Source organism: Ambystoma mexicanum, chromosome 12 (genome assembly GCF_040938575.1).
Source record: "Ambystoma mexicanum isolate Mex_15411 chromosome 12, UKY_AmexF1_1, whole genome shotgun sequence".
Classification (NCBI taxonomy): Eukaryota; Metazoa; Chordata; class Amphibia; order Caudata; family Ambystomatidae; genus Ambystoma; species Ambystoma mexicanum.
In genome coordinates, this window is record NC_090936.1 from 149190240 (window position 1) to 150343672 (window position 1153433).

The 1153433-nt window shown below is 46.1% G+C and overlaps 1 protein-coding gene across 2 annotated transcripts; it reads right to left on the bottom strand.

Annotated features, from left to right (window-relative positions):
• Positions 1-135602: 135602 nt before the first annotated feature.
• On the bottom strand, positions 135603-923623 carry FBLN1 (fibulin 1). Of its 2 annotated transcripts, XM_069628189.1 has the most exons (17): positions 923124-923485; positions 805643-805751; positions 747513-747645; positions 721479-721650; positions 718404-718466; positions 695646-695747; positions 684259-684396; positions 674674-674811; positions 646425-646568; positions 646157-646285; positions 643203-643328; positions 642887-643006; positions 642227-642358; positions 640224-640347; positions 460877-461013; positions 361161-361295; positions 135603-137519 (listed from the first exon to the last, which is right to left on the bottom strand). In XM_069628189.1, the coding sequence occupies exons 1-17, from the start codon at positions 923182-923184 to the stop codon at positions 137380-137382; spliced, it is 2103 nt and encodes a 700-aa protein (XP_069484290.1). In that variant the 5' UTR covers positions 923185-923485; the 3' UTR covers positions 135603-137379. The 2 variants fall into 2 exon arrangements, with proteins under 2 accessions (XP_069484290.1, XP_069484291.1); XM_069628190.1 differs by lacking the exons at positions 135603-137519; positions 361161-361295; positions 460877-461013 and adding an exon at positions 595843-596607 and having other exon boundaries at positions 923124-923623.
• Between the last annotated feature and the right edge of the window lie 229810 nt (positions 923624-1153433).

Sequence of the window (1153433 nt, forward strand, 5' to 3'; positions counted from 1 at the left end):
GGTATCCTGAGCAGCACAGCGTGACAGGAGAAGAGAGGAAGAAGAGAAAGAAAGGGAAATGGAACTATGGAAGAAGAAAATACTATCCGAGAGCACCAGGAAATGCGAAGAAGGTATAGTAATAGAAAGCATATTAGAAAGGGAGAGAGAGAAATGGGAAAGGAGGAGAGAGGAAGAAAGGATATTAGAGAAGGTGAGTGATGAGGTGATGGAGGAATTGAAAAAGAAAAGAGAGGAAATAGGTGGTGAAATAGTGGAGAAGAGGGAAGAGGAAAGAAGAGAGAGGAAAGGGGGGAGTGGGGTAAGAACATATGTACGTCGGGATGCAGAAGTAGCCACGACATCAGCGCAAAGGGGAGCAATTGGTAAAAGTGAACAGGAAGGAACGGATTTAATAGACTTAAAAACGGTAACGATTAGGGGGAAAAGGACAGATTGGGGGTTGTCGCTCCTGTGTGAATTCTGCAGCGAAGAAGAAGAGGGAATGGAGGGAGAAGGAAGAGGCGGCGGTAGGGAAAGCTTAGACAAATTGTACATCACACGCACCAACCGGGAATCACCATGGGCATGCAGAAAGAAGGAAGAGGTGGAGGGAAGTGAGGAGAAAGAACGAGAAGTGGCAGGAGGGCAAACACGTGCAGTCACACCTGCATCATTCCGCCCAACATGCCCACCCACACCCGCTCCTGAACACACCCCATAAGCCGGCATGCTTAGAGATCTCCCGGGACGTAGGCAGGAAGAACGGACACACACACCTGCATTAAATAAAGAAAGTAATAAGAGAAGGGGGAGAAATGAAGAGGAAGCTACAACAAGCAGCGGTAATATGGACATGACAGATGATCTAGTTGACACAGAAGAAGAGGAGGGGTATACGGACTCCACACCGCGACAACTGGGGGGACAGATGGGGCACAATCTAATGCCGCTATTGGAGAGGGGGGGGTTCGTCCACAATACGTCCCTTGGAAGCATGCCGATAAGGAAAATATAAAGTGCAGGCTCCCATCACTAAGTGGAGGAGCGGGAAAATGGATATACGAGATGGAAAAGCACACTGCAGGACAGATACTAGCAGTAGGAGACGTGAAGGGCCTATTAATATCAATATTAGGGGATGTGGCAGATGACATCTGGAAGAGGGTGGGATTCCCCGGGGTTACAATAACGAACACATCACATGACGGGGCGCCATTTGCGAATTGCAGGCATGCATTATAGCAAGCTCTGAGGATACAATACCCAGACACCTCAGATACAGGAGCAATTACGTCACGCAAGATGCGTGAGAACGACGATCCTGTTGATTATATCCAGGAGATTCAGGAGAAGTGGCGCATGGAAACTAGAGAGCAATGGGACAAGACACCGGCAATCTTTTACCACATACTAATAAAAGGGCTTCCGGAGACAGTACAAAAACAATTGAAGAAGATAGTGGGGATGGAAGCCAAGGCCTGGCCGGAAATACAATTAACAATAGTACACCATTGTAGGCTGTGGAAAGAAAAGATGAAACAAAAGGAAGAAGATAGGAAAACGGAAGAGGCAAAATTAGTCAGAAAAAACTGACTAAGTACATCATGGAAGGAGCACTAATAACTACACCAACTACAATGACACCAAACCCCACGCAAGTGGTGGCTGCACAGGATCCCTCACAACTACAAATAGCACCACTACCACAACCACCACAACTTATCACACAACAGATGCCACCACCCCCACCATACACGGCTAACATAGGAGGAGGGTATATGGTACCAGGAAATGGATATTATAACAGCATCAGGGGAAGGGGAGGAATGATGAGGGGGAGGGGATATGGCCAACCTGCACAACAGCAAGGGGGAGGATTTCAGAGTTTCTACCCCAATGGGCAACCAGGGTACCAAGATAATGCAGGAAGATTCCCATGGCAGACCAGGGAACCACCTGTATGTTGGGTTTGTGGGATGTTAGGACACATGTTGCGTACGTGTAGAATGAGACCCTCCCCACCAGTATGGGGGGAACAAGGACAACAAGGGCCTTGCTGCCAAGGGAGCAGCAGGGTTACCAACAACCACAGGGAATACAACAGAGCAGCACACAGCAGCAATTAGCAACACAATAACAGTTGCAGACATACTCACTATTGCAACAACAGGTGGCAATAACACAACAACACCAAGTACAGCCAGTGCAACAGCTCACTCAAATACAGGACCATAAGTTAACCCCCACCGATACACAGCTACAACAAACACAGTTGGGAAGGGTGACTATCCTGGGACACAACCCTTACACAGGAAGCGGTCAGTCATTATACCCACAGTAGGACAGCCCACAGACGTCCTTGGTGTGTCCCATCCTGTCGATAACACCTAATAGTGTGGAGGAACCACGCATTGAGGTAACAATAGGTGACAAACAATTATCATTCCTTGTTGACACTGGGGCAACCAGGTCTTGCATAAGGGAGGGTAGATTCAAAATGTCAGGTGAGGCCATGAACACCCACGGGTTTTCTGGGGTTAGGGGGTTGGTTCCCTTTACTGATAACATCTCCTTATCTATAGGAGATTATGACATGTCTGTCCCACTCCTGTACTCAAGGGAGTCGTCAGTGAACATACTTGGGAGGGATATAATGAGCAGGTTAAAAATGACAATCTCCTTCACGGAGAATGGCATAATTTCTTCCACACCAGGAATAAACATGCTTACTGCACGACAAATACTGCAAGCGTACTGTGGCCAGACAGTAGCTCGAGCTGAGCCGGTGGATGGCAAACTGTTCCAGTACGGAACAGACATGGCATTTGCATGGATGCCAAGAATAGAAGGAAAGATCTGGAGGAGGCCAGCAGCATATTTGTTCATGCCTGAGACACCAGCCAGTGAACCAGAAGGGAAGGTGATTTCGGTGAGCATCGAGAGTATTATAGCAACTGCTGATTACATCGCAGTACACGCCCAAGACCGGGAAGGGAGAGCATGGAGGGCAGTGATAGCCCTGGCTGAGGGATGCAGGCTCACCCAGGTGTCCGATGAAGCGCTCTTTTCAGAAGACAGGGAAGAAGGAGAGATGGTATTTATGATAAGTGTAGATATCTGGCTAAGAGTGACGTATAAGCAAGTGGCACAGAAAATGGCCATGGCACTCGAGGCACCCGCATCTACCCCAGAACCATTCTACGAGGAAGGTATGGCTAAGGTTCCAGCATCACTGTGGACCACCAGTCCCTATGACGTGGGGTGCATAAAGAGTATCGGAGGAGTAAGAATAAAGCTGAAAAAGGGTGCAATACTACCTAGAGTGAAGCAATACCCACTATCAAAAGAAGATGAGGGCATATATGAAACCATAACGGCCCTGATAAATAATGGCATATTGGTATCTTCAGAATCACCATGTAACACAGCCGTGCACCCAGTGTGCAAAGCTAAAGAAGGGTCTTGGCGTTTTATCCAGGACCTCAGACCCTTGAATAACATTGTAGAGGCAGAATACCCCATTGCAGCAAACCCAGCCACAATATTATGTGGAATTCCAGCAGAGGCCTCACCGTTCACCGTGATTGACCTCAAAAATGCCTTTTTCTCAATACCTCTGCACCCAGATTCACAAGACTTGACAAGCTTCACATACAGGAACACAAAATGGAAACACACCAGGTTACCACAAGGGTACTGCAAGTCACCCTCAATTTTCAACAGAGTAATACAGATGGATTTGGAAGTACGGTGCTGCAATATGTTGACGATATAATAATTTGCAGCACAACCGAGAAAAGGTGCAGGGAGGACTCAATGAAAAGGCTGGCAGTGTTGGCTGAAAAGGGGTACAAGGTAGACAAGGAAAAGTTACAGTATTGTCAGGAACAGGTACTATACATTGGTCCACTAATATCCCAGCACAGAAGAAAGATTGCATCACAAAGAGCACAAGCTATATCCAACACGCCACAACCACAAACGGTGAGGGAACTGCAGCAGTTCCTGGGTTTATGCAACTACTGTAGAGCATGGGTTTTTGACTACAGCTCATACATAGAACCCGTACTTGAGGCATTGAGAGAAGCACACAAAGGGGACAAAACACTGGGATGGACAAGAGAAATGAAGGAGGCGTTTAATGAGTTGAAACATGCCATATCCACAGCTCCGGTACTAGCAACCCCAGATTATGAATGACATTTCTTCATCTTTTCATATTGCAACTCAGCAGTAATAAAAGCCGTATTGACTCAAAAAACCAGCATGGGACACAAGCCAATAGCGTTCTACAGCGGTCACTTGGACCCTGTCCTGCTAGGACATTTCCCTTGCGAACAGAGTCTCGCCGCAGCCGCATTTGCGGTGGAGAAATCATCATCGATTACAATGGGGTGCCCCACCACACTATTTGTGGAGCATGCACTATTTGCAATATTGAATAAGCCTAAGTCCACACTAACCACACAGAGGACGTCAGGGTATGAGATCATCTTGTCTAGACCCGAATTGTCAATTGTCAGATGCAGTACAGTTAACCCAGCCAGATTTATAGCGGAAGTTAATGCACTAGAACAGTTGAGGAGGATGCACTTAAAGGTGGAGAGATTTTGTACATTGATGGTTCATCAACAATAGACCAAAGTGACGGGATAAGGAGGACTGGGGCAGCAGTTGTAAAAATGACAGAAGATTTGATGTATGTCCCGGTGAAATGCGTGCAGTTACCACAGCATTATTCGGCTCAAGCAGCGGAATTGGTTGCACGGATCTTGGCGTTGAAGGAAAGCATTGACAAAAAATTTACCATATATTCTGATAGCGCATATGTCACGTCAACCGTCCACTCAGGGCTGATAAAATGGCAGAGAAGAGGGTTTAGGAGAGCTGATGGCACCCCAGTGCAACATGCTCTTTTATTAGCAGAATTAATTGAAGTAATTAATGATCCCCAAGAGATAGCTTTGGTTAAATGCCCGGCATACACTAATTGAGACGACCATATCTCGAAAGGGAATGAAACAGCAGATGCACATGCCAAGCATGTGGCATACTTTGGTGAAATATGGAACCCCCCAGAATCAGAGAGAGGGAGAGGGAGGTGAATGGCAAAACAGATGATGATGAAAGAAGGGTACACTCATCTCCCCTGCAACACAGATAATGGAATTACAGGCAGCCGCACCAATGACAGAAAAGGAAATATGGGTAAAAAGAGGATGTACGATGTCACCAACTGACGCACTGTGCCATCAAAAATAACACCGGAAAAGTGGTCATGCCATTGGCCCTGTTGAACACCGCCCTGGCCCAGCTCCACCATCCAGCACATACAGGAAAGGAAGTAATTACAGCACGAATTAGGGAAGAGGGAGAGAACAACAACAACAATAACGTCCTAACAAGAATAAAGAGACAAGGAGAACCCCTGACAGGAAACTACCTGTGGGGAAGGTCGGAAACAGCACTCACTTCCATTCCACCAGAACATAGATTATTCAGCAGGGCTGCAATGTTCTTCTCGTCAATAATACACCCAGGACTACAAGCATATGCGATTGCTAAATGGCTCCAGATCACCCGATGGGAACTAATGATGACGATTAATTCAACAGTAAACGGATTCAATGCCATAAAAGAGGTGCTGCGAGCGGTAAGAATGGTGGTACTGCAGAACAGATATGTACTGGATCTTCTCACAGCAATGGAAGGAGGAGTTTGTGCAAAAATAGGACAATCATGCTGCACATTTATTCCTGCTAATGATGCAGACAATGGAACACTTACTGAAGCAGTATCACAATTGGCCCAGATGCACTCCAAAATGATAGAAGAAAGTAAAGGAGAAAAGAAGGATAATAGGTGGTTTTCATTATTATGGTCATGGATGCCATCATGGCTGTCAGACGGGCTGGAGGTAATAGTTGGATGCATAATACTGGCTGCAGCAGTATTGATTGTAATAAGGTTCTGTAAGGCCAGGAAGGCACGCACTACAGACGAAATGATTGAAATAGTTGGCATGCACCCCTTGATGCCAACTGATGATGACCAGCACACTGACGTGATAATAAAGGAAAGAGAGAAACTGCGCAAACAGATCATCACCAATCACTTAGACCCACCATCTGTAAAGCTTGAGAACCCAAGAAACCCGAGGAGCTATGTTGGAAGATGGGTATACTGCAAACCGGGAGGGAGCTGTGTTTATATGTACTGGTCATTTGAAACCATGACAACCACTATGGACACCTGGGAGGAATAACTAAAATATGGAGAGTAAGAGGAGATAAAGAGAATGATATGTTTGTGGTCGACAAGTCGACCAGAGGGGGGACTGAAGTGGGAGAATGGGAGAAAAAGCTCCCCCCAATCTCCTCACGACCATGGCCTAGAGGATCGCGGCCCAGACATCCACCACGAGATGAGTTTGTCTATCTACCAGATGACAAAATACCCTGGTTCAAGAACATAAGGCTATGCCCACCAGCCTGTCCTACTCAAACCGACACCTGCGGCATGGATGAACTCGACTAAGACCTTAACAACGAGCACCCACATCGTTAGAGATGCCATAACGACCTAGCCAACATGCCAAGAACACATGTGCCACCATGCACACTGGTCACTCACGCACCAGCCTACACGAAGAATATATTCAGTGCTATGACGTAGGTGACGGATACACCCACTGACGCGCATCTTTATTATTTTTCACATAGGCCCCTTTTTAGTAATGCAGAAACGCAAGACGCATAAAGCACTCGCGTATACGCTTGCTGACGCTTCTCCCACCACTCGCATCGTGATGAGAATATAAAGAAGACGTAATATTGCTTATGAAGCCATGTCAAACCGCAACACAGGTGCCGTGCATTACACATCCCCACCCATGAACCAGGCCCAAGTAGGCCGCACGCAAGAACTGCCATGAACACTGTATGAACGAGAGTACAAGTGCTGATCACGCAGAACAAGCCCATCGAGAGCTCATAGCCAAGGGCGCGATGTTGCAACTCGTATACTACCAGCCGGCGCCAAGGTCACACCTGCAAGCAAAGCCAAGCACACAGAAGCAAAGTACAACTTTAAATGTGCAGAATTCCGTCCCAGCTACGGTCTCTCCACACGTGACCAAGCCGACCTGACAAGGTGCCAGACCCACGAGGAAGAAGTCTCCTGGGTCCCACGTTTGGGACACATGTTGCAACAGTGAAATGACAAGATGGACACCTACGGCGATGGGAATGGCCTGCTCTCAGGCCTATGAGCAAACCCGCACATTGTCTGCACAAACACATAGTTACACATTGTTGCTAGTGACAGGTACACCCCAAGCTGGGAACGACGATGGTCCCAGACTGGGGGCTCGCGGGAGGACCAATCAGAACATGAGGGCACTCATCACTGACGCCACTAACATTAGCCAATCATTAGGGGTCTTCGTGTAACAATTTTCAAGTATCTAATAGAAGGGACAACCCAAGTATACCACCTGACTTATCCTTAACCACTAATATTGCTCTCTATATGTATACTATACTAACCCTACCACTCGAGGAACCAATCCGGAGTGGCAATACGTTTTTTTTGCTAACTTCCCAAGTGACGCAAGTAGCGTGTCATACTGCGGTAAAAAGAGCCTGCGAGCCCCACGAATTTTGAGAGTCTGGATGAACGCGTACGATCCTAGACCCATCCCTGCCGTTGTTTTAATAAACAGCAGAACCGCCTTGCTCCTTGTGTGTGTCCCATACTCATTTTTGGGAAGCAGGTGAGGAGTTGGGGCCTCCCAACCCGGAGGTCCGCGGACGCCTCAGTCGACCCCGGGATAACCACCCCGACAACCCTATGGCACACAAACACATAAGGGAGAGCGCCCCATGATATATAACTTAGAAACATGCTGATAACATTGCAATTGATATCAGGTGTGTGCTGCAGGTGGTGTGGAAAGCAGCATACCAAACCCTTGTGATTTAGTGAAAAAACATTAGTTAAGACAGTAAAGCTGAATCCGTTCAACACACCAAAACTCTGGAAATTCAGTGAACAAAACGTTTGTTAAAGTGACGTTAAGGTGCCAGTTTAACACAACAAACCTCAGAAGTTCAGCAGCTGTGAAAGCTACACCACCAACCCCACCTTAACACTGAGCCGCCCTCTTCCGCAGGCCTCGAACACGCTAATGATTCACAGATGACATAACACATGACCTCACTCAAGTTTTAGTACACAATTGCATTGTTTTCCTCTTCGCCAAAAATCTACTTTTGAACCCAAAACATGTAACTATAATTCATCAAGATTGACCATTACCGATGCTCTTGCCAAAGCATTGCCCTTTGCATGGTACAGTCCTACCTTCTCCTTGGAGGAACAGGCAGTTAGTTGCATTAAAACACACATAGATTTTGTGAACCGTTCCCTCTGTTTTATGTTACTCTTCTCTGGACTGCTGCAAAAACAGAGTTACACCGCACACATCTTTTCATTTCATCACCATTCTTTAAAAGAGTGTCTTGCAGAATATTTAACGTGGGAAGGTTTCCTAACAGAGTACCTTTTGACATATTCTGAGAGCTGAAGTTACTAGTTTTCAAGTTCACAAATTAGTAGAAATGGTTTTTATGAGAAAAGTTTCAATTTAAGGACAGAGAGATTCAAATCAAATAATTACACTGGAATGCATCTGGTTAGGAGATACTCATCTATTACTATCTGACTCAGGACTGTTAGAATCTTATTAGTTTGAAATTTGAGGCTGTGGATGTGAATTTGAGACAAAAAACATTTTTGTCCCTCTACTTAGGTTAAGCATGTAGCGGGGCACATCAACAGTCTGCAGCAGGCAAGCTTTCCACTCAGCCCATGGGGCTGTAAGGGATGACTCCTGGCAGGAAGTGATGTCACGCAATATTGGCACGAAATGGTACGCATATTCAAAGTAGCGCTCAAGGTTACGCCGAACTGGAAAAGAAGTCAAAGTGATACTTGGTGAGGTGATGAGACTATTCATTGAAAAAGCATGTGAGAAGTGATTATGATGCTGGAAATGCATCGGAGGGACAGGCCCTCCGTATCCTTGTCCTTTACTGCTTTTTATTGTGTGTTCTGTTGTGTTTACTGCGCAGGAGTTTATGTGGGACTCCTGGCGGTTTAGCTCTCTCTTTTGGTTTGATGTACAGACCCATGCGATACCCTTATGGAACCCATGGGTGGGGGTACAACCCTGTGCCCCTAGTGTATGTTTTTGGGTACCTGTGTGTGGCCCACAGAGCAGGGTATGGGCTGGTGGCAGCTCCGTGCTGAATTGACTGGTGCCCTGAGTGTCCTCCATTTTGGGATGCCCATGCCCTGTCATTGGAATCGGTAGATTCCTGATGGAGACAAGATGGCCCCTGTGGCTTCCTGCCCCCCATCGCCTGTCACCTTGATCTTCCCGAAGTCCCGGGAAGTTCTGACTCTGTCCCTTCCCACTGACTGGCTGTTGGGTGGAAGTTCCATATATGGTAGTGTGGGGAAGTGCCGACCAGACTGGCTGGAGCCTTCCCAAGGACCGTATGTTGTGGGTACACCTGTGGGTGGGACCTGGGTGAATGGAGTGTGTGACGAATCTACACTTCTTGTTGTGGATGTCTGGTATCTAGTGTTTGACACAATGACTGAGACAGCCCTGCTCGAAACTGGAATGAATGCAGTGTGTAGTATTGAATGGCGTGGTACTTATCCAAATCCACATTCTGTGTTGTGAGTGTCTGGGTGGCCTGAATGGCCTGTGTGTCTGATTGGCTGCTTGGCTGCTGAATGCCCTTTGAAATAATTGCCTGCCTGAGTCTGACCCAGCAGAATGAATGGGAGATCAACACTATATCTGGGGACCTCTCACTGCTAGGAATCGTGTTCAGAAGCTGAAGTCCAAACTACGAAGAGTAACTGGAGTGAAACTGAAGCTTGACCTTGAAGCCCTGCTGGAAGAGAAGAATGGTTGTTGCTCTTCTTCATCAATCTGAAAGCTGCTGTGTCTCCAAGGACTAACCCAGAGAGGACCTGGTAAGGCGCCCTCTTCCCAAGCTACGAGGGACCATTGTGCACCAGCTGATCTTTGCCAAAGCTCCCTGGTAGACAGACTTACGAAAGGCTGCCGACAGGTGACCGGGACTGCCATGGAATCCCAAAGAGAAGTGCCTGGACTGTTGTCCGCCACCGTCGACGACCGCTGTCGCCGACTGAAGCCACCGTGCTCCCGTTGCCTAAGAACTCGTCTGCACCGCCGCCCGCCTTATCCCGTCGGAGAAGGCCAGGCCGTCGATGCGCAGAGGAGCATCCGCCAGTGGGTTTCACGCCACCCAAAGACCACAGAGAAGCTGACGACTTCACGCCCTTGCTGGGCCACAGTTCTTCCAACTCTTTACGGTCCAGAACTATCGACATCGAGGTGCCCCGCACGCCCCTTCATTGCAGGACGTTTATGCTTCCCCGACCAGCACCGCTAGGAAAGAAGCTGCTACTTCACCGCCGTAGTTCACCTTGTTCTTCGCCGGATGTTCAACGACCCGTGACTCTTGCCTTAAAGGGAGGGCACTCAAGAAGGGCCGTCGATTCCCCGATGAGGAACGCTACAATACCAGGTACTTTGGGGTTGCTGAACTATTGGAAAGACTCTTGTGAACAATATATGGACTGGGCTTGTGATATATCTTTACTTTACAGGTTGCCCAGGTGGGGGGATCTCCACACAGAAGTGTGTCCAGGTAACGGGGCCAGTATTCTGCCAATTGTTCTAACCAACTGATTTCCTCTTATATCTATTGTTGGTTTCCTTTACGAACTGATTTGTGTGACATTTAACCGTACAGTTGATGTACTTTAAAGAGATCGAATAGTAATTGTGGTACCACGTAGAACTGTATAGATTTGCCATTATAGAAATCGAGTACAAAGTGAGTTATCGTTATATTGTTCATAACCTTGAATATTAATTATATAAAGACTGTGTTTTAACCAATACAGTGTGCAGAAATTCCTTTGTGGGTGCTTCGGGACTACAGTGTACTTAAAAACCAGCCTGCATCACCTCCTGAAAAGTTAGGCCTTGATTGCTCGACCACGATACCAATAATAGAGAATCTTGTCTGGGGTCTTCTGTGCCTCTCCTCTGCCATATAGAGAGCAGAAGTACAGACCCCCCCCTCCAGTCTTTACAGTGATGCCACGACCTACTACTAGATACAAAGTGACACCTAGGAGTATATGTGCGTAGTCTGATCCACGCAGCTGTACATTGAGGATTAATGTTTAAACAACAACATGCCAGCATTTCCAGGCTAAAGAGACTGAAAGCTAAACAATAGGGCCACTGGCAATGGCTGCCAACTAGACAGTGGCCCAAAACGCCAGACGCCATTAGTATCTGTGGTTTTGGCCTGTGTCTCGCGCCTAGAAACACTTGTGTACAGATGGGTTATAAATGCCATATCATATCATGTAATATTTGTTATACCGGGACAGTGCTTTAAAATCTAAGATTCCCGTTAAGGGCAATTTTGAATGCAAGAAGGGAAACAGTGCATTGAAGGTGGTAAATGTATGGAAGAATAGAATTGGGAATGTTGACGTTTGAGACGGCTTCATGTCTCTAATATTCTACATGACAACTCGGCTGTTGTGGCTATGATGTCTGGGGGCTCGTTGGCCCCGCCCACTTTGTTGTCCACGCCGAGAAGGAAGGGGGAAGAGGCTAAAAGACTGCAGTGTGGCATACCCACGCCAAGTCATAGGACAGTCAGGCTGTTGCGCCTGGGGATGCGGGGCTGCAGGGCGAGACGACTCTTGCAGTGATAACAAAGTCTATCTTTTATGGTAAGAATATTGTTTATGTTTCCTTATTTGTGAGATTTGCTGGCAAAAATGGGGGAAAAGAAACTCCCTCATGCCTGATCAACCTGTGCATAATAACGCCTCTCAATTGCCTGCTGCACCTATTACAGAGGCAAACCATCTAATAATGGAGATGCAGTCTCTGCTCGACGATACATGCAATTAGCACACTGTCAAACAAAAGTGTTTCAATGAAGACTCTTATTCCCAATATCCATACAGAGCTGCATATTTCAGCAAAGCAGAGGCCGCAGACTGGTAATAGTGCTAAAGCGGATCAATAGATTTCCTTGACCGGTTTAAAGTCCCACGACCTACATATCTTGAAGGAGGGTGTGTCTATAAACTCCCTTTGGAGATTCATCATCATTGTAATTAAGCAATATGATCCGAGCGGCGGGGGCATTACAGAGTCAGGTAATGTCCCGGGGCCCATAGGTATAGGCCCCGAGCAAAGCGAGGGCCTTACTGAAGGCCCCGGGGCATTACTTGAGTCGGTAATGCCCCCGCCGCGAGGGTCATATTGCTATTAGTACCCCGGCCCGCATTATGTGCGTGACCGGGGCACTAAAAGCATTTTTTTTCTGTCCCGAAACGCTGTGGCATTTTGGGACAGAAAAAAAAAGAAACAACCAAGAAAATGGCCTCCATGGAAAGGGAAAACAGAGTCTGTTTTCCCTTTCCATGGCGGCCATCGGGAGCAGACGCGCTGGGAACACGTATTCCCAGCACGTCCGCTCCTGAAAAAGGATCAAAAAGAAGGTAAGTGGGGTTGGGAGGGCGGCAGTGGGATGGGGGAAGAGGGAACAAACAAAAAAAAAATGTACCTGCGTCCCCGGCGGGGGACGAGGGAAACCCCCAGCCGTGTGGAGGCGCAGAGTGGGGATGGCCCCGCTCCGAGTCTCCACGCGGCTGGAGGCTTCCCTCGCCCCCCGCCGGAGACGCAGGAACAAGAAGGTAAGTTGGGGGGGCCGGTGGGAGGCAGGGAAGGGAATAAAAAAAAAAAAGACTTACCCGAGTCCCTGGCGAAGGCAGCCTCTTAGCCACGGGGAGGCTCGGAGCGGGGATGGCCCCGCTTCGAGCCTCCTCATTGGCTGAGGGGCTGCCACGCCCCCCGCCGGGGACAAAGGCCGTGGAATCCCAACAGAGGGATTCCCGGCCTGGTAATGACTCGGCGAGGGCCAATCAGAATGGCTCATTCATTTTGATTGCACCCTCGCTGGGTACTAATGATCCTTATAGTCCACAATTAACTACTAAAGACATTAAACAACCAAATTGAAATAACTCAAGGATTGTGAATAGTATTACACTAAGGAGGTTCTTGGTCAAGTGGATGAACGTGAGGAAAATGACCCGCATACTAATGGCAAATAAAGAGGCAGCCTTGATACCATCTAAAGAACAACACAATGTTGTACCGAGCCCCAATATCTCGGAACATCTCGTCATTTCACAGAGAAAGAGAGGCGTGGGATCCGTTCTCCATCTACTGCGATTGAAATAATAAGCTCATTAACTCATATTTTGGAAATTCTTAGAATAATTAAACTTTACCTAATCAACCCAACACAACAGATCACATAATGGTCTCTAAACAGGCTGACCTCTCTTTGCCATTTGGTCCACAAACAAACCTCATACAAATCAAACTCCAGAACAGCTGATTTTAACTTAGCTAGATCCCATCCAGACTGCAACCCTGAACATTAAAGTATCCTCACTCCACTCACACACCATGAACTCACCCAATGGATCCATTAACCCACACTCAAGGCTGCCACACCCTTGACCTTACAATTTCAAGCAAAAGTTACATCCCTGTACACAACTGAACCTGGGTATAGTGTATGGACCACTTTGTGATCACCTTCATAATCACTCTGCCACACAATATTCTCCCACCTGCCACAAGACCCATCCATAGCATCATTCATATCACCCCCTTCATGACAAACACCCCTCCATACCCTTCAAAAATTACAACACCACCATCACCCAGGGACTCAACAAAATGGCCTCTCCTAAAAAAGACGACCACAAGCAATACACTTCATGGTTCAACAACTCTCTTCTCTCCAACAAACAGGAAGCTAAGCGCCTTGAAAGATCCTGGCAAAAGAACCAGTGCCCTCCCACTAGCACATCCCGCAAACACTTCTGCAACAAATACAGGAGGGCCAAAGCCAAAGCCATCCACTACCTCCAAGAACTCCAAACCGCCACCAATTGCACACCAAAACTTTTCAACATTATCAAGTCACGCTCCAAACAATTATCCACCCCTAGCATACCCATTTCCACCTGATTATGTAATTCTCACATGGACTACTTAAACTCTAAAGTACTCAACATCAGGAATGCTTCCTCTCTGCTGTCAGACTTTTACCTCTTACTCCCAAACCTTCCCACACATGCGACACAGTCCACCCCATCAACTGAGACACCCCCATCAACCTCACAGCCAAAACAAAATGAGCACACGTCCTGGATGATGCGAGCGCACATAAAACTGCACAAAATCGCACTCAAAACAGGACAAACCCCCTCAAGAAACCATCCTTAAACTCTCCACTCACTGAAATCTACCATCCATCACTATCCTGCCATACTTCACCAGAATGATGAAATTCTTTGTTACAAGCCAGCTATAACAGTACATCATCACAAATGACCTACCCAATTCTTTCCAATGAGGCTTTTGAGCTACAAACCCAAGGCTGCAACACTTCACCTCCACAAAATCACTAATAAAGTCCTCACAGCCCTCTTTGTACTACTGGACCTCTCCGCAGCCTTCAACATCATCAACCACAACATTCTCCTAAACATCCTCTTCCAAACAATGCATCTCTCAGGTACTGTTCTTTATTTTTTGTTGTTATTATTATTATTGTATTTATTGAGTGCGGACCTAGCTTCGCGAAGCAACGGAGCACTTTACAGAGGTAAGCAACACTACAGATACACAACGGAGTGCTTTACAGGGGTATACAACAGTACAGATGCATAACGGATAGCTTTCCAGAGGTATCAACAGAACAGATACACAGCATGGGGAGAGATACAAAGGGAAACATAGGAGGGGTAATGTTTACAGGGTGACGGGGAGGAGAGGATGGTGGAGAGGATGGTGGATTGCGTCTAGCGAGTCAGGTGGCACAGGGGGTGACGTGATGGACTAGATGTTGAGGAGGAGGGACTCCGTGAAGGGGTAGGTCTTGAGTTGAGTTGAATTGTAGGAGTGTGTGGGCGAGTCTGATGCTGGCAGGGAGTAGGTTCCACAGTCCTGGTGCGTAGATAGAGAAGGCTTGCTTTCTGCTCCTTTGCATTTTGCAGCAGTGGATTTCAAGTTTGCACATGTCCTGGCTTCTGGTGGTTCACTGAGTTTCTCTGCAAGGTAGCGGGGTGACTTGAGGGTGACTCCCTGATAAATGATGCAGCAAGACTTGAAGGTAATTTGTGTGTGCAATGGGAGCCAGTGAGGGTCAATGAGGGCCGGGGTGATGTGGTTGTATTTGCGTAGACCCTTGAGGAGGCATGCAGCCAAATGTTGCACACCTCTCAGGGGTACAAGGGCGGATGACGTGTGGCCTTTGAGGATGGCATTAGGATCGATTTTTGAACGGTGGATCTAAAGCTGTCCAGAGGGAGAAAGGGCTTGACTTTCCACAGAAGGGAGAGCTTATACCAGGCTGTCTGAGTTCTCTCAGCTATATGTGTCTTGAAGGAGAGGTGTTTGGCGATGTGGAACCCGAGGGACTTCCCAAAGGTGGTGATCTCGGGTATGAAGCCCTCAAGGTTCATGATTGATAGCCAGGTATGCATGTCTGGGTGTTTCATGTTGTTGGTGAGGAGTGGGAATTCGGTCTTGGAGGGGTTGAGCTTAAAGTATGCACTAAACATCTAAGAACGGATCAGCGAGAGGCAGGTTTTGAGTCTGTGGATGTGTTAATGGAATCGATCTTGAGGTATAGCTTTGTGTCGTCGTCGAATTGGTGAATGTGGCTAGGACAGCTCCATGTATATATTGAAGATCACTGTGGAGAAGATGGAACCCTGCGGGACTCCACAGGTGACGGGTAGCCTTGGTGATCTGGAGAAGTCCATCGAAGTGCTGGCGGTTGATGAGATACGACTTAAATCAGGGAAGGACAAGGTTGCTGAGCCTCATGCGCTGATGTAGGGTGTCCATGAGAGCCTGGTGGTCCACTGTGTCTAAAGCGGCTGGGTATTTATTTATTTATTTAATTGTTTTTTAAAGAACATGCTTAATACCTGAGTATGGTTTCTAAGCACGGATCCGGGATTCGAACCTCTGTTGCTCTGCATGGTCTTGCTTCCTAGACCAGCATGTTTCCCCTGTGCTATCCTCTGTTCACCCAGGAAGCAAGGATGGCCATCTTCATGGATGTTAAGGGCATTGTCGACCACCTGTATGGTTGCCATCTCTGTGCGGCATCTGGGTCTGAACCCTGATTGGTAGGTTTGGGGGTGATTGTTGATATCAATGTGTTGCTGCAGTGGCACAGTTACTGCTTTCTCAATGATCTTATTTAGGAAGGGAAGATGGGTGATAGGGCGATAGTTACCTGGGTTTTCGGGATCCAGAGTGGGTTTCTTTAGTAGACAGAGTATTTGTCATGTCTTTAGGGTCAATGGGAAGGTGCCCTGAGTTAGGGACCTGTTGATCTCCAGGTAGGGAAGGAGAGCTTCTGCGAGGAGGGTCTTGAGGATGGGTGCTGGGAGAATGTCGTCTCTATACAATGTGGCTTTGAGAGAGGCCAGGGTTTCTACCAGGCCCTCTGTAGAAAGTGTCTTGAATGCTGTCCAGGGTGTGGAGATTTCAAGAGGAGGGATTTGATGATGAAGGAGTTGATGGCAGCAGATTTTCCGATGGAGTGTGGTATGGCAGTGTCAGGTAGTGGGTGCAATCAGTACATGACAGCTTTGAGAGGGCTCTGCTTTTGTTGTTGGCTTCTGCTATGGTGTTATGATAGTAGGAGACCTTGGCTGTGTTGATTAGTTGTCAGCGGGTTGCTCAGAGTTCCTTGAGGAGCGCCAGGTTGGTTGCGGTCATGGAGCGGTGCCAGGTTTTCTCTTGTTTCCTGATGAATCATTTTTGTTGAGGTTGAGTTATTGCGGTGGAGGCTGGGACAGTGGCGTTGAGTGCTTCCAGCAGTTTGAGTTGGGGTGTTCGGTCAACGTGATGTGTTGGTTGGCATGGTCTTCTGTGATGGCTTCCACAGGAAGATCTTGAAGGTCCTAAAGGTTTGTATGAAGGGCTTTTGCTGGGAGTGCTTGACTGGTGTGATGTGCAGGATGTTGAAAGGCATGGCCAGGTGGTCAGATCAGTCAAGCAGTGATGATTAGGTCGAGGATGTCCCCTTTCTCATGCGTTGGGTGTTTCATGTACTGTGTGAGGCTGAGGTGTCGAGAAGGCATTTGAGAGCTTCCTTCATTGGATTGGTGGCCTTGTTACCTGGGAGGTTGAAGTCGCCTAGGAAGATGTTGTTAAAGTGCATGAATGACATGGTGGTGACCAAGGTGACTGTGTCCGTCGGGGAGAGCAGGAAGTGGCAGGATAGGACTTCGAATTTGAACTGGAACTGTTTTTGAAAGCCAAGAGATTTGAACTGATTGTAGGTTTTGAATCTAGTTGGGAAGCTGGAAGAGCTGACCTCTTGGGGAAGGGAACCCTGAGACTTTTTGAACTTTGTTAATCTCTTGGGTAAGGAATCCCTGTGACCTTTGGAACTATTTTGAACTTGGGGGAAGGGGAAGCTGGAAAGGAAGCCAGAAGCTGGAAGGAGCTCAGAACCTTATTTGGAACACTGTGGGCTTCATTACGAGTTTGGAGGCAGCCCTTTATAAGGGCATGGCTGCCTCCAAACTCGGGTCCGGGTCCGTGGTCCCTAAATGGGGAAATACTGGGGCATTCTGACTTTGGAGGGCCAGGTATTGCAACATTCAGGGATCCCGGACCATCCCCATTCCCATTTGAGCTCCCATAGGGCTCAATGGGAATGGGCAGCATGCTAACAACGGGCCCGTTAATGAAGGGCCCGTTGTTAGCATACAGGTCCCCTCGCGGGACCCGCAAAGGACGTCTGGTCTGACCAGAAGTCCAGAGCGGGTCCCGCAAGGGGACCTCGTAATGAGGCGGTACGGGGTTAACGGCGCCAGCACCTTTACTTGCGCCATTAACCCCTTACCGCCTCACTTGTAATGAGGCCCTGTTTCTTTTGGTTGCTGACATCCCTACACATTGTATATCTTTAGTTGTGAGAGCAATTGTATGTTTTGGACACAGGCGTTTAAGTTGAACTTACTGACACAGACTATCCTTAGTTTCTTTAGGTAAGGAAATTCCACCTTAGCATAGGGCAAGTTAGGACGTACTCCATCCTTACATTTAAGAAAAAAAATAATTTTCTTTAGAAATTTGAATCTGTTGTCTGTGTCTTACTTCATGATGCCTTCACACATGTTATTGTCCAAGAATATTCCAGAGCCACTGTTAACACCATTCCAGATCTTATATCCGAACAACTTAGCTGTGGTACGATGGAACATCGCAGGAGATGTAACTACACCCTTTTCTGTAGACAGAGGCGTCCGACAAGGATGCGTTTTTTGCCCCATTATTATTTAGCATTTATATTAACACCATAATTGAGGGGCTAAACCGGTCCAGCTTGGATCCTCCGTGCCTAGGGAATGACAAGATTCCAGATTTGTTCTTTGCGGATGACACTGTTCTTTTGTCTACTACTCCATCAGGCCTAAGAGCATTATTGTCATGCTTTACTAGGAAGTGTGATGACTTAGGGCTTGAACTAAACATTGATAAAACTAAAACCATGTTTTTTAGCCCCAGAAACTCCACAAATAAATCCCTGCATTTAGGTTTTAGACGTTCCCATTTAGAACAGGTGCAATGCTATGATTACCTTGGCATCCGATTTTCTAGCAATGCTGGGTGGGCCATCATTTACTCAAGTCCAATGCTGTCCTTGGAGTAAATAGCAGAACCTTGAAAAGATTATATCACAACCATGGGGGGGGACACATTTCGGCCAGCCCTAGAGGTTTACAAATGTCAAGCAAAGTCTTCAGATTTGTATGGTGCTGACATTTGGGGCCCTAATAAGACATAACCTTTGACTACAATTGAAAATACACTGTTCAAAGGCATCAAATTATTACCACCAAATGCCCTTACTTCAGCTGGTTGCACGGAAAGTGATATGTGACCAACCTTTGAGGCGGCTGAAATAATACCAGTATTTTATTGGATAAGAATTTGGGGGAACTCAAACCTTGCCAAATACTGTGAAGCCTTGATGTATGTAATGAGTTTAGAAGGGGGTGTAGCATTCCCTGGCTTTCTCAGGTGTAGAGCTGCTCAGCAGCACTGGACTTATCCTGTTATTGGGTGACACCAAGCGCCGTTTCCAAGGATACAACATCTAGGGCAGAAATGGTCTGGGCAGAACATAGAAATAGAAAGTTGGAATTATCTTGTACCTTGTTATCACATGGCATCAACTATTTCATCTGTAAGCAATGTTGTGGCTACCTTGATGTGACCAACCCTAACTATGCACATGTGCTTTACAATGAGTTTAGAATTGGCTGTTTGAAGGTACAAGCTTTTACAGGATAGTGGAAAAACTTGTCTGGTGCACATTGTCTAATTGTGCTCATTGTGCTAAGAGAGAGGACATTATGCATTTTATCTTTATTTGTGATGGGCTGACATGTTTACGAGTTACACAGCATTTTGGCTGCTGGCCATGCAATTTTGTAAGTGTGCTTTTAATACGGATGTGATTTATTTTGTTGAAAAATACATAAACCAGGTAAGACCAAAATGACATATTTCAGAAGTACCATCAATTCAAGTTTTGTCTTCTTGAATTTTATCATTTGTAGTTTTATCTGATCAACCATTGTATTATACATTGGCTTTAATATAGGTGCTTAGTGATTTTTTAAAAAAAATGCTTAAAAGGATTGTTTTAGGGTGTTCTCATGGAAGCCAGTCATTTTATACATTGTGATTAATTGTGATGATGTTTGCACCTGATGACTTTTACAGTCGAATAAAAGTTATGTGACTGACTAAAAATGTCTCATGGAAAGTCAATAAAGAATAATAATCACAAGAAAATCAAAATGCCAACAATGCAAGAATAACAGGTTACTCATAGTGTTTCAATGGTTCCCAATAGCAAACTGCATGTAAATTACCATAATGTATAAATAATACATACTATCAAAAAAGGACTTGCTTTCTTTATTCAGATAATATTTGATCTTACTGTTTTTCTTCCTTCCATGTTGAACATGAATAAAAAAATAAGGGTAGTTAATAAACACTAAAATACTGAGAGAATCCATCCAAATGCCAAAGATTCAACAATTCCATCATGTAGATTATGGAGTTTGCAAATCAATACCAACAAGATATCAACATATGAATTTATAATGAATATAGATTAAATGGTCTAAAGGAAGCAATGTCGATTCAGTTCTTCATTTATCCCTCCAGGGGAAACTGTGTTAAATATATCAGTCCCTTTGTTCATGTTCCCAAGTTCAAGAGTAGCCATCATGGTGGCCTGCCTTACTGTTATCAGCATCACTTTATATGAACAATGAATAATGAGTCTAATTCATGAACCCCCACACCCTCTTCGTGCCTCCTTACCTGTTAGGTTGATTTACCAGATTACACCATGCAGTATTTACTGTTAGCACATGTGATACTATAAGGGTCTGCACATGATTAGAGATTTACTGAGGCATGAGTGATAACTAATTCTGCATCTGCTATATTTTAAATAATCTGAATAAGGTTATGGAGGAAGACAGTTACTGCATGCAGAAATATAGTAACTGCATGCAAAAGTACTGTTATTGCATTTGTGCAAAAAATGTGAACATGTTCAGTGGCCATATTGGAAACACAGTCCACTTTAAATCACCTACGTCATGCTGCTATCCATCGAAAATGGCTGAACAGTAACTTCAGGGCAGAGGACACCTGGCAGGTGATCTGGTGCTTAGCAGCAGAAAGTAAATGCTCAGAAAGCTGATGAGATGGGGAAGGAGGCACCCTGGGTGTTTGGCTGTTTAGCCAACTCATGTGTTCAAGCACTGCCCTGGAAGATGGGACAGCTATAAGGCAGGTTTCAGGACAAGATTGCGTCTGTATCTGCCCAATTCTAGAGCACAGATGATATGCAAAAGAGGAGAAAGGCCTGCAAGTATGTACTCGGTGCAGTCATGAAGCCTAGTAGTGATTAATGAGACACATGTACTATCATTACAAGCCCAACTGAATTTATTTTGAATAAGGCACAAAAGGCGCCAACATAGAACACAAACCAAAAAGAATAGATTTCTCCTCGCAACATTAAACAGTCTAAAAAGTCTGTGAACCCTCCTAGCAATATTTGAAGGGTTTCAAGTGTCTCTGCACTTATTTCCAAGTGTCCAATGACCCTTTTCTTGTAGTATCCTTATCTAGGGGTTGCAGAAGGCCAACATCTAGATATGGGCAACCACTTGGAGGAGACAGTGGGTCACCAAGCATAGATCCCAAGACCTCATCCTGGGTTCTGGCATGTTGGCTGGGTTGGAAGCGGGTCCTTTAGATTTGGTCTACGAATGGGCATCTCCCTCTGGCAGCTCACCTTGCACCTCTGTTTCATTCCTGCCCTTCTTCCTTTACCCTACCTCTGTTCCGTCTATACTGCCCCCCAAGCTAAACTCCTGTTACTTCCTAGTTAATTCACCATGTGCGTGCACCACTACATCCACCAAACTGGTCCACATATGGGGTAGCTTCAATATCTGACTCAGTCTTCAGACGCTGTATCCCCTCTCTCTATACTCTACCAATATCAACCACCTACTGACCTGCACCTCATTTATCTCACCCAGTATGTTCTCCTCCTCCTGATAGCTCCTCCTGCTGTGAGGGGTCAGTGATGTGAGGCAGACAACTACTTGCTGATTTATCAAAGTATGCCATGCTCTAACATAGGATAACTGGCCCTCACACTAAGCAACAAATACACAAAGAAAATATATACGGCAATACAATATGACATCAACAATATTCACAATTCCTTATACAGTCCTGGGTAACTTCCCTTTCCATTTAAAGGCAACTATGAAAATGATAAAAGAAAGAAAGAAATGTCTTGAATACGTTTGTGATGTTTCAAAGTAAAAGTAAAAGTAAAAGTTAATTAACAAAAAGCCCCACTGACAACAAATCTCCTTTGCTGGGTTAATTATCCTCTTTCCACTTCCAGACAAAGAGCACCAATGGTAATCTTGCCCACAATGCTTTATCCCCTCTTTATGAAGACTTGCCACAGTACAAAAGAAAATGCAATATCCACACTGTCTGCAATAGACAGTTCTTGGTCAACAGTTAGGATTTCTTGAACTACAGTTTTAGCATTCACAATGGTATATTTGCCAGAATTACATCCTAGCATTGCTACTTCTACTTCCACAGTTATACTTCTACTTGCTTCCCCATGAGAACAGTCACCTTTGTCCCACAGTATTCCACCTTATTTGGACAACTATAATGTTGCATCTACTGACAAACAGATATACCATTAGAGCTTCAGTACTTTGGACTACTACCACAGCTTCAGTATTTAGACTTTTAGACAGGCTTCAACAAGATGTTCTCCAAAACACTTCAACCTCTTTGTGTAGGCAAGGAACTCTTGCCTTAATTAGCTTTCTTCAAAAGAGCCAGCCTCTTTGCCTCTCTCGTCTGTCTGTCATACAAACAACCTGCATTTGCCTTTAAGACTCCCTTCTCTCTGGCTTCCACAGTCTTTGGCACTACAGGTTGTGTCTACTTTGAAATAATCATTACAAGCAGCCCGTTTCCCTTCCCTAGCTTTACCTACACCATTCTGCCAGCTATTAGCCCACGTAATTACCCAGAAGCCTTGGTACCACTCTCTTAGCTTCAGGTAATGTTTGCACAGTTGTAACTTAGGCCAATTAACTGTTAGTAATTTCACAGTATGGCTGGATTGCTCTTTAACTCTGATAAATGTTGTTTTCACTATTGGAATGGGGCACCTCTTGGATTGGGCAATGCTTGTTCTCTTCTTCAACAGTTAACATACTTTAACCTCTGGTAAATGAAAGATATGTCACATTCAAGTATAGAATAGGATTCAGTGTTCCAGTAGGAACCCCAATTTAGCATACAATACCACTCTTTGAAGTACTTTTCAAGAAAGATTGAGATAGAATTGTATTCCTGTGAAACATCGAAGGATAGGGGTTAGTCCTTCTTTAGGAATCACAAGTGTTTCACACAAACACTCTTTGATGTGCGCGTCTTAAGTTCAAGGATTCCACATTGTTAAGTGCTTGGTAATGATCTTCGCAGTGTTTCCTCCCTTAATTGGAGACACACGACCACTCCTTTAGGTAGAAACAGTCTCTTAAAGATTGGACAATGGAATACAGAAGTATTAGCTTTCTACGCGAGTATCAGGAACATTTAGCTTACACTCGAGTGCTACATTTCCATTGTTCTGGTAATTTAGATTCAACTAACAAGTTTCACTCTCTTTTACCCATACGCGAGTTAACATGAAGCTGGATACTGTTGCCGGCGATGTTCGGGCAAGGTTTTAGAAAGCCCTACTTCACTCAGTGGCTTCTCTGACATTTGCTCTGTGGGTCGCACTGCTTTCCTGACTTCTGCCACAAGTTCTACTGCCTCTGGCTTTGTAAGAACCCTCACCTTTCCTATGCAAAGGTATCTCCGGTCCGGTCACACAATTCTAGGGCCCCTCTCGCAGCTGAGACCCCTGGCTTGCAAACTGCTCCTCGCCTCGGTCTACAGAACAGTCTTGGCATGGCAATCATGGCAATTGGGCTCATATGGGGAGTACGAGCTCTTTGGCACATCATCCGCTGCACAGCCTCTGCACTTCAGAGTTTGTGGGAACAGGACTCTCAGAACATGCAGGTGAAATCGGTTGTCTCCACATTCCGGCATCCCTCTTGGTCTCCCACTTCTGCTTGGTTTGCCAGTCTCAAGCTTTCCTTCTGTTCCCACTGCTATAGCTTGCACTCCAGCTGCTGTTCCAACTTCCTCCACTCATCCCCCCTGTCTGCACCTGAGGATGCCTTTTATGTCTCCCAGGTTCCTTCAGTTGCATGACTGCTGCAATGGCTGTAAGGCTTAATTGTCTGACTGCTGCAACTGCATGCTTCTTCAGCCCTCTTCCTCATACCAGTACTTCTAGGATTCTGGGACTTGTGGTCCTCGTCACTAAAGTTGTTTCTTCTAACATTTGAGTTCTTTTAAGGGTATACTTATTTTCTGTGAACTCATTAAGAGATGGACTGTTAGAATTAGTTGTTATAGAGGAGGGTCATTTATTAAAGACATTTCCAGATTCCTTTACATTATACCCTTGGGAGTATGGAGGGTGTTTAGTTTGAGATACCCAAAAAGATCTTTTGTTTAGTAGGGCTTGTTCACATTTTACAATACTTGTGTTCACACTTCTATCTTTAATATGAGCGGCATGTACACTAAAATGACAATAAGCCATGACCTCTTTTGGCATTTTAGGAGAAGGCTTCCTCTTCCAGAGGAAAAATACTGTGCCTCATCACACAGACTTTCCTCACCATACTGGGCCCTACCTCCTCGCAGGTGATCCTCCCGTAGTACACCGCCCCAGGGTTAGGATCAGGAAGCGTCTGCCTTTCTCTGGCCCCCTGGGAGGAGACTTTAGGCAGGCTTTTAGTGAGGGATCCATAGGATTTTTCAGACTGCCCTCTTCCCACCTCATCCCTATGTCTCACATCCTGGGATTCCTTCTCTCTCACTGTCTCACCACTTCCTCCTTGTGTCTCTTTTTCTCTTCCTGATGTCTTTCTTGCTATCTAACCAACTCATCTGATACACCTTTCCCCCTTCCTGATATATCTCTATCTTCTCCTGATATCTCCCTCCATCTCCCCCTTTGACCTATTCTCTCTCTCTCTCTCTCTCTCTCTCTCTCTCTCTCTGTCTCTCAGTCTCTCTCCCTCTCTTTCTGGAGAAGTTGAGAAGCCAAGAGATGAGTTTCTGAGCCTTTTTCAAGTGCAACCAAGTGTGAAGAGATAGGACTGGGATGAAGCGTGTCTGCAAGATGAGGTCCAAACAAAGATGAAGCAGTTGGTGCTGACCAATTGAGTTGGTGAGGTTTAGGTTAAGAATTTAGAGATTACAAGAGAGTCTAGGAAGAATTGTCACTAGAGGACATCTGTGCAGGGGACACAGTGTGGTTGTTCCAGAGGTTATGATGGCTAAGCTGATAGAATTGGACCACAAGGGTAATTTGGAAGTTGGTGAGACCAAGGTTTGAGAGTGTAATGACTGTGCGGGAGTGATAAAAGGCTTGAAACGTTCACACCACCAATGAGGGTCAGGAGGTCGCCAGGATACTCAGGGAGGAGCTCACCATAGATTTTTTGGGGCCTTTCAACAGTAGGGGGGGGGCAAAGAGTGCTTATTTGGTGGTGCTTCTGTGACAAACAATATCCACAAGAGTGAGATGATATCCAAAGTTGAGATACAATTTCAAGCCTGCGAACAAGGCACTCATGATGAAGGCTGGGGATTTAGTCAAGATAAGACTACCGGGGAGAGTATAGAAGTGGTGAAGGATTTGGGTTCCTCTATTGTTGTTAGAGGGGTGGTGTATGGAGCAGATAGGATGGCGATGGTGAAGAAAGTGTAAATGCGTGAGGAGTGCTACAGGGAAGGGGGGAAGCGTTAGGAATGTGAATATGTAACCATCTGAGACATCAGCGGAGGTGAGGAGGAGAATGCGGGAAGCAATGAAATAAACTATCAAGTTAACAAAGCCTTAATATCCATTGTGTTATTACTTATCATAACACACACCATATTTAAAACATTGATGTGATACGGTCTGTGACATCATTTGCTAAGTGCATGTCGTAGTGTATGAATCTGCCCTTGCTTGAGAACTGGGGTCGCTCTGTTGGTTGTGACCATTGTGTATGTTCCATGGTGCCCACATAGTCTACTGGTTGCTAAGCTGTGTCTGACTTCTCATTGTATATGGGTCATGCCATTGACACATGGTCATAACTTCACTCACTGGGGTCTGCTTGGGGTCGGATCCAACCAAAGGCACACAAACTCCCTCCAGGCCAGTCATATAGTGGATCAGGCTGACTGTCTCCTGCTATGGGGGGAATTGGAGGGCTTAGCTGTGCCTCTTCTTGTGGCTGCTTTTCCTTGTGGTGATGTGCCAGCAGTGAACAGACCTTGAATTTCTGGCCATTACAGTTTTTTTTTAATGTAATCGTTATCTCAGACCACTGTCCCTGTCCAACACTTAATTTCAGATGGATGCCTTTCTCTGGTGTGTTATCTTCCTGCTCTGGGCCCCAAAGCGCTCCTTGCAATGGTCCACAGCCTTCTCTGCCAACATAGTCTGCTCAGGGACTGTAAACTTTGGCTTGCTGATACGCATTTCAGGCACTGTACTTGTGCCTTTTTCCCCAGGCATGTTTGCACCCTCCTCCCCCTTCGAAGGCAGAAGGAAATGAGTGATTTTCTGTGAATTGACTTGTTAAAGATGGCTGCCGTGCAGCTTCCCATTATCGCCATTACGCTCTTTCTGTCTGGCATTAATTATTCAAATTATTGGAGGAATTACCATTCAGTAGTTCCTCTAATTAATGTTTCCGGTAACAGCAATTCCATAAAACATTGGCAGAATTAGGAGTTGGTCGTAGATGTTGGCAGTCATTTCTATAGGCGCAATTACCGTTATTGCCAGGTGGATTGTTGCACAGACATGAGTTCATAATATGGCGGTAATTCCACTAAACACGCTGGCAGTAATGATAATTCCATATGGAGGAATTACCGCCATATACACTGCCAAACTCTTTGTGAGGCACATTGTAGCTAAAATGTCTGCAAATGAAATGAGATCATTATAGTCTCCCTGTTTCTACTCATGCCTCTCTTGTGATGTTAAGTACTTCAATGTGATGTAAAAGTGCATAAGCATTTGATGCTGTTTTGACGTGTTCTAATGTGCTGAAGTGTGAATCTTTACAACACCCAATAAGAACAAACATGTATGCACCACGGATTCTGCTATCACAAGCTAGCCATGGCTGTTCCCATTCTGTTGCTACATCTTGCTTCCAGTATATCACATTAAGGGTACCATAAAGTGTAATGCCACCCAATGGCAGAACCCATTGAAGATTTGTCGGGGCTTTTAGCAGGGCTTTAAGTGGGCAGGGACTGGCCAGGGCCAAGCATCTGCAGTCTCAAGAAAGCACAAGAGAGCTGGGGCCCAGCCACACCGACTCCTCGGGCAGCCTGCGTAACGAAGCGCTGCATGGTTACACAGGCTGCCTGCAGGTGTCTGCACTTCAGATTAGAAAAAAGAAAAAGGCTTTTCTAACCCGAAATACTGACACCTCCAGACAGCCTTTGTAACTGTTGCTTTGGCTACACAGCGCCTGAAGACTCTTTACTCCGAAAAAGGAAGAGGGCTGGAGTGCCCAGCTCTGCTATTGTTTCAGAGTAAAGAGTCATCATGCAGCCTGAAAATCCATTAACAGCGTGGTTAATGGGCTTTCATGCTGCGTGATGACCCTTTATTCAGAAACAATAGATGGGCTGGGCCTTCCTCCTCTGTTTTTGAGTAAAGAGTCATCAGCAGCAGACGGACCTTTCACCCAAGGAGCTCATGGTTTTTAACCACACGGCTCCTTGAAAGAAAGGGCTGCCTGCTGCTTCTGAGAGCTGCGGTGCACTGGTGTCACACCTTTGGTGCATCCAGCCCCTCCTTTTCTGGGATGGGGGCACCATAGTCAATAATGCCAGTGCACCCGAGTTCCCCTCCGTACACAAGCCCCCTCCTCTTAGGTGAGGGGGGCTCTCGTCAATGGTGTGGTACACACCCCCTAATGGGAGCCCCTGCCCCCCTTCAATTTAGTATCCCATTTAAAGCACTGGCTTGTGCGGGCCCATTTCAGCATGATGTTTGGGGGTCCCCCTTACCTAGAGTTGTTCTGAGAAACGCCTGAGGCACCCATAGGGTGCTACATTATGATGGAGACAAAACAATGCAGTGGGATGTTAATAGCTGCAGATTATCACACAGCAGTCAGCCAGCAGGGAGCTGAAACATTAAATTTCCACTGAAAGCTAGTAATTGCTTTTTGTCAGCAGGGTGCCAATGTAGAGGAAACCAGCGTGCAGGGATGCAGGGAGCCAGCAAAGGCAGCCTGTAACGCGCATGAGGCAGAGCACCATTTTAATGACCTGCATTAAAGCAATAGGTTGCTCTGTTGTAAGACTGCCAACATGGTGGCAGCTGCTCGGAACCTGCTGGGGGCTCGGGCCCATTTCAACTGAAAAACCTCAAAGGCCCCGACGCCTTCACTGCCCAAGGGGTATATCCTGACACTGCATGGGTCTCCCAAAAGGAACTAGGAGGATATTTGGAAATTGTGCTGTTTACACGTCCAAATGAAGCAGAATTTAGTCCAGTTGAGGTGGGACATGGTCCCAACGAACTGCTGCGGATGTGAGAAGGTTCAGCCACACATAGCAATACGCCTGTATTGAAATGCCCAGCCGAAGCCTGACTTGCCCACAGTATTTCAGTTTCAGAGCAAGAACGATAGATAGGGTGTACTGTGAAGCGAGCCTCACATGCTAAGTGCAAGTAGGGGAACAAGGACCTGCATCAGCTGGCCCCTTCCTGGAGCCACGGGCATGTCCCCCTGCCCTCCCCACTCTCTGTCATGCACTTACACTATCTGACAAGTCGTTAGGCATAGTGTGGTAGCTTATTGATTGTATGCTCTTTTCCTCCTCCCCCTTTTATCTTTCCTTCCACTTGCACCAGTAGAAATGCCTCTGGCCTAGTAGGCTAGTTATTTTTGTTAGATCATTCAGCAACTTCAAGGCCTAAGACTGACAACTGTATTTCCCTGTTCCTCTAGGGGACATAGTATAATAACGTTGCATGCTCCCAGTGAACGTGTGCGCGCCATCAGCACTATGACAAAAATCTCCATGCTGCAAAAAAACATTCCTTCAGTGCATTTTACGCCTTGGCAATGTTTACACTAGTGCTAATAACTCTAGAGCAAGGGTTTGCAGGATATCACTCATTAATATTAATAAGTAAAAATGTGGACGCATTTAGAATCATTATATGCAAATGTATTTCATGAATATTAATGAGGGGTATCCTGAAAACCCAACACGGATCCGGCCTTGGAGTTGGACAACCCTGCTCTAGGACAAACATTGCCCTTGGTACAAAAATCCTTGAAATGGAGAGAATACTTTTTTAGCTGTAGGGCAATTTGTGCTGTTTATATCATAGCTATTTACATAATTTCACTTGCACCAATGCAGAGTTTCGGGAAAATGGGTCCAGTTATCGCCATTTTGTTGCAGTTCAACTGTGCTCAGTATGGCTGTTGTAGGTAAACAAAGAGACACGTCTTCCCAAAAAGAGCAGAGTTCATATCCTTCTGGTATTTAAGAAAGTGCAATCTGGTTGCAGGCCTCAACTCCAGGTCACCACAAGCTATCTTCCATTTTCCTGTCTGAATTACTGTTTACATGTTACATTTAATGACTGAGCCTAACATAACCAAACTATTGCTGCACATGCTCTCTGTAAGCACGATCCACGTCTCCTTCTATATTACACGGCACAAGGGCTTTGGCAAGAAGACAGTGCATTTTAAATGGTGTCTTGTTACAGCACCCAATATCAGTGTGTGTCACCGCCAACCTTGCAGCCTCGTTTCACTTAAGAACAATATTGTAGAGGCAATGAAAGTTATTTTAAGAGGGTTTTGGAGCCACAAAGGTCACACAAGGAAGTGAAAAGTATTATTCTCTGGGATTTTTGGTTTTGGGAATTGCCGAAATCATTGTTACAGAAGAGAGAGAGGGAAAGTGGCTTCTGAACTAAGAATATCTAGTTGGCATAGCAACCGGCAATGCCATGGCATGAAACAGCCAAATTACTCAAATCTCTTTTTCCAAACTCCTCTGCAGTTCTAGCCATTGAGGAGTTCCCTAATAGCTTTGTAAGAAGCAAGTCGGTGCTTTTCATTTCCCAGATGAGCAGTGATTTCAAATTGGAATATTTTTGGCTATTGCATGGCTATTTGTGCTACTTCTGATGGCAGATCTGTTTCTTTGTCCTCCTGAGGCTACATCTCTATCCCCACCGGCCCCACTTCCTCTCTCCCCAACTCCACCCCATCTCTCGCTACCCCTACCCCTACCCATCCCACTCCCACTCTCTCTAGCCCCACTCCCCGACCGCAGCTCCGTTACGTGTGCTGGATGGGTTTTGTTTGGGCTATTTCTGGCTACTTTTGACAAGACCTTTTGATGGTTAACCCCCACCCTCTCTACCCCCACCCACTGACAATACCCCACCCTCTCCATCCCTACCCACCCCACCTCCAACCACCCTACCCCTACCCCCTCCTCACCTAACCCCACCTCCCTGTCCACTCTCTCTACCATACCCCCATTCTCTCTAACTCCACCTGCCCACCAACACCCATTCTCTCTAGCCCACCCATCCACCCCACCCCCACTCTCTCTACCCCCACCCGCACTACCCCAACTCCCTCTAGGAGGATAGCTCAGGGGCAACGTGCTCATCTTGGAAGCAAGACGACACGGAGCGACACAGGTTCGATCCCCGGGCCCGTGATTAGAAACCTATGGGTATTAAGCGCATTATAAATAACCTATCATATCATATCTACCACCACCTAACATCCTACCACACTCATGCACCATATCACCACTCTCTCTACCCCCACTGTCCCACTCTCTCTACCCCACGCACCAACCCCTGCTCTCACTACCCCACCTCCCCTTCCTACCCCCACTTTCTTTGTGTACCCCTGTCATCCTCCCACCCTATCCCCACCCTCTCTACCCTAACCTATCCCACCCCCACTCTCTCTACCCCCACCCACCCTATCCCCACCTATCCCCACTCTCTCTTCAACTGCCCCGCTTTCTCTACCCAGACCCACTCTGCCCCTTCAATCACCCACCCTACCCCCACTCTCTCTACTACCACGCACCCTACCCACACTCTCTTTACCCCAATACCCCACTCTCTCTACCTACACCCACCCTACAGCCCACTCTCTCTACCATACCCTACTCTCTCTAACCCCCAACCTCCACTCTCTCTAACCCCCACCCACCCATTCTACCCCACTAGCTCCATCTACTACCTCACTAGCTCTATCTAACCCCATCCTACTGCTGATCACTATACCCCCAGCAACCCACCATATCCCCACTCTTGCTATCCCCACCTCCACTCTCTCAAAGCACAGCCACCCTACCCCCACTCTTCCTACCAACACCCATCCAACTTACCCCTACTCTCTCAACCCCCATTCACCACCCTACTCCCACTCTCTCTACCCCACACTACCCCACTCTCTCTAGCATCCCACCCACCCAACTCCCACTCTATCTCTACCGCATCTCCACTGTCTCTACCCCACCCACCCATCCCCCACACTCCCTACCCCCACTGTCTCTCAACCACAGCCCACCCGCCTTACCGCCACACTTTCTACCCCCACCCAACCACCCCTTTCTCTAACTCCCACCCACTCTAACCCCACTGTCTCTAATCGTACCCCCACCACACTCTAACACCCACCCTTCACTGAACTCTCTCTGCCCCCCCACCAATCCGCCACCCTGCTCCCGCTCTCTCTACCCACAGCCACCCTCCCTACAAAAGCTCTCTCTAGGCCTTAGCCGCCCACCCTACCCCTGCTCTCTCCAACCCCAGCCATCGACCCTATCCCTGCTTCCTCTACTCCCAACCAGCCACCCTATCCCGGCTCTCCCTTCCCCACCCACCCTATCCCCACTCTCTCTACCCCCACCTCTACCCCCACCCACCCTACCTCCCTCAAACCATGCCCACCCTGCCCCTTCTCAATCTTAACCCCACTCACCCACTGTGCCCCCACTCTGTCTACTGCCAACCTACCCAACCTACTCAAATCCACCATAACCCCGCTCTCTCTACCCACACCCACCCTAGTGCCCACACTCTCTACCACACCCCTTCTCTCTCTGATCTCCATCCACCCATACAACCTCACATGCTCCAACCCCACCCTACTCCTGCTCACTCTACCCTCAGCCACCCACCCTACCATCGCTCTTTCTAACCCCAGCCACCTGTTGGCTCCTGTTTCCCAGGGACGGCCCAGTACTCAACTCGACCCACACTGCGTTGGACATAGAAGACGTAGACTTAGTAGCCAAATGAACAGCCTTTATTCCTACACCTTCGCCTCTAACTGAACTTCCTTCCCTTCCCACGTCACTTCTCTTCCCTCCCCCCGCCTAGGGGTGGACTGACCTATTGGGAACTCTGGACATTTCCCAGTAGGCCTCTGCACCCTGGGCCTCCTTTGTGTGGTATTTCCACATTTTCTCATAGTAAAAGGGTTGGGCTTGCTGAAAATGTGTGATTTGGGGCTGCCGTCACTTTGAACATTATTTCCAGGGCCTCTTTTGGTTTCCAGTCCAACCCTGCGCCCCTGAACCCCTGCCCAAACACTAGACCTCCCAACTCCGCAATGCCACACCGCCTACCCTTCTGCCGCTCCCTCTATCACAGCCACCCACCCTACCGCCATGGTCCCTACCCCAAGCCGCCCAGTCTACCCCTAAACTCTCTACGGGGCCCCACACCTGCACCCCTTATCGCATCCTCATTTGAAACGTTGTACTATTCTCCTGGCACCCTGTTGCCTATGAAAACAAAATGCAAAGAACAGCAATAAACGCCAAAAATGTTGGCGTTTGCCAATGCTTGTTTTTTGTGGCTAGTGCGATGTTCCAAATTGTACGGAAACTGAGATTGAAAAAACATAGCTCAGGGTGGATTCGGGCCCTCTCATTAGTGAAACAGCATGTCACGTGTGCCAGCACGGAACGCCAGTTCAGATAAGATCACATCTTGGAAAACAAATTCACTGTATATTTCTGTACCTCGGGGAATGGCCCACAGTCAAGAACGGGCCGTGCAGCCGACACTGGGCAACAATCCGAGGTCGCTGTACGTCAGGAACTTCCGTGTCAGGGGGCCAGCGAAGCAAAGAACAACCGCCAAACCATTTTCTCGGACTGTTTTCTTACTTTTTATGTTCATAATAACATGGCCAATTTCGAGCTGGCCCAGGCAGTCACCAACGGCCTATGGTTTAAACAAAATCCAATTTAGCGTGGAAATGAGATAGCCTTTGTGGTGATGAGGAAACAAAGCCTGAACACAGGGTAGTTGCAACCAACCATTGACTTTAATTAGAACACCGACCACAGCAAGGAAAACGCAACCGACCGAAAGAGACTCGCTAGGTGTTTAAATAGAAGACTGAGCCCATCCCCCAGAAAGTCCCATTTCTACTCTAACAGAAGGGGGCACGTGTGCAGCGGCAAACGGATTGCAACAGGAGGGTCGTATGTCTGCCTTCTGTTGGCTATCCAACAGCAAAATGGAGGCCATTCTGCTCACTGGTAATGCTGGCATTGGACATTTCACTTTCCGCACCCGTACAATGGACTGTTTTTACTGCCAGACTCCACATCTGACCCGGGCTCTCACCCTTTGCTGAGTCATAGTGCGCCCAGCTGACACCCATTGGAGGAAGCCCCTGCGCTTACCTCTCTGCTGGTCACTTTGCTTATGGATCCCAATTACTTCCCCAAGCAGCCCCTCACTAATCCTACACCCACCTCTGACTACCTTACTCCTTGCCACCATCCCTCTCCTCCCACTGCTGTCCCGAGTTATCCTCCCAAACCCACCCAAAAACACGTTCTTTACCAATGTTCCTGTCAAAAAGATTTCCATTCTTTTTCCAACTTGCCCACGCACATGATATGATATGATAGGTTATTTATAATGCGCTTAATACCCAGAGGTTTCTAAGCGCAGACCCGGGGATCGAACCTGTGTTGTGTCGTCTTGCTTCCAAGGTGAGCACTACCGCTGAGCTATTCTCCCGAGACATGTACACCACATTTATGCAGCAAAGTCATTCAATTAACAATGTTGCCACCCAAAACTCTTAACATTTGAAATATGATTCAGGTATTATACCTTCAGGGTCAGGGCTGCCCGGTGGGGGCGGGGGCGTCTTAGCCACCCGCCACGCCAGCTCGGGAGAGTCTTTCAAGGGCTCCACCGAGCTGACGTGTTGGGAGAAGGCGTGGCTGGCACCCTATTTAAATTAAATGTGTCAAGCTCTTGTGCTGGCGCCAGGCTTTCCAGCGCGCAGCGGGGCGCATTTAATAACAACAGGGAGAGGGGAGTTTAAAAAAGGGCCTTTGCCCTGCCGGCATTGACCAGGGGTGCGAGGGAGGTCGCCAATTTTTTTTGTTCAGGGCCTGGGGCGCTGCCGCCACTAACGACAGCCCGGTTCAAGGTCCCTCGAATTACGGGCCACACTGCACTTCCATGAGGGAACACAGAGGGGTCTAGGCCGTCTGTGGCTTGGCCCAGTCATAGACTGCACCGTGGAATCCACCTTCTATTCTATTATGCACAAGCTGCCAGGCCAGCACAGACCTGATAGCCTCAATCAGGCAATTAGCTCACAACTGCTTACCGATTTACATTGCCCGAGTCAGGATTCCTCCAAAAGCCCTGTGTATATCTACCAGAATGCAGCAATACAGTCAATATGTTTGCCCTCTTTCCTTGATGCTTGGAAAGTGTCTCTACTGACTAAGACAAACACACAGCTATCGCAATCTAATATGGCGCTTAGAATTAACCTGTTTAAGTGGCATGAGGCCTTCCAGTGTTAAAAAACAAAATTGAGGTGTGCCGGTGTGGTGAAGCGCTGGGTTAGAACTAAATTTGAGAAGACAAACTAAAGTCAAGATACAAACACTTGAAATTGTCACCTCTAAATGATTGCGCAGCCCTGAGCAAATGGTAAATGTCCTATTCAAATTGAGTGTGTAACTGGACAACAGATACGGTGAAACAAAGAGTCCACGGACATTCCAAGATGGCAAACATTATTTCTGCTGATAGCATGGAATAATCACCCATCCATATTCAAGGGGTCGCCCAGAGGAAATCCTATGGAAGGAGCTGTGTGTTTGTCCTTCATTATCTCTGCAACACCTCATTTGTGTCGCTTAGGCTAGTGGGGTGACAAAAGAGACAGGGACTGCTCTGAGCGGTATCCAGTCATTTTATTGCAACCATCATAGAGTGGTACATAACAGAGCGGACAATAACATTGAAAAGATTAAATAGATATATAAAGGGAAGTGGGGTAAGGGGTTAAAATGGGTCGGGATGGGGTGGCGTTAAAAGGGTAGAAAAGCAGGAGGTGTGGGGAGAGACCCCCCCCAAATTAAAAAAAGAAAACAAATTCGTTGGGTTTCGGTGTTTTGCCCATTATGAAATGTACTGCTCTGTAATTGTGGTCGGTAAAATCACATATAACCCTCTGAGCTAGTGGATGAAGCCCTGGGGTATTAATGGGAAGATCCCCTGGTACACCTGAGTCACACAACTAGGCAGTAGACAGTCAAATGCTTGCCAACATTTTTTTTTTTTTTTTGCTTTATGGTTTATTAACCCCTTAAGTGCCAAGTACGAGTAGGCTCGTCCTTTTTGGAAAGACCTGCATAATAGCCTGGCACTGAGAAAACCTTTTACAAATTCTCGTCACTTCATATACAAGAACAACACAACCAAACATGCATACATGTAACTTCCTAAAATTAATTCTATCATCAAATGCTTTTGGCCCTTTAAAGGCGATCTCAACCCAGGCTTGTCAAGCTACAGACACTGGCATAACAAGGGCCCCCACAACCCCTTCAATGAGGGGGGGCCCCACCACCACATGTCCTAGGAGGGGGGCCCCGTTGGAATTAACAAAAAGGGATAATATATATATATATATATATATATATATATATATATATATATATATATATATATATATTTGTCACTCTACCTTCATAAAAAAAATTATTTCTGTTACATCGTAACAGAAATAATTTCTTTATGAAGGCAGAGTGACTACAAAAAGAAACTTTCTTTTTGAAGTCCGAGGATTCCCACACCCCATGACATGGAAGCCTCTAGGCTGGAGGCCTCCATGTCATGGGGTGGGGGAGCTTTATGACTTCAAAAAGAAAAGAAAGTTTATTTTTGTAGTCACTCTGCCTTCATAAAGACATTATTTCTGTTACTATTTCTTTTTGAAGTCTGAGGGCTCTCCCCTCCCCATGGCATGGAAGCCTCTAGGCTGGAGACCTCCATGGCATGGGGTCGGGGAGCTCTATGACTTCAAAAGAAATAATTTCTTTTTGAAGTCACTCTGCCTTCATAAAGAAATTATTTCCATTATGGTTCGGTCCTTAACGGAAATCGGTGTGACTTCAAAAATAAACCTGTCTTTTTGAAGTAATAGGGCTCTCCTCAACCCCATGACACGTGCGTGTGTGAGTGTATGGCGAAGGAGTGCACACTTAAATGTATGGGTGTCTGCCTGGCGTGCCTGTATGTTGAAAGGGTGCACACTTAAATGTATGGGTGGCTGCCTGGGTGTGCCTGTATGGTGAAAAGGTACACACTTAAATGTATGGGTGGCTGGCTGTGCATGTGTGTGTATGGTGAATGGTGTGTGTTCTTGTGTTCAGGGGCACAACAAAACCTAAATTCCGGGGCGGGGGTCTTAACCCTTCAAATGTTGGGAGACGTGCTAACTTCACAGGTGGTGGGGGAGGGGCAAGCTTATTTGTTTGGGGCATCTAACTTCTTTATGCATTCTAATTAGACTATTCCAGTGCTGCTTCAATGCTACACGTCATTACCTCTCTCCTTTAAGTCTGAAAGCACCCACTTATGGTAAGGCTGAAGCCCAGTCAGCTCAATGGTGTTGTGCCACTACTTGTGTTTAATCCTTTATTTATTGGTAATCTTCATTACTCATAGCCCTATTCTTCCTCGTCCCAGTACTTGAGCACTTTTACTCCTACACAACTACTGTTATGAGGTAGAGGGACATGGAGGTACTGCCTGGCTTAGTTACCTTTAATATGCATTACTCCTAGTCCCACGCTTCCTCCTCCCTGTACTTACCTATGAGGCAAGGAACCTCATACGTAAGCACTGGGACAAGGAAAGGGGATGTGGAGGTAATTCTGGGCTGAGAAGCTGATTTTGGGGGTTGGGTAGAGGGTGGGAGGGAGAAGGGATGCGTGGGGGGTGGGAAGAGACAGAGATTGTGTGATGCATCATAATGGTCATCAATGTCCAGGCTAAGCAGGCATGATATGTGGTATTAGTGGCTAGCGAGGCATTTAGGTGCAGCCAGTCTAGTAATTTCTTAGTTTGGCTTGACTTTTTCTTTTTACTGGTCATCTCTGATAAAGCAGTCCTGTTAAGTGTAATTACCTGGCTAGACTGGCATTTGGGGCTGCCAGTCTAGTTGTTTCTTACTGCAGCATTGTATATTTTTCTGGCCATCTGTGAGAAAATAACCATGATAAGTGTTATTGCTTCGACTGACATGTTGGTCCAAACAGTCTAGATATGTCTAAATGAGGCCTGGCAGGCTTTACTGTAATATGTTATTACTTGTTTAGACTGGTCTACATTGTGCAGCCAGTTGGACATGTTTTCATTGTGGCATGGCATTTTTAATAGCAAAGCATTATATTAATTAAAACATTAGTGCTCATGTGCACTGTTGGTGACTTGCATGTATTGGATTTTTGGATTGGTGTTACCAGACAAAACAATTGCAAACGCACTGGCCTTTAAGCCAAAGTTGGAGAAAACACTGGTGGCTAGAATGGTGATAGCTAGTGAAAGCAGGAAGACACAGGAGCTCACACTTAGCTCTAACCCGTATCGGAAGAGGTTAACCCCACAGTGGGAGGAGGAGTAGGAATATGGTGTGGCGATGAGGATACCAGGGATCAGAGCAGGAGTTGAGAGGCTGTGCAGAAGGAAGAAACCTGGACCCAAGGAAAGAGCTGTGAGAAGCCCCTCTAGTGCAGCAGGTAAACCCAGTTAACTCTCTCTGAAAGTTTTAAGGGACATTTCAGCTCTATCTGCAAATTATGGAGGAGACTCATGTGGCATCTGCAGGACCTGAGGGACGAATCAGAGATGGAGTATCCCAGCATCAACAGATGGCAAAACAGAGGACCTTTGGAGTTAAAACTCAAGAGACTGTGAGTGATGGACGGCGCCCCGAAATCCTTTGTACTGTATCCATTTTTGTTTAAGGTTGTGGTGGAACTCTCCAATTATCCCCACACAGCTACATGAGAGGCCTCAGGCCCTTAACTTCCTTTCCACATTTTTTCTGGCGTGGATTGGACAGAGTGTCTCGTGCGTGCGGCTCCTGCAATCCTTCCTAGGGAACTCTGTGAGGAATTATGTATATGATAGGCATCAAGGGATGACATTGTTTTGCGTAGTCGAACAATTGTGTTTGCTCCCTTTCCATACAGATCATTCTCGAGTTCCATTTTAGCATCCCCACATTGGCCTAGGAGCTTACATTGGAGGTTTTGTCCAAGTGTGTTCTGTAGGCATATAAGTGGGCTTTCCTGATGTTCCACGTCAATGTATAGTGTTCTCAAAATCTTTTATACACTTCTTGCCAGTTTTATTAGTTCTAAAATTGAAACATTGTTTTGTTTTACAAGTTTTACGGTGGAGATGCAGAGGACAATGTTGAGAGAAGTGAAGTCAAGTTTGAAAGATTTGAGGTTGGTTTGGGTTGATTTCATGGAATCAAATTGGTCTTTCTCTATGTCGAAATGGCTGCAAATATATGTGGGGAGACCCCCTCCAACTCCACCCCACTAGCCCCTTCATTTATATTTACGACCCCCCCCCCACATATATTTGCAGTGAATTTTGCAAAAAAATCTAAGACCAAATCGGATTCGGCAATTCGGTTATGCAGTACTCTGCCAACACCTTAAAGTTTTTAGTGTGGTTCTCATAGCAACCTACAAACAAATAAAGACTATTGTAGTGAGTGCTCATTAATCTTTTTTACCTCATCCAACAACTCTCTCCTCTCCTTCTCCTGAACACTCCTGCACCCTTGTTCTCAATTCTCTCCAGTGCACCTCCTTAAAACAGTCCCTGCTCCTTCCTTTTTGCCGCTCTTCCATGCGTTAACCTCTGCCTCCCGCTCCATACTCCTCACTTCTTGCCCCTTATTGCCCTTGTGTAGTACAATATGTGGATCACTTGTTTGAGGGGTTCTGAAGTGATTCAATTGTGATTGGCAGTTACACCAGGGAACAACACATATTTCATGAGTTAATGATTTGCGCGAGGGTTCCAGTGAGGGTCTGTTTGGCGTGGTTACTTGAAGGGAAGGTGCCATCTTCGATTTAAATGGTACACTGCAGCACTTTCTGTCTTGCAACATTGTCAGACCCTTTATTTTCTCTATGGTTGGTAGGCTTCATTTTCGTCGACTAGCACGCGGCTCCACAAGTTCTAGCATGCAGTGCTCGCGATTGGATATACAAGCTGCAGTTGCTGACTTGTGCCTCTTCTCCAACCAATCCTCTGCACTAACAGAACAAGTTTCATATACATAGTGGCCTGACCGGCTGAACACTTCTATTTGATGTTTGACTGGGCAATTCCTCAGTGCAGGCAAATGCTTATCTGGATCTGTTGGGTGACTGACCTTGGGAGGATAGCCCAGGGGCAACGTGTTCGCCTTGGAAGCAAGACAACACGGAGCAACACAGGTTCGATCCCTGGGTCCGTGCTTAGAAACCTCTGGGTATTAAGCAAATAACCAATTACAATTTACAAAAGAAGGCTTTGGGTCTGTTGGGGAGCCTTGAGGGCAACCTTACACTTCCTATGAGGCCTACCTCATTGAACAGGTGTTGATCCCCAGTCCCATCTTCTAGCCTTAGGCTTGGACTTCAGTAATGTTGGTAGAAATAAGTCAGCTGGGGAGATGGGCCAAAGGACGCAGCACCATCCTTTCTGAAGGGCAGATAAGCCAACACACGTAAGGTTATTGCCTTCATCATTATCTTCATGTTTTTTCAAAAATGATTTTTAGAACACGCTTAATCTAAGCGCGATCCGAGATTCGAACCCCTTTGCAGGGTCTTGCTTCCAAGACCAGCACGTGGCCCCTGTGCTATCCTCCGTTCACTGCTCACAGAGAATGGCATGCTTTTGCTTCACTTTGCTCCTCTTTTGAACAGCTGCAGCGACCTAACTGCACCGGGCCTTGACTGATACATGTACTCTTTCTGTCCAGCACCCCAGTTTCTCCTGGGCCTTCAGATATAGTAAATATGCCCCAGCCTGCTGCCACCATGTCCCGCCACAACCCCATCGCTGTGGCAAAGCAACAGTCCCAACGTGACTGCCATAATAGTCATTTAGGCAAAGATGCGGCCTTGCAAAGGGCTGGGAGATGCTTCATATTAGCACCCAGCCCGCGCGGCGCAACAGGAATACTGCGTGGCGATTGGCTCATTTGCGAGCCATACCACACGGTATTCCCTTTTACGCCGGGCGTGCCGGCTACTCTGTTCCCGGCGAGGGGCGTGCCAGCCCCTCAGCCAATGAGGTGGCTCGAAACGGGGCAATCCCTGCTCCGAGTCTCCCCATGGCTGGAGGCTTCCTTCGTCCCCCGCCGGGGACTCGGGTAAGAATTTTTTTCCCCTCCCTCCTCCCACCTCCCGCCCCACCGACTTATCTTCTATCCTGCAATCTCTGGCGGGGGATGATGGAAACCTCCAGCCGTGTGGAGACTCGGAGCGGGGCCATCCCCGCTCCAAGCCTCCACACGGCTGGAGGCTTCCATCGTCCCCCGCCGGAGACCGCGGTACTACGCTCGGGCCTGTAACTACGGCCCCGGGGGTATTACCTGCGGCGGTATTGGCCCGCCGCCTCGGGTCTTATTGCCACAGTAAGGTCCCGTTTTATTTTCGTTTTGGTACTGCTCCTGCGAAACTCTCCAGGGTAGCGGCTGCAACCCGGGTGACCCCCAAACGACTTCCAGGGACCCGACTTTATTTTTAAGCCAATAGCAAATGTTTCAGGTTCTGTCTCTTGGCTAGACTTTGACTGGGTGTGAAACATGGTTTCTTAGTATACAATGAATGAATTCTTTTTACAATGTCTTTCTTGGAATTCAGATGTGTATAAGACTTTATTTTCCTATATCCAGTAAATGTTTCAACTCCTCTTGCACTCGTTCATATAGTTGGAGTCTGTAAAAGGCTGCTTTCAAGCATACAACAAATGATTTGCCTTCTCTCTCTGCCTCGCATAGACTTGGGTTGGGTGTAAAACATTGCTTTCCAGCATGCAGCAAATTATTCAACTTCTCGCTGCCTTTCTTGGGAAGGGCAAAAGACTTTGTTCCAAGCATGCAACATGGAAACCACTGTATCTGTCTTTCTTAATCATGTGCTGGGTATGAAACTTCTTTCCCCAGAATGCAACATATGGTGTACCTTCTCCCCCAGTCGTTCGCAGGTTTGCCCTGAGATTCAGAATGATTCCCAGGATGCAACACGTATTTCAAATCCCCCCCCCCCTCAGGCTTGTTAATACTTGGGCTGCAGTCCCGCAAATCATGTATCCTCGCTTGCTTTTTCTCCAGGAGTTTAGCTGCCCAACTCTCTCCTGTTCTCCACCTCCCGCACCCCCCCCCCCCCACCTGCCTTCCCTTAGCCACACAACCTTTCTCCTGTGGTCCACGGATTTTGAGCCACTCTCCTCTCCATATCCCGAGACCCCCTCTCTTCACTCTTCGAGACACCCTGTGTCAGAATCTACTTTGAGAGTCTCCGTCTAGCATTTCCGCTCCCCTGGTCACAGGCCTGTGGTGATAACTCAGCTCACTGTTAAGGCGACTTCCTCCTCTTCATCGCCTCCTTCTCAGCACAATAGCTCTGCCAGTGGTCCCAATGGACTCTGCCGTCTCGCTGCCGACTGCCCTCAGGCCGGTGGCTCTACTCGCCCCTGTGTTGTGTTTTATATATGGTTGTAAAACACATTACGCGTGCAAGTATATATATTTACGTTTTATTGGAGGAGCCCCCAGGAGGCCAACTTCCTTTACAGCAACATCTTCGTGTATGACCTCATCAACATTCTGGAGCCATACACGAAGATGTTGTCATAGTTACATTTCACGTGCGTGTGACAACAGAACCATGTACATATGCGTATGACAATACACTCTGTACATTTAATTCTAACAATATCCTCACACCCTACCGACTATCTTCTGACGAACAACACAACCAGCACCTGCTACTCAAGTGCTCCCATTTTGCTGGCCTCTCCTGCCCCCTCCTGGCTAAAAAAGCAAGCATCGTCAATGAGTGTATATGGGCTATTTTGTTTTTTTTGTAAATAAGACCCCGTAGCCGTTGGACTCATGTACATGTCGGAGTGCCAAGAACAACGAAAGATACACAAAACAGTGAAAATGGTATTTGAGTCCCGTGCATGAAAATGCACGTGTTACATTAGAAACAAAAGTTCCTTTTGCATTTGAGAAACCACAGAACCGGGGCATTAATGTGCTACTCTTAGAGGCAAAGATTAGCAGTGGGGAAATGAAAAATGCATTTACTTCATGTATTCCTAAACCGTCCCATAACTCCTCGTACTGCTAACTAATGTAATCTCGACTCTAGCCAAGCGAGTGAAACTTTGACTGGAATCGCCATCATGGCGGCGCCCGTCACGATGGAAGCGACGTTATTTACACATTGCGACTCACAGTAGATTCGCTTCTCTGAGTTTGGCTTGATTTGGCATTTCACTACACAGTATGGTCTGAGAAACGGGACCACAGAGTACGGTGGCCTCCCAGGTAACCCTGTGAGCGTAGAGTACACGCATTAACTGTGCATTAGCCTCACCCCCCACCTCCCCCCTGTCCCCCACCTGCCCCTGGGCGCTCATAAATCAAACTGTACCGAAGACCAATACGCACCTGCGAATAACAAGGAGCGGGTCACCTGAGACTGCGCTGGGGGGGATGGATCACTGCTCTCGCTTCTCAATTTACTGGCAGTGAACAATGGGCGCAGATTCCATACCCACTGCACTGTATCGAAAGGAGATTTCTCAGAGAAGCGACCCAGGCGTATTATTATTGGAGTCAGTGGTTCACTGGACTGCCTGGAAAAGTGCAGCGCAGTGCGCTCAGCGACTACACTACCGAATAATGCATATTGCTGACATGGTGTGGAGTGACTGCAGACTCATAGCCTTGCATTATTTGTGTGAAATGGAGCAGTAGATGGCTGTCTTCGCAGAGTCGTTTGAGCAGCACCTGGAGTGTTCCAAGTGCCTAATGGGATTACCAAGTAAATGATTGTGGGCCCAAATAACCTGACAGACTCAAAGAATATAGCAAAATACTACTTTATTATCAGTTCAATAAAGTAGGGAAACCAGGCGAACAACAGATTGTGGCTCACACACTCTCAACACATTTCAATTACACAAAAGGCTTTGTACGTCAGCTATGATGCCATCCTACGTGGTCAATGATAAAAACCTATTGTGCAGAGGGATTTGTTAATGGAACATATATACCTATGGTCTGCATAGATGTTGATATCATCATTGGCTGCCGCTTATCTGGTAGGCACGCCTTGAACAACCTCCAACTATGTAAAATACTGATAATAGCATAACAACAGCAGAGGATATGCTTCAGCAACAATGTCTAGTCCTCCATCACATAGGCTCTCATGATTGGATGGCACTCTCTCACCAACCTTGGACTTTCGGCTTGTTAGCAGCACGTAAGCAACGAAACCCAGGTGTGAGGAAATAATGTGCTTTAGCACCTTGAAGCATTTGTTGTGCTAGATGGAATTACCATGAAAAATACTTCGGACCCAATAACCAGACAGACTAAAAGGAGATGGTAAAATATTGATGTATTCTCAAGTAGTAAAGCAGGGCGACAATACACATCAACTCGACTCATGAAGGATCACACTATTTTTTCAGCCATCCGTAGTTTATATAATGCTAGATGAGTCCTCTATGACATCATCCTATGTGGCAAACTTCAAAAACCTATCAAGGGGTGGGATTGGATTAGGGGATAATTTCTACACATAGAAAATATGTGTGTCAATCCCTCATTGGTGGTCTCTTTCTGTGAGAAACACCCTGAGTTACTTCTAGTCACATGGTATACAGCAATCATCACAACAGAAAATATGGCAGTGGGCTAATATTCTGCAACATTGTATGGAAAAGTGCTTGGCAGGCTATTCTAATTGGTTGACAATCCAAATCCATCCTTGGGCATTCGGCTTGTTAGCAGCACGTAAATAGAAACGAAACCCAGGTGGTTGGAGATACGTCCGCTCTTTCTTTGCTTTCCAATTAGGCCACTCTCTTTCATTGGTAGGCCTCATGCCAGTGTCTTCTGTTTGAAGGTTGACCATGACAGTCTGCACAGTCTCAGGACAGTCGAGCGAGAGTAGGTACACTGCTATCCTAGCTCTAGGCCTAATGAATAGCCCTTGTTTGCGAGCTCGTCATCACGTGTTCCAAGTCCATGGATTTGTCCATATTGACAGTGCTTTTAACCTTATTTGATTCAACTTTAGCTGGGTGCAGTTCTCCTTTTGCACTTTAAAGACTTTCTCACTCTAGCCCATGTTGACTTTATGCCTTTTAATCATCCAATATTTGGCATCATTAAATGTTCATGTTCCTCCTAATCTTTAAAAAATATGCCCTTGCGCATGGTCTGCTCGTAGACTCCCTTCATGCTTTTTCTTCCTCTCTCGAAACAGCATCCTTGGTTCAAAGCCAATGTACTCCCCTATTCTGCAAGGAAAACAGCTTCTGCATCATCTCTCCATGGTTAAAATCCTGGGCTCGTGTTTTTGAGGTAACTGGGTTGATTGACATGAGCCGTTGTCGATCTCTTGTACAAACTGGTCAAGAGGCACAGTGAGTAGAGCACTCGCTTTGACATCCATGAAGAGCTTGCTAAGGCAGGTTCGAATCTCGGCAGGGCCAAACTCAGCCTTTCATCCTTCCGAGATTGATAAATGAGCACCACACACCGTGGGTAATAATAAGCAGCGCTCAGATACCTGATGGTTCGTAGCGCTATATGAATGCTAAATTATTATTATTATTTATCTTGTAAAATACTGATAATAGCATTACAACAGCAGCGGACAGGCTTTTGCAACAACGTATAGTCCACCATCACATAGGCCCTCCTGATTGGTTGGCACTCTCTCACCAACCTTGGACATTCGCCTCATTAGCAGCACATAAGCAAGGAAACCCAGGTGCGAGGGAATAACATCAGAAAACTGCCTCACCTAGCTAATTCTCATCAGTTACGTCCTAGGCCAAGGCATCTTCTCTGTAGTTGACCTTGCTGACTGTTCCCTTCTTCAGAACTTTAAAGGAAGTGAAGGTACATTGCTATCTTCATCTGGAGTTTTATGAATAGGCCTTGTCTTCTGGTTTTACACCATGTGTGAGGAGACCATGATTTTGTCCATTCTTGTCCTTTTATTTAGTGCTATTTGATTCAATTATATTGGGTGCTATTACTCTCCTCAGCCTCTGGAGACTTGTTTGCTTCGTCTTGCATATGCTTTCTGCATCATTGATTCTACATTACTTGGCACTTACAATTATTCACTCCTTTGCTTAATCTAATCTAAGAAAAATGTCCTGCATATGCAGGTTATCCTCCTCGACTCTGTTCGTGCCTTGTAGTTGCTTCTTGCAACAGCATCCTAGATCCTGAGCCAAGCAAATATCCTTTGTTCTTGCACTGATCTGTATTCCAGTGCCTGTCAGATCTGCAGCCTTGGCCTTTCTCCTCAAAGCTTATTGCTTACTATTATACAATGCCAACATCAATTTTCTTTACTCGCGTTATATTTCCTACTTTTGCAAGCTTCTATATTGTCTTATCGACCTTGCATTTCTGTGTATACAGATCTACTGCATATCTTGTTACTTATCTTCTCAGTGTATATGGTTTTCTTCATATTTGCATGTGTTTACTTTGCTCCTTCAGTCACATCTTCATTATTTAAATGTTCATACATCAGATTCAGTGCATCTGCATGTCTTCTCTTCTCAGTGGTGTCACTTCACACCTGTCGACCTTCACTTATAGTTCGTCTATGTCCAGTGGAGTCTGCAGACTCATGTCTACCGCCTCAGTTTGAGGATAGGTTCGATACGGTTGTCTGAGTGCATAATGTCTCTCATACCTTTGATGTGGTATTGGGATGATACCAGATTTCATGCACACTGTTTTCTTGCTGTTCTTCCAATACAACAGAGGTGAGGGGGTGAGCTCTATAAATGACGTATACATCTGCTTCTCTACATTCCACACTCTGGTGGAGTCCTCAACCACCTCCTCAATTTTCTTCACCTTTTCTTCACAATGTAGTTTCTTCGGGATCCATATCTTTGTCACCCCCTCAGATCACCTGCATTCTTTATGTGTTCAGCCACACTCCCGGTCATATAGCAGACCTCCCCCGTCTGTGAACAAAACACCCATCATTCCACATAGTTTTTATGGTCCTTAGGATACTGAAACGTCCTTCCTGGGGGTGCCATGGTACTTCCTTTCAGGTGCTCACGTGTGGTGTTTTCGGTCTGTGTGTGCTGGTCAGCCACAGCATTCACATCAATCATTATCTTCATCCCAATAGCTTTCTTTTCTGTCTTCTTGCATTGTCCTATGATTATTCTTACAAAACAGAATCCCAGCAACACTAACACTAGTATTGCTCCCAACATTTTAAAGGTATTTGCCACCCAGGTTGGACTCCATGAGAATAAAAATGAAAACCAATCTTCATCTTCCATTTCATCTACTTCTTCACCATTTTCATATGGGGAGTTAACACCATAGTTATTTCTCCGGACAGGGTTTCATTTTCTCCATCATGGGCAGGTGTGTATGTACAAGAAGAAGGTCAAATCTTGGTGCACACGCTTCCTTCCATTGCTGTAATTAAGTCCAGGACATACCTGTTCTGTAGGGTCATGAGTCTGATGGCCCTCAATTCTTCTTTAGTTGCATTAAATCTTTTTATTGTCATTTTAATTGTTTGTAGCTGCTCCCATCTGGTGATTTGTAACCACTTAGCGTTCGCTGCAGCTTGAAGTCCTGGCAGGAATATGGCTGTAAATATCACTGCCGTTCTGCTGAACAATGTGTGCTCATCTGGAATGTTGTGATAAGCCTCTATTGATTTTGCCAAAATATTGTTCTCACTTTTCTGTCGGGTGAGGTTGAGCAACCTCTTCTTCCTTTGCATCCATTTTGGAAAGTCAGTGAGGGATCACCAATGCAGGAACATGTATTATTACTATAGAACATATTCCTCCCCAATTTTAAGGTAGCTTCATATAAGCTTAGGATCTACAGGCCCAATAATGGTCCATCAGCACAGTAGTTCCCCCTGTCATTCCTGGCACATCAATTATTTGCGTGCATCCTTTATTTTCTCCAACTTTGGTCACATCCCTGTTTCTGAAACATAATGTTGCGTTCCTCATGGGCAGTATGGATACAGGTCCTGCTTTATCTTCAACCTATGTTAGTAACTTTGCATACTTGTCCCAGTCCATGAGACCTTTGTCATTCAATATTTGTGCTACCTTCATTGGTGCTGTCATCAATAAGTCTGCACTGTATCCCAACATTCCTGCTTACCATCCTGTACTGGTGGATACTTGTCCATATATCAATAACTGAGCACCCCAGCAATTCTGGTGTTTCCCATGTATCTGCACAATAAAGTCTCTTTTGTCAACAATCCTCATCTCTCTTCCAGTCAGACCACTAAATGAGTACAGAAGCATTCTGCTCTTCTACTCCGGGTACCCTTATCATCATCTGTGTTTTTATGTAAGCATCTTCATATGAGAACATTCTCTTTGACATCCATCGTAGGGTTACTCATTTCTCTTCAAATTGTCCCCTTGTCATGCATGCTGCTAGATGGCCAAGTCCCTTCGCATCATCACTCTACTGACCTGAACTTCGGTTCCCAAGGGCGTTCAACCTACCAGCGCCTTCAGACCATACCAATGGTATAAAAGGCGCTATACAAATGCAAAATAACATAACATAACATGTATATGTATTTCTCTTGTTATAAATGTTCTGGCTGTGCTCATGTAATAAGGGATAGAGAACATACATAGCAGGTCTCATCCGACATTCTTCTCTCCACCTCACTCATGTGCTGGTACCACATGTTAGTTTTTTAATGGGCTGAATTATCAAGGTATGTATTTATAACCTGAAAATCTTCTCCAACACCCCTCTTTACAAAGTACATTTTTATCTGGAAATCTCAGGAAAAATATCACCCCTGCTTTTGTCAGGGATAGAAAGAGATGTCTCATTGTTGGATACTTCATTTAAATAATAAAACAATTTCACGAAATTCTGTAAGCATAAGGAAGTAAAGGAAACACATTGTACAAAATGCAGCTACAAGAAGTATTGCAAAATATTAATGTGTTAAATTGAATCCTATGCAGTAAGTGGCCATCTTGCTAGCAATGTGTATCTTACATAATGGAAGATTCCCATTCTCCTTTATCAACGTTTAGTTCCTATTACATTTTATAATAATCACACTTTTTTTCTAACAGAAATTGTAACAATATTGCAATGATGATCCTGCGAATGACAGGACTGTTTTTAGGATTTCTGAAAAAGGTGATGATATCAATGTTTCATCTCACTAGAGATGGATAGAATCGAAGGATGTAAGTGAAAACAGCATACAAGAATCTGTGCAATGTTATAGGTAACAAAGCGTTATGTGCATTCTTCATCTTTTGTCTTCAAAGCATTGTCTTTTTAACCCAACACAAATAGTTCTGTGAACACTGAAAAGTTAATTTGTTTCCCTTTAAACTTGGGAACAATCGAAAGTTTGAATTGTTTTTATTTCATCTGTTCTTGTTGCCTCTTGGTAGCTGGTCTGGTCTGCGTTTGCAGAACTTCTTCTCTTGCTTCACTGTCAATGGGTGCCAGAGGGGTAAGGGTCTCTCCTTTGTAAGGCTTTACATCACTCAGATGCAGCCAAGCTCCTCTTCTTTGAATCCGCACGGCAGTATGAGTGACTCCTCTACTAAGTATGGTCCTTCAAAACTAGGCTTATTCCAATTGCAGACAAAACTCCTAACAAGCACTTGGTCCCCAGGATATAAACTAGGTGGCTTCAACAGTTCAATTGGATTGATTGTTTGGCTGCTGTCTTCAATCTTCTTTGATCCTTCCCTCTGATTTTTGATCTGTTGGGAGATAAAGAAACACCAGCGGTCATATTTGTCAAATAACCATGCATCTCATCCCCTAATGTTTTTGCCACAGTCTGGACATCAGTTTCTATCCAAATGGGAGGAGTAAAGGGTACTCTCAGTCACTAACTCATGCAGAGTCAGATGGTGATCTGAGCCAGGCTGGTTTCTCAGTCCGAATAGGGCAAGGGGTAGGCAATATAGCGATCCCTTCTTCAAAGTCATCTTATTCTTAGCTATCATATATTTAAGGAGTCCATTTAAACACTCACAGGTACCATTCACTTATGGGTGACAAGCAGAGGAAAATGTGTGCTTTATCCCTGATAGAAGGGTTATCTGTTTGAACAATTCATTTACAAAATGTGACCCATAATCAGATCGCAGGACTTCACATACAACCCATCTAGGAAACACCTCATGTACGAGAAACCTGGCAGCACATGTGGCATCGGGGTGCATGCATGGACCTGCTTCAATCCATCAGGAAAGAAGACACACTAATAACATATATCTGTAGCCATTGCATGTTTGCAACATATCCACATAATCTATATGCAGATGCTGAAAAGGACCATTGTTGTAGGGTATTGCTCCTCTCACTGTATGCAAGGTATGCCCTGCTGAAAATTTCTGACAGACAATGCAATTCACAATAAACAATGCAATGTGTTCTAATAACTTTGTCGAGAACTAGTGTTCTGCAATCATGGCAGCAAGATTCTCTCTGGTTATATGCAGAGGATAGTGAAGCTGATCCAGCACAACCCTCAATAGTGCTAGAGGCATAACTGGCTTTCCAGTACTATCTTGTCTCCATATAGCCTCTGTGGGGGATAAAGAACGCCCCCGTCTTTTCTATAAATCCTATTCTTCTTGCAGAGCTTGACCTTGCAGCTCAATTAACTGCACAATGGATTACATATCAAAGCCTTCCTTCATCATCATGCAACATTCTGACATTTGCCTAACACTTTCTACATCAAAATTAGAAATATTTGGGAAATATGCTGCTCTTTTTGCTTCAAAGCCTTCGGCTTCATTACTGCGAGAAATCATGTCTGCCCTCTTAGTATGGGCTGCGCACTTCACCACATCGATAGCCAATAGGAGCTTCAGTACCTTAATGAGTTTGTCCAATAGCGGTGCATGTTGCACTGGTGTGACATCTGCGCAGAGGAACCCTTACTTTTCCAGTGTGACATTCCTGCGTGTGCGGTTGACATCACATAAGCGGAGCCAGAGTACACTGTTACTTCCTCATCCTCATATCTCACAAATGTGGCGATAAGCTCCACTAATTCTGTAGCCTGTGATGAGCAATGTGAAGGCAATCTTGCACTTGTCACTACTTCAAATCCACCATCCTTTTTTAACTTCACTACTGACGATCCTGTGTTATGCTCACCTGCTCTCTACGGAGGCGTTGGGCATGGTTGCAGCCCTCCCTGAACTTGAATCACCCCCTCAGGCCTCTCCCTCAGTAGAAAAGCTATGAGCGGTGGTACGTGGTGATACTGCTCCTGCGTGGAGAAAAGAGTGTGTGAGTGTGCCAATCTGTGATTGTTACCTCTCAAACCCTTCACCCCAAAGTACGGTTTCTGTGAGCATACGCCGGCCCATAAAGCTCACCTGTGAATTATGGAAGATAAGCTCTCCGTCCTGCTACTTCTGGCAGGGGCGCGTCAAATAGGATCTGGTTCCTTCACTGATCCCTGATAAGGATTAGTCCAGTCAAGCTGTGACTATGCTGCTCCTTATAATTTGTAAGTCTTTCTTGATGCTGTTTGTTCTGTTTAATGTCTTTATATGTTGCTCCTATTTATTCCCGCAATAATGTCTCTCTTCTGTTTTCTTCCCTTAGATGAAAATGCGGCCTCAATGCAGCTGTGAGACACGGCCGGATGGAAGATGGATGCTACCACAATGTTCGACAGCAGGTAAGTGATGGTTTAAGGAAAAGCGCAAAGTATGGTGAAGCGCAACCTTAAATGGACTGTTTTTTCAATGTCTAACCTTGTCTTCTGTTTTTCCTTGCAGGCGCTGTTGTTGACGATGGAGCGTGTCATGCTGTGGTGCCAAGATGAAGATTTTGGCGTTCCGGAAAGTGTAAAGATGAATACTTGGTTCGCCAAAGAGATGTACAGGTAAGAACGGCTTCCCCCAGTTGGTAAGTATGCTGGCAGGAAGCAGGATGTCCAGGAAGCAGGATCTTCAAAGGTAAGTCTGACCTCAGGCGACGGTGAGCGTTATGCCGCTTGCAAGTGCAGAATAACGCGAAGCGTCTGTCTTGAGGATCGGGGCAGCTTATATAGCTGAGAGCGTGGGCACGCCTATCAGGGCCGGCTTCCCAGCCACACCCTGCCACTCCTAGAGAGTGAACATGTGCAAAGGCAATCCATTAGCAGCCACACCCAAGAATACATTTGGGGCTGCTTAATGGATGGAATGTTCAAGGTGAATGCATCCTGCTTAAGGGATGGAATGTTCAAGGTTAATGCATCTGAAGTGCTATTTCCATAATAAAAGCTTTTTGGTGTTAAATGGATGTTCTTGTTTACTTTTGTTCACGAGCCTTGCGCCAAAGGCGCCAGGACAGTGTCCTTCCAGGTCTCCTCTGCATGCAACCCCTGCATGCCTGTACCCCTAACTTCATGGTCATGACAGCACTCCCCCTCAAGGCCCCTCTCAAGGGTGTTCTCCTCTCGGTCCTGGTTTGGTGGAATTATTGCGATGGAACTGTCTGATTAAACGCTGAGCATGGACGTGTTCACTGGGTTCCCAAGTTCAGTCTTAAGGTCCGTAACCTTTCCACTCAATTAGGTAATACAATTTTGATCGAACAACCTTGGAGTCCAGGATGGATTTGACTTCATATTCTGGTTCTCCATCTATTACTTTGGGCTCTGGCGGAGAACTAAGCCGTTGTTAGGAAAGACTTCTTAATTGTGGGTAATTTTCCTTCCATGTGGAAACCCCTAAACTTTTTGCTGTTGTTTTCACCATGATCTAGACTTTGCCAGAGAAGTGCAGCCTTCTGCTGCACTCCTCTGGGCTTTTGCAACATTCTTACGGGGAAACTGACATGCCCTTAAGACAGTCAGTACCGGGAAACGTTGTTTTCCGTAGTTCTTTTATCATGTTGCAGCTTTCGCGCAACATGGCACAAGAGGGCACTGTAAGCTAAATTACTGCTCTCTTGGGTCTCTAGTCTTCTACAGGCCCTAGACACTCTCTTTGGATTGTTAACGAACGGTGCAAGTGAATCACAGACGGGACTGTTGGCAGCGATCGTTTCTTTGTGTTTTGAGCTCCTTTTGGCTGTTTAAGCGTGTTTCTCGCGCTTAGCCCAAAATGGTGGCCTGGCTTCCAATATGGCCAGACCACGAGGCTCTTTGTCCTGTCCGCTGACCGTCTTGCCCCCTTCACCTTCCCCAGGTCAAGCCGATCCGGGGCCTTCCTCATATGGGGAGTTAACACCATAGTTATTTCTCCGGACAGGGTTTCATTTTCTCCATCATGGGCAGGTGTGTATGTACAAGAAGAAGGTCAAATCTTGGTGCACACGCTTCCTTCCATTGCTGTAATTAAGTCCAGGACATACCTGTTCTGTAGGGTCATGAGTCTGATGGCCCTCAATTCTTCTTTAGTTGCATTAAATCTTTTTATTGTCATTTTAATTGTTTGTAGCTGCACCCATCTGGTGATTTGTAACCACTTAGCGTTCGCTGCAGCTTGAAGTCCTGGCAGGAATATGGCTGTAAATATCACTGCCGTTCTGCTGAACAATGTGTGCTCATCTGGAATGTTGTGATAAGCCTCTATTGATTTTGCCAAAATATTGTTCTCACTTTTCTGTCGGGTGAGGTTGAGCAACCTCTTCTTCCTTTGCATCCATTTTGGAAAGTCAGTGAGGGATCACCAATGCAGGAACATGTATTATTACTATAGAACATATTCCTCCCCAATTTTAAGGTAGCTTCATATAAGCTTAGGATCTACAGGCCCAATAATGGTCCATCAGCACAGTAGTTCCCCCTGTCATTCCTGGCACATCAATTATTTGCGTGCATCCTTTATTTTCTCCAACTTTGGTCACATCCCTGTTTCTGAAACATAATGTTGCATTCCTCATGGGCAGTATGGATACAGGTCCTGCTTTATCTTCAACCTATGTTAGTAACTTTGCATACTTGTCCCAGTCCATGAGACCTTTGTCATTCAATATTTGTGCTACCTTCATTGGTGCTGTCATCAATAAGTCTGCACTGTATCCCAACATTCCTGCTTACCATCCTGTACTGGTGGATACTTGTCCATATATCAATAACTGAGCACCCCAGCAATTCTGGTGTTTCCCATGTATCTGCACAATAAAGTCTCTTTTGTCAACAATCCTCATCTCTCTTCCAGTCAGACCACTAAATGAGTACAGAAGCATTCTGCTCTTCTACTCCGGGTACCCTTATCATCATCTGTGTTTTTATGTAAGCATCTTCATATGAGAACATTCTCTTTGACATCCATCGTAGGGTTACTCATTTCTCTTCAAATTGTCCCCTTGTCATGCATGCTGCTAGATGGCCAAGTCCCTTCGCATCATCACTCTACTGACCTGAACTTCGGTTCCCAAGGGCGTTCAACCTACCAGCGCCTTCAGACCATACCAATGGTATAAAAGGCGCTATACAAATGCAAAATAACATAACATAACATGTATATGTATTTCTCTTGTTATAAATGTTCTGGCTGTGCTCATGTAATAAGGGATAGAGAACATACATAGCAGGTCTCATCCGACATTCTTCTCTCCACCTCACTCATGTGCTGGTACCACATGTTAGTTTTTTAATGGGCTGAATTATCAAGGTATGTATTTATAACCTGAAAATCTTCTCCAACACCCCTCTTTACAAAGTACATTTTTATCTGGAAATCTCAGGAAAAATATCACCCCTGCTTTTGTCAGGGATAGAAAGAGATGTCTCATTGTTGGATACTTCATTTAAATAATAAAACAATTTCACGAAATTCTGTAAGCATAAGGAAGTAAAGGAAACACATTGTACAAAATGCAGCTACAAGAAGTATTGCAAAATATTAATGTGTTAAATTGAATCCTATGCAGTAAGTGGCCATCTTGCTAGCAATGTGTATCTTACATAATGGAAGATTCCCATTCTCCTTTATCAACGTTTAGTTCCTATTACATTTTATAATAATCACACTTTTTTTCTAACAGAAATTGTAACAATATTGCAATGATGATCCTGCGAATGACAGGACTGTTTTTAGGATTTCTGAAAAAGGTGATGATATCAATGTTTCATCTCACTAGAGATGGATAGAATCGAAGGATGTAAGTGAAAACAGCATACAAGAATCTGTGCAATGCTATAGGTAACAAAGCGTTATGTGCATTCTTCATCTTTTGTCTTCAAAGCATTGTCTTTTTAACCCAACACAAATAGTTCTGTGAACACTGAAAAGTTAATTTGTTTCCCTTTAAACTTGGGAACAATCGAAAGTTTGAATTGTTTTTATTTCATCTGTTCTTGTTGCCTCTTGGTAGCTGGTCTGGTCTGCGTTTGCAGAACTTCTTCTCTTGCTTCACTGTCAATGGGTGCCAGAGGGGTAAGGGTCTCTCCTTTGTAAGGCTTTACATCACTCAGATGCAGCCAAGCTCCTCTTCTTTGAATCCGCACGGCAGTATGAGTGACTCCTCTACTAAGTATGGTCCTTCAAAACTAGGCTTATTCCAATTGCAGACAAAACTCCTAACAAGCACTTGGTCCCCAGGATATAAACTAGGTGGCTTCAACAGTTCAATTGGATTGATTGTTCGGCTGCTGTCTTCAATCTTCTTCGATCCTTCCCTCTGATTTTTGATCTGTTGGGAGATAAAGAAACACCAGCGGTCATATTTGTCAAATAATCATGCATCTCATCCCCTAATGTTTTTGCCACAGTCTGGACATCAGTTTCTATCCAAATGGGAGGAGTAAAGGGTACTCTCAGTCACTAACTCATGCAGAGTCAGATGGTGATCTGAGCCAGGCTGGTTTCTCAGTGCGAATAGGGCAAGGGGTAGGCAATATAGCGATCCCTTCTTCAAAGTCATCTTATTCTTAGCTATCATATATTTAAGGAGTCCATTTAAACACTCACAGGTACCATTCACTTATGGGTGACAAGCAGAGGAAAATGTGTGCTTTATCCCTGATAGAAGGGTTATCTGTTTGAACAATTCATTTACAAAATGTGACCCATAATCAGATCGCAGGACTTCACATACAACCCATCTAGGAAACACCTCATGTACGAGAAACCTGGCAGCACATGTGGCATCGGGGTGCATGCATGGACCTGCTTCAATCCATCAGGAAAGAAGACACACTAATAACATATATCTGTAGCCATTGCATGTTTGCAACATATCCACATAATCTATATGCAGATGCTGAAAAGGACCATTGTTGTAGGGTATTGCTCCTCTCACTGTATGCAAGGTATGCCCTGCTGAAAATTTCTGACGGACAATGCAATTCACAATAAACAATGCAATGTGTTCTAATAACTTTGTCGAGAACTAGTGTTCTGCAATCATGGCAGCAAGATTCTCTCTGGTTATATGCAGAGGATAGTGAAGCTGATCCAGCACAACCCTCAATAGTGCTAGAGGCATAACTGGCTTTCCAGTACTATCTTGTCTCCATATAGCCTCTGTGGGGGATAAAGAACGCCCCCGTCTTTTCTATAAATCCTATTCTTCTTGCAGAGCTTGACCTTGCAGCTCAATTAACTGCACAATGGATTACATATCAAAGCCTTCCTTCATCATCATGCAACATTCTGACATTTGCCTAACACTTTCTACATCAAAATTAGAAATATTTGGGAAATATGCTGCTCTTTTTGCTTCAAAGCCTTCGGCTTCATTACTGCGAGAAATCATGTCTGCCCTCTTAGTATGGGCTGCGCACTTCACCACATCGATAGCCAATAGGAGCTTCAGTACCTTAATGAGTTTGTCCAATAGCGGTGCATGTTGCACTGGTGTGACATCTGCGCAGAGGAACCCTTACTTTTCCAGTGTGACATTCCTGCGTGTGCGGTTGACATCACATAAGCGGAGCCAGAGTACACTGTTACTTCCTCATCCTCATATCTCACAAATGTGGCGATAAGCTCCACTAATTCTGTAGCCTGTGATGAGCAATGTGAAGGCAATCTTGCACTTGTCACTACTTCAAATCCACCATCCTTTTTTAACTTCACTACTGACGATCCTGTGTTATGCTCACCTGCTCTCTACGGAGGCGTTGGGCATGGTTGCAGCCCTCCCTGAACTTGAATCACCCCCTCAGGCCTCTCCCTCAGTAGAAAAGCTATGAGCGGTGGTACGTGGTGATACTGCTCCTGCGTGGAGAAAAGAGTGTGTGACTGTGCCAATCTGTGATTGTTACCTCTCAAACCCTTCACCCCAAAGTACGGTTTCTGTGAGCATACGCCGGCCCATAAAGCTCACCTGTGAATTATGGAAGATAAGCTCTCCGTCCTGCTACTTCTGGCAGGGGCGCGTCAAATAGGATCTGGTTCCTTCACTGATCCCTGATAAGGATTAGTCCAGTCAAGCTGTGACTATGCTGCTCCTTATAATTTGTAAGTCTTTCTTGATGCTGTTTGTTCTGTTTAATGTCTTTATATGTTGCTCCTATTTATTCCCGCAATAATGTCTCTCTTCTGTTTTCTTCCCTTAGATGAAAATGCGGCCTCAATGCAGCTGTGAGACGCGGCCGGATGGAAGATGGATGCTACCACAATGTTCGACAGCAGGTAAGTGATGGTTTAAGGAAAAGCGCAAAGTATGGTGAAGCGCAACCTTAAATGGACTGTTTTTTCAATGTCTAACCTTGTCTTCTGTTTTTCCTTGCAGGCGCTGTTGTTGACGATGGAGCGTGTCATGCTGTGGTGCCAAGATGAAGATTTTGGCGTTCCGGAAAGTGTAAAGATGAATACTTGGTTCGCCAAAGAGATGTACAGGTAAGAACGGCTACCCCCAGTTGGTAAGTATGCTGGCAGGAAGCAGGATGTCCAGGAAGCAGGATCTTCAAAGGTAAGTCTGACCTCAGGCGACGGTGAGCGTTATGCCGCTTGCAAGTGCAGAATAACGCGAAGCGTCTGTCTTGAGGATCGGGGCAGCTTATATAGCTGAGAGTGTGGGCACGCCTATCAGGGCCGGCTTCCCAGCCACACCCTGCCACTCCTAGAGAGTGAACATGTGCAAAGGCAATCCATTAGCAGCCACACCCAAGAATACATTTGGGGCTGCTTAATGGATGGAATGTTCAAGGTGAATGCATCCTGCTTAAGGGATGGAATGTTCAAGGTTAATGCATCTGAAGTGCTATTTCCATAATAAAAGCTTTTTGGTGTTAAATGGATGTTCTTGTTTACTTTTGTTCACGAGCCTTGCGCCAAAGGCGCCAGGACAGTGTCCTTCCAGGTCTCCTCTGCATGCAACCCCTGCATGCCTGTACCCCTAACTTCATGGTCATGACAGCACTCCCCCTCAAGGCCCCTCTCAAGGGTGTTCTCCTCTCGGTCCTGGTTTGGTGGAATTATTGCGATGGAACTGTCTGATTAAACGCTGAGCATGGACGTGTTCACTGGGTTCCCAAGTTCAGTCTTAAGGTCCGTAACCTTTCCACTCAATTAGGTAATACAATTTTGATCGAACAACCTTGGAGTCCAGGATGGATTTGACTTCATATTCTGGTTCTCCATCTATTACTTTGGGCTCTGGCGGAGAACTAAGCCGTTGTTAGGAAAGACTTCTTAATTGTGGGTAATTTTCCTTCCATGTGGAAACCCCTAAACTTTTTGCTGTTGTTTTCACCATGATCTAGACTTTGCCAGAGAAGTGCAGCCTTCTGCTGCACTCCTCTGGGCTTTTGCAACATTCTTACGGGGAAACTGACATGCCCTTAAGACAGTCAGTACCGGAAAACGTTGTTTTCCGTAGTTCTTTTATCATGTTGCAGCTTTCGCGCAACATGGCACAAGAGGGCACTGTAAGCTAAATTACTGCTCTCTTGGGTCTCTAGTCTTCTACAGGCCCTAGACACTCTCTTTGGATTGTTAACGAACGGTGCAAGTGAATCACAGACGGGACTGTTGGCAGCGATCGTTTCTTTGTGTTTTGAACTCCTTTTGGCTGTTTAAGCGTGTTTCTCGCGCTTAGCCCAAAATGGTGGCCTGGCTTCCAATATGGCCAGACCACGAGGCTCTTTGTCCTGTCCGCTGACCGTCTTGCCCCCTTCACCTTCCCCAGGTCAAGCCGATCCGGGGCCTTCCTTATTTGGGCATATATTTTCCCGCGAAACACAGATGCTTTCGCGGGCTTCTACAGGTCTTGTGTGTGCCTCCAGGATGTGGGCTGGGATGTCTGGTCCCAATACACATCCTGGGTGCCAGAGAGTGTAGTGTGTCGTGAATGCCTGGGACCACCGTGGTCCATGATAGGTCCACGTATGGTGTGAGTGTTTTGTGAGCAGATCTCCCATTGGGTCCCCTCCGTTTTGGCGCAAAGGGAACCGTGGATAAGAGGAGGCTGGAAACACCACTACCATGTCGATCTCCTGAGTTCTGCGAACAAAGGAATACAGGAGCCAAGTATCCTGCAACTATGAGGCTGAACCAAGGAATCGCTGGTGACCCACTGAAGGACTGCTCCTCTGCACCACTGTTGCTTTGTGAAACCCTTTCTACCTCTGATCGAACGAGAAGGCCTGTACTGGTACTTCGACCCTTTGGAATAGTGGGAACAACTATTCTCGGCATCTTCACCATCTCCTGCACGTAAGCCTTCAGAAGTGTCTCTGGGCCATCAAGTGGACTGACCAGCCTACCCAGGAGTCTTGCTCTGTAACCGCCGTCAGGTTGCTGCTGTATTTCAAATCCTTGCCACTCTCACACGATTCGTACACTTGGCGTTCCCAGGTCTGAAGTGAGAAGTGTACTTTGGGCTGAAATACACACAGCCGCTCGTTGCCCTGCTGTGGTAACAAACTGCGCGAGTTCACTGCGTTTGGGACATCCTCAACTCTAACTTCTGCTGCCGCGGAATCTACATGATGCCGAGACGTCTGTAACGCTCACCTGATTCCCGTAGAGGCGCGGGCGTATACCGTATCTTCAAAGGTGATGTGTAACACCCGGCTGGCTCTTTGGGCTGGACCTCTGTGCACTGTATGTCTGACTCGAAGGGTAAGATGTCTGCAGATAGAAAATATGGGATTAAGGAACTGGGTTATTGAATGTCTCTCTCTTCTTCCCTTTCTCTTCTCCTGTAGAACCCCAAAGGTTAACGCTCTCACCTTAGGTAAGTCAATGCTGTGCTCTCCATCTGCCTCGGGGCAGGGTGCTGTAACCAGTTTCTTCACTGGATAAGGGGAGCAGGCCTCTTGACTTCAGAGGACTGCTGTCCGTCGTTTACTGCACGAAGGGTAAGTTTCGAGTAATTCTAATGTCTTTAAAGTCTTTAGTAATGATGTTTCTTGTTTTGCAGGGTTCCGGCGATGGCGGATGACGGGCTGAAGTGAGTTGAAGATGGAGCCCGTGTGATGAATAGAAGTGCCTGGAAGCACGTAAGTAAGCGCTTGTTGCCTGCTTCACGATGCGCTCTAACTGTCTTTTTATTTTGCAGATACAAGTTCGGAGCGGCTGCAGGGTGCCGGAATACCCACTGGGTTAGATGTGGAAAGGAGTAATGGCACGTGAGTATTAAAGTTCCCCAATGTCTTTAAACGCACCTTGTTTTGTCTTTCAGATGCGGGATGCAGCGCCGAAGGCCTCCGGAGCGTGCGAAGAGTTGGTAAGCTTTTGTCTTTCAGATGCCGGAATGCAGTGTGAAGACCTCCGGAGCGCACGAAGAGTAGGTAAGCCTTTGTCTTTCAGATGCCGGAATGCAGCACGAGGCGTTGGTGACAGCCGATGGACCAGGTAAGTGAAGAGCTGTCACTGAAGACCGTAATGCTAACCTGTTCTTTCTTGTCTTTATAGGTGTTGCTGAAGACTGGATTCAGGATGGTAAGCCTTTTTCCTTAGGCCCAGGATCAGATGCAGAAGACACGATGAGCGTTCTGCTGCAGAGGATGCAGAATAACGCAAAGCAAGATTCATCCATCGGGTGTGGTTTAAATAGCCTCCTGTAGTGCTTAGGTGTCTCCTTCCACAGCCACGCCTAGGTAAGAAAAGAGTTCCTGCTTTCCAGAAGAGTTCCAGTGTTCTGAATCTAGGGAGTGGCTCCTGCCCCACCCAACAGGAAAAGTAGTTCCAAACAGAAGAGGATCAGAGGCTCAACTGGCAGGCAAGTAAGCAGCATGGTCTGCTGCAGGTAAGTCCACCCAAGCATTATGAGCCCGGCGCTTCCAGCGCTGGGACTGGGCATATTTATGAGCCTGGTGCCACTGGCGCCAGGACTGGGTCCAAAAGGTCCCAATTGGGACTGGTTGGCACTCGGAACCTGGGTTATGGATCTGCTTCCAAGGGAGTTGGGAAAACCCTGACCTTTTGGAAGCAGAGATCATGACAGTACCCCCCCTCAAGGCCCCTCCCAAACCAGGCTTCTCCGGGGGTTTTGGCTTGTCAGGAAATGTTCAGTGAAATCTTTTGATTAGGCGAGGAGCGTGGACATATTCAGCAGGTTCCCAGGATCTCTCTTGGGGGCCGTAGCCTTTCCAGTCAATTAGGTAAAATAGTTTAGATTTGGAGATCTTGGAGTCCAGAATGCTTTTGACTTCAAACTCGAGTTCTCCATCAACTAGGATAGGTTTTGGAGATTTAGTTAGTCGGGTTTGAGGTTGCATGGGTTTTAATAGAGAGACGTGGAAGACCGGATGTATCTTCATGTGCGGGGGCAAGTCCAACTTGACTGCTACTGGGTTTACTATGGTAGTGATGGAATAGGGACCAAGGTATCTTGGGTTGAATGTGCGTGGCCCTTTTAGAGGTAGATATTTGGTGGATAACCAGACTTGATCCCCTACTTGATATTGAGGGGCTTCTTTCCGATGTTGATCTGCTCCTTTCTTGTATTGTTCTTTAGCCCTTTAAAGGTGAGAAACAGCTTCCTTAAAGGCTTGGGTGATTGTAGAATGCAGGTAGTCTACTGCTGGTGTTTCAAGATCTTGGAGGGGATCCAACTCCGAGGTTTGAGGGTGACTGCCGTACAAAAGAAAAAACGGGGTTTTCCCAGTTCCCGAATGGACAGAGTTATTGTAGGCATATTCGGCTATCCAAAGGATGTCTTTCCAAGTTTTTTCAGTTTGTTGCAGCATGCAGCGTAAATACTGTTCCAGAGTTTGATTGGTCCTCTCGGTTTGTCCGTCGGTCTGAGGGTGGTGACTGGTCGATAGTCTCACATCAATTTGAGCCGGCCGACAGCAACTTCGCCAAAAATGAGAAATAAATTGACTACCTCGATCCGAAATTAGAACCGAAGGAAAACCGTGCAGTCGGACGATGTTTTCGAGAAATTCTCGGGCCAGAGTTGCTGCTGTTGGCAAGCCTTTGAGCGGAATGAAATGCGCCATCTTGGAGAATAAGTCCACGATTACAAGAATCGGATTGTATCCGGAGCATGGAGGTAGATCGGTGATGAAGTCCATAGAAAGCGTATGCCAAGGGCGAGGTGGGATGTCAATAGGGCGTAAGAGGCCTGCTGGTCTTTCCTTTTGACTCTTGTTTTGGGCGCATACTCCACAGGACATTATAAAGTCTCTGATATCTTTTTTCCAAGACGGCCACCAGAAGTAGCGCTTGATCTTTTCTGAGGTCTTGGCCATACCGGGATGTCCTTCCATTAAAGAATTGTGATAACAAGAGATAACTTTTTTCTGTAAATCTGTGCTGGGTAGGTATAATCGTTCTTGGAAATACAATAAGTTGTCCTTTACTGCAAAGTCCTTTCCCTGTAGATGCCAATTCTGTATTTCTGCTGGAGTTACAAGTTGCCTGGCTTTATCCTTAACTTCCTCTATGGATTCTGTGGCGATTACACCCAGAATTCTTTGTTCGGGAATGATTGGTACAGGTTTAGGGTTGATCAAGTGTTCCTCCACTCCCATCCGAGAAAGGGCATCAGCTTTACCGTTCTTTGTACCAGGTCGATAGGTAATTATGAAGTCAAACTCGGCAAAGAATAATGCCCAACGGAGTTGTCTAGAGGATTGGGCTTTTGCGGTTTTCAAATATTGCAGGTTTCGGTGATCCGTAACCACAGTAACGGTGTCTCGGGCCCCCAGCAGATAATGCCGCCAAGCCTTAAAGGCAGACTTGATAGCCAGAAGTTCCTTGTCAGTAATCGTGTAATTGATTTCAGGAGGCGAGAATTTGCGGGACCAAAATGCCACGGGATGCAACTGATTGGTTACCGGGTCCTTTTGTGATAGAACTGCCCCCATGGCAAGGCTTGAAGCATCAGTTTCCACGATGTAGGGGAGTTCGGGGCGAGGGTGTTTTAAGATTGGTGCAGAGATAAATTTAGTCTTCAAATCCTGGAAAGCTTGTTCCGCCTCGGTAGGCCATTCAAAACGTTTGTTTTTCTTTAACAAGGCAGTGATGGGCTGGACTATTCGAGAGAATTCGGGGATAAACCTGCGGTAAAAGTTAGCGAAGCCTAACATGCTTTGCACACCTTTTACGGAGGATGGTGATGGCCATTTGAGAACTGCATCGACCTTCTTTGAATCCATACGCACTCCGCCAGGTGATAATATGAATCCCAAGAATTCAACTTCAGTCACGTTGAAAACACATTTTTCCAACTTAGCGAAAAGTTTGTGTTGACGCAATCTTTCGAGGACCATTTTCACGTGTTTCCGATGTTCAGATTCCGATGAAGAATAAACGAGGATGTCGTCAATGTAAACAACAACACACACATCTATGAGCTCTCTGAGGACATCGTTCATAAAATATTGAAAGGCGGCCGGGGCATTGCAAAGTCCGAAGGGCATGACCTGATATTCAAATAGCCCATACTTGGTGCGGAAGGCCGTCTTCCATTCATCGCCCTCTTTTACTCGTACCAAGTGGTAAGCTCCTCTAAGATCCAGCTTTGTATATATGCATTCTTTTCTGACTTGGTCCAGGAGTTCAGGGATCAAAGGTAACGGATATCTATTCTTAACGGTGATCTGGTTCAGGGAGCGATAATCTATACAAGTTCTAAGGTCTCCTTCCTTTTTTGGAACGAAGAACAAAGCTGAAGAAGCAGGGGACTTGGAAGGACGAATAAACCCATTTGCCAGGTATTGATCCAGGTATTGTCGAAGGTGAAAGTTCTCAGGCTCGGTGAGGGCATAAATTCTACTACAAGGAGGAGTGGATCCAGGTATAAGGTCTATCTGGCAGTCATAAGACCTATGAGGAGGTAGAGAGTTAGCCTGATCCTTCCGGAAAACATCTTGGTATTCTAGGTATTCGGGAGGTAACTGGGGAGTCTCTGAAGAAATTGCTGCCAGTGCAACACCAGGTGGAGGGTGACAAGTAGAGACACATTCTGGAAACTGGACCGTTCTTGCTCGCCAATCGATCAGAGGATTGTGTTTCTCTAACCAAGGTATTCCTAGAATAATCTGAAACTGAGGGGTCTTGATCACATCGAACACGATCTTCTCATGGTGTCCATCTTGACTTACTAGCGTCACCTCTTGAGTGGTATGCGTTACTGGCCCGGAGGCTATCGCCGTACCATCCACCGTAGTAATGACGTCCTTTACAGCCTTGGGACAAAGAGTTAGATTCATCCTCAAAACCATTTCATGATCCACATAATTGCCGATGGCACCGCTGTCGACGTAAGCTTCAATTGCATGTAATCGATCCGGATTATCAGGGCTAATGAGGACCATAGGTATCACGAAATGCGAGGTCACGGTTTTCACGCTCGGCAAGAGGACCTCTATTCTTGTCGGGCGAGGTCGTTTCCCTGCTCAGAGTTTGTAACTTTGGTAACTGCAGCTCCTACTGCCTTCTTGGCAGGTTTCACCGGACAGTCTCGAAGAAAGTGCCCTGAGTTTCCGCAATAGAGGCATAATTGCAACTGTTTTCTCCTTTCCCGCTCCTTTTGTGTTAGAGGACCTTTCAGACCCCCTATTTGCATGGGTTCCCCGGAGTCTACTCCTTTGGAAGGAGTTGGCGGTTTGGAAAATACTCGAGCATCAAACTTGGAACGATCGGCCTTCCTATTCTGCAGTCTGTGATCTATTTGAACGACTAAGTCTATATAGTCCGAACAATCTTGTGGGGGATTCACTACTTGGGCTAACACATCTTTGAGCTCTCCACATAGACCTCTATAAAACAGCGTAATCCTTTCGTCCTCAGGCCATTGAGTTTCCACTATCAGTCTGTTGAAAGACGCAATATAAGCCAAAAGGTCTTGATTACCTTGTCGCAACGAAAGAAGCTCATTGTCCAAGGCCTGCCCCTGTGAATGTCTTGCGAACAGTTTTTCCATACTGAGCTGAAAAGCTTGAAAATCATGGAGGACCGGATCATCTTGATTTACTAGAGGGATCGACCAGTCTGCCGCATTGCCACTAAGGTACGAAAGCACGAAAGCTACTTTAGCTTGATCAGTTGGAAAGGCTGCTGGCCGGCATAAGAAATGCAACCGGCACTGATTGATAAATACTGCAAACCTCTTTGGGTCACCAGAAAATCGTTCGGGCGGAGCCAGAGGTACATTCCCAGGTAGGTTGATCTGCACTGGATTCATAGAGGATGTAGAAGGAAGATTTCCCCCAGATGCGGGTAACGGGGTCTGTCCGGCTTGTGACTGTAGCAATTGTCTAGCGAGATCATCTGTTCGCTCCTTGGAAATAATCAGTTCCCTTCTTAGAGCGTTCGTTTCCTGACGGGCTGCATGCACTTCTGCCCTTAGTTCCCCAAGTAACTGGGCTAGCTGGTCGGTATCCGAGGTTTCCATAGCGCCTGGACGGGAGTTTTGTGGTAGGCTTTGCGTTCTGTAACGCTCACCTGATTCCCGTAGAGGCGCCGGTCTTGACTGGGCGTATACCGTATCTTCAAAGGTGATGTGTAACACACGGCTGGCTCTTTGGGCTGGACCTCTGTGCACTGTATGTCTGACTCGAAGGGTAAGATGTCTGCAGATAGAAAATATGGGATTAAGGAACTGGGTTATTGAATGTCTCTCTTCTTCCCTTTCTCTTCTCCTGTAGAACCCCAAAGGTTAACGCTCTCACCTTAGGTAAGTGAACGCCGTGCTCTCCATCTGCCTCGGGGCAGGGTGCTGTAACCAGTTTCTTCACTGGATAAGGGGAGCAGGCCTCTTGACTTCAGAGGACTGCTGTCCGTCGTTTACTGCACGAACGGTAAGTTTCGAGTAATTCTAATGTCTTTAAAGTCTTTAGTAATGATGTTTCTTGTTTTGCAGGGTTCCGGCGATGGCGGATGACGGGCTGAAGTGAGTTGAAGATGGAGCCCGTGTGATGAATAGAAGCGCCTGGAAGCACGTAAGTAAGCGCTTGTTGCCTGCTTCACGATGCGCTCTAACTGTCTTTTTATTTTGCAGGTACAAGTTCGGAGCGGCTGCAGGGTGCCGGAACACCCACTGGGTTAGATGTGGAAAGGAGTAATGGCACGTGAGTATTAAAGTTCCCCAATGTCTTTAAACGCACCTTGTTTTGTCTTTCAGATGCGGGATGCAGCGCCGAAGGCCTCCGGAGCGTGCAAAGAGTTGGTAAGCTTTTGTCTTTCAGATGCCGGAATGCAGTGTGAAGACCTCCGGAGCGCACGAAGAGTAGGTAAGCCTTTGTCTTTCAGATGCCGGAATGCAGCGCGAGGCGTTGGTGACAGCCGATGGACCAGGTAAGTGAAGAGCTGTCACTGAAGACCGTAATGCTAACCTGTTCTTTCTTGTCTTTATAGGTGTTGCTGAAGACTGGATTCAGGATGGTAAGCCTTTTTCCTTAGGCCCAGGATCAGATGCAGAAGACACGATGAGCGTTCTGCTGCAGAGGATGCAGAATAACGCAAAGCAAGATTCATCCATCGGGTGTGGTTTAAATAGCCTCCTGTAGTGCTTAGGTGTCTCCTTCCACAGCCACGCCTAGGTAAGAAAAGAGTTCCTGCTTTCCAGAAGAGTTCCAGTGTTCTGAATCTAGGGAGTGGCTCCTGCCCCACCCAACAGGAAAAGTAGTTCCAAACAGAAGAGGATCAGAGGCTCAACTGGCAGGCAAGTAAGCAGCATGGTCTGCTGCAGGTAAGTCCACCCAAGCATTATGAGCCCGGCGCTTCCAGCGCTGGGACTGGGCATATTTATGAGCCTGGTGCCACTGGCGCCAGGACTGGGTCCAAAAGGTCCCAATTGGGACTGGTTGGCACTCGGAACCTGGGTTATGGATCTGCTTCCAAGGGAGTTGGGAAAACCCTGACCTTTTGGAAGCAGAGATCATGACAACGTCCCCTGCTTGTATCTGAACCTGCCAGCACTGAAACTGACGCGGAGAAGCCTGGGTCTGCCTGCATCGGGGACCGGTGAGTAGCATCACTAGGAACTGGTCGCCCTCCTGCAGTAGCCCATTGCTTTTCCCTGCTATGTCAAACAGCATGCCTTTCCGTACTCGCGCTCTGCTTCTGCCCACAGTGGAGGCTGCGCTTGAGTCGCGGAGCTCTGTTCATCTTCATTTGTTCACCGAACTGAACTGATTCCCTCAAGGAGACTCCCCTTTGCCCGTTGGCACCCGCGTGTGCAGGTACTTTTGAGCACAAGGCTCCACTCGTCGTAGGGCTCAGACTTCCTTCTAGTTAGTTGCCTCTGAAGGCGGACTGGGTCTAACTATTATTCGCACTGCCTGTTTTCCTCCCCATCTAGGTGGTCTGCACATTTCGTGCGTCTAACTCGTTAGAGTCGTTGGTAATTGTATGTATATTGTATTTGATTGTGATGTGTTGGTTTACTTGAGTTTTATTGTGATTTCTCGCTACGGTCAATGTTACAAAGGCCTTGTAATAAATGTGTCTATATTTTTAATATAACACCTGCTTGGAGTAATTTGTAAGTGTCCTTGCTTTGTGTGCTCATTGCAGGCTTTCAGTCACCCTCACCCCTTTTGAGACCTAGTCTTGACCGCCGCGATCGCTACCTTGATTGGTCTGGCTTGTCCAGAGGTTACCCTGTTCCAAGAAACTAGGCTGGCCTTCGGAACCTCTGCCCCTCCAGGACAGAGTTCAGAAATCCATCTTAACAGCCGTGTATTGGACTTCATTGTTTTGAGGAGAGAGACATGAAATACGGGGTGAATTTTCATGTGAGATGGTAACTCCCATTTCATGGCGACAGGATTGATTATGGACTTTATAGTATAGGGGCCCAGGTATCTTGGGAGGAAAGCTCTTGGCCCCTTCAGGGGAATATATTTGGATGCTAACGATACCTTTTCTCCAATCTGGTAGGCGGGAGCTTCCTTCCGATGTCAATCAGCAAACAGTTTTTGTCTTTCCTTAGCCTTGGTCAGATGCTCTGTCACCTCCTTAAGAACCTGAATGATGGTTTTATGCATGTTTGTTATGGCTGGCATTTCCAGTGTATCAGATGGATCAAATATTGATGTCCTCGGATGTCTTCCATGCACAGTGTAGAATGGAGTTTGCCCTGTGCTTGTGTGAACTGAGTTGTTGTATGCATATTCAGCTATCCAGAGTATATTTTTCCAAGAATCCTCAGACTGTTGCAACATACTCCTGAGATATTGCTCTAAAGTTTGGTTGGTTCGTTCAGTTTGCCCATCAGTTTGAGGGTGATGGCTTGTGGACAACCGGAGATCGATTTTGGCAATCTTACAACACTTTCTCCAAAAGGCAGAAACAAATTGCGTTCCGCGATTAGATACTAATATTGATGGAAACCCATGCAATCAAACAATGTGTTCTAGGAACACAGAAGCGAGAGTTGACGCAGTTGGGAGTCCCTTCAGAGGGATCAAACGGGCCATTTTGGTGAATAAATCCACAACGACTAATATGGTGTTGTATCCATTGCAAGGTGGAAGATCATGATGAAGTCCATCGACAGGGTATGCCAAGGTGCTGGCGGTACTGTTAGGGGATGTAGTAACCCAGCAGGGTTCTGTTTCTGAGGCTTGTGTTGTGCACAGACCTGCAGGTTTCAATAAAGTGGGTGATGTCTTTTCGCCAGGTTGGCCAACAGTAGTTTTGTTTTACCTTAGCCTGAGTTTTGGCTATTCCTGGGTGTCCTTCCACTAATGAATCATGGTAATTTGTGATGATTTGCTTTTGCAGTTCTTGGTCTTGGACATAGAAACATCCTTGGAAATACGGTAGATTGTCTTTGATGGTCTACTGGTCACCTTTTAACAGCCATTCCTGTTGTGTTGATTGATCCATCGGGGATTGCAAACTGGTTCTTTGGTCATCCACACACGTGGTGGCAGCTATTCTGGTTTGAATCCTTTCCTCAGGAATTATGGCCACGGTCCCGGATGCTGTAAAAGCCTTTATTTCTTCACTCATGCGTGATGGAGCATCTGCTTTCCCATTGCGTACTCCAGGTCTATAAGTGATAATAAAATCATATTCCGTGAAAAAGAGAGCCCAACGAAGTTGACGCGAGGATTGTGGTTTGGCGGTTTTCAAGTATTGCAAGTTACGGTAGTCCGTGATGACAGCGACCGTATGTTTCGCCCCAAAAAGGTAATGTCTCCAGGCCTTGAATGCTGCTTCAACCTCCAGTAATACCTTATCTGTGATTGCGTAGTTCAACTCGGGGGCTGAACATTTGCGGGACCAGAATGCGACAGGGTGTAGTTGTCCTGTTTCAGGGTCTCGTTGTGACAATACTGCTCCCATGGCTATTTTTGAAGCATCTGTCTCAACTATGTAAGGTAGGTCTGGTCGTGGGTGTTGAAGGGCTGGTGCTGTAGTGAATGCTAGTTTCAACTTCTGGAAGGCTTCTTCAGCTTCTGTCGACCAATGGAACTTTTGATTTTTCTTTAACAAGGAGGCAATTGGATGTACAATTTGTGAAAACTCCGGTATAAACCTACGGTAAAAGTTGGCAAATCCGAGCACGCTTTGCACTCCTTTTGTGGATGTTGGTGAGGGCCATTGGAGGATTGCATCCACCTTTCGTGTATCCTGTACATGCCTTGTGGTGTGAGCATGAAACCGAGAAACCTGACCACGGTTACATGGAAAAAACATTTTTCTAACTTGGCATACAATTGGTGTTGTCGAAGCTTCTCTAAGACTGCCCGGACATGGCGTACATGTTCTTCCATGGAATTTGAGTAGATAAAAATGTCGTCAATGTAAACAGGAGCGCAAACGTCCAGTAGTTCACGGAGTACATCATTCATAAAGAATTGGAACGTTGCAGGGCCATTGCATAGCCCGAAGGGCATGACCTGGTATTCAAAGTGGCCATACTTTGTGCGGAAGGCTGTTTTCCACTTGTCTCCCTCTTTTACTCTTACAAGATGGTATGCTCCTCCTAAATCCACTTTTGTGTAGATTTGAGCATGTTTCACTTGGTCCAGGAGCTCTGGTATAAGTGGTAAAGGATATCGATTTTTTACTGTGATCTGATTGATGGCTCTATAGTCGATGCAAGTTCTTAAGTCCCCCTCCTTTTTAGGCATGAAGTATAAGGGTGATGAGGCAGATGACTTGGACGGGCGAATGAAACCGTTCGCCAGGTACTGATCCAGGTAAGTTCTAAGATGCTGATTTTCCTGTTCTGTCAGAACATAAATTTGGCTGCAAGGGATCTGGACTCCGGGTACAAGATCTATTTGATAATCGTAGGGTCTGTGCGGGGCAGAACGTTGGCTTGCTCTTTTTTGAAGACATCCTGGTAATCTTGGTATTCAAGTGGTAAGGAGCTGATGAAACCCAACATTATTCCTTTCTTCGGTTTCAGATTGTTGTCATCATCTTTGTAACATGTTTCGGCACCATCATGAGGAAATGTCAGAACTCGTTTTTGCCAGTCGATCGTAGGATTGTTGGTCTCCAGCCAGGGCATTCCCAATATCATTTGGAACTGAGAAACACAGATGATATCGAAAGTAATGTCCTCTTGATGCCCATCCTGACACAGAAGCTTGACTTTCTCGTTGTATTGTGTCACGGGGCCAGATGATAGCTGAGAACCATCCACAGCAGTGATGTTTTCGGATTTCTGCTTCTGTCGGAGAGGAAGGCCTATTCGGAGAGCCAAATCTTGATCAATGTAGTTACCCACAGCTCCACAATCAATATATGCCTCAAAGGCATGTATTTCTGATGGTTGCATGTGATTCACCAAAAGCACTAGAAGGACTAGATGTGAGGTCCTTTTTCATGCTCGACAAGCAGGCCCCTACACTTGCCGGGCATTGGCGTTTCCCGAGTTCTGTTTTTCTTCTTCACCAGTTTTGTCTGTTGCCCCAACCATTTTCTTGGGTGGTTTTACCAGGCAGTCACGGAGGAAGTGACTTGCTTGTCCACAATATAAGCAAAGCTGTTGTCTTCTTTTTTCCCTTTCAGCTTTGGTAAGGGGACTTCGTAATCCACCAACTTGCATTGGCTTAGACCGTTCATGTGGTCTAGTCTGATTCTCACGAGGTCATACGTAAACTGACCGTCTCTCTGATCTAGCTCGATCCATTTTCCGATTCAGCGACATATGATCGAGTTGCACCGTCAAGCCTATGTAGACCGCACACCTCTCAGGGGGATTAACCACTTGCACCAACACATCCTTAAGTTCTCCACCTAACCCTCGGTAAAAGAGTGTAGTCCTCTTTTCTTCTGGCCAGTTGGTTTGGGCTATGAGACGATTGAAGGTTGCAATATAGGTTAATAGATCTTGACTCCCTTGTCTGAGTGACAACAACTTGTTGTCCAGAGCTTGTCCTCAAGTATGACGGGCAAACAATTTCTCCATCTCATGTTGGAAATTCCCAAAGTTCTGGAGTAAAGGGTCATCTTGATTTACCAAAGGTATAGACCAGTCCACTGCACTACCTCCTAAATACGAGAGTACAAACGCCACTTTGACTTGGTCATTAGGAAAGGCTCACAGTCTGCACAAGAAATGAAGGCGACATTGGTTCATAAATAGAGCAAACTTGTTTGGGTCGCCGATGAAGCGTTCGGGAGGGGGCTAGAGGGACTGCTCCTGGAAGAACCACCTGAACCAATGATGATTGTTGTGGTGTGGAAGAATGAGAAGAATGGGTCACGCCAGGCAGTGGAACCTGTGCTGCTGCTTGTGCTGGTAGCATTTGTCTTGCCAATTCCTCAGTTGTTTCTGGAGTTACAATAAGATCCCTCCGTAATGCATTGGTTCCCTGTCTTGAAGCATGTACTTCAGCCCATAATTCCCCTATTAAGAGGGCTAATTGATCTGTTTCTGAAGTTTCCAGAACACCCAGGCAGAGAATATTAGAGGCTTCGTATTCTGTTACGCTCACCTGGTCTCTGCAGAGGCATTGGGGCACGGTTGCAGCCCTCCCTGAACTTGAATCACCCCCTTCAGGCCTCTCCCTCAGTGGAAAAGCTGTGAGTGGTGATACGTGGTGATACTGCTCCTGCGTGGAGATAAGAGTGTGTGAGTGCGCCAATCTGTGATTGTTGTACCTCTCAAACCCTCCACCCCAAAGTACGGTTTCTGTGAGCAGACGTGGCCCATAAAGCTCACCTATGGAAGATAAGCACTCCGTCCTGCTACTTCTGGCAGGGGCACATCGAATGGGATCTAGTTCCTTCACTGATCCCTAATAAGCTGTGACTATGCTTCTCCTTATGATTGCTAAGTCTTTCTTGAGCTCTTGCGATGCTGTTCGTTCTGTTTAATGCCTTTATATGTTGCTCCTATTTATGCCCTTAATAATGTCTCTCTTCTGTTTTCTTCCCATAGATGGAAATGCGGCCTCAATGCAGCCGTGAGACGCGGCCGGATGGAAGATGGATGCTACCACAGTGTTCGACAGCAGGTAAGTGATGGTTTAAGGAAAAGTACGAAGTATGGTGAAGCGCAACCTTAAACGGACTGTTTTTTCGATGTCTAACCTTGTCTTCTGTTTTTCCTTGGAGGCGCTGCTGTTGACGATGGAGCGTGTCGTGCTGCGGTGCCAAGATGAAGAGTTCGGTGTTCCTTAAAGTGTAAAGATGAATACTTGGTTCACCAAAGAGATGCACAGGTAAGAACAGCTTCCCCCAGTTGATAAGTATGCTGGCAGGAAGCAGGATGTCCAGGAAGCAGGATCTTCAAAGGTAAGTCTGACATCAGGCGACAGTGAGCGTTACGCTGCTTGCAAGTGCAGAATAACACGAAGCGTCTGTCTTGAGGATCGGGGCAGCTTACATAGCTGAGATCGTGGGCATGCCCATTTGGGCCGGCTTACCAGCCACACCCTGCCACTCCTAGAGAGTGAGCACGTGCAAAGGCAATCCATTAGCAGCCACACCCAAGAATACACTAAGGGCTGCTTAATGGATGGAATGTTCAAGGTTAATGCATCCTGCTTAATGGATGGAATGTTCAAGGTTAATGCATCTGAAGTGCTATGTCCATAAAAAAAGCTTTTTGGTGTTCAATGGATGTTCTTGTTTACTGCATGCCTGTGCCCCTGACTTCATGACCATGACATCCTGTGTGCCTTTCTACTGTCATTTGATCAATTTTCGAAGAATCATCAACTAACTGAATTTTTCCCTCCCCTAAAGCATTCTCTCTAACTTGGGGGGATATCATCATAAAACTCAGCATACGTTGTGCAATCATGTACATAGTTCTTCTCTACTGGTTCTGCTATACATGTTGCTTGATTCACTACTCTACATCTAACTATTTTGATCGCTGGGTTCGAAAGGATCACCTCATAACCTGATGTTCTTTGTGTAGTCAACGTGCTTTTAGGTTTCTCCAAAATGGCAAACAGGGAATGTTTGACAAATCATTTCATTGAGCATCCCATTGTAATACTGGCAGCTTTTTCAATCAGCAGCAGTTAAGGCCTGTCCATGTTATATCACCTTTACATATCTGTGCTTCCTTAAGTCCTTTTGAATGTGGTCCGATATATGTACTGTAATTGAAAACCCAGGCCAAACAATAATTGCATTGGCCTATAAATTGCCGCATTTCCCTCACTGTCTTAGGTCTTAGAGTTTTCATGATTGCTTCTGCTCTCTCCGGTGTCACTTTTCTCCCCTCTGGAGAGATTAGCTGTCCTATGTACAGGACCCCTTCCTGCTAATACTGTAGTTTCTCTTTGTCTACTTTGTATCCTATTTCTGCTAATACTGGCGTTAGCTGGACTGAGTCTTCTCTGCATTTATCTTGTGTTTCTCTGCACCCTAATAGGTCATCTATGTGCTGAATTATTGTGCGCTCAAATTGTATGTTGCCTAGGTCCATCTGAAGGATCCTATTAAAGATCGATGGGCACTCACAGTACCCCTATGGTCACCTTGTATGTTTCCACCACTGGTTTCTACATGAAAATTAAGTCAAATCTTGGGAATACTCATGAAGGCGAATTGAAAAGAAAGTGCTTTTAAATCTATTGTAAAATATTAAGCTTTAGCTGAAATGTTACATAATACCGTAGCTGTGTTTGGAACCAGAGGAAACTCTGCTTCGACAATATTAATTAGGGGGCGTAGATCCTGAATAAATCTCAACGACCCCCTGTTAATTTCTCTACTGGGTACGCAGCCTTATTACACATGGAGTCTGATGGTACTGATATCCCTTGCTGTACTAGATCAGAAATTGTTTCAAATATACCTTTATCTGCTTCTTTAGACATGGTCTACTGTTTTGCTCGTGTTAAGATTGCTCCTGGCTTAAGCTTAATTTTAACTGCTCCTGCTCTGCTCAATAGACCACGTCATAAGGACTATTGGCCCATAGAATGCTTAGTACATTTTCTAAATCTTCCTGGAAAAATTGTGGTTTCTTTCTTACCACTGCCATTCTCTGTGGTATTTCCCCATTCTCAACTTGAATCCAATAAGTGAGACTTATGAAAAATACTAATTCATCGCCTGAATTTTCATCTCTGAACAACTCTTCGTCTGTCAAGTCTGTTACTCTCTATTCTTTGTCAAGAGCTATTACTGTTCTCCATGCTCTTCCTTCATCACCTGTCCCATCACCCTTTCCGATCTTACCACTGCTGCTTCTAGCTCTATGGGAATAACCTGTCCATCCTCGTCATCCATACGTATTTCTGGCCTAAACAAAAATTTGTCAGGTATCCTAACCAATTTACCTATCAATCCAGGAAGCCATGTCAACAAAATATTTACTCTATACAAAAATGCTTCTGGATCTAGGAACACCTCTCAATGCTTTTCGGCCTGCAAATGCTAGAATAAATTCTCTTAAATTCATGTAATGTATCCCTGGAATGGAACATACTTTCCCCTTGTCAGTAAATGATATCGTCATGTTACGTTTTGTCATCAAGTCATGGAATATCTAGAATATAATAGTGGCATAGATAACTCATGTTCTCCTATAGGTGATTCATCAGTAAAAAGGAACTAAACTCATAGCCCCAGAGAATCCCTGTGCATTTGTGGCAATGCCAGACATTGGATACTTTCCTTCTTGAACACAGGAACTAGTCCCTCCCGGGTCTACAAGAAACAAAAGTGTCTTGCCTCCCATCATTACCCTGACCCTCGGTTCCTCTTGGGGGGTCTGGTTTCACTGATAGTACTAAACACGTCTAGTCGCTATGTGGGCTTTCCTATTATGGATATAAATTCATTCCTGTACCCGTAAAAAGGATTTCCTCCCACCACTGTCACACACCCTATCCTGGGTGTAGGTGTTTGTGGTGTTCCTGTCTTCACATTGCTTTGTGGTACCATCTGTTGCGTTTGTACTTGCTGTGTTTGCATATGCGCTTGCTGTGGTTGCCCTTGTGGTGATTGTGATTGCAGCAGAATCTGCTGTGTCTACTGTATTTGCGGTGCATGTGTATGACACGGAGTGTGATTCTGGGCATAATACTCAGATGGTTCTGTACTATACTGTGAACAACAGCCTATCCCCCCCTCTTGGATGCTGCCAGCTCTGTTGCATGCCCCCTCTGCTTCTACATGTGCAGGCCATATGTCCCATTCTCCAACAATTCCAGCACTGCTGTGGCTGTCCTCCATTAAATCCTCCTTCCCCTTGAGAGTTTTGAAATCCAACTCCTCGCCCTCTAGGTTCATTCCCTCTACCACGTGGCCAAAAATGTTACCTACCCTGATCTACGGGGTACCCTACATTGATAGGCTGTAACTCTTGTGTAACCACTCATTCACCGCTCGTCAGTACTGCTCCTTCTATGGGAAATTTCGACAATGTTTTCTGAACTAACTTTGCTTCTTCCAGCCTCCTTTTCTCTGCTTTTTTCTTATTCTTCTCTTATAACAATCGACAATGATGTACAATAGTCAACTGTATTTCTGGCCATGGATTCGCTTCCATCCCTTCCTGTATTTTCATCTTCCCCTGCACTGGTTCAGGCAGTCCTTGACATAAAATATTATTTAAAAAATGCTGCTGTTTTGTCCCACGGTTTCCTCATCATGAGACGCCAATGTACTTGAATCTCCTGAATATAAGCAACAGGATCTTCGTTCTTTCCCATTTTCCTTGTCATGATCGCTCCCATGTCTGTTGTATCAGGGTATTGTATTCTGAGCACCCTCAATATGTCTGCTCTACAATTATTAAATGGCAAGCCATCATTTGTCATGTTTTGTGCTGCCACAGTCGCATATCCCGCTCATCTCCAAATGTCGTCACCTCTCTCTCTCCAAAGATAGCTGCTAGTAGGTCCTTTACATCACCCACTGCTAACATCATTGCAGCTGTTATTCTTTCTAACTTATAAATCCACTTACCTGCTCCTGCACTCAAACTAGGTAACTTGAATTTTAAATTGTGTTTTTCCATCTGCAGCCATGGTATATATTGTGGTCGTCCTCCCCCTTTATCCGATAACGGGAATTGTGTGGACCCTGTTCTTCAATCGTATCCACCTATGCCTCTTGTCTTCCAGGTAGGGCTAGTTTTGCCTGTTCATCCTCATCCTGGCAAAGACCTCAATCTACTCACATAAGATGGGGAGATTTCCCCTAAACTATTCAACTGTTCTTGTGGTCATTCTGGGAATGATTTAGGTTCTGGTGTTCTTACTTCTGGTTCTTCTAAATCTGACCATTTTACCCCTTTTTCTATATTTGGGTCTGTCAAAGAGCTGCATGCGCCCTTTCCTCACACTATTCTGTTTTCTTCCCTTTCTTCATCTGACATCATTATACCCCAACTGGTATGGCTGTTATCCATTTCCTCATCATCAAGATCTAGTCTGCTTATGGACAGCGTTTTGTGCTTGTCCATCATTACATCATTTTATCTACCTCTTCTTTCTCTCAGTGGAGATCCTTTGATATTCCCGCTGGTCTCATAGCCATATTTCTTCTCATCTGCCTACATAATCCCCAATCCTTTTCCCTATCCCTTCTGCCTCATGCTCATCAGCACATGTAGGCATCTCGTGCAGCTCCCTGTGGGGCTGTTGTTACCTTCCCTCTTCTTCCCATCGTTCTCGCTCTTCAACTAATATTATACATCTATTAACAAAGTGATCTATTTGGTCCTCCCTTTGCCCCCTACTTCTTCTCATTTCCTTCTCATCTCCCTATTCTCTTCTTCCCCTCGCCTTCTTTGCAACCTTCTTAAAATCTCTGTGTTTGTTTCCTCACACTTTCTTTTCCCATTCTTTCTCTCTCTCTCTTTTACCAGCTCTTCATACCTTCTTCATTCTTCCTTTCACTTTCTCTCTTTTTCCTTCTCTTCTTTGACTGCCCTTTGTCGTTCTTTTTCCTTTCTTTACTGGTCCTCCTTTTCTTCTCTCTCCTTACCATCATCAATACTCTTTCCGTCTAATTTGAGTAATGTCTACCCTCGCATCCACTCATTCTGTACACTTATCACTTCACTGGTTTTATCTTTATCTTTATCTTTTTGTCTCTTGGTCTCTTCTTCCATCTCTGTTAGTTTGTCCCTTCTCTCGCTACGCTCCTCATGCTTATACCATCTGGACCTATCTGTGTGCTCTTTAATCTTATTTTCTTCTGTATAATCTTCACTGCTATACGCGGGAGGTGCATATATCAGATTAATATACTCTGCTGCTGCTTTTAACTACTTTAACTACTTTGTGAACGGAGGATAGCACAGGGGCAAAGTGCTGGTCTTGGAAGCAAGATCACGCAGAGCAACAGATGTTCGAATCTCAGATTTGTGCTTAGAAACCTAACTCAGGTATTAAGGGCGTAATAAAAAAAAAAACAATAAATAAAAATAAAATAAATACAATTTAAAGGATATAATCCTTGTTTCTAAGTGGTCGTGCTATTGTCTTCAGAAAGAGAAATAGGAGAAGAGGGTGCTTCGCCCTCCCCTTCATGATGATTAAGCATCCACTCCTTTTCAGGAGGGTCTTCTCTAAAGCTCTGATACATTTTCCATAGCTCTAAAATAGCTACCCTTTTTTTGTATCTTCTTGCCTATGTACACAGCATGTAAGTATGTTGTCATGTGTTGCAATACTGTTTTGGATAGGGAATCCTCTTGAGGCCACGGCATGAACATTTTGTCAGAAGTGCCTCTTGCCCATTCAGCATGGTATTTCCTAATCATAGGTATGTACCCCGGTAGTGTTTTTCACAAGTGTAGAAGAGGAGTGTCCTCCATGATGACAAGCTGTTTTTAACTATTAATACTTATCGGACCTTTTGTTCTGCTATTACTTTAATTAAATTATATCACAACAATCAATTTGGACAAAAACCATCAATCGCCACCCATTTCCCAAAAACAATTCTTCAAACAATTTTGAAACCTACACAATAATATTCGTTTTGCTTCTTCATTACAGTTCTTATCAATCTTCACTGTCCTGCTGTTTTGTTATTGACAATCTAAGAATCTCATTTTGCTATATTTTCCCTCACTTTTACCCTCCTATGATTGGTGCCAATTGCTTGATTTTGGAATCTGATCAGTAGTCAAATTATTACTATTGTTCTATATTTCCAGTTTACAACCTATTTTGTCACAATTATTATAACATATTCATAACCCGAACCAAATGTGCACAACAATTTCTATGATGGTCTTTCTTTACTTTCTCTACTAAAAGTATTTCATCTCCATTTTGCCCCATTTTGGAGTGTGAAGCACATCCTTCATATCGGCCTTGCCTCAGAAATCCCCCAAAAATACCCCACTTGGAGGGTGATGCATTCCATTCTATCTCCTTGAGAATAGCTATCGAGGCAATCTCTCTTTAAATCAATCCTTTTATGTTTCCCCAATATATATATATTTACACATGCATTAAAATACTTCCCCCATTATTTGGCATTTTCGATGTTCTACTTACATCCGTCGCTTAGCTCGAGCCCTTCGGTATCGACTGTTCCCCAACCGAGCACTTTGTTGTCAGTATGCGGGGCGTCCGTGAGGACTAGATAGGAATTTCTTTAAAGAGGCACCAGCTGGCCATCTCGTCTTACATGTGTGTTTTCTTCGCTCTCCACTGGAAACTTTGCAATCTTCTGGCTAATATTACAAATGCTGCAGTTTGGGTTCGCCCCGTCTGGAAATAATAAAACACAACAGATATTTGAGACTCCAACACAGACATTTTCAAAGTTCAAAGGAGGACGACGGAGCGGGGAACCAACAATGTCTATCTCAGTAATCTCTATTTGCATCATTTCTTGTATGGCAACATCTTGCATTATGAGGGCATTGACTCTGGCACCAAGGTATGGTCATGGGGCACACATTTGGTATAGACACTGGCAGCATGCTGGTAAGCAATTAACAAAGAGGCAGCATCCTAGGATCATTAGGACTACCGTAAGCAGCAACATTCCTTTTTTCCAGCTTCACAGGCTAAAGAAACCCAAGATGGAATGCAAAATGTCCCATGAGCCGCAGTCTTCGTGTACCTGGGAACCAATCTCATGTAGCCTTTTGATAGATTCACGCACAGAGGTAGAAGCATCAAGTTTGTAAGAACAGCAGGAAGACCCTATAATTTTGCAGACCACTCCATGCTCAGCCAGGACCATGTCTAGTACCACCCTGTTCTGAGCGGTCACTAACCTAATGGCTTGCATTTCAATTGTTATGGTTTCTAAAGCATCTGCTGTTTCAGAGATTGTGCCTCCAAAAGCATAGCTAATCTCCTAACACTATGGGAGTTCATAGCGGGGCCATACCAGGGAATAAAAGCTTTCAGCAGATCACCTGCAATATCAGCAGCACAGTCTCCTTGGTTCACCATGTCCCTCCATGGTCGCCAAATTTGTAAACAATATTACAAATGCTGCAGTTTGGGTTCACCCCGCCTGGAAATAATAAAACACAAGAGATATTTGAGACTCCAACACAGAAATTTTCAAAGTTTGCCTTACAACAAAACCACATTTATTACACTTAAGTGGGAAAGAAAACACAATAGCAGAAAGCCATCGCAGTCTCTAAAACATGACAGGCCGTTTTCCAATAAAGCACGCACACACAGGGCAGTGCAGACAACATGTCTTTATTGGCACACAAGTGTCGCAGTAACTGAACCCCCTCAACCCGGAAGCCCCCTACCTAACCCAACGTCACTTCCTGTGTCTTGGCCCAAACATGGGTCTACTCATAATGATGAAGGAGGGCCACGTGCCCTACTTAACAACATGATATCTCCCCCTTTTTAACATGTCAGCTTATCTTACAGTTCACCCCATCTCTTTGATCAGTCTCTGAGGTTTTATGCGGCAACGTTGAGGTCACATCAGTGGACTAGGCACGCTCTTCCGGGGTGCACCCATTGATTCTCTGTCACTGGTCTCTTCTTCGGATTGCTCTCCCTCTCCCACATAAGAGTCATCTGAGAACGGATCACTTTGGTCACTTTGAGGATATTGTCACCTTGGGGATGCCATACCCTGAAGCTTCCTGAAGTGGGAGGAGTTTTGCATTATGGATTCATGCTGCTCCCCACTGGCAGTTATCATGGATCCTTTCTTGTTGGTTACAACCAGTCTTTCTGGAGCAAACGTGGGGTCTTCTTTCCTTGTTATTTGTTGACGCACCAGTACTTGGTCTCCTATTTCTATGTCAGCCTCCTTTGCCCCTCGTCGAGTGTCTGCTTGGTCCTTCATCTTCCTTTTCTCCTCCTCGTCTAGTGCCCTCGTTGGCTGTTGTAACGGGTTTGTGGGCCTCTGTGTGATGCCTCCTGGTAGTCAGGTTTGTACGGTTCTTTGGTACATTAGGTCATATGGGCAAACTCCTGTGGTGCTGTAGGGAGTGTGTGGGTACTCGCGCAGAAATTGATGTAGGACTTGTTCAAATGGCTTGTTGATGAGATTGGCCATGAACCTCTCGATGATGCTGTTGGCTTGAGGCCGTCTTGGTGTTATTCTCCTGTGTTGGAACCCCATGTACCATGGAAACTATGTGAAGTCCTGGCTGTTGAAAGGTGGGCCATTATCTGATTGAATGACCTTTGGGATCCGTATGATGAAAGTATGCAGTCGAGGGCTGGTATCATGCGTGTGGCTGATGTGGATTCTATTATTTGAGCATCAGGAAAACGTGAATGCTCATCGATCAGTACGTAAACTCCATTTCGTAATGGGCCAAAGAAGTCCACTGCTAACTCTTCCCATACAGCTTCTGGGAGTTGTGACATTTGCAGTGGGCTTGGGTGAGAGAGTTGGGCCACTTGACAGCAGATGTTGCATTGACTTATGATGTCTTCAACCATGGCATCCAGTTTGGGGAACCATACTTTCTACCTCAGGAGGCATTTCGCGGAGGTTGTCCCCGGTGACCCTCATGCACTACCATAACCACTCTCTCTCGAAGTATTCCCCGAAGGACCACTTTGCCTACTGTCATGTCTTCAACTACCGTCAGCTCATCCTTGACCAGTTCCATGCACCGTATATCATCTTTCATGTGCTCCAACTCTCCTTTTTTTTGTGTTTTTGTGTGTTTCATCTTCCCTTTATTGATGCATTGAGCCACGATGCAGCGGGCTGGGTCTTGTTCTGATTCTTTTAGAAGGGTGGTCCAATCTATGGGTAATGGTTGGAGATGATGTATCACATAATTGATGTATGCATCCGCGATGAAGTGGCCCGGTGGGGTGTCTTGACGGATGGATTATCCTCCTTGCCTGGTCGATGGATGATATCAAATGTATAGTCCTGCAGCCGTTGGCCCCATTGCGCTATCCTTGGTGGCATTCGTGCTTTGGGGTTCCAAAGATTGTCAAGACGGCTTGCTGGTATGTGACGATTGTGAAGTCCTTGCTGTATAGGAACAGGTGGAAGTATTCACATGCCCAGACGACTGCCAGGCTTTCTTTTTATGCCTGGGAGTATGCCTGTTCTGTGTGTGTGAGACTCCTGCGTGCACATGCTATGATTAACGTATTGTTAGAATGTGTAGCGTCCTGTTGCATCAGTATGGCCCCTAGGCCGACCAGACTTGAATCCACTATGACCTCCGTTTTTCTGTCTGCATTAAAGTATGCCATGTCTTCAGCACTAGAGATGTTATTGTGTTTGGTTTTGAAAGCACCCTGACAGTCCATAGACCACTCAAAAGGTCGATCTTTCCTCGCCAGTAGTCTGAGGTTGCGTAGCCCTGGATATACCTAGAGCAATAGCTCATGAGCCCCAGAAACAAGCGAAGTTCAGACATCATCTGTGGTGGTCGAGTAGTGTTCAGTGCTGCGATATTGTTGGGGTCGGGTCACATCCCTTTTTTCAGAGAATATGTGTCTGAAAAATTTTAGGCAACCTTTCTGGAATTTGCACTTGCTTTTGTTAAGTGTTAGTCCTGCAGCTTTGAGTGCGGCAAACACCCGGTGGGGTGCAGCATCATGTTCCTCTTTGTTCCTCTTTGGACTTGCTGAATACCAGGACGCCATCCGAATAGTTGAGACATTTTGGGATGTGCCTGATGACCTTATGGATCTTGTCTTGAAAAATGTCTGCGGCGGACAAGATGCCAAAACTGAGTCGCTTGTATTGGAAGAGACCATGTGGGTCAGGAAAGTTGTGATATATATGAACTTGGGAGCAATTTTAAGTTGGTCGTAACCTTTTGTGAGTGTGAGGTCCAGCTTTGAAAAGAACTTTGCGCCATGTAGTAGCTGGGTCATATCTGTTATCCTTGGCGCCTGGTGTCTTTCACGCTGTATTGCTTCATTTGCACTCCTCATGTCCACACATAGTCTGATGGATCCATCGGCTGACTTTTTGAGGACAGGGACTATTGGTGATACCCAGGGCGTGTGCCCTGTCACTGGTTCAATGACATGTTGCTTCAGCAAATTGTCGACCTCTTCTTCAACCTGTCTTTGTATATTGATTGATATGCCCCTGTAGTGTTGGGCCACAGGTTTGATGTCAGGGTTGATATGCAGTTGGATCTTGTGATTTTTGAGTTTCCACAGCCACTTCAATAATGTTGGACATGCTATTTCAATGTCTTCAGGCCTCGCAAAGTATTTGTGGGCCATGAGTTGGTACAGGATGTGTACCAGGCCCATCTCCATGGCAGTTTTATAGATGAAGATGCAGCTGCTGTTCATTTCAGTCTTGAGCACATGTAGATTTTTGCCGTGTGAGACTTGTGAGTGCATGTGGTGGTGATGACTCGGTAGTGGTGAGGTTGATCCTTAGGGAAACACGTTCGATAGTGGATCGCTTGAGTTTGGGAGGCTGTGGGAGTGCTTTGTAGGCTTCTTCGCTTATAATGTTAACTGTAGCTCCACTGTCTATTAGAAATTCTAGGGGGGTGTCAATGTACAGCAGGAGGGTAGAGCTGTGTTGGTTTGCTGTGGTGTTGTTAGGCGCCGAGACGTACCCTTTCTTTCATTGCTCTTCGCCTGATGATCCCAAGTCACTACTGGACGGAGACCTCATTTTAATGTATCGAACGTACTGCTTGCAGCGCAGTGTCTTGACCCATCTGATGGCCTGTGCTCTTCGTGTGCTCGGGTTCTGCTGTACTCTCGCTCATCGCGTCTGTGTCTTATAGGTTCACCCTCTGGCCCAGTGTCGTGTGAGCTTGCCTGGGTGACCTTCCATTGCTCCCTGTGTGATCTCTTAGTTGCGATTGGCAGGGGTGCGTTTTTGTAAATGGCGTGGAAATGGTCGCCTCTCCTGCAGGTGGCGCATTTCTACCCTAGTGCCGGGCATTCACCTGTGTGAGGATGTTTATTTCCACATCTGAAGCACATGGCGTTGGTGTGTCTGGCCGGAATATTCGTGGCGTGGTGTAGTTTGTTGACGGTCTCACTTTCATTGGCTTTGGATTGTATTGTCACCTTTCCCAGGTTGTCCAGTTGTGACTCTACTGCTGCTTTCATGCATGTGAGTGCCAGCATTTCCTCACAAGACCTCTGCTTGAGTAGCAGCTTTTTCCTGAATGCTTGGGAGTCACATCCAGCAATAACCTGAGACTGCATTGCCTCCTCATTGGAGTACTGATGGAATTCACAGTGTTTTAATAATTTAATTCGTAGACACATGACAAAGTTGTCTAGGGATTCTCCTTTGTCTTGGCATGTGGTATGAAAAATCAGTCTCTCATAATCGACGTTGGTGTGTGGCGCAAAATATTCAGACAGTTTCATGTGTAGGTCCTGGAAAGACGCTGTTGAGGTTGTGCAGCTCTCCCACAATGTCTTTGAGTGCGGGTCCAACCGCCATGGACAATGTGTTCTTTAGCCGTGTATCGTCAGTGAGCCCCACAGCTCCTATATAGAATTTGAAGTCCCTTGGCCATATTGCCCAGTGTGGCCCGAGGTTACTTGTGTCCTGCAGGTCGAATGCATGAGGTAGGTGCAGTACATGTGTCCCACCTCCCAAGAGTAGTTGCTCTCCTGATACAGTACCTCCTGATGTGGAGGTAACCTCGTCTCCTGACATGTTGCATGTGGATAACCCCTCTTTCTTTCTTGGGTCTCCTCTGTGTAGTTAACTCTCTTACGCCACTGGGCGAGGGAATTCACCTTTCCTTGGTGGTTTGTGCACTCTGTCGGGAGTCCAATAGTGGTTGCGCAGTGGCGGTGCAGTTTTCGGTTGGCTGCTGCCATGTGAGGGCTTCCCCTCCACCTCATGTGCAAGGCGGGAGGGATCGGGCCCTGTAGGTGGCACTGTGCAATGGCTGTGTACCCTGGCTTCCCTTGGGCCATGCTGACAATGCGAGCATGCTGCCTCTTCCTTTATCACCCGGTCCCTTGTGTGTGATGAAAAAGGGGGCGAGCTTGGGTCCATCTGGTGGCGCCCCTGTGAGGAGGTGCGCCAACACGCATTTGGCGTGCCTGATGGCACCCTCCTTGTCTGCGTTTCCGTGGCTTTCTGAACCGCATGATTGCGCAGCTGACATCGCAATGATCTGGTAATTCTCCCTGGGCCATGAGCTGTGGGAGCTGAGGTGTGGGTCCCGCTGGCACCTGCTCTTCGCCAATGTCGAGTTTAGCCTTGCCCAGGCCTGAGGACAACTCAGGACGGGGAGGCCGCTTTCCAATAAACCACATGCACACAGTCTAGTGCAGACCAACAGGTCTTTATTGGCACACCTCTGTCGCAGTAACTGAACCTCCTCAACCCGGAAGTCCCCTCCCTAACCCACTGCCGTTTACTATGTCCTGGCCCAAACATGGTCCTACCCCTCATAATGACGAGGGAGGGCTACATGCCCTACTTAACAACATGATAGGGACCAACCCAAGATAGTGAATGAGAGCCCCATGGGCAGCTCCCTTGTCTCTCACACTTACCCCCATTACTGGGTAAGGGACGGTGCCATGCGGGGTAAAAATGCTTCGCGCCCATCAAGGGCATTGAAATAAGACATGTGAAGTTTGGTAACCATCCCTAACTTTGTGATAACCCTGAGGCACTTACACTGCTGAATGTGCGCCTGTTGCTGACGCAGCTCTGTGGGAGCCAGTGCACATGCGTAAATGGACAAAAGAAAGGAGTACAAATGGCACACTGGCTTTTTCAAGCTGGAGCACAGTTTCTGCATGAATCTCATTCAGGAACATGGGGAGAGGGAAATGCAATTACAAACTATGCAAATGCTTGGCAACAACTATAGTGCATACATTACCACCGTGACCAGCCTCACGGCAGGAGTCAACAAGTATAAAAGGGACATTCCAAGAGGAGGATGTGTGGGCATTTGGAGAAGGTTGTAGGTAGAGTGGCAGTGGTTGTGGGTAGAATGGCGGTGAGAGGAGCCGTGAGAGAGACAGAGGAGCTGGGAAAGCTGGGAAAGGAGCAGAGGAGACAGTAGGAGCTGGGAAAGGAGCAGAGGAGGCAGTAGAAAGAAGAGGAGAAGGGACATGAGGAGGAGGAAGACATCAGGAAGTGGAAGACGGAGGAATTCTTCAGGAAGAGTTGGTGAGGTGGTAGCCGGAGCAGGAAGGACTCAGAGGGCATACTTATCCCAAGGATGAAGGTACAGGTGAGACCCCAATCAGAAGGGCTTAAACCCACAGTGGGCGATGGCGCTATGGTGTGGTACTGCATTCAGGAGGGTCAGGCCCATCACCAACTCTAATTTTATACTTAAGATTTTAGACAAAATAGCTACCCAGCAGTTGCAGGACCATGTAGAAACCCATGCTTCCCTACATCACCAACAGTCCGGTTTTAGATCGGCACACAGCACAGAGACGGCTATGCTGGATCTCCAGAATCATATGCTAGGACTCATGGACAAGGTAAAATTGGGATTCTGATACTTCTAGATCTTAGTGCGGCATTTGATCTGGTCGATTATGATTTACTGGTTAAAGCCCTGCGAGATATTGTGGGCTGCTCGGATATGGCACAGAAGTGGCTAGTCTCATTTCTTTCAAACCGCCAAGCTAGAGTTCACTGGGAAGACAATGTTTCTGACCCCAATCTGATACTCTTTGGAGTGCCCCACGGCGCAAGTCTTTCACCTATGCTCTTTAATCTGTGTATGCGTGCACTGTGTGATATCTTGATGGAATCCGGAGTTTTTTTCACCAACTACGCAGATGACAAGCAGTTAATAATAGAGCTAGAAGGATCCCACAGAGCAGACAGTGATAAAATAGGTATAATATACAGCAAAATCGATGACTGGATGCAAGCCAACTGGATGTGCCTCAACGATAGTAAGACGGAACTCATGCTGTTTGGAACCAACCGCCTCCTAGACAAACTGGGGCGGGAGTATAAATCATTTCAGATCAAGGAGGCCATCATAACAGTATATAGCCAGGTCAAAACCCTGGGTATGATGATGAACTCCGCTGTCAACTCGGAAGCCCAGGCCAATTTCTTGCGAAATAATACAGCCTACTATCTGAGGCTCATGAGGTCTATTAGACCCTTCTTGGGTGAAAACAACATGGCAACTATTGCCAGGGCGTTGGTGCTGTCCAGGCTTGATTATGGCAATGCCGTTCTCATAGGTGCTCTCGCTAAAGACTTGCACATCTGTCAAGTCATTCAAAATGACACTGTAAGACTATTAAAGCACCTTATGAGAAGAGACCACATTAATACGGCTAGAAAAGCGCTACACTGGCTCTATAGAAGTCTACATTACATTACATTACAGGCTGAAAGGAGGCACAGAGAGTTCGCGAAGAGGGAACAGACTAGGGAAAGGGAAGGGATAAGGCCCTCTTGGGATGATCGGTAGAAACTGGGGCAGACAAGTCCACCTGGCACTGCCTTAAAGCACAATAGTCACCCTTTTTTGGGAAACGTTAAATAACCTTAATTAGAGTTTAACAGAATCCTTTACATGTTGTGTGTTTCCAACTGGAAACGGTCTCCTTCGCCTGTCATAAAGCACAGTAGATGAAGAGCATTTCAACAATGAGCGCAGGACAGGAAAAAGTTTCCAAGAAGGAACAAAAAACATGCCCCAATGTCCTTCCACAGACTCCTGGGCACAGGTTTAGGATGGGTGCGAATAAAGTAAAACATATGCTATGCCCATATCCCTATGGGGCGTGCACAGGCCCCTGACGGCCAGCGAGGCAGGCATGTTTTTCCTTAAACCATCTCCTCTCGTCCCCTCTCTAATATATGGCATTTCTTTCCTTGCCTGCTGCGGAACGTGGAGGGGCTTTAATCATAAAGCGACATGCCCCTCAAGACCGGGCAGGGCAGTGGGATACACATTTCTTTAAAAAAAAACCTGAGCCATATTAGAAACAGTCAAACAGAAAATACCATTTCTAGGGCAGGTTTATCAGGGAACAGGCAAGCAACCTGGGATAATTCCAGAATCTCAGGACAAGTTTGTGCTGACGTTTGGGAGCATCCTCAGGTCACCCTAAAAGGATTTCCAATGGCAGGTGCGGGTAGGGAGAGCTTTCCTGAAAACATTCACAGGTCACTTTTCAGGAAATGTGCCTAGTTCTGACGAGCCCAATGCAAAGCAGCCAAGTCATATCGAAGCTAAGGCCCAGGCCTAAAGGTGATGAAGTGGGAGAATGGAAGAACAGGCTCCCGCCCTTCCCCTCTCGTGCTTGGCCTAGAGGATCACGGCCCAGACACCCGCCACGAGAGGAGTTTGCCCATCTACCAGAAGACCAAATACCCTGGTACAGGAACATACGGATGTGCCCACCAGCCTGCCCTGCACATGCCGACACCTGTGGCATGGATGGACTCGACTGAACCATCCAGCACTAAATCAACACGTCGTTAGAGATGCCATGACGACCTAGCCAACGGTCAGCACACCTGTGCAAACATGCACACCGGAAACTCCCACACCAATCCACACGAAGAATATACTCAGTGCTATGACGTAGGCGACAGACATACTCACGGACGTGCATCTTTATTATTTTCCACATAGGCTCTCAAAATGCAGAAACGCAAGACGCATCATGAACTTATCTAAAAAGGCTTGCTCACGCTTCTTCTAAGAACCATGTACCATAATGAAGAATATAACGAAGACACGATACTGATGATAGGGCAATATGATACCGTAACCTAAAGCGCTCTGGATCAAACGGTTCCACCTATGCACTAGGCCCAAGTAGGCCGCAAGCAAAAGCTTCCATGAACATTGAATGAGCAAGAGCTCGGTTGCTGACCCTGCAGAATGAGCCCGGCGAAAGCACACCGCCAAGGGTACGATGCAATCTCGCACGCCGCAAGCCAACGCCAAGGTCGCACCTGCAAGATAAACCAGGCACACAGTGGGAAAAACAATATTAATTGTGCTGAATTCTGCCTCAAACACGGTCCAACCTCACGTGACAAAGCCAAACCTGACAGAATGCCAAGCCCAGGAGGAAGGAGACGCCTGAATCCCACGTTTCAAGACACAGGCAGATACAATTAAAAGACTCATTGGACATCTGCAGCAGTGGGAGTAGTCGACCTCCCAACATATGAATAAATCCTCACATTGTTTACACCTACCCATAGTAAAACATTGTTGCAAATTACAGGTGCACCGCGAGCTGGGAACAGCGATAGTCCCAGATTGGGAGGCTCGCGAGCGGACCAATCATAACTAGGGGCTCTTATCACTGACGCCATTAACATTGACCAATCCTCAGAGGTCTTCATGTAACAATTTTCATGTATCAAATTGAAGGGACAGCCCAAGTATATCACCTGACTAACCCTCAACCACTAACACCGTTCTCTATATGTATGCTATACTAACCCTACCACTCGAGTAACCAATCCAGAGTGGAAGTAGGTTTTTTGTTAAACTTTGTAAGGTGACGCAAGTAGCGCGTCATACTAAGGTAAAAAGGGCCTGCGAGCCCCACGATTGTGTGTGTGTCAGGACGGACGCGTACGCTCCTTGACCCATCCCTGCCGTTTTGTCTAATAAACAGCAGAGTGACCTTGCTTCTTGCGTGTGTCTCATACTCTATCTCTTTTGGGATATACGGGAGGAGTTGGGGCCTCCCTGCCCGGAGGTCTGCGGACGGCCCCGCCGACCCCGGCAGAATTTCCCCCCGACAAGTTGGAGGCACTGCTGAGAGCTGTTTAAGATCGGCATTTTTATTTTTACTTTTTTCCAGGTAATCCCGTTGCGAGGAGGCCCGGCGGCGTGGCCCCCTCTGCCGTTGCTCCCTTCTGAGGACTACAGGACAATCACGGAACTGCGAGAAGACCGGACAGCGCAATCCGGATATTGGCTTTCGGGAGCCGGTTGAGAAGTATCCCGCCCGCGGTTGGCGAGTGTCCAGACGTGGTCCAGACGAGGGGAGGTGGCGAGCCGCTTGGAGGGGTGCACGCAGTCGAGCGGCCCCGCATCAAGAGAACTTGGTGAGCATGCCACGCACAACAAGCAATGTGAAATTGTGAGGGAGGGGGGAGGAATTAAATACGGGAGGTGGGAGGTGTTGCACAGGTGCGCGGCGAAGGTTCGACAATTTAGTGTTGGCAATGAAATGAATGGTAGCCGAACGAGTGCGAGAGCAGTCGGCTACGTTGCGCGAGAGAGGGGGGTGGAGCACGAAAACATCACATGCGGCCGCTCGTAGACACTGATTGGCCTAGGTCGCGACTACGTGTAAGGGTGTGCGTGTGTGTGGTTTCCTATAATTTGGCATTTATTGATCAATGAGTAGATGAGGATCCCTATTGTTCGAGCAAGAAACTCGATAGGTAGATGACGTTTCCCTGTAGGCGGTAGCTAGTTAGTTGCCCAATACGGAAGATAATTGGCTGGTTAAGCCCTCCTGTCGAGGGGCGTATCACACGCGAGGCAACGCAGCGTGCACAGTCCGATTATATTATTGATTACCTTGTTCCAGGAGTGACAGGAAGACAGCTGTGAGGTTAACGGGGGTAGATTGCAAGTGTATTTTGAACTTAAAGAATATATGAAGAACTTACCAGTAGCTCGAAGAGATCGGTGACGTCACCAGTAAGGCTTTCATAGGATATCCCGAGCACAAGGCATCTTTCTTTCTGAGAGTGGTGGGGAAGAGAACTGTGCTAAGGGAGTGGAAACGGAGATAAACGGTAATGAATTGATCGAGGAAAGGCGAAACGGGGGACGTGGCGGCGCATGGAGAACGCCGGCCACGGCAAGTGTAGAAGAAGGAGGAGGAGCAAGTGAAAAATAGGACGACTGTATAAGAACGTCACAAGGGGTATGCAGCCGCAGGGGGCTACGTTCGCCTCGGCCGCAGGGGGCCGTAAGGGTGTCGTGTAAAGGAAGAAAGACAGAAGAAAATATACAAATGTAAATACTATATTTTAATAATTTTCCTTAGCGGACTATCGCAAGTCCCCAAACTTACGGGGCCAGGTAACGATATAAGGCTGTATATTGTAAACTGCTAGTGAGATAACCGCTACCAAATAGGGGGAAGGGTAACAAGTGGAGCGCTACTATGTCACACGGGACAGGATCGGGAGGGTGGGGGAACACCCTCACTACCCCACTACAACACATCTGTACAACACTGTCACCCCATAGGGAGAAACTGATCAAGTATAGCATAGAATGGACACAGGGGACGGACAACAAAATGATAACACCATGGCCGCCTAATGGTAGCTTCGATCCATATACCCAACATTCACTATTAAACCATTTGCATAATACATACAAAGGGAAGAAGTTGACAAACCACGTGGAGGTGTTTAACTTATGGAGGATGTTCCAGGGGTCCCGACCAGGACCAAATGGAATGTTCACTGTGGGGGAAATACCGGAAGAAAAAGAGATTAAGGAGGAAAGAGAGAATGGGAAAAAGGGGAGTGAAGACCCAAAGAACACGGGGAATGGACAAGAGGGAGGAGAAAAGAATAATAACTCAAAAGTAAATGAAATAAAAAAGGAACAGAGCAACAATATACCCCTAGCAAAGGTAGTGAAAACAGAGGGAGGGGGGTTGTACCCTTTAAGAGAATTAGGAGAAATAGAAAGAGGACAGTTAAGGGCGGCTGAGGGGTACTCGAACCCGGCATACAGCCCGCCACCATATGTGGCTCATAGGAAGATGACCGCAGGGGAGGAGAGGACTGGAGAAGAACAAACTGTGGAAATAGGACATGAGGAGTGGGTAGCCGCGCAGATATTATTAAAATTACGAGGTTCATTAACAGGAGAAGAGAAGGAGGTAGTAAGGAAAATAGACGAGGATAATACTAGGGAGAGTGGAATGACAGGGGAAGAGCTGTTACGTCAAAAGGAAGAGATTTTGGAGGAACGACTAGCAGAGTTAAGGGATGAGCAGAATAAACTGATCAAACAGCTCGAGAGGGAGGAAAGAGAGAGAGCGAGGGAAAGGAAAGAAGGTAAGAACAAATTGGAAAAAATAAGGGAAGGAACTGAGGAGCAAAGGAAAGAAGCTGACAGGGTAAGAGCAGCAGCAGAAAGGGTATCAAGAGCAGTGCTACGAGAGAGGAAAAGGGAAGAAGAAGAGAAAGAAAAAGAAATGGCAATGTGGAAGAAGAGATTACTATCAGAAACAACTAGGAAATACGAAGAAGGGAGGGTGATAGAGAGTATATTAGAAAGGGAGAGGGTGAGAGGGGAAAGGAAGAAAGAGGATGAAAGGATATTGGAAAAGATGAGTAGTGAAGTAATGGAGGAATTAAAAAGGAAAAGGGAGGAAATTGGTAGAGAGATGGAGGAGAGAAATGAAGGGGAAAGAGAAGATAGGAGAAGGGAGAGTGAAGTAAGGGGGGATGTATATAGAGACACAGAAGTAGCAACAACATCAGCGCAAAGGGGAGCGGTTGATAAAGGAGAAAAGGGAGAACCGGACCTAATAGACTTAAAAACAGTAACAATCAAGGGGAAAAAGACAGAGTGGGGCTGCCGTTTGTGAATGACTTTTGTAGTGAGGAAGAAGAAGGAATGGAGAAGGAAGGAAGAAGCAGTGAAAGGGAAAGTCTAGATAAACTATACACCACCCCGACCAATACAGACTCACCATGGATCTGTAGGAGAAAGGATGAACTGGAGAGAAGTGAGGAGGAAGAGCAAGGAATAGCGGCAAGACAGACGCATGAAACACACCGTCACCATCACATCCTCTCCCATCCCACCCCACATGCTCAACCACCTCACGCTCATTACGTACAATAAAACTTGCGCCCTTCACAAACGAACTGACACCCTATGCATGTCGGCTTAGAGACCTCCCTAGACGCAGGCAGGAAGGACGAATACTCACGCCAACATTAAATACAGGAAATGATGGAAGAAGGGGAAAGGATGAAGAAGAAAGAGTTACGAGCAGGGGAAATACGGATGAAATTGATGATGTAGAAGAGAGGGAAGAAGAGGAGGGGTGTGAGGACTCGACTTTATGGAACCCAAGGGGTAAAATGAGACACAACTTAATGCCACTTCTGGAGAGGGGAGGAGTTAGACCACAGTACGTCCCTTGGAAGCATACAGACAAAGAGAATATAAAGTGCAGGCTCCCATCATTAAGTGGAGGTGCGGGTAAATGGATATATGAAATGGAAAAACAGGACAGAAACTGGCAGTGGGAGATGTAAAGGGCCTTCTAATATCGATATTAGGGGATGCAGCGGATGACATTTGGAAGAGAGCGGGATTCCCTGGGGTAACAATAGCAAACACATTGCATGATGGGGCACCATTCGCAAACTGCAGACATGCACTATGGCAGGCATTGAGGGTACAGTACCCAGACACATCAGACATAGGAGCAATTACCTCACGCAAGATGCGTGAGAACGAAGATCCTGTTGATTATATCCAGGAAATCCAAGAGAAGTGGCGCATGGAAACTAGAGAACAATGGGACAAAATACCAGCAATATTTTATCATATACTAGTACAAGGGCTCCCAGAAGGAGTTCAGAAACAACTGAAGAAAGTAGTGGGAATGGAGGCAAAAGCATGGCCAGAAATACAACTGACAATAGTGCATCATTGTAGGGCATGGCAAGGAAAAATGAAACAAAAGGAAGAAGACAGGAAAATGGAAGAGGCTAAGCTAGTACAGAAAAAACTTACTAAATACACAATGGAAGTGGCACTAATAACTGCACCTACAATGATGACCCAAAGCCCCACACAAGTATTGGCTGCCCAAGATCCCTCCCAAATACTACCCTCACAGACAATAACACAAACAGGTGCCGCCACTCCAACCATACACGACCAACATGGGAGGAGGATACTCAATGCCAGGAGCTGGGTATTATAATTACAACAGGGGAAGAGGAGGAATTATGAGGGGGAGAGGATACGGATATAACACACAACAGCAGGTGGGAGGACTTAGAAACTCCTACCCCACCGGGCAACCAATATACCAGGACAACACAGGAAGCTTTCCATGGCAGAGTAGGGAACCACCGGTGTGTTGGAGTTGTGGATTAGTAGGGCACATGTCACGCACGTGTAGAGTAAGACCAGGTACACCATCATGGAGCGAACAGGGACAACCAAGGCCCACACAGGAGCAGCAGGGCATACAGCAACAGCAGACGTTGCAACAGGGAAATGAACAGCAACAAATGATAACACAACAACAGCCACAGACATATTCACTGCCACAACAACAGGTAGCGATAACATAACACCCCCAAGCACAACAAACACAACTGGGTAGGGTGACGGTCCTGGGACACAACCCTTACACAGGAAATGGTCAATCGTTGTACCCTCAATAGGACAGCCCACAGACGCCTTGGTGTGTCCCATCCTGTCGGTAACACCCAATAGTGCGGAGGAACCACGCATAGAGGTAACGATAGGCGACAAAAAATTATAATTCCTTGTTGACACCGGGGCGACCCGGTCTTGCATAAGGGAAGGTAAATTTAAGATGTCGGGCGAAGCCATGAACACCCAAGGATTCTCTGGGGCTAGAGGGTTGGTTCCTTTTACTGATAACATTCCCTTATCTATAGGAGATTACGACATGTCAGTCCCACTTTTATATTATAGTGCCTCACCAGTAAATATACTGGGGAGAGACATAATGAACAGGTTGAATATGACGATCTCCTTTACGGAGGACGGCATAATTTGCTCCACTCCAGGAATTAACATGCTCACAGCACGACAGATTATGCAAGCATACTGCGGACAGACAGCGATTAGGGCCGAGCCAGTAGATGGCGAACTCTTCCAGTACGGGACAGACATGGCATTTGCATGGATGCCAGGGATAGAGGGAAAGATCTGGAGGAGGCCAGCAGCCTATTTGTTCAGACCAGAAACACCAGTCAACGAACTAGAAGGAAAGGTGGTTCCAGTGGACATTGAGAGCATTATATCAACAGCTGATTACATTGCTGTACATGCCCAAGACAGAGAAGGAAGAGCATGCAGGGCAGTGATAGCACTAGCAGAAGGATGTAGGCTCACCAAGGTGTCAGATGAGAGCTGTTCTCAGAAGAAAAGGAGGAAGGTGAAATGGTGTTTATGATGAGTGTGGAAATATGGCTAAGAGTGGCGTACAAACAAGTGGCACAGAAAATGGCAATGGCACTTGAGGCACCCACATCCACCCCAGTTCCCTTCTTTAAGGAGGATATGACAAAAGTACCCACATCATTATGGACTACTAGCCCCTATGACGTGGGGTGCATTAAAAGTATAGGGGGGGTAAGGATAAAATTGAAAAAAGGTGCAATACTCCCCAGAGTGAAACAGTACCCACTATCAAAAGAGGCAGATGAGGGCATATATGAAACCATAACGGCCCTTATAGATAATGGCATATTGGTCCCCTCAGAATCACCATGTAACACGGCTGTATACCCATTGCGCAAGGCTAGAGCGGGGTCTTGACGTTTCATACAGGATCTCAGGCCCTTGAACAACATAGTAGAAGCAGAATACCCCATAGCCGCAAACCCGGCCACGATATTGTGTGGCATTCCAGCGGAAGCATCACGATTTACAGTGATCGACCTTAAAAATGCTTTTTTCTCAATACCATTGCACCCAGACTCACAAGATCTGACAAGCTTCACTTACAGAAACACAAAGTGGAAACACACCAGATTACCACAAGGGTATTGCGAATCACCCTCAATATTCAACAGAGTAATACAGATGGATTTGGGTAACATTGAAGTGGAAAGCACAGTGTTGCAGTATGTCGACGACATAATAATTTGCAGTACAAACGAAAGAACATGCAGAGAGGACTCATTAAAGATGCTGACAATATTGGCTGAAAAAGGTTACAAGGTAGATATGGAAAAGTTACAGTACTGTCAAGAACAGGTACTTTACATTGGTCAGCTCATATCCCAACATGGAAGAAAGATTGCACCACAAAGGGCACAGGCCATTTCAAAAACGCCAATCCCACAAACAGTGAGGGAACTGCAGCAGTTCCTAGGTCTGTGCAACTACTGTAGAGCATGGGTATTTGATTACAGCTCATACATAGGACCCCTGCTTGAGGGGTTAAAGGAAGCTAATAAAGGGGAGAAAAAGTTGGGGTGGACAATGGAAATGAAAGAGGCTTTTGATGAACTGAAAGATGCGATATCAACTGCTCCGGTACTGGCAACCCCAGACTATGAGCGACAATTCTTTATATTTTCACATTGCGACTCAGCAGTAATGAAAGCAGTGTTGGCTCAAAAAACAAGCATGGGCTACAAACCAGTAGCATTTTACAGTGGCCACTTAGATCCTGTGATGTTAGGTCATTTCCCTTGCGAACAAGGTCTCGCCGCAGCTGCTTTTGCGGTAGAAAAAGCATCAGCAATAACCATGGGGTGCCCAACTACACTGTTTGTGGAACATGCACTATTTGCAATATTGAATAAACCTAAGTCCACCCTAACCACGCAAAGGGCATCAGGTTATGAGATCATCTTATCCAGAGCTGAACTATCAATTGTTAGACGTAGCACGGTCAACCCTGCAAGGTTCCTAGCAGACGTACTTGAGGAAGGAAATTATGCCCACGATTGTACGCAAATAACTGAAATGTACTCATGTACTAGAAAGATTGAAGAAAACGCACTAGAGGGAAGTGAGCTCCTGTTCATTGATGGGTCATCAACTATCGACCAAAGGGATGGTATAAGGAGGACTGGGGCAGCAGTGGTAAAAATGATGGAGGTACCGGTGTGTGTGGCAATGAAATGTGTACAATTACCACAGCATTACTCCGCTCAAGCAGCAGAATTAATTGCACTGATTTTGGCATTGAGGGAAAGCTTTGACAAACGAGTGACCATATATTCCGACAGCGCATATGTTACGTCCACTGTCCACTCAGGGCTGTCGAAATGGAGAAGAAGAGGGTTTAGGAGAGCTGATGGCACTCCAGTGCAACATGCCCTCCTATTGGCTGAACTAATTGATGCAATAAATGACCCCCAAGAATTAGCTTTGGTCAAATGCACCGCACACACCAATGGTGAAGACCACATTTCAAAAGGGAATGCAGCAGCAGACGCACATGCGAAGTATGCTGCATATTTTGGTGAGATATGGAACCCCCCAGAGTCAGAGAGAGGGAGAGGGAGGGGAATGGCTAAGGAGATGTTGATAAGAGAAGGGTACACCCATCTCCCAGCCACACAGATTATGGAGCTACAAGCGGCTGCACCAATGGCCGAAAAGGAAATATGGCTAAAAAGAGGATGCACAATGTCACCAACCGACGCACTATGGCGCCAGAGTGACACTGGCAAGATTGTAATACCACTGGCACTATTGAACACCGCCCTGAGCCAACTACACCACCCAGCCCACACAGGCAAGGACGTAATTGCAGCACGAATTAGGGAAGACTGGTTCTGCCTCGAGTTAAATTCTCATGTGTCAAATTTCATCAGCAATTGTCTCACATGTCAACAGTTTACAGCTGGTCACACTCTGAAGGTGATAAGAGGTACTATACCCCGGCCAGAGGGACCCTTCCGACATCTCCATATTGACTATGTTGATATGATAAACGTATGTCAAGGAAATAGGCATATGATTGTAGTAGTATGGATTGAAGCAGGGCCCTGTTCACACCCAGATGCATTTAGAGCAGCTAAATTCCTAGTGAGGGAGGTCTTCCCCAGGTGGGGAGTGTGCGAAGTACTGCAGTCAGACAATGGCCCACATTTCGCAAACGAAATGTTCCAGCACATCACATCCTTACTGAACATCAAGCATAAATTTGCATGTGCATACCACCCACAGGCCAACGGTATATGTGAACGCCTGAATGGCCTATTAAAGGAGGCAATTGCAAAAATACAGCAAACAACAAAGAAGAGTTGGTTGTATTGCCTTCCATTAGCCCTATTTGAGCTAAGGAATAGACCAGGTTCCGACCACCACCTCACCCCTCACGAGGTGGTTACCGGACGTCAAATGCGCCTTCCCCTAATGCCAACATCAAGAGCATTTACTGACCACGAGAGTACTGCAGATGTCCTTGGTGATGAAATGTACCAATATGTGTCTTCTCTGATTACTAGTGTAGTGTTTGTGTCTCAACAGCTCGAGCGCACGCGGGGCGGGTCTAACAGCGATCAACAAGAAGGCGCGGATAAAGAATTGGAAAAGGAAAGACTGTGCAAGGTTGCTAAAGTTGACAGCGTACTACTTCGCAATTTCAACAGGAAGTGGAACAGTCCACGCTTCACTGGCCCCCATCTGGTAGAGGAGGTATCAACGAGAGCAGTAAAGCTACAGGACAAACGTGCCTGGAACCACCTACATGACGTAAAGATCTACAAACTCCAGACCCGCCCCAGCGCCACCGACAGGGCCACTGAAAGAACAACAGCAGCGTCACCAACGGAGGAAGAGACTTCTACCGCAACTAACAGCCTAAGTGTCCCCATACCCTGCCACCCCCCAGAATCCCCAGAGACAACTACTAGAAAAGAAAGGGGTGATCCCCATACCGCCCACCCCATGGTTACACGATCAAAGGGTAAAGAGACTTCCGCCAGTTGAGCCCCAAACCCTCTGCCCATTGACCCCCTACCCACTGTAGTAATAACTGAACTGAAGGACATTGTTTTGGACATATACACATGTAAACACCTGAATGTTCTCTTTCTTTTCTCTCGCACATGCAGGTAAAGCGTATTATTGTACTGTTAAGAAAGTAGATAACTAACCAATTCACTGCCCAGGAGTAGATGGTACCCTCAGACGATAATTACCTGGAAGAATTGTCACACCAATTTGTATATGAAATAAAACAGCCAACGTACCTGAAAAGAAGGAGGGTACGTGTCTACTACACAGCATTCCTCTTGGCCATAGAACACTCAATGCCCCACCTCCAACCATACTTGCCTGCCCTAAGAGATAGATCGCTTAGATTGGCGTGGGAACAGCTCTTCGCCTGGGCACTGAATGACTACGTGATAGGGAGAGCTTAAAAAACGACAACTAACACCAATAACAAGCATATTAAGAATTTTCAGGCGGGCAACTGTAACGTCGCAAGAATAAGCTGCCGGACTGCAGCAAGGTAAGAGCAAAATGCCGGTGAAATTAGCATCTGTAATAAAATTGATAGGGATTTTAATGATCACCGGGTTCTTGGCTGCCTCTGTATGGCAGTACAGCTATGCTATTGATATTATTGCTGTACCCAAACCTAATGCACCTCCACCCCCAGCTGCAACAGGTGTTACGTCAGGTGGTACTAGTAAAATCCCACACAAGAAAAATAGAGTTAAACGCAGCACATACTCAGATAATAAAGGTATTGACAACTACATACAAGATTCAGCACACATCTCAAACAACATATGGTACCAACACATGACCCACATAGGTAAACAGACAACAGAAGACAGCTGCTACGTTTGCTCATTGATTCCATACGCCATGAGCGCTTCTCGAACATTTGTTGCCACGGAGATAGATGAAAAAATAGCACGATGTATAATATACCTGGCACTGTTCCAGACGAAAGGAAGATTTCAAGGGACAGTGGTGCATCTGGTGTGGAAAACACGATATACATATCCATATGAAAACAACTTCCTCAAGACTTATTTGAGTTACCACAAGAGCAGTTTACATGCTGAAGGATTCAAATACATAACAAGGGGTCCTGAAAAAGGAGAAACAAAGAAAGTAACACTGCAGTACCTACCATGTGATTGGTACGCCACTGAAGTCCCTGGTAAAAACGGATGTTGGGAAAGGCCACTGGTGATAATAACAGGGAAGGTGTACATGAACAACAAATGGGACATAGGAGTGGCTGGCAGCAACATGGTAACAAGAGAAAATATTTCAACTATTGATGGACACAACCATAGAGGTTGGATGACTTGGGTCAAGTACGTACCCATGCTCACGTGGATGGAAAAGGATGAAGACCCAATAACAATATTGCTGCTAACTGCGCCTAAGGTATGCTACCAACATAAAGGAGAAGTGGACGTAGGATACAACACCAACTGTGAAAGCGTGATGGAGTTACCTGAGGGGGGAGCAGGAACAGCAGTAGTAATGGACCATTACTGGGCCTGTGGAGACAAGGCATACCACACACTGCCTCCTCTGTGGAATGGTGTATGCACAATAGTACACGTTAATGTACCATCACTAGTGGTACCCCAGAAACATGTGAATATGGCGAATTTCCCCAAAATGGATGAAGGGAACAAAAGGAAGAAGAGATCTATACAACCTCAGAAGGGGCCAGAGAACAAAGCCAACGGCAATAATACTGTCCTGAATAGAAAGAAAAGACAAGGAGAACCTCTGACAGGAAATTACCTGTGGGGAGGGTCGGAAACAGCACTCACTTCAATTCCGACAGAACACAGACTATTCAGCAGAGCAGCAATGTTCTTCTCCTCAATAATACATCCGGGACTACAGGCTTACGCAAACGCAAAATGGCTCCAGATAACTAGGTGAGAACTAATGATGACAATTAACTCTACAGTGAATGGATTCAACGCAATAAAAGAGGAACTGCGAGCTGTGAGGATGGTAGCGCTTCAGAACAGATATGTACTGGACCTCCTCACAGCAATGGAAGGAGGAGTTTGCGCTAAGATAGGACAATCATGCTGCACATTCATCCCTGCCAACGATGCTGACAATGGTACACTGACAGAAGCAGTTTTACAATTGACCCAGATGCACTCAAAAATGATGGATGAAAGTAAAGGTGTGAAAAAGGATGAGAGCTGGTTTTCAATATTATGGTCATGGATGCCATCTTGGCTGTCAGATGGACTGAAGATTATAGTTGGATGTACTATTTTGGCTGGAGCTACACTGATCATAATAAGATTTTGGAAGGCCCGGAAGGCACGCACCACAGACGAGATGATCGAAATGGTTGGTATGCACCTCTTGATGCCAACAGATGACGGCAAACACACAGGCACGATAATAAAAGAGAGAGAGAAGTTGCGCAAACAAATCATCATCAACCACCTGGACCCACCATCTGTAAAGCTCGAAAACCCAAGAAACCCAAAGAGCTACATAGGGAAATGGGTATACTGCACTCCTGGAGAAACCTGTGAATATATGTATTGGTCATTTGAAGACCATGTTAACCACTATGGACATTTGGGAGGAATAACTAAAATATGGAGAGTAAGAGGAGATAAAGAAAAGGATATGTTTGTGGTCGACAAGTCGACCAGAGGGGGGACTGAAGTGGGTGAATGGAAGAACAGGCTCCCGCCCTTCCCCTCTCGTGCTTGGCCTAGAGGATCACGGCCCAGACACCCGCCACGAGAGGAGTTTGCCCATCTACCAGACGACCAAATACCCTGGTACAGGAACATACGGATGTGCCCACCAGCCTGCCCTGCACATGCCGACACCTGTGGCATGGATGGACTCGACTGAACCATCCAGCACTAAATCAACACGTCGTTAGAGATGCCATGACGACCTAGCCAACGGTCAGCACACCTGTGCAAACATGCACACCGGACACTCCCACACCAATCCACACGAAGAATATACTCAGTGCTATGACGTAGGCGACAGACATACTCACGGACGTGCATCTTTATTATTTTCCACATAGGCTCTCAAAATGCAGAAACGCAAGACGCATCATGAACTTATCTAAAAAGGCTTGCTCACGCTTCTTCTAAGAACCATGTACCATAATGAAGAATATAACGAAGACACGATACTGATGATAGGGCAATATGATACCGTAACCTAAAGCGCTCTGCATCAAACGGTTTCACCTCTGCACTAGGCCCAAGTAGGCCACAAGCAAAAGCTTCCATGAACATTGAATGAGCAAGAGCTCGGTTGCTGACCCTGCAGAATGAGCCCGGCGAAAGCACACTGCCAAGGGTACGATGTTGCAATCTCGCACGCCGCAAGCCAACGCCAAGGTCGCACCTGCAAGATAAACCAGGCACACAGTGGGAAAAACAATATTAATTGTGCTGAATTCTGCCTCAAACACGGTCCCACCTCACGTGACAAAGCCAAACCTGACAGAATGCCAAGCCCAGGAGGAAGGAGACGCCTGAATCCCACGTTTCAAGACACAGGCAGATACAATTAAAAGACTCATTGGACATCTGCAGCAGTGGGAGTAGTCGACCTCCCAACATATGAATAAATCCTCACATTGTTTACACCTACCCATAGTAAAACATTGTTGCAAATTACAGGTGCACCGCGAGCTGGGAACAGCGATAGTCCCAGATTGGGAGGCTCGCGAGCGGACCAATCATAACATGGGGCTCTTATCACTGACGCCATTAACATTGACCAATCCTCAGAGGTCTTCATGTAACAATTTTCATGTATCAAATTGAAGGGACAGCCCAAGTATATCACCTGACTAACCCTCAACCACTAACACCGTTCTCTATATGTATGCTATACTAACCCTACCACTCGAGTAACCAATCCAGAGTGGAAGTAGGTTTTTTGTTAAACTTTGTAAGGTGATGCAAGTAGCGCGTCATACTAAGGTAAAAAGGGCCTGCGAGCCCCACGATTGTGTGTGTGTCAGGACGGACGCGTACGCTCCTTGACCCATCCCTGCCGTTTTGTCTAATAAACAGCAGAGTCACCTTGCTTCTTGCGTGTGTCTCATACTCTATCTCTTTTGGGATATACGGGAGGAGTTGGGGCCTCCCTGCCCGGAGGTCTGCGGATGGCCCGGCCGACCCCGGCAGAATTTCCCCCCGACAGTGACATAACAAGACCCAAAGCCTAGTAGAAGGTTGGGTGTCAAAATCAGAAGGGGCATATTCAAAATAACTGCTTCATACAGCTAGGTAGTGGGGCCTAACAATAATTATTTATCAAGGCATTCCAGCACATTCATGGGAGGATTGACATGCTCAAAATGTAATTGTCTCTAGTGGTCTTTAGTATAGGAATTGGTCAAGGGATAGACCAGGTCACGTGAGGTCATGGAGTGAGTTTGTCCTGCTGTCAAAAGTTAAATTCAGACTTTAAGGAATGTTTCAAGGTCAGAACGTTGAAGGGGCAGGAAAAGGTAAACTCTGGAAGCAAGTTATGCAGCTTCAGGTCGGCTCGATGAAAGCCCTCAGCGATGCAATCCGTAGTTCGTGGAAAGGTTCAGGTGGCAAAAGCCACAGCCGGGGACCGATGGGAGATACACAACTGCATCCTAGTTGGAAGGAGTGTCCAAAGTGGGATCCACAACATTGTTTAAGCTTGATAATTGTTTCCGGTTAAGATCTTGGCCATCGCCTTTTCCCGATTTCTTTATTTGATTTTTATTTCATTATTTATTTATAAGGCGATTAATACCAGCGAGTGGTTGTTATGTTGACATCACCCCGCTTGGTGACATGGAATAAATACAGCAACGTTCTCCGAAAATGAAGGGCAGTTGCTGGAAAAGTTATGATCGAGTGAGACGTGTTCTTGATCGTGCTGCGATTAGTGCATGCAGCGGCCTGGCCCGGCTCCCGAGTCCTCTGTGAATGGGAGCACCGGCATCGTTGTAACACTGGCGACAAGGCAAAGCGATCCGTGCCCCCACACAACCTAAGGCATGGCACCCGTTAGGAGGAAGGCAGGCCTTCTCCCGCTCTTCCTCCCCCTCCACCTCGCGAGGCCTGAGCAGTACGATAGGAGGCCAACACAACACGGACATCTCCACTGAATCTGTAGCCCTGTCAACTCACCAGCGTATGGGGAAGGCAGCCCAGCACACACAAATGGCCCAGCACTGGAAGCATGCTGTCAGTAAAATGTCAGTGTCGATATTCTTGTACATGCCAAATACAGAGAGTAACACATGGTTTGATTGGTGGCCATTCTTGCCTGGCCCGACATCCCAAACTGTTTGAAGGGATTGGATGTCTCAAAGGCAGAGTGATAAAACTGCACATCGATCCAACCATACAACCACAGGCAGTCCAACATCGGCAGAGACCCCGTTTCACATGAGGGACCTGGTTGCCAAGGAACTACACGACCTGCAAAAAGCAGGGATCATCGAGGAAGTGACCGGTCCAACACTGTGTGTCTCCTCAATGGTTGTCATAAAGAAGTCAAAACAACCTGGGAAGATCAGAATCTCCATCGACATGCGCCTCGCCAATGCGGCCATAGTGCACATCACGCCGACCCTTGATGAGATCAACGTAGACTTTACAGGGTCCAAGAATTAAAGGAGAGAGTTCACTGCTTGTAACATTGGAGCCAGCTTGACTTAAAGGCAGGCTACCATCAGCTCAAGCTGCACAAAGACTCAATGTACCTCACCACATTTTCAACGCACCCTGGGCTGAGGCGATACAAGCACCTAAACTTCGGAATATCACCCGCAGCCGAGGTCTTTCAACAAACGATTTGCACAGTCCTGCAAAACCTTCCCGCAGTCCTGAATGTCAGTGTCGATATTCTTTTACATGTCAAATACAGAGAGTAACACATGGTTTGATTGGTGGCCGTTCTTGCCAGGCCGGAGAAAATGGGCCTAACCATACACAGGGGCAAATGCGAGTCCCTCAAGGAGGTGCTCATGTTTTTTGGATACATCTTCAATAGCCAGGGTGTATCGGTGGACCCATTGAAGGTGGCCGACATCAATGAATCGACGCCTCCCACGAAACCAATCCCGGAATCCACAGCTTCCTGGGAATGGCAACCTACTGCGGGAGGTTCACAAATAACCTGCCCACTTTATCTGAGTCATTAGGAGCCCTGACCAAAGCAGGTACAAAATGGGACTGGGATGCGAAAGCCAAGAACCTTTTAACATCATCAAGGATGCCTTGTCGACCAGCAGCACAATGGCCTACTATGATGTTAACCTACACACAGAATTACATGTCAACGCAAGCCTGGTAGGGTTGGGGGCAGTATTAGTGCAAACCTCCCCAGCGGGAGACTCGGAGCCCATGGCATACACATCCAGAGTTTCACATCCACAGAGCAACTCTACCCGCACATTGAAAAGGAGGCCATTGTAGTTCTGTGGGGGTGCAAACTTGTTCACCTCTACCTATACGTGCTGAAATTCAAACCATTTACATGCCACACGCCATTAATCCCCATCTTCATAGGCTTGGCACGACACCCTCCAGCATGAGTGGGCAAGTGGCTACTCCAACAATATGACTTCGATCTCATATACAAACCAGGAGCTGATAACACAGCAGATTTTTTTATCAAGACACCCACATGCTGCCACAGAGTCTGAAATAGCAGAGTCACACGAGACAGTAGAAAACATCTACTCCATTGTGGACACAGCAAAATCCAAGGCAGTAAGCATACCAGAGCTCATTCAAGGTACAAAAGACGACCCCATGCTGCACCCTGAAAAAGAACACCATGCTAGGAGGGGCATAGAGCCCGTTCCTCCAACACAACCACAACCGCACCGCAGAAGCGAGTGAGTTCCTAAGGGGCTTCTTTACCGCATTAACTATTCATCACAAAGGAAGGCCTCATCCTAAGGGGGGTCTGCATCGTGATCCCACCATCACTTCAAGGGATGATAATTGCACTGGCAAACGAGAGCCATCAAGGGACGGTGTGGACAAAAGCAAGAATACGAGACCGGTTATGGTTTCCCCACATCGACTGCCTCCCCTGCTTATCCACTGGAACCATGCCAAGGCACAAACCCATCCAGAACGCACTGAAAAGCACATTGCGCTGGGAGGCGGTGTGCGCTGACTTCTGCACAGTGCAAGAAGGGACCTACCTTCTAGTCATTATTGACGAATCCTCCTACTAGCCAGAAGTTGAGATTGTTTGCTCCACAGCAGCAGAAATCATATTACCGGCAATAGAGAACATGTTTGCGATCTGCCAACTGCCAAAGCAGTGGAAGAGTGTCAACAGACCATCTTTCCAAGGAGCTGTATTCACCAAATACATGAAGGACCTCCAGATCGTACACCACCTCATCATACCAAGATGGCCCCATGCAAACGGGGACGTTGAACGATTTATGAGAACTTTGAACAAAGTCCTGAGGATCGCAAAGTCCCAATCAGCACCATGCGAATTAGCCATTCTTATTTTTCCGCAATTATCGCCTGACACTCCATGCATCTACAAACCCATCCCCAGCTGATGCCATGTTTAGGGCCATGCTGCAATCCTCTTTACCACACCACAGCCGGAACAAAGGCAAGTCAATAGACAAGAGGAAAACATGTGAGAGGAGAATGAGGAGGAATGGACAGATGAGTCGCAAGCGACGAGCCAGGAAGTCACACACCAAAGCGGGAGACCAAGTGCTAGTTCTCTGCAAACCATGAAGGACAATGCTAGCAAGTACCTTTGAGACCGAACCCTGGACTGTGATACGACAAAAAGGAACCATGATCACAGCAAGTAAGAACAGGAAGCTACTCACTCGAAATGTCTCGTGGTTCAAACAAGTCCCCAAGACATTGTGGAAAGAAGGAAGGGACCTGAGAAAGGACAGAGACAGACCTGAAGAAGGACCAACAACAAACGAGCAAGAACAAGGGGAGAGCTGGCACCAGACTGGCGTTTTTTCAAAAATTGGGGACACCATGATGAGGATGAGGGGGAGCATGAAACCTTTGCATCTGAACCTGGTAGCAGCCCAGGAGAACGATCGGTCGAACTGAAGCCATCTACCGCTCCTCCAAGCCTGACCGACGGCAGCACAGCCGATACCACCTGAGAACGGCTGTGAGGCTGCCAGACAAGCTAAGTGACTATGTGCGCGAGTAAGGACTTGAAAGATGTGCCATGAGTAATTTATATGTTGTTTGTTTTATGGGGAAAAAGAGAACTATTATGTTGCCGTCACCATGCTTAGGTGGTGACGTGGAAGAAAGACTGCAACATCCTCTGAGAAGGAAAGGCAGTCGCAGGCAAAGTTATGATCAAGTGAGACGTGTTCTTGATTGTGCTGCGATTAGTGCATACTGTGGCCTGGCCAGGCTCCCGAGTGCTCTTTGAATGGGAGCACCCAATGTTGTAACAGTGGTTTCTAAGCGCAGGATCAGGATTCGAACCTGTGTTGTGCCACTTTGTCTTGTTTCTAAGACAAACACGTTGCCCCTAAGCTATCCTTCCTTTCCGAGCGTTATCAAGAAAGTCCACAGTCAAAGCAGCAGAGCTGGGTCAGTACTAGTCATTTCTATTGAGTTCATTGTGGTAAGTAGAACTTCTTAATGTGAGACGTCTGCAGGGGAGATCTGAATGAGATTTGCTATTCCGAAAGACTTCTTTTGAAATGTTTATTTTCTTTTCCCTTATACATCCCACTAAATGTTAAAGTCCTACTTGTCTTTAAGCACAGTTGGTGCAAATGTGCAGATTCCACTGTGGGCTCCCAGCACAACACCCAAAGTTAATGCCTCTGGGTTTTAAGTAGCTCCTCTGTTGACATACATAGAGGGTGTACTTCCTGGAATCAAGGTTTCACAAACGCGCAATCCAGGAAGTGGTAGTCGGCAGCACAAGGAAGTACGTTGTGAGCAATGGGGTTGGCGAGGAAATGGACTGGCGACTGGAGGGAAGTAGGGAAAGGGGGAAAAGTGAAGAGAGACAGGTGTTCCGGGGTGTCCCAGAGATATGACTGAGGGTTATGGGAGGAGGGGGGATTGAGATGGGAAGAGGGCGGGGGTGGAGATCTGGGATTGTCCTCTGATGAGCACTGAGTAAGAAAGGGGTTGGGGGGTTAGGGAGAGCAAGAGATCCATTTCAGAACTGCCATGGTGCAAAGACCAGAGACCAATGGGAGTTTCGAAAATAGCTGATTTCCCAACGGGAACATCTAAACCCCCTGAGATATCTAATGGTTGAACTGGCAAAAGATTTCTTCCTACACGACTAGAAAGATGGGGCACTAAAGTTCTTTACATGCTTCCAGACACTTGATCTCCCATAACAAGTTAGTCTCCAAGCGATGAAACAGGAGGTCAAACTGATAATGGAAAGGCCATATGCAGTGCCATGTGTATGTTCATAGTGACTGGATAGGGGAAGTCAAACATGCACATGTTACAGTTTAATATAAGAGATGCTTGGGCTTGAACTAACTATAACGTAACTTCAAGTTCACTTTATTGGTCAAAAAGCTACTTTCATAGATAATCTTCAGTTCTCTTTTTGCTCCAAAGAATCGAGTTCGACATGTGCTTGCAGAGAGAGACTGCTGGTAACTCCTTTACATTCTAATGAATGCACCTGCCATTGCACCATTTTTCATTCTGCATGCTATGTTATGTAATTGAGTTTCTATACTGTGTTAATCACGAATATAGTTGTCTTATGGCACTGGGCTGTGTCCAAAATGTTGGCCTATTTTACTCCACAGCAAGGGAAACCAGTCCATGAAGGCAAAGGGCAACAGTGAGGTCGAGTGAGATACAGGAATAGAGAAAGGGCACAGTGTGATGAATTTACTTCCGCCGTGCAGGAGTACAAGGATGGGTAGGGGCTAAAACGTCCACTCAGACCTCAAGAGCCAACATGATCATAAAGGTAAAACAGTCACAGTTAAAAGGTATACCTCATTCATGGTGGTAACATGGGCCGAGGGAAGGATATCCTCTCAAGAGGGGTGTGAATGTGGTTCAGTAGCAACTCAAACAGCATAGTATAACAGTCCAAAATAAAGGAATGTCCAATCAAAGATCAATAAAAATACATACTTTAATGAAACCCACTATGTTCATTAAATAACTAGAAAACACTGAACAAACCCACTCCTGTAGAAAGAATGTATAACGAAGTCAATAGTAGACCACAATGTTCAAAGGATAAGTTCTTGAGGTTGCAAAAGGGATTAAAATGGCCTAGCCATTCTCTAGGGCCCAAAGATGGACCAGGGGTGCAGCTATTAGTCAATAATACCTTTGCAAAGGTCTTGGTGGTCTGACAGTGCTGTATCAGGCTTCTCTACGTTGATTGCTGGCTCTCTTCAGTTGGAAGAGGCAGCGTCGAGGTAGTCCAGCGGCAAGCTGGCTTCGAGTTCGGGTCAAATGAAAGGTAGCTGTGTTCTCGAACCATCTGCTTGAGTCAAGCAGATTGGTCCGTTACCAGGTTAGGTGGTCGAGGATCGACGGCGGTCAAACGTGTACCGGGGTGTGCAGGCAAGTTGATTCTATGCTGGGTTTAGAGGTCTCAGTTCGGGAGACACCATTGTTGGGTCGATGATGTACAGGAGCGGCGATGAAAAGGCTTCTGGTTCATAGGGGTGACTCGAGCAATGCAAGGCAGCAGTGCATCATTGGTCTGAGCGAGGCAACGACACGCTTCAGTTTTAGCAGTGCTGCAGCAAATGGAGTTGAACAGGAAATGGTCTGACGGTTCTGCATCACGGTGAGGACCCAGGCAACAGGGTGGCTGGCAAAGATGTAGTCTTGGTCCAGCAGCAAAGTTCACGCTCAAAGGTCCCTTGGGATGCTTAGGGACAGAGCTTGCCTCTGCCTTGGAACACCTGCCTCCACCTCACAACTGGAGGAATCTGGAAAGGACTGCTCACCTACCAGGACCCAAAAAAATCTTCTTTCAGGATTGGAGTCCAAAGGATGATTTAAAAAAGTGTTGTGAGACCCTTATTTTAAGGGAAAAAGCTGACAGGTGATTGGATCAAAGCAAGTCCAATCCATGTTCTTGAAAGGAGTGGACTTTGTCCTTCTGACATCACACCAAAAATGCTTTTTGCCACAGGAAGTGGAGGGGAATGGAAAGAAAAAGATGTCAGAATCCTCCCAAAACTACTGTAAAGATCTCTCTCTGGCTACACTAACCTGCCCCTTCTCAATCGAATCAAAGGCCTTTATAAATACAGCACCCTAGTGTGAGGCCTAGCCCTTTTTGAATGGGTGTGACCTTTGATTCCTGTTCCCAGGTCAGGTTCCTGTGGAGTAGCTCTCTCTGTGGAAAGGGTGTTACTTGCCCTTACAAAGGAACAACAAGATGCAATCCCCCCACTGATCCCCCTTCCCTTGCCCACTGACAAATTTTGTCAGTGGGCAAGGAGAGGCTTGTCTGGAATGAAAACACATAACACTTCGACAGTTGAACTGTGCCCACACGACTGACATGTGTGATATCAATTTAATGTAGCAGGGACAACTATGAGGGATGCTGGCCACCCTACCCTAGCTCAGGTATAGCTTATATTTAGTTTACTGTGCTAGCAGTACAGGATCCTCAGAGTTATGCAGTTTCTTGGAACATGGCTGCATATCTTAAAAGCAGCCATTGCGCTGCAGAGACTGTGCTGTCACTACAGCTGCCAAGAGGGCACATGTGAGCTCTAAACCTGCACTGTGCCAATGGTGGAGCAGGCACTGAAAATCAGGATACTGATGTAGTAGGATACAAGAACACACCATGCTTTTGGCATGAGCTTATGAAAGGGGAGCCTGACCAGCAGAGTTACCTTTCAGAGATGGAATTACCTGCATCATTGTTTTAATTAAGAAAAAAGAAAAAAGCCAGGGCACCTACACCCTTGCCAGATGGCAATTCCTCACATGCGTCCTTCTACCTACTCTACTGCCTCTCTACCAACATAACCGGATTTAGATACTAACACATTGGGATGATAAGAAGTGGTTGAGATAGAGGGACTGCAATTGTATAAGTAGGGAGGCATGCGTAATATTTTACAGGCTCATGGATATGACCCTGTTAGGGGGTTAGGGACAGCAGGAGCCGAGCCTACCCCTGGGTGGCATGGTGGAAATGGGAGGGACCATTGGTACCACTGTCCCTGATGCAATACCTATCCGCCTCCATCCTGGCCAGGTCCCTTTTCCAGAACACATGAGGACATGTGAACATCTAACCCCTGCAATGCCTGACAGAAATGCCAGAGCCAATGAAAAAAGCTCAAGTGGTGGGATACTGGAACCACAGCTTCCAGATGTACCTGGGCACAACCTGGAACACCTTAACTAGAGCTAGAGGAATGCAGTCAAGACCAGAATTGGAATGGACTAGACTGTTCCCTTCCCAACAGGAATGAGTCACCTACCCATGAATCCCAGATGGACCCCAGGGGAATCAGAGTGAAAAGAGACCCAGGAATCCTCCCCAAACTTAGTTGGATGCAAAACATACCAAGGTTTGGAGAGAATCACAGGAAAATGGGCAGCCTGAGCACATGACTACTTACACAAGGATCAATAATGAAAAAGAGGCAGGCTAGACATCTTGTTAAAGACTTCCAAGGGATGTTCTGGACCCCTGGGAATAGCTCAGCTAGCGATTGGCCAAGGGGAACAGCTGACATACATGTCCAATGGGAGGGTAGGGGAGGGAAGTGAAAGATGGGAGTGTAGAGGCGGGTGTAGGAATGTTTGAGTAGTTTTAAGAGGTGTAGATCCAGTTGGAGTTGGAAGTAGGAGAGAGGAGAGCACAGAGAGAGGAAGAGCAGCAGGAGACGGTGTGTGTGGAGGGGAGATAGAGGAAGAGGCTTAAGACTGGGAAGCAGAGTGCAGGGAAAGGGGAGGGACCAGTTGATGTTAGAGTTAGACCAGTGGAAGGAGAGTGTGGAGAGAGGGGGGGGGCAGGAGAGTAAAGAGAATCTGTGAAATTACCATTGAAAGAAGAGAGAACAGAACAAACATGCAACCTGTTGGGTTCCTTGGGAAGACCATAGCATAGTGTAGTGTTCTAACAATCTGATGATTACTAAATATTAATATCACTAACAAGAACTTTTATAAAGCAGAAAAGCATGCAAAAACAATCTAGGTGGGATCATCTGTTCTGTCCCAATTACAAATATGAGAAAGTACTACTCGAAGGGCATGTGCAGGTGCAGAACCATGTATTTAAAGCAGTACTTTTACTTTCACAATCAATACCTAGTGTGGGAAAAGATAGTGTGCCTAATCTAGCTCTGCATTTTGTCTTTCCCCAACTCTGAGTTAATCGCGCATTTCATCACCTAAGATAACAGCAGAGCTGTGGGCGTATGTCAGTGTTCTAGTGGGAGGTGCATGCGTCGCCCTGTCACCATCTCCTGAGGGGTTAATTGGTGGTCGGATCCAGGTTGATTGCACAATGTGAACAAAGCTAGGGGCAGGCAATGAAGCAATCCCTTCTTCAATGTGATTTGTAATTTTGGGTATTTTCTCTTTCAGTAGGCCACTGAGGCGTTGGCATATTCCATTCGCCTATGGGTGATAACCACAGGAAAACATATGCTTAACCCCCAATAGAGCTGTAATGTGTTCAAAAGTCTCATTTACAAAATGAGGTCCATTGTCAGACCGCAGGACCTCACACACACTCCATCGTGGGAACACATCTCTAGCGAGGAATTTGGCTGCCCTGAGGGCATCGGGGTGTGAGCAGGGACCAGATTCGATCCAACCGGGAAAATTGACATACAACTACTATCATATGACAGTAGCCTTGGCAGACTTGGATCATGTCTACATAATCTACATGGAGATGTTGGAAAGGTCCAATTGGGCGGGGTATTGCTCCTCGTACTACTCACAATATAGGGCCTCAATGTATGGCCCGCGTTCCAACCTCTTACCCTGTCTCTTCAACCATAACTTGGCACCTATGGCCCACCTCATCTTTACTGTCTCTTCTAACCTTCAGTGTTATATGGATAACACTCAGCCCTCCTTTCAGCTCCCATCAGCCTCCTCTGCTCTCTCGCTCATTCCTGACTCTATCCAACAATCAGGAATGCTGTGCTTCCAACGATCTCTGCCTTAATGCCAGTAAGACTGAGATCCTTCTCATTGAGACCGCTGCTGCTGCTTTCCCTCTTTCACTCTAGCCGCCCACCCTGAGCCCTCTACCCGCACCTTCCTGCGAGGCAAAAAACGTTGGTGTCATCTTCGACTCCACCCTGTACTTCTCTCTCCATATCTCTGACATCTTTGAGAAGTATCACTATCAGCTGCACCTCCTCAGAGGTATTCTTCCTTTTTCACTTTCCCCCAGAAGCTCACTGTCTCTAGAACCCTGGTTCTCTCTGGGCTGGACTACTGCAACAGCCTCTCCCCAACTCTTCCTTCCTGCCTCTATTTTTCACCCTTTGCAACTAATCCAGAACAGGACAGCAAGACTTGTCCTTGGCCTTATGCCCAGAATTATATCTCTCCAGCCCTGAAATCTCTCCACTGGCTCCCGGTGTCTGCAAGGATCAAGTTCAAGGCCCTCTACATTGTCCACAAGGCTTTCTGGGGCTGGGGACTACACTACCTCCAACTCTCTCTTCCTAAGCATCTTCCTTCACCAGTCCCCCGCTCATCCACCTCCAACTCTCTGAGGGTCAGACGCTTCTCCAGGCAGAGAGTGGGGAGCAGATCTCTCTCTTCAACTGGGGCCTCCCTCTAGAGGGCCCTCCCTCTAGAACAGCCTCCCCGCCTCCCTCAAACATGAGCAGGACCACCTAAGGATCCGGAAAAACACAAGACCTTACTCTTTGCTTCTGCTTTCGCTCTCTCTCTCTCGTGCTGATGCTCCTGTCTGCTGTGCTAACTGGTTACCTGGTCACCCTAAGAACCTCACTGGCACCAGGCTCCTGCATGACCAGTAGCCCATTGAAGTGCCTCTGGGCCTCCCACACATGTTTACGGACTGTATCTGCAACCCTACAGTCCTCTGCCTCCCTGCACTTACTTGAGCCTCCACCCCAGCAGCACTTATCGCGCTTTTTGCGCAATGCACTATTTCCCCCATCCTCCCTGGTACTTCTCTTCCCTTCCCCTCACGCTTGCACGATCCAAATCACACAAAGCCAAGTAAGATAATTTCTTTGTCCTCCCTTTGTCTTCCCTTCCTTGTCTTGTCACGCCTAGAAACACTTGTGTACAGGCGTGTTATAAATGACTTATATCATAATCCTACTGACATTAGAAATTAGACTGGGATGAGAGTGGTTTGCTTAGGCCATTTCACAAAAATGTGAAAGCTGCACAGCAGTGTGCTTTGAAGATGTTAGATTCAGAGCACAATTTGGCAGCAGGATGCGTTTTTGCAAAAAATAGATTCTTTGTTCAAACAGGAAAGCCAGAAAGGATGTCAGGATGCTGAAAGGAAGGCATGGTATCAACAGTAAAACAGACACAAGTGGCCACGGTTCAAGGGTGTTTATTGAACTTCAAAAAGGATATGATAAACACCTATCTAATCCTAAATCTACATATGGGAGCAAACTGCAATCATCAAATTAGTCCTAGTGGTGTCTTGTCAAAATAAAGGGGCATATACTAAAAAACCTATTGCCAATCCTTACCTCCAAATACAAATAGTGTGGAGAATAATGTTCTGAAAAAGAAAGAAGTGTTCAAAATGATATGTCAGGATATTCAGGATGTTGGCCTCCCTTCCCCACGTTTTCAGCACGGCGCAAGGCGGTTCACTCAAGCGTAGCACAGTCTCTGGCTTCTTTAGCACAAGGATACAGTTCAATCATTAGCATCAGAGCATTCGGTGCACAAGTCTCCTTGCTTCTCAAAGTCTCTTCACTCAGAGGGCTGGGTGCAACCAAATAAAGAACAAGTTATTTTCTTCCTTAGATTTTCAAAGTATTCACTTTGGGTGATTCACTATTCACCCTGGATACCCCTGAGCCAGGCTCCCATCCCATCAGTACAATGTCAACTTGGCTCCCCCTCATTTGGGCTCAGATACCTTTAACACAATGTTCGTAGGATATTCTTTTTTGGGTGACTCACAGTTCACCCCGGATCCCCCTCAGCCGGGCTCAGACCCCTTTTTAACACAATTAGCCTCACTCGGCCGGCTCTGACCGATTTCAATTTACTTCAGTATCAAAGACTTTCAAAATGTGCACAGGGTTTGGCTTACCCACTTCAATTTCACAATTCCTTTTGTTTTAACATAAGTCACCTTTAGTTGGATACCTAACAGAGACTTTCGAATGAGCACCCAGGTGATGCCGGACCAGGAACTGGATTCAAAAGTGATGGCCGTGTCCTAGCCACCTGGATGACAGATCCCTGGGGACTAGCGGGTGAGACACCCTCAGGTTTCTCACAATGCCATGCTGCATTTTCCGTCTGGGTTGGTTAAAAGTGCTGTACAAAGGTCACATCACTCTGGAGAACCAGAAATTTCTGAAAATTACTGGCAGTGTTGGCTAAAAGGGGAGGTGATGGCTGATGACATCACAGTGGTTTTCTGAGAATAGGAGGGGAAAGAGGTTAAGAATCCATACGAAAATGTAGGCAGAGGCTTTTAAGCAAGAAGAGCTTAAAAGCTGGGGGAAGTGAAGAAAAAGGGCTTGGCCAGAAAAGGATCGAGTAGAGGAAGAAGGAGGAGAAAAGAAATTGGATTGGGGCGATGCTGTGCTGTGAGATGACAGGCTTGCTGACCCGGGCTGCAGAAAGGAGGGAGAGGCCTCGCTGTGCCCTGCAGTCAGCTGAGAGCGAGAGAAAGAGGGGGAGAGCGTGCCAGTGGGTTGAAGGGCATCCAGTCGTGCAGGCAAAATCAGCAGGCAGAAATTGGTGAGTATGGGTCTAAAAAGAGAAATGCCTTAAACATTGAATTAGTGAAGCTCTGGTTTAATCTATTTATGTCACGAAAGGGCAAGAACCATTTGTTTCTCTGTCATCCATGCGCAAATAATAACCTGTTGGTAAGGGGGAGTTTGTAGCACTGCTAAAGTTTATCATTCACACTTCCAAGGTTACGTATAAAAAGTATGCATATATTCTGCCACGTTCTCTAGAGAGTAGCTATTTTCACTGAAGGCGAAAGGGAAAATTATTATCGAGGTGCGGGATGCCAAGCGAGCTGATGCCAAATTAACTGAAAATATGAGCGCACTGACAGATTGCGTAGGCCGTAGTTTCTGCTAAACTGGGTTATGCTTTTCTTCCAGTGTGTTACATGTGGCCAATGAACATGCAATGCTGATATTGCTCCCTGCATGTTTTATGTCCTTGGGCCTCATCACGAGTTGGGCTGTAGCCCTTAAATGCGGTGGTAACGGTATTACAGCCGCATTTAAGGGCTGGCCCTATCACGAGTTGGGCGCTAAATGGGCTGTTTTACCTCCAGCCTTTCTCTGGAGGTGAAAATCCCCCGTTTTCGGCTGCATTACCGACGGCTGTATTAGCCCGCATAATTAGCGCTGAAAATACCCCATTGAATCCAATGGACTCAATTGGGAATGGGGATTTACCGTTAACACCCAACTCGTGATCCGGCGCTAATACAGTCGGACCGGTCGGTGCTAGGGCTATTACAGTCGGCGGTATTACAGCCGGGAATACAGCCCAACTCGTGATGAGGCTCCTAGTCTGCAAAAAAATTATAAAGTGCCTCAGCGCATAATCATAGCGTGTGTGGTTTATAATTGTGTGATCTGTTCATGTGGTGATCAGTATAACAGATGTGAAAAATGAGTGTGCCTGGCATTGCACCAAGGCTGGCATGTTACAAGCCTAGCGTCCCACATCAAAAGTATAATAGTAAACAACTGAACTAATTCCCTAGTAATAAGCTTATACAAGTGTTTGCAGGGAAATACAGATTCCTGCTCATGGGTAAAGTGGCCTAGATATATTTCCCTACAGAAATTAACTTCGCATAAAATGTAGGGGCCACCGTGCTGTGTGCCTTTCAGCATATGTATAAATAACAATTTCAGCTCTGTATCTATCTATGCAGAATAATCACAGACACAGATGTAAATGCAAACATTGTATTGTAAAGGGGAAATTTACAGTAAAAATATATTTCATTTAATGTGTTTTTATGGCACAGTGTGCAATGTTCCTGCTAATGTTCTAAGTGGAATACATTACCAGTGTTTCTTATATCTCAACATTGCCACCTGTAATAAAAAAAAAAACATGTGAACAAAGAATCCATTTTAAAACATGTTTGACTCGTTTGATTGGTCACTTCACCAAATGGCCAACTGGTGATGTGTCCCATCAGGAGGGCATTCTGTATTTACCCGAGGATATCCTGTGGATATCCAGTAGAAATACCGGTCACCCTTACTTTTTGAGGGATGGGGGTGTTGCCTGCCTATCCTCCCTACCACTGCAGAGGGGTCACACTCAGTGGTACAATCACAACTAGCGGTATCCTTCCAGAAGTCTCAGTGGACAGTAGATCTAAAGCCAATTAGAATGTGGTGATAGAGTCAGACCCTGGTCTAATGTAATCATTCATTCCAAAAAAATACATGATGCCCGTGAATCTCTTTCTTCAAAAGCATATTACCCTTGTGGCCAGGGACGAACATAGAGACTGTGGCATTCAAGTCAATTGCAACCAAATAAGCAGGACACCACTAGGCCTATCACATGAGCCTTTAATCCATGAAGCACAAAAGTTAGGATAGTCCGATTCATAAACAGAGTTGACTGCACAATTCGCTCATATGCAGATAATCTGATCAATGAGAATCAATCACTGTCATCCATCTTGTTCCCAAGTCCAGCTCTGCTCCAGGAGGTAATGTCCAATTTCAACAACGCTTCAGATTCTTCCTTCTCTCCCACCCCTACCAGATAAGTGGAGGAGTCAGCACGTCAGTCAAGTGACATTATATCATTCACAAACATTGATGGTTGAGTAGGGTCCCTTGCATCACCTGAGGCATGTTACCAACTCCTTCACAGCTTGGGACCACTTCCAGTAAACCGTTATTTGGGTGATCTGGGTAGAGGATCTCAGAGGAGGTGAGAGCACAGAATGTAATGGCCAGCACCCTTCACGCAATGATTTATGTGACAGTACCTATCGTATCAAAGTTTGAGCTAGAAGAATTAGGGAATAGAAATGCATTCACAATGTCACTAGATATAATATCAAGACACCCCTTGATTTGTGTAAGGCAATGTGTGCATTTTCTGATGAATGTCGCCCTTTTCCATTGTATTATTCCTTAACTTTGGTAATATTGTATTGTCTCTACCCATGTTAGTGTCCTGGTGAGTGACTTTGATGATTTTATGCATTTCCTTTGAAATATTCTCACAAGTACTGTTAGAGCGTAGTACAGAAGGAGCAGCCTCAATATTTGGAGCCTTGGTCTAATTTACTTATGTGGCGCTGTATGATTATTCACTGCATATTTTAGGATAACCAATAACAAATCATTGGGAACTTTGTTAGGCACAATGCCCTCAGTAGTTAAAGGGGAGACTAGCAAGCACAAATTAGTAATCGCTTTATCCTTGTGGTCAACAATATTATTTAGCTTTTTTAACTCTCAATTAAGGCCTAATATTCTGTCTTTCATCCCAAATTCCTGTAGTATGGGCACATTACAGACTCATGGCCCATCTATTTACCACATTCCTGACCCCCTGTAGAAATACAATGTGCACCTATTTCACCAAATGGGGCATCACATTTGACTGAATTACCCCCATCCTGCACAAACTATATTGGCTTCCACTCCAAGCCAGGATACTGTTCAAGACAGCATGTATCATCTACAAAGCAGTCATGAGTAGTACACCTGCGTATCTGGCAGATAAGCTCCACATAGCTGGTGGCAAATGCTCTTTGCGCAGGAAATTGACCAACCGGCTTGAATCACAACCCCTCCGCAAGGAGAGGACTCGTAAACAATCCCACCCTCTGGAACTTGATCTCGGTGTCGGCTCGTAATGCCTCCGCAATTCTCCAATTTTGCAGAGACCTAGAACCTCACAATGTAGCAAATTTGGTTGTTTGTACACATCCGACGGCACAAACTAACCTACAACAAGAGTCAAGGTCACAGAAAAGCAAGTGGCGAATGATGAGATGCTTTTAGATAACCTTAGCATCCCAAATTCTGATTCCACTCGAACAGGGCACAAGAAATAACAGTGATCATATGAAAATAATTCTCCAATCTTCAGGGACCTCCTGATTTGGCTAGTACTTCCTCATCAACCCTTGCCTTTACAACCTAGACTAGACTGCAGCACATGTCCGCACTGCACCCTGCTTCGCTTTGTCATGACTTTAGTGATCCAAGAGGCTTCAGTGTAGTGAGCAAGGTGATTGGGCCGATAGGAACATGTCCGGACTGTGGCACTTTTAATGGAACAGGCTTTTCAATCCTAGCAGCGTTGGTGCATGGCGGCAAATACGAGAGTGGGCTCAGGCCGGACCTCCAGCAGGGTGCAAGGTCCTAGTGTTGTAATGGACTGCTCGGAATGCAGCATTCGTCTGCACTTCCCTTTAAGCTGCCAATTCTATGCAGATGATTGTAGAATCTTTTGATCCTATCCTTTATTTTCTGATCATCTTCATGACACAACTTGTAGCAGTCTTTCTGCCACCAGAAATTGGATGGTTTCAGACTCGCTTCATCTCAACCAATCTAGAAGACACATCATGTTCTTTCCTGCTCCTTCTCCCTATGTTTGCCCACCACCATTGTACACCCTCTCTTCACCCATAGCTTCTTTTCTTGCATTGGTGCAGCTGCCTGTAACTCCATTATCTGGTTTGCGGGGAGATGGGCGTACCCATCCTTCATCAACATCTGTCTTGCCGTTGATCTCCCCCTCCCTCTCTCTGATTCTGGGGGGGTCCACATTTCACCAAAATATGCAGCATGCTTGGCATGTGCATCTTCTGTTTCATTACCTTTCGAGATAGGGTCATCTCCATTAGTGTGGGCCTGACACTTAACCAAGGCCACTTCTTGGGGATTGTTAATTAATTCAATCAATTCGGCTAGTAACAGGGCATGTTGCACTCGGGTGCCATCAGCTCTTCTGAATCCCCTTCTCTGCCATTTTATTAAATCTGAGTGTACTGTTGATGTTACATATGCACTGTCAGAGGATATAGTCACTCTTATCAAAACATTCCTTTAGGGCCAAAATCAGTGTGACCAATTCCGCCGCCTGAGCCGAATAGTGCTGTGGTAATTGTACACATTTTACTGGGACATACATCAAATCTTCCGTCATTTTAACGACTGCTGCCCTTGTTCTCCTTATCCCATCGCTCAGATCAATAGTTGATGACCCATCAATGTACATCATTTCACCCCCCTCAAGGGCATCCTCCTCTACCTTCCTTGTGCTAGAGTACATTTCAATAGTTTGTGTGCAATCGTGGGCATAATCACCTTCTTCAACAATTTCTGCTATGAATCTGGCTGGGTTTACATTACTGCATCTGACAATTGTCAATTCGGGTCTGGATAGAATTATTTCATAACCTGACACCCACTGTGTGGACAGTGTGGACTTAGGCTTGTTCAAAATTGCAAACAGTGCATGTTCCACAAATAATGTGGTGGGGCACCCCATTGTTATTGATGCAAATTTTTCCACCACAAATGCTGCTGCGGCGAGGCCCTGTTCGCAAGGGAAATGACCTAACATCACAGGATCCAAGTGACCACTATAAAACGCTATTGGCTTGTGCCCCATACTTGTTTTCTGAGTCAGTACTGCCTTCATTACTGCTGAGTCGCAATGTGAAAAAATGAAAAATTGATGTTCGTAATTTGGAGTGTCTAGTAGGGGAGCAGTGGATATGGTGTGTTTCAACTCATCAAACGCCTCTTTCATTTCTCTTGTCCACCCCAACCTCTTGTCCCCTTTTTGTGCCTCTCTTAGTGCGTCGAGCAGGGTTCCTATGTATGAGCTGTAGTCAAAAACCCATGCTCTGCAGTAGTTGCATAGGCCCAGGAACTGCTGCAGCTCCCGCATTGTTTGTGGTTGTGGTTGTGGTGTGTTGGTTATGGGTTGCGCTCTTTGTGGTGCAATGTTTCTCCCGTGCTGGGAGATTAGTTGGCCAATGTATAGTACCTGTTCCTGGCAGTACTGTAACTTTTCCTTGTCCACCTTATACCCCTTCTCAGCCAGCACCATCAGCATTTTTACTGCACCTCTCCTCAGTGGTGCTGCAAATTATTATGCCATCAACATATTGCAGCACCATGCTCTCCATTTCAATGTTTCCCAAATCCATCTGTATTACCCTGTTGAAAATTGAGGGTGACTCGCAGTACCCTTGTGGTAACCTGGTGTGTTTCCATTTCGTATTCCTGTATGTAAAGCTTGTCAAGTCTTGTGAATCTGGGTGCAGAGGTATTGAGAAAAATGCATTTTTGAGGTCAATCACGGTGAACTGTGATGCCTCTGCTGGTATTCCACATAGTATCATGGCTGGGTTTGCTGCTATGGGGTATTCTGCCTCTACAATGTAATTCAAGGGCCTGAGGTCCTGGATGAAATGCCAAGACCCTCCTATAGCTTTGCGCCCTGGGTACACGGCCATGTTACATGTTGATTCTGATGGTACCAATATGCCATTATTTATCAGGGCTGTTATGGTTTCATATATGCCCTCATCTGCCTCTTTTGATAGTGGGTACTGCTTCACTCTAGGTAATATTGCATCCCTTTTCAACTTTATTTGTACTCCTCCAATGCTCTTTATGCAGCCCACGTCATAGGGACTGGTGGTCCACAGTGATGCTGGAACTTTAGCCAAGTCTTCCTCATAGAATGGTACTGGGGTAGATGCAGGTGCCTCGAGTGCTATTGCCATTTTCAGTGCTACTTGCTTGTATGTCACTCTCAACCAGATGTCAACACTCATCATAAACACCATCTATCCTTTTCCTTTGTTTTCTGAGAAAAGCTCTTCGTCAGACACCTGCGTGAGCCTGCATCCCTCAGCCAGTGCTATTGCTGCTCTCCATGCTCTCCCTTCCATGTCTTGGGCTTGTACTGTGATGTAATCTGCAGTTGCCATGATGCTCTCGATGCTCACCGAAATCACCTTCCCCTCTGGTTCACTAGCTGATGTCTCAGGCCTGAACAAATATGCTGCTGGCCTCCTCCAAATCTTGCCTTCTATTCCTGGCATCTATGCAAATGCCATGTCAGTTCCATATTGGAACATTTCGCCATCCAAGGCTCAGCTCGAGCTACTGTTTGGCCACGGTAAGCTTGCAGTATTTGTCGTGCAGTAAGCATGTTTATTCCTGGTGTGGAGAAAATTATGCCGTTCTCCGTGAAGGAGATCGTCATGTTTAATCTGCTCATTATGTCCCTTCCAAGTATGTCACTGGCGACTCTTTTGAATACAGGAGTGGGACAGACATGTCATAATCTCCTATAGATAAGGAGATGTTATCAGTAAAGGGAACCAACCTTCTAGCCCCAGAGAATCCTTGAGAGTGCATGGCCTCGCCTGACATTTTAAATTTACCCTCCCTTATGCAAGACCTAGTTGCCCCGGTGTCAACAAGGAAGGAAAGTTTCTTGTCACCTATCGCTACCTGAATGTGTGGTTCCTCCGCACTATTAGTTGTTATAGACAGGATGGGACACATCAAAGACGTCTGTGGGCTGTCCTATTGTGGGTACAGTGACTGACCGCTTCCAGTGTAAGGGTTGTGTCCCAAGCCGGTCACCCTCCCTAACTGTGTCTGTTGCAGTGGTGTATCAATGGTTGTCAATTTATTGTCCTGCATTTGGGTGAGCTGCTGTACTGGTTGCACTTGGTGCTGTTGTGTAGCTACCACCTGTTGCTGGTGTGGTGTGTATGTCTGTACCTGTTGTTGTGGTGCAGCGTAGCGTTGTATCTGCTGCTGCGGTTGTTGTGGTGATGTTTGCTGTTGCGTGTTGCGCTGTTGTATTCCCTGCTGTTGCTGGCAAACCTGTTGCTCCCCCATAGGCCCTTGTGGCCCCTGTTCTCCCCAGGCAGGTGGGGTGGGCCTCATTCTTCATGTGCGCGACATGTGTCCTACCATCCCACAAACCCAGCATACAGGTGGTTCCCTGGCCTGCCATGGGAAATTTCACGTATTGTCTTGGTACCCTTGCTGCCCATTGGGGTAGTAACTTCCAAATCCTCCCCCTTGCTGTTGTGCATGTTGTCCATACCCTCTCCCTCTAATCATGCCACCCCTACCCCCGAAAGTTGTTATAGTATCCATTTCCCGGTGGCATGTATCCTCCCCCTGTGGGAGCCATGTATAATGGGGGTGGTGGCATTTGTTGTGTTATAAGTTGTGGTGCTTGCAGTAATGGTGCTATCTATTGTTGTGAGGAATCTTGTGCAGCCACTACTTGTGTGGGGGTTGGTGCCAGTACTACTGGTATAGTTATTAGTGCTCCTTCCATGGTATACTTGGTTAATTTTTTCTGTACTAATTTTGCCTCTTCTGCCTTCCTATCATCTTCCTTTTGTTTCATCTTTTCTTGCCACATTCTACAGAGGTGTACTATTGTTAGTTGTATTTCCGGCCAAGCCTTAGCTTCCATTCCCACTGTTTTCTTCAGCTGTCTCTGTACTGCCTCCGGGAGTCCTTGTACTAGTATATGGTAAAAAATGGCAGGTGTTTTGTCCCATTGCTCCCGAGTTTCCAAGCGCCACTTCTCCTTAATCTCCTATATGTAATCAATAGGATTTTCATTCTCACGCATCTTGCGTGACGTAATGGCTCCTATGTCTGATGTGTCAGGGTACTGGACCCTCAGGGCCTGCCATAATGCATGCCTGCAGTTGGCAAATGGCGCCCCGTCATGTGACGTGTTTGTTATTGTAACCCCGGGGAAGCCTGCCGCATCCCCCAATATTGATATTAATAGTCCCTTCACGTCTCCCACTGCTAGCCTCTGTCCCGCAGTGTGTTTTTCCATCTCATATATCCACTTTCCTGCTCCTCCGCTTAGGGATGGGAGCCTGCATTATATATTCTCCTTATCAGCATATGCTTCCAGGGTACATATTGCGGTCTGGCCCCTCCCCTCTCCAACAGTGACATTAAATTGTAACCCATTTGTTCCCCCCGTGGCCGTGGGGTACAATCAATGCACTCCTCCTCTTCCTCTGTGTCAAGTAAACCTGTTGCCATATCTATATTACCATTGCTTGTCGTGTCTTCTCCTTCGTTTCTCTTCCCTCCCCTATTACTCTCTTGTTTGACCGCAGGTGTGGGTGGCCGTTCTTCCTGCCTGTGTCCCGGGAGACCTCTGAGCCTGCCGATGTATGATGTTTGTTCAGGCGTGGGTGTGGGTGGGCGTGTTCGGCGTGATAATGTGGATGTTACTGCGTGTGTTGTTCCTCCTGCCACTTCTCTTACCTGTTCTTCACTTTTCTTCTCTTCTTCCCTCTTCCTGCATGCCCATGGTGATTCCCCGTTAGTGCGTGTGATGTACAATTTATCTAAGCTCTCCCTATTGCCACTTCTTCCTTCTTTCCCTATACCCTCTTCTTCCTCGCTGCAAAATTCATCCAGGAGCGACAACCCCCATTCTGTCCTTTTCCCACTTACTGTCACCGTTTTTAAGTCTATTAAATCCATTCCTTTCTGTTCGCCTCCACTATTTGTTGCCCCCTGAGTTGATGTTGTAGCCACTTCCGCATCCCGGCGCGCGTATGTTCTTACCCCATGCTCCACTCTCCTTCCCCTGCTCTCCTCTTCCTTCTTCTCCATTATTTCTCCACCTATTTCCTCTCTCTTCTTTTTCATTTCCTCCATCACCTCACTACTTACCCTTTCTAATATCCTTTCTTCCTCTCTCTTCCACTCCCATTTCTCTTTTTCCCTTCTTAATATATCTTCTATTACTTTACCTTCTTCATATTTCCTGGTGCTTTCAGACAGTATTTTCTTCTTCCATAGTTCCATTTCCTTTTCCTTCTCTTCCTCCCTTCTTTTCATGTCGCGCTGTTCTGCTCGGTACACCCGTTCTGCTATTGCCTTCATCTTCTCTGCTTCCCTCTTCCTCTCTTCCGTACGCTCCTTCATTCTTTCTTGCTCATCCCTACTCTCCTTCCTTTCCTTCCTCCTTCCTCGTGTCCCTTGCTCGAACTGCCTAATCAGTGCACTGCGCTCATCCCTCAATTCAGCCAATCTTTACTCCAACCTCTCCTCCTCTTCCTGTGACAGCTCTCCTTCTCTTGTGTTACTCACCTCACCCCCTGTCCGAGTACTATCTTGGTCGTCCTTATGCATTCTCCTCACTACATCATCTTCTTCTCCCGTTAATGTCTCTCACAGCTTTAAGAGCACCTGCGCTGCTATCCATTCGTCTTGTCCTACGTTCGAGATGTGCTCCTCACTACCTTTCCCTCCCTTTGTGCGTGCCTGCGTGCAACTCAAACCCACTGTGCTCGTTACCTTCTCCCCCCTCTGGTAGCTACCTGTAGCGGTATATGGTGGAGGGCTGTATGCAGGGTTTGAGTACCCCTCAGCTGCCGTCAATTGTTGCCTTGCTGCTTCTCGTAACTCCGTCAATGGATACAACCCACCTTCCTCCTTCTTCACTACCTTCGCTAGAGGCATGTCTTCTGTCCCTACTTTCTTTACTTCTACTTCGTGTGCGGTGCCAGGCCTTTCGTCCCCCTTTCTGTCCCTTTCCGCACACTGTGTGTCACTAGTCGCCGTCCCCTCGTTCCCCTCTTCCTCCTTAATCTCTTTGCCCTCCTTTTTTTCTTTGCTTCCCTTTTGCTCCGCCGTTCCTTCCACGGTGAACATTCTGCTTGGTCCTGGCCGGGATCCCTGGAACATTCTCCATAACTTAAATACCTCCACGTGATGTGCTAACTTCTTCCCTTTGTACGTGTTGTGTATATGTGTCAGCAGCGAGTGTTGGACGCATGGCTTAAAACTGCCGTTAGGCGGGCATGGTGTCGTCATTTTGTTGTCTGTTACATGTGTCCATTCTATGCAATATTTGATAAGTTTCTCCCTGTGAGGGGATAGCATCTTGCAAATATGTTGGCGGGGGTAGTCAAAGTGTTCCCCCACCCTCCAGATCCCGATCTGTATGACATGGTTATACTGTGGTTTTAACTCTCCTCAGCACAACCTTTGTTACCTGGCCCCGTAGATTGGGGACTTTCGACCGTCTGCTAAAAAGTAAAGCAGTTACAAATATCCAGTCCTTCTCTGTTTTCCTCTTTTGATACTGCTGGTATGGCCCCCTGCGGCCGTGGCACACAAAGCCCCCTGTGACTGCGTGCCCTGTGTGACGTGCTTGTACAGCCGCCCCACCTTTTCCACTCCCCTCTTCTCCGACCTTACTCAGCGTGACCGGCATTCTCCGTGCGCGGTCACTTCCCCCTTTTCACCCTTCCCGTAGTTGGGGGTGGCCGGCGTTCTCCGTGCGCGGCCTCCCCACCTTTGTTATGCCGCCCCTACCCTCTACTTACTCCCTCACCACCCCTCGAACAACGCGATGTGGTCGAAGTGTCCTATGAAGGCCCTACGGGTGACGTCACCAACCTCTTCAAACTATTACCGGTAAGATATTTAGAACATTAAGAGAGAGCGCGATATGTTTCAACTTCTTGCCCCCGTTAACCCACAGCTGTCCTCCTGTTATGCCGGAACAAGGTAACCATCAATGAACTCTTATAATCGGACTGCGCACACTGCGTCGCCTCACGTGTGACACACCCCTCGCCGGGGGGGCTTAACCAGCCAATTATCTTCCGCACTTGGCAACAATCTAGTTACCTCCTACAGGAAAACGTCATCTATCTGTCGAGCTTTAACACTCGATCAATAGGGATCCTCGTCTATTCATTGATCAAAAACGTCAATTCATAGGAAAGTTACACACCTCCTCTACAGGTGCCCACGATCTAGACCAATCAGTGCCTACGAGCAACCACGCGTGGTGCCTTCTGGCTCCACCCACCCTGCTTCCGTGACGTGGTCGAGGACGGCCCTCGTGCCTGCCCTGCTACCGCTCGCTCGTCTATGAACACTAATTAATCGAATCTTTGCAACACACTGTAATAACACCTCCCGCCTCCCTTATTACAATTCCTCCCCCCTCCCTCACAATATCACATTGCTTGTTGGGTGTGCCATACTCACCAAGTTCTCGTGATGCAGGGCCGCTCGACCGCGTGCACCCCTCCAAGCGGCTCGCCACCTCCCCTCGTCTGGACCACGTCTGGACACACGCCAACCGCGGCGGGATACTTCTCAATCGGCTCCCGAGGGCCACTATCCGGATTGCACTGTCCAGTCTTCTCGCAGTTCCGCAATGGTCCTGTAGTCCTCAAAAGGGGGCAGCGGCAGAGGGGGCCGCGCTGCCGGGCCTCCCCGCAATGAGAGGCCTTGGAATAAAACCTTCAGGGATAGACCTTAAAGATCTCAGCAGTGCCTCCAACAATTCGGGATGATTATCCTGGGGCCAGCAGAGCCGTCTGCGGACCTCCAGGCTGGGAAGCCCCAAATCCTCCCGTGTCCCCCAAAAGGAGTATGAGACACACACAAGGAGCAAGGTGGTTCTGCTGTTTATTATAACAACGCAGGGATGGGTCTCAGACCGTACGCGTCCGTCGAGACTCTCACTCTTAGTGGGGCTCGCAGGCCCTTTTTGCATCAGTATGACGCGCTATTCTGCGTCACCTGGGAAAGTTAGCAAAAACCTATCGCCACTCTGGATTGGTTCCCCGAGTGGAAGGATTGGTATAGGGTATGTATGGAGAACGATATTAGTGGTTAAGGATGAGTCAGGTGGTACACTTGGGCTGTCCCTAATATTTGTTACTTCAGAATTGCTACAGGGGACCCCTGGTGATTGGCTAATACTAATGGCGTCAGTGATGATCCCCCCGGTGTTCTGATTGGTTCTCCCGTGAGCCCCCAAGCCTGGGACCATCGTCGTTCCCAGCTCGCGGTGTACCTGTCATTAGCAACAATGTGCAACTATGTGTTTGTGCAGGCAACGGACAGGTCTGCTCATAGGCTTGGGAGCGGGTCGTTCCCATCGCCGTAGGTGTCCATCTTGCCGCTTTGTTGTTGCAACCTGTGTCCCAGACGTGGAACCCAGGCGACTTTCTGTGTCGTGGGCCTGGCACTTTGTCAGATCGGTTTGGTCACGTGTGGAGAGACCGTAGCTGGAGCAGAATTCTGAGCATTAGATTTGTATTTTGCTTCTGTGGGCTTGGCTTTTTTCAGGTATAACCTTGGCGCTGGGCTGGTAGCATGCGAATTGCAACATCGTGGCCTTGGCTCTGAGCTCTCGCTGGGGCTCGTTCTGCGTGATCAGCACTTGTACTCTTGCTCTGAGAGGATTTTCATGGCAAGGCTCTTGCTTGCGGCCTACTCAGGCCTAGTTCATGAGTGGCGGTACATAATCCATTCTATGGAGGTTGTGGGTTGACAGGGCACCACAAGCAGTGTTAGGTATACATGATGGCGTCGTCATAGGGCGAGTGGCGGGAGAAGCATCAGCAAGTGTATACACAAGCTCTTCAGGTGTCTTGCGTTTCTGCATTACTATTAAAAAGGCCTATGTGAAAAATAACAACGATGCACATCAGTGGGTGTGTCAGTCACAGCACTGTGTATGTTCTTCGTGTAGGTTGGTGTGTGAGTGACCAGTGTTCATGGTAGCACGTGTGTTCTTTGGCAGTTTGACAATGTCGATATGGCATCTCTAACGATGTGGATACTTGAGGCTGTCATTTTAGTCGAGCTCATCCATGCCGCAGGTGTCGGCTTGAGTCGGACAGGCTGGTGGGCATACCCTTATGTTCCTGAACCAGGGTATTTTGTCATCTGGTAGATAGACAAACTCGTCCCGTGGGGGTTGTCTGGGTCGTGATCCTCTAGGCCATGGTCTTGATGAGATTGGGGGGAGCTTGTTTTCCCATTCTCCCACTTCAGCATGTATTATAGGCATGCTTCCTCCTGCAAGCACTGGACTACTCCTCACAACGCTCATTGTGTCCTGAAGTCATGTGGTGATTTAGGCTGGATTAAGAATAGGGTTACATCAATGGTATCTCAAAAGGTTATGGTCACAGAAACTAAATGCTGTTTGTGTTGTTCACCAAACTGGTTACTGCCCTATTGACAGTTTTGGGGCACAAAGAAGTTCAGAGGTAAAATAATTTGCAAATTCAGAAGTAGTGAGGGATAAGATAGAGGGGGTGATGGAGAAAATGCAATTAGGGAATGAGACAACGCAGGGTGGAAGATAAAGAGAGATCAAAAAAGTAGTGTTTTTTGGCTGATAGATAAGAGTTGTAGGAAGAGTGACTAGAGTAGCGGTGAGCAAGATCTACAGTAAAATTCCTTTTTTACAGCAAAGAGAAGTCCTAAGAGCAAAAAGAGAACCAAATAGGCAGGGTTAGGGAGGGTTCTGAGAAGGGGAGAAAGGACATACTGCAAAGAGTGAATCAAGATTATAAGGTAGACAACAGTGTAGCGTGGACGGAGCTGGGTCGACAAATGGGAGACATTGTCAGGTGAGGGAAGACTGGGGTACTCTGAAGAGAAAAAAGGAAGAAGAGTCAAAGGAGTGTAGGTCACAACAAGAGAGGATGGAAGTAGAGGGAGTAGGGAAATGGAAGAAGGTAGCCAAGGAGATCAGGAAGTGGTCAGAGGAATAGACATGAAAAGTGGAAATAATTGCATTTGCGGAAAAAGTGGAAAAGAGAAGGTCAAGAGAGGAACAGAATACATGTGAAGGAGGAGATGGGATTTGCATTAGATGGTATGAGTCAAGAAGGGCGAGAAAAGAAAAGGTGGAATGAAGAGTGTTAAGTTGGAGATGGAGATTGAATCCAAGGTTCAGTTTTTGTTGTTGTCTGTTTCCTGTATTTGTCATCTCGTGGGAAGGCTTCTTCACCCTGCACCTGTTTGCTTCCGGGCCTCTTTTTGGATGTGCGTTGTAAATAAAATAAACTGAAGTCGCCAAGAGAAAGGAAAAGAACATTGAGTGGTAGAAGAAATTCGAAGAGATGGTCAAGGTCACCAGAGAGAGTGAGGAGAGGGGCAGGGGTTTGAAGATAAAAAAGCAAGAGGGAGATGTTTGTAGAGGGAGGAGAAGGATATTTAAAGGACAAATAATGCAGGAAATTAAAAGTAGAGGGGGATAGGAATTCGAGGGAGAGGTACAACAGATCGACAATCCAGCCTTTACCAACAAGATGGGGAGTATGTGAAAGGTTGGTATCATAAGAAGAGAGAATTTTAAGCTAAAGCAGTGTCGGAGGAAGTAGTCCAGGTCTCATTGAGACAAGAAATGTAGTTTGAGTCAGACGCAGGGAACCATAATGGAATGGGATTTGTTCCAAACAGAGCGTGCATCCCATAGTCCGATCAAGACGATGGATGACGATTAAAAGGAAATGGGAGGGTAAATAAGATTAGATAGTTTACAGGAACATACTGAACAAAGAACTTGAGTTAAGGACAGGTTTAGGAGGAGGCATGTTGGTAGAAGTTTCAAAAACAAAAGAGAAAATGACAATATCAAGGAAGGAGAAGAACATTAGCAAGATGTGTGCTATAACCATGGCGCAAGGAAAAGATAAAAAAAATGTATGTACAAGGCCAGTGATGAGGGTGGCAATCAGCGCCAGTAAAATGAGGGAGGAGGATAGGGAGAAAACATTACATGGTTTGCACATCAGTAGTTGTAGCGGCATGATATATCCAGGAGTAGCAGGTGGTCAGTTCCAACCAGTACAAACAGGGCAGATAAATTGTCCTCATTGAGGATGCCCCAAAGAGAGGAATAATGAAGATGACCCCTGCTAATTGCACAGGGAGAATTAATTCCATTAAAGACTAGGAGTCGAGCATTATGCTTCAACTTAAATTTATTACTCCTTAGCAGTTGCAACAAAACACAAGAAAACACTGAAACGTATCCTCATCCCACTTTTCTTGAATTACAAATCCCAAAGTCTTTGTAGTCCCATCTTGCCCTGTCCAGCTATGACACACTTCCTGTTCCTGGACTACTCCTCTCTTTTACGTGCTCTTAATTTTCACTCTCAAACCGTTTAACAATGTCTCACCAACAGGGAGAACAACTTTGAACTTGCCGTAGACTTAACGCAGCTGCTTCATGCTCGCACTATTCTGTTCCTCTTAGGTCTTGATGCCCGCTGATCCTCGACCTTCAATTATTCTTCTGGTCTTCCCCCTAAGGATCATACAATGAACAAGGTCAGGGTGGCATCCATGCCCTGTCATAACCATTATACATTACATGCATTTTCAGACAATACATAGCCAGGTGGGAATTTAATGCTAGCCTCCTGGTATTTAATAGAATTAATACTCTCACCGCAATTAGCAGGGGTAATCTTCATTCTATGTTCAGACTGGAGGTGAGCATTATACTTGTTCAAAGCTTCCCAACACCGTTGTGGCTAAACCTTCAATCGGCTTGAAATAGAACTCTTTAAATGTATTATCGCTACCCCAATTCGCTGCTTGCATAATCCCTTGCAGAGACACTCCTGCTGTGAATGCCCTGGATGCCATGGCTCCTCTCACTGAATGCGCCCCATACATTCCCAAATCAATGGCTGCTATCTGCATCACTTCTCTTACCCACCTTGTATGGTGGCTGTTGCTAGTGCTTGAAAAGGCTTCCTATGCACTATTAATAGCTGTGTAGTACTAGTCGCTCTGTACTCCACTGTCCTGCTCTCATATTCCTTAATGCACCTCGCTACACACCACTTGGGGTTACACGGGAAATACGGATAATGTGCCATAGTGGTCCCTGTCTATTTCGTGACTCTCACCTGGTGTAAAGCTCTGACCTCGGCTGGCTCCTCCTCCTCTGCGCCCTCTCGGAAATCTTCCTCTGGCCGGGAACAAGGAGTCCTGCTGCCTATTTTCCCATTATTGTGCCCTGGGATTCTGGGGTCTTCTTCGCTCCTATGTGCTGTGTGCTTGGTACCTGAAACAGGTTTCTTTTTCCGCCCACAGCTGCGTTGAATAAGATGCTTTTGATAGGAACGTCTTTATAGGATCTTAGACCCTTTAGTCTAGTTATTCAATTCAATATATATATATAGGATACATTACTCATCGTAATGGTATTTCTGATGCTTGTATCTGCTTAAATTCACATGCTGTGCATAGGCTGACATTTAGTGGAAGCTGCAGAGTATTACAGTTGTTGTTTTCGAAATTCGAAAAGGGACGTCGACAGGGCGTGCCAGTAATACTATCCCTAGTTGAAGTCTACTGTACCCATGGTCCTTCAAGCGTCGAGGTCCCTCAGATATATATTTTTTTTATGTATCAATCACCAGTGTCCTTATGTTCTTGATGGCCTTATGCCTTACTGTCAGGCTTGTCTCGGGCCAGATCATGGTGAGAGGGGTTCCTCTCTGTTTCACGGGATCTCTGTGCCGCGTTTCAGCTCCTCTGAGCTCTGAAATCTGCTGTTTTGTGCTGCTTGTCGTGCTCGTTGTGGCAGCGTTAGAAGGATCACTGATAACATAGCAATCGCTATGTTCTTAATTTCATTTCATTTTATTGATATATACTGATAGCACAAAGCTTTGTATATACAACATAAATACACATTTTTAAAATACATATCCATCATAGAAGTTACAAATATAAACAATTAATTAATACAAAACTAGCAGCATCATATTGGATAAAAACAGTGTACTTTACATCATTAAAATCAGCCAGCACAATTACACACAATTACTAAAAATTAAGCTAAAACATAAACAATCACCAGCCTATCCTACTCACTTAGGAAACACTTTTAAAAATCATCATAATTTTTAGGTAAAATCTTACCATGAAATAAATAAAAAATGCATTATCTCCGTTCATGAAATACAACTAGATCATTGACACATCTCTGGTGTCTACCTTATTGTCTAATAATTTGAGATAGCAAGCACAAATCATTGTAAGACTTTCGCAGTACACAAGGAGATGTTCAAGTGTCTCTTGTTCATCACATCCACATAGACCGCAAAGTCTTTCTGATCGTGGTCTGCCTATTTGTGACCCTACAACATCAAGCACTTCACAAAAATTACATTTCATCAACAGATAATTTCTAAATATATATGGTTCCCCGATATGCTGTGATATACAAGGGATAGTGCAAGGTGTTTGCCAATAGTTGCAATATTGCCCGCTGGTCCTTTTGGTGGCTAATACGACCAGGTGGCACTCTTGACTATAAAATTGCAATTTCTTTTTCAGCCAGTTTTTCCGCTGCAGTAAGGATACATGACTAGATGTTCCATCAAAATCAACAAACCATTTGTTGTACAACTTTACCATTCTACCTATCGTATCACATGTACAACATTGGTCAGTCTACATGTATGACAATATTATGGTGTCATTGTTTATTAACATTAAGTTTACATAGCACATAATCATTTTGCGCAAACACTCAATTGCTACACACTTCAAATCAAATTCTAAATAGATGTATTCAATTGATAAACTCTTGGGCATCCTAAAAAGTTTCCTTAGCAAGAGTGATTCAAATTTATTTAGTTCAAGTAGTCGATTATGGCCCCAAATCTCACAACCAGATAGTAACAATGGTAACATTTTTGCCGAATATAATAAGATTGAATGCGTAGAGAAACCTACGTTCCTCCCAATAAATGAGCTTATTGCATTTACGGAGTTTAGACCCTTTTCTTAGGTGGCATTCCAATGTGCGTCCCATTTTAATTTCTCATCTATTACGACTCCCAAATAGTTATTTGTTTTTACTTGTTCAAGTTTTATACCATCTATTTCCCAGGTTTAGCTTTTCTTTACTGTCTGCGCACTAAAGACCATAACTTTGCTTTTTTCTATATTTACTTTCAGTCCATTTAGTTTAGCATAATAAGATAGAGCATTTAAGAGGTTTTGTAAGCCACTTGGGGTATGGTCCAAAAGTAAAAGGTAATCCGCATATGCAAGCCAATTTAACAATACTGTACCAACCTTAACCGGGCATGACATCGCAAAACGCAAATACATGTCAGCTAGATATAGGTTAAACAGGGTCGTCGCAACTATGCATCCCTGTTTAACCCCTCGACAAGTATTTCTAGGAGCAGACAGTCTTCCCTTACCATCTAAGCGGACGCTTACCGAGGTATCACCATAAAAGAGCATTAACATTTTGAGGAGCTCAGGGGGTATCTTCCAAGCCCTAAGTTTTCTCCATAAGTTGTTCCTTAAAAGCGAATCAAAAGCAGCACTGAAATCTATGAAGGCACAGTAGACAGTGCATTGACACTGTTTCCAGGCATATTCATTAGCTTATGTCAGTATAAGAATATTATGTATGGTGTTTGCTTTCGACCGAAAGCCATTTTGGTTACTGGGCAGGATGTTATTAGACTTTATCCAAATGTTTAGCTCAGCCAGCAAAATTCTAGCAAATATTTTAGATGAGATGTCCTGCATTGCAAACATTTGGTAATTCGCAGGATTGTCCCATGCCCCTTTTTTATATACGGGCAGTATATTCTTAATGATTTATGTCCCGAAGATCAGCGCCGGGCCCGGCTCCAACTCTCTACAACTCGTTGCATGTATTGTGTAGCTGCGACGCAGAGCCCTGGCTCCGCCTCCCCAAAGGTGGGGGCTGGAGTGTGCTGCGTGTGCCAAGCTTCACCCCTCCGAAGGTGGGTGCTGCAGTAACTCGCGGCTGCGAGGCCGGGTAAGCCACCAACCTTGCCGATAGTGTGGCACAGGGCTGGCAGCCTCAGAAGCCGCAATATATCAATATTTCAATACTGTATGAAGAAACCAATATACACCGCACATATTCGATCTCGAATCATTGAAACGCTGCGCTGCAGTCGCGCTGACCCCCATTCTCGGTCGTTGCTAGCTGATGCTTTTCTAGTTCACCAGTAGCTCTTAAAGCTTAACTAAGCTACGTCAGATATATATACATACACAATTATAATAATCACATCACGTATTCATCTCAAATTTCCGCTTAACTATAACTCAATCATGTAAAACACACAGAGAAGTGTTAAAATGGTACTTAGGAGGAGTCCAGGAACAGGAAGTGTGTCATAGCTGGACAGGGCAAGTTGGGACTACAGAGACTTTGGGATTTGTAGTTCAAGAAAAGAAAAGTGTGATGAGGATACTTTTCAGTGCTTTCTTGTGTTTTGTTGAAACTGCTGAGTAATAAATTGAAGCTGAAGCATAATGCTTTCCTCCAGTCTTGACATAGAATTTAAGAAGGAAAGGACACGTGGCAGTCACTCGACTGCTTTGGGATGGTGTCACAGTGCTGCTGCACGGTAGGTCCCAGTGCGGTGGTATCAGCCAGGCCATGGTGGTGTCCAGGGGAACCTCCTCTCCAGCTGCTTCAGGAGGATGGCAAAGTGAGCAGCTGCTTGGGATGGAATGTCTGGAAAACAAGTGGGTAACTGGACTGCTTTGGAATGGCTTCACAGCACTGTGGCAGCTCTGAGACAGGATGGAGGGAACAGGGGAGGTCGCAATGCAGCGGCTTCAGACAGGCCATGTTGATGGCATGTAGCACCTCCACTATGGCTGCTTCAGAAGGATGGTAAAGTGAGCAACCGCTACCTTTGTGTGGAGGTGGTAATGGGGATAGGCTTTCTCATATCCCTATACATTCACCAGAACAAGTGGCGTTCTAAGTACTAATGCATAGCTTATGGGGAGAAGAGATTATCCTGCGTACCAAGTACACCCCTTTGATTCTACTTACAAATGTTGACCTATGTCAAATAGTTTGCCTACATCTGCTGAGTGCAATCTGCATTGTGTTGGGTTTCATGTGCAAGTGCACAAGCAGTGATTGTTGCAGGAATGATGCCTGTGATCTTCAAACAGTGACAATATGTGTGCAAAGATATCTTTGAATGTTTCGTGAAGGATTGCATGGACTCTGTTTCAGAAGACAATGTAGTCCCATGGCTTTTGGGAATTGCAATGGTTTTTATTGAACAGTGGCAAAGGTAGAACAAGCAAAGAGGCCACAAGCATGAAGACGAGCTCAAGATTAAAAAGCATCTCAATTTTTATTGTTTTTAGAAACAAATATCAGTTAACAGTGCTGTTAGCTTTGTCGTGACACGTTTAAGAAAATAACCTAAATCTATGCAACTTGCGCCTAAAGTATAAAATATAAACCATGCATGTTTTCGTGACAATTTGGAGTAAAAGAAAAAAGCAAAAGTGAAGTTAACAGCGACATTGCACGTGACAACTTTCCAGCGAGCATTTATCAAATATAATACTTTATTTGAACTTAAAAGGAGGTACATGGTGTACCATTTGTTTGGGTTCAAAGTTAACAGACAAAGGAAAGCACAATTAAGAGTATAGGAGACCTCTTTCAGGCAGTCACTATCATCCCCCGAACTCAAGACTGGCGGGTGTCAACACTGGTGGCATAGCCCATTGGTGGCCACATGTAGTCCTTCCAGAAGGAAGACCAAAGCGCCACTTTGCCATACGATGACCCGATTCCTCCTAACACACGAGACGCTAAAGAGTCGCTGACCACCACCGTCCAATGAGGCCTGCCAAAGCTTGTTCCACTTTCATTAATCAGAATGGCTGGATGGAATGCATTATTTTCGGCCCTGTTACAGACCGTGACTATGTTCAGATCAAAATGAAAATGCACAAACTCACTGCATAGTTTCTATAAGTTTGTGTATGCTCAGTGCACACCAGACACCATTTAGCATTTTAGCGCGGTACATGAATATCAGCTGATGGTATACACAAAATCTGTAATTTAGAGGGAGTGCTTATGGAAATAAAGGAAAGACTTATACTTGGACTTTATAATTCACCCATTACTGTTGACTCTTGGGCAAATGGGAAATGGGAAAGCTGTCATTCTCTAAAAAGGTAAATGAATAACCAGCTGGAAATATACCACAGAGCTGATTATTTTTGTAACATCTCTCATAAAAGCAAGCAAGTCCTAAACTCCTCAATTTGCTAATTCCCCAAAAAGTTGCCATATCATATGTGGATACTACTGTCCAAAGGGCATGCATGCTTTATCAGCTTTAACAAGCGCATATAAAGGTCTAGAAAGCACATCAGCCATTTTGTTCCTAGAATTCTAAACAAGCTTCTCCACTGTGGAGCATGAGACCTCTTCTCTGAAAAACACACCCTACTAACACGAGCTTGCAAGTAGGAGAGCTTAATTCTGCATTTAATTGAGAGAGGTCCCAACTGCTGAACTTGGTTACTTCTTTTTCAAGTTCTCAAGGGCCTCCTCCAGTGGATTTCCATCACAATGGCATGTTCATCGCTTCTGCCCTCTGGTCAGGCTGACTTTAAACAAAGCCCATATGGAGCAATTCTGTTATCATTGCTAAACAGTTTGACTTCCTGGGCTCTAATATAGTACCTAAAGTATGTTGACATATTGGCCTTACCAAAATATTTCACTTAAATATATGCTTTACCCAGTACTCATCCTTCTTGAAAATGACATACATCTGATAATGTAGACTGTGATCTCCTTTGCCTCTTATTAAGATGACACAGGTGTTCTTAAGAACGCTGATAACATTTCAATCACAAAATCATTCCCAGATCTGCCTGTGCATAGGCCTTGTCCCAAAAGTAAGTACGCTTTAACCGGGCAAGGAAGATGCGCTGCCTTTTTCCTACTTTTACGCAATAGAACAACAGAGTTCTAAGTTCTTCAACTAGGAGAAACTACTGGCTTTGACAGGTAGGTAAGCAACATCACAGAGTTCATGGTGCCAGTTGGTCATGTGTTTTAGGGTCCAGAAGGATCCTTAAAACCAGTATTCGGAGACGAAGATGTGAACGTTGACGACGTTGCGATGAGAAATAACTCCGCCCACCACGTAGTTCATCTCGAGCTTTAGAATAGCATGAAAGGGCCCGATGATGGGTCTGACCTGACGGACAACACCTGTAAAAAACACAAGGGAAAGATGATTGGCTAGATTAATCAAAGACAACTCCGCTATCAAGTCAGGCGTATACATTTATTTTTCTCAACTGATATGCAGTGTTCCTGCCCTGTCTGGAATTTTATTAAAGCACGTAATCTATACCTCAAAATCCATCATAGTAACTGGAATATATGTGGGGTGCATGTGCAGTTGTTGCAAAGGTAATTTAGCAAACTGACAATACATACATGTTTTTATACAGTCGGATATGAAAAACAATAATGCCTTCTTGCTATTCTAAAGGGACACATGACAGCATGACACTCGCAGTCATGTCAATCAGAACAGCCCACCCAGTTTGTTCATTGTACTATTTAGGTTTTTGCTAACACACACCTGGTCTTTAGAAAGTAGTACCTTGTGTACAAAGGGAATGAATTTGTCGATAACGCTCGGAATAGCAAGTTGTGCTGGATAATAAGACCCGCCTCCCATGTTAATATTGGCTTATTGATGGAGAGGCTTGAACGTGCAAGGGGAATGTTACTACCCAGTACGGCCCAATACTACAGTTATTATTCCTGAAAGCACCCCAGGCTAACATGCTGGTTGTTTTGCAGGCTGTGGGAGGATTCTGAATGAGGGGAAACAATGATGAAAACAATGTCTCAGCCACAAGGGAGAGAGAAACAAGCAACACTAGGATAGGTGATCCAATGAACCAACCACAGCAACTGTCAACCAGATATCAGAGCATCCGAACTCTCCCGAATCCCAAATATCCCCCTACTCTCTGCTCACACTGGATGGAGTTTGATACACTTATCAAAAGGCTCATATTCTACCCGTTTTATGTGGAAAAAACATGTCGTTTTAAAAGCTTTGGACAAATGTAGGCAGAGAGCCCCCAGATTAACGGTCTAATACACTAAAAAAAAAGGACTACAACAATAATGAGCAGGGAAGCAACAGTCCAACAACAGCCTTTTATCTCTGACATAGTTAGCACAGGCATAGACCTCCTCGAAACAACAGCCAGTAACCTGACGTAACTTTCCCACGGTCTTGAAGGTTCTTAGCAACCATATCCAGAGCATCTTTCAGCTCTCACAAACGAAATCTCTAAATCAGGCTCCAACTGTGGAGGAGAATTTACATCTCAAAAACCCCACAGGGAAAACTGCAGAGTGGCAGAATGCAGTTATTAGATGCAAACTATCATTGGTAACACATTGTCCACAGCTAGATTGGGGGTGGGGGCATTTACAAAACAGTGTAAATACTGTTACAGTGTTTGAAACGGTTTTGTACGATCGGACCAAAAAAACAAAAAAAAGGTCCGACCGTACAAAACGACCGAAAAATGCTACCACCAAAGGTTCGAACACCAAAAGTTCGAATCTTTGGTGGTAGCATTGCAGGTAAGTAAAAAAAAAATACTGTGTGGCATAGTGAGCGGGGGTTCCGGGGGAAACCACTGCAGCCACCGTAGTCTGTAAGTGTGTTCGCATTAGAAAGGTGCACACTTTTGGTAGTTCGTCCCTTTCTCATGTGAACATTTCGGCCGCGCCAAAATCAGCCGCGGCCGGATCACTTAGAATCTTTGAAACACCTTCTCATACTGGCCAGCAGGCTCACATTACCTTACAAACATATTTCCAGAACTAATTTTTGGGGGATAAACAGGGATGATGTAACATCTTCGATTCAATTAAAGAGCAGTCAGTGAGCTTTTCAATGTGTTAAATGTAGCAGTCTAAGGAAACAGCTGGACCTGGCCATAATCACTGTACAACCCTACCCCAAGGGTGACGTGGCATTTAGTAACAATAGTATGGAAAGACTTATTAGTCACCTAAAAAGGTCTCCATTTCCTGCCCAGCCACAGGGGAGAATACTTAGCCTGGGCATGTTCCAGAGCACTATGGCAGATACGAGGGTCTTCCCAATCAATAGTTAAATCAACTTCCATTTAGTCGAGACATCAGAATGGCCAGCGGGAGACGTATTATGTATGGCACGTTACCAGTATCTCTTCCTGAAGCTTCCAACTAGGATCGAAAAACGGATGTCCAAAAAGACAGGGCATCTTTCTTAGTCATGTTGGGCAGAGCAAAAAATGTTTATCAATATTTAAATCGTCATTACCCTGATCAAATGTAAGAACGTGGAAGCTGGGAGGCTAAAAACCTTCTCCAGGGCCAAAACTGCGAAAGGCAAAGCATCGCTGCGATTTTACTTAGGAATTCACCTCAACAAATCATCCACTTGGACATTTTTGGACCCAAAAATATATTTGATGATAAAATAATATTAGATGAAAATATATGAGCCGACTGCTATCATAAGATTAAGGCCATCACAAAGCTTGCAAGTTGCTCTCCTTGGTACCGAGTTAGCAATGCTTCTAGTCCGAGTAAGCATCCTTCACTGCCAATAAGTCTCTCAATGGAAGCATCCTTTCTCAGACTATGGGGCAGGTTGGAATCCAGATGCTCTGCCCAATCCCGTTCTTATAACAGAAGAAGCGCTGTGCCTACAGCCGCAGTTGAGGCGAGCACCTCCAAAATAAAAAAAGTTGCAAAGAGTAAGGTTGTCCCAGAACTGGCCCCGCCTCAAAGAAGCATTTCTCAATTCCAAAAGCCTTCATAGCCAAGGCATCCCAACAAAAACCTGGAAAACATGAGACATTTGGGAAGCGTAATAAAAGTCGTCCGCCTGTAAAAATGCGCGATCCCAAGAAAACATGGTTCTTCCTTGACAGGAAAGGGTGCTTTCATGCAGCAAGAGCAGCACACCTGCTCGAGATCCACAGCCACCCCAGCAGGTGCAAGAATAAATCCTACATTTTCCACTGAGAATGAATCACGTTTTTCAGGCGGGCAAATGAGTAGCTGTATCATAATCTACTCAGAACTTCACAATCAATGGGGTTATTCAGGAAGAATACATCACGATATCGTCTAGTAATTGAATACAAAGTGAATCAAAATATCAGAAGAGATTGGATCCGAAAACTTTGAGAGAGAAGCAATCTAGCAGAAGCGCATTGGAGGAGATCCACAATACCACAAGGCCTAAAGGAAATTCTAAATGGATTCTCTCCCCCACCACCATATCTGACCCACAAGAACTAGTAAACGCTGTATAAATCCAACAGAGTATAGCACAACTTTGTGAATGGAGGATAGCACAGGGGCAACGCAGCTGGTCTTGGAAATAAGACCATGCAGAGCAACAGAGGTTCGAATCCCAGATCCGCGCTTATAAAAAAAAAAAAAAATTGTTACTAATCTAAGGGATAGGATATCGAGTCCTTTATAGTGTTTGGTGAGTCAGAAGTGCTCACCATTGGAGAAGCCAAGGGGTGAAGAGTTACCCCCCCTGGGTGTGCCGTTGCCCGTCTGACATGCAGTAATTATTTGGCCTATAAAAGCCTGCATGCAGAGAAAAGACTACAGTTCTCAGTAAGCATTTAACTCGACTGAGCAGAATGAGGTGCGACCCGAATGGGAGTTTCCCCTAATGAACAGGGGACTGTCCTTTCCTGCTGGAGTGTGCAGATGGTGTCACAGCGGAATGGAAGACTCCGAGGCTCACTCTAAACTCCCCACCATGTTGGAGCACCACAGAACCACACATCAGGAAAGGAGGAAGTCTAAGATGGCGCTGAGCCAAAGGGCTACACTTAAAATTGCGGGACTGCACTTTGATGCTAGTTATGACAATGTCCCTCATTCCCAATACAAATGGAGAACTAATCAAGACTATAACCCCCACCACGGGCGTCGCTATGGTGGGGGCTGGGGAGCTATAGCCCCGGGGCTTTGGATTGTAGCCCCAGATAGAAGCTCAGGGGCTACAACCAAAAGGCTAGCTAGCCCTGAGTCCCGACAGTCCTGACATTAACATAGCGCTGGATTTTTTTACAGCTCCGGCAACACCCCTGACAAACACCTAAAAAACATGTAAAATGCAGCCAATCGAAGACTGGGAGAGCTTATACAGGGAGAGTCCAATCCCTGCAAAGGGCACAACGTTAATTAATTTTCAGGGTGTTTTTCGAGGATTTTTTTGCGGCCGATTTTTGACCAAAAAATAAAGAAATTGAAACAATTGGGGGCTGGGGGGGCAGGGTAAAGGGATATAAGGGGTAAGAGGTCTGGGGAATAGCCAGTTACAAAACTGGGAAGGGGACTTGGCGGGGTACACCCCCGATAAAAAAATGAAAGTAAAATAATTTGATTCATTTTTTTGGCCAAAAATCAGTAGCAAAAAACTCAGCGAAAAAAAACCTGGTGATAGAACAACATCGAAAAGTGGGTCGGACAAGTCAGCCAGTGTCTTAAAGCCGGCGGAAGCAAACATGCTGCTCGATGCTACGTGGGCACACATGGAGCCAGCTACCTGGGAGAAGGTGGCCCTGCGGCTGGATGCATTCAAGCATACCCTCTGCCTACTGTAAGGTGGTGCCCCTGCCACTACTTCTTGGTGCACAGGAGGAGGAACCCGCAGCAGAGAGGTGGACCGGATCCAACAAGTGGGAACCACTGACAGGAAGGTAATATTGTCTTCCTGAAAAGTACCTTGGGGCAATGAGAGACACACTTCCTTTGAAAGAAATCAAGAGACTGGAGATTCCACAAGGAAGAAGTCAAGAGAGCTGGGAGGGGAGATCCCTCAGAAGCCATGGCGCACCGGGCCGGCCCACGCTAGTGTAGCTGTAAATTGTGGGGACGTATTGTACATATTGACAGTGTGGCTGGGGGTAGCTGGGGTATGAGGAAGCGGGATCCTGGAGTGGCCCACGCTAGTGTAGCTGTAAATTGTGGGGAAGTATTGTACATATTGACAGTGTGGCTGGGGGTAGCTGGGGTATGAGGAAGCGGGATCCTGGAGCGGCCCACGCTAGTGTAGCTGTAAATTGTGGGGAAGTATTGTACATATTGACAGTGTGGCTGGGGGTAGCTGGGGTATGAGGAAGCGGGATCGTGCAGCGGCCCACGCTAGTGTAGCTGTAAGTTGTGGGGAAGTATTGTACATATTGACAGTGTGGCTGGGGGTAGCTGGGGTATGAGGAAGCGGGAGCCTGGAGCGGCCCACGCTAGTGTAGCTGTAAGTAGTGGGGAAGTATTGTACATATTGACAGTGTGGCTGGGGGTAGCTGGGGTATGAGGAAGCGGGATCCTGGAGCGGCCCACGCTAGTGTAGCTGTAAATTGTGGGGAAGTATTGTACATATTGACAGTGTGGCTGGGGGCAGCTGGGGTATGAGAAAGCGGGATCCTGCAGCGGCCCACGCTAGTGTAGCTGAAAGTTGTGGGGAAGTATTGTACATATTGACAGTGTGGCTGGGGGAAGCCGGGGTTTGAGGAAGCGGGACCCTGCAGGGGCCCACGCTAGTGTAACTGTAAGATGTGGGGAAGTATTGTACATATTGACAGTGTGGCTGGGGGAAGCCGGGATATGAGAAAGCGGGATCCTGGAGCGGCCCACGCTAGTGTAGCTGTAAATTGTGGGGAAGTATTGTACATATTGACAGTGTGGCTGGGGGTAGCCAGGGTATGAGAAAGCGGAATTCTGGAGCGGCCGACGCTAGTGTAGCTGTAAATTGTGGGGAAGTATTGTACATATTGACAGTGTGGCTGGGGGTAGCTGGGGTATGAGGAAGCGAGATCCTGGAGCGGCCCACGCTAGTGTAGCTGTAAATTATGGGGAAGTGTTGTACATATTGACAGTGTGGCTGGGGGTAGCTGGGATATGAGGAAGCGGGATCCTGGAGCGGCCCACGCTAGTGTAGCTGTAAGTTGTGGGGAAGTATTGTACATATTGACAGTGTGGCTGGGGGTAGCTGGGGTATGAGTAAGCGGGATCCTGGAGCGGCCCACGCTAGTGTAGCTGTAAATTATGGGGAAGTATTGTACATATTGCTGGGGTAGCTGGGGTATGAGGAAGCGGGATCCTGGAGCGGCCCACGCTAGTGTAGCTGTAAGTTGTGGGGAAGTATTGTACATATTGACAGTGTGGCTGGGCGTAGCTGGGGTATGAGGAAGCGGGATCCTGGAGCGGCCCACGCTAGTGTAGCTGTAAATTGTGGGGAAGTATTGTACATATTGACAGTGTGGCTGGGGGTAGCTGGGGTATGAGGAAGCGGGATCCTGGAGTGGCCCACGCTAGTGTAGCTGTAAATTGTGGGGAAGTATTGTACATATTGACAGTGTGGCTGGGGGTAGCTGGGGTATGAGGAAGCGGGATCCTGGAGCGGCCCACGCTAGTGTAGCTGTAAATTGTGGGGAAGTATTGTACATATTGACAGTGTGGCTGGGGGTAGCTGGGGTATGAGGAAGCGGGATCGTGCAGCGGCCCACGCTAGTGTAGCTGTAAGTTGTGGGGAAGTATTGTACATATTGACAGTGTGGCTGGGGGTAGCTGGGGTATGAGGAAGCGGGATCCTGGAGCGGCCCACGCTAGTGTAGCTGTAAGTAGTGGGGAAGTATTGTACATATTGACAGTGTGGCTGGGGGTAGCTGGGGTATGAGGAAGCGGGATCCTGGAGCGGCCCACGCTAGTGTAGCTGTAAATTGTTGGGAAGTATTGTACATATTGACAGTGTGGCTGGGGGCAGCTGGGGTATGAGAAAGCGGGATCCTGCAGCGGCCCACGCTAGTGTAGCTGAAAGTTGTGGGGAAGTATTGTACATATTGACAGTGTGGCTGGGGGTAGCTGGGGTATGAGGAAGCGAGATCCTGGAGCGGCCCACGCTAGTGTAGCTGTAAATTATGGGGAAGTGTTGTACATATTGACAGTGTGGCTGGGGGTAGCTGGGATATGAGGAAGCGGGATCCTGGAGCGGCCCACGCTAGTGTAGCTGTAAGTTGTGGGGAAGTATTGTACATATTGACAGTGTGGCTGGGGGTAGCTGGGGTATGAGTAAGCGGGATCCTGGAGCGGCCCACGCTAGTGTAGCTGTAAATTATGGGGAAGTATTGTACATATTGAAAGTGTAGCTGGGGTATGAGGAAGCGGGATCCTGGAGCGGCCCACGCTAGTGTAGCTGTAAGTTGTGGGGAAGTATTGTACATATTGACAGTGTGGCTGGGCGTAGCTGGGGTATGAGGAAGCGGGATCCTGGAGCGGCCCACGCTAGTGTAGCTGTAAATTGTGGGGAAGTATTGTACATATTGACAGTGTGGCTGGGGGTAGCTGGGGTATGAGGAAGCGGGATCCTGGAGCGGCCCACGCTAGTGTAGCTGTAAATTGTGGGGAAGTATTGTACATATTGACAGTGTGGCTGGGGGTAGCTGGGGTATGAGGAAGCGGGATCCTGGAGCGGCCCACGCTAGTGTAGCTGTAAATTGTGGGGAAGTATTGTACATATTGACAGTGTGGCTGGGCGTAGCTGGGGTATGAGGAAGCGGGATCCTGGAGCGGCCCACGCTAGTGTAGCTGTAAATTGTGGGGAAGTATTGTACATATTGACAGTGTGGCTGGGGGTAGCTGGGGTATGAGGAAGCGGGATCCTGGAGCGGCCCACGCTAGTGTAGCTGTAAGTTGTGGGGAAGTATTGTACATATTGACAGTGTGGCTGGGGGTTGCTGGGGTATGAGGAAGCGGGATCCTCCAGCGGCCCACGCTAGTGTAGCTGTAAATTGTGGGGAAGTATTGTACATATTGACAGTGTGCCTGGGGAAAGCCGGGGCATGAGGAAGTGGAATCCTGGAGCAGTTGTAACTGGGAGAGGACATACCGATGCAAGATTGTCAGGTGACACTTCCAATCTTGTGTTTTGTTTGTCGATGAGGACTGGACACTTGTAGAGAAGGTTTGAGGCCTTTTGTTGAAAGGGATTTGGAGACTTTTCGTTAGACTTGTAGTTAGCCAGAGGGCTAACAGGACTTTTTAAAGGCTAGGTTGGACTTTCGGTTCTTCGTTGAAATTTCTTTTGAAGAGGAGCCATCCCTGGATGATGAAGTATTTGTGAAGATGGGTTTTGAACTTTATGTTGAAAACAGAGATGAGACCAGGGCGTTTGGCACGCACAGGAACCCCACTTTACACTGGCCCATCCTGGATGCTGTTTTTCCTAGTTGTTTGCCTTTTTTTGGAGACTATTTCCCCAAGAAACTATAAGCATTTGCCCAACTCCGATCCTAAACCTGAAAAGGAGATGGTGACGGTGTAGCATTCCTCTGCCTTAACCATAAGCGGCAGTAATACAGTTAAGGTAGAAACATGCTTCTTGCTTCAGTCTCATTTAAATATTGGAGCAACGCGCTATACAGCAACACATTACCTATGATGGAATAGGAAAACACCCAAGGTGACTGCTAAGTGCAAGATGACAGCCCGGTAGAAAGTGTTGCTTTAGTATAAGGACTACTACTATGCTCATGTGCAACCGCAAAGACTCTGGAAATGATGACCCATTTGCAACGGGGAATGTGACTAAAAGAGGTTCTTATCCTCCGGATCAGGCTGCGGGTCACATGGTCGGAAGACACTGGACTGTACTGTCAGGTGTTCGGAAAGATTTCTCTTTAACAAACCAACGTTCCCTCCATATTCTATGCACCCACAAACGTTTTGCTTTTGTTTTTGAACCTGTCTTGACATTTTACAAGGAAGTGAAGCATTTAGCTTCACTCCCCTGGTATTTTGCTCAGTTTGTATTAGGGAAACTGACCAGTCCTTCAGACTATCAGTACTGTAAAACTATGTTTCCCTTTAGTCTTCTTATCTTTTTGCTAACTTTTTTAACAGTGCACACAACATTTTACCATGCAGTGCAGGGGGAAACCTTTGTATCACCCTAGTCTTTTACACTTGGGATTTTTGGTTACTTTTCTAGTGCCTAAAGACAAGCTGGTAGCAGCAGATACATTTTTACAATGTTTGCTTTATTTTTACTGTGCACATTCACATTTATCATGTATGGCTACTAAATGTGGCTAGTGCCCTATACTGGCGGTGCCACAAGATGTTTTGTTTGTCCTTTGGCCACATTGTTGCTTGTCTTTCTCCCAGCCTTCTCAGGTCAGGTAATGCCTTACATGGTCATGTTTTCACCCGTGAAAGCTGCTGCTTTCACAGGCTGCTGCTGCCCTGTTGTGTGTGGACACGGGATGTGGGTGGGATTGTCTGGTCCCAATCCACATTTGGGGCACCTGAAAGTCTAGCTGTGGGGCATGATTGAAATTCACAGTGGTCCCTGATTGGGCCACTGCTGGCTGTTTGAATGGTGCAGATCCTTACCAATATCTGGGCTTGGACTTGCTTCCAGCCCGGGTTTAGGACAAGAAGAGGACTCCTGCAGCCATTTCTTCAGATCAGCAATGGAGCCAGGTATCCTGTGTAGAAGAGCAGCTGACTGAAGGCCTGGCATCCCTTCCTGTGTATGGCCCCCATGAAGCCCCCCTGGACTACCTGATCTGCGAAGAGCCTGAGCAGTGTTTCAACCTTTGGACTGGTGGGACTAACAAGTCTTGACCACATTCCTGAAGATCCAGCCCTCCTGAGCGTTCGGAAATGTCCTTGAACCACCCACGGTGGACTGACAAACTCTGCAAAGGGCTACCTCAGTAGCATTGTCACCATTCTGCGTTCATCAAACGGAACTTCGATGGTCACCAGATCGTGCCATAAGTCACCTTTCTGCCATGTTTCAGCTTCCAGCTATCAAGGGATCCTTCTCTGGAAGGTCTTCTTCAACCACGACTGGAAAAACGCCTGCTGTCACCCGTGTGCAATAGCCGTTGCCGGAACTCACCTTCCCCCATCTGGTCAAGTGTCCTGAAGAGGTCTGCACCATTGCCTTCATCACTACTTCTTTGCAAAGGGTTGCACTTTGCTCCTGGAAACAACCAGACAAATCCTTGCACCCGCAGCTCGTAGGCATCTTCTACTGGATCCAAAAGTGTGAAAACTTACATCCAGCGATTCCCATTCCACCTGCCGAGTCATTAGGGAAAACCAGAGCTTGGGGAGTAAGTAATTGCAATGCATTCACTTTCCCGTGTTCGCCTTAGAATAGAGCTTAGAATACATTTTGGTTATTCTACTCCATCGCTTTTTGACTGTTGGATCTAAAAGCTGGTATATGAAATATAGAAACTATTTTTGAGATACCTGTAACTTGTTGAACATTTCACCATCACAAGAACTCTTCCTACATCTGTTCCCTCTCCTAAGAAGAATTGATATTGATATTGATATTTTATTTCTATCGCGCTTGTACACAAGTATTTCAGAGCGCAAAAAGGCAAGGGAGGGGAACAGGGGAGAACAAAACAGCGATCTTACTAGGCCCAGTGACATTGAGAACATGCAAGTGCATGGGAGAGGGGGAGGGGAAAAGTGCATGGAAGGGGGGAGAAGTGGAAAGTGCAAAGCAGAGGAGAAACAGATAAATAACAATAAATTAATAATAAAGGCAACAAACGGTGGTAGTGCAGCCAGCAATTTGCAAGTGCTAGGTTTAAGGCAGCAGAAAGGGTAGGTCTGATAAGTGCAGGAAGAAAAGGGGGGGGGGCTGTATGGGTACAGATACAGACCCCAGTGCAAGGGGTGGCCCAGAGGCAGTGCGGGAGGGTGAGCAGGTACCTGGGCCCGGAGGACAGAGGGTGGCCAGGTGCACGGTGCCAAGAGAGAACAGATCAGCAGGGGAGAGGGGGAGCGAAGGCAGAAGAAAAGAGGAAGGTCTTGAGGTGCTTCCAGAACCATAGTTGGTTCTCCTGAAGTTTTAGAGTGGCAGGAAGGCTGTTCCAGAGGGACGCCCCAGCCGATGAAAGATAGCTTGTTTCTTTGAAAAACGACTGACCCTGACGGAGTTGAAGGTAGAGGAGCGAAGAGCTCGAGAGGGGAGGTATTTGCGGAGGGATAGCTGACAGTATTTTGGACCCAGGCCCCAGAAAGCCTTGTGGACAATGCAGAGGGTTTTGAATTTAATCCTTGCATCCACTGGGAGCCAATGGAGAGATTTCAGAGCTGGAGAGATGCGATCGCAGGGCTTGAGGCCAAGGACCAGTTTGTGACAAGATTTGTGACTTTTGGGCCACGGTCCCATACATCATATGGATTGGACTTATAAAGTTGGGGTATCATTCTTGTGAACTGGCCTCATTCTACTGTATCACCACTTACCTTTATTCCTGTTTTTTAAGTTATTGTATGCATCCTAAAAACATAAGGTGACTATAGGTGTTTGATAATTAACTTGCGTGATATTACCACCTGCTTGTTTAATTTTTCAAGCGTCTGTTTTTGGCCCTATAATAAATAGATGAATGTAGTACTTAACTCTCTAAATTGACTTATTGTGTGCTTCCCTGTGTGGATTCATTGTGGACCCCTGACCTCTGAGACTAAGCCTTGACCACTCTCCACGCTTACCTTAATTGGGTTTGGCTAACCTCTCAGATGTCCCCTGTCTACCAAGTCAGATTCTAGAAATCCATCTTAACATCAGGCTGTGCTTCATCATACATACAAAAAACAGGATCTGATCAGTTGTGTTGTTGGAACAAATAAGCATTTGCGCGCAAGATAGGAAGATCAGGTCCTTACGGGGCCAGTAAAGGGATTCTTTAAGCGAAGTGACATTTTGCTCAAATGCAAGCATAGAGGTAATGGGAAAGAAGGTGGAGGAAGGAGAAATGAGGTTACATGGATGGATTGAAGACCTGAAGGAAAATTGTTGGTTGATAAATTGAGCTCCAAGAGATCAAAGGAGGAAAGAACAACCTCAATAGTTTTTCATCTCTTTCCCAGAACTTGTGACCTGGCCTATGGCCATGTAGTTAGAAACGCAGTTGCAAGGGGGCATGGCTAGCAGCCGCATGGATCGGATGCACCCTTGAGGAGCTCCCGAGTGGTGGCATAATCCGATAATAATCCTGAGTTGAGAGACCCCCAAAAATCCCAAGAAAGGTGGTGACTCTTTCCGCCAGCTGAGGCATCTGCAGCTTTTGCCTTTTATTGCACTCGGTGCAGTGGAGGATGTAGTAAAGTGTTGGAAAGGCTATGAAAGTCAGAGCCGCGAGGAGGGAAGATGGTGCCTGCGGCTGGAGCCTAGGAAGAAGGGAGAGATTGCAGCGGAAGTGGGTGTTGCGCTTACCTGGTTCCCACGGGGACGTCGATCTGGACCGGCCTGGTGCCACGTAGAGCCGAGATGATTGACTGGACACCCCCACTTACTTCGTTTGTCGGCTCGTATGAATATCTTTCTGCAAAGGAGAAAGGGAATTAAACTCCCGTAATTCGAGCGTTAACCCACCTTCCACTCCCGTTGTCTGCCCACTGACCACTCCCGATGTTCCTTCTTGTTCTCACCTGATGGTTTAGAAAGGTGGGCTCTCCATCCTGCATCGAGCGCAGGGGCGCATAGATGACCAGTTACTTCACTGGCATGGAGGAATTGGTGAGTTCCAATATTGACTCTAGGATCCAATAGTTTGTAAGAGTTCAAATGTCTGATGTTCACTCTTTCCGATTCCTTGTAGGTTGCCAACTTAACCACCACGAAGAGTCCAAAGGGCAGTTGGTGAGAGGCAGGTAAGTCTATAGTGGTTTTCCCCTTAGGGGCCGGGGTACGGCGATGATGCAGAGTTAACTGCGCCGACCTGATATGAGGTGAGTTCCCCCTGCGGTAAATCAGGTAAGTCTTTGGGGGGTAGCTTGTAATGTCCAGTGGTTTCCCCTTAGGGGCCGGGGTGCGGCGGTGATGCAGAGTTAACTGCGCCGACCCGAGATGAGGTGAGTACCCCCCGTGGTAATCCGGTAAGTCTTTGGGGGTAGCTTGTATTGCCCTTTTGCATTCCCGTGCTCACCTGGCTTTTCTTGTCCCCTTAGATATCGGAGAGCGGTTTGGAAATGCAGAGTCTGCGATGGAGTGAGGAAAAGCTGCACTGGATGGTGAGTACAGCGCGGCGCTGCGAGGTGCGTGACGATGCACGTGCGATGACTCCTTCAAGATCGACGGCGCGGTGGATCAAGAATTCAGGTAAGGTTTCAAGTTTGAACCACTTCTCCTTCTTTCATTTCGTTTCCAGGTGGTCCAGGACTGAAGCGGGTGTGGCTGAAGACTGGAAGATGCTGGAGGCACGGTGAGCGTTACGCTGCTGAATGCAGAATAACGCGAAGCACGTGTGGCTGTCCGGGCGTGGTTTAAATAGCCTAGGAAGAAGTCCCAGGTAAGTGTTCTTCCACAGCCCCCACCCGAGGAAAAAGTAGTCCCTTAGGTAAAATAGTCCCTCGTAAGCCCCATTTGGCATGTGGCTTCGTGCAGCATGGTCTGCACCAGGTGAGTATGCAGCCTGGTCTGTACTAGGTAAGTTTTCTGAAATGAGCCTGGCGCCCATGGCGCCAGGACTGACTTTATCCTTATGAGCCTGGCGCCATAGGCGCCAGGACTGCACCCAAACAGCCCCTAACTGGGGTTTTTGGGCATGCACCGAATGGCATGATGCCTGCTTCCGGGGTTGCTGGGCCTGGTCTGGTTTCCCGGGGGCAGGCATCATGACAGTGGGCACCAATTGTGGGGCCTGTAGCTGAGCACAGCAGAGGTGGGTGGCACTTGGAGGGCTCTGTCTATGGGGGGGCTTCTTCCACCTGGATCGATGTAGAGGAGCAAGGCGCACCTCAGAGAGGGGACTGAGTGGTGGTGAGGATCATAGAGGCCAGGCCTGGAGAACCCTGGACCCAGCACAGGGAAAGGTACAAAGATCCAGAGGAGCGGTTGACACAGCTGCACCACTTCCTATGGCCAGGAGTGAATGATATCACTGCAGGGGTGTAGAGTAGACGAGGTAAGCTCTTGACTCCAGATGGTGGTGGTGGCAAGGTGGGCCTATGCAAAATGAGACGCTGGGCCTCAGCAGGGTGGCCTTGAAGAAGCTAAACCAGGGGACCCACACTGGAACACCACTTGACTGAAAAGGCACAATACACCTCTCCAAGCACAGAAAGGGGGGCACGCAGAACCATGACTGAAGCCCTCACAAGAGGGCTTTGCAAGCGAACACCATGGACAACTATAACACCCACAAGGGAGTTGGGGGAAGGAGGGGGTGTCGGTGGGGTCTCAGGTTTGGGAAAGGCTGGAAAGTTATGAGCCAGGAGCCAGGGCACTCCAGCAGGGGCCAGGAGAGCCCACCTTAACATTAATGTTGAAGGAGATAAGGAACAGTAGGGCAAGCCCTTGATGCTAAACTTCGCGACCTGAAAGTGGTGTCCGACAGGACAAAGGTGGCAGAGAACTGGATTTCTATCCTGGAGGACGAAGTGGCAGTGTTGAAGAGACAGATGACTCAGTTGCAAGATACATCCAGCAAGATGGCGAGGTAGGCATAGGAGGCAGCAGAAAGATGCTCCAGAAGAACAATATACACATTGTGGGCCTTCTGGAGAGAACAGAGGGGGACTCGATGGAGTTATTCCTGGAAAAATTGATACTCAAGAGGCTTGGGAAGATAGGACTCGTGTATGGGGTTGCTGTGGCACTCTTGTTCAGAGGAGAATTGCCTGGCATTTCGGTGCTGGACTGCCCCTGGGCAGGACAAAGACTGATATGCGGGGACATTTCTTCTCTGTGAAAATAACAGTGAGCTAAAGACTTGGTTGAGACTCTCCCAGGGGCCCTCCACCCAGGAACAAGTCAATGGGCTGTGTTTGTGCTGGTAGAGAGTTTCCCACATCCCCCTCTGTTTTGCACACTTTTAATGAGGCCCATGGTTCGCTGCCAACTCTGTCACAAGCTTTGACACTGTCCTCCCTGATGGCTACAAGATCCTCTCCGCACCCAGATACTCCTGGTCCGGTGGAGGGGTAGTCCTGATCTTTTTCCGAGTGGATTCCTGCCTCTATCATTCCCACTCAGACCTACTCCTCTTTTGAATGCCTTGTCTGTAGGCTCTCTCTCTCTCTGCTACCCATTCTCTTACTGTGGTTACCATCTACCGGCGGCATGGTCAAATCACCTCATTTCTCACTGAGTGGGCGGACCTCTCCTCCTCTATCCTGGCATCTCTTCCTCCTCTGTGACCTCAATATCCATTTAGACTCTCCTTGTTCCTCCTTTTTCACTCTTCTGTGACCTCTGCGACTCACTCTTCCTGTCCATCCTCCCCTCTAGCCCAACTAACTCTGCAGGGCACACACTAAATGTCTTGATCTCCTCTGCTCTCCCCCTCTCCATCCCTCTGACCACTCCTCTCTCCTGGAATGATCATTCCCTCCTGTCTTCCCATCTATCTCTCTTTTTCCCTCAAGCCGAACCTAGCCCAACATTGCCACCTACCTTCTTGGTTATCCTGCCCATGAAGCGTGTCAGTTAAGGCTTTTGCCGCCACCTTCTCTCCCCCACCCCCCTCCACCTCTGGCTGACTCACGTCCTGACGCAGCACTGTCTCTGCTTCTATTTCTGATACTCTTGATGCTCTTACCCCTGCCACGAGGATCCATTTGAAGTCCAAAGCCAAGTGCAATTCCTGGTATGACTCCGACCTAGCAACATTTAAATGTAGGTGTAAGGCGGCTGAGAGGAAATGGAGGGCTTCTTGTTCATCCTCTGACAAACTGGCCTGTCGCCTGCTCCAAAGACAATACAGACTCTCTGGGGATCATTACGACCTGGGCGGTAAGGGATTACCGGTACCAGTAAGGGTACCGGTAATCCTTTACCGCCCAATTACGAGGTCCCTTTGCAGGTCCCTACCATAACGACTGGTTTTACCAGCCGTTAAGGAAAGGACCCGCAAAGGGACCTTGGAGGAAATTACTAACGCAATTTGCGGTGCCGTAATTACCGCCTTCCCCATTCCCATTGAGCCCTATGGGGGCAGGAATGGGAATGGGGAAGGGCCAATGGTGAATGGGGAATTACCGCCCCGCCAACCTTGTAATGGGGCGGTAATTCTGCCTTTCACCATGGCGGAATCCGGCGTCAACCATGGCGCTAATAGTGCCATGGGTAACGCCTGGGTCGTAATGAGGCCCTCTGTCCTCACCAAGAAGAGAGTCCACATTCAAGCGTGTGTCCCACCGGCATCTAACAACTCGGCTGAACTCTTTAAAATCTGCAAGGAGCTGGCCAACCCTACTGCAGTCTCTACCCCTCCTGTTGCCTACCAGGCTCTTTGCAATGCCCTTGCCTCTCACTTTATCTCAAAAACCCAGGACATCCTGCCCACCCTCTCCTCCCTTCCCCCTCCTCTCCTCTCTCCGTCTGTGCTTGCTGACCCTCCTTCAGCCACCCTCCACCCTCCTTCTTGTCCTTTCCTCTTTTCTCCCCTGATGAAGTTGCTAGACAAGTCTGATCTATGAAAGCCTGATCAAAACAAGTTCATCCCTGTTTCTCTAAAACAATCAAGGACCACATTGATACCCTCGCTCCGGCCCTTGACGATTTTTGCAACCTCTCCTTCACCTCAGGATCCTTCCCCTCGCCTCTGAAGCATTGCCTTGTGCATCCATCCTCTTCTCAAGAGACCCACAGCTGATCCTTCCTGTCCGGCTAACTATCGCCCAATTTACATTATTCCCTTTCTGGGCAAACTCCTGGAAAAGCTGGCCATCTCTCAGCTTAACCTTCATTGTGATTCTGTTGGCTGTCTCCATGACCACCAGTCTGGCTTCAGAGCTGCCAGAAGCACGGAAACTGCTCTCCTGAACATCTGTGAAGATCTGCTCTCCAACCTGGACTCTAATAGTCCCTCTGTCCTCATCCTACTCGATCTCTCTTCTGCCTTCGACACAGTCTACCATACCATCCTGCTCAACCGTCTCTGTGATAACCTGGGTATCACTGATCAGGCTCTTGCCTGGCTGACATCTTTCCTCTCTGATCGACCCTCCCAGGTCCAACTTGGGTCCTTCCTATCATCTATCTCCCTCTCTACCTGTGGTGTTCCCCACGGGTCTAACCTCTCGCCCTGGCTTTTCAACCAATAACTAGAAACTCTCGCCCACTCATTGCCATTTTCTGCTCAAATTTCCAGTGCTGTGCTGATGACATTCAACTCATTTTCAGGCTGCCCTCGGCCACCTTCTCTCCTTCTCTCATCTCCGATTGCCTGCCATTCATGAGTGGTATGCCGCCAACAATCTTTGTCTGAATGCCGGAAAGATGGAGATCCTCCTCATCGGCACACCTTCACCATCCTTTCCGCTCACTCTCTGGCTGGCCTCCCTTGGCCCTCCTCCTACCCCCACCTGCGAGGCTAAGAACCTCAGGGTCATCTTTGCCTCCACACTTTCCTTCTCGGCCCACATCCCTTATGTCTCTAAAAAGTCAAACTTCCTACTGCACCTCCTCAGTAGTACTCTGCCCTTCCTCTCCCTTCCTCTCCTTCCCACAGAAGCCCACTGTCTCTAAAGCTCTGGTTCCCTCTAGGTTGGACTATTCCAACTGCCTCTTTCTAAATCTACCTGCCTCTACTCTCCGCCATCTGCAACCAATCCGGAACATGGCTGCGAGACTTGTCCTTGGCCTCAAGCCCTGGGATCGCATCTCTCCAGCCCTGAAATCTCTACGTTGGCTCCCAGTGCATGGTCAGGGGTCCACAATGAATCCACACAGGGAAGCACACAATAATTCAATTTAGAGAGGTAAGTACTACATTCATCTTTTTATTATAGGCCCAAAAACAGACGCTTGAAAAATTAAACAAGCAGGTGGTAATATCACGCAAGTTAATTATCAAACATCTATAGTCACCTTATGTTTTTAGGATGCATACAATAACTTAAACAACAGGAATAAAGGTAAGTGGTGGTACAGTAGAATGAGACCAGTTCACAAGAATGATACCCCAACTTTATAAGTCCGATCCATATGATGTATGGGACCGTGGCCCAAAAGTCACAAATCTTGTCACAAACTGGTCCTTGGCCTCAAGCCCTGGGATCGCATCTCTCCAGCACTGAAATCTCTCCATTGGCTCCCAGTGGATGCAAGGATTAAATTCAAAACCCTCTGCATTGTCCACGATACTTTCTGGGGCCTGGTTCCAAAATACCTTCAGCTATCACTCCGCAAATACCTCCCCACTCGAGCTTTTCGCTTCTCTACATCTAACTCCCTCAGGGTCAGTAGTTTTTCAAAAAATCAAGCTGGGGGTAGATCTCTGTCTTCAGCTGGCGCCTCCCTCTTGAACAGCCTTCCTGCCATTCTGAAACTTGAGGAGATCCATCTCCGGTTCCGGAAGCACCTCAAGACCTTGCTCTTTGCTTCTGCCTTTGCCCCCCCCCCTCCCCTGCTGATCTGTTCTCACTCAGCACCGTGCACCTTGCCACCCTCTGTCCTCCGGGCCCAGGTACCTGCTCACCCTGCCACCCTCCCGCACTGCCTCCGGGCCACCCCTTGCATTGGGGTCTGTATCTGTACCCATACAGGCCCCCTCCTTTTTATTCCTGCACTGATCAGACCTACCTTGTCTGCTGCCTTAAACCCAGCACTTGCCACTTGCCAGCTGCACTACCATTGCTTTGCTGCCTTTTTTATTTAGGTTTCTCCTTTTCTCCGCACTTTCTACTTCTCCCCCTTCCATGCACTTTTCCCCTCTCCCATGCACTTGCACGTTCTCAATGTGACTGGACCTAGATAGATCGTTGTTTTGTTCTCCCCTGTTCCCACCCCTTTTGCCTGGTCGCGCTCTGAAACACTTGTGTACAAGCGCGATAGAAATAAAATATCAATTCAATTCCATACCTTTTCATTATTAAAAAAATCAAAAAAGCCCAGGCGAGCGCACTCTCCCCGTGCGGATGGTCGAATTCCTCACAGGGTGCCCGCAGAAACACAAGATCTGGATGTAATGGCTGAGAAGGGAGGAAGGGCCCTGAGGCCTGAATAGGTTTAACGTTCATGCGGATAGAACTTAAGGGGGGTAGGGGGTCGTGGCCAGAGGGAGGGAATTTGGGGGGCCAGGTAGAAAGGAAGTGGGGCAGGGGGGATTGGATGTTATGATGCAACATGTTCTTCACCTGATGGACGAGCAGTTTCACCTCTGATCTGTAGAGGAGAGGTCTGCACTATGTGTTGTTAATAAGGGATGTTTTGTGGGAGGGTGTTTGTTATGCCAAATAGTTGGTTGTTGCGGAAAATAGTCTAACATAACTGGCAAGTTTTTGTACATTATTCTTAATTTTTAAAACTTGCTATTAAAAAAAAACGTAATTACACAATTGGTTGTTAGAATTAGAAAACCAAACTTGGCGAAAGAGGAATCTGGCCTTCCTCCATCTTTTGTGAGGAGGAATGCCAGTAAAGGTGAGCAGTGACAGCACCAGTGGGCATAACGATTTATGAAGCTGTTACTTCAACAGGTGAAGCCGAAGGAAGAGTCCAGTAAGTGAACCCAAAACAGAGAAGCTTCAAATGGCTCTGTTGACATTTTTAAGAATTATTGCTAATATTTTCCAAACAAATATAGAGGGTAATTCATAGAAATTCACACAAAAGTGGCGCACGCGGCTGGCGCACAGTGTCCCCGTGCGATACACTGCGCCAGCCGCGTGCGAAAAAATCCTTTTCATCGCACAGCGTATTCATGGATTTTAGCCTCCGAAACCAGCCGTGGCGCAGAGTGGTGCAGCGACCCTGCAGCAGCGCCAGTTACGCCCCCAAGAACGCCCTCGCGCAAGGAAAAGCCTTCAAAATTCACAAATCATCGCAAAGGGCTGCGCTAACCCTGGACCAGTTCACAGGGCTGCCAAACAGCAAACGCCAAGCGTGGAACGTGTATTTCAGTGGTTCGCGGGAAGTTTCACACGCGATTGTCCTGGGTACGTGTACATCAGGGGTGCGTGGGAGTGCGGGAAGTATCAAACGCAAAAACAGCAGGGTACGTGCATTTCAGGGGTGCGCGGGAACTATCACACGCGATTCCATCAGGGTAAGTGGCAGCAGGGTACGTGTATTCCAGGGGTGCGCGGGAAGTATCACATGCAAAAGCAGCAGGGTACGTATATTTCAGGGGTGCGCAGGAAGTATCACACGCGATTCCATCAGGGCACGTGTATTCCAGGGGTGTGCGGGGAGCACCAAAAGTGAATTGCACGTGTGGGTCCTCCCAGGTGTTCCCTCTACACCCTCCACGGCCCCTGCAGGCAGCCCACACCACAGGGGCCTACCCTGCACATGTCCCGCAGGCAGCCCATCCACCATGCCCATGCCCCCCAGCCAACCCACATGTCACCTTGCACTACTGCCCACCAACGCATGTCCCTCTGCACCCCCAGCCCCCAGGGGCACCCTCCACCAGGCCCCCACTCATGTCTCCCACCACCCCCACCCCCCAGCATCCAGGGGCACCCTCCACCAGGCCCCCACTCATGTCTCCCATCACCCCCACCCCCCAGCAGTGCAGGGCACCCTCCACCAGGCCCCCACTCATGTCTCCCACCACCCCACCCCCCAGCAGTGCAGGGCAGCCTCCACCAGGCCCCCACTCATGTCCAACTCATGTCTCCCTGCACCCCCACTCCCCAGCATCCAGGGGCACCCTCCACCAGGCCCCCACTCATGTCTCCCACCACCCCCACCCCCCAGCAGTGCAGGGCACCCTCCACCAGGCCCCCACTCATGTCTCCCACCATCTCCACCCCCCAGCAGTGCAGGGCACCCTCCACCAGGCCCCCACTCATGTCCCCCAGCACCCCCACCCACCAGCATCCAGGGGCAGCTTCCACCAGGCCCCCACTCATGTCTCCCACCACCCCCACTCCCCAGCAGTGCAGGGCACCCTCCACCAAGCCCCCACACATGTCTCCCATCACCCTCACCCCCCAGCAGTGCAGGGGCACCCCCCACCAGGCCCCCACTCATGTTTCCCATCACCCCCCAGCAGTGCAGGGCACCCTCCACCAGGCCCCCACTCATGTCTCCCACCACCCCCACCCCCCAGCAGTGCAGGGGCAGCCTCCACCAGGCCCACACTCATGTCTCCCACCACCCCCACCCCCCAGCAGTGCAGGGCAACCTCCACCAGGCCCCCACTCATGTCCAACTCATGTCTCCCTGCACCCCCACCCCCCAGCATCCAGGGGCACCCTCCACCAGGCCCCCACTCATGTCTCCCACCACCCCCACCCCCCAGCAGTGCAGGGTACCCTCCACCAGGCCCCCACACATGTCTCCCATCACCCCCACCCCCCAGCAGTGCAGGGGCACCCTCCACCAGGGCCCCACTCATGTCTCTCATCACCCCCACCCCCCAGCAGTGCAGGGGCAGCCTCCACCAGGCCCCCACTCAAGTCTCCTACCACCCCCACCCCCCAGCATCCAGGGGCACCCTCCACCAGGCCCCCACTCATGTCTCCCACCCCCCAGCAGTGCAGGGCACCCTCCACCAGGCCCCCACTCATGTCCCCCAGCCAACATGTCATCACAATCTAGATCCCTGGCCCTTATGGTCAGCCTCCTAATGCCAAACACCCACCTGAGTATTGCATCCACCCACTTAGAAATGGCAAAAACATGATAGAACCCCAATTGCAAGTTTGGAAAAGAACACGTCCCTCACATACACCCAATGGGTGTCAGTATAGGTCAAAACCCATATCATGATATGCATGAAACCAATGAGATGATACTACACATTGAAGTTTGAAGACAAAATATGTATTAAAAGCAACATAAATTGAATCAAAAATAAGCAAACAATAATGGAAATTTAAAAAAAATAAACCAGCAGGTCCGTGAAATAATGCAAAACCACAAATCATAATCCAAAGGAAAGGTGTCCAAAGTCACAGTCCACAAAAGTAAATCCAATGGAAAATTAAAATCGAAAACCATTGCTCCATGGGTAAATCATAAAAAAAAATGAAAATCCAAAAGTCAACTATATACAGATAAACAATCCAGGGTCCATGATCCCAACCGAAGAAATGAAACCTATCTAATAACACTAACTAAAAAAAATATATATATATACTAAAATGTGGCCCATTGTCCAAAAGGTCCAAAAGAAATGCAAAACCAAAGGAAACCTAACACTAACTACAGAACTATTTACAAGGGCAGCGGGCCAGTCCGACGGCTCACTTCGGGATGTTCCGGGCCAGGGCATCATCGAACTCCTGCTCAATGTCCCGGAGGTGGTCCTCCTCCATGGCCCCGAGGGTCCAGAGGGCCGTCCACATGTTCACCCCAAACTCCCTGCGGATTGCCTCGAGGCACTCGGCCCGCCTCAGGGCCCTCCGCATGGAGTTCTCTGCCCTGACCATCGTGAGCCGTGCCTCTTCCGCCCGCTGCCGCTCCGCATCTATGGCGTGGCCCAACCACTGCCACACGGAAGACACTTCCCGTCCTGGGTCCTCCTGCCCTCCGGCCGATGCCTGCCCCTCCGATGTCGAAGGCCCCGAGCCATCATGGCTCCCACCACGTTGCTGCTGCTGCTGTGCCTCTGCCCGTGCACTGCCTCCTGCTGCCTGCACATCCTCCGCTGGCTGGGGTGCAGTCGTTGATGTGGCCACCCCTGCTGGACTTCCGACTCCCGACTGTGGCAGGGATGCCTCCTCCACCAGCCTGGCCGCACCATCAGAGGCAGCTCCACAGGGCACCCAGGTGACTAATGGGTTGGAAGATGGCATGGAGGATGACTGGCGCATAGGGGGTTCAGTTGAGGAGGGGGTCGTAGCAAGCCCCATCAAACGGAGGAATCCGGCCTGGGTGACCTGTCCCAGTAGGCCGACGCGGTCAACGAGCCATTCGAGATGACGTGCAGTCTCCTCATGAAAAGACTGCAGGTCACCTCGCATGGCCCATTGACGCAATGCCACACCAGTCAGGACAGGCTCAACCCGGACCCGGATAGCCTCGTCCGCAGGCAGAGGAATGCCAGTTGTCGTGAGCTCATCCCCTGCCTGAAAACGGGTCTGGACGTAAGGCATCCCTGCAGGTGCAAGATGATGAAGTGACAGGATCAGGGACAGGATTGCACACAGGCACCTCCGCGGCCACCTGTGCTGCCTCCTGTCCCTGGTCCTGCACTGCACCACTAGCACCAGTGGAATTCCCACCTCCAGACCCCGTCTCTGTTGCTTGCACGGCCTCCTCCTCCTCCACCAAACCCCCCACCAACATGGATGACTCCATGCCATCTTCCCCCGTTGGGCCCTGTGGGGTCCCAGCTGCCCCTTCTGCTGCCGAGGAGTCCAACTCCGACCTCCGCCTCTTGAACCTCCCCCCGGAAGCTGCAGCCTGGGACGCGGCACCGGACTCCTCACTCCCTGACGAGATCACAACCTGGGAGGGGAGCCGGGCCTTGCGTCTCCTGCTGGCGGTGCGATCCCCGCCGCTGTGCTCCACAGCACCTTCTCTGCCCTCTTCATCAGTTGACGCTGCAGACAGCGAGAAATAAAACACAGGCATCAGGGCACTGCACAATGGAAACATACACACATGACAGTTGCACCTGAGTGGCATTGGCAAACTTCAGACATGGCATCACAATTGGCAACACACATGTCATTTCAACTTGCACACATGAGCCATACCACAGCCACATCGCAACTGCCAGCACCATCCATACACATACAACAGCATGAGCCGGCAAGGGTGAGCCAGACATCACATGCAACACAGGGAGTGCACTACACATGCACGCACACCACCACACTTGCATGCATGTGTACACCTCAGCCAACTGTCGCAGTGTTCAGATGGGCATCCATGTCACATCTGCCAATCAGGCTTCCACATCCCGCTGTCACATGCATCCATGTTGCATCACTGTTGCACCCTTGTCAAATACACACACATGCACATGTACACAGTGCTGATACATGCAGCTGAAAACCACATACATGCGTGACATCACGAACATGCATACTTACATACACATTCATCCAAACATGTGTGCCCACACAACTGCATTTGGCATGCAAGCCTACACACACAAGCACCATCCATGTCTCACACATGACAGCCCTCGCATGTGTTAGCCTCACGGCCCTGTACACCCCCACCCATACTCGGCCCCATACAAACAGATGTGCAACCGGCACACTACTGGCACATCACCACACGCACAGCTTACAATCATGATGCATGTACACTTACCGCTCGACTCCAGACGGGTCTGCCTCTCAAGGACCTGGACATGGAGCGCTGGGGATATGCGTTCCAGGACCCTCATCTGATCTTCCGACAAGTGGCCCCGGCGCCCCTTAGCATCTGCTGCCTTCAAGAGGCGCCGGGCCTTGTTCAGGGTCCTGGACCTGAAGTCCTCCCAGCGCTTCTTGACATGTTGAAAGTCGCGGACTGCCAACCCCTCCGCGTTGATGGCAGTCACGATGTCCGTCCAGATCCGAGTCCGTCCTTCCTTGTCGGCGCGCACACTTCCGAAGAGGGCATCATACTGCCCCAGGACTTGCTCCACCAGGACACCAACTTCCCTGGCACTGAAGCTGGTGCCCCTCTGCCTCTCTGGCCGGGGGTTGTCAGTGGTGCCAGATGTTGCAGTGCCCGACATGACAACCCCAGAGGCAGGAGTGGGTGGGCAACTGGGTCCTGGGGCTGGGCTGTGGAGCGATGGAATTCCAGTCGGGAGTCTTCGGTTCCAGCAGGGGTGGTCACAGCAACAGCACCCCTGGCTGATGTGCAGGCAGCAAATGGCAGGGCACGTGGGCAGCAGGCAGTCAGGCAGCAGCAGATGGCAGTTGGGAGCGTGCTCGGGGCTCTGGGGGGCAGTAAATCGGCTTTCTGGGCAGGAGCGTGGTCTTCCGTGTGCTTACGTGTGGCCAGCTTGATACGGAGTGATTTGGCACGTGAAAATCCTGCACGTCTGCGTGTAATTCGAGGAAAGGCCCTTAGCGCGTAAGCGCGTCTGCACGCATACGCGATTTCATTGGCCCAAAGGCCCCCATGCGCAGCTATGATGTCACGCGCATGGACGTAGAGAATGGCGCGTGTAAAAAAAAAGATACACGTCCGAGTGTCAAAGCGTGTAATTGGTGGAAATGGCCTCATCGCGTATGTGCGTCTGTGACGTGTGTATAAAAGGTACGTGTAGAACGCCATTTCCTTGTACGTGCTTTTCGTGGAGAGCGAGTGGGTGAAATCTGTACTTCTTGTCGGTTCACATGCGATTTACTTCACGGCGTTTCAAATTCGTACTCGCCGTTACCTCTGACAGCTTTTTCTCTTTTCCTCTTTTTCCTGGGCCTGTTTCCTCAAACAGCGTTCCCTTCTACTGTTGTCCTGTCTCCTCAGAAAGCGTACAATTCTTCTTTTGGCGGGGGTGTTGCCAGCGTGCACACATGCATATTTTTCACGTTTTTGTTCCTGGCAGACGGTGAGTCGCGCACGTATTTAACATCTGTGCTTGCCCCGTGTGTCGCATACCCCTTCAGAGGTCATTCTAGGCTGCGTGTGACACGCAAACGTTCATTCTTGTGTTTCTGGGTGCCACAGCGTAGTGCAGGTTTATTTTTCCACACACGTGGTCTAGGAGGGGTTGCGTGCACCTTACTTCCCTTTTTTGGGGTGCCTGTGCATTGCGTGACCCGTCATCTTTCCCCAGGGGTGACATACAGCCTTGCTAGAGCACTAGGGTATGATTACCATCTGGTACCCAAACCCTTTGACCCCCAATTGTCCAGGACAATAGTTCACATCGACTCCCATATGCACAATAACATCAGTGCCATGGCTGGGAGGCGAACAAGCCGTAAGGGTGGCAAAGGTGGCCGAGCCCCAAGTGGTGGCCGTGGTGGATCCGGTAGGGGACGTGGCCGTGACTTGCAGGGTGCCCCTAGCCCCCCATGTGTGGAGGAGCAGTCAGGGACACCCATGCCCCCCCCTGGTTGAGGGTAACGTTGCTGACACCAGCCATGCTCAGCCCTTGTTGGACCAGCCCACTGTGGAACCAGACCGGGCACAGGGTGACTCCATGGCTGACTTCCAGGTCAGCAGGTCTAGGTCACGTGGATCAGGGGCAGCTAGGTCATCTGCTGCCCTGCGTAGGCAGGTTGGGGAGGCTGCAGGGGCAGCTGCGGCTCCATCCACCCCACCTCACACACACCCAGCCAGGACAGTGTCGGTCCAAGTCCATCATGCTGACATTCCCCCTGACACCATCACACTTGAGCTAATGCCTGCACCAACTCCCATGCTGAGTGTGCAATCCCACACTCCTAATACAGAGTCCACCGGGGCTCCTGCCCCTAGTGTCCATAGCGGCATAGGACACTCAGGATCCCCACCACCTTCCAAGTGGAAGAGGAAGAGTGCTTGTCCAGTAGAGGCTGATGCCCCAGACACGGCTACACAGTCCGGCCCGTCAAGGAAGCCCAGCTTCAATGAGGCCGAACTGAATGCACTTGTAGAGTATGTGTCCGCACATGACCGCGAAATGGTGATTGTTGCAGGATCCAAGACCACACCTGCACAACGTCAGGCACACTGGCAGACCATCGCGGACATCATAAGTGCCCTTGGAATCGTGAGGCGCACAGCTACTGAATGCTACAAGCGCTGGAATGACCTGAAGCGCAGGGCAAAGAATAAGCTGGCCTCAAGTCATGCCACAACTCTAGTGACTGGAGGTGGGTCTCCAGCAGAGGACATAGAACTCACTCCACATGAGCAGGTTGCTGGGACCTAGATCACGGAGGAACAGATCCAAGGCGTGGGAGAACTGGCAGATTACGAGGCATTGTCCGGTGAGTGCACATGCATGTATGTGTCATCCATGTGCATGGTGTGTGAGGGAGGGCTTCTGTTTGGGTGCCAGGTGAGGGTGTGTGTGCCTGAGTGGTTTGGGTCACCCATGTGCCTCATCCAATACATTCTGCGCACCAGCATTTGGGTATAGCAGTATCCCTTCTGCCAACATTAGACATCCAGCCCAACACCACGCCAGTTGCCCTTGAAGTGTCATCTTGCCACAACATTGTTGCTTATTTTCCTCTGTTTATTCAGGCAGATTGTTTGCATACCACGACTTTTACTCGGCATTTCTCAGTCCTATTGTCACATGTCTGACATGGCTATGGTACAGTGGACTGGCTTTGTTTCCTGGACATGATTTGTTTAGACATGTCCCTGTGCTATAGGACCATTTTGGACTGGCAGCTCCAGGTTAAACATTTGAACCATTTCAATGAAAAAATCAATTTCATGAGCAAACTGGACAGAATGAACAATTGGTGCCCTCCTCTCCCTCTTCACTTTAGGGCTAGGGTACATGCCATCTGTGTGATGGCATGTGTATTTGACCTGCCAATCATTGGCCAATGTGTGATGCCACTGCTAGGCAGCATGCAGCAAATGTGTTCATCTTCCATCTTGGTGTCATCAATGTGTGCCATCTGCCTACCCTTCACACGCAGTGACGGTGCATGCATGGGAGGGTTTTAGTCATGTGGGACATGTGTCAATCAAGTACTGTTTCTGTACCTTCTCAGCCCTAATTGTGTGCCATAGTGCTAATGCCTGTTTCCACATTGTTTTGTTGTTGTTTTCTTTTATGTCTTTGCAGGGGATGACGCACTTCATACTGCTGGGGTTGTGGAGATGGTGCAGACCCAGGAGGGGTCTCAGGGCCGACCGACCACCAGTGAGGGACGTGGTGTGGTGGTGGGTGAGAACCCACAACTGCTGCAGGTCGTGCTCTCAAGGGGTGTCTCTGGCTGCACCTTCCCCGAGCTGTATTCAGGTGTCGATTCGGATGATGAGACCTATGTGCCGTCGCAGGTGAGTGTTCCTGGGAGGGATTCTGTTCTGTCCGACCCACCTGCACCAGGGTTAGAACCCTCAATGGGGATGTCAGTGTTGGCAGGTACGCCTTTGGTGGTTACAGATGCAGGGTCACACTCTGCAACATCTGATCCTGTTCCTGGGCCAGAAGATTAGAGGGGGAATGCAGTCCTGCAGCCTCAGGCAGTGCCGGCACAGCAAGGCGCAGTTCGCCTTGCCCCAGACAGGTGTGGTGCCCGCCGACGTGGTGGCCGTACGCCACCTGGCAATACCGCATGGGAGCAATCCATATACGGTATGGCAACCCAACAGGCAGCATCATCAGAGATGATGGCTCAGGCCATGGATAGGGTGGCCACTTCCATTGTCCCCCCCGAAAGGCTGATGGAGCGACTACAGCAGGCAACAGACTCCATCTGCCAGTCACACAGGGAGGACATGTTGGCGTCCGACAGGGACAGGCGGGCGGCACTGGCGACTCTGCGGGAAGCCATTTCCATAGAGTCCCAGGGCCACAGGGAAGCCCTGAGGGTGGAACTCCTTCACCTCAGGACGACTCTTGTTGAGCTTGAGGCTTCAACAAACAGAAGGACAGAACATCAGCTGGAGCGTCTCACACGTACGCTCTCATCTGAGATGCGGGCAACTAGGGCAGAGGTCCGGGCATCCTGTGAGTTGTTGCATGGGGACCTATGCACAATTATCCTCCAGAACGAGACCTATCACACCCGCATGCTTGCTGCCATGGAGGAACAGACTAGGGCTTTGCGTGGGCTGCCTTCCATAGTGCCACCACCTCCTGATGCAGCTGCAGAGGGTGAGGAGAGCGACAGCATTAATTCTCTCACAATAGAGTAGCCGTGTAGGCCATGACCCCATGGAGGTGTTTTTTTTCGCAAGATCCACACAGGTGGGTTTTGGTGTGCACCCTGTCCTCGGAGCTCCTGGGTGGCCTCCCCCACCCCCCTGGGCGCATTAATGGCCATTTTTTTTTCTTTTCATTTTTTTTATTTTTGTTTTTTAGACAGTGTGTTGCCTTGTGTGGCTCCCGTGGGCATACGCTGTACTGTGGCTGGGCACATGCAGGCTTGTCATGAATTTGGTTTCAGATGCTTGGGTTTGTATGACACACACCCCTCCTGCTTCCCGTTTCCATGGGCTTGCAAAGGGTGTGCCTAAGTGACATTGACGTACATGGTGACGTTGGACTCCCATTCGATGTGTGGGCAGTCTGTAGTCAATACTGTGTATACATTCATAGTGCATATTGTTGTTGTATTGTACACTGCATGGTGTATTGATATGTGCCTCTGCATCCATCTCATCCTCCTAATTTGCAGGTCCATTTCTCATGTCTTCACAAGGCGGTCCACCTTGGAACTGGAGTCCATGTTGTAAGCAGTGCACCTACACTCTTGCGTGGCGCTAACACTGTATACTTGGAAGTGTTCGAAGTGCTGGCATCATCAGGTAGTGAGGCTACCAATTTTTTAAGTCTGTAATGTCATGTTTAAGGTAGGTTGGAGGTTGTGTAGGTGATTGGTATTCTTGGTAAGTATTTGGTAATGTGTGTTGTAGGTCCTGCATTACTGTGAGCATTTCATGTGTGGCCATGTTTCCATTAGGGACACTGTAGTTGGTGACACTTGGGGCATGTTGTGGGGATTAATTTGTTTGCTCTCACATTGCATGACATGCCATGGTGTGTTGTGTGGCCGTGCCGGGGAAGGGTTGGGTGACATGGCACTGTTCTCATGTAGTATTTTGCAAGTGGGTATTCATTTCTGCAGCATGGAAGTGTGTCTTTTGATGACACTGCATTGGTGGTGTTTGTGTAGGTAGGGATGCACACATTGTGACACTTCCACATGAACAATCTCAGGCTGCTATGGTTCTGACAGTTGACTGTCCCTTTGTTCTTCATAATTGTCAGGTCGAGTCATCATTGCTTATCAGATGGTATGTGCCAGGGCTGTGTGCACTCCACAGGGGTGTGATTTCTGTGTGAAGTAATTAGCCACCATCTGCGTACGGGCTGCCTCACACCGTGCCCTTTCCACTCCCATGCGCAGCGGGCGTGCATGTGGTTGGGGATGTGGGGGCACCACCATGTCCACAGCCAGGCCCCGGCGTGTTGCAACATTGTTCAGGGCACATGCTGCCACTATGATCCTGCACACTACTGGGGGCGTATATAACAGCTGCCCGCCAGAACGTTCAATGTGCGCTCCACTATGCCCCGGGCAATATGGGCTGTGTTGTATCTTACCTCGGGAGGCGTGATGGGGTTCCGAATTGGCGTCATCATGTGGGTGCTCAGAGGGTAGGCACTGTCCCCTGGTGAGGAGGTGATGGGTATCATTAGTGGGGTAGTGACATAACTCTGCATCTGACATGCATGCATGTGCAGTGGCATTCATACTCACCAAGCAGCCATGTATCGCCATGCCGCCCAGCTTCTAGGTCCCGGCTTAGGGTAGACATTCGGTAAATTAAGCTGTCGTGGGTGGACCCTGGATAGTTGGCATATACTGAGGTGATGATTCCCTTGGCATTACATACTACCTGCACGTTGATGGAATTCCAGTGCTTGCGGTTCCTATAGATGTGCTCAGATGCCCTGGGGGGACGTAGTGCCACATGTGTGCAGTCAATGGCACCTAGCACTTTGGGGAATTGTGCCACACCGTAGAAATCAAGGGCGACAGCCTGCCTTTCTGCAGGTGTCCTGGGCAGGTATATGTGCGTGCGGACTGATGGGCGTGCAGTGATGATGTTCAAGACCTGGTGTAGGCAGCGTGACTGCGTGGCCTGTGACACCCCACCCACTATGGCACTTGTCCGCTGAAATGATCCTGTGGCCAAGAAGTGCAGTACATTGAGGACCTACTCCAGGGGGCTGAGTGCTTGGGTGCACAGGGTGGGTGATGTGAGGTCATCCTCCCACTCACTGACCAGGTCCAGTATTACGTGTGATGGAAACCTGTACCTCCCATACACCTGGTCATCAGGCATCCCAAAAAGGCTGGTTCTCTGGGAGCGAAAATTCGGGCCCTCACTATCCTCCTCCTCCTCCTTTGGTAACACATGGCCACTGCTGCTAGGAACGGTATATTCATCCTGGCGTCTGAGCTTGTTTGTTGCTTGCATGCACTTTTATGCTGCGTGGGTCGACGTACGCCTGCTTCATGCTGGCGTACGTGTTTCAGGATTGGACCATTTATTTTTCGGCGCGTTGTAGGCGACCGTGTGAATCTTCCCGCCCACCCCAGGAATACACGTAACACGCTCTCCCAGGCCCAGTCGCGAGTAAATATTCCCGCCCACCCCTGGAATACACGTACCCCACTGTCACAGGCCCAGTCGCGTGTGAAACTTCACACGCACCCCGAAATACACGTACCCAGGGCAATCGCGTGTGGAACTTCCCGCGAACCCCGTAATACACATAGCCTGCTGGTATTGCGTGTGGAAGTTCACGCGGACCCATAATACACGTACCCTGATGGTATCGTATGGGAGACTACCCGCGCACCCCAGAAATACACATACCCAAGCAAATCGCACGGCTGGCGGGTGGGGGTGGTGGGAGACGTGTGTGGGAGCCTGGTGGAGGGTGCCCTGCACTGCTGGGGGATTGGGGGTGCAGGGGGACATGAGTGGGGGCCTGGTGGAGGGTGCCCCTGCACTGCTGGGGGTGATGGGAGACGTGTGTGGGGGCCTGGTGGAGGGTGCCCCTGGATGCTGGTGGGTGGGGGTGCTGGGGGACATGAGTTGGACATGAGTGGGGGCCTGGTGGAGGGTGCCCTGCACTGCTGGGGGGTGGGGGTGGTGGGAGACATGTGTGGGGGCCTGGTGGAGGGTGCCCTGCACTGCTGGGGGGTGGGGGTGGTGGGAGACATGCGTGGGGGCCTGGTGGAGGCTGCCCTGCACTCCTGGGGGATGGGGGTGGTGGGAGACATGAGTGGGGGCCTGATGGAGGGTGCCCCTGGATGCTGGGGGGTGGGGTGGTGGGAGACATGAGTGGGGGCCTGGTGGAGGGTGCCCCTGGATGCTGGTGGTGGGGGTGGTGGGAGACATGAATGGGGGCCTGGTGGAGGGTGCCCCTGGATGCTGGTGGGTGGGGGTGCTGGGGGACATGAGTTGGACATGAGTGGGGGCCTGGTGGAGGGTGCCCCTGGATGCTGGGGGGTGGGGGTGCAGGGGGACATGAGCGGGGGCCTAGTGGAGGGTGCCCTGCACTGCCGGGGGGTGGGGGTGGTGGGAGACATGAATGGGGGCCTGGTGGAGGGTGCCCCTGGATGGTGGTGGTGGTGGGAGACATGAGTGGGGGCCTGGTGGAGGGTGCCTCTGGATGCTGGTGGGTGGGGGTGCTGGGGGACATGAGTTGGACATGAGTGGGGGCCTGGTGGAGGGTGCCCCTGGATGCTGGGGGTGGGGGTGCAGGGGGACATGTGTGGGGGCCTGGTGGAGGGTGCCCTGCACTGCTGGGGGGTGGTGGGAGACATGTGTGGGGGCCTGGTGGAGGGTGCCCCGCACTGCTGGGGGGTGGGGGTGGTGGGAGACATGTGTGGGGGCCTGGTGGAGGGTGCCCTGCACTGCTGGGGGTGGGGGTGCAGGGGGACATGAGTGGGGGCCTGGTGGAGGGTGCCCCTGCACTGCTGGGGGGTGGGGGTGTTGGGAGACATGTGTGGGGGCCTGGTGGAGGGTGCCCTGCACTGCTGGGGGGGGGGTGGGGGTGATGGGAGACATGAGTGGGGGCCTGGTGGAGGGTGCCCCTGGATGCTAGGGGGTGGGGGTGGTGGGAGACATGAGTGGGGGCCTGGTGGAGGGTGCCCCTGGATGCTGGTGGGTGGGGGTGCTGGGGGACATGAGTTGGACATGAGTGGGGGCCTGGTGGAGGCTGACCCTGCACTGCTGGGGGGTGGGGGTGATGGGAGACATGAGTGGGGGACTGGTGGAGGGTGCCCCTGGATGCTGGGGTGGGGGTGCAGGGGGACATGAGTGGGGGCCTGGTGGAGGGTGCCCTGCACTGCTGGGGGGTGGGAGTGATGGGTGACAGGAGTGGGGGCCTGATGGAGGGTGCCCCTGGATGCTGGGGGGTGGGGGTGGTGGGAGGCATGAGTGGGGACCGTGTGGAGGGTGCCCCTGGATGCTGGGGGGTGGGGGTGGTGGGAGACATGAGTGGGGGCCTGGTGGAGGGTGCCCCTGGATGCTGGTCGGTGGGGGTGCTGGGGGGCATGAATTGGACATGTGTGGGGGCCTGGTGGAGGGTGCCCTGCACTTCTGGGGGATGGGGGTGGTGGGAGACATGAATGGGGGCCTGGTGGAGGGTGCCCCTGGATGGTGGTGGTGGTGGGAGACATGAGTGGGGGCCTGGTGGAGGGTGCCTCTGGATGCTGGTGGGTGGGGGTGCTGGGGGACATGAGTTGGACATGAGTGGGGGCCTGGTGGAGGGTGCCCTGCACTGCTGGGGGGTGGTGGGAGACATGTGTGGGGGCCTGGTGGAGGGTGCCCCGCACTGCTGGGGGGTGGGGGTGGTGGGAGACATGTGTGGGGGCCTGGTGGAGGGTGCCCTGCACTGCTGGGGGGTGGGGGTGCAGGGGGACATGAGTGGGGGCCTGGTGGAGGGTGCCCCTGCACTGCTGGGGGGTGGGGGTGTTGGGAGACATGTGTGGGGGCCTGGTGGAGGGTGCCCTGCACTGCTGGGGGGGTGGGGGTGATGGGAGACATGAGTGGGGGCCTGGTGGAGGGTGCCCCTGGATGCTAGGGGGTGGGGGTGGTGGGAGACATGAGTGGGGGCCTGGTGGAGGGTGCCCCTGGATGCTGGTGGGTGGGGGTGCTGGGGGACATGAGTTGGACATGAGTGGGGGCCTGGTGGAGGCTGACCCTGCACTGCTGGGGGGTGGGGGTGATGGGAGACATGAGTGGGGGACTGGTGGAGGGTGCCCCTGGATGCTGGGGTGGGGGTGCAGGGGGACATGAGTGGGGGCCTGGTGGAGGGTGCCCTGCACTGCTGGGGGGTGGGAGTGATGGGTGACAGGAGTGGGGGCCTGATGGAGGGTGCCCCTGGATGCTGGGGGGTGGGGGTGGTGGGAGGCATGAGTGGGGACCGTGTGGAGGGTGCCCCTGGATGCTGGGGGGTGGGGGTGGTGGGAGACATGAGTGGGGGCCTGGTGGAGGGTGCCCCTGGATGCTGGTCGGTGGGGGTGCTGGGGGACATGAATTGGACATGTGTGGGGGCCTGGTGGAGGGTGCCCTGCACTTCTGGGGGATGGGGGTGGTGGGAGACATGTGTGGGGGCCTGGTGGAGGGTGCCCTGCACTGCTGGGGGGTGGGGTGGTGGGAGACATGTGTGGGGGCCTGGTGGAGGGTGCCCTGCACTGCTGGGGGGTGGGGGTGCAGGGGGACATGAGTGGGGGCCTGGTGGAGGGTGCCCCTGCACTGCTGGGGGTGGGGGTGATGGGAGACATGTGTGGGGGCCTGGTGGAGGGTGCCCTGCACTGCTGGGGGGTGGGGGTGATGGGAGATATGAGTGGGGGCCTGGTGGAGGGTGCCCCTGGATGCTGGGGGTGGTGGGTGACATGAGTGGGGGCCTGGTGGAGGGTGCCCCTGGATGCTGGTGGGTGGGGGTGCTGGGGGACATGAGTTGGACACGAGTGGGGGCCTGGTGGAGGGTGCCCCTGGCTGCTGGGTGGTGGGGGTGCAGGGGGACGTGTGGGGGCCTGGTGGAGGGTGCCCTGCACTGCTGGGGGGTGGGGGTGGTGGGAGACATGTGTGGGGGCCTGGTGGAGGGTGCCCCTGCACAGCTGGGGGCTGGGGGTGATGGGAGACATGTGAGGGGGCCTGGTGGAGGCTGCCCCTGCACTGCTGGGGGGTGGGGGTGATGGGAGATATGAGTGGGGGCCTGGTGGAGGGTGCCCCTGGATGCTGGGGGTATGGGTGCAGGGGGACATGAGTGGGGGCCTGGTGGAGGGTGCCACTGGATGCTGGGGGTGCAGGGGGACATGAGTGGGGGCCTGGTGGAGGGTGCCCTGCACTGCTGGGGGGTGGGAGTGATGGGTGACATGAGTGGGGGCCTGGTGGAGGGTGCCCCTGGATGCTGGGGGGTGGGGGTGGTGGGAGACATGAGTGGGGGCCAGGTGGAGGGTGCCTTTGGATGCTGGTGGGTGGGGGTGCTGGGGGACATGAGTTGGACATGAGTGGGGGCCTGGTGGAGGGTGCCCCTGGATGCTGGGGGTGGGGGTGCAGGGGGACATGTGTGGGGGCCTGGTGGAGGGTGCCCTGCACTGCTGGGGGATGGGGGTGGTGGGAGACATGTGTGGGGGCCTGGTTGAGGGTGCCCTGCACTGCTGAGGGGTGGGGGTGGTGGGAGACATGTGTGGGGGCCTGGTGGAGGGTGCCCTGCACTGCTGGGTGGTGGGGGTGCAGGGGGACATGAATGGGGGCCTGGTGGAGGGTGCCCCTGCACTGCCGGGGAGTGGGGGTGATGGGAGATATGAGTGGGGGCCTGGTGGAGGGTGCCCCTGGATGCTGGGGGGTGGGGGTGGTGGGAGACATGTGTGGTGGCCTGGTGGAGGGTGCCCTGCATTGCTGGGGGGTGGGGGTGGTGGGAGACATGAGTGGGGGCCTGGTGGAGGGTGCCCCTGGATGCTGGGGGGTGGGGGTGGTGGGAGACATGAGTGGGGGCCTGGTGGAGGGGCCTCTGGATGCTGATGGGTGAGGGTGGTGGGGGACATGAGTTGGACATGAGTGGGGGCCTGGTGGAGGGTGCCCCTGGATGCTGGGGGGTGGAGGTGCAGGGGGACATGTGTGGGGGCCTGGTGGAGGGTGCCCTGCACTGCTGGGGGGTGGGGGTGGTGGGAGACATGTGTGGGGGTCTGGTGGAGGGTGCCCTGCACTGCTGGGGGTGGGGGTGCAGGGGGACATGAGTGAGGGCCTTGTGGAGGGTGCCCCTGCACTGCTGGGGGGTTGGGGTGCAGGGGGACATGAATGGGGGCCTGGTGGAGGGTGCCCCTGCACTGCCGGGGGTTGGGGGTTAAGGGAGACATGTGTGGGGGCCTGGTGGAGGGTGCCCTGCACTGCTGGGGAGTGGGGGTGATGGGAGATATCAGTGGGGGCCTGGTGGAGGGTGCCCCTGGATGCTGGGGGGTGGGGTGATGGGAGACATGTGTGGGGGCCTGATGGAGGGTGGCCTGCACTGCTGGGGGGTGGGGGTGGTGGGAGACATGTGTGGGGGCCTGGTGGAGGGTGCCCTGCACTGCTGGGGGGTGGGGGTGCAGGGGGACATGAGTGAGGGCCTTGTGGAGGGTGCCCCTGCACTGCTGGGGGGTGGGGGTGTTGGGAGACGTGTTGGGGCCTGGTGGAGGGTGCCCTGCACTGCTGGGGGTGGGCTGAGGGGGGACATGAGTGGGGGCCTGGTGTATGGTGCCCCTGGATGCTGGGGGGTGGGGTGATGGGAGATATGAGTGGGGGCCTGGTGGAGGGTGCCCCTGGATGCTGGGGGATGGGGGTGCAGGGGGACATGACTGGGGGCCTGGTGGAGGGTACCCCTGCACTGCTGGGGGGTGGGGTGATGGGAGACATGTGTGGGGGACTGGTGGAGGGTGCCCTGCACTGCTGGGGAGTGGGGGTGATGGGAGATATGAGTGGGGGCCTGGTGGAGGGTGCCCCTGGCTGCTGGGTGGTGGGGGTGCAAGGGGACATGTGTGGTGGCCTGGTGGAGGGTGCCCTGCACTGCTGGGGGGTGGGGGTGGTGGGAGACATGAGTGGGGGCCTGGTGGAGGGTGCCCCTGGATGCTGGGGGGTGGGGGTGGTGGGAGACATGAGTTGGGGCCTGGTGGAGGGGCCTCTGGATGCTGATGGGTGGGGGTGCTGGGGGACATGAGTTGGACATGAGTGGGGGCCTGGTGGAGGGTGCCCCTGGATGCTGGGGGGTGGGGGTGCAGGGGGACATGTGTGGGGGCCTGGTGGAGGGTGCCCTGCACTGCTGGGGGGTGGGGGTGGTGGGAGACATGTGTGGGGGCCTGGTTGAGGGTGCCCTGCACTGCTGAGGGGTGGGGGTGGTGGGAGACATGTGTGGGGGCCTGGTGGAGGGTGCCCTGCACTGCTGGGTGGTGGGGGTGCAGGGGGACATGAATGGGGGCCTGGTGGAGGGTGCCCCTGCACTGCCGGGGAGTGGGGGTGATGGGAGATATGAGTGGGGGCCTGGTGGAGGGTGCCCCTGGATGCTGGGGGGTGGGGGTGGTGGGAGACATGTGTGGTGGCCTGGTGGAGGGTGCCCTGCATTGCTGGGGGGTGGGGGTGGTGGGAGACATGAGTGGGGGCCTGGTGGAGGGTGCCCCTGGATGCTGGGGGGTGGGGGTGGTGGGAGACATGAGTGGGGGCCTGGTGGAGGGGCCTCTGGATGCTGATGGGTGAGGGTGCTGGGGGACATGAGTTGGACATGAGTGGGGGCCTGGTGGAGGGTGCCCCTGGATGCTGGGGGGTGGAGGTGCAGGGGGACATGTGTGGGGGCCTGGTGGAGGGTGCCCTGCACTGCTGGGGGGTGGGGGTGGTGGGAGACATGTGTGGGGGCCTGGTGGAGGGTGCCCTGCACTGCTGGGGGTGGGGGTGCAGGGGGACATGAGTGAGGGCCTTGTGGAGGGTGCCCCTGCACTGCTGGGGCGTGGGGGTGCAGGGGGACATGAATGGGGGCCTGGTGGAGGGTGCCCCTGCACTGCCGGGGGTTGGGGGTGATGGGAGACATGTGTGGGGGCCTGGTGGAGGGTGCCCTGCACTGCTGGGGAGTGGGGGTGATGGGAGATATCAGTGGGGGCCTGGTGGAGGGTGCCCCTGGATGCTGGGGGGTGGGGGTGATGGGAGACATGTGTGGGGGCCTGGTGGAGGGTGCCCTGCACTGCTGGGGGGTGGGGGTGGTGGGAGACATGTGTGGGGGCCTGGTGGAGGGTGCCCTGCACTGCTGGGGGGTGGGGGTGCAGGGGGACATGAGTGAGGGCCTTGTGGAGGGTGCCCCTGCACTGCTGGGGGGTGGGGGTGTTGGGAGACGTGTTGGGGCCTGGTGGAGGGTGCCCTGCACTGCTGGGGGTGGGCTGAGGGGGGACATGGGTGGGGGCCTGGTGTATGGTGCCCCTGGATGCTGGGGGGTGGGGTGATGGGAGATATGAGGGGGGGCCTGGTGGAGGGTGCCCCTGGATGCTGGGGGATGGGGGTGCAGGGGGACATGACTGGGGGCCTGGTGGAGGGTACCCCTGCACTGCTGGGGGGTGGGGTGATGGGAGACATGTGTGGGGGACTGGTGGAGGGTGCCCTGCACTGCTGGGGAGTGGGGGTGATGGGAGATATGAGTGGGGGCCTGGTGGAGGGTGCCCCTGGCTGCTGGGTTGTGGGGGTGCAGGGGGACATGTGTGGTGGCCTGGTGGAGGGTGCCCTGCACTGCTGGGGGGTGGGGGTGGTGGGAGACATGAGTGGGGGCCTGGTGGAGTGTGCCCCTGGATGCTGGGGGGTGGGGGTGGTGGGAGACATGAGTTGGGGCCTGGTGGAGGGGCCTCTGGATGCTGATGGGTGGGGGTGCTGGGGGACATGAGTTGGACATGAGTCGGGGCCTGGTGGAGGGTGCCCCTGGATGCTGGGGGGTGGGGGTGCAGGGGGACATGTGTGGGGGCCTGGTGGAGGGTGCCCTGCACTGCTGGGGGGTGGGGGTGGTGGGAGACATGTGTTGGGGCCTGGTGGAGGGTGCCCTGCACTGCTGGGGGGTGGGGGTGCAGGGGGACATGAGTGAGGGCCTTGTGGAGGGTGCCCCTGCACTGCTGGGGGGTGGGGGTGTTGGGAGACGTGTGGGGGCCTGGTGGAGGGTGCCCTGCACTGCTTGGGGGTGGGGTGATGTGAGACATGAGTGGGGGCCTGGTGTAGGGTGCCCCTGTATGCTGGGGGGTGGGGGTGCAGGGGGACATGAGTGGGGGCCTGGTGGAGGGTGCCCCTGGATGCTGGGGGTGGGGGTGCAGGGGACATGAGTGGGGGCCTGGTGGAAGGTGCCCTGCACTGCTGGGGGGTGGGAGTGATGGGTGACATGAGTGGGGGCCTGGTGGAGGGTGCCCCTGGATGCTGGGGGGTGGGGGTGGTGGGAGACATGAGTGGGGGCCTGGTGGAGGGTGCCCCTGGATGCTGGGGGGTGGGGGTGCAGGGGGACATTTGTGGGGGCCTGGTGGAGGGTGCCCTGCACTGCTGGGGAATGGGGGTGGTGGGAGACATGTGTGTGGGCCTGGTGGAGGGTGTCCTGCACTGCTGGGGGGTGGGGGTGGTGGGAGACATGTGTGGGGGCCTGGTGGAGGGTGCCCTGCACTGCTGGGGGTGGGGGTGCAGGGGGACATGAGTGGGGGCCTGGTGGAGGGTGCCCCTGCACTGCTGGGGGGTGGGGGTGATGGGAGGCATGAGTGGGGGCCTGGTGGAGGGTGCCCCTGCACTGCTGGTGGGTGGGGTTGCTGGGGGACATGAGTTGGACATGAGTGGGGGCCTGGTGGAGGGTGCCCCTGGCTGCTGGGTGGTGGGGGTGCAGGGGGACATGTGTGGTGGCCTGGTGGAGGGTGCCCTGCACTGCTGGGGAGTGGGGGTGGGGGTGGTGGGAGACGTGTGGGGGCCTGGTGGAGGGTGCCCCTGCACTGCTGGGGGTGGGGGTGATGGGAGGCATGAGTGGGGGCCTGGTGGAGGGTGCCCCTGGATGCTGGGGGGTGGGGATGATGGGAGACATGAGTGGGGGCCTGGTGGAGGGTGCCCCTGGATGCTGGGGGGTGGGGGTGGTGGGAGACATGAGTGGGGGCCTGGTGGAGGGTGCCCTGCACTGCTGGGGGGTGGGGGTGATGGGAGACATGAGTGGGGGCCTGGTGGAGAGTGCCCCTGGATGCTGGGGGGTGGGGTGCAGGGGGACATGAGTGGGGGCCTGGTGGAGGGTGCCCCTGGATGCTGGGGGGTGGGGGTGGTGGGAGACATGAGTGGGGGCCTGGTGGAGGGTGCCCTGCACTGCTGGGGGGTGATGGGTGACATGAGTGGGGGCCTGGTGGAGGGTGCCCCTGCATGCTGGTGGGTGGGGGTGCTGGGAGACGTGTTGGTGATCAGTAGTACAAGGTGAAATGTGGGTTGGCTGGGGGGCATGGCCATGGTGGATGGGTTGCCTGTGGGACATGAACAGGGGTGCAGGGTAGTCCCCTGTGGTTTGGGCTGCCTGCAGGGGCCGTGGAGGGTGTAGAGGGAACACCTAGGAGGACCCACACGGCCAAATCACGTGTAGCATTCCCCGGCACCACCGAAATACACGTACCCTGCTGAAATCGCGTGTGAATCTTCCCGCGCACCTCGGAATAAACGTACCCAGGCCAATCGCGTGTGGAATTTCCCGCGCACCCGAAGTACACATACCCAGGCCAATCGCGTGTGGAACTTCCTGCGCATCCCGAAGTACACGTACCCAGGCCAATCGCGTGTGGAACTTCCCGCGCACCCCGAAGTACACGTACCCAGGTTATCGCGTGTGGAACTTCCTACGCACCCAGAAACACACACACATGCTATTTTTTCACACAGCGGGTGTCCGTGTTTGTCGGTACCCCTTTGCACCTCATTTGTCCTAGAGGGCCTCTGTATGGACCATTCATCATGGCTGTATATGGGTGCTTTTTGTTAGCGCACATTTTGGCGCACCTTTATTTCAGGCGCAGGGACGCTACCGCCTGCTTTCTTGTGGCGTACTTGTTTGGCCTTGTGCGCGTCTTTCACCGTGCGCTGGTTTACCCTATTCGATTCCATGAATATGGGTTGTAGGCGAGCGTGTGGGCATTCCGCGCACTTGCCTCCTGTACTTCCCCCGTGACGCCCATGTTTTCACTCATTGTTCCCCATTCCGAGTGTTCCGCCCCGTGTTCCGCCTACTTTTGTGATGTGCGCCGCGCTATGTGCGATTTCGCAGTGGCCGTGGCGCACGCTGTTGGATGACCTGTGTGACCGGCGTGCACGGCGCACTTTTTCAGCGCAAATCCAATGTTTTTCTCGCGCACGGACTTCCATGAATCGATGTGCGCTGGTTTCCCTGCGATTTTCGCACTTGCACTGAGATTTTCGCACTTTTACTGCGAATCGCACGTTTTGGCACCTCTGCGCGGGAATTTTCGGCGCACATTAATTCCATGAATAGACCCCTAAGTTTATAGGAACAAGAACATTTAAAAGCTGATGTAGGCACATCTAACATTAAGCTGACTCTTCCCAAACCCTCGCAACTTTTTAGAGGCATAGGCCAGTCATAAAATCCTGCCCTATAATATTTTCCACCAGAATCGTATTCATTTTCTGAGATGAGATAAGAGGCTGAGCAGGGTAAGACTGACTTGCGAATAACTTTTCCCCGCTCCACAGTCTTTCACAGAAATTGATCTTTTATTAAATCTCCCCATGTTATCATTATTGTAACACTTGTTATTCTTAAGAATCGTACAGCACTATTATGGATAACATGCTCCTTTACAAAATACTGGAGTTCATTTTTCCCAAAGGAAATGCAAATCTGCAAGTAGCAGGCTTGAGGGTTGATGTGGGCCTGGAGGCTATGCATGAGTTAACTCTCCCTATACACTTGTTAGCTTGATAGTCTTCGAGGGGAAAGCACTGAAACAAAGCATTACGTATTGAGACGTGGTCCCAGAGCTTCTCTTGCACCTGCCAATCACAGCTCTGGCTGTTCATTCAACATTGGTTTGATCTGTCGAATAACACGCATGCTGGGAAAGGAAGCCTTGATGCCCAGGGCCAAATTAAAGGTTATTTTAGTAAAAACACTGCATAGTGGCAAATGGAGTCTTGAAGCCCAGAGCGAGCTTCGCTGTCATTTGTTGTAAACATATGCTAGAAAAGTAAGGCGTAGAACTGCCCGCTGTCTAAAATACTTAAGACGGCTCTTAAAGCCTAGAGCGAACTTCATTGAGAATGGTCGAAAGCGGCATATTGGGAACGTGAGTGAGTGCAGCACGAACTGAAACGTCACTCTTAAACAACACTGCCTGTTGGGAAAGTGGGTATTAAAGCGCTGACGAGAAAAGAGCAGTTTTACAACCCAGCCCACTGCAGACTGTACACAACCGACCGTGACAACCGAAAGCTAGTTATACAAAAATAATGGTTGCTTAAACGTTTAATGATGTGCGCCCTGCGATGACTTGGCCATAGTAGAAATGGCGATAGTGATGGACGAATAGACGCACTTGTGAAGGTCTCTGCTAGCTCAGCTGCCCCGAGGAGCTCCTCCTAGGCCATTGTGATGACCTAGTTCACATTATTCAAGGCTATCTATACAGTAGGATGAAGGCAGGCGGGCGTGCAAGTAACCTGTGACGCAGATAAACATCACCAGCCGTCCGGGGGACACGGCGTTCCAGGCCGCGGCCTAGCTATATTGGTTGTTTTTGTTTGCCTTGGGAGTTAAGGTCCCATTGAAAGAAGGGCCATCCCAGAAAGATCTTTGAATGTGAGACCTGCCTGAATGGGCGCTGGCGTGAGGCAGGATTAGGACACGCGGCTACGCGGCCCGTTTCAAAAGCACGCACCCATCACAACAGCAGCCCCTCTGGAATGCCAGGGGAATTCTTGCCGCCGTGATCTAAAAACACAGTGGCTTCGGATCCGATGGGGGAGATAAGCGTGTGCTTGTGTGGCCTGTCAGCACCCTTTATCCCGGGCAATGATGACATTACAGCTTTGCTCTGTGCAAACACCGACTAACGTCTCCAGCGTGCGGTAGAACAGCACGGCGTTCGGCAAGCTGGCTGGGCGCACAATTCTGAAAGCTCTCGCCGTTCTTCTACACCGCCACCCCCAAACCCCTCAACCCCCTCCTGTGTGTTTTGCTTACAGTAACTTTCTCCATTGGCTACGCGCTTTAGACACGACCACTACATATCACCCATGTCGATGAACCGCAAGCAGAAGGCCCCAGCATAGCACAGGTGACACTTTGCCAAATGACATCATTTGCTTGGTCCCCTCCTAATTCGATGCGCCAATTAGTGAATGCATACAAATGAATGAAAAAGGCACAGCACCGGCACGTTGCCCTGCCTAGAACCCTGCAAATTAACTATTATTTTTGAACGCTGCATTGAAAAAGCATTTTCCATCGTTGCAATGGCACCGTTTTGATGTGTTGGGTGAGGGGTAAAACCAGCACACAGGGCTGTCAGGTAGTCCACATCGTTGTGTGGGTGGGCCGACGTTGCAGCCACAGGGGAAGACGTCCAGGACGTGACGTCAAGGGAAGGGGAGGAACGGGGAAAGCGTTAGGGCAGTTGCCGCCTGTATTCTAATAAAGAAGGTTGTGTTATGACCCCGGTTCCCGCATATCATTACCCGAGCGGCCTACATGCCCGCGCGTTCTCCACGCGGGAACACAACAATGGCGACGAACGGTCAGCCGACCCACCAGTGCAGTGCCGAGGTCTGCAGCCGAGCAGTCTAGCACGGCGGCATGCCTCGGGCACAGTGCCAGCTGGTAAGCCGCGCACCACCTCAGGCATGAGGCACCACGGAGCAGGTCGTAACAGCGAGAAGCCGTTGGGAGGGGCCCAGAGAAGCACGCCCATTCCCCATGTACGGGACAAGCACACGCCGCACAGGCGCCGCGGAGCGGCACACAACAGTGAGCAGCTGTTGGGAGGGGCTCCAGAGGAGCGCCCGTTCCCCGTGCAGGAGACAAGCACGCACCGCTTGGCGTGATTCAGCCACACAGGGAGGCCTGACCAGCTGCACAAGCTGCACAAGCTACAGGCCACGTAGGCCTTTCACGGAACAAGCACCACCCACGCTCAACGCTTGGCAGCCTGCCACTCATAAGGCACGTGCAACCCAGAGCAGTCACGGGTGGCACTGAGGGACGAAGCCCCTGCCCAATTGAAGCAAAGAAGAATAAGTACAAGGACCACAAAAGACAGCAAACACACACAAACCTGACACAAGTCCCAGGACATCTAACAGAATGTCGGACTCAGCAAGCACAACGGCCTCATCTTCAGGAGGGGCGGCCACAGCCACAGCATCATCAGGAGGAGCCGACATCAACCAAGGCAACAACCAACCCTCACAAAATGAAGGGGGAGCATCGCAAGTCATGCACATGCCCAACCCCTGTGAGGTACGTGATACATCCAATTTAGGACCACGTTGGACCATATGGCTCCGGGTTTTCAAGTTCTACGCTGGTGCCATTGGTCTAACAGATGAGATGAGACTAAAGAATACGTTATTCATGGCAGTGGGACCGGCAGTGAGAGACATTGTGGGTGAGTTACTCAATGTAGACACCGTTACTTATGGAGAGCTACACGCCAAACTTTCAGACTACTTTGCACCACACACGTATGTTGACTATGAACGCCACATTTTTCACATGACCAGACAAGAAAAGGGAGATCCATAGACAACTTCGTGATGCGCCTTCGCATTTAAATTGAAACACTGTGAATTCCACAAATACTCCAACGAAGAAGCGCTCAGATCGCAAGTGATCGCAGGATGCTTGCCGCAACCATTCCGCAAACAACTCTTACAAAAACAGAGGTCCCTTGAAGAAATTCTCGCTCTGGCAGGCATGGAAGCCGCAGTTGACTCACAACTGGACAATCTAGGAAAGGTGTTTCTACAACAACACAGGGAAAACGCAGAAACAGTCAACAAACTGTTCTCAAATCCCGCTCAAGGAGGAAAACGCTCCGAGGCCACATGCTACAAATGCGGGTACGAATACCCACATGCCGGGAAATGCCCAGCCATAGGACAGCAATGCGCTGCATATGGAGGCATGGATAATTACAGGGCCATGTGCAAGAATGCGCCGATACATACTTCAAGCAAATCCCGAACACAAGACAGGCGCAGATGCATACGCCAGAGCTCACCCAGGCCCAGAGGGGAGAGCGACCGGAAACCCAGGAGAGAAGACAGCAAGCGGAAAAGCCGGTACACCCGTGAAGACAGACGGTCGTCCGAAGACACGAGACGCTCACACAGAAGGCGTTTTTTAAGGTACATCGAGGCACGGTCCCCCACAAGTAGCGACACCCCGTCGTCAGAGGAGGATCAGAGGAAGAAGGGCTACGTGTTTACCATAAATGACAATACTGCAGCCACCCAACACAGCCCCGTACTGACACTTCAAGTAAACAATACCCTGCTCAAATTCCTGATAGACACGGGAGCAACAGTCAATATTATCAGTGAACAAGCATATGAATCACTGACACCGTCTCCAAAGATCAAGAAAGCAGAGGTCGACATCTACCCCTACAGCTCCACGACACCTCTGCCATGCAAAGGCACGATAACGGCCTCGTGCACTCATAAGGAACACACAGCAAAGATCCCGCTGCACATTCTAAAAACTGAAGCTAACAGCGGGTGCATTTTAAGTTTCAGAACAGCGGTGGACATGGGTCTGGTACACATCCTATACCAGCTGATAGCTCATAAATATTTTGCCAAACCAGACGCGATTCAGCAATTGTTCCCAAAACTTTTTGCTGGACTGGGGAAACTAAAAAACAGGAAGGTACACCTTCACAAAGACCCACTCGTCAAGCCTGTGGCCCAACATTACCGGGGGATTCCATTCAACATCCAAAGGCAGGTAGAAGAACAACTCGATAAACTAATCAAAATGAACGTAATTGAACCCGTGTCGGGACCCACACCCTGGGTATCGCCCATCGTCCCTGTCCCCAAGAAGTCACTGGATGGGTCCATACGCCTGTGTGTTGACATGCACAGAGCCAACACTGCCATTGAGAGAGAGAGGCACCAAGCACCCATGATCACGGACATGATCCACCTCCTTCATGGAGCAAGAATCTTCTCGAAACTAGACTTGACAAAAGGGTACCACCAGATCGAAATCGCACCTGAATCCCGGTATATCACCACGTTTGTAACCCACCTTGGCCTTTTTCAATACAAACGACTTAGCTTCGGCATCTCCTCCGCCGCCAAAATCTTTCAAGAGGAGATTCACAAAGTGATTAGGCACGTCCCAAACTGTCTGAACTACTCAGATGATGTCCTGGTGTACGGCGAGATGCAAGAGAAGCACGACGTGGCACTACACAGTGTGTGTCAGGCACTGGAGGAAGCAGGACTAATGCTAAACAAAGCGAAATGTGAATTCTCGAAGGGCTCACTGAGATTCTTTGGTCACATCTTCTCGGACAAAGGAATGAGACCAGACCCGGAAAAAGTCAAGGCTCTCAATTCAGCTAACCCCCCCCCCCCCCCCCCCCCCCCCGAACACAACGGACCTGAGATCATTTCTGGGTTTGGCCAGCTACTGCTCCAGATACCTGAAAGACTACGCGACCATGAGCAACCCACTACGCCTGCTCATGCGCAAAGACACACCATTCATATGGTCAAAGGAGTGCCAAGAGGCGTTTGAAGCGGTCTGAGATGCCATATCATAAGCAGAAGACATGGCATACTTCGACGCCAACCGCAACACTGAAATAATTGTGGACGCCAGCCCAGTGGGACTCGGCACCATTCTCACCCAAAAGGACCCCAAAGAACCGTGCAACACCTACATAGTGGCATATGCCAGCAGAAGCCTGACGTCCACGGAAACAGGCATACTCACAAGCGGAAAAAGAAAGCCTGGCGGTGGTATGGGCTTGCGAGTACTTCCATCTATTTCTGTTTGGCAAGGAATTCACAATAGTTTTCGACCACCAGGCACTACTCACCATCTACCGCAATCCCAAAGCCAGGATGCCGCCGAGAATAGCCAGATGGGGTCTACGACTGCAGAACTACAAGTTCACAATAAAGCACCGGCCCGGGAAAGAAGAAAACCCAGCGGACTACCTTTCCCGTCATCCGACGGCCTCTACCGCGTCTCAAACATCAATTGCAGACGCATACATAAATTACATCATACATCACCTACAACCGCTACCAGTAGGATGGGAGGAGCTGTCAGTACACTCGGAGTCAGACCCAGCACTCCAAATTGCAAGACACTGCCTACAGGCAAACAGTCCCTCATGAGACAACAAGCAAGGGCAGAATCAGAAACGACACGGGAAGATGTCAAATGGCTCGATCAAGTCCGAGAGGAACTAACGGTCGTGGAAAACAACTTACTGCTAAAAGGATGCAAAGTCGTCGTCCCAAGAGCCCTCCAGGAAAGGATAATACACCTGGCCAACGAAGGACACCGGGGAGTGGTGGCCACGAAGTGCCTCCTCTGCCAAAAGGTGTGGTTCCCTCAGCTGGACCACCTCATAGAAACCATCGTGGGAGGCTGCCACATCTGTGCACAGGTAGCCCCACCACCACACCCAAATCCGCTACAAATGTCACCAATTCCAAACAAAGTGTAGGAGGAGCTCGCCGTAGACCTATTCGGACCCTTGAGTGATGGCACACACGTGGTCGTACTCATAGATGAACACTCGCGATACCGGGACGCACAGACCTTCGAAAGCAGCGCAACATCTAGCGTCATCCCAGCCCTCGACCGTATGCTATCAGCGTATAGTATTCCCAAGGTCATAAAGTCGGACAACTGCCCCACCTTCATAAACCATGACTTCCAAAGGTTTGCAAACTACGTGGGGTTCCAACATTGCCGGATAACCCCTCGCTGGCCACAGGCAAACGGGAAGGTCGAAAGATTCATGGCCAATGTCAAGAGGACCCTACAAATTGCATACATTCAAAACAAACCATTCAAACAGGCTCTCAACCAGCTGCTCAGGGAATACCGCCACACACCCCATAGCACAACGGGAGTCTGTCCTGTGGACCTGCTGTTCAGGAGGCCAGTCACCATGAGATTGCCAGAGGATCCGAGACCAAAAGAACCAACAATTCTGGAACAAGAGGCAAGAGTGAACGATGAAACGAGCAAGGCAAAAATGAAAGAAGCTAGAAACAGGAAGTGACGTGCTCGTGAGAATCTCCTGCAACCAGGTGACGAAGTCTGGCACAGACAACCAAAAGCCAGAAAGGAAGAAGCCACATTCGCACCCACTCCCCTTATCGTGACACATAAGAAACGGACCATGGTCACGGCACAGAGAAGTGACTGCTCGTCAGTAACCAGGAATAGCTCACAGTTCAAACACGTGATACCGCACCAAGGAGAACGGTGGGAAGTGGACAGAGACATTGAAGAAGACAGAACACATGACGAACCCTACCATGGAGATGGGGAAGAGTCGGAAAGTGAAGCGAACACCCTGATGCCTGTGATGGAGAGGATGACCCCGGGCAAGTCAAAGCGCCCCCAGAGGAGCCGCATGAAACCCCTTCGCCTCATAGAAGAAATGGGGTAAGAAGACAGACAGTGGCCTCTCATGTTAAAAAGGGGGGAGCTGTCAGGTAGTCCACATCGTTGTGTGGGCGGGCCGATGTTGCGGCCGCAGGGGAAGACGTCCAGGACGTGACATCAAGGGAAGGGGAGGAACGGGGAAAGCGTTAGGGCAGTTGCCGCCTGTATTCTAATAAAGAAGATCGTGTTATGACCCCGGCTCCCGCGTATCATTACCCGAGCGGCCTACATGCCCGCGCGTTCTCCACGCGGGAACACAACAAGGGCCGGTGCGATTTTTCATGCCCAATTGGGAGCCTAGACAAAAGGTCATTTTGCCATGAGACTGTATTGTATGGGGTGCAGTGTCAAAAGGATAGATCGATGAGGTGTTCTCTTCGTAAGGGGGGTATGTCTGAAAATTACTGTATGTTGAAGCCATGTCCAAGAAAATACGTGCGGCAAAGCCCTTACACTCACTCCCCTAGACCCCCAGCAATATTTGCGAAGGGGTTGTTAGCCAGATTCACCAAGTTTGCAAAAGCTCACTGAAAAGTGAGCCAAAAAAACCCTCACATTTTTGGGTTTTCTTCATTTATGTCATGGTTACCAACACCCTAGCGTTGTGGGCAAAATGCTTATGGCCATACTCTGAGCCTTCCACAGTGTCCTGGTGAGCTTAGGCATGTAGAAAACCATGCACAAGAAAATACAACATGCAAAGCCACTCTACTTAATCCCCTAGGCCCTGAACGGCCCGATTCTCTATACGGGAAAGCTGGAAGGTGCAAGGACGCTTTCTTTTGACTACCCTACTGACCCTCTGCCAGCATCACCAGATTTGGACGTGCAGCTACTGCTGGCTTTGTTTGCACTATTCTTGCCCCGCCTCAATTCTAGCAACTCGGTGAACGGCAGCGGGTGTTGGTGGTATTCCTCCTTGCACCCCGCTGCCAGGCATCAGAGGTGACACAGACTTTTTCTCTGCCCAGATGTGCATTCCTGGCCAAGCAGAAGGAACCCCTTTGAAATATCAGATGCCCGGGATCAGGATAGGAGGACTGGCCCCGCCAGCCCTGAGCAGGGGCGTGTACTACCAAAAGCGCCATGTAGAGGTGAAGGTAAGTTGTTCCACTCGGCTCTTTGCTGCCAATGGGCCGCTATTTCTAGAGATATGAAAATGGAGCGGCAGCTCTGCCGACGGAAGTGGCTACCATGAGGGGAAGCAGAGCCATGGGGGAGGCACTGCTTCTAGCAGGTTCCCTAAATAGGCGCTTTAATATACTGTGCATCCAGGAGTGTTAACCCCTTTTAAAGGCCCAATGTTCTTTCAAATGTGCCATTTACGGGAAAATGGGCCCACAAGTCTGCCTAAATTGAAAACATTTTAATTGCATTTTGTGAAAGTGCTTCATTATGTGATAGATTATATAAGGTTTTAAATCTCTGCATGTTATTCTTGATCCGTTAAAGGCAATCTTTGCCAAAAAACAAAAAAAAGAAAAAAAGAAAGTGCTTCATGCTAACCCTTCCCTTAACTCACTAAACAAGTACAGGGCTGGCAGAAATAATGAGCTCTTTTTTCACACACTCAAAACAATGCACATGCAGCATTAGTTCAAACTTCCCTGACATACAGTCAGAGGTAAAAAAAAAAAAAAAAATGGGGCAGGATCAGAGCAAGTGCCCCCGACACAAAGGACATGAAGCAGAACTGAAAGGTTCCTTTACACACACTGGACAGGTACATCATGGACAGCAGCATGGCACGCGGCTGTCACACACCACACAGACACAGCATGGCAACAGCGGTGCCTGCTTTCCTCATTGGAACCGATAACTGTTACCACAGGGGCAGTGTTGGGCACACGCGCCTAAAAGTACGAGCCTTCCTCACAAACACATCACATACAGTTGCTCCGAAAGCAGGAACAGCACAATCTTCGCTTACAAATAGAAAAGGCCCAGGAACAGCATAGGCAGGGTCAGTACAAGTTTGCTCAAGGCGCAGTCAGTGCTGGTGCAAACTTTGCACACACCGGTACATTATGGACAAGGTTAGTGCAAGCTTCCCTCAAAACCCACCAAGTACAGATGGGTAAGAGCCAGATAATGCTTTCCTCAAATGCAGGTTGGACATGTGCAGGGTCACTGGAAGCCTCCCTAACAACCAAGGACATGCACAGCATGGACACGGCACGTGCAAGCTTCCTCTCACATGCTCCACTGAGCTATCAGCGTCCCCTATATTCGTTGTCACCAATAGCGGCCAATTCATTTCTCCGACCCTACTTTCAAATTACCCCAATTGGGATTATCTGATGTTTTTTAATCATCAAATTACAGTCAGTCAGTAGTAACTTTACTTTGCCCCGCTGTCAAGATTAGTCAGGCAAGTACAAAGGCAGCGAATATGGCAAGGGAAATGTGCACCCAGGAACAACGACTCAGGTATGCTAGAACCCAGGAGTGCAAATAGAGTGTGACATCAAAACCAATATATGAAAAGGGATGTGGGGTAAGCACCTGACCGCGAGGAAAGTCGGCAAGCGCCTTACCCCCAATTGCTGTTACAGGTACTGACAGCGCTAAACCCACGTGGAGGGCAAGCAATGACAGGATCTGTGTACTAACACTCTTGATGGTATTACATAAGGGAACTTAAGAACTGTACTCACGAGGACGAGAAAAACCTCTTGAATGTCAGCTAGCCCACGAATCCTGTTGAATGAAACTGGGACCCCGAAAGGCTAGAACAGCAATGGAAGGAAAACTAAATACCTAAGTTGGAATAGTGTTTACAAAATAGTGAGGAAAACATAAGCATTCACACAGGAGCTAGCTACTACTGCACACCACACCTAATAATCAAAGGGAAAATAAATGCAGGAGTGCAGTGGAAAACATGGAATGGATCCTCTAGAAAGTAAGGATCAGGAGCAGGGAAAAACGAAATAACCTATGCAAGCTTCTCCCTACCCCTCCAAGGGAAAGACAGGAAACTAAACTAAGAGGAAGGCTAAGGCAAACGGGTAACAGCAGCAAAGGACAGAGTCAAAGAAATATAGAACACAGACAAACTGGGCTGCATCTAAAAGGGGAAAGCACTGAGAAATGCTGCCTGCAAACAGAGGAAGACAAAAAAGGAATCAAGGGAGCAGAAATCAATTAGCGCATGAATCCGAAATTCAGGGCGGAGGAAACAAGAAAACAGGAACAAGGAAGTAGGTACAAAGGCAAGGAACCAGGAACCAGGGACTAGTCAAAAACAGGAACACTGCAAACGATGACCAGCGCTGGACTGAAGTAAGACTGAGGCTTTTAAAGCTGCTTAACGAGCACACGCCTCGGGTGTGCTGATTGCTGCACCTGCCGCCACAGCTGTTACCTATCCTCCACCCAACCTTGTGTTGCAAGGGTGGAGGTGGAGCAGTGGGCCAGGCATTCTGGGAAGGATAGTCATTTGGTGAAAGAAGCATGCTGGCTGCCAAAAACCTGGAATGGATCCGGAAGGGAAGTAGCTTGGAAAATAGGGATTTAGTGCTCCCAAATCATCACAGCACTGTAGCATAAAGTTCGGAGGAAAAGTCCAGTAGGGAATAAACCCCAAATCATGCCCCCAAATGGTGGGAACGGGAGCGAAGGGAGCGAGTCGTGACACCCGCAGCCACAAAGGTACACACAAAAATGACACTTCAAATACAGTTACTATCAAGTAACATTTCAATGTTCATTAAAATTGATTATTTCTTATAAAACATCACAAAATTGAAAGTGAAAGAAGAACATACGCTCCTTTCTTACGTCTACCCTAAAAAACAAAAAAAGTACTTGTCCCCACATCCGATTCATCACTGCAGGTTCGAACATTACAGAATTGACTGTCCCCCGGCAGGTAGGTATGCTTACTGGATACATTGCATGTGCATGATATGGACTACCAACAACATTAAATATCCCTCATAAAATAGGTATGCTTGCTGAGTAAAGTGCATGTGCACAATAGTGTTTTCTACCAGCAATAGACATATCAGTACTCTGTAGATCGATATGGAAAATGAGGGGAATATCCATAACCAGGTCAGAGTATTATGAAGGGTCAGAAATGTGAGGCAGACAACTTTTGAATGATTTCTCAAAATGAGCTATTTTATTGAATCATAAATATTATCCAACTCCTCACTATCCCTACTCTGACGAGGATTTCCCTGCTTATTTTTTCGACAGACTCGATGAACTGGGTGTTGCATATACTAATTACGCAGATGACACCCAGGTGCTCATCACACTCTCTGGGAGCTATGAGAAAGATGCTGCAAATCTTAAGGAGATCTACCTTGAAATTCAAGCATGGATGGCCACCCATAGCCTCTGCTTGAATGACGACAAGACGGAACTGCTCATAGTAGGATCACAGTCCCGCCTTAACAAACTGAACCCTAGATACCAATCATTCACCATTGATGGTAATATCATTAAAGTATCTAAAGAAGTTAAAACGCTGGGCGTGTATCTCGACTCCAAACTATTGCTCAAAAAACAAATAAACGCTACCATCTCCTCCACGGCTTATACCAATAAACTCATTAATGCATCCAAGCCATTTCTTTCAACCACTAGCTGCCTTACACTATCTATAGCATTGATATTGTCCAGACTTGACTATTGCAATACTCTCTTCCTGGGCTCCTCTAATCACAACCTGAATAGACTCCAGGTCTTACAGAACAATGCCCTTAGATGTGCACTCAACCTTCCTCGTAAGGCCCACATTTCCGCCATCAGAAAGGAAGTCTACTGGCTCCCTATTAGGGATAGAATCAAACTAAGATCACTCGTCGTCACACATAAATGCCTCTCGCTGACAGCTCCATGCTACCTATCGGACAGATTCTCCAGACATAGCTCAACCAGACCCACAAGAACCCTGAACATGCACCAACTGAACATCCCTAAATTCAATCCAGAAACGGCAGGTGGATCTAGTTTCCCGGTACTAGCAGCAAAATGCTGGAACGTTCTCCCCACGATAATCAGAGCCGAAGAATCATTCTGGTCATTTAGAGCCAAGGTGAAAAGGTGGCTCACCAAGCAGTAACAATACTACTCCTACATGCATGTAATGTACTGTGCACTGATTGCTGTAACTATGTCACGGACCACATTGTAACCCGGTCCTCTAGCCACACTGTGTACTTTCCTGTCGTGTTATGCAACCTATCTGTAACGTGTGATGCTTCTCAAGTTTAACGCGCCCAGTTACCCCAGGGTTTGGCTGCGCTATATAAATAAACTAAACAAAACTATCTAAACTAAAGGAAAACACTAACACAGGATATCTAGCCCTCACACAAACACCAAATACATACAGAAATATATGGCATTTCTTAGTTGCATCAACAATGATATTTACAGTCTTTCTTGGTAACCTGGGTGAACTCCCCTTCCCCAGGTTTCAAGGTAAACTCAGCTCCAATGTTCAACAAAAAGAAAACAAGGAACTCCGTGATTCAAATACAGTCTCAATTCAGTTCTTGGCTCCTTCAATGTCAAGTCAGAGTTCTGTTCACCAAAGTTCAAACAGAAAAACCTCTCTTCTTAGTAAAATTAAAGACTTTCCACTTCATCGAAATAGCATCAATGTCATTCCCAGCCAAGATGCTTTGCCACAACTTCCAGATTTCCAAGAAGAAATCGACAGTTCTTGGTTAATACTTAATACGTCTTAATTTATAATATTAGGAGTCACGGTTTGTATCTTAGTCAGGATTACTTCACAGCACTTCTACTTTCATTTTAGCAACTTTCAACTTGGAATAACTTCTGATAGTGTTCACCATGAGGGACTATTCCTCTGCTCATAGTGTTCCACCTTCAATTGACCTACTGAAGTATTAGATCTACTAACAACCAAATACAACACCAAAGCTTCAGTACTCTGCGACTGTAAACAGTGTTCAGATATGACAAGATTCACTTTCTGGTTCTTCAACACCTTCAAGTAAGCAAGGAACTCTTCCTGTGGATACACCTTTTCCAGAGGGGCAGCCTCTTTGCCACTCTTGTCTGTCTGCAACAATAACAACGCAAAATTGCCTTTAGCATCCACTTCTCTTGCCTTCCTATTGGCTTTGACAATATAGGTTGTATCAACTTCAAAGAACAATTACAAGTAGCAGGTGTCCCTTCCCCAACCTTGCCTTTATCCCTTTGTATTCTGCTAGCCAGGATAATTACCAAACACCTTTGTTGCCAGTCTCTTGGCTTCAGGTAATGCTTGCACACTCTTAGCTCAGGCAATGCTGATGTTCTATTTGTCTCACAGTAATGGTTAAAACATTTTTCGACTCTGGAAAAGGCTGGTTTGCATCTTAAATGGGAAACACATGGATCACTCTTGGCTTGGGCAATGCTTGCTCTTGCCAACGTGTAATAACAATGTTCACACACTTAACCTCTATTGTTACAATTGTTCGACTGCTTCAGACTGCTTCAGTAAAGATTCAGAGGTCACTCTTCCTCACGGAATCTTCATTAGGCACACACAAGTTTTAAGTTCAACAATAGAGTTTCACTGCGTTTCTTCCTTACACGAGTGCAACAGAGAATGTCTGTTCATACACAAGTGCTACACAAGTGTTACAATTCAAGTGTTCCATTGTTAAATAATCAACGATTAGCTTAACATCACTACTGCTCATACGCAAGTGATAATATTTCTGGATACTGTTGCCAGCAGTGTTCGCGCAAGAAATCAGAATGCTTGATCAAACTCACCGGCTTCGTATTCCTTCCTTTGCGGGCTGCAGAACCTCCATGACTTCTGGATTCACTTTGGACCCACACCCTTGCTCGCTGAAGGCATCTCTGGTACAGCCATGCAGGTAAGGAGCGTTTCTCCCTCCTAAGACCCACGTCTCCAAAGCAACTTCGGGCCAGAGTCTGCGACACGCTTCCTGCTGCGCAATCGCTGCAATGAGGTTCACATGGGGAAAAGCAGTATTCCTTCACGCCTTCCACTGCGCAACCTCTGCCCACCAGAGTCTGGAGGAACAGGATCCTCACAGGACAAGCATTTGGAATCTGCTGTGTCAGAGTCCCGGCATCCCTTCGGTTCTCCCATTTCTGCCTGGCTTGCCAACACTGTGCTTTCTTCCTCCTGCTTCCACTACTGCTGCACAGTTCCAGCTCCTTCTAACGGCCTGCATCTGAGGGGGCCTTTTAAGCCTCTCAGCTTCTCTCAGGTGTGAGCTATCAGGCTTAGTTGCCTGACTATTGCTGCAACATTGCTCTTCAGCCCTCTGCCTCATCCCAGTACATATAGGATTGTGGGACTAGTAGTCCTCAACAACACAATCAGGTCTTTTTGTCAACTTCTTATTTTTAAGGGTACATTTACTTCCCTTAAAGGTATTTAGGGATGGATCATCAGAATTCATTGGTAAAGAGGAAGACAGTTTATTTAAGGCAGCATTTATAAATTCCCTTTCGTTGTGCAGAGGAATAAGGAGGATTTGTATCCTTGGAGATCTCAAACGGTCTGTTCTTTCTTGGGGTTTGTTCAGATTTTGGGTAACTGCACCTATAGAAACCGATTTTATATATGGTTCAGATTTATCATATTGGCAATAGGTCATTACATGCTTTGGCAATTTTAATAAGTTCTCCCTTTTAAAGGATAAATACTGCATCTCACCCCACAGGATCTCCTCACCACCTTGGGCCTTGTCTCCTCCCAGGTGATCATCCCACCGTACACCACCCCCAAGGCCAGGATCAGGATGTGTCTGCCTTTCCCTACCCACCTGGGAGGAGACTTTAGGCAGGGGTTTAGTGAGAGATCCGTAGGATTCCTCACAGTATGCAGATACACCCCACGACGTGTCATTGCTGCCATCCCATTGCAGGGTGTCAATGCTAGTTACACAGGAAGCCTACCTCCTGAAACATTTGTGAGAACGCTCAATCTTGCTGACAGGCATCACGCCTAAGATATTTGATCTAGTAGTCCACACCCTGTATAAGTAAACAAACAGTACAAACTGCCAGATCACAATCAGTGGATTTACAAAGGGCTAGGGCATCTTTAATATTTCGAATTGAACAGATCTGCAGCAGGGGTTTAAGATAGCATGCCCTCACACCTTTATACAAAGGGCAAATTAAAAGAAAGTGCACAATATTTTCTCTAGAAATAGAACAAGCAGGGTACACATCTGTGCTATTGAGACACCCGACTAACGGTTGATACAAAGGTGATGTTCCTAGTGGAAACTTTATATATAAGTATCAAGCAAAACTACGGGAAATTGTATCCAAATATTTTTCTCAGGCAATTTCCATTTTATTGATCCAGTACTGGGTTGCTTGTTTGGATGTATAATATGCAAAGGTTTCCCTGTTCTGGAGCACAATTTCATACCTATGAGCCATGTATAATTTTATATGAGGGGTAATTTGCTGAAGGTTGTGCCAAAATCACTAAGTTCCGATTGATTTAACATGGTTCAAATGTGTTTACACCATTTTAACTCCATCCCTCCACTTTGATATAGAAGGTCAATCATTGCCTCCCCATATTTGCATAAATATGGAGAAATCCATAGCCGAAGCCAGTAACGGACCAGAGTGATAGCTATTACCACAGAAATTGATTGCTGGTTAAGTTCTAGACGGAATGTGGTGTTCGGGGTGCAGGGAGGTACACAGAGTGCTTTTTTAAGGAGTTTATTTTTTATTACCACTATCCTGGTGGTACACAAATGGCCCGAAATCTTAGCCCCAAACATAGCGGAGGATCTAGCCTGAAGGTTATACAACTGAAATACAGGGGAGAAAGCCCAATTTCCATGTCTCAGTGTAAACTTCAGTGTTGCATTACTCTACCGTTCCAATGATAACAGTACCTTGTCCACCTCGCTGGTCCAGTTGCAGCTACTGGTACATTAAATGCCTAGCACTCCACCTGCTAAGTTACATATTGCTTAATCTTATCGCTAGAGTAGGTGTGCACCTAGAAGCTGGTATGTTGAATACCATAGATTTCGTCTTGTCATGAATGATAGACAACCCGCTGCCCATGCACCCCTCATGAAATGATGCCACTAGTTTACACATCCCTTTGGACGTTTTGGAAATTAGGAAAGCATCCTCCACAAACAAAAGAAGTGGAATGCTCTCCCCTCTCAATTTGCGTACATCTGTTTGTCGGCAAATTAGGGTTGAAATAATTTTGTTGATGAACACGCAAAACAAGGTTGGTGCAAGCACACAACCTCGTTTTACCCTGGCATCAATGCTAATCGAAGCCATAACATCACCAGCAAGATTCTGAAGGACCAGTATTCTATATTGACCTTCCAAAATGTGCAATTAGTTTGATGTCTTTCAATATAGGTTTTATATCACATCAGGCAAACCACATAAAACTTGGACAGGTTGATTGCTATGCATTGTGATGAATCCTATGATGTTGTTCCTTCTCCCCGAGGAGGAGACCCTTTCTATGAGGCCAGGGAGGTGAGGCCGCTACCTGATAGTCCCCCTGAGGGTGGTACTCAGCGGGGGGGATCTCATGTGGAGGGATTCCCCCTCTGAGATACAAGGAGGATATCATGGATAAATCAGCACAATCCACCCTCATCCACCTTTCTTCCATCACCTTCTCCTTCCTCTGATCATACAAGTTCCCCCATATATTTCTGCTATAGCAATAGTACCGCTAGTACTGGGATGAGGAAGATCAGGACTGACTCCATTGAAATATTCCTTCAATATACTGAGACGAGGAAGATCAGGACTGACTTTACTGAACTGTCACCTCAATATACTGGAGTGAGTAATTTGCTCTGTACCAGAAAGAACTCAAGATCATAGCATGGAGCAATCTTGATTTTATGTTCCATGTAAATTAAAAAGGAAAGAAGGAAAGAAGAACTAACAACAGTGTTGGAAGAGGCTGAGCCTTGTAGCACAGAAGAGCACAGAGGAAGACGGTCCAGCAGGTACGCTCAGCCAGGCTCCCAGGAAGTGATGGGGAGCCGCTTACTACAATGAGCGAATGGGAAACAACTCGGAAGAACCATTGGAAGACGCGAGGAGGCCTGAGACTGAGGTGGGGGACCGGGAGACCATACGGAAGGTACAGGGCCAGCCTGGGGACCTCAAGGGCACTCAAGAAACCAGTGTGAAGGGGTCTGAAATGAGCCAACCCAAGGAAAAAGGGAGCCAGCTTCTCAGCAAATGTAGAAATCCTATACAATGTTCCCAAGCACCCACCCACAAGGACCCGACAACATGAATCCAACTCAGAGACGGTCTTGAAAGCTACTATAGGACAACTTAAAGACCAACGCAGACTCCAACACAAACCTGGCACTGATACTACTCAAATTCTACGCAGCATTCGACACAGTCAACCATAACAGCCTCATCAAGAGACTGAAGAAATAGGGATTGCTGTCACAGCGCTGCTCTGGATAAAATCTTTCTTATCTGAAAAAACAGAAGCAGTATGGTTAAAACCATTCAAATCCTCACTGCAGGATGCCACCTGTGGAGTAGCACAAGGATCCTCGTGATCCCAGCTTCTCTTCAACATTTACATGACGCCACCAACCAACCTCATCAAAAGACATGTCTTCACTTGCTACAACTATGCAGATGATAGCCAAATCATCTACAAAATCGGTGATAAACAAGAGGAGAACAAAACACTAATAGACTGTCTCAAAGAACTCTCCCAATGGATGAACACTAACAACTTCAAAATCAACCCAGACAAGACGGGAATCATAATTACAAGCAACAACCAAGGAAGCAACCAGTACATCCCATGGCCCACAGAACTGGAATCACCACCCACAAGGGAAGGGATATGGGTGGCAATTAGTCAGAACAGCGGGGTGGGGAAGATACGGCCGCTAACTAACCCTACTAAAAACTCACCCTTCAGTATGCACCTCGCCAACTCTGAACTAAACGCAACCATACCTCTTACAGCACAACCCAACAAGACGCACGCACTTCACACCACAACACTGATACACACCACAAATAGTCTCGCCCAACACCACATGGCGGCTGCAAACCGAAAAACACACCTGCGCTCAGTAAATGTTGTCATCAAAATGAAGCTGCCAACAGCACATCACAGCTCTACCTGCCTCCATCCTTGCCTTACAGATCCGCCAGAGCACCAAGAAGCCACAGAGGTGGCAACAGTGCGCAGTATAAGAACCTGGAACATAACATAGCATAACGAGCCGCACTTATCCTGCTGATTACCTGAAACAAACTCATCAAAGTAAAGAGATGTCGGGCTATTCTTGAGCCAGACGATCATACTTCTCGAAAATTATCTTTTTTGACCAATGTTTTGCCCTGTGCTAGGAAACTGAAAATCGTACCTGTCACTTCCTGGGAGTGCTAATTTACTTTTCACATCTGTAAAAAGACGGTTCTTTTTTGGTTCTGCTGGAAAACTTGACGTAAAAAAACAGAACAGAGTAGACTCAAAGTAAACAAATGTGTTAAATTAACTTTAAGGCATAAATAAGCACACACGTCAATAGCTCATATTAACAATAGTTGCAACATTACCTCAGTTTCCTTGCCTGGCTCATGGCATCATACATGACTTCATGAGTGATTGTCACCAGTTATCACGCAGGAGACCCGTGCATGTATGCATTGTGGCAAAGTTCCATGCTGGCAGCTGCGTGTTGGTACTCGTGTATCCCTGGATGAAGACCCTAGGCCTTGAAAAGGATTCACAGAGGACCGCCCCGCCCCTCCCCCCCACCCCCAGGCTCCCCATCCCATCCACCACCCTTGTGTGTGCTCCCCATACACAGATCCCCAATCACCCAAGGGAGAATAGACGTGGTCAGAATCGGAATGTGACCAACCTTAAACAGAAACACTGGGCCCAACTCCCTAAGGGTGCACATGACATCCAGCCGTGAGGCCTTATTCAAAGGGAAGCAGGGCCTTGCAAGTGCAGCTGCCCCAGTAAGCCCAGGGCCATGCACACATTCACTTAAAAGAAAGGGTGCCTTCCAGCAGGAGTCCCGGCCATTATATTAGCCTCCCTATTCATCTAGATTATCTCTGGCCATCGGTGAGGAGAGGCTCTCTGCAGAACCCGAGTGGAACGGGCGGGATGACTTCAGCGGGCTCACATGGAAGATTTTCTTGCTGCAACACAAACATCAGTGAATTAATAACTGCACAGCCAGGCACGGGCCTTTCCTGAGTGCATTAGCAGGGGCCCATGGCAATGAGAAAAGTACCATCCTACTGGGTCCTAAAAAGAGAAAGAGAGAAAGTCTGGCACTGACAAGTGGCAGAAGCCGCTGCACTTCGCAATTTTAATCCAAAATGCCGGTAATAAGCTCCGTTTGCACAGCTGCAACACGCTCCACTAGTCAATTAAACTCGTATGGAAACATTTTAGTTTATTGACGCGAGCTCCCATCCCGATATACGGTCACCAAATTCACACACATGCAGACACGTGAACAATTAGGCGACCCACCCACAGCCCACTCTGCACAGGAATAAAGAGGGCAGGATTCACTGTGAGTTGTAGGAGTCAGGAGTACAGAGTGCGAGCCGGAGGATAGCGCATGGTGAGAAGGAGAGGCACAAAGAAGTGGAAGAGTAAGAGGGAGAAAGGAGGCTGCTGGAGGAGGAAGAGTGGGCTGACCGTGACGGAGGAGGAGGAGCGAGAAAGAAGTGTGCAGCGGTGGGTGGAGGAGGGAGAAAGAAGGCTGCTGGAGGAGGAAGAGTGGGCTGACCGTGACGGAGGAGGAGCGAGAAAGAAGTGTGCAGCGGTGGGTGGAGGAGGGAGAAAGAAGGCTGCTGGCGGAGGAAGAGTGGGCTGACCGTGATGGAGGAGGAGGAGCGAGAAAGAAGTGTGCCGCGGTGGGTGGAGGCGGGAGAAAGAAGGCTGCTCGAGGAGGAAGAGTGGGCTGACCGTGACGGAGGAGGAGGAGCGAGAAAGAAGTGTGCAGCGGTGGGTGGAGGAGGGAGAAAGGAGGCTGCTGGAGGAGGAAGAGTGGGCTGACCGTGACGGAGGAGGAGCGAGAAAGAAGTGTGCCGCGGTGGGTGGAGGAGGGAGAAAGGAGGCTGCTGGAGGAGGAAGAGTGGGCTGACCGTGACGGAGGAGGAGGAGCGAGAAAGAAGTGTGCAGCGGTGGGTGGAGGAGGGAGAAAGAAGGCTGCTCGAGGAGGAAGAGTGGGCTGACCGTGACGGAGGAGGAGCGAGAAAGAAGTGTGCAGCGGTGGGTGGAGGAGGGAGAAAGAAGGCTGCTCGAGGAGGAAGAGTGGGCTGACCGTGACGGAGGAGGAGCGAGAAAGAAGTGTGCAGCGGTGGGTGGAGGAGGGAGAAAGAAGGCTGCTTGAGGAGGAAGAGGGGGCTGACCGTGACGGAGGAGGAGCGAAAAAGAAGTGTGCAGCGGTGGGTGGAGGAGGGAGAAAGAAGGCTGCTGGAGGAGGAAGAGTGGGCTGACCGTGACGGAGGAGGAGCGAGAAAGAAGTGTGCAGCGGTGGGTGGAGGAGGGAGAAAGAAGGCTGCTGGAGGAGGAAGAGTGGGCTGACCGTGACGGAGGAGGAGCGAGAAAGAAGTGTGCAGCGGTGGGTGGAGGAGGGAGAAAGGAGTGGACTGGTGATATGAAGGAAGAAGTAGGAGCAGAGGTGAAGGAGGATAACTGGGATGTGAAGCAGGTGGAGGAATGGATTAAGACCTCAGGGGAGGAAGGAGGAAGGAATAAGGATCAGCCTAGAGCATAGCAGAACGTTGTGGATTAAAGAGAGCGAACTGTGGGCCGGGGAGGGAGCAGGTGAATATCAAATGGAATGAAGGGGGAAGTGGAAAGGAGCAGGGAAACAAGAGCACGAGCTGATTAAGACCTACGATCCTGGAGAAGCACCCAAGGTTGTGGAGAACCCGCGTCAGGCCCAGGAACCAAGAAGAGGTTAAGCCTGAGAGCCCAGTGGACAACATGATCTGAAGATTCTGATGCCTGGCCTACGTTCAGACGATCTATGGCACCAGGGGCCGCGGTTGCCAGTTATCATTCCAGAAACCAAGAAGGGCTACAACCTCCTGGGTAGTGAGACATCATTCAAGGCCAATAAAGAGGTGTGGAGCCCTTAAAAACCATAAGACGGAGTGACTTTTCCCCATATGGGAGGTGCAGTTTAGGAGAGATGGAAGGAATGATGACCAGGTCCTAGAGTAGCCGGAACACTTGGTGTTTAATCTGAGAATCCCCATCTAACCCTTCATTGTATATGGTATACAATATGTACATAGTTAACCATATGTTATGGCAAGATGTTTGCTGACCCCTCTGTTCGACAGCATGCATGCGTGTGGTTATATAGGTCAAACGTACCACTGCACCATCTGGTAATCCTGAGCTTTCCAGGAGTAAAGAAATAGAACTTCCTGTACATCTACAGGTTCTCAACAGAGCTGCTACCATGCACTAAGAATGATGAGTGACTTGGCAGCCTAAATGTCTCCGCAAAACTTTGCTGAGGGGAGACTGTTCATTTGCCACGTTTGGATATCGGTTACAGTAAACTGAGTGGCCATTTTTCCTTGCAATTATTATGAAGACAGTCCTGAAGAAGGTTTCTCTAACTGCCTAGACCACCGAAACCTGCTGACTTACAAGTGGAGATGTCACTGACATTTGCTGCTGCATACCAAACCTATCTGAAGGGTAGAGTAAGAAACTCTAGTACTTACTCGCCCATCATAGTCTTCAAAAAGTACTACATTTCAGTCTTGCAAACCAAGACAATACCATTTCAATCAGGGTCTACTTACCTCCAGTAACAGCCAATAAAGTAACTAGCTTGCCCTAATACTGGTTGGTATTTGAGAATTGTACCCTACATTTTTAAATTGCTCAGAAGCAACGGTGGTTGTTCGATCAATTTCTCCTGTTATGTTCACTTTGTGGACAGCTGTATACGCAACAAGGTCTGGGCCATCTATACATGAAAGTGTAAATTCTCATAAGAATTGGGCATAAAAAGTGTGTTTTTTTCGCTTTTTCTATCCACTCTGAGATAGGCGGCCCACCAGCGTGGTCTAGACACCTGAGAGCTAGGGACATTTAGAACCTTCTCTGACTCTCTTCCTGGTGGGCCCGGACATCTGGTTGTCGTTATCTGTAGACTACACTAGTAGCCCAGTACATCATTCTACAGTACAACAGGCGTATCACCTCCCACTGAGACATGTAGCTCCATCTATGAACATTATATACGCTCGTTGGCGCTTAGACGCTAGGGTTTGTCTGCCCACCCCTCTTTCATTGTGTTACCCGTTATACTGGGCAAATTTAGCTAGGAAGCAAGAATCTTAGCATCTTTTGTGTTTATGGGATTAAAAAAACGACACGAGGCATCTGAACTTCAAGTGACTTTATTTGTCATACGTTTCTATTCTTGATAGAAAGCTACCATCCCTGTTTTTATTCTCTGCCCTGCCTTTCATCTCCCCTCCTGCTAGCTGCGGAAGCCCAAAGGGTGGCCATAGTTCTGATGATACGGTGGCCTGTTTAGGACATAACAGAGCGCTGTACAGAAAAGGCAGAGTGGGGGAGATAAAGAGAGGGCAGGGAAAGTTGCTATCTGGGTTCAGGAAAAGTGCTTTAGCATTACTCTAACAACAAGGCTGTATTGAAATTAGAATGAAAGCACCAAACTGCACTGTATCATTTACAGTTTGCATTAGAAAAGCAAAAAGGAAGTAAAGAATCTTTAAAAGGATGATCATTTAATTGGGCAGACATGTTTTGGTTTGCAAGCTTTCTGGACAACATACAGCCCTTTTTCAGGAATTCAGGGGCTCATATTAGTCCTATTTCTGCTTTTCACTTGCCCTTCATGAGCCATTGTAGAAATGTACAGTTTCTCAGAGTCCTCATGAGACTAACTCAATAGATTGTGTGATTATTAGAGCACGAGTAGTAATAACATATGCATTAGTAAACATATGTATTAAGCGCAAGAATTGCCTACGAATGCCAGCTTTAATGGGGTTAACATGCATATACCATACAGGACTGTAGAAATAATATAATAAAACATACATACGATTTTTTCAACACAAAAAGCCACGGCTGTCATCATACTTTTCAATAATCCCTCAAAAATTAAGATCCTTGGTTTTGACTACAAAGTGGAAGCCTGGGGGCAGGGAACAATATGGTGTCATGGGTTTCAATCATGGCTGTATCGCGGACTCTACGAGTGACTGTGGGCGCTTTTCTCACTTAGCGCTGTCTCAGTTTACCGGCCTGTAATTGTGAAGTCACTTGAAAGAAGGTTTGATCCCTAAGGCAGGATCCATTTTTCACCCTGATGCGCCGCCGTGAACCACCTGGGTGCCTCTGTCACGCGCTGCATTATCCTTACTGCGCGCAGTGGATACCAAGCCAAGGTGAAATATCATTTTTGAGGCTTATGGCGAACATAACACCTTTAACAAAGAAGACAAGATAAGTAGATCCCCGAAGGTGTTAAACCCAATCTTGATAATCTTCCAAATCTTTTTCGTACATATTCCCACCCTGGTAATGAGATGCCACAACCAACCCGTGCAATAGTGATAGTTCGGCTTTTTGTTTTGGACATGCTAGATCCTTGAGGCACTGTGCTGTCAATGATATGCATACAATGCTATTGTGACTTTGTAAAGATCCCCCCTGCCGCCCCCTTTTGTCTTGAAGGTGGCGGGTATACCCTATGGCTAAACTGGTCCAATCTGCTCCCACCATCTGCATGAGTACAGTCATTCGATATTTCAGGGAAACAGAATCAAGGTACGAGTTACCAAAATGGCCGCAGACGGGACAACGCAGCACGTGCAAATGTGCTAGGTGTAGTGGCTCCAGTGGCATTAGCAGGATTCTCATGGATGCCAGGTGGCCAGTGCTGGGAATGCACAATGGCACCACTTGAGCACATATTCACTTAGAGAATGTTAGCTATAGGCCCGACCTAACAGTATAGCATGTTACAGGCAATGTGTAGGTTGGCAGAACCATTGGCAACAGGCCGGGCTGTAACGTGGAACAGTGTGGCTTGTGCGATCCAGTTGAGGCTCGATCACAAACATCCGGATGCAATTCGGAGATGGGGTGGGAGTGTTGTGAGGTTGAAACCTTGAAAGCTCTGGCTCAACATTTCAAAGAACTAGCAGGCCCCAGCGACTGAGCACCCCATATGGGACATTTGCACTCAAGCCTTTCTAAATATAATCCCACGGTGGTTTTATAGTAAATCCGAGCAGGCTGGACTGGCCTGGAGCACTGGCCTCTGTAATGTCAGGAGAAGGGGGTAACTGAACACTCGCCCCCATCATATAAAAGGAAAAAACTGTTCTATTCTTGGAGCAACATGTGAGAACGGTAGAAGTGACCACCAACAGGGTTAGAACATGGAAAGAATGGGCCTACCTATCAGGGTTGAGTATTTGCATACACAGAAGGAGGCTCTAAACAAAGTCAACTTCCAGGGATAGGACCGCAGGGAAGGGTCCCCTGTTTGAGGAGTGCATGTCGCTCCTGGAGATATACCCCACAATCACATATTTCCCCTACACAAACCCTAGGGTCAGTGCAGGGGGAAAAGCCTCTTACAGGGCCTGGGAGAAGAGCTAAGCAACAAAAGCAGGGAGGCTTCTCTGGGGAAGGGTTTCAGGATGGAAGCCTTAGCTTAAAGCTAATGGCGGGCCTATTTCAAGAGAACCTAGTGCCAGGAGGCCAGTGTCTGAGCCCAATGCTAAATCACAGGCCCCTGGGGCGCTTCCTTCAAATCTCGCAAAGTCCAAGGGTAGTTTAAAGATTGGAACGAGAACTATTGGAACACTTTTGACACACTGATATACCTCATATAGTGAGGTGAAAGAATACATTTATCTTTCACTCTTCTTGATTGAACTACTCTAACCCTTTCCAGATACAACAACCCTTCCAATTAACGCAGGAAACTCACAATTCTTTAAAATAAAATATATTTTAGTTTTTTTACTTTCTTCCACCTAAAATAAATCGTAGCCCAATGCAAGCCGATGAAAGAATTCAATTCTCCCACTTTATGTATCAAAATCTACCACACAGGTGCTCCAAAATGTTGGCATGCATGCCCTTTCTTTCTCCTAAAAAACGTTTTTATATTTATGTGGTCCTCTGTCACCACTTTCAGCACACATCTGAAAGAATCACTGTGAATGCCAAATGGTGCTATTGGTCACTCCCGCTTCGCTATGGAAAGGTGCTAAACTATCCTCCATGGGATCACCCTAGCTAAAAGGGAAATAAATAAATCTAACTACCATTCAAGCACAGAGTGATACATAAACGAATGTAAGGCTACAATGACTTGACTCAAAAAGTCAATATTCCTGTGAACTGTTAAAAAAAGAGAATGAGGGTGTTCTCATCCCCCCCTTTATTCTTCCCTCTAATCAAATCCTAATATGGACATTTAAACATCTTCCAGGGTATCAATAGCAAATGTCAGATATCCCTAGGTTATCTGGTCGACCGGTTTCGACAACACTAGTTACTTGGTGACATTCCACAGGACCTTCGCCAACCTGAGTTGCGCAGGAATCCATTTCAGGGTTCCGATTGTTCAACGTCTTTCCTCAAATTCTTCAACAAAGTGAGGTGCCCTTTTTCCTGACCACTATTATGATGAGCATCCATTTGTAGTACCTTTGTTTTGGAATTTCAAACGCTATGTCATGTATCGCTGACGGTGCCATTTTTGTTTCTTTTATGCATGTCACACGTTTTGGAATGATCATAGTACTTGACAGGCTCCTTTGGGTTTATGATATGCAATCATTACAGACAAGCATTTTTGGTTTTGCCCTGAGGAAAATACCATACTGATAAAGGGGTTGAAACATGTCGGTCTGGGTCACTAGCCTTTGGTAGTACTAGTTCCAATGATTGCTCTGGCTAGTAGGTCCGTTTCCCCATTTGAATGCCTTTTTAATAATGTGCTTAATTTCCACTCGTTGTGCTACTTCTATTTCTTTCGTTTTTTTCGATTTAAAAGAACTGGTTGAATGTTGTAGCAAGCATCTTTCTGAGTCTCACGCTGACCTCTCTTTTGCAGTCTATTCATGTTGGTATTTTACACTATAAAGAGTTCCATTTAAGATAACCCTTGCGACATGAAATGCAATACACCACACTATTAATATAAAATGAATGTAAGGAATTCCACTTTGCACAAAATGAACACACACATTGAATGGGACTCTTTCTGACCAGTTGGGTCAGAGATAACCCTGGTTGTAGGCCTCAAATGGGCGCACTGTTATGGTTGTGGCTTTGGTGGCTGAGAAACATTTTCATCAAAACATATGAGCCCCAGTAACCTCAGAGATGCGTGTGTCTTGTTTCCGGAACATTGTAGAAGCTTTCAGATTATTGGGTTGCCTTTCAGGCAAAAACATGTACATTTTGTAAAATGTAAAAAAAAAATGGAGTCTCTGGCTTCACTCAAACCTAATCAGTTGAAACCTTTCTTGGTATGGGCCCCCCATAGAAAGACGAATCCCAGTTTTACAGAGGCCCTGGTGGGAAAATAATTAAAAGGTTCAACAAGTTTGTCAATCTTAGTAATTGTTGTAATAACAAACATGTCAAGCAACATCAGAAAGAGGAAAGAGATGTGGGTGTTGACCTAAGGAGGTTGTTCGTGGACCTGCACCAATAATGACACCAATTGCCATTTTTCATTTACATAGCCCACACTTTTTCTGTTATCAGCCACACTGAATTTCATGTATACACCAACACTGGTTAAACAGATTATCTCAAACTGGTGTAGTCACCAACCTCAGAAAACATTGGTCATGTGTCGCTTTCACTGCCTCCATTACTGCTCCTCGCCATCCTCTTTGCTCAAGTTCCCCCATTCTGTCTCCAGCTCTACCCCCCAGGTTCTGCCCAGGGTACTGAATCCAGTTCTATCCCAGGTCACACTCATTGCCCTGGGTCTGCCTAAAACCCAGTCTCACTACCCCATTCCACCCACTGCCTCCAGGTTTGCTCCAGGTCACTTTTATTGCCCCGCGTGTACACTATTACTGCCTCGGGGTCTGCCTAATAGTACTCATTATGCCTCTGCTGCCTCATGCCACTCATTGTCCAATGTGGGCCCCTTTCAACCCTCACTGCTGCCCTGTGACATTCTCACTCCCTGTATTGTTGCCCTATATCACTTTCACTGCCCCAGTTCTGCCTCACGCCACTCTCATTGGCTCCAGTACTGCCCCCACGACACCCTCACTGCCCACGTTCTGCTCTCATTGTAACTCACCTTGGACCAGTTGTGCCCCATGTCACTCTCATTGCCCCTCAAACTTCTCCTTCACCTTCACTTTTTCTCAGTCCCACTGTCCCATTCTGATCTTTCTCTCACACACAAACACATGCACGCACAAATACCCAGAGCTAACACATTTTTTAATTGACCTCTTAGCACCCTCTGTGCTACAGGTAGGCCACTTGCACTAACATTCTCCTGGTGGTGCACATGGCACAAATCAGAGAGAGGCGTTTGATGAACCCTGTGGAGTCATCACTAAACCCCAAAACCCCCAGCCTAAAATCTCCACCCATGTGGCCAGGCGAAGGCAGCCGCTACCTGATCCTATCCCTGCGGGTGGTGTCAGGAGGGAGGATCACATGAGAGGAGACAGCTGTCAGCGGGAAGTGGTGATTTCTTTGGGAGAGACGTGGTATTCATTCTTTTCTGAGGATGAGGCTTTTGTAACTCCCAAATATTTAATAGCCTGCTGTCATCGTTCACTCCCCTCCCATGAAACTACCCAAAGATATGAGAAGCCATTTAACCAGAATAAAAGCGTGCACTGTGGGAGTTCCGGACTTAACTATAACATCCCCTTAATTGTCATGATACCGTTTTAGGTAAATGTCCTAACTCCACTGTTAAAATACAAAACTTGTTTCCAATATTTCCTAACTCTGATAACTCTCCATTGGCAAGACGGTCCAAATTAGCTGAATGTCAAAAGACCAAAACCAAGGTCCACTTCAAGGTCCACGATGCCTGTGTTACTGGGATAAGGAAGAGGGGCTCAGAGTTAGTGAGAATCCAAAGTATCATTTACCAAAAGGAGCGGTCTAGTTGAAAAGGAAAACCCGTGAGCGGGACATTTAAATAGAGAAATGAACTGCAGCTCCAGAGAAGTGTAAACGCCATAGTGGAAACAGACTGGAGAGCTGAAGTCGCTGAGAAAGCAGCGGGAGGAGCGCCCATGAGACAGTGCAGAGGTATGCAGCAGAAAGCAGCATCGGAGATGGTCGGCCAGCTGAAGGAGAGACATGCTTCTTTCAGGCGAGCAACTCTACGGTGTGCGAGGAGAAGTAGAAAATCACCAGAGCTGCCGGAGCTTCGTAGGATGAAGAAGCAGTTCATTAAAGTTGAGAGAACGCTGTCAGCAGGGTGGGCAAGACACAGGAGTACCTGCCACATCAATGACCTAGGAAGCAGAAACGCAAACTTGACCAGCCTAGAGCCAGAGGTGACCCCGGAGCGCTCCGAGAAGGCCTGCTAATAACAAATTACAATACAAATAAAGAAAGTGACACCAAGGCAACTAGTGTGTATTTCCCCCTACATGAGATGTCAATTTGCGGAAACCTATAAACCCCATTGCCAACAGCCAAGGGGCTGTAAAGAAACTGCAGAGAAGTGACAGAGACTTCATTCCTCTTTTCTGGGAAACCAACTAGGTGAAACCTACAACCAGCATTGCCAAAAGCCAAAAATGTGTAACGAAACCACAGAGAAGCAACAAGGGTGCAATTCCTCTTTTGTGGCACACCAATTGGGGGAAAACTTTGGCCCATAGTGCCAAGAGTCAAGAGACTATAAAAGGGGTGACCATTGTTCAAGCCTCTTCACACGAGATGCTGGTGGGGAGAACCTTGAGGCAAACATTTTCACAAGAGTAATTGTAGTTGTAAGATTTTTATTCTGGCACATGAGCAAAACAGGTCAGGGATCAATAGTAGTTAGTCCTGACAGGCGAGTGGACCAGGAAAGAAGAAGATGTTTTGAGACAATGTGTTTGTGGAAAAAGATGTTGTAGAAAGTGTTACCATTATTTTCAAGTTTGACACACTGTTGCTTTTCAAGAAGAAAACTGTCTGCTATCCTGAAAAAAGTATTCAGTTGGAAGAACATTTTGATAAGATAAGAATTGCTTTATATCTTGAAGAGGACACGAGGACAAACATATTGTGGAAGATATCAATTGCCTTAAAAGCTAAACAAGTATAATCTGGAACAGACATTTGCCTTACCAAGAAGGATATTGGGAAAGACAATGTGTTTATGATAAAGACGTTTACTTCACTCAAGGGAAGGTTTGCATTCAGAGGAAAATTACTTTTATGTTGGACTGAGTATAATATTGTTGAATCAGAACTTTTCCACGAGTGTTCCTGCATTAAGCCGGGGGAAGGGAACACAACTCTGGTATCAAGGAATACTCTTTAGAATTTACAGATTTAAACTTGTGCAGTGGGGTGTTGAATTAAGAATTGCCAAATGTTCCTTGTGTTATTTTATTGTATGTATTAGTGTAAGGGTCAGAGACTTTTTGGATGATCGGTCATTTTTCTTTAGTTTGCTAGGCAGGGACATTCTCACTAGGATAGGGAAAAATAGGAGTTTGTCTTACACCTTTTTATTTAATAAAATGGCACACTTTGAGAAAACTAAACATTTGTGACAGTCTCACATTTCTGACCCCTCACAGGTGTCGTTGAAACATCTCTGAATCCCACCTGTGCCTTAACACAAAAGGAGGCCAGTACTCAATGTCTGGCACCCCAGGGAGTCAGAGCACCCCATTGTTGCCTTATGCTTGTGGCTCGGCATAGCCCCTTGTCTGGCTGTGAGTGATTTAAATCCTACCATACATAGTTGTCTAAAAGACATGCACAGGTATCCAGGCACAGGGTTGTGCTGCCTACTGAGGTCTCTTGAGAACCAGCCTCAGAGCTAACTGGCTCTGAGGCTGGTTTACTTGAGTACTTTGAAGACTCAAACACTCCATAGTAGGTGGTGGGGCGCCACCCCACCACCCTTTAGGTATGGACAACAACTGAGCTGATTCATTGCCTGTAAACCTGCAATAAAAACTGGTGTGTTTCTACGCCGTTGAAAACAATAATATTTCATATGCACCAAAGGTGAAACGTAAAACCTGTGCAGGCAGACCTTAAGTTTGTGGTTATGCCCTACCACACACCACAATGACTTCATATGGGAAGAGGGAGAAGCAGTATATACAGACAAGGGGGGTCATTACGAGTTTGGAGGCAGCCAACCTGTGTCCGGTTCCAAGTAGTTGGAATGGGGACTTACCGGGTCATTCCAACCTTGGAGGACCCGGTAAGTCCCAATTCTGAAAACCATTCCCCATTCCCATTCGAGCCCCCATAGGGCTCAATGGGAATGGGGAAGGAGCTAATAACAGGCCCACAAATAGAGGGCCCGTTATTAGCTCCCTGGTCCCTTAACGGGTCTCGCTAAGGGCGGCTGGTAAAACCAGCCGGCCCTAGTGGAACCCGCCAAGGGACCTCGGAATGCGGCAGTAGAGGGTTAACGGCAGCGGCATCCTTACCGGTGCCGTTAACCCCCTACCGCCGTACTCGTAATGACCCCCAAGGTATTTGGTAGGCGCGTTTAACCACAATTAGACAGTTTGGCCCACATTTCAATCATACAGAAGAATAGGATCATTTTGTTTAGATTTGTGACGGAGCCAGTGGATTTCAAGCCCTCCACTGTCTGGAATCTGTTCAATGAAGGCAGTGCCCACAGAGTAATACCCTTTTAGGGCATTGAAATATCTCAGAAGCGTTGCTGAAGAAAGCAATACATTCCTCTGTCATATCTTTGATTTGATATCCCAAAAGAGAGTAGGTTTTCACCCTTTTGAACCTCTCTTTTGGCACCCTCTCAGAGGTCCTGTGTCTGGTGAAGGAAGAGTGGGCAGTAAGCTCCTGAAATCGAAACAATGGATTGCGGGCTACATACCAGGTCCCAAACACTAAATAGCTCAGTATATGAGGAATGTCTAATCAGTAAGAAATTGGTAAAGAACTGGTCTGAGCAGAAGTCTAATCTGGGCATAAACCAAGCCACAGAGTAGAAAGATAAGTGAACTAGACTTAACACATTATTGGAGGTGATTAGTGAGAATAACCCATTATCAATTACTTGAAGACCCAAAGGCAACCCAATTGAAGCCAGGTTAAAGTGGCTGTAATATGATGTTATTCCTATAGGCAGGTGTTGTGGGTGGGAGGCATGTTAGCCAGTTCACCACCTACCTCTTGGAAATGAATAACATGGTTCCGTGAAGGGAATTCACCTGTTTATTACCCATTCACAAGAGCAGTCGAGCTAGAGCCATCCACCCTTTCGGTCACATTTGGCCTTATTTTACAAAAGAAAATGTCTGAAGTGATAACCTGGTTTTGCTGAGTGAATAGGTATGCATCTCTTCCCTGTAGATAAACAGACAGTTGGCCATCTATGTTTCATTGCATAACGACACCTGGTATGACATAAATCACATATTGCTTGTGAATGCCTTACTAGTAAATTAAGACCTTGTCTGTATAGTATCTGCCACTAGTCTCTGCTGCGCTCCTAAAAAAGTTTTTGTTTCAGTTAATAGGATTTTTACTGTGAACCCCCACTATTTACATCAGGGTTGTCCAACTCCAGGGCCAGAAACATTAACGGTTTAATGAGAGGCAACGCTAAACAAGGGGGGTTCCTGACTTCCCCAATCAAGGTGCCACACACCAAACTGTCAGTTCTTTGTTCAGCCCTATTTCAGATTCATTTCATGCCCCTTGGATCCCTCACCCTGTGCCATCAACGAGCCAAGACCCAGGCTGGTGTACTGAAAATATGTTTTTATGTATTTGAATTAGATGTTATACAAAATGCACTAAAATGTCACACATCACTTTATCTGTGGCACAACACAATAAACTTCTCTCTACATAAATAAATCACACAAGTGGCCTGCGAAAACTCAAATAATATTTTACTTTACACACATTTCAATTCAAGGAATAAGTAACACTAGTCAATGAACACCATCAGTTTACCCATGCAGTGCTATGCAATTTGAATTTTCCTGCGAGCTTGAAAAGGGAATCTGTTTGGTTTACAGATTTGTACCAATGCATACGACAATTATTATTTCACCCACACATTTGCTTTGAAATAAGTTATTTTAGTAGTTTGTTTTCAGACCCCTCTCCTGATATAAAGGTCTGTATTGGGGAAGTTGGACAGAAAAATTGGGATTTTAGGAAATTCCAATTTCAGACCCCCTCCACTGAAAGGCCTGTGTTAGGGAGATGTTGGACAGATAAATAGGGATTTTTTCTTAGGAATTTCGATTTTCAGACCCCCCTTCCACTTACCTGTGTTGGGGAAGCTGAACAGTTTAGAGATTCTTCTAGTTCAGGGACAACAGGACAAACAGGATTACCCAATTACATTATAGGCAATAGTTTTTAGCGTACACTGGGAATAAGCTTTGTTAATTTTGAATGTTAACAAAATTCACCCCTTGGTGTTTTGCTAAAGGGGAATTAATTAAATAAATATTTAGTCAAATAGGCTAATGATCGACACACTTTTGCCCCCTCCCCCACACACTAGAAACACTTGTGTACAGGCGCATTAAAAATGTCATATCATATAAAGATAAAGGGTTTAAGGCAAGCAGATTCCCCCACCTTTTGCTTTGAAATGGCTCAATTCTACTTACACTGGAAACATCTGTTTAAAGTTCAGGAAAGCCAGCTGCATTTCGGACTCTCTTGGAGGACAGGGCAGGGGTCTGGTCACTCCACTCATACGGATGGTCCCCAGCTCTTCACCATAGGGCCCAGTCTGCTTTTAGGCCTTCGCAGCAATAGACCTTTCCACCCAGATGCAATTTCAGTAAATTTCAGCTCTTTCTGATGGTATTTTTGGAAACTCTCCCTTATGGTAATTTAAGCAGCTCTCACTGATTATCATTTTAGCAGCTATCCCCCTCTGTCATAGTGCATCCACTTGATATACCAGTGATAACACATCTAGTTTACACTCTTGGGCATTGGCCTGCAAGACTTCTCGCAACCAGGATTGGACAGTAACCCTTCTCTCGCCCCGCACTACCCCCCTGCCCCCCAAGTCCATCCTCACTCTAAGGATTGGTTTAGGAGTCTAGAACAGAAATAGGACAACTCCCATTTGAAATCCCCTTTTGTTCTCATGTCAACTTTTTGGCAAAAAGTAGTTATGTGGCAAAACCTCATAATTTACTAGTAACTGCCATAATATACCTATATTCTGCTTCAGCTAATCATGAGGAATTTAATAAAATGACAGTCGAGTCTGCACTATGTTGCACGGGCGTGTGGCAATTTTCCGCTATTTATACAAAAAACATAACAGTTATGAACATGTAATTTACTCTCCACATTCCTAATTTTACCCTCCACCAGTTACCGAACTCTTAAATTCAGGACATTTTCTGATCAGCCAGAAACTAATTTTAGCTGACCATTACAGTTCCCTAAGTCGCAGGTGGATGAATTTTATTTCAACAGAATCACCAGGAAATGATCTAAAAAAATTACACATGCATGAAGGCAGTACAAATTGTGGTTGCTGAGAAAAATGCATAAGTTATAATAGTCCTTTTACATTAATATGAAATCCTTAAGTTATGCAAATTGGAGCTCTCCTGTCTCCAAGCCATTTGCCACTCTTGTCCAGCATGTGACCAGAGTTTTTGGTATTTTTGTATTAGCCTCTTTGTTGTTTGAAGTTGGTAGGCTGCAGGTCGTAAATACTTGGGATGCACCGGCTACACAGAGATCCCCCACTGCAGACATGGGGCATCCAGTCCTGTTATCTGAAGGGGGCCACCATTCCGATCTGAAAAACCTTCTTTTTCTTGTATTTCTTTCAGAGTTCAGCCTTGATCGCAGCCCCTGTTTTCACAACTCCGCCCTACATTCCAGTCATGCACTGGCTATGCCATTTGCCCTGCACAGCAACAAGCCTCCAGAGACACCCAGTCTGGGGAAAGATTGTTTTCAACACCTTTAGCTGGCCCCACTTTACTGCAGTTGTAAATAGCTGGGATGTAAGAGCTGGCTTGCAGTGAAGAAATCCTTTGTGAAGTCTGGCCACCAACCAGCAAAAGTGACGGTTTTGGGTCTACATGAAATGTACATGTGACCCATGGAGACAAAGTGGCCTGTTTCAATTTTGGCGTATTTTACATGTGAAGCATAATATACATTACATCTTGTTAACACACACTTTGGGCCTCATACAAGTATGGCTGTCCGGAAACAAGGGTACTGGTAAGCTTACTGGCACCCTTGTTTCTGGACCCCATCCACTATGAGTCTGCCTGCCGGGGCTGCTGCACCAGACAGGTCTGACCCTGCCGGCGCAGCGGCCCTGGTAGGCAGTTACGTTAGCAATGGTGCCAACGCTTCCATCTCCCCCACTCACATAGAGTCCTATGGTACTCTATGGGAATGGGGAGTTACAGAATCCGGCACCTAACTTCCAGCGCCGCAGCACTGGGAAGTCAGGTGCCAGATTCAGTGTTACAGGGTTACCACCAACCTTGTAATGAGGCCCTATGTCTTTTCCCTGACATCCTTAGGTTAGCAGAGGATCATTTTTCTCATGTCTTGCTTTAAACTGTAAACACACATGCAAAGTCATTTTGGTGTTAGTGTTTGAAAATCCTACCTTTTGTGTGAAAGGGGGCTTGATTTTCTTCTGCCACTGAGAATTAAAAGGCTGCTTTTCCTTTTGTAATGCCAGGTAGGCCTTTTCACATAGCACATCCTTGTGTAACTTGCAGAAACCCCCACAGTCTGCCTTGATAGGCCCATTTTCCGTGTGAAGGGTTTATTTTATTTTATGAAGCCTGACAGGCCATGTTTCCAGTGGGCCCTTCAGATCTTTTGGTTTGGGGACTTTGATTAAACCCCACAACATGTGGGATTATCAGGATACCCCACATTAATATTCATGAGATACATTTGCATACAAATATTCTAAATGTATGCAAAGGTTCTAGGGATATTAATGAGCGATATCCTAAAAACCTGTGAGGATTCCAGCCCTCGAGACCTGGAGTTAAACAACCTTGATTTAAATGGTCTCCAGACACTCTGGAAGAGAGTGGGTGGGTTTGGTTACTTGGGAGGTAGGGAAAGGCATGGTTGCAGTGTTTTGTGTTGAGGTTGCAGATCAGAAGTACTCTGAGCTCTGCATGCGTGTAAGCTTTCTAGGTGTGAAGTGTAGGACGCATTGAAGGCTGTGCATCGAGAGGGGCGGTCTCATGACTACAGTGTGGGCCTGTGTTCTCTAGGGGCTGAGTATGTTAGTATCAGTTAGAGGCGAAAGTTTGTGATATTCAAAGTATGGGAAGTGTTTTTGTAAGCTGTGTGTGAGTGTCTTTCTTGCTTTTGCGTGTGGAGAGTAAGGTGGAGAGAAATTGAGAGTTAGTCAAACAGTAGCAGCTAAATCAGCATCACATTCTGACAACGCTGGAGTCTAATAAATAATTTAATTTAAGAATAAAGAAGTCTTCTGCTTGTTTAGTTTAGTTTAGTTTATTATTTATAGGGCGCGCCATACCCTGGGGCATCAGGGCGCACAGGACAAGAAAATGCTCGGCTTAGTTACAAGTACATAGTAAGTGGTAACAGCACAAGGTATCATACAATAGTACAGGGTATCATACAATATACAGTATATAGTAGGCATATATATACGCGGCCGGAGCTAGGTCCAGAGTCAGCGCAGTTTTACAGGTGTGGGTACACTATCAGGAGTATACAATAATATCTACAGTAGTAATATATATACAATATATAGTGTACAATAATATATACAGTAGTAATATACAGGTATCAGGAACATTCTAGTGTAAAAGGGAGTTGATTTAGATAGTCTGGTATAGGGGTGCCAGTGGAGCTTCAGTTAGTATATCAATGGAAACAGTCAGGACAGGGAGGTTAGTTAGTCGTCATTTACTCTCAGCCAATTGATCAAGTTCTGCCTAAATTTCGCAAAGGGCTGGGGTTCTCTGATGCCAAGGGGAAGTGAGTTCCACAGCTGCGCTGCCTTGACTGGGAAGCTCTGTCCTCCTATAGTCGCAAGTTTAAAACGCGGGACTTGTAGGCAGTTAGCATTTGCTGATCTTGTGGGTCTGGTCGAGGTTCTAGGGTGTAGCCTATCCTTGAGATATGGTGGTGCTTTGTTATTGAGGCACTTGTGGGTGAGGGAGGCAATTTTAAGTTGAATTTTGTCCTGTGTGGATAGCCATTTATGTTCTCTTCTTACCGAGGATATGTGCTCCTTTCTACTAATGTTGAGAGCTGCTCTCAGGGCATTTTTCTGGAGGACCTGGATTTTATGAATAATCTGTTTATTAGCCCCAATGTATAGTCCATTACAATAATCCAATTTGGAGAGTATGAGGGCTCTGGCAAGCGTGATGCAGCTGTCTGTAGAAAGGAATTGTTTGCTCGCTCTGATTAGTTTGCATGTGTATGCGGTAGCTGAGGCTAGGGAGTTAACTTGTTTAGCAAAGTTCAGGGTGACATCTAGGTAGAAGCCTAGGGTCTTCACTTCCTTCGCTACTTTTATGTTGTTCCCATCGATGATGAAATTGGCATAATCCGGGCTGAGTTTGGTTATGTATGTTTGGGTGCCTAGGATAATGAGTTCAGTTTTGTCATCGTTCAGGCATAAGCCGTGTGTGGCCATCCATGCCTGAATGATGCTGTAGATTTTATTCACTAAAGCCAGATCCCTGACGTAGTCACCTGAAAGCGGGAGGAGGATCTGGGTATCGTCTGCGTAATTGGTGTAGGCAATACCCAGATGATCCATTTCGTCAAAAAGTGGCTTTGTGAATACATTATAGAGGGTGGGAGACACACAGGATCCCTGAGGTACCCCACATGTTATGGGGATCGGGTCTGCTGAGGCTGAGGGAGAGAAGACTCTCATAGTTCTGTTACTCAAGAAAGACTTGATCCATATTATGGCCTCTTTGGAGAAGTGGGCTGCAGAATCTAGGTGACTGCATAATACTGTGTGGTCGACTAAATCAAAGGCCGCTGAGAGGTCTAGCAATAGGAGAAGGGCTGCTTGGCCATTGTCTCTACATTGATCTATTTGGGCCTTGAGATCGATTAGGGCTGTCTCAGTCCCATGCTGTGGGCGGAATCCGGATTGTCGTGTTCCAAGTAAAAGGTTGGATTCAAGGAAGTTTTGTATTTGCATGTATGCCACTTTGTCTAAGATTTTTAGAAGAAAGGGCACGGTCGTGATAGGCCTAAAGTTAGTAGGGATGGCCGGGTCAAGGGTTTGCTTCTTTAGGAGTGGCAGTACCCAGGACTCTTTTAGGTTATTCGGTACAGTGCCTGTGGTAAAGGATGAGTTGATGAGTTTGGTTATGAATGGCGATAATTCTCTCGCAGCATCCTTGATTAATTGGGCAGGGCATTGATCACCTTTACAGTTGGATGGTTTTAGTCCCAAGATAACTTTTTCTACCTCAATGGTCGATACCTTAGCGAAGCAGAAACGTAGTTCTTGTTTAGGTTTTGGATGTGGAACTGTAGTCTGTGGGATGTGAGGTGTAAGAGAAGCTTTTTTGAGGGCAATTTTAGTTTGTAGATTGGCTACTTTGTTGGTGAGGGCCGACTGTATGCTGGAGCACCAATTTTTATCCTTGGTACAGTTTTCTTGGGGGGCAATAGGAGTTTCCAGTTCTTTAAGGATGTTGAACAGTTCTCTGACACTAGATTTAGATTGTGATATTCTGGTATTGTACGTTTCCTTTTTGGCTAGTAAGATGTCTTTCTTATATTGGGAGGATGCCTTGGCTAGGTTGAGTTTGTTTTCAGCTGAGGGCGAGAGTCTCCAGGTAGTTTCAAGGTTTCTTTTGATTAGTCTGAGCTTTTTTAGGTGAGGAGTGAACCATGAGTTGAGATGTTTCTTAGGTTTACTATTACGTAGCTTGAGCGGAGCTATGTGGTCGAGGGCTGTGTTGATAGTTTCATTAAATTGTTCAACTAACACATTTGGATCCGTATTCGCTGGGAGCGAGTTCAGACGTGGTAGAATGATGGGCAGCAATTTTTCCGCCGTCATAAGTTTTTTGTTCCTCGTGGGCATGGGAGGGACAAGTGGCGACTGAGCCGTGGCCGCGTTCGTGGCTACTGTGAATAGTAATAGATGGTGGTCAGTCCAGATCTGGGGTATAGTTTCTGTGATGATTACTCCACAGTTATGTTCCGCTATCCAGTCTAGGATGCGGCCTTTGTCATGAGTAGGACGGTTAACTTTCTGGGAGAAACCCAGTTCTTCAAGGACCAGAGCTGTGGCTGTGGATTGGATATCCTTGGCGTCATTATAGCCTAGGTTGAAGTCCCCTAGCACTATTGTTTGGGAGGTACTTTTTAGATTATTGGATATGGTTGTAGATAGGTCCTCAGCGAAGGTTCCAGTAGGACCTGGAGGTCTATAGATAAGGATGAGGTTCAGTGTTTGGGAGTTAGCGGTGGCAATTTTGACCGCAAGGCATTCGCAAGATTTCGAAATGGGGGTTGTGTTAATTCTCATGTCAAGACTAAGCTTGGCTATGATAGCTAGGCCCCCACCTCGAGAGGTGTGTCGGTCTGCTCGTAAGATGGTATAATTGTCTGGAACTGCTAATGATAGGGCAGGTCCTGCTGCATCATGAAGCCAAGATTCTGAGATAGCCAGGAAGTCGAGGTTGTCTGCAAGAATGATGTCTGAAATCTCTGTTGCATGTGCTACTAGCGACCTAGCGTTAATGCGCGCACCTTTGAGATGATGTTTGTGACTTTCAGGTTTGGGGTTCGTGGTACTGAGACTAGCAGTGGAGATGAATTTGGAGCAGTTTTGTGAGGGTTTTTTGGGAATGCTATCTTTCTTGGTATAATCTATAATTGGTTTTGAGAGTAGGTGTTTTTTTTTTTGGAGATTGAGTTGTTCAATTTTCTTAGCTGGTAGTTCGTGCAGTTTAGGCAGGCGTGCGCGAAGTTTAAGGTTTCTGTCTGTGGTACTACAAGGCCTTTGTAAGATAGTAACTTCCTGATATTGGTTCACTATAGGTTCTATGATTAGTTGTGATATCGGCATGGTGTGGTATGGGTGGTGGGAATGGAGTGGCCTGGTGCTGTGGGACAGCATGCTAACTTTAGTAGCTAGGCTAAGTGATAGTGCTGCTAATATAATGGCGGAGGTGATGAGGCGAGGTAACTTAGCTATCCTAAGGTTGGCAGCAATAGTTTGTATCACTGGATTTAGGGAGTACATGCTAACTGGTTGAAGGCGAGCAGCCTGGATGCGACAGACAAGCCAGGTGCGGTTTGGAATTCAGGTGCTCGTAAGAATTCTCAGTGCCGTCAAGCTAGGAGCGTCTGACTAGCTAGGTACAAAATTGAGGTATTTCAATGTATTTTAAGAAGGTTAGGTATGGGCAGGCTCACTGAGGCTAACGGGCATTGACAAGTTTTAAGGTGGCAGGATGTAGATAGACTAGGTGGTATTACACAATATACAGCATATATATAATATCCTAGATTCAAATATGCAGAATACAGTGCAGCTAGATTTAAATATCAGGCACATCAGGGAATGCAGTGCAAAATACAATGCAGCTAGATTCAAATATCGGGCATATCAGGGAATGCAGTGCAAAATACAGCGCAGCTAGATTCAGATATCAGGCACATCAGGGAATGCACTGCAAAATACAGTGCAGCTAGATTTAAATATCAGGCACATCAGGGAATGCAGTGCAAAATGCAATACAGCTAGATTCAAATATCGGGCATATCAGGGAATGCAGTGCAAAATACAGCGCAGCTAGATTCAAATATCAGGCACATCAGGGAATACATTGCAAGATACAGTGCAGTTAGGTTCAAATAACAGGCACATCAGGTAATGCAGTGCAATATACAGTGCCGCTAGATTCAAGTATCAGGCACATTGGCTAAAGCAGAGAGCGGTATACACCCGGCTGAGGGGTATGCAAAGTTAGGTTGTTAAAGTAAATTGGGCAGGGCAGTGTAAAGTTCAGCCAAGGTGAGTGTACCCCAGTGAACAGCTAAGGCATGTCGTATTAAAACAAAACAGAACAACCTAGGATAGGCGCTATGATCTTGTCATAGTATGCTAAAGCAATCACTTACATGGGATATGTTCAAAGTACTTTCCAAAGAGTGTGCAGAGGCACTATCAGGTATGAATCCAATATTCACGTCTGGCACTAACTGTGCGGCAGTGTAAGAGATATGAACCTAGATCCAGGATGTGGTTCGCATAGAGAGGTAAGAAGCATTATCTGAGCAATGGCGAGCAGATAGTCACGAGGTAGGAATGGCGGTTATAGAGACTTCAAAGATGCCCATTAGTAAATTACCTTTGAAAAGCGTCCGGCAGCAAGGCGAACCGTGGCGAACAGGGGCAAACAGGGCCTTATCTCCCGTGGGCCTTTGCTCACGGGGCCGGCTTCCGCCTGCCGGCGGATCTTCCGCGCGCTTTACGCCGAGCGGGGAGCGTTGCTAGGCAGCGGTAAGCAGAGCGCTAGACCGCCATTTTATAGGGGCCGGCCGAGGCGGGCCAGGCAGCGAGTGTGCCGAGATGTCGTAGGACGTTGCTTGCAGGCGGCAGAACGGGGGTCTGTTGTGCCTGCGTGCCGCTGATGCAGGCAGATCAGGCCGTGATGTGGGCTTCCTGATGCAGCCAGGTCGCGGGTCGCGTGGCTGTCGTGGCTGTCTGGATGTAGCGTGGGAACGGTGGGAGAGGGGGCTCCTGCCCTCCTGGGCGCTCCGGCTGTTGTGGGGGATCCAGGGGCAAACAGGGCCTTATCTCCCGTGGGCCTTTGCTCACGGGGCCGGCTTCCGCCTGCCGGCGGATCTTCCGCGCGCTTTACGCCGAGCGGGGAGCGTTGCTAGGCAGCGGTAAGCAGAGCGCTAGACCGCCATTTTATAGGGGCCGGCCGAGGCGGGCCAGGCAGCGAGTGTGCCGAGATGTCGTAGGACGTTGCTTGCAGGCGGCAGAACGGGGGTCTGTTGTGCCTGCGTGCCGCTGATGCAGGCAGATCAGGCCGTGATGTGGGCTTCCTGATGCAGCCAGGTCGCGGGTCGCGTGGCTGTCGTGGCTGTCTGGATGTAGCGTGGGAACGGTGGGAGAGGGGGCTCCTGCCCTCCTGGGCGCTCCGGCTGTTGTTGTGAGCAGAAAGTGGAGCCCTGACGAGCGGATAAGGTAGAGCAACAGCGAAAGGGAGATGGCAGGCCGAGAACGTAAGGAGTAGGGGGAAGGGAATCAAGGTGCAGGATGGGGGTTAAACATGGCTGGGGTAAAGGGAGAGATACGGGTCAAGTGGTGGAGTAAAGATGCCCGGTGGGAGACCAGAGGCTGCAGTGGTGTCCATCCCCAGCATGACTTGAGGTAGTTGGATGGGTGAAGGGGAGTGGGGCACCTACAGATTTTGCAGGTATGTCCCGTACAGCCTGGAAAGGCAGGGAGCGGCCATAAGATAACTTGCGGAACTTCAGCAAGCCAATTATTTTTTTTAAAGTGGTTGCGTGCAAACCGTTGCACACACAATTTCCATGGAACCAAATGCACCAAACAGCATTAGTGTGTTGTTCACAACAATCTGTATTAATAACAGGAAATAGATTGACAGCTATAAAAGGAGAATATAATTGATACAGGTAACACATAAATCAAAGTATATATATATTAGAAAATAAAACTGGGCCATTAACAGTGGCAATACATGTAACACCTAGAAGTGGTCCTGAGACATCTTGCAGTAAAACATAGATCTAGGATGTTAAAATAAACATAAAAAGGGGTAGCACAAACAACGAAGCAACAGACAACTTTCTTTTTAATTACACCCTGCTCGTGTTTAACTAAGTTCTCTTTAGAAAAAAATAGAAAATATCAAGAAAACTGGCGACTAGATAGATCTCTTGCATTCTCGAACACCATCTCTATATGGAGTAGAATGAATGAAAAGCTTCTTGAAAGTAGTGTCAAATCCCTTGGCTCTAATAAATTGTATTATATGCTAGCAATGGTTACAAACGAACCTCTAGCCAAACAATCTCCATGAACGATTAAGGGATGAGAGAGACGTCTAAGCTGCAAGGCCTAAAAGGCTATTTGGGGATATTAAAAAATACCTGTAGTTGCACAGTCCTAAAACGCTACTAAGGATTAAAGCAGGCTTCTATAGTTGGCCGTCTGTAAAGAAACATTAGGCTTGTTTGCAAAATAATGTAGCTTGCTTAAACCGCTTCCTCCAATCAACAGCATATGTATCAATGTATGTTATAAATACATTATCAATAGTGAATATCAACCTTTTTTATAGATCCGTCCGTGGTAATGTCCGCATATTTCAAAATGTCAACCGCACAATCTAATTCTAAATAGAAGTCAGAGCACGCTAGGTTATTTAACAAACAGAAAATCTCTCACCAATTTACAAATCAGTGGATTGCTCTTTGCCCATCTAGATCCAACAGGTTAACCATAGCAATCTAAGTGCTAGTTTTTAAAAAACAATCAAATAAATGCATATGTTTATCTAAGAGCCCAAAGATCTCTCTAGGTAAACCTAAAAAAATCCAGATTACTGGCTATGACATTCAAAATGCAAGTTTTAAGAAAAAATGAATAGATCCATAGGTTTGTCAGAGAGCCCAAAGCATCCTCTAGCCAGCATCAAAGGCCATCTCAATTACACCAACGTGGTTTCCGACATTCCCAACATGTAGCTGCTCACTGCCTCAACGCCCCTAATCCCATGCAGCTTCTCTCCAAGTGTCCTGTGGTATGTGATATCCCTGAAGTGTCAAATTGTGTACCTTTCTTAGGGGCTGGCTTTAGTTGGAAGAGCTGTCCACAAATTGGCACATTCGGAGACGGAAACGTAGGGCTGCGGCCAACAGAATGCGAACAGTGAATTAAAACACCCCTCCCACTAAATTATGTTCAAACAGCTATGCTAACAAAGACATCGTGCAAGGCTCAACTGTTTACCTAAGTGTGAGGATATGTTTCCCGACCTCCCCTCCGGCTGTATACGGGGAGGTCAGGATGGCGGCAACATGCACACGCGCTCACTCGCACACAGAGCTCCAAGAAGACACAGCCAGACCGGGACTTCGTGCCACTGGGTTATCCCCTTCCGGGCATCCCCCTCTTTATTTCCTTTCAACTCCCTTGTCATGTGAGGTGGGCTCCCCTTGGCTCACGTGACTTAGGATGGCTGTCTACACCACATTCCTTCCAAACTTAGATCTTTTGAACACAACAGTCTTGTCATCGCCTGCCACTTCACCTGCTGGACGGGATCCCCAGTCTTCGGTGGTAGATTCCGTGTGAGACATATCCTCGCAATTGGGTTGATGGTTGAGGCTTTTCCCGAAGTCCGTAGTTCGTGTTCGTCCTTCCTTGAGGGTCTGCTTCACTTTGGCTTATACTCTGATCGTTGCCCGGAATAGGTGACGTTGGCATCTCCCCTTGCAGGGACGTGGTGTTGCTTGTCCTCATATAATGCCCTCGAGGCCACCACAGACTTCAGCTTCTCTTCTGGGCTCAAACCTCTTATGAGCCCACCCCAGGGTCAGTGTTTGTGTCGGCCTCTCACAGCTTATGTTAGCTGATGGGCCCACTGCAAGATTGTATAGGAGACAAGTACATTTTAATGTGGAATGTGCTTTACAGTTCCAAAAAAATATATGTCCGGGCTTTCAAATGGCCCCTCACTTTATGTATTTCCTTTGGCGATTTTGCTAGTCCCACCGCAAATAGGATTAGGGGTCATGGTTAGCCTAAATCTCTTGGGTTTCTAGACAGTTTGTCCAGCCAATGTCTGCGCTCAGGAAAACATGGATCTATTCCACTCTAGCTTAGCAGATTTCCTGAAAATCAGGTCCCACTGGTCCAGCCGTCAGCTTCTTAGCTCCATATTAAGTTCTTGGCCTGCTTTGGATGTTTGCCCTGCACCACTCTGTCTTCCACCTCCTTCCACTCTCTCTGGGTATCTATTTCCTCCTAGTTCTTCGTCTTTACCTTCTTTGACTTTGTTTCCCTGAGTCACCTTTCTTCCTCCTTCTCTATCCCTCCTTTAACTCCAATCTTTTTCCTGCTCCTAGCTCATTCCTTCATCTCTAGTGTGCTTTTCTCGCCCTGCTTCTCGTGCCTTCCTCCACATCGCTCGCTCACTGCCCGCACCTCCTCAACTTCGACCATCCCGGAGGCTGCCTCATGCCGTCATGATATCCCAGTGCTGGAGAAATTGCCTTACTATCAGGATGGTCTGTGGGTGCCCTTGGTCTTCTCGGTGCTTCTCGTTGGAGTCCCCTGGGAAGTGGGTGGTCACGAAAATGCCTGCAAATGGTGGTGTGATCACAGACCTGGATATTGACTGACGATTCCTAATCCGGCGGTCGCTTCACTGACCGCTGCCTGCGGGTTGGAAGATTGAATGTACACTATCTGACTCTAAGAAACCCCTGAACTCCGTCCCACATCTCTCTTTTGAGACTTTCTCCCAGTATACTTGGGAAGATGCCTTCCACATGGCTGGGGATTGCAGGACAGCACATAGCAGAGTGGAAGAGTCATCATTATTATTCGCCTATTGTCACAACATTGCATTGGAATTCCCTGCCATTGATGTTCACCCTATCCACTCCATGTGGGCTTTTGAAAAAGCCCTAAAACATATTTTTTTAAATTAGCATTGCCTACCTACTGTTGATTTACTGGTCTTAGAAGGTGTTGTGCCCATGCCCGGTGGGAACAGTGCATGCTCGAAAATGTCTTGCTGCTTCTACACAAAAGCACATCGTCTCTAGCCTTGCCCCTTGCACCCAACCCTTCCATAATTACTTGGAGGGCTTCTTCTAAGGCCATGCAGTATGCCTACTGCCCCTGCCCTCCAACAGTACCCGCAGGGCAACAGCCTGTAGTCATGCGCTCTGGGTACCATGGCTTGTGTCCCTGACTTGTTGGAGTAGCCGCTACCAACAGTACCCACAGAGCACAGTATTGGGTCATGCCTGTGAGTATTGGACCTCCCAAAAAAGTATCACTCTCTCCAGATGACTGCACAAGACCGTGCCTCACTGGCCATTACTTCGGCAAACCGGAATGTGTTAGAAATTGATGCACCCTGGATATGACAAACGCCTGCGATAAACACAATCTCCATCACTTGAGTAGCGGGTGATGGCCTCGGAAATGCTGCAGTGGTGCCACCACCAGTTCTGGTGCCACCTGAGGGGGCGTGTGAGGTCACGGGGAATGAATGACAGGGGAGGAATTTCTGGTTTCTTTGGCCACTCTGAGTGGTGAATTTCAGTGTTTTTTGCCCCATAACCAGAACAGCCTTTCTACTCCGGTTTTATCTCGGAATGTAGGTCTCTTAAGATAGGCTACTATTTATTTATTTATTTATGTATTTATTTTGGCATTTGTGAAACGCACTTAACCCTGAGGCATCCGAGCACTGAAATGCTTAGGAAGTACACACGTTATCGATAGCAGTTGCATTAGCCTGGGTGACCATCTAATGCTAGCAAAGAACCATGACTTTACTTAAGCCATGGTTTCACAGTACATCATTTGGGGTTTGTGTTGATGTTCTTCCAGTAAGTGCCTGCGGGCACTGTGCCCAAGGAATGGCCTTTGCCCCTTTACTTGGCACAGCAGCTATACTCTCATTCAAGACTTGGCTCGTGGTGATGCACAGGATTCGTGCTTCCACCTGCAGGGCTCCCAGGACATTCCTAGTGCACAGCACCCTTGTCTGTGGACAGTGGGCACCTTTCCATACCAGCCCATGCCCAGGAAGCGCTCCCCTGGCGCATGCCTGAAACCATCCCTCGGGCACTCCGCACTGTACTTCCTGCATTGGTAGGTTCCCTTTTTTTCTAATCCCATTGGGGTGGTGGTGATGAACCTCCAAAAGGTTACAGAATGCAAAGCAGCTTCCAGGCACAATGATTGCTTTCTTCAATAGTTTAAACGTTTTGGCGGTTCTTCCACTGGGCCTAAGCGAATGCAATCATGTGCATATGTACAGAGTCTTAACCCCATGTCCAGCCATAATGCCAAGGTTCGGCGCGCGCAGGCGCAGACCCACCACTCTCTGTGATGTCCTCACACAGGAACACTCCACACCAAGAATGAAAAAGGTCCTGCGTGAGTTGTCCAAGCCCTGCCTTATGTCTGCCCTGTTATAGTCAACGGGGCCCTCGCGCCATGGTGTTATCGCAAAGATAGTCCACATTCCCACTGAACACGTTCGATGAAAGATTTCCACGTGACGCAGGTAATGAGGTTAGCAAAAAAAAAAAAAAAAACTTGCAACTTACTGTCTTGGCTACTGGCTACAATAGGACAAAGGCTCAGGCTGACAAGGTTGTGCAGTTCCGTTTATGACTGGAGAAGAAAAAGTCCCGAAGCTCAAAGATTTGGTGTGAAAGTTCTAGAAACAGCCAGTGAATCACTGCTAGTAAGCAGCAACCTCGTGGCTGCCTCTCAAGTGAACCTATCCGCTTCACCCCTTCCTAATCCCTGACCGACCTTTCAAAAGAAAGTTGCATCCACAGGGTCAACACAGCACATTTTCTCCAACTCTAAAAATAGAATGATTTGTTTTCATGCCGATGAAAGGGCTACATGACAACTCCGACAGAAGTTTGACTCAGGCCGTTGACACTCCTTCATAACTTTCCGCCATACTGTTGTAATCATTGATAACATTTCAAAACATTTTCACTGGAGATTATTGCCACAATTGGTCAGCTAGCAACTTAAAACGAGCACACGACCTGCCTTCTCATGACAAGCCTCAGGTGCAGCAGTAAATGGGAGAGTCTAACGAACTCCAAATAAGGACACAGTGGGGGGTCATTACAAGGTTGCCGGCAAGCCGCCAGTAGCGCCGGTAAACGCCTTACCGTATTACTGGGATATCATGGCCAGCGGCGGAACGGTAAGTTCCCATTCCCATGGAGTGATGGGAACCACTGAAGCCCCGGCTTCGCTAACAACGGTGCCGTTGCTTCCGTGATTTATCGGCGGGTAGGGGCCTGAAGTACCAGCAGGTCAGGCCGGCCTGTTCACTGCCCATACCGGCAGACTCGGAGTAACCCGGTCCAGAAGAAAAGCCGGAGTTACCAGCATTTTTTCCAGACCGGTTTATTCGTAATGAGGCCCAGCGACCACTGATTCTCTGAATTGAAGTGTCCACCTAGGACAGGTTCTTTCATTCTCCATTTTAATTATTTGCTTAGGTATTTGCTTCTAGGAAGTCTTCAATAGTTCCTCCCTGTACACAGGTCGTCGATGCATTGGGCATGTGAATTAATGAAGTTGGATTTCTGTAAGGGAGGTATTTATTTCATCGTCAGACACCGCCCACGGTCGTGTATTGAAGACTGCTTTTTATTTGCGTAATTAGCTATGAAGTGCATTCTATGAATCACATTTTTTTTGGAACATAGAATGAAACATAGAATGAAACACTAACATTTATTTTTTGACAGATTCAACACAATTTCACCCCTCTATAAAGTACTGGTTTTAAGATTTGCTTCGAAGCGTACCTATGAAGCGGGACTGCAGATTTCCAGTCGCAAAAAGATTCACAAGCACGAAGAAATAACTAAAAACACCACCTGTCTGTCGCATTCAAAACTTGAAGAAAACGCTCACATTTTAAGATCCATAAGCACGTGGATGGGACACTCAGCCAATCAGGCTGCTCTGAACGAGGGCTCCATTCACCAGAACAAGCATGTATTTTGGACAGCCTGAGGGCCCTTTGCCCCCACACAAACTTGCACAGCACCCCACAACCACCAATAACCCCATGAGCATTCACGACCCAGTGACTGGGAGCAAAACTAAAACTTACCAATGTTATCTGCTTTGCTATTCCACACTCTGCTAAGTCTGTTTTCCATGTTTGTTACATTGCCATAATCTGCACTGAAAATAGACTCCAAGAGTGGAGGAGCATTGGAGACACCTAGGGTCAGATTTCGTTTTTTGTCAATGATAAAAACCTTGAGCAAGCCACTTCAAATATTGCGCACCAGGTATTATCCCTGGCGGTAACGGGACTGCATGGCCATCGTTACAGGCCCTCGCTGCACTCATGCCCTTAACCTAGACAGGCAGGCCGGGCGTTATTGCTCCAGTAATACCCGTAAGTGTCTTCCCTACATAGTGCATGGGTCCCTGTGTCAGAATGTGATGTGCGCAGCAGTACAAAGGCTTCAGGAAAGAGGCTGGTAATTCGTTTGCACTCAGATCATTGGTAAACTCAGAGCGTCAGTCTAATTCAAGGATGTCCAACTCCAGGCCTCAAGGGCCAGATCCATGTTGGGTTTTCAGGATACCCTTCATTAATATCCATTAGATAAATTTGCTTGCAATGATTCTAAATGTATATTTGACATTTTTCTCTTACCAATGTATCAGCTATTCAGAGCTGAAGAGAAAATGGAAAGGCCTACAGGGACACTCAGTGACTAAGAGCAGGGCCCTGCAAGCACGCATGAACAAGTCAATGGGGCCATTGCACTAACAGCCTTATTTAGCATTGAATTGAATTAACACAACCAACATTAGCATTTACATGCTGTGGGATCTCCTACATGCAATTTTAAACATTTACAAGACGGAGGGGAAGGGGTAAATGGAAGGAGTAAGGAGAGGTGAACTCACTTGGGCTCTTTCATTTTCCGGTACATGAAAAAGTAAACGCTCCCGGCAAATGACGCTTTGCATACAGCGTTTGCAAATGGATTCTTTGCTAAACCGAGGCGGATTCCACAGGCATTCCATTCGTTTCACGCGTGCATGAAAATGCCTTGCTGGGATAAGTTGAAATGCCCCAATGAGACAGAGGAGCAATGCACAGCAAAGATCGCCTCGCCACTGCTTGAAAAGGAGTATTACATGGCGTCGTAAAGGTAATACGCTGTGCTTTTACACCTCCATTTAATAAACCACCCATTACAAAAGGAGGGTGTAACTCTAGCAAGGACTTGAACAAATGTCTGAAATGCATGGATAGTTATGAAATGCATGGATAGTGAACGTTGACCAACAGTGTATCCACTCAGTGCACTCCCAACTGTGAATCCCTTTCAACTCAAACAATTCACAGCAGATCTAACATTCATTTGGTCCTAGTATAATTATCAGGGGTGTAAGAAATGCAGTATGTCTTTCAATCGCCCCAGCACAGTCTGCTGCCTCTGGCACGTCAGAGCTCTTTAGGCCGATTGGTTATCAACTAACTTAGAGGAATTACTACATTCTGGTTCATGTATTGTCCAATGATATTTATCCAACATCTGAAATACTTAGCACTATTTTTTTTGCAATTTAGCACTTTTGCTCTGCAGATAATCGATGCATTAGATGCGCCTAGGTTGCAAGTATATTGTAAGGAATCACATTTTTTCAGTATAAATTTGATGATGCTAAGCAGTATTTGGCTATATTCATAACTTTTGTTTCTTATTCCAGGCTAGTTCCAGTGTCAAAGACAAGCGTGCATTAATGAATTGGCCACCTAGAGCTAATACTAAGCAGCTGGCGAGAGCTGGGCAGCTAATCAGGTTGCAGTTACTACCTTTCGGTTCGTTCCCGTGTTTCGAGCAACTCATTTCTTCTCCAACTCTTACCTCAGATCTTCTGGCTCTTGCGTTCTCCTGCTCCCCTCTGACCTCCAGCAGGCCCCTTTCCGTCTCTCCATCTACCCCGGTCACCGCCGTCTCTTACTTGCCTCTGCCGCGAACCGTCCAACCCTTCTGGAACGTGCGTGGTCACCATGGAAATGGAGGAGGGACTGGCACTAGAGTGGCCCTCCGCTGTTACCATGGTGGCCATGTTAGTTGCACTTCTTTTTTTTTAATCATAAATCAAGGGTTGATTTATTCCTCAGCCTTTTTCTTTCACCCGGTGAAGCTACCCTTATCACCCTGAGTATTTTGCTGGGCCAGTGTACATTTGGTGGGTGCACCGTGAAGGCTCTGTCTGCACTCAGGGCTACTGGCTCGGGAGTCGTGGAGTTGCACCCCGCACCCGGTTTGACCCCCCAAGCGCATTATTACAGAAAAACCCAACAGCTCTTCATCTGCATTGCTAACGGTAAGTGTTCATGTGAGATGTTGCTGGACTTCAAACGTTATTTCCTTACCATTCATCCTATATCCGCTGTAACTCAAAACGTATGGGATTCCTACATGAATATCTGCACAGGTTTCCTTATCACGGTTATAGGTCAAAGGATCGAATCAAAAGGATCGAAATACAATAGGGTCGAATCAAAAGGACCGAAAACAAAAGGGTCGATTTTTTTAAATTATTTTTTTTATTTATTATTTTTTTGTGGGGTGTCCCCCCACAAACCCCTGTTTTTGTGGTAAAAAACACTTTTTTTTCCTATACGGAAACCCAATAAAATATCTATATTTTTTAAAAAAATGCGACCCTTTTGTTTTAGGTCCTATTGACTCGACCCTATGGCATTCGATCCTTTTGGGTTCGAACCTTTGACCGGTCACCCCTTATTACAACATACCTGTGACATCACTATTCAGCGTCAAGAAGAAAAGGACACCTCTAGGTTACTGTGCCTGTTGCCAAAACCAAGATAAGGCGCTAAAGGCATTTTCTTACGTGGCAACTGTCACTGAAGCAATTCCAAATATTGAAACCTGTTTAGTGCTATTGAGTGCTCTGCTCGGGTGCAAGACATTTTTCAAAAAAGGTAGCAGGCGCCCCTCTCCAGAAACAACATGGCATGATAACCTGTCCTGTGGTTTTTTTCCCACTTTGAGAGTTCACAGTCATTGCTTTTTTCTCACCGTACCTTTCACAGATGAAAAATATCCATTTGCATATCAGTCTTTGTCCCACCTACATGGGCAGTCCAGCACGGAAATGCTATGGCACTTCCCTTCTGAACAAGAGTACCAGCAGCAAACCCATACACGTGTTTCAGCCTTGTTGGGCCTCATCAGTGAGGTGGAGCTATGCCTCTCTGAGCACAGTGAGCAGGGAGTCCACGTCTGGGTTCCCCCAGGTAACTCAGGGTGACCAACCCCACGTTCCTTGCAAATATTTTTCAAAAAAGGAAGTCAAGCAAGATTCTATCTGCATGGTAAGACAAGCTTGCTTTGAAAGTGAAGTTTTGAAATCTGTTTGCCACAAATGGCATACCAAGTATTCATCTGTTTTACTTCTATAACATAGATTGCACATAGCTAAGCATCAATAAATGTCTCCAGTATGGCAATAACGGTATCAGAGAAGGACTGTAGTGGGGGAAGAAAATGTATTGCACTTAGATGAATTGTTGGGGGTAGGAAATGTATCGCACTAAGAATGATTGTTGGGTGTGGGAAATGTCTCGCACTTAGATGGATTGTTGGGGGTAGGAATTGTGTTTCTCCTAACTAACCATACAAAAAACTCACCACTCTCGATACTCGCCCTCAAACTCTAAACTGAAAACAACCATACCCTTTACGGCACCACAACCGCACGCACTTCACAACACCCATCATAAAACCAAACCATGCACAAATGTATCTCAACACCACATGACGGCCACCAACTGAAAAAACATCTATGCTCAGTGACCAGTTTCTCCGAACTGGAGTTGCCAACAGAACATCAAAGGTCTCTTGCTCTTCTCCCTCTCAATCCCACTAACAAACCCTCCAACCCTCCTTCCATTGCAGATACGCCAGAGCACCAAGAGACCACGCAAGTGGCAACAGTGCACAGTACAAGACCCATTAACATGAAAATGAACTGCATTGTCTAGCAATGGTCCACCATCAAGAGGTAAACATCTGAGTCAGCAAGAGCATTAGTGGTGGTGGTGGGCTGTTAAGAGACAGTAGAGCTCGCCCTCTCGGGCCATTATCACCATTAGAACCCATTGTGGTCAGTAAAGGTGGCTAAGAAAAGGGAAAAGAGCTAGGGTGCATACAGGGTGTGTGCGTTTTGAGCTGCAGGGATAACGGAAGTAATGCCTTCCGTCTCCAGCGCATGTTGGATCGAAGTGCTGCGTGTTGAGTGGAGGGATACAGCCAGTGCTTTAAGTGGCACTGTTACTTGAGCTTTGGCTCTTCAGGGGTGTGCCTTGCAAGGGGGCATGGCCTAACGAGTGACAGGAGATATTCGTTGCAGATATGATCACCCTCACCTCCGGGGTAGAAGGTGCTGATGCCTGCACCTCTTAGCAAAAGGGATACCTGGCGGGGGTCGGCACCACACCTTTTCTTCCTTAATAGTAGTGGCAACCCATGCCAGGCATCTCGTTAAGCAAGAGAGCCAGTGATTGGCCCCACCACCCAATCCCGTGGGTAATTGCTGCATCTCTTAGTAGAAGGGGTGCCTGGTGGAGGCCAGCACCACCATTATGAAAGAAAAGTCAGACCAATAGAGGCCGAGGCTTTTTTCACTGAAGCATTTCAAGCTTTCGCACACGAGACCTTTTTCGCTTTTGGGCATGTGAGTGAGGGAGATGAGTAGAGCAGCAAGAGATTGCCTCGGGAGTGCAGGGAGTGGTGGATGCGAGAAAAAGCAAAAGGCCTGCAGATGAGCAGACAATTGGTGGGCAGGGGGGTTGCAGAATGGCAACTAGCAAACTCCAAATGTGGGTGGGACACTGTGAAATAAGGCCCGCGCTAGGAACGAGTTGATTGTCTTGGCCACTCTCCCAGGGTAGTAATGTAATTTGGGTACATTGAGCTGTAAAATACCATGTTCGCTGACAACTCTCCAGCTATAATGGTATGTTATGTATGCCTCACTCCCTCCCCCTTCACATTATGTGAGCTGTTCATATAGAGAGGGAGTGTAGGGGGCAAGGAAGTCATCATGGATGAACCATGTACAACATGCTCAAAAATATACCTGCCTTCCTGCTGCTCACTTCAAACACCAGCTCTCATTGCAGTGGACTCAGCAACAATGCTCTGCTGCTCTTGTTTTCCGGCGCTTGGCAGCGGCTGTGATGCAGCTCGAGAGAATCTGCTGAGCACAGGTGAGATCCCTGGCTTCTCACTGTTTCTTTCAGACCCTGGCCTGAGTAGGACTGGCTTTCCATTAATGGTTTCAGCAGGGCACTCACCCTCCCTCCACTTCCTCTCAGGATTGGCAAGACGCTTGCTCGTGCTCCGTCATCTGCTATTACCCTTTGGGTTGTGGAGATCTGTGGGAAGAGAGGGCGGTTGTTGACCAGGAGGAGGGTCTACATGATTATTCGTGCAAGTGACCTCACCTGTCAGATCAGCTTCATCAAAAGTAGGTTAAAGGTTTTACAACGGGTGTTGCAAGTCACCACCGAGTTCAGTGACCTGGCTTGATTTCTGAATATAGTGTTGAATCTCAGTGAAGAGCAAAGTCCTCTTGATGCATGCTAGCACGCTTACATCCCACACATTAGCCTCGTTCTGGTATCAGCGCTTTCTTATTATACCCTATTCACAGGTCAGCTTGGTTAGATGTTTACATCTCAGGGAGGACAGTAACTCTTGTCATAACTTGTCATAAGAGCAATCCACAACTAAGGCGCAGAGTTCCTGAGAGACAAATTACGCCTACATCAACAAGCAAGAACGCTCAGGATCAAGCAACGACATCTGTCTGGAACCGAAACCCTACAACAAAAGAAAACTCAGAGGATCTTCTTTCTCTCACCAGGCAGCGAAAACTTGGAACGACTTACCAAAGAATATACGTAACACAAGAAACCACCGACTATTCAGGAAACTGCTTAAATGCTTGCTCTTCGCTGCGTAACTAGAAGACCGCCACATGGGCGCACACATAGCCAAAATAATGATGAATGAAGACACCAATCCCGGATCCCAGAGAGCAATCTACTACAAACAGAATCTAAGGAAGAGATTCTACGACATGCCAATAATGTCCCCATACATAATGTTCCCATACATAATGTCGCTGGAAAAAGCCATTGGCGACATTATATATGGTGACATTATGCATGGGGACGGGTTGCAGGGATGTCCCCTGCTGTGAAAATATAAAAAGAAACAGGGGTTGCAGGGGTGTCCCCACAAAAAACAGTGACTTTTTTGCCTGGGGACATTTTTGCACGTACATTATTACATGGAACCATACCAAACTACAAACTGATAGATAGCTATGATAGGATGATACTAAGACAGAAGGACAAGGACGATTCATCAATAGCATCCTGACCCCGAATTACACCAATCTCCAACTGACCTAAGTCACAATAGATAGCAAGCAAATAGGGGCGGCCAATCTACAGCACCGAAACCAGAGGGCGGGAATAGACATACCCAAACCCAGTATACTAAGTTCATTACAATACAGCTGGGACTGCAACGCACAATCACCCATAACAGTTAGATGGTCAAGAAAGGAAAGCAGCAACTAAGCCTACCCATAGGATTGCTAGTTAAACAGAAGAAGATCTGCTAGAACCAGGACATACAACCCACTAACCCAACTTTCAAATCTCTGCATACCTAACTCACCCGAAAATCCACACAACCATCTCTCGCCCAGCATACCGCACGCACTGCAACAACAAACAACAAATAACACAAACATCACCAACAGCACACAAGGTCTCGCCCGGTCCGATGCTCAGCGCACGGTTGAAACCGAACTGAAGCCGCCAACAGCACACCATTACTCTCTAACTTTCCTACTCCCTCTTCATCCGACTGACCTAACCCGTCGGCCATCTTGTTTTTCAGATCCACCTGGGGACCAACTCTGTTTGTGACGGTGCAGGATATAAATACCTTTAACATTTAAGATTTAACATAACTGAAAAGGCCCAATTATCTATCAGATATATAAAAATAAATAACAAATGTATATTTTTCTAAACATTGAAAATGTCAAAGAATGTCTCACATTCGCACCCGGGGAAGGTTGCTCAGCCAATCAGGTGGCTGCAAGAGCGGGCGAGAATACAGTGTGCATCGCCACTCTTTCCAGCCAGGTGAGGCCCTTCATTGGGTGGCGCCATCTCGATTGTGTGGGAGGTAACAGGTAGCCTCCCCATGTCCCCACCCTCCCCCTCCTCCCAATGACACTAGAATCCCGCCCCCCACTTACCTGCTGGGCCGGAGCTTTGTGCTCCGGTCCTGGCACTCCTTCCACCTGTGGCAACCATGGAAATGGAAAAAAGACTGCAATAGCGTGGCGCCCATCTACTGAGGACAAAAAAGAAACCATTTGCACCCTGGGCAAACCCCCGTGTGCAAATAGCTATCACGCCCAAGTACATAGCTGGTAAAAGCCCACAGCCCTCGCAGAGGTCCGGACTAGTGGGCTGTTACCGGCCATGTATGCCCCCGGCTGGGGCATGATTGCTACATTATCTGAGTCTTAGTGAAGTCGTCTGCTGCAGTGCATGCATCCACGACGTGTTCTATCTTCAGTGAATGCACAAAATAAACACATTGAGGTAAAACCAACTGGTGTGATCTTGTGTTCACCATTTCATCTCCTAGCAGAGAGCTGGGTGTAGGGAGGTCCTGCTTCAAATACCTTCTGCATGGGGGAGAGAGACACTATGCACCAATAGTCAAAACTTAATGAGACTAATCACGAGTTTGGTGGCTAATCCCCGGGGAATTACTGTCAGATTCATTTACTGTTAGTGTTACCATCACTTACAATCAGGCAGAATCTGCCTGATTACAAATGAATCGCAGGATGGCAGTGTTTATCCCCATTTTCGAAGTCCATCCCTAGTGTCTTTGGAAGAAATTCCATACTTGTTTATTGCACTGTGGCAATTCCTCCAGTCTTTGCAGGTAATGTGGAAGAAATACCACCGGCCACGTGCTGGAGGTACCGCCTCCATACTTACACCAAAAGCCTAGTATTGCAGTGTAGTAAAAGAGCCAGTAATTTGGTTAGTGCCTCTTTTTTACCGCACAACTATATTCTTAACGAGCCTCAACGAATCCAATAGGAAGACGAAGCAATGGTCTGAACTGCGGACATGTGTTCCTCTCATTGCCGCCAAACTCGTAGTATGACAGTGCGGTAAAAGGGGCAGTAAGTGTCACTGCCGCTTTGTTTAACCACACCACCCTGCTCGTGATGAGCCTCGATGAACCTAATAGGAAGACGAAGCAATGGCCTAAAACGGGGATATGTCTTGCTCTCTCAGGAGCGCCAAAGTTACACCCAGCCGCAAACTTCCAAGCCTCTACAGCATGAGGGCAGAGGGAGGTGAATAAACAATCGGAGGTGCCCCCCTCAGGGGCGTTGCTAGGGGGGGGGCTAAGGGGGCTATAGCCCCTGATCTTTTGGTTGTAGCCCCGGATAGAATCTCAGGAGCTACAGCCAAAAGACTAGCTAGCCCCCAGTCCCGACAGTTCCAACATCAGCGTAGCCCTGGGTCTTTTCCAGACCTAGCAACTCCCCGGTCTCCTGCTTCACCCCAGGGAAGAAGGTCCTCCGTGCCTTTCAGACTTCTCACAGTAATACTTTAACTGTCCCAGACACGTTACATCCACTGCAGGACCACCAGAGCAGTGAGCCTGGCCCAAGGCCAAATACTTCCCCTGAGCTGGGATAAACGCTTATAGGGGAGTCATGCATGTCATGAAACATGTGCATGGCTTGCCGTTTTAAGTCGAAGTGACCTTTTTGACATATTTTAGTACATTTTCATAAATGGAGGCTGATGTAGTACGAAAAGCCGAAATAAAAGCTCTGCACACAAAGTCATGAGGTCTCAGAAAAGATGAAAACGACTCCTTGAGGCCTAACTTTGGCTCATTGTATTGCCCGATGATTTAAGTAGTTGCTGCACCTCGGCAGGATCTTGTGCGCAAACACAAGTCAGCTACATGAGAGGAAAAACGACCTGTGGTGTAGATGACCTGACCACATAGGGAGGACTGTGGGGCTGGGATCTAGGTCATCCCCGCACGCGCGCATCAACAAAATGTCCACTTTGTTTTGTTTTACCCCATTTCACTGTATATGATATGATAGGTGCTTAATACCCAGAGGTTTCTAAGCACGACCCAGGGATCGAACCTGTGCTGCTTCGTGTGGTCTTGCTTCCAAGGCGAGCATGTTGCCGCTGAGCTATGTATATATATATATGCATGCACTATATATATGCGGGGGAGATCCCTGCAGCCTCCCCGTGCACCTCACATTTATTATCAACTTCACCCACACCTCCACATGTATATCCGGTGAAATGGGGCTGTGGAAATTCGGCATTTTGGGATGCACAGTGATGGGGTGAAACCGTGGTACTGAGCCAACAACAGGGAGTTTGCATTGTTCTATGTTCATTCTTTGCCAGTTTTATTTTCTCTGCACTTTTTTCACCAAAATTTTTGCAGAAAAAATGTATCGCATTAATTTTTTTATTGGGGGGGTCGCCCCCCATCACCCTCGCCCATTATTTATTACCTATACACCACCCCACCCTACCCCTTGTATGCCCCCATATGTTTCTATGTTTTCTTTCTGCAAAATGTTTTCGGCAAAAAGTTGTCACGTAAAATGAACGGGCGATGAACAAACGTCGTACCGTTCACATGACCCTTTGGATGTGTGAAACATTGTGTGTCTCCAGAGAGAAGTATACAAACGGCTTCTACTCTGCAGCTCCACACATCGTCCAGCCCCCTTAATCTGTGTGTAATCTCTTGAGGTAACCCAAGCGCAAATCGTTTGCGGTATCACACCACTGCCCCAGTCCACACTGCAACACCAACAATACAAGATTATGTGGCTAGTTCCGAGTATGGCAAAGTGGTAAAAAAAGTAGAGGTCATTCCGTTACCTTTGCTTTTTGGCGGCAATGGAGTTTCTGCCGTTTTTACCACTCCGTCCAATCCAGAGTTTGGTATTGAAGTGGAGGATTTACCTCCCGCATCCTCCACTTCAATGCCAGAAATCAGTGGAATTACTGCTCACTGTAATTCCATCTAAATCCCCATAGAGTTCGGTGGACTCCAAAAATGGGCCCTAACACCTCCTTTACCACCACTTGCAATTCTGTGGTAGACCCACGGGACCAAGTGGTAGTACTGCTAACTGATTTTGGCAGCTATTCAGTAGAATCACCACGGAATTACTGCCAAACTCGTAATGAGGCCTTCTGTGTGGTAGAAATAGGTTTATAGTGAATATGTCGAATGCAAAAATGTCGAAAATAAAACGGTCATTTTTTTTAATGGGGGGGTTCGCCCTTTTCCCCCATTTTTTTTTATTTCTACTAGCTAAATCCCCAAAAAACAAAAATATTTTAAAAAAATTCAACATTTATTTTTTGACATTTTTGCATTCGACCAAATGTTTTCGACTTTTTAACTGGTCACGTAGAAATACATGTCACAACTTGAAAAGCATCAAACGACTCAAATCAATGCATAAGCATCAGAGTGCTAAGGGGATTTCTTCATTCCAGCCTTCCACAATGTTCTCAAAAAATGCGTTAATCCTCAACATCAAATACGTGAGATAAAATTCTCTCCAAAATGTGTTTGCGCAGATACTGCAGTTTATTGATGAGAGCCAAGACTAAACAGACTACGCCAAACCCTATCATAAGGGACACCGTCGCTGAAAGCGGACTGTGTACTTAGTGTGGTCTTTCAGATTTGTGTATAAATATTAAGTTACTTCCTCTTGCGGTTTCCTTTCTGCAGAGCACTAACAGAATTCGCTTTTTTGCCTGGCCCTTACATGATCGCATCAGCCAGACCCCTATTGGATTAACGTCCTCTCACTCCATTCATAACACTATCTCTGGTCCCTCCTCCTCATCCCAGCCCCATATATGAAAAGAGGGCATATTTTACACTATGCATATGAAGACACCCACACGCAAGACAATGCACACAGACGCCGGTTCCTCCTGGTTCTGAACCTATCCTATTATCCTATCCCCATTAAAACACCCTGCCCTCTTTTCTTGCAGAGCCAAGCACCTGGAGACTGCCTCTAGGTGGTAGTGGTGTGCGGTATAAATCAACATAAGGAGGGTCGCCAGCGTGGACCATTTCCAGCTAATTTGTGTTACAAAAACCCTGTTTTGTTATGTTAATGTTTTTTATCCCAGGCCAAACCACCACTGCAACAGGTTCAGACAGGGGTGTTGCTAGGTCTGGAAAAGACCTGGGGCTACTCTGATGTCAGAACTGTTGAGACTGGGGGCTAGCTAGCCTTTTGGCTGTAGCTCCTGAGATTCTATCCAGGGCTACAACCAAAAGACCAGGGGCTATAGCCCCATTAGCCCCCCCCCTAGCAACGCCTCTGGGTTCAGAGCACCCCGCCGTGTCCATGGAGGGGTGTACTGCGCTCCTAATAACACCTGGCATACCTTAGAATTCTTGAAGGAAAGAAAATGAGCGAGTGGAGGAGAAGAGGTTGGGAAACAGACGGTACAAACAAAGGGAGGGTTGCAGTAGGGGAAGAAAGTTTTGTGATAGTATGGGCACTTTTACACAAAAGGGCGATCCCTACATCAGGAAGGGGACTCGGATCAAAACAAGAATACTCATTCTATATGGACCCCCACTGAGGGAGAAATAATAGCATTAAGGCTCTTCCACTTTACTTAATCATTTTATATAGCACAGTCACATTAGCTTCGAACAGTAGAGGAAACGAGTTCCATGGATTCGAACACAGGGAATCTTGCGCAAAAAAAAGACGCACATAGAATGTAGCTATTAACAGAAAGATTCATGGATTATATAATTCAAAAGAGACCATTATAATTGATAGTATATTACATGCATACATGTATTAACCACAAAGGTGTTTGTTGTGGAACACATTCAAACATACTTACAAAAAGGAACATGACAGTATTCACGTCAAAGTTAAGTACATATATACAATAAGTACAAGAAATACAAAAAACTAAAGCTCCACAATGTAGACAATTAATTCTATATGTGTCACGGCTCGCTCCCTTCGCTCCCGTTCCCGCCACTTGGGGGCATGTTTTGGGGTTTCTTCCCTACTGGACATTTCCTCCGAACCTTATGCTACAGTGTCCTGATGAATTGGGAGCGCTAAAACCTTATTTCCCGAATTACTTCCCTTCCGGATCCATTCCAGGTTTTTGGCAGCCAGCATGCTACTGCTACTTTAATCAAATGACTATGCTTCCCAGAATGCCTGGCTCACTGCCTCACCTCCTCCCTTGCGGGACAAGGCTGGGTGGAGGATAGGCAACACCTGTGGCTGCAGGTGCAGCAGGCGACACGCCTGAGGGGTGTGCTCGTTAAGCAGCTTTAAAAGCCTCAGTTTGCTTCAGTCCAGCGCTGGTCATTGTTTCAGCGTTCCTGTCGTGACTGGTCCCTTGTTCCTGGTTCCTAGTTTTTGTGCCCAGTTTCTAGTTAGTGTTTCTTGTTCCTTGTCCTGGAATTCGTATTTGTATGCCTAATTGATTTCTGCCTTTTGGAAATCCCTTTCTCCCTTTCTCTGTCTGCAGGCAGCCTTTCTCTGAGCTTTCCTTTTGCTGTAGCCCAATTGCCTGTGTTCACTGTTTCCTAGAAATTGTCCTTTGCTACTGAAAGACTTGTTGCATTAATCTTTCCTTTACAGGTTTAGTTTCCTGCCGTCTCACCTTGGATGGGTGGGAAAGTTTCCCTTTTGATATCGTTTTCACTGCTCCTGATCCTTGCCTTGTATTGGGATCCATGCCATGTTTTCCTTTACACTTTTACATTTATTTCCTATTTTATTATTAGGTGTGGGAAGCTGTTGTAACTAGCTCCTGTGTGATTATCTTTTGTTTTCCACACTGTACTATTCCTTTCTGCCTCTTGACTTGGGTTTAGGTATTTAGTCATCCTCACTCTTTGCCTTTACTGCCTTCTGGGTTCTTGTTTGATTTACAGGGTTGTGGGTTAGTACTGACTTTATAAGTGGTCTTTCCGGTCCTCGTGAATACGGACATCCAAGTGGTCTTTCCGGTCTTCGTGAGTACTGGCATTCATGTGGTCATTCCGGTCCTTGTGAGTACTGTTTCCAAATTCTTTATTCAGTACCGTCTAGAGTGTCAGCTTACAGATTCTGTCCCTGCTTGCCCTCTACGTGGGCTTAGCGCTGTCAGTATCTGTAATAGCATAGTGGGTAAGGAGTTGCCGACTTTCCTTTCAGTCATAAGGAGGTTCTAAGTGCTTACCCTACATTCCTTTTCATATAGTGGTATACACGAGTCTTGGGTATTGAATGCACGTTGTTATATTCAAGGTTGTTTACTGTGTATTTTGTGCACATTTCCCCTGCCATATCCATCGCCTTCTTCCTTTCCTAACAGAATGACCAGCCGTTGTTCCCGTTTGAACATGGCCAGATTACGAAGGAAAGGCAGCAAGGCCTCTAACAAGCTTATACAGAAAGCTTCCCTTACTATTACCCGTGAAAATCGAATCTCTACTCCTGACTTAAATGAACTCCTTGACACGAATGGGTATTTACGTGCAAAGTATTTTACCCACTGGGTGGCCCATCCTACATTGCCTGATCCTAGCTCTGTCTTTAATTTTGATCCAGAGTCTATGTCCGCACAAGCCTTAGCAGTGGAAAACAACACACTGCTAGAATTTATACACACAAGTACCTCTGTTATTGAACCCCATGACTCCGGTTGTGCTTTACCTCAGATTGAACAGTTTCATGATTCAAGCATGAAGGATGGAGGGGTTCCTTGCATATCTTCTGTTTTCTGCCCTCAGTCTACAGCTTACTCCTCTGCACAGGTTCTTACTGTGGTCTCTAATGCCAAGGGGTCTGATGCCAATAGTCTGCTTAAAAGAAACACAGACCACGTCGGTAAGAGAGAGTATAGATCACAAGACCTGCAAGCAATAGATGACAATATACAATCAGTGCACTTCCAGATGGCTAGGGCAGGATCCAGCCCTGATGCCACCATGCATTCCCCTGTGCCTACTGATAGGGATGTACAGTTAATGCGGGACAAGCTAAAAGCAGAATTTGAGGAGTTAAAACAAGAATACATTTCCTTAAGAGAGGAGAATAAGATGTTACAGTCTTTCCTGAATACACCCCCAACTTTATCCGTTGATGAAGTGAATACTGTTCAGTCCCTGAGTGCGGAGACTTTTGTAAATCATGATACTTGTCAATATGTAAGATCTATTGGTAGTGAAAGTCTTTTTTCAAGCACAGCGCTTATTCAGGGCACAGGTTCTGACAACTGTCCTACCGTTTGTCAGGAATTGCTGTTAGCTGAAGATTCACAAGCCACTCCTTTACCTGAGGCTTCCTGTGTAGCAGTTTGTCATAACTCTGAGCTTGAACACATACATGCTTCTGATTTCCAAACACAATCCACAATGGTGGCATACACAGAATCAGTCACAACTGTAGGCTTAGGTTCTGCCCTTGATCTAGCTGCTGAGACTGAAGTAGACATTCAAGCTGATGTGGAAAACGATGCTATCTCTGTGTTCGCTCTTCCTTCTGCCAATTTCGGTCACTACGAGCAGTCAAAGACAGTGCAGAATTCATGTTTTGATGGACTCATTCCACAGATTACTAAACCAAAAACCCGGCAGGTGATCCCTGAACTGTTGATTGTTAATCAGCCACTTTCAGAAGCTAAGACAGAGGAATGGTCAATTGACGAAATCCTGATTAACAGAGACTTTACTATGGTGATTCCTCTGGTTGATTTTGACTTCTACAAAGGAAGAGACTCTGTGTCATCCACCAAGGAGAGGGACGGCAGGGGTACAGCTCAGACTTTGGTTACTGGTGCCAAGGGGTCAACTGCCTTAAAGGGGCTTTCCATTCCTGAACCACAAGTGTGTCTGTCGACTTCTGGGACTTCAGACTGTCCTCCTACTACCATTGACTCTTCAATAATCCTGTCCACAGCTCTGCAGTCATCGTTGGCACACGTATCTTCGATCAATAAAAAAGTGCTATGTCTGCCAGTCACCCAAGAGCCTTCACCATGTACGCAGTCAGAGCCAAAGACCTTGACAATTTTGTCTTCAGCTAACAAGACGGCTCCAGCTTGCATGCCCTCAGCCTCAGAATTTCCTCTGGCATGTCTGTCTTCGGCTACAGTGACTCATCCAGCAGATTATCCTTCAGCAATGGAGCCTTCGGTAGTACATTCTAAGTGCATGTCTTCGGTCCCAGAGCCTACTGCTAGTTTGGCTTCAGTTCATGAGAGACCTGTATCCTGCTCAGCCTCGCTGCCAATATCGGAGGTGTATCTGTCTACACTGTCAGATCCTGCTGCATATTCTTCTGCTCCAGAGATTCCTCCTGAATCCCAACCATTTACTGATGAACGTCCATCTTGCCCTTCTTATGCTTCAAGGGGATCACCAGAATGTCTGCCTTGTACACAAAACAATTCTCCCAACTACTTGACTGTAGCATCAGCGCCTCCCGAATATGCAACATCTGAACCTGAGACTTCTGCCAGCTCTCTCTTCAAAAACATCAAGCCGGCTCACGACTCGGGAGGGCCTTACATGCGAGGCCGCTGGACTTGCCTGGAGTATTACGAGAGAGAAACGGATGCCATCCGCCACGGCCCAGTCACCGAACGAGTAGCCGACAAGGATAGCGGGCTGGACGGTCCGCGTTTGGACTCCGGTTTGGATCAACCGCTTGACAGCCCTTTTGTTGCCGGATCCCACATGAGCCTGAGGGAAGGGACGGGCACGGCCTTCCAGCTGCAGCGCCAGTTAGGTGCTAGTAGCCAAAGGAGGGGAATGTCTGCTGCAGTTCAAGATGTGCCTGTTTTTGCTCCCGCTGCTAGTATGCCTGATGTTCCAATTACTGTGTCTAACACTCCTATCAGTATGCCAAACGTTCCTGCGGTTGTATCCCACGTGCAACAAGGTGGCTACTTGACTGGCTACATGACTGTCAACGGGAGTGCCAGCCTCGTACAACCCATTGGATCTCCAGACCTCCAAGGCATGGAACTTATGCAGGCGAATCTTTGTCACTTTCAACCACAAACCTTTACCCAGATGGATGACAGAGTATCCGAACCTCTACCTCAGCCGCCACCTTCCTCTTCTGAACATAAACATTTCCTGAAACCTGCTGTTTCCTCACCTCCTGTGTGTCCACTCTCGGCAGTGAGGCTAACAGAACTTTTACCGTTGTCTAAGGCATGTAGCACCAGCCTGCCTCTCTCCTCAAAGATGTATGCATATCCTCTTCCAGTGACTAAGCTTCCTGGACCTTCCAACTCTGCTTCGGGTCCTGCAAGTCCTTCATGCCTTTCTTCGACCCATGAGTCTCTTCCTCACCGAAAACCCGCCTATGGCTCTTATAGACTGCGGCCTGATTCTATTCATTTCAGTCCTTCTGCTTCTGCCCGTGGGTCATCGTTTCCGTCAGTGCCACTTCTGAAGACAAAGCGCTCCTGTCATGGAAAGAAGATGTTTTGTGCGAGTAACGGCCGCCTGGAGTCGGCCGTGGGAGGGGGTATACTGTCACGGCTCGCTCCCTTCGCTCCCGTTCCCGCCACTTGGGGACATGTTTTGGGGTTTCTTCCCTACTGGACATTTCCTCCGAACCTTATGCTACAGTGTCCTGATGAATTGGGAGCGCTAAAACCTTATTTCCCGAATTACTTCCCTTCCGGATCCATTCCAGGTTTTTGGCAGCCAGCATGCTACTGCTACTTTAATCAAATGACTATGCTTCCCAGAATGCCTGGCTCACTGCCTCACCTCCTCCCTTGCAGGACAAGGCTGGGTGGAGGATAGGCAACACCTGTGGCTGCAGGTGCAGCAGGCGACACGCCTGAGGGGTGTGCTCGTTAAGCAGCTTTAAAAGCCTCAGTTTGCTTCAGTCCAGCGCTGGTCATTGTTGCAGCGTTCCTATCGTGACTGGTCCCTTGTTCCTGGTTCCTAGTTTTTGTGCCCAGTTTCTAGTTAGTGTTTCTTGTTCCTTGTCCTGGAATTCGTATTTGTATGCCTAATTGATTTCTGCCTTTTGGAAATCCCTTTCTCCCTTTCTCTGTCTGCAGGCAGCCTTTCTCTGAGCTTTCCTTTTGCTGTAGCCCAATTGCCTGTGTTCACTGTTTCCTAGAAATTGTCCTTTGCTACTGAAAGACTTGTTGCATTAATCTTTCCTTTACAGGTTTAGTTTCCTGCCTTCTCACCTTGGATGGGTGGGAAAGTTTCCCTTTTGATATCGTTTTCACTGCTCCTGATCCTTGCCTTCTATTGGGATCCATGCCATGTTTTCCTTTACACTTTTACATTTATTTCCTATTTTATTATTATGTGTGGGAAGCTGTTGTAACTAGCTCCTGTGTGATTATCTTTTGTTTTCCACACTGTACTATTCCTTTCTGCCTCTTGACTTGGGTTTAGGTATTTAGTCATCCTCACTCTTTGCCTTTACTGCCTTCTGGGTTCTTGTTTGATTTACAGGGTTGTGGGTTAGTACTGACTTTTTAAGTGGTCTTTCCGGTCCTCGTGAATACGGACATCCAAGTGGTCTTTCCGGTCTTCGTGAGTACTGGCATTCATGTGGTCATTCCGGTCCTTGTGAGTACTGTTTCCAAATTCTTTATTCAGTACCGTCTAGAGTGTCAGCTTACAGATTCTGTCCCTGCTTGCCCTCTACGTGGGCTTAGCGCTGTCAGTATCTGTAATAGCATAGTGCGTAAGGAGTTGCCGACTTTCCTTTCAGTCATAAGGAGGTTCTAAGTGCTTACCCTACATTCCTTTTCATATAGTGGTATACACGAGTCTTGGGTATTGAATGCACGTTGTTATATTCAAGGTTGTTTACTGTGTATTTTGTGCACATTTCCCCTGCCATATCCATCGCCTTCTTCCTTTCCTAACAATATGTAAGGACAATTAACCAATATATAGAAAACACTTGGTCTCGGCATATGAACAAAGTTGATCTGGGATCAAGTCCTAAAAAAAAGTGAAGGACTAGCATACCAATTGAGTGTGGCGTCACCAGAAATGAGTCGATCAAGGTCCCCTCTGAAAAGAGCGGATGGAGTCGGTCCACCCGCGTGGAGCCGCGACTTGAGCCCTGATGTTGATGCCTTCTGCAGGACCAATATGATTCATTTTCAACTCTCAAACTCAGATTCTATGGCTCTTTGCCAACCATCCTCTCCAGCAGTTGTCAAAGATATTCTTCACTTCAGAATTCTTCAAAACCCTACCCGAGTAGTCAACATTCGTAATCCCTCTTCTTAGAGCAGGGATATGTCACATTCATGAAAGTAAATAATTATAGACGCGCACACACAGGAAGCTTTCTATTATCCCACACGCGATATAATGCGTAAACGATGACTCATGATGGAGTTTGGAGGAAATATTGAGAACACATGTGATATATTCCTGCTATAAGAAAAATGATCCAGATTTTGACTCCTCAAGTGGGGTTTCACAAAGTCTGAGGATAAGATGTTGTAAACATGCAATCACTACTAGCCTTCAGTGCTTTCTATCCGAAAGTATTGCACTTGTGCAGAGTTCTCAAATTGTCCTAGATCAAATGGATTCAGTTCTGGTTTTTGCGTTGCATGCTGGGGCGTGTAGTGCTTCTTTCATAATTGCCCCAGGATGCAAACAGAGATGCAAGCATGGATGGTCTGACAGCAGCAGATGTGGGCACCTGCAGAGCTCTGTAGAGGTCATTCCCATTCAATTGCTTTGGAATAAAATGGTCCGACCCGTTTTCTAAAATACATATTCTACATATTTAGCTTGGGTTTACAGAAATGACGTACTTGCCGCCCAATTATTGAAATACCACTGGCCCAGGGGTAATGGGAGTGACATTTCTGGAAAACCGCCACCAGTGTTCCAGAAATACCACTTGCTGTGAATGTCACCCCCTTCCAATGCACAAAGCACCTTGGGTTTTGATAAGAGGCAGAGTAACTAAAGGGCTCTGGGTAAACTTTATATAATGTTTTATCATATGCCATTAGAAAGGTTGGCCACAATCACATACGCGCTGTAGTGACTTGTGTGTTAATGGTCTCTCTTTTTATTGTGCTATTGGATGCACTGAGACAACCTTACACAAAGACATATAAAATGTATAAAAGAGAGAAAAAGTAGATAAGAAAGAAAAGAAATAACAAAACAATATCATAATCAATCTTCAAATACAAAACCTCTATAAATACATAAACATCATATAAAAGTAATATTTGCATAACACACCAGTGGGATTAAAACATATTAATCAAATTAACTATTGAGAATTAACCAGCATTCCTTCAACTTGAGTACAAAGAAGGGCAATAAAGCGTCTGACTAAAACCTAAGAGAAAAATGCACAAGGCCTCCTGTTGCCTGGATTCACCTTGGAATTCTGCTTCCTGTTTGGATCCTTCCTCCACCATACCTCTGCCACTTGTTGGAGTTTTTCCCTCATTGGGGGACAACCCCCGAGGTTCACTTTGGGCTCTGCTTGTTTCTGTCATCAGAGAGCACAGTGGCACGGGGATCGTCTTTACCTGTCCACCGCTCATCACACTCAAAGAAGCAAGGCAAGGCCAACCACCGATACAGACAAGGGGGACAAACGGCAGATGGATTTTAGGACCCCCTTTGGCCATTTTGAATATCGTGTGATGCTTTTCCACTGGGCAAACACTCTTGCCGCCTTCGAAAGATTAATTGATCGGATATTCTCGGATATCCTTTTCCAGTTTGTCAGCGTTCACATTAATGACATCCTGGTTAACCCTTAGGAGCAAAGGGCACATATACAGGATTTTCTCTCCATTACGGCAACACTAGTTGTTAGTCAAGCCAGAAAAATACAAGTTCAACCAGCACACAAAACCTTATTTGGGATATGTACTTTCCGAGTAAGGAATCGCCTTGGATCCCCGTAAAGTTACTGCTTTCTTGAACTGGCCAGCTCCTACTTCAGTGAAACAAATTTCGAATGTTCTATAATTGCCCCATTTTTAGAGGAAATGTATCCCATCTTTCTCTCGACTGTCAACGGATCCTGCCCATCTCTCGCCTGCTGAAGAAAGGATGACCTTTCATTTGGTCTCAGGAAGTGTAGCATGCACGTGTGGCATTACAAGTTTTACGTTAATCATTTACTTTGGCTCCAGCGTTTTGCTAACCTGACAAAACCAAGCCGTTCATAGTGTTCATGGTAAAGACTGATGCCTCAAAAGCTGCATTATATGCAGTCCTGAAGCAAATCCAAGAGGACCATGTGAAGCATCTTATCGCCTAAATTTCCTATACTCTAAACAGTCAAAGATACTATTCCATGCTTGATAAGGAGATTTTCGCTATCAAGCAGACTTGCATGGAATGGCAGCATCTGTTACTTGAGTCCTAGACACCTGTGGAAATACTTATCACCTGAACTTCCAAACTCTGCAACAGATGGAAAGAACAGCAGCAGGGCCAATGGGCCTATTTATTTGCACAGTATCAGTTCTATCTGACCTCTATTCTTGGTAGTACAAATGTGGTGTGCCTCTCATGGGTAGCAGAAACTTTCTGTTTCCAACCTGGGACATTTGCAATTAAAAGAAGGATAACTATTCGGAGGCCATCGGCTGTAAATACCTGCTCCCGAGCTACAGAAGAATATTCTCCAACTTTGTCAAGACTCCCTCCCAGAAGGCAATAAGGTTCTGTGCCTACTGTACTGACTATTCAACATCATTTTTGGTGGCCTGATAAGGCAGCTACCACAAGAGAGTAATTGTAATACTGCTGTGTTCAAACTAAACAGAGACCTGCAGGATTGATAATGCAACCCACTCAACCTACCTCTGCCTGGCAAATAATCTCAATAGACTTCCTCCTGGACCCACCCCCTCCAGAGATTGTACTGCTCTAATGGTCCCTGTTGATCTGTTTGCTGGAATGGCCCATTTTCCCCCAACCCAGAAAACATCTGCCGCTGCTGAAATGGGCAAAGAGTTTTTATGGACATTTTCAGGTTACAAGACCGCATTGAAATGATTACGTTGGACTGTGGCTCTCAGTACTTATCAAAGTTTTGGATAGCCCTTATTCGAGCATTAGGGATCAAAAGAACCCTTTCATAAAGATATCACCCTATAGTAATGGGGTCACAGAGAGTAAACCGGACACTGGAGCAGTATCCCACTGTTTTTCATCTGCGTGCAAGATGACTGGGATTCCGGTTGTGGAGTTGTTCTATAATAATGCCACGCACACGTCCATCAAGTTCAGCCTATTCTATGGCACTTACGGGTTTCATCCAAATGTGTTCCAGAGGGTGCATACTGTAATTGTGCCCTGGACACGGATGGTCACTCTGGCGATTGTGAAAGCAACCGACTTTGGCAGGAGCTCTGGCATACAAGATGGTGGTCTGTTCGGCCAACGCTGTGACGTACCCTTCCCTAGATGGTGGCACACTCAATGAATGCTACACAGCTTCTGGGCCCCAGATCCTTACTGCCTGGCTACTTACAGGATGACCCGCCTTGCATCACAATGCTAATATAGCCTCCTTCTTTGTTGCCACATGGTTGTTCACACTACCCTTCTCTCTCTGTTCCTCTTTTCCCCTGTTCGTTCCTCTCCATTGTCCTTTTCGAGTCTCGTATTGCTCATTACTCCTGAACTACCCCATTCTTCAGCCTGCTACCTTCCTGTAGTTCCTAATTTAGCATGCCACCTCTGGACCCCTGCTGGGCTGCCTCTCTTCATCTAAATATTGAGTTTGCTTCAAGATTTGTGGCTGCACCAATAATGCAGGATGATCCAGACAATGCCAGAGTCACCAGGTGAACCAGGTTGCTGTAAACTGTACACCAATGACCTGCAGGCAGTCCTAGAAAAAGAAACACCAAATGTACCATACATAGGTTCTCTTTCCCACACAGACACAGTCTTAATGTGGTGAACTTCCAAAGCTCCTCAATTACTGGTTGACGAACACACATTGTTCATGAGAGCTAGGACCAGAATGACAATATCTTCAAGGGCTCTGGTCTAACAGTGGGTAGACTCCTGGCTCCCAGAGGAGTGCAAAAGAATCTCTCTCAAATGCATCACTGTTGGGCATAGTCACGGAATCTGATTGTTTGGGAGTCTGCTTCACTAATGACCTGCATTGTAAGCACATATGATGAAATCGGCATGCAGAATGGGGTAAGAAGTGTGAAGTCTGGAAAGATTTACAAAGCAATCAGGGATCTAGACAATGGATGCTGTGCTCTGAGCCTATGGGACCAAAGTACAATCCGTGGTCTTATATGCCCCATGAACATGCAGGTAGTATGGAAAGAAAGGAAAAACGCTCGTGGAAGTATGGTAGCTCTCCCAAAATAAGCACCCAGATGTGCAACGCATAGCTAATTGAGCGTGGAGCATGCAGACGACCTCACAGATGGGCGACTGACCCTACTTTGCCTTGCTACATGGGCAAAGGACATGCATTAAATAAGTCCATAATTAATGAAGTCCCAGCAAGCACGCTACATTAAGAGTTCTCCGACTGTCTAAGGTAAAGAGAGATGGATCAGTCATCAATACTCTCCTGACACACTTTCCAAAAATGCTAAAAATCCAAACAAAATCATTACTGATAAGGAAGGGTGAAAGTGCTAAAGAGTATGTTAAGCTGGCTAAGTGCAGCAATCTTGCACACGCCACCATCGGCAAACCGGCATACATGTTGAGCCATGGTTCATGATACTATGCCTGTAATAAGAATATTCACTGTTGATTTATGCTGTGTCTTTAATTTTTTTCTTAGTTTTTATTAATACACTGGTTTTATGGTTCATGATTGCTATCTAAAATAAACTTAGCAGTATTTAAAATGTGAATTTACTATATGTAACAAAAGGAAAACTCATTATTTCAAATGATGGCAAGGAAGCAAAAAACAACTCCTGTATACCCTGACATCCTTCCTATTAGAAATATATCCTAAAATAACCAACGGACTGCATAAAAGTGTGCAACTTACTCCCTCACACAACACATGGAAGTGCAAACAGGAATTGGACGTTGGTCCTGATGATCTGAGGTGCAAATGATGCACGTGGTTAAGGTAAAAGAAAATGTTATCCAACGCTAATGCACTTCGATTATTTTCACAGATCACTAATGACAGGCAAGTAGTACATTTGTGGCAAATTCGGATGGCCAGAAGTGTGAGGATTTGATCATTAACTTTGATTTTAAAAAAGAGTCTTGTCGGACTTATTAGATATGCAGATATTGCAAGCGGAGTGAGAATCAGGATTTTAATGTTTAGCGTGTAAATGTCTTAGAAAAACAAAGCATTTGCGGGTGCGTAATAAGATGCGATAAATATGACGTTACTATGTGGCACACTCATTCGGTTAACGCACCACAGTCAAATATACATTTTTTTTAAAATCAACAGTTCCACAGCTGGTCAGAATCCAACTGTGATCTACTCCCAAGTTTAAGACTAGAGGATGGGTCTGTGGAGAAGCTGGGGGTCAGAGATCATAAACTCCACCCCCCCCCCCTTCATATAGGCCACAGAGAAGGTAATATGGTGGTCCCCCAGGCTCCTCGGTCCATCCCTATTCTTCTGTGTTTATCCCCCCAACCTTTCCCCAATCACCCTTGGTAATAGAGATATGTCATCAGTGCTTGCAAGGTAACGACACAACTGCAGCCCCTGTTCATGGAGTCACTACCTTGGGCACCTACCGTGTAGCTAACAGTGAGGCCTAGGTTACAGTACAACAACAGCTTGTGAGTGTGGGTCACCGTACAGCATGGGTTCCTTTCGCATTCTCAAACACCCCAAAATCTGCCATGGTCCTGCGGTGGTGCCCCAGAAGGATGGTCAGGACACTGCGTGCATTAGACACCACATTTACAGTCACCATATTCTAAATTAAGCAAAGATGGCGCCCAGGTATTTTATCACGTTATGCAGCAGAGCAATGGTACCTATTTCTAACCGGGTGATAGCACATGCCTTTCCTGTAGTCCATACAAATGAAATCCAAACACCTTTGATGCCCACTTTCCAGTAGCGCAATTAATAACCCAAGGCTGTGCCCCGGACAGGGATCAAAGGGAGCAGGGTGGTCAACTATTGTGGGATTCAGGAGTCAGAGAGGAAAAGGGTTTTAGAGCAGGGTGGTGCAGAGGAGGAGGAAAAAGAGTAAGACCACAGCGGAAGAGGAGGGAAGGGGCAGAGTGTGAAAATAGAAGGGAAACTGGAGAGAGGTGGGGTTGGGAACTGCAGAGATGGAGAAACAGGCAGAAAAGGGGAGGGGAAAAGTTAAAGAGAGAGGAGAAGAGAACGGAGGAAGAGAAAAAGAGCTGGAAGAAGGTGGAGAGGAGATGAGGGAATAAAGGTACAGTGGAGAAATGAGCTGCACGGTGGAACTGTGAGGAATGCAGAAAGAGAAGTGGAGGCGAGAAGGAGTAGGGAGAAGAAACGGGAGGAAGAAAAGACAAAAGAGGGACAGGCCCGTTAAGAAGAATCACACAGTTGTGCAGTTGGTTCCACTGGCAAGATCTGAAGGCCTGGAAGAATACTCCGCTGAACCAGTCCTGCATTACAAATTAAGGAGCAGAAAAAGGTTAGAATTGCGGGGTCAACACCAGAAAAGTTTCTGATGCCTCACCCACATCAAAATGACCCAAGGCATCAGGGATGGTGGTGCCAGGTGTACTTGAAGCCCAGATGGATCCATGTGACATCCTGACAAGTTCAAGCCCAGACAATAAAGGACCTGGTAGGTGCCAAAAAATAACTGCATGGCACAAAGAAACACAGAGAATCCAATTGGCTGTTTGGCTGCAATGAAGGCTGCTCAGAGTGGAGAGAACGGAGAATCACAGTCCTGGGACAAGGACTTCTTTGGTTGTGCTGATTTGGCAGGATTGTTATGCGATGCTATGTTATGCTGGAATCGTTATGCTATGCTATGTTATGCAGGATTGTTACGCTATAATATGCTATGCTATACTATATTATGGTATACTATATTAGGCTCTCTCGCATACATGTAGGCCTCATATCTTCCCTGTGCCTCCCTCTGCACGTAGCACCCGGACATCCCAAACCCCTCCTGGGGCAGATGACACATCAGACCTTCTCTTCCGCTTATTCTCTACAAGTATAGCATTAGCACCATATATGGGAGATAACAGTAGGGTTTCTGCGAATGCCGCTTATTCACAATACAACACAATGGGCCTCATTACAAGTCAGCCGGTCCAGAAACAACGGTGTTGGTAAATCCGCTGCCACCACTGTTTCCAGACCAGCTGATTCCTAGTCCTGCAGGCGGGAGGTGTCACTCCCGCCAGGTCTGACCTGGCGGGAGTAACACCACCCGCCTGCAGGCAGACATGGAAACACCGGCTCTGTCATAGATTTACAGAATTCCGCCTCCAGAATTAGCGGGTCACCGGGGTTGTAATGCCCCGGTGATTCCGGCAATCACGGAGGCAGAATGGTATTAAGGGTCTGGCGACAGCTTGCCGGTTTTTCCGGCACGGATGCTGCCAGACTCTTAATGTGGCCCAATGTCCTTGCAAAGCTGCGTCACAAGGCCACAAGTGAGATGTTGATAGTTCTTGCCAAATGTCGGCAATATCATGGCAAGTAACACCCCCCATTGTGAACGTGCTATAATGTATTAGTGATTGCTTATAATATGCTATATAACCTGCACTTTGGGGTGGTCCTGAGAGAGCTCTATGTGCTGACTGCCTGGACACTTGCCCTGCTGTATTTTCCTGCTTCGCCGCTGATGATGTCTCTGTATGCTGTGTATTTGCGATCTAATACAAGAAGCTTGGTTTACCATCAATCTGTGTCTAATCTCCGTACTTGCTGCAAGCTGTGGCCGGCCCAGGGGGCAGGGTCTTGACACCAGGAACAAACCTTGAAGGCCTCAATTACCATGTTTCAAGGCCCTAGGATGTATAATTTCCAAGATATTTACACCGTAATGCAAGAAATTGACAAAACATCAATGTGGTCATACAAGGACCGGATAAAGCTCAGTTTGAAGCATCTTGACGTCAAGAACAAAAGTCAAAGGCCTCGCAAACCATGTTTCAATGCCCTAGGATGCACCATTTCACAAATGTCTGCACCGCAACACACTGCACCACGCCAGGACAAAAGGTGGGGATAGCGCACAGAAGGTTCTGTCATGCTGAAGCACACCAACTCTCACCTCTCATCAAGTGTTGAAAATCAATTATCCTGTAGGTCGCTGTTCCGAGTTGCTTATTGTTTGAAATGCTTTGCACTGTACACTGAGAATGGGCGCGTGTGGCTGGCTTACATACCCCGGAGCAGACGTGGAGGGTAGGTGAGAGTTGGCATGCTCCAGATATTTCAGAAACAGTGCATCTTAGGGCCTTGAAACGTGGTTATTACCTTAAAGTTCTGTTCCTTGCATCCAGACGCTTCAAATGAGCCCGCCTCTGGTTCTTCTACAACCACCTTAATGCTTCGCCACTTCCAGGCAACCATCTAATGTGTGCAGGGGCTGAAATCTAGAGAGTAGGGTTGGATGGCCACATTTAATGTAGCCATTGATGTCCTGAGGGCCCTCACAGGTAACTATGCAAAATTTAGTACATATTGGTGGAACAGTGTGAAATTGTATAAGGAACAAACAAAGAAACAAACAGATTTTCCGTTTTATATACATAGATAGATGTGTGTTAATAGTTATAATAATATTTAGTGTGGTGTCTCTTTCCAATTGAAGTAAGGTAAGAACTCAGGGCGTAGACCCTCTTCTGTTAACAGCTATTTTATTTTACAGGTGCAGCACTGCTCCCAAACCAGCTGACTTGGTGGTGGTGGGTTTGGTCCTTCCCATGGGTACTGTCCAAGGCCCACATTGGGGCCAGAAATCAAGGGCTTCTTACTCCCCACTCTTCTTTCCATCTTTTTCTTCTCTTTTTCCTCTCCCCCTTTTCCCCCTGTTTTCTTCTTCTTTTGTAATGTTTTTTGGCTTAACCTTCTAGAATGCTTCCCTGTCTAGCCCATTCTTGAGCTGGGAGGTCTGCCCTTTTTGTTGCTTTTTTTCACCACATGCCATGCAGCCCCATGGAGGCAGGACGGATTAGTCCATACCCATTAACACACACTACATAAAATACACTTTTCTCACAACCCTGGTGTGGTGTCCGTCTTTATTCCTAGGATTCTCTTAGGCGACAAGTATGTAGACATATTTATCCAGGTCCTTTTTGGGGCATGGGCTACAGAATAACCCATCTGAACCAATAATCTAGCTTCGATTTGTCCTTTGGCAATGACATATGGTTTAAGAAGTAAGATCCATAGGGATGGACCTAAGGGATTCAATATGCCTACCTTCATCAGCCCGGAAGGTGGTAAGAATCTCCAAAAATGCTCAACTCAAATGGAGACCCACATCAGGGACAGCCAGATATGACCTATGCAGGCACGGTGGTGCCCACTGGAAAAAGGACATTGGCATCCACTTGTTTGAAGATCCAACTCCGGTGGGAATTTATGGGCATACCACCCCCACATCAATCTTGCATAGCAGATATGGCATAAGAACTGGGTTATGGATGAGGATTTACAAGGGGGAATGATGGTCCTCAAACGCACCACCCAAGCCCTTTTCTAATCCGGAATGGTGATTCGGTTGTCCACTTAATTTGCAAGGTTAACCTCCTCCCAGAGGTTAATTAAAAGGACAGACTCAAACAAAAAGGGTCAAAAAGGGCTTCGTCTCCCATCCCTTCATTCCTTATCTCTGTCTGAGGAACTCTCCCTGTCCCCAGAATTTGCAGCGGCTCAACGCTGTCATGCATTTGAAAAGAATGCCTTCAAGCAGACGATCTCAGTGGAGTTAAGCAAGGACTCTTCTTTGTAGAAAGGTGGAGTGTCAGGGAAGAGAGCAATGTGAAGAGGGAAGGAGCCAATGGTTATCAATTGTTAGACCCCACACCTTTTTGGAAGTCTTTAGTGGAGTTGTCACACTCATACCTAATAGCAGGGCACCAGGATATTACTAAAACACAGAAATATGTACTTAGTCGATTCATAGGGCTGGGGATATTCTAGCACATTAAACATGTGTGTGACACATGTCAGATCTACCAAAATACTTCTAGGGTAGATGTGGGCCGATCCCCTCACATGCCCCTGCTGACTATTCGAGTTAGCTGCTCTAGGCAAGGCATGGATAGCATAGGCCCCTGAGACACATCCAAGCCATAAAATGAATACATACTGGTTCTAGTATGTCTAGTATGTCATGCCACCAGTTGCCCAGAAGCCCTCTTGTTAAATAACACCACCCAGAAAATCCTAAGCACCTGGTCTCTCTTATCCAAAGGAAATCCTAACTTACTAAGGATGTACCGCCATGTCCCATATTATGGAAGAGATAAAAAGTCTCCACAATATCCAAACCCTTCATGCAACAATTTACCACCCCTAATGGATGGTTTAGAAGAGCACTTCATCCAAACCTTGAAGAACCAACTGTGGAAGCTGGTCAATGAAGATGGAAAGAACTGGGATAACATGTTGCCTTGGGTGTTTTTGACCAGAAGACCTCCAGTTATCTATGGGGTTCTCTCACTTTGTACTTTTCTATGGAAATAGCCCTGAGATGTTCTACATATATGCTTTAAGAGCACCCTGAGAACCAAGAGGACATGACGAGACATTTTGTACAGTTCATGAAGATGAAGGAGAAAATGGACGATACTTGTACGTGACCTTGATAATCTATTTCGGTGATAGGTCCAACTATGGAAATTCAAGGGGGAAACCAGGTCCTGGGGGAAACCAGGTCCTGGGGTTGATACTAAGACTAGAAAACAAGCTGTTAGCACATTGGCAAGGGCCCTATCTGGTGATAGAATACATTCTAACTGCAGCCATTTCACCTTCCTGAAGCATGACGCCAAGTGTTTGGTCTTCAGGTCACCAAGGCTTCAGAATCATTAGACATCACCCATTGCGTTAATGGAAAAACCAGAGGGCAATTAGCATTTCAGCATCAACTTCTGGAAAGTGAGTGAGTTCTCCCACTTTCACACTTATGACATGCCACAAACTGATTCGATGATTTTTAAAAAATAGGCACTTCCACCCATAAATCATCAAAGAATTTCACAAAGGGGTGTGGGCAAATCCAACTTGACACCACAAACCTACTCCCTTCGTGTGAATCTCTCACAGCTAAATTTCCCACTGCCAACTCCCAAACCATCAACATCCACCTATTCTACAGACCTCCTGGTCCTTTAGGTTCCTTCGAGGAAGACCTCACCACCTTCCTCACCAACAACCTAAAAAATACTTCCCAGCGTCTCCTTCTAGGAGATTTCAACCTAGGCCTCAAAGATCCCAAAGACCTCCAGTCTACCCTCATTAACAATACCCTGTCAGAATTAGGCTTTACCCAAAGAGTATCCACCCCTACCCACAACAAAGGGAGAACCCTTGACTGGGTAGCAGACTACAACTGTGTGGCCTCCATCACTGCTAATACCCCTCAACCATGGTCTGACCACCACCTCGTCACTTTCAAGCTGAAAGCCTCAAACCCCATCACTAATAATTTACTTGCCACAGCTATCCCTACGAGAAGCAAGAAAAATATCACAGCTGAAAAACTCATCCCCCTCATTCTACCGACCTTGAACCAACTCTCAGCTACCTCCAACCCCCACCACCTTGTAGAAAGTTACAATAACTGCATGCACTCAGCCATAGACTCTATTGCACCCCTCAAACTGAGAAAATGTAAGCCAAAAAAACACCTGAACACTTGGTTCTCTACCCACCTAAAAGCTCTCAGACTAGAGAAACGCATAAAGGAACACGCTTGGAGAAAATCTCCTACAGATACTAACAAGCTGATCCTCAACAAAATAGTCTCCTCCTTCAAAAAAGAAATCATCCTCGCTAAACAAGAATCATATAACCAGAGAATCTCACAAGCCAAATCCAGCACGAAAGAACTGTTTTCTATTATCAAAGAGTTAGAAACTCCTGTCCTAGTCCCAGGCACATGTGTGAAAGATAAACAATGGTGCACTAGTGTCCAAAATGCCCTGTCCAATAAAGCCACAGGCCTTCAAATCAAAATCAACAACAAGAAAGAATCCCTAACCAACTCTACTAACTCCACCAACACTCACCCACGCCCCACACCTCAGAACCCCATACCCAACCCACCCACCCGCTTCAGCTTCTCCAAAGTCTCTACATTAGAAGTGGAAAAAATCATCCTCAGCCATAAACCGTCTAATTGCCAGGGCAACCCTTACCCCGCACAAATCATTAAAGACGCGGCAAGAGACCTCTCACCATTCATTACCAAACTCATTAACGCCTCCTTCTCTTCAGGCATCATCCCCAACAATCTTAAAGAATCATGGGTCCTCCCTCAACTCAAAAAACCCTCACTAGACCCTTCCATACTCACCAACTACAGACCCATCACCACCGTCCCCTTCCTGCTCAAAATATTAGATAAGACTGCCTATCAACAAATACAAAAATATCTTGAACAAAACCACCTCCTGGGAATCCGGCAATCAGGCTTTAGGCCCCAACATGGGACAGAAACTGCTCTCATTGATCTTAAGGCCCAAATCGACACCCAGAGATAATGGGAAAACTGTTCTACTACTCCTCCTAGACCTCTAAACAGCATTTGATCTAGTAGATCACAACGTTTTATGCAACCACTTGGACTCGGCCGCCCACTTCTCCCAAGAAGCCATCGGTTGGATTGAGTCATTCCTCAGCAACAGATCTATGCGTGTCTTCTCCACCTCAGCTTCCGCTGACCCCATCCCCATCACATTTGGGGTCGCTCAGGGTTCATGCGTCTGCCCCACACTGTATAACGTGTTCACGAAGCCCCTGTTTGATGATCTTGATGGTCTGGGTATCACCTACACTAATTACACCGATGATACCCAGATCCTCAACCCGTTGATGGGAGATTACAACAAAGATTTGGCCTTGGTGAACATGGTGTACCTCATCATCCAGGCATGGATGGACTCCAACAGTCTATGCCTGAATGATGACAAGACTGAACTCATCATCCTCGGATCCACCACTAATCTAAATAAACTGGACCATAACTACACCAGCTTTATTATAGACGGCAATCCCATCAAGGTATCTAAAGAAGTGAAAACCCTAGGAATCTACCTAGACTCTGCCCTCTCCTTCCATAAGCAGGTTAGTTCCATGGCCACCTCCACAGCCTACACATGTAAGCTCATAAGAGCAGCCAAACCTTTCCTATCCACTCAGAACTGCATTACCTTAGCCAGAGCCCTTGTATTATCAAAACTGGACTATTGTAACACCCTCTACGTAGAAGCCAACAAACAGGTAAACAATAAAATCCAGACCCTACAAAACAATGCTCTCAGAGCAGCACTCAGCATCCCCAAGAGAGAACACATCTCTATTATAAGGAGAACTCACAATTGGCTTACCACCACCGACAAAATCCTGCTCAAAGTAGCCTCCTTAACACACAAATGCCTCAATAATGCAGCCCCCCCACTACCTAGCCGACAGAATAAAAAGATACACCCCTAACAGGCCCACCAGATCCACCAATGCCAACTTGCTTACAGTTCCCATATTCAATCGAACCAAAATGGGCGGCAACAGCTTCCAGGTGAAAGCAGCCCAAGACTGGATCTTTACCACCCTCCCTTAGGACACCTCAAACCTATCTCCAATTTAGTCGTAGCTACATTAAGTGGTTAAAGAATAATGACCAATAACTGACCTCGCCTTTACTAATCATGTAACCATGTATACCTGTAAACTGTAAACTGCATATTACTGCATCCATCGCAACTGTATCAACCTATGTACACACTGTACATTACTGTACAGCACTGTAACCAAGCTGAGAATAACCTTGCTGCTCCTGCGCCCTCATACCTTCGGGTCTGGCGCGCAATATAAATGAATAAACATAAACAAAGAACTTGCCCCTGTGGACAAAGAAACGTCCACCGTCCCAACTGAAAAGACACTCTTCTGGTTTACAGTACTCCCCTTTGTGCTCCCTGGTGCAGCAGCCATTGTCCAATGGTTAATGGATCAAAGTTTGCGACCACACCAGACTATGCCAGATCCTAACTGGAGAACAGTGATTCACAGTAACACATGGAGTGAGGACGTGCAGCATCTGTACTTGCTGACCAAAAATACGCTAAAGGTGAGATTGAAAACGAATCCAGCAAAGTGACATATGGCGCTACCCACCATCAAATATTTGGGCTTCCAGCTTGGTAAAGACATTGTGCAAGCACAGAAAAGAATAATACAAGTGGTACTGCAGGTTCCTCGACTAGACACTGAAAAGGAACTGCAGGCCTTTCTTGGTTTGGTCAGATTACATCGAAGATGCATTCTTTGGTTTTAAAGTATTGCAGGACCTGTAACCAAGTAAGAGTTTCACACTCGGATCAGCTGTGGTACACCAGTGAGAATCAGGAAGCCTTTAGGAGTTGAAGCATTTGCTGTGCCATCCACACCCACTCTTCTTCATTCTCAAATGGTCTTAATAGTTCATCTTACAAGTGGATTTAGAGCTGCACCCCATCAAGAATTAAGATTTTGCATCCAATCAACTGTCTAAAAATTGTGCAAAGCAAACTGGCTTGAAGGATAATCATTTTGTAAATACAAAACAGGGAGCAATTATATGAAGTCATGACAATTCAACATTATTCAACATTACTAATATATTCAAATGATGCAGGTTAAGTCCTGTAACTATTTTATGATAGGTCTACTCATAGCAAAACAGTTTTAAAGTCACGTTTACTTCTGCAATGGGTCAATAAAATTGACTCATAATAGGCATGATACGTTGGAATAGAGAACAATGGGAAAATGTATATTAAAAACAATATGGTACAAAAATCCCAAAACACAAGCGTATATTCCTTCCTCTGCCTCTATTCAATATTTCTGGGCAAATTGTAGAAAAAGTGGGTAATCCATTTTGAAATCTCCTTTGAGAATTGTTTTCATTTATTTCAACTACGTGTGTGACTGGATATGAGCACAATGCTCAATATTTTAAATCTTGCTGATCTCTAATATGTCATAGTTCAAAAGGCTCAACTATGGCATCCCCCATGTTGTTGCTGTTGATCATATTAACCCTTTGGGTCCTCTTAGGACATCTATATGTACATATATTAAACACTTGGGTATGTTCTTGTACTGAGCTTATGCAGTATATCAGTGTTAGGTTGCCCTCTGCTGTCCAAGTGGCAAAGTGCACCTTTGTGTACTCTTCCACTTCAACAAAAGCTATCATTTTAACAAACAGTACGAGCATGACCTTCACCTTCCACTATCGCAAACATTCAGAATAATTTCAAGTTACTTCTTTCCACCCCCACTTCTCTCCACACAGGGCATGGCGGTTCCAGTGTCAATGAAGAGTTAAGTACCGGCTCAACGTTTCAGTCTGTAAAGAGTGAAACGCTGTAGGATGAATGCCTCCTCACGAGCTAAAACTGAAAGTAGGTGATGTAATTATGCTCCTATGTAATCTTATGCCATCACGGGGACTCTGCAATGGAACAAGGTGTACTATTGCACATCTAAAAAGACACATCATAGAGGCACGTGTAAATGATGGATTCAACTTGGATACTGTTCTTATACTGCCCATACCTCTCGTTCCATCTGATACAACTATGCCTTTCAAATTCAAAAGAAGACAGTTTCCTATACGTTTAGCCTTTTCAATGACCATTAATAAGTCACAGGGACCTACGCACCATTCCTGGAAGCGATCAGTGATAATTCTGATATTTAAGAAAGGGGACAGAAGTGACCCTATGAATTACTGACAGATATTGACCTTTAAATATATGCTAGAATGGCGTATCTTACGCCGGGAACAACCAGTATACATGTAAAGAATTTGAGATTCTTTTGCCCTTATGCAATAGATATACATGCGTATTTGGGTGTTGGAGACCGTTAGTGCTGGGTCTCCATCCCAAGTATTGTGGACCGATGGGTAAACCCTTACGTTTTGCTGAAGCACTCTATGAAACCTGTTTGGTTTACTTTAAAGAAAGAGGAGTTTATTAAAGGCAATGAAAAGGTGAATGTCTTGTGTCTTTTCTTCTTTTGAAAAAGTAGTCCTAAAAGGTTTTAAATCAATTTGTGAAAGAAGAAAACAAGAACCATCTAATATATCAACAGTTGCAAAACAGGCCATACAACATCTTAAACAGTATAGAGATATAATTATCAAAAGTGCGGACAAAATGTGGAGGTATTGTAGATATGGACTCTAAGCAATATTTACAGAAGTAATCTGGTTATTGAATAATAATACACATTACCGCCCATTACCAGACGATCCCACAAAATGCCTCGCCGGTGACATATTCAGAATAATCTCTGACAGCTTACAAGGCGGGATACTAAATAAACAAGAACTGGAGTACCTAAATCAGATAGATTCACGAGTTCCAGTTATATATATTTTACTGAAAATGCACAAAGATCCAATTAACACCCCCCCTCCCTCACCTCCGGCATACCGATTATATCAAGTATGTTGATTTATTCATCAAACCCCTTACTTTGACATCAACCTCTTATCTGGCAGACTCCAGAGATGTAATCAATCTAATTGAAGGGATGAACTTTGAACAAGATAGCAAACTCTTAGTGAGGCTTGACATAGAATCATTACATTTTAAAATTCCACAAGGACAAGCAATACTTGTGATGAAAGAAGCAATGGACCAGATACTTGAATTGGCAGAGTTGGCGCTCACTAAGAATTTTTTCAAAATCAAAGGCACAAAGGCAATTTACATATGCCAAACTTGAATCTAATCCATTTCTGAACCATCTAACACTGTACAAAAGGTACATTGTCAATAATTGAATAATATGGTGAGCAAGCCTACTTGCACTAGATGCTTTTAAAAAATGGATGAATGGTTTGTATCCTAATTTTAAAGTTTACTGTGACCTTTAGCCAAACCACAATGCCTTTTCTAGACTTAAAGATCAAAGTAGAAGAAGGTAAATTAGCGATGGCATTGTTCTCATTTATAATTGGTTATTTATAACGTGCTTAGTAGCCAGAGGTTTCTAAGTGCAGCCCCGGGGATGGAGTATGTGTTGCTCTGTGCCGTCTTGCATCTAAGGCGAGCGTGTTGCCCCTGAGCTATCCTCCCCAGAGCTATCCTCCTGAGATTGTTCCGCAAAACCACAGACAGGAATACTATATAGCACTATTTCAGTTTCCACCATGCGGCGCTTAAACAGAGTATATCATATGGACAGTTTCTTAGATTATGAAAGAATTGCACACTGGTTGCAGATTTCAAACAGCAAAGTCATTTAATGACCAATGGATTACAGGCAAGCAATTATCAGAAGAAATTGCTTAAGTAATCTTATAAAAAGAGTGAGAGTAAAAGACAGAGCAGCACTATTGGAGCAAACCAGACAAAGACAGTAAAGAGAATTGTTTGTGCCACTATATTTTGCGCTGACACTACTGCCATCAAACAACTGATCATAAAAAATAGGCATATTTTAAACTTAGAAGATCCTAACTGTGAGGAGCCAGAAATGAGATGCTGGCACAGAAGAGACATATATCTGGTTGTAAACGTGTATTAAAATAAGTGGGGTTGGAAAATGCCTCACTATACTATGAGGAATTTTCCCTACCTGAAACCAAAACTACGGAGTCTGTCCAGTGTCCAAATAAAAAATATGTCCCGAGTCTGTAATCCTATTCTGGCCCTCACATTCTAAATAAACTCTGAAGGTGTAAAGGAGTGTATTTCTTAACTTTTCCAAGTGCTCAGGTTTAACACAGATCAAAACCAACAAAAAGACTCTTCTCATGAACAATGCTCCTTGTCCCAAGGATAAGCTTCCTTCCCTAGGCTCCTTAACTTAACTTTCAGTTGTCCCATCGCCAAGCTTTCTTTTCCTTTAATACTTTACAGTTCTGTTAGGGGTATGACTTCTCTTAAGGACTTCCCTCTTCTCTTTATAGTTCCCCAATAGTTCATTGAACCAAGGACCTTTCCTTGAAAGTCTTTACAATATTCTTTATATGAATCTCGACCTAGGTATATTTCTGCCAGGTCATGTTACACACTTATTTCACATTCACATGGTGTACCTTCCTACCAAGACATTACTTAAACATTAACCTTCATCTGGTATACTCTCCTGTCAGAACCTACAAATACTTAACTTCACCTGGAATACTATCCTGCCAGGACTTTATGGTATAAACAGTTTGTTACACACATCCTTCACTTCACCAGACCCACTCTCTAGGCAGGACTTTGTTGCTTTACAGATATCCAACTTCACCTGGTATTCTCTTGGTTCAGGATTTTATTATAGGAACACTTTATTGCACAAATCTTTACCTTCACCTTGTATATGCTTGTGTCAGGTCTTTATTTCATAAACAGTTCATTACTCATATACTTAATTTCAACTGGTGTGTTTCGTTCCAGAATTTTTTCTTATAAAACACTTTTCTATCACAACCTTCAGTTAGTATAGATGCTTGCCAGGTCTTTGTCATATGGTTTATTCCTGCCTCCCCCATTTGGAGTTTAATAATCCATTAACAACTTGCATACTAAATCCTCTAGCTTCTTTAAAGATTTTGTTGCTTTCTGTTCGTAGCGTTCTTAAGAAACGTTTCCATTTATTTAACCACTCGGTAACCCATCCGTCTCATCTGTCCTCTTTGTCTCTGACAACACCTGATGATGTTTCCAGACAAGTCCGATCTATGAAAGTGTCGTTCAAACAGGTGCTCCCCTGCTCCTCCAGAACCATCAAGGACCACATTGACACCCTCGCTCCAGCCTTGGCCGATTTCTGCAATCACTATTTCGCACTGGATCTTTCCCCTCTCTCCCCAAGCACTCCCTTGTACACCCCCTCCTTAAAAAGCCTTCTGCTGATCCTACTCGTCTGGAAAATAATCGCCCGATCTCTACCACTCCTTTCCTGGGCAAACTCCTGGAGAAGCTGGACCTCGCCCAGCTTACTCTCCACACTTAATCTGTTGGTTGTCTCCATGACAATAGGTCTGGCTTCAGATCAGCCAGAGGCATGGAAACTGCTCTCCTGAACACCTGAGAAGATCTTCTCTCTAATCCTGGCTCCAGCCTTCCTTCTGTCCTCATCCTCCTTGACCTTTCCTCTGCTTTTTCCACAGTCAATCACGCCATCCTTATCAATCGACTCGGTGAGAAACTGGGCATCACGGGTCAGGCCCTGGAGTGGTTGACCTCCTTCCTCATGGACCGACCCTCCCAGGTCTAACTTGGGCCCTTTCTCGCCACCACCTCACTCTCCACATGTGGTGTTCCCCAGGGATCTAGCCTCTCGCCCTGGCTCTTCAATGTCTACATGGCCCCTTTGGCCCAACTGATCTCTACCGTCTGCTCTAACTTCCAGTGTTATGAGGATGACACTCAGCTCTCTTTCAGGCTCCCCTCAGCCTCCTCTCCTCTCTCACTCATTACTGACTGTCTATCCCCGATTCCGGATTGGTGAGCCACCAACGATCTCTGCCTTAATGCCAGTAAGACAGAGATCCTTCTCATTGGGACCCCTGCTTCCGCTTTCCCTCTCTCACTCTGGCCACCCTCCATGGGCCCTCTTCCTTCGCCTTCCTTAGAGACAAAAAACATGGGTGTCATCTTTGACTCCACTCTCTCCTCACATCACAAACCTTGCCACGAGGACCTCAGAAGTATTCTTCCTTTTCTCCCTTTCGCCCAGCCCAAAGCTGAGGAGAGAGTTGCAGGCAACTGCCTTGTCCTTGGTTTGGTTCAGAGACTCTCTGGTACTTCTCACCTAGGAATCTAGCCTGGAGGGCACAGCGAAAGCAATGAGTATGCCCAAGCCGTTCCCCTTTCAACCTCTTACCCGACTCATCAGCAATTATTTGATCAGCATCTAAACTCGTAAAAGAATCTTGCTTATTACAGTCAGTGCTAGACTAAGATAGCCCACTGGAGCAGACTGAAGACCCCCACCTTGATGCTGGAGGGATTCAGATCAATGATAGATGAATCCATCAAACCCTCATACCCCACAGCCACCCCATCCCCCCCCTCCCTGGAAGTTCAACGTATGCGCAAGGCTGGTTGAGCTGTGTGAAGGAAAATGGCAAAACAAGCGTGTCCTGACCTTCCCCAGGGTAGTTTGGAGGAGGGGTCTCCCCAAAATAACGTTTGTGGAAATGGGACCAAACCATTTATTTTAAACCACACAGTTCTCGTGTCATTTTCTAAAAGGTTATAGGTGTTTGATCAAAATCAAATAGCACAGGAATGTTTTTGTTATAGGTTCTCATGCCACAGCCGCTCCTGCACAATCTACACTTCCTGACCCTCCCTCAGTTCCTTTCTTTTGTAGGGTAATAATGGCACACAAAGGTTTTTGAATGGACATCCGCTCCGACCCGTTCCAGGTTGACTTTTGCTTTTTATGGTTCTTCATGCCGCGAGCGGTCCCGATCCATTTGCTGTGGGGCAGTCTGTAGTTGCTGCTCTTCTGCAAGCCCGCCTTTGCCTTCACGGCCCACCATATCAGCACAGTGGGCCCAGGTGATACCAGCCGAACAGGCTCTCTCTGGTGCGAACTGCATTATAGTCTTTCGGAATGAGGTTTACCGTCTATTAACTCTACTGTAGACCACTGTATAGGCATTTGCTTTGCTAAATTCGTATAGTCCACTCTGCTGGGCTATGAGGATACATTAGCACCGTAGAAGGGGGAGGCAATCAATCATCGATGTTGGAATATTGGCTTTTGTAGCTGGTACAAGCCTGTGTTCCGAGCTGGTTGACTAGTGCCTCCTTCCACCTTGTATCCCTGATGAACAGTGCCATTAAAAAAAAGAAGTTCTTGCCACCTGAGTTCCTGGTATCTCTCACTACCTGTCCTGTTCACAGCTGCTACTGTGTTCTCTTGTGCCACCACAGAAACAAAAAGGCTGTTTAGTCTCTTTAGAAAGAGGAACTTTTTGGTTTACATGTCAGCCATCTTGGTTTTATTTTTGGTTTGGTGTAAGCGTTATGGCGTATGTGGGTGTTCATGGCATTAATATTCTGTAGTGTGGGCTGCCACTGCTTGTAACAGTGCTGTGAGGGCCTTGACGTGCGTGTGCCCTGGAACTCTGACCGGTGGACCATTGCCGGTAGAGACAGCCCACCCTGCACAGGATTTATGCTGGAAATACATCAGCAAAGCAGCGAGAAAATGTCCCCATAGCCACGTAATTGATATCATAATAATATATTTACCCAAAACAACCTGAATTATTATTCAAAAGTCAAGGTGATATATTTTGGGCTCTGCACTTGTTTTATCCCAAACAGCAGCTTGCCATTTCCTATTCATACACTTGTTTTGTCCCCAAATGTAAGCTTTTTGTTTTTAGTACATTTTTAAACCCAAAAATGAGCCTGAATTTCTGAAAAGTGACCTTCTACCCACAAACACCAGCTTTGCATGCTCAAGCACTGAAATCGCATGCCGGGATCAGCTTGACACATATTACGAATAAATGGTGCATCAAAAAATAGCGCAGAGGATGCACTATTTTTGTAGGTCCCCTTTTTGGCAATGTGCTAGTCACCTTCTTCTCAAAGATGACCTGTGGAATGCCAGAGGCTATGCTGCAGAACAAATGATGGGCAGGCAAGCCTCCTGGCATACGTTGGTGCTCAGAGTGTGCTCCTGACAATGTATTATGGGTGCTGGGAGGGCATTTTACAATGCCGGTGTCGAAATGGATTCTCTGAACTCTGACCTGGTGGGCAGAGGCTCAGGAGGCCAGCCTAGTTTCTTGGAGCAGGGTAACCTTCTGGACAAGCCAGACCAATCAAGGTAGCTTGGCGGCGGTGAAGACTCGGTCTCAGGAGGGGTGAGGGTGACTCAAAGACCTCAATGAGCACACAGAGTAAAGGACACTTACAAATCACTCCTAGCCAGGTGTCGTTATGGATTCAAGGCCTTTGAACATTAACACATAATAATAAATCACAGTAATCCTAATAAACCAACACAATCCTATCAAAATACATATATACAAGACCAATGGGCCTAAAGGGTTAAATGCACGAAACGGGCCCACAACCTAAAAAGGGAAGGAAGCAGGTACTGCAAAGAGTCTTCGGGCAGTTCGACATCAATCACAGTCCTAACTGAAAGGCAGTCCAGTCCTTAATATGAGGGGAGCCTATTGCTCAAATGTACTTGCAATGCTGGCGCACGCAGTAGTGCAGTTAGGCAAAACCGGGTCTCTTCAGGGGTCTTTAGCAGCTCAGGAAGGTGGGTGAGGTGATGAAGAGTAAGTTTGCACTATTCGTGGAGGGTCTCCCCTTTAGGGCAGAACAGGTTCCAAGAGTTGGGAATAGCTTGCTAGTTCGCACTAGCAGGGGAAAGGAGAGGGGCCTTCAGGGGCCACTTGTGCGTAAAAATGGATGGATGCGCTAGTGGCCACCGGTAAGGGTCGTTAGTACTCAGCGCTCTTAGGCGCACTCCGGACCAAACTTCGACAGTCGAGTCCACTTCGGTTGCAGGTTCAAATGCAGCAATTTCTGCGACTCTGCGGCTTTCAGTGGCAAAGGTACAGCGTTGATTCCCAAACGGAACAGTGGCGATTTCTCTGCTCCTGGTGGATGGATCAAGCCAGTTTCACTGTAGCAGGCTTTAGGAGCAAGAGGGGCACAGCAGCAGCGCACCTGCAAAGATCGTCACCACTGCTTGGCGACATAGTAACCGCATGTACGCCAGTTCGGGCTCTCTCTCTTTACTCCAGAACCTGGGAACACCAAGTGTACAAAGTTTGGTGTGAGAGTGCCGTGAACACAGAGCTTACAGGATACCAGGTTTCGGGGGCCTCCTCGAAACGGTGGCGGAGACAACGCAAAGGTCCTGCGTAAGCTGGTAAGCCCACTGGTTGGCCCAGGGACACCTCCGAGAAGGCTTACTTGCAGGATTTGATGAAGGTGTCGAGAATAGTTGATCCCACTATTCCAATGGGTCGAAGCGCCTTCGCAAGACCTTCTAGTTCAATCAGAAGCAGAGGGGTCCAGCAGGGTGCCAAACCTTCCAGCGGGTCACCAGCGGTTCCTCAACTCGACTTCTTGGTTTCAGGATACTTGGATCCTATCCTTTGTTCAGTGAGAACTCTAGACATGGTATGGATGTTTGGAGCCTTCTCTTATCCAAAATCTCATTCACGCCAAAATGAAGAGGACTCAATGGGAGATCTGCTCCCATACAGGCACACCATACGTGGACCAATCATGGACCACGGTGGTCCCATGAATTCGCAGTACACCAGACTCTCTCGTGTGTATTGGAACTAGACAGTCTAGCCCACATCCTGGAAGCACACACACAAGGCATGCAGAAGCCCGCAAAAGCTTGGTGTTTCGCGGGCGAGTGCATTCCCAAATGAGGACTGACCTGGGTCGACTTGACCTGGGGAAGGTAAAGCGGCAAGATGGAGAAATGACAGGACAAAGAACCTCGTGGCATGGCCATTTTGGAGCCAAGTCACCATTATGTGTCAAACACAGTTAATGCAGTTTGCACGGCAAGAAAGGGTTAAAAATACATGAAAAGATAAGGTGCCACCAGCCCTGTCCTAGGCACATCCCCAGTTCTCCTAAAAAATCCTTCTAGAGTATCTAGGGCCTTTGGAAATGACTAAGAGACCCAAGGGCACTGTACTGTAAGGTACATTGTGCACTTGCAACATGTTGCAGAATAGTTGCAACACTGACGAGGACTAAGGGAAAAAAAGACTCTGAGTACTGACTGTCTTTAAGGGCATGCCAGGTTCCCCATAACAAAGTGAGCGAAAAGCCCAGTGGAGTGCAGCAGAAGGCTGGGCTCCACTGGTAAAGTCAGACTATGGTGTTTCAAACAAAGCAAAAAGTTGGAGGGTTCACAACTGCAGGGAAAATGACACATGAAATGGAAATCTTTCCTAACACGCGGACCTTTAAAAGTCCTATTATTGTGAAATGTCATCAATAAAAGCATTTCCATCCCTGTTCAAACCGCGCCTGTGGCACTAAAAAAAAATGCATGCCAGGGTCAGCAATGGCCCCTGTAATGTATTGCACATCTCCTTGTGCCTGTTCCAATAGGATGCATGAGAGCTTTTGACTTCTGTGCTTTCCGTTTCTGATATCAGGGGGGTATAACCAGAAATGCCACCCTCTGCTTTGCGCAATTACACAGGAGGGTGAAGAAGGGGTGAGGGCATCAACAGGTGTGGACATTTGTGACTAGAGATCACCTCCTTTGCTCCAGGAGTATCTGGCTCACATGTCAGTGTTAACCCTGTGATGCTCAGATGTACCCAGTTCTTTAAGTGGACCGGGCAGTTGCAAAAAAGTTGTGCTGAGCGGGGCCTTTCCACCCCCTCAGTCCCACCACATCTTGGCAGGACACATTATCTCGCCACGGCTGCAGTCGCGTCGGGAGATCCGACTGCCATTGAGTCATCAAGCTGAGAGAAATGCCAGCCAGCCGCAGTGTCACTGTGGCTGGCTGGCACTTCTGTCAGTCAGTATAACTCCCTCTGGTGACCCCTCTTACATACACTGATATATTTACGTGCCTTACTATGGTTTCTGTACTTTTCAGGCCACGTCCATCATGCAAGCCACGCCTTCAAATAATCCCCCCCCACCCCCCAATTTCTTACCCCACTGAAAGGGGCATCCAGGGCTTTATCTTGTGCCAGGAATACTTTCATAGTCCCATGGGCCGGATTACACGGCCACATCCGCTCACACAATCACCAATATGGTTATCACCACATAACCTTTCCACTCAAAACATCGACCAACCAAAAAACCCAATTTGGCCAGCCTGCTCTATAGTACCCTACCACACCCTCACCCAGTGGCAGATTTAAGGCAAAGGGCCCCGTGGGGAGCACCTGGTGTGGGCCCTAGGTGGGCGGGTCATGGAGGCGGAGCTTTGGGTGGGCGGAGTTAAGTGTGGTCACAAGAGCAGGACGATGAGAAAGAGGGGCGAGGGAGAAAGAGAGGGGCAAGGGAGAAGTGAGATGAAGGGATGAGAACGAAGGAGAAAGAAATATAAGTAAAGACAGGGAGGCTGGGAGAGGTAGTATGTATAAAGTAAGTAAAGAGAAAGAAAGATGGAACATAGGATGGAAGAGGAAGTCGTGGGGGAAGGGCGATGGAGTTAGAGAAGAACACAGGTGAGAGAATGCTAGAGAAACAGATGAAAAACGAGATAGGGCGATGGAGGGGAAGGGAGAATAAGGCGGGCAGGACAAGAAAGATAGAGAAACACACTCAGTTAGAGAGCCACAGAGGTAACGAGGTGGGCCCCTGAGGGCAGCCTGTGTGCTGCAGGGGAGCCGTGCAGCTGCTATACGCAGTGCTGCGGTCCTCTGAGCCGGGCCCTGAGTCTCTGATTTACCAGGCCAGGGATGGTCCCTCTCCTGGGGCTTCCTTTGGGGCAGCCCCCAACTTCAGGGCGCACATCAGTGCAGATGGCACTGTTCGGGGCCACAGCCTGTGTTCACTCCATCCAGCCAAAGGCAGGAATTTCCCTTCACTGGTGCAGGTCGTGATGGGGGAGTGGGAGGCTTTCTCATTCATGACTGTCCCCAGCTCAGGGTGCTTTTCACAAGAAAAGCCCACCAAGAATGTAGTCCCCTTCACGGCTTTAGACTGTAGTGTAGCGCCTAGGGAAGGAAACCGCGGCGCTAGCGAATAAGACAAGAAACTTGGCCCCTACTTGGTTCCCTGCCTCCAACACAGCCAACATGTGACTCATACCTGGTGGCCTGCCTCCCCATTCCCAAAATAACAAATGCACACCCTGAACAGTTCTGCTCTTCTTTCACAATTTTAGGCTAAACCTTTGACACTGTGAAAGAAGGGCAGAACAAACGCACACACGACACAACTCGAACTGGAGTGACATCACAACAGAAAGGGCCTTTTGCTGTGTGGAAGGGGTGGGGCCTGGGGCAGGGGCCCCGTCGCCATTTGTCTGCCTGGCGACCGTTAGATCCGCCTCTGCCCTCACCCCTCTTTGCAGCAGGAATCCCGCCAGTAGGCAACGGGGCACTAGCCAACACAACCCCCACGTGTCCCAACCCAACTCACCTAGAGGACAGGTTAGAAAAGCATGAGGCACCCAGATGCCACCTTTTTTTTCACGCGCAGTGACCGCACGCGCAGCTCGAAAACCTTGCTTTCCGAATTTAAAGATGTTTTCGCGACAAAAACACTACCTGGCGAATTGTATGCAGACAATTATTACAAATATGTGTAAGAGAACTGCCGTTTCCGGTGGAATTTTGTTGAAGAAACTAACGTCAACGAATTTACGCTGAAATAATGCGGATATGCTTTTAAATGGATATATGATTTTTTCAGTAACTACTAGGTGTGTTGATCTCTTTCTAAATCTCAGTGCTTGCAGAGGTCGATTTTTCTCTGAACAACTTTACTTTTTTCTTTAAATTAATGTTGTGTAATGAATGCATTTCTGTTACTCTTTGCTTTGAATATTCTGGAAACGGTTTCCCTCTTGTGGTCTTTCTTAGTATTGCACCATTTCACCTGTATTTTAAACTTCTAATTTTGTCATTACGTTAAAATTCTTCGTTTTTTTCATCCAAGTTTATTTTTTTTGTCTGGTGTGGCATGTTTTTCTTCTTTGAAGTTAAATAAGCATGTCCAGATCGCTTTCATATGACTAAGTTCAACTTTACGGGTCCACGTGCAGTCACTTGAATGCCAGGAACACCTTTATATGTAAAAGGGCCCCTTGCATATTAAGTCCACGCATTCCAAGAACACCCTCATAGGCATAGGTTCCGCCACCAAAGGTTGGAACTTTTTTATATACATAACATCTCATAAGTCAACAGATTATCACATGCCATCGTTTAAAATATGCTTTATTCTGGCCACGGTAGGTAATGGGTTAAAAGCTTATAGGTCCCATGTGGTTCTGTACAAAGAAATGGGGTGAGGGTGGCCTAACTGAACAACCTAAAAAAAAAGGTACAGGGAAAGGATGATGTGTATCCATGCTTTCCTGTCTGGCAGGGCTACTGGTCTCCTGATACTTCCCCAATATGTTTCCCACAATTAAAAGTGTTATAGCCCTGCACACTTCTTGATTTTAAAAAAACATGCTTTTTGTGAACTCTCAGGGACAACGCCACCTGGTAGCCATCGCTGGAAGTTCACCTCCAGTTCTGAGCCACAGCAGCAAGGCATTGTGGGTATGCAAATTAGCTCAAATGCAAACCTTTTTTCTCCAGGAAACAGACATTTGCAAGGCTGCCAGGACAAGTGCATACATGGTTTCACCCTTATTAGGAATCAGCAGTGCAGTATAGTCCTGACAGCCTTCTGGTTGGAGCATTTGGCCATGTTTTCACAACACCAAGAAAGTTATGGTGGGTTTAAAAAGGATTGAAAAAAACCTTTTCACCTGAAACGAGAAGGTAGGAAAGTCCATCTGAGCCAAGTACTAGGTGGCGTTGTGGAATGTGTGACTTGGCTCAAATGGACTTTCCTGCCTTTTTCATACCTTTTTAAACCCGCCATAACTTTCTTGGTGTTAATTTTATAAGTGCCAAGCCCACTCCCCAAGACACATTGCCCTACTCGCTCAAGTTGCTATCCTTGCATAACCCCACCGTCAGGCAACTATCACAGCCCAGTAAAGGAAATCCATGATTGCTGTTTACTGGGCATCTATCAGAGACCCAGTAAAAAATGACATCTCTGCCTGTGCACTGGGCCTCGCACGCACACAATCACATTTGTGTGCGTGCAAGGCGCTGGGTGGCCAGGGGGCATTCATGGTATACTTTATTGAGCATCCATCATAGCCCAGTAAAGAAATGCCATGACTGCCCACCCCCTGGGCCTGCCAAAATCCCCCAACAGCTGCATAAGGAATGTGATTGTGTGCGCGTGCAAACAGCTGGGTGGTACACAGGGGGGAGGGATAGTATTTATTTTACTGGGAATCTATGAACAAGCAAGCGTGATAAGTGTTATTAAGTGGCAGGATGGCATTTTGGTGCAGCCTCAATAGCCATTTCTTAATGTGTCATGACACATTTTACTGTGCATCTATGATAAAACAAGCATGATATGTGTTATTACGTGTCTAGTCTAGCCTACATTGGTGGAGCCAGCTTGGACATGTTTCCTATTGTGTCATGGTATTTTTAATGGCAAAGCCAAAAGGAGTATGTTCTCACGTGGGGGTACAGCCAAAGATCTGCAGCGCCTGCTTGGACATGTTTTCTTACAGTAGCATTACTGTAATTATTTGCAAAGCAAACATAAGTATGCTCTTAAATGGACCTGCTGGCATATATTGGTGCAGCCAGCATGGAAATCTATGGGAAAAGCGAGTGGGAACATGTTTTTTATACTGCCACATGAAAGTGCATTGGGAAATGCTCCTGAATACTGTTGGTGGCTTGCATCTTTCCGATTTTTTCACGAGTTATTCTTTAAAACCGATTGTAAACGGTCTACTCTTTTTACCCCAATTTTTCACTTAATGTGTGCTGTGAAATACACCATTTTAAACCATTATTCTAAATATTTTCTCAGGGAGAGAATGCCCCTGAATCCGCTCAGGCATTCTTGCATATTCATGGCAAACAATTACGCCTCTTCAATTAAAAAAATAATCAGCCACTACTGGTACATTTGGGTGCCAGGGGACAGGCACCGCCCCTTGTTTCTATGTTAGGTTAAAGATTTAAGCTTTGATTAAAAAACACACACACATCTTTCACCTAGTTCAGCGCGCAGCATGCCCCCGCAGCAGCATGATCATCATGGGCATAGCGCATGTGTGGTGTTCCAATGCCGGTCCGTAGTGTGGGGCGGCCCCTGCTTTGTTGAGGAACTTTTGGGGGGGCACAGCATGGCTCGCAGTGGAGCCCCAAAATTGTGTGCTACACCACTGCCTAAGGTTCCAGACTGAGTTGATGGTCTGGGGCACGCAGCCATGGATGGGGCGCCATATGGTTTCGGGCAGATTGATTACTGGATCATTCTGGTACATCCAATGATGAGTGGCTTGAAAGTACAGAGAAAATTGCAGGTCGTGATTCTGGGTGTTAGTAACACTTCATGTCATGCACAGAGCAGTAGAATGTGAACCCAAAGGATTTAATATGTATCACCATAAGAGGTTAGTCTTTGCTTTAAACTCTAGGCTACAGGGCAGAACCCTAGGGTACTCCGCATGCTAGTTCCAAGTTCCTTTGTTAACTACAAAAACACATGTCACAAACAGCCTCTTCTTGCACTGGTCAAAAGACTTCTGCTGGTGCAAATCTCAAATGCGCAAAGGGGTTTCTCGCTTCAACGGCATATCACCCATTGCATGGGATTTTACCTGGCTTTCCATTTGGCTTCCAAAGAGGAGGACCATCCAGATTGCTTAGAGCGCTCTGTACAATCCTGGCTGTAGAGGAGCAGGTGGATGCCTCTCCTCTGGTCCCCGCCCCCTCACCACCGTCCTATTGGAGTAGCCGGCAAAGAGCTACAGTTGGGAAACCATGCATGAATCCATGCAACATTCCTATGCTGCGTTTTGTGTATGAAAGACTACATGCATTCAGGCAGCCATTCAGATTATACCCTCGCGTAGAAGCAGACTACCAAGATGCCAGAATGTGGTTATGAGTAATATGGATGAACTCTAAGTAAAGTCTCAAGATGACAGAATGATGTCATAAAGGAGATGTATGAGCTTATGTCGAAACAATATAAAAATACTTACATCTGACAATGTAGCTGAAGCACTGAGAGAAACATGTACGTAAAGACAAAGTAATTACGTACTGAACAATAACTGTAAATACGCTGTAATGTAAGGTAGAAAAGGTACATAGAAGCTTGCTAAAAAGAGGTATATATACAACGTTTAGGCTGGCCATTGAAAGAAAATGGACGACGGCCTGTGTTAGAATCAACCCTGTTACCTCAAAAGACGAGACTAGCATTGCAAATTAAAGAACTGATGAAGAAGCTGTTTTTGTGTGCGGAATAAGGGAGTACCTTGGCCTGAGATCAAGAAGGCTATTTTAAGAGATTGGTGAAAGGCACAAAGGGTGTCAAAGGAACGGACCACGTGCATAAGACATAAATCTGCTAAGATTGAGACAAGGGCATTTGCAAGTGCCAAGTGTTGACAATCACGAGGGCAAACGCCTATCTGAGGTGGAGTGAGCAAATATCTATAGGCCATACAGGGTAAGGGAACCCTGTTTAATAAAAATCAAATAGTCCTAAATAAGAGGCTGATCTGGACAAAAACGCGGTCTCCTAACAAGTGACTCAGAAGTAGAAAATAAGGGCTGTTCATCAAAAACCCAGATGGAGATAGTGGTCTGCGCATACTCCCTCAATGTTCTAGAACAGTGAGCAAACTACAAGGTCATCTACAAACAGAAGGCCTTGGCTAAGGATCATGTTGATGACATCCAATGGACTAATTGGAAAAACAAGGAATGAATTGACGCACCTCGAGCACTTGGGTTTCATTTTCACTCACGTGCTGCTAAACAAGCTGAAAGTCCAAGGTTGGATGGGGTTGCCAACCAATCGTAAAGCCTGCCGTGCACTTTTACTTACAATGTTGCAGTTACCAACCCGCTGCCATATTCTCTTGTATAATCAGTATACTAGGCATGTAGATGTATCTCAGGGCATGTCATAGAGACAAGGGGCAGCCAATGAGATATTAATACTTATATAATTCTATAAGTAGACATGCTCCCCTAATCAAATCCCTCCCGGTAAAACGTTTTGCAAAATGCCACATAGTATGACATCATAAATGACGTATGAAAAAGTATGTAAACTCTGTACAAATAAGAGGAGGTACGATTATGCATACATCTATTTTGAGAACTGTACAACTCCCTGCTTTTTTTCATTGAGATTAAAGCAATATTTTACCATCCTTGTTGCGTCTGTCTGGTTATTTCGTCTAAGAGATTTACTGGTAATTTTATCTAGCACATAGAGGATGCGTCAAAGTGCTAGAGCATATGGCCTTCCGAACTGTGGCATCAATTAACATCCATTTGTTAGCGATAGATATTTTCTGAATGTCTCTGGTTCAGAATATCTGTTCAGATGAAGTATCCTACCATGGGAGGATCATCCATAGCAACTTAACAGGCACCCCTTCTTCTGCCATGTTTGAGAGCAATTTGATACAATGCCCTGATTGGGGCAAATTCCTAGATATTTTAGCATGATAGGCACGGACACTGATGGTGGGGATTAGTGTCAGGCATGCAATATGGACAAGTGTGTGCGTTTTTTGGCCTTTGTTGTTATCAGACGGATATGGCTGGAAAATAATCAATGGGCGCGAGCCCTAAAAAAACAGTGTGGGAGTCAAACGACTCAAACGCACCTATTGGGAAGTGACATCATAAGAAGTGACCCTTTTATCGGTGCGGCTTGGCACCGACCGGGATGGCGAGCTGATTCTCAGCTTTGCTCAACGCACTTACTTGGATAATATAACAAGTTTTTCATCCGGAAGGCCTCTGAAGAGAGGTGAGGTGAGCTATAGAATGTCAGAGGGTTGGCGTGGCTGTTAGAACGTAGTGAGGAGGCGTAGTATGAAGGCCGTGAAGCAGTACGCTGGTGCGGTGGTGTAACAGAGGGTCTTGTCAGCTGCTTTGGTTGGCGTGTAGCGGTGCACGTCGCCTGCTCGTGGAGGCTCATTTCTTTCACAACACAGACCATTCAAAGTCAATGGGAAGAAAATATTACTAAACCACCATATATTAGCGTTCCAGGTACTTCAAATAAATCTATATTAAATTGGATTGACCAAGTTAACTCAGTGAGGTCATTTTCTGCTCCCTGAAGTGCTGCAGGTGTTGCATGATAGTTCGTCAGTTGGATCTTCACAGACTTACCTAGCAATAATTCCTTATACTGCATGAAAAGTGTCTTTTTCCTCATTTGAATAATTTTGGATGCTTAACTCTGAAATTGTATTCCAAATATGAGGGTCTGCAACATTAAGAGTTGATATCTGGTACTAATATTATACCTCTCAAGCTCATCATTCTCGGGGCACCTCTACACTACAATTATGGGTGTGTCTAAGAAAAACCTTGTCAAAGAATCTGCCTCACCAACTGCTGCCACGTTAAAAAGGCAAAAAAGTGAATCGCCAACTTGTAATGAAGAGGGTATGGATCCTGCCATGCTTGCCATTTTTACTCAAATTAGAGCCGTAAAACCATTTATGGAAGCAACTAACAACAACCTGCAACTTCTGGATGATAAATGGTCAGCGTTCGAGTCTAGGATATCTGAAGTAGAGCGTAGAGTGAGTGATGCAGAGGATATCACTTACAGAGTTGTTAACTTGGAAAACTCGTTCAAAGCGCTTCAAAAACACTGAGAACACTGGGAAAATAGGAATAGAAGAAACAACCTTTGCATTGTTGGTATTCCTGAAGGAATTGAAGGGGATGATACTATTCTGTTCCTTGCTACCTAAGTTATTGGATCTGCCACCTTCCTTGCAACTCAACATCCAACGAGCTCATCGGATTGGTCCTATACGCCCTTTAGCTAATGCTACCAATTCTTCAAGAACTCTTATCTTTGCTCTTTTGGATTTCAAACATGTACAGCTCATTATTAAAAAGGTTAAACTGAATAAACACCTTACATGGAATGGAAATAATACGTTTTTCTCTCAAGATGTTACAAACTCTACTGCCGCTAGAAGAAAAGAACTCCTTGCGTTAAGGCCAGCTTTGAAACAACTTGATGCCAGATATGGAATGGTTCATCCTGCGTCCTTGAAAGTAACCTTTAAAGGACGCACCACTTCCTTTGATAATCCTGGGGATCTGAGACATTTTATTCAGTCTCAAAGATCGGAGGAAATGGATAGTGCTGGTCCTCCTGTAATGTATAATACGATCTTCTGTAAATTCTTCTCTGACTTTCAAATACAATCATGCAAGAGTGATGCCTTGGACAGCCTGATCTCGCAGGACACCCCACCCTCGTCGTCTTTCCATTCAACATGAAAAGTTTAGGCCGTTTCCTGTTAGCAATATTTTCTTGTAATATCAAGTGTTATTGTCGACTTTTACTCATATTCGTGTTGCTGTTTGCCACCCCTTTCTCTTGTGTATCTCTTTATCCTTTTGTTCCTTCCCCAAGGGTATTGTTTCATTCATTAGTACCCGGCGAGAGTCAAGCAGAATGCAACACGCATTCTGATTGGCTCTCGCCGGGTCCTAACCCGGCCAAGAATCCTTCGATTCTTGGCCGGGATTCCAGCTGCCTTGTCCTCGGCAGGGGGGGTTGGCAGCCCCTCAGCCAATGAGGAGGCTGGAAGCGGGGCCATCCCCGCTCCGAGCCTCCCCGCGGCTTAGAGGCTGCCTTTGCCTCCTGCCGGGGACTCGGGTAAGGCTTTTCTTTGTTTTTAAACTCCCTTTCCTCCCACCTCCCCCCTACTCCCACTTACTTGCTTGTTCCTGCTTCCCCGGCGAGGGACGAGGGAAGCCTCTAGCCGTGTGGAGACTCGGAGCAGGGCCATCCCCGCTCCGCGCCTCCGCACGGCTGGAGGCTTCCCTCGTTTTTGTGTTTTTTTTCCCAACCCCACTTACCTTCTGCTTCTTTTTTTTCTTTCTGGAGCGGATGCGCTGAGAACACTTGTGTTCCCAGCGCGTCCGCTCCCGATGGCCGCCATGGAAAGGAAGACACATTTTCTTGGTTGTTTTTTTTTTTTTTTCTGTCCCGAAACGCCACAGCGTTTCGGGACAGAAAAAAATGCTTTTAGTGCCCCGGTCATGCACATAATGCGGGCCGGGGTACTAATAGCAATATAACCCGAGCGGCGGGGGCATTACCGACTCAGGTAATGCCCCGGGGCCTTCGTTAAGGCACTCGCGAACTATGGGCCCCGGGGCATTACCTGAGTCGGTAATGCCCCCGCCACTCCTGTTATATTGCTTAATTATAACTGGTTGTCATACCAAAACTGTTTGGAAATACTCAGTTAACTATCTATTTTATGCTCATGTGTTTTACCTTTGAAGTCTTATGTCAATAAATGTATCATCCTGGAATGTTAAAGGCCTCCACAATCCCATCAAGAGACAAAAAGTACTTTCTTATGTCAATAGAACCATGCCTTCTATTACATGCATTCAAGAAACTCACCTTTCCATGTCAGAAGCTGCTAAGCTTAAAAAGCTCTGGGTGGGTAAAGTGTATGCGAGTGCCGCACAGGCTAAGAAAAACTGTGTTATTATCCTTAGAAATCAAACTTTTGATTGCAGGATAATTAGCTCAGAATCTGATGACTCAGATAGATGGGTTCTTTTGAATATTTTCTTCAACTTTACTTACTATTCAATTTTAAATGTATATGTCCTAATGCATCAGATCCTGTCTTCTGGAAACAAATTAAGGAATGTCTGCTCCGCTGAAATATACAAACCTTATTGTATGTAGGGATTGCAATGAAATAGTAGATCCATTTCTTGACGGAGAGTCAAATGTTCTTTTTAAAAACTCAAAATCCCATAATCATTTTCTAAAGTTTATCTCTGAATTGGGCATTGCTGATGCTTGGCGTCTACAGCACCCATCAGAAGTGTCAGAAGTGGAGTACACCTTTCACTCTATTCCCCACGATTTATTTTCCAGAATTGATTATATCTTCCTTGCTAACTCTTTGTCTGATAACCTACCAGATTCTACTGTAGACTGTAAAACCTTGCGTGATCATTCCCCTGTCCATATTAATCTTAGCGATACCAATCCTGTTTCCAAATCAAATAGATGTAGATTTAATTTGACTCTACTAAAAGATGAAAAATGTGATTCTTTTCTAACAAGTGTCTGTAACAATTATTTTGAAATTAACAAAGCGGGTGATACATCTGTCCCTAATAAGTGGGATTGTTATAAAGCATTAGTACCCGGCGTGGCGAATCCACGGTATACACTGCATGTGAATTTCCGAGCTTTAGCACAGTGTAATCCCGTAATCCTGTGGATGCATTTATGTGCATTCAGCGCAGCGTACACTTTTTTTTTCTTTTCAAGGTGATCTTGGAAAGTGAGAAGGGACCACCCGTAGCCCCTTCTCCCTTTTCCAAGATGGCCATTTTTTATTTTTATTTTTCTCCCATTCATTAGTACGGAGGAAGTTGGCCCAAAATCGCACCCTGTTGCTCTGTACTAATGAAGCAGTACGCGCGTTCTAGTGTTCCTAGAACTAACGTGTACTGCGTCGAAACCTTTTCAAATGGTAAAGGAAATGCTGCTTGGAAAGATTTTGTCAGCCATTAGTGTTCCGGAACTGCAAACTCAGGAAAACTAGTTCCTGGGGGCATTACCTTGGTGATATTGGCCCACCGTCTCAGGGCTTATTGCCACAGTACTTGGAGGAGAAATAATGTCATTTGTTGCAACAACAAAAAAGGATATGAACATTTATTGAAAAACAATACATCTCTAATCCTTGTCAGGAGATTCATTTTAATATTTACAAATAAGAATTAAATATAACAAACTTACCTCTGAATATTCTTGTGCTAAAATATAAATCCAAAATCTAACCATTTTCTAATAGAATTAGCAAATCCCCAGCTTCCTACCTCAAAATCAAAAATAAAAAACAGTAGCATTATGTAACAAAAGGACTCGAATGATACTAGAAAATTCATGAAGAGATTATTAATGTATTCAGTAAATTCTATCATCAATTATATTCTTTGGATTCTACTCCCAATAATACAAACATTGCAGTCTTCCTACAGAATATTACACGTTCAAATTATCCGGCTATTGATGTTGACTCACTCAACTCATCCATAACGCAAAAGGAAATTATCAGTGCTACACATGGGCTTAAAAAAGGCAAGGCGCCAGGACCGGATGGATTTTCCAATTACCTCCATGCCCATTTTAAATCATTACTTACCCATAAACTATATGAACTTTTTTCTCACTTTATCTCAAACTCAAAATCTGAAGGTACCTTTACTGAAGCTATGCTCCTGGCATTCCCTTAGAACTACCACAAAGTTACAGACCCATCTCTGATTAATGCAGAGTGCTAAATGGTCGCCAAAATCTTACCAAATAGACTCCTCACTTTTTTGTCTAAATTAATTAAACAAAACCAGGTGGGGTATGTTAAAGGAAGACACTTGGCATCCAATATCAGAATTTTTGGGGGATGCTTTGGATGTCACAGCCCTCTCAAATGATCCCTATGCAGATGTCGCCTTACATGCCGAAAAAGCGTTTGACAGAGTTGAATGGGATTACTTGTTTGATGCGTTGCGATGGCATGGTCTTCATGGAACTTTCACATCCATGATTAAAGTTCTTTATTCTAACCCCCAAGCCACTATATTTATGAATGGTCAGATGTCACCTTTTTTCCTCTAGTTAGAGGAACACAGCAAGGATGCCTGCCCTCTTTCTCCTCTGTTATTTATGTTAGCCCTTGAACCATTTCTTGAAACAACTATTAGATTACATCCTTGTATCCGAGGAATAACCTTCAGTAATGTGCATGTTAAATTAGCAGCTTAGCCAGATGATATTCTTCTATTCCTCAAGAATACTGAAATAAATTTAGACAATATGCTCGACACTGTTTTACTTTTATCATTAGCTTCAGGATATAAATTAAACATGGACAAATCAGAAATTCTTCCTCTGAATATTCATTGTACTAAAAATCTGTTCCAACCCTATGGCATGATGTGGTGCCCTACAAAGGTTAAATATCTAGGCCTGCAAGTGTTTTCTTCAACTAAAGATATTATTTAAGAAAATACTAATATCGTATTGAACAAAATCAAAGGTCTTTTAGATAGCTGGTCCCCGTATATGTATGCTGGTTGGGTCACCTCCAAACGATTAAAATGCTGATTTCCCCTATTATTTTGTATATTTTATTTATGCCTTCTTTGCCGATTCCCAGTAAAAAATGTTTAAAGATATTGATTAATGCCTCACCAACTTTTTGTTGGGCAGAAAAAAAACACAGGATCTCCCTTCATAGACTGAAAAGGAAAGTCATCTGTGGTGGGGTGCGATTCCCTGCCTTTATACTTAAGCAAGCACAGTTTTAGTTTCGTCAAGCTTAACACTTTTTTACCCCTAGATGGGTTTGTGTGTAAAGTTTTATGGTTTGTCCTTTTTCTCTGATTCTTATTTGGTTGCTACAAAAAATAGATGTATTAAATGTACTAATATTTGGTTTACAGCTAAACAGATTAGAATGTATTTCATCTCTACAAACCCCTCTAAGTTTATATCACATTTCATTTGGTTTAACAATCTTATTCGGATTAATGGTAGAGTCATTTTTTGGAAATGGTGGATACTAAAAGGAATTAAATATATACATCAACTTTTTATCAAGGTAAACTGCTAACTTTCGATGAATTTAGGGCAAAATTCACCACTCCTAAGTCTTTTTATTATCAATAATCACTACTAATCGATGCTATTATAGACAATTTGCAGCTTCTGATGGAATCCTCTGTGCATACCAGTGTTGTTGGACAAAATCATAGGCACAATCGCCAGATTTCAGCTTCCCTTTTCTATAAAGAGCTTACTATTGATTTGGTTGAGAATCCCCAATGGAAATCACAGCAAGAATGGCAACATGACTGTTCAGTTACTGTAGAAGATAATGGTTGGCGGCCTTTTTGGAAAAAAACCTCAACCATAACTGTTTCGGCTAATCTAACCCAAACACTTTTCTTTTTTCGTCATCGAATTTGTATCACCCCTGCTATGCATGTTAAGTTTAAGATAGCTTTAGATAATAAATGTTGGAATTGTCATGATGGTGAAGGATCATTCAAACATATGTTTTTAAAATGTAAATAGATCGAAAAAATTTGGAATAAAACATGACGCATTATAAAATGTAGCTTTAAGTTAGATGAACCCTTTCATTTTAAGATTTTATTTTTGGCTAGTGTTCTCTTTCAACATCATTTAGACTCCCACACATCTCATTTATTTGATCTTTTTATTCTAAATGTTGTCCAGGTGATCACAACTAATTGGAAGAAATTTGACCCGATTAATCACAAAATATGGTACAACTCCATATGTAATATACATAGATGGGAGGTTCTATTGCTTCAACCCCGATACTGTATCATTAGTATGAATTGAAATGGAGGATGTTTTTTGATTTCCTCACCTCAAAAGATTATTCTATTTAAAATGGTATCATTATTATTGTTTAATGATTTTTTTTTTTTTTAAACAATTTTTATTTTTTTTAAAATAACAACACACCAAACATTACAACTTTTTAAAACATTCAGTGTCAATTCAATGCAATATATATTTCCAGTTTCCCCCCCCCCTCCCCTCAAACTTGAGCCGTACTATCGGTACCATCCGCATGAGTTATTTCGGGAATCTCAGAGCTTATTGACTCATCTGAGTTCTCCGATTCGCGACTGACCTGATGAGGGGCAGTCAATGTGGTCACCAGTTGCCTCCAGGCCATCAGGGGTCCCACTTCCTCTCCTCCCCCCCTGGTGATAGCTTCAAACCAAACCACAGTTTCCGCTTCTGCCCATCTCATGAGGTCCGCCCACCACATCTCCACTCTAGGCCTATAGGCCGCCTTCCAACACATTGCAATTCTGCGCTTGGCCAGGACATATGCCAGATCCTTCATCTTATTAAGATGCTTAAAGTTACGTGGCCTGGGGAAATTCCCAAGCATGCATGCCCCCGCAGACCCCACATCCAGCTTTACACCTCCGCCATCCATTTTCATTTTTATTTCCTCCCAGAATTTATGCACCTCTGGGCAAGCCCAGAACATGTGTAGCAACCCTGCCTCCTCCTCTCCACACCTAGGGCATTTCTGTATAGTTGAGCCTCCGAACCTGGCAATTCTCCCAGGGGTCAGGTAAGCTCTGTGAGTGACATACAGCTGAATCTGCTGGAGTCTCGCATTCCTGGACACCTTCTTATGATACCTCTGAGCTCTGTCCCATTGCCCATCAGTCATGGGTTCTCCAATTTCTTCCTCCCAATCATGCCTTAACTGGGATAACTCCCTCTCTACCTTTGCCCTTAGGAGCTCATATATCCTGGATATTTCATGTCCACCCTCTGAGACATCGTACATCATTTCCAGGGAAGCATCAGGTTCTTCCGCTAGCACCGTCTCAGGCCACCTCCCCCTAACCCGTTTCAACAGCCTGATGTATGTTATATATTGGCCGCTGTGCACCCCTGTCTCCTCCTGTAGTCTCTGAAATTCCAGCACCTCCCCTTCCCGCAGTAAATCTCCAAGGGTGGCTAGACCCACTGATTCCCAGTATCTGCGAACTGCTTCCAGCAATTGGGGGTCATTCCCGCATAGGGCCACCAGTGGGACCTGCAATGAAAACGGGTCCGGGTCACTTACTGTTTTCCATGTTCTATGCCAAATTTCCCAGCCCAGCTCCAATAGTCTCCCCCTCCGTGCCATCCTAGTTTTATGTATCCACACTGTTTCTCTTAGAAAATATGGGGCTGAGTCACCCTGCAAGAGTCTGGCTTCCGCTGAGTCCTCTGCAGACAGCCACCTGGCCACATATAACAGCTGCCCCGCCAAGTAATACAGTTCAAAGTTTGGCAGGTTTATGCCCCCCTTATCGCAAGAGTTCTGTAACTTCCACAGGGCCACCCTGTTCCTGGAGTTGCCCCATATGAAGCCTCTACATATGCTATGGAGTCTCACAAAAAAACGTCTGGGAATCAGGTATGGGACGTTCAAAAAGAAGTGCAAGAGTCTGGGCAGAACGACCATTTTGAGCAGCGCTGCTCTTCCCATCATAGCTAGGGGCAACCTGGACCAGAACCTCATGCTGTTCCTAATACCCTCAACAGCCTTTTCGGTGTTGTGCTTATGTTCGAGCTCTATCTTATGATAAATGTTCACACCCAGGTACTTGAATGTCTCGGTCTGCCAGGGTATCCGCAGGACGGGCAGCCCCGTTAATGGGGTGCCCCTATACCCTCCCAAGGGGAACAAGCTAGATTTCTCTGGATTCACAAATATACCCGAGAGGGTGGCATAACGATCCAACACCTCCAATACATACTGCAGGTTTTCTTCCGGGTAGCGCAGGTAGAGAAGCATATCATCCGCATACAGTGAAATCAGATGTGTGCCCCCCGCTGTGCGGATCCCCACCTCCCCGTATTGTTGCCGCAAGCATATTGCTAGCGGCTCTAATGCCAGGATGTATAACATGGGTGACCAGGGGCACCCCTGTCTGGTCCCCCTGCTGAGTTGCCATTTTTCGGAGATTGTGGGTCCCGTTTTGACTCTTGCCATCGGGGAGCTATATAGCAGCTGGACCCATCTCATATATCCTGGGCCCATTCCGTATCCTTTCAGGGTCGCCTTTAGCCACGGCCACCGCACCGAATCAAAGGCCTTAACTGCGTCCAGCGACACAATGGCCATCTCGCACGGGTCTTTCTCAGTCTGATCAATGATGTGGTGCAGCCTCCTGTGGTTGTCTGTGATATTCCTGCCGGGGACATAACCCGTTTGGTCTGGGTGTATCAGCTTACCAATTACCCTCTTTAGTCTATTGGCTAGCACTGCCGTAAGTATTTTACTATCCTGATTGAGCATGGACAGGGGCCTATAGGATCCACATTCCGTGTCCGGCTTACCTGTTTTCAGGAGCGGGACGATAACCGCCTCGCGGAGGGACGCAGGCAGCTCCCCCCTCTCGTAGGCTTCATTGAACATGGCCAGCAGCGGCTGGAGTATCTCCAGCTTGTATGTTTTATAAAATTCACTGGGTAATCCATCCGAACCGGGCGATTTGCATGTGGGGAGGTGCTGGATCACCACCTCCAGTTCGTCTGCAGTGATGGGGGCGTCTAAGTCTGCTCGTTCTAGATCATCCAAGGTGGGCAGCCCCGCATCCTCTATTGTTTCCTGTATTTCTTGGCTCATATCCTCATCTGTATCCTCGTACAACCTCCTGTAGTACTTAAGGAACTCCCCGTTTACCCCCTCTTGGGTGTTATAAGTTCGCCCATCCGCATCCCTGACCTCTCTGATCGCTGAACGGGGAGTCTCATTTTTGTACAGCCAGGCCAGTAGTCTACCTGGCTTGTCCCCCCCTGCATGTACCCTTTCCGTGTATTTCTTGTAATTCAATTTGCATAATCTATCCCAGAGTTCACTACAGGCCAACTGTAGGTCCTTTATCCTAGCACTATTCTCCCGGGCAGTCCCCACTTCGCGGCTAAGGCCCTCTAACTCTCTTTCTGTTACCAGCAGTTCCCGTTCGATACCCTCTTGGAGCCCTTTAGATTTTGATATAGCTACCCCTCGCACCACCACCTTAAATGCCTCCCATACTGTTCCCACAGAGCGTACACTGCCCGTGTTAATCTCGAAGTATTCCTCGATAGCCACCCTCAGATCCTCGCGAAATTCCGCATCCCGTAGGGCCTCTGTCCTAAGCCTCCATGTCGGGATTCGCGCTCTAGGGGGTCGGTGTTGCCACTCTACCACCAGGGGCGAATGGTCGGATAATACCCTGGCCTTATATTCGGCCCCCACCATTTCCCTAGCTATATCCGCAGCAGCAAACACGTAATCCAACCTTGTGTGTAGATCGTGTGGCGCTGTGTAGTGTGAATACTGCCTGTCCATCGGGTGTAGCCTTCTCCACACGTCCTCTAGACCGAGGTCTGTCAATAGGGTCTTCAATGTTTTGGCCGCTGGCGCTGGCTTCCTTAATTTGTCATCTGATCTGTCGATCCTGGGGTTTAGGGTACAATTAAAGTCCCCTCCCCACAGCATCGCACCGCCCACCAGGGGGCTAATTTTATTGTATAGGGACCTGAAATATGCCGCTGTGTCATGGTTAGGGGCATACAGATTAACTATGTTCACCTCCCTATTTTCCAGGATCCCAGCCACCACCACCATTCTGCCCTCCGGGTCTATAGTCGAGCTGAGCAACTGGAATGGCACATGCGGTGCCACCCAGGTGATCACTCCTCTTGAAAATGCCGAATAAGTGGCACCTATGACACTCCCCTTCCATTTTCTTCTAACCACCTCCAATCTCTCCTTGGTGAGGTGGGTTTCTTGTAGCAAGGCTATATCTATATGCATTCTCTTTAAGTACATCATCACTTTGTTGCGTTTCAGGTAACTATTAAGGCCTCGCACATTCCAGGTCACCACTCTGAGATTACCCGACGCCATCTACTCGGAGTACCTCTTCTCCACCTTCCTCTCCACACCAATGTCTCCCCTGATGGCCCATTGTCCGGCTCTTAGCACTCCCACTCTCAACAGCTCTTTCCCTCCCCCTTCCCCAAACTCCACCCCACTGCACACAACCCTTTCCCTCCCACCACCCTACCCTACCCCTACAAAAGCCCAGCTCCATCCCTGGATCTCAGGCCCACCCGCGTCTGGTCCTGTCTCGGAACCGAGGACCAGGACCCCGCGGGGCGTCACCGGTCTAACAGTGACCTACCTAAATATACTACTACGGGGTTTAAGGAATGGTTCCAGGGAGCTCCCCCTTGTCTAAATTTAAAAGTTACTTCCAACGGATTCTACCAGCGCATATTTACTACAGCAAGTTCCCTCAAGCTTTATTTATCTCTATGTTTAAGTACCTTGTCACTATATGTAGCTGCAACATTATTTACGCGAGCTCTGTTTAATACTATATTCTAGTCCCAGTGTCATCTGACGAGTCCCCAGAGATGGCCCCGCCACTTGCTACTTATCTTCTCCTGTTGCCGACTGGACGTCCTGTTCCTGGGGGCGGCCCTGCATGTCCAGCCAGTCCATAGCATTCTCCGGGGTTTCAAAAAAAAGAGTTTTGTTCCTGTGGAACACTTTCAGTTTAGCAGGGTAGAGCAACATATATCGATGACCGGCCTCTCTTAGCCTTCTTTTTACCGCCCCGAAGTTCATTCTGCTACGCTGTACGTGCAAGGTGTAGTCCGGGTACGCCGTTATCTTCGCTGACCCCCTTTCAATCGTTCCCCCCTTTCGGAAGAATTCCAAAATCTTTTCCCGATCCCGATAGTTCAGGATCTTTGCAATCAGCGGTCGCGGGGGGGCACCCGGGGGCGGTCTCCTTGTCAAGGCCCTATGCGCTCTCTCAACTGCAAACCCCTGGGTCAGTGCTCCGCCCGTTATTTCCTGCAGGAGCATGGATTCTACGTACTCCGTTGGGTTAGGCCCTTCCATTCCTTCCGGCAGGCCAACAATACGGATATTATTGCGTCTGGCGCGTCCTTCCGCCTCTTCCGCTCTGTCCTCTAGGTTACCCACACGCTGCACTAGGGCATGCAGTTCCGATCCATGGGCGGCACATGCCGCCGTATTTGGGGCCATCTCTTTTTCCAGGTTCCCAGTTCGTTCCGCAAGCGTTCGCACGTCCTGTCTCAACAGATTGACTTCCTCCTGGACCGCACCAATTTTAAGGTCCAGACCCACTTGCAATTCGTTCATGGCCTGGCCAAGTTTGGTCTCCCAGGCGATTTTCAAGTCTGCAATCGCTGCCAGCACTTCTTGGATCGTGCCCGGTGTTTCTGCCACTGCAGCAGTAATGTCCTCATTCTTGCTACTTTCCGCTCCGGTGGTCGTCTTGGCATACGCCTCCAGGGTTGGTTGTTTGTTTTTGGGACGGACGGGTTTGTTAGACATCTTGAACTGCTATTCGAGCGTGGGCCAACGGCGCCACCTCACTTGCAGGAAAGGGAGAACAAACGAAAAGCAAGCAGAAATTGCGCCAATCCACTCTCGACGTGACCGGGGTCGTTCCAGCTATGTTCAGATGTGTCCCTGTCACTCACCCCACTTCTAGAATGGGCTGTGTCCTCCCACGTAGTCCGTTGCACTATAAGAATGGGCTGTGTACTCTCACGTATTTTGGGTCCGCTTGGATTAGTGACCTTTATGGACCAGCCATCCCTTCTCGGTGATGCGTGCACCCGGCTCACCTTACATCACCCTCGTTTCACAGCTGCAGACCTCCACCTTGTGTTGTGGCCTCTGTCGGCGTCGACCATTATTATTGTTTAATGATTATCCTTATCTTGTCCTTTCCCTCTTATCCTCCCCACATCCTCACCGTCTTGTCTGTAGCGTATGTCATACGTTTCCCCTACCCGTTATTTGGAAGTATTTCTCTTTTTGACTCATAAATAGACTATTTTCAAAGCGTCAAGTTTTGTTCAACAATTGAAGGTCTCGAAGATGGTCCATTATACAAGATGTTCTGTGTTGTTATTCTTTTCTGTATTATGATGTACACGTATTGTTTTGTGCCTTCAACAAAATATGTTAATAAAAAAAAGTGACCATTTCCATCTGGTAAATATGCACATTTTTTTCAACTTGCCTTTCACGGTTGAAGAAAGTGCACAGGACAAGTAAACATTTGCCAATAGAATATATTTTCCTATGATTCCATATATTTATAAAACGCACACACCTTTCAGATCTAAGAATCACTAACAAAACACGGCCTGTATAGCGAATGTAAATATGAGACCTGTTACTGATGGATGGGCAAGGCGTCATGTCACCCGTTCCATTCCAACAAATCATGTGGTCTTAAGTTATGCTTAAGTGTCTCGTCTTGCAGCCACACGACCAGGGTTTGAATCCCGGCCACCACTGCCCACTTCAAGTGGCCGCAGTTAAAAAATAAATTTTAAAAAAGACCTTAAATATACAGGGGGAGAGGGCAGGGCTTAATTTGAAGGAAAAAAAAGTGCCAGGGTCCAAATATTTTCTAGGGCTCCTGTGACACTGCAGGTGGGCAGTTCCACACCACTTCTGACACCAACCACAGCGGCTCCCACAGTGTCAACACATTTGAGGTTATACTACAGCCTGCACCAGGTCATTGTGGTTGATGGATGCACTGACTATCACCACTTCTCAATTAGAGCTAGTCTGAGACAATAAGTGTCGGGGCTCAAAAATGAGTTACAGTGCTTAGCCCTGAAAAACACCCTCACAAATCAAGCACTGGGAGAGTGGCGGCGTCCTCGACTTGTGCCCTGAAAATAATAAACTATTAGCATTGTAGAAAATAACCAAGTTCAAAAGTCCATTGGCAAGCAAAAGGAGGAACTATTGACATAGTGGCATAAGTAACTGCAGTCATTAGCAGAGCAGGGTCACTTCCAGCAATTTTGAGAACATGCCTAGCTGAAGGCAGGGGCAGGAAGGGCGCGGAAGCTACACGCTGGAAATTCCCGGCTTACCCTGCGGCTCGGAACATAGTAAAAAAAAACTGCTTTGCATTTCGGGTGAGCGTTTGAGAATTTAGTGAAGAATCGGCAAGGACAACATACTACGAGAGAAAAACACGTGTGGTTTTGTTGATGAAATTTGACATTATGAAACCATTCCTGAAGTAAAATAATAATAGCGCCAGTGTCTAGGTAATGGCTCCCAGGAAACCGTCTGCATTGTATTGAAGGAAAAACACTGCTTCTGTGGGTGCAGAAAATCAAACTGCGCAATGATCCGTCGAATGCTAACACAACTCTGCACAACCATCTTGACACTAGCCCATCTTCCAGTCTACAGGTAGCATGCTAAAGCTTAAAAAAACAACTTTGTGGTAAATTCTAATACCCGAGGCTATGAAGAACATTTTTGGGATGGTGAAAAGTGCATTCTTCATTTTTTTAATGACAGCTAACTGGCGAGGTATGCAGCGGGGAGTCGCAGGAGGAGTCCAAAAACAAGCTCGGGCTGCTCTTAAAGCGAGTGCACTACGAGGTCTCGCCTCGCAAGGCCTGTTCCACGCGCCACACTTCACGTGCTCGGAAAATACATTCAGGTTCTGGCCAAGGCCGAAGGAGAAATCAAACGGCACAAGCACAACGTGTTAGATCCCCACCGACGGCATCGATATTTAGCGTGACATGACATTTTAGAACCAGTGTTCAGTCACGATGATGACGCATTCTTGACAGTGCCTGTTTGAGTAAATACCTTTAACGACCATACACAAAAAGGGGAACAGGAAAGGCTGTTTAAAGAAAGGTTAAAAACGGAAAGACCAGGGAAAGTCTACAAAAAAAGGTAAGAAAGGGACAGAGGAGGCGAAACCGAGGACCAAAAAAAAAAAAAAAAAAAAAAAACCGCAAAAAAGAAAAGGTTAAAAAAATACCAATTTACAGCAATTCGTTTTAATGATAAGGTTGTTCTTTTGGCCCAGAACCGTAGGAGCGTTATTAGGTTTCCAGGGGTGTAAAGAGACCAAATTGGCCAGGGGTAAACATTCTCGTTGGCCTTCATCCGGCTTTCCTCAGCCACACAGATCCGCCAAGAGACCACCATGGCAACAGTGCGTGGTAAAGGTCCTTTAACATAACATACATGTCTGCCAGGGATCACCGGTTCAGCTTTCCCAGTTTCATACATGGTCGGTGTACCCTCGCAGGACCTCAGGACGGAACAGTTTAAGGAGAAACACCAAAATGCGCGGCCTCTGCGCCCCACAGTGCTCCGCTACCGCTGTCCCACACTGCACTCCCTCTCCAAAGCAGTTGAATCATTGCAATTTAAATGCTACTTTATTGACTTGTACTTAAAATTAATAAGAATACTATGTATACAGCAATATTTTGAAGGGGAAATCATTTTCAAACATGTTTATGTTTGTTGCCTAAATAAAGGGCGCACTCCTACATGAGGGCAGCCGCAAAAGGTTCTATTGCTGCTAAGTCATCTATTTTTCCAACAATTTTCCAATTTTCCAACAATTTTGCTCTCAATTGAAAGTGTAGCAAGACCGATGGCTCTCTTCAGTTGGTGAACACAGCGCTCAGAGGCCGTTTCAAGTGCTCCGGAAGAATGGAAGATGGCTGTGGAATACAGGGAAAGAGTTAGGCGGTGGTGAAAAAAAAGAAAAAATGAAAAAGAAAGCAGTTCCCAGCAAGGTTAGATCATAAAGAAGGCCTTGAAACGGCTTCAAAGCACTTTAGGGGAAGACCAGAGAAGTAGGTAGGCTATGAGGAGAATTGGTAACCGGAGGGACAGCCCTAGGACCGTCAGAGAGAAGGGCTGAGGAGACATGGTATCCAAAGGGGGTTACTCTGACGTCAGCGTCACTGTGGGCTACTTACTGATTCCAGTAGGCAATACATCAGAGTTAGAGCAATGTCGTGCTTCTAAATCAGTGAATAACCTCCACCGCTAGTGACAAGTGATCATACAAGTATTGTATGAAAGGCAACCACTCTGCATACAGTCAATTTCATCACAGTCGGTTGCATGTAGCCAGGCTTGAGGGTGACCTAACACGTGGTTGATGTCTAGATCTGAATCAAGAGGGTAAGCGGGACCAGTGGAATGGACCAAGCTGGTCCTTTGGACGCTTTGGCTAGGTGCCTTCATCTTGGGCCTGTAAAAGGTCTCCCTGGAGGGGATCACTGATTTAGAAGCACTACACGGCTCTAACTCTGTACTATTGCCTATTCAGTCTCATTGGGAACTTGTGAATGCGAAGCATTGCCCCCAATGGGCTGGTTCTCTTGTTTTAAAAAAACTATTGCTTCTAAAAAACTACTTAAAATCATAAATGTATGACGATGTATTGCATTTACATTAAACAGCACAATTATATATATGCTGCACTATCTATATCTATTTTTGTCTGCATTGCTATTTTCATGAGCAATAATTAACTCAATGGGTTCATGCCTATACGTGACATAATAGAAATAATTTAGGCCTACCGGAATCAATAAGTAGCCCACAGTAACGAGGACGTCAGAGTTGCCCCCTTTGTATACCAAGGCTATGAGGAGAAGCCAGCATGCTGCCATATTGTCTGCATACCTAGACAAAGGATACAAATACTTGCCAAATAGTGCAAGCGAATGGAGCATTTGGCAAAACCTGGCATATGGTGAGAATAACTGAGTATAGGAGGGCACTTATCCAGAAAATGACACGAGTACTTATACATTTGATGGCAACAGCTACCTAATGGGGTGAGTTCCTGGGCATATGTTTAGTTCTGGCAAATAGTTGCATGCCCGATAGATCGCGCATGTGCAACATCCTGGCCTTGGGAATGGGACAATGCTATACAACAAATTTTAACCTCTGCTGTGACCGACGAGGCCCATCTTCATTCTGATAGCGATAAATCGAGTACCAATCAGTGGGAAATAACAACGCATATTAATACAGACCTTAGAAGTGGTCCATCTACGTGAAGCTCTATCAGAATCACCAAATTATAACACATGATGCAAGGGCCATGCCAACATATTGCAATGCCTCGTGAATTGCACTAGTTGCTGTTGTCCGATGGCAAAAGTTGGCCATTGTGTCAATTCCTGGCAACAATGTGATTTCCTTACTCTAGGAGGACAATACATGCAATAGATTTTATATGAACATATCCTGGCAAAGCCTAGGAAATGATGGTAACTTGGACATGCAATTGTAACGCTAGGAAAATCATGACTCTACATGGGCATGTGATCTCAATAGCTACAGGAGCAAGAACAAACTAAAAATATGTTCAAACAAGAAGAGGAGTCTTGTAATCTATGTGCTGGAACTTTCTATTGACAAGTTGAATTTGCATCATGCTATAATGTAACTTTGTTTTGAAGTTGGATTTGCTTGTGTTCTTTTCTTCAACTGGACAGCAGAATCACATTTGAAATCTGGGGAAGGACGTTTGCCCAGGTTATGAAAAGAGTCTTTGGTTGTTCTATGAACTCAATGAATTGCCATGCATTTCCGTGTTTATTTATTGTATGCTTAAGGGTCAGGGACAGATATCCTTTGTTAGAGTGTTTCCTTTAATTTATTGTAGGCAGGGAAATCCTCATCTGGGTAGGGATGGTGAGGCGTTCATCAAACCTTATATTATAATAAAAATGGCATCTGTTGAGAAAACCTCACAACATAGTCCTCGTCTGCTATGGGCCTAAGGAAGTCGATCCTGAGACATTGACCCTTACCATTAATTGGGTAGACCCAATAACACATGGTCAGGGTTGAAGGCTAGTGCACCAGTCTCACCACCTGTGCTTAGTCCAAATCCTGCCTTGCCCAGCGATGCGCCCGGTCATCCTGCAGCAGCCAGTGTAGATGCCATCATGGCTGTGCCTATAAGCACCCCTAACTTACCAGGGCCGAGAGCGCATGGCAGTGCTACACCAGAAAATAGAGTTGCCAAACTTATTGCTTCCTCCATGGCAGATGCTTTCAAGGATGTGTTACATGAGGTCATTGTGACACCATCTAAGCATGACCTCTATGTCCACCGAAGACCCCTCTCTGGGGAGAAACCAACCGTGAGGCGTGAAGAGGAATACCAACTTTGGGCGGACCAGACCAACCAGATTATACATGAATGTAGAGCAACAGACCGGGAGAAGAGGCGTTGTGTCATTGAGCGTCTGCGAGGTCCTGCATTGAGAGTCACCCAGGCGCTCCATGCCACACATCCAGACCCCACAGCGAAGAACATAGAGTACACGCTTGATCGAGTTTTTGGAGCCACCAAGTCCGGAGCGAAGCTGGTGGTGAAGCACTATGCCACCCGCCTCCAACAGGGTAGGTCTCTCTCTGAATATCTGTCCAGGACCGAGCCGCTTCTTCAGCAGGCAGACAGGGATTGAGCCAAACTGCCAGAACCTGGTCAGGTTGCAACAGGTAATGCACGGAGCAAAATCATTGCCATTATTACTCTGCAGCTACGACTATGAGAACGGACCAAGAAACCACCACCCTTGCATGAACTGGTCCGAGAAGTGCGTACTCTGGAAGGTGAAATGGAGGACGCAATGTACAGTTTGCTGAGTCAACTGGTGTCTCTATACACTGCCCCGGAGTATGATCTGAGACATCAAGTGAAGGAATTGTGCCAAACCATCCAGGCGATGTAGCTGCAGAGAGTGCTGGCCATGCCACCACCTGTAATGGCAACCAAGCCACCAGAGCACGGAAGAGGCTCTACACGGCCATCCCGAGAGCGAGAACACCAGCCCAGGAGCACATGCTCAGGAGCCACGGCAGACCCAAGTGAACCAACGGCCTACCACACCGCTCCATCCTTGGCAGTTATGCCATAGGTATGGGCAGGAGGGCCACACCTTCCGTAAGTGCATGAATCCACTGGATTACATCCAAATCGCAGCAAGGTTCCAGGCCTTGAATAATCCAACACATGCAATGGTGGGAAACGACAGCGAGGACCAGGAAGCGGAGCACTTGAATCCTCAATACTACTACCCTCCGACTGAAGAGAGGTGACAACCAACAAGTCTGCATCACCAGACTGGGCCAAGGCTGCAGTGAAAACACCGGTGGGTAAGTCATCTGGGGACCAGAATCCACCCAGACTGGCTAGTCCACCCAAGAGGAAGATCACCTGTAGTCAAACTACAAGCAAGCACACCACCTGAACATCATTCACAATACCTGATGGGCTTGTAGGACCATGAGCCACCGTGACAATTGCCATCGCTGGTCGACAGTCACAAACGCTTCTGAATAGCAGCTCATAGGTGACCATTGACTATGAGACTTTCTAAAGAAAACACCTGGCACATATCCTATTGGAGCCCTTGGCAGGGCTGAACCTTCTCGGCATGGGAGCCAACCCTTGCAAATATCTGGGGTACATCCGGGTCAGACTGCAGTTTCCACGCAATGTAGCTGGAGTCAGTACTCCTATCAGCACCCTGGCTCTGGTCTGCAGCAGTCAGAGTGAAGATCCTGCAACAACGGTGGTGATTGGAACCAACTCTTCCTTTATGTTGGGAGATGGCTGGACCACGATATGCCAAAACATTGTCCATGCACCCCATGTGCCAACAGCCATACTTGCAGACAGAGATCCGGTCCAGAGTTCCACCTGATGGACCCATTGGAGATGTTTGCACAACCCGGTTTAGGCAGATCACAATCCCAGCACACACCACTGTGATGCTTCCTGTCAGAGTGCGACTCAGCGGGGAACAACAACCAAGACGTCTGGTGATGGAGGCACAAGAACATGGAGAACTCCCAGGGGATTTACTGATACAGTGTACCCTGGTGACAACGGATGGAACAGACCTGAAGACCATCAAAGTACTGGTCATTAATGTGACCAATAGGAACATCCGTGTACCAGGATGCACTATCATCGCACAGTTCAACCTTAGCGTATCTGTAGCCCCAGCGAGTATAGCCACCAGCTCATCTGAGACAGTGTTGGATCCCAAGGCCTTGGACTTTGGAGAATCCCCGATCTCAAAGAGGGACAAGGACCACCTGACGGAGCAGCTTGCACTGCATGTCGAGGCATTCTCCACACACCCCTGGGACTTCTGGCAAGGCCCATGGAGTTCAACATCAGATCTAGGTGTCTGATGACACTCCCTTCAGGGAGCGTTCGTAAACGCCTGGCCCCAGGAGACTTGGAGAATGTACGCCACCATCTGGATGATGTTCTGCAGGCAGGGATTATCCAGGAGTCCAGTAGCCCCTACACTTTCCCCACTGTCATCGCCCAGAAGAAAAATGGGGATGTCCGGATGTGCAGACTAGGGTCGACTCAACACCTGCACTATTCTGGACCAGTGCACCACACCCCAGGTCAATGAGGCATTGCACTGCCTCACTAATGGTTTTCGATCCGGCACTTGCAGAGTGGCTACTACCAGATCCTGATGCATCTGGCGAATCATGAGAAGACAGCTTTCATCTGTCCCATGGGATTTTACAAATTCGTCAGGATGCCTCAGGGCATCGAGTGACTTTCCAGCACCTTATGGAGAAGACTGTCAGCGACATGAACCTCCTGGAGGTACTGGTGTACTTAGATACAGCATTGTGTTCAGGAGGACCTTTGAGGAGCACAACAGGAGGCTCACAAAGGTGCTGGGCTGCCTGGGGGAGCAAGGGCTAAATGACAGAGTGGATAAGTGGCAGTTTTGTCAGACAAGTGTCAAGTGCATTGGACATATCGTCTCCTCGGATGGCATCGCTGTGGATCCGGCAAAGCTGGATGCCCTCCTCACCTGGCTAAGACCTCAAACCGTTAAGGAGTTAGAGTTTCCTGTGATTCTGTAAATACTACAGGAGGTTTGTTTTGAGACACGCTAACATCGCCTGACCACTTGTGGATCTTACAAAAGGGTACCCACCTACCTAGAGGAGCCAGAGGAATGCTGCCAATTCTGCAGATCTATATAATTATGATGCCAGAAGGCCTTCGAGGAGCTCAAGCGGACCCCAACCACAGCACCAGTCCTAGCCTACGTGGATCCACAGTTACCACAGTTACCTTACATCCTGCATATGGGAGTAAGTCTGGAGGGATTGGGAGCTGTTCTGTACCAGGAGACTAACAGTGAGATGAGACTGGTCGCTTTCATTAGCCCATGCCTGCATGTGGCAGAGAAGAATTACCCAGACAAGTTGGAATTTTTGGCATTGAAGTTGGCCATTAAAGAGAAGTTCCAGCATTGCCTCGACGGCACCACCTTCACAGTGAGGATGGACAACAACCCCCTTACGTATGTGTTGAAGTTGGCGAAGCTGGATGCTACCGGACACTGGTGGCTCGCTGCATTGTCCACATACAAATTTCGTCTACAATATTGACCTGGGTGCACTAACAACGATGCCGATGCCCTTTCTCGGAGGCCTCATGCTCAGCCAGATGATACAGCTGGATCCACCTTGTGCAAGTAGTTGTCTTCAGCATGCATCAGACAGAGCCAGGAGTGTGGATTGCTTGCTTGGGATCCTCAGCTGAGGCAGTACCTGGCATCTACTGCAGGTACTGCAGTAGATGGCAGGCAACATTACCAGTCTGGAGGTGTCCAAGCTACCGCGTCTGACTCGAGATGAGATCTGTATGTCACAGCTAGCGGATTCTAGCATCTCTTCGTTCCTGAAAGCCAAGACCACGGGAGCGAATGTGTTCAGAAATGTCTTTCATGACCCAGAGCAAGATGCAATGCTACAGCAGTTGAAGACGCTCATGCAGAAGGGTGGAATACTGTTCAAGGAAAGCAAAGTTACAGACAGGCTACTACATCACTTGGTTTAACTACAGAGATTCTGCCGAGCTGTATTGTATGCACTTCACGACCAGCACAGACATCTTGGCAGCAACAGGACCTTTCAGTTGGTCGCTGAAGGTTTTTCTGGCCCAGACTAGCAGCAGATGTCAAGTATTAATGCCAGCACTGCACCAGGTGTGTCACAAGGAAGACCGCGGCTCGTCCTGCAGCCCATCTTCATCATCTGCAGAGTTCTGGGCCTATAGACCTCATCTGCATTGACTTCCTCAAGCTGGAGTTGGACATGCGAGGAGTACAGAACATCCTGGCAGTGACAGACCACTTTACTCGGTACGCGCAGGCATTTCCCACCAAAGATCAGCATACCTCCACTATTGCCCGCATGTTGTGGGAAAAATACTTTGTGCACTACAGCTGGCCGGCCAGGATTCATTCTAACCAGGGACCACACTTTGAATTGACACTCATCAATCAGATGCTGGAGCTGGTTGGCATCAAGAAGACCCGTACAACTCCATATCACACTCAGGGGGATGTTCAAATGGAGATATTTAATTGTACTCTCTTGGACATGCTGGGCACCCTGTGGCCAGGGGAGAAGAACAGATGGAGTCAGCATGTTGCCACCCTGACCCATGTGTACAATTGTACAAAGAATGATGCCACTGGTTTTACAGCATATTTCTTGATGTTTGGAAGGGAAGCCTGGCTGCCTGTAGACTTGGGTTTTGGAGTGTCCGCAGAAAGAGAAAACTGCGAGAACTACACCAGCTATGTTAAACAGCTCAAGTGTCAACTAGAGCAATCATATCAGCTCACCCAGGCTGCCACAGAGAAGACGGTGGAAAGGAAAAAACGCCACTACGACACCAAGGTCAGGTTTCACACTCTTCAACCTGCCGATCGTGTGTTGATCTGCAGCCTGTGAAAGAGAGGATGCAGCAAGATAGGCGACAAGTCTGAGTCTCAGCCTTTCATCATAGAGCATCAGCTGGGAGAGCTCCCTGTCTACAGACTGCAAGAGGAAGGACGGCCAAGGAATATCAAGCCCTTGCACTGGAACCACCTGCACCTAGTTGGGTATGTGGTTGAGCTGACACTGCAGGTAGTCGATGAAGAACCGGCCAAGGGGCCGGTGCTGAGACAGCAGTGACTCTGCGCTGAAAGGCCCAAAGAAGATCCTTCGAAGGCTCAATCCCCAGAAGCATATCCAGCTACTGAGGCCGGGAGAACATCAGAAGGTCAGCCGGAAGCCAGTGAAGACGCCGACGCTGAGGGCAAACAGTTTGGCGTCTACCCAGACCAATGGTTAGATCAGCCACTTCTGTGGGTCTCTGCACTCACAGAGCCAGATCCCACTCCTAGTGAACCTGAACCCCATCCTGAGAGTGTTCCTTCAGTTGTTCCCAGTCCTGCTCCAATCGCCCCTACTACACTGGATGTGGTAGAGGAACCCTTACCCATTCCTCCACTGGAAGATAGGGTTCCCGACTTGGTGCAGAGTACTCCGCCAAGTCCGAGGGAAGACCTACATGCGGCCCCAGCTGCTCTCTGTCATACCACCAGGGAGAGCAGACCTGTTATGAAGTTAACATATGATATGCCAGGGGTCCAGTGTGAGGTTCCAGTCTGTTCCTCTCAGTCTTCGGTCCCTCTTTCTGTAGAGCAGGTTCCTGGGAGTTTAGGGGTACTCCGGGAGGTGCCTGAGATTCAGGATACTGATTAGCAAAAGCTGGCCTGTCCTAGATCATGGCTTGACAAATGTATAGACCAGGCCAAGGCTGTGCTCAGAGGCTAGGATAGTTCAAAGGAAGGGAGCATGTAACACCCGGTCGGGGGAATGAAAGCAAGGATTACCGGCGCGAGAGCCACGCTGGTGACCAGGAAAAAAATGGGTTAGAGTAAGGGACCTCGGCACCTGGGCACGCGTGGGTCCCATTACTCTAAAAAATAAAACTGTCACCGGCACGAGCGGAGTGCCGGTTGACAGTTGGAAACCCCCTTTAACAGGGTTGGAGACGCTTCACTCCACGCCCTTTTGCTGTTGCCACTGCCTGGGTCCTTTAATCTGGCACTCCCCTGACCAGCAGCGGAGTGCATAAAACATCAAGGCCACCACCCCAGGTGGCCTACAATCACTGCTGGGCAGGGGCACATTGAAGTAATGGCGCTCCCCACACTGTGGGATCACCCAACTGTTCCAAGCCCTTCTGAGCTTTATATATTTGGAGGGGGCATCCCCTTTTAGGTGGCCCACCAGAACTCCCTGGGTCACACCTGGCAAACGTGGCCCAGGTGGAGTGAGTTGTGTGGGGGTTGCCCATGTTGTCTCTGAGTGCTGGGTGGAATCTGACATATGGAGCCCAGCCCATGTAAAGACTTTTGGGGCCCCAATGCACTGTTGCTGTTGTTACTGCTGCTGCCTGCCTCATCATACGGCCAGCCCTTTAAAGACTTTAGGGGTACCCACACACCCCTTGCTACCGTTTCAGCTGCTGCTGCCACGAGCGCCATCAAAGAAGAGTGCAGGAAGAAAGAATATCAAGAGAGCAGCAGCCTGAAACCTTGAGACAGCCCTAGCCAGGTTGTCTTGCAAGTAAGGTCTTTTATAAATAGTTATTAATACAATCCACTGTATAGATGTTATATATATTTTTTAAAGACTCTTATATTTTTCATATTTAAAGAATTGTTTGATTTTTATTCTTTAGTTACACAATTGCTAGGTTTAATGTAATCGGTTTATAGTGTCTTGGGTTGACCCATTTATACAAAAACTCACAAAACCCAGCTGATGTACTGGAAAAGTATATAAGTGAGCTTCAAAAAACTGAAGAGTCGTACAAGAGCATTCGTTTGTCCCCCTTTCCTTTTGTGTTCCAGTTACTCTAACACAGTGTTTTCTCCTTAGGGGTATTTTGGGAACCTGCCTGCCCTAACCTCTTGACCTTCCCTACCCTTACCACTTTCATAGCGAGGTACACCGATGTGATCTTGAACCCAGGAGAGCGGGGTTTGGAGACAGGTAAGAGACGGGTCAAGTTATAAGTGAAGGTTTAAGCTGTATATTGTGTGCCTGCCTACACCTGTAATCTAATAAGGTGCATTAAACGATCACACTGCTACACATAGTCCTTTGTTTGTGTCCATTGTGTATTCTTCATGCCTCCTCAGGGCCACCTCTTCCCAATTCCTTCTGTACTTGCAAAGGAGTCGTTTGTATAACTCCATCAATAATCTTCTTCACAATACGCTTGGACGATGACTTGAGATCAGACTGTATATCTACTTTAGTCTTCCCTGTCTTGGTGGTATCAATTCTTAGCAAAAAAGGAAGGAGTATTGGAATAACAAACTAGTGCTTTCAGATTGTTTCTCAGCAGACTTTATGGGCAAGGACAAGAGGGTTAGTGAGCTCCATCTCAGAACGGGAGTATTTATCTCCATGAGGGGAGTATCTCCCTGTGAGGTGCTGCTTTACGCCACGCCTAGGGGGAATGTTGCATAGCGGGCTCACCTCCTTAGCTTCACAGAGATGCCCCCCCCTGAGGAGTAGTGGCATGATCCCATGAATCGTCACAGTACCCTGAGTGTGTGCAGGTCAGTTTCTAGGTGATCTCTTCACAGAGCATGGATAGATATTTTTCTCCAATTTGAGCCTTGTGTACCCACGGTGTCGGATGCATTGGTCTGGGATGTGATTTGGAAGTTGTTTGTAAAGGTGTAGTATTCTGATGTTTGATATCTGTTGTGGGAAGTGTTCCATTTCCATGTGTGAGTGGCTTAATTGATATGTGTATTGAGTGTTGGAACATAGACTTTGAACACATTAGTGTGGGGAGCAATCAGAGAACATAAAGAGGAGGTCGTTCAGAGGTGCAGACAATTCTGAAGCCACATTTAACAATTCACAACATGGAAGAAGAGCAAGGCATTTAAAAAGGCTTGAAACTTATAACAAAGCATTAGAAGTCATAGCAACATATGCAAAATGCCTAACAAACCAAACAACCTGGGGTCCTCCGCATGCCCTTACCATCGGAATCTGCAACATATGCAAAATGCCTAACAAACCAAACAACCTGGGGTCCTCCGCATGCCCTTACCATCGGAATCTGCAGACAGCTCCCACTTCCCTTTCTCACTTTGACAGTATCAAAAACTCTACCTCACGCTCTCCCTCATAGATGCATTGCACCCGGTGTGAAACAAAGATCTAAGAATAGGCAGATCAGGGGTGGGGCATTCTGGAGACTCCACTTATTACCATAAGCAAAGTGCTACGGGTTAGGGGGCACATTAACTTTTGATTCAGAAGCTGCACGTGATATGAAAACACCAGGTGCCCGTTTTAATTTCCTTAGTAAGTTTGTTGGCAGTCTGACAGCCGTCTCACACCTCACGCTAACTTGCTCAGGTGCTGTGCACAGTGGCCAGCTGGGACATTCCTCCATTGCGGCAACAAAAGACATTCCTACTGCGATCCTTGCAGGGGGCAGACTCCCTGGCATTTTTTCAGAGACATCTATACCCCAATGTCTGCCACAAGCCTCAAACTACACACCAAAATGCAAACACCCCACCTCCACTGTCCACCCCTCACCTGGTTTTGAGGCAGCTCGATGACTTTACTTTTAAAAGGATGCTGAAAGCCTACATTGGGTACTCCACAACGAGATGAGCAGTCAAGTAGAAAGTTGGAGTTTGGATTCCTATGAGTGCCCCCACAAAGTTGGGTGTACCTTCCCATGATCTAAAGTAGCTGCACAAAGGGGTTCATACTGACAGTGAAAGAAAGGGGGTTCAGGCGGAGGTGTTACTATGGAATATGGGGAATCCTAGAACAGGAAAATCTAGAATTTGCAGCCCCTTATTAGGCACTGATCTGTGCCAGGCTTTGGAAAGGGCAAACGCGAAATAATGCACTATGGGAAAAGCCGGTGTGCAGTATTTATACATTTTTTGGGTTGTCTGTCCAGAGATCGGCAGGGCCTGTTACAGCTCCAGAGATCGGGAGGGCCTGTTACAGCTCCAGAGATCGGGAGGGTCTGTCACAGCTCCAGAGATCGGGAGGGTCTGTCACAGCTCCAGAGATCGGGTGGGCCGGTCACAGCTCCAGAGATCAGGAGGGCCTGTCACAGCTCCAGAGATCGGGAGGGCCTGTCACAGCTCCAGAGATCGGGAGGGCCTGTCAGAGCTCCAGAGATCGGGAGGGCCTGTCACAGCTCCAGAGATCGGGAGGGCCTGTCACAGCTCCAGAGATCGGGAGGGCCTGTCACAGCTCCAGAGATCGGGAGGGCCTGTCACAGCTCCAGAGATCGGGAGGGCCTGTCACAGCTCCAGAGATCGGGAGGGCCTGTCACAGCTCCAGAGATCAGGAGGGCCTGTCATAGCTTTTGATATGCACAAGGTATGAACCATACCCACAGGGGGGTCTCTGGGAGCCAGGAAGCAACTGCCTCACACATCAACAGCTATTTGCACATCAAAAGGCAGAGGGGCAGGCTTTCTGCAGAAAGGTGGGTTTGACTGATTTGTACCCTACTATTTACACTTTTACAGAACTTGGTATGATTGCTAGGATGAGTTTCAATGATTGCGTTTGGGGAGTTTGGAAGCCAGTTCTAAAAGTTATGAACAGACATAGGCTTTGGCCAAGTGGGTTCCTTTTGATTGCCTGGTCATTTTCTTCCTTCTTGTGATCTTTGGGTCCCTGGCGGTGCCCAGCTTTGCACTTGCCTGATCACTGCTGGCACATCCCATCTGCATATTTTTCAAACCATGAGCTGGATCTCTTCATTGGAGTCCCTCAGACTTTCCAGTGGCCAGATTGCCTCTACGGCTACATCTGTGCGGGAAAATCCAGAACGCACCTAACTATTATGCATCACTGAAGCAGGCCCCTTGCGTTTGTCCCATTGTTCGTTATGTTGTGTTATGTTACGTTGCTGGGAATTGCGCCGCACGCTGCTGTCATTTGCATGGTCACCAGGTGCTCTCGTGGATCGGAAAGAGTGGGGTGTGGGTTACATTAGCGGGACCGGAGGCAAACATTAGTGCGAAGAGAGTTAACATGCCAGAAAGTGTTGCTGCTACATTGATGTTTGCAGTTCAGAAGCACCTGGGTGCTGTTTGTGGGTTTCTTTCTAGGTGCTCATGTTGCGGGCAGAGGCATGTGTGCCCAGATGCCTTGCGTGCTAGGGGGCATTGGCCAGGGATGTAGTAGGCAAGCTGGTTCAAGAGGTGTAGAGTTCTGTTTGTTTTCTGTAGGGAGGGGTTTTATGGGAGAACCTTTGCACAATGTGTACACTTGTGAAAATGCTACATGTACTTGGCTGGACTGCGACATGTTACCCTGCCCCCCCCCGCCCCCCACCTCCCTTCCTTTGGGCCCTCGATTGTCCTTGCCATTTGATTTAATTTAAAAAATGTACCTGTGATCTTAAATACATTTCTATATAATCAATGTTGGGTTATGTTGCTGGCATTTATGCCACTCGCCTGTGCCATTTTTGTGGCATCCAGGCACTCTGTTAAATCACTGTAGTTCACTCTGCATTGCCTTTCATCTAGTTACTGTGTTCTGAACACATGACATACTTGCACCCAAGTCCCTCCCTACAGACATCAAACAACAGAACTCTACAACCCACTTGCATACCACTGTTCCAGGCAATGCACCCCGCACCACATGCACATGAGGCATCGGGCACAAATGCCTCAATGCCCCTCAACCTTTTAGAAACAGATCCACAAACACTACATCGAGGGGTCTTTTTCGTCAAAGCACTGAGGTGAGACGGAGCCGGTAACAATGACTTGGGATAGCACTGGCCTTTCAGTCCTGGTAGGTGGACCACAGCTCTGCAAAAGAAAGGAGCGCTGAGATTAACGGGGTGCGTTTCCAGGGTATATTTGGAGTATAGCAAGTTAGTGCACAATGTGATGTTGGATACAGGAGGCAAAGAGCTTTGCCACTCCTGGAAGCCTGGTGGCTTATTTGCCTGGGTATCTCTACAAGCCGTACCCCAGGATGTTAACTCTGGGACTGCCAAGCACCCGAGCCAAGAGTGACCTAGTGAAGGATAGACTTTGTATACAAGGTGCATGTGCACAATCTATACAGCGCTTTGAGTTACCTCGGCGTCCTAGAGGCGCTACAATACAGCACATCACCCCTATAGAGAGACAATAAATAGATGACAGTTCATAGACTTCCCAAGATCTTGTCAACGCAATGGGCCCCCTCCCGGTGGTAAAGACCTCTCTGAAATGCCCAACACAAAACCTTCAAAAGAAAGTAATCCTGGGCTGAGTAATGACCGCTCTGGCTAACACTCAGGCCGCGACCTTCACAGTCCATGTGTTGCTTGCCAAACTTAAGCTATCTGCCGTCGCCCACCAAAGGAAGTGCGACCACATCACAGAATACATACGATTCACTGCTTCCAAGCAGGGAAAGGGGGCTCTAAGGAGCAGGCTGCTCTTAAAGGGACCCCTGGCCAGCAGGCTACCCACCCGGCCGATATCACCGGGATGTGTTTGCATTCTGGCACTTGCAGTTGTTCGCTTCCCGGTTTAATTATAGGATTACAAGTACCAGCCACGCCCACCTGGCCAAGGCCAGCGTGAGATCTCTGTGGCACGGCTCAGGCGCTAGGAGAGACTGTATAACGCCATTCACACGTCACGTGCTCTCGAATTAGCGCTAGGTCTTTCAGATGGGGAACTGTGCAACAAGAGAACACCCTCCGGCACACAGGGAGCGCTACGAAAAGTCCAGGGAGCAACTCCCACCTGTCCTCGGACTGCGTGAGATCTCTGCAAGAACGTCTCTTGGGCACAGTGCAGCTCTAGGCGCTATGAAAGACTCTATGAAGCCTCTCTCCCCTGATCTGGGGCATCGCGAGATCGCTGCAGGAAGCTCCCTTTGGGATAGTCTAGGCGCTGTGAAATACTTTGAAGCAACTCCCCTGTGGAGCAGACACTGTGGGTGGTGTCGATATCTGGCGGTGTGAATGGGCCGTTATTTGTGACCCAATGGTTTCCATTGGAATGTGTATCGATCTGCTCGGTTCCGGATAAGTCATGACATTTTTTGTTTGGCGCTGGGAACTGTGTAGTATAATTCCTTCAATGAAGACAGGAGCCTCTGATCTGGTGACGATGTATTTATTTACTTAACCAGCTTTGTGCAGCATGCAGACAACGTGTGTGCATTAATGATAAAGGCCAACGGGCCTAAAGTGGCAGAGAGAATGCTGCAGTGATGATCTGAGTCCAAGTCGTGTAAGGAGCGGGCCCCGTAGCAGGAGGGCTATGCAGGACGCACCTTATCGCGTCCTCCGCTCGTCCCGTAATGCGCGCCGTGCGCGCGGGGGCGGAGCTTGATCCAGCCACGAGATCTCGCGAGAGCGCAGGCTCTCGCGATGTCTCTACAAACTGTTTAATGCCTGGCACTAAGCTACGGGAAAACACAATTTACATGAGTTTTTATTCGCAGTAGCCTTGAAGAGCTTTTAAGCTACTTCCCCCCGTTTTACTTTCCTGGATCTTTGGTCATTTCTGTGCGGCCAGTTCGGCACGGGCTGCCGCGCCGAACCGGCCTGCCGGATCTTTGGTCATTTCCGTGAGGCCAGTTCGGCACGGGCTGCCGCGCCGAACCGGCTCTCACGCCGAACCGGCCGCGCCAAATCGTCCCATGCTGAACCGGCCGTGCCAAATCGTCCTGCTCCAAATCGTCCCGTGCGGAACCGGCCGCGCCAAATCGTCCTGCTCCAAATCGTCCCGTGCGGAACCGGCCGCGCCAAATCGTCCTGCTCCGCGGCATTCATTAGCTGTGTAATTTGAAACCGGTTGGAGTTAGGGTGACATCAGAAATAGTATTGGTGACTCCAACAGTCATTAAGGAAATCATTGACGGGAAGTAGTGTCTAAATGGAAGAAAACTAATTGAAGAAATGATCGAGGGTAGAGGTTTGGGCAGTAATGTTTTGGAACCAACCTTTCCTTCGTCAATTATTAAAAGGACTTTTCACAACATGGTTGTTTGATAAATACAATACATGCGTAGCGGCATCATTGTTTGCCTGTGAGAGTTTGCACATTTATAGTGTGTTTTGTTATAATTGCACTACATTTATTTTGAATTTGGATTGTTTGTATGTTTATGTATAAATATGTACGAGTGTGTCCGTGATTGACGTATTGCCGATTGTCATAAATAAGTTAATTAATGTATCAATAACATAGTTGAATAATATAGTTGTGATCTTTCCACATGTGAAACAACGTTCTGGATATGGTATTCTTCCCGGTGTGTACATTTCTGAAGGGATAGCTGCCTATTCCGAATATACAATTTAAGCACTGGTCCGGTCCGCCATTTTGGATTTCTTGTCTGTGTGAGTCTGCACATGCGCCATAGCTCTTAATGTTTTGTGGCCCCAGGGCGGGTGAAAACAGCAGATTTTATTTTTGGCAGGTGAAAGCCCATTGACTTCTATGGGCGGGTAGGGCGCTAGACGACAGAGGTGCTTGCAGGCGGGTGAGTTGAGAGGCATGCATGTGCACAGGGATCTATGGGCATCAGTGGAACTGTGTCTGCAGCGGGGCCTGTGGTAAGCGTGGTTATGATAGATTCTGGTGAGGTCGTGACCTGCATCTTGTTGAGCTTGGGTTTGAAGTGGGTGCATTGCCCTGCATGAGTTTACAGGTGTCCTGACAAAACCCATCAAGGTCAAGCAGCATTGTTGCCCGGCACGGGGCTGCCGCCTGCCCAGTGATGGGGCTAACAGAGGGTGACCAGGAGATCCTTCCCATACTGCCCCCCCCATGCCCCGAGCCATCATTCAGTCACTCTGATAGGTCCAAGGCACCATTGGTCACCCCACTAGAAGCATCCAGAAAAAGGACGAGGACTTTGCTTCAGGGGTACACTGGAATTGTGAGGACAAGAAAAGAGGAAACTTTCAGGGAAATTAAGATCCGAGCAATACTGGACTAAAGCACTGTGAGACTAGGGTGACCAGATGTCCCGGTTTTCCTGGGACAGTCCGGGGAAATCGCCATCCGTCCCATGGTCCTGGGAGAGTTTTAATTTAATGAACCCCGTCCCGGGAATGGGTGGGTGGGTGTCTACGGTCCCGGTTTTTGCCCAAAATCGGGCCTGACGCGACTCGTCCTGTGTGTGAATGCGAGCATTCCAGCCCCATTTACTCCCACTTCCCCTCCCTGGCCACTCTCCTCCAATGAGAGGAGTGTGCCTGTGAGCACATCCCTGCAACAGGCCAGCGAAATAAAAGTAGGACTACAGTTCATTGGAGTACTATTTGTGTTTACAGTAGTCCTACTTCTATGTCCATTGCCTGTCACGTTATTTTTTTTTTTAATCTTGTCACCCTATGTGAGACACACTACAGCGTTGTTGCCACTAACACCCGTGAACAGCGGATACTGAAGGGTTTTCATTTGAATCAATCATTTTATTATTGCTAGTGTAGCGGATCGATCCTGGGGGATTTGAGACTACGCTAATACTCTGTAATGTTTCTCCATCAAGCAAATAAACCATTTAAACAAAAGTTCTCTCATGCATGTAGTCTCATTCATTGGGGCAGTCATTACACAAATGCTAATTTCGCATTGCATTCACGCAGTGTGCAGTTTTCAGATTATTCGCACAACAGGAAGTTGCCGTGGTGGATGCCTTTGTAGTCCCTGTCCAATGCAGTCTGATGACATGCACTTGGCGTTAGCTGGCAAAATTTGCCAACATCGGCCAATGCTATGGGCGTCAAACTTTCCATACATGAATCCTGCTGCAGTTGTTCAGGGTGTCCATGTACCAGTGACTGTGCTCCATGCAACAGTACAGGGCATTTAAGATGGCGGAAATGATGCAAAGCTGGTGTGCCCAGAGGGTGGTTAGAATCCACCCGAATGATATGCCAATGCCTCTTCTAGGGTGACCAGACGTCCCGGTTTTGCCGGGACCATCCAGGAATTTGACTCACTGTCCCACGTCCAGAGAGTTTTTTTAATTGAAAACCCTGTCTCAGTTTTTTTTTAAATGGATGGTGAGCAGTGACACAATACCAGCTAACTGCAGGAAAGTATTAGCATTTCACAATCGGCAGTGAAATAAATATCACAACAGGATCAGAATTTTGCAGCGCAATTTGAGAGACCTCTATGGGTTTGTACCCACAACCTTGGAGATACCAGCTACGTGCATTAACCGATTGCACCACAGAGACCTCTGTGCAAATAAGCACATGGAAAGACCTCTAAATACCAATCAGAGCAAAGCCTCCTTTAGAATTAAAGAATTATATGTACGGGTTTATATTTATAGCAAAAATCGCACCATTTTTATATGATATGATATTTTATTTATATCGCGCTCATACACAAGTGTTTCAGAGCGCGACCAGGCAAAGGGAGGGGAATAGGGGAGAACAAAACAACGATCTTACTAGGCCCAGTGACATTAAGAGCGTGCAAGTGCATGGGAAAGGGAAAAAGGGGGAAAGGGCATGGAAGGGGGAGAAGTGCAAAGTGCGGAACAGAGGAGAGAACAGAATAAATAATAAGGAAAATAAATAAATAAATAAATAAAGGTGATAAACCGTGATAGTGCAGCCAGCAAGTGGCGAAGTGCTAGGTTAATCAGATCTATGAGAAGTGCTGAAAATACTGTGAGATCCCAATTTGGAGGGGTTGGGTGGGGGGCGGTTATTGGTGGGTGTTTTATCAAGTCCTACTGCTATGTCTGTGGATGGTGCCTTTTTTATTTCGGAAATCTGGTAACCCTACACTTTGCCGTAGAGCAGAGTAAGTACCCTACACTATTAAGGTCAGCCCCGTTTCTTGGCTCAGGCGGAGTGGGCGACGGCCCGGGACGCAGAGCTTAATAGCTCAGGAGGGGAGCACAGTAAGGGGCCCAACTCAGCCCACCCAGAAAGCCGACACTGATCTTGCCGGATAAAAGATTAAGCAGTCTGCTGCACCAGTGGGTGCTCCTCTGAGATGTTCGGCTGGCTGCTCTCTGCCGGCTTGTGAATGACTGCAATGCATTCGGAATATGCAAAGGAATGCACGTTCCAAACACAGCGTGTGAGATGCTCTGGAGTCACCCAGCCTGCGCCCCACATTCTATGTGTTGACAGCCTTTCAAGTGGGGCAATGTATAAATGATGGCTCATTTAGCAAGCCATTGTTTTTACACACTATGTGCTTAACATTTCAGTGTTAAGAACTGAACATGGGGCATTTTTATTCACCAGGCCAGCACAAGTATCACTTAGCTGACCAAACCTATGCATTCTTCAAAGAGAATTAAAATGCCACACAGAAAAAGTTGTAAACTATTTTCTTTATTTTCATGTCTCTTTATTTCACACACCAAAACGTTTTATTTTATTTTTTTACATTACTTTTTAGTTACATGTGGCTCATCCCTGGGAAGGTTAACTGTCATTTTCTTGCTTAAGTATTCTAGTGGCCGATTTCAGCATAAAAGGTCTTTTAATTGTCTAAACAAGCCTAGCGCACACACCAGATGGCAACTCAATGTCGCTTGGCAACATGATTAGGAAAGTGGAGTTAATTGTGTGTCACCATGCAGACAGTAGTCCATGGCAAATCAATGCAGTGATATGTGTGCAGCAATGCTTTGTGCACTGCGCAGGCCAGCACCCTGTTGGTTAATGGCGTCTATGTGGCACGCCCCTATGTAACAGCACAATCACATATGCCTGTTTTTGTCTTTTGTGTCCAATGGCCAAAGAATAACACACTGGAACTTTGTGTATGTGGCTCTGACGAGCATGCCATACCATGCCCACACTTAAACGTATAAAGCAATCAAAGAAGTTGCCTCCAATTGTACATCCACTAGGCCAAATGCCGTTTCTGTACTGCCACCCCATGATTTTCACTAGCTGCTGGCCAGCACTAATAAGAGTTGCTAATGCCAGCTCTATTAGATTAGATAAAGCATGGGCCTGCTCTTTTTTGCCGAAATAACCCCGGAGGCCTGCGCAATAGTGAGGAGGTAGTGGCTGAGGAACTGTGGACCCTTTACCATTCATTAGAAGCCGCCTTTGTTTAAAATGCTTCATCAGCTTATTACTGGTCAGGCTGAAGTTTGTAAGAAGTGCAATCTTTTCTGTGTAGCCTTCCTGTGCATTGTTTATTGGGTCTCTTCTAAGATATCCTGTCATGCGTATAGCTATAATTCACCAAAGATGCTTCTGTATTGGGGGTTGGGCATGCTCACACCGAGACCCGAGACACACCGAATTTCCTCATCTAAAATTCTTCAGAAACAAGAAGCAAAAGAGCCCTTGTACCCCATTTGAGTGGCAGATGTTGCAGCCATTTTACACTTGCATCCAAAAAAGCTCTCCAAATGAGTATGTATGGTTCATGGTTACAAACATTGTAAAGTTAGTGTGAATGTTGTTAACAGTGATGTGAGCCATTATGAATTTAGAGATTCACACATACAATCCTTTTATCACAGACTTGTTTATCCACTACAGAGATCTCCGATCACTGTTAGAGTCCTGAAATACTCTGTGATTTAATGCAAAGCATACACAGTGATATGTGTCCTCCTTTCACCTCTCATAGAGGGATTTTGAAAGAGTATAAAAAGAGTCTACCAGACTGTGCATCTGGGAATGATAACCTTCCATCAGAAAATAATTTAGATGGTCAGTCTAGCATTGCCCCTTGCGAAATGCAAGTGAGGTGGTACGAACAGAACATCTGCAACACAGGGCCAGTGGGCCCTCAGACCCCGGTAGTCTGGTCACACCACTGTGTGCCAGTACGGACAGTTTGAAACTGCATTCAGGCAAGGCCTTCCTTAAGAGCTGGTGACAGAGAAACCATTTACTTGGGCAGCAACAGCTGTGTAATGAAACCAGCTTCATTTACACAGCAATTATTTATTCATATTGACGAGGGGTTTTGTCGCACGACACATAGGTGTAGTTTGGGACTGACGTGTAGCAGTGGGGGGGGGAGGGGTGGTATTCTGGTGTTTCCTGGGCACCAAGTTAGCTCGAAACTGCCCTGATTAAGGTAAACACCACTGGAGAGGCCACTTCCCATGGAGAACCCCCAAGGACTGAGCCAATTATTTCTGGGAGATTGTACCATTAGATAATGTTGGCCACACAGAGACCAATAACCCTACTGTAGGTTTGTAAATGGAGTTTACGGCTCTAGCCATCACAACGGGGAGGGGATTCAAAGGGATAAAAGAGACCTGGTCTCGGACCAAACTTGTTCTGCATTCTGTTCTTGTGACAGCGTCCTCACTCCAGCGCGTAATTAACGTCTACACCCAATGCCCGCACATTAAGTACTTCCAAGATGTTGCCGTGTGTCTGAAGGGCAAACACAATGGGGGTTCAGGGGTCATAGTGCACAGCTGGTGCCACTGGGGACTCAACAAGGACCGCAAGAAGCAACATTTCCAGGCAAGCAGCAGCCAGACCGTGAAGCCTGCCTGTGGGAAACTGCTGCCCGTCACACGGCTGCCACACAATGATAAACTCTGCAAACCAGATTTCTACAAAAACGTGTAGGTTTCAACTCCCGCGGCCTGTGCGGTGTAAGCCTCCCCCCACCCTCCCCCCCGACCCCCCCCCCCGTGCCAGGCGTACATTGTTTATTGTACGTCCGCATAAAAAAAGCGAACTGCTATCTAACTATATTTAATTATTAACATCAGGAAAGTGTGCCTCATCACTGAGCTATTTGCCGCCATTTGTCACCGTCAGCTTTGCCTGGAGCGGCACCGGAGGATACTTTCGACTTGCTTTGCTTTGAACGTTTTCGTGCGTGTCCAGCGGGGCGCGGAAATGTCAACGGTCCCTTCAGTTAGACCAGAAAGCCAAACCCCTAATTGCTCGGTCCCACAAACTATTGTATCCCGTCCAAGGCATTTCAAAAGGGGTGTGAAAAGAAGCCCTCTCCAGCTCCCCACCACCGAACTCCTCGCTTAAAAATAACCGTCCAATCGGCCTTGGCACTAGTGTAGTTCTAGTCAGCTGAAAGTAATCCACAGGTGCAACAGCGCCCCCTACCGCATCTCATAATCGTAGCATGCACTCCCTGTGATCGCTTGCCTTAGTCGGTTGTCATTGTTAACTAGAGGGTGCTTAAGCGAGTAAAGAAGATTTGGGGAGAATTATAATATGATATGCAGGTTTGTTTAATGTGTAAACCCCCCTACACGATTTATTCAAAACTAGTTGTGGTCGCCCAATCAACACAGGATGCTAGGATGATTATATGGTGTTTATTATTAGCACCTTGCACCATGCAGAGCATTTGACATGCTCAGTTTGGTGAGTCAGTGCAGTTGGCTTCCATGCACTGACATAACAGTCTCTACCTAAGAGTCTTAACTTATTCGCAAGAGCTCCCACAAGGCCTCATCATATGGCCATGGAATTACGCTCATGTGATGTGTGCAGCACCAGGGTGTCAGGCTGCTCAGTGGAGGTGTAGGGCCTCACCTCAGGAGGAGCGGTGGGGCACGACAGTTGCCCTGGCAGTCCGCTCCGAGTCTCTCGCTGCTTCGCATGTAATCTCACGAGATCTCGGGGCCCTGAGATCTCACGGGCCGAGTCCCCACACACCACCTTTCCTTAGAACAACTTTGTCCTATTCCATTACGAAGTATGTGTATTTGGCTGATCTCCTCTTTTCTCGCTGGGGTGGATTCTGGCCGATCACTGCTTTGGGGGTCAGAGTGTTCATGCCTGATGTTTCTCTTGAGCCTTGGGCGGTTGGGGTTGCTTCTTAGTGTTGCTCTCTCGCTGAGGGTGTAGGGCTCATCATGACACACTCACTTTGGTTCTCTTCTTCGCTCTCTTCCGACCCTTGCTGTTGCAGACCGTCAGTTGATTCCCACGATTCGTTGGCATCTCCTACTCCCATGTAAGTGCGGCTTGCCGCAATTTGCTTCTTGTACATGGCCACCCTTTCTAGATTCCACCTTTTCCCCGTCGCTGGTATAAACGTGATCAGTGACTTTCCGGGTAACTTCAATATGCCTGGCTATACTTGGAGCCAGTTGTGGTGTCCTTGTGGGGCAGTCCTATTTTTACTAGATCCCCTTCATGGACTTCAGTGCGATGTACGGCTCTGCGCGGGTCCCTCTGTGCTTTCATGACGTCCCTGCTCTTCTGTATTCTCTACACGATTTCACTCATGTCAATGTCGTCATCCTGCCTAAATTTGGGTAGCCACGGGGGTAGCAACGTGGATACGGCACTTCTCCCTCATAACATTTGGAACGGCGAGACGCCTTCAATGCCATTGGGGGTCAGTCGGAGTGCCGCCACTGCCTCTTTGACTGTCCTATAGGGATTTATCCCTGCGGCACTCGTTAGTTGTATGGCTCCTTTGACGAACCGGTTTGCGCTTTCCACATCCCCGTTTTCTTGGGGGTGGTAAAGACTCGCTCTCAATTGCTGAATGTTGTGCTTCTTGAGAAAACTTTTCATGTTTCTCTAGACTAACTGGACACTGTTGTCCATCACAATTTCTTTGGGCAATCCCTCTCTTTGAAAGACTGCATTGTGTACGTCGAGGACTGTGGCTGTGTTGATGTCCGGTACTAATTCTACCTCCACCCACTTGGATAAATAGTCCACCATTACCACTCCATACTTGTTGTCATTCGACATGACCTCCAGCGTGCCTATGAAGTCCATCCTCATTTGTGCCACACCCCCAAGGGAATTTCTGTGGGGATTTTATGTGCTTGCCTCACTTTTAATCTTTTGTCACTGTTGGCACATTCGTGGCACCTCTCAATCGTTGTCCTTACTACTCGGTCCTTGCTGGGTCACCAATAGGCATCCCGTACTCTACGTCATGTCATGTTGCTGCTTAGTGACCGGCATGAGCTCTACATAATATGACATACCGCATACCCCTGGGGGGGAATTACCTGATCCCCTCATCACTAGGCTGTCCATGTCTACAATTTCTTTGTTGACCTCCCAATACGGGCGTAGGCCTTCCGGAACTGCCCTCTCGCTGGGCTTACCAGTGCAGGCCCATTCTGCTCCTCTTCTCAGGGAATCATCTTTCCTCATTTCTTCCTGCCAATGGGACTCATTTCCATGAACTCCCTGTTTTAGGTCCCTGATGGATGCCACGATGCATTCATCTTCAAGGAACGTTGTGCCTGGGATTTTGTTATCGAGTAGTCTGGACATGAAGTCTGCTTGGGTGTTCTTCCAGCCAGTGATGTGTGTGATTTCATAATTATATTCTTGTAGTTTTGCATGGATTCTTGCCAGTCGTGGTGTTGCAGTCTTCGTCCCTCTGGGACTCACCATGTGTGCACTAAGGGCTTGTGGTCGGTGACCAGCCAGAACTTGGTTCCCCACACATATGACCTGAAGTACTCCACGGCCCAGGCACACGCGAGCATCTCTTTCTCAACCGTGGAGTTATTTATTTTCTGAATCGGACAATGCTTTGGACGCAAAGGCAACTATGTTTTCTGTGTCTCCTCTTCTTTGGGTGAGGGTGGCACCCAGTCTGTAGGCACTTACATCCATCATCACATAGGTCTCCCATTCATGGTTAAAGGTTTCAAACATGGGGCATGCAGAATTTTCCTCTTGACCTCGTTGAATGCAGCCAATTGTTGCAAGTCCCACGTGTACTCCGCCTCCTTCCTTAGAAGCTCCCTCAGCAGGACGCCATCTCAGAGAATCTAGGTACAAATTTGGCATAGTAATACGCAAGTCCCAGGAACGACCGAAGCTCATCCTTCGAGGTCGGAGCCGGGGCGTCCATAATGGCTTGTAAGAGGTATTTTTTTAGGTCTCTCCCCTTCCTTCAAGATCCAGTAGCCCAGGTACTCCACTTCACTCGCTCCAAATACACATTTTTCGTAGCTCAGGTGAACTCCTGCGTCTTGGACCGTGTTGAGGACTTGTCGCAGCACCTCATTATGGGTCTTCACATCTTTGGCTCACACCAGGATATCGCCCTGGAAATAAGACACATTGTCAATGCTGTGGAGCAGGGAGTTTGTCATTCTCTGGAATTCTGACGACAATCCAAAATGCATGCAGGTATATTGGTATGTGGCAAACGGCGTGATGAAAGATGTGAGGAGACGTGAAGGTTTATGCAGGTCTATCTGATGGTAAGCATCGCGCATGTCAAGCTTTGAAAAGATTTTCACTTCTTTCCTTCATCAGAATTATTTCATTAATGCTTGGCAAGGGAAAACTGTCCGTGACTACTTCCAAATTGAGGCCGCGCAGGACTATGCACACTCTTAAGTCATTTGACAATCTCTTTTTGGTGAGGACAACAGGACTTAGCCTTTCTGAAGATTCAACTGTCTCAATCGTGCCCTCTTCAACCATTTTGCGGAGTTGAGACTCTAATGCTTACCTCGCTGTCGCTGAGACAGGTCTGACTTTGTGCTTCACTGGGACAGCATGCAGCTTCAGCCAAATCTTGTGAACATAGTTCTTTATATTCCCCGGCGCTTCAGAGAACAACATGGTAAAGTCATTTCGTAGGTCCGATGCTCCTCCTGAGGAGAAAAAACAGCACTTGGTCGTCAGTGCTGGGGTCCAACTGAATACTCAATTTATGCTAATTGTCCGATCCCAGCACTGTGGGACCTTCAGTTGAGAAATAAACTTTCGTCCTGGTGTGTCTGTCCTTGAATTCAAGTTTTGCTTTGATGTACCCCAACAGGTCCACTGTGGCCCGCCAAAGACTGAGCTTGTGCCTGGTGCTTCTGATCTCTACCAAGCCACATCCCACCATATTTTCGTTGGTCTGTAAGGGGAGAATGGTCAGATCTGACCACAAGTCGGCCATTTCTCAGGTTTCACTGCCATCTGTTTTCACGATGAAATGAGGTTTCTTCTGGCACGAGTGAAGTTTACCATGATCACTGTGGGTCGGTCTTCTGCATCCTCCTCGGCACTCGTACCTCTGTTGCCCTCGATGTACGCAATTTTCTTTTCTCTCCATGTGCAGGCAACGGCAACGTGACCGAATCGCTTACATTTGGAGCCCTTCCTGTTCTTTGCGGGCAGTCCTTATCATTGGCTTAGTGCTTGGATCTGGTGCACCGGTAGCATTTCTGGGGCTCTCTCCACTTCAGTCTTCTCTCTTTGGTGGAGTCTCGAGACTGTCTGTCCCTGCGTCCCTTCCATTGGACGGCTGCCATTTCTTGGGCTTGCGCGGATTCGCCCATTTCCTTGCATCTGCTCAATGTCTCTTCCTCTGCTTTTGCTATTTGAATTGCCTTGTCCAGGTCTAGCTCCTTCTCCTGGATAAATTTGTCCTGAACTTTGCGGGAATTGGTATGTACCACCAACATGTCACATATGACTTGCTCCACATTGTCCCCAAATCCACACAGGGCTGTCAACTCTTTCATGCGAGTAATATAGTCATCAACTGGCTCACTGCTTTCTTGCTTCCTTGTATAGAATTTGAGCCTGTGTAGGACCATTTCTTTGTTGGAAAATCACATTATGAGGCAACAAACTGCCTCTTTCTACACGTTGTCCTCTTCGCCCGCAGTAGGCTCCATCTTTAGGCACACAAAGATGTGTTACTTTTAATTTTATGTTATTTATAACATTTGTTAGACGCCCAAAGCCAGAGGTATCACAGAGTGGGTTACATCAGTGTGCTTGCCTGGTTACAGGGGTAATTGAGATACATGCATGGTTAGAAGCAGAACAATTAGTTACAATACAGACACTACCGTTAGGGTTACAATGGTTGTTACAATACAGGTATAGCATTTCAACCTACAGTAATCACAGAGTGCTCAAAGTGTCATGATGGAAACTCTGAGACTCTTAAAGCGCTGGTGGGAGGGCTCATTCCTAATGTGCATGGGAAGGAAATTCCAGATCTTTGATGCCGCTACTGGGAAACAGGCACCCCCGCCCTAGAACTTTTGAACCCTGGGACAAAGAGGTGGGTACTAGAGCCTGAACTAAGGGATCTGGTTGAACTTTTTCGAGTGACATAGTTATTGAGGTATGCAGGGGCCTCATTGGTAATGCATTTGTGTGTGATGGTCAGGGGGTCTTAAATAAGATTCTGGCTTGGATGGGTAGTCAGTGTGCTTCCCTCCTAATGTGAGAAATATGGTCATTTATTTTTATACCAAGAGCTGCCCGTACGGCTTTATTTTGTAACAGTTGCAATGTGTCTATATATGTACTAGTAGTTCCATCTGGGAGGATATTGCAATAATCCAGTTTTGATAGAATGAGGGCTCAAGCTAGTGTGAGGCAGTTTTGTGGGGTGAGAAATTGGCAGCTAAGTGCGAAGAGTTTAGCCGTGTAGGCTGTCGAGGAGGCAAGGGCACTAATGTGTTTGGTCATGGTAAGGTTAGAGTCTATATAGACGCCCAATGTTTTGACCTGTTTGAGTACTGGGATGAGTGTTCCGTCAATGGTAATGGCTGAGTAGTCAGTGTGGAGAGATATTAGTCGGGTGGGGGGGGTCCTACAATGAGGATCTCAGTTTTGTCATCAGTGAGACACAAACTGTTTGAGGCCATCCTGTTTTGAATGATAGCACAGATCTTGTTAACTGTGGCAGAATCTTGTTCATGGTTACCAGAGATGGGGGTAAGGATCTGAGTATTGTCTGCAAAAGTAGTGTAGATGACACCCATGGCATCAAGGGCTGCAAATAGAAGTTTTGTATATGCTTTATATAGGGTGGGAGATGGGCAAGAACCTTTAGACCGATAGGGGTAATGGAATGGGGTCAGCAGCCTTGTCTCCGATGAAACATCTTGAGGTACGTTCCGATAGGAATGACTTAACCCATCAGGCGGCTTCTGGGGAGAATGTGAAGTTTTCTGAGAGAGCATTACATAGTTTGTCACGGTCCACCAAGTCAAATGCGGCCGATAGATCGAGTAGGAGGAGGATGCACAGTTTCACAGAATCTCTTATGATGTCCATTTGGATCTTAAGGTCTAACAGGGCCGTTTCAGTACTGTGCTGGGGCTGGAAGCCCGATTGTCTCGCCCCTAGCAAATGGTTACTTTCTAGATGCTCCTGGACTTGGGTGTAGGCTATTTTGTCGACTATTTTTTAGCAAGAAGCGGACTGTAGTGATGGGTTGGTAGTTGGTAGGTATAGTCGGGTCCAAAGAGGGTTTCTTAAGAAGTCGGGTTACCCAGGCTTCTTTGATACTGGCAGGGACAACATTGGTGATGAAGGAGGCATTAACAAAGTTAATAATGATAGGTGCTAGAGTAGGGGCACAGAGTTTGACTAGGCACGCAGGGAAGCTATCGCCTTTACAATTGGGGGGTTTCAGAGTTGAAATGGTGTTCAGAACTTGGTCTTGGGATACCAAGGTGAATTTAAATTGGGTGGCTGATTTGTTGGGGCCAGCGTCCGGCACAAGGGCAGGCATGGTTTTTCCAGCCAATAGATTCCTTTTAATTAGGATTTTCTTTTGTAGTGTAAGGGTTTTTGTGGCTAGTGCATTCTGCATAGTAGTGCACCAGGCTTTGCTTGACTTGATGGGGGTGGCGGAAGGAATAGGTGCTTCTAGTTCTCGAAGTATAGAGAATAGTTCTTTGGTGTTGGATGAGGTGTTCTTCATACAGGTGTTCAAGGAGTTTGCTTTGTGCGCTATGACAGCAGATTTATAGGTTTTGATCAGTGTCAAGAGTGAATTTGCCGAGGCCAAAGTCGGGGCCTTTTTATGTGAGTGCACCAACGATCTTTTGTTGCGACGCAGAGCGATAAGCTCTTCGTTGAACCAAACATTCGTTTGTTTACTTGCACAGGGTATTTTGGTTGTGAGAAGGGCTACTGCATCAATGGTTGATTTCAGGCCGTTATAGTAGATTGATGAGATATTATAGGGGTTGGTATTGGTAGTAGGATAGGTCTTGAGGCTGTCCGTCAAAATGGGGGCGAGATTTTCAGCTGTGAGTTTGCAGGTGTTTCTCACTGTAATGGGGCAGTGTGCGGGTTGAGGTGTGTCATGGGTGTCTAGTATCCGCAAGTTGTAGCCTATTGGATGGTGATCCGACCATGTGATTTCGGAAATGGATTCTATCGATAGTACAGTATTTAATGTTAGAATCCAGTCCAGGATTCTTCCTTTGGAGTGGGTAGGGGCGTTAACAACTTGGGTGAAGTGCATTTCTTGGAGGGCCGTGTAAAATGCAGTGGCATTGTGATCAAGTTTATCATTAAATCCAAGGTTGTCAAATAGGATGATACATTTTGTGTTAGGTTTGAGGAGGGGGGTGATGAGTAAGGGGATGTCTGCTTCAGGGTGGTTGGCATTATTCGGAGATCTGTAGATAATGAAAAAGTTGGTTGAGTTTTGGGATCGGTAGTAAGTTTGAGTAAAAGGAGTTTGTATCCATCCACTGGGTCTAGTGGGCAGGATCTGAATTGTAGTGGGGATTTGGCTATGATAGTTCCTCCTCCTCTTATGGTGTCCTGGCAGTTAGCCCTAATGATGGTATATTAGGAGGTATATTACCTCCTTCACTTTCCTTCCCCCCCCTCTGTCAAATCCTTGTTCTACCCTGTTGTGATTAACTTTGCATTCATCTGGTGCAAGTGACTAGAATCTTGAGATGGAATGCAGGGCTTAGAATGTTTATCTATGAGTGAGTTCCAGGTTGGTGAGTTGCAAGGATGTAAGCCCTGAGAGAGGATGCCGGTGGGTGTCCTATGTCCCCTTTTACTTACCTGACTCTAAGAACTGTATTTGGTGTGCCTAAACTTAAGTAAATAAGTTAACAGTTCACTGGAGTGTCAGAGTCATTTGTGGCCAAACCCTGAACACAACACTGGCGACGAGGATGGGATCTGGCTGTGCTGGGGGGACAGCACCAAAGGGAGACACCCACCGCCCCCCCCCCCTCTGAGAAGTGATCCTCTCTCAGGTAAGAGCGCTGGATGGCTGTGAGGCACTGCAAGTGCAGTGAGGGCAATTGAGGTCCAGACAGAGGTGCTACAGAGGCAGAGGGGGCAAGAAAGGCCCAGACAGAGGCGCTACGAAGGCACTGGAATAACAGAGCAGCTATGGATGTAAAGGTGCTGCATGAGGCAGTGGAGAGGTTCTGCCAGGGCGGTGAGGCGCTACAATGGGCAATGAGATGTTGCAGAGGCAGTGAGGCGCTGCATGAAGAGGTTCTGCGAGGGCAGTTAGGCGCTGCAACAGGCAGTGAAGAGGCGCTGCAGGGACAGTGAAGCGCTGCTAGGGGCAGTGAGATGCTACAGAGGCAGTGAGGCGCTGCATGAAGAAGTGCTGCAAGGGCAGTGAGGTGCTGCGACAGGCAGTGAAGACGCGCTGCAGGGGCAGTGAGGTGCTGCGTTAGGCAGTGAAGAGGTGCTGCGTGAGGCAGTGAAGAGGTGCTGCATGAGGCAGTGAAGAGATTCTGCAAGGGCAGTGAGGCACTGCAAGATGCAGTTAAGAGGTGCTGCAAGAGGCAGTCAAGAGGCGCTGCAAGAGGCAGTGAGTGGTCGCTGCAGAGGCTGTGAAGTGCTGCATGGTGCAGTGAAGAGGTGAGGCGCTGCGAGGGCAGTGAAGTGCTGCACGGGGCAGTGAAGAGGCACTGCATAGGGAGTGAAGAGGCACTTCAGTGACAAGGGTGTGCTGCAAAGGGCAGTGGGGACAAGAAGTTCTAGTGTTGAAAGGTACAACGGTCTGCTGCAAAGTGCAGTGGGCTCTGTGAGACTTATGGTTATTAGAAGGAGCTGTGAAGTTCATTGGAGCAGCAAAGTTCATTCATTCATTGGCATGGTGAAGTTCAAGGTGGCAGTCTCTCATAAAGCATTTAAGAGAATTGAGACTGTACAGACATTCAGAAGAGTTGGAAGTTGTTAATGGATCTAGGAGGGGCCTGGGGCCCATGGACTGTGCAAACATCTGTTGCGCCAAGGCTACAAGCTATTGGTCATAGTGAAGGCAGCTGAGATCACTGACAAAGCTATCCGATGTCAGCGCTTACCTTTGACTGGAACCGAAGGTTGCTGCGGTTGGCTTGAGTGGAGTCCTGGAGTTCGGCATGAGTGCTGCAGCGGGAGGCCTGACTCAGTTATGAAGTTTGATGGGGATGGGAGCTCTGTGTTCCTCCGCTACTCTCTATGCAATGGTGAAGTAGGAGAGAATGCAGAGGTGCAGGCGATTAGAGTTGAGATACTAGAGCTGATATATATTAGTTTATTAGAGTGATGTTGTAGGTACATGTCTCTCTCTTTAATTGAGTTATGTAGTTTAACATATTTCTCTCCACAGGCGGACTACTGTCCATTACATGTGTTGCATGTGTAAAAAGGTGCAATGGTTGAGGTGAACCGTTGAGCGGACTACTGTCCATTACATGTGTTGCATGTGTAAAAAGGTGCAATGGTTGAGGTGAACCGTTGAGCAGACTACTGTCCATTACATGTGTTGCATGTGTAAAAAGGTGCAATGGTTGTGGTGAACCATTGAGCGGACTACTGTCCATTACATGTGTTGCATGTGTAAAAAGGTGCAATGGTTGAGGTGAACCGTTGAGCGGACTACTGTCCATTACATGTGTTGCATGTGTAAAAAGGTGCAATGGTTGAGGTGAACCGTTGAGCGGACTACTGTCCATTACATGTGTTGCATGTGTAAAAAGGTGCAATGGTTGAGGTGAACCGTTGAGCAGACTACTGTCCATTACATGTGTTGCATGTGTAAAAAGGTGCAATGGTTGTGGTGAACCATTGAGCGGACTACTGTCCATTACATGTGTTGCATGTGTAAAAAGGTGCAATGGTTGAGGTGAACCGTTGAGCGGACTACTGTCCATTACATGTGTTGCATGTGTAAAAAGGTGCAATGGTTGAGGTGAACCGTTGAGCGGACTACTGTCCATTACATGTGTTGCATGTGTGAAAAGGTGCAATGGTTGTGGTGAACCATTGAGCGGACTACTGTCCATTACATGCGTTGCATGTGTAAAAAGGTGCAATGGTTGTGGTGAACCATTGAGCGGACTACTGTCCATTACACTGTCTGTATAAAAAGGGAAATGTTGTTCCTAGACTTTGGTGCCATTGTTTTGGCATATGTTGGTAGACATGTATGCGGTGATGTGTGAGTGAAATAAGATATTAAGGTTTTGAGTGTTTATTAAATCTTCATTAGAGTTATTAAGTTGATAACAGTGTTCATCATTAGCTGTTCTATGTAGGCATATTAATATGTTCTCTCCACAGGTGGACTTTTAATTTTAATCCACAGATGGACATTGATGTTAATGTTAATAGATTTTGAAGTGGTGACAGGGTCTAAACCTTTTGGAGTTGGTTGTGGTTATATATGAAATGCTTTGAATAATCTTTTGTTTTTCAGGTGGGACTTTACTGGACAAATCTTTTGATGAAATATTGATCTTGCCACCGATACTTTACTGTTCTTGTTGTTGTCCCTATAGGGGAAAGATGTGTTGTGATTAACTTTGCATTCATCTGGTGCAAGTGACTAGAATCTTGACATGGAATGCAGGGCTTAGAATGTTTATCTATGAGTGAGTTCCAGGTTGGTGAGTTGCAAGGATGTAAGCCCTGAGAGAGGATGCCGGTGGGTGTCCTATGTCCCCTTTTACTTACCTGACTCTAAGAACTGTATTTGGTGTGCCTAAACTTAAGTAAATAAGTTAACAGTTCACTGGAGTGTCAGAGTCATTTGTGGCCAAACCCTGAACAAAACATACCCCTATTGCCTTCCGGCATTGTAATCCTTAGCCGGTTGTCTTGTCTTTCGTCCTGCCCATCCCCCCCTTTCTTCTTGAGGACTCTTAGAACTTACTCTTATCACTGGTCTTGACCTGCAATAACAGCTTGTCTGTCCCCCTTCTTCCCTTCTTGTTTGTTCTACTCCACTCCCACCCCAGCACTATCTTGAGTAGCCATTGACTCTTTGGATAGTCTCTTTGTTTTGTTCCTCACCTCCCCTTTCTCTCCCCCCCGCCCTGCCTCCCCTCCATCCCCTTCCTCTTGTCACTCTTGCACTGCAACAATTGTCGTCAGACATAGTAATGTTGCTGCTAGTTTTGTTCTCCTTCTTTCCTCCCTATCCTCTCCCTTTTTTTTGTTCCATTCACTTTACTATCTGTTTATGATTTGATAGTTATTTTTTCTCATTCTTTACTGTTTCAAGGACTTGTAAGAATGTAATTGTTATTCTCCCATGTTCCCTCCCTCCTTGAAGTGCTTTGAAACACTTTGTGTATAGGCGCTATACAAATAAACAATCAATCAATAGTCATGAGGGATGGTTAGGGCCAGTAGGTGGCCAGAGGTTTGGTGTAGCCATGTGTCCATGAAAGCTAGGAAATCTAGATGTTGGTCAAGGAGTAAGTCATGTATGTCAATGGCATGTGCTCCTAGAGAGAACTCATTTATCAGGGCGCCTTTAAGGCTGGACTTAGACACTGACATGGATGAGGGCAGTTCTGTAGGAGTGGAGGGGGTCATGAAGGGAGTAGGCATCTTGGGGTGTGAGGGGGCTTGATCACACTGTTGTGTGCTGGTGGCGTGGGTCTGCATCTCATGCTGTAAGGATTCCAGGTGCAGCTGCAGTGTGGGAGGGGTAGTGGGGGGTGGTAGCCTCACAATGTATCGGTGGGTGTGATGTAGGTATGTTCATGTGGCTAGTCTTCATAGTGTTGTGGTCCTTAGAATGGAGCGGGTGGAGGAGAGTAACGTAACTGGCGTTCTGGATCTGAGTCGCTTGCGCCGAATTATACCTGCACATGGGGTAGTAGACCATGGTAGGGTTGCGGGGCTGGTTGAAGTGGTGATCGCAGGGGTATTGGCTAGGTGTTTGGGAGCTATTACACTTCTGGGCTGGGCAGTGATTGTGGTGGAGTTGCATGGCCCCATTTCATGTGGTGGGAAGGGTGGTGCTTTCGGAAGGAAGGGTGTTGGGCAAAGGAGAGGGTAGTGCCAGGGGCACCAGAGTCGAGCTAGGCCATTCCCCCAACTGGATGAATGTGCCTGCTGTGCAGGGTAATAGGCAGGAAATAATGTGGGCAGTGTAGGGTCAGTTGGTTGTAGCCTACACTATAGTCCTGCTGCAGATAGTTGTGTGACTAGTTAGGGCTTGGCTTCTTAATTTAGATCAGAGATTAAGGCCTGGCGATGTGTTAGTAGCAGCATGCTAGATATATCGTGCTCTTAGTTGTTTGTGGCAGGCAGAGCGCAGCATAGACTAGAATAATCATGGCAAGTGCATATAACATTATTTTAATTGTCTGCTGGAGATAAGACACAGTGTAATCAGGAATGACACTAGCAGGCAGGGTGCAATGAAATGCGAATATTCGGTAGTAAGAAACAAACCACATGACCAAAAAGCAGTGATGTAACAGTTTGAATTGGCAGTCGCAAGCCGCTTAAGCTAAAATGACAGCAACGATCAATATAAAGCATGAACCAAGTTAACGGTAGTGAGTAACATGCAACAAGAGATAAGTTAGCAATGGCAAACAAAGTGAGGCATACGCTATTTAGCAATGGCGATCACAGAAACTCATGGTTAGAGTAATCTGCGGTATATGGTGGACATTATGAGCTGAGGTCAGGACATGTTACGAACATAGACGGGGCGGGAACGTAATCATCTGTGGAGAGGAGGACTAACACTTCCGCAATGCGGGCAGTGAGAGAGAGGCGACTACGTTAATAAGCTGAGCGGGGAAAAGGGAGGACAGGGGCATTCAAGTGATACAAATTGACGGAAAGATGAAATAACGATGGCCTTCAACACCCATTGTGTTAAGTAGCATGGCTTTCTTCCTGGCAGCTGAATAGCCAGTCAAAGCCTCCAAGTAAGTGGTAAATAACAGCTCTCAATATTACCAGGGAATGGTAGGTCTGTCCGGGGACTGGAGGAAAGCCGGAGGCTGTGTGGCGCCTTGCATGGTTGCTGCGTGAGTTCAACACTGGTCCTCGTCGCAAATTATGTAGTAGCCCAATCAACAAAGGACGCTAGAATGGTTATATGGTGTTTACTATCAGCACTTTGTAACATGCAGGGCATTTGACATACAGTTGAGTCCTTGGTGAGTCAGTGCAGTTGGCTTCAATGCACTGATGTAACAGTCTCTACCTAAGAGTCTTAACTTATTCACAAGAGCTCCCACAAGGCCTCATCCTATGGCCATGGAATTACGCTCATGTGATTCTGGGTGCAGTACCAGGGTGCCAGGCTGCTCAGCGGAGGTGTAGGGCCTCACCTCAGGAGGAGCGGTGGGCAAGACAGTTGCCCTGGCAATCCGCCCCAGGTCTCTCGCTGTCACCACTTCCCGCACGTAATATCGCAAGATCCCGGGGCCCCGAGATCTCATGGGACGAGTTCCCACACTAGTGAATTCGAAAGATCATAGAAGACTGTTAGGTCACCCCAATTTAATATTTGTTTTATGCTATGTTAATGTTAAAGGATATTTATACCGTAGACTATCACAACCGGGGTGGTCCCCTGGCGCTCTGGCGGCTCTGAAAGATAAGAGGGTGGGGTTGTTAGTGGGGCAAAGAGGGACAAAATTATAGTGAGGGAGAAAGCGATGTACTGTTGGCAGCTTCAGTTCGGTTGCTACCGCTCGCTGAGCATGGGTGAAGTTCATGGATTGGTAGACTCCCATTTGCTGTTGTGTGAGACTATGTGCGACTTGTTTAGTTGTTGGGGGGTGGTGAAGTGGGTGTGGAATGCTGCACGAGAAAGTTGTTTTATTGTTTGAGAGGTGTATGCAGAGCAGGGAGTTGAGGTTTGGCAGTTGGGTTATTGAGGCTTTTCCTTATCTTGTTTCTTTGGGCATTTGGTATTCACCTAGTCTTGGGAGGATAGCTCAGGGGCAGCATGCTCGCTGTGCAAGCAAGACGACACGGAGAACCACACGTTTGAACCCCGGGTTCGCGCTTAAAAACCCTTGGGCATTAAGCGCGTTATAAATAACCTATCATAATCATAGTCCCTTGCCGTATTCTGGGCCACTGGCCTCTACTTTATGAGCCGTTAGGTGGTGTGAGGGTAGGAAAGAGGTTGGGCCCCCTTCCCTCTAGGGTTGAGAGGTGTATGGTACTGGGGAATTCGTGGGTCGCCCGGGGATGCCTGTCGTCGCCTCCCCAGGGATCTAGGGCTGGCACCCTGCCTCCGATTATTGTGATTTAAACTGCGCACTGTTGCCATTTGTATGGTCTCCAGGCGCTTACAGCCTAAACGATAACCAGATTTCAGCTAAGCAGCAACAACCCACGCCATGCCCTTTGCCCTCTGACCATTTGAAAATGAACCCCCTAAGCAGCCTCATGTACCTCCCTCACCCTTGTTCCTGATTTGAATAAATAAATCACAAACACACAATTTACAGTGGGTAAAACGTGGGCCTCAACTGCTTTATTGGGCAGGAGTGATCTTACAGGTGATCGCTTACGCAGATGGCCACGCTTCAGGATTCTATGCTGAACTGCCGTCCTAACTGTACCTGAGGAAGGACTCGTTCAGTACTCCTCCCAAGGGCCTCCCCTTCTAATACTCCATGTGTGTCCCTCTGTACATGTTACTATTACATTAACCGTGGAAAGTATATCTATTTAGTGTTGCTTCACGGTTACTTCGCCCATGGTCACAGTTTGTCTAGTACGTTCTCACTTGATCTTCATTGAATTTACACAAGAGGCTCAGTGACACCCCGCTCCCGCAAGTTTAGAAGCTGGAAGGTGTCCCAGTCCCCTCCTACCACCTTCAATTTGCCATGGCCACTCACTTGCCTTGTACTCCTGTGCGCCATTGTCATTGTTCAGCACCTTTGTGGTTCCTGACAGCACTTTCTTATTGTATGCATCTCGTGACTTTTGCCATGACTCTCATGGGGGTTAACGCCTCACAAGAGTCACCCACCTATTGCTCAGACAGCTGCATCCCAAGGCCATTACAGAAGACATTGCAACCTCCCCACCCCACACACACACCCCAATCTTGCCCTCTCCCCCTCACCCTCCCAGCGGTGCAGACCCATCAAACGTCCATATACGGGCCGATCCCCCTTTACCATCCGCCTAAACCATGAACAATAAAACTCCCTGACCTGGGACCGTTTACTAACGCAATAACAACCACACCTTATAAACTAATCTTGGACCACCTCAAGAACATCCGTAAGACTTGAGCACATCACAAAAACTCACTCAACTCATGCCTAGGCCCCCGTCAGACAATTGTACCCCATCCTGTGGCAAGTGACGCAGCACTGTCAGTGAAAGTGGAGGATGCTGCACACAGCCCATGCCCATAGCTTTTAAAACTGTCCCCGTTTCTGCAGCGGGCCTCCTCCTGGACTCTTCGACAGCCTTGTGGGACCTGGTACCCGCCAACAGTTCCTCGCTATCACTTCTGGGCAAATTATCCCTGTGCGTCACGTAACAGGTACTCCAGGCCTATCAACGTACCCTGCATGACAAGGAGCAAAACCGTAGTGCCCAGTGCATCAAATCATTGCCTCACAAATCTATCAATAATATGGCTAGCCTGTTCTGCATGGTCAAGCAATCATCTATACAACCTGACAGATCAGCCGACAACATCCCACCCTTACCAAGCACAAGATCCTTTTATTGACAAAGCCAATGGTGCTTCCTCCTCCATCCTTGGCTCTTCTGGCAGCTTGTGCCATGAATACATCGCTGACGACTCAGTCTTATTTTGAGGGGGTAGAGGCTGCACGTGACAACATCAAATACTAAATAAATAACATGTGTGACAATAACCCATACCCGCCGCCATTGATGTTTCATCAGCCATACCACATGCATTAGACAACCCACTAGCCAGCATCCCATGGACAGCAGCAGGTTCACAAAAAAAAAATGTATCTCTCTTATCATTTTCTTCAACATCTTCCCCCTCGTGTCGCCTTCTCCTACTTATTGCCATCTAGTCCCTCCTTCTTTTGCCCCTTTCCAGGCCAGAAGATGAATGTCCCTGCTTTGATCACACTCTGCATGCCTCCCCCATCCTAGGGCAGACATATACCAGAAAACTGCTAGACTTCCATCGTCGACCGAAATGCATTATTTGCTCATCTGAAAAACCTTCATTGTACACAGCTGCTGCAGAGCCAATCTGGAATGAGTGTGGCGTATACTTCACTGAAGGAATATTGGCATTGGTTACAGCCATCGCCAGCAACCCCCTAATCTCAAATTGCACTGGCTGAGATTCATCCCTGCGTAATAGAAGGTAACCACCTGTGCTGGATCTGATCGCCAAATTATATTTGGTGGTCGCTGTGATGTTGGAAATGCATGGGAGGGACAGGTCCTCCATGTCCCTGTCCTGTACTCCATTATAATGTTTGTTCTATGTTGTTTTCAGCACAGGAGTCCAGTTGGGACTCCTGGCAGTGCAGCTCTTCTTCTTTTTGGTTGTGGTGAACAGAGACCATTGGGATACCCTTATGGCACCCATGGGTGGGGGTACAACCCTGTACACCTAGAGCAGGGTATGGGCTGGTGGCAGCTCCATGCTAAATTTGACATTTGCCCTGAGTATCCTCCATTTTTGGGTGTGCAGGACCTGCCATAGGAATAAGTGGATTCCTGATAGAAGGCAAGATGGCCCCTGTGGCCTCTTGGTTTCTATTGCCTGATACCTTGTTTTCCCAAAGTCCTGGGAAGCCCAGACTCTGTCCCTTCCTCCGACAGGCTGTTGGGTGAAAGAACCGTATATGGTATTGGGGGGGAAGTCCAGGCCAGATTGGCTGGAGCCTTCCCAGTGATTGTATGTTGTGGGTAAACCCTTGAGGTGGGACCTGTGAGAATAGAGTGTTTGACCAATATGCATTCTATGTTATGGGTGTCTGGTTTCTGTGTATGTGACACAATGAATGAGACATCCCTGCCTGAAACTGACATGAATGCCGTGTGGAGTGCTGAAAGGCTAGATGCTTGCCCCAATCCACATTCCTTGTTATGGGTGTCTGGGTGGAAGTGAATAGCCTGAATGCCTGTGAGCCTTATTGGCTGCCTGCATGAATGCCTTTCTGTGTGACTGGCTGACTGAGCCTGGCTCAGCCAAAGTGAATGAGGGACCAATGTATATAGATTTAATTGACCCAGCTTTCCTCATGGCGATGTATATTGCGTCACAAAGGGGAAATTGCCTCAAATTTTGCTCCAAAGGATCAATGTGTTTTTTCTGATGTAGCAAATGTCTACCCAATTGTTTATCATGGTCCATACACCCATCGGCCCACTTCCCTTGTTCCAAAGAGTCTCTCAACTGGATAATTGGAAATGCATCCACTGTGTTCAGAGCTACAATAATATTCATAGTGCATCAGATTTTACGGGCGTATGGAAAAAGCTATTTCATGATTTGGCAACCGAGCGCGGTGTAGTGCGCACCCCGCCAACTGGTCTGCTCTTCAACAATGGTGTACCGGAAGCAGCCTGATTCCCGCCTCGATGTCGACTACGGCCACCATGGCCCCTTTCCTGCCTAACACACCAAACTCACTGCCTCAACAAAGGACGCAAATTTGACTGAACAAATGTGCTACCCAACCAATCATTCACCGATACCCTCCAGGAATGAAAATTCATGTTTTACTCTGAATTTACAGGTCTCATTACTGGGGAGTGGGGAGAGAGACTATCAGATTGTCCAAGGGAGGGGGATTCAAGTCTGGACCAACCTCTCTACCAGGTGAGCACTCTTTCGCCACCATTGCCAAGAACAGCACCTATCAAAGAACCATCCAATGAGCGCTAGTTTCACCCATACATGTTTTACAAAGGGAAATGGCAGCGACTAAGCAGCAACCCCGAAAAAAAATGACCATAAAAAACGGTTCCACTGGTGTAGCATAGAATAATGCCGTGCAGAATTTTGCCATGGAATACTGCCCCAGACAGTGCAGTGCTCTGGTCTCAAACACTTTGGAATGCTGTGCTCCATGACATCACAGCAAAATACAGCATGCCACCATTGTACTGGGCCAGTGTTGCATGCAGACAGTAGGTATGTGCCCATTAGAGCTACCAACTAAGATGTTTGCCCTTCAGTGGAGCAGCTGATATGACTGTGCTCCTACCAGGCATGCTTCAGTCAGCACTGAGTAAAATGAACCACCATTTTCTACAAATGACCCAGCAACAACCGCCATTAAATAGAATTGCCTGTTAATAATGAAGGCCACTGGGTGATATCCAGCTAACCTCACGATGAACCTGTGATCTCAAATTCCGACTTTAAATGTAATTTGACCACAAAGGTTAGCCCGCCACAGAATACTTCGAAACAAGAGATATTCTGACAGATTTATGTCCCACATCCTTGGTGAAGAAAGTTGCAAAGAGCTCTTTTCACAGAACTATAACGCTGCCAGATGTCACCACAGGGGAAGGCGGGGAGGCAGAGGGAGAAGAGTAACAAAATAAGTAGTGGAAGCGGGAGCGAGAGAGGGTCTGTGCATGGAGGAACAGGTGTGTTCGGGGTTTGGGGGCCTCCATAGACAAAGAAAGAGGCCATTTACTTTGCTGTCAAGGCTCTAGCAGGGCTTTTAAGGAGAACCACAGATGAATAAGGGGATGAATAGGAGTTTGCACAGCATGTTTGCCACAATGGGCATCTGTAAGCAGAGCAAGCCCCTCCCCCCGACCCCCAATGCCCCCCATGGCCACACAGGGTACAGCAACCAGCACCTAACAGGTTCTTACATTGTTTTGCCACTTACCAACACAGCAGGCGTTCAAGTTACTCCAAGGAGTTTAACATGGAAAATTAAGAGGTATTGAAATAAAAAAATACTTATCAAAAATAAACATTACTTCCTGAACAGTGAAAAATGGTTGTAAATTTTAGTTGAACTAATAATAGTAAAATTGAAGTAGTGGACCTCAGTTCCCATACGTTTACACTCACTTTTTTGTCAAAAGAATTGTATTTGTGTTTTTTTTCTCATAAAATGAACATGTCACCATTCCAGCAACACTGGACACTGATTACAGCACCAGGCATTTAACTGCCCATGCACACTGTTCCGAATAATTAGGGAAGTCAGTAATGACCTGTCACCGATCTCCAGCCCAAACTGGTAAGGTCTTGCATGAACAGTACTTTAGTTTAGCCATCCATTCCCTGATAAGCATGACACTCCCGCGCCGTTTGGCACACCAAAGAGAGGGTTACAGAAGAGCTGGCCACTCAATACAAGGAGACCAAGAAAGATACCAACATTATACTCAAGAGATTACAGTCATCAGTGACTAACATTTGAACTTTTGCTCCAACTCTTCACAGCAAAACTAACTGGGTCATATTTTACAAACTAACTCACTGGACTACCTGGGGAAAGACAACCCCTTAAGGGGGAACACTTCTATATCTAAAGAGATGCAACCAAACTGAGTATCTTAATGAATCTAATTCAGTCTAACTCAAACACAAGATTTATGATTAATTCGTAATTAATACATTCTTCAACATTATACTTAATCATAGACGAAAAGTGTCTTTTCTTTCTATGTTTTCAAGCAGACTTAGCCACAAAACCCACATTGATATTTGAGAGGGAAGAGAGCCCACATACACTCTTTTGGTTGTAATTATTAGTTGAACTATTAATAGTCAAAATAAAGTAGTGGACCTCAGTTCCCATAAGTTTACACTCACTTTCGTTGTGAAAAGAATTGTATTGGTGTTTTTTCATAAAGTGAACATGTCACCATTGCATTCAATTCAGCTGTAAAGTAGACACACAAGTTAACATGGTGGTGTGATTCCAGCCCCCCAACCCCTCACCTGCAGCTGAAAAGCCAAAAACAAACATACTATTGTCCATGGTCTATGAACTGGGCGTGGTCAACTGTCGCAGGAGAGAAACACCACAAGCACTTAAGCACAAGATAACAAGAAGTTGGGATCATAAAATGCCAATTTAAATCTCCCAAATTCGCAAAAGGGGGAATCATTTAGTCTATCAAGGAGCTGACAGATTAAGAGCTCTTGTGTGCTCCAGGCATAGCCTTTCCCTGTGCTCCTTGGCCAAGTAGGTAAGCAAAGGCCACCATTCAGTGCCATAAGCAGCAGACGCTTCATGAATGGTTACCATCCGCTTCTCTATTGCCAACAGGAAGCAAAGCTTCTACCAGCATATTTATTTATTTAATTTATTTCACATTTATCTGGGCGCACAAAGCCCAGAGGCATCTAGGCGCTAGTCACAGAAAGTGCAGTGTACAAAGTACAATTCGTGAGGTGAAGACCATGCATATTGTTACAGAAGGAGTTGGTGTGTGTGTGTACAAGTTGGGAGAGCCACACCTCATGTGGCGGGGGGCGAGGGGGACTACTTCAGACATGCAGACAGACATAAGAGACAAAATAGGCGAGCGAATGCAGACTGGGAAAGCCTCACCCCATGTTATGGGGGGGGCTACTTCAGACACGCAGACATGCAAAATAGGGCACAGTCATAAGATAAATGTCAAGTTGGTCTAATAGCAAAGTAGACAAAGTAAGGTTGTAACTGGATGAGCTTTAGATGAAAGACGAAGGATCGCGTGGGGGGGGGAGTGCGGGGGTGGTTATTGTCGACATATTACAGAAATAGCAGTAGGCAGAAGGTCAAAATCGGCATAGGTCAAAGTATGTTATATCGGGTACGTTATAGCTTTCTATGACGGCGGCCATCTTTTCAGGGGGATTAGCCTCCCCAGTTAATGCAGGAAACGATATGGCCGCAGCTCTGAGATCGATGCAGGGGATCTTTGCAGCATGCAAGGGGGATACATATGTGTATATATGGGGGGTCGCCTCTTTCTGCCAGCACAAGATTTGCTGCCAGAAACCAGGGGCTAGAAATGTTTCCCACGAGTGTGTGCAAAATATATATCTCCTGTTAGCAGCAATGTGAGCACACGGGCAAAGTGAGATGCACTCCCGGTCAGCAGTGGCAAGGCGAAATCTCATACTCCTTCCATAAGGAAAACTACAGTCTCCATAGAGGCAAGTTAAAAAAACATGTATTCAAGAGTTCCAGTTCAAAATAACAATTAGCTCCCCAAGTTCACAGAGGCGGCGGCAAGGAGGACGCGTTTCGCAGCTTCTTGTTGCTGGGTCACATGATTTGTCCACACCATTGCACGCTTTAAATACTTTGCACGTGATACGGAGGAAATGAGGTCAAGTGAAGAAAACAAAAAAATGAGAACAAAGTGCTCCATGGGTGCGGTCCCTTGCCTGGTCCTATGTCCGTGTTTCAAAAACGTGCACAATGTAGGGGTTCCTCCTTGTAATGGAGGCGGTGCTTCCCAATGGAAATACCCATTGACTGACGGCCGTAAAGTGCCCTGTCATCACTTGCGTGGTGTGGTGCAAGCCAGATGGAAAGCAATATCCGCGGATATTTCCACGGCACCATGCTGTACGAGGACATGTGCCTCGTCTCAACTGTAGCATCCGTTCGGTGTTACGTCATTTAAGGGAACAGGCAATATCGTACCGGTAAGTATCGTATGTTGAATGACACATGCTATTCTCCAACAATACCACTAGCTGCAATCAAGTATCTGCGGACCCCATGTTCGTAGCCTAATACCATAATATATTCATCCCATGTGTGTAAATATTGCGAGATGGTCAAAGTTGCCTAGGCAGTCCCAAGTTTTGCCATTACACCTTAGTTGCTAGATTTCTAAATAACATGCAACCATGGACCTATCAAAGACAACCCTCTAAGGGGCAATTTCAGTGTAATTGAATTGATTTAGTAGGTATGTACCTTAAAGGAATAGTGCACTCAAAAATATTATTGTCCCGAGGGTTCGGGCATGTGTTTTTAAGCATATGTTGATCAATCATACAAACATTTCCTATGCACCTTACAGTAGTTTTCCTCCTTTTTACACATGCGAAATCAGGCAGCAGGGCGCGGCCTCTTGTCCTAATCTTATCTGTTGCCGCATGGCCCTAAGGTGAACTGTCCTGGCGGCATTAAATCATATCCCCTGCCCCTGAGGCTGAGATCACTAGACGCGTACCACCCATTTCACAATGCCAATGCACATCTCGTGTCAACATTCTCTGCGCTTCAGCTAATGATGTGTCTCCATGGAAATGGCAGGACGCCTCTTTCCTCAATAAGTATAAACAGACCGCTTCTCATCAGACAACATCAGATTTGCTTTTCCAATCATTTCACTGTCTTTTTTTTAGTATTCTGTGCCTCGTTTCTGTGCTGTGGTCAGCTACCTTCGTTGCTCGTATTCTGTGAGAACAGATACTAGTACCATTACTATCCATTTTGATTTTGTCCCATAATGGCAACAATACAGCCCTACCAGTATGAGCCGGAGTATTCAGAGGTGGAATTACTCAAAAGAGAAAGATGCGGAAACGATGGGGCTTCGGACGACAGTTGGGAGGACGAATCAACAGATTAGGAGCCTGAGCCTAGTCCCATGGATGACGTTTCCACCTAGTGTACCTGCAATCAGTGCACACTAATGCCAACCAAGGAGGAGAACTGCTGCTGCCGAGATAACTCTGGATGCTTGTCCTACATATCGGAAGGCGAGACATGGCCGCAATGCGTTACCTCAGGGCAGCCTGCCTCACATGGTCCGTGTTGAGAATTATGATAGTGCTTATGTACAAACTTCGCGCAACAGTTCGCCCTCGCAATCCAAGTAACGAGTAAGTGTACTCTAGTTGTGATGTCACTTAGGCCACTACCATTTCATGGTTGTCTCCTATATTGTTGTAACTTTGATCTATCACTTCCAAATGAATGTAGTCTTGCAATTCTATACATCACTCGCAATTTGGGGAAATCATAGTGGTCTTCTTGTGTTTATTTAATGTACAACCATTAAGCAATATTTCTTTGTGTCCCAAATGTAATGGAATGCATACTCATTCAATATTGGAATGTGTCTACACTTTAAAGCCCAAGTGGATTGATCCGTGAAGTAACATTGTACTGGCAACAATGCCATTGGATACAAGATTGCATTCTCAACTAAGGTTTAATACACTTATCTTGTTCATTCAAAAACAGTTTATATCTTTATCTTCCACAGGTTGTACAGGCTGGTGGCCTATCGTTCGTTTACATGGTGGCTTCATGGGAGGCTTGGACAACACGTTCGATGAGTAATACCCGCCTGTGTTGTTGGTGCCATTAGAGACACATTCCCCAGTGACAGCGGTCAGTACAGGGGATTTTCCCACCCTGCGCTGCAACCGGAAGTATACAATGTGTAGTACAATTGTGCCATCAACATCAGCAACAAAATAAAATACAACTTAACTTTTATGAATGGTTGTTTCAATTTTTCAGTGTATCAAGTGTGTCTCCATTCAGCAGTGTTCCGGCCCTTTCCTGCACGCCTCTTGGCCTTCCATCCTCCTCTACCCTATCAATGACTGTTAGCATCTGTGGCCGTGCCCTCCCAAGGTGGCTGGCAGGGTGGGAAGGGCCAAGGTGCCAAACACCATGTACACTTCAAAGGTATCTTACGCGCAGGGGCCATTGTACACATGCCCTCCTCAGACCCAGCGTCTCCAGGCAGGATCCCCTGAAGCAGGCCGCGCCCCTGCAATCCACATAAGTGCGTTTCCATTCAGCAGTGTTCTGGCCCTTTCCTGCATGCCTCTTGGACATCCGTCCTCCCCTACCCTATCAATGACTGTTAGCACCTGTGGCCGTGCCTTCCCAAGGTGGCTGGCCGGGTGGGAACAGCCAAGGTGCCACACACCATCTACACTTCAAAGGTATTTTACGCGCAGGGGCCATTGTACATTGCCTAGCCAGACCCTGTGTCTCCATGCAGGCACCCCTGAAGCAGTTCGCACCCCTGCTATCCACATAAGACCACGCCATATGCACGTCACTCATTCACATACACTCCCAAGTTTTCTAATTCTTTATAAACACCTTGATATTTATCATGAGAACATCTGTGAGCACTGCAAGTCAACTCGTGAACGTGCTACCTGAGAACTTCTGTGATTACTGAGAGTCAGCTCGTCATCGTGCTATATAAGAACATCTCCCTGTTCTCCTGCTACTAATTACCCTGCTTGCTGAATCTAACTGTTTGTTGGTCAAGGTAAGGGCAGGTCACCTAATCAAATCTCCTTGATCTTTAAATTTCTATCTATTTCGAACAAACGTACACAGTAGTGTAATGTTCATTCATCTCATTGCCATTACCATTGACTTGTTTAATTTGTTTTGTTCTCGATATATAGCAATTGTCATCAGTGTCAATTGGGATCGAATTGCATCCTTCGCGGACCGTGTCATAAGCATGTATTCTTTTGATGCATGATAGTACATTGAAGGGACGAGTAACATGTTACGATTTGCGTCACATCAATCGTGTATGAAATGTATCCTATAATACAGTCAGCTACGCTACACAGGTTTTGCTTCGGTGACCGAAACATAGATTGCATAGAAAAATGTATGATATAATTCCATCTTTCTCATGCTTTTATGCAAAATATGTTTTTAATGATGTGGACGCTTTTTTTTTTTAACAGAATTTCCAACAATGCCTGCATGTATGATTTACGGTTGCCGTTCTAAGACCCATAATAAACCTAAAGGCACAATAATGCATATATCGCAGAGGAATATAGATCTAAGAGAATGGGTCAGATATTGCGGATTTGCGCCGGACAAGCTTGAAAGTAGAGCCCAAGATGTCTTGCGGGACTTGAGGGGTGATCGATTCCACATTTGCACTTTACCACGAATATGTACGACTAATCGCAGTACACAAAGAAGCATCGACTCAGAACGTCTCGTAAATTGCTTCCAAATGAGATTCCAACTCTATTCATGCACATGCTGCCTCAGGTGGGTCACGGTTCATGATTTAGCTGTAGGCCTTGGGGTACTGAACAGGTAACTACATGGACGGATTGGTGTTTTAGGTGTAAATGTCCCTTATAATACTTTTCATATTTCCAAGATTGTATTACTGTATAACTAAACCCCACTTTGCTATACATCGGTCCTTGGTTTTATGAGCATCATAGAAAACTATGGGCATAGATAACTATGCTATAGTGCCCTTGGAAATAAGCATAATCTTTTCATAATCGGTTGCTTTACATGTCAATTCTTTTAGGTTAGCATTTCTAATTCAAATCTAATTTTCCCTTTACAACTCCATGACAATGCACTGAATGTGAAGGAGCAACATTCTGCATCCATGTCTTTCCCGGAGTCAACAACAACTTTGAGCGCGTACCAGGTTGTTTTATTTCGCTATTCAGTTCTGGAAATGTATTATGCATGGAATTAGAGATAATATGATAAAGTACACGTATCCTGTCATTTGTTTACATAATGTTTCATTTATAGGTTTTTATTGATAAGTACCATTGCCTGCATCCCATTGTGTGTGTTCAATTTCACTTTTTTCATCCATACTAAAACAAGTACTGTGTTACAGGGTGATGCTGGTACTTCGACTACAATTACATCATCCTTTCAAGCTGATCCAGAGCCTGAGGTATGCGTACTGACAATTCCCTTGAATGAGAGAAAGTATATCGTGCATCTGATACTATTAGACAGTGACATTGTTATAAACAAGCATCTTTTGCAAAACGCTTGATCAATCAGTGGGTTTCGCACAGTGATCTCTGATCGAGTACACTTGCCATCAATCAGGTGCAATTCAAAATGTATATTTTGACTAAATGACGGACGTACACAGTGTACGAGGGTATCTATGTAAGCCATGTGTGCAAGAAAATAATTTGATTTCAAATATGATTGACTTTTTTAAAAAACAATATTCTATTCTAGGCATGTATACAAGATCGGGAAATAGAAGAGGAGGCACGTGGATCCGAGGTGATGGACCAACTTACTGGTGCAGTCGTTACAGTGAAGAACACGGTTTCACAGAAAATCAAGAAAGCAAGGGTAACTAGCAAAAAAGTGCGATTACAAAAAGTGTTTTGGGCAGGTGTCTTCATAACATGCTTTATTGAAAATCTAAAGTGCTATATGCTGTATGTTGGTTTTTTACATTGAACATGTTTTCACAACCCATCTCCTAGAGGCCCAGAAGTAAACAAACTTTGATGACACAGACAGCTATTAAAGCCAGAGATGCTGCTTGCCAAACTGATTTCACCATGGAGCAACTATTATTTGAGGCAGCGTGATCAAATCAATAAGCAGACTCGAGATGCTTATACCCAATGGCAAGAAAATGAATTGAACGTGGCCGGTGTAGCCAGCAAAGTGCTGTTGGACCTTTGCTACAATCGAGAACTCCACAAGATGAAGACCAAACTGAATATAATGATGATGCTTTTGAATTACTCAAAGACAAATGGCCACCCAACAATCGACATTGATGTTTTCCGAGATTCGTGATCAAATAACACAAGCTGAATTAACAGAGACTGAAGCCTCAACACAATTGACCGAGAAACTTTCCAAAGATCTCGACTACAGTGCGTCCTGTTCGGCCGATATGTCGACAACAGTTGAGTCACAAACCACATTCATGCAGGACGATAGTCTAATACAGGAGCCCAAATACATTGTATTCGACAGCTGCCTGATGGAGATTATACTGATGCTCAAAAACTGTCCATCCAGTGGGGTCGGCAGGATGGGGGTAGTATGCGGGAAGCCATTGTTGAATGTGACCCGTGTATCACAAGGCACTAATTTGAAAATAGAAGCCACCTGTGATCTGCTCCATGCAAAATGTTCATGGTCCACTCAACCGATGCTGGGGAAAGTGGCAGCTGAAAATCTACTGTGGGCAGCAGCTTTACTTTTCAGTGGCTCTACTTTTAATAAGTTGTCCAGTTTCTGTCAATTTGTGGGACTCTAGTTCCTTTCTAAAACGCAGTACTACAAATATCAACGAGAATATTTATTCCCTGCTATTAGTGAAGCATGGAAAATTGAACAAATGTCAATTGAAAGGACATTATCTGACAAACGGTTCAGGCTAGCTGGCGATGGACAGTGTGACAGCCCCGGATTTTCAGCAAAGTACTGCACATACCACTTTCAGGACATGTGAACGAAAAAAATTGTGAGTTTGGTGGTCGTGCAGGTGTCTGAATGTAAATCCTCAGTGGGCATGGAGAAACATGGTTTCATCAAATCCCTGGAAGATCTCCAATCGAGGGGAATGCAAATTTACCTCATAGCCACAGACAGACATGTTGCAATAGCCAAGACCATGAGAGAGCAGTTTCCAAATATTCACCATTAATTAGATGTATGGCACGTTGCCAAATCAATCAATAAAAAAAATCTCAGCTGCTGGAGAAAAAAAGTTTCTGAAAATATTTTACAGTGGTCCCAGTCTTTCAGCAACCATCTTTGGCTGAGCTCCAAAACTTGTGGTGGGTCTGTTGAACTTCTACTAGAAAAATGGTGGTCACTAATGCACCACTGTTCCAACGTTCACTCTTGGACAGAAAACCAACATTTACACCAATGTGCACACGGACCTTTGTCGCCGGAGCAGGAATGCAAGAAGTGGTTGATTCCATCTTCACCTCCACACAATGCTCTTGAGAAGATTGTGTTTGATAAAACTCTATCAAGAGCTCTGAAGGGACTCTCAGAATTCTGTCACACAGGAAATTTGGAGGTGGTCCACAATATGTGCCCAAAGTACAGGCCCAAGAGATTGCATTTCGGCATAGACGGGATGCAATATAGGACATTACTGGTGGTATTAGGGCATAACGAGAATGTAGGACGTGAACTATCGAGGACTGCGGGAAACTTTGGGATGCCTCGTTACACAATGGCCTTTAAGAAAGAAGCAATAAATGCGTGGTCAAGCCACTATACCAGGAAATGGAATTCGATTTTGTGAAAGATCTTATTATGACTGTCTTGGACATATATACTCACGGAATTGCTCATGATTTTGTTCCGAGGACACATACATTGCCACAAAACATTGCAAACGTGCCCTGTCCACCGAAAGAGGAGCTCGTGAAACAAGTCACTTCCCGGTTCAAATGATTACCATCTATTTCTTTGTTGAACAATGTTTATATAAAGTGTCTAAATAAAGCGTCCAATTTGTCTTTTGAAATCTATCCTCTGTCCATTTTTCTTTCAACAAGTGCCTTTTTGAGAATGCCATACAATGTATTGCTGTGCTTTCACACTTCCCAGTTTCGTGGAGCTATTGTGGGTCCTTCACTGATCGTGGGAGGGTCAGATGGGTAACAGCATGAAAGCAACTTTGGGCCTCTACAGTTGCCTTACCAAACACTTGCCCAAATAGCTGAATAACTAGGTGTCCCACAAAAGGAATGCGACCTAGGCTAGATAAGATACTCGTCACGCAAGAACTACTGACTGTAAGCAAAACACCGCATCAAAGGGGGTTGTTGGTGAGAAATAGCTGCACTCTGACTTGTATTTTCATGGGGGAATGTGTTGGGGTTATTGCTAATGTAAGGAAGGAGTGGGTCGGTTGAGCCCCCACCCCGATACATCCTATGCAAAAGTGACACCTTGCTCTTGCAGTCGTGGGGGATTCCTCCTTTGCCCTTGTGCAGCCATGCGGAAGAAGGTGGGGGCTATTGCTAGACACACTTGGACTCCATTTTGTGTACCCTTGACTCCAACTTTGGACTAGGCCGCATTCTGGCATTGCAAAGTTCCCCTCCCCTCGGCAGCACCGCGCACAGCGAGCATCGAGAGCCCCCACCTTTTTCCTCCTGAGCCTGTGCCTCCCAAGTCCCTTTCTCACGGATGCACTGAGACAAGATGTTGAGAACAAAGAATGTATTCATTTCATTCTTCCTCTGTGATCACTGTCGTGTGTGAGACAGGGCCAAAATTGTAGTTCATCCATCTAAACAAATGTGCTCCTTCACCTCTCAACCCTGCTGCTGGAAAATTACTGCTTGTTCAACCTTGTGTCCCTCCAAAGCTATTCTTTTGATGTACCAGAAGTGTGACCCTTCCTTGCTGACTACCCCAGAGTGCCTCCTAATAAAACAAGAACCCAGTCACAGTATATTCCGTCCTAAACTAACATGTGTCACTCCACCCACTTTCTTGCTCTGATGTGCCAGACCTGTCAGCTATCAATCCCGACCCTGCATGTTACCTCAGGGGCAAGACACCCACACCCTTCACCTCGCTAATGACCCAAAGTGGGATAGTACAAACACGTGTGCAATTTATAGGCCTCTAATATATACTTAAAAGGTATAGTGATGATCATTATTTAATGCATGTCTAGGATAAGTGAGTAGATTAGTGAGGGAGTGAGCACCTTCACGATCGGATGTCTTATCACAGGGGCCGATCTTTGATTTGCGGCCCTCTGAGTCTTACGATTTCAAACGCAGTGGGGGTAGGTGTCAGCATTACCAGGATATATGAGCAATCCAGAATAGGTATATGGGGGGTGAGGTTGAGGTGGTGCAGGGTTAGGGTCTGGAAACCAGATGCGTTCAAGGAGAACTGGGGCCATGGTTTCAGGGGACCGCTGCCTGGCAGGAGGGGGTTGCAGCACGACTTGCTCAGACTTTCACGTACGAGCACATTTTGTCAGGGCTCGAGACTTGGTCCTGGTGAAAAATGTTCACGTGATTTGCCGTGTGAACAGGAGATGGGCTGAGCTGACAGGTGGTATGGCCTGGCTGTGGGAGTTGCTGGGAGAGTGCGAAGTTCTCCAGAGGAACATTATAAATAAGGCTTTTGGAAGTAAACTAACTGTTTTAATTTAAAAAGGAACAAGTTACTTACCTGTAACTGTTGTTCTCCAGCATGGGTCTGGCATGGATTCACATGCTCATGAATATTCCCCGTCGTCAGGCTGGGAATCCTCGGTAAAGAAAAAACCAGTATCAGTTTCGTTTCTGATCTGTCTTTCGTAGTAACAACCAATCACTGGTCTCTGCGTCATACTGACCACAGCCAATGACTGCCCTCTACCTAAGCACCGCCTCTGGCAGCCATCTTCAGATTTGGAAGCACGTGAAGTGGCAGTATGACCAAGTGAAGAGCCGCAGAGGGGTAGGCGGGAGGGTTCGCATGTGAATCCATGCCAGACCCATGCTGGAGAACAACAGTTACAGGTAAGTAACTTGTTCCTTCTCCAGCATGGGGTCTGGCATGGATTCACATGCTCATGAATAAAGAATACATAGCAGTACACACATGCACAACCACGGGAGGTGGCAAAGGCTCAACATTAAGCATCACATCAACTCAACATTAAGCATCTTACCTCCTCACCAGGCTCACCTCAGGCGAACAGGTTGCGCAGCACTGCTTGGCCGACCCTGGACTCCTCCCTGGAATCCCGGTCGACGCAGTAGAATTTCGTGAAGGTGTGCGTCGACCTCCACGTAGCAGCCCTGCATATGTCCAGCAGGGGCACACCAGATAGGAACGCCGTGGTAGCTGCGATCGCTCTGGTGGAATGGGCTCTCGGACGGCCAGGCAGCGGTCGGTTTGCCAACCGGTGACAGTACATGATACAGCCGGAGAGCCATCTGGAGATGGAAGCCTTCGAGAGAGCCTTCCCCTGATTGACAGGTCCAAAGTTCACAAAGAGTTGTGACGTCTTCCGAAAACCTTTCGTGCGGTCCACGTAGAACTTCAGCGCTCTAGCTACATCCAGCGAGTGCAAAGTCCTCTCAGCCGGCGACGAAGGCGACGGGAAGAACACAGGTAACACCAAGGGTTCGTTGAGATGAAAGTCCGACGGTACCTTGGGCATGAAGGAGGGGTGCGTCCTGAGCACTACCCTCGTGTCGTGGAAAGTCAAGTACGGGGCCTTGCAGGAAAGGGCCTGAATCTCTCCCACTCGTCGTGCGGAGGTGATGGCCACGAGAAAAGCTGTTTTCCACGATAGAAACTTCAACGGGGCCGAGTGCAGAGGCTCGAACGGAGGTCCCATGAGTTTGGTCAGCACCACGTTGAGCTCCCACGCCGGGGCCGGAGCCTTCACCGGCGGGAACGATCTGAACAGTCCCTTCATGAACTCTTTCACCAGACGATGAGACCACAAGGACGTCCGGCCCGTGGTTCTGGTGTATCGGGAGATCGCAGCAAGATGAATCTTGATGGACGCGTGTGCCAGACCAGCTTTGGCCAGCGTCAGCAGGTACGGCAGCACTTGGGGAGCCGTAATCCGTAGAGGGTTAATCTTCTGTGCGTGGCACCAGACAGAGAACCTCTTCCATTTGTGTCCGTAGCATTTAAGAGTCGAGGACGCCCTGGCCTTTGCAAGAACCTCTCTGCAATCGGCCGGTATGTCGTATCCTCCAAACTCTAGCGCTGCAGGAGCCAGGCCTGCAAGTTCAGCGACTTCGGGTCGTGGTGGAGGATGGCGCCTCCTTCCCTGGAGAGTAGATCCGCGTCCGCCGGCAGCTTGATTGGCGGGGACGCCGACAAGTCCAGAAGGTCCGGGAACCATATCTGCCTCGGCCACGCAGGTGCGACGAGGATCATCCTGCACCGTGACCTCTTGAGCTGGTTGACGAGCCGGATTAGCAGAGGCAAGGGAGGGAACGCGTAGAGGAACAGGCCCTCCCAGGGGAACGAGAAAGCATCGCCCATGCTCCTCGTCTGGGGAAACCTGCTGGCGAACCTCCGGCACTTGGTGTTCGTCGCCGTCGCGAACAGGTCGATCTGGGGTGTGCCCCACCGTCGGAAGAGGCGATCCACCAGATCCTGCCGTAGTTCCCACTCGTGGCACGAGCGCAGCTCCCTGCTGAGTGAGTCGGCGATGGTGTTTTTTATCCCTGCCAGATGAAACGGCACCAGAAGAATCCCTTGGGCGACGGCCCAATGCCACAGGTCCTGCGCCTCCTTGGACAGCGCTGGGGACCTGGTTCCGCCCTGTTTCCTGATGTAAAACATGGTGGTGGTGTTGTCGGTGAAGATCCTCACCACCTTGCCCTTGAGGGACGGAAGGAAGGACCTGAGGGCCCAAAACACTGCACGGAGCTCCAGGACGTTGATATGCAGGGACTTCTCCGTCGGGAGCCAGAGTCCCCTTGCGTGCAGATTTTCGGTGTGCGCTCCCCACCCTTCTAGGGAGGCATCCGTGGTCACAGTCACCTGGTGGGCTGGGGTCTGGAAGTCCATGCCCGCCGTCAGATGCGCGCGGGTGCCCCACCACCGTATCGCTCGTCGGAAACTCTCGTCGAGCTTGATCCTTTCCTCGAAGCTGCCCGTCGTCTGGATCCAGCGCGCATCCAGGAACTCTTGCAACGGGCGCATCCGGAGCCTGCACATGGGAATGAGGTAGATGCAGGAAGACATCATCCCGAGGAGGGACTTGATGGACCTCACCTTGGCCGCGTCGGCCACCAACATCCGTTGCACCTTGCCCAAGATGGTCCTGGTCCTCTCCTCCGACGGGGAGGCCAGAAGGGACACTGTGTCGAGCCTCGCTCCCAGAAACAGTGCGACTTGCGCGGGCACCAGGTGGGATTTGGCGTAGTTCACGGAGAATCCCAGGTCCGTGAGGAGTTGGACGGTCCTTGCCGTGTGGACCACGGCGAGCTCCCTCGTCTTGGCGCGGATGAGCCAGTCGTCCAGGTAGGGGTAGACGTGAATCCCCTCGCGGCGCAGCTGCGCCGCCACCGGTGCGAGGCACTTGGTGAAAACCCTGGGTGCCGACCGCAGTCCGAAGGGAAGGGCTTTGAACTGGTAAGTAGGCATCCTCCAAATCCAACGACGATAGGAAGTCTCCTTCCTCCAGCTGACCCAGGACGTGCTGGAGGGTGACCATCCGGAACTTCTGCGCCTTGATGAACTTGTTCAGGCGTCGCAGGTCCAGGATGGGGCGCCATCCTCCCGTCTTCTTCTTCACGAGGAAGTAACGCGAGTAGACTCCGGAGCCCCGAAGCCTCTTTGGGACGAGTTCGATGGCGCCCTTTCTGAGCATCGCCTTTACCTCCAGGAGAAGTTGAGGGACGTGAAGTTCTTTCCTGGCCACGGGGGGGACGCGCGGGCACCTTCTTTGAAACTCGAGCGCGTGGCCCCGGGCCAGGGCGTCCAGCACCCAACGGTCGGTGGAGATGGACTCCCACACGCTGACGAAGCCCGCCAGCCGGCCTCCCACCGGGGTGCTTCGGTGGGGGCCCGACCCCACGGCCGGTTCAATCCTGCTTGGACGCGGCCTTGCCGCCTTGGCCTCCTTGGCGACGACGGCGGGGTCCGCCAGACTTGCCTCGTCCTCTGTAGGCCTCTTGCGACGACGAGCGGGCCGCTTGACGGTAGGAAGCGAAACCGCCGCCGGAACCTTTGGAGGCGCCCTTGCCTCCGCCGCTCCGAAAGGGCGTCCGCCGTTGCTGCAGTACTCCAAGGGCCCGGGCCGTCTCAGTATCCGCCTTGATGGCCTGAAGGGAATCGTCCACTGTCTTCCCAAACAGGTTGTTCCCGTCGAAGGGCATGTCCAGGACCCTGGTCTGGACGTCCTGCCGAAAGTCCGTAGCCTTGAGCCATCCGCGACGTCGAAGGCAAACGCTGTTGCCCATCTGGCGGAACCCAGTGTCGGCGATGTCCGTCGCCACGGTGATGGCGTGGTCCGAGGCCACCTCACCTTCCTGCAGGATCTCAAGGGCCTCCGCCCTCTTGTCGTCCGGCAGAAAATCCAGCAGGGGAGCTATCTTGTACCAGAGTTCCCTGTCGTAGCGGGCCACGATAGCCAAGGCGTTGGCCGCTTTAATCGTCGTCGCCGCCGACGAGATGACTCTGCGTCCCATGGCATCCAATTTCTTTCCCTCGCCGTCCGGCGGGGAAGTCGACGTGGAGGCCGCACCCCCCCCCCGCTTTCTTCCTGGCTGCCGCGGAGACGACGGAGTCCGGGGTAGGCTGTGCCCGGAGGCATAGGGGGGCCGAGTCCGGGACCCGGTACTTTTTCTCGTACCGGTCTCTTTTCGCTGGCGTCGTGGAAGGGTTCTTGAGGAGGGAAAGGCCCTCATCCCAAATGTCGTCCAACAGAGGCACTGCGAGGACCGTCTTCCTCTTGGTCTCGCGCCGTTGGTAAAGGAAGCCTTCCTTTTTCTTCTCCTCAGGGCAGAGTTGGAAAAGCTCGGATGCCCTGGCGATCATTGAGTGGAACGATCCAATCTCGTCGGGCGGAGAAGCCCTGGTGGGAGGCGACGACGGAAAATCCTCGTCGTATGCCTCGTCGTCCGTACCCGTCGCTGCCGTGTCAGTCCCCGTATCATCCCCTCGGGTGGACGGGGAGGAGGGCTGGACGGGGCGCGACGGTTGAAAAGGAGGCGGTGGATGGATCCTTCTTTTCTTGGTAGGGGGAACACCAGAAGGTCCCGGTTCTGGATCCCCCGACGGGAGAGGTTCCTCCGTCGGTAACGGTAGTCTCGTCCTTATCTCGGAGCATAAGGACTGTATAGCCAACAAAATGGCCGCTGAGTTGTCTTGCGGCGCTGGCAGAGGGGAATCCGACGGGCGAGCAGGGGCCCCGTCGGTATCCTCGACGATGTCGTCGTCGTCACCTGCGTCGGGGCCCATTCCGACGGGCTGGTCTTGTTCCACGCCTAGGCCGTGGCTTAAGACCTCGATCAGTTCCTCTTCTGAGGTTGAGGCCGAATCTACGACGACGCCCTGCCCCCCCTTCTTCCCCACGGAGGGTTTCACGGGGGTCCTATCGATGGGCACGAAAGACTCCCTCCGAGGAGGCAGGGAGATTCTGGGCCCCGAGGCCGCCACCACTGGTGCAGCCTCCACAGGCTGGGCCAGGGCCGCCGCGACCGTTTCGATAGAGGGCTTGGTCGAATGGATCAAGGCCTTCACCACCTTAGGTGCGCTCACCGCCTTATCCTTGAGGGAGGGGGCACTGCCACGCTCCTCCTCTGCCTTAGAGCTCGACCGGGGTCTCTCCAGGAGCTTCGCCGGGTGCTCGGCCTTCCTCTTACCCGACCCAGAGCGTTGGCTCGTGGTTGATGGTGCCGGGGAGGGTGCGCCCTGCCTGGCGCCCGTAGAGCCCGACCGTTCGGCGCTCCCGGTGCCAGCGGACTCGCGGTGCTTGGCCTTATGTTGGGCCCCCGTCGCCGGGGCGCCCTCAAAGGTCTTAGAAGACCGCTCAGATTTCTTCTTCTTCTCGCCAGACGGGCTCTTACCCTCCAGCCAGCTGGCGAGACGTTGATGGCGGTCCTTCATGGTCCGTTCCGACATGTTGCCGCAAAACGCACAGTCCTTCTCCACGTGCGTCTTGTCCCCATGAAGGCAGTAAAGGCAGAAAGAGTGTTCGTCCTCCTTGAAGACGTTCTGCAGCTGGCATCCAGGGCAGGCCCTGAACAGCTTTCCGGGCGTCGAGCTTCCCTTCTCCTGGGCCATCTCCGAGACCGGGCCTGAGAAGCTTCTGGAGTCCTCCGAAGTGTAGCTCGACGAAATCTTCACCCTTGAGGGGCACAGATGAATCCGACACGGGTCCCCGTTGATCGGATGTAGGATCGGTGGAGCTTGAGGCTCTTTTGACCGAAAGAATCGAAGTTTTTGTGAAAAAGCGCGAAAAAATAGCACTAACGCTCGAGAGCAATAGCACGAGGATCCCAACACATGAACGTGCGGTAAAAATCTGAAGATGGCTGCCAGAGGCGGTGCTTAGGTAGAGGGCAGTCATTGGCTGTGGTCAGTATGACGCAGAGACCAGTGATTGGTTGTTACTACGAAAGACAGATCAGAAACGAAACTGATACTGGTTTTTTCTTTACCGAGGATTCCCAGCCTGACGACGGGGAATATTCATGAGCATGTGAATCCATGCCAGACCCCATGCTGGAGAAACTAAATTACTAGACATGTTGTGCCATATTGGTGGATGGCAGCAAACAATTCATTTGTTTGTCATAAATATTTCTATTGCCACTATGGTCTGAAGGGCTATTCGCTCGCATTCGGAGTGAAGGTCAGCGGCTTTGAATTTTGCTTGCGAGCTGAGCAAACCCACGCATCGTACACAGTATAAGGTTCAATTGTTTTTCCACCTTGGAAGAAAGGGAGGATTCCGAAAGGAATGAATAAAGGGAGGGGTGTAATACCGTCAAATATGATAAGGTTCACCATTCCAAAACTGGACAAAGGAACATGTAATTTAATTTTATGAAAATGTGTTGATCAGAACGGAGTCTCTGCGTTACGCAGAGAGAATGGAAATGAGAAATATTTTGTACGTTTTAATGTAGACAATTTTATAGATCAACGAGTCAACGTATCATTAGCCAAACGTTATTGCTGGCTTACATTGTACAGGGTTGTTCTTTGTGGCATATTGCAATGACACGCAAATACAACCTGTGTGTGTACTTGTCTTTGTCCCGGGCAGATGGGCAGACAGCATCGAAATGCATGTAGTCCTCATCTGGGTTCCCCCAGGTTCCACATACGCCAAATTCTATGCTAATATTTAGTTAAAATGTCATCTATGTGTTCTTCAAATTGTAGCGTCATCTTCCGCATCCCATTGCAAGCTGAACATACTCCATAGAACTAACCTCTCAAGCAAATTGTAGACTACTTTCCACATTGTTTTCTCTGTGTTCCCAACGTTTCACGTTTGTGTTCATCATTAGTTTTCACACGGTGCAGAATTAATGGGGAAAATGATCAATTATAATAAAGAACGGCTACTGAGACACATTTCTGTTGTGTTTTTGAAGCAGCTACATCCTGCCTTTCTGTGATTGTCATCGATTCCAGATACCAATTGACAGGTTTTTTCACAGGCAGCTGCAGATACACTTAAATGGCTGGATCACCATGACACTGTTTTGGGACGTTCACCATGGGCAGATATGCCCTTACGCGGTACCAGCGATAAGGAGCAACCTCACATCATTTACGGCCTAGCGCCAAGCTGATGCCGAAGCCTTGCGATTCACGGTGCCTCCAATGCGCTTCTTAAACCCAAAAGGAAAACCGCGTGACTCACGATAAACATTTGTGGATCGAGAACAAAGGAACAAAATTACCCATTTGCTTGAATATGGCAATCGCCAGATGTTCTTGGAGCATTAATTGTGAAATAAAAGTACTTTACAAATTGTAGAGTTTTGCTATTTCCTTTAAAAGTATAGTTTTATTTTCAAAATTGGGACGCGCTGTGTTGTGAGATGATGTGTGTTGATATTCCGGTTTCTGCGTCAACCTATGTTAACACGTAGGTGATGAGTGGGCGCGTTTGGCTACGCTGCCCAGTAATGTCATGGAGATGGGCAGAGAATATCACTAGGTTTGGTGATGTCAGCCTCAGGGGCGGGGGATATGATTTAGTGCCGCCAGGGCAGTTCACCTTAGGTCGATGCGATGAGATTAGCACAAGATGGCTGCGCCATGCTGCCTGATTTTGCATGTGTAAAAATGAGGAAAATTACAGTAAGGTGCATAGGAAATGTTTGTACCGATCAATGTATGCTTAAAAACACATGCCCGAACCCTAGGGATAATAATATTTTTGAGCGCACCATTCCTTCAACTTGAAACTTTCCCTCTGTGTCCTTGGCAGGCTGTGCATGACAGCTGCACCGTTAGCCTGGTCTGAGTTTCTCAGGGAAATCAATGTGATAGGCCTCTCCCTGTGTTCTTGAGCATCTCCAGTGTCTTCCATTCATTTCAATGCAGCTCTGGCTTCCATCTTTATTTACAAGGCTGTTCATGTTAGTTGCATTGAGTACCAGCAAGCAGTTACGTGTATTCTTGTGCAACCTGCGGTTACTGCATAGCAAGAGTGTGTCCATCATCTATCTAAGTGGGTCATAAGCATGTTCTTCATCTCTATAAGCAATATAATCTAAGTGTTTATGTAGCTTCATGCAGGGATGTATGTGTGCTTCATGTCCAACGCTGAACACGCGTATGTTCAGTCATGTCACCTCTTCATGATTACTTCAGTGATGCCATTTGGTTATGGTCGTTTGGGGGCTGCTTCAGTGCGTGGCGTCTGTCACCTTCGTGGTATACCGGCGGGGAGTCCCTCCACTACAGGCAAAAGGGCATGAAAGAGAGGTAAAAAGGCACTATAGTGATACCATGTTCAGTGAGTGAACCCTTACAATCCTGATTGAAAGTCACTTCCATCTTGCAAGATCATGGCAAATGGATTACAAAAGCAGGGACAGTCAGCCTTCTAGATCCTTGAAAATGGCAGTGGTGAGATTAATCATTACGAATTTAATATTGAGTTTGTCGCACTTGAAAGTTGTATTCGTCATTTCTAAGGTAAAGTAGTAGATAAATTACATTGTTCGAAGTCAAAGATTTTATAAGACTAATACTGTTTCACAAGATGTGCCATGGAAGCCAATACATCTGCTAATGCTGAACGTTGGTGTTCCATTCAACCAAACTGTATTCCCTGAATGTTCTGGCTTACCCTTATCCGTCACCCAACATTTTCTATAGACATGGTACCCCTTCCCAACCTCACCTGTTTAACAAGGGCACTTTTTACTCAGACCGTAGATGTTGGATTAGCACAGATCACAGAAATGATTAGCCAAAGCCCATATCTGTTAGGAATCTACCCGCCTGCTACCCAGTACCATTGTATGCACCTATTCATAGACTTTGTTCATAGCATAACCATCATGCTAAAATCCACAAACAGCCATGACATTCAAGGAGCATATACCAGGTAAACATTGATGCATTTATAATAAAGTCCTGATAGGAAGCTTCACCAGACGATGTGAAAGTTGGGCATTTGTGTGATAACACCTATTGGGAGTGTCTCCCAGGTGAAGACCAAATACCTATTGTAAAGAACCTCAAGGAAGGGGTATGACTTTGAATTAATGAACTGTTTCTGGAATTGTATAAGGAAAAAGAGAGCCTTCCCTTGGGATTTGAAACGTATACGGAAGAGAAAGCTTGGGGAAGGGGCCTGATACCCCAAGAGAAGCAAAATGTACCAAAGGGAGTGTGTAATCCTCTTGGAACTTAAGTATTATTTTTGAAGTGATGTAACTGAAGATAAAGAATTTGAGGAAGGAAGTCGATCCCTGGAACTATGAACATTCTTTGTGGGAAAACCTTTTTTTGGATTGGAACTTGAACATTTGAGGACTTGGAAACCGCAAGAGTCAATTCCCTTACACATTGAAGTTTAGTTAGAGTGTGAGGGCCAGATGCGGGTTATGGTCACAGGACACACATTTTTATTTGGACATATTGACACCTGACAGACACGTCACTTTTGTTGAGGGATAAGGGATAGTGAGGCACTTTCCAACCCCTCTTTATGTTAATAAATGTTTGTACACACAAACATGTCTCCTCTGTGTCCCAATCTCATTCCCCGCTCCTGGCATTGCCTTCCCAGCACAATCACCTTTCCTGGTCTGTGTGTATCAATCAGGGAGTATGACCTTGCAGCTTGTGAGCAGGCACCTTAGTAAACAAATCACTGTCCAAGTTCAAGACTGCTATAAGCCTTTGCGACACACAGTTCTCGGGCTCTTTCCGTTGTTTCAGGATGACACTGAGTGGCACCACTCATGGACTTTGAGATAGCACCAGAGTTCTGCAAATCAATAATTAGGTCTCTTAAGGGACTCAAATGCACACCTACACATTATTTATAGAACTGGCAGGTAAAACCAAGCTGAGGCCCTTTGCGGTTTTAAAGATTTGATAGTCCCCCCCATTTCTTAATTTTCAATAAGCATGGCTAAAGCATTACTATGCTTACCAGTGATCCGTGGGAGATTGGCCTCCTTAATACATCCCGTATGCCTCTCAGATAGTGAGTACAGGCAAAAGAATTGGTTGTAGAAGTCACAAAACAATTCCAATTTTGATGCCTCTATCAAATTTCTCTGTTCCATTTTGCTCTTTAATGGCAAGAATGTGTGTTTGTTTTCTCCTAATCTGAGCCAGTAATGTGTCTGTTCCTCTGCTTCAACTTTAGGGGGGATTGAAACCTGCGTTAGGTGTTGCCCCCTGACTATTTTGAGCCTACATCATACTTTCTGGGGTCTAGTTTCCTTATGCTTGTCCTCCAACTCTTTCAACTTCTTTTTAAGTTGCTCCACTTCCTATGATCTGATCCAGGCCATCTCTACATCGGCTGCCAGCTGTTCTCCATAACTATGGCTTTAAATGCCTCCAAGTTCATTTTCAGGCTTAATTAATTGAAAACATAATTGTAGTTGATCTGAGACTTCCCTAGAAATTACAGTCGCCCTTAAGACTCAACTTTATGTCAATTAAAGGTCTAGAACTATCACTGTGATATGAAAGTTGTATTGCAAAATGACTATATCAGATCGCATTCATCATGTGGACGAACAAAAGTATGCATAATCTGTTATTAGTGTCTAAACTAGAGAAATCTTTCAGTCATTCAGTCTTCTAGCAGGTTTGTGAGGGTGCTTGCATAGCAAGCATGGTGTCTCCTTATGGGCTCACCGTTTTCCAAAGACAACTTCCAGATTTTGGGCCTACCATCACTGTTTTCTCATTTCCTTGTGGGGAGAGATAGCCAAAAGCATGTAGCCCAGTTCTAAGGTTGTAACAAGATGTTGAACCACTAAGTTGAAAATGTAAGCCTGAGTAGGAATGTGGCTTGAAAATAATGTCCTTAGGGTTCCCACTGTCACTTGTGTTCAGCCTCACTCTATGAGCTCTATCTAGGCTCCATGTTGATTTTCAGTTATTCGGGTAACCGAGAGTGAAACAATGGGCAAAGTATGGTGCGTATATACCCTTCTGGCCCTTCCTTACAAATGGAAGTCTATTTTTCACTCTTCTAGACCAGTTTTATAAACCTTCCCACATCAATGTCATATCCTCAAGTGTACTGTTGGAGAGATTCTAAATGTTCATTCTCTTTGGGAACCATTTCTGTGATATATGTTATTTCTTGTTCGGTGGCTTGTCCCCGTCACCTAGATTGACAATGTCTCTTTCATCTCAGCTAAATCTTTGGCCATTTCTTATTCAAGGTTTGTCATTTCAGGTGTGAGCGAGTCCTGTAGTGTTTGCATGCATGCCGTGAAGTCCTCATTGGTGAACTCCACTGGAGTTACCACAGCTACCTTTCCTGTTCCCTTATCAGCCATGTCCTTCTGCTGCTGCAGTGGGTGACTTGTGGTCTGCAAGTAAATGTCCACCCCACCTTTGGTTGCTTTCTTTCCGGGACCTAAACATGTGTAGTAAATCAGGACTGTTAGGGGCCGAGCCTCCAGGTGCAGAGCAAAAGCAGAGGTACATGCACCTTGGAGTTAGAACTTTCACAGTGTCTTGTAGAAATATTTATGGATTTATTTATTTATATATTCAGCTAGGGCAGCACTAGTCTAATATTCCTGATGTACATTCCCAGCCTACAATTTTGGTGAGTAAAAACAGACAAAACTAAAAATGTATTTAAAAATTGAACACCATCTAAACCAAAGTGGTCAACAGCTTTAAACCAAGGAAATCACCACACTACTAGATTCAAACAATTAATCAGCAAAAAAAAGGTCCCTGCCTACATGAATCTTAGTACTGATTCACCCAATCATTCATTTCCATAATCAATTCTAGGTGTATATTATACTGTAAAAGATACTAGGGATTTTAAATATTCTCCTTCTATGATAACTTCTACCCAAGCAACACGGTTTCCTTCAATGATAATGGAATCGTAACAGTACTGCGACCGCATAAAGTTGCCTGGTACTAAAACAGCACCTTTGCGCATTAAAGAAATCCCGACCCTCATTACTGCGACTAAGGGAATCAGGGATTGCAGGGGTGTCACCCACTTCCATTAAATGGAGAGTGCGGTACACGAAAGTGTAAAAAAATTAAAATAAAAAGGCCGCTCTGGCGCCAACACCGACCCAAGTAAGTGGGTAAGTGGGGGGGGGACTGACACTGCAGGGATCGACTGAAGTCAGCAGCACACCTCTGTGTGTGTGCTGCTATTAAGGTAAGTAACCAGGGGGGATGGGGTGGGGAGATGTGGGCTACAGTGTTTGTGGTCGTCGATTATTTTCATCTGCGGAATTACGGGCGGTGCAGTGATCGCATAGATTCATGATAACATTGCTATTTATCAGCCAGTGTGTAAACATGTTTAACCATTTCAAAATTCTTCACAAACACTTGATTTTCTCCAGTGTCAAGACAATTATAGTAGTAGAGAAAAGGCACTTCAACAATTGATATTTGTAAACATATATTCATTCAACTTAGCTCTCCTGTATAAGTGTGGGTGGTGAACGTATTGGCTATGTGCAGGACATTTAAATGTAGGCAAGAACAAGTGGTATATGGCTCCTATAGGTTTGGATTAGAAAAAGTAAAACTCTCAGGGATTGTGCAGTCTGCTCTGAACATGTGTGTGCAATCTTCTCTGAATACGTGTGTAGCATTCTCTGAACATGCAGGTCTAACTTTCATTCTATATGTGTGTGCTACTTTCAATATACATGTGTGTAGTTTTCAATCTATTCCTATTTATTTGCCTTCAGCTCTACAGGTTTTGGTTGGAGATTTAATCTTTTCCAGTAAAATGTATAATGTTAAAGCACCCTTTCCCTGTCAAATATGTCTGCCTGTGCATTTCAAGATAAGAGACTACAGGGGTTTTAACACTTCGCACGATTTTCTATGAATATAATGAATTCTATGTGCTAATTTTGTTTGCACAAACGTCCAATTTATGACTATTCTCTTACCGGCTGCTACCTTGCATGTTGTAACATTAGACAATAGTATGACATGACTACACTACTGCCTGTGTGTCACTTTGTTGGCATGAGCCAAGGATTATATTTAATGGTGCTTAGTTTTACAAAAACAGCCTGCTTTCCAGTGCACAAAATGTTGTCAGTTTTAAACCTGCGCCTGTCAATATAAAAATGTCATTGGATTTTAAGGAAATTATATCTCACTTGGTGTGACAATGCAAATATGAGGAACAGGGTATTTTATCTAACACTAGACCTGGGTATTTGTCAGATTAACATTCCCCTTGATTCCCAGCCCCTTTGATTCCTGGGAGTTTACCATGGATACTAGTGGAACAATTGTGGAGTTATCTCAGGGTTCCACTTCCATTTGAAATGTGGCTTCTCATTTTGGGGACAAGGGTGGACCCTAAATCTAGAGCTGCGCCATCAGCAAGGTTGTTTCAGCTGTCTGTCTGACAATCATTCTCCCTCTGGAAGGGCTTCGGACTCCAGAGTGCCCCGGATGGTCATCCAATTGGTTTTAGTTCAGCTCCCCCAGCCATCTCCAGTCCCAAGAATTCAATATTAATTACTCAATTCTGTAAGCATGTTATTTTATATCTGACTGCTACCCTGTGCTTGTGACGGAGGTGTGGTTTTCACCAGTCCCACGACAGCAAAGGTGGGAGGGCATTTTCACTCTTCATGTTATGGAGAAGCATTAATTTATGTCAAATAACTATGGATGTGAACGTGCAAGTTTATTGAAATTATCTCACTATAATCTGTAGATCAGAATGCACAATTGAAGACATGGAACGTCGCTGGGCATTAACTATTTACAGAGATAATGTTCACAATTATCTCCATTATGCCCCATGCAAAATGTATATAGGTTGGAGGGATATCATTTTTAGCCATGATTTGCTATTAGCCTCATGTTTATAAAAGCTTCCCTCACAGGGATGATTTTTTAAATAATTGCATGTTTTATTTAAAATGCCATTCATTAGCTTTCTATTCAGTTTGCAACTAAAGAAATTGTGATTTAGGCCCACAGAGATCACTGTTGGTATGTCCCCTGCATATACTCTCCTTCCTGATATGAATACATGGCTGTACAAGGTTTAATTTGCGTAGTCACAATCAGATAAGGCATTGTATGGCTTAAGCAAATGGATTTCATGAGGGGTCTACCGTTTGATATATGCGACATGTCTCTTTGAAACTGTACTATTAGGCTGGCCATCTTGCAGTTTCCACAAGGTTAATTTGTAAACCAGTTTCAGCACGATAGATCAGAGCTTGTGTGGGCTCATGTTTTGACTGTGAATTCCTGAATTTTTCACAAGTTCAGTTCAACAAGCTACATCCAGATATGTTTGGGCATGTCTCATTTGAAGTAAAATACTATAGAGTTATCCAGACTGAAGCACAATTCTGGCAGAAAGACATGTGACTTTAAGTGATGTTTCATTTCTTTTTTTACATTACACCTTGCAATATTTTAGTCAAAGAAAATAGCTATCAAATGCAGACATTGAACACTAATCAGGTTCTTATAATACTCAAGTGCTTCCATCTAGGTTCAGGTGCAGAAGTGGGAGATGGCACAGAGGTTGCTGAGTGAAGTAGAGTTGATAGCCAAATTAGGAGAGTAGAGGATGATGCATCCAGCTGGGTAGTTTGGGGTAAACCATTGAAAGCTTAGAAACAAGAAGTAGAAATGTGTCGAGCAAGAGATTTGGCATTTTTTTTACATTGAGAGCCCACTACCATGGTCATGGTATGCCGAGGTGGTAGCCCAATGACATTAGAAATTGTAGTATGTATGGGAAAAGTGGCATTTATATTTTGTCATGCCAGAATGGGAAAACTGCCATTGTTATTTTATCATGCACTCCATCAAAATAACATCCAATGGCAAGTGGGTACTGCAGATATTTTGTTAATTCTTTAGAGCTAATTGACACTGGGTTTTGAGAAGTTTTGGATTTCGCTCTATATCAAGTGCCTAGTCTAGGAATGAAGAGCTGAGCAAAACATCCCTTTTTAGAGAGGAGGCAAAGTCTTTGTAATTTACAAACCTTCGGTACATATTAAAGGCATTTCAGGCAGTAATAGGCCACAGGGAGAGGCTGGCAAAGTCTTCTTGTCATCAGATGTACCTGGTGAGTGCTCTCAAAGGGCTGGAAGACGGTTCACATGCTTCAGGTAGGAACAGTTGGGCATGGTGGAAGAAGGAGGATTTGAGGTTGTGGTATACTTGCGGCAGGTACTCCTTCGTGATTGCAGAGTCTTCAGAGCAGTCGCTTATTCGCAGGATTCCTAGCACAGATGCAACTTCCTCAGATGGGACCCACAAGGCCCACTTGGTCAGAAGCTCGTGGGTCATTAACAACAGTCTTTGCTCACACAAGTACACACATAACTACTTCACATGGTCAACAGTTTATATAGAGCTGGCAGCACTGTGGGTTTCTCAAGGATATCATGATGTTAAGCCCAGCAAAGCATCAGGACAAGAGTACTGCTTTTAAATACCTTGGGGTACAAGACGATGGGCCTGAGCATCAGTACTCGCCCAGCCACTAAAAGTAAAGGTTCTCCCAGAACAACATACTCCCAACTCTGCAGTTATCCAAACAACAAAATGGCTGGTCAGCACTTCAAACTATTAGGCCCATGGATTCAAGGCACACAGACAAAGCACTTGATGATGACCCATGGCCTCTTCTGGTTTCATCACCCTCTCAGCTACAGAGGAGGGGGCACGCAGGTGCCAAGCACACGCTCCTCAGACTGGAAAGCACTTTTGTATTTTCGGACAGGTTCTCAACCCCAAAGGTGTAAAAGCTATGACTTAATCATGAACATTAGGAATTGCTCAAGGAAACCAAACATTCAATCATTTTAAGCCCGCCTTACTTTTGGATAAGGAGAGGAAATCATATACAGATCATATCAGGCCTGGTCGCAGCCCAGTCCATGTCACAGTAGTTTTGAACAAGAGCACAAGCAACCCGAGGCATTGGGTGCCATTGATGAGGTGAAACTCTGGTCTCTACGCACAGAAAGTTCAGACCTCATGTATGGGCATAACGGCAACATACTATGGCAATACAAAACTGAAGAGTAATGGATAGAAAAGCTTTGAATTAATCACAATCATTGGCAATAGCTTGGGGCAGCATTACATTACACTGTTTCCTAGCCTACCTAAGTCGACAGTTAAAAATCGCACGCTAGTGAATTATCGCAACTGGGGACACAGGATGGGAACGAAATTAACCCAAAAAAGGTTTTAAGTCGTTTTATTGAAGCTAATTACTCTGTGATAATTTACTTTGACAAAAATCATTTCAAATCATTATTTTTTTTTTTTAAGTTGAGGCCCACGCCCCCTCCACTAACGCAACTTCCGTTCACAGACTACCAAACCAAAGAAAATAAGACACTTGAGGATTTGTATTTTTTCCTTTTTGGAGCAATGAGACTTTAACAAATCAAAGAATAGCAAATTGCCAAAAAACTTCTTCAAATGTGATAGTCCGAAATGTGCAATACAACTGGAGATTAGCCAGTACGCATATGTGACAGTTCTAGATGTAAGGTAGTCGAAAGTATTTTGTGCATGGTACTAAGTGGGCCTCATTACAAGTATGGCGGTTAGGCAACAACGGCGCCGGTATCGCTACTGGCACCGTTGCTACCGTATCGCCACACTAGGAGTTCTGCTTGCGGGTGCCCTTGCAGCCACCAGGTGCGTACCGGAACCCGCAAGCAGAACATGATGGTACCACCCTCCCCATTCCGATTGAGCCCTATGGGGCTCAAATGGGAATGGGGATGCATCGGGCCCGGCACCCGTGAAAGGGCAATTACCGGGTCCGGCTGGGCCAGAATAGCCCAGTAATTGCCCATTCGCGGGTGTCGTACCCGGATGCAAGTTTGGAGGTAGCCATGCCGTTAAAAACAGCAAGGCTACCTCCAACCTCGTAATGAGGCCCAGTGTCTTCAAACAATGCAGACAATGTTTGGCTCTTCTCCAGGTAAAATCTAACCAGCATCTGGACAAGGAGACATGCATACATCCACAGGGAATAGGCTGTGGAGCATATCTGATGAAATGCTGCGCCACCACCTCTATCAAACAGACCACTCGGAACCAATGGCACGGTTTCTCCTCTGGCCCGCTCATGCCAAGCGCCTCCTCTCTGAAGGCTAGGTTGGTGCTATTTTATGTTAATTATTTTGGGGGGAAAATTAGTTTCCGCGGACGATGTCCCTACGTTTGATGAATGTTCACGACTATATTATACAGTGGGAAGTGTGGAAAGCGCTTAGTTTTAATTTGGGCAAGAGGGAGTGAAAGCTGACCGCTTGAAGACAAACACATGTAAATGCTGAGCTATCACCCCCTCACGTTATTCTTTTCATGAGCTGCCCATCACCCATGCAATATATGTGCAGATCCTGAGTGATCTTTAGCTAAGCGGTAATGCTTAAGTTGAGAAGACTTCTTCCTACTCCATTAATCTATGCACATCCTTCTGTCTGATCCCAAGCTCCACCCACATACTGTTAAACTCACTCTCTACACTAGCCACCCCCTACTCAGGCCTCGACCTCATCCAACTGTTTACAACATGTTTTGTAACCTCATTGTTAGCCTAAAAGAAAAAAAGGTAATCAACATACCGTCTTCTAAGAAACCTCCAATGGCTCCCCCTGTACGTTCAAGGATCACATTCAACATTCTTTTCTGTGAGATAACACCCCCAACAATCTACAGCAACACATTTAGCCTGGCAGTCCTTTAAGGAACTTGCTGTCAATCATCAGCGTTTCTACTTCCGGATTAGTGAGCTGTTCTCCATATAACCCGGAAGCTGTCGTACCAGCTTCCTATTGCCCCGACCTTTCCTTCTCCAATAACTTCCAGAAAGGTCCTCAACCCGCCTCTAACAGATCTTGGCCAGATTGGACCAGAAAGCCATATTCATGTTACTGTGGAAATGCCAAAGGAAATTGCAATTGTGAGGTGAATTTATGCAAATGAATTAAGAAACCTGTAATCATGTGTGGAATGCACAATCTAATAAAATATTTTAAATGTGGCCTCCTTTCGATTTGGCACAGGATTACAATGTCCTTTTTTTTAGTCCTACTTTCTGCACCCTTTTACGAAAGGCTCGGCACTAAATCTGATGAGCACGAGCATGCATAGATTGTCTTCATGCCTTGTAATCGCATGCGGACTACGGTTCCATTTCCCAGAGTTCACTAGAGCAGCTGATGAGGAGGAGGAGCAGCGTAAATCTCCACACGATAATGGACGCCTTCAGTCGAATTAGAAGTTCAGCACCATGGAAACGAGTCGCTACTTACCAACTGTCATGCCATCAATGTACCGCTTGATGATGTCAAAAGAGTCCCTCAGGTTTCCCTCCGTAATATCAAATATGATATCTGCATGATGGTTGGATGGGTATGCAGGTGTGATGGCCCGAAGAAAAATAATTTCTGTGGACAAATAGGAGATATAAGAGTTTAACAAGACGACAACAGAAGCATGATAAAGCAGTTGCCGATCTTATATACTTTCTGTTTTATGATACAACAAAAGATACGGTCACCAGGATAAGCAATAGCATTTCAATGAATCATTAATAAACTGGCAGAAGTGATAAGACAGGCAGCCTCTGGCTGATGGAGTCCAAGCAAGAACCACGCTGGAGCCTGCAACGCAGAACTGGTTACGTGTTTACTGCGTTGCAACACACAGGTAAGTGAAGACGCGGCAAACTCAGGGTGAGACAACTAGCGACCCACGTTCCCATCCGGTCGGTCCCTACCGATGAGGGTTACCGCAGGGAACTTGGTCAGTAGGGCGCATACAGAAAAAAAGATTTTCATCATTAGAGAGGAAAGGCAAACACATTTTCTCTTTTGGTTGAATCAATATCAAATTTAAAAAAAAAATGTTTTCCCCATGGCTCCTCAATATCTCTGGACCAATCAATCAGATAGAAAATAGTGATGTAATTGAGGTGAGTTGGGCTAGGTCATTAGGAATTTTCTGAAAATGTATTGTGTACAAAGATTGTACATTATGGCCATACTGTGAACATTCTTAATGTGATTGCATTATGCTGTCTATTTGTTATTCTTTGTGTAGATATGACGTGCGTTTTGCAATTTAAAAAAATCTCAACTACATCACTATTTTCCATCTGATTGTTTGGGCCAGAGGTCAAATTATTAGATATTGATTCTTCCAAAAGAAATAATGTGCTTGCTTTTTTATCTCTTGATGAAAATATTCTGTTGTGTATGCACCCTACTGACAAGTTCCTTGTTATATATGTAGACGGGTGTATGGCCCGCTATACACCTTGTCCGTATAATAGGATCTCCTATTAGTTGATATGGGACAGAAGCTTCACCAGCAGTCCCTCCACCTTGACACAGTTTCCTATACCCTGGGGCTGCCCAAGTATAGCCTCAAATGCCCAGGTACTCCTCCTGTATACTATATAAACCGCCGCGTGCCCACTCCAATCGTATGTAAGGCGCTGCCATCTTATTCAAAGTGCAGCCACAGAGCGGACATCTTAGTTGCGCCAAAGCCTCCTACACCAGGGAAAAGCTTGAGCTCTGCCTGTGGTTTGCGGAAGGACACCAAAAGCTTTAACTTTAGGCTACACTAAAGGATTAATTCAAATTAAAAAAAACATACCAAAAAGAACCTTTTCTCACAACCATCTTCAAACTCTACATACGCGGCTGCAATATTGGTTATATATGATTTAATCGCTGAACAAAACATTGAGGGGTACTCGATATTTTTTTTAACCCACTAAACACCCTTCCCGACATAATTTAGGACTGGTTCAATTATATAAACAAACTCCAGTCCTAGAATATTTGAGGAAAGTGTTGGACAGTGGATTCAAAGAAAAATATCGAGTGCCCCTCGATGTTTATTTCAGCAATGAAATCACTGGCTACCGCAATATTATCTAGATTATTGCTATACCTCCAGTCAAGCAAGATTAAACCAATTAATTTTAAGCACCACTAATACATCACGCTGTGGACGCCTAAAAAAACGGAGGGCATATGTCCTATTGATCAAAAAGGAATCTCGACGCAATGAACATAACGAGAACCTTGGAACCAAACTTTGGAACTCGCTACCTACCACCCGCAGGGCGGAAACCACCCTCCATGCCTTCCGGAAAAACCTCTCTCTTCAACTAACACTCACCCACAACACTCACCCACCACTCTCACCCCTTCCACTCTTCCTCTTACTGCCACTCATTATGAAAATTGTACTCTGTAATGTAAAAATGTAAAAACTGTAAATGTAAAAAAATGTATCTCCATGTAACTAAGTCTGCTCACTCTCTGTAACAAGCGCCACGATGCCTGCGGGCTGTTGTGCGCTATACAAATACAAATAAATAAATAAATAAATAAATGATTATGTCACCTATTAGTCTAAAAAAGCACTCAAGCATGAGGTGCATGTGGCTGCATCCAAAAAAGCTTGTTGATTTTGTACCTTTGTAATAATGTTTACTTTTGTCAAGTGGAATTTACATGAAAATTAGTGATAAACACATCTAATCCGGAACAAATCTGTCTTCACCAAATTAACAAAATGCTCATAAGTAACAATTGTCCATAGGTTGCTTAACCCTTCAATATTTCATATTACATTAAATGCAAAGTCTTAGCACAGCAAATGGGCCACGCCCTATTTTGGCAAGGGGGCTGTCTAGAACGCCTGTTGTTGGCTCTTCTAGCACCCGAACTGCACAAACATCCTATAGATAGAAGTCTGATTTCATGGGAGCAGCATGCCTGTACACAGTCTACTCCCTTGCTGCAGTTGACCTTGTGGACCATTTCTAAATTAATTTGCTGATGAATACAATACTCTGACCTTAGCACTTGCACCTTTTTAACCTAAGCAAACCTGGGCAAAACCTTAGAGCGTGTACGTCAGTTAACAAGGGAGTACCATACATGGTTTGTCTGGCTGATACCAACATGTTTGCAAATTGACAAAAGTAAACCATTCCAAAACTCGACTTTCAAATGTTGACCCCTTTAAATATGGTTTTTTTATGTACATTTTTTTAAATTAAGGATGTCGTTCCTTATACAGTGTTTTTAAACTTTATTAAATCCTCACTATAGCTTTTGCTCCTTTGTCCTAATAATTAACCAATTCCTTTTTGTTGGCTTTTGGACCTGAAAACATGTTTTGCAGGTCAATCTTTGGGCAGGTCCATTTTTAGGAGTCTCAGATGTGACAGGTCTTGGTGGTAGTTATGAGCTTCAGAGAAGGAGTGTGATTGGCTGTTTAGGTGGCTGCTTCATGTTGTGCATTACTGTATTGACTGTTTTATGTTCCTACACTGTGAAAGCGAGCATTGGTTCTTGCCAGAGAAATTTCTGAGTAAGTGCAGCTTGCAGTCCAGTTTCTGGGTTCTCTGTTAGCGTTCTAAATTGAGCCCTAATTTCAATGGTGTACATAACTATCTCAATGAGTTACTGGACCGTATTTTGAAGAACTGGCAGGCTGCAAGACCTCGCCCAGTTAAATGGAGGAGAGCAGTATCCACACATCTGGCTGCTGCTGGGGGGAGCTCTGTGTTTCTACTTCAGGTCTGTTAGTATCCTAAGATTTCAAGACACTATACTCTCTTTCATACTCTTGCCTTTTTGCTCGTCTCTTGAATTTCCTTTCGAAAAAAGACTGTCGTTATCAATGATGGATAAGCACTCCCAGACTAAAAAAAGAGTAGATCAAAGATTTTATCATTTTTTCCATCAGTGGTACTCGAACTTGTCAGTTATGTAATTATGTGCGTGTTCAGGATCGAGGTGTCCCAAGTGCTGTTTGTTAGGCAGAATCACCTGCAGTACCCTTTGGGAACACTACAGGCAATTAAGATTACAAGTGTAAGCACAATTTCACCTTTGGTAAAAGCCTGTACTACACAGTAAAGTGGTAGCGAGGGCTGAGCAGCCAGACTTATCTCAAGAGTTTAAGTGAGCAGTAGAACAAGTTAAACAAAGGACTAATACAGTGATTCAAGCAAACACTTACTCAAGGTTTCTTGGTAAAAGAATATACATTTATTTATTCAGTCAGTTAGAAAACATTACACTAGCATAAGCAGCTCAATATCACACACTAATACACCACAAAAATCCAACCGGTAAGTAAACGAACAAGTGTAGCTCCTGTGAAGTGGGAGCAAAATGGCTCTTCAGATACTTAAGGGGATAAAAAGACAAGGTTATAAGAATAGACAGCCCAAATACATTCATAGGCAGGGCAAAGGGTTTCAGTTACCTACAACCAGCAATTCTTCTCATAGGCCTGGGCCAAAGTCAATGGTTCAGAGTCTTTGTATAGGATAGCACAGTTCCGGTAGATAACAGCTAAGGCTTTGCCACAGAGTTTAGAAGAATTTGTCTAGGCAAAAAGTTTGACGAATGTTTAGGGAAGCACAAGCCTTCGAAGTTGAGGAAAGTTTCACGCACTTTCTCGATGGCCGAAAATAGTTCCGGCCCGTGTTTGCACAGTACCTTGTTAATGAAGGTAGCTGTAGCTGAGGCAGTTGTTCCTAGCAGTTCGAGCAGATCTCGCTGTTCCTGAGCTTCAGTCGTGGGGACAAGGAGGACATCAGGAGGTTCCAGCAAAGTCCAGGGATGAGGCCAAAAGCTGTAGCAAGATGTTGGTTTAAGGTGCGAGTGCTTTAAAGTCCTCAAGCTGGTTTCCTTCCCTCTGGCTATCCGGTTTTCAACAGCACTCTGATGAAAATTCGACCAGATGGGGATGGTGTCCAGGTGGCTTACAAGCTGGTTGTTCCCACCAAACTCAAGGGAAGAAGTTAACCTTGAAGGGATTCTCTGTCGATTGGAGTTTCGGGCAATTCGGACCTGCAGCAGTCTTCCAGGAGTAGCAGCAGCCCTCTTCCTTCAGCTCGTCTTCGGTTCTTTCGTTCCAGTGGTCGTCTCTGCTTTCCAAGTCCCAGAGACCTGCTTTTAAACAGATTTCCCCCATTCATTCCAGCCTGGCTGTCACTCACACAGCAGGGTTGCTGTCCGTGCCGGACAGCCAGCCGATCAATCATGCCAGAGTGCATTCAGGTCTCCTAGGAAACTAAGCACAGGGAGTCTCAGCACCTCCCTCACATCCTGTCCACCCCAGACACTCAGGCGCCAGAGGAGGGCTTCAGCACTGAAGCCCACCAAAGGCCAACAAACAAAGGGACCAAACCTGTTATGGCGTGCAGAGACAAACACAAGGACTTTTGCTAAAAGAAATGGCGCAAAAAGATGACGGGAGTCTGTTTTTACAGACAGGTCTAGGGCGCCATATTGAAAAACATGGCTGACCCGATTTTTAGCTACCGTCGTTAGCGGTCGGGAAAAATCACGATAGTTGATCTAAACCACTGCCACCAGCCATTTAAAGTAGGAAAGGTAACATTTTACTGTTACATGAATGGTTTGACTCAGGGGAAGCTAGGCAACCCCTTCAACACTCCATTGGAAGATATTGTGTGCTGGGTCAGTAAATCTAAAAAGACTAGTAAAGCCAATTTAACTTTACATGCTCTGGGAGACGGTAGCCAGTCCCAGAGAAGGTATTTACACCTTGGGGAGTCTGAAAGACACCACTGTGCCACTGCACTGAAGGTGCTGTGTGACACACAGAAAAAGATGATGCCACTGTAGTTGTTTTAAAACTCCATAACCAAAGAACACAAAAGTAAAACACACACAAAATATATGGAAGAGTGGGAAAAAAGGCTCACACTCTTCCCAGGTAAAAATAAATCAAATACTAGAAATCCAGCAAAGTTGCTGGGGGTCTCAAAAGATAAGGGAAATTAGCACATTTTGAAAATTCTCCCTAACACTGTACTTCACCTGGTCTTTAACAGTTGTGTGGTCAAGATATTATTTTGTATAGTTCCGACCCCAGTTTGTAGAAAGCAATGTTTTCTTTCATCTTCACAGCTGTCAGGAAGTGAGGTCTGGATACTGCTATGCACCCCAAATGACCATTTACTTTCTATGGCGGACATAAAAGGTGGCTATATCATTCGCCACAGAAATCAGGGTGGTACCTAAATGCCTTTGAGGGTACAATCCCCATGAGGCAAAGCATGGCACGATGAACGCACAAACACTCCTCAACCTCTGCATGGTGCCAAAGGGGGTTCCTCTACGCCGTCTTGAGTTTTAGTGTTCCTCGTGCCTGCTGAATTCAAATCCTGCCTGTCTGGACTGCACTGAATCCGATTTGGAATAATTGCTTGGTATTTGAGTATGGTCTGCACTCCGATTGCCTGCACTTTGCCAACCTTGTCTCCATGTTCAACTACACTTGCAAGCCACATTGTGTCTGGTTCTGCCTACACATTGTCAACCTTGACTAATACCAGACTGTGCATGCTTGCACCACTGTCCCTGGTTTTGCCAGGACATTGTCAACCTTGTTGTGTCTGGCTGTAGCCACCATTCCTGCTTTTTGCATTCTGCCACCTTCTTCCTGCCTATCTGTGTCTTATGTTTTATCCTTATGCCCAAGAGACCACCTTTCTGGATCATCGCTCTCTCTCGCTGATTCCCATGTCCGCCTCCTACCAATGTCCCCTGCAGTGGACCCAACACTGGCTCCACCTGCGCTCCACGCCTACCTCCTTTCATCTTGGAATCTAGTGTCTTCCGCCCCTTTCGTTTCATCCTTACGCCGAGATTACTGAGACCATCTTCCTGATTCATCACACACTCTGGTTCCCGAGTACTACTTCACCATTGACTCCTGCAGTGGACCTAGCACTGGCTCCACCTGCTCTTTACTCATAGCTCCTCTCATCTTGGAATCTAGTGTCTTCCACCCCTTCTGTTTCATCCGTATGCCCAGGTTACTGAGACCAACTACCTGATTCATCACACACTCTGGTTCCCGAGTACTACTTCACCATTGACTCCTGCAGTGGACCTAGCATTGGCTCCACCTGCTCTTTACTCATAGCTCCTCTCATCTTGGAATCTAGTGTCTTCCACCCCTTCTGTTTCATCCTTATGCCCAGGTTACTGAGACCAACTACCTGATTCATCACACACTCTGGTTCCCGAGTACTACTTCACCATTGACTCCTGCAGTGGACCTAGCACTGGCTCCACCTGCCCTTTACTCATAGCTCCTCTCATCTTGGAATCTAGTGTCTTCCACCCCTAATTCTTCATCCTTATGCCCAGGTTACTGAGACCAGCTTCCTGATTCATCACACACTCTGGTTCCCGAGGACTACTTCACCATTGACTCCTGCAGTGGACCTAGCACTTGCTCCACCTGCCCTTCGCTCATAGGTCCTCTCATCTTGGAACCTTGTGTCTTTTGCTCTCCTCAGATTCCTTATTAGACCTGTAACAGATTGACTTGGAATTCTCTACTATAGAGATACTCTGCCTGGCTTCTGATCCCTATGGCTATTAGCTGTTCTGTTCCTGTTATCGTCCTTTCCTTGGTCTCCACATGTAGTGTAGGCTTCCTTTACCCTTTTATCTCTTGGATTTGAACACAGGTTGTGTCTGATGATGTTCTTTATGTGACTGTAGTATCATTAACACTTTTCTTTTTTCTTGAAGCATGTGCTTGGATATCGCCTATTGTTTTTTTCACACCGCCTTTGACGGATTACCCTTTGGCTCGTATTTCTTCCAGCTCGGGGGAATGTGAAGGCTAACATTAAGGCAACAAACTCATTCCCAATACTTTCCCAGATTGCTTCAGAAGTTCTGGCTCCTAGTCCCAGCAAACTTTGCTGCAAAAATGGCAGTAATTCTGGCATACCGCCATTACTGTTTCTGGCAGGCCTATCGCTGGAATTACCGGCGCATTACAGGTTATCAGGCGTGCACAACCCCCTGACAAAAACTGTAATACTGGCATGCTGGAATTACCAGCATCGTCAGCAATGCGCCAGTATTACCAGCAGAAATTGTTAAGAAATAGTGACAGGCCACGCACTCTGTTGCCAGTCCAGTTTTCCTGCCTTGATTTCTCTTCCAAACGCACGTTTTCATGACTCCATCAATCTTCAGGGAGGCTGTGTTTCTTTTCCTTTTCAGGCATGTCTTCATTTCCTTTTCAGGTCTAGCAAGTTAATTGACTTTAGTGTGTCTAAGGATTCTGGTACTTGTATTTTTTGCATTTAATTTCTTTTGCAGGTTGCTGGAAACAAACTTTGCTGCAAAAATGGCAGTTATTCCGGCATACCGCCATTAGTGTTTTCGGCAGGCCCATCGCTGGAATTACCGGCGCTTTACAGGTTATCAGGCGTGCACACCCCCCGGACAAAAACTGTAATACTGGCATGCTGTAATTACCAGCATCGTAAGCAGTGCGCCAGTATTACCAGCAGAAATGTACTGGTAGTAGCGAGTAGTAGCGATACCAGCACCAAAACTGCCAGAATTACTGCCGCCGTAATAGGAAGCTTGCCGGCGGCCATTTGGAAAACTCAATCCACTTTGAATCCCCCACTTTCAACTGCCATACACCAGAAATGGAAATGCAATCATGTCTAGAAGTAAGAAACCCAGAAGGAAGCCAACGTTTGCGAAGGCAGCGCTGGCTGCACTTGCAGACACAACAGTGCAGCATGCAGAGGCCCTCTTTGGGGCTGGCCACATGAGGACCAGCCAGAGTAGAAAGGCGGCAATCTGGCAGGAGGTGGCAGACAGGGTCATGGCCGTGGGGACTTGCTCCTGAGGGTCTGCAACCCACTGGCCACACACAGGAGGGAATCTGCTGCCACAGGAGGAGGGACGGTGGCACCCCTGAACCTCATGCATTGGGAGGAGACGTGCAGCTCCATCATGCACATGGAGGGCATAGAGGGGGCCGGGACTGCAGAGGCAGGAGTTGGGACCCAAGGGGATGGTGGTAAGTACAACAAACCACATGTAAATACAAATGTTGAGTCTAAATAAATGCATCCCCAGGCAGAGAAACACCAAATGGGCAAGGGATCAGGTCCAACACTTGACAGCCACAGCGAATGGCCCGATCACACACACATGCCAGGGGATGTGGCCAGATGTAGCCATGCACAAGCACTGTTGCCAAAATGTACAGCCTGTGAGAAACCAAAGGGTGTCTCACCTGCTAGTCCTCGGGGACTTGTCATCCAGGTGGTTAGGACACGGTCATCGCATTTGGATCCAGTTCTTGGGGGTGGACCAGTGCGGGAGGATCACCTGGGTGAGGGGTCTTGAGGGAGTGGGGGTGAGGCAGCCGATAGTGAGACGCGGTATTCACCCGTTCCCCTTTCCCATGACCCATCCTATTTTATAGGATCCTGCAATGTCACAACTCCCCCCCCCCCTTCTACACAACCACTGGGGCGAAGGAAAAGGGCGACAGAGTAAACAGGCTAACCCTTCCATATCTCATTGGCCATGTTCCACTAATCGGGTCAGGCAAAGTTCGGCACTTCAATTTAAGTACATACATCTAATACCAGTTAGCTCTCCCCACACGGAAAACAGGCGGAACAGAGACACACTCTGAGCAAGCGGAACACGAGACAGAGCAGAACTTCTGGGCCGAAGACATACCTGCTGGAGCAGAGCAACGGACAGACGGACGAGAGCAAAGGTCATTGCCTCCAAAAGGCAGTGAAAGACACCGGAAGAAGGCCAAACCCCAGACAAGAAGGCTGCTTTGTGTTTCAAGGACGCCAGCAACCCTCCTGGGTGAACGACAGTGTTAACCCTGGAGCACATGCGGGACAGGGGTCTGACACATCGCCATCGAACGGAACAACAGAGAGCTCCCTGCATGGCAGCCCATGGCACCGCTCACATCAACTCCAGGCCCCACTGCAGTCTGTAAAGGGCACCATGGCAAAGAGGGGCCGGGAGTGATTGTACTATTACTGGGTGCTTCCCTGGGTGTGTTTGGGGTGGGGGTGTTTTGGATGTTTAGGGAGGGGGAGGTAGCGATTGGGCTGGGGGAGGGGGTGTTTGAGGAAGGGGTTTTGGGGAGGGGTTGTTTGGGTGAGGGGGTGTTGGGATTGTGTGCATTTATGTTGTTTGTTAGTTAATACATAGTTGATACCTGCATCAATGACTGGACATTCATATTTTCAAAACAAGTGTTTACTGCGAAGGTGCATGATGACTACAAACGTGCAAGGGGTGTACAGAGTGGAGGGGAAACACAAAAGAAATTCTCTATCAGTTCTTTGCAGGTCATGCACCCATCCCTGGCCTCTATGCGCATGTGCATGGGCCTTGCTGGCGCTGCATCTTCATCCCCTCTGGTGAAGGGCAGGGGTATATTGCGCCTGATGCAGATGTTGTGCAACACTCCACTGGCCAGGACTATCTGCCCCACCTTCTTTGGCCTGTACCTGAGCACACCCCCAGGCGGGGGTAAGCATCTGAAGCATGCCTTCCATAGCCCAAAGGCCTTCTCGATGGTCACTCTGGTCCTTTCATAGGCCCTGTTGTAGGCCACTTCTTGCAGCATCTGGGGATTCCTCAGAGCAGTCGCCAACCATGGAAGCAGCGGGTATCTGGAGTCACCAACAAAGGGGTAAGGACACAGGTGTGAGTAATGATGCTCGGCAGTGGTTGCCTGTGACAGCAGAACCTCAATGGTCAGCCTGTTCATGCATGTCTCATGTCTCATTGTGCCACACTGTTTCACGTTACAGTCCTTGCAGGTGTGTTGCACTACTCAGGGGGTGTCACATTCTGGTACCTGTAATGCATAGCGTGTCAATCTCCTGTTGGGTTTGAAATGGCCTGGTCAGTGACTGCTACATCTCCAGTCATGTGATACTCCTGTGTGTTGTGGCCTGTGAATTGAGGGTTGCACTGGTGGGTCATGCATGTGCAGGGGGCTCTCCAGACATGTATTTGTCACGCACCCACCCATTTGCCTGCCACGCATGCTGCTAGGTAGATGGTATTGTTCATGTACTCACCCAAAACCAAGGTCCTTTATCCTCTGTGACACTCCACGTAGGCTGGCAGTGTGCTGTTCCGAAGGACCATTGCATCGTTGGTTGATCCTGGGAATCAGGCACACCAGTGCGTGACGGTATGGTCGGCATCACAGGTGACCTGGACATTCAGGGGATGCAGCTGCTTCTGGTTCCTGTAGACCTCCTCAGAGGCATGGGGGCCACCAGCTTAACATGCATACAGTCCAATGCTGCTACAACATTGGGTATACCTGCATAGAAGCAGGCCTTGGTGGTGTTGAACTGTGCCTGGGTGGTGGGGAGGGTGATGTGCTGGCCCATATGGTGCAGGAGGGCCTCAAGCATCTGCACCAGCACTCTGGAGAAGGCAGGCTGTGAAATGCTGTGTAGCTGGCTCAGAGTGCTGAAACATGCCACTGGCCATGAAGTGCAGGACCGACACCGGCGTTAGCAGAAGTGGTATGGCTGACCTAATGCTGATCCTGCTCTCAATGCCCTCCTGGATGTGGGTCAGGAGGTCAAGTATGGTCTCCCTGTTTAGGCGGTACAGGGTTAGTATCGGCCTTCGGCGAGGGTCCCGGTGTGGCTCTTGTGCGAGGGATCACTGCATGCCTCTACCTCTCCACCTGCATCCCCATCACCTGCATCCTCCCCCTCCTCCTTTGCCTTCTTTCCTTGGCCTCCTGTTGCCTCTCCTGGTCCTTCAGCCACTGAAGCTGTTGATTGGCATGTAATACCTCCAGCTCCATGTTTGCAGTAATGAGTGGCATCATGGTTGTGTTGCGAAGTGTTTTGGGGTAGGTGTGGCCCCCTTTTGTACTCTTCCTGTGTACATAGGGTGCATCTGGATGGCTTGGTTGCCCCTGTGGCCTCATTTCATGGTCTTTTGAGCAGTTAATAGCCAAGTATGTACTTCCTAACACCACGTTTTTGAAATACCGGCAGGTGCAAGACCATCTCCTTACCCGTTTACTGAGGGAGAATGTTTTGATATAGTCTATGTGACATATGGCCAAAAGGTGAATGAGCAAGATTAATTGTCCTGTTATTATTGGAAGTTCAATGAGGGGCCATGGCGAAAACTGATCCTGCCCATATTAAATGGGGACACACCCTCTCTGGGCTTGATATGGAGGTGCAACTGATGAAGCATCCTAGTATATGTAGGGCTGCAATGGTAACTACTAAACATGTGTTGAACCATCATACATTGGTATTTTTACAATACTTTACACCAAAGAAATTAAGTTGCTGGTATCTAGGAAAGTTGCACAAATGGCCACAGTGTTGACTGTTGTCTACAGATCTTAGTCATATATTTTTTCTTGCTCATCAGTGAAAATATTTTGGTATTCTTATAGAGAAAATGAAAAATATTTTAGGTCAAACAGTGTTATTAGATATTCATTATTATACTTATGGTATTTATTGAGCATGGACCTTGGTCCGAGAAGCAACGGAGCGCTTTGCAGAGGTATACAACAGTACAGATGCATAACTAAGTGCTTTTTAGAGGTAACAACAGAACAGATATTCAGCGGGGGTAGGATACACAGGCCCACATAGAGGAAGGGTACAGCTGCACAGGGTGGCAGGGAGGAGAGGGGCAGACAGTATATAGCGAGTCTGGTGGCGCGGGGGGCAATGTGATAGCCTAGGATTTGAGGAGGAGAGACTCCTTGAACAGGTGGGTATGGAGTTCTCTTGTGTCATTGTAGGAGTGCTGGGGCGAGTCTGAGGTCGATGGGGAGGAGGTACCATAGTCTTGGGGCATAGGCAGAGAAGGCTTGCTTTCTGGTCCTTTCCTTTTTACAGCAGCATATTTCAAGTCTTCACATGTCCTGGCTTCTGGTGGTGCGCTGTCCACGGGGATGCCGAGTTTCTCTGTGAGGTAGCTGGGCGACTGCTTTATAGATGATGCAGCAAGAATTAAAGGTGATTCGTGCATGCAGTGGGAGCCAGTGAATGTCGATGAAGGTGATGTGGTTGTATCTGCATAGACCCTTGATGAGGCATGCGGCCGCATGTATGACACTTCTCAGGGGCTCATAGCAGGACGACAGGAAGCCTTCGAGGAGGGTACTGCCCCCCATCCAGATGGGATATTACCAGTGCTTCAACAGTGGATCTAAAGCTGTACGGACGGTGGTCAGCTTCTGGTATAGTGTTCTGATAATAGCAGGCCTTAGCTGTGTTGATTAGTTGTCGGCAGGTTGCTCGAAGTTTCTTGAGAAGCGCCAGGTCAGATGTGCTCCTGGAGCAGCGCAAGGTTTTCTCTTGTTTTTCCTAATTACTATTTTGCTGAGGTTGAGTTCTTGCGTGTACCAAGGTTCTGATGGTTTTGCTTTGCAAGTGTATTGTTTCAGGGGTGCGTGTTGGTCGATGGAGACTGAAAGGGTGGCATTGAGTGCTTCCAGTAGAGAGTCACAGTTCGGTTGGGGGTGTTCGGTCCATGTGAGGTGGACGTTGGCAAGGTCTACTGTGAGGGCTTCCACTGGCAAGTTCTTGAAGGTTTGTCTGATGGGTTTCTGCTAGGATTGTTTGACTGGGGTGGTGTGCAGGATGTTGAAAGGCACAGCCAGGTGGTCAGACCAGTCAAGGGGGAGAGGAGAGCTGTAGTGGAGGGAAGGCAGTGCAGTGATGATTAGGTTAAGGATGTTACCTTTCTTGTGCGTTGGGTCTTTCCTGTCCTGTGTGAGACTGAGAGCATTGAAAAGGCTGAGGGGAGCTTCCTTCATTGGTTTTGTGGCCTTGTTGCTCGGTAACTTGAAGTCATCTAAGAAGATGATGTTGGCATGCCTGAGGGACATTGTGGTGGATAGGTCGGTGAAGTCTCTGATGAAGGCTATGTTGGATTTGGTTGGTCTGTAGATGAGATGGGAGGTGACTGTGTCTGTCAGAGATAGCGCAAAGTGGCAGGGGAGAACCTCGAAGGAGCAAATGTTGTCGACGTCAAGTCTGGTGCAGGGCCACAAGGTCTTGTGGATGACTGCAAGGCCTTTGCCAGTCTAGTTCGGCCGGTCTCTGTGTTGGATGCTGTAGCTGTTGGGGACAAGGACGTCTAGGATGTGGGTGGAGGTGAGTGTCAGCCAGGCCTTGGCAATGAAGATGGCATCAAGGTTGTGTGTAGTGATAAGGTTGGCAAGGTCTGCTGTATGCGTGATAGCTAAGCAGACGTTGGCGATCATCAATTTCCATGTTGTGGATGGTGAACTGGTGCTGATGGGCTTGAAGCTGATGTGGGTGAGGTTGCTGCATTGCAGAGTCCATGCCTTAGAGGAGGGCTGATGGCATTGCCTGGTGTTGGTGGGCATGGCCTGTGGGGTCTGAGGAAAAAATACATGTCAGTGCACGCTTACCAGTTGTCTGTGCAGGGGTTTGGGCCCTGAGTCCTCCCAGCCTGAACAGGACCAAATAGGAATTTCTCTTTTCTTTGTCTGCGCTTCACTTCTGACGCCCGGGCGAGAGACCCCCTTGGTCTAAGATTTAAGAGCAGAAATGAAGAGGCAGGGCTTAGAATGTGGGTGGAACATATGCCATGTGACCTAGATCCATTTGCATGTCCCCACCAAATGCAAAGGAAATTACTAATTAAAGAAACATATAAAGATCTCCTGTAGGTGAACTTCTGCTGCTCAAATACAATCCTTCCCTAGATAAATATTGCAACACATACTTCAAGAGTTGTATATTTCACAGAAGGTCAACCTCAAAAGGGCAGCACTTACAAATATATAGAATGCAGGTGCCAACCTTGAAGTTAGATTTTTGCGAGGTTCCAATATATCTGAACTTCAAAACTGCAATGTTCAGCCAGTGGGACTGCATCACTGACTTCACCTGAGGCTCTTCCTGATATCATGATATTCATGATGTATTGTTGGGTGCTGGGTCTCCTCTTGTAAAAATTCTTTGTCTGCTACCTGCATTTTGAAAGCCGTGGTTATTGCCAGACTGTTTATTGCACGTCAGTGTATTTGTATTTATTTATTTGTATAGCGCATCCAAAACCCTGAGGCAACTGAGCGCTTAGCTTACAAAGTATCCAGTCTTACAATTAGCAATCAATTATGTACAAGTCAAAACACTACAAATGAATGAACATTACAGTGTAGGTATAATGATACACAAAAAGAAGTATATTAATCTGTCAAATATATATAAAATGGCATGGAATGTATAGTTTACAAAGGCGTTTATACAATAGTGGCAATAGAGTTGTAGGGCGACATCTATTATGGACTGGTTAAGTTATGGTCCTGATCGAGGAGCCAAGCTTTCACCTTGTTGCGGAAGATCCCAAAAGAGGGTTCTGCTCTTAAGGCGATGGGAAGCACATTCAATTTTTTAGAGGCAAGGACTGAGAAGCTAACTCCACCCGCCCGTTGTTGATTGAATCGAGGTATGACGACACAGTGTGTTTGTGCTGTTCCTCTGGGTCGTAGTGATGTGTGGCGTGAAAACGTGTCACAGAGGTATATAGGTGCCTGGTTATATAGGCATTTATGTGTTAGTAAGAGTGACATAAGATCTATTCTTTGCTTGATGCTCAGCCAGTTTAGATTCTGTCTAGCTGTAGTAATGTGGTGTTTCCTAGGGATGTTGCATGCTGATCTGACTGCATTGTTTTGCATGACTTGCATTTTGTTGATATTGTATTGGGAAGTTCCTAAGTAAAGTGCATTGCAATAGTCTAACTTAGATAATACTAAGGCTCCTACTACTGATATGCAATTAGTTGTGGTTAGGTATGGGCGGCAGGCTGTGATAAGCTTACATGTGTATAGTTTAGTTTAGTTTATTATTTATATGGCGCGCCATAACCTGGGGCATCAGGGCGCAAACAGACAAGGATATGCTCAACTTAGTTACAAGTACATGAAAAGTAGGAAAAAAAATACAGAGATCAACAATGTTACAATATAGGCAGGTAAGTACAAGGTAAGGTCAGGGTCAAGGAACAAAGGGTAACAGGGTACATATTTTCTGCATAGTCATAAGGTAGTGATATACAGTTATGTACAGTGTGACATATCAGGTCACCAATGTCAGAATGATGCGCTGCACACAGAGCTTCAATCGCATGGTAAGTAGGCTCCAGGAGCAGGGAGTGGGAATCAAGGGAGGAGCATTAAAAGGGTCATGCAGGTTAGAGTCGTTAGATGTCATTGGCTCTCAGCCATCTAGTTAGGTTCTGTCTGAAATTGGCAAAGGGCTGAGGTTCTCTGATGTCATGTGTGAAGGAGTTCCATAGCTGCGCAGCCTGTATGCTGTGGCTGACGCTAGAGCATTAGTTTGTCTGGTGAATGATAGTCCAGAGTCAATCTAGATATCTAATGTTTTCACATCGTTAGCTACTTTAATCATATTACCGTCAATATTGAAGGCTTTGAAAGATGTTCCTAGTTTCTCCAATTTAGTTGGGGAGCCAAGTAGGAGTAGTTTGGTTTTGTCGTCGTTTAGACATAAACCATGCTTGGCCATCCATGTTTGTATGATATCATAGATGTCATTCAGTGTTTTGCTGTCTGCAGCGTAATCACCAGTGATAGGGATAAGTATCTGGGTGACGTCTGCATAATTCGTATACGTGACACCCAGATAGTCAAGTATAGCAAATAAAGGCTTGGTGAAAACCTTGTAGAGCGTTGGGGACACGGAGGAGCCTTGTGGGACTCCACAGGAAACTGGCGTAGGGAAGGCTGATGCTGACGGTGCAAAGACCCACATAGATCTATTACTGAGGAAAGATTTAATCCAAGAGTTAGCTTGGTCGGAGAAGTGTGCGGCAGATGACAAATGTTTACATAGAATTTCATGGTTCACCAAGTCAAATGCTGCAGATAGGTCAAGTAGTAAGAGAAGGGCAGATTTTCCTTTGTCTTTTAGAGTCTGAATCTGAGTCTTTAGATCAATAAGTGCCATTTCAGTGCTATGTCTTGGTCTAAAGCCTGACTGTCTTAGACCCAGCAGATTGTTAGTTTCCAAATACTGCAGAATCTGGAGGTATTCGGCACAATCCAATATTGGTAAGGTAGTGATAGGTCTGTAGTTCAAGGGATTGTTAGGGTCCAAGGTAGGTTTTTTTAGTAATGGGAGTACCCATGCATCTTTCAAGTTGGCAGGTAAAATACTAGTGTCAAATGATGCATTCATGAAAATAGTGATGAAGGGAGCGAGTGCAGTTGCAGCTTCCTTAATGAACGTAGCCGGGCAGACATCGCCCTTACAGTTGGACGGTTTGAGTTTAAGTATGATCAACTCTACTTCTTTAGTTGATATTGGTTTAACATTGAATTGTGGCATATTATGAATAGGGGTAGATGGCAGGTCCTGTGGTGTAGCATTGTTGATGAGATTTTGTTTTTATGTTTATTTTAATAAGTAGCAAGATAATTTTGTCTTGTAGAGCGTTTTGTATATTGGTGCACCATAAGGTGTCCTTGGTACAAGAGTCAGGTATAGGGGCAGGAGATGCAAGTTCTTTTAGAATATCGAACAATTCCTTAGTGCTGGAGTTAGCTTTGGCTATGCAGTCATTAAAGTTATATTTTTTTGCCTGAACAATGGCTATTTTATAGTTAAGTGAGGCCGCATTAAAGATATCTTTATTTAGTACTGATGGTGAGTTTTTCCAGTTAGTCTCTGCTGTACGTTTCTCTTTCCTAAGAGTTTTTAGGCGTGGTGTGTACCATTTGTTAATCTGGGCGCGAGGTTTGGATTTCTGTAGTTTGAGAGGGGCTATCGTATTGATAGCTTTGCGGATAGTATCATTGTATAGATTCACTAGATCAGATGGATCCGAGTAGGTGGTAGTAGGATGCGTTATAGGGCGTAGTGGTAGCAAGTTTTCTAAGGTGAGGTTTCATTTACTTCTTGTCATTAAGGCAGGGGCTTTGGTGGGGATGGTGAGAGGTCCTGCCTTGTCAATGGTGAATGTGATTAGATGGTGGTCAGTCCATGCACATGGTGTGTTAGCCAATACCTTAATACTGCAGTTCAGGTCCACTAGCCAGTCAAGCGTGCAACCTTTATTATGCGTCAGGCTGGTTATGCGATGTGTAAATCCAAGCTCAGAAATGGTATCCTTAAGGGCGGCCACTTTAGAATCTTTCGGGTCATCAAGACCTAAGTAAAAATCTCCTAGGATTATAACTTGTGAGTTACATTTCATATTGTTGGACAACAGATGAGAGATGTCATCTTCGAATGTAGTAGTATTACCGGGAGGTCGGTAAATCAGGTGCATATTGATGGTAGCTGTGGCAGATGTAAATAGTTTGACAGAGTAGTTCAGCAGATGGTAGCTGGTGTTTGTTGATCATTCTTAGCATAACACAGTTTTATAGATGAACGCTATACCACCCCGTTTAACTGAGTTGGATTCTCTTTCTGAATGTAGGATGGAATAATTGTCTGGTAATACTAATGCTAGTGAAGGACCGGAGGTGAGATTCAGCCATGTTTCCGTGATGGCGATGATATCATGGTCATGGAGTGTCAAGATGTCCAGTATGACCAGGGCATGTGCTTGAATGGACCTAGCATTGATGAGCCCTACTTTAATATTATTAGTGGCTTTACTAGGTGAGGGAGATTGTGTTTGGCAATTGTTGACAGTTTTCATAAGTTTTACAGTGGTAAGTTTATTTATAGTATTGGTTGAATTGTTGGTGTAAGCTTTTAGTTTCTGAGGGCATGAAGATCTGGAGCCAAGTCTCAATTTTTTTCATAGTATAGGGCACGGTACTGTGGGGATATTTGTAGGAGTACAACTGGGTACTAGGTGCCGAGTAGTGGAGAGGTCTGGTGTGGAGCGTAGTTCGGACTTTGTAGTCTGAGGCCCAATTTTGGCATGTAAGGCTAGGTGATTCTGGTTAGGGAGTAGTGGAGGGAGCCTTGGTGGAGCAAATAAGACCCCGTTAATGCAAGGTTTTAGGAAATTTGATGGCTGGATGTCGTTCGAGGATGGCAAGTTAGTTGTCATCACAAGGTTTGTGGTAGGTAAGTTATGGCGTGGATAGGTTTCCATGTTGTTCAGGTGGAGAATAGTTATTCCAGAAGTTAGATTAAGTGAGGTCAAGTAATTGACGATACTAAGGTGGCCTAGGAGTAGCAAGTATTGTAAGGTCATCATGTCTACTAGCAAGGTGTGTAGATTAGCCTAATATTACAATTAAGTTGGCAAATAGTCGTAAGGTTAATTACTCAATACGTCTGTAATGGCTATGCTCTGCTATTGCATACAGGTGCTTAGTCTTGGTGCTAAGTTAGAGTATAACTAAGCGCACATAACTCTAGAGCATCGATTGGACGTGTGTGAAAGAGGAATACAATGAGGCGCATAGTTAGACAATGCAAATGGGTCCAATGAGTTAACTGAAGACTTACGTGAGCGTAGACACATTAGGCAGTAGGTACAGCTGATGAGGAAAGAGGCTATTTGGGGCAGATCAAGACATAGCAACACGCTAAGCTAGTCCAGAGTACCACACTTATGAGGAAAAGGCTAGTTGAGGCAGATCAGTGCATAGCAACACGGTAGGCTAGTCCAAAATACAACGCTAATGCGGAAAAGGCTAGTTAAGGCAGTTCAATACATGAATAGTCTGAATCGATAAGCAACAAAAGACAATAGTAGTAGGATGTTTCCGAATATACAGGCACAGTTAGGCAGTGTATTAGTTCATATCTTTACTTTCAGTAAATTATGTAGATTATGTGGGCAGAGGTCTGCGGACAGTGTAAGTTGACACGTTCAATAACTTTCGTATTATACGGTTTACAGGTTCTACTTACAGTACCGCTTTCATCCGCGGACAGTCGCAGACAGTCAATGGGCCTTACAAGCCAGGCCTTAATGTGTGGGCGTGCCGGCTCTCGTCTTCCGGTTCTTCCGGGGTGAGCAATAAGCTCGCAATGACCAATCAGAAGCAACGTATAGATGGAAGAGTGTTGCTAGGTGACAGTGTCCAAATATAGCGGTGGCCATTTTAGTGGGGCCTCGTGGGGCACCAGCGAATAATGATTCCGATAGTAGATGACGAGATTATACAGGCTTCCCAACGGACATTAGGTGTGCATGCTGCACAAATACAGGCTTCCTCAAGTGAATATACAAAGCATGGGAGTTGCTAGGTCTGGAAAAGACCCGGGGCTATGCTGATGTCCGAACTGTCGGGACTGGGGGCTAGCTAGCCTTTTGGCTGTAGCTCCCGAGATTCTATCCGGGGCTACAAATAAAAAAAGACAAGGGGCTATAGCCCCCTTAGCCACCCCCTAGCAACGCCTCTGATACAAAGCATTTTCCTCAATTAAGGGGATTTTTTAATGCAGTTTTTGAAATGTAACGAGTGGACTGCCGATGTGTAGATATAGTTATTTCCTTTTTTGTATTTATTTGTAGAATTATTGTTGATCATTGATGATTGTTTCCCTTTGATACATTTGTTATCTATCTTTGATATTTTTGTACTTCCAGTTTTTATTATTAAAATAAAAAAATAATATGATACACTTTATTTAGTTTACCTTTATGTTCTATCTAAAAATAGTAATTTGACATTCATTTGTTTTACTGTTGAGACTGCAACTAGTTAGATAATTAGCATTCACAGCAAAATGTATGTGTATTATTACATTGATAGAACAAAATCGTGCTTATTTAGTTTACCTTTATGTTCTATCTAAAAATAGTAATTTGACATTCATTTGTTTTACTGTTGAGACTGCAACTAGTTAGATAATTAGCATTCACAGCAAAATGTATGTGTATTATAACATTGATAGAACAAAATAGTGCTGAGTTGATGCTTCAATTGCTGATTACATAAAACACGTGCGATATTTGGGCCATCCTAAATAAAGGTAATACAAAAGCTGTACCGACAATCTCAAATCCAATTGACGGCACAAAATGGGTTGAGCATTTTGAGAAAGTGTATAAACAACCCCCGGAAGACATGCAAGTTCAAGAAAGTGTCTCAGCACTACCATGGGACATAATTCCACAAAGCGATGAAATAGAAATAGCAATACAGAAGCTAAAAAACTCAAGAGCAGCGGGCCCAGACCAAATTTCAAATATCATGTTGAAGAAAAACAAAGAACATTGGGCCAAGTTCATGGAATCTCTGTTCAGAATAGTGTCGGAAAATAAGAAAATTCCTGAGTCATGGTTAAAGGCGATCGTGGTACCGATCTATAAGAAGGGCGATAGGAACGATCCGACGAACTATCGTCCTATCGCCCTTCTCGACACAATCGGGAAAGTCTACGGTTCCTTCCATCGAAAGAAGCTTGCTCTATGGGCCTTCAAGGCAGGAATACACGATATTCGACAAACAGGTTTCACCGAGGGGGTTAGAGTCGATGTAAACCTACTCTTATTGAACATCTTAAAACTTGAGGCTCTTCGCGCAAAGAGAAAAATCTTCTTTGCATCCATAGACCTAAGGCAAGCGTTCGACACGATAAACCGCGAGAAACTATGGTCTAAGCTAAAAAAGTGGGGATGTCCATCAACAATCTTGGAACCACTGAAAGCTCTCCATTCCAACACCTCGATACAGATTAGGTTAAATCAACAGGGCGAGTTGAGCCTACCGGTAATAACCCATAAAGGTGTCAAGCAAGGTTGCCCGTTGGCAGCTGAACTATTTAAAATCTTCATAGTTGGCCTACCGACATGGTTAAACTCTGTATCATGCTTTTCGCCCAAGATCAAGGACACCCAAATCAAATGCATTATCTACGCAGATGATGGAGTACTAACTGATTACACACAGATCGGCCTACAGCGCCTTCTGACACGATTGAATGAGTACATGAAATCAAATGAGCTGCTGATAAATACAGACAAAACAAAAATCATGAGCATCAGTCACACTCACAAGGCGGCGGAAAAAAAATCATATGGCGAATCGCTAGTGACAAACTCAATAGTGTAACATCTATAAGATACCTCGGTGTGATGTTCAACAATTCTATCTGTGAAACAGCATGGATCAATGATCTGACCGGTAGAACAATCAAACTCGCCCTACAAGGAGCAAAAATGAACCATGACTACGGGAAATTTACTATAACGCCAATATTGACATTCAATTTACAGAAGGTCATTCCGACCATTGTGTATGGTGCGGAAGCGGGTTGGAACCTGGACTTTCGCTTATGGCAAAGATTGGAAGGCATCTTCTGGAAACGTGCATTGAGACTTCCCCACTATGTTCCGATATTGGCGTTGGGACACAAACTTGCACTCAATTCCCTGTACATAACAGTAATTTGTAAATCTTTCTCCACCATGAGGAAAATGTATTGTAGCCAAAAAATACCAGCATATGAAATCTTCAAGATCAGAAACGACGATACTCAATCCATATTAATCCAAATTTGGAAACAAAAACTTGAGGCCATTATGGAAGCTGCAAATATTAGCCGACTCGAGCTAATCAATCACCCGCAACACGCTAATTTATTTTTTAGAAGAATGGGATTGGATGCAAAACATTGAAAAACGTATGGAACTAAAAACAGGCCTTCCATCAGGAATAGGAGAAATCAAACTACATAAGCCACCAAAATACCTATTGGACTGCCCTTCGCGATATCACAGGAACATGTTTTTAAATTTCAGGCTAAACGCCCTAACTAATCGAGAAATGCTTTGGATAAGACGAAACAAAGACACCGCAGATAATAATTGTCGATTCTGTGAATCGGGTGGAATAGAGTCCATCAAACATTTGATACTTGAATGCACAGGCACAACTACCAAGCGGACCCTGCACTTGAATAGCTTTAAACCGCAGAACCATGACATGAATAAATGGTGGTCATATGTAAGTGCCGGCCATAACATCAAGCTATCATGTAGGCTAATTGACTACCTAGACATGATTCTCTGTGATACAGCTTGTGATAGGAAAAACCAACAGACTAATCAATAGTGATTTACACGTATCACCACCATAAAAGAAAAGAATAGACTGTGATCAAGGACTTGGGGACATCGATGTGATGTGAAAGAGGCTTAATTGTAACAAAAGTTTGATATTGATTTATTGAACTGTAGTTTTTTTACAATAAAAAAAAGAATTATTACATTTATACATTAAATTTTAGACATCAAAGCTGTTTTTCACTGAAAGTAACAATTAGAATGCTTCTGATGGATTGTGCCTCTCAAAACAAAGCTCTACTTACATTGAATATTTTTTCATTTTTTACATGAAACTTACTATTTTGTGTGTGTTAATGCATTTTCAATTGTAAGAAAGCATTTGTAAAAACTTTGTACATGCAATTTTTGTTTGTACAAAGTGCTACTGATTCACAAAAGCATCAGATTTGCTAGCACTGTATTTGCCCAAACTGTTTGCCTGTTTCCTGTGTACAGATTGTGCGCAGGTAAACAAGTGGCTGCATGGAGGGCAATGCAATCACTCCAAACTGCACATGGAACATTTGAGTAACTACTTGCAGGGTATATGTTTTTAACAAAAAGGTTTCAAAAATCTTTAAGTTTTAATGAAAACAAACATACACTTACTTTTCAATAACTAACTGTGAGAAACCTGAAGGTGTCTCACCCGCTAGTCCCCGTGGATCTGTCATGCAGGTGGCCAGGACACAGCCATCACTTTTCAAATCAGTTCCTGGGGGTGGACCAGTGCGGGAGGATCACCTGGGTGAGGGGCCTTCAGGGGTCGAGATTCGGTATCCCCTTCCCTGTAACACCTTTAACCCATCCTGCCAAGTAGGATACGTAGGAACTCAACTCCCCCTTCACAAAAAAAACACTTTCTCACGGACAGCTTGCTATGAGAGAAAATGGACTAACACCCGAGCAGTACACCTAACATGTCCCAAACAATCGTCAGGCAGGGCAGGGACGTCATTTCACCAAAATGCCAGAGGTAGCGGAAGTGACATCACATGACTCTTGACCCCTGATGACATCACAGGAAGTGATGTCATTTGACCCCACCCCAAAGTGATATCCCAGGAAGCGATGGAACACAACCTTTCACCTGTTGACAAAACAGGAAGTGGCATCACATAGCATTGTACACTGCGAAAAATATGGTTACGATATCACTATAATGTGATGTACATTTAATACAAGAATGGATCGCCATATGTATCGTTAAGATCAGTGTGTATAGGCCCATATTACCAAATTACTGTGAATGCAAGAAGACGTCCATGACCAAATGATAATGATGTGTTATTATATAGCACTTACGCTTAAGCGCTTTATATAGAAAAATATACACCCAATATCACCCAACCTGTGTTGGTACTCATTTATCTACCTCAGAAGGATGAAAGGCTGAGTTTAGGTGTTTAAGAACAGACTAAATCAGTGACTCACCCCCTGAAGTGTGCCTGAAATAAACCTTTTATGAGTGTAGTGTAGAGGAGGTCCCAGATATGGCCTGCACTCCAGCCACCCATTTTGAAATACCAGGAACATACTCGCCCAGATATGTGACGTATGATGAGCAAATAAACCAGCAGAGAGCCGCGCTAGGGCTCTGCCCAGTGCCCATCAGAAGAGAAATATCTGTTGAAGTGCCAATAACCAGACAACCATGTGCAGCACGGTACCCATTGAGAAAACCGTACCAACAGCTGACACGACATGAAGAATACTTTGAGACTGTCCCAGAAGAGACCCACAGGGCCTTAATCGAAGGTGAATGGTGACGTCAAAAGGGCCCGTACAGACGTACAGATGGAACCAACAACAACCAAAAGATGACACACTAAGACGAAACACCATAGATCAGGATATCACAGGCATAGAAGAAGAAATGATGTCGAAATATAAAGAAATGTAACCATAAAGCAGGATGGAAGTATGCAACCAGCTAATGCCTGTACATAGGCTTGTAACACAAGAAGTTAAGAAAACAGTGCAGCTTGCTATGCTTAGTAGAAGAATAGAGCGGCAAGCGCCAACTATATATATATCTACCTCAATGAAGCACATTATATAAGTGCAGTCCGCTCTACATGAAAGCAGAATTAAGCCCAGGATGGTAGGGGCTAAACAGGCCAAGATTCATATACCAGCACAAAGCCAGACGAAAGAGCAGAATCGAAACTTAGCAAGAAGCAGCTCATGCCTACGAATTCGAGGTCAACCCAAGGAAGGGAGGAGAGCGGCAACTCTGAAGAATCGAAATATAAAGAGCATAGCAGCCTGCCCGTGAAGGTCGAGATGAGGAGGCCCAGGCAGGTGGCGAGGCCGAAGAGAGAATCAAATACGCAAATAGAAGGAAAATGTAGCAGCTTCATGGTGTTCAGACACGTGACCAGCCAAGCGCGAAGAGGTACCATCGTCTGATGTCACCCAAAACCAGAGGATGCCATAGCTTTCCCTGATAAGAAGCTACAGTTTCGAGGCCATCCTCAGCCAACTAATTGACACATAGCCCTAAAGTACTGATTGATGGAAGGGAGGCAGGGTGAATCTTGAGGCATGCCACATCTGGGTGAACATTCTGCATGCTGCTAATTAAAGTGGAGATTTATGCTTGGGGGTGTAACTGACCCAATCACAATGGACCAAGTAATCTAGGGTCCTTTAGTTAGTAGAACCAATGAGACGTCATACTTGTAGTGACGTCCAGCACGAGTGATGTAGAAGGATGGGCGTAGACGCCCATCCGAGAAGAGTTATCCAATCCCCACACCCCATTTCTATATACAGATATAGTACCTATACTTAAGTTACCTTTTCCAACCAACAGACTTGCATGACAAACTTTCGAGTCTTACACGTCAATGATGACGACTTTTGCCTATAAGAATTGCTGTTTGTATGAAGATTGTTGAAGTTGAAGCGAGACGACGATCGCATCACTGATGATTTCCTAATGTTTCCCCGTTTTTTGTACTTGTCATTAAACGGACTTCCCTTTGCCAAACCATTTGAGTTGTCCTTATTGATTGGTGTTGGAGTAAGAGAATCCTGCATCCCATCCACCTCAAGGTGCAGCTATCTCGTCTTAAAGTACTCAAGGGTGAGCTCTGATCCCATGGGCCTGTCAGATGTCGCTCCGCCCTCTTGTACACTTGGTAGCAGAGGATGGTTTCCACCCTCTTGTACACTTGGTAGCAGAGGATATCTTTGACCATCAATTATTGATTATTGATTAAAATAAGACACCTATTGACCGTCGACACGAAGTAACTCTAGGTCTTCGGCAATATCACGAGTCCTTCGCCATTTGGCCGAATAGACTGTGAAGCTTCCCGTGGACAATGATAGTTTAAATCTGTCCAAAAAACTGCAGTGGGTCTAAAGGAACCCATTTTATAAACATAAATCCTTCCATTACTACGGGCAGCGCAACAGACAAAAGACTAAAGGAGGTGGTAACGGAGGCGGTGATCCCGAGGATCCAGAGATGAACCATGCGAGCGGTGAGTGAAACAAAAATTGAATGCTTTGGCAAATGTCTTAGGCATTAGAACAAGTAAGGGAAAAGGTAATGGAGGGAGGTGGAAAAAATAAAAAAAGATGTCAGAAGTAGATAAGACTGTATATATATAAGGGGATAATAACTCGAGAATAATTGCGATATTAAAGAATACCAGGGTAGACACTCGAGAAGAGAGGATTCCCGGGCGGACACCCGAGGAGAGAGAGGATTCACCTTGTTCCTGCGCTTTAATATAGCAGTCAGAGGAAAGGTGAACTCAGAGCCCACATGATAGGGGACGACTAGGCTACTACCATGTTTAAAGACGTCGTAAAAAGAGTTTGTTTAAACTCCATGTCAGGGTACAAATTAGAGGCAGAGACATTTGTGTCCAGCTGGTGTCTGTCTAGTCTGTTAAGTGCTGTCATACGTGTTATGTGGTATGTCACATGTAAGAAATGTTGTCTTGTGTTGTTGAAATCAAATAGGGTTTTACGCGATTCTATAGTTGAGAGGGAATCGCACATGGATTGATTTTTTTGAGTAAATTGGTGATAAAAAGTTTTGGCAGAAAAAAAAATTGGATTGGAGCTTGCAGTGTTTGGTGTTCGATCATATTGTTGATAGTGTTAAATTGCATGGAAGCATTGAAAAGTGGTGTTTGGATTCCAAGGTGGCCGCCGGCACTGAATAGACGTGTGCCGACGGCGCTCCGGAGCTCTTCTCCTGGTCTAGGCGGCTCCACCACCCCTTACAGGAAGACGAGTGCGTGGAAAAGAAAAGCTACTGCCCGTCCATTCGGTGGGTGATCGAGGCTGTTCCCCCGGGGCCCAGGGTAGTAGGATAAATGGATAAACTGAGACTTGAGACCCTGCAGCTGGTGGCCTTAGAGGGGGAGGGGGCGTGGGACGGGCTGATTATTGTCCGCCGCCTGCCCAGGCAAAAAAGGAGCGCAGAAGCGGAGCAGGTTTGCGGTGCGGTGCGGTGTGGTGCGCCGTGGTCCCCCCGGGGCAATGGAAAGGAGAAGGTCGGCCCTCTGGGAGTGGCGTTGGGGCCAGCGGGGCACCGGGCACCCCTCTCCGCACAGTGCCCAGCTCGGACCCGGCGGCGTATAGCGAGGCGGCGGCTGGGAGGAAAAGGAGACTTGGCGGGCAGCCTGGGCACCGGGTCTCCAGGTCCTCAGTGTCCGGTTCCCTGAGAAGAGGGGGCGGATTGGAGGAGCAGAGCCACCCCGACCAGAGGGGTAAAGACATCGGCCCGCGGAGGGCCCAAGGAGGTGAGGAGCAAAGCCCTATTAGCGGGAGCAGATGCGGGGTAGAGGCGAGGGGGGGTGGCGTCCTGGCGGCCTTGGACCCCGGCATATTTTGAACGGACCACCCTCCCGCCCTCCATATTTGACTGCTTGCCCGGTGCCCCTCTCACCCACTGTTGGACCGGGCAGGGGGTCAGGTTGAGCAGGAGCCCTTGCTGCCCTCCCGGATCTCACCCGGACCTCGGCTCCTCACGCGAACAGAATCAGGCCAAGAAACGGGCAATAAGGGGGGCCCGGGATTGCCCAAGGCGCTCCCTCTTTGGGTACTGGCTCTCCCACCCCCCTCGGCAGCAATTCCAGACAATCAGGGCAGCGCACCCAACGTCAAGACCTTACTGCTCAGGCAAGTCTGGAGGAAGAGCCTGGGGGGAAGCGCAGCAAAGTGCGGAGGAGCCTTCTGCCGGGCTGTCAGTTCAGGAAAACTGTTCACCCCTTGAGTGGAAGGAGATGTAGGATAATTGGTTGGCCGAGGACCAATCGCCTCATTTAAAGTGTTAAGAATACATCCTCATTAGTTATTACGTAGCTATTGGCCCAGCTAGAGTGCGGCCATTTTAAAATGACTAGAATCGCCATTTTGTTTTCTCTCTGTTCTCTTTAACGTTGCCTCTTTGCCTTATGTAAAACTGCTTTGCTGTAGATATTATTTCGCTTCAATGGTCCAAGGCTACGAAAACATGTTGAAACATTACACTGGAGAGCCAGACAGAAATGCCCGATTTCCTCCCTCATATATCCTTAAAGACAGGGAGCAAGGCATTTAATCAGTACATAAATGCCAGCGAGTCTCTTGAAGAATAGCAATGTACGAAACTAGCATTTAAAGAGTTGAATTATGTTCTTCTTTAAGGCCCCACTTTCTGAGCCCAGTGAGGCCCCGGGAGCGGGCTGACCTCCAGAGCGAGAATCGAAACTTAAAGATTTGGAGGCCTGCTATGCGCCAGTCTCCTACGCACAGCTTGCCTATGAGAAACAGAAACGCTGTGTTCTCGCAAACAAAGAATGATGTCTGTAAAACTGGAGATTGCAACCTGTTACTAAATATGGTGGTCTAAGGTGTCATATTTGTCACACTGGTCAATCATCGCCTCTAATTCAAAGGGAAATGAATTGGGGGCGGTATCAAATGTGTCATACTGTGTCATTGCTGATTGTAAGGTCCTCCTTTTGTATATATGTAACTGATGTACGTTTTTTGTTGGCTTTCGTCCCCCGAGGTCTGTTTAGACATACCTCGCGGGGCGTGAGACCACTTGGCCAAATGGGACTATTTGTATTGCAATAAACCCTAGCTTTTGGGAACGGAACCTTGTGTTTGGCGTATCTATTCGTGTGTGGTGACTTTGCCTTGTTTCCACATTCGAGGATCCTTCAGTGTCCCCTTCAGGGCGTGACAGAGCACAGAGATCCCCTCTACTGGTCAATACTTCAACAATATGGCAACCAAGACCAAAAGCAAAGCAAACAAAGGACACGTGCCACATGCAGACACACCGGGCCCCCTTGCATCTATGTGGGCGAATAAAGACACGATCGACGAGCGCAGGGCAACGCAGGGGGGACCCTCGGGACAAGAGGACCTCCTGGAGAGCGCAGATGGTGCCGCTCCAATAACAGGGCAAGATTTGCGAGGGGAAATGTTCTCCCTCCAGACTTCATTGGGACGATCATTTCAGGAACAATTTCAGCTAATGAGAACAGATAGCAATGGCAGAAATCAAGCAGGTAGTAAACCAGCTGGGCGCGAGAACTGATATAATTGAAAGAGGCCTACAAGAGGTGGGCAAAGAAGCGATGGAGAACAGTGAAGCTATTGAGAGGCTAGATATAGCGACGCAGAACCTTGAGATTAGAATGGAGGACATGGAAAACAGGTCTCCAAGGATCAATATTAGGTTGAAGCTTCAGCCAGAGACGGTCCAGGAGCGGGCCCTGAAAGAGACGGCTCAGCAAATCTTTGCGGAATTACTGGGGGAATCAACCCCCAACAAGATTGAGCTTGATAGGGTCCATAGAGTGGGTTACCTCAACAAGAACCCGAAGGCCAGACCGCGAGATGTGCTGGCTGCATTTACAAGATACGCCGAGAAAGAAGCAGTACTCAGGGCAGCCAGACAAAAAGAGCCGCTGGCATTTTCTGGTCAGCGAATTGAATTATATCAAGACCTGGCAGCCAGCACTCTACTGAAATGGCGACAATGGAGCCCGTTAACTTCAAAGCTCAAGGAAAAAGGTATTAAGTATAAGTGGACTTTCCCATTCGGGCTCTTATTTGAAAGGGCTGGCTCGCAAAAGCAGATAACCACGATGCAGGAAGGAGCAGACTTAATGCAAGTCGAGTTGGACCAGGGAGTTGGAGCGGGATTGGGGGGCGTCAGCATCAAGCAGATCTCCCGAGGGGGAGGGGGAACGAGGCCCAGACCATGGGAATGGTCGGTTGTGGGCGAGGGGAAAAGGAGGAAGTCCGCGGTGCGGAAGCCATCTGGGAGTGGAGGGGAGCCAGGCTTAACATCGGATGGGAGATCCAAGGTTGAGGAGACCTGACATGGGATACGGACTATTACAAGGGGTGGTGGACCAAAAAGCAGTTCATAATTTTTGAGGAGGAGAGGAGGTGTATCGGGAAAACATCATGGCATCGAGAAGGGCAAGGATGCCTGTGAGGGGAATGGGGGGGAACGGGAAGACCTGTTTTTAGGGCCTTCAGGGGAAGGGTGGGGGGTGTGGGGACAGGGGGCAGGGAGGGAGGGGGTTTCTTCAGGTGCTGCCAAATTAAGTGCATCAATTGTTCCCGGAAGTTCGGCCTGGCGAGAACGATTTGAGGCAAGTGCCCGGGCGGAAGTAAATAGCAGGAGTTCCAGAGAGATCACAATTCAAGTGGGTAACCCATAATGTCAGGGGCCTCAATTCCCCACTTAAAAGAAAAAAAATAAAACAGTTCATGAAACGAGGAAAACCGGACTTTCTGGGGTTGCAGGAAACACACCTGCTTCGTGGGGATCAGTGCCGACTTAAACTGAGGGGGTTCGACCAAATATTCCAGGCATCGGGCCTCACGAAGACGGGAGGGGTGGTGTTGGCCGTGAGGAGCTCGGTTAACTTTCGAGTGGAGAACACTCTTAGGGACAAAGAGGGCAGATTTATAATGGTGGTGGGCAAAATCGCGGAGGAGACATACACCATAGGGGTCATCTACGGACCTAATTCAGGGCAAGATTCTTTCCTCCGTGGCATCCTAGGGAAAATAGGAGAGTGGGCAAGGGGGCAGGTAATTATAATGGGCGGTCTAAACATAGCTTGGGATAAGGCCAAGGACAGAACAGGCGGGGGCAGGAGCTCGGGCGGAGGGGCGGTGGCCTCGCTGGGTTTGAGGGATAAAATGGTGGACATGCGCCTGAAAGACGTTTGGAGGGAATTGAGAGGAAATGCGGAGCGTTACACCTTTCTCTCCGAAGTTCATGGGTCACAGTCCAGAATAGATTATATTTGGGTCTCAGCCTCCCTAGTGGGAAAAGTCAAGGCGATAGAGGTGGGCCCAATGGGAATAGCAGACCATAAAATATTATCAATGCAGTTGGAATTAGGGGAGAAGAGTAAGGGGGTATGGGGTTGGAAGTACCCGGAATACTTGATGAGGGATCTCGTCATAAGGGAGGAAATAGAGGGTAAGATGGGGGAGTTATTTTCTAACAATAGAAGGGGGGATACAGGTAAAGCTACGAGGTGGGGTGCCTTTAAATCCACTGTGAGAGGGGAACTGATAGCAGTTAAAGCACAAAGGGACAAACACCTGCAGGCCTTGGAGAGCCGACTGAAAGCTGAGGTAGAGGAGGCAGGAAACAAGGTAGCGGAGTTCCCCAATAGACAAAACCAGAGGGAGTACAGGCGGGCGGTGGTCAACTTGATATCCTACACACGAAAAAAGCAGAGGGGGCTCTACTCAGGGTCAGGCAAAAATTCTATGTTAGAGGGAATAAAGCGGACGCCCTAATGGCGCGCCTGCTCCGGGGAGTGTCCTCCAGAAACATAATTATGGCTTTAATCTCAGACATGGGCGACAGGCTTACAAGAACAGAAGACATCCAAGAAACTATGACCCAATTCTATGAGAATCTTTACACATCACAAAACCCTGACCCCCAAGCCCAAGAGGATTTTTGGAAAAGATACTTCTGCAATCTATTGAGGAGAACGCCCAGATAGGCCTACAGCAGGAGATCACGGAGGAGGAAGTAAGGGGAGTGATTAGGAATCTGCCGGCGGGTAAAGCCCCAGGCCCAGATGGGTATTCGGCTTCTTTTTACAAGACCTTTGCCAAGGTGCTGGTGCCCTAGTTATCTTACGTCTTTAACTCCTTTAAAGGCAGTGGGAAAGTAACACCATCCATGAAAGAGGCTAAGATCTCACTCATCCTGAAACCGGGCAAGAATCCCCTAGAGAGATCATCTTACAGGCCTATAGCGCTCATCAACGTGGACGCTAAAATCTACACTAAGATACTGGCCAATAGGTTTGAGGGGCTTCTACCTGACTTGATTCACCAAGACCAGGCGGGATTTATAAAGGGAAGGCAGACAGCTGATAACATGAGGAGGGTGGCACATCTTGTGGAGAAGGCGGAAAAGACACGCACCCTGGCGGCATTGCTATCTCTAGATGCTGAAAAAGCATTTGACCGGGTGGAGTGGTCTTTTCTTTTTAAAACCATGGAAAGGATGGGTCTGGGGGGTACTTACCTACAGATGGTTAAGGCTAATTATGAGGGCCCTCGGTTAATGGCACTACTTCTAGGTCATTTCAGCTCCATACAGGTACAAAGCAGGGGTGTCCTTTATCGCCCCTGCTATATGCAATCTACCTAGAACCCCTGCTCCAAGCTATCAAGGACTCGGAAGGTATACAAGGTATTCTATTTGGGGGTAGACATCATAGGGTGGCAGCTTTCGCAGATGACATGCTGCTCGCTCTTGCCAACTTGTTGGAGTCGAGTAGAAAATGTAGGCTATTGTTGGAGGATTTTGGTAACGCGTCGGGGCTACGCATAAACATGAATAAGTCTGAACTGATGGACCTGTCTCTGGGGAAAGAAGAGAGGGAGGTACTAAAAAAGTCAACAACCTTCGCATGGCATCCGGGGGGGATTACTTACTTGGGGGTTAGAATCACCCAGAGCATCTCTGGGTGGTACACGGCTAACTACCCCCCACTCATGGAAAAAAATCAAAAAAGATCTCAACAAGTGAAGGAATCTACATGTATCTTGGCTCGGAGGATTGCGGCAATAAAAATGGTCATCTTGCCAAGGTTACTTTTCTTGTTCAAGGCCATCCCCCTGGCTGTTCCGGATAGCTTTATTAGGGCGCTCCAAGCTATTACAGGCACATTTTTATGGGAGGGGAAAAGAGCAAGGATAAGCAGGCAACAACTCATGGCCCCGAGGAATGAAGGGGAACTGGCCCTGCCCAATTTCCGACAATATTATGAGGCGGCACAGCTAAGGGTGATCAGAGAGTGGCTTCGGGAGGGTGAAGGAAAATATTGGGTTAAAATGGCTAGGGCGGTAGCAAAACATGACTTAGGGGAGGTCCTGTGGCTACCTAAACAACATCGGCGAGGGCACTTGTACAAGAGCGCCATCACTAAACTAGTGGTGGACAACTGGGACAGGTTAGTTAAGCATAAGGGAATCACAACCTATCCGTCCTCCTTCACACCATTATTTAATAATAGAGAATTCACCCCCGGGTTCGAGAGGGGAGCATTCAGGATCTGGCATGATAGGGGGTGCCAGAGAATGTGGGACATGTTTATAGGGGGTGAAATTAGCTCCTTCTTGGACTGTAAAAAAGGACTTTGCTATAGGGGAGGGGTAGAGATTGAGATATTCCCAGCTCCGCCACTGGCTCCTCCATCCTATGAACGGGGAGGCGGCCGTCAGATCGCCTACCACATTCGAGAAATTCCTTATGACTAATGATGGCTCGAAAGGCCTAATCTCCCAGCTCTACAGGTTACTGGACGGAGCAACTTCGAGGCCACAGGGGGCTTATATCGAAAGATGGGAACAGGTCCTGGGCAGGGAGATTGAAAGGAGGGGATGGGAGAGGCTTTGGAGGAAAATCCCTAAACTAGCGAGAGCCTCACAACTTAGAGAAATCTGGTACAAAATTATGTTTGGGTGGCACTACTCCCCAGCACGCCTTCATGAGATTTACCCAGATTCAACAGGTGGATGTTGGAGGGGCTGTGGGTAGGAGGGTACAGCGGAACACACTTGGTGGAGGTGTGCAAAAATAGTCCAGTTTTGGTCGGAAATCACCCGGGCTCTCGAACAAGCGTTTGGGGTGGGGGTAGCGTGCCCCCGGAGTGGACCCTGCTGGGCGTGCGATCAAAAGAAATGATAGGAGAACCTAAGGGTAGGGAAAGAGCGCGAGTGTTACTCACATTAGCTGGAATGTCACTCATTGCCCAAAGATGGAAAAGTCCAAACATACCGACGTACCAGGATTGGTTGCACAAAGTGTGGGAGCTGGTCGCAATGAAGTGGGCCACATACGCTATGAACAATGCTTTACAGAACTTTGCGGGTGAATGGGGCGAGGTCCTCTCCTTTCTAAAAGACGATTTTAGGATCGGTTGGCGCCCGCAACGCCTTAGGCTTCTCGAACTGAAATGACCCCAAAGAGACACTACGAGTTGGCAGGGAACAACGGAAGAATCAAGACAGCACCGAGGAAGGTGGGAGGCTGGGGGACTTTTGGGGAATTGTTATGTTGTTATGTTGGGTTGAAAAAATTCAATAAAAAGAGTTAAAAAAAAAAAGAAAAGTGGTGTTTGAGAGGAAAGTAGAACAGATTTAAGTTTGGAAGAAATTACACCATTGGCACACGTTTGTAAGCAACTGCCAAAACATGCACACAGGCTTAAGAAATATAGCAGCGAGTGGGTTAAGGGTACCGCCCACAAGATGTTTATGCCGTGGCCACAAAGTGGGTCCCTATCCAAAGCCGTCTTACAGCATATGACGACTTACTTGCATGCCACATATATAGGAAAAGAACTAGTGAAACGCCTTGCTGTTCTAGAACTTTGGAAAATGTTCGAACAGTCGAAGGAAGAAGAGCCACCTGCTGACTGGATATTAAACGTATGCACAGAGGGGGGTGAGACACCTACCGCGCACCTGCCCCGCCTGAAACAGAAACCGAGGGAAGTAAGCCTGAGGGACTTTACCCATTAAGAGAGCTTAAAGCAGCCACAGGGTACAGCAACCCTGCATATGAGTCACCTACTTACAGTAGTGACGAAAACCGAGGGAAGGATCAGGACAAGATTCTTACCTCCGCAGTCCCGAGGGACAAGGAGAGACGAGATGATGAGAGGAAGGATCAGGCACATATTAGTGCATCTCTCGATAAGGAGAGAGAGGGAAAGAAATGGAAAGAAGGTGAAAGCCGAACTGATGAGTTAGCATTCGCAAAGGACGAATGGATGGGAGAGAAGATATTGTTGAAACTTGATGGGAAAGGAAGTGATGATGTGAGACCTAAAGAGGGGTTAGACGAGGCGCAGAGAAAAGAGAAAGACAAAGAGTCAAGGGATGAAAGGATAAGACAAAAGGATAGACTGAGGCGTGAACAGCTATATCGCTAAGAGCAAGAGAAACAACTCAATCACAAACAGAGAGCAGTCTATGCCTTGGACTGACAGAAACAGCAAGGTTTAGAAGAAAAGCAAAGAGTACGTGACAAGATAAGGAGATGAAGGGATGAGGAAGTTCGAAGGGAAAATGAATATAGAAATGAAAGGAGAAGAGAAGAAGAGAAGGTCAGAGAATAGGCGAGGAAGCGCAAAAGAATGTGATGATGTCATAGAACGTAAGCGTAGACAAAGGGCACACAATCTCAAATATTTGGAGCGGGAAGTTAAAAAACCCAATCCTGTTGTAGAATGGGAAGACATTGAAGAATTCTTTCCTGCGCACAACTCAGTACCAGGCACGATTGGGGCAAATATTGAAGATGACTTCGACACCAGAAGCATCGGGGAAACGATCGATAAAGTATATGACGAAATGGGATTAGAACAAATATCCCAAAGGGAAAGGGAAGACGAGTGCTTGGAAAGCACTCAACTGTATGACACTGAGGATGTCACCCGAAGTAGTGGGAGCAGGAGACTGTCCCTGGACAGACTAGAAATCAATAAAAACAATGACGACACAAGGAGTTGGGTGAATTGGGAACAATCAATGGGCCTAATTCCGGCTTTGGAGCTAACCATGGAGTAATTAGCTCCATAGTTGCCTCCGAAACCGTCCCAAATCTGGCATGGTGAATGGAGCAATTACCGGTCCATTCCAGGGTTGGAGGGACCGGTAATTCCCCATTCACCTTTTGACCTTCCCCATTCCCATTTCTGCCCCATAGGGCTCAATGGGAATGGGGAAGGAGGTAATTACGGCACCGTAAATTACGGTACCGTAATTACCTCCGAGGTACCTTTGCGGGTCCCGTACTTAACTCCTGCTAAAAGCAGGAGGTAAGGAAGGACTCGCAAAGGGAACTCGGAATGCGGAGGTAAGGGATTACCGGCATCGGCACCCTTACCGGTGCCGGTAATTCCTTACCTCCATCCTCCCGACACCCAATGTCTGACTCCGGAGAGGAGACTGAGTGCGAGACAAATGAAGCAGGGTAACGGCACGAAAAGCGGCTTCCAAGGGACAAAGGGGTACGATGGTCGGGTGCTAGTGAGTCCGCACCGAGGACATCAGAGTCTGCCACACAATCGAACTGGCATGATGGAACACCCCATGGTCAGAGGGGGGTGTCGGCACCCGCCTATGTTGACAGGTTGCGGACATTGCCAGGCAGACAACGATGTGGGAATATAACACATGCAATAGACAGGAGAGCTATGAGAGAAGAGAAAGAAGGCTGCACATTCCAATTTCCGTTATTAGAAAAGGGGGGAGCAAGACCACAATATATTCCTTGGCCACACATGGATCGAGAAAACCTGAAAAACAAGCTTCCAATGTTGACATCGGGAGCCGGGAAGTGGATACATGAGTTAGAAAAAATGACAGGGGGCGTCACGTTAGCTATAGGGGACATTAAAGATCTCCTGATCGCATACTTGGTGAGAGAGCAGACAATGTGTGGACACGGGCAGGGTACCCTGGTGTAACCATAATTAACACTGCTCACGACGGAGCGCCATTTAATAATTGTAGAGCAGCATTATGGAAACTGCTATGAGTGCTTTACCCGGACACTTCCGATATGGGAGTTATAATGACTCGTAAAATGAAGAAGTCAGAAGATCCTTTGATTTATATCCAGAATTCCCAAGACGCGTGGGTGCTCGAAACACATGAATCCTGGACCAAATCTATACCGGTGTTTTACCACATATTGTGCCAAGGGTTGCCAGAACCGGTACAGAAACAGCTCAAGAAATTGGTAGGGGTTGAGGCTAAACCTTGGGCTGAAATACAGTTAACTATCGCACATTACTGTAGATTGTTGCAAGAAAAGAATCGGAAAAAGGAGGCAACACAAAAGGGTGAGGAAGCAAAGCTGGTGCAAAAGAAATTATCAAAGTATGCTCTCGAAAGAGCCATGCTAACTAGCCCAGCTGAACAGAACTTACAACAGGTGGCTAACCCACAGCAGAACAACCAGGGTAACGTAGGACTGTACCCGAGTTGAAGGGGATTTAGAGGAAGAGGATGGCAAAGTAATCAAGGAGGTTTCCAGAGTAATCAAGGAGGTTTTCAAAACGTGAAAATGGGCAACCCAGATATGTCAAACGGACAAATAATCCGACCGCCGCCAGTATGTTGGCTGTGTGGAATGATGGGGCATTTGGCGCGCATGTGCAGAAGTCAAGACGTGTGTCAGAATAGCCAAGGAATGGGAGCAGGCAAGGCGAATCCACCTGCGACCTCACAACAGGGCAATGCACAAAACCACACAGTGCAGCAGCAAGCACCAGGCATGCAGCAGGGTGCGGAGCAAGGGGTTCAACCCCTAAACATGGGGAATTTGCCACAAGGGCAATTTCAACAGGCATCACTGCAGTCGTCTCAGGGCACAAACTCCGGAAGGAGAGGCAGCCCAGAGAGTGGAGGGAATCCACAAGTGTACAGTGGGACGAACTTATATATGAAAAAGGACAGCTCATTGGGAACCCTGATGTGCTCTATCCTATCAGTGACACCAGACCCTAATAGGGAGCCTAGGGTGAATGTTGTCATAGGGGGTAAAGAATATTCCTTCTTAGTTGACACGGGTGCAACACGCTCGTGCATACGAGAAGGCACATTTTCCTTGTCCGGCGAGGCCATAGATACTCAGAGTTTTACAGGAGCTCACAGATCTGTTCCCTTTACAGACGCACTCCTAGACTCCGTACGAGAGTGCGAAATGAATGTACCTTTATTGTATTCGCATCAGACCCCAGTAAACATTTTGGGTTTTGACTTAATGACAAAGTTGAACATGACAATCCCGTTTACGGAGGAGGGCATAGTATGCTCCACTGCAGGAATGCATTATTCAAACATGTGCAAAATGATCAGGGCATACTCAGGGCACATAGCCATGAGAGCTATACCGTTAGAGACAGAAGTTTTCGCATATGGCATGCGTGTGCTCATGGCATGATTGCCAGGCCTTGCAGATAGAACCCCCGATGAATTTTTATTCAGACCAAGAATACCGATGCATGAAGAGGAGGGACAAGTATTTCCCTTGATGATACATACCACAGCTGTGCGAGGAAAGGTAGCATTGGTACGATGATGAAGGCAGACAATGGTGCGCAATTATCGCCATTGAAGAAGGGTGTCGAGTGACTGACATCACTGATGACGATCTGTTTGAAGAACAACCAGACTCAGAAGAGACAAGGGTGGAAGTGAGTCTCATATTTTGGGTAAAAATGATCAAAAGAGAAGTGCCTCAGAGAATGATGGCACTGACACGTCCGGAATACTTTGATGGCGACATGGCCCAGGTGCGGAATACTTTGATGGCGACATGGCCCAGGTGCCCGTCTCAGTATGGACGACAGGACCATATGACGTAGGCCTCCTGAAGGGGATGAGAGAAGTGAAAATTAAGCTGAAACCAGGAGCAATTTTACAGAGAGCGGGACAACACCCCATGTCCAGAGAGGCAGATGAAGGGATCGCAAAGACATTTTCGGCCATGATGGACCAGGGCATCTTGGTGACGTCAGAGTCACCATGTAATACGGTGATTTATCCTGTCAAGAAATCAAAGGGAGGGTCTTGGCGTTTAATTCAAGATTCAAGAGCATTAAACAATATTGTTGAAGCCGAGTTCCCTCTGGTCCCTAATCCATCTATAATCTTATGTAATATACCCACCGAGGCAAAATATTTTACAGTGATTGACTTGAAAAATGTCTTCTTCTCAATCTTGTTGCACTGTGACTCAAGATTTGACGTCATTCACATTCAGACAAATGCGTCTGAAAAGCACGAGGTTGCCACAGGGGTACTGTGAGTCCCCGTCCATCTTCAACAGAGTCCTACAGATGGACCTAAGAAATATTGCATTAGAAAGCGTTCTCTTTTCGGCCAATCACGAGCCGGCAGGCTCTAGCCAGCACACAGCCCAAGGCACACGCTCTAAGGCACCTTCCTTTCCGCAGCCTGTCAGGAGCCGTACGAGCCGTGTGCCAGAACCCCTGCCTCTCCTGCCTGATCCAGCCTGTATGCATTGTCCAAGACATTCGGTAAGCCTCCCCCCCCCGCTGCCCTATCTAACTTGTATCCGCTTCCTTACGCTGTCCGACATCCCAAGGCAAATTGTCACATCCTCAGCCAGCATGTCTAACGTCCTGATGCAACGTTGCACAACGCGTGCCACCCTAATTCCCCAAACCACCTCGCTGCCTATAATTTCCATGTAACACTGTCCAACATCACTCTGCGGTCTAAGAAAACTCTTATTCGCAATATGTGGACCCACCCATAGTCACGCACCTTGACTCCATCCTTACCACTGCCTCACATGCGCTATGTCAACTGACTTATTTTTATATGCATCGTACCAGACTAACTGTATGACATAGTATACCAATGTATAACATCGTAATGAATATATAAGCAAATGCCTTTAAAATGTGTCTAGACTAACCTAAACACAGCTACCCTCCATAATATTGCAACAAATTGACCCATTATTAGCTATCTGCTACTGATAGATTCAACCTATGTTTGTGAACTCTCTGCCTATCTGCCACAACTGTGCCATGCACCATAATATATCTCCAGGACTATGCTTAGTATAGCCCATTACATACAGCATAGGCCAGATATCGTTAATGTTCCAAGATAGTGGCTCCCTACCAGCACTCTGCCCACTCCTTGATTGCCACATTTAGCCTATTTTCTGCCTTATACTTGATTACTGCATTTAGCCTACCTCCTGCCTTATATTTGACTGTTGCATTCAGCCTACTTTTGCCTTAGATTTGATTGTTGCATTTAGCCTATTTTCTGCCTTATATTTGATTGTTGCATTTAGCCTATTTTTGCCTTATATTTGATTATTACATTTAGCCTAAGTATTTTGCCCAATACTTGATTGCTGCATCTAGCCTGTTTTTGACCAATCTTTGAGTGCCGCATTTAGCCCATTTTTTTCCACTCCCTGATTGGCGCACTTAGCCTACGCGGCCCAATATTCAGCCTACTCTGCCTAATAACTAGCCCTATGCTGTCTAACATTTAATCGATACTTGCAATAGCAGGCTCTAGGTCGACCAGCCATAACACTATGTACTCTTACTTGCCAACCAGAGTCTATCGAGCATCAATTACTAACCTGATAGCTCTAATTATCACTACTGTCTCTATCACCATGCCCTCCATACTGCCCCCAGAGGGCGTAGGAGCCTCACATATGCAACCTATCTCTAAATCCCCTTGTAGCATAGCACTGAGAAACCATAGACTCCGGGCACCACTACCTAAAATATTCAACCTGTCAACAAATATAACATTAACCTGGACCACTGGAAACCACTCCCGCCTCTGGAAACTTCCATTCTTGCTAACCGCAAACCCCTCCCTAAAAGAAACAAGACTACCACTAACTGACCTGCCACCTCTAACCGGAGTCCTACACTACAGCTAGAACCCGACCTGAAAGGTGCTTTAATCAATGCTAGATCTTTAGTCGCTCATGCCACAGACATAGCAGACAATATCCTGGTAAAATGACCTTGACTTCATCACCATTACTGAATCCTGGCTCCACGAGGCAGCTGGTCCAGCACTAACATTAGCAGTCCCAGACAACTACACTATCCTTAGAGCTGATAGAATAGATGCACGAGGTGGAGGAATAGCGATCATCGCCAAAACCAATCTCTCTATGAGAATCACCTCTACACCCAACCTTAAATCCTGCGAGTCTCTCTCCATTAAACTACCCAATGCTAACTCTCAGACATTAAATATCCATCTCCTCTATAGACCCTCAGGCCCTATCAGCACCTTCAATGAAGATATGGCCACTGTTATCTCTGTGAAGCTATAAAACTCCTCACAAACTTTAGTGCTAGGAGATTTCAACCTAGGGTACAATGATATCAATGATCACCAGGCCACCTCCGTAGCTAACATACTGACAGAACTAGTATTCACGCAGAAAGTGACCATGCCCACCCATACCAAAGGGAGAACTCTTGACTGGGTTGCCAGTCACAACTGCAACCTCTCCATTACTTCCATTGCCCCCCAAATATGGACTGACCACCATTTAATCTCCTTTACTATCAATACTAAAAGACTGACTGCTCTAACACCCCTGCTCGCCGCACCCACATTAACTAGAAACAAGAAAAATATCACAGCATACAATATCTTACCCCTTATCCTACCGACTCTTAATTCCTTACCGGACTATACTGACCCAGGCCTTCTAGTGGAGGAATTCAATAATGCTATGACCACGGCTCTTGACAGCATTGCTCCACTTAAACACAGGAACAGTAAACCAAAAAAGTATCTTAACTCTTGGTTTACACCCCACCTAAAAAACCTAAGACTACACAAAAGAAAATGCGAAACGGTATGGAACCTACATCCTACCGGAGAAAACAAAAATAATCTAATAAATATCTCAACGCAATACAAAAAGGCTACCATCCTGGCCAAATAAGAAACGTACAACAATAGGATTACCCAAGCCAACTCCAGTATGAAGGAACTCTTCTCTATTCTAAAAGAACTGGAAACCCCCATCGCAGTACAGGATGATTCCATTAAAGATAAAACTTGGTGCACTGACATTCAGCTGGCACTAACTAACAAAGTAGTCAACCTCCAAACAAAAATTGCTCTAAAGAAAGCATCATTATCATCCAAAACCCAAACTCCCCTGAATAAAACACCAATACCTAAAACCAAAGAACTCACCCAATTTAACTTCTCTAAGGTCTCAGTGATCGAGGTGGAGAAAACCATTCTTGGACTCAAACCATCCAATTGTAAAGGCGACCAATGCCCAGCACAACTGATCAAGGACGCTGCTAGAGATCTAGCTCCCTTCATCACCAAACCTATTAATGCCTCCTTTACTACTGGCACCATCCCGCACAACTTAAAGGAATCATGGGTACTCCCTCTCCTGAAAAAACAAACTTTGGACCCCAACATTCCCACAAACTACATGCCCATCACCACAGTGCCATTCTTACTAAAAATACTAGTTAAGGTAGCATACACCCAAATTCAGAACTTCCTCGAGGCGAACCATCTCCTTGGCACCCGCCAATCTGGCTTCTGCCCCCAACATGGCACAGAGACTGCCCTTATCGATTTAAAGGCCCAAATAGATTCACTCAGAGACGAGGGTAAATTAGCACTCCTCCTTCTACTAGACCTCTCAGCCGCCTTTGACCTGGTGGACCATAGAGTCCTGTGTAATCACCTGGACTCTGCGGCCCACTTTTCAGGGGAGGCTATAGTCTGGATACAGTCATTCCTCAGTGACAGGACCATGAGAGTGTTCTCCCCCTCAGCGGCAGCAGACCCAATACCTATTACTTGTGGATTGCCCCAGGGGTCTTGCGTCTCGCCAACACTCTACAATATCTTCACCAAGCCACTCTTTGACGATCTTGACAATCTGGGTATCACCTACACCTATTACGCAGATGATACTCAGATTCTCCTACCACTTACCGGGGATTATGGGGAAGGTCTGGCTTTGGTGAACAGAGTCTATAGCATCGTTCAGGCATGGATGGCCAACCATGGCCTATGCCTGAACGATGACAAAACGGAGCTCATCATCATGGGCACCGCTGCTCGCATTTTTAAACTGAACCCAATCTACTCAGCATTCATCATCGATGGGAACACTATCAAGGTCGCCAGAGAAGTAAAAACACTAGGTTTCTACCTCGACTCGACCCTATCCCTCACCAAACAGGTTAACTCATTGGCCTCATCTACGGCCTATACATGTAAATTAATATGAGCCGGGAAACAATTCCTACCAGATAACAGCTGCCTAATCCGATCCAGAGCCCTTATCCTATCAAAATTAGATTATTGTCATTCCCTCTACATGGGGGCAACTAAACAAACCATCAACAGAATACAAGTGCTCCAAAACAATGCACTTAGAGCAGCCCTAAGTATTCCTAAAAGAGTACACATTTCTGAAATAAGACGGAAACACAAATGGCTCTCCACCCAGGAAAAAATCAACCTCAAATCTGCCTCCCTCATCCACAAATGTCTAAATAACAAAGCCCCTCGTTACCGAACAGAACGTTTTACTAGAAAAAACTCCACTAGACCCACTAGAACAGCCAGTCCCAACTGCTTGCTAGTGCCTAGATTTAAACTGACCACTATTGGAGGGTCCAGCTTCCCAGTCAGGGCAGCTCAATTGTGGAACTCCCTACCTCACGCTCTTAGATCTGACCAAACGTTCAACAAATCCAGAAAGAACGCAATAAAATGGCTTACTGAGAATGCTATGTAACCTGCTTTCCATACTGCACCTGTTCATACACTTGCTATTATGTAAATATCAGCTATGATGACTTGCTGTCTGCATACTGTCTTGTATGTATACTTTACTGCCTTACCTGCACCTTGTGGAGCCAAGAAAATTATTTTTACATTGCTCTGGATACCTGTACTATACTGTATGTACTTTACTGCCTTACCTTTACCCTGTGGAGATAAGAAAATCATTTTTACCATGCTCTGTATATTTGTAACTTCTGTAACTAAGCTGTAAGCCTTCTTGTCACATGCGCCCTGCTACCTCAGGGTCCGGTGCGCACAATAAGTAAATAAACAAACAAACAAAGTGTCATCTTGCAATATGTGGACGACATCTTGATCTGCAGCTCCACGGAAGAACAATGCAGACGCGATTCTATTCAGCTATTGACTGTACTCGCTGAGAAAGGTTATAAGGTTGACAAGGAAAAGTTGCAATATTGTCAACAGGAGGTGCTATACATAGGCCAGCTAATCTCACATGAAGGTAAAAAGGTGACCCCAGAAAGGGCTGAAGCCATCATGAACACAGCTAAGCCACACACGATAAAGCAAATGCAGAGCTTTCTAGGCCTATGCAATTATGTTAGAGCATGGGTCTTCGATTACAGCTCATATACCAAGCCCTTGCTCCAGGCCCTGAAGAAGGCCCAGGCGACAAAGGAAAAGATTGAATGGACTGAAGCAATGGAAAAGGGGTTTGCAGCACTCAAGAGAGCAATTTGTACAGCTCCAGTTCTAGGGATTCCTAATTATTCAGAGGAATTCTACCTATTCTCGCACACGGATGGCAACGTTATGACGGCGGTGCTCGCTCAAAAAACTTTGTTGGGATACAAGACCTTGGCATATTACAGTGGGATCCTGGATCCAGTAATGAGAGGCCACTTCCCATGCGAACAAAGTTTAGCTGCCGCAGCGTTCACCATAGTAAAGGCAACCACTATTGTGATGGTATGTTCAATGACGTTATATGTCGAGCATTCACTATTCGCTATTTTATAGAAACCTAAAGGCAAATTGACGTCTCAGAGAGCTTCTGCATATGAAGTGATCATATCTAATCCATCGATCAAAGTAGTTCAATGTAAAACAGTGAACTCAGCTACATTCATAGCAGTGCCAGTCACTGAAGGAGAGCCGATACATGACTGTGGAAACTATGAAGAATTCTATGATGAAATCCCCAGGGTGAAAGAAAATGCCCTGGCAGGAGGAGGGATCATTTTATTGACGGATCTTCAAGAATCGACCAAGAAGACGGACAAAGATATACAGACGTTGCCGTAATGAAACACATAGCAAACTGAGAATTTCGAGTACTCGTCAGTGCACGAATACCATCTCATTATTCAGTGCAGGCTGCAGAACTATTGGCATTGGTACTCGCCATAGAGAATCACGCAGAACAGGAAGTAACGGTGTACAGTGACTACGCCTATGTGACGTCCACAGTGCACGCAGGACTAGCATGCTGGAAAAGGAGGGGCTACCTCCGAGCAGACGGCACGCCAGTGCAGCATGCAGCCTTATTGGTCAGGCCGATTACAGCACTACAGCTCCCAGTAGGCACAGCGATTGTGAAATGCGCCTCCCACACCAAAGGGACAGATTTTTTGTCATGCGGGAACCACGCAGCAGACATGGAAGCCAAGCGCATGGCCTCCAAAAGTGAGACGGTCATGGAAGTGGAAGTGGCGTGTACCCATGAGAGAATGATGGTGGCACGTACCACACCTGAAGCCTATAGTAATCTGGGCCAGACGCAAATAGTGGAGCTTCAAGGGGAGCACCACAGGATGAGAAGAACTTATGGAAACATCAATGGTGTTCTTTAAACCCCTCTGATGGATTGTGGTGGCAAGACAGCACTGGTAAACCAGTAATGCCTCTAGCCCTACTAAAAATAGCATTGGAGCAATTGCATTACCCACTACACATGTCAAAAGAGAATCTAGCAGCAATGCTCGCAGAAGACTGGTTTATACCGAATTTAGCTGGGCATGTTGCATTCTTCATAGTGAACTGCATAATCTGCCAGCAATTCACTGCTGGCCACACATTAAAATAAGTGAGAGGAGTCATCCCCCGGCCAAATGGGCCTTTTCAACATTTACATATCGACTATGTCGACATGATTCAATTGTGCAATGGATACACATACTTAATTGTAGTGGTGTGTCCATTCTCTAGATGGAAAGAAGCAGGTCCATGTACACACCCAGGCTCTACCTGTGCGGCCAAATTCCTAGTGAGGGAAGTGTTCCCTAGATGGGGGGTGTGTGAAGTGATGAGATCAGATAATGGGCTCATTTTGTAAATTCAGTCTTTGAACAGATTAGCTTGTTGTTTGGTATAAAGCACAAGTTCCCGTCGGCGTATCATCCGGAAGGTAATGGTATTTGTGAGAAACTCAATGGCTTGTTAAAGGAAAGGATAGCCAAGTTGAAGCTTACTCTAAAGAGGGGATGGTTGCACTGCCTTCCACTGGCATTGTATGCTCTTCACAACCAACCAGGCTCCGACCATCATTTTACGCCGCACGAGATAGTCAAGGAAGGAGAATGAATACTCCCCTAACCCCTCATGACGGAGCTAAATGTGATGCCCAGCCAACCCAAGAGCTCCTGGGATCCGAATTACAAAAATATCTGAACTGCATGACATCCAGTCTTACTGTAATTTCAGACCAACTGCAGCAACAAAAATGGTGCAGCACCGCACAAAACACAGCAGGAGACACTGAAACAGGCGCAGTTCAAGGTCTACGTGTTCCACTCTTCTTTCCTGGAGATGCAGTATTAGTAAAAAAACACACGAGGAAGAGGTGGGACGAGCCAAGATTCAATGGCCCTTTCATCATAGAGGACTGCACTCCTTCAGCTGTAAAACTGCAGGGCAGGAGAGCATGGATTTTCCTCAATGACATTAAGCCCTTTATCGGAGAAAGCCCTCTAGCTGCAACCCACCGCGAAGAACCCACCGACAACAGGGAAGAACCTCAGCACGTGCAGACGAGATCTATGACGAGGAAGGAGGACGCATGAGCAGCAAAGCAAAGATAAATAACCCCTTGTGCAAGTTGTGGCTTAAACTGGACATTTCCTCTAAGCAAAAGGGGATAAGGACATAAACAGACACTCTGTGCATCCTAGTTGCAGGGTGAAGAAGAAAATTGCACATTTAAGCCACAACACGTTTTTGGTGACACAAACTTGTGAATCAACCCACACTCCAGCATTATTGAGAAACAAGACTTTAACAGACAGTGATCAAGGACCTTTACCTTAAGAGCTAAACACAGTATTCTGAATCATCAAATATCAAGACCTTATTTGGCAGCATTTATGGTGTCCCCCAGCAGAAACCTCACAGAGGACGTACTCACTTACTTCCAGTTAGTGTTGGCATCATATCCATCACTGGTAGGGAGGGTTACCAGTGTCACAGACTTTATCCAGGATCTTGTCAACAAGAAAGTAATCTGGCAACTACTTACCGTCATCGCGGAATCCTTCATTGGACTGCCTGAATACAGTGATAAGGACACAAATGCTTCCACCACAGACAATTATAGATGAACTCGTCAATATGCTTTTCTTTCACATTATAGAGAGTACCCAGCTATTGGCGGGAGAACCACAGACACGCTCACGTTTATTCGAGATCCAGCAAACTCTGAACTTTTGAGCCAGCTCTGGACCAAGCTAAGTTATTTGGTCGCAATCCACGCGTCAGGAAAGTGCAAGCATTGTTCACGTAAAGGGAACAGCCTATAATCCTGAACCCAGCAAGGCAGGACAAATGTTCCTGTCACCTGAGGACAACCGACTGGCGCACAATGTCCTATTTCACCTAGTAACTGACTTTTCTGTAAATGGTCGGGAGACCTGTCAAGGTTGACGTCCTCACTTTCATCAGAGATCCAGCTAACGTCGCACAGATGGGAAAGCTCCTCCATGGCATCATGCTGCAAGTGGAGCTGTCCAACTTTCAGAGAGATTACATGAGGAGATTCCAATGAAACCTTCCGCCCAGGGACAGATCGAGGAAACGGAGGCAAGCACTTCATCTTTTCGCCGAGGGACAGATCAAGGGAACTGAGACAAGAACTTTACCTTCATTTGTTTTAATTGCCTTTTTCCCATTTCTTCACATTGAACAGTGTCCAACATGTCCTCAGGACTGAAGCAGATTTGGGGGGCAGGCTGGGCACTCACCTACTTTTAATATACACAGTAAAAGTGACTTATCGAAGTGTTAGTCTAATCTATTTTTCCATAGTCTAGCAAGGACACTGCATCCTGTATCAAGAGACAATCGTCACGCGCAAGAGGGGGGACACTTGTGAAGCACCAGACACTTTATGATACAAACTGTTTGAGAACAACAGTGAATTGGGGGAAAAGAATAAACATTGACATTTTGTTATGATCAAGATGGGGGCCCAGAACAGTAACCTGGTCCTCCCACAAGCAAAGGGGCACCCCCACTTCTCTGGAAGGAAACGCTTCTGTTTTTCCTACCGTACTAGCATGTATATATGCATTGTGTTTATCATTATTTTGCTGTCATTAACGGTCAGAACTGCATTTTTTCTTGGTGCACAAAGCGTTCCAATTTCAGTGCACCCACCTGATGATGTATACATGAGTCCCACAAAAGCACCCAGACCCTATATAGTTATTCCAGTCCAGAGAAAATCTGATGGTAAAGTGAATGAACTGAAAATGAATGTAATCAACAGTGACACATACACACTTGAGGTAACGAATGAAGAGAAGAGCTGGAGACAGGGTCAGCACGGAATGAATGAAAACATATAATTGACAAATACACGCACCCACACACTGAATGCATATGAACCAGGGTATGTGTCAATGGCCACAGGACCTCAACCGAAAGCAATCGAGAGCATGAGACTGCCTACCGAACAATCAGCCCCAGAAAATAATGAGAGAACCCGAAAAGAGTCAAGAGACAAGAGAAAAGCCAACGAAAGAAGACTTAACAAAAGCCCTTAAAAAGAAAGAAGCGGCTGCAGGAGAATTCACTGCCAAGACGCAAATGTTAATAGATCATTTATTCCTGTTTACAGCTAGAACGAAGAAACGGCATGAGGAACTGAAAAATAAAACCGCAGAGACTGTACTGCCAATCACACAAGTTCCAACACAAGGAACAAGTACCAAGCCCACAATGCAGCCATACACGAGGCCGGTGACAGGCTGGTGGCTAATAAAGGCACTTATAGAGGGCAGGAAACGAATGCAAGAAGAGAAGGAGAGAATTGCAAAACCTACACCTACCACATCGATGCAGATAAAGAAATTTGCTCCATCGACCAGAATGCCTGAGAGTCCTCCAGCAAGGAAAAGCCACACAGACGCGTTTAGAGATGTAGTTATAGCAAACTACAGGAAGACACTAAGGATCAAAAGGAGCCTGCATGAAGATAACAATGAACTGAACGACTACCTGGACAGCACAGCACATCTAGGAAACAACATTTGGTACCAGCACATGAAAGAAGTTGGAAGAAGCAAATCAGAAAGAGAATGCTTCATTTTTGCACTCCTACCGTACAGCATAGGGAAATCCAAGATCTTCGTGGCTGTAGAAATGAATGTCCCGACAGCACATTGTCTTTCACACGTAGCAATGTGCAACACTAGAGGGCAGTTTATGGGGAGGGAGGCCTCATTGATATGGGCAACCGAGACAAATTACCCCGATGAAGATGATTATATACAGGACATTAAGACGAGAAACCGAGCCCATTCAAGGAATCATGTGATCAGTTACGAGAAGCCTGGAATTAAAGGAGCAGCAATCAGATGGGAAGTGAACCCAAAGCTAAATGTTCAAGGAACAACTCCAGAAGAGGCAAAAAATTGGAAGAACAGAGAACAAATGCAGATTTGGGGAACAGTGCTTTCACCAGACGGAGGGGAAGAACGAGTGGTGATCTGCCGAGCATGGATGGTCTTTGGAGCTTATGAGGAGGCAATAGAGAACTCTCAGAGGTTGTGCAAACCTTTATGGCTGAAACTCACAAAATTGCTAACATGGGTCGAAGACAGAGCAGGACCCCTGCAGATAGTGCCACTGGAAAACCCGAAATTGTGCTTCAGGAACAATGGCACGAGGAAGATGGGAGAGAATCAGAACTGCAGACAAATCTTTGAAGCTCCAGGAATGACTCATGGAACCGCAGTAATTATGGATCATTACTGGGCGTGTGGATCCAAACCATACATAAGACTGCCGAAAAACTGGGGAGGCGTATGCGCAATAGTGAATGTCTACTTTCCTGCACTAGTGATCCCGAAAAGCGACTTGAATATTGGCAGTTTCCTAAAAGCAGATGCTCACCTGAGGAAAAGGAGATCTGTTGAGCTGGTATCCAAAAGGAAGAGAGAAAATTACTTTTCTGCCAAATCAGAAGCAGCATTCCATGCAATCCCGTATGAGCACAGGCTCTTCAGCCTCACCTCATCTGTGTTCACAACGATCATCCTGCCAATATTCCAGGTTGGAGCAAATACTAAGTGGTTGCAAGTCACCAGATGGGAATTACTGCAAACCATCAACTCGACATTAAAGGGATTCAACGCAATCAAGGAAGAGTTAAGAGCAATCCGACTGATGACTCTACAGAACACATTATGTGCTTGATATGATCACAGCAATGGATGGAGGAGTTGGTGCAAAAATCGGAGAGTCATGTTGCACATTTATACCTTCTCATGACGAAGAAAATGGAACTTTGACAGAAGCCATAAGTATGCTGACAAACATACAGAACCAGATAATTGATGAAACTGACGAAGTAGATGTTGACAGCTGGTTTGGAGCACTATTCTCATGGATCCCACAATGGATGGCAGTCATATTCAAGTTCCTGGGAGCCCTGTTACTGATGATACTATTAGGATTTTGTGTTATCAAGATAATTATCTCAAAATGCCAGAAAACCGCAAAGAAAGCCATAGGGATGAAGATCATGATCGATATCAAACCAGAGACCTGACTGATGAAGAAATAAGAGAATTTGTGAAGGCCAGCGAATATGCGCCAGAAGGAACAACTTTTGTGTATCCCAGGAAACAAAGAAAGTACGAAGGAAAATGGATTTATTGTAGCCCAAATGGACAATGCCAGCTAATGACCTGGAACAAAGACGAACATGTAAAAACAGCAGGAAGTTTGAAAGGAGTGATAAAAATGTGTACTCCAATGAGACACTCCTTCGCACCATCATGTACAAACCCAGAAGATGAAGAAGAAATGAATACAGAAGAACCAAGTAAAGTGAATCCAAAGGAGGAAGCAGAAGTGGTCGATGAACTGACCAGAGGGGGGAGTGTAGAGGAGGTCCCAGATATGGCCTGCACTCCAGCCACCCATTTTGAAATACCAGGAACATACTCGCCGAGATATGTGACGTATAATGAGCAAATAAACCAGCAGAGAGCCATGATAGGGCTCTGCCCAGTGCCCATCAGAAGAGAAATACCTGTTGAGGTGCCAATAACCAGACAACCATGGGCAGCACGGTACCCATTGAGACAACCGTACCAACAGCTGACATGACATGAAGACTACTTTCAGGCTGTCCCAGAAGAGACCCACAGGGCCTTAATCGAAGGTGAATGGTGACGTCACAAGGGCCCGGACAGACATACAGATGAACGAACAACAACCAAAAGATGACACACTAAGACGAAATACCATAGATAAGGATATCACAGGCTTGGAAGAAGAAATGATGTTGAAATATAAAGAAACGTAACCATAAAGCAGGATGGAAGTATGCAACCAGCTAACGCCTGTACATAGGCTTGTAACACAAGAAGCTAAGGAAACAGTGCAGCTTGCTATGCTTAGTAGAAGAATAGAGCGGCAAGCGCCAAATATATATCTACCTCAATGAAGCACATTATATAAGTGCAGTCCACTCTACATGAAAGCAGAATTAAGCCCAGGATGGTAGGGGCCAAACAGGCCAAGATTCATATACCAGCACAAAGCCAGACGAAAGAGCGTACGAATTCGAGGTCAACCCAAGGAAGGGAGGAGAGCGGCAACTCCGAAGAATCGAAACTTAAAGAGCATAGCAGCCTGCCCGGGAAGGTCGAGATAAGGAGGCCCAGGCAGGTGGCGAGGCCGAAGAGAGAATCAAATACGCAAATAGATGGAAAATGTAGCAGCTTCACGGTGTACAGACACGTGACCAGCCAAGCGCAAAGAGGTACCAATGTCTGATGTCAGCCAAAACCAAAGGATGCCATAACTTTCCCTGATAAGAAGCTACAGTTTCAAGGCTATCCTCAGCCAACTAATTGACACATAGCCCTAAAGTACTGATTGATGGAAGGGAGACAGGGTGAATCTTGGGGCATGCCACATCTGGGTGAACATTCTGCATGCTGCTAATTAAAGTGGAGATTTTTGCTTGGGTGTAACTGACCCAATCACAATGGTCAAAGTAATCTAGGGTCCTATAGTTAGTAGAACCAATGAGACGTCGTACTTGTAGTGACATCTAGCACGAGTGATGTAGAGGGATGGGCGTAGACGCCCATCCGAAAAGAGTTATCCAATCCCCCCACCCCGTTACCATATACAGATATAGTACCTATACTTAAGTTACCTTTTCCAACCAATAGACTTGCATGACAAACTTTTGAGTGTTACACGTCAATGATGACGACTTTTGTCTATAAGAATAGCTGTTTGTATGAAGATTGTGGAAGTTGAAGCGAGACGTGCGATCGCATCACTGATGATTTTCTAATGTTTCCCTGTTTTTTGTACTTGTCATTAATCTGACTTCCCTTTGCCAAACCATTTGAGTTGTCCTTATTGATTTGTGTTGGAGTAAGAGAATCCTGCATCCCATCCACCTCAAGGTGCAGCGTGTCTTAAAGTACTTGAGGGTGAGCTCTGATCCAATGGGCCCGTCAGAGGTGGCTCCGCCCTCTTGTACACTAGCAATTATTGTATAGAATTCCAGAAAGACACATTATTTGGTATTCCTATTCTTTCTTATTTAGGGTCAGTCTTGAAAGTGTTAGACTTGTGGCACTCCTGTTCTTATTTTTCTTCTTTTTTTAAGAGGCCTGAACAAGAAAGACAGCCACTCCAGAAGTAAAGAGCCACATGGTGCTGGCCACTGCCCAGGAGCTTGCATTACAAAAAAAACAAAACAGAAAAAGGGGGCTGTATGGGTTTAGAGGTCGCAAGGCAGATCACAGAGTTTGCAAGGGAGACCTCAGAAGTTGCACTTGTGACCTCTGACGACCCCTAAATGACAACCCTGAGGCAGGGTCAGGCAATTACTGACCATCACACACACCTGAAGCTTTTTAATAAGACCCAGGTGTATAAAGATAGGGGGCGGGGAAGGAGGAGAGAGAAGTCGCTGTACGAGCAAGGCAAAGCACATGTGGAAGCAACAGTTCCAAGATGGCAGTTTAGCACGAGGAGAAAGATGGCGAAATAGAAGGGGATTGCATGGAGGGAAGTGCCCTTGACATTTTTGGCAAGGAACCATTACTTTCACAAAAACTCGAGAATAGAAAGAATAAGACCAGGAAACAAGGCTGAAGACTCCTGCATTGTGTGTTGGAGGTACCCGTGGCCCTACAGCATTGATAATCAAGGCAGGAAGAATCGCCTACTGCTGTGGTGCTGTCCTTGGCTCCTACAACAAAGCAGCACCAGTGAAATCAACACACCGGTGAGTTGGGGAGACCAATACCAGACTGGTCTGTGTTCAAGCCAAGGTTGCAAGCGGCAACATTGTATAGTGAGCACTGAAGCGAACAGTGTATGAAACTCATGTGATAACCAACACAAGTAAAAATGGACAACAGATGAGTGATTGAACATTGAAACCAAAATACAATACCTAGAAACTTGATGACAAAGTAGATAAAGTTGGTCCGAGCCCGAACGAGGGAGATAAATTGAAAGCTTTTGGGTTAAAGCAAGTTTGTGTTAGAATGAATTAAATTGGTCCGAACCCGGCGGAGGGAGACTGACTGAACGTTGTGTTAAAACAGATCTGAGCCCGGCTGAGGGTGATCCGGGGTGAACCATGAATCACCTGGGAAATTGGATACATGGAAATCCTACGAGCATTGTGTTAAAGGGGATCTGAGCCCAGCTGAGGGGGATCCGAGGTGAATGGTCAATCACCTGAGAAACTGAGTACGTGTGAAATCCAGAGAGGAAAATAACAAATAACAAACTCTTTATATGAAGATCTTGGAAAAATGCTTAAGCAAGGTATGCCTAAATCTGTTTATGTTGTTGGTCAATGTTGCCAAAAAAATTTGATAGAGATAGCAATGGATACAGAAGATTTAATCAATCGGCCTCAAATTGTGAAGAGTAAATTATTTCAGCACGACTGGGCAATGACAGCCGATAAAATCGGCAAGTATCCAGCATACATGGAATATGCAAAATTTCGCCATAACCAGAAACCACTGATTCCTTATATTAGGCAGGTTCCTAGCCAAAAGATACGAATAACATATATGCGTTTCAGATTTAATCTGTTTCTAACAAAAGAACGAACAAAATCCTGGCAGAACACCGAATCATTACATGTAGATACCTGTAGATTTTGTAAGGGCAAATCGTTTGAAAATTTGAAGCATCTTGTGATTTATTGCACTTACTTTACAAAGGAACGCCTAAGATATTTAGGTAATTATGTGGATACATCATCAAAACAGAAATCCGAACTATTGTGGTTACAATGTATGTGGGGGCATAGGCAATCATTGATTATTGATTTATATTTTTTTCTATCTGTGATAGAGCAGAAGTTGGAAAGTATTAAAATTATGTCTGTATGAAGTGCTAAGTTCGAAGCTCTGATATGATGATATGAATTGCTAATTGTAAATATCATGCGGGAAGGTCCAGTGCTGATAGGATATATGTTACTAATATGAACTATGGCCAAACCGAAATTTTTTTAATCAAGTCCTTAGTATATTGCTATTTTTATCGTTTTGTATCTTGTATTATATTTTTTCTTTGTTTTTATACTTTTTTTGTTTGTTACGTATGAATTTGACTTGTATATAACAGAATATGATTTTAAACCAATGTTGTAAAGATTTTGACATCGAAAAACAAAAATAATAAAAAAAAAAAAAAATAAAAAAATAACATTGTTTATTTGTCGCATCAGTCACTCTGAAAGAAGAGACTTTGAAAGGCAAAGAGACTTGGGCATGGAAGGCCCTGATGCTAATGTTTGAACTCCACCCTCATGCTAGAGAAGTCAGAGACTGTGCTAAGTTCGAGTGTACCGCCTTGTCCCATGCTGAAAACATGGGGAAGGGAGGCCAACAGCCTGAATATCCTGACATATAATTTCTTGAACACTTCTTTCTTTTACATAACATTGTTTCCCACACCATTTGTATTTAGAGGTAAGGATTGGCAACAGGTTTTTTTTAAATATAGGCCCTTTCATTTTGACAAGACACCACCAGAACTGCATTATTATTATTTGATTGTCTGTCTTACTGTTGATACCATGCCTTCCTTACATAACCCCATACAAAAAGGGGAAGGCTAGGGTGTCACGTAGGATGAGGATAAAAAAGCAGTATCTTGTAACATTTTTTGACAACCATGTACAAATGCGTGCCAACTTAAACACAAAACTAGGATCTTCCCAAAAGAAAAAATAATCAGGATGGTCTTCTCGAAACTAAAACCTCTCTCCCACTAAATATGGGTATCTAGGCCTCTGCAGCATCTGGAGCAGGTTTTCCAAGCCATACATTTCAGAGAAGGGTACTCAACCCCATGTTTCTGGCATTGCAAGTTAAAAGATGAAGTAAACCCTCCTCTCAAGTCTGAGATAGTTTCAGCTTTCTGGGGTCAGGTTACCTCATGACTGATTCTAGTACAGTTCTGTGAGCAGACTGACAATGGCCATAGCCAGTGGGAGGGGGTGGGTAGAGAAGTCTCTGTGGTCTGTATGAGCATTACCTTGGTATCTCTACTCACCTTCTCTCTGATCTGACTGTGGGCTTATCTAGCCCATCAGAATCTTCCAGCTCTGGTGAACTACTTACAGGTCTTCCTCATGTGACCAGGCACAAGACATCGACAACTCTCTAAAGGGGGAAACCACTGTCAATCATGTTGGGGAATTATTGTACTTACCAAATTCTCCCCCTAACAGTACTAACATGAGAGGAGATCACCTAGGGAAAATTACACCCAATGATGCTGGGCGGAGTGAATTGGAAAACGTAGAACATCACAATGACATTCCCACAGTTTCTCTGTTCGCTAACAGTCAAGATTCACTTAAAATTATGTAATTAAGCATTACAAAAGCATGTCCCATTGGGGACAATACTGGAATGAGGAGGCTCCATGCGGAAGCAAGGAGTAGCCACAAAAAGCAGAGTGAACAGTCTAGGCACCCACCAACAATGGAAGTAGGGCAGTGTAAAAAAGAAGAACAGAGACACAGCCGAGGGAGCAGCAGTAGCAGAAATAGCAGTAGTTGGAGCAGCGAAAGGGGACGGAGTAATCAAAGAGAAACAAGAAGCTGGAAAAAACGATATCCAGCAGAACGAACCAGAAAAAAATTAACCGGTTCACGAGACTGACAGAAGAACATGGGAAGGAGAGACCTTCCAAGCAGAGCTTTGCCGACTGGTGTAGGCGTGGACAGGTGAAGGCGTAGCAGAATCATGCCCATCGTGTCCTCGCAAGCCCAGCTGACAGGCAGCCGAAAAAAATCAACGAGCCAGGACAAAAAGGTACTGGCTGTGTGGGGAGCAAACATTGGAGACTAGGACCAGCGCTACTCAGGGATGAGAAGGAGTAAAGACAAGCTCAGAAGAGACGCAGTGATAAGCTCCAACATGCCCTGGGATTACCCAATAATGCAAATGACACTTCACTCCTGGAAGGGGACTAAACCCAGCCTGACAGAGGAATAGAAAAAGGCACGAGAATAGCGTTGCTCTTCCTCGTCCCAGTGGATGGGAAAACAACAGGTAATGCTTGGCAGGAGAGTAAACCAAGTTTACCAGGAGTAGCACGTCAAGAGGGGGAAGGAAATAGCACCCTAACAAGAGACATTGTTGACTGGAGAGAAGAAGAGAAAAGTAATATATATCTTATTCTCCGGCTCTCTGGGTTTCACCACCTCCTCCTGCATGCCTCCACCTAGCCGATCCTCTCCACGTCTTGGTCATGATGTTTTAACCTCCTCCTGGGTCTGTCCTCCTTATGATACTGCCTCTTTCATTACCTTTTTAACTCTCATCACCTGCTTTTATTCATAATCCATCTCTGATCTTTCCATATCTTCCTTTTTGTACTCCTTAATCGCATGCCCCACCCCCATGTCTTCTTGCAGAATTTCACTCTCTGGTGTTACCACTCCTTTATTCAGCTCCTTACTTCCTACTTCTATCCATGCAATCTCTGTACTTTGCACATCCACCTTGATTCGCTTAGAGCTCCCCAGCTTATCTTTCTCTCTATTGCTGCCATTTCTCCAGCCTGCTCAGTCTCGCCAGCCTCTGCTCCTTCCACCGCTCTCCATTTTGAAGACTTGTCTAAATGTGAGTCTTCATCTCATGCCCCTCACCTGGTCGGACTGGGCTGTTTGGGTTATAGAGTCTCCCCCCGTCCAGGTGGGACTTTTGGGGAGTTTCTGCACCTGTGTTCTCTGACAAAAGGCTTTGACTAGTTATGGTCCTGCTGTGCCACTTCCCAAAGAAATTGCCCACTTCTGAATCATGCGTTTGACGAAAGTACCACCATTAAGGGCATGGAGGAGAAAGGAGTATTCCTCATTGAAAGACAACTATACATGGCGGTACTTCAACTATTTGTGCCAAACCATTTACAAACAGATCTGGTGCATAGACATATTATGGCACCATATTTGGGGATGCCGAAACCCCAAGGCCATCTCTTAAGCAGAATATATATGATATACTTATACATGCTGTGAGGTACCAGTAGTAAGGCTCGGACACAAGGGTGGCATGTTTTTTGGGTACAGACTTTTATTGATCAAGAAAAGGTTGGGTAAAAGGCCTATATCTAAGAGGGGTTTCCCCTACCTCAAATAAACTATCAAAAACAGTCAGGATGTCCAAGAGCAAAAAATGTCTGTCCCTCACAATGCAAACTAAAATGTTCTCAACCAGTCGTGCTGCCAAAGGATTCAAAACAATGTTCAAGAAAATATAATAACAAAATTGGGTTTGGGGGGGGGGGCGGCGGGTTAGCTCCTTCACCCTAGCCTTCGAAAGAACAATCATCTTTTAAGTTCCTTCAAATGTAAAACAAAATGGATTCTCCAAAAAGTGTAACACATTCACAGTCCTGGGGTTCTGAACCCCTTGGTTTCCAGTCTTAAGTTTGGGTGCGAGTCCCAGACTTGCAAAACTTGAGGGATCTTGGTGTACTCTCCTGCCAAGCCCCTGTTCTCTCATGTAGTGTCCTTCTTTCTCATACAGGGCTCCAACCTCTGTTATTTCTTAATATCTTTAGGGTCCCAGACCTTTTATCCATGGCCTCTTTAAGCTCTTGCCTTTCATATGGGTGTGTGTCTGTGGAGAATCCTACGGATCCCCCACCAAAACCCTGCCTAAAGTCTCCTCACAGGTGGCCAAGAGAGGGCAGACGCTTCCTGATCCCATCCTGGGGATGGTGAACTGCGGGAGGATCACCTGGGTGGAGACAAGGCCCAGGGCAGTGGGGAGATTCCACAGGGTGAGACAAAGTAATTCTCTTGGAGAGGGATATTCTTACCACTGGGTTAATGGAGGACTTAACTTATTGTCATTTTGAGATATCTCAACCTCCTATAAAGGAGGGACGGGTAAACTCCAAGGGTGTACCTCCAACAAAGTATTGAGTCCAAAGGACAAGTCTCTTGCACCCCTAAAATCAAATATCCTCTCCAACGTCAAAGGATGACCAAAAAGGATGATGGAAATGTAGCATTTTCTCTCCCATCTGTCTCTAAAAAAATTAAACCCTATAATCCCTCTTCTAAAAAACATCAGTGGAAGTAAAATCACTATTAAAAGTAGGACAGATGTGGAAAAACTTTATTTCCTTAAAATGGACTACATGTCCCATAATCCTTCAGGGACTGGAACGAAGAGGCATGCCGAGGTAAAGGACAGGCAAGCAGGGCCTGCATCTGAAACCAATTGCCCCACCTAAGAGGCATAAAAGGCTGCAGCAGGAAGGAGCAGCAGGAAGAAGCTGGAGCCGGAGCAGTAAGAGCAGCAGTATTAGCAGAAGAAGAAGCAGAGAACAAGGCTGGCAGTTCACTTGGAAGTGTAACCACAGAAGGGACACCAGGATGAGAGAAGAGCAGATTCCACCTGCAGGTTCTGAGTTGGTCCTCTGCTAACAAACCCTGTTTGGCTGTGACTGCATTGGAAGAGACTGGAAGAAGTTAACGTCTTTCCAGGTGCACCTGATTGCTGTGAATGCAGAGCTGAAGTCGTGAGACCCGTGTGCAGAAGCAAGCTGAGGGAGCCAGGCGAATATGAGGATCTCTGTGGTTGAGGCCGAATCTGAGACACCTGAACTTGCAGAGGGGTGTGGGTCCCAAGAGTGCCTGCAACAGTAAAAGCAGAAAGAAAGTCGGGAAGTGGAAGCAGCCCGCCACTGTTGTGACTTTGGAGTCAGTGAGTGGAGCTCTGTACCCCAAATCAAGAGAAACTCCTTAACGATAACTGTAGCCAGCTGAATTAACACTTGCGTTGAAGTGAGAATGAGTAAAGTTGTTTGTAATAGTGGGAAGTTTTCTCAACAAAGGGAAATTCCAACACGCGCTTATTCGGCACAAGTTAAAGTGCTCGTGTTGAAAGAAAACCTTTTATATTTCCATTGTTGGATTTAACTCATTACCGAAGCGGTTGCTCGACTCCTCTTAAGAGGGAGAACGTTGTCGGTAATCACTTTAGAATTAGCAGCTGACTTTCCTGAAGTTTTACACGACTACGAACATCAAAGAAAGGCCACGTGTTAGAAACTGTGCTTCCCGATCCCTGTTAAAGCAGAACGCTGTATGAATAAATGGGAACACAAGTACTTAAGCAGAGTAATCGTATGTACCTAAATTTGTTTCTAAAGTGAAACTTAACTCTTGTAACATTCAGAACAAATTTTCAAATCGTAGCAATGACTGAAGTCACTAGTAGAACAAGTATTACCCAAGCCAGTAGCCGGATCCTTTTTAAAGTGAAACCAGCCAAATTAAAATCTAAACACCCATATTTTGAAGTTGTTGAATCTTTTATAAGCCCAGAGCTGTTATAAGCCCAGAGTCCTCTGATACAAGGTTGACAAGGTTATCCAAGGCTGGAAGTGTGGCAATAGAGCTCTGGGTTAACTACTGGAAATAAGAAGGTGTACATAAAGCTGGGGAAGGGAGCTGGGTGCTTGTAAGAAGATTAAGTCAACAATCTGTAATGCTGAGATTGTTGAAGCTGAGAAAGAAGCAGTCTAGAAACCAAGACAGATTTCTGTGGTAGCTGTAAGACAGACAGAAGAGGCAAAGAGGCTACCCTTTCTTATGGCATAGAAAAGAAGAGTGCATTGCCTACCTGTAGAGGTCGAAGAGTCGTGTCTGAGTTGCCTGATAAATTCTTAAAGTATCAAGTCGCAGCAGAACCAGTAGACCTGTGGTTGTCTATAATTTGTCAGGACATTTTATATGGAATGTAGTTGAAGCAGCAGTAGACCGCGAAGAAAAGGAGCCCGCTTTCACAGTACCATTTGCAGAAGGGAGTTGTGAAGGAAAATATAACTCCCTTACAAGAAGCATCCTGACAAGTTACACAAAAGACGCTGCAGAGGTTACGAAAAGAAGAATAGTTGTTGACGCAGAAGTGGTACCTTTGTTTTGAACCTTGTCAATTCTATCCTGGATTGAGGCTATGCTGGATTACCATTGGTGATGTTTTCTTTGTGGAAATTGAAAAGGGAACTTTTCAACAGACGAAGAAGGAACTGTTAACAGTGGATTTTTGTTTGAGTCAACTTTTGTTTCTGTGGAACTTTTCATGAACTGATTTAAGACTTTAATTTCTTTGGTAGAAGTTGACCATTTCTGGGGAACAAGAACTACCCTGGATAAGTAGAAGTCATCCAAGGCACGGGTTATTTGGTCATCTTTCATTTATGTTATTCATGCTTTGTTTTTACTGTTTTGTTTTTTAGTGTGAGGGCCAGTTTTGTGTATGCTAGGAGATTTTCCCTTAGATTCTAGACTAGATAGGAAATCCCCTGGTAGAGTAGGCTTAGTTAGGTTTTCTTTGCCATTTTTGTTTAAAATATAATGTAAAATACTGAGAAAACTATAATCAGTTGTCCGCCTTGCATTACTGACCCCTCACAGGTTCCCAGACTTGCACTATAGAGCTTCATTTTCTTGGTTTACTATCCTGCCAAGCATACAACTCTTCCTGGTCTGCTTTATTCACAATTCGGGTCCAGACACCCTTCTACTCTTCTTCTCATATGGGTGTGGATTCCAGACTTGCAATAATGTCCCTTGATCGTTTGGTTAACTTCTTCACCAAACATACCAAATTAGCTTTTTACTTCTATAGTTCCCAGGGTCCCAGACTCTCTTATCTTGCACTTTTTGTTTTGGCTCTCTAGCTCATCCCAGACCTCCAGCACCCACTGATCCACACGTGTACCTGACCATCTGGTCCTTGTCTTCAACTGGCATTGCTCTGGGGCGAGGCTCCGGTGCGAGGCTCCGGTGTTACTCAGCATCTTCTCTCATTTGGCGACAGCCCCGCCAATCACTTCTTCTTGCTCTGGGTCTCGTCAGCAATGGAAGTGTTTCACTCAGTGTTTGCTCCACCAACAACATGTTGCCTCCTGTGCTGCGGTCTCCATGGTGTGCAGCCCCCAAGATCTTAGGATGCCCAGAGGGGTTTCCAGACAGAGTGACGGGTAGTCCCTTCTCCTTGGAATGCTGTTCTGCTCTGTGCACAGCACTCCGCAGTTTGCCAGCTTGGGATCTCTGTGGCTCCCTCCTTGGAGGACGAACCTTCCCCTCTGTCTCAGCTGATGAGGATTTAAATTCCCACACTGCCCGGTTGTGTCGCTCTGGGACAATCAGAGATTGTGGAAGAGGAGACCATCCACTACAGTTCTCAGGACTGCTCAGTATACTCCTTGTCTTCTTTTTCACAGCATTTGAAAAAACATAATGGGTATTCTTTGAGATTTTAGTATGGTCAAATATATTAGGTTTACTGACTTGCCAATAAAGTATATTGCTTTGCTCTAGAGTAGGGGAAGGAGGATTTGGTAAGTGAAAAGGGGCTTGATGTGCAGAGTCATACCGCGTTTTCTCATAACGGTCGTCCCCAATCCCATAGAGGGCTACCTTCCCCATGTGATCCTACCTCAGTGCAACACACCCAGGGGACTAATGCACTGTGGATGTACTGCCCTGGGCCCATGGGAAAGGTCTCCCCCAGGGGAGAAGAGACAACATCCTCACATTCGACACAATGCCTGGTACATAACAGCAGCATGAAGAGGTACCGTCAAACTGTGAGATATGTTAAAGGTGATTGACAGATGGTCAGACCTATCCAGCGGGTTTGGAGAGCTGTGATGGAGGATGGGCAGGGCAGTGATGATGAGGTTGAGGATATTACCTTTTTTGTGAGTTGGGTCTTTCATGTGCTGCGTAAGGTAGTGTTGAGTAGGCAATATATATCTTCTTTCATTACTTGGTTACTGGGTTGCAAGGTATGTTAAAGTTGCATAGGAAGATGATGTTGGCATGCTTGAGAGGCATGGTGGCTACCAAGTCTGTGAAGTCTTTGATGAAGGAGGCATAGGGCTTGGGTGGTCTGCAGATGAGGTGAAACGTGAATGTGTCCGTTGGGGAGAGCGGGAAGTGGCAGGAAATGTTTTTGAAAGAGCCAATGGTGGAGACATCCAGTTGGGTGCATGGCCATGATGCCTTGTGAAGGATAACGAGGCCTCTGCCAATCTTGTTTGGATGGTACAGTTGTAGAATTCAGTAGCCATTCGGCACAGGTACATCCAGGATGCAGGTGGAGATGGATGTCATCTAGGTCTTAGTAATGAAGATGGAATCCAATTCATGTGTGGTGATGGGTCGATGATGTCTGCGCCATGGCTGGGTGGTGAGCAGACATTGGCCAGCATCTGTTTTCTTGTAGTTGTGGATGGTGGGAGTGGTGATGCTGTCTATGGTGACGCAAATGAAATTGCTGCAATGGGGTGTCCATGATGTTACTGGTGACCAGCATGGTTGGCGATGAGTGGTGAAGGTAGGGATGGGCTGTTCGGAGAGAGGTGTGAAACATATATTTATGGAAGCTTACCTGATGCTAGAGGAGCAGGGGTTCTGTGTCCTTCTGGTCCAAAAAGGAATTTACCTTTTCTTCGTCCGCACTGCACTTTAGATGCCCTTGATCTAAGTTAAGGAAGGCAAGGAAGGGACAGGGCAAAGCAGGTAGGTAGAGCTTAGGTCATGTGACCAGCAGCCTCCTCAAAGCTGTCTTCCTGGAGCTGGCCCGGAGTCCTTAAGTAGCCGCATAGAAGGTGGCAGGTGGTGGGCCAGAGTAACTGAGTGGCAGGGCCTTGTCATGTGACCGGCAGCCTTATAAAGCTCAAGCCTCAAGCTCAGCTCAAGGATTCATTGTTCAGGATCAAAACTGAATTGAAACTGGACTGCAGGAGGGCCAGAGTAATGGGAGTTCTTGGGATAATCCTCAATCTCCTGTGTACTCCCTCCACCCTAAACCAGACTTTCCTGCTTCCTAGATGTAGAGTTGGTACTAGTGTCAGGTAACTTCTACTGACTAGTATCAGGGTGGGTTAACAGTGAAGGCTTAAATGCTGTAGCCTTCTCAAATGCATTACCTACGGGAATTACTAATGGCACACTACTCTCCTCTTCCCCAAAACCTATAAAAGCTGTTATGTGTCTTGTTGCAATCTCTCTCAGACTCCCTTTCTTTCCTCTCCCTAATCTTTTCTTCGTGCTCACGTACTCCTTTCCTGCTTACACTATCTCCCCCACCACTCCCTTCTCACCTCCACCTCACTACCTCTTCTCCCTCCCTCTCCCTTGTCCATCTCTCTCCCTCCACCTCCTGCATCCCCTTTTCGTCTTCCTTACTCTTTTCTCTACACACTCTTTCCCACTCTCTCTCTCCTGCATCCCCTTCTGGTCTTCCTCACCCTTCTCTCTCCTTGTCAGTGTCACACTTTACCTTACTGTTGAGAGATGTGTTATGTAGGGTGTTTGACCAGCCACCACTACCTACAAGGTGTCACAAGGTCTTGATGCCGTTCAGGTAGCCCAAGACCCAGAAGGCTGGGAAAAAAATATAGGATGGGAAGAAAAACCTGTGCAGATGTCCCAAGTCCAGGTGATAAGGAAATTACTACAAAAGTCCAGACGAATTTTGAAGGCTTCAGGATCCCAGAAGGCAAGAACCAGACAGGAGTTCCAGGGCAGAGAGGCATTAGAGGAAGAGGAGAGATTCAGATTAGGAGCTTGGCCAAAAGAGGTATGCAATGAACTGCAGAACTAGGAGGTAAGGTAAATCAGAGGGGGGAGAAAGGACAGCAAGGTAAGTGGGGCACAGAGTCGTGGCAAACTAAGTTTGTGACGCACCAACTTACCAGTTCTTCAGATCTTTAGATAGGTGTCCTGAGTGCTCCCGTGGTGGCTGCTTCCTGTAAGACATCATGGACGTAGCGCCTATGCCCGTGACGTCACTACATATTTCATTGGCCATCTTGAATTGGGCCTGCAGAGTCTCCATTGTCTCCATAGAGACCAGGCCACGGTAGTCACTCCTAACACTCCCGACTGTCCCCTCTGATGTTTCACATTCTCCTCTTTGCTTCCTCTTTCCCTCCTATTACTCCTCCCTCCTATTCTACTACCCCCACTTCTACACACATATCCTTTCCTAGTCTCCTCTCTCTCACCCACTACAATAGGCACTAACACCGATCTCTCTACTCTCTCACAAATGGTACCAACTCTCTTACACTCAATACCTCATGTGCACTCTCTTACACTGTCTCGAACACATGCTCGGCACTCTCTTCTATGTTCCATCCTTTGCCTGGTCTCTCAGTACACCAATTCGCCTCCTGACCTCATCTGAACACCCTTAATCCACTTCTGTCCATGTAGGTCTTTTATACCCGAGCCCTTTGCCTGTTTCCTTCCCCTTTCCACCGGTCCTTGCTGCCACCTGACCTCTAAGGCCAATCTGTCTCCATTTCCCTCGGGCGGGGTTACAGGGACGCACATCTTTGAAAAAATACCTTAAGCCCCACCCCCTTAGCCCACCACAGCACTTGAGTGGCTGAAGCTGTGTCCCAGCATTTTCTGGTTGTTTGCTTCACCATCCTGTTGCCCAGGAAGTCTGTGTTCTGGCTGGAACCCTGAATGCCATGATGGGGGGGAAGACTGGTGCAGCATCACTGTTCTGGTTCATGGAGCTCTACACTGACTATGAACTACCTTCCTGCGCTGGTAGTCCTGTAATACAGAAGAGAAACGTTTTGTGAGATATGACACTGCAAAGCATGGTGAAACATATAGCAGTACCAAGCCCAAAAGGTATATCTGGCACCAAGAGGAGGTCTAGGGACTGGGGCCCTCCCAACTCCTTCAGTTCGCCTCTCAGGTAGGATCATCTCTGGCATACGCCCTGATAGGTCACCTATCACAGGTCAGGAGTGGTCCCTGTCCCGCCCCATAGGATCAAGTCTCCGACCCTGTCACAAGAGGCAAAGTAGAAGCAAAGATCCTAAGGGAGATAGAGGAAAAGGAGGCCCCAATATGTAAGAATGGTGAAGAAGAGAAGTCAGAGGGCCAAGCAAAAGAACCAATGTTTGGACAGACTGAGGAGATGGATCTTGGCCTGAAGAAAAAACAATAAAAGGGAAGGAGATAGACGAAGGAAAAGTGGAGCAATTTGGCAAGACACGTGAAGCTGGGATAGGCAGAGACAAGAAGCTGGAAAGAGAGACAAGGAAAGTCTAAACAGTGCAGGGGAAGGAAGGCAAATGGAAGAAGGGAGCATGACAAAATGGCAAAACCATGAGGAGGTAGAGGCTTGAGTTTCAATAGGGAAAGTGAAAGAAAGTAGAAATAAAATTAAAAAAGCAGGCTGACCATTCAGTTAGGAGGCCCAGAACAGAGGGAAACAAGACAGGGGTAAGGTGAGGGGCCAAATGGAAGCAGTTAGGTAAAACAGGAAAACATGTGGTTGGAAAAGGAGAACCACGAAACTCAAAGGAGAGAGCTAGAAGTTAACCAGAGACAAGTGGAAACCCAGAAGAGATGGGTCTTATAAGAGCCAAATACAGATAAAGATACAAAAGGGAATTTCCACGAGGAGTACGGGGACAAATGGGAAAGAAGAAAGAATCTCTCCAGGAGGAAAGAAAGAGCATTGAAAGCAAAAGGGAGCGAGAGTTCCCCCCTCAGAGAAGAATAAAAAGAAGGAGACGGTAAAGTACCTGACAGCATTGAGGGAAAACGAAGGCTGTACCGTTTTTTTTTGGGGGGTTTTTTGGTGAGAAGAATAGAAACAAAGAAGATTTAATAAGGACTGAATCAACCAAGTATAAGGGGAAATTAAGAAAGCTGAGGGAACCCAAATGGAAAGGAAATACTGAGATTAAGGAGGGGTCCACTCTGGGAGGAAGATATCTAGTAAAGCCACAAACAGATGAGAAAGCCACAGAGGTGGCCTACGAAACACTAGCAGAAGAATAGGCAGAACAAATGTGGAAGGAGGTGAGTCGCACGTGTTATTCAAGGAAAAGGAATAGAAAGTTAAGACTGAGAACACAACAAAAGGATCTGGAGAGTGGAAGAAGGAACTGCCACTGTCCTGGGAAGGAAGATGTGTGGAAAAGTGCCTCAAGGCTCAAGCATAAGAAAAGACAAGAAGTCTACAGATTATGTTACAGCACAGAAGACACGGTACACATGTGAACGTATTTAATAACCACCCTGACTGCCCAGGAAACCTCTTTAAGTGAAGTCCTTGTATACATAATTCGTAACATGTTTTACTACACATGCATCAATATTCTTTCAAAGGTTTTAAAAAGGTTGGTGATAAGGATGAGCGAAACTGGGATGTGATGTTACCATGGGCCCTGTTTCCCTCCTGGTGGACTGCCCAAACCTCCTCCAGTTGCTGTTTGAACGAGTTTATAGGAGACAAACCCAGAATGTCTCGTGTCTTATCTGAGAAGAGTAGGAAGACCAAGAAAATACAAGCCCAAATCTGGCCAAATATGTAGAAAACACAGAGAATGAGACTCATCCGAGCCCTGGTAAAAAATATTGTGAAAAGGGCTCAAAAGAAGCAGAAATAGCTACAAACTACTGTGTACCCATTTTCAAGGTAGTCTACCAGACCTGGTTGCTTTGCCCACAAGTGGCAAGTTGCCAGCCAAATGGCACAGCCCACAACGAGTAGCAGAGATTGTGAGAAAGGAGTAATTTACTTACCTATAACTCCTGTTCTCCAGAAATGGTATCTTTCATGGATTCACATGCTTTGAATATTCACTGTCATTAGGCTGGGAATCCTCGGTTACACACTTATTACTTTATTATATAAAGATAAAACAGTTGTGCTTTGTAGTCTGTCCATGTGCTTTTGGGTGCATTTAGTCCCAATCAATGGGACATCGAGTATCTAGCTGAACCCCCGGGCCATCTTCAGATTCTAACCCTGGAGTAACACTATCTTGTAGTCTTTATATCTGGGTTGAAGGAGGGCGCATGTGAATCCATAAAAGATAGCAATGCTGGAGAACTAGAGTTACAGGTAAGCAACGTACTCCTTCTCCAGCGTTGGATCTTTCATGGAGTCACATGCTTTGAATAGAATATAGAGCAGTTCTCATTACCATATGGTTGCGCAAAGTATAAAGGCCTACCTTATTGGAACAGGTACTGGAGGACGGCTTTTCCGATTCTGGGCTCTGCTGCATCCTGTCCTTGTAGGGAATAATGTCTAGTGAATGTGTGCGCTGCTGCCCAGGTAGCAGCTCTGCATATGTCAGTTAGCAGGACACCGGCCCGCATGGCAGCAGATGCTCCTGTCACCCTTGTTCAATGGGCATGTGCAGGTGCTTTCAGAGGTTTCTTAGCCTCCTCCTGGCATATTCCTGTGGCTGGTGTGACACATCTGGGTATGCTTGGTTTGGAGATGGCTCTTCCTTGTTTTGATGGACCAAACGCTGCCAACAGCTATGGATGCCTGAATGGGTTTTTTCTATCGAGATATAACTTCATGACTCTCTTTGGTTCCAGAGTGCAGGGCCACCTCTGCTTGTGATGATACCTTCTGAAAAAAAGCAGGCAGCACAATGGTGGAATGGATACGAAAGTCTGGGTAAGTGTGGGTTTGTTTTCAGGATCACCTTGTCTTAAGTAAACCAAAAGTGGGGTTCCTTGATCAACAGCATTTGAAGATCTCAAATCCTCCTGAACTAAGTGATGGCCACCAGAAAAGCCACTTTCTATGAGTCATTACATATGTGCTATAGCCATGTACCAAAGGTGGCGGTTTGAGCCCTGCTATTACTGTACTGAGGATCCACTGCAGAGGGACTTTAACTGGTGGGTAGGTACGAAATAAGCCTTTCATGAAATGCTTATCGATTCTCCCTCAATAGTGGAGCCCAGTCTTTTCTGCTATTGTATCAAGAAATGGCTGCAAGATGTACATTGATAGACGCATGTGACAACCCCCCCCTTTGCTAGGATGAAGAGGTCTGATAGAAGGCAATGAGGTTGGATCCGAAATGGGTCCAACTATAAATCGTTGCACCATTTGTAGAAACATTTCCATTTGTGGTTGCAGGATCTATTGGTGGACACGCTCTGGCTGCTTGTAGGATCGCCATGCAGTCCTCTGGCATTTCTACCTACCTGAATTCTGCAAAGTCAGGAGCCAGGCCATGAGCTTCAGTGACCGTCGGTCGTGATGGAATACCTGACCCATGTTCTGTAACAGTAAGTCGTGAGCCGCACCTAGCGGTATTGGGCACAACTCTGACATGTGTAGGAGGTCCCAGTAGCATGGTTACTAGGACCGTGCCAGAGCAATGAGGATGATGCAGCAGGGATACATTGTCATCATCTGAACTACTCTGCGGATTACCAGGATCGATGGGAAGGCATATGCAAAGAGGTCCTTCCACGACAATGTGAATGCATCCCCCAGTGAATCCGACTGTGGGTGTTTGCTGGTGAAGGCTATGCATTTTTTGTTCTGCCGAGTTGCGAATAGGACTATGTTAGGTGTTCCTCATTGTTTGAACACCCTTGTTAACCATCTTTCACACAGGTCCCACTCGTGACATTGGTCACCTGTTCCGCTGAGGTTGTCTGCAATCGTGTTTTGCACTCCCGCTAGGTGAAATGGGTGTACTATGAGCCGGTTGGAGTTTGCATAGTGCCACAGTTTTTGTGCCTCCCATAACAGTTCTGAATCAGGTACCCCCTTGCTTTATTATATAGTACATAGTAGGTGCGTTGTCTGTCCATATTCAGACTCTGGACCCTTTTAGTACCGGTTGAAACAATTGGAGTGCTCAGGCCACTGTCTTCATCGTGAGAATATTGATGTGTACGCTCGATTCTTAGTTTGTCCATTGGCCTTTCACGCACAACTTGTCGACGGTTGCACCCCATCCTGTTAGGGACACATCCATTATTAAGGTTTGTTGATATGGTGTTTCTAACAGTGGCATTCCCCTGGATATGTTGTGAGGCTTTTTCTAAGTAGTTGTTGGTCCAATTGAGGCGCAACTTGGACATTGTCATTCCATGTTCCCTCCACCTGCAACAATATGTCTGCCATAAACTCTGCAGCAATCTTACGTGGAGCCTGCAATGTGGATTTAAGGGTATACATGATGACATCTTCCCCGGCAACTGCATACATCTCCTGATGGAGAGCCACTTATTTGGCCGGATTTTGGCTGTTATTCGCACAGTGGATTCTGCTCTCTTGTGATGGGCCGAACCAGCAATTCCCTGGTGGAGAATGCTGCTCCCAAGTAAACTATCTTGTTGAAAGCCTGCACGTAAGATTTTCCATAGTGGATTGTGATTCCATGGTGAATTGGCGTTTGCATCATATGGGTCATCACCACTGATGCAGCATGTATTGTAGTTCCCTTTTCTAGCCGGTCATCTAGGAAGAGGTATATGTGATGGCTGCCACTGGTGCAAGGCATTTTGTGAAGGACCTATTGTACCCCTTTGAAGGGGTAGCCAATATGTCCCACTCTGTTTAATCAGGCAATTGGTGTGTGATTGCCGCCACAGGAATCTTTGAATCTATAGGTGGGGTTCCTTATCTTTTTTCCTGGGCATTTAACCCTGCTCAGCCATCGAATGGCTGCCACTCATTAACTCCATCATTGTAGACCACATTGTCGACACGTTCGTCGACAAGGTCTTGGACCTGCTCCGATGGGAGCCTGTCAATGTCTTAGAACTGTGGCCAGCCAACAACCGTGTTTACGCTTCGGCGGTCGACGGCAGTATTTTCGATGAACTTCTTTGCGGTGTGTCGTTGATGATGTCTGGTCTCTGCTCATGGACGTAGCCGATGACGGGTGAACCGTCGAAGATATTTTGAGCACCTTCATCAATGAAATTGATCCACTTTCTTGAGTGCTCATTGACTGTTTCGTCGTTGAGTGGACGCTCTTCGACCGTAGGTCTTTAGGTCCATTAATGATGTTTGACGAACGTCCTGTCGTCGCCGTTGGTGAGGCTACAACCACGGCACCCACGGTTTTATGCAGTTTTTTAGAATCTGGCTTTTGTAGCCTCTCCTCTGACCTAGACCTCTTTTGATGATGGGAGGAAAATTCTATGGAGGGTAATCAAGTTGCCACACATTTGGAAGATTCTGCCTCAGATGAGTACTTGCCCTCATTGAGCCAGCATAATAGCCTCATAAGCCCGTCTCTTAGGGTTTTTGCACTAAAGCCATAGCATATCTGACAGTGATCTGTAGTGGGGTTAGGACATAGGCACAAAATATATTCTTTATGCCTTTCTCCTCTGACATTCTTCATCCAACAAGTCACAAAAGGTTTTAATATTGACTCCTTTGATCTGATTTCTATATTGAGCATAATTCTCTAAACATATGTTTCCTTTGAGGTTTTCTCTTTGGAGAAATGTGAGATGACTCTGGTATTCTGAAGGTGGCCTCGAGGGGTGGAGATGGATAATTCACATCCCGTTAGTTGGGTCTAAATGCACCCAGAAGGACATGGAGAGACTGCAAAACACAACCGTTTTTTCTTTACATAATAAAGTAATACGTGTGTAACCGAGGATTCCCAGCGTGATGATGGGGAATAGTCAAGGCATGGGAATTCATGAAAGATCCAATGCTGGAGAACTTGGTTTATCAAGTGCAAGATGTAGGCTTAGAATTTGTAGGGGACTTTAGCCACTAACATTTCTACCAACATACCAGTGTCTAGTAGATGAAGGAAAAAAAAGACATGAGAAATGCAAGAGTCCCACATCCCGCTGCTTTCAGGAACATCATCCACAACTGAAATGGGAGGAGGAGGGTCAACCCTTTGACGTCTTCTTATACTGCCAGAGTTTCATAGAATAACAGATAGCAATTAAACATGTTGGTTTGTAGGGAATACTGGAAGATATCCAAAACCAGAAGACATTAAGATGAATTAAACCTCATGGGAAATTGTAATTGAATCTAGATCATGTTCATTAGCACTAAAGGTTTAAAGAAGGATATTAGCTCTGTGGTTAGGCCAAAGGGGTCAGGTGAGCTTGGCAACTTCTAATAAGTGGTTTATCACATGCTCTGTGAAGAGAGCTTTATTTTATCTTCAAGTGAATGATTGATGGGGAGAGCATGATCCCTGCAGGAATGTTGTTCAGATTCTAGAATGTTGAGGTTTTTCTTTTGGTCTTTTAAATCATGCATTTCTTGTGTTAGAATTGGGGGATGTTGAGGCATTGTGTGCTTCATTGGTCTACTCAAAGATTATTTTTTCAGGGCAGATCAGTTGGTTAGCTGGTAGTTACTGCCTTCTTAGCAACAAAGCAGTTCTAGAAGATGATGTCGATGAAGGGCATGTTCATCGAGGCACGACTGATGTGGTCATACATCTTTAGTCCTTTGCTGCTTTGACCAGTAGCATATAAAATGACCTTTAGTGGGCATGGGGCGAAGCTGGGATATCAGGCCAATAGGGCATGGCCTAACATCAAGGTGAGTGGGGACAAGGACTTGTACGGTGGTCCTGAAATCCCACGGGCCTGCGGTCTGAGTTAAATTGCTGAGTGTCGCAAGGGTTTTAATGAGGGTGCCTGGGCTGATAACACCCGATCCTGCATGTCAGAGAAGGTATGATGCTATTAGCACTGCCGGGTTGCCAATCCGGTAAACTAGGGTGCTGAGGACATTGTATTTTGTTTGAATGAACGCCATGCTTACCAGTGTCCCGTTCATTCAATCAAAATACTTTAGCAAGATGGCCACCACGGAGCTGGAAGATGGGACATCATACAGAGCCCCTCTTCCATTTCCATGGTGACAGCATGGACAACGGGAGAAGGCAGTAGCTGGTGCCACAGAAATCAGGTAAGTGGGTGGATTAAAAAAAGAAGGGAAGGGAGGGTGAAGTGAAGATGATGGGGCGGGGGAAGCAGCCATCAAGTTACTTGGAACGCAGGCTTAGATTGTTAGGTTCAGCACATGTTCTGAGCAACCTGATTGGTTGCTGCCCCTGCCCCAGGTGCTAATAGGTAGTGACTGCACTCTGAACATTCTGATTGGCTGAGAGGAGGTCACTACCCATCTCCATGTGCTATTAAGGGATGATGTTGATGACTGAAGAAAAATGAAACAATCAGGGATGGATGTCCACATTGTCTGTCATGTTAAGTCATTTTTAATGTGCACCTCCAGGGTCCCTGCATTGCACCCTGCACTCCATATGTCCCCCAATCAAGAAACCTTGTCTAATTGTCTGTGAGGAGCCCACCTGCGTGGTGACAGTTTCTATAATTTCCATCATTTTCAGGAAGTGGAGCATTGAAGTAACTGGCTGTGTACCTTCAGAGTGCACTAGTGCCTGCCCTGGTTACCAGTCAAAGAAAATCATCTGGCTTGAAGTCTAAGAGTGGACCCCTTCAGAAGAACATGCAATGATCATTTAAGGCCAAGTCACGAGGAGATAAGGATCGAGAAGTAGGCCAAGACAAACCTCACTAGAAACTAGTTCTTTATTAGTGTATACGTAATATAAAGGGGCAACATTTCAAGTTGCAAGCCACAAGCCAGCCATAAAAAGTAATTCACCACCTCATTTCTATACATACCCAGCACACCATTTCTTATTCGCCAAGAATCAAATATCACTAGCTAGTGTTGGTTGTACCCTGTGTTATATAGGATGGGCACAAATAATAAAAAGGCAGGTAAGTAACTCAAATTCCTCTGAACTATCAATATCGAATTTACCCCTTCATGTGCTAGGACTATATGGCACAGTTCTTTATCTTATCCTCCCCTAAGGGCTCTCGAATCTCTACAAGTACTAGAAGGGTATCTTCTCAGTTCCAGAGTCCTTGGAGATGGGGCTCTCGACTCCTGCATATCACAAGTGTCCATTGCGCTTTTCAGAGGGTTTTCCGAACCCTTCTGTCTCCTGATTGTCACTTCCCTGGGTTTTGCAGAGTCTTCTCCCATTACAGGGAGAGCTTTGGAGGAGGATCTTCCTGTCCTCTGTGCTGAGTTCTCCGGAACTCCCCATCTCATCTGCCCAAGGATTATGTCCTCTGCCCCTGTCTGCACTCTGTAGAGGCTCCTTGCTTGTGCTCGTTCCTTCTCCTGCCTTTATCCCCTGCTTAGGGACAAGGTCTCCTGCAACCGTCCTGGGCTGTCAGCTTGTTGGATTCCTCTCTCCACCCATTTCCACCCACCTCCTGATCTTTTAATACTAGCGGCTTTCTTTTCCTCTAACCACCTTCTGTTCGTAATGCCCCCTATCTTTCACCATCCACCTCCTGCTGTTGTACCACCTCCTACTTTCTTTCGCCAACCTCCTCCTGATATTACCACCACCTTCTTTCTTCCACCACTGCCTGATGTTATCATCTCCCCAGTTCTCCAAGACAATTGGCCAGATGCTATTTCAGCGAGTGGGCTTCTTCACATTTCAGCACTTCTAACAATGACCTTCTGTTCATCTCCAAAGAGTGATTTACCAACAGGCAAACCCAATTGAAGAGTTGTTTTAATTTACCAAGAGGGTTGTCTAACCTAACTCAAAACACAGGGGCGCACTTGGAGCACCTATAGGCAATAGGAATACCTTCTCAAGAAATGGTTTTCTGCCACTTCTAACGGTGCAACAATTAATAAGCGGCAGATTTCAACTTGGTAAAGTGATGTTTGCTGTGCCTTTGCTTGATATATTTCCAGTGATGTTTTAAACATAGCAGTTTTGAAAGGGACTTCATAATTACCAATCACTTGTCCGCTCAGTGCTAATATTGTTGTGCTCTTTCGCACCTAGTCAAACCAAGTGACTTATTTCATTTTTTTCTTAAGGAATCGAAAGAAGGTATTACTTCACTGTTTTCCTCCGTTAATCATGTATTCATTTTCTAATTTGACCTTTTTCCCCCTTAAGAAAACCCTTAGTGTTGTTTTACAATAGCTAATTTCTAAGCCTTTTTCTATGCAAAATTCTTTAAACTTGAAGTAATGTTTCTTAGAGACAGTTGGGGTAATTGAGAACTATTATCTGTAAAGAGAAAGATGCCAATTTTTTCAACATTTTTAGGGACATCTGGAAGCAAGTTATTTTCCCAGAGATCCTGTCAATATAAATGAGAACAAAGGGGCCCAACACGCAGCACTGTCACTCCTTTTTCCACATCAAAGGCTTGGGTTCTTTCGCAACCAGGATCACATCCAACAACAGCTTAGTTATTACTATTCATCTTTAATATGCTGTGCAGTAGGGCATGTGGGATAGCCCATGCACTTAAACACTTCCAAAGGGCTCCTCCGAGCACTGCATCAAATGCAGTTCTCAAATACACGAACATTTGGAATAAACATTGGGGGTCATTACGAGTATGGCGGTAGGGGCTTAACAGCACCGTTAAGGATGGCAGTGCCGGTAAGCCCCTACCGCCATATTCCGAGGTCCCTTAGCAGGTCCCAGCAGGAACGTCTGGTCTGACCAGCTGTTCTTAGCGGGACCCGTTAAGGAACCTTGGAGAAATAACTCCTTCCCCATTCCCATTGAGCCCTATGGGGGCTCAAATGGTAATGGGGAATGGTTTATTGAATGGGGATTTACCGGGCCCTCCAAGGTTGGAATGACCCGGTAAGTCCCCATTCAGTGAGACCGGACCCGGACCCGGGTTTGGAGGCAGCCATGGCACTAATAGCTAATAGCGCCATGGCTACCTCCAAACTCGTAATGACCCCCACTGTTTCTTATGTAGGAGTTCAATCTAAAAACTTGATCTTTAATGCTTGCATACTTTTGACACTCTGCGTAGTAATGGCCTGTATTCTTACTCTCAGTGGCCCAGACATCTAAACCTTCCAGGAGAGTTGTGTCAAATATCTCCCCTGGAACATTAAACCGAGAAATGGTTCTAAAATTTCCCGGACTGCTCCTCTCTCTTTTTTTTTGATTACGGGAATCATTTCAGCCGTTTGCCAGGATGGCAGTACCTTCTTTAGTTTACAAACTGTATTTATAAGGAGAGTCATGAGAGGGGCCCATACAACTATTTCCTCTATTGATTTCCACTGGCAGTGTGTCTGGGCTTGGGGCTTATTTTAGCTTTTGATTGGCGAAAGGTAAGTTGTTCTGAGAACAAGTGAACCCTAGCCATTTAGAAGGCTTTTGATTTTGTATTATGCGTTTTATCTAATGCCCCTATAACTTACTCTGAATTGTACTCTTTCTACTTTATACAGTTTACTAAAATAAGAGCACAAATCATTATCCAGAATACACATTTCTATAGGCCTAAGATTCTGACAGACCTGATGACAATTCTTCAACAAAAACATTCCAGTTATTCAGTACAAGTGCCAGCTTTAAAGAATTCCACAGTTCTTCCGCAAATACTTGTTCTTTTACTTAACATTCTTTTATAGTCTGTTCAAACCCTACAGACTTCAGATTTGTCAACTAAATCCTTTCGATTCACCATGATTAATACTTACTAGCAGCACACTATGAATCATGCGAGTTTCTTCTGTTAATAGCATGTTTGGTTGCAATCTTACAAGGCTTAGTAAAAGTTAACTTTATGCAAGAAGCAATGCAGTCATAAAAACCCAAGATCATTTGAGTTTCCTTATTTAGGTTGCGGAATGCTTCCAAACAAGGCAATATTTCAATATATTTTACTTTTGTAATCTTTTATTTGGCTATTAAGCCATAAAAGAACATCATCACATTACATCAAAATAGTACATTCAATTTAAAAAAGAAGACAGTTAATATATTAAAACGGTCGTAATCTTCGTCAAGATTTTAAAACAAGTTACTTATTAAAATCTAATAAAATCATATCTTAGGGGGGAGAGATTCCATTTTCATATCATGTATTTGCGTCTCACACTCCCTCAATTAACAAATAAAATTCATCAATACACCTTGGGAAGTTCATTGAAAACAACATCTAAAAGTTTCGGCCTTAACAAGTAATGCTAATAAAACCTTGCAGCCCCCCCAAAAGAATAGATAAGTAAAATTTGTCACATCAATATACCTGGTGGGGAATCAGAGAATAACATCTCATATTTGTGGCCTCAGCGCAAAATATTGATATAGCCCTGTCATGATGGGGTAAAGAATCTGGTTTCATAATAGACATTCTCGGAATCTCGCAGCCCCCCAGAGGAAAACACAGAAGGAGCAGCTCACATTTTCAGCCTAAGGTTCCACACCCTATGCACAAAGTTCAATACTTTATAAACACTTCCTGGATCATCAGCTGTCCTACATAACTCCAATGCATCAATCACTGTGCTTATCTCAGCTTGTCTCATTAGGGATTTAAGGTATACATTTCTCAGTCCCTGTGTAGCGGAGCAGAAGAACATAAATGGTGTCAGTTTCCTCGCTTGCATTACACAGGGGGCACTCACTCGTATTCCCTGGCCTCCATGAGGTGGTACATTTTGCCACCCTGAATGAACCCAGTCTAAAGTTAATGAAGAGAGCGCGGGCAAACAGGGGGATAGGGAGGGTCATTCAGTCCAGATTTTTTGCGAACCCGAAGTCTGACTTAACCCGTATATAATCGGGTGCAGACTTTAAGTTCACACAGGCTGCTACCATGCCTCCTCTATATGATTCTTCATAAATCTTTGCCTTTATGAGTTTGGACTTTCGTTTATCGATTAGTTGAGTCTGAGTCCATGCATCATGCTCATTTAGATCATAGAGGCTTTTCCTGACATGCGCCAGTCAAGGCACTTTCCTTGCTCCCTCTAGGCTCATCAAGTGAATCATGTGTGTCCTACAAGAGTCAAGTACTGGTGTCCCCCATAGTCGAAGCCAATACAGGATTGGTTTTGCTGCAGCTATTACATCAATTGGACATAAATCCAATTCAAGGTGCAGCAACACATTAGACATGGACAAAGGGAGACCCAATAATATTTTAACGAAGTTATTCTCCACTGTTCTCAGGGGCTTCAAATTTGCAAACCCCCATAATTCTGTCCCGAAGAGGGCTACTGCCATGGCCTGATTTCTATATAAGTCCAGGGCAGGTGAAACAGTCCCTCTGCCATGCTTGTTAAAGAAAACACAGGTACCCCCACTGTATTTTTCTAATGTTAAGGAGGCTCTGGCTATTTTGCTTGACCAATTGCCAGTGTCGCTAAAGCGTGTGCCCAGATAGTCGTAGTACCTTACTTGTGCTAAAGGCAACCCCCCTGCACTGAAGTCAAGGTTTAATATTTTGCCAAAATTGGGCCTGAACACCATTGTTTTTTTGTTTTTTTCTTCTCTGTGTTCAGTACCAAATGTAACTCTTCACATTTTCCCAGGAAGGCTGATAATGACTGTTTCATTGCCTGGGACGTTGTCGCCAGAATTACGGCATCATCTGCAAAGAACAGACCAGGGTATCTTGAGTTGCCTAGTTTTGGCGCATCCTGCCTTCTGCCAGCAGTTGTTTCACCACTTCCTCTATATAAATACAGAAAAGAAGGGGGGCTAGTGGACAGCCCTGCCCTACTCCTTTATTGACATTGAATTTCTCAGTTACCTCACCCCCCCAGGCCCACTCTAACCACAGCTTTATTTTTGTTACAGAGGGATTTGATAGCCCCTAATAATCCTTCTGGCATGCCATCTTTCTGCAGGACCTCCCATAACAAATCCTGTGGGACAAAATCGAAAGCTGTCCCGAGGTCCACAAAAGTGGCATAAAGTCTCATCTTTCTGTGGACGGTATATTTCTGGATGATATTATTAAGACGGAAGCTCTAATCCACTGTGCCCCTCCCCTTCTGAAAACATGTCCAGAGCATGCCTATAATTTAGTTCTCCGCCACCCATTTCTCTACCTTTCCCAATACTACTTTTGCAAAGACCTTACCGGAACTATCTAGCAGGGATATTGAGCGATAGTTTGCAGGGATTCCTTCCCGCCTTTCTTATAAATCACCCTGATTTCTGCCATGAGTCGGGCACAGAATCAGTGGTAACGCTTATTTCAAACACCTTCCATAGGGCCCAGATGACTGGTTCTTCTTGGTATAGGTCTTTTGGAATTTTGTCAGGACGTGCTGCTTTCCCAGCCTTTTGCGACTTGATGGAATTTGCCACATCGTTAATGTTGAATGAGAGTCTCTCCGAACCCTCTTGGGTAGCCATCACCGGTCTGGTTACCTCGTCTTCCCTCCCATCTCTGTATAACCGAGAAAATTGCTCAAATCATGAGCATGCCGAGTACTGCATTGGATTTCTACATTTCCTCTCACCTCAGCACCCAACACCAGTTTCCAGAATGTGACATAATCCGTCGAATCGAGTGCCGAGGCCAGAGATTCTCACTTATTCCTATGATATTGGTCCTTTTTGACCTTAACCAGTGCTTTATACTCTGCCTTCTTTTTCCGGAGTGCATGTTATCCATTGCAGTACCCTTGACCAAGGCTCTGACCATCTCTTGCTTTACCAGATCGCAATCCTCATACCACTCCATTCTAGTCAGGGCTTTTTGTTTCATTTTTCCACTAGTACTGGTTACAAAAGTGAAAATTCCTCGGGTTCATTTTCTCAAAAGGTTCCCATCACCTCTGGGGACTCCACGTCAATTGAACAGATCTTCTCAATATACAAAGTTATACTATCAGAGGCATGGGCTGAGATCCCCCACATGTGTAAGATGCTTTTACTGACCATATTTGCAATTTCGTTTACTTGGTCCTTACTTACCCCTTTACCTCCCTCTGGTGTCGCTGTTTGAGAACCCATTTCCCGGGTCCCTAATAATGTACTCCCAATTGTTTTCACCAGAACCTCTACTCTCTCATGCGGGACCCTTGTTGACTTATTTCTTTGAACACGGGATGCTATCTTCCGTGGCACTGCTTTAGCATTTTCACCTTGTTGGGTTGGATGGGGCTCTTTGGTGGTCATCCCGCCTGGGGACCTTAGAGTGTCAAACCTATTAACCAACTCCATCATAACCAAGTCGGTTATAGGCTCTCTTATTTCTTCTCCCCTCCTCCAGCATCTCCCCCATGTTTTGGGTCTGTGGGTTATGGGTCTCAATTAAATTAGCCCCTGCAACAGGCTTAGTGACCTGTAAAACCCTCTGGTCTGGGGTTGGGGGGATTTGAAAAGAAACGAGGTGTCCTCCTTAGTTACATGTGTCTGTTTCACCACTGCCCGTGTTCCTTTATTTAGCAGGAGAGTTTTTGCATACAGAAATCACATACTCTTGTTCGCTATTAGAGCCAGGGCTCAGAGAGGTATTCGCACCACCTATCTCATTCATTCTTGTGATGCCTTCTATCAGATTAGTGACCTTTACTGGGCCATCTCTATCATACAGAAACCCTTTGATCTCTTATATCAATTGATTGACCTCATTAATTGGTTTGAACAATCTCAAGATCTTACTCTGCCCCCTGCGCCTCCCCCCACCCCAGGTATTGCACTCTTAGCCTTCCTTTTTCCAGTCAAAGTTTCAAAACAATAGTTTCGAATGCCAAAGGTTTCGACACAAAAGTGCCAGAAAGAAAAGTTTCGCATTTTTTATATTAAAGTTATTTTTTTAATTTTGTATTGTCAAAGAAGTGTTTTTTAATTAAAAAAACAGGGGTTTGGGGGAAACCCCTCAAAAAGGTTTGGGGGAACCCCCTCCAAAAAAAAATATCGAAACTTTTTTTTCCGGCACTTTTGTGTCGGAAATATTGCCATTCGAAACTATGACTGTCGAAACTATAACTATAAACCCTTTTTCCCATGCTCTCCCCTATTCTATAGAAATTGATTCTGCTAAAAACGAGGGTAGGTTATACTAAGAGACAAGGCTAAAAATCATTGACGTAAAACCAATTATAAAAAACATACACAATATAAAATGCAATGTGGCTAATGTAGATACAAATATTAATGGTAATAAAAGATATTGGTAAAAAGTCCTGAAACAGTGCATATATACACAGCTACATACTTTATAGTCAGACCGCCTCTTTCGAGTTCGTTGCACAATAATTTGCAGCACCTTTGGCAAAGCGAGGCACGCCCAACAGCTAAAGGGGCTGCCGTCGTTGGTCTCCCCTTCCTTGCTCCCACCAAAAGGGGAAGAAAGAGTAATCCTGGTGCTGGGGATGGGAGATTTGGGAGAAAAGAAACTTTTGATAGGGCAATATGCCCTTCCTCCCACAGCTACAGAGATGCAGAGTACAGATAATGCGGTTGCTATGGTGGCAAAAATCATCTGTACACTAATGCGCACTGTCTTTTTATTAGAAGAGTGTACCAGGGTTACTCGCATATACTGTGCAAAACACAGTGTTCCATATGCAGGTATACAATATGCAAAGAGCCAGTAAGGAGCCAGCCAGAGATACTCCAGGGGCAGGTCCGGCCGTCATTTAATTTTAATCTCCCCCCCTCCTCCACGCTGACATGGAGGGGACTGAATCAAAGCACAGCCAGACTGAGTCGGGGACGTTAATCTGTTGTTACCTCCGGTAATTGTAGCCACTGGTGGACAATCGCTAATTGAAGCAGGGCTCAGGCCAGGAAAGAGTAGGCTGAAGGGGGGAGGATCTTTTTTTTTTTTTTTTAAATTTTTTATTTTGAGAATAAACAATACAAACCAAACTTGCAGCATTAAGTACAATAGAACTGTAAACATCAATTAACACCCGTTACTGCACCCCAACCCCCTGCCCCGCTCAAGAGCTTATCAGCCTTTCGGTTCTGTATCCGCTACGTGTGGCTGGGTGTCGCTTCCTTCCGAAGCTGCAGGGTCCACTGCCGTGCCAAACAGTCCTGTAATTAACATCCTCCAAGCCGCCAGGTTACCTACATCTTCCTCCCCGCAATTGCTACATGCATCCTGCCATACCACCGTTTCAGCCTCCGCCCATTTTTGCAAGTCCCTCCACCATACCTCTATCTGTGGTTTGTGGCATTGCTTCCAGCTCATGGCTATCCTTCTTTTAGCAAGCACATACGCCAGGTCACTCAGTTTCCCAAGATGTTTAGTGTTCCGTGGTCTGGGAAACCCTCCCAGCAGGCAGGCCCAGGCCGTATCTATGTGTAGCGGGACCCCTTTGTCTGCTAGTTTCCGTGCCACTTCCCCCCAAAAAGCTTCAATCACTGGGCAGGACCAGAACATGTGTGTCATGTCTGCGTCTTCCTCATCGCATTTCGGACATGCTTATCTCCCTGCGTTCGCAAACTTGGATATTCTTTTCAGGGTCATATAGGCTCTATGCGTAATGTATAGCTGTATTTGTTGCAATCTAGCATTCCTGGACACTTTCTTATGGTATCCCAGGGCCCGTTCCACACATCCCATCGGTCAACTGCGCCCCCACTTCCGCTTCCCAGTCCAACCTCAAGTCCATCAAGTCCTTCCCCACCCGGGTCATCACCACCTCGTATAGTCTAGAGATCTCGTGCCCTCCCTCCGATATGTCATATATCGTTCCAATTAGAGCGTCTGGTTCTTCCGCCAGCACAGTCTCCGGCCAGGTTTTACGGATAGTCTGAACCAGCCTAAGATACGTAACATATTGGCCCCCATGCAACCCTGTCTCTTCTCCCAGGTCTTCGAATTCTTTAATAGCCCCTTCTTGCCATATATCTCCCAGTGTGGCCAGCCCAACCGATTCCCAATAGGTCCTGATTATCATCCTAAACTGGCTGTCCCCCTTAGTTAAGGCAACTAGCGGCACCTGTGGGGAACACGGGTACGGGCTCTCCATCAATTGGCATGCTCTGTGCCACATCTTCCACCCAAGCAACAACATACTCGGGCGTTCATTCAGTTCAGGTCTAGAAACCCAGATGATCTCTTTTAAGTAAAACGGGGCGCAGTCCTGCCCAACCAGCCTAGATTCGGGAGTTGCTTCATCAGCAAGCCATTTAGTTACATATTGCAATTGGCTGGCTACATAATAGGCCTCAAAGTTCGGCAGCTTGATGCCCCCTCTATCATGGAAGTTCTGTAGCTTCCATAGCGCCACTCTATTGCGGGTGCCGTGCCACAGGAAGTCCCTACACATGCTGTTAAGTTTGGCAAAGAACTTCTTGGGTATCAGGTGTGGTATATTACTGAAAAAGTGCAACAGCCTAGGCAGGACCACCATCTTGAGCATCGCCCCCGCCCCATCATCGCCAGCGGCAGCTTCTCCCAAAACTTCATGTTCGTGCGGATTTTTTTCACAGCCACCTCGGTATTGTGCAAGTGTTCCCCCTCCACAGTGTGATATACATCTATTCCGAGGTAGCGGAAAGAATCAGCTGCCCAAGGCACGGGCAACACTGGCAATCGTTCCAGTGGGACTCCTGTGTAGCTCCCTAATGGAAACATGCTCGATTTTCGGGGGTTTACCGCTATGCCTGACAGTTCCGCGTACTTTTCCATGACTTCTAGAATGTACTGGAGATTTTCCTCCGGATATTTTAAATACAGTAACAAATCGTCGGCATATAAGGATATTAGGTGTTTCTCTCCTCCCACTTCAATGCCAACCAGGTCATATTGTTGTCTGAGGTACACCGCCAAAGGCTCCAGGGCTAGAATGTATAACATCGGGGACCAGGGGCACCCGTGTCTGGTGCCTCTACTGAGTTGCCACCTCTTAGATATCACTGATCCCGTGCGCACTCTGGCCAGTGGTTCGCTGTACAACAATTCCGCCCCACCTAACATAACCCGGCCCCATCCTGTATTCTTCCAGGGCCGCCAGCAACCATGGCCACCTCACCGAATCAAAAGCCTTGACTGCGTCTAGGGACACCACCACCATCTCTTCATCGCTTCTGTTCCCCTCTTCAATCACTCGGTGGAGTCGCTTGTGGTTGTGAGTTCTATTTCTGTTGGGGACATAGCCTGTCTGATCCGGGTGTATCAATTTACTGATGACCCTTCGGAGCCTATTAGCTAGGACCGCCGTCAGGATCTTGCTGTCCTGGTTTAACATTGACAGCGGCCTATACGAGCCGCAACAATGCCCCGGTCTTTTGGGCTTGGGGAGCGGTACGATTAGTGCTTCTCTAAGCGTATCCGGTAGCCGACCCTTCTCAAAAGACTCATTAAACATCTCTAGCATAGGGGGAGTACCTCTGCCCTATATACTTTATAAAACTCGCCCGGGAATCCGTCCGTGCCCGGGGTCTTGCAGGTGGGCAGCTGTTTCACCACCTCCCCTAGTTCATCCAGGGTAATAGGTGCGTCTAGTTCCTCCCTTTCTTCGTCACTAATCCTAGGTAGCTCCATGTCTTTCAATGTTTCTCTGATCTCTTCCTGGTTTTCCCCTCCTCTGTCCTCATATAGTATTCTATAATAGTCAAAAAATGCCTCATTGACTCCTTCCTGGGTGTCAACCTCCTCTCCGTTCTCTCTAGTTATTATCCTAATCGGGGCCTGGGGGTTTCGCTCTTATATAACCACGCCAGCAAGCGGCCAGTTTTGTCCCCACCCGCATGTTGCCTCTCGACATATTTTCTATAGTTAAGGTTGCAGAGCCTTTCCCAAAGCTCCGCACACCTCTGCTGCAGCTCGAGTACTAGTTCCGCGTCCCCTCCTGCCCCGTCGCTTTCGCGCTCCAGTTGCTTCTCCATCTTCTCTAGTTCTATCAGGACCCCCCCTTGCAGGCCCTTTGACTTGGAAATGGCAGTACCCCGCAACACAACCTTGAAAGCCTCCCAGAGTGTGCTCGCTGAGTCCACACTGCCCGTGTTCACCTCAAAGTACTGCAAGATCGCATCCCTGATGTCCTCCCTGAAGACTGAGTCTCTAAGCGCCTCCGCACAGAGGCGCCATGTAGGTATCCGCGCCCTAGGGCGACAGTACTGCCAGGTCAGCACCAGGGGCGAGTGGTCCGACAGGACCCTTGCTCTATATTCTATTTGGGTGGTCTCTATCACCACATCTGGCGTGGCAAAAAAATAATCCAATCTCGTATGTAAGTGTTGCGGAGCAGAGTAGTGAGAGTACTGCTTGGCATTAGGGTGTTTCAGTCTCCAAACATCCGCCAACCCAAAGTCCTCCAGTAATGCCTGTAATGCCCTGGCCGCCGGGGTGGGCCGATCAATCTTCTCATCAGACCTGTCTGACCTTGGGTCGAGCACACAGTTAAAGTCCCCTCCCCAAATAATCGCTGCCCCCACACACGCGCCCAGGTGAGTACATAGGGTTCTGAAGTACGTGGCAGTGTTTTGGTGGGGGGCATACGTATTGATAATGCACACCTCTTTGTTCTCTACCAAGGCCCTCAGCATGACCAGCCTGCCCTCCGTGTCCACCACCTCCTGTATGAGTCTGAGCGGAACATGCGGTGCCACCCAGATCAGCGCTCCCCTAGCATAGGCAGAGTACGGAGAGCCCACTACCGTGCCTCTCCACTTTTTCCCCACCAGTTCCAACTTCTGTTGGGTCAGGTGTGTTTCCTGCAGCAGCGCAATGTCAATCCTCTGTCTTTTAAGGTACATCATGACCTTGTTCCTTTTTAAATAGCTGTTAAGTCCCCTGACATTCCAGGTGACGATCTTAAGGTCTCCCATGGCACATGCGTATCTTCCTGCTTCCCATGTAGCGACTCCCCTTTGCCCACGTGATACAGATAGCATTTCGTTCTAGTAGCTCCTCGTACCAGCTCAAACCCCCTTTAACTATGTACACAGCAAAACCCCAACTTCCCTCCCCCCCCCGTTCCTTCCCCAACATCACACACCCCAACTGCTGCCCAGCTCCAGCCTCGGAGCTCAGGCACCCCCACATCTAGCCCCGCAAGCACCGATCGATGCACAGAGCTCAGTAGGGTGAGGTCGCCCTAATGGCCACCCAACTAAAACTATCGTGGGGTAAAAAGAAACATTCCGTGAAGCTCCCGTTAAGTAAACATTAAGCACAGTACCCATGACAAACAGTGCAATCATCTGACCTTCTCTACCGAAGGCTTCGCAGACAACTATATTCAAGTCCCACGTGCCACGCCATCTTGCGACGCCATTTTCATGCCTCCCGTATCTCTTCCGAGCCCTTCCTCGTCCGAACTTCTGACTCCTGGGGGCATCCTTGTGCATCGAGCCATCCCATGGCATCTTCCGGGGTCTCAAAAACAGAGTTTTATGTGCATGAATGACCTTCAATTTTGCGGGATAAAGTAACATATATTTGTGGCCCCCCTCTCTCAATCTCCGCTTTACTGATCCGAAATTCATGCGGCTACGCTGTACAGCCAGGGTATAATCCGGGTAAGCCGTGATGTTTGCCGCTCCTCATATGATCGTTCCTCCTTTTCGAAAGTGTTCCAGTATCCTCTCCCGGTCACGGTAGTTGAGAATTTTAGCGATCATAGGCCTAGGCGGGTTCCCCGGCGGCGGCCTCCTCGTTAGGGCTCTATGTGCCCTTTCTACTGCAAATCCTTGGGATAGGGCTCCTCTGGTTATCTCTTGTAATAACATGGATTCAATGAATTCCGTAGGGTCACGGCCCTCCATCCCCTCCGGCAGGCACACGATGCGGATGTTATTGCGGCGGGCTCGTCCTTCCGCCTCCTCCACTCTGCTCTCCATGTTGCCCACTCTTTGTATCAGGGCATGCAAGTCTGCTTTATGGGAGGCGCAATCCGCAGTATTCGGGCCGACGTCCTTCTCAAGGGACTCTGTGCGCTCCGCCAAGGCCCTGACATCCTGTCGGAGCAGGTTAACGTCTTCTTGAACCTCTCCGACCTTGAGGTCCAGCGCTGTTTTTAGTTTGGTGACGGCCAGTTCAAGCTTAGATTCCCAGGCCGCCCTTAGGTTCGCAATCGCCGCCAGGATTTCTTGGTTGGCGCCCGAGGTCATCGCGTCACTCGCGGCCAGCGCAACCTTGCTCTTGGTGGTGTCCTGGCCCGGGGACGTCCTAGTGAAGTCATCCAGGGTGGGCTTTTTCGCCTTCGGCCGCACCGTCCTATTCGACATGACCCAGGGAATCTGTAGTGTGCTCAAGTGACAAATGTGCGCGCAGTGCGCCTCCTCCGCTGGGTCACCGTGCGGTTCACTTCTTCCTTTGTTCCTTTTGTGTCGTTCTGCGTCCCCGGTGTCCTTTTCTCATCCGCACCGATCTCCGTCGTCGTCACTCCTGCGCCATCCAGAAGTTCACCATGCGTAGCCCACACATTCACACACCGGCCTGTGTTTCGCCAGTGGTCAGCGGTCCATCCTAACGCACTTATTTGCCCGGATCATTGCAGGATCTCGGGAGCTCCTCCAGAACGCGTCCTCCTACACGGCTCTCGTAGCCACGCCCCCAAGGGGGGAGGAACTTGGTGCTAATCCATTGTGGAGCGTACTGAAGGCACATTTCAATATGGATGCGGAAGTACAATTAACGCTGTTCCAGAGTGAGGGCCCGACGGCTATGGGGGCTGCCAGAGTCGGTCTCCCCCACCTCACTCCTGACACATTTTCAGGCACCCAGTACAAAAGAAGACTTGTCCTCACCAATTGGTCGTCCAAAGTCGACGTGTAATTATCTTGGTTACGAAGTAAAAGTAGATCCACAGTTTCCTGCAGCCTGCAGAGACTGCCTTCTCCGCCCTTTGCTGCGGCTTTGCCGCCTGGTGAGTTTTTGTACGGGATGGAGGCAGGAAATGGGTGAAGCAGGTGAAAACGGATTAACCCCTCATCTTCCTTCGAGCTCCTGGTCAGAGACTGCCCTTGTCCGCCCTTTGCTGCGGCTTCGCTACCTGGTGAGTTTTTGTGCGGGATGGAGCCAGGAAACCGGTGAAGGAGGGGAAAACAGATTAACCCCCCCCCCGCTTCCTTCGTGCTCCTGGGCAGAGACTGCCCTTCTCTGCCCTTCGCTATACCATTTTGGAAACTCAGTCTTATTGTTCAAATTCAACCACTTCATATTTTTCCTGTAATTAACATCAGTACATTTAGTTGTCCTGTTGACTTCTGGGATACTTTCGCTAACATCAATATTAATGGGTTATGGCCACTTTACAATTACCTCCCACCCCCATTGTATATTTGGACGATTCTTTTGAATAAAACATCATGTACTCATATATTACTAGTCTGATTGTGATACTTCAAATGTTTCCATACAACCTAAGTGATGTTTGTCCACTAAAACGTGAATTGCACCTAGCATCTCACAGTATGCATGCAAGATCCCTGGGCCAATTGTTTCAAATTGTATTGAAAAAGAATTTTAGTTGGTATTGATTTGAGCCACACTGGCGTCTGACCTTATAATTAACCTCCTGTGTTGGCTGCAGGACATTAAAGCATTATATACATCAAAGGGGCTCCCAGGCCGCTATTGTTCAAAATATCACAATCAGAGTTTCCTACGCTCATCTTCTCCTATCTTCTCCTATCCACTACTCAGTTAATATTGGTGTAGTGAATTTTAGGTTATCATCACCCATGGTTATCTTTACACACTCTTAGGAAGATCTGCACTGCACTTATAGAAACGCTTTTCTTGACCCCTCAAAATTGGGGCGCCTTATTTGCGTTCAGGTCTATCACAGATTTATATCACAAAAAGTCTAGTGTCGTGAGAAGTATTTAAAAGCAGAGCTCGAATCTCAGGTGAATTAGTAAACAATGGTGCAATTTACAAATTCAATCTTATATTGATCCAAATTGTAAAACCACTTTTGTGGTGTTCCCCGATTCCCTTTTACAGCAGGAGCATGAAAATTCAGAAAACCCTCGAAACATTCTGGCTTGAACGCCCGTGTTTCCTGGAAGCTAAGTACTCAAAAAACGCCCAACACATTTTACCCTAATCATATCCTCAATTCGTTTTTTAAGCCAGCACAATACTCCAAATAATTAATATAATATTATCATAATTCGTTTCAAAGATATATGGGAATAACAGCCTCAGTCGGGGTGACATTCTGTCAATCTATCTCATCAAGCGCTGAAGCCTGCCAGTCCGAAGTAGATAGGTGGGTGCTGTCGCCCTCCTCTTCCTTTCTGCTTGCCCAGTATCTGGGTATCCCTGAGCGGGTAATTTACTACCAGCCAGGCACATGTTGCTAAGCGCATTCTGCAAGTGCGTGCTACTATTGGCAATAGAACTAGTAGTTGCAGCAGCTGCATTGTCTGGTGGGTGTGGTGTCATCCGAGAATATCAGGTGGCATAGTTCTATATTCAAAGCAGTCACCAACATATCATTTTGAAATGCAATTCTGTTGTGATCTTGAGTGCAATCCCTTGGATCTCTGAAGCGACTCCTTCGGTTATGTCAACCCTGACAGAGTAACAGTCTTTGGTCTCTCTTATCCAGAAGATGCACTTGTTCAACAAGTTATCTGTAATGTCGTCACGTGACTCCCTAGTCACGAGGCGAGATGCATGGGGCAGACGGAAGGGGCGGGACGGGATATGACGAGGAGGCTACTCACTCCTGGGTTATCGTGTGAAATAAAGGATGTGTTAATGGAAGGCTCCGTGTCCGCGTATCATTTCGGAGTGTGACGCCTCACATATCTCGACACTGGCGACGAGGAACTCACGCAGCACAAACACGGCAGAGTAAGGTGTACGGCGGGTGGGAGTGAACACACTCCCCGCCAGCTGAGACTCTCCCCAGGGGTCCGAGAGAGGTCTCGCAAACTCCTGTCATCGGTGACAGTTTTGGCCTGCAGGTGGAGCGCGGCGGCCCCCTGCAACGGTCACGTGAAGTACGCAAGTGGAGCGCATCGGCTCCTTGCGACCGTGACAGAGTTCATCCGTGAGTGAAGCGTGTCGGCTCCTCACACAGAAACGCGTGAGTGGAGTGAAGAAATTTTGCGGGTGGAGCGCATCGGCTCCTCGCAACGCCTCCCTTACGTGGAAGGGATTTGGCCCCTGAGTGGAGCGCATCGGCTCCTCGCGCTGAAGCATGTGAGTGGAGCAGGTCGGCTCCTCACAGCGTTTTCCCGCCAAAAGCAGTGACAGAGAGCATCGGCTCCTCGCGCTGAAGCGTGTGAGTGGAGCAGGTCGGCTCCTCACAGCGTTTTCCCGCCAAAAGCAGTGACATCAGTGGGTGGAGCGCGGCGGCTCCCCACGCTTACACAGGTACGAGTGAATCAAGCACACGCAAGTGTAGCACATCGGTTCTGTACAAACGCCTCACGTCACACAGAACATCCACCATCTTCAGATCAAGTGAAACGTAGTCTTTGTCGCCCACAATACTCAGCGAGTGCGCAGTTACACATTGCCTGTCATGCTTGATGACTCGTCTGAGGAATCACTAACGGTACAAGTAACTCCCGCCAAAACAACACGCACAAGCATGACGGACAGCCTAATAACACAGTTACCCCCCAATTTTGACCTGAGCGACACCAGCACACTGGGACCAAGGTGGAAGAAGTGGGTGAGGGATTTTGAAGTGTGTCTCAAGGCGGTAGGGCCTTTGGAGGATGAAAGGAAGCACAGCTTGCTCACCCATGCCATAGGCTCAAATGTGAGAGACATTCTAGATGAAATTCCTGAAGATGACATAGACACCTACACCAAATTAAAGACAACCCTAACCAATTACTTCACGCCACACACCAATGTGGACTACGAGCGTCATATCTTTCACACCACTAAACAACTAAAAGGTGAAACAATGGATGCATTTGTGATGAGATTAAGAATAAAGATGAAACATTGCGATTTTAACAACTACTCGAATGAAGAAGCCCTTCGCTCACAGATAATTGTAGGATGTGAAAGCAGTGATTTCAGGAAAAGGCTTCTACAAAAAGCTTGAAATCTGGAAGAGATTTTACGCCTAGCTCGTTCCGAGGCGGCACTAACAGCACAGGTGGAAAGTCTTGAAGGCATCACCATCATTCACGGGAAGCATGAAAGTCTACACAAACTTGAGAGCACCACCAAATGAAACACAGACCCATTTTGTTATCGCTGTGGACATGAATATCCTCATGAAGGCATCTGCCCTGCAATGGGTCAAATTTGTTCGGCCTGCGGAGGGGAAAATCATTACAAAGCTGTGTGTTTCATCTATCGCAGCAAAATGCGAGGAAGTGGAAGAATTAGACGCTCCTCACCAGAAAGCGAATTTAGGCGTATGAGTCCCAATCGTGAGTCACACTAACAGCATGACGCAACACGCCGCCGACAACGAGAAGAACCGTCAGATAGAAGACAATCAAAACCCACACATGAGTGGCGTGACAACAAACCTCCATCCTCCGGACGGAGAAGACGTCCCCGGCGATATGTCAGGTGTCTGGTGGAACAATCACATTCTGACAGCATCTCTAGCACCTCCTCAGAGGACAAACCCAAGAAGGAATCAAATCCACGCAAAGGAGAACCAAGGATAAAAGGCTACCTATATGCACTTGGAAACCCTACGGCAAAAGAGAATAGCCCTACTCTCATCATCAATGTCAACCAAGTGGCTGCCGAATTTCTGGTGGACACGGGAGCCACTGTAAATGTGGTGAGTGAGGAAGTGTACAACAACATGCCAAATGCACCACGCCTGCAACCAGCTAGAGCACTCATTTTTCCATATGGCTCCAAGACGCCGCTACCCTGTAAAGGCTTTTTCACGGCCTCATGTCGATACAAAGATCATGTGAAGGAAATACCCATGCATGTCCTCGAAGCAGCCACTGATAGTGGATGCATTCTTAGCTACAAATCTGCGGTCGACATGGGTTTAATTCATGTTCTATACAGACTCATGATGCACAAGCACCTGGATCCCACTGCCAACATTGACAAGATTTTCCCTGCATTGTTCAGAGGACTTGGAAAGTTGAAGGACAGACAAATTGAACTACATATAGACAGCAACATCCCTCCGGTAGCACAACACTACCGTGGTATTCCCATCAATATACAAAAACAAGTGGAAACCGAATTATTGAAACTATTGGAAGCGGATATAATTGAACCTGCTGAAGGCCCCACTCCTTGGGTATCCCCCATTGTACCAGTCCCGAAAAAAGACTCTGCTGACATTCGCATTTGTGTGGACATGCGAAGACCTAATGAAGCAATCTTGAGAGAACGTCATCAATCTCCCAGAATAACAGACATGGTGCATTTGCTCAATGGAGCCACCGTGTTTTCAAAACTGGACCTCAATAAGGGGTACCATCAATTAGAACTTCACAAGAGGTCCAGATACATAACCACTTTTGCTACTCATTTGGGCCTCTACAGATACAAGCGGCTCAGTTTTGGAGTTTCTTCAGCGGCCGAAATATTTCAATCGGAAATTCATAACATAATAAAGCACGTACCAAATTGTCTGAACTATAGTGATGACATCTTAGTATTTGGACAAACTCAAGAACAGCACGACGACACCCTCATGCGCGTGTGCATGGCACTGGAGGAAGCACACCTCACCCTGAATAAGGACAAATGTGAATTTAGAAAACCAACCCTGCGATTTTTCGGCCACATCTTCTCCAAAAATGGAATGACACCGGATCCCGAAAAAGTCAGCGCACTCACAAGCACGACATCACCAACCTCCGTCACCGATCTGCGGTCGTTCTTGGGTCTAGCAAGTTATTGCACGAGATACATTAAGGATTTTGCATCCGTCAGTGCACCCTTGAGAGCCCTCACTAAACTAAACGCTGATTTCCGATGGACGGATGAATGTCAACAAGCGTTCCAAATTATCAAAGATCGCATCGCAGATGCCAAAAATATGGCATATTTTGACCCACAGAAGCACACAGAACTAATAGTGGATGCTAGTCCAGTTGGCCTGGGAGCCATTCTGACTCAACTTGATCACAAAGATGGCCAGTCTATACACATAGTATCTTATGCCAGTCGCAGCCTCTCAAAAACTGAACAAGCATATTCACAAGCGGAGAGGGAAGGCCTAGCGGTCGTGTGGGCATGCGAGCATTTTCATCTTTTCCTGTATGGGAAACCTTTCACCATAGTCACAGACCACCAGGCACTATTATTCATCTATGGAAACGCTCAAGCCAAGATGCCTCCCAGAATAGCTCGATGGGCTCTAAGGCTACAAGACTATCAATTTAACATCATTCATCGACCAGGAAAAGAACAAAATCCAGCCGATTTCCTTTCGCGCCATCCCAGTCAAAAGTGCAACTCCGACCCATCCATTGCAGATCAATACATCATGTATGTGGTCCAAGAAAGTACACCACAAGGTTTGGACATGGAACAGATAGCTAGGGAGACCAACTCGGACCCTGCAATGCAAATCATTATGAAATGCCTTGAGAAAGGGCACTGGAAACATGCAAAGCAACTCAAAGAAGGAGCGGAAGAAGTAACCAAACAAGATATCACCTGCCTGCTTACAGTGAAGGAAGAGCTTGCAGAAACAGAGGGACTCTTAATAAAAGGGACAAAACTAGTGATTCCTCGGTCACTAAGGAAAAAGGTGCTTGACCTTGCACATGAAGGACACCGAGGAATAATGTCCACAAAAAGGATGTTGCGACAAAGGGTATGGTTCCCACAGATGGACACACAAGTGGAAGAACTGCTCAAAAACTGTCCCACATGTGTGGTTATCAACCCTCAAACTAGACCTGAACCGCTCACAATGACTGACTTGCCGAACGGAACTTGGGAAGAAATCGCCATCGATCACTATGGTCCTCTGGAAGGGGGCGATTATGTCTTTGTGGCCATCGATGAATATTCGAGATTCCCAGATGCACAAATTGTATCGTCAACAGCAGCATATCACACCATCCCTGCGTTGGACAGAATGTTTGCTATATACGGAATTCCAAAAGTAGTGAAATCAGATAATGGACCCCCATTCACCGGACAAGATTTTAAAACCTTCGCAGAATACATGGGTTTCCATCACAGAAAAGTCACACCGCTGTGGCCTCAAGCGAACGGCACAGTTGAACGATTCATGGGAAGTATCAAACGCACCACACAGATAGCTCGCCTGACTGGAGAACCACTGGAAAAGTTACTGTGCAAACTAATGAGACTACCGCAATACCCCACACAGTACCACTGGCAAATCACTGTCAGAAGTCATGTTTGGTAGAAATGTGCGAACTAGACTGCCCCACATAGAACTGGAGGAAGAGCGGTACAAAGGTGACACTGAAATGAGACGACAAGACACGTCCCAGAAAATGAATATGAAAACCGCAGCGGACAAGAAAAGGAGAGCCGAGGAGAATAGCTTGGAGCCGGGAGACATTGTCGTCGCGAGACAGCCACAACATCGCAAAAACATGGCATCGTTCAATGAAGAACCCCTCACCATCACACAGAGAAAAGGTTCTCTCATCACGGCTGATGGAACGACACATACAGTGACAAGAAACAGCTCCCACTTCAAGAAGATGCCAGGGATCATACCCCTAGTAGAACATCACATATCAAGGGACACTCTGGGGCAGGATGCGCCCTACGAAGGAGACCAAGAAGATTCCGACACTGATGAGCCCCGTTGGTTACCTCAGGAATCGAGCGAAAGAAGTAACGGGAGACCTCAGAGAACTCGAAGACGCCCACCGCGCCTGATTGAAGAGATGCCCTGATAACGAACTTAATGTTTAGTATCGGGGGGGTGTAATGTCGTCACGTGACTCCCTAGTCACGAGGCGAGATGCATGGGGCAGACGGAAGGGGCGGGACGGGATATGACGAGGAGGCTACTCACTCCTGGGTTATCGTGTGAAATAAAGGATGTGTTAATGGATGGCTCCGTGTCCGCGTATCATTTCGGAGTGTGACGCCTCACATATCTCGTCTTTGGTCTCTCTTATCCAGAAGATGCACTTGTTCAACAAGTTATCTCCTTTCTCAAGTGTGCCCCATCTAAGGGCAAGGACTTTATGCATAAACACCTGTGCACTATCTCTTTATGGAAAACTAGAGCCTAACTTGCCTGGGGTGTCTGCATGTTCATCTGCCGGCCTTCGCCCACTTCTAGACAATTGGTGTCTGTTGTAATGAGATTTAACTCCAACTGATTGATAAAAAGCAGATGCAGGTGTTGCTAGCTGGGTACACTGTAGCTGGATTGCAACCCTTTGACCCAATGCTACATGTAGCCATCTTCCCATTATCAATCCAATAATCTATTTAGAGATGCGTGAAGACAGGCGGGCATCCTTAGTCGAGCTCTGCTTTACTACAGTTTCTTTACGTATAAAATTCAACATTTCCAGAGTTATCTGGCGGATTTCTCTGACGTTACTTAAAACTGTTTCCAGTCAGTCAGTATTAACTTTATTTCGGTTGAAAACAGTATACAATAACTCAATTATAACAGTTACAAACATTACTCCTGAATATATGTAATACTCCAAATGATTGTCATGGAAACAGTTAACGAATACATTAATATAGTTATCCTAAAACAATTGCCCTTCAAGACAGTAAAAGCTCTTTAACCACACCTGCTGGGGATTTTCTCTCTCCCCCACCCTGCCTTAGCAAGATATCTCGAGGGAGACAGTGTAATGGCATTGGTGTTTGTCAGTTTGCATTGTTCTTTGGAATGAGGCTGAGAAGGTAAGTGTCTTTTTGCCAAACATGGCTTTGACGGATGTCGGCGTACATGGATCACTGGAAGAGAACATGCTGCACACCAGGACAAGAGCCACAAGGATCAGAAAAGCCTCTATGCCACCTCGTCTTGGCTGAGGCAATTGGCAGCATGCTTGTTTTCATCTCACTCCTCATCTCCTTTAACCATAATAGTAACTTTGCCACTTGCTTTACATCTTCTGCGGGTATTACAACAGAGACTGAGAAGTTGAAACTGTTACTTGTTTTATCGGTTTTGGGGCCTACGTACTTTGCTTGTCCTTCTATATTATCGTAAACTTCCGAACCTATTTTTCTCTGTCCTTTTCTCCCGGACTAGTTGTGATAGTTCGTAGATCTTGTGACACTACGCGGATATGAGTTAAAAGGGATTTGGACGCAGATGATACTTCTACATTATCAGTGATTTTAAGCATGTAAAGTAACAGGTGCTAAGTGATGGTCAATCGTGTAACAGGGCAAGCGCTGTTTTCCATCTAAGTTACCATGAGTCAGATCTACGTGGCTAACCTTCAGGGTGTGGTCAGAGCAACAGTGTTCATCTAAATTAATACAGCGAACGACTGCCATGGAGACCTTTTGTTTACCATGCAACGTAGCATGTGCAAATATGTAACGTGTCCATTTAAATTAATGCAGCAAACGATTGCCATGGAGAACTTTTGTTAACCATGTTATGTAGTAAGCGCTTGTTTTCATTTTTATAAATATAAGTCAGACCAACGTGGGTACTCAGCACAAGCATAGTGTCCATCTGGATTAATACACTGAGCAATCGCCATGGAGACCTTTTTTCCCGCCTTCCTGTTTCCATGGGAAGGTGGGACGTGAGGAGCAGCCTTGGATGCGAAGCTGTTCACAGCTGACAGGCGGCGTCTGGTTGGTCACCATGGCAACCTTTAAAGCCTCCGAGGGCCTCAGGTTCTCGCGGGTGTCCTCAGAGAGAGTTACAGTCAACGGATGCAGTTCAAGTAAGCAGCAGGTTGGGAAAGGGTTTGCACACGATCCTTTTCATGAATATTAGAGAATTTTGACAAAGGTGTTTATTTCAGGCAACCTCGCTCTGTATTGAAAGGGGCCCCTAGGGGTCCCTTATGTCTATGGAAACAAGGCAAGTCACCACACACGATATATACGCCAGACACAAGGTTGTATTCCCAAATCTAGGGTTTATTGCAAAGCAAATAGTCTCAGCTGGCCAACTCGCTCTCACGCCCCGCGACGTGTATCTCTAGACCTCAAGGGACGCAAGAGCGCGAATTACGTACATCAGTTACATATATACAAAATGCACATCATACAATCAGCTATGACATGTTTAACACCCCCCTTTATTGGGTTTCTTTGAACTCGGTGTGATGATGGACACTTTCGACAATTATGACACCTTCAAATATCTATTCTAGTAACAATATGCAATTTGCAAGTGCGGAGGCATCTTTTAGTTGTTGAACAGAACACAGTGCTTCTGTTCTTGGAAGCGAGCTACATACGGGGGAAGAGTCACATTCCAGACCTTGCTATCTATGAGGTGCTATTCGTGTCCTGGGAGCCGACACGCTCTACAGGGCTCAGTAAAAGGGGGGCCGTAAGAAGAGCATAATTCAAGCTTTTAGCTGTTTTATTCTAGCATATTCTACCATATAATGAGACTGGCTGACAGTTGTGAAATGATTAAATGCATGCAGCTCTGCTTCAAGGCTACAAGGCTACATTCGGGAGGGAGCCGGGCATTCCTTCCTGGTGCTGCCTACGTTGTGTTTCAACGAACTCTCGTTAGCCTCGCGGCCCTGCGGCCTTGTCCTTTCACGTTCAGACAACAATGTCTAACAGTCAAGCAGTGTAAGCAGAAAATGTGCTGCAAAGCTATAAGAACAGAAAGCAATGAGCAATTGTTAGAAAACAAAATGGCGATCCTTGTTACATCAAAATGGTCGTACATTGGTAAACTAGGAAACCTATATGGCTATCATATCGTCCATGAGACGGTTGGCCCATGGCCACCAAAATATGTTTGCAGTCAATCATGAGAGGTATCCATTTTTCTAGACTGACAGTATGAGATGTCATTTTTGGGAAGACCACACAAGTAGAACCTTTATTGTGAAACAGACACAAAGGTACAATGAAGGCAGCATTGCTTGCTATTCGTTTGAACACAGGATACGTTTGAAAACACCTTTGGTATGTACGCTTGTATATATTGTGAATATATTTCTGGATACACTTTTTGGCAAATAACCAATTGATTTAATGATTTGATTGCAAATATGTTAACCATATAGCCCTGACGAAGGTGTTGTACACCAAAATGTATTCGCTGAATCGTGTTTTATATAGAGCACATGGTCTTCTTGCCTCAAGAACTGTGTGAATTAAACACTGGTTGAGAATTTTATTTAAATAAAAGATTTCACTTTTGTTTTTGATGGATTGAAGAGATTGATATACCGGAAAAGAAATCAGTTTAAAAGAGGAAGAAATAATCGGTTTTTGACGTTTGAAAATCCTCCTTTTGAAATATGAAGGAATCAATAAGCTCATAGAGTGAGCAATTTGTGAGCATCAGACACAGTTAGGTGATTCCCACCTGATTTTTTCTGGTTCAATACCTTTGTTGTTACCTGGTGCCATCTCCATTGACCCACCAGCGCTCCCCACAGTGCCTCTGTGTGTTAAGTGCCGCACTCAACACATACCACAACCTTTAGATGTGCTCTTCAGGCGGAAGCCTCAGTCTATGGAAGGCTGGAACCTGTACCTGCAGTGGGGTCTGGTCTGGCCACCGGATGCCCATGGAGAGCAGGAAATCTGGCAGCTGGGCATGGAAAAGCTATAGAGCTGGTGAAAAGATAAGAGGAATACAGTACCTGGGTGTCACCATTTTTTATGCAGGGCAAAGGGGGCCCTCTTCTGGTTTACCCAAATGTGCAGTGTGACACACGTCTATTGCGATGGCAGCATAGGCACAGAAAGACAGCCTTCCCTGACTCCGGCTCTCTACTTGACCCAGGTTCACAACAGGTTGCTGCTTGTTAATGCTCCCAAATTGCTTTGGTTCCTCACAAGTTTAATCCCTGTGCTTCTGAAGCGTGTTCAACCATGGTTCCTGTCCTACATATTTCCATTACACCCTACACCCCCATCCCTTCAGGGTGCTTGTTCATGGGCAGTGCTTGATCCTTTGCTGCCTTCTTAGCAGACCCTTTTATCACTATTGCCTTCTGGCTCCTGGCCAGCTCCAGTTCCCTTGGTGCCCCCTTGTTATGGCCCTAATTGGCTATAAACTAATGTTTCCCCTACTTCCTGGACCATGTCCCCCAGCTAGCCATTGAGCTTTGTGACTGTTGCAACTGGCCAGCTGGAGCATATGTGCCTTCCCTCCAGCCTCACACTGTCTCTGCATCATGTTAATTGGGGGAAGCAGTGCCATGGGGCTGGTTGCCGGCTTTGGGTCACTCTTTATGTGGGCTAGTGCTGGAGTCGGATGGGGTTGGGCTAGAGCATTACACTTTCTTCTAGACGATCTGCCGAACAGCCTGCAACCCTATGAAAGAAAACCACTAAAAAATATAGGTAATCGGTACAAGGGTGACCTGAAAATTGACACTGTGCCTGCTCTTCAAATCTGGGAACCATGTGATCTGTACTGTACCTCCCGCTGCATAGCAATAAGCAGTCTCAAGATCTTGCTTTTGAGGAAGCCTACAGGACTCAGAGAATGGGTTCATGAAAGCCCAAACCTAAAGCATTTGCAAGGTGCTTGTTGTGCTTCGGTTGAACGCAGCTGGAGATACCCACCAGTCAGATATCGATCCATAGTTTGTATGCATATGGCCCAACAAAAGTCAAGATTCTTCAAACATGATGGACCTTGCACTGTGGTAGAGATGGAACAATTGCAGATTCATTGCCAAACTTTGGGACCAAGTTCTTCATGAGAAGAACTGGACAGCAAGAAACAAAGCAACTCAGAACCAATTCTGTAGCATAAAAGCACAACCATTTACCCTAACACGGATGCCCAGGGCAAGCTAGTTCAGAACCGGGAGCTTCTCCCAACTCAGCCCATAAGCTCATAGATGGCCTTGACCCGGAATCTGGAATAACAGTATATGGACTTTGGAGGCTTGAGCCTGGAATCACTTATGGGCATTGTGAGTGCTAGAGAGTCGTAGCCTTATGGTTGCTATGCATGTAACTCTAACCCCAGCAGTAAATGATTCTCCAATGTTTCCACCCAGTGACTTGGAGTTTTCACCGAAAAACATTACCTTTACCTGTAAATAAAATATAAACATGAATTTTGGACTTACAAAGAATTAAAAATATATCTCTGCCCAGGAACTCATTGTATTCAGAATAATAGGTTAACTCAAACCTTGAAAACCCAACCACATCCTTCAGAGCTTAGCCGAAGTCCTTTGAAAGGTAAGTTAAGGACAGCTTGCGGTGCCCAATGTACCTATTTTGATTAATGTGCAGTCTTTACCCCAGAGCTTGGAGAATATTCCTAGCAGCTTAATTGTGGAAACATCTACTAACTGACTCAACAGGATTTACGTAATATCCCATTTCATTGATGAAGTCAATATATAATCCCCTCTGCCTAACTATATAATGTAAGCAAACCTGAGATAGAAAATTAAATAGTTCTATTTAGCTTCATTTCAGTGTGCATGGTTACATAGATAGTAAGACAAATACATCAATACAAATGCCAAAAGGGGAAAATACCAATAAGTCATTGCTGCACAACTCTGAAAATCTCCTGCATTGCAATAGTCCTTGAATTATGGAACACACAAATCCATATTACCTTTGACAAGATTTCTGAGTTACGTACCTTCTGGCCGGGTAAACTCCCGGAAGGTTGGCAGCGAGATAACCGTGTTGGAAATTGTATGAACTGGATCCAGCACACAGTTGATATCATTTGGCCGACAAGATTTAACACAGCGAACGGTATCTGTTCTTTCATGCCTGATCCAACAGAAGAACAAAGGAGAGGGTGAATTTTTATCCTAGACCCATTAACTGGGTGGCTTTCCAGATAGACAGATTTTATTTCAAGGCATGCACAGTAAATCATGTTTTTTGATTTAACTAAGGAATAAACCTTCTTTCTAGCTGAACTGAATATCAATCCGAGATGAAGACAGCAAATAGCCCAAGTCGGTCTCCTCAAAGACCACAATCAGACAACCGACCCATGAATGGAATTGGCTGCTAATCTTTGAGGCTGGGGAATTAGACACTCTGGGAGAGGTAGAAAACCCGTAATATCTTGCACCTTGTGATATTTGGTATGTGCAACCAATGGAAAAAACCCAGTGTACCATGCTAGGTAACACAACAGCCCAATTGTATTACTATTAACACCTTGGAACACTGAGTGCACAGAATTGTTGCAAAGCAAAACCTAGAAAAAGGAAATTATTAGAATATACAAAAATAGTTTAAATTCACAAAAAATAGATTGAGTTGACCAAATAACACTTTAGCTCACATACGGTGGTCAGTCAAAATCTCGAAAAAATAATCTCGAATAACAATAAGGTAGAAAAAAAAGACCATTTTTTTTTTTAAATTATATATTTATTTTGGGGTCCGGGATTAAAAAAAAAAATGGTAAAAAAATAAATAAATAAATAAATAAAGGGGGGGTGGGGGGGAACCCCCCCATTTCGAATAAAAAATGTCATTAAAAAAATGCGACCTTTTTTTCGGCCTTTTTTTCGAGATTTATTTTTTCGAGATTTATTTATTCGAGATTTTGACCATAAACCCTCACATACATAGTTCTGCAATGGCAGAAAAAGAGATGTATTGGGGTTCTTCCTGTTACACGTGCAATGCTTTATTTTCTTCAAAACAGAGCATATATATTACATTATTTTCTGTGTGCTATTGCCTTAAAAGGCTCATCCAGAAACTACTTTTCAATGTACAAATAAAAAGAAGCTCACAAGAGGCAAGTACAGAAGATTCTAGTTACCCACTCCTTTCCACCACCGCTCCCTTCTCCCCCGAGGACATCGCCAAGCATGCGACAGAATGACAGTGTGCCTTGGCATTTGCAGCTCCCATGTATGGTCATTACTCCATCAAACTCCCTTATTCCCTAAGGTCACCATTTGGGGCCTGCTGGTGGCAACTGTCATTATTTAGAACTTAACACTTCTGGCTGATCCATAAGACACCAAAGTCAAGAGAGCTTTGAGATTGGAGCTTCTACCTCACGAGTGCTAACACAATTTTTCGGTACCCTTCTTAGATTTAATTTGCAAGGATCCATAGACAACAAATACACTTCTACTGGTTGGCAACTTCACCCTTCGACCCGACTGCCTTTTTCAGACAACAACCCAATGGGTCAAAGGCCCAAGTTACTTTAGGCCTGGGGTGGCCCTCTGCCTTGGTCATCGCCACCAGGGCAGGGAGGGCCACTAAATCCAACATCCTCCCACAGAGCAGCTGAAAGTAAAATTAATGTTAGGCAAACTGCACAGCAAAAGAATCAAATAAATCTAGCTGAAGATGGGATACTGTCCTGAGTTCTTTGGTATTACCATCTATTTGGCGTTTAAGTAAGAACACAACACTCTGAATGGACCATTTAAACCCCTCAAGGGGATCCCCGTTTTATGCTGAAGAGTAAACAAGCGGAGGAAGTTATTCTATCTGTGGGCTCTTATACCAACTTAACCTTGGTGTAATCCTTTCCCAGGAAGGACCCCCAGAGGTGGATATTCAGAGCAGCACCCCTTACACCAACAAGTCATTCTATGGCCACCCCCATGTCTGAGCTAAAAGGTAGCTCTGGAGGGACCCGAGCTATCTGTGCAGCTCATAGGCATCCCCCCTCACACACTTTCCGGCCGCCATTCCCCACAAGTTAACCGGCTGGTGGCACTCTACAGTATTGTTCCCCTTGTTCATGGAACTATAACTATAATATATATACACACACACAGACAACTATATATACAAGGCTACTGCAGACAGCCACTGCCTCCAACTTCTATATTTATTAATGGTTTCCTTATTATTGCAGCCACCAGGGGCAAAGTACCTCTATATGTGCTCCTGATTCCTAGGAGTCCTTCACACTCTGTGGGGCGTGCTCCCTCAGGCTGCGTACTGAAGAGAGGTATGAGGAGAGGAGACCCAACCTCATCAGAGACCAACATAGTTCACCACCGGTAACGCTGCACCCCAAGCCCAAGGGCGGCGCAGCTAACTATTTCCCTACTGGACACCACGGGGCTATCATTTTCCTTTCACCCGGGTTCCGCCCCTTTGTGCCCATGTATTCCTGTAGCACTTCTAGAGGGTAGGTTCGGGTGATGCTGTAATCCTTTTAAAGCCACCAGCATTTGAGGTGTGCCTCGAACCTGGCCATGGGAGGGTGGTTGCACTGCATACCACAATTCTCTGTATTCCTAGGACTTGTTCTTCACCCAGACCACACCACTGACACAGCCCAAGATTTGTTCTTCACCCAGGCAGTGTCAGCATTGCTGCCCAGGACTTGTTCTTCATCAGGGCTGCACCACTGGCACACCCAGGCTTTCAGGTAACTGCAGACCACCCAATCTGTCCCCAGGGCAGGCTGGCATCCACCAGTGGCCGCTCCCTTCTCCCTAAGCTGCACCACTAAGGAGGCTTGAGGCTGTGCGTTTACCCAGGGTGCACCGCTCACTGAGCACGGAGCTCATTTATGTATGTATGTGTGTGTTCCTTTCCAAATTCTTTCCTTTATGTGTCAATATATAAATGTAACCCACACCTCGCAAGGCCCTATTAGGGTCAAGGGTTACAATCAGTGCACAAATCTGGACAGTTTCCACCTACTCTTCAATACAGCCTACTGATTCACACTCTGGAATGCTTGAAAAGACCACAAAGCCACAATCAATACAAGTGCCCAATTCCTTCTTTTGGGCTATCCAAAAACGCACAGGGAGATTCATTTGGAATTATAAGAGGCCGAGGATAGTGAGAAAGGTAATGAGGATGCCAAACAACAGGTGCAGAATGGGGGAGCCGGACTTTAAAGTATACTTCCTAGCAGCTCAAACAAGAGTGATTCGAGATTGGCTGTGGGGAGATCGGGATAAGGTATGGAGGGCAATGGATGAAGCCGTAGCAGGGGAGAACCTACAAGAGGTACTATGGAACTCAAAGGAGGACAGACCACCGAACATGTACTGCAGTAATATATTAACCGTGTTAGGAGAGTCTTAGGATGAGCTGATCAAGCAGGCCCAAATTGCTTACTTCCCATCCCCATTCACGTCATTTTTCGGCAACCCACAGTTTTCGCCGGGGGCGAGAGGAAAGGGATTCAGCACATGGCAGGAAGGAGGGTGCCACAAGATTAGAGACATGTTCGAGGGAACTGAAATTAAATCTTTCAACCAGTGCAAGCAGGACTTTGGGCTGGGAGAAGGGGAGAGATTTAGAAACACCCAAACAAGACATTGGCTACTACAACCGCAGCTGAAGAAAGCAGCAATCCGAGCCCTAACGCCCTTCAAAAAATATCTATCATCAGAATCTGGGGACAACCACAGTGGGGGAAATATGTGCACACACTAAGCAAGGGGATGAGCCAGGGGAAAGGAGATATATGGCAAGTTGGGAAGGGGCAATTGGCCAAACAATAGAAGAAACAGACTGTAAGCAACTGTGGACCAATATCCCCAAACTGACAAGGTCTTTACAAATACAAGAACTATGGGTAAAACTCATGGTACAATGGCATCGAACCCCTGAAGAAATTCATGAAATATACCCGGCAGTGTCAAACTTATGTTGGAGGGAATGCAGTATGGTGGGAAACTGGGAACACATCTGGTGGGAATGTCTATGTATCCAAAAGTATTGGGGAGTGATTCAGGAGGCCATAGAGGAAACCCTAGGAATGTTTGGAGGGGACAACAGAGGTGCAACCTTAACGGGACTGGGTGGAATTTTGGAGGAGCTGCCTGCGAAAGCAGAACGCAAGGTATACGTGATCCTAATGATGGCAGGGGCACTGGGAATTGCACAACAGTGGAAATCAATAGCCCCTCCAATGGAGCACGAATGGGTGGGGAACATTTGGAACTTTGCAGCGCTGGAATGAGTTTCCTACTCCCTACAAGGATATAACCAAGGATACTTGGCAGACAGGGCTCTGGTGTTGAGATTCTTTCATAAAGGAGCCAGGATGAACTGGTCCCCAAGGAGAATAAGACTTCTGGTACTATTACGCAAGGCCATTCGCCCTAAAAGACACAATTCCAATGACACCCTCAAGGAGCAGGGGATTAGTCGGTACAAAAGGGTCTCGAGACATTAAAGAGAGATGGTTTGGTGGAATGTGGGAGCAAAGAGATCAGAAGAAAAGACCAAGATCAGACCAAAGGGGGTACGGGGGGCGGGGGGATGTAAATGTTGTTGAAAAAGATGAAAATGCTAATAGAATGTTACTTGGAAAAAGACACAAAGTACACACAATCACTCTCTGAACTCTGTGAGATGTCAGAAATGTGAGGCAGACATTTTTGTGAAGGTTTTTCAAAAGATGCCATTTTATTAACTCAAATGTTGGCTAAACACCTCACTATCCCTACACAGACGTGGATTTCCCTGCCTAAAATAAACAAAAGGAAACACTCTAACAAAAGGTTTCTGTCCCACACACTTATAAGCACACCAAGTCAATGAGGGAATATATGGCAATTCAACAACAACAAATATAGCAATATAATTCACTTCACAATAGCTGCTTCTTCTTGTTATAACCTGGGCGTACTCTCCTTCCCCAGATTTAAGCAGGCTTTTACTTAACTGTTCAAAAAGGATAAGGAAATCCTGTCTCATAATAAACAGTTCCACTTCAGTTCTCTTTTAATCCCACTTGACACCACATAGCTCCAATGTGGATTCCAAAGATGATAACAAAGCTTTCTACTTCCCATGTGGACTCGTCTTGCGGCAGCTTCCTGTCATCAACCATGTCTATTTCAAATAAAGATCTTGAAACAGTTTCTCGTCATCAACAAAGAATATTTCAGAGCTTCATTAATTTCAAAACAAGTGTCTTTGTCAGGATATGTTAGCACCACTTTTAGTTTCAGTACTACTTCACCAAAGCTCTTCAGTAATTCTTCGAGTGCTTCTTCGTAAGCTTTACCCCACCACAGTACGTTCAACAACATTCACCTGGTTTACTGTCATGCTAGGTTTACAACTACTACTCCCTTGCCAGAACAAAACCAATTTTTAAAATAGTTCTTAGACCTGGTATCCTCTCCTGTCAGCCAAGACAAAGTAATGCAGTTCTCTGTTCGGATATAATCTCTTGCCCAAACAGAATCAATTGGCACAAAGTTCCATGGTCTGGTAAACTCCCTTGCCAGACCAAACTACTGTTTCTAAATACTTCTCTGGGAAGGGTCAACTTCAATATTTTTAGCAATGTCTTCTGCTTAACACAATTCAGTTTAAAAATGTCTTTAAGGAAAACAAGAATTACACTGGTGTTGTTCACTACACCTGTGTGTTTGCCACATGGAAGACAGTCAATGCTCTCCCTCCTCCTGGACCTCATATCAGAAAGGCAGCCCTCCTGCCACTCTTGTTCTAGCTCTGTATTATTAACTTAATGCTGCTGATAGTTATTTTTTCTCCTTCACACTTCTTTGGCTTAGGCAATGTATGTTTAAACCATCTCTTAATTATTTGTTTTTACTTGAATTTTAATAAAAAAATAGATTTTCAATTTTTACAAGGATTTTTCCCAACTTAAGGAGTCCCAAAGTGTGGAGATGAACTCTTGACTCCTTTAATCCCGTCTGGTTATATTCCGTTTTTTTTTTTGTTTGTTTAGCTGCAGGAAGCGTCTCCCTCTTCGGTAATCGGGTTTAGATCAAGCTATTCCCTGGTTTTCGGATGCCGTCTCAATGGTGCCTGTCTGGTTTATCCTCTTAAAGGCTGTTTCTATTAGCTTCACCAATGACAGGGACCAACGTGTTGTCTCTCCTGAAATTAGTCTGTGCCACAGCACCTCTTCTTCTACCAGCGTTACACCTTGCAGACGAGGTTGGAGATATGTGACTCTGCCTTGTTTGGTATTCGGGCACTGCAGGGTCAAATGTTTCAAGGTTTCGACTTGGTCAATGTTCTTACATAGCCGACAGCTGTTGTCTGTTGCCTGATTACGTATGGCTAGAATTTCCTTTGTCCTCAGCAAGTTGAGTCTGGCCCTCAGGATCATGTTTCGCATCACTTTGTTCGGAAATTTCAGGAGGTAATTTTGCGGTTTTTTTCACTTCATTAAATGTTGGTGGGAGGTGGGCCAATAGTTTGTTGGCACTGGCTTTTTCGGTTGTTTCAATCCAGTCTCTCCACTCCATTTTTAGTTTAACCCGGTCTGGGTTAGATATCAGATCTTCCTCTGTGCAGGCTATTTCTATTAGAATGCTTTGGAGGCTTGCCGCCCACTTCTTGAAAGCCTTGCATGAGCCAGTCTTGAGTTCTTCTGCGATGATTTTGAAGATTGGTAGTGAGTCCGCCATTAAGATTTTTCTCCATAACCTCATTTTGCTTTGGTCTACCAGTGAAGCTTGGGAAACAAGGCCCAGTTCTCGCCTAATCGCAGGCATGGAGGTTGAGCATGGTAGACCCAAAACCGACTTCCAAACATGACTTTCCAACTTCTGCCACACAGTTCTTGGAATGTTTAATGACGCTTCCGTGCCATAAATGATCGCTGGGACCACCTTCCCTTTATAGAAGTTAATGGCCGGCAGCATGGAAAATTTGCCAAATTTCCTATCGACCGCTCTGGTCTGTGCTGTTAATGTTCTGACCTTCGTCCATAGATGCTCTTGCATTGCTTTATCTCTGGCCGATCGGTCGAAAATCACCCCCAGGTATTTGAACTTGTTCACAACCTCAATTTTTGTTTTGTTCAGAAAGCATTTTGGCGGTCTCATCGATTTCTTTGTAGTTTTTTCTAATACTAGCATTTTTGTTTTCGCTGTATTAATTTCTAGATGGTTCAATTCTATGTATTTCCCCAGGTTGGTTAGTCTGCGTTGGAGTCCGATTTGGGTCTGATCGATGATAATTACATCATCTGCATATAGTAATCGCGATATTTGAACATTTCCGATTTTAGGTGGAAAGGCTCTGATTTGTTCTTCGTCAGTTTGGTAGTCCCCTAGAAAAGCGATAAACAAGGCCATAGCTAAGGGGCATCCTTGTTTGACGCCTCGCTTTACCGGGATCTCCTTAGACAGGCCTCCTTGTTTGTTCAGTTTCACCCTGATTTTCGGGACCGCATGCAGGGCTTTTATCGGGTTCAGAATTGGCGGTGGACAGTCCCAGAGTTTTAGTTTAGCCCACAGTTTTGCCCTGTCGATTTTGTCGAAGGCTTTCGACAGGTCTACAAATGTAAGGTACACTTTTGGGGCTCCTTCTCTCACTTTGGCCTTTAGGATGTTGATCAGTAAGATGTTTATTGAAGTGCTTCCGTTTTTTTGAAAGCCTGTTTGGAAGGTGTCATAGCATCGAGCGGTTTTGGCCCAGTTTCGAAGATGGACTAGTAGCTGGGATGCGAATATCTTCCCCACAATGTTGAGCAAAGCTATCAGCCTGTAGCTTTCTGGGTCGTCTCTGCCCCCTTTCTTGTAGATGGGGACGATTATCGCCTTCTGCCAAGTTTTGGGAATCATCTTAGTGTTCTTACAATGGGTGAAAATTTTGCTGATCACGTCTGCCCATGCTTTTGGTGATTTTTTCAAGTCGACATTGGTCAGCCCATCCGGACCCGGGGCTCTTGAAGTTTTTAATGTAAGAATGGCGTTTTCGATTTCCTCTGCATTTGATACTTCAATCCATTCTGTCACGGCCTCTTTTCCCTCCTCCGGTACTTCCTCTTGCGGTAGGTCAAATTGGGCCGTTAGGTACGACATCCATTTTTCCTCTGACACTGAGTTTGCCATTTCTGTAGCCATGTTCGAGTTTGTTGTTTTAATCAGTGCCCAAAAATCGCTAGACTTTTTTGTGTTAAGAGCGCTCATCATTTGCTCGGCGTCTTGCTGATAGAGTTGGAATTTGTGATGTTTTAGCCAGTGTTTGTAGGATTTTAGTTCCTTTTGCCACTGCTCCCATGCTTCTTTGGCGTTACTTTTCTTTGCAAATCTCTTCACTTTCCGGACTGTTTTCCTCTTTTCGACTATCTGTTTGTCGTAGATATGTTTCGGACAAACTGCCTGTCTGTTTTCCAGCGACTGGTCTTCTGAAAGGGAGCAGCATTGGTAGATAATTTGGACATTCAGCCCCCCCCCCACTGGGTCGTCTTCTTCCGTGGTCTTGCCATAGTTCCTGGTTATCTTTATGATGTCTGCTTCCGTTAGACGTATACGCGTTTGCTGGTTATTTACCTCAACTTGAAACTTGTATGTTGAATTAACCGGGTGATTACCTTTCCATGCGCACCTCAGGAGGTTATGGTCTCTGTGCGAGGTTCTTCGGACTTTAAATTCCAGGATCCTTGTCAGGAGGCCTTGGGAAGCGTAGATGTAATCCAAGGTGGCTTTGGCGTTCTGATTTTCCCATGTAGGGATGTTTGCTTGGTTGGGGAATAGAGATTCGATGTTGTATAAATTTCTCGGCTTGGTCACCGACTTCCAGGCCTTGCCCCGTTTAGCTGCGTTTCCTTGTGGGGCCTTGTCTTTTCTGATCGAATGGGATTCACCACAATCCGCGTTCAAATCGCCACACAGGATGATGTCAGTTCTTTCAAACTCAGTGTAAATCCAGTCTATTGTTTCCCCCATTTTCTCACAGTATGTTTTTGTGTTGGTCCGTTGGGGGTTCCAATATGTATTTATTATTACTAGTTGGCTAATTTCTTCCTGTTCCCCCATTGTGGGTTGTTTGCTACAGGATGTAAGTATCACCAGCATCTCATAGGATTCCATTAGTTTCTTTGGCGAGGAGAAGCCGGAGCTCATTTTTATGGCTGTCAACAACCCCAAAGATGGGCCATCTCTTAATGTAACTTCCTCTACAGATGGGTAATATTCTTCACAAAACACTTAAATGCTCAATCATCTTCTGTTGGCTTGGGTAACACTGGTTATTTAGCAATTTGCCTTAGTAGAAGTATTTGTTGGTTTTGGCAATAGTGGGTTGCATTCTCTTTTTGATGTATTGCCCCTTTGTGTGCTTGACTTTTACTGTAACCTAATATATAACAGTCACAACCTTCAATTTCGATGTTTTAAGTTCTTATTATGCCAATTACTTCGATATAAACCAGCTTGGTATGCGCCACAATTGTTAACTTATTTTATGTCAGTTCAGTATTCAAAAAGAAGTCTGGACACGGCCAGCAAGCAGTCACAGAGAGTTTCGGGGTCACAGTATAATGTCCGATGGTCTCACTGCCTCCAGCTCTTCTTTGTGGTTTCTATGAAGCCTGGCAATCTCTCCTGTGTGGCTTCCCGCAGCTTACGTCTCTCACTTCCAGAGCTCTCAAGGCTCTCCCATCGATTCGGTGCTCGCCTGCCCCCTGTGAATGCTTCACAATGGGAAAAGTGAAAAAAGTTGTGCTTTCCGCTGTGCAACCTCTGCAGACAAAATGTCGAGCACCTGCAATCCTCTCAGGACCAGCATTAATTTCTCTTGCCGCTGTAGTCCCGGCGTCCTGGCTCTTCCACGATTTCTTCCTCTGCTGCTTTGTGGAGAGTTCAAAACTCCTCCACCCAGTACTACTATTACTGCCCACCTGCTGCTGCAGCTTCGGCTGCTTCTCCTTCCTCCTCTTGGTTTTAGGGCCTGCACCTGAGGGGCCTTTTATGCCTCTCGGCTGCCCTCAGGTGTGGATAGGCTGCACCTTGCAACCTTGTGCCTCTGCAGCCTTCTTCTTCGTCCCAGTACTTTTGGAATTCTGGAATACGAAGTCCACAACATTAAAATCACTTCTTTAAGCAACTTCTATTTTACAATAGGGAATTAGGAGTGATGGGTCTTGTGGAAAATTACCCATTCCTCCAGGCCTGCTTCCCCTCCCATGTGGCTCTCACTGCTAATACCGCCCCCAGGGTCAGGATCAGAAAGCGTCGGTCTTTCCCTGGCCACATGATAAGGGTTCCAGGTCAGGTTTCCTGGGTTCATCATCTCCGATTCATAACAACTCTCACCACTTTTCCGAACAATCCTTAGCAGCATTTCAACACTGACACTGAAAATCTTCCCAGAATACATAATATATCCCCTCAAGATAGGTTTTCTTCAAAGCACATAGTTGGTCAGTCTGATACTGAAAGTTCTGCTCAGGATGGAGGCCTCTGTATTTTTATTTTGTTTTCACTGGCTGGTTCAACTATCTTTTTGTTAATGAGTGCTTGACATCTCAGTTACCGTATTGCTGCTAGTAAGCGCTCAAGGGAAAAACAAGCGTTTAGACCGGAATCCTGTTAATATTGGGGCACATTGTGTGGTGACTTTTTGCTGTTGCGGTAAAGGCAGTGTTTTGGCTCCAAGGAGCGCCCGTAGTGTAACAGATGTGAGTATTTGGAGAAAGGATACTCTTGAAGGATCTAGTGACTGGAATTGAACGCTGGAGAGTACTATTTTACATTTGGATAAAAGAATATTGATAACAAGAGTACATTTTGAAACTGGGGTGCTGATTCTGATTCAAGTTTAATCTCAAAGAACAGGGGCATTATGGCTGCGGCAAGTATGGCAGCACCTCCACCTTTCCTTCCGGAAGCGGGCACGCCCAATATAAGATGGGACAGATGGAAAAGGCTGTTTGATACTTATCGCATCGCGATAGGCGGAGATAAATTTTCATCTGCAAGGAAGGAAGCCATCCTTCTACACAATTTGGGCGCGGAAGGGCGCAGTGTGTACGATGGGTTACCGGAACCACCTCAAGAAGATCAAGGGGAGACTGACCCTTACGGCACGGCTGTAAAGAAACTTTAAATTCATTTTGAACCCAGGAAAAATGTCACATTTGAGAGACATAAGTTCTTTAAAAGGGGACAGGAACCGCAAGAACCAGTTGAGAATTTCATAGCTGCATTGAGAACTCTCAGTCATTCATGTGATTTTGGTAATCTTGCTGACTCATTAATAAGGGATCAATTAGTACGTTGTACTAATAGTGAAATGATACAGGAGAGATGCTGTCCAGAGATCTTCCACTAGAGGCGGCGGTAGAATTGGCACGAAGTATGGAACAGACAACCAAATATATGTCAAATATGAAGGCGGACAAGTACGTGAGTGAAGTTGCTGCAATTAGAAGTCCTACTCCAAGGAAACCAACGTCTTTCAGAGAAATCAAATGTTTTAAATGTGGCAGTTATCGGCATATAGCCTCAAGTGTTTTCTGTCCGGCGAGGAACATTAACTGCTTAAAGTGTAAGAAGAGAGGTCATTTTGCGAGGGTCTGCAAGGAGTCAGGACAAGTTAACTGTGTGGACATAGGTAGTCCTGAACAAGAGGAAAGTCATGGTGCACCATTTCAGGGAAAGCACGTTTTGGAAATTGCTGAAATGTACCCTGAGGGGAAAGGTCCTACTGATGTTTTTTTGGTCCAGGGCAGGGTGGTAACAATGAAAGTTGACAGTTGTTCACCTTGGACTCTTATATCGAGGAAGACATATGAAGGATGTGCACAAGGGAAAGTGGAACAGCTTAGTAAACATGAGATTGAGCCATATGCTTATGGAAACATTAAGATCAAGGTTCTTGGAAAGTTTTGTGCGTCCATTAAATACAAGGGGCGCAGTTGCGATGCAGATGTGTATGTCACACATGAAGGTTCATCCTTGTTAGGGTGGGCAGAACAAAAGGAAGTTGGGTATAAGAATCCAAGCTAAAGCAGAGTGTCCTGTGACAGTGGCAGAAGTAAAAGATGTTTGGGAAAAGAAGTATCCTAGGGTGTTTACAGAGGATTTGGGGGTATTGAAGGACTTTGAGCATGGTATTGTACTAAAGAAAGGTGCCATACCCAAAGTGCACAAAGTTAGACCCATTCCACACAATTTGTATAAGGTAAAGCTAGAATTACAAAAACTGCTACAGGGTGGTATCATTGAAAGAGTGGAGAGCTCTGAATGGCTTTCACCGGTGGTTGTAGCAGCTAAGTCTAATGGTGACATCAGGCTTTGTGTGGATTTAAGGGACTTAAATAGAAATATATTGGTTGATAAACACCCTCTTCCCAATATTGGAGAAAAACTGTCCACACTTGAGGGTGCAACTGTGTTTTCTGTGGTAGATTTGTCTCAAGCGTATCATCAGGTACCTTTGCTGAAAGAAAGTCAAATTTTAACGGCATTTGTGACTCCCTTGGGAACATTTAAATATTGCAGAATGCCTTTTGGGCTGGCGTCTGCAGCCGCTGTTTTCCAGAGAGTAATGGAAACTGTGTTGGAAGGTGTACAAAATGTAGTGGTAATTCAGGACGACATTCTTGTCTATGCTGGCTCGGAGGATGAACATGATGTGATTTTTGCAAGGGTGTTGGAGAGACTGGATGAAGCTGGGTTGACAGTAAAGAGGAGTAAATGTAAGATAAAAGTGAAGAGTGTGGAGTTCTTGGGGCATGTGGTTGACAATAGCGGTGTGAGACCTAGACAAAGTCTAGTAGAATCAATCAAGAATGCGCCCAGACCAGAGAATAAGGAGTAAGTGAGATCGTTCCTTGGTCTTGCAGAATATTATCACAGATTTGTTGGGAACTTCGCGAGTTTATCTACACCATTGAGGTTACTCCTTGGTAAGGGGGCAACATTTTTGTGGTGCAAAGGATGTGAAAAGGCATTTAAGGAAATTAAAGGGGCAATAGTGAATGCACCGTCAATTGGAAAGTTTGTAGTGCGTGACAAGTGTGTGTTGGTTGTGGACGCTAGTGGTGTAGGATTGGGTGCAACACTTTTACAGTTTAACAAGGATAATGAGGAGAGAGTGCTTGCGTTTGCCTCACGGCCGCTGAAAGGGGCTGAAGCAAATTATTCGGTTATTGAAAGAGAAACGCTTGCTATGTTCTGGGCGATTCACCATTTTAAATTTTTCTTGTGGGGTAGAAAGTTTGTAGTGAGGTCTGACCACAAGCCCCTGGTCCAGCTTTTTGAGAGTGCAAGATGGGTGATGGGCTCGCCCAGAATTAACAGATGGGGATTGGGATTGCAATAGTTTAATTTTGAAGTGAGTTCCTTACCCGGAAAGAAGAACGTCGTAGCGGACTATCTGTCTAGATTACCAGGGAAAGAAGAAAGAGAGATTGAGAAGGGTATGAAAGAGCAGATGTTGGATGAAGCAGTTGTGGCTGAGGTTGAGCAGGCTGTTACGCGAGATGTATGGTTGCAAGAAGGGCAGAAAGATGAAAACCTGGAAATGGTGAAGACATGGACTATGGAAGGATGGCCAGAAAAAAAAGAGGTAGACAGGAACTTCCACATATGGTCGGAAATTAAAGATGAGTTGTATTGGATGAATGATAAATTGTGGAGGGGAAAACATTGTGTATCACCAGAAGGTATTAGAAAGACGTTGATAGACTTAGCTCACCAAGGTCATCCGGGAGAGGGAGCAATGAAGAGGAAGTTGAGGCAAAGCTATTGGTGGCCAGGTTTGGACAATATGGCAGAAATGAAGGTAAAACATTGTGTAATGTGTCAATCTTGTGATAAGAGTAAACTGGTTCGTGAAACTCCCATGATTCCAAATACTATTCCCAGTCAGCTTTGGGTGAAATTGGCTGTTGATATTATGGGCCCCATTGCAGGTTTGGGAGAGTGTGGTAAATACTTGCTAGTATTGGTAGATTTTCATTCTAAATGGATAGAGTGGGAGTCAGTGAGAGAAGTGACAGCAAATGAGTTAATTACATTTTTGGAAAATATCTTTATGAGAGAAGGTGTTCCGTCTGAACTAGTAACCGACAATGGTGTGCAATTTGTTTCAGTGAAAATGAAGAATTTTCTATCTAGTTATGGTATAACACACACAAGAACTGCTTTATATCATCCTAGAGCAAATGGACTGGTAGTGAGAGTGAATAGGTACCTCAAGGGTGGTATTCAATTGGCTTTGAACAAGGGGCAACCATGGAAAGAGGTGTTAAAACATGTGACGTGGAGCTATGTAACCACTCCACACTCTATTACCGGGGTTGCACCATTTGTTTCTCTCAAAGGGAGAGAACCAGGGACTAAGTTGTGTCCAGGTTGGCTTGGTTTGGCAAGGTCGGTTGTGATTGATAGAGAAGAGATTATGAAGTTAATAAAGGAAGGTCAAGTGAGGAACAAAGAACATTTTGATGACAGGAAGAAAGTAAAGGAGCGTGAATGGTATGTGGGTGAAGAGGTATACATTAAAAATCCCAGGGTTGTGGAAAAGTGCACTGAGAGCAAATTTATTGGACCTAAAATTATTTCTGCTGTAAGGAATGGTGTTGTTATTCTAGAAGGAGGTGAAGTTTGGTCAAAGGGAAGATTGGCAAAAGCTAATGAAGTATATCAACCTGAGGATCATGACGTAGCTTGCCAGAGTAAAATGAATGAACAACTCAGGGGTCAGAGTGGAATGTATGATCAGTCAAAGGATAGTATTGGCTATGATCTGAAGCCGATGTGTGAGGGAAGTGAGGGCGTTACTTCAAAAGGAAGAATGGTTAAGAAACCTGGTTGGATGAGAGAATATCTTAGTTGAACTATATCTTGTATTTGATATTCTTGAAATCTATTATAATCCATGTATTATTACAATGAAATTTTTAATATTGTTTAAATTTATTATAATTCAAGTTGTATTGCAACGAAATATTTTAAATTTTGGTTGTCTGATTTTTTTTTAAGAAAAATGAATTAGTGTTTTATTCACAAATGTTTTTATTATTATCTTACTTGTTTTTAAGGCGGGAGATATGTAGAGATGTTTGTTTATAATAGGGCTCGCGCCTGCCGTCGCTCTCTGATCTGTATCGTGCCTGTGTTTACTTTGTTCTATTGCGGGCGCAGGGCAGATCAGAGTGACGGTTGGCAGAGCCACGCATTCATGTGTGCTCCCTGCGGGCCTGCTGTCATAAGAAAGCTTACGCTTTGAACACTTACCCGCCTATACAACATATTTTCAGTGCTCCATTGAGGCCGCATCAAGAGCAAAAATAGAGGTACATACCCCATGAGGGACCTAATCTACTCCCTGAGCCTTATTTTCTCTGTGCATGGGCGTTTACCTCCTCCATTCACTGAAGTTGTTCCTTTCAAGATGAGGTTATGTTCCTCCCCATTCTCCATTGTGGGTCAGATCTCCATGTATTTCCTTTCCATGAACTAGTGTAGATATGTCCTTGCTGGGGAATGCAGAGAGTGTGGCCTCTTTATTGATAATTGTGGCTGTAAAATCTGCACCCGCATATCATCTAATTTTTTCTGTGTGGACAATAGCGAGCTGTCCCTGAGGCAGAGTTTCTTCAAGCAGGAAATGTTCTGCGTTTAAAAGGTCAAAATCTCTGAGAAATGAGGAAGCAGGATTTCTTCTCCCAGCCCACCAACCCTCCCCCCCATTCCTTTTTGGAAGTGAATCTTCTCTGAAATCTGGAAATCCCCCAATGTTTTATCTCTATGACTGGTTAACTAACGGTCTCTCAATGTAGCTGGCATTGCCGTGCTCCTGGTGGGCTGTGGGAGGGTGTGGGCCTGGTCCTGCTGTGATGCAGTGTGTCATGGTGGGACATCTGCCTTTGCATGGCCTGTCAAGCCCTTTGCGTGGTGGTGGTGGTGGTATTAGTGTTTTCTGAGTGCCAGGATGTCCCACTCACAGATGGGCCTGCCACCTCGTCTAATGGGCATGGTGGGTCAGGGGTGTTTGCATGTGGGTCCACAATAATGGGGACGGATGCAGATATGGGTGTGTGTCATATGGCCAGTTGGTCTTTGGCCTGTCTGTGGGTATGGCAAGGGCACCATGCTGGGTCAGCTGTTGTGTCGCATGCATGCTTCTGGTCCCAATTCACCCACGTCCCCTCCACGGGTGCGACTCAAATTTGGGGGGTTGCTTGCTACATGCCACTGGCAGGTCCCTATGGGGCAATGCTCTGTGCCATCGTGGGTGTGTAGTGCATGGCACTTGGATGGGTCCCTTGGCTCACCTACCACTTCCTACTGACAGGGGTGCCCTTGGTGCACTGGCACATGGCTGTTGTGGTAGGTGGCTGATGTGGCACCCACTCACCGCACCGTCACCAGGATGACGGTCTGTCGGACTAGATCTGTCCATTGGGACATCTTGTGCTAGGCTGACATTGATGCGTGCACATGTGCTTGGGGAGGGGGGAGGTTTACTCACCACTTCCCTTCTGGCTGCTTGCACCGCCTCTGCACCTCCGACTCCCTTCATGCCCTCCATATCCAGCACTGTGCTGTACTTCTCCCATAAGGTGAGGTCCAGTGGCTCCACAGTTCCTCCTCCGGTAGCCATGCTCTCCTGCCGGTGTTGGGAAAGCAGTCCACAAACCCTGATCCTCAGGTCGTTCCAGCGCTTACGGCAGTCCTCCCTGTCACGGAGAACTGGCCACTGCTGTCACCTTCTGGCTGATGGAAGCCAGATGGCTGTCCTGCGCTGGGCAGTTTTGCGTTGTCTGGGCCCATACAGTTCATCACCTCATCAGCAAGCACCACCAGCTTACCCTTGCTGAACTTTGGTTTTCTTAGGCGATCTTGGGCACCCTTGCCTCCAACCCTCTCCTGGCACATTCTGTCTTTGCAGGTTCGGACGGCTACAGGAAGTGGAGATATTTGATGGATTGGGATTTTCAAAATGGCTGCCACAGTGCTTCCCATTATGGCAGTAACGCTATTTGCGTGGGGGCTTTCAGCGGTAGCCCTTGTTTCAGCGCTTTTCCACCAGAGTCAGGTGCGCGTGCATGCAATGCTTTGATACAGTGCTATTTGCGGCGCGGGTCATGTCTGTAATGCTATATCGGCTACTTACCGGCCAACTCGTGATGAGGCCCTAAGACGTGAACATTCTTTTAAAAGTAGAAGTTGTTATATTAAGGAGTACACACATTACCCAAGCCAATAAGTGAAACCTTGCCATGGTAAAGAAAGCCCTGTTGAAAGCAAACCATCTGACGGGCAAAGTTGTTAAAGGTCCAGTGTTCTCTGATACAAGTGAGACAGTGTGATATGAAGTTGGAAGTGTGGAAATTCAGCTTCAAGGTAACTACTGGAACCAAGAAGGTGTGTACAAAGCTGGTCAAGGGAGCTGGGTGCTTGTAAGAAGACTGGAACCAGTAACCTGTAACGCTGAGACGGTTGAGGTGGGGAGGAAGTCAGTCTAGAAGCAGAGGCAGGTTATCCACGTGGTAGAAAGGTAGACTGGAGAGGCAAAGAGGCTGCCCTTTCTTGAAGCAGGGAACAGAAGAGTGCCTTACCTACCTGCAGAGGTTGAAGCGTTTTGTCTGTTGTCTAACTATTCTCACATTTGAAGTTGAAGTAGAGGTAACCAGAACTGTGGTTTTGTATAAGACGGTCAGCTGATGTCTCATTAAAAGTGGTTGGAGTAGTAGTATTCTATGGAACCAAGGAGTCCGTTTCTCCAGTGACAGTAGTAGAGGGGTGGTTGCTGAGAGGTAAACAAAAACCCAAGAAGAAACATCTGGACAACTATACCAGATGTACTGCAGAGGTTATAAACACTTGTAGAATTGTAGGAGAAATTACTAATCTGTTTTCTGAACTGTGGCAATCAATCTTGGAAGGAAGATATCCAAGATTACCATTTGTGCTATTACCTTGGCTAAAATTAGAAATGAATCTTTTCAATTGGAACCTGGAGAACTGTTACCAGTGGATATGTGTTTGGTGAACTTGTATTTCATTTGGAACTTACAAGAACTGGTTCAAGACTTTATTCTAATGTTTGAACATTTGGGGAAATTGGCGGTGAACAATCCTGGGGAAGGTCATCCAAATTATTGGTTGTTTATTAGTTGCTCATTTATTTTGTTGGTCATTTGCTTTATTTGTTTTGTTGTTTAGTGTGAGTGCTAGTTTAGGAGTGATTCCCTTAGTTCTTAGATGGTAGGGAACCCACTGATAAGAGTAGGTTTAGTGAGGATTTATTTGTATTATTTTCTCTTAATAAAATGTCCAACCCTGAGAAACATACAAGCAGTTATCCACCTCGCATTACTGACCCTTCATATTTAGGATCAAGTATGTATTTGATTATTTAGGTTTGTATCTTGGGATATGTAGTTGGGATCCCTTAAAAATACCTTAAAAATCCACATTGATGTCTGTGTTGCTCAGCATGGAATAAGGTAAGAACAAAGGGCGTGATTCCCTTAGTTCTTAGATGATAGGGAACTCACTGATAAATGTAGGTTTAGTTAGGATTTATTTGTATTATTTTCTGTTAATAAAATGTCCAACCCTGAGAAACATACAAGCAGTTGTCCACCTCGCATTACTGACCCTTCATATTTAGGATCAAGTATGTATTTGATTATTTAGGTTTGTATCTTGGGATATGTAGTTGGGATCCCTTAAAAATACCTTAAAAATCCACATTGATGTCTGTGTTGCTCAGCATGGAATACGGTAAGAACAAAGGGTGTATCCCATCTACTGCAAGACTAACATCTTTGATTGTAGGTTGCTTAGCACTCTGTAGGGAAATATAAAAATATGTGCACATCTCTTCAGTACTCTAAACTTGCACAAAAATACAGAAATGCAAAATCCCCTCTAAAACAGACACAGAAGAGAAAAATAAATAAACAAGCCCATTTAGTGATGGGCATTACACATAGGCCAACATGAAATAACAGCTACATATTAATTTAACTATAAAATATCTTTTATGGGCAAGCATACATTTGCTTTTAACCCCACATAACAGCAGTTTGCATCTGTTTAGGAATGATAGAAAAGGGTGTTTAGAGTTATGAAATAGAGGAGTGCCGCCAGTTTACATTAGCTAAACACATTACATGAGAGCTCCAGATGTAGTCAGCCGTTCTACAAGAGAAGACCTCCCCACTTCTGAGCATGAAATAGCAGGCAGGTTCCTATAGAAACACAGACACACACACATTATATACATTATATATTACACATCAAATTTAATCATGTGATTTCTAACTAGATTAGCATCATATCATTTTAGTTAGAAAAGTCTATAGGGAAAGCATTCATTATTTTACTTTAGCTAAATGCAACACACAAAGCCTAATGTTGTGCAGAAATTGGCCGCACAACAATGAAGAATTAACACAGTCTTTTCCCACAGAAGTTTAGCTCCCAGCAGTAAATGATAAATGCTACTTTTAAAAGAGTTACCCCAGAAAGGAAGACAGGACATGGTACACTGATTAGCTAAGATGACGCAAACTTACCAACTCACACAGCCATATCTTAAATGAACTATAACAATTTGTGTTCTCAGGCTAGAAGCATGAAGGTCGCGCTTTAGCAGAAAGTGAAAAGCCAGACATGTACATAAAGACAGAATGAGTACAGTACCACACTGCCACCTGTTGGCTAAATGAGCACAGAGTTCTCTTTTAAGAGCAAATTTGTATGCAGAAACAATTCATCGCAGCTCAGCCCATGCTAAGAAGAAATGAAAACGCAGATAATTCCACATGAATGCTGCATTAATAAAAGACAACTGAACACATTCACACATGCATGAATGAGCTACGTTTGCTAGGAGCTAAGCCCTGCATGGAAGGTTACAGACAGGGCAAGATGACTCATGGGAATGGGAACAAGTATACAAATGAAAGGTTTCCACCGAGCAGAGTTACAGTGTACTGATAAAATATATCTCAAAGAATAGTGTGCTGGTGCCACTCCACGAAGCAGTCCGGACTAAACTAAAAAGTTATATTTTATGTATCATACGGTTACCTCTCACACAGCTAATTGATTCTAACAATTGTACTCATTTCACCCCAACCAATAGTAATTGTAATTCAGCTAGCTACATGTGTCTAATGTTTTTCACCAACCGTAACCTGTGTGAAATAAAATTACTTCATTAGAGATGCGCTAACCCTATATCTGTCATTGTTACACATGTTTAGAATAGGCCAATGAAAATGCATGCTGAGTGGAATTATGTATATTGTTAGTTACACTAGTCAATCAAGAAGAAGTTGTTGCTTTTTTGCTTTCTGTAAATCTCAATATAAGCATGTACTTGCATCATTACAAACTGAATGTCTGGATATTTCCCTGAATAGGCAGTTTGCAATACATTTGTGTATCCTGTGCATTGTATTTTTTAGCTCCTAGAGTACATTTATTAGCAGAAGAAGGGACTTGCCATACATTTTGGGTGGCCAGTACGGGGATCCAGGTCCTCCCGAAAATCTGCTGGCTCCTCCGTCATACTTTGGGGACAAGCTAAACCAACCTGGAGAGGATAGAAGACTGCACAGCACTTGAGAGGGAGTTGCAGGTGCCTATTTTAGCAAAAGGCCTGCCTGGCCATCCCAGGCCCACGGCTTTCCCCTCCACCCCCAAAGAGTACAGGCCTTCTTGAGGGGACAGGCGGTCTGGGATGCTTCCGATAAGCCCAGCCAGCCAGTGAATCGGATACAAGAACTGTAGAGAGCGTGTGAGTATAAATGAGGAAGAAGAGAAGTTGCTGACGTGTGTGATGTGATTTGTTTTAGCCAAAGTTTTTTCTTTCTTTTTATTTTAAGTAGTAGAATATGAGTCAGGCTCCTATAGGGGGGAGCCGTGGTACCACAATAAATAATTGGTAAGTGAAGAGTATGCATACATTAGTAAAGGAGTGAGTGGTGCAAAGTTGCCTTAGACAATAGTGGGAAGGCCTGCACTTGAGGGTGGGGACCTAACCCAACAACTAGAGTTAAGAAGGTTTGAAGCAGACAATAGATGGAGGTCCTGCTGTAGCGAGCAATGATAATACCCTCCACCTGTGGCAAAAGGTGTGAGGCAGGTAGCAGTAGTACATTTGTAGAACTGATTTTGTATCGTTTCATTTGGTATTGTATATTCTGTATATAGTGTTGAATGCAGATGGACAAATTGGAGTTGAAAACTTTGAATGTGGGATAAGATTGGGGTAGAGCTGAATTTTGGAAGGTTGTGGGGGTGTGTCTTGATAATCTTGTGGTCTTTCATCGTGATTTTGAATTCTGATCATTGTTTCTGCAGTAGAGTTTGTATTTGTATATTCTTGCAACAGGTAAGAGTGCACCAAAAGGGGGCAGCACTTGTGATATTGCTATTGATCTATTGATTTTTTAAATTATAAAGACATGATTTGTTGATACAAAAGAAAAATGTTTAATAGGTTTATTTATTGCAGTAAGTGACAAAAAAATGGGTACTCCATTAGGAACCCTGAGTAGGCAACTGCCGTTTAAATCTGGCTATAGGATGCACAAACCCTAACTATACGCCCCCTGCATATTCAGGAACAAGCCCTATGAAAGGAACAAATACACCCAGTGAAAAATTAGCTTTAGTAATAGTGAAACTAGAAAACAAAGCGCATACATTTTGTTTAAAAGAAGTAGTACACAAAACAAAGGAAGAACTGTGCAGGGCAACTCAGATAAGACAGGGGCTCTGTCCAATGGAGAATGCTGGGACTTGGGCAGCAGGAGAAATACTATTGAAAATGCACAGGACAGTAATTAATGATGTGCAAGTAGAAACTGACAATCCAGAACTGCAGGGCATAGATTATGGGGCAGGTGGAACAGGAAGTGAGTCAGAGCCTGAGGGAGGTGAGAAAATTGGCAAACAGAAGAGGAATGGGAAGAAACACCTCAATGAGGGAGGCGACTGAAACCACGTCCTAGAACAATGACCGTGGTTAGAGGGGAGAAGAGGGAAGAGCACAGTTCCCATTGATACAGAAGGGAGTAGGCAGATCACAATATATACCATGGCCACATATGGAAAAGAACAATTTGATTATAATGTTACCACCTCTTACTGGAGGTGATGGTAATTGGATTAGTGCAGTAGAAAAGCATACAGCAGGGGCTACCTTAGCAGTTGGGGACATGAAAAGCTTACTAGCCAGCATTATAGGAGATTAGATGTTACGCTCACCTGGTCTCTGCAGAGGCGTTGGGGCATGGTCGCAGCATGGTCGGATGAAACTCTTCTGGTCTGTTCCTCCCTCTGCGCCTGTGTGGGGAACTGCGGTGATGAGCAGTGTGGTTCCTGCGTGAATATAAGGGGGGTCGTATGAGTATGCAGCTTGTGGTCCCTGACCCCTTCTCCACAACTCTTCTCCCTGGATGTGGCTTCACTGAGGTTGCACTAATCTTGAGGCTCACCTGCTGAAAGATGATGAGCTCTCCGTCCTGCTGCTTCTGGCAGGGGCGCTTGTTAAAGGGAACCAAGTTCCTTCACTGGTACCTTGTCGTGGAAGTTCAGGCCATCTGTGACTAGTTCACTTCTCTTGTGTGTACGTTTTTCCCTTGTTTCCACTTGCCCGCTTGTCTTCCGACTGTTGTAATTGTATTTGTAAAGTTCGTTTTCTGTCCTTTGTATGTAATGTCTCTTTTCTCTGCTCTCTCCCCTTGCAGGTGGTGTAGCGGTGCCAGTGGTAACTGCGATCGAAGAAGCGGAGCAGGTGGTACAGAGGAGTGGGGCTGAGATGGTCCGACAGCTGGTAAGTAGCCTTTAATGGTGCCTTAGGGTGCGCGTTGGGCTTTAAATGCGGCGCGACCCTTGGTTGGGTGTTTTTGGAAGTTCTAACCTTGTCTTGTCTTCTTTTCTCGTTTCAGGACTTTGGCTTTGTGGGCAGAGAGCACAGGTGCTGCAGCATCGATTCGGGATCTGCAAAGAAGATGGAGCATTGCCGTGAGATCCGTGCCAGGGTCCAGGTAAGGATGCTGTTGTTGCAGGATCACGAGGTAAGTAGCTGGTCCAGGCGGTGGTGAGCGTCACGTTGCACGGTGGTGCAAAGTAACGTGAAGTGTTTGCTTGGGGGATCGGTGGGTTTATATAGTCTTGTTCCCAACTACGTCCAGTAGCTCTGGCCTGCCTGCTGCCACGCCCTGCCACACCAGATGAGTCAGCACCTGAAGACCAGGCCTAGGGAGCCACGCCCGATGAGTCAGCACATGGGGATGTTCTCTGGAATAAAGCTTCCAACACCTGGAAAGTTCTTGTAAAATAAAAGCACTCCAGCACTGAAGTAAAATAAAAGCACTCCTGCACTGAAATAAAGTATTCCTGCTCACATCTCTATATGAGCCTGGCCCCAAAGGCGCCAGGACTGAGTCTAGCCAGGGCCCCTATGTTTATGAGTCCCGAAGGGATATAAGTGAGTCAAGTGACCCATTGCCCCAGTCACTAGATGGTGTTTCCTTTGTGTTCTGGGGCCCGTGGCCATGACAGCACTCCCGCTCAAGGCCCTTCTCAAGGGAGGTTCCCCCCTAGCCCTGGTTTAGTGGGGTTATTGCGTTAACTGCCCGATTAATCGTGGAGCATGGACATGTTCTCTAGGCTCCCAGGTCTGATCTTGGGGCCTGTGGCCATGACAGCACTCCCACTCAAGGCCCCTTTCAAGTGAGGTTCCCCCCCTCACCCTGGTTTAGTGGGATTATTGCGGTAACTGCCTGATTAATCGTGGAGCGTGGACATGTTCACTGGGCTCCCAGGTCCGATCTTGGGGTCCATAACATTTCCACTCTATAAGGTAGTATAGCTTGGACCAGGCCATCTTAGAGTCTAGGATCCTTTTAACTTCGTATTCTGGTTCTCCTTTAACTATTTCAGGATCCGGTTGAGTATTGATCCGTGTACCTGGTCTCAATGGTTTTAGGTGGGAGACATGAAACACTGGGTGGATCTGCATGTGGGCCGTTAATTCTTATTTCATGGCCACAAGGGTGATCATGGCTTTGATGGGATAGGGTCTAAGGTATCTGGGACCGAAGATTTGTGGCCCCTTCAGAGAAATGTTTTTGGAAGCTAACCAAACCTTGCCCCCGACCTGATAATTTGGAGCCTCCTTTTGGTGTCTGTCTGCAAACTGTTTCTGCTTTTCTTTGGCTCTGATCAATTGTTTTGCTGCCTGTTTAAGGGCTCAAGTGATGGTTCCATCTAAGGTTGTTAACGCTGGCATCTCCAGTGCTTCAAGTCAATCAAAGACAGATGTTCGTGGATGTCGACCATATACTGTGTAAAATGGTGTTTGTCCTGTACTGGTGTGGATGGAATTGTTGTATGAATATTCGGTCAACCAGCGGATGACCTTCCAGGTATCTTCGGTTTGTTGCAACATGCACCTTAAGTACTGCTCTAGAGTTTGATTGATCCGTTCGGTCTGGCCATCGGTTTGGGGATGATGACTTGTGGACAATCAAAGGTCGATTTTGGTGATTCTGCAACATCTTCTCCAGAGAGCTGAGACAAACTGAGTTCCGTAGTCTGATATCAATATTGATGGGAATCCGTGTAGTTGGACAATTTGTTCCAAAAAAGACGGTGGCCAGAGTAGAGGCTGTCAGGACCCCTCTAAGAGGAATGAAATGGGCCATTTTAGAGAACAGATCCACGCTGACCAGGATGGTGTTGTATCCGTTGCACAGGGGAAGATAAGTAATACAATCCATAAACAGCGTATGCCAAGGTGACGGGGGCACCATCAAAGGACGTAGAAGGCCTGCAGGACTTTGTTTTTGAGACTTATGCTGAGCACAAACACCACAGGTCGCGATGAACTGGGTAATACGTTTTCGCCAAGTGGGCCACCAGTAATTTCTTAGCTTGAGTTTTAGCCATTCCTGAATGCCCTTCTATTAAAGAGTCATGGTAGTTTGCTATAATTTGGTTTTGCAGATCCTTATCCGGAACATACAGTCTCCCTCAAAAATGTGGTAGATTGTGCACGATAGTGTATTGGTCTCCGCTTGACAGCCATTCCTGCTGTTCTGATTGGTTCATCAAGTGTTGAAGGTCAATTTTTAGGTCGTCCAAAGTGGCCGTTGCTGCAATCGTGTTCAGGATTCGTTCTTCAGGGATGATTGCCACGGGGACTGGTGTGGTGAACGCCTTTTCGTCTTTGCTCACTCGTGATAGGACGTCTGCTTTTCCATTACGTACTCCGGGTCTGTAGGTAATGACAAAGTCATATTCCACAAAAAAGAGAGCCCAGCAGAGTTGATGTGATGATTAGGCTTTCGTGGTTTTCAGATATTGTAGGTTATGATGGTCCGTAATAATGGTGACTGTGTGCCTGGCTCCAAGAAGGTAATGCCTCCTTGCCTTGAATGATGCTTTTATTGCCAACAGTGCTTTATCTGTGATCGCATAGTTCAATTCGGGAGCAGAGAACTTACAAGACCAGAAAGCCACGGGATGTAACTGTCCTGTTTCGGGATCTCGCTGAGACAAAACCGCTCCCATTACTACGTTGGAAGCATCGGTTTCGACGATGTATGGCAATTCGGGTCGGGGATGCCGTAAAATGGGTGCTGATGTGAATGCTCGTTTTAGGGTCTGGAAGGCTTCTTCTGCTTCTGTGGTCCACTGAAATAGTTTGTTCTTTCCCAGCAGGGATGTGATAGGGTGAACAATCTGAGAGAATCCTGGGATGAACCGACGATAAAAATTGGCAAACCCGAGCACACTTTGTACACCTTTCGTGGAAGTTGGTGAGGGCCATTGGAGGATGGTATCTACTTTGTGCGTGTCCATGTGTGCCCCTCACGGTGTGAGTATAAACCCGAGGAATTTAACCTCTGTCACGTGAAAGAAGCATATCTCCAACTTGGCGCACATCCGATGTTGTCGAAGTCTTTCTAAAACAGCCCATACATGTCTGACATGATCCTCCTTGGTGGTTGAGAAAATTAGGATGTCGTCGATATTGACGAGTGCGCACATGTCCAATAGGTCACGGAGCACGTTGTTCATAAAATATTGAAATGCTGCGGGGGCATTACATAGACCGAAGAGCATAACCTAATAATCGTAAAGGCCATATTTTGTGCAAATGGCTGTCTTCCACTCATCCCCCTTTTTGACTCTTACCAGATGGTATGCCCCTCGTAAATCCAACTTGGTATAAATGTGCACGTTTTTTAATTGATCCAGAAGTTCTGGAATGAGTGGCAACGGGTACTGTTTTTTTACCGTGATCTGATTGAGGGCTCTGTAGTCAATGCAAGTTCTCAGGTCTCCCTCCTTCTTAGGCACGAAAAATAAGGCAGAGGAAGCAGGGGATTTGACGTTGGCTAAATACTCATCCAAGTATGTTTTTAAATATTGGTTTTCTTGCTCCGTTAGGGCGTAAATCCGACTGCAAGGATTCTGGGCTCTGGGTACAAGATCAATTTGGCAGTCGTACGTTCTGTGTGGGGTAAGGTATTCACTTGCTCCTTTTGAAATACATCTTGGTAATCCAGATATTCAGAGGGTAAAGAACTGGTGAGATCTAATACGATTCCTTTCTTTGAACTTGGTTTACTGTGATCTTTCACTAAGCATTCTTGGTTGACAGGTGTTAGCACAGACTGGGGGAAAAGTCAGAACTCTTTTACGCCAGTCGATCTTGGGATTATGGGTTTCCAGCCAAGGCATTCCTAATATCAATTGGAACTGAGGAGTGCAAATGAGATCAAAGATGATGTCCGCTTGGTGACCTCCCTGACACAGAAGTGTAACTTTTTCGATATAATGCGTCACTGGGCCAGTTGATAACTGAGATCCATCAACCGCTGTAACATTTTCCGATCTCTGCTTCTGTCAGAGAGGAAGACCTATCAGGATAGGCAAATCTTGGTCAATGTAATTCCCCACAGCTCCAATGTCAATATATGCTTCTAAAGCATGCATTTTCGATGGGTGTTTGTGGTCTACCAAGAGCACCGGGATGACTAGGTGTGAGGTCTGCATTGGTTCCTTTTCACCGCTCGACAAGTGGACCCCTACGCTTGCCGGGCATTGGAGTTTCCCGAGTCCAGTTCTTCTTCACTCTTGTCAGTTGCTCTGACTGCTCTCCTGGGTGGTTTCACCGGACATTCTCGGAGAAAGTGTCCTGCTTTGCCACAATACAAGCCGCGCTGTTGCGGTCTTCTTTTTTCTCTTTCCGCATTGGTAGAGGGCTCCACAAGCCCTCGATCTGCACTGGTTCCGACTGTTCATGCGCCTTGGCCTGATTCTCATGGGGTCGCACATAGACCGACCGCCCTTCAGCTCTGGCTCTATCCATTTTCTGATTCTGCAATCTATGATCGAGTTGAACTATTAGGTCAATATGTTCAGCACACCCCTCCGGGGGATTTACTACTTGGGCTAGAATGTCGTTAAGCTCCCCTCGTAATCCACGGTGAAAGAGCGTAGTTCTTTTTTACTCTGGCCAATTTGTTTGGACTATAAAACGGTTGAAGGAAGCGATGTAGGTTAACAAATCTTGGTTACCCTGCCAGAGTGACAATTCGTTGTCCAGAGCCTGACCTTGGGCATGCCGTGCAAATAGTTTCTCCATTTCGCACTGAAAACCCCCAAAGTCCCGAAGCAAGGGGTCATCTTGAGTTACCAAGGGTATAGACCAATCTGCCGCACTTCGTCCAAAATATGAAAGTACAAATGCCACCCTAGATTGATCGTTGGGGAAGGCCCCTGGAAGAACCACCTGTACGGGTGTTGGCATTGACTGTGGTGGCGGAATAGAGTGGGCCAGCCCCGGTAATGGGGCTTAGCCAGCCTGTGCTTGTAGCATCTACCTTGCTAAATCGTCTGTGCGTTCTCGATTCACAATGCGGTCCCTCCTTAAGTCATTGGTTTCCTGTCTTGAGGCATGAACTTCAGCCCGTAACTCTCCCAGTAACTGTGCCAAAAGGTCAGTTTCTGAAGTTTGCATAATGCCCAGGTAGAGATTCGTAGGAAGCTTTGCATTCTGTTACGCTCACCTGGTCTCTGAGGAGGCATTGGGGCATGGTCGCATCCCTCCCAGGGATAAAACTCCTCTTGTCTGTTCCTCCCTCTGCGTCTGTGTGGGGAAATCCGGTGATGAGCAGTGTGGTACCTGCGTGAATATAAGGGGGGTCATATAAGTATGCAGTCTGTGGTCCCTGACCCCTTCTCCACACCTCTTCTCCCTGGATGTGGCTTGCCTGGGGTTGCACTACTCTTGAGGCTCACCTGCTGAAAGATGATGAGCTCTCCGTCCTGCTACTTCTGGCAGGGGCGCTTGTTGAAGGGAACCGAGTTCCTTCACTGGTCCCTTGTCGTGGAAGTCCAAGCCAGCTGCGACTAGTCCACCTCTCTTGTGGGTAAGTGTTTCCCTTGTTTCCACTTGCCCACTTGTCTTCCGACTGTTGTAATTGTATTTGTAAAGTTTATTCTCTGTCCTTTGTATGTAATGTCTCTTTTCTCTGCTCTCTCCCCTTGCAGGTGGTGTAGTGGTGCTGGCTGTAGCTGCGGTAGAAGAAGCAACGCCTTTAATGGTGCCTTTGGCTGCGCATTGGGTTTTAAATGCAGCGCAACCCTGGGTTGGGTGTTTTCGGGAGTTCTAACCTTGTCTTCTTTTCTCATTTCAGGACTTTGGCTTTGTGGGACAGAGCGCGCAGGTGCTGCAGCCTCGATTTCAGAATCTGCCAAGAAGATGCGAGCCAGGGTCCAGGTAAGGATGCTGTTGTTGCAGGAGGAAGAGGTAAGTAGCTGGTTCAGGCGGCGGTGAGTGTCACGTTGCACGGTGGTGCAAAGTAACGCGAAGCGTTTGCTTGAGGGATCGGTGGGTTTATAGTCTTGTTCCCGGCCACGCCCAATAGCTCTGGTCTGCCTGCTGCCACGCCTTGCCACATCTGATGAGTCAGTACCTGAAGACCAAGCCTAGGGAGCCACGCCCGATAAGTCAGCACATGGGGATGTTCTCTAGAATAAAGGCTTCCAGCACCTGGAGAGTTGTTGTAAAATAAAAGCACTCCAGCAATGAAGTAAAATAAAAGCCCTCCTGGCTGCACTGAGTCCAGCCAGGGCCCCTGTGTTTATGAGTCCCAAAGGGCCATAAGTGAGTCAAGTGACCCATTGCTCAGTCACTAGATGGTGTGTTTTTTGTGTTCTGGGGCCCGAGGCCACGACATTAGGCAAACACAATTTGGGAGCAAGCAGGTTACCCAGGTGTCCGGTTAGAGAATGGTGCACATGATGGTGCTCCTTTTAATAACTGCTGAGCCCATGTTTGTGATGCATTGAGAAGGGCATACCCAGATAGACCTAATGTAAGAGCGATAATGGCACAAACAATGAAACATGATGAAGACCCTGCAGTGTATATTCAGTCCATTCAGGAAGCATGGCGAGAGGAGACAGGGGAAACATGGGAACAAAACATACCATGTGTTGAGGTAGGGCATACCCACTGAAGTACAAAAATAATTGGACAGACTTGTAGGCACGGAAGCAAAGGCATGGGGAGAAATACAGGCACACAGTGAATTTTTGTAAGCAAGCTTAAGAGTGAAACAGCAGCAGAAGGGAAAGCTCAGCAAGCAGAAGCTAAACTGGTCCAAAATACACTAGCATTGGCTAGCATGGAGGGTGCAATAGGAACAAACCCCACAGATATACAACAGCAGGCTAATGTAATTTACAAGACAGTTAAAGTTATTTACAGTTGTGATACTGGGCTAGAGAAGTTACTTCTCGTTCTCTTTGAACCAGTTAATAAGATTCTGTCTGAATTTGGTGAATGTTTGGGCTGCTCTCAGTAGTGGTGGCAGGGAGTACCACATTTGTGCTGATTTGACCGGGAAGCTAGTGCCCCCAATAGTAGAAAGTTTGAATTGTGGGACAAGCAGACAGTTAGAGTTTACTGTTCTGGTGGGTCTGCTTGAGGATTTTCTTTTGATTCTTTCTGTCTAGTAGCATGGTGCCTTATTATTTAGGCATTTGTGGATGAGAGATGCTGTTTTCAGTCGGATTTTATCGTGGGTGGATAGCCAATTGTGTTGCCTCCTAGCCTCACAGATATGTTCTTTCCTCGTTATACTTAATGCAGCTCTCAGGGCATTGTTCTGGAGTATCTGTATTCTCTTAGTGATGTATTTGTTAGCTCCAATGTAGAGGGCGTTATAGTAGTCCAATTTGGACAGGATGAGGGCTCTGGCTAAGATCATACAGCTGTTCGGGGATAGGAATTGTTTGCCGGCTCTAATTAATTTGAAAGTATATGCAGTGGATGAAGCCAGAGTATTTAGCTGCTTGGTGAATGTTAGAGTGGAGTCCAAGTAAAAACCTAGAGTTTTTACTTCTTTGGCAACTTAAATGGAATTCCCATCGATGGTGGATGAATAATCAAGGCCTAATCTAATAAAGTGTGAAGTAGTGCCAAGGATAATGAGCTCTGTTTTGTCATCATTCAGACAGAGACCATGAGAGGCCATCCATGCCTGAATGTTGCTGTAGATTCTAGTCACCAAGGCCAAATTCTTATCATATTCCCCAGTAATTGGTAAGAGGATCTGAGTATCATCTGTATAGTTAGTGTGGGTGATACCCAGATAATCAAAAAGGGGCTTGGTAAATACATTCTACAGGGTCGGAGAGACACATGATCCCTGGGGCACCCCACAAGTAATGGGGATGGGGTCTGCTGCTACTGAGGGAGAGAAGACTCTCATAGTCCGTTGCTGAGGAAAGACTGTTTCCATACTATGGCCTCCTTGGAAAAATAGGCTGCTGAATCCAAGTGGCTACAAAAGACCTTGTGGTCAACCAGGTCAAATGCAGCCGAGCGGTCGAGAAGGAGGAGTAGTGCTTGTTTTCCATTGTCTCTAAGTTTGCCTATTTGGACCTTGAGATCAATTAATTCTGTTTCCGTGCCATGTTGTGGCCAGAAACCAGATTGGTGGAAGCCTAGGAGTTGGTTAAGTTCTGAATTTGGATGTATGCTACCTTATCTAAAATTATTAGAAGAAATGGCACTGTTGTGATGGGCCTGTAGTCAGTCGGTATGGTGGGGTCTAGGGTTTGTTTCTTGAGGAGAGGGAGTACCCAGGATTCTTTAAGGTTGCATGGGATGGTACCTGATGCGAAGGAGGCGTTAATAAGTTTTGAGATGAAAGGTGCTAGGTCACTGTCAGCATCCTTAATCAATTGTGCTGGACATTGGTCGCCCTGGCAGTATGAGGGTTTAAATGAGAGTATGACCTTCTCAACCTCAATAGTGGAGACTTTGGAAAAACTGAAGTGGGTTAGATGTTTGAGGGGTGCAAGGGTGTTTTGTTAGAGAAGGCTGAAGGTGTTAAGGAGGCTTTCTTTTGTGCTATCTTATTCTGCAGATTAGAAACTTTATTGACTAGAGCATGCTAAATGTCAGAGCACCATGTTTTGTCTTTGATGCAATTATCTTGTACTGGAATAGGAGTTTCTAGTTCTTTTAGTATTGTGAATAGTTCGTTCATACTGGAATTAGCTTGCAAGATTATTTTATTAAAAGTGTCCTGTTTCACCAAGAGGATGTCTTTCTTGTATTGGGCTGATATATTAATTAGGTTTGTTTTGTTTTCAACAGAGGAGAGAAGTCTCCACTCAGTTTTGCATTTTCTCTTATCTAATCTTAGGCATTTCAAGTGTGGCGTATTCCAGGTGCTAAGGTGGCTTTTAGGTTTGCTATTTCTCAGTTTTAATGGGGCAATATCATCAAAAGCGGTGGCCATGGCTTTGTTGTATTCGTCAACTAATAGTTTAGGGTCCATATTGTTGTGTAGTGAGTTGAGATTACGAACAATGCGGGGAAAGAGTTTATCTAGTGTAATGTTCTTTTTGTCTCTAGTTAGTATAGGCGGGCGTGTAGTGTTGACTTAGCGGTAGGCCTTTTAGTTGTCAGCGTAAATGCCAGAAGGTGGTGGTCAGTCCAGATTTGAGGGGAGATGGCAGTGATCGATCCGTTACAATTGTGATCTGCCACTCAATCAAGAATTCTCCCTTTGTCATGGGTTGGTGTGTTCACTTTCTGGATGAAACCGAGTTCTGCTAGTATGTTGGCCACAGTGATTGCATGTTGGTCTTTCGTGTCATTGAATCCCAGATTGAGATCTCCCAACAGTAAGGTTTGTGAGGTATTTTTTAAGTTATCCGACAGAATAGTGGAGATCTCTTCATTGAAGGTAGCAATGGGGCCAGGCTGTCTATATATAAGATGGATATTCAGAGTTTGGAAGTTGGCGATGGGTAACTTGACTGACAGGGATTCACATGATTTTATGTCAGGCGAAGGGGCTAATCTCATGAAGAGATTGGATTTGGCTATGATAGCTAAGCCTCCTCCTCGTGATTTGCGTCTATCGGCTCTCAAGATAGTGTAATCGTCAGGGACTGCTAGGGTAAGGGCAGGACCTGCTGCATCGTGTAGCCAAGTATCCGTGATGGCTGGGAAGTCGTAGATTTCTGCTAAGATGATGTCAGCTATTTCTGTCGCGTGTTCGACTAATGATTTTGCATTTATTAAGGCCCCTTTAAGGTCAGGTGCTGAGTTATCTAGAGGGGGTGGCGGGAGGATACTAGAGGTAGCTCCGGCTGCATGTACGCCAATAGGTGGCTTGGATGTTTGTGCTTTGGACTGGGCGTTAAGATTGAAAGTGGTCTTTTTTGTTTTTGTTGTTAGTTTATTGGATAAACTTGTTCTTTGGTAGTCTAGGCTGGCCACATATCTGGTCGGCGGTTCAAACAATTTTGGAAAATGTGCATAAAGTCTAGAGTTTCTGTGCAGAGTGTTGCAAGGGGTATATTGGTTGGGCGGTCCCGGGGGAGGGCTAGACTTATTTGAAGGTGGTTTGGGTGTCAGAGTGATAGGACTGGGTGCAGTTAGTGCTATGGTGGAGGATATAGGCATAGTGGTGGTAGTATGCTGAGTAGGTGATATATACGTGGGATGACTTGAGAAGCTAGATATTACTATTAGGCTGAGTAAGGTGCCTAAAGAAACTATGTTTAGCGGCGTGGTGTACATAATGTTTGAAGTCACAAGGGGCGCAATGTAGCAGTAAGGTGTGGTGGTAGTTACTATGGTTACACAGTGTGACTAAGTAGTGAAATCCGGCAACATGGAAGGTTAGGTATACATTAAAGGAATAGTTCGTTCAGAAATATTATTGGCCAAAAAGATGGCCAGTAAACAAATACCTAAAATATATATCCCTATGCAAATGAAGCTCAAACTTTAAAATTGCAAGCACTAGGGGGCATCCGTTTTGTGAAATGGATGCCGCCTGTGCTTGCGTTTACGGCACTAATGAAGCAATAGCCAAAAGCTATCACTAGTCTTTGAAATTGGCATACCTTGTCATTTGGTAATACAGCACAGGGAAGTCACACAAACAATAATGTCAGCAACCTCTCCATTAACATAAGCACATGAGGACTTAGCACAAGTGCCTAGTCAAATGTGGGCATGCACCACACATGGTGTAGGGTGACTGACAAGCATAGGGGTGGTAAAGATCAAACTCAAATCAGGTGCCAGACTCCCTATCGTAAAGCAATACCCATTGTCCAAAATAGCAGATGAGGGAATTAATGACCTGATCAAAGCATTGCTTGACCAAAGCATCATTGTGCCTTCAGGCACACCTTGCAACACAGCCATACACCCATTGAAGAAAGCAAAGGGAGGGGGATCATGGAGATTCATTCAGGTTCTCTGCCCTCGAAATGACATAGTGGAAGCAGAATATCCACTAGTGCCGAGCCCTGCATCAATACTATGCAACATACCTGCAAATGCAGTCTATTTCTCTGTGGTAGACCTCAAAAGTGCATTCTTCATCATACCATTAGACCCAGACTCACAATACTTGACTACTTGACAGTATTTTCATATTGTGGAAAGAGATTCCAACACACTAGGTTAACCCGGGGTACTGCCAGTCCCCCCCAGTGACTTCAACAGGGTCCTCCAGATGGACTTAAGGAATATCAACATGGACAGTACACTACTATAATATGCAGATGACTTACTAGTGTGCAGCACCACAGAAAAGCAGTGCAGAAAGTACACAATACAACTGCTGACAATATTAGCAGACAAAGGATACAAGGTGGACAGAAACAAATTGCAGTACTGCTAGAAAGAAGTGAGAAGTGGTATGCTTAGGGCAGATCATATACGCAGCAGAAAGAAAGATAAGCCCAGACAGTGCCACATCAGTAGGAAATACACCACAGCCAAACACAATCAGAGAGATGCAGCAGTTCTTTGGATTGTGCAACTATTGCCGCGCATGGGTGATGGATTATGCTACACGTTAGACCCCTATTGTAGGCACTCAAGGAAGCCCAGGAGATCAAGGGTACAATTGTATGGACAGATGAAATGGTAGACATCTTTGAGGATCTCAAAGTAGCAATCAGCAGTGCACCTTTTCAGGCAACACCAGATTACAAAAAGCAGTTTTTGCTATTTTCACATTCCAATGGCCAATTCATGACAGCAATACTGACTCAAAGATCATCACAGAAACACAAAACATTTGGCATTTTATACTGGCCTCCTAGGCCCAGTAATGCAAGGACATTTTCTATATGAACAAGCATTTGCAGCAGCCGCATTAGCAGTACAGAATTCTGCCACAATTGTCATGGAGTGTTATCACTTTGCACGTTGAGCATGCAGTCTATTCCATACTCGAGAGAAAGAAATCCACACTCACCATACAAAGAGCAAGAGGATATGAGGTAATTCTGACAAATCCAGTCATCACCATAGTGAGTTGTCATACAGTTAACCCAGCAACTTACATTGCCAAGCCAATAAGACCAGAAGACAAAGTTCATGATTGTGCAGTATATGAGGGAGAAACAGATTTATCTATTTAATTATTTGTTCATTTATAGCGCACCTAACCCGAAGCTATGTGAGTGCATGAGATGAGTTCAGCAGGATCAGTGAAGACCCCCTTGACACAGGAGAAGTACTTTATGTAGATGGGTCATCGAGCAAAGACCGGGAAAGTGGCTAAAAGCACACAGGCGCAGCAGTAGTGAAATATGTGAAGGACCAGGAAGAAGAACTTCAGGTAATCATGCAGCAGAGATTTCCCTCACTTTATTCAGCACAAGCAGCAGAACTCATTGTACTCATTGAAGCATTAGAAATATCAACATACGAGGATGTTACCATCTACACTGATTCTGCATACATGACATCTACAGTACACTGAGGTGTATCAAGATGGAAGAGAAGGGGATACAGAAGGAGCAGATGGGTCCCCAGTTCAGCATGCAGTTCTATCAGCAAGATTAATTGAAGCACTAAAAGGCCCTGTTCACATATTAGTTGTGAAGTGCAACGCGCATTCCAAAGGAACAAACTTACTACCACATGCAAATGCAGCTGCGGACATAGCTGAAAAACAGGCAGCTTATATGCCCTTTCTGGAAGAAAGCAAAATACCTGTTAGCGCAGCCCAACAGAGAGGGTTATCAGAAGCATACAGTGCATTATCAAAAGAGCATATAATTGAATTTCAGAAAAGAGCCCGGCAGAGGAAAAATCTTTATGGGAATAACAAGGATGCATCCTAACACCTACTGACATTGTGTGGAGACAAAGCAGAACAAGTAAAGTAGTCATGCCCTTAGAGTTGTTAAACATGCACTATAGCAGCTCCATTACCCCACACATGCATCTAAGCAGCACATCACTGCTGAAATATGTGAGGATTGGTTAGTGCCAAATCTGGCCAAACATGTCAACACATTTGTGGCTAACTTCAATACATCTCACACATTTCATCCAGGTTATACACTGAAGACATTGAAGGGAACACTGCCCCTTCTTACAGGGCCATGTGTCAATGTAGATGCTAAATCTGCTTCAAGGTTTTAGTTAGGGAAGTGTTCCCTAGACGGGGCATCTGTGAGACACTGAGGTCTGATAGTGGCTCTCATTTTGTAAATGAATTTTTGGCAGAGGTTTAGTTTAGTTTAGGTCACCCGATTATTAGGAATCATGTACAAGCTGTGTTCAGAGTAGCACCCACAAGTATTAGGGATGATAGAAATACTAAATTGTCTCCTGAAATCAAAAACTGGCAACATTATGTGAAATGCTCAAAAGAGGCTGGCTTCACTGCCTGCCTTTGGCCCTTTTTAGCTCAAGAAATCAGCCCAGCAAGGACCACCACCTCACATCTCATGAGGTGGTGACAGGCAGGAGAATGTTTGCTCAAGCAGTACCCTCACGAACAGTGTCAGACGCTCATCAAAGTGCAGAACTGTTGGAAAGTGAATTTGATGTGTATCATAAGAGCCTGTCAACCTGTGCAAAGCTAATCTCCTTACCGATAAACAGCGTCACATCAAGAAGGGCCCCAGCAGATCAACAAGGTGCTGAGAAAGAGGTACCTCTTCAAATACAATGAGGTGACAGGGTCTTCGCAAAGCAGCACATTCGCATGTAGTATGAAACAAAATGTTCAGGTCCAATCAAAGTGGAACAAGGGACCCCAACCACAGCAAAGCTCAAGAATGATTGTCCTTGGAGACATCTCACCAACTTGTGCAAAGATACAAGCACATAACCTCAACTCTGAGGAACAACAGCCTTCAAGACGCCACAGAAGTTGAGTTCACTAAATAAGTTTGAAAACCAACATAAGATGAAAATGAGTCCCTTTGGGCATAACAGAAGTGCTACAGTTTGTATGCGAGAGGCTAAAGAAAATAGTCTTAAAAATATGAAAGATATTTTGATAGGGATATGTTGTTTAATCTTCTCTGTTCTTTCTATCCTTTTAACAGAGCAATTTAGATTAGGGCATAGAGGTACTAAGAAAAATTATACACAAGTAGAAAATGGATTTGCACTTAGGAATTTAGACAGAAGACAAGTAAACAAAGACCCAAATGAAGCATTAGATGAGCATCACTCGGATGGAGTAAAGACAAGGTATAATTTGATGAAAGAGTTTAGCAGAACTCAAGCAAATGAGGCATGTTATATTTGTGGATGAATCCCACATATTCTTATCACAGGAAGTGTCAACTTTATAGGCGCAATGCTTAGCACATTTAGTAACCTGCAAAGTATTGGGCCAGTTTCAGGGACACACACAGTGTATATTAGATGAAAGAAAGATCAGAAGAATAATGTACAAAACTGTAAAAGCAAGAAGGTACGCAATGTCCAGGAAAACCATTAACAGTAATGGAAGGTCCAATATTCTTGAACAAGAAATGGATTAAGGGGCAAGCAGTATTCAACGCTGAGGGACTGATGGGATTTACAGAAGCAGAAATAAAACGAACAGATGAACTTTGTAGAAACATTTGGGCATCACATGTGAACAGATTGACAAGTTTACATCAACATGAACAACCTGTTAAAGTACAGAAACTCACTTGATCTTTTTTTGTTTCAGCTATAAAGGCGCTGTGCCAGTTGGCACCAACTCGAACTGTAACCGTACTTACCAGATGCCAGCACTGTATAAAGGCATTCTTGCACTTATGGACATTCTCTTGCAGTGCGGCAACCAAGCCTATCATTATTTGCCACCATCTTGGAGCAGCCTCTGTTCCCTTGTTACCCTCCAAGCACCAGCAATGATGATCCCTGCGAAGTACGTACAATTGTACAAGAAGGAATCCCAGACCCCTGAACAGCCCCCAATGAAGGTAGGACACTTGGACTCACCTATGGTGAATAAACAGAAAAGGATCGGCTATTTCTCATAGGAAGCCGATGAGGCACTGGAAAAGATGCTGCCTCAATTTCATCCTCTTACAAAACCTGAGGTCTTTTTCACCTCATTACTTGCACCATGTATACAAGTAGCCACCAATTCCAAGTGGCTACAACTGATGAGGTGGAACTTGATGGAGATAACCAAAGCAAATGAGCACGGATTGAATGCAATATGCAAGGAACACGGAGCACTCCAGCTCCTGACACTCCAAAATCACATGGTTCTGGACTTGATGACAGCAATGGAGGGAGGAGTCTACAGAAAAATCAGCAGCTCATGCTACACCTACCACCCTCCCAATGACGCAGAGAATGGAACATTTACTGTAGCCATCAAGTAAATGTAGCAATTGACAGCAGACATGGAAAGCAGAGGAGGAATATCCAAAGTAGACAACTGGATGGCAAAACTTACATCTTGGATGCCCAGATGGCTGAAAAATCATTGTCAAGTTTTGCTCCCTATTCTTATCCTCTTGATATTATTTTGGTGTACATATCAGTTATTATTGTCTGCTGTGTGTCCCATGGAAACAAACCAAATTTCTTTGCAGTAATGATAGGTAATGCAACTCCTCGGTGGGAAGATGAAAACTGCCAAACAGATGAACAACCACAGGTAGGAAAACACAGGAGCAGGCACCCCACAAACATACACAGTTACACTGACAATGCCCTTTGGTCCAACCCAATTACCTTACCGATTACCTTGAATGTTACATCGATTGCACTCTAGAATGGCCCCACTGCTGCTCCTTGCAATGTACCCCTTGGGAGTATATCAAGTATGGTGGGGATCTAAGATTTAGGGAAAATATGGATACCCGGAAGTGTTTATGAGTAGCCAGATGAAAAAGGTGAAGGCTATGAAGGAGAAATTCGTCAAGGGATGAATGAGGAGAATGTAGGGGAACATATGAATATGGGCACATCTGTTCAGCACTCTAAACTTGCATTAACATACAGACATGTGAAAACCCCTCTAAAATAGACACAGAAGAAAAGAGAAAAACAAATAAACAAGCCCATTGAGTGGCAGGCATTACACGTAGGAACAACAAATGACAGCTACATTTTCATTTAACTAGAACATATCTTTTATAAGCAAGCATAGATGTGCTTTTAACCCAGCATAACAGCAGTTTGCATCATCTTAAGAGATACAGAAAAGGGTGTTTAGAGTCATGAAATACAGGAGTGCCACCAGTTTACATTAGATGACCACATTATAACAGAGCTCCTGGTGTAATCAGCCTTTCCTAGAGAGAAGCCCTCCCTACTTCGGAGTATGAAATAGCAGGTAGGCTCGTATGGAAGTAAACACACACACACATATTACACACAAAATATAATCATGTGCTTTCTAGCTAGATTAGCATCATATCATTTTTGTTAGAAAAGTCTATAGGAAAATAGCTAAATGCAACACACAGGCCAGAATTGAGTCAGTTTCCCTCCAAGCACAATATTCCTTCTCCCAGAACAAGATATCAGACAGTTCATTCTAGAGTTTGCAACATTGCACTGACAAAACCTAATGTCGCTGAGAAATTGGCAGCGCAACAATGAAGAATTAGCACAGCCTTTTCCCCACAGAAATTTAGCTCCCAGCAGTAAACGATAAATGCATCTTTAAAAAGAGAGTTACCCCGGACATGGTACACTGATTAGCTAAAATGAAGCAAGCTTATCAAGTCACACAGCCATATTTCAGATGACTATAACAATTTGTGATCTCAGGCTAGAAGCATTAAGTTCCTGCTTTGGCAGAAAGTGAACAGCCAGACATGTACATAGAGACAGAATGAGTACAGTACCACACCGTCACCTGTGGACTAAATGAACATGTGCAGAGTTCCATTTTGTGGGCAAATTATGCAGAAATCATTAGTCACAGATCAGCTCATGTTAAGAAGAAATGAAAACACAGATAAGTCCACATGAATGCTGCACTAATAAAAGACAACTTGTGAAGCCCCACCTGTGAGAAACCTAAGGGTGTCTCACCCGCTAGCCCTCAAAGACTTGTCATCCAGGTGGCCAGGACATGGCCATCGCTTTTGGATCCAGTTTCTGGGGGTGGGCCAGTGCAGGAGGATCACCTGAGTGAGGAGTCTTCGGGGAGCAGGGGTGAGTTAGCCGATGGCGAGATGCGGTATTCCCCCTATTTTGTTTATCGAATCCATCCTATTTTTTAGAATTCTCTGAGGTCCCAATCCCCCATTTTTACACAAACACTGGGCACAGGAAGAGGGTGGCTGGGAGTAACAACAACTTTCACACATCGTACTGGACATGTCCCACTAATTGGGTGAGGCAAAGTCAGGCACTTGACTCTAAGTGCATACACCTGATACCAATTAGCTCTCCTCACACAAATAAAGGGCAGAACCTAAAGACACACTCTGAGCAAGGTGGAACAGGCGTACGAGCAGGGCTTCCGGGATGAAGGCAAACCTACTGGAGCACAGCAACGGACCAAGGGGCGAGAGCTGCGTCTCGAAAACCCCAAGAGTTGCCTACTGGTGGTTGTTGCCTCCGACAGGCTGTGAAAGACATGTGGAGATTTCCAGATCTCACAAGCAAATACTGTATTGTGTTTCAAGGATGCCAGCGACCCTCCCAGGTGAACGGAAGAGTTGGGGTGGCAAGGTCAAGCTTGTGGTACTAACCTTGACTTGTGAATTAAAAATCGCAAAACCAAGAAAGAGACGCACACAGCCGGTGAGTTGGCAAGCAACCGGAGAGACCGGTGTGTGTTAAAGTTTGAAATAGCAACATTATATCACAAGTGAAGGCTGCATGCATGAGGATGAGATGCGAAGAAAGGCAGACCTGTGAGTGAACTTTTATGTAAAGGACAGCTGTGAAATCAGCAATACCAAGTAACTGAGTGGTCCAGTGAAAGGAAGTAGCCCATTCAAAAGTGAAATAAAGAAGATTAGTTCCTAGAGAAGGGAAGAGTGAAAGTTAAACCGTGAACTTTGCGTCGAAGTGGTCCTGTGATGGTCTGTAAAAAAAAGCCACACACATTCCAAAGTCTTCAACATCCAAAAGTGGTCCAAGCCCAACTGAGGAGACCCAATAAGCTTGGGGAAGGGAGCTCCCTTGCAAGTTTGCATGGACCTTTATCGTCAGAGGTCTGAGCCCGACAGGTCTGGGAATACTGCACTTTCTAAAATCCTGTGGGCAATCTTACCTCCGATCTAAATCTGATAAGACTATCCACTGTTGTTCTGAATTAGGATTTTTACATCACCCCTATAATCTGGGCCAACTAACCCTGCTAGGACATCTAATACATACCTGGTATTATGGAACTGTTTGTTAATAGTCCTTCCCTTGGGCTCTTTCTCTTCGATTCCCCTTGGACTTATCCCTGCCACTGTAAATGGGGAATCTCCCTCTAGCCTTCACAGTTCCCTGGTTGGGGTTTTCAACCCTTTCCTGGTGACCAGCGGGCCGGTGCCAGGTACTGTGATGAGGAAGAGGATTCTTCCCTGTGTCCCCTCTGGGTCTCCAGTACTGTCTCTTACCTCTGAGAGCATCTCTGCATGCCCCTGGGTCTTCCTAAAACAGCTGATGCTTTGCAGAGCCTCTGCAGCATTTGGGACTCGTGGTGGCATTCCCTGCTGACCGGACCGCCTTCTTGTCTGTATCCTTCGTCCTTCTGCACCTCTACTCCAGTCAGCCTCTCGCACAGTGGACGTGTCCAGCTGCCAGCGTCTCTTCCTCAGCTCCCAGCAGGTGGAGTACCAAACTCCCGCACTTGATGCTGGCACACCTGCAGTCGCTGCTGACTCCACAGCACAGGATTTTCAGGCGCTGTGCAGAGAAAGCACGGAGGTCCGTGTACACAGGTATCCACCATACTTTATGACTCTAGACGGATTTCCCCCGAAAATCGGATTGATCATTCCACTTGCAAGTTGCAGCCGCGATCCTAGATACCAGTGACGCTACATAGCTGCGCAGGCTGTACAACGACAAGTCTGACCTAAATTAAGGGAACGGCCAGTTCAACAGATCCTGAACAAACAGAGGCCCTCACTCCTCTCCTCCGGCCAGACGTTGCACATAGGAAGATCAGCATTCCATACTACTTCTTCATGCTGCAAGTCTCAAAGAAGACACACCCATTGATTTTCCAGCCTCTCACATCATAGAGAGTTTAACAGAGCGTTACAGTTCAGGGAGACCCTCGTCTTGGCCCATGAAGAAGGCTAATTTACCAACAAGCCGAAACGTCAGTGGATGGCACACTTAGAGTGTCATGGCTTCCCACACACAATCATAACTGTTGTTGATTTACATATAGACGTAGACCAATGGCTATGCCACCGTTTTGTCCATCGTGGCTGGCCATGTAGAGGTTTTGAGATAAGAGTACAAGTACTCACAATAACAAAAGGTTTCAACTTTGTATGTTATCTATGAAATGTATATGTTTTCACCACAATACACAACTACACTTGAGAATTGTGTTAGGTATACATGTATGTGTAGGTATTCAAAACACAGAGTTGCTTTTGAGTGACACATTTTTGCACGTGTTTTTTTGTGTTTGTTTGTAAATTTATATAGTTGCATGACTTTTTGCACTGTCCATGAAGGAAAGATAGAAAGCTGAATAAGTAAAGGAAAACCACCGGTATGTAATTTTTTTGCAAAAAGTAAAAAGCAGAAAAAGATAAAAAGAATTATGAGACCCAACCGGTTAAATTAAAAAAAAAAACTGGTGGAACTCAAATTCAGTTCTGCTCACTCTTCCTCCAAGTATAACAGCAGATGCAGAGCTGTTCTTGCCAAGTTTAAAACATGTCTAATTGAGTAGTATTTACCTGAATGAGAGTAAATATATGAATGAAAGTGGCAGGACGCCCACCCATTTGTTTCAATTATAGCTAGCCTACAAGCCCTCCCACTTGCCAGGGCTGTCCCTCCAGTTACCTACACCTGCAGTCGCTAGCAAGCCCTGCACAGCTCTGGACGGCATCTCCCTTTTGCAGTCCCTCATTACGCTTTATATTGGTTGGCAAAAGTCCTGTTGTCCTTCTACTCTCTTGCCGACCTTTTGATTGTTATTCCTTCTAGTGGCCAACTCATCCCAGTTTAGGCATATGACTCATAAAGTCATATAGGTGGTCCCTACTCTTCTTCGCCTCAGTACTTTTTTGGGAGGACAAATCATCTACCCTACAATGGTACATGTAAGTGCGTGGGATTATGGGACCCTGTATAGGGTAGAAGGATGAGGGAGGTGGGGTATATTTTTTGAGCATACCGCGTTCTTCCCGGTCAATCGTCTCTAGTCCCATAGGGGGGGTCCCTCCCCATTAGATCCATCCGCTGAGCACCACCCCCAGGTGGACCATTGGGTAGGGGCCTCACCTCCCTGGCCCCATGGGAAAGGGCGCCCCCTAGGGGAGAAGGGACGACATCTAACAATATGCCACATTTTAATTTATGTTCATCCAGCGCTAGCACTACACCCAGAGGCTCTCAGAGAGCCATGGGAGTGGAAAGGTACAATATGTTCAGGACAGGTAGATCATGATAGAGAGAGAAAGGCAGGGGAAGTGGTCTGGCTGGATCAGGTGTGGTGAAAGAGGAATACAGTGCTCCAGAAAGGAATGTAGTATGAGAGTATTTTACCCTCTATTTTTAGAATTAGAGAGTAAATCCATTATCAAGAGAGTAAAAAATAGTTTCCCCCTTTACAAGCGAGTACATTTGTTTTACAGCAATCCCGTGTGTGGATGTAGTTAGAATTGTATATAAAATCGACATAAAAGAATTGCATAGCAAAGTTTATCTCCCTTCAAGTAGTTATGGAAAATGTTCTCAAACACAATAAGTTGTATGTGCGTGCTACATAGCTCATCCTCGTGATACTTGGGCACCGGAACTCTGTTAAGAACTACTACAAATGTGGACCAGTATATGGCTGAGATATGGAGATTTTCACAGTACAGGACTTGCTTTCATGGTTTGAAATACAATTGTAATCAAAGCAGAAGCACATAGCGGCCTGTCTGAATGCTTGGCCGGTCTTCCCCTTTCCCCTTCTCTGTTGGTCTGCCACGGCTTTTCTTTGCAGTTGTCTCTTGCTTCCGTGTTCTCTTCCTCTCTGTAACTACTGTCTCGCTTCCCCAGGTTGCTTTTAAGTCATCCTATCGTGGCTCTTTCCCTTTTGCCTCATGCTACCCTCCTGTAACAACTGCTTGCCTGTCCCCTGCCATTCCCTTCGTGTTGCTCTCACTCTAGTGTTGGTCTGCGTCTCCTGCTTCTCACTTCCTCTGTAGCTCCTTTAGCAGTCTCAGACTGGCTGCTCACTTCCCTACACAGCCTCCAAGTAAAGCTCTATATGTGTGGCATTGACCGTTCCGTTCTATTCATGAGAGAACAAAGACAGTTTGACAGCAGGTGGGATAGGGATAGGGATGGGGATGGGTCGTTCATGCTCCTCAATGTACAGAGCCCGATTACTGCACATCAGTGTAGGAGGCAGACTCAAGCTTGACATTTGCGTTTAGGGTTCATCTCAAGGCACTGGGATCTTTTTTCTTTCATTTGATGGAATGTGCACAAGCTGTATTTTTTATCATTACAATAAAGCAAAATTGTTTTACGAATACTGTACATTGTTCAGGAGATTTTTTTTTATTGTGTTCAGCAGTACACCCTAACGGGTTTCATACCTTATTTTCCCTGCAAGTCCTTGCAAATTACATCGCTACATAGCAATGTAATGTATGCTCAGTTTGTCCGTTTTCTGGACTGGCCACAAACTTACTGGACTTCTCAGAGATAAGAGACACTAGCAGGGGTATCACCCTTTTATGAACCCTGCATGGGCGTCTTGCCTTTGGGAATCATAGCTGTGCAGCTTTTGCCACAGCACGAAACACAGAGAGGAACAGAAAAGATCCATGGAAGGGAAGGCCCAAAGAAAAGCAATTTAAAAAAATGTTTGTCAAGAAATAATCCTGGCGTAAGGTGAGAAAATAAAATCTGATCAAACACATCTGACAAATGTGCTCTTCCCGGGTGACTAATGAGCACAGACGATGGGATTTGTTCTTTTTTCAAGGCGATCTAGGCAACGTATTTTGTGAAGTAGCTCCTGTGTGCAATACTTATGCCACCCCTTGCTGCTGCCACAAGAGCAAAACATGCTAAACATGCCAAAAAGCAAATTGGCCGGCCATGGGTCCAGGTTTAAGGCTGCAGCAGGAGCAACGGGAAAAGTCTGCATCCACGATGCAGAGCAAGAGGAACATTACCTGCCGAGGCCGGAGAAGAACCCACAGCCAATAGCCCCCATGAAGAGAGCAGAGAAGAAAGTTCTGCCTTTTATTCCCGAGCAATTCTATGCCCAAGTAGTTGCAGCTTGGCTTAACGGGAGCATGGACTACTGCATTGCTATCTATCTGGCACAACCATTATATCTTATTCAACGTCTTCAAGTGCTGCAAAATGCAGCAGTTGAATTAGTGAAGCAGTCAATCTCTGCACTGGCTGCCAGTTACAGCCCGAGTCAAGTTCAAGGCCTCCTGCAAGATCCACCGAGCTCTGAGTGGGAAAGGTTGTTGGGCGATTCAGAAGAAGCTACAGAGCTATACCCCGGGTGTTCCCTTACATCCACTGATGCAGTACTCCTGTGTGTTCCTAGATACCATAAGGAGCGAATCAGTGGTAGGGCCTTCTCCATCGCAGGTCCTAGGCTCTGGAATTCACTGCCACTTCTGCTGTGGTGCACAGTGGATTTCGCACTTTTCAAGCAAAATTTAAAAACCTTACTATTCAAGTGATTCTCCGCTCTAGTCTCTCTGGTATCTCTCAAATGCGCCATGATGCCTTTGGTGACAGTGCGGAAAAGAAGTACTTGATTGAGTGACAGGGTTGGGCTCCTTAGTATAGAAACTTAAATTGACGTCAAAACACAGTGATGCTTCAAATGTCCAGTTCAAAATGCTAATTTAATTATTGCATGCCATTGCATACACGTCACAAATACAGAACCTGATGCCATCTATTTGTTTTGGGTATTCATAAATTCACTCCCTCGCTCCAATAGCAGCATCTCTTTCTTGCACCTGATGTTACTGCCTGGCACTACCTCCGTGCATCTCAATTTCAGTTAATCCCACCCCATGTTTTATTATGATTTGATAGGTTATTTATAACGTGCTTAATACCCAAAGGTTTCTAAGTGCGGACCAGGGATCGAACCAGTGTTGCTCTGGGTCATCTTGCTTCCAAGGCGAGCATGTTGCCACTGAGCTATCCTCCCGAGACTTAAATCCTCTTCCTCACTTTCGTGTCAGTCCTCTAGCTCGCGCTCTCGGGTCTATTTTATTCCTTGTGGACTCTCTCTCCAGTTCATCTTCATCATTTGTTTCCTGTTATTGGCCTTTTGGTAGGCTTGTCTGGTGTTTCTTTGGGTGATGGGTTTCAGTTTGTTTTGCGAAGGTACGATGGGTTTATAGGTGAATGGCTTTGAATACATCCCCACTGATGTATGAGTGTGTGGGTAGGTTTAGGATGACTCCTGAGTCATGCATGGTTTGTAAGGGGGGGAATCCAGTGAGGATAGGATTTCCGTAGTCCAGCTTGGATAGAACTAGTGCTTGAACTGCATTGTGCAAGTGGTCAGGGAAAAGGATTTGTCTTATCTTTTGGAGAAGGTGTAGTTGTAGGTTGCATGTTTTGGTAATAGCAGTTATTTGGTGTGTGAAGGATAGATAGGTGGGAGTCGATGGTGATATCTAGGGATTTGACAGGTATGGAAAGGAATAATTGTGAGTTATCTCTACCAGGTTCTTTGATCCAAGGGCTAGGTTGGGTTTGTTCAGCGAGCAGATGAGGAGCTATTCTTTTTGGCGGGGTGGAGTTTGAAGAAGTGTGTGACCATCCAGGTGGTTGTGGTGGCGATTATTTTTACAGTGTATTGTTGTAAGCGAGAGGATATTTGGAAGTATATTTGTGTGTTGTCTGTGTATTGGTGAAAATGGACACTGATTGTCATGGGTCTGCCCGAGGGATTCAACATATAGGTTGAAGAAGAGGGGAGATTGGAAGAATCCTTGCAGAACACCATACTTCACTGGGTGGGGTTGGCTCACTAGTGGGGCATGAAGATAAGTGTGTCCTGTCAGTGAGGAAGGAAGTGAACCAATTGGGAAAAGTGCCTGAAAGTTTATCCTGTGAGATAGGGTCTTTAAGAGAATGGTGTGGTCGATATTTGGTGCTGTGGAAAGGTCCAGGAGTAAGAGGAAGACAGTATCCTTTGTCAGTGAAATTGTGGAGGTCATCCAGGATGTGAAGTGTGGTGGTCGTGATGCTGTGGCTGGGTTGAAAGCCTGATTGGAAGGGGTTGAGAAGGTCATTTGTGATGATGTGTTGTTGGAGCTGCCGTGTAGCACAGCGTTTTATGATTCTGGTGAGGTATGGAAGTTTGAGGAGACTAAATTTCAGGGTGTGTGCGGTCAAAGGATGGTTTCTTGCGGAGGGGGAGTGTTGTCCTTATGTGAGTGTGGAGGGGATTGTATCATGTGAGAGGTAGGAGTTAATCGTGACCCAGTGTAGAATGAGGGTGTTCATCTAGTTGGATGCTGCTTGAGGCTGGCATGAGCCATACAGGAAGTTTGCTGGTTTTGTTTTAGCTCTGTGGATCATGAGGTAGTATCAGTCGCTTTGGTGAAATGTGTCACATGTGTTGGAAGAAGAGGGTAGAAGAGGTGGGCAGAGGGAGTTGTGAGGGGTCAGAAATGCGAGACAGACAAGTAGAATTTACTCACAAGTAGCCAATTTATTAAATAATAAGGGTATGATAAACGCCTCACTTTCCCTAACCTAACAAGGATTTCCATACCTGTCAAACTAAGACTAAAGCAAAACACTAATATCAAAAGGTATCTGTCCCTCACACTTATACATACAACAACATTATACAGGTATCATATGGCCGTTCAAACTCAACAAAATAACAGTGATATGTAAGGAAACTTTGCAAACATATATCCTTGTAGCCAGGATCGGATCCCTTTCCCCAGGATTAAAGAAGGATTTTCTAAACCAAATGTTCCAATCAAGAAAGTTCTTTTCAATAGCCAAGTTCTGTTCCAAATGCAACACAAAGCTATTTTCACTCCATAACTCTTTCACTTGGCACTTGGATTGTCGTATTGTTAAAAAGATGTATCACTCTTCACAATGATTGTCCAAAGTTTCTACAAGCTCTTGCTTAATAAATCAAAAAGACACTTCTAGTCAGAATTCAAAACACTTTCACATTTCTTCTTCATAAACAATGTTTTGTCAGGATGGTTTTACCACACTTTATCGTAACACTTTAGTGGACTTGCCACTTTCTTTCCACAACAATCTTCCACCACAGTGCAGTACTTTAATTATCATCTTCCTGGTCAACTAACCTGCCAGGACTGACCACTAATAGTCCCTTTCCTGGTATACTCTCCTGCCAGGATAAAATGCCTACCACTACTACAAGTATTCTATGGTGATGCTTACTCTGGTTCAGACTTTCCACACTTAGATCTTCATTGTGGAAAGTTAATCAAAGAAAACTGCTTCTTTAAAAAAGTCTTTAACTTTCAGCAGCAATGTGGGGGTTAACAACTCCTTCCATTAGGATACAATACATGGGGTGGCAGGGTGGCAGTTGTTTTCAAAGGCAGTGCTGGTTCATCTTGATGCAGGGATCCTTGAAGTAGGGTCCTTCAGCCATTTGCAGGCCGGATTCCAATACAACATTAGCACAATTGACCAAGTTATGAGGCTACATTTGACGTTGGAAAAATGTGTTAGTCTGAGGCACATGAACGTTTTATGCAGTTTTTATTGATTTAAAGACTGCTTTTGACAGCGTGCCCAAGGCCAGATTGTGGCAAGTACTGCAGAATGTGGGTATTCCACCTGGTATCCTGAGGGCAATCCAATCTCTTTATTGCAAAAACGACGCAGTAATTAGATATGTACTGGGTGACCAAACCGCAGACAGAATTAAAATTGACGCAGGAGTTGGGCAAGGTTGCGTACTTGCACCTAGCTTGTTCTCCCTTTTTATCAATGGGATTATTGACCAGCTTCGGACAGAATCCACTGACGCACTGATGTTGGCAAATGAGCATGTCCCGATTAATTTATTTGCTGATGGTGGTGTCTGTTGTCTCTAACTCGCCATGGTCTCCGTAAGCAGTCGGTTATATCTGAGAATTTCTGCAAGTTTAACGGCCTAAAAATGTATGTGCAGAAAACTCATTCTATGGTATTCTCCAAAAGCAGGGCTAAGAGTAGGTCTCATCTTTGATTAGGACTTTAAGACGGCCCTATTGAGCAGATTAGCCAGTATGATAAACTTGGGGTTCGAACGATGGCCAATCATGGAAAGACAAGATGAACCAGGCAGCACTCGCGCTGGTCATGCCACTGTGGAGCAGTGTTGCCCTTTAACCATGATTATGGGGCTGGCCCAGTGAGTGTTACATAGAAAATGTATAAGAGCCAGGCTCGACAGCCAGCCTTGTACTGGGCAGAACTTTGGGGCTCGTGCAACACCAGCATACTTCAAACAGCGGAACATACATTCCTAAAGACCCTATTAGGTCTGCCCATAAATATATGGTAATGCTCCAGTTTACACAGAAGTGGACCTACAGAGCATTGGTTTTATTTCTAAGAAGCAGCCTGTGTTTCTATGGATTCGCCTGTGGACAAACGCTGTTTTGCATATGTATAAAAGTGCTGTAAATTATGTTTTATCTCAGGTAGGTGGCGTGAATCTACCTTGGTTTTTAGCTATAGAGAAGGAGCTTTTTGCACAGGGTTTGGGGGACTCTTGGCTCCGGCCTGAGTCAACCCCCAGCCAGGCTAAGCTATGTCTCAGAAAGACATGGGAGAGAAGCCGGGAAACTGAAATTCGTGTTAAAATGAATTCAGTCAGTCTAGCCTCCTATATATCGTGGAAAGCAAATTTAGGTTTGGAAAAGTATTTGGATAGAATGCGCCCGAGCCCAATGAGAATCCTTTACACAAAACTTTGTATCAGCATTTTCCTGCTCGCAGGTTTGCAGCATAAATAGAATTTGCATAAATCAGCATTGTGTCCCTTCTGTCCGACCCATGTTGAGAGCACTACGCAATTTATTCTTTTTTGTCCGGAATATTGTCACATCTGAAAGAAATACCCGTTCCCTCTTTTCAAACAATTCTGTGTAAGACGGTTGAATGAGGCTTTACAATTGTGTATGATGGGAGAATGTCAATTGACAACACGTATGGGGAATTTTCTTTACCAGTCTTGGAGGAAAAGAGCACCATTTTTTACGGGTTTGAGGAAGGATGTTTTGCTGGATTTATTACCCGTTTTATGATCATTTAAATGTATTCTAAAAGTTGTTTTCAAGGATCCGCTAATCTCTGTAATATGTCACTAACTGTTACTAATGTTTTGATGAATTTTGTATGTGACTTGTGATCTGTCGGAACGAAATAAAGTTTTATGATGATGACATTGAATCCCCTGTGTTCCACTAATGTATTTGCCACAGGCAATGCAGGCTATATTCCTCTTCCCTTTGATGAATTCTACAATGAGGCCTTCTCTCCTGCTACCTTTGGGTTTCTTCGACAACATCAGTTAGCTGCTGGCAATGTTGCTTGTTCAGGTTTCCCCCTTTAGGAAAGCTGTATCCCCTTGTATTTATAATTGCCTCTCTTTGGATTAAGCAATACTAGTTGTCTTCTTCCCTTTCAAGTAATCTCCCTTTTTGTAGGCTACTAGAGAAATGGTATCCTCTTTTTTTGCATTTCCTTTTCTTAGGCAATGCTGGTTGTTATTTTCATTTTTAAGTAATCTTGCTATTTGTAGGTTACATTCATCTTGCTCAAACATGGCCCCTTCTTTACTTTGGCAATGTTGGTTGCAATATTTCCCCACTCGGTCCCTCTCAATAGCAATGTTACACCAAAAATACTTTACTTCATTAGTTCAGTATTCAAAAGGGTTATTGGCAGCCAGCCGTCTATTGCGCAGCGCCCCAGAGTTATCTAATGAAGGCCAACTCACTGGTCTTTCCCCGTGCTTCAGTCTGACCCACTGCCGCTGGTGGTACTTTTTCTCGTTGGGTCCTGGACATCTGGCGGCTTCGGTCAGACTCCCACTGCTTGTGCCTTCTACACAGGGAGACTGCCTTGCTCCTCACATTCTCCGTAGTAGGACGCCAGACCAAGAGAGCTTCTCTCTACTAAGGGATAGCCAGCAACAGCATTGCTTCCTGCTGCACGTCCTCTGCAGTTCAGTCTCAACTTGTATGACTCTCTCGGCATTGCGTCCCGCTTCCAACAATCGCGGCTGTGACATCTTCTGCTGATCCCACTGCTGCAGCCTACATCTTCTAATGGCCTGCACCTGAAGGGGCTTTAAATATTTAAAAGTCCCACTCAGGTGTCACTAGACTGCACCCTACCGTTCTGCACCTCTCAGCTCCTCTTGCTCATCTCAGTCCCAAGATCATTATGGGACTTGAAGTCCCTAATGTTCTGAGTCATTTTAACCTCATCTAGTTAACTCTGTTTGAATGGTTTATAGACTTTACCTTTAAGGGAGGTTTCTAAAGGAATTCATGGTTGGTTCTTGGTTTTATAGATTAAACCTAAGGGGGAATAGTAGCTATTACAAGTACTGATATTGATTCTCTAATCCTTACATATATCATTCCCTTGTTGACCATAAGGGTTTTCACCACTGGCAATTTGGGTAATATTGGCAAGGGAAGACTTGCTCTGACAACAAGCCATTAGGTATACCATTATTATGGAAATAACGCCCTCAGAAGAAGATGAATACTGTGTCTCTCCTAATGGAGTCATCCTATTTCCTTGGTGGCCTTCTTCCAGGTGATCCACCTGGCTAATACCACCCCCAAGTTTAGGACCTGCCTTCTCCTGGCCACCTGGGGGGAGACTTTAGGCTGGGATTCTGTGAGGACTCTGTAAGATTCATCACATAGGGCTTGTCTAATGTTGTGCATTTTACAATTGAAGTAGTCCTTGGGGAAGTTGCATAAAGGGGTGGATGGAGGCATGGTAGGAGTTAATGGTTTGGATACCGATTTGACAGATCTCAGGGGGCGTATGAAAGGCTGGTGGCAGCTTGATTAGCGTTTCGGTTCATTGCTCTTTTCTCTCCTGCCGCTGCCTAATTAAATTGCATGAGGTGAGGGTCAGCCATAGACTGTCAAGGGTACCAAGGGTGTAATTGCCCACCAGGAGTGACTATTACATCATGCAAAGTGGCTACCAAGTGACTGCAGTCTTGCAGTCTGCAGTTCGGCAGTGAGTGGGAGTGTTTGTTCCGGTTATTTAATCCGTAACCGTGAAGTGTTGTGAAGTGTTCATCAACACATCAGCAAAATAGCAGCCTGGCAGTATTTCAGCAGTAACCAGTACCCTTCGGTCATATGGAGGCTGGCAGTGGAACATCGGAGATCTGGTCTGAAGCCCGGCGAGTTCTGGATTCAAAATCAGTAAACAGCATGTGCCTGGCTCCCCTGCCTTTGTAAAACCCGCTCATAGCGGAGGTTAGGGTTTGGACTGCATCGGCGTATGGTATTTCCCTCTACTTTGACCACGCCATGGCTTCTTTGCTGCCTTGATAAGTTACTCAATATACTGATTTTGTGGTAAATCAAATGATTACGCATCGACTCTCGGATCCCAGCAGGTGGATTGCTACTACGTGCTCTTTTTCTGCTTGGTGGTTTATATTTCTAATGTGTTTCCTTTTACTTGCTTTAAGTCCCGATGTTTTATTACGGGCCATACTTCTCGCCCGAGTGGCTATGTAAGGCGGCCAGAAAAGGTTTTGAAAACCAGCAATGACTTCAAACGCGTCAGAATTCCTTATAACTAAGTGAACACATTGTCTCCCCAGGATGTTGAAACGGAGATGGCTGACATGACCAAGTCCTCTGCACTTACCACCCCGTCTGTTTTATATACAAATAAGTCGGTGCGGTTTAAGGCCTCTACTCCAAAAATTCCTGACAGGAAAACTTCATTCAAACCTGTGTAATCTGCCAGAAAATTAAGTGTCGCATATCATCAACTTGTTCCACCAATAGACTAATATCCCAAGGGGCAAAGACCAACACAAACCCCTTCAGGGGGTCCAATCCACTAAATCAGTGAGATCTACAGGATTATTGTGAAGCGAGAAATTGCAATCGGAAAATATCGAATTGCAAAATCCCACTGCGCAGTGATCACATAGATCACGATCACTGACATCTGGCATACCCTACCCCCCTACTTACCTTTTTGGTGGGACACACGGAAATGTGCCGCCGACTCTCTATCTCTGCAGCGTGAGTTCCCTCACACTAACGCGGGTCGGAGCTGGCGCTGCAGGGTCCGCCTTTTCTGTTTTTTTTCTTCTTTACTGTGCCCTGCTCCCAATGGAATGGAAGCGGGGGACACCCCCACAACCCCCGAATCCCATAATGCCGAACATGGGGAGTGGGGGACAGCCCCACAACCCCCGCTGCCGAACAGAGTGGGGGACACCCCCAGAACCCCCCACACCACATGTTCGGCATTAGGGGATTTGATTTTATTGTGGAAGCTGAATGCGTCGTGTGAGAAACCTGAAGGTGTCTCCCTAGATAGTCCCCGGGGATCTGTTTTCCAGGTGGCCAGGACACCGCCAACGCTTTTGGATCCAGTTCCTGGGGGTGGACCAGTGATGGAGGATCACCTGGATGGGGGGTCCTCGGTGAGTGGGAGTGGGTCACCGACAGTGAGACGTGGTTTCCCCCCTTCTTTCAACACCTTTTCCCCAACCTACGACATAGGACATTCAAAACCACTGCCCCACTCCCCTTTTCTGACACAAACACTTTTGCACGACACACCAGAGTACGGACTAACACCATAGCTGTTTACCTGACATGTCCCAATACAAGGGTCAGGCAAAGTCAGGCAATTAATCAGCAATAAAAGGTAGAGCAAGAAAGCACAGTACGAGCAAAGCAGACCGCAAGACGAGACAACTATCCAGAACCGGCAGTTCAAGAGGAGGAGAAAGGCGGCAAATATCGAGAGGCTGACAAGGAGAGACATGACCTTGCCCTTTTTGGCAAAACCGTGCAAACCCTCCACTCAAAGAATCGTAAGGCCGAGGACAATAGCCCAAGTGTGCTGCAGCAGATGTCAATGGTACACGGAGCGTATTGACGCTGATCAGCCGGAGCGAGGGAGACTCTTGCTTCCGTGGTACCGGCCTTGACTCCGGTTAAAGAGGAATGCCAAGCTGTTCATCACAGATGGTAAGTCAAGGGGTGAGCCGATGAGAACCGGGCTACGGTGAATGAAAGTCGCAAAGTGCCATAGTAAGAAAAGCTTAAGGAACAGTAACATTGTAAAGGGGAAACCAGCTGCAAAAGAGAGCCGGCACTGAATGGGTGCTGCTCCGAGAAGCCCTGGTCAATCCCTGTATGAATAAAACTACAGATACCAGATGGCCTTAGGAGGGTTATAGGTCAAATGCTCGAATGCATTTGATCGAATGACAATATGCTCGAGTCAATTTAACTGAAAAAAAAGGTCGATTTTTTTTTTTTTTTGGGGGGGTGGCCCCCCCCAAAACCCCTGTTACTGGTGTTAAAACACCTTTTTTTTACCTATACTAGAGCAAAAAAAATATATACTTTTTTAAAAAAAATCCACCTTTTTGTTTTCGGTCAAATTGACTCGAGCATTTTGTCATTCGATCAAATGCATTCAAACATTTGACCGGACACCCTGTAGGAGAGCCGCCAAGATAGGTCAAAGTGGTCATACATGAGGTCCAGCAAAATCACTGTACATTCAAAAGCCTTTGACCTAAGAACTGTGAGAAAGCAAGGGAAGTGGATCCTGCAAACATTGAAAACGAATGTGAATGTGAACTTTGGCAAGAGTTAACCTGGAAGAGGAGTGTGGACAAGAAGGGGGCAAGTCTAAAGTCCCAAGAAACAGTGTGTTCACAAGAGTGAACCCGGTCGAGGGATGTCCACTGGAGCTGTTTAAAAAGACATTAAGATTTGTGAAAGAAGGAAAAGTCATAGTGAACCTGGCGGAAGGAGGCTGAAAGTAAAGAGGGGTCAGCGCCTGGAAAAGGGGGAGCCTGGGGTGAAAAAAACAGGAAAAGAACTTTCATTTTGTTGAAGGAACTTTTTGTTTTGTTATTTTAATACAACGGGGCCCTCGAAGCAAGAGACTTTCAAGAGACACGAGACTTGGCCATCGACGGCCATGATAGCTGCCAGTGGAACGGTTGTCTCGTGCTAGAGAAGCTCGAGAGCGTGCTGTGCTCCAAGTTCCCGCCTTACCACGTGCTCAAAACATGGGGAAGGGAGTCCCAGGCCACCGCATCCTGACACCTTATTTTGTGAACACTTCTTTCTTTTCTTGAGAACTACCCCACACCCTTTTTGTATTAGTTGTAAGGTTTGGCAAAAGGTTTCTTAGTATAGGCCCTTTTTATTTGACACGATGCCTCTAGGACTGCCTTATTTTCATTTGATGATCAACGCTTGCTCCCATCTTAGATTTAGGTTTAGATTAGGTGTTTTTCCAACCTGCATACAGTTTAATAAACACTCTTGAACTGTGATCACTTGTGTCTGTCTTCACTGTTGATCTGACAGTGGTGGTACTTCCCAACTTGCCAGCCAGTTAATCCTGGGAAGTAATTTACCACAATTTGACCAATGGGTCTCACAAATGACCCAAAGAAAATTATGATGGTATCCCTATTTCGCTATTGAAGACCAAACTAACCATCCCCCAGTCTTTATAGGCTACTGTAAACCAGCTCCCCTAATTTTCCCACATTTGACAGTACTGGGATGAGGGATAGGTGATGGAGTAATGCGCGCTAAAAACACATTTCAGCACTCTAGTACTGGGGCGAGGAAGATGCCTGCAGAGTACTGTGAGGGTCAGGCATGTCCCTTTAATTATAGTCGCACAAACCCAATTTAGAATCCACACCTGCAACCTGTCAAGTGGTTGCAGGTGTATAAAGGGAGACCAGTGAAACAGCAGAGAGAGCAACAGGTAGGCCTGTGTGGGAGAGACCAGCAGGGGACCCTTTTCGTGAGGAGACAGCCATGGTGGGACCTGAGAAGGAGCCAGGACACCGGCTGATAATTCTAGAGGACCTGTGGAGCGCAAGACGAGTTGGGGCATTAGGCTGCCAAAGGTGTGGGAGCCTCCTGGTTTGAGAACGAGAAGCTGGACCTGCAGAGTTGCTGGCGTGTTCAAGACAGCACACAGCGTGCAAGAGCAGCTCGCAGAGGCCGGCAAGCCAGCCTGAGAAGCAGAAAGGAAGCAGCAGGAGACACCAGAGAGGAATGATGAGGACCGGTGAGTGTCAGGGAAAGTCACTCAAAAGCCGGGGTGCTTCTAGCAGGCTGCCAAATTAATGGAAATTTGAAATCAAGCTGAATTACGCCTATTGAATACCGAAGTGAATGAAAACTTGAAACCAAGTTAAATTAAGCATATTGAATACTCAATGTAATAGAACTTTATGAGCAAAGCAAATAGCAGATGAAAGCAAAATAGAAAGTGCCCATGTGAAAGCAACCTACGGTAAAGAGCGCACGTGTGAAACAGTGCCACAGAAAGATGGGGCATGATCAAAACCACCACAAAGTGAACTTTATAATTTGGATGCAATGCGGCAAGGCCAAAGACTGGCAATAGGTGTGTGACACTTTATGGCAAAGCCAAGAGGCTAACCAGGAGAATCCAGAAGGGTGTAAAACTGAACATAAAGTCAAGAGACAACACAGAGAAAACTAAGTGAATGTGAATCTGTACACAAAGGCAAGTACAGAAGAACCTGTCTGGGCTGAAGAGCCGAGGGATCCTGTGGTGTCTCAGAACTGCGACTAGACCAGTGAGCCCTAAATTGTGAAAACCAAAGACACTGTGAAACAAACCAAGGATAAGCGCTCTAAGTGTACTGGTGCTGCAATCTAGAAGGAGGGTCAGGTTGACCTAGAGTTGTGTTGAACTTTGAAAGACTGAAACAAATACCAGTGTTATGTTGAAGTCTTGGGGGAAGGGAACCTTGAGACTTTATAAACTGCAAATGCTGTCATGAGGACAAAGCCACAAGACCCTTTCCTTTTTAAATGTGTTGCCTTCACCTTGGGAAAGGAAACCCCGAGGATTGTGTGGAACTGTATAGCCCTGAACGTGGAAAAGGTAATCTTGAGACGTTTGTGGAACTTTCTTGAACTTTGTTATGGAAGCTGAAAAGGAAGCGAAGAGCTGGAAGAAGCTCTGAACTTTGTGTTAATCACCATTTCTTTTATTATTGACATCCCTATACATTGCTTAGTTTTAACGGTGAGGGCAAGGATCGGTTTTGGATGCAGACAGATTTTTAAGTTGAACTCTTTGACTCGGACGTTCCTTAGTTTCATTCAGGTAGGGAAATCCCACCTTAGCATAGAAGTTAGGCCTTCTACCATCCTGACAATTGATTTAATAAATAATTCCATTATGAACTTTGAATCTGTTGTCCGTGTCCTGCTTCAAGATGCCGTCACGAAGGCTGCAGCAAGAACCCTGAGGGGTAATGTTCTTCATCTACAAGATGAGAGGGTAGCCTCCATTGAAGAGATTAACTTTCCTCACTCAAGGAGAAACTGACATGAAGGATGGACCAGTTGTAGAAATGGTCAGTGTTGAGGACCAAAGTTGGCAAGTTGAGGACACAATGCTTGTGGTATTTTGGATAAACACTTTTTAGTAATACGTGGGTTGGAAAATGCCTCTCTACCCCTAAAGTTTAGAGAGGTTTCCCTATTTCAAAGGAAACTAATGTGATTTTCAGGAAGTCTGAAGCTTAAAGGTATGTCACTGTCATGTCCCAAAAACCTACTTCTGTCCGTAACACTAAAAATTTAATATAAGAGTGCAAGGAAGGAAAAAGTGAGTTTCACTCCTTTCCCCTAGCTTCCTTCTTAGGTTAAGTCTCTGAATAACTGGTTAGGGACTGATCTGTTTTCACAGTTCCTATTTCTTACTAGCGTGGTATGCTCTGGTCCGAAGTGAAGGTTCCCAATGCTAGGGTTATACTTTGTTCCCCATGATGCCTTTTGATGATACAACTCAGGAGGAACTGTTTCTCAATTGCACAGTTCCCGTATCGTGTCAGCTTGCATGTTCTGCTACCAGGCTTAGGACTCCTTCACTTTCAGTCTTTCTTGATCTTATTTTCAATCTCTTATCTTGGTGTGGTCCTAGACTCACAATACTTTATGAAACCTGTTTGGTTTCCTTTTTGGGCACGTGATTATCTCTTGTGTTATCTCTCGGTGTCACAAACCCTCCTGACTTTAGATTTGCTTTCACATATGGATGCGGGTCCCAGACTTGCAATGTTGTATTGTCTCCGCTTGGTTCACTTCCCACTAAGTCTGTAACCCCTCCTCATTTGCTTCAGCGTTCCAGACCCTTCTGAACATGTAATTGTCTCCTGTTCACTCCAGGGTCCCTGGCCCTTCCAAATATGTAATTGCCTCTTGTTCACCTCAAGGTCCCAAACCCTTCCAAATATATAGTTGTCTCTTGTTTACTTCATGGTCGCAGACCCTCTTTCTCTTGGGTGCGGGTATCAGACTCACAACATTGTATTGCATCCACTTGGTTCACTCGCCTGCCAAATGTGCAACAATTTCTCATTGGTTTCAGGGTCCCAGACCCTCTTGGTTTTGGGTGCAGGGTCCCAGACTCTCAGTTTGGTTCACCCTACTACCAAATATACAACTGTTTTTTGTTCACTTCAGGGTCCCAGAGCCTCTCTGTTATTAGGGTGCCAGACCATTTCTCTAAGGTGCGGGGTCCCAGACTTGTGTTGTTCTGTTGTATCCGCGTGGTTCACTCTCCTGCCAAGCATACAACTATCTCTTGTTTGGTCTGGGGTCCCAACCCCTCTTTCTCCATCTCCTTAGATCAGCGCTATGCTTCCCTGGACCTCTTACAGCTCCCGGGCACCTTGCGTACCTGCTTGCCTCCTCCGTGGTGGTCCCCAGTCAGCGGTCTCCTTCCAGGAGGCTCCGGCAGAGTTCCGACCCCCAGCGGGGTCTGCTGCGTCCCTGCAGACTAAGGCCTCTCTCCCGTCACGCGTTCGGTTTCTTCCGCGCTTCGTCTTTCATCCAGTTTTGACTCCCGCTCTTTCTCTTCGGGGAATGGCTCTCCTTTTCACGACTCTTCGTTTGAGCCTCAGCTTGAACTCTTTTGGAACTCGCGCTTTGCACTAATATATTCCTTAGAGCCAATCGCTGGCCTTTGGAACTACACCACTCGTTTGGTTGCTCGCGAGTGATCTTTGTAGCCCTGGCCATCTTCTTTGTTACAGTACCATCTTTCAAACTACATGCACAATATTTTCTATTATCTGGTTTTCCAGTGTTGTTATGCAGGTCATTTTGACTATTTACATAATACTTTGTTTTATCTGTTTTTTTCCTGTTATTATATAGGTTATTTTGGCTACATGCATAATACTTTACGCTGTTTGTATAACAATATTGTCATGTAGGTTAGTTTTGCTAACTTGACAGTAATATAGATTAACTGTAGCAAGGGAGGAGAGAGCAGTCTTGGGTAGGTTGAGGTAAAGTGGGGCGATACCACGTTCCCTGGTGATGGTTGTCCCCAATCCCATAGGGGATTCACTCCCCATGTGATCCTCCCTTGGTTAACCACCCCCGGGGGGGGGGGGGGATTATTGCACTGTGGACGCACCGCCCTGACCCCATGGCAAATGTCTCCCCCCCCAGGGAAATCGGGACATCCTCAGATTTGTCACCGGATGCCATTATTGGTCCCATAAAACGCTGCTTGCATCCCACAACGGGGAACTTTGGGCACAGCACGCCAGTACATCATTTCAGTCAAACACCAGGATCTGACCCTTTAAGAATAACAATATCCTAATCAGCTGTGGGTGCACATATTCACCATCCAGGGCATTTCACATAGAGGATAACATCCAAGTGCACTCCTGGCCAACACTTGAGGCATAAGGTGTGCACACCATATTGGTGGGTGGGTTAAAATACTGCATAAGGGGCTTGCTTCACACCAAGGCCGACCTGGTCCAAATAGTGTTGAATATAGATGCACCTTTCATGATTAACCTCAATTTATTAGCGTGTTCAGAAAATACAGATCTTTTGTATCCCTCTTGCTTGAGTGTATTTTCGTTATATTACATCCAAGTCATTTTAGAGTTATTCCAATTGAACTAGGTGTTCCTTTTCCACTACAAGAGTTATGCTCAGCCCCAGTCCTAGTGGTCTGTTTTATTCACTTAGGACACATGAACCGGTGTGGAACATTATATTTATTTATTTTTTATAAAGTGTCATATTAAAGCCTGCCTCCAGGCCCCAATGCCACCACCAAGTCAGAATCTCCATTCAAGTTCTCTCGCTTACACTTCACACAACTGAACTAGACTTTATTGAAATTTACTATGCAGTGTTCACCCCCTCTAATGATCACTAAACTGGCATCCCCTTCACCCAATACCCACTTGCACACTCAACCATGAATCTCCCCAGTCATTCCACTAATGGGGCAACCATGCATCACTTCTTACACCGATATCACAAACATTGATTCTCCTAATCTAGTTAAAGCCTACAAAGACTCTACCCACCCTAATGGTAGGGCTTGGCAGAACCCAACCCTCCTACACTTATCTTCATTCCTCTCAGCTTTCACCCTGGCAAACTATCCATGACTGTCCAGGATATGTTTTGCTTCCCCAAGAACAATATTACACACTCCTCTGATAACTGTCCCTCCTACTGCCCCTCAAAAATCACCAGCATAAAGGACACCCTGTTCACCCTTCTTTCTCTCCATCTCCCCATTCTTCATCTCCGTCCCACTTCTCAAAAACTGGTCTAACAATTCTGCACTCTGATAACCCATCCTGTGCTCCAATTGACCCTTTTGCTATACAATGTATTAAGGAACTTCAACAGATCACCTCTAGTCATTGCTGCTCTATTCAACCATTCTCGCTCAACTGGCATCTTCCAAGTTTACTATAAAAGTAAAGAGTAATAACATTTCTAAATAACCAAGTTTTGACTCTAAGAACCCCTAATTTTAAAAGACCCGTCTCTCTCCTTTGCCACTATTCCAAAATCCTTAAGAAAGTTCCCTTTAACTGAATAGTAAATTATCTTTAGGTGTACTTTTTGCTAACCTCTTCAATCTTGATTTCGGTCCAAACACTCCAATGAGGCTGCTCTCACCCATATCTGAAACTGCTCAACACTATCCACCACTCCCACCTCCTTCCTATCCTCATCCTTCTAGACCTTGACACTGGATCATCATTCACTCTTTCAGACACTTACCCTAATGGTCCTCAAGACTTCAAGGACAGCATGCGATATCACTTCTGAACTCCCTAAGAGCTTCCAGCCAGAGGCGTCCCAGTAGTGGCCGGAACGCAGAAGGGTGAAATCCAGCTGTTGACTAGCCACTTTGCCTGTGAATACCCCAAGCTAGCCAATTAATATGCTGTCTCCCCTCTGTGGTACCCCAATTATGCATTCACTCCTGCTGCTCTTCCTACTCACCTCTCCCTACGATTTCTCTAATCATGCTACAACTTTCTCCTTTCCTATCCAAGCATAAAACTTGCATCTCAAAACTCCTACTACTCCATGCCTCTTGCACATCCTAATTTGAACAAAGAAAGCCGATGAGCTAACCATACCTCCTCTAACAGCTATCCACCTTGCCTCCCTTCTTCTGACCCTCAACTTCTCTACTCCCCCTTACCGCATCATCTGAACATTGCACTCTGGAATGCTCGGTCTGTATGCAACAAAACTTGCTATCACTGAAAACTGGAATTTCTCCAACTGGCACTCCCACTCTGGCAGGCCTACAGGACTCCAAACTATCCTTTGTTCCCTCTCCTCTACTGACTGGTTAAGTGAAGGTGGATACCTACTCTCTTTCTGCCTCACACATCTCCAATGCCACGTCCTCTCCTACCTCTTTTGAATTCACCATCTCTACTTTTGCTCTGCCTCAATCCGTTCACATCATCTCCATCTCCTCTGGTCCCACTGGACGATTCTTTGACGAACTTGGGTAACTCCTTGATTCTTTTTCCATTAAACATCACCGCATTCTCTTAGGTGACTTTAACCTTCCCTCTCCAACCACTTCTCATAAACCTTAACTTCAGATTTTTCTTAATGGGTAAGCTCTCCACTCTATACATAACCTACCTACCCACACTGCAGTTAACTCTTTGGATCTCGTATTTATCTCTACGTCTATCTGAGCCACTTTTTCTACTGTCACAACATCCCTATCTGATCACTGCATTGTTGCCACTATCTCCTTTCCACCCTGGGACCTCTCTTCACTACTTACCTCACCTTTTACTAAAAGTACATTTAAATCTTCTTCCATTCCTCCTTTTCTCTGGGACCTACTGTTCTCACTCTCCTCCTTCACTAATGATGCCTCTTCCAATAACATTGCCTTCTCCAGCTCCTGATCTCTTCTATATGACTCATTCATGACTCATTCTCCTCTCACCTCCCACTGCAAACTATGAGGAATCCTGTGGCATCATCACTAATACGCAGCCAAAGATCTCCTCCTATGTGGACAGGGAATGGCAGTCGCTATCCGATCCTGACCCTGGGGCTGGTATCATGAGGGAGAATCACATGAGAGGAGACAGCTATCAGGGAAAGGTGATGGTCCCAAAAGGAGGGACACAGTATTCTTCCCTTCCCAGAGAGGAAGACTGCATATTTCCTGAACTTTTAATGGTGTGTTGTAAATGTACAAAACCATCCTATTGCAGGACCTAAAAAACCCTTTCTGCAAAACACTCTGAACAGAACACCATTCATACCTCATATATGTGTGATACATATTTAATATCTACTGTCTCCGTTGGTTTTGTTCTAAACAATAATCTTAAACAATATTGTTTGGGAAGACCTAAAAATACTATGGACTCCAACTCGCATAATGCCTCAAGTGCTGAGGCGAGGAAGAGTAAGAAGGCGTTAGTATGGATTGAGAGAAACCCCAAGCTAAACACGCAGACTAGTTGCTAAAATAAAGCTCAGCTGCACGGGACTTTTAAAAATGGCTTACACCTTCAAAGGAGAGTTAGAGAAAAGAGCACAGCAGGCGCAGAGGGAGAGCCGCAGACATACCGGCAGCAGGAGCAAGGATGGGGGAGACGCGGTCATGCCAAACCGCTGCAGCTTCACCGGCAAGAGTACGCGGAGCCGGCGGGAAAGCTGAAAGAGGGTCTGCAAGACAGGAGATGCTATTCCCGAGTGGAGACTTCACTGCAGCAATGGGCTACGGATCGGAAACACCATGAAACACAGGTGATTCTGTCCAGTGTTGATGGGGAGCCTGCAGCGTACCAATGGGCCAATGAACAATTAAAAGCTCATTTTAAATACTGACCAAGTGAAATGTAAAGAGAGAATTTGTACAAATCCTCATACCCGAGATGTCAATATGGGGAAAGTTAGAGCAAATGTGATCACAAGCAGATCATTGTTAATGAAGAAGTTCAAAGATAAAATGTGCACAAGTCTTGTGAAGGCATCATGAAGCAAAACACAGACAACAGATTCAATGTTCAAACAAAAAGGACTTTATTAATTCAAACGTCAGGATTGGGTATGGCCTAACTTCCCCTATACTAAGGTGGGATTTCCCTACCTAAATAAACGAAAGCTAGTCTGAGTCAGTAACTTCAACTTAAAAGTCTACCTGTGTCTAAAACCTATACTTGCCCTCACAGCTAAAGCTAAACAATGGGTAGGGATGTCAGCAATCAAAGGAACCGTATTCAAACTTGTTCTGAGCTGCTTCCAGCTCTAGGCTTGCTCTTGGTTTCCTTCACCAAGTTCAAAACAGTTCCAACAAAAGGGACCCTGGGTTCTCTTTCCCCAAGTTCAACACAGTAACACACTTTTTAAGGATTCAAATTCACAGTGAAATCCACTTTTGTAATTTGCTTTTTCTTTCCATCACTTGAACAACTTTTAGGCCATCCAGCTTCAGCATCTTGTCCCCTCTTGGGTTACTCCAAAGAAGGGTTCCTCAGTCTAGGCGCAGTCGTCAGACTACACAGTCCACCCATCAAAGGTCATGCAACCGATAACCATTGATGCTTTATAACAGTTCATACTTTCTCATAGGACTTCCTTGACAACACGTTTCCTTTCTGCATATTTGTTATAAGTGCACTTATTCTTCTAATGCACCTTGGCCTCTTGCCTTCATCAACTTGTGACTCTCACACTTTCCTTCATGGTATTTCTTCTGATAACCACCTGGCTTTCACAATATCCAATATGGTTTTGCTTTCTGCACTTTTCACTTTGTTTGCCAGTGCTGTTTCTTTAACTTCATCTCGTTCTCAAAAGCACATCACATTCATACAATATTCTCTTATCTTATCAGCTTGTTCGATATTGAATAGTTCATCTTTGGTCTTCCGACCCATTCCTTATTATTCAAAACTTATTTTGTGCTTGGCAAATTGTTCGTTATTCAATCGTTTACTTTTTCCCAGTCTCCGGACCCCTTTATTTTGTATTCCTTCTTGTTCAGCATTAACCGTCACCCACACCATGCCCCTGGAGCGCCCCGGCCTGAGTGAACCTTCCCGGTCGCTCACCAGTGTGTGGCCGCTCCTTCGGGTGCAATGGTCTCCTTTGCGGGTTCTTGTTCGTTCCTCTCACACTCCCGAGGAGCTCCAGCAAGCAGCGCTTGCTCTCTGTGGTCTCTCCTGCAGCGGTCGGCAGCTGCTCTGTGTTCCCCACTCCTAACGTGAAAAAGGCAGCAATGGATTTCGCTCCGCTCCAGACCCTCTCGCGTCCCGCAATGGCCTCATCGTCTTCCTGGCTTCCCTTCTCTCAGCGTCCTTTTTTTTTTACCGGGCCAAATGTTGCCTGCTCCACCTCAGATGGCCCCGCTTTTCGGCCAAGCTGCTTCCCCTTTCTGCTGCTTCTCACTCTTTTTATACACCTGCAACCATTTAACAGGTTGCAGGTAGTAACACTCAGTTTTACTTGTCTGACTATAGTTAATGGAACATGCCTGACCCACACAGCACTCCTCAGGCCTCGTCCCAGTACCAGAGTGGTGAAATGAGTAGTTAGTGTTCACTACTCTTAGTCACCTCTTCCTCGTCTCAATACTATCACGGTTTAAAAGAGAGAAAATGAGAAAAGATGGGTTACAACAGCCTATAAAAGGCAGGCGGAGAGTAAAGTTGGTTCTCACTAGAAAAGGGGCAAATACCATGTCTCACCTGCGGTTATCCTCTCCCCAATCCCCAAGAACCCTCCACCCAGGTGATCCTCTCTTGCATCTCTACCCCCAGGGTCAGGATCCAAAAGCGATGGCCTTTCCCTGGCCACCTGAGCAGAGGATCCAAGGGGAGCAGGTGTGAGGATACCCTCAGGTTTCTCAGAGTTTCCATATATGGGAGGTCAATATAGAGCAAGTTGGAGCAAGCATTGCCACAAGCAAATGAATACTTGTGAAGAAGTTAAAATCCAGAACTTGAACAAGTCTCTATATATGAGATGTCCATATGGGGAAGCTTGGAACAAGTAGGATCTGATGCCAATGAAGTATAGACGGTGCAGGACTACAACTGTGCTATACTGAAAACAGAAAGAACATTGAAAGAAGCCCTGATAAACGTAATGTATCAGGTAGTGAGCCTTAGGGTGGGGGGAGGTCGGAGAAGATACCTGCGATGAAAGTACACCAGGGGAGCTAAAAGACCCAGAAGGAGACTCCTGGCAAAGGAGTATACCAAGTAATCCATATAAAGTATATAAAAGGAAAAGACATTGTGAAAAGATACCTGGCAGGAGAGTTTGCCAGGGGATCAAAAGAGTCGAATGAAGGATTCCTGGCAGAGCAATATACCAGGAAATTGTCCTTAAGCAGCTGTTGTGTAAAAGACACTTTTGCAAACCTTGAAAAGTTGCTGTTTTAAAGAGACTTTTGTTATTCTTAATTAGTTGCTGCTTGAAAAGACACTTTTTTCCATCCTTAAGTGTTGGGTAAAAGTGTCATTTCTACTAGTCCTGCTGAATTGTTGCTTGAAAACACACTTTTTGCCATCCATAAGAACGTATTGGATGAAACAGACATTTCTGCTATTCCTAAGGAAGCATTGCTTGAAAAGGACACTTTTGCTATCATACCTGAAATAGTCCAGGGTAAGGGAGCCACCCCCTGGATCCAAGGATTGTTTTTGTTGGATTTTACATACTTGGTTTTTGCACACACTTTTTGCTAAATCTAAAACAGAGACATTTTCCTAGAATATGTGGTTGTTTATTTTTAGTGCGAGGGTCAGATACGGTTTGGACACAAGGACTGGATGCATCATTTTGACGACTGATCTTTAGTTTCCTAGGTAGACAAACTCTTTAGGATAGGCCCAGAAAGGCTTTTATCCAACCTCTTTATTCATTTCTAACCCCCCAGATAACTTTCAGCCCAGTCTCAGCATCCTCATCTATCGGTCACCCCATGGATACACTGTCTGCACACAGACATGCGCCAGCTGCTGGGCAAATGAAGGCGTACCCACTCGCATGAGGACCTGCAACTCTACCTCATGGTGGCAACAGTAAAGACAGACAAGTGATCACAGAGATCCAGGGTGTTTATTAAACTGTATGCATGGGTGAGAAAAACACCTAAACTAAACCTAAAGCTAAGATGGGAGCTAGCTACGACCATCAAATATTAATGAGGCAGTCCTAGTAGCGTCTTCTCAAATAAAAAGGGCCTATACTAAAAAATAACTATTGCCAATCCTTACCACTAAATTACAAAAAGAGTGTGGAATAATGTTCACCAGAAAAGAAAGAAGTGTTCACAAAATGATAAGTCCGGATGGTATGGCGGGGTCTCTCTTCCCCAGGTTTTTAGTACGGGACAAGGCGGGTTTATTGAGCACAGCACCCTCCTGGGCATCTCCAGCACAAAGTTCACAAGTTTATTTCACGATACAAGAACCTTCAAGGGTCAAGTCTCTTTCCTCAAAGTCTCTTGCCTTAGAAGTCCTGCTGGATCAAAACAACAAACAAACAAAAGTTCCTTCGGTGGACTTGCACCTTTGGCCGATTGCTCTTCCTTCCTAGGATCTCCCTCTGCCGTGCTCGGATCCTCTTTGCAAAATGGGCCTCCCTCAGTCGGGTTCTCTACAGCCTCACAAATATTGCTCGTAACCTTCAGGAGCTTTAATGACTTTTTAAACAAACACTGTGGACAACCCTCAAGCGGATCTTTCGTTGACGCACTGTTCCCGGGTGTATTATTCTTCACCGCAACTCGTAGGCATCCCTCAGCCGGGTTCACGTTTGCCACATACAAATCTTTATGCAGGATTCACTCTCAGTAGCTTTCCCATTGGCATCCCTCCGTCGGGTTCACATAGCCATCTTTAACACAGTTCATGAATTCTAACACAATTCATGATTTGCTCATTTTCATCAGAAAGCGGGGTTCCTCTCTCCTAGCTTCCTCTCTGCAATTGGTCAGAGACTTTTGATTGTACAAGGGATTTGACGTGACCATTGTAGGACCACTCTGACATCTCATGCCCCCTCGCCTCGGGCCTTCTGGTAATTATAGTTTCAACACAAAACAAAAGGGGCCAGCGAGAGTCCTTCGAATGAGCACCACTGCGGCGCCTGACCACACTGCAGCTGGCCCTTGTCTGGGATTTTCCAAAGGTTCTCACATACACATTCTTTCTTCTCAAGTTCCTTGCGTTCATATAATGTTGCCACTCGCAACCTTGGGCTCAACACAGTTTGGTTTGCTATCAGCTTCCTCCGACTCACCGGCTGTGTTGAACCAGTTGGCTTGTCTTGCTTCTGAAGTTAAGGATGGTACAACGCTAGCCAGAGTGCCTCCCCGCCTGTGTTATCAATGCGGGAGGCCCCCCCGTGCACCGTTGATATCTGTTCCTCCATGCGCCAACTTTGACTCCCGGTCTTATGATTTCCCTTTCGGAGGCTTCGCGGGTCTCAGTTTAAAAGGGCAAGGGCAGTTCCCCCGTCATCGTCCCTCCAGGTCTCGCTGCCTTTCTCCTCCGTTTAAACTGCCGATTCAGTAAATCGGTGTTCTCGTGCGTTCGGCATTGCTCGTAGTGTGCTCTCGGGCTCTGCCTTCTATCCCTGTGGGGAAGGTAAATGGCAGTCAGGTGTGCATCGTTATTGTCAATTGCCTGACTCTGCCTGACCTGCGTGTTGGGCCATGTCAGGTAAACGGCTCTGATGTTAAACCGTTTTCTGTTTCGGTGCAAGAAAAGTGTTTGTGTCGGAAAAAGGGGGGTATAGCTTCTAAATATCCTACAAGGTAGGATTAGGAAAAGGTGTTACAAGGAGGTACTGCATCTCTCCCATCGGTGTCCCACTTGCATCCCCTCCCCCACTGGTCCAACCCCAGGAGCTCGATCCAAAAGTGATGGCTGTGTCCTGGCCACCTGGATGACAGATCGCTGGGGACTAGCGGGTGAGACACCTTCAGGCTTCTCACACTGCACTTAACTCCCTCAAGTCCTCTCTTGATAGAGCGAAAACTAAATGCTACCTCACCATAATTGACTTTCACTCCAACCATTCTCCCTGGCTAGCGAGCACCCTAAATTCATTCTGCACTCCTTCTAACCCTCTGAGAAGCAACTCCATTTCTTACACCTAATGGCCTAGCTGAATACTTTGCTGAAAACATTTCCAAAATTAGACTTTCTCCTGACTTCCCTTGCACTCCCTCCTCGTACATTCGACACTCCGCCTACTCTACCATCATTCTCTGCCTCCATCTCCCACTTTAGTCACACTAATACTGAAGAACAAATGACTTACCGCTGGTAACATTCTTTCTGATGGATGTTCCGACCACGGATTCCTTATCTTTGATAATCCTATCCCCAGCACAGCTGTTCTCTGAAACCTTTCCACCGCCAGGGTGAGCAGTGCCTCTACACGCCCACTTTCTGGATGTTGGGGCCACTAATCTATGATAGACTCTCAAAGCAGTCGGTAAATCAGGAGATGGGGGGGGGAAGCAGTGGCACCACCTTAAACTAGAAAACTCTGGAGGACTGCCTTGCCAAAACAGGCATCCTGGCCCACAGGGGAATCCAAGCAGTAATGCTTCAAAAACATGTGCAAAGATGCCCATGTTGCAGCCTATCCAGGACAAGGACTCCCTTCTGCAGGGCAGAGGTGGCAGCCACTGCTCTGGTGGAATGGGCTCTGAAACTCTCGGGCACATCCTTTTCAGCCAAATCACAGCATTCTGAAATGCAAAGAATGAGCCACCTTGACAGGGCCTGCTTGATGACAGCCCTGCCAGCACGAGCAGCAGCGTAACCAAGAAAAAGCTGGTCATCTTTCCCAAGTCTCTCTAGTCCAAGAGACATATAACGTAAGGGCTTACATGGATGAAGCCGTTGGAATTATTACTCTGCCTTGCAAGGGTGAGGCAGAAGAAAAACACAGGAAGAGGGATCTTCTGAGAGAGATAGAAATCCAGAACCACTTTCGGCAGAAAGAAGTGTCTCACTCTCAAAGTCACCTTTTCTTTGGAAAAAAAACAAATACAGCGGTAAAACAGACAACACCTTGAGCTCACTCACCAGTCTTGCGGACGTATTGGCAACCAGGAAAATCACCTTAAGTGAGCAATTGAATAGAACAGAAATGAAGGGCCTCAAACTGAGCGCCCGTAAGAAATGTCAAAACTAATTCAAATCCCACGCTGGAACAAACAACTGGTGGGGAGGAAATTGGTCACACAAGCCCCTCAAGAACTGCAAAACAGTGGGGATTGTGAAAAACGAGCTCCGTTCTGGGGACCTATTGAACACCAAAATAGAGGTGAGGTAACCTTTTACATACAATGCCAATCTGCAGGCCTGCCTAGGCCAACGATAGCAAAATATCCAACATAGAGGATAACGGACCCTGTGTCTGGGGTTGCTGTTAGTAAACTTGTTCAAAGGAGGTTTTTCTGGCATTTCGGTGCTGGACTGCCCTTGTGGGAGGGTTGGTGTCTAGTCAAATGGTCGACAGACAAATGGTCGACAGACAAATGATCGATTTTTTTTTTTAGTTATATATATATTTTTTAGGTTTTCGTTTAGGGAAAAAAAGGGGGTTTTTAGCAAAAAAAAGGGGGTTAGGGGGACGCCCCCCAAAAAAAAAAAAAAAAAAGTGAAAAAATTTAAATAAATCGATCATTTGACCTGTCGACCTTTTGGTGTCGACTATTTGTCCTATCGACCATTTAGATTCGACCATTTGACCTACAACCACAAAGACTGATATGCAAATGGATATTCCTCCTTTGTGAAAAGTACAGTGAGCAAAAAGCGATGGCTGAGGACTCTCACAGGTTATCATGCCATGTTCTTTCCAGAGAAGGGGTGCCTGCTACCTTTTTTATATTTTTGCAAGGCAAGGAACTTGGGGTTGGTCACGGTAAGTTACCTGGAGCAACCCAGACCTGGACCCCTTGCTCACTGTGCTCAGAGAGACACAGCTCCACCTCACTGATGAGGCCCAACAAGGCTGAAACACGTGTCGGGGGTAGCTGTTGGTACTCTTGTTCAGAGGAGGTTTGCCTGGCATTTCGGTGCTGGACTGTTCCTTCTAGAGAGGGCCTCCTGCTACCTTTTGTGTAGGCTAAAGTAACCAGATCACTCTCCTGGCACTCAACAGAAAACATACGCCATCTGCATAAATTGATTTTGTAGCAGGCCCCCTAGCAGAAAGGAGCACATTAATAGCATCGTCCGACAAGTCCCACTCTGTATCTCAACCTCTCAGCAACCAAGCATGAAGGTTCAGCCTGCAGAGGTTCAGGTGAAGGACCCGCCCCTCCGAATGGTAGAGCAAGTCAACTCTCCTCAGAAGGCACTAGGGAGGGCAGATGAACATGCACAACAACTCTGGAGACCACATTCTCTGGGCCCAGTCAGGAGCAATCAGGATCATCGTGGTCCCGAACAGCCGCAATCGCCTTAGAACCAGCAGAATGAAAGATCGGCGGGAACGCAAAAAGTAGGTTGAAAGTCTGATCGATGGCCACGCATTTCCCAGAGCTCCCTGACAACGAAATTCCCTGGTGCAGAACAAATTGCACTTCGTGTTGACACTGGAAGTGAGGAGGCCCACTTGGAAGTAACCCACAAGGAGAAAATCTGCTCCAGAACTTCCTGACACAGCTCCCATTTGTGGGAGGCCGTAGTATGTCTACTTAAGGTATCCGCTGTGACATTCTCTCTGCCAGCAAGATGGGAAGCCATCAGAAAGACACTGGTCGGGGTGCCGTTTCGTGCACGAACAAGATGCTCGCCTAGTTGCGAGGCTCTGCTGACCGTGACAGCATAACTGCAGGTTTATCTTTCTAGCATCGTGCTGTATGCTGTGAGCCGGCCAGCAGCTCAACCGGAGGTTCTTGCCACTGCATCAGCTGATTCCTGGACATGCCGGTGCACCCGATCCGTCGCCGGTTGGTGTCGGCCCTGTGCTGCTGTTGCGTTACCCGTGGAAGTAGTCTGGCGAACTTCCGGCTGCCCCATTGGCTGACCTGGACCTGCGGAGCGCCAGCATTGATGTAGGCTGTCCCCCTCCCCCTGTTGAGGCTGCTACATGCCACCTACACCTCATTCCCGCCCACCTCCCTGGGCACCCGCGGCCCTGGTGTCTCTGTGCCTGGAGCGGCTTGCCCTGACTGCAGGAGGCTTGTGGGCGGTCTCGGTTCTTGCTCTCCCTAACCCCATCTGGATACTTGCTGCTGGTATGTAGCCTGTGTGCTACCCTTCCTCATTCCTGGGCCTCCATTCTGCCTGTGTTGGGGAACCCGTGGCAGGACCTGCTTGGACTGAGATTTCCGTACAGCATTGGCTGGTGCGGTATGACGCACCTCCAGGTGTATGGTGTGGTCCGTTCCCAGGGCGACGGTGGCCCACTCTGCCTGCCAGCCCTGACTGCCTGCACCCTGAATTGAACCCCCGGGCTGCTTCAGTGCCCTCAACTCATTGCGTGCTGGGGGGCCCCTGCTAGCATGCCTAAGGATCCACTGCTTGAACTGGGCACACTGACCTCCTGAGGGACAAAAACCTATACTGGAGCTACGGAACTGTTCATCATGCATGACTCACAGGTGAGCCTTGTTGTGGTGGTAAGGCTGCCCATGTCTTTCCCTTGCCCCTCTGGTGGGACCTACTTAACTCTACTTGTGGACCTGATCTGACCCTGGATATTCCCCTGGTGAGGTGGGTTTCAGTCCCTGTGACCCGTCTGTCGTCGGCCAGGGTGCCTGCTCACTGGTCCCGCTTGCTGGCCCCGAGTCTGCTGTGCTCCTCCTGGCCTCACTGCGCACTTCACATACAACTAAGAGGATTAACCCCTATGGTGGTGCTGCTCTCCCCCTAATGGCACTGTGGCTCTGAATATACTGTCCGTTGCTGTCGGACCATGGGCGGGCCCTAGTCTGCAGGTGCTGCTGCTCCAGCCACGTGCAATTATCTGAGGCCATGTGTGGATTTGGCCCTGTGTGTTCTGCTCCTTGTTTCCTGGGATAGACTGTGCCTGACCCAACGCACCCAATTTACTACAGCTTTCCAAGCTCATTTGACACTCGTAGGCACTACACCCAAAAACTGTCTCTGCTGAGGAGTGCATTGCGGAGCTGCATGCCGGTATACCCTTGCCCCACGCTTCCCGCAGTGGCCAGTTGTGCGGCCTCCTGACCCCTCCCTTGTGCTGGGACCACTACCCTTTGAGGATCGCACTGCACAACCCTGTGCAATACAACTGCCTCTTCTGTCCCAATGGTGCGTAGTGCTGGTCTCTGATACAACAAGCACTCCTGTTTCACTGTCTGTTGCTATGAAGCAGAGGCTGTGGTTCTCCTGATTTGGGCAGGCTTTCCCTTCTGCTGTGGGCGGGCCGTCACTGGCTCCATGGATGCCGCTGCTGGTGCCTGCCTGCTTGTGGGTTCTAGTGCAAGACGATTCATTTAATATCCCGCCTCTCATGCCTACAGCCTACCTGGCCTCCTGTTGGTAACCACTATTCATACGACCTTTCCGTCCTCCCCTGGAGCCCGGGGTGCAGACATGACAAAAGGGAAAGAAGCAAAGTTCTCTAAATGTGTTTGCTAAACTGACCCTCAGGGAACCCGGGGGAGGCAGTACCCGGCCCCTCCCAGTCTCCACCTGAGGAACCCTCAGAACTACAACGGATGAAGGATTATGCAGGAGGGGTTCACTACCCTCAAAACTAAACTAGAAGACCGATACCCGCGTCACCGAGGTTGAGACCAGGTTTGGGCTGGCGGAAGATGACATCCACGCTCATAGATCCAACCTTACTGCTCCCACCAGACAGGTAAAGGTCGTTAGCAAGAACAACAAGGACTTGGAGTCCAGGTCACGGCTTAACAATATACATATCATAGGGGTCCCTGAGGACAACATTGCCGGTTCTATGGAAGATATTGTTGAGCGCACCCTCCTCTCATTGCTTGATGGCCTCAAGCTTTCGCCCAATTTGTTATAGAGCAGTCACATTGCTCACTTACTGTAAAACCTAAACCGGGCACCCAGCCCCGTCCGATCATCGCCAGAGTACTGAACCTCCGGGACAGGGACGCACTGCTGAGAGCGGTCAGGGCCAAGGGCGAGCTCCTGCTTGGATCCGATAGGATTCACCTTTATCCCGATTTCTCAATCGCCGTGCAGCAGGAGCGGAAGTCATTCATGGCAGAGAAGAGGAGACTTTGTGACCTCGGGGCCAAATATGCTATGTTATTCCCCACCAAGCTGAGGGTTCAACAATCAGACAAGGTCTACTTCTTTAAGATCCCTGAGGAAGCAATGAAATTCTTGGACCAGTAATTCTATGGCTGATTATGGTCTCCCGTCTATCTGTTAATGGCCGACTCTACATGCCGCAGTTGGGGTGCCAACGTACAATGTTACTATGTTTGGGCTGGTACTGGCCCCAGTGCCAGTCATCTGGATTTCTTCTGCAATAGCTTCAACTGTAAACTTCTATGCTTTTTATAGTTGCTACTCTCTGTCCTGCAGCGGTGTGGACCGTTCTGCATGAAGCAAACAGCCCCTTGTGCTGAGTTACGATTTCTGTTTAATTCTTTGTTACTGGGTATTCACCCCCATTTGGGAGGAGGGTGGGGCTGGCGGGTGGGGTTTGTTACATGTAAAATGCTCGACATGTGTGACAGCGCAATCAGATGCCTACAACTCCCTAAAGTGGTTCTGAAAATATGTTTCCCACGGGCCGGTTCTCGACCCAAGACTTGCCTCCTATGGTTAGAGGGCAGCTGACACACTCAGGTGCATAAGCTGGAATGTACAGGGTCTAAGTAATCACGCCAAGATGCGGAAGATGAAGTTTTACGCCGAACAAGATAAGGTCCAGATCCTTTTTTTACAAGAAACTCATGCTCTAGCGTCAGGTTGCTTAAGCTTTGCCAGAAACTGGGGCACACAGTGCTTTTATTCACAATACTCCACCCAGAGCCGTGGTGTTATGATTCTCATTCACAAGTCACTACAAAATGTTCCCTTGGCTAAGCGGGTGGACCCCTTGCAGCGCTGTGTGTTAACGCACAGGACACTGTCTGGCCTAGAAGTGGTATTGTTCAACATATACATTCCTAATATCGATGACCCCGACATTTATACATGTATAGCTGACTTACTAGCGGGGAATCCCCTTGTTCCTATTCTGTCGGGTGGGGAATTCAATACTATCCTGGTCCCCAATCTGGACAGGTCTGGTAATAGAGCCCGACAGATGACTCGGGCTGCCCCAACAATACTTGAAAGACAGGCCGGACTTAGGGTGGAGGACATCTGGAGACTCTTTTTACTCTTTCGTCCATGACTCACATTCCAGAATCGATCATTGGCTTGTTTCGTGGACACTGATAAATTGGACAGTTGATTCAGGCATACTCCCTAGGACATATTCAGACCATTCTCCAATTACCCTTACCCTGACCTAGGGGGACGAGCAAGCTCCCAGGTGCCTTTGGAGGCTCAAACCGCAGGCTTCATTGGATTCTGCATTTAAGACCAGGCTCAGGGAATGTGTGGATGACTATTTCACAACAAACACTGGCACTGTGGACTCTCAGGCTACGCTACGGGATGCTTTCACAGCTCACATTCGCGGAATGGCCCTCGCTAAGGAGCCTGGGATCTTTGGGGCGATTCGCCGAAATATCCAAAATAGCAAGGCCCATCTTAAGCAACTCGAAACAAGTTATGCTAGTCACCCTGATATCGCTATCCTGGGTGAAATCAAAAAGGCACTTGACAGTTTCAAGAGGTATGCGGGGAGGGAACGCAAGTTTCTCAATAACCCGGGGTCGCAAAAGACAATATGGGGAGGGCGAACACCCTGGTAAGCTCCTGGCTAGGGTGGTGCGTCAGGAGGCTGGCGGACGTCATATTCCACTGATTGAGGACTCCACTGGAATCCTAATTCACAATGACGTAGGGGTAAACAAAGTGTTCCGCTCTTTCTACGCGTCACTCTAGGCCTGCAGCAAGGATGCTGCCTACTCTGAAATTGAAGACACGAGGGATGCTCTAGATGCCCCGATCAGGGCTGAGGAAATGTTACGACACATTGAGGATCTTCTCTCTGGTAGGGCCCCTGGCCCGGATGGCCTTACCCTTGATTTTTATAAAAATGCTTTAAATCTGTCCTGGCGCCATGCTTATTCGCACTTTGGGGTGAGTCTTGTGCGGCCGGGATACTCCCCCCGCCCCACACACACTTAGGGAGGCAGTTATCACTGTGCTCCTCAAGCCTGGTAGACCTGCCACACAGTGAAGTTCATATTGTCCCTTTATCACTTATTAACAGCGGCGTTAAAATCTTTGCGAAGGTACTTGCCCGCCGACTCGCTCCATACATGACCAAGCTGGTGCACCCTGATCAGTCCGGCTTTGTCCCTGGTTGCTCCACTGCTCTTAATCTCAGGCGCTTATTCAATATACTGGCCCGGATAGACCCCGATACTGATGCGGTTGCTGCTGTGCTTGATGTGCAGAAGGCTTTTGATTCAGTGTCCTGGCGCTTCCTCTGGGCAGTGCTTAAAAAGTGCAACTTTGGGCCCTGCTTCATCTCATGGGTACATCTGCTTTATGCATTGCTGGTTGCCAGGGTCTGCACACCAATGGTCGGCTCTCCCCTCCACTCGATATCTGTAGGGGTACCAGACAGGGTTGCCCCTTTCCCCACTCATTTTTGCTATTGTTATTGAGCCCCTAGCTGATTTGAAGCAGTAAAAACATGCATGCAGGGGGGTGCGACTGTCTGGCCCCGTCCCAAATGATTTCTTTGTACGCAGATGATGCTCTGCTTTGCAGCGGAACCCCAGATAGGAACTTTCCCCCCATTATGCTAGACGTCCATCGCTTTGGACGCTTGTCTGGGCTCAGGGTCAACTGCGCCAAATCAGAGCTTTTCCCCTTGACCGAAGCCACCACGGCTCCCGTGGACCTCATGTGGTTCTCCTGGGCCCCTAATGAAATGATCTATCTCTGGGTGGTGGTCACGCGGAACCAGGTCTCGCTTTACGACCGGAACTTTGGATCTTACTTGCAACAACTCAAGCCAAAATTGCTCACCTGGGGCAAACTGCCCATTACTCTCGCCGGTAGGATTTCCCATTTCAAAATAATAGTTTTACCGAAACTTCTATACTGCTTCCTTAATGTTCTTAAATTCTTGTGGCATTCTGGAGCAGTGAGACTCAAGTGTCCCACGCTCACGAGACCTTACGATCAGGGTGGGCTGGCGGCCCCTGGATTTTGAGAAATATTGTCTGGCAGCACAAGCCCAATATGCAGCGTATTGGTTCGCTGACGGCCCCACCTTCCACATGTTAGAATTGAGCGACACGCGGTGGGACACAGGGATCTTCGCTCCTTGGTACTGCCCCCATTGTGGTGGGATCCTGGGGTGTCCAGCCCAACGGCTATGGCCGCACTAGCCTGGGACAAAATAAGGAAGCTGACCTACAACTACAACACCTATACATTCCATAGGGGCCTGCCGATGTGGAACTTCTACCCGGGCGTTCCCCAGAATAAGTAGATCTGCTGCTGGGAGGTGGGCTGCTACCTTAGGTGACATCTTTGAAATGGGCTCCCCTATTTCTTGGTCTGATCTTCTTAAACAGTTGGATAAGCAATCCTCACTGTGGCTACAATATAGTGGGTTTCGCCGAGCACTTAGGAAAATGTGGAGGGAGCTCCACGCAATACCCCCGGATGTAAAGCTTCTTTCATTCACTGCGGGTGCTGTGGTGCTGACCAGGGTGGTGTCTTCATCGTATAAGCAGTTACAGGCCCGGATCAATAAACCACTTGCCAAGCTCCGTGAGAGATGGGGTGGAGATCTAGAGACTGCCATCATTGACGATGGTTGGGTAGCAATGTGTAGGCGGACCTGTGAGCTCTCCCTCAATGCCAGGTCCCGCCTGATTCAAATCAAGGTGTTGCATAGATTTCACTACACCCCCACCAGGCTGCACATTATTTCACATAGTTACTCCCCCCCACTGCCCCAGGTGCCACACGGATGACTCAGGCTATCTTCACATGGTTTGGGCTTGTCCCAGAATTGTCGGCTATTGGGAAAGGGTCTGTGCCGCTGTACCCACGATACTTGACAGTAACATCAACCCGAACCCAATGAACTACTTGTTTCATGAATTCTTGTCACTCCGCTCAACCTATTGTAAACTAGCCAGTTTGTGCATGGTTCTAGCCGTGCGCTGCATTCTGCGACTATGGTTGAGGCCTACCAGCCCCACAGTATCCCAATGGCTCTGCGATGTCACCTGGGCATATGAAGTGGTGGAACGCTGGATCTCCCTGCAACTAGCTTCCTTTGCCCTGCCGGACATTTGGCCCCCTTTCAGGGCTTACCTCATTGGTATGACTGAGGAAGGTAATGGTGACACGTTCCCTTCCAAACCTCCTGTTCCCCAGTGAACCTGAACAATCGTATATGTCAGTGATGGATCCACAACTTGCCATCAACTATTCCAGCATTGTAATGTATTGTACTGGATTGTGATATGCTGCCTTCATCATGGTCATACTATCTCTGTTATACTATATATCTGGTTGTCTGTGTTACTTTGTCGAGCACTTAATGTAAAAATAAAAAAGAAAGACACTGATCTCCAGAGCCCAAAACCACAGTTGCATTGCTTCGCTGCACAGAGGCAAGGACCCCACACCAGCCTTCCTGTGGGGGGCAAGGGGCCTGATCACGGCCTGTAAGGGGCATAGGCTTGGAAGGGATAAAAACCTCTGGCAGGTTGTGCAGAGGGCGGATACACAGCTAGCTTCAAGGACTTAGCCATGGCCTTTCACAACTGCACCTTCTAGAGAGCATCATCTGCCCATGACCCAAACAGGTTCTGACCGTCGAAAGGCATCAGCAGCCTGGTATACACGTCGGCTGCAAACCATGACGTCGTCGACCAAGAGTGATGCCCGAGTACCGTGGCCATAGACCTGCCCACACAATCCACTGTGTCCATGCTCGACTGTAAGATCTGGCAGTAAGCCTCCCTGCCAGCAGCCACCAGGACCTGGAAACCATCTTGCATCTACTCCTCAGGGATGTGCTTAGCCGCCCGTGCCACAGCAGACCAATAGTCCAAAAGAGTACAAAAGTATATGGATCCCGAATGCAAGGACTACTCAAATAGCACAACCTCCAAAGTTACATTTTGCAATCAGTAATAAATGATATTGAAAATATAGGTACTCAAGCTATTAATGTTGTGAGTGTGTTACATGATCAATCTGATGATGTCATTACTCCTTTCCCAGGGGTAGCCTCTCCTCATGTGGCCAAGAGACAGCAGCAGCTAACTGGTCCTGACCTTGGGGGCGGCTATGCGAGGGAGGATCACACGAGGGGAGGCAACCCTCAGAGGAATGGACAGGCATCATAAAATGAGACCTGGTATCCTCACTTTCCTTCTATGGATACCCCCTCCATTCCCATGCCTTAATGGCATATTGTGATAAACCCTCTCATCATCCTCTAAAAGCTGCTGACAGAAGTCAGGAGCATTTTACACCTTGTGAAGTACTGAGGCGAGTAAGAGGACTGCAATGAACAAGACTCTGAACCTGAATAGTGTTGTGAGGAATGTGATTGGTCCAGGATGGCTTCCAGCCTGGAGGCAGTAGTTTAAATCAACTGCTGCGAGAACATGGAGATACCTTCCTTTTCCAAGCGTCGGATTGGAGACCAGCGAGAGACGCAGGGTGCAGTGCAGAGCGAGACCCAAAGGTAAGCGAGTGGAGGCGGCGAAGGAGGGAGCCAACTGAAGCACTACTGGCTGTTCGGCCCGACCGGGAAGTAGATGTGACTGAGGGATGTGACTGCAGAGCACTACCGGTGGTGAGGGAAGTGCAGAAGCAAGTTACGGACCAGCCTCGTAAGGAAGCGGTGCTGGTAGACTGGAAAAAATTCCAGAAAAAGAAGGAAGTCACAGTGGCAACTGGAAGCCAGGATGAGCTTCATTCTGATGCAAGGAGCGAGAGTGCTCTGTGCCGCTGACTGGGAAAAGCCACTCGAGGACAGCAGATACTGAGGTGGGTACCCAAATGTGTACGATTGGAGTGAGAGAACGCAGACATTGTCAGTGAACCCAGACAGGAGAAGGGAACACAAACTGAGGCAACGAGACCCTGAAAGAGTGAATTGGTTACCAAGAATGGGGAAGAGAATAATCCTCACAGGGATCAGTGTCATTTTCATCGTCACAGTACTTTAAGATAATGTAACTTGGGGAAGACCCATGCCGCCTTGTATTGATGAGAAAGAGATTGCAATATAAAGTCCTGGCAGGAGAGCATACCCGATTAAGACCGGATCTGGGATTCACACCCATAAGGAATTGTATAAGAGAATCTGGCAGGAAGTGTGCCAGGTGTTTTGCCAGTTTGGGACACACCCAAGTTATGCAATTTTGGAAGAAGAATCTTAAGAAAGACTCATGCCCTTAAGAATTGAATTGTATTGAATGAGGATAAGACCTGGGGAAGGGAGTACCTGTCCCTGGAGTGAGTTGCAATACAAGAGGAGGGAGTTATCCTCTTGAACTATAAAGAACTTGATTATTTAACTGTTGTTTTGGTGAAGAAAATCCTGGGGATGGGAGTCATTCCCTCGAACTGTGAACATTATCCAATTGGAACTCTTGTTAGAGTTAAACATTTTGTTGAACATTTGTGCACTTTCTAAACAAAAGACAATACCCTCAATACCTTAGAGTTAGTTGTAGAATGTGAGGGCTAGACTAGGATTTCGGATACAGGACATTTTTGCTTTGAACATCTTGACAGACCCTTCATTTTGGTTGAGGTAGAGAATGACCTACTAGATAGGAACAGCGAGGCATTTTCCAACCCATTTCAATAAAAGTCTATAACAATCACTATGATTCCTATGTGTCCGTGTCTCATTCCTGGCTCCTCACAATTAGTACGAGTGAATTAAGATAAGCACTGTGCCAAATGTATGACCAGCAGTTTCCCCCTGTGGGCTTTTTCAAGGCAAACGCATTGAATACATCAATCATTGCCATTAGTTTAATTTCAAATTTTTATGTAAATTCCACGTGAGGAAGTAGAATTAAGTAAGTCGAACTCCTATTCTATTGCTCCTGGGTCATATTGTCACAGTTCAGATCTCTAATATGTCCAAGGACATGCTTGTAACACATTATTTTGTAGTCCACAGTTTGCAGATAGTCAATACTCTACAAAAATCCAAGGTCTTTTACCCGTCCATATACAATAGCATGATTTCAGACATCAAGTACGCAGGTTCAATTCCCTGAATAACACGTCAGCATTCCATAGTACAAAAGAGAACTTGTCTAGAGTGCACAAAGCATTCAAGGCACCAAGGGCAAGGCTGCACAGATGCAAACATCTTTTGCATCAAGGGTCAAGTATCTTGCCCTCCCTGCCAGGAGGGAGGGAAAAGTGAAGGTTTTCAGGTTCGCTGTTGCCGCCTAAAATACAATGCTTTCAGGGGAAGCATGAGAGAATAAAAATGCTGGTTCAGACAGTGCCGGGAAGTGTTTCCTCACCATATCCCTGTCAATTTGTGCAGCAGAGGCAGTTTTTTCCTCCCCCCAACTTCAGATACAGGAGCCTCCACTGCCAAACTGAGCTGCATTGCCTTCTTAGGGGCCTTATTCAAGATATCAGAAAGCTTGTACTGGATCTTGGATCTGGATGGAGAAAAAGCACCAAAGGTCTCAGCTACCTTGGCCATCATCCACTGAAAAGCGCCCGAGGCTTGTCCGTAGTGGGAGATGGCAAGAGCTCCATCTTTGGGGACTTGTCCTGACCACTGATGACCCACAGGCCCTCTGCTAGCCCAAACACATGCGCACCTTTCCCGTAGAATTCTTTGGTGAAATCACTCTCCTCCCTGGAAAGCATGGGCTCCAACCCGAATGGCAACTGATCACCTTACTTGTTGTAGATGGAGTAGTACACCTTGGACATGGCACCCCTTGGGAGGGGAGTGTACTCCTGGGGTTCTTTGACAACACCAATGTCGATTGGCAGAGAGGACGTTGAGACCGAGCCCAGTGAAAGGACCACAGCACCCATAGGCAGGGTTGTCCAGTGCCTGGACCCTTCAGTCAGCAGACGCAGCCCTGAGCCCATTGACGTGCAGGAGTGGACTACAGAGCGTTATGTAAGGAACTCATGGTGGCAACAGTAAAGATAGACACAAGTGATCACAGTTCAAGGGTGTTTATTAAACTGTATGCATGGGTGAGAAAAACATCTAAACTAAACCTAAAGCTAAAATGGGAGCAAGCTACGAACATCAAATAATAATAAGGCAGTCCTAGTAGCGTCTTGTCAAATAAAAAGTGCCTATACTAAAAAAATAAAAACTATTGCCTATCCTTATCACCATGTTACAAAAAGAGTGTGGTTTACAAGTCTATTCCGCGATAACAGAACCTTCAAGGCCTTCAAGGATCAAGTCTCTTTCCTCAAAGTATATTGGCTTCGAAGGCCTGCTGGATCAAAACAACAAACAAAGTTCCTTCGGTGGACTTGCTCTTCGCCCCTAGGATCTCCCTCCGCCGGGCTCAGATCCTCTTTGCAAAATGGGCCTCCCTGTGTCGGATTCATTACGGCCTCTCAAATATCGCTCGTAACATTCAGGAGCTTCAATGTCTTTTTAAAAAAACAACACTGTGGACAACCCTCAACCGAGTTAACTCCCTTCGACATACTGTTCCCAGGTGTATTATTCTTCACCCCAACTCATAGGCATCCCTCATTCGGGTTCACATTTGCCACATATACAATTCACTCTACTTTATCTTGATGGGGGATTCACTCTCAATACCTTTCCCCTTGGCACCCCCTCTGTCGGGTTCACATAGCCATCTTTAACACAGCTCATGAATTTCTCCTAGCTTTCTTTCTGCATCCCTCTGTCGTTGTTCACACTTGCCTTATTCCACAGTTATTCTTTCAATACCACCAAGAACCTCTTAACCACTCTTGTCTTTTCTAAATTGGACTACTTTGCCAGCATCATCTTTGATCTTACAAACTATGCTTTCTGTCCTCTCAACAAGATCATCAATTTTGCTACGAGGACTCTTTGAACTCTCTGACTTCACACATACTTTCTCATACCATCACCACGCTGGAAATCTGACAATACAAAAGAGGGCCAGATTGAAATTTCCTTTCCTGATTCACAGATATATCCATGGTAAAGCACCACTATATCTATCCTCCTCTATCCAACTATACAAGCCATCTCGTAAGCTTCTCTCTGCCTCCTGGACTACCCTTTGAGAGAGGTCAGAAATTAAAGCCGGACACGAAGTTGTCATGTTTTTTGTTAAAGACTTATTAATATAAACAGGTTGGGAAAATGCCTCTCTGACTCTGCTCTTAGAGGAATGACCCCAACTATAACCATAAACTAAGGGTCGGTCTTTGTCGGGATGTCAGAAATCAAAAGCCGTCCTTGTGTCCAAATGTTTTAACCTGATCCTCACACAACAAATTAAACGATAAAGTGAGAAGGGAAATGTCTTTAACCTGGTATTTGCAAAAAGTGTTTATAAATGAAAATATACCAGCTCAAACATAAAAGTTCTCCAAGGTAACAGAACATTGGTTCCAGAGGGTGGTTCCATTTCCCTGGATTCTTCAATGGATTGCCAATGTCTCATGTTCCAACAGTTCTTTGTGTGTCACTTTGGTCCACAACAAACCTGTTGGGGACAAAGCTGTTCACCTTTGTGGTTTCCTTCTTTAAAACGTTTCTTCTTTGTTGAATCACACACTGTCCTTTCTTGGGACTTCTCTGTAAGTTTGCAATTGCTTGGTATACTCCCCTGCCAGGACTTCTCATGCGCTGTCAACTGCCTGGTATATTTCCTTGTCAGGACTACATATGCTTGCACTTTGCCTGGTTTGCTCGCCTGCTTGGACTTCTTAATTCTATTTGTGTGCAACAGTCTCCCTCTACATTCACAATTGCCTGTCTTATCCTTGATTCATTAGTTCTAATGCTTTCAATGTTCACTTTCAGTTTTCCCCATATCGGCATTCCATGCACTCATGTATTGTTAAGGGTTGCATTTGTATTCTGCCTTTTTTGACTTACAATCTTCTTATCATTTCTGTGGCATTACAAAGTTCAAATAGTGTTTGGCGCAGTCGCCAAAATGCCCCAGGGTCCCCACTGCGCTTGGGCTGACTCACCGGCTCTGCCTGTTGTCTTTAGTCCCGGTTGCGCTTACACAGCGCAGCTCTCCTGCTTGCCTTCTACTCTGGACTGCCTTGATGTTCGCTGCCTTCACCTGCGGCTCCGCTCCTGCTCATCTTCAGCTCTCAGTGAGGGCAACACTGCTTCCTCCAGCTGCCCAATGCCCAGGAATCGTCTCATGGTTCCTGGCCTTTCTGCAGAACTGATTGTTCTCACAATCATTCTTTACCTCTTTGCTGGCGAGCCTCTTGGCTCCACTACACCGACTCGTGCCTCCAGCTTTGACACGCCTCCAAGGGAGATGCAATGTCTTTTCCAGAGCCTCTTCTCATAGGTTGGTTTCCATTGTTCAATGTACTGCGCATATTTGCTTTCTCAAAACAACAAGCATGCTCATTGAGCTTGAGACTCCTACTGCTCTGCATCATTTCCTTCATCCTCCTCGTCTCAGTACTTCGATGGAGGTGGGAATCGGAGTCCACTGATATCAATGGATGCTCAGTACTTGGAGAACCTCTCTCAGTGAATGCATATGAAGAATCGGTTCTATATGAAGGGTAATTGGAACTGAAAAAGGTTTTCTTAGAGCTTTTACTGATCAGACCATGGATGGGAGTTTGGTCTAAAGGGTGTTGGGAAAAGGTTTCTCGATTTTCCCTTGGGGGGGGGGGGAACAGAGGCATGGCAATAGGCAATTAGGTTGTTAGGTATGAGGCGGTCTTTCTCATGGGCAAATTGGGACTAGCATGTCTCATCCAATAAAGTCATGACATCCCCCGGTAGTTGTCTCCTCCCATGTAATCCTCCCTCATATAGCCGCTCCCAGGGTCCGGATCGGGTAGCGACTGCTGCCCCCTGACCACATGTGAAGTGGTGAACGCTGGGGGATCCATGACGTTTCCTCTTGCTTCCACTCTTTCGCTCTCCATGCTCCACGTCCATTGAATTCTCTTCCTCCGGGCATCCCAGAAACAGTCCACACTGATTTGTTCAAAATCAGAGTAATTGCCTACCTCCTCGCCTGAGAGTTACCCTCTTACCCTACCTCTCTCATCTGCCTTCTATAACATGTTTTCCCTCACCTCTAACCTGCCTCTGTCCCTCACTTTCTCTGCCTCCACTATAGCACTTTATCCATCATGGGTACATCCCCAACACAGCTGCTGTACAGCCGACCTGCACTTAAACATGTCTAATGTTGTTTTTCCTTAATCTATGTATGTCCACTCATGTATTCTCCCCTGGAACTGTTCCATTTACTCCCCTTCACAACCTGGTCAGAACTGTGATAAAAGAGCATTGTTCATCCCTGTATATAAATAAATGTCCTGAGTGTATCCTTACACCTACTCTCTTTGAATCCTCTTCTTAGGTGGCCAGGGAAAGGCCATTGATTTTGGACCCGACCCTGGGGGTGGAGATGCGAGGGAGGATCACCTAGGGTAGAGGGTCCTTGGGGAGAGGATATCCGCAGGTGAGACATAGTATCCCCCCCTTTTCTGGTGTGAACCAACCTTAACCTCCCTCTGCCTTTATAGGCTGTTGCCAATCACTTCCCCTCATTTCCCCTCATTCATATCAACATAGTACTGGGGCGAGGGACGAAGAGGAGGCGACTAGGAGTAGTACACACTAACTTGTCATTTCACCACTCTGGTAATGAGATGAGGAAGAGGCCTGGGGACTGTTGAGAGCCAGGCATGTCCCAATAACTATGGTCAGGCAATTGGAACTAAGGACTCACATCTGCAACCTGTTAAATGGTTACAGGTGTATAAAAGGAGAAATCAATGGAAGGAGCAGAGGAGAGATCCAGCTGGGCAGGAGAAAGCAGCAGTTTGAGGTGGGGCAGGTAGCATATGGGCCGGTGAAAAGGACAGACTACTGAAGAAAAGTCAGAAAGACACTGAGGCCAGAGCGGGCCACGAGAGGATCAGGAGCTGTGCAGAGCCCTATGCAGTGTGTCCCCCGTGGGGAACACAGACTTCCCTGACGCCGCCGACCGCTGCAAGAAAGTCTGGAGGAAGTGAGCGTTGCTCACGAAGCTCCCCAGGAGTGAGAAAAGAGCAAGCAAGAACCCTAGAGTGAAACCAGAGCACCAGGAGGACCGGCTGCACACCGGTGAGTGGCAGTGAAGGATCACTCAGGCCGGGATAGTCCTGGGGCATGGTGTGTGTAACGCCGGATGCCGGTCAAGTAAAAGTATATGACAAATGGGTGAACTATTGAATACCGAACAAATTGTCAAGCATGTAATGAGTTTTGAATGCTGAACTGAGGAAAAGATATGGAAAAGATATGAGAATATCGCACAAATGAAAAAGAAGTGATGTCCATTGTGCGAACAAGATTAATTTAAATAGACAGTATTTGCGAACAAAGTGAAATCGGTGAAAAGCAAAACACTATTGGATAGTGTGAAAGCAAGGTGGTAACTAGGTGTAATGTCACAAAAGAAAGTGTAAGAGTTGCATGTTGGTAAAGGCAAGAAGCTGTTAAAAGGAACCAGAAACATAAGTGGACTGATGACACTGTTGCAGAAAGGAAACCTGTGTTGTCAAGGAAGTCCTATGAGAAATAATTAACTTTTGTACAGTGCCAAAGGTTATCGGTTGTGCGACCTGTGATGGGTGGACAACTGTGCCTAGACCATTGAACCCTTGCTTGGAGTAAGCCTAGGGAAGTCGAGAGGCTGTGGCTGGTCCGCCTAAGATTGTTCAAGCGACACAAAGAAAAGTCAAACCAAGCACCTTGATTTGACTGCGAATTTGAAGCCAGAAGAGCTGCTTACTTGGGGAAGGGAATCCCGAGACATTTTGTGTGGAACTGTGTTGGACTTGGGGAAGGTAACCCCCAAGGCCATTTTGGGGGAATTGTCTTGAACTTGGGCAAGGGAGCCAAGAGCAAGCCAGGAACTGGAAGAAGCCCTGAACTTTAGTTTGAACAATGTTGCTGACATCCGTGCACATTGTCTAGCTACAGTTGTGAGGGCAAGTATAGGTTTTGGACACAGACAGACTTAAGTTAATCTTACTGACTCGAGCTATCCTTAGTTTATTTAGGTAGGGCAATTCCCTTAGTGTAGGGCAAGTCAGGCCTTTGGCATTTGAGTTAATAAAGATCTTTTGTTTGAACTTTGAATCTGATGTCTGTGTCTTGCTTCCTGATGCCTTCACACTACTTTCAGACAGCCCTCCCTATGGGAGAGCCTCAAGGATCCGGGCAAACGTTATACCTCATCTCGCAGGAAACTCAACTCCTACTTTGGTTTTAACTATCACCTCTTTTCTGATTGATAGTCCGATCTTCTCCATTCCCTCCTTCACCCCTGCAATCTGTGAACCCATAATCAATTGCCTGATGGCCACCCGGATGTCTCTAGGATTCCTCATGCTAAACTCTTCAAAGATGGGAATCCTGTTTCTCCCCCCCCCCCCCAACTTCACTGTCTTCTCCCAGCATCCAACTCTGTCTCACAACCTTGTGGTTCTTTTTGACAGAGACTGGAAACTATCGGTTGATCACAGCCTCTGCCATCACAGGCAGACTTAACTTCCTAAACATTTGAATAGTCCACCCACACACTACTAGACCAACACCTTTATCTGTTACTCTAATAGTCTGCACAGTGGACTACTGTGTAAGCCTACTATTGGTCTTCTATGCTTCTCTTTTGAGACCCTCAAAGTTCTCAACATTGCAAAACTCACCCATCTCAACCTACCCAGATTCTCCCCCACCTTTCTATCCACACTGGTTGATTAATTGCTGCTCCTTGTTTTACTACAGAGGGATTGTTTTTTGCTGATATAATTGTACTCTTATTCGCAATGCACACTAAATAATAGCATATCAACACTTTCTTAGGCAAAGTCCCTTTTTAGATCCTTTTATTTTATCAGTTTCAAAAATAAAGTTTAATTTGTGTCACTATTTCACTTTGTACTGTGTTATACTCGTTAAGGCGTGCTTTTGAAGCCATCTTCCTGAGGTAATATATGCTTAATACTCAGTAGTGATGATTCCTCTTCTGAACCAATCACCCGCACTACACTCCCCCCAGTGGTGTGTGAGTAAAATGGAATACACACGCCACAGTGCCTAAAAAGGGTCACAGGTTTGAGGCATATGAATATGCTCTTCACTTCTTTAGCAGTCAGCTGAAATATTTTTTATGCTCAATAATTATATATGTCAATATCACTGTCGGGTTCAGAACTAAATCCTGTTCCTCATCTGAGCTGCTGGAGACTTCAACAGGCTGTTTCTTTCTTCCTTTGCTCTTGTAGTCGGGTTTCTTTTTGTGCAGATAAGTTCTGCCGCGGAATGACGCCCCACTGGTCTTCAGGAGAACCAGAAGACCAGTGGCCCCGGTGCCGCAGCAGCCAATGAGGGTAAAAAGTCAACTGCACAAAAAAAAACTGGGTGAGATGTATCTGCTCCAGAGTGAAGCGTAGGTATGATATTGTCCAAAGAGGGAGAGTCAGTTTTCAATGAGAAGCACAAAGGGACTCCAGTGGGTTCTGAGGAGGATAATGCCAGATGGATAGTACTGTATGGAACTCGAGCAGGTAAGCAGAGCCAAAATGCCAAGAGAGGCGATGGGTACTCTGAGAGTTATCCAAGGCCGAAGAAAGCTGTGCGAGAAGAACACAGGCAGCATCACGGAAGAGCACTGACAGAGGAACAGACAACGGAAGTAAGAGGGAAGCGAAAGAGGAGAGAGAGAGAGAGAGAGAAAGAGAGAGAAAAAGCAAAGCAGAAGGAATGGCACTGAAAAGACAGAGCAGAGGAAGCCAGCCCCTGGGGGCAGGAAGGAGAGGAACAGGTGTGCGAGAGCACCGACAGCAAAGGGAAGGGCACAGAGGGAATAACCGCCAAGAAGGCATAGAAACAAGGAGAGACAGTGAAATGCCAAATAGGAATACCGTACCGTGTAGCAACAAAAGGAGAAAATCACACACAGTTGCAAAGCGGCGGCCGCCGGGAGTGGGAGGGCTAAAAGACTACCGGTGGTGGCCATGTTTAAGGAAGACTAGACCGCTGCGGCGGAGAGTGAAAAGAACATGGTGGATAGCTCTAACAGCGGATCATCCTCTATCGGTCCCATACGCGCCTATGCAATGGGTGCATGATAATATATCACATTTATTGTATTTCTGATGCTTGTATCTGGTTAGAGTCACATGCTTTACATAGGCCGCCATCTAGTGATAGCTGCAGTGTATTGCACATGAAGTTTCCGAGGTTAGAAAAGGGACGTCAACTGGGCGTGTTTGTAATGTTATCCCCAGTGTGATGTCGACAGTACCAATGATCCCTCCCAAGTCAAGGTCACTCAGATTATTTTTTTCTGACAAGAGGGAGTGTTAAGTGTAAGCACGGAGAGGCATAAACTCCTGTTTCAACTCCAGAAAAGTCTAAAAACCCATTTGTTCAATTTAGACCCAGATCGGGTCCAAGTCAACCGTTTATACTAGTTTAGATCATGGTCTTGGCACTCTGTCCTGGCATCTGTTTTGTATGTCTCGTCTTGTTTCTTGTGCGCTTTGAGGCCCAAGGGTGAGTAGCGATATATAAGAACTCAAATAAAAAAAGGTAGTTATCCTGAGGTGTAAAATATGTTTTCCCCCCAAGAACCTTCAACTCCAAGAGGGGAGGAAGGGTGTGCGCATGTAAATTTAAGCAGATAAAAGCATCAGCAATACGATTACGGTAAGTAGTGTATGCCGTCTGAGGCTTGTGGCTCTGTTTAGAATCACATGTTTTACATTGATTAGTGAGCAGTGCTTGGAGAAGAAGGTGGGTTGTTAGAAGGTAGCGCTGCAAATAGATGTTTTAACACTACTTGTCCCACCTGTGTATCACCCTTAGAATGTGTGTCTAGGCAGTAATGTTGGTGAAAGTATGAATTGAACTCCAAGGGCAAGCTTTGAAAATTGCATCCAAGGGCACGTTTTCTATGAAAGCTAGAGTTGCTCCTGTGCCTTGAAATGAGTGTGTAATGTCTTGAATGGCAACGTTCTCTTAGCAAGAGAATAGCAAAGTTGGATGCAGTTGACAATCCATCTTGAAATTGCTGATTTAGAGATCGGGTCACCATCTCTTCCTGTGGCTATAGATACAAAAAAACATTGGTTTTCTGATAGCTTAAGTCCTTTGTAGGTAGTATATCACTGTCCTTTAATCTAAGATGTGAAGGCTCTTCTCTGCTGTGTTTGTGGGGTGTTGGGAAAGTGCAGCAAGCTCTATTGACTGATTCACATGGAATTTCAAAATCAGTTTTGGCGAGAACCATGGGTGTGTGCACAGCACTACTTTGTCTTTGTGTATAATAAAAAAGGAATCTTGTACTGACAGTGCTTACAGTTCACTGGCCCTTCTGATGGATGTAACAGCCACAAGAAAAGCTGCCTTGTATGCGAGATGTTTAAGACTGGCTTTGTGCATAGGCTCAAAGGGGGCACCCATGAGCCTCGTAAGTACAACATTTTGAACCCAGCTGGGAGTATGATTAGAAATTGGAGGGTATCATTTTGTAACGCTCACCTGGTTCCCTCGGAGGCGCGGGTCTTGACTGGGCGGTGAAACCGTCTTCAACGTCAGGCGTAGGATTCGTTTGGCTCCCGGATTTGGCCCCTTTCTCACCGAAAGTTTGACCTGAAGGGTGAGGTGTCTGCAAGTGGAAAATCAAGGTATTAGTGGCTGGAAGGTTGGGAGAAGTTCCAAGCCCCTCTCTCCCCGTGGTACTCGGTCGATTGTTGTGCTCACCTTAAATAGGTGAATGCTGGGCTCTCCATCCTGCGTCTCATGCAGGGGCGCTGGGTCCAGTTACTTCACTGGATATGAGTTCAGCCTCTTAATTGCAGAGGGTAAGTTGAGAGCGATGCCGCCGTGTGCTGCACGAGCGTGACTTGTAAGTATTAAAGTTCCCTTTAGATTGCTCTCTTCAAATGTCTTATCTCCTTAATGTCTATGTCTTTTCCCTTTCAGATGCTGTCGGTGCCGAAGAAGATGCTCCCCCCAGGTTCGTGGCAGAGAGCGTAACAAGAAGATGGTGAATACGAAGGCACGTAAGTAGAAAGGCTGTTCTAGGGCTGTAGAATGCACCTTAATGTATCTTTTGTCTTTACAGGTGCCGGAATGCAGCGCGAGCAGAGTTGGAGCGAGCGTAACACAGGTAAGCAGTTTTGTAACTAAGCGTTACTAACTAATGTTCTTTGTCTTTGCAGGCCCGATGCCGGACGAGATATGCAGAAAAAACGCCTTGAATGCTGCTGATGGATCGGGTAAGTTGAACCGCTAACTTTGCCTTTGCCTAACCTGTGCCTTTTGTTTTGCAGGAGCTGCTGAAGACTGAGGATTGGTTCCCAGCAGGTAATTTTCGTATTCACAGGATCCGGAACTGAAGATTCGCTGGAGCTGACACGGTGAGCGTCCTGCTGCAGATGCAGAATAACGCGAAGCACATTGCACCAATCGGGTGTGGTTTAAATAGTCCATAGGAGTGCTTAGGTGTCTTCTTCCACAGCCACGCCCAGGCAAAAGAGTTCCTGCCCCACCCAGAAGGAAAAGTAGTCCCTGCCAGAAGAGAGTGAAACATCATCTTGCTGGTAAGTAAGCAGCATGGTCTGCTGCAGGTAGGTCCACCCAAGCACTTTCACACTTGTTATGAGCCCAGCGCTTCCTGTGCCGGGACGGGTCCATGCTATGAGCCTGGCACCACCGGTGCCAGGACAAGGTCCAAAAGGTCCCTATTGGGACTTGCTGGTGCCGATAGTATATGTTATGAGCCTGCTTCCAAGGATGTTGGGTAGGTCCTGACTCCTTGGAAGCAGTGGTCATGACACATTTCTTGACACCTTCAATGAAAGCTTTAACTAAAGGCACCTTCCACCACAAAACTTTGCATTGTGAAATGGTGTATGCAGAGAGCATCTAGGTGTACCTTTAGTGAGTTAAAGACTAAGCTTGAGTCTAACACCTATAGCAGATAGTGTACTATATTTGATGGTGACCATTCAATTGGATTGAGTGTATGTGTCTTGCACCTCAACACAAAGTGCTTCCATTTGGTAAAATAGGAGTTTTGTGTGTTTGGTGTATGTGCTTCTTTACCAATTTCCTTACATTTTTGGTCTAGATTTAAGATTTAAGTGTCCAAATTTTATGAACAGGTTGCTAAATTCAATGTCTGAGGGCACGGGTAGAGTGTCGTCCCTTGATCCTGTGAAAGCATGGTGGCTTGACACAGTAGTAAGGGGAGGACACAGCGACATCATCTGCTGGTGTGAGAACCATGTTTGTCATGCCCACATAGGAGCTATCAGGATAAGTGTCGCTTCTTTCCGGAATAGCTTGTGGACTACTTTGTTCAGAACAGGTGTTGGAGGAAAGGCGTAATCAACTTTCCCTGGTCTCTTGGGGAAACCTGGACGCATAGTCTAGGCATTGTGCGTTCTCTTGAGTGGCGAAGAGGTCTATTTCAGGGAACCCCCAGTTTGAACAGATGTTGTGTTGCACACCTGTGTTTAGTTGCCACTTGTGTTTGGGTAGCACCACACATCTGATTAGTGCGTCTGCCAGAGAATTTAGTTCCCCTGAAACATTTTGTGCTAAGAGAAACATGTGTCTTAGAGCCCACAGCCAAATGTTATGGGCTAGTTTGGACAGCCCGAGAGAGTGTGTCCCTCCCGTTTGTTTATGTAAAACATGGCTGTGGGGCCGTCTATCAGGATGAGGACCGTCTTGTGTATTAGCTGTGCTTTGAATGCTTGAAGTGCTTTGAAGACTGGTAGCAGGTCTAGAAGACTGATATGCTTCAGGGTTCATGTCTATGTCCACACCCCGTGTGCAGCGTGATGGAGAAAATGAGCTCCTCACCCTATTAAGGATGCGTCTGTTGTAAGAGTGGCTTTGTTTGGTGGTGTGTTGAAAATGTTCCCTTTTACAGGACCACCACTGCAGCGATTGAACTAGAGGTTGCGGAACCACCACTCTATCGTCCCACTTACCGCTTGCTTGCGACCATTGTTTTGGTAACCACTCTTGCATTGGGCGCATGCTCAGTCGGGCGTGTGGCACTCGATAAATGCAGGAAGCCATCATTCCCAGAAAGCGCATTGCCTTTTGTACTGTTACTTGACGACCGGCTACATACTGAGGTGTTTGAAACAGAATGTTTTGGACCCTCTCGTTGGAGGGAAAGACTAGTCCACTGTTTGTTTTGATTGGTGCTCCACGAAATTGTTTTACTTGGATGGGCACTAGACTTGACATTTATGGAGAATCCTAATTCGAACAGTAGGTCCACTGTTAGCTGTGTGTTCTGTAGATGCCTTTGAGGTGCGTCTCCCGTTATTAGCCAGTTGTCTAAGTAAGGGCACACTGGAATGGACTGCCTTCGTAAGTGATTGACCACTACAGCTAGGACCTTTGTAAACACCCTGGGGGCTGAGGCTATGCTGAATGGTAGCACCTTGAATTGGTAGTGCTCGTCCCCCACTTTGAATCTTGGGTATTTTTTGTGCGCTGGCAACATTGAAATATGAAAGTATGCATTTTCATTCCAATGTTGCCATGCAATCCCGCCCGTTTTAGCAGGGGAATTACCTCCTGTTACATAGTCATCCTGAAATTTTGTGGTTTGACATATGACATACGTGTTTGCAGTGGGCGCACTGTTATATCTTTCTTTGGAACAAGGAAGTACACTGAATAAATACCTTGATCTTCCTCTAGAGGTGGTACAAGCTCTATTGCTCCTTTTCCCAGTAGTGTTAGAATCTCCTCTTGTAGGATGAGAAAATGTGCTGAAGACATACTTCTTGCAGGAGGAGTGTGGTGGCATGGTGTTTCGATGAACTCTATGGAGTACCCATTTGCCATTGTTGCAAGCACCCAGTGAATTGATGATATTCCCTCCCGTTGCTGGGTGAAAGTTTTTATGCGAGCCCCGACAGCAGTTATTTTATTTTGACGTTTATTCCAACGCACAAAACCCGGAGGCATCTAGGCGCTAGTTACAGAAAGTGCTTGCGTGGAAAAGAACAAGTTACTTTCTTACCTGGTAACGTTCTTTCGATGGGATGGTCCGACGACGTATTCCATATCTATGACAGGTAATGTCCACAGCTGTGCTGCTTCGGAAAATCTTTGGCGTCTGCGTCCTGCGTCGAAGACGTCGATGCGCCGTCCCCAAGGACCTCCTCCGACGGCCGACATCACCCGATGTGATAAGTAGGATGCACGACGCCCATAGCCTCAGTTATAGTTTTTTCCCCAGAACGTGTGCCACCAGTTTTCTGCCAGTCAGACACACAAGGTCTTGCGGAACGCAAGCTGCAATCGCAAAAGAAATTCTGCAGCGGGGAAGGCAGGGAGGGAGCGATATGGAATACATTGTCGGACCATACCATCGAAAGAACGTTACCAGGTAAGAAAGTAACTTGTTCTTCGAGGGGAGTGGGTCCTCCGACGTATTCCATATCTATGACAGACTCCCAAAGCAGTACCAAGCAAGGAGGTGGGAAATAATTTAGAATACAAATTTAGCATGCTCAATCAAATTGCGGAATAGAGAACTGCCTTGCCAAAGGCCAGATCTTGCCCTCTGATGGAATCGAGGGAATAGAGACGTACAAAAGAATGTACTGAAGCCCAGGTGGCTGCATCACAGATGTGAAGAATAGGAACTCCCCTCTGCAGGGCAGTCGACGCAGCCACTCCTCTGGTAGAATGGGCCCGCAAGCCAGCCGGAGGGTCCTTACCCGCCAAGCAGTAACACTCGGAGATAGCTAAAATAATCCAACGAGACAAAGTCTGTTTCGTCACAGCTTGTCCCAAACGCTTTCTAGCGTAACCAATGAAAAGTTGATCGTCCACTCTGACCCGGGACATGCGCGAGATATAAAAGCTCAACGCTCTCCTAGGATCAAGCCTATGGAGCCTCTCCTCTTCCTTACCAGGATGTGGAGGAGGATAGAACGCCGGAAGAACAACCTTCTGGCTCAAATGAAATTCCGGAACCACCTTCGGAAGAAAAGAAGGACGAACTCTAAGGGCAACCCTGTCCTTGTGAAACACAGTGAAGGGTGGCTTAACTGAAAGTGCCTGTAACGCACTCACTCTGCGAGCGGAAGTAACCGCAACTAAAAACACAGTTTTCAGAGTTAACAGCCTCAAAGGGCAAGAATGTAAAAGCTCAAACGGAGCACCCATAAGAAACTTAAGAACAAGGTTCAAATCCCAACCTGGCACCAAAAAAGGTGACGGAGGGAACACATTAGTGAGCCCTTTCAAAAACTGCGAATTTAAAGGAATCTTAAAATCGGAACACTCCTCAAACGAGCGCTTAAATATGGACAGCGCCGCCAGGTAACCTTTAATGGTCCCCTCTTGCAAGCCCCTGTGGGCCAAAGAAAGCAAAAAAGACAAAACCATGGGAATGTCGCATTCAAAAGGATCCACGTTCTGAACTCTGCACCAATCGCCGAACTTTCTCCAATGGCAACGGTACAGAAACTTTGTTGCCGGCCGCCTGGCCAAAAGCAACACCTCCATCACGTCTTCAGGGAGGTCCCAATCCTTATACCTCAATCTTTCAGAAGCCAAGCGTGAAGATTGAGGGATCTGACCGCTGGATGGAGAACCTGACCCCCCTCCCGTGAGAGCAGATCGTTTCGGTAGAGAAGACGACGTGGAGGGCAGATGGACAAGTCTAGAAGGTCCGGGTAACACGTCCTCCGGGCCCACACTGGAGCAATGAGGGTCATCCGGGAACCGAACCTCCGCAACACTTGCGGGATGACGGGGACTGGAGGAAACGCGTACAGCAGTGGGAATGACCACTCCACCACGAACGCGTCTCCTAAGGCTCCTTTTGGAGGAAATTCCCGCTAGCAAAACCTTTTGCACTTCCGGTTGACACTGGAGGCGAAGAGATCCACTTGAGGGGTCCCCCAAAGGGCGAAGATCTCCAGGAGAATCTCCTGAGCCAGCTCCCACTCGTGAGAGATCGTGCTCTGCCTACTCAGAGCGTCTGTTGTCTCCGGCCAGATGAACTGCCAAGATTGAAACTTCCTGCTGGATGGGCCAGAACTCGAGCTGCATCGCCTTCCTGCACAGCGGAAGTGACCCTGCCCCCCCCCCTTTTTGTTGAGGTAGTGCATGGCCACAGTGTTGTCCGTCAGAATCAGGACACTCTTCCCGCGCACAGTCGGCAGAAAAGCCTTCAGGGCTAGCCTGACGGCCCTCAGCTCCAACAGATTGATATGGAGTCTGGACTCCGACGGAGACCAACGACCGCTGACTGTCAGCTCGTTGGCATGAGCTCCCCATACCGTGAGGGATGCGTCCGTCACGATCGTCACCTCCGGCCAGGGCAGCCAAAATGGGGCACCCTTCATCAGATTGCCCTCAACGGCCCACCACAGAAGGCCCTGGGCTACCGAGGGCGGCACCTGAACAGGGTCCGACAGCCTGTCGGAGGACTGAGACCACTGGAGCTTGAGCGCCCACTGCAAAGATCTCATCCGCAGACGAGCCTCTGGCACCAGAAGAATGCAGGATGCCAGGAGGCCGAGCAGTCTCAAGAACTCGGACGCTGGGAGAGTCTGGGCAAACTGAAACTTGTGCACCATCTGCTGAATGTGAAGAGCCCTCACCTGAGGAGGAAAACACTGCCCCAGGGACGTGTCGAGCACTGCTCCGATGTACTGGAGCCACTGCGTTGGTGTCAAATGGGACTTCTTTAAATTGAGGGAGAAGCCCAGCCTGTGAAGGGAGTGGCAGGTGACGGACAGATGATCCAAGACTTGCTCGGGAGAGCTCCCCCTGATCAACCAATCGTCCAGGTAGGGGTAGACGTGAATCCCCCCTTTCCTGAGATGCGCTGCCACCACCACCATGAGCTTGGTGAAAACCCTCGGGGTTGAGGTCAATCCGAACGGCAGAACCCGAAACTGAAAGTGCGAGTCTCCAACCACGAACCTCAGGTACTTCTTGTGCTTGGGATGGATCGGCACATGGAAGTAAGCATCCTTGAGGTCGAGAGACACCAACCAGTCCTGGAGTTGAAGGGCCTGGAGGACTTGAGAAAGAGTCACCATCTTGAACTTGTCCTTCCTGAGGAGTTTGTTCAAACCGCGCAAGTCCATGATGGGTCTCAATCCCCCATCTTTCTTTGAAATCAAAAAATAAGGGGAATACCATCCCTTGTTCCTCTCCGCTACAGGCACCAGTTCTATGGCGCCTTTCTCCAGCAGGGCTTGAATTTCTTGCGCAAGGAGCAGATCCGGACTCTTCAAAGAGAGGTTCCCTGGTGGATTGTCGTGAGGCCTCTGCCGAAAAGGAAGACAGTAGCCATGGGTTATGATCTCCAGAACCCACACATCCGAAGTAATGGCTTGCCACTCTACAAGATGCTGCGCCAGCCTTCCCCCAACCGGCGAACCATGGGACCTGGCCTCATGACTGATTGGTAGCGGCTGCCGCGTTGCCTGAGGGCAAAGAGGCAACTGCCCGAGCGACCTTGGCACCTCGAGTACCTTTGTTTCCACCTCTGGCACTCTTACGATGGCCTCTTTGACTGCTAGCTCCTCTCGCTTTACTGAAGGACGAGTAATAGCGAAAGGAACCTCCCCTCCATTGCTGTCCCCTAGGACGAAAAGGCGGAGGTTAGCGAACTGCAGCGCCCAACGACTTTGCTGCAACCTCTCAAGGCTCTCGTCAGACTTGCTGCCAAAAAGGTGTTCACTGTCAAAGGGCATGTTGAGGAGCCAGGACTGCACATCCGGAGCGAACCCAGACTTCCTCAACCACGCAAACCTGCGCATTACCGTGCTCGCCGCCATGGACTGGCTGACACAATCCGCCAAGCCCAAACCCGACTGAACGGCCTCACACATGGCATCCTTGCCATCCTGAACCATAGCAAGGAAACCATCCCGTTCGTCCCCTTCGGGAATATGATCAGCCGCTAATGCAACACAGTTCCACAGAGTGTGTGTGAAACGAGACAAGGCACATATGGGGTTGGCCGCCTGAAGCGCCATACCCCCAGAAGAAAACACTTTCTTTGCCCAGCCGTCAAAACGTTTGTCGTCCCTATCCGGAGGGATGGTAGGATATGACGCCTGCTTTGCCGGGGCCGTAGCCGCCTGCACCACCAAACTCTCCGGGGTGGGGTGCCTAGACAAGTAGCAGGGGTCGCTACTGGCTGGACGGTATTTTCGCGACAAAGACTTGCCCACTGCTGGGAGACTCTCCGGAGCAGTCCAAGCCGCCACCACCCTTCTCTGCAAAGCCATATGAAAAGGCAAGACCGGGGCAGTGGGTGGACCGAGATCAAGGATGTCCGTGAGATCATCCTGAACGAACTCCCCTGGGGGAGCTGACCAACCCAAGTACTCGGTAACCCGAGACATAAGGCGCCGATATGACGAATCGGCATGAGTGCCAGGCTCCGGCCGACAAAACTCCACCTCCAGAGAGGTGTCCAGTCCACTGGCATCATGCAGTGACTGCCTCAGGTCATCAAACTGACTATGGCCCGAGATAAGCTCATCCGGAACCGTAACCGGAACCAGGCCGCCATCAGAGCCTTCATCACCCTCTGAAATGTACTCCAGGCGGGGAGAGGAAGACCTCTGCGGACCAAAGCAGTGCTGGACCTTAGCCATAGCCTTTCTAGGGGCAAACCCCGTGCCACGGGGCCCCTCCGACACCACCGCCTCAAAAGGCGTCGAGGGTGCCGAACGAGCCGGCGCCGACAGAAAAGGCTTTGAGGGCGCCGAAAGAGCCGGCGCCGACAGAAAAGGCGTCGACGTCGAGCAAATCGGCGTCGACGTCAGCTGCAACGCCTCCAGCATCTGCGGCGTCGACACAGTCCTCGAAGCCGGAGCACCGAGCAGAGCCTCGAGAGAAATCGTCGATGACCTCGGCGCCACAGGTGTCGACGTCTTCTTCGAAGACGGCACAGGATCACGCGGTCTCGAGCGCGTCGAGGACCGGGACCTGGAACGGGCATGGCGAGAACGGCTACCCTTGTCGGAGCGGGACCTCTCCCACGAGCCGTGCCGACCACCCGAGCCCGAAGGCGTACGGGCGGTGTCTCTCGACCGGTGCCGACCGACCCCACTCGGAGGCGCAGACGGACCGGTGCCCTGCGATTCCAGAATCGCTAGCATCTGCTTCCCGAAGGAAGCCCATTCCTCCGGTGTCGCTTGCATGGAGGGATAAGCGACCCGCCGATGGGCGGAGTCCTCGAAAGAGGACGGGGAAGGCAACCTATGCCGGCGCTTCCTGGAATGCCTAGAAGAGGCGGACGGAGTGGCGAGACCGACTCCTGGAAGGAGACCCACCGGACTTCCGACGACGACGCGGAGAGTCACCCCTCGAGTCATCGGTCGATAGCCCCGCAGACCTCGACTTCCGGGGCTTAGACACCCGACCTACCGACAGTTTCTTCTTGCGTTCCTGCAAGGCCTTCATAGTGAGCGACTGGCAGTCGACACAGTCGTCCGTATCGTGGGCCTCCCCGAGGCACCAGAGGCAGGCGTCGTGCGAATCTGTGACCGACATCTTGGACCCACAGTCCCCGCAGTTCTTGAAGCCCGGACGCGGGGTCGAAGATGAGAAAGACATCGCCACGGACAGGTCTTCACAACAAACCGAACAGGTTCAACGAACTGAGAATAGAAAACAGCATACTCCAACAAGTCGAGGCGTCCCGAGATTCACGAAGCGAACACGTTCGCGGAAAAAACGGAACTGAGGCTGTGGGCGTCGTGCGTCCTACTTATCACATCGGGTGATGTCGGCCGTCGGAGGAGGTCCTCGGGGATGGCGCATCGACATCATCGACGCAGGACACAGACTCCAAAGATTTTCCGAAGCAGCACAGCTGTGGACATTACCTGTCATAGATATGGAATACGTCAGAGGACCCAATCCCCTCGAAATACAAGTCTGGAAAAGCTTCTCATATTACAGGGAGCTACATCAGGCATGCATTCAAAGATAAGAATCAGTGGAAGATACTGGCTGGTAAAGCTTCTCCTCATCTTACGGGGAGCTATGACAGACATGCATTAAAAAGTCAAAATCATTGGAAGATACAGGCTGGCAAAGCTTTACAAGGAGCTACAATAGGCAAGCATTCAATAGCAGATATCGCATGCTTTGTGTAGGATGCGAGGACGGATTTTAGCAAAAGCAAAGGTTTATGGCCGCACCGTAGCCCTGTTGCTGGAAGAATCCCAGAAGTCGGAGGAAATGATTGCTAAGGTTGTAACGGGTGCTGTGTCGGCACGGCACGGTTAAGTGGGGCATGAGGGAGACATAAAAAATTGCAGGTGGAAATGCAGAAGAGACATAAGAGTGAGACAAGCATTGTATGCAGAAACCCAGTTGTAAAAGGGAGCGATTACTATGTCGGTGGTTCAGTATGCAATCACAATAAATGGAGAATAATGGAAATGAAGAGTGCAGAAATAGCACACATGTTGCAAAAAGTAGGGTTGCATGAGAGGGAACGTGAACAGGCCCGTCATTTGTTGGCAGGGGCTCCTCGGCATCTAGAGGCTGCAACCCTGCCTCGCCCTGTTAGTCAGCAAAACCCCCCTCTGCTGGTTGGATTGATAGGAGGTAGACAGACTTGGAACGCAAAATAAGAGCCAGACGCCTCAAATCCTGTTTGGTTTGATCTGTTGAAATCCTGGCTATGAAAAGTACGCTGTTTGTTAAAGACACCCCTCTGGACATAATGTTTATTGGTAATTTGTCCTACAGTCTTTATAGTCTCATGTTCTTTTTTGGTGGTTTCGAGTTGTTCATCAACGGCCGTCCCGAACATGACTGCATCTTCAATAGGCATGTTGATTAGTGCTGCTTGAGTCTCAGGTTTGAACCTGGAATCACGTAGCCATGTCTTTTTGGAAGGGTTCCTTCAGCAATGACTCTCCCTGAGGTGTCTGGTGAGTCCAGGATTTTCCTTAGAATATTTTGCACCACTTGCTTTCCATCTGTGGATATTTTAAGAAGATGTGACCTAGTAGGTTCAGGCACTGAGGGTGGGGGTTTGAGAACTTCATCCCATTGAGTGTTGCTGTAGCTTGCAAGCAGCATTGTATTGTTTGCAATCCTGGTTATATAAACCTAACTCGCAGCGAATTGGCTGCACCCTCGTCGTCCCTGCCTATTTCCAGGCACCTTCAGACGCCGGAAGCCAGTCGCCGGATCAACGCACTAAGGATCAGCACAAAGGATCCTGTCATCCCCTGTCTTGCCGCATCGCGGCCGCAATTCCATGCATGCCCGTCATATACGCACCTGGTAAGCCTCTTTAAGCCAAGCCTTTCACCTCTCTGATCTTAATCATTGCCGTATGCACATGGCCGCAATTGGCCTATGACTACCAATTGACCCAGTCCGGTATACTTGCACTACCCTTCTGTTACTATGTCCCGTTCCTCACACATAAATGAGCAACTTGATTGTGCATGCTCATACCGGACGCAATCGACCCCCAAGTTATCTGTGCTGCAGCACACTATGATCACAGCTCTGCAAGTTATCAATCTGCATAGCCTAGCTGCATAAACCTCACAATAATGATCCACTAATAGCTTACGTGACCTCACATCGCTGTGCCACCTTAGAGCACACTGGCTCTACATACTGGTCTAGCGCTTCCCACCATATCTTGAATTACCCTTCCCAAGTCTACTTTTGTGAATGGTTAAGCACACGTCTGATCAGCCTACGCGCCAACAATATCAACGGTAACCTGACAAACTTTCATACAATCCAGCCTATTTCATGCACTGCTTGCCTACTGCTGATTTTGTCTATTTGGTGAACTGTCCTTTACATTAGACTAGCCTATTCATGTATTATACAACTGGTACAACTCTTGCTCCAAACATGACCAAGCACCACCCTCACAAGCCCCCCTGCTCAGACTCTATTCCTCCTAACCCATTACTGCCGGCCCTCAGCATAAATGAGCATCATGACTCCTGCTACACAGACACACCACCCATATCTCTAAACATCGCCACACTCAAGCCCCCATCTATAGACCAAATCCCCTCGTGCACGCCACCCGTGCACTTAAGAAACCTAAGATTAGGAGCTCGCACATCCAAAGCGACCACCAAGAATCACAAACACACAATTATAACACACCTCACACCAGCACATACAAACACTCATACTACAAAGACCCAGAAACCTATCACCATACATCAAACCAACACTGCCGAACCTAAACCTAGCATAAATAAGACCACCCAAATCCAACTTGCACTCATCAATGCTAGATCAATGCAAGCCCATGCCACAGAAATCCACGACTTAATCTCCGACCTGGAGTTAGACGTACTAGCCATTACAAAAACATGGTTACATGAAGCATCTGGACCAGCCATATGCAAGTCCCTACCCGCCGGGTACATCATCCTCCACCAGGATAAACTTACACACAAAAGGTGGAGGGGTTGCCCTTATAGTCAAAGAAACACTTAAGGCTAGACAAATTAAATCCACCACATCAGAGAACTTTGACGCTCATCTGTAAAGATCTCCTTCTCGCCCAACGACACTATGACAATGCACCTCATTTACCGTCCTCCAGGCCCTCTTCTGGACTTCCAAGCCAACCTTCTACACCTCATAGGTAATGACCTTAAACCGAACACCAGAGCCATACCCTTAGGAGATTTTAATCTTGGATTCAAGGATACAAAAGACAAACACAGTAAAGCCTTCGCTAAAGCTCTCCAAGACCTAGAATTTCATCGACTCTGCCACTCACACCAAAGGACGCATACTAGATTGGTTACTCGACCACAAGTGCGGGGTAGACATCAGCTCTACCACCCCACACCCATGGACCGACCACCATCTCATCCATTTCTACATCCCAACTGCGGCATCCTTACAAAACCTTCCCACGTAGCTGCCCTAACCAGATTAAAAAAAAAGCTACTCACAAATGAAAGAATCCTCCCGCTCCTAGAAATCTCAGCACTAGCATCACCTCTCTCGAGCAACCTTACTGATTTGGTCGATCTTTACAATACTACTCTTAAAGAGGTGATCAACACAATTGCCCCACTAGAGCAAAAAAAAGCAAAAATACTATTTCATGTTAACTCATGGTACAACCAAAACCTACTTGACCTAAAAGTACACAAATAGCAATCCTACCTATCAACTCCCACTCGTGACTCTTACCTAGCTATCGCTAAGCAATATAAAAATGCCATAGGCACAGTTAAAGCCGCAGCCCACAACACCAGAATCGACAATGCTAAATCCCACTCGAAAGAACTATTCGCCATTTTCAATGAGCTGGTCGTACCTCCCATGTCCAAACATCAAATCGTTAAGGACGAGAAATGGTGTAATGACATCCAGAAGGCTATGCTGGACAAAATCGACCTACTTAAAAAAAAAAAAAAAAATCACAGCCAATTTTGACAACTTACCTAAGACCACACGCACAACACTGACTGCATCTAATCCTAAGCCCCCTACCCATCTTGACAGCAAACCACCCCTGACATTTACCTTTAGAAAGGTAACTATTCCTGAAGTCCTACTCATCATGAAGCAAATAAAACCCTCACTATGCAAAGGGGACATCTGTCCAGCAAACACAATCAAAGACTGCTCTGAGTCACTTGCACCTTTCTTTACAACTTTTATTAACGCTTCATTTGCCTCTGGCTCAGTACCCTCCTCTCTTAAGGAAGCATGGGTTCGGCCACTGTTAAAAAAGCCCACCCTAGTTGCGGATTCTCCAAACAACTATAGGTCAATTACAACTGCCATTCCTGTTGACAATTCTGGATAACGCTGCATATCTACAGATACAAGCCTACCTAGAATTACACAACATCCTAGGAAAGAGACAATCTGGTTTTTGCCCAAGGCATGGCAGTGAATCAGCTCTGCTCGACCTAAAAAAACAACTCCTAAGAAATATGGACAAGGGCAAATCTGCAATCCTCTTATTTCTGGATCTGTCGGCTTCATTCCACTTGGTGGACCACAAAGTCCTAAAGACACACCTCACCAACACGGCTCACTTCTCCACTGAGGCCACTACCTGGATTACATTCTTCCTGGAGGGCAGAGCTTTGAGGGTTTTCTCAGACCAAGCATCAGCCACTCCTTCCCCCATCAGTTGTGGAGTACCACAAGGTTCCTGCACCTCCCCTACGCTCTACAATCTATTTACCCTACCACTCTTTAACGACCTAGAAGAATTTGGCATAACTTTCACCAAATATGCTGATGTCACACAAATTCTTCTCCCACTATCTAGTGATTACGAGCAAGACCTAAAAACCTTACAAGACACATATGCTATCATCCAGGCCTGGATGGCAACCAATGGCCTATGTCTCAATGGGGACAAGACAGAGATCTTATGGTGGGCCCTAAAAAAATCTTCAGTAAACTAGACAAATACTGCAATTTCAAAATTGAAAGCACTGTAATTACAGTCCCCTCTTCTGTAAGAACTCTGGGAGTGTACCTAGACTCAACCTTGTCCGTGGACAGACATGTAAGCTATATCTCTTCAGCAGCAGCACTAACAATTAAAATAATCAATGCTGTAAAACCTCCCTTATCCACTGCCTCAACATTGCCAGGGCCACTGCAGGTGCAAAACTGGACTACTGCAACGTCCTCCTACCGGGCACTTCTGCCAAAAACATTAACGTATTACAAATTACACAGAACAACGCATTGAGAGCAGCCCTCAGTATCCCTAGGAGGGAGCACATCCCGCAAGCTGGACAAAAAGCCCACTGGCTCCCAGTCAAAGAGCGCATCTTGTTCAAGACTCTCACTATAACCCATAGATGCCTATCCCAATCTGCTCCCAGCTATATAACTGAACGAATACACCAAGTGCAGACACTTAGACCCAAAAGGGACATCTACACACACCAACTCTCAATCCCTACCTTCAACAGAACCAAAGCCAGCGGTTCGAGTTTCGAAGTTCTAGCACCAAAATCCTGGAACTCACTGTCACCCAAACTGAGATCGGAAACATCCCTCCTGGCCTTCAGAAATGCACTGAAAACCATTTTATTCAAGTAAATATGTACCTAACCCACTGTCTCCCAGGTACCTGGAACATGTGTAATGTCTAACAAATCTTTTGCTGTGCCCTCTATTGTACCTATGTCACTGGTCCCATGTAAACTTGGAACATGAGCAATGTCTGTAACCAATCTCCTACTGTCAAGTGAACTTTCTGTAACAGCGCCACGATGCCTGAGGGCAGTTGTGCGCTTTAAAAATGCAAATAAATAAAAATAAATATAAGCGCCTGAGGTGGTAATGCTTAGCTCAAGTATAAACGCATTTGCACTCTTTGTTAGAGGATGACTCTGAGGTAGAGAGTGCAACGCCAGCTCTCTTTCTGGTAGTGGTGACTACTAAATAGTCAGGTTTGAGATGGCCCCCGATGTATGTTCTCTACCCTTGGGTGCACTACCCTTGTGAGTAAAGGTGTAGAAAGAGATAGAGAGATTCTCTTTTAATTAACTGGAGCAAGGGAATGGCCTGGCTGGCGGGTTTCTTTTCATTAAAAATGTCCTCCACAAAATCAGCACCATCAGGGTGTGTTTCTTCAGTGTGGATGTGAAAATGTTGAGCAGCCCTCTTTAACAAGTCATTGTACAGCAACTGATCATCAATAGGTGATGTGTGACCACTATTAGGTGTTGTAATAGCTGGGGTGTCAATGATTGTGACATCTGGGTCATCCTGATCATCTAGGTATAAATCGTCAGGTTCCTGACGGGGGTCGTCCTGGTCTTCAGACCAGATGTCTTGATCGGCCTGATCTGGTTGATTATCCCCCTGTAGTGAGTCATGGGAGGCATCCATGGCTGTAAGAGTGGGAGTATGGGTGGGCAACGGAGGGCGTTGAGGTTGACCTGTCTCTAGGTGTTGAGACATCAGTAGGTCTAATGTTTTTGGTAAATGGGATATTTACTCATTAAGTCGATAAAAGAAGAAACTTTGTCCATAGTATCTTTGAAACTTTCCTTTATCCAGGTCTCTGTTTTAGAAGGGTTTGCTAAGGGGACACAATGGCATATGGGTCTTCCCTTGGTATTTTCTTCAGAAGAAATTGGGATAGAGGAGAATGAGCCTCTTCAAACTAGAGTGCCTCTTCAGGGGCTGCAGGAGTGTGTGTTTTTAGGCTATGGGACTTTATGTTGTGTTTTTCCAGATGTTTCAACGCCTCAGAATCATCCATCAAATGTGATCTACGCATGCCTATATTCGCCGCTTTATCTTGGTCTTGCAGTAAACGATGTTTCTGAACCACAGCAGGCTTTTTCGGTGTTTGGTCAGTAGTCCGCAAAGCACCTGCCACCGCAGTGCAGCCTTCTTTTGACAGCTCGGTCAAAGAGTGACCTAGGGGTATGTGTTTGGGTGTGCATGTGTCCTTATCGCGAGAGGCTTTCCCCATAGCAGCGTGCTGTGACTGCCTTTCAGGGCAGGGGAATGACGCACACGAGCCTGATTGTTCCGATGTGGTGTCTTCAGGCTCCGAGCTGGAGCCTTCGCTGCCCTGGCCTTGTGGATCAGATTCAAAGAGACTGGCGTCAGTTTTCGACTCTGCCATGATGACATGTGCCTCCCACCGTTTAGTTCAACGCTCCTTTAGGGTTCAGGCTTAAAATGTTTACAGGAGGCGCAACTAGTCTCTGGATGATCGCGAGGAAGATTGAACGTCTTTCCATGGATATATTCTGTTGCAATTTGGACAGAATTTAAATGGAGTTTGCTCCATGGTGTAATGTATGAAGGGCAGCAAGACATAAGCAGTAAAAGAAGGAAATGGAGGCATGCATTCTTTGAAAGAAAGGATCAATCCCCCCCACTCTCCCTACTGCAAGACCACAGCCAGGTGCATGCCAAAACCTGTTGCTGGAACGATCGTCTGTTTCGGTCGTCGACTAGATCTTCTGTCAAGATGTAACCTTGAGCAGTAACCATTGAAATATTAACAGAGTGATAATAACCCAAAAGTAGCATAGCTACAGAACTCTGCGAGAAACACATCTAACCACGATGGTGGAAAAAAATAATCAGAGAGACCTCGGCGCATGAGGGATCATGGGTACTGTCGATATGACACTATGGATAAGATTCCAATCACGCCCAGTCATCCCTTTTCAAACTTCGAAAACTTCAAGTGCAATACTCTGCAGCTACCGCTAAATGTATTTTTTGTGAAAGGTGCTTTTTTAATTTTTGCTTTAATCTGATGTATTACTTGTAGAGGTTTGCTCAGTTTGCCTATGTCTTCTCAATGTGTCTACACAAAAGCTGAATTGCTTCAATTTAACAATTTGGGATCTACCTCAACTAACAAATGGTTATAACTCTCAAAGCAGTACATCTGTGCCTGGACTCCTTTAGTATTAGGATATCTCTTGCTTTCTTCAAAGGTCATCTACCCTAAATCAGGCGTTTAGAAGCCTTTCGATCCGTGTTACTCGGTTGGCTACTTAATGCTAGATCTGGAGTATGTAATGCTTGCTATATCTCGTAGGCCACCCTCTTGATATTCTAAATGTGTGGGTGTCTTTAAATCGGAGACCTGCGTTATGGATGACTGTTCTGCTATCCTTACCACTTTCGACAAAACCTTTTGGCCAACAGCCCCCATAAAAACAGTCATGGTGTAGTAATTATTTCCCAGAAACTTCTTAAGGTCTCCATTTGAACTTCCTGTTCCGACTGTCACCTCCACCCAAATATTGAGAATTAATATAAACGTCAATGATAGCCTTTCCATGAAAATGTTATGTTACCACTTACTGAGCTGACTTTGTACCACGCTTTTCTGAATACTTGTCTCGAGCATTATGTGTGAATCAGCGAAAGGGATCATATTGCCCCCTGTTCTGCTACGAAGCCCAGACAATAAAACACTCCTTGGTTTAAGTATGACTTTTTGAAAGTTTATCAGAAACGTAGATGCACTGAGTCACACTGGAAGAAATCCTTCAATGAGGTCAATCATATTTTGACCAGGGAAGCTCTAGAAGCTTTGCTATGAAGCCATTTTTTTTAGCTAAAAAACTATTTGGATACCAAAGTCAGCTACACTAAATAAAATTCATTACTTCCTTGCCCCTTCCGTAAAAACTCAATTTGGGGGAACACTGACTAATTGAACTTCTTCATTGGTAAAATAAAAATACATTTTTTAACAGTATCCATCAGGACGCCAGACTCCTCCTAATCAACTCATTGCCTCCTCATTTAGGATCAGCTTTTGCCTTCCCTACCACATATTCTAGGTGCGTCAGCTCTTTACTGAGATCTGTGAGGCAAATAGAAAGTAATCCAGTATTAGTTATTGGCTTGTCATTATCTGCTTAGGAGGTCTCTTTAAAATGAAGACCATCCATGCTGCCCCCACCCCCTTGCTAAAATAAAACACCTTCTTTTGATTATAGCTTCTATGGGAACTGTTGTCCCATAGCCCGTCTCTTTCACAGATTTCCAAGACTCTGAAAAAGGTTGTTACTGCCCAGCTTCAGGACTTCCCTTGATTGCACAGTTAAACAACCTTTACCGATTAGGTTTTCAACAACATCATTTGACCAAAACCACTCTTGCTCAGACTGCGATGATATCCTCATTGATACAGATGAAGGCCTCCTCTCCATACTTACGTTACATTGGTTGGTGGTATTCTACACTGTGAAACTCCAACTTCTCTCAAAACTGCTGTCAAAGTTGCCCGCATCATCGGAGTGGCCCTCAATGAATTTGGTTCCTTCTTAAATTATCATTGACAACAGGTTCAACTCGGGACGTACCAATCCTCATCAACTAGTGTGGACTGTGAAGTTCCACAGGGATACCTACTGTCCCCATTTTTGTTCAATATCTCCTCTGTAAAACTCCTATTCTGTATTCCACCCTTACCTTCCATTTTGGGGTCTGCACCAAATTAGTGGAAAAGAAGGAAAATATATGTATCATCTGAGACACAGATCTCAGGTAAACACTTCCAATCCAATGTGTTGCTTAAAGGATCCTTCTTCAAGATATGCAATTTAGACAGATTTTACCTTTTATTTTGAATATCATTTTTAAGGTACTAATGGGCTGACCAGTTAATTCTAAACTAGATAATGTAAATTCCATCTAAGTGGCATCCCCGCCTACCAGTTTCAAAGCCTAGAGTGTACAAAATGCTGCTGTTCGCCTGACCATTATGTTTCCTAAGTTTGCTTCCATCACCCTTTACTGACTCGAACGTCATTGACCGCACATTGAAAATCGGGATTTAATTCAAGGGTTTCTTCTTTTAAATGACTTCTTCGAATAACCGCTTGGTAACTTGCAGTAAAAATGTCATCATATTTGCCACACAAGCAACAGGTTTGTTGGGGCTTTCCTGCTGAGAACATCATGCTGGAACATCAAAAGGGGATAGAAAGCTTTTTTTTCTCAGGCCCCCATGATTTGACATTTTCTTCCGGCCGAGATTTTCAGCATTTATAACTACCCTGAATTTAGTCAATCAGCTTTGATCTCGAGCCTCCCGATTTACTCAAGCTGCACCTAGGGGAAATTTAGTTTGCTCTGTTTAATCATTCTGTGCAGTTTGATGCCAATTCCATAATCAAATCAAAACCAAATTAAGCTAACCACCCTACCAACCATTCTTGCATTTGGCCCCTGAGAACTACCCTGTGCAATGTGGTAATATGTATGTTCTGGGATCTTGCTCTCAATGTTAACAATACAGATGGGAAAAGTATGTAGGGAGATGGAGGAGGAATGAGAATGGGGGTGAGATGTCCACAAAAGTAGGCCGCTCGAAGATTTCCTGATATTAAAAGTGTAATGTTAGCTGCACATTCCCGTCTTGTTATACAACATTATATTCATAGCAATCACTTGGTGAGCACTGTTTGAGTTCTAGGATTAAATGACAAGGACAGAGGAACTGAGCCCATTACTGTGTAGACAGACATGAGTGTTCCAGAGTTTTGGACTGAAAAGTCAGTCTTTCTTGCCAAATGTTTTCAATGTGCAAGTTAAATATAACAGAATGTTGGTAGAAATTGATTGCAGCTGTCTTCAAAGGAGAACATTTCATGAAGAGGTTTGACAAGTATTTAGATCCAGAGTTCCAGACTCCTTTTCTAGTGATACACAAGACCTTGAATTCAATTTTGTATTTGAAAGGGAGTCAATATAGGATCGGAATGAAATTTGGTGATATGGTCAAATGTGTTAGGCTGAATCCGTTTGCAGCCCTTTTGAGAATGGCCTACAGTTTACCCAGGTCTTTCGCCAGGAATCCCAGGAGCAGACTATTGCAATAGTCTGGCTTCGATAAGCAAGGAGGGAAATAAGGATTCGATTAGCAAAGAGCTACAGGCAGTTCCTGGGTATACTGCTCCCCCCTGTAAAATGGTGATACCTCTGTGGAACTAGAAGCTGTTGTGTACCGGGATGATAATTTATCTCCCGTATGAGATGACAAATATACCTTTTTGTCCAATACTTCCAATGATCATTCATACACATTCTCAAAAGTGCAAAGTTAATGTTGATTAGGTATGTTTGTAAGGCACAACTTGACCTGGGGAGTCAACAGGACTATTGGAGACAGAAAACCAGGAGCTAAATAGCCCCCAGCCAGTTCAAAACATGCAGTGCCTAGGTAATTTTGATTTTGTAGTTCAGATCAAAAGTGGAAGGGACTAGGGGGACTCCATTGCAGCAGAGTAAGCAGGTACATGTGCATTCCAGAAAAGAGGTGTTGAGAAAATGAGAGGTGTTGGTGAACAAGGACACAGGGGTTTCAGACTTTATAAGCAGAGTGGTTGAGCACATCTTATGGTCCCATTGCGCGGGTATGTTCTTGCAAAGGGTTGGGACACAGGAAGAATTTCCATCTTACCTAGGTTGTGGCAGAGGCGACTGTCAGGCATCAAGGACTGGATAGCAGATAGACAGGATTAGGTGTTTTAAATGCTCACCGGGAAGGTGATGTCTAAGTTGCTTCCAGGTTGAGTGCAGTCTTCATAGATTATTGAAGGTCATTTTGATATAGTCAACTAATGATTAAATAAGCAGGTCTAGGTGTTGCAGAGTTAGGGGCGAATTTATGAACCATGTGCGACTCGATGTTTTTACAATGGACTTGGATATCAAATAGCTTCATTTCACCTGGTTCAGCAGTCTTTAAGGAAGGAGGACATCAAATTACGGGCTGGGCTTTCAATGCCCACAAGATATTTTAGTCTGGTCGTACGTTGCCATGTGATCCAGCATCATGATAGATGAGGGTTGGTTCGAGTACAGGTTCTGGAAGACAAGCATGGATTGATTCTGTTCTCTACCTGTTCGGAAGCCCAATCGTTTATCTTGGAACAGTTAGTTGCTGTCACTGTATTTCTGTAGTCGTATGGAAACCATCCTTTCAACGTGTTTGGATTCAAACAGAATGGCAACAATTCGGCACTGGGCAGCCAAAAAGGTTTGGTCTCCATCTGCTTTCTTGTGGAGAAATGATACTTCAGTGGCTTTATAGGCAATTGGTGGGGTGCAAGTTGGAAGGAATGACCGGCAAAAGGCTGTGAGGGCGATACCTGAAGAGAATAAAAGTGATTTCGTCAACCGTGCAGAGCATTGTGTGGGTTGTGCCTGATGCCTTCAGATTCTTGATTTTCCAGGAAGAGGGGATTTTCAATTTTTCTTATAGTGCTCATATCGAAAGGCATCTGTAGGTGAAAGAGGGAGTGCTTACAGTGAGTTTGAGGTCCTCTACTTTAGCTATGAAGAAAGAGGTCATGCTATTCGCTCAATCTTGCAATGGGTCCAAGATGGTAGCAGTTTCAGTAGGGCTTGATACCCATTTACAATGGTAAAAACATGTGTTTTGTTTCTTGCAGCGACAATTAGTTGTTAGTAGAATGCAGCTTTTTTGTTTTGCATGTTGTGTCTAATTTGTTTTATTTTGGATGCATTACGTTTTGTACACCAGGATGTGTGTTTTAGTCCAGGTTTCTTCTAACTTATCACCTTTACGTTGCTTAAGTTCAGATTGGAAGCCAAACCTTTTATTTTTTGCTTTTGAGGTGGTTTTTACAATGTTGAATGATTCTGGAAGCAAAAGGTGAGGGTTACTGCAGAGTGGACATCTGGAAAAAAGGGACTCGTGTTCAATATTGCGGGTGTTGTCCTGGTAAAGTGTTCCGGTTGGAGAAGTCTTGGGGTGATTGTTTTTCTCTGGTATGAATGCGACAGAGACATGAGTTTGGATGGGTTGTTTCTTTCTCTTTGTGATGGTGAGGGAAGAGTTTAGTATTCCACTCATCGGGAAGTTGGCAGACTATACCATTGCAGTGAATTTGGGCATAAGATGATACAATTACATTAAATCACCACATCCAGGGTAGGTTCAAGTGTGTGGGTCGTGCACTTAGCATGTCGTGTAAAGCCTAGGCTTGCCATGGTATCCATCATCAGAATGTGATCTTCAGGCTTAGCAACAGCCATCAGATCCATCCATTCCTAGAGGAAGTTGTGGTCCAAGCCCAGGAGGGCAACAGGCAATGATGATTGAACACAGCTGTGTTAAAGCAGGCTTTAGCTGTCATGTGCTTACATGATTTGCAGAGACTACAGTCAACAGTGTAACATTTAGATTCCTTTGGATGAATCCAGAGAGGTCCCCTTTCCTACTTAGGTGCACAATCTTTCGCCATGATTTTGCAGTTGTCTGGGATGGGCATATCAAGTGGCTTAGTGTAATCATCTGTGAACTGCGTTTTGGTTAAAGCCCCAGATTGTCTAATTCCACGGTCCTTTCTATGTTCTGTACATGTTAGTTGGCAGCCAACTGTGCGCAGAAACAGCCGAAAGTAAGGTTGACTGTGAGACCACCCTTGTCCTGTGGTTCATCCATCATGGATAGGAGTGCTTTACTGGAGGATGGTTATGTTGGCAATAAGCTAGGCCTGGGTGTGGTCAGGAGCTGGGAAGAGTGCCATGCCACTCCAAATGTAGGTTGATCCATGGGCTTTGAGAGCAACCAGAGGCGGCGGGCGGGGTCAGCTTGGGAGCGGTTGGCTTCGCTAGATTGAGGCTAGGACCAGGATGGACAAAGGCCCCATACTTTGAGGAGAGTGCCAGATGAGGGATAAGGTCATTAAAATCGTTGGTAAGAACAGGAGGACTGAGATTTTCGCTTAAATTATTATCAAGCTGTTGACATAACAGCTGATGGCCAACATGTTGTCATGAATTCAACAACATATGTTGTCATGCTGCACAATCAGGAAAGGACTCAGAGGGTATGCGTGGCAGCGTGGCAGCCCACCAGCTCAGTGCGTTTCACATCGCGGTCCGCCGGGGCGCCTGCAGTTTATATATTATCCTGCGTCTGTGTGTGTTTGCCTTAAACATTTCACACGCAGTGTGTTTCGCTTTTCAGCCCCAATCGGCTGCCCTGTGAAGTTTAAGGCAATGTGGCTGTCACCTTCCCTAAACTGCCATTCCTCGCTGTACTAGGCACTTAATGCTGTGTTCTTCATGTGCTCCAGAGAAAGGCTGTGCCTGTGAGTCTGTGACTAGTATTTTAAAGAGGATGAACCCATTTGGTATTTCCAGCTTCATCGTATGCAAGGATGTAGGGGGAAGTGACAGGGACACAGATACCTGGTATTTCAAATTGCTTTTTTACTGGGAGCATTAAGGGGGCTGTTTTACTTGGTAACGTTACTCGTAAACACGCACTCATTGTCCCCCTCAGTTATATCCCCACTTGAAGTTTTCCACCACCAGTTACAAACTTTACCATCGGGCATAATATCTAGGGTAAAAAGCTGCACACATTCTAAGGACGAACCCAAATGCAGATTGGCGAAACTGAAAAACGTGTGCAGTATTAAGCAAGAGGGCAATGGCCAAGGAGCGGGGGATTGAGGGGGCATTCATAGTAGGAGGGAATATACGGCTGTTCTTTGCCCGCACTTTCTCTGTGCTCCAAGATTATTTGCAATCTTCTGAACAATTACGTCAGACAGCAATGATATAAAAGTGGCTGCGTGGGAAGGGCCGATTGGCGCCATCAGACATCCGTGCTCAGGGGGTGTGCATTCATTTACTCGGCTCACAGGTTCAGTGTTTGATACTTTAGGGTAAGAATGGGTTTCCAACTGAAATACTTCTAGAGGTTGCACAGGTATTCAGAGCAGTCCCACGACGGGGGGGGGGGGCGAGGTCAGATCATGCACGAATGCTGGGGTGACGGGCTGGCAAGAGGGGCGGGGTGATGGGCGAAGGCAGTAGAAGCAGGGTGGGTTGGCAGTGAACAGAAAGCTTGAGGAAGGAATAACATGGGAGGGTTCAAGTTGGGCAAGAGGGGAGAGAAAGTGTTCGCCAGGTGTGTCTGTGGGGCGGTTACTAGGCCACGGATGGATAGGTTTCAACACCAGGTAAAATGATTTGAAAAGGAGTCATTGTATGTGGTTGAGCCAGGTCCCTTTCTGGAGGATTAAAATGTGGAAACACTGGTGTACAGACAGGCGCATTATACATTACTTATATCAATTCAAATAGCTGCAATGTATTGCAAACTGTTTCGATATGGGCCTCGCTTTTGTGCATGTTTCTGGTGATTCATGAGTCCTGAGTTTAATAATTAATAGGGAAACAAATGGGTGTTTCCTTGCAGAGAAAAACAAGTCTCACGATGTGCATTGAGAGGGCAAGGGGAGTGCGTTTTGCATATTAATTGTAAGCACTTACAGGGTATGTAGGGCAACACTCATGTCAGTCATGATGATGGAAACAAGCATTGGCAGTGCCAATAGTTTTGGCTTTTGTGTAGGCATGGCAAAAGCCCTCGGTAGGTAGGCACTGCTGTCTGTAGTGGTATTAACAGTAGCATGTGCAAAATGGTGCAAGTACCTGGGCATCTAATACCACTGCCTGGCAAATGCCTGAAACATTTACAAAGCCAAAAAATGTTAACAGGTCTCCACTGAAGGACACGCACAGTGCTTATAAACTTGATTGGCTGAAGGCAGACCAGGTTAAGACATTTTTATTACACCAGTAGCATTTACAGCTCAAATTAAGTTTCTTAGTAGCCCCCCATGCTGCTTTTCCGTAATGTGTGTACTGAGACTTTTGCCTCTGGGGGTGCCGGTATCACTGCACCTACCATAACAATTGTTTTCCAACCTTAAAGCATTATTATTTTTTTTTTAATTAAATTTATTGATTTTACAAAATGGATTCTCTTCGCTGTGGTTGCTTTCCTATTTATGGTGTAGAATGATCTACCTTCAGGCAGTCTGCCAGGGCCGCCTCCAAGATCTTAGCCGCGGCAATAGTCCAGCTGGTTTTCCTTCCGCTTAACAAGCAGGACCACCATGAGTCTTCTTCTCTCATAGAGAAAGGTTCGAGGAGAGGTTTTAAATAGGCTTTCCTCGGAGAAGAGGTTTCTGGGCACGTCATCAGAAGGTGTCTTACAGATTCTATTTCGGAGGAGTTCTTGCATAGATGGCAGATGTTGGATGTGGATAAACCTCTAAGAGCTCTGATTTCGTTGGTATGCAGGAGATTTAGCTTGGCCCTTACGAAAGTTTGTCACCTGCATTTATCGGGGAAGCATCTGAACACTTGATCAATTTCATTGAGTTTTTTTAATTGGCTTGGAAGGTGGGCCAGGTGTTTGAGGCGGCCTTGTTTTGCGTTTCTATCCAGTCCAATTCAGCTAGCTTTTTCTTGACTCGCATCAGGTTTTGGAGGAGGTCCTCCTCGTGGCAACCAGAGTGCTCCAATTGGAGTTTCTTTTTGAGTGCCCAGTTTGAGAGCATGTTACAGTTTGCGGCAGCTATTTCTTGTTTTATCAGTTTGTACTGCGGGGCTGTGTCCGGCATGATCACTTTTCTGTAGAGTGCCATTTCGTTCCAGTCGACTGTTGTTTTTAACGAGAGCAGGCCCAGTTCTCTCCTTATTGGTGGAAATGATGTTGAATTGGGCAGGCGTAACACTCTCGCCAGAAGTGGGCTTCTAGTTTTGCCCACAGTGATGAAGGGATTGTCGGAATGGCTTCTCCTCCATAAGTCAGGGACGGAATTACTTTTCCTTTGTAGTATTTTATCACCGGCAAGAGTGAGAAGCGGCCAAATTTCCTATCCAATGCCTTCGCCTGGGAGGTGAGTTTCCGAGTTTTTTCCCCAGAGGTTAACCTGCATGCTGGTCTCGTTGCCAGAGCTGACGAACATGACCCCAAGGTACTTAAATTCTTTTACTTGTTCAATTTTAGTGGTCTCATTCGTCCATTGGTTGGGTTTTCATTTTGTTTTTGTAGGTTTTTCAATCACCAGGATTTGCGTTTTTTCTTTATTGATCCCCAGGTTGTTTAGCGTTATGTAGGTTGACAGGTTGTCGAGTTGGCGTTGGAGTCCGATCGGCGTCTGGTCAATCAAGATGATATTGTCGGCGTAGAGGAGCCTGGGGACTCTGGTCCCCCCTATTTTCAGTGGAAATGTTCTGAGGGCTTCACAGGTCTCCTTGTAGTCTCCCAAGAAAGCTGTGAAGAGTGAGGGAGCCAAAGGGCAGCCCTGCTTCACTCCTCTGTTGGTCAGAATCTCTTCAGAGAGGGTGCCTTTTTGATTGAGCTTTACTCTAATCAATGTTTTTGTATGTAGAGCAATGATGGGGTCTTGGATCTGATTAGGACAATTCCATGCGTCCAGTTTGGACCATAATAGGTCTCAGTCGATCTTGTCGAATGCGTGGGTTAAATCGACAAAAGCTATAAATACCTTTTTTTGTTGTGCTCTTGAGGTGCTTTTTATTATGCTCAATAGCATGAGGTTTACTGTGGTCCCTACGGTCTTGGTGAATCCCGCTTGAAAAGGATCGTCACATGGAGAATGTTTAGCCCAGCGTTGAAAACTTTCTAGAAGACATGAACCGTAGATTTTTCCTATCGTGTCTAGCAAGGCTATTGGGCGGTAGTTGGAAGGGTCAGATCTCTCGCTCTTTTTGAAAATGGCAACGACTTGCCGAGGTCCAAGAACTGGGAATTGTCTTTGAAAGGCTTATCTCTTTGAAAGCCTGCTGATGAAGGATGCCCAGGCGTCTTGATGGTTTTTCAGGTCAATGTTCGTTATCCCATCTGGGCCTGGAGCTCTTGATGGCTTTAGGTTCTTAATTGCTCTAACTATGCCCGCTTTGTCGGAAAAATCTTCCCAGGGTGTAGTGCCCGGTCGATGGTTAGGCTGAGGCTTGTGGGGTGGATTCTGGAACAGGCTGTTGAAGTGGTTAGTCCATCTTTCCTCACTCACAGCGTTAGTTGTTGAAGGACTTGTAGTTAGGTCTGTCCCTTTTACAAGGTCCCAGAATTCTCTGGAGTTTTTTCCATTGACCTTCCTTAGCATCACCTCCGAGTGGTGTTGGTATAGTGTTGCTCGGTAGAATTTAATCCATCCTGCATATCTCTTTGCCTCATCATGGTAGTGTTTCTTGGCGAGTTTGACTTATTCGCTTGACGTTTGAGTTTACGGAGAGCGCATTGTTTCTCTACCAAGAGTTTATCGTAGTGATGCGTGCCTTGTTGTGGTGTTCCATGCTTTTTTGAAGCGCCCGCTTGGTATGCGATCAATACTGGTTGGTAGTCGATTGTGGAGCTTTTATTGGGCGCCGAGGAGCTCCGTTTATCCTTCTAGTTTGCAGATAGTTCCAGAATTCTCTCTTTTGTTAATCGAAGACTGTTTCCTTGGTTGGTAACTTACACCATTTCCTTCATTGTCAGGCTTGGAGATCTTTGTGAGCACCACGAGATTTCCAGGATGTTATGGTCGCTTGCCTTGGCACATATTATGTTGAATGATATTAGGTTGGCCATTGCCTCCGAGGCGAATATATAGTCGATGGTGGCGTTTTGATTGTTTCTTTCCCATGTTGGAATTTGGGATGCTTTGGGGGAGATTTGGTCTAGGTTGAAGATAAGTCTGAAGTCCATCAGTTTCACCCATTTTTGCCCTCTGGAGTCGCCCCTGTTGTAAGAGGTTCTTTTGTGATCGGGCAGTTCGCGTTTAGGTCTCCGCATATGATCAGCATTATTTCCATATTGGCTTGAATGTCATCTATTTCGGATTGCAAAATCTGTAGGAATCTCTCATCAGTGATGGCTTTGGGGTTCCAATAGGTGGTTATTATGACCATTGAGTATTTCTGAGTCTTCTTGCTGGCTGGATCCATCCTGGTCCACTTCACCTGTACCGACAGGTGGCTTTGGGAGTAGGAGCGCTTTTTTCAATTTCCAGGCCGCAGCCTGTTCGAACTGCAATTAGGAGGCCGGCTGATGGGCGGCCTTTCAGGGCTCTTTTTGCTGGCGCTATTTCAATTTGCGTAGCCGTCTATTGCTGGAGCCGTTGCCAGCCAGGTCTCCTGAAGTGCCAAGATGTCATATGCAACCAAATTGGTATCTCCCGTTGTCAAAGTGTTTGAAACCCCTTGTGTTCCATGATCCCAGTTTTAGTGAGGCCGGTGTATGAATCTTTCCTTCTTCCAATCTTGGGTTTTCTTGTCTTTTTATGCCTCACTGCTGGGTGCCATTTACTGTACCCAGAATTTGGTGGTTTCGGTAACCACGTCCAAAGTTGTTTTATTGGAGCGAAGGAAAGTGTGGATCGTGTTGTTTTGTGTTAGGATTGGAATGGCTGGCTGTTTCAAGGTTCTTTGTTGGTGTGGGCGCCTTTTCTTGCGGGAGACCTTCACTATCCGGGGGGTTAAAGTTTCCTGTTTGTTCTGGTCTTTGTAAGTCCAAGGTCTTCGTTTGGCGTCGTCGGTTGGGTGAAGTTCCATGGTTTGATTCTGCCCGATGGTAGCATGCCGTTTTCATCCTGAAGTGCACCCTTTGGCTGCCTGGCGTTTTGTTTTCTGTATCTTTGTCAGGGAAGGGATTTTTGTCTTGATATTTAGTTAGGAGAAGCCCCTTTCTGAGTAGGGTTTTTAAATTTTCCCTAATGATGATTGCTCTTGAGGATTCTCTTATATGTATGTAGGCCTTAGCCTTTCTGGCTTTGTGATAGGGTTCGACAAGAGTGATGTCGTCAGGGTTTAATCGTTTAAGGTAGTTTGTACTCCTCAGAATCATAACTGTTCCTCTATTCAGAGTTATGGCTTCTGAGTTTTTTTCTGTTTGTTCCAATTTGAAAATAATGCTTCTCGGTAGAGTTTTGAATTGCCCTCTGGCAGGTCGAGGTTTGTTATGAGCATTTGCATCCTTGCGGGATGGTTTTCTGCTGTCTGGTATTTTGCGATCTGTACTTGCATGTTCCCTCTGTCTCTTCATTGCGGCAGGCCCTTCGTTTACTCTTCTTTGCCTGTCGGTATAGAATACAGATTGTTTTGGTTGGAATGATTCTTTTGAGAGTCGTGGTTCAAAGGGCAGGTTTGGGGTGTGAGTTGTTGAACTGTTTCGTATATGTTTTTTTGGCAGAGTTTTTTTTCCGAAGGTGCTCTCAGAGGCTGGTTCACGGTTTCGCAGATTTTTGTTAACCCCTGCCTCAGGGGAGAGAAGAACGGTTATGTCCATCGCACTTTTGTCGGCCATGAAGTCCTCGATTGTCCTCGGGGACTTTTGAGTTAAGTGACGGGGTGGACTTTGGACGAGCAGAGTTATGGTTTTCGGTTGATTGAATACGAGGTAGTTTTGCTTTTGGGAATTTTCGTTTTTGGGAGAGGGTTTGATATGATTTGGAGAATCAATGATGATGCAGGTCTCTTTACTCGGCCTTGCTTTGACAGTAGGTACTTTTTTACTTGTGCTCTCAGGTTTGTTATTTCCTGTTGTAGTATCTTGTTGGGCGCCTGAGAATACAAACGGTACTACGCCTGGAGGCGGGTCTGTTTGAGTTTGAGCACAGGGTCTTTGCGATTTTGGTCCTTCAGGTTTGTTTCTGGCCATGTCTTATAGATCTCTTTGGGAGTTTGGGCAGGCGTGACAGCCTTTCGGATTATTTTCCTTTGCGGTGATGAATCCCTCGATGTAAATCATTTTGGTATGGATCAGTGCGATGAGTGGCATGGTCTTTGAGGGTCTCATTTAGAGATTTGTATAGTTTGCCGAATGGTGCTAGGGCAATCGTGATTGCCGGTATTATCGTCATCATGTCTGGCTTTTTTGTTGGGGTTTCTTTGGGTAGAGTATAAGTGTGGGAATTGCTTCTGATCGGCGTCCCAAAGGGCAAGTCATGTGGGGTCCTTTCGTCCAGCAGGTTCTGTGTGAGCCGGGCATCTCGTGGCAGATGTGGTAGGGAAGATCGTCTCACAGGTCTTTGGGATCCTGTAATCTGCCAGTCTACGTCGGACACCGTTCTAGGGTGTGGATCTGTTAAGAAATTAACGTTGTGAGGTTCTTTGGTCTTGCCCGGTGTGGAAGAAAGGAGGTCTCTGGGAAGAGGGCCTTCCAGTACATCACAGTCCTTAGGTTTCCCTGCAAAAGGGGGCGAGTCCTGGTGAAAGAGGTCTGGCCTCTTGCCCGAGTGGACGGGGGATGTTGAATTAGAGGGGGGCAGTTGTGGGGATTTGCCCAGTGTGCCACCCTCGTCGAAGGCACTGGTCTTGTTCGAAATATGCTCCGAGGAAGGAGTTTGCAAGTGCTTTCTTCTGCGGCGCCGGGTCTGGTGCAGCTTTACCAATTAGAGGCGTTCTGCTGTGACTAGAGGTGTAGGCATTTTTGCGTGTTTTTAGGACCGGCTGCACATCCGCTAGGGCTTCTACGATTTCCTCATCCAAAAGTTTGGTAAGGACCTCATGCTTTCTTTTACCTTGTCTCACAAATAGTTCTTTTAATGAGTTGCAGAGGATGGTTTTTGAGCTTATTCCCCTGTTGGGCATTTGAGACCCCTTTTTAATTGGCGCCGGTCTTTGGCCTTTCTTGTTGGTGTTTTTTTTTTGTGTTAGTTTTTATGGTGTTCATTTCACCATTAGGGGCTGTTTGAGCCTCTCTCCGGGGATTAGATGTAGTTTCCCCCTTTTTTCTTTTTCTGGGGTTTGGGCTGGTGATTATATACATTTTCCCATTCGTCCCCTGTGATGTCAGGCCTAGCTGTGCCACTCAGTGCTTCTCCGATCTTGGTGGATGTCAACTGGGCTGTGGGTTTGGCCACAGGGGGAGCTAGAGAGACGGGTAAGCTGCTCGTGGCTGCAGCAGTGTCTGCGTTGCGCGGCTCCGGGACTTGCGGTCGGAGCTCCTGGAGTTCGCCAGAGTGGACCTGCGCCGTGATCGCGAGAGGCACTGCGAGCCCCGCCAAAGTCCGCGAGCCTCCAGGCCACAGAGAGGACTCGGGTGGGGAGGATTGACCTCTGGGCCTGTCGGCCGGGGACTCGGACACGTCCCAGGAGCCCCCCGGCTCGCGCAGGTCCTGCGGCTTGGTTTCTCCATCCAAGGTAGGTAGAGTTTCCGAGAAGGCTTGCAGGTTGATTTTGTTAGCTGTTGTAGTTAGCAGTACAGGGGCAGCCTCGCGCTCCAGGCCTCTCTCAAGTTGGGGCAAGTCCCTCGCAGACAGTAATCCGACTGGCTGCACTGGGTTGCCTCCAACAGAAAGATCGAGCCAAGCGTTCTCTGCTGCCCCAGTTGTGTTTTCCTTGCGTCCCGTGATGTTGTCTTTTTGTAATTCTCCGGGGCTCGGAGCAGGGTCCGAAGCGGCGTCATCCATTGCATTTAGAGTCTCACATTGGGTAAATAGATTTTCTGCCGGCGAATGCGCCCCTTTTTTAGATGTTTTCCGATAGATCTGAGCCAGTTTCATAGTGCGGAGTTGTGCACCTGCAATACTGCTAGGGCTGCTTCCCGGTAGGGTGGCGTTTATGGTTAATAGTCTTAGTGGATTGCTTTACGGGTTGCAGGGGGCATAATGGCAGTTGGGTTTGGCGTGAGCTTCGCAGGCGCCTTTTCTCGTCTTTTGCCCCCTCAATTGGTGTTACAGCAGGGTGATGTTGTTGGCCATCTTGATCCGAGGCCATGCCCTTACCAGGCCGGACAGTGACTGCAGAGACTGCACTCGACTCTTCCACGACTCCGCGGCCCCTCCGCGGTTTAGGTGGGTTGAAGTATCCTCCCACAAATAAACAGTGAAGGTAGACTCAGCAACTTGAGAGCGCTGAAAGGGGTCTGTACTGCAAAGACTGAACTAGACTCTGCCACGACTCCGCCTATAAAGCATTATACTTCCTCAACCCATGTGTGACCTTTCCCCATCCATCCGAATACTAGCCTGTGCCAGCAGTTGCTGCAGCACCAAATATGTGACATGGAGCAGCAGCAGTGCGATGGGCTGGTGGTGGGACGATCTAGGTCTAGCACTGAACTGGCCCGGCCCGCCCACACCGCTGGTATTATGGGGCCAAGATTTTTTTGGGCACTGGAACTTCTTTTTTTTACAAATTAAGCTGGCCTGAGTCGCATCTAGATAGAATTGTGAATGTTAGCATATGCCATACCTAGATGGAACTTGAATGTTAGCATGTGCCACACTTAGAATTGAGAACATTAGCCTGCGCCGTAGCTAGATAGGATTGTGAATGTTAGCATATGCCACACCTAGATGGAATTTGGATGTTAGCATGTGCCACACTTAGAATTAAGAACAGTAGCCTGTGCGGTACCTAGATAGGATTGTGAAGGTTAGCAAGTTCCACACTTAGACGGAATTATGTAAGTCAGCAAGAGCTACACTTAGACAGAACTGTGAATGCTTGCATGTTAAATGTCATATAACCCACTAACCAAAATAAACTCAAACTCCCTGCATACTCATCTAAAATAAAACTCACACAACCATCTCTCGCACAACAAGCTGCACGCACTTCACCACACTGCCACAACACATAAGCCTCACCAACAGCACAAGCGGACTGACACTGATACAATACTCGCACCAAAGCTCAGCACCCAGTGTCTATCGAATTGAAGCTGCAACAGTACACCACTCCTCTCACTATCCTACTCCCTCTTCACCTTACTAACCCATCCCATCATCTCATATACAGATCCGCCAGAGCACCTGGGAAACAATTCCGTTGGTGACGGTGCGCTATACAAGTACCTTTAACATAACATAGACCAATGACCCGGTTAATTTTGATAGACAATGGACCTTAAGCATTGTGCTGAAGAGTAGGAGCCATCTAGATTTGGTATGGGTGGAGAATAGAAGGTACGCTTTCTTTGTGGCTGTTTTTGAGCAGTGGTAACCATCTGCACACAGCCTTTTGGAGTTTTCCACAAGAGTTCGCGATTTAAATGTCTTTTTACTATTTCAACTGGCCAGTGTTAGGGCAAATTATATCTATGCAATCTGAGCTAACTGCTGTGACTTTTATTCCTTTTGTTGATTAATCAATGGGAGGTAGAGTGTTGCGTAACGGGGGGCTAGCTCCAGGATAGACAACACCCTATCTCCATGATTGACCATCTTGAGGGTGCAGAAGGACAGTGTCCTAGTATGTAGGCAAAGGGTGGCTAGAGGTGAAGGGGCAAAAACGGTGAGGGCTGAACAGGGCAGAAGCATAGGTAAATAGGTCCTTGGGGGAAGGAGCGCAGAAGGGGCTTTTGCACTTTCTGCCAATAGATTAGGCCTTTAAGAGAACCAATTGAAAAGACATGGCAGGCTTTTCCCAGGTTCCTCGAGTGTTGCGGGAGTGCAAGAGGGGAGCTACCTGGTGGGTTGAATGGACTCTGGTTTTGTTACAGGAAGGATACCTTGGACTGGTACTCATTTTGCCATCCAATGGGGGGGGGGAAGCTTTGCAGAGGTTTTCCAGGCGGCTGAGCAGGTGATTCAAAGCCCATTTGTGAGACCGTCCTGGGTTTTTCCACTTTTATTGGCCTCTCCTGTTTCCGATGGCCTCCTCTCCTTTCCCGATCCCTCGCTCTCCTCTCAGCTCCGTTTCCCTCCCTCCCGCCTCCCAGATCACCCACCTCCCCTGATTGGCCATCCTTCCCTGTTGTATCTGGCTGCATCGTCCAAATTACACACTGTGCTCGCCATTTCCAAGCGGCTGAGCAGGTGAGTCAAGGACCCATATGTGAGACCCTCCTGGGTTTTTCAACTTTTATTGGCCTCGCCTGCGCCCGATCGTCTCCTCTCTGTTCCCTCTCCCTCACTCCCCTCTCGCCTCTCCGGCTCTGTTCCCATCCCTCCCAGCTCCCCTAATTGGCCATTCAACCATTCATTACCGACCTTCTGAGGCCAGCCCTCTAGCCATGCAGCCCCTACGGCTAAGGGCCCCGAGGCAAAGGGCCGCTCCAACAGAGGTGGTTTCAGATCATGTCAGCAGGGGAAGCCAGTTGCCAGCTGTCAACCAGCAGCAACGAACAAGGTAGGAGAGGCCAGGATGGGGAGTAGAGCAATCACTCTACTATGGAAGCCCTGCCATACAACAAATCTACATACCTTGGAACAGTACTGTGTCTCTGAAATAGAACTGACTATTAGACTGCGCCACACCTCTATCAGTGCTTAGGCTTGCATTAAACTCGCATTGTTAAATGTAGGCCTTTCTCGCACTATACAGGACACTGAAATCTGGCTAGTCTCAGATTTGCACTCATTCTGAATTGGTAGGTGTCCACTCGAGCTGCGTTTAGTCTTGCACTCAAATTACATTGTTAGGCCTTTCTCTCACTATACAGGACACTCAGATCTAGCTGTGTTTGGTCTTGTACTCATCTTGCACTGTTAGAGTTAGGCCTCTCTCACACTATACAGGATTCTCTAATGTAGCTGTGTTTAGTCTTGCACGCAAACCAAGCTGTGCTTAGTCTTGCACACTAGCCAAGCTGTGCTTAGTCTTGCACACTAGCCAAGCTGTGCTTAGTCTTGCACGCAAACCAAGCTGTGCTTAGTCTTGCGCTCAAAGCTAGCTTTAGTCTTGCACTCAAATCTAGCTGCGTTTAGTATTGCACTCATCTTTAGGTTAGGTGTAGGCCTCTCTCCCACTATACAGGATTATCGAGTCTAGCTGTGCTTAGTCTTGTACTCAAACCCTGTTTAGACTACCTTGACACACATCTAGAGGGGAACAGACCATGATAGGATTGTACCAACCCCCACCAATACCTCAGAGAACACCACAGACAGCTACCTAATTGAGTCCTACACCACCTTAAAACAGTACGCCCAGTACCCCCAACCCTTTTGGGCAGCGCTCATTAGGATACATACCCAACCCACCTGAAGAACAGACAGCACCAATAAAGCACCCAAACAAACCAGCAATGGAGGAATCGCCAATTCTGCCCTAGCACAAGACACTACAGTCAACCTCTTGGCCCGTTATCTGTGCACCGAGCACCAAAATGCCCGGAACAGAAACAGGCGCCGAGAAAGAACACAAAATCATTCCACAATGGACATGGACACACAAACTCAACTTACCCCAGCAGTAACAGCCTCAAATGCAGGAAACACCCCGCCAAAAACCACTAGGATCAGAATAAACTTCGAAAGAGAAAAACCTTATATCTCACACCATACCTCGCAACAACCCCAGAACCTGGATACCCCAACGACACCGAGACATCGAACCATGCAAAGAATCATCTGGGACAGCCAGAAAAATAGACGGGCGCACCCAAGAAGTGTGTGAAAACACTGACCCCATCACCTCATACATCACAAGAACAGAAGGGCACCACCAACACCCACGGCACGCCAGACAAAATGACGAAGTACTAATAACCAACAACCCAACCATTAACCTAATGGACCTATTCAATGAAGAAGAAGCCTTCTTAGCCTTCGCCTATTCCAGGCAATCGGCAGGAATAGGGAAGCACAGCTATTGAACCACCAAGCTTTCAGTCTAGCAGACCGCTTCAATGAAGATGCAGCCCTCGCTGATCTTCATCCCCATCCAATCAACGCCAAAACAGATGCACCACAACCAAACAACTGCAAAACAAAGAACAACTAATAAGCAAAACCACACCAAGAAGATCCACTGCAATTTAATCAATGCAAGGTCAATGTGCAAACATGCCACCGAAATTTACAATCTCCTTTGCGACAGAGGGATTGACATCCTATTTGTAACAGAAACATGGCTAGATGACAACTACAAGATCACCCTCAACAACTGCCTGCCTGAAAACTTCAAATGCGTTCAAACAAACAGAAAAACCAAAAGAGGGGGGGGGGACTGGCAATCATCCACAAGGAACATCTGGCTATCAAATTGGAAGACATACTAAACATTGATAAATGCGAATCCATCATATTGCTATCAGTAAACCCCAAAACAAACCTGAAATTCATACTGATGTACAGACCACCAACCTATGATGCAATCTTCGTAAATGCCCTCACGGAAGCAATCACCATCCTACCCATCAAACACAACCAACTAATAGTCCTTAGAGATTTCAACATCTGGTTTGAAGAAGAAACCACAACCACACAAAAATCTCTAACCAGCCAACTAGCAGTAATGCATCTACAACAACTAGTCAAAGGAGCAACCCACTCGGCAGGTAATACAATTGACGCAATCTTTGTGAACAAACTCCTCCTTACTACGGTACCCCCAATTCAAATTCTCTGGAGCAACCACCTCATCATTCCCTTCGTAATCAAAAAGACCACTCTAGTAAATAGGCAACTAGACAAACCAACGACCACCATGAAAAGAAACTGGAGAACCATCAAAAACTGCAACCTAATTGAACTCCTGGAGCTCAGCAAACCGCAACCAACATTTTTAGAAGATGCAGACCTGGACATAAAAGTAGCCATGCTTCTCTCCTGGATTGTAACAACTATCGACAATATCGCCAAAGAAAAACCTTTCACTCCTCATAAAAGTGCAATGGCAAGATGTTTCACTCCACTAATCAGCACCATGAAAAGGAAAAAATGAAAACTAGAACTAGATTGGAGAATAAAAAAATGACACTGCAAAGAAGAAATTCCTGCAACATAACCGCACATACAAAAGGGAAATACAAAAAGCAAAGAGGAAACTTTGCAACAACCGAATTTTCGAAGTACCAAACACCCAAAAAGAACTCTTCAAAATCATAAATGAAATAAAAAAAACAGGCTGCAACAACCCACCAACTCCTTTGACGAAACTATGCAATGACCTAGCAGACCACTTCAAAAACAAAATCAGCAGCATCCAACGAACCATACAAAGCAGACCATCCGATCATACTATGATCCCCATCTACCCTCAGGAGGAATACCCAAACAAACTGCAAAGCTTTCCTGAAATATCAGTGGAGACTTTCGTCAAACTGGTAAATCAAAGCAACAACTCAGGCTCTCTTGAGGACGCCTTCCCCTCCCCCCCCCCCCCGACATATACAAATCAATACCACAGGCACGTCCTCAACCTTTCAATCACGACCGGGAAAGCACCACAAGCCTTCAAATCAGTGTACATCAGGCCACTACTCAAAGATACAGCGGGAACCACAGAGGATCTCTCCAACTACATACCCACCTCTAACATACTGTACACAGACAAGCTGCTCAAAACGTACATATACGAAATGACGCAAGAATTCCTAGAAGAGCACTGCCTACTAGACCAGGCACAAGTTGGTTTCAGACCAATGAGAGGAACAGAATCAGCTCTCCTCTCAATAGGGGATGGCCTAAAAATAAATGCAGACTCGGACAACAGTATTGCCTTAATAATTCTAGAGCTATCTGCCGCATTCGACACAGTTCGTCACGACATCCACATGACGAGATTAGAAGGAGTCGGAATAACAGCCACCGCCCTACTGTGGATCAAATCCTTCCTAACAAACAGGTCGGAAACCGTATGGATAAAACCTTTCATATCCAACCCGAGAGACTCCACATGTGGAGTACCACAAGGATCATCCCTCTCCCAGCTATTATTCAACATCTACCTATCTCTACTAATCAAAAGCAGTACACAAACAAGGCGCTGAGTTCCTGAGAGACAAATTGCTCCTACATCAACCAACAACAACGCTCAGATCAAGCCACGACATTCGCCTGGAAACGAAACTCTTCAATAAAAGAAATTCGGAGGATCTTCTTTCTCTCACCTGGCGCTGAAAACTTGGAATGACCTAGCAAAGAACATACGCAACACAAGAAACCACCTACTATTCAGGAAACTACTCAAAACCTGGCTCTTCATCTCATAAGAAGAAGACCGCCCACAAGGAGACACAAACAACATAATAAACGATGAATGAAGAGTCAGGCCCTGATTCACACTAAGCAATCGACTGGGAATAGATTCTAAGGAAGACACTATACGACATTCCGAACGACTAACCGAAAGATAGCCATGATAGGAAACTAAAGACCGAATACATAGCAAGACCAAGACGGAAGTACTAGGACGAATCATCAATAGCAACCCAAAGAATACGGAACACCCATCACTTAGCTCAGAAACCGGAGGGGAGGAATAGACACATTATACAATGCTCATTAGGATACAGCTGGGACCGCGCCACGCCACCACACACCCAACAACCGAATAATAGATTTTAATGAAGATACTCCATGACATACCGAACGACTAACTGAGAGATAGCCATGATAGGAGGACACACTAAAGACTGAACCCATAGGCTGACCAAGACGGGAGTACTAGGATGACTCATCAATAGCACCCTGGCCCTGAACCATACCTAGCACCAACAGACCAAGGTCACAATAGAGAACAATGGAATAGGGAAATCCCATCCTCTGCTCCCACAACAGAGGGATAGAAATTAGACATACCTAATCACATTATACAATGCTCATCAGAACACCGCCGGGACCGCGCTGCAGCATCACACACTACAGTCAGACAGCCAATAAGAAATCAGTAACAACCCCACCCACAGGAATACAACGCAAATTAGAACCAGGATACAGAACCCACTAACTCTACTTTCAACTCTCTGCATACTCAACCCACCCAAAACTCACACAACCATCTCTCACCCAGCAATCCGCATGCACTTTACAACACTGCACAAACAACATACAAACAACACATAAACAGCACCAACAGCATACAAGGTCTCTCCCGGTCCTATACTTGCACCAAAGCTCAGTGCACGGTGTATAACGAACTGAAGCCGCCAACCACTTCTCCCACTCTCCTACTTCCTCTCCACCCGAATAACGCACCCGCGCTCCTTGTTTACAGATCCGCCAGAGCGCCTGGGGAATTCTGTTGGTGACGGTGCGCACTATAAATACCTTTAACATAACATAACTGATCGGCAATGTGAGGACTGATCAGTCACACGGGCACAAGACAACTCAGAGCAAGGACAAGAAAAAGGAAACTGGCAAAGCAGAATTGCAGCGGGACCCAAAGGTGAGAGGTGGATTACGTACTTACGCGCTGCTGTGGATAATAATGCACTCTGGCTGTTGTCCACTGGGTGGTGAGACAACACAGCTATCCAAAAACAAGTGCTCTCCTTGACACTGCGCCCACTGATTATCTAAACCGCGACCAAAAGAAGCCACCTACTGAATAACAAATGGGGAGAGGGGCGATCAGGAATAGTGGCTACGGGAGCTGGTCACATTTATTGACTGGATAGTGGATGCAGAAGGCATGGAGAGCATGCACTTTATTACTGACATTTTTGGGTGCTTAGTGTTGAGAATATAGTGTTTATTAGACAATAGACCAGTGCAATTCTGGTCCAGAGCATACGAGGTGCTTTTTAGTTAAACATATGTTTCACAAATAGTGATCTTTCAACCAGATTTGCAAACGTTATGCCACAGGTCAATATGGGTCGCGTGCCCTTTTTGAAAGACGAGGTTGGCACAGTGCGCCAGTTGCTGTTGTGATAGTCATGGTGACAGGTGCTTTCTCCAGTACCAGGCACTCTTTAGTGCTGCAGATTTCCAGATCTCGAAGGAAACCAGACCAAAAGGTGGATTTGGACTCTTGTGCAGAAACAAAAAACATTCACAACCCTAAGAAGACCAACAGCGCACTAATACAAAAACTAGGCCTGTTTTCCATATCGTTTAAACACACAAATTCACCACCACAGTGAAGGGACCCAAGATGAGCCAACACTGAGGCAGCACTAGCACAAGCCAAAAAAAACAAAAAAACATTTGGGAGGTTTCCCCGTTCTGTTTTACTCTTAACGCAATACTCCCGTTATAGCGCCAGAATTGTTGAACAGCAACCTCTGGGAGAGACGGATACAGCCACAGCACAGACGAGAAGGGCGAGTCATGATCCCTTCAACCGGACGCCCAAAGACTCCACACCTACCCATCTCTAAATAAGGTGAAAGTCCAGCTCAAGTGGGGCAGCTTCATCAATGGCGCTTCAGGGCTCACAGGGTGAGCTAGGAAGGGATGCCCAACACCACAGAGGCGACAAATGGGGATGTAGCAGAGTGGGGATGTGATTGCACAATCTCCCCACTGCGTTTGGCCAAGATTCATACAATTTTCCAGTTTTACAGATTTGCAGTCACGTGCTCAGCCCAGCCACAGGAGCAGATTCACCAATGAGGCGCCAGAGTGCTTTGGGCAACATCATACAGGCAACAAAGATGGATGCTGTGAAATTGGCCGCTGCTGGCAAGGCACCTCCACTGCCCTTGGCCCACATGAGTTGTGCCGCAGTATTGGATATCTTGATTGGGAACCCCAGTATAAACAAGCAAACAGTCACCAACAACCTTCACACACTTATTTCCAAATGCAAGATGACCAAACCGCTTGGGGATTATCACCCCCAGAGAGGACAACTAGGATATGGTTGTGTTGAAGGAAAGGGACTCCTTTTCAGGGCACTAAGTACCCTCTACAATTGGAAAGGTTACTGTGGGTGCAATGCCATGTTGAGACTTTCACTCCCTCCTCTCCCTCTTTTTTAACAGAGCATTCAACCTTGGAAAATCATGTTCAGCTTGTACAAATAGAGTTTGCAAGACTGGTGATTCAACTTGGCTCTCTGATTGAACTTCAAAAAGGCCATGCATTTTTATAATGGTCTAAAGAAATGGGAAAGAGTCTTCATAACCACCCAAAGCCTTCTATTTTAAGGAATCACGGCCACACCAGTGACAGGCATGGTGCTGTAGGCCCCAAAGCCACATGTAGCAGTAATTAGCGGCCGACATACCCCATGTGTATTTTCTGCAGCTCATACAACCCAAAGGTTTGAGAGGGTTCATTCTGAAGGCATCCCCTACCTGGGAGGCTAGCGCAGGTTCAACGCGCTCAACTTAGAATCAGAATGCTGCCGTGTAACATGGGTTGAGGTGAAGGCTTAGACCTGGAAGTTGAGACCACTTTAGAAATCGTTCTGCTTCTATCCTAGAGTTGTGTTTTGGAATTCACCAGTCTAAGGTGTAAATCACCACACACAAGTGCGAATGTGCCCGGACATATTTCAACACGCCAGTGTGGTGTAGTCAGATGCAATAGATCCCATCAGCGGAATCAAGAGGTTGGTGAAAATCTGGTATTTTTCGAGAAAAGAGAGTTTGGTTACAATACAGCAATAATAGCAAGCCCTTTTCATATTTCCTTATTGGAATTCAAGGTGTGGACACGCCGATGTTATGGAACCATTAGCAATCCTTGCCCTGAAGATGGACTTTTGTACAGTCCAAAACGCATTGGCAGAATACTGAATAATTGGTGCTATTTGGGATAGGTGACATTCAACCAAAACGCATTGGCAGAATACTGAATAATTGGTGCTATTTGGGATAGGTGACATTCAACCAAAACGCATTGGCAGAATACTGAATAATTGGTGCTATTTGGGATAGGTGACATTCAACCAAAAAAAATAATTTAATTTATGACTCAAAGTGGACACTGTGAACTTAGGTCAAGGGGACCTTTATAATTGTGCCTACAACAAACTTTGGATCATAAGGTTTTTGAATAATAGTGTTTTACGTTGTGGTCACGCAAAGTGAAGGCGATTCTTATGTTATATACAGAGAAATAAAAAGTATGTTTTGTGTTGTCATTTTTGTATCAAGATTTGTGATATATTAAGAATTATGTGATGTTGTCCAAAAAAACAAATACCTGGTGTTCGAAATAAAAGCATTGGGTTTATTTGAAAAAAGTTTGTTACTAGAAACTGTCTTCTTGTTACACTGGGTAGAACTGTTTGAGTGAAAACCCTACAAGTATCCAATTGGAAGAGCAGTAAATGTGAATATTGAATATTACTCAGTTAAGTAATTACCTCGTCTGGTCAAGTTTGCCACACTACAGTTAGTTCATGGCAAGCTGGGCGCCGGTCTTACCATTACTCTACAATTTTTTCCGGTTAAAAGCAGCATGCAAGAAAAAGTGGCCCACATTTCCTGATGCCCCAGAACCTCACCAATTTATTACGGCTACCATGACACAAGACGGGTTTACAAGTACAATATCTAGCCTTTATAGGGCAGCACAGGCGCATACCCCTTCCAAAAACTGTATGAAACGAAAATGGGAGCGAGACCTGGGCATTGCCACAGATGATACTAAAATGGTCCAAATATTGTCTGCACACTAAATCCATTCCGCTTAATGCCAACTTCCGGTTAATACAATTTAAGATCCTGAATCACCTACATATTACACCACACAAATCTTCCAAATTTAACCCAGCACGGGAAATACACTGCCCCAAATCTAACTCCAACATGGCAAACTCTATTCAGATGTACTGGAACTGCCCCCCGATCAGAGCATTCTGGGAAGAAGTTGCCGAGACAGTTAGCGCCATTGTTGGGCTTTCTATACCAGCAACACAGCAGAAGTACCTGCTGGGAGACATTGGCAAGGCGTCAGTCAAGATCCGCCGCTTTGTAGCTGTTGCAAGTGCGATCGCCAAGAGGAACATTCTGCATGTATGGAAAGCTAAATCAGCCCCAAATCATAGATCCTGGCTGAAGGACTTATTGTACGTCCAAGAGAATGAAGAACAATATGTTCGTTCCGTGTCGGCGGTGTGCAGACCTAAGGACATTTGAGCCCCATTACATGCATACCTATCAAACACTCGAGACAGTGAGGATGAGACCAACTCCTGAATTCTCCAATAACCTGCCCGTTGCGCTGATTGAACATTTCTTAATGTAATTTAAAGACCATGTACTAGTACGCTGTCCAACTTGATGATGAAGATTCGGCTGCATGATTGTTATCCGTCAAAGTTATTGTGCGTGTTTTGTAAATCAGGTAGGGGGCAGGGGGGACAAGTTTTTTTTAGGGTACAGTAGTGAAATATAATGGTCCACAGTTGAACTTATCTATAGGGTGTCCGGATAGGCGGCTGGCAGGGTCTACGACAGGACGATATGCAACGTACTAAGTACATTTTTATGCCCTGCCCGCGAAATTACATTATGATGTCTATTTTGTAATTTTGTACACACCTGTGTTTCCTTTGTAATCTGCTGTTATTTTGGCCAAAAATGTCAATAAAAAGATGTTAACAAAAAATTACCTCATCTGGGAGTAGCCATTGACCTCTCTGACCTATTGTACCCGTCTTTTGAAAAGAGACCAATAATAAACACAAAAAAACAAAAAAAAACTGCAGGCATTAGAGTTCAATTTAGACTTTTGAATTTCTGAGCCTGTTAAACGGATAGAACTGGGACTTGGTTCCCTTAGGAGTGCATTGGTGGCTGGCGTGTAGCGATACACGTTTCCTGCTCTGCAGTGAAGGTTTAGAAGCCTGTAGGAGTATGGCATGAAGCACTCTACAAACCAACAATGATACTTTGTTACACACTGTAGATTAAAAAAAAACAAGAGAACAATGTTTGAACACTCCGTAGAGAAAGAAAGCCAAGAGAACAATGCTCGAACACTCCATAGAGGAAAAACCCAAGAGAACAATGCTCGAACACTCCATAGAGAAAAAAACCCAAGAGAAAAATGCTTGAACACTCCATAGAGAAAAAACCCAAGAGAAAAATGCTTGAACACTCCATAGAGAAAAAACCCAAGAGAACAATGCTCGAACACTCCGTAGAGAAAAAACCCCAAGAGAACAATGCTCGAACACTCCATAGAGAAAAAACCCAAGAGAAAAATGCTTGAACACTCCAGAGAGAAAAAACCCAAGAGAAAAATGCTCGAACACTCCGTAGAGAAAAAAACCAAGAGAACAATTCTCGAACACTCCATAGAGAAAAAATCCCAGAAAACAATGCTCGAACACTCCTTTGAGAAAAAACAACAACTGAACAATGCTTGAAAACTCTGTAGAGAAAACAACCCAAGAGAACAATGCTCGAACACTTGAAAACGCACAGAAACAGGGAAGGAAAAGCTGACATTATATCCTGAAGGGTATTGCCTACACGACCTTCATATCTGACACTCAGTCTAGTGTACTGACGTTTTGCAGATAAAGCGCTTGCTGGTGATGTTTGCATAGATTAAGAATATGCATAATCATAAGAGTCTTTTGGACTTTTAATTGTGAAGCACACCAGGACCAATTTTTCCGCATAGGCCATGTTGTAGCACACAGAGTAATATGGCACAAGTACAAATGTTAAAGCTTGTAGAGGCTAATGGCACAGCAGACATGAACTAACGATACAGTGCACAAGACTGAATGGTGCAGCAACAAATTACTTATTCCAGGAGAGTTTATTGTTAGCCATGCACTCATAATTTCATTTAAAAACGCCAATAAATCTTTATTCTGGGTACAGAATATTCATTTTTCTCATGCAGCTGCTTATTTTGTTTTCATTTGCTTGCCAATTACCATGCTGTCCATTTCATTAGAGCAATTTCAATTTTGGCTGGCAGAGATCCAATAGGTGCATTGCCCTCCTAAAAGTCTTACTCTAATTGGTCATGAGCATCTGCAAAATAATATGTAAATCTTAAAATAAAAATTGACAAAAATCAATTTGGCCAGCAGCAAATGTGGGCCGATGCTGCAATCTGCATTATGACATTTCATTTACATTTTTGTAATCATTGCAGTAAAGAAATTCATGACGCTTAAAGATGGTTCATTGTAGAATCTTTATAAAAAAAAAAAAGAGCACATACATGGCGGTTTTAAACAATCCTCCAAAGTTGTTTGCAAACGCTATCAAAATCAGGTTCATCGCTCCTCTGTGAATATCAGAACATATCTGCTCGACTATTTTGTTGTAAAAAATACATTTTCAAATCCCTTTGCTTGTAAAGCCTTATTTGATCCGACTAAATAACTTCTTTCAACTGTTAGGATTTACAGTGTCACAGAAAAGAGTGCCAAGGTGAGGATGCAGGTGGTCATAAAATGAGGGAAACGGGAATACTGCGGCCATTGTGCAAAACAAAATGGAAGTGCAGCATGCAGTCGGTGAAACACAACATCAAACCTTTATTAAAACTAAGTAACAAGCAGCAGTGAAAACAAAGCCGGGGGCACTCAAAGCTCTACAGCGACAAAGACGGAGAGTTTGACAATGAAAGTGCTGACTGTTCCGTGGCGGAAAAGTTGCATCTGAATGGTTAGTAGAATATCCATGGGCTCTGTGATTGGACGGTTAAGAGTCACAATACCGCTGTGGGTGTTCACTTTTTTTGTGGTGAAATAACCCTCCTCGTTCCCGCTGATGATGGACAGGAAGATGTCATCCCCGGGGACGGAATTGGAGGGACCCATACGGAAAATGTCGGTGGGCACTTGGATGTTGGTAGGAAAAGAGAGCTGGTGATATGTTATTCTCAAAGGCAGGCTCTGGCACTCATTTTCATTACAAGGCAAGCGCTCGCAGCGACTGCAAGAAAAGTGAGAACACAAGACAAAAAAGGTGTATTAGTGCACATGGAAGCAAGCCAGCCAGTGTAATGTCAGAGAATGTGGCCCGGTTAGATTTTGCTTTTTTTCTTTGCAAAATCGAATACATACAGGCTGAAAAGTTTTGTTCTTCCCAAAATATGTTTGAACTAGAAAATAAAAAACTATGAAAAAGTGTAGATTTTTGCAGAAAAGAAGTTCGATCAGGCCACTCAGATGTGTTTGCCATCTTCTCGGTCGGGAGCAAAGCACATTTGATAGGGTACACTTGGCCAACTAATGAATTTGTTAACTATATCAGGTCTGTATTAGTATAATATGAAAATCTACAGGCTGAAATAGTTGAACTGAAAAATAAACACCAATTTGTGCCACCCCAACACAGTTTCCTGCACATGAAAGCCGAATAACAAATTAGTACGTGAGACACTAAAAGAAGTGGGTTTACTGATATTATTTGGTTTTACTGTACTGTAGTGCAACTGTAATGCAATTTCCATTAAGAATGGACATATTTGTCTGAAGAACACTGCCTTATCAGGAGACAAATGGGAGTGTCTTGGTACAAATATCCGAAGCAAACCATTAAAATCTGCATTCTGAATTTCATTGGATTTCCTCGGGAGCATTGATGGAAAACTTTGAATAAGGCCAACAATTAGCATAGGGCAGCAGCCTGAAACCCTTGGCTCTCCAGATGTTTGAGAATACAACTACCATCAGCCCTAGCAAGCATAGTCAATCGTTAGGGAGTATAGGAGTTGTAGTCCAAAACATCTGGAGAGCCGCAGGTTGCAGGCCTCTGGCAATGGGCAAATAAAAGAAAACAGAAAACAGGAAACAGACCACAAGACAAAAAGACACTGGTTTGTTTGGTAACAGAAGAGAGATAATGCCTTGAAAGATGAAATCTGTTATTTATATTAACTTGAAGTGAAATACAAGTATTTAAAACATTAAAATAAAACAGAATGATGTTGCTTAATTTTTAGGTACAGAAACTCATGCCCCAGTAAAAATGGCAATGCCACACTTTCCTCTTTGATGTAGTGCCTCCACATTCTCACATCAGTTCAACAGATAGGAATGATGGGAAAATGAATAGAACGGGATTTCTGAAACACTACCGAGTACTGGTTAGAGTCCAGTTGCCCCCACATTCATACTACTAGTCCTGTGCAGAGTAGGATGGCGCCACCGTTCATTTAGGGAGCCATGCCAATTGAAAAAAGCAAGAACTTCACAAAATGTGTCGTTGAGATTTTCCAAAGCATAATACATGCCCTCAGGGGAAGGCATAGACATGTTTGTGGGGAAAGAGGAATTCATTTGGAGAAACAACACAGGTGCCTAATATTTTGCCCAGTGAGTATGCTCTGATGGCGACTTAGAAAATGCATTGTGAAATGTCCCCCCTATGGGATCCCAATATTAGTTAACCTGCATGTTTTTTTTACAAGAACTAGGATCTAGGAGGGTTATCAATAATGCCTAATGGCTCACTGAGAACAGAAATGCAGTTGCAACTACTTACTTTATGTTATGGCCCATTGAACTAAATTGTTTTGCAGAGTGCGACACCCCTTCAATAGGATAAGCCTACACTAGGCTAATGTTCAGAATCAAAATGTTACTTACCTGTAACACTATTTTTGCTGCTTGATTTAGGTTATAGATGCATATTCTTGGAATATTCCACCATCTAGTTGATGTGCATGAAATCTTCATCTTATTTTGGTGAAGGTTTTCTTTGAGGGCTATGATAGTAATATGCTGAGAGTGGGCCTGGGCTGGTCAAGGCTGGCAGGTCAGTCATACCAGCCCATAGGTCGTATATGGGGAGGGGGTGTCCCCAAGGTTCCCACCACCAAGCCCAGGAGCATGTGTAAAAGCAGCCCTAATAGGAAAATGTTGGTCACTCTAAAAACAAATGCACTACAGCAAACTGGCTATTTTGAGGGAAAGGCTAATCACAGGCATGCAGGAGCCACAGAGTTAGGTCAATGAAGCAGAGTGGTTACAGCACCCACGGTTCACAGACATTGCTAGTGAGAACAATGGTTGCCACTCCAATTTATGGGCTCCCATGTGTCTCAAGAGCGAGAACAAGAATGAAAACTTACATAGACTTGCATCGATAGAGGCAGCAATTCACACTGAGGGTTGCTGGTACGCCAGCAGCAAACAAAGCGATTCCAATCTGGTCGATACAGGCATTGTAACCGCAGGAGTGTCTACTGGCCAATCCAAGACAGGTTCAGAATCAGTAGTTCTTTAGACTAGACCCAATCGCTAAAGACAGTCACCGAAAACAATCACATTAGGCTCACTATCGATTATGATTATTCAATTATACTCTCTGGGCCTTGCTACACAATAAAAAGAGGCTGCAGCAACGAGAGTGGCAAAGTTATGAATGAATATGTAACGTTGAAAAGAAGTGTGTGGTAGTGTGGCACAGAGGCCAGAGATTAGAGGAGGAGGTGCAGTGCACATAAAAGAGTGGAGGAGAGTGGGCCTGAAGTCACGCCCCCTCCATAGGGGGAAGGGCGCTGGTGTGTGGCGCTCCTCTTGCTTCTCTCGGCAGCCATTTGGATTGTTGCCAGGAAACCCCAGGGAGCCACCGGGCAGAGTGGGCCTGAAGCAACGCCACCTCCATTAATTCTGCAGCATACTCCCACGCCGGGGAAATGCCGCAGGTGTTTGGCACCATCTGGGTGTTCAGCACCGAAAGAGTCATACTGACAAGGATTGTGGAACATCTATTCGATAAGATGGAGTACAGGTGAGGAACGGGAAATACCATTGGGCATTATTTTTTTTTTTAAACCTTGCTCTGGCCCTCAACTAACAATGATTGAAATGACTGAAATGGCTGACATCAATATGACAAGCGAAAGAACTCCCATCTCACACTACTCCCCAGGTATACCAGCCTAAACAACTGCGACCCTGAAAATGTGAACAGTGCAGCAAATGATCCAACCAGCCCCACCTCCAAATGATGTGCCTAACGAAGGTTTTAGTGGCCCCACTGGACCTGCGGGTGAGGCAGACGCCTTGATCGATTACGTCCACTTTTGCCTTGAGACTATTGTCACCATTCAAACAATTGGAAAATCTGGTCCACCTGTTCCAAGACTTCTGGACCCCTCGGCAAGCAAAGGCAAAAGGGAAGATTAAAAAGACCATAAAGACTATAAAGCAAATAACGGACACAAAAGCAGGACGCGTACCTGTATGCGCTGCGATGGAGTGGTGGACCCCATAGTTCATGTTACTGTTTGTCCTCCCATGCCACAAATGTTAGGGGGCGCACATGGGAGCCTCTACACGCCCCCAGCTGAGTTTTGTTCTCCTATGGCTGCGAGAGGCGACAATGTCAATGATCAATACTCCACCTCCTCCATATTTACCACCTTATCACCTAGCGCCCCATCTCCCAGCCAGTGCCAGCCAGAGACCTTCTACCTCCACGACATTGGTAACACTGTCGAAATTTGCACGGGGGAGATCTGGTTACTCCACTGATTGTCATCACGGACGAGTGTGCTTCTTCTGTCATCCAAATGAGCACATCAGAGGACAGGGAGCATATGCAGAGTGAAGTACACAAGGAGAACATACGGTGCAAAGTGATCATGCCGATCAGGCTGACACATGATGCGTCTAGGGGGTTTGGATGCACAAAATGGTGGTTTTTAACATCGCACTGATCCCCCTTGTCCACCTCCCCAGTTAGAGACCGTAGCAATGTCCATCACGGAGCAGGTCTGCAAAAGAGCCCCTGCAGCCAATGGGTGCAGTTGTAGCTCCGAGATTGCGGTTTTGGTTATCGGGCATCCCGCTTTTCCGGTTGCAATGCGAGGAACAGCTTGGCTGTGGATTCGGTTCTATCCATATATAACATGATCGCCCTCCAAACGCCATCTAGAGTATGTAAGGCTCTACCGGCTCTTGTTTGTGGGTTTGGAAAGAATGTTGGTAGTTTGATTGTGTGGTTGACCTAGAATTATTTTGGTGAGCATATGTAGTGTGCTCTAGGGTTTGTACTCCGACAAAGCATTTTGTTCCGTAACACTTCTGATGTTGATTAGGAAATCAACTTTAATTGTGAGATCCTTTAAGGAACTTGTGTATTGGGTTAAAAGGAGGGAGCATTGGTCAGTGTTGAGATCTAACCGTGGGTTTGTATTTGCCACTGGTGGGTGTACTCGTTTGATGCCTTAACCACAGGTATCTTTCACCGTGGGCATTTATTTTGGGATACTTTATAAATGTCCAGTGCTGTGAGAAGCATCTTCACCGAATTATAGACTGAACCAGTGTCTACTAGTTCTAGGAGGTATGTGCCAAAGCTCACCTCTGAAGAAGCTCACCATTTTATTAAATAGCATTCACATGGGTTTGATTTGCCAGTGTTAAGCAGAACGCCCAAGTTTTACTGAATGTAGCTGCCCTCTGTACTTTTCGCTGGCTTTTTTGGATTTGTGGCTTGTGGTTCTATGTTTTTGTACTCTCCCTTAAGACTCCTAGAGCATTTTTGGAAATGCTGTCTCCTCTGCCTGGTGCTACAGAGACAAACAGTTGGTCTGTTTTCCTAAGCGGTCTGGTCTTGTTCACATAGTAAAGGACCGCCGTCCTTACATCTAGCGTATATGGAGTTTGTTCTCAGCTGAGCTTGTTTGATTCTGGAAGAAGGCCGGTAGCTCCATGGATTGGTTCATGTGAAATTTGGAAATGTATTTAGGTGAAAACCTAGGGTGTGTACGTAAAACCAATTTGTCCTTGTGTATGACAAAGAATGGATCCTGCACTGACAATGCTTGCAGTTCACCAAGTCTTCTTATGAAGTAATGGCCACTAAGAAGGCAGTCTTATATGTCAGGTGTTTAAGACTTGACTTATGCATAGGCTCAAAAGGGAGGTCCCATGAGCTTTGCGAGTACTACATTGAGATCCCAGCCTGGCGGTGGGTTTGAAATTGGAGGGTGGAGTCTCTTTATTCCCTCCACGAGTGCCTTAATGACTGGAACTTTCCACCACTATACCTTACTCTGAGAGGTGGTGTAGGCTTACCAAGCTGCCAGGTGGAACTTTCTAGAGTTGAATACTAACCCTGAGTCTAACAAGTGGATGACATAGGTAAGAATGTGTGATGGAGTACATTCTATGGGGTCTATTTGTTTAGACTGGCACCAAATTACAAATCTCCTCCACTTGTCGAAATAACAATGTCTGGTGTTTGGTTTACATGCTTCCTTGAGGATATCCATACACTATTATGGAAGATTTAGATGTCAAACTCTTATCTCAGGGGCCATGCTGCCAAGTTCATTGAGTGAGGTAGAGGGTGTACTGTTATCCCCCCGTGTTGGGTCAGCAAGTTGGTCTGGCACCGGAGTTTGATGGGAACGCACATCGCCAGTTTGCACAGATGCGGATTCCATGGTTGTCTTGCCCACATGGGAGCAACTAGGATGAACATCATCTGCTCTCTGTGAATCTCGTTAACCACCCTGCTCATTAGAGGAGTTGGGGGAAAACGCAAGCAAATTTCTCTGACCAGCTCATCCATAGGGCTTTCCCCTTGGAGTCTGGTTGGGGACACCTGTACGCGAAGCCTGGGCATTGCTTGTTTTCTCTTGTAGCGAACAAGTCTAGCGTGGGGTAACCCCACTGTGAAAAGATGTGGTCTACATTTGAGCCCAGTTGCCACTTGTGTTCTTCTGGTAGGGGATCTCTGCTCAGAGAGTCTGCTAGAGTGTTGAGTTCCCCTGGAACGTGTTGGGAAGGTAGGAGCATCACCCATCGGAGTGCTCATTTCCATACTTTCTGTGCTAGCTTGGACAGATTTGGAGAATGTGTGCCACCCCCGCTTGTTGATGTAGAACATTGCAGTGGTGCGGTCAGTGAGGATTTGTACCAACTGATTTGTCAGCTGTGCTTCAAATGCTTGAAGCGCTTTGAATACCGCCAGAAGTTCCAGCAGGTTGATGTGGTTCTGTGCCGTGATGTGAGTCCACAGACCATGTGCTGTGTGGTGAAGGTGATGTGCCCCCACCCGGAGGGTGACACGTCTGTTGTAACTATCGCTTGCACCGCCGGATTGTGGAAGGGTTTCCCCTTCAACAGATTCTCCTTCGTCCATCAGCATAGATTTTCTACTAATGTTGGTGAAACGACCACTAGATTACCCACTGACTGCTTGCCCGAGACCATTGTTTACCCAACCACTACTGCATGAGGTGCATGCACAAATATGCGTGTGGGACCAGGTAATTGCAAGATGCCATCATGCCGAGCAAACGCATTGCTTTGAGTACGCTTATCTGGCGACCAGCTTGATATGGAGGTGTTTGCAGTTGCATGTTTTGAACTCTTTCCTTTGATGGAAAGATGAACCCTTCTTCTGTGTTCATGACAGCTACTATGAACTGTTTGGTTGTGCTTGGCACAAGGCTTGATTTGTTCTTGTTTATTGAGAAGCCCAATTGGAAGAGAAGGTTTATGGTTCGTTGAGTGTTTTGCCTGCAAAGTTGGGGCGATTCCCCTGTAATCAGCCAGTCGTCCGGTAGGGGAACAATGGGATTGCCTCCCTGTGCAGGTGCGCTGCCACCACCACCAGTACCTTGGTGAATACCCTTGGAGCAGACGCTATTCCGCAGGGCAGCACATTGAATTGGTAGTGCTGGTTCGCTATCTTGAAGTGCAAGAGTCTTCTGTGCGCTGGGAACACTGAAATATCAAAATAGGCATCCTTCATAGCCAATGTTGCCATGTACATCTCCCCCCCGCTTTAGCAGAGGGATTACTTCTTGTAGCGTTGTCATGTGGAATTTTTGAGGCTTTACATAAGTGTTTAGAGGGCGTAGGTCGAATATTGGGCGTATTGTTAGATCTTTTTTGGCACAAGGAAGTAAATTGAATAGATACCCTTGTTCACCTGGTTCACTGGGACGATTTCTATGCCGTCCTTGAGTAACAGCGCTGCGAACTGCTCGAGAAGGAGGCGTTGTTCTTCCTTCATGGTTGTTCTTTGTCGCAGGGGGATGGTTTGAGGGTCACTGAATTAGTTCCACACAATAACAGCTGGCTACACTCTAGAACAGTTTCATTTTAAAATAGTGTGTGATGAAGTTGAAACTCGCACTTTCAGTGCACTGCACTGAACTTTTCCCTAAACAGCAGGCGATGTGCACTGGTGTGCGGTGCACCGAAACATCCCGTCGCCGAATCGGCGGCGCCGAAACAGGGTGTACTGTTTTTTATCTGTCTAGCATTGGATCCTTTCTGTAGGCTGCCATCTAGTGGCTCATCTGGAATATTACAAGTTGACAAAAGGGCGTTGGCAGGAGCATTCCAAAAACACTATCCATATCCTACCTGTACAAGCAACCATGATGCTTCCTGTGTCAAAATTCTGAGATTGTTTTTTTTTCCTGACATGACATTAGCAGCATGAGTAAAGGAATTGGCGTGTGTACTTCAGTTGCTATTTTGGGCTCGCATTTCAGAGCTCGAGTCTCTAATAAGACACAGAAAGACTACTTCTGCATAAGTAACATCTACCTGCTGAGACTTATGGATCTGTTTAGACTCCTATGCTTTGCATAGACTAGCAAATTGAAGATGGTGGTGGGTGAGCTGAAGGAACAGTCAAAATAAATGCTTAAATACAGCCTGTCCTACCTGCGAGTCTAATCACGCACGTGTGTCTACGCAACTGTGCCATGTACTGACCACAGGTGGCTGCTTTGCAAAATGCATATAAAGGAAAGTTTGAAATGAAAGCTAAAGTTGTCCCCTCTTCCTCTTGTTTAATGTGAGCTTTATAAGTGAAAGGAAAGTGCTTGTGTGCTAGATTTGAATGTAGTGTACAATCTATCTTGCAATCACAGATCAGTGATTGGACACCCCACTAGTCCTGCTGCAAAAGAAACAAAGAACTGACTCTTCTTGCAAAGTGACCTTGTTTATCTAAAACATGACTGCCCTGTGCAAGTGCGTGCATGTATCATTTTCCCCTGTAGTGTATGAGGGTACCGGTAGAAGACAGGTAACTATGGACTTAGTGATGATTTTTACTATTATTTGGCAAGACATTCTTAGGAAAATGATGTAACATTTTTTTTATTTTGCAGTATAATGTTGGATTTTATCATGTGAATAACATGTGGAGGCGTTTATGTTGATTTTATATTTGTATTTTATTTGTGTTATAAGGTTGTATTTAACCAATAAAACACATTAAAAAAAAACGATGGACTGATTAACATGAAATTTCGAAATAAACATAGGAGAAAACCAGGGATGAGGTCTTAATGCAACCATCTTTTTGGGTATTGCAACAAAGGTTCATCTACTGAGAGTGCTTGGAGTTCGCCTACTCTTCTTATAGAGGTCATTGCTATGAGGAAAGTGACCTTTTAGGTGAGATCTGTTAAGGATGCTTTGTGCATTTGCTCAAAACCTAGATAGGAATATTCAAATCCCAGCCTGCTGGTGCATGCGCCATAGGTAGATGTGTAAATTTTACTTCTTCCATGAGGTAATTGACTGGTACTTTCCACAAGGACACTGTTGCGAGGTGGCGTATGCTGCCAGAGGGCTAAATGTACCTCGAGTGCCTTCTATACCAATCCAGAGTCCAAACGAGGAGGTTATTGATGTCTGCAGGTGAACAAGCAATTAATAGAATACATCTTTGCAATTTAATAAAATAGCAATGCCTTTTGTGCTTTGCAAATCATGTTTTCCAAATATATTGGCTAAAAAAGCAAATGTTTTACTATTGGTTCTAAGAAAATGGATATACCAATCTAAGACTCAAAGATCTGCCACGGAACCTAGCTAAAGTACTCCTTTACCAAACTAAACCACTACATGCTCAGTCTAAACAATTGGTTTAGTTGTGGTTATTCAGGCAAGTGGAATTTCTTTTTGAATTTACTTGGCCAAGGGACACATTATTTGAGAAATCTACTTGCCCCCAACAATACTCCACCCAGCTCTGTCACATTTGGGTAAACTAAAAAAGAAAAGCACATATGCCTTGACAAACTGATTTAGCGGTCTGCCGCCCCTACTTTTTTAGAAATATATATAATACATTACTCACCATAATCTTATTTCTGATGCTTGTATCTGCTTAGATTCACATGCTATGCATAGGCCGACATCTAGTGGTAGCTTCAGAGTATTACATTTTTTTGTTTTCAAAACTCAAAAAGGGATGTCAACATGGCCTGCCAGTAATACTATCCCTATTGTGACATATACTATACCCATGGCCCTTCACGCATCGAGGTCCCTCAGATTGCTTTGTTTCTGACATGAGGTAGCATGAAGTGTAGCGTGAGTGCAGATGTAATAAAGCAGATAAAGCCAGAGAAATATCTATGCACCGTCTACTCCACAAGGGATGAATGGTGGGTGCATGTGAATCTAAGCAGATGCAAGCATCAGAAATAGGATTACGGTGAGTAATGTATCCCTTCTGAGGCTCGTGGAATCTGCTTAGATCGCATGCTATGCATAGATTAGCGAGCAGTGTCTAGAGAAGGTGGCGTGATGTGAGAAGGTACAGCGGCAAATAGATGTTTTAGCACCGCTTGTCCACCTGTGAATCTGCTTTAGAATGTGTGTCAATGCAGTAATGCTGAGTAAAAGTATGAATAGAGCTCCATGTAGCTGCTTTGCAAATGGCGTCTAGTGGGACGTTTGCAATGCAAGCCAAAGTAGCTCCTGAACCCTTGGAAGAGTGAGCTCTTGGTGTCAAAGGCAGAGTTTTCTTTGAAAGAGTAGCAGAGCTGTATGCATTTCACTATTCATCTGGAGATGGTGTTCTTTGAAATGTGGTTGCCTTCCCTGCCAGGTGCTACGGAGACAGTTGGTGTGGTTTTCTAAGATGTTTTGTCTTGCTTCTGTAGTAAAGGACCGCCCACCTTACGTCTAATGTATGGAGTTTTATCTCAGCTGAGCTTGAAGAGTTTTGAAAGAAAGCTGGTAGTTTGATGGATTGGTTGACATGGAACTTTGATATGAACCTAGTTGAAAACCTAGGGTGTGTTCTTAGTACCAACTTGTCTTTGTGGATAACAAAGAAAGGGTTTTGCACTGACAGAGCTTGTAGTTCACCGACTCTTCTTATGGAGGTGATATCCACCAGAAAAGCCATTTTATATGCAAGGTGTTTAAGGCTGGACTTGTGCATAGGCTCACCCATGAGCTTTGGAAGTACCACATTTAGTTCACACGCTGAAGGTGGGTTTGAAATGGGAGGGTAAAGTCTCTTAACTCTCTCCACAAATGCCTTAATGACTGGGATCTTCCACCAAGACACCTTGCTTTGAGAAGTGGTTTATGCGGATAGAGCGGCCAGGTGAACCTTGATGGAGTTAAATACTAGCCCGGAGTCTAGTAAGTGGAGCATGTAATGGAGAACACGTGATGGAGTACATTCTATCAGGTTTATATTTTTTGACTGGCAGCATATTACAAATCTTTGACATTTGTTAAAATAACAGTGTCTGGTGTTTGGTTTCTGTGCCTCCTTGAGGATGTCCATACACTTTGAGGTACTTTTATATGGCCAAATTCTATGACTTCAGGAGCCAAGCTGCCAAGTTCATAGACTGAGGTTGTGGTTGGAACGTCCCCTTGTACTGTGTGAGCATGTTGTAGGGGCATGGGAGTTTGATTGGATCGCACATCGCCAGTTTGCGCAGATGGGGAAACCAGGGTTGTCTCGCCCACATAGGAGCAACTAGGATTAGTGTCACTTGTTCCTGGTGCATTCTGTTCACCAACCTGCTCAGTAGTGGAGTTGGGGGGGGGGCATAGGCCATTTTCCTGACCAGTTCGTCCACAGGGCGTTCCCCCTTGGACCGGTGTTGGAGAAACCTGGATGGGCATTGGGTGTTTTGGCTTGTGGCTAACAAGTCTAAAGGGGGTAACCCCATAGGGAGATGATATCATTTAGAATATTTCTGTCGAGCTGCCACTGGTGCTCTTCAGGTAGAGGATCTCTGCTTAATGGGTCTGCCAGAGAATTGAGTTCCCCTGGAACATGTTGCGATGTTACGAACATGCCCCTCTTGAGTGCCCACTTCCAAGTATCTTGTGCTAGCTTGGACAGACTTGGAGAGTGTGTGCCCCCCTGCTTGTTTATGTAAAAAATGGCAGTGGTGCTGTCCATGAGGACTTGTACTGTCTGACCTGACAGGTGCACTTGGAACGCTTGCAGGGCTTTCAGCACTGCTAGCAGTTGCAAAAGATTCATCTTATTTTAGGCTGTGATCTCCGTCCACGGGCCTTGTGCTGTGTGGTGAAGGTAATGAGCTCCCCACCCGGTGAATGATGCGTCTGTTGTGACAACTACTTGCACTGTAGGGTTGTGAAAAGGTTTTCCCATTAACCGGTTTTCCTTTGTCCAGCAGCATAGTGCTTGAACTACGGTTAACGAAACAAACACTAGATCATGCCTCTGACCGCTAGCCTGAGACCACTGTTTCGCTAACCACTCTTGCATTGGATGTATGTGCAGCCGTGCATGTGGTTAACGCCTGATGCCATCATCCCGAGCAAGCGCATTGCTTTGCATACGGTTATTTGGTGGTCAGCTAGATACTGAGGTATTTGCAGCAGTATGTTTTGCACTCTTTCATTTAACTGAAAGATTAGACCCTCTTCTGTCTTCATGACAGCTCCTAAGAACTGTTTGGTCTTGCTTGGAACAAGACTTGATTTTTTTATTGTTGATTGAGAATCCCAATTGGAACAGGAGATTGATTGTTCTTTGGGCATTTTGCTTGCAAATGTGAGGAATCCCCAGTTATTCCCCCGGGATTGACTCTCTGCATAGACGCACTACCACTAGTGCATTGGTGAATACCCTTGGAGCAGAGGCTATGCCGAAGGGTAGGACCTTGAATTGGTAGTGCTGGTTCGCCATTTTGAAATGCAAGAACCTTCTGTGCGCTGGGAACATTGAAATATTAATGTATGCTGCTTTCATATCCAAGGTTGCCATGTAGTCCCCTGGGTTTTAACAATGGGATTACCTCCTGTAACGTCATGCGGAATGTTTGTGGCTTGGCATAGGTGTTTGCAGGGCGCCGGTCTAGGACAGGGCGCATTGTTAAGTAAGGAAGTACATTGAATAAATACCTGGTTTACCCGGTTTGCTTGGACGTTTTCTATGGCGTCCTTTAGAAGCAGTGCCTTCACCTCTTCCAACAGGATATGTCATTCTTCCTGTGAAGTGTGTCTTTGTCTTGGCAGTGTTTGGCTGGCGTCTGGATCAGATCTATGCAATACCCTCCGCCACAGTGGAAGGAACCCGCTTGTCCGAACTTTACCCACGCATGAGAGGGGAGAAATGTGAAATACGACCTCCTACTGGAGTGGCATGGGAGGGAACCTGTAGCAGGTGGTCAGGGGGTGGAGCCCCTACTTTAGCCTCTTTGAAAACCCTGCTGGGAGGACTGCCCCTGTGACGAACCTCTGCTGTGAGGATTGCCCCTGTGACGAAGCTCAGGACAAACTGTGGCCACCTTGATTGTAATTAAAGGCCCTTTGGGAGTTTTGTCCTCTAAAACGGCGAGAGTTAGAGCACCCTCTTTGCCCAAGGGGTTTGGTGTTGAGTTGCTCTATGGATTTGAGGCATCATGTTCCTGTTTTGCGCTTTTGAGAGCATCTTCCACTGCTTTGCCAATCAAAGCATTGGGTTCAATGGGCATTTTTAGAAGGGGTGCTTGGGTTTCTAATTTGAAGCCTAATTGCTGTATCCATGCATGGTGTTTAGTGTGCCTTCTGCCACGATTCTTCCGGCATTGTCCAAGTTGTTTTTAAGGATGCATTTGGCTACCTGTTTCCCCTAAGTGATGGTGAGCGAGAGCTGTGTTTTTAGGGGCTATGGCACTGAGTCGATCTGTTGAGCAATTTCATCCCACTTGTGGCAATTATAACTGGCTAATAGCGTTGTGTTAGCTACGCTCGTTTGGTAGGCTGGACTAAGCTACCTTCCTGCCCAGGGTGTAGATTTTCTTACTCTCCTTGTCAAGAGGGGCTACAGCAGAGGCCAGAGGGGTTCCTGCCCTCTTTCTTGTAATAGTAACTACTAAAGAGTCAGGCTTTAGCTGCCCCCTAATGTATAAGGGATCTGAGGGGGCTGGTCTGAACATCTTCTCAATGCGCAGGTTGACTGCCCATGTCAAATTGGGTGGAAGCAGAGAGGGCTGGATGCTTCTCTGTACCGATTGTAATAGGGGGATGAATTGGGTTGCCGATTTTGTATCCCCAAGGATGTCCCCCACAAAGTCTTTGTCGACTTGGGCTTCGTGTGTCTATTCTAAAGTGCTCTGCAGCCTTTAGGAGCAGGTCATTATATTGCAACTGGTTGTCTACAGGGGAGTCAGCCACCGGTGGGTCGGTGTGATCTGGGCACTGGATGACGTATACATCCTCAGCATCAACATAATATTGGTCCAAGTCCACGGTGTCCCTTCACTCCCCGGGTCGGTGTATGTGACAGGGTCATGGGAGCCTTGCTTGGTATGGTAATAATGGTCTTCCCCAAGTCCTGATGCCACGAGTTGATAGCCTGCGTGGTGTCTAGGTGGGGTTTTTTGGCAGCAGGCTGTGTGTTAGCTGCCCTGCTCCGAGTGACTGCTGCCCCGCTCTGTGGGGTTCCCTGATGGTTTTGGAAGGACCTCAGGGTAGTCCTCAAAGAAATGTATAAAGCAGGACATTCTCCTCATAAATGTATCGAATTGTTCTGTGGTCCACTGTGAGGAGCCCACCAATATAGAGGGAGCAGGTGTAGGTGGGGGCGCTGGGATAGAGGTTTTCTTATGGTGCATTGTCCCAGAAAGGGTGCCCTCTGGGGTAGTGTAATCCCTGCTTTTGGTAACTTCAACCTGGGGCATCGAAGACTTATGGTTTTTCAATGTTCTGCCATTGAATAGGGTATCGGGAACATGTTTAATTAACCCGCTCATTTACGAGCTCTTAACGCTTTTTCTCGAGGCCATCAATGCGTCTTTCAACACCATGTCTTCTGTGCCTGAGGACTTTGCAGCTTTAGACGTGGTGTCGGAAACAGACTTTACTTTCTGTTTTGGGGGCCTGTTGTGTGTTGATCGCGACCGCGATGGCCCAGGACAGGGAAAGTTTGGACCTTCCCCTTGACGCTGCATGTGACGATGTGGTCGACTTTCAGCCATGGGGCATGTGCTTGGTGTGATGTAACTTGGTGGTGCTCGAGGCGCCGGGTGTCGTTACCTTAGCAGAACTGCCGGCCTGCCTGTTGGGGTCTCGCACGTGGGAATCAGAAGGATCCCGATTGCCCTCAGTGTCGCTCACGATGTTGATGCTGCCATCGCTGGAGGCTCCCTCGACGTCCATGGTGGCCTCGGCCTGCATGGTGTGGTGGGCCCAGCATTTGGTTGTGCGGTCCTTTAGGGTCTTTGTCCTGAACAGTTTGCAAGACTTGCATTGTTCCTCAGTGTGGTCTGTGGGGAAACAAAGGTTGTACACCCGATGCAAATCTTTCCAGGGAAACTTCCTATTACAGGAAGGGCAACATTTAAAAGGGCTGTTTTCCATGATGTATCGGGATGGCACTAAAGGGGATAGCATTACTGGCACGCCCCGTCAACGTCACATTTCGAGTTTCAAAAACAAACAAAAAATGTAATACTCAGCAGCTACCACTAGATGTCAGCCTACGCATAACATGTGATCTAAGCAGATTCCACAAGCCTCAGAAATTATCTACATACGCACACAACCTACTAAAATTGTCATTAGTACTCTTCATTTCTTTTTACATTTTACAACCCGACTATGGCTCTGCACTCCTGGTTGGTCTTTCAGCAGATGCACTTTCACTGCTTCACTCCATTTTGGATTGCTTTATTCATCCTTTTTTGTTTGCCTCCCACCGGATCCACACCTTGTATGTATGTATGTATGTATGTATTGTTTATTTGTATAGCGCCTATACACAGAGAAAGTGTTTCAAAGCGCTGGGGGTCGGGGGGTAGTGGGAAACAAATTACAGTCAGTCAGAGCCCTTGAATTTCTGAATGATACAAGTCTGCTCAGAGCAGGAAAAGTGCAGGAACAAGTGCATATAATACATAGAACAGTGAAAATAACTTTCAGGAATGACGACGATCCTTATTTTTTAAAGTGCCCGACGACGATCCTTCGTTTTTCAAAGGACCCAACACAGAATAGGGTAAAGGATGGGGGTGGGTGGGGGGAGAGGGTAGGATAGGCAGACTCTTATACAATACTAGGTTAGAGTGGATCATACAATTCTCATATAGCAGCACAACACAGAAACCGTAGGGTGGGGAGTGGTGGGTGGGGGAATAGGGAAGAGAGGGAAGAGGTATGGCAGGAAGATAGGGGGTGAGCAGGTAGACTACTGGGCATTACTACGCTCAAAGCTGCTCAGCAATTTTCATGTAGTAATCCGATAAGGGATAGGCAAGTAAGGGGGGATGGGAGTGGAGGAGTAGGGAAGATGAGGGGGTGAGGGGTGGCAATAGAAAGGGGGACAATACACCAACAACACATGAGGGATAGAAGAAGAGGAAAGTACGAGCAGAGAGGAGGGGGCAGGGAGGTGTGGGGAGGGGATGGAGGAGAAAGCATGGGAGGGTAGTAGGGACTGCAGGTAGTGCTCGCAGCTGGTACGATTGTCCGCAAACAAATGCAGGGGTGCACACTGCAGTCGATCTTAGATGGAAGGAGCAATGCAAGGGTGGCAGAGTAACAATTTGCTTATGGCTTACTTTCTGTTCATTTTTGTGGAAAGACACCTATTGTGACACAGAGTCCGGGGTGTTGAATAGGTAAGAAGGATGGTGAGAGTGGTAGCAAGGTTCAAGAGAGGTACATGAGGTAGATTTAGAGGGGGGTGTCTGATAGTCAGACCCAGGGCATGGTGCATGCTGAAAGCAGTGGATTGCACTCACGTGATGAACGCAGCGGAGCTCACAGTGCCTTGGTCGAAGATGATGGCTCAGGTTGGCAGCAGAACTGCGGGAGGCAGTGGCCCCTGACTCGGACATGCAGAGACAGGTTCAGAACAGGGGTCTTAGCTGGTGGGACTTCGGGGGGTTGGGCCGGCTTCCGCCTGCCGGATCAGCCATAGTTATTTAGATGGTGGGTAAGGGCCAATCACAACGCTGCAAGGGACAAAAATGAAAGACACTCCAGTGTCTCTAGTGAGCCCAAAAAAGGCAGCCATGATGGAAAAACGCAGTGCCCATTGTTGTTGCAAAGTCCAGCAGCCAGACGGCACAGATTGCTCAGAAAAGTCGATGGACACACTTGAATGTTCTTCATGGGTAGTTTGTCTATTCTTCTTGTTGCTGCATAGGAGATGGCTCTGGATGTGGTAGTCCATTTGCCTTCTATTCCATGCTCGATCTCATAACGCAATCCTATGTTTCCATTAAAAGTAGTCAAGCTGCCGGCTCGAGCAGGCGGTGTGGGAAGGAAAGTATGCTGTGCTCGAAACGCTGCAGGATGGCCGTAAAGACGACAGGCAGCAAGTGGCCAGTTGACGGAGAGTCACCAGGGTCACAGGGGAAGAGGCGAGGGAGAGAGCCGGGGTGTGGGTGGGTTACAGCACGACATGCCATCCACGCCGGACAGGCCAGACAGAGACAAAGGCCTTAGAGCTCTCTCGATTGGCCATAAGAGATGATAAGCAGCCAATCGGGCTGTAGGGAAGGCTCCAGGGCCAACAAATGAGGCACTCTGCCTCCGGCAAAGAATGGCGGCCATCTTCTAGTGCATATAGATGAGCCCACTGGCTGGGTTCCTCGTGCTCACCGTATCAGTCAGCTGGGTAGAGGGAGGCAGGGGGGGGGAGGAGATGCAATCCTGCTGACTGCTGCAGGTGGCGTCGCTGATTTCTATACTTTGGCTTCAGTTCATTATCATTATTTTCTATGTATTGCGTACAAACATGTTAATTGTCTGGCTCCTCTTTCTTATTTTGTCTCTCTATATCCTCCCCCACGCTCTCTTCAGTCTGCATTGGAATTCCTCACTGTTGATCCTAGTCCCCCAAGTGCCCAAACTTGCTTAGGGGTCTTTTGTTTTACTGCTACTTCTGTGACTACTTTTCATTCTTTACTGAAAGGACACAGGTCTACTGGATTAATTCAGCTTTATTGGTAAAATTGCCAATTTGTTATTATCTAACCGTACAAGCCCAACAAAGATCTGTTAAGCCCTTTGAGAAAGGGGTTATATAAATTCAATAAAATGAAAAATGAAATGAAGTTTACAACTATGTCATTGTTTCCACCTAAAAGGAAGATGACCAGGCCTTGCTAATTCTTAAAAATCCACTTGACCTGCAGGGCAAGTTCCTTAGTTTACAAACCTGACTCAAGTGAAATCCACTCGCCCCACTGGTAAAATAGATTTACCAGTGCTTTCTGGAAAATGGTACATGTCACTCTAAGCACACTTCATATGTGGTGCAATGCAGACACCCAAAGACCAGCCATGCATAGTGACACTTTAATTTGCCCTTTATTGCAGTTTGTTTGCAGTAAATGTCAAATTAAAGTTTCAAACATCCCCGTATCGGTCAGCAAGGTCGACTACGATAAAAATGGTACTTGCCCTTCATAAAATCTCATCATTGTGATTTGTCTAGTAGATTTTGTGTGCCCTGATGATCTATGATCTTATTCCAGATTGACATCACTTTAGGAGCACAATAGTGAAGTTCAGAATCATTTGATTAAAGCATTCAACCATTCATCACCAAGTATTAACCACATCAACCTCGTGATTTAAATATTTATGTTCAGTAGTTTTCTAAGGAAAAATAAGTTACTTAATTTAATGTTACACCATGCCTACATCTTGCCATGCATGTCCCCTCCTACAACGTTTCCAGGACATAACTTTGGGCACACCTTGCAAATGCATTGTCAGCTGATCTTTCATGGCACTTAAACATGTTTTGCAATAATACGTCTGCTTTTGACCTAGTACCTCACACCACAGACCGCATGCACTGTGTTTTATCATACACGATGCAGCTGAACATCAGCTGTGAAAACTGGAGGCAGTGTTTTTTCTGAAGATGAGCACTAGGTTTCAGAAAAGAGCTAAATCTCAACTCGCAAATGTCTCACCCCACACCGGGAGACTTACTTACAAGAGCCGAGTCTTCTCATGTCTGCCCATCTGCAACCTTGTATCAAAGTCTCTTTTTACCCATGGAGATATACAGATCCACTGGATGTGCCATCCAGCCTGCCCTCTGGCGGCATGTTGCCAACATAAGGGCTCATACCCATAGCCAACCTATCAGGGTCAAGGATAAAAGACCATGCATAGAAACTTGCATGCATCCTGTGACATTCCTGTGGTGCTAGAGTACATTTGATGGAAGGTGGAGCAGGGGTGCGCGGGGGGTGGAGCTCCTGCTTTGCCCTGATGTTTGTATGAGGGCACCCCTCACAAGAATGTTCAGCATGAAACAGTCCCATCTGGCGGATGGGGCCTAGCTGCAGCAATTGCTGGGAGCTATTCAGCTCCCGATTGCAACCTAGAAAATCCTGCCTGTATCGAAATGTGTGCATTAAAATATGGCCTGCTGCTTCCTTCCTAATGTGGGCTGCTGTTTATTCTGTAAAGCAACATTGCAAAGGATTGTGGGAGCCCCTCTACTGAGACCGAACATAGGTCCATTGGGCCGTGTTCGTTCTGGGTGGAGGGGCTCACAGGCCATTTTGTGCATTTTTAGGAACTTTGGGCTTCACAGTTTCCCTGGGTAATCCAGACGTGAACCCCTTGCTCGCTGTTCTTAGAGAGGCACAGCTTCACCTCACTGATGAGGCCAAACTAGGCTGAAACACGTGTATGGGGTTGCTGTGGTACTCTTGTTCAGAGGTGAATTGCCTAGAATTTCGGTGCTGGACTGCCCTTGTGGGTGGGACCAGACTGCTATGCAAATATAAATGTCTCCTCTGTGAAAGGTACAGTGAGCTAGAACGTGGTTGTAGACCCTTCAGAGTGGGCCCCTTCCCACACAATAGGTTATTTGGACCTGTTCATTCGCGGTAGAGGGGTTCCCAGACTTTGTGTATTCTGCAAGGCATTTTGGTATTTCGCGCACACTTGGTGGGACAAGAGGGCCTACTGCGAAAAACCAGCATGTCCATTCAACTAGTCTAAAAATGACTGAGCATTACAGAACATTTGTGGTGTACTGATCAACTTTTGAAGCTCTGTGCAGTTAACTGCTATGTACAAAGCAGCGCTGCGTCAACAAATAGGAGTAAATACTGCTAAGCTGGACAGCACATTCACTGATCAGACAGGTTCTTATTGTAAGGGATTGTCAATTAAGGTGTAATCCTGCCTGTGTTCACACAAGTGGACTCCTAAGGGAAGCCAATTGTGCACACCAGCTACGCACCCTGACGTGCACGCAATGTTTACATGGAACGCCCCTATAAGGGAAGTCCCCTCAAATCAATATGTGGTCAGTGATGACACTGCGAATGGTCCCATCTGTTTAAGGTGACCTCCGTATTATTCCGATCACCTCACTTTAGAGGTTGGTGAACAATGTACTGCAATGAAGGGACATAGTGGTGCAGTTCATGTTCTGCCCTACGGAGGGCCCATACTACAAGCTTCTCTGAAAAAGTGGACCAGACATTCTAGATTTTGCTGGGACAGTTGCAGATTTCTGGACGTCTGTCCCAGTGTCATTACAGAGACTGTAAATGGGATGCATATCCTGCCTTTGGAAGTGGACAGACACAGGGGTGGACTGGGAAATTAAAGAGGCCCTGGAAATAATTACTGGGGACCAAAAGAGACCCTGGAAATTATTTTAAAAGTGGCCCCATAGGACACATTTTCAGCAAGCCCAATGCTTCTCCTATGTGAGAATTTGGAAATAACACACAAAAGAGGCACAGGGTGCAGAGGCCCACCGGGAAAACTCCAGAGTTCCCCATAGGCCAGTCCACCCCTGGATAGACAGCTTCCAAAAGTCTGCCTTTGAGGTTCAGAACAGGTTGGGTCATGCTGGCACAGAGACAACCAGAGGAAGAGCAATGGCAGGCGAGGTTGGGTAAGGTGTAGGAGAGAGGCCAACCATACCTTACACTGACAAAGCACCCCAAGCACTTCACAGGGCTACATGCACTAATAATCGAATAAGGGAACCAAGGCACTATTGAAGCGTCCATTTAGTTAACAATTTGTGGCTGTTGTGGTGTCAAAAACTTTAATAACTTTGCAGAATTAGAGCTTCACCTGGTGATTTCAGTATTCCATTATCTGGCACTTCACTCACACAGCTTCTGTGTGGCCCCAGCACTTGTGTCGTGCTGGATAAAGGGGCATATGCTACCACAGCGGCTCATTATTTTGCCTAATGAGAGAGCATATTTGATAAACTGTCTGGGCAATGACGAATGTGCAGTTCATAATTCACCTACTACACTGTGTGCACCTCCCAAATTGCAGAATACCTTGATGTCTTTGGCCAGTCTTAATTTTTGGTTGGAAAATCTGGCCACCCTAGCAGAGTGGCCCATTTAACACGCCGGGCTTGAGTAAGGTATTCGACTGGCCCTATGTGGGATACGTACCACAGCACCGTCCTTGGCCCTGCAGTACCAGAAGAGTGGGTAAAAAGACTAGCTCATGAGAGCAGGCCATCTCCAGACAGGATCGCTGTGCTCCGGCATGAATGTTGCTGGAACCCACAAATACTGAAGGAGTTGTGTCTTCCTGTGTGAAGGAGGAGCGTCTGTCACAGGAGTGGCAGATAAGTTATCTACGACTGACCCTGGCTTTTATATCTCGCCACCACGCCACCCTGTTGGGACTGGGTCTTCAATGTCACTAAAATGAGATACTTTGTTAGACATTTACTGCTTGATATGTTCAGGCCGTCTACAACACTTTGCTCCCCACGAAGGCTAATGCACGTCAACTGTCACGGCTCCGGCTTCTGGCCTTCATCGCTGTCGTTATCTGTGGCACGGAAGACCTGCGCTTCCACTTCGACGTTCTTGGCGGTTGCCATGGCGCCTCTTGGAGCAGTGTGGTCTTAGACTTCCACGCCCCCCTGGCTCTCCGCTCTCCCTTTCTACTGCAATGTCAGCGGGTCGCACACTGACTTCATGTACACGCCAACGTATACGCCGCCCTCTGCGCCCATGCAATACGTCAACCTGCCTAGTGCGGAATTATAAGACTCACATTTCCATAAGCGAATGCTTCTGATTGAAGTTGTTTCGACCTCTTTGATCCCTCGCTCCCGTGCTCGGTTTCTTCCTGGTTACCGACTCCTGCATTCCACTGAATTTCTTCCTCCTGCTTCGACTTCGGCTCTGGTATTTGGATTTTGCATTTTGGATCACGAATTGGTACTTTTTAACTTACCTGGTTTTTGACATATTCACTCTAAACGAATTGCCACTGGATTTCCTGTCTTATGAACTGCTTATGCTAACTCAGAGTGCTTTGAACGCCTTGCTGTTTTCCCTATCACTTCTGTTCCCATTAGAGCGCCCTCGTTCCGTATGGGAAACAGGTCCCTTACTAACCATATTAACTACCCTTCCCTCTTACCCTACCTCATCCTAACCTCCTGTTTCAGGTGCTGCCACTATAATCCCAGAGTTCCATCAGAAAACATTTGAAATACCAGAATTAAGAGTTTTTGCCACCCTCTTCTAAACCTTCTATTCTAAGCCAATTCAGGTTAGTTCAATTTAACTTAAAATTATTACTTATACATTCCTCATTCTTCCGGTACTAAATTGTCCTTCCTTTTTTTTCCAGACTGGTGAATATCTGGCGGTATTTTGCTCTTCCAGCTGAACTTCTATCCCATCCGTATCTAGTACCCTTGGACGGGGTTCTCTTTCATAGGGAAGGTCACCCTCTTGGAGGAGACCCTTGCAGGGCTGATCAGTTGCGATTTAGCAACGCATCCTCTGTTCTTCCGAGGTTTACTAGGCGCCCACTACCCACGTATACAAACTACTTCTAAAATGGGCAGCAACAGGACTGGACTCCAAAATGATGATGGAAGGAAGAAAGGATCCAACATATACATTAATCTGTGGATAGGCTTGGATGTTTATTTTGGCATTTAAACTGCAGCATTGTTATTTCTATGCACTCTGCAACAGTAGTTGTGCCATACATGAGCTTTACCTTAAAGTTTGTAAAATATGTATCAATGTTTTTTTCTCAGATTGATATTTGCTCTCAATTAATGGTAACAGCATATACTATATAATTTTAGGTGAACATTAATAGTGCAATTTTCTTAGAGTTCACATTCTTACATGGGATAAACATCTAGTTGGGCCGAAGTTGGACCACTGCGAGTTAAATTGTAGGTGATCCTTCCTAATCAGTGCAGAAGTCTTTAACAAAGCTTCTTATGTCATGGAGGTGGATACATTGATTCACCTAGGAGGTTCCACACATCCAGGTCAAAGGTCACTCAACTTGTTACTTCAGGAGGATTTCTGGCCCTGTAATCAGTCCAGGCATGGTAGCTGGTAAGTACTGCTGCTGTTCAGTAACTTTCATCAGCCCAACAAGCTGTTTATCTGGAGGTCCGCCTTAAATGCAGAATGCTTGACAAAGGTCTAAGAACTTTACCAACACAGCTGTATGTCTTTAAAAAAGCCTTTGGTGTGGAGGCCACCAGGGGGCGCGCAGGCAATGGCTGCCTGAACGTACCGCTCTCACTGAAGCCCGACGTCGAGAAGGGATTGAGCCCCCCCCGAAACTCCCCAGGCAGGCCCAACGTGGTGAATCGGACGGGTGACCCCCACGGGCACCCTTCTCGTGAAAGAGCGGAGTCCGGCGACCCCAAGGTCACCGAGTTCGGGACTAGCGACTCTCGGGCGGGAAGAGAGGCGCGGCCTGGGCGGCCCCAGCGCCAAAAGGAGAGACGCGGCCTTCCCGCACTCGCACGGGCACACCGCCCGATCGGATACCCTCCCCCCGTGATTACCCCATAATCCGGCCTGGGGGAGCAGCTTGACCGCGGCCCGGAGGCACCGAGGACCCAGCAGCGGTTCGGGAGACAGGCTCCCTTCGCCCTTCCCCCCACCGCCCGGACCAGAGAGACGACGAGACAACGCTCCCTCCCCGGGGAACGGTCCCTGGGTGCCCGTCCGTGGTCGGAACTGTGAGTGGAGGCCCCCCCCCCCACCATCAGGACTCCTCGAGACGGGCTGCCGCGGCCCCCGGAAGTCCCGGAGGAAAGAGGAGAGAGCGGCAGAGACACAAGAAGCCCCGGTATACCTTGGGGGAGCGGGCGGAGGTGAGCGCTGAGCGGGCCCCCCCCACACCCGACTCGAGCGGAAGGGGCCCCCCCGGACAAAAATTACCATCACCGGATTCGGGGTGGCCCGGGTGTGAGGCCCCCACACGTTGTTGGTGGGGCGTGTGCCCGTCCCCACCCCACAACACGAGAGCCAACAGGTGGGGCGCTCCACCCCCTGCCCGACGAGAGGGGCCCTCCCGCTCTGGCCACACGGGCCCTGCTACAAACGACCTCCCCCCAAGGGGGGGCCAGGAGAGGTCCTTGATCATCGCGGCGGATTTCAATCGGGGTGTGAGGCCCCCGTCTAGGGACAGGCGGGGCGTGTGCCCGCCCCCACCCGGAAATTAACAACCCTCAAGAAGCGGCTAAAGACCACCCATCCCCAGAGGGGCGACCCCGCTTGGCTTCCCCCCCCCCCAACATACGCCCCCCCCGGGAAAACACTAGATGAACTGGCGGGAATCCTTACAGGGATACCGCTTCCAGGAGAATCCCAGAGGTGACAGGGGTACGAGCCACAAAAGAACCATGGCCCAACTCGAGGACGCGGCTCCCTCCTCAGCGGCAATGGAAAGAGGCTTCACCTCGATTTTGCAGGAAATCAGGGACATGCGCTCCGACATTGCCCTGAAATTTGAGAAAATGGACCAGAGGGTGGACAAGGTCGAAGACAGGCTGTTACAAGTTGAGTCCAACCAATCGTCAACGGCGGCCCAGGATATACAAATATGTATGAGGCTAGATGCCCTGGAGAAGAGGGACGAGGAAAGGGCCCGACAGATGGACGATTTCGAAAACAGGGAGAGGAGGAACAACCTCCGAATCTTCGGGGTGCCCGAAACGGAAGGGGAGACGGAGAGGGACGTCACCCGAGTGGTGAGGGACATCATCACCCTCCTGTTCGCAGAGGAGATGACAACTGAGCTCACATTCGACAGGGTGCACAGGGCAGGGGGCAGAGCGGGGGCCCCCCAGTCGATCCTGGTCCGGTTCCACTATTATTCGGAGAAGACAAAAGTGCTGGAGGAGGCCAGAAAGACCAGAGAAATCACCTACAATAATGCCCAGGTCTCTATTTATCAAGATCTCTCCGCCTACACTCTGGCAAAGCGCAGAATGTGCCGCCCCCTCACGCAGCTGCTCAAAGGGAAGGGTGTGCGCTATAGATAGGGCTACCCCTTCTCCCTGACTTTTGAATACATTGGCCAACGCTCAACTTTGATCAGGATATACGAGGAGCTATTCAAGAGTACACAATGGACTCGAACCCCCGGAGGGGCCCGGTGGGGCTGGAGAACTTCAGACCTAGTGGCCCCGGCCCGTCCGGAGAGAGGAGACGGCGAACCGGCGCAAGGAAATTTAGAAAAATGATCACACCATCCCCAGCGAAGGACGGAGAACGGAACGACTCCGTGGGCTGAGAACAGGGGCGACCCTCTGGGTCCAGGACAGATGTGCGCAGACTCAGATCTTACCACCAACACCGTCCCCACGAACAGCAAGTATACGGGGTAGACAGATGGGACGCAGCCGGGGGGGGGACATTGGGAGCTGAAGGTGTCAAGCTTCTTACGTGAATTGCCTGGCCGAGGTGGGCGGGCTGGTGGTTCGGCCAAAAGCCAGCGATGGCGGAGCTAATTGCCTGGACGCCGGGGACGGGGGTGGGGGTGTCTACGGGTGTTGGGGTTGTTCAGTTATGGTTGGGGAACGGGGGGCAGTTGGGGATTTGTTCTAAGCCCACCTGGGGAGGAGGAGAGGGGGGCAGAGGGGAGCACAAAGTAGAACCAAGGGAGCATGCAAGGAAGAGAATTACGAGGGTGTTGACAGAGGGAGGGAATTTTAGATTATGGCTGAGAGTCTGCCTGCCTTGGGAGTGGGTTCCCTCAATGTACGAGGCTTAAACACCCCCACAAAGAGATCCCTTGTTTGCAGGGAGTTTAGAAGGGCCACCCTGGACCTCCTCTTCTTGCAAGAAACTCACTGGCCACGGGGGAAGGAGCCCAAATTGCGGGCAGGAGGAATTGGGGAGGTCTTCAGTGCATCCCACAAGAGCAAAAAGAGAGGGGTGGCCATCTTGGTGGCGAGGAACGCAGGCTTCGAGAAAGAGGCCATGCTGAAAGACCCGGAGGGCCACTACCTGCTGGTGCGGGGATCCCTGCAGGGGGCCCCACTCACCCTAGCCATCATCTATGGTCCAAACGAAGGCCAAATTCAATTTTGGGAAGAGGTGAGAGATAAACTCAAATACTTTGTCCACGGGACGATGGTGGTGGGGGGGGACTTCAACATGGTCCTGGACCCAGCCCGGGACAGGAAACGAGCTGGACCTCAGCCTTCCAGGGCGGCAGATGAGACCATGTCTCGCAACTTCCAAAGGGTCAATTCTGAACTAGGCCTGGTAGACATGGTCCAGACCCCTAGAACGAACACCCCCTTCTTCACTTACTACTCATCCATGCACACGTCATTTCCCAGAATAGATTACGTCCTGGTGGACGAGACCCTGCACCCATTCATCACTGGCCATAGGGTTGACCCCGTCCCCTGGTCTGACCACGACCTGGTCCGAGTCACCATAGCAAGGGGAGGGCTAAACGACCACAGGGGGAGATGGAAGTGTAACGATTCCCTGCTGAAGGACGAGGTTCTAGCCCAGGAGGTACTCAATGCCATTGCAGCCTTCTTCGAACTTAATGACAATGGCGAGGTGGGTCCACACACCCTATGAGACACTTTCAAGGCCACCCTACGGGGAGTCCTGATTAAAATGGGATCCCAGAAGAGAAGGAAAAGGGAGGCCCAGGAGAGGTATCTGAGGGGAAAAATCGCTCAACTCCAACCAGGAGGCCCCCCAGCGGAGCCCCTAGACCGCGACCGGGTGGCCGCCCTGGATGACTATAGGCTCCAATTGAGAGACCTCCTCCTCCATAAAACAGAGAGAAGTCTCCACCTGGTTAAACAAAAGTATTACGAAAAAGGGGACAGGGCGGACAGCATTTTAGCTTGGAAACCGAGGGAGGTACAGAGAAGCAGAATGGTGAAAGTGGTGAAGAATGGGGGGGGGGGAGTTGGGGTATGATACTCCCCACATTGGAGAGGCCTTCCGCCGATATTATGAAAGATTATATTCATCCGAATACAATGGGGACGGGGGGGAGATTGAGGGATTCCTGAATTCTATACAGATCCCAACCCTGACCAGGGAGATGGTGGAGGGGTTGGAGGGTCCGGTGACCGAAGAGGAGGTGGAACACGTGATCAGTGGCATGAAGGTGGGCACCTCCCCGGGCGCGGATGACTATTCAGTCTTCTTTTACAAAAGGTTCCGGTCAGCCCTGCCCCCCACTTGGTTAGAGTGTTTAACGCGGTGCTGGAGGGGGGTCTCTCCCGGACTCCATGATGGAGGCAATCATAGTGGTGCTCCCCAAAGACGGCAGGGACCCCTCGGAGTGCTCCTCCTACCGTCCGATTTCTTTGTTGAATATTGACGTAAAGATCCTGGCCAAGATTATTGGGAAACGGATGGAGGGGATCCTGCCGAAACTGGTCCACGGAGACCAGGTGGGGTTCATTACGGGAAGACAGGGCTCAGATAACATTCGTAAAACCATAGACTTGTTCCACTATGCCCAGGTGTCGGACCTAGACGCGAGCGCCCTATCCCTGGATTCGGAAAAGGCGTTTGACAGGGTTGAATGGAGATTCATGGAACTTAACCTCCAGAAGATGGGCTTTGGGACACACATCAGGGATTGGGTGGCTGTGCTGTACAGGGCCCCTAAGGCCAGGGTTCAAGTGAATGGCAGACTATCAGACCCATTCCCCCTCTCACGTGGAACAAGGCAGGGATGCCCACTCTCCCCTCTAATTTATGTCCTGGCATTAGCAGTCAGAGCACACCCAGACATCAAGGGGATCAGGAGAGGTGATGTAGAATTTAAGCTTTCCCTGTTTGCGGACGATATCCTGGCCTACCTGGTGGACCCGAGATACTCACTCCCCCCCCCCTCCTGTCCTTGTTGACCACATTTGGCGCTTCTCAGGCCTAAAGATTAACGCATCTAAACCAGTCCTGCTCCCCATGAGAATTCGGGACTCGGGCCTGGACGCCCTTGACAGGCTGGAGGGGATAACGGTTGGGAAGGCCTCTATTCGATACCTGGGAGTCCTTATAACCAGGGACCTAACCAACCTCGCCCCCGCCAACTATGATCCCGTTATGGCACAGGTCACCGCCGATCTAAGGAGATGGGGCTCTATGATTCTGTCCTGGTACGGCCGCATGACGGCAGTGAAAATGAACGTACTCCCGTGCCTACTATACCTCTTCACCGCTCTCCCTACCAGCGTCCCCGACCAAACCTTTAGGGTCCTTCAGAACGGGGTGCGCGAGTTCATATGGTAGGGCAGGACCCCGAGGACCGCAAAGGCCGTCCTCACCTTCCTAGGGAGGAGGGGGGGTTTGGTCTGCCTGACTTCAAACTTTACTACCACGCCGCCCAATTACGAGTCCTCCTGGAACACATGAAAGAGGGGGCGGGTACATACTGGTCGTACCTGGAGGACATGGACGCTCACCCACTTAAGGTTCGGGACCTCCTATGGGCCCCACACAGATTCATTCTGAACAGACTTAAATCCCACCCAACATTGGGAGTTCTCTGGGCAATCTGGAGGGAAAGCCCCCAGGCGGCACACCTAACATCGTGGCCGTCTCCGATGTCATCCCTGTGGGGTCACCCCCTCAGACTGGGAAGCAGGGGGTTCCGTAATGCACAGTCCTGGTCTGACTCGGGGATGGAATGGGCTGGGCAACTGTTTAGGGAGGGGGAATTCCTGCCATACGAAGATTTGAGAGACGCCCTCGGGCGGGAGTCACTCTCCATATTCGAGTACCTCCGCCTGAAGGGAATCCTATGTGACCAATCATGGGGCCAAGGTTTAAAAAGACAGCTGACCCCCTTTGAGAAACTCTGACACTGCGACCTCCAGGAAGAGAGCGGTGTCTGGGATGTATAAAATTCTGAACACAAATGACCTGGGGAGAAGGAGGGGGTTCCGCACCTTTTGGAATGATCTGGCTGGGGAGGAGATTTCGGAGGACTCCTGGTCAAGGATATTTAAAATAGCTTTCCATGGGAACTTGTTCACGGCGGACATGGAACATAACTTTAAGATCCTACAGGGGTGGCATAGAGATCCCGCCAAGCTGTCAAAGATGTTCACAGGTATATCCCCCGCTTACCCAAGGGGATGTGACCAGGCTGGCACGAGGGGTCACATGTGGTGGCACTGCTCGAAAGTACAGGCATACTGGGAGCGGGTAAGGGGTTGGATCGCCGAAGTCACGGAGGAATTGCTTCCCCAGAATCCTCTGACAGTATTACTGGGCCTCCCCCCAGAGGACACAGACGTATACAGATACCCTAGAATGTGGGAAACCATGCTGCGGGCTAGGAGGGTGGCCTTGGCCCAGAAATGGAAAAGCCTGGAGACCCCCACAAAGGTGGACTGGCTACAAAAGGTTAAAAACATGTTCTTGATGGACAAATTAACAGCAATGATGAACAATGACTTGAGCTCATTCCAGGCTAATTGGTATGGGGTGCAGCAGATTTGGGGATGGGAAATCCACTGATCCTCCGGGAAGAACCATGGATGGAAAAGGGCGCCCGAGGGACGGCGGACGAAATACAGCCAAACATGCAGTTAATGTTCTCGCTCTTTCCCGAGCTCCGGTCACTCAAAGCTCACAACGTGTCTCCCCATAAAGGGGGTTCTACTGGGACTTAATTATTTGGGGGGTGGGGGTTTGTTTCGGAGGGGAGGGGTAAGGGGGGGGTTTGGGCCTCTGATTTGTACACTCTTTGTAAAAGCTTTCTGCCCCTTTGTTACATTATGAAAATGTCAATAAAACAAAGTTTAAAAAAATTAAAAAAAGCCTTTGGTTGACTGCAATGTAACTGCAGGCCAAGTTCAACTTTACAAAACACTTTCTCGTGTGCGGGAGCCTTTTGAATGGTAGAATCGAAGGATCTACGTGATTTTACCAAACTGAAAAGTTTGACTCCCAAAAGTGATGGCAGCCTCTCTGAGAGCGGGTGCCTATCAAAGTGTGCCACTACAAGTTAATCCTGGGGAACCCTAGACCATAGGGGGCCCAGAAAACTTACTTTTCAATGGCGGTGCATGAGTGGAAGAGGGATAAAAGTTCCCTAGATTCAGGACAAGTCACTTCATATGGAAAAGAGACTGAGCTACTTTAAGCAGACGAGCAGAAAGCATTTCTACAATCCAGACAATGGGGTTGCTACTTTATTTCCCCCTAGTAGCTCTGATAAGCAAAGTAATTTTGAAAGCTTGTGAGAGTACACTCGATCCATACATTTCTCTGACAAGGAGGAGAGAACCAGCCCAGACAGTTAAAATGTATCCAGCATTGTGCTACCTATTCCACAAGCCTTGGAGATGACATTTTGCACTTTCCCCATTCTAAACCTATGGAACAAACACTATCCCAGGAATTTAGAAGGGTTTACAGATACAAGCAAAAAATGCATGCTACATTACCAGTACACACAGAGTAAAACCGACAGCCTCGGGAGGAGGTGGTAGGAGCAACTGTGCACAGAGGCCAATTTGAAAGTCAAAATGGTGACTGGACCTTAGATGGTTTTGGCCAACCCATGAGACCACATGACCAGTAGCACATGGCCCAATGGGGGAAGAGCGCCAACCCCTTTACACAGGTGCAAGGCATTTCCCTGAAGCCCAACCCCAGGGAGAAGCAGTCACCAGACAAAAGGCAGCCAGCCCAAGCAGCCTTCGTGAGTCACAAGCAGAATTGAGAGTACATAGGTTGGAATACCAGAGAGTCCCCAGGCCGGGAAGCAGATCATAGGAGTCCCCAGGTGTAGTGACTTGGAATGGAACCAGCAGACCAGAGGAGAGCCTGCCAGCTGAGAACAGTAGTCTATGGAAATCCTGGACCAGAGAGGGTCCACTTTAAAGTGCAACAGCAAAGTACTGCAGGAGGAAGCCCTGTGAAGAGTTAAGATTGGAGAAGCATGGGAGAGCTGAGAATAATTGGGTTTGTTAGAGAGTGTTCAGGGGAGGTATGTTACCAGCTTCGTGAGGGAAACAAAGGGTACAATTAGGGGTGTAGAGGGGAATGTGGAACTATGAAGAGCTGTAGAAGAGCCGAAGAGTAGGAAGGATTGCCTGGGAGCTGGGCGAGAGGGGTAACAACTTGGAGGGGAGTTAAGGGGTACCATCTGGGATGTGAATGAGAGGGTGTAACAGAAGGGAGACAGAACACACACAGGGGAAACCATTTTCTTGGAAGCAGAGTGAGAAGGATACCAACGTAGAAGTAAACTTCAGGGTTGACATCTGGAAAGTTGAAAGGCAAGCGAAAGAGAAGAGAAGTCTGAGGTTTAAAGAAACAGCCATTTCAACCAAGTTGAATGCTATGGTCTAATCTTTTTTGAGGTGCACTGCAACAAAGATGTCAATGCAAGAGAGTGTCCTAGGAAATACTACCTACCGGCAAGTACTTTTCATACATTCAGCCTGCCAAGATGTCATACCAGCACAACCAGTATGCATGGTTTCAAAATGAGATCAGCAATCCGCACAAACATGAAATCCGGGACTTCATGGTTGGCCAATCTCTCCCATGTCCATTATTTCTGAGCAAACACCATTAGTACAGACCTTGAGCCAGAAAACTGCAGTGCGCGTCATGGATGTCCTTACCCCAATCCCCCAAAATACTCATTACATCTGCATACTGACCAGCCACAGCGATCGGGCACTAAACCTCAGCGTTCGCTATGAAAGAAACAAACTTCACTCGCTTCTCTATCAAGACAACCCGACTAACAAAAGAGCGTTTTCTTTTCTTAGCGGGAGTATTCACACTTGGCTCATTTGTACTCTGTGCCCAGAGCTGTGCATCAACGCCTCAGTGGAGCCGCAATGTTTCTGGAGCTGCTTGGTGGCGCATCCAGAGGGAGGGTCACGTGCCCTACCATTTTTATGCCAGAGTGACTCTTTTAAAAGGAGACAAGACTGGCTTATTATCTAGGCAGCCCAGATATAATGTTAAGTTAGGTTTAAGTTGGTCTGTTATAAACGCCATTTCATAACTAGAATACGAACAGCTCAAAATTCTGAGTCAAGCCAAATAAGCTGGTAGCCATACATGAAACATTCCTGTTGAATTGCGCAAGGACGCATTTCACAAATGTCCATCCAGAACTATGATTTTGCCAGCCATCTCACTGCAAGCTCAATTGGAAATGTACAGCGCATTACTGAACCTTTCAGAATGCATGACAGGGTTAATGTGCTCACTGGAAGCCACAAAAGCTTGATGCATTTAAAAAGGAATGAATGTATTTATAAGCGGAAAGCACTAGATAAGAGATGGCCTAAGCCACAAGCCTATTTTTTAACCTTGTCCCATTAGCAAATAATTTTTCCAAAACAAATGATCGCCTTGCTGTTCTTTAATGAGCCTGTGGTCACATTATCGCCATGGTTAGTAAGATATAACTGCATTGAGTGCAACAACTACAAAACAAGGACAGATATTTTGTTAAACAAGAGAATTATTTAGAAAATATGTAATTGCATACTACTAAACATAAGAAACATGGGCTGCAAACATATCTGATGTTTATGTAAACAAAAAAAAGTCCAGGTTAATATAGATAAAACACTAACCAAGGTTCAACACTTAATTAGGACACACCGACAGCAGAAAAAGTTATGGATAAAGCACTGCTGTCTTACCATTTGGCAAAGGCCCATCTTGTTTAAACATGCCAGGGCACAGGTAAGCAACCGATAACGACAAAATTAGCTAATTTCAAATGTTAACAAACAAGCAAGATGGTCAGTTCTACTCTTTACATGAATTAAGTCATTGATTGTTAGAATTGGATTGGCTAACAGGAAAACAGAGGCGGGACGTACCCTTTGATGACATTTCAGGAATTTGCTTGCAACCTTTTAAAAAGCTGGTTTGTAATGGCTATGACACTTTGGACCATGAAGGGGCAGGGCCTGGAGGACAGTGCTGACCCACAAGATCTTGACCTACCCGTGTAAGTAAGGTAGCAAAAACGTTCAGGCTGGGCCCAGACTAATTCTAGTCTTTAAGTCTACAAAATGGCACTTTGCCAATTTTTTTAAATTCTAATTTTCGATGCTTGCTTCAATAATTTGGAGGCAGAGCCAATTTACAAAGCTGAACTGCCTTGGAAATGAGCAGCAAACAACTTTCAGATGTCGTCACCATGAGACAGTAAAATGCTCATTCTTCTGGAGGCTGAAATAAGCCATTTCTACCCATTATTTTCAATATATATTTTTGAGCCATGGCTGTAGATTGCTTTATGGCTCTTTTTAGTTAACTGTGTTATCCACAGGTTGGTCTGTATAACCCCCCCCCTGTCCTACGGCTTGAGAAATCCACAGCAACACAATGAGTATGTGTGTAAGTGGTATTGGGGTACAAACACATCAATGATTGGTTGTTGGTGGTTTTAACAAAAGTGAATAGAAGAGTAGGATGTTGCGGATCTACACAATGGGCCTCATTACGGACACGGCTGTCGCCGGTACCATTTTTTTTCCGGCACCCGCGAATGGGCAATTACCGGGTCATTACGGCCATGCCGGACCCGGGAATTGCCCATTCGTGGGCGCTGGAAAAAAATGCTCCCCATTCCCATTGTGCCCCGTAGGGCTCAATGGGAATGGGGAGATCGGATGCACCGGTTCCATTCGGAATGGTGCCGGTGCACCAGACATGCTCTGCTCGCAGGTACCGGTACGCACGCCAGGCCAGTCCTGGCGGACGGGAAAGCACCCAATGCAGAACCTGTAGTTTACTGGTACCGTTGTTACCGGACCGGAAAACCTATAATGAGGCCGAATGACTTCATTGCAACTATTAAGAACTGCATATCAGTTGACTATTCCATTCAAATCCTCCTGTTATCTACAATAGAGAATAACTACACAAATGGTAAACAAAAGTGATAGTATTATTGATGCGTTTCTATTAAGGAGTATAATAGTCACTATTTTGCAAGTGCAAACACTTGTTGGTTTAGTGATAATGCTGTGTAGGGGAGATATTGATAGCATCTCATGTTTATTATATTTATTTAAATGTATATAGGGCAGAAACAGCCCTTGGGCATCGAGGCACTGTTCCATGTGAAGAGCTTAGCTGCACGAGGCATCAAGGTGTGGCCTTAGGAATGAATACATTAGATGCATACAATATACAATACAGTCAGGCAGTGGTAGGCGCATTGTGTACATGCAACACCTGCTTTAGAGTAGGGTTCTGACAGCTTTGCGGAAGGCCACATGCAAGTCTTCGGCTCTTATGGAAGGTGGTCGCGAGTTCCAATGCATGGCTGCTAAGGAAGGGAAGCTAGGTCCTCCTGCAGAGACTTTGATTTTGGGCACAGAGAGTAGGTTAGAGTAAGGAGTTCTGACCGCTCTAGTGGATGCAGGTGGGCGTATTCTACACACACACACAGGTAAATCGCAAAGATACAGAGAGACACCCAGGTGGTATAGACCAGCAACAATACCGCTGTCCAATAGTAGGCCCTTTCGATGCTGCGGGGTAGTAGCTTCCAGTGGTGGACTGGCCTATAGGGAACTCTGGAGATTTCCCGCTAGGCTTCTGCACCCTGGGCATCTTTTGTGTGGTTACCCATTTTATTTCCAAATGTTCTCATAGGAAAGGGGTGTGGCTTGCTGAAGATGTGCAATATAGGGCCACTTTCATCATTCTTTCCAGGGCCCCTTTTGGTTCTCAGTCCACCCCTGGTAGCTTCTCTTGCTCTAAAGCACAGAGATCCACTTCCTCTGGAGCCTTGCTTTGGGTACATCGCTATTATCTGCAGCAAAACCTGACGCAGCGCGGGTGGGCATTTAGACCACCTTTGGGGAGGCGGCTGGGCTCTGACATTTAGGGCAGGAGGTAAAGCATGATATTTTTGCTATCATGTCACATACTCCTGGAGACTATCAACATAAGGTCATGTTAGGGCTACAATCTTTAAAAAGAATATTCTCCTAAATTGCATGATTAGTCTAGCCCATACCGTCCAACATCTGAGAACGGTCAAGTAGGGCTCTTTGCACCAGGATGAGGAAGGCTTGCCCCCTCCACGCCCCCCCCTCCCCGCCCCCCATTGGAGCAGAAAGAAAAGCGTTTGTAAAATACAAAATGCGGGCTTAAAAAAAAAAAATTCAGACCACTCCATTGAAAATCGGGAGAGTTGGTGGATAAGGTATAGCCTGGGGGGGTGGGGGGATATATGTGCATGAAAACGTACACATATATTTACAAGACTTAAGATAAAAAATTAAGCTGAGGCAGAACACAAGCATGGGCAGTGACCAGACATCAAGAGAGGGCCCCAAAGAAAGAAACCAGCCCCAGTTTCAAGGCATGCGAGTGGGCGCCCACAGCTTGCCGTTGTCTGGAACACTGCACCAAATGTCGATAGGGACTGACTCGATCAGACCGCACACACTTCTATACATTGTTCACTTTCATTCATTGGTTGAGTATGGAATTCTAAAGCCAACGATGCAAAAAATACAATCCATGAAACATCCAATCTGCCTTTTCACGATGAATAAAAGCTGCAGGCGTCCCCTGGCTGGTCAGACAGAGCATATTTTATTTATTTTATAAACATAACGCGCTTAGTGCCAGCGAGTGGCTTCTAAGCGCGGGATCGGGATTCGAACCCGTGCTGCGCCGCGTTGCCGCCTGAGCTATCTTTCCTCCCTCTATAGCATGAATGAACCCCACCACTCGCTTTCACTCAGACTCGGGACCGCATTTTCACAAAATACTTCTAGAACGTGCAATATCGACGGCTGATCGGCGCATGAAAAACTGACCAGAACATCATTCTGCTTCAGAATAAAAGCATTTTCTATTTGGTCCTGATCTTTTACAGGAGGGTGTTCGTGCTTGTATAACCACTAGATGGCAGAGTGGGCAAAGGGATCAAGCAGAATTTCAAAACGGTCTCAAGTCGCATTTTCCAGCTGCATAGCAAGTATCCTATTGAAAACGAATCCTCGTTTCCCAGGTTTCTGAAAGCCAAGCCACTTGTCAAATATATGAATTGTTACGGTTATCAGTACTGGTCCTAAAATAAAATCGGGAACTCGCTAGCATACGTGAAGTCACCAGAAGATAACATTTCTCAAAGTGATAGGCCCAGGTTCATTCAATTGGCCTTTCATAATCGAAGCAAGTGCACATGACAATTGTACATTTGGCTTTCAGGAAATTAATTTACACTCTAGACTCACCAACTGAAAAAGTGCGCGTAGAGCGCAATACCAATGAGCCATTTCAAGCAACCTACAATGACTGCTCGGTCTAGTTAACGGGCAACTTTCTGGCCCTCATCAAAGATCCGTGTTTGAATCTAGCGCTGGTCATAGCAGCAGAACAAGCGCCCAAATCATCATTAATCAAGAGCACACTACCTTTTTTCTCCGTGCCGGCCTCAAAAACACTCAGTAGGTGCTAGTCTGCCTCCGTCCACCAGGCCGCCTGTGTCCTCGACGTGCAAGCTGACTGCTAGGGGGCAAGATCATCAGTGGTGCCTTTGTGGCAATAAACCCAAAGCCGGCGGGCCATTACCACCTAAGGTAATGCCCCCAGGTCCCATAGTTAAGGCCCCGAGGCATTACGATTGTTTATTTTTCAATCAGCATTTGTTTTGTCGTTTGAAAAGGCGGCCGCTGCAGTACGCGTTAGTTCTAGAAAGAGTAGATCTACAGGGCGCTATTTTGGGCCAAGTTCATTCGTGGCTTTGAGACCCAGCGATGCGTAAACGGGATTACACTGTGGTAAGACTCGCAATTGAGCCAATCCACGTTCAGTGTTTCCTGTAGCATCGGCACGCCAGGGTCTAATTTCCAATAACTGATTTTGGCAGATAGGGTGTAGCGAGATGAAATGATTTGCCCAGGAACACACTTGGTTGAAGTGGTAAAGCCAGGATTGGGGACCGGTCTGCAACTCAGGCACTTGTTTTCCCAGCTGTGATTGCTAGAAAGGTGGTTTGCTGCAAGTCGTTTTGCAACTTTGGTTTGAAAACACCATGTGACTTTGGAACGCAGAGAAAAACAAATTCTGATTGTGTTTTGCTAACTGAAGTTAAAAGTTCTTTGCAGCATCTTCATGGTTGCTTTTATTTTTTTGGTGAATATGTTTTGTTATATTTTATAAACTTGTCATTTGCTTTAAATTCAGAAGCTCGAGAAGACCCTCTAAAGAAACATATCTCCAATCAATGTGTTTTTTTTTTTTTTTTTAACACAGGGGGTGTGCTAAATACTTCCTTCGGCTGCAGCTTGCAAGAGCCTAATGGCGGACACTGAGCTTGAGGCAGAGAGAGCCAAGTGCTTCTACTGCAGGACTGACGGTCTTATCCTGTGATGGGAGGGGGAGAGACCATTTGTGAGGGAGGTCTTGCGGAATCGCAAGTAAGCAATCATTATTGGGGTATTTATTGAGTGCAGGCCGAGCTTTGGGGAGCAACAGAGCGCTTTACAATCATAGGGGGAAGAATAAGGCCAGGGAGCAGAGAAACAAGGGAGTGGGGAATCTAACAGGGGAGGGAGGACAATAGTCAGCAAAGGGTCTACAAGCCACCAGGGGAGGAAACAGTGGGGATTAGATCACTCGGTCGGTCTCGGGTGTGGTGGGGAGTGGAGGGTGTGTGGACCTAGGTGATAGGGAGGTGTAATTCCCTGAAGAAGCTCCTTCCTGAACTGTAGAAGCAATGGGGGCCAGTCGTGTTGATGGGCGGGAGCAATAGCACAGATCTTCACAGTGTGAATATCAGCACAGGGCCTCACCAGCCTCCAGTCCAGCAGCCTTCTGCCCTTCGTGCAACCCTGGACCTAGCAAATCACCGCGACCCTTGTCCTCTCCCCGATCATCCCTATGTTTAGCTTGCAACAATACTGTTTTATAGAGATAATTTGAAAAACATTAAATAAAAAAAATTAAAAAGAGTTGCAGTCCCACAGGAACTTGAGCAGACGTCCCTCTGACCACACACTAAGCAGCAACCCCTACAATCAGAAGGGGGAAAAGAAAATAAAGATTAGGGGTCCCATACACTAGGACTGCAGAACCCCAAAAGGTGCAATTCTGGCCCGACATCCACCTTTCTTAGTCATAGTACAGCACAGGCATTGGCGCATTGCAGAGTGCAGGGGGACGGCAGAGTGCAAGGGGACGGCAGAGTGCAGGGGGACGGCAGAGTGCAGGGGGACTGCAGAGTGCAGGGGGACTGCAAAGTGCATTACATTCAGGAATCAGAAAAGCCCCCATGTGTTCAAAGTAGATGACAAATCCCCCCAAAACACACACACACACACACACTCTCTAGCTGTTCTAGAGAATGGTAGTCTTAGAGACAACACAACTACTTTCAACATTAGGAACAAGTACGCATAAACAACGCGAGGGGTAACTCGGCTGCCTCCACACCCCCAATTATTTATAAATCTAAAAGTAAAAAAAAAAAGTCACTAACTTTAAAGTACCTATTTTTCAGCTTGTGAGGTAAGATTGTTCAAGAAAACTAACAGGGCAGGGTCCCTGTTCTCAGGGGAGACAACTTTTGAATTTCTGGGAGGGGGGTTGTTTGGAGGGGTGGGGGAGGGCAGTGGGCATATATTCAGGGCGTTCCATTTAAAGTATAGGGTGATGCAGTGCAGGTTGTCTGTTTGGGTCCAAACGGAGCGCATCTGACACTCTAGCCTGGGCTTCTGGAGTACTGAGCTCTAGATTGGAAGTGAACCTCCAGTGATAGCTACTGGGTGGCGATGTGTGAACCTAGCCTGGGATTCTGGAGTACTGAGCTCTAGACTGGAAGTGAACCTCCAGCGATAGCTACTGGGTGGCGATGTGTGACACACTAGCCTGTGCTTCTGGAGTACTGAGCTCTAGACTGGAAGTGAAGCTCCAGCGCTAGCTACTGGGTGGCGATGTGCGACACCCTAGCCTGGGCTTCTGGAGTACAGAGCTCTAGAGTGGAAGTGAACCTCCAGCGATAGCTACTGGGTGGCGATGTGCGACACACTAGCCTGTGCTTCTGGAGTACAGAGCTCTAGAGTGGAAGTGAACCTCCAGCGATAGCTACTGGGTGGCGATGTGCGACACACTAGCCTGTGCTTCTGGAGTACTGAGCTCTAGAGTGGAAGTGAAGCTCCAGCGATAGCTAGTGGGTGGCGATGTGCGACACACTAGCCTGTGCTTCTGGAGTACTGAGCTCTAGAGTGGAAGTGAACCTCCAGCGATAGCTACTGGGTGGTGATGTGCGACACCTTAGCCTGGCTTCTGGAGTACAGAGCTCTAGAGTGGAAGTGAACCTCCAGCGATAGCTAGTGGGTGGCGATGTGCAACACACTAGCCTGTGCCTCTGGAGTACTGAGCTCTAGAGTGGAAGTGAACCTCCAGCGATAGCTACTGGGTGGCGATGTGCGACACACTAGCCTGTGCTTCTGGAGTACTGAGCTCTAGACTGGAAGTGAAGCTCCAGCGCTAGCTACTGGGTGGTGATGTGCGACACCTTAGCCTGGCTTCTGGAGTACTGAGGTCTAGACTGGAACTGAACCTCCAGCGATAGCTACTGGGTGGTGATGTGCGACACACTAGCCTGTGCTTCTGGAGTACTGAGCTCTAGAGTGGAAGTGAACCTCCAGCGATAGCTACTGGGTGGTGATGTGCGACACACTAGCCTGTGCTTCTGGAGTACAGAGCTCTAGAGTGGAAGTGAACCTCCAGCGATAGCTAGTGGGTGGCGATGTGTGACACCCTAGGGGTGATGTGGCAAGTCTGACACAGCTTATTCTATACACTGTTCCAGTGTCTGCAACTAACCGCACGTGACTTATGCAGAACCTTTTAATAAAGAGCATGTATGTGTCAGTGTACATGTGTAGGGTCCTCTTCTGTGTACACAATTGGGACACACCAGATCTATCAGGCAACCTTCAGCCCTCCATTGAGTGAAGGGCGTGTGCTCGGCCCTGGCTAACCAAAGAGGGGGTTGCTCTCCCTTTCGTTGGGAGCCGTCTTGCCCTTAGGATAGATTGTTCCTAAGGGTTTTTCAAAAGCCTGAGAGCTGTTGAAAAAGGCCCCAGCAGAAGCCCTTTTTGGATGTAACTGGTGAACAAGTGCCCTCTAAATGCACTTTCCTGCCTCCCCCGTGTCTCCTCTACCAGGCACGTGTGCAGCCCCCGCCTCCCACCCCAAGGGAAAAAAAACAGACTGCCATTAAACGAGCGCTTATTGTCAACTGGCTGCATCGATAGCGGGTTAGTTCGGGTTAGTTACAGTTACAGTTTGGGGACTTTTTGTTGCTCTGGGGCCACATTACAGAAAAGTTGCACCAGTGCAAGAGCAAAGTTTGCACGGTATTGGCACTAGGGCATAGCTTGCCCCATTTTTCAAAACACTGGGACACATTAAAAAACCATTGTACCTCGGCAAGTGCAGTTTGGCATATTAAAAGCACTAGGGTAAAAATGGCCTAGTGCAAAAAAAATGCATTTTCACTACATTTTTGCACCAGGGCAAAGTTTGCCGTAATGCTAATACGGAATGGTAATAGCACTAGGGCAAACTTTGCCCTGATGCAAAAATGCCTCAAAAATGTATCTTTTTAGCCCTCTGGCAATTTTAGCCCTGGTGCTTTTAATAAGCCAAACTGCACTTGTCGAGATGCAATGTTTTTTTTTAAGGTGTCCCAGTGCTTTAAAAAATAGGGCACACTTTGCCCTAGTGCCAATACCGTGCAAACTTTGCACTTGCACTGGTGCAAAGTTTCTGTAATTTGGCACCTGAATTTCAAAATATGCGTTAAAAACAAAATGAGGCCTGCTCTGGCAGCCAAGTAAAAATGTCGGTGCCTCACGGTATTCAGCCTGTGAACATGGGCCATTGAAAGTAGAATGATCCAAGTTAAATACAAGACCCAAAACACCTTTAAAAAATATGTTCCACTTAATTTAAGCTGCGCTTTGTTGGCAGAGGTCGCGCTATGCAGATCCTAGTTGCCGTAGGTTGGTAAAAAAAAGTACATTGGTGTAAAACGAAAATTCCTTAGCCCCCTCCCCAAACTAAATGCAGAACGCCCAGAAAGAAATGGCACCGATACCGAAAAGTACGGATTACACCATGTTGTAGTGCTTTAGAGAACGTGTTTTATCCTCATTGTGAATATCAAAGCGGTTTGAAAATCCAATACAGTTAGTTCACCACAAAGTGATTTGAGCAGCACTCTCCAATCGCCGAAGATAAAAGGAAGAAGAGATCACGGTTTTGTGAATCAAATAATTCTTATTCTGAATCAATTCGTTTTTTGTCACAAAATGATTGGGTTTACAATAAACTATATTCCCTTTGGAAAAATAGCTTCCTTTTTAATTTTTTAACAAAAACAAGTTCTCCGTAGGCAAAATGTTTTGCTTTTGGATGTAAGATCGATATGTGTTTTGCCTTTTTCTACGAGTGACAATTTCAGGCGAATTGGGGCCAGTTCTCAATTGCCAGAAAAGCGAATTATCCAAACAATCCGTGTTGGGGATGACATTTTCCTCCCTAGCCTGGAGCTTCACATTACACAGAAACAGGTGTAACCTCAAGCAGACTAATGTATACACGGTCAATATCAAAGGCTAGATGGAAAAAATCTTAGCCATCTGGACAGATGCACAGCCAAACACACACGCACGCGCGCGACAGGAGTGCTATAAACACTGAGCCGGGAGACCGCCGCACCGTCTGGCACGTGCAGAGCGGACGACCAGGCAGCTGATAGGATGCACAAACAGCCAGACCAATGGCAAGAAAGACATTCAAAATCCGGCCTGTGAGAGGACGCCATAAAGTGACATCATACGATGTCACACCGTGCCCGCCTCAAATTTAGGAATATGAATTAACTAGCTAAAGAGACCTGAAAAACAGACTAAGAGGTGTGGCAACCACCTTAACCTCGCTAAAGCCTACACTTAAAACGTTCATTAGGTTTCAAATGCAATTAAGGTCATGCAGCCAAAGTCTCTTAAATGACTGCAATTACCCCAACCCTTAAATGGATGGCTATTACCCAACACCCTCAAAATGCACTTGCAATTACCATAGTTACGATCATCTCTGCATGGCCTGCACTAGCAGAAATGACCCCATAAACAATGTCTGCAGTCTGATGCTTACCAGTTTCTGGTAACGGATAAACATGTCCCCAATACTGCTCAAGTCACATGCTGGCCCCCACACGCGGTGCCGGGTAGCCCTGTTCCAAGATACTCTGTCCAATCAATAGATTCACCTGGCGTCTTTATAGTGCGGGTCGAGAGTGGAAGGGGGAGTTTGCAATTCCATGTAGACCGAGCCCCGTTCCCCCATCCCTGTGTGCTGAGGGGGAGGTTTGAGGGGACTGGGACTAAACGTGGTGCGTACAGGTGGAACCTCTGCCCATCTTTCCTCTCAGGCTGAGGCTTAAGGCTGGAGCTGGGAGAACCTATTGGGCACCTCCTAGGTGAGCTTGCCGCCAGTCACATGTTTGAGCGTAAACAGAGATGAGGGCCTGTTTGGTGCATTTTGTGGCTCAGGGAACACACATTTAAAGTTCCCATTTCTTAGTATGATGCAGAGAAGGCGTCCCGAAGTCAGAATGTGAAGCACTGAAGAGAGCTTTTTTTTATGATCCCTGTGGCCATCGCGCTGTCTCCACTGGAGAGCAGAAGATCGATGCCTTTCGCTTGGACTGAACAGGGCCATCAGAGCCAACCTTCGGTGTATTAAGGCTCAAAGACCAGATGTTCTTCGGCAATGTCACAGTAATCTTAAGGAGCAGGGGGGACATTGGAAGCACGACAGGTTTCGCGTCGCAGAGCTGTGAGAAAGTGCCCTTATTGCACGTTCTCCAAGTCCTGCGTGGGTCTGCTGCAGGTCCGATACAGGAAAGATCTCCTGCAATCCTGGAAGCCCGCGGGTCCTATGCACTGTCACGATTCCCGGCATTTCCCACCAGAGGCAGATAATACCACCAGGGTGCAAGACTTGCACCCGCCAGTAGCCAATGGCTACTGGACTCCTGACGAGTAAGAAATGGTGTTGTGGCTGCATGCATAGAATTGAAGTGGCAAGTGACTTTTTTTTAATGGCTGGCAACTTGAATCTTTGCACCCCCGATACACACATGTGAAGTGTTGGTATGTATAAACGATGAGGTGTCTGAGATGCTGGGGCTGTGGCACTGTAATATGAAACAAGGGCGGGGAACTTGCTTCCAGGCAGAAAGAAATTACAAAATGGCCACTGTGCAAGGGGTGAAACGGACGAGCATGGGGTGGTGGTGGTGGTGGTGTGCTGGTCGTGAGGGCTCAGGCATGCGAGGAGAGCATGAGCAATGGATGAGGATTCTACTGCGATTGTCGCAAGCATTCAGACGCATTTGGATTCATGTCATTTGGAAAGGGGACACTGATCATAGTATTCATGGCAATTGTTGGTTGTATGCCAGTGTGGAGACCCAAAGACAACAAAATTCCAAACATATGTAGGGGACACCAGGCAACGGATTGGGGGATGCAACATCTCGCTAACCTGAAAATCAGCTGCTGTGAAAATAATGGCTAGAAAGTAGTTCCTGAGAAAGTTACTGCATGAAGGAAGGCAACCACGGTGGCCCGGAACTTGGGAACGGAGTGGGTGGACTCGAATATGGCTTCTTCAATACAGGTACATGGGTCACTATGAGAGAACACCAGACTCACAAGCCTTACCCTTCATGAACACATGCATGTCAGCGTGCATAGGTGCACATTGTTTACAGGGGGGGGCTCTCTATCCATATCCCACTCTTGAGAGACCCTTTCCTACCACAGTGCGGTGCTAAAGTATCAAGTGACGGTCCGTTCCTTGAAGGGGGGCGCGATACCATGCGTCCTCATCACTTCATACAAGGTCTGATCCGATCATCTACAGCAACTCGCTCCCGCTCTGTCCATATCTACAGAAATATGAAATCGAACCCGCTACCATGCAACTGTCATTGCAAGCGGCAATGAGCAGTTTCATGCGAGTCGTGCTGTGCGGCCATGAGGCTAGTCATTTCAAGTACCCTTTTACTTACGAGTCTCCGGATCTGCGGTAATTATCTGGGCACTGGAAGGAGAGACAGCGGAAGCCCCCTTGCACATTAAAGCAGGTCTCCGTGCCTGAGCAGTTGTGTGTCCCGGTAAGACATTCATCGAGATCTGAAACACAAAACAGTCACTAAGTTGTAGGGAAGTAAGGAAAAAAGGAAATTGGGCAAACATTGTTCGATTGTCGCAGGCCACCCAGACGTGGGTCCCGTGCCCCAGAGACCCAAGCTCCTCCTCACTGATGATGCCAAAACATGTCTGGGGATGCTTGTGGTCTCGTGCAGAAGAGATGTGACCTAGCAGTTCCGGCTGGACTGCCCCTTTTGGGGTGGGACCAAGCCAGCTTTGCATATGGTTTTTTCGCCTTCTAGAATGGCTTGGCAGGTCAAAGAACGATGGTCTGGAGGGTTGCCCAGAGCAATGCCAGAGGTTAATATTAATTCTAAACCTTCCAGCCATCACCTCTTTTGGTTTATTTTATTCACCTCAGCTATGGCAGTGCAAGAGGTCTGGCCAAAACAGGGAAACGTGCATTGGTTACAGAAATAAATGTTACCATTTTACCAGACACATTGCTCATTTAGCTTAAAATCGACTGTCCCAGGGTTATTAAAAGCCACAAAGTGGGCAGGGTCCATCTTTAGATGTCACGAGGCCTGGCACCTTGACATCCTCTTTTCTACCACCTTCACCCTTCAACAAAATTTGGTAAAGGCACAGTTGCAGACAAAGGTGTTTAATTGTAGCACAATACAACGCCATGCAAACATGCAGAAATTCACTTTATAACCACATCATCAGGTCTCATTGTAGCAGGGAAGAGCCAAGCTAACTACCCTGAATCTTTATTGTACTGTATTTCTCCCTGCAACCAGTTAAGCCTTTCCATGTAACTTACGCCATGATACCTCAGGTTGTGGGCGTGTAACAAATGTAATAAATATGCTCCAATATGAAGTTACGCAGAACACTAGCACTTATCCTGTAGGAACCTGTGCAGAATGTCACACTGTCGACATAGTATATAAGCAGCGTTTGAAGGCCCATGATCACTTTGGGGTCATTGTTTCAGGGCCGGTGGAGGTGAAATACACAGTTCATTAGAGGGCTAGGGGCATGCTGGCCTCTAGTGAGAAACTAGACCACAAGTGGATAACCAAAAAATATTCAACAGCTAGGCAAGTACCAAGCTATAGTATAGTCATTTCAGGATCGTGACTTAACTGAGAGTATAGTGTTGTTGACCGTCCTCATTTGGCTAAGCCACCTCCACTAGGAGGGTCTGCACCACCACACAGGTAAATTGCCTTTGTACGTGAGCCCGTCCGAGTTAAATATAGGGGTGCGGAGGAATCTCTTGTAGAATGACTGGACACGAACAGCCATTGCTCCGAAGAAAATTACATCTCCGAAACAGTCCCTTAAATATGAATAAGCATGCACTAATTTTAAATGGGGCAGAGCGGGAAATTAAGTTGTAAATGCAGGGCGTAAAGCATGTACGCCTCCATTTGGCACGGCTGGCACATGGCGGCGGATGGGCACAGAGCGGAGATCGCTGCTCTGCTCTACATGGTCTCAGGTCAGCACTTCATTTTGCACCTCCACGCGATTTTCGTGCAGGCGTAAAAGGAATGTATTCCTATAGAATCTACCTCTATTGTGCACCTGGTTAAATCCCTGCGGATGCCACAGAAATCCATGAGTAAATGGCGCTTGCAAAGCCTATTTGCAGGCAGCGTTTACTTTCCCACAAAACCCTGGGGAAAATGGATAAGTGATACTGAGTTTTACTGCATCCTTGTCCACTCTGCCTCGTGGACCTTTAAAAAAGTGAGCCCCAACGGCAGGCGCTTGGCTAAGTTGGGTTGTTGTGTGCCGCGCGCATGCAGCCGCCGCCTCTTGTATAGGAAGTCTGACCTTCTCCAGCCGGAAAGGAAGTGACAATGGGCAATAGGGAGATTGAAATTGGCGTTGCGCAGGCTTTTACCTTGACAGTTCCTTCCGTTGGGAGCCAATGTGTAGCCTGTGGGAGGGCACGAACACCGAAAGCTTCCGGGAACGTTGTTGCAACGGAACGAGCAGATGTGTCCTCCAGTGGGTAAAGCACATTCATCGATGTCTTGGGGAGGGAAACAAAAAGCATTGGGTGATGTTGTGTCATATCTAGTACTGCAGTGGTTGTACATTTAAAAATACACATTTCAGAAGGAGTTACTTCACTAGATTACACAAACTTTGAAATGGACAATTCATAATTTGGTATTTTGTACCGAGATAGCATTTCCTTTCGGTACAATCTGACCTTTGCCCACACATGCAAATTCTCTCCTTTTTCTACCTGCGCGCTGTGTCTGAATTTCCCCTGCCACATGTCCAATCTCTTCCTTCTATAATAGTGTGGTGTCTTGAATTTGCAAAAGGCATGGAGAGACATGGAACACACACACTGGTGAGAACCAGCTCAGAGTCTTTCCCATTGGCCATCATGCAGTATCCGCAAGACTCAATTCCTTAACATAGTGTCTCTTAGCATCAAACACCATTCACGTCATTCATAGCTTATTTAATAGTGCAAAGTGAATTCTTTAGAGGGTGGTCTGGTAATGTCTACGAGTTGTGTAGGGGGGCTAGTAATCTGAAATCTCACCTTCGCATGTGATCCCATCCACATCGCTCAGTTGGTATCCTCGCCGGCAATAGCACTGGTAGGATCCATAAACGTTGGCACATTCCTGACTGCATGGAGTGTCTTTGCATTCATCCACATCTAAACATACAAATTAAATATCATTACAAATATTCCTACGTGAAGGTTTCATAATTCCATTCCAACTAGCCCCATGTATTTTGTCATTGCCATGTTACTATGCCTGCACCGTGCCCATTTAAAAAAAATGGTGTAACAATCTAAAGAAAGAGTTCCTCTTTCTGTGGGTCGGAGTTTGTTGGTTACTACAGCTTACCTTCACAGGACCGGCCATCAGCCGCAAGCTTGAAACCAATGGTGCAGCTGCAGTAGTAGGACCCTGGAGTGTTCTCACATTTGTGGGCACAGATGCGTCCTGGATAGCGTCTGCATTCATTGATATCTGAAGTATTACACAAACCATAACAAATTCAACACTGATTTTACATATGAAGTGATCAAAAAGTAAATTAACTGCTCGATGGCTTGAACCCTGCGTAGTTGGGCCAGCAGGCAACTGGATTCCTACTGACAATTACTTGGTGACGAGTGAGGAGTGATCTGCGGGTCTCGTTTCATTACACAATTAGACAAGTGGCCAAAACATTAAGAAAACTAGTCGCATTTGACCTTTGCCTGCATCAAAAAACAGGTTGTTTAGAAAAGGTGATGGATCAAGACCGAGCAAATGAACCTATAAGCCTCACAGTGACTAGGGCCCAGTAGCACGGGACGCAATAGCCAAACACGGCTCTATACATATATATATATATATATATATATATATATACACACACACACGAAGATTAAAGAAATGATTGATCAGCTCAGGGCTTTCATAAAGAAGGCACAACCGGCAACTAAGATTAACAAGTCACTTGGAGCAAGATACGGGAAGCGATCATGCTTACATTTGGGACCACATAAATTAAAGTTTAGACACATATGACCACCCAACACTTCTAGAAAGCAATTTTTCATGTTTATTGTCATTGCTAGAGCCTTGAGAAAAACTGTTCTGGTCGAAACACGTTGGCCCAGACCAAACTATGGTGGTTGATATAAAGAAATAAACAGGCTGATATCTTAAGAATATACAAACGTTAGCATTTTGATTCAACACGAGACTGCTCAGCAAGAAAATTAGAATGGAATTAATGCATGTTTAATTGCTTATTTATAATGTGCTTAATATCCAGGGGATTCCAAGCGGACCCGGGGATCGAACCTGTGTTGCTCCATGTCGTCTTGCTTCCAAGGCAAGCATGTTTCCCCTGAGCTATCCTCCCGAGAGTTTAATCAACCACTGTTCAAAGTGACTAGGATCAGTCGCACAAGATCATGCTTCAAACGTGCTTGAGTACTGAACAGATGTGTTATTCACCAAGTACTGTCCTGCGCATGCTCTATATAATGATCTATGGGTACTTCCCACTTTTCTAGTAACAGGAGACCCATCTCATGTGGGGAAGATAACACATACAAAATGCAAAAACTGGTAAACGGGTGACACCTCCTTTTATACGCCTTTGTTGATATCAGGTACAACCTCAAGCGCTAGAAAGTAATTCAATCCTCTGCACAGGTACCACAACTAACACACTTCTGGTGCCTGTGCTGTGTATGCTCTATGCATAGATCAGGTACCACATGTAACATTTCTGGTGCCTGTGCTGTGTATGCTCTATGCATAGATCAGGTACCACATGTAACACTTCTGGTGCCTGTGCGGTGTATGCTCTTTGCATAGATCAGGTACCACATGTAACACTTCTGGTGCCTGTGCTGTGTATGCTCTATGCATAGATCAGGTACCACATGTAACACTTCTGGTGCCTGTGCGGTGTATGCTCTTTGCATAGATCAGGTACCACATGTAACACTGCTGGTGCCTGTGCGGTGTATGCTCTATGCATAGATCAGGTACCACATGTAACACACTTCTGGTGCCTGTGCGGTGTATGCTCTATGCATAGATCAGGTACCACATGTAACACTTCTGGTGCCTGTGCGGTGTATGCTCTTTGCATAGATCAGGTACCACATGTAACACTTCTGGTGCCTGTGCTGTGTATGCTCTATGCATAGATCAGGTACCACATGTAACACTTCTGGTGCCCGTGTGAGGTGTATGCTCTTTGCATAGATCAGGTACCACATGTAACACTTCTGGTGCCTGTGCGGTGTATGCTCTTTGCATAGATCAGGTACCACATGTAACACACTTCTGGTGCCTGTGCGGTGTATGCTCTTTGCATAGATCAGGTACCACATGTAACACACTTCTGGTGCCTGTGCGGTGTATGCTCTTTGCATAGATCAGGTACCACATGTAACACTTCTGGTGCCTGTGCTGTGTATGCTCTATGCATAGATCAGGTACCACATGTAACACTTCTGGTGCCTGTGCGGTGTATGCTCTTTGCATAGATCAGGTACCACATGTAACACTTCTGGTGCCTGTGCGGTGTATGCTCTTTGCATAGATCAGGTACCACATGTAACACTTCTGGTGCCTGTGCTGTGTATGCTCTATGCATAGATCAGGTACCACATGTAACACTTCTGGTGCCTGTGCGGTGTATGCTCTATGCATAGATCAGGTACCACATGTAACACTTCTGGTGCCTGTGCGGTGTATGCTCTATGCATAGATCAGGTACCACATGTAACACTGCTGGTGCCTGTGCGGTGTATGCTCTATGCATAGATCAGGTACCACATGTAACACTTCTGGTGCCTGTGCGGTGTATGCTCTATGCATAGATCAGGTACCACATGTAACACACTTCTGGTGCCTGTGCAGTGTATGCTCTATGCATAGATGAAGTGCAATCTATTGCATTTGAAATGTATTTTTTGTAATTTTGGGAGAAGTCTAGATGTCCATAGACTTCGTGGTCACTGCTCATGTTAAAGGGTTCCATGTAATAATAATCCATGTCCCTGCAAAAATGTCTCCTGTCAAGAGAGTCGCTGTTTTTGTGGAGACATTATTACATTGAACATGCAGGGGACATCCCTGTAACCCCCAATTTCTTTCTTTTTTTTTTTGACAAGGGAGTGGGAACGGACATCCCCACAACCCGTCTCCATATATAATGTTGCCAATGGCTTTTCCCGGCGACATTACGTATGGGGGCGTTCTTACCCGATACCCGTTAAAGGCCTTCCATGTGTAGGTCGCATTTTCTGTAAAAGAGTTGGTACTTACAAAGTTCTACAACTCACCAGCACAAGTCCTACTGATGGTGTCGAAGTAAAAACCAGCTCGGCACTCGCAGCGGTAGCTGCCCGGGGAATTGTTGCAGACATGGCCTTCTCCACATGGTTGAGGAGAGGCGGCACACTCATTCACATCTAGCAAACACAATAAGGCAAGGGTGACAAAAGAGAAACTCAGTTCGCTGTAACCAGGCGACCATGGGAGCACGTGAGAACAGACGCAACACAGGTACGTAGTCACGTTCCCTCGTTATCGTCGGTGACTCTCGTTTACCTTCGCATCTGGTGCCATCTGCCGTGAGGTGAAAACCGCGTCCGCAGTTTACTACAGGTCTCTGGCAGGTGAACGAGCCTTCGTTGTTGATGCATGACTGACCAGCAGGGCAAGGGGGATTTGAGCGCAAGCACTCGTTGATATCTGCATGAGAAGAAGTCAGTTACTGCTGAAAGCATTTACCCGCTGTTTGCATGGATTAAAAGAGCAACTTGCATGCCACGTACAGGTTGATCACCAATACATTTCCATATGGACCTACACAATTTAAAAACACATCACCACACTCGCAGAATTATCCAGAGATGACAATCCATAAAAAAGGTTTAGTTTGAAAAGGAAAAAGGGCAATTCACCATTACCACTGGCACACTAAGTTTGTGACCGAGGATATGAAGGAGCTCTATGGCTCTTCATCAGCGGTAGCACACATCAGCTCCACCTACAGGCCTCTTCTCTACAAGCATATAAGGCACAGTCCTGGGCACAAAATATTGTGCTGCCTCAATTTGTTTACCTGTTGTAGTCTGGGAACTATGCCAGAATAGATGTACGGGCAACAGAGAAAATGTAAGGCCTCTCACAGAACTACACACAGGTCATCCCCGCTCGTTCCATCCTCGGGCTGCCTGTTCGGAATTATACAATTACAGCGCCCTGTTTTTGTTTGTTATATGTGGGGGGATGGGTATAGTAAATATTAGATGAAAGGGGGTCTGCAAGGGTCTCCCCCCCACATATATATTGGAACTTTTGTATTGTGTGCTTGTTTTTTCAGTGCATTCAGAGTAAGAAGGTTTACTGCCGTCCAAATACCTGCAACAAAACCTGTTTGATTTGGGTCCCGTCGTTTGAAGTCGTCCATCCATTGAGTAAAGTCATGCAACACCAAGCGTGCAAAGATTTTATCTGGCGTGTCGAGGTGAGCGATGGGGCGGTAATTAGAAGGGAATCCTCGGTCGCCCTTTTTGAAGATGTGAATTATCAAGAATGTTCGCCACGAGTCTGGGATCTTTTGGATTTGTAGAATATGTTGGAAAATAGTATTCAATATGATGGCCCATTGCTTAGGGTGTTTTTTTAACAAAGTTTGTGAGGCCATTAGGGCCTGCTGCCTGGGAACTTGAAGATTTGGTAATGAATTCTTCAATTAACTCTTCTGAGCAGAGTAACTTCCATGCTGAGTCTGGTTGTATAATATAGTTGTAAGTTTTTAATTTTTCATCCATGTATAATGTGGAAAAATGTGTTATGCAGTTAGTTTCGGAAACACCATTCATTTGCGAGTCTACTTGCTTTTGACCTGTTCTTTCATTCAAAAGCAACCAGATTGGTGAGCTATTCTTCCCCGCAATTGAGGACATGAATGTCTCACTGTCCTTTTGAAACAGGTTTGCCCTATACAAACGAATCCAGTTCTTATATTTACATTTGATGGATTCTCCAATTTCTTTCCTTTCCTCAAACGGCAATCTATTGACCGCTCTCAGTGCCCTCCTCTCGTTTGTTTTCATTTGTTGAAGTTGAGGATCATAGGTGTGGCAATTGGTCTTTGTTTGGGAATTTTGCAGATGAATCTGTTTCTTGGTTTTGAATGGATCTAGTGTGCCTACATAGGACTCGCAGCCTCTGTTAGCTGGTTGATTTTGTATGACCGCATTCAGCAATTGTAGTTTGTCAGGTGTCCACCTGAAACAAGTTTTTGCATTATTGATGACTATGTTCCCTGGCATCTGTTTGTGTCGATTGATAAGAGCATCCCCCCAAGGCCAGGTTAAAGTTAGCATATGGTGATCATTAATAACCTGTTTTAGAATTTCGAATTTTGTCGCTCGCATAAAGAGATTTTCCGAGAGGGATATGTAATTAATAATGCTTTTCGATTTTGCTTTGTCCCATGTTGGTTGGGGCGGAATATCTCCGGGCAGTGAACCATTAGTCATTCAGAAACATCTATCTTCCATAAAGTTTTTCAATCTTTCGATATCTTGAAAATCAGTCTTTTTAGTAGTATTCATGCTGTGAAGGTTGAAATCACCCACTATCATCGTTGACATGATGTTATCTGTTTTGTCTATTGTTTCCAATAAGGTGGACAGTTCTTTGTAGAAAACATTTTCGGCAACTGCTGCTGGGTTTTTATAAAGATTGATCAGTGCAAGATCTTGCTTTCCATTTGAGATTTTAACCAGCTGTAAGAACTTGTTCGGTGACATCCAAGGTTGTAACACAAAACCTGCACTTATTTTAACTGCTACTGGTAATCCCGCCATAGGTCTACCCTTCATTGCAGGTATTGCTGGCATCAAGGAGATTTCATGGTCATCCCATATTGGTGGATTTATCATCGATGTTTCCTGGAGTGCTACAATGTCAAATTCATTAAGATCTTTGTTAGAATTGATTGCAGATGACTATTCCCTCTAGTGTTCCAGCTTAGTAGAGTGGCAATGGATTTGTGTACGTCTAGTAAAGGTTATGATTGTTGGGAGTGATCACAGAAAGCACAATTGCAGTTTTGCTGAATCTTTTGTTTTGGTTGAATCTGATTTTCCTTAGATGTGTGATCATTGGACTGCTGGCCCAAGCGTTCCGGATCCTGGGCTAATAGGAAGCCCATTTCAAACAGGATCATTTTAGCCTTCCAAATTGTATTCACCACTAAACCCGATTTGATCCATAAACGTACACAGATAGATTGTTATCGCAGAGAAATTCGACCTGATCAATATCAGGAGATGAAATATCTTCTAATTGATGTACTTCATTGAAAATATTTAAAATACTGCTTCTGCACAGATCGTACTTTGCGTGCGAAAATTCTCGACATTTAAGTATCAGCGTGTGATGGTTTGCAATTCTCCTGTATTTTATTCCCCATCATATTCAATTTGTTAGGATCTCCAACTGTATTTGTGTAGTTGGTGGTCCTCTGCAAAATGGGTTGTTGTGGTAATTGCTGGTGACTTGAGCAATAGTTAATTTAGGTCTGTTCTTGTGTCGTTTGCGTCGGAAAATTTCTCTGATCCACTTCACTACTTGCTTTCAATTTTCCCACAGATGTGCATTGAGAGTTAATTGTTCGTGGAACCTCCATTAATCGTTGTCGCAAGTAGGCATCAACAGCTATTTTAATTTGTTGCGCTGGATCATCTACTGTTAGTTGTGCTTGTGAACCTGCCAGTGTATTAGTTGCAGGAGTTGTTACTCGCAGACTCAGTGCCTGAGGAGGTAGGACCTGTATGCTTGAAGTTTGAGATGATGCCAAAAAATTAGTGGTAGATATTACTCGTTGTGTGCTCTTTGTCTGGGGCGGTGGCACATTTGTTTTTGGATCATTCGGTAATTCGCTGGCTACATTGTCAACCATTTCTACTAGTTATTCCAATGGCGGATGTGCTGGGGGCAAAATGTTTACCGTTGATGGCTCTTTGGGCTCAGATGTGTTCTTGGAACTTAGCAAGATATTATTCTCTGGCGTGGTCAGTTTTCAAATTGTATCGGGTTGATTGAGTATTAGTGCCGTTTGTGTAGATTCTACTACCGATATTCTAGCTTTACCTTTCACATTTCTCTTTGCCTTTGGGATGTTCTGGTATGGCTTTGACATTTGTCTTGGACGACTCTTAGCAGGCGGATGTTGCTGAAACACGTCATAATTTCTTTATTCAATGGTGGTGATATGACAATTGGTTCTTATCTAGACTGATCCATGAAGAGTCTAGTACTGTGACTGCAGCCTCACCACCTTCTACCGGACGGATTATGTGCTTAAAGATTGGTAAAGCAGATTGGGTTGGCTCCTGTACTCTGTCTTGTGAAAACTGAACATTCATAGAAGATATGGCACTTGATTGAATAGCTGGGTTTGTAGAAGTAAGGGTTCCAGAGTTTTTGTCCATCCATTCTACTAATCTTTGAATTTGGATTGATTGTATTTGTATTTAATTTTATTTGTAAAGCGCTCCTAGCCCTGGGGCATCTGGGTGCATTTAACTTTGTCTCTAGCAATTCAAAGAGCTTGTATAAGCTTTTAATTGTTGTGTTAACATATTTAAGGTTACCTCCATTAATCCAGTAGTGGATTGTGTTGGTGTATTCTCTATGGGAGCTCGTCCTCGTCTTGGAGCAGGTTGTAAGTATGAGGCGGCAATGGAAATGCTACAGTCCATAGAACATCGCGCCTTGTAGTCCGGAGAGATGGTAATAGAGGAGGTCATAATGTTTCTTGCGCTAGCCTGAATTGATAGATTTGTAAATACTTTGTTGCTTTCTGTGATTTCTTCCAAACTCTATGGTTTTATTGATTGATTGTTTATTTATAAAGCACCTATACGCAATGTGTTTCAAACCACTTCAAGGAGGGAGGGAACATAGAAAAATACAGTTACATTCAATTAAAGTCCTTGAAACAATACAGAATGTGAAAAATAACTATCGTAATAGGCCTGTCGACATTTCGGATAGTGCAAGTGCATAGAACAAATAAGGCAAAGAGGGAAGGGAAAAGAAGGAGAACAAAAACAAGCAGTAATATTACTATGCCTGACGACAATTGATGTAGTGCAATAGGTATACAAGAGGAGGGGTGGGAGGAGGGGACGGGGGGAAAGAGTGGGGAGAAGCAGATGAGCAAGACACGCTACTATGCAAATTTGTCAGCGACAAATTAATAGAGCAGGGGTGGGGGGGAAGGGGAAACAGACAAGCTGCTATCAGAAGTCACAGGAACAAATGATAGGAGTAAGTGCTAAGTGGGGGAAGTATGAGAGGAGGGAGAAAGATAGTGGGGTGAGGAGTAGGAAGGTGGCAAAAGAAGCGGGATTAGTGGAGGGGGAGGGGGCAGAAAGGCAGTTTAAAGGGGGAAAGGGGGTTCACAGACCTAACGGGGTCAAGGATGCAGGGGGGGCAGACAGAGACTCACAGGGGGCATGGGGGAGCACAGACACTCACGGGGGGCATGGGGGAGCACAGACTCACAGGGGGCATGGGGGAGCACAGACACTCACGGGGGCGGCGATCAGGCGTACCGTGGTGGACAGGGGTAGACAGGGCCTTAGAAGTGGGCCTTCAATGGTGTGGCCGGCACACACCATCGCACCACAAGGTTGCACCTTCTGGGTCTTTATCAGCGATTTTGCAGCTTGTAATAAAGCGATATCCGACATGGCTTGGTTTGAATTTTGCGGAGTTGTTTCTGCCATTGATTGCGGCACCAGTTGTGGATCACCAACGCACTTTTCTATGTCTGCTGTGGTTCCCACAGGATTCAGCATTGGTTCTGTATTTTGGGAACTTGTTTTAACATGGTCATTGATTGAATCGGCAGCAGGTGCTACCGTGTTTAGAACTTCTTTATTTAGGGTCTCATTTTCATTCGGCTTTGCAAAAACGACCTGATGTCCTTGGTAGTGGTCGGCGGTCGAGGAATAGGTGTTAATGTTATTGATTTGCGTGAATCCGCCCGTTTCGTTTTTGTTAGTTGTTTAGACTGATTTGCTACCGGGGCAGTGCTAATGCTGTTTTCCCTAGCATATTTGTTTTAAGTGTGTATACTTGCATTTATGGTTTGGCTAAAAGCCACTCAGTATTTTTGTATTTTTTTTTATTTTTTATGTGATTTGTCATGCACCATGCGCGGGTCTGAGTCAAAGCAAGAATAGGTGTTTGCTAGGTAACTGAACTCCTACTTCGTCAGTTCGAGACCATAAACGTGACGAGGGTTACAAGAGAAGCTCACTAAACAAGCAAGCACTTCATGTGTGTAAATACAATAAGTGCAGTGTGAATTAATGTAATACTAACAACATTCATAAACTTTCATAAATATGTCAAGGAATTTTGTTTTACCACCAGAAAGATTCTTGGATTCTTATAACTGCTATAATAGTTGGGGATTCAAAAAGTACAACTCTTGTTAGCACAGTGGACCGTGGACCGCAGCGCCGCGGCTAAGCGGCCAAGCGGTACTTGAGGGTACTTGCTGCGGTGCGCGCGGCCTCCCCGATTTATACACGTCTTCTAGGGAGTGTGTCACAAAGCACATGCAAACAAAGAAAATGCAGTTGTAATACAATTTAAATTGATATAGTAGTCCTTATATCAGCACAGCAGTATGCATCGGCTGGTTGTAAAAGTCCACGCAGCACAAAGCAGTGAAATGCAAGTCCTGGTAAGCGCGGAAGAGAAAAAGCAGTCCTTTTGGGTCTTGCAACGTGAATCACACTATTCTTTCCTTGTTCATGTGGATTATTCCCATTATGGAACTTTTTGTGGGCTTTGTGGGAGGAAGATTTTTCAGTAGACCCACACTTTTTCTCTTTCTGCTTTTTTCTCCCCCCATGCTTACCAGAAGCATGTTTGTCCTTATGGGACACCCTACGGGAAACCCAAAGATCAAAGCAATGGCCAGCTTCTTAGGATCTAACTCATTTGAATCTGCCAAGTGCTGCTTTTGCTCAAGGGAGCAGGAAGAACAAATGTTCCAGCATGACAAAACAACTCATGCCATCAAAAGTGCTTACCTTATGGACCTCTACCCAGTCACTCAGGTTCTTCAGGGAATCAGTCAAAAATGGACCCACATATTACTTCCTTTCCTTTTGTATTCTCTAAATATCTTCAAGTATTGGGCACTAAGAGTAGAGCCTGTTCCAATTTGTCAAAATCTTTTCTGGCAGCGTATTCATTTCCATAAGGGCACTGCAGCCAGAATGGGGTAGTCTGCTGAGCAATCAAGCAATCTTATCAGACTCTCCTACTTCCTGTACATCATAAGCATATTCACAAGCAGTAAACCAATCAGTGATATACGGTTTCTCATACATAACAGATCCTTAGGAAATCCTGGATGAGAAGAGGACCCAGAACCATGACCAGAACACCTCTGGAGGAGACTTGAGACCCTTGTAGTCTGGTCAACTCTAGTTGAGGTTCTCTGTCCTGTTTCTCTATCCTGTCAAACTCTTACTTGGCCACTTTAAATTCTAACCCTCCCCCCCAAAATGAAAATAAACAAAAATCCAGGAAAGTGACACAAAGGACCTTGCCTTTGTGCTTTCAAACCCAGCTCCATGCATATGTTTGTACCAGAAGTACACAGTGGCACAATAATACATTTCTATTATTACTGCATGATCCCAAGCAGTACAAATGTATCTTTTAATGTGTGGGAATAACTTGGTGCAAAGAAATATTATTTACAAATATATTTCTGTTTGATAGTTAAAACATATTTTTACTCGCTTATGAAAAATACACCCATTGGGAATGGGACTTACTTTTTTTTCCTCCCATAAAAATCTTTTTACTCCCAACTTAAAAAAATAGGGCGTAAAAAAACAACTTTGAAATCATATCTGGCAAATTTAAATATCACATCACTAGTATTAACTCATTTTAAATTTGCTACAATTTGCAATGTAAAGATAAAGCAGTGTACTATGGTTTAGGTTAGGCCAATTCTGCTGCATACTCATGGATTCTTAAATCTGGAATCCCCATGCTATACAGGTTTTTATTTATGCTGCAAGTTTTTTGACAAGTATATTTTTATAAATGTATTCTAAGAAAGTGAATATAATTAAAAAAAACGTTGACACATGTGTATACATTGAGTTGCTTTGAGTTAATTTTTTCAAAAATGCACCTCATTCTTGCTCAACTACAGAAAGTCTCAGCAGCCATTGTGGTTGGGTCATTGTGGAGCTTGATAATTCTCCTGGAACACGTAGGTTTGTGTAGTGATTTTAGGGTATCTTGGTGTTAGGGAGAATTCTCAGTTCTGTGGGAATTCCCTTCAACCTTAGAGACCCCCAGCTCTTTTGCTGGACTTTAGGACTTTTTAATTTTAACCCTGGAGTGAGTGAGCCTTTTTCTCACTCCCTCATGTGTTTTGACCGGATTTGGATTATGTGTTTCCTTTATTTTTGGAGTCTGACAAACTCCACAGGCTTCTACTTTTTGTACAGTGACACACAACACCTTCAGTGCAGTGTCACAGAGAAAGCCTTTAGCTTAGAAATAGCTTTTCGTGTGAGACCTACTGTTCCCAAGAAAAGTAAAGTGAAATTGACTTCACTTCTCTTTGTAGGTCCAGCACACACCATCTCCTGTGGAGTGCTAGGGGGGTTACTTAGTAGGCCCTTTTCCTACTTACTCATGTAGAAAATGTTGTTACCCTCACTACTTTACATGGCTGGTGGCATTGGTTTAATTTCCTACCATTGTGCTTTTCTACCGCAGGCTGAATCCTCAGCTGCAGTATAGCACCCATGGGTGACCATTTAGTCAAAATGGCCCCGGTCTTCTTTTTTCACCCTTTTCGGTTTGTGAGGTCTTTCTTGGGTTTTACTCTGCACACCAAACCAGGTTTGAGCCCTTTGTTAATTTTGCCTTTGGCGGGCTTCAGTACTGAAACCCGCCTCTGGCTCTAGTGCATCTGCAAGGGCAGGAAGTGAGGGAGGTGCCTGAAACTCCCTTATCCTTAGTCTCCAGGGAAACCTGAATGCACCCAGTCCTGACTGGCTGGCTGTCCTTGTCACTCACACAGCCACCCTGCTGTGTGAGTGACAGCTAGGTGGTGCATGAATGGGAGAAATGTGCTTAAAAGGCAAGGCTTCTTGGACTGAAGACAGAGTCGACCACTGGGAAGAACAACCCGATGAAGAGACAGTGAACGAAGCATGCTGCATCCTCCTGGACCGTTGAGCTGCCCGGTGAAGCCCTGCTGCTGTGCTGAAACTCCTTTTTCTAATCGACAAGAGAAGTTCCAAGAAGGGACGACTTCTTCCCTTGGGTTAGTGGGACCAACTAACCCTGAGACGAACTTTGCTGGAAAACCTTCGCTGACTGGCTGTACTTCTTTGCTGCTGCAGGAACAGAGTGCCTGGGGTTGAGAAATCCGTAGTCGAGTGCAATGTTTTTAAGCCGGCCAAACACTCCAGACGACCCTCCAGAAGCAGTACGACCAGAGCTTGAGTCCACTCACCAGAGTGCAGAACTCAAGGAGTGAAGGAAGCCCAAACGGCGACCAAGATCTGCGGTGGTGCTATTTGCCGGGAGCTGAAACCACAAAGTGCTGCTGGTCCGAAAATAGCCCATAGCTGCTGCCGACCATCGAATTCATGCTGCAGGAGTCCCCAGACATTCTCCCTCTTGTCCCCACGACTGAGGCCCAGGAACACAGAATCTGCATCACTGCAACCAGACAGAAGCCAGCTGGACCCTCTTCTTACAACCAAAGGTACTGTTCTGACTTTGGCGTACGTACCTCATTGTCTGTAGCTTGCTCTTCTCAGTTGAGACTTGCAGTAGCTGCTTTTCTAGAGGTGATCTCAGCTCCAACTTTCACAAGTGTAACAGCGTGTGACCCTACAGTGATTTTCCTACAACAAATTCTCTAACTTTGTGCAAGACCTTTTCCATCCAAGAAGTGCCTCAGCTCCATAGACTTTGCTCCAATTGACTTTGGCTGTCCTGGCTCCCTGCAGACTTCTATTCCATTGACTTTTATTCATACTGTCCCTAATAGGTGATACACTGGTTTTAAACTAATATTGCCGGGAAAGGTTTTTATCTAGACTTCATTGGAAGATTTAAAGTGCTCACATGCCCCGAGAAACTCGGCAGGTTGATGGTTGGGACTGCTAGAGTCTTCAAATCGTATAACAGGGCTGAGCTCCAGGTACCTAGACAGGTTATGTTATTTGGCTTTTGTACTGCATCAGTCACCACTGTAGTGGTCTTAAAGAAGCGCAGAGTTTTTGTCCGTGGGTGAGTGAACTGTGATCCCTATTCCCAGGGTGTTGATAATCAGGCTGTAGTCTGCTGGTGGTGCGAAGAAGATAGGAGGAAAGGGTAATTGGGTGGAGCATAGGTGGACAGAGTGTAAACAAGGAGGTGCACCAAAACAATAGGGAAGGACAAACTGGGTGTAATGAGCTTGTGAGCAGGGATGTATGTTGGAGATATATGGCTGTTGGGAAAAGGAAGGGTCCATCGGGAGAGAAGAAACCTTAATGGCAGCCTCATTTCAGGAGGTTTGGTATAAATTAGGTGTGTTGGGAAATGTATTAAGACTATTTATGGATGCATGATGGCCTTGAGATGTGCTCAAGACTTCCAGATAGTTGTGGTGGCTAGAATAGTGACTTGTAATGTCGGCACTCTCTCCTGATAGTGTTTCTTTTGGATTAAGTAGGGCAAACCCAATGGACAACAATGTCTCAGAGCTGAGAGTTGGCATATGTTTAGAAAAGTATGACGGAAGGTTGCCCGCTGCAATTTATTCTTAACCCTAATTTGAGCCAGAATTATAGCCCGTCTTCATGCAACATTATTAATTCCCCTTCACCAAAGAGGATGTAAGGGTGCCGAAAAAAAAAAAATCTGGCAGAAAAAAAAAATCTGACACAGAGGAGCCATGGTGTTTGATAAAGACTTTTTTTCAAAGGTAAAAAGGAAAAGAAAACCCTCTCTTGTCCTAACTCTAAGAGGGATTTCCCTGCCTCAACTGAAATAACTAGTGTTAGAATGTCCAAAGCAAAAGTCCCAATGTGCGATGTCAGAATCCAAACTCTGTTCCCCACATGTACGTTTAAACTAAAGTAAAGGTTTAGTCTTTACAGCCCAAGGGCAGTTGTGCCCTTCCCCTGGGCAAAATAATGTTCTGGAATCTTCAGACCTTGAAGAATTGGGGACTATTTCCTTTCCCCAGCATTGTTCAGGCACCTTGTTAAGTTCAATAACTATTGGGGGTAATCCCGTCCCCCGATTGGTCTTTCTCAGAATTCTTTTCCGTCCCTGGGTATCTGTCATCCAGGTGGCCAGGAAACGGCCATCGCTACTCGATCTAGTTCCTAGAGGTGGACCAGTGTAGAGGATCACCTGAGTGAGGGGTATTCAGGAGTGGAAGTGGGACACTGAAGTGTGTGACGTGGAATCCCCTTCTATGCAACACCTCTTCCCCATCCTACCAGGTAGGATACCTAGAAGCTCAACCCCTTCTCCCCTTTGAACACCCCGACTTTCCCGACACAAACACTTTCTCACGGACAGTTCATCATGAGCGACAAAGGACTAACACCAGAGCCGTATACCTGACATGTCCCAACACAAGGGTCAGGCAGAGTCAGGCAATTAAGGACAATCACCCACACCTGGCTTCCATCACACTTCCCCACACAGATAAAAGGTGGAGCACGAAAGCACACTCTGAACAAGGCAAAACATACGAGGAAGCAGCAGTTCGGAGATGGCAGTATAACTCCAGGAGAAAGGGGGCAAGACCAGAAAGGGTTGCAAGACGGGAATTGCCATCGGCCTTTTCAGATCAAGAAAACAACGACTTTAACGAGCCTTGAGGATAAGAAACATTAAGACCGGGAATTGAAGCTGCAGAAAGGTGCATTGTATATCGCAGGTACCCAGGGCTTTCCCGCATCGATAGCTGAGGTGGGGAGGAGCGATTTGTCATGATGCCCGCTCCCGGGGAGCCGGTTCAAGCCCTGCGTCCCCGAAAGCGGACATCCAGTCACCAAGGAAGGACCCAGCAACCCCATATAGGGGCCCTTTGGACAGTGTCCTGGCGCCTATGGCACCAGGCTCATAAAAGACATCAGTCCTGGCGCCATAGGCGCCAGGCTCATTATGGAAGTGCTAGGGTGCACTTACCTGATGCAGACCTTGCTGCAGGATCCCGGCCTCCTTGAGGCCTGAAAGGAACTACTTTACCTGTGGGACTAATTTACCATCTGGGCGTGGTCGGGGAAGGATACATACCTGGAACTTCTTCCAAGGCTATTTAAACCCCACCCGAACAGCCACACGTACTTCGCGTTGTTCTGCATCTAGCAGCTGGACGCTCACCGTGTCTGCTCCTGCATCCTGACTTCTGCCACGCCCGCCAGCATCCTGGATCACCTGCAAAGGAAGAGAAGAAGAGAACAGAAGAAGGAAAAGTCCTTACCTGCTAAATCCGCATCCCGGAGACATCTCGCCGACAATCCTGAAAAGGAAGACTTATTTAAAAGCTCATCGCGTCGATCGCTGCAGCGCTGAATTCCACTCACCTTTACTGGGCGCCTCCATGTTCAGCAGCGATCATCCGGATTCGCAGTCACGCCCCAGCGAAGACCAGAACAAAAGGTGAGAGAGAGAAGGGAATAAGGAAAGCTAAATCTCCATGTTAAGGCTTACCTGTTGATTCATTCCCTCTTCATTTCAGGTCCGCGCCACATCCTGGCATTTCCGGACCCCGGCCCCTAAGGGGAAAAAGAGACATCAGCGTTAATGAATGAATGAAAAGACATTACCAAAAAACGCTCATTAAAGACTTACCTGATTTGTACAAGGATTTCACCTCTCATCTCGGGTCGGTGCCTGTTCCCCGGCATTCCGTACCCCGGCCCCTATGGGGAAAAAGACACTAGCATTAGTACATTAATGCATGGACACAAGAGGAACCTCTTATCAAAAAACTTACCTGGAAGCCAAGCAAGTTTGGTTCTCACCAATCCAAAAATCCAGTGAAGTAACTGGATACCAACGCGCCCCTGCATCAGAAGCAGGATGGAGAGCTTGTCCTTCCAGACCCTAAGGTGAGACGCTACGAGGAATCACAGAAGGGTTTCGAGGAGGGTGAGAGGGGAAAGTGGGAGGCTGATTGCATTACCCCGCAGACAGTTAATCCCCTATTTTCGCCTACAGAAGGATACTTCTGCGAGCCAGACAAGCCAGATTTGGGGGCCCGGTCCAGTCCGTCTTCCGAACCCTGCGCATCACCTTAGAAGAGGTCACAGCAGCGCGAACCAGGCCAGCGCCTCCGTGGGTGTCAGGTGAGCGTTACACGATTGCCGCCATGGTACTGTCCTTGGCTCCTACAAGAAAGCTGCTCCAGTAAAATAAGTACAGCCCGTGGGTCAAGGAGGCTGATAGCAGACCGATCTGTGTATGAACCAAGGTAACAAGCGGCAACTTTGCATGCAGAAATCTGCAAAGTACAGAGTGGAAGGCGTATGTGATTAGAGACGCGAATATAATTGAATATCCAAGGAGTGATTGAACTTCTGAAACCAAGGTAGATGCCATATACAGAGTTGTCCGGCGCAATGAGAGTGCTCATTCAAAGGACTCTGTTAGACATCCAACTGAGAGTGTAAAATTGTGTAGTGTGAATCGAAGTGGTCCTGCAACGGGTGAAGCCAAACCCTGTACACATTCAAAAGTGTGCATACCTTACGGCATGGTCTGCGCAGGTGTCGGCTCCTCTGGAGCGGCTTAGCTCGGTCACGGGTCTCAGATGGTATTCAGGAGACTCTCCCACTCTGCGACGGCTCTGCATTCTTTTGGCATTCCCGGATGCGTGGTTCCTTCCCTGCGCACTCCCCAGTCTCTGGGATGCCCACAGTTTCAGCCTGCATTCTGATCGCGTGGTCCTCAAGTCCTGGCCTGGCTTCGGGCTCTCTCAGTTCTCGCTTTTCTGGTCTGCTTCCACTTTCACTCATGGTCTGTGCTTGCTCTTGCGGTTCCTCCAAGGGTGGGGGGCTTGATACTTTGTCAAGTCCTTTTTTACTTTTAACGCAGCTTCTTCCGATCGGCTCTTGAGAACCACTGGGATACATGAAGGGGTTCTGTTAAGTATTCTGTATTGCTCCGTGCCTCCTCCTCGTCCCAGTACTGAGTGAGGCAAGAGGTTGTAACTCACTAGAGATCTTCCTCATCTCTTTACTCTCTACTTTTACTAACTGAGCTAAAAACGTACATGGCATATGAGGGTAGGTGTGAAGAAGGAGGAGGTGAAGGAGAGGTGGGGTTATGGTAGGGAAGGGCTCTTCTGGTGGGGACGCCCTAGGCTGTGGAGCTGCACCACCTGTTGTGACGATATCCTCGTCGTCGTCGTCCATTGTTGTTGTGGCCATATCCGTCCCTGTGTCTGGGGCCACTGGGGGAAGAGGGGGCCCGACGCAGATGTGGAGGCTGAAATAGGGTGTCAGATGATGCTTCCTCTTCTTCGCTGGCAGCTGATCGGTGGCCTGAGGGAACATTGGAACTGGGCCCTGTGGCATCATCTTCTGGATCTCTGACAACAAGGTGTGGAGGGTCGACAGGATGTCCAGAGACACATCCCTTGGCTGAGTTGGCATGATCGGAACACTAGGCCCGCTCTGTCATCGCTGTTTTTGTCCTCCTCTTCCACGTCCTCGTGGGCCGTGTGTACGGACTCCAGGTCCTTGCCATCCGCAGATGAAACTTCCATGGTTTGGGACACTGCCTGGGATGATCCAGGGCCTCCTTGGCCGCCCCCTTTCTTCCACCCTGAGGGGCTAGAACCCAGTTCTGATATGGTGTCCCCTTTTTCAGCGTGCCAGGAGACTTTGCCAGAGTCACTGCGGCGGTTTTGTGCCTCAGAGGCAGGTATACTTTCTGCCCTGCGGGGGCTACCTTCACAGGGTCAGCCCCCTTAGCCGTCGTGAGAGCAGCCGCCACCAACTCTATCGTCAACAAAGTCTTATCCTGTGCCGATTGAGCCTTCTTGGGCAGTTCAGCCTTCTCCGGTTTCTCCCGCAGTTTAGCCGGGTTGGACGATTTCCTTTTCGAGGAGGAGCTCGATTGCCGGCTGCCAATGGAGGTAGAGGGTAATGTCGATTGCGCCCTTCCCACCTTGGGACCCGCTTCCCAGCGGATCCGGTGGACCTGGACTTGCGGTTCTTGGCCTTGCCCTGGGCCCCCACGGATGAGCTGCCCTCAAAAGACTTAGAAGACCGCTCCTCGGACTGGCCGGTCCTGGGTGAGGCATGACCCTGCTCGGGGTACGGGGCACGGGGCAGAGGCCATGGCCTACAGCCACGCCGCCAGTCTACTCTGCCTATCCTTTGTCGTCTTCTTGGAGAAATCGAGGCATATCTCGCAATCTCCTTCCTTGTGGTCTGGATGCAGGCAGTAGAGGCATTGCAGGTGCTTGTCTTCAACAAACACTCCGTAGCCCGCAGGACTTGAAGAGGGATCTTCCCTCGTTCTCCTCTGTCATGGTCGCAGGGCACAAAGTAGGCCCGATGGCCTTCTGGAATCTTCAACTTTGCCCTTGAGATGTGCTGAAATTCACCAGCAATGGATCCCTGCTGAGGGCAGATGGGGGAAGAGAGCACACAGGCTCTTTCGGAACAAAAATAGAAACTTTTTCCATCGAAAACACGAAAAAACATAGAAGCAAACTAGAGTACTCCCAACACTGAAGCGTGTAGTAAAAATCTGAAGAAGGCTGCCAGAGGAGGGGCTTAGGGAGAGGGCTGTCATTGGATGGGGGCAGTATGACCCAGAGGACAGTGATTGGTTTAAAGGAGAAATACAGTTTGTAAATGAAAGAGAAACTGTTTTTTCTTTTACAAAGGATTCCCAGCCTGATGACAGGGAATATTCATGAGCATATGAACCCATGCCAGATCCAATGCTGGCGAAGACGAAGGACATCCACAGCCACTTCCAGGGACCTCAAGAGCCATCTGAGTAACCGCTGCAGGCCCAACCTCAAATTCGATGCGACAGCGAATCCCCAAAGTGGATGACTTCCTCCCTTGGGCTGGTGGGCCTAAACAGTACCAAGACAAACTGCATTTTGCGCCCTCCGGAAGAGCTGCAACCTCCACGGCCCACAATTCACAAATACCCAGGGTCCTGTGCTATTTTGCAGTTCAACTAAAGTGCAGTTTTGTCTGAAAATGTGCAGGAATCCTCCTGGACCTCCACAGGCTCGATCCCACTCCTGGAAGTTCCCTCAGTCGAGACCAGGACTGAGAACCGGAGCAAAGTCTACTGCACGACAACCGTCCTCCAACTGAGCCTTGAAAAATGTGCCAATGAGCCAGTGCTGTGAAGATCTTCTGCTGGGCAGCCAACTCCTCTAGAGCAACAACCAGGTCCATTGCAAGTTCTTTTCTTCAGTCACCAAGACCAAGAAACTCAAACCAGAGTCTCTCAACTCTCCTTGGGGACCTTCTTGCTGCTTTACAAGCGTCTTCACTGATGAGGTACTGTCAGCCCCATATACATACCTGGGGTCTGCTTTGTTGTTCCTGTTCTTTGGAGGGTTGCAGTTAAACTGTTACATGCATCACCCCCTTAGGCCTCCATTGAGCTACATTGGGCTGGACAACCCATTGTGTGCTTTACCCAAGAAATCATCTTCTACTTACCTGTATACCTGAAGAACTATTCATAGACTCTGCCTTGTTTGCTGCTTACCTGCTTTCCCTCTTTTGCCCTTGGTAATTGGACCCCCATTGCCCCTCTTGACTCTGTGAGACTCACTTAAAATAGGCCTCGACTTCCTAAGAATTGGTTAAGCAGGGTTAACTAAAGTATACAAGTTGGTCTACAGTTTACATACCCGTTTGAGAAGATTCTACTACTTTTGTTTTACTTTAAAAGTGCTCTAAAGTATATTTTATCCTTTTGATAGTGCATATATGTTCTATGTTTAATGCTACTGTGTGGTAGTACTTACTTTACTTAAAAGTTAGGGTATATAAAATAAATGATCGGATGGCTTGTGTGTAAGTATTTCCTTGAATTGATTGTATGCTCTTAAGTACTGTGTGTCTCACTACAGCCCTCCACCCTCCTAGAGTAAGCCTGTCTGCTCAGCCATTGCTACCAAACCGTTGGTTAGTTCATGCTAAATCTGAAAGGGTACACCCCTGTCACCTAAGGTGGGCTTTTCCAATTTCTGTCGCAGACAGCATCTTGTGTAAAATTCCATAACACTCTGCAGGAGTAAAGTGATTACATCTTTAACAAGGAATGAATGCAGCCTCCATTGTTATAATCTTGATATATAAAGCTGAATGTATGTATGTATGTATGTGTGTATGTTGTGTGGTACATTTACCAGCCCAACGGAAATTCCTGCATCACAAAACTGCGTTTTAGCAGTTATGTTATGTTATTGTTATGTTATTTTGCATTTATATAGCGCCTTATATACCATTGGTATGGTCTGAAGGCGCTGGTAGGTTGAACGCCCTTGGGAACCGAAGTTCAGGTCAGTAGAGAGAGTAGAGAGAGTCAAGGTGCATGTGAGCACCGGGTATGCGTGCAGCTGGTGCGGTATTCATGTAATAGCTGCTTATTAGCGGTAGGTGTGGTGGTTTAGAGATCAGTAGTATGTGATCGTTCTGGCAGGGTTTATCCAGACCGAATGTGGCTGCGTTAGGCCTGAGGAGAATGCCTGGCTGGGGGTGTGTAACCAGCAGCGTTTACTTAGAATGATGTGGAGTGAGCAGCGGATGTTGGTATGAGAACAGTTATACCAAATGGTGTCATAGTATCTATGTGTTCTAGTTGAGTGGTGATGTAAAGGAGAGAGTAAGCATGGTGGTGAGATATGATGGGTTATATGCTCTTTCAAAAGTTCCCTGCATTCCAAACCATACTATGTACGTCATGCACCATGCATTCATCTGTTTTCCTCACTCACCCGCTCTACGCACTCGTCCGTTTTATGTCCTCACACGCACTATGCATTCACCCCCTCTACGCACTCATCCCTTCCACGCACTCATCCCCTCCACACCGAGAGGCTATTGGGCATACTTCTAAATGCCCTTTTCACAGAGAGGCTATTGGGCACACTTCTAAATTCAACTTTTCACAGAGTGGCTATTGGGCATGCTTTTAAATTCAGCTTCAAAAGCACTTCAAATTTAACTTTCAGAGAGAGGCTATTGGGCACACTTCTGTATGCATTTTTCACAGAGAGGCTATTGGGCACACTTGTGTATGCATTTTTCACAGAGAGGCTATTGGGTACACTTCTGAATGCACTTTTCACAGAGAGATTATTGGGTACACTTCTAAATTCAACTTTTCACAGAGAGGCTATTGGGCACACTTTTAAATTCAGCTTCTAAATGCACTTCAAATTTAACTTTCACAGAGAGGCAATGGGCACACGTCTGAATGCATTTTTCACAGAGGGGCTATTGGGCACAGTTCTAAATGCACTTTCCACAGAGAGGCTATTGGGCACACTTCTAAATTCAACTTCTAAATGCACTTCAAAATTCAGCTTCCACCTAGAAGCTATTGGGCACTTCTAGATTCAACTTTTCACAGAGTCGGTAATGGGCACACTTCTAAATACAACTTTCCATGAGCGGCTACTGGGTACGCTTCTAAATACAATTTTCACAGGAGGCTATTCGAGATTCTATCTAATTGGGGCATATGCTAACAATCACATTCCTGCCTAGATTCGGCGCAGACTAAACTTGAGAAATTCCATCTAAGTGTGGCATATGGTACCAATCACATTTCTGAGATTCCTTCTAAGTGTGGCATATGTTAATGTTAAAGGACATTTGTACCGCGCACTATCACCACCACTGAAAAGGGGAGGAGAGGGGGTGGGTTAGTGGGAATAAGCTGGAAAAGTGCAAGAAAGCAGTGATATGCTGTTGGCCGCCTCAGCCCGGTGGGTCCGTTGGCTGGGCTTGGGGTGTTTTACGGTCCGTAGTCGTCGTGTGCTGTTGTGCAAGTCCATGTGTGGTTTTTTTTTGTTGCGTTGCGAAGTTTGTGCGGATTGCTGCGTTTTAGGCTTGTGGTTGTGTTCCGTTAGAGTTTGATGCAGAGGGATGGAATTGTTAGTTGGTTGGTTAGTTGGCATTGCTATCCATTGCAATTATGGGATTCCATATAGGTGTGGCACATGCCAACAATCACATTTCTATTCAGATGCGACGCAAGCTAGGGTTCAGAATTCTAAGTGTGGCACATGCTAACAGTCACATTTCCATCTAGGTGCGATGCAAGCTAGGGTTCAGAATTCTAAGTGTGGTGCATGTTAAGATTCACATTTCTATCTAGATGCAGCGCAAGCTAAAGTTAACAATCCTGAGTGTGGCACATGCTAACAATCACATTTCTATCTCGGTGCGACGCAAGCTAGGGTTCAGAATTCTGAGTGAGGTACATGTTAACAGTCACACTTCCATCTAGATGCAGCTAAAGTTAAGAATTCCATCTAAGTGTGGTACATGCTAATATTCATAATCCCATCTAGATGCGATGCAGGCGAAGGTTAAGAATTCCATCTAAGTGGCGCGAGCTAGCATTCACATTTCTATCTAGATGCGACGTAAGCTAAAGTTAAGAATTCCATCTAAGTGTGGCGCATGCTAACATTGTTAACCCTGTCTAAAGATGACGCAGGCTAATCTTAACATTTCTGTATAGGTGTGGCACTAGTTAACATTGGCTAGTGTGTTAGTGCGTAATGCAATGCAACATTTACAGTCAGGCCAAGAATGGAATTAGGCTTGTGGTCACAAATCTATGAATGCATGGCGTAATTCTATGGCAGTCTACGTTATGGAGAGGTGAGGTAGAGTGGCAAGGGCTTTCTGGAGTAGAGTAATTGCTCTACACCCCACCCATGCCACACTTACAATTTTGTTGCTGTCTGTTGGCTGCTGGCTTCCTTTGCTTCCCCTGCGGACACCTGTAGACACGCCTTGGAGCCGCTACTGTAGGAGCCGCCCTTTGCCTTGGGGCCCTTAGCCGAGGGGGCTGCCGGGCAGAGGCTGCCCTGGGAAGGTCAGTTACAGAAAACTCATGGCTGCGCTGTGTCTGCTGAGCACATATTCCCCTGCATCACAAAACTGCCTTTTAGCAGTTACAGAAGAATGACTGCATTTATTTTCTTTATGTGAATCCAAAAGAGATGAATTCAAAGACAGAATGGCTCAGCGCTGCTGTGTTTTGATTTGCAAAAACTTAAAACGGCAAAAGAAAATGTTCTGTGTTTAAAATGACAGTGCACTGGTGCTATTTCCATCTTTAAACATCCCTCATTTTGGTTCCAGTAAAACACAGCAATGTTCACCTATATTCAGGTTGAACACCATCAAATGAGGACCTTCCCTCCCTGAACGGCATTGTTGTGTCAAATAAAGTCTGAAAAGCAGGAATTTCATTTCAGGCCGCACGGCCAGCATTCACTTTAGAAACAAATTAACACACACCAAGCACTTCAAAAGAAGCTCTTTCTCTCCTTTGCCTGGCATAGGTTTCAAAGAACCCATGTCTTGGGCATATCCCCGTGTATAGAAATTGACTAAAGCTATGAAAGCCTTCAGAATAAAAATGCTAGGAAAAACGCATTTGTTAAATGAACATGAAAAGTCGAATGAACCTGTGTTACTTTGATTTGCAAAGCAGTGAAATGACAGTGGGAAAGCTGAATGGGATTAATACTGTAAATTGCACAGAAACATCACTGTAAAATTTTGGGAAGAAAAGCCGCAAATAAATAGGTATTTTACTATGTATATTTTATTTTTCCTCACAAAAAGAACTTAACCATCCTGGCTGAAGCTCAGGCATTCGTATTAGACCAGTTTGGCTTAAAGGCCAAATGTTGCACCTCCCCATGATTTGATGCTACCAATGCAGGGACCCGGTTCTTTGGGCTGACAAGTGTGAAAATTACAGGGTGCCTCAGACTGCCTGGCAGAGATGCTCCCAAGGACAAAGGGGATTCCAACCCATGTGTTTGCCTCAGAAGTGTGAAATCCCCTGCATTCAGACAGAAGGATTTCAAAGGAGGAGTCATGACAACCCCTGTGTTAGCTGACCAGTGAAAAACATTTGGCTGGGGGGGTTGGAAATACTGCCCATATTTGGGAACAAAACCAGCCCATTTGATTTAAAAGACTTTTCATATTAAGACATTTATTTCAGAAATCTGGATAAGCAGCAATGTGAAATTATGATGGCTTTTACTGTAATATGTGGTTCTTCCTAGCATGTGGGAGACGTGAATGGTATTAAAGGGGCATTTCTGGGGAAAGCGTACATGAGACAGATGTAAAGTTTAATGGAAATATGCCCGACATTGATAGGCTTCCGTGTATCCATTTGTAGAATGTTAGGTGACATTTTTCCATAGAAATTGCAAAAGAATGCCAGAAAGGCAAAGCAGCAACACACAGACTTGGGATTTGGAAGGGCATGTCCTCTGCCCACCTGCCCCGTGAATGGCTGATTCTCCGCTCCAGTGTGAACATAACACTGTGCTTCCACACTGCTCAGCCCTTGTGTTTCTGGTTTCAGGTGAGGACAGAAGCTGCACCTCGACCACAGCGCCCATCTTGCTAGCTGCTTGCCGGTGAAGTCAACGGCCTTAGCCCCTCTCCCGGCCCGGCTCCGTTTGCTTTCCCCACCCGCTCCCATTTCCTGATTCCCTTTCCCTCCCGTCTCCCACTCCGCCCACCTGCCCCGTGATTGGCTGATCCTACTGGTCTTAACCGACCTTCCCAGGGCAGCCCTCTACCCGTGCAGCCCCTCGGCTAAGGGCCCAAGGCAAAGGGCGGCTCCTACAGAGGCGGCTCCAAAGAGTATCTGCAGGTATCCACAGGAGAAGCCAGTTGCCTGCCGTCAACCAGCACCAACCAAAAGTAAGTGTTTCCAAAAAAAGACTGAGCCTGAAGTAATTACCTCGCCCCAGAAAGCCCCATCACCTCTACTAAAATAAAAATAACCAAATAGCGGCACTCCGCAAAAGCAGAATTCAGAAAGCGTGCAAACTAGCATACCTGTGCTTTAGTTGAATTTGAAAGCGTGCCTAATAGCATAACTGTGGTTTAGTTGAATTTAGAAAGCGTGCCTAATAGCATACCTGTGGTATAGTTGAATTTAGAAATCGTCCCTAATAGCATAACTGTGTTTAGTTGAATTTAGAAAGTATGCCTAATAGCATAACTGTTTTTAGTTGAATTTAGAAAGTATGCCTAATAGCATAACCGTGATATAGTTTAATTTAGAAAGTGTACTTAATAGCATAACTGTGGTTTAGGTGAATATAGAAAGTGTACCTAATAGCATAACCGAGGCTTAGTTGAATATAGAATAGCTTTGAACATGGAAAGTGTTGAATATAGAAAGTGTCCTGAATAGCATGGAACAGTCTCACCCTGTAATAAAGTGGAACTTAGAAAATGTAAATAATATCCTCCTGTGGTCCTGCTGAACTTTGAAAGTGTCCCCAACTATGGTATAACTGAACTTAGAAAGTGTGACAATATCATCCAACGGTATTGTTGAACTTAGAAAGTGTGAATAATCACCCGGTGGTATAGTTGAATTTAGAATGTGCCCTTAATTGTGGTATACCTGAATTTAGAAAGTGCAAGTAATATCCTCCTGTGGTTTAACTGAACTTAGAAATTTTGAAAATATCATCCTATAGTACTGTTGAACTTGGAAACTCTGAATAATCTTACCCTGTGGTATAGCTGATTTCAGAAGGTGTGAATAATCTCATCCTGTGGTATAGTGGAACTTAGAATGTACCATCATCTGTAGTATAGTTGAACTTAGAATGTGCCCTTAACTGTGGTATAACTGAACTTAGAAGGTGTGAATAAAATCATCCTGTGGTACAGCTGAACTTAGAAAGTGCGACTAACCATCCTGTGGTATAGTTGAAATTAGAATGTGTCCCTAACTGTGGTACAACTGAACTTAGAAGTGTGAATATCATCATCCTGTGGTATAGTAGAACTTGAAACTGTGAACAAAGCATCCTACGCCATCCATAGCATAGTGCAATCCTAGCCAGGCCATGAGTCCACCCGGCCAACCATGGTCTGCTGAGACACTCCTGGCTGCCTCCCTCCCCCCCCTCGCCTCACTTCTCTCCCCCCTCCCCAAACCATCCTGGCCTCCACCACACCCCCAGCCCACCCCCCAATCAAGCTCCCAGGACAGAAGAACCACCCCATCCCAACCCAGCCAACCGGCCACCACATTCTCAGCCCACCCGCTGTCCACCACATCCCCAACCCAACCCCTATCCAAACACCAAGCCAGAGGAGCCCGTTGGCGAACCAACCATCCTAAGAGCTCTCCTCCTGCCATCCCCTCCACCCACCTGTCCACTATCACCACCCCCGCACCCTCTGCCCCCCAACTAACATCCCGACCTGCCTCCAAGGCACGCTCAGCTTCGCCACCACCCCCCTCTATTTTCCGCTCATCAACTCCCCTAAACATCCTCCCCGACCACACTCCTTCCCCTCTCTATAAAACCGCACGCCTGCCCTGGCAAGAACAGCAGCCGCATCCCTTTTACCCTCTTACTCGCCTACCCTCTCTCACACTCCAACTGATCTCCCTCAATCTCTCATTACTCCTCACCACTCCTGTCTCGACCCACCACCTCAATCCCTCATTCTCGATCACCACCACCATCCCCCCTACCTCAAACCCCTCTCCCTTGAATTCTCACTAAACACAACTGAGACTCCCAACACCCCACTTTTGAATCCCTTGACCCAATTCCATCCAACCTCACTCACCCGTCCAACCCAACCCCCTGCACAACCCCCCGCACAACCACCACCCCGACCGCCTGCCTACTCTTCCCATCGACCACCGACCATCCCCCCCTCTCCCACCGCCCAGTCTCCACTACCTCCCCTCAACCCACAATTCTCAAGCAACCTCTGCGATTCGATAGCCACCATCCAATTAAACCATCCCACTCTCACTCTTCTAGGAGATTTCAATATCTGGCTCGACATCCTGACCAACCCAATGACCCACTCTCTGGTCGACTGCCTAGACGCGATCAACCTCCGTACCTACATAAACAGGCCAACTCATTGTAAAGGACACACACTTGATGCCATTTTCAGCTCCCACGACCAGATACATCTAAATCCCCCGACCCCTGTCATCTGGTCCGATCACTTCATTGTCCCCTTCAGCATTCGCTCACCCGCCCCCTTTGCCGTACCTGAACCAGATCTTCCAAATCTACGCAAATGCTGGAAGAAACTAAAAATCCTTCCCGACCTAGCTGACGCGCTCCTTCATTCTCCTCACCCTAACTGCCCACGCAATGAACACTTAACCTCCGACACCTTTGACTCATGGCTCAATACCTCATTAATCCCACTCACCCCCACTTGAAAACCATCCGCTCGCCTTGGCCCTTTTCCTAGATGGTTTACACCAGAACTGAAGACTGCAAAACACTATAGAAATTCCTCGAACGCAAATGGTGGAAAGACAAAACCACCCTTAGCAGATCCACCTTGGCCCGGAAAGCAAAAAAAGCCCATTACAACTCCAGAATCCTGAACTGCAAAAACCCCAGCAAAGAACTCCACAAAATCATCTCTGAATTCACCAAACCATCATGCACCACCACCAATCGTGCCCCTCTCAATCACTCTCTCGACTCACTCTCTCTCTCTCTCTCCACTTCCACACCACTGCTCTTGAAAGAACAAACTCTCTAATAAAAAAAACTTGCCCTCTTGCACCCACCACACAATCCACCCATCCCACCCGCCAACTCACCACCTGCAACTGCAACCCACCCGACATTTGATTCTTTCACAGCAATATCAAGCAACCAATTTCTCAAACTTCTCTCTGCCCGCAAACAATCTGGGTCCCCGCTAGACCCCTGCCCAGCCTCGACCCTCAAAGAAATATTTGCATCTACCTGCGCAGGAGAACATGCAAGAACCATCATAAACTACTCCGTCCTTGGGAATTATTCCTGACCTGTTCAAAACTGCTCATGTCAAGCCTCTTCTAAAAAAAACTTCCTTCGACCCTCACGACCCAAAAAACTACCACCCCATCTCAAAAACCAGGTTCCTTGCTAAACTCATTGACTGAAATGCTTACTCCCAACTAAATGCCTTTGTCGAAGCCAACAATCTCCTAGACCCCACTCAATCAGGTTTCAGACCACGACACGGAACCGAAACCACTCTTGCCTCCATCTGGATTGACCTCAAAAACACTGCAGACTCTGCGGGATGCGCTGCACTAATCCTTCTTGACCTATCTGTCGCCATCCGAGTCAGGACATTCAATAAATCTAGCATTCAAAATTAAGGAGATTCAAAATCCAGAGACCCAAACATTCAGCATCCACCCTGCAAAACTCCAGACTCCAGAGCCAGGCCAGAGGTAGCTGATCCTATCCAGGCAGAACCTCCTATCCAGGCAGAACCACTATCCAGAACTACACCCTACAAAAATCCCAACAATTCAGGGAAAAGAGGGAAAGGCTGCTGACCCTTTTGGGAGGATCCGGTGACCATATGTGTCTTTGCCCAGCTGATGCACCCCGCTGTCCTTTGTGACCAGACACGGTTGCCCCGCTGTTTCATTAAAGGAGAGCCCAGCCGCTGTGCAGTGACCCGATCCTTGTTTCACTGTCCTGAGAACTGGTTAGCTGTCCAAACTACCCGATTGAAGTGCATTTTGTAAGTATCACCCTCCCCAGTAACCAAAAAGCTGCATACACTGTTCTGTTACATTGCATTCTGTCCAACCCTATAATAGATCCTATAAGTCCCCTAGTAACTTCCTAAATTGTCAGAATCCTGTGTGTATCCTGTTCTTAGAAGAATCCGTGTTAGTCTCCATTTGTAGCGTAATTCTTTCGAAATCATTTTAGTCTGTTGTGCAATCCCTTAGCACTATCGCGGCGTGAATAGGTTAACCTTGGAAATTAACCTCCTCGCGTACCGTGTCTTTCTTTAACAATTTAGCCATTAAAATATAGTTGTTGTAGAATAAATCATTTTACTAACAAAACCGAGTTTGCCTGTGAAAGGGTTTCCCTTTTAAAATCCGATTTTCCTTTCCTATTAAGAATCCCATACTGTCATCCATCAAGAGTCGCCCTTTCACTTCTGTCTCATATCTATGATGTGCCTTTGTACCTTATCAGTAAAACCGATTTCCGATTTTTACCATTTAGCTTGTTTCCTAAGCGGTTTGCTTGTTTTAAACCCGTGAAAACGGAGAAATTGCAATTCTGCCACGTGTGATTTTGCTGCACCGTTTTTCTTCCAAAAATTGATTTTCTCACCTGTATGCTGTTGTTTAGTACCTTGCCAGGTAGCTTGTATGTTTTCTTGCTTCTTTAGGCCAGTCACTCAAACTCCTGTCTGATTCATTCTACTGCACATGTAAAATAACTATTCTGTGAATTCCGAGTGCCATTTTGCTCATTTTCAAGGGTTTTAAATCCTATTTTGGCCTCCCATTCAGGGGTGGTAGGTCGGATTTCCAATCTGATTTTTGACTATTATATCTGACTTCTTTCTACTCCTCTCGACTTACACAAAATTTGATTAACAGGGGTTTGGGGGAAGGGTGTTGCAGGGGGAATGAATAACAGTGGTGCCATCTAAAAGTATTACCCAAAAGTGATCTTGCTTCAATTCATAATTTCATTGATGTGTCCGATATCGAATATGTTAGATTTTCATTTGAATTTAAAAATAAATAAATATTTCATTATTACACACCGGCCTGGTTCATGGTCCATTGCAACTCAGGGTGTTTGTCACGGGGGTGCGAGACATGTTGGCTGCCTTCTCAAAGCTGAATGCAACAATCAATCATCCAACAGCTGGTCAAGTGGCACAGCGAGTAGAGGGCTCGCTTTGACATCAGTGCAGAGCCTGCCGACGCAGGTTCGAATCCCGGCAGGGCCAAACTCAGCCTTTCATCCTTCCGAGGTTGATAATTGCGCACCACACACCGTGGGTAACAATAAGCAGAGCTCAGATACCCGAGGGTTCATTGCGGTATATAAATGCGAAATTATTATTATTAATGTTTTTATTGTGCACCACATCCCTGGCCAGTGGAAAGAGGCCTGGTCTGTAGCATGCTGTGTCTTTAGATTCCTTTTTTGTCTGGGACAAGATCATAGTCTATGTTTGGATGCAAAAAATTCACTCCGTAGACATCCTTGTTTGCTGATGCTTACCCCGATTCACTACAGTAGGTACTAAAAGGAGGCAACATTTGGAAAAGTGTCTGAAGCAAGATGTTCGATGTGTTGGTTATTCCTTGTAATTTATTACTACTGTATACAGTTTGAAAGTGTTTATTAAAGCAATTTGAAAGGTAATTAAAAATATTGTAGATTATTATCACGCCACTCCAAATATGGGAAATGGTAAGGTTACAGTTTACTTAAATGCATTCATGAGACGAGAGCACAAGCAATCTTTCTTGGACATTTCCTCAAATTTGCTGAAGCCATTAAGTGACTGAAACATGCCGCAACAAAAACGATCATCACTTGGAAAAGCTCCATCTGATACAAAGCAAACATTTCTATCAAGTGTTTCTGAAACACAACAAATAGCAGTACGACTTGCCGACCAGAGGACAAGAGCCACATCCTCCAGTGCACTTGAGACACCAGAAAAAACTGAAGCAAGACTTGCTGACATGAGGACAAGGCCAACATCCTCCAGGGCACACGAGACACCACTCGATCAGGACACGGGCAACGCCGGGTACCCCAGCTAGTGCACAATAAACTACAAAGGTAAGCTAGAAGGCTAACCCACCACACATACCAATAGGGGTGCATCCTCCTGATAAACAGTACCCTGCTGGTGCTAACAGCAGGCTGCCGCCAGACTCAAACATTTACCAGAGCCTGACTTCCCGGTGCCACTGGGAGATTCCAAGTCCGGTGGCCAATGAAGTCAGGTGCCAGTAAAATGTAAGACTCCATGGGAGTGGGGACTCTGAAGCGCCGGCACCGTTGTTAATGGTGCCAGCGATTCTGTGAATGGTCTGCCTACCATGGCTGCTGCGTCCAGCAGGGTCAGACCTGCCAGGCACAGTGGCCACAGCCACACAGTTTGCCGGTCCGGAAACAAGAGTGCCGGTGAGCTTACCGGCACCCTTGTTTCCGGACCTGCAAACTTCTAATGAGGCCCAATGAATCTAGCTTGTTTAGTCTCGCAAGAATCATTGGGCTAAAGTCTATGACTAAAATGAAGGGGCCTTTCAAATCTGATCATACACTCTTTTACAATGTTAGACCTTGCTCAGTAGCAGTGAAATTGTTACATGATGTTAAATTCAAATTTTGAATAAAAACACACCATCTGCCTCATTCACACCAAAAGTGGCAAAGTCTAGTGAGATGTTCAAGAAGATGCCACTGAGGCACTGTATCTCATATACCCTTTCTGGTTGAGTTAGCTTTGACTAACTCACTAACATATTCGAAATTACCTATGTTCACACATCTTTAAACAAAATGTATATTTTCACAACAGCATTCCATTCATAAGCTAGTCCACAGATACACAAGGATTTAACAATTTCTCTCAGTACTTTGAAACATTACGATGGAGGAAATACTACTTAAAAACATATAAAATAAAAGAAATCAACAATCTCTTACCAATACATTGGCCCTGTGCATCCTGTATAAATCCAATGGCGCACTGTTGTTTAGGTGAACACCGGAAGGACCCTTGGCTATTCTGGCATAAAAAGTTGGCAGGGCAATTATGAGTGCCCGTAAAACATTCGTCTATGTCTGGTGGTTCCCCAAAACAGAAAAAAGAGTAATGTGTTAAAAAGAAGCAGTAGAATGCAGATAAGTGATCAGACAGACAACCCACTTTTTCTTCAGCAGAGAAATACATTTCATACAAGAAAGGTATGCAGAAATGTGATGTTGGTCATACTTCAAACGTCTGTAGTGAGCAGAATGTTTACAAACAGTAATACCAATAACAGTGATAACAAAAGGGTGGCTGAAAGGAACAATGGTGAATGCTGTGCACGTTTAGGACATTCTAACACTGGCCAGGAAATTATGAGGAAAGTCTTAAACTGTGACTCACAACAGGTCCATGACAATTTTTTCCCTGGTGGTTGACCAACCTATTTTCTCCAGCGATTTCCCACTCGGGTGCTTACTGGCAAGGTAGCTGTGCATGTGCCCCAGGAGTCCCCAGGACTCCCAGAGGAGGGTGCCCTGCTCTGTGCTCTGCGCGTGCTTGCAACTGTTTGCACCATTGTTAGAAATCGGTGGTCAACGGCAGGCATTCAATTTTTGTTACGGGGAAACCGATCTGTCCTTCGGACTACCAGTGCTGGGAAACTTTTTCTCTTTTGTCTTTTACTTTTTGTAAAGTTTTGACAGTGCACACAGCATCTTACAATGCAGTGCAATAGGGATCCTTAACATCCTAGTCTTTTACATTTGGGATTTTTGGTTAATTTTATATGTGCCTAAAGACAAACTGGTGGAAGTAGATACATTTTTACAGATTTTGTTTTATTTCCAGTGTGCACATTTGCACATACCGGGTATGGCTACTGTGGAATATTTTAACACAAACAAATGAACCCCACTGCCTCAATTTACAAACGGCGAAAGAAACAGCCAACAATGGATGCGCTAACCCCTGTGCATGCAAAAAACTGCAAAACTGCATATGGGTCACTCACCAAAGGCTGCACACCCCTGCCACACAGTCAAAGTGGGGGTGACAACAGAATTCTCACTGCAGGATAATGCCAACGAGTGTTGTACCATTCAACATGAAGCAAGCCCACATAATTGGGCTAAAAACCGGAAATGCCTTTTAAAATGCAGCTTCCCCAACCAATTGCAACCTTCAAAGTGCTCTTTTGGCACTAGATTCATTCATTTTCCAGTGAACCATTGAAATTAAAAGTGTACTGAAATCACAGATCCTCCAGCTGGCTCAGAGAAACCGGGCCTCACTGACTGACAGCAGCTAATAAATGTATTTTATGAAAAACCAGTCCAGCAACAGTTTGTTTTCAGTTACAAGGGAAAAATGTGGCTAAAAGTGGCAACATATAACAATTTCAGCTGTACAGAGAAAACTCCAAACAAAAATTGGATACATATATCCAGACTGCAAAACAAAGCCCAGCACTCAAAGACAGAAATAATGCTGAATTAAAAGTATGTGCTGCATAAGAAAAGTGGATTTAAAAGACTCAGTTTAAAAGTGCATTTTCAGGGAAGAAGTGCAAAAATTCACCTGTTTAAAAGCATGTTTTTGTGAAGGGCCTAATTCTTTAAATATAAAAATCTAACTATAAACTGTGTTCAAATTATATGTTGTAATGACAGCTATAGGTAATGCTTTAAAGTCAAAACCGAGTTTGGAATTAAATAATGAATTCTGACTTGACAATGCCCAGCCTGGGAAAGATGACACTTCATGTTAACACCTTGCTGCGACAAAAAGGCTTAATTGATGCTGGAGGTTCTCGCATATTGACAATGATGAACTGATTAGACATTTGTCTGGGGCCCAGTCAAGGACAATGGCAGGCTGGCTACTGATCCCTACAGGGGAGAGGCCGGGAGCTTCCCTCTCAATGAAGAGGACACCCCACCCTGATCAAAGGAAATGTGACAGCTGTTGCCTGTTGAAAGGAGAGAAAAAAACTGCTAAAAGATATCGGTTGTTAAATGTCTATTTGTGATTAACTTTTGGAACTCTTTAACTTTGCAACATGAAGGAGGACAAATCTAAAAGTTGGTAGTTGTAAATCTAATTGTATGCTCTTTCTTTGGAGACGTGAGTGAACCCTGTACTGCATAAGGAACCAAAGATACACCAAAACACTGATTGTACCAAAACTATTAACGCTGCAAGTGTAATATTGTATACCCAGGCTGTAGTGATGATTGCCCAGATGTGTACTGAATTAGGAATTGTTAGGCCAAACCGTTGATTAAAATTGACAAAATTCCACAGAAGGACTTAGACAGCTCTCACCGAGATGGGAATTGGATGTAAAGATAACCCATACAAAGTATAATGCATGTGTCTGATTGTAGTAGAGGGCATAATTATAAAAATGTGTATTTGTGGAAAAGTTACGTTTTGGTCAAAATCACTGTGGGAGTTCCTAAATCACCTCATAAAATATGACAGCTCTTTCTGGCTTCCAACCAGAACAAGGCAAGTGCATTTGACCCATCACAGTCGAGTGGGTGTGGACTGTAATTCTGCCCCTACCATAAACTTTGTGATGTCACTTGGCATGATAAATATAGGAACTTCAACACACACACACACACACCGATTCCTGATTAAATCCTGATTTCCGCGCCGCGCTTTGTTCCTGACTTCTTCATCCTGTTCCAGAACTTTTCATCTTGTCCTGATTCCAGAATACTTTGCAAAACCAAGGCCCAGCATTAGCTGAACTCTTCTTCAGCTAGGCCCAAAGATTGAACCATCCCAAACTTCAGAAAGAATAATTCTGATCCAGTCTGGCTTGCTACCATTCATGTTTGCCTACTGAACTCACCATCCTGCTAATCTACTGTGTACAGTGACCAGAAGGGCCAATCCAATCCAAATCCAGTCTGAGGTGCCAGTCCAATTGACCCGAACTGCCCAGCTGACCATCCTGCCAGAGGTGCCATGCTGCCAGTAGACCCGATCCAGATGAACAGAACCCTGATGGTCCAATCTTAATTTACAGTGGACTGTAAGTATCAACAGGAATGATAGTAACCCATAGTATATTGCCTTGTCACACCAGTCTGAAAACTTGCTTCTATTTCTTGTAATAGTAATAATTTCTTGAAAATCCTTTTGTCTTTTGAACATCCCAAACACTTAAAATCATCCCCTGGGTAATCCGACTGAGTTTTCCAAGGCGGACACAGAGATGCTGGGGTTGGTTTCCGGGGACCACTCTGGGGCTTACTGTGTTTCAAACTGGTAACCAGCCTGAATACCCTATTTTAGAGCATAATTGTCATTATAAGAACTGATTTCTGTTTTCATTTACGTGTCTTTATTTTCAAAAACGCCTCTTATTCAAACTTGCATAACTTCTTCAATTTTATAGATAGGTTTAAGTGAGAGTTGAAATTACGTTTCTAACACCTGTAGCTACATCCACAACCAAAAGCATTGTGAAACAGTGTATTTGACCCGTTTTCATTCAAAATCGCATAGCGGGAATTAGGCACGAATTCGCATTTTGCAAAAGTTTCCCATGTGTCTTTTCTCATTCAAAGTATTTCCACACTCCCATTCTGATTTAAAGTGTGTTCTGTTGCTCATCTTGTATCTTATGTTGGTTAAAACCTGTTTAGTGTTGCATCCATAGGAATTTCTATCAATTTCAGCCTTTTTGCACACTTTTCCTTGTTTCACAAAGCCATTTTCAACTGTCATTTTAAAAAGTGTAAATTTCCCAAAAACGGTTTTCTCTCTTGTTTGGCGAGGGAACATAGCATTCAAACTCTAGACATTTTTCTTTCATTCCTGAATACCTGCTGCTTACTGACATCTGTGTAGAACTGCTCAATTGTGAATTAAGAACTTTGCAGGGGGAAATCTTAACCTAAGCGCTATCTGTTCACCAACCAAAACTGTCTTTTCCCGGTGTTTTTATCTTCCGTGCTTCTCAAAAGTGAATTCATGTGCTTTACTTACTCTCTGAATTGTTTTGTCACCACGTTGGTGATTGCTGCCCTATATATATATATATATATTTTAAAACTTGCGTGATTTGAAATTTAAATAAATATTTACTTTTACCAACCAGCCTGATTCCGGGTCCACTGTGACCTGGGGTAGGGGGGTATTTTGAGACGGGTGTGATATAAGTGGTATATCACTCAGAATATTGAACTTACAGACATAAGTATTTCATGTGCGCATTACATGCTAGGTGAGAGCCGGGTGGTTGCCTGATTGAAATCCTTAACACTATTAAACGTGGCTAGAGCCCTAAAATGGCCATGCCACAAGATTTTTGCATGTTCTTTGGCCATGTTGTTTGGCCTTCTTGCCTCGTAACATACCAGGTCATGCACTTGCCCGGAAAGCTGCTGCCTTCATGGTGTTGGGTAAGAATTGATGCAGTCACACTGTGCGAGACTACACAACACTTACCTGCTTGGTATTAGGTAACCCACCTTTTGTTGTAGGTCTGTACTACACAAGTTGGTAGTGTGACTGAGCAGCCAACCCTAACTCAAGAGGGGTAAATGTGAGCTGTACAAATGAAATCCGTAAATACAAGTAACACTTACACTCAAGGTTTCACTTATAAATATTTATTTATTTAACATCAATTTTTAAATAAGCGTTCTTTGAAAAGGCAATTCATGTAACACTGTAAATTTAATTTAAAATCACTTTTCAGCATCAGAACAAGTTAGTGGATAATCTTTGGATATGATTCTTACACAATTCCTACACCCTGAGGTGACTTCAATCACAAGGACAGTAATGGCATTTATGTATCACACTAGTTATACTTGGCAGATTCTGAGGTTGCAGAAAGGAAAGGTTTAAGGAAGGAAAGGTTTAAGGAAGGAAAAGGTTAAACAGGTTCTCAGTCAATGTGAGGACAACTACATCTTCCAATGAAGTCTAGACACGCCTTTCCCAGCAGTAACAGTTCACAACAAGCTACCACCTATGAGGGACAAACAATATCAAAGTCAATGAACTAGGAGAGTCTTCATGGAGTCAGGACAGCCAAATTCAACTGGAACACAGCCTATGGAGCTGAGGCACTTCTTAGATCAGAAACAGTCTTGCACAAAGAAGAATTTGTGGAAAATCACTTGTAGGGTCACAAGCTGTCAAGCCAGTGAAAGGAGAGTTAGAATCAACTCTAAAGATAAGCCACTGCAATTCTCAACTGAGCAAAGCACAGCAAAAAGGCAATAACGTAAGTAGCCCAAGCATACACTGTAACTCTGGTTTGAAGAAGAATGGTCCAGCTGGATTCTGTCTTGCTACAGCATTGCAGTCCCCGTGTTCCTGAGCATCAGTCGTGGGGACAAGAGGATGGACATCTGGAGGGCTGCTGCTTTGATACTTGGGAGGTCATCGGCAGCTAAAGGCTCTTTTCGATTCAGCGGCACTTCGCAGTTTCAACGCTTAGCAAACAGCACCGCTGCAGATTTTGGATACCAGTTCGGCTTCCTTCACTCCTTGGGTCCTGCACTCTGGGGAGGGGATGCTAGCTCTGGTCGTCCTGCTTCTGGCGGGTCATTAGAGACCCGTGGAGCTTCTGGACGGATTTCAGAAGTTTCACTCGACTACGGATTACTCGACCCCTGGCACTTGGTTCTTGCAGCAATGAAGAAGTATAGCCAGTCGGGGAAGATGGCCCAGTGGAGTTTGTCTCGGGGTTAGTTGGTACCACTAACCCAAGGGGAGAAGTCGTCCCTTCCGGAGCTTCTCTTTCCAGTTGCAACACAGTAGCAGGGATTCACTGGCCAATTCAAAGGTCCAGGAGGATGCAGCAATCTTTGTTTGTGGGGTCGGGTGTTTCTCCGAGTGGTCGACTCTGCCTCTAATACCAAAACCTAGCATTTTAAACAGGTTTCTTACATTCATGCACAGCATAGGCTGTCAATCACACAGCAGGGCCAGCCGGCCAGCCAATCAGGACTGGTTGCATTCCTGCATTACTAGAGACAAAGGACAGGGGAGTTTCGGGGACCTCCCTCACATCCTGCCTTTCCAGACACACTGGAGACAGAGGCGGGCTTCAGGGCTGAAGGCCACCAAAGGAAAAACAAAGGGCTTAAATCTGTTTCGACGCACAGAGTAAAATCCAAGAAACACCTCACAACCATAAAATGGCAAAAAAAGAAGACGGGGGGCCATTTGGACAAAATGGTCAACCATGGGTACTGTACTGCAGCTGAAGGTTCAGCATGCGGTAGAAAAGCACTATGGTAGGAAGAATTAAACCACTGCCACCAGCCATTTAAAGTAGTGAGGGTAACATAAAATGTTTACATGAAAAGTTAGGATAAGGGGCTCCTAGGTAACCCCCAGGCACTCCACATAAGATGGGGTGTGATGGACCTATTAAGAGAAAAGGTAAGTAAAGTCAATTTCACTTTAATATTCTTGGGAACTGTAGTTCAGCCAAGAAAAGGCATTTAAACCTTATGAGAAATCTAAAGGATTTCTCAGTGACACTGCACTGAGGGTGCTGTGTGTCACCATACAAAAAGTAGATACCTATGGAGTTTGTCAGACTCCAAAAACAGAGGAAACATATGATCCAAATCAGGTCAAACACGTGAGAGTGAGTAAAAGCTCTCACTCCAGTTCGAAGTCCAGCAAAAGAGCTTGTGGTCGTGCTGGGGTGGGAGGAATGAAGCACTAAAATGAAAATTCTCCAAAACACTCCACAGGTCCTCTGGCACATCGACCAACATCCGGGCTTTCTGTCAGGCCCCATCATGGCTGCCGCCTTCAGAGAAGGGTCCCTTGCTGGTCTCCCCCACACAGGCCTCATGTTTCTCCATTTGCTGCTCTTTGGCTCTCCCTTTATGCACCTGCAACCACCTGACAGGTTGCAGGTGTGGAGTCTCAATTGGAATTGCCCGACTATATTTAAAAGGGACATGCCTGACCCACACAGTACTCTGCAGGCATCTTCCTCGTCCCAGCACTAGTGTTGGTGAAATAAGGGTTTAGTGTTCATTACTGTCAGTCGCCTCTTCCTCGTCCCACTACTGTCAGAGGTAAATGTGGGGCAATGAGGGGAGATGTTTTACAGTAGCCTTTAACGGCCAGGGAAGGGTTAGGTTGGTCTTTAATAGGGAAAGAGGGACACCATGTCTTGCCTGTGGGCACCCCTTTCCCAATCACCAAGGTCCCTCCACGCAGTTGATCCTCCCTCGTTTCTCCACCCCCAGGGTCAGGATCCAAAAGCAATGGCCTTTCCCTGGCTACCTGAGAAGAGAATCCAGGGGGAGAACAGGATCCAGTGGGAGTAGGAGTGAGGATACCCCGAGGTTTCTCAATGCCCACAGCGAAATGTTCTGGGCTAGTTTGGACAGCCCTGGAGTGTGTGTGTGTGTTCCTCTGCCTGTTTGTGTAGAACATGACTGTGGTCCTGTCTGTTAGTATGAGCACTGTTTTCTCTACTAGCTGCTGTTTGAATGCTTCTGGAGCTTTGAAGACTGCTAGCAGTTCTAGAAGGCTGATATGCTTTTTGGCTTATGATTTTGTCCACACCCCGTGTGAAGTCTGATGGAGAAAATGAGCTCCCCACCCTGTTAGCGATGAGTATGTAGTAAGAGTGGCTTTGATTGCTGGGGTGTTGAACGGCTTGCCACTTATAAAAGTTTATCCTTTGTCTAACTTTGTAGAGATATAACCAGAGGATGCAAAGCCACCACTAGATCAACCCACAAACCGCTTGCTTGTGACCATTGTTTATTAGCCACATTTGCACTGGACGCATGCACAACCAGGTGTGCGACATAAGGTAAATGCAGGAAGCCGTGATTCCCAGAAGGCGCACAGCCTTTTGCACAGTTACCCGACAACCAACTATGTATTGAGGGATTTGCAACAGCATGTTTTGTACCATCTCGTTGGAGGGGAAAACTAGGCTGTCTTTTGTTTGAATTAGTGCCTACAGAAATTGCTTTACTTGACTGGGCACTAGACTTGATTTTTTTTCTCGTTGATGGAGAAGCTTACTTGAAACAGCAGATTGACTGCTGAGTATTTTGCTGACATAACTGAGGTGCATCTCCTGTAGCCAGTCGTCTAGGTAAGGGTACACTGGAATGTACTGCCTCCATAGGTGTGCAGCCACTACCGCAAGGACCTTTGTAAACACTTGTGGTGCTGAGGCTATGCCAATGGTAGCACTTTGAACTTGTAGTGCTTCGCTCGGGCCTATAACTATGGGCCTTGGGAATTACCTGACTCGGTAATGCCCCCACTGCTCCGGCATATTGCTTAATTACAGACTGCATTTGGAGCATTCTGATTGGCTGAGAGGCGCTCTACAATAGAATCCATGTCCTAACATATTTTAGCACCTGAGGGGGATCAGCACCACCTACTCGGGTACCCTGGAACATGGACTTTACTATACGTTTAATAGGTCACCGGCATGTAAAATACAACCACTGCCTCAGTAAATATTGCTCAATTATTAACCAATTTACTTATGATCAAATTTAGACTTGGACAGAGGCGTAGCCTGGATTGTCTAGCAAATGGGGCCTGAAGCTAATGTAGTTGGACGCACTGCGCTGACAAAAATATCTGTAAATGCCTACACAGCGCTGCTGAGCGGGCATTTACAGATTTTGGGTGGGCCTTGCCTCTCAGGCCCTACCCTGCCTACGCCTTTGGACCTGGAGGTATTCTTTATTTTACTTATTGCATTCGTTACACGCCCAGACCCTGAGGTTTCACAGCGTAGTTACAGACATCTTTCACGTTAATCTGGAGTATTCGCTTACATGGTTGTAGATTGACATTGTTTACAAAATAGACGTTATGGTCTAGACTTTTAACATACATAGGACAAAACAATGCAGAAATCAATTCATTTACAAAATCCGGCTCAGGCATACATTAGGTGTGCGTCTCTCTAGACCAAGGGAAATTGACTGGACCTAGGAGGCTGACTAAAGGTGGATTTTCTATGCATTAGCTAAAATTGGTTAAATAACCAGGTTAAGGCTTTTTTTTAATCCAGGGAAGGATTCCTCATTTTTGATGTTTAGAGAAAGGGAGTTCCAGTGTTTGGGGGCCAAAACCTGGAAGCTACTACCTCCTGCTCTAGTACCTTTGTAGCAAGAAACCACAAGTAGCGAGTTGTTAGTAGATCTAAGCGTTCTGCTGGATGATTTTTTCTTGATGGTGTTGTTCAAGGCCAGCTGGGATTCAGACTTTTAAGTGCAGGATGGTACATGCATGCGGTGTAAATGCGTAAATTTGTGAGCTAACTGCACAGAGAAAATCATATAGAGATCTAAGGGCATCAGAGACAGAATAATAAAAGCATGTTGTAAAAGCAGAGTGAACATTATTAAACTATACATAATACAATACTTAAAAAGTACAAAAATATGAATGCAAGTTAGGGTGCAGGAAAAAGAAGATGTTGCCAGTGAAATCAGTTCCATAGCCTTTGCAGGAACCTGGCTGCCTTTCCTGGGCTTCCTCGGCCTGTGGCCTACCTTGGCAGGTGTTCTCATGGGTAAGCTGATATCCGGTTCCGCAGCCGACCTCACGCTGACAGCGGAAAGATCCCGGCATGTTTATGCACACCAGTCCTTCCTTGCAAGTATGTGTACCGCTCACACACTCGTTCACATCTGGAAAGTAGAGGGGGACCACACAAAGTTAAAGAGTACATGGACACTTTCTGCGAAAAAGCTCACATGTTGCACTGCAAAGAGGTGGACAAAAGCTTCAAATATCATGCATACCCATATACGCACGGCAGATACTACTTACCCAGTAATACGCTTTCTGGCCCTTGTATGTGCTTAGAAACACATGCATAGTCCACCATCTATTGGTTGGCTCAGAGTAAAACACTTGTTTTTTCAAAGAAAAAAAATGGGGCGTTGACAGGGACTTTCCTGACGCACTATCCCTAGCCTACGTGTACAGGTGCTCATCCCACCTGCATCAACATCCTTTGATTGGTTTCTTTTTTGGACAGGATGTCTATTTGGGCTTTACGTGTACTGAAATGGGTTTTTTTTCTCATCCCTTTTGTACTGTCACTTTGCTCTTTTGCGGTGATGCAGCGCAGGCACGTGTGATTCTAAGCAGATACAAGCCTTAGAATGAAGATTACAGAGCAAGTCATATTTGTCTTCTGGGGCTTGTGAGTCTACTTCGATTCACATCCTCTGCAAAGATTAACAAGCTGCACCTTAGCAAAGTGGCGGGTGAGCAGGGACAATGGAGAAAATATGTTTTATTTCTACTTGCGCCACCTGTGAATCAGACCTGGTCTGTGTATGAACACAGTAGTGCAGTGTGAATGTATGTACTGCTCAAAGGTGCAGCCTTAGAAATCTCCTCTAGTGGCACGTTAGCAATAAAGACTAGGGATGTTCCCATGCTACGTGTGGCCTGGGCTCTATCTAGGCTTGAAAGGGAACGTATTTTTTGCCAGTGAGTAACAAAGTTGTATTCACTTGACGATCTACCTAGTACTTCTGGCTTTGGTAACTGGGTCCCCCTCACGATCAACTACAAAATATGCAAAGAATTGGCTCGTCTTTTAAATTGCCTTTGCTTTATCTCAGTAAAACATGACTGTTCTATGTGATTTAGTGTGTGTAATGCCTCCCCCCACCCCGTTTGGAGGGTTCTGTGGATTGGTCAGCATGACATTTAGCAATGTATTTAGTAGAGAAATGTGGATGCGTACATAGTACCACCTTGTGTTTGTGTACTCTTACAAAAGACTTGATACCGATGATGCTTGTAACTCGCTAACCCTTGTGATAGGTGCAACTGCTATTAGGAAAGTTACCTTTTAAGAGAGATCTTTTAAGGTGGCTTTTCTTCCCTCCTCCCTCTCCCGGGGAGTGAATTCCTTTAACCCCTTTCATGAAGGCTTTATCCACTGGAACTCGCCACCAAGACACTTCATGCTGAGATGTAATGCAAGCTGCTTTGTGTACTTTGAGGGCGTTCTAATCTAGTCCCGAGTCTTATAGGTAAAGGCGGTAACGATGTGCATTGGCGCGCAATCAATGCAATTGGGGAAAATGATTAGTTTCTGTGCCAATTCCCTTTGAGAGACTCCCAGCACTTTTGCTGGACTCAGACTTTTTAGATTTTAATCTCCTGGGTGAGGGGAACTTTTTACCACTCATTCATTTTTTTTCATCAACAACAAACACAAACAACACCGACAGCACACGTGGTCTCGCCACAGTCCAATACTAACACCAAAGCGCAGCGCACGGTGTATACCAAGCTGAAGCCGCCAACAGCACACCACCTCTCTCACTCTCCTACTCCCTCTTTTTACTGATTTACCCAACCCCACCCTTTCTTGTTTACAGATCTGCCAGAGCGCCTGGGGACCAACTACGTTGGTGACGTGCACAATATAAATACCTTTAACATTTAACTCATTCTTTTCTCTGACTGGGATTTTTATTGTTACTGTTTTATGGAGTCTGGTAAGATCCATATGTTTAATACAGGCATCTGCATTTTGCTTTGCGACACCCAGCACCCTTTGTGCAGTGTCACTGAGGAGTCCATAGGGCTTCTCTTTATATTTAAATACATTCTCTTCTGGGAACTACAATTCCCAAGTGTAGTAAGGTAACCGTTATCCTACTTACATTTTCTTTTGTGGGTCCAGCACACACCACCATTTTTGGGGTTGTGGGGAGTTTATTTTTTATTTTAATTTTATTTGTATATTTGTATAGCGCACAACAGCCCATGGGCATCGCAGCACTGTTACATAGGTAGGTAAGTTACTTTGTTACGCGGTACAACATAACATAGAAGATGTACATAGTTCATTTGATTGCAGAGAAAATGGGCACACATGAATAAGGAAAAACACAGGTGTGCGAAGGTTAGTCAAACATCTGGGTTTTGAGGGCTTTAAGGAATGAAAGATGTGACGGTTCATTTCTGAGGGTGAGTGGCAACGAAAATTCTGTTGCCTGGCAGCAATGAAGGGGAAGCTAGCACCGCCTGCTTTGGTGCATTTGAGTATGGGGATAATGAGTTGGTGGGAGTATGGTGTTCTGGTGAGTCTGGACGAGCCCGCTCGGACTACTTTTGAGGAGAGGTGGGGGAGGGGGACAGTGTGAGTGATGCACTTGTGAGTAATGGCAAGGATTTTGAATAAGGCCTGTTCTTTGACGGGGAGTCAGTGAGCTTCCCGTCTTGCTGCAGAGATATGCTCTCTTTTGCGAATGTTGAAACCTGTTCAGAAAGCGTTATTTTGGATTATTTGGCGTTTCTTTAGATTTTTAGATCAGGTACCAGCGAAAGCGACACTACAGTAGACCAGTCTTGAGCCCATTGTCGCTCTGGCAATTGAGAGGCAGTTCTCGGTGGATAGGAATAGTTTGGCTGCATTAATCAGCTTATTGGAATAAGCTGCTGAAGAAGCAATAGCGTTGACTTGACGTGACAGAGGGTGGCATCCGGGTAGACTCCTAGGGTCTTAACGGAGGAGGAGACAGGGATGCGTATGTTGTCGATTGTGAAAGTAGTGTAATGACTACTGAGTTTTTTTAGGGTTTCCTGGGGACCTACTAGGAGGATTTCAGTTTTATCACGATTCAGGCAGAGCCAATTGGCCACCATCCAGGTCTGAATGGTAGGATAGACTGTGTTTAGTGCCTTTGCGTCTGTTTCGTAGTTACCAGATAGCTGGAGGAGGACTTTGATGTCATCAGCATAGTTGGTGTAAGCTGTGCCGATGGAAACCAAGATGTCAAACAGTGGCTTTGTATACATGTTTTAGAGGGTGGGAGAAAAACAGGATCCCTCCAGGACTCCTCAGTGGATTGTGGTGAGGGCTGCGCAAGCCTGGTCTGAGAACAAACTCACAGCTCGTCCTTCAAAGAATGATGTGATCCAAGCTGTAGCTTTGGGGGAGAAGTGAGCAGAGGAGGTGAGGTGAGGACATAGAATGTTGTGGTCCACTAAGACAAATGCAGCCAATAGGTCCAGGAGGAGGTGTAGTGTTGGCTTACCTGCATCCTTAATCTCATCTAATTGATTTTTTAGATCAAGCAGAATCGATTCAGTGCCATGACCAGGGCGAAAAGCCGGATTGTAGTAGACCAAGGATGCGATTGGTTTCTAGGAAGTGTTGGACAGGCAGGATCAAGTGAGTTTTTTTAATAGAAGTGACAGTCCAAAACTTCCTTGAGACATGGGGGAACCAGTCCTGAGGCAAAGGAGGCGTTTATGAATGCAGTGAGGAACAGCGCCAAGGTGACCGCAAGGTCCTTGATGATGGCTGGGCATACATCACATTTGCAGTTAGATGGTTTGAGATGTTACAGAAGGGTGAGAACTTCTGGTTCAGTGACATCCTTGAAAGAGAAGAGTGGGAAGTCCTGGGTTGAGGGGTTAGTGGTTGGTGTGGTAGGGTGGTGGGGTGTAGTAATTGCGTTCTGGTTGGTTAGGATTCTGCTATGCAGTAGGTCTCTTATTAGACATGGCAGTTTGGATATTTGAGCACCACGCATCATCTGCGGAGATGACCTGCGTAGTGGGAGCCAGTGTTTCTAATTCCCTAAAAATGGCAAAAATCTCCTTAGATCCACATTTTGCATTGGCAATCCTGGTGTTGAAGGAGGTGGTTTTGGCTAGGATAATATAGCCTTTTTGTATTGGGCAGCTATCTTGCTGAATTCGCCTTCTGTGGATTCTAGGGGGTTAGTTTGCCACGTGGAGAGGGTGGTGTGTTTCATGGAACAGAGTTCAAGTAGTTCTGGAGTGATCGAGGAGTTAGCATGTCTTATGGTTTTTGCTTTCCTTGTTGATAGTGGGGCTATGATATCAACAGTCTTTTTTAATGTAGAGTTGTAGATCTCAGCTAGAGCTCTAGGGGCATTGTAGAAGGTAGGTCTGAAGACAGGGGTTTCTAGATATGGCAAAAGTTTCTCTTTGGTTAGCATGTGTGTGCTCCGAGCTAGAGCAACGGTAGGGGTGTTGTAGGAGGTTTTTGTTTTTTCTGCTTGGGGATGGAAAAAAGGATGCCATGGTGGTCTGTCCAGGGGCAAGGGGAATTGGAACTGATGGAGGGGGAGCAATTGTGGTCAGCTATCCAATCCAGGATGCAGCCTTTGTTGCGAGAAGGGTTTGTGATCAATTAATTATTGATTATTGACAAATAATTATTATTATTAATTGTCTGAAACCCAATGGGTCTAGTGCTTTGAGGAGGGATTTAGCTTGTGAGTCCTTAGGACCGTTGAATCCTAAGTTGAGCTCTCCTTGTAGGATGGACTTGGTGGAGATTTTTAAGTTGTTGGATAGAAGATGGAGGAGGTTCTTGTGGAAGTCTGCTGTGGGGCCGGGGGGGGGGGACAGTAGACAATGTGTATTGCGATGGTGCAGTTAGGAGATATAGTGAGCTTGAGGGACAGAATGTCACCGCTACCTTCGAGAGATGCATTGATCTGTCAGAGAGGAAGGAATTCTTTAGCTATGAGGGCTACTCCTTTGGTATGCTGGTGTTCCTGCCGGTAGATGGTGTAGCCTTGGGGGAGGGCTAAGGAGATGTTGGGGCCAGAAGCTTCATGAAGCCAAGTTTCTGAGTTGGCGAAGAGGTCCAAGCTGTAGACAGTGAGCAGGTCGCTGATTTCCAAGGTGTGTGCTGGGAGGGAGCGAGCATTAAGGAGGGCACATTGAAATGAGGCCAAAGGTTTGTGAGAGTTCTTCGGGGTCTGGCTATTAGAGCGTCATCCAGGCTATTAGTCACAGCTGGGGTAGTTGTGGCGGGCAGGGTGGCAGAGTTAGATCTACTTGGCTTGGAGACATCAAGGTTGATGTTGGCAATGTCAAGGTTTGGCAAAGCGACTTTCAAATTTGTAACAACATTATGATGCAGAGTATTTACCGGTATGACATTCAAGTGAGAAGGGGGGCGCCATTTAGAACAGCTAAATCTAGGGTTGGGTCATCGGCAGTGGAATTATGATTAGCAATGTACAGTTTGCTCATATCAAGATTAGCATGAGCAATACCATTAGCAAATGGATGGCAGGGAGATAGAACAATTGGAAGCGATGGGGCTGTGTCATGCGCATGCAATCCTGGGTCAGGAGTAGAAGAGGTGGTCATTTGAGGTGCGGATGCAATGAGTGCTTGGGATTTCCTAGGAAGGTGAGGGGTGGAGGCTTTGGTGGGAACAGAACTAGGTAGTTGAATAGATGTGCCAGCAAATGTATGTGGCGGTTCTGTAATCTTTATTTAATTTAGACAAGGAGACAATGCTCTTTAGGCGAGTGTGGGCGGAGGTGGAGTGAGTGAGCGTGGAGGGCTGCTTACCGGGTGCTAGTGTAATGATGGTAGGATGAGGCATACGCAGTTGCTATGCAGTAGTGTGGGTGTCCCGTTTCATGTGGTGCATGTGACGTACTTCAGTATTTTGCCGGGGAGCTTGGTCAGGGGAGGCACAAGTGTGTGGCTTGGTTTTGGCAGGCTTGGTGTGATTAGCGCAGGTATTTATGGAGGCCGAGGCTCGAGTGCGCAAGCCGAGTAGGCGGTTTCTGGAAGACGTGATTCTTTTGCATGAAGGGCGGAAAGCGGGTTTACTACGGGCCCACAGCATTGCCAGTAACCGGCTTTGAACTTTTTGTGCAGGTGAGTAACTGCGAGGGGTGATAGCTCCTGCGGGAAGATCTTGCTGGTGGAGTTGCAGAAGCACACGCAAGACGGTGTTTGTGGGTGTGCTGCACGTGGATAACCGTGGAAGTGAGCAGGTGATTAAGTGGAGAGGCTGTGCAGTACCTTTCAGGGTAGGGCGGGGATGGTATTGTGTGCTGAGTTTCGGTTGAGTTGGGGAATGCTGGCATGGGGGAGTGGGTTGGGACGATGGGAGCACAACCATTCTAGTCATAGAAGCCGGCTGGGCGACGGGTAGGAACCTGGTTGGGTGTGGTGTAGCATGGTCTACATTACAATATAGAGTCTTAGATACATTTTCCTTTTGATAGATATTGAGCCAGGACTGTGCACATTAGCTGGAGTCTTACCTTTCGGGTATTGCAACGGGAAACAGCAGGGAGCTGCACAGAGCTCTTTGTGGAGACTTTTGTACTGGCCTTCTAGACTGGCCGGCTTCGCCATCCAGCTCAGGGGGTCAATCTGAAGTTTATATATTTCCTGTTACGGCCATCCAATCAGCAGGTTGGATGGATGAACAATCTGCAGGCTGGGATGGCATCATGCTCAGGTCAGCCATCTTTGCAGTGGGAATCGTGTTGAAGAATGGGATGATTCCTTCCTTGTTGGTAGGGCGCAGTGTCTCTCACATAGATTCCAGTCACAGCGGAGCTGCACAGAGCTCCTTGTGGAGCCTTTTGTCCTGGCCTTCTGGACTTGCCAACTTTGCCATCCGCTCAGGGGGCAATTTGAAGCTTGTATATTTCCTGTTCTCGGCCTTTCCTCTATCACTAACAGAAGATTTGAATCCTTTTTGAGGTTTGTCCCCTGTTTTCTTTCTAACCAGAAAGTATTTGGAGCATACTCCAGAGCCCCTGAGACGCTGGGGATCAAGTTCTACTGCCCCTTTCTGTAACATGGCCCGCACCTCCTGCAGAAGCTATGGTTCGTGTTGTTCTTGACGCTGAATCGGCGGGATAAGAGGACACCTACATTGGAACTCCAATGTGTGCCCCTGTCCGAGAGCGCCCGGCACCCATCTGTCCATGGTGATCTTTTCCCACGTGCCAACGAACTTCGCCAGCCGGTTTCTCACTGGGGTGCCTAGGTGGGGGCCTGGGGCCACGGCCGGTTCTTGCCTGCTTGGGGGTCGGGGCTCTGCCCTGCGGGCGGCTCCGCCGCTGTCTTGAGAGTAACCGCTGCATGCTTCTTGAGAGGAGGAGTGTGGAGGCTCTCGGTACTGTGTATTATATCCTTTGGAGGATCTTCCTGGTTTACCTCTGAAGAACGAAAGGACGACGGCCGTCACTGCTGCAAAGTTCCCAAGGAGCGTGTGGTCTCTACGTCTGTCTTTATTGCTTGCAAAGACTCATTAACCGCCTTTCCGAAGAGGTTCTCCCCATCGAGCAGCATATCCCGTACCTTCGTCTGAACGTCTGGGTGGAAGTTAGTTGCCTTCATCCAACCTTGACGACGCAGGGACACCCCGATCCCCATGTGGTGGACACCCGTGTCCGCGATGTCCACTGTCAACATGATGGCATGATCCAAGGTCATCTCTCTCTCCACAAAGAGCTCAAGAGCCTCAACCTTCTTGTCTTCGGGCAGGAAGTTCAGAATAGGACCCAACTTGAACCATAGTTCCGGTCATATCGGGACAAGACGGCTAGAGCGTTAGCTGCCTTGATGGTAGAGGCTGCCGTGTAAATTATTCTCTTGCCCATTGCATCCAGCTTCTTCCCCTCCTGGACTGGAGGTACCATGGCTTCCGACGAATGATTCGCTGAGCGCTTCCTGGCTGCTACCGAGACCACCGAGTTGAGCAAAGGTTGAGACCTTAAGCACCTAAGTTTTTCATTAGAACCAAGTCCTCCTCCCAGATGTCTTCCAGGAAGGGAACAGACATGTTTGTCTTTCTTCTCGACTCCCGCCGTTGCTATAGGAAGCCTTCTTTCTTGGTCTCCTCTGCGGTTAACTGAAATGGCTCTGAGGCCCTTGATATGACAGAATGAAAGGATCCAAACTTCATTGGGTGGGAAGGTCCTATGGGGCACATCAGCATGCAGCGTTTCCCCGTCGGTCGCAATGAAGTAGTCATTCTCGTTGGTGCCTGTGGCCGTGGTGGCTGTGTTGTGCTGTATCTGCATGTGGGTCCAGGGCTCTGGGTGGGGTCTTTTCGCACTGATGTGGTGGTGGAAGAGTCGGATGATGGCTAGGACCAAAGCCCCCTTTGGCCTTTTTCCTTTGCGGGAGCAAGCTTAGCCTAGAGGGTTCCTGCATGTCCCGTGAAGGTGTAGGTCCTGGAGGCATCCTCTGCTGGGTTTCAGTGAGCAGTGTGTGCAGGGTCGTTAGAATATCCACTGACATGTCCCTATGTCTAGAGGTGAACAGAGCTAGCGGAGTCGGGTCTGGGCTGACATGCCTCCTCTTGCGAGCAGGGGACCCCTCGTGATCCGTGTAGCAGTCATCCTGCAAATAATCGTCCTCGTCGGTACGCAAGTAGATCTGTTCCGGTCTGTGTGGGCAACCCCCTGATCCATGTACCGGGGAAGCACCACTGGAGTGACCATCTTGCTCTCCGTCTCAGGAGGCTGCTGAGGGTAAGGACACCCGTGGAGTGCCCGCCACCTCCTTCGCTGACCCACTCTCCTTCAGCGCTATCCCAGTGATCGTCGTTCTCTTAGACGATTAACTTGTCGTCGCTTTTGTCAACGGTGCAGTCGTCCACTCAGTTGACCTGGCATGCTGCAAGGTCTTTGCCAGCTTCGACGAGTCTTCCGCAGACTTGTCCATCGGCATATCCGCGGGCACACATTTTGCCGGGTTTGGGGACTTCCTCTTTGTAGAAGACCCTTTCGATGTTAGGCTCACCGTAGAGGTCGCTGGTGATGGCAATCACCTTTTGCCCAATTCGGGACCCCCCCCATGAGCGGCAAACTGAAGAGGCACTAGCAGTGCGTAGCTTGGCCTTCTCTTGGACCCCAATGAGCGGCGCGTCCTCAAAAGGTCTCAACCTCCTCTCAGAGAAAGTTTGCTCCTCGGACTGGCCAGTCCTAGATGAGGCTTCACCCAGTCCCACTGCTGAGTCAGTGGCCTTGCCTGACTTGAGCCACGCTGACAATCTGCTGTAGCTGTCTTTTTTTTATTTTCTTCGAAAAACCACAGCACACTTTGCATCCCTCCTCATCGTGGTCCGGATGCAGGCAATACATATTGATGCTTGTGGTCTCATGCAGAAGGGATGTGACCTAGCAGTCCGGGCTGGACTGCCCCTTTTGGGGTAGGACCAAGCCCGATTTGCATATGGTTTTTCCCCTTCTGTAATGGCTTGGCAGACTGAAAAACGATCGTCTGGAGGATTGCCCAGAGCTTTGCCCCTGGTTATGATTTATTAAAAACCTCCAGCCATCACCTTTTCGTTTTGCTAAAGTCACCCCGAGTGGGACGGGTATGCCCAGACGTGGGTCCCGAGTCTGCCGGGCCTAGACACCCAAGATAATCCTCACTGATGACGCCCAACAAGGCTGAAACATGTCTGGGGATGCTTGTGGTCTCGTGCAGAAGGGATGTGACCTAGCAGTCCGGGCTGGACTGCCCCTTTTGGGGTAGGACCAAGCCTGATTTGCATATGGTTTTTCCCCTTCTGTAATGGCTTGGCAGACTGAAAAACGATGGTCTGGAGGGTTGCCCAAAGCTTTGGCCCTGGTTATGATTTATTCAAAACCTCCAGCCACAACTTTTCGTTTTGCTGATCTTCCACAAAGACGTTCCACAATCCACACTTCACACAGAGTTTGAAGAGGCTTTGACTTTCCTTCTTCTCCTCACTCATGTTGAAAAGGCGTGAAGTAGGCCGGAGGTCGGGCCTTCTCGAAACCTCAGTGTCGATCCGATGATGGAGGAAGATCTTCGCTGGTAGCGGATCCCACTGCCATCCTCTGTCCCATTTTAAGCAGAAATCGGCCAAAATGCAAACTATTTTGGATAAAAATCTGAAAAGGGCACCTATGCAGAACTTTGGTCCCTTCTCGTGGCAGAAGACCTTCCAGGAGGGCAGGTACAGCTTTCTAGCAGTAGACCAGGTGGGAGGACAGTTCTGCTTTCACTCCCCGCAGGAGGCACTGAGTGAACTCGTCACACAAACACCACCAAGCATTATTTATACAGAGGGGTGATCAGGCAATGGCAGATCATGCCTCCAAGCACACACAGGACCCTAACACAAAGGAAGGGATTTTAGAGGGGAATCGTATGCCAGTCAGAACTCAATTCAAGCTGGCTTCAGCCGCCAGTCCTGGGATCCAAGCACCCAGTGAGAAAATATGGCCACTTACTCCCATACACTCAGAGAGGGGTAATGATTAGTAATTTGATCTCTAAGGTTTTCAAGGGAAACAAAAGCTCCTTCCATTTTGTGAATGGAGGACGGGGTCAAAACAGATCCCAGCCAGGTAAAATGATTTCTAAGAGGTGGAAGCCATATTACACAAATATAAATCCACCACCAGCCTAGCCACATGAATAACAGAGGGGGTACCTTCTCTGGGACGCTATGGGATACCTTTGCTTAGATCCCAGTTTTAGCTTAGCTGGACATGTGGCACAGTGAGTAGAGCGCTCGCTTTTATATCCGTGCAGATCTGCTGGCACAGGTTAGAATCCCAGCAGGGCCAAACTCAGCCTTTCATCCTTCCGAGGTCGATAAATGAGCACCACACACAGTGGGCCAAACTCAGCCTTTCATCCTTCCGAGGTCGATAAATGAGCACCACACACCGTGGGTAATAATAAGCAGCGCTCAGATGCCTGAGGGTTCGCAGCGCTATATACATGCTACCATTAAGGATTCAAAAGGATTCCTATACGCCAGAGCACAGAAAACAGACACTTTGTCAGGCTTTGAATTAACCCTGGCTCAGAGGAAAAGGGGATTAAAAACCAAAGAAACCAGTAAAAGAAGTGCAGGCGATACTCAAAGGAAGGCAAAAGAACTCCAAAAATGAAATTCTGCCCTAACGTTTTCACACAAAAATATACCGTTACAGCATCCTCCCCAGATTAGATTACACAAACAGCCTCTACTTGGGTGGCCCTGCACAAATTGTAAGCAAGGTTCCACAGAGTGCAAAATGCCATGGCCTAACTATTGCCGACATTGGAACCCAGGCAAGTTGCACAGTATTGTATAGCCCTCCAAAGGAGCACTGTTTAGTGAACCCTTTACCTTCACAAGAAATGTTGTCCGCCTGAAGCTCGTACCCAAAGAAACAAGAGCAGGCATAACCAGAACCTGTATTCCTACATTGCTGTTTGCAGGGACCACCACCTGAAAAAACAGAAAGCAAAGAAAGATTAACACAATTCCCATTAAATGCTTTGCACTTCATAGATGTCAAAACAAAAGCTGAACTGATTCACGGCTCGGGCTGCTTCAGAAGTGAAAGCATGGAGGAAACTGATTGAAGCAATGCATGAACATAGTTTTTTTTTTTTAAGAATGTTATTATTTATTAACACTATAAACATTACAAACAGTGAGGACATCCGTTTTACAGTTTCGCAACATTACATTACTAAGTAGGCATTTCGGTCCTCTCCCATCCCACCCCTTTAACTCGAGCCCCTCCTTCCATGTCATCTTCCTGCTTCTCTTCAGGCGTATCTACTTCCATTTTTCTGCTTACGTCAATATCACTATGGTCGGCCTGAGGGGGTCCCACCATCGAGGCCTCCAATTGTCTCCATGCTATTAGGGGTCCACCTCCTCCCCCCCCTGCTGACTACTTCATACCAGGCAGCCGTTTCTGCTTCCGCCCACTTCATGGGGTCTGCTTCTAGGCCGTTGGGCCGTTGGGATGCTTTCCAGCCCATTGCAATTCTCCGTTTAGCCAGGATGTAGGCCATGTCCTTCAGCTTACTAATGTGCTTCAGGTTGCGTGGTCTGGTAAAACCCCCCCCAACATGCATGCCCAAGCGGACTCCACCTCCAGCATAATCCCTTTTTCCGCCAAGCATATCTTCACCTCTGTCCAAAACCTTCCCACCTCTGGGCAAGCCCAAAACATATGTAGCATCCCAGCGTTCTCCTCCCCAGACCGAGGGCATTTCTGTGCCCCTGGGCCTCCGAACCTAGCTATTCTGCCAGGGGTCATGTATTCTCTGTGAGTGACATACAACTGTATCTGCTGGAGCCTTGCGTTTCGGGACACCTTCTTGTGATACTTTTGGGTTCTATCCCATTGCCCCTCCGACATGGGTTCTCCCACCTCCTCTTCCCAGTCTCGCCTCAGTTGCAGCAGCCCCTTTCCCACCCTAGTCCCCAGCAGTTCATAGGCGGGAGATCTCATGCCCGCCCTCCGAGATATCATACATTGTCTCGATGGTTGCATCGGGTTGTTCCGCCAGCACTGCCTCAGGCCGCACCCGTTTGATAATTCTGGAGTAAGTGATGTATTGACCTGTGTGCACACCGGTGTCCTCCATTAGCCTCTGAAAGTCCACTGCCACCCCCTCTTGCCATATATCGCCAAGGGTAGCCAGGCCCATTGATTCCCAGTATCTACGGACCCCTTTCATCATTTGGGAGTCCTCTCCGCACAGCACCGCTAGTATTACCTGCATGGAGAACGGGACTGGGTTTCCTATGATTTGCCACGCTCTGCGCCACATTTCCCAGCCAAGCACTAACAGTTTCGCCATTCCCAGTACCTGTAGCTTAGGTAACCACACTATTTCCCAGAGAAAGAAGGGAGCAGGGTCCTTGCACAACAGCCTGGCTTCTGCCGTTTCCTCTTCAGACAGCCACCTAGCCACGTATTGCAACTGTCCCGCCAAGTAGTATAACTCGAAATTCGGCAGGTTTATACCCCGCCTGTCGCACGAGTTTTGTAGTTTCCAGAGGGCCACCCTGTTCCTAGAATTGTGCCATATGAACCCCCTGCACAGGCTGTGGAGTTTAACAAAAAAGCGTTTGGGGATCGCATACGGGATGTTTGCAAAAAAGATAGTCTAGGCAGGACCACCATCTTAATCAGAGCCGCTCTACCCATCATGGCCAGGGGCAGTCTGGACCAAAATCCCATACTATTCTTGATACCTTCGGCTGCCTTTTCCGTATTGTGTTTGTGTTCGTCTTCCGTCGTGTGGTATATATCAGTACCTAAGTATCGGAACTTCTCGGTTCGCCAGGGTATCGGCAAGACCGGTAGGCTTCCCGGTGGGGCACGTCGGTACCTTCCCAGGGGGAACATGCTAGATTTCTTGGAATTTACAGCTATGCCTGAAAGGGTGGCGTGACGGTCCATCACCTCCAGGACATATTGTAGGTTTTCCTCTGAGAAACGCAGATACAACAATATGACATCTCTATACAATATGAGATGCGAGCCTCCCGCCGTGTGGATCCCTACTTCACCATATTTTTGTCTGAGGCAAACTGCCAGTGGGTCTAACGCAAGAATATACAGCATGGGCGACCAGGGGAAACCCTGTCTAGTACCCCTGCTGAGTTGCCACTTATCTGAGATGATAGCACCCGTCTTGACCCTTGCAATTGGGGAACTATATAACATTTTTACCTTTTACCAACCTCATATACCCTGGCCCAATCCCATATTCTCTCAGGGCCGCCAGCAACCATGGCCATCTCACTGAGTCAAAGGCCTTCATGGCATCCAGCGAGACAATTACCAATTCGCTGGGGTCCCTCTCGGTTTGGTCAATGATATGGTGAAGTCTCCTATGATTATCGGTTATGTTACTACCAGGGACATAGCCTGTTTGGTCGGGGTGTATTAATTTACCAATGACTCGCTTAAGCCTGTTTGCCAGCACCGCTGTAAGGATTTTACTATCTTGGTTAAGCATAGATAAGGGCCTGTATGACCCGCAGTCTGTGCTTGGTTTACCCGGTTTTAAGAGCGGAATGATTACTGCCTCCTGCAGGGACTCAGGCAATCTGCCGAGCTCAAATGCCTCATTAAGCATGGCCAGCAGTGGGGGAAGCAACTCTTGTTTGTATGCTTTATAGAGTTTGCTGGGGAGCCCATCCGACCCCAGGAATTTACATGTGGGAAGGTGCTGAATCACTATTTCTAATTCTTCTAGTGTAATTGGGGCGTCTAGGTCTGCCCGCTCCTGATCATCTAATTTGGGCAAGCCTATATCCTCTAATGTTTCCTGAATCTCTTGGTCCATTTCGTCCCCGGCAACCCCATAGAGACGTTTGTAGCACCTAAGAAACTCTTCATTTACTCCTTCCTGGGTGTCCCTACTCTGGCCCTGTCCCCTCTAATTTCCCTGATCACTGGCTGTGTTTCGTTTTTATAGAACCAGGCCAGCAATCTGCCCGGCTGGTCTCCTCCAGCATGCTGCCTTTCAATATATTTCGTGTAATTCAGCTTACATAATCTGTCCCAGTGATCACTACTAGCTTGTTGTAGCTGCTTCATCCTTATCCCATCCTCCTGCGAGGTGCCCCCCTTATTCATCTTCCAGCTCCCTCTCCGTTTCTTGCAACTCCCGTTCTATGCCCCCACGGAGCCCTTTAGATTTTGATATGGCTACGCCCCGCACTACTACTTTGAATGCCTCCTACAAGGTTCCCACTGATTGGACACTTCCTGTGTTGGTATCAAAGTACTCAGTAATCACCTCCTTCAGGTCCCCCCGGAATCCCGAATCCTGCAGGGCCTCTGCTCTGAGCTTCCACGTCGGGATTCGTGCTCTAGGGGGCTGGTGTCGCCACTCCAGGACCAAGGGTGAGTGGTCCGAGAGCACTCTAGCCTTATACTCCGCACCCGTCACTTCTCCTACCAACTCAGCAGCAGCAAAGATAATCCAGCCTCGTGTGCAGGTTATGTGGGGCTGCATAATGTGAGTACTGCCTATCAGCTGGGTGTAGCTGCCTCCAAACATCTTTGAGTCCAAAACCTTCCAGCAGGGCCTGTAGCGCTTTAGCAGCCGGAATAGGCTTGTCTGGTCGGTCATCTGATCTATCCAATTTAGGATTTAATGTACAGTTAAAATCCCCTCCCCATAGGATTGCACCGCCCACTAAGGGGCTTATTTTCCCATATAGGATCCTAAAGTAAGCTGCTGTGTCTTGATTAGGGGGGCGTATAAGTTTATAATGCTCACTTCCCTGTTCTCCAACATCCCCCGCACCATTACCATTCTACCTTCTGGGTCCGTTGTAGACAATCAGCTGAAACGGTACATGCGGTGCCACCCATGTGATGACTCCCCTCGCGTAAGCCGAGTATGCGGCTCCCGTTGTGCACCCCCTCCACTTTCTCTTTACAACCTCCAGCTTCTCCCTTGTAAGGTGGCTCTCCTGTAGCATTGCAGTGTCAACCCTCATCCTTTTTAGATACATCATTACTTTATTACGCTTCAGGTAGCTGTTGAGACCCTCACAGTCTAGGTGACCACTCTCAGGCTACCCAAAGCCATCTGTGGGACATCCCGCCTCCTTAGTTTCCCCTCCCGCCTGATTTGACACAAGATTTGGCTCGTTCCCCTCCCATTACTAACAAAAACTCCCCAACTAAACCCTCCTGGCCCCTTAGCACACCTATAAAACACTGCACACAACCCCTTCCCGCCCCCCTCCCCAACCCAGCCCAACAAGTGCCCAGCTCCATCCCTGGATCTCAGGCTCCCCCTGCGTTTGGGCCTGCCTCAGGATGCCGAGGGCAGGGTCCCGACAGGGTGTCACCGGTCTACCGGTGACCCAACTAATCTCTTCACTTTGGGGGTATAAGGACTAGTTCAGTTCGGATCGTACGCTAAATTCCCTGTGCATATGGATCATGCCCATATATGTAACCCTAATAGCATGCCTTCTGCGGCCGTATCCTGTACTATATTCAAGTCCCAATGTCGTGGTCTGTAGCACGCGGCCTTCCTTCTGGATGCCCGTTTCTTGGGGGCAGATCAGCGAGTCCAGCCATTCCATAGCATCCTCCAGAGTTTCAAAAAACAATGTTCTGTTCTTGTGGAACACTCAATTTTGCCAGGTAGATCAGCATGTATTTGTAAAACAGAGGGGGGTCTGGGAAACTCTCTACCAGCACAAACACAGCCCATTGACTTGTTCTTGGGTGGATGGCCCCTGGGAGAGTCTCAACCAAGTCTTTAGCTCACTGTTCTTTTCACAGAGAAGAAATTTCCCCACATATTAGTGTTTGTCCTGCCCAGGGGCAGTCCAGCACCGAAATGCTAGGCAATTCTCCTCTGAACAAGAGTACCACAGCAACCCCATACACGTGTTTCAACCTTGTTGGGCATCATCAGTGAGGTGAAGCTGCGCCCCTCTAAGAACAGTGAGCGAGGGGTCCACGTTTTGCATAAATTAAGTTTGGGTTTCACCCTAAGTTAACAGGGCGATCCAGACGTGGACCCCTTGCTCACTGTTCTTAGAGAGGCAAGGGACAGTGAGCTAAAGACTTGGTAGAGTCTCTCCCAGGGGTTATTCACCCAAGAACAGGTCACTGGGCTGTGTTTGTGCTGGTAGAGAGATTCCCAGACCCCCCTTTGTTCAGCATGTATTTGTAGCCTGCTTCACGCAGCCTCCTTTTCACGGTCCCAAAGTTTATGCGCCTGCATTGCACCTGCAGGGTGTAGTCCGGGTATGCAGTTATATTCGCTGAGGCCCTTCGTATCATTCCACCCTTTCAGAAATGCTCAAGGATCCTCACCCGATCACGATAATTCAGGATCTTAGCTATCACCGGCCTGGGGGGGTTTCCCCGATGGCGGCTTCCTCATCAAGGCTCTGAGCGCCCTTTCCACTGCAAACCCCTGGGTCAATACATCTCCGGTTATCTTCTGCAGCACCATTGACTCTATGTACTCCATAGGGTTGGGTCCCTCCGCACCTTCAGGCAATCCCACTATACGTATGTTATTCCTTCTGCCTCCTACGCCCTGCTTTCCAAGTTGCCCACACGTTGTACTAGAGCATGAAGTTTAGATTTGTGGGCGGCGCACGCCTCTGTATTAGGGGCCACCTCTTTCTCTAGCTCCCCTGTGCGTTCTGCCAGTGCTCTAACGTCCTCCCAGAGGAGATTCACCTCCTCTTGTACTGCCCCAACCTTGTGCTCCAGTGCTGCCTTCAGTTCGTTCATGGCAAGTCCTAGTTTGGTTCCCCAAGCCACTTTTAGGTCAGCAATCACGGCAAGGATCTCCTGATCTCTTCCCGTAGTGTCCGTGCCTCCAGCGGGGGATTTGTCTTTGCTTCTAGCCCCTTCCGCCCCTGGTGGCGTCTTGGCGTATTCGTCGAGCGTGTGTTGTTTGCTTTCCATTCTGGGCGGTTTATTAGTCATCTTGGTGCTGACTTTGATGCTCGGATCTGGGTGGGCTGAGCCAAGGGAGCCCCCGAACTGCTAGTTATGCTCCCCGAGTGGGCTGTGTCCTCCCACGTAATTGTCTTTAGGCGCTTCAATCCGCATGAGCAGTGAGCTCCTGCCTCGGCAAATACGACTACATGGGCCCACACACCAGTTCTCATGTGTCTTCCAAATACAAGCACTGGCCCGGTGTATGTCCGCCGTGAACCCTGCAAGGTGATTGCAGACCTCTCAGCAAGACGCTCCTCCCTGTGCTCCTCACTTTACCTCATGCAAGGGCTAGGGGGTGTCTCCCTCCCTTTGCCTCTATGATCCCAATGTGCAGCCCTTGTGCACCAACATGTTCGACATGGTCAGGGACCCTGTCAAAAGGGGAGGGGGGTAGCCACACTTTCCAAAATAATGATATGTGCAAGAACAGAGGGCAGAGGGAAACTATATACATTAGTTTCTATATACGCTGCCAATTCTGGACAAGACGGGTTTATACAATCAATGTTGACTAAACTGGAGGGTTTTGCCAAAGGACAAATAGTGCTGTTGGGGGATTTTAATATGGCGTGAAATCCTGGGGCAGAAAGGGGCTGGGGAATGCGTTCAGCCAGGGCAAACCCTCTAATGAACTGAATGAGAAGATTGCACGGCTTTCCTTGCTGGACTCATGGAGGGAAAAGGCGGTGAAATATGAAGGGGTATACATTTTTTTCATATGTCCATAGGACCTCCTCCAGAATCGACTATATATGGCTGTCGCAATCTTCATTGGACTTGGTAGCAGCAATAGAAGTGGGGGCGATTGCACTATCCGATCAAGCACCGGTAACCCTGAGTTTAAGAAAAGGTGGGGCCCGGGGTTATGGAAATGGAGATACCCCACACATATATTCAAAGTTCATACTCTAAGGGAGGAGATTCGAGTAGATATAGAGTTTTTTTTTCAAGATAATAAACAGGGGGACACGAGACAACCTTTGTTGTGGGATGCCTTTAAAGCTATGATCAGAGGAAGGATAATAGTCAAAGGCCCGAAGAGATGGAGAGAATAGACTCCTAGAGAAAGAATTGGAGGAAAAATTAAAACAAGTGATGTCCCGGATGGGTATAGGAGCGAGTGGGGAAGTAAGGAGGGAATATAGGGCGATAAGAGGCCAACTATTTTGATTTTGAATAATTTCTTACGCGCACCAGACAGATAACTGCATTCGGGCGCAGATGTTAACTAAATATTGGATATACCGCTGTGGGAGCCTGAAGTAACCCTAAAGGGATATGTTCATTTAAATAGGAAGGTTTTGAGTTCTTTTCTGAACCTTGCCAAAGTAGTGCTGGTTCCATAGCTTAGGGCCAAACACAGAGAACCTCCTATCACCTTTAGAGATACATTTTGTCCTAGCGACACGTAATAGGAGTTTATCTCCTGATCGGAGGTCTCTGGACGGTATTACCCAAATTCTTTGTTTACAATTGTTCGAATGAACAATTGACCGAATTTAAAGGGTCACAATTGACCGAAATATATATATATACATATATATATATATATATATATATATACACACACATACATATATATATAAGGGTGTTGGGGGGTTTGGCGTTGGGCAGGGGGTTGTGGGGGGTTTCCCACCACATATATGGTACAATTGACCTTCACAATTCGGTCAATTGTGAAAAGGTCAATTGTCATTCGAACAGTTGTAAAATGAACAATTCGTATACAAGCCTCTGGACGGGTAATAATGGAGGGTTCTAGTATTCAAGTATCGGGGTGCAAGTTTATGATAACACTTGTACACCAAGCATGCCACCTTAAATTTAATGCGATCCTCCACCATCAGCCAGTGCAGTGCTTTCCCGGCTGTGGACACATGATCGAATGCCAAATGGTCGAATTTTTTTTTGTTATATATATATATATATATATATATGTGTTTTGTGGGTTTTCGTGTGGGGAAAAAAAAAAAAAAAAAAAAAAAAAGGGGGGTTGGGGGGGGGGGGGGGGGGGACCTCCCCAAAAAAAACAAAAAATGGGTAAAAAAAAAAAAAAAAATTCGACCATTTGGCATTCAACCAAATGGTGTCGACCAATTGTCCCGTCGACCAAATGTTTTCGACCATTTGACTGGTAACCAGTCTTGACATTCGTTTCCCAGGGATCCCTGTCATGAGGCTGTTACAGTAGTCTAGATGGGCATTTACCAAAGCTCCCACTACCACTGGATGATCTTGAGGTATTAAAAAGGGGAGTACATTCCTGAGCAGGTGCAGGGAATAATATACTGCTTTTACTTTTGCCCCTACCTGGGCTTCGCTGGCAAGATTTTCTTGCCAGATACACCCGAGGTTTTTCACTTTCTTTGAGAACGGAATACTCACTCCCAAGATCTGTGTGGTGATATTTGTATCTTCCTCTATTTTTCTTCTCCAATCTAAATATTGCTTCTGTTTTGCCTGCATTAAGCTGAAGTTGGTTGCAGGCCATCAATTATTTTTATATATTCCATACATCGGTCTATCGTCTCAAATGCCTAAGGTGGATTGTCCGTCTCCACATAAATCTGTGTGTCGTCGGCATACGAGTGAAAACGTAGACCGTGTTTCCTCAAGATATCAAACAGTGGTCGAATATATAGATTGAAGATCAAAGGTGAAAGTGCTGATCCCTGGGGAACTCCGCACCTTAGTTGTATTAATTCTGAGAGAAATGCTCCCAGTGTCACCTGCCGAGTTCTGTCCTGTAGAAAGGAGTCAAACCAGTCCACCACTACTTTGGCTGCTCTGCCGATGTTTCCGATCCGTTGAAGTATAATCTTATGATTGATTGTATCAAACGCCGCAGACAGGTCGAGCATCAACAATATTGAATTGCTTCCCCGGTCTGCGGTATCCAGTAGGTCATCCTGGACTGCCAGTAGGGCAGTCTCTGTCCCATGGTTGGGACGAAACCCCGATTGATGTTCATCTAAGATATTTCTACTATCAACGAACTGCTGAAATTGATTACAGACAATTTTTTCCAGGATTTTGGTGGCCAGCATAAGTTGGCTACCAGGCGGTAGTTTTTAAGTACCATAGGATCTAGGTTAGGCTTTTTCAACAAAGGTTTTACCAATGCGCCCTTAAGTGCACGTGGGACATAGCCCTCTGTGAGTGATTTGTTCACAAAGGTTGTTACAAATGGGGTAGGATTAGTTGCCAACGGATGGCGGTACAGGCTGGCATAGGAAAAACTAGATCTTTTGTAGGTTTTAGTTGAAGTATTAAGGCCTGTATGGTTTCCTTCTCAGTAGACTGGAAGCTAAAGATCTCTTCAGTTTCCTGAGAACTAGAAATTTCACAGACAAAAGCAACAGAACGCTCATTGTTATTACTCAAACAGAGATATTACATAAAAGCCAACAATGCGGACCAGCTTCTGGCTAGGTTATTACGAAAGGGAGAAAAGGTTAGAACCATATTAAAAATTAAAATGGAAGGGGGAGGAGAAAGCTCAGACCTAAACGTCATAAAAGAGGAATTTTCTAACTATTACTAAGATTTATACAGATCGGAAGATCCCCTGGAATAGTGGCAAGTAGAATACTTAGATAAATGTAACCTACCTGTCATACCAGAACAGGAGAAAGTTGACTTAGAACTGGACATAACAGCAGAAGAGGTACGCAAGGCCATAGGGGCATTACCAACCAATAAATCCCCCGGCCCAGACGGCATTATGTCAGATTTCTACAAAACCTTTAGGGAAAGCCTTCTCCCACACCTGGTACATCTTTTTAATGGTTTCGGAGGCAGGGAGACTTACTCCAACTATTGAGGATGCAAAGGTGGTAGTCCTGCCAAAGCCCGGTAACGCTCAGGCCAACTGTGGTTCGCACAGACCGATCGCATTGATCAATACAGATGCAAATATATATACAAAGATCCTAGCGACTCGGCTGGGCCAGCTCCTCCCAAAACTATCTAGCCCGGATCAATCAGGTTTTATCCATAGTAGACAAACGGGTGATATCACCTGAAGGCTTGCACACCTGATTGAAAAAGTGAACACGAAGAACATCCCATCCCTTCTCATCACTTTGCACGCTGACTGGAAAAGCTTTCGATAGGGTGAAGTGGCAGTTTTTGTTTCACACTTTGGAAAAGATGGGGTTTGGGAATACATTTATTTCAATGATAAGGGCGAACTACTCACTGTCGCTCCTCTTAACAATCAATGGCCAACTATTGGCGTCAATCAGGATGACGAGAGGAACGAAACAGGGGTGCCAGTTATCCCCATCATTGTATGCAATCCATTTGGAACAACTGTTGGCCACAGTGAGGACAACCGGGGAAATATCAGGAATCCCTTTCAGGGGAAGGGAGCATAAGGTGGCCACATTTGCAGGCGACATCTTGTTAACACTCACAAATCCGAAAGAGTCCCTTAGCACCATGAATACAGTGCTAAATCAATTTGGGGCAGTGACAGGATTGAAAATTAATATGCACAAATCAGAGGTAGTAAATTTGCCAATTCCACTAGAAAGGGAATGGGAACTTAGAGAAGCCCTTCCGTTATCGTTGGGCAGAGAACTCGATGCACTACTTCAAAATCACTAATACTAAGGAATCTTCATTTGCGGCCAACTATATTGGAGAACATTAAGATATGTTAAATGATTGGGGCCCATTGACAATATCTTGGTTAGAACGTATTAATGTTCTGAAGATGGTTATTCTCCCAAACCTACTGTACTACTTTATGACGCTTCCAACAACAGTGCCCAAATCTTTTTTTTCGTTCAACTCACAGACACACAAAGACTTTCATTTGGAACCATAAAAAAAACTAAAACAACAAGGTGCCTGATGAGGACGTCAAAACACAGGGGTGGACTAGGAGAGCCAGACTTTAGGGCGTATTACCTAGCTGCACAGGTTAAAGTAATCAGTGATTGGATAAGGGATGATCGTGTTAAGATCTGGAGGGATATACACACTGCGGTGGTCTGGGGTAAACTTGAGGAGGTGCTTTGGAAGCCAAAGAGGGACAGGCCATGGAACATGTATTGTAGTAAAATTGTGGCTCTGGAGGGAGATTCCCGGGACGAAATGATAGAACGAGCAAAGGTGACCACCTTTCCGTCACTGTTCACTTTGATATTTTGTTACCCTCAATACTCGCGGGGGTGAGGGGCAATCGGAATTCAGCAAATGGCAGAATGGTGGATGCCATAAGGTGTGGGACCTGTTCAATAGGAATGAGATTAAATCCTTCCAAAAGGACTTTGGAGTTGAAGAAGGGGAAAGGTTCCGCTACACACAACTAAGATATTGGCTACTAAATCCTATAATGAGGAAGGCTGCAATGAGAGTTTTAATGCTGTTTGAGAAATATCTCACCTCAGATGCAGGAGACAAACATGTGGTGGGGGCAATTTATGGATACATTAAAGAAGGAGAAGAGCCAAGGGCTTGGCGATATATGGTGAACTGGGAAGACTTGGTGGGTCATCCGATTGATGAGGCGCACTGGTCACAACTGTGGATGAATATACCTAAGCTTACTATGTCTATACAGATTAAGGAGATATGGGTAAAGATAATGGTGCAGTTGCACCTTATGCCTATGAAGCTCCATATGATTTTCCATAAAGTCCCCATGACATGTTGGAGGGTGTGCGGAGCAGAAGGCTCATGGAGTCACATTTGGAGGGATTGCCCACTAATCAAACCATTTTGGACTCTGGTTCAAGAAGCACTGAGCGAGGTACTGAGGGTGAAGGTAAGGGGAAACAGCTGCCTCTATCTTGGGATTGGTTGGGATCCTGGAGGAGTTACCCTCGAAAGCTCAATGCAAGGTATATGTGATAGTAATGATGGTTGGAGTTCTGGTGGTGGCACAAAAGTGGGAAAATAATGAGGACACCAACACAGCATGAATGGGTGGGAAAGGTGTGGAACTTTGTAGCGCTAGAGTGGGTAACCTACACAAAACAAGAGGACTACCAGGGCTTTCAAGCAGACGGACTTGGTAATGATGTTTCTTCAGAAGGACTACAGAGGAGCCTGGTGCCCGAGGAAAATGAAACTTTTGGGATTGGCACAATACCAGCCAGGCATGTCATCTTTAAAGACTTGAATACAGATTAACTCTCGAATGGAGGGTGGCCCAATAGAGGGGATGAAGATGAGGCTAGTAAAAGGAGGAAATAGTAGGGGAAATGCGAGGAGAGGGGGGGCCAGGGGAATGGGAAGGGAAATTGAGTATAAACACTGGATCACAGTTGGGACATGAGGGAGATTGGGAAAAGGGGATGGGGGAACCTGGGAAGGGGAGTTTAAAATGTTTATGAAAATGCCAATAAGAATGTACATGAAAAAAAGGGGGAGGAGGACCCCTAGCAACTTGTGACAGTATTTTCCAGAGCCAGTCCAGCTCCAGTCAGTAGCTGGCCATGGAACCAGCTGATGCAGAGGGCCAATCGAGGGAGTAGGAGGAGGATTAAAAAAAGGCAGGAATGACAAGGCAGTGCGGGTTGTTCAGGTGATGCCAAGGGAGGAGAATCTGGAGCAAGAGACCAGGCAGAGGACGGACGGTGCAGAGGAGTGTGAAGTAGAATTGCAGAAAGCTTGTGCAAGATGACTTATTAGTTATGAGAGAAAGTGATACTTCGGTGTGAGAAAGCATTCAAGGTGAGTGCCACAAAGGGAGAGAGTAGGGGTGTGAGTGAGACTGATTGGGAAAGGTGACAAAGTGAAAGAAGGGTGAATGGGAGATGGCATGGGTGTAGAGTAGAGGGAGGAGAGTGTGGAGAGTGCAATTGGTGGAGAGAAGTGGGGATTGACAGTAGTGGTAAGGGAGAGTAGTGGGAGGTGTGACAATTCCAAGGATCTCATGACCTCTCCCCAACGGCGAGCCAGCCCCTTCGGAACTAAGGAGGTGAGCCTGCTACGCTCAACAACCCCTAAGAGACAGGGTAAGCAGGATCCCTCTGTGGTATCCCCCCAGAGGGGTACACATCACCATTACTGCCCCCAGACACTAACTTTTTGTGAGCTATGTGGACGCTAAGGTGTATGAAAACTTTATAACCCCTGTTGTAATGGCGGACTCTGCTTCTTGCTGAATCTTTCCCCAGTCCTCATGGAAGCCAGTGGAGAGGCAAATAGGCCAGCCCCCTGGAAGAGTGTCATTGAAAGAACCCATCAGAAGAGTGGACCTGTGGAGTTCAACTAAGCCAAAGTGCCCAGAGGCAGTGTAGCTGGAAAGGGAGAGGGAACAAATAAGTTACATCCCAGCATTCGGCAGGAAACCAGAGCAGACGAGTAAATTTTGCAAAGGAAACTAGAACGAAGAACCTCAGAGCGCCGAGGTGAAGGCCAAATGAGAAGCTGCAGTCAAGTCCCTGCATGGAGCGAGAAGAGTTGCCAGCTGCCGACGTAGAGTCCGGTTGACGAGTCCCGCAAGCAGCTCTGTCCCGAGAGGAGGGCTGGGCAGACTCTAAATCTGCCCTGAGGAGCACCGTTCATCAGAAGCAGGTATGCGTTGGCTTCAGTGGACTGGGAGGCGTGTGTCAAAGTGAGAGAGAAGGAGAAGAACCCCCAGAGCGGGGAGAGAAAAAGTGACCAACCCTGGAGTGGGGGAGAGCAGACAGGAGCCCCAGAGGAGGGGGAGGAGGGGGAGAGAGACAAACCCAGAAACGGGGAGAGAAAAATTCAACAACAAACGTAGCTCAAAATAATGAGAGGCCAGTTGTTAGGGAGATTTGTCAGTTGTATGCTTAATCCCCTCTCCTAGTGAGACCCCCAGCACTTTTTGCTGGACCTCTGGACCTTTTTCTTTCTCTCCTGTATGAGGAGAGCCTTTTCCCCCACTCATTCATTCTTATTTTGCTCTGACATTTCGGGAGCTCTGTTCTTTTTGTATTACCTCATCCTATGTAGTCTGCTTTCCTCCATATCTCTTAAAGGCATCTGTGTTTCACTTTTGCAGCACACAGCACCCTATTGTGCAGTGTTGCAGGGAACCCTTTAGTTCCCAGCTCCTTCACACTATAATCAGCACCTCACCTGTCGGCTTTTGTTTCGTCCATCTGACAATGGCATTAGCACCTCGTTCTCACTGTAGCTTTTGAGCCCAGATCTCAACACTCGTGCACTGGCATTCTACTTGATCGTGTTCTAGCATTGAGCCTACATTTCAACTGATTGTGCTCTTAACATTCTAGTGATCTTAGTTAGCATCTTAGTCGATTATGCATTACCATTCTACTCGACTGTGCCCTAGCATTTTAGCTGATTGTGCCCTTGCATTCTATTTGACTGTGCCCAAACATTTCAGTTGATTATGCATTACCATTCTACTTGACTGTGCCCTAGCATTGTAGTTGATTGTGTCCTAGTATCTTAGCCGATTGTGCCCTTGCATTTTATTTGTCTGTGCCCTAGAATCTTAGTTGATTATGCACCAGCATCTTATTTGACTGTGTAACTGCACTCAAGCCCAGATTTCATCGGTTTGCGCACTAACACTTGAGCATGCTACATACCGCTGCGACTTTTCCCATCCCAGCCCAGTAATACAGTATTATCAAAGCCCCCCCCCGGCCGATCCAACTTCAGATATGTTAACCTGGACCTTCATCATCACGTTTCCATTTTGCGTGGTCCCTCGCGACATCCCATGCACAGGTTCGTACTTCCTCTCCCACCCCAATGGCCTTAGCAGACCAGCATGCCAAAGACACCATCCTATCCCCTGTCCCACCCCTTTCCTACCCAATATAAACCCCAGTCTGTCTTCACCAAGTTTCACAGCACAGCTGATACACCTGACACCCAAAAAGTAATATAGACCACCCTCTCTGGCATGCCCACCCACAAGAATCTCACTACCAGTACATTTTACCCCATAATAGGCACATCAAGACTTGATCGCCTCAGATCCAGAACACATCTTCTCGACTCTTCCCAAGTCAGGCAAAAAAAAAAAACCAGCACCAAACCAAAACCAGCCACTCATCTCACACACCCCATGCTACCTATCGACCAGACCACTTCATGCCTTAATGCCTCCTCACCTCGCACCTGCATCAGAAAACCATGCCACACCTCTGAAACAACCAAAGGCGCACTCATCAACGCGAGATCCTTAGTCGCCCACGCCTTAGATATAGCCGACATCATCTCCCTCAATGAACTTGACTTCATAGCTATCACCGAGACCTGGCTCCACCCAGCCTCCGGCCCCGCACTAGCGCTAGCGCTAGCTATACCCAACGACTATATAATCTACCACGCAGACAGACAAACAACCAAAGGTGGCGGAGTAGCCATTATCTCAAAAGCTCCCTTAACATTAGGCACATACAAAACCAATCCCTCCCATCCGCACAACTACTCACCATCAAACTATCCACAACCCACACAAGCACGATCACCACCCACCTTATCTATAGATTGCCAGGCCCCTTACTATCCTTCAACGACGACATAGCTCTCCTACTCTCCAACAACACCAAACCCAACTCACGACTACTCATTCTGGGTGACTTCAATCTAGGTTTCAACGACTAGAAAGATGACAAAGCAAACACCATCGCCCATCGCCAACACCATCTCTGAATTAGGACTCGCCCATCACATCTCGCAAACCACACATGACAAAGGCTGCATCCTTGACTGGATAGCGGATCTCAATTGTAATACCACCATCCTCTCCAACACACCATGTGCCTGGACCGACCACCATCTCATTACTTTCACCATCAACAAAGGCACTCAAACACCTGGTCCTCTTCCTAATGCCCCACCTACACTCACTAGAAATAGCAAAAACATCACAGTAGAGAAACTCCTCCCTCTACTGCAACCTATCATCGACCTTTCACCCACCATCACTAACCCCACAGAACTAGTAGAGCTCTACAATACAACCATCCTTAAGGCTATAAACACCATAGCACCACTTAAACTTCGGGAACCCAAACCATGCGCGCACCTCAACTCCTGGTTCACTCCTGAACTAAAAACGCTCCGTAAAACTAAAAGACAAGCTGAATTAGCATGGAAACAGACGCCCTCCACTAACAATAAGACATCTTATGCACTTGCATCCAATATCTACAAGTCAGCAATCATCCAGACTAAAAAAAAAATAATGTACAATGAAAGAATCTGTAACGACAAATCCAATACCCAAGAGCTCTTCAACATCTTGAGAGACCTCAAATCCTCCCTCCCCCATTCCAGATACTTGTACCAAAAACTTCTCTTGGTGTACAGACATACAAGAAGCACTCCTAGGCAAAATTGCCATTTTACAAGCCAAAATCGAGGCAAAGAAAGAAAGCCTCACATTCGCCGATAACCCCACCCCCTCCACCCACACCCCACAAATGGATGATAACCTATTTGAATTTTCCACCATAACCATCAAAGAGGTTGAAGACATAATTAACTCGCTGAAACCTTCCAAGTGCCAAGGCGATATATGCCCGGCGCCAGTCATCAAAGACGCAGCCAAACATCTTGCTCCTTTCATCACATCACTCATCAACTCATTGTTCACATCCAGCACAGTGCCTAACAACCTTAAGGACTCTTGGGTTCTACCCTTACTCAAGAAGCCCACCCTTGACCCCAATGTCCCTACCAATTACAGACCCATCACGACTGTTCCCTTCCTCCTAAAAATCCTTGTAAGAGCTGCCTACCTACAGATACAGAACCACCTCGAGAAAAACACTTACTAGGACTCAGACAATCAGGCTTCCGCCCTAAACACGGCACCGAGACTGCTCTGATTGACCTCAAGACACAAATGGACAACATCAAAGACAATGGCAAACTTGCACTCCTTCTCCTTGACTTGTCGGCTGCCTTCGACCTGGTCAACCAGGACATCCTCTGTAAACATCTAACCTCAGCAGCCAAATTCTCTGACAAAGCCAATGCTTGGATCCAGTCCTTCTTGAATGACAGATCCATGAGAGTTCTTGCACCTACAGCCTCTGCCAATCCAGCCCCAGTCACATGCGGTGTACCTCAGGGCTCCTGTGTTTCCCCCACACTATACAATGTGTTCACAAAACCCCTCTTCGACATAATGGACCGTCTGGGTGTCATCTACACGAATTACGCAGACAACACTCAAATACTTATCCCATTAACAGGCGGCTACTCCACTGACAACACAGCACTCAACAACACCTACTCCATTATCCAAGAATGGATGGCTAAGCACGCCTTTGTCTCAATGACGACAAGACTGAGCTTCTTCTGCTAGACTCCCAACCCAGACTCAACAAACTGGACAAACTATACCAGACATTCACTATCGACGGAAACAACATCTCTGTCTCCAACAGCGTCAAAACCCTTGGGATCTACCTTGACTAATCCCTCACACTGACAAGACAGATTAACGCCATCTCACCCGCCACTGCTTACACTTGTAAACTCATCAATGCCAGTAGACCGTACCTCTCGCCCTCCAACTGTACCACATTAGCTAGAGCGCTAGTTCTCTCCAAAGTAGATTACTGTAATGCTCTATATCTGGGTACCAGCCAAAAAAACATCAACAAGCTGCAAGTTATCCAAAATAATGCCCTGCGAGCAGCTCTGAACATATCCAAACATGAACACATCTCTGACACCAGACGATCCTGCAAATGGCTATCTATACCTCAGAGAATTGAACATAAAACGCTTTCGCACACACACAAGTGCCTATCCAACCAAGCACCCAGATACCTATCAGACAACTTCACACACCACATCCCAACTCGCCCAACCAGATCAGCTCAAACACACTGCTTAACTATCCCCAGATACAAACTCCAAAAAGCAGGTGGCTCAAGCTTCCCCGTGCTTGCCACTAAACTCTGGAACTCACTACCACTGGATCTTAGATCTGAACCGTCCTTTCACTGATTCAGACACAGTGCCAAATCCGGGTTACTTACCAAAGAAGCCTAGAACTCCCAACACTACTTTGTTATCATACCTATTGCCTGCAAACATGTAAATTATGTATTACAAATGACTTGTGCCTGCCACACCTTGTACATTACCTGTAACTGCATGACAATGTTCTAACTTTCTGTATTGTCCACCCACGGACCATGCTGTATTATATGGATATGTTGTAATCAATTCAAGCGCCTGGATGGCCCAGGGCCAGGTGGCGCTATACAAATAATAAACTAAAATAAACTATACTATATTCTTTGACTATCCTAAAAAAATAACTGTTCTTAAGGATAGAGGGATACTCTGTATCCTTCCTAAAACTTTAAATTTATGAGAGATGATCACACGTCACCTTATGTGGAGTGCTAAGGGGATACCTAGTATTCCCCTTCTCTCTGCTCCTGTGACCTTTTTGGTCACAGTGACAACCCTACAGTTATGGCTGGTGGGAGTGGACATATTCAACCAAATTGTGTGCCATTTTCTACTGGAGACTGCATTCACAGAGTGTATACACAAAAGGGTCACCTATATTATTATTATTATTATATGTTCTATCATGGTGGCTCCTTTCTTTTTTTCGCCATTTCTTGTGTGGTTGTCCTTTGCTAACCCTTCTACCATTCTGGGAAGGTTATGTCTGAATGCAAGGTTTGCCTTTGACAGGAACCCTTGGGTGTCCCCACCTAGGCACCACTGTGTCTGTTAACACAGGAGGCAGGGGAGGGGGAGGAGTTTAAACACTGCCCTGTCCTTTGCCTGACAGAGGGCCTGAATGGAACCAGTTCCCACCGGGGGGCTTGCTGTCCTGATTGGACATCCACCCTGCCCCTTTCTGTAAACTACCTGGAAAGTTTGCAGAGGACTGAATGGGAAAACCGAATAAAAGGTGAGGCTCCTGAGGCAGAAGACAAGTCGACCACTGGAACAGAAGATCCAAAGCTGAAGATGACCAGAGACGCTTGCAGACCCTTCCAGTAACCGTGAAGCGACCACTGCTGTCCTGCCCTCGTTTTCTTAATCGAATGAGGAGTTCTGAAGAGGACGACTCCTCTTTGGCTGGTGGGACCAACCAGCCCCAAAATGAACTGCAGATTGAGCCATACCCCAAGGCGCTTTGATCTTCGAAGGGTGAAAAACATGAATACCAAGGGACCTCCAACCCATTTGCAGTGCAACGTCTTTGCGTGGACGAATCTGCCGACAACATTGACGAACTTCAGTTGGACCTCCAGAGGCACGATCCCACTCATCCAAGTCCCCTCACCAGAGAGCAGGACTGCAGAATCGAGGAAGCTAGACCGGCCAATAACCATCGTTTGTTGGAGCTGATAAAAAGGCGCGAAACTGCAGACCGAAGCAATGCTTGCTGAGGGTCCTCTTTCGCGACTGCTGCTGACACATCTCATTCAGAGACCTTCCTTTTGTCACCAGACCGAGGAATCAGGAGAGCGTGATCGTCGCTGCAGCACAAGAGAGAATACAGCTGCGTTTTCATCAATCAACCTAAGGTACTGCGGGGCTAACGGTAGAACTTACCTCAAGCTGAATAGTTCTCCAGTGTGATTGGACTGCTTACAAAAGGTGTTGGGTTTGCAGGGTCCTTAGAACTTGTAAAGCATTTTTATTTAAGTGACTAAAGTATAACTTTGCCTTTTCTGCTACTGCATAAGACTTTTGCTACACTCCTACACTGACTTTGAGGAACTCTTGTATAGTTAGGGAGATTGGACTTCCAAAGCATTAGAAGCCTTGGAAAGTGTTGCTAAGAAGTAATTACTGCTAAAGTGTTGCATAAACCTCCTTTTCCTTCCTATAGACTTTGTCTGATGTGACTTTACTAAATGAATGAAACTATAATTTCTCTGTAACAAATGCAAGTGTGCGGCACTACGAGTAATACGGTAGAACTGCCAGTGTCATTTTATGTAACAATTGTAAGCGCGAGCAACTACCAATGAAGCAATCACCCATGAAAAGTATTGTGAATAATTACGATTTGTGTTGGCTAGTCTAAATAAGTATTTGCCTACCTTGCCTTGCGTATATAAGAATAAATGTATATTTTGATACAACCTTCAGTGTGTAAGAGTTTCTTTGGACTATTGTATTGACTGGGTTCAGTGTATTTACCTACAGCTCACATCCTCCTCATAAGATAAGCCTGGCTGCTCTGCCATTCTACCAAATCCTTTGGCTAGTACAGACTTATACTAGGAGTTAGGGACCCATTTACCAAGGGATAGTTTTATAGAGGCTTACCTCCAAGTGGACTTTAGGAAAACTCCCCAACAGTAGCGAGGCATGGAAGTCTGGTTCCACTGCTCATCATTATTGGACTAATAGCAAACACATGCTGATTGATCGAGTTCTCAATCAGTCAGCATGCTTACGCTAGGAAGAAGAGGGGTGGGCCATCCATTCCTCCACACCGGCACATGCTGATGGTGTGAGCAAGTGAAGTGACTTTTGTGTATGAAATGCGTTTGGATGTGTGCGTATATGTTGGACTGGTTGTTTTCATGTATGCATGCTATCAAGGAGTTGTTTGAATGATGTATGAATGTGTGGGTGAATGAGAGAGTATGTTGCATACATGTGTGTGCATGAGAGCATAAATGCATCTACGAAGGGGAGCAGGCCACTAAATTTAGGTTTTGGGGGCTGCTTGGGCATGGCATTGTTTTTTGCTTTACCCTGATGCACACTAAAGATTCAAGGGTAAATCAAACATGATAAGTGTTATTACATGGCTAGACTGGCCTATATTGACTGTATATTGTAAGTGTGGCATTGTGTTTTTTTGTACTTTGTATCAAGAATAAAAAGTAAGCATAAGTAATTACGTGGCAAGATGGCCTACATTGTTACAGCCAATCTGCATACACTGTTCTGTGGCATGGCATTTATTTCCTAGCTCGGAGTTCTTATATGGTAACACTGGCATATATTGATGCAGCCTACATGTAGATGTTTGGTCACAGCCTGCATGAAAATGTTTTTTATACTGGCATTATGCGGTCAGTAAAGGCATCAAGCAAATGCTTTGGAAAATACTCTTGTACACTGTTAGGGACTTGAATCTATTGGGCCTTTTCACGTACTTTCATACAAAAACCGAGTGCAAACTGCGCTTCCTTTTACTGAACTTCTCAAAGAAAGTGTGCTGCAAAATGCATAATTTTAGCCCATTATTGTAAAAAGGTTCTTAGGCGTGTAAAAACCACCCTAACCTGTGCCCTAGTTGGTTTGGGTCCCCCGCTACGCTCGGTGGGTCCGGCTTCCACCAAATATTTCCACGCTCCAATTCAAAAATGAACCAGCCACCACTACTCATTGTAGTGCTCCTGTGAAAAAAAGTGGCTTGCCAAATTGTCCATGTTAGAATACATTGCACATCCAAATCAATTTTGTGTTAATAATTGCTAATTAAAATGCCAATACATTTCTCTAGATCTAAAAGGTGGAACTACAACACCACTCTGTACAGCGGTAATTGAATGTGACCAAAATAGTGTAAAGTCATAATTTGCCGCTGTGTTTCCCAAATATTTTTGGGACAATACCCTAAAGCCCCAGTAAAGCATACTTTAAATCCTACATGTTTTAACAAGTGTTAAATGGGCTTTCGTGTTTACAAATGCCCCATTCGCCACTTGCATTCCTTGAAATCTTCAACTTCATCTCTAATTCAGAGAAGCCAAGAGAAAGACTCACAGAAACTATGTAAAGTGTGCGAGAAAACCCTTAAATCAGTCTCTGAGGCACTTGTTAATGGAATGCGAAGGCACCTGGAACTTGAGATATTTGTTATTTAGGAAATATGTTGGAAATGATGAAGGGCTGATCTCCGATTTCTTCTGGACACGAGACTCTGACATTCTCTGTAGTTGAATTTTTAAAACATTTTGGATTTTTATATTAGGCTTTCACTTCCCATGTTAAAAGACCTTGAACACATGACTGTGAGTAGGTTCTGGAAAGACAGGTTACTTGGTAACCAAAAACAGCATAAGATTGGACCAAGGTCTCCAAAAATATCTATGGAAAAATTGACTGCATATTGTATCTTTTTCTTCTTTCTGCGGTCGGTGTATGGATTAGTAGAATTGTTTTATTTTCATAAATTGGCTCATTATTATGATCTGTATCTGTTTTATGCTTTAATTTCTTGAGCTACTTTGTAAAGGTTTTGTAAAACCAACACAAATAAAAAGAAAAAAGAAAATCTCTAATTCAGTTAAAAACTATTGCAAAATCGCTTCCATGTTAACCTCGATTTACTATTAAATTGCTGCACATTAATAAGTTCTACTTCAGCTACACATTGGGTTGCAATCATTTTCCAACCACCTGAAAGACCATATGTTCCATCAAAGGTACGCTGTTGCTCACCATTTCATTTTACTAGCAAATGTTGCTCATTGACAACAAAAGGTTGGGGACTCCTGCCCTGGTCTGTGCTTGCGTAATGCCAATGTTAGCAGAAATGTCAAACTTCACAGAGCATTACACACAATTCACAAATACAGCAAATCATACAGATGGAATTAGACCACATCAAAACGGTATAATCAAAGTAATTCGTTTCTGACCAATGAAAAAGCAGCTAGCAGGCAAATGGTAAAAAGCAGGTTAGAAAAAGATCCATAGAAAAAAAAAGTACTTACCTCTGCAATGATCGTGAAAGTACTCATCATCGTTATTTTCAGATGGCAATGGAAAAGTATTTCCTGCACAAAAAAGGGAACAGTGAAATTCACACAAGGCACATCAAGACAGGAAATTGACAAACATTTTGGATGCACAAATCTCGATTTTGATATATTTGAACCTAATCAAGCATACTTGTAGAAAATGTGGTTTTATCCTTCGAATGAAAATAGAAACTATGCTAAATATGGGCCTTTGCACTGAAAGCATCACAGACCGTGTGTGGGCAATTAGGAGTTCTGGCGTTCAGTGGGGCCTTCGAACCAATTTGTAGCAAGTTAATGCAATAGTGCCTCACTGGATCGTCAAGACTGAGTATCAGGCAAAGTTGGGGTGCTTGGGTCAATTCACCCTACAAATGTTTTTTTTTTCAGTTTTCTTTATTGTGGATTTGGTTAGTAATTAAACCCTTTCACAAAAGTCAGGCATATTTACCTCAATGTTACACATTATTTATACATCATTTCATTTTACAAAATACACCTTAAATACATTTCAAAACAAGTTAAACAGTGATTTTGATTCAACAGTCGGGGATGGGATTTGTTTCTAATAATTCAAAGGTTGCAATTAAGAGACTCATTTCAGTCAGGTTTAAATGTGATTATACAGCTTTCATTGAAGCAGTCTTGTAGTGGCTCTTCCCATTCCATGAAAATGCATCCCCTTTACACAGTTCTATGCGCAGTTACTCCCCACGGCTCACATCACATCAGATTTTGAAGGAACTTTTGGGTTGATATCACTTAGAACCCCCGCGACCTGATTAAATGCAAAAATTTGCACTGTCGCATCGGTGTGCCATAGTACGGAGACTTCGAGTTCCTCAACTCCGTTTGTTTAATTAGGAAACCAGGCTGCTGTGGTCACACCTACACGGGGATGCCCGTTATTACACTTCCAGTAATGATCAAGAGAAATAAAGTTGGATAAGCCCTGATTTGAGAACAGCACCTTGCCGAAACATGTGTAATCCATAGGGCAGATCAATTAAATTTCCTTAATACACAACAGCAATTGGACTTCGTCTCCAGCATAATTTTTTTCTGGCGCAGTAATAAGGTGCGACCACAGCAGCCTGGTTTCACATTACACCAGTAAGGTCAAATCAGGAGGGAAAATGGTCTCTCCGAGCAGGTGCAAATATGACCACAAATTAAGCTACTTGCCGCTGCTGTGCCTAGCTGTTGCAGCATGCTCATTGCTTGCTGAGTAGAGAGGCACAGTGCCCCAGGTCGCCTGCAGCCCTGCCAAACTGCCAGCCGGCCCTTCTGCCTTGCCTTCTGCCTTGCCAAATATCTAAAAAGCTGTGCCAACACCTGGGAATCTGCTGTCAGAACCAGTCATCAACTGGGCAGATTAGAAAAGGCCTGTCATGGGATGGCAACGATGGGCAGTGTTTTTACGGCATATTTTCACCATGCGCAAAACGTGTGCTATCTGGTGTACTCAGATGGGATGCGCAACCCATGCGGGTCTGCAGCTCAAGCTGTCACGCATACACCAGAGAGCATACATGACAGGCTATAGTCCTGCAGACTCCAGCACCTCGAACTAAATGCAATACTGAAGTGCATTTTTCGAGGCCCAAAAACGTGCAGAATATTGGAGTTACGAAACCCTATTGGGGTTTTACTTATATGGAATTTTTTAAATATGTAGTTGCAGAAAGATACATTTGGGTTGCCCGATTTTAAAACAAGCACTCGCCATTAAAAAGCACCATGTGGCTGGCTTCTCCATTCCAATCTTTGGCGCATTTATTTTGCTGAATGCATTTTCACCAAATGTATCCCTTTTTTGACACAAACAGCAGGGGGAGACCCCGCCCCCATTGCCACCCCACTTCCCTCCTTACTATATCGTTTTCCCAAAATTACCACCTGCAAGTTTGTGGCAGAAAAAGTGGAACAAAATTCGGCAAAAATGCATTTGTCAAAAGAGAGCTAGAGCCATTCCTTACCAACACAGACTGTCTACTGTGTCCAAGTGCAGCGTAGAGCTCCCACCCCCCTGCGTCTCACTCTCCTTTAGATCATCTTCTCTGGGAGACCCAACAAGGGTGCCAAGGGAGGGGGGGGGGAGCAGAAGTGCTGTGCTCTTCTCCCGCTGCTGGTAGAGAGAACACCAGCGTCCCAATTTTTCCCTGCTCGCCCACACCTCTATGCATCTATCTGAGCATTTGAAGCATGGCAAACCCTAGAGCACTGGGTTAGATCTTAGACAAATAACGGCAAAGCCTGGAAAATGGTGACCGTAGCAGAGAATGTAATGTCAGAATCTACCATATGGCGTGAGTAGCTTGCCATAGACCATGTGGTATTTTGAGGACAACACGTGGCTTATGTTGTGAGGGCCTAGTATACGAGTCAGTCAATACCTGTCAAATAATGGCGGGAAGGAGCATGCAATTGCAAAACCTGCCATTTGGTGGGGGGTCAGTGCATATGACGACAATATCGGGCAAACTGGGCAGGAACCTCAGCACAAGACGCCAACAGCGGGTAAATCCAGGGTATATCTGGATAAATGATGGTAACAGCAGGGAAATGGTTTGAGACCCTGGACATATGCCGGCAATACCAGCCACATGATTTGAGATTCTTAATGTATCATGGCAACACCTAGGAATGCTGGTAATATTCCTGGGCATGTGACGGCAAACGTTTGGAGTACATGGGATCGTGTTGGCAAATCCTTGACGAAACAAAACTATTTCACCATTTAAAAAAAAACTAATCTTTTGCCTATGCGTGTGTCTTAATAAGCTAACGGTCCTTTTTTTTTAAAATCAAAGTCACTCTGTGCGAGAGATTAATAAAACGAAAATCCAAAAGATAGTTGGGTGGGCTGCCTATGCAGTGCAACGACCTACAGAAAGCCTCAGCTCCTCTTCTACACTGCACCCTACTTCTAAAACCCTGGTCACAGCAGCCCATTGCTTCCCAGCTTGGAGTCTTGCTTTACAAAGTCCACACATCCTGTGCACATGGCGGGAGTTTGCACACATGGCAGAGTCTGCCAGTCGCTACCTCCTGTGTTGCCTGCAGCGTTGACCACATTCGAGCTGTCGGTTACTTCCTGGCCCTTTGTACAGCAGGCTCTGAAGACTTGGCCACACTGGTATCCTAGCAAGAGGTTCTGCTCGCAGCTCTGTCCTTGGATTTGGGCATTCTTTCCCAGCAGGCAACAACTACAACATTTCTGTAAAATAAACAAATAAAACATGAATAAAATGGCATGAACTGATATTTTCAGATACACTGGAGCTTCATTCAAGGGGAAGCCCCACTTGCATTTCATGAATTATATCAATCTATTAAAAGCACTGAATGCATTTCTGGGATCACTTAAGACCCCAGGGTATTGTGGCGCTAGAGACCGATTTCCAATTTATATTATTGCCCAGCTCAAATGTAGTCCACTAAGCCACATATCTTTGCTTCCATGTCCATGCAAACTATCATTTCTTATTATATTTGTATAACGTGCCCCTTATCAACAGGGACGGAGGACTCTGCATAAAAAATACATTTTACTAAGTAAAAACAACATAATTCAAGCAGCAGAAATCGGAACCTTCCCGACAGATAATATACACAACATTGTACTTTTCAAAGTAAAACTAGAATTCCGGCAAAAGCAACAAAAATTCGTATCAGAAGAGACAAAAAAAAAGGACTTCTATAAACACTGTGCGGCTTAAAAAGATTAAATTCCAATAAAAATGCTAACATACTAGAAGAATTCAAGTAGGCAATGATAAAACCTGAACATAACCACAAGGTCAATTTCTAGAAAAAAGATAGGCGTTACACAATTTCCTAAAATGTGTTAAGAAGGATTTCTCTTTACAGTACCTTTGCCTTCTATTTTTATGGACCCTCAAACGTTTTTCTTTTTATTTTTGTATCTGACCTAAACTTTTTACAGTGCATTGAAGGCTTCAGCTTCACTACACTGGCTTTTGCTCATTTGTCATGGGGAAACTGACATGTCCTTCAGAGTGTCAGTATGTGGAAACATTGTTTCCCTTAGGCTTGTTACTTTGCTGCCACTTTTGGTAACTTGTTATTGTACAATGCATCTTACAGTACAATGGGGTACACTTTTTAGTTTGCCCTAGACGAACACTAGAGGATTTTTGTGTACTTTAGGTGTGCCTAAGGGACAAACTGGTGGCAGCAGTTACTTTCTGCAATTTTTTGGTGCGTTTTGTTTCTGCCTTAGCGCATTTGGCTACCTACTGTGGCCAGTGCCCAAGCATAGCCATTCCACAAGGTTTGTCGTTTGTCCCTTTGCCATCTTTTTACTAAAAAAGGAAGTCTGGCTTTAAAGAAAGCTGCTCTGTGGGGCGACACCTTACAATCCCAATTTTAGACAATAGAGAAACTGGTGTTGATACAATTGCATCTGTGAGTAAATGGGTGTCGCAGGTCTCTGGACTCAGACGGTAGTAAAGCCTAACCGTCACCACATGTAGTGTAGAAAAAGAAAAGATCCGGGACTCAGCGCCACCAGTTTAACAGTCATTAAATTGTGTTATATTGTCACACATTAAATGATGAGGTAAAGCCCATGAATGATAACATGTTTCGGCTCGCTCAGAGCCTTTTTCAAATCTGGGCCGAATTTCGATTAGACAATCCGAAAGACTAAATGTCAATGTGGTAGTAACGGGGTCAGATCCCCTAAGATTTAGTTGTGGGGATCTGACCCCGTTACTACCACATTGACATTTAGTCTTTCGGATTGTCTAATCGAAATTCGGCCCAGATTTGAAAAAGGCTCTGAGTGAGCCGAAACATGTCATCATTCATGGGCTTTACCTCATCATTTAATGTGTGACAATATAACACAATTTAATGACTGTTAAAATGGTGGCGCTGAGTCCCGGATCTTTTCTTTTTCTACACTACATCTTTTTACTAACCCTTCTTCCTGACATGTGAAGACAGGAAAATCCTTACATGGACTTCCAGTGTCTGGGAAAGTCGAAGCCTTTCACAGGCTTCTGCAGGGTAATGTGTGTTTGCTGGCAGAAAGTGGGTTGGGAGTATCTGGTCCCAAACCACAAACTGGTTTCAGTGTGTCTGAATGGTATGCATGAGCTGTGCCACCATGGTCCTGATTGGACCACTGCTTTTGAGCCATATCTTAGATGGACTAGTGGGAGTTTTGGCTCTTACCTGCCTTTTCACCTGCACCCATTCCAGAGAGATCCTGGAAGAAACCTGAAGGAGCCAAGTACCTTGTACAGCTGCAAGATGTGTAAAGAGACTGTAGACCCGTTGGAAGATGGCCTGGCGACCAACTTCTGCTGCTGTCTTGGAAGAGCCCTATCTTGTAGGTGATCTTCAGAAGTCCTGCGAGGTGAGGGAATATCCATTCAGCACAGAGTCATGTGAAGAAGAGCCCTCGGAAGTGCCCCTGGATCACCCAGTGGCTGCCCAGGTCATAGTTTGTGCTACCATGCTACATATGTCACTGATCTGCCTTGACACCTGTAACTTTGGGGATTGACAGCTTGTGCCACAGGACTCCTCTCTGCCAAATTTCATGGTTCGAGCATCAAGGGGACCCGAGATAGGAGGGGAAGTCTGACTGCAACAGTTGTGTCACCCTGCATCGCTGTGCATCGGTAGCCGTCATCCAAAACAGCTTTCCTACATCCAGTCCTGTGCCAAGAGGGGCCCTGCATAGAGTTCTTCTGCATTCTCCATCCTGAAGATCTTGCACCAGCATTTGTCACCGACTGGGAAAGTGCTTGAATCTGCAACCCCTGCGCATTACGTACTGGAGTGAGTTGTAACAGTACTTACCTGCACCCCTATATCCCCTTTAAAGGTTTGGTAACTTTTAGAAACTTTTGTAACCGTTTGGCTTTGCCAATACATGCTCATGCAAGCATTCCGAAAGTGGGGGACACGTGTTCACTACAACAACTTGTCCTCTACCCCTTGGGACTCTTCATTGGACCACAGAAGCCCTCCACTAACTTTTTCCAGTCTCACAAAACTGTGTGGAAATTTGGTGAACATTTGGGCACAAGTCCCCATACATCTTATAGTGTTGCATCTCTGTGGACCTGCAGTGCTGCATACTAATACTAACCTTCCTTTGCTCATTTCTTTTTAATGTAATTTGCCCTACTCCAGTGATTGTATATATGTATCATTTATTTAGTCTTGTGTGATACTATTATGTTAGTAGTCATTATTCATAGTGTTATATGGCCATAAATAAAGTATTTTTTATAACTGTCTAGGTGTGTTCCTTGACCTTTCAGTGTGTGCAGTCATTGAGAACCCCTTACCAGGCTCACCCGTCCTGAGACTTCACCTTGACCACTCGCCTTGCTACCTTTAATTGGTTTGGCTACAGCTCCCAAAGTTGTCCCTGTAACTAAACTAGGTTGGCCTTCTATACCTCTGTCCACCAGGCCAGAGTATAGAAAATCAGACCTAACAAAATGCTGGAAGCAGTAAGCTTTACGGATATGAGTTTTTGGGGCTGAACATTTTTACGTTTGTCAGTAAGGCCGGCTGTGATAGAAGACTAGCTGGGTTTAAATCTTCTAGAAGGTTCTCAAATTCCTCTTTGTTTTTTGAGTTGCTGTTTCCTGTACAGCATTTACCTTTTTTGTTTGGGGTTGGACAAATCCATGTCCAACAAAGAAGCCCAGGTATTTTACTGCCGATTGGGCATGGTGGCACTTTAGGGTTAGCAGTAATACCTGCCTTTCTTAGGGCTCTTGTTATTTGATAAAGATGGTACATCTGGTCACTCCAGATCTTACTGGGGATGACTACATCATCCAGATAGGCTCCACAAAATGCAGAATATGGATGAGCTTGCTGAATGTGGTGAGTGCCCCATGGAGTCCGAAAGCCAGTACCTTAAATTTACATAATTCTATAGGGGCAGAGAAGGCTGTTTTTTCCTTTATCCTCTGGGTTTACTGGCACCTGCCAATAGCCCTTTTTCAGGTCAATCGTGGACAGGTAAACCGCAGAGCCCAATCGATCAATCAGGTCATCAATCCTTGACATGGGATAATTTTCAAATTGAGACACTGCGTTTACCTTTCAAAAAGTTATACACTACCTCCACCATTGATCAGGTTTTACGACAAGGACTATTGAAGAGAACCAGGCACTCTGAGATGGTTCTATGGTATCTGAGTGTAAGTGATTTCAATCCTGCATACACCCAAGTCATGCCCCCCCCTCCGGTCACACTGAACCAGGAATCCGGCTAGTTTGCAAAGGTAAATATTTATGTATTTAAGATTTATCACAATATATTTTAATAGGTAAACAACAATCACCAATGGGGTGACAGAACACTGAATAATATCTTTAATACACTAGGAGTCCAATAATGAGCACAAAAACAAATGCAGCACAGAAGAGAATACCTTTGGGTTGGTTTGCTATAGATGGCACTTTGGTTAGTGGTTCCCCCTGCAACCCCCCTCAACCCAGCAATAGGCAGTGAATAGATGTGAGGAGAGGGCAGGTATTCAGGAATAGCACAAATCAAACAGAATATCACTCCCACCTTCCCCCTTCTGACACAAGAGGAAAACGGAATTGACCTTTCAGCTGTCAGAATGGCTTTGAAATTGTCTTTGGAATTGACTGAGCAAAAAACACCAAATGTGGTCAAAAATGGGAGCCACTATAAATAGGTGCAAACAATCACAAGCAATGATTTAGTCAAAAGAAAACATTTAAAATCTCAAAGTCTAAGTTGGCAGCAGTTTAAAGCTAATTCACACGTGTAAAACCCACCTTTCAGATTTGTAATTCGCGGCAAATATTTCCTTATGCACGATTCGCTATAATGGGAGATTCGCAATGCGGTTTTGGGTTCTATGGATAGCTAAGGATGTTAGGTACAAGTAGGGGTTGAAATTTCATTTCTATCATAAAAACTGAGGGAGTTATAGAGGATTAAGTACGTCATTTTTGCAAATTAGGCGAGAGAATGGAAAAAAGAAATGCACTTTTGAAAATGACAGATGGGTTGATTACAATAGATTATGACTATGAGAAAAAGCGAATGCCACAGATGGATCTTACAGTCACGTGATCAGCGTAACCCGCCTGTTGTGGATACTCTACTTCTTCAGATGAGAAAAGCATCAGCGCAATGATAGTTCTAGCAATACAATGGTTCTGAATTAAAAATGGGTTGGGTTTGAGATTGAGATCCTACAATGCAGATATATTAGGGTCACTTTTCTTCCTATTAATACTCACAGAATAAGTTATTAATTTGGACCGTCAGTTCTGGTCATGGATTGGATCTGGTCTAGGAAGAACAGCACATCAGGCACGGGATCGGATCAGCTAGGCCAGTCCCGGATTTGCACAGGATCTGTCCTTCTTATTTGTGGATATTTCAATCAGCTGGATAGCGAGTTCCTCAGGCAAGCCTAATGGTAGCAAGCCAGAAAATTTCAGGATACTAGTCAAAAGGCCTTCTCACACCACAGCGCTTCACTGGGTTGCAAGAATAAGTTGAGGATTAGGCCTTGCAGAAAGTCAATAGTTCTCTACTGTTTGCAAGAGTCTTGGCATCTGGATCTGGAAGGATGTTAGAGCTGCATGTGGAATGCTCGATCAGAGTGCTTTGCCGGAATCAGGAAAGTGAGTGAATCAGTGAGCCCCTATGTGTTGTCAGCTGTCTCTATTTATCTCTTCAAATTACATCACAAAATGGGTGTATGGGCCGGCTTAGCCAAGATTGCTCGTGTGCGCTGGGATTGGATCAACACTTCATCTCAGCCTTGCATTTGAGTGATTGGATAAAGGCCAGATGATGTCACATTTTATGGTTTGCTTTACAGTTCTTAGAAACCTCCCTTTAGCCACTGGTCTCAAAATCGGATTTCCTCCTAAATACATATTTCTACATTGGTCAACTTTACAAAATTACACACAAAGATGCCATATTTTATGTATTTCTCAAAATCCTGCATCTGTGTGATCTTGTTCCACCTTTCTACAGAATTGTGTCCTTTTCGCTCTGAACACAATTTCCAAACTTTATGCAAATTTCCACAAATGTGTGTGTTTAACATAGGGATGTGTGTGTACATTTTCACAATTCTAGGATTAATACATTTCACATAAAACCACATATATTGCCATTCCTGTCCAGAACATGTTACACGATTCTGCCGCCTATTAAAACGTGCAGCCAAAAATTAGACTAACAGATATGTCCTTTGTATATTTTTCACCCTTTTGAATCACAAGTTATGAGTCTTTAAAAATGGTTCTTTGTTCATGCTTAACAGCAAATGGTACATCCCTTTTTCTCTCCCTGGAGTCCAGGAGCATCCCCCCTCCTTGTTTGTTCCTTCCAGGAGCTACTTAGGACCCTTGCACACCTCCGTTTCCTGGGCTGAAGGGCCTGCTATTGTTCATTCTCTTTCTGTAGACAAAAGGTGTGGGCTAACCCACAATTAGCATCTCCCAGTGAGTTTCTGATGAGAGGATATTCCCTCCCCCTGGGAGAAACCCGCTTTTCCAGTTCTTGCAGCTCAGCCAGGCTAATGTTTTCTTAAGTAAAATCCAGCAAAAACTAAAACTTATTGCATCAAATCGCCTAAATACATTACTTTCTTAGCTTTCAATCTGTGGGATCAAAAACACAAGATCTGTATTCCTTTTAGCAACAATCATTTTTATGTTTGCTAATCCAGCAGACTTTTAGTTTAATACTTTGAAGTTTCATATGGGGCTCCTCTGACAGCTGTCATCCAAAGGTAGCCCAAGGTACTGCACACAGATTTTGACAGGGGCTGTCAGTTTACAGACAATCTGTTTTTTCTGAGGAAATGTTTTGCTCTTTACACTTTAGAACTTTATATATTTGCAATGCTTCATTAGATTACATGAATTTGGGCACCAAGCAAGATTTTAAATGTTGAGACGTGTTGTGTATAGGCATTTTGGAGTTTTTAGCAACAAAGCAAATGTCCTTCATAGGTGCATTTTGGAGTTTCCTTTGCAAAGTGCTGCTTCTCTCTCTGTACTCTGTTTGCTGGTCATGGAGCCCACTGGCACATTTTCTGCAGTGTGTGCTCTATCTCATCACACATGCACCATGGGTGGCAGGTTGTGCCTCCATTCTTTTGCGAGTTGCAGGGCGCGGTTTTTGTAGGTTTTTGGCACACACAAGGGTTTTGCTGCTATTGTTGCTGTTTCCTGCACCATAAGTATCAGAGTGATGCCGCATAGCACAGCAAAGTTGGTCAGTACATCCCACAGGAGGCTAACATTTTCTCCACCTCCTCATATAGGACTATTTATTTTCAGCTCACAGAAATTCTATAGGGTTTCAGGTTGGTATCTTTCCGTGGTGGGTGTTCAAATATAAAGAAAAACCCCTTTTACCTTTCCAGACACTTACTAAAAACACCAGAAAACGGTTCCAGCAGGTCTTGTAGGTCCTGTTTATTTTGTGAATGATTTGAGGGAATTTTATTTTTGTCTGGTCCTTCTCTTCGAAGACTAGCTATGACCGGTGGACTCCACCGGGTCTTCCCTCCACTCTTTCAAAAGATTAGTATGATAAATGTAGGTCTCAGCTCAGATCCAAGTTATAAAAAACCAAATCCAAAAAATAGCAAAATTGCGACGCCCACTTGTTCGCATTTTGCATTTAGAGTTTTGGGGATTCCCCCCCCCCTCCCCCGGCCATTTAATGTATGCGGGGGACACCACCGCAGCCATAATACCGAACTAAGGGAGTTGGGGACACCACCGCAACACCCGCTCCCCTAGTTAGGTATTATGGGCTTTGATTTTTTATACCAGGTCAAATGCACAGTAGACGTGCATTCAACCTTTCTTTCTCAAACATTTGGGGTAAACCCCTAACTCGTCTATCCGGTTGGAAGACCTGATTGTTACAAGGACCTGTCTGCTCTAGGATTTCATATGGTCCATGCCATCTAGACAGCCTTTTGTCCTCAAACGTTGGTACAAGCACTTTCTGATCAATAGAAAATTATCTAAGCGTGGCATTTTTATCACAGAGGGATTTTTGATGTTCTTGAGCTTTGACTATATGGGAGTGAACTATAGAATGTACAGTTGCCATATGCTCTTTCAGATGTTGAGCAGTCTGATAAAGTGGCAAAAAAGCTTTGCTCTCCTCCCACAACTCCCTCATCATGTCTAGTACATCCTGTGGTTCTCTTCCATACAGAGGTCCGAAGGGTGAGAAACCTAGGGAAGATTGGGTGGGGGTCTTCTGCATGGCAAAAAAAGCCCAAGAGAACATGGCATCCTAATTCCTCCTTCATTCTTTAGAGTTTTGGTAAAATGCTTGTCCAATCCATCACTCTAAGGGTGGTATACTGAGGTTCAGAGGATTTGAATTTGAAGGACCCGTTTTACTTCAGCCATTAATTTACTCATGAAGGTGGTCCCTTGATCCGTGAGGATCTCTTTAGGGAAGCCAACTCGAGAGAAAAAAGGTATCAGATGTTTTAGTATCTGCTGTGAAGTGTTGTTTATTAAGGGGAAGGCCTCGGAATATCCCGCGGTGTAATCTAGAATCACCAAAATATATTGATTCCATAGCTTAGATGGTTCAAGAGGTCCCACTATATCCATACCAATAGGGGAAAAAGGTACATCAATAATGAGTAAAGGTTGGAGTGGGGCCATGGAAGGTATGTGGGTACTGGTCTTCTGACAAGGCACAGGTAAGAACACAGTTTTTCATGTCGGTGTAGACTCTGGGCCAATAAAACCTGTTTATTACCGGTCCTTGATCCTTTGATGTTCCTAAATGTCCACCCATCAGAACCATCCTTCTATGACTTTTGGGGACTACAATTTGTGACCTAGTTGTGCCCTCTGAACTAGCATCCCCTCTATACAGCAGACCCTGCCTAATAAAGAAAAATGGCCCCTCCTTCCTTCTCCCCTCTTCCTCTGAGATCATATGGAGGATGGCTTCAGCCAGCCAACATACGGTTGTTGTGTGGGGAAAACGCTAAGTCTTGGATAATCTCATTTTCTTTGTTACTGGGTTTTGCTTTTAGAACCTCGGATGGAATTGGAGGGTCTTTATCTGCCTCCCCAAAGCCTTTCCCACACCTTTCAGTTTTGTCAGTTTTGGTAACTTCTACAGTTTTGGGGAATAGGGCCTTCTCTAAAATCCCCTGTGCCACTTGTTCTCCCATATTGATGTGATATAGAGGTTTCCCGTTCTGTATTAGGACTTTAAATCACCCCTATAAATCGGGGTCTACTACCCCAGCCATGACATCCAAGCTATGCTGCCAAGCCAGTCTGTATATTCAGAAGCCAATCTTACAAAGGTCCATTTAGGGGGTATTGGGACCAGATCGGTGGGAATTAATGCCCTATATCTGTGCTATTTCTTCCCGATTACTGGATAAGTCAAAGCCAATGGATTCTTTAGCGGCTGCAGATGGCTTGGATGCTCGCTCACTAAGTTTAGTAAATTCAAGAGTTCCCCAGTTTGTATTAGCTAACCTGGAACCCACGCCTAACACTATATATAAGGAACCAGGAGTAAGATACAGAGGTGTGCTGGTGGTTGGCAAGGTCCTTTATTAACCAAAGAAAAAGGAGTTTGGAGAAAATCCTATCTCACCCTAACCCTAAGGTAGGTTTTCCTGCCTCAACAAAATGAAATGTTCTGTGTCCTAACCGGACCCTTACATGCTAATCTCAATATGAAGTGAAAAGAGAAATGTCTCTCAGCTGGCTACTCGTAGCCGTTTTCCAAAGTTCCAACATAAAGTTCCAAAGAAAAGGTGTTCAAGACAAAGTTCCGCAACTCTCAGGCGGGGCTTCCTTTCCCATGAGTTTCTACAGGTATTGTAAAATGCACACTCTCCAGGGTTATGGACCTTCCCTTGACTTTTCACAGCTTTCTGAAATTCACAATCTCAGGGGGTCTGACTCTTCCGTCGAGCGTTCCCATATTATCACAGTTCACAATCTTATGGGGTATGATAATTCCCTTAAACTTTTACAGATTTTCACAAGATCAAGATGCAGCTCCACGTCCCTTAGCTTCTTGACAGCACCAGGGGGGAAATGATTCCCTGGTCCCAATACGTCCCAATTCCAGTTCCACAGTGACTGACTCCCTTCCCCTGAATTCTGCAAACTCAAGAAAATTCAACAAGCGTCAGAGTGAGTCAGTCAGTCTGGTGCACCCTCCTATTATGTTTTCAATCATTTGTACCAACACCATTGGGACTGGATCCCAGACTCACAATTCTTCTGCCTAGCATACTCTCCTGCCAGGACCTCCTTGACATGATCATATTTGTTTGGGTGCAGATCTGAGACTCGCAATCCTTATGCCTGGTATACTCTCCCGCCAGGGCTTTCTTGACTTCCTTATATGTGTTTGTGTGCTGTCCCAGACTCACACTGCTTATGCCTGGTATACTCTCCTGCCACAGCTTTCTTGCAATAAACAGACTTTCTTTCTCAGTGTTAAACAGTTCCAAGATTTGATATTTGCTTCCTTTATACATTGGGTCATTGCCCCGTACTCAATCACTTATTTGGACACCCCTTGAGAAGGAATGGTTGTTTATGAGCAGATAAGAGGGAGAATTAAAGTGTTGTCCCTCCAGCTTGTGCTATTCCGGGCCTTCAGGGCCAGAATTTTAACCACATCTATTTTGCAGACATGCTTGCCTTGTAATGAATTCATTGTATTAAAGGAGGGCCAGCTTCTTGTTTGTCTCCTCACCATCGATGGGCAGTACACCAGCTATCCATAGGGACACAATACAGTTAGTGGTGGTTGGAGGGCAATGATAGCTATTTGTTAGCATTTTCAAATGCCCAAGTGGTTTGGACCTATATTTGTGTGTGATTACACCCATTGAGTCAGCACTGGAGTTGCAAATTCACACTGGTGTGCACTCTGGAGCAATAGTGACTTCCTGCAACACATAACCGAGTGGCTGGCCGCTCCCCTGTAGAGAGTAGAGCTCCTAGGGTGCCTGAGGTAATCCAGCAATAGTAGTCACCTCAGGGCTCCTGAATGAAAGACCCTGAAGGTCCGACTGCCTTGGCTCAAGTGTACTCTACTCCATTTAAGGGGGCATTTATTGTTCGTCACGCTAGTTTTTACTGTGTGCCACCCTTTTTGCATTGTTGCCAGGCAGCCTGTACTCCCTCAGCCTGCAGCTGTGAGCTATTCTTGGGCACAAACCTTTTCCTTCAACCTCGCCATCGGTTTCCCTGTAGCAGAGAAGAGTAATACTGTCCTTCATGAGCTCATGACAGACATTCAAACCCTGCATTGGATCCAAGATGCTGAAAAGTAATTCCGGATTTGTAGCCATGAGAGATGGCTACAGAAAGAAAATCCGTACTTTACCTAAAACACGGGGAAGAGATTGAATTATCCAGAGCTACTGGCAAATCCCAGAAGAGCAGCTATATATTGTTTATAGTTCTGCTCCTCCGTGTTTATAGTTCATGGTTGTGATACAAAAGGTTTAAAGCTAGCATACTGGGCGAGTAGTTGTGAGTTCCAGAGCGACACTGTCTTGCACCAGGATTACTTGGCAAGCCCCTTAATACTCCGGGTGGAGACATGACATACATGTGCAGCACCAAGTACAGTGTAGAAAGGAGGTTAAAAAAATGGTTGCACAAACAGCAACCCTATTTTAGCCCTCTTTTAGCACTATTTGTGCTCTTCAAGATTCTTCTTCTCAGCTCCTAGAAATTCGTAGGGAGACCATCGCCAACCACTGACTGCGGATGGGAATGTTGAGTACTATACAAACAAAGCTGGAGGATTGCCATGCCTGGGAGATGATCCAAAGAGTGAGAATTTCCAAGAAATCGTGTTCTAGAATGAAAAGAAGGGGGCCGTCTGAAATGATCCATGGAACGTTAACAAATCATTAAAAAACCTATGCCGTGAAATATGCAGCCGTCGCAGCGTACGTAACAATTACACATGTCGTTCCCATGAGCGTTGATTTACAAACCTTTCAAAATTAACCATAGCCGGGTTGAGGGGCATAATGAGAAAGCATGGGTGACCCAAGAATTAAGTCAGTCTCTGACTGTTATATGTGATTTTACCGAATTAAAAAAATAATTAAAACCTTTAACTAAACATTTTTACTGAAGGAAATACTGATTTTCTTTCTATATTTGGGGGGTCCCCCTAATGTCCCCCTGATGTCCCCCTTTTCCTTCATTTATAATCCCACCCCAATGCCCTGCCCACCCGTTTTAACTCCTTACCCCACCCCCCATATATATATATTTTAAAACATTCTGGGGTTTTTGCCCAGTAGAAATTTTAGGTAAAAATGTTGTTCATTATTTTAAATTCGGTAAAATCACTGCATACCGTCTCCGACAACATACATGGCACCCAAGAATCGAGGACTATCCCAGAGTGTTCCAAAGTAGGCAGATAATACGTTTTAACTCAGAAAATAGTAAGGGCAATAGGAAAAGTTCGAAATTCCCCATAAATCAGTCCCATACCACACACAGACAGCACAAGCATAAATATAGGCAGTCGAAAAACTTTATTTTTTTGCTCGAAAAACGTAAAAGCTTCAGATATGTTTTACCTTTCTCGGGACATATCAAACCAATTAAATGAAACACATTGCGAACATTAAGACTGCCAAAGGGAACATGAAAGATTTCACTCTGTTTTTGAAGACATTTTGGGTGACTACATTTTGCCATTCCAGTCAAACAGCTGTGCAAAACCAAGAGGTCAGATTTGCCAATCAAAGTTAAGAGAAAGTATGGTGCAAGTACCTCGTAGTATAGAGGCAAAAACTCATAGCAGCCTAAAACCACATATTTGTCATGAAGCAGTCCCATTTGAACCGTACAAACAAGTTTTCAATGAGAACTGGTACCAGAGACACAATAACAGATAAATATAAAATAGAGGACCTGGTGTACGTTGAATACTGCATGGCAGAATCCATCGACGATGAAAAACGCAAATATATGTGGAGGGGTGGGTTAGGGTTATAACTAATGTGGGGGGATTATAAAAGAGGGGATCCCCCTGCATATACTTGCGTTGAAATTACCTGATCATCCATGAAGACCTGCTCTCCAACCTTGATCCAACACCCCATGTCCTCATCTTATTTGTTCTCTCTTCTGCCTTTGACACGGACAACCATGCCATCCTGCTCAATCGTCTCTGTGATAACCTGGGTTATCACTGGTCAGGCCCTGGCTTGGCTGACTGCTTTCCTCTCCGATCGACCCTAAAAGGTCCTGCTTGGGCCCTTCCTCTCCTCTATCTCTACCTGTGGTGTCCCCCAGGGGTCTAACTTCTCTCCCTGGCTGTTCAACCAATACCTGGCCCTTCTTGCCTAATGCATTGCTGCTCTCTGTCCTAACTTTCAGTGCTACGCGGATGACACTCGGCTCATTTTCAGGGTACCTTCAGCCACCTCCTCTCAGTCTCTCATCACTGACTGTCTGCTATCCAGGAGTGGTGTGCCACCAATGATCTCTGCCTTGATGCCAGTAAGACTGAGAATCTCCTCATCGGCACACCCGCTCCCTCCTTTCCTGTCGCTCTCTGACCAGCCGCTCTTGGCCCTCTTCCTGCTCCCACCTGCGAGGCTAAAAACCTCTGGGTCATCTTCGACTCCACACTCTCTTCCTCTTCTCACATCTCTAAGAAGTCACACTACCAGCTGCACCTCCTCAGAGGTAGTCTTCCTTTCCTCCCCCAGATGCTCACTGTCTCCAGAGCTCTTGTTCTCTCTAGGCTGGACTATTGCAACATCCTCCTTCTAAATCTGCCTGCTTCTACGCTCTGCCCTCTGCAACTCAGAACAGGACTGCACGACTTGTCCTTCCCCTCAAGCCCAGGGATCACATCTCTCCAGGACAAATCTCTGCACTGGCTCCCAGTGGCTGCAAGGATGAAGTTCAAAACCCTCAGCATTGTCCACAAGACCTTCTGGGGCCTGGGGCCTCAATACCTTCAACTCTCTCTTCCCAAATATCTGCCTTCTTCAGCTCTTCGCTCATCTGCCTCCAACTGCAGAGGGTCAGTCGCTTCTCCAAGCAACGATTTGGTGGTAGATCTTTCTTTGGCTGAGGCCTCCCTCTGGAACAGCCTCCCTGAAACTTGAGGAGAACCATCTCCGGTTTTGGAAGCACCTCAAAACCTTCCACTTTGCTTCTGCTTTCTCTCCTCCTCTCCCCTGCTGAACTCCAGGCTGAAACCGTACTGGTTACCTGGCCACCCTCTGATCTCGGGCCCAGGTTTCCTCCCCCGCCAGTTACACTCTGTATCCCTATAGTCCCCCACCAGCACTTGGCACCTGATGTCTGCACTTACCCTTGCACTTGCCACCAGCTGGCCCTACTTCTCTCATTGGTTTATTTATTCTTTACCCCATATACTGCACTGTCCCCACCCCCCTCCGACTCCACACTTTTCCTCTTCCTCCTTCCCCTGCACTTGCGCGATCTGAATGACACATGGCCTAGTAGGATCGATGTCTCGGTCTTCCCTCTGTTCCTCCTCACTTGCCGCATCACATCTTGAAACACTTGTGTATAGGCAGGTTATAAATGCCTTATCATATCCTAAAAGAGAAAAACAACCGTTTTGTCCTCAATGGTTTATTTTCGTTGTAATCACACCAATTCATGGACAATCCTCATAGCCTAGCTAGGCTCTAGGTCAGTGCCAGTGGTATTCAAACTTTTATTTTGAGCCCCCCTCGAGTTTAAAAAAAAAAAAAAAAGTTGTACCCCCCATGATGCCATATCTGCCGATAGTTTATATGGAAAGCAATCACTTTACACTTTTTGAAGAGCACTGCCCCTCCCCCCCCCAGTCATCCTTCAGTTTGAAGACCACTGTGCGAGGTGCTCCTATGCCTAATACATGGGCGCAAATCAGCCTTGCACCTCTTAACTACATACCTATACCCCATTACTCAGGAGTTGAACACATGCTACTGTTAACTGCTACCTGAACACCAGAACACCAAAATGGAATCCCCCATGCCATCTAGATTTTTTTTTTTAGAAGGCTAATCACCATAGTTACAGAATAAACCCACTGTGCTACTGCATGTGCAAAAACAAGCATTGACAATGCTAACAGTTGGGCTTTTGTGTAGGCATGGGAGAGGCACCTGCCAGGCACAGCCGTAGTGTTATTAACTGGCCATTGATGGTAGCAGATGCAAAATGATGCAAGTACCTGGGCATCTAATAGCATTGCCTGGCAAATGCCTAATACTTATACACAAGCCAAAACTGTTGGCTTCGCCAATGCTTGTTTTTAACAGGACTTCAGTGAAGGACACACAGAGCGCTTCTCAATCGAGTGGCTGAAGGCAGACGATTTGCAACTCCAATTAATTCATTAAATCTCAGAAAACTGCTTTGAGAAAACACTGGCCGGCACTTCGGGTGCACAGTTCGATGGTACGCTTGAATAAAGCGAGCTCAAAGAGTTTCCATGAGGAGGTGTTTTAAGCAAGGAGGGGCAGGATCGTTATGGTACTGTCAAGGGATTAGCATGGCCATGGGCAGTGAATGGGCGGCACAGAACCAAACAACACCTACAGGCTGTGTCTCCCCCTACTCATATGCCATTCCTCCCTATCTGTACTCTAATGCAATAGTTTCAGCATTGTAAGGAAGCCATGGTATCATGAATGAAGACAGACGCACATGAAGCAAGGTTCAAGGGTGGTTATTTAGCAAAGATGACTGGTAGAATGCCTATCTAGCCCTATATCCAAGGATGGGAGCAAGCTTGACCATCAAATAATAAATAGCGCAGTCCTGGTAGTGTCTTGTCAAATCAAAATGGCCGATACTAAATAAACCGGATGCCAATCCTTATGCTATAACAAATGTGTGCAGGAAAAAGGTGTATGCAAAACAAAACAGTGTTGAAGAAAGTGTGCATCAGGATGACTGAACAGTGGCCTTCCCTTCCCCACGTTTTTAGCACGGGACAAGGTGTCACATTCAGGCTTTGGAACACTCTCTGGCTTCTTCGGCTCGGGGATACAGTTCGGGGCATAAACCAGGGCCTTCCACGACAAAGTCTCTTTCCTAAACAAAGTCTTGCATTCGCACAATGCCTGGGTACACACAAAACAAAGTTCCTTCTCTTTAGGATCTCAATGTTCTTAATGCTTGGTCGGGCTCGGACCTCTTTCGATAAAAAAGCACATGATTCCACGTAGGTCTCCCTCAGCCAGGCTCGGACCTCGCAGTCACAACACTGGTAAGGGTTGCCTTCCCCTAAACTTCCAATCGTTTCAATTCACAGTTTCTCACAGTCTTAATTGTTTGTCTAAACAGAAACATTTGATTGGGCCCTTTCACTATGCGGGACCACTCTGTTACTCTGAAGCATCTGTCCACCGTTGACAAGTTATTTATTTGTCATTTATAAAGCACTTAAACAAGCGTTTCAAAGCGCTCCAAAGCAGGGAGGGCAAGACAATGATTAACATTCTTAATAAGAATTGGGGTATTCAGAATGTGCAAGTCCAATGCGTTTAGAGTTAGAACATAATACAGGAGGAAAACAAAATGGTTATAACATATGACAGGAGGATTGCACATGCCTGGTGGTCATTACAAAATGCAAGAGCCTAACATGAAGAAAGGTGAGAGGGGGGAGGGGTGTTGGGTAAGACGCAGAAAAACAGAAATAAGTGAAAGTGATCATAAAGAGGGAGGGGAGGGAGGGGAGGGAGAGGCACACAACACAATTCAACACAGAAAAGGATTCAGATATTACAACGCCTAGATGCAAAGTCAGGCAAAGGCATATTATCAACAGCGGCACGAAGTAAAAACGCTGGGATTCGATTTTCAGGGAAGGCACACTAGAATGACATGATATGATTCAACAATGGCAGATTTAAAAAGTCCCGGAGAAGCAGGAAGAAGTTGAGTAGGCTACTCACAGGTGGGACTGCAAGTGTGTCTTGAAGCCTAGACAGACGAGAGAGGTCACCTGCAGCCACAGTCCAGATGGTTTTCCGAGGGATGTGCGGGGGAGGGGGGTCGAAGAAGACAGGGAGCCCAGACAGGGCCAGACAGGGACTGACCGGGCCGAGCAGGGAGCCTTGATGAGGGCCATTGTGATGTGGGCCGACTAACACCTGCTGGCTTGTGATTGGCCCAGATGATTTAAGAGCAGGCCAGTCACGATGAAGGCAGAGACGGAATTCAAGCACTCCGGTGCTCAGTGGAGGCGGCAGCCATGATGGAGGGAATGAAGGCAGAACAGAGTAATGGCCCAATAGGTTAAACTGGTCAAATAAACGACCATGAACAGCAAGGCAACTTGAATAAACCTGGAGGGGGGGTGCAAATCAGGAATTAAACAAGCAACCCAGGGCAGGAGAGCCAAAAACACCTGCACGCCGCCAGCTCCATCGAAATTAAAACACAAAGTAGGACCGATGGCCTACCTTGCGATTGCTGGTTGGTGAGTGCATTACCCTTCTGCCTCACACAGACAGCATGAGGATTTGTATGGTATGGGGAGGGAGAAGTGAGCAAGGCGCAGATGTCTTTGTGGTTGTATTTCAACTACATGTCCCATAATGCACCTTTCCTTATGGTTAAATAGTGGATTTCATGTCCACACGAAATGTTCATATATTTCCGACAAGTTCCCGCCTCAGCCTCACACGCGTGCCAGGTTTCCCTTCACTCAGAAACTCACCGGCCACGCGATGCTGTCGGGGAAAAGACTTGCCGCTCTCAGATCGGAGGTCAGGGTCTTGCCACCTTCCCTTCATCTCCCTGGGGATCAACATTCACCCAGGGAAAGCTGCACTGGCCTGTATCTGTCCTGCTGCAAACAGCTCTCCTTGCTTTTTGGCTCTCTCTCCAGGCTGCAAGCCTCCAGCCACACCTGGTCAGCATTCCAGCGTCTGGCTTTTCCTTTGCAAAAGTAGCAAGTGGAGCTGGGATTTCGAAGGGATCCCCTGCTGGACTCAGCCGCACAGCCTCCCTTTAGTTCTCCCAAATACTGCTCCCTGTTCTGTCAGGAGCTCCACCTTTCATACACCTGGGTTTAACAGGTTGCAGGTGTGAGTTCTAGGCTGGGTCTGCCTATCCTTGCCTGACTATTAGTGGGACAGTCCAGTATTAACATGGGGCAGTCTGTCCTCTGTCTCTCATTGTGGTTTTGAGTAATCTTTATTTCTTCTTAGTCGCCTCTTCTTCTTTTTAGTGATTTTCGAAATTGGGTAGGGGGAGTTTCACCTCACATCTATATAAAAAGGCACAAACTTTGAGGCTCAGCATTATTTTGGAAAATGAGATTGGCGAGTGTTGGGTAAGATTTTCATGGAAATGGTAAATCTTCCTGACCGGGGTCAACCACAGAACCTTTTGCTTTACTAGTGGGATATTTGTCCTTAATACCTCTAAGTGGGAACCTTTTTCCACACTTTACTCTTTATATGGGTGTCATTTTTTTTTACTCTCCATAGTGTCTTTTTAAAGTTATAGTCTTAACAACTTATTGCCAATAAGTGCCTGTTGGTGCTGGGTTGCCCTGGGGGCTCCCCATGTAACTTTCTTGTGTGTGCTAACCTTGGGAGAACTGCAGTTCCCAAGGGTAGAAAGGATCTTTGGATCCCTTTTCCATTTTATTTTGTGAAACCAGCACACCCCACACTATGTTGAGTGCTGGGGAGACACAATGTATCCCCTTTCACACTAAAACTAACAATTCTGTTACAGGGACAAGCTTACCTTCAATGGCTGGTGGCAGTGATACCTTGGATTAATTTGGTGCACATTTACCACGGGCTGTGTTCACAGCTGCAGTACAGGCACCTAAGGGTTGCCAGTGTAGTGTTTGTCCTTTCTTGTTCCTTCCCCAGACATCCAAGGTGGGAAATTCCTTTGTGTGATTTTTATCTTCGGCGGCAGTGCCCTGGACTCCCCGCCCAGGCTTCAGCCTGTCTGTGAGGGCAAGAAGCGAGGGAGGAGTCCAAAACTCCACATCCCTTTGTCTTCCTCCTTGCCTGAATGGGGACAAATTCCAGTGGGGGCGATTGGACAACTAGACTACCCCTTTGTGTAAAATGCATGGACAGAATGCAGAAGTCATGCTGTAGCTCCTGTTAAATACTGCAAACCTGGAAGCTGAAGACAAGTCAACCACTAGAACCAAAAAGGATGATTAAGGAAAAGCGGCTGAAACTATTTCCAGCGACAGGGAAGCCTGCTGTGTTACCGGAGCCTGCTGTAGCTCTTCCTTCCAATCGACCTGGGGACTCCGAAAACGACGACCCGGACCCAGAGCCTGGTGGAACCCACTAGACCCAAGAAGACCTACATTTTGAGCTATCCCACACGTTGCTGCGACCGTGCGTTGCTGCAATACCCCAATACACTGGGACCTCAAGCCACTGTGCAAGGCACAGTCTTCAAAAGTCCAAATCTCACTGGAACTTTGTGGGAATCCTGGTGGATCTCCAGAGACATGAATCAAGTTTGACAAGTTCCCTCAACAGAGTGCTGGACTTTTGTAACAACGAGAATTCAACTGGGATTTTTGGTCTTCCTCTGTCCCCCTTGAAAAGGCACCAAATCCGCAGAATCACATTCAGCCGCAAGGAAAACCTTGCCTGGAGCCTTCTTCATTGATCCCTACTGCAATGTTTCTTCTGAGGTCTTGTATTCAGTCACCACGACAAGGAATCCACTAACCAGGTATTTGGCAGCAGAACCTGAAGCCCTCCTGCTGCAATTTTTCTTCAATGAGCAGGTACTGTGTCGGCTTGGCTATGTACTTAAGTCTCTTGGGATTTCTGTATAGCTGTGGGGCGTTTTCTGTGATGGGGAGGCCTCTCATCCAGTGCACCTAGTCCCACTGCTAGAATCCTGCTAGGGTGTCTTCGGCGAAGCCCCTGGTCCCTCTTCGAACTCTAAAGTAAAATGCTCACCTGTTGGCCCAGTCTTCCTAAGGAACTCTGACTTTTGCTACTTAAGAACCTATCCTGCCACTGCCTGTTCTGCCACTGAACACTCATGCTCCAAGAATAAGGGAAAGACTGTTAAGGGATTGGGCCTTTTGCCTAGAAAAGAAAATAAGTGTTTAAAAGTTACTTACTTGTAAAAGAGTTGGTTGGGAACTGTAACTGTAAGAGTGAAAAGTTACAGCAGTGCTTACATACCTTGGATGTGTAATGCACGATTCTTCAAAGTATGGTTAACATATTTCTTTCCTTAGAAAATGTTTTGCCATTCGAACCGAAAGTAGATGTGAAGGTATATTACTCACCTGTAATTAAGTTGTGCCTCTTCCCAAAGGTAATGTTGGTTTCACCAGATTATTCCTGCAGGGTAACTGTACGAGTGTCTTCCAACTGTTGGTATCACCAGATTAATCATTTTAGGTGGCCCCAACTGGGTCTTGCTTCCTCTGACTTGCTGTTAGCCTGCCCAGAATAAGTCTGTTCGGTTGTTGCCCATCTAGAATAGCTAAGTCATTCAGTAAAGTGTATCATTAGGGTTTACTTTCCCTGTGCTCTCTAACTCAGAGTCGGGGGTTCCAACTGTCCCTTTTAAGTCCTACATCAGTCACTGGTATAGACGGGAAAGATCTAACCTAGACTCCTTGCGAGATTAAAACGAGCAGATGGGGTTTACTTAGAGTTAGCTGTGTGCCATGCAAAAATAAGTTACCAAAGTTACTGCTTATCTCAATCTGTGTTTCACGGATCTCAAAAGCACCTTTAATTGAATATTACATTCTTAGGGTTTACTCACCTAGTATAACTGTGTGTTATCACAAAAGTAGTTATAGGTTTTGACTGTAACTGGAATAAGTGTTCCACTAGTCACAAAAAGTATATTGTCCAGTTGACTGAGTATGTGATTCTTACTGAGAGTCACTGTACAGCCGGTAGGGTCTACTGCCCTTGCATTACTGAAGGTAATTGTGAAAGTAACAATTGGTATTTACTCCCCAAGAATAGGTGTGACCAATACTGAATGTGTATGAAAAGGTTCTGACTGACCTAGAACGGTGTCCAGTCATTTGGTCGACTGAAAACTGGTCGAATGACATTTGGTCGACGCAATTTGGTCGAAAACCAAATGGTCGAATTTTTTTATTTATTTATATATTTATTTTTCGGGTTTTCGTTTTTTTATAAAAAGGGGTTTTTAGAGAAAAAAAGCGGGTTGGGGGGACCCCCCCAAAAAAATAAAAAAAAGGGGTGAAAATAAAAAAAATAAAAAATTCGACCATTTGGTTTTCGACCAAATTGGTTCGACCATTTGTCTGGTCGACCAATTTTTTTCGACCAAATGTCTGGTAACCACCTAGAACTACTGTAAGGTGGCCCACATAAGGCTTATATTGGTCTGTGTACCTTCAAGTATAGTATTGTGTTTTTAGAATTGTGATTTCATATAATGTGTTAGTACTTATTTACCTCTAAACCTATCAGGGCATACCTGTATTTAAATAAATCATTTTTACATACATAGTGTTTCGACCATTTGTATTACAATTTCATTTGTACCGATTCTACAGCCCTCTCTCTCCCTCCTAAGGTAAGCCTGGCTGCTCCGTCTACGCTACCACGTACACAGGTGGTACAGCCTTATACTTGGAGTGGAGTCTTGTACTGCCTAATTTGAGTGGTTTTACTAAGCCCTTAGCTGGACTTCAGAAAAACTGTCCAAACATTGAGTCATGTGGCTGTGGTTAGTCCTCAAGGTGCATAGGGAAGAGAATTATTTTAGAATAGGAATAGATTATTCGGATTACATAAACTACATTAGAATTCAAATTAGATTTGGATTCAGAATGCATTTACGAATTATGCAAAATTAGGTTTCCCCAGAGGCTCCAAGAAAGAATGCAGGGAAACAGAGTAACAAGAATTCTTTTTCGCACGTTTTTTGTTCATGCAACACAAATCAGGAGGAGGTGACATGCTTTTTCAGGGAAAGAACCAACCAAAAACAAGCACTGGTAATGCCACCAGTTTGGGCATCTGTGTAGGCATAGGAAAGCACTTGCCAGGCACTCCCATAGCTGTTTTAACTGGACATTGATAGTAGCAGGTGCAAAATGGTGCGAGTACCTGGGCATCTGATAGCAGCGCCTGGCAAATGCCTAATACTTCTACACGGTATTGTGGGAAAAATATGAAAAAGAATGATCATATTTGTATTGTGTTCATCCCAGTGCTTCTCCAAACGTTGCTATTGCACTGGGACCAAAGCCAGCCATATATTTGGCGCTACAATTAGCAATCCATGAGTGTTTGGGAGATTGTTCCAGGGCCCAATATATGAGGTATATATCAACCTATCTTAGTTGATGGGGTTCTTTCCTTGGTTATCCTGACTCTCCCACAAGATCATTTTGGCTGAGCAGTCAAGGCATTTGCTCAGAAGGTTAAAGATGGTTTTTGGTACAGTAAACACCTTGTATACACACAATAGAGGAAGGCCCACACAACACAGGTTATGTTATTCAGCTTTTGTACGGCGGTGCCAGCCACAACCGTAGTGGTCTTACAGCGCGGAGGACTGTTCAAAGTGTGACTTTTTGTGGCCCCACAAGGGGTGGAGAAGGGAATAGGAGGTGAACAGAGAGAAGGTTACAGCCAAACAATACAGATTAGTATGATCCAGGGGAGGTTGGAATTCGTAGGAGTGTTGAATGAGTGTGGCATTGGTGCAGAAAGATCAGGGTGTACGGCTGATCAGGAACAGGGCCCATTCCCAGCGCTCCAGAGGACTGGCGTAAAACACCCTGGTGGCAGTTTCTGGTTCATTCAACAAGTACTGAAACGAGCCACTGAACGGTTGCATTATGGGCTTCCGTTTCTCTCTGGGGTACCATTGGAGTATGGGGGATTGATGTCACTTGGGGGTTACCATAAGCTGCCAGGCCCCAGACGGAAAAACTCTGAGATTGCCCAGCATCTGTCCAAGGTGACCAAGCCCAGATGTCCAAGGTGGATGTGGGCGACATGAAAGGGGAGTGTGCATAGTTGCCCAGAGTGCCACACCTGCACAGCGGTGTGCTGGGATGAATAGGATGTGGTGAAATGGTTGTGTATTATTTTACTGTTTCAAAATTAACTTGGAGGAAAGGTAGGAAAATAACACATTGCAGGCTTCCTAAGTCTAAGACAATAGGTTCACTTCCGCTCAGCACACTAAGAGGGCAACTTTCCATTATACCTCCGGAGTTCAGCGACGTCCTGACATTCATTTGCGTGAAAGGTTCAAATGATCAGAGTAAACTTTGTGTTCAGTGCTGGCCAGGCTTGAGGCCTTCCTGCAGAGCCTGGGTGTGCTCAACCAATGTACAGGCTAACAGAAGAGCACACACTCTTCCGCTTATGGGCTCCGAATTGTTAGAATCTACAGACAGGAAACCTTTGAGGAACTATGGGCGCTCTAAACCAGTGTGGGTTTTGAACTTTGACTCCACTGGGATCAAGGCCATAGTCCTGGCTGTGTGAAGGTCATGAGGCATGCTAAGATCTTTATGGAGATGGTATCAGTGAAGTGGGGGCAGCTGGACTCTTCTCGGCCGGAGGCTTTGGCTCCTCTGGGATTGAATCTGCATAATCTACCCTTGTTCACCCTTCTTAACTTCGATTTGTTTGGCATTAGTTGGCTTGGGCAGCCAAATGTAGCTCTTGGCAGCTGTTGGTGTGAAGACAACCAGGTTCTTCTAGGCTACAAGCAGGAGAGAATAGCTCCCAGCTCCCCTCCATTTCAAACCCTGCAAATCATGTAGAAATATATAGATGGTTGTTTGATAATATCAGCAGGCTCTCCATTAGTGGACTCTGCTTCCTCGACCCCTATCCCGCGGAGCATTTGTCATCGATCATGCTCTTGACCATCAAGGTTACCCAGGAAAACAGTCGGCGTATGCCTCAGTCTATCGTTCAAGAGGCTCGGAGCACTGGTGGGAACCAACCATTAGGCTTTCCTCACTCCTTACGATTAACATTGTCCGTCATCTTGCACTCTCTCCTGCTCCTCCCAGCCTCAATGACAGTGTTGGGTTTCATCAGAGGGGTCACATAGGAGGCTATGCCATCAAATGGATGTTTGGAGGAGCAGTCCTTAATGATAAAGGGAAAGAGTTTAAAGAAATTTGGTATTTCCAATTTAGGCATTGGGAGATGGTGCACATGCAGCAATGTGCCATTAGTTTTCTCCCAGCAATTTGATGTGTGTCTCTTCAATTTCCACAGGGGGTTCTTGTATCCTGTAAAAAGACTAGTTTCTCGTCAGAGGGAAGCCATGACGGCATTGTGATATACTGTCCCCTTCACTGCCCTCTACCTCACTCGTAGTGCAGCCTGCTGGCTTGTGCAACTTCTGCTTCAAATTCTACCCAGCAGTAGCCCTCTTTTTCCTAGCGGGATAGATGGAAGCAACATTTTCCTCTTCATAGCTGCTTCTTCATTTGGCACTGGACCAGTAGAAGACTCACCATGCATAGGCAGGCCCATTAGTAAGAGCTCAAGGACAGCAAGATCACAAGTCAGCAATGCACCCGTGCAGACCTGGCAGCACAACCTCCTCCTCCTCCTTTGCTCAACGCAGAGGCCAAACTCCCCACTATGGCCCTATGACAGGCAGACAATGAGGGTTTGAGAAAAGGACCCTATTTGCATTGAGCGTTAAGCCACATCACCAACCGTGGTCGTCTCCAATAGCAATTCAGGTCCGTAATGAGCCTTCGGTCAAATAGAGTTAAATACCAAAATAATACAATATTTAATATTTCAAATGTAGGTACACAAGTACAGAATAACTTCTAAAGCGTAATGAATATAAAGCATCCAGGTCATCGAGGTCACACTGTGAGAGCATCTGTCTAGCTGCTCTTCAGTTAACCTCAGGCACAGCATTGTATGGAAATGTAAGCAGGGATAGAAATTGCCAATGGCCCCTAAGCCCCTATCAACCAAACATTGCAAATCTGACAGGGCATGATCTGAAAGTGTTGAGGCGTTATATGGAGTGGAGATGAAACACCAGTGAAATGCCAATGTTAATTTAGATCAAATAAGGCTATACAATAGCAAGTACGGTGGTGTGTGCGGAAGACATGTGTAGCTCAGCGCTGTGCCTGCATTCAAATGTTGTGGTACTCATCCAAGTGCACAGTAATTACTACATATCCCTTCCTTCCATACAAACCGCCATGCATGTATGCAGCATACCAGTTACTTTTACTCCCTAAAAGGAAGGGGCATTCTCCTAATAAGAAATTGGTAGTAAAAATATTCCCAACAAAAAATAGGAACCAACAAATACATAGGAGCCTACACCCTGCTTCCACACACACACACACACACACACAACTCCACAGATACCAGCAGAGCAGTGTCACAGGAAGGAGATGTAGTACTCCCCGACCTGAAAATGCACACTTGAGGAAATTAATGCATCTTTTAAAGGTGCATGAATTATTAGGTACAAAGAAGCAAAGATTAAAAAACAATCTCCGTTTTAGAATTAGAATCTTTTTGCCTAAAAAAAAAAATAATAATAATAATAATACATTAGGATGGGAATTGTCTTTTTACTCCGTACAAATACGGAGTGAAATACTCCTACTTCAAAACGTTATCTGGAGTACTGCTGTGTAATATTGTTAATGTTAAAGGACATTTGTACCGCGCACCATCACAACCGCCGTTGTCTCCTGGCGCTCTGGCGGCTCTGAAAGAGGGAGGGAGAGGTGGGTTAGTGGGTGAAGGCTGGAAAAGTGCAAGATTGCAGTGATCTGCTGTTGGCAGCCTCAGCCCGGTGGTTCCGTCGGCTGGGCCTGGGGTGTATGCGGCCGGTAGTCGTCGTGTGCTGATGTGCGAGTCTATGTGTGGTTTTGTTTTGTTGTTGCAGTGTAGTGAAGTTCATGCGGTTTGTTGTGCTGGAGGTTTGTGGTTGTGTTTGGTTTGGAGTTTGAGAGGTTTGAAGCAGTTTCCTGATCGTCCATGGAAAACAAAAAAAACACACCTTTACAGACTTGGTTTCACAGGTGGCGTTTTCATCCTGTGACTCGCAGTCATCATGTTCGTTGGCATAGTTGATGCCGGTTGAGCAGTGGGTCTCCTCCAGCTGATTATTACAGCACTGTTCTTGGTTAATTCTAGAAGATATAAGTGCGAAACAGTAAGACTCTTTAAACACATTCTTGGTGATTAGTCCATTTTCATTGCAGGCAAAACCATCACAAAAATACAGTAAAAAATCAGCACAACAAAAAGCAGATAAAATTTTTTTAACAAGACCAAAAACACCAAAATCAAACAAATCAACCATCAATTCCAAAATGTAAAACACAAACGTGCCGAATGATATTTTGCAGCCCTGCCAGCCCTAACTGAATATATATTTTGGGGACACAGTCGCAACTATACAGTTAAGGTAACATGACATTTTACTAACAGTTTTCCTCTTTAACTTCACACCTCGTCCGTAAATGATCACCCAACCTGGCATGTAAGCGATATGGCCACATGTGAACACTCATACTCAAATTGGTCAAGTTTCAAAAAGGTTTAAATTTAGAATTACAATGCTCTGAAAGAGGATTTTTGCACCCCCCTAGCCCCCCCCCCCAAATATAAAATAACTTTGGGACATGTTTCTCGAAATTGACTGCTTTGATTTTTCGAGATTCTGAGCACACACCTAGCCCTTGCATTCTACAAGTAAACACTCCAAAAGAATTGCAAATCTGAATGGCCAAACTAGAGTTTAGGTAAGCGCACAGAATCAACTATACGCAACTTCTCGTGGGACACGTGCACATAACAGGCCCACACCATGAGCACACCAGCCCCAGCAACTCGCTTGGAATATCACGTGAGCATAGGCTTAATACAATGGACCACAATGAGCACTTTGACAAGGCCAGTGCCCAGGCCTTGTTCTGAAGGGACAGGAACCCCTCTCAGCCGGGAGTGGGAGGTATTGCAAAGTGAGGCACCAACACTTCCATTGAACAGGCTTCTTTATTGAGGTTAGTTGCAGAAGAGCTGCAGCACATACACTCTCTCATATCATCTCCAACTGACCTCCCTCACATTCTCCCCTTACCATTCTCAAGCTCAACCCATAACAATTCTATGTAGAACATCTGACCGTGCACAGGTGATAACAGCACATAGTAACTATATAACAGGAGACCAAGTAAACATCTCTTCATATTCTCATCTCCAACCATGTCTCATTACCAAAATGCTTGCCGGCGTTTCCATTTTCAGATCAGAAGCTGTTCAAGAACATCAGCCAAGCCACCGTGAAACATCCAAGAATTCTGAAGGGGAAAAAAACACTCATCCGCGAGGCTAAAACCCTCCGGAGACCCCCACAGTGCCATAGCATTGAAAAGAACTAGCACAACGCAGCCGCGAGAGAGAGATGCTGGAGAAAGCCACAAGGGCTTCAGAATCTCTCTGTTTCAGGATTCGCAAATAGGTAATTTCCTAGACCTTGGCTCTCAGTGCTGGTGATTGATATTTCTCCCCCCTTATCAGGGTCCTTGTCAGGCAGTCCCTATTTTCTACACCCTCATGCCATGGGTAAGTTTCACTCCCTCACTCTTGGGGTTGCTGGTGGTGGGCTATACTTAAATGTCTCCACTTCCCTCAGGGTAGAAAACGCACATTTCAGTATCCAGACTATGTCCATGTTCCAGGCGTCTTTAACAAACAGATGCTTCAGCTGTCAGCTCTTTATTCTGTGCCAAGGTTTCCCAGGCCTCCACCAGGATGGCTTATTTCTGGGCATGGTCTTCCTTTGTATCAAGGGAGACAAAACAGATGCTTCCTCCGGAAAAAGGACACTGTTCCTTCTAGTCATCTCTTTGAAGTCTGATCTCCCTCTTGGTTAAAGGAGACAGGAGATACAGCTCTCCGCCTCTCAGGATTCACCCTCACTCTTTCCCAGACAGCTTTATAGTGTCATGAGAGGAGCCAGACGCCCTTTCTGTTCTCCCAAAGGTTCTTAACTCTAGAAAATTGAACCAAGTGATTTGATTGGTTAGTCCTCAAAATTCAAAATCACCTTCTACTGGATTGCTATTCTCTTTGCTCCTTAATTGGTTTGCTGCTTGCTCTGCACTGGCGGGGAGTTAAATGCTGGTACAGAATTTGTCGCCATCTTGAAATTACTATGTTGTGCAATTCGGCACTCCGATCTCTTCACGGGGTGGGCAAGATCTGCTGTCAAAGTTCTACAGACAACATGAATCCACATTTTTTTCTCAACGTTCAAATGCTTCAGATTTTACATCGAGAAAGACTGAAATCATGATTTGGGGTAAAGAGGAAGATCCATCTCCCAACCCTCAGTTCCTCCACTGCCCACATTGTTGGGGAACATTATAGTTTATTAATCCTAGCAATAGTCACAGGTCTAATCTTACCTGGATGGTCTTTGATACATTCTGGGAGTTCTAGTACACCTAATGCTTCTCTAGGTTAGTGATATGAGATTAGGGGGTACCACATCTCATGTAAAGCAGCGGGCCTATGGGGTACCTATAGTCCACCCTCAGGGAGGCACATTGGGTAGTGGCTGTGCCAATTACGCCCTTTGTGGCCACTACCCTCACATGTAAGCACAGTTCACGGAATTCTCCACAGTAGGTACTCCAGGAGTCCAAGGTAGAAGCTGTTGGCATGATTTAATCTTGAAGGTACAAGAGCAGTAACTACTGAAGGAGAATGGGTTGTAATGGACAAGGCTCTGAATCAGTGTCTGTGGGAATACTGCATTATGCCACACTCGGACACGTGTTGACCCTGCAGAAGCACTTCTGGGAAGACTGACAAAAAGAGTGTTCCCCGCATAGCCAGGGCGATAGATACTCATTGCAGATGGAATAGTCCACCGGAAAGAGAGGAGGGCAACTAAGGAGAGCAAGAAGCATTGCACAGCAACAGAGGGTGACAAAGTTCTCATCGAGAAATGACATCCTATGAATAATCCAAGTCTATCTTTAAAACATAATCCGCAGACTCACTATAGTAAAAGTCTCAATGATTACAGCAAACCAAGGATCCGATCAGAGAACAACAAACTGCAGTCTCTTCAGGAAGATTCTTTTGTGGATGTACTTTTAAGTGCTTGATGACAAAGCTTGTGAGCCTTCTACCCTTGTGGGTATGTTTATTCCACTATATGAAGTTTGCCCTACTTTACTATTGCCCTACTATTTTTTGTTCCTTAGCACTGTATGAATGGTTTGTTCTAGTTGAATAGTTTAATGTAGTTTAGTTGTCCCCCACTGTATTTTGCTCTTTAGCATCCTAGATTAATGGTTGGCCCACAGGCGTGTGCTCCAGCATTAACAATACCATCTTCGCACCCAAACACTACACACAGACCAACTTATGCCACTCACAAATGGCAATTTAAAATGCATCCCTTCAGACAAACCTAACTTTACACCTCTACAACAACTTACGCACCGCTGCCCCGGTAAAGCACCCCAGCATCACAATGCAGTCATCTGGACACAAATTCCTCAATGTATACCTCCTAGAAACAGACCCAAAACAGTATGTGGGTACTACCAAGCTACACATACCAACAGAACAGAAAAGAGATCTTGCATTTTCCCTTTGCCTCTTTACCCGCTAACCGAGGGGGTCTGCAACCTTTGGCTCTCCGGATGTTTTGGACAACAACTCCAAACAGCCTTAGCCAGCATAATGGGAAAGGATCATGGGAGTTGTAGTTCAAAACATCTGGAGACCTTTCACTAACCTGACCCCACCACCCTCTTTTCAGAAGATCCACCAGTGTGCCTGGAGACCATGCACATGGCCGTGGTGGGCAGTATAAACCCCAATAACAATTTCATATTGAGACAGTATATATTTCCAGTCAGGCTGATGATACTTACTGCATGCTTAATATAGCAGACTGACCTAGGCATGCGTTGACAGACACTATGCAGCAGAAAACAGACTATTTGTCTGGCAAACGTTGCTGCACCATACTAGATTTTAATGAGACCCGCATTCTCACAAAAGGTTTGCCTCTGGATTTCAATGGAGTCCCCCTCCCAAACATCTGTCTTAATCCTCCCATGAGAATACATGAATTGAGAAATAGTCTAAATTGTGTAGTAGGAGTAGCAGTAGGAGTTTCTTTAAAAAGGTAGAAGGGAAAATATGGAAGAAAGCTTTTGGTGTACCAACCATACGCCTATAGAAGGTTTAGACTGCAAATTGGGATATCATTAACTGCCCAGAAGATATTGATGGGCATATCCTATATTTGTATGATGAACAGAGTCGATGATCAGAACTGGATATATTCCAAGTTTCAAAATATACTACAGAACGATAGCAGGGACGTTGCACTTAAGTAATGGGGAGGAGATGTATTTCAGTTTTTTGAAGATACAGGATTCTCCGTGGATGCTGAGAATCAAATAACTATAAATTAAATGCAAATAAAAGAAATTGGCAAAATGTGGGATCGCAATAAGATTACATTTCTGGGTAAATATACAAAACATGGGGATTATGTCAAGCAGGCATTCCCAGTGGAGACTCCCTGCAACTACCTGATAAATCACTGTCATATGACTGTAAGAAGAATCATAATGTTATTAAGATTGAATTATTGCCGACTTTGTCGAGAACTGCTGCATGGGAAAATATATCATATTCGCAACGGTTGTGTATATTGTATAATTGTGAAATCGGGACATCTAACGAAATGTAAAAAACTGAATGTGATCGAAAGGGATATCTCAATATTAAATACAAACTGGATAATTATCATAGTGACCAAATATTGAGCCTATTGTTCTCAGGGAATTGCACAATATTGAATTGTACTATGTACCATATGTGGATGAAAGTTTTATAATGTTTTATGTGTATAGGGTCATTATTAACATACTGTATGTAACAATTTAAAATAGAGTATCAATTATCAAATTCAATATTTGGTGTCTGGAAATGTTTTATTCAAGAATATGCATTATTATTTTATTGTATAAAATCTAAGATTTTATGTTTTTGATTGTGTTATAAGGTTAAAAGTAGTAATAGTAGTAATGTTCCTAGGTGAAAGGTCAAGAGGCAACAAAATTGCAGCCATGTGCTTACAAGGATGAATTGCCTGCCCATAAATCCATCAAAAGGACAGATAATTTAGACGAAACCACAACAAAATTCTGAATACGTCTTTAACTTGCCTATTTGTTTTTTGGAATTGTTGTGGTGCTTGCGCCACAAAATTGCCGAAACCATGGTTACAAGAGAAAGAAAAAGAGAAAGAAAGAGAATGTTTGTTCTGAACTTATATATCTGGTTGGCATAGCAATGGACAATGCCATGGCATGAAATTGCCGAAACACTCAAATCTCTTTTTCTAAACTCCTCCATCGTACAACCCAATGAGAAGTTCTCGAACAATATTTTCTCCTATTAGCAAGGGTACAGGTCTTTCCAATTCCCTGCTGCACAGTGATTTCATTTTGGCCATTTTGGCTATTCCTGGAATACCTTTTAACAAATTTTGTTGGTCCTTCAAAGACTACCTTTCTACACCCACGCACCCTCTCTCTAGCGCCACCCACACTCCACACCCATTACGTGTGCCGGTTGGGTTTTGTTTGGGCTATTTTGGGCTACTTCTGACAATTCCTCCCGTGGTTGCTTTGTTCTTCATGTCTTTTGCACTCAACTACCATCGGCCACCCACCAGACCCCCCACTCTTTCTAACCCCACCCACTCATTAACCTTTCCCCACCCTCTCACCCTACCCTCTATCCCCACCTGCGAGTCCCCACCTACCCACCTTACCCCCACTCACCCTACCCCAACCCACTCACCCTACCCCAGTCCCTCTACTACCACCAACCACCTAACCCCCCTCTCTCTACCCCGACCCACTCAACTGCCACCCACCTCTACCCCCCAACCATCCTACCCCACTCTCTCCACAACCAACCCACTCTCTCTACCCCCACCCACTGAAACCCCCACTCTCACTACCTCACCAACTCTACCTCCAATCACTCACTCTTCACCACACAGCCGACCTTCACCCTCTACAATCCTCTACCCCAACCCACTCAACCTACCCCCAACTCTTTCTAACCCCACCTACCATACAACCCACTCTCTCTAGACTAATCTACTCACCCTACCCCCATTCTCTCTACTCACCACGCACGCACTCCACTCCTACTATCTCCAACCCCACCCACCCCATTGCGTGTGCTGGTTGGATTTTGTTTGGGCTATTATTGCCTTCTTTTGACAAGTCCTCCTGAGGCTGCAGTCTTCATGTTTATTGCCCTGAACCAACTACAATCATCCACCCCCACGATCTCCAATCCCACCCACTCCCCCAAGTCTTCTGCCACTCTCTACCCATCCAACCTCCTCTACTCTCTACCGCCACTCTCTCTACCCTCACCTATCCACCTACCTCTCACACTTACACTATTTCTTACCCTCTCAATGTTTCTCACTCTTTCTTTTGCTCATCGTCGATGGCAGGCTCTCTCAATCGTTTCCCCCCTTGCTCTAGTCTCCTCCCTTCTCATTCTCTTGCACACCCACGCACCTTAATCATCCTCATTTGAAACGTTGCTCTCTCCTCCTTGCACCCTGCAGCCTATGAATGCAAAGGGCAAAGTACAGCAGTAAACGCCAAAACTATTGGCTTTGCCAATGCTTGTTTCAATTGGTCCGATACAAGTTGTAGCATGTGTTATGTGGCCTCAATGGCAAGTCTGTAATACAGGAACCACAAAGTTCCAAAGGAATTGACAAAGGAAAATTACCTAATTGACTCAAGATGTGAGTTGTTGCCACACCTGCCTAACTTTAAAAATCAAAAACCCCGAGATTCCTACATATCCCCTTCTCTGGTTTCATCTGGGTAAACCCATATTCCTGCCTCATTAATAATTCAAACCAACAGTGCAAATTGGTTCATCTATTCAGTGAAAACGCAGCAGGCAGAGTGTTCATTACAAGTCTAGAGATAAGGCGCAGTGTGATAAAACTGTCTGCATAGGATCACAGTGAAGTCGTGAAGCCAGGATTTAAGATCAGCCTGCAACGGATGCACCTGATCAAATCTTCTCAGGTCCAGTTTGGTAGCAGTATGCGTTAATGTTTGGCTTTCTGGAATACTGATTTAGAGATGGCTTGAACAGTACTGAAATCATAATAAAACATCTTGACAAAAAATTAAAAAAACACTAATCGAAATATGATAAGCAAAACGCAAAATGGTACCATTTTCTTTGCCGAGAGGACTGAAAGTTCCAGAATGCAAGCCTAAAAAATGACCTTTAGATTTTGCAAATTTACTTTCAAGACTTGACGACACAACAATACTCTGGTATGATTGCCTTATTTATCGGCCAACGTGTTATTAAGGGACAGACATCCTGCTTCTATATTGTGTGAAGAAAATGTTATGTTCCATATAAATGCAACCCCTTCTTTGTGGACGTAGAATGAAATAAGACTGTTTCATTGTTTTATCCTGAAATAAGACTGTTTCATTGTTTTATCCTGAAATAAGACTGTTTCATTGTTTTATCCTGAAATAAGGCCGTTTCATTGTTTTACCCTGAAATAAGACTGTTTCATTGTTTATCCTGAAATAAGACTGTTTCATTGTTTTATCCTGAAATAAGACTGTTTCATTGTTTTATCCTGAAATAAGACTGTTTCGTTGTTTTATCCTGAAATAAGGCTGTTTCATTGTTTTATCCTGAAATAAGACTGTTTCGTTGTTTTATCCTGAAATAAGGCTGTTTCATTGTTTTATCCTGAAATAAGGCTGAACTAGATTTGTGTGGGTTTTCTTACACAAAATAGTAGATGACCCCCTAACAGAGTGGTCTTCAAATTGTAGGGCTGACACCCTAACGGGGGGCTCAAAGGATTAGGGGGGGTGCAGGTGGCTCTTTAAAAAGGGAGCACGAGGACTGCTTTAGGTAGAAAATATAAGCAGATATGGCATCTAGCCCCCCCCCCCCGCCACCCCAACACCACTATTTTCACTCAAGAGAGGGAAGGGGGGCTCGACAAGCAATACTTTTACTCAGGGGGGGGGACACGTGTGAAATACCACTGCCCGATCACCCTCCGCCAGGTCCCATCACCAAGCATTAACAAAGGCCTGGGCAATGTACGGGTAGAGTTGTGTTCTGCCACAGGCACTGCCTGGTCCACTGGTGGGGGAGGGAAGTCATGTATGGCAGGCCATGACAATCCCAGGTCTGGCTCCAGCCCACATAGGCCCATTATCACTATTCTTCCGCAGGGGCTTGCAGGGGCTTGCGAATGGTTTCCACTGGACACAGTTGCTGGCATTCGGACATCTGTTGATCTACTGTGTAGACGTCGCTGTAGCACCTGCAGACTTGGGTCACAATGCAGGCATTTACAGCTGGTGACGAATCATGCCATCTGGACACATTACTTTGCCTCACTGCTGCAAATACTAGTGGTGCAATGCCAAGATGTATGAACCATGTGTGCCAGCTGGTACTGTTCACAGTATAGGGGAGGAAGGATGGCACCGGAGCAACGAGTTTGTCTTGGATGCAATGCATTGCTACACGGGTTCAGATCCCATTCTTAGAAACCACTCCCTGGTATGAAGTGCTTTACAAAAGAGCAATTATAATTAATTACACAATCCCACCTCCCATTCCCTTTACATACTGGTCATAACCAAAACCCACATACCAAACTGCAACACTCAACGTGCCCCCATTCTAATCAGGAGATGCTAGTCCACAGTCCTGGCTTCAACTTTGCATTCTGGGACTTGTAGGCCTGCATTTCTCCATTATATACCAGGACTTCATCTGAAAAAACATGACTAACAGAAGCTGAAATGGAGCATGTTGTCATGTATGTATGAAAGGTATAAGAGGGTCACATAACTCGCACGCTTTCGCCGGGTGTCGTTGCAACGTAGGCACCTCTCTCACCCGCCAAGCCAAATACACGCCCATATAAATCAAATGGCCTCCCATCAGTAAAATCCAAATTCGGGTGTTTTTCACCAACCCCTGGGCCGCGAAAAGGTTGAGAGCTACGGGATCATGGCACCATAAGCAAGCATTGGAAAAGCCAGCAGTTTTATCCTTCGTCTAGCCAACTCCATTATATACATAAGAACCCTTTCATGGACCTTACAGACTATCCAGGGTGGCAACCAACATGACAATTGAAGATCTAATCCCATTACTCCCCTCCCGACAGTCTCTACCACATAACCCTCAACAACCAACGCAAGTAAACAAGGGAGAGCTTCCTGGACTCATTCTGAAGTCATCTTATGACTCCATCCTTTAACATCTTTAAAAAAAATGTGTATGTTTGTAGCAATCCAAATTATACTCAATAGGATACAGTTGGATCAGCGCAACACCACCAAATCGAGTCGGCCCACGAGCAACCAGCAACATCCGAACCCACAGGTATACAATTCTAATGGAATCATAAGTACCTGAACCAGGATACAGACCCCACCAACTCAACCCTCAATCTTCTGCATACTTAAACCCACACATAACAACACAAGCATCTCTCTTCCAGCAATCCGCGCGCACTTTACCAGACCGCATCAACAACACAAACTTCATCCCCAGCACTCGAGGCCTCGCCTGATCCGATGCTAGCACCAAAGCCCAGCACTCGGTGTATACCGAGCTGAAGCTGCCAACAGCACACCACTTCTCCCACTCTCCTTCTCCCCTCCTCCCGACTAATCCTACACCCACCCTTCCTGTTTACCAATCCGCCAGAGCGCCTGGGGACCAATTCCGTTGGTGACGGTGCGCTATACAAGTACCGCTTACATAACATAACATATTATGTGACTAAGATTGGTGCATGAGATTGCTCAAGTTTTCGTGCAATGCGTGAGTAAGTCATTCTGGGGCCAGATTACAGAAACTTTGCAATGGTGCAAGTGCAAAGTTTGCACAGTATTAGCACCAGGGCAAAGTTTGCCCTATTTTTAAAAACACTAGGACATATAAGAAAACTATCGCACCATGACAAGTACAGTTTGGCATGATATAAGCACTGGGGCAAAAATTGTCAAAGTGCAAAAAAAAAAACTTTTTTGATGCATTTTTTCACCCGGGCAAAGTTTGCCCTAGTGCTAATACCATTCCGTATTAGCACTATGGCAATCTTTGCCCTGTTGCAATAATGCCGTGAACATCTATCTTTTTTGGCCAAGAGCAATTTTTGCCCTGATGCCTACACCATGCCAAATTGCACTGGTCATGGTGCAATAGTTTTCTAATATGTCCCAGTGTTTTTAAAAAATCGGGCAAACTTTGCCCTAGTGCAAATACCGTGCAACTTTGCACTTGTACTGGTACAAAGTTTCGGTAACCTGGCCCCTGGTCTTTTATTTGCATTCTGGTACTTTATAGTCCTAGATTAATCACCAGTCCCAGAATGCAAAGGGGAAAACAGAGCTGAGCGACCTACTCCTCGCACATTGGGCAACTTTACAGCTCTTAATATACCCATATGGCTTTCACACGCTTAGGCACAGATGTGCAAACAAAAAAGTGAGCATCCCCAGCAATGCATTCGTCATTTGCGTTTCTGTGCTAGAAGCATCGCGTTTACCCTTCTTCGTTTCTGTAGTCGCCCTCCTCAAGTCCACAACCCTCCCTTAAAATGAAATGTGTCATTTGCCAGCAACCACTAACATTAACCTTTACTCAGCAGGAGTCATTTTATTTTATCATTGGTGTTTAATGCAGAGCAACGGTGAAAGAGGCGCTTGCTTCACAAGCTAATATTATAAACCTACAAAAGAAGTTGCCTGAAAACGCCATGACTCTGGTGAATTGAAATCGAACCCGAATGCTCGTGCACTGGTTCGTTCTGGAATGTGCCAGAAGGCGGCCTGCGTTTGGTCCATGGAATGCAAGTCCCCCACAGGGCGGTTTCCACGTTACCTTGATGTGCTGAATTCAAGTGAACAGCTCTGCAGTCTGGCCCCTCTGAGCCCAATCAAGGAAAGGGCGGCCTCCCAGGCTTCTTTTCATCCCGCACCTCCCTCCTGGGAGGGAGCCTGTAAAGCAGCAGGACGTTCCTCCTCTCCTGGGGTGGGAAGCTCCGGTTTCTTTTCATTGCTTTCAATAAATCGTTGCCATTTGGCCTTGAGCAGCGGGCCATTCCTTCATTTGGCGCCAGAAAGCGTATTTAAGCCCGTTGTTTTTCCACTCTTATTTGACCTGCTGCCATTTTCGTTTAAGGCTCGTTTGTTTGGAATGTTTATAGTAGCAGTTTGTGTTTCTGCAAGGCCGGAGATTTCTTTGTTGGGAAAGGTTCTACTGTGGTAAACAGGCTGCCGGATTTCAAAACAGGGTCACTTTAACAAAAGTTTTGAAATAACGAGTACCGCTTATTTCTTTTTAGCATTCCAGATACAGTAACAGGGATCTATAGCTCCAGTGAACAGAAACCAGGGAAGTATCCAGGAGGGTGGGGAAGAGAGAATGTTATTTTGGGGGGGGGGGGGGGGGGGGGGGGGTATGGACAAATTACCCGTTTAAAGGTGGAATCTGCATTTTGTTTGTTAAAATGGAGCGATGCCTCACCTCCACCTGCAACTTCAGCCCCCCACATACACTAGGTGAGGGGTCTACAACCTTTGGCTCTCCAGATCTGTCCGACTCCCAGGGCTTTAAATGGGCCGGGGCCAGCAGGGCCGGGCCCTGGCAGTCTCCAGAAATGGTTCCCTGCAGGGGCCCATCCGCGGGGCCAACCCCCGACTAGCCCCAGCAAGCCGACACCTGAGGCAGCCCATGTAGAGGCTGCCCAGTTATACAAGCCTTTTCTTTTTTTCTAAACCGTAGTGCTGACACCTGCAAGCAGCAGGCATAACCGTGCAGTGTGAGCTGCCGGAGGGGAGGATTGGACGGCCCAGCGCTCCTTTTGTTTCCAGTAACTAACTAGTCAGACTAGTTCTCGAAAACATAGGAGAGACTAGGCCCTCCAGCCCTCCTCCTGTTTCAAGTACAAACCTTTAATTCAAGGAGCCTGTGGTTAAAGCAAGCTCCTTCAATGAAAGGGCTGCCTGCTGCGTGCAAGCTGGGGCACACTGGTGTCACATTTTGTTGCGCCCAGCCCCTTTTGTTTAAAGGAGGGGCTGGGCGCATCAAAGGTAATAATGCCAGCGTGCCCCAGCTCCAACTTTTACCAGCTGCCCCTCACCCTCTTAATCGAGGGGGGGGGCTCTTGGCAGGGGGCATGTCCTTAGGCCACAACACCCAAGTAGGCCCCCCCCCCTCGATTTCCAATCCCACTTAAAGCACTGCCGACTCCTATCCCCATGATATGGCTATGACTATGCTGGTTAGGGTGGGATGATGGGAGTTGTAGTCGGCTGCAGACCCCCGCTATAGAGCCTACCTGGATCAAGGCTTATGTGTTGTGCTAGCAGAATGGGTTGCGACACATGTCTCTTTTTTCCCCTACCTAGTCTCACATTATCCAACACTAGCAGTAGGGGGAGACAGAGGCACACATCTGTGTGGGGGGGGGGGGGCGGTCCCTCCATGTGAATGTGTCGAAAAGCGTGGGTAGGCTTACTCATAATCAAGGCTTCCAGTTTTCTGTTTTTACTGATTTTTACTCATAAATACAGACAAGAAATAAATCGGCTTTCTGTTTGTATTTGTTCATTTATAATGCGCGCCTCACCCGCAGGTATCTGGGCGCAGTGCAAGATAATGCAGTTTCCTAGTTACACTAGAAGAAGTTTATTTATAAAAATGGAATAAAATGGAAACACAGGTCTTTCTGTCTCGTTCTCGGTGATGTCAGTTATACATCGCAGGCCAATCAGATTGCAGATTGGCAGCATGGAGAGTGTAAAGGCTGTACACAAACAGCATTCAAGTTCTTGAAATTGCTGACAGAATATATCTGAAGGCAGCAGCAGTCACAGGCGTTTGTTGTTATGGAAAACATTGAGGGGCGATGGGAGGGGAGGCAGGCCCAAAGAGCAGCCTATATAAGGCGCCGAGGGCTAAGCAGCACCCTCTTAGGTTCTGGCAAGGCCAAATCGGCCATGATATTTTATTTGTATCGCGCGCATACACAAGTGTTTCAGAGCACGAGATTCATCCTTTTGAGGTCGATACACGAGTACCAACTTTTGGGCTGATGTTATGTTAAAGTAGTAGGAGAGTGGGAGAAGTGGTGTGCTGTTGGCAGCTTCAGCTCGGTATACACTGAGTGCCGGGCTTTGGTGCAAGTATCAGATCGGGCGAGACCTCGTGTGCTGTTTATGTGTTTTTGCTGTGGTGTGGTAAAGTGCATGTGGATTGCTGGGAGAGAAATGGTTGTGTGACCGTGTGGGTTAAGTATGCAGAAAGTCGAGAGTTGGGTTAGTGGGGGTCTGTATCCTGATGGCAGGTTTGTGGTCAGGTACTTCTGGTTCCATTCGGGCTGTATCCCTGTGGGCGGGGTTGTTGCTGGTTCCTTATGGGCCATCTCGCTGTGGAGGTGCTGCGCTGATCCAGCTTTATCGTAGTGATTATTGTATGGACCATGGAGCGATAGGTGTGTCTGAATCTTTTCTTCAGGTGTGGAACTGGGTTGGTACCATCTATTCGCTTGTTGTCTAATGTCGCCCTGGTGGGTTGAGGCTTTGAATGGCTCAGGGTCAGTGTGATGTTGATGGGGCGTCCTAGTGTATCCGTCTAGGTCAGCCTGTGTATTCAATCGTTAGTTTGATGTATGTAAATATGTTATGTACAGCGCCAGATAAATAACAAATCATCAAATGCCATGGAGAGGATTAGACTGGCAACGGGGGAAAATAACTTCCAAAGATCAATTTACGTGCTTTAAAATGCACAAAGGCAGTTTTACGAATAAGCACCATACCAGCTACTTTCAAGCTCAAAAAAGTAAAGACATCACTAAAACGACTTTCACAGACGGCTATATCGTTATGTATGGGATTCGGGCCACCTGTACACACTGATCAGTACCCCGGGAAGGAGCTCTCATTTTCCAATCAAATATTGCTATCGTTAAGGGCACTCCTAAAGTTTTATCTTGGTATACGTCTGATGGGGCGAAGAATCAAAATCCTCTGGCACTAAAGAACTTTCACCGCTTGAGCACCATTTTGATCGGTCCAATCCACTTGGAGGCTTGATAAAAAAAACAAAAAAAAAAACAGCTTCAGTTTGTTAGCGTTGTTAGACCTGCCAGTAGCACGTTCATCCTGTGGAGCTGAAGTATCCATCTACTGGCCACTACAGATTGGTTTGACCTTTCAACTTGGAGGAAGGTGCGCCAGACAGAAGGGCATTGGCGTTCGGAAAACACCAGAATAATGGCGTGAGATGGGAGATTTCCCAATAACTATGCTTGCAGCAAAGTGTAAGGGTGCTCAACCTTGATCCCATCAATTTGTGGTGAAACAGTCCCAGGAAAACAAAAGCACAGTAGCGGTATGACCTGATAAAGCTTTTATAAGTACACAAGGGTTTCAAGGCCCGACAAGACACGGAGGGGGAAACACAGGGAGGACAAAACAACGATTTTACCAAGCCCTGTGTCATTCAGATTGCACAAGTGCTGTCGTGTGTTTTGATGCCACTTGTGTGGTCTTGTGGGTAGGAGTTTGCACTTGGAACATAACCTGGGTGAAATCATTATAGTTGAACACTTGAACAAGTTTGTTGGACTCAAAATATCCAAGCGGGGCAACGACCACCCTCTGGAAAAGTGTGCTCACCCACACGTACCTGCTCTTCTATGGGTGCACAAAAACACAGGGCCACAATGAAGGAAAATGAAGTCTCGATGATTGCAGCCTCTGGCCATATCCGGGGCATACATAGATGACTTGCTTGCCTGCTCATCATTGCCTCTCACCCCAAATTTGTCTTTGAACAGTACTCTGTTTTTCATATATATATGACTTGAAAAGTACATACGCCAAAGCGGGGTAGGGACACAGATATTTGAATGCTTATAGAACCACGTTAGACAAGAAATTCAGCTAGTTTGGCATTATTCTCCACATCTAGAATGGGAGACTACAAATACCAGAATGCAATTGAGCAGAAGTCTAAACATGGCAATTGCGTTTTGGTTACATACTTTCAAGACTTGGACTATTATGAGAAAAGCTATATGTTTGTGGGTCAAGGTTTGAAAAATGCATACTTTATATGGTGCAATGTTAATGTTCCATTTTACCAAATAAGCTCTGCGAATGAAAATGACCCTTTGCTTTTCTTAACGCTGTCTCTTAAATAAGCCAGGATGTGTAAAGGGCCCCAGCTTTAGAGCTAGGGTAGAACAAGGAAGGGGACTAACAGTAATTATGGGACTTTAAGCAGTTCAGGGGGCCAAGTTATTGCCCAATAGCAAGGGAAAGTGGGCGGGACAGCAGAGGTAAATTGGCACATGGGTTTTACATTGGAAGAACAGAGATGAAGTGGAGGCTGAGTTAAAACAGGAGGTGTATAACGGTTTACTGTTGGGGCAACTAACCATTGATCAACTACAACAGAAGTGCCTACATTTGGGGTGTGGGCCTGGGACCGGGGTTCCCCTCACAGTCCATCTTACCACTGTATTCAGGCAGAGGGCCCTCCTGGCAGGGAGCTAAACTTGAGACACCTTCACATGGGGGTGAGGGCGGGGGATAGGTTTCCCTCCATATTGCAGCACGCCACTGTGCACGGATGGGGGGGGGCCCTCTGAATAAGGAGCAAAATTGGTATACAGTCAAATGTAGTCCATCACGCTACCATCTGCGGATGGACGGCCTTCTGGGTAAGGAGCCAAGTTGCATTAACATCAGAATTGGAGCTGCCTTTATGCAGGAGTGAAGGCTGGGGTACTGGGACCCCCACATAGTTCATCACGCCACCAGCCATGGACCAAGGGGCATTTTGCATGCATCATTCCTAGGTGTGAATTCTTCATTTGCGTGCGTATGATGTCAAGTGTTTGGTTTATTAAGAGTCCCGAGTTCTAGGCCGAGCCACGACCAGGTGACTGGGGGAACTCTCTGCCACTGGTAACAAGCAAAGAGTCATGACTGAGTCACAAGTCGATCCCTACAAAAAGTACTGCCCGATACCACAAGGGGACTGCACAACCAACAGCTTAGAAAAAACATCACCCAGGAGTACCAGACACATGAGAGAGCCCTTGTAAAGCGTAGGTGTAGGGGACTTGGAAGTCCTTCCAACGCCAACAACGCAGGTAAGGTTTGGGAAGATCATGAGAAGGGGAATGAAAGAAAATGGGTAATGTAAAATAAGGGGGAAATGAAAACTAATGGGGAAGGGAGTAAAACAGCAGAATGCACAGAATTGGGAATTAATATAATTAGGATAATGGAAGGAATCGGGGAATGCACAGATTTGAGGAAGGAAATAATTGGGGAATGGCAAGAATTGTGGAAGGGAAAGAAGTGGGGGATGGAAAAGAATTGGCCTAATTAAATAAGTTGGGTAATGGAAAGAATTGGGGGAAGGAAAATTGTTGAAGGCTTGGGGTATGGAGAGAAGTGGGGAGTGAAGGATCTGGTGAATGGGAAGGGTTGTTAGCGATGGACAGATTTGGGGAAGTAAAGTTTTGGGCTACAAAGAAGAGGGGCTTGTAAAGAATGGGGGAACGCAGGGCACCGAGGAATGAAAAGAGTTGGGGAAGGAAACGTATTGAATGAGAAGAGTTAGAGAAATGAAAGGCTTGGTGTTTGAACAGAATCTGGGAATGAAAAGAATGGGGAAGGGTAAAGAAGTGGGGAACATGAAGAGAAGTGGGGAACATGAAACAAATGGGGGGAAAAATGGCCATGGGTAGTGAGGTCTAGGGTAGCGAAGGGGTGCACCCGACAGGGACCTCTTAGATCCTGACGGGAGGGGAGGGACAAAGGAAGCCACACCCAGTGCAGAATCCTGAGGTGTGGTCGAGAAACGGATCACCTGTAAAATAACTCCTGGCTCGATGTTCAATAAAGCTTGCTTCAGCAATTTTAACTTCCATTTTGACAACTGGTCCTGCCTCTTCATTCAGGGGAACTGTAAGGGGGTCTTTGGGGGAGGGGTGGGAAAAGGGTGGCTGGTATGACTGGAGGGGAGACTGGTATGCGTATGATGGGGTGGAATTGTGGCCTGTCAGCGCTATGGCACATGCAGTGTTCGTGCAGTGCAGCGCCCAAAGTGTACCTGTCCAGGAGGTGTACTAGGAGTTGGGACAAAGATAGGTGAACAAACGCCACTGGAGAGGGGGAAACGAGGGGAAGGCTGAGACAGAAGGGCGTCGGAAACTCCCAGTACACCGAAGGCAGCAAGTACATGAGAAAGATTCCAATTGAAAAGACTGCACAGTAGAACCCGGATGGAATGTTTCCATAGCGCGCGAGTCCTCATTTGTTCTCACAATGAGCCCATGATATGCTTTTCCATAAGTAGCCACCCATTATTTCCCATGAGTCCCCATCCAGTGCCTCGCTGGCAATCAAACACTGCATATCTCCCTGGAAGCAGTGGTGGAAATGGAAAAAATGTAAGGGGGATCCCACAAGGGCCAGAGTGGGGCTGGAGTTGGAGGAGGGTGCAGGGTACCGAGGAGGCAGAGTTCACAGGGTTTGGAACTGGCAGTTGAACTCCAGTCATAGGAAATGTTCAAATAAGTTATAAAATTGTGCAATTTCTTTCACGCTGCATCTTTCCAAGAACTAGGGTGGCAAAATATAAAAGGTGCACACCTTTTAAACCCAGCAATCTATAGTGCAATATTCCCTGGAAAACTAAATATCCAAATATGAGAACAAAGGGGGGTCTGGGAATCTCTCTACCAGCACGAACACAGCCCAATGACCTGTTCTTGGGTGAATAACCCCTGGGAGAGACTCTACCAAGTCTTTAGCTCACTGTCCCTTTCACAGAGAAGAAATTTCCCCACATATCAGCCTTTGTCCTGCCCAGGAGCAGTCCAGCGCCGAAATGCTAGGCAATTCTCCTCTGAACAAGAGTACCATCAGTAACCCCATACACGTGTTTCAGCCTTGTTGGGCATCATCAGTGAGGTGAAACTGGTGCCTCTCTAAGAACAGTGAGCAAGGGGTCCACGTCTGGATCGCCCTGTTAACTTAGGGTGAAACCGAAAGTTAATTTATGCAAACAAAGGTGGGTCTGGGAATCTCTCTACCAGCACGAACACAGCCCAATGACCTGTTCTTGGGTGAATAACCCCTGGGAGAGACTCTACCAAGTCTTTAGCTCACTGTCCCTTTCACAGAGAAGAAATGTCCCCACATATCAGCCTTTGTCCTGCCCAGGAGCAGTCCAGCGCCGAAATGCTAGGCAATTCTCCTCTGAACAAGAGTACCATCAGTAACCCCATACACATGTTTCAGCCTTGTTGGGCATCATCAGTGAGGTGAAACTGGTGCCTCTCTAAGAACAGTGAGCAAGGGGTCCACGTCTGGATCGCCCTGTTAACTTAGGTTGAAACCCAAAGTTAATTTATGCAAGCAAAGGGGGTCTGGGAATCTCTCTACCAGCACGAAGACAGCCCAATGACCTGTTCTTGGGTGAATAACCCCTGGGAGAGACTCTACCAAGTCTTTAGCTCACTGTCCCTTTCACAGAGAAGAAATTTCCCTACATATCAGCCTTTGTCCTGCCCAGGAGCAGTCCAGCGCCGAAATGCTAGGCAATTCTCCTCTGAACAAGAGTACCATCAGTAACCCCATACATGTGTTTCAGCCTTGTTGGGCATCATCGGTGAGGTGAAACAAGGCTGAAACACGTGTATGGGGTTGCTGTGGTACTCTTGTTCAGAGGAGAATTGCCTAGCATTTCGGTGCTGGACTGCCCCTGGGCAGGACAAAGACTGATATGCGGGGAAATTTCTTCTCTGTGAAACGAACAGTGAGCTAAAGACTTGGTTGAGACTCTCCCAGGGGCCATCCACCCAAGAACAAGTCAATGGGCTGTGTTCGTGCTGGTAGAGAGTTTCCCAGACACCCCCTTTTTTTGCATAAATTAACTTAGGGTCTAAACCTAAGTTACCAGGGCGATCCAGACGTGGACCCCTTGCTCACTGTTCTTAGAGAGGCGCAGCTTCACCTCACTGATGATGCCCAACAAGGCTGAAACACGTGTATGGGGTTGCTGTGGTTCTCTTGTTCAGAGGAGAATTGCCTAGCATTTCGGTGCTGGACTGCCCCTGGGCAGGACAAAGACTGATATGCGGGGAAATTTCTTCTCTGTGAAACAAACAGTGAGCTAAAGACTTGGTTGAGTCTCTCCCAGGGGCCATCCACCCAAGAACAAGTCAATGGGCTGTGTTCGTGCTGGTAGAGAGTTTCCCAGACACCCCCTTTTTTTGTATCCAAATATGAGACATGTGTTTTGATGACAATTTTGTGTGGTCTTGTGGGTAAGCGTCAACTCTGGGAACAGCCAACCTGGGTGAAATCCTAGTAGCCCAACACTTGAGCAAGATTGCTGGCCTCAATGACACCCAAAGGGTGCTGTATCTGCCGTCTGAAAAAAAGCAACACTAGCCACCAACATGTATCCTTTCCTTGTGCCCTGAAAAGCAGCACAGGGAAAATAACTACTTGAGTCTCCAGGATCGTAAACTCTGTTGCCACGTGACATTCTGGGCAAATATTCACGACTCACTTGCACTCTCATCTCCCCTCCTCACCCCCCTGATTGGCTTTCAACTTTCAACAATGCTCTGCTTTATAAAAGATGGTCTGTAAGGTACACAAACCATAGTAAGGTACGCAGACGCATATATTAAAGGATCTATATATTTGTGTGTGCATCTTACCATGGTTTGTGTACTTCTCAAGCAATCTATTATGAACATAAGGAGGAATATGGTAGGCAAAACGTTAAAATTGTGACATTTCCCCCATCTGGACTGAGAAACTACAAATACCGGAATCCTGGCTGGCATATTTCACAAGGCCCCCAGGTTTGCGCGTGTTCCCTCAGCGAAGCTAGGGGCTGGGCTCTGCACCCTCCAGACCCACTCGCACAGAGCAGACCTGATCACTGAGCCGCCAGGCAGGGCTGAGGCAGGGCCGAGTCCCGAGATCCAGCCAGACATCTGATGCCGGATCTCGAACCCGGCAAGTGCTGCCTGGAAGTCCCAAAGATTCCCATGTCAGGCCGGGTTCTACAAAAAGTACCCTATAGAGTGTAGACATTTTCCCTGAGCAGGTAGTCCTGCTCAGACTCCCCAACTCGCTGGCTGGGGACAGCGCTTTGTATTATTTTAGATGGCTAGACACTGTTGCAGCCATTTTGTCTTCTGGTAACAAAGGCTTGTTCCCTGCAGGTCCCTATTAAAAAGGCGACTTGAAGTCCACTGAGAGTGCACTGAGGCTGTGTTTACCTGGCAAGAATATAAAACACGTTCACCAAATCAGATCCCGGCCTTCCCAAGACGGCTTGGGGTTCAGTAGCCATGACCAGATTTTGCTGGATAAATGAATGAGTGCATGGAATTTACTGCTCAATCCAAACCCTGAATGTTTGCCTGCAAACATTTGAATTTGGCCACTATCCCCAATTGGCTGAATGCCAAATGTTAGAATTATGCAGTGTGTCCGATTCCCTGTCCCCAAGAAGTGTACAGATTAGGGGAATCTGTACTGTACCTTTGTCAATCACTGTCACCCACGAAGCAGCTGGAAGAGAAACATATCCAAAGGAAGATTAAGACACTGTGCACACAACTGCTCCTAAATCTACACTCGGATGGCAAAGTATTGCTAGGCTTTGCACCCTCCAGACCCACACACCTGTGAAAAATCCAGGGAATTTGTCAGGTCTCCTCAAGGAGGAGCCACCCCCTTTGGGACTGGGCAGGTGATCCCACTACATAATACCCTCCCTAAGGGAGGAAGCAAGCAGCGTCTCACTGGGGGTCACCCCGCCCATGGGGACAAGGGATGCCACAGTAAGGATTCCCTTTCATCTCCCCTCCATTCAATGTACCAAGCATGTATGCAGTCTATGGGAGCTGATCATAGCATAAATGGTGTCGGACGGGGTGAATCTCAAACCATTAGACTAGTATGTTTGACAAAAGCAACGAGGCTATATACAGAATAATACTCAGTGCAGGTAGCATCTACAAAATATCCATTTTATTTATTATACAAAAAGGAATCGTGGTAAATTTCAGAGCAGAGCATCTTGCTCAGAACAATAAAAAAAAAACACCAATGTGTCAACATACATTCCACTTACTGCAATTATATAATTATTCATTTAAAGGACCACATATTATCATAAAGTGCAATTGCATAATAATTTGAGAGAAATATAGTATAAACTCAATGATGATCATATGTTATTGATTTTGCTAAAAAATACTATTATAACGGTTTGAGATTCATTCCATACGACACCAATCTGCTTCATAATCATTTATTCCCGGGTGTCTACGAGTTAAGGGGACTACCAACATTTCCTTCTTTAGTTATATATGGCAACAGACCAGGGTTACCAGATACAGGGCCCCTTTTAGGTGGATATGTTAGTTTATGACCTACCTGTGTTACTGCCTCTCAGTGGAACTGAGCCAATGGAACCTTCTCCACCACTCCAGTGATGTGGCAGGTTTTGCAATGCAATGCCACGTTATGCAATGCAGTGCTAGGGTATGCTACATTAGGCTCTCCCATACAGTTAGGCCTCAGACCCTCCATGTCACCTCTCTCTGCTTCCTCTACACGCAGCAGCACGAACAGGCTCAAACCCCTCCTAGGGCAGAGGACATGCCATATCTTCTCTTCCGCTTATTCTCTACAAGTAGAACATCAGCCCCATATATGGGAGATAACAATAGGCTTTCTGCGAACGCTGCTTATTAATAATACAACACAATGTCCCTGCAGGGCTGCGTCACAAGCGAGATGTGGACAGTTCTTGCTAAATGTCTGCAATATCATGCCAAGTAACACTCCCATTCTGAAAGTACTGAAACATATTATTGTTTGCCTATGATATGCTATATAACCGGCCTTCTAGGGGTGGCCCCTAGAGAGCTCTGTGTGCCAACTGCCTGAACACTTGTATGCTCTGTATTTGCTATATAATACAAGAAGCTTGATTTACCACAAGTCTGTGTCGGCCTTATGTGCTGCAAACTGAGGCTGGCCGAGGGGGGTGGGGGCGGGCCTTGATGAAGGGGCCTTATCTTAGCCACCACACCAGGGAGGGTCCTAAATACACCTGTTGTGCCAGAGAACAGAGGAAAATTGTCTGGAGAGCGAGAAATGCTGGCTTGCCCCACAGCACAGAGGAGGGAGCCCCCCATTCGAAGGAGGAAGCAAGCCAAAAAGCCACACAGTCGGCGTGCTGGGTGAAAACCCCAGAAAGACCAGGGAACACTGTTGCTGGACAGAAGGTATGCAGCATTACACAAGCGGCGGTGGAGGGGATTGTGGCCACACCATAGTCCACGCTGGGTTTATAAACAGACGACCTCAGAAGGTGGTGAGGGAAACCGCAAGGAAACCAGGGCTGAGCAAGCCCTAGCTCGGGCCAGGCTGATAACCAGAAGACCCCAGGAGGGGACGAAAGAAAATGCAACCAAAGCAGGGCGGAGCAGGCCTGTAGCCCACACTGTGCTGATCAACCAAGGACATCAAAAGGGTGTGAGGGAGACCGCAAGGCAAGGAAATCACGGGTGAGCAAGCCTCTAGCCCACGCCGGCATGTGTTTATGTTTATTTATTTATAAAGCGCAGCCAGGCCCGGGGGCATACGGGCGCGTAAGTTTAGATCTGGTTACAGTTACATTTGAATGCGGTGGGCAAAGGTTACAATGGTTACGGTTACAGATAAATACAGACATTAGTCTGCCAGGCCCGGGGGCATACGGGCGAGTAAGTTTAGATCTGGTTACAGTTACATTTGAATGCGGTAGGCAAAGGTTACAATGGTTACAGTTACAGATAAATACAGACATTAGTATTACAGATACATACATACATACATGTTGCAATGTTTGTGTGGTAGGCAATGGAGGCTGCAGATAAAATATAGTATATAATAAATTATTTACAATACGTACAGTGGGTAGTCAGTAAATCAAGGATCTTTAGGCTGTCATTGTGTCCATGTCGTGAAGCCAGCGCTTCGTGTTGCGTTTGAATAGGTTAAAGGACCTGACTTAAAGGAGGATTCTGACCTAAGGAGAGCGGGTAGTGTGTTACATAATTTCGATGCTTGTATAGGGAAACTAGACAAGCATCGAAACTAGCTCCTCCCGAGTTATGCAATTTGAATCTCGGTATGGACATAGTGTTTGCTTGAGCTGCTCGAAGTAGTCTTGATGATGTGTGTGCGGTAAATTGGTTGGTGAGGTAGGCTGGTGCAAGGATGGCCCTGGCTTTGTGTGTAAGGGCCAAAGTTTTGAGGGATATTCTATGCTCTACTGGGAGCCAGTGCAGATTACGTCTAGTCTCAGAGATATGCAACTTTTTAGGGATGTTGAGAGCTGCCCTGATGGCATTATTTTTAATTACTTGTAGTTTGTATATATTTTTGTGGCTAGTGCCTAAATAGAGGGCATTACAATAGTCTACTTTGGACAAGACTAATGCTCTAGCAAGTGTAATGCAGTTGGGTGTGGAGATGAACGGCCTACATGCGGTGATCAGTTTGCAGGTGTAAGCGGCTGAAGATGCTACTGCATTCGTTTGTTTGGAGAAGGAGAAGGTGGCATCAAGGTAGATACCAAGGGTTTTTGTGTTGGTTGAGACGGGGATAGGATTACCATCTATAGTGAAAGATTTGAAAGCTGTGTTTAGATTTTTTAGTTTAGCGTGAGTACCAAGGATGAGCAGCTCAGTTTTTTCATTGTTGAGACAAAGTCCATGATGTGCCATCCATGCTTGTATTACTGCATAGATTTCATTGAGGGTTTTGATGTCTGTTGCATAGTCACCCGAGATAGGAATGAGTATCTGGGTGTCGTCCGCATAATTAGTATACGTGACACCCAGGTAGTCAAGGATATCGAAGAGGGGCTTTGTAAATACATTATAGAGCGTTGGGGACACACAAGAGCCTTGCGTACCCCACAAGGTACCAGTGAAGGTTCCGCTGAATCAGTGGGAGAGAAGACCCTCATGGTTCTGTTCGCCAAGAAGGAGCTGATCCAGGCAGTGGCTGCGTCAAAGAAGTGTGCTGTAGTTTTCAAGTGGTGACAGAGTGTTTGGTGGTTGACCAAATCAAAAGCTGCTGACAGATCAAGCAGTAAGAGGAGTTCAAGTTTACCGTTGTCTTTTAGGATTTGGATCTGAGTAGTGAGATCTATTAATGCAGTTTCCGTGCCGTGCTGGGTCGGAAGCCGGATTGCCTTAGTCCCAAGAGATTGTTTGATTCTAGATAAGCCTGTATTTGCAGGTAAACTGCTCTATCTAGTATTTTTAATAAGAAGGGTACAGTTGTTATCGGCCTATAGTTAGACGGGTTGGCTCGGTCAAATGTTGGTTTTTTGAGTAGAGGAATGACCCAAGCATCTTTTAGGTTATCAGGCACTACTCCGGATTTGAAGGAGACATTGATAAGGTTAGTAATAAATGGTGCCAGGTCATGTGCTGCTGCTTTGATGATCGGCGCAGTGCAAGCGTCACCTTGGCAATTTGATGGCTCGAGTTTCCTAATGATGTTTTCTACTTCCCAAGTTGAGAGGGGTGAGAAACTGAATGGCTTACAAGTCGACTCAAGGTGGGTGACTTGTTAGGGAGTTGTTTGTAATCAGGGTCGGCATGATAACCACAAGAGCCCAGGAGGGGGGCAAGAGAAACCACAACAAAGGCAGTGCTGAGCAGGCATGTAGCCAAGGTGGGGTGAGCATCAGAAGACCCCCGAAAGAGGGGAGAGAGATCACAAACAAAGTGTTAGGGAGAATTCTCAGAAATGTGCGAATTCCCTTCTACCTTAGCGACCTCCAGCTCTTTTTGCTGGACATTAGGATTTTTTATCTCTCATGTATTTTAAATGCGATTTATTCTCTGCGTTTTCTTTGACTTTGGAGTCTGACAAACTCCATAGGCATCATCTTTATATTGTGACACACAGCACCTTCAGTGCAGTGACACAGGAAGTCTCTTAAATTTCCCAAAGGTTTAAATACCTTCTCTTGGTGAAACTACCGTTTCCAAAAGCAGACTTTACTTACATTTTGTAACTTTCTAGACCCAGCTCACACTATCTTACCATAGGGCGCTGGAGGGGTTACTTAGTATCCCCTTTGTCTAGTTTCTCATGTAACATTTTTAGGTTACCCTTTCTACAATTAATGGCTGGCGGCAGTGGTTTACTTTTGACTACCATGTTTACCGCGGGCTGCGTTCGCAGCCACAGTAAGGAAACCCATGGGTGACCATTTTGTCAAAATGGGCCCGGTCTTTTTTCTCCATTTCTTGATGGAAAGGTCCTTCTTGAGATTTGCTCTGCACGCCAAACCAGGTCTTGTCCCTTTGTTTGTTTTGCGGGATTCACGAGTGAAGCCCGCCTCTGTCTCCAGGGGTAGGAAGTGAGGGAGGTGCATGCAACTCCCCGTGCTTAATTCCCTTGGTTACAGGAATGCACCCAAAAGTGATTGGCCGGCTGGCTGTCCGGCAAGGGCAGCCACCCTGCTGTGTGATTGACAGCTAGGCTGAAATGAATGGGAGAAACCTGCATAAAAGGTGAGGATTTTTGGCTTGGAAGGTGGAGTCGACCACTGGATAAAGGAATCCAAATAAGAACTTAGAAGAGATGCCTGCTGCAATTCCTGGACCATTGGTTTGTCCAGTGAAGCCCTGCTGCTGTGCTGAAGCTCCCAATTTGCCTCAACTAGAGAAGCCTTGCAAGGATGACTTCTCCCTTTGAGTTGGTGGGACCAATCAACTCCAAAGTAAGCCCGTCTGGACATCCTCTCAGAGCAGGCTGTACTTCCACTGCTGCTGGAACCTAAGTGTCAGGGAGAGGAACACCAGATTGTGTGCATTGCTTTTAAGTCAGACCCGAGCATCAGGAAGATCCTCCCGACTTCCCTGAAGCAGGACTGACCAACCCTGAGCCACCTCAACAGAGTGCTGGACCCCAGATGCGAAGAAAGTACAGAGTGGTATCTGAGAACCACGGTGTTGCTATTTGCTGTCAGGGACAAAGAGGCTGAAACACCGAAGGACCATTGAATTGAAGTTTGCCCATTGCTGCCGCTGACCTTCCCATTGCAGAGCAGGATTCCCCAGACGTCCTCCCTCTTGTCCCCATGACTGAGGCTCAGGAACAACAGGATCTGCAGAGCTGTACAGGAACAGAAGCCAGTTGGAACCATGTTTTCTAACCAGAGGTACTGTAAAGTCTAAGAGAACTTACCTCTTGTTGTGTAGCCTTACTTGCTCTCAGTTGAGACCTGTCTTGGTTACCCTGCAGAGTTGCTATAGCTTTGCCTCACAAGCCTCCCACAAGCTTGTGGCCCATCAAGTGTTCTACTTTTCTACAAACATTTCTAAAAACATTGTGCAAGACTTTTTACCTACCTACAAAGAAGATCTTCAGCTCCCCTTGACATTGTGCAATGAACATTGGCTATCCTGGCTCCCTGAGTGAGAAACTCTTTTTACCCTTGACTCTGTGCTTTATCTTTTCCCCAGGAAAGGGTTTAACTTATGTGACAATGGAAGGTTTTAAAATGTACTTAACTGTTTATGAATTATTTGTTAACCTTTGTTTTATTCCTCTATTCTATTGTTTACACCTAACTCAGTATTGCTCTAAAAGTACCAGTGATAAATCAATGTCCACAGTGTCCTAGCTATTCAAGTTACCGGAGGGTGTAGGAAGTGTCTGGGTGCCATCCCCAATGGGTATCATCTGATTTAGAGAAACAGAGTGTGTTTTGAAGTGTATTACAAGTGTTCCCTAAATATTTCTCCCTTCTGAAGAAGGCTTATACAACTGACTATGAAAAAAATGAATAATTGTTTTATCAAGAAACCTTGAGTATAAGTGTTTATTTGAATAACTGCTACTGTGAAACTCTGTCACAACATTACTGCTCACACTGACCCCTCTTGAGATAAGCCTAGCTGCTCAGCCACACTACCAACCGGTGTAGTTCAGACTTACACCAAAGGTTGAGTCCCTATTGCCAGGAGGTCAGGGTTATTGTAGTGCACCCAAAGGGTACTGCATACAATCTTGCCTAACACAAAGCAAGAACCAAAGTTGGGCCAAGCAAGTCTATAGCCTACCCGAGACTGGAAATAGAGCTATCCGACCAGAAATAAGAGGACAGCTGTGTTTTGTGAACCTTGACCAATACAGAGCAAAATACAGAGCAAAGGAACTAGTTATGCTTAATATGTCCCTGAGGAGGGGATAAACCAGAAACTGTTTAGACTACTTGGTAAATAGATGTTAATGCTAAAAGGACATTGTTTGAATATTGGAACTGCCAGGCCCATAGCTGGAAATGGCACTGAAGAACTCTGTGGTGGGGGGTCAGAAAACCAGCCATTACCTATTTAACAAAGGGAGAGGGTAATCCTATTACAAGCCAAAACGTAGATTGTCTTTTTAGGGGTAGGGCAGATGTTAGGCAAGCATAGCTCTGACAGAGGACCACGTTTATTATTGGACATCCTAATAAGCACCAGTTTGTTGTTTTATAGAGTAGGGAATTCATTTTAACGCAAAGGCTTAGAGGAGGTTTTATTTCATTTAAAAAATAAAGCACCCTGTATAAACATTTCCTTGTGTCCGTCTCCTATATCAGACGTACCAAACAACCAAAGGGAACCACACTGGTGCTCCTTCTGCTCGACTTGGTGGGCACAGTGAATTAACTTATCTGTAGAACTTCACATTCCAGCACTTACAAAACACTGCATGGCGTACCTTGAGTCTGCGGAACCCCCTCACGAGAGAAAAGCCTTGGGAGCTGGATACTTGGACCCCATTGACAGTGAAGCATCTATTTAATTTTATATTGTGCCACCAGTGGCATCGCTAGGGGGGGCGGGAACCCCCTGTGAAACCCTGCGCCCCCCCCTAGTGCCCCCAATCTAAGACGAGCAGTGACCCTGTTCTCCCCCTACATTTGTCTCTGCACCCCCTGCATTTGTCTTTTGCCCCCTCTGTGCCCCTCCTAAATTTGATTCCTGGCGACGCCACTCTGTGCCACACGCCCGAAGGCCTCAGGGTGCTTACAAGACAAACAAAACAATTAAAGCATGAAAGGTCAGCCAGAAAGTAGAGTAGACGAAAAGAGCAGAAGTATGATTTAGCCTATCTCTCGGTCAAACAGAAATGTCTTTAGTGGTTTCTTAAATTGAGCAGCAGATGCACACTCTGAGGTCTGGGGGAAGGGCATTCCACAGGGCAGGTGCCGCATTCAAGTTTGGGCCACCAATTTATTTAAGGAGGACTCGTGGTTGGTAAAGTCTGATATTGTTATTAGAACGTAGGGTACGTCTCAGTGCAATCTTCTTGTCTCTAGAAGAAAGATATATAGGGGCTTCATCAGAAGGAAACTTAAAAATCGTAACCAGGCCTTTAAACTGATTCTTTGATCCACTGGGAGCCAATGCAATTTCCTCGGAGCCTCGTATACCTGAAATCGACACTTCAAATCACAAACGGCCCATACTGCTCCGTTTTGGGTTACCTGCAACTTACTAATTTTAGCTTGAGACATGCCTACTATCAGGCTGTTGCAGTAATCTAATTTTGTATTAACAATGGCAGCAACGATCAGGGCTCTAGTTGCCTCAGAAAGATAGGGGCGGATCTACCACAGCAGGTGGACATAGTAGAAGCGGGAAGACTCAAGATAAGAAACATGTTTCTTAAAAGATAGTTGGGAGTAAAAATAAATTCTGCTTGCTTATCCATCCTTGCTGTTCAGTCTCTCTCAACTAGTTACAACCAACGATACAAGTGGAGTCATGCTGGTGGTAGATCCTTCCAAAATTCGGCCTCAGCTTGGTGGAATAGTCTAAAACAATGCTTGCGCCCAGACCCTAATTTTGTCTCCTTGAAAAAAACACTTAAAAAAACACCTTTTCAAGGAACATTTTACTTAATTCTTATATTGGTTATGGACTGATTTTCGTATTTATTTTTTTGCTCTTGTTTTTTAGTAATGTTTCGTATGTGTAGCGCTCTGACACCCATTGAATTAAGCACTTTACAAATAAAAAAAATAAAAGAAGAGCTCCGTCACTTTTATCCCTGACAGGGTCAGGCATATATTGCGAAGCCCTACAAGTTAGGTATGGATTGAACTTCTTAGGCATAGGGTCAAGGAAGATCCTAACACCAAGCCATTGAGAAGGGGAAATTACTTACTGGTAATGTTCTTTGTATGGATTCTTCTCCCGCAGATTCCTCATCCGATAGATATCCTTCCCGCATCCGGTGCTCAGAAACACTTTCAACAGGGGGCACAGTATGACTCGACTGTCGACTGACTCAACCATATCACCGTGACTCTGGACATGACCGTGGATATTTATATATCATGGCACTACGCCTAGTATCTCAGTGCCCCACCTTCACCCCCTAAGCTCAGCAACCGTGGATAAGAATACATAGGATTCGGCTCAATAACAGCCAAAAAATGCATAATACAATTTGTGGGGAACTGACACCATACTGAAAGCAACCAGTTGATAGTACCCAATCCATAAACAGACTTGGGAAAAGTGGTATCCCTGGTGGGGGTAATTATAGCCTTGTATAGGTTATACATGGGGTTTCTAATGATTCCTGTGTGTATATTATATAAGCAAAAATAAATACCCTCTATATTATATGTACTCTACATTATATGTAGTGGAAAGCATCGCAAACCAGAATGGCCATTCCTTAAACCAGCTTGAAGCATAATTCTGGAGAAAGACATTAGCATTATCTCTGAGCGTTTCATTAGCAATGATAGGATTCGAGTTAGGTGTAACATTCTAAAGTACAGAAAATACGTAGAAGAAGTACATCTTTCGATCATGATAATATGGTTACGGTGTTTAAGAGAGCATGCATAGGGATCTGAAGTCTGAGTGATCAACTTAAAAATCAAAATTAGTCCTTTTTCTAAGGTATAGAATATGCAACAAGTGCAGACAATCCATTAGAAGTCAATATTAAAATTTGGAAAAAAGGCAAAATGTAGCATTGGATTCAAACTATTGGTCACTTGTCAACTTTGATCGACTCAAGGGAATGGATTAGATGTCTTCCGGACAGTCTTCACAGTACAACATTGAAAATTTTCCAAATAATGAACATAGGGAGTTTTTCATGAAATTTCATATAAGCTAATTAGAAACATTTGAAAATGATAGTGTCTAGATTAAAAATGTAAAAATATAAGCGTTTCTGTAGACTATGTAATAGCCCGGGGTCTCCAGAAATGAATCTATTTATAACATGCAAAAAGATTTCTCTGTTGCATGACAGAGGATTTGTATATGATAAACAAAATGTGGCATCAGAACGTTATCAGCTTAGATGTATAAATGGGCATCAAATAAGTCTAAATGTGACAATTAGCTCTTTTTTTAAGGTGTTAAATGAGAGACTTTTACAAGTTTAGGAGAATTTCAGTAAAAGGTTGATACATTTTTAATTCATGAATTTCTAAATATGTTCTCTCATTGTGTAATATTAGAAATGGATGATGTATTGAAGCAGAATGATTTGTATATTATGTATAACATTTCAATTGTAAACCATATGCACATTTAACTAATTTAAAAAAAAAAAAAACAAGCCTTGGAAGGTAAAAAAAAGAGCAGGGGACACTTTCCTCGGTTCAACCCTGTAGGAGAGCACAAACGAGTGGGGGGGGGGACTCCCAAACCCCAGAATAGTAGAGTACTTATCTGTAGCTTTCAAACAGTGTACAAAATAAAGCTGAGCGATTAAGATTCTTCGAGAAAACATTGAATAAAAAGTGAGAACTGGAGAGGACACACCAAACTCTGATGAGTTTGACAGTGGTCTCTAGGGAGCTAAAGAAGCACAGCATATTGGCTAAAGGGTAAACGACCCAAAACAACACTAAGAGAAACTAAAGTGAATACAGTTTTTTTGTATTTCTTTGAAATTGCTTAGTTACCTAGGATTCCCAGCCTGACAGGGAATATTCAACAGCATGTGAATCTATGAAAGATCTAATGCTGAAAAGGCAGGTGTTGAGGTTCAGAGAGGACTCTGGACTTCTGCAAGTACCAGGATTTGGGACCTCTATTGTAAGTATTAGACTCCCTGTACTCTTTGTTGTGCCAATGTAAATTTAAGAGAGAGCAAGGGGTGATCATGAATTTAGGATGGTGTACACACAGGGCCTTATAAACAGTAGGTATAACAGAAGATTCCACATACCTTCCCCTTTTTCCTTCCTGTGCTTTAAGGGTTTTTGCTAAACAGACTAGGTGAGAGGAAATACCATTCTGCTTCGACTTTCCTGTTTCTTGCATGCAAGGCACTTTTGTCTTGGCTCCCATCAACCAATAAGGACACTGTATTGAATGGATAGGAACGCATTAAGTCACAGCCTTTTCGATCTTGAAGAAATTAGCCAGAGCAGTCATCTAGTAATAAAGGATTCACAGTCCTGGGTTGGGGGGCAATCTGGCTTCTCATAGGTATTGTTGGCCTTTGCAGGCCTACTGAACCCAGAACATCGCGGAACAATGTTGCCCATGGCTAAGTCTCAGATTACCACCCCATAATGTTGCACCTCTGTCATGTCCACCAGAATTCTTTGGTTTGCTTCACTCCAACCCTTCAGAAATGGAGCCAATAAGTGCAGCTCCAAGCTCTGAACTCCTTCCCGCTATACCATGTGATGAAAGATGGCTTCCTTAATGGCATTGAGATTTTTCTTTGGCCTTCTTTTTAGTGCCCAGATAGATCATCCCATCTTGGTTCACGGGATGTTTCCTCAGAGGTATCCAGACTCTCCAAGAGATATTAGGGCTGATCAGCAAAGGACACTCTTCAGAGGGTGAGCAAAGGGTTACCATAACCGAGCCTCACTTTGCTTTAATTCCAACACTACAGGCAGACAGTCTCCTAATATGCATTTTCTGACACATATCAAACTTGTACTTCATAGGTATCAATTAAATCCTCCTCAGCCAGGCATTTTGAAATGTCTTCAGTAACCTCGCCCCTCCCCCGGGTCTGTTGCGTCTGACTCAACAAAGATTTCCTAAAACAGAATATGAAAACTCGTGCATCACGTTCTTCGCACACGAGACACAGTTTAAATGCCAACAAAAACCGAAGACAATACACAGATTGGATTGCAAAACGCACTCCTTCCAGCACAATAAACATCAACCCAACTCTCTCAGAGTTGGGCAAAAGAACATACTTTCAGGTTCATTTCAAGAAACACAGACGTTTTGGCAGGATGGTTTGGCTGCTGCCCAGCAAGCCCATCATCTTCATGCTCCTAGCTGGAAATATATCCCATATCAAGATTAATCAAGTTGTTCCTGGCAGACGCCTCTCCGGTGGCCTAAGCAAATTGGCAAAAAACACTTCCAAGTTGTTATAAACTATTACGCTATGTGCTGAAGTTATATCTGTGTGCTCGGATTCCGATTCCATGAAGCCACTGTCTTTGTGTGTATAGATATTAGGGGGGGGAGTATGGTTGGAATGTTTTATTTTAACGATTCCTTTAGTGCAGCTTTCACAACTTTCAGGGTATATTGGTACTGCAGCAAGGATCCACACATTGGAACTTGAACCTACATTTTATTACCGGTGTAGAGAAAAAGTAACGGCTTTAGCACCTTCATCGAGCGAAGATAGCGGTCTATTTGAAATGCATGATATGATTTTGGCTAGATCATTTCCTAAGTGGACAGTTTGAAGGGTCAGAAATGTGAGGCGGACAACTCTAAAGATTTTTCATAGGATGCCATGTTATTAAATTAAAAGGGGTTGATAAACGCCCCACTATCCCTACCCTAAAAAGAATTCCCCTGCCTATCAAAATAAACTAAAGGAAACGCTCTAACAGAAGGAATCTGTCCCTCATACATACAATAAACATATGAAGGAAATATATGTCCATTCAAAATAGGCCCAAATCTCAGTTACGTCTGCCATATACTTAATAACTATTTCTCCATGTGACCTGGGTAATATTCCCTTGCCCAGATTCAAAGCAGGACTTGGTAGCAACAGTTCAAAAATAGGAAAGTTCTGTTTTAGACCAAAGTTCTGGTGATAAGTGTCTTCATGCTCCAACTAGTCTCTCACTGGAATTGTCCAACAGTTCCAAAAGGAAATGACACATCTTGGCTTCTATACTTGACTTGTAATAAAGGTTTTAACACCACAACTTCTCGGGAACCAAAACCCACTTTCATAGTTACTTAATAGCAACAGAAATAGTTTGTCAGGATGATTTCACAATGTTCACAAAATCATGTAGTTTGCCACTTCTTCTGTACAGTCTTTAACCACAACACAGTACTTCAATATCTTTTACCTGGTACACCCACATGCCAGATCTACCACTACCAGGTGCCTCGCCCTGGTATACTCTCCTGCCAGGACTAAAATGCTGTAAACTCTACTGCAAGTATCTCTGTGGTAAAGTTTGCTTCAAACACTTTGTGAAGTCTTTTGACTTTCAATAACGTCAGTAATTAACACTTCTGAAAAGACATGAACCACATTGATGCTGTTTATGCCACATGTAATGCAGATTATGCTCCTCTCCTCCTGAATACTGGTTATCAGGAGGGAAGCTCTTCTGCCACAACAAAGTATTTTGGTTTTCAATCATTTAACTTCAACGTCTTCTGGGGAAACATAAAACCCAGTGATGTTGTTTGTTCCACCCTTGGGATTGACACTGACAGTACAGAATAGGTTCCTCTCCTACTGAATGTTGGCTAGAAGGAGGGCAGCTCTTCTGCCACACTTGTTTCCCCACTTTACATCAACCAAATGCTAATAATGGCCTTTTATCACATTTGCTCTTCTTTGGTTTGGACAATGCCTGTTTGGGTCTTTATGAACTACGGCTCCTTCTTTTCTGTGACAAAAGAGTATGCAATTGGTCTGCTTCTTAATTGCCCTCTTCAGGTTTTGGCAATATTGGTTGTTAATGTCTTTTAATATTGCCCACTCTTGGATTTGGCAATGCTGGTTTCTGCTCCCTTTGAAATTAGAATTGCCCCCAAAGTTCTTATTCTGCCACTTTAACTGGTAAGCATCAGTTTGATATGCAAAATTATTCTTAGTCTGCCACGTCTGCTTTTTCACATTAGTTTGGTATTCATAATTGTTAAAATGGTCTAGCGAGCCATTAAAAATCGTTCCGGGGTCACATACAACTGTGGACCCAGCGGGTGCTGCATACACATCTGCTTGCTCTGCTGCCTTCGTGTCTTGTTTCCTCTGCTTCCTGTTACAAGGTAAGATACTGCTTTGTGGTTCCCGCAGCCCACGCCAGTCGGGAGAAGAGCATTCCTCGCTTCACGAGCACTGCAGTGCTCTTCTGCCACCGGAGCACATGTTTCTTGGGGGAAAGCTTTTCAAATAAACACTTCTTGCTGTGCAACCTCTGCATACAAGGTCTTGAAGGGCAGAGACCCTCACGAAGCAGGCATCGGCTTCACACACAGCCAGGGCCCCGGCATCCACTCCTTCCTGCAACTTCTGCACCACTGCAACATGGAGTGTCGACCATTACTCCCCCTTCTGCTACTTCCTATGGCCTGCAGCTGAGAGGGTCTTTTATACCCACTAATCCCTCGCAGTTGTGGGTTATTACAATCACTAGTCTGCACCTTGTAGGCTAACGCCTCCAAATCGCTCTTCCTCGTCCCAGTACTTTGGGCATTGTGGGACTTAAAGTCCTCAATGTTACAATGAGCTTTTTCTTTATGCACATTATGTTTGAATGGATTTATTTCACTTACATTATTAATCATGTTTTCAGGAGAAGATTTAAAAGGAGTCAATGATTGTTTTGAAATCAAAAGAGTGCTAGCTCAAGCAGAATTTAGATGGTATTCTGACGATGTCCACATTTAACTTCCCCTTTTTGACTAAAAGAGTTTTTATCATTATAAATGTGGGCAACTTTATGAGGGGGAGCTCTATGTCTGATAAATTGCTGATTAGGACGAGTTTCGCAATCCCCTGAATGAATTGTTTTAGAACAGAGAATCTCACTTTGACAACAAGCCATTATATATTCTGGCATCACTGACAAGTCATCCTCGAAGGAAGACAAATACCACTTCTCACCCAACAGAATCCTCTCATTCCCCCTGGGAACCTTCTCCCAGGAGATGGTCCCGGCTAATACCACCCGCAGGGTTAGGATGAGGTAGCGGCTGCCTTTCCCTGGCCACCCAGGAGGAGACATTAGGTAGGTGTTTTGTGAGGATTCCGCAGGATTCATTACAACGGCTTGCACATTAAAGACCTGACACCCACGCTTGGGCAAAGGTGCAATTTCAAAGATCCCATAGCTATGATAGGTAGGGTACAAACTTTCAAACTGTAAAAACGTGTGTGTGTGTGGTTTGCACAGTCATAGAGACGCAGTAATATACATTTGGTGGCAAACATTCGCTTTTTGCTGGGGATTAGAAGGTTTCACAATATCAACAAACCATTTAGCGCACAGTACCTCAATATATTTAATTAATTAAAATCCTGGGTAAAAGCTAAATTGACATGAGGAATCCACAACTATAAAAGCATAACAAAAGTGCAAAAGGGATTAAAAGTTGTGGCCATTTTTTATACCAGTATCCATCAGTCCGGCCATAAGAACTTTTTGGGGGGATAAAATGCACAGCACTCATGTATAACATTATCACTTTCACCTGGGCCGTACACGACTGTCAATAGTACAAATCCAGAGCATGGGTACATTTCTAGTTTTAATGGCCTGAATTCTCATGACCACAGGAACAAATTGGTCTGAGGCAGAGAAAACTTTCCATCAGCAAATCCGTGTAGGCTACCTTGCACTGTTTAAATGTCAGGAGACACAACAAAACAATAGTAGTGCAAAGCATTTCCTCCACTCTCAATTATAAAAAGGACAAAAGATGACAACATTAACATAACTTTCCATATCAGCACATTAACACAAGCAGGAGGTTGAGCCTGCCCTTCACCCCCTCAAATAGCTATACCAATGGTAACGTGAAGATGCTGGAACCTAAGCCGCTTTGAGCACAAACATCTGGAAAAACCAGCACGTGTAACTCCAGTTGTCAGGGGATTAATAAAGCATACATTTCTTGAGCTTCAGTATTCCTTCATCAGCCAAGGTTCGCTCGTGGTCCTGTAAAGCCTCAAACAGATTTATTTAGTATTCCGTTGGCCAAAGCTGGAATTTCATATGGGTTCTCAAAGTAAGCTTTCAACCCCAATTCAGTTAACTTTTCTTGAATATGAGATATTTTATTTACATCGTGCCCATACACAAGTGTTTCAGGGCACAACGAGGGAAGGGAGGGGTTACAACGGAGGACAAAACAACGATCTTACTAGGCCCAGTGTCATTGAGAACATGCAAGAGTATAGCAGAGGGAAGGGGGGCGGGGAGAGTGCAAGGGGCAAGGGAGGATGGAAAATGCCAAACACATGAACAAAACAACAGCAACAGATAGTGCGGCCAGCAGGTGGCAAGTGCAAGAGTTAACCGCAGACAACAGGTGTCTGATAAGTGCAGGTAAGGGGACTGTAGGGTTGCAGATACAGACCCAAGTACAGGGGTTGCCAGGAGGCAGTGCGGGTATGCAGCTGAGTGGGCAGGGATATGGGCCCGAATTCAGAGGGTAGCCAGGTGCTCAGTGCAAAAACAGACCGAGATCAGCAGGGGAGAGGAGAGAAGGCAGAAGCAAATAGGAAGGACTTGGGGTGCTTCCGGTACCGAGATGGGTCTCCTCGAGTTTCAGAGAGGCAGGGAGGCTGTTCCAGAGGGAGGCCCCACTTGAAGAAAGCGATCTACCACCAACTCGATGAGCCAAGGTATTTCAACACAACAGAGTGTTTCATGATTTCCCATAAGATTTCCAAAATATAGCCTCCTTGTGGTGATTGAATCTGGAGACAATGAAACCATTTGGCTTGATAAGAGAATGTGCAGAAGTGTGAGATTTCTTCTTCTGAGAATTAACATGGTTCAGATAACCTTCTATAATGGATGTACACCCGGCCGAGTGGGAACCGTGCAAGAGAACAAAATATTTTGCCATGCTCCTTCTCAGTAGGGGGGCTCCAAGCTTTTTTGTTCATTTGTTACACTTGAGGTTTCACCGTAAGTGAAACGTGTATCCCAGATGTGGAGCCCTTGATCTCTGTGCCTTAGAGAGACAGCTTCACCCAATGATGAGGCCCTACAAGGCTGAAGCATTTGTCTGAGATTGCTTTTGGTACTCTTGGTCAGAGGAGAATTGCCCAGCGTTTTTCTGCAGGCCTCTCCTTGTGGGTGGGACAAGACTGATATGCAAATGGATATTTCTCCTCCGTGAAAGGTGCAGTTAGTTAAAACATGGTTGTAGACCATCTTGGGTGAGAAACTTACTAAAGAACAGGTCATTTGGCAGTGTTTATTCACACAAGAGGGGCACCCACATTTTTGTAAATTTGATCAGAGAATGAAATGAGGGGGAGGGGTCTCCGTTTATGTCCTATTCGTAAACGTGGCCACTACTAAAACCCATGCATGCGTTTTAACCAGACTTGTGTTTGAATTTGCTGCATCGGGGGTGAGGGGGATTTGCAGGTTGCATGGCTATGTGAAAGGTCCCTACACCCCCAAAAGCATTCAAATTCTAGACAAAAAGGGTCCATGATAAACGTTGCACCCTGGGGTGGTTGGTAGGATGCGTGGATTGCAACAGTGGGGGCACTTTGTATTTATAAAATACTTACTTCTCTGCAAACAATGTTGAAGGTCCAATGACTAAAGTTATGGAACAAAGGCTAAAATAGCTGCAATGCCGTCACCTTGGGCCGGACAGAAGTTAAAAGGATCAGAGGTTCTGGGCATGCAATGCAGAACATTATCCTTGTGTGGTGTTACTCCACGATGAGTTTCATATCAGTTATCACACATTTCTACAAGAAGCTGTCCAAAGTTACTACTTAGCTACTTCTTTTCCTTGTATATAAACATATTTCAGGGAGAGCCAATTGGCAATTGTTGTAGCCCCCTCACTCCTTAGCCCCCAGAGACCTCAAGACAAAATATACATTATGTTCTTGGCCTATCAGGGCTTCGGTGACCCCTAACACTCAATTGAACTAAACACCTGGCACAGAATATGTGCACACTTGCTAGTTTTTGTGTGTGTAAAAGTCCTATCTGTAATACGACTTTAGAAAGCCCACTTTGGATGAACAGATGGGTACCCCTTAGGTTTAGCCTGAACTACCCAAAGGTTTGGAGCAATGACTGGGCAGCCAGGCTTAGTCTAGGAGAGATGAGGGCTGTAGTACACAGTACTCAGAGCATACACATAGTTCAATATATAAAAATAAGCCTTTATTTTACACTGAAGCATGTAACTTTTAAGCGTGTAACTTTTAAGTAGGCAAGTACTATCACACAGTAGCATTAGACACCGAATATAAATGCAATATCAAAAGGATAAAATATACTTTAAAACACTTTTACAGTAATACAACCTATGAAACAGGTATGTAAAATGTAGACCAACATGTATACTTTAGTTAACCCCTGCTTAACCAATCTTAGGAAGTTCAGTCCTATTCTAGTTGAGTCTCACAGAGTCAAGGGGGGCACTGGGGATCCCTTTCATGGATCCCAAGGATGTTTAACACACAAAAGAGAAAGGTCCTCTCAGAGGGGAAGTGTCTTGTTGAAGGAAATCTTGCCTGGAAATTACATTGTGGTTTACCTGTCTGCTTTGAAGACAGAATGTTCAGAGCTGTAGGGTAGGTATTGTATCACAAGTATGACGCTGACCGAATGGGTACAATTTGTAAAACCTTTATTGAAGTTGTTGGGGCTGCCGTATAAATAAGACGCGAGTAGTCTTGACCATCAAGAGATGAACTAAAACAGTCCTAGTGGAGTCAGTCAAATCAAAATGGCCTATGCTAACAAAACCAAATGCCTGCCCCATCTCTGGTACAAAAAGGGTATAAAGGAGAAATTTATGCAAAGGAAAAACCAGTGTTCAAAAGAATAAATGTGGTTGAACCAGCTCTCCTGCCCACATTAGACCTCACAGAGTAAGGCTGTCCCTGTAGGCAGGATTACACACTCTGGCTTGGTTTTCAACAAAATAAACAGTTCAACAACGTGGATCAAGACCCACTTGGCATTGCATGTTAAAGTCTCTCTTCCTGACTTACAAATAATGTTTCAACAAATGTTCACATAGGTCCCCTTCTGTCGGGGCTCAGACTTCTCACACCAAAATTCACGTAGATCCCCTCTGTCAGGCTGAGACCTTCCTGAACAGAGTTCAACAAAAACTTGCAAGGAGACTCATTTCCCCAAGCTCATTACACTTCGCGATTCCCTCTGTCGGGCTCGGACCACTTTCGGATGTCGAAGACTTTCAAATGTGCGTGGCTTTCTTTACAGACCACCGCAGGACTACTTCGATTCAAGGTTCACAGGTTTAACTTTCACTCTGTGTTAGGGAGAATTCTCAGAAATGTGCCAATTCCCTCTACCTTAGAGACCCCCGGAAGCTTTGCTGGATTTTGAGGGCTTGTTTTTTTTTTTTAACCTGGAGAGAGTGAGACCCTTTTTCGCACTCTATCATATGTTTTAATGTGATTTTGTACCCTGTGTTTCTTTTGGTTGTGGAGTCTGACAAACTCCATAGACATCATCTTTTACATTGCGTCACACAGCACCTTCAGTGCAGTGACACAGGGAAGTCTTTCAGATTTCCCAAAGGTTACATACCTTCTCTGGGATAAACTACTGTTTCCCAGAACAGTAAAGTGAAATTGACTTTACTTACATTTGTAACTTTCTAGACCCAGCACACACTATCTTACAATAGGGGCCTTATGGGGTTACTTAGTATCCCCTTTGTCCATTTTCTCATGGAACAATTTTAGGTTACCCTTTCCTCACTGAATGGCTGGTGGCAGTGGTTTACATTTAACTACTATTGTGTGGTTTTACCATGGGCTGCGATCGCAGCCACGGTAAAGCACCCATGGGTGCCATTTTTGTCAAAATGGGCCAGTCTTCTTTTTTTGCCATTTCTTTGTGAAAAGGTCCTTTTTGCAATTTACTCTGCGCGCCAAACCAGGTTTGGTCCCTTTGTTCACTTAGCCTTTGGCGGGATTCACGAGTGAAGCCCGCCTCTGGCCCCAGGGTGTCTGGTGGGGGCAGGAAGTGAGGTAGGTGCCCGAAACTCCCTGTGCTTGGTCTCCTAGGAGACCCAAATGCACTCTGTGGTGATTGGGTGGCTAAATGTCCGGCAAGGACAGCCACCATGCTGGGGGACTGACATCTAGGCTGTAATGAATGGGAGCAAGCTGCATAAAAGGAGAGGCTTTTTGGCTTGGAAGGCAGAGTCGACCACTGGACGAAGGAATCCAAAGAAGAACTTGAAGAGGACGCCTGCTGCAACTCCTGGACCATTGGTTTGCCCGGTGAAGCCCTGCTGCTGTGCTGAAACTCAAATTTGTATCAACAGAGAAGCTCCTACAAGGACGACTTCTCAGTTTGAGTTGGTGGGACCAATCAACTCCAAAGTAAGCAACCTGGACATCCCCTCGGAGCTGGTTGAATTTCCACAGAGTTGCTGCTGGAAACCGAATAGCCAGGGAGAGGAACACCAGTTTGTGTGTGTTGCTTTTAAGCTAGCCAGGAGCTCCAGGAAGATCCTCCCAGGAAGCAGGACTGACCGAGCCCGAGCCCCTTCAACCAAGTCTAGGACCCCAGATGCAAGGAAAGCCCATCTCAACAGCCAGGAACCGCGGTGTTGCCATTTGTGGTAGTTGCAAGGAGCTGAAACACCGAAGTGCCACTTGTTTGAAGATTGCGAGCAGTGACCGTCTCACTGCAGGAGTCCTCAGAAGTCCTCTCTCTTGTCCCCACGAGTGAGGCCCAGGAACAGCAAGATCTGCAGAGCTGCACAGGAACAGAAGTCATCTGCTGCACTTTTTATTCAGCCTAAAGGTACTGTACAGTCTAAGAGAACTTCCCTTTTGTTGTGTAGCTACTTGTCCTCGTTGGAGACTTGCTTGGTTGCATTTGTAGAGTTGCTACCAGCTTCTTTACCTCACAAGCCTAATCAGCTTGTGGCCCTACTTTGATTTCTTCTATTCCACCAAGACGTTTTAAACATTGGAAAAGACATTCTACTTACCTGCAAGAAGTACTTCAGTTCACCTTGACTTTTGCCAACTTAACGTTGGCTGGCCTAGGCTCCTTGAATGACTTGTCTCTCTTCTACTTATGTGTTTTGCCTTCCTTCCAGGAAAGGGTTAACTGACTTTGCATTGCGGGGGGGTTGTTTTGAAAGTACTTACCTACTTAAGGATAACTGTGTGAATACTTGCATTTTTCTGAACTCCCTTCTCTTTAACACTACTCTCCAGAATATTCTAAATGCAACAGTGATATATTAATGCCAACAGCACCCTAGCTATTGAAGTCACCTGAGGGTGTAGGTAGTGCCTGTGTGACATCCCAAATGGGTATTTGCTCATTTAGATAACTAAGAGTGTGTAATTTTGGAGTATATTTGTGTGTTTTATATTGCTCCCTTCCGAAGAAGGCTTATTCTAACTGACCGATTATTCAAGAAACCTTGTGTGTGAGTGTTTATTTAAATACTTGTCACTGTGAATCTCTGTGTAACTCCCCTACAGCTCACATTGACCCCTATTGAGATAAGTCTGGTTGCTCAACACGCTACCAACCTGTGTAGTAAAGACTTATACCAAAAGTTGGGTTCCTATTGGCAGGAGGTCAGGGTTGTTGTTGTGCACCCAAAGGGTACTGCATACCATCTTGCCTAAACTCTCCCCTTCTCTAGGAGTTAACTTTGCTTACTTCAATTTTAATGTTCATTCGCTTTATCACTTCAAACAATGTACCTTTCACACAGAACTTCAAGTGGGCTACTTCCTTTCGCCGGACCACTCTGTTACTTAGTATCGCTGATTTCACAGCTATCCTTACTTCAAAGTTCATTCACGGGTCTGCTTTTCTTCACGTCTCTCAACACACTTGTGCAGCCTTCACTTGCCATATAATGTTGCTACTTCAAACTTTAACACACACTGGTCTCTCAGGTCGCTTGCCAACTCACCAGCTGTGTGAGCTTCCTTCTTGGTTTTACGATTTACAATTCACGAGTTAAGGTTAGTACCACAGGCTTGACCTCGCCTCCCCAACTCTGTTGTTCACACGGGAGGGTTGCTGGTGTTCTTGAAACACAATGCAGCCTTCTGATGTGGTACCTGGCCTTCTCCACATTTCTTTGGTGGTCTGTCAGAGGCAACGACCTCCAGTAGGGAATTCTTGGGGATTTCGACCAGCTGCTCTTGTCCCTTGGTCCGTTCAGTAGGTTTGCCTTCGCCCCGGAAGTTCTGCTCATACTCATGTTCCGACTTGCTCAGAGTGTATCTATAGGTTCTGCCTTTCAATCGTGTGAGGAGAGCTAATTGGTATCAGGTGTATGTACTTAGAATCAAGTGCCTGACTTTGCCTGACCCAATAAGCGGGACATGTTCAGTACGAAGTGTGAAAGTTAATGTTACTCTCAGTCACCCTCTTCCTCGGGCCCAGTGTTTGTGGCCAGGTGATCCTCCCGCACTGGTCCACCCCCAAAGGTTTGGATCCCAAGCCGATGGCTGTGCCCTGGCCTTGGGAGAGAGAGACCCCGGTGACTAGCGGGTGAGACACCCTCTGGTTTCCCACAGAGCACAGTCAATACCAGTAGTTATTGACTGCACTCTAAATCTTATAGCTATACCCAATTTAATGGTACTGAATTTATAGACTCAGAAGAAAGTGGTTTGCGTCAGTGAGCACTTAACGTAATAAGCCATCAATGAATATTTTTAGCAAAGGTCACCATTTTATAATGCGTTTCTCCGACAAACGAAAAACCTGGAACACCGAATAGATTAATGGTATCTTGAACATCTAAACTCTGGCATTCCAATATGTGTCGTTTTTAAAAGCAGTTCCTTTTGGTAAAAGAATTTAACATCTGCGCTCATCAATACATAACTGAGTACGGCTGACCTTTGGTTTGGCAGAAGAACGCCACCTGCAGGACTACATGGAAACATTGCAAAACTAAACATTTTCTTATGCTCTACAATTAATGTCCAATGACTTGGTATACATCACTGCCCCGGATTGGATGGCCACGAGACATAACAGATTTGCCTTTCAATTTTATCATTAAATGACATTTCCAAAAGACTGGCATCTCTTTTGCCCGCTTCACTCAGGAGCATTTGATTGAAAAAGGCTGTCCCAGATATGTATTGTCTAGTGTGCACGTGACAGACAAATAGAGGCTTTCGACAGGCAAGAACATAGGCAAGCACTTTTTTTGGGAATTTTTGGCAAATGGCTGCTTTGGTGAAAACTTCTGTGATGAAGGAGTTCAGCCTGAAGGGACCATAGGAAACCATAGCAGGAGCATAGATTTTCAGATCTTAACCATAAGAAACTGTTTGTATTAATCTCTTTCACAAGGCTGCCCGGAAGACCTTGTACAAAATGTGCTTGCAGTTATTTCCAAGAAATGTGCCCAACAGTTACATTTCTTATCAAGAGGTAAGGGTAAAATGGACCTAGATGATATCTAATGTTTGTTATGCACGACGGTCATGACCTTATCATGCCTATCTAAGGTATTTATGCCTTGCAACATGCGGCTCGACTGTTGCAAACCCACTTAACATTCTACTTTCTATCTTCCACTACACTGCTGCCAGGTGTCCCACTTTGATTCGATCTGCTGCAATGTTCTCCCAAGTGTTCCATTGTGATTTTGCCCCTTAGTGCCCGATGTGATTAGTGCCCTACCAATGCCCAATGTAATTAGGCTTGCTGAGCTGTTTTATAGGCACCCAAGAAGGTCTCGGCCCTTTCTTCAATACCTACTCTGAACTTCACTCTGGAACTTTTCACCCACTGTATTCTTGGTGCCCCCGCTTGCCACCCACTACTCGACACTACTCCTCTGTGTTCCCGCCACCCTCATGTTGCTGCCCACTGTCCACTGCCAGAGAACTCCCTACTTAAGGGTGCCTTTGGACATCCCCTTACAAGTATATTAGGCACCACCAATCTTCCCTCTAAGCTGTGCGCATGCCCAGCTTCCTTCTGGGTGCTGCTCAGAAGAGCTTGAGCAGTGCACAGAGACAATGTGCACCCATTACAAACGATTTTATTTGCTAATGTACAAGCCACAGGAGGTACCCAACATTTGCCTTCTCTCAAGACAAAGCTAAATTATACTAACTAGTCTTGATATTCTGGTCTAGATTTGTTTAATTATTTTTTATTGTATATGGTTTTATTAAACCTTTACAAAAAAAAAAAGTGATAGAGTAAAATGATCAGCAGAGCAGAAAAAATAACCACACAGCAATCATATCATAAAACACTTCCTTAGAAAAGTGAGTAATTAAAAAAGTCACATCCTTAGAATCTTGAAAAGTGGTAGAATTTTTTTTTTGCCTACCTCTATTAATAAAAAAAAACAGAGGAAACATACAATACAGCAGGTGACAAAAGGTGACGAGTATTTTTTTATATCCCCACAATTATCTAGGGCAAACCAAATGAAGATTGAAGAGGAATCCAGACAGTGTCAGTCCCCCTCGCGTATTTTGTATACATAGACAGCGTTGCCACACGAGATCAGTAGGTTGGCTTGAGTACAGATCCTTCAATAGGCTTAAGCAAGAGTCTCTTAGGGTATTAGGTTGAGTACAGCGTAAAATAGGATGTTTAGCTGTTTCAGGTACTAGATGGCAGAACCTGCATAGACTAGCCTCCACCTTGATTTGATTTCTTCTCAGCATAGTATCTAAGGTAGGAAGGATATTCCAGCGTAGTCTTAACAGAAGAGATCAATGAATTCTATTTGGAAACATAGTGAGTATCTGAGAGAGAGAACCTCTTTTCTTACGTTTGTGTGATAAGTGATTCATTGATTTATATGAGGGAAAGCGGTCTACAGTAAGACACCAATGATAGTCCAGCAACTTCTTTTTGGTTTTCATTGGGTTGGTAATTAGTTGCTTTAAATCAGAATCAACACTTTGAAGGATCATTTCACACGAGTTCTAGAATTTGGTTAAAAAACCCGAAAACTCGATATTGCTTCCAACTAATTCATATAAAGTGTTAGGAATTGCAGTCAGGGGGACCGCACATGGTAGGCAGAGGACCCGTCTCCAAATTGCACCTTAAATAGTATTCAGTTCTCCGTGCATAATTCTAAGCCATATGTCAGTTTGGGGGCTATTTTCCCTTCAAGAAAGAGGAGGTCGATTTTTAAGATCTGATTTTCCAATGCCTTAGCTTTATTACGAAGCACATCCAGCTGCCCTCCCGAGCCCCTGTATTTACCAACATGGTGGCCCAGATAGATTAGGCTGCTAGAGGTGGCCACCCTTGCCCCCTCCAAATTTCAAGAATGGCTTGGGTTCTTATAAACTCCTTTGGAAAGTGCAAGGATTTTAGTCTTGGAGGGATTAATAATCAGACCATAAAGTGTTTTGGGTTACTGTTTCTCTTCTGCGCCCTTATAGAAAGAAAAAATATGTATACCAAACTTTTTTCTTGATTTTGTAATAAATAGATATCTTTTATTCAAACATATTGTTATGTTTGTTGAATTGCCCTCTATGATAACACGTGTTTCGGCGAAACCATCGCCTTTTTCAAATCAGGGCTAGTTAGTAAATCAAAATAGATAGTGATTTTTTGAAAACATAAATTGACAATCATGAATCAGGTTGTTGAAACATTAAAGTACATGAGAAATGAAAACATTGTTATATTAATGCAATAATTAAATGGTTCAAAACAATATAAAAACATTTGGTTGGCCATTGGGGAGGGGTGAAAGGACGGATTGGTAAGGGATAAAAATAAAACAACAAAGAGAGATAGAAATTTGCAAAAAATAAAGATTAACGAAAAAGTTTTGAAGTACATTGTATTTGAAGGTAATTCAAATATTCATTTAAATTACATTGAAATTTGGTTTCATCAAATTTCTTACCTAATGTTTTAATTTGGATATTCATAATACTTGAAACGTTCATTACTGTGGACTCGAATAAATCATGGGTTAAATCCCTGTAAATTCACACAAAAGTTAATGTTAAGCTTTATAGGTTGATTTCCCTTTTAATACTTAGATACTTCCGCTTATTTTTAACATCAATGTTCCTGTACACACTACTGGTACATTAAGGTGCTCATTTTTAGTATTAGTCAATGGACTTTAGGTCCTCAAAAAATGGCCTCGGCTTAATTTAAATGCTTGTGTTGGTTTTACCATTCTAAAATTCTGTTGACGCTTAAAATTGCAAATGTCAAATGGGGTAATCTTTAAGCCTCAACGCTGTACTGACGTCCTGATAATTTCTCAAAAAAACCCTTTTTGCGCCTCTGCATGTGGGCTCACATGTTTGCGCTAGGTCCTAATGCAGGCCCCTAAGGGAACCCGCCTGTACGCTTACCTTCAGCCGCGAATACGGTTTCAAATTGTCCTCGCGGTTCTTTGCCGTCTTCCTATTTAATTTCAGCATGATGTTAACTAGTCCCATCATTGTGTTTACTATGCTCTACATGTTGGTTTCCTTGCCTCACTTACAGGAGGCTGAGGACCACTTAACAACGTTCTTTTTACATATTAGCATGAAAAAATGACTTTTATATGCCCGTATATTTGAAACATTGTGAGATACGAATTAAAAGAAAATATTTGTTAATCTCGTAGTTACGCACCAATAGATACTACGTGTTGCTAAAAGTTGTTTCCGACCTTATGTGTTCATATCCACGATGGAATTCTATGCGGGTAAATAATTATGTGTCTATTTTTAATCATAGTAACATATATGTGTTCCTTGCTCGTTTACAATTGGTCCTTTTTTTGTTTTCTTTGTCGCAGCCATCTTTTGGTAAAAAATGCACGGAAAAACGCCAAATTGGTGACAATGGTCATTATTAATTGACACTCTGAAGTGTGTTGTTGTTGTCTGCCCCTGATTTAATAGGCGCGGAGCCAAAATAATTAAAAAATTAGAAACGTGCTGGTCTGAAACGAGCCTTTACAGGGAAAGAGAAAATGTAAGTTCTTTCAAAATATGTGACAGCACCAATGTATAAAAATGGTCAAGAGAATCCTTCAAAGGTCCTGATTTTTGAAACAGTCAATTTCATAAGAAAGAGGCCATTTCATGGTCTGAATTGAGACCCCTTTCTACTGTCTGAAATTTACATATCAATTTCGCTTTCTCTTGTCCGAGTTTTTCTTCATGATCACCTCCTCTTGGGCCCAAAGTCACTTTCTTAAGGCCTAGGAATTTTAATTTTTGTTTGTCTGTTAATTGGTGATTGTTTTGCCAGTGTTGTGCCAATGGTAAATTAATGTCCTGGCTTCCTATAGTTGAAAGATGTTCTCTTACTCTGGTCCTGAGTTCCCTAATTGTACTCCCTATATAGATTTTCTGACAGTCACAAACAATCGCATAGACCACATACTTCGTTTTACAGTTTTTTAACTTCTGGAAGAAAAGAGTGACTGAGAATGTTTTTGATGGTTTTCGCACGTCTGTAAGTCACTGTTGGATTTGTTCCTATGTACTTCTTTACATTTGGGTCCAATTGTAGCAAATGCCAATTTTTTCTCAAAATTCTTATTACCTTATTGTTTGCACAATAATTCGTGATGAAGTTGATCTCTTCTTTGCTCACTGGATCAACATTGATCATTTTAAGAGTGCTTTCTCTTTTCAGTTTTGATGCCTTCTCTTTTGCTTGTAAAATTATTTTATCTCCATAGCCTCTTGTTTTGAATCTGTTTGTTAGCAATTTGCATTCTTCATTGAACACTTTTTGTTCACTGCAATTTCTACGTGCTCTTATGAACTCTCCCTTGGGTATATTCCTAATCACAGAAGTGTAGTGACAGCTGGTTGAAAATAAAGTCGAATTGGCCTCTGTCGGATTCCTGAAGGTTCTGGTGTTAAGATGGTTTTGTGCAACATATATATTTAAGTCTAAAAAGTGTCTCTTCTTTACTTAATTCTCCTGTAAATTCAATTCCCATCGTGTTTTTATTTGCTCTTAATCTGAAATTCTCTAGTCCTTTTTCCCCATTCCAAATCAACAAAACGTCATCTATATTTCTGGCCCATAAAATTACATGTTGTTCGTAAGCTTCATCTGTATAGATGTGCTTGTCTTCAAACATGGCCATAGTTAGATTCGCAAGTGCTGGGGCTTAATTCGATAGTCTGTTACTTGAGTGTCGAAATATTTCTTTAATTTCAATTTCCTTACAAATTTAAATAAGTCAATGTGAACCTCTATATTATCAAACGTTGTGGTCGGTGCAAAAGTGAAACCTTTGTTTAATAATGATATTTCCTCTGGTTTAAGTTGGTGATTTGATATGTTGAGTATGAGGTCCTTCATTTGTTCTTTTTCGCTGCTTCCCTTGCTTTGGGTCTTGTCAATCTTCTGAAGTCTTCTAACGCTTCGGGATTTTCTGAGTCTACCACCCCCTCGTTTCCCCCTCCTCCTGTGGGTGGTTGTTGGGTTGTTGGTTGTGGCAATAAAAAACGTACTTGCTTTTGGTTTTGGTAAGTAAGTCTGTTCCCTTTTTTGTACCTCCGTATTTGGTTTAGAAAACCTTGTCCTTCTGTTGTCTCAATTGTCTCGGTTGAGATTTCTTGATCTCCTTCATATTCTGCATCAAGAAGATCAAGAAATCTCAACCGAGACAATGTAACGAAATTGAAATTAAAGAAATATTTCGACACTCAAGTAACAGACTATCGAATTAAGGAAAGAAAAGACAAGAAGAGTCCATTGACTATTGAAGATTTGACAAACATACATACTCTGAAAACTATACAAGAAGGAGGAGACAGACCAATACATGAGACCTTACATGAACTCCAAATAAAACAAACAAGCTTTTCCGCCCAAGAATTGAGATCGAAATCCAAATTTACTCCACAACTAATGCCAGATAATTTGGTGGACACATTTTATAAAGCATTAACCAAAGATCTGAATGACTATTGTGATTCAACAATGAAAAAGAAATCAAAACCACAAAACTTTTTTGATAACTTAACAAATAAGGAACGACAAGCACTCCAAGAATTGAAACATGACTACAACCTAGTTATCAAAGGAGCGGATAAAGGAGGCAAAATAGTTGTAATGAATAGGGAAGATTACGTACAAATGGCAATGAACCACATCAACTCACCCGGCTGTTACACCAAACTGAAATCCAACCCAAAATTGGAGATCATATTGGAACTAAAAGAAGCCATTACAACATGGCACAGACAAGGACTCATTACGGATGATGAGAAACAATTTTTGGAAATGAAACAACCAACCCTGCCAGCAATTTATTTCTTGCCAAAGATACACAAGAACTATGACAAAATTCCAGAAGGAAGGCCAATTCTGAGCGGAATAGGTTGGGCAACCATGAACATGGCTCAGTACATAGACATCATTAAACCCTTGGCCATGAAAACTAAATTTTACCCAAGAGATACAACTGCAGCGATAAATAAACTTGGTGAAATTATATGGCAAGAGGGTTTTCTACTAGCAACATGGGATGTGAAATCGCTGTATACATCAATCAGGCATGATACCGCAATAGAAACAATGGATTACACTTTCCGGAAAGAAACAGCATCAAACTTCCAATCAGTCAGTATGCTGAAAGAAATGTTATTGTTGACACTACAGAATAATGTCTTTTTATTCAATGGGCAATTCTTCAAACAAACCAGAGGAGTAGCGATGGGAATCAAATATGCCCCAGCACTTGCGAATCTAACTATGGCCATGTTTGAAGACAAGCACATCTTTACAGATGAAGCTTACGAACAACATGTAATTTTATGGGCCAGATATATAGATGACGTTTTGTTGATTTGGAATGGGGAAAAAGAAGGACTAGAGAATTTCAGATTAAGAGCAAATAAAAACACGATGGGAATTGAATTTACAGGAGAATTAAGTAAAGAAGAGATAAACTTTTTAAGACTTAAATATATATGTTGCACAAAACCATCTTAACACCAGAACCTTCAGGAAACCGACAGAGGCCAATTCGACTTTATTTTCAACCAGCTGTCACTACACATCCGTGATTAGGAATATACCCAAGGGAGAGTTCATAAGAGCACGTAGAAATTGCAGTGAACAAAAAGCGTTCAATGAAGAATGCAAATTGCTAACAAACAGATTCAAAACAAGAGGCTATGGAGATAAAATAATTTTACAAGCAAAAGAGAAGGCATCAAAACTGAAAAGAGAAAGCACTCTTAAAATGATCAATGTTGATCCAGTGAGAAAAGAAGAGATCAACTTCATCACAAATTATTGTGCAAACAATAAGGTAATACGAATTTTGAGAAAAAATTGGCATTTGCTACAATTGGACCCAAATGTAAAGAAGTACATAGGAACGAATCCAACAGTGACTTACAGACGTGCGAAAACCATAAAAAACATTCTCAGTCCCTCTTTTCTTCCAGAAGTTAAAAAAGACCATCCTATTACGTGGCTTCTTCCACCACCAACAGGTTTCTGAAAATGTGGTACTTGTTCCATGTGCAGATATGCACATGCCATATGAATCTTTGAATATCATCGTGTTGGTAAAAGCGAAAGAATTCTAGACTCCATTAACTGTAAAACGAAGTATGTGGTCTATGCGATTGTTTGCGACTGTCAGAAAATCTATATAGGGAGTACAATTAGGGAACTCAGGACCAGAGTAAGAGAACATCTTTCAACTATAGGAAGCCAGGACATTAATTTACCATTGGCACAACACTGGCAAAACAATCCCCAATTAACAGACAAACAAAAATTAAAATTCCTAGGCCTTAAGAAAGTGACTTTGGGCCCAAGAGGAGGTGATCATGAAGCAAAACTCGGACAAGAGGAAGCGAAATTGATATGTAAATTTCAGACAGTAGAAAGGGGTCTCAATTCAGACCATGAAATGGCCTCTTTCTTATGAAATTGACTGTTTCAAAAATCAGGACCTTTGAAGGATTCTCTCTTAATGTAATTGATCATTTTTATACATTGGTGCTGTCACATATTTTGAAAGAACTTACATTTTCTCTTTCCCTGTAAAGGCTCGTTTCAGACCAGCACGTTTCTAATTTTTTAATTATTTTGTCTCAGCTCCTATTAAATCAGGGGCAGACAACAACAACACACTTCAGAGTGTCAAATAATAATGACCATTGTCACCAATTTGGCGTTTTTCCGTGCATTTTTTACCAAAAAATGGCCGCGACAAAGAAAACAAAAAAAGGACCAATTGTAAACAAGCAAGGAACACATATATGTTACTATGATTAAAAATAGACACGTAATTATTTACCCGCATAGAATTCCATTGTGGATATGAACACAAGGTCGGAAACAACTTTTAGCAACACGTAGTATCTATTGGTGCGTAACTACGAGATTAACAAATATTTTCTTTTAATTCGTATCTCACAATGTTTCAAATATACGTACATATAAAAGTCATTTTTTCATGCTAATATGTAAAAAGAACGTTGTTAAGTGGTCCTTAGCCTCCCGTAAGTGAGGCAAGGAAACCAACATGGAGAGCATAGTAAACACAATGATGGGACTAGTTAACATCATGCTGAAAGTAAATAGGAAGACGACAAAGAACCGCGAGGACCATTTGAAACAGTATTCGCGGCTGAAGGAAAGCATACAGGCGGGTCCACTTAGGGGGCTGCATTAGGAACTGGCGCAAACATGTGAGCCCAGATGCGAAAAAAGGGTTTTTTTGAGAAATGATCAGGACGTCAGTACAGCGTTGAGGCTTAAAGATTACCCCATTTGACATTTGCAATTTTAAGCGTTAACAGAATGTTAGAATGGTAAAACCAACACAAGCATTTAAATTAAGCCGAGGCCATTTTTTGAGGACCTAAAGTCCGTAGACTAATACTAAAAATGAGCACCTTAATGTACCAGTAGTGTGTACAGGAACATTGATGCAATGTTAAAAATAAGCGGAAGTATCTAAGTATTAAAAGGGAAATCAACCTATAAAGCTTAACATTACCTTTTGTGTGAATTTACAGGGATTTAACCCATGACTTATTCGAGTCCACAGTAATGAACGTTTCAAGTATTATGAATATCCAAATTAAAACATTAGGTAAGAAATTTGATGAAACCAAATTTCAATGTAATTTAAATGAATATTTGAATTACCTTCAAATACAATGTACTTCAAAACTTTTTCGTTAATCTTTATTTTTTGCAAATTTCTCTCTCTTTGTTGTTTTATTTTTTATCCCTTACCAATCCGTCCTTTCACCCCTCCCCAATTGCCAACCAAATGTTTTTATATTGTTTTGAACCATTAAATTATTGCATGACTATAACAAAAATGTTTTCATTTCTCATGTACTTTAATGTTTCAACAACCTGATTCATGATTGTCAATTTATGTTTTCAAAAATCACTATCTATTTTGATTTACTAACTAGCCCTGATTTGAAAAAGGCGATGGTTTCGCCGAAACACGTGTTATCATAGAGGGCAATTCTATGTTTGAATAAAAGATATCTATTTATTACAAAATCAAGAAAATAGTTTGGTATACATTTTGTTTCTTTCTATAAGGGCGCAGAAGAGAAACAGTAACTCAAAACACTTTATTGTTTTTCAACCAAAACGGAGTAGAGGAACCGGAACTCCGTTGTTACAGTCTTTTGCGACCACCCCGAAAATCAGTGAACACATTACTAAAACAAACAGGGCGCTGAGGTCAAACCCTTGGGAAACCCACACCAGAAAGGTTCCTCAATCATTACTTATTAATAATCAGACCATTAATCTTGGCATAGTTAGCAAAAGTATCCAAGAGGTGCTGCAGGCCCACCTTGGTGGAATCGAACAACAAAAAGTCATCCGCATAGGCCAACCATACGATCTTAGTGGAGCCCATTCTTGGGGCCAACAATCCCTCCTCATACAGATGTTCAGCTGCATCAGACACGTATTGATTAAATACCCACGGAGCCAAAACACACCCCTGTCTGACCCCACAGAGTGTGTGGACAATAGATAACATATCGCCCTTTTGATTTAGGCAAATTCTAATACCAGAATTTTTATAGACCCCTTCCAGCAAACTCAATAGGCCCCTTGGTAGACCAAATAATGCAAGCTTGAGCCCTAGCCTTTGGCAATCAACACAGTCGAAAGCTGCCGAGAGGTCCACTGAGGCCATAAAAATGTGGCCCTTGTCCCTACTCCAAGCAGCGTCCTGAATGTATTTGACCACAATGCCGTTGATGTTATTAGAGTGAAATTTGAGAAAGCCTGTCTGGAAGGGGCTAAGTTTATTTTATTTACATTGCCCTACTATGAAAGTGTGACCTTAAAACCCTAAAAACAGAATATACCCACAACAGGTTAAAAACCAATATGAGAAAATGGCTCCAAGAACAGGCTAAAATATGCCTGCACACATTGACCAAATTATCTTCCCGTTCCCTCCCCACCCTCTAATCCAAAACGTGACTCTACCCACTTGAACCTCATCACCAACTTCCGCTCCAGGCCACCATTCGCTATTACCGGACAACCTGGGCTCGGACTACCTCGGCTCTGCGATGGGTTGCTAGATCTGTACCTGCATCCACTTGTTTTATTGTTTTAATATGAAACAGTAAAAGCACCAGAATTTCTGTTACTCAACGTGCCTAAGCATAAGAGGCACCCACACTGTAACCCAACTGTCAGCTCAAATACGGACGACTGACTGTGTAATCAGGCTACTTCGATGCTTTGCCTCATCCCATGCTTGCTATTCTTTGTAGCATGTGACACAAACACTTTGAAGCGATCCTCTTGCAAGTTAGCACATTATACAATTCAAATATTAATTTGACCTTTAAGAATTTTGAGTTGGCAAATGTCATGCTCTTCATCTCAAACTTTAGCATTGCTAACGTTACCATACAAGTGGAGAGCAACATTGCAATACGATTAACTTGATAATGTATATGCACTATGCTTGGGATTATTCATATAGGGCTAGGGCAACACATATTCAGACATCTAGAATGTCTTTCACAGTATCAGCATCCTTTTAGAGTTCCATTGTTTGTTTATTCATTTATAATGCTCATCAGACCCAGGGGTATCAGGGCGCAGCAGATACAGAAAATGCAAAGCTTACTTAACATGTTACAGCGTAAGGGTACAATGTCAAGGCAAAGAGTACAAATAAAATACGAAGGTACAGGAATATCAGCAAAGTGGGGACGCAATGTCAAGGCAAAGGCACGTAGGTACAGCAGTGCAGGAATATATACACAGGGTGCAAAGTTGAGTTAGCGGAAATGAGCCACACATCAACAGGCTTTAGATATCGTTAGACTTGAGAAAGTTGATGTATCCAAGTCTGAAGTTCAAATAGGGCTGGTATTCTCCGATGAAGTGTGGTAGGGAGTTCCAGAGTTGGGCCGCTTTAACAAGGAATCTGCATCCACCCACCTTGGATAGCCTAAATCTGGGTATAGTAAGGGAGTTGGTGTTGATTAATCTCATAGGTCTGGTGGAGGTTCTCCTCTGGATTCTGTCTGTAAAGAAGCTAGTGGCAGCATTGTTTAGCGTTTAGTGTGTATAGAGATGCAGTTTTAAGTTGAATTTTGTTGTGGGTGGAGATCCAGTTGTTTTGTCGTCTTATCGCAGAGATGTGTGATCTTTTAGGTACTCCAAGTGCAGCTCTTTAGGCATTGTTTTGAAGAACTTGTATCTTCTGGATTATAGATTTATTAGCACCGATGTACAAGGCATAGACCTTAAATGCTATGGTAACTCTGTGCTATACAAACACGGATTTGTGCACATGCAGATTCATGACATTCTTAAACTGCACACAATATCATGGCGAGGCTTTAAATATGTTTTGCTTGCAAAGTATTGTGTGCAAATATCCCAGTGAGTGTTTTACTGCTGCAATCTCTCGCCTTTTACAGAGCCCCGTCAACTAGTAATGGAGGCTAGCACAGCAGCCGCAGAGCAGTATGGGTGGAAAGGCACTTGGGAACACTCTTCAGGGTGTAGAACTAATAACCAATTTTCAAAAACCAGGTCTGACATTTCGGCAGTACATTGAAGGAAGTGTGTGGTTTGCTTGCTATAGAAACCTCTAGAACACTCTAGTAAACTGCACTTTCTGTTTCTTTCTGTGCTCAGCTGCGGAGGGCTTTTTAATATAATCATGTGTTCTGTGTTTATTGCCGATAGCATCTGCATGCATCTCGTTGTTTAACTGATAAAAAGTGAATTGCAGAAGAGGGCTACCTGGTTACAGCAGGCAGCACTCAAACGTTGCTAGCTCTGAGCATTGCTCTATTGACTTAAAATGCAAATATATGTGATTTCTTCAACGGGGAGCCATAAGAAACCTCAGTAAGGTTCGTTTTGAATTTTTTCTATGCTGTGGTAAGGAAGGGTGGGAAAAGATATAATCTGTATTATGTGCTCTGTCATTTCACTTCCCCTGCCAGGGTTAAACGCAGTGCTCTGGTAAGATTTACCACTTCTTGGAATCAAGTGATTTTTCAGGCAGTAAAAAAGTAATTAGCTTTGCCAGTAGGCATACTTCATGCTTATTAAAAGAGGATCTCACACTTAATTCCTCCTGAGATCGGACAGTGATATTGGAGTTCCTTCCTATGCCACTGCTCTGCTGGTCACTCATTTGAAAAAATATCAATGCAGCTTTGTGGTAGGGGTAGGCTCCTATATGTTCACTGTTTCCCCATTTGTGTTGGGCAGAATTTCCTATTTTTAGTGAGTAAAAATGGGCCGTGTAGATCCCGCTTAGCTGTAACTCTGGTTTTGAGTAAGTGTTGTCAAAACTCACAGTGCAGCGTAATGTGGAAAGTTAGAGGTCAAAAAAATGTCAATCACCCTATTCTGTGGTGCAGTTATGCTGATGCAATTATCCACAGAGACATTATGAGAGGCATGTTCTCCTGGCCCTTGAGTTACTTCATGAAATTGTCACATTTACTACTATTGGCATGATTTCTGACCTATGCCTTTTAGTTGCCATTTCTCCATCTGCAAATATTTATCCGGTCTGATTTTTTTGTAAGCCACATCAGTGATATACAATATTTGTTTTTTGTAATACGCATGTGTTTTTTTCCACTGGAATACAAAACAAACACTTTCTGTATGGTCACTAGGCAGTAGGTCATATAGCCACAACTAAACCCATCGTTTATACGGAGCATACACTTTTTGTGTATACAGATTTTCTTCTCTGCACAGGAGTACTTTTAGTAGCTACTATGGCAGATCTTGAAGTCTTGGACTGGTTGATGAGCTCTCCTTATCACATAAAATATTTTTTTAGATTATATGTCTGGATAAAGTGTTGTAGCACAATCCACCTCTTACACTGATTTGTAAAGAATTGCAGTGGTTGGTAAGGGGAAATCCCTTCCAAACTCTTCAGGAGGTGACAGCTCACTATCTCACATGTTCACAAAGAGGCTTACCCAGTTAGTCAGTTGTTCACATGCGTGCATGAAAGTTAACCATTTATGCACTTACAGAAAATAGTTAAAGGGAAAATTAGGCACCACTACCAAGATGTCACATAAAAAGCACGCCTACAGAGACATCGCCATGTCCACACCGGATAGATGCTTGCCACAGGGCACACCACAAACATTCTCAAACACACTATACACGTAAAAGCCACTCACACAGAGTAAATGAAGGGGTGTGTATAGTAGATTTATAAGGGGCCACCTGTGAATTACGGTCACTTTGGGTTGATGGGATAACCCTACCACCAGACATCAAACAGAATCCACACACAGTTAATATAGCCTAGGATAGGGCGACTAGACGTACAGTTCGTTTTGCCAGGACTGGCTGAGAAGTGAGACTTGTGTCCCGGAGCCTCAAGGTTTTTTTTTCAATTAAAACCCTGTCCTGGTATCGGGCGAGGGTTTGGGGACTCCCTGGTGAGCATACCCATGGGAGTTCGGTCCCAGTACTTACGTGCAATGAGTGAGCAAACCTAATCACAACAGTGTGCTCTCTGCATCCAGATTTCCTGTACTGGCATCACCTCCAGGCAGGAACAAGCACGAGCCTCAATTCCGTAGTAAATTAGTCGCAAAGCAATGTATTGCAAGCTTGTTCACCAACCAATCAATGCCGTAAACCATGGCTGTAGGGTAGTTTTACATTCATAGATTAGAATAGTAAATCCGCTCTTGAAACCAGGATTGCATCCATCCCTGGGTGGCCTCGAACCAGCAATCAGTCACCAGACATATACAGTAAATAGTGGAAACACAGGGACTGCTGAGAAAACCGCTTTATGGCCGGGCCTAGAATTTCAATGAGAGAAAAGCTCCTTTGTGACTAAGTCACAGCTAAATGGTAGTGTTTACATCCTGGGGACTGTAAAACTCCTCTGCAGCAACCTTTACATGTTGGTGGTCCGTTTCGTTTTCCTTATTTTCATAATCTGGTCACCCTATCTTAGTGCCAAGTGCATGCAAGGCTCACCGAAGTACACTTTGAAATGGACCTCCATGCACCACTCGGGGTACCTCCAGTCTGCAGGCATCAAGGCAACAGCAAAGCAATCTTGCATTTTCCCTCTTCATTCTAACCTAATCCATGCACTTCTTTTTCAGATCCATCACAGTGCCTGGACACCATATGGCCTCCGTGCATGGTACAAATCAAAACACGGGCATTTCCATTCAGTTCAAGCCACTGTAGTTAACCTACCTGCAATCTTTTGCAGATGAGATGGTGGGAAGGGACTTGCAGTTTTGTTTTTCAACAGCCCATTCATATCCATTTGTGCAGCAATCCTCCATGGACATTTGTGCAATGGCTGCAAAAAAAACAATATTTCTCAGTTTTAAAGAAAATAGATCCTCAATAAATAAACATACCAGTCACAGAATTTACAAGTCACGTCATCTTTTTTTTTTTAAACAATTTTTCGGTTATTTTTTTTTTCAAAACACATAAGTTAACCATCAAACTCAGCATTTCGTTTACAAGCCTTAGGGCAAACATTTACAGATATCATTGCTGTCTTCCTCCACCCCCCCCCTTTAACTCGGGCTTGCACCTTAGTTCCTGGAACGGGGCTAATCCCCTTCGTCGTCTCGGACACATCCTATTCACTGGAATCCACATATGAGGACTCCGACAATGTGGCTACCATTGGTCTCCAGGCTAACAGACAGCCCGCTTCCCCATCCTCTCCTCCATTGGCTGCCTCGTGCCATGCCACTGTCTCGGCGTCTACCCATTTCAATAGGTCATTCCACCATGCCTCTAGTCTGGGTCTGTGGGCTGCTTTCCAGCCCATGGCTATTCTTCGCTTTGCCATGTTGTAAGCCAGGTCCCTGAGTTTGCCGACATGTTTCAAGTTACGTGGTCTCGTGAACCCTCCCAACATGCACGCCCACACTGAGTCCACGTCTAACAGATTCCTTTATCAGACAGGTGCAACCTGATTTCCACCCAAAATTTCCCAACCCCCGGCCACGCCCAGAACATATGGATCATCCCAGCATCCACCTCCCCGCACCTGGGGCATTTTTGTGCTTCAGTACCCCCAAATCTAGCAATCCTTTGCGGTGTCATGTACGCTTTATTGGTAACAGTTGGATCTGTTGCAATCTCGCGTTCAGAGACACCTTTTTATGGTATCTTTGGGCCCATTCCGATTGCCCGTCCTGCAGTGGTATCCCTGCCTCCTCCTCCCAGTCTCGCCTCAATTGGAGCAGCTCTGGTCCCACTTTAGACATTACCAGTTCATAAATCCAGGTTACCTCATGCCCTCCCTCCGAGACATCATACATTGTTTCTAAGGCAGTGTCTGGTTGTTTGGCTAGTGCTATTTCGGACCACCTCTCCTTCGCCCGTTTAATTATTCTAGTGTAGGTGATATATTGTCCCGGATGCAACCCAGTTTTCTCTGTTACCATCTGGAAGTCCTGTGGCTTCCCCTCCTGCCGTATGTCTCCCAGGGTCACCAGGCCCACCACCTCCCAGTGTTTACGGATCCCTTTCCTCAATTGTTTATCTGCTCAGCATAGCGCCACCAGAGGCGCCTGCGGGGAGTATGGGGCCGGGCTTCCCACGACCCAGCATGGCCTGCGCCATGTCATCCAGCCCAGTTCCAACAGCCTCGATCCCCCAACAACTCTAGTTTGGGCAGCCATATTATTTCTTTTAGGAAATAGGGGTCACATTCCCTTCTCAACAATCTTGACTCTGCCGTCTTGTCTTCCGACAGCCACCTTACAACGTACCGTAGCTGCCCTGCCAAGTGGTAAATTTCAAAGCTCAGCAGATTTATTTCCCCCTTATCATATGTATTCTATAATTTCCACAGGGCTAATCTGTTCCTGGAGTTGTGCCACAGGAAGCCTCTACACAAACTCTGGAGTTTGGTGAAGAATCGTTTGGGCAACACACAGGGGATGTTTGTGAAGAAGTGCAGTGGTCTTGGTAGGACCACCATCTCGAGCAGGGCCGTCCTCCCTACCATGGCCAGGGGGAGCTTCGCCCAGAACCCCATGCTATTCTTAATGCCCTCCACCGCCTTCTCCGTGTTATGTTTATGCTCGTCTGGGGCCTTATTGTATATGTTAATTCCCAGATATTTAAATGTTCTGGTCTGCCAGGCTATTTCTAGGACAGGCAGGCTCTCCGGCGGGACTCCCCTGTACCTCCCCAGAGGAAACATGCATGATTTTTTGGCATTCACCGCAATACCCAATAATGTTGCATAGTGCTCCAGCACCTCTAGGATATAGTGCAAATTTTCCTCTGGGTACCGCAGATACAGCAACATATTGGCTGCATACAATGATATCAGGTGTGGTCCCCCCCTTAGTGTGGACCCCTATTTCTTCATACTGCTGTCTTAAATAGATTGCTAGCGGTTCCAGAGCCAGGATATATAACATTGGGAACCATGGGTAGACCTGTCTCGTTCCTCCACGGAGCTGCCATTTTTCAGAGACTATCGCTCCCGTCTTGACCCTAGCTGTTGGGGAACTATATACCATCTTTACCCATCGCATATACCCGGGTCCCATCCCGTATTCCTACAAGGCCGCCATCATCCAGGGCCACCTCACCGAGTCAAATGCCTTAACTGCGTCTAATGAGACTATTGTTATTTCGCCTGGATCTTTCTCTGTCTGTTCGAGAACATAGTGGAGCCTCCTGTGATTATCAGATATACTTCTGCCTCGGACGTATCCGGTTTGGTCGGGGTGCATAAATTTATTTATAACCCTTTTCAGTCTATTTGCCATCACCGCAGTAAAGATTTTGCTATCTTGATTAAGCATGGATAGGTGTCTGTATGACCCACACTACGTCCCTAGCTTGTCGGGGTTTTAAGAGTGGGATGATCACCGCCTCCCTTAGCGATTCCAGCAACCTCCCTCTCTCAAAGGCCTCATTGAGCATTGCCAGCAGCGGGGGGAGCACCTCTTGGCTGTATGTTTTGTCAAATTCGCTGGGGAGCTGTCTGACCCCGGGGCTCTACAAGTGGGCAATTGGGCTACCACTACCTCTAGTTGCTCTATGGTAATCGGGGTGTTTAAGTCCTCTTTGTCTTCTTCATTCAATTTGGGCAGACCTATGTCTTCTAGTGTCTCTTGGAGCTCTTGCTCTGTCGTTTCGCCTGTGTCTTCGTAGAGGCGTTTGTAGAATCTAAGGAATCCCTCATTCATGCTCTCCTGGATGTTCCAGACCTGGCCCGCCTCTCCCAAGATCTCTCTGATGGCTAATCTCGGCGTCTCCCTCTTGCATAGCCATGCCAGGAGCCTCCCGTGTCTGTCCCCACCAGCGTGTTGCCTTTCAATGTATTTTTTGTAGTTCAAATGACATAGCCTCTCCCATAGCCCTGCGCAAGTCTGTTGTAAATCGCTTGCCTGATTGGCGTCCTCTTGTGAAGTGCCCCCTTCCCTCATAATTTCTTCCATTTTCTTTCCTGTCTCCTGTAGCCCTCGCTCTATGCCCTCTTGGAGCACTTTCGATTTGGATATGGCTGCTCCTCTTACCACCACTTTAAAAGCTTCCCATAAGGTTCCCGCTGATTCTACACTTCCAGTGTTGTTTTCCAAGTATCCAATTATCTCCTCCCTTAGGTCCTCGCGGAATATTGAATCCTTCAGGGCCTCTGCTCTGAGCCTCCAGGTTGGGATTCTGGCTCTAAGGGGCTGGTGTCTCCACGCCAGGACCAGGGGGGGAGTGGTCCAATAGAATTCTTGTCTTCTATTCCATGCTTACCATGTCCCAGGCTAGTCCCGGCGTGGCGAACATGTAGTCCAATCTCGTGTACAGGTTGTGCGGGCGGTATAGTGTGATTAGTGCCTGTCGGTGGGATGTTGCTGCCTCCATATGTCTATCAGCCCGAAGTCTCCCAGCAGAGCCAGTATTGTCCTTGCTGCTGGGGTGGGCCTAGTTAATTTTGTGTCTGACCTATCCAATTTGGGGTCCAGCGTACAATTGAAGTCCCCCCCCCATATGACCTCACCTCCCATGTGGGGGCTGATTTTTTTGTATAATGTTTTAAAATAAGCCACTGTGTCTTGGTTGGGGGCATATGTATTTATAATGCACAATTCTCTGTTTTCTACCAGCCCCCGAATCGCTACCATCCTCCCGTCTAGCTCCTCGGTGGCTTGAAGCATCTGAAAGGGCACATGTGGCGCCACCCAGATCATTACCCCTCTGGCAAACACAGAGTACGTTGCTCCTATGGTGGTACCTTTCTACTTTTTCTTTATCACTGCTTGTTTCTCTTTGGTGAGGTGGGTTACTTGCAATAGTGCTATATCTACCTTCTGCCTCCTCAGGTACATCATTACTTTATTTCTTTTCAGGTAGCTAGCTGTTAAGGCCTCTGACATTCCAAGTTATTATTTTAAGACCCCCATTGTCGTTCCTGATCTGTCTCATCTCCACTCTTCCTTGTCCTACCCCCCCCCCCCCGAGTTTATTTGGCGTGATTGTAAGCCTGTTCCCCTTCCATTAAAACCATAAATCCCCCAACTGACCCACCACCACCCAAACTCCCCAACCAAAACCACTGCACAATACACCCCCCACCCCCCAACTCCCTCCCCACTCCCTGCCCGTCCCATACCCAACTGTAGCCCAGCTCCATCCCTGGATCTCAGGCCTACCCGCATCTGGTTCCTATTCGGCGTGCCGATACTAGGGACCCAGCAGGGGGCTACCACCCTAGTGGCAACCCGACTAGTCTATCTATTGGGGTATAGGAGTACTTCCTATGTGTCTCCTGTTATTATGCAACATTGCTTTATGCTGATGCATTGCAGCTTATTTGGCGTGTGGCTGAACCTTCCCGTGACTGCATTACCCTGTCATATATTCAAGTCCCAAAGTCATAGTTTATACAGCACCTCAGCTCCGTTGTCCCACCTCACTTCTCAGTACCATCAGTTTTGCGGCCCTCTGCTCTGGACGGACAGTTCTGGGCATCCAACCACTCCGTTGCATCCTCTGGAGTCTCGAAGAAGAGGGCCTTGTTGTGGAACACCTTCAGCCTTGTCGGATACATCAACATGTATCTTAAGCCTGCCTCCCGCAGTCTTCTCTTTACTGCTCCGTAGTTTAGTCTCCCTCTTTGCACCAGAAGTATGTAATCCAGATATGCTGCGATGGTCGCAGAGGCTCTTTGTATTGTGCCTCCTTTCCGGAAGTATTCAAGTATTTTCTCTGTCGCAGTAGTTCAGGATTTTTGCGATTATTGGTCTCGGAGGTGCCCCCGGGGGGGGGGGGGGGGTCTTCTTGACAGGGCTCTGTGCGCTCGCTCTACCGCAAACCCCTGGGTGAGCACTCCCCCTTCTATTTCCTGGAGAAGCATGGTCTCAACGTAGTCTGTCAGGTTGGAGCCTTCGGCTCCCTCCGGGAGGCCCACTATGCGTATCTTGCTCCTCCGGGCGCGTCCTTCGGCTTCCTCCACTCAGTTCTCCAAATTGCTGACTTGCTGTTTCAATATGTGGATCTCCGAGGCATGGGATGTGCGTGCTACTTTATTTGTGGCCGATTCTTCCTCCAGTTCATCTGTACGCTTCGCTATTTTCCGTACATCTTGTCCGAGTAGGTTTACGTCCTCCTGGACGGCACCTACTTTGAGTTCCAGCACTACTTTAAGTTCATCTGTGGCTTCCTCCAGTTTAGTCTCCCACGTCGCCTTCAGATCTGCGATCGCATCCAAGATCTGTTGGCCATTGTGCGTGGGGGCAGCGTCCGGCTACATGTTTTTTACCCCCGTTTCTGGTCCGCTCCGTGGGGGGTGGGGTCTTTGTGTATTCCTCCATAGTATGTTGCTTCCCCTTCACTTTAAGCATTTTAGAGGTCATGTTAGACTCTGGGGGTATGCTCTCTGTGTGGGCCTGCCAGATATGTCGTACCCCTGTGCCGTATGGCATTTGGCGAGTATCTTCATTCTTGCTCTCTCAGGGGCTCTTGCCTGCATGATGTTCAGTGGGCAGGTATCACAGTCCTTGCAAATCTGGCCCCTCTTCCGCTTTTAGTCTGCCCAGCGCCCTGGTCTCAGGCTGCCAGTGCATCGTCTGTGTACCCCTGCGCCACGGTGCCCTCCATCTGTCTCTAGTCCAGCAGCCCCCTGCGCATCCATGTCGTACTCTTGTGTCCACCTAGGGTGCCCTTATGCTTGGTTCGTATAATCACATCACTTCCACACTCTGATCTACTGGCACCAGTCCCATGCGAACGTGTGCGTCGCGCTGTTGTTTCAGCAACTATGGCTTCAGTCCCTTCAATATGGGTTTAGGGCTGTTTTCTCCTTGCAGCCCTTGCAATCAGTCCTTGTGCCTCTAATCGCTTCCCCTTTGATTTTCTGTTTCCTTCTGTGGGTTGTCCGGGTTGTGGCTTGGGTGTACTCTGCTACATGTGGTCCCACCTCATGGCCGTCACGTTGTTGCAGCGGGTCTTAACACTGCCCAGCTTCCTGCAGTGTTAGCTCTAGTCATACGGGCGTCGAACCACAGTTTGCTCATCTGCAACCTGGTTATCCAAAGCTTCCCCAGACATACTTGATGTCCAGATGGACTTGACAGTTCCACCGTTCTTGCTCCGTAACGCTGTTACTGTAGCCACTGATCGCCTCTTCAGCACTCAGCGTGGCGCTGGGACTTTACCACGTATCCAATTGTATCTCCTCGCTAGGCTCTTTGCATCTGCAGCACGTCTGTGGGTCGGGGCATATTGCATTACACGCCCGCTCCATCTGCCGAACAGCTGCTCCGTCCTCTCCCCTGGCGGGGCTCTGACTAATCCACCGAATCGCCGCACACCACCGGGCCACCTCTAAAAGTCTGCAGATTGCCTCGGGCAGCCGCGGAATCTCAGCTTGCCTCCCCCTTCGCCTCGCACATCTCCGTGACAGTTTGCAGTTTCCAGTCCTTCGGAGGTTTGCACTTCAACCCGATCGGGTTGTAGGCAACTGCGCTTCGCTCCGCTGCAGGTCCTTGAAACGATCTTCAGTCCCTTTGTTCATGGGGACCGGCCATTTTGTCTCGTCTTTGTCTCGTCATTCCACCGCACATATCACCCCTCTGGCACACCGAATCTGGTTTTAAAGGTGTTCACTGCCTGCCGCATACGTTCCCATAGCCATATGTCTGACTGTAGTTCACCTTTTCTTTGCAAGCATTCGAGGATCATGTAAGGATCAGCAGGAGCCACGGAGATGCTTGTCCTATTCCCTGGCTAGTTAGCCACGCACCCAGTCACGTCATCTTTGTATCCTTTTATGGCAAATATAATAAGAACCAAAATATTATCTTTGGCCATATTAGTTCAATAGATGTGGTGGGTAATTTTTAAAATGAATGTACATAAAAACATATTGGTCCTTGCCAACCTTTCAAAGGATAAGCAAAGCATTTTCAAATGTAAAACTGCTTTAGTTGAAATGCTATGACAGAGTTAAAGAATGGTTACTAAAATGGTGGCTATTTTAGCATGGCGTGCCATTATCCCTTCTCCCACAATGGGCTCATTGGAATCGCTCACCCGGCGGTTCCCTTTATCTCACCAGGAATCCATCACCTTCCACCTCAATTACAGACCACCTGCAGGAGTGATTCTTTCATTGCCGTCATCTCAAACCTAAAGTCCTCTGCCAAATTAGCACACTCTAATAATGTCTTTCTCTGAGATTTTAACATCCCAGAATCTCAAGCCAGTGACCACACTTCAAGCATTCTTTTCGCACTGCTGACCAGATCCATGAAACATAACCAAATTGTTTTCACATCCCCCCCACTTATCACTTGTGCGAACCCTACCCAACTCGACTGGTTTGACCACGCCATCCCACTATGGTCACCTACTCGACTAAGGCCCACAAAGTGGAGGCTAAATGCCCCCTCGCTCAGCACTACTTATTCAAAACCTTCCCAGTTAATGAGCTAGAAGCAAACTTTGGAGACTTCACACACCATAGGGAATGCCTCAGTCCTCCTAGAATTATTGAAAAACTCTGCTATGTAACTGGTGGCCAATTATACCCCCTAAAACCCAGACTCTCCAAGACCAAACCAACCACCCCTTGGTACACCCCTCAAACTTGCTTCCAACCCTCGTTTCCTGTAGTGTCCCCCAAGGCTCCATCCTCTCGCCAATCCCGTTTAACCTTTCCATGGAGCCTAAGGACACTCTCCTCAAAGATTACAACATAGCCATCCACCAATATTCAAGACGATACTTGTACATGAGAGTAAAATGCCTACAGTGCATCATTTGTCTCCACGATTACCTAGCCATCATCCAATTCTGGATGGCGACTGCCTACCTTAAACATAACCTATCCAAGACTGAATTCATCCACATCAGGCTCGGACTGGCCTATAGGGCAATAGGGCAATGCCCAAATCCAAAACACAAAATGCTGCTGTGGGTCTGTTTTTTTTATCAAAGTGGGCCACTTTTTTTGGCCAATGTGGGCCAGTTTGAGGAGTTACTTCACCATGCGGCTAGACGTTTTGACCATTGGTACTGAATACATATTCTTTTTAATGCACAATTTGCATCACATTTTATCAGAAACTCCCTTGGGTACTACTCAGTTTGTCACAAAAGGAATTAATTGCCATTTGCAACCATGACACACATTTTACGTGGTGCCCGAGACGATGTTATTCCCCATTCTGACCCTGCCCATTAAACAACAGCTTGTACAACAATGGCTCAATGATAGGTGCATAGTAGGATTGGATCCACAACTCTCGGATTCAGAAAAATCCTTCAGCTTCATCAATGACAGCAGCCTCTCCTTCCAGAAACACATAGCCAAGGAGGCACAAACAGCCTGGTTCCAAATCTCCACCCTTCGCAAAATCAAACCCTTCATCATGCCACAGGTATTCCAGACTGCAGTGCAGGCCCTTGTGGTCTCACACATCGATGGGGAAAGTGCCTTCCTAACGGGGCTTCCAGCTGCTCACTTGGCTCCCCTAAAGGCAGTCCACCACACTGCAGCATGCATTAAGGGTGCACAGAAATGTGACCGAATCACACCCGTCCTACGCAAACTACATTGGCTTTTTCTCAACGCCAGGCTACGGTGCAAGACTGCATGCATCACCTGAGTGGCACTGAAGACAAAGGAGCCCATGCTGTTGATCGAGATGACCAACTAGTTTCAGGAACTCCCGAGATTGTTAAATCGAACTTGTTACAATACATATTTTAGAAAAAACCTTTTGAAACGAGTCTCACTTCTTTGGTGATTTATTTTAAGCTACATAAGCGAGGATTGGCGACCTTGGTTTGAAATACAGACCAAAACTGAGTTTTTATATCAGAATTCTTTTTTTTTTTAGAGAACACAGCTGTATGCACAACATCTGGCCATGCCCATACCCTGCGAGAGGTCGTGGCTTTGTCCCCGTTAGGATGGGATATGTACTCCTCTCAGCCTAGCTGGGTTCTCGTTAATCAGAGCCAGTCCTGCCCCAGAAGCAGGGTCCTAGAGTTGTGAGGGCCCCAGTCTCTGACACCCCATCCCTGTTCGGGCCATTTTGCATGCAGCAGGTACCACACTATTACCCAATGCCTGCACTGCTGTACCCCATTCTGGCCAGAAATTGATTTATGTTCTGACGGGACTACCCATCCCAGAAGGCCGGTAAGCGGCGCATGGCAGCAAAGCCTTTTACCTTTCATTTTAGACTGGCAACCCAGAGACTGCATCACATACTATGCCTGCGAAGAGGGCTGATTTGTTTTACACCTCCGGCTGCTGTGGCAAAGGCCCATGGGAAACCAGAAAGGTAGATTTGCCCAGGAAAACAGGTGATCAAGTGAACCAAAGGGGAGGGGGAGGCAAGGGAAGTCGGGGATATCAAAGCCCAGTGAATCAGACACAAGGAGGGCTGTTTGGGTGAGTTCAAGTGAAGTGGAGGTGAAGCGATTGACATGCAAAGGAGGGATGGTGGAGCAAAGCGTTTCCGAGATTGCGGTGGAGCATGTTACGGGTGAGGTTTTGGTTGTGCGAAAGAGTGGTACCCTATTGAAAGAGTGCGACTGCGAGTGTAGCAGGATAAGGTGAGGGAGCGCAAGGAGTGGGATTGAGGGAGTGAATGAAGGAGGGAGAAGAAGAGGGGTGAGAGGAGGGTGACAAGAAGAAAAAAAATAAGCAAACCTGCAAGAGAAAGTACGAGAAAGAAAGAAAAGTGAAAGATAAAGAGAGAGAGTAATAAGATTGGGGGAGAAAGGGACGGAGAGAGGCAGAACCAGTGTGTCTGGTGTTGGCACACTTGAACCATCAGTTCTTACTGAGAAACCCAGGGGAACAGATAGGTCAGGACACCCCCATAAAATTCCCAGAAGCAGTCTTTTACCTTTATTTAGGCCTTCGCCATAGCCGGCAGGGTTGGACTGGAACAAGAATTAGGCCCGGTCACCCAAAAAAAAAGGGGCCCACCCCTCACCTCAAAAAAGTGGCCCAAACCTCATCTCACGACCCTTGACCTCTGATGACAACACCAGAAGTGATGTCATTTGACCCCACCCGAAAGTGACATCCCGGGAAGCGATGAAACACGACCTTTCACCCCTTAACAAAACAGGAAGTGGCATGAAATGGCATTGGTCCCAAGTACACTAAGAAAAATATGGTTACGTTATCACTGTAAAGTGATATACATTTCATACAAGAATGGCTCACCATATGTATCATTAATATCTGTGTCTATAGGCCCATATTACCAAATTACTGCGAATGCAAGCAGACGTCGAAGGCCTTATGGTAATCTGTTATTGTATAGCATTTACGCTTAAGCTCTTTGTTATAGAACAAATATGCAACCTGTGTTGGTACTCATTTATCGACCTATGAAAGAAGAAAGGCTTTTTGAAAAATAAAAAATTAAATTGTAGGAAAAAAAAAAATTCTATTTTTTTTTTTCCAAACCGGCCCAGGGTTGGCCAGAAACTGGCTGCCACTGCCCAGGGACGATTTTGGCCAGGCCACGGGCCGAAAGGCTGAGAAGCCAATCCAACCCTGATAGTCAGCATATCAGACTGTAGGTGTTGCCGGTCATGTTAGCATTCAACCTGGGATACAGTGACGACTGGGTTAGGTGGCAGCATGCCCAGAGGAAACAAGGGCCTTTGTGTGCCACAGTTCAGCCTGCTGTCATCAAACCATTGTATTTCCTGCATTATCTGAAATAAAAACCCTTTAACCCATCTCTGTTTGGGTGGACTACAGCGTTTGGTTGAGAAACGTAGAGAGACCATTAAGGCTCACCTAAGAGCTACGTCTTTTTGTGACCATCCGCCTTGCCACTAGTGACGTTGGATGTTACTGCACTGTTTGCCCAGTCCACAAGTTCGGTTATGGAAGTAACCGAAGAGTTGAATACGCGGCATAAGAGCATTATCTCTAGTGCAAATAGATCCCACTTTTGGAATCGGGCGAATAGATTAAACAGTTTAAACGCCAACGCAAGAAGTGCCATTCATTACTGCTGTGACGCGTATCACCCCTAACACAAAGTGTTGAAGAAATCGAAATTTTAAAGAAAAATCCCCTGATGAATGTTGTACAAAATGGCGATAGGAGCAGAAAAATGTTGGGAGTTTAAGCATAGAAACACTTTGGGCCTCATTACGACCCAGGCGGTAAGGGTTTTACGGCGGCGTAAACAGCGCCGACTCTTACCGCCTGAGTGCGAGGTCCCTTAGCGCCATGGAGGTTTTAACACCTGCTTTTAGCAGGTGTTAAAATCCATGGCGCTAAGGGACCATGGAGTTAATTACGCCACCGTAATTTACGGTGGCGTAATTAACGCCTTCCCCACTCCCATTATGCCCTATGGGGCAAAATGGGAATGGGGAAGGGAAAATGGGAAAATGGGGATTTACCCCCCCCGCCAAGGTTGGAATGGGGCGGTAAATCCGCCAACCACCATGGCGTAAACATAGTTTACGCCATGGTGGTAAAGTCACGGCCCAGGCGGTAACTTACCACCTGGGTCGTAATGAGGGCCTTTATGTGTGTTTAGTTTACATTTTTGTCATTTGTGTCTAGTAATTTGTTATATGTTGTAATATTTGATTGTATTTTATGGGATATGTGCATTCAGCCACATCCACTTTGTGATTCTAAGGGTGTTTTTTAATGTTTGATAAAACATGTGAATGAATAAATTGGATCAATTTGGAAATTTGAATTGTGTAAGAGTACAAAGTCCATTTCTCCAGGATCACTGGTATAGAGAGGAGCAACGACACATCTCTTAAGAGCCAACATTGTTAATAACCGGGAGGATCTACCGCTTTTCTTACATGTATATTGTGGGCGTTTTAAAGGCCATCTGTGACGCCCTTCTCTTTTATGTCATCCGTAAAGAACCAGCCTCTCTGTAGCCCCCCCAACCGCCCGAAGTAAAACCTGCAAGAGTAAAAGGAGCCAAAGGCACGAATTCCGGTGTAGTTTAAAAACCATACGTCAGAGTCAAGTCGTTACCATGTGTTTGCGCTCAAGCTGAAATGCCACAAGCTATCCAGCCGCTCACACCAGCAGGCCAAAGGCTTCGTCTGCTTGTGCAGGGTGTGCATGTGCAGCGACCGGCTTCAAAATGCCAGTTGCTGCAACTGCCATTTTTACATTGCTGTCCTGTTTCGGGAGGTAGAAATGTAGTAAAGTACAGAATCGCTCAAGTAAAGTTTGAGCAATTCTTTCAGGGACAAAGGGAGACATGCAGGCAGAGCCTCTGCAGACCCCATGCATCATTGCGCCCAGCACGTGACCGAGGAGCTCAATGTCAGGAAAGGCAGCCACGCGGACTCCTGCAAGCAGAAGCGCACACCTTTATTATCAAGGATCTGCATGGGGATGCTGAAGGCACTCACGTGGCCTGTCTTATGACAGATGGTCTTCCCCTCAATCATCTGTTTGTGTAAATAATTTGGGCAGACCAATTTATTTGAAACTAGCTGTCCCCGGCCACACGTTGCTGTGGCTCAGTCTGGTTAAATGGAACAGAAAGAAAAGAGAAAGCGCAAAACAACCTCCTTCTCCTTCCCCTCCCCCCCCAAAATCCAAGAGTCAGGTATATAGTCTTTCCCCCTCTCAGTGGTGCCATTGGCGGAGGCAGAGAGTGCAGTTCCATTCCCTCCTTCCTTGTAGTTCGGGTTCTGTGCCCTTGCTTATCCCTCTTCATGGGTCAGAGTTTGCATTGTGCTACCTTGCCTGTTGGAGGATACACACAGCATGGAATGATACTTAGCTCAGGTAGTGTTCCTCAGCCCTCTGCCATGAGCATTATAGCTCTTGGCAGTTGCTGTACCCATCAGCCAAATTAATACATTCTTAAATGAGATGTGCGCGATCGGCGTGCTCGCAACCGTGCATCCTGAAATCTGGCTGCACGTCGCTCTGCTGCTTCCTCGGCACATATTTTAGCCATTCTAAATCGGAAACATTGAAATGGAATCGTAAAATATTTTGTATAGCGTGTGTTGCTTTTACATCCAACAGATGGTGCGGTTTTTCCCAAAAAACATGTTTTTACCTGTCACAGGTGTGACATCTATGTATAGTCGGTATATAAAAACACATGCTTATTCGAATGCAGCGTTGTGTCAAAATTTCAAAGCAATTGGTGAAGAACTTTCGGATATTTAAGATTTTGAACAAACGAACATTTACATTTTTATTTATATAGATACCACAAATGCAGAAAGCAGTGATTTTTGGTTTCTTGCAAGAAGTCACAAGAACTTGACCAAAAAAAACTTACTGCATAGCTCCATTGTTTACAGCAAAGAACCCAGTTCCTCAAAAAGCGTGGTGGTGCTGGGGGGGGGGGGCTGGGGTGAGGGGGTAACTTTTGGTACAGAGGACAAGGTGGATGGGAAACACTAATACATGATCATGACATGAATGAGGGAGTAAACAAGAGAAGAGAAATAAAAGATGGTGAACAGTAATTATCAACACAAGAAAAGACAAATTGTAAGAACACAATTCTTAGTAGCGCAAAGGTTAGGAAAGCAAATGGTACATTTTACTGATGTGAAGTTAAAAGTGGCAAGAGAATAAACATGGGCCAGTACTACAGACACTTTGCAGCAGCGTAATTAAGAGTAGAGCCAAAAGTCAATGCAGATTTGCACTGGGACGATGTGTGCCCCAGTCGTAGAAATAGGGTGAAATTTGCCAGGGTGCAAAAGTGCATTGAATTTGTTTTTTTTTTAAATAAACAAAAAAGCGGACGGTATTTGCCTTAGTGCCAAGCGCACTTACAGCAGTGTAACGTTTCTGCACTAATTCTCAAGAGTGGTAAAAGAAAGCAAAACATGAAAAAGGATACCAAGAGTGTAGGCAGAAGAAGAAAGGTTGAGAGGGCTGGGAGGGAAATTCAAAGGGGGGTGTGGAAGAGTCGCGAGTGGAAGGAGCAGGAAACAACAGAACATCACTCTTAAAGGAATTAAGGTGGATAGGATGGGCAAGTGTTCGGGAGAATTTTTATTTCTGTGCCAATTCCCTTTAACCTTAGGGATCATCCCCCCTCCACCCACCCACCTGGCTCTTTTGCTGGACTCAGGGCTTTTTAATATTAAGTCCTGAGTGAGTGGGACCTTTTCTCATGCATGTGTTTTTTCTGACTATGCTTTTTGTATTTCTTACTGTTTTATGGAGTCTGGTAAACTCCTTAGGCATCTACTTTTGCATTGTGACACAACACCTTTTATGCAGTGCCACGGAGAAGTCCCTTGTACTTCTCTTCATGTTTAAGTACATTTTCTTGGGTGAACTACTGTTCCCAATAATAGTAAGATGACCCCCCGTCTTACTTCCCTTTTCTTTTGTGGGTCCAGCACACACCAGCCTATGTGGAGTACTGGGGGGCTACATAGTAACTCCTTATCCCACTTCTCATGTAACATTTGGTTACACTAACTAACTTGAATGGCTGGAGGCATTGCTTTCTTTTTTACTACCAGATTCCTCAGCTGAGGTACAGCACTCAAGTTTGATGATTTTCTCAAAATCCCCCCCCCCCCCCCCGGTCTTCTTTTTTAAGCCATTTCTTGTCAGTTAGTTCCTTCTGGGCTTTTACTCTGTTGTTTGAATCGGGTAGGAGTCCTTTGTGCAGGTTGCCTTTGGCGGGCTTCAGCCCTGAAGCCATCCCAGGCTCCAGGGAGAGTCGACCACAGGAAGACAACATTCGACAAAGAAGACATGAAGAGACATCAGCAGCACCCTCCGGGACCGCGAAGGGCCCGGTGACGCCCTGCAGCTGTGCTGACCCAGTTTTTGTTTTCGACTGGGAAGACCCGTATGGAATGAATTGCTCCCTTTGGCTGTGGGACCGACTAGACTTGAGACAAGCTTCATTTTGACGCAATCCCCGGCTTGCTGTGACTTTGCAAGGCTGCAGAATCCCAATACCCGGGGACCACTGACCCTCATCAAGTGCATTGTCTCTGGAAGTGCGAATCTGGCCAAACCTTCATGGGCATCCAGAGAACCCTACAAAAGCAGGAAATCTTCACCCAGAGTCCCCTCACCAGAGTCCAGGAACCAGAGTCCCCTCACCAGAGCCCAGGATCGAGTGATCAAGTAACTTCTAACCGTAGCTGTTCATTCTTCTTTGGCACAGAGAAAAAGGCGCTAAAACCACAAAAGCCAGCTAAATCAAGGAGAATCCATTGCTGCAGAGCCCCTCTCTCGAGTGCTGCCAGAGAAGCCCACCAGATGTCCTCCCTTTTGTCACCACGACCAAGGACCAGGAACAAGGGTCTACTACACTGCAACAGGAAGGCCTCCAGCTGGAACCAATTCTTCAGTTCTCTGGTACATCTACCTTTTGCCAATTGTGGCGCTTCCTAGCTTGGCGAGTGCCATTTTACCCTCTTTTGAGTTGACCCCCAACTCACTTGCACAGGCCTTTCAGCTTGTTCTTCTTCAGGGTGGCTCCTCTGGAGCTTCTGTGATTTGAACTGACTTTTCTAAAACATTTTCTAAGAAGAGGGCACCAGAACTTTGAACTAGCCCATTGACTTTGGCTGTCCTGCTCTCTGAAGGCCCCCTTCTAACCTATTGGCTTTGGCAGCGTTTGTTCCCTTACAGATCTTAATTGTTGAACACTATTATTGCTGGGATAAAAGACTGCCTACAGCCCTCTGGTAGAATCTAACTGTTTTTCAAAGTACAAAGTGTGTGCTGATCTAACTATAACTTTTCCCTCCTTATAACTCAATATTGCAATGGTGATCACAAATAAGTTATTACTGACCTCAAATTACGTCACTCAATGTGCTGGAATATGTATAACGTATGAAAATGTACTCACCTGCCATATTGCTCTTGTTGAATTGAAACCTAACTTTTGTGATTCATGTTATTAGTAGTTGCTGCTTTTTAAAGATTGTTGAATTATCTGTGTATAAATAAATATGTATACTAAAGTGTGAAGTGTTTAATTGAATACCTGTATTTACCAATTTCATTGTACAGCTCTACAGCTCACATTAACCCTCTTAAGATAAGCTTGGCTGCTCTGTCACACTACCAACGTGTGCAGTACAGGCCTATATTAAAAGGTGGGTTAGCTAATGCCAAGAGATAAGTCTTGTAAAGTTGCACACCAGTTGGGCTCTACTGACCAGGCAAAGAAAGAAAAACTTGAGAATATTTGGTGTACAATTGACAGTTTAAGCCAAACCGTTGAATCATAGATTAGACTAATGCATAACTCCCAACTCACACAATTTGGGCCGTCGTCACCCACTGTGGACTCAGTTCACACACATGGCAAGCCTCATACCCGGTCCATAGGCTTTGCTAGGTTCTCACGCACCAAAAACGAAATCATCCAATTGCACCCGCTATTGCAACTCAAAAGGTTGAGAGGTATAGGAATGGTATAAAGAGAGAATAATAAAAAGGACCAACAACCGAGCAATGTGGAACGCGAATGCAGATGCCGAGCACAAGAAGAATGACCAGCCCAGAAAACGGTAGTGGTTGCAAAGATAGGAAGAAAACCAAGAGAGCGGGGCAGAGGCGTTGCTAAGGGGGGGCTGAGGGGGATTTAGCCCCGGGTCTTTTGGTTGTAGCCCTGGATAGAAGATCAGGGGCTACAACCAAAAGGCTATAGCTAGCCCTGAATCCTGCCAGTCCCGACATTAGCTTAGCCCCAGACCTAGCAACACCCCTGGAGCGGAGGCAAAGGGCATCAGGAGAGAAGCAGAGAAAAGAGCGATCCATTACATCGAATGCCTCACCCCAAGATTTCTTCGGGTAGAAGGAAGCACAGCCATGCCATGGAAAGGAAGAGTTTCAGCGGAAGGCGTAAACACTAGAAGGCTGGGAGGGTGCATGCAGAGCCCAGCCCTTCTGCGGGACCTGAAAGAGGGTGGGTTTCTTCCTTTAAACTGAACCAGATGCCATTAAGACACTTCCTGACCAAGAGGCTTTTCCACCGACAGCTGGAAGCACTTCGGTGTGATGGCCCACACCAGTCTAAAATTTAAGACTACTCAAATTAGCCTGTGATCTTCACGACAGTTTCTGGACGGAAATGACCAGAGCCCGCTGGCCGGTACACCCTCTCCTACTTGCCCGAAACGAAACCATGGAGCAGCATATTGTACAGGAAGCCAAATGATGACCGTAAAAAAGGTCTATGGCAACAATGCAGTCCCCGTCAGTTTAAGGGAAATGCACGCGCCCACGTGGTGTTGGTCACATTGGTCCATTAAAACAGGCAGGGGTGGACTGGGAAATAAAAGAGGCCCTGGAAATAATTACTGGGGACCAAAAGAGACCCTGGAAATTATTTTAAAAGTGGCCCCATAGGACACATTTTCAGCAAACCCAATGCTTCTCCTATGTGAGAATTTGGAAATAGCACACAAAAGAGGCCCAGGGTGCAGAGGCCCACCGGGAAATCTCCAGAGTTCCCTATAGGCCAGTCCACCCCTGAAAACAGGGCCGAAGGCACACGCCTAAATATAGAGTGCCCTGCAAGGATTAAAGTGTCACCTGGACTTCAAATGCACGGCCACTCCCCATGCCACCATTGGTTGCCGGGTGAGTTTTCATTCAGAGTGATCTGCGTGCGTTTCCCAGCAGCAGCAGCAGCAGCCGCCATTGCGTTAGAAGCCATGCATCCATCCAATGCCAGCCCAGCATCACTTTATGCGACAGTGAGCGTTTCAGCCAAAAAATAAAAACCATCATTGCAATGGGCATGATATAAAACGCAAGGATCGGCATTACCCTAAAAACAAACAATTTAAAAGCAGCGCAACGTCACGCACAGTCCGCAATTCTATGCGCACAGATATGATCCGTGAATCTGCATTGCATCGTTGCATAGAAAAGGGAGTTGGTGCACAGCAGACTGAACACAAAGACACATATTAACCTAGAAAACTCTAGACTGGAAAAAAGCGGGTAGTCCCCGATAAAGGGGAAAAGTTGAACAGTGCACGTGCAAACCGGAGGGCACAGGGCGTGAATCGCCATTAATCATTAATCTCACTGGGTCAAATGCACTTGGCTCCTTTGTAAAATACCGGAGAGCGCCAATAGTCTGCTTGGAGATGGGGGGGGGGGGATCAAATGTTGCAGCCGGGTTCAATGTACTGACCTCATGTATCCCGTGCACCCCTGCACACGCCCGCTACAGGGCTGCCTCTGCAAAGCGTAATATGCCCAAGTCTGGGCTCTGCAAGAGCCAAATCCAGTGCTAGTTTTGGTAGTATGCACCGTGTGATTTAGGACAGTATTAAAGCCTGCTAACATTACATAGCCACATAAAATAGACAATCTGAAAAAGGGAAGGTCTATGCAAAATAAGGGTTTGTCCTGAAAATCTGCTGTGGCCGAATCCCATTAGGACCTCACTTGGGGACCACCAGCTCTAGGCTATTTGGCAGTGATGACGTGTCAAAAATAAGGCAACTTCTTCAACAAAAAAAAAAAATCAGCTGGCTACTCATTGGAGGCAGCCCTTCCTTCCTTCCTTCCTTCCATCCATGCTTGCTTCCTTTTTCTCGGGAGGATAGCTCAGCGGCAACGCGCTCGCCTTGGAAGCAAGACGACATGGAGCAACACAGGTTCGATCCCCGGGTCCGCGCTTAGAAACCTCTGGGTATTACGCACGTTATAAATAACCCATCATAATCAGTAGGTGTTTAAGACCCTTGCACATTATGCTCTAGTAGACTTTCAAAACAGAAAAACGTCACCTGGAGGTTCCAAAAAACATAAGATTAATTTTTATATTTAAAAGGCTACAAATTGTAATAGAATTCTGGCTAGACAGAAGGACTAAAGCGTACAGTAAACTACATGCTCACATTCTAGCGGCATCATTCAATGGTTCAGTTTGTTGAGAACACCCACTACTATCCTCATGGTGGGGGGGTTGTTTGGGAACCACTTCCAGGTGTCGAGCACGAGCAAGGGGCGCCCATTTCAGGATACAGAGCACTAACCTGACCCCCGCAGACCTTCACTCAGTAATTCTTTCCTCTATGGGGAAAGCAGCATCTATCAATAAGGTAGGTGGCAGCAGTGTGAATAGTCAAAACTGTCAAAAGAAACACTCTGGAGTAGGTGGAGATGGTGGTTGGGGTTCAAGAGGTGGGTTTGCCTGGGAAGTGCGAGGGTGTCGAAGAAGGAAGCCGACACAATGGTGGCATGATTTCTGCTATTTCCACTTGTGTATCCATCCACCTGTGCCTCCTGTTGCCTTCTCTGGTTCTTCCTGGGACTGGGGTCAGCGGTCTTGTTCACTGTGCCCTGAAGTTCTGCAGCTCCTAGCTTCTTATGGTCTCAGCATCGTTGTCGAGCCAAACAACCCACCTACCGGAGGTCATATCACTGCTGCGCTGGGTCTTGGGTCAGCTCCTGGCAGACTCGAGAAGGACTCCCTCAGAATTTTGCTGGCGTCCTGCTCCCCCTTCTCTGGTCTACCAACGGGGTTTGCAACTCCCGATCTGGAGAGTTTCCGCGCCCGTTGCCTCTATGGGCTGAGCTTATAATGTTGCTTTTGAAGTGGGAGAATGGAAGACCAGGCTCCCGTCCTTCACCTCTCGCGCTTGGCCTAGAGGGTCACGGCCCAGACACCCGCCGCGGGAAGAGTTTGTCCATTTACCAGACGACCAGGTACCCTGGTACAGGAACATACGGATGTGTCCACCTGCCTGCCCAGCAGCCCGCACTGGCCATGCCGACACCTGCGGCTCGGATCAGCTAGACTAAAAACCACACGTCGTTAGAGATGCCATGACGACCTAGACAACGGGAAGCACATCTGTACAAGTATACACACTTAACATTTCCACACCAATTTACACGAAGAACATACTCAGTGCTCTGACGTAGGCGACAGGCATATTCACGGACGTGCATCTTTATTATTTTTACATAGGCTTTCAGAATGCAGAAACGCAAGATGCATCATGAACTCATCTATAACGCTTGCTCACGCTTCCCTTGAAACCCGTTACCACCATGAGAGGTATAATGGAAACACGATACTGGTCATGGAAATGTATGCTACTATAATCTAAAGCACCTATGCACCAAACAGACTACTTAAGCACCAGGCCCGAGTAGGCCTCAAACAAGAGCTCCCGTGGACATTAACAAAGCAAGAGTCAGGTTGCTGATCCTGCAGAAAGAACCCGATGGAGCAACCAGCCAAGGTCGCAATGTTACAAGCCCACATCCAAGAACAAATCATCAAAGGCACGATGTTGCAACCTCGTACTCCGCGTACCAACGTTAAAGTCATATCTACAAATTAAACCAGACACACAGTGGAAAAGCAATATTAATTGTGCAGAATTCTGCCTCAAACACGGTCCCGCCTCACGTGACCAAGCCGAATCTGACGAGATGCCAAAACCCAGGAGAGAAAAGGCATCTGGGTCCCTCACTACGAGACACAGGCCGAGACACTTGAAAGGCTCAATGGACACCTGCTACAGTGGGAGCGGTCAGCGGGAGCGATCAGCCTTCCACCTATGAATAAATCCTCACATTGTCTGCACGTACCCATATTGAAACATTGTTGCAAACACAGGTACACCGAGAGCTGGGAACAACGGTGGTCCCAGGCTGGGGAGCTCACGGATGCACCAATCAGAACATGGGGCTCTTATCTCAGACGTCAGTAACATTAGCCAATCCTCAGGAGCCTTCATGTAACAATTCTTATGTATCCAATTATAGGGACAACCCAGATATACCACCTGACTACACCTTGTCCACTAATATCATTCTCTATATGTGTACTATACTAACCCTACCACTCGAGCAACCAATTAAGAGTGGCGATAGGTTTTTTGTTAACTTTCTGAAGTGACGCAAGTAGCGCGTCATAATGCAGTAAAAAGGGCCTGCGAGCCCCACGATTAGGTGTGTGTCAGGACGGACGCGTACGCTCCTTGACCCATCCCTGCCGTTTTGTATAAATAAACAGCAGAGTCGCCTTGCTCCTTGTGTGCGTCTCATACTCTATCTCATCTGGGATATACGGGAGGAGTTGGGGCCTCCCTGCCCGGAGGTCTGCGGACGGCCCGGCCGACCCCGGCAGAATTTCCCCCCCGACAAGTTGGAGGCACTGCTGAGATCTGTTTAAGATCAACTTTTATTTTTAGTTTTTCCAGGCTCTCCCGTTGCGAGGAGGCCCGGCGGCACGGCCCCCTCTGCCGTTGCCCCCTTCTGAGGACTACAGGACCATCGCGGACCGGACAGCGCAATCCGGATATTGGCCCTCGGGAGCCGGTTGAGAAGTATCCCGCCCGCGGTCGGCGAGTGTCCAGACGTGGTCCAGACGAGGGGAGGTGGCGAGCTGCTTGGAGGGTGCACGCAGTCGGGCGGCCCTGCATCGAGAGAACTTGGTGAGCATGACACGCACAACAAGCAATGCGAAATTGTGAGGGAGGGGGAGGAAGTAAATAAGGGAGCGGGGAGGTATTGTAGAGATGTGCGGCGAAGGTTTAATTGAGTGTTGCTAATAGAATGAATGATAGGAAAACGAGTACGAGAACAGTCGGCTAACGTTACGCGAAAGATGGGGGCGGGGCACGAAAAACATCACGTGCAGCCGCTCGTAACAGTCAGCTAACGTTACGCGAAAGAGGGGGGCGGGGCACGAAAACATCACGTGCAGCCGCTCGTAAGACCCTGATGGTCTAAATTGCGACTAAGTGTGAGGGTGGGTGTGTGGTTTCCTACGACTTGACATTTATTGATCAATGAGTAGATGAGGTTCCCTATTGTTCGAGCAAGAAACTCGATAGGTAGATGACGTTTCCCTGTGGGCGGTAGCTAGTTACATAGTTGCCCAAAACGGAAGATAATTGGCTGGTTAAGCCCTCCTGTTAAGGGGCGTATCACACGCGAGGCGACGCAGCGTGCGCAGTCCGGTTATATTATTGATGAGATTACCTTGTTCCAGGAGAGACAGGAAGACAGCTGTAGGGTTAGCGGGGTAGATTGCAAGTGTATTTTGAACTTAAAAAACATAACAAGAATATACCAGTAGCTCGAAGAAATCGGTGACGTCACCAGTAGGGATTTAATAGGATATCGCGAGCACAAGGAATTTTGGGTTTGAGAGTGGTGGGGAAGAGAAGCATGATAAAGGAGCTGGTACGGAGATAAACTATAAACCAGTGGATCGAAAACAAGGGGAAAGGGGCGTGGCTGCGCACGGAGAACGCCGGCCATGGCAAGTGTAAACGGGGGAGGAGAACGGAGAAACAGGACGACTGTATAAGATCTTTGTAAGGGGTACGCAGCCGCAGGGGGCTGCGTGCGCTTCGGCCGCAGGGGGCCGTAGGGGAAGGAATATAATATAACATCATATTTATTATTATTGCATAATTTGTCAAAAGGATTGTCGAAAGTCCCCACATTTGCGGGGCGAGGTAAGCAATACAAGGTTGTATATCGTAAACTGCTAGTAAGGGGAAGGGTAACAAGGGGAGTGAATTTATGTCATACGGGAGAGGGTCGGGAGGGTGGGGGAACACCCTCACTACCCCACTACAGCACATATGCACCACACTGCCACCACATAGGGAGAAGTTAATTAAGTACAGCATAGAGTGGACCCAGGGGACAGATAACAAAATGTTAACACCATGGCCGCCTAATGGTAGTTTCGATCCATATGCCCAACATTCACTACTGAACCATCTGCACAATACATACAAGGGGAAGAAGTTGGCAAACCATGTGGAGGTGTTTAACTTATGGAGGATGTTCCAGGGGTCTCGACCAGGACCAAATGGAATGTTCACTATGGGGGAAACACCGGAAGAAAAGGAGATTAAGAAAGAAGGAACGGGTGGGGAAAAGGAGCGCGAAAGCACAAAGAATACGGGGAACGAAAGACAGGGAGGAGAAAAGATTGATAAATCAGACGACATAAAAAAGGAACCGAGCAATGGGATACCCATAACACCGGGAGTGAAAACAGAGGGAGGAGGGTTGTACCCTTTAAGAGAATTAGGAGAAATAGCAGGACAGTTAAGGGCGGCTGAAGGATACTCAAACCCGGCATACAGCCCTCCACCATATGTGGCTCATGGGAAGATACCAATGGGGGACAGGAGGATTAGAGAAGAGCAGACTGTAGAGATAGGAAACGATGAGTGGATAGCTGCACAGATATTGTTGAAATTACGAGGCTCACTAACTGGAGAAGAAAGGGAGGCGGTAAGGAGAACAAACGATGATAGTGCCAGAGAGAGTGAAATGAGGGGAGAGGAGCTACTACGGCAGAAGGAAGAGATTTTGGAGGAAAGATTAGCAGAACTAAGGGATGAGCAGAATGAACTGATCAAACAACTTGAGCGGGAGGAAAGAGAGAGTGAGGAAAAGGAAAGAAGGTAAGGACGAATTGGAAAAATTAAGGGAACGAAGTGAGGAACAAAAGAGAGAAGCTGAAAGGGTAAAAGGAGCAGCAGATAGGGTATCAAGAGTAGTGCTGAGAGAGAAGAAGAAGGAAGAAGAAGAAAAGGAAAAAGAAATGGAAATATGGAGGAGGAGGATAATATCAGAGGCAACTAAGAAATATGAAGAGGGGAAGGTAATAGAGAGTATAGTAGAAAGAGAAAGGGTGAAATGGGAAAGGAAGAAAGAGGATGAAAGGATATTGGAACAGATGAGCAACGAAGTAATGGAGGAGTTGAAAAGGAAAAGGGAGGAAAATAGTAGGGAAATGGAGGAGAGGAGTGAAGGAGGAAGAGAAGAGAGGGGTTGGGAGAGTGAAAGATGGGGAGATGTATATAAAAGTAGAGAGGTAGCAACAACATCAGCACAAAGGGGAACAGTTGGTAACAACGGAAAGGGAGAAAGAGACCTAATAGACTTAAAAACAGTAACAATGAAAGGAAAAAAGGCAGAGTGGGGGGTGCCATTTATGAATGATTTTTGTAGTGAGGAGGAAGGAGGAGTGGAGAAGGATGGAAGGAAGAGTGAAAGGGAAAGCTTAGATAAACTATACCTTACTAGAACAAACATAGATTCGCCCTGGATGAGTAGAAGATGGGAGGAGCTGGAGAGAAGTAAGGAGGAAGTGAAAAGAATAGGGGAAACACAAACCAATGAGACCACGCCACCCACATCACCATCGCACCCTCCCACGTCACGCCCTACATGTTCAACTACCGCGCGCTCTCTGCACAGAATAAAGCTCGCGCCCTTCATGAATGAACTTACACCGTATGCATGTCGGCTTAGGGACCTCCCTAGTCGCAGGCAAGACAGACAAATAAACATACCCATATTGAACACAGGAAATGATGAAAAAAGGGGAAAGGAAGAAGAGGGAGGTAGGAGCAGAGGTAGTAAGGAAGAATTTGAAGTAGTAAAAGAAATGGGGGAAGAGGAGGGGTGTGAAGACTCAACATTATGGAGCGTAAAGGGTGACACAAGACAGAATTTAATGCCACTGCTGGAGAGAGGAGGGGTTAGACCACAGTATGTACCTTGGAAACATACGGATAAGGAAAATATAAAATGTAGGCTCCCATCACTAAGTGGAGGTGCGGGTAAGTGGATATATGAAATGGAAAAACACACCGCAGGACAGAAACTAGCAGTAGGAGATGTGAAGGGCCTGTTAATATCAATATTAGGGGATAGAGCGGATGACATTTGGAAAAGAGCGGGATTCCATGGGGTAACAATAACGAACACATCGCATGATGGGGCACCATTTGCAAACTGCAGACATGCGCTATGGCAGGCACTGAGAGTGCAGTACCCAGACACATCAGACATAGGAGCCATTACTTCCCGTAAGATGGGTGAAAATGAGGATCCTGTTGATTATATCCAGGATGTTCAAGAGAAGTGGCGCATGGAAACTAGAGAACAATGGGACAAAACACCAGCCATATTTTATCATATACTAGTACAAGGGCTCCCAGAAGGAGTTCAAAAACAACTAAAGAAAGTAGTGGGGATGGAAGCAAAACCATGGCCAGAAATACAACTGACTATAGTACATCACTGCAGAACATGGCAAGGAAAAATGAAACAAAAGGAAGAGGATAGGAAAACAGAAGAGGCCAAATTAGTACAGAAAAAACTTACTAAATACACAATGGAAGGGGCACTAATAACTACGCCCACACCAATGGCCCAAAGCCCAACGCAAGTAGTGGCTGCACAAGATCCCGCACAAATAACGCCTCCACAAGGTGTAATACAGCAAGTGCCGCCTCTGCAATTACACGCACCAAACATGGGAGGAGGGTACCCAATTCAAGGAACTGGGTATTATAGTTATAACCGAGGGAGAGGAGGGTTTATGAGGGGGAGAGGATATGGATATAATACCCAACAACAGGCTGGGGGACTAAGAAATAACTACCCCACAGGGCAACCCGTATACCAGGACAACACAGGGAGCTTCCCATGGCAAAACAGGGAACCACCCGTGTGTTGGAGCTGCGGACTATTGGGACACATGTCACGTACATGTAGGGTCAGGCCAGGAACACCAGCATGGAATGAACAAGCACAACCCAGGACATTACAAGAACAGCAGGGCATACAACAACAGCAGACGTCACAAAAGGGGAGTGACCCACAACAACAAACAACACAACAGCCACAAACCTATTCACTGCCACAACAACAAATAACACAGTACCTGCCACCGCCACAACAACAAGTAGCGTTAATACAACCACCACCCCAAAATGAACGAACACAATTGGGTGGGGTGACGGTGTTGGGACACAACCCTTACACAGGGAATGGCCAATCATTGTACCCCCAATAGGCCAGCCCACAGACGGCCTTGGTGTGTCCCATCCTGTCAGTAACACCTAATAGTGCGGAGGAACCACGCATAGAGGTAACGATAGGTGACAAAAAATTATCATTTCTTGTTGACACCGGGGCAACCCGGTCTTGCATAAGGGAAGGTAAATTTAAGATGTCAGGCGAAGCCATGAACACCCAAGGATTTTCTGGGGCTAAAGGGTTGGTTCCATTTACTGATAATGTTCCCTTATCTATTGGAGATTATGATCTGTCAGTTCCACTCTTGTATTATAGTGCCTCACCAGTAAATATACTGGGGAGGGACATAATGAACAGGTTGAACATGACGATCTCCTTTACAGAGGATGGCATAATTTGCTCTACTCCAGGGATTAACATGCTCGCAGCACGACAGATTTTGCAAGCATACTGTGGACAGACAGCGATTAGGGCGGAGCCAGTAGATGGCGAGATATTCCAATATGGCACTGACATGGCATTTGCATGGATGCCAGGGATAGAAGGGAAAATATGGAGGAGACCAGCAGCCTATCTATTCCGACCAGAAACACCAGGTAATGAACTAGAAGGGAAGGTGTTTGTAGTGGACATTGAGAGCATTATTGCAACAGCTGATTATGTTGCTGTGCACGCCCAAGATAAAGAAGGGAGAGCATGGAGGGCGGTGATAGCACTAGCAGAAGGATGTAGGCTGACCCAGGTGTCAGATGAAGAGCTGTTCTCAGAAGAAAAGGAAGAAAATGAAATGGTGTTCATGATGAGTGTAGAAATATGGCTAAGAGTGGCTCACAAACAAGTAGCACAGAAAATTGCAATGGCACTTGAGGCACCCGCAGGCACCCCAGTCCCATTTTTTAAGGAGGATATGTCAAAGGTGCCCAAATCATTATGGACTATTAGCCCTTATGACGTGGGATGCATAAAAAGCATAGGGGGTGTAAGGATAAAATTGAAAAAAGGTGCGATACTACCAAGAGTTAAACAGTACCCATTGTCAAAAGAGGCAGATGAGGGCATATTTGAAACCATAACGGCCCTTATAAACAATGGCATATTGGGCCCCTCAGAATCACCATGTAACACAGCTGTGTACCCGGTGCGCAAGGCTAAAGGGGGGTCTTGGCGCTTCATACAGGACCTCAGACCCTTGAACAACATAGTAGAAGCAGAGTATCCAGTAACAGCAAACCCGGCCACAATATTGTGTGGCATTCCAGCAGAAGCATCACGATTTACAGTGATTGACCTTAAAAATGCTTTCTTCTCAATACCATTACACCCAGACTCACAAGATTTGACAAGCTTCACTTACCGAAATACAAAGTGGAAACATACCAGATTACCACAGGGGTATTGTGAATCACCCTCAATTTTCAATAGAGTAATACAGATGGATTTGGGTAACGTTGAGGTGGAAAGCACAGTGTTACAGTATGTGGATGACATAATAATTTGCAGTACAAACGAAAGTAAATGTAGAGAGGACTCCTTAAAAATGTTGACGATACTGGCAGAAAAGGGGTACAAGGTAGACATGGAAAAGATACAATACTGTCAGGAACAGGTACTTTACATTGGTCAACTGATATCCCAACATGGAAGAAGGATTGCACCACAAAGAGCACAGGCCATCTCAAGCACTCCCGTGCCACAGACTGTGAGAGAACTGCAGCAATTTCTGGGGCTGTGCAACTACTGTAGAGCATGGGTATTTGATTACAGCTCATACATAGGACCCCTGCTTGAGGGTTTGAAGGAAGCAAATAAAGGGGAGAAAAAGTTGGGATGGACTATGGAAATGAGGGAGGCATTTGACGAATTAAAAGACGCGATATCAACTGCTCCAGTACTTGCATCCCCAGACTATGAGCGGCGCTTCTTTATATTTTCACATTGCGACTCAGCAGTGATGAAAGCAGTATTGGCCCAAAAAACTAGCATGGGCTATAAACCAGTAGCATTTTACAGCGGTCACTTAGACCCTATAATGTTAGGCCACTTCTCTTGTGAACAAGGTCTTGCTGCAGCTGCTTTTGCAGTAGAAAAAGCATCAGCAATAACTATGGGGTGTCCAACTACACTATTTGTGGAACATGCACTATTTGCGATATTGAATAAACCTAAGTCCACGTTAACGACACAGAGGGCATCAGGTTATGAGATTATTTTGTCTAAAGCTGAACTGGCAATTGTTAGATGTAGCACGGTTAACCCTGCAAGGTTCCTAGCAGAAGTAATTGAAGAGGGAGATTACGCCCACGACTGCACCCAAGTAACTGAAATATACTCATGTACTAGGAAAGTTGAAGAAAACGCACTAGAGGGAGGTGAGCTTTTGTTTATTGATGGGTCATCAACTATTGATCAAGGAGATGGGATACGAAGGACTGGGGCAGCAGTAGTAAAAATGATGGAGGCGCCGGTGTGTGTGGCTATGAAGTGTGTACAATTACCACAGCACTACTCTGCTCAAGCGGCGGAACTCGTTGCACTAATATTGGCATTAAAGGAAAGTTTTAATAAAAGAGTAACTATATATTCCGACAGTGCATATGTTACATCCACTGTCCACTCAGGGCTATCAAAATGGAGAAGGAGAGGGTTTAGGAGAGCTGATGGCACTCCAGTACAACATGCCCTCTTGTTGGCTGAACTAATTGAAGTAATAAACGACCCCCAAGAACTAGCCCTAGTAAAATGCACCGCACACACCAATGGAGAAGACTACGTTTCAAAAGGAAATGCAGCAGCAGACGCACATGCGAAATATGCTGCATATTTTGGTGAGATATGGAACCCCACAGACTCACAGAGAGGGAGAGGGAGGGGAATAGCGAGGGAAATGTTAATAAGAGAAGGGTACACCCATCTCCCAGCAACACAGATTATGGAGCTACAAGCGGCTGCACCAATGGCCGAAAAAGAAGTATGGGTGAAAAGAGGATGCACAATGTCACCAACCGACGCACTATGGCGCCAGGGTGGCACTGGGAAAGTTGTAATACCGTTGGCACTGTTAAATACCGCCTTGAGCCAATTACATCACCCTGCCCATACAGGCAAGGAAATAATTGCAGCACGAATTAGAGAAGATTGGTTTTGTCCCGAGTTAACCTCCCATGTGTCAAATTTTATCAGCAATTGCCTCACATGTCAACAGTTTACGGCCGGTCATACTCTAAAAGTGATAAGAGGTACAATACCCCGGCCAGAAGGACCTTTTCGGCACCTTCACATTGACTATGTTGATATGATCAACATCTGTCAAGGCAATAGGTATATGATTGTAGTAGTATGTCCATTTTCTAGGTGGATTGAAGCAGGGCCCTGTTCACACCCTGATGCGTTTAGAGCAGCCAAATTCATAGTAAGGGAGGTCTTCCCCAGGTGGGGAGTGTGCGAGGTGTTAAGATCAGACAACGGCCCCCATTTCGCAAATGAAATGTTCCAGCATATTACATCCCTGCTGAACATTAAACACAAATTTGCATGTGCATACCACCCACAGGCTAATGGTGTATATGAACGCCTGAATGGCCTGTTGAAGGAGGCAATTGCTAAAATACAACAAACAACAAAGAAAAGTTGGTTGTATTGCCTTCCGTTAGCATTGTTTGAACTTAGAAACAGGCCAGGGTCCGACCACCACCTCACCCCTCACGAAGTGGTTACTGGACGTCAAATGCGCCTTCCCCTAACACCAACGTCAAGGGCATTCACCGATAACGAAAGTTCAGCGAATGTGTTAGGAGATGAAATGTATCAATATGTGTCTTCTTTGATTACTAGTGTCGTGTTTGTGTCTCAACAGCTCGAGCGCACACGGGGCGGGTCTACCAGCAATCAAGAAAAAGACGAAAGTACGGAATTGGGAAAGGAGAACTCGTGCAAACTTGCCAAAGGTGACCACGTACTACTTCGCAATTTCAATAGAAGGTGGCACGAGAAGAGGTTCACTGGCCCCCATCTGGTAGAGGACGTATCAACAAGAGCAGTAAAACTAAAGGATAAGCGTGCCTGGAACCACCTACATGACGTAAAGATCTACAAACTGCAGACCCGCCCCAGCGCCAACGACAGGTCCGTTGGACGAACAGCAACAACATCGCCGACAGCGGAAGAAAGTTCCACCACAGACAACGACCCAATTGTTCCCTCGGAGACGATAACTGACGAAGAAAGGGGTGATCCCCATACTGCCCACCCCATGGTCACGCGCTCAAAGAGTAAAAATACTTCCGCCATCTGAGCGCAAACCCCCCCCCATTGACTCCTAAGTACAGTTGTAACTAAAACTAAAGGACATTGCTTGCACCAATACACATGTAAACACGTGAATGTTCTCTTTTTCTCTCGCACATACAGGAACTGCGTAATATTGTATTGTTAAGAAAAGCTAATTAACAAGTTCAGTGTACAGGCGTAGATGGTGCTGCCAGACGATAACTACCCAGAAGAATTGTCACACCAATTTGTATACGAAATAAAGAGGCCAACATACCTAAAAAGGAGAAGGGTACGTGTGTACTACACAGCCTTCCTCCTGGCCATAGAATATTACATGCCCCACCTCCGCCCATACTTGCCGGTCCTAAGAGACCCATCACTTAGAGTAGCGTGGGAGCAGCTCTTCGCCTGGGCACTGAATGACCACTTGATAGGGAGAGCTTAAAGGAAACAAAACTAACATTTAATAACTAGCACTTTTGAGAATTTTTAGGCGGGCAACTGTAACGTCGCAAGAATAAGCTGCCAGGACCGCAGCAAGGTAAGAGCAAAATGCCGGTGAAATTAGCATATGTAATAAAAATAATAGGGATTTTTATGATCACCGGGTTCTTGGCTGCCTCTGTCTGGCAGTACAGCTATGCTATTGATTTTATTGCTGCACCCAAACTTAATATACCCCCGTCCCCTGCTGCAACAGGTGTTACGTCAGGTGGTAATCGTAATTTTGCACCCAAGCAAAATAGAGTTAAACGCAGCACGTACTCAGACAATAAAGGTATTGATAATTATGTACAAGATTCAGCACACGTCACAAACAACATATGGTACCAACACATGACCCGCATTGGTAAGCAGACAACTGAGGATAGCTGTTACGTTTGCTCATTAATACCATACGCCATGAGCGCTTCACGAACATTTGTTGCCACAGAAATAGATGAAAAAACAGCACAGTGCATAATATATTTGGCCCTGTTCCAAACGAAAGGAAGATTTCAAGGAACAGTAGTGCACATGACATGGAAAACACGAGACTCATACCCATATGAAAACAACTTCCTCAAGACCTATCTGAGTTATCACAAGACCAGTTTACATGCTGAAGCATTCAGGTACATAACAAGTGGCCCTGCAAAAGGAGAAACAAAGAAGGTAACACTGCAGTACCTACCATGTGATTGGTACGCAACTGAAGTTCCGGGTAAACAAGGATGCTGGGAGAGGCCGCTACTGACGATAACAGGAAAGGTGTTCCTGGGCAACAGCTGGGAGATAGGAGTGATTGGCAGCAACATGGTAACAAAAGAAACTATCTCAACTATCGAGACACACAATCATCGATGTTGGACGACGTGGATCAAGTATGTACCAATGCTCACGTGGGTAGAAGAAGATGAAGACCCGATAACTTTACTACCATTGACTGCGCCTAAAGTATGCTACCAGCATAAAGGAGAGGTGGACGTAGGATATAACACCAATTGTGCAAGCGTGATGGAGTTGCCTGAGGGGGGAGCGGGAACAGCAGTAATAATGGACCATTATTGGGCCTGTGGGGAAAAGGCATATCATACACTGCCTCCCCTGTGGAATGGTGTGTGCACAATGGTACACGTCAATGTACCATCACTAGTGGTACCTAAGAAGCATGTCGATGTGGCGAAATTTCCTAAAATGGATGAAGGGGATAAGAGAAGAAAGAGATCTGCACCACTTCAGAAGGAGCAAGGAAACAGGACCAACAGCAATGATACTGTCCTAAACAGGAGAAAAAGACAAGGAGAGCCATTGACAGGAAATTACCTGTGGGGAAGGTCGGAAACGGAACTAACATCAATACCGCCAGAACATAGACTATTCAGCAGAGCAGCAATGTTCTTCTCCTCAATAATACATCCGGGACTGCAGGCATACGCAAACGCAAAATGGCTCCAAATAACAAGGTGGGAACTAATGATGACCATCAATTCAACAGTAAATGGGTTCAACGCAATTAAAGAGGAGCTGCGAGCTGTAAGGATGGTAGCACTCCAGAACAGATATGTATTGGACCTTCTCACAGCAATGGAAGGAGGAGTCTGTGCAAAAATAGGACAATCTTGCTGCACGTTCATACCTGCCAACGATGCTGACAATGGTACACTGACAGAAGCAGTTTCACAATTGGCCCGGATGCACTCCAAAATGATGGACGAAAGTAACGGTGTAAACAAGGATAAGAGCTGGTTTTCACTATTATGGTCATGGATGCCATCTTGGCTGTCAGATGGACTGAAAATAATAGTGGGATGTGCTATTTTGGCTGGAGCTACCCTGATCATAATTAGATTTTGGAAGGCCCGGAAAGCACGCACGACTGACGAGTTGCTGGAAATGGTGGGAATGCACCCCTTAATGCCAGCAGATGACGGGCAGCATACAGGTGTGATAATACAAGAAAGGGAGAAGTTGCGCACCCAAATCATCACCAATCATCTAGACCCACCATCAGTGAAGATTGAGAACCCAAGGAACCCCAGGAGCTACATAGGAAGATGGGTATACTGTACTCCTGGAGGAACATGTGAATACATGTATTGGTCATTTGAAGATCATGTAAACCATTATGGACATCTCGGAGGGATAACTAAGATATGGAGGGTAAGAGGAGATAACGAGAAGGATATGTTTGTGGTCGACAAGTCGACCAGAGGGGGGACTGAAGTGGGAGAATGGAAGACCAGGCTCCCGTCCTTCACCTCTCGCGCTTGGCCTAGAGGGTCACGGCCCAGACACCCGCCGCGGGAAGAGTTTGTCCATTTACCAGACGACCAGGTACCCTGGTACAGGAACATACGGATGTGTCCACCTGCCTGCCCAGCAGCCCGCACTGGCCATGCCGACACCTGCGGCTCGGATCAGCTAGACTAAAAACCACACGTCGTTAGAGATGCCATGACGACCTAGACAACGGGAAGCACATCTGTACAAGTATACACACTTAACATTTCCACACCAATTTACACGAAGAACATACTCAGTGCTCTGACGTAGGCGACAGGCATATTCACGGACGTGCATCTTTATTATTTTTACATAGGCTTTCAGAATGCAGAAACGCAAGATGCATCATGAACTCATCTATAACGCTTGCTCACGCTTCCCTTGAAACCCGTTACCACCATGAGAGGTATAATGGAAACACGATACTGGTCATGGAAATGTATGCTACTATAATCTAAAGCACCTATGCACCAAACAGACTACTTAAGCACCAGGCCCGAGTAGGCCTCAAACAAGAGCTCCCGTGGACATTAACAAAGCAAGAGTCAGGTTGCTGATCCTGCAGAAAGAACCCGATGGAGCAACCAGCCAAGGTCGCAATGTTACAAGCCCACATCCAAGAACAAATCATCAAAGGCACGATGTTGCAACCTCGTACTCCGCGTACCAACGTTAAAGTCATATCTACAAATTAAACCAGACACACAGTGGAAAAGCAATATTAATTGTGCAGAATTCTGCCTCAAACACGGTCCCGCCTCACGTGACCAAGCCGAATCTGACGAGATGCCAAAACCCAGGAGAGAAAAGGCGTCTGGGTCCCTCACTACGAGACACAGGCCGAGACACTTGAAAGGCTCAATGGACACCTGCTACAGTGGGAGCGGTCAGCGGGAGCGATCAGCCTTCCACCTATGAATAAATCCTCACATTGTCTGCACGTACCCATATTGAAACATTGTTGCAAACACAGGTACACCGAGAGCTGGGAACAACGGTGGTCAAGGCTGGGGAGCTCACGGATGCACCAATCAGAACATGGGGCTCTTATCTCAGACGTCAGTAACATTAGCCAATCCTCAGGAGCCTTCATGTAACAATTCTTATGTATCCAATTATAGGGACAACCCAGATATACCACCTGACTACACCTTGTCCACTAATATCATTCTCTATATGTGTACTATACTAACCCTACCACTCGAGCAACCAATTAAGAGTGGCGATAGGTTTTTTGTTAACTTTCTGAAGTGGCGCAAGTAGCGCGTCATAATGCAGTAAAAAGGGCCTGCGAGCCCCACGATTAGGTGTGTGTCAGGACGGACGCGTACGCTCCTTGACCCATCCCTGCCGTTTTGTATAAATAAACAGCAGAGTCGCCTTGCTCCTTGTGTGCGTCTCATACTCTATCTCATCTGGGATATACGGGAGGAGTTGGGGCCTCCCTGCCCGGAGGTCTGCGGACGGCCCGGCCGACCCCGGCAGAATTTCCCCCCCGACACTTTGTCCATCATCTATTCTTATACAATGTTGACAGTCCCAACCTGGCGTATTGTCCATAATTCCAGGTTTCTTTTGATGCTTTGATCTTCAGGCCTTCTCAGGGCCACCGCATATCAGTACTAGCACAGCGAGCGATCTTTTCAAATCTTGTAAAATCTGGGCAACCATTCTAAAAAAAAGTACCATTGTCCAAAGTGGGTGCATAAACATTGCACAAAATCAATTTCTCCCCCTGAATCTTGATCAGCAAAGCAACCATCTTCCCTCTTCATCAGCACACTCTTTCAGAACTTTAACAGGTGCCTTTTTTCGGACTATAATAGCAACTTCCAAGTTTCTTGGAGAAAGCAAATATCTCCCTTCGTTTCGTCTAAAACCATAAACAATTTATCTTTTAATGGAATTATTAATCCGATTCACATTCCAGGTTACCACACAAACTTTCTTTATTCAAGTTATTTGACTGTGCAGCCATGGCTTCACATTTAACAGAACACATTAAAACAAAAAAGCAAAAAAATCAACAAAAAAAATTCTTAAAAAAAAAAAAAAAAAAAAAAAAAGAGTACCATCTAAAGAAACAGTCAAAACTGAAGTCTATCCAACCTAGAAACCAATGAAAGAAACATTCAAAAACAAAATACTCTAGGACCTCTCCCAAATGCCTAGAGAACTCAAAGAATTAAACAATCTAAAAGTAAAAAATGAAGGACCCCGGTGATCTACCCTCCCCCCGTCTTCATTAAAGAGGACTCTGGTTATAAAGAAGTGACATATCTTTTTGTGCAATAATGTGATGGAAGTATTAGAGCTAATCCTTAAATGGATTAAATAAAATTCACCAGTATTTGTATTGTATAATCCATTAATGGGATCACCAACAACAGCTGATTAATGCAAACCCCAAACCCCCTGAAGGTGCAACAGAATATATTTTTTACAAACCCCACATATTAATCCATTTTCAATTAACACCAAGAAGAACAGGTTCACTCTCCTAAACACTCCAAATACCTTCACCACATTCAGCAAAACGATTAGGATAACATAGAACCCACCAAGCCCTTGTCATTAGTAAATGTGCATACATACAGCATTACCAAGTGTTTAGCATTTTGGGACCTGATCAGATCCATTTTGACACACATCCAGTGGTTGACAAATTAGAAATTGAAACAGTGCAATATCCAAAACATTTCATAAGTACCTTGCCTTATCTACAGTGAAAGCTTTGTGAAAAACCGCTCACGCACTACTTATATGGTGCATACTGCTTTTATGTCAATGACCAAAAATCAAAAAAGCCCCCTCAAACCAACCCTTAAACATAAATCAAAAGGTCAAAGAGTGTGAGAACAGGTTCACATTACATGTGTGTAATATAGGGCTTGAATTGAACAAAATATGAGTAATCCAATAAATTACCCCAGAACGTCCCCTTTACAAATAACATTCGATGTTGCACAGGGTTGACTGCAAACCCCCCCCAACTGCCATCAAAATAAACTGTGCTGGAGTTATAACGAAGATGACATCAATCCAAAAGGGTGCGATAGCAGTCTCGACACTAAGACTTAAAAATAAAACATTTTGTCTCTCTGTAAAGCCTGTGAAACGGAAACCCATGAAAGTTTCAGTCACAACAATTGTGAAAAGAAAAAAGGGTTGACGAAAGTGGTCAAATGACAAAAAAAACAAACAAAAAAAACACGAGAGGATAAATGCAATGAGTACATGTGGAGATATGGGGTATGCTGTTAGTCTAACCCCTGTGAAACCTTGTTACGCTGTGTTATTCCCAGAGTAATGCATGTCTCCACTTACCGACTCAAGTCCGACCCCAAAACTCAGTGTGGCGGAGGACAAACGTGACCAAATCAGCTGGATGGAGGCTGCTTAATTCCAGAGCATAGCAGTCCTAGACGACACTTTTTCCCTACTACCGGGATCCGTACGAAGCGGACTTCCTGGGTCAGTTGACCGCTGTAACAAAAGGTCTTTTACTCAAAACGGGTCCGGCCGAGAAAGCGATGAACCACATTACGTGTGACAAAGCTTCACACGTTACTGAACACGATCCAATTTCAAAACAACGCTGCCCAGCCCCCTACGCTACAGGTAATCTTCCCGAGGAATTTTGAAAGAATACGTATTTTACTGTTGGATCAGCGGAAGGGTTCCATTCCACGCTCAGTGTGCGGCGTGCGCCCAGCACATAGTCATAACTAGGTTCCATTGTACATTTTCAAAACGGAGAAACGTTAAACTGACGTATCAACACTGCGCCATTTGTAAATGTAAAAACACTGTTGAAGCCATGAAAAGTGGAATAAAATATGCAAACCATCACAATTCAGGGTGATCAAAACGGGTCACAAAAATAAAAAACAATACTACATGAGGGGAAGAGAGTCGGCTTTCTCTCCTTTATGTTGTTCTAGCCAGTGCAAGGCTTGAGCAGCGTCAGAAGTGCTGTTGTCACCATCAGGCAAGATAACAGTCAACATATTACTTGTGGACAGGAATGCTTTCAAATTTAGTTGTTTGGCCATATCTTATGCCCTTTTAAAAGACTTCCTTAGGAGTAAAATTTATTTAGGAAAATCCGGGTAGATAAAAACAGGTTTACCTTTAAAGACAGCACTTCCTTTCAATCTAGCTGAGCCTAACAAATTGTCTTGACTTTTGATTAAAAAAAGTCACAAGGATGTGTCTTGCTTTTGCTCCCAGATGTTTACCAATCCTGTAAGCATTGTCAATATCACCCGAGGAGATGGAACCAGAGTTGAAGCTTTCCTTAAAAATGTGGATGACCAGAGGGATCAAATCATCATCATCAGCCCAGTCTTCCACACCAACCAGTCTGAGGTTTTTTGCCCTCACTTTAATTTCAAGAACCAACTCATTTCTTTCTCTTTCTGTAGATCAGAATTCAGATTGTTATAGGCCTGAAAGCTGCCCGTAATTTCGGTGCTCATAGACAGAGAGGATTTTTCTAAATCTGACACTCTGCTGTCTACTTGACAGGTTTTCAATTTGAGATCAGCCAAAGACAGTTTAACCTCATTGACATCCTGAGCCACCTGGAGAAGAACCTTGTAGACATCCTGGATGTTAGGAGTATCATCCATTTCCAAAGGCTTGCTTAGACTTCTTTGAAGTTGGGTTCTCAGCCTCTTCGATCTTCTTCTTTGAGTTCATAATATCGTGAAAATATCTTCAGGAGCTGCGGGACTAGGCCGCTACTCTTCCGCTCACCATTCCGGAATCCCCAGCTATTTCTATTTCACTGGCACGAGTACCCCCAGCCATATGTTACAAGTCCTTTTCAGGGACTTTGGGTACAAGGACAAGCAGTCTAATGTCTCATCTAGAAGGCATCCTCCCCGTACCATCTCATATGTATCCTGAGCTGGCATCCCAAAAAGATTATGGGAACTATGATTCAGAGAACATTATGGCAAAAACATAAGAGCTACTCTACTGGGAAAAAAACACAAGACAAATATACTATAGCATTGGATGGAGCCCACCTAGGAGGGGCTACCAAAACGTTTGAGCGCTCTGTTGCTATACCAGAGCAGACATGCCCATTTGCAAGTCAGGCTAGTCCTATTCACAAGTGCAACCAGGGCCCAGCATGCTGAGCAATTCTCCTTTGAACATTGCGGAGCATCAGTGAGGCCTGCCAGTGGTGCTGGGTGTTTCTAGGCAATGGAAGCAGCGGGTCCACAACCGACGTGCCCATACTAATTTACAGAGAAACCCATAGCTTCCTAAAATGTGTAAAACCCGTGAGAGTCCCTCTAGCGAGGACGAACACAGCCAAGCAACCTGGTCCATAGGATAGTGGCAGATCTTAAAGGAGAAAGAGTATTTTCCAAGTCAGTCTGCTCCCAGACAAGGACAGTACAGCAAGCATTCCAATGCTGCTCTGCAATGGCATTGAAGCTTTTCACACAGAGGAAAAGCAAAGGTCCTGTGTTCCTTTAGCCCCCAACACAAGGTCATAAGCATACTTGCCCTAAACTCCTGGACTTGCTATTCTAGTACAGAAGCGAGGTGAAAACCTCTTAATTCACCAGGCTATGCTATTTCCAACATCAGTGGGTTCCTTTTGGGCTCTGCTTTCTACTTGTCCTTGGTCTGCTCCTCGGTAGTCTGTAAATTGCAGAATTCACACATGGAATACTTCCCCTCCCCCCCCTTTCAGATTTACAAAATCTCTCCTCCCATTCTCAAATTGGTTGGCCATTTCCAGGCGCCCGCATCACCAACCTCTTTGTCGCGCATTAGGTTATGGTTCTGGTTCCCCATATTATTGCCCTGCCCTTAACCTCTGTCTTACAGGATTTCTGGAGTAGTTTACAAGGTGTTCTAATGGCTAATGTCAAATCATGGAGGTGGATCAACAGGCCAAATCGCAATGGGTGTTTGGTTCTAATTCATTATATTTACTGTATTGTGATCTTCCAAGATATATTGCGTAAAATCAGACTTACACATCCCACCACCTAAGCCATCTCCTGGAATAGTACTAAGTTGGCTGGTCTGCCTTCCCAAGAAACCCCTTAAATGACTACTTTGAAGATAATGCACTGCTAACGAGAAAAAAATGTGGAAAAAGAAATGTCTTGAAACTGTCAGGAGGCCACGCCCTTCCCAACTCTGTTTGAATACAACAAACGCCAATGGCCCTCTCCTTATCCGAAATTGGTGTATAGGATCACAAAGATCTTCTGATAAAGTTCAGAGAGGTTCAGGGTGATTCCCGGACACTCAGCCTCTTAACATTTCTCTGGCCAGTCTTTCGGGTTGGTCTCCTAGGGTTGGTTGGACACTCCCGAGCCAACTTTTGAGGTACCCCCAGGCAACTCCAGAGTGCTCTTCAAGCCATCTTCTCTCCAACCTCCTTACTAAATCCACTAACTCACACCAAACACTTGCCCCACAACCTTCCCCTAACATCCACACCACTAGTGCTCCGAGCGGGCCTCAAATATCCCGGTGTTCCCTCCCTCCGGGCCAGAAGTGGGGAAAGGGAGTGCACATGGCTAGGGCAATTGATGTCTGTTCAAGATTGGTCTACTTGAAGCACCCTCGCGGCTTTAGGTGTGTACGAGCATTGGGTTCCAGCTACAGTGTATACATAAAAACAAGGTTCTAGTAGCCTGGTACACCATCTTGGGTCCCAGAGACGCCTGTGGGCATATGGAGCCCTGCGAGCAGAGCTGCGGCTCTCTGGGCTCATGCCACTGTGGCAGTGTGTCTCCCTCTCCCTTAGGGCTGGTGAGCCATGCATGTGTCTTTATAACTTGTTAGCCACAGCCGTAGCAAGGCCCTTAATATATCTCCATTCACTCGTAAGCATTTGGGTAATGTGTTTGGCAAGGGCCAGCTCGGCGCAGACAGCATGTGACGCCACGTGTTCCAATCCTACCCGTTTCACTATCCTTTCCCCTGCAGCAATAGAAGACATCCTGATCCTTTCCTCGAAATGTCTGTCCGAGGAAGGTGTTTGTGTGTGATAATCCCTGGGGATGGCCCCTGCTAGTACAAGGAGACTAAATGGGGGTGGCATTGGACCTCGTCAAATCACCCCATGCTCCATCATCCACTAGCTCTTGAACACCCCCCCCCCTCTCCAATCCCCCCCCCCCCCCCCAACTTCCTATTGACATCACACTGGATGCAGGGACATTCTACCCGGACCAGCCATATTTTACTTAGACGCAAAGCAAAGTACGGTTTGTTATTCCAAAGAGTTCGGCGACTAATAAAACTGGGGCTGCCGTGTAAAGTGCTAGCAATTCATCATCGATGGCTGATCCAAGTATTATTTTCTCCTTAAGCAGTCCCGCTTAGTCCAAGGCACACGGATATGGCAATCCCATACAAGGGCACTTCCTAGAGAGGCAAGGCATTTTAGCTTTGCGAGGCACCACAAACACTTTCCTGCAACAACAAAAAAAAGGAATGCGGCCCTCCAGTTCCAAACAACACTGCAGGCGCTGGTGGGGTCCTTGGCATAGTATCAACACTGTAAAATATGTGCGCTGCCATGCAACAAAAAGGCGGCAAGAACTGGCAAACGGCAGTAGGTGTGGCATCGCCAGAGCAGAGCGCGAGCTAGTGAAGCACGAACATGTGTATTATTCGGTAGGACCCTCTGGGAGAAGGGTCTTAGTGCTCATGTTGTGATTGAGGTTTTTTTTTTTTTTGGCAAACGTGAGTGCTGCATTTGTTCATGCTGCCATACAAGTTAAAGAGGACCGATTCAGCAAAGTCCTGGAACATTTGTTTGAAGGTTGCCGCCAAGTACTATTTATTATGAAAGAAAATCCCAAACGGTGCAGGTATGAATATGGTATTTATTGAGCAGGGCCATGAGATGGAGGACATGCTTTCAGTGACATGGTTTAAATGAAATTAAGTGGGCGACTGCTCAACAAAGTAGTCACGTGTGCAAGATTGGAACATGTTCATATACTACAACTCGTCTATTAGTTTGGGCTATTAGGTGTCACTTGCGACACCTATAAGCCAATAATATGGCATCAGAGTACAGATAGGGAGGAATGGCATATGAGGGGGGGGCACACAGCCTGTAGGTGTTTGGTTATTTGCCCACCTATTGACTGCCCATGGCCATGCTAATGCGGAGGGCCTGTCCCACCCAGTTCCTGTCCTTCCCCGCCCAAAACACCTCCACATTGGAATTTGTTGAGCTCACTTTAATCAAGCCTTACCATCAAACGTTGCACTCAAAGTGCCTGCCACTGTTTTTCCAAGCAGTCGTCTGAGGGTAAATGACTTACTTGGCGCTGTAAAGGTGCTACTGGTGTACAGGTCTGCCTTCAGCCACTCTTATTTATAAGCACGCTGCGTGTCCTGCACGGAAAGCCTGTCAAAAACAAGCATTGGCAAAGCCAACAGTTTTGACTTGTGCATGAATATTAGGCAGGTGAATTTTTAAGCATTTTTCATACAGTGCTTAATTTGTAAAAAATAAGTGCCAGGGCTGACATATTTTGTAACATGCCAATGACACATCAGGATGGGTAGCTCCCCGTCCTCGGTTGCGAACACCCATGGCTGCTCCTCATGCCGTCAACATACGTGGGGTTGAAGCTGCTACTCCCACCGGCTTATGCTGGTTGACGGATGCACTCAGTCACTATAAATACCAATCAACATACACATAAAATAACATACTCGTGTCTTGACATGGGATGCTTGAGTGGGCATTTAGACGCAATCATCATTTACGTTTTGCTCTGATGCTATGGGTGGTCATTATATGACTGGCAGTTACAATAATAAAGTTGCCACAACACCACACCATACTCAAACGGAGTCTGGCTCAGAAACAAGTGCCAGGGCTCAGCCCTGGCAAACACCCCCACACTTTAAGCACTGGTTTCATAGTGGAGCTAGTGCGACAATGCAATATTTTAAGATCTGTTATTGTACCTAGGTGCATTAATCCTGCCCCTTCCCGCGCGCCCCTCTCTTGAAATAGTAAGATTGTTTACCTCCTCCAAATCCGTCTCTGCTTAGTATCAACGCTGCATGGACTAAACTATGGGTTTGCATTACAGCACGCACTGCACAGGGGCGCGGCGCAAAGGCGACCCCATGGGTACCACCACACTTAGCTAATCACATTTCACACGTCAGGACACAAACAGCACCACACTGCCACAGGACACGCCCATGAACATTCTTAGACCTGGGCAACCCATCCCAAGTTCTGTTCTAGAATGATCTGCAATAGTCAATATACATTAGAATTCAAAGCAACTACACTGGTTGTGAAGCTATACTGCGCCATGGAAGACTGCGGTCCTAAGGAAAGCCTGCAAACCAATCTGCCTCGAGCTTAGCTGGTCTGTGCTCCTCCCCTTCCGGTATTGGAGCATGCCTTCCAATCATTATGCCACTTCTGCCTTTGTGCCTCTGAATTTTCATGTCAATGTTATCACTGTGCCCCTAATCCATAGCAGTCTGATTTATTTCATGTAATGGGGCATTTATATAGTGCACAACTGCAATTTCCATGGCCTCGAAGTGCGCTCAGTTGTTTGGGAGTTCGGCGGACCATAATCTAAATATTACAGGAGAAAAACAGTACATTGCATTGAAGGAAAGGCCCAGAATAAGAAAATGTACATTACCGGGGTGGGGAGTAGGCAATTTGTTGTGGGTTCCTCAGCCAAGAAGACACTGGATCCAGAGCAGGGTCTTGGGAGTGGGATGGGAACTGTCGTGATAGACTTGCAGAGACTTAGAGGTGGTGACACGACCTGTAGTAGGTGGACCGTTCAGTCCAACAAAGGTGCTGAGACCGCCAACCGTAGCCTACAGCAGAGCCACAAAAGGTAGTTATCGGAGGAGAGCGAGAGACTGTGGAGGAAGCAGAACCGGTCACCCGCGACCAAGGTGTCCAGCAGTTACACCCAGGCAGTCCACAATAACTCGAGGTGGAGTGAGGCGAGACGCAGAGAACTACTAAAGGAAGAAGTTGAGCTAAGAAGTGTGGACCCGCGACCTGTGGTGAAGAGTTCCCCCCCGGAGAAAGTAACAGCAACACATACAAGTCTGGGAGGGGGGTCGGGAAGTTAAGAGACTGTAAACTATAAAGGAATAGAGAAAATCGAAACCCCTTTTTGGGATACCAGGCTAGTTCCACAAAGTGTGGTGCTGGAATCAAGAGGGACTCCTGGAACAGCTTCATCGTCCCAGTGGGGGCAGATCAATATTTGTACAAAACCTAGAGAGTGTGAAAACCTCTCTAAGGGAGCTACAAACTTTATTAAGAACTGAGAAAGACAATGAGGAACCAGCTAGGAGAAGGGAGACATTCTCCGAGCCCCATGAGAATTTTGTGTGACTTTATTTCAGTTGCGTTACGGAAACCCCAGAACATTTGTTTTGAACAACCTGAGGGGAGTTTGGATGCTTTACATCCAGGAGAAGGGAGCCATTCTCCCAGATTTCGAATGGTAGCTGGACTTTGTGGTATTTTGTTGTAGTGACAGGGATAGAGGAGCCTTTGTAACTGGGACGGTGCCTTTTTGTTTTGACGTACATAGACTTCCTGACACAGCACCAGAGTTTCTTTAGTTTAGGTATGGAAATCCCCTTAGAATAAGGGATAGATAGGTTCTTTAGCACTCCCTTGTGCACCGTCCCCTAAAAATGTCGTCTGCAGACCCTTCATGCAGACGACATTTTTAGGCCCATCTCTATCACCCCTTGCTTGGGCAAACTCATGGAGAAGTTGGTCATCCCCCAACTGACCCTCGACACTGAATCAGCTGGCTGCCTTCACGACCACCAGTCCGCCTTCAGAGCTTCCAGGGGCACGGAACCTCTCCTGAACACCTGCGAGGACCTGATCTCAAACCTGGACTCTAACCCTCCCTCTGTTCTGATCCTTCTCCATCTTTCCTCTGCCATTGACCCTGTCAATCATGCCATCCTCATAAATCATCTCCGTGATACCCTTGGCATCACAGACTGGGCACAAGCATGACTGACCACCTTCCTTTCAAACCGACCTTCCCAAGTGCAATTGGGCCCTTTACTTTCCTCTACCTATGGGGTCACTCAGGGCTCTATCCTATCGACTTGGCTTTTCAACATCTACCTTGCCCCCCTGGCCCTCATGATCACCTTCTCTCCTCACTTCCAGTGCTATGCTGACGACGCTACGCTTTCAAGTTTCCATCCTCTACCTCCTCCCCTTCCTCTCTTATTCCCGACTGCCTGACTGCTATTCAGACATGGTGCTCTGCTAACAATCTCTGCCCTAATGCCAAAGACAGAGCTCATTCTCCAGAGAGTGGGGCACCCGCTCCCTGTTTCCCCCACTCTCTGGCCACCCTCCTCGGGTGCCCTCCCCTTGGGGTCATCTTTGACCCCTCTCCCTCCCCTTTTCCACGCACATCACGGACCATGCCAAGGAGTCCAACTTTCAGCTCCACCTCCTCAGAGGCATTCTTCAGAAGCTCAGTGATTCCAGAGCTCTGGTCCTCTCTAGGCTGGAATACTGCAACAGCCTCTTCCTCAATCTGGCTCCTTCTTCCCTTTGCCCTCTCCAACTAATCCAGAATAGGGCTGCAAGACTTATCCTTGGCCTCAAGCCCAGGGACCGCGTCTCTGCAGCCCTAAAATCTCTCCACTGGCTCTGGTGAGCGCAAGGATCAAATTCAAGACCCTCTGCATCACCCACAAGGCTGGGACCTGTACATCTAGCCTTCTCTCCCTAAATATCTCTCTGCTAAAGGTCTTCCGTCCTCTAGCTTCGACTCGCTGCTTGTCAGACGCTTCTCCAAGCAGAGAGTGCGAGGTAGATCCCTTTCCTCAGCAGCAGCGTCCTTCTGGAATGGCCTCCCTGCCCCCTCAGGCTTGAGCCAGATCTTCTCAAGTTCCGGAAACTGCTCAAGACTTTCCTTTTTTCCTCCCCCTTCCTTCTCCCCCCTCCCGTGCTAATGTCCCTTTGCTGCTGCGACTGGTGCCTGGTCCCTTATGAGTCTTAGTGAGCCAAGCCCTCCTTGAACAGCCTCCCCTCCCCCGCCCAGCATCACTACAGCACTTGCCTTCGGGTACCCCTCCCGAACTAGCCTGGCTCTGGTCCACCCCATTCTTCGCACTTTCACTTTCCCACTTCCCCTACACTTGCGTTTCGTGGCTCAAACCCGCCCCTTGAGCCCCCCATTCCTGCACTACTACCCCCCACCAACCCCAACCCCTTTGTTGTTGTTGTTCCCCTCCCCAACCCTGCACCCGACTTCCTTCCCTCCCTTGCACTTTTTTGTTCTCTGTACTTGCACGGTAAGAACGTCACAAGGGCTAGTACGGCTGTTACTGTTGTTTTTCCCTATGTCCGCCTGGAAACACTTTGTGCCCTACAAATGTCCAATAAATAAATTGCCATTTAATAAAATCTATAGCAACCACTATGGCACCAGTTGGCCAGTCTCTTCCTTCCATGTCACCACAGGTCACAGTAACTGGTGAGGCTCAGTAACACCATTGAATGTATTGAGAGACTAATACTTGGACTTCGTAGTTTGAGCATGTGACTATTTTCTAAGCTGTTCATTTGCTTCTTTTTTTGGGGGGGGCGTTGTCCCCCTGGTTTAACAACTTTAGCTAACCCAGATCCTGTGCAAGTACTTCTGGACCAGCGTATATAAAGTCTTATCTTTGGCAACACATAATGTGAAGTTTACTAGGTTCCTGTGTCAATATCCTGCAAAAAAATATCGGCTTACAAGAATGCCGCCTCTTGTTTTGGGGCGATATTAACACATGGAACCTGCGGGGGACACCCCTGCGACCCCCCCATATATTTTTAAAGGGAGCGGGGGACACCCCTGCAACCCCGCTCCTATTTACTCCATAAATTATCCCCACAAATAATGTCACCTTTGGCCTTTCCCAGCGACCATATATATGGCGACATTATTTGTGGAGATAATATTGATACCGTTTATTACTAATGTGATATGTCCAACTGCAAGCCCTTTACTGATTACCATTTGAAACAAAATCAATGGAATGGCATTTAATGGCAGAGGTCGCATCAGTGGATGTGACGTCATCAAGAGGATTGCGGATGGGCTGCTTTCTCAAGCGGTTTACACTGTGGACAACCAAACCACAGAGAAGTTACCCAGCGCTTTGAAGAGGTGCCCGCGCAAGTAGGTGCAATATACAACTCCAAAAATAAAACACAGAACATTAGTGTTCTGAAAATAGAACTATAAATCCATATGGTCTTCTGCAATTGAGGCCTGCGGGCGATTTGGCGCTCTATCAAGAATTAAAATAAATAAAAAATAAATTAAAAGAAAAACAAACACCTAGTAGTGGCACCTCAATACAGCTGCCTGGGCAGGAGTACAAGTATTCTTGATGTCTACCCTCAGGTGACCCCTGGGGATGCGGGGATGGACATAGGCGCGTTATAGGCATGGAGATTGCAGCTGCACAAGCGCATGTTTTGAAGCCGTTTAAAAACAGCGCTATCCAAAGGGAAATTCGGGAGCTGCCATTTGCTCGCCGGCTGCAAACTTGAAGCTTCCCAGCCACCCCAAAAGCAAAACTGCCCTTCCAACGGCTCCAGAGCACGTTAAACATGTAAAGAAGTCATTCCAAGTGAATACACTCTGGCAGGAGCGTTCCCTCTATGGTCACCATGGACAGACTCGGCCAGAGAAGGTAAGGAGGAGCAAAGGAAGGCCAGTGTTGCATCCGCCCTGCGTCCCGCTACGCGGTGATGCAAGGCGCCCTAATAAAAGCCACGCCCCCGAGCACGGGAGGCAGTTCCGGGCTAACCTACGCACTGTGTGCTGCGTGGTTTCTTCGCTCCTGCTGGAGCTGCGACATAGCGGCCGCGCGGCCTACCATCCTCACCGATCCAGTCTCCCCGCGCGCAGAGCCGCGGAGGCTGGATCTAACAGCCAGGGGAAGTTATGGGACACGTGGTGCTGGTGAAAAGCAACGTGGATGCGTGCTGCAAACAGCAGGCGAGGTTGATTTGACCAAACCAGACATTTGTTCTCCTGCAGCTCAGAAAAGGCCGATTTTATGAGCAGATGTCACAGCAAAGTCAATAAAGTCCCCACCTCCCCCCTCATCACTGTCCCAGTGCCCAACCGTCATTTTACCAACTTCAGAAAGATGAAGGGCTGAGTCGACCCTACCAGATTTCGAAAACGTGCAGGCTGCACCCTCTATTATGCGTATCACCACAGATTGCTCAAGCACTACCAAACAAAATAAAAAAATAATCCAGCCTGGTGGAATGAAGGATGAATGGGTTTGGAAAGAAGCAATAACTACTAAGCCAGATGGATAGTCTTTTATAGTCATTAGTCAATGAGGGTAAATAGAAGGAACCAGGAGAAACAGACGGAGATTAATAGAATTCCCAGATAAATATTCAACTGACCCTCCAGTTTATGGCCATTTTGCGACTGTGAAAAATACAGCGAAACTCAGCAACGAAAATGGCAGTTTTAGCAAAAATGCCCACAAAAGAGGGGGCAAGTGATAAGAGGCATAATAAGGGCATCTCATCACTTGCACAAAATAAAGTAGCAACCCGATCCACGAGGGGCGTCTGAATGGGTGCCTCTGATCTACGCCCGCTCAGATACCCTTTTTCATCCCTTAGTGCCAATCATTGGGCCTTTCAGCACATTTCCAAGCGCATCCTGAATTGATAAACTAGATACCCTTTCCTAAGGAAGCCCCGTGTGCGTATTTGGAATAGGTGCGGGCGGAGCATCTAGCCTGACCCGGTCATGCATCCTAACCCCCTTAATTCTGACAGCAGCGTTATGAACCGTTGCTTTCTCACTTGCATTTCTATCCCCCAAACTGGGATAGAAATGTTTTTTAAAAAAAATCACATTTTACGGGAACGGGCACTTTAAGGGCCCGTCATGGGAAAACACACACCCAGCACCCACTTGAGTGCTGGGAGCCTGTAGAACAGTGGCGGGAGACCACTCCCAATGCTAATGTATTCAGCTGGGCTGGCCAGCGCATCATTTGCACTACAGCTAAGGCCCCTAGAAAAGCTCAGGTCACCTTTCAGAATAACGTCACCTGCTCATTTAGAAAAATGGGCCTGTAAAAATAGTGCATCCTCTGTGCTATTTTTAGATGCCCCAATTTTTGAGTATCTGGCCCAAAATCTTCATTCATAAAAATGTTAAAAATTCACAATATGAGGGAGGTGTGGGGGGAAGGGCAGCATTGGGCCAGATTGGGAGTGATGGGCAAGAAAGCAGAACCGTGGGCCAGAAATCAGAGCATGCGGCAAGCCAGAGGGGGAGCGGCGGGCCAGAAAGCAGAGGCAGAGATGGGCGTGAGAGAAGGCGCAAGCTGCAGTTTCGGAGAAAGGATGGGGAAGAGAGTAATAGACTGGGAGAAAGGATGCGAGATGCAGATGGAGCGAGAAAGAACGAAGGACTTGCAGGAGGAACTGGAGAGAATAAGGTGAGAGTTGAGGGCATGCTAGGGAGTGTGGCAGAGTCTGTGGAGTGCAAACCGTGACCTGGCTGTGTGAAAGAATGCAGGGATTAAGCACATGGCTGGCGAGTGAGAGGCTTGTTGGCGAGTGGAGGGGTGCGAGGGTGGTTGTGGGATTGGCAAACACAGAAGGAATATTTGCACAATTACAACGGATAATGAACATGGAAGCTCACACTATAAAATAGGTGCACACAAACCAAAAAGCCGAGGAAAATCTGCCAAGTCAGGGACATGGACCTCTATACAATTGGTAGCAGAGACCACATGCACAGGCTTAAATAAAGAGAACATGGCTCCCTTCTCTCTCTTTCACCTCACACACTCTGCCTCTTCCTAGGAAGTTGGCGCTCACACCCTGGCTCTCTAGCAACCTCAAATCAATAAAAAAAAAAGAGGGTCCACAAATCCTGCTATATAGAGAGTTGGAGTGGCAAAATGCACTTTTTTTAGGACCCAAATGTTCAACCCAATGCTGCAAGACCCTGAAGGGGGCAATTCAAGCACATGATGCAGAGTGAGCAGGAAAACGTGCCACTTTAAAAGGGGACAAAACGTCTTATATGGAGCTAACTGAGTGCTAAAGTTTTTTATCAATACAATAGGATGAACCTTCATTTATTTTGGGAACAATCCATTGTAGAGAGGGTTTAAGTGTCTATGAATGGAATGAGTGGGTGTCTGGGCTGATGTGTGGTGGTTCTATATTATTTAAAGTATTAACATTTTTGAAAAGTAATTTCTGAATATTTTTATTGATAATGTATATTTTTTTTAATGAACTGATTTTTTTTAATGAACTGATGTTTTTTTCCCTTGACGCTGTTATGGACATATGTATGCTGATTAGCCCAAGGTTATGCACATTAACACTGCACACCTACTTAGAACACAACAGTGCTTGCTAGCCTAACTATATTAGGGCGGATCGCTGCATAAATTAAATGGCCGCTGTGATCTTTTTCTCGATAAGATACTGGTTTGCCCTTCTATACATAAAAAGTATTACTTGGAGGAAAAAAAAGCATTCCAAAAAAGGAGGAAAGTAGGAAGAAAGGCTCTTAAGAAAATTAGGCTAAAAAAGAAAATGAGACGAATAGAATCATTTGGATGGCGATTAAGATTGTGGAGAACGTTTCCTTTAGCGAAGTACATGCCTGGAGCCACAATGAGCACATAGGCCCTGCATTCACTGTTAATTGGAAGGCGGTGGGCAGTGTACAAGAATATTAAGGATACACTCTTCCTGGAGCGCTCTTCTCTCTCACCTAAGAATGATAAGAGTCCCACAAGCCTTCTGCAAAGCCATCAAAACCAAGCTCTTTGTCTAACTGCCTCTCTAACACTTCTATGCTCTGTTACTTCTGCTGTAATTCAGATTGTTGGTTCACCTGTTCATGTATGACGTCACCTGTCATGTATGAAGTCACCTATCTGTCATGTATGAAGTCAGCTGTCATGTATGAAGTCAGCTATCTTTACTGCACTTGTACCCAAGGGACCTCGTCGGTCAACTGTATCCACTTAATCAGAAGAATTACTTACAAAATGTATGCAACAGCGCCTCGATGCCCCTGGGCTGCAAGTGCGCTATACAAATGCAAATAAATAAATAAACTCAACATAAAAATCATTGCTGAAAGGGATGCGTAAGCAAGAACTTTAAAAACGCCAGGTGAATTCCACGGATTATCATTAAACACTTCCCTCGAAAGGATACAGGTTCACAAACCAGCAGTGGGACCACCGTGGACTAACAGCGCAAGCCTTCTAAATCAAACACGTGTGGATCCATTGTGAACGCAGGGCCCCAACCCGGAATCTTGAAAACATCAAATGCACTCCCCGTTACCGGATTAGGTCTCCAGTCTGACAACCCATTCATGCACAGCTGTAACCAGAGACGCTAGTTTACTCCGTTCAATGTGGGATTGCTCCATAACATCTGGATTCAATTACCGAGACGGCAAACAGGAGTCCAACATATTTCATTATTACGAAATAAAACGGTTGATGACAAGTGCTAGGGTGGAAGGCCAAAACGAGCAAAGAAAAAGAATGATATTTCGCAACTGCCTTTGTATATTGCGCAATCCGGAACATTTCAGGAAGGCAACTTAACCCTGTCACTGCAGGCGGCAAGACCACCTCTGCATAAAGAGAAGCAGGTATGCTATGTGCGGTTTCTGAGGTAGTGCAAGTTCTGGGGATGGACAGAGGCGCGAAGATAGGGCTGCAGGCTGTGGCAGAGGCCTCTCGGCACCCAACCCATTGCTTAGTAGAAGCACGCGAGGCACAGTGACCCATCGGTGCCCACCTTAGCGTGCAGGCAGAATTGCCATCAGGCAGGAGATCTACTTCACCAATCCTTTATTTCTAAAACTATCACTTTCATCTAATACGTGACAAACGGGACCTGTATGGGGCTCCTAGCTGGCTACCCCCCCCCCCCCCACTCTGCGGTGCGATTGGGGAACGCGCAAGAGCTGTTCATGTCAGGCCACGCAGTAGTAGGAGTATTTTCCAATTCAAGTGGAAGGTCATGACCCTCCGGTTTTGCTAACGTCGCCCAGAGTGAGACATGCATGCCCAGCCTTGCCAAGGGACCAAAGCTCCATCTCACTGACAAAGACCAATGAGCCTGAAACATGTTGTCTAATGCAGAAGGGAATAGACCAAACAGGTAGGGTTGGACCGCCCCTTTTGGGATGGGGCCAAGCCTGATTTGCATATGGTCTTCCATGGGCAGCTTTGAAGCAATGCCGGAGGTTATGATTTATTAAAAACCTTCCAGCCATCAGCTTTTTGCTTGGGGGGGGCAATGCTCATGCCAGTGTGCATCATGTACACCTACTAGCACTTGGGCATGAAAGGTTGGCCATTGCAAGAACCAACCTACATTTCGTAAAACGGGTACAGTGAGCCGGGGAAATGATATGGGTGCTTCGAAGAGGAATAGTTATCAGCTCAAGTGCTGGAGTACCAGACAGGTAGGTTGTATGTAGCTAAAAACTCCTGAGAGCAGGGAATATTTAGTAGAAAAACAGACATTTGTGTCAATTTAATGCACGTTGTTATATTACCATCAATTTCCCAATGAAAATACCACAACCTGCACATATTTAAAATATTAGTCAACAGGTCAAGTGTGGTCTATGGAACTTTTTCATAGTCCAAAAACAACACGCATTTTACATATGGTGAGGAAAAGAGGGCACCCACAAAACCTAGGTTGTATACGAATTGTTCGTTTTACAATTGTTCGAATTACAATTGACCTTTTCACAATTGACCTAACTGTGAAGGTCAATTGTAACATATATGCAGGGGGGGGAACCCCCCCGCAACCCTCCACCCAACGCAAACCCCCCCAAAAACACCCTATGTATTTATTACCAAACCGATATATATGTGGTCAATTGTGAAAACGTCAATTGTGACCCTTTAAAATCGGTCAATTGTTCATTCGAACAATTGTAAACGAACAATTTGGGTAATACCAAAACCTAGCAATACCATAGATTCATGAAAAGTAGACAACAGAGAACCTAGAAAAGTAGCAACTTGCATGGTTCACTCCACCCTTTATGCAGAAACCCATGTTCTCCATTAGTTCCGATACTGTCAGGCCCACGCGTAAAAACTAGTAGCAGCAAAAGTCTCTTCTCTGGATGTACTGTTGCACCAACTTGGACAACTGTTGGGAGGCTTCTGTTGGTTGTTCTACCACGCAGAGCATGAGCAGTCAGAAACACATGCCTTTCTTTCATGAGGAAATCCAATGTATATCACAAATGAAGTGCCTTTAATGTGTACGCAGTAAGTGAGCCTTAAACGCGGTACATCTCAGAAAAAGGAGTCTTTTGCTAGATATTGGGAACATTAATTCAATATCCTTATCCAGGGATGTTTTGCAATACTGTCCCTTTAAGCACCAAGTACTTTATGGCACAAACTGTTCCACCATAATGTACAGTAACGTACAGCGTTTCAACGACCTTTGCAGGATTGCCAGGTAGGAAAAAGCAAGAAGAGAGCTACTAAAGGCAAAACGAGATACTTTTCTTTCCATGTGCATAGATAGCCCAGAGTAAGCAGAGGTACTCACAAACGTGTTGTCATGCAGACCTCTACTGCGCACCGCTGCCATTTGCATGGTCTGCCGGGCTCTGTAAGAAAGTGGGTGAGGTTGGGTAGTGATAGAAGTTGTGCTCTTCTGTTGATGCTTGCAGAACCAGGAGAACGTCCCTCAAACCTCGTAAGAAGCTCGCTGCTTCACGTCAAATCTGATTTCTTATCTACTGTACGTTCTTTAGTGCTCAAATGAGCATTGTTCTTCTTGTATACGAAAAAATAAACATACAATCTACACATCCCAAGAGAGTCCTTTTATTTTAACCTTAGAACGCTTAATTTAAGTTAACTTGAGACCCAGCTTTTCCGCTAACAGCTACGAACAACCCAACACAAACTAGATTTGTTTATCTTTCAGGCAAGAATGTCATCCTGACAATGTGAAAAACACATTTGTGCTTTGGCAAGCGATACGCCGACTGAAGAAAGTAGAATTCCAGATGCGTCACCTAATAAACTGTCTGTGTATTGCAAGGGTCTGCCAAAGAACCTACCAGCAACTCCCCGGTGGCCACTGCCAGACTAAGCACGATGCAACACACACTGAAGTCAATCCATCTTTTCAAGCAGCACCTCATTCAATGCGATATGAACACATTAATAACCACTTTACCAAAACATTATCATTCCATTGAGACACTGCTGCTGCTTTCTACAGCGCCATTTAGTAATACGTACTCACTCGCATTTCCTCTACAATCAAATTGTGACTGGTTCAAAGTGGCGCAGTATTAAACCTTCACAACATTACCTGCTACTTATTTCTTCTACTTCATCTCTACCTGTACACATCATTGCCCCATGTGTTGGCTCAAGGCACTTGCCCTAATGAAAGGCTCACTTGATCTCAATTAGGTACTTTTTCAATTTTGCAATCCTCTTAATTTGCATCTAGTCAATTAATCTAAAACCATTCCATCTAATACCATTCCATCAAAATGTTTCCATCTAATAAATGTCCATCTAATGCATGTTCTTGGGGGGTAAAGGGTTAATTTTTGTTCAGGTGTATTTTAAAGGGTGTAAAAAGGCTAAAAAAAAATGCATTAGAAGGAAAAAAATGTGATGGAAAATTGATGGAAATTTCATCAGCAGCATCTCGGCTCCCATTTTATATAGATTTTCTGGGATTTTGTAAACCACGTGCGTGACACTGCATGTTTACTGCATTTATGTGCCTATTGACAATCCTTAGGCACCCTGTTGCAAACTAAGCATTGGCATCCTACTTAGGTTTGGGTAAAGTTGGCTTTCTAAGCTGTAAACACCATGGGCATGACTGTAGTGTGAATGTCACGAGTATTGGTGGGGACATTTAGGTTTGTATTCTATAGGAAATCTACACCTGCATTTGTTGTTAATGTGCAATTTCTTAACTGCTCAAGTGTGTCCTACGACGGACTTAAGCGCAGTAGCACATAGCATAGTTCCGAGGAGAACTTTTTGGTGCGGAATGTGATGCAAGATAGTTTTTGGTTGACAACATGAACCAGTTTGTCTGCTGAGACTCCAATGTGTGTGTGGGTGTAAAAGCTGTTCGCATGCTGTTAAGAGGGTTTATGCCAAACCTCCACTTCAGTCTAACCAAACTCTCAGTGGCAGTATGGCTGTAGGCTTGGTGTAATTCACAACTAACAAATTGCAAAGACTGGTAAGTAACACAAAAAAGGTACACAAAGTTAAGAACTAAATTACTTTATTTGTGAATCGGTTGTATAAAGTTAAACACTACTAAGGTAAGCAAGAAAATATATATATATATATCCAAAATAAGGAGGAAAGGCGAGCCGCACTCCCGCAGGCACAGCAGCAATTGCAGCAAACTCCAAAACACGGACAAAAAGCAAGGAAACACCGTATTGAAAAACGGATGTATTTTAATGTTTCCATAAAGGTAAAACAATTGTACAGAAAAACAAAAGTACAATCAGCAACCACACAAAGACACACAGAGGCAGGGTGCCATGGTACACGACCTGTACACAACGTGTTTCGCGCTCCACTGAGTGCTTGATCACGTAGAATATATATTATAGTGCTTCAGTCGCCACACTGCAGGTAAGGAGAGTATCAAGTTCCACAGAAAACTCGAAAAATGAATTGCAAATAACTTTTTACTCAAGTGATGCATTTTGCTGACATTTTGCAAACAAAATTGTTATCAAAAGCCCCCTCCCCTCAAAGTAAAAAAAACACTGTTTCAGCCTAGTTCCTATTCATTTTCCCATATAGAAAAAGGCAAATTGTTGCTCCAGTGCACAGCCAAAACTGCTGGACAGAATTGGACCAGTTACAAAACAACTTGGGCACAAAGCATTGACTTTGGCCACCCACTACGTTTCCAAAGGCTGTGGCCACCTAGTGGGTCCAAAAGAAACATTGGGGGAACATGTACAACGGACATGGGCAAAGGCCATGGATGGTGTCCCGTAAAAAAAAACGATGGTATAACAAAATCCTTGACATTCACTGAAAAAACCTTAAGGTGTAGTTAAGTTGCGCAGATTTAATGCAACAAAACCCTTGAAATTCAGCGGATGTGGGAAGTCATGACCAGCTTAACTCGACACATTCCCATTGCAAAGCCCACAAGCATATACATATTATAAGGGAAGGTATTCACATTAACATACAAAATGGCATTATGGGGGACTTCAATGGGAGCGTGCTGAGTTAAGCTTGGTTACGACTTCTGTAATGAAGGCATGGTATCAAAGTAAAGACACACACAAGTGATCACAGTCCAAGGGTGTTTATTAAACTGTATAATGGGCGAGATAAATGTCTAATCTAAACCTAAATCTAAGATGGGAGCAAGCTATGACCAAATTATAATAACACCGTCCAAGTGGAGTCTAGTCAGATCAAAAGGGCCTATATTAAAAAACCTATTGCCAATCCTTACCACTAGGCTACAAAAATAGTGTGGGATAATGTTCACAAGAAAAGAAAGAAATGTTCTCAAAATGATAAGTCAGGGTGGTATGGCTGGGGTCCCCCTTCCCCACATTTTTAGCATGGGACAAAGTGGGACTCTTGAGCACTGCACACTCCTGGGCTTCTCTGGCACGAGGATCCAGTTCATTTCCAAAATATTAGGGCCTTCTGTGGTCAAGTTTCTTTCACACACAAAGTCTTTTGCCTCAGAGGACCTGATGTGCAATAAACAACAAACAGAAAGTTCCTTTCAATAATCTTCACGTCGGGTGATTTCTCCTCACCCCCGGATCCTCCTCAACCAGGCTCTAATCCTACTTGCAATCCTGGCCTCCCTCAGTCGGGTTCCCTACGGCCTTTCATTCAAAATAGCAGCAATTTGTAACATTCAAGAGTCTCAATGTCTTTTTAAACAATCATTCACTGTGGACATCCTTCAGTCAGGTTCACTGTTGTCTACACAAATGTTCACTGGTTTATTATGGTTCACCCCGGTTTGCAGGCATCTCTCAGTTGGGTTCACATTTGCCAAATACACAGTTCACTTGCTTTATCACAATGCAGTATTCACTTCTCTTTGCTTTCCTCTTGTGAAAGTGTCAGAGACTTTCGATTGTACAAGGGGTTTGACATGACCCTCGTATGACCACTCTGACACCTCATGCCAGCCTCTCCTAGGGTCTCCTGGTATTTGTAGTTTCAACGAAGGGGACCAGCCAGAGTCCTACGAATGAGCGCCTAACCACTCTGCAGTTGGTCCTTCACTGGCTTATTTCAAAGTTCGAACACACACACACAGCCTTTGTTCACAAGTTCTTTGTTCATACAAACGTTGCCGTTTGAAACCTTGGCCTCAACACAGTCCAGTTTAGTATCAGTTTTCTCCAACTCACTGGCTGTGCTGAACCCTTTGGTGTTTCTGGAGTCAAGGACGGTACCACGGTAGCAAGTGCATCTCCCCGCCTTGGTTATCAGTGTAGGAGAGCCCTGTACACAGTTTCCATTTGATACACCACACGCCAGCTGTAGTTCCCGGTTTTAGGATTCCTTTCATGGAGGCTTTGCAGGTCTGGGTTGGAAAGGGCAAGGGCACTTCCCTCCTTGTCGTATTTTTGGGTCTTGCTGCGTTTCCTTCTCCATTTGAACTGCCGACCTGGAATAGCTGCTTCTTCGTGCGGTTTGTCTTGCTCAAGTGTGCTCTCATGCTCCGGGTTTTATCCCTGTGGGGAAGGGACTGGGCCTTCACGTGTGTGTAGTTCTTGTCAATTGCCCGACTCTGCCTGACCCTTGTTTTGGGACATGTCATGTAAACGGCTCTTGTGTTAGTCCATTATTTGTCACAGTGTAAGAAAGTGTTCCGTGTCAGAAAAGGGGTAGGGGAGCAGAGCTTCTGAATATCCTACGGGGTAGAATAGGGAAAAGGTGGTATAAAGAAGGGGGTACCGCATCTCACCCTTCAGTGTCTCACTTCCACTCCCCAAACACCCCTCATCCAGGTGATCCTCCCCCACTCGTCCACCCCCAGGAACTGGATCCAATAGCGATGGCCGTGGTCTGACCACCTGGATGACAGATTTGGGTGAGGCACCTCCAGGTTTCTCAAACTTCCCACATCTGCTGAATTTCAAGGGTTTTGTGACATTAAATCTGTGCAACTTAACTGCACCTGAACTAAGGTTTTTTCAGTGACGAGAGATTTTATTTTTATATATATATATATATATATATATATATATATATATATACACACACACACACATATACACACACACACACACATTACTCACCGTGAACTTATTTCTGATCCTTGTATCTGCTAGATTCACATGCTATGCATAGGCCGACATCTCGTGGTAATCGCAGAGTATTACATTTTTTGTTTTCGAAACTCAAAAAGGAACGTGGGCATGTCAGTAATACTATCCCTAGTGTTATGTCCTGTGTACTTGTAGTCCTTCACACGTCGAGGTCCCTCAAGTTGTTTTGTTTCTGACATGAGGTAGCATGAACTGTAGCGCGAGTACAGATGTAATAAAGCAGATAAGAAGCAATAAAGGCAGAAAAATATCTATTTGCTTTCTACTCCAAGAGGGGAGGAAGGGTGGGCGTATGTGAATCTAAGCAGATACAAGCATCAGAAATACGATTACAGTGAGCAATGTACCCCTCCCGAGGCTTGTAGATCACATGCTATGCATAAACTGATGAGCAGTATCTGTAGAAGTAGGGTTGTGAGAAGGTACAGCAGCAAATAGATGTTTTAACACTGCTTGTCCCACCTGTGAATCCGCTTTAGAATGTGTGTCAATGTAGTAAAGCTGAGGGAAGATATGTATGGAAGTCCAAGTAGCTGCTTTGCAAATGGCGTCTAGAGGGATGTTTGCAATGAATGCCAAAGTAGCTCTTGTACCTCTGGTAGAGTGAGCTCTTGGTGTGAAAGGCAGGGTTTTCTTACATGTAGAAAAGCAGAGCTGTACGCACTTAACTATATATTTGGAGATGGTGTACTTTGAAATGCGATCACCCTCCCTGCCAGGTGCTATGGAGACAAACAGTTGATCTGCCTTCCTTGGCAGTTTTGTCTTGTTTACATAGTACAAAACTGCCTTCCTTTCATCTAGTGTATCGATTCTTCTCTCAGCTGAGTTTGATGGATTTTGAAGAAACGTTGGGAGTTCAATGGACGGGTTAACATGGAACTTGGATATGATTTTAGGTGAAAACCTAGGGTGTGTTCCAAGTCCTTTTGGATAAAAAAGAAAGGGTCTTGCACTGACAGTACTTGTAGCTCACTGACCGGTCTTATAGAGGCGATGAGCTACTAAGAAAGCGGTCTTGCAAGTTAGGTGTTTGAGGCTGGATTTGTGCATAGACTCAAAGGGGGGACCCATGAGTTTAGAGAATACAACATTATGATCCCAACCTGGAGGAGGGTTTGAAATTTGGGGAGGAAGAGTTGGAGTCTCTTTACTCCTTCCATGAAAGCCTCAATAAATGAAACCTTCCACCAGGACACCTTGTTCTGTGAAGTGCTGTATGTGGACAGAGTCACTGGGTGAACTTTGATGGGTTAAATACTAGGCCAGAATCTAGTAAGTTGAGCATGCAGTGAAGATGGGGTACATTCAATTGGATTTAGATCTTTTGATCAGTGTTACACTCACCTGACTCCCACGGAGGCGCTGGCCTGGTTCGCGCTGCTGTGACCTCTTCTAAGGTGATGCGCAGGGTTCGGAAGACGGACTGGACCAGGCCCCCCAAATCTGGCTTGTCTGGCTCGCAGAAGTATCCTTCTGTAGGAGAAAATAGGGGATTAACTGTCTGCGGGGTATGCAATCGGCCTCCCACTTTCCCCTCTCACCCTCCTTGAAACCCTTCTGTGATTTCTCGTAGCGTCTCACCTTAGGGTCTGGAAGGACGAGCTCTCCATCCTGCTTCTGATGCAGGGGCGCGTTGGTATCCAGTTACTTCACTGGACTTTCGGATTGGTGAGAACCAAACTTGCTTGGCTTCCAGGTAAGTTTTTTGATAAGAGGTTCCCCTTGTGTCCATGCATTAATGTACTAATGCTAGTGTCTTTTTCCCCACAGGGGCCGGGGTACGGAATGCCGGGGAACAGGCACCGACCCGAGATGAGAGGTGAAATCCTTGTAGAAATCAGGTAAGTCTTTAATGAGCGTTTTTTGGTAATGTCTTTTCATTCGCTCATTAACGCTGATATCTCTTTTTCCCCTTAGGGGCCGGGGTCCGGAAATGCCAGGATGCGGCGCGGACCCGAAATGAAGAGGGAATGAATCAACAGGTAAGTCTGGAGATTTAGCTTTCCTTATTCCCTTCTCTCTCTCACCTTTTGTTCTAGTCTTTTTCTCCCTAGGCGCTGGGGCGTGACTGCGAATCCGGATGATCGCTGCTGAACATGGAGGCGCCCTGTAAAGGTCAGTGGAATGCGGCGCTGCAGCGATCGACGCGATGAGCTTTTAAATTAAAGTCTTCCTTTTCAGGATTGTCGGTGAGATGTCTCTGGGATGCGGATTTTAGCAGGTAACGACTTTTCCTTCTTCTGTTCTCTTCTTCTCTTCCTTTGCAGGTGATCCAGGATGCTGGCAGGCATGGCAGAAGTCAGGATGCAGGAGCAGACACGGTGAGCGTCCAGCTGCTAGATGCAGAACAACGCGAAGCACGTGTGGCTGTTCGGGTGGGGTTTAAATAGCCTTGCAAGAAGTTCCAGGTATGTATCCTTCCTCCAATCAGGTATGTATCCTTCCCCGAACACGCCCGGATGGTAAATTAGTCCCACAGGTAAAGTAGTTCCTTTCAGGCCTCAAGGAGGCCGGGATCCTGCAGCATGGTCTGCATCAGGTAAGTGCACCCAAGCATTCCCATAATGAGCCTGGCGCCTATGGCGCCATGACTGATCTCTTTTATGAGCCTGGCGCCATAGGCGCCAGGGACACTGTCCAAAGGGCCCCTATATGGGGTTGCTGGGTCCTTCCTTGGGGACTGGATGTCCGCTTTCGGGGACGCCGGGCTTGAACCGGCTCCCCGGGAGCGGGCATCATGACAATCAGCACCATCACACACATCTTTTCCATTTGTTGAAATAGCAGTGCCTGGTGTTGGGTTTGCGTGCCTCCTTGAGGATATCCATACTTGAGGTTGTTTTAAGTATCCAAACACTATCACTTCAGGAGCCATGCTGCCAAGTTCATAGACTGAGGATTTGGATGGAGTGTAGTCCCCCCCCCCCTTCATTCTGGGACAGTTGTAGGGGAACAGAAGTTGGATCACATTGTACATTGCCAGTTTGAGCAGATATGGAAACCATGGTTGTCTTGCCCACATAGGGGTTATCAGAATTAGTGTGGCTTGTTCCTGGTGCATCATGTGCACTAGTCTGCTGAGGAGTGGCATGGGGGGGAAGCGTAAGCAAATTTCCCTGACCAGCTTACCCACAGGGCATCCCCCTTGGACTGTGGTTAGGGAAACCTGGATGCAAAGTCTGGGCATTGTGTGTTTAGGTTTGTGGCCAACAAGTCTAAAGGAGGAGAACCCCACAGGGAGAAGACTTCATCTATAATTTCTCTGTCGAGTTGCCACTCGTGCTCCTCATGTAGAGGAGTTCTGCGTATAGTGTCTGCTAGAGCACAGAGTTCCCCTGGAATGTGGAGAGACTAGGAACATATTCCGCTTGAGTGCCCACTTCCACATTCTTGGGGATAGCCTGGACAGACTTCGAGAGTGTGCCCCTCCCTGCTTGTTTATGTAAAACATGGCAGTGGTGCTGTCTGTGAGGAATTGCACTGCCTGACCTGTTAGATGCAGCTGAAAAGCTTGAAGGGCTTTGAGTACGGCTAGTAGCTCCAACAGAATAATGTGTGGTGAAGGTAATGGGCTCGCCATCTGGAGAGGGAGGCATCTGTTGGTAGTATTGCTTGAACTGGTGGATTGCGAAAGGGTTTCCCCTTTAGCAGAATTTCTTTGGTCCACCAGCATAGTGCTTGTCCTAGGATTTACAAAAAATAAATAAATAAATAAAACCACTAGACGGTCCCACTGACCACTTGCTTGAGACCATTGTTTTGCTAACCACTCCTGCATTGGACGCATATACAGCCACATGTGTGGTACTAGATAAATGCATGAAGTCATCATCCCTAGCAGGCGCATTGCCTTGCCTATGGTTATTTGTTGACTGGCGAGATAAGATATTTGCAGGAGCATGTTCTGAACTTGCTTTATGATAGCTCCTAGGAACTGTTTGGCTTGGAACAAGGCATGATTTCTTCTCAACCCAGAAGTCCCACCGGTCGCTCAACACTATCGCGGAATACCCGTGAACATCCAACACCAAGTAGAGGAAGAACTAGACAAGCTCATCAAACTCAATGTCATTGAACCTGTCTCGGGACCCACCCCATGGGTATCTCCCATAGTTCCGGCCCCGAAAAAGTCCCCAGACTGATCAATACGTCTGTGTGTGGATATGAGAAGGGCCAATGCAGCAATCGAAAGGGAAAGACATCAAGCCCCCAGGATCACAGACATGATCCACCTTCTCCGTGGAGCACAAGTCTTTTCCAAGTTGGACCTCACAAAAGGCTACCATCAAATAGAGATTGCGCCCGAGTCCCGATACATAACGACATTCGTGACGCATTTGGGGGTGTTCCAGTACAAGAGGCTCAGCTTCGGAATCTCTTCTGAAGCCGAAATCTTCCAGGAAGAGATTCACAGAGTCATCAGGCATGTACCAAACTGTTTGAACTAGTCAGACGACGTATTGGTTTCTGGAAAAACCAAGGAGGAACACGACACGGCCCTCCACAGAGTGTGCGTAGCAAGGAAGCAGCAGGACTGACACTCAACAAGGCCAAATGCAAATTTGGAAAAGGTTCTCTACGCTTCTTTGGGCATATCTTTTCCGACAAAGGAATGTGGCCGGACCCTGACAAAGTGGCCGCCCTCAACTCAGCCTCGCCTCCAAAAACCGTAACAGAACTGAGGTGATTCCTCGGGTGGGCCAGCTATTGTTCAAGATACCTCAAGGACTACGCCACGGTCATCAACCCACTGCGCTTGTTAACGCGCAAAGATCACCCTTACATGTGGTCGGAGGACTGCCAGAAAGCCTTTGAAACAATACGCAATGCCATCGCAGAAGACATGGCCTACTTCGATACCCAACGAGACACGGAGGTAATAGTCGACGCCAGCCCTGTCGGACTGGGAGCCATACTAACACAAAGAGACCCGGAGGCACCCGCCAGCGTCTACATAGTGGCCTATGCTAGCAGAAGCCTCACCCCTATAGAACAGGCCTACTCCCAAGCAGAAAAGGAAAGCTTGGCGGTGGTATGGGCGTATGAGTACTTTCACCTATTTCTGTATGGGAAGGAGTTTACCATTATAACGTATCATCAAGCCCTGCTCACGATATATGAAGACCCAAAGGCGAGAATGCCCCCGAGGATAGCCAGGTGGTGTTTGCGTTTGCAAGACTACAAGTTTGTTATCAGACACCACCCAGGAAAAGAGGATAACCCGGCAGACTACCTGTCCCACCACCCGACAGGGCCAGCAAACCCCCCAGCCATCCATTGCAGACGAGTACCTCATCTATGTGGTGCATCACCTACAACCCCTGCCCGTAGGGTGGCCAGACATCATTACACAATCTGAAGTCGACCCGGCTCTCTGGATAGTCAGGCACTGCATACAAGAGGAAATGAGAGCACACTTAAAACACAAGCAAAACAGGAACCAGAGGAGGTTCAAGAGGACATCAAATGGATAGACCAAGTTCGAGATGAGTTCTCCATAGTTGAACATTTCATCCTAAAAGGGTGCAAGGTACTCATCCCGAGAAAACTGTGAGCAGAAATAATACACACAGCCCATGAAAGTCACTGAAGAGTGGTTGCCACTAAGCGATTAAGACAATTGTGGACAGCACAGCCGCCTCGAGTGTCATCCCCGCCCTTGATCGCATGTTGTCCACTTCTGGAATTCCACGACTAATAAAGTCTGACAACGGGGCACCATTCATGAGCCAGGATTTTGAGAAATTCGCCAAATACATGAGGTTCCAACATAGAAAAATAACGCCTCGATGGCCACAGGCAAATGGCATAGTTGAAAGATTCATTGCCACCATTAAAAGAACACTGCAAATAGCCGCCATCCTCAACAAGCCTTTTGAACAGACTCTCTACCAATTCCTGAGGGACTACCGACATACCCCTCACAGCACAACTGGGATATGTCCTGCTGATCTGATGTGCAGAAGACCCATCAAAACCGGGCTACCCGAAGACATCAGTTCCGTTGATGCAACACCACTGGAACAGGAAGCCAGAGAAAGAGATCAAGCAGCGAAGGCCAAGATGAAAGAAATGGCAGATCACAAAAGGAGGACGCAGGAGGCAACTCTGGAACTGGGTGACCAAGTGTGGATGCGGCAACCAAAACAACGAAAGGAGGATGCCACTTTTGCAAGAGAACCGCTGACAGTGACGCACAAGAGGGTACCATGATCACAGCGCAGAGAAGGGACCACTCGTCAATAACCCGAAATGTCTCACATTTCAAGCGCAGGATGGCAAACCCTGAGAGCGCTCAGGACAGGCGTGAAGACAGCGATGAAGGAAGACCATGGGATGAACAATATTTAGGGAACAGTGAAGCCTGCAATGGCGAGGACCACACCGTGCGATATGAAGAGACTGGTAGTGCCCCGAGGAACTCAGAGAGACCACAAAGAAGATGCATAAAACCTCACAGACTCATTGAAGAGATGGAGTGAGAACCAGCAAGGATCTTGCATGTTAAAAAGGGGGGAGATGTCAGGTTGCGCCGACCAACATACTGCCTACCCACATCGTTATGTGGGTGGACCGCCGTTGCGGTCCTTCTTCCTAGGGAGGGAAGTGACGTTGTGCTAGGGAGGGGGTAGAGGGGTTTCCGGCAGTTACTGCCGTGTTGGAATAAAGAGCAGTTGATAGGCATCTCGGCTCCTGCGTGGTATGTGTTTGTGCGGTTTGAGGCCCGAGTAAAACCTCACAGTATGCATCTTTCATATTGAATGTTGCCATTTAGTCCCCCTGTTTTAGAAGCGTGGGGGGGGATTGCCTCCTGTAGCGTTGTCATGCAGAACGTTTGTGGCTTGACATATGTGTTTGCAGGTCGCAAGTCAAGGACAGGGCGCATTGTAAAGTCTTTCTTTGGTATAAGTAATTATGTTGAATAGATAACCTTGTTTAGCGGATTTGCCAGGACGATTTCTATAACTTCCTTTTCCAGCAGTGTCTTGACCTCTTCTAGTAGAATGCATTTCTCTTCCTGCATTATTTGTCTCTGTCTTGGTGGGTGATTGGACGGTCTCTGTATGAGCTCTATACAATAGCCCCCCGCCACGGTGGATAATACCCACTTGTCTGAGGTGATCCACTCCCATGCGTGGGTAAATTGAGAAATGCAACCTCCTACTGGAGAGGCATGGCAGGGGACCTGGAGCAGGTCGTCGTTGCTTTGAGGGGGTGGAGCCTCTGGTTGAGGAGGCTCTGCCTCTACTCCTAGACCTTCTGTGTCCCCTTTGAAAATTCTGCTGGGAGGACTGCCACTGCGAGGAACCCCAAGATGACGTTTGTCAACCCCAACTATAGTTAGAGGAGCAATGAGAATTTTGTCCTCAAAATCGGCATGTATTAAATGTGCCTCTTTGAACAAAGGGTTTGTTAGTTAGCTGCCCCAGAAACTTAAGGGTGTCATAATCCTTTTTAGCACTTTTCAATAAGTCTGCGACTGCTTTCCCAAATAAGGCATTTGGTTCGATTGGCATAATGAGTAGGGTGGCTTGAGTTTCCAGCACAAAGCCGTATTGTCTTAACAATGCATGGCGCATAATAAGAGTGCCCTCTGCTGCTATACAGCCTGCATTATCTGCTGCATCCAGATTATTTTTCAGGGAGCTGCGATTTAAAAGGCTCTGGGACAGAGTTGATCTGGTGTAGCATCTCGTCCCATGTATTGCAGTTGTAACTCGCCAAGAGAGTGGAGTAATTAGCTATTCTTACTTGGTATGTAGCTGATGAAGCTACTTTCCTGCCCAGTGTGTGCATCTTTTTGCTCTCCTCATCAGGAGGGGCCTCAGCAGAGGCTAAGGGCATGCCCACCCTCTTTCTTGTGGTAGTTACGACGAGAGTTGGGCTTTAATTGACCCTTGATATAAAAGGGGCTGCTGGTGGCTGGCAATATGTGGGTCAACTGCCTTCGTAAGGTTAGGGGTGGGTAGAGAAGGCTGAATGTGCCTCTGGATGGACTGCAGAGTGGTATAAACTGTGCTGCATACTTTTTAATCACCAAGGATGTCTTCTACAAAGTCTGTGTCCACCTGTGCCTCTTGTGTATCGATCTTGAAATGTTCGGCAGCCTTTAGCAGGAGCTCATTATACTGGCGCTGATTATCCACAGGGGAGTCCTTTAGGAGGAGCTCATTATACTGCTGCTGATTATCCACAGGCGAGTCAGCCATGGGTAGGTCATGGTGGTCTGGAGATTGTATGATGTAGACGTTATTGTCGTTGTCATCATAATACCGAGGTGTCATATAGGTCTCCTAGTGAACCAGGATCTTGAGTGCCTAAAGTGTCAATGCAATAAAGATCCTAGTAAGTGTCCTGCGAGGTGCTGGGCTGGGCAGTGTCTAGTTGTTTTTTGGCAGCTGAAACTGAAACTGCACTGGTCACCTGGCCACCCTCCAATCTCGTGCCCAGGTCTCCTCTGCCGCCAGTTGCACACCTGCACTGCCTCCCTGGCAACCCCTGCACTTGTGGACCGTTTTCTGTATCCCTACAGTCCACTACCAGCACTTGACACCGTATGTCTGTACTTACCCTTGCCACCAGCTTGGTGCACTTTTCACTTATTGCTTTTATTTATTCTTTTTTTTTTTTTTTTTTTTTTTTTTTTTTTTTACAGTCGATCTCATGTACTGCACTGTCCCCTCCCCCCGCACTTTTCCCCTTCCGCCTTCCCCTGCACTTGCGCAATCTCAACGTCACCTGGCCTAGTAAGATCGGTGTCCATCTTCCCTCTGTTCCCCCTCCCTTGCCTTGTCATGCCTTGAAACACTTATGTAATAGGCGCGTTATAAATGCCATCTCATATCTTTAGCTGCCTACCCTTGTGAGGGCCCTTGGAGGCTGGACAGTTGATCAGGGTGACTATCAAAGAAGTCTACAAGGTATGACTGCATGTGCCTCAATGGTCGAAGCAGTTGACTGTCGGCCGTGGGGTGTGTGCTTTGTGTAGCATGCAGTGTAGATGCCCGAGCCACCGGTTGTCGCCTCAGTAGCAGAACCTCTGGCCTGCTCGATGGAGTTAGGGGCTCGAACGTGGAAAACCATCAGGTTCCGATCGCCCTCGGCTGCACTTAGGACACTGACATCGCTGGACTCTTCCTCCACGTCCATAGCGGCTTCGGCCTGCATAGAGTGCTGGGCCCAGTGCTTTATCTTATGGTCCTTTAGTGTCTTGGCCAAAAAGTTTGCAAAACGTGCAATGCTTTTCGGGGTGGTCCATGTGGAGATAGAGGTTACACACCTTGTGCAAGTGCTTCCAGGGAAACTTCCTGTTACAGGAAGAGCAACATTTAAAGGGCAATGAAAAAGGAAGAAGAGGGAAATGGGCATTCTCTAAAAAGGAAACAAAGTTATGACCTCCCCTACTCTTCCCTACTGTGAAGGGCCTAGGCCCGTTGAGGCCTAAGTAGGCGGCAGTCAAAGTTCGTCGAGACGGTATAAGTAGTCGTCGTCGACGATTAATCCGTCCTTGAAAGCCATCGCTAAAGATCTTGCAGTAGTACGCCCGTCAAAGTAAGGAAAGAAATCCAATTTTAAACTTGTATAATTAAAAGCGTTAGCCAGAAAGAAGGAACTCTGCAACTTGCTTCCGACTATGATGGCGGAAAAAACAATCGGAGGGACCTTGACGCGTGGAGGACCATGGGTACAGTGGACGTCACACTAGGGATAATATCACTGGCACGCCCGGTCAACGTCCCTTTTCGAGTTTCGAAAACAAAAAATGTAATACTCCATGACGACCATTAGATGTCAGCCTATGCATAGCATGTGATCTAAGCAGATCAACAAGCCTCAGAAATACATATACATACACACACATATAGAGTTCAGCTTTCTTGTACCGAGTTGGTAATATAAAAGTGTTGCTCCAAAAGAGAAAACAAGATGATACCTTAGTTGTGCTAACTAAGTAATTTATTTGCAAGCTTTCGTAACCTTCAAATTACTTCATCAGGCATAGGAAAAGAATGAGGCTTTTGGGAGAGCAGGGCAGCTCGAGGATGATGACTGGAATGCATGGGGTAAATGTTACTCTCACCTGGATTCCACAGGGGCGTCGAACGATGCTGGACTTCTGCGGTCTACACCAGTGTGACTTGTAGCGAAGTGATGATCGACTGCACTTGCCCACTCAGTTTTGCCTGCCTGGCCCGCAAGAATATTTTCCTAAAAGCAGTAAAGGGGATTAGCCACCCGCGGTAGAGAGGTTACACGAACATTATTTTCCCTGAAAACTTCCAGCATTCCCCTTCATAAAGTCTCACCTTATTGTTTGGAAGGATGAACTCTCCATCCTGCGTGGAGTGCAGGGGCGCGTAGAAGTTCAGTTACTTCACTGATCCGAAGGTATTTGGCAGAGTTACAGACAACAATGACTCTGAGGTAAGTAGTGTGTAAACCAAATGTATAGTTCTTTTAGAGTTCAAATGTCTTAATTCACTCTTGCTCCTTTCATACCTTTTCCCTTGCAGCGTGATCCAAGGAGTGATTTTGCCTCGATGGATGAAGGTAGCGCTTAGGTAAGAGTCAGTTTGTACCAAGCACTGGCTAGCAAGTAATATTGTTCCAAATGTTATTAACCAATAGTTCTCCATCTTCTTTGCAGGTGCGGCGCCTTGCCGAAAATGTCTAACGTAGGATGGTGACCAGCGCTGCCTCGATCGGTAAAATTCTGAGTAAGTATCTTGCGGTAAGCAAAAGAATGTCTTTGGCGGAACCCCGCTCACCTTTTGTTTGTTCTGGTCTTTTCAGATGCTGATGTTTCGGGCGGCGATTCAACGGGTGTTGCGCCAGGTTGTGGAGATGCTCTGATGACAGGCGAGTATGGCGCGGCGCTGCAGCTGGCAATGCGACGCGGTTTATTTTAATGTCTTTTTCCTTTATCCACAGGTGCGGCTGCTCCTGGAAAAGATGATGACCAAATGGAAATCTCCTTGTTCGAAACCTTCTCTTCTTTCCTTTTCTCTAGGATCGGCTCCGGACACAAGACGGGTGTGGCTGTAGACTGGTTGCTGGACTGCAGACACAGTGAGCGTTACGCTGCTAAGATGCAGAATAACGCGAAGCGTGTGCTGCTCTTCGGGCGTGGTTTCAATAGCATCAAAAAGTAGTTCCCAGGTATGAAGTTCCAGTACCACACCCAAGCAGCAAAATAGTTCCTAAAGGAAAGTAGTCCCTTCATGATGGCCTGTACATGAGTTCTTTGCAGGATGACCTGCATAGTTTAAAGTTGGCAATATGAGCCTGGCGCCTACGGCGCCAGGACTGAACCCGTATAGCCCGTAGGCGGAGTTTTGGGAATTCCTGTGCCTTCTTGGGTGCCTGTTCCCTGGACAGATGGACCTGTTCCGGATGTCTGGGGGCAGGCATCGTGACAGTAAATCTGAAGTGTGAGGCTCCTTGTGAAGGAAACAAATCAGAAGCAGACACAAACAGATAAGACTTCAGAGGTGAATCCTTCAGCTGCACTGATATTCCACAGACCCTTTCGCTCCAATAGCCTCTGCACTCTTGTTGCATCCTCTGGTCTCCGACATCCTCCTCCACCTATTGCCCTCATTAACTAAACCACACTAAACCATCCACACACACAACACATTATATACCCCCAACCTTTCCCAGTATTGGTCTCTTACCCTGTCCAATCACTTAACTTCCTTATAGGGGTGTCAGAGGAAGGGCTTAGAGAGGCTTCAAAAGAGCTTGCAAGTCCCTCCCTTTCTCCACCATATTGCTGGCTCCATTTCTGGCATGCAGACCGTTGCCTCTTTCTTCCAGTGCCCGTCAGTGAGGTTTTCAATAAAATGAAATACTTCCCATGTGGTCCAGGGAGTATTCATTTATATGGCCTTCATATAGGACTTAGATTTTATAAACTCCCTGTTAGTTTAGTGGATGATATAGTGTGGAATGAGGCCCCAGGGACGGTCTTGCCCACTTTTGCAGGTCATTAACACCCCTGGTGGCCTAGTGGGTTTCCCCATGTGTGTGCGTGCTCCAGCTTACAGTGCTAGCTGGAGCTGCGCGTTCCTCCTCCTATGGCGATCAGCGTTGTCCCTGTAACTGCATCCCATGAGTTTAGTTAACTTTCCATGTGTTGATTCCTCCCCCTCCAACACTACCCGCGTCAAGGAGGCTGCGCCGGCCCACTCATCCCGGCCTCTTCTGGGTCCTGATGCAACACCTTGGGCCTACGAATTGGGGTGGGGCTTGCCACAGTCCCGCCGCTAACATTCTGAAGAAAGAAGGGGTTGGGCGGGGGCCTGCCTGCACACACTCGAGCAACCAAGGGGGTAGGTCTGCGACAGCGTACCTGTGACAATATAGATTCCGGTCACTAAACAGAACTTCTAGGACATATGGAAATATGGTTTGCAAAGTGCTACTTTTTGGTGCACGGTGTGTATTCATCAGTGATGTCATGGGTGGTGTCATCAACAGTGCAGGGAGACCAAGTTATGGTTACTTAAGCAACTATACCAAGCAATGTTTTTTTGTTGGTTTTGAGCTGCAATCATAAAGTCCCATGTATATTTTTTCACTGATACTTTGCAGGTTTATAGGAGGTGAATTTAATCAGATCATCCCTTTAACACATTTTTTTTCACTGAACTTCAATATTTCTTTTAATTATATACAATATTTCTACAGCACCCAAAAGACATGACCTTTGGCCAATTATTGGAAGTTTCTATAAAAATAATTAGTGAAGCATTTGCTATCATAGCAGATAGCACAGAAACCCATCAGTAGTGTGCTTTGTTGCTCTATAAAGTAAGACATGAAGCTTAAATCACATTTTAGGGGAAAAGCTGGATATGACAAAATTAGTAGTACACTCCCAATTTCACCACACTATGGGTTACCCTGGATAATCCAAGGCTAGACCTCTTCTGATCAAAGCGAGGTAAGGTTAGTGCTAAAGAGTGAAGGAGGCACAAAGAGCGATACATACACTTTTGGCACTTTACCTGGGATGCTGCTTTACGTCCATGCCAAGTCAGCAAGCTACTTTAAGTGACCACTGGTCCTGGCTAGCAGCAGTCCTTGGGCCACTAACAATGACCTGCAATATGCTACTTTTAAAGGTTTTGGTGCACAGTGAAGCTTGAGGACACAGTTCAGGTACCCAGATTCAGTTTAGGAAAACCACTTTTTTTCAATTCTTTGGGGGCCTTTGGCCTCACCTCAGTTTGGGAGGCAGAATCAAGAGGCAGCAATGTGCCGCTTTTGAAATGTTTTTCAGCGCGGGGTAGTGTGATGAGGTTGCCCAGTCTCACCACCTCGTCACTTGAGATAGCAGAATTAAAGATTGACAGAAAGTCACTAAGCAGGTGTCAGGATTACAAGGATGATTCAAAGTTAAGGTTCGAATAAGGATTCCAAACCTTCATCCCTAAAATCGAGGATTTGGGCCAGTGGGCTTCCTACTACAATCGGTCAAAAGAATAGGGCGTACCCTTTCGGACCAAAGGGGTTTCCGCACTGAATATCCAGGTTACAAAAAATCCTCAAAAAAAAACTAAACTGGTAATGAAACCCCCAAAACTCAAACCTCCCCTAGGTGTCAAAGGTATTTTACACAAGTCTCTCAAAGAGGACATCTCCTATCCTCCTATTAAACCCGTAAGGAGGGTGTTCTCCTCCTGCTGTTCCAGGAGTACACTACTGTCACAGTTCCACTGCTCCTGTGCAGACGGGGGTTTTGGCAGTTGAGGTATACAGGAGCCAGGCAGGTTTCACAAACTTTAGCTTAGAAGTATCATCTGAAGTCCCACCAGCAGCACAGCATTCCTTCTTTCAGTAGGCTCTTTGGCTATCAGTCATCCTTCCAATCTAGATCCCTCACTCCTCAACTTTCCCTACATTACATCATAGGCACTGTGCTGGCTGGGATCAAGATACTACACACCTTCCTCCTATTAACGCAACACAAAGTCTTTGAATCTCTCAGGTCTGCTGATCGACCTGTGCGGCCTATCGGCTCCACATCTCATACCATTGTCAGTTGTGAAATCCTTTAAATCGTCCACCTGTTCATTCACAGTTACCATCCTCTTTTTTGTCACTTTGACAACTCAGTTCATGTTCCATAATCTATCATCCTCCGTTTTCACTGAATTATGCAAAACTTTCACTGCCTCACATGGCGAGGACCACTCCATAGGACCTTGCCTCAGTGGACCAGGCCGTTTAATCCGGACATAGTCTCCTTTTATCTAATTTAATTTTACTAAATTCCTCACATGGTAAATCCATTTGTTCTTCATTTGCTTTTCTCTCATTCTCTCCCTCACCAGCTGCACACTCTCCCACATCCATCTTGCTCGCCCCATCCATGGAGGACTCAGTCATGGTGTGAGGATAGAAACTGTGCGCCACCTCCTGCTCATTACAACAACCTCCGAATCTTCACCATTCACCCATGCCCACCTAATGCAGTCGATATTCACTTTATTTAAGCATTATGTCACCCCATTAGTTTGAGGATGATCAATCACAGTCACCTTATGCTGAATACCATTTCTCATTAAATAATTACTAATTTCTTTAGATTTAAATGGAACGCCATTGTCAATCAACAGTTCCATCGGGTAACCTTCTCTCCTAAACGCATCTTCCATGAAAGTGATAACATCTATAATCGTAATAGACTTCGTGATCTACACCTCTACCCATTTGGATAATATGACGATCAACAAAATGCAATATTTGTCCACACCTTTGCCATGAATGGGTCCAACAATATCCCCGTGTACTTTTTCCCACGGCATGCGGGGAACAAAGTGACATGGGACTTTCCCTTGGCACAAGAAGACAGCATGGTGCACAGTTCATTACTGTCCTTTCCACTTCTTAATCACAACCCGCCACCAGAATTTAGCTCGCAAAGATGGTTTGGTTTTCGGGATACCCCGGTGTCCCTCATGAGCGGTTTCAATTATCCTTTTCCTCATGACAGTGGGCCGAATTACATCTCCCCTCATGACATACAAAGTCCTTCTAAGTAGGTTCCACCAACTATCTATTTCTTCACCTCCCTCCAAAACTTCTTTCACTTTCTTAAGAATGCTATCTCCTTCCAAACTCCTTCCCCCCTCGTTTTCATCTTGGACTCACATACAACACACATTAATCCTCTTCCATGCACTAATTTTCATCTTCTCCATCCACGCCAATGTGAGACAAACAGTCTGCTGGTATATTCTTCTTTCCTGGTACATATTCGACATCAAATCAGTATTCTTGCAGTGCAATAACCCATCTCCTTATACTCGAGGATACACCGTCCAGACCCTTCTTCCGTAATGTCTCTCTCAAAGGCTTGTGATCAGTAAGTATGACTATTCAGTTCCCCATAGAAACCTTCCAAATTAAACATTTCTCAATTGCCCACTTGATAGCGAGAAGTTCCTTTTCAATGGTAAAGTAATTTACTTCTGCTCCTCTTAACAATTGTGATGCAAAAGCAATGACAAACTCCTTGCTGTCTTCACCTGCGTGAACACTGCACCTAGTCCTGTGTTGCTGCCATGAATTGCAATTATCTATTTTCTAGTTAGTTTGAAGTCTTTAAGAGAAGGCGTGCATTCGAATGAAGCTTTGATAGCAACTAATTCTTGGGCACACTCCAAGCTCCATATTAATTGGAAGCTATTTTTAAGAAGCATCCTCATATTTACCATTATGCTAGTGTAAGCAACCGAAGGGTACTTCCTAAGGTAGAGCCCAGGAATCCCTTATTGTCACGCCACTTCTGGGGAGACCGAGGTCCAGTGCGATCGCTCTCCCTTCTCCTTCCTGGCAGATCTACCCACGCTTTCGCGTCTGGGGAGCCGCCAGGAGGAGAGCTTCGGGAACCGCTGTTGGTGGGCTGCGGCGCATGCGCGGGAGACCGCTGTCTCGGTTCCGCGCATGCGCCGTAGATTGGGCCTGTACACTGGGAAGGGCTTGCCTTCCAAGCCTCGTTTTGGGTCCGCCGGCGCTCGGAGATGAAACGGCTTGCGTTTCAGGCCTCGCGGGTGCCGGCGGCCCATAAAAGGAAACCGCAACAGAAGCTAATCGCGTCTCAACGCGGAAGCTTCGTTCGTGTTGCTCGCTCCTGGTTTCCTGAGATTCCAGCTTCCTATTACCCTGCCTTGTCCTCTGCCTGCCTGGGCACCCTTCCCTACCTTGGGTCCCTTGTTCTACTTGCCCTGCCTTCAGCCTGCCTGGGTATCCTGTTCTACTTGCCCTGCATTCAGCCTGCCTGGGTATCCTGTTCTACTGCCCTACATTCAGCCTGCCTGGGTATCCTGTTCTACTTACCCTGCCTTCAGTTTACCGGGGTACCCTGTTCTACCTAGGGTCCTGTTGCCTGCTTACCCTTTTGTCTGCTTGGGAGTCTAGTTAGCTCAGGGTCTTTTGGGTCACTCTTGTTCTGAGTTCAGTCTCCTTGGTTCCTTGTTCTTGCCCTGTGTTTCCCTGGTTCAAGGGTTCCCCGCTGATTCCCCTGGGACCTATTGGGCCCTTTCCAGTTTGTTCCCTTCCAATCTGGTTCCCCTTTTTTCAGTCTGATTCCGCCTGGTGCTTGGTGTCCCATCTTCAACCAGCTATCCGAAGTTCGCCTGCAGCTTGGTGCATCGACCTTCACCTTGGACTTCGCCTTGTTTCAACTCTTCAAACTGACTGTTGCCTCTCCTGTCTGTGCTTGCACAGTCCCACCGTCACGTTAATCAGGAGAGTGCCTTCCGTGACGCTGGGAGTCTGTCCATCCTCCACCCTGTACCATTTGGGTGGTGAAGGGGCGGGTTCCCCGAATCACACACTCATCATTCAGCTGACTGCAGTCTGGCGGCCCCAACAAGATCCACATCAAGGAAAACAGGTACGCAGTCTTCACGAACTTCTCAGCTTGACAGATTGAGACGCCTGCCTTCAGACCTTGAGATGGAGGATTCGCAAGAAGTGCGGAATGAGTTACAAGCACTCAGGGCAGAGATGATCGCCTTACGCCAGGAGAACCAAACTCTACGCCAAATGATAACCCAAGGGGTTCTGAGTACCTCACAGGTGGAAGGATCTTTGGCACACACAACGCCAATCAAGTTTGATGGAGATCCACGACGGGTAGCAGAATTCTGTAATCATTGTCGAATCCATTTTCTTTTCAGATCGACACATTTCAATAACGACAAGGCCAAGTTTGGTTATATCTTGGGAAATTTGACGGGCAATGCTCTGGCCTGGGCAACTCCGTTTGTGGTTACCAATAGCCCAATTTTGAACGACTTTGCAGCTTTTGAAAAAGCATTCCTTGAGGTTTTTCAGACCCCCAACCTGGCCTCCGCCGCGCAGAACCAGTTGATGGATTTAAGACAGGGTGTTAAGACGGATTTCTGAACTCTGTCCTGGTGGCGCAGAAGTTCAGAAGGCCAACCTAATTACTTGGAACAGGGTAACCTCTGGACAAGCCAGACCAATCAAGGTAGCGATCGCGGCGGTCAAGACTAGGTCTCAAGAGGGGTGAGGGTGACTGAAAGCCCGCAGTGAGCACACAAAGCAAGAGCGCTTACAAACTACTCCAAACAGTTGTTTATATCAAAAATAGATACACATTTATTATAAGGCCTTGAAACTAATAACCACAGTAAAAGCAGCAATATACAACGATATTAAACCAACACATACACTATCCACCCAATATATATACAGAATACACAGTTTCACAGCATTAGCAGCACGAAATATGTTATCCACCTGCAGGGGAAGAAAAACAGGCAGTGCGAACCAATGCGTGTGATATGTCCGCCTTCTGAGGCCCCTAACTAGATGGTAGTCCAATCCCTACGAAGAGTGGAGCCTAGCGCTCAAAAGTACCTGCACCCGCCGGTGCCAGTGGGCAGAAGGTGAAGCTCTTCGGAGGACGTTGGACAGCTCTGTAGGGTGCCCTAATGAAGGAGAACACGGTCCGCGACTCTAGCGCAGCCTCCACTGTGAGGCAGAAGTAGGGCGCGAGTACGGACAAGGGGAGCTGTATTTACAGCGGGGAAAAGCAAGGGGCACTGCAGGAGGGCGACCAGATCCTAGCTAATCTACTCACCGGTCCCCGAAGCAAGCAGGCCCGAGCTTCTCCTCGATAGATGCAGCTTCTGGCAGGTTCTGAAGAGCAGGGAACGTCTCGTCGTCGTGCAGAGTAAAAAGACGTCCCGATCGAAGAATCCTGCACAGTTTTGTCGCCACGGCAGGGCAACGGAACGGCCGGGTGTATTCAAGCCAAACGAGCACCGTTCACCTCTAGCTTAGGGTTGCTAAGCAAACGAAGCGTGTGAGCGTGCCCCGGACTCAGAATACCACCCAACCTGTCGGCGATTACAGAGCAGGACTCCTTAGTAAGCTGGTCAGTCAACTGGATGGCCCAGAGACACTTCCGAAGGCTTACGGCAGGAGTTGATGAAGGTGCCGGGAATAGCTGGTCCTGCTATTCCAATAGGTCGAAGCGCCAGTACAGGCCTTCTTGTTCGATCTTAGGTGGAAAGGGCTTCACCGGACGACAGCAATGAGGAGCAGAAGTTCTTCAGGGGGTCACCAGCGATTCCTCGGTCCAGCCTCGTGTTCGCAGGATACTTGGCTCCTGTATCCCTGGGTTCGTAAGAACTCAGGAGATCGACATGGTAGTGGTGTTTCCAGCTCCCTCTTATCCACGGTTCCCTTCGCGCCAAAACGGAGGGGAGCCAATGGGAGATCCGCTCATCAACACACATACCATACGTGGACCAATCACGGACCACAGTGGTCCCAGGCATTCACACCACCCTAGACTCTCTGGCACCCAGGATGTGTATTGGGACCAGACAGCCCAGCCCACATCCTGGGGGCACTCAAACGACATGTAGAAGCCCGCGAAAGCAACCGTGTTTCGCGGGAAACTACATGCCCAAATAAGGAAGGCCCCGGGTCGCCTGACCTGGGGGAAGGTAAAGGGAGCAAGACGGACAGTGGACGAGACAAAGGAGCCTCGTGGTCCGGCCATTTTGGGTAGCCGGGCCACCCTTTTGTGTTCGCGGCAAAAAGGTGCTCAGAACGGCAAAAGGAGCTCAAAATAAACCAAATGATCGCTGCCACCAGCCCAGTCCCTGAATGACTTGCACCGATCCAAAAACCATCCTACAAGAGTGTCTAGGGTCTGTAGAAGGCTAGAGACCCAAGAGAGCTGTAACTGAGCTTACAGTGCCCTCTTGTGTCGTGTTGCACTAAAATGGCGACACGATAAAAGAAACTACGGGAAACAGCGTTCCCCGGTACTGACTGTCTTAAGGGCATGTCAGTTTCCCCGTAAGAAAGGAGCGAAAGCCCAGAGGAGTACGGCAGAAGGCTGTACTTCTCTGGCAAAGTCAAGAAAACAGGTTGAAAACAATAGCAAAAAGTTTAGGGGTTGCCACATGGAAGGAAAGTTCCCTACAATAACGAAATCTTTCCTAACACAGGGGAATGTCGACATAATAACATACATTAGTCGATTCCGTCTACTGGCAACCGATTCCCAATGGCCTGAAATCACACAAAAGACTCTGTTTCGTCGTGGGCTAAGAGAGGAGTTTAAGGATGAGTTACTCCATATACCCGAACCAGAGACTCTTCAACTCCTAATTGAGCAGGTGCTCCGAATTGATCAGAGACTGGCAGAACGGAAGGCTGAGAGACGTCGGTTCGAGAGGGGCAGTTCCAGAACAACCAGTTTACCTGCCGGATCTTTCGGGTCTACTGAATCCGGACCAGAGCCTATGCAACTAGGAGCTATGAGGGGTCCTTTATCAGAGGAAGAGAGAAGACGGAGAAGAACGTTACGCCTATGTCTCTATTGTGGAGCTGCTGGGCATTTCCTGGGTACGTGCCCTCTACGATCTCAGAAGAAGAAGGCGGAAAACTAGTGGACCTGTCGTGTATTGGGAAGGCAGCGACAGGTCCCCCTCTTTCTTCAGTCCTTTCCACGTTCTGTTCAGTTCTACATCCCATGCAACCTGCGGTACTACAGACTCTGAAGATTCGAATCAAGCTACCTGGCAGAAGTTTGGAGGTTTTTGCTCTGTTGGATAGCGGGGCTTCCGGCAATTATATTGATGAAACATTTGCCTCTGTACATCGGATTCCACTCCTGTCCAGAGCCACTGCTCTGCCCGTGCAAGTCATCGACGGAAATCCTTTGTCCTCTGGGCCGGTCCGACAATCCACAGTGGGTCTATCTCTTCAGATCGCCAACCATCTTGAAGAACTCGCTTTGGACGTCATTAAATCCCCCACCTACAAGGTGGTTTTGGGTTTACCTTGGCTGCAACACCATAATCCAGTAATAGATTGGAGAATGCACACCCTGACCTTTTCCTCTGCAGTTTGTGCTCAGAAGTGCTGTGTGTCTTCGCCAACTCGGGCTCCATCGACCCCCTTGAATCCTAATGGAAGTGGGGTCCGTGTGTGTTCTATCTCTCATGTTCCTCAGGAGTATGCCGAGTTTGAGCACGTGTTCTCTGAACCGGGCGATATACCTCTACCACCACATCGCCCGTTTGATTGTTCAATCGAGTTGTTACCTGACTGCGTGATACCTCATGGGAAACTCTACGCTTTAACACGGGATGAGAAACAAGTGCTACAGGATTACTTGTCGGATTGTTTACAGAAAGGTTACATCGTTCCGTCTAAGTCTCCCGCAGGGTTTCCCTTATTTTTTGTGAAGAAAAAAGAAGGCACCTTGAGACCTTGTGTTGATTATCGTGAACTTAATGAAATAACAGCTAAAGACCGATATCCACTTCCATTGATTCGCACTATCCTGGATACTTTACATACTGCCCGGATCTTCACTAAACTGGATTTACGTGGAGCATATCATCTGGTACGCATCAAGAACGGGGACGAATGGAAAACGGCTTTCAAGACATCATTTGGGCATTTTGAGTATAAAGTCATGCCATTCGGTCTGTGCAACGCCCCAGCCATCTTTCAACGATTTATGGACAACATCTTTAGTGATCTCATTGGTTTGTCAGTCTGGATATATTTGGACGATATCTTGGTTTTTTCCAGATCCATCGAAGAACATGTAGAACATGTTCGTGAGGTTCTTCGACGTTTATCTTCCAATCACCTATTCGCAAAGGCTGAGAAATGCAGATTTCACTTATCCAGTATTGAGTTCTTGGGATTTGTGATCAATCAGGATGGGATAGAGATGGACCCCAAGAAGGTACAAGCCATTCAGGAGTGGAAACAACCCCATGATGTAAAATCTCTACAACGCTTTTTGGGATTCGCAAATTTTTACAGGCGCTTTATTCCACTGTTCTCTCAAATCTCAGCGCCCCTTACCCGTCTGACCAGCAGTAAGATCACTTTCAGGTGGGATTCTCTCGCTTCCCAGGCATTTGACACCTTGAAGTCGGCCTTTATGGCCGCCCCAATTCTGCGCCATCCTCAGGATGATCTACCTTATATCGTAGAAGCGGACGCATCGAACTTTGCTGTGGGTGCAGTACTTCTGCAGAAAGATCCAGAAACTTCCGTTGAACATCCGGTGGCCTACTTCTCGCGCAAGCTGAGTCCCAGTGAAAGAAATTATGCCGTTATCGAGTTGGAACTGTTGGCTATAAAAACTGCGTTTGAGGAATGGAGGCATCATCTACTTGGAGCCCGTTTTTCGGTGGAAGTACGTACCGATCATCGTAACTTGCAGTATCTACGCTCCTTGCAATGCCGAACACCCCGACAGGCTAGGTGGGCCTTCTTTTTCTCCCCTTTTGTATTTCACGTCACATACATTCCGGGAACAGCTAACTCGAAAGCGGATGCTCTCTCTCGATCCCTGGAGAAAGGGGAAGAAACACCTAGTTTGGATCAGCCTCTGATTTCCCCCCAACATTTCTTATTGACTTTGTCTTCTCATCTACAATCAATTGCTGACGTCACCTGGACGGATCCCGAAAGACCGGCCCTTCTTCGGCGCAAGTCCGTATCGGAACATGATGGACTCCTGTTTTTCCGGAAGAGGCTTTACATTCCCGAGGGTAAGATTCGTGAAGGCATATTGCATGGGTTTCATGATTCACCCATTGGTGGGCATCGAGGGATGAGAGCTACACGTGAACTGATATCTCGACAATTCTGGTGGCCTAGGTGGGCTACCGATGTTCAGAGATTCATCGAGAGTTGTCCCGTCTGTGCTCAATGTAAAGTCCCAAGGAGACGACCTCTGGGATTACTGGTACCTACTGAATTGGCACCATACCCGTGGCATACTATCGCCACTGATTTTGTGGTTGATCTACCTCCCTCTGACGGGTACACTTGCATCATGGTTGTGGTCGACAGTTTCACAAAATATGCTCACTTCATTCCATTCCACAAGATCCCTACAGCTGCTCAGATGGCTTCCGTCTTTCTCCACGAAATCTATCGATTACATGGTCTTCCAGAAAAGATAATCTCGGATCGTGGTTCTCAATATCTTTCTGCCTTTTGGAACAAGGTGTGTAATCATCTGGGTATACGTAGAGCGTTGAGTTCTGGTTATCATCCGCAGACCAACGGACTTACTGAAAGGACCAATCAGACCTTGGAGGAGTACCTCCGTTGTTTTTCTAACGTCACCCAGTCCAACTGGAAGGCATGCTTAGATCTCGCTGAAGTATCCTACAACAACACTATTCATGCTTCCATTGGAATCAGTCAATTTTTTTGCTCTACTGGTCAACATCCCAAATTGGTGCCGTTCCATCCTGTGCCCACCAGTACCGTTCCATCTGCTGATGCCCTGGTCTCTAATATTCAACGACAACAAGAATTGGCATGTAATATCTTGAAGAGAGCTAAGGAACGAATGAAGGCCCAGGCTGACAGGAAAAGGAGTTTGGAACCAGATTTTCAAGTAGGGAATAAGGTGTGGCTGTCCTCCAAAAATCTGCCACTGCGCAATTTACCGGTTAAACTGGCTCCCCGGTACTTTGCTCCGTTCACGATAACCGAACGGCTATCCTCTGTGGCCTTTCGTCTCCAGTTGCCTCCCTCTTGGCATGTACACCCTGTTTTCCATGTCTCCCTTTTGAAACCCTATGTGGCAGATCCCTATGGTCGGTCCTGTCCTCGCCCTGCCTCTGTCCTAGTCCAAGGGGTCCCAGAATTTGAGGTACAAGAGATTTGCGATGCTCGCTATCGTAGGGGGGTGCTCCATTTTTTGGTGGATTGGAAAGGGTATCCGGCTTGTGATCGTACTTGGGAACCTCATCAGCATGTGCATGCCCCCCGTTTGGTGCGGAAGTTCTATGATCGGTTTCCTTGGAAACCCGGGGCTCCGGGTCTTCCTGGGAGGGGACATAGTGTCACGCCACTTCTGGGGAGACCGAGGTCCAGTGCGATCGCTCTCCCTTCTCCTTCCTGGCGGATCTACCCACGCTTTCGCGTCTGGGGAGCCGCCAGGAGGAGAGCTTCGGGAACCGCTGTTGGTGGGCTGCGGCGCATGCGCGGGAGACCGCTGTCTCGGTTCCGCGCATGCGCCGTAGATTGGGCCTGTACACTGGGAAGGGCTTGCCTTCCAAGCCTCGTTTTGGGTCCGCCGGCGCTCGGAGATGAAACGGCTTGCGTTTCAGGCCTCGCGGGTGCCGGCGGCCCATAAAAGGAAACCGCAACAGAAGCTAATTGCGTCTCAACGCGGAAGCTTCGTTCGTGTTGCTCGCTCCTGGTTTCCTGAGATTCCAGCTTCCTATTACCCTGCCTTGTCCTCTGCCTGCCTAGGCACCCTTCCCTACCTTGGGTCCCTTGTTCTACTTGCCCTGCCTTCAGCCTGCCTGGGTATCCTGTTCTACTTGCCCTGCATTCAGCCTGCCTGGGTATCCTGTTCTACTGCCCTACATTCAGCCTGCCTGGGTATCCTGTTCTACTTACCCTGCCTTCAGTCTACCGGGGTACCCTGTTCTACCTAGGGTCCTGTTGCCTGCTTACCCTTTTGTCTGCTTGGGAGTCTAGTTAGCTCAGGGTCTTTTGGGTCACTCTTGTTCTGAGTTCAGTCTCCTTGGTTCCTTGTTCTTGCCCTGTGTTTCCCTGGTTCAAGGGTTCCCCGCTGATTCCCCTGGGACCTATTGGGCCCTTTCCAGTTTGTTCCCTTCCAATCTGGTTCCCCTTTTTTCAGTCTGATTCCGCCTAGTGCTTGGTGTCCCATCTTCAACCAGCTATCCGAAGTTCGCCTGCAGCTTGGTGCATCGACCTTCACCTTGGACTTCGCCTTGTTTCAACTCTTCAAACTGACTGTTGCCTCTCCTGTCTGTGCTTGCACAGTCCCACCGTCACGTTAATCAGGAGAGTGCCTTCCGTGACGCTGGGAGTCTGTCCATCCTCCACCCTGTACCATTTGGGTGGTGGAGGGGCGGGTTCCCCGAATCACACACTCATCATTCAGCTGACTGCAGTCTGGCGGCCCCAACAAGATCCACATCAAGGAAAACAGGTACGCAGTCTTCACAAACTTCTCAGCTTGACACTTATTCAGGTGGCCAGGAGACAGCCATCGCTGTTTGATCCAGTTCCTGGGGGTGGATCACCTGGGTAGGAGAGCCTAGGGTTGTTCTCAGGGAAATACCCCAGGTGAAATGCGGTACCACACCGCAGAAGGAGGAGAGGAGGTCGAAGTCCCAGAGAGTTTCTTTGAGTATTCTAAATCTACCCCCCTTCCTCCAAATAAATCTTCCTTATTCGCACCATTCCCCCATGGTAAACACTAAGAACCCAAACCCCAGTCCCAGGATCCCTGTTCTCCTGGTCCCCACCTGAATACTCCCAACCATTCTTCTTCAAGTCCCCATAATTATTCTTTCCCAAAATAGCCAATCTACTTTGGCAAAACACTACCGTTCTCACAACCTGCTCTGTTCAATTCACGATACCGGCTACCCCCATTTACTTAATAAACCCTACCAATCACGTCCCTTTGACTATCATTTTCTGAACGCCCAACTGCATGTGACCAGCAACTACAGTTCACACAAACCCTCTTACTCATTTCACCAACTCTACAAAAACCACCCTTCTGAGATCACCCCAACCCTCCCCAGTACGAAGGGTCTAATCCCATTCAATACCTTGCTCTCTCTAAATCCAGTAGGATACTCTGACACTATCACCTTCCTTTCCCAAGACTGACACGTTCCCATTTACCGGAAAACAAAAGTCTAATATGAGAACTGTTTAACTGACACGTCAGGAAATTTACCGAATCACACACACCAGAGGGCCTTTTCCTTTCCCCACAGGATTAAAAGGTGGAGCAAGAGAGCACACTATGAGCAAGGCAGACATCACGACGTGAGAGCCGGTTCCGTCCGGCAGTTCAAGAAGAGGCGAAAGCCGGCGAGAGTCGAGAGGAGACCACAGGGAGAAGTGACCTTACCCTTATTCGACAGAGACCCGTGAAGCCTCGAGAGAAGGAATCGTAAGGCCAGGAACAAAAGCCTGCGTGTGTTGCAGCAGATGGCCACGGTAGCCGGGCACCTCCTCCCCTGACTGCCAAGCCGAGGAGCGATGCATGGCCCAATGGTACCGGCCTTGACTCTAAAGGCAAGAAAGCAAAGCAGTTCACAATCGGGGTCTTGTCAAATCCTCCATACAGTCGAAAGTCTTTGACCAGCAGATGAATGGGAAACTAAGTGAAGCAAATCCTGCATGGTATGCAAAGTACAAGAACTGTTTAAGGTTGGCAGGAATGTCGGAGGAGGGATGCGGACGAGAAGGGACAAGGCCTGAGGTCCCTGTAAACGGTGTGCTGACAGGAGTAAACCTACCGAGGAACACCTACAGTGAACCGTTGAGCAAAAGGTGGCCAGCGTGAACCCAAAGGTGGGAGACCGACAAGCAGGGGTTAACCCGGATGAGCAGTTCAAAAAGACATTAAAATTCATGAAACCAAGAGACATTTTTAGGCAAGGTGAGGCAAACTATCCTGCTTGTCATTTGGGGTCCGAACCCGAACGAGGGAGATCCAGGGCTGAAAAGTCATTACCTAAAGTTCATTGAGAAAGGAACTTTTTACTTGATTTGTTGAGCACGTCTGGGGACCGAGGGGTGAAACCATCACCCAAAGCCATACGTGAAACAGAACTATTGTGTTTGTTTGTTGAATCCATCAGCCCCTCAAGGGCAAGAGACTTTTGAGAAAAGAGACTTTAAACCATCGGAGAACCTGATAGTTGGAGCAGAACTGTCGACTCGTGCTGGGAAAGCTCGAGTGTGTGCTGTGCTCAGGAAACCCACCTTGTGTCGTGCTGAAAATTTGGGCAAGGGAGAACTCTGGCAATCACATCCTGACTGATTATTTGAGAACACTCCTTTCTTTATTGAAACCCTATCCTACACTCTTTTGTATTTAGCGTATGGAAATAGGTTTTGTTAGTATAGGCCTTTAATTTTGACAATGCCACAAGGACTGCCTTATTTTTTATTTGAGGGTCAACGCTTGCTGCCATCTTAGATTTAGGTTTAGTTTAGGCGTTTTTTCCACCCTGCATTTACAGTTTAATAAACACCCTTCTACTGTGATCACTTATGTCCGTCTTTACTGTTGCCACCATGAGTTCCTTACACTAGCAAAGTTGGGAATACATCTCGAAATAATACTGTGCAATGGCTAAGAATGTATGCACTGAATCTATTTTTCGGTTAAACAGCATTCTTTATGTTGTTGACAAGTTTCTTCTATACATTAACTATCGGCCGACACAGTGTGTCCTAAATACTCAGTCTTTGATTAAGTTTGCATTTTTCCTTACTGAGCGATAAGCCTCTATTGATCAGCATTTTCATCACCTGGTCTAGCCTCCGATTGTGCGTTTGTTGGTCTTGTCCAAATATCAAGATGTCATCTTGAAAACAGATCAGCCCCTCTATATCCTTAAAGATGACATACATGATCCTTTGAAACACGGATGCAGCTGAGACAAGGACAAAGGGCATTCTCACCAACTGAAATAATCATTCTGGTGTCACAAATGTCCTAAGTTGTTTTGATTCATGATGTAACTTGACTTGATGGTAGGCCGCCGTTAGATCCAACGATGAAAATATTTTTGCACCATTCATAGTTGAGGTTTCCAAGGTGTTGGGAAGAGGGTGGCAGTCCTGTATTACACACTTAGGGCCTCATTACTCGGACGGCGGTAAGGGTTAATGGTGACCGTTAACTCTTACCGCCTTACTACGAGGTCCCTTTGCGGGTTGGAGACTTTAACGCCTGCTTTTTGCAGGTGTTAAAAACCAACCCGCAAAGGGACCAGGGAGCTAATTACGGTACCTCAATTTGCGGTGCCGTAATTAGCACCTTCCCCATTCCCATTATGCCCTATGGGGCAAAAATGGGAATGGGGAAGGGCAATAGGGTGGAAGGGGGAATTACCGCCCCACCAACCTTGGAATAGGGCGGTAATTCTCCTTTCCTCCAAGGCGGTGCCGGTATTTTACCGGCATGGACCAATAGCACCTTGGTCCACCGCCGTCCGTGTAATGAGGCCCTTAGAGTGCATGGAGGTCTCTACACATAATCTCAATTTTCCATTGGGTTTGGTAACAACCACAAGAGGTGAAGCCCATCTTGATGACTCAATTCTTTCTATAATGCCGTTTTCTTCCAACTTATTATTTTTTTTGTAAACATTTTATTAGTTTCGTAACAAACAGTGCACCTTAACTACTCAAACCCCAACACCCCACCTTTTCTTCCCCCCTTTAAAGTCACTATAAAAGGGCCAGCACGGTCCACTAGTCCACAACTGTCTCTTCTTCTCTGTAACTCTGGGAGCTATCCGTGTCCAGTTCTTTGGGTCCCAGGTCCATCAGAGATGCGATCAAATGCTGCCACGCCATCAATGTTTCTGCTTCCTCCGCACCCCCTCTACATGCTGCCTCCCTCCACATCACCATTTCAGCCTCGGCCCAATGCAGGAGGTCCCTCCACCAGGTATCTACATTGGGTCTAGCCTGAGCTTTCCATCCCATGGCCATCCTTCGTTTCGCTAAAATATCGGCAAGGTCTTTAAGCTTGCACACATGCTTGAGTTTGCACGGTCTAAGGAAGCCCCCCCACCATACATGCCCACAAGGAGTCTACTACCAATTCAATCCCTTTGGTAGCCAGTCGATCTGCTATTTCGCTCCAATATCTTGCTATCTCCGGACAAGTCCAAAACATGTGTACCAACCCAGCATTTTCTACCCCACATTTCGGCATCGCTGTGTATCCGCATTTGTGAATTTAGCAATTTTCTTGGGGGGCCATATATGCTCTATGAGTGATATACAGTTGAATTTGTTGCAATCGGGCGTTCCTCTACACTTTTTTGTGGTACCCTTGCACTCTATCCCATAGTCCATCACTTATTGTTGCCCCACTTTCCTGTTCCCAGTCCCGCCTCGTCTGAACCACCTCTTTTCCCACTTTAGACATCAGTATTTTGTAAATTCTGCAGACCTTGTGACTACCGCCTGACACTGCTTCAACATTTCTATAGCCTCATCTGGCTGCTGGGCCAGTTCTACTTCTGACCACGTCTTTTTTGGCGTTGCCATCAGCCTTGCATACGTGATATACTGCCCACTATGTAGGCCTGTGTCCTCTCTTAAGCTGTCAAACTCTATTCTGCCATCCCCTTGCCACACATGCCCTATTGTTGTCTTCCCTACTGGTTCCCAGTGTTCCCTTACAGCGCGTCTCATTTGGTTGTCTATCCCCTTCAATGTCACTAAAGGGACCTGCGGGGAGCACGGTGAACGGCTTCCCAGCATTACACAGGTCCTATGCCAGATCTTCCTTCCCAGGGTCAGTAATGCCGCTCTCCCACTTCTCATGGGCTCTGTTACCCACATCCATTCATTCAAGAAATATGGTGTACATTCTTCCCTCAATAGTCTGGACTCTGATGTGGTGTCATCAGAGAGCCATCTAGCTACATATTGCAATTGGCCCGCTAGGTTGTACACCTCAAAATTGGGTAGTTTAATACCCGCCCGATCGTGTGGGTTTTCCAATTTCCATAGGGCTACCCGATTCCTAGCGTTATGCCAGATAAACCCTGTACACATGTTGTGGAGTCGATTAAAAAAACGTTTAGGTATTAAATACGGGCCATTTGCAAATTTGTATAGCAGCCTAGGCAATACTATCATTTTAAGCAATACTGTCCTCCCCATCATGGTTAGGGGCAACCTTGTCCAGAATGCCATGCTGCGTTGAATCCCCTCTACTGCTTTTTCTGTATTATTTTTGTGTTAATCTTCAACCTTATGATATACATTTATCCCCAGGTATCTAAAAGGGTCTACTACCCATTCAATCTAACACTGGTAACGTATCCTGAGGCATTGCCATATATCTCCCTAGCGGGAATATCATGGACTTCCGTGGGTTTACCGTTATACCCGATAGTAGTGCATATCGATCTAGTACTTCTAGTATATATTGTACGTTTTATTCAGGGTATCTCAGATACAATAGCATGTCATCTGCATACAGTGATATCAGGTGCTGTCCACCTTTTGTTGTAATGCCCACCTCCCCATATTGGTATCTGGAGGTATGCTGCTAGGGGCTCCAGCGCTAGAATAAACAGCATCGGGGACCAGGGGCAACCCAGTCTAGTTCCTCTGCCTTGCGTCCACCTTTCTGAGATTACTGACCCTGTCCAGACTCTGGCAATCGGTGCACTATACAATAATTCCACCCACTGCAGATACACCGGTCCTATCCCAAACTTCTTAAGGACCGCTAGTAACCAGGACCACTTGATAAGAGTCAAAAGCCTCGACTGTGTCTATTGAGACTATCACCAATTCTTGGGAGCTTCCAGTGGTCTGGTCTACAACATGGTGCAATCTCCTAAGATTATCAGAAATGCTCCGCTGAGGGACGTATCCGGTTTGATCATGGTGTATCAGGGCACTGATCAGTGGTTTCAATCTGTTTACCATCACCGCGTTAAGGATCTAACTGTCCTGTTTTAACATCGACAATGGTCTGTAAGATCCGCAGTCAGTGTCTATTTTTCCCGGCTTGAGGAGCGGGATGATGACCGCTTCCCTCAGAGTCTCTGGCAGCCTACTCCATTCAAACACCTCATTTAGTATAGCCAACAGTGGTGGAAGCAGATCTACACATGTATGTCTTATAGAATTCACTTGGGAGGCCATCGTCCCCCGGCGCCTTATCGGTGGGTAGGTTACGGTTTACATATTCCAGTTCCTCCCAATTGCAGTGGTGCCTCCAGCCTTTCCCTATCAGCTTCCTTGAGCCTGGGCAGGATGAGGTCTTCCAACACCTCATTTATGTCAATTTCCTCTGCCTCTGTTTTATCGGTATACAATTTTCGATAGTATCTCCGAAAGCACGCATTCACCCCTTCTTGTGTGTCTTTGAGTATGCCATCCTCGCGGCGCATCTCTCGGACCACCTGTCGCGGGGTCTCACTCTTACACAACCAAGCTAGTAATCTGCCTGGTTTATCCCCTTCTGCATGCCGTTTCTCTATATTTCTCCCATAGTTAAGGTAACAATCTCTCCCAGCAGGATTTACATTTTTTGGTTAGGTGTCTTATCTCCTCCGTCTTTTCCGGGGAGTCCGGCCTCTCTTGCATTTTATCCTCAATCTCCCTTTCTGTGGTTTGTAGGTCTGCCACTATGCCCCCCAGTAACCCAGTTGACTTTGATATCGCTGCCCCCCTTATCACTACCTTAAATGCTTCCCAGAGTGTGCCCGCTGACTCAACACTTTCTTCATTTAGTTCAAAGTACTCCTGTACTGCCTTTCTTAGTTCTTCCCTGAACATGGTATCCTTAAGTGCCTCTGCTCGAAGTTCCCATGTCAGTATCCTAGGCGGCGAGATCTGCCATGTCACCATCAGTGGCATGTGGTCTGATAGGACTGCTGCTTTGTACTCTGCATACTTAATCTCCTCCACCACGGAACTAGATACTAATATGTAGTCTAACCTTCTTCCAACTTCGTTAATTCATTGTTTACATCTTCTTGTCAAGCCAACGGGATTGTCCTTACTTTTTGAACAATTGGTTCAGCATCTGGCACAAGATGTATCTTGTGAACAAATCCCTTCAGTCAACCTGGTTTATCATTGAATATTTGATTGTGTAACTCTTCTTTGTCAACTTGTAGTACGCACTCTTCCTCATTAGGTTTACGTTTGACGTTTTATCTTTCTGCTGTAACCAGCCAAGTAAAGGCATTGACCCCCTTTCCGAGACAAACTTTATCTGCGGCTGTTCTTCCTTTGAATTCAAACAAGGCTTCGGCTCATCCAATTAAATCTGTTCTTACACGACCATAGGCTCGCGGATTGAGGTCAACCTTCCGAAACTTCTACCATGGGAATGTTTTTTCAAATCTTCCTCTTGGTAGTAGAACGTATTTTCCCTGAGAGTCCATCATCATCTCTTTCTACTCACCATCAATGGTTACCCAATCTCTCGGACCATCCAAGTCCTCCTCTTCATCACCAATGGCGAATACTGCTTCTTCAGAACCATAGTACCAGTCATCAACTGTATTGATGTCACCAGGATGGCAGAACTTTGTACGGTCCCCCTTTTCTTTTGCATTTCTGGCATCTTGCATTGAGAGCTGGGCATGTGGTACTATTGGCAAGACGACGGTAGCTCCGCATCTGAAAAACATTTCTGGAATTTCGGTATTGAAATTACTCTTGTTCATATGACTGGGCTTGGATATATTGGCGTTACCTTAATTCCAGGGATGGCAGCCGTTGTCTCAGCACTATTACTAAGGTTCTTTTCTTCAGTTAATTTGATCTGGTGAACCTTGGCTTCAATCTTGTGAATCTTGTCTTTATGCATTTTTGTGCTCTACTCCTTTCGCTATACATAAAACCTCATCAAGTGGTGGTCACCTTTGGACCATAGCGGTTTTATTTTGCTGTCATTACACTCCAACAAAAACTGGTCTCGCAAATGTTCTTCCGTCGTCAATCCGATATTGCATGTTCTCGCCAACCCACTCAGCGCTATGATGAATGGTTCCACTGTTTCCCCTTCAATTTGAGATCTCTTAGCGAATTTATACCATTCTAATATAATGCTCACTTTATACTCGTAATGGTTGTCAAGTTTCGCTACGCATCTTGAGTATTCATTGAGATTATCTGCTTCATCAGGTGGCAGGTCAGGCAGATTTACCTGTACCGCGGTGCCTAAGCAATGCATACGTAAGGATTTCTTTTGTTTGCCATAGCTGTTCCCACACACCACACACCACTCACGCGTAATGTTCGAAAGATTTTTTCCCCAGCATTTCCACGGTACTGGCGGGTCACCTGGTGTAGGCAGAAAAGTAATTAGGGGTGTTATGTTCTGCATACCTAGTGCCCGTAACCCAAAGCAATACGTGTAAAAGTTACTGTGTTTCTATAGGAGTTAAATCCAGTTTTGCTTTTCTCCGCTTTAACTGATAATCATACATATTTGCATATGTGTGTCCACTGTATGAAGTCTTTTGCCGCTCTTACTAATTCCTTACGTTTTCTCATTAAACACACAACAAACAATGGATTCCCTTTTTCTGTGTAGAGGATGGAATAATGAGCAATCTGTTTCTTTTATTGTATGTCACAGTTGCTGGGTGGAATGTAGAGAAGCCTGAATAATCAGTTGCTGTGCAGAATATGCAAAGTTGAGCGCTCCGTTTCCTTTATTGCATGTCACAATTCCTGGGTGGAATGCAGAGAGGCCTGAGCAAAATCAGTTGCTGGGCAGAAAAGGCCTGGAATGTGGGGCACAGTGGTTTTCTTTTTATCAGCGCTGGAGACATTCTTGGTGCCAACGGCTTCACTAGCGCACATAGAAAGGGATTAGTGCTGTAAGGATTTCTCTTTTGTAATTGAGCTGTTTTGTAGCATTTTAACGCACTTGGGCCTGCAGGTGTAACATGCACTATGTGTATGAAGGGAACGTTGCGCTCTTCCTTTTCTCCATTTTTGGATGAATCCACAGGATTCTGGATGCTTTTCTCACACGTAGGTGGATGGTGGGGCCTCGTCACCAAAATTGAAGTATACAGGAGCCAGGCAGGTTTCACAAACTTTAGTTTATTCGTCAAGTATCATCTGAAGTCCCACCAGTAGCACAGTGTGCCTCCTTTCAGTAGGCTCTCCATCAGTCATCCTTCCAATCACTGGGATCAAGATACTACAGTAGTCCTGTCCAAACCTTTATCTCCTAGTTCTCCCCCACTTTCCTCCCTCTGGATTTCGATGGTTTCGAGGGCTTACTGGCCTTGGAGGGGTTTGAGGGTGAGGTTAGCCTGTGCTCCTATCTGCCCACTTCTTCCTCTCATGCGGTTTCCCAAACCCACCTTTCTCCCATTTCCTCTCCCTAGTCGCTCCTGGTCTTTCTCCTCATGCCACCTTTCCAGTAACCTGTCATTTCCTGCAACCTTACTCCCTTCATCAGCTCTTCCCCTTACTTCCCATCTGAAACGCCCTCACTTCAAGTCAGTTCCTTTCACTCCTATTCTTTCATCCCAGGCAATCCCTTCCCCTCTCACTCTATGAACCTCTCTGCCTCAATCTCACTCTTACTTCCCACGTGGTCCCCTCATTTCCAATCTGGTTCTCCTCTATTTACAGTCTCTCTAGTAGTCCACCAATCTTCCATACTTTCACATGCTTCTCCAATACTAGGGTTTCCCCCCTGCAGCATTTTTGCCATCTCCCTTCACGCTCTCCTTGCATACCCTCCATTGGCCAGCTCTCCCTAGGTCCATCACTCTGTAGCCAGGTCTCCTAACTTGTGGTCTTCCAGGATCCGCTTCCTTCCAAGCTCTTCATAGGACTGGAAAACCCTGGCTGGGCTGAAGTTTAAAGGGCTGTTGCTCCTCCCCTTATGTGCTCTAGAGTGGGATGGGTTTTGTTCGGGAGATTTTGCTCAAGGCCCTGTGGACGAAACCCTCAGGCATAACTTCCTGACTCAGGTACTACTAGGGATTACTGAAAGCTAACCACGCTCTCCAAAGTTTTAGTTGTGACAGAGCAGCTGTGAGAAATTGGAGGGTATCCTCACACCTACTCCGCTTGGATCCTCTTTACAGGTGGCCAAAGGCAGGCCATGGCTTTTGGATCCTCACCCTGGGGGTGGAGATGCAAGGGAGACTCACCTGGGTGGAGGATCCTTGGGGAGTGGGGAGAGGATATCCGCAGGCTAGACATGGTATCCCCCTTTCCCTTATGATAACCAACTTCACCCTCTCTCTGCCTTTATAGGCTGTTACAAACCACTTCCCCTCATTCATGCCAGTATAGTACTGAGACAAGGACGAGGCGACTGTGAGTAGTTCACACTAACATGTAATTTTACCACTCTAGTACTGAGACAAGTGAGAGGCCCACACACTGTTGTAGAGGTCAGACATGTCTAGAATGCTTCACTAATTGTGGTCAGGCAATTAGGCCTGACTCCTCACACCTGCAACTTGTCAAACAGTTCAGGTACATAAAAGGTGGAGCCCACAAGGAGTGTGAGAAGGAAACCAGCAGGGGCGAAGCCGGGCTGAGCGTTGTGGGCCTGAGAGGAGAATCCTGTGATCAAGAAGGCAGCCAAGTTGTGTCTCATTGGAAAGACAGGATGCAGGTAAGATTCCCAAAGGAGCTGAGGTCCAGGCGGGGCGTGAGAGGACCACAGAGGTGGGAGCCTCACTGGTCTGGTGCCTGTAGCAGGAGCTGTGGCGCACAAAAGAGAACTGAAAGCTCCTGACAGCGTCCGCGGGGCACGAGCAGAGCTGCGGGCAACCCACAGAAGAACTAAGTGCGAGCGGGACTCACAATCCGATGCAAGGGGTGTCCCTGGGGCTGCTTGAGAGCCAAAGTAGATACCTATGGAATGAGAAATGATGTACAAAATAGTGTAATCCCAAAGCAATGGGTTGTGCTAAATAACAAATTTCATAAAAGCTTTTGACAATTCTATGAACAGATTACAAGTGTGTGTAAAGTACACGTTGTTAGGCAGAATCCTATGCAGTGCCCTTAGGGACCACTGCACAGAGTTAAGACTACAAGTGGTAATACAAGTTCACCTTTGGTACAAGCCTGTACTACACTGTTAAAGTGGTAGCAGTAGCGGAGCAGCCAGACTGATCTCAAGAGCGATTGAGCAGTAGTAGAGATTACACAAAGGACTACAATTACTGTGACTCAAGCAAACACTGACTCAAGGTGTTTGGTTAAAAAGTAAAAGTACATTTATTTTAAACCATCTGTTCACAAAACACTTCATTTCTATTAAATTAGAACCGCACTTCAAATACACTACACACAAACATTTCCCCTTGTGCAGAACAACTCAAGGTAAGTACCTTAGGATTTGACAGGTGTTCTGAAACAAAAGACGTTACCGGGAATACATATGCGATCACTTTTTGACAGGTCTTACTAAAAGATACGCGTACCCGCGGGAAGAAATGTTACCGGAGTTAAAACACACTTAGCACCTGAGTTAACACAAGAGAGTTGGGGATACAAATCATAGGCAATACTTTTGTCAAGGCAGACAGAATCAGAGAACACTTTCTAACAAGAAGATAAAAGTCAATAGGCCTGCACCAGTGTCAAGTGGAACAGGGTTCTTGTTGTCGAGGATCACACAGTCAAAGACAATTTACAATTCAAGGTTGCCAGGAGTACTTGGATATTGTCAAAAGAGGAAGTAAAAGTTAAGGGAAGGAAGAAAAGGACCAGCCTTTAGTGAGGAGAAAAGGGTTCACCCTAGTTCCTCGAATTCGGACACAGTACCTTATTCTTTGAAGAAGCTGGTGCCACGGCAGTTGTTCCTGTAGTTTCCTGCAGAACCACGGATCCTGGATCTTCAGTCGTGGGGACAAGAAGCAGGACGTCTGGAGGGATCTGCACTACCCAGGGATGAGGCCAGCAGCAGCTACGGTGAATAAAAGGTGCGCTCCTTTAAAACAGGAGAGGCTCTTCAGATGGCTATCCAGACCACTACAGCAGTGTGCAGCGATTTCGACCACAAATAGGATCCTCTGGCTGTGGAAGTTGAGCTGGTTGACCCCACCAGGGTCAAGGGAAGAAGACTCCGGACTGAATATTCTCTGGTCGTTGAAGGGTAGATAGCTCAGGACTGCAGCAGGGCCTCACCGGGACTCGGGGTTGCTGCAGCCGTCTTCTTCTCCGCTTCTCTTCGGTTCTTTGCAGTTCCAGTGGCGACTCTGACTTCCAGTCCAAGAGTCCTGCCTTTTAATGCGAAAATCCCTCATTCACACAGCCTGGTTGTCAATCAGACAGCAGGGGGGGGGGGGGTTGTCCAGCCCGGACAACCACCTCAGCCAATCAACACAAAGTGCGACGTGGGTCTCCGTGGAGACCCTGTGCAGGGGGTGGCTACACCCTTCCCTCACATTCAGCCCACCTAGACACCCAGGCGCCAAGAGGAGGGCTTCTCCGTAGAAGCCCAGCAAAAGACGGTGAACAAAGAAGGCAAACCTGGTTTGCCGCGCAAAGTAAAACACAAGAAGGACTTTAACCAAATTAAATGGCGACTAAACCCGACCGGAGCCGAACGTTTATGTAGTATAATCGCGGTAGAAAAGTAAGGGTAGATACCACTGCCACCAGCCAAGTCTAAATGTTAAAAGAGCAAAACAAAGCTCAGAGAGGCACAGACAAAAAGGGGTAGGAACTAATCCTTTCCAATACTCCATGTAAGAAGGGGTGTACTGGGTCTGTAGTTTTAAAGTGACTATATAAGGTTAATGGCACTTTACATGTTTCTGGGGGACAGTAGTCAGCCCTAGCAAAATGGAGTCAGTGGGAAGTCTAAAAGACAACCCTACGTCACTGCACTGAAGGTGCTGTGTAACACACACAAAAAGTGGGTCTCATGGAGTGGTGTGCTCCAGAGCCCAAGATCAGACAAACAGTAAAAATACACATGGCAAAACACATGTAAGAGTGGGGAAAAAAAAGGCTCACACTCTTACCAATTGGAAAAAATAAACTCCAGAAATCCAGCAAAGCTGCTGGGGGACTCACTAGGTGAGGGAAATTAACCATAGAATGAGAATTCTCCCTAACAGACGTATTGAAAGAAAAGAATAAATCCTATGAAATACAGTGAAAAGTAAGTATGGAATACTGCTGAAGAGTATGAAAGGAATGTGGCGACAGAAACAGAGCACCATGAAATTAACTGTATAAAAAGCATACATTGTGGCAAAGCCAAAAGGCTGGCGAGGAGAAAGACAAGTGAAGGTGAACCAAAGCACAGGTGCAAAAAAAACCTGTGTTGACAGGACAAGAAAGCCTAGGGTTCCCGGCAGTGTTCCCTCTAAGCTGTGCGCATGTGCACTTGCCCAGCTTCCTTCTGGGTGCTGCTCAGAAGAATTTTTAGAAGTGCACACAGACAATTTCCACCTTCTCAAGAATTAATATGGTACAAGCCACAGCAATTACCTGACATTTGCTTTCTCTCAAAATAAAGCTAAATTGTACTAACTAGTCTTGATATTCTGGTCCAGCCCATTTAAATTATCCTACTAAGCAAGCGTGGCCTTAAAAACCTGAAATGGAGAATACACCATAAAAGGAGCATGAAAAAGTAGCTCTTTGAACATAAGATCTTACTCAGATATGCCTGCACACATAATCAAAGAACCTTCCCTCCCCACCCATGATTCCTACACTGGACTGCCACACTTGTACCTTATAACTTCAACTTCCGCCCATGTCCACATTTAGATATTACCGGGAAACCTTGAATCTGCCTACTGTGGTTCTGCGAAAGGTTACCAGACTTGTACCTACATCCACCTGTCTTACGTTTGTTGTAATATGAAGAATCAAGCACCAGAATTTCTATTACTCATGATCCTTAGCAAAAGTGTCATCCACACCATGTGACCGAACTGTCAGCTCAAATATCGGATACAGACTGTAAGTAAGAAGGCTACTTGGATGTGTAACCTCATCCCATGCTTTTGTACATATGTCACACAAAGGCTTTGAAGCAGTACCTTTGCAACACAATATAAAACTCAAATACTAATTTACTTTTTAAGGATTTTGAGTAGGAAAATGTCATGCTCAGTGTCTCTTAGCACTGCTAACATTACCCTATAGGTGGAGAGCAAGATTGCAATATCATTTACTTGACCTGCAAGGGATAATGAGTATGGACAATACCTGGCATTACTCGTACATAGTATTAGAACAACGGATATTCAGGCAGCTAGAATGCTTTTCACACAATCTGCATCCTTTCAAGATTTCCAGACTTGTATTGAGCAAAGACCATGACAAATTATATGGTAACTTGCTGCTATAAAAAAACAGTTTCACTGAGCACTTGTATTATCCTACAGAACAATAATAGGGTAGGGTATGTTGTAAACAATCTTGCATGCACTGCAAAATAATGGTGTACATGCAGGATTGTATCATTTTGTTAAACTGCACAGAATATCATGGTGAGGCTTTAAACATGTTTTGCTTGCAAAGTATTGTGATTATGCAAATATCACAGTGAGTGTTTTTTTTACTGCTACAATTCCTCACTTTTTTCAAAATCTTGTCAACCAGTATTGAAGGCTAGCCCAGGACTCGAGGAGAGGTATGACCAGAAGTGGGTTTGGAAAGGAGGGCACACGAGGATGAAGAAGAAATCAGCAACTTTCAAAAACCAAGTCAGATGTTTCGGCAGTGCAGTGCAGTGCAGTGCAGTGAAGGAAATGTGTTTGTTTTCTAAACTAAAAGGAAACTCTAGTAACCGTCTAGGAAAGGGCACCTTCGGTTTCTTTCTGCTCAGCTGTCGAGGGCTTTCCAATATAATCATGTGTTCTCCGTTTATTACCTTGAGCATCTCCATGCATCTTGTTTAAGCAATAACAGTGAATTGCAGAAGAGGGGTCTCTAGTTACAGAAGAAGGCACTCAATCTGATGTACCTCCAAGCGTTGCTACTATTAACTTACACTGCAAATATATGTATGTTTATTCAACGACCCCACAAGAAACCTCAGTAAGGTCCTTGTTGAATTTTGGGTAGGCTGTGGTGAGGAAGGGTGGGCATCACTATAGGCTGTATTATGTGCCCTGTCGTTTTCTCTTCCTATGTCAGGGTTACAAGCAGGGCTCTGAGAAGATTGTACTCCCTACTTGCAATCATATGATTTTTCTGGGAGTAATAGAGTGACTAGCTCTGCCAGTCTCAATACTTTATGCTTCTTAAACTTTCTTTCCCCTTAAAGTCCCTCTCGAGATTGGGCAGTAATATGATTACAGTTCCTTTCTATGCAACTGCTCTGCTGATCCGACTAGAAAATATCAATGGAGCTTTGTGGGTAGAAGCAGGTGTTAGAATCCTTCATGTTCATTGTTTGTGTCTTTGTTGAACATATTTTCCTGTTTCTATGGAGCAAACACTGATGGTGTACATATGCCTCTTAGCTGAAAGACTGATTTTGAGAAAGTGTTGTCACAGCTCTATTCACAGAGCAATATAATGGTGGTTAGCAGAGGAACAAGGATTTCTGACCCTAATGTTCTGTGGAGCAGTTATTCTGATTTAGTTATCATCCTTACACTAATTATGAGAGGCACGTTCTCCTGGCTCTTGAATTACTTCATTAAAGTGGCACATGAATTCCTACTGACATGTTTTCTGAAACATTCTTTTTAGTTGTCGTTATTCCTTTTGCAAACATTGTATCCTGTATTACGTTTTTGGCAGCCACATCAGTTATGACAAGTGAGATTTGTTTTTTGTAATGCATATGAGGGTTTTCCCCCAATGACAAACAAAATTCTGCATAGTCTCTAAGCAGTGCAGACAAATGAATAGCCACTACACGTTTATACTGAGCATACAATGCTTTTTTTGTACACTTATTTTTCTCTGCATAAGAGTACTTTTGCTAGATACTGTGGCAGACATTGAAGTCTTGGACTGGTTGATGAACACTCTTTATAATCACATATGAAATATTTGTTTTTTATAGCCTATATGTTTGGGGAAAGTGTTTAGGATGCACCTTGTACACTTCTTTATAAAGGATTACAGTGGTTGGGTGTGGAAATTCCCTTCCAAACTTTCTTCGGGGATGATAGCTCACTAACTGTACATGTTCACAAAGTGACTTACCTCATTAGTGAGTTGCGCACATAGAAGATTATGTTTGCACGGAAGACAACCATTTCCGCACTTAGAGAAAAATAATTAGAGGGAACATTGGTTCCCGGTTGCGTGACCTGTAATGGGTGAACCGTTCGGTCCGACAACTGCACCTAGACATGGGATACCCTACTTGTCAAAGCCAAAGAAACATGGAGAGCAAATCCAAGAGTATGAAAGAGATTGCTAAAGCGAGGTAGAAGAAAACTATCTGAACTGTCAAGAACAAGGAGTGTAAAGTTCACCTGGAACTGGTTTTGAATATTTAGAGACTGAGACTAATACAAGTTAACAAGATGAAGTCTTGGGGAAGAGAAACCTGAGACTTTCTAAAACTTTGTTGTTGCCTTGAGGAAGGGAACCTCGAGACCCCTGTTTGGAACGGTGTTGTCTTTTCTGGGGAAGGGAACCCCAAGCCTTGTGGAAATGTCTTGAACTTGGGGAGGGGAGCTGGAGAGTAAAACAGGAGCTGGAAGAAGTTAATACCTTTATTTGGAACCCTTATTCTCGGTTGCCGACATCCCTATACATTGTATATCTTTAGTTGTGAGGGCAAGTATAGGTTTTGGACACAGACTTTTGAGCTGAACTTACTGTCTCAGACTATCCTTAGTTTCTTTAGGCAGGGAAATCCCACCTTAGCATAGGGCAAGTTAAGCCTTCAACCATCCTGACATTTAAGTTAATAAATAAAAGTAATATATTAGACTTTAGTTTTCCAACATGTGTCAATCTTGCTTACAACAACTGACTCTTGGTCTGTAGGAATACTTGGTTTCAATAACAATGACTTCTGTTTTCTAATAAGACTGTTCACCAACGTGCATTGCAGTTTCCTTTTTATCATGGAGAGAAGTGGCAAGGGGTATTTTGATTTAATTGCCCAGGAGTTTACAAGTCATTGGTATATTCAAATTCCTTGCTGAGTTTTAGACCACATATCTAAGCATGTGTTTCTCACGCTTGGTATTACTCCGTTTCCGCTCTTTAAGGCACTCTGCTTCGCCAACACACCCAACTGGTTTCAACAGTCTCCGGTCCAGCTGTCTAGCATTTGGTTTCTTCTAGTTGTTCGTCCTCCATGTTTCTGCTCATTTTCCCTCGTCAACATGGGACATGTAGGATACTGGTATTCGTTATACCAGTCTTCCAGCATCCCCGTTACCTTTTCCCCCACGGGTTGGCGTCACTGGGCCTGCGTGCAGGATAGAAACTTCTCTCATTTGGTCAGGACTGTCAGAACCACTGCTCTGTGGTCGTTGTGGAAGCGATGGCACCTCTTACGCAGAGCCATTTCATTATGGTGCAGACAGTTGCCAGCAGGTAACTCTCCCTGTATTGACGCAGCCCTGTGAACATTCCTTTCTCGCTATTTCCTATTTGATTCTACTTCGCCTTCCCTGTCCTTTCGTTCCTCCTGCTGTGGACCCTTTTTTTCTGATCTTCCCTGTTCGCAATACGCTGCGTAGTTGTTCATTCTGCTCCATGTCCCTTTGGCTGATCTTCTAGTCGTTTCCCGTTCTTCTCCAGCATTATCCTTCAACTGTTATCCTGACAATCCTCCACTCTTCTGACAACTTCAGCACCTCTGGAACACGCTGCCTGATATTCCTGGACACTGTTGCATGGCACCCCTGCAAGGGGCCATGGTATCGTCTAGTGTATGGTGTCATGGTCACATGGTTACCCATGTGACCATCTTAATAAAAGGTCCGAGCCGCTTCCGGCTCGGGAGTCGAGACCATCCAGACTCCGTGGTGTGTGTGTGTTATTTGGGTTGGCGCCATGGCGGCGCCCCACCACGTGTGCTGGGCCCAAGGAAGGGGCCCAGCGCCAGGACGGTGCCCCTGCCGGGCAACGCCGTCCGGACGGTGCCCCTGCCGGGCAACGCCGTCCCCTTGTGTATCCCTGGCCCTGTGAGTCGGGCCAGGAGGCGACCCTGGCCTGGGTGCCCCCAGAGCCGGGGCCGCGGTAAGCCGGTGGCCAGCCGGCTGTGTGAGGCGCTCCGGTGATCTGGAGCGGGGTGGGCGGAACCCCCACCCCTGAGTATGCGGCGTGATCGCCGCACTGAAGTGTGTCGTGTCGGGTGCAACCCGACACGAATATGGGGCTGCCCGGTGGACCGGGACAGCCCCCAACAGACACTACTATGAATCACATATTCCGAGGTTTTCTTTCCAGGCATTTGCCTTTTTCCCTCATGAACTCTACATCTGGGGGCCTCTCCTGCTTTCCAATTGAAGTCCTGGGATCAGTTGAGCAATTCAGAGCAATCTGTGCCATATCCCCGTCTCATTCCTACGATCAAGACTGGCGAGTAGGATACTTATCGGAATCAGCCAAATGACAGAAAAAAAAAAATGACTGAATGTGTGATTTGGCCGAATTTCGGCCGTTCGAATATTTCCGAACGGCTGAAATGTTTGACCAAATCACACTCGCTGCTGGCGGCTGTGGGGGTGTCCACCACACCCTTGCTCACTATATTGTGAGCAGGGGTGTCAGATGCAAGGTATTAGGGGGGTGGGGGTGTTGGGAGTGTGGGCCAAGTCAGAAATGTTGTGGGGAGAAAAGACCGAAGATTATTACAGAAAAATTATGTTCTGTCTTTTCTCCCTCTATCTTTCAACCCTGACACTACTTATCGATAATCTGACAAGGACGTTGTCTTCTGTTTTCGTTCCAACTCACTCTGCTGCTTGTCCACGGATCTGCAGGGTCAGCGTTACAGTGGTCTCGGCACCATTGCCAGACTACATAGTCCACCTCTCACGGGTCACGCAAACACTCACGTCTGGCTCTCTTGGGGCTTTCTTCCCCTGCCTTCAGAGCTAGTCTTGGTCAGCTTCCACCGCACTGCTGATTTGAAACTCCCGGGTTTCACTTCTCCGACAGTGGTCTTTCTTGCCTTTTTACGATACATTGCTGGGTCCTTCCGAGAGGAGGATTATAGTCCCTTTTCTACTTCAGTTGAGCACTCACCATTCCTCGGTCATTCCTACTCGTCACAGTATTGTTGGTTTCTAACCACCGAGTGGTTGGTATTGCTCGCTCACTCGTCTTCACTGTAGTTTTATCACATATTTCTTCAAGTTGGATCTTATGGCACAATAACAGTTGCTTGGTCTGATCGGTCTTCCTGAATCCTTGATGTTACTGTTCGTCCAAGAGAGAGGGCCTTAGGGAGTTCCTCTGTGGAATGGGAGTCCTTGTCCCGAAGAGGGAAGTCACTCCCTGTGAAGTCCTGCTTCCCACCACCCCTATGGGGAATGTTGCGTGGCAGGCTCACCTCCCTAGCCTCACAAACAAAGCGCCCCCCCCCCCAGGGAGAAGACTGAATCCCGCGATTCGTCACACAATACATTAATTTACTACTGCAAATCAACTCCTGTTTTTCTATTTGAAAACTCCACATTTCTGGACAGGGTAGCCGAATAGCAGGGCTTTTACCCAGTGGCTATGGCAAAAGCGCAGTCCCCTTAATCATAAATATGAAAAAAGTGTGCAGGTTGGGGGTTTAGTGTGCCCAATGCACATGAGCCCAACACATTTCTATGGACAAAGCAGATCCTGCTCAATTATAGGCAAAAAATCTGCAATACAAACTTAAGCAGTAGATCAACCATACCAAAGGTGACTTGGACAGGATACATCCAGGCTCCTTGGAACTGTCTAAGGGGCTGGATTATTCCATCCATCACAGAAATACTGGATGAACAGCAAACAGTATAATATGATGGAGATTCTCGGCAAATTAGTTGATCCATCCCCTTCCCCCGTTCTCATCAACATGGTCATGCCTACGGGATGTTGGATCAATGTCCGCCCGTGGCCGGCAAAGAGTTGTTAATGGGAAGGATAGTGCACGTGTGTGGAATGTCATTTCCTGTGGAGACAACAGGAATAGTGAAACACTACAGTGCAGTATTCCCGAACAAGGATGGCTTGTCCACCTCAGTGATAGTAGAGACACCTCATCTTTATCACATTACTGAGACAAGGCCCCTTCTGGCACAAAAGAGTAAAAAAGCACCTGCCCTGACAACCCCCCTACCCCCATCCCCCTGTCCTTCTTCTTAAAGCCGAGTCATTCAGTGTTGGTTAGATTGCTGCATGCGGTTAATTTGCCCAATGCATACCCGCTACATGGAAAAAAGGTAGAGATGATCCCTTTGTACAAATAAGGGGATAGGATTATTTCTTCAAATTATGGACCAGTCTACCTATTGGATTGCACAGGGAAGATCTATGCCAGGGTTATATTGAGGCATGGATTAAAGAGAATATTTTAATAAGCCACCTGCAGTCTGGGTTTCGTGCTCGAGTTCATACTATTGATTAGGCCCACAGGGTCAATTTATTAATCCAGAAATAAAAATGGATTGAGGAAAGGATACCTATATACCATGTTTATAGATCTACATAGCTCCTGGGATGAAATCTGCTGAGGTAAACTACGGGAAACTGTCTCGGCTGGGGATGCCGGGCCCATTATTTAAAGACATCCTGTCCCCCCTACTCAGGGAATGAGGCCGTGGTAAGGTGTGGCCTGAATGGTAAAACCGCCCCTTTTGGAGTGGAAAAAGGTGTGCCCCAAGGTTGTGTCCTGACCCCTGCACTTTTTAACCTCTAGAATAACGTTGCTATAGAGACAGTGGTTTCCACCGCTACTGATGCCCCAAACCTGGGTGCCTATAAACACCCACTCTTAATGTTTGCGGATGATCCTGTTCTGGCTTCTCTGACTCCGGTTGGGCTAAAAGAACAGATCAACTGGTTTTCTTTTCTTTTCTTTTTTGTATCAACAATCACCTTTTGATCATTTATACCAAGACCAATCAATGGTATTTAGAACTCTGAAGAAAAAATATCTAAAGTTACATTTGAAAATTGGTGGGTCCCCAATTAAACAAGTGAGAACTTTCGATTACTCCGAAGGCAGGTTCTCCGATACTGGTAATTGGACACAACAGGTGGAAAAAGCTAATCTGACACAGAGTCAGTATAGTGGGGCAATTATAGATTTGCAGGGGAGTATGGACATGGAGCATTGGGACCTACTAAAACTATGCATAAGTTACAAACCCTCCAGGCTGCATTGTAAAAAGCAGAACTTTGGGGCCATTTTTGTACAGACATGTTGAAGGCCACTGAAAACGCATTTCAATAAAAACTTACTCAACCTTCCCTAAAGTACTCGGACGACCCCATGTCATGAGGAATTAAAGATAGGCTATATAGACAGTATAGTCGCTTTGAAACCAGTACTCTAATTGTGTCAAATTCTGGGGTGTTCCTTCACTTGAAATGTACAGAAATGGCCCGGGGGATGTTAGTTTAGTATGTACGAGGCATGCGAAGGAGCGGTTTCTTAAACTTGGTTTTAACAACTGTTGATCCCATATGGATTTGATCAAACCCATCACCAAAAGTGTTATACAGCTGGAATTCAGATTGCAGGAGCAGGAACAGAAGATGTGTGCTGGTACCAACTCGGCTATGGTTTATAACTGTAGGGAGTGCAAAACAGCAATTGGGTATGAGCCGTACCTCGATCAGATTGATCTGGCACGCACCTTACATATGAAATTTAGATTATGTAATAGACCTCGAAGCACTCCTATGAATGAGAGCGATTGATGGTTTCCCTCTGATCTGCACAATGGGGAGAGTAGAGACTCATTACCTACTCTGTCCCAGACAGAAAGTACCAATCATGTAAGCCTGATTCTTGCTGTGGCCCACTTTTTATTACATGCCTGGATACGTAGGAGGAACATTAACAAGCAATATTGTGCAATTAGTTGCCAAATATGTAGGTATCTACGGTTGTCATATTTGGCAACATTTAAAGGTGACTTTGTACTTTCTCATTTTAAGTGGTACTCGATGTAAACAGATTTTGAGAGGATGGGGGATTATGGGTTCACTGAAGGGGTTTACCTTTCAGAGAATCTAATTGGAGATCAGAAGGCTTTGTCATTGCACAGAGATTGGTTGTTTTGTCTGTTCACTTAGTCCAAGTGTTATCTAAAAGGTTATTTGTTAAAGTTATTTATTAGGTGTGCGTAAATTGTATTTTGTGACTTCTGGCAGAACTGCCGAAATAAAGTATTTTATTGATTCAGAGTTGGCATGATAATTGGCTTAAAGGGAAAGTTATGTTGGCTTGAATGATAGATCTGTTCTCCCATTCACTGACAGGAATACTTTGCTAAGGGTTATTTAGGAAAATGATCAATATTGCATCTCAATTCCATACACGCAGGCCAAAAGCTGTAAAGCTTGATGTATATATGTTACAGATTATGCAATCAAATGTAATGGTTATTGGAAAGGTGGCCACTGAGGGTGAAATTGCACCACCCACCCTAAATATATAGCTCTTATTTGACATCTTGAACCACTAAATACATTAGTATTGTGAATGAATTCTTGCTTCTCCTACTCTGTGTCCTAACCTCTTTCCTGTGGTGATGGTAATTGTTTTACTGCCATGGACACATTGTTACATGTTACAGTGTCTAAAGTTACAAGCTTACCAGGTTTGGGGTTAATCTGTTGTCTTGCTCCAGGTGCAGTCAAAAGAACTTGCCAGGAGCCACTTCTGGTTATTTGCCAGCCACAGCGGTGCAACTTTATTAATTCTTCTGTATGTCTGAACAGACTATAGACAACCTAAATTCTCCCACCAGCAATCTGTTTACCTTCCCTCACTGCATAGGATCTCTTCTACCTGTGCATTTGGACCATACACCTCACACCCTCCAGCCTATGAGCGCGATGAAACCTGTATTTGCTTGAGCCCAAGGAGATCGGGTCCACCTCCTTTTCCCTTTTTGATTCACAATGTATCGTTTGAAAGGTTATCGCTAGAATTTTTAGCAAGAATTACATACTAATGTTAGCCTTCATGACCTTATGTCCACTAAGTACAGGGGTCTGTAACCTAGGGTCTTCAAATGGTTTGGACTACTGTTGCCATGATCCCTCACACTGGACTATAATTGCTAGAGCTGTTGTCCAAAACATCTGGCGATACAATGGTTGAAGACCATTAATCTATAATGTCCTTGTGAGTATATTCAAAATCCTAAATATATTTTGCTGTATTTTCATGCAGAATATGTATTGATCAAAACTCCAAACAGGTCAAGAGAGCACTAAGACTTCATCACAATGGCAACCATTTACTGTTAAATGTCTGTATATACCAAAACATACAGAAATGTACTATACTGCAGTATGGGGTAGGTGGTAAAATGTTTCTTGCGTACACATAACATGGTATACATTGGTAACACCATTAGAGAAATGAAATTTCGTTTACTTGAGAACATTCGCACCCTTAAAAAAGGATGATAAACTTAGAGTAGCACTTCACTTTGATCAATACCACAACAGTGATCCAATCTATACTGAAATGTATTTGACTCAGCATGGTCGACAAAAAGCTGGAGGAGGAGCAACCCACATCTGCCAACTGGAATTTTGATTACCAAGGATGGATACCATTTTTATGGATCAATTAAGATCAGCTTTGGGTTTCTAAGTAAATACTAATGTTTACATTTTTAAAACAATTTCTTTGGATGGGCGATTAATACCTCCATTGGAATGATATTTAGAATTGTCCTTTGGTTACCATACCTGAGAACACAGTTAGAATACAGAGATTCAGTATTGACAGTCCCCAAACACACTTGCAAATATAGATCTGCATGCGTAGTGACAACATAGATATTATTCTCAATATGTGAGTTCTCCTTTACAACACACAGCCAAAAATGGTAGCCGGTGTGTAGCAAAAGCATTTCCAAAATGATTGTTGATAAATAGTAAGAAAACTATTTACAAAGTCATGGAGCAATACACATTTTCTTTGGTTTCCATAAGGGGGTTATAACAAATTCGAACAAGGATGAATTTGTGTAACACACGGAGGAACACGAAATTGTGTGTTTAACATTGCATTGGATTATGGGAGGCTATGGAGTACAATCAAACGTCTAAACAATAGGAATGAAAGTTCTGCCTTGCTTTTGGTCAGTTTGAAATCGTACGTCGAGATCGTACGTCAAGTTGAATGAAATGGAGTGGTCCTGAAACCTATGCACCACGATTAAGCTACGGTGTTGGCGGCGAAACTTAGAAGCAGGATGAATACCGAAACACTTCATAAAACCTTGCTTTATTGGTCTTACGTAGTCTTTTGTGGACATCAGAAATAGCTGGTATGTAACACCAGGGGAGTTGCTAGGTCTGGAAAAGACCCGGGGCTAAGCTGATGTCGGTACTGTTGGGACTGGGGGCTAGCTAGTCTTTTGGCTGTAGCTCCTGTGGTTCTATCCGGGGCTACAACCAAAAGATCAGGGGCTATAACCCCCTTAGCCCCCCCCCTAGCAACGCCCCTGTGTAACACTAAGCTACTGAAACAATGGACACCTCCAACAGGTCCATTTAAGGTCATTGGAAACTGTGAGGGGTCCGAAATGCGACGTGGACAACTTGGTAAAGGTTTTTCACAAGTAGCCATTTTATCAACTCAAAAGGGTGTAATAAACGCCTTGGTATCCCGACCTGAAGGGGATTTCCCTGCCTCTCACAACAAGACGAACGGAAAACACTCCAATAGAAGGAATCTGTCCCTCCCACTTGTTCATACATAAAATGTATAACGGTACAATAAGGTAATTCCAGGTATGTTCAACATGAACCTGATAACATTGTATCCTTGTGGCCTGAGTCAATTACCCTTCCCAGGTTCGCAAACGGGACTTTCAATCAAGGTTGCAAACAAGAAAGTTCCTCCTTTGTATAGTCAAGTTCTATTCATAAAGTTCTTCTTGCTCCAAAAGTCTTTTACTCTGCTTTTGAAAGGTTTGCACAAAAAGAAAAGTCTCAATCTTCAAACTGATAATCAACACTGCAATAAAACTTCTTGGAACGTGAGCAATTCAACAATTCGTGATTCACAGCAATGTCTTTGTCAGGATGATTTTTACCATAAGTGATCAAACACAACAGTGGCCTTGCCACTTTCTTCACTTCATAACCTTCAACCACAATGCAGTACTTCAAAGTCTTCTTCCTGGTCCACTAACCTGTCAGGATTACCACTAGTATTCCCTATCCTGCTATACTCCCCTGCCAGGACAAAACACCCATTTCCTCTGTTCCGTGATACGTCTTACAAGGAAGGTTTCTCTCCTATCACTTTTTAGCTCTCTTTCACATCAAACAACTGCCGACAATGTCTCGTTATCACATTTGCCTTTCTTTGGCTTAGGCAATGCTTGTTATTGGGTGTCTTATCTACTGTCTCTTCCTCACTCTGGGAACAATCCCACTGCAATAACGTCCTCTTATTATATTGCCAATGTGGGCTATAGGCCTGTCAAAGTATTGCCCTCTCCTTATTTTGGCAATGGTTGTTAGGCAATGCAGGATTTTATCGTGCTGCAATAGTGCTCCCTTTTTTTATTTTGACACTAATGGTTGTAACCTTGCTTTCCTTTAAAGTGAGTACATTGCACATGTAACCTTCTTTCATTAGTTTGGTATTCAAAATTACTAGCAGTCAGCGTACGACTACAACGCATTCCGGATCGGTCTCTCCACACACGTCTGCTCGAACCGCTGCCTCCTTCTGAACTCCTGCTAGCCTCGGTCACTTTCCTGCAGCCCGCGCTGCTTGGGAAAGGAGCCAGCCTTGCTCCTCCTGCACTTCGGTGCTCGCCAGTCACTGGAACCACGCACACAATGAAGAGTCTCTCTTACAGGTCGGCTTCCCAGTTTACTGCTTCCCGCTGTGCAACCTCTGCAGTTCAGAGTGTCCACTTTGTGAAGACCGTCTCAGGACCCAACACAGCTTCCACAACAGCGGCGGCTGTAGTGTCTTCAGTTACCTGTTGCTGCAACTGCTGCTTGCAACTCCTACGTCTGCTCCACCTCCTACTCCAAATGGCCTACACCCGAGGGGGTCTTAAATACCTAATTTACCCACACCGGCGCGGGACTTTTAACTGCACACTGCAGTTTCATGCCTAAGAGTCCCTCTTCCTCGTCCCACTACTTCAGGCATTATGGGGCTTGAAGTCCCCAATGTTCCGATTGCTTTTCATTTTACAATTAGTCTTCCATTTGACGTAATTCACTCTTCTTAGTAAGCACATCTTCAGGGACGGGTTTGGGAGAGATTAATGATTGGTCTAGACGTTAGGGAGAATTACTTGTATTGGAAGCCAAAGTCTCAATGCTCTGCTTTCCATATATGTTCTTCCCATGCTGATCACAACGGTTTTCACTACCAACAAAGTGGATTATTCCTAGAAGCCTTACTCTGACACCACGCCATTGAATATTCTGGCATCATAGAACTCTCCCCTTCTGAAGAAGACAAATACTGCGTCCCACACCACAGAGTCCTCCTATTCCCCTGGGGAACCTTCTCCTCCCGGGGGATCCTCCCAGCTAATACCACCCCCAGGGTCAGGATCAGGTAGCGGCTGCCTTTCCCTGGCCACCTGGGAGGAGACTTTAAGTAGGGCTTCTGTGAGGATTCATTGCAGAAACCTGGATCAGTACATAAAGATTGCAGCAGCGCAAAGAAACGACAGAAAATGGGCACTGTTTTTGCTTCTATGAACGCAACCAACAGTTTTGCCCAATTTCACTGTTATCGAGGACACGACTGGAGGAAAGAGGGAGTTTAATATGGAGGGGCTGTGTGACAAGGGAACAAGCATTGGCAAGGTCAACAGTTTGGACTTTTGTGTAGGCATGGGAAAGGCACTTGCCAGGCACAGTTGTAGTGGCACTAACAGGCCATTGATGTTAGCAGGTGCAAAATGATGCGCGTACCCGGGAATCCAACTGCTGGGCCTGGCAAACGACTTATACTTAAAAACAAGCATTGGCAAAGGCAACCGTTTGGCTTGTGTATAACAGGACCTCCGTGAAGGATAGGTATAGGGCTTATAAATCAAGTTAGTGGCGGCAGACATGGTTAAGACATTTTCTATTACACCAGTGGCAGGCTTACAACTCTAAGTCAATAACTCTCAACAGACTGCTTTGAGAAAACACTGGCAGGCACTTGGAGTTCAATGTTTGATGATAAGGCTTGAATAAAGCGAGCTCAGAAAGTTCCCATAAGGAGGCGTTTTGGCCAGGAATGACGATCGGGATTAGCATGGCCTTAGGCAGTCAATGGATGGGCAAACAACACCTACAGGCTTTGTGTCCCTCCTCATATGCCATGTCTCCCGATCTGTATTCCTACGCAGTGGTTTCGGCTTATAGGCGTCACAAGTGAAACCTAATAACCCCTAATAGCCCAAACTTAAAAGGATGGCCCAGCCGCCAAGGGTAGGATCAGAGGGCCAGAAGATGTCATTGCATCGGAGCAGGGACGTCCAGGGTAGGCGGAACCAGATTTATTCGCGCTTGAGCCAGCAGAAGGGCAGGTTGGCTGCAGGATTTAGCGCCAAAAGGCCAGGAGGAGGAAAGAAGGAGAAGAAAAGGACTGCAGGACTCGCCCAATGAGCAAGGACGCAACATCACAGCCAATGAAATCAAAGCAGCAGAGTAGATGAAAAGGGGGCGGTAAGTTTGAATTTGGTTTTCGCCTGCCTTGCAAAGACCCACCCACCACACACCCTAACTTTTTAAAATTTTACAGGTTTTACTAGACGTTTGTCCCTTTTTTGTCAAAGGAGGGTGGCCGCACAGTTGATCAAGTACAAAAGAAATTACCTCGAAAATATGCCCCTTCTCCCCTTTGGAGGCTTGACAAGGAAGGACAAGAAGGTCATTGTTCACAGCCCTACAGCTTCCAAGCTTGGATTATTCACAAATAGGCAGCGCACCTCACACCTAAAGTTACATTTTTAGACTGGAGAGAAGGCACAAGAAACCTTAGGGAGAGGGACCACAATTTAAGGAATGCTGGACTAAAAATAGGGCGTTGCTCGAAAATAAAGTTGGTTATAATGCAGAGGGGAGGGGTTGTCTCCCCAATACACCTGCTGAGCTGATCTTGGCTGTAGAAATGGACTAAAACTGAGGTCATAGTATGTCCACCAGACCTGTCTTCTTATTGTAGCAAAATGTGTCCGATAGATTCTATGCGGTGTTGACAAGGTAAGTATTGTTAAGTGTCCCAAAGTGGACGACTGCCTGGGTTGGTGGGCACACAGGGTCTATAAATAGTGCGACAGGTTTACAAATAGTTTGACACCAGGGCAGAAATAGGGTGAAATTAACATTTCTTTTATTGTTTACAAAATAACACTGGGATTAAACCGGGGCCCTCCTAAGTGCCAACAACGAGTAAGCTGGTCCTTGCACAATAGCCTGGCACCTAAGGGGTTACAAGAATGAAAGATAGAGTCGCACACACTATTTGCACCATTTCCCAGAAGCACCAAAATCAATTTGCGCCATTATCCAATAGTGTAAAAATATCTGCATTCTGATCAAAAAAGGCCCGTTTCCACTGGTTCCGAACAGGCAAGCTGTAAAACCATGGATTTGCTCCATATTTTGCTAAAGCCACACAGCTCTCCCTTTTCTATTCACTCTGGGTCTTTGAGTGCTGTCGAGTCATTTGGTCGAAAATAAAAGATCGAATGACCATTTGGTCTAATACCAATTGGTCGAAAAAAAAAAAAGGTCGAATTTTATTTATTTATATATTTTTTTTTTCGTTTGGTAAAAAAAAAATAAAGAAAAGGGGGGTTTGGGAGGACCCCCCCCCCCCCATTAAAAAAAAAAAACGACATTTTTTTCGCCCAATTGGCATTCGATCATTTGGTTTTCGACCATATGACTGGTAACCCTTTGAGTTCTGCACCTAAAGAGAAATGGACTACAAGTCCCAGAATTCTATGCAGGGAACCAAAAAGGGCCATGTTTGAATGACAAAGATACAAGCGTCCCTCTTAATGCGTGACACTCAAGGCCACTGGGTAAACTGTAAAGTCTTGAGAATATAAAAAGCAAATTAACCAAGAAGCGGGAGATTACAATCTTCAGGGGTGCTGTGAGAAGAGGCCAAGCATTCGGTAAAGATTTTAGTAAAGTAGCGCTTCGTGTCAGAATCTGACCACTACATAAGATTCGAACATCGCCCAAACTAATGGTGTCCAATATATTAGCCTCGGAAGGGGGAGGGGCTGAGCGTACCCCATCAGGCTTTTAGGACACGATTGCATGGGGTGAGCGCTTATCTTGCTGGGCCTTTCAGAAACATCTTTATGGAAGGGAAAAAGGGGCAGTTGCCCCGGGCCCCCACCTCGGAGGGGACCCCCCCCCCGCAAGGCTGGCTGATCTAAAGAAGTCCGTTCCCATTGTTCACCAGACTTAAATAGTACACGACAGGATAGTTCATGGCATGCTGCTGAGGCTCTAAACCCATTGCCTGTCTGTTGTTGACAAGCACATTCTGCTCTGATCAATTATTGTGTAATGCTTTCTGTGCTCACTTTAGCATGCATGGGTTGTGTGTTCATTATGGCACAACTCCTGTAGCATTGTCACCCTTCTGTGGGAATGTCATTGACCATGTGCAATAGCCAACGTTGAAATGCATATCGATAGATTGGAGTGCTGCGATGGATGGTTCAGAATGTATCTTAGTTCTTTGAGTCAAGCACTCATTGCAGAGATCTGTGTTCATGTGCAAGATTACAATACCACATCCTAGCAGGGCCAACTCAGGCTTTCCTACGTCTGAAGTTGATGAACCTGCATGTATATGTACTCTGTTTTAGCCCTCAACATCAGCAATGTACCTGCACCAGATACCGTTTGCTAAAAGAACTAACATGGCATCAATATAGTGAAGGTCTAGAAATTGGTTTGTTCAGATGGGTGGTTGTAAAACCTAAGCAGCCAATGGGGAGCATAAAGTATTAGTCTGGAGGGATGATTGTATCCAAATTCAAGACTGTGGAACCAAAGCGTTCAATCTCATACCTGGCTTTGCCAGCAGACGACACCGTGATCCTGATCAAATCATCTCATATCACTGACATTACTGTGCTGTCTTCTGTGAAAAGCTGCGCCGCCTTCTCGCGTGCTGGTGGCATTGTTAAACCATTGCCTGATTTTTCTTTTTATGTAGGCCATTTGAGTGGAAGGGGTTCTAGACAGAAGAGATGGGACCAGATATCGCAAGGCTCTTGCAAGCATATTTTAAGGTCTACTCATTTACACAAAAATGTTTTGCTTCTTTGTAAAATTCAAAGATTTTTCCGTACGTTTATAAATAACAGTTCCACACGCCTTTGTTGTGGATGTCATTAAAGCTTTAAAATACAAATGAGAAACCCAATTTAAATGGTTAAATCTCATTAATTAGTCTGCTGGTACTTACATACTTGATGGTGGAGATAATGAAGCTAGAATCATTCCCATTTTGCATTACACGATTCAATAACATTTCGTTTTTAAAAATGGTCATGTTTGGCTATGTGATTGTATACTTTCCAAGTCAGGTGTATAAAATTGGATTATTTTAGTTCATGTTAAGAACTGAAAAAGAAAGTGTTCAAGTACACAAATTGCACACTGCCGCAATTCCCAACTTCACTGCTTACCAATGTGTGATTTTGGGCATCTCATGTAATCTCATATTGCCTAACCGTTCAAAATGGTCAGCCCTTCTGGGTGATTTTGTTATCACAGTATTATCTTCAAAACAGTGTCACTTTGGGTTTCAGTGCCTATAAGTGATGTTTTATCTATGATAATAGTGAGTACTGATATATTGCAAACAATAGCCGCTTGTTTCTTTGCTCTCTAATGGAAACAACTTGAAAACAATGTCTCTCTTCGAATCTCAGTCTGTCTGGTAGCTTTTAATTTTCAGCCACAATCTATGCCATGGTAGTGGAGCATACACATTGGTTCATATATGTCTCCATGCTTGAGCACTTATGCATTCTGTGAGACAGCTAACGTGAGTACTCTCTATTCTGGGATATGTGTACCGTTTTCATACTTGTTGGGGTTTTTACAAAGGTTGCTGTCTGTGACAGAATTTAGGAACGCCCACCTTGGGAGAACAGGGTTACACTTTTTCTTAGGTTTGGCCTGAACTAACCAAAAGTATGGTAGCAATGAACGAGCAGCCAGGCTTAGTCTAAGGAGGGAGGAGGGGGCTGTAGTGGGTACACAGAACTCTGAGCAGATCTTGGTTCAAGAAAACACCATTACACTATAGAGTTATATAACCAAATAGATATTTATTATATACACTAAGGCACACTGTTGTACTTCTACGTTAAGGTAATTAGAAAAACATGTACAGTATAAGAACACTTGCAATATTCTTAGAGTAGATAAACCATAGATTGCCACAGGTAAGTATGTTTAGAATCGTTTTTAGGATAACAAATCACCTAATCAACCAACTTGAAATATATGTGCAAACTTTTCAAACTCTTTATAACTTTGACCCAAGCCTGGCTAAGAGTCCAACCCTATCTGGTATGAGTCACTCAAAGTTCAAATGGGTCACCAGGCTAGCAGTGACCTAGGGTTGGGCAGGGAAAAGGCAGGAAGGCAGTGTTCAAAGAGGTAGTATCCAGCAGGATGTCAGTCATTGGAAGTTGCTGGTGGCATCTTGCTTCATCCTTCTTCAGAATTTTCTGTTTGTGGTGGACTTGAGTTTCAGCAGCAGGACCACGGAATGTATCCAGAATCACTGGCCGAGTCCACCAATCATGTCCCATGCACCAATCAAACTTGGTGATGGCTGATCAAGGGCGACAGCCAGCCTCCTAGTCTGAACTGGTTTCAGTCAGGCACACTGCGAGACAAAGGAGTGTCAATCACCTTCCCCCACTTCCTGTCCTCCCAGTCACTCAGAGCCCCTTCACAGGCTTTCCTTGGGAAGCCCGGCTAAGACAATGGGACAAGAGAATCCTCCTACACCCAGATAGGTGGAAGAAGGACCCAGAAAGGACAATCATTGTGCTTAAGGCTAAAAACAAAGTGGTAAATGGTGTCCCTTGTGTCCCCGGCCGCAGCTGCAAAGACAGACTGTGATAAGAGTTCACAAAAGTCGTGCAAAAGGTACACTGTCACCAGCCTGAACAGATGGACCGGTCACAGTAACAGTTATTGGAGGGGCGAGAAAACAAATGCATAGTCTCCCCCTCGGAACTCCACTTAGAGTGAGATGGGGCTGATCTCGAAAAATAACACACACATGGGATAAAAAAAAAGTATCCCTTTGCCCTGCTAACTTTAGGAGCTAGTCAGGAAAATAAAGAAAAAGATGGAGGGGCAGCTCTGGGAGCTCCTAGCAACATTACACAGAAGGTGCGGTGTGCCGCTTTAGTAAAATGTAGATGTCAGAAAGTTGGAGCAAAGCATGCCCCCAAATAGGAATACCAAAAAGTGGCCAAAAAGGTTCCAAGCCCCAGAGTAAAAGGAAGGGCGAGTGGGAGGAAAAAAAGGTGCTCGCTGTCCCAGAAGAATTAGCAAACAATCCCGGGGTCCAGTAAAACAGTGCGGGCGGACTCGCAGAGAGTGGAGATTTCACACAAGGAAAGAGATCTATCCCAACACATACGATCCTGCATTAAATACCGCAGGCCATTTGCCTTCTTGTTCTATCCCAACTCATGCGATCCTGCATTAAATACCGCAGGCCACTTGCCTTCTTGTTCTATCCCAACACATACGATCCTGCATTAAATACCGCAGGCCATTTGCCTTCTTGTTCTATCCCAACTCATGCGATCCTGCATTAAATACGGCAGGCCACTTGCCTTCTTGTTCTATCCCAACACATACGATCCTGCATTAAATACCGCAGGCCATTTGCCTTCTTGTTCTATCCCAACACATACGATCCTGCATTAAATACCGCAGGCCATTTGCCTTCTTGTGGGTGCGACGTATGGTAGGAAAACACCTTGTCGTGGATTGCTAGTGCTGGGCTTGAAATGCAACGCGTTTCCAGAGGTCGAAGTGGGCAGGAGCGGTGCTCCTTATTTTAAGTTTCACCGTTCCTATACTTTTAATTTGAAAAATAAAGCGTTCTGGAACGGTTTCGTTTCAATATAAAAGTGCAGGAAGAAGTTGAAGCTGGCACTTCAGTGCACTGCGCTGTACATTCACATAAATAGCAGGTGTGTTTGTTTGGGGGTTTGGGTTGTGTGTGGGAGGGGGTGCAGCGATGGGGTTTGTGGAGAGTGGGGGCACACCAGCAGGGAACATAGTTCCACTACTTCTTTTCGTACACTTCCACCACTGCGTGTAGAATGAGGCGGGTAGGGGCCTGAAGAGACTTATTTTGATTGCTGCAGGCAGCAGATCAAGCTTTGGGCTGTGATTGCGACTAGGGGGCGCAACGACATATTCTGGATCCCTTCGGTTTGGCAGAGCCCTCCCCCCCCAAAAAAGGTCATGCCCCAAACTGCTTAAGATGGCACGGGGTTTATTTACTAGCTTTCCTGGCTGAAGCTGCTCCCGAATCTTCACTATAAGTGACAATAAGGGCATGCAACACGAAGGAAAAAAATAAATAAATAAAAAACACCCATGTTCGTGCGGGGAGATGGGTCTTTTCAGGGCTCAAGTCGAGGGTACACGTGGACTCAGTTCCCCCCAGCTAAAATGAGAAACAGTCCCATGGAAAACATTTGTATTGGTTTTTGGAGTTTAAAACATGCACACCTTTTAACGCTTTCAAAAACACTATTAGAAGAAAATATCCTTGGTTTTGCGTGTGTGTTGATTTTATGAAAGGCAAATGCCATTCGCCCTGTGCAATTTGGGTGGTTATGCAAAGCCAATGTAATGAAATGTGCATATGTTACCTTGATATGATAATTTCTGGCGACGTCACATCCCACTCGTTTGTTGACGAGTCCCCCCACCTTTATTTTTTAGGACTTGACCCCTGGTCTTTGGACACGTGGTTTCATTTTATTGTTTGGACCAAACTAGGCACAGATAATTTGGGCGACCTCAAAAGTACCGCAATCTAATAGTGCCCTTATTTTGGATGTTGCGCTCATAGCCCCCGCAGGGCCCTGATTTACCATCCCTCCTGATAAGAAAAACGCCCCCGTAAACCCCCTGGGGCTTACTCTTCTCTCGCCCCAAACCCTTACTCATACTTCCCTCTCCCCTCCCCAATTTGAAAGAAAAAAAATATCGTTTCTCCAACGACGGACTTTCCAATCGGTATAATGCAGGGGGGGGGGGGCTAAGGGGGCTATAGCCCCGGGTCTTTTCCAGACCTAGCAACTCCCCGGGTATAATGCTTGGGTACCTATTGATGTAGCAGGAGGGCGTGACACAGTAGCTCCAATGCGTGTGCTGGCGGCAGCGGAGACGAGGTGCGCCCCCTGCTGGGGGTCTCAAGCTAGAAAAGAGAAATCTTAAGGGGGGCTGTGGGTTTTCTCTCTTGACATTACGCGCATTTTACAGCTCCCGCCGGATTGGCTAGGGCAGTGGTGTGGTGGTGCCACGCTGATCCAATATTCCCCACTACTATACCAGCAAGGCATATCCCCCGACTTCCGCTTGGACAGCCCCACAGGACAATAATGGCCCTTGCCAAAGCGGGCCCGCGGTGCCAGGGCTCAGTGAACTGCGCAACTGGTGGTGGTGGTGAGTTTGACGCGTGCGCTTCAAAAAGGCACAGAGACAAGGGAAGTCGAGATTCCATGGGAACGTTTGGGACGATTTTCTGAATATTTACTAGTTTCTTGCTGGTTATGATTGTATAATGTTCTGCATATGCTTCACTGTTTTGTATTAATTGTTTTGATAGATTTACTTGTTTATATGTGTAATTTTGTAAATAAATAAATAACCAAAAAAAACCCACAAAAGGCACAGCTTGTTAAGGTTCCTCCACAACGCCCTGCCGGCCGCTACCACTCCGTTTGCTTCAAACACTCTACCACAGTGGAAGTCACGAGACAGGGGCCACTTTATTTTTTAGGGGTGCGCGCCTCTATAGTTCAGCACTGCCTGCGCGGATTTTGGTAGTTACTCGGCCCAGGCACGTGGCCCGCGGCGGCAGCGCGTACTTACCACAGGAAACGGCAACCAGAAAGAGAGCGCGGCGGTGAGTGACAGGAGCGCACCCTCGCCCCATTTCAGACAGATTCGAGATTGGGAGGGAAAAAAAAACCCGGGGTGGCCCCGTTTCTGTTGGGTGCACACGTCCATGTAAAGGCATCAGGTCGTCAGGTAAAGCAGCGACGACATTTTAATTGTTAAGAGATTCTTAGGGAGAAACTGGTCACAGTTTGGTTCCTGAATAGGCTGGATACTATTCTTTACACGATACCGATTTACGTTATAGTAGTTACACCCTTACAATCTAGTTCATGATTTGGAAAGGACTTCTTTTTTTAACCAACGACAATGCACGTTGATGCATAACGCAGTTGCGAGTTTAATGTCACAATTAAGTTAAGAGCACGAAGGCCAAGCTATGTGGTGCTTGCGCAATATTGCATGGCTGCACTGCCGCGCCCCTCCCTCTTGATACGCGCTACTAGAGGGCTTTCTGTCACCCTAAAAGCAAGCTCCTTTAAAAGATGCCCGTTCCAGGCCCTACACATGGAAATGTTAGTTTGGGCTCATTTCAGTCTCCCTTGACCAGTGGTCAAAGTGGGCGGGAGCGGCCCGTAACGAGTGGGGACTGGCCACTCACCTTGCGCAAGCAGACAAGCCAGGACCAGCAGCGAGGTTCTCCGGGGGCGCAGGGCATCCATCACGGTAGAGATGGGGGTGACGGACCGTACAGTCACTGAAGGGAGGCTGTGGGCGAGCGCCGGGCTCTAGGCGCTGGATCACGCGGGGCCTGTGCTCTGCTCAGCCTTCCTAGCGCAGGGTTCAGTAGAGCTGCGCGTGCTGCTGTGGCATCTGCCTTCCTCCCAGAGCCAGACTGCTTCACACACAGGCAGCTCTCCCCGCGGGAGTCCTGGGGGAGGGCGCAGGGGGAGGTGGGCTGCTGCTGCCGTTGCCGCACGGGCGAATAGAGCGCCTGCCTGCTCCGGAGTGGAACTTTTTTTTGGGGCTGTGTCCTGCCTGCAGACAGATAGCCCTCAATCTTCACCCCCCTCCCACTGTGACTCGGGGGGGGGGGGGGGGGAGCATTTCACAACCTTCCCCGGTCGCTTTCATCCCAACCCACATCTGAGGCACAAAGGTCGGGGCCCGCAGTGATTGCTCGAACCGTTAACTCCCCAGCAGCCCTGATTGAAGCCAGATGATGGAACGCGAGGTACTACGACCCCACCCCCACCCTCTGCATTCTATTAGCCATAGCCTGAATCATTCACAAAGAAAGCTTCCTGCAAAGCACGCACGCGCTTCTGCAACTCTGCTTTAGTAGAACATGGGTACGTGATGCAGTGCTCAAAAGGTAGAAAGTGGAACTCGTGTGCTCCTTTTATGTGTATGCAGAGTGCGTGATTGATTTATTATCTCCCCCCATCCCCCTTTACACAAATCACATGCCCAGGGATGGTCCCCCGTGAACAGACTCCCATGAAAGACCTGGCAGAGTCTCATATGGCTAGGTGCTGCCGTTATGCTGTGTTTACAGACGAACACGCCCTGATTGTACGATTGCATATGCCGCAGTCAGACTAGCACTTCCATTGGCTGCCTATGCCCAGTGTGACGGATTGCCATCTGCAAGGGTGTGAAAACCTACGTTTTTTTTCATTTTTTATTATATAAAATGATGCAGGTAATACAGTTTCTGAAAGGGAGGTCTGCTAATCAGACCGCCGTTCATGAATGCACTTTGCCAAAAATGAAAGTGCACATGTGCCTTTGCTGTAACCAGTCTCCTGATATTTACTGCGCTAGCTCTGCAGTGGCACAGACAAGGTTCAAACGTCCATGCACGTCTGCTTCCTGGCAGAGTACAACGTTCTTGCAGGTAGCGGTTCCTTTTTTAACCTTCTACACCTCTAATCTAAATTTATAATACCTGTATGTCTTGTCAACCTGGTGGCAGTTAATACTTTAAATATAACCTATGCCTGGTTTTGCATGGTGACTACTAAGAGCACCCAATTATACAACCACATGCATTTAAATTCCACTACTGTTGGCTCTGTGAGCAGGACCCAGCTATGACAGGACTGATGTATAGTGGGGTCTAGGCTGACACCACAGTTGCTCTGTGGAAAAATACCCGGGATGCTGCTTCTTCGATTCTCCTAAAGGAAGGGGAACACCTTCCCCAAGGGCATATAAACTTCCCCCATGGGGGTCTCCTCAAACCAGTGCATCAACAGCAGCACTGACAAGGCAAAACCACTCTTATGCCAGGGTGATTACTGGAGTCCTTTTGAAGTCAGCCGGCATGGCAACAGGACAGAGTTAGACTAGTCAAAAAGGTGAGGTGGGCTGAGAGAATGGTTGCACCATCTTGGTTTCTGTTAGGGCTGTCTCTTCCTTTTCCTCCTCCCTCCATTTCCTGCGGCTGTATGCTCTTGATTTCTTATATCTTGGAACTACCAGTGTCTGAACCTATTCTGTAGCACAAGAGACCCGGGCTGTGGCGCCCCAACACTTGGCGGTTGTCATGGCGCCTGTGGCAGCGTTGCTGCCAGAAGACTGCTTTTCCGTCAACAGGCACAACAACAGTATCCTAGCACCAAAATGTCAGCGACGCAGAAGTCCTCAATCCAGATTTTTAAAGACCCAAAAGGAGAACGGTCGGAGCTTCTCGACACGCTTTCTTGGGTATCGCACCAAAAGCTTGTGAATAAAAAGCTGAATGCGCCTTTAGTGCGCATTTTGCTCTGTAAAAAAATAAAATAAACATAGCCCATAATGCCGAACAAGGGGAACAGGGTTGTGGGGGAGTGTCCCCCACTTCCCAAGTTCGGCATTATGGGTTGTGGGGATGGGGACAAAAAGGCACATTTGGAAAAGCTCAAGTTACAAAATGCAAGCAAGTCGGCTCCGCTATTTTGTAACTCAAGCTTTTCCAATACAGTCCTTTAATCTAGATCCGCTTTCTTGCGCTTCGAGCAGTATGTCATGGAACGCTGCTGTTTTTGATCCTGTTTTTGCCCTCTGGATTGCTTTTTTGGACTTGCCCAGATTTCAGCGCTTCTGGTATTTTCACGTCGTTTGGATTCCGAGCCTTCATGACTGGATCTTCCCATCGCTAGTTTGTATTGTTTATGGACTTGTACTTCCTTCCCTAGACAGTGCTGCACCCCCTTCCGTTTTGCGCGGGACCTTCCATGGACGGTAGAACCTCCCTAGACATTCAGTGTGCCTGTCCTTCCCAGCAGGCACTCATCCCCACCACTCTGCAGCGCCATTTGTGGGTCAGGGGTCCTTCCTGAACATATTGTACCGGTAGGGGGAACCCATTCTAGGTACACCAGCGACCAAGGCCTCTTGATCAGCTAGGCAAAGGGGTCCCAGGGAGGGTGGCGGATGGTTGTCTTTCTTTGGGCCTTGTTTGTCACCACCAACTGTTTTTCCTTTGCAGCCCAGGAGAGAACCTGCTGTTTTTCCTCCTGCCGTTCCGGCCGAGCCCTCAACACCGGGTGCTATTCCTGTCTCTTGCTAGAGGTGCTCGCGGAGGAAGGGGAACGCCTTTGCAGGGACTCGGTATATCGTACACAGAGTGTAGTGCATTGTCAATCTAAGTGGTCTAGTAGTAAAATGCTGAGTGAATCTCCTTTTCCAATATTTTGGGGATTTCCCCATAAAAGGTTTTGTGGATAAGGGTCACAAGTTTGAACTTAATTCGGGCAACAATGGGAAGACGTTGCAGCCTTCTCAAAACCAGAGACCTATACATTTAACCATTAGAATTTGTAACGGCAAAGGCAGCAGCATTTTGTAGGGTTTGTAGTCATCTAATAGACTGCTTTGTTAGTCCTGCAGGGGCACTATTAGAGTAGTCCAGTTTTGCCCTCATTATGGCAAGTGCTATAGTGGCGCAATTATCTTCTGACCTTAGAGGCCTGATCTGTCTCACGCGCATCAGATACATTACCAAAATGAGGAGCAAAGGACAAAGAGGAGTACAAAATGATACCAAGAGAACCCAGCTGGATCATGAGCGTGCACTGTACATCTTCTTTTGTCAGATACAATGAACTTGGAGAGCTCTTGATAAATGGTCTGAGAGACTGGGATGCATAGGATTTCCGCCTTGGCTTGATTGAGGCCCACGCAATTTGCTGACATCCAACCTGCAATATCACCCCAGCCTTGTTATTAGCATGTTGTCGTCATGCGAGTCAGTTAGCCAAAATAATAGTTGGTTGCCCTTGGCGCAGTTCTGAATAATAACACCCCTTTACATTAACTGGTCATGTAGAGGGGGAACCCTGCAGATGGCTGCATATTGGTAACTCTGGGTCAGAACATTAATCACCCCCTTTAACTCTAGATATTCTGTTTGAGAGAAACAAATTGGGCCAGTTCACTGCCTGTTCTTATAATGTGGTGGCGTCCTCTAAACAGACAGAATACAATAGTCCAAAGTGTCAAATGATGCCAATAGATCTAAGAGCATCCATGACACAGACATCTGTAGTAGACTATCTTTAACATCCGAGTTATTGTCATGCCTGCTGGACATACCTCTGGACCAGGAACGACTTCTCCATACAAAATGAGTTACGCCCATAGAACCACTAGACCATTCAACTCAAAATGGAAGTTGTTCGATGCATTGCCCGGAAAACGACGTTTGCCTTTTTCACGTTGTTAAATTTCACGTGACTTAGGTCCGTCACGTGTATCACGGCAGTGCGTTCATAAGCAGTGTGGAGACTCCAATCGCTGCTTCTGATTAAGTCAATTTTGGCGTTTTGGTAGCTGAACTCCGGACCTGCGTTCTCCTATTCCCTTCAGCAACTTCTTTGGCCTATTTTGAGCGTGTTTCCTCCACACACTAACTCCAGAGCTGCGTGTTTCCTGTTCACGTACCAAGTCTCCACGCGGACGCTGTCTGCTAGCGCGGCTGTCCTGATCTGCGTGAATCCTGTTCGCGTGCCAAATCTCCACGCGGACGCTGTCTGCAAGAGCGGCTGTCCTGAGCTGCGTGAATCCTGTTCGCGTTCCAATTTTCCACGCGGAAGCTGTCTGCAAACGCGGCTGTGATGAGCTGCGTGAATCCTGTTCGCGTGTCAAATCTCCACGCGGACACGGTCTGCAAGCGCGGCTGTCCTGAGCTGCGTGAATCCTGTTCGCGTGCCAAATCTCCACGCGGACGCTGTCTGCAGGCGCGGCTGTCCTGAGCTGCGTGAATCCTGTTCGCGTGCCAAATCTCCACGCGGACGCTGTCTGCAAGCGCGGCTGTCCTGAGCTGCGGGAGTCCTGTTTGCGTGTTAAATCTCCACGCAGACGCTGTCTTCAAGCGCGGCTGTCCTGAGCTGCATGTATCCTATTCGCGTGCTAAATATCTACACGCGGACGCTGTTTTCAAGCGCGGCTGGCCTGGCTGCGTGTGTTCTATCGCGTGCAATCCTGCACGTGGTTTTTTGAACTATTTTGAACCTTTGGTACCTGTGACAGTTAACAGGTGAAATTCTAATTTATGTTCATCGTGGGAAAGGAAGTTTTTTATGAACTATTTGAAGGTTATTGTGCACAGTACTTTGGACGCTATCCTGTGGTGCACCAACCCGGTATCTAGCGAGAGCCTCGTGCCGTTCGGGATAAGTCTCCCTTACTAATCTTCCCTTCCTTTGTCGTTTGTTCAACTCCTGGTTTTCTTCGAGGAACCTTCGTGGATTACTTCAGTTTTTGCCATAAGGTCAGTGTCTGAATTAATGCTAAACTGTGTTATCTTATTAATTCGATTGGGACAGTTTCTTATGATACTTCATCTATCCTAGGCATACTTCCTACACAATTCCCACGCCCTTTCCAGTGATCCATCTCTCTGCCTGTTTTTATCCAGTCAGAGAGTTGTATCATTTGGAAGGTCTAATTTGACCTGCCTACAATCAAGTCTTGTGAAAATAGGATCCGGAAGAGCCCTACCAAATTGTATCCTTTTCAGTTGATACATTGGTGATTTATGACAGAATCAGAAGCCATGGAGGGTACGGATCCTTTAACTGTTTTGACTCAGTTAATCACTGACTTGAGAAATGAAATGATTACGGCACAGGACGTGCTACGGCATCGAATGGATGTTATGCAAGATGCCATGCATGCCACTCCTCAGGGAGCACGGGTTCCAGTAGCCACTGCATCTGGATCTGGGACTACCACACCATCATTATCACAGGAAACTCTTAAAGTGGTTATGCCCACACAGTTTCCATTGGCTCCCCCGGAAATGTTCACAGGTGATCCTAAAACCTACAGAACTTTTGTTAATCAGTGCCTACTTCATTTTCTTTGCCAGCCTAATTCATTTCCTGATCTAACTACTAAAACAGCATTCGTTCTTTCCCATTTGGGGGGTACAGCTGCTGCTTGGGCAAATCCTTTATTGGAATCAAATAGCCCCTTGTTGTACGATTGCGATGATCTTCTGGCTGCTATGAACAAAGTCTTTGATATGCGCTACGCTACTCAAGCCACAGATCTGGAGTTGCTGAATTTACAACAAGGTACTCAACCTCTGTTGGCTTACATTGCACGATTTAACCAATTAACAGCCGAAACCCAATGGCCTGAAGACAAGAAGACGGCTGTTTTCTACAAGGGTCTTTCAGAAGAACTCAAAGATGCCTTGTCCACGGTCCCAGTGGTTCCTACAGGTTTTTCAGAATTTCTTGATTTAATCTTACAAATTGATGCCCGAAGAAATGCCCGCAAAGGAGAGAGAAAACCTTTCCTTCATGCACCAGTTCGTTCTGATACACCGGCACCTTCTTCGAATGATCCTGAACCAATGCAAATTGGCACGGTGAGAGGCCGGTTGTCTAGAACCGAAAGAGAGAACCGAAGGAAAAATAACTTATGTATGTATTGCGGTTCATCTGAGCATTTATTGGTGGCATGTCCTAAAAGACCAAATAAGCCTTCGGGAAACGCCAAACCTCGACAGTAGCAGGAGTCCCTGTGTCGAGTGTTACATCGGACTCCATTACATTTCCAGCTCATGCACCGATAGCTGTTGAGATGATTTTACGTTTCAATGATCAAGACTTGGCTTCCAAGGCGATGGTTCACTCTGGAGCCACTAATAATTACATCGATATCACATATGCCAAGAAATGTTCTATACCCCTTATAGACAAGAACAAACCTGAAACTGTAAATACTGTGGATGGATCAGTCTTGATTTCCGGTATGGTAACTCAGGAGACTGTACCTATTCAGATGACTTTATCAAATGGTCATTCGGAGGAAATAGTCTTCGATGTCATTGCGGCTCCTCAATACAAAATATTACTTGGACTTAATTGGTTGACTCTTCATAATCCCGCCATAGACTGGGTTACGGGATTGATCCAATATCCTTCCGTTTTTTGCAACGAACATTGCTTTACCAGCCAGGTGGTGTCAAATAAATCACATATGTTGGCCTCTATTGAGGGAATTTCCACTACAGTGTGGTACATCAGAGCGGTACACATATACCAAGTGAATATACAGATTTTGCTGATGTGTTTGACAAAGGTCAGGCAGAACGGCTGCCTCCACATAAGCAATATGATTGTCCAATTGAATTAATTCCTGGAGCTAAAATTCCTACTGGTCGAGTTTATTCTTTGACTCTCAAAGAAGATGTTGTCTTGAAAGAATACATCGATAAAGCTCTTGATATGGGATTTATACGGCCATCTCAATCGCCGGCTGCCTCTCCTTTATTCTTTGTTCCAAAGAAGGAAGGAGATCTAAGGCCTTGCATTGATTACATGGCTATTAACGACATCACCATAAAGAATCAGTATCCTTTACCACTGATTAATGTTCTGTTAGATCAATTAGGAACTTCCAAGTATTTCTCTAAATTGGATTTGCGCGGTGCTTTTAATCTGATTCGCATTCGCGAAGGAGACGAATGGAAGACCGCTTTTAAGACGCGGTACGGCCTTTGTGAATATTTAGTGATGCCTTTTGGTCTTTGTAACGCTCCCGCCACATTTCAGTTCTTCATGAACGATATCTTCAAAGATATGATGGATCAATTTGTGGTGATTTACTTGGATGACATTTTGATATATTCATCTTTTCCAGAACATGTTAAACACGTCTTAGCTGTTTTACAAAGACTGAGAGAGAACAAACTTTTTGTTAAAGCAGAGAAATGTCTTTCATACACAAGAAGTGGAATTTCTGGGTTACGACATTACCAATCAAGGTGTTCGAATGAGTCGTTCCAAAGTGAAGGCCATATTGAATTGGCCTGTTCCACACAATGTCAAGTCATTACAGTCATTTCTAGGATTTGCGAATTTTTATCGCAGATTTATTCGTTCTTTCTCCAAAACAGTGGCACCATTGACAGCTTTAACTAGTTCTAAAATTCCATTCTGTTGGAACCAGAATGCCCAAGCTTCTTTTGAGAAGTTAAAGGAAGCATTTACCACTGCACCTGTACTTCAACATCCTGATCCGGATGGTCAGTTTATCGTTGAAGCAGACGCCTCCAGTGTTGCTACAGGAGCTGTACTCTCGCAGGTTTGTGCAGAAACTAAGTAGGAGCATCCAGTTGCTTTCTTCTCACGCAAACCTACCCCATATGAACAAAACTATACTGTCACTGAGCGTGAATTACTTGCAATCAAGGATGCTTTTCAAGAATGGAGACATCATCTTCTTGGGGCCAAACATCAGGTGGTGGTGTATTCGGATCATAGAAATCTTCAGTCATTCAAAACTACGAAATGTCTTACAGCCAGACAGGCCAGATGGCATGTTTTTTTTGCTCAATACGATTTTCAAATTACTTATCGCCCTGCCAGACAACATGTCAAATCGGATGCTTTGTCTCGCATCGGTGAAGAAGTGAAAGAAGAATCATCGGTGCAAAATAAGTTGTTGGCAGATCACGTGATATGTAGTTCTGCACAACCTTCCCTAAAAAACAAGTTACAGGAGTGGGTGAAACTAAATCCACAATTGATTCAGGAATTGAATATTGATATATACAATGGTTTGCCTTTTAAAAAGGAGTACTCTATCTACCAACTGGTACCACTCAGAACAAGGCCCTCATTTGGGGTCATGATTCCTTGATTGCCGCCCATCCTGGACAGAAGAAGACTCTGGAGTTACTGAAAAGATGGTGTTGGTGGCCGTCTATAACACAAGATGTTATAAATTATGTTTCAACATGTTCGGTATGCAGTCAATGCAAGAACACTCCTGGCAAACCAGTTGGTTTACTCCAGTCTCTACCTGTTCCCAAAAAACCATGGGACATGATATCAATGGATTTTGTGGTTGAACTTCCAAGAAATAAAGGCTACGATACCATAAGGGTGGTGGTGGACTACTTTGCAAAATTGGCGCTTTTCATCCCCTGTATTGGTGTACCAACAGCTGCTGGTCTGGCTGATCTATTCATCCGGCATATATTCCGTTTTTTTGGTCTACCTTCAGTGATAATCACTGACAGGGGCTCCCAATTTGCATCACGTTTTTGGAGAGCACTAAATTCGGCATTACTAATTGATGATAGATTGTCTAGTGCTTATCACCCTCAAACGGATGGACAGACTGAGAGAGTCAATAGCACTATGGAACAATATCTGCGATGTTTGTGCCTGCAGTTTCAGTCAGATTGGCTCAATGTTCTATCGGCAGCAGAGTTCGCCTATAACAATTCCTATCATAGTGCTATAGGTACTTCACCTTTCTATGCTTTGTATGGGCAACACCCACGTTCCATTCCTTTGGATTCCAGTTTGTCTTTGGATACTCCTGCAGCAGGACGTAATTTTAGAGATCTTAAAAGTCTACAGAAGAAAGTTAAGCAGCAATTGGAGCAACCTAAAAAACGAGACAAGACCTATGCCGATGCTCATAGAATCCCTGCATCTGTCTACAAAGCAGGTATGAAGGTATGGCTGTCCAAAAAAAACTTGAGGATACCCGGTAAAAAGAAATTGTTGCCTAAATACATCGGGCCATATGAAGTGCTCCACGTTATAAATCCGGCTGCTGTCCGTCTGGCTTTGCCACAACGGTGGCGAGTGCATCCTGTATTCCACGTGTCACTCATCAAACCGTGTTCGGATGCTACTAGATTGCCTATACAGCCTGTTGCTATTTCTGTGTAAGGGTCAGGCGAATATGAAGTACATGACATTCTGGACATGAGGTTACGGTCTGGGAAACCATTTTATCTGGTGGATTGGAAAGGTTATGGTCCCGAGGAGAGATCCTGGGAACCTCTGTCTAACATTCATGCTCCAGCTTTATTAAGGCGATTCCACTCGAAAAGGGGAGAGGCTGCTCCTTTGTGGGGTGGCACTGTCATGCCTGCTGGACATACCTCTGGACCAGGAACGACTTCTCCATACAAAATGAGTTACGCCCATAGAACCACTAGACCATTCTACTCAAAATGGAGGTTGTTCGATGCATTGCCCGGAAAACGACGTCTGCATTTTTCACGTCGTCAAATTTCACGTGACTTAGGTCCGTCACGTGTATCACGGCAGTGCGTACATAAGCAGCGTGGAGACTCCAATCGCTGCTTCTGATTAAGTCAATTTTGGCGTTTTGGTAGCTGAACTCCGGACCTGCGTTCTCGCATTCCCTTCAGCAACTTCTTTGGCCTATTTTGAGCGTGTTTCCTCCACACGCTAACTCCGGAGCTGCGTGCTTCCTATTCGCGTACCAAGTCTCCATGCGGACGCTGTCTGCTAGCGCGGCTGTCCTGATCTGCGTGAATCCTGTTCGCGTGCCAAATCTCCATGCGGACGCTGTCTGCAAGCGTGGCTGTCACGAGCTGCGTGAATCCTGTTCGCATGCCAAATCTCCACGCGGACGCTGTCTGTAAGCGCGGCTGTCCTGAGCGGCGTGAATCCTGTTCGCGTGCCAAATCTCCACGCGGAAGCTGTCTGCAAACGCGGCTGTCCTGAGCTGCGTGAATCCTGTTCGCGTGTCAAATCTCGGCGCGGACGCTGTCTACAAACGCTGCTGTCCTGAGCGGTGTGAATCCTGTTCGCGTGCCAAAGCTCCACGCGGACGCTGTCTGCAGGCGCGGTTGTCCTGAGCTGCGTGAATCCTGTTTGCGTGCCAAATCTCCACGCAGACGCTGTATGCAAGCGCGGCTGTCCTGAGCTGCGTGAATCCTGTTCGCGTTCTAAATATCTACACGCGGACGCTGTTTTCAAGCGCGGCTGGCCTGGCTGCGTGTGTTCTATTTCGTGCAATCCTGCACGTGGTTTTTTGAACTATTTTGAACCTTTGGTACCTGTGACAGTTAACAGGTGAAATTCTAATTTTTGTTCATCGTGGGAAAGGAAGTTTTTTATGAACTATTTGAAGGTTATTGTGCACAGTACTTTGGACGCTATCCTGTGGTGCACCAACCCGGTATCTAGCGAGAGCCTCGTGCCGTTCGGGATAAGTCTCCCTTACTAATCTTCCCTTCCTTTGTCGTTTGTTCAACTCCTGGTTTTCTTCAAGGAACCTTCGTGGATTACTTCAGTTTTTGCCATAAGGTCAGTGTCTGAATTAATGCTAAACTGTGTTATCTTAGTAATTCGATTGGGACAGTTTCTTATGATACTTTATCCTAGGCATACTTCCTACACAATTCCCACGCCCTTTCCAGTGATCCATCTCTCTGTCTGTTTTTATCCAGTCAGAGAGTTGTATCATTTGGAAGGTCTAATTTGACCTGCCTACAATCAAGTCTTGTGAAAATAGGATCCGGAAGAGCCCTACCAAATTGTATCCTTTATTGGTTTCCATATCCTTTTCAGTTGATACATTGGTGATTTATGACAGTTATGCTATTTCTGTCCTCTGTTCTGTTATAAAACAAAGGGGTGCCTGATTACAGTCCCAGGTTCTTCAGGCGTTATATAATAGTCAACAGAACAATTTGACCCATGGAACCAGGAATAGCCTCTCAACACATTTATTTACTTCATAAATACCAATAAATGTTCAATTTTCAATTTATAAAAACGTTTATTTGCATATCATATTCATATAAAATACTAGAACATTTCCACAGACAAATATCTACAAGTTCCACTCATACTCAATCACTCCTACCATTCATTCAATTTTTGCTTTTTCATATCAAATTTTTTGACATGTAAATATAAATATAAATGGCCTCATATATGGACGGCCTCCGACCCTAACTCCAGATTACACAAAAGTCCTCCATTCGATTATCTGATGGTTCCGTCTGTGTGTTTCTAATTACACCGACATTAGTCTATACATGTTTCGGTTGTCTTTTTCGGGACATCAACATTCATCGGCCCTTTGTTCATACAACCTTCTTCAGGACAAAATTAGGGGAGTTTCCTTATTCCCATACGCATCGAGTAGGGTGAGTATCACCACCTAAAATACAATATATATAATATCAAAAGCACGCTAAAAAATCAATTAAACTGAGTTGCATACATTTTCTGTTAGACATAGGCTATTCCCGCTGATTTGAACCACAATTAATGTGAAGGTATGATTCTGAAAAGTAATCATCATGACAATGTTTAGGAGTGACCGATTGTTTAGCCCCCCATTTCCATTGTTAATTGGATAAATCCTGTCTACATCTCGGTATAGTAACCACCCTTATCTGGCCCCGACAAAGATGCAAACAAACATGTTGGAACACTACTTATGGAGCATTGTACTTACTCAACTAGATTGTGTATTCCCTTTCTGTATCATTACAGGATATTCAAAATCTTTCCTCAAGAGGGATTCTTCGCAGCTCAGTCAGGAGGGACCTATTAATTATCATTGGTCCCTGGAAAGAAGGAAAAGAGCATTTAAAACGAGAGTTTGTCAGAGTCTCTTTTATACATATATGTAAGCCAAAACGATACTTACAACGGCTATGATCTCTTAGTAAACCAATTCTAAACGCGTGTTAATTCGTCAATGTGCACGACGTACACCAATTCTTAACGAATAGCCGATCGCTTCTTGTAGTTGTTATATCATAAAACACGGTCTGTGGGCCAAAAAAGGGTGAAAATGACTTAGAGCGTTTGTGTTCTTTTACATCGAACAGGTCGTAATTAGAGCTGTTACCTACATCTCATGGTGGCCTTTCTAGTATACGCCCATACATGTACCCGAGCATTACACATGATCTAGTAAATCTAGTAGAAGCTAGATTCTACTACGTACTCGCCCACCGCATTCATGGGCCCTGTCTTGGGCGTCCTCGTTGGTGGCCCCTGGGAAAACCCCGTTGGTTTGCGGGCCCTCCTCTGTCTCCTAAGTTGGAGCCCATGGTTCCTCCCTGCTTGCTAAGTGAGGGATCAGAACTACTAGAGGACCCTGAGGTGTTGGAAAACGACACATATCCTCCCTGCTTGCTAATTCGGTTCTCTCAGTTGTTTCCAGGCGGCCGTCCCCACTCACTTGCTTACCTTGCATCCTCTTTGCAGGTCCCAACTACATGCCGTCTCGCTTATCGACTTCCTCCGGCATTGCTTACATGCGTGCAGCAAGGATTTATTTGTACTTCTGTGTTGGTCGCGATAGAAAGAGGACTGCTGATAGTGTTCCAGTAGCCACCGTAATGGATGGGCTACACCTTAATTTTAGTCGCGATAAAGAACAGACTGCCTTTACTAATTCATACGTGATCATGGGGATTTAACCTTTCTTCCTGCTTCTTGCATAAGTCGTACATTGACATATCTCGATGTTCTGGATCTAGATCATTTTTGTACATATAAGAGATACCGGCCCATTCTACATCTATTTAATGTGTTATCAAGGCTCCCCATTCCACCGAAACATTCAGGCCATTTTTCACCGTATCTAAACGATATATCCATCATTGTTCCAATTTGTGGAGCATAGTTGACATGTCCCCGCCTCTTTTTGGTGGTCTGATAGTCTGTAACACGAACCATCTCAGGTCGGTGTCTTTATGTTGTTTCAGATTAAAGTGGTCCACCAAGGGTTTTTCCGCCACTTTGTTTCGAATACAGCTGCGGTGCTCCCCTATTCGCTGTCTCACCTCTCTGGTTGTTTTTCCCACATACAACAAACTGCAGGGGCATCTGATAATATGGATAGCGTTCTTGGTGCGACAGTTTGTGTGTGTTTTCATTTTCCATTTTATCGCCCCGTGATTGAACTCTTGCCTGGTCTCGGTCAGCGGACAGGACACGCAGTTGTCACATTTATGATGGCCTGTAATAGGGGGTAGACCCCATTGGTTCAATATAGTTTGTTCCGAATTCAAATCTCTGTAAGTGTGCACTAGACGTTTTCTTAGATTTAGGTTCTTTTTAAACGCAAACATGGGTTTCTTCGCAAGACTTCATTCTTGTTTAATAAGATCCCAATTTCAGTTTACAATATTTTTGATTTTATTGCTTACCGGATTAAAAGTCGTCACAGACACCAATCTGTCTTGTTTCTTTTTGTCTTTGGGTACCAAGCAGTCTTCTCTGTTTCTATTCAGAACCCTTTTCAGATTGTTCTTTACCAACTTGCGTGGATAGCCTCTTTCCAATAGCCTTCTTTTTAGATCCTCTGCATGTTTTTTGTATTCATCCTTATCGGTACAATTTCTCCGTATCCTTAAAAACTGACCATAAGGTAAATTCTGGCGTAGTCCCACCCGGTGAAAGCTGGAGTAGTGGAGTAGTGTATTTTTATCAGTTGTTTTCCGAAAGAGGGTAGTGACCAACTGCTGATGTGACTTCTTAATGAGTAGATCTAGAAAACTTACTTGATTTTTATGCCATTCCATCGTTAATTTGATATGGTTGTCACACGTGTTTAGCCACTGATGGAATTGGTTCAGTGTTTCCTCTGTGCCCCTCCATATCATAAACACGTCATCGATGTATCTGTACCAAGTCTGCAGGCCTTGGCACAGATCACCTTGTTGTTTCAGATGGCTATGTTCACCCAAGATATACCTCTCTTCGTATTCCGCCATGAACAAATTTGCCACATCTGGCGCAAAAGTAGCCCCCATGCTGACTCCCTTTCTTTGCTTGAAAAGGGTTTGCTTAAATAGAAAGAAGTTCTCGGTCATCGCAATCCTAGCACATCCCACGTTCCATGGGTCAAATTGTTCTGTTGACTATTATATAACGCCTGAAGGACCTGGGACTGTAATCGGGCACCCCTTTGTTTTATAATATTGTGGTACAGCCCGTGGCTGTAGGGGCAATAAGAGATTAATTGATTGAATCAATACAAATATGGAGGGAGTCCATCTCTTCTCCTTCACAGATGAGCACTACAAGAGAATGCTAGGTGCTCCGGCGTTACTAGGTGATACAACACCAGTAGCTACAAATAACAGTGGAGTTGATGATTTAGAAAAAATCAACCAGAAAATGAAGAAATTAACACGAACGGACCTACACGGGAAGTTCATGCTTGAATATCTTAAAGCAGGGATTATTCCCGATGGACTACAGGTTAGAAACATCCCACGAATATTTTTGGACAACCCCAAATTTCAGAAGAATGTTAGTGGGGTTGGGAACAGATGTTCACGGGATTGGATTCTTCTAATTGTGGAAACTGCAGAAGAAGAGGCAAAAAAACAGGGAGACGAATTGGCAGAACTAGAGAAACTGTTTCTAGACAATAAAAATATCAAAGATGCAAAAAAACTGTTGGAAGATCTAGAAGCAGAAATAAAGAAATTCAAACAACTAAATTTGGACCGTAAAATTATAAAATTAAAAAAAGATGTGTCCAATTACAAGGAAGAAAGAACCTACCCATATTTGAGAGAGGGGTTCTTCGCAGATCTTGCCAAAACACAATTCAATAGAAGAAACAACAGATATGTGTCGTTTTCCAACACCTCAGGGTCCTCTAGTAGTTCTGATCCCTCACTTAGCAAGCAGGGAGGAACCATGGGCTCCAACACAGGAGACAGAGGAGGGCCCGCAAACCAACAGGGTTTTCCCAGGGGCCACCAACGAGGACGCCCAAGACAGGGCCCATGAATGCGTACCAGGCAGTGGTACATGAATCAATAAGCCAAGAACAAATCCCTGTTTTTAACTTATCCACTGAGGCTCTAAAAGAAGTGAAACTTAGCCTTTTGTCAAGGGGTCTGTCCTTCGTACCGGCTACGAGAGAAGACTGTTTTGACATAGAAGTGGAACTACATAGATTTTTCCAGAACATTAGACTTAAACACTATTTTGAGATTTTTTTGCCTAATCAAAAGAAAGACAATCATCCAATAGAGCAGAAGATGTCCCCAACGTGACAGGACTGAGAATTAAATCGAGGTTTAATCCACCTCCATACGCTTGTCACCCGGAGATTGAAACTTTCGAAAATCGGGTAACGAAAGAAGTTCTGAAGGCGATCCAGAGAAAGAACTATACCCCAGATAACTTAAACGAAAGAGAGGCCCTGAAACTATTGTGTGATCGGAAAGACATCACGATCAAACCCGCCTACAAGGGGGGAGGGGAGGGATAGTCATCCTATCTACAGAGAATTATGAAAAAGAATGCACACGTCTGTTGAGCGACGAAAATGCCTATGTAAAGCTAGCTCTAGATCTTACATCTAGACTAGAAGAGGAAATTGAAAGCCTGGCCAACCATGCAGAAAGGGAATCTTGGATAAGCAGTGAAGAGGGTTGTTTCCTCAGAAAAAGCCACCCCAAAAAGGTGGCTTTTTATATTCTGCCCAAAATTCACAAAAGGATGCCGGACCCACCAGGGAGGCCGATAGTGGCGGCAATAGATTCATTATTGGAACCACTCTCTGTTTACATAGAATTTTTTTCTCAAACCTTTTGTGGGCAAAATGCCATTTTATGTGAAAGACTCGGGGGGGGGATATGATACAAATAACTCAGAACCTAGTACTAGAGGAGAATGATATCTTAGTCACAATGGACGTAGAGTCACTCTACACCTCCATCCCCCAGACAGAATGTCTGGAGGTGTTGGGCAGAATTCTAAATACAAGACCAGAACCACATACTCCACCCACTGAGTTTATACAAGAATGTGCAAGGATTGCGATGACCGAGAACTTCTTTCTATTTAAGCAAACCCTTTTCAAGCAAAGAAAGGGAGTCAGCATGGGGGCTACTTTTGCGCCAGATGTGGCAAATTTCTTCATGGCGGAATACGAAGAGAGGTATATCTTGGGTGAACATAGCCATCTGAAACAACAAGGTGATCTGTGCCAAGGCCTGCAGACTTGGTACAGATACATCGATGACGTGTTTATGATATGGAGGGGCACAGAGGAAACACTGAACCAATTCCATCAGTGGCTAAACACGTGTGACAACCATATCAAATTAACGATGGAATGGCATAAAAATCAAGTAAGTTTTCTAGATCTACTCATTAAGAAGTCACATCAGCAGTTGGTCACTACCCTCTTTCGGAAAACAACTGATAAAAATACACTACTCCACTACTCCAGCTTTCACCGGGTGGGACTACGCCAGAATTTACCTTATGGTCAGTTTTTAAGGATACGGAGAAATTGTACCGATAAGGATGAATACAAAAAACATGCAGAGGATCTAAAAAGAAGGCTATTGGAAAGAGGCTATCCACGCAAGTTGGTAAAGAACAATCTGAAAAGGGTTCTGAATAGAAACAGAGAAGACTGCTTGGTACCCAAAGACAAAAAGAAACAAGACAGATTGGTGTGTGTGACGACTTTTAATCCGGTAAGCAATGAAATAAAAAATATTGTAAACCGAAATTGGGATCTTATTAAACAAGCATGAAGTCTTGCGAAGAAACCCATGTTTGCGTTTAAAAAGAACCTAAATCTCAGACAACGTCTAGTGCACACTTAGAGATTTGATGTCATGATCTCTGCTTCCAAAAGATCAGGACTTGCCCGACTCCCTTGGAAGCAGACCCATAACCCCGGTTCCAAGTGCCAGCCAGTCCCAATTGGGACCTTTTGGACCCTGTCCTGGCGCCAGTGGCACCAGGCTCATAAAGATGCCCAGTCCCAGCGCTGGAAGCGCCGGGCTCATAATGCTTGGGTGGACTTACCTGCAGCAGACCATGCTGCTTACTTACCTGCCAGTTGAACCCCTGATCCTCTTCTGTTTGGGACTACTTTTCCTGTTGGGTGGGGCAGGAGCCACTCCCTAGGTTCAGAACACTGGAACTCTTCTGGAAAGCAGGAACTCTTTTCTTAGGCGTGGCTGTGGAAGGAGACACCTAAGCACTACAGGAGGCTATTTAAACCACACCCGATGGATGAATCTTGCTTTGCGTTATTCTGCATTCTCTGCAGCAGAACGCTCATCGTGTCTTCTGCTTCTGATCCTGGGCCTAAGGGAACAAAGGCTTACCATCCTGGAATCCAGTCTTCAGCAGCACCTGTAAAGACAAAGAAAGAACAGGTTAGCACTACGGTCTTCAGTGGCAGCGCATCTCTTACCTGGTCCATTGGCTGTCACCAATGCCTCGCGCTGCATTCCGGCATCTGAAAGACAAAGGCTTACCTACTCTTCGCATGCTCCGGAGGTCTTCGCACTGCATTCCGGCATCTGAAAGACAAAAGCTTACCAGCTCTTCGCACGCTCCGGAGGCCTTCGGCGCTGCATCCCGCTTCTGAAAGACAAAAGAAGGTGCATTTAAAGACATTGGGCAACTTTATTACTCACGTGCCATTACTCCTTCCCACGCCGAATCCAGTGGGTATTCCAGCACCCTTCAGCTTCTCTAAAGCTCCGAACTTGTACCTGCAAGATAAAAGGGACAGTTAGTGCGCATCGTGAAGCTGGCTACAAGCGCTTACTTACGTGCTTCCAGGCGCTTCTATTCCTCACGCGGGTTCGATCCTCAACTCTCATCAGCCCGCCATCCGCCATCGCCGGAACCCTGCAAAACAAGAGATATCATTACAAAAGACTTTTAAGACATTTGAAGTGCCCAGAACTTACCGTTCGTGCAGTTAACGACGGACAGCAGTCCTCTGAGGTCAAGAGGCCTGCACCCTTATCCAGTGAAGAAACTGGTTACGGCACTCTGCCCCGAGGCAGATGGAGAGCTCGGCGTTCACTTACCTAAGGTGAGGGTGTTAACCTTTGGGGTTCTACAGGAGAAGAGAAAGGGAAGAGGAGAGAGGCACCCAATAACCCCAGTTCATTAATCCCATATTTTCTATCTGCAGACATCTTACTCTTCGAGTCAGACATACAGTGCACAGAGGTCCAGCCCAAAGAGCCAACCGTGTGTTACACATCACCTTTGAAGATACGGCATTCACCCAGTCAAGACCGGCACCTCTGCGGGAATCAGGTGAGTGCTACAGAACGCAAAGCATATCGCAAAACTCCCACCCAGGCGCTATGGAAACCTCGGATACCGACCAGCTAGCCCAGTTACTTGGGGAACTAAGAGCAGAAGTGCATGCAGCCCATCAGGAAACAAATGCTCTAAGAAGGGAACTGATTATTTCCAAGGAGCGAACCGACGATCTCGCTAGACAATTGCTACAGTCACAAGCCGGACAAACTCCGTTACCCGCATCAGGGGCAAATCTTCCTTCAACATCCTCTACGAACCCAGTGCAGATCAACCTACCTGGGAATGTACCTCTGGCTCCGCCCGAACGATTTTCTAGTGACCCAAAGAGGTTTGCAGTATTTATTAATCAGTGCCGGTTGCACTTCTTATGCCGGCCAGCAGCCTTTCCAACTGATCAAGCTAAGGTAGCTTTCGTGCTTTCGTACCTTAGTGGCAATGCGGCAGACTGGTCGATCCCTCTAGTTAATCAAGATGATCCGGTTCTCCATGATTTTCGAGCTTTTCAGCTCAGTATGGAAAAACTGTTTGCAAGACATTCACAGGGGCAGGCCTTGGACAATGAGCTCCTTTCATTGCGACAGGGTAATCAAGACCTTTTGGCTTATATTGCGTCTTTCAACAGACTGATAGTGGAAACTCGATGGCCTGAGGACAAAAGGATTACGCTGTTTTATAGAGGTCTACGTGGAGAGCTCAAAGATGTGTTAGCCCAAGTAGTGAATCCCCCGCAAGACTGTTCGGACTATATTGACTTAGTCGTTCAAATTGACCACAGACTGCAGAACAGGAAGGCCGATCGTTCCAAGTTTGATGCTCGAGTATTTTCCAAACCACCAACTCCTACCAAAGGAGTAGACTCCGGGGAACCCATGCAAATAGGGGGCCTGAAAGGACCACTAACACAAAAGGAGCGGGAAAGGAGAAAACAGCTGCAATTATGCCTCTATTGCGGAAACTCGGGGCACTTTCTTTGAGACTGTCCGGTGAAACCAGCCAAGAAGGCAGTAGGAGCTGCAGTTACCAGGGTCACAAACTCTGAGCAGGGAAACAACCTCGCCAGACAAGAATAGAGGTCCTCTTGCCGAGCGTTAAAACCAGTTCCGTGACCTTGCATTTCGTGATACCTATGGTCCTCATTAGCCCTGAACATCCGGATCGATTACATGCGATTGAAGCTTACGTCGACAGCGGTGCCATCGGCAATTATGTGGATCATGAAATGGTTTTGAGGATGAATCTGACTCTTTGTCCAAAGGCTGTAAAGGACGTCATTACTACGGTGGATGGTACGGAGATAGCCTCCGGACCAGTAACGCATACCACCCAAGAAGTGACGCTAGTAAGTCAAGATGGACACCATGAGAAGATCGTGTTCGATGTGATCAAGGCCCCGCAGTTCCAGATTATTCGAGGAATTCCTTGGTTAGAGAAGCACAATCCTCAGATCGATTGGCGAGCAAGAACGGTTCAGTTTCCAGAATGTGTCTCTACTTGTCACCCTCGACCTGGTGTTGCACTGGCAGCAATTTCCTCGGAGGCTCCTCAGTTACCTCCTGAATACCTAGAATTCCAAGATGTTTTCCGGAAGGATCAGGCTAACTCTCTACCTCCTCATAGGTCTTATGACTGCCAGATAGACCTGATACCTGGATCTACTCCTCCTTGTAGTAGAATTTATGCCCTCACCGAGCCTGAGAATCTTCACCTCCGACAATACCTGGATCAATACCTAGCGAATGGGTTTATTCGTCCTTCCAAGTCCCCTGCTTCCTCAGCTTTGTTCTTCGTTCCAAAAAAAGAAGGGGACCTTAGAACTTGTATAGATTATCGCGCCCTGAACCAGATCACCGTTAAGAATAGATATCCGTTACCTTTGATCCCTGAACTCCTGGACCAAGTCAGAAAAGCATGCATATATACAAAGCTGGATCTTAGAGGAGCCTACCACTTGGTACGAGTAAAAGAGGGCGATGAATGGAAGACGGCCTTCCGCACCAAGTATGGGCTATTTGAATATCAGGTCATGCCCTTCGGACTTTGCAATGCCCCGGCCGCCTTTCAATATTTTATGAACGATGTCCTCAGAGAGCTCATAGATGTGTGTGTTGTTGTTTACATTGACGACATCCTCGTTTATTCTTCATCGGAAACTGAACATCGGAAACACGTGAAAATGGTCCTCGAGAGATTGCGTCAACACAAACTTTTCGCTAAATTGGAAAAATGTGTTTTCAAAGTGACTGAAGTTGAATTCTTGGGATTCATATTATCACCTAGCGGAGTGCGTATGGATTCAAAGAAGGTCGATGCAATTCTCAAATGGCCATCGCCATCCTCCGTAAAAGGTGTTCAAAGCATGTTAGGCTTCGCTAACTTTTACCGCAGGTTTATCCCCGAATTCTCTCGAATAGTCCAGCCCATCACCGCCTTGTTAAAGAAAAACAAACGTTTTGAATGGTCTACCGAGGCGGAACAAGCTTTCCAGAATTTGAAGACTAGATTTATCTCTGCACCGATCTTAAAACATCCTCGCCCAGAACTCCCCTACATCGTTGAAACTGATGCTTCGAGCCTTGCCATGGGGGCAGTTCTATCACAAAAGGACCCAGTAACCAATCAGTTGCATCCCGTGGCATTTTGGTCCCGCAAATTCTCGCCTCCTGAAATCAATTACACTATTACTGATAAGGAACTTCTAGCTATCAAGTCCGCCTTTAAGGCTTGGCGGCATTATCTTCTGGGGGCCCGACACACCGTTACTGTGATTACAGATCACCGAAACCTGCAATATTTGAAAACCGCAAAAGCTCAATCCTCTAGACAACTCCGTTGGGCACTATTCTTTGCCGAGTTTCACTTCATAATTACCTATCGACCTGGTACAAAAAACGGTAAAGCTGATGCCCTTTCTCGGATGGGAGTGGAAGAACATTTGATCAATCCTAAACCTGTACCTATCATTCCCGAACAAAGAATTCTAGGTGTAATCGCCACACAATCCATAGAGGAAGTTAAGGATAAAGCCAGGCTACTGGTAACTCCAGCAGACATACAGAATTGGCATCTGCAGGGAAAGGACTTTACGGTGAAGGACAACCTATTATATTTCCAAGAACGGTTATACCTGCCCAGCACAGATTTACAGAAAAAGGTAATCTCTTGTTATCACGATTCTTTAATGGAAGGACATCCCGGTATGACCAAGACCTCGGGAAAGATCAAGCGCTACTTCTGGTGGCCGTCTTGGAAAAAAGATATCAGAGACTTTATAATGTCCTGTGGAGTATGCGCCCAAAACAAGAGTCAAAAGGAAAAACCAGCCGGCCTCTTACGCCCTATTGACATCCCGCCTCGCCCTTGGCATACGCTTTCTATGGACTTCATCACCGATCTACCTCCATGCTCCGGATACAATACGATCCTAGTAATCGTGGACCTATTCTCCAAGATGGCGCATTTCATTCCACTCAAAGGCTTACCAACAGCAGCAACTCTGGCCCGAGAATTTCTCGAAAACATCGTCCGACTGCACGGTTTTCCTTCAGTTCTAATTTCGGATCGAGGTAGTCAATTTATTTCTCATTTTTGGCGAAGTTGCTGTCGGTCGGCTCAAATTGATGTGAGACTTTCGACCAGCCACCACCCTCAAACCGACGGACAAACCGAGAGGACCAATCAAACTCTGGAACAGTATTTGCGCTGCATGCTACAACAAACTGAAAAAACTTGGAAAGATATCCTTTGGATAGCCGAATATGCCTACAATAACTCTGTCCACTCGGGAACTGGGAAGACCCCGTTTTTTCTTTTATACGGTAGTCACCCTCGAACCTCGGAGTTGGATCCACTCCAAGATCTTGGAACACCAACAGTAGACCACCTGCATTCTACAATCACCCAAGCCTTTAAGGAAGCCGTTTCTCACCTTCAAAGGGCTAAAGACAGTACAAGAAAGGAGCAGACCAACATCGGAAGGAAGCCCCCCAATATCAAGTAGGAGATCAAGTCTGGTTATCCACCAAATATCTACCTCTAAAAGGACCACGCACATTCAACCCAAGATACCTTGGTCCCTATTCCATCACTACCATAGTAAATCCAGTAGCGGTCAAGTTGGACCTGCCCCCTCACATGAAGATACATCCGGTCTTCCACGTCTCTCTATTAAAACCCGTGCAACCTCAAACCTGACTAACTACATCTCCAAAACCTATTCTAGTTGATGGAGAACTCGAGTTTGAAGTCAAAAGCATCCTGGATTCCAAGATCTCCAAATCTAAACTATTTTACCTGATTGACTGGAAAGGCTACGGTCCCCAAGAAAGATCCTGGGAACCTGCAGAATATGTCCACGCGCCTCGTCTAATCAAAAGATGTCATCGAACATTTCCTAACAAGCCCAAACCCCCGCAGAAGCCCGGTTTGGGAGGGGCCTTGAGGGGGGGTGCTGTCATGATCTCTGCTTCCAAAAGATCAGGACTTGCCCGACTCCCTTGGAAGCAGACCCATAACCCCGGTTCCGAGTGCCAGCCAGTCCCAATTGGGACCTTTTGGACCCTGTCCTGGCGCCAGTGGCACCAGGCTCATAAAGATGCCCAGTCCCAGCGCTGGAAGCGCCGGGCTCATAATGCTTGGGTGGACTTACCTGCAGCAGACCATGCTGCTTACTTACCTGCCAGTTGAACCCCTGATCCTCTTCTGTTTGGGACTACTTTTCCTGTTGGGTGGGGCAGGAGCCACTCCCTAGGTTCAGAACACTGGAACTCTTCTGGAAAGCAGGAACTCTTTTCTTAGGCGTGGCTGTGGAAGGAGACACCTAAGCACTACAGGAGGCTATTTAAACCACACCCGATGGATGAATCTTGCTTTGCGTTATTCTGCATTCTCTGCAGCAGAACGCTCATCGTGTCTTCTGCTTCTGATCCTGGGCCTAAGGGAACAAAGGCTTACCATCCTGGAATCCAGTCTTCAGCAGCACCTGTAAAGACAAAGAATGAACAGGTTAGCACTACGGTCTTCAGTGGCAGCGCATCTCTTACCTGGTCCATCGGCTGTCACCAACGCCTCGCGCTGCATTCCGGCATCTGAAAGACAAAGGCTTACCTACTCTTCGCATGCTCCGGAGGTCTTCGCACTGCATTCCGGCATCTGAAAGACAAAAGCTTACCAGCTCTTCGCACGCTCCGGAGGCCTTCGGCGCTGCATCCCGCTTCTGAAAGACAAAAGAAGGTGCGTTTAAAGACATTGGGCAACTTTATTACTCACGTGCCATTACTCCTTCCCACGCCGAATCCAGTGGGTATTCCAGCACCCTTCAGCTTCTCTAAATCTCCGAACTTGTACCTGCAAGATAAAAGGGACAGTTAGTGCGCATCGTGAAGCAGGCTACAAGCGCTTACTTACGTGCTTCCAGGCGCTTCTATTCCTCACGCGGGTTCGATCCTCAACTCTCATCAGCCCGCCATCCGCCATCGCCGGAACCCTGCAAAACAAGAGATATCATTACAAAAGACTTTTAAGACATTTGAAGTGCCCAGAATTTACCGTTCGTGCAGTTAACGACGGACAGCAGTCCTCTGAGGTCAAGAGGCCTGCACCCTTATCCAGTGAAGAAACTGGTTACGGCACCCTGCCCCGAGGCAGATGGAGAGCTCGGCGTTCACTTACCTAAGGTGAGGGTGTTAACCTTTGGGGTTCTACAGGAGAAGAGAAAGGGAAGAGGAGAGAGGCACCCAATAACCCCAGTTCATTAATCCCATATTTTCTATCTGCAGACATCTTACTCTTCGAGTCAGACATACAGTGCACAGAGGTCCAGCCCAAAGAGCCAACCGTGTGTTACACATCACCTTTGAAGATACGGCATTCACCCAGTCAAGACCGGCGCCTCTGCGGGAATCAGGTGAGCGCTACATTTGAATTCGGAACAAACTATATTGAACCAATGGGGTCTACCCCCTATTACAGGCCATCATAAATGTGGCAACTGCGTGTCCTGTCCGCTGACCGAGACCAGGCAAGTGTTCAATCACGGGGCGATAAAATGGAAAATGAAAACACACACAAACTGTCGCACCAAGAACGCTATCTATATTATCAGATGCCCCTGCAGTTTGTTGTATGTGGGGAAAAACAACCAGAGGGGTGAGACAGCGAAAAGGGGAGCACCGCAGCTGTATTCAAAACAAAGTGGCGGAAAAACCCTTGGTGGACCACTTTAATCTGAAACAACATAAAGACACCGACCTGAGATGGTTCATGTTACAGACTATCAGACCACCAAAAAGAGGCGGGGACATGTCAACTATGCTCCACAAATTGCAACAACGATGGATATATCGTTTAGATACGGTGAAAAATGGCCTGAATGTTTCGGTGGAATGGGGAGCCTTGATAACACATTAAATAGATGTAGAATGGGCCGGTATCTCTTATATGTACAAATAAGATCTAGATCCAGAACATCGAGATATGTCAATGTACAACTTATGCAAGAAGCAGGAAGAAAGGTTAAATCCCCATGATCACGTATGAATTAGTAAAGGCAGTCCGTTCTTTATCGCGACTAAAATTAAGGTGTAGCCCATCCATTATGGTGGCTACTGGAACACTATCAGCAGTCCTCTTTCTATCGCGACCAACACAGAAGTACAAATAAATCCTCGCTGCGCGCATGTAAGCAATGCCGGAGGAAGTCGATAAGTGAGACGGCATGTAGTTGGGACCTGCAAAGAGGAAGCAAGGTAAGCAAGTGAGTGGGGACGGCCGCCTGGAAACAACTGAGAGAACCGAATAGTGGGCGAGTACGTAGTAGAATCTAGCTTCTACTAGATTTACTAGATCATGTGTAATGCTCGGGTACATGTATGGGCGTATACTAGAAAGGCCACCATGAGATGTAGGGAACAGCTCTAATTACGACCTGTTCGATGTAAAAGAACACGAACGCTCTAAGTCATTTTCACCCTTTTTTGGCCCACAGACCGTGTCTTATGATATAAGAACTACAAGAAGAGATCGGCTATTCATTAAGAATTGGTGTACGTTAATGATAATTAATAGGTCCCTCCTGACTGAGCTGCGAAGAATCCCTCTTGAGGAAAGATTTTGAATATCCTGTAATGATACAGAAAGGGAATACACAATCTAGTTGAGTAAGTACAATGCTCCATAAGTAGTGTTCCAACATGTTTGTTTGCATCTTTGTCGGGGCCAGATAAGGGTGGTTACTATACCGAGATGTAGACAGGATTTATCCAATTAACAATGGAAATGGGGGGCTAAACAAGCGTGTCACCCCTAAACATTGTCATGATGATTACTATTAAGAATCATACCTTCACATTAATTGTGGTTGAAATCAGAGGGAATAGCCTATGTGTTCTGACTTGAGTGTCGTGTAGACCGATGAGACCTCCGTCCCCAAGTGACGCACAGGGGAACTAAAAAGAAACCCGCTGTGCGACCTTTGAGGCCACAGGTGGGAGATGACTTCCCAGATCCACGGAACCTCTGGAACACCGATGCTGCTGTCAAAGAGGAACGAGGTTAAGTACCAGGCAATCACAATACATATTGAGTAAACCAAAGGATCTAAAAGGTCTTACCTATCGGGTGTTAGGAAAACCCAGGAAACCTAGTAGAGGTTCGAGACTCAGATGATGCGGCGGTCCCTGAATAGTAGAACCGTAGGTTAGCGTGGATGTAGGATCAGCCACCTGTAGGAGTGAAGGCGTGACTTGAATTCCCAGAAGGGAAATGGCGTAGGAGTTCAGTGAGGTACCAAGGGATGATCCAAAGACAGGTCAGGATGTAGTCCAAAATGCGGCAACAGGTAAACAGTTCCAAGCAAAGGTACAAAGGGGTATCCGAAGGAGTCCGAGGTAGAGTTCCGTGATCAAAAGATAACAGTGGAGCAATACGTAACGCCAAACAGAGTCTGAAGAGAGCTGAGAAGCAATGAGTGTTCTGTCTCTCAGAACTTTATACTGTGCGTCTCTGGGTCATGTGACGTCTCTGGGTCATGTGACGTCAACCAAGGTCACGTGAGGAACGCCACTCTGGATCACGTGATCGACGTGGAGACGTAACACCGCCCCTTCTGCTGTATGCTCTCCAAGGCAATTGCCAATGCAGAAAGGGTTGCAATCGAGCCCGTACACCATAGCTGGTACGGAGTTTTCGGTCCTTTGGGTTCACCGAATCAGTTGAGCCTCGAACCGTGGAGGGAGATGTTGGGGAAATTTGAGCAGTGTTCTGGTGTGTAGTGGACTGGTGTGTAGTGGACTGGTGTGCAGAGGATCGCCTAACATAGCCCCCCCCCCAACGGCCCACGACCCCGTGGGCAGGACGGATGATCCTTATGGAAGCGGGCTACCAACCGAGGGCCGTCTAGATCCAAGGCGGAAACCCAAGAACGCTCCTCCGGGCCATAACCCTTCCAATCCACTAGATACTGGAGCCTACCCCTAAACCATCGGGACCCCAAAATGGCCGACACCTCAAAGACATCAGGAGAGGCCAGGGACACTGGCGCAACAGGGGCTCGGAGACGGACAGAATCGGGACAAGGCTTGAGGAGGGAGACATGGAATACAGGATGGATACGCCAAGAACTAGGAAGCACTAGACGAAAAGCCCACCGGGTTCACAACCTGAGAGATCACATACGGGCCGACAAAGCGAGGCAGCAATTTCCGGCAACCCACTAGGCGAAGATGACGTGAAGACAACCAGACCCTAGAACCCACCACCAAAGGAGGAGCAGCCAGACGTTTGCCATCCACACGGGCTTTCATAGAAGCCTTTGCTTCAGTGAGATGGACCACAGTACTAGCATGTACAGCAGACAGATCCCTAAGACATGTCGTGGCCGCAGGATTCGAAGAAATAGAAGCATCAGGGACCGGCAAGACCTTGGGATGTTGGCCGTAGAGGGCGTAGAAAGGCGAATAACCCGTAGCTGAATGAGCCGCGTTATTGTATGCGAACTCCGCAAGCTGTAAAGCGGCCAACCAGGAGGTCTGGTGTTGCAAAATAAGGCAGCGAAGATACTGCTCCATGGATTGATTCGTCCTTTCAGTCTGCCCATCAGTCTCAGGATGATAGGCCGAAGAATACCTGGTATCAATGCCCAACAATTTAGTCAACGACCTCCAAAAACGAGAGGTGAACTGTGATCCCCGATCGGATATAATGACCGAAGGGAGTCCAAATAACATGAATATGTGTTCAAAAAACAAGTCCGCCAAGACCGGAGCCGAAGGAATACCTTTACAAGGAACAGAACGAGCCATTTTTGTGAACGTGTCCACCACTACCCAGATGGAGTCAAAACCTTGTGACTTGGGGAGATCGGTAACGAAATCCATAGACAGTGTATGCCAAGGTCTGGGAGGTACCGGAAGCGGAAGTAGTAACCCCACCGGTCGGCCTCTCCGATGTTTAGCCTGAGCACACACTGCGCACGAATTGACATAACACTCCACATCGCGCCTCATAGAGGGCCACCAACACCAGCGCTTGAGAAGATCTAAAGTGCGCTCCTGACCGGGATGGGCATTAAAAGGAGCATCATGAGACCACTCAAGGGCCAGATTACGAGTGTCAGGTGTGGGAAGAAACAGGCGTTCATGCACGAAAGGCAAACCATCAGAATACACGGGGTCCCATTCTCGCAACTGTTCGGAATGAATGCTAGTCCAGGATCAGACCGAGTCTAATAATGACAATGAGGGCGTACAGAGACAAATTACATGACTCTTTCCGAGAACAGTGTCAGGGAAGGTTGGCAACTCGACCCCACCCGGGGAACGTGACAAGGCGTCTGCTTTACCGTGTGATGTTCCAGGACGATGCATAATATGAAAATCAAATGATGAAAAGAAAAGATGCCACCGAACCTGTCTGCTATTAATGCACTTCAATGAAGCCAGATCCTGTAAATTTCGATGATCTGAGTATACAGTGATCGGATGTTTAGCCCCCAGAAGATGATGGCGCCAAACACGAAAGGCGTCCATGACAGCCAGGAGTTCCTTCTTCGTAACGGTGTAGTGAGTTTCAGTACTGGAGAACATACGGGAATGGTATGCCACTGGGTGTAATTTGCCTGTTGTAGGACATGATTGAGACAATACCGCACCGAGAGCAAAAGAAGAGGCATCCCGCCTCAACTATGAACGGAAGCTCAGGATTGGGGTGCTGGAGCACCGGTGCGGTAGTGAAAGCGGTTTTCAAAGCCTCAAAAGCCTCCTGATGTTCCCTTTGCCAACGATAGGGTACCTGAGGGCTGGTCAGGGCCTTGAGCGGGGCAACGATTGTGGAAAAGGAGGAAATGAAACGCCTATAAAAGTTGGCGAAGCCCAAAAAGGCCTGCAAGGACTTGAGTGTTTGAGGTACTGGCCACTCTAAGACTGCTTTGACCTTGGATTCGTTCATGGATAACGCTCCCGGAGTAATGTGAAATCCCAGAAACTCAACAGACGTTTTGTGAAACTGGCATTTCTCAGGTTTAGCAAATAAGGAATGTTCTCTGAGACGGGATAGTACTTCTCGGACATGTTTTACATGGTCATCAAGATTACGGGAAAAGATCAAGATGTCGTCCAAGTACACAACCATGTATACATCCAGAATATCCCTGAATATGTCATTCATAAAGCGTTGGAATGTGGCCGGGGCATTACACAGACCGAAGGGCATGACTAGATATTCATACAAGCCGTAACGAGTACAGAAAGCAGTTTTCCACTCATCCCCTTCGCGAACGCGCACTAGATTGTATGCGCCGCGCAGATCAAGCTTGGTGAAAACAGAAGCATGTGATAAGTAGTCCAGAAGGGGTGTGATTAACGGAATTGGATATCTATCCTTTTTTGTGATGGCATTAAGACGCCGATAAGCCACACAAGGACGTAAATCCCCCTCTTTCTTAGGTACAAAAAATATAGGGCTTGCAGCTGGTGAAGTAGAGGGGCGGATATGTCCTAAACGAAGGGCGTTCTGTTCATACTCTTTCAATGCTTGTTCCTCCGACGGAGATAAAGAATAAATCCTGCCCGAAGGAATGGTGGAATCAGGGATTAATTCGATTGGGCAGTCGTATGGTCTATGTGGAGGAAGTACCTCGGAAGAGCCACGATCAAAAACTGATTCGAATGCTTTGTACTCAGATGGAATCCCAGACACCAACCCCCCAACGGTATGAGGATTCACAAGCTCAGATCCATCAACACTCAGCGTGAGTTGAGCTAAGGTTCCCAAGGCCCGAGAAGGGGTATCAGTCGTTTGATGGGTCGGGAGACAATAATTCTGACAGATCTCGGATTCGAAGAGCACAGTGCCTGATTGCCAATTAATCAGCGGATTGTGTTCACGTAACCATGGTATCCCTAATATGATACCGAATTGAGGTGTGGTGATTAAGTCAAAACTTAATGTCTCTGTGTGAATATCTTGTATGGTCAACAAGAGAGGTGCAGTTTGGTGTCTAACAGGACCAGAAACTAACGCAGAGCCATCTACGGCTTGAACTGGTTCAGGTCGGGATTTCACCACTAAAGGTAGATTGAGGGAATGGGCTAAAGCAATGTCTATGTAATTTCCAGTAGCACCTGAATCAATGATGATTGTGACTGCATGAAGAAGGCCTGTAGAGGGACACAGAGTAGCGTTTACAGAAACGGGTTGAACACGAGCAAAGGCAAGAGGGGTACCCGGAGATGGAGACGGAACACTCGACCTGCTCTCCGGATCTAAGGTCGAGCTGTCCGAAAAACCTGCCTCTTCTTGGGACGTCGAGGACACTCTTTCACATAATGTCCCGTAGTGCCACAATAAAAGCATGCATTATCCACCCTTCTACGTTCCCTCTCAGATGTAGTAATAGGGCTACGTAAACCTCCCACTTGCATAGGTTCTTCCGTACTGGAAGCAGGAGTACTGGCAAGTGTAGGATGGGAAGAAAACCCCAACTCGGCTCTACGCTCCGATCGCCGTGCATCTACTTGCAGTGCAAGATCAACTAGTTCCTTATACTGAGTGGGCATAGAAGGGATCACTGCTAAAGCATCTTTCATTATGTTACTCAACCCTCTATAAAAGACAACTGCCCGCTTGCTTTCTGGCCATGATGTTTCAGCAACTAATTGATTGAACCGGGTGATGTATTCTATCAAAGTCCTTCTACCCTGAGTTAGTTCTAACAACTCCAAATCCCTAGACTGTGCCTTGTGTCGGGTATCAAATACTCGAGACATTTCTAGAACCAACAGATCAAAGTCATAAAGGACTGGGTTATTATTCTCCAACAGAGGATTAGCCCAAGCGGCAGCTGTCCCGGCTAAGTGGGAAAGGGCAAAGGCGGCTTTAGCAGTGGAAGTAGGAAAGGCCAAAGGTCTGCACAAGAAATGTAACTTGCACTGATTAATGAAGGTCCTGAATTTCTTGGGGTCACCTTGATAACGTTCAGGAGCGGCCAGGGGGGAAGGGGTTGGGAGGATCACCGGAGTTGGGACTGTAGTATAAACCAAGGGAGGAGGTGTGGTTGAGGAGCTAGCATCTCCGAACTCAGGGTCTGCAGGAAGGGAATGCTGAACACTCTGTATGGAGTCTAACCTTTGGTGGATCACCGTATTAGCGGCGGCCATGTCTGTCCTTAATACTGTAATCGCCTGGACTAAAGCAGCTATGGGTTCTTCCGTGGATCCCTGCATTGTCTAACACGACTATACGGCTTCTCAGTCTGTTCTGACTTGAGTGTCGTGTAGACCGATGAGACCTCCGTCCCCAAGTGACGCACAGGGGAACTAAAAAGAAACCCGCTGTGCGACCTTTGAGGCCACAGGTGGGAGATGACTTCCCAGATCCACGGAACCTCTGGAACACCGATGCTGCTGTCAAAGAGGAACGAGGTTAAGTACCAGGCAATCACAATACATATTAAGTAAACCAAAGGATCTAAAAGGTCTTACCTATCGGGTGTTAGGAAAACCCAGGAAACCTAGTAGAGGTTCGAGACTCAGATGATGCGGCGGTCCCTGAATAGTAGAACCGTAGGTTAGCGTGGATGTAGGATCAGCCACCTGTAGGAGTGAAGGCGTGACTTGAATTCCCAGAAGGGAAATGGCGTAGGAGTTCAGTGAGGTACCAAGGGATGATCCAAAGACAGGTCAGGATGTAGTCCAAAATCCGGCAACAGGTAAACAGTTCCAAGCAAAGGTACAAAGGGGTATCCGAAGGAGTCAGAGGTAGAGTTCTGTGATCAAAAGGTAACAGTGGAGCAATACGTAACGCCAAACAGAGTCTGAAAGACAGCTGAGAAGCAATGCGTGTTCTGTCTCTCAGAACTTTATACTGTGCGTCTCTGGGTCATGTGACGTCTCTGGGTCATGTGACGTCCACCAAGGTCACGTGAGGAACGCCACTCTGGATCACGTGATCGACGTGGAGACGTAACACCGCCCCTTCTGCTGTATGCTCTCCAAGGCAATTGCCAATGCAGAAAGGGTTGCAATCGAGCCCGTACACCATAGCTGGTACGGAGTTTTCAGTCCTTTGGGTTCACCGAATCAGTTGAGCCTCGAACCGTGGAGGGAGATGTTGGGGAAATGTGAGCAGTGTTCTGGTGTGTAGTGGACTGGTGTGTAGTGGACTGGTGTGCAGAGGATCGCCTAACACTATGTCTAACAGAAAATGTATGCAACTCAGTTTAATTGATATTTAGCGTGCTTTTGATATTATATATATTGTATTTTAGGTGGTGATACTCACCCTACTCGATGCATATGGGAATAAGGAAACTCCCCTAATTTTGTCCTGAAGAAGGTTGTATGAACAAAGGGCCGATGAATGTTGATGTCCCGAAAAAGACAACCGAAACATGTGTAGACTAATGTCGGTGTAATTAGAAACACACAGACGGAACCATCAGATAATCGAATGGAGGACTTTTGTGTAATCTGGAGTTAAGGTCGGAGGCCGTCCATATATGAGGCAATTTATATTTATATTTACATGTCAAAAAATTTGATATGAACAAGCAAAAATTGAATGAATGGTAGGAGTGATTGAGTATGAGTGGAACTTGTAGATATTTGTCTGTGGAAATGTTCTAGTATTTTATATGAATATGATATGCAAATAAACGTTTTTATAAATTGAAAATTGAACATTTATTGGTATTTATGAAGTAAATAAATGTGTTGAGAGGCTATTCCTGGTTCCGTGGGTCAAATTGTTCTGTTGACTGTCCTCCGTTCTGGCCTGAATCCAGACTGTCTATCTCCTAGCAACACATTATTTTCTAAGTGATCTTGTAGTCGGATTTTGACAGCTTTATCCATTACTTTCCGAGGATATGTTATATATATGATATTTTTATATGGCATACTGCCATTAATATGACTTTGAAGTCTGTGCAAACTTGTGAATAAAAGGAGCACTACAATGCGAGCGAGCAGTAATTGACATCCCATGATAAGCAGAGATGACTAGGGTGAAGCATTTTAAATCGTGCAGCACGTCTTGAAAAGGCACAAGGAAAGACTGCCATGTCAGTAGCTATGTGACAGCTAGATTAATTACTTTATGGGACTCGGCTGTATTCTATGGGTTGCAGCGTGAGAGGGAGCAAAGGTATTGTAAATAGTCTATCAATCCAAAGGGCAACTGTCTGCAGTTGCGGGCTCTGCTATATTTTACATGCATTAATGGCTAACAAGAAATCAACATGCAAAATACATGCACAGTTGTCAGATGAGAAACCAATACCACCAGCTCAGGTCCTCTTCGTTATTACAGAGACATTTAGTATAATGGGTTCAAAAGTGACAGCGATATGCATAATCATCAGTAATAGTCTTTACTAAGAAAAGGCAAAGAGAAAAACAATTCGCTAACAGATAGAGGCCACACTGTAACAGGTCTCAATTTGAAACAAGATTTATTTTAAGAGTCAAGTTCTCCCCCCCCCAAGCCCCCAAAAAACAGTATCAACATGTATGTACAATTCTTTTCAGCTCAGGGAGGCAAGTCCACGAGAGACCAAGAAGAGCCAGTATTGGAAATAGGGTCAGTCTTTGGCAGGAGAGTAAGCTCAGTTCAAAAGTGCCACCAAGGAGCAGTTTCTAGAGTTCCACTTCAATGGCACATTGGAGATTGGTCTATAGTGCCGTAGATTTTCAGGGTTTATCAAAGGCTTTTTAAGCAGTAGTGTAACCCAGACCTGTTTTAAGGCATTGGGGTCCATGGAAGAACAAAAGTTGGTCACAATCTTGGTGATTTTAGGAGCTAAAACATCAATACAGGGCTTTATGATATGATATGATATTTATAACGTGCTTAATACCCAGAGGTTTCTAAGCGCGGACCTGGGGATCGAACCTGTGTTGCTCCATGTCGTCTTACTTCCAAGGCGAGCACGTTGCCCCTGAGCTATCCTCCCGAGACTGTGCGATGACCTTTGAGTTGCGCATATCTCCTATGCTGGGGAGGACTGGGAACCAAAAGAGGCCCTGGAAATAATTTTCAAAGTGGCCTCATATTCTAAATTTAGAGAAAGCCCAACCCTTTTCCTTTGAGAAAATTTGAAAATGAAATACAAAGAGTCCCAGGATGCAGAGGCTCACCAGGAGATCTCCAGAGTTCGCTGTAGGCCAGTATAGCCCTGATTCTATTCACTTATTTCAAAAATATACTATTTGCCGCTTCTTTGGAAATCACTAAGCACCACAATCCTACTCTTTCTCCACCTCACGATTCCAGCTTTTATTGTCAGAAGGAATTTGGTCTTTGGGGTTTCTCCTACGGGATCCACTTTTAGTCTGACGTGGAGGAATGCAATTCCTACATAATATAATTTACTTTTTTTTACCTAAAAGCCCCTTGCATCTGATTGGTCTAATTCTCAGTTCCAGCAACTTTTGCTTCATCCAACGTGTTCTTCTGTTCCTGCAGAAATTTGAAGATGGCCCTCATGAAATTCGCGACTCTTGATATCTGCTACGCAATTTGTTTCTTTTCTGCCGTAATAATGGCTGCCTTATATTTGCCCTTGAATATTTCCGGGTCTTAGCACTTTGAATGTGTGGGTTATGCCTTCTAGGAATGTCCTTGCCTCCTGACATCCTATTTCATTCTGGCCAGCCCCTTGTTACACCATTTCTCTCCATGGAGTTTTGACTTAATAGCTTCATATCTAATAAGAGCTGCCTCCTTAATAATTTGAACGATAGACAAATTACACAAGTGCACTAAATCTGCCAGTGCTTTTGCCTCGAAGGGGTCTGAGAAGATTTTAGGGTTCTATGTCATTTCATCGATGGGTGAAATTTCTATGGGATTTTTTAGGAGTATTTTTTTTTACTGAAAAAATGAATTGAAAAATTTATCTTGGGTGGGTTCCCCCCAAAACCCCTGCATCCCATATTGTTTTTACCTATTCCCGACCACTTCCGCCCCTTATATATACTTTCCCAAACCACCTATATATTTCGAGGTTTTTTGCGTTAAAATGTACTCGGACAAAAACCCATCAAAATTTCACCCATCGCTGAAAGAACGCTATACCGATTTTAGACCGTAGGAAAATGAGGTTAAGCAACTCTTTCGACAATAGATGTTTATGTCTATATTTAATTACCATCTTGTCGTTCTTCAGTGAAACCATGGCATATTTCCGTGGGCACGGGAAAGTTATAAGGGCATGGTCAGTCCATTCATAACAAATGACTATTACCCACACCAAGATTGTTAATGTTAAAGGATATTTGTATCGCGCACTATCACCACCGGAGTGGTCCCCTGGTGCATTGTGTGTGAACACCCAATCCAATGCTCTCCCACTAATGTCCGTCTTGGGCACATCGGGACATGTAAAACCCATGTCGACTAATTCTTGTTGGAGTTGTATTGCGGATATCCCAGGGATCATGCACATCCATGTTGAGATCCACCTAGCAAAACCAGTCATTCTACACGTCACGTGAACTGTAACTCCTAGCACTATGCAGGATACGCTGGTGGATTGTACCACAACATACAGGACCTCATTATGAGTTTAGTGGTATTTCCCTGGTATTACGCCCAAGCTCCTTTTCTGTTACCGTCACTTGGTCCCGCAGATTTACCACAGGATTAAGTGTGGGGTGGTGTAATGCCAAAGTTTTGTAGTGCAAAAATATTCAGGTATACTATGAGTGGTGATTCCACAACAGTAAATCCGATGATCTTTGGGCTCGAAGTGGAGGATATCCATCCATAATCTTTCTGGCAGCAAATCCTTAATATTCAAGGCCAAAACACTATCATCCAAAAGTGAAGTAAAAGTGGTTGTAAACCCATTGGTAATAGAAAAAGTGGTGGGAATGGTAATGCTTTCACTTCTTTACCACAATGCAGAACTTGTAATGAGGCCCATAATACCAAATCCATCACAATGTTGCAGCAAATGTACCACCATGATAGTACTTAACGAAATGCTGTACATCACACAGAGCAGGGGTTTTAACATGCCCAGACAGAGCAGACATTTAACTAACTGGTGGGCACACTACTTGCTTGTATCTCAATCTCATCCCCCTCCCACCTGCTTTAATACCCCAACTCCTTTATTAGCCCCCCCCCTTAGCATCTATCACTTTAGGATTTCCAGTGACACTAACACACTCCCACATACCTCCTTGTGATCCCATTCTGAAAATGATGGCACACCTACCAGAAGATTTTGTACTTAAACTGAACACGCGCGTGCCACACCACCAATGACCCTCCCTAGTTCCATAACAACTGGCAACTAAATGGCTTCCTCTAGCTAGTCTGGTTTGGGTTGATTACGTCAAATCAATTAGGTAGTTGGAGAATTGGTCGAATTTCTTTTTTTGACAGGTACACTTTGCCACATATTATTTGCAGGGGGAGACCCCCCCCTCACATCCCCTCCCTTAAACCCTATATATTAATTACATCCCTAAACCACCCACAAATATATGCAGCAAAATGCGCAAATCAATTGCGACTAATTCTCCTGCGAACAATTCGGACACGCACTAATCTACCAACACAGTTAGTCCAGAGGATTTTCATCAATTCCTCCAAACATTAACTGATGCAGTACAGAGAGCTGTACATAACACTGCATACAATCTATTTCTGCCACTTATTAGACATGTTACACTGATCCTGCACCATAGCGTAACATCCAATTCCCTTTTAGATATCCAACCTAAGCACTCATATCTGCATGAAAAAATTGGTGTTAAGTATTCGTATACACACCCACAAACATGTCTGCTCTAACAGGGTACCTCACTTCTTCATAGCAATATAGCATGCGTCGCCCTCCACATGGGTGCATGTCGCCACTCTATTACATGGAGCAAACATGTGGTTGCAAAATTATGAGGTATGCAGCAGATTCTAGCCGGTGCCCTTAGTGTCTACAAGTCCCGGCTGTATTAACCGGATCAGCAGAACCATCACAATACCTATAAGCTATGCATGAAGCAGCACTGCCTTCTAAGACACAGACCATTTCCCTTAGAAAAAGGCTTGCATTTGAGCTAATTTGCATACCCACAATGCCTTGCTGACGTGGCTCAGAACTGGAAGTGAAATTCCAGCAATGGCTACTAGGTGGCATTGTGGAATGTGCGACTTGGCTCAAATGGACTATTCTACAATCCATTTAAGGCAAGTCATATATGCCATAGCGCCATCTAGTAACCATCACTCAAAGCTGACCTCCATTTCAGAACCACATCTGTATGGGGGGATTTATATTCGCCCAAAGGCAAGCCCTTTGCTCCAGAACATGTTATTTGTCTTATAGGCCAGTACTACTTTACATATAGCTTTATCAACCAAAGACATTTCTCAAGGCTGCAACAACTACACACAAGGGATTTTTCAAGCCTGTTTAAACCCACCATATGTTTGATATATACATGTGTGAAAAATGAATGCCGTTGTCTGAATCCTTGAGAGTTGTCTGTCTTGGGTTAAAAAAATGCTTTGTATAAAATAGAACAACCCAGTAGAAAAAGACATTTTCTAGGAGCAAAGTTTTGACATTTAAGCTAACCTGCGTACCCACAATGCATTAACCATTTGGCTTTGAACAGGAGGTGAACGCGCAGTGATGGCTACTGGATGGCACTTTTCTGTGTATGACTTGGCTATCTCCCTCTCTCTCTTATACACATAGAAAAATCTAGGGCACAATTGGTACTTAATGTTAATGTTAAAGGTCATTTGTACCGCGCACTATCACCACTGGAGTGGTCCCCTGGCGCACTGGCGGCTCTGAAAGAGGAAGGGAGGGTGAGTTAGTGGGAGGAGGCAGGAAAAGTGCAAGAGAGCAGTGATGTGCTGTTTGATGGCCACAGCCCAGTGGATCTGTTGGCTGGGCCCGGGGTGTTTGCGGCCGGTAGTCATCGTGCACTGTTGTGAAAGTCTATGTGTGTTTTTGTTTTGTTGTTGCAATGTAGTGAAGTTTGTGCGGTTTGATGTGCTGTAGGTTTGTGGTTGTGTTTGGTTTGGAGTTTGAGAGGTGTGTGCAGAGGTGGAAATTGTTAGTAGAATTGGTTAGTTGGCATCTCTATCCTGAATTGAGGTGCCGGGCTTGCAAAGTCTCTCCTGATTGTCCCCTGTCCTGATCTGGGCCCATCTTGCACTAAGGTCCCTTTCACATCTGGCCCCACCTCAACCAGCCTCCATCACAACCCCACCTGTCCTCCTTTCCTGCTCTTGTGGCCAGTGCATCTGTCAATGGCCACCACTCAGCTAATGTGGTGATTGCCAGTGCCTCTGCAATTCAATTGATACTTTGGTACCTGGTAGCAACTGAGGTGGAGTGAAGATGGGATTGGCTGGGATGGTTGACTCCATCTCAATGCGTGTCGCCTGTGTTTCAGTCTGTCGCGTGTCACCGGTCTGGCATTGCCGGAGCTTCCCTGTTGGTTCTGGGGATTTCAGTGTCCTTTCCAGTTCCGTCAACCTTTTTCTCTGTTGTTTCGATTTTCAGGTTGAGTATGTGGTCTTGAAGAGCCAGGTTTTTAGTAATTTCTTGAATTTGTGGTGATTTTCGGTGTTTCTGATCTCTTTTGGGATGTTGTTCCAGTGGTAGAAAGAGGTGCCTCCAAGTTTTTTCTTAAGGTATGGTTTTAGTTCCAGGTGGATTTTGTTGCTGGATTAGAGGGGTCTTTGGTTTGTAGATTTTCTTTTGTAGGAATTCTGCACCTTGTCCACTGGTTGCCCTGTGCGTTATACACATGGTTTTGAAGGTGATGCAATGTTTTACTGGGAACCAGTGTAGTGTTTTTAGGGCAGGAGTGATGTGGTCTCTTCTGGATAGTTTGAGGAGTAGTCAGGCTGCTGCATTTTGGATCCGTTGTAGTTTCTTCAGGACGTATTCTGAGGTAGAGGCTGTTTGCATAGTCGATGCTTCACATGATGAGGGCGGCGATAGTGAGTGTTTTGTGCATGAAGGAGAGGAAAGGTAGGATTCTTCTTGCCGTGTGGAGGAGGAAAAAGCATTTCTTCACTGTTGCATTTATTTGTGGTTCTAAGGTTAGGGTGTTGTCCATCAGGACTCCCAGATTTTTTACTACCTTAGCTGGTGGTGGTGCGGTTCCCATTTCCATTGGCCACAGGATGGCGGTTTCGTTCTCTTGGTCTTTGTTATGATCATGATTTCTGTCTTTCCTGGGTTGATTTTCAGGTTGTTGGCATTCATCCAGTTGAAGATTTCTTTTAGACAGTCGATTAGAGCTGAATGATCTGCTTCGGAGTCTTTGATTTGGTAGATGGTTTGAGTGTCATCTGCATAGTTGTAGCAAGTAATGTTGGATTTTTTGAAGATTTTGATGACCGGAGTCTGATAGATGTTGAAATATAATGGTGATAGTGAAGATCCTTGTGGCACTCCACAGTCGTTAACTCGTGTAGCGGATTTGTATGGTTTAATCCATACAGTTTCTGTTCTGTCTGCTAGGAATGATTTAGTCCAGACTAGTGCCATGTCTGTTATGCCTATGTCTTCTAGTCTTTTGGTTAGGGTGTCATGGCCAACTGTCAAAGGCTGTGGAGAGGTCGAGCAGAATAAGGGCTGAGGTTGTGTTTGAGTCTGCGTTGGTTTTTAGGTTGTCCCAGATGGATAGTAGTGTTGTTTCCATTCCTCTTGCTGGTCTGAAACCGACTTGAGCTTGGTCTAGCAGGTGGTGTATTTCTACATATTCTTGGGTAAGTTTATATACATAGGTTTCCAGGAGTTTTGCCGGGTGGGGTATGTTTGAGATCGGCCTGTATTTGGAGAGGTCTTCTGTGTCGGCACTTGTTTTTTTAGAAGTGGCTTGATATATGCCGATTTGAAGGTCCTCGGTACGGTCCCTGTTGCTAGTGATAAATTTAGAAGGTTTCTGTAGTATTCTGCTGGCGTTCCTTGTGCGAGGATTGATTTGTAGATTTCCGGGGACAGGGATCCATGGGTGAACCAGCTTTCTTGCTGCGTTTTACCAGCATTGCGAATGCCCCTGCTAAAATTTCCGGAAAGTTTTTGAGTTTGTGCTGTGGTTCTGTGTTAGGTTCTTTTAGTCATATGTCATGGTTGTTTGGTTGCTCTTGTATGATTTGTTAGATGTCATTGATTTTTTTAATTTTTTTTTTTAAGTGGTCTGCCAAGTTGTTGCAAAGTTTCTCTGAGGGGGTTGGGGTATTGTCGCAGCCTGGTGGGTTTCTCATTTCGTTAATGATGTTAAACTTTCTTTTTGTGTGTTGGTGGCATTGGTGATTCTGTCATCATAATGCCTTCTCTTCGCCTTTTGAATTTCCTTCCTGTATGCGCGGATTTGTTTTTGGAACAGTGTTTTTTTGTCTGGGTTGTATTCTTTCCTCCATTCCAGTTCCATCTTTTTGTTTTTCTTTTTCATGGTGTTTAATAGTGAGGTGAACCATTTTGCCATTGCTCTTTTTTTGATGGGGTGAATGGTTTTTCAGGGGCGATTTTATCTATTGTGTCTGCAATCCATTTGTGTAGTAGTTCCGCTCTTCTGTCTAGGTCAGCTAACTCTAGTTCTGTAGTTGAGAGCTTGGATAATTCTAGTTGTTTGAATAGGTTACTTTCTTTGACGTGTTTCCAGTTTATTTTTGTGGCGGCTGTGAGTTTAGGAGGTTGGATGCATACTTGGGTGGGCATGGTGATCATGAATGGGATAATGAGGTGGTCGCTCCACAGTATTTGTATCGGCGGTGCCGTGGTGATGAGTTTTTTTATTGGCGAAAATTGTGTCAAGGGTGTGTCCTGCCGAGTGTGTTGCCCCTTTGACTAGTTGTCGTAGTTTCATGGTAGCTAGTTGTACAGTCAGTGAGTTATGGGAGTTGGCGTGACTGTCTTCAAACCAGATGTTGAAGTCCCCCAGGATGATTAGGTGTTTGTGGTTGATGGCTAAGTTGGTGATGGCTTCTATGAAGTTGTCGACGAAGGTTGCATCATATGTCGGTGGTCTGTACACCAGGATGAATGTAATGTTGGTTTTTGGGCTCGTTGTTAGGTGTATTATTGTGGTTTCACAGTTGAGGATGTTGAGTGGTTATCCATTTTTAGTTTCAGGTGGTCTTTGAATGCTATTGCGATGCCTCCTCTTTTTCTGTTTTTCCTTTTTATTTGAAGGCATTTGAAGTTGGTTGGGAGGCAGCTTTGTAGTGTGATTTTTGTAGTTGTCATCCAGCCATGTTTCTGTGATGAATAGGATGTGTATGCCGTTGTCATCGAGTAGGTCGAAGATCTCTGTTGAGCGTTTTGACATGGATCTTGCGTTTATTAAATTGCAGTGAAGTTTGGAAGTGGTTTGGTTTGGACTTTCTAGTAGAGGTCGTCTTCTGATCGGTGTTGAGGTTTCCTTCATGGTCGAGCTCTTGTTGGGCAGTAGGTTTTGGGGTGTCTGCGTATTCAAAGACTTCCTCTAGGTTCTGTCTTGGATTTTTGTTTTCATCGGGCTCGTCTTCCGGAGGTTGTGTTTGTTGATTGGAAGTTCCTCTTGTTTTGGTGATGTATGATGTTATCACATCGGTCGTGTGTTGTGTTGTTCATCCTTCTTCTACGTGCTTGTGTTAGGTTATTTGATGTTGCTGCTTCTAGCGTCAGGTTGTTTTGCTGTGGTGCCCAGTTGTCAGCGAGGTATGGAGTTAAGTAGAGGAATTTGTCTCTTCTCTCAGTGTTGGCTCAATTTTTGTTCCTGTCTGTGGGTGTGCGTTCTGTAGTTTTCTTTCTTTGTTGCTGATCCGGGGTGTTTGTTCTTTCTTCTCTTGTTCTTTCCCTTGGAACGGGTCGTTTGCACAGCATTGTACGGTTGGGAGTTGTTTAGTCTTTGTTTGTTTACCAATGTCCAGTTGGTTCTATTTTGGTCTGATTGTCTTGTGGTGTAGTAGTGGGTATGGAGGGCTGTCCGCTACTAGTTTGGGCTTTGTCTGTAGGTGGTGTTCTGGTTGATGTTCTCGACTCATTCAGTTGCTGTCTTGAGAGGGTAGGGGAGGTGGTTATGGGTTATAGGATTAGTTGGTGGCTCTCTTTAGTGACCGTCTCCCTGGACACGGTTCACTGTGGTGAGCTAGCTATGTGGGTTTGAGAAGGGTATCTCCTAATTGTAGAGTGGGTTAGGGGGGTGCCACTAGGATTAACGCCATATGAGGCATGAGCCCCTAATTGGAGTGTCACTCCACAGTAGTTGACTAGTGGGTTTGTCTCACTTTAGGGTGAGTTGGTCAGCAACATTTGAGAGATCTTTGTAGTGGGGGATGTGCCTATCAATGCAATCTAATTTCGAGCAGTGCTAATGGAGACAAAGCCCCTGCTAGAACTGAGAGATTTGTATAGTGGGTGAGAGGCCTAATCAATGCAATCTAAATATCACACAATGCAGTCTGAACACAGAATGTCTTTTAAATTCGTGGCACCTATATAGTGGGTATAGAGGTCTAGCAATGCAATCTAAATATCGTACAATGCAGTCTAAGCTCACATAGTGCAATTGGAGACAGAACCCCCAGCTAGATTTGAGAGACCTATATGGTGGGAGAGAGGTCTAGCAATGCAATCTAAATATCGTACAATGCCGCCTGGAGGCCAATCAACGCAGTCTGAATATCACACAGTGCAAATGGGGACAGAACCCCTGCTAAATTCGAGAGACCTGTATAGTGAGAGAGCTTGCCTATCAATGCAAGCTAAATACCATAAAATGCAGTTTTGGAGGCCTATCAATGCAGTCTAGTATCAAACAGTGCAGTTGGGGACAGAATCCCAGCTAGACTTGGTAGACATGTATAGTGGGAGAGAGGCCTATCAATGCAGTCTAAATATCATACAATGCAGTTTGTAGGCCTATTAATGCAGTCTAATATCACACAGTGCAGTTGGGGACAGAACCCCAGCTAGACCTGGGAGACCTGTATAGTGGGAGAGAGGCCTATCAATGCAGTCTAAATATCATACAATGCAGTTTGTAGGCCTATTAATGCAGTCTAATATCACACAGTGCAGTTGGGGACAGAACCCCAGCTAGACTTGAGAGACCTGTATAGTGGGAGAGAGGCCCATCAATGCAGTTTGTAGGCCTATCAATGCAGTCTAATATCACACAGTGCAGTTGGGGACAGAACCCCAGCTAGACTTGGTAGACCTGTATAGTGGGAGAGAGGCGTATCAATGCAGCCTGAATGTCATACAATGCAGTTTGTAGGCCTATTATGAAGTCTAATATCACATAGTGCGTTTTGGGGACAGAACCCCAGCTAGACTTGGGAGACCTGTATATTGGGAGAAAGGCCTATCAAATCTGTCTAAATATCATACAATGCAGTTTGTAGGCCTATCAATGCAGTCTAATATAATACAGTGCAATTGGGGACAGAACCCCAGCTAGACTTGGGAGACAGACCTGTATAGTGGGAGAGAGGCCCATCAATGCAGTCTAAATCTCATACAATGCAGTTTGTAGGCCTATCAATGCAGTCTAATATCACATAGTGCGATTTGGGGACAGAACCCCAGCTAGACTTGGGAGACCTGTATAGTGGGACAGAAGCCTATCAAGGCAGTCTAAATATCATACAATGCAGTTTGTAGGCCTATTAATGCAGTCTAATATCACACAGTGCAGTTGGGGACAGAACCCCAGCTAGACTTGGTAGACCTGTATAGTGGGAGAGAGGCTTATTAATGCAGTCTGAATGTCATACAATGCAGTTTGTAGGCCTATTAATGAAGTCTAATATCACACAGTGCAGTTGGGGACAGAACCCCAGTTAGACTTGGTAGACCTGTATAGTGGGAGAGAGGCTTATCAATGCAGTCTGAATGTCATACAATGCAGTTTGTAGGCCTATTAATGAAGTCTAATATCACGTAGTGCGTTTTGGGGACAGAACCCCAGATAGACTTGGGAGACCTGTATATTGGGAGAGAGGCCTATCAAATCAGTTTAAATATCATACAATGCAGTTTGTAGGCCTATCAATGCAGTCTAATATCATACAGTGCAATTGGGGACAGAACCCCAGCTAGACTTGGGAGACCTGTATAGTGGGACAGAAGCCTACAAAGGCAGTCTAAATATCATACAATGCAGTTTGTAGGCCTATTAATGCAGTCTAATATCTCACAATGCAGTTGGGGACAGAACCCCAGCTAGACTTGGTAGACCTGTATAGTGGGAGAGAGGCTTATCAATGCAGTCTGAATGTCATACAATGCAGTTTGTAGGCCTATTAATGAAGTCTAATATCACATAGTGTGTTTTGGGGACAGAACCCCAGCTAGACTTGGGAGACCTGTATATTGGGAGAGAGGCTTATCAATGCAGTCTGAATGTCATACAATGCAGTTTGTAGGCCTATTAATGAAGTCTAATATCACACAGTGCGTTTTGGGGACAGAACCCCAGATAGACTTGGGAGACCTGTATATTGGGAGAGAGGCCTATCAAATCAGTTTAAATATCATACAATGCAGTTTGTAGGCCTATCAATGCAGTATAATATCATACAGTGCAATTGGGGACAGAACCCCAGCAAGACTTGGGAGACCTGTATAGTGGGAGAGAGGCCCATCAATGCAGTCTAAATCTCATACAATGCAGTTTGTAGGCCTATCGATGCAGTCTAATATCATATAGTGTAATTGGGGACAGAGCCCCAGCTAGACTTGGGAGACCTGTATATTGGGAGAGAGGCCTATCAATGCAGTCTAAATATCATATCATAGTCTAAAAACTATTTGTCAGCCTTTTAGCGGCTACTGGCGCCCTAAGTGTTGATAAAGAATGTTGGAAATGATAGTATGCTGAAATGGCTGCTCTAATTGAAAATACAGATACCCTAAGGCTAACAAGGGTTCTAAAAATGACCAAAAAAAAAAAGAATTCGTTATTTTTTTTAAATGGCGCCTTTATTTAACATTCACATAATCTATTTACTGTAATGTTTATCTTGCAGTTGATTTGTCCAAGAGTGTTTTGCTGTTGTTTTGAAGTTTCCTTGTTTGGTTCCACATTCTCCTTTGTTAGGTTCCTCGACACGTGTTTCCTCGTCTATCTGTCTGACGGTTCTTCAGGAGGTTCCTTTTTTGAGTTTTACTTTAAAGTTCCTTTTTTTGCCTTTATTGGATTCTGTTGATAATCACAGAAATCTACTTAGTCTTTATAAGGTTTTTTTTGTTGGGTTCTGTTAATAGTCACAGTTCCACTTTGGGGGTTCCTTTTTATTCGTTGACTTTTGTTGAAAATCACAGAAGTCGCAATTGAAAGTTCATTGTTCCTTGTTGGATTTTGTTGGAAGTCACAAAGTTCCTTTTTGAGTTTTATTCTGTTGATAGTCACAGAAATGTTTGAATGATTTATTTGCTCCTTACGATTTTCTGTTGAGAGTCACAAAGGTCCTTTTGTTTTGAGTTGTATTGTGTTGGTATTCACAGAAATGGCTATCTAAGTGATTATTTGGCTTAGATTTACTTGTCTGTTTTCCTTTTGGTTTCACAAAATTTCTGGAAAAGAAACCCACATTGGAGTTTTAGCAAATGTTCCTTGCAAAGTGCTCACACATTTCTGATTGGTAACGCGTTGTTGTATAAATCACAAATATAAATATGTGAGCTTTTCTTTTAAATGAGAATCTCTGTATACAATTTTTCACAATAGCGTGATAGTACTGCAAATTCAACGTATTTTGCTTTACCGCATTATTATTACAAATATATAAATTTTGTTTGAATTAGGTGGTACCTTATTTTTCTTTATCTTTGCGTCACGTGGAAATTGCACTGTTCATTCGAAAAAGCCTTTGTTTAAGCCAGAATCTTGTGACGGTTGCGCAGTGTCTTAAGTGATACCTTCGGTTTCGACGGAATATCTATTAGCTTTAGTTCTAAATGAGCTCATTTAATTTAATTCTCAAAGTCGCGGTTATTACAAAGCGGACAATAATTTTACCTTTTGATTTTCTTTCCGAATTCACTGTTGCTTCTCGCTGTTCGCCGGTCCGTGTTGGTGTTCCTTGTTGTGATTCGGAACTCCGGTCATTCGGTCCGGTGATTATATTTCCGTGCGTACGATGGCGTTTCTGCCAAGTTGCGTTGAAATACTATCCGCCACTTTGGTTTGGGACCGATCTTATTCACAAATCTGGCGTAGTTTTATACATTTACGTTTTCACTTTCCTGGTGGTGCATATATTAATGTCTTGGAGCTCTTCTTTTTTTCAACAGGTAAATTAATATACATTTTAGCGTTTTTTTTTTTAAATGATTTCTAAAATTTCGATTGTGTTTTGAATGGTTATTAAATTTGTTTTTTTGTTGTGTTTTCTTTTCCTTTTGTGGACAGATTTTAATTTCTTGTTCTTTAAATATGTTTATATTCTTCCCTTTCTAGTTCCATACCGTTATGATTCTTTATGTTTCATGGTTTTATTTCTTGTTCTAGTGATGGACTTGCCCAATGTTACTGTTTTGGGAGTTTCTTTTTACAGGAAATGGTGCATCTCCTGATCCTTATTGAGGGCGGTATGGCAAGTGTCCAAATAACAAATCCAAAAGGCTTCTCTTTTTCTCAGGATTTTCTCTAAATTGCCTCCTCTTGGTGCGGATTGTATTTTCTCAATTCCAAAAAATCTTAGCTTTCCAATATCATTTTGTGAATGATTACTCTGATAATGATAGGCCAGAGGTGTTTGTGGTACTTGATTTGAAATGGATCGTATGTGTTCTCCAATTCTAGTTTTCAAAGTACGTATGGTGCTCCCAATATATAATTTTGTGCAAATGCATTGGATTGCCTACATTACATATTTGCTATTGCAATTGATAAACTGTTGGATTTTCTTAATATGTCCATTGGGCAATTGAATTGTAGTTCTTGCATTGTCTGAAAATTTGCATTGGTTGCAGGATCCACATTTATGATTCCTAATGGTGATTTGAGCCACATTGATTGTGATGTAGTATTCGTTATGCTCTTGCTGACGAAATGAGATGGACTGAGTATATTTTTGAGATTTTTGGCTCTTCGAAAAGTTATATTAGGTTGTGAGTCTAATCGGGAATCCAAATCGTTGTCCATTTGTAGTATGTTCCAATTCTTTTTGAGAATGTTGGTGAGTGTTTTGTTGTTGCTGTTGTATGTTGTAATCTTATTTTTTTCCCCCTGTCGATGGTCCCTTAGGTTTGTTCATTAGAAGGTCATTTCTTGTTCTTTGGTTTGTTTTAAGATAGCTTTTTGATAAAAGGTTGCGATTGTAACCTCTGTTGAGAAATTTTCTAATACTTTCCTTAGCATGGTTTTTCGAAATCTTGAGTTTTTGTGCAATTGCGTTTGATCCTAAGCAGTTCTCTGTATGGTATATTTTTGGTGATATGGTGAGGGTGGTTATTTGTTTAGTTTAGTTTATTCATTTGTATTGCGCACCAGACCCGAGGGTATGAGGGCGCAAGAGCAACAAGGTTATTCACAGCTTGGTTACACGTTACAATGCAGTAGAGTAATTCCAATGGTTTTATGGATACAGTACAGTAAATACAATGGATAGTAAATGGTTGAAGCAGTCATGGAAAAAGGCAAAAGTTTACGGATTTACAAATATATATATTTACATAGTAGATAGCGGTGAGGTGGGTTGGATGGTATTAGTGGTTTTTGTTCTTTATCCAGTGTATGTAGTTGCGTCTAAAGTGTGTGTAGGTTTGGGGTGTCCTTAGAGAGGGTGGTAGGGAGTTCCAAAGTTGGGCTGCTTTCACCTGGAAGCTGTTGCCACCCATTTTGGTGCGTTTGAACCTGGGAACTGTGAGTAGATTGGCATTGGAGGTTCTAGTAGGTCTGTTGGAAGTAAGTTTACTTATTCTATCGACTAAGTAGCGGGGGCAGCGTTGTTGAGGCATTTGTGTGTTAGTGAGGCTACTTTGAGCAGGATTTTATCTGTCATGTTGAGCCAGTTATGGCCGCTCCTAATGTTGGAGATGTGTTCTCTCTTGGGGATGCTGAGCGCTGCTCTGAGAGCGTTGTTTTGTAGCGTCTGTATTTTGTTAGTAACCTGTTTGCTAGCTCCTACGTAGAGGGCATTACAATAGTCCAGTTTTGATAATACAAGGGCTCTGGCTAGTGTAATGCAGCTCTGGGAGGATAAGAAGGGTTTGGCTGCTCTTATAAGCTTACATGTGTAGGCTGTGGAGGATGCCATAGAGCTAACCTCTTTATGGAAGGAGAGGGAAGAGTCAATGTATATTCCTAAGGTTTTCACTTCCTTAGCTACTTTGATCGGGTTCCCGTCTATAATGAAGCTGGCGTAGTTGTGGTCCAATTTGGTTAAGTTTGCGGTGGAACCAAGTATAAGGAGTTCAGTCTTGTCATCATTCAGGCATAGACTGTGAGATGCCATACATGCCTGGAAGATGAGGTACACCCTGTTCACCAAGGCCAAATCATGGTTGTAATCTCCATCGGGATGAGGATCTGGGTATCATCGGCATAATTAGTGTAGGTGATACCCAGACCATCTAGATCATCAAACGGGGGCTTCATGAACACGTTGTACAGTGTAGGGGAGACGCATGAGCCCTGGGGGACTCCGAATGTGATGGGGGTGGGGTCGGCGGCAGCTGTGATGGAGAAGACACGCATGGATCTGTTGCTGAGGAATGACTCGATCCAGCCGATGGCTTCTTGGGAAAAGTGGGCAGCTGAATCCAGGTGATTGCATAAGATTTTGTGATCAACTAGATCAAATGCCGCGGAGAGGTCAAGGAGAAGAAAATAAAGCAGTTTTCCCGTTGTCTCTAAGAGTGTCAATTTGAGCCTTCAGGTCGATGAGGGTTGTTTCAGTCCCGTGTTGGGGTCTGAAGCCTGATTGCCGGATACTGAGGAGATCGTTTAATTCAAGGTATTTTTGGATTGGTTGGTAGGCTGTCTTGTCTAATATCTTGAGCAGGAAGGGGACGGTGGTAATAGGTCTGTAGTTGGTGGGAATGGAGGGGTCCAGAGAGGGCTTTTTGAGAAGGGGGAGGACCCAGGACCCTTTTAGGTTGCTAGGGACGGTACCTGAGGAGAAGGAGGCGTGGATGAGTCTTGTGATGAATGGCGAGAGGTCTCTTGCCGCATCTTTAATAATTTGTGGGGGGCAAAGGTCGCCCTGACAGTTAGATGGTTTTAGGCTGAGAATGATTTTTTCCACTTCAAGAGAGGAAACTTTGGAGAAAGTAAAGCGGGTGGAGTTGGGCAGTGGGTGTTGGGGCGTGGGGCGCGGGGTCGTGTTAGTGGGGTTGGTTGGTTTGGCTAAGGAGTCTTTCCTATTATTAATTTTAATTTGAAGGCTTGTGACTTTGTTGTTTGGACACTGGTGCACCATTTTCTGTCCTTCACACAGGTGTCTGGGGTTAGCACAGGTGTTTCTAGTTCTTTAATGATTGTAAACAACTCTTTGGTGCTGGAGTTGGATTGTGCGATTCTCAGGTTGTACGACTCTTGTTTGGCAGCTATGATTTCTTTTTTGTAGTTGGACGTTATTTTATTGAGCAATATTTTGTTATGGTCTGTGGGAGATTGTCTCCAAGTTTGTTCCTTTTTGCGTTTTTCTAATCTAAGGGTTTTAAGGTGATTAGAGAACCAGTGGTTGAGATGCTTTTTCAGTTTACATTTTCTTAGTTTTAATAGTGCAATGGAGTCTAAGGCAGTGCGCATGGTTTTTTTGTAGCCTTCTACAAGGTCGTGGGGGTTGGAGGAAGCAGGGAGTTGGTTAAGAGTAGGGAGGATGAGCGGGATAAGTTTTTCCACTGTGATTTTTTAAAAAAATTTTTTATTTTTTTACTTGTGGGGATGGCTGAGGCTAGCACGTTGTTGGTGATAGGGCTCGAGGCTTCATGGGTAAAGGAGAGGAGATGGTGGTCGGACCATGATTGAGGGGAGTTATTGGTGATGGAGGCCGCACAGTTGTAGTCTGCTACCCAGTCAAGGGTTCTCCCTTTGCTGTGGGTGGGACCAGAAACTCTTTCTGAATTAGGCTTTACCCAAAAAGTATTATTGATGAGGGTGGCCTGGTGATCCTTGGTGTCAGACTCTCAACCTTGCGCGGAGGTAGCACGTACACCTGCCTCCCCGTTGGGTCTTGGTGCCTGGCTTGGTAATAAACTCAGGCTTCCGTAACCCGCCGGGGAAAGAGGGTTAGGGTCCGCTGGATTGGATAGGTAGGGGGAAATTAGGGTAACCGGAAAAAGGGGAAGGGAATGGTAATGGGTAGGTAAAGGGGGTTTTAGGAAAGGTCCGTCTTGCTCTCCCCTTGTGGGGTTCCTGAGATCGGTGATACTCCGCCCTTACACTCACTCTTACACTCAGCAAGCTATAACCTCAGAGACCTGTTGGGTCTCACGCTATACATAATGATGATAGATGCACATATTACATTACTTTTTGTGGAAGTGTTCCTATCGCGCTTTTTGGGTTGTTCAGTCTCAACCCTCTGTTCTCTGACACAGACACCCCTGGAACAAGTACTACCAAGCACTGTAATGGAATAACCCAAAAGACACTTAGCTTCGTGTGATGCTGCTGAGAGGTATGCGAGCTGTGCCCCAGTTCTTGCCGTAACGCTACGGCGTGATACAAGTTCTTGCTGTATACTACAGCGGAGCGCCGCTACAAGAAAACCAAAAACGGATGTGAATTTAATGTCAACAACCATGTTTCCTCACACGGCACAATCACACATTCATTTGTTCTGTGCTGAGTTAGACAGGCCGTGTTGCTTCACACAAACTAATTGGCACCGGGTAAGTGATCCGCTAAGACGGACTTTGGAATCCCTCCCAGTGTTGCCGAGGCTTCCCCCCACTTCCGACGTGTGCACACAACGTCGGATCTCAATCGGCGTGTTCCAGACACACGCCGAAAGTATAAGCTGTTCTCTGCAAGCGTTCCGTTGACGGTCGCTTGATTGCATTAGTCTTGCCCATAAAAGAAATGCACTTATATGTCACGGTGCGCGGGGCCTGCAGTGTTCACAGGCGGGGTGTGGCCCCGCGGGTCGCTGCCTGCAGGAGCCCTCTATCCGCACCTCTTCTCAGGTCCATTTCCTTTAGTACAAGCAGGGATCCTTGCGCGCGTCGCGCGCATGCGCTGATCCTCGGGTGGTGTCCCGAAGTAGTTCTTTTGCCCGCGAAGGCGCGAGCATGCTGGGAATTTAAGTCTTTCTTGGTCCTGATGCCGAATGCTGCATTCTGCTGCCTCCAGGCCTGCACTCTACAATAAGGACACAACAAAATACAGATGCTTGGACCATAGCCTGTCTTTCCCTAGTCCAGGCTGTTGCCCTTCGTGCGTGGTGTGCACCAAATGCTCCAAACCTGCATTAGTCACAGTAGAAACCCTGACACTTGGGGTCTTTAAAGCCTAGGTTGAAGTCCCCTAGGAGGAGGCTCTGGGAGGTGTTTTTCAGGTTATTGGTGAGGATGGTGCTAAGGTCTTCCTCGAAGGATCCAAAGGGTCCGGGAGGTCGGTAGAGTAAGTGAATGGATATCGTTTGGGAGTTAGTAGTAGGCAGCTTAGCAGTGAGTGATTCACAAGATGGGAGGTGGGTAGAGGAGTCAAGTCTAATGTTGAGGTGTGTTTTCGCAATTACAGCCAGGCCACCGCCTCTAGATTCTGTTCTATCCGCTCAGAGGATGATGTAGTCGTTGGGGATGGCTAACGAGAGGGCTGGTCCTGCGGCTGCGTGGAGCCAGGATTCAGTTACGGCTAAGAAATCTAGATCTTCTGCTAGAATGAGGTCCGCTATATCTGTAGCATGGGCTATTATAGAGCGTGCGTTAATGGGGGCGCCTTTTATGAGTGCGGCAGTAGTTGTGGTGGGGGTGGGGATGGTGGCTATGTTGTAGGTTTTGTGTTTGGGTGTAGTATTAGATGGGCTGGTCTTGGGTCTTTCCAACGTAAGGTTGGCGCAGGTGCTAATGGTAGTGGAATGGTTAGTCAGTTTGGACTGGATAGAGTCCCTGGCTCGGGGCTCGTACAGTTTAGGTAGTCTGGACCGTAATCTGGTATTTCTTTCTGAGAGGCTGCATGGTAGGGAGAATTAGGGCGGCATAGTTGTGGCGTAGGGCTCTATGGGGGGTGGTGGAATGGTGCCTATGGTGGCCAAGCTCAGGGTGGAACTAGGCGGGCATGAAGAATTAATAAGGTGGAGAATAGTTCTCAACAGTATTGAGAAGATGCCTGGTAGGAACATTTTGTTGGTGGTGGGTGGCCTGGTTGGTGGTTGGCAATCAGCAGATGCTGCATATGTGGCTAGGATGTACACAATGTCCACTTTTAAGGTAAGCTGACACAATGCCTAGATTTGGGATACAAAGTAAGCTGACACAATGCCTAAATTCGATTTTTAGAGTAAGCTGACACAATGCCTAGATTTGGGATACAATGTAATCTGACACAATGCCTAAATTCGATTTTTAGAGTAAGCTGACACAATGCCTAGATTTGGGATACAAAGTAATCTGACACAATGCTTAAATTCGATTTTTAGAGTGAGCTGACACAATGCCTAAATTCGAATTTTTAGAATAAGCTGACACAATGGAGCAGGTAAAACACTTCAACATCGACGAAGAGGCAGGGAAAGGCATGTAAAGCTATACATATAGTGTGCAACATATGATGAGCAGATTAGCATGTTCAAAATGTGAAGTGTCATTTAGTTCCGTACACGATATCATAGGATATGTTTGTAATGCCGGGCATTGGTGGAGCATGGGATACAGTTTAGTTTTGCATGCATGCATGGGGTTGAAGAGGGAGGGGATTTTAGCGGGGAGATGCGCCCCTAGCCATGTACGTAGCTTGTGTGCTACTTTGCAGTGAGGTGAGTCACTTAAGGGAGCGAGGCACGTGTGCGAGTGCCTCGAAATAGTGAGTGTAGGTGCATCGAGCAGAGAGACAGCTTCAGGCCTCGGTGAGGATGGCGAATGATTGAGCCATATGCTGATGGATACCTTAGGTGTGATGCTAAGTGATTACTCGCCAGTGGTACTAAGCATGCGCACCATGCATCATTGGGGCCGTGCTGTAGGTGGTAACATGCTGTGGGCGCAGTTAGATGTACATGGGCAGCGAAGCACACTTATACTTCAGTGTGGAGGAGAATAGGACAGAGAAGAGGAGATGGCACTTGGGCCATTGTGCGTGGCGCACAAAGTTGGAGAGCGATCAATCTTGCAAGCGGTAATGGGGGAGGATAACAATGGGCGGATGTGAATTGAATCGTTGTTTTAAAGAGGGTGGAGAATAGTACTTACATGGTTTCAGCTAAGCCTATTCCTCGGACCCTCTCCGGCCTGACACGGACAGGCACAGACAGGTGGGTGCCTTTTAATGAGTGCCTTCGAGTGTGTGCCGGCTGACGCCTTCTGGCTCGCAGTGGGTGAGAGGACGACTTCCTCCCCAATGAGACGCGATGTGCGTTTGTGCCGGTTGCTAGGCGACCGGTAAACAACAGCATGGCAGCCATTTTAGGCTGCTCCTCGTCGAGGGCCTGGACTCGGGGGCACCAGATGGGGTACGTTGCTGCTAATAGGCCACTTTTTGAGGCGTATTGCTTCAGGCTTCGTTGTTTGATGCTGTGGTAGTCTGCTGTCCCTTGTGCTTCGGGTAGAAAGGATTAGCAGTGCCGAGGGCAGCGATCGAGTTGCTGCAGCTGGTAGGGGGCTGGGCTCCTGCCCACCCAGACGGTGATCGTGGCTCCTAAGGTAGGTCCTTGTAGCATGTAATATACTGTTGACTGCTGTTTCTTTAATGAAGAGTGTGGTGTGAATTTTATTGTTTTCTGTGTAGAGCTTTAGATCCAGAAAACTGTTGTTGCTTTTGCTGTATTGAATTGTTAGTTTGAGATTATATTCGTTGGAGTTCAGGTATTGATGGTACTCTATTAGCTGATTTTCTGTTTCATTCCATATCATAATAATATCGTCGTTGTACCTGCCCCAGTATGTTACATGGTTGGTTTTGCTGAAGATGGATTAATATAACGGTGAAAGTGGCAGATAAAGGTGGAAACATTGTTTTACTTAAAACTTCAGACTACATAACAATAGTGAATCAACATCTGGGAAATACACAATGTTACACAAAACTAACCAACAATCCCATTTTCAAGCTAAAGGAAGACTGGCAAATGATGAGCGAACACTGGAATAATATCGGATTATTAACAGATTAAGAGTATCAGTACATGAATATCTCTCATCCTATCATGCCTACAATTTACTTTACGCCGAAGATACACAAAGCATTTGAAGGACTACCACAGTGTAGACCCATAATCAACAGCATTGGGTCTCTAACAGAGCGGATCGCGGAGTATATTGATTATCAATTACAACTTTTGGCAGCAGGACTCACATCATATATAAAAGAGACTAAACATATGATACAACTATTTGAAAATATAGAGTGGGAACCCAATTTCTGGCTAGTAACTTCAGACGTATCAAGTCTCTACACTAGCATTCTCCATGAAAAGGGCTTACTTACTACCGAATATTTCTTAAAAACAAGATCTATATCATACTTAGAGCAAAACCAGAAGCTCTTGGAGATGCTAGATTTCACACTTCGTAACAATATTTTTTCTTTCAACAAGGAAATATTTAAACAAATCCAAGGAACAGCGATGGGGGCAAAATACACCCATCCTATGCTAACCTCTATATGGGGCACTTTGAAGCAGAACATGCATGGATTCATCCATTCTTCAGCAAAACCAACCATGTAACATACTGGGGCAGGTACATCGATGATATTATTATGATATGGAATGGAACAGAAAATCAGCTAAAAGAGTACCATCAATACCTGAACTCCAGCGATTATAATCTCAAACTAACACTTCAATACAGCAAAAGTAACATCAATTTTCTGGATCTAAAGCTCCACACAGAAAACTATAAAATTCACACCACACTCTTCATTAAAGAAACAGCACTCAACAGTATATTACTTGCTACAAGTAACCACCCTCACCATATCACCAAAAATATACCATACGGAGAACTGCTTAGGATCAAACGCAATTGCACAAAAACTCATGATTTCAAAAACCATGCTAAGGAAAGTATTCGAAAATTTCTCAACAGAGGTTACAATCGCAACCTTTTATCAAAAAGCTATCTTAAAACAAACCAAAGAACAAGAAATGACCTTCTAATGAACAAACCCAAGGGACCATCGACCGGGGAAAAATAAGATTTATTACAACATACAACAGCAACAACAAAATACTCGCAAACATTCTCAAAAAGAATTGGAACATAGTACAAACGGACAGCGATTTGGATTCCCTATTAGACTCACAACCTAATATAACTTTTCGAAGAGCCAAGAATCTCAAAAATATACTCAGTCCATCTCATTTCGTCAGCAAGAGCATAACGAATACTACATCACAATCAATGTGACTCAAATCACCATTAGAAGGGAATTATAAATGTGGATCCTGCAACCAATGCAAATTTTCGGACAACGCAAGAACTACAATTCAATTGCCCAATGGACATATTAAGAAAATCCAACAGTTTATCAATTGCAATAGCAAATATGTAATGTATGCAATCCAGTGCATTTGAACAAAATTATATATTGGGAGCACCACACGTACTTTGAAAACTAGAATTGGAGAACACATACAATCCATTTCAAATCAAGTACCACAAACACCTCTGGCCTATTATCAGAGTAATCATTCACAAAATGATATTGGAAAGCTAAGATTTTTTGCAATTGAGAAAATACAATCCCCACCAAGAGGAGGCAATTAGAGAAAATCCTGAGAAAAAGAGAAGCCTTTTGGATTTGTTATTCGGACACTTGCCATACCGGCCTCAATAAGGATCAGGAGTTGCACCATTTCCTATAAAAAGAAACTCCCAGAACAGTAACATTGGGCAAATCCATCACTAGGACAAGAACAAAAAACAAATTTAAGAACCATTCAAAACACAATCGAAATTTTAGAAATATTCATAAAAGCAAGCTAAAATGTATATTTTACCTGTTGGAAAAAAAGAAGAGCTCCAAGACATTAATATATGCACCAACAGAAAAGTGAAAACGTAAATGTATACAACTACTCCAGATTTGTGAATAAGATCGTTCCCAAACCAAAATGGCGGATAGTATTTCAACGCAAGGTGGCAGAAACGCCATCGTACGCACAGAAATATAATCACGTGACCGGAGTTCCGAATCACAACAAGGAACACCAATGCGGACCGGCGAACAGCGAGAAGCAACAGTGAATTCGGAAACAAAATCAAAAGGTAAAATAATTGTCCGCTTTGTAATAACCGCGACTTTTAGAATGAAATTAAAGGAGCTCATTTAGAACTAAAGCTAATAGAGATTCCGTCGAAACCAAAGGTATCACTTAAGACACTGTGCTTTTTGTATGCAGGCAACCATCACAAGATTCTGGCTTAAACAAAGGCTTTTTCGAATGAACAGTGCAATTTCCACTTGACGCAAAGATAAAGAAAAATAAGGTACCACCTAATTCAAACAAAATTGATATATGTTTGTAATAATAATGCCGTAAAGCAAAATACGTTGAATTTGCAGTACTATCACGCTATTGTGAAAAATTGCATACAGAGATTCTCATTTAAAAGAAAAGCTCACATATTTATATTTGTGATTTATACAACAACGTGTTTCCAATCACAAATGTGTGTGCACTTTGCAAGGAACATTTGCTAAAACTCCAATGTGGGTTTCTTTTCCAGAAATTTTGTGAAACCAAAAGGAAAACAGACGAGTAAATCTAAGCTAAATAATCAATTAGATAGCCATTTCTGTGAATACCAACACAATTCAACTCAAAACAAAAGGACCTTTGTGACTCTCAACAGAAAATCGTAAGGAGCAAATAAATCATTCAAACATTTCTGTGACTATCAACAGAATAAAACTCAAAAAGGAACTTTGTGACTTCCAACAAGGAACAATGAACTTTCAATTGCGACTTCTGTGATTTTCAACAAAAGTCAACGAATAAAAAGGAACCCCCAAAATGGAACTGTGACTATTAACAGAACCCAACAAAGGAAACCTTATAAAGATTTTAAGTAGATTTCTGTGATTATCAACAGAATCCAATAAAAGGAAAAAAAGGAACTTTAAAGTAAAACTCAAAAAAGGAACCTCCTGGCACATAGACGGGGAAACGCGTGTCGAGGAACCTAACAAAGGAGAACGTGGAACCAAACAAGAAAACTTCAAAATAACAGCAAAACACTATTGGACAAAACAACTGCAAGATAAACATTACACTAAATAGATTACGTGAATGTCAAATAAAGGCGCCATTTCAAAAAAATACAGAATTCTTTTCTTTTTGTAAATATCATACCATGCAGTTTCGAGACAGGACGAGCAGGCCAGAATAGTCCAATAATAAGCAATGTTTGAATTTTGACTAAGTTAGAGGGAGAGGGTGAGAGATGCAGTGCGGCGTCGTCACCTTGCCTAATATGGGTTTGTTAAGTGGCTTGGATTCTAGTGTAGAGTGGTTGCTCTGCACCTGGCCCAGGGCCACTCCTACCTTACTGGTCCCCATAGTTGATGGAGTACGGCTGGCCGCTGGCTTCCCCTGCAGACACCTGCCGACACCTCCTGGAGCTGCCTCGGTTGGAGCCGTCCTTGGCCTCGGGGGCCCCCAGCCGCAGGGGCTGCCGGGCAGAGGGCTGCCCTGGGAAGACCAGCGACGAAAGCTGAGAGGACCAATTAGAGCGGTGCTGGGCAGGTCGGGAGGCGGGAGGGGAGGGAAAGTAGGAAGAGGGTGCGGGGTGGGAGCGGGCTGCCGGGGGGCTCTAAAGGCCTCGGGGCTTGCAGATATTTAGAAATTAAGGCGCTCCTGGCAGGGCCTTCTCACTCGCCATGCGCCTCTGGGAATGGAGCCGGTGATTCCAGCCACGGATGCTGGGTTAGCTGCTGCGAGGTCCTATGGACCAATCGGAGCGGGGCTGGGGGAGTCGGCAGGCGGAAGGGGATGGAAAGCAGGAAGAGGGTGCTGGGTTGGAGCGGGCTGCTTGGGGGCTCTAAAGGCCTTAGGGCCTGCAGATATTTAGAAATTAAGGCGCTCCTGGCAGGGCCTTCTCACGCAACGTGCTCCTCTGGGAATGGAGCTGGTGGTTCTAGCCACGGACGCTGGGTTAGCTGCTGCAAGGTCCTATGGACCAATCGGAGCGGTGCTGGGGGGGTCGCGAGGCGGGAGGGGAGGGTAAGCAGGAAGAGGGTGCGGGGTGGGAGAGGGCGGCTGGGGGGCTCTAAAGGCCTCGGGCCTGCAGATATTTCGGAATTAAGGCGCTCCTGGCAGGTCCTTCTCACTCACTGTGCTCCTCTGGGAATCTGGATTAAGGTCTCTGTGGGCCAAAGTAGAGGCTCCGCCCATCTCCACAGTCCTTCCATTTGCATATATCCATGCACTGCAGTGGATATATGTGATATATAAGGTGGTGGTCGACATCCTATAGTTAAGGTGAAACCTTTGAACATGGACCTTTCTCAAAATTCTATTGCTAATAAATTTTGACTTGCTGTCATGCCTGCTGGACATATCTCTGGACCGGGAACAACCTCTCCATACAGAATAAGTTACGCCCATAGAACCGCTAGACCGTTCTATTCGAAATGGAGGTTGTTTGATGCATTGCCAGGAAAACGACGTCTGCATTTTTCACGTCGTTAAATTCACGTGACTTAGTTCCGTCACGTGTGTTACGGCAGTACGTACATAAGCAGCGTGGAAACGTGGATCGCTGCTTCTGATTGATCCATTTTTGGCGTTTTTGTAGCTGAACTCTGGACCTGCGTCCTCGCATTCCCTTCAGCAACTTCTTTGGCCTTTTGTAGCATGTTCCTCCACACGCTAATTCCTGGAGCCGTGTATCCGGTTCGCGTTCTTATCCACACAAGAACGCTGTCTCCAAGCGCGGCTGTCCTGGGCTGCGTGTATCCTGTTCGCGTGCCAAATCTCCACGCGGACGCTGTCTCCAAGCGCGGCTGTCCTGGGCTGCGTGTATCCTGTTCGCGTGCCAAATCTCCACGTGGACGCTGTCTTCAAGCGCGGCTGTCCTGGGCTGCGTGTATCCTGTTTGTGTGCCAAATCTCCACGCGGACGCTGTCTTCAAGCGCAGCTGTCCTGGGCTGCGTGTATCCTGTTCGCGTGCCAAATCTCCACGCGGACGCTGTCTCCAAGCGCGGCTGTCCTGGGCTGCGTGTATCCTGTTTGCGTGCCAAATCTCCACGCGGACGCTGTCTGCAAGCGCGGCTGTCCTGGGCTGCGTGTATACTGTTCGCGTGCCAAATCTCCACGCGGACGCTGTCTGCAAGCGCGGCTGTCCTGGGCTGCGTGTATCCTGTTCGCGTGCCAAATCTCCACGCGGACACTGTCTCCAAGCGCGGCTGTCCTGGGCTGCGTGTATCCTGTTTGTGTGCCAAATGTCCACGCGGACGTTGTCTGCAAGCGCGGCTGTCCTGGGCTGCGTGTATCCTGTTCGCGTGCCAAATCTGCACGCGGACGCTGTCTGCAAGCGCGGCTGTCCTGGGCTGCGTGTATCCTGTTCGCGTGCCAACTCTTCACACGCAAACGCTGTCTCTAAGCGCAGAAATCGTGTGAAATCCTGCACGTGGTTTTCTGAACTACTTTGAACCTTTGGTACCTGTGATAGTTAACAGGTGAACTTCTATTTTTTGTTCTTCGTGGGAAAGGAAATATTTCATGAACTATTGGAAGATGATTGTGCACAGTACTTTGGATGCTATCCTGTGTTGCACCAACCCGGTATCTAGCGTGAGCCTCGTGCCGTTCGGGATAAGTCTCCCTTACTAATCTTCCCCTCCTTTGTCGTTGGTTCAATTCCGGGTTTTCTTCAAGAGACTTTCGTTGAATACTTCCGTTTTTGCCATAAGGTCAGTGTTTTGAATTAATGCTATACTGTGCTATCATAGTGAGTTGAGTTTGGGACAGTTTCTTATGATACTTTATCTATCGTAGGCGGACTTCCGATACAATACCCACACCCTTTCCAGTGATCCATCTCTCTGCCTGTTTCATCAGTCAGAGAGTTGTATCATTTGGAAGGTCTAATTTGATTTACCTACAATCAAGTCGTGTGAAAAAGGATCCGGAAGAGCCCTACCAATTGTATCCTTTTTTGGTTACCGTATCCTTTTCAATTGATACATTGGTGATTTATGACACTTGCTTGACAAATTTGGATGAAATTTTCCCCCCCAAGAAAAATCATCACAAGCCCACCGCTCAAACTGAACATTTTGGTAAAGATTAGTTATGAAATTAAAAGTTATTAAGAAAATAAAAAAAACACAGTTTTTGGCCTGCGCATGGTGTGAACAGCCGTAGTGTAAAAACCACTGAATAGATTTGGACCGTACAAAAAACAACTTGAGCACATAGCATTGACTTAATTTCCTTGACTTGGGATAGGGGAGTATGGTCTAGTTTAGCCCTCAGTGTCAATTTTCTGAATCATTCCTTCAGTGTTGCTGCATCTCTTCACATGGGAATCCCACCTACAAGATCCTTGGAAACCAACGATGCTACATGATGCTGTAAATATTGATGCTGCTTCAGTATTCACAGAATCACTGCATGTTGCATCTCCTTGACTGGATGGAGTGCCCCATCTCACATGGTGCTTTGCAGCAGAGAGGCCTTTCAGAAATGAGCTCAAAAGATTATTTTTTTAATTTTATTTTATTTTTTGGTTCTAGATGGGGGCTATAACCATGGTAATACTGGGCAAAAGTAGGACAGTAGGCAAAGAAGCACAGGCTCTTAAGAGCTTTAGGGTAAGCTAGTAGCTTTTTGTACTTGCATGGCTCATTTTTGTATAGCCCAGACTCACATGGTTACAACCAGCATTTTTCTTCTCCTTTTTTCTCTCTTATCTTCTTTCTTTTCTCCTCATATTACTCTATAGAACCACATGTCCCGAGTTAAGTGTCATGTCAAACCAATGTCGCAATAATCGGGATTCATTGTAGAACTCCTGTCCATTGCCCTACAAAAGAATTTCTTTCAGTATGCTGACCAGTTCTACCTCCAAATCAGGGGTACAGCCATGGGTGCTGCATTTGCACCGGGGTTGGCTAACCTATTTATGGCGGACTTTGAGGACAAATTCGTTCTCTCAGACACCAATCAGTTCAAATCCCAGGTTATAAAATGGCACCGATATATAGACAATGTCATCTTTATCTGGACAGGGAGCCTTGAATCATTAAAATATTTCTTCTCATACCTGAACAACTTTCATCCTACCATTGAATTCACCATGGAATATGATCATCAAACCGTTAACTTTCTGAATTTGTGGATTAGAGCAGAATCAAGCCACCTTACTGGCACACTGTATAAAAAAACTACAGACAGAAACACTACCCTGCACTTTTCCAGTTTCCATCCTAGGTCGCTTTAAGAGATTCTACCATTCAGCCAGTTCCTCAGACTCTGACGCAATTGTACAGCTGTCTGAGTATTATTCACATGCCAACAAACTAGCTGGTGACCTAAAATAGAGGGGATACCCGAAAAACTGGTATCACAGGCCTTTAAAAGAGCAAGATTTACACCAAGGGAAAGCCTTCTTGAGTCCAAAATTAAAACCACCACACGAGACAGAATTTCCTGCGTTACCACATTACAGCACACAATCTTTTGCAATAAAAAAAGCCTTGATGAAGTATTGGCCAATGATGCCCACCTGTCTACCTAATATAGGTAGACCCCTCTTTGCCTTCAAAAGGTCAAGAAATCTGCAAGATCAACTAGTACATTCCAAATCCAGCCACCGGGTCCTATGCCCAATTGTAGGCCACTTTCCATGTGGCAACTGCTGGGCATGCAAATTCACAAAGAAAACCACACACTTCCAAATAAATAACAAAAAATGGGACATACGATTCATGTCTAATTGCAAGACTAATATAACGTGGTATACTGCATTGAATGCCCATGCGGGCTTCAGTTTGTGGGGCAGACTACAAGACCTATACATGTCAGAATCAACGAACATCGTTCCAGACTTGGGTGCAGAAACCATACAGCACATATGGTGTCACACTTTATTGAACTACAACATTCTCCGGATGACCTAAAATGGTGGGTCATTGATGTGGTAAGGAACAGTTGAAATCCTCAAAGAACATTATCCAACAAGGAATTAAGATGGATCTTACGTCTTCAGACCCTGGACAAACCAAGGGCCTGAATGAAGAGACCCTGACATATTATTAATATATGTCCAGCCACAGCCTACCGTTGCGTCCTACCTGAGGCCTAGCCCGGCTCCTAACACATGTATCGCCACATCTATGCCGCCCTTTAGCATATAGCCCCATTACCCTCCCGGTTCATTTAGCCATTCATGTGCCTATTCAACCTTGCTTCTGCGCAGCTCCCCAATCTGTCTATACCAGCCCACCTTTAACATTGGGTATTTATCGGCTAACAATAGTTCATAGCTGTTGATGTGCAGTACTTTTGTATCCCTGCACCCCTTTACAACAGGTCCTGTCTGCTATTTTCCACCCTCCTTCTTGTTCAAAATGCTGGTTATATTGTGTTTCTCCTTTGACGACAGCGCTTAGCAGCCGGCATATATGTAGTTCTTCCATCAACCACTCTCACTGAGTGGCGCCCTAGTCACTTAAACATGTATAAAAATACGGTCTCTGATGCCGCGTTTTGTTTCCTTGGCAACCTGTAGCCAACACTAAGCCTGAGCTGCACTGCAGACATAGGAACCGAGACACGCCATTGTTCTCTCCGTTTCGGGTAAGCCCCGGGATGGTGGGAGTCTCACTTCAGCGAGGCAGACGCAGCTTCCCATACTTACTCTGGCATCCTTTTATGCTCTCTCCCCCTAGATCGAGCCTGATCCCGTGGATTAAACATTTCTCCTTTACTCGGACTGTCATTCACTGTGTCCACAGTCACAGTGGACTGCCAGGCCCTGTGCACCTTTAGTGCAACATAGCACTCACTACCTGAGAGATCCCCTTCCCGCTATGACCTTTTCGAACATTCAAGGTAGGCCATAAGGAGGGCTACTATGGGAACAGCGCATATATATATATATATATATATATATATATATATATATATAATTCTCCGTCCCATTGTCATGATGCCTACCCCCGGGCATCAGGACCAAGGACCTCAGCTCCGGGAGCAGGCATCCAGACATTTGTTTAAACCTCAGCAGCCCCGGCTAGGGGCTGTCTGGGTTCAGTCCTGGCACCTTAGGCGCCAGGCTCATCATAGAAATCAGTCCTGGCGCCATAGGCGCCAGGCTCATAGACTTTACTTACCTGATGCAGACCATGCTGCAAAAGAGTCCAAACCTACATGAGGCCTGGATGGGACTATTTTGTTACAGGGACTATTTTTTACTAGGGCGTGGCTCTAGGGAACTTCTTACCTGGAACTACTTTGGAGACTATTTAAACCACACCCGAACAGCAGCACATGCTTCACGTTATTCTGCATCCAGCAGCGTGACGCTCACCGTGCCTGCAGCCAGCATCCAGTCTTCTGCCACGCCCGCCTCGAATCCAGAGCTCCTAGAATAAAGAAGAGGAAAAGGACAAGGTTAGAAAACAAACTTATTTCAAATTCCTCACCTAATTCCGGAACCATTTCATCTCCGGACCTGGAAAGTACATCAGTCCTGCATGCGTCGCTTCGCCAGCTCCAGCACGGCGCCATACTCGCCAGTTCTCACTGCATCTTTTGATCCGGCACTGTCTCCATCATTTCTTCACCGTAATCCGGCATCTAGGGGACACAAGAAAAAACAAGGTGAGCCAAGGGAATCAACAAATACAACCTCTTACCACCATAGACTTACCTGATTTACCACCAGCAGTATTATTCCATAACTCTCCACATTTTCATATGCTGCATCTGTAAAGAGGGAGAAAAACAACACGTTAACGCATGCAATAGTTACCGGACAGCGTAGGGTAACACAGACTCTTACCTGAACGCCAGCAGCAGCTACGAGACCTTCTTCTCACGAACTCAGTTGCAACTTAAGGAAGGAAGGGGACAAGAGTGAACATCGGGCACACTGAACTCTTTGAACTTGATACTTACCAATCCCGCCAGGGACTTCAGAGTCAATACTTACCGGAACTCTCCCAACGCCTTCAAACCAGTGAAGTAACTGGTATCTACGCGCCCCTGCAAGACACGGAGGATGGAGAGCTCATCTTTTACGAACATAAGGTGAGGTTACTAAGGGGATATCCGAGGTGATAAGTGGGGGAGAGCGAGAACAGTTGGGAGGCCATCACTAAAACCCACAGGTGGTTAATCCCTGTCTCCACTTGCAGGAAAATACTTCTTCGGGTCCAGCAGACAAAACTAGGCGGGCCAGTCCAGACAGTCATCTCTGCACTACGCATCACGTTGAAGGAGACCGCAGCTGTCCGGGTCCGATCGACACCCCTGTGGGGTCCAGGTGAGCGTAACACCCATAGTCAGTACGGGCTCCTTTTTTACCTACTCCGATCTGTGCGCATACCCCTCACATATAATGGACATGGGTGACTCTATTCCCTCACCAGTGCCTGCTTCTTCACCATGCCCTCTAGCAATCACTAGTAGCTGTAAATACACTCGCTGCCTGATACCTATTTTTATTTTCACAGGCCTCACATGCATGCCCTCACATGATATCCCTCAACATATGGACTGCCCTTTTTGCCATTCTCTGCACTGAGAGTGGTTTTTAGCTTACTCCACATAGTTGGAACCAGCTCACTCACCTTGAGGGGTTACGCATGTTAGACCAGCCACAATTTAGTTGGCAATTTATAACTGGAAGATTACTTATCTTCCTTGGCAAATACGTTTTTTCTTTTCTCCCATTCTTACCTCAGGGGTCATCTTCATCTCACGTATACCTTTTGGTCCTGAGGAAGGCGGCCACTTCACCTATCCGCCGAAACTTAGATCACCCATGGGTCACCATCTAGATACGCATGAGTTGTGCGCCATCCAGGATTAATATTGGTGCTACACGTAGACCCCGAGTCAATTTAACAGACATTGACACAGAGTCAGTTCAACAGACATTGAGACCCAGCAAACCGCAATATCCGAAAATATCTTGTCCACCATATTTGTTTCCTTATTGGACTTGAATATATCTAAACCAATAAAACAATCTCTCAAATGCATATGAATGATTGATACAGACACATTGAGAGAGTTGCTGTGTATAGTCTGGGTCCTGGTCATAGCTTACTGTATGATCCAGGCAGTCTCTTGTGTAATCTGCCTTGTTTGCCAAAATACTGTTTTGTTCTGGATATCAGCTGCATTTGTTTTGAATTTCCAAATGTTCTTTCCTTCTGTCCTTTTAACTCTCTATTTTGTCTTTGGACCTATTTGATTTTGATTTAATGTTTGCCTGCATATATCATGTATGTTTAAAATTGTGTTTACATTTTTATACCTGTGATTAAAAAATAAAATATGTGAAACCTACACAATTGCTAAGTATCTAGCACAGTTTGTTTTAGCCTGTTTAGATCAGAGAGCCAATACGAGGACGTATTAGCATGCGTTATTAATGAACAAAGGCTGCTGACTCTCCACTTTGAAGAGAGCCACCATAAGGACACTCACTAGGAGTTAGTTATTCACACCTGGTGAAGTTTGCTCCTTTCTCAATAGCCATCCTATGAGACAGCATACAGTGGCTTGCACCACTGTTAAATTACGTAGTTTTTTTCCTGTTTGCACACAACTTTTTGTATGTTAACTAGCAATAATCGTGAGCCTTATTACAGACACCAACAGGTGCAGAAATGCTATTCCAGTTGGTACAGGGAAGTGCAGTTAGGGTAAGACATTTATTTTGAACAAATATGGTTTCATTGTTAGTGAGATGGGTACGGAACATTTGCTCTTTAATTGTACCCCTCTTTGTTCATTTCCATTGTATTGCACATCCCAATTGGCAAATTGTGTTCCACTTTTTTTTCATTCAGATTTTTTTGCGCATCCTAATTGGCATGTGTAATTTATCACTCATTATTTTTGGGTTTTCCTATGTTTGTCATTTGATTTTTATGGTCTTTGATTTTTCTCTTTTATATTATCAGAAAAATGTTCATGTTGTGTATGCAATTACTTTTTGGTATTTCTCATGTGATATGATTTTTCTAACTCGTACAAATTAAAAAAATTGGACTGGTCAGTTTGCCTTGACAAAGAACGGTTGGCCGAAACATGGCAAAAGATTTGTAATCTAATAAAAGCAATATATTTTGAATCAAATATAGGATCCATGAATGTTTAAATAAACTTGGAGAAATCAAGAAATGTGATACAAACTTTAAAAGAACAATGAATGCTCAAGATACACATCCCCAAGAACCAATATTCGTACAAGTTACATGTGTAAGGAACTCATGGTGGCAAAAGTAAAGACAGACAGAACTTATCACAGTTCAAGGATGTTTATTAAACTGTATATGCAGGTTGGAAAAACACATAATCTAAACCTAAATCTAAGATGGAAGCAAGCTACGACCATCAAATAATACTAAGGCAGTCCTAGTGGCGTCTTGTCAAATAAAAGGGCCTATACGTAGAACATCCTATTACCTATCCTTACATTAAATACAAACAAAGAGTGTGGGATAGGATTCACAGGAAAGAAAGAAGTGTTCACAAATAATACGTCAGGATGTGGTAGTCGGGGTCTCCCTTCCCCACGTTATGAGCACGGGACAAGGTGGGATTCCGGAGCACAGCACACGCCTGAGCTTTCCCAGCACGAGACAACAGTTCAGCAATCGTGGGCCTTCGATGGTTAAGTCTCTTTTCTATAAAAAGTCTCTTGCCTCCGAGGAACTGATGTGTTCCACAAATCATAAACAAAAAGTTCCTTTCTGCTTGCACATTGGGTGATGCCTTTTTTACATTGGGTTCCCTACGGATTTCAACACTATCTCCTCTGTAACATTCACAAATCTTAATGTCTTTTTAAACAGTTCACCGTGGACAACCCTCTGCCGGGTTCATTCTTGTCAACACACTATTTATCGGGACTTCAGGCTTCGCCCCCTCTTTATCAGCATCCCTCCGTCGGGTTCACTGTTGCCAACTTTGCCAATCATACCATTCCTTGAACAGTTCTTTACAATGTGGGATTCACTTCCCTTAGCTTCAAGATCTGCCGGTCAAAGACCTTCGGCTGTACAGAGGATTTTACCAGACCCCGTATGACCACTTTCACCCTCTTCTCACCTTTCCCAAGGCCTTCTGGTAACAGTAGTTTCAACAATTGGGTAATCGCCTAGAGTTTCCAGAGTGAGCACTCACATGGTAGCTGACTCATCTGTAGCTTGTTTTACTTTTTCACATTAACAGTTATTTGTATTTTCTTCAATTACCTGTTTCCTACTTTTGTTCAACACAGTTCGGTTTCGCTGGCTATTGTTCGTGGTCTTACGACGAAACCTCCTTCCGTGGAGGTTTCACAGGCCTTGGCCGGAAAGGGCGAGGTTGCTTCTCTCCTTGTCACTCTCTCAGTTTGCACCATCTTTCTCCTCCTCTTGAACTGCCGTGCTTAGTTAGCTCGCTTGTCGTGCGGTCTGCTTTGCTCATATTGTGCTCTCATACTCCACCTTTTTATCCTGGTCAATTGCCTGACTCTTGTGTAGGGACATGTCAGGTAAACGGCTCTGGTGTTTGTCCGTCGTCTTTTGTGGTGTGCGAAAGTGTTTGTGTCAGAAAAGGGGGGCGGGTAGAATTTTTGAGTATCCTACGGGGTAGGATGGGGAAAAGGTGTTATAAGAAGGGGGATACTGCATCCCATCGGTCAGTGTCCCACTTCCACTCCCTAAGAACCCCCATCCAGCTGATCCTCCCTCACTGGTCCACCCCAAGGAGCCAGTAGCGATGGCCGTGTCCTAGCCACCTGGATAACAGATCCCTGGGGACTAGTCAGGGAGACACCGTCAGGTTTCTCATATATTGCAATAGCAGTATTCCATTTCAATGTGTATAGATGCAGCTCCAAATACATTTATTATTTAGATTCAGAACACTGGTGGTAGGCACAGGACTAATACGGTTTACTGCTACTTCATGTTGAGCCATAAAAACAGACAGACTCTCTCAGACTTGTGATTAAGCCTTGCTGTGGGGGAGTAAGGGTGCAGAAGGAGGAGACTGGCACCATAGTGATTGCTATAGATTTGTATTTAATGTCAAAAATAAGAGAAAACCTATCCTTCCCTACATCTGTGGGGGTTGCCCTGCCTCACATCTGTGGGGGTTGCCCTGCCTCAACTAAAGTGCTAATTGGTCTTTGAGGATGTCTTTGTAACTCAAAAGTCCAGTCCTGTGTCAAAATCTGTCCCCTTACACTTATAACTAAACTTCTAACTAATCTAAAAGGTTTGCACCAATGTTCTTGGTCCAGGATAATGACTCCCTCTATTAATACTCCAGATATATCACAGTAAATATCGTACACTGGACTAACCTTTTCAGATGCAGTAGGGTTTAATGACAATACGAATTCTCCTTGATACTCTTGTAGCCCCGTTTGAAGCAATATCAGTATCATAAAAATGCCAGGGGAAACCCTCTGGGGAAAAAACCCTGAAGCTTGAAGATCTTTTCCTGAGAGATATTCCGGTCTGTGCTATTGCTGTTCTTGAGAGATATCGTCAAAACCCCCACTGTGGTTTTAGGCGGATCGGTTAATGCAGAGCTGAGCGCTGCAATGACAACAGAATGGAATGTTACTTAGATAGGAAACGCAGGTATGCTATCGAGTGGAATGGGTAGAGTGTTTACTGTGGGCGAACGGCTGCAGGAGTCCTGGAGCGCGGGAGCTGGGAGAGAGTCTTGTCGGGTTAATGAGAGGAGGGTCACTAAATTCAAGAGGAATAACACAACAAGTGGATTAAGGGCAGGTAGAGAAGGACAACGAACACAAAAATTCAGCAGAGTAATGCTTTATGTTGAAAGAATGCAAAATCACAAAGCGTATAGCCACAAAGTAGCAATCCACCAAGGCTGTGGTGGATTTGTAGACTTCCAGAGACAAAAAACGAAGCCGTAGATGCTATGCCGACGGCACAACTCGCCTCTCCTGGGAACACTAGAACATTGCATGGCACTTCAGATGCCATGTTGGGAGAGCCACGGAACAGTGAATGAATCCTCTGCCACCTGTACTGCAACGCCCACTGGTGAAAGCGAGATGTGATGCACTCCTCCTGGGCTGGATGGTACAGTTCTGTTTGCAAGTTTTTCGCCGGGGGGAATGGCTGCCTTCCCCTGATTTTAGTATTTTACAAACAATGGATTGCTGATCTCCTCATACAGTGTATCAAAAGTTCACTATTTCTTCCCTCCAAGGGGGGGGGGGTTGTCTCCCTTCGCCCTGGATCACTAGTTTGATCCTCTGTACGAGTTTGGTTACCAGGAGAATGACTCCCTTCTCCTGGCTCCCTTGGCTTGGTTCTCACAATTCACCATACCAGGATTGATGTCTCCCTTCCCCTGGCCATTCTTTGCATATTTGACATGGAAGACGTGGTTCACACTCCTGCCAGATTCTGCCACGAAGATGATGTCTTGTACTAATCTCCCTTTGGAGTTGTGGGTCCCAGACCAGAGCTTTCCTCTGGTTTGTGCTCGGCAGACCTGGTTCACTCTCCTGAATTTTTATGTTAAACGTCTTTTGTGGGTGCGGGTCCCAGACCTGTGTTTCTTTATGCTTTTCTTCTGACAGATTTGGTTCAGTCCTTTGCCAAGTACTGCCACAAGGAAGATGACTGACCATGATCTTCCCTTTTGCAGGTCCCATTCCCTGGGCTCTCTGCGTGATTATTAGTGTCCTCTGGTGTGTTAAGGGGACTTTCCCTCTTTTCCATTTATTGGGACACTTCTCTCTGGTTCCCATCCTGTTGCACTCCCACCAACCGTTCTGGTAACTCCTGTACCTCTCTAGGTTCTGGTCTTGCGCGGCTTCTGTGGGTCTCTGGTGTATTGCTGTAACTCTGCAGTAGTTGGTCCTTTGCAGGTGGCATGTCTTCCTTTAACCGTGTTTCAGACTCATGCACTCGCCTGGACCTCTGGTTTGCCAGCTTCTCTGCAAGTCCGCCAAGGTCTGACTGTGTGTGGACGCCTCTCCGTCTGCGTCCTGGACAATGGCCTAGTCTTCTGCACCAATCTGACATTTCCTTTTTGGTTCCTCCAGGGAGGGATTGCCAATTGGAAAAATCCTTCCTTTGTTTTTATTCAGAAGGGCCACTGATAACTAGAACGCTCATTCACATTCCTCCAAGTGCTCTTCAGTGCTCCGCACCTTCTCCTCGTCTCAGTACATCTCAAGGAAGTCCTTGTTAGATCATCCCTACTCTTCCTAGTCTCGGTAAATGTTGGGATTTCAGTCTTACAGACATACATGGAGATGGGTGATGCAGAAGTGTGGATTATGGGGTAGGAGGATGTATAGGGTGCTGGGTGAGGGGTGTCATACCCCACTCTCCCTAGATGGTCACCCTTGTCCCCAGAGGGTGAGTCTCTCCCCATGAGATCCTCCCACTGTGTACCACCCCCAGGGGGGCTATTGGGGAGCTGCCTCACCTCTTAGGCCTCATGGAAAGGGGCTCCTCATCGGGGAGCAGTGACAACATCTAAGGATTTGTCACAGGGGGAATGAATAAAGTTCAAATGCCATGAAAGCCAGCAAAAGGTACAGGGGTGTGGGGACAAGGACATAGACGCTCCCTGCAGCGTTATACAGAGGAACGCAGAGAACCTCCTCCAGAGGCAGAGAGACACCATGACTGACATTGGCAGCCTGGAGACCTTCTGTGCCGGGTGCGCAACGGTGGACAGTACTGTCGGAAGACCAAACGCTGTCTACTACATCAAAGCAGGAAGACGTCCCATCCAATAAACTGTCATCCCCGAGAATAGCCGGCAAGACGGGGTTACACATGCTGACACAGTATCCGAGGTAGGACACCCTTACAATGCTTGCACACTTATGTAGCCATGAAGAACAGAGCCAAATAGCACACAACAGCATGACAATTAACCCCACAGAGTCGGGACTGGAGCAGAAGCCAGACGGTCGATGCAGGTGCAAGGACTCCTCAGCTCTGGACATGCCATCGGGCCAGTGGGGGCCCAGAGAAAAAGAACGGCAGCCATGAGAGGGGGCGGGGCTTACACAATTGAGAAGGACTCTCTGAGCAAGGGGAGATCTCATTGGATGGAAAATGAGAGAAGTAGTATAATAGGAGGAGAAGGAGGATGTTTATGTTATGTTATGTTAAAGGTACTTAAATAGCGCACCGTCACCAACGGAATTGGTCCCCAGGCGCTCTGGCTGATCTGTAAACAGGAAGGATGGGTAGGGTTAGTCGGGAGCAGGAGAGTGGGAGAAGTGATGTGCTGTTGGCAGCTTCAGCTTGGTATACACTGAGTGCTGGGTTTTGGTGCTAGTATCGGCTCGGGTGAGACCTAGAGTGCTGTAGGTGTTTTTTATGTGTTGATGATGTGGTAAAGTGTGTGCGGATTGCTGGGAGAGAGATGGTTGTGGGGCTTTGTGTGGTTTAAGTATGCAGAAGATTGAGGGTTGGGTTAGTGGGGTCTGTGTCCTGATTCAGGTAGTTCTGATTCTGTTAGAGTTGTATTCCTGTGAGATGGGTTGATGCTGGTTCCTCATGGGCCGACTCACTTTGTTGGTGCTGCGCTGACCCTGCTGTATCATAGTGAGTATTGTTTCGATTGATAGGTGCATCTGATCCTTTCTTCGGGTGTGGGAGTGGGTTGGTAATATCTCTATTCTCTTGTTATCGTCTTTCCATTGGGTCTTTGGATTCTGTGGGGTGAACATCCTTGGGGCTGTTTAGTTGTAGTTTTGTGTGATGGGGCATTGTGCTTCCGCTGTGTATTAGGTGCACAGTGTGTAATGATGAAAGATTCTGTTTCTCACCCACTGGATTGGGGCTTGTGGTGTGGTGCTTCCTTTCCCTCCCCGTCTGTTGTCCTTAGGTCCGCTGGGAATGGCTATAGTTTAAGGTCATGGTCCTCTTGATGATTCATCCTAGTGTTTCTGTCTTTGTCTTGCTATGTATACGGTCTTTGGTCGTATTGCGGCTGTTTCCCGGTCAGTCGTTTAGTATGTCATGGAATATTTTCCTGAGGGTTTTTCCCATTGATGGCTTGGTGTGGATCCGGGTCTCTCTCTACGTTTGTGAATGTTTTAGTTGTGAGCGTGCCCATGTGGCTGGTCTTTCTAGTTACGATGTGAAGAGCCATGTTTTCAGTAGTTTCCTGACAGCAGGTGGTTTCTAGTGTTACGTATGTATTTTGGAAGGTCGTTCCAGGTTTTCAGGGCTTGGTGCGAGAAGGAGGATCCTCCAAGTTTTCTCGTGTTGTAGGGTTTCGGTTCCAGGCGGATGTCAATGCTTGATCTGAGCGTTCTTGTTGGTTGATGTAGGCGCAGTTTGTCTCTCAGGAACTTGGTGCCTTCGTTGTGTACCGCTCTGTGCGTGATGCACATTGTTTTGAATTTTATTTGTTGTTTTATTGGTAGCCAGTGTAGTGTTTTCAGCGCTGGTGTGGTGTGTTCTCTTGGGGTAGTTTCAGAAGCAGTCTGGCTGCTGCGTTTTTTATGCGTTGTAGTTTTTATTTGAAGTCGTTCCGGCATGCCTAAGTATATGCTGTTGGCGTAGTCTACTCGGGACATGACTAGAGAGATGATGGTGGTTTTTTTGTTGGCGAACGATGGGAACGGTAGGATCCTCCTTTGCCGTTCGCAGGAGGAAGAAGCTTTTCTTGAGAAGGGCGTTTACTTGTGGCTCCAGCGTGAGATTATTGGCCATCAGGACCCCCAGGATTTTTTTACCATCGGCGAGGGTGCAGGGGTTGTCCAGAGTTCCCTTCCCTTGGCCAAGGGATGAAGTGGTTTTCTCCTCCATTTGTTTGTGACTATCATTATTTCTGTTTTGCCTGGGTTGATTTTCAGGCAGTTGGAGTTCATCCAGAGGAACACATCGCAGAGGCATTTTTCTAGCGTTGAGTTTATTTCCGGGCTGTCTTGTATTTTGAAGATTATTTGTGTATCGTCGGTGTAGTTGTAGCTGGTGAGGCTGTGGCTTTTGATGATTCTGATAAGTAGATGCAGGTAGATGTTGAATAGTAGCGGGGAGAAGAAGGATCCTTGTGGTACTCCACAGGTGGAATCTCTTGGGCTGGATTTGAAGGGTTTCATCCATACGGTTTCCGTTATGTTTGTTAGGAAAGATTTGATTCATAGTAAGGCGGTGACTGTTATTCCCAGTCCTTCTCAGCTCGTTATGAGGATGTCGTGGTTAACTGTGTCGAATGCTGCTGATAGGTCTAGGAGTATCAAGGCAGTTGTCCGAGTCTGCGTTAATTTTTAGATGTCCCATATTGAGAGTATAGCTGATTCTGTTCCTCTCATTGGTCTGAAGCCAACTTGTGCTTGGTGTAGTAAGCCGTGCTCTTCTATGAAGTCTTGGGTCGTTTTGTATATGTATGTTTCGTGCAGTTTGGCTGTATACGGGATGTTGGAGATGGGTCTGTAGTTGGAGAGGTCCTCTACGTTTCCCGCTGTATCTGTGAGTAGTGGCCTGATGTATGCAGTTTTGAAGGCTTGTGGCACTTTTCCAGTTGCGATGGAGCGGTTGAGGATGTTCCTGTGATATTCCAGCGGCCTTCCTTGTTTAAGAATCGATTTGTATAAATCTGGTGGGCAGGGGTCTTTGGGAGACCCTGAGTTATTGCTTTCATTCACCTGTTTGACGAATGTCTCCACGGATATTTCTGGAAAGCCTCGTAGTTTGTTTGGGTGTTCCTCCTGGGTGTAGGTGGGGATCGTTGTCAGATCAGGCAGTCTTTGTATGGTTTGTTGGATGCTGGTGATTTTTGTTTTTGAAGTGGTCAGCAAGGTCATTGCATAGTTTCGTGGACTGAGTTGGTGTGTTGTTACATGCCGGAGGGTTTTTGATTTCGTTTATGATTTTGAAGAGTTCTTTTTGGGCGTTTGGTGCTTCGAAGATTCGGTTGTCGTAGTGTTTCCACTTTGCTTTTTGTATTTCCTTTTTGTATGCACGGTTGTGTAGGAATTTCTGTTTTTTCGCATCGTCGTTTAGTTTTCTCCAATCAAGTTCTAGTCTTCGGTTTTTCCTTTTCATGGTGCTGAGTAGTGGGGTGCATAATTTTGCCATTGCGTGTTTGTGAGAAGGAGTGAAGGGTTTTTCTCTGGCGATGTTGTACGTAAAAATTGTCGACACACACAGAGTTCAGGTGTTTCTATCCCAACCAATCCGGTTTTCCAACTTGTTTCAGAGACCGTCCACATCCACCAGCAGGTTCCACATTCTCAACCGCTGGCCGCTCCACCTACTCACCGAATTAGAAACACCTTAACTCTGTGTGTGGTCGACAATTTTTACGCAACACTAGCAGTACATGGAATTACAGTCACTATTGATGTACTAACCCACCTATATGCACAATCATTGCATAACCTTGTGTAAAAAATGTTTTTCTGTGCCAAGGATGGCATATTTCGTTTCTTTTTAAATATTTACTCTTGAAAATTTAATAAATCTCAACCTTTTATGTTTGAAAAAGAATCTAACTTCTTCGTGTTCATGTTAAGAGCTAATAGATATGTGCTAATTTAGCTCCAGTGCCTCCCAAAAAGAATCCTACCAAAGCGTCAATGACCAGGGTAGCTGCTGACTCCACTCTTTTCTCAAAACTATAGTAGTTCTAATCCAGGAATGCAGCAGGGCTACTTTTTTGCCCAGGTCATCTTCTTCCATGAATGTTTGATGTGGTTTGCTAAGCTCCAGGAGTTCAATTAAATTGAGTTTTTGATGGTTCTCCAATTTCTTTTCATGGTGTTCAGTGTTTTGTCCAGTTGACTGTTTGTTGGGGTGGTCATTTTGATTACGAAGGGGATGATGAGATGGTTGCTCCAGGCTATTTGAATTGGGGGTGCCGTGGTGAAGAGTAGTTTGTTCGTGAATATTACGTCAAGTATGTGCCCTGCCGAGTGGGTTGTTCCTTTGACTAGTTGTTGCAGATTAATTGCTGATATTTGGCTGGTTAGCGATTTTTGGACGGTCGTGGTTTCTTTTTCAAACCAGATGTTGAAATCTCCGAGGACTATCAGGTGATTGTGGTTGATGACTAGGACGGTGATTGCTTCTGTGAAGGCATCTACGAAGGTTGCATCATAGGTTGGTGGTCTATATATTAGTATGAATTTCAGGTTTGTTTTGGAGCTTAAGACGTATGATTAGGGATTCACATTTATCGATGTTTAGTGGCTCTTCCAATTTGATGTCCAGGTGTTCCTTGTGAATAACTGCCAGCCCCACCCTCTTTTGGTTTTTCTATTTGCTTGGACGCATTTGAAGTATTCTGGCAGGCAGTTGTTGAGGATGATCTTGTAGTTGTCGTCTAGCCATGTTTCTGTTACAACAGGATGACGATCCCTCCGTCACAGAGCAGATCATATATTTGGTGGCATGTTTGGACATTGACCTTGCATTGATGAGGTTGCAGCGGATCATTTTGGTGTGGGTTTGCTTGTTAGTTGTTACTTGTTTTGGTTTGTGGTTGTTTGGTTGCCGTGCATCGTTGTAGCCGTTGATTGGGGGAGGTTGAGGATCAGCGAAGGCTGCATCTTCATTGTGGGGTGGCGGATGAGGATCAGTGATGGCTGCATCTTCATTGACGCGGGCTGCTAGGTTGAAAGCTTGGCTGTTCAATGGCGGTGCTTTTCTATTTTTGCCGGGTAGGTGAAGGTCGGTGAAGGCTTCTTCATTGAATTGGTCAGTTAGGTTGATGTTTGGGTTGTTGGATGTTAGATCTTCGTCATCGTTTTGTCCGGTGCGGCGTGGGTGTTGAGGGGTTCTTGTGATGTATGGGGTGATGGGGTCGGAGTTTATCCGCACTCTTCTTTGGTGCTCCTGTCTTTTTCCTGGTTGTCTCTGGCTGTTCTTTGTGTGTCTTGGTGTCTCTGTGTCATTGGGGTATCCTGGTTCAGGGGTTGTTGCGAGGTAAGATGTGAGATATAAGGATTTTTCCCTTTGGAAGATTGTTCTGGTCGTTTCGGGTTTTGGCATTGTTTTCTCTATTTTCAGTTGTTGCTTTGGTGGTAGGTTGGATTTGTGCGTCTGTGTCCTGTGCAGCCTTGTCTTGTGCACTTTCCTGGCGTCCCTTCCTGGTCCGGGGCATTTTGGTGCTCTGTGCGGAGGCGCCGGTTGAGTGGTTGGCTGCGGTGTCTTGTGATGGCAATACTGGGGTTTCTTCTTGTGTTGGTAGGCCAGGGTGCTTTTTTGTGCTGTTTGTTCTTCAGGTGGGTTGGTTTGTGTATCCTCGGAGCAGTGTCCGGGGGTGGGTTTGGGTGCTGGGCGTATAGTTGTCAGGGGTGTAGTACAAAGTTCAGTGGCTGTCTATGTAGGTCTCTTGGAAAAGGTGAGGGCATTTGAAACTATACTATTATGGTCTGGTCCTCACTAGGAGTATGTTAAGGTGGATAAGGCTAGGTTTGTGCTTGAGACTAAGTCTGACTATGTTCTAGAGTCCCGTATGGTAGGGGGGACTCTAAGGAGTATTGTAATCCTTACAATGCATATTTTGGGAGCAGAACCACTGCTAGATTTGGGGGACCTGTATAGTGGGAGAGAGAGAGGCCTATCAATGCAATCTGAATATCATGCAATGCAATTTGGGAACAGAACCTTTTGCTAAATCTGAGAGACCTGTATAGTGGGAGAGAGGCCTATCAATGCAAGCTGAATATCATACAATGCGATTTGGGAACAGAGTCCTTGCTAAATTTGAAACGCCTGTATAGTGGGAGAGAGGATTATCAATGCAATCAGAATATCATACAATGTAATTTGGGAACAGACCCCTTGCTAAATTTGAGAGACTTGTATAGTGGGTGAGAGGCCTATCAATACAAACTGAATATCATACAATGCAATTTGGGAACAAATGTAGCATGCTTGTCTATAAGTGGGTAAGGCTTCAAGGGTGGAGCTATTGCTCTATCCCTCACCTAGGCCACTCTTACCTTACCGGTCCTTGATTGTTGCTGGTTGACGGTTGGCCGCTGGGTTCCCCTGAAGACACCTGCTGGCACTTCTGGAGCCACCTCTGTTGGAGCCGCCCTTTGCCTTGGGGGCCCTTAGCCGCAGGGGGGCTCCCAGGCAGAGGGCTGCCCTGGGAGGGTCTGTTAAGGCTTGGGCAGCACAGCCGCAGTCCCAATCAGAGCCTGGGGCGTATCGGGAGGCGTGAGGAGGCAGAGAGACCAGGAAGAGGGTGCAGGGAGGAGATGGGACTGCAAGGGGTGTAGGGGGCCCTTTTCCCCAAACAAAATTACACAATATGGGCCCAGAGATGGCCAAGGTCACCTCGCCGGCGTGGAAGTGGCGTGCAGGTTGAGGTGGGTCAAACACACGGAAATCAGGCAGCCTATCGGGACCAGAGGGCGGACCGAGGGCAGGCGCAAGGGGAAGCAGGAGAGGACGTGGCCTGCGCTGGGAGGCAAACGGGGGCTGGGCCTCTAAATTATTAAAGGATACCAAATTCAAGGCCTAAAGAGGCTCAGGGGGCTCACCCACTCATCTGCACGGCCCGGGTGGAAGTGGCGTGCAGGTCGAGGTGGGTCAAACATACGGAAATCAGGCAGCCTATCGGGACCGGAGGGCGAGGGTGGGTGCAAGGGGAAGCAGGAGAGGACGTGGCCTGCGCTGGGAGGCAAACGGGGGCTGAGGCTCTAAATTCTTAAAGAATACCAAATTCAAGGCCTAAAGAGGCTCAGGGGGTTCACCCACTCACATGCACGGCCCGGTTGGAAGTGATACAGTGTTGCATTGTTTGCCTTGCAGGAAGACCGAGAGCAAGAGGGGAGTACAGAGGAGTGGTGGGCCTATCCGGGGAGGAGAAGAGAAGAAAGAACCCATTATGCATCCTGCACTATAAGGAGAAGACCTGGGGCAGTTAGAAGGATGACGAAACCCTACCTAAAGGCCTTCCTTTATTTTGGCAACCTTCAATAAATATCTGATTTATTACAACCTTTTGGAGTTGGGGTCGTTTGTAAATCCTACAAAGGGACTACTTCATCGGGTATAAATTGGTATTTCTAACTACTGATGCTCAGTAGGACAGAGGGAGAAAATAAAATGAAAAATACACCACGAAACACACAAGAGTAGGGCTAGTGGAACAATAGGAAATAAAAAATGATAGACCACAAAATGCAAAATATATACACCGCTCAAAGCATAAGATAAACAGCACACCCCCACACACACACACACACACACACACGCAAACAACTGTGCAAACAGCATTGCAAACAACGCACAGTAGGACTGGCGTGACAACACAAAATGAAAAATATACAACCGAGTGAAAAATGTACCACAAAATTAGAAATATACATGCAACGAACCTGATAAGTCACCGCTCCCACCCACCCACACACACACACACACCTCTCTCTTTCTAGTCACCACCAATCCCTCACTCAAAAAAGACACTCGAAATAACCTACGTTGAGTACAATTGAACAGTCGTCCTACACAGCAGGCACTGCATACAATCCCACGTCATGAGCACACATGACCAACAATCCACTCAAAACAATACATTCAAAACAATGTTCTTGAAAGAGATAACATGCACAGAGTGCAGTTCATCACAATAGTCAACAACACTCTCAAAGTAATACTCTTCTAATAACCTGCATGAAACACAATTAAGCAAATTGGTCAAACCCAGCAAACATGCATATAAGCTGACACTATGGCCAACAACAATACACTTAAAACATTGTGCTAAAAAAGATAAATTCAAACAAGATACACAAAATAATACACTCAAAATAAATAACATAAACAAGTGTTGTTGGATAGTGGCGTAGTGCGAGTTAAGAAATGTAGTGTGCCGAACTTTGTATTCTGGAAACATTTCAATTGAACAGAGTGTTTGAACTTAAACATTGGTATAACCAATGTGTTAGACTTCCACTAGATATGTGTGTGTGTGTGTGTGTGTGTACGTAAGTATACACGTATTTTATATGTGCACATTAAAGATACCTCTATCTCCCTCTGCATTGTCATGTTGCATTGGCGCTTGAGTTCTAGGAGTTTGTTTCTTATCTCGGTTCCATCTTCCCACTTTCCTACAGCCAGGATCTCCTAGAAATGAGCCCAGATGTCTATAATTGATAACAGGCCAGCAATGAGCGTTTGCAGACACGCCTGGGGATATCATGAATGATCGGACCACTGCTGGTTTCCCTAAGTACTAACATTTGGCTTTCTCTCTAATCACTGTGACTATGCAGTCCAGACCGAAGAGACAACCTCCCAGAAAGGGACCCTCATTAAGGTCTCATGGTTTTTTTCTTTTGCTGTGAACCTTTTTTTGTATTTGCCATGCAGCGTGCAGCATTGGATTGCTTTGAACCTAATTCTTTGAATTGCAATGTAATGTCAAGTGGTCTTCTATAGCAAACATCTGCCAATTTGGCAACCTCTCGCTGATCTGCTCCAAAAGAGAGGGGGCGGGGAAGTTAAGTGGAGGGGAAGGAGAAGCACGATGCAAAACCTGAAGCATCGATGAGTGCAGATCAGAAGAACTGATTGGCTGCATGTTGGTGTTACTACATATGTTGTGGCGATGGCACTTTAGTTATGTGTATCCGGAAGAGAACCACAGATGTAGAAATGCTATTCTTGTTTGCTACTGATGGGGACTGCCTCGAGACCAAAGGTGGGTTGAGGGCTGTTGGAGGGATGGCTGTAACAAGCTTGTGGGAAAGGTGTGGATTGTTTGTGCAAGTACATAGGCTACTAGTAGTTGATCACCTGCGGTGTAGGAGTGGCTAGTCAATTGGCGTAGTGTAACAAGGAAAGTTGAACGGTGAGCAAATGTGCAATCGAGAAGCACAGCAGTCGATTATGGAGCATTGTATCAAGCCAACAACGGAGAAGCCGGCTACATGAAGCAACATTCGACAATAAGTATCCCTGAGGCAGTGGTCCATTTAAGGCCAATATGCATGAAGCAGAAGTTGAGGAGCAATATAAACCAAACAGCCATCAAGGAATAATGACCTGAGGCAGCAGTCGCGGAATACGCTACAAGAAGTGATAGTCATAAACCAAAAAGAAGGGGTGGATCAAGGCGCAAATTTATAGAGCAAAGAAGTAGTTGGGAGGCAACCGAGGCGATGCAAAAATATAAATGCAAGGAAAGTGTTATTGAGAGTAACTGTTCCACACAAATCTATGACAAGAGACCTCGAAACGCATTTACAGTCTTTAAGTTTCACCGGTTCGATCTCTATTACCCTGCCCCTCCCACTCCCTCTCAATTCATGAACCAATATGACTCCCCTTGTGATTTAATTTAAACTGGGCTTTGCCTCTAGAGACCAACACCCGAGTATGGTGGTGAGGGTCGGTGGGCCTAGAGCAAATTCTTGACAAGTGGTTGGTGAGGGAGTAAGGAGGGGAATGTTTGGGTAGCCCGTGGCCCTAAACTGTCACAGAATAAGTGGCACTAGGTTCGCCATTGGCGAATAGTAGGGATTTGTCACCTATATTATTTCCAAATCAGTATTATCATAACATTGCATGCAGACAAGCCTACCAAATCAGCAAAATATATTTACCAGTATCTACCAACACAGGAGGGCCGCCGTTGCAATGTGGAGTGATGTCTACATCAGTTATTAGTACAAAGTGTATGTCTAGCTGCGTTTTGTCACTACCCCATGTAAGGCTGAGTGATGTTGTGGTTAGAATATCTGTTGGGTATCAGTGGGCACTGGAAGGGCCCTCCACTGCCAATTAAATACAATTTTGGGTCCGGGAGCACAGACATCCTTGCCCTCCCACCCTAAACCCATGTCCCCCCACCACCTCCTGAAACCCATGCACCCCCCAAAACTCAAAATAAAGGGATTACATACCTCCATACGTGGAGTCAAATTCGACTGAAACTCGTCTAGGCTTTAAATGGATTATCTAGTTGTTACTCAAATTTGAACATCACACATCTCTGTGACCTGTTTCCCCAAGAGGGTGCTATATTGAATACACTTTCGCTTTGTTTTTCGAAAAATATATTAATTTTGAAAGAAAATGAAGGAAAATGATTTGTAAGCAAGTAATTATTATTAAGATTGTCTACAGCAGGGAGTGTCGGACAAACATAGGTTTCTATCACCCAGTTTCATGGTGCTCAGTTTGTCAGCCTCTGAAAGTTGGACGGGTGACTAACATGATCTGTGCGGATCTATCTGGAGACTGAGCAGCCATTTTGGTTGCAGGATTAGTGTTGGAGATATGTGCTGCAACAGAGACAGTGTAACATTGGAGTCTGTTATTCATGCCAATAAAGCATTGTTGCTTGACTTGTCTCGATTAAGGCAGTGCCAGGTTTCTTGTTGAGTAATGGATGAAGAAGGGTGATCACATGCAGTGGTGTATCATTCAATCTGCAGGATGCACGCCATCAAGGTTTAGATGCAGCTCAATGATTCGCTCCTAAGTCTCTACGTAGGCCTAGGGGCCCTAGGGGCCACACATTACCACTGTAGACTAAGTGGGGCATGATCCGACAATACTCTACCTCCATACTGAGCATGCGTAATCTGATGGATCAGTTCTCTCCCTACAACAAGGTGATCTATCCTTGTATGCACTGCACGTGGCGCTGAAAAAAGGGAATAGTGTCTGGCTGCCAGGTGGAGAGCTCTCCAAGCATCCTCCAAGTCAAAGGAGTCCCGAGCCTCTGCAATGTTCCGACAGGCAGAGCAGGTTTAGTGCACTTGTGTCAGACCTATCCAGGGTCGGGTTCAACGTGCAGTCTCCTCCCTGCCCCCCCCCATATCATGTTACTATTTCGATAGGGGCCAAGACGTGGATACATGGTCTGGAAAAACTTGGCGGCACTGTGGTTAGGGGCGTATGTATTAATTAAGCATGTGTCTGTGTTCCAGGAGGCCCTGTACTAACACCATCCTGCCCTCGTTATCCGTTTTGATGTGAATAACTTTTAAAGGCACTGAGGGCGCTATCCATATCAATACTCCACGAGCATAAGCGGAATACATAGAACCAAATACTTGCCCTCTCCATTTGCTAGCTACTAGCGCCTGTTTCACGGCCGTAAAATGTGTTTCCTGCAAGAAGGCGATGCCCACCTTCTTTCTCATTAGATAAATAAATACTCAATAACTCTTACATTCCAGGTCAATACGTCTATGGTATCTGCCGTTTACTTTTATCCCCTTCATTAAGTCAACTCCCCGCTGGAACCCAGTATCCATCAGCACCCATTCTTGTAATGTTTCGTCCCGGAACGTAGTACTGCGTATTCCTTCCAACAAACATGCAGGCAACCCCTTCCCCCATAAACTTCCCCAACGTTTCAAACTAACCATAACTGCCCAGCTTTGTTACCCTTGCTCAGGCTTATCCGCTTCTCATTTCCGTCCCAGGCTGTCCGGCCCTGGGCAGTTGCACAGCGGGTGGGCACACAAACAAGTGCCCCAGAAAAATACAACTCAGAGGGCGTGACGAGCGCGGCCATGGGTCCGGACTCCACCGCTCTGTGCTACCAGTCGTCCCTGCCATATGCAATAAAGCCCTTGCTCATGCACTCAGAAGCTCTTCTTCCGACACGGTGGCACATCATTACAAGTCCGGCGGTAACCTGCCAGTGCTACTGGACTAAATCACTGTTTCCGCTACCTGATGTAAAAGAGGCATAAGTAGGTGCACTACCAAGTGTTTCAATTGTAAAATAACTTTACTAAATGTGTAATAATTTAGATATTCTTTCTAGGTGGGGGGGAGGAAAAGTGATCCTGGCACAGAATCACTATAACGTGTAAGTAAAGAGAGAAACGAGGATCCAAAGGTAGGAGCCCTCCCGTCCCCTGCACTCTTTCCAAAATCCATCAACTGATGGTTCATCAATGTCAAGTTTATTCAGCTAAAACATTCCATTGAATTTGAATTACATAAATAATGAGAATAATCACTTATATGTTTTGTTAGAAAAAACCAAACAGGTTTTAATTTGTAGTCGAAAATAAGTTCACAAATCGATTTTGAACCGAAAAAGAAACAAGATGGCTGTCAACAAAATGATAGGCAATAGTAGTCCATGTATACAATTGAGTAATGGCTGACGCGTTTCGGGAAGACTATCCCTTCTTCTTGAGCCAAGCAGGTTATAACTGTGAAAAATAAATGAATGGAGAATGTGTCAGTCCTTTCAACTCCAATCACGTTGAATTCATGTACATATAATCGTTTTGTCCAAGTATGTTACGGTCTTACATAGCATAGATGAATAAATAAGCAAAAGTTAAACAAACATTCTTTTTGCCCAGTTTATAAGATCATAGAGACTGTTAATCTAATTTACCCTGATGTCCCGGTGCCACTGTGACATTACACGTCCCGGCGGCCCGGGATATCAGGCGGCGGAACGTGTAAGTGCCCATTCCCATAAAGTCCCATTGGATTCCATGGAAGCACAACCAACGTTGCTAATGGTGCCAGTGCTTCTGTGAAAACTCTGCGGGTGGGTGCTGTTACACCCGGCAGGTCAGACCTGTCGGGCGCAAAGGCCCCCGCCCGCAGAGTTGTAGTGTGGCAGTCTGGAAAAGGTGCCGGTGCGGGGTTACCGGCACCCTTAATTCTTGACCGCCTCACTTGTAATGAGGCACAGTATTTTTTTAGCAAGAGCCATCCGGCTCCGGAGCGTATGTTCATATCCCGCTCTACCAGCACACTTCAACGTGCCGCTCATGCCGACCAAAAGTACTTTCGTTTCCTCTCATCCCCAGTTGTGCAGAGCTCTCCTTTCGTTTTCCACGTTCATCATCAAGCTCTGTTACGCCAGACCCAACCTTCTGCCTGTCCATCCAGGCTTGAGCATCTTCCGGGATATCAAAGAATCAAGTCTTGCCTTTATGTATAACCTTAGGTCATGCCGGGTAGACCAGCATATATTTCAGACCAGCCTCTCGGAGTCTAGCCTTAGCTGCTGCAAATTGCGCTCTGCTCTTCGGCACCTGTAATGTGTAGTCGGGGTAGACTGCCAAGTCTGCAGAGGCTCTCTTCAGTTCGCCTCCTTGTCTAGAATACGGCAGTATTCTTTCCCTGTCTTTATAATTCAGGACGTTAGCGATGATCAGCCTGGGGGGTGCACCAGGAGGTTCTCCTCGTAAGCGCCCTCTCAATTGTAAAACCTTGTGTGCGGTTGCCAGCCCAATCTCTTGAAGCAGCAAGTTTTCAATGTACGTTGTAGGGTCTACGCCTACCTCCCCCTCCGGCAGGCCTACTATGGGAATATTGTTCCTTCTGGCCCTCCCCTCAGTCTCCTCCACTCTGGTCTCTAGCTGACTGACCTTTTGCTGTAAAATGTGGACATCTGCATGTGTGCCGCGGAGCGCTCCTGTGTTCTCCTCCACCTGTGTCTCCAACGTGGTAGTGTGCTGGTTCCTCACATCTTGACGCAAAAGTCCTACATCCAGTTGTCACGACCCGTGACCCAGAACCCCACTGGCATGGTCACATGCCAGGTAGAGTTAGGACTCAGGGTTCATTTGGGGCCCCAAGGGCCTTACATTATCACCAGGGACTCTCCTGGAGTCAGTCCTGGCGCCTTTGGCGCCAAGCTCTTATTTGGAATGGGACTTGAGGGGACTACTTTTTGTGTGGAAGCCTGCAGCCAACATGGAGACACCCACACAGTCTAGTCCCTAAGAACCAGACTGTGCGGTGCAGTATTTTAGGGTGTGGTAGCCCGGACTACTTTACCTGGACTACTTTACAGGGGTAGGCTATATAAACCACACCCAAGCTAAAGAACGTGCTTCGCGTTATTCTGCAGCCAGCAGCATGACGCTGATCGTGTGTCCAGAGATCAGCATCCGGCGTTCCTGGAATGGCGGACCTGCAGAGGAGACAAAAGAACATCATTAGCAGTCCCAGCTTACCTGTAGCTTTCCATCCTTAGATCCCGGTTGCTCGCAGTCTTCCATCCCGTTGGCAGCATCTTCAGGACATCACGCACGTACCGGAATGAAGCATGTGGAGGGGAGAGAGAAAAAGGGACAATGTTAAACAGGTTACTCACGGCAATCACAGCAGTAACCATAGCCTCCTCACCTGGCTGGGCATATCTTGGCCGGTTCCGCTCCGGAAATCACTGCACGCCCAGAAAGACCATCGCGACCTGAAAAGGAATAAAGAATACAGGTTAGCCCAAAAGACATTAGCGTGCCACACTTCGCGCTGAACCTACCTTTCTTCATACGCTTCGCGTCCATAAATCTCGGCAGGAGCCTGACCCAAGCAGTGCACCCAGCGAACCACTGCACACCTAAGGGGGAAAAAATCAGGGAAAGACTTTAATAGCACGAAAGAAAAGCAAAGGCCTTCAGAGACTGCTATAATCGGAATTACCTCCTTAAAGACACTTGAATAGGTTGGCACCAGTGAAGTTAACTCTGTCGCTTCAACCCTGCAGAAAAATATGCGCCCCTGTGCAGAAAGCAGGACGGAGAGCACGCCAGACATCATAACAAGGTGAGGAGGGGGCCATCAGGTCTAGTTCAAGGGGCTGGTGGGAGGAAACGAAATCTGTGCCCAAGTCCAGTCTTCCTGTGTTTTCAGGCCCACCTGCCATAGAAGACATCATCCCGAATTGAGCACATCCGGGGGGAACCAGGGCATACGGGCGTCCCCGTGGATACCAGGTGAGCGTAACAGTAATGCTGCAATCTGTGTCCCCAGTGGGGCCTTCAGATCCGCTATAGTCAGCATCACCTGATTGCGCAGCTCCATTGTGCTCCCATCCTTTTCATGCACCACGTCCACACTACCTCCTGGCTCCTGTTACTTTGGTTTAGCAAAGTTATCCATGGTTGGCTGAGTCGTTTAGTTTTTTGCTGACTTGGGAGGCACTCGGTAGCTTCCTCCCTTCTGGTGAGCCCCCGTCACTTCTACTCAGGATGACAATATTCAAATTGTCTCTGCGAGTGTGCCGCTTAAGCTGTTTTGGCCTGTCGAGTTAGCTATTGAGTTATGTCTAAAGCAAATAGTCAACCATCCTGTGTCAAAGCCTATTTCCATCCCTTACACTCTTAACAAACTAAGGAAAAAACGATGATATTCTTAGTCCAGAAGAGTGACTCCCTTCTTCTGGACTGAGGGTTTGTATTCACGTCCTGGTGATGAGAAGTGTTCTCCAGATTGCATAAACAAAAAGTTCTAACAGTTCTCTTGCAGGATTGCTCAGTCAATGCAGGTTCAGAAATGAAAGTCTCTTCAAATAAATGTTTCTATTCACAATGCCAAGGGGATGGCTCCTCCCCATCTGGATCTTCTTGGACTCACTTTGACAACGCAACAATTGAGGGGGGAATATCTCTCTTCCCCTGGTCTTTCTCAGACCTTTCAGGCAGTTCAACAGACAGTGGGGGAATCCCTCCCTTACCCTGGTCTTTCTCAGACCTTTTTAGGATGCCAGAGTAATAAACTCCCTTACCTGACTCCTTTGCAGCTTCACGTATCCCCAGGGGGAATGAATCACATCAGTCATTAACTACTATTCTCTGGTGACTGGCTTTGCGGCTGTCGAAATATTGTTTTCAGTATGGCTTGGAAATATTCCTAAAGGGGTGTTACATCAGGGTGCAATTTTATAAAATGTACATATTCTTATACATTCAATGTCATTGTACACCGTATCACTATTTCAATTTTATTTAAGTGCAACAGGTTTTGCACTTTTATTCAAAGGCTCATAAATGAGTCACATTTAGAATCTTATAGGCGAGCAAACCCTGGCTGAGACACACAGGGTGTACTCCAGTGTGCAGCCGGCACCTTATCTGCCTCACAAACGCACTTCTTTGCTATCGGCAGCATCTTGCTCTTGTGTGATATGTGAGAAACCTGAGGGTATTCTACCCAGTAGACCTTGAGAAACCCTTATTCAGGTGGCCAGGGAAAGGCTGGCGCAATCAGATCCCAACCCTGGGGGTGGACAAGCGAGGGATAATCTCCTGGGTAGGGGAAGCCAGGGTTTTTCTCAGGGAAATGCCCCAGGTGAGACGCGGTATTATATCGGACAAAGGGACGAGGAAGAAGAGATTCTTTAAGCTTTTATAGGTTGCACCAACTCAACTTCCCTTCCACCCAAAGATCTCCCTTATCCGAAACCAATGACCCCTCCATATCTGGTAAATCCCCTAGGAACCCAAACCCCGGTACATTCGACAACCACAATTCCCAGAATCCCTGTTTTCCTGTTTTCCACCTGAATACTCCCAATCATTCTTATCCACGTCACTTTGATTCTTTTCCGGACACCCACTCACCCTCGACTAAACACTATTGTTCCCACAATCCCCCCTGTTCCTTTTACGATAATAATCCCAGTCATTCCTGTCTGCTTCACAAACCCTATCAATCTCACCCTTCTGAGTTTATCAAACCCCCTAGGGGTAAGGCTATAATTCCAACACCTTTTCCCCATCCTACCACGTAGGACAATCAGACACACTAACCCCTCCCCTTTTGGACACGAACACTGACTTACCCCACGAAAGACAACAGACTAATAAAACTGTTTACCAGACATGTCCCAACCCAAGGGTCAGGCAAAGGCAAGGAAATTGACCAGAACCTCACACACCTGCTGTCCCTTTCCTTTTCTGACGGGAATAAAAGGTGGAGCACGAGAGCACAATATGAGCAAGGTAGAACGCAGGACGAGAGAGCGAACTCAGCACGGCAGTACAAGAGAAGGAGAAAGACGGCATGAACCAAGAGGCTGACAAGGGGAGAAGCGACCTTGCCCTTTCCAAGCCAGGCCCGTGAAACCTCCAGAGAAGGAATTGTAAGACCATGAACAGTAACCAGCGTGTGTTGCAGCAGATGTAAACGGTACACAGGGCCCTCCTCTTCTGATAACCAAGCCGAGGGAAGACGCTTCCCACCATGGTACAGAAAAGCCAAGCGGTTCATCACAGCCAGTGTGTCGAGGGGAGAGCCGATAAGAAAACGAACTGTGAATAAAAGTAGCAAACAGCTAATTGAAGTAAAGTACAAAGAACTGTTAATACAAGAGGGGAAAAACAGCTGCAGAAGAGTACAGCACCACGTGGGTGCTCACTCGCGAAACTCTGGCCGATTGCCCTATTGTTGAGACTACCTTTACTAGAAGGCCTTGGGAGCGGGGCGAGAAAGGGGTCAAAGTATTCATACAGGGTTCTTGTAAAATCCTCTGTATAGTCCAATGTCTTTGACCGGCAGAAGATTGTAATGTTAAGGGAAGTGAATCCTGCATCGTAAGAAAGTAGAAGAAAATGTGTGATTAGCAAAAGTTGGCAAGAGTAAACCCAACGGAGGGACGCCGACGAAGGGGCGAAGTCTAAAAGTCCCAGTGAACAGTGTGTTGCCAAAGGTGGACCCGGCAGGGTGATGTCCTCGGTGAACTGTTTAAAAAGACATTAAGATTCGTGAATGCAAGAAAAGCCATAGTGAACCTGATGGAGGAAGGCTGATGATCAAAAAGGATCTGCGCCCGGAAGAGGGGGATCCAGGGGTGAAAAGGCACCACCCAACGTGTAAGCAGAAAGGAACTTTTGTTTTATTATTTTTTTAACACATCAGATCCTCGGAGGCAAGAGACTTTTTGTAGAAAAGAGACTTAACCACCGACGGTCTGGATACCTAAGAGCGGAACTGTAGTCTTGTGCTGGGAAAGCTCGAGCGAGTGCTGTGCTCCGGAGTCCCGCCTTGTCCCATGCTCATAACGTGGGGAAGGGAGACCCTGACTCTCGCATCCTGATTTATCATTTATGAACACTTCTTTCTTTCTTGTGAATCCTACCTCACACTCTTTCTGGTATTTAGTTGGAACGATTGGCAATAGTTTTTTTTTGTTTTTTAGTATAGGTCCTTTTTATTTGACAAAACGCCACTAGGACTTCCTTAATTTTCATTTGATGGTCGAAGCTTGCTCCCATTTTAGCTTTAGGTTTAGATTAGGTGTTTTTACAACCTGCATATTCAGTTTAATAAACACCCTTGAACTGTGATCACTTGTCTGTCTTTACTGTTGCCACCATGAGTTCCTTACAGATCGGACACCCTTGTTTGATTGCTGTTTTTTCAGCCATAGTAATGTGGAACCAGTCAATTCACTTCAGATCTCAGTCTATCATTAAATGTTGAACATTCAAAAGGCTAGCTATTGTGTCATCGCCCAATTATACCACAATGGAATGATAGGAGCACTGTTTCAGGTGCAAAAGCGTGAGCTGCTGCCTTCATTTGAACACTGCCATTAGTTGACATAATATTAGCCCTTCTGAAGAAGGAATGCTTCCAGAAATGTTGCAAGTTTCCCATTCCTTCTGGCATATTGATCACCCCAAATAAGTACACTAGGGCAGAATTCGGTATGGTGGTACCCAGATAAGATTTTGAGGTGGGAGTATTTTGCTCCCTATTACTAATCTTAGGGAGTTAATGTAATTTGAAGGGAGTACAAATTAGTTTATCATTCACAAGATAGTAAAATGTATGTATCATTCAACCGACACATACAAAAACTGCATGGAATTAATTATCATGTGGCAGCGGTCAACATCATGACAGAAAAGCAGATTTTTCTCACAATTGATAGATGAAGTATGCAGTAGAACAAATACCCTCTCACAAATGGAACAGATGAGCACTAAAACTGTGAGCTTCCCATGCATGCAAAGAATAGGTACAGCAGTAGCATAAGATGTTTAACACTTCGCTCACAGGGACCAGGTCAGCTCAAGTAGGAGCCTTTCAAGCTTCCCCCACACAAACTGAAGAGGTGAATCGGGACAACAGCAATGCAAGCTTTCATCACGTAGAACAGGTGGAGTGGATCAGTGGAAGGTAAAGCAAGGGTGGAAGATGCCCGCACAGAACAGACAAGGAATGGGTCCCGGCAGTAGAAAGAGTATGCCATGGACCGCAGTAGATCATTCTTTCCTCACATGGAACAGGAACTTTGTTGGCCTCAACAGTAAAAGATTACCACAGAAGCCATCCGAGCAGTAGAAGTTCTACTCATACAGAGGTGGAACTGCATGGGATAGAGCAGTGCAAGCACCCCCACATTAAATAGGTAAATGAAAGGCCCCACAAATGCAAGCTACACTTGCATAGAACTGGAACAGCATAGTCTTCAGCAGCCCAAATTCCCATCACATAGAACCTTTCCAGCAGGGGGTAAGCGGTGTAAGCAGAATAGCATAACAGCAGTGGCAGCAACACCAACATAGAACAGGAACAGTTAATTGCCGCTGAAGTGCAGGCTCCGCACAGATAGAACTGATATAGCATTGATAGCGACTAGTTTAAATACGAAGGGTAACTCTGCCTCTAAAAGCAGGAAAACTCCACATAGTGGGAATTTAGTAAATCGTAATTGGAAGGAATTCACCCTCAAAATAACACATTATTTGTGTTGATACAACTAAGGTTTGGGAGGGTGGGGCCTAGTTTAATAAATAAGTATCATTGGCTTTAAATAACACCTGATGGTAACATACCCTTTTGTGTTTGCATTTATTATTCTCCAGTTCCTATCAGAGGTGGAGACAGCCCTAGTGCGATTTAAAATTACACAATAAAGCAAACATGACTTGTATTATGTGTTTTTGAGGTTTGATATCAGAATTGTCTGCTGATGATTACTGTAAGTAGTGCTACTTAATTGTATGCCATTGTTGTGATACAATAGCACAGAGAGGCAAGTGCACAATGCTAAAATCTATATATAATCTTATTGTATTGTATTTGGTTATTTATATAGCGCTCTTTTGCCACTTGTGTGGCCTCAATGCGGATTTCTGGTAGGAACGCCCTTGGTGATCGTAGTCAATGTGCTGGAAAGTTCTAAGGGATTTTAGTTTAGGAGATGCGTGTCTGCATATTTCCGTTCTAGGAATTAGGCGACTGGCTAGGCTCGATTAAGCAGTCCAGAGAGGGGGCAGGCACGTGGGTGGGCGCTGTTGGTAGCTTGCGATAGATTGCTATTCTATAGAGGGTTGATGTGTGGCCAGCTATTCAGAGTTCCTTTCGGATGGTAGTCATGGCTCATGGCTGTATGCTAGTGGCAGAGGTGTTGAGGTAAGTTAGGTGTTTCAGTCTGGACGGCTATGTGTGTTGCTAGACCTCATGGTCAAATGTTGTCGGGCCAGAGTTACCCCGACATCCTTCAGAGGTCAGTAAACTATAAACTGAGCTAATAATAATCAGTAAAATACCGGCACCGCCTTGGTGGAAAGGGGAATTACCGCCCTATTCCAAGGTTGGCGGGGCGGTAATTCCCCTTTCCCCCCATTGCCCTTCCCCATTCCCATTTTTGCCCCATAGGGCTCTATGAGAATGGGGAAGGCGCTAATTATGGTGCCGCAAATTGCGGTACCGTAATTAGCTCATGGGTCCCTTTGCGGGTTGGTTTTTAACGCCTGCAAAAAGCAGGCGTTAAATTCACCAACCCCCAAAGGGACCTCGTAGTAAGGCGGTAAGGGTTTACCGGTAAAATACCGGTACCGGTAAACCATTACCGCCTACCGTGTAATGAGGCCCATTGTCTACTCCTCTATGCCCCAGATAAGGTTTTCAAGTGGGACTAGTATGCACACTAATTATTAAAACAGAGTGTAAATTAAATTGATATAATAAAAATAATTAGCCTCAAAGAGTGTAAAAGGTATGCAACAGGCCACCAGAACATTTACCAAACTTGAAAATGAAATATTAAAAACAGCTGTGTAGCAAAGATGTCAGGCTTCAAACAAGTTAATACATTTGTGGTAAACCTTCTGCCACACATTTAATGTGTATGAACACACCACGTAGATGCATCTTAATGGTAAATGCACACAATGCAGGAGCAAAAATAAAATACCTTTTTGTAATGCAAGCATGTATTCAACTAACAGAGCATCATGTTTGTTAAAATAACACTCCACAATTGTAATTTTGTTTCCCATCTTATTACCTCTATGATCCTCAAATGCTAGGAAAATAAACATGCATGCATTTTGCTCCTCTCCATGAGCACCTATGGACATAAAACTCAGCAGAAGTTGAACAGAAAGTAGCCATTCCACATCTCACTGTGTGCCTTTTCTGGCTTGCTCAGTGCACACACCTCAATAAATGTTTTTTCAGACCTCTCATTAACGGCCTGCAATTTCTTGCATGCAGATAAGAATCAAAAGATGTCTTCTGGTTTCTGTCAAGTCACCTGCCCTTTGCATTGAACTCTGCTCCCAACTGATACAAAAATGGTCCACATAAAAAAATGAAGGCGTTCTATTTACAAGATTTTAATGCACAAGAAGGCCTTGTACAGTATTTATGTGGAGGCTTTGTGGGACTTTTCGGTGGCCTCAGTCCTCAACCGGTGCAGTGTGGCCACGCCAGGGCTGCCTGAGAGCATAACATAACTGGGCAGTCCATTTTAGGGACCTGGTTTCAATGGTTTAAGTGACAGGCATATGGTGTGATTAACCCAGACAATTCCTGGCATATGATGCATATGGTTGTCCATATGAAGGCAAAACCTATTGTGTATATATAACAAACTTGCTCAAGAGTAGAGTACCTGGGTATGTGATGACTTTATTTGGTAAACAGTAGGAGTACCTAGGCATATGATCTTACTACCTCATAGAAATCCCTGCAAATGATGGGATGCCTAGGCATTCAAAGGTCAGATCTGGCATATGATGTCAATACCTGGACTACAATAGCAAAGTCTGAAACCTATGCGAATACCTGGGCGTATGATGGATACCTGAAAATGTTACCGTAAGATCGTCGGCATAGGATGTCAACATATGGCCTTTTCACTGTACAAAGGCCAGAGCTATTGGCTTAATCAAGCCTGGTTGTTACTTCTGCTGTGCACAGACCACCAAGCGTTGTCCTCCCATATTCTTTTCAGCACGGAACATTGTACGGGTGATGGACATGGCATGCATACTGGCAAAAAGGGAGATAGCAATGTCGTGGAAGTCAAAAAAAGGCCCACAATACATAAAATGGAGCGATGGACGGCCGCTGAAACAGAAGCATGGGGTATCGGGATTGCCGGGAGTGAGGGGGACACTGACGCTAAATTTGATGCATGGAAAGCCGTGGTGAGAGACATGTTTCAACCCTCTGATGATATGCCCCCATGAACCAATTGATGGGATAATTGGCGCACAGCCACAAGAAGCGCGAGGCTCATAATGAAGAAAAGAGGGAGATGCGACACAATGGGGAAGAAAGTCAACCCCACCTAAAAAGACATGGACAGGCCACCAATTGGATTCAAGGCAATGTAGTCACTACAATCGTTAAACATGAAGACAGTTCACGTTTGTTAAATGTTGTTGTTTTGTTTGTTGTTTCTTTTCAGGAACTAATCGAATATGTTTTGAAATTGTAAAACGGCGCAAGAAATCGGTAAGGGGGGGGAGATTGACACTGATGTAATGCCAACTTCAAAATGCCAATAAAAATATTTTGAAATAAAAATTCTTTTCAGCAAGGAAGCGGGTCAATTTTCTGTCCTCACTGGCCACAGAGGATGAGATCAACAACAGTTTCTCGGAAATGCTTAATGAGAGCAGGAGTTTTCATTTAAAGGATCCCTCCCCATCCTGCACCACTGCGGCTTCCTCCGTAATACAAGACTAAGCTTGACCTATTCTGGAAAGAGGCAAGGAAAGGAGATTTAGCAAAGTGTTTCGACACACCGAAGTGATTTAAAAGGCATCATGTACATCTGACGTTCCACTGGCTTGCTCAGAGTGAAAAAGGAAATGCTAGACTGGTGACCCCGAGAGTATTTTCCAGACATTTGCACAATCCACATTTGGATCTCATTATCGCAAGATCCCAGACAAAATAGTAAAATCCAACACAGACTGTAAAAAGCAGTAGTGACCTGTTTACAGACGTTGCTTTTGCTTTTTTTTTTAACCACCATTTTTTTAATAATGCATTATGCTCTGTGTGTACTTTTTCCCTCTATATTTATTTTAATACTTATCCTCCAATAGCCAAACGTACTGAGATTGAATTCAATGGTGAGTACCTTGGCATGGCAACCATCTTTGCCATCAAACAGTGGACATTACAAAGCAGATAACGGTGACAAAAAAATGTTAAAGGCCCAGTCTACTATTGGAAGCATCCATCGAAGAACCTCTCATCCAGTGCACAGCTATGAAATGATCTGATTGGCCAAGTGGGTCCACATAGAATGTTTTTGTCCATGCTGCATCCAATTGATGGTATTATTACTTTTCACAAGTTCAGTAGGGTACATCAAAAAGTGTATTTGCGTATATTCATGTCAAATTGCCTATATTAAATTGCAAATGACCACAGTGGCAGTTTTTTAACAAAACAATACAAAATAATCAATTTTCAAAAACACAAAAAAAACGTTCTTTATTTGTACATTTGTAGCAGCCCGCACAGCCCTTAGGCATTTAGGCGCGAGTTACCTTGAGACAGATATAAATCCGGACTGGACCGGATGGAGCAAGGAGTGTCAGTTGAATAGAAGAGTTTTTGATGCTTTCTGAAGATGTTGTAAGAGGGTTCACCTCGCAGGGGCTGGGTAGCTTATTCCCGAGAGTCGGTGCCTGGACTGGGAAGCTAGAGCCCCCCGCTTTAGCATGCTTGAAGCTTGGTGTGACAAGGCAGTGGCTGTGGGCCGTTCTTGTTGGTCTTGCTGAGACTTGTCTTTTGGGCATATCTGAGAGGTAGCTTGGTGCGTCATTTGAGAGACACTTGTGGGTAACGGAGAGAATTTTGAAGTTAATTCTGTCCTTGACCATGAGCCAGTGAGATGCTTTCCTGGCCATCGATATGTAGTCCCATTTGCTGATGTCTAATATGGCTCTGAGTGCGTTGTTTTGGGTTGTCTGTAGTTTACAGAGATTTTCTTTCAGAGGTTCCGCAAAGTAAGGAGCTGCAATAGTCAAGTTTGGAGCATATGAGTGCTCGAGCAACTTCTAGGCGGTTAGTGGTGGTAAGGAAGGGCTTGCTAGCATTGATAAGTTTGATTGTGTATCCTGAAGTCAAGGCAACATGGTTTACTTGATGAGCCATGATGAGGGAGGAGTCAAGGTACACCCTGAGGGTCTTGACAGAGGGTGCAAGGTAAATCTTGTGGCCGTCGATTACGAATGATGAAGACTCTTAGGAAGGGCCAGGGGGGCCGATGAGGATTAACTGTTTTTTTGGCATTGAGGCACAAACTGTGTGCAGCCATCCAAGATTGGATGGTTCCGTACATTTTGCTGATTCTGAGGCTGTTTTTTAGGTAGCCTCCAAAGAGGGGGATGAAAATGTGGGTATCTTCGCCGTAGTTCATATACGAGATTCCCAGGGCATCGAAGTGGTCAAACAGGGGCTTGGTGTAGACATTCTACAGGGTGAGTGATACGCAAGAGCCTTGGGGTACCCTGCAGGAGTTAAGTGTCAATGAGGCAGTGGCTTCCCCCATGAATACCCTGGAGGTTCTGTATGACAGGAATGAAGCGATCCATTTGGTGGTTTCAGGGGGAAAGTAGCGTCAGTTAGTGCTTGGCAAAGGATTTTATGGTCGATTGCCGCAGAGCTGTGCGATCCAAGATTCCTTCAATGACAATGAGACGGAGCAGAAAGTGAAGGAGATGTTGATGATGATGGCAATAAGCGGGAGAAGGGCTAGGTACAGTCTTTAACCAGGACTGCTGGGCATGCGTCCCTCTTGCAGCGGGATGGTTTAAGCCCGGCAATGGTGTGGGCCAGGGCAGGGATACTGATAGGCTGAAACTTAAATGGTGGGATGTCATCACGACGTAGCCCAGGAGAGTGGCAGGCAGTGGAAAAAACTGCTTGTTTCGCATGCATTTTACCATGTAGTTGTGAGATTTTTCCAGTGAGTGTGGCTTGAATGGTGTTACACCATGCATTGTCTTTCAAGACAGTCGCCGGTGGGGATGTTGGGGGTTTCTAGCTCGCAGAGAATGGTGAAGAGTTTGCAAGACCTTGAGGCCACGATGGAAATTCTTTCTTTATACGTGGAAGTTTTGGAGGTGAGGATGTGCTATTTGTAGTGGTGTGAGAGGGTGGTGAGGTGTTTCTTGTTGGCAGGAGTGGGTGTTTTGAGCCAGGTAGCCTCTGCTGTTCGTTTGGCTGCTCGGGTGGCGGAGAGTTCAACTGTGAACCAGGAGTTGAGGTGGCTTAGGTTCTTGGATTTCTTAGCCAATTGGCCGATGGCCTTGCAGAGCAGGGCGTTGTAGTGGTCCACTAGGGCTGTGGGGTCTTGTGTAGTTGGGAGGGGAGAGTTGATGGCGGCATGAGGTTGGTGCATGTTAGGTTGTGTGAGCTGCAACATGGCCAAGCTGGTGGATGCAGGGGGAGTTGGTGCCCTGATTTTATTAGATCTGTCAGCGGCTTTCTACTCTGTGGACCATCCTACCCTGCTGTCCCATCTGGTGTAGGAGAGATGATAGTTGGAGGGCGGGATGATCTTACACTATGGAGGGTGCTTGGTTGGGCCTAGAGTGAACTCCATTAGCAATATCCATCTGGTACACTCCGTGGTGAGTCACTTGGAGTGGGGCACCGTCAGCGATCGAGCAGCGGTCCTTAGGAGTAGTCGCTATGGTATTATCTGGGCATGACGATGCAGGGAGTTGTGTTGAAGCGACTGAGCATGCTGGTGAGTTGGGATGAGGGAAGGTAGTTGGCGGGGCTAGCGAGATGTAGCAGTTATGAGTGGGTCAGGCCTGCAAGGGTACATAGGATGGGATATTGCCAGGAAAATAGTTGGATACTGCTGGCTTACATTCAATGGAAGAATCTGAGGGCTGGATCCATTGGCTAGTGGGTGGCAGTTGCAGCGAGTAGCGAAGAGCAGAAGAGAGCTGTGCCAGCCTTAAAACACAGCCTTCGAATGTGGCTGGCTCCGCCTTCCGGCGTCCTGGCTGCAGGCCCATAGGTTGGGGCAGCAACCAATCACCTTGCTGGATGTTCTGTGGGTCATGGCATCAGAGGCTTCTGACCTCGGTGTCGGCCAACTTTGTAGGTTCTATTTCCATGTCTCATCGAGCTTCCTTCTCTGATGTATCTGCTAACATTCCTATTAAAGGATCCTCTAAAAAAATTCTTAAGCCTGCAAATGTTTTGCCCTAAGCAAGGTTTGTCAAGGCATTTTAGTCATAGGGGCTCATTATGAGTTCCCTTGTCCAGACACAATGCTGGTAATTCTAGCACCAGTATTTTTCCCAGACAGGGCAAACACAAGTTTGTGGGTAGGGACAGTGAACTACCAGCAGCCCTAACCTGCCAGGAGTTCAGACCCCTACCGGAAAATGTATGCTGGAATCACCAGTACCGTTACTATGGGCCTGTCTCTGGCACTATATAAATGAATAAAGCAAAGAACTGCTGCTGGTAATCTGGCAATCCCATCCCATGGAGTCCTACAGGACTCCATGGTATGGACTCCATGGTATGGGAACTTACAGGCATCTCCGCCGCCCGTAATATCCTGGTAATACCCGGTGGTGGAGATGGTAGGGCCAGTTTCCCGGTATCCTGACGGAATTACCAGCGAAATACTGAGAAACTTGTAATGAGCCCCATAGTCATTAAATAACCGTGTTGCAGTAGAATCAAATCTAGTGTCTGGTCACAAGGATCTTTGCGGAGTAATTATGATTAGCTTCCATCCTCCTTTTTAATTCACTGGGTTCTCCTAGAAACCATTGATCAGGCTGGCAAACCTGTAATAAGTGCATTCAGCTTATTTTGTTTTGAGGTCATCACTTTTCATTAAAAAAATGATTAATTCAAGGGCAGAGTCGTTGCCAAGAAAAGTTAGCTTCCTATGGTTTCTCTGCAGATTGATCATAAAGGCTGCTTCATTTCCGCAGAAGTTCTCAAAGGACATGCAGGATTAGAGGCTTGTGCTTTGGTCTTCTGGTAGGTATCCAGCAAAACCTACTGGAATGTCTACACTCAAAGAGCGAAAGCGCATACGTTGCATTCTCACCACCTACACGTGGTTTGTGAATGTCTGCAGCATTGAAATATGCACAGCTGGGTAACACGCAAGGGTTGGCCAGGCCAATACTTTACACTTTTGCATAGTAAAAATGTTTTATGCGCTGCTAGATGTTGCCATCATACGGCAAGTTTCTCGGTCAGACCTTGTCGGGTATTTCCAATCGGTACTTTTCATTACAATGTAGGTCATGTCAAGAAAATCATAGGGAATGGGGGTGCCAGCGAACCATCCTCTAAGATGACTCTGATCTTCCAAATCTCTACGGCCAGAGGAGTCGGCTTTAGGCCCCTACTTCCGGTAGCGGCTTCTGATCCCTTGTACTCTGACATCTGGTTTGGTGTAGATGCCAGGTTAGGTCTATCAGCTGGCGGGCCTCCTCTACTAAGGACATCTCACAAGGGCAACATCCACTTTTGACAAAAGGTATTGCCTGAACTGGAAAAAGATGACCTCTGGAATTAAGTAATTCAAAATAAATTAAATTAATCTTTAAAAAAAAAGGAGTAAAAGGGTCTAACATTGAAGATATTTATTTGAGCTAATCGATGAATAGTTACAATGTTGGGAAAGCACAGCAATAGGCTTGGGTTAAGCCTTGAAAAAGCACCTATTGGTGTGAAAAAAATGTTGGCTGTAAATCGGTTTTATTAGTTGCTGTGTCCTACATTCAATAGATTATTATTTCATAAAAATAAACACAGATGATGACTTTGGAATATCTTGTGAACTATTAGGTCTTCAAGGATTACACTCATTGCATTTATCTATAATCGGTGAACATTAACGTCAATTGAATGGCTTAGTGTTTATGATCATTGTAGTGAGAAACATTTAGTATTTCTTTCCTCAACAGTCGCAATTAGGAGTTACCAGCTGCCATCCTTGCCTTATAAGATGTAGCTACTGGTGATTTCACCTTCAAATAATGAGTGCAGCGAATCCCTGCAGCTGGTTCTTATAATTCTCTTTGTCACCTGACACTTTACTTTGTGGATTCCTTTCTGCTTGCATTGTACCCTTAATGTGCTGCGCCACCTCAGCTGCTGGGGGAGGGGAGTCTACCCCAGGGTGCTTCCACTGCAGCCCAGTATTTGTGCTGGTCCAACAGGCCGCTTGATCTCGCGCATTAAATGCCTTCGGCTTCTTACTGTACAAGGGTTGCACTGGAACTTCTTGGGTGGCGTGTTTTATGAAGTCAACATCTTGCATTCAGACCCTTCATCTTGGGTGGGGTTCCACAGAACACTTGCCGGGGATTGCTGATGGACATGGCTGTATTAGGCAATGATATTCTCCAAAACACATGGAACAGGTAGGGTGTACCAACCAAAATAAAAGCCGAAACAACCCCACTGCCATAGTAATTGAATAGAAAGTTAGCAGAAAATACATTTGAATTAAACATAAGGTAAAAAACATATTACCAATGGAGTGCGGCATTGTTTGTCAAAGGATATCAGGTTGATAAAGAGAAATAAGAAAATAAATAAAGAACATTAATTGAGGGAAAAGTGTTGCAATGGTGATCAGCCAGAAAGTACATGGGTAAAGCCCAAATTGTATATGGGTACCTTAATCTTGGTCAATCTGCAAATCTCGTGCTAATGGAAATAATTACGCAATGAATTAAATTAAATTAAAGATGAGTCAAGGGATAACGAAAATTTATGTCAAGGGAAAAGGGCTTACCAGGTATTGAACCTTAAATAGAATTGAAAAGTAATACGTGGGCTCCCTATAAAGCAAGAAGAATATAAGAAAAAATGTATTTTAAAAAAAAAGGAAAATTTTGAGTGCCTATTGGAGGACATAACGAGCAAAAGTAGCACATAATTGAAATTGGAAAAATAATGGCAACATACCAATAACTTGCAGTTGCACAGAGAACGTATTTGGTCAATCAGAGCAATGCTGAAATGTAGCCAAAGTCCAAGTGGTAAACAACCCGTAAAGAGAAGAAGAGCAAAAGAGAAGCATCAATTAGCAAATTGAATGTTGCCTCCGGCGGTCGTCTAGACTAACACGGAATTGATTTAGGTCCCCGTATAGGTTAGGGTTCATCTACAAACTAACTGAGCGATGACTTACCAGCGCGTCCGCTGCTAAATGAAATGAATGGAGCCGCTCGCGTGAGGTTTTGTGTACATAATTGAATGGAACAGAAAGGGGCGGCAACAGCAAAAAAGGCTGAATGCCGACACAAACATTATGGCAGAAGGCGCCGCCATGTTGAACTAGTGTTGTGCTCTGCAATTGTGCATAAGAGAAGCAATGGAAAATATAGTATGTGAGAGAGTGGCAATAGCCACTAATAATCTTTATAAGTATAATCAACCAGCCAATGGAGGAACCCATTTGGATGGATGGGTAATTAAAAGCATCATATGCGTATAGAAATTATAATTTAAGGGCTGAATGTAACCAGGCCCGTAAAATGCACATATTAAAATGGCAGCTAGGACATACGGAACAGGGGACCATCCGTGTTATGAACATTAAAATTGAAGACATTTAGTACAAGTGACGGACTCCGGAGCCAACATGCAAGAGGGGGAGCCAATTAGCGAATCATACATTGAATCAATGATGGTTACTGATTACGTAACCAGGTCAAAAATAAAGGTTAAAAAATCGTATGCAAACACATGTATTGATTGACTGATCTCCATTGTTACAAATATATAGTGATTCAAACCCTTAGTTAATGACACATGGCAGATCACATACAATAGGGTTCTAAAGCATATGGGGTCACAGAAACACGGATAGTTCATGGTCTGTGTTTAGACCAAAATCAACAGCACCGTATTGGCATATTAGGCGGGCTTCTAATTGCCAGAGCTTTAATACCAGGTTGCCTCCACATTGCGGGAGTGTAACCTTCATGATACCAGCAAATTGGATCATTGATTTGTTGTCCATTTGATGGACATGTTGCCAATGCATTGCTAGAGGGTATTTGAAGTCAGATTGTGCAATTGAATAGAGATGTTCCCTAATATAGATTTTCAATGGATGAATCGTACTGCCAATGTAATAAAGACCACAAACACATTTGATACAATAAATACAAAATTTGGAATTGCAATTAATGAAAGAATTGATCTTGTGTGTGCCTAAATGACCAAAATCAATGGTCGTGGTCTCAAGTGCATGTGGGCACACAGAACAACTCCCACATTTATAGAAACCTCGGCGTGAGGGTTGGTGTAATCACGTTTTATGTTGTTGGTGTTGTGGTGATGTTGGCATGAATGAGGGGGAGAGAATATTCTTAAGATTGCTTGCCTTGGTATAGATGAAGCTTGGTGTGCTCTCAACCCAAGGAATAATGTCTCGGTTGAGTTGTAAAATGTGCCAGTGTCTTTTGATTATATTGTAGAGTACTGAACTATCCAAATTAAATCTGGTGATGAATTTCAGTTTCTGGGAGTGGGTAGTCTCATTCCGTACTTTCGGTGTGAGTAGATCGCACCTCTTCATGACTCGTACTTCTTGCTCAGCTGGTAAGCCCTTTTCGCTTGACATACATTTTCGTTATCCCTTGACTCATCTTTAATTTAATTTAATTTAATTCATTGCGTAATTATTTCCATTAGCACAAGATTTTGCAGATTGACCAAAATTAAGGTACCCCTATACAATTTGGGCTTTACCCATGTACTTTCTGGCTGATCACCATTGCAGCCCTTTTCCCTCAATTAATGTTCTTTATTTATTTTCTTATTTCTTTTTATCAACATGATATCCTTTGTCAAACAATGCCGCACTCCATTGGTAATATGTTTTTTTACCTTATGTTTAATTCAAATGTATTTTCTGCTAACTTTCTATTCAATTACTATGGCATTGCGGTTTTTTCGGCTTTTATTTTGGTTGGTACACCCTACCTGTTCCATGTGTTTTGGTTCTGGGTGTTTTTGTTCTACTTTTACTATTGATTTTGGAATTGTGTAATATTTATTTTTCACCAAAGTTTTGTCTAAGCAGCCTCAGTAGGAGAGCATGAAGCTCGAAACAGGTGTCAGGCTGCAACGTTGTTGATTAAAATCACTCAATATAATCAGCAAATTGTGCTTTCTATTTGATATTGTGTGCGCAGTGTGAGAGCAAACCCAGTCTTCTTTTATCGTTTACTCTGTGGGTAATTTGGCAGGTTCCCACTATCGCTCTCATCCGCAGCGCACCAGCAAACACCCAAAATTGCCATCCATGCGCTGCACCCTTTAGGGTCCTTTCTCTACCAATTTTCTTGTTTTACAATGATATTCTCCTCTTGCTTTCATTTTTAAACACAGGGTTGCTTGATCTCTGGTCTAATGCTTCCTTTGCATTAGGACATTTTCAACATCCTTTGCTCTATACATATTTGTGACTGGACAGTGTCCTGGAACTGCCTTTTGTTGATTATTAACTTGGCTGCTTGATAGGATTTTCTGATTGGCTGGGTCTGCGCTTCACATGGCAGTGTTGGTGGTGGGAGCTAGGGGGGGACAAGCATCAATTGTATTTCCCTAAGATGCCTCCCTTAATGGTATTTGTTGCTTCTCTTGTGCGCTTGGCTGTCCTGTCCTCTGACCTGTCTTCTGGGACAAGGGCGGATAACACTGCCTGCTCCTCCGTGGGATCTGCCCTCAGGGACACAAACATCCCTCTGCCACCCCATCCTCCAATATGTCACTTACTCTCTCGCAGATGAAGGTGGGGTTTCGAATTTGTCAACCTTGTCTTCAAAGTATGCTCCCTTCAGACACTCGTGGTCATGGAGAGTGGGAAGTCAACTGAAACAGGGGGCAGAATAGGCACACTTGAGGACAGGGGGGCTGTGACACAATCAAGCATGAGAAGTTAATCCATGATGTTACGCGGGCCAGGATGCACTGGAACAATGTGCAGGTAGTGGGCCTACCTGAATCTTCCCAGATCAGCACACAAAGTCCTTCATGGAAGCATTTCTCAAGGAGTTCGTACAGGATCCTCTGTTCTGGATAAGTGGATGCAAAGGTTCCTGGAGCCTGTGCCGAAAACAGGAGAGTCTCCTTGCCCCCTCACTGTCAGGCTGTTTAATTATAGGGACCATGGTGTGGTGTTTACGAGATGCTGTGTGCTACTGGATCTTTGGGATCATGAGGCTAAAATAACAATCTAGCCAGATTGTATTTCCTCAGTCCAGAATGCCAGCTACAATGTTTCAATGGTGAAGCAAAGATTTGGGATACACGTGGTCACATCTGTTATGGGGATCAAACAAAAAGACAAACACAGAAAACTTTAGTTTACAGTGTTTTATTAGGACATTTTTGCAGTGTGGGGGCAAAATAATAAACGGGGTAGGAATACAACAGAATTGACTAACTAAAGGTTCTGGGAAATGGTCAAACAATTCCAGAAAATGCTCATTTCCCGCCTTGTGTTTCCTGGGGTTCTCTTCCCAGGAAAGGTTTTAGAAATGAGAGAAAGTCTCAAAGGTTTTTGGTTCAGAACTCATCTACAGGTCAGGCCTGCTGGTAGTTCCCTGCCCTTATCTGGGTTCTTTAGTGATTCCAGGCAAATACTAGTTTCACAGCGACATCTCCCCATTCTTTCTCTTTCGCTTCTGTGGCCTGGACTTACTGGCCTGCTGTCAGTTGTCTTCTCCCACCCTCCCCCCGGATGCCCTCTGTGTGCTGCTTGAAAGTGTTCTCGGTGGAATAGTCAGTCTCCCACATTAAAGGAATAAAGGGTCTGCGCAGTGTGTGCGGTATGTCCAGGGTATGGGCTTGAGGAGCATGGCTGGATGAGAGTGTAGCTATCTGCTCTGTCTATATTTCCTCTCTCTAATGTTTTAGCCTTCAGGTTACTCCCACCACTCTCGTTTCTTCCATACTTCTGCTTCCTTTTCTGCCTCCTTTTATCATCTATCAGCTCACCTTCACCTGCTTTTACTTCTCTGTTAAAGGTGTCTATTTCCTCACTAAATCCATAAACTACCAGTCTCTCTCTTTTCATAACCATCACTGATATTAATACTCTTCTTTCCACTCCCTACCATCTTTGTTCCCTACGTTGTCCCTTTGGGCCACGTTTCTCCGCCAGTCTTCGATTTCAAACTCCCTTCACTCTCTCCCATGTTCTCTTTTTTTTTTTTTTTTAAACCTGTTTTTATTTGAATAACATACAGCAAATAGTATGGGAACAGGTAAACCAATTGTTAAATAATGTGAAGTATCAGAACAAATCCAATGGATCAAGAATATGCTGGGCAAGTCAGAATCAATTTACTTATTGAGGTAAAAAAGTAAACTAAAAGACAAAAATAGGGGGAACATGGATACAAAGACAGGACATAAAACAGTAGGGAAGGAGAGGGTAGGGATAGCATAACGAGCAGTTGATAACATTTCATCATGCGTGTTGAGGTACTGAACAAAAATATGCATACATTCAACAGAAAATTGAATATCACCAGAAGAAGAAGCATGGCATTTTGGGTGGAGCAAATGGAGTTCCACCAGGTATTATTAGATAGGTCCATTGCATTCTTCCAATTATACATAATATTCTGAAAAGCAATACTATGAACAGATTAAACAGAGCAGGGGAGTCAATTTGATTCATAACTGGATTAGCAACAGATCCAATCATTAGGTTGGCGAGTGTTGAAGCTTCTGAGAAATTAAAGATTGATTGCAATCGTGACCAAATCATAGACCAAAAAGTGTGAACATGTTTACATTTGAAGATTAGATTAACAAAGTCAGCATTAGGTTCAGCACACGACCAGCAATTGTTGGATAGAATATCCACAACTTTAGCGATACGTAAAGGAGTGAGAAAAGCACAGTGAAAAATGAAAAAATAGGGTTGGGTGAGATTGGCAGCACTGGATGTTGAATGACATATTCTACAAATTTTGGTGCATTGGTCCTGGGTAGGCTGCAGGTTCCAGTCAACTTCCCATTGCCTAATAGTACTGATATTGAGTGAATTGGGAGAAGGGAGATCATTTAAGAATGTATAAAGTTTGGCGGCCCTAGTTGAGAGACTACTAATCAAGAAGTTCAAAAGGGTGAAGGAGATTTTGGCTGAAAGTGGACCAGGATTTAGTAATTGATTTCATGAGGGATGTGTGAAAGGGAAGATCTGAAATAGGAATTTGGTATTGCAAACAAATCTGTGGAAAGGGGATTACTTCTGAGTTGTTAAAGAGTTGTTTGATAAATTTGATACCAGATGAGTAGCACCTGTAAATAGTGACAAGATTGGATTTGCTGGAGGTTTGATGATTGAACCAGAGAAAAAGGTCGTTGGGGTTGATTTTAGAGAAAGAATTAGGGGGAATCTTAATCCAAATCATTTTAAACAGGTGTAGTGATGGGAAAGAAGTGATGTTGGGCCATGGAGAGGTCATTAGGAAGTGGGAAAGGGAAAGCAGAGAAATAAAGCTAGGTTTGACATTATCCAAAGGGGAGCACTATTAAGATGAGATTCGTAATGTTTGAAGATGATTAGTTGTTTTAGGACAAAAGCTTTGTGATATTGTTCAAAGCGAGGGAATTTGACTCTTCCCGAAAACCTTGGAAATCTTAATTTATTGATGGCAATGCGTGGTACTTTCATTCCATAAGAATTTAAGAAGGGAATCACTTTTTTTGTAGAAAGAGGAGTCAAAAGAGGTGACCAATTAGAAGTCATATCAGTAACTTTTAGAAGGTTGGTGTTTAGATTGATATTAGTGTGAATATCCTTAGTAATTAGAAGCCCTAAATATTTAATATGAGCGGGTTGCCATGACAATCCAGATAAGGGGGTATTGGAAAGATTAAGAGAATTAGTGAGAGGCATAGCTTCAGATTTATCAAAATTTAGTTTGTATCCAGAGACGGTGGAAAAGTTATTGATAGTAGATATCAGATGTTGGATAGGGGAGGCGGGGTTAGAGAGGCAGAGCAGAATGTCGTCAGCATAAGGAGATAATTGTTTAATTGATGCTACGAGATTGTTATGAGAGAGTTCAGATTGTCGTTTTTTAATGGCAACAAATTGTATTATGAATCTACGAAGTGTAGCTTTAAAGGCATCCCAGTTGTTGTGAATGGAGGTGTGCTCCGGGCGGTTATTGAAAAAGAATTCTTTAATGAAGGAGTGAGTTTTTTGACAAAAGAATTATCTTTAAGTAGAAACTAATTAAATCTCCATCTTGGAGAAAGTTTGGTAACGGGTATCCATTCGAGGGTGGTGGAAACGGGAGCATGATCTGAGATAGTAATGGGACCAATATCAGAGTTCAAAATGGTAGAAGTTAGTGAGCAATTAACAAAAATATAGTTTAATCTGGAAAAGGATTGATGGGGCGGGGAGTAGAACATACAATCTTTGGTGCCAGGATGGCAGAATCGCCAGGAGTCAATTAGGTTTGGATTTTGCAATAAATTTAAGAAACTGATCCGTGATTTGGAGTTGACAAAATTCGAGGAGGATTTTCGATCAAGGGCAAAGTCAAGAATCTGATTCATATCTCCCTACAAAAGGAGTTTATCAGGGTTCTTTAGTGAGAGCTTAGTAATATAATAGGACCAAAAAAGTGGGTTGGGAGCATTGGGGCCATACACATTAACAACAGTAATAGGTAAGTTGCTAATGATTGTATCACTGATGAGCCATCAGCCTTTAGGGTCTTTCTCCTCAGCTACAAATGAAAAATTCAAATGTTTATTAATTAATATAGAAAATCCACCTTTCTTATCTAATGCATTCAAAAAAAGTGTATGACTTATCCATGGGGCTCTAATCTTGAGGTTTTCGATATCTGAACTCAGATGAGTCTTTTGGAGACATACACTGTCAGGTTTTTGCTTGACAAGTTGAGAGATAACTTTGCTACCTTTTAATGGGATGACCCAATCCTTTAATATTCCAACTAATGAATTTAACAGACATTAGTAAAGATAAAGTAGTTAATGGTAAAGGTAAGGTAAAAAGCAGTGAATAATAACACATTTATATACTGCAATGAGCAAGGTTCAGAATATTGCAAAATATGAATGGAATAGAAATAATGAAATAGAATATTAACATTGGAGTATAAGGGGTAAAACAAAAGGAGGAGGAGACGACAATAAAGGGAAGAACATAAAACATGCATAAGTTAGAAAAGTATATATAAGAATAAGTAATAGCAAAAGGGTAGAAGTGAGATTAACTGGAAAAAAAGTGCATAAGAGTATCATGGGGGGAACCAGAGTACAGAGATGGAATAAGCACAGATGAGGAGAAGCAAAGTGCAAGAGGAGAGAGTAATAACCAAAGTTGTATAAGCATGAACGTATTGAACAACCAATAACACTACAAGGCAATGAAGCCAGAAGATTAATTAGGGACTAGATTGTAAGTCGGTGAAGGCAATGATGGAATATACTCCAAATTTGGAGTAGATCAAGTTTGCAAAATTGAGAAAGAAGGGTCACATTATTTAATGGGAGATCTTGATTTGTCCCTCAGATGAGTTGAAGTGGAGGGAGCATAAAATGGGTTTGAGGAAGATGATCTGCTGCATTTGGGTGTGTATTTAACACGTTGGTTCTTGTGTATTTTGAAAGTCAAAGAATGAAGTGGAGGATCCGATTTGGAAGTGTTGTCCAAAGAGTTCGGGGAGGTTACATCCCTCGGTGACGTTTATAAAGCTTGAAGTAAATTATGGAGATCATTTGGGTCCGTAAATTCTTTAGTGGGACCATCTGGAATGGTTCTACTCATCCTTGCAAGGTCCAACACAACATATCTAATGTTGAGGGATTTCAAGAGAGGTCTCATATCAAGAAATCTTTTCCTTTTGGTTTGGGTAATTCTAGAAAAGTCTGGTGATATAAAGATTTGATTGTTCTGGAAAAGGATAGTGGAATTTTTCCTGGCAGTAAGTAGGATTTGTCGTGCTTGCTGATGTCGAATGAAACGAGCAATGAAGGGTCAAGGTGAGGTGTTGTAGCCGGAAGAGCGGGGTCTGATTCTATCAGCATGCTGATCCAGTTCGTAAGAAAACTGAGGGGGTCATCTCCTTCAATTTTTTCAGGGATTCCGTAGAAGCGAAGATTGTCCTATCTGTTTCTATCTTCTAGTTCTGTGACTTCATTTTCCAGTTGCGAAAGTCGTACGTGCATAATTTCAAGGCCCTCCACTCTATCCTCCATGACGCCAACTCTTTCTTCTGTTTCTTCGAGTGTGCCCAGAGAATGTCTTCATTTCAATCTTGAAGCCTTTAATCTCTACTTGAATGGAGGAGGAGGAGGAGGAGGAGGAGGAGGAGTCTAACGAGGAAATGGAGGATCGAATATTGGCAAGTTCCTCAAGAATTTTCTTCATACATGCATTGAATGGTGCATTGTCAGGCGGTGTCGCAGTTTTCGTTGACTCAGCCATCATGATGAGTTAAGTTGAGTAGGGATGGCGAGGTCTGAAGAAAGTGTGCTGAAGTAGCCGGACAAAATGGCGAAAGCTGCTACAAAAAAGGGGATAAGTAAAGGGCACAGCCAATAGTTGATTGGATTAGTTCAAAGAAATGAATAAGTTGCACCCAACAAGAGTTGTGGCAACTTTTAGATTCACTGGAATCTTACAGAAGAATGGGCAAGTTTTTCCACGAATATAATGATAGTTGATGGCAAGGCAGGTAAGTGATAATGCCTAAATATATCTAGCTAAAACACAGGTTTCATTAGTTGTGGGATGAAAATAATTATGAATCCATGAAACTAGCTTATTCCTCTTATGCAGCTAGGTAAATCTCAATAAATAAGGCTCCCAATTGCTATGCAAAATAAAGTAGCCAGGCTGCACTAAATCGCTATTTTCATATAAATGGATTAGGGAGTGAGCGTGAAAAAAGGCAAAAGTTATTATATGATGTTGCGCGTCCAAGTTTTGAAAGTCTTTTGCTTTATAGGGCAGCAGTTAGACATCAATGATCACAATGGCACAGTTTAATTAATAAATGAAGAAGAGTTGCTGGGTAAGGATATAATAATATTTAAAAGAATTGAATTATAACCAATTTTGCAGTCCGTGAGCCCAAAGATTCTACATCTTTGGGCTCACGGACTGCAGATGTAGAATCTTTGGGCTCACGGACTGCAAAATTGGTTATAATTCAATTCTTTTAAATATTATTATATCCTTACCCAGCAACTCTTCTTCATTTATTAATTAAACTGTGCCATTGGGATCATTGATGTCTAACTGCTGCCCTATAAAGCAAAAGACTTTCAAAACTTGGACGCGCAACATCATATAATAACTTTCGCCTTTTTTCACGCTCACTCCCTAATCCATCCTCCTAGATAAGTAGAACCACACTTACTGACTTTGTGGTAGCAAAATCGTGCTTACCAATCCAAGCGGTATGTCCTGTACGCGTGTGTCCACCAGCTGACAGGACGCGTCGGCATCACCTATGACGCGAGGCCGTGCTTGTAGACCTCGCCCACCGATCCAACTGAGCAGTCAGCACACGGTTCACAGGCAGAGTCAGTTGAAGTATAAGCAGGCCGAACCAAAGTAAAATATGAAAATATCTGCAGTAATAAAACATCCCACACCGATCATCAAGGAAATGCAGCCTCCTGACACATTCCGGTGATGTGAGAGGATCTCCTGAGGGAAGCCGCCGCTATGGACGCCGTGACGCAGTGAGAGGAAATCTGGAATTAGCATTGTTTAAAGCTACAGACATAAGTAGGCATCAATAATAAATGGCATTGCCATTCCGACTTAAAAGTAGTATTTTGAAGCGAAACATATGTCGTTCAGCATGTATAAAGACGCCTCAGCTCTCAGAGCTCAAGAACTATGCAGCCATCTCGGTTGCTGCTTGGCCACGCCCCCGTCTTTCCCATGTTCTTACCCCAAGTGGGTAGTATTCTCAATATTCCACCAGATCTCACCTCTTCCTCTCACCTTCTACATACCCTTTGGGCACCATGGTCACTGTTATCCAAATCTCTCCACTCTCTTCCACTGTCTTCACCTCTGTGGGCCACATTCCTCTGCCAGTCTTCACCTTCAAAGTCTCTATATTATCTCCCACCTTAACCCGCCCCCCTTTTGGGTGCTATTCTCAATATTCTCCAGCTCTTGCCTCTTCCCTTCATCATCTTCACCCCTTTGGGCACTAAAGTCAAAGTTCTCCAAATCTATTTTTCCTCTCCCATCTTCAACACCCTTTTAGCACTACTGTCGCTAGTCTCCAGAAAAATGTCCTTCTGTCTCCCACCTCCTTCACCCCTTTGGGCACTTTCTTTGCTACTCTGAGCATCACTCTTTCCCATTCCATTCTGAGCCTTAATCACATCTTTGTGATGAATTGCCATCTGGCAAGGGTGTGAAAGCACTGGCTTTTTTGATTTGTATTAAATATTACAATGATGCAGGTAATTCCATTACTAAAAGGGCAATCTGCTTTTCAGATTCCCCCTTCATAGGCTCTATGCCAACATCATAATGTTATCTGTGACCTGCTGCATCAGTATCCTGATTTGAGGCACCTGTTCTCTAGTGACACAGAGCAGGTTCAGAGGTCACAACTGCCCATTTGACCCCTGCAGTTTCTGCAGTGCAGGTGCTGCATTTAAGATATGTACCTTTGTATCAAAAAAACTATAATGACCATTGGTAGCCATGATGGTGGCAGAATACACTGTAAGAATAAAGCTATGCCTGGGTTAAGGCATGGCTCATGGCCCTACTTATAGTCATTGATTGGCTGCTGGGCTTGGCCCGCAGGGGTGGCTTAAAGCCCTGAAGTGGGACTTGAGTTTGACATGTCCCTCTACGGGTGCGGTCCTCTCTCTGCCTGCCACACCCTAGCCCTGCATTCCAGCCTCTCTTTGGGGTAAGGGAACTGGAATCCAGGTGTGTCTCTTCAGAAGGTGTTGGGATTGGCTGGATGGTCCAAACCCTGAAGGTGGCCTCCAGTCCTGGCATGGAACTTGGGGATACCCATTTCCTCTTCTTGGGTGGTCCTCCCTCTGGTTTTCACTCCCTCACCCTGACCATGGACTCCCTTAGCATATCTATTCTTTATAGTATGAGTGTGGATTCCCACCTGAAATGGAACACTGAATGATGCTTTTGCCATTGCAATATTACACCTCATAAACCCTAAATTAAGATGTGCTATTGCACATATTTATAAGTCACTCGGTTTCAAACCAGTGGTAGTGGAGGCTGATCCTGAGGGAATACTTGTAATTGTATCTGTTGGAATGAATTTCTAAACTCTGGCCTGGTGGACAGATGTTTAGGAGGCCACCCTTGTTAGATTAACAGAGGCCACTCCTGGGAAGATAGCCAGGCCAATTCACAGCAGTTTGAAGATCATTCAAGGCTAAATCTCAGGAGGGCTGAGGGTAATCTGGGATCTCCAATGAGCACATACAGTGAGACACCAAGAATTTGAATTGGACAGTAGTATACAAAAATACACCATTTGTTATAGGCCCAAAAACAACACCATGAATAATGGAATGCACTAGTAAAATACCACACAAGCCACACGCTATGTAATGTATATGTGCTCACTGAGGTCAATGTGAGAAAGTTAACTTCACCAATACGTGACAAGGAAAAGGGTAAATAACCTTTATAGCACCAACAGTCTTCAGAGATGGCAACCCTAACTTTATATGTCCAGCCCTAAAATTAATGGAGCATTGTGCTCAATGTTGAATGCACGTGTCACAGATGGCACTCTGTCAAGAGTGGCACAGGGCCCCCAGGTAGGGTTTTGGTGGCTGTGCTGATGTAAGGTGACAGATAAGTACACACACAGCAGGAAACTCATCAAGAAAGAAAAGTAGGCAACTGTAGTTGTGAACAGAAAGGGGCAGGAAATACAAAGATACAAACAAACTGGATTCCCTCTTGGGGTGTATGCAGATATGGAAAAAGAGTGTTCCACAGACCTTTGGAAACTCCAGCCTTCTGCACGGATTACTATTACAGAGGCCCACTCTGTCTGCTCATGGCTGGGAACAACAGCTGTGGGTGTCTGTTAAACAGAAAACGCGACAAGGGAAGGGGCAGAGGTTGCCTGCCGGAAACCAACAGTCAAGCTCTGTACAAAGGATCAACATAAGACACAAGAGAGACAAGAATAGAAATAACCAAGGACAAGGAAGTCTAAGAGAAATCTAGCAGGAGGGAATGAAGGAAGAAACAGTACAATAGAAATGGGTAAACTAAAGGGGAGGACAGAGTAGTCAAGGAAGAGAAGGACAGGGATCAAGAACAAGGGGTTGCAAACAAGGAAGAGAGCAAGGGAGCAGCAGCCAGGAAAGGGGGGCTGTAGTACCAAATGGTACAAGGTGCAGAAAAACTGTAGTGGATTGCAGAGGACTGTAGTAGGCTGCTAGGCAGAGAGTCCAGAGGAGCAGGACTGAGAGCTGTAGTAGGCGGCAGACAGAGAGCCCAGAGGAGTAGGGCAGCAAGGAGCGAACCCAAAGGAACAGGGCGTAGAGGCAGAGAGACACGAGGGTCAGGGTTGAAAGCAGAAGAGAGTAGCAGGCTGCAAGGCAGGAAGCCCAGCGGAGCAGAGCAGCAAGGAGCGAGCTCAGAGGAGCAGAGCAGCGAGGCAGGGAGCCCAGAAGGCTATGGCTGTAGGCAGCGGAGTGTAACAGGCTGCAAGGCAGGAAGCCCAGAGGAGCAGGGCTGTGAGGCAGGGAGCCCAAAAGGCTAGGGCTGTAGGCAGCAGGGTGTAGCAGGCTGCAAGGCAGGAAGCCCAGAGGAGCAGGGCTGTGAGGCAGGGAGCCCAAAAGGCTAGGACTGTAGGCAGCAGGGTGTAGCAGGCTGCAAGGCAGGAAGCCCAGAGGAGCAGGGCTGTGAGGCAGGGAGCCCAAAAGGCTAGGGCTGTAGGCAGCAGGGTGTAGCAGGCTGCAAGGCAGGAAGCCCAGAAAGAGCACTGGAACAAAAGCAGGAAAATGCAGCAGCAGGAACAGCATACAAATTCGAGCCAAAAGGCAAAAAGGGGCTGGGAGGACTCTTAATGCAAGAGACCGAGCTCCTGCAGGCAGCTGCTTAAATACCGCCCTGCCCTGTACTGTGGCAGGCTAATTGGCAGCACCTGGAGCAGCACACCTGAATACAATCTGCCTCCTCCCTCTCTGGTCCTGAGACGGTGGAAGCAGCACTGATCCCTAGGGCTTCTGGGGATTGTGGTTCCAATGCTGACGAATGGGAATGGCCAGGAATTGATAGCTGTAGCAAGGTGCATTGTGGTACATGTAGTTAGTTGAGTTATATAAGAAGGCACCAAAGTCACGCAAATGGGAATAAAGTACCAAAGTGTGAATAGGGGTTGTTCCAAGAGTATTCTGAAGAAAAATGAATAACAAATAGTCCATGATGTTTGCCAATGTGTGCGCCCATGGCGCAGGCATGACAGCACGCATAAAGCGCATGGTTGTGCGTAAAGTTCACAAGTACTTCTTGGAGAGCGGGAGAAATTTAGGGGAAGAATTCTGAAGGGGTCAAATGGGCTCCAAGAGTCAGGTGAAGATCTGCTACGATGAACAAAGCTGTTCTCGACTTTCGCAGGGCTTTGGGCGGCAAATGCTACCCAAGCCAACAGGAGGACCAAAAATGAGCCCTTTAGGAATTAATGCATTTGGATAAACAAAGTGCCACCGGTAAGTGACTTACTACTCACCGCCCGTAGCTCGGTTTTGGCCCAGACTTGGCAGGGCCAGAGGTGGTCACCAGAGGTACTTCCCGCCCTCCATTCGGCTTCCAGGTACATAGGCGCTGCGGGTGCAGATACAGGGCCGGTATGACACAGAACCTGCTACTCTCAATTCAGGCAAGCAAAGAAGAAAACACTGATACATTGGGTTCTCAGGGCACTGGAATGAATGCGATAAAAAACTTCTTCAGTGACTGTCACTGTAGCACAGTGACGCAAGAGGACCCAACTCTTGCAGTACGACGCAGCCTTCTATCTCTTGGCCCAAAGGTGCTGGGACAACGACATTCAACAGAAGGTTGCTTTATTGTAAAAGCTGGGATTCCCCATTGGTAGCGACCCGTAGGTGGAAACGGCACTTTTATTGAAGTTTCCAGCTTTGTCTCAGTGAGTGGAGTCCAGAATGCCTTTCATAGCTGAGATAGGTGGACCGGTTTTGTGGATGCTGGGCTAGGCTCTAGAGCGATTCATTGTCCCAGGGGGCTAATTTGTTTACCCAAACCGATCTTGTGTTCCTCCTTCCCAAACTGTTTCTCACTCATGCCTGGGTAACTGCTTCTTGGCCTTGGTTCTGTCCCTCAGGCTGTCTGTGGGCTTACCTCCTGACAGATCCACCTCAACGTTCCTCTTCTCCACTCACCTGAGACAACTAGACATTGGGTGTTGCCTCCCTCTCTGGCTTTTACTGGACCTTCATCTCCAAGAGATCCTCGACCACCTTTCTGACCTCACCCCTCCTCCTCCCTGTTTCCAACTTCTTTCCTCATGCTGAAGTATGAAAGAGGTTCCTCTCCTTCAGTCTCAGTTTCCCCTGCTAGATAGTCACCACTCTCACCTCCTGCCACCTTATCTCCCTATGTCCTTCAGCTTCCTTCTGCTCTTTCAGGTTTCTCCACTTCTCCACCTCCTCAACACTCTGGCTCACCACCACCCCTGCACCTTCAGATCTCTCCAGACATCCCTCTTACACCTCCAGTGTCCAACAGCATCCTCTTTTGCACACTTCCTCCTCCTCCTCCTCCTGTACCTTCCCCTCTCTCTTCCTCTCCTTCATCTCCGGATTTTTCCACACCTTCTGTCCCTTTACCTCTTTTCTCCTCCTCCACTTCCTGCACCTTCAGACCTTTCCACACAACCTTCAGCGCCATCTCTCCAAACACACTTCCTTCTCCACCTACCCCTTCCTCTCCCTTGCCTTTCTGCTCTGATACACCAAGCACCCACGCTCATCTTCCCCACTTTAAGCTAGGGTGCCACGCCTTCACCCGGGCCAAGCCCTGCACCATGCGTTGCTCCTATGGCAGATGATTACTGAGGGTCTGGAATTGATTGGGCGGCGAGACATCAAGTGTTTCATTTCCATTTACTGTGGCCTGCCTCTCCCAGAACACCACGCCTTGAATCAGCCAGTTCACCATATTGGATTCTATCCTCTTAGCAAGCATGTTTTTTCACACCTGCGAAGCCTGACGGGGAACAGGGCGGGGCCATCGACTGTACAGTAGTCTGTCCACATGCTGTGGCATCCTTGGAACCAAACTCCTGCTCTGCCTTTAGTCTGGTGTCCTTGCTTTTTTTCATCCTGCATTGTCAATGTCTGCAGCTCTGCAGAGGAGTCGGCCTAGAAACTGTCACTGACTTATCTGGGTGAACTTTAAAGGTCCAGCAGCAGGAGTTGCGTCACTGTGATGATACGCTTCACCAGACACCCAGTGCTTTGGGGCCCCATGAAGTCTAGGACATACTCCCCATACTGCCTTGGCACCCAACATTAATTGGCGAGTGGTGGGGTCCACCACAACCTTGAGTCACCTCGACATATACCCTAACTGCCAGCAAGTGGACTTTGTCCCAGTGAGTATGCCCCAAATGTTGACAATCATACATTATTCTGCAATTTGGACCTCCAAGTGCCATACATTCATGGGGTACCTTGTTATAATTGAATAGGGACTTCAACGTTATCCTTTATACCTTTTATGGTTTAGTCGAGCACCATCTTCAGGTCTTTGTTGCACACTTTGTTGCTCATATTGTGGCCTGGTGGACTCCTGGCCCACATTGCACCAAGATACACAGGAACTTTCCTTTGTACTCTTTGGTCCATGGTTCTCATGGGAGCGCACCTCTGGCACTCTCTGGCCATTCAGTGGTTAGATTCTTTTTCACGCTCCCGGGCTGCAGATTCGAGTGCCCCTTGTGGCAGATGGCCATATGTGACATATCATTCAAAGGTGATGCCAGGACCACTAGCGTCCATCATTTGGGAGCCGTTTACAGTTTCCATAAGGTAGATGGGTGTGGGGGCAAAGAGTGTCATTAAAAATAATATCTAACACAAGCTGTCTTCCACTGATGAGTCACTGCATAAGCTTGAGAATGATTAGGCTTCTGTGGATCGCATAATGCCAGCTGCTGCGCTGCAAAACCAAAGAACCAACCACTCGACAGAGCATAAGACATCATGGAAAATAGCCACAAAGGAAGGCTGCAGAGACTGACCACATACCTAGACCCAGACGAAAGCCCTCAAGTGACTCTCCCACTCGTACGTAGCGGATGAACATATCCAGACCAGCAGACGCACCTAGATAGACGGTAGCCTGCGTTTCATCTGGATAGGATTGATTGAAGGATAACATGCCCGCGCCTAGAAAAAACGTGAATGCTAGCATGTGCCACACTTAGAGTTGTGAACACAAGCCTGCGTGGCGTTCGGATGGAGTTGTGAATGTTGGCATGCCCACACCTGGATGGAGTCCTAAACATTGGCCTGTGCCGCGTCTAGATGGGAATGTGAGGGCCAGCAAGTGCCACACTCAGACAGAACTGTGCCTGTTAGCATGCTAAAGGTCAGGTAACCCACTAACCAATATAAGCTCAAACTCTGCATACTTATCTCACTTAAAAAACTCACACAACCATCTCACGCACAACAAGCCGCACGCACTTCACAACACTGCAACAACACATAAGCCGGAGCAACAGCACACGCGGACTGACTCCGATCCGATACCCGCACCAAAGCTCAGCACCCGGTGTATACTGAGTTGAAGCTGCCAACAGAACACCACTCCCCTCACTATCCTACTCCCTTCTTCACCTTACTAACCCATCCCACCTTTTATCATTTACAGATCTGCCTGAGCGCCTGGGGACCAATTCCATTGGTGACGGTGCTCGGTACAAATACATTTAACATATAAACAAAAAAGACTGACTTGCAGTCTGCGGCGGACAGGGCCATTATACGTCTTAGGGCTCCCATACCCGCTTGGCACGCCTTCGCAGGCTTTTGCTTTCCTTTGGCGCGCTTGCCAGGACCCTCCCCCTTACCCAGGGGGAGGGAGGAGGAGGACCCTGCCCATGTTATCCGGGCGCCTCCTCCATTTTTCTCCGTCGTCGCCATCATTCATCTTTGAGGCTGCAGCAGACTAATGAAAAGGGATTGAAGTACGCCACAAACATTAGCTATAAAAGCCTCCAAAAGCTGGCCTAGACCACAGCCATTGACAGGCAGGCCATGCGGGTTTCAAGCAATAGCATAATGCAGCGGCGTATGGATCGACAAGGAAGGATGCCAGCTTGCACCCTGACTGACTCCACACTGAAGTGAACCGGGACTTCTTGGAGCAGACTTGTGTCCACTTTCTGCCTCACAGAGAGCAGTCATATTAGAGTTGCAGGCGGCCCAAAGTGACACCGAGTCCTCTCCCCCCTTCAGCTTTAACAGGGTCCATGCTGAGCTGCAGTATTCTTTTCACATGCTGGCTTTGTTTAATAGACAGCTGCTTTTAGTTCTGGCTTTTAGGTGGCGCTAAAAGTGTCACGTATTAACTAAAACTATTGCATTGGAGTAAAGCTAGCAGGGATGTGAGGACAGACACGATGCTTGTGGGTGTTTGGTCATTTTACCACCCATTATCCCATGGCATTTCCCACCCAGTTCCAGCCCCTCGCTGATCAAAACATACCCTCCCGTGGTCTCTTTGAGCTAGCTTAATAACATAATACTTTGTGATGGAAGTGCCTGCTCGTTAAAGCATACTGAGAATAAATGGCTTAATTGGACCTGTGAACGCCCTACTGGTGTAATACAAATAAATGCCTTAATGTGTCTCTTCAGCCACTTGATTCATAAGCAGCATGCATGTCCCTGCACTGGGGACCCGCTGTAAACAAGCATTGGCAAATCCATTTTTTTGGCTTGTGTACAGGGTTTAAATAGCCCTTTGTCAGACACTGCTGTTAGATGCCCAGGTACTCACATCGTTTTGCAGCTTCTACCATTAATAGCCAGTTAGTACCCTTATGCCAGTGCCTAACAAATGCCTATCCCATGACTATGCAAAAGCCAAAGCTGTTGGCGTTGGCAATGCGTGTTGTTAGAATATACATCCGATACTGTAGACGGAATCGATCACAGATGAGACTTTCCGCTCAGGCCAAAGATGAAAATCTGCTGGTTATCATCTTGAAAGGCAGTCTCGCGTCCTGCGCTTTACCGGGGCTTAACCTCCTAAATGTTTCCTGGAACATTGCTGGCCTGGAAAGACGCCAGAAGGACCCAGGCTTTTATCTGTATATTTCTAGGTTTCATATTCTGCTGTTCCCAGAAACTTGGTTAACTTCTCCAGTTGCAGTTGCTGGATTTGGTAACGTTTTCTCTAAATCAAAAAAAAGTCAGAAGGGGAAAAAGTAGCAGAGTATTGGTTATTCTTGTTGCAGATTGGCTATTACCTCGTTGTTCTTTGCTATACTCAAATAATGCCCTTTTGGCTGAAGAAATTCCAAATGGTGGCTCTCTGCTCATTTTTAATTTGTATAATTCATTTCACGGTCATGGCCTGGGAGATAATGTTTTGGAATTTATATACGTATCCATGAAATATTTAGACTATGAACCATCTATAGAATTTAATCAACTGTCCTTCATAGTAGGGGGTGACTTAAACCTGAAACTGGGGGGGCTGTTCTGGCATCGGTTCCTCATTTTGCGAAGATCTTGTATACAATCTACGGCAGCCCGTATTAAAAGATCAGGCAATGAGTAGATCGGGCAAACTTTTATTACCTTTTTAACCTCTGATCGCCCAGGATGTTTTACCTTTCGGAGTAGCAGATATACATCAATAATAGATTATTTCATGACCCGTGTATGTGATTAGCATTTTTTAATTTATTTGTGTGTGGGGTGCCCAACCAGAAAGTGATCACGACGCGCTAGTTCTCACACATTGTGCAGACAGGATGTGTAGAGTGCCTTGAGAGATGGCCGCCCGGCTCTCATGGCACCACATTACAGCTAATAATATGGAACTGCTCCAACCGAGATGTTCTGTCTGACAGTTTCATCTCTCGCATTACCAACCATTGAAACATGTCTCGCCACTGATATGCCTATTGATAGTATTTCACCATTATTTGATCATCTGATGGCAACTGCTAGGTCAGTTTTTACTAGAAGATGTAGAATTACTAAGCACAGGGCTTACCCAGTTGGTTGGTATATGAAAGAATGTAGGAACCACAATTGTGAAGAATTCCCCTAGATATAGCTGCCTGATAGAAAGAAAGGCCAGACACAATTATTATTATTTTTTCTTTATTGTGATTTGGTTTACAAATAAATGTTCACACTTACAATTGAAATGTACTAAAAGGAAAATTAAATGTATACATTTAACCAATACACAATTTCAAAACACAATCTCAAAAACCTCCAAAAGCAATCTACACAAAGCTTACATGAAAGATACATGTTCACCCCACATGAGGCGAGCCCAGAACATGTCCCAAGTAAAGTCCATTCCCAAAGGGATACAGTCTTAGTGTTGAATTCTATTGTTACACAATGAAGGGCAAACAGCAACCACATGTCTCAATGTCTCTAACTTGCCAGCACTTCCACAAAGGCGAGCACTTGGCTCAGGGAGGATTTTCAATGACCTGTTCTTTCAAGCGTATGCAACCGCTTGAGGTAAAATCAAAGGTTCATAATATGCATCATGTTACAAGGAAAAAGTTATAAGCAACTAGGCAAATCGCCTCTCCTCATTGGAAACGTAGCCTATTCTTTATATGAGCTATAGATATTAGATTGCTCGATAGTTCCCGCCCAGTCCTGCCTGAACAGTTTGAATTTAGTGCTAGCGGGACGTGTGATGAGTTTGTTCTCTGAAGAAGAGATAGAATCTTTTAGATTCATCATATTGCTCTTACAGACATTAATCAATTCTACAGATGTGCCCACCAACATTGTCCTAAAATCGATGTTTAGAGAATTGGGGGGGAGGGGAGAAATTATTATGCATAGCTAGACAACTGTTTCCTAATATGCCTTGTTTGAAGGTATAGTAACCCCAATTCATGGCTGAGGACCACGTTGGGAATTGGCCTTTTTAGGCCAAATGTTTCTTTCCAGGTTTGTCCCTGGATCACACTAAGATACGGGCCCAGGTCCAAAATAGACATGTCAAGACCATATAACAGGATGGTTTCTATCTTGGCGAGGTAGAATTTTAACAAAGGCAAGATGGAAAATGTGCATAACTGTCTGTAAAGGTGTTTAACTTGAGACACAAGTGGTTGCACCTTGTCTCTCGGGGATTGCTTCCAAGCTGCCAAAGAATTAACGTTGGAAAGATTATATCCCAGGTATCTCACGGAAAGGACTCTGTCAAGCCTTTGACTGGCAATTTCCCAATACATGGTCTTGGGCTTACTCTTAGGGGTAAAGATGATAATTGTAGACAACTTGCCTTTAACCAGTAAGTTCTTATTACAGGCATAGTAAAAAAACTAAGTTAGCTATCGCTGGTGACAATACCTGTTTTGTCAAAAAAGACCCAGTCATCCGCTAAAGCGGACCAGTTTATTTTTAAATGTCCCAATTTAACTGAAAAGGTATTGCTATTCTCCCAAATGTGGTTAAGGTCACTAATATGGGTGTTAAATAAAACAGGGGCGAAAACACACCCCTGCTTTAGTCATACGGATGTTGCAATAGGCTTTAGAACCCTCCCTAGAGAGCCTAACCTTTATGGTCGTGTGAGTGCATCTGCGCTATTAACTGAACCAATTTCAAAGACACCTGTTTAACTAGTAATTTATTCCACAAGGTAGATCTCTCCAACCGATCAAACGTGCTACCCATATCCATCAATGCCTTGTATGTGGTCCTGATTGAGTTTTATTTATCTGTGGCTTGCAGATGACCCATAATAGTCACGTTTTAAGGCAGTCCCCATATGAGGCCTAAATCCTACATGATAGCGCGTTGTTATCCCCAGTTCTGAAAGGGTGCTATTAAGGTCTCTTAACAAGAGAGAATATATTTTACTCACAGCATCAAGTAGTGCTATAGGCCTTTAGGTGTCTAGTATACTAAGGTCGCCTTTTTTATGGAACAAATGCTTGTTTTCTCATATCATACAGTTCCTTATATTCTCATGGCTCTTGCCAATGCATGCTCATTAATGCTTGATTTTTTTAATGAAGAATAGTCCCAGGCAGTTTCCAGTGAGATAAAATAACCTTTATTACAGGTCATGAAGTACAAACCCCCAGCCCAACCTTACACCTGGCTGGCTAGTGCAAACAGCAATAGAAGCAACATTAAGAGTAAGCATTCTCTGGACACAGGCAGGCTATGACACCCTGCTCAGAACTATATTACACTGTGACATTCCACATAGAACTGTACTACATCATACACAATGAACACCCTACTCTCTATGAATAGCAAGCATGGCCAGAACTATTTACATACAGTGAGACAACTTCATAACACTTAAGTCACACAGTTCCTTTCCTCAGGAAGTTTCACAAGCTTGCTTACGATCAGATCGCTATTCTAAAGTGCTTATTTTCATTCGGTTCAGTACAGTGGCCTAACACAAAATGTGGAGGCCCCCCTGCGAGCCATGCTGAGGGGGGCCCCCCCAACTCGGCAACAAATCACGGATCATGCCACACTCTGGGCCGGCCTTGATTGTTACACTTAAGCAATATACACAAACGTGCTGCTGAAGGGGTATGCCGCACACTGCACTAGGAGAAAGATATAAATCTGTATTTTAATGCAATATACAGCACACTTTCTGAGAATAATTGGCTATAAAGCCACAGTGTTTGCAATTGTTTTGTAGGGTAACACCAATACAATACATGTAAGTCACCAACAGTGCACAGGAACATTGATCCTTTGCTATTAAAAATGCCATGCCACATTGAAAACATGTCCAACTGGCTGCACAATGTAGACCAGTGTAGACACGTAATAACATTAAAGTAAAGCATGCCAGGCCACATTTTTGACATACCTAGACTGGTTGCACCAAAATACCAGTGAAAGCAATACCACTCATCAAAAAGAGAGCACACATTAAAGCCTGCATCTCCGCGGCCTCTACCAACACGGCCAAACTCTTTAAAATCTGCAATGAACTGGTCAATCCTGTTGCAGTCTCTACCTCTCCCGTTCCCTCCAAGGCCCTCTGTATGGCTCTCGTCTCTCACTTCTCCGCCAAATCTTAGGACACCTGTCCTCTATCTCCTCTTCCTCTCGCTCTTCCTCTCTCGGCCCCCTTTGGCCATCTCTACCTCTCCCCCTCCTTCTTCCTCTTTCTCTTTGACAACACCTGAGGAGGTTTCTAGATAAGTCTGATCTATGAAAGCGTCATCCAAACAGGTTCTCCCCTGCTCCTCCAGAACCATCAAGGACCATATTGACACCCTCGTTCCAGCCTTGGCCAATTTCTGTAATCACTCTTTAGCCACTGGAACCCCTCTCCCCTTAAGCACTCCCTTGTGCACCCACTCCTCAAGAAGCCATCTGCTGATCCTACCTGCCCGGCAAAATATTGTCCATTCTCCATCACACCTTTCTTGGGCAAACTCTTGGAAAAACTTGCCATTTCCCAGCTTACTCTCCACACTGAATAAATTGATTGTCCCCATGACCATCAGTCTGGCTTCATAGCTGCCAGAGGCATGGAAACTGCTCTCCTGAACTCTCTAACCTTGATTCCAGCATTCCTTCTGTCCTCACCCGCCTTCTTTCCTCTGCATTCGACACGGTCAACAATACCATCCTAATCAATCGACTCTGTGAGAACCTGGGCATCACAGATCAGACCCTGGCGTGACTGACCTCCTTCCTCTTAGACCACCCCCCCTCCCAGGTCCAACCTGGTCCCAATCTCTCTGCCACCTCTCTCTACCTGTGGCATTCACCAGGGCTCTATACTCTCACCCTGGTTTTTCAACCTCTTCTTGGCCCCTTTGGCCCACCTGATCTCTACCTTCTCCTCTAAATTTCACTGTTATGCGGATGACTCAGCTTTCCTTCAGGCTCCCCTCAGCCTCCTCTCCTCTCTCGCTCATTACTGACTGTCTATCCGCGATTCAGGATTGGTGCGCCTCCAACCATATTTGCCTTAATGCTAATAAGACAGAGATCCTCCTCATTGGGACCTGACAACAGCTTTCCCTCTCTCACTCTGGCCGTCTGTCTTGGGCCCTCTTCCTTCACCTTCCTGCGAGGCAAAAAACCTTGGTGTCATTTTCTATGCCACTCTCTCTTTCTCTCCTTACATCTCGGATGTCACCAAGAAGTTCCCCTACCAGCTGCTCCTCCTCAAAGGGACTCTTCCCTTTCTCACTTTCCACCAGAAGCTCACTGTCTCCAGAGCCCTGGTTCTCTCTAGGCTGGACTACTGCTACAGCCTCTCTCATTCTGCCTTCCTCTACTCTACGTCATCTGCAACTAATCCAGAACAGGACTGCAAGACGTATCCTTGGCCTCGAGCCCAGGGATCATCTCTCCAGCCCTGAAATCTCCCGGTGGCTGCAAGGATCAAGTTCAAGACCCTTTGCATTGTCCAGAAGGCTTTCTGGGGCCCGCACTACATCCAAAGCTCTCTTCCAAAATACCTTCCTTCTCGAGCCCGTCGCTCAGCTACCTCCAACTCTTTAAGGGTTAGACGCTTCTTCAGGCAGAGAGTGGGGAGTAGATCTCTCTCCTCTGCTGGTGCCTCCCTCTGGAATGGCCTCCCTGCTCATTCAAACTTGAGCCAGACCATCTGAAGTTTCGGAAGCAGCTCGAAACTTTCCTTTTCTCCTCTGCTTTCTCTCTCTCCCTCACCTGCTGACCTACCTGTCTGCTGTACCGACCGGTTACTTGGATACCCTCAGAGTCTCTTTGAGTCCAGGCTCTTTCTTGATCGGTCACCCTTGCACTGTCTCTGCGACTACAATGCACTTAGGGGCTGTAACTGTAATCCTGCAGCCCCTTGTTCTCCTTGCATTACCCATAGCTGTGCTGCCCTGGCTGCACTTACTCAGAGCATTGCAGCTCTGTTTTCCCCTCCCCTCTCCCTTGCACTTCCCCCCTCCCTTTCCTCTTGCACCTCTCGTTCTCACATTGACACAAGGCCTAGTGAGATCGTTTGTCTTGTCCTCCCTCTATCTTCCCTCTCTTGTCTTGTCGTGCACAGAAACACTTGTGTACAGGCGCGTTATAAATAACTTTTATAGTATCATTTTATTACAGATGCCCAGAAAAATGTACAATGCCTCAGTAAGAAATGGCTAGACTGGCAGCACCCAAATGCCAATCTAGCCAGGTAATTACACTTAGCAGGACTGCTTTATCAGAAATTCACAGTTAAAAGAAGGTCATACCAATCTAAGGAATGACTAGATTGGCTGCACCAAAATGCCTCTCTAGCCACTAATACCAAATATCATGCCTGCTTAGCCTGGACATGGACAACCATTATGATTTATTGCACAATCCCACCCCTCCACACATCCCCTCTCCCTCCCACCCCAACCTCCAAAATCGGCTCCTTGGCCAAGAATTACCTCCATGTCCCTCTTCCTTGTCCCAGAGCTTACCTATGAGGCTCTTTGCCTCATAGGTAAGTACTGGGATGAGGATGAGTCGGACTAGGAGTAATGAGGATTACATGCATGTAGCTAAGTCAGGCATTATCTCCATGTACTTCTACCTCATCCCAGTACTTGTGTATGAGGCAGAGTACATAAGTACTTCTTCATACATAAGTACTGGTATGAGGAAGAATAGGGCTAGGAGTAATCAAGGCATTAAACACAAGTAGTGGCGCAACACCATTGAGTTGTCTGGGCGTCAGCACTCCTCCCCCTGACACTTTGGGCTATGTTGAATCAATCTGGCTGACCTTTAGAGCAGTTGCCGGACATAACGACACAGATGTTAAACGGCACCCGAGTTTTGCTGTTAATAAGGGCCCAGCAATTTCCAACGTAAGGCATTTCACTGTTAGTACCTGCATTCAAATGCCACATTTTTTTAGGCAATTGAAATCGCGATGTGGGTCTAGTACTTGCATGCCAGGGGAGTGATTCGAAGGGTAGAGAGGGGAATAGGAAACTTAAAGGAGAAAGTTAACTGCTTGTAACATTGAAGCCGCACTAGAATAGTCTCATTAAAATGCGTAAAGAAGTTAGATGCCCCCACACAAATAAGTTTGCCCCATCCCACCACACGTGAAGTTGGCACCTCTCCCAACACTTGAAGGGTTTTCCCCCCGAAATGTAGGTTTTGTTGTGCCCCTGTACACAAGCACACACACCATTCACCATACACACACCCAGCCATCCATACATTTAAGTGTGCACCCTTTCACCATACAGGCACATCCAGGCAGCCATCCATACATTTAAGTGTGCACCATTTCACCATACAGGCACATCCAGGCAGCCAACCATACATTTAAGTGTGCACCCTTTCACTGTACACGCACACACGCAGCAACCCATACATTTGTGTGCACCCTTTCATCATACATTCACACAGGCAGCCACCTATACATTTAAGTGTGCACCCTTTCACCATACACTCACACACACACGTCATGGGGTTGAGGGGAGCCCTATTACTTCAAAAAGAAATTGGGGCTCATTACTTGTCTGGCGGTAACCGTGCCGGTGCTACTGGTGGGTTGCCACCAGACCCGTAAAAAATTACCGGCGCCTGACTTCCCGGTGCCACCGGGCTCTTCCAAGTCTGGCAGCTGGGAAGTCGGGCACTGGTAATTTCGGTAATCCCCATTCCGTCCATGGGATTGGGGACACGGAAGCACGACGGGTCTTCCTACCGTGGCCACTGTGCCCGGCAGGGTCAGACCTGTCAGGCACAGCTGCCCCAGCAGGTAGACGTGTAATTTGCCAGTCCGGAAACAATGGTGCCGGTAAGATTACCAGCACCATTGTTTCCAGCCCAGTATGGTCAGAAAGAGCCCCATCGTTTCTTTTTGAAGTCACTCTAACTGCATTAAGAAATTATTCTGTTAAGGACCGAACCATAACGGAAATAATTTCTTTATGAAGGCAGAGTGACTTCACAAGTAAACTATTTATTTTTGAAGTCATAGGGCCCCCCTCCACCTCATGACATGGAGCCCTCCAGCCTAGGGTCTTCCATGTCATGGGTTGGGCGGAGACCTCAGCCTTCAAAAAGCAAGTTTCTTTTTGTAGTCACTCTACCTTCATAAAGAAATGATTTCTGTTGCAGAAATAATTTCTTTATTAATGCAGAGTGAATTCAAAACAAAACTTTATTTTTTTTTTGTTGAGAAAAAAAAGTGTTATTTTTTTTCTTTTCAAGTGGGGCCCGCTCCCTGGACAGGTGCTGGTGAGGCCCCACACACCGCGGGGGCTGTGGGGCCTCTCTTACGCCGGTGGTTCAGTATTCAAAGCATAAATGTCTTCATTCTTTACTGGCTTTACGAGCTTGCCTGCCATCCCGGTGTTCCCCTTGCTTGGTTGACTCACTGAACTGGGTTTACGGCGTCCCAGCGAGGCCTACAGCCACCACAAGCTCTCTCTCTCTCTCGTACAGCGCCTCGGTCCAACACCCCAGCGGCTCTCTATGGCTTTGCTCACCCCACCGATGCAGCTCGGGCCTGTCACGTCAGCTTCGCCTGGTCACGCCAGTTCACTTCTCGCAGTCTGCCACCAGCATCCAGCTTTCTTTAACTTTGCTTCGCACTGCATACACACTACAGTCTGTAGTGCTGTTTCGACATCTGGCCCGGCTGACACAGCGGACTCGCCTGGCACAGTTGACTCAATTTCCACAGTGCTTCATGCTTTAAATGTTCCTGCCTGGTTGATTGGTCCAAAGAGGACTAGACTGCTCACTGTTGAATTGGGAATCCTGCATTACTCTTGCAGGCCTCCTCCTTATCCCAGTACACAACTGGTGTTTGTATGTGTGTGCGTCAAAGTGAGGATGTGTTTCTCTAGTTGGTCTCTTCCTTGTCCCAGTACCAAACGGGTGTTTCTTGGGGAATATTTAAGGTGGAAAATAGGGAAAGGATTGACAATAGCCTACAAAGGCTTGAGGGGCAGAAGATTCATAGTGAAAGGGAAATGGGGGGGATACCATGCCTCACCTAAGGGTGCGTTATCCCCGCTGCCTAAGTCTCCTCCACCCAGGTGATCCTCCCTCGCACATCTATCCCCAGGGTCAGGATCCAAAAGCGATGGCCTTTCCCTGTCCACCTGTGAGGAGGATATATCAGGGAGAGAAGTGATGACACCCTCCGATTCCTCACTGAACCCATCAAGCAAAGAGTATTTATTAGAAAGATAATCTACCCAGACCTGTTCTGAAATGGGACATTATTGTAAGTAAAGGGGTAGTGTGTCCCTCTTTTTGACCAGGGGGGGCCTAAGTTATGAGGGGTATTGTAGTTAAACAAGGAAAGAACCTAGGCTACCCCACCTGTTTCACACTGGCCGGTTCTGGGTCCAGCACACACTTCACAGATCTCTGTTGGTTAATCTGCATATATGAGAACACCCAAACTGTATGCAGAACAATTACATTTATTTGTATTAAAATTTTAAAAACAAGTTGCATCACACTGCTATTGACAAAAGCCCTTTTTTTGCTTTGCCTGGATAATCGTGGATGGTTTCAGCATTTAAAGCATTGTAAAAAAAAACGGATACATTGTTTTCTTGTGTACCTAGGTAAAATAGTCCCTTCCAAGCCTCATTTGGCTTGGAGCTCTGCAGCATGGTCTGCATCAGGTAAGCTTGCAGCATGGTCTGCATCAGGTAAGTTCTACTCTATGAACCTGGTGCCATAGGCGCCAGGACTGACTCTTCATATGAGTCTGGCGCCAGGACCGCACCCAAACAGCCCCTAGCAGGGATTTTTGGGCTTGCTCAAAGTAACTTGATGCCTGCTTCCGGGGTTGCTGGACCTGGTCTGGTTCCCCGGGGGTCGGCATCATGACAATTGTTCCAGGCCATTTTTCCAGCAAGCTTTACAGTCCTGTCCATTGCCTGCTCTACTGAGTAGGGACCCTCAAACCTGGGATTATACCAGGTGTGGATGAAGTTCCGTAAGTAGACCTGGTCCCCAAAATAAAGTGGTGGTTGCTTGAGCAGTTCAGAGTCTGTTACTTGGGCTTTGTCTTCCTCATCCTTCTTTGACCTCCCCGCCGGGACGATTGAAGCTGTGGAGAGATAAAAGAAGCACTAGCCAGCATTGAAGCAACATACTCAAGCATTTCATCGCCTGAGACAGTGGATGTACTCTGGGCATCTGTAGCACTCTAGTGGGAGGAGCAATTGGGAGTCTCATGCGTCCTGTCACCACCTCATGAGGAATTAAAGGGTGGTTGGATCCAGATTGATTGCACAATACGAACAAATCTAAGGGTAGGCAATGGAGCCATCCCTTCTTTAATGTTGCTTTATTTTCACTATTTTTCCTTTGAGCAGGCCATTGAGGCGTTAACAAATCCTGTTTCCTTGCAGGTGATGAGTGCAGGGAAATGTATGCATAATCCCCAGTAGGGCTGTGATGTGCTCAAAGGTTTTGTTTACAAAGTGAGGCCCATTGTCTGAACACAGGACCTTGCACACCCACCATCCTGGGAACACCTCTCTGACGAGGAATTTTGCCACACTCAGGGCATTGGGGTATGAGCATGAACCAGCTTTGATCCAGATTGAAGAAGGGCATACGACCCCGATCATGTAGCGTTACCCTTGGCAGATTCAGATAATTTATGTGGAGATGTTGGAAAGGCCCATTCGGGCATGGTATAGCTCCGGACACTACACGCAACGTGTGACCCACGTTAAACATCTGGCATACTATACAAGAATCCATAAGAGTGGCATCAAGTTCCGCCAGGTTGGGACAGGACCAGACTTCTCCAAATGTGTGCAGCACGAACATCCGTACTAGTTTGAGTGGGGTACTGCAGCTGTGTTAGGGCAATCTGCAACAATGTCCAGAACATTTTCAGGGTAAGTTCAGGGTAAGTTCCCTCAATGTGCTTTTAATTCTGAGAATCTGTGAGGAGAACCAAATAGGAATCTACACATCTGATACTGTTGGTCAAGCTAGACATTGGGCCTCATTACGAGTCCGGCGTTAACCGAGGCGGTAAAACCGCCTTGTTAACGCCAAACTCGTATTACCATTCCGCCTCCGTGATCTGCTGCACTTGCAGTAGAAAAGTCAGCAAACATCACAATGGACTGTAGTACCACACTACACTACTGACACGGATCGGTCCTTCTTAACGCTTGTTTTGTGCCCCTTATGTTCATGCATCCATAGGTGTGCAGCAGGCACGTGCAGCAGAGTTAACGTTAACTTCGCATTATCAGTGTTGGATCTGCGGGAGCCGTCTGGGAACACGTCCACTCACACAGCCATGTAACCACGCCCCGAGGTCTGAAGAGTTGTCTTGGAACAATCCTTCATCTGTCAAGTCAGTCTCTGCCCTTCTCCTACCGCAATTACTGTTCTCCATGCCCCTCCTGAGCCAACGGTCTCATGCAGTTCTACCCTCTCGTCTCTTACTATATCAGTCTCTAGTTCCAGTGGGAACACTTGTCCCTCCTTCTCATCTAAGGGGATCACCAGTCTGAATAGAAGCTCATTGGGTATGCAAAGCAATTTACCTTGTATCCCTGGAAGCCATGCTAAAAGTACTTCCAGTCTGTATTGAAATAACTCTGGGTTTACAGGCACCCACTTCTGTACAGTCTGACCGCAAAAGGCTTGAAAGAATTCTCGTGCGTTCCTGTAGTGAATTCTTGAGGTTGAGCACACTATCCCCTTCTCATCATGTCCCTACTCATTATTTAAAAAGGTTTCTGTCAGGAATATAATAGGGGCATGGTAAGGTCATGTTCTCCTATAGAAATTGGGAGTTTGTCAGTGAAAGGAAATGCAATTGTCGCCCCAGAGAATCTCTGTGCATTCATGCAATGCCTGACATTGGGTATCTCCCCTCCCTAATACAGGATTGTGTCACCACAGTATCCATGAGAAAGGAGAATGTCTCATCACCTATGTTTACACCGACATGTAGTTCCTCATTCGGGTCAGGTTAACGGATAGGATTGAACATATCAGTGTGGGCTGTCCTATTGTGGGTACATGGTCATCCCTGTCCCCTTGAAGGGGTTGTACCTACCACAGTTGCTTCCCTTAGTTTCCTTATGGAAGTCTGCAGTGTAGAATATGTGTGTCTTGTGGCTATTTCATTCTGATGTACAGGTGCCTGCTGGGTTGTCTGTGGTGGCTGTGTGTACTCCTGTGTCTGCAGTAAGTATCCCATGGGCTTTTGTGACTGTCCCAGCGTGTCTGCTGCACTGATGCCATTTGCAGCACATATGTCTGCGTCTGTGTGTTATCTTGGGCATAGTAGTCGAGCTGTTCAGTCTGGTACGTCGAGTGGTACATCGAACCCCCAATCCCCTGCCTTCCACCTCCATTTCTGCACTGTCCTGCTATGTTACCTGCTCTACCGCACATCCAGCAATGTGGTGGACCCCGCATAGCTCTCGGATGTCCCCCACTAAACTTGTCTCCAACCTGCTGCATTGGATATCCAAACCTTCTTCCCTGGGGCATCCCTCTTCCCCGTGGCCAATGACTGGTATCTCCTCTTCCTGCAAAACTACCCCCTGCCATCTGTGGTTGGTTCTGTGTGTTTTGAGTAAGTACTCCCTCTCCACTCGTCAACATAGTGCCTTTCATTGTATACTTCATAAACTTCTTCTCTTGTAGCTCCTGAATATACTAAAGTCGGTCTTCGTCCTCCTGCATTTTGGATGCCATAATCACGCGTATGTCGATGTGTCTGGGTACAGTACTCTAGGAGCTTGCAATACGGTTGATCTACATTTGTTTAATTACGTGCCATCATGTGCTGTATTCTGTGCTGTCACTCATACCCTGCCTTTTCCCACACATCGTCATCTACCTCCCCAAGGATGGCTGAAAGTAAGCTCTTCATGTCGCCCACTGCTAGTGTCATCATTGCCGTCAGTCTTTCTAGCAACGGGAACTGTGTCAATTCTACTCCCCTGTCGTGCTTCCCTACATCTTTGGTGATAGTGAAAGCTCTTGTCATACTTGCTCTTTTCTGTCCTGGTGAGGCACTTAGCCTCTGTGCATATGGAGTAAATTCATCTGCACTCTATGCGATCTACCTTTGGGATGCTCAAGGCGCCCGGCGGGAACTAGCTTACTCGTCACAATGTTTTCCTCTCCTCCCCAAAATGTCTCCTGTTCGGGACTTACTTCCCTGCATGGGCAGCATGGCCTCCACACTTCCTCATCATCACTTTCCCATATGTCCTTGCCCAACCCCATAATTCCCCCACTATCATTGCTGTCGTCTTCTCCTTCATCGTCGAAATGAAGTCTCCTTACTGGGGTTTCTCCTGCCATTTCCTCGTTATTGTTATTCTGTTCAGTGAGTTACTTTCCCCCCTCAATGGAGACACTGCTATACCACTACTTGGCTTTGGGGAAGAGGGGCACTATTCCCACTGCTCCTATACAGTATTCCTGGTCTCCTCTGTATCCCTTCTTCCTTAACATTATGACTGTGTTGGTTTTGTCATAATGTCTGCTACCTCCTTAATGTGTCTTTCTCTGATTCTCTCCCATTCCGGTTCCTGTCTTCTGTCCCTTTCTTCTTCTTCTCTAGGCCAACGTTCTTTGACGAGCCTCTCAAACACTAACTTTCTTCTCTCTCTCTCTTCTCCTGTAATTGCTTCTCCTTTTCAACTTCTGCCTTTCTTCTTTCTTCTTCCTCTATCTCCTTCTCTTTTCCTCTTTCCTCCCTTTCCTTCTCAGTCGCTCTTGTTTCTCTCTTTTCTCCACTTCCTCCATTCTCTGTCCATTCCCTATCTTCTTCTTCCTTTTTCTTGCTTCTCCGAGCTTCCTCTTCTGCGCATATATGCTCGTCTGTATTTCTCTAGTCTAGATTGTGCAATATCTGTCCCCCATCCACTCATTCGTTGGCACCGTTACTTCGCTGTCCCCGCAGTGTTCTGATGCCCCTTTATCATTCTTCGTCAATTTTGCTTGCAGTTTGCTGCGCTCCTTGCGTTCATCTCATATATCGTCTATCCTCTTGATCACTTGCTTCGTGCCATTAATCGTGTCCTCGCTGCTATATGTGGGTGGTGCATAAAAGGGGTTAGTATACCCTGCTGCTGCTTTTAGATCCTTCAAGGGATAAAATCCCTGGCTTTCTGTTGTGGGGTCTATGGTTTGAGGCGGAGGAGCCGTGGGTGTTTTTGCCCCCTGCATCACGCTGGCTCAGCATTCACTCCTTCTGAGGTGGGTCCTCTTGCTTGTACTCAAACATTTTCCAGATCTGAAATATAGCTAACCACTTACTCAATGTTTTCCCTTTTTATAGGTGGAATGTAAGTACATGGTCACGTGTTGCAGCAAACATTTGGAAAGGCTGCCCTCCCTGTGCCATGGCTTTGCCATTTTGTCCTCTGTATCGCGAGTCGATTCCGTGCTATTGTAATGCTCACCTGACTCCCACAGAGGCGCTGGCCTGGTTTGGATTGCTGTGGCCTCTTCTAGGGTGATGCGCAGGACTCGGAAGATGGAATGGACCGGACCCGCAAATCTGGCTTGTCTGGCTCGTAGAAATATCATTCTGTGTGTGAAAAGGGAGTATTAACAGTCTGCGGGATAATGCGTAGGCCTCCCACTCCCCTTCTCACCCTCCACGAAACCCTTCTGCGATTCCCCGTGAAGTCTCACCTTAGGGTCTGAAAGGACGAGCTCTCCATCCTGCTTCTGATGCAGGGGCGCGTTGTTATCCAGTTACTTCACTGGATCTCCGATTGGTGAGAGTTCAAGTTCGCTTGACTTTTCCGGTAAGGTATCGTAAGAATTCTGTTGCAAGTTCAGGCTTTAAATAACCATTGTCTGTTTTCTCTATTTCAGGTGCTGAATGAAGATTCCGAGTTAGGGAATGGAACCGTCGAAGGAAAATTCTGGTGAGTTTTTGATGAGTGGTTCCTCTAGTGTTCTTGCATTAATGCACTAATGCTTGTGTCTTTTTCCCCTTAGAGGCCGGAGTTCGGAAATGCCGAAGATACGGCGCCGACCCGAAGTGAGAAGAGATGTCCCAATAAATATCAGGTAAGTCTTTGATGAGCGTTCCGCTAATGTCCTTGCATTCGCTCACTAATGCTAATGTCTTTTTCCCCTTAGGGGCCGGGGTTCGGAAATGCCGAAGAAATGGCGCCGAACCGAAGTGAAGAGGGATTGACCCAACAGGTAAGTCTTATGGTGGAAATTAAGCCTTTCTTATTCTCTTCCCTAGCTCACCTTTGTTCATGTCTTTTTCTCCTTTAGGCGCTGAAATGCGGCGGAAGATCCAGATGGTCGCTGATGGGCAAGAAGGCGCCTAGTAAAGGTGAGTGGAATGTTGCGCTGCAGCGAGCTAGGCGATGTGATTTTAAAAATGAATGTCTTCCCTTTAGGATCGTCGGCGAGATGACTCTGGAATGCGGATTAAGCAGGTAATGTCTCTTCTTTCTCCTGTTCTCCTCTCTTCTCCCTTTACAGGTGTTCCAGGATGCTGTCGGGCGTGGCTGGAGCCCGGATGCAGGAGCAGACACGGTGAGCGTCCAGCTGCTAGGTGCAGAACAACGTGAAGCGTGAGTTGCTGCTTGGGCGTGGCTTAAATAGCCTTCAAAGTAGTTCCAGGTATGTATTCTTCCTCTAAGGTATGTATTCTTCCTCCAGCCACACCTGTGTGGTAAAGTAGTCCCATAGGTAAAATAGTCCCATTCAGGCCTCTAGGTGGCCTGGATGTTGCAGCACGGTCTGCATCAGGTAAGTTCACACCAAGCACTTCTTAACACAAAGTCATCCTTTATGAGCCTGGCGCCTATGGCGCCTGGACTGTTGCCCAACATGAGACCTACCTGGGGCCGCTGGGACTTCCCTCGGGAACATGATGTCTGCCTCTGGGGTTGCTGGGCCCGGTCTGGCTCCTTGGGGGTAGGCATCATGACAGCTATACTTGCGTATTTCGTCTTGATGCAGCGGAAAGGGACTTGCACCAATGGTTAAGGGGTGTGTCCCCCATGATGGCATGTCACTTTCTGGCTGCTAATACTTATTTGACCTCAAGACGGGATTTTTGATACATTTGAACACATTATCAATATGTATATTTCACAATTACCATCAATTTTTAATCTGCTTTTTCAACACCATAATAAGGCTCAACAAGAAACTTTCCAACAGCCTCTCTGGCACACCAACATCAACAATAGCATGCTCCCTGCACCACCCACACTATGTTCTCCGCCCTCAAAGGCCAACCTGCAATTCTTTCATGCGCTCATCGAGCATCACCCAAAGGCTACAACTTTCTAGGATAATTCGAACATCATCTTGCCACGTTAAAAACAATCACTTTCTTGTTTCTAAACTCTCTTACCGCTACGTCTGTGCCCCACTATGGGTCTTCACCTCCACAACAACTCTCTGTATCCTATTCACCAACCCTATATGTGACATCATAAATCTAAGGGAAAGGTCTTGGTACTTTAAATACCCCCAAAAGTCTACCAGAACCCCAAAACACAACAATACGAACAACATAACATATATGGCGGTCTTCCACTCCTCCAATCACAGGGATTTCCAACAAACATGTGGTCCTTGTTCTATACCGTCGCAAAGGATTACATCTTTGTGAGATAAACTAAGAAACCACCTTCCGCGACCTAAGCGAGTTACGCGAATGCCTAGAAACAGGATTGCATACATAAATCATCTGTAACTAAGCAATCTGCATAGAATAGATTAATGTACAGGTATACTATTTATTGTCTTGTCTTTTTTCATCTGTAATCTTAAGCTAAACATCTGAAAACAGGCACAGGACTGCAAGACTTGTCCTTGACCTCAAGTCTAGGGATCATATCTTTCGCTCTGAAATCTCTTCACTGGCTCCCCGTGGCTGCAAGGATCAACTTCAAGACCCTCTGCATCATCCACACAAAACAACCGATAAACAGCTTCCCCTTCCCAATGTTTGTGGTATGGAGTCTATAGTTGCACTCTACGGATCCGCAGAAGCCCTCGGGCACCACCTTTCCCCAAATCTGCCACTCTGTCCGGTCTGCTTGGCATCCCATGGAGAGCAGGCAGGTGTTTGTCCAAGGTGGCTCCTGATGACCTCTCAGTATCCACCTGTGTTTTTTTGGTCCGGTCCTCGTGGGTCACGACGCAGCTCAGGCACGCGTCGGGACAGGGTGGTCTTATTAATGAGGGTGTCTTAGCGACCATCCTCTCTGGTACCTCCTGTAATAGTGGCTAGGCGACTATTAACATCCTCCGCATCTACATGCACGAGGAACTGGGCCCTGGAAATCATCTGCACTAAGAACGGAAGACCCGGCCATAGGACAAAGCTCAACTGTCTTTATTACACATTCAAATGACAGGGATTGCAGCATGAACAAACGTAACATTCTCCACATGCTCTCAGTGTCTAGGCGGTTGCCAGCCGGTTTTGTTAGTCCATGACATCACAGAATGTGGTTACTTCCCAAAAACTTAACATGGTTAGGGATTGGCTAGTGAGGTGAACTACATATGCTTTCTATAAGGTATTAGTATATTCATTGTTGAAACCATATCTGATGGCTCCTCCTGAGACCACCTCCAAAAGTATCAAATGCAAAGTTACAGTTTAGTGAAAGGTGGTTGGCAAATGCAACATGCTATGAGCTTATCGTGGACAGTGAATAGGGATTGGACAGGAAGGGTCTTCTCAGCCTTGGACAGGTACCAGACCAAGTGCAACAACTCAAGGGAGTGGGAATGACCCCAAAGGTGCTGCATGTTCCCAATAAAGTTACCATCTCCGATCTCCTAGGCCGTGAGACAGAACATTCATCTTTGAACCTGTGTTACATTTGCACCCCCCGCCTTTAGTTCAATGGGAACAGTCCTTTCTATCTGGCTCGAATGAATAGGCACCGTCTAGCAGGTTCAGGTCACGTGTGTAGGGACCACTTAATGGATTTCTCTTGCCTGTAATTATGAGGATTTTCAGCTTGTTCTCCATGCAGGTGCCCTATCCTTTCTGCTTATCTAGAAACTTTCCTTCTCTGTCTGTCCATGGCTGTCTGTGCATGGTAGCCGTGCTGAAAGGCTGCTCTGCGAGCTTCAACTGAATCGGCCAGTCTGCCTTCTCTGTGTCTCGTTCTCAAAGCTTCTCCCATTCACTCCAATGTACCTGTGGAATCCATCTTTATTCGCATGGCCGTCCCTGTGGTGTCTGTGGAGCCTCAGCGTGAGGTTTATGCCGCGCGCAGGCCTCTTTACAATAATACGCGGGAGCCAGGTCTGCATCCATCCGTTCTTTATTTAACTTGGCGGTAACTGCCGGAACCCCTTCCCCGTCCCTCCCCTTCCCCTGACATCACGTCCTGGACATCCTACGATACGGCCGCAACGGCGGCCGGCCCCCCGCACAACGATGCGGGTAGGCTGAAATCTCCCCCCTTTTTAACCTGCAAGATTCTCCTGTCCTCTTACCCCATTTCTTCGATGAGACGGAGCGGTTTGATGCGGCTCCTCTGAGGACGCTCGATCCATGACAGGGGTTGCACTGTCCCGTTCTGCCTCCGACTCCTCGCCATCTCCATGGTAGAGTTCCTCCGGCGGACTGACTTCGTCTCTGTCTTTGTCCCATTCCCACCGCTTTCCGTGGTGGGGCATTACCCGCTTAAACTGTGAGCTGTTTCGGGTTATGGACGTGCAGTCACTTCTTTGTGCTGTGACCATCGTGGGTGACGACGAGAGGGGTGGGTGCTAAGGTGGCTTCTTCTTTTCTGTTTTTGGGTTGTCTGAGCCATACTTCGTCACCTGGCTGCATGAGATTTTCTCGGGCCCTTCCCTTCCTGTCCGTTGCTTCCTTCATTTGTGCTTTGCTCCTTTCGTCATTGACTCTTGCTTCTTGTTCCAGGCTTGTCGATTCCTTTGGTCTTGGGGCCTCTGGTAGTCTTGTGGTGATCGGCCTCCGGAATAGCAGGTCTGCCGGGCATATGCCTGTACTGCTATGGGGCATGTGGCGGTATTCCCTGAACAGTTGATTGAGGGCCTGCTAGAATGGTTTGTTTTGGATGTGGGCGATCTGTAATGTTCTCTTGACGTTGGTCATGAATCTTTCGACCATGCCATTTGCCTGAGGCCATCGAGGTGTTATCCGTTGAAGTTGGAATCCCATGTATCTTGCGAACCTTTGGAACTCATGACTTATGAAAGGGGGACCATTGTCCGGCTTTATGATTTTGGGGAACCCGTACGCTGACAGCATCCGGTCAAGGGCAGGAATGACGCTTGATGTTGCACTACTTTCCACGATCTGGGCGTCGGTGTACCTCGAATGTTCATCCATGAGTACCACGACGTGCGTGCCGTCATTCAGTGGTCCGAACAGATCTACTGCTAGCTCCTCCCATACTTTGTTGGGAAGCGGTGACATTTGTAGCGGATTTGGATGTGGTGGCGGAGCTACCTGTGCGCAGATGTGACATCCCCCTACAAAGGTTTCTACCAGGCTGTCGAGCTGTGGGAACCACACCTTCTGCCAGAGGAGTCGTTTCGTGGCCGCTACCCCACGATGTCCTTCATGGGCCAGGTGTATCATCCTCTCCCGGAGTGTCCTTGGAACGACGACTTTGCACCCTTTCAGTAGCACCTTGTCCTCCACCACTGTCAGTTCATCATGGACCAGATGTAGCCATTTGACCTCTTCCCTGATTTCCTCCGCTTCGCCTTCGCCTGCTGCCTCATCAGGGCATTCTTGTCTGCTAGTAGGCAGTGTCTAGCAATGCGTAGTGCCGGATCCGACTCCGACTGAGCTGCTATTTCTGCCCATCCAATGGGCAGCGGTTGTAGGTGGTGTATGACATAGTTAATGTAAGCGTCAGCGATAGAGGGTTGAGACGCCGTGGACGCCACGGGGTGGCGGGAAAGATAGTCGGCAGGATTGTCCTCCTTTCCGGACTGGTGCTTTACAGTGAATTGGTAGTCTTGCAGCCTCTGGCCCCATTGGGCTATCCTTGGTGGCATGGTGGCTTTGGGATTTCCGTAGATGGTCAGGAGAGCCTGGTGATCCGTGACTATTGTAAATTTCTTGCCGAAAAGTAACAAATGAAAATATTCACAGGCCCATACTCCGGCCAAACTCTCCTTTTCTGCCTGGGAGTATGCCTGTTCTGTGGTTGTCAGACTCCTGCTGGCGTAGGCAACTATATGAACATTTAGTGGTTCCTCCGGCTCCTTTTGCGTCAGTATGGCACCGAGGCCTACCGGGCTGGCGTCTACAATTACCTTGGTGTCTCGGCGGGCGTCGAAGTACGCCATGTCATCTGCCTGTGAAATAGCTCTCCGGATGGCTTCAAACACCTCTTGGCACTCCTTCGACCAGACGAACGGTGTGTCCTTGCGCGTGAGCAGTCGAAGAGGGTTGCTGACTGTGGCATAGTCCTTCAGGTATCTGGAGCAATAGCTAGCTAGGCCCAGGAACGAGCACAGATCCGTTGTGTTCACGGGGGGGTGGCAGAGTTCAGTGCTTCCACTTTCTCTGGGTCCGGCCTCATGCCTTTTTCCGAGAATATGTGACCAAAAAATCTCAGGGATCCCTTGGAAAATTCACACTTTGCTTTGTTTAGTGTGAGGCCAGCCTCTTCCATCGCCTGACACACTTTGTGGAGCGCCCTGTCATGTTCTTCCTGCGTTTTGCCATAGACCAGGACGTCATCTGTGTAGTTCAGACAGTTTGGGATGTGCCGAATTACTTCATGAATCTCTTCTTGGAATATTTCAGCAGTGGAAGAAATGCCAAAACTGAGTCTTTTGTATTGAAATAAACCAAGGTGAGTAACAAAAGTGGTGATGTATCGGGATTCAGCTGCGATTTCGATCTGGTGATACCCCTTTGTCAAGTCCAGTTTTGAAAAAACTCTTGATCCGTGTAAGAAATGGATCATGTCTGTGATCCTTGGCGCCTGGTGCCTCTCCCTCTCGATGGCGGTGTTTGCTCTGCGCATGTCAACGCACAGACGGATGGACCCGTCTGGTGACTTCTTGGGGACAGGGACGATGGGTGAGACCCAGGGAGTGGGCCCCGATACGGGTTATATAACGTCCATCTTGATCAACTTGTCGAGTTCTTCTTCCACTTGTCTTTGAATGTTAAACGGGATCCCTCGGTAGTGTTGGGCTACCAGTTTAATGAGTGGGTTTATATGTAGGTGTACTTTCCTATGTTTCAGCTTTCCTAGGCCGTGGAATAGTTTGGAGAAGGTCTGTTCAATTGCTTCCGGTTTGGCGAAGTACTTATGAGCCATTAGCTGATGGAGGATGTGTACCAGGCCCAGTTCCACTGCGGTCCTGAAGCTTAGAATGCAGCCGCTGTCAGCTTCTGTTTTGAGGATATGTAGTGGGATTCTCACGGAGTGTTCTTTGTGGGTGCACCACGCCGTGATTGTGCCTTTGCACAGTAGGGGAGTTGTGAACCATACGGGTATATGTCTATCTCAGCTTTCTTGATTTTAGGTGGTGGAGTCAGCGCTTCGTAAGTTTGTTCATTGATGATATTCACGGTGGCCCTGGTGTCTATGAGGAACTTCACCAGCGTGTTTTTTACGTTTAGCGTGAGTATAGGGCTGTGTTGTGTGGCTGCCGTGTTGGTATTGATGGGCCACACATAGCCCTTCTTCCTTTGATCATCTCCTGAGGACGGGGTGTCGCTACTGGTGGGGGATCGCGTTTCTATGTATCGTACATAACGTCTTCTGTGAGAGCGCCGCGTGTCCTCCGACGAGTGTCTGTCATCTCGGGAGTAGTGGCTGGTTCTACTGCTGCCTTCTCTTTTTGTCAATTTCCGGTCGCTCTCACCTCTGGGCCTGGGCGGGCTCTGTCGACTGTATCGGCGCCTCTCTTGTGTTCGGGGTCTGCCCTGTGCGTGGACTGGGGCGTTCTTACACATGGCCCTGTAGTGGTCCATGCCGCTGCACGCCGCGCATTGTTGTCCCAGGGCTGGGCACTCGCCTGTGTGTGGATATTCGTATCCGCACTTGTAACAGGTGGCTTCTGTGCGCTTACCTCCTTGAACGGGGTTTGTGTGGAGTTTGTTAACTGATTCCGTGTGTTCTCCTGGTTGTTGTATGGAGACTTTCCCCAGATTGTCCAGTTGCGAGTCTACGGCGGCCTCCATGCGGGCCAGTGCTAGAATTTCTTCAAGTGACCTTTGTTTCTGCAGGAGTTGTTTGCGAAAAGGTTGCGAGAGGCATCCCGCGATCACTTGCAGTCTGAGTGCTTCTTCGTTTGAATATTTGTGGAATTCACAATGCTTTAGTTTGATGCGCAGGCGCATGACGAAGTTGTCTATGATTCACCCCTTTCTTGTCTGGTCGTGTGGAATATGTGACGTTCATAATCGACGTTCGTGTGTGGGGCGAAGTATTCAGATAATTTGGCATGGAGTTCGCTATATGTGACTGTGTCAATGTTGAGTAACTCTCCGGCGATGTCCCTTACCGCTGGCCCAACCGCCATGAACAACGTGTTCTTCAATCCTGCATCATCGGTTGGCCCTATTGCCCCCGTATAGAACTTGAAGTCTCTGAGCCATATGGCCCACCGGGGTCCTAAATTTGATGTGTCTCTAACTTCGAAGGGGTTTGGCATATGCATCACTTGTGCTGCTCCTCCTTTCGTGTGTGTGGGCAGATTGTTGCCTTGATTTCCATCTGTTCCTCCTGACGGGGCTGTTGTGGTACCTGCCCCTCCCGAGGATGAAGCGGGCGTGCTTGCTGAGTCCGACATCTTGGATTTCTTTGCACCAGCTGAACTGCCTCGGATGGTGAGCTTGTCTGATGCTCACGGTCCTAGTGAGCTTGTGCACGTGCTCATGTGTTGGGGCTGTGCCTGCCCGTGTAATATGCCCCTTGCGGTGTTGCCTTGGGGGCCTGTGCCTTTCTGGGGGCGGGCACTTTTTCCCTGCGCCCTTCTGCGCCCTTCTTCACCTTTAGCTGGCGGTGTGGAGCCGTGGAGCGGGTGTGGAGCGGGTGCTTATTACGCGCGTCCCTCCCTTCCCGCGTTCTCAGGCGGCTTTGATACTGCGCCGGGTGTCGCGTAGAGGAGCGGGCGCTCGTTCCCTGCGCCCCTCCCTTCCTTTGTACTCCGGCGGCTCATGAGCTGTGCCGTATCGCGTGCGCTGACCTGCAGCCCAGGGGGGGGGGCCCGCAACGTGGTCCGGAGCACCTTCCCCGCTGCAGTCGGCGGATGTCTGGAGGTCCCAGCTGCCGGATGTGTCTGAGGCGTGCCGACGCGCTGAACCGCTCGGCTGCGGACCTCGACACGGCACTGGTGGGCTGTCTACCTCGTCGCCATTGTGGAGCCTCAGGGTGAGGTTTACGCCGCGCGCAGACATCTTTACAATAATACGCGGGAGCCAGGTCTGCATACAACCGTTCTTTATTTAACTTGGCGGTAACTGCCGGAACCCCTTCCCCGTCCATCCCCTTCCCCTGATGTCACGTCCTGGATGTCCTACGATACGGCCGCAACGGCGGCCAGCCCCCGCACAACGATGCGGGTAGGCTGACAGTGTCCAGGAGATTGTCTTAGACAAAGACAATTTCCTGGAGAAAAGGTTTGCATTTGGGCTAACTTGCAACCCACAATGCCGTGCTGTTGTGGCTCAGAACTGGAGGTGAACTTCCAGCAATGGCTACTAGGAGCACTGTGGAGTATGTGACACGGCTCAAATGGATTTTCATATATACATATATATAAAATGTGTGTGTATATGTATGTATGTATGTGTATATATATATATATATGTGTGTATATGTGTATATATATGTATATATATACTTATTCTTCCTAATCAGTTGTTTGCCTTGTATGCCTTTGCAGCCTGAGTACTTTCTGTACCTTGATGAGAGTCCTCCCACCTTTTTATTTCTCCTTATGTCTCTCTATTCTCTGAGAGCACTTTGGGGTGCTCTCACAGGAACCTGTCTTCCTGTGAATTCTGACAGCAGCCCGCAGTAAGAATAATATTGCGTTTTGGAAAATCGTAAGCTTGGGCATCGCTGCCAAACAAGGACACAATGTAAATATAATTTCACCAGGCGAGTGGGTGAATAATTTACTCTGTACAGTTCTACCTCACTGGTGAGCCACCTGGTGGCCTTAAGTGAATTGGCTATGTTTGATGATGTCTCCCTTGTGTTTTATTGCACCAACGTTCATGAAGCCATACTTTAGCTAATGGTAAAGCTCCAGGGGGTGATATGGTCCAGCTGGATATTTTTTAACTTAACTTGCCAATTCGGGTCTAGTTTTTACTCAGATGTTTAACGCAATTGTGAGAAGTCCCTATATACCAGTGAGCTGGAGGCAGGCTATTATCGTGACTTTTTAAAGAAGGGAAATGGGGCAGATCCACGTTGTTGTTGCCCGATCTCCGCGATTGATTACTCAGCCAAATGGTTCAGGAGATTCGTCATTATTACAATAGATGATTAGGTTAAGTCTGCTGCCATTTGGGCTGAGGAGCGGTACAGCTTCCGCAAAGGAGTCCGTGCTGTTGAATAAGCCCTTTATCTTAGACTAATCTTGGACAAATTTGTCTGTGGGTAAAGATCGCCTTTATATATGATATATGGGATTATGGACTTAAGGTCCGCTTTTGATAATGTAAACTAAACAGAGGGAAACTTTGGGAATTTCTATCGATTGTTGGTCTCCCCAAGCACCTACTCTCCATCTTGGTGACTTTGCACATTAATCTTGTTGTAAGGGTCCATGTAACTCACGCTGGTGAGCTGTCTTCAGCGTTCCAGTCAACCGGCTGGGTCATGCAGGGGTGTTTATTTAGCACCCCTACTGTATGTTAATTTATTATTTGGCAGGCTTGGCACTATTACATCAGTCACAAAATATGCCAGCAGGAATATTTTTCCATTGGCTTATGCCGATGCCGTTCTGCTCGCCCGCACACGCTGAGCTACACAACTTTTGGTCTCTGGTGTAGTAAATTTTATGCCAGCTAGATATTTGAACCTCAATACTGCTAAATCGAAACTGGATCTGTGTTGGAAACCGTAGGGGTAAATTACTGACAATCCTTCCTGCTATAGTGAAACTTGATGGGGTAATGGTATTCCCCCTACTCTGGGATTATATATAAGAATAATTTGGAGTGGAGTTCTCAGGTCTCCAACTGTACCAGGAAGTTTGCTTAAGTAAATGGTGCAATACTGAGGCTTAGCAAGAAACCTCATGAATGCACCCTTCACACTATTCGACCTATTTACATTGCTACACCTGTTTGAATGGCAAACTACGGTGCTGAGGTTTGGACTATTCCCCTGTTGCCTCAATTCAGCATAAAGAGAACCACTTCTTCCAATATTTATTTGGAGTATCGGCTGCTGCTCTGATCTATTTGCTGCAGCTGAAGGCAGGCGAGACTGTGCCGTAAAAGTGGAATTGACTACTATCTAACACACTGGATCATTAAAGATATGAAGGCCTCAGATTTTGGAGAATGTAGCCCTTGGCTACAATCGATAAAACAAGATCTGGCCATGTTGAATCTTTGCAAGCCCTTTATCGAGCCATTTAAGGGGGCATTGTTATGTCCAATTTGAGTACCGACATTTTCCACGAAAAAAACCTGATTGTCCATAGTCTTGAGTTTTCTAAGCACACAGTACAATTTTACTTTGAACATGGTCCTCAATGCTGCACAGATAATTATACAAATGGTTTTCAGATCCTCGTAAGAGGGGTATTTTATTTGATTTTATAATAAATAGTTTGCCATTAGTTTCAGAATTTGCGAGGTGGAATTTAAAAAAGCATGAGGTAATTTTGCCCTTTTGCTATTGCAATGGTAGTTGTATAGACGATTTAACACACGTTTTATTCTTTGTCCTATTTTAAATGATCTAAGGCAAAAGTTCGTTTTACCCATTTTTTTATTTTTATTTTATACTTTATTTAACCAAATGGTTTTTAAAAGTTTTACATTCAGTTTGTTTCTTTATGTAAATGTTTGGCTAAGTTCCTTTTTCTACCGTTGACATAATTGTGTCCAGGATGTTTGTTGTTGCTGTTATCCAGGTGGTACGTCCGCCACCAATCAGCCTCAACCATCATGTCTCCACGTCAAAGGTGTGTGCCGCTGCCAAGATCGTTTTCAGATCCGGTTCTCTTATCGCTTCCACTCCTGGGCAGTTTAGCAGCAAGTGTTTGGTTGTTTTTACCTCATCTCGATCTTTGCAAAATCTGCACTTATTTGTGCTGGCCAAGCCCCTTATCTTTAGGATTTCGTTTGTATGAAGCAAGTTAAGGCGAGCTCTTATAAAGATGTTTCTCAGCTTGCGATTCGGATATTTTTTCATGTATGGTTGAAGTTTGTGGAATTTGTGAGTCGTCTGAGGCAAATGTGAGGTTAGCTTATATGTTGCCGCCTGGTCCAAAGTGAGTATCCAGTCAAGTTCGTTTAATTTCTTTTGAATTTTCGTCGGGTTATCCTTTAGATCTTTTTTGGAGCACTGGATAAAAGTCCATTTTTTTTCTTGCTCTCTGTACCATTTTGTCAGCACAGCCAAACTGCCATCTTCTGCTACTTTGTTTATAGCTCCCAGGAGCTCAGGGCGATCTTCCAGCAATAATTTCCTAAACAGCATCATACTGTTTCTTTCCACTATCGAGCCAAGTGAGAGTTGGCTCATTTCCCGTCTGATCAAGACTAATGTAGTTGAACGTGGTAAATTCAAAACTTCTCACCTTACCCATTTTTAGAATGTACAATATTAGAACTTTAAATGCTGCTAAGAGGCTATTGTTTTATCTTCCCTGTAAATAAGTAGTCTAGTGTATGTATGGTTTTATTGAACATGCCTTAGTATCTAGGAATGTCACTGTTCTTAATGATGTATTATAGAGGCATATTGCAATTTTGTTCATATATGTTGATTTGATTTTTGAAATAACATTTTATTTGATTGATTGAGACTGCAAAGGGTGTAGGAGCAACATTTTTTGTCTATAAAGTCACTGCTCGATTCAAATTGAAATATTTGGGATGGACCTACCTACATTTAAATCCCCCTACTTGGCTTCTCAGTGCCTCCACCAAATTATACTGAATGACAGAGTGAACGTCCTTTTACAACTTTATAAATCTGACCGAAAGGAATGTCTCTTTGTTTGAAACACAACATTGTTTTCATTGTTCTTGCGGAACTGCAAGCGTTATGCACAATATACATGACAGTTGCATTTCTGTGAAGAGCACAAAATTATTCGTTCTCAGGTTGGTATTCCCCACCTGGTCATGTTTTTCTAATGCGCACAATGGAATCAATAGTCCTGTATTTACTAGGGCAAAAGACATACTACAAATTACCCAAAACAAACATCTTATTTGCTACATCTGACTGACATAGGGCCTGTTAGAAGCTGTATCTGTGTCACAAAATGGCTGCCTACAGTATCTTTTATACACACATATATGCCATGTCCGGTTTACAATCCACTGTGCAGTTGATGGAGAGCCAAGTGGTCTCATGTCGGTGTGAAATAATCAGCCAGTCCTGACATTTGCTCTCGCACCACATTGAACCCTCGCGCTTGTCTTCCTACATTTGTTATGTGCACAGGAATGAACAATGGCACACATAATAAAACCCAGGATTTACAGAACATGATTTGAGAACTTGATCTTTGCATATTTGAGAAACGAACGGAGAATAAACTGGTAGCCTCGGCTGGCAAATTAAATACTTTTAACATGTTAACTGGACAGCTGAGGCAGGAAGACTGGACCTTACATACTCTTCTATTAATGCCCGTAGAATGCTTTTGATCTATGTTCAATCCAAAATGAGATCACCGATAAAGTAAAAGCACGCCTACAAGCCCCAATTAGCCAGTGGCCTGATGTCCAACATAATGGTGTACAATCTATTACAGGCCCAAAAATTAGGACTGTACAACTCCCGAAAAGAATACAGATATGCAACTGACTGTAAGAGGGCATGCACTGCTTGATATCTCTCCTTTACAGCAAGATGGGACTATTGTGCTGTACCAAGACCAAGGTGTAGTTTACTAGCCGTGCCCATCAACATTCATATAAAGATGTTAGTTCTAACTTTTGTTAGGAAGATCTACTAGCATGAAGCCATATGCCTATTTCTGGCTCGGAAACATTTGAGCAGCATTCTTGCTTTAATATTGCTTGCAGGTTTAATGCTTAATACCAGAGTGACAGTTCCATGCACATCTCAAGCCCTCTAACCAAGAAGACCCTGGTTACGAAATGTAGAAATGCCACACATCGATGTATGGACAGGATTCAGGATAGTAGAGAGATTCTGCATAACACAGGCACATTTTCATAGATGACATCACGTTGTGTGCTTTCAGCATCCAGCCCCCTCACAAACTCTTTATAAAGCCTTTTATTCTTTCTTCGCATTCTCTTGTTCAATTTCCACCCGAACTGAATGCTAGCGGGAGGGAAAAAAAAGAATAAGGGCAAGAAAAAGGGAGGCAGAGGGGAAAAAAGAAGCGGTAAAAGAAGAATAAGCAATACAGGGGGAGGGCTGTGGCTACCTGGGGGATTGTGCATGAGAAACTGGCTGATAAGGATGAAGGAGAATGGAAAGATGAAGTTGAAGGACTAGGTTGAAGGAGTAAGAAAAGGAATGGAATGAAGTAGGACTTGAAGAAGGGAGAAGGATGGGATGAAGGACGATAGGAAGGAAGACTGGGACAAAGGAGAAACAGAAGTAAAGTGATGAAGAGGCACCTGGATAAAGGAGGAGGAGGACTGGAACAAAGGAGATGGTGGACTGGGATGAAGTAGAAGAACTGGTAAGAAGGATTTGGACTAAAGAGTAAAAACACTGGGGTGAGGGAGAAGAATGACTTGGACAAAGGAAAAGGACTGAGATGAAGGCAGTGGTCGAAGTGCATAAAAAGAAGTAGTGGAACTAGGTTCCCTGCTGGGTTGCCCCGCTCCCCACAAACCCCATCACCATGCCCCCTCCCACACACAATGCAAACCCCTAAACAAACACACCTGCTATTTAAGGGAATGTTCAACTACTTACTACTCATTTATTTTAAAACAAAATCATTCCGCAACGGTTTCTTTTAAAAAGTATAGGAACAGTACAACATAATTTTCTTTTTAAAAAGGTAGTGGAGCACCTCTCCCGCCCAATTTGAACACTGGATGAAGGAGAGGAAGGAACAGGATGGAGAAAAGGAAGGACTGGGATGAAGAATAACTGGGATGTGGGTGTAGATGAAGGAGGGGAATGACTGGGACAAAGGAGGAGGACTGGGACAAAGAAGGATTGGTTATGAATGAGTAGAAGACGAATTAGGACAAAGAAGACAGACCAAGTTGAGGCTGGAGGAAAAGAAAGGAAGGATTGGCATGTACAAAAACACGAGAACAAAGGATAAGAATGGGGCGAAGAGGAAAAAGACGGGGAAATGAGAAGGATTAGGACAGAGGTTGAGATTGACTGGGCAGAAAGAGGACTGGGACAAAGGAAAAGGGGAGAGACATTGATGGAGAAGGCCTGGGATGAATAAGGAATGGGACAACGTAGGAGGAAAATGACTGGGATGAAGTAGGAGACACATGAGCAGGAAAAAGGAGAAGGATGACTGAGTCAATAGAGAAGGACTGGGCCAAAAGAGAAGGAATGGCGAAGGACTGACACAAAACGAAACGGTCTGGGATAAAGGAGAAGGGGGTAGAATAAATACTGGTAAAGACACTAAAAATAACCTGTGAGGCAGCCTGTGCATGCTGAAAGTAATGCCAGATGCCATCCATTCCAAATAGTCTACTTCTCCACACCCGTTCGCTACTCTCTCTCCAATCTGTGGCAATGTTATGGCCACAGGGCGGCACTAGAGCACCACCATATGTGTCGAAACCAAAAAGCATCTGGCCAGTAAAGTGTTGAGACTGTGTTAAGATTAGAGAACCTGGGCCGATCGGTGTGCCCGCTATAGGAGAACGTAGAGTAGGAGAGGAGAGGAGGAAGGGACACGAGTGTCGTGGAACAGTGTGGAGGTGACAGGAGAAAGATCATGGCAGAGCAGCACAGAGGCCAGCAGGAGGAAGGTGGCAAAGAGTAATAGTGAGATGAGGTGAAATGAAGCAAAGGAGAAAGTAAATGTGAATGAAAGGAAGTCCCCAGAGCCCTGGTCCTAATTAAAATCATACAGTAGTGGAGAAATACCTGGCTGTGCTAAAGGACTGGAAGAACAGTCGCTTGAGACGGACCAGCATGGCTACTGAGTGGCTGTTTGCCACCAAGAAGAATGACCTACTTCCCTCAACTCGAGAATGGGAAGGACTGCGAGAACCAGGGTCTTATGGTAAACCTGGCCCAGTTGCCTTTATTTCACACAACCATCCTGCGGATCCAGTTAAACCGAATGCCCTGTGAACCTATTGTGTGGCTTTGTGTCCTCTGTGGATCTCTCAGCCGTTGGACAATTTTGAATAAACATGTTTTTTTTTTTATTGAGCCACAGTTACATAAACATGTTTTTTTTTTGTTTGTCATTTGGTTATTGTCAAACCTTTGACAAGAGTTTAAAAGTTAACACAAAAGCAACATTTATCATATAAAATCAAAACAACAGCATACAATATTTTCATTAACCATTTACAATCATCAGTTAATATATTTTACAATTTGTAATAGGAAATACAAAAGTGACTCAAAATTCATTCAAGCTTCAATGAGACTAAAAATCCCACAACTGCTACCACATTTGATGTAACCTGACCTGCTAAATCAGTTTTCAGAAATGTCATATAGTTCTTCATATAGTTCTTAAAATATACTTTCCGCTTTCCATTCAACTCCGGACAATGTATAATCTGATGTTCTAGGGATTCAACACTGAGTGGATGATTGTAAAAGTGTGCCAATAGTTCTCGTGTTTCAAACAAATTCCACCTAAAACGGATGAACGAGCGCCCAACTGATGGATGGGGATAAATGGATAGAAAAGGGGCAATGATTTTGACCTTCTTGTAATAGGCCAGACCCAAGTGAATGGAAGCACAGGCCTTGGTAAAGGAAGAAAAAAAATGGATCCTTGGCATTAGTTATAATCGTCTTCAACTCCGTGTATAGACATGGCACTAATTCAGAGGAGAGAATGTTATAGTAGAGAGCCAAAAGCCTCCACTGTGCTCTACATTTCAAAGACAGAAGACGAAGATTATATTGAATGATCGAGATTGGAAGGCCTTTCGGTACAGGAAAAACTAATCTCCACAGATTTCCTTCAACAACAGTGAGAATGTTGCATACCCAGTCAGGAAGCCACTCAATGCCATACAATATTTTAGGGATTCCTTTCCCCTCATAGAATTTGATAGCTGGGAGAATGGTGACTCTTGTCATATTTAAGATCTATACGCTTTAACTGATTTCCTAACTCCTAGGGTGAGCAACACATCCCTCAAACCCAATTGGGATTTGCATTCAAAGATTGGAATGCCCAAATAGGTGAAGTGTTCCACTGTCTCCAGCTGGACCTGATCTATATAGAATGTATACCCCAGGGCCAACTTTGTATTCTTAACAGCACAAGTAAGGACTTTTGTTTTAGAGACATTAATATGCAAATTATGATCAGTGACGAACACCAGGAATACGCTGGAATTTAGGATACGCTGAAGGCCCCTGGAGGTCGTATCAAATAATAGGAAATCATCCGCGTAAGCGAGGTAGGGTACATTCAGCGTGTCCAATCGAGGAGAAGCCAGGGCCGCTTTAGTCAAAGGAACGCCTATGACAGAGAGATACAGATAGAATAGGCAAGTAGCAAGTACACATCCCTGCCTTACCTGATTCAATGTCATGACATTTTGAGATAGGGAGCCCTCAGCATCTAACTGAATTTTGATATTCGTTTTGGTGTGAAGAGCGATTAGTAACCGGAGGAGCCCGACCGGAATGCACCATCTGTTTAATTTCAAAAGCGGCAGACAAATCTACACTGGCTAAGTAGACTACATCCGACTTTCCACACCAAACTTTAGTCACAATAGATTTTATATTCACTCCGTTACGCGCAGTTTTCTGGTTCTTACGAAAGCATATTTTGCCATTTGGGAATTCTCCCAATGGCGCTCTGCCAGGCTTGGAGGTGCTTCAAAAGAATTACTGAAAACATCTTGCTGTCTGCCTCTAAGATTGCAATCTGGCGATAATTTGCTGGCTCACAGCAAGATCCCTTCTTGTATACAGGAGGTACATGAGCTGTGGACCAAGAAGGAGGCATAAATTCACATTCTGCAATGTTGGTGAAAAAAATAGTTCAGATTGTGGCCCACACAGCTGGATCCCCTTTAAAGAGAACATTTGACAATCTATTTGGGCCAGGGGCTCTAAAGGACCTGATTTTATCTGTAGTCCTCAGGACCTTTGCATGGGCAGTGGTCAAAGACCAGCCATCCAAACCACTGGGACTAAGTACAGGACAAGACCAGCCCAAAGGAGATGGGGAAGCAAATACCTTGTTAAAATGAATCACCCAGAGGGCTTCAGGAATCGATGTCGACCTATGGTAAGATTGTGTGCCACTCATATCATTCAAAAGTGACCAAAAAGTGCACATGTTCTTATTCCGCAAGCTTAGGAGCATTGCTTCAGCGTCCTTTTGGAGTAGTCGTTTTTTCTAACTACATCTGAGTTATAGACATGCCTATGCTTCCAAGGTATTTTATTCTGGGTGGTCCGTAGAGCAAGGCCCCTACCCAACAGATCAGTGACAACACCCCCCCCCCCAAATGTCAGCGCTTCAAAAGCCTCAAATTGCCATTCTAGAGCAGAGGTGCTTAAAATAGAAGAAGCCGTCAAGTTAACCCTCATTATTCTCTTAGGATTCCAACTCATTCGATTACAGGCCGGATTAATAATAATATTAAGATAAAAGATTTGGTGAGAGAAGAGGACATTGTGAGAAACAGAAAAGACGCAGACAGGTAACTATGATTGCTGAACGAATTATCACAGATCGACAACTGTTGACATTTTTCAAAGAGAGGAGTAGACACATAAATGTAATCTAAAGTGGAGCAAACCAAACCGTTCGACCAGGTGGGCCTGCTCGGATCATAACCTGGAACTCATCCATTGATCCTTATTAAGCCCAACCCAGTCAAATTTTGGGTCCACATTTTCCCATACTGTACTTTACATGCCGAGACTGACTTAGCAGTTGGTCAAAATCTACAGATATACCACTTGCATTCAAATCGTCCAGTGAAATGAGCTGGCCATTCTTATGGTCAACCAACCGTTCATTGGAACAATCAACGATCTGGGCATGCACCGCTATGCCAATATATATTAAATAGCAACATTTCCCAAATGTCCAGTCGAAGTACAATATTGTTAGCTAGGATGCCAACATGTGTGGCTGTAGAAGACACAATGGATACTGGACTTAATGTTTTAACCAGTTTCACCAAACCACCAAAAGGCCTACCCATCAAACCATCCTTAGCCGATCGATGCACCATTTGATTACCATCTTTGGCGGGGAATTTGGTGAGCCAAGTCTCTTGGAGAGCAACCACAGTATGAGCCAAGAGCAGAGTGCCCACTCCAATATCTGAAAGAAGAGTCTTGTGCCCCCTCGTATTCAAGGGCAACAAAAGCAGTTGAAAGTCAATGTCAGGGATGAGAATGGAGATTTTGGAAGGGGCTGGGCCTGTGTCCATCATAAAATGTAAACCCAATGGCTGACCTGCCTAGGTCCAGCACACTCCTTAAACGTGCACTTTCTTTACATAAGGCTTCATCCATATCTGACAAAGACTTCTCCCCTATCAAGGGAAGAGAAGCCAGGGGTAGGGGGCAAATATATGGTAAGATCGAAGCTCCTTCATCTAATGGCATCTAACTCCTTAAGTAATAGGTCCCTTACCAACTTTGCTTTTAATGTTCGGAAAATGCGATCACTAAATTGTCGATCACAGACGAAAACTCTTTCAATATCAGATGAACAAATTAAGTGAAGAGCTGGAAGGGAAGATCACCTCAATACATTGGAACGGTTCAATGAAAATTGCCCATTTTCAGGTATGACACTTTCGAGTATAACAGACAACCGACTTGAAGGAATTCCATTAAGTACAGTTGATCGGCATAGTTTCCCTCCCCAGAGCTACCCCGCCTCCTAGCCAATTCAAGGCATATGAACCAAGAGGTTTCCTCAGCGGGTCAACTGCACCAGAGCTCAACCCCAATTGGGCACATTTTGGACAAGCTGAGTTGTTATTGATCCATCAAGGTAGCCAAGAGAAGATTTCTCATGGGGGAGGTGGTCACTGAGGGATTTAAAGACTAAAGTGGAGTACCTCTGACCCATGGAGGAGATGATTGTAGGCACACTGCTGGAAAGGTTAGGAACTTATAGAGGGTGCCTGCGACTAACCTCCAGTCAGCGAGAGGACATTCCAGGCCCTTCATACCTCAGCCGCAGGAGAAGAATATGATTTCAAAGAGGAAGAATGAGTTTCTACATTCTGAGACTGAGCATGAAGCCCAGTGCCCAACACTCGCTGGGAGGTGGATAGGTTGGGGGACAGAGCCAGACGAGAAGGTGGGCAATCCGGCCTAGACAATGCTCCACACAATGGTTGGGAAAGAGTTTGCACTGAACCAGCACGAGAGAACTCAATTGGCACTTCGTACCCAAGGACTAAACCAGAGCGAGATTTGTTGGAAACTAGTGAAGCAGATATCGAGGGATTAGGTTTAGGGAAGGCCACTCCTGTTCCTAAACCCTTCCCTGCTTATAAATCACTTTTAATCATACAAGACCCCAACACAGCAGGGTCCAGAACAGAAGACCTTGATTTGCTCCTGACCTGAGGCTTTTTTTAGCTAAGAGTTGAGAAATTTCACTGAGGAATGTCATTTTCTTTTAGGTAGTACAAGGTTTTAGGCTTTTTTTAATCAATTGACCACTTAATTTAGTTACCCGTGTTCCAATGGCAACTACATTGGTGGCCAATAATGGATTTTGGTCAAGGCATTGTGCCCCTCCCCAGTTAAGGTTAGCCACTGAAGGTAGGCATTCTTCGGTGAGTCAGGGACCTTGAGGGCCACTCAAATCCAAGACAGGCTTGGAAACCGATGTCAAAATTACAGATTGACACAATTCATCTCCTGAAATAGAGTGCAAAGGGCAAGAGGGAGAGGGCAACCTCTTGTTCGGCAAGACACAGGTCGACTGTGAATCCTGTTGGGGCAAACCCAAACCAATTTGATGAGACGTCACTGATTTATTTACATCTACTAAATCTATTGATTTGAGGGCTGTGCCAGAATGTACCGCTGTTTGAGTGACATAATTACGCTTGCAGTTATTTACAGTTTTATGCAGTTGTACATTTTCAAATTTAAATAGCAGAGATTCTAGTAAAATCGAATGGGACTTAATTTCTGCTTTCAAGGTCTCATACAAAGAGACAAATATTGCTAAGACTTGATTAATTTCGCCCAATGCTTCCGGGACAGAGAATTCGACCAGACCAGTTGTGTGTTTAAAGGCCGCAAAAGGCTGCTAGGTTGATAAAAATGTAGAGGCCAAAGGGAAAGAAGAAAAAGATTCTAGCACGACTGAATTCTGCAAATGGGCTTTGCCTTGCAGTGTGGTTTCAAGAGCAGCAGATCGCAGTGCTTCAGTATGTGACCCCGATTTCCCTATAGTTGGGGGGAAAAAGGTGTTCATGTTTGCTTGCATGGTGGCATGGTCATTCGAGTTGTTAGCCAAGGCAGTACCTATTGTGAAAGGTTCAATATCATCCAGGACAATGCCCATTAGTTCGCTTTCAGACGGTGAAATTGGTGATTGCGGGTGAGGGAATGAAACCGCAAGCAACATGTCCTGATCAGAAATTGAAAGGCGAACGGACAACAGACGCCATGGAAATCAGCGAGCCGCTACGAAGATACATTATGAAGGAACATCTTGGAGACGACGAAAACCCACCAGGCTATGAAACCGATGCTGCTTTACCGAAGACGCACTCCCACAAGGTCACAGAAGCTAGGTAGAGAGGGAACAAGCAATGTCTCTGTCAAAATTAATTGTCAACAAAGGTTTCCAGGAACTAACCTTTAGGTGGTGCTACTGGCGGCAATCTGCGACATCTCTCTAGAGCCACAGACGGCGGGATCCAAAGCGCTGTATAACAGGAACAAGAGGTAGAAACAAATGGTGTGTAAGGTGCTGACTCACGACGGTCCTGACACTCCTGAACACTCTTAACCACACACTTCGCGAACGCTTTGCATTGTCATGTGGCTGCTCTAGGAGAGCAGCTTAAAGGAGCAGCGTCCCGCAAATCCGGACGATGAAGCCAAGAGGAGTACCAGCAGATCCTTGAATGCTCGCCTTGTCCTTTAACAGTTCAAGCCAGCCGAGGAGTGCTCCATCGGCTGCAAAAAAGCAGCTAAGGGAGTGCTCAGTGTTTACACTGGGTTGGCTCCTCCAAAATGGGTCAGGGTGCCCGTGGGTTGGTGCCCTTCGCCCATTTTGCAGCAGCCACCACTGTTATGCTGTCAATGAATCTATGCACAGGGTCATTGTAGCTGGAGATTAAATAATGTTGACTTTGAAGTCCTGCTCATGAACTGCAGTGTTGTTAATGCATTGATCTTGAACACATGAAGGGATCCATAGACATGTCCTACAGTAGAAGACTACCAGGGTAGCTCAGCAGGTTCAATGACTGTTGCTAAGATGTTATATATTTAAAACTGGCTGTAAATCAGGGTGAGGGTGGGGGAATTTCTGACCCTATAGTGAAAATGAAAAACCTGGCACCCAGGAACCCACAGTTTAATTTCCTAATAACTGCTGTCAGCACAATAGAAGCATTTATTTGTGATTAAGCAGGTTGACGAGTATACAACAGCTTTAGAAATATATCTTGTGTTAAAATGCAAAGGAAGGGGCAGCAAAACCACAGGGTATTTGTGTGGTAGTCTGACAAAAAAGAAACGCATTCTAACGAAAACTAATGTAAGTTTAAGAGCATGTTTCAGCTTGGAAATGTCTTTTTTTGTTTTTTTCTAGACAAGTGTAAGATGCACATTTGGAAAACAAAGGTGTGCCCAGCATATAAAAATCCTGCTTTTATCAGTGATGGCCCCTCCCCAGTGATATTCATGGCCCATTGATTCCCTGCAGTGGTGTCGCTGGGGGAGGGGACTGGGGGGGCTGGGGTCCCCCCCCTGTGAAACCTTGTGCCCTCCCCTACCTAAGACGAGCTGTGACAATGTTCTCCCCCTACTTTTGTCTGTGCCCCCCTACTTTTGTCTTTGGCCCCCTCTGTGCCCCTCTTAAATTTGATTCCTGGCGACGCCACTGATTCCCTGGCGCCTTTTCAAGCAAGAAGAAAGAACTCTGGCTGGACAAATAGAACCTGCAAACGCGGGAATGACGCTGGGGAAAGGGGTACCTTTGAGGCTCCTGTAAAGAGTTATTTGCCGGGGGGGGGGGGGGGGGGGGTCGGGTCATTCGGCGCGATGGGGGAAAGGAAGGCCGCCAATTGTGGGGTGCAAAGCAGCCAATAGGGAGGAGGGGGTTGCCCCCCTATACCTCCCTCTAGAGACCCCTATGTTTAGAGCACAGACAGGGAGAAAGGGCATACGAGGAGGTACGCGATGTGTGCTCTCGCCCGCCCTCAGAAGGTAAGGCCCCACAATTAGCAAACTATCCTGTGGCGGTTTCAAAATGTTTGCTTTTATTGGACAAACATTTAGAAACCGGATTGTTTGCCAGATGTAGGTGAATTGGCAACATTCCTGAAGGGCACGGGTCGCGCCAGCGCGGGAGAGGTCAGAGCAGCCTATCTGCAGTGCGCGCTGCCACACGTGCTGAGTGAACCTCCCGCTCTCGTGCACCCCAGAATGCCATATATGGCCATAACATTACTACATTCTTACACGCCGGAAGACTCCTCATTAAATAACCTGGGCGCGAGGAATTAGGAAACCATCCTGTGGCTGTTTCAAAATGCGTGTCTACATGACAGAGGCATTTAGAAACGGGAGTGATTTCTAATTGCGAGCGTATTAGCAATACTGAGGAGCACGAGTCACAACGTCGAGAGCCAGCGTGTGCGTGCGTCAGCTCAGCCTGTCGTCAGTCCGTTCTCCAGTCCCCCTCAACCTCCTGAGCCGCCCCGGCCCTTATCCAGTCCCCGCGGTCTGCAGCCCAGGCCCAGGGTCAGGAGTCCTGGACTGGACTGGAGACCAGAGCAGTCATGGATCCGGGTGCACAAGATGGAGGGACAGGGAGACTACTGGAGGGCGAATTGAAGACACGCTATGGGGGAATGGTCCTGCTGAGGTAGAGGGTAACATACTTCTTTACCACTCGGGATACAGATGGGTAGAAATGGCGTATGAGGAGGGACACAGCCTGTAGGTGTTGTTTGGTTATTTGGCCACCCATTGACTGCCCATGGCTATTCCCACCCAGTTCCTGCCCCTCCCCGCCCAAAGCACCTCCCCATGGGAACGCTTTGAGCTCGCTTTAACCAAGCCTTACACCAAGGTTTGCACTGGGAGTGCCAGCTGGCGTGTTTTCAAAGGCGCTACTGGTGTAATAAAATGTCTTCCAGGTCGCCAGTTGAGTTATAGGCACTGTCTATGCATGTCCTCTTAAAACAAGCATTGGTAAAGCCAACCGTTTTGGTTTGTGTATAAGTACTAGGCATTTGTCAGACAATGCTAGTAGTAGCTGGCCAGATACTCTCAGAATTTAGCAGTGCTTGGCAAGTGCCTTTCCCATGCCTACACAAAAGCCCAAACTATTGCCATTGCCAAAGCTTGTTTTTCATGCAGTCGTTATGCCCTTTGATATCCCTTTTGTAAAGGCCTTTACTCATTTCTTAATTTTCTCTTTTCTTCACCCTTCTCTTTCTTTTCTGCTCCCCAGCCCTCTTATCCCTGGTCTGCAACCCAAGACCAGAGCCAACTAAGAGCACTCCGAGGGGAGGGTAAGCTTTGGGCAGAAGGAGCTGAACATTGTGGGACATTGGATGACTGCAGTACATCAGCAGAGTGACTACATGTTGGTTCTGGGGTGCAACTAGGCTACAATTTCGGGAGGGGCCAAGCCCTCCCATGTTGAGAGACGGATTAACTTCACAGAATGTGGGGGGAGGGGCAAGCTTAATAATATGGGGCAATCAATCAGACTCTTTTACACATTCGGGAGGGACTCTTCCATTTTAGCTTTCATGTTAAGCAGGACACTGTCCCCTTCACGTCTGAAGTCAGGCTGTGAGAATGATTTGTCTCACATCCTGCTCTTCCGATCACTTCCCCTGACATGCAAGTGCTAACATCCCATCACCCTTTCAATTGGCTACATACCTGTGCATACCCGCGCAGTTGGCAACAATGAAGTGCCTCAGTAGAAAGAATAACGTAGTTAAACGTAGAGGGGCACAACCATGTACCTTTCTCGGTAGTGATTAGTATAACGATTCTGCTTGTAGTGTTTGTAAACTTTTAAATGAGATTCTATAACTTCTGGTGCAATGAGAAACATTTAAACCAAAACCCATATAAGCTGTTGTCCTGTTGGGGTCTAGCGACCTCCTACTCTTCTAGTCATACTCAACAATTAAAAAATATTCTTAAATGTGTTGCCTCAATGGAGAGATTATCGATCGCAACAAAAAAAGTCACAATTTCACAATTCTCCATAAAGCTCAAACAATTTTTACTCGAGCTTTAAACTTGAATTTCAAACAAAATTTCAAATAAAATTTCAAATGAAACCTCAAGATGTGTGAAAATTACATCAGTGTTTTTCAAAAAGTAGGATTTCACAATAAAAGCATATTGTGATATTTGTGTATACTTCTCAGTGTAAAAATTGTGATTCAACCAAATTCTTATTAATACAATAGTAGAACCATATACAATTTTGGTCAGATTCAATCATTCAACAGTTAGCCGACGCATTTCGGATATGTCATCCATCATCAGGGCTTGTTCAGCATAGATTTGTAACCAATAGATTCATTCATAATCTTCTGTATATCTGAAATTAATAGTAACAATACATGGTTTAGTATACGTCAATCGGCGTTCTCCATTTTAAACTAATGAAACCAAAGTTAACTAACCTTCTACGGTAGTTCATCAATCAAATAGTAATTAGTTGCTCATGGTCCTTCAGGGACACAATCTCTTCTTGCACTGTTGCATAACATACATAAAAAATAACATACATCACTATCTTTAATGGTCTAATTCCATAGGTATAAAAGAGTATGTAGCCTTGATACATCTAAATTTCAAGGTTTACCTGGGTATAAACACCAGTGTACTTAGTGTCTCCCACTCCGATATCCAGCTTTGGTCGTTGAGGCCAACCGAATTACGTATCTCGCACTAGGTGATGACCTAGGAGGGATAAGGGGCATCTCATCAGTGTCACATATCCGCACTGTGTTTGTTATTAAAGGCTTGTAGCCTACATTACTGGCCGTGTTATTTTAGTTATACCTATACTTGCTCCCGCTGCTATACTGTGCGGCTATCTCCTCCCAGCTATCCAATACCAAGCACCATGCGCTCTACCTACCCGGCATATATCGAAGATGTAATGCCCAGGCCGTGTTAAATGCTAGCTCTTCATTTTGTGCACTCTTATGCTCCACACGCAATAACATAAGTAACATACAGTATTATATTAGGATATCAAGGAGGTATACGGTCCGTAGGGGATATCGTCTCCTCACTTTCACTTGTTCAAATTCACCGAAAACAAATATGCCCGTGAGGACTACCTGCCCTTTATTTACATTTGTAAGATTACGCTGAGTACAGTCGCATCTGTGACCTTACCTCTCTACAAAAGTGTCCTCAGCATACAGTGACGGGCAGCAAGTAAACCGATCCGTCATGCAATACGCGAAGATAAACTCTTTGTTGCCTAGGACACCACACGCATACCCACAAGCGATTACAACGCTTTGGGTCGGCCATCTTGCTTGGGGATTTGTGAGGGTTATACAAAGGTATAATGCCAGGCTTCTCACCAATGTCAGTGCTGGCATTTCATTCCCTTCTGCTTCATTGATATTAACCGCAAAGATAATCTATTGATGTTCCTTAGGAATACAATCAGTAATAGCTACCAGATGGTTCCTACTTTCCTATGTTGTTGTTGTGACCTGAAAAAATAAAATATATAATGCGATTCCCGATGTCAAAAGTCTTACGGTAAATACCTATGATGCTCTTGATTTAGATATGGTAATTCCTGCATTCCGCTAGAGGACGGGGGTCGGGGGGACAGGCGGTCGCTGCCTGCTACTGCGTCCTCCTGCCCCGCCTCTAGTGTGGTCATATGATGACCAAAGTTTAACAATACCTCAAATGGGTATTAGGGTCAATAAAGGTGAACTCAACATTTGCATTGCCACTAAGTTATCCACGCACAACGGGGCAACTTTCATTCCGGATTATAGTAATTACTACGTTACAGTACACATCAAATACTTTTTTTCGCCTCTATATAGACTCTGTCAGATTAATGTACCAGTCTGTCCACATAGTAGCTTACATTCCCATGGATTAAAATTGCCTAATCCCCACAGTTCCTGAAGCAAATATGTTCAACCCTCCCCAGAACACAAAGTATTTTGATTGCTCAAGGTTTATTCAATTTTACACTAGTATCTCAGTCTGTCCATGTAGTAGCTCACATTCCATAGATTAAAGTCCCCAGATCTCTGCTATTCAAGATAGCAGTCTGTTCTACCTTCCAAGGTAACAGTGTATTGTGATTTGTTAATATTCACTGACACATTTGTTCTGTTATCATAGGAAGCACATTAGGTTGAACTCACCATTCATCCCCGTCGGAGAGAGGGAGTCCAGTTTCTCAATCCATGCTATTTCTTTTTGCAAAGGTTTTCTATTTGTCACCCGCTCTGTTATTAACATTCCCCTGCTCTAGGATTACGCACTTCATTTGTGCAATATTGTGTCTGGCTTCTATAAAGTGGGTGGACACAGGTGACTTGAGGCTTTTAGTCCTAATGTTCGATTTATGCTCAGTCCATCGGGTTTTCACTTTCCGTGTTGTTGTTAGACCTACATAGAACAGCCCACATGGACATTTCAAAGCATAGACAACATTGCTAGAGTCACACGTGCAAGAGTGGTTCAATTTAATAGCTTTCCCTGAGTAGGGGTGCCTAATTTAATTCCCCTTGCCTTTGAAATTCGTGTGTGATGTCCTTAAATCTGTCATATCTGCCCTCACTAGCGTGTTGCGAAGTGGTTGACTGTTACGAAAGGCAAACGTAGGCAACTCTGGTAAGGTTTGATAAAGTATGGGATCCATTTTAAGTAATGGCCAGTTTTTCTTGATGATTTTTTTGATTTTATTGCTTTGTAGCGAATGTGTAGTGACATAGACCAGTGACTTTTCTCCCCCTGGTTGTTTGGGTTTCAATAGAGATTCTCTCAGCATCTCAGAAACTTTCTCTGATACTTTCTGTATATGGTTCATCTTGTAGCCTCTCTGATGGAATTTCAACTTTAGGGTTTCCGCTTGTCTCTCATATTCAGATTCCTCGAAAATGTTTCTTCTGTTTCGCATGAACTGACTAATAGGGATGCTGTCTATCGTGCTTTTGGGGTGAAAGCTAGTAGCTTCCAGCAAACTGTTTCTGTCTGTCGGTTTTGTGAAAATTCGGGTGTGTAGTTCTTTATCGGTTCTGTCGTGACTTGCCGCGTAGTGAAGAGTAATGGACCTCTGTCCACAAATCACCCACAGGGATGAGTGAATAAACTCCCTGTGCGAGCTTTGAGGCCACAGGTGGTTTGTTGGTTCGCCGGATCTGATGACGCCCAGGACCCCGGAGGCTGTTAAATGGAAGGTAAGGTTAGCACAGGCAAACACAGTACTGTGATATGAAGAAGTGTGTAAGAATCTCTTACCTAAACCCAACAGGGATGATACTGGGGTGTCGGGGATCTGGTGCGAGGGAGCGCCGTAGATCCGGACAGCCGTGTCAGCCGTGTCCCAGATGGTAGTAGCCGGTTGTACCTGTAGCCTGACGGTAACTTAATGGGCACTTGAGTTAACCACGTAGCGCCAGTGGCCGAAAATCGTAGAGTCAAGAAAGGGCAATCCGAAAACAATCCGTTAAGCAAAGCCGAGTGTCCAATGTACCAATATCCGAGCGACAAGATCCGAGGAGTAAGCAAGCCAGTCCGTGATTCATAAGCCAAGGTCCAAATCCGAAGTATCAAGGTAACGTGAATGCTGCAATTGCCGAACAGAGTCGTGAAACAGCTGTGAAGCGGTGAGTAAACTCGAACTTCCCGGTTTTATGTGCGCCGGCTCCCGATCACGTGAGCGGAACTCTGGGCACGTGATCGGGAGAGCACCGCGGAACCAGGAAGTAACCGCAATCGGGTGTTCCAACCCGAACGCAGTCTCCATGGGAGTTGCCAATGGAAACGAGGCAACAGACCGGGTCGGACTTTCCGCACTGCCCGCCCTCGTTGACGATGGCGACTCCCTCGCACCCTAGGTAAGGAGATGTCTCGGGAGGTGGGCTGCAACCCGGGGACAGTAACCGTGTGTGCTGGTGTATCTGAAAAGGTGCATGGTGGCGGGACTGGTTTGTTGTGTATGACAGAGCCCCCCCTCAATGGCCCACGACCACGTGGGTAGGAAGGGTGATCCCGGTGGAAACGTGAAACAAGTCTCGGGGCATGGACGTCCCCAGCAGGAACCCAACAACGCTCCTCGGGGCCAAAACCCACCCAGTCAACAAGATACTGGAGCCCACCTCTGATAAAGCGAGAACCCAAGATAGCAGAAACCTCATATTCCACGGAGTCACCCACTGCCACAGGGCCAGGCGTAGACCGGAGACGAGTAGGGGACGGACAAGGTCTCAACAAAGAGGTGTGGAAGACGGGGTGTATGCGCCAGGAAGCAGGGACTGAGAGGCGATAGGCTACAGGGTTGATCACAGCAGTAATTCCATACGGGCCCACAAAACGGGGTAAAAGCTTGCGACAACCAGGTAGCCTAAGGTGACGAGAAGAGAGCCAAACCCTGTCCCCCACAACATAGGAAGGTGCCACCGCCCTCCTTCGGTCCGCTGCGGCCTTCATGGATTCCCGGGCCTCCCGAAGATGAGTAAGGGTCCGAGCCTGAACAGCCGTCAAGTCGCGGGCACAGGCGACAGCAGCTGGGTTGTCAGAGGGTGCCAGGTCCGGGATAGGTAAGGTGCGGGGGTGCTGACCATACAAAACATAAAAGGGAGAAGAGCCAGTGGAGGAATGTGTGGAGTTATTGTACGAAAACTCAGCAAGATGCAGCAAGCCCAGCCAGGACTGCTGGTGTTGCAAAATCAAACAACGTAAATATTGTTCCATGGCCTGGTTCACCCTCTCAGTCTGGCCGTCCGTCTCCGGGTGGTAAGCGGAGGAAAAGCTAGAATCTATACCCAGGAGAGCCGTGAGAGCACGCCAGAACCGAGATGTGAATTGGGGCCCCCTATCCGAAACAATGATCGTGGGCAACCCAAAGAAACAAAAGACCGATTTAAAGAAGAGATCGGCCAAAGCTGGGGCAGAAGGGATGCCAGAACAAGGTATGAAGCGAGCCATTTTGGAAAATGAATCGACCACCACCCATATGGTGTCGAATCCCTTTGTCCGGGGTAGGTCAGTTACAAAATCCATGGAAACCGTGTGCCAGGGTCTGGGGGGTACAGGTAACGGAAGCAGGAGCCCCACCGGACGCCCCCTACGGTGCTTACACTGGGCACATATAGAACAGGTGTTAACATACCCTTCTACGTCGCGTTTCATGGAGGGCCACCAACACCAACGTCTGAGAATGTCCAACGTGCGTTTCTGTCCCGGATGGCCATTGATGGCGCTATCGTGGGACCATTCCAGAGCAAGATTGCGAGTGTCGGTCGAAGGTAACCACAACCTGTTTTGGATATAGGGCAACCCTTCATGAAACACCGGATCCCACTCGGTGACCTGATCGGGATGTAGCGAAACCCATGTGCGAATAGAGTCTAACAGAGACAAAGGAGGGGTGCAAAGGCAAATAACAAGTTGGTTTAACAGGTTTTCTGGGAACACAGGTAAGGATACCCCACCCGGAGAGCGAGATAATGCGTCCGCCTTCCCGTGGGACAGACCGGAACGATGTTTGATCAGGAAGTCAAAAGCCGCGAAAAATAAATGCCACCGCACCTGCCGACTGTTAATACATTTGAGCGAGGCCAGATCCTGGAGGTTGCGGTGGTCGGTGAACACCGTGACCGTGTGCCTTGCCCCCAACAGATGATGCCGCCAGACTAAGAAAGCATCTTTGATGGCGAGCAGTTCTTTCTCCGTGACGGTGTAATGTATTTCTGTAACAGAGAATTTCCGGGAGTGAAATGCCACCGGATGCAACTGACCTGAATGAGGGCAACGTTGGGACAAGACCGCCCCGAGAGCGAAAGAGGACGCATCGGCCTCCACAATAAATGGGAGTTCTGGGTCGGGATGTTTCAGGACAGGAGCAGTAGTGAATGCAGACTTCAGGGCGTCAAAAGCCGCCTGGTGTTCTTCCAACCAGACAAAAGGCGATTTGGGGCTGGTTAGAGCGGTAAGGGGAGCTACCAGAGATGAGAAGTCCTGGATGAAGCGCCTATAGAAATTCGAGAACCCAAGGAATGATTGCAAGGACTTGAGATTGCTGGGTTTTGGCCAGTCCAAAACCGCACGGACCTTGGACTGGTTCATGGCCAAACATCCAGGTGTAATGTGGAATCCCAGGAAATCAACGCTTTCAGTGTGAAACTGGCACTTCTCGGGTTTGGCGTAGAGTGAGTGTTGGCGGAGGCGGGACAGTACTTTGCGGACGTGCACTATATGTTCTTTTATATCCTGCGAGTATATGAGGATGTCGTCAAGGTATACTGCCACGCATACGTCCAACAAATCATGAAATACTTCGTTCATGAAACGTTGGAAGGTAGCAGGGGCATTACAAAGCCCGAAGGGCATGACCACGTATTCGAACAATCCGTAACGTGTACAGAAAGCCGTCTTCCACTCGTCTCCGGAGCGGATTCTGACCAGGTTATAGGCCCCGCGGAGATCGAGTTTTGTGAAAACGGTAGCATGGCTTAACCTGTCTAGTAAGGGGGTGATCAATGGTATTGGGTATCGATTCTTGATGGTGATGGAATTAAGTCGGCGGTAGTCCACACAAGGACGCAGATCGCCCTCCTTTTTCGGGACAAAGAATATGGGGCTAGCAGCCGGAGAGGTGGAGGGACGTATATGACCGACCTTCAATGCTACCTGGATATAATCCTTTAATGCCTGTTCTTCTGATGGAGATAAGGAGTAGATGCGGCCCGAGGGAATCACGGAATCAGGAATTAGGTCAATGGGGCAATCATAGGATCGGTGTGGTGGGAGCACCTCCGAGGAACCCTTGTCAAATACCTCATGGAAATCACTGTAATCAGTAGGAAAACCAACGGCAACAGCCCCCACTACATGAGGCTCGAGAGCCATAGGGATATCCTCGTGCAGTGTGAGCTGCGCTATGCCCCCTAGGGCCCGTGGGGGTGATTCTGCATCGTTAGGTGCGGTGAGACAAAAATTCTGGCACGTCTCAGATTCAAAATGGACCTGCCCTGACTTCCAGTCAATCAAGGGGTTATGTAGATGTAACCAAGGAAGACCCAGGATGATTCCGAACTGTGGCATCGTAATCAGGTCGAATGTGATGATTTCTTGATGCGTGTTTTGTATAGTGAGAGTGATGGGGGCGGTTTGTTGCTTGATAGGGCCTGATATCAGTGCTGTACCATCCACTGCTTGTACTGGCTCAGGATGTTGCTTGGTGATCAGAGGTAGGTTTAAGGATCTGGCCAAAGTTATATCGATATAGTTGCCTGTGGCGCCTGAATCGATGTAAATCGAGACGACATGGGACATGTCGGGTGTAGGGTTAAGTGTGGCCTGTACCAACACTGGCCTGATCCTGCCAAAAGCGGGGTTCCTATCCGGGGAAATGGAAGTATTGCTCGATCCAGTCCCCGGATCTAGGGTCGAGCATTCGGAAAAACCGGATTCTTGAGCTTAGGGCGTCTGGGACATGATTTTACAAAATGACCATTTAGACCACAGTAAAAACAGGCATGGTCAGTTCTTCTGCGTTCCCTTTCTGATTGCGTGATGGGGCTGCGAATGCCACCTATTTGCATGGGTTCGATGCCTGTACCAGAGGAAGAGGAGGATGAAGTGGCAATGGGGATTCCTGTTTCAAACCGACGTTCGGAACGTCTTGCGTCGATTTGTAATGCGAGGTCCACTAACTCAGTGTGGGTCGTGGGCAAAGATGGAACCACAGCCATAGCATCCTTCATGGTGTTATTAAGCCCCCTATAGAAAACGACCGCCCTCTTTGGTTCAGGCCAGGATGTCTCAGCGGCTAGCTGATTAAAATGAGCAATGTATTCAAGGAGAGAACTCTTCCCTTGAGTCAGATCTAACAGCTCGAGGTCCCGAGATTGGGCTTTGTGACGCGTGTCGAACACACGGGACAATTCTGTGACTAGTAGTTCAAAGTCGTACAGGACGGGGTTGTCGTTCTCCAATAAAGGGTTGGCCCATTCTGCCGCGGTGCCGGCCAGGTGGGACAAGGTGAACGCCGCTTTAGTGGTGGCGTCAGGAAAAGCCTGAGGTCTACAGAGGAAATGCAGTTTACACTGGTTTACAAATGTGCGAAACTTTCTAGGGTCACCGTGGAACCTTTCTGGAGCAGCCAAGGCGTGGGCATGAGTATTGGAACCTGAGGTGCTGCAGGGGCAGGAGGAGGCTGGGGTATAATCGGCTGAGCAGTTGGGGGTTGCGCTGCGGCAGCAGCCTCCCCGAACTCAGCATCAGCGGGCAAGGGATGTTGTGTGCTCTGAATCAAGTCTAACCTCTGGTGTATTGTAGCAGTAGCGGCAACCATATCTGCTCTTAGCAATGTGAGTGCCTGTACCAAGGCAGCCACGGGGTCCTCAGGTTCCATACTCTCCACGACGCAACGGCTTCACAGTCTGTCGTGACTTGCCGCGTAGTGAAGAGTAATGGACCTCTGTCCACAAATCACCCACAGGGATGAGTGAATAAACTCCCTGTGCGAGCTTTGAGGCCACAGGTGGTTTGTTGGTTCGCCGGATCTGATGACGCCCAGGACCCCGGAGGCTGTTAAATGGAAGGTAAGGTTAGCACAGGCAAACACAGTACTGTGATATGAAGAAGTGTGTAAGAATCTCTTACCTAAACCCAACAGGGATGATACTGGGGTGTCGGGGATCTGGTGCGAGGGAGCGCCGTAGATCCGGACAGCCGTGTCAGCCGTGTCCCAGATGGTAGTAGCCGGTTGTACCTGTAGCCTGACGGTAACTTAATGGGCACTTGAGTTAACCACGTAGCGCCAGTGGCCGAAAATCGTAGAGTCAAGAAAGGGCAATCCGAAAACAATCCGTTAAGCAAAGCCGAGTGTCCAATGTACCAATATCCGAGCGACAAGATCCGAGGAGTAAGCAAGCCAGTCCGTGATTCATAAGCCAAGGTCCAAATCCGAAGTATCAAGGTAACGTGAATGCTGCAATTGCCGAACAGAGTCGTGAAACAGCTGTGAAGCGGTGAGTAAACTCGAACTTCCCGGTTTTATGTGCGCCGGCTCCCGAGCACGTGAGCGGAACTCTGGGCACGTGATCGGGAGAGCACCGCGGAACCAGGAAGTAACCGCAATCGGGTGTTCCAACCCGAACGCAGTCTCCATGGGAGTTGCCAATGGAAACGAGGCAACAGACCGGGTCGGACTTTCCGCACTGCCCGCCCTCGTTGACGATGGCGACTCCCTCGCACCCTAGGTAAGGAGATGTCTCGGGAGGTGGGCTGCAACCCGGGGACAGTAACCGTGTGTGCTGGTGTATCTGAAAAGGTGCATGGTGGCGGGACTGGTTTGTTGTGTATGACAGGTTCTGTAAATTTCAACGTCCAAAAAATGAATTTGAGACTTACTATACCCCGTGATAAATGTTCTGCATGGATTCATCAAATTCATCATCTGGAAGAATTCCTCCAGTTCCCTCTCAGGTCCGTTCCAAATCCCAAAAATGTCATTGATGTATCTAACTTACATCGTGAGATGTTTCAGCCATCTTGCAGAGTTACGGACATGTTCCGTCTCAAGGTAAAGCATGAACGTGTTAGCATAGCAGGTGGCCGCAGCAGCCCCACGCTGGTACCAGATACTTGCAGATAGTATTCATCCTTAAATTTGAAGAAGTTATTCATCAATATTAACTTCAGTAGTTTCAAAATGAATACTTTGTCACTTCCACATGGCCCTGTTTGTAATAAAAGCCATTCCATAGCCTTGATTCCAGCTTTGTGTGCAATGTTAGTGTGAAGTGACGTGACATCCATTGTAAATAGGATGTCACACCCGACTTCAAATTTGGTGCCTGCCAGTTTTGACAGGAAGTTCATGGTGTCCTTGATGTACGAGGGACTGTTTTGGATTAATGGCTGAATCAACGTATCCAAAAAATGTGGCCAATGCCAATAGCTCTAGCACACTTCCCATAGCCGCTATGATAGGTGTACCAGGGGGATTTCTAAGGCTTTTGTGTACCTTGGGTAAGATATAGAGTACCACCATGATGGGATGTGCTGTCTCCAAAAATGTCCTTGTCTTTTCTTTTATGATGTTATTGCTTCCCGCCTCATCCAACACCTCCTTAATCAGTCCCTGAACCTTTTCTGTAGTATCAAATGTTATCTCCTGATAAGTTTCTTTATCACCCAGCTGTCTCTCCACTTCTGCTAGGTAGCCTTCCTTGTTCAGAAGTACAAGGGCCCCACACTTACCTGCTGGTTTAAAGATTATGTTTTGGTTATTGTGCTTTTGGGGCCATTTCTATAAATCCTGTTTGTTCTTCTGAAGTTTCCAGAGGATCCTCCTCTATGGAGTCAAAAAAGACTTTGAGTTTTAATTTGCGCATTAACTTGAAGGAGTCAATCTTTTCCTTAAGTAGGGTGCTACTGTGTTGGGGTACAAAGGATAACCCCTTTTGTAGTACCTTCAATTCAGTTTTAGACGAGGGATAGGAGGAAATGTTGACCACCAGCACTTTTTCGTGTTCTTTCTGTGGTTTTTTTTCTTTTGTCCTCTCCGGATTGGTTTAGTTCTAAAAAAACGCGAGGGATGCTATTTCCGTCGCTCCCCCCTCTGTTACCGATGGTTCTGTTGCATTCTCAGTAACTGGAACTATTTCTAATTCCGTACTTGATGCATCCGATGATGAAGTCTCTGGATTTTGGGGTGTTTGGTTTTGGACATTGTGCGTTAAAGAGTCTTGCGTTCTTCTAATTGTAGTACTCCTGCCACGTATAAACTATGTCCAATTTGTAGTCTTGTGTATCCCTTTGGAACTTTCAGATTTTTTTTTACCTCTAGTTCTTGTTTGTATCTTGCTAGTTTTAAATTTGTCTCCTCCAAAGTCCGCTCTATTTTTTCTTTCGTAAGGGTTTTGCTCAAGCTAGCCTTGATGCTGATAATTTCTTATTCTAGATTTCGTTAAATTGTGTGCTAGTTCTTCTATTGTTAACAAGATGAAGTCCAACGAGCACTTATTTAGTATTTGCCTCCATCTTTTAACAAAATTGGGGTTCTCTTTACACAAACTAGGTTATAAGGGAACTCTTAATCCACGCTGTAAATTAATCTGAAATTGCATGCCGCAACATTATTTTGTATTTGTAGCCAAATAAATACAAATACAAAATAATGTTGTGGCATGCAATTTCAGATTAATTTCCTGTCTAATTGTCCATTCAAGTTGTTTATCGGGTGTGGTCAATTCATCCTCTGTACTTTTAATTAATGCTAATATCTTTTAGGCTCCTCTTCGCTGAATCCAAGTACCTCCCCTCTATTTGAAGTGCTAGATTATATCTTGGCAAAAGACATACCTGTCTTTTATAGTATAAACCCTGAAGGTTGTGAGTGCTTCAGGCAGAAGTAGCAGAGCATTGTGGGACATTGGTTGACTGCAGTACATCAGCAGAGTAACTACATGTTGGTTCTGGGGTGCAACAAGGCTACAATTTCGGGAGGGGCCAACCCTTCACATGTTGGGAGACAGATTAACTTCACAGTATGTGGGGGGAGGGGCAAGCATAATAATGTGGGGCAATCGGACTCCTTTACACATTCTGTAGGGACTCTTCTGTTTTAGCTTTAATGTTAAGCAGGACACTGTCCCCTTCACGTCTGAAATCAGGCTGTGAGAATGATCTGTCTTCTGTCACATCCTGCTCTTCCAATCACTTCCCCTGACATGCAAGTGCTAACATCCCATCGCCCTTTCAATTGGCTACATACCTGTGCATACCAGCGCAGTTGGCAACCATGAAGTGCCTAACATTAGTAGTTGCAGAGCCTTTGTTCTCAGTGCAGCCCCAGGCACCGTTCATTGTCTATGTCCTGTCCTGCCTGCCGGACCTGTGGGTGAGCCAGGTCAAGTCTACTTAACACATCATTTCGGGGAGGGGTGGGGGCTTAAAAACCCTGTTGGTACTGTTTTAGTTCTTCTCATTATGAGCGAGCTGTGAGTTACTGATCAGTTGTGATATACAAGGTCAAGCAGCCAGAAGTGTCAGGAAAGAGCTGCTGGCTGAGAACATTATTTTTAAGGCCATGGAAATTTGAGAATACTTGCAATGTTCATTTGGATACAGTTGAGTTGTTGTATTCCATATAATAATAGATGGGCGCCAGTCGCCTCTTCCCCCAAATCCCTGATGTCATCTTTCCCCAACTTTATGGTCTTCTCTCCTTTTCTGTCTCTACCCAGCCAGTACTGTTCCTTGTTTGCAATTTTATATTTCTTTCCATCTTTTTCTAATACTATTCACCTGTTTTCTCTCCCTTTCTCTGGCCTTTTCTTTCTTCATTCAACCACTGTCTTTTTCTGTCACTTTCTCTTTTCCCTGTGATTTACATGTCATATAAATGAAACTCCCTAAGAAAGACATATACTGGCGGAAAATCCACCAGGATACCGGCAAACTCTATTTCCGTTACCGCCACTTAGTCCGGCAGAATTACCGCCAGATTACAAGTGGCAGTGGCAGAGTCAACCAGCACCGCCCATAGCGGTACAGGGGTTACTTGCATCTGCCTAAGAAATGGGGCCGGCACTGAAAGCAGTGGCTTGGCGTAAACGTGTGAGCACCAAGCTCAGCGGTTGGCTGCACCACTGAAGCCTACGATTAGCGTCTGCGTTTCTCTGCTGGGAATTGAGGCTGAGCAACTGGCCAAGGTCCTTCTACATAGGAAATTCCACCAGAAAACCAAGTGTATCTGTCTGCTTTTAGATATCTTTGAAGTAGCTTTCACAGGCTGGCAGTACAAGGGAACACAAGGCATGTGTATTTATGTATTGAGGGTCCAGGATGTTTCACCCAGAAGCATATGAGAAACAAACGCTGAGTAGGCAATCGTGAATGAAGAATTTGCTTCTAACGTTATAAATGGGGCACGCAGACAGAGACTATGATGAGACAATGGTCTAAGAGGACTATGTACAAGCGAGTATACAAAATGGAAGTAGGTGTAGGGTAGTGCGGGGGTTTGGAGAAGATATCGGGTTTCTCCCTACCACTTTTAAAATCTCACAACATTCCAAAGTCAGCATCTGAAGAAAGATCATTAGTTCTTAAAAGCCTACCCCTGGTGCTCCCCAACACTGATTGCAGCAAAGTGATCAGTAGTAGCACCCTGCTGACCACTTGTGTGATCTTGTGCCTCGTGGGGGCCAATGCTCTGGCAGCAATGAGCGGCATTGCATATACTCTGGCATACACGGACGGGACTTGGAGCCTCATTCACAGACCGCTTTCCAATGGGGTTTTGCCGTTATTAAACACTGCTGTGAATTCGGCCTTTGATCTTGTAGGAGCGTGTGTGGAGCTTTTACTATAAATGGTTATTGCGTCTGATCCCCCAGCATGGACGTAACTCTGGGTTGTAGCCCAACAAGTGTTCTCATTCTTGGCCGATCAGCCACAGGAAGTAGTTTCCCAATGCTGCTCCCATGTTTCCGGATGCAGTGAAGTCATTGTGTTGTGTCTGGGTTCTACACTGCGCCATAAACTGGAAGCCCTGGTCGCGCTGTGAAGGCACTCAGTGTGACTAAAAGCTTATAAATCTCATTTTCTATTAGAAAATCCGAGCAGATTGTATAATTTGGATGTGACTATAGAGCTGAGAGTGGGGCCAGTAAAGATGGTGTGCGCAGATCAGAGCTGAGCTCTAGGAATATTACTGCAATGGGGGTAGCCGCCCGCTCATGGACACAATCCAGCAGAATGCCTATTCAGAGTGGTAGCGAGTCTAATTTTCACAGCTGTTTTTTTACTGCAATTTTTCAGAGTTTTTGCCACAGAAATGCAAGGGAGTGTTGGATGAGGCAATGTGGGACGGTTAGAGGGTGGGAGGTGGGGCAAGTGGGTCTCCCCAGCATTTTGCAACAAATAAATAGGCAAAAGAATTGTGGTTAAGAAAACCTGCTGCAGAGAAAATTCGTCATTAAAATCACATAGAACCATTCAGAATAAGCACAATTGCGCAACCGGTGATAAACAACAGAACCATAACCATATGGCGTTCATATTACGGAACGCACCCACCGTGGTAAGGTGGAATGTGTGGCTTCCCTTTATGCATTTTGGTTAGGGTTGAATCAGGGCCATCCACTATGTAACCTGTACATACTTTGTCAATATGCATAAATATCACATAGAACCATGCATGGTACTAAGTGAAGAAATTGATTTTATAAAATCGACGTCAAAGAACAAGTTAGAAAGACCTGAGTACGCACAGGGGCTGACGGGCACGATGGAACCGGAAGAGGGAATTTATTTATTTTATTGTTCATTTATAACGCCCTTAATACCAGCAAGTGGTTTCTAAGCGCAGGATCGGGATTCAAACCTGTGTTGAGCCGCGTTGTCTTGTTTCCAAGACAAACTTGTTGCCCCTGACCTATCCTTCCTCCCTGTGAAAAGCCAGAGGGTGATTCGCAACCTAGTCCACGGGGATCGCGTATTCAGGTGGGCAGGGAAAGGCCATCGCTTTTGGATCCTGGGCTGGGGATGGACAAGCAAAGGAGGATCACCTGGGTAGGGGGTCCTCGGGGAGTGGGGGAGAAGCACCTGATGGTGAGGCATGGTTTCCCCTATTTCCGCAACCCATCTAACCCCTATCCCTGCTTACTTTATGGGAAACTACAGCTCCTATAACTCCTCCCCACGTTACATTGGTAATACTACTGAGCCGAGGAAGATGAGGAATAAGGTCCGGCAGATTACCTCCACTTCCTTACAATTGCTCTGTCCCTGTAATGAGGCCGGGCAGAGTCCTAACTGTATACACCTGCCACTTGTTAACACTCCTGTTTAGCCAAATAAAAGGTGGCGTGCACAGGCACATGAAGAGCGAGGCTAGGTACGAAAAGGAACAGCTCTTTCGGAGCTGAACGGAACCAGGCGATGGATGTCGGAAGGCCAATGGGGTGATCTGCAGTTAAGAAGATCATGAGAAAGGCCGGCGAGAATCCCCCGCTTTCAGGAAGCCGTAAGTGTTACAAGACTGAAACCCGCTGAGCAAAAGAAAGAAACCTTCAAGATACTTGAAAGCAACCCCACCCTCTCGGGTGAACAACAACTTTGGGGAGGAGCAGAGAAGGGGCCTTGCGTGCTGTACGGAGAGCGTTGATGAAAGAAGGCTGATTAACACAACTAGTGAGTTATTGAAGGCAACAAAAGTCTGGGTTGTGTTAAAAGTAACTGTAACCCAAGATTTGAAGGTTGCGCATATGCTGATAAAAACTGTGATGATAAAGGACAATTGCTGAATTGTAAAAGGAATGGATACAAAGTAACCGAGTGGTTCTGGAAGGTGAAATCGCACATTCGAAAGTCTCTGTGAAACGTTCTGAGTTAATTGGGAATCCAAGGCAAGAAAGCAATCGCAATCCCTAAAGGAAGTTGAATGAATGAAATGTAGCGGAGCAGCTGCATACCTCTGCAGGAAACTCTGCCCTACTTCCTCCCATATGTTGGAAACATGAGACAGTGACATGTTTGACACCAGCCGTTGTGCCAATACCGCAGCAAGTGTTCGAAAGAAGATAACCTGTTGAGACAACCCTACTGAATGTATCTCCGAAGTCATGACAACCTAAGCGAGGAACTCCCTGAAGGAATATGAGAGAGAGCAAAGAAAAGAAGCTGGTGATGTCACAAAATTATGTACGATGTCCTGAGATATGAGGATGTATAGATCCTAAAAGAAACTAATGACGAAGTAAAGAATCAAGTGAACCTTTAAATACAAAAAAGATTACACGTGCACAAATGCTGCAGAAAATCAACCGTTCAATAAATGTACAGATGCTGAAACACAAGGTAGACTAAGTCATCATAGAAGCTGGCTATCCGTAGTGAATAGAACGCAGGCGAAGCCACCATTATATAGAAGCTAGACATCAGTATCATGAACTTAGTAAGCCAGGACCCATGAAGCGGGAAGGGAAAACTGTGTCGCAGCAAGAATAAGCAGAATCGTGGAGCTGAAAGACGAGGCTGTCTGGCCTGGAGTCAAGACTGAAACAACCAAGGTTCTGGAAATGAGTGAACGTGCAGAGGATGAATCATCCCTTGTTAAGGTGCAAAGAAGGAACACCAAGAGTGCCAAGTTTAATTCAGTCAGAGCATTTAAAACCTGCAAAAGGGACCAAATCGTGGTCTCCTGTCACATGAGGCAAGGATGAAAATAGAATTCAAACTTGGGAGTTCCAGATCACGATAGTGAGTGCTCTCACTCCTGTGTATTCTAAAAGACAAGGATCCTTTGCAAGGCCATTTTCAAAGACAATCTTCGTGGCAGAAGGCCTGGGCGATGAGAGATGCTGGGCTAATTTGGTGGGGAGGTAGTGCATGCCCAATCTCCTTGGACCTGGGTCTGGGCTTGCGTGCTGCTGAGTGAACCGGCACATGCATGCCAACCATTTGTATTAGTCCATACAACGAAGTACCTTATAGTTTGAAGACCAATGAGAAACTGTGTATCTTCTGAAGATTACATGTTTTAGGGGTAGGCATATGTAGTCTACCTGATAGTGGGCAGCCAATCACAATCCTAGTTCCTATAGAAAGTATACTTAAATGTTCCCCTTAATCCAATTCAGACCCTTGATTGGTTTTTCATTATTGCCACATAGTATGACGTCGCCTCTGATGTATTTTTGATAAAAAAGCTATGATTTGTGTAAAGATCGCTGAGAGACTGACTTTACGTCCATTGATGTTCGTTGTAAACTCCCTGTTTTAGATAATTGTCACTAAAACAGTACTTTGCGATCTTCCTGAGTTGGTTCACTTAATTGGACTCAGAGTTATTCTGTATGATCCCATTCATTACATATGCACGTTCCTAAAGGACCCTAAGCTCAGAAAAGCAAGCAAAGTTTGTGAACGCTGAATATGCCAAGAGGGCAAAATATAAGAACTATGAAAGAGGACTAGAAGGCAAACCGAACAGAATAAGAAACTACAAGTAGCAAGAGGCATTGGTGTTGTAAGAAGAGGACTATTGTGGATTGTAGAATAACTTAAAGAGAAGTTTAAGTGGTCATGCAGAGGTCTATGTACAATTCCTTCAGTTTCAAAAGTCTTTGACAGTGAAAAGACTCCTGAGGCAACGTTGGGAAGAGAACCGCCACAAGGAGAAAGATAGGCTCGAGCCCGGCAGAGACAAGCCTGTACAGTAAAGGTTAAAAGTGGAACTGTATATATATATTTGAGGAGGCGGACGAAGCCTAAGGAAGTGAATGAACTACCAGATGCTTGAAGCCCACACCCGAACTGTTGAACTGTACCAGTAAGCCAAAGTGTGCGAGACTGAAAGAACTGTGCCATCCACCTATACTTTGTAGGAAACTCTCTAGACCCTGTGGTGCTGAACGTGGGCAAGGGAGTTGTAATTTAAAGCCATTCTGACTTTTCTTTTGAAAAGCCACTCTGACATTTCTTTGAGATCACTATTTTCCTTTTGCATTTCCTTAACTTGAGGCTTTAACTTTATTCGGCCAGAAGCCATCAAAGTACATACATATAACATATCCACACAAACACTTGCAGTAATAATATCATACAGATACGACCCCCCAAAAATGAGACCACAGTTACCATGAGACTATCCTAAAACCAGTGCAATAACCCTGGCTGCAATGAGTTAACATCATATAGGTTCAACTGTGCTGAAGGCTACCGTAACTAGTGGTGGATGCCTCCATTCTTCTTTTCCCCAATGGGACCATATTGGCACCTCTGCGCACAGAAAACTGGGGCCCAATTCCCTTTCGGACATTGGACCAGCAAGCAGAGCATTCTTCTAGGGAGGGAATGACATTGGTCCAGAAAGGTGGACGTTCTTATAGAGAGGAAATGCACTGATTGAGATCACGTTGCTGAGGAGGGGATGGCGACATAAGCCTAGTCTCAGCAGGTCGAAGGCCATCCGTGCGTATGAGATCAAATGTGCTGTCATTATTCAAGCATAGTCTCTTACAGCCTATGATATCTTCTCTAATTAGGGATGTACACCCACGAACTAATTAATCTCAGCCAGTGAGTGAACTTATTAATGAGAGTCTCCGTCTTCGAATTGGCCGCTAGAGCATTTGGGGACCCTATGCAAATATACTACTCCCAACCGACAGAGCCCCCTCATAGCTTTATGCTTCCTAGCTTGGCTTTGGGCACTTGGTGGATTGAGACCCTGAGGGTTAGCTAAACCTTGCATGCCCAATTCTGGAATTACTCTGCAACATGCTTCCTCAGTCTCCCCCTCCACCCATACTCCTGCACTGGATACAAGAGCTTCTTTGGTTAGGCTCCCCGTTATTGCTCACCCCATGCAGTTCAATGGGGTTGTAATGATGATTTGTAATCGAGGGGCTAGTAACACTATTGGTAAAACCCTTAGACCCATTTTTGGGTCCCACATCCATCTTGGGGGCACTGCATGGTTTTTTCAGTGTTTTTCCCGGGCCACGACTCAGGCACTTGTGATCAGAGTCAACGCTTAGGTGAAACTCCCCTTGTGTGCCGCCTCCTAGGTTTCTCCCATTTTCAAGGATCAACAGAACAAGCTTTTTTAAGGTCACCAACTCCGCAAGAACCTGAGAGGATTTGCAGCCCTCTGCCGAACCATGTACTGAACCCGCAGGAGTCGAGACTGGGACAGAAATAACAGAGGTGGCAGATAGGCCAGGAGAGACTAGGTGCTGGCTTCAGTTACATCATTTACATGGTGTAGGTTTGTTTGTTTGTTTATTCACTTTTTATGCACACCAGACCCGTAGGTTACAGGGCGCAACAATAAGAAAATGCAAGGCTTACATAGTTACAAGATGTACAGTATAAAATTATAACATGGTTTCAAATATACACTATACAAGTATAACATGGTTACAGAATATACAATATAAAGGTTTAGGCTTATATGGTTACAAATATACAATATACAAATATACAAGTTGCACTATATTATGCTAAATATTGTACTCAGTCTCAGAGTAGATAAAATTGCACTTTGTCTTATAGGCAATGACAGAAAGTACAAATGGGAGTTTCGGGCGAGTAGGAGTATGCTGAGCCAAATGCCTTGAGGATAGGAAACTAGCGGTCAGTGGAGATGAGAAGTTTGATAGCATTTTTTCTGAATTGTAGGTAAGGTTGGTCTACTCTCAGGTCTTGAGGCAGTAGGTTCAATATTTTAGCAGCCTTCACTGGGAAGCTATTACCACCAATTGTGGAAAGCTTGTGTTTGGGTATTGTCAGGCAATTAGCATAGCCAGCTCTCGTTGGTCTAAGAAAGATTCTTCTCTGAAGTTTATCTGTAAGGTAACTAGGGCAGCGTTGTTTAAAGCTTTGTCGGTCAGTGATAACGTCCTTAGCCGTATTTTGTTATTGGTAAACAGCCATCTATTTTGGTGTCTAATGGAGGAGATGTGGGTTCTTTTGTTTATGCCTAACGCTGCTCTCATGGTGTTATTTTGAAAAGGTTTGTAGCCTTCGGATAGTGATTTTATGAGCACCACTGTATAGGGTATTACAGTAGTCAATTCTGGAGAGTATTAAGGCTCTGGCCAAGATCATACAGCTGTCTATGGAGAGGAATGGCTTGCCCGCTCTTATCAGCTTGCAAGTATAGGCCGTCGAGGAGGCCAGAGTTTTTACCTGTTTGTCAAAGGACAAAGTGGAATCAAGGTAGAAACCAAGGGTTTTTACTTCCTTGGAGACTTTCATTATATTCCCATTGATGTTGCATGAGGATAATTCCTGGCCTAGTTTTTTTTATGTTGGCATATGTGCCCATAATTATCAACTCAGTCTTATCATCGTTCAGGCAAAGGCCATGAGTGGCCATCCAGGCCTGTATGATAAGATATACCCTATTCACCAACTCTGTGTCCTTACTATGATCCCCAGAAAGCGGGAGGAGAATCTGTGTATCATCTGCATAATTAGTGTAGGTGATACCCAGGTGGTCCAGATACTCAAACAGTGGTTTGGTGAAGACGTTGCATAGAGTTGGAGAGACACAAGAGCCTTGAGGCACACCGCACAGGATAGGGGTGGGGTCTGCGGCTGCCGAAGGAGAGAATACTCTCATAGTTCTCTCGCTCAGGAATGACTCGATCCATCTGATCGCCTCAGAGGAGAAGTGAGCGGTAGAATCCAGGTGTCTACAGAGGACCTTGTGGTCTACTAGATTAAATGCAGCTGAGGGATCAAGTAGGAGCAGAAGTACTGTCTTCCCCTTGTCTCTCAGCTCGTCATTTTGGGATTTTAAATCGATTAAGGCGGTTTCCGTTCCGTGTAATGGGCGGAAGCCGGATTGTCTTTCTCCTAGGATTTTATGCAGTTCTAGGTGTTTTTGAATTTAGTTATAAGCGGTTTTGTCCAGTATTTTGAGTAAAAATGGTACCATGGTGATAGGACGGTAGTTGGTGGGGATGAGAGGATCTAAAGTCTGTTTCTTGAGGAGAGGGAGCACCCAAGACTGTTTTAGGTTGGCTGGGATGGTGCCTGAAGCAAAGGAGGCGTTAATCAATTTGGCGAAGAAAGGAGATAGTTCTCTAGCAGCATCTTTTATTAGTTCTGCTGGGCAGATGTCACCTTTGCAATTGGAAGGTTTAAGAGAAAGGATGATTTTTTCTACTTCCAAGGTAGACACCTTGGTGAAGTGAAATATATTGTTGTATGACGTTGGTGGATCGCTAGGCGGAGGGATTTTGGCCGAGTGCTGTAGGTTCAGCATTTCTTTTTTGTTGTTGGATTTTATTTTGGAGCATACTAATTTTGTTTGCTAGTGCATGTTGGATGTCTGCGCACCAGGACTTATTCTTAGTACAAATATCGGGTATGGCTATTGGTGACTCTAGTTCTTTCAGTATGGAAAGGAGTTCCTTCATACTAGAATTAGATTTGGCTATGCGTTCGTCGTAGGAGTTACGTTTTGCCAGGAAAACTTCATTCTTGTAATGTAAGGAGAGAGAGGTTAATTTTGTTTTATTATCAATGAAGGGGCATAGTCTCCAGTTGGTTTCACTTTTTCTTTTCAAAAGGCGTAAGTCTCTAAGTTGTGGCGTAAACCTTTTATTTAAGTGGACTTTGGGTTTGCTTGATCTCAGTTTAAGAGAGGCAATTTTGTCCAAAGTAGTGAGCATGATATTGTTAAATTCATGGACTAGGATGCTGGGATCCAGATTTTCTGGCAGTGCATTTAGAGTGGGGAGGATGGCAGGGATTACTTTATGTACTGTGATGCTCTTTTTTTTCGAGTTAAACAGGGTGGCGCTAGTGGAGGGGCCGTGGGAGTGGGTTTTGTGGTGGATAAGTTAAAGGACACCAGTGAGTGCTCTGTCCAGGGTAGAGGCAGGATGGATGAGGTAATAGCTGTGCAATTATAATCCGCTATCCAATCTAATATTCTCCCCTTAAAGTGGGTAGGTTTGTTGACTCTTTGAGACAAACCTAGTGCATTGATCGCATTAGCTATATCTGAGGCGTTTTTGTCCATCAGGTCATTAAAGCCTATGTTGAAATCCCCTAATAGGAGTAGTTGAGAGGATGGTTTAAGGTTGTTGGTGAGTAAGTTATGCACATCCTCCTCGAAGGTGCCCAGAGGACCAGGAGGTCCGTATATTAGATGAATAGTGAGTGATTGTGAATTGTTTATCTGGAATTTTGCACATAAAATTTCACACGATTGTGACAACTGGGTAGGGGCTAGTCTAAGGGAGAGGCCCATTTTAGAGATGATGGCGATACCACCTCCTTGTGCGCCATCTCGGTCTTGTCTAACTATTGTGTAGCCATCTGGGATGGCTAACATAAGCGCCGGTCCTGCTGCGTTATGTAGCCATGTCTCCGTAATCGCAAGGAAATCTAGGTTAACTTCTGTGATTAGGTCCGCTATGTCGAGGGAGTGGGCGACGAGCGATCTCGCATTGAGGAGTGCTCGTTTAAGAGAAGGGGCCTCAATAGCAGCTTTGACCTGGATAGGCTTGGCTGTATTAGTATCAATTAGTTTGGGCTTACGATTATTAGTTTGAAGGGCATTTATATTAGAAGTAGTGTGACTGGGTTTCGTAGTATACTGATAGTTTTCAGGTTGGTGGGTGGTAGAGATCGTCTCAGTGGTTCATGTAATTTAGTTATTCTGGCACAGAGTCTATGGTTTCTCATAGATGTGGCACACGGTCGAGAGGCATAAATTACTGTACCTAATGCACTATAGTATTTGGATTGGAGGGAGGTGGCATTATTCATAGCTGTTATGGTGAGTTTGGGTAGGCTGGGATCTAGGATAGGTGCTGGTGGGAGTTCAGTAAGCCATACTTGACATCTGATATCGATGTGTGGGGTGGCAGCCATTATACAGAACAGAGTTATTAGCCTTAACATCTTTCCCAGTTAAGCCGCACGAGTCGGGTGATGCACAAAGGCACCTAGGCCAGGTCTCAATTAGATGGCAGAAGTAAGGCAAGCAAGTGAGGCACCTGGGCTTGATCACAGTTAGACAGCAAAGTAAGGCAGTGCATATGGGCAACTGGGCCAAATCCTAAATAGACCGCAAAAGTAAAGCAATGCAAGTGAGGCACCTGGGCCAAGTCCCAATTAGACAGCAACAGTAAAGCAATGCAGGTGAGGCACCTGGGCCAAGTCCCAATTAGACAGCAACAGTAAAGCAATGCAGATGAGGCACCTGGGCCAAGTCCCAATTAGACAGCAACAGTAAAGCAATGCAGGTGAGGCACCTGGGCCAAGTCCCAATTAGACAGCAACAGTAAAGCAATGCAGGTGAGGCAACTGGGCCAAGTCCCAATTAGATAGCAAAAGTAAAAGCAATGCAGGTGAGGCACCTGGGCCAAGTCCCAATTAGACAGCAACAGTAAAGCAATGCAGGTGAGGCACCTGGGCCAAATCCCAATTAGACAGCAACAGTAAAGCAATGCAGGTGAGGCACCTGGGCCAAGTCCCAATAAGATAGCAAAAGTAAAAGCAATGCAGGTGAGGCACCTGGGCCAAGTCCTAATTAGATAGCAAAAGTAAGGCAGAGCATATGCGGCGCAGCGCAATTTAAGCAACAAAAGCTGGGCATTGCGTGTGCCAATGTAGCGTATGTACCAGTACCAGAGGTATAGTGTGTAGCAGGTGGGTGTGGAATACACATAATTAAGTACATGTGGGACTTCAAAGCTAAAGGGGGAATGAAGCTTGATGGCAGGGGCCTTGTCTCTTGTGTCACATTTTCCTGCATACTGAGGGGGGGGGGCATTGCACTCATGGACAACGGTACTTTAGCACCCTCCGTGTTGAAAAATATAGGTATTTTGGACAGCACAGGGACAAAGTCGACTGTGCACATCTCTGATGGTTCACTCGCAGGGATCACAGTACAGTTCTTCTGTGGTTGATATGCAGAAGTAGGAGTAGAAGTTGGGGTAATGGTAAAGGTGGAAGTGGGGCTTGGGATGGGGGCCAGAAAAGTGGTAAATGCCTCCATATGTAACAAAGCGGCTGGTGAGTGGACCCTCGTAGAAGCCATAAGGACGCCTATCGCCCCTTGGTTTAGTGAATCCGAGAGGGGTAACACAGGGCTACTCCCTGGTTGGGACTCTACGCCATTATCCGCAACTACTAGCAGTGCCGCATGACTTATATCCTCACCTTCATCATGAATAGTAGAGCCACTCTCTTCGGTGTGATTGCACCTGTCTGTCGCCTTGATGACTGGGACATTTCCCGGAAACGGATTAATTTCTTGGATCAGGCTGTACGCTTCGCCATTTAGCATTGTGGGGTTGTGGATCCTGGCTTTGTTACCAGCAATAACAGGGTTGAGGGTCGGTAGAGCAAACAGCCTCCGCTTCACTGTTAGAGTTCTCCTCTTAGATGGACCTGACACGAGGGAGCATCTTAAAGGCAAGGGGGGCAGCAGGCACAGTGTCGTCGGTCAAGAACATTGGTGGTGGCAAGACAAGACACAGCAGCAGTTTAACTGTGTCCTCCCCCCGCTTCCGCGCTCCAATCCTCTCTTCACCTCATGACTTGGTGCAGAAACCTCTTTGAAAGTCCTCGTCAGTTTACAGATTCCTTCGGGTCGCATAACACCCCCTGCGGGCGCTCAACACCTCTGGGGTTTCAGCCCTGGCGGGCTTGGTGGCTGAAGATAGGCGGAAGGGGGCGTGGCCTGGTGCTCCGTTGCTCTGGGCAATGGAAGCCCTCCTGGGACACAAGGCACCCCCTGCAGGCGCACAACAACCCTGCGCCCTTGCTTCCCCATGAGGTGAAAGACAGGCTTGAGCCCAGCAGAGGGAAGCCTGTACAGAAAAGATTAAAAGTGGAATATTTATGAGGAGGCAGACAAAGCCAAAGGAAGTGAATTGACTACCAGAAGCTTGAAGCCCAAGCCTGAACTGTGAACTGTTAAACTGTACCAGTAAGCCAAAGTGTGCGAGACTAAAAGAACTGTGCCATCCACCTATACTTTGTAGGAAACTCTCTAGACCCTGTGGTGCTGAACACGGGGAAGGGAGTTGTAATTCAAAGCCATTCTGACCTTTCTTTTGAAAAGCCATTCTGACATTTATTTTTAGAAGCCATTCTGACATTTATTTTGAGACACTATTTTCCTTTTGCATTTCCTTAACACATTTGTTATTTTTAGAAGGAGGGCAAGGTTAGGTTTTCTTAGTATAGGCCTTTTTTGTTGACTAGCCTGACTGGGATTGTTTATTATGTATTTAAGGGTCCAGATAGCTCCCATTCTAGAATTAGTGTCAGTAAGGAATTCTACCAACCCAACCAAATTACCAAATAAAGGTTTTCGAAACAAACCTGTATCCATTGTGTCTGTGTCAACCATGCCTTCCTTACACTCCTCAAGAAGGGAAGTCACTGGGGACCGGGTAATTGATTTGTTTTTTTGAGTGCTGTGTGTGTCTCTGCGTGTGTGTGAGTAATGTCTGTGGTGGGAAGTGGGACGGGAGAAAACTTTTGGCAGGGAAGGGGGCAGAGAGGGAGGAAATGTGGGTTCGGGGAGTGAAAACCCGTTTGACAATAAAATTCACCAGTAAGGGAGGGCTAGGGGAGGGAAAGGGGTGTGGGCATGGGTGTCATGTAATGTGATATTTTGGCATATTGAGGGGCGTACAAAATCGACGCATGAATGCATCATCCATGGAGGCGGCCCCTCCTCTACCTCTATAACGTAGAAGAAGCGTATCAGTCCTGACAACTGCCCCCTCCACTGCTATACTGCAGACATGAAAGGCATTATTCACTACGACTACCCTATCAGCCTTACCCCAGAACGATCAAGGAAGAGATGAACAGATAATATTTGGCATACATGAACATGCTGTAGATAAAGAATAACAAAAGTAAGTGACGTCATCCCACTTCTGACACACGTAGATGCACAAGACAGATATGCATTCATCACAAAGCTACACAGACATTAGTTCAACCTGCATTTATACATGAAGAATATATATTGCACACAATAGACACTAAAAAACATATACTCGAATATATCTGCTGTAACGCAAGATGCACAAGAACACACATAATGCTTGCTTAATGCAGAAATGCAACAGTCATAAGCAGACATCGTGGATAAAATGGACAGCGCTGCCATGCTTAAATGAATGGGAGAGAATGGAGGAGCATCGAAGCTGCAGGAAAAGCAGTCGCTGAATTAGCTCAAAAGCACAGAGATGAATAAACCGAACAGTAGCTGCACCGCGTTCCAAGGTTATTGAAGAAAAGGGAGGCTTGGACTGGCACAGAGAAGCGCATGAAATAAACCGTTCACAAGCGTAAGACATATTTCTCTTAGATTAAATAAAGAAGCAGACAGCCTTCAAGGACCAGGTGCTCATTAATTAAAGCTAATACTGAGGGAGAAATAGCTCAAACAAGTCTCCAGTAAACATAGACGGTAACGACACCCATAGTAAAATAGGTTAAAGTCCTGGTAAAAGCTGAGCATAATAATTCACACGTGACTTAGAGTTGGAGAATAAGGGTTATTCATTAGCTTCAAACACAGAGAAACCAAGACCATCACTCTCTCCCAATTCTCAGAATAAAAGAAACAAGATTTCAGCCCATTTCAAAGCTGAAGCCCTGGCTCGTGGCCTAGAAAATCAGAGATGGTGGGTTATAATTGGGAAAGGCGGCACATGGATGCCGATTCCCCCTGCCATAAGATGTTGCTCATGTGCTGATGACCTGTCAAGTAATCAAGGTTGGCGAAGCCAATGCTAACCAATCACTGCTCTCAAATGGTGTTATTTTGCAACAGTTGCATGGACCAATCCAAAGGTATAAAGATGACACAGAGCTACCATTATCAATTTAGAGAGGTCCCAGGCGGAGCCAACAGAGTAAAACCAATCAGAATAACGACTCCTATACCTATATGATACGACTAACGCAATCCCACCTTCCCATAGGTTTTACTAACCCATATAATGTGGTGATGTCAGAAGTTAGGTATTTTTGCCTTTTAAACCGCTGTTTTGTATTATGAAATTAGAGAGCTTTGAGACTTGGGAGCTTACTGCTGTGCATGTTTTACAATTGTTAAATAAAACAGACCTTTGTCATTTACTCTTCCATTTTTGGGCCTGGGATTATCCAGTATACCTGGTCTGCTTAGGGCTGGGATTTCCTGCCCCTCAATTACATTTGGCAGCAGAGCCAGATAGTTGACCAGGACCCCTCGGGAGGTCGACTCTTTCCCGTTGCGAGCCCGAGGCCTGTGGAGTAACCCGTGGAGGCTAGAGAATCATGCGTGAATCTTCAGACGGTCATCAGGAGCCCTCTTGATGAAAATCCTGCCCTGATCCCTTTGCAAGTGCCGCGCAGGGCAAAGGTAAGCAACCAGTTGAGGGAGGAGCGATAACGGGGGCCTCGGTTGATCCACACATAATGTAAGTATGAGAGCATTGTAGTGACAAACGAAGGTGGGAGGAGAATGTTTGTAAGAGTGGGAAATTGTGATAAAATGTTTTATTTATGAGAAGACCACCTGTGATAAGGGTCGTCGAAGGTGATGCATTAAACCTCGGAACGAGGTATTGAAGTAGTGACTGATAAAAGATACCCTTAGCCAAGGGGTTAGGAAGAATGCATTGCAAACATCCCGTTGGGATGTAAAATGAGGAAATTCCCTTGCTATGACAAGAAGACAACTAAAATAATTTTGATTGTGGGATTTTGAAGGTGCACCTACATATGTAAGTGATTGCTGGCCAGCGGTACGGGGAATAATTTAAGATGTAGATAACAAGGTTTTGTTAAAATTGGTTTATATCGTAGGACACAAGGAGTTTTGGTTTTGACTTAAGATACAGAGTTGTAAAGCATAGACAGTGTCTATGGTGTGGATCCACCATTTTGTTGTTGAAGCCGAGAGGCTTGGAAGGATATATAGAAAAGTGGCATAGGTGAAGTAACAAAATTGCAGATAGAAAATTGTAAACCAAGAGTGAAGGGGTATTAGACTTGAAGAGTTTTGGTTTTAAGTTTGGTAAGTATTGGCAGTTAAGAGTGTGATGTGCCATTATGGGAGGAGACACTCCCATTATGCACCTATGCAAATCCCTGCTGAGATTCAAGGAAAGGATAGAAAATGATCACGTGCAGTGGATCTGAGCAACAGCAGATACAATGTTTTTGCCTTGGCCCCAAGAGGGAACCCTTTCGAAATCAGTGCTGAAACACATGACCACATTTTTATTTTTACACGCTGCAGATAAGGGGAAAATGTTGCAGAAAGATTAGCTATTCCAGAATTTTGGAAAATGTTCGCAGACGAGGTGGAAGATTAACTCCCAAAGGAGGGGATGCTTGGCAGCATGAAGAGGGGGACACAGCGCCTTTGGTTCCTTCTCTCCAGAGCATGGATCTGCCAGCCGAGTGACAGGGATTCTACCCATTAAAAGCAGCAGCAGGATACACTAACCACCTATATGCGCCACCCATTTACAGTAATGAGAACACTTTAAACAGAGCTAAGTAAAGCCATCAAAACCAGTACCCATGCACAACACAAAGAATATTGCGAGCGCCATGAATTACAGGCGAGATTGATAGAGCTTGAAGAAGGAATGCAAAGCCAGAAGAATTAACCAAATGACAATGAAGGAACAGCAATCACATCAAATGAGTGGGTGGGAGGACATGTACTACTTAAATTGGATGGAAAAAATATAGATAAGCCAAAACACAGATGGGGAAGCTAACAAAGGAAAAAGAGGAAGCAGAAGTGAGAGAAATTAGGAAGTTAGAATAAGAAAGAGAATGGGGTAACATAATGAAGGAAGTAGAAGAAAGGCAGAGAAAGCATCGAGCAAACAAAGAAAAGAAGCAGAGACGTCCGGAACAGATGAGAAGGGAACTGAATGAAAGAGAACAGGAGAAAGAGATGAAGAAAGGGAAAAGGCGAGAAGGCAAAAAGAATAAAGAGGCAAAGGGAAGTGGAAGAGAAATAAGTGAGGGAAATAGTAGAGGAAAGAGAAAGACAGAGCAGAGTAGAGCGAGACATTAAAGGGAAGTTGAATAAATTGCCGTGGAGCGTGAACGTCGAAGGAAAGAGAGAACTGAAGAATAGGCGAGAGGGATAGAAAAGCGTTTAGAAAGTCGCTTTAAGGAAATGGCAAAGGTAATGAAAACCCATACTTTTCCAGACGAAAGTGAGGGAACAGCAATAAGGAGGATCAGCATTTTATACAGAAGCAGGAGAGATAGCAGGGTTATCAAAAAGATAACACGGAGCATAGTGGGATTGCCGTAGAAAGGAGAACAGAGTCTATTAGAGAGAGCATTAAGGGGGAATATACAAAGCAAACGTTACAAAGAGGTTAGACTTTGAAGACAAGGAGGACAAAAGGAGTGATGACAATTGTGGAACAATGTGTTCAGATGAGAACATGTACAGAAGTAGAGATGAAGGAGAGCAAGGGGCCACGCAAGGCCCCTCCATGAGCATGAAGCCAGAGAGGGAAGGACAGTGGTCCGATATGTAAGAATTAGAAGAGGAAAGACCTCAGCCCATACCAGCCCCCAAGTGCTCAAAGGAACTCACGCGGAATATAGAAGAGATAACCCTGTATACAACCAGGTTGAGAACATTACCAGGACGAAGGAAAGTGTGCATGACAGGAGCCTTCACAAAAACAAAGGCTGCATCCAGTCCTGGCCACAATGGAGTATTAACACAATGTGCATTGTTAGAGAAGGGGGAGGGCTACCGCAATATATTCCATGGCCCCACATTTTTAAGGACAATATGAGGTGTAAGCTACCAACATTGATTTCCGGGGCAGGAATATGGATTCATGAGCTAGAAAACAGACGACAGGAATGACACTAGCGATCAGTGACATAAAGAGCTTGCTTGGATGGGGATATACGCATGGGGTGATGTATATGAAGATGGGGTCTTTCGGGAATTTGATTCATTACAAGAAAGAGAGGAGCTGCCTAGCGGGCAATTCCTCTGGTACCGCAGAGTCAGGGAAACAGCCAAAGAAAGATGGGATGGCTGGCCAGAGGAACCATAGGCGAGTCCATTACTGACCCTGATGTATAATTTGAATGATGGCTGGAGGCCGACTTCTAGGCTGTACTGTATGCTGATAGACGCACCCATCCCCCAAGGGCACAGTGCTGAAAGAACAATGGGACAGAGACATAGGTGCAAACATAATGGAGAAAGAATGGGGGAGAATACTGGGCTTCCCCAAGGCTGTATCAAGGAACCAACGCTTCAAATGAATACAGTCGAATGTGCTGTATCGCACATACATGACCCTGCACAGAATAGCTATGTTTTTAAAAAGGAAGCGAGTTCGTAATGCCCGTGGTGCAGGGGCGAGGATGCTGACATGCTACACATGTTCTGGGGGTGTGTGCGTGTGCGAAGTTTCTGGGCACACATAGAGCGAACATGCAGGGAGGCTGGAATACAGAGGTATGAGTGGTCACTGAAAGAATGTCTGCTTGGTGCCTATCCCAGGATCAGCAAACACAAACATGTGGTTAGGTTCATGGACCGGGCTTGCATACTAGCCAAAAGAACCATCGCCATGTCCTGGAAAGCTGCTGCTGGGCCACAATACGAAAAATGGTGCAAGGAATTTGAAAGGTGGGCAGAGGTGGAGACCAAGGTGTGGGTGGAGGGAGCGAACAGGTGGGAAGCAGATGGTACGGACAAATGTATGTGTTTTCTAGAAAAAGAAGTTCAATACCTAAAAGGTGCCACAACTCACATGGGTATCCTATCTAACAGGTAAGTAGCACTATGAAGTTCAAAAATACAAATTTTATTAGTTATACACAATTCATTGCTAAAAAAGTCATCATAAAAAATGGTCATATTAAATAAAACAAACAACCAATTATAAAATCACACAAGTAAATCAGCTTTAGTCGATTCAATTTAATCTCTGGTCAGACCTGTGTGACCTAATCACACTAAGTCCCCTAGCCTAAAATGTTGTTTTGGCTATTTCGTATTTTAGTTTTTCAAATTCCCAACTTGTACAAGTTTCTGTCCCATTGTCACAAAAATGTGGGACATTCTTCAGGGGTGTGTAGTGTCTTGTTTAGATCTTATCCAAGCTGAAATCAAGTATTCAAATTTCTGTCTTCTTGTAAAGACGATGTACCCGGTTAATATAAAGGAGGCACTATATTACTCTCTCTTATGACAGTGCTAGTCCATCAATTAAACTGACTGCATGACCCCTATCCCCAAAAAGGTGAAAAGTATGTGGTTAGTTACATACCTCTCTGACTCAAGAGTTCTCTATCCCGGAGTCTTCTTTAACCATAAATGGTTACTTTAAAGGCAGAATTTCCAATAATTCTAGAGTTTACTGCCTAGATTCCTCTGTCTTCTGTCCTAGAATACAACACATATTGTCATTAGAATAATGTGGGCCCTGGATGGTAAATTATCATCTCTTGCTTATATATACGGAGGCATCTTACCATGTTCTTATAAACGTATGGCCCCAACGTTACTTCATCCGCTCATAATGTATTTCCAAATCTTTCTTAAGCCCCCAGGACTGTCTGTTCCCTGAAAGATACAATAACAGGAACAAAAAACCTGTAAGGTTTGTCCGCTTCTTATACTCTAACAGCATATAATTATTGAGTTAAGAAACTTTTCCACTTACTCATATACCAATATAGGAGATGAGTATCTCCAAGGTATCCAGCCCAAATGTTCAATTCACGCTTAGGAAAAGGGGGGATTAGCCTCTTCTCTGTGGTAGCTATAGGGGAACAAAAATTCATGAAGATCCACAGTTCTTTGGCCATGTGTAAAAGGCTGAGATTTCAAAAGTTACTCACTTGGGTAATCTCAAGAGGAGCCGGTAAAGGGGGCCACGGTAACCCCTCAGAAGGGTCCAGTATATGATTCTACCATCCGCGATCGCTCTCGCGGGAGGCGTGACGACATCATCACGCCGGACGTCAGCGGAACCGTGACGTTGCGCGATGACGTCATCACGCCACGCACGTTTGGCCATAGACAGCCGTTACTGAAGGGAAATGTAGTCCCTACGTTCCCTATGCCGCCCCGTATCAAACACCAAATGGGCTAGACATGCAAATGTTGGGAATCAGACCCCTATTTATCTCCATCCGCCAGAAATAGAACAACACTAGTTCCACCTGACCAAATGTGTGTGTTAGCGCCCATCAGGATGGTCATATCATTATCTTATCACAATAACTACAAATTCAAGCTGGCCCCATTAGATCGCATTATAACAAAGTACCGTGTACACAAACAGAGTCACACACCAGTATTCAGTGAGGGGGCTGCAAAGAGTTAGCAAATAAGTTGATGTTTTTCACGTCCCAGACATATGCTTCCATATATTTGTTTATAGAGAAGTTGTGTACGGGTCTTTCACACCTCGTATCTCTGATCTAGCAATATGTACACTGTTAACAAATCAATGGTAATTTTGGCAATAACATGATTACATCTATCCAAAATCAATTTCGAACAATGATGATCGAGTCAGAACAAGTTGCCTAGGCATTGTGCCATTCCACACGTTCGTTTAACCCGTGGAGATGGCTTTTTGACAGAAAAATCAATTTCTGTTCTAATTGAAGCAACTTTTTATTAATCAATTCCTGATTTTGAATGGGTTATTCTTAAGCAAATCAAAGGAGAGTCACAGGAATTGATTAATAAAAAGTTGCTTCAATTAGAACAGAAATTGATTTTTCTGTCAAAAAGCCATCTCCACGGGTTAAACGAACGTGTGGAATGGCACAATGCCTAGGCAACTTGTTCTGACTCGATCATCATTGTTCGAAATTGATTTTGGATAGATGTAATCATGTTATTGCCAAAATTACCATTGATTTGTTAACAGTGTACATATTGCTAGATCAGAGATACGAGGTGGGAAAGACCCGTACACAACTTCTCTATAAACAAATATATGGAAGCATATGTCTGGAACGTGAAAAACATCAACTTATTTGCTAACTCTTTGCAGCCCCCTCACTGAATACTGGTGTGTGACTCTGTTTGTGTACACGGCACTTTGTTATAATGCGATCTAATGGGGCCAGCTTGAATTTGTAGTTATTGTGATAAGATAATGATATGACCATCCTGATGGGTGCTATCACACACATTTGGTCAGGTGGAACTAGTGTTGTTCTATTGCTGGCGGATGGAGATACAATAGGGGTCTGATTCCCAACATTTGCATGTCTATCCCATTTGGTGTTTGATACGGGGCGGCATAGGGAACGTAGGGACTACATTTCCCTTCAGTAACGGCCGTCTATGGCCAAACGTGCGTGGCGTGATGACGTCATCGCGCGACGTCACGGTTCCGCTGACGTCCGGCGTGATGACGTCGTCACGCCTCCCGCGAGAGCGATCGCGGATGGTAGAATCATATACTGGACCCTTCTGAGGGGTTACCGTGGCCCCCTTTACCGGCTCCTCTTGATATTACCCAAGTGAGTAACTTTTGAAATCTCAGCCTTTTACACATGGCCAAAGAACTGTGGATCTTCATGAATTTTTGTTACCCTATAGCTACCACAGAGAAGAGGCTAATCCCCCCTTTTCCTAAGCGTGAATTGAACATTTGGGCTGGATACCTTGGAGATACTCATCTCCTATATTGGTATATGAGTAAGTGGAAAAGTTTCTTAACTCAATAATTATATGCTGTTAGAGTATAAGAAGCGGACAAACCTTACAGGTTTTTTGTTCCTGTTATTGTATCTTTCAGGGAACAGACAGTCCTGGGGGCTTAAGAAAGATTTGGAAATACATTATGAGCGGATGAAGTAACGTTGGGGCCATACGTTTATAAGAACATGGTAAGATGCCTCCGTTATATAAGCAAGAGATGATAATTTACCATCCAGGGCCCACATTATTCTAATGACAATATGTGTTATATACTAGGACAGAAGACAGAGGAATCCAGGCAGTAAACTCTAGAATTATTGGAAATTCTGCCTTTAAAGTAACCATTTATGGTTAAAGAAGACTCCGGGATAGAGAACTCTCGAGTCAGAGAGGTATGTAACTAACCACATACTTTTCACGTTTATGGGGATAAGGGTCATGCAGTCAGTTTAATTGATGGACTAGCACTGTCATAAGAGAGAGTAATATAGTGCCTCCTTTATATTAACAGGGTACATCGTCTTTACAAGAAGACAGAAATTTGAATACTTGATTTCAGCTTGGATAAGATCTACACAAGACACTACACACCCCTGATGAATGTCCCACATTTTTGTGACAATGGGACAGAAACTTGTACAAGTTGGGAATTTGAAAAACTAAAATACGAAATAGCCAAAACAACATTTTAGGCTAGGGGACTTAGCGTGATTAGGTCACACGGGTCTGACCAGAGATCAAATTGAATCGACTAAAGCTGATTTACTTGTGTGATTTTATAATTGGTTGTTTGTTTTATTTAATATGACCATTTTTATGATTACTTTTTTAGCAATGAATTGTGTATAACTAATAAAATTTGTATTTTTGAACTTCATAGTGCTACTTACCTGCTAGATAGGATACCCATGTGAGTTGTGGCACGTTTTAGGTATTGAACTTCTTTTTGTAGAAAACAGGTATTTCTCCACAGAGTAAGAAGTTTGTGAATCCCCTACTGTGGTTTGAGGCCGCTTTGAGAATAGTGTACGGACAAATGTATGGCATGGAAAGCGCTGCTCTGGGACATGTTCCACCTGTCCGACGACAAGCCCCCATTAATGCACCAACTAGGACAAGGAAACAACAGAGATGTGCCCAATTAATCACCCCCCGACAAAAAGTGACATTCCCCAACTGGGATATGAGTTGCGGAAGCTACAACCTCAAACATCAAAGCGCTTGCCTCAACAGAGGTCATATGTAACACAAGCACGCGTAGGAAGTCGTTTGTTAATGGTTGTTTGTTGTTGTTGATTAAATGTAGGCATGTGATATGGAAATGAAATGCATGACTGTAACTACACAAATGCCAATAAAAACATTTAAAAATAAAATAAAGAGCTTGCTTGCCGCCCCCAGAGGTGAGCGGGCTGATGACATAAGGAAAAGGGCGGGTTATTTTGGAGTGACCACATCAAATACAGCCCATGACGGAGCACCATTTAGTAATTGCAGAGCAGATGTAGGGGCACTCTTGAGTACAGTACCCAAACACATCAGACATGAGTGCGATCATTACAAGCAAGATGCAGGAAGAGGAAGAACCTGTTGGATACATTCAAGAAATTCAAGCGCAATGACGTCTTGAAACCCGAGAAATGTGGGACAAAACAGTGTCAATTTGTTATCACATGTTATGTCAAGGGCTACCCAAACCAGTGCAGAAACAATTGAAATAAACTAGTCGGGATGGAGGCGAACCCGTGGCCGAGATCCAAATGAACATAGTTCACCATTGTAAATTATTACAAGAAAAGAACAGAAAGAAACTTGAAGAAAGAAAGATAACGCAAAGTTAGTGCAGAAAAAATTGTCAAAATGTTCAATGTAAGGAGCGATGTTGACAAGCAGAGGGGGAATGGTTACACCAGAAGTGCAGCAACGTCAGCCAATGACTGGGGGGAATGTTGCAGGACGCAGAGAGTGTAATTATTGGCCGCGAGGAAGAAGGCTCTCCCTTAGAGGAAGAGGGGGTGGGCCTCAGGTTCCACAAGGAGGGGGGTTTAATGCAGGACAGCCACGACCTATGGGAACCTCTCCACAGTGCTGGACATGTGGAAAGGCGGGACACCTAGCACGTGTGTGTAGAAGTGGGGGAGGGATGCAACAACATTTCCAGGGTCCAAGAGGGGGGACAGCATATCCTCCACCTTTAATAGTTCAGGGCCACCAGAATATTATGTCCAAGATCACACGCAATAATGGAGACGCCTGCACCGCAAATGCAACCTATAGAACAGCCACTGATACAGGTACAACAGCCTCAGACACAGCAAACTCCTATACAAACATCAGCGCCAGTGCAAGAGAATACTATGGCAACCTGGAACCCCAAAACAGGAACACATGCACTCACACCTAGATTAGGGAGTGTGATAGTGGTAGGAGGAAATCCTTTTCTGTGATGGAAATGAACCTATATCCACAATAGGACAGCCCACAGACTGACTTGATGTGTTCAATCCTATCTGTTACACCTTACCCACAAGAGGAACCACGGATCGGAGTAACCACAGGCGACTAGACATTCTCCTTTCTTGTAGGCATGGGGGCGACCTGGTCGTGTGTTATGGAAGGGAAATACTCAAAATCAGGCACTGCCATGAATGCACAAGGTTTTCCTGGAGCTACGCATTTGGTTCCATTTACTGACAACTTACCCATTACCATAGGGAAGCATAATTTGTCCATGCCACTATCTAATTCTCACCAACACCAGTCAATTTCACAGGAAGGGACATGATCATCTCCTTTACCGATCAGGGAATAGTGTGTTCCACTCCTGGGATTCATTGTGTGAATGCACGCAAATTTGTATTGGCTTTTTCAGGAAAAAAGGCACAGTGGGGTGTGCCAATGAATTTCAAAGTATTTCAATATGGAGTGAATGTCATGTTAGCATGACTTTGTGGGATCAGGGGCAAACTATTACAATTACCCTTTAAATTCTTATTCAGAACAGAGTTTCCTATGGATAAGGAAGAGGGAGATTGTATTCCCATTGGAGCTAGAAGCAGTCATAGTAAGAAAAGAAAGGGTGGCCGTCCATGGGATCGATGACGAAGGGAAGGTATGGCGAGCAGTGATAGCTTTGGGTGAAGGACACAGACTGACTGTTTTGACAGACAAGGAATTGTTCAAAGATGAAAATTCAGATGTTGAAGTCATATTCGTCATAAATCTTACGTATTGGGTGAAGATTGAGAACAGGGAAGTGCCACAGAGGGTGGCAATGATAAAAAAGACAACATAATTTTTAAAGGAAGACTTGGTACAAGTACCAGACACATTATGGACCAGCAGTCCTTAGGACGTTGGCCTGCTTAAAGGAGTAGGTGCCGTTAAGATTAAGTTAAAGCCTGGAGCAATTTTGCCAAGAGTAAAGTAATATCCCAAGTCATTTGACAGGGGCGGAGGGGAGGGTGGAGATTTATTCAGGATTTGCGCCCCCTATACAATATTGTTGAAGCAGAATTTCCATTGGTCCCAAATCCAGCCACAATATTATGCAACATTACAGCCAGAGCCAAATGTTTTACAGTTATTGATTTATTTGAAAAACACATTCTTTTCAATCTCCCTTCCTGAAGAATCACAAGACTTGACTTAATTTTCATATAGAAATAAAAAGTAGAAACATACTTGGTTACCACAAGGTGACTGTGGGTGCCCATCCATCATTAACAGAGTACTCTAGATGGACTTGGGAAACGTGCATCTTGACAGCACAGTGATTCAGTATGTGGATGACATTTTGGTGTGTAGTGACACAGTGAAACAGTGTATAGAAGATTCAAAACAGCTGATGACAATCCTGTCAGACCACGGGCATAAGGACGACTAGGAGAAATTACAGTATTGTCAGGAGGAAGTATTGTGACCCACTGAGAGAGCTGTAACGATCATGAAAACACCTCAGCCAAAGACAGTAAGAGAGATGCAGCAATTCCTAGGCCTTTGTAACTATTGTAGGGCATGGGTCTTTGAATACAGCACATACGCCAAATCTGTAACGCTCACCTGGTTCCCTCGGAGGCGCTGGTCTTGACTGGGCGGTGAGAACGTCTTCAACGTTAGGTGTAGGATTCGTTTGGCTCCCGGATTTGACCCCTTCCTCACCGAAAGCTTGACCTGCAGTGTGAGGTGTCTGCAAGTGGAAAATCAAGGTATTAGTGGCTGGAAGGCTGGGAGAAGTTCTTAGCCCCTCTCTCCCTCTCTTCCCGTGGTACTCGGGTGATTGTTGTGCTCACCTTAAGTAAGTGAATGCTGAGCTCTCCATCCTGCGTCTTGTGCAGGGGCGCTGGATCCAGTTACTTCACTGGATGTGAGTTCCGCCTCTTGATTGCAGAGGGTAGTTGAGAGCGAAGCCGCCGTTTGCTGCACGAGCGTGACTTGTAAGTATTAAAGTTCTCTTTAGATTGCTCTCTTCAAATGTCTTTTCCCCTAATGTCTATGTCTTTTACTTTTCAGATGCTGTCGATGCCAAAGAAGATGCTCTCCCCGATTCGTGGCAGAGAGCGTAACAAGAAGATGATGAATTCGAGGGCACGTAAGTAGGAAGGCTGTTTTGGGGCCGTAGAATGCACCTTAATGTCCCCTTTTGTCTCTACAGGTGCCGGAATGCAGTGCGAGCAAGGTTGGAGCAAGCGCAACACAGGTAAGCAGTTTTGTAACCAAGCGTTGCTAACCAATGTTCTTTGTCTTTGCAGGCCCGATGCCGGACGAGAAATGCAGAAAAAATGTCTTGGATGCTGCCGATGGATCGGGTGAGTCGAAGCGCTAACTTTGCCTTTGTCTAACCTGTGCCTTTTGTTTTGCAGGAGCCGCTGAAGATTGAAGATTGGTTCCTAGCAGGTAATTTTTGTAATTACAGGGTCCGGAGCTGAAGATTCGCTGGAGCTGACACGGTGAGCGTCCTGCTGCAGATGCAGAATAACGCGAAGCATGTGGTACCAATCGGGTGTGGTTTAAATAGCCCATAGGAGTGCTTAGGTGTCTTCTTCCACAGCAGCCTCGCCCAGGTAAAAGAGTTCCTGCTTCCAGAAGGGTTCCAGCAGCAATGATCCAGGGAGTGGTGTCTGCCCCACCCAGGAGGAAAAGTAGTCCCTGCCAGAAGAGAGTAAAGCCTCATCTTGCTGGTAAGTAAGCAGCATGGTCTGCTCCAGGTAGGTTCACCCAAGCACCTTTACACTTGATATGAGCCCGGCGCTTCCTGTGCCGGGACGGATCCTTACTATGAGCCTGCAAGGTCCAAAAGGTCCCTATTGGGACTTGCTGGTGCCGATAAGACATGTTATGAGCCTGCTCCCAAGGATGTTGGGTAGGTCCTGACTCCTTGAAAGCAGTGGTCATGACAGCACCCCCCTCAAGGCCCCTCCCAAATTCGTCTTCTCCGGGGGTTTTGGTTTCTCAGGAAAAGTTCGATGAAACTTCTTAACCAGACGGGGTGCATGAACATGTTCCGACGGTTCCCAAGATCGTTCCTGGGGGCCATAACCTTTCCAGTCAATCAGATAGTATAATTTAGATTTGGAAATCTTGGAGTCTAATATGTCTTGTATTTCGAATTCTAGTTCTCCGTCCACAAGAATAGGGTCTGGAGATTTTGTCAAACGGGTTCCAGGTTGCATGGGTTTCAGTAGTGAGACGTGGAAAACTGGATGTATCTTCATATGGGCAGGTAGGCCCAATTTAACCGCCACTGGATTGATTATGGCAGTGATTGGGTAAGGCCCCAGGTATCGTGGATTGAAAGTACGCGGTCCTTTTAGGGGTAAATGTTTGGTGGATAGCCAGACCTGATCTCCCAAAAGATATTGAGGAGCTTCCTTTCGATGTAGATCCGCACACTTCTTGTATTGCTCCTTGGCCTGCTTGAGGTGAGATGTGGCCTCTTTAAAGGCTTGAGTGATTGTCGAATGCAGATGATCTACAGCGGGTGTTCCAAGAGTCTGAGGTGGGTCAAGATTTGAGGTGCGAGGGTGGATTCCATATGAAAGAAAAAACAGAGTTTTCCCAGTTCCGGCGTGGACTGAATTATTATAAGCGTACTCCGCAATCCAGAGAATGTCTTTCCAAGTGCCCTCTGATTGTTGTAACATGCAGCGTAGATACTGTTCCAAGGTTTGGTTGGTCCTCTCGGTCTGCCCGTCGGTCTGGGGATGGTGGCTGGTCGAAAGCCTTATGTCAATTTGGGCTAGGCGACAACAACTCCGCCAGAAGTGGGAAATAAATTGACTCCCTCTATCTGAGATTGAAACTGAAGGAAAGCCGTGCAACCGAACGATGTTTTCGAGGAATTCTCGGGCCAAAATTGGAGCTGTAGGTAACCCTTTCAATGGGATGAAATGAGCCATTTTCGAGAATAGGTCCACAATCACTAAGATTGTATTAAATCCGGAGCATGGTGGTAAATCCGTGATGAAGTCCATGGAGAGAGTATGTCATGGGTGTGGAGGAATGCCTAATGGATGTAGGAGGCCTGCTGGTTTCTCCTTCTGGTTTTTGCTTTGAGCGCACACACCACAGGAATTAATGAAATCCTTAATGTCCTTTCTCCAAGACGGCCACCAAAAATCTCTTTTTATCTTTTCCAACGTTTTGGTAATTCCGGGATGTCCTTCCATTAAGGAGTCATGGTAACAAGAGATCACCTGTCTTTGTAAATCGGTACATGGTAGATATAATCTTCCTCGAAAGTATAATAGGTTCTTATCCATTGTGAAATCATTTCCCTTGCGTTGCCAGTCTTGCACTTCTGCTGGAGTCAGCAGATCTTTAACTTTAGCTTCAATGTCTTCAATGGATTGTGCACCTATCAAACTCAGGATTCTCTGTTCCGGAATTATGGGTACGGGTTCAGGATTGGTCGTGAGTTCATCTACTCCAATTCGGGAGAGAGCATCTGCTTTTCCATTCTTGTTGCCTGGTCGGTAAGTTATCACAAAGTCGAATTCGGCGAAAAACAATGCCCAGCGAAGCTGTCTCGAGGATTGAGCTTTGGCTGATTTAAGGTACTGTAAATTACGATGATCCGTGATGACGGTGACTGTGTGTCGGGCCCCCAAGAGATAATGCCGCCAAGCTTTAAAGGCGGACTTGATAGCCAAAAGTTCCTTATCTGTAATGGTATAGTTAATTTCAGGAGCTGAAAATTTGCGGGACCAAAATGCCACTGGGTGTAACTGATTTGTTTCCGGGTCTCTTTGCAAAAGTACTGCTCCCATTGCGAGACTGGAAGCATCAGTCTCTACTATATAGGAAAGTTCCGGGCGAGGATGTTTTAGAACTGGAGCCGAGGTGAATTTTGTTTTTAGTTCCTGAAAAGCTTGTTCAGCCTCTGTAGACCATTCGAAACGTATATTCTTTCTGAGGAGGGCTGTAATGGGTTGGACTACTCGAGAAAACTCTGGGATGAATCTTCGATAAAAGTTGGCGAAGCCCAACATGCTTTGAACTCCTTTCACTGATGTTGGTGAGGGCCACTTAACGATAGCGTCCACTTTTCTTGAGTCCATGTGGACTCCATTAGGTGACAAAATAAATCCCAAAAATTCGACCTCCGTGACGTGAAAAACGCATTTTTCCAATTTTGCAAAGAGCCTGTGTTTTCGGAGCCGCTCCAATACTGTGGTGACATGTTTTCGATGTTCCGCCTCAGAGGACGAGTAGACCAGAATGTCATCAATATAGACAACTACACATACGTCAATGAGCTCTCTGAGGACGTCATTCATAAAATACTGAAAGGCTGCCGGAGCGTTGCAAAGCCCAAAGGGCATTACTTGATACTCGAACAGTCCATATTTAGTACGAAAGGCCGTCTTCCATTCATCGCCCTCTTTTATTCGTACTAAATGGTAGGCTCCTCTGAGGTCCAGCTTTGTGTAGATACAGGCACTTTTAACATGGTCAAGAAGTTCAGGGATCAATGGTAACGGATATCTGTTCTTAATCGTAATCTGGTTCAGGGCACGGTAATCTATGCATGTTCTTAGGTCTCCCTCTTTTTTTGGCACGAAGAACAAAGCTGAAGAGGCTGGGGACTTCGAGGGACGGATAAATCCATTAGTCAAGTACTGGTCCAAATACTGCCTTAGGTGAAGATTTTCAGGTTCTGTGAGGGCATAAATTCGACTGCATGGAGGAGTGGATCCTGGAACCAAGTCTATTTGGCAGTCGTATGATCTGTGAGGAGGCAGCGAATTAGCTTGATCTTTCCGAAAGACATCCTGAAATTCCCGGTATTCAGGAGGCAGGTGAGGACTCTCAGAAGTAGTTGCAGCTAGCTTCGTGCGGGGCTGTGGATAACAGGTAGGTGCGCATTCTGGAAACTGGATTGTCTTTGCTCGCCAATCAATTTGAGGATTGTGTTTCTCCAGCCAAGGGATTCCCAGGATAACTTGAAACTGTGGAGCCTTGATCACGTCAAACACGATCTTCTCTTGATGTCCATCTTGGCTTACCAACGTCACTTCCATGGTGGTGTGAGTAACTGGTCCGGAAGCTATTTCCGTACCATCCACGGTGGTGATAACGTCTTTCACCGACTTAGGACAAAGAGATAGATTCATCCTGGCGGCCAATTCACAGTCCACGTAATTGCCGATTGCGCCACTATCTATGTATGCTTTAATGGCATGCATACGATTGGGTTGTTCCGGACTCACGAGGACCATTGGCATGGTAAAATGCGAGGTCAAAGAACTGGTTTTAACGCTCGGCAAGCGGACCTCTACACTTGTCGGGCGAGGTCGTTTTCCGACTCTGAACTTTTGGCACCCTTATCGGAAGCTTCTACTGTCTTCTTCTTTGGTTTCACTGGGCAATCTTGGAGGAAGTGCCCTGAGTTCCCGCAATAGAGGCACAATTGCAGTTGTCTTCTCCTTTCTCTTTCCTTTTGGGTTAGAGGTCCTTTCACCACCCCAATCTGCATGGGTTCCACAGTATCATTTCCTTTAACGGAGCTCTGTGGTCTTGAAAAAACTCGATTCTCAAACCTGGAACGATCGGCTTTTCGATTTTGTATTCTATGATCCAGTTGCACCACCAGATCAATGTATTCGGAACAGTCTTGTGGAGGATTCACCACCTGGGCCAGAACGTCTTTAAGTTCTCCACGAAGGCCTCTATAGAAAAGGGTGATTCTCTTATCCTCAGGCCACCCGGTTTCAACCACTAGTCTGTTGAATGATACAATGTAGGCCAGAAGATCTTGATTACCCTGTCGTAGTGAAAGAAGTTCATTGTCCAGGGCCTGTCCCTGAGAATGTCTTGCGAACAATCTTTCCATACTAGCTTGGAAGTCCTGGAAATTATACAGAATAGGGTTATCTTGAGTCACTAAAGGAATAGACCAATCTGCGGCACTGCCGCTAAGATATGAAAGCACGAAGGCCACCTTAGCCTGGTCCGTTGGAAAAGCGGCAGGTCTACACAGAAAGTGCAAACGACACTGATTGATGAAAACAGCAAATCTTTTCGGATCACCTGAAAAGCGTTCGGGCGGAGCCAAAGGTACATTTCCTGGTAGATTAATTTGCACCGGATTAGAGGAAGCTGTTGGGGCATGGCTACCACCAGGGGTAGGCAGAGGAGTCTGTCCCGCTTGGGCTTGTAACAATTGTCTAGCCAAGTCGTCTGTTCGCTCCTTAGAAACCACTAGCTCTCTCCTTAGGGCATTTGTTTCCTGGCGAGCTGTGTGTACTTCTGCTCTCAACTCCCCGAGCAACTGGGCCAATTGGTCTGTGTCCGAAGTCTCCATTGCGCCTGGGCGGGAAATGTATGGTGAGGCTTCGCGTTCTGTAACGCTCACCTGGTTCCCTCGGAGGCGCTGGTCTTGACTGGGCGGTGAGAAGGTCTTCAACGTTAGGCGTAGGATTCGTTTGGCTCTCGGATTTGACCCCTTCCTCACCGAAAGCTTGACCTGCAGTGTGAGGTGTCTGCAAGTGGAAAATCAAGGTATTAGTGGCTGGAAGGCTGGGAGAAGTTCTTAGCCCCTCTCTCCCTCTCTTCCCGTGGTACTCGGGTGATTGTTGTGCTCACCTTAAGTAAGTGAATGCTGAGCTCTCCATCCTGCGTCTTGTGCAGGGGCGCTGGATCCAGTTACTTCACTGGATGTGAGTTCCGCCTCTTGATTGCAGAGGGTAGTTGAGAGCGAAGCCGCCGTTTGCTGCACGAGCGTGACTTGTAAGTATTAAAGTTCTCTTTAGATTGCTCTCTTCAAATGTCTTTTCCCCTAATGTCTATGTCTTTTACTTTTCAGATGCTGTCGATGCCAAAGAAGATGCTCTCCCCGATTCGTGGCAGAGAGCGTAACAAGAAGATGATGAATTCGAGGGCACGTAAGTAGGAAGGCTGTTTTGGGGCCGTAGAATGCACCTTAATGTCCCCTTTTGTCTCTACAGGTGCCGGAATGCAGTGCGAGCAAGGTTGGAGCAAGCGCAACACAGGTAAGCAGTTTTGTAACCAAGCGTTGCTAACCAATGTTCTTTGTCTTTGCAGGCCCGATGCCGGACGAGAAATGCAGAAAAAACGTCTTGGATGCTGCCGATGGATCGGGTGAGTCGAAGCGCTAACTTTGCCTTTGTCTAACCTGTGCCTTTTGTTTTGCAGGAGCCGCTGAAGATTGAAGATTGGTTCCTAGCAGGTAATTTTCGTAATTACAGGGTCCGGAGCTGAAGATTCGCTGGAGCTGACACGGTGAGCGTCCTGCTGCAGATGCAGAATAACGCGAAGCATGTGGTACCAATCGGGTGTGGTTTAAATAGCCCATAGGAGTGCTTAGGTGTCTTCTTCCACAGCAGCCTCGCCCAGGTAAAAGAGTTCCTGCTTCCAGAAGGGTTCCAGCAGCAATGATCCAGGGAGTGGTGTCTGCCCCACCCAGGAGGAAAAGTAGTCCCTGCCAGAAGAGAGTAAAGCCTCATCTTGCTGGTAAGTAAGCAGCATGGTCTGCTCCAGGTAGGTTCACCCAAGCACCTTTACACTTGATATGAGCCCGGCGCTTCCTGTGCCGGGACGGATCCTTACTATGAGCCTGGCACCACCGGTGCCAGGACAAGGTCCAAAAGGTCCCTATTGGGACTTGCTGGTGCCGATAAGACATGTTATGAGCCTGCTCCCAAGGATGTTGGGTAGGTCCTGACTCCTTGAAAGCAGTGGTCATGACAAAATCCTTTGTGAAGGGACTTAAGGAAACTCTGAAAGACTACATCAGTATAGTTTGGGCTGGGGAAATGACAGAAGCATTTGATGAATTAAAGGAAGCAATATGCACAGCAGCCGTTTTAAGGATCCCTGACTACAGTACAGAATTCTTTCTATTTTCACACTCAGAGTGGTAATGACCGCAGTGCTCACTCAGAAAACTTCATTGGGACACAATCCATTAGCTTATTACAGCAGGATCCTAGGCCCAGTGATGAGGCCATTATCCCTGTGAGCAATCACTGGCTGTGGAAGATTTGCTATTGAAAAGTCAGCCACTATCATGACGTTGTATGTGGCACATGCTCTGTTCGCCATTCTTTTTTTTAAAATAACATATTTTATTGTTTTTAAGGTAAACAAACAAACAATCAATACATAACACAGTTTAGACATACAGGCATACAATCATTCTCGATGTAAGGCTCTTTCATTTACATTTTAACGGGCACTTTGTATATTAAGTCTATGGACTTCCACTATACACATAGTTGAGATGGAGCTCAGCAGTTCATCAGCCCCTACCACAGCTTCTCGTCGTCCCTAGCTGTCCTTCCACCTCTGCCAGATCTTCTGTGCCTTCGCTGAGCATCCTCTGGTGGTATATACTCTTGTTTCCATTGACACACACACATCTACATCTGTTATCCATTATTCATATTGTGGGGTAGAGGCAGAGCCCCCCAGCTGGGCCAGATTCCTTTTTGTGAGGCCTGTAGTTGTTGCAAGCATAAGTTCTTCAAAGCGGGATCTCTCTGTCTTCATCTATCCCCAGTATTACCAGTTTAGGGTCCAATGGTATCATTCGGCCAATGACCGTTGATAATCTGTTTCAACATTTCTGCCAGAAGTACTGGATTTGTGGGCATTCCCATAGAATGTGGAAGAATGTTCCTCTTGCTTGATGGCATCTTAAACAGTTGGGGCCGTTGCTCCCCCCCATTGGTGTAAGGCTTCTCTTGGATAGTAAATCCTGTGTAGAATTTTGAGTTGAATCAGTCTGATTCTGGCCTAAATAGCTGTTTCTCTAGGATACATGAGGGCTGTGGTCCAGTCCTCCGGTTGTAATGGCGCCACATCTCTTTCCCACTTTGCGTTCAGGTCCATAAGCTCAGTTTTTTGCAAATGAGGCAATCTCATTGTACATTGTGGAGGTTATTTTGTTGTCAATACGCTCCATCACGATGTTCATCTCGATCGGTGTGCACTCTGGTACGTTGGGAAAGTCTATCGCACTTGTGTTAAGTATATGTCACAACTGTCTGTAGTGGAAGTGTTCTGTGGAGGGTAGCTTGAAGTTGTCTCTCAGGGTCTGAAATGTTACTATTTGCCCGTCTTGGATCATGCGTTCTAGTCTTATCATCCCAGCTGCTTCCCAGTTTGCCCATTTCAAAGTTTGCTGAGCTCTGGTAGATGTTTGTTTCGCCACAGGGGCTGCATTAGTGTGACCTTCCCCTCCCAGCGTAGGTGCTTGTGTGCATCTATCCATATTTGTGTTCTATGAGCTATTGTTGTGTTGGGGGTCGGGCGTGCTGTGCTTTGATAGAGAGTCTCTACTGGGGTAAGCCCTTGTCTCGCCTGGCTATCCGCTCTGATGTGTGGTACTTCTGGGTTATTATGTAGGATGTCATTTACTATTGGCATCTGGGCTGCCCAGTAATATGTTTGGAGGTGGGGAAGTCCGATACCTCCCTCGCATACGGAGCGCTGTAGGGTTTTCAGAGCAATTCGAGGGTGTCCTCCTCCCCATAACAATTTTCTAAGTATCCCGTCTTTTTTTCGGAATTCTAATTTAGGTATATGTAGTGGTGCGTTTTGCAGGATGTAGAGGAACCGCGGAAGAGCCAGCATCTTAAACAGAGCCGCCCTTCCCAGTAGGGTGAGGGGTAGGGCCATCCAGTGCTTCACATCATTCGCAAATCTATCTCTGATTGGATGTAGGTTTTGGGGCACGTATTGTGTGAGATCAGTCGTGATCTGTACCCCGAGATATCGGAAGTGATTGTTTTCTATCCTAAATGGGCAGTTGTCTAGGGCTGTTGCATTGATCCCTTTAATCGGGAATAGAATGGATTTACTATAGTTTACCCGTAGTCCACTAAAGGCTCTGTACCTGTTTAATATATGTGTGACGATGGGACATGACACTGACGGATCACTCAGATAGATCAGTAGATCGTCAGCATACAGGGAGACTTTATCCTCCCAATCATGGGCCCAGTGGAATCCTTTCCATAACTGCGATTTGCAATTCCCTCAGCATTATTGCAAGGGGTTCAATTGCTAATGCGAATAACATCGCTGATAGGGGGCATCCCTGTCTGGTTCCTTTGCCCAAGTTAATGCTGCACGAGGTCCATCCATTCACCCTGATCTCGGCTGTCGGGGAATTATATAAGAGCTTGACCCAGCCTATGAATTGGTCACAGAATCCCATTCTACCCATTATGTTCCACAGGGCATCCCAGTGGACCGAGTAGAAAGCTTTCTCGAAATCAATAGCGAGAAGTGCTAGTGAATCTTGTAGTGTTGGTGCCTTTTCAATAGCAGCGTGGAGCCTGTGAATGTTCATTTGTGTGGAGCTCTGGCATAAAGCCACATTAGTCTGGGTGGATGAGCGAGTCTATTACTGTCTGTAGTCTATTTTCTAGTATTTTCGCCAGTGTTTTCGCTTCTATGTTTATAAGTGAGATCGGCCTGTAGGAGCTACATGCGTCTGGCGGTTTGCCCTCCTTGTGTATCACGACTATGCTGGCCTTCCTTAGATCTGGGGGGGGAATTGATTTTTCTTTTGAGTGCAGGAACATTTTAAGCATGTGGGGTGCTATTCCCCCGCTGCCCATCATTTTCCACGTTTCCACTGGGAAGCCGTAAGGTCCCGGGGTTTTCCCATTTTGGAGTTGGGACAGACCTGCTTTCAGTTCTTCTTCTGTGATATCTATTTCTAGACTCATTCTTTGCGTGTCGTTTAGGGATGGGATAATGACTGTATCTAATATATTCGGATCCTTTGGGGTTGTCGGAGGGGCATATAGCGCCTTGTAATACGCTGCAAAGCTCTCTGCGATGCCAGGGTCAGTTGAAATCCGTCCTGCATTTGCGGTGCTTATGCATCTTACTTGGAGGTGGCCTCCTCCCTCATCTTCAACCATGCTAACATCTTGCTAGCTTTGTCTCCAGTCTCATATAATCTGGCTCGCATGGTTCTGTGTGCCTGCTTCGCACAGGTCAGTGTGATGTTATGTAGTTTCTTTTGTGCCACTTGTAGGGTTCTGTTGTCTTCAGTTGTGCCTGTTTTATGTACTGTGCCTCAGTGTTTTGCACCTGTGCTTCCGCGTCTTCGACCTCTTTCCTGTGCGCCTTTTTGTGTGCTGCTGTCCAGCTCAGTATTTCGCCTCTCAGAGTTACCTTATATGCTTCCCATACTATCCCATCATGGTTTATCGAATTTTGTTTTAAGTAGTAGGTGTTTAGCCTCCAGGTCGGCAGGGGCTGGGGTCTTTCTGTTTCGAGTAGCATCATTAGCAGGGAGTGGTCTGATATCCCTCGGGGGTGCAGGGTTGCTTCTGTTACTTTATGTATATTGTTGCCGGGAAGGAAAAAGTAATCGAGAGGAACGAGTATTGTCTATCTGTCGGATGGAGATCTCTCCATACATCCCTCAGCCCCATTGCTGCTGTGAAGGTGGCGAGTTTAGTTGGTATCGCTGGATTTCTTCCCCTCATATGTGAACGGTCTTCATTGACAATCATCACTTTATTGAAGTCTCCACCTATCACCAGAATATCCGCTGTGTTGTTGGCTATGAATGGTGTGATGTCTTCCAGTAGGGCTGCCATGAGCGCTGTGGGTGAATAGACCGCTAGTATGACAATGGTTTGGTTCCACAGCGTGCCTTGTATGAAGACAAAACGTCCTCCAGTGTCCTGGCTTATGTTAGTTATTTCGATAGGGGTTCTCTTGTTTATCAGTATTAAAACTCCTCTCGAGCCCATGGAAAAGCCTGCATGCACTGCTGTGTGGTATTTGGTTCTCTTGAAGAACTGGCACGTTGTGCCTGCCAGGTGCGTTTCAGGGATAAGCACTATGTCTGGGTCGTGCCGAATCAGATATTGTGTTACCAGCCTTCTCTTAATGCTATTTCCCAAGCCGTTCACATTCCATGTTATGAGAGTGAGCTTTTTGGTATTAGGCCCGGGTTGAGTCCATTGCTAGTCCTGTGCCGTTCTATGTGTAGGTAGCCGCAGCTTCCATAAGAGATATCTTGTGCTGATTCAATCTGGAGTGCCGTGATGACTTTCATATTCAGTGTGGCAGTTCGGGCCATGCCTGCCCTGCTGCCAACAAATAACTTGTTCAAATCCCAACCCCCCCATACTCCGTCCCCAACTGAAGCATCTGTCGCCCATTCAACCGAACTAATCAAATATGCTAACGTTAAGTGTCTCTCGTCACCGTGGCATTAGGGATACCGTGGTGGGCGATTGGTTCGTGGGGTGGATGCAATGTGGCGTGTCGTGGGCCGCCAGCCATCTTGCGAGGTGCTTTTTTTGGGGGTTCCCGGCTGGTGTATTTCCCAGGCGGGATTTTAATCTTTCAGATATGGTAAGTATCTCTGTTTGTTTGTCTGCTGTTTGTATTTATTCATCTCCTCTCTGCAGTATTGCTTCTATTTCTTACTGTGGTGGCTCATCTGGTGGTCTGTTTGATTGCGGTCTGTTTCTTCGGTTTTCTTGCCGTCTCCATGGGCCCCAATCTCCTTCTAGATTCCTCTCTGCCCAGTTCCATGCTTCTTTAGGATCGGTGAAGTGCACCGTCGTGCCCTTGTGGTATATTTTCGTTTGTGCTGGGAATAGTAGGCCGTATTTCATGTTCAGTGCCTGGAGACGTTTTTTAAGTGGGTCAAATGATTGTCTTGCTTTTTGTACTTCTCTAGTGAAGTCAAGGAAGAAGGCTATCTTGGAGCCATTGTAGGTTATGACTCCTTTCGTCCTGGCCATCTGGAGCACCGCATCTCGATCTCTATAATTCTGAATCTTGGCTATCACAGTTTGTGGTTTCCCTCCAGGTAGAGGTTTGCCAGTCGGAATCCGGTGAGCACGCTCAACTGAGAAAAATTTGAATAAGGATTTGGGAGTGAATAGGTTAGCAAGCCATTGTTCTAGGAAGAGCTCCATGCTCGCTCCTTCTGTTTTTTCAGGCAGATGGGCCGAATTATCCAGTGCTCGCCATTCACCGATCGATCTAGTAGCCTATAGAACCAGGTTCTCTAGGCTACCAGATGTATTGGTGAATGGCGAGCGCGGGATAACGGTATACACACATACCTTTTTCTATGTTTTTGGGTTCTGGGTAGTACCCATAATTACCAGTCAAGCAGCACACCAACAATTACGACATTTTCAGTGGCAATCGCACTCTGAAGCAGCTACCCCTGGTGTTTCCACCCCAAAAAAAGTTTTACTTGATGCATATAAGGCTTGGGGAAAGGAACCATGAGCTATGAAAATGGTTGGAAAATAGCTCAAGGACGAATGCTTCAAAATACTTCTTTTTGTGACATCTTTTGATATTGTACTTGGGGAAGGAACCCTACGACTTGCTGCCATGGTGGGGAAGGGCCTCCTGACATTTAAAAAGGTGTGCCACTATATGACTTTAAACCTAAGAGAAGTGAACCTGAACATTGTGGTGAACGGGTTGATATTTTCGGAGGAGAAGCTGAAGAATAAGCTCACAACGTTACTTTTGGAACACTGTTTCATTTATGGTTGACATCCCTAGACATTGTTTTGTCTTAGTTGAGGGCAAGAATAGGTTGTGGACACAGATAGACTTTTCACTTGAACTTACTGACGCAGACTAGCCTTAGTTACTTTAGGTAGGGAAATCCCTCCCTAGGCTAGGGCAAGTTAGGCCTTAGACCAGCCTGACATTTAAGTAAGTTAATACAATTATTTTTGTTACATTGAATATGTTGTCTGTCTCCTTCCATGATGCCAACCTCACAATACCCACTGGCAGCAAGAAGATCAACGTGAAAGTATTGAGTAAAAAGTGAAGAAAATTGGTCTTTTAATTCTGTCAAATATAGGCTTTTGGCACGCAGACCGCATTAATGGCCGTACCGTGCCCCCTTACGACAGGTGGACACATTAGCAGTGCTGATTGTACATGCCTTCTTTATCTTCTGCTGTCTCTACTTCTTTGTCTTCCTGGCACTACAAGAAGTGATTCTATATAATTTACCCAAGCAAATGTGTACTAACATGACACCTATACCTATGTTGGATGAAGCAGCAACCCAATCCTTCTCTGTTGCTACTAAACAGATTAACAGAGTAAGACAGGATACTTGCACCAACTTCCAGCACATAAAAGCTTACATGGCTGGATCCATCCAACTAAGTAATAACATGTGGTATCAACACATGATCCAGATAGGGAGAGGGACATTTGATGAGAGCTGCTATGAGTTCTCTCATTCACTATACTCTGGGCGCTTGGAGTGTCTTTATAGCCACAGAAATACCTGAAGAAAGAGCCCATTGCCTGACCCATTTGGCGCTCTGTTTGACCCAAGGACAATAGGCAGATTATATCCTTAGTATGATTAAATAAAGCAAGGTCCCAACGAGAAGGTAATTATGTACAAGGGAATAAATCTATGATTAAAAATGGAAACAATAAACCAGGAAATAAGATATGATCAACCTGAAGCACCCGGAGCAGGAGTTAGATTCGAAGAGAATAAAATGTTGCAATGCAATGATACAAATGGGAAGGAAATACTAAGTTGCTGGGAGCGAGGACAGCTACAAATAAAAGGAACAGTGCTCACATCTGAGGAGTGAACCAACGGGCTAGTAGTATGCTAGTAGCCCAAATGCAAACCTTTTCTCAAAAGAAATTGTCTTTGTCTAAGAGGGCAGTGCTACTTTATACATAGCTTAATCAACCAAAGACAGCCATTTTGCAAGGCTGCCAGGACAACTACATACCTGGTTTCAGCCTTTATTAGGGATCATCAGTGCAGTAAGGGTATTACCCAAATGGATCATTTACAAACAATCGTATGGTAAATCTGGCCAAATTCGACCAGTACCATTCGATCGTTTGTAAACAATCAATTTGGGTAATCACTACCAAACATGGGAGCATGGGTTGCAGGGGTGTCCCTCGCTCCCCATGTTTGGTAGTGATGGCCTTTGGGGGTGGCAGGGGTGTCCCCCACTTCTGGAGGTTTGGAGGCGGGAGACGGGGAAAAGAAAAAAAAAAAGCGGACCTGGGCGTCGGATCCGACTTGCTTAGGAGGGATAGATCTGTTGCTGCAGGATCAGAAGATGAGCGGATGCCAAAAAGGTAAGAAGGGTGTGCATGGGTGAGTGTTTTGGGGCAGTGGGGGGTTTACATTTGGCCCAATTTGACTGCAGCAAAATTTGTCTTTGTGGCCGAATTGAACATGGTCATTCAGCCACGAACAATTGTGCCACGGCCAAATCGTATACATCCCAGTATAGTCCTGACAACCTTGTGGTTGGAGCATTTGGCCATGTTTTCACAACACCAAGAAAGTTATGGTCGGTTTAAAAAGGTTTGAAAAAACCCCTTTCACCTGAAATGTTAAAGTAGGAAAATCCATTTGAGACTCTTAAGACTCTCAGACTCTTAGTCTCTTGAGACTCTTAGACAAAGACAATTTCCTGGAGAAAAGGTTTGCATTTGGGCTAATTTGCATACCCACAATGCCTTGCTGCTGGGGCTTAGAACTAGAGGTGAACTTCCAGCGTTGGCTACTAGTGGCTCAAATTGATTTTCCTACTCTCACATTTCAGGTGAAAGAGTTTTTTTCAAACCTTTTTAAAGCCACCATAACTTTCTTGGTGTTGTGATCATCTGGACTGTGGAAGGTTTTTCTGAGCTGGGAACCAGAGTGCACCCCTCATCCCCCTAGTTTGAAAAAACTAAATTATATATATATATATATATATATATATATATATATATATATATATATATATATATATATCATCCTGAATACACACAAAGTATTCATCCAAATAGTCAAACAACAATGTATAATAACATAGAGATACATACACTTTGTACAAATACATATAACAAATACATTTTCAGATGAAGAAAATCAAATGACTGCTAATTATACCTATAATTACCATACATCTATGATTAGTCCATAATCACAAAAAATAGATAGTAAGTCTGCATAGGGCGCATTATTACTCCTCTCTCCTTGTTCTCTTTGATCTCTCTGCGCCCTTTGATGCGGTCGATCACCCTACTTTTCTTTCCACTCTTTCTTCTCTGGATTTTAAGATGTCCGTTCTTCACCTGTTTCCGCTCCTATTTTACCAATCACATCTCCTGGGATGGAAAATCTTTGTCACCTTTCTCTCTCCATTATGGGGTTCCCCAAGGCTCTTAGTCCTTGGCCCTCTTCCCCTTTCCCTGTATTCTTTGCCATTAGCCTCCATTATTTCTTCTTTTGTTCTTGCGCACCATTTCTATGCAGATAACTGCTACATTTTCTTTTTATTTTCCAGTCATGGATGTCGGCTAACATCTTGCACCTTCCTCTCTCAAATACTGAGATCCTTTTCTTCTTTGTTACTGGTATTCCACCTTCTTTACATCCATCATTTATCTCCTTCTTCGCTCACTGTTTCCTGTGAGAAACCGGAAGGTGTCTCACCCACTAGTCCCCAGGATCTGTCATCGAAGTGGCCAGGATACGGCCTTCGCTTTTGCATCCAGTTCCTGGGGTTGGACCAGTGCGGGAGAATCACCTGGGTGAAGGGTCTTTGGGGAGTGGGACACCAGATGATGAGACGTGGTATCCCCTTCCCTGTAACACCTTTGCCCCATCCTACCCGGTAGGATATTTTACAACACAAACACTTTCTCACTGACAGCCCGCTCTAAGAGAAAACAGATTGACACCCGAGCTGTGTACCTGACATGTACCAATACTATGGTCAAGCGAGGTCAGGCAATTGTTGACAATCACTCACACCTGACTTCCGTTACACTTCCCTACATGGATAAAAGGTGGAGCACGAGAGCACACTCTGAGCGAGGGAAAACACATGAGGAAACAGCAGTTCCAAGGTGGCAGTTTAACGAGAGAAGAAAGACGGCAAAACAGAAGAGGATCACAAGGAGCAAAGTTTCCTTGACGTTTTCGACAAGGAACCATTACTTTATCGAAACCTTGAAAATAGAAAACGTAAGACCAGGAAACCAGGCTGAAGAATCCTGCATTGTGTGTCGTAGATACCCAAGGCCCTCCTGTATCAATAATTCAAGGTGGGAAGAATCGCCAGCTACTGTGGTACTGTCCTTGGTTCCAAGAACAAAGCAGCGTCCGTGAAATCAACACAGCCAGTGAGTTGGGGAGACCGATACAAGACCGTTCTCTGTTGAAGCCAAGGTTGCAAGCAGCAACATTGTATGGCGAGCGCTGGCACGAACATTGTTTGAAATACGTATGATAAGATGCAAGTGAAATGAACTGCTGATGAGTGATTGAACTTTAAAGCAAACTACAATACCTTTGACAGAGTGGACCAGCACCACGTGGGTGCTCAATCGAAGGTCTCTGCAAGGTATCCAGTTGAGTAGTGACAAAAGTAGATCAATTTTATCTGAGCCCAGCAGAGGGAGATCATTTGAAAGTGAACGAATAAATGGGAATCGAAGTGGTCATGCGACAGGTCAAGTACAATCCTGCGCACAGTCGAAAGTCTTCTATTTCGATAAAGTAGAGAAAGTTTGCGAATTTGGTCCGAGACCGGCAGAGGGAGATCAATTGAAGGTTTTGTGTTGAGTTGGGTCTGAGCCTGGCGGAGGAGTACCTGGGGTGAACAGTAAATCACCTGATATTTTCTATCAGTGAAAACCCTGAGAATAAAGGAACTTTAATGTTTGTTTGTCGCATCGGACCCTCTGCAGTAAGAGACTTTGAATGACAAGGAGACTTTGGTACAGAAGGTCCCGATACTTAGATTCAGAACTGCATCCTCGTGCTCGAGAAGCCAGCCAGAGAGTGTGCTAAACTTGAGTGTGCCACCTTGTCCCGTGTTGAATACCTGGGGAATGGAAGCCAACAGCTTGAATATCCTGACATATCATTTCTTGAACATGTTTCTTTTGCATAATATTGTTTCCCACACTATTTCTATTTCGAAGTAAGGATTGGCAATAGGTTTATTAGTATTGGCCCTTTTAATTTGACAAGACACCACTAGGACTGCGTTATTATTTGATGGTCGTAGATTGCTCCCCTCTTTAGATAGGCGTTTTTCAAACCTGATTGAAATTCAGTAAACACCCTTGAACTGTGATCACTTGTGTCTGTCTTACTGTTTAATACCATGCCTTCCTTACATTCCTCAAATGACCTCTGCCAATAATCTTGGAGTATGTGTCTTTTCTTTTTCAGCTCACATCTTCTCTGTTGCATAGACCTGTTTTTTCCATCCATTTAATTCATAAGGCTTGTTCTTTTCTTTCTTTTAATTTCAAAACTTTTCATTTCAGCTCAAGTTTGCTCTTGTCTTGACTACTTTTTCTGCGCCTCTGCTTGGTGTTCTTGCCTATCAACTGGCTTCTCTTTGTTCTTTATATCATTCCTCTATCCTTCCGTTTTTCTGTCCATCCTCTCCTTATTATGTCCATTCTGCCTTTAAGACATTTTCATTCTCATTATAGTAAAAAGGACATACGCTCATTCACAAACATGTATACGTATGATTCTCCACCTCTTTCCGGTTCCTTACGGAAGTGAAAAAGGTTCCCGTGGCTGCCTCCATCATCTTAAAAATACCTCTCGCATTCCCAATCAAGCCCATTGCATAAAGTGATAGCAGGCTAAGCTCAACTACTATTGCCACTGTAGGGAGAGATATAGGAGGACAAGCCACCATGATAGTTGTAGGTTTTTAAGCTGCCCTCCATACAGTAAGTGTAACCTTCTGGCAGCAGGCCGTCCTTGTAGGAAGTAATAAATAACCACCACGTTGCCTATCAAAATCTCTCATGCTTGTGACTAATGGAGGTAGCATGATGTCCACTCTCTGGTTGGTTTGCTTATTGGATGTTGTATTTGCATCAAAAAGCCTTGATAGCAATACTCATTTACTACTTCCATTAGGGTCCCATCCAAACACAATTTCAATATGGATAGGCCTTTCTTAGTGGAAAAGCATACGATGTTGGTCTTGTTTTTATTGATTGCTAAATACTTTCTTTCGATCATATTCTGTAATTCCTACAGGCTGCATAGCAGACCGACGTGTGTGTGGTCAAAAGCGACAGCATCGTCTGCAAACGTTAGTGTTGGGTTCCATGTAGGAAGTTGATCTGGCACTTTGACCCCAAAGGGGGGCTCCTCTCAGGGAGGACTTTCTCTTCAAGATAACCACCTCGTGCTATACAAAAAAAACAAGTTGTGGATGGCTCTAATGGAAAAGCTGATGGAACTGAAGCATCCTCGGGAGGGCTGCAAAAACAAGAAAACAGGAAATCACTGTTAGTGAGTCGGATTAGAATTCCACCCCCACCCCCTACTTCCCTTTACCAGTTTGTTTTACCTGTCTGTGACAAAATCTAGAGTCCAGGAAGTGAAATGGGAGAGAAGTGGCAATGTCCATAGACCAGGGAACAGAGAAAAACAAAAACTCACAGGCACCTGCCCGGGTAGAACTAGGGCACCACCTAAGGAGTGAAGTCCAAGCTTGCAGGCGATGGTTCCAGTCTCTTGCAGGCAACTTTCACAGTCCAGAAAGACAAGGACGCAGAAGGCAAACAATAATCCAAAGAGGTACATACAGTTTCAAGAGTCACAAAGAAAAGCAATTTAGGAGGAAAACAAGACCGTCTCGGGCTGTTCCTAGGAGCCCTAGGACTTGGAGGAGTCAGTAGGACACATATGAAGCGGAATAATGATATACAGAACAAGCTCTGAGAACACTTGGCACAGGATCCAAATCGACAGACAGAGCGGGTCAGGGACAGTCTGAGTTCCGCAGCGGCAAGGTAATCAAAAGTGCAAGTGGGAATCCAATGACAGGTCAGGGGCAGGCAGAGATTGTGAACAGCAGGACCAAAAATGACAACCAAGGATAATCCGAAAAAAGGCTACGTCTAGTTGCAAGACACAGAAGTCTGGAAACATAAGGCAATAATCCCAAAGCCACTCAAAGACTTAATTTGAGAAGCGCAGCCGCGACGCTGTCTTTGTTCCTATAATGGAGATTGCGGCTTCCGAGTGCTACATACTATGCACAATGATGTCATCACGCATCACAGGTCATGTAGCCTACTGGGAAATGCTGTTTCCTTCTGCCATTGTTGTGCTAGCGTCCACGGCAAGCACCACTGCCAAAGCCGGTTCTTGCATGGACTGGGTGTTGTGTACACCGGTTCATGACAATTAGCCAGATTATATGAGCATTGCATATCTTAACATTTCAAATTTTGCTGTGAGCCACGGCCATATCTGCCAGATACCAATTGAAAAAGCAAGGTGCTAAAACGCAACCTTCCTTGCGGCTGTGATTAATACTATTGAACCCATTAAAATCTCCACTCTCGTTTTGCTTTACTCTTACTTCAGTGAAAGAATAAAGTGACACAATGAAGTGTATAAGCCTTCGGTCGAGGCCCCAATCCCTCAGAGTTTTCCATAATTTGGCCCTGTTCACTCAATCAAAGGCTGATGACAAGTCGACAAACATCACATATAGAGACAGTGCCTTTTTTTAAGAGCCTCAGTTTTCATGATACAGCAAGATAATTTCATTATCATACAATAGTATTGTAGTGTCTTCGCCAGAAGGATGCTGTTTGGACTAGCATCTGCAGCTGCGGTATTTCAGAGAGCAATGGCCCAAGAATTGAAAGGCTTAAAGGGGACCTTGGTTTACCAGGACGACATCATTGTATTTGGAGAAGGGGAATGTGAGCAAGATGGAAGGCTGCGTGGTGTGCTGTGTAGGTTGAGCGAGAAAGGCTTGAAAGTTGAAAAGAGTAAATGAAGGTTTAAGGAACCTGAGGTGGAGTATTTGGGTCATGTAGTGAGTGGCAAAGGTTATAAACCTAAGGTGGACGCTATGAAGGCCATCAAGAGTGCTCCACACCCTAAAAACAAGGAAGAGCTCAGGTCATTCTTAGGGCTATGCAAATATTATAACAAGTTTGTACGAATGTTGCCAGCTTGACAAAGCCTATGAGGAGATTACTCAAGAAGGAGGTGAAATTTGAATGGAATACCGAATGTGAGAAATCTGCTGAGTGCATAAAGAACAGTTTGTGTGAATCGTTAAATCTTGGAGGATTTGTGATTGGTAGGAAGACCAAGCTCACTGTGATGCGAGTGGCATTGGATTGGGGGCAGCGCTGTCGCAGGTGATGGAGGACGGACATGAGAGGATCATCTGCCATGCATCCAAAGCTATATCAGAGGTGGAGTGTAAGCATTCAGTAATTGAAAGGGAGTTGTTGGCTTGTGTCTGGCCAGTAAAGTACTTTAGGAAGTATGTGTGGGGCAATAAGTTTACGATATGCACTGATCACAACCCTCTTGTGGAGGATCTGTCAGTACATGGAATGTGCAGGGCAACACCCAGGCTTGCAAGGCTAAGCTTGAGGTTACAGGATTACCATTTTGAGGTCAGGTGCATGCCTGGTAATGGGGACAAGGTGGTGTGAGAAACCTAGTGGTATTCTCAAATGTAGACCCAGAGAATCCTCTATTCAGGTCGCCAGGGGTGGGCCATGGCTCTTGGAGCCCAACTCTGTGGGTGGACGAGCGAGGGAGGATCACCTGGGTAGGGGAACCTGGCTTTGTTCTTGTGGGAGTACCCCAGGTGAGATCAGTATTCCAACGGGATGGCAGGTGAAGAGGAGGATGTCCCAGAAGCCTTTGTTGAGTATTCAGGTACCAGGGTCCCTAATCCAAGAAGGAGGTGGAAGCGTCGCAGTAGAACAAAAACAGACAAGGAGGAGGTCAGATGAGACAAACACATACTTTTAACTTTAACACTGACTTGTATTCCCCTGGCTTGGGCCAGAGAGAAAGGAAATCACCCCAGACAAATACAGACGGGGCCAGGGGACTCCCCTCCTCCCTCTGTCAATCATCTTATAATAATTTGGCCCCTGAATATCAATTTCCATCTTGCCCTGTCTCCCCCTGCCCATTTCCAACAAGTACTGGGACGAGGAAGAGGCACCCGAGAATAATGAAGATTCCACATAGCAACAACATAGGGATACACAGTGAGGCCTACCATCTAACACCTTGGAATAGTCTCACTAATAGAGTTAAACAAGGCCAGGCATTTCCCCCAACTATGCACATCTGACTCCAATTGACTCTCATCTGCAATATATAAAGGATGATTCTGCCAGGGTCATAGAGCGAGCTGGGGTGTCTGGATAGATCCAGGAGGCCAAGGAGCAGCAGGCTATGAGGATAGGAGCCCATAAGGACTGGTGGAGTGTGGGACGCCGAGACGCAGGCCTGTTGTATGTGAAGGGCTACAGTGTGGCTAGGGAGTCGTTTCTCCAGGGAGCCGCAGTGGGACGGAAGGCAGTCTATTAGCCTTGTTCAAGCCAGTGTTCATTCCCCTGGGACCACAGGGGTGCCAGGGATCTCTGAGGGGCAGGTGGTGAGACCCTGACCTCAACCCACACCCATTTGAACTGAGTGACCTGCTCGCCATCGCTGCGCTACTGTTAATGAGTTTTGTAAAGCAGGGTGAAACTCAGTAGCGTGCGGGTGGCCGGTGCCGGAGCAGAAGCGCTGGGAAAGTAAGAGCCCGGTGAGCAAAAGCGGGAAGAAAGCAATGCAATCAAGAAAATGTCAGGGCAAAAGTGAAGCATGCAAAGCTGGAAAGCAGCAAGAGACAGAAAGCAGAATGTAAGTGAAAGGTGGGCTAGAGGGGTGGAAGGAAAGAAAGACAAAGTTCACTGGCAGCGCAAAAGCAGATAAGAGGGAGTGACCTTAAGACTGACCTTAAGATAAAGAGAGGGGCACAAGCTCCCCGAAACACAGAGAGAGAGAGACAGCAAAGAGACAGTAAAAAGGAAAATGACAATGAAGAGAGGGTGAAAGAACCCGACCATGAGAAAGGGGTGCAAGTGACCCACAGGAAACCGTGCAAGAGAGCACAGTGAAAAGTAAAGTGAAGTGTACAAGAGCACTAGAAGGTGGAAAGAAAGTGCAATGTGTACAAGTGGAAAAGAAGGTGTGCAGGGTGAACAACAAAGTAAAGAAAGAACAGAGTGAAAGAGGCACAGAAGAGGAAAAGGTGCCAGAGAATAAAGAGAGGGGTTAGAGGTCAGAGCGCTCGTGCCTGGGAGAAGCAAAGAACCCTGCATTCTCGAAAGTCTCTGATACTACCCCTATGAAAAAACTGTACAGTGAAATGTATATCCTGACAAGAGGAACTTTTTTTCTGTTTGTATGAGACCAAAGGGGCCTAGGCTTGGGGAAGGGAGCATGTTTGATGGCTCTGTTCCTGAGGAATTCCTGGAACTTGGAGGACATGAGCTGAGATCCGTTGTCAGAGACTATTTCCTTGGGGTCTCCTTCTCTGTTGAAGACCTCTGTCAGGAACTCTGTGACTTTACTGGTGGTAACGTTTGTTTCGGCAATTCCCCATTCTGTCCACTTGGAGGCATAGTCCACAATCACAATTATTTATATCTTCACGGTTTCAATGTTTTCGAAGGGGCCCATGATGTCTATGGCGATTTTAGACCATACACTTTTGGGAGGCTCCACAGGTTGAAGGGGGGAATTTTGGACTTATCGCTCATGGCACAGGCAGAACAGTTTTTAACTAACTCTTCAACTTCTTTCCACATTTTGGGCCACCAATAGTTGCTTTTCACCCTATTTTTTGTTAGGCTTCTGCCTAAATGTCCTCCGTGGGGCAGTTCAAGCAGTTTGTTCCTGAGTTGCACGGGTGGAATCAACTTGTCACCCCTGAAAATATGTTTTCCATCCATGGTTATCTCGTCTTTGATAGGTAAAAAATCTGTCAGAGCTTGGCTAGGCTCAACCCAGTCGTTGGCTATAGCTCTCCTAATCTGTTGTTGTTCCAGATCGCTGTTGGCGATGACTATCCAATCATCTTTGGGGATGGCAGGACTGACGGTTGCTATGATGTCTTCATCGGGGTATGAGATTCCATCATCTTGGTTGGTGGATAGTCTGGAGAGGCAATCAGCGTCTCAATTCGAGGGACCAGGAGTGTAGCATACTTGGAGATTGGATTGCATGATATCGAGGAACCAACGCCTAATCCTCGGTGAAATAAGGTGAGGTGTTTTGGACTGAAGCACATTTACCAAGGGTTTGTGATCTGTTTTGAGTATCACAGGTAAACCCCATATCGAGTTTCTGAAATGCTGTAAAATCCACTTAACGCCCAAGGCTTCCCACTCAATGGTGGAATAATTCAATTCTGTACCTCTGAGTACTCTCGAGGCAAAGGCGATGGTTACGATGCCCCCTTTTTGCTGTTGTTCAAGGACGCCGCCAAGTCCGATTTTGCTGGCATATACACAGACATAATGGTTTTGGCTTTGCAGTCGAACAAGGATAGCGCAGGAGGTTGATTGATGTTTGACTTGATTTCTTCAAACTCGTTCTTACACTCAGTGGTCCAAACAAATTTAGTGGCCTTCTTCATCAGGTTCCTCATATGCTCTGTCTTGTTGGCATAATTGCTTATGAATTTAGAGTAGTATTCAGTCATGCCGAGGAAACTTCTGAGCTGGTCTTTGTTTTCAGGCTCAGCTATACTTAATATGACATCCATGAGTTTTTTCTTGTGACTCATTCCCTTGGCGTCGATGGAGTGACCAAGATATGATACTTGGTTGCACTTTATATTGCACTTTTCCAATTTGAGGGTGAGGCTGCTTTTCTGGATCACTTGAAGAACACCCATGAGTTTTGCATCGTGTTCATCTTCTGTGCTGGCCGATACAAGGATGTCGTCCTGAAAACAATGTACGCCGTCGAGACCTCCGAATAAGTGTGACATTAGTCTCTGAAATACAGTGGCAGCCGAGGCGAGGCCAAAAGGCATCCGGTTAAACATGAAGGCTCCTAATGGTGTGACGAACGATGTGAGGTTTTTTGAGGTTTCCTCTAATGCAATCTGGTGGTATGCTGACAAGAGGTCGAGGGTGCTAAAATACTTTGCCGGCTTCCTGGTTGACAAGAGCTCAGATATGTTAGGAAGCGGATGTCTGTCCACCCATATGTTTTTATTTAAGTCTCTCAAGTCAACACACATTCTTATGGAGTTGTCGGGTTTTCCCACCAGGACAATGGGAGCAAGCCACTCAGAGCTCTCTATGGGCTGGATGATGCCTTCATCGCATAGGCGAGTGAGTTTCTTTCTCAGTGCATCTTTGGTACCGAAAGGGATTCCTCGGACACGATGGGCTACTGGAATGGCGCCCTTCTTCAAAACAATCTTTTGTTGAAAACCTTGGAGGAGCCCTACTTTGTCAGTGAAGACTTTGGGAAATGTTTTTGCCAAGGTAGACTTAATGTCATCGGAGTCTGTGAGGGTGGTATCGTTGAACACACTCAATACCGGGACTTCTTCCCCAGGATGAATCTTTATTTGTAAAGCGGCCTGTTCTTCCCAGCCCACAACTGAAGAGCCGTTCCTGGCCACGAAAAGTTTGCAGTACATCTTCCTGCCACGGAATTCGAGTGTGACCCATGTATAGCCGACTATATCGATGGGAGTCTTTCCATAGCCAGTGACCCTCACGGGGGTGTGTCGCAGGTCTTGCATCTTCTTGGATAGCACCCCCAAAAATGTCTGGATGTCCACCATAGTGTAGGGGGAGCCTGTATCCACCATTACTCGCAATGGTGTCCCGTCTATGCACATGTTGACCCATGGACCTCTGGATTCTCGTGAGGAAGTGATGGTGAGTATCTGTATGGGTAGACTAGCCTGGTCAACAAGTAGCATATCATCATGAGATGGTTTGTTTTCTATAAATCTGACAGATCATGGCCTGCTGAAAGGTCTTCGGCTGTGTCTACTGGGCCTATCGGGCCTTCCGCGTATGTTCCTGCAGACCTTAGCAAAGTGTCCAAACTGGCCACATTTGTAGCATTCAGCATTGTGTGCGGGACACATCCTGTCGGCACCTTCGTGCTTAAACCATCCACGTTTTTGGCAGTGAGTGGAATCTCTACTATCGCTAGACAACATTCTTCTGGAGTTAGGCTTTGAGCCGCGAGATAGGGGAGCTCTTCTTACTAAGGCCAGTAGGTTGTCAGTGGGGTCGATCTCAGAACTGGGGTCAATGGTCTTTATCTCGATGCCTTCTCTCTGGTTTAATCTCTCTTTCATACAATGTTCACCGAACTCCATGCTTCTCGCTATCTCAGTGGCTTGGTCCAGAGAGGGGTTTTTTGTCTGCCAGTTTTTGTTGTATCCGCGGGTCGGCCACATTAAGGACAAGTTGGTCTCTCAAGTATTCGTCACCGACTCCAGTGAACTCGCAGGTCGACATTAGAACTCTTAGCGATGCGATGTAGGAGTCGATTGACTCGGCTTTTAGTTGTCTCCTGGTGAAAAACCTGTACCTTTCCAGTACTATGTTGATTTTGTTGCCAAAATGTTTGCTGAGTTTGGCTAGAGCTGCGTCAAATTTGTGGTTGCCATCACCCCCTACGTTGTCTGGATCGGGCAATGCTCTGAAAATCCTTAGGGCCTCGGCCCCTATGCAATTCAAAAGGGTTGCTTCCTTAAGATCGTCATTGAATTTGTTGCCACCAATGGCCCTGAGGTAAACATGGAACCCATCAATCCACTGCTCCCAGGGACAGGCTGGAGCTCCTGGGTGAGCAAGGAACTGGGTAGGGTGAGGAATATTCTGCATGGTGATGTGACAGATGTGGCAGAGCTGGAGGTGTTGACTGAGCTCTGTGTTGATGAGGAAAGAGGACGTGTATGGTTGCCCTCAGTCCAGGGTCATGTGGGTCCAGTATGAGTTGCACATCAAGATCACAATTACTAACTAGGCTTCCCTTTTTGCTGAGAGGGTGAGCTGATGGGTGAGTTAACCTCTCGGTTAAGTGAGTAGCCAGATCTGCACTATGTGCAAGAGACTGCAGCAAGTCGTGTTTGTGCATTGACCGTTATCTGTGTTTCACCCTTTGGACCTGGCTGAATGCAGAGGCGCTGTTGCCCTCGCTGGCGCTCAGTTCCTTCTTAGCGAAGTATTAACTTCTCTGAGCGAGCTTCATTATAGCGGAGCCCAGCGGCATGGTTGTCATGGTTACAGTAAATGGAAAACAAAGATGGCTGTGCGTACACTCACGCACTAAGGTCCTTTTCTCGAATCGCCGTTAGACGGCGATTCGTATGATGCTCTTGTGGGGAGCGAAGACAACGGATTCCCAAAAGGCAGAAAAAAAAAACAAGTACCTTAGGTGGGCGTTTGGATGCCCTGGCCAACCACTGTGCAAGGATCGCTTCACCTGTTCTCACCGCACTCGCCGCTGCCCTGCGCTGCTCCCTCGGGCTGGAGAGAGGCGGGCAGCAGTGCGTCAGGTCGGCCAGCTGTCCGTTCCTGCGGGCGGTGGCTGGTGAGGGCATAATCCGGTGTGCTCCGGGGGCTGGGGTCCACTGCCTCGTCGCCAGATGAAGTAAAGAGGCAGGACACAGAAGTAAGTCAAGGAGGGGTTTTATTGTATGGCCCCCGGAGGTCGGATCAACGATAACTGAAACATCAGAACGTTGGTGTTATTCCAGATCCGAACCTCCCGACAGAGGTTCTGTGAGGCACGTCATAGGTGACATGTACAACAGGTCAACATTCTTAAGGTGAATTTTGGGCCACGTGCAAGAATAGTGGGATCAGAAAACCAGCAAGCGGGTTCACAGAATCCTAATCCGAAATGGGCTCATTTTCCAACCATCTAAGAGCCACTATGCCAGATGAACAGTAGATTTTGAGTGGAGTTTAAAAAGATATTTATAACCTGGAGTCACAGAGGGGTAGTTTTGACTTTATTCTTTATACAAACCCGACAAAAAACTGCTATTGAGGTCAAAAAAGCCAAAGGTATGCTAGCATATCAGGTCAAATATCAGTTTTCTTGTCCTGCACCTACATTCCAAGTACCTGCTTCAGTTGGTGAATGTTTGTGAGAGACTTAAAGCAGTCATCGGGAGTCGTTTCTTTGGTTCTATTCACTTGTGTCATGGACCGGGGAATCAGCAAAGCGACCAGAGATTTGTCTAGGTTTTCAACAAAGGTTTACAGATAATTCAACGTATAAGAGGGGTTGGGAAAAGGTGAACTTCAATATGGATAATTCTCCATACAAGAATCCGAGGGATCAGGGATAACCAAGCAAGTGAGAGGAATGTTACGAGTCAACATTTGTGGTCAGGCAAATCTCTCCTCAGCGATGTACCATAGGAATTTGGAGTTCTCACGGTTGGAGGGTTTGCAGTACCCCCGCGTAGTTGTTGGCATATGGTGGCCCTCATAAGCAGCGGTTGCTGAGCTTGCCAATGACAGCCTATTTATTCCACGCTGTGCTAGTTTGACTTTCAATCCATTGTCATTATAGCCCCTGCCAAGAGCAATCAAGCAGTCTCTCTCTCTCTCTCTCCTGCATCAGTCTGTCCCTCTTTCTCTCTCTCAGGTATTACCCAAATTGTTCATTTACAATTGTTCGAATGAACAATTGACCGAATTTAAAGGGTCACAATTGACCTTTTCACAATTGACCTAAATAAATATATATATATATATATATATATATATATGGGTTTTGGGGGGTTTGGCGTTGGGTGGGGGATTGTGGGGGGTTTCCCCCCACATATATGGTACAATTGACCTTCACAATTCGGTCAATTGTGAAAAGGTCAATTGTCATTCGAGCAGTTGTAAAACGATCAATTCGTATGCAACCCTCTCTCACACTCTCTCTCTCTTTGCCTCTCTCTTCCTCTCTTTCTCTCCCCCCACACCTGGCTTTCTGATGCAAAATGAAAATGTAAAGCGGTCAAAGCACATTTTCTACAAAGCATAAGTAATATATGCCATGATATTATATGGTCCATCGCTGAGGCTCTGAGCTTGCTGCCTGACTGTAGCTGATCTGATCAATGCTATAATGCATTCTGTATTCACTGTAATGCATATAGTTTGTTGCTCGCTATAGCACAACTGTGACAAGGTCAAGAGCCTGAGCCTGTTAGGGGATCGAGACCCCTCCCAACGTGAGACAGGGGGTACTTGGGTGCAAGACCAGGCCAGCCCTGTCCCAGTTGTGGGGAGAAGTTGGCGGGGGTGGAGCGGGGCACAGTCCTTAAATGTGCCCTGAATGGTAATGCCAGATCCACCACCTCTCACATGATACCTTCCAGTAATGTTGCTGGCCAGAGGGTTCCATGTGTTAATATCCCAGCAAAAAACTTGCGATACAAAAATATCACTATATTTTTGCAGCGATATTGACCCATGGGCGCTGTGGGGGACACCCCCGCAACCCCTGCATTCTTTTAAAATGTGTGGGGGACACCCCCCGCAACCCCTGTTCCCACAAATTATCCCCCCCAAAAATATCGCCTATGGCGAGACAAACGGCCATATGTACGGCGATATTTTTGGTGGGGATATTTTGAAGGGATAACTGACCAGAGATCTCTTTTGGCTTTTTTTAAACTGCAACTTTCAGCATGCACCTGGGAGCAACCCAGAAAATCCTGGACCGGAACTAGGGGAATGGAGTGGAAAACAGAATGGGTTGGGGATTTTCATGCAAATAGAAACGGGAAAACTAAGATCCAATCTGCCAACATCAGACTGACCGCAGGCAAATGGTGGGGTAACAGAGGAAGAGCTGTGGTGAGTAGAGAATGCAGGGGGAGCAGGGGAAACCCCAAACCGAATTTGAAACAAAACTCAACAGCACAGCACAAGAAGAACATCACCAGGAAATCAAGTGGCCTGAGCATCTAGATGCAACCCTGCAACCATAAACTGAAAATGTGACGGGACCAAGAGGGCTCTTAAAGCTTTGACCTGAAGGACCCAGCCCTTGGGGAAAGTAGAGCTTTAGACTGGTCACTAGAGTCAAGTAAGCGCAGCATCCAATGGAAGCGGGCAGGGGAGTCAGAACAATGCAAAGAACACGATAAAAGCGAAAGGACTGGAGTGCAGAGTGTGGGTTGCAGGAATGAGCGTGGAAGTGGACTTAGATACCAGGCGGAGGACGGACAGATGGTGGAGTGGATAGCTGAAGAGTTGGTGCCAGAGTTGGAGCAGAATACAGGTGAGGTGTTGGTTTTGAGAGAGATCAGTACCACTTGTATGCAATGTAGTGTCAGAAAGGGGGTGCAAAAGGTGTGTGTGAGAGAGCGAGAGAGAGAGATAAAACGTTGGGGGAATTAGCATATGAGTCATAGAGTGTATGATAGGAGGGTGTGGTGAGAGTGCAAGGCGGTAGTGGGAGTAGAGGTGAGGGTGGAGTGAAGCGGGGGCGTAGTTGGAAGAGTAGGCGGAGAGCATGTGATAAGAGTCGGGCAGTGAGTCATAGATATGGGACTATGTGTGGAGAGTAGAAGGGAGAAGGGGGAGGAGAAGATTCTCTAGAGAGAGAGAGTAGTAGAGAAAAGTGAGCAGGACACCATACCCCTTGAGGGAAGCAGGGCACCATATCCCTGGATAGTTAGTCTAGCACATATTCATGGAGAGTGAGCAGGGCACCATATTGTGGGGAAGGTGAGTAGAGCATCATATCCTTGAGTAGGGTAGGGGTTATGAGAAGAGAGTGGAGAAGTAGGGGTGAGAGTGTGAATATCGGTGGGACAGAAGAGAGGTCAGAAGCAGACTGGGGGGGAGTAAGACAGGATGGGAGAGGTACAGCATGAGTATAACATATGGAGTACTAAGATGAAGGGAAATGAGAGAATGGGAGCACCTGAGGGAGAGACTGGACCAGGATGTCTGAAGTCGGCACACTTGAACCATCAGTTCCCCCTAAGGAATCTGGGGAAGTGCCAGTTCAGGGCACTGATAGGAAAATTCCCAGAGGGAGCCCGATAGATAAGGCATTTGCCTTTCAGCCTTCCCGACAGAACCATCTCTAGATGCACACCTGGGTCTAGGTAAGCCTGTACTAGGGAGGTGGGTGCCACAGATGGCCAAAATGGCCGAAATAGAGCAACCGTTAGAGACGCTTTTGAAATAAACAGCCTTGATCCTTCTTTCGGTGTCAAGGAGTCAGTAAGGCCATCAGTGATAACAGCTTGTGCAGTGTGTTCAGCTATCTTCATGGAATATATTAATCATGCGCAGTAACTGAATTTGTAATGCATATTAGCACCTGGCACGGGTGAGGGAGCCAATCAGGTTTCTCAAAGCCCGGGCTCAATCTGCCGGTATAAGCCCGAGTTTGGAGCAACCAGAGGGTTCCACAGACCCGTCATCCACCCAACGCTTCTCTAGGTTCCCCTCCCCTGTCTCCCATCACCAAATTCTGGCCCATATCACTCCCCACCCTCCTCTCCTTGCCTCCAACAGGCTCCTCTGCCCTGGACACCCTCGGCGATCTCTGCTAGAAGCCAACGAAATGGAAGACGGGCTCCGCTCATAGACCCTTTTGTTTATTGTTATAGTTGAAAATCAAAGTTCACCCTTTCAATACAATTTTGATTAACAAAATAACAAAACAATGAGAAAAGATTACAGAGAAAAGATGAAAATCAGAAAACCATCTAAATAAACAACAAACACCAACAACGGCCAAGACATTCCCTAACAAGAAAAAATAAAGAAAGGAAAAAAAGGAAAAAAACAACCTTACCAATATTAAAACAAGTCAGATTCTTTTTTGTTAAATGTCAATAAAATTCCATGATAAAATACAATCTCTATTAACTAGAAATTTTAAATCGCCAAAAATAACAAGAATTTGATTGTTGCTAAAATCACGGATTTATGTTGGCCACTAAAAATCTTTTCCCATAAAATGTCAGCTGATAAAACTCAGTTGAAAAGATGTTGTAAGAACAACTTTCTTTTTGGGAGCAAGGGCGGACACAAGACCACTCAATGCTTCAAAGTTTCCAGCTTCTTTCCCCCCCATCAAGCTTTTTAATCTCACCCCCAGAACGTCCTGAGTCAGCCATAAATTAAAACGTAATCTTAAAAACAATTCTCTACATTTTGGTGACAGGAACGTCATCAGATAAGAAGTTGTTTGGTTAAAAGGTTTCAAATCAAAATGGCCACTCTTAAAATTATTGTTTTTATTACACTGCTCCCAAGTAGACCTCCAATCATAGTGCCACAGTTTTATCTTGTCTCAATCTGGGTTAGAAAAAAGTAAATCTAGTGAAATATCTGCTTCAAATAGTGGTCCGAGTTGGAGTCTAATAATGAGGCTATGGCTGGCAATATTGAAACAGAGTTGCCATTGCTCAGAATAAATTTCCTGAACAAGGTCATAATTTGCCATATGCACATAATGTTTAATGATCATAGCCCCACCTCAAAGAGTATCATTTGAACTGGAAGACTTGATGGAAGAGATAGCACTTTCCTCCAGAAGAAGTCCTCAATTTTGCTCCAGGCTGGCATAGTACCATCTTAGTTTCTCCTACATAAATTAAAGTAGGGACCACCTTTTGCTTATATAAGGTGAGTAATTTATTCATTTATTTAATACACAATTACCAACAAGCTTTGTGTATACAACATATAAAAACAACAACAATACAACTTAATCTTATAAAAATACATTTCATCATAAAAGCATGTGCATTTCATCATATAAAATTTTCAAATATACCCAATAGTTTTTAATACAATAAAAGGTGATGTAAAAATACATGATCGATGGTTAAATCGGATTATCTTCATGATTTCAGTACACTTCCAATACAATTTTACTAAATAAAATATTAAGTTAAAATCACATCCTTTAAGAAATTCTGGCCATATCTCAGTAAAATCTTCTATAAAGATACTATTGTTGTATTTATTTATTTATTTATTTATTACATTTGTTACATGCCCTGGCCCTTGGGTATCACGGCGTGGTTGCAGACAGCTTAGCATTTAGTCTTACATTGTACATGTAGCACCAAAATACATAGGCTATTTACAAGCAGGGATAATACACATAATTGTGTGCAAATATTTACTGTTTCAGTCGAAACACATGTTGCTAATATTGGTTAAATAACCAGGTTTTTAGTAGTTTTTTTAATCTGGTGAAAGACTTCTCTTTTTTGATGCTGATGGGAAGGGAGTTCCTGTGTCTAGGGGCAAGGACATGGAAACGGCTGCCCCTTGCTCTAGTGTTTTTGTAGCGGGGGATGTACTGTTTTAAATATTTCCGACCCAATTGACCTAGGCTTTCACAGTCTAAAATCAAATGTTCGAGGCTCTCAAGGGTATCAGTGCCACACAGCCTACAAAACCGTCCGCTGTGTGGCATCCCAAGCTGGAACCCTGGGTTAATAATGCAAGGCTCACATTAAATGTAATCCTTATATATTGCCTTGCTATAACGCTGTTTGGGTATGCTGTTCAATATTGAGGCTTAATATCTTTCCTCAATATATATTCACAGAAGGTGGTGTGATTTTTTTTGTCGCATACAAATTAATCAGGTGCTGCTCTTTGCTATGTTCATAGATTTTGTATTTCATGCAGCTCTTTAGAATACATATTGCGCCATCACCTCTGACGCCACAACATCCCTCTTGCCATTTCATACAAATGCATATCAATCCGCTTTCAAGTCGACAAAATGAGTCCACAAATTCACTGATCATAGTCTCTCTACCAATTGTCAACATTTTATCACAAAAACCAATAATTTTCCTAATTGCATCATATGTGATGCCAGACATTTCTAGCTCCAAGTACAGTAATTCAACTGGCAAGGACGAGGGTAATCCAAACAGTTTACCGAGAGCACCTGCTTCGTATTGTCTCAACATAACTTTGAGGATCACTCCCCATATTTCAATACCATAAAATATGAGGGACCGCACTTTGGTCAAGTATAACAACAAGACCGTCTCAAAGGACATACCGCCCTGTTTATAGACAAAGCAATTTATCGTACTGAGTACTTGGTTACATTTGCATTTTGTCGCATTCCAATGTTTCTCCCATTTTAAGTTCCTCTGTAGATGCAGCCCTATGTATTTATAGGTATCTACATTCTCCAATTTCTCTCATTTAGCATGCATGGATAGATTTAGCCTTTACATGGTTTTGGGGTAAATGCCATAGTCTTACTTTTCGCTATGTTTATTTCTAAGCCATTTTTTTGTGCATATATATCATGAGATCTTACAAGGCACAGAAGACCCTTAGGTGTATGGTCAACTAAGGCCAGGTCGTCCACATAAGCTAACTAGCTTAGGGCATAGCAACCAGCCTACACTGGGCACAATTGAGAAGAGATACATTCCAACCCCATATCAGACAGATATAAAAGCGGCAACCACACAGCCCTGTTTGACACCACGCCATGTACTAATGGGTGCTGTTAATCCCCCTTCACCATCTAACCTAATTCTAATTGAGGTGTCCGTGTATAGGAGCATTAACATCTTCAACAGTGCGGCTAAGGTGAGTAATGGCTTACAGGAAACTTTCCCATATTTTCTGTGCAATCCAGAGTTACCAAAGGCTTTTATAAGAAAAACACTTTGGTGTGTGGCTCCTTGAAAGCTTTTTTGCAGTTAAAATGAGAATGTTAGTTTTCTCAACATTAATAGCTGATTCTTGTTTACATAATGCTCGAGGGCCGATAATGAGTTTGGTAGACCCAGTTTTATCTAAAATAACAAGATCAGCCATGTAAAGGAGCCATGGTAAGGGAGTAGATCCCAATTTTGGCGGATAGGAGATGATGCTTATCAAGTGGAGACCAATATAAACAAATTAAAAAGAGCAGGCGCTAAAATGCACCCCTGCTTTAGACATCTGAATGTTGGCATTGGTTGTGTCAAGAGTACATCTTGGTTCAGCCTGATTTGTATGGATGTGTCTGAATAAAATTGTGAAACAAGTGCTTCAATATATATCGGACATGCTGCCTCTTCCACCTTTGACAACAAAGGATCTCTTGGAACTGAATTAAAGGCCATTTTCAAATCGATAAAGGCCATATATACCATTGTGGCTATTCCGCCGTGCCTACGGGCGCATTCCAGGCGTTTCCCTGGCAACCGAGCCACGCCACGGGCTCGCTTCATGAAGCACCGCGCAGAATCATTGGTTGAGTCATGCTGTGGATGCGGGCTTGGCACTGACTGCCAATCAAGACCTGACACGTCTCCCCCTCCCGCCCACTACGAACGTTCACATTCCAGCTCGGCGTCTTCC

Coding starts and splice junctions, on each gene's coding strand:
- FBLN1 (XM_069628189.1), bottom strand. CDS start 923,184: ATGGATGCCCTGCGCCCCCGGAGAACCTCGCTGCTGGTCCTGGCTTGT. Junction 747,646..805,642: donor TCATCTGCAAAAGATTGCAG/GTAGGTTAACTA, acceptor TATATCTTCTAG/AATTAACCAAGAACAGTGCT. Junction 646,286..646,424: donor AGATGGCACCAGATGCGAAG/GTAAACGAGAGT, acceptor TGTGTTTGCTAG/ATGTGAATGAGTGTGCCGCC.